General features: G+C 36.6%; 7 protein-coding genes, 2 long non-coding RNA genes and 1 other non-coding gene across 25 annotated transcripts; 3 read left to right on the top strand and 7 right to left on the bottom strand.

Annotated features, from left to right (window-relative positions):
- Positions 1-132397: 132397 nt before the first annotated feature.
- Positions 132398-142443, bottom strand: LOC125962703 (uncharacterized). Its single transcript, XR_007474290.1, has 4 exons — positions 142284-142443; positions 141378-141462; positions 139771-140403; positions 132398-135014 (listed from the first exon to the last, which is right to left on the bottom strand). It is a non-coding gene; the product is annotated as an uncharacterized LOC125962703 (long non-coding RNA).
- A 201218-nt stretch (positions 142444-343661) lies between these two features.
- LRRIQ3 (leucine rich repeats and IQ motif containing 3) lies at positions 343662-584261 on the bottom strand. Of its 3 annotated transcripts, none has more exons than XM_033405981.2 (9): positions 584091-584261; positions 581656-581720; positions 562912-563160; positions 549926-550249; positions 516077-516210; positions 459305-459461; positions 420325-420433; positions 350998-351727; positions 343662-345060 (listed from the first exon to the last, which is right to left on the bottom strand). In XM_033405981.2, the coding sequence occupies exons 3-9, from the start codon at positions 563158-563160 to the stop codon at positions 344904-344906; spliced, it is 1860 nt and encodes a 619-aa protein (XP_033261872.1). In that variant the 5' UTR covers positions 581656-581720; positions 584091-584261; the 3' UTR covers positions 343662-344903. The 3 variants fall into 3 exon arrangements, with proteins under 3 accessions (XP_033261872.1, XP_049559133.1, XP_049559141.1); XM_049703176.1 differs by lacking the exon at positions 584091-584261 and adding an exon at positions 582916-583263; XM_049703184.1 differs by lacking the exon at positions 562912-563160 and having other exon boundaries at positions 343663-345060.
- LOC125962704 (uncharacterized) lies at positions 469170-475048 on the bottom strand. The gene is made up of 3 exons (XR_007474291.1): positions 474206-475048; positions 469856-469926; positions 469170-469223 (listed from the first exon to the last, which is right to left on the bottom strand). It is a non-coding gene; the product is annotated as an uncharacterized LOC125962704 (long non-coding RNA).
- An 83-nt stretch (positions 584262-584344) lies between the features above and the next one.
- On the top strand, positions 584345-592277 carry FPGT (fucose-1-phosphate guanylyltransferase). Of its 3 annotated transcripts, XM_004279955.4 has the most exons (4): positions 584345-584493; positions 585822-585989; positions 587150-587242; positions 589292-592277. In XM_004279955.4, the coding sequence occupies exons 1-4, from the start codon at positions 584412-584414 to the stop codon at positions 590746-590748; spliced, it is 1800 nt and encodes a 599-aa protein (XP_004280003.2). In that variant the 5' UTR covers positions 584345-584411; the 3' UTR covers positions 590749-592277. The 3 variants fall into 3 exon arrangements, with proteins under 3 accessions (XP_004280003.2, XP_049559178.1, XP_033261871.2); XM_049703221.1 differs by lacking the exon at positions 585822-585989; XM_033405980.2 differs by lacking the exon at positions 584345-584493 and having other exon boundaries at positions 585826-586002.
- Positions 592278-607459: 15182 nt separating this feature from the next.
- On the top strand, positions 607460-896445 carry TNNI3K (TNNI3 interacting kinase). 4 transcript variants are annotated; one of them, XM_004279954.4, is made up of 27 exons: positions 607460-607624; positions 610544-610667; positions 615750-615902; positions 616511-616619; positions 626776-626861; positions 627956-628053; positions 649038-649148; positions 695108-695206; positions 698977-699115; positions 705547-705691; positions 705777-705881; positions 709671-709765; positions 710361-710510; positions 723192-723278; positions 723852-723908; positions 724858-724950; positions 725037-725094; positions 725221-725415; positions 726151-726255; positions 794567-794619; positions 794937-794989; positions 798825-798957; positions 812180-812289; positions 837723-837782; positions 840943-841112; positions 892617-892696; positions 895924-896445. In XM_004279954.4, the coding sequence occupies exons 3-27, from the start codon at positions 615863-615865 to the stop codon at positions 895998-896000; spliced, it is 2508 nt and encodes an 835-aa protein (XP_004280002.1). In that variant the 5' UTR covers positions 607460-607624; positions 610544-610667; positions 615750-615862; the 3' UTR covers positions 896001-896445. The 4 variants fall into 4 exon arrangements, 3 of the variants coding, with proteins under 3 accessions (XP_004280002.1, XP_049559118.1, XP_049559120.1); XM_049703161.1 differs by lacking the exon at positions 837723-837782; XM_049703163.1 differs by lacking the exon at positions 892617-892696.
- Positions 817422-830917, bottom strand: LRRC53 (leucine rich repeat containing 53). Its single transcript, XM_033405983.2, is given in 4 exon segments — positions 817422-819973; positions 822607-823104; positions 827716-828507; positions 830830-830917. Coding segments are annotated over 4 exon segments (3714 nt in total). The 3' UTR covers positions 817422-817637.
- A 9583-nt stretch (positions 896446-906028) lies between the features above and the next one.
- LOC117196627 (small nucleolar RNA SNORA70) lies at positions 906029-906166 on the bottom strand. Its single transcript, XR_004476903.2, has one exon. It is a non-coding gene; the product is annotated as a small nucleolar RNA SNORA70 (small nucleolar RNA).
- An 8427-nt stretch (positions 906167-914593) lies between these two features.
- Positions 914594-1026612, bottom strand: ERICH3 (glutamate rich 3). Of its 5 annotated transcripts, none has more exons than XM_033405978.2 (15): positions 1026206-1026611; positions 992051-992144; positions 989461-989586; positions 985721-985792; positions 983981-984109; positions 979192-979350; positions 974634-974852; positions 966601-966781; positions 959969-960155; positions 954402-954703; positions 949205-949435; positions 939593-940042; positions 925362-925487; positions 917602-919867; positions 914594-916963 (listed from the first exon to the last, which is right to left on the bottom strand). In XM_033405978.2, exons 1-14 carry the CDS (start codon positions 1026226-1026228, stop codon positions 917637-917639), a joined length of 4530 nt encoding a protein of 1509 aa, XP_033261869.2. In that variant the 5' UTR covers positions 1026229-1026611; the 3' UTR covers positions 914594-916963; positions 917602-917636. The 5 variants fall into 5 exon arrangements, with proteins under 5 accessions (XP_033261869.2, XP_049559092.1, XP_049559096.1 ...); XM_049703135.1 differs by having other exon boundaries at positions 979255-979350; XM_049703139.1 differs by lacking the exon at positions 983981-984109 and having other exon boundaries at positions 979255-979350; positions 1026206-1026612.
- Positions 1026613-1065648: 39036 nt separating this feature from the next.
- CRYZ (crystallin zeta) lies at positions 1065649-1090582 on the bottom strand. Of its 4 annotated transcripts, none has more exons than XM_033405974.2 (10): positions 1090454-1090558; positions 1085699-1085748; positions 1085460-1085583; positions 1083669-1083821; positions 1079492-1079655; positions 1075104-1075155; positions 1070279-1070428; positions 1067040-1067141; positions 1066845-1066940; positions 1065649-1066385 (listed from the first exon to the last, which is right to left on the bottom strand). In XM_033405974.2, exons 3-10 carry the CDS (start codon positions 1085568-1085570, stop codon positions 1066221-1066223), a joined length of 993 nt encoding a protein of 330 aa, XP_033261865.2. In that variant the 5' UTR covers positions 1085571-1085583; positions 1085699-1085748; positions 1090454-1090558; the 3' UTR covers positions 1065649-1066220. The 4 variants fall into 4 exon arrangements, with proteins under 4 accessions (XP_033261865.2, XP_049563136.1, XP_004280000.2 ...); XM_049707179.1 differs by having other exon boundaries at positions 1085460-1085576; positions 1090454-1090549; XM_004279952.4 differs by lacking the exon at positions 1085699-1085748 and having other exon boundaries at positions 1090454-1090582.
- An 11-nt stretch (positions 1090583-1090593) lies between these two features.
- TYW3 (tRNA-yW synthesizing protein 3 homolog) lies at positions 1090594-1110081 on the top strand. 2 transcript variants are annotated; one of them, XM_004279951.3, is made up of 6 exons: positions 1090594-1090855; positions 1093397-1093477; positions 1094564-1094662; positions 1094881-1094952; positions 1097164-1097297; positions 1107404-1110081. In XM_004279951.3, exons 1-6 carry the CDS (start codon positions 1090682-1090684, stop codon positions 1107630-1107632), a joined length of 789 nt encoding a protein of 262 aa, XP_004279999.2. In that variant the 5' UTR covers positions 1090594-1090681; the 3' UTR covers positions 1107633-1110081. The 2 variants fall into 2 exon arrangements, with proteins under 2 accessions (XP_004279999.2, XP_033261867.2); XM_033405976.2 differs by lacking the exon at positions 1094881-1094952.
- Positions 1110082-1153433: the final 43352 nt, after the last annotated feature.

Below are 1153433 nucleotides of genomic sequence, written 5' to 3'. Positions count from 1 at the left end.
CTTGAAAGATCTCTATTGCAAGACATATTCTCTCGTCTAAGATTTCATGGACCACTTTACCATTCTTTTGTGTGTTCAAAACAAAAAAACTCAATTCTTGCCACTAAACAAAACAAAACTTCATTTGGTTTATCAGAACAGGGTATGATCAAAATGAAGATATTCAATGATAATTATAGTCAGAATTTTTCATCAGATTTCCTGTATCTCCAAGAATTCCTTAATCATCAACAGCTATAGATTTATCCCAAATTCAGACTGCTCATTCTCTGCCATCTGATCAGGTGAAAAAAATCAGAGGTCAATACTCTGCTGGATTGAGAACACAAAGAGTTTAGTACTGTGATTAGATTATTCCAAAATAAAATTGTTTAAGTTTTGCAAAACATTGTCATGCAAAATAACAACTTCCTTTCATACATATTTTAGTTTGAGCATATGACAAAATCATTCTTCTAACTGAAAGGAGAGTAAAGGGAAGTGATACCGAGTATTGCTTGGACTTCATTATTGTAAAGGACTAGCCTCAGACTGGTTTCTAACTGATTAAAAAAGACTTTTAGTGTAAAACGATGGATTGAACATACATGGGTATCATGTGTTTCATCTGAGACTCCAGTGAATTCATGATAAATGGAGAAAAAAAGTAATAACAATAAATGAAAGGAGGATGGTACTTTTCAAACAATTAGAAAATAAAACACAAAGAATTTCTGAATTAAAACTTGGGAAAAACACTGGATCCTAGATCATATAACAAGGAAGCTGCAGCCAAGTAATAAATCTGTGTGTCCTACAGCACCCTAAAGAGGCTCAAAACTAGATATTTGAAGTATTTCAGAGAAAGAGAAAAGAACTTGAGAGGATCAATGGATCCCTGGTATATCCAGTTATTCCAGTTTGGGAGGATTGATGGATCAGATCCTAATATATATCAGTGCTATTCTAGACACTGGAGAAAAGAAAAAAGACAAAAGTCCCTGCTTTCATGAGGCTTAGTTGGATATAAACAAATATAGAAAATTTATGAAATGTCAGATTTTGATAAGTGATTTGGAGGAAAATAAAGAAGAAAAGAAGGAAAGAATGAAGGAGGAGAGAGGTAGCAATTTTAAATGGTATTGTTATGGAAGTCATCACTGAGAAGGTGGTATTTGTGCAAAGACCTGAAGGAGACATGAGAGCAGTCCAAGAGAATATCTTTAAAAAAAGAAAAAGAACAAGTAAAAAAGTAATAATAATAAAAAATGCTCTAAGGCCTGATCACACTTGAACATTCAATAAAAACCATAGAGGCTTGTGTATCTGGGATGTAATAAACGTACAGGTAAGTATTAGGGAGTGAAGCATACAGGGATAAAATGAGGCTAGATTATGTAGGGCCATGAAAGTCATTGGAAAGATTGACTTTTTTACACACGAAAAAGTACACAAAACTTAAGTACACAGCTCAATGAATACTGACAAATTAAGAGTCCTGTGTAACCCTCAGTCAGTTCAAGAAATTTGCCTCTCACTCCAGAAACTTTTCTGTGCCTCTTTCCATTCAGTTCCCCTAAACCTGGCAACCAATACTCTGATTTCTATCATTATGATTAGTTTTATTATATTCTTGAACATTATGTAGATGCAATCTGCAAGCAGGTACTTTCTGTTGTCTGGCTTCTTTAGTTCAGCATAAAATGAGAGAGATAAGTATGATTTACATCAGCAGCTCACTTTCTATTACTGCTGAATAGTATTCCATTGTATAGATATGGTATGGTTTGTTTATTGACAAGCATTTGGGTTGTGTCTAATTTGAAGCTACCAACATTCAAGTTCACAAGTCTTTCATTCATGTCTTTCTAAATTGATACATAAATTTAATGAATTCTAATCAAGATCTCAGCAGACTTTGTTAATTGAAAGTGATTAATTTATTCTATAATTTAAATGAGAATAAAAAGAACATGGGATAACTGAAATAATTTTGAAAAAGAAGAAAAAAAATGGAATAGTAACACTATTTAACAATTTACTTTAAATCTACAGTAATTAAGGCAGTGAAGTGTTGCATAATGATGATCACACACCAGTGTTAAAGTTGAGAACTCCAAAATCAATGTTAAAGTCTAGAACCCAGAAATAGACCTACACATTTCTAGTCAATTGATTTTTAATCAAGATTCTAAGGTAATGAAAATAATTCTGGAAAACTAGACTCCTATTTGGAAAAAATAAGCCTTTATTATGATCTCACCCATCACAAAAATTAACTCAAAATAGATTATGGACATAAATATTAATATAAAACTATAATACTTCTGTAGAGGAACAAAGGGGAAAATCTTTTCAAACTTGGGCTAGGCTAATCTCTTTTTAATAAGTCACCAAAATCACAAATTGTAAAAGAAAAAATTGATAAGTTGGACCTTATCAATATTAAAAACATCTGATCTTCCAAAGACACCTTTAAAACTTAAAAATCAGGTCACTGACTGGGGGAAAATATTTGCAACATGACAAAAAATTTGTATATAATATAGGATATACAAATAATTCACAATAATAAGAAAAATAACTAAATTTAAAAGTGAAATAGTAACATGAATAAAAAATTAACAAAAGAATATATGTAAATAATCAATGAAGATATGAATAAATGCTTAACATCACTAGCATTCAGAAAAATGCAAATTATATCCACAATGACATAGCAACACATATCCACTAGAATGGCAAAATTAAAACAGGTAGCCATGTAAAATATTTATGAGCCTATGGAACAATTAAACTGTTCAATATTTGCTAGTAAAATAGTACAAGCACTTTAGAAATTATTTTGGCAATTTATTATAAATTTAAGCATATACTTAATATCATCTAGAACTATAACTCTGTTTACCTGACAGAAATAAAAATGTATGTCTAGACAAAAATTTATAAGTAAATATCATAAAAACCCCAAAATGGAAACAATGAAACTGCCTCTCAGCAGATAGATGGATTAACTGATTGCAGTTTATACACATAACTGAATACCACTCAACAGTAAAAAAAGAACAAACTACTGGTTACATTCAACAACATAATGCATCTCAGAAACAAACCAAGCAAAAGAAACCAGACACAAAAGAGTCCTACTCTATGATTCCAATTGTATGAAATTATAGAAGAGGCAAAACTAATCTTTAGTGATAGAAAGTAAATCAGTGGTGGCCTCCAGCCAGAAGTGAGGGTGATTAAGACACACAAGGGAGGGCTTCCCTGGTGGTGCAGTGGTTGAGAGTCTGCTTGCTGATGCAGGGGACGCGGGTTCGTGCCCCGGTCCGGGAAGATCCCACGTGCCGTGGAGCGGCTGGGCCCGTGAAAAAAAGACACATGAGGGAACTTTCAGGGGTGATGGAAAGATACTATACCTTGATTGAGGTAGTGCTCTAAAGGGTGTGTGCATTTAATTAAATTCATCAATGATATCCTTAAAATAAAACATTTTATTGCAAGTAAAATAAACCTTAATAAAGTTGATTTTTAAAAAATCAAACACTTAGCTTCCAACATAAGTTAATCACATTCACAGAGCATTTGGACGTCAGAGTAATCTTCTGTTCTTCTATTTATTTAAATATAACATAAATCTGTTTCCCACAATACATCATCACTTTGATATCCAAGTAGCTACTAAACAGTTACTCAAATTACTGTAGAATCTAAACCACAGGTATCAGATTTTATCACAAAAAAAATGAGCTTGAAATCAAAATCAACTATTAACTTAATGTTTTTCACAGAAATTTCTGACCTTCCAAGAATATACATGCACTATAATATTTCCCATTTCAGAGCTTATCAAACCTGAAGAATTTTTGATTCTTATGCAAGTCTATTTATTTTTATAATGAACTATTAAGAGACTAACATCAAGGGCCTAGTTTGCTTCAGATATAAATATCATTATGAAAAAATGTCCAGTGATAGACATAGTTGAAAATTCTTGAAATTCAATATCATTAATTCTGAGTGTTCTTAGAAAACTTAATTGCCCTCTTGAGATTGGATACTATCTATATATTCTATTCTGTTTCCATTACTATGCTTTCAGTTTTGAGCAGGGGTGGGATTATTGACTCTCAAGGAAAATTCCAAAACAGCTGCTTTTTATTGTTGCAAAGGGAGTTAGGAACAGGAATTGTGGTTTTGAAAGCATTGTACGTATGTTATCATGAATTTGTGTGATAATATTGTTTACTGTTCATAATTAGCACTACTGGCACATATGAATGGTTTCAGAGACAGAATGGAACTAGCAGGTTTGTGATTTATTAGTAATCAAGTCTGAAGAAAAACTTTGAGTCTGAGAAAGTGAGACAAATTATATTAAGGCAAAGAATGCCATCTGTGCTTCTATGGTCTACACCAAGGGAAACAAAGATGGCTAGGAAGCTTGTTTGCACCTTAGAATGCACTGTGGGGCTCAGCAGTTAAAAACGTAAAGGGTAGTCTTCAATAATAATAACCACACTTAAAAAGAGAAAGATTTAAATGTAGTCTATGTATTGATTAATCAGTACTAAACCAGTGTTCTTTACACTTTCTATACTACAACCATAGAACAGAACGCATTTTACAAGCAACCCTGTGTGCACACAATACGCACACATCTGAAACAACCATTTCTCAAAACTTCGATTATTCTTAAAATGTGCAGTATTTTCTATTCTATTCTATTCTATTCTAGCCTATGCCTTTTTTTATATTGGTTTCCTTCCATCTCAGTAAATAAAGTTCATAGTCAGTTAAACCACAGTTTGAAACATTGCATTAACATCTAAATATAAGACTGATGATGTTTATTAATTGTACTAGTCAGGGTTCTTTAGGAAAACAGAACCCGAAGGAGACATATAAAGTAGATTTATTATAGCAATTGGCTAACATGGTTATAGAGGTCAAGAAGTCCCACAGTCTGTCTGCAAGCTGGAGAGCCAGGAAAGCTCGTGTTATAATTCAGTCTGAGTCCGAAGGTCTGAGAAGAGGGGTTGGGTAGCACTGGTATGAGTCTCAGAGGCGTAAGGCCCAAGAACAAAGAGGTCCAATCTCTGAGGGCAGAAAATAGATGTCCCAGCTCAAGACAAGAAAGAGACAATTCTCCCTTCACCTTTTTCTCCTATTTAGTCCTCAAAGGTTTGGATGATGCCTGCCTATATTGGTGAGGGCTAATCTTCTTCACTCAGTCTACTGATTCAAATGCTTATCTCTTCCAGAAACACCCTCACAGACACACTGAGAAATAGTGTTTTACCAGCTATCTGGGCATCTCTTAGCCCAGTCAAGTTGACACATAAAATTAACCATCATCTAAATTCAATCCAATTATTTCTTATTCTGGATGGAAATTGGAAAATGATACAACTAGTTAAATAAGGACCTGGAAATGGTCAAAAAGAACTAAACTCTTTTTTATTCCACTGTTATCCAGATCCTGGGCTAGGCAGTTTAAACATGTGATTTCATGCAATTTTGTGTTAGTACAAAAGAAGAGGAAAAGACCCTGATGGTCTTGGCTGATGCAGAACTACATATTCCAAATATATGAACTAAGTCTTCAAAGTTTTAGTTTCCTTTGTAATAGTGTTTAAAATGGAGTATGTTCTGCCTATTAGAAAACAGTAGCTGGAAATAAATTTCTCTAAAATGCTGACAAACATTAATAATTAAAGCTTAATGTAATGTTCATCTTATACCTACTTTCAGAAAATTAAAGAATAAATAGATTTTAGAGAGATTTATTTAATTCATTGTATTCAACAAGTAATTTTTGAGTCCCAACCATGGCCCAGGCACTAGATTTACAATAGTATTTTTAAAAAATTGGTTCTCATGGAATTTACAGCCTAGTGGTAGAGTTAGGGAAGAGAAAGAAGAAAAAAATTAGTAAAATAGGTAGTAAGTTAAATGATGATATGAATACTTTGAAAAAAAATAAAACAGGAAAGGGAGCTATGGAGGAACTGGGGATTTACAATTTTACATAAAGTAGGATATAAAGGTTTCACTAAGAAGGTAACATTTCAATAATTGTAGTAAATAAATCAAGGTGCCATGTGGCAGAAGGGCAATCTAAACAAAGATATAATTTAAGGGTTGTGAGCATTATTATTAAAAAGTAGATCTCTACATGTCTTATTTACTTATTTTCAAAAGCTGTTTGAGAAATGGGAAGAAGGACTTAAAAGATCTGACTTGTAGGTAATTTCTTCCCCTTTGTCAAAGGAACACCGCCAAGATAAAGAAAAGAAGGCAGACATATTAGTCAGCTCCAGGTGCTATAACAAAATACCATGGACTAAATGGCTTAAACAACAGACATTTATTTCTCACACTTCTGGAAGCCAGGAAGTCCAAGGCCAATGTGCTGGTAGATTCAGTTCCTGATGAGACTCTCTTCATGGCTTATGGACAGCCATCTTCTCACTGTGTCCTCACATAGGAAAAACAAAGAATATTCTGGTTTTCTTCCTCTTCCTATAAGTACACAATTCCTATCAAAGGGGATCCCAACCTCATGACCTCATCTAAACCTATTCACCTCCTGAAGGTCACATCTCCAAATACCAACACACTGAGGATTAGGGCTTCAATATATGAATTTCAGAAGGATACAAATATTCAGTCTGTAACAGTAGGTGACTTAACTTATCTTCCTCTTAATATCATAACTGGACCTCTGTGTAAATGAACTAATTGTATGTACTAGGAAAGTGTACTTATGTAAAAAATGTTCTTAGGAAACCCCAGATGTCCACTGCTTATAGTAAATAAACTTAGAATCAATGTATTCATAAGGTGTGGCTCCCTGGAAAATGTCATCTAGGTTGCGTTATTAAGACTAAACACTTCCTGCTATTTGACTAATAACATGAGGACCTAACTTGGAGAATTTACTAACTCTGAGCCAGAGAGCATGTATTGAAGTGCCTGGGAGTAGCCCTCAATCTCTAGGATGACTCCTTGCATGCTTCTTCTAGCCTCTTGATTGCTGGTATCCTTGACATTATTATTAGAGTTTGATACTCAGTGATTTCTCTGATTTCTGTGAATCTGATTTGACAATCCAATCTTTTGGGTTAGTTCAGGATAGGATATAATCTGACATATATTCTCAGGTGCCAGGTTTATTCAATGCAAAGTCATACATTCCTAAAGCATTGACTTTGCTTAAGAGTAAATCATCGTATTGCCCATCTATTATTTATGCCTGACCATTATTTGTTCTCTCTCTTCAGTACTCACTGGAGAATTATGCCATTATTTTCATGTTTTTCTATTGTGATTATCAATCAAACTTTGTTCATTACACCTCACTGCCTTCTCTTTTTCAAGGAGGGGCACACAAATCACAATAAACCGCTTAGATCTTCTTTTTGGAGATCTGAGTCTTGAGCAAGGTAACATAAGGAGGAAAAATGATTAGATTCAATGGCAGTGTTCTGAAGGTATTGCTAATTTATTACTGTTCTTTAGACTCTAAATTGCTTTAGCTCAAGTAGTAACTGGCGTAAAATAATTTGTGTTCTTGACTTGAAATAAATGTGTATATTTTAGATCTCAAATATATGATAGGAATTGTGAAGTATAAAATAGGAAAGTTTTATTATCTTAAATTTATTATTAACATATAATCACCTACACAGAGGAATCCATTTCTGCACAGACTATGTCATAGTATTTTGATACAAAATAGTCCAAACAGAAATGACTCTCAAACTTCAATGAAATTTCTAGAAGAGTTTATTAAAATTAATAATCATGGATCTCATCTGATTCAGCAGATCTGCCTTTTTAATAAACACCCTAAATGTTTCCCCCAAAATGGGAATATCAGCTAAAACCTCTTGTTAGCAATGAATTTCAGATTTCATGTAGCAATGAAGAGAGTTTTTCTTTGTTCAGTTAGGCTATAAACTAGCCAGTTGTCCTGTCAGTCCCCTGTGTGGGAGTTGTTTCTAGTTCACTCTTGCACCAGGGATTATAACATTACATGGATATGCCATATTAAATTTCCTTCCTTGGCAAGTTTCTGGGCTTTGTCTTCTTAAAAAGCCCAGTCTTGTAATATTGTGTAAACTAGAGATCAAGTTTGTCTTGTAGCAAATATCTTCAAGGAAAAAGGTAGTTTCAGTGTTATATTCCAAGTTTATGCCCTCATTTCATTTTTTTGCAGAATATTCTTTACCTTAGTGATCAAAAGGACCTCAGTGTGAAATTTTAATTTAAATAAATCCACAAGTGATAGTTTCCCCAGAAAAATGAGAGGAAACAGAGACATATTTTCTCTGGGAGAAACCCTATTCATATCAAGTAATGAGGTTCAGGACAGGCCACCCCAAGGTATATGCTGATTATTTTGAGCTGAAAACAATGAAGACCCAAAAGACTCAGGAAGAAACTTTGACCTGCCCTTTAACTGCCTAAAAGGATTTAGATAGAGGACCTGTTCCAGGAAGAGAGCTATCACTGTAGATAACTACAGTATAACATGAACTAGGTGTAATAGACAGGGAGGAATCCAGGTAGGTCTGTTTTTTAAAATTCCTCTCTGTGTCTCATTGTTCCTATATGGCCCAGCAAACATTTGTTTATCAAACATTTGCTTTTTTCATCTTCCTGTGAATTTCCTTTCTTCCCTTTGAAGTCCCAGACCCCTATTCCCTTCTCCTTAGTTAATTAAGGATGACGTATATATCTCATTTTACCTGACTGTCTTTGGAACCTCTCATGTTACATGGATTCCCTGTACATATGTAATTAAATTTATTTTTCTCCTGTTAATCTGTGTTATGTCATTTTAATTATTCAACCACCCAAAAGGAGCAAGAGGGTAAGAGGGAAATTTTTTCTCCCCAACACCTGTCAAAGAATTCCCACAAATGAAGTTTCAAGGAAAATTATTTTTTAAACACACACACACACACACACACACACACACACAGAAGCATAGCACAAGAAAAAAAAAAAAGACAAAAGTTGCATATCAGTTTCAATGGGGTATTGAAATTATCAGATACAATATAAAATAAGTATGTTTGGTAGGTTACAAAATTATAAGATAAGCATGAAAAGTAGTAAAGAACTAGACAATTTTATTAAGAACTATATGGAATTCCTAGAAAGATATAACACTGTTAATTGTAAAACATAATTAAAGAGTTTAACAGTAAATTAACAAATTAAAAAATAAAGCCATATGATCATTCTAATAGATGCTAAAGGGTGAAAAGCCTTAAAATTTAAAATTCATCCATAATAAAAACCCTTTCTTAAGACTGACACTTCAGGATGTGGAGAAAAATGAAAATCAATAAATTTCTATTCACTCTTACTGCCTCAAAAACTGTTGCAGGAAAAAAAAAGTGGAGCATGAGAAGATGCTCATGTCCTAGGTCTCAGGCAAGTCCCTGGTACAGCCGCCAAGTGTGGGTTCTTGGCTTTACGCAGGAAAGAATTCAAGAGCAAGCCATAGTAAAGAGAGAAAGTTTATTCAGGGAGATACACACTCCATGGACAGAGTGTGGGCCAACTTGGAAGGCGAGAAACCCCAGGGGTTGTCAGTTTTTATAAGGGTGGGTAATTTCATAGGCTAATGAAATTACCAACTATTATTCCAGCTATTTTGGGGGAGGATTATTCCAGGTATTTTGGGGGAGGGGTAAGGGTTTCCAGTAATTGGGCCACTGACCACTTTTGGCCTTTTATGGTCCTCCTTGGAACTGTCATGGCACCTGTGAGTGTGTCATTTAGCAAGCTGATGTGTTACAATGAGTGTGTACTGAGGCTTAATGTCAAGTGGAAATCAATCATCCACCATCTTGGACCTAGTTGGTTCTAACCAGTTCATGTCATGTCCTCAATGGCTGACATTCTTTTAAAGGTTGTGCCCTACCCCCTTCCTGTCTTGAAACAATACAAAATAAAAACTTAAAATCAATAATGAGAGCAAATTGAACCATACAGATTGTACATTTTTAGCATTACTAACAGAGTACATCTCAAATTTCAAATTGCCTATAAATAGAAATCTCACTGCCTCTGGGGATGGAGCATGGGTGAGGAGGGATGCTTAAGAGAGTCCATGAAAAAGAGCTCAGAGGAATGGAAAATTAAACAAAGCATAGATTAAATCACCTCCTGAAAGAGAAATTGGAATGAATGACAAAGTACTGAACACAAGTCAAGACTTGGTTACAGAAAAAGAACTTAAATATGTGTAGAACCAGAAATGGTAGCCTTGAAGACACATTGCTTCTGGAAAAGAGGTAGATATATGGAGAATATAAGTCACAAAAAGGGAAGAAAGGAAATGAGATCATATAGAAATGAAAAAAAAACAAGATTCATCGACTTTTTTCCTGGACCATGTCACAAAACCATCACCATCCACAAATCAAAACTACACAGGGGTGGGGAGGGGTGGTGGTAGCTCTCAAACTAAAAACCCATTACAGGAAATAAGAAAAAGGCCACATTCATACAAAACAAATGCAAAAAAACAGAAAACACATGTGAAAACTTCCCTGCTAACAAAAAGTTTTTCTCCCAAAAAACCACAAATTTGAAGAAAACTGGAAGAGCCAAAACCCCGAGCTGAATCAAATGTCCTCAAGCAATCATTTAGATATAAGAAGCACTTTAAGCCTGAAAATAAAATACCAGGAACAAAAATGAAAAATAAAACTTGGAAAAAATAAAACAAGTCAAATTCAGTAAAGAAATATAACAAAAAGACACAATTATCTTACAAATGCAGACTAAGTCATAAAGCACCAAAAGGAGAATAGATTTAAATCAAAAGTTAATAAAGGCCAAAGAAGAAATCAAGAAAAGAATGAAGATAATTAGTCAATAAAATAAATGATTAATAAAATAAATAATTAAAATTTTAAGTAAATAAGGGGAGAAAAGGGAGGTAGTAGTTAAAGGGTACAAAGTTTCTGTTATACAAGATGAGTAAGTCCTAGAGATCTATTATACATATGTTATCTATAATAGCATAGTGCCTATAGTAAATAACACTGTTTTAAATACTTAAAAATTTGCTAAGGGAATAGATCTTATGTTAAGTGTTCTTATCAAATACACAAACAAAAAAATAATAATAAATAAAGAGAATGGGAGGAAACTTTTGGAGTGGATGGATATGCTTATTGCATAGATTACACTGATGTTTTCATAGGTATATACTTCTCTCCAAACTCATTAAGGTGTATACATTAAATATGTACTTCTTTTTGTATGTCAATTATATCACAATAAACTGGTTTAAAAATAAATAAATAAGAAATCAAATAAGATAAGCAAGAACTAAAAAGCTGGGGTGAAGTGAGAGTAGCATCAACATATATATACTACTGAATGTAAAATAGTTAGCTAGTGGGAAACAGCAGCATAGCACAGGGAAATCAGCTCAGTGTTTTGCAATGACCTAGAGGGGTGGAATAGAGAGGATGGGAGGGAGGCTCAAAAGGGAGGGCTTATGGGGACATATGTATGCATATGGCTGATTCACTTTGTTGTACAACAGAAACTAACATGGTATTGTGAAGCAATTATACTCCAATAAAGATATATTTTTTAAAAAAGCAGTAGAAAATGGCTGAAATGGAAAACAAGCAAAGGAAATAAATTATATATATATATATACACCATATATATATAATTTTTATATAATTATATCCCTAAAGAATAAAATAAAAACAATGTAACAGAACTAATCATTAAAACTACATTTTTTTTTTTTTTTTGGCGGTACATGGGCCTCTCACTGTTGTGGCCTCTCCCATTGCGGAGCACAGGCTCCAGACCCACAGGCTCAGCGGCCATGGCTCATGGGCTTAGCTGCTCCGCAGCATGTGGGATCTTCCCAGACTGGAGCATGAACCCGTATCCCCTGCATTGGCAGGCGGACTCGCAACCACTGCACCACCAGGGAAACCCAAAACTACATTTTAAGAAAACTTTCAAGAAACAGAATACCTGAACTTACACATTGGCAAAAGTTGATCCAAAATAATCAGCTGTAATATGTATCCTAGTAAAACTATTGAAGATAAAGAAAAAGTTCTACAAACAAAAAAATGAAACTTATAAAGGCAAAATAATTCCACTGGTATTAAATTTCTCAAAAGAAATGTACAAGGCAACAGCAGAGAAGCAATTTCAAAAAAATTTAACTAAAACTATGCAAACTGGTTAATCTCTTTTTCAAGTCTCCAGGCAATAGGAAAAACAGTATTGAAGGGTGCCAGAACTCAGGGAACACTGTAGACACATGTCCTTCCTGAAGAATCTGCTAGAGCATAGATTAGGAAAAGTTTTTCTGCGAAGTGCTAGATGGTAAATATTTTAGGCTTTGAGGTCAATTTACTATCTATCACAAGTATTCAACTCTGTGTATGTGGTACAAAAATAGCCATAGACAATACATAAGGAAATCATCATGACTGTGTTCTGATTAAACTTCATTTACAAAAAAGGAAGCAGGCCAGATAAGGCCTGTGGTCCTTATTCTTTCCTCCTATACCAAAAGATGAGTTTTATCCAACAAAATGGTGCCTGGAAAAACTTTTTCAGTAGTACTAATGGTGAGTTCTTCACATGGCTAATTAGAAGACTAAACCAGCCTTTTAATTTTTTGAGAAACCACGATACTGTTTTCCACAGTGGCTGCACAATGTTAGGGTTTGGATTAAAATATAATATTCAAACACTACGTGACTTGATGAAGTAAAAAGAGTTCAAATTTTTAAAAAAGAGAAGAAAGAGAAAAAGGGGAAAGTTGAATAAGATCATAGATTCTTTTTTTTTGAGATATAATTGATGTATAATATTATATAAGTTACAGGGTGTACACCATAGTGGTTCACAATTTTTCAAGTTATACTCCATTTATAGTTATTGTAAAATATTGGCTTTATTCCCTGTGTTGTATATTATATCCTTATAGCTTATTTATTTTATGCATAAGAGTTTGTACCTCTGAATCTCCTACCCCTATCTTGCCGCCCCCACTGATAACACTAGTTTGTTCTCTATATCTGTGAGTCTGTTTCCTTTTTGTCATATTCACTAGTTTGTTTTCTTTTTTAGATTCCACATATAAGTGATATCATGCAGTACATGCAATATTTGTCTTGCTCTGCCAGACTTATTTCACTAAGCATAATATCCTTCGAGTTCATTCATGTTATTGAAAATAGCAAAATTTCATTCTTTTTTATGGCTGAGTAGTATTCCAGTGTGTATATATACCACATAATTTTATCCATTCATCTGTTGATGGATACTTAGGTTCCTTCCATATCTTAAGTGTAAATAATGCTGATATGAATATAGGGTTGCACGTATCTTTTCAAATTAGTGTTTTTGTTTTTTTCAGATATGTTTATACACACACACACACATATATGTATATATATACACACACATACACATACACATACCCAGGAGTGGAATTGCTGGGTCATAGGGAAGTTCCATTTTTAATTTTTTGAGAAATCACCACTAGTTCCACAGTGGCTGCACTGATTTACATTCCCACCAAAAGCATAAGAGATTTCCCTTTTCTCTATATCCTTGCCAACATTTGTTATCTGTGGTCTTTTTGATGATAGTCATTCTGACAGATGTGAGGTGATACCTCATTGTGGTATGAATTTGTATTTCTCTGACAGTTAATGATGTTGAGCATCTTTTCATGTGCCTGTTGGCCATCTGTATGTCTTCCTTGGAAAAATGTCTATTCAGATATTCTGCCTATTTTTAATCAGATTATTTGTTTTTATGATGTTGTGTTGTATGTGCTGTTTATATATTTTGGATATTAACTCCTTATTGGTCATATTATTATCAAATATTTTCTCCAATTCAGTAGGTTATCTTTTCATTTTGTCAGTGATTCCTCTTGCTGTGCAAACACTTTTAAGTCTAATTAGATCTCATTTGTTTATTTTTGCTTTTGTTTATTTTTGCTTTTATTTCCTCTTATGTAGGAGACAGATTGAAAAAAATATTGCTATGATTTGTAAAAGAGTGTTTTGCCTATGTTTTTTTCTAAGGGTTTTATGTTTTCCCGTCTTACATTTTGGTCTTTAATCCATTTTGAGTGTATTTGCATATATGGCATAAGAAAATGTTCTAAATTCATTATTTCACATGTAGCTGTCCAGTTTTCCCAGCACCACTTATTGAAGGGACTGTCTTTCCTCCATTGTATATTCTTGCCTCATTTGGTGTAGATTAATCGACCGTAAGTGTGAAGAGCATAGATTCTTGAATAAGAAATTGATGGGGGGGGGTCAAAGAATTCCATTTACAACTTTTTTTGTATTACAACTAACACAAAAGTATTAATATGAAAGTAACCACTGTGTATAAAATTTTCCTAAACAGTAAAATAAATTGAAAAAGTAGACACACAAAATAGAGAAATAAATACATAAATATAACAAATACAATATATACAAGATAATATAACAGAATTGATACCAAACATAATTTCAAATTGTCTAATAAAGCAAAACCCAATTCTATGCTCTGTATAAATGATCCATTTAAAATAGTGGCATTGACATATATACACTACCAAATGTAAAATAGATAGTTAGTGGGAAGAAGCTGCATAGCACAGGGAGATCAGCTCCGTGCTTTGTGACCACCTAAAGGGGTGGGATAGGGAGGGTGGGAGGAAAACTCAAGAGGGAAGGGATTTGGGGAAATATGTATATGTATAGCTGATTCATTTTGTTATACAGCAGAAACTAACACAACATTGTTAGGCAATTATACTCCAATAAAGGTGTTAAAAATAAGTAAATAAATAAATTAAATTAAATATAATGATTCGGGGCTTCACTGGTGGCACAGTGGTTAAGAAACCACCTGCCAACGCAGGGGACATGTGTTCAGTCCCTGGTCCCGGAAGATCCCATATGCCACAGAGCAATTAAGCCTGAGAGCCACAACTACTGAGCCTGCGTGCCACAATTACTGAAGCCCACATGCCTAAAGCTCGTGCTCTACAACAAGAGAAGCCACCGCAATGAGAAACCTGCCACTGCAATGAAGATCAGCCCCCACTCGTGGCAACTAGGGAAAGCCAACGTACAGCAACAAACACCCAACACAGCCAAAAATTAATTAATTAATTAAATAAATAAAATATAATGATTCAAGAAGGCTAAAAATAAAGGAAAGACAAAGATTCACTGGGCAAATGGAACTTAGAAAGTGAGGGTTGGAATCCTGATATCTAACAAAGTAGGGTCTTGCCAAAAAGCATTGAATGAGCCAAAGAAGGATACTTTACAACATTAAAAGTTACATTCTACAATGAAAATACAATAGTTATGATTATCTATGATAAAATCATCTATATAAAACAAAACTGAGAAGAAATAGCAAGGAAAATAGATAGAAAGACAATAATAACAGGAGACTTTAACACACCAGTCTCAATATAAGGTAAGTGGACAAAAAATAAGTAGACAGATGCAAACATATTCTACACCCAGATAATAAGAAATGTACTTTCTTCTCAAGTGCACCTGGAACATCTACAAAAAAATGACCAACCTTAAAGTAGAAATATTATAAACAATCTTTATGATTATAGTTCAATAAAACTGAAAATTAAAAATATCTACTCCCACCTCTCCCCCCTAAAACAGATCTCTTCCCCTGGAAGTGTAGAGATCTTCTATTAAACAATTTTTTGGTGAAAGGATAAATGCAAACAGAAATTATAGAAAATCTAAAAATAGTAATGAATGAAACACTACATATCAGAATTTATCAAATGCATTTAAACAGTGAATAGAGGGAAATTCATAGCCTTAACATCTATATCAATAGATATTAAAGAATGACAAATAATTGTCGACATTTCCAAGTCAAGAAGCTTGAAGATAATATAGTTAATCAAAAGTACATAGAAGGATAAAACAAGAATAAATGTAGAAAACAAGGTGAAAAAATCACGTTAATAAATCAAAATCCTGGTCCTTAAAAATATCAACAAAATAGATAAACCACTTGCTATTTTAATTAAGGAAAAATGAAAAAACACAAACAAAAGAAATTAGAATTCATTATTAAAATTAAAAATTACAGGGGAAAATAACTATTGATACAAAAAAATTGAAAAGATAAGAGACTAGTTTGCAAACCTTTATGCAGATAATTATTTTATTACTATTATTGTTTAGATTGTAAATATATGTTCATATACTTTGTATAAATTTAATACAATAACAAAGAAAATATATTAAGTAAGAGCATTAACTATGAATAAAAGCAATACAGCAATGATGAAACATTTTCTGAAAGAGTAGCCTAATTTTATTGGCATTTTCATGTAGTTGTTCCTGAAGTTTGAATGATACCAGGAGAAGTGGCCCTATTTACTTCATCAAGAAACCCATTTGACATGACACTAAATGTTGTCCCCCACCCATCATACAATAGAGTTTGCACTGTCTAAACTTGCCCTGGGGTCACTGTTTCTCAAAATTATCATCTTTTCAGGTCCGTTAGGTTAGAACAACAGGAGACTTCTCTATCACTCTAAAAATAAAATTTCTTAACAAGTTCCCTACTTCTGTCTGAACTTTTGGTTACTCTTTGCATGATTTTTTCCACTTTATCCCCATTATTCTGCATTTTTATCCTCTACTTGAAGTCTTTTTGTTTCTATTTCTTAGATTCAATGGCCTCCTGGTTTCTTCTGCTAACTCACAGTCATTATGGTCCTTCGGGATTTTCAATCTCATGATCTTTTAGCTTATGCTCACTAAGAGCTCTGTTCCTTCTTTATTTCCTATTAAAATCCCTAATAATGAGAATCTGTCCAGACATTCCCTATTCACCATTCACCACATTGTGCCCATTCATGCATATGCCACTGGCTAAGCTGGGGGAGAAAATTTGTTAAAATGTGTACAAAAATGTGAACATCAGCTCTGATGAAACAGACAAATACAACTTCCCACTCTACTCTGTAACTGCTGAGCACCTTTGGAAGATTATTGAAACTATCTAATCCAAATTTCTTCATCTGTAAAACAGGCATAATGACATTTTGTTACAAGAATGTTGAGAGGATCAAATGAGATCCAGAAAAATTTTGCATTTGTTGACTGTTATTGTTGTCATTGTTGCTATTATTGCTATTGTTATAGTATAGTAGTTCAGACGCACACCTTAGAAGTTAAAAAAAAAGTGTCAGAATTAGGTTGGTTGTTTTAGTGTTAAGATTCAGAAGGAGTAGTGACTATCAAAAGTGGCTATTGGTCTAAAAAAAAAGGAAATTAAAGGCAGAATGACTGCCTTTGTAAGGAATCTCTGGAATTAAATGGAATGAAGCAATGCTTGTTAATGTATGTAGAAGAATGACCCCAGACACACACTTAACATTTTATAAATGAGACTTTATTAAGACATTTTAATGCTATTTGTTAGAAATGTCAATATTTTACATGTTTTTTCAATGTACATTGTACCAAAATTTCTATAAGTAATCTTGTGCATAAAAATAAAAGAAAAATGAGAAAGCCTGTTTTATTACCTTCTACAATCATTTCACTAATTTATCATTCTAGATATGTTGATGATTAAACCACTACTAAATGTATAACTATATATATATATATATGTATGTATATATGTGTGTATTTTAAGCTTCAACTGTACTTCTGTTCTGCCTTCATTCTACTTTCTTTACATTTTCTTTTGACTGAATGGCACAGAGCACAATAAAATATAATTCAAAAAGTAAAGTTTTCCAAAATTACATACAAGCTGTTTTTTCCCCAAAGTTATAAGAAAGATAATTTGGAATTTAGCATGTGGGAAGAATCTTATCCTAAGAATATGATTATTTATCAAATATAGTGAATACATTTTTTTAATTGGATCTATTTTAGAAAATATTTATTAAAACCTGAAATAGTACTTAATAATTTTAACTTCTTTGGAATTTAAAAATCATCTTTATAGAAGAAAGAAAAAAATCTAGCTACTGTATGAAGTCCCTAAATGGCAAAAAGACAACTTTTCAGCATAAAGCAGGATACATTATATCATTTATCTACTTATCTCATTTTCAACACTTTCTATAGGAATAAACTGTGGTCCTATACCTAGTATCAATGTGCACTTTATTAAGTCAGTAATGTGATCTGGTATCAAATTACTTGTAAGGCCCTATTTAAATATTAGTGATGGATTAATTACACAATGATTAATGTCCATAAAATGGTAGTGTTTCCTAGTCATTTATCTAAGATTCACAATTATTTTTCTAAATTTCTCTTAGTATTTTAAGTTGATAAAATATTTGTAGCAATCAGCTCTGTTGAATACACTAAGTGTTTGAAAAAAGCTTAAAAACAGAAAAAGACCTTTCTAGTATGATGAAAACCAAATTATTTTTTTCAGACATCTTTCCTTATAAATGTCAGATTATGAAAAAGAACATAAGCCAAGGACAAGTAGTCATTGAATAAGTCTGTACTGTAAGACTCCATTTAATTGAAACAAATTCAGAATATATTGCAAACTGTATCTATTTATGACATAAGAATTATGCATGTAATATTTTAAATTTTGCTTTGTAAAGCCATTTCCAAAGTAAAAAATAAATCTATTAAAAATCTGTAGAATCTTCTAAGGGAAAAACTTATTATGTTTTCAAATTATGGGCTGAAAAAATTGATAGCTATATTTAACATTTTTCTTGTCTATATAATCATCATTTTAAAGTGTAGACCTATCTCAGTTGTCATTTTTTATTAGCATCTTACTTTCTTATTAGTAACAGCGAAACACCTTGACTAATATTTGCTCTGTGACAAACGTTCATAGCTATAAAAATATTTCCTAATTTTTACTAGCTCAAAATGTTCATACACACACACTGAAATTGATCAGATTTGAAGTCATATAATCTGAATTATTATTAAGGTCACATATAGTAATAATAATAACTTAAATTTCCATCAATAGTTATAGTTTAAAAAATGTTTTCTTATACAATGTTTCTCAAACTTTTCCACAACTACCTTTCATTCCATTAAAGTAAATATATATCTTTGTTGGTTTGGGGATACAGGCTAAGCAATTTCAGTAAGTACAGTCATCCCCCAGTATCTGCAGGGAACCAGTTCCAGGACCACCATGGATACCAAAATCTGTGCATGCTCAAGTCCCTTATATAAAATGGCATAGTATTTGCACATAACCTGTGTTCATCCTCCTGTATAATTTAAATCATTTCTAGATTACTTACAATACCTAATACAATGTAAATACTATATAAGTAGGTGCTAGCACAAGTCAAATTCTAGTTGTGATATTTGGAACTTTCTGGAATTTAAAAAAATATATTTTTGATCTGCAGTTGGTTAAATCCATAGATATGAAGGGCTGTATAATTTTTCCCAAACTTCATATTTTATTTAAATATTTATGCAACATTCTACTGTCAGTTTTACCCATGGCCATTTTAATATGTTTGTCATGTCCGTTCATTTTAATCACTTGTTTGCAAATACCTTCAAGTCCTTTGCCTCTCTCTCGTTCTTTGTTCTACCCTGGAAAATCTCAGCTCTGATTTGATCTCTCTTTTCACTCCTGCCCTGCTCTTGGGCAGCTAAAATAAGCCAGAAGAAAAAAGAAAAAGAAAAATCAGAACCATTCCGATTGATCTCATTTTAAATTTACAACTCCTAATTTCAACTGGGCTATCTCTTCTGCGAACTATCCATTCACTTTTCCCCATACTACAAAATGATTTCACACATTCTCTCTCCTCATACTTTCAGTATATCTCAGTACTTGGAGTGGTCGAGTCCCTCAATAACCATGCCACCTGAGGCTGGTTGCACTAATTACTTGACTGCACTGTTCCCAACACTGACCCTAGTCTGTATGGCACTGTGATTGGTGCCCCTTTTTCAAACATATGGCATAAAATTGATGAAATAACTATACATATACAGGATGAACGTGAGGTAAGTGTACTTCTTGGACTTGTGCAAGGCATAATTTGAACTATGCCAACCTGATATAATCATTTTTTTTAATGTGAGTCAAACGTGACAAGAAAATGGAAGCACTGCTATAAGAAAAATTTCAAAGAATTCTTAACCACAGGATGGAGAACAGCTCATACATCCAATTGGACAGAGGAGAAAAGAAAGGGAAGAAAAGAAAGAAGTAAAATTATTCTCATTAATCTTCTCTTAATTGAGGGCAGAGTGGAGGATTATAACATTGTGGTGGGAAAAACTACACATCTCAGAAGAGGAAATGATTGATGCTACATTTGCAAATTTTAGTAAAGAATTATATTTTCAATTAAAAGAATAGAGAAGCAAAAGTGTCACTAACAAAAAGAAAAATTGTAGTATGACTTTTAAATAAGAGAAAAAAAAACTAAAAATAGTTTGATCAAACCACCAAAATTGAGGAATTGCCAAAGATGTAAAATTAGTTTAAAAATTGATTATATCAAATTGGATTAAAAACTAAAAAAGATAAGTACTCTTTATAATAAAGACACTTAAAAAACAAAGTGATAACTTAATGACAGATTACTGTAAAAATGGTCCCATTTCTCTAAGGATGCTAATGTCCATGCTCTTTTCCATATAATTTCGCAGCTCTTCCCACCAAGAAGTAGAGTCTATTTTCTTACCCCTTGAATCCTGCTGTTCTTAAAACCTGCTTTGGCATATTGAATTTGATAGAAATGACAATGTACCAATCTTGCATGTTTCTGACCTACCTCTGGGAACCCTGGCATTGTCATAAGATTAAGTCCAGTCTAGCCTGCTGGAGGGTAAGAGACCACACGAAAAAAGCCCAGTTTTCCATCTGAGACCATTCTAGATGAAACGACAGCCACCTAACTCCCAAACATTTAAGAAAGCCCATAAGAGTTCAAGAGAACTACCCACTCAGCATGCAGCACAGAGCAGACACATGAATAGCTCAGCCAATGTAGGAGAACTACTTAGTTGTATCATTAACAAGAATATATAGTTGTTATATTTTAAGACACTAACTTCAGGGTGATTTGCCAATAAGCTTTGGGGTGGTTTGTATGAATGGCTAATTGATACATATTGAAAATAAAGAAAGGTAAAGAGATAGTATACATATACTATATAAAAGAAGCAGGATTGGCAATATTAATAACAGACAAGGTGAAATTTAAGTTTGAAAATAGTAAGTAGGATAAAGAAGAGTAATGTGATACACAGTTTAAGAAAATCCATTGTTAGCAAAAATGTAGAGATTTCTAAGACTACTTTTTCTAATGTTAAGCCAATAAAAGTAAAAATAATTTTTATTGTGGGCTTCCCTGGTGGCGCAGTGGTTGAGAATCTGCCTGCTAATGCAGGGGACACGGGTTCAAGCCCTGGTCTGGGAGGATCCCACATGCCGCAGCACAACTAGGCCCGTAAGCCACAACTACTGAGCCTGCACGTCTGGAGCCTGTACTCCTCAATGAGAGGCCGCAATAATGAGAGACCCACGCACCGCGATGAAGAGTGGACCCCGCTTGCCACAACTAGAGAAAGCCCTCGCACAGAAACGAAGACCCAACACAGCGAAAATAAATAAATAAACTAAACTCCTACCCCCAACCTCTTAAAAAAAAAAATTTATTGCAAAAAATCCATCAACTATAAAAATTAATAAACAGTTCTTAGGTAATGCTTAAATCAAAGAGAAAATTGAAATGGAAATTCTAAGCCATCTATTAAGAAATGAAAAGGACAATACCTTATAAATAAATCCAAGGACAAAACAAAGGCAACATTTAGAGAATAAAAGTATAATCTTAGTTGCTATGATTACTAAAGAAGAACAAAAATTAATGAATTCAGTATCCTTCTTTTTAGGGAATTAAGGGGAAAAACTGAATAAGTCAAGGAAATAATAATGAATTAATAAAATACTAAAATTAATTAAATAGAAATATATATATTGAGATATCTGTATATAAGAATTTAGTATTGACAAAGCTAATTCAATACATGGGGAAAGCATGAAACAGTTAATAAATGGAATTGTCACAATAGATGTTCCATCTAGAAGAAAATCGAAATAGATCATTTTCTTATCCAATACAGAAACAATTCCAATTGAATTAGAACAAATGAAAAAGAATAAATGAATGGATATAGTATACTCACTTAATCAACATTGAAAATAAAGAATCCATAAAATACAGACATATGATAATATGAAGATTTAAAAACATTATATTTTATGAAAGATACCAGAAACAGAAATAAACTGGGTATATAAAAATATTTGTTAATTCAGATGATAAACAAAGGACTATATTTATAATACTAAATGACCAGAAATAAAGAAAAATAATCCAAGAGAAAACAATGGGCGAAAGATATGAATAGACATTTCATACCAGAGTAAATCCAAATCATTAAAATAACTATGAAAAGATGTTCAAATTCACTAGTAGTCATGAAAACAAAAATTAAATGAGCAATGAGAAATTATTTTATTCTCATTAGGCTGGCAAAAAATTTGAAAAGAGCTTTAAGATTTACAGATGGCAGAGATGTAGGGAAAGGGATTCTCTCATACACTGAAGGTAGAAAAGTGAATTATTTTGCCTTTTGGGGAAGAAGTCTTTTAACTTCCATAAAGTTATAGGTAGACATACCTTTCAACCTAGCAATTCTATTTCTGTGAATATATCCCAAAGAAACAAAAACCAAGTAAGGATATAGATACAAATATATTTACTGAAGCATTGATTGGGGGGACAAAACTAGAAACCAAATAAACATCAATTGCTGAATAAAATAGGGCACAGTCACAGCCTGTACTATCATGGAGTTATTAAAAAAGAAAACAAAACAAAATTTGAAATGGGTAAATAATATGGTTTAATTGAGTAAATAAGGCCTAATTTCAAAAATAGTATTTATCTATTTGAGTATACAGACTCAAATACTATTATACAAGTCCTGAAGAGTATGTGTTCAGGAGAGTATAGATTGCCTGTGAAGAGACATAGAAGGAGTAGGGGAGGGAATGAGAAAGCCTAAGGCTCACTTAACTCCAGAAACCTTCACTCATATTCCAAGTGAATGTAAATAGCACCACTGGAGTTGTAAATGGCACAGTTTACAGAGTTGTACATGGACTCCCTGATATGCATTGACAGAATTTCTATGTAGAGAAAAATTACCAACCTCATATCCATCCAGGTTCAACAAGAAAATTTGTCTGAGTCTTTCAATGGTCTGTCATGTTGTTATAGACTCAATATTTATAGCTCCCCAAAATTCATATGTTGAAGCCACAATCCCTAATGTGATAGTCTTTGGAGGTAGGGACTTTGAAAGGTACTTAGGGTTAGATGAGGTCATGAGGGTGGGACCCCTATGATGAGGTTATTGTCCTTATAAGGAGAGATATGTGAAAGCTTGCTAATTTTCACTCTACCATGTGAGACACAGAGAGAAGCAAACCATCTGCAAGTGTTGTACTGCACCCTGCAGGCCTGCAAGCCTTGTAGTTGCCCAGCCTTGAGACTGAAGAAAGAGCCCAGAGACAGTGACAGAGACACCAGTGGCTTACGTGACAGGGAAACTTACACATCTGAAGCAAGGTCCTGGAGAAACACACCACCATGTGTGGCAGATAGTAGGCAGGACATGGCAGCAGTCTTCACTACTGGGGGGAAAAGGAGGCAATTATTTATAGGGGGAATTGATCTCAGGTTGGCTCATCAGTTACCAGGGAAACCAGCAGCTGGTATGGGGCAAGTACATAGGCGGTTACTAAGTAAGCCCTATAATTAAGAGAATTGGATAGCCATGTGAGTGAAGCAGGGCCATGTGAGTGAAGCAGGACCTGATTGAGTAGGGAATGTACAATGAGCAAGCGAACAGCCTTCCTGAATGGCTTGACCATACAGCAAGCCAGGAAGAGAGTCCTTACCAGAACTTGACCATGATGGTATCCTGATCTCAGACTTTCATCCTCCAGACTGTGAGAAATTAAATTTCTATTGTTTAATTCACTCAGTCTATGGTACTTTGTTATGGCAGCTCAAGCAGACTAATACACATGGGCTAGAGAAGGTAGAAGGTGGTAATAAGCACATCATATTTTCTCTTAAATTCCTGCTTTAGAATATAATCGTTTGTCATAATGCTTTATGGGAAAATAAGTTCATAATTTTAATTTAACATTCCATCAAGGAGCTCAGAAAGAGTCCAGGAGGAGCAGGATGCAGACACAATTAACTGTGATGAGTAATGAAGTTCTAATAACTTACTAGAGAAGCAGAGAAGAAAAAAAATGGTTTTGTGTGAGGATTTGGAAAAGACTTCAAAGAAAGGATGAATTATTACTAGGCCCTGAAAGATTGACATGTCTTCCAAAACAAGAGACAAGTAAGACCTTAGAGAAAGAAGGGAATTTATGAATGAAAATGCACAGATTGGCAGTGTAAGTTTCACTTTGGGAAGAGTATAGTAGTTCTGATTAAACTAGAGTGTGGGTAAATGCATAAAAGTGGCCAAGAATGAACTTGTAATGCTCACTATGAGAGACATTTTTCATAATATGTGTCCTCCAGAATCAGATTCTGGGACAAGAATTTGAATGCAAGTAGTTTACGTGGAAGGAGCACCAGTAGAGGAGTGGGGAAATGATTCAGGGAAAGGAATGCAGTCAATGAATTTTCACTATTAGTCTAGCCACCACAATAGAGTAACTGGGTGGCTGGAGCTTAGTCTTATGGAGAAACTGGGAAACGGCATAAAACACTCACCTCAGAATTATTCCACCCAAAGTATGGGTGAGATTTGTAGTTTTAATTCACCAGCTCCCAAGTGTCATTATTTGAAGGCTATTCCCAAGAGTGTTAGTTCTCCAGCTATAGCAACCTGCTGCATGTACCAGCAAAGCTGCCTTTTATTGTACCAGAGGAAAATTTCTTAGCCACAGAGAAACCAATTTTAGCAGGCAGAGTACCCTGAAATGGTTAAGTCTATGGCTATGGTAAAGGACTTATAGCATCTAATATACTCAAATGAATATTGTGCTAAAGAGCTGGAACTTCACCCTATAGGTTATAGAGAATGAGCAAGAGTTTTTTTAAAAAAGAAAATTGGTCACAGATGTCTTTTGTAAGCTATTCTGACAACAGTGTGGAGATTAAATTGTGTTATGTGGACAGTGGAGCATTATGGTAGAATTTCAGATGAAAAATGATGAGGGCTTGAATTATTTGCAACAGGAAAAGGGAGAAGGATGGAATGATAGTGACATACCTTTAGTTATAACTACAGATGTGAAAAGTCATCAGACATGTGAACCCAGGGACATGACACACTCAAAAGGATGTGTTATTTGAGTGGCTGGATAAATGGTGAGAGCATTTAACCAGTTAGGGAATTTGAGAGAAAAATTGGTTAGAAGTAAAGATTTTAAGTATGGTTTGAGATATATTTACTGACTTGGAAATTCCAGTGAAATATTCTGATGGAGATATTCAGTAGACACTTAAGGAGTTGGAACAAGAGCTCAGATAATAAGTAGGAACTCCCAAAAGAAGAGAGATTTAAAGTCCTAATGCTGTATATGAGAAAGCATATGCCACCTCTCCATCTTGATGTACTTTGAATCAAAGATCTTCATTCTGGTTTCCAGGAAATTAAAACTGACGTAACAGAAAGAAAACAAGACCTGAAGTAAAGAGATCTGGATTTGAATCTAGACTTTTTCAACAATAAACTGTAACAAAGGAAAGGGGAGGGGGGAATCTCAAAATGAAGACACTAGATATTTTGAAAATAAAGGCCTGTGATAGCAAATTTTTCAGGTGGGAGAATTTACTTGACTGTATTTGTGCCACATTTTGGTAAAACAAGTAATATGGTTGCATAAACAAACAAATACATAAAGTATTCCCTTGGAAAATCTATATGAGCAGGGAAAATAAATTCTAAGTGTCAAGTTTGATGTCATGACTTCACCTAAATTGTTTAAACTCCAAACGTAAATTGCAAAACTTAATGAAATGCCAAGGAACTTTTAAATTGCAGCTCCAAAATTTAGCAAATTTAAGTGATATAAAGCAACATTCTGCCTTATGGTAGAGTGTGCATGTATTTTTGAGTGATATGGATTAGGCTTGTATGTTTTATTTCTGAAAAGGAGATTATCCCTAAGAAATGCAGAGATGGTTTGCAGGGATTTGACATAGATGGAGAGCCCTGTACACCACAAATGAAAGAGTTCAGAGCTTTTAAATTGCACAATGTAAACCAAAGACCCTGGTTAACTAACAGATCCATACTTCTTCTTTTCAAATAAAATGAATACAAGTAAAATGCTGACTTAGTAAAAATGTTGAAAAAGTGTGCTTCCTGAAGAAACATGAAACTTAATTACTATTATGTGAAACTTACATAGAAAATGTGACTATTAATGTTTTGCATGAGTGAGCAGGATGGTAATTTTGAGAGATAGTATAAGTATTCAGAAATCAAAAAACAAATAGGCAGCAATACTATGTTGGGTGACTTTCCATTGGGACTATTTGTCTATGTCTATTTGATATGTAATAAGATAGGAACCGAAGAAGCACAAACTCATTTACAAGAGGTTGTCTTACAACCATAGACAAAGAATTTACTGAGGAAATATATGCATTAAAAATGTGAGTTCAAAGATCCCTTTCATATTAACTAGCATTCATTTCCTCTAAGATCCAATCTGCTCAACAGATTTCAACCACGCTTTTACATGGCAACAATAAAGGACTGCAATTAAAAACATTTTAAATTTGACTTTGCAAACTGTTTAAAGCTTTTCCAGAGGAAATAATGTGTGTCTTTTACAACAGTACATTCTTCATTCTCTCCTAAATTAGCTGCATAATATGTGAGCAAATTTCCATGCCTAGTTAGAGCTCATTATTCAGTGAAGTCTCAGGGAATTAGGATTTTTTGAATCAATTTTTTTCCTTTGCCCTTTAAGCATCTTTCTAATTTAAACAGTCCCAAAGAACACTGATATTATTGTACCCATTAATTCCTACTTGTTTGTGATGAAATGACAAAGGAGCATGGATTTTTCACATTGATTATTTATGTGTGCATATATTTTTAAAGAGTTTTTCTATAAAAAGTTTTATTGTGAAAAGATACATAGCTTGGCAATTGCAAACTTGCAAATATAATATGTGAAGATTATGACTCAGAGAGGATTAAATGTAGAATAAACAGCCAACAAGACAGAAAAGATAAAGGCTGGATAAAATGAAGTCTTAAATTGCCAATCTGTTACTTAAGTATTTTAAGTTTCTTCCTCTGGGGTGATTATTTTCTAGATTTGATTTAAAGATGTATTAAGCATTGTTTGCAGCTGTTGCTTCAATGTTCTTTGCAACTTCAATCCGTGTCCGTGTCAAATCATAATGTGATACTGTCAAATTCATAAATAGAAGCCTTTTCTGTTGCTCATTTTTGTGTCCAGCATATCCAGATGCAACCCTGCCAATTAAGGAATTTTTATGGAGTATATCTGTTTGATCTAAATCTTAGTATCTGCATATGATTTTCTGTTTCCTACTTGTTTGCAAGACAATTTGTAGGAGGTAAACAGTCAAAATTAATATAATTGTGTTTAATGAAAAGCAATGGCTCTTTTAACCATATCCAAATTGGATAATGAGATTTTTTTTCTGTCAACAAAACAATATATAGAGAGAGATCTAAAAAGCTGAAAAATCTAGCATAGCAAAATAATATAAAACTGGTCCTAAAATGGTAAGACCAAATTGTTTTAAATCTGTATCTATGAATAACCATTAATATTCAATACAATGATAAAAAATCTAAGTTTAAGATTATGATTGGCTTAAAATAAAATTTGGGTTTGGCATTTACCACTTTGTAGGATTTACCTTCTAGACACTTCAGTCATATCATTAGAAGAGTGGTAATATTATCTAACTCATCAGATTAATGAAGGATTTAAAGTAATTATATATGAACAGTGTTACTGTATTTAATACCTATTCTTACTAAAGGTTTCAACTGAACTTTCAAATTAATTCATCATTCTGTTATATTGATAAAATGCAGAAGGAAGTAAACTGAATAAAGCCTTTGAGGGTGCCATATTACTTGAATATGTGACATTTGCTATTGTCAGTTTACCAATTTAGATTTTCAAATCCACCCTCTAAGACATTAATTGACTTAAAAGAAATAAACTGATCATTGAGGTACACTGCAATCACATGACAATAGGTACTTTAATATCATTATCAAAATGCCAGGATCTAGATTTAATATTATTATGGTGAGTCTCTAATTCCATCACTTTTAAAATCATGAGAAACTAACGATAAGCAATCAAGGCAATGAGATTTTAAAAATGGTCAAAACGTGTCCTGGCCTCTATGTCTCTCCATCTTGCTGAACACCATCTAATTTCTCCCTTGGTTAACTAATTCAAGAAAGAAACTGTCCCTGGCCATTTTTTACAACGGGGGGGTTTGTTCAGCTGTATTTCTCCTCTGAATTTTGAGAAGCATTGTTCCTCAAATTACCTTTTCTTTTCTGTCACTACATCATTAGCAAGCAATGGTTGCCTTAGCAACTCTTTAATAGGCTGCAACTCTCAAAACCTGTCTTTTCTAGAGAGAATCTTCAGACACGATTCCTAATGGTACCAATAGCTCTTCCTAATAGATATGCAAAAACATAATTTCTGATTAGAAAACTAATCATGTAGCTTAAATATTTAAAATATTACACACTTAAGAGTTAGCTACATGTATTTATCAAAAAACTAAGATATTGTTTTACAAAATAATAATAAGTGATCATGATAACATCTACCACTTACTAAGTATTGCATTATGCCAATTTCTTTTTCAATAACCCTAAAAGGTATGCAACATTACTTTTATAAATTTATCAGAGACTAAAATTTATAGGACTTAGTTCAGTTGCATGCTGGTAAATAGTTAACAATCAACATCCACCTCTCTAAAAAAATATTTTTTGTGTATATATTGTATATATATATACACACACACATACACATATATATATATTATATACGTAATTTTTATGAATATTACTGAAACAACCATGTGTAGTGCATAATTTTAAAATAATAATTACCTTTGTTTTTAATACAAGGTACTTCATTTTAATGTTGTCATTTAATTTTTAATAATGGCTGTGTTTAACAATTGCCTTGCAAAGTTCTTGAAAATTAAGCAATCAGCTCTTGCAATCTAGTACTAGTCTCCAGCTTACCACTAGGTTAGTTTCTTGCTAAAGGTCAGATTGCTACTAGGGACTATAATATATAGATGTAATAGAGCTTCTTCAGGAGGAGATTCAATGAAATATGGGTACAGGGCTTTCAGAAGTTCAAAGAAATAATTTTCTGTTAAAGCACTGCCTACACAAATTTTACTCAAATTCGTTGGCATATTTCTGTCTCTTATGTCCCTAGTAATTTACTGCTCAGAACCCAACACTTATTTCCACTATAATCTTCTGGCATAAATATATCTTTAACTTGTTCAAAGACAATTCATGATCTAACACCCGCTTTCATAGACAGCCGCCTCTTCAGGTTTGACCCTGTCAACCACGTCACTCATGACCAGATCTCTGTGCTCAGTTTGATGTGTTCCCTGGATTTGTTTGTGCTCTTTCCATCACAGTTCCTTCCCTCACTTGCCAGCCTTCACAGAGGCCGTAACAGAAAAGGGATGCCCTTTGAGGGGTGTTGAAAAAAGGAAGTTAGAACATGGAACTCCTCAAACCCGAGGACTGGCGCTAATATACTGGCAGCCCACTCAAGAAAAGGCTCATCAGTCAGGCTGGCTCCTGGCACAACTGTGGAGGAAGTGACACTTATCTTTGACACCCTTTTATTCCCTTTTCATCACTCTCCCTTCGTGTATTCGCAGTTGAGCTGTCTTCTCTTTTTCCTTTAATTTCCTCAGCCTGGACTACCTTTCCCTAGGACTAGCTCACATGAAAATATTCCATGAAACTTTTTCCTCTGTCCACCATCTCAATTAGTACCAATGGATTATTTCTTTTACCACCTCAGAATATTGCTTGGCCTGAGTTACAATCAATAGTAAACACCTCTAACAGAAATTTATGCAGTGGCTCTTATGTGTCAGATGCTAAAATATGTTTTAGCAAAACAGAGATAAACATAACTGGAAAATACACATGACCTAGAGAGTACTTTTTGGAAACACAAAGAATGAGGACATAATTGCAGTAACGTAAGTGCTACAATAAAGAAAACTGTTTCAGGAGAGTGAGTAAACCTGGTTTCTGTTAATCCTCAAATGTCATAGTACATGTACTTACCTCGTCTGCTTCTACTAGGAACAAACTTTTTTTTTTAACATCTTTATTGGAGTATAATTGCTTTACAATGGTGTGTTACTTTCTGCAGTATAACTAAGTGAATCAGTTACATATATATATATATATATATATATATATATATATATATCACCATATACACTCCTTCTTGTCTCTCCCTCCCACACTCCCTATCCCACCCCTCTAGGTCATCACAAAACATGGAGCTGATCTCCCTGTGCTTTGTGGTTGCTTCCCACTAGCTAGCTATTTTACATTTAGTAGTGTATATATGTCCATGCCACTCTCTCACTTCGACCTGCTTCCCCTTCCCCACCCTCATGTCCTCAAATGTATTATCTATGTCTGTGTCTTTATTCCTGTCTTGCCCCTAGGTTCTTCAGAACTTTCTTTTTTTTTGAGAGTCCATATATATGTGTTAGCATACGGTATAGGTGTTTCTTTTTCTGACTTACTTCACACTGTATGACACACTCTAGGTCCATCCACCTCACTACAAAAAACTCAATTTCATTTCTTTTTATGGCTGAGTAATAGTCCATTGTGTGTGTGTATATATATATATATATATATATATATATGTCACATCTTCTTTATCCATTTGTCTGTCGATGGACACTTAGGTTGCTTCCAGTTCCTGGCTATTGTAAATAGTACTGCAATGAACATTGTGGTACATGACTCTTTTTGAATTATGGTTTTCTCAGGGCATATGCCCAGTAGTGGGATTCCTGGGTCATACAGTAGTTCTATTTTTATTTTTTTAAGGAACCACCATACTGTTCTCCATAGTGGCTGTATCAATTTACATTCCCACCAACAGTGCAAGAGGGTTCCCTTTTCTCCACACCCACTCCAGCATTTATTGTTCATACACTTTTTGATGATGGCCATTCTGACCAGTGTGAAGTGATACCTCATTGTAGTTTTAATTTGAATTTCTCTAATGATTAGTGATGTTGGGCACCTTTTCATGTGTTTGTTGGCAATCTGTATATCTTCTTTGGTGAAATGTCAATTTAGGTCTTCTGCCCATTTTTGGATTGGGTGGTTTGTTTTTTAGATATTGAGCTGCGTGAGTTTCTTGTATATGATGGAGATTAATCCTTTGTCAGTTGCTTCATTTGCAAATATTTCCTCCCATTCTGAGGGTTGCCTTTTCGTCTTGTTTATAGTTTCCTTTGCTGTGCAAAAGCTTTTAAGTTTCATTAGGTCCCATTTGTTTATTTTTGTTTTTATTTCCATTTTTCTAGGAGGTGGGTCAAAAAGGATCTTCCTGTAATTTATGTCATAAAGTGTTCTGCCTATGTTTTCCTCTAACAGTTTTATAGTGTCTGACCTTACATTTAGATCTTTAATCCATTTTGAGTTTATGTTTGTCTATTGTGTTAGGGAGTGTTCTAACTTCATTCTTTTACATGTAGCTGTCCAGTTTTCCCAGCACCACTTATTGGAGAGGCTGTCCTTTCTCCACTGTACAGTCCTGCCTCCTTTATCAAAGATAAGGTGACCATATGTGTGTGGGTTTATTTCTGGGATTTCTATCCTGTTCCATTGGTCTATATTTCTGTTTTTGTGCCAGTACCATACTGTCCTGATTACTGTAGCTTTGTAGTATAGTCTTAAGTCAGGGAACCTGATTCCTCCAGCTCCGTGTTTCTTTCTCCAGATTGCTTTGGCTATTCGGGGTCTTTTGTGTTTCCATACAAATTGTGAAATTTTTTGTTCTACTTCTGTGAAAATCCCATTGGTAGTGTGATAGAGATTGCATTGAATCTGTAGATTGCTTTGGGTAGTAGAGTCATTTTCACAATGTTAATTCTTCCAATCCAAGAACATGGTATATCTCTCCATCTGTTTGTATCATCCTTAATTTCTTTCATCAGTGTTTTATAGTTTTCTGCATACAGGTCTTTTGTCTCCATAGGTAGGTTTATTCCTAGGTATTTTATTCTTTTTGTTGCAATGGTAAATGGGAGTGTTTTCTTAATTTCTCTTTCACATTTTCATCATTAATGTATAGGAATGTAAGAGATTTCTGTGCATTAATTTTGTATCCTGCTACTTTACCAAATTCATTGATTATCTCTAGTAGTTTTCTGGTAGCATCTTTAGGATTCTCTATGTATAGTGTCATGTCATCTGCAAACAGTGACAGCTTTACTTCTTTTCTCATTTGGATTCCTTGTAGTTCTTTTTCTTCTGAATGCTGAATAATAGTGATGAGAGTGGGCAACCTTCTCTTGTTCCTAATCTTAGTGGAAATGTTTTCAGTGTTTCACCATTGAGAACGATGTTGGCTGTGGTTTTGTCATATATGGCCTTTATTATGTTGAGGTAAGTTCTCTCTATGCCTACTTTCTGGAGGGTGTTTATCATAAATGGGTGTTGAAGTTTGTTGAAAGCTTTTTCTGCATCTACTGAGATTATCTTATGGTTTTTATCCTTCAATTTGTTAATAAGGTGTATCACATTGATTGATTTGTGTATATTGAAAAATCCTTGCAATAGTGGGATAAACCCCACTTGATCATGGTTTATAATCTTTTTAATGTGCTGTTGGATTCTGTTTGCTAGTATTTTCTTGAGGATTTTTGTATCTGTGTTCATCAGTGATGTTGGCCTGTAGTTTTCTTTTTTGTGACATCGTTGTGTGGTTTTTGTATAAGGGTGATGTTGCCTTGTAGAATGAGTTTGGGAGTGTTCCTCCCTCTGCTATATTTTGGAAGAGTTTGAGAAGGATACGTGTTAGCTCTTCTCTAAATGTTTGATGGAATTCACCTGTAAAGCCATCTGGTCCTGAGTTTTTGTTGTTGGAAAAATTTTAGTCACAGTTTCAATTTTAATGTTTGTGATTTTTATGTTTATATTTTCTATTTCTTCCTGATTCAACCTCGGAGGTTATGCTTTTCTAAGAATTTGTCCGTTTCTTCCAGGTTGTCCATTATATTGGCATAGAGTTGCTTGTAGTAATCTCTCATGATCCTTTGTATTTCTACAGTGTCAGTTGTTTCTTCTCCTTTTTCATATCCAATTCTGTTGATCTCAGTCTTCTCCCTTTTTTTCTTGATGAGTCTGGCTAATGGTTTATCAACTTTGTTTATCTTCTCAAAGAACAAGCTTTTAGTTTTATTGATCTTTGCTATCATTTCCTTCATTTCTTTTTCATTTATTTCAGATCTGATTTCTTCCCTTCTGCTAACTTTCAAGTTTTTTTGTTCTTCTTTCTCTAACTGCTTTAGGTTTAAGTTTAGCTTGTTTATTTGAGTTTTTCTTGTTTCTTGAGGTAGGATTGTATTGTTATAAACTTCCCTCATAGAACTGCTTTTGCTGAATCTTGTAGGTTTTTGGTCATTCTCTTTTCATTGTCATTTGGTTCTAGGTATTTATCGATTTCCTCTTTGATTTCTTCAGTAATCTCTTGGTTATTTAGTAATGTATTGTTTAGCCTCCATGTATTTGTATTTTTTACAGTTTTTTTTCTGTAATTGATATCTAGTCTAATAGTTTTGTGCTTAGAAAAGATACTTGATATGATTTCAATTTTCTTAAATTTACCAAGGCTTGATTTGTGACCCAAGATATGATGTATCCTCGAGAATGTTCCATGAGTACTTGAGAAGAAAGTGTATTCTCTTGTTTTGGATGAAATGTCCTATAAATAACAATTAAGTCCATCATGTTCAATGTGTCATTTAAAGCTTGTATTTCCTTATTTTCAGTTTGGATGATCTGTCCATTGGTAAAAGTGGGGTTAAATTCCCCTACTATGATTGTGTTTTGTCAGTTTCCCTTTTTATGTCTGTTAGCATTTGCCTTATATATTGAGATGCTCCTATGTTGGGTGCATAAATATTTACAATTGTTATATCTTCTTCTTGGATTGATCTCTTGATCATTATGTAGTGGCTTTCCTTGTCTCTTGTAATAGTCTTTATTTTAAAATCTATTTTGTCTGATATGAGAACTGCTACTCCACCTTTCTTTTGATTTCCATTTGCATGGAATATCTTTTTCCATCCCCTCATTTTCAGTCTGTATGTGTCCCTAGGTCTGAAGTGGACTTCTTGTAGACAGCATATATACGAGTCTTGTTTTTGTATCCATTCAGCCAGTCTATGTCTTTTAGTTGGAGCATTTAATCCATTTACACTTAATGTAATCATAGGTATGTATGTTCCTATTACCATTTTCTTAGTTGTTTTGGGTTTGTTATATAGGTCTTTTTCTTCTCTTGTGTTTCCTGCCTTTTTTTTTAATTTTCAAATTTTTCTTTATTTAGAATGACATTAAATAAAAAATATAAAAGACCCCAGAACAAGTTGGAAGTGTCCATGGAAGAAAAGGGAATCATATTTTCACACCTTTAATAGCACTTTTCCCCTACTCATTTGAACATGGCATCCTGCATTTTCATTGTGCACTGGGTCCCAAAAATTATGTAGCAGGCCCTGTATAATATTGTCATTACTAGCTGTAATTGGCTACTTACTTGCTTAACTCCTACTAGATTGGCCCACTGCTGAACACATAATAGTCCAGAAGGAAATGTCAAACAAAAACAAGACTGGACATAGGTAAGAGGAGACCTTATTTTAAAGGATTATTGTGACTGGAGGAAAGGGACTATTGCAGTAGAGAATACTCTGACCATAGGATTTGCAAGCATCTCAATGGTCTTTAAAAGAAGAGATCTGGACACAGTCTTTTAGCATTTGTTGTAAAGCTGGTTTGGTGGTGCTGAAATCTCTTAGCTTTTGCTTGTCTGTAAAGGTTTTAATTTCTCCATCATATCTGAATGAGATCCTTGCTGGGTAGAGTAATCTTGGTTGTAGGTTTTTCCCTTTCATAACTCTAAATATATCCTGCCACTCCTTTCTGGCTTGCAGAGTTTCAGCTGAAAGATCAGCTGTTAACCTTATGGGGATTCCCTTGTATGTTATTTTTTGCTTTTCCCTTGTTGCTTTTAACATTTTTCCTTTATATTTAATTTTTGATAGTTTGATTAATATGTGCCTTGGAGTGTTTCTCCTTGGATTTTTCCTGCATGGGACTCTCTTCACTTCCAGGACTTGATTGACTATTTCTTTTCCCATATTAGGGAAGTTTTCAACTATAATCTCTTCAAATGTTTTCTCAGTCCCTTTCTTTTTCTCTTCTTCTTCTGGGACCCCTATAATTCGAATGTTGGTGCCTTTTTAAAATTTTCTTTTATTTATTTATTTTTTGTGGTACGTGGGCCTCTCACTGCTCTGGCCTCTCCCGTTGCGGAGCACAGGCTCCAGACACACAGGCCCAGCAGCCTTGGCTCACGGGCCTAGCCGCTCCACGGCATGTGGGATCTTCCCAGACCGGGGCACGAACCCGTGTCCCCTGCATCGGCAGGCGGACTCTCAACCACTGCGCCACCAGGGAAGCCCTGTTGGTGCCTTTAATGTTGTCCCAGAGGTCTCTGAGACTGTCCTCAATTCTTTTCATTCTTTTTTCTTTATTGTGCTCTGTGGTAGTTATTTCCACTATTTTATTTTCCAGGTCACTTATCCGTTCTTCTGCCTCAGTTATTCTGCTATTGATTCCTTCTAGAGAATTTTTTTAATTTCATTTATTTGGTTGTTCATCATTGTTTGTTTGCTCTTTAGTTCTTCTAGGTCCTTGTTAAACTTTTTTTGTATTTTCTCCATTGTATTTCCAAGATTTTGGATCATCTTTACTATCATTACTCTGAATTCTTTTTCAGGTAGACTGCCTACTTCGTCATTTATTTGGTCTGGTGGGTTTTTATTTTTCTCCTTCATCTGCCTTGTACTTCTCTGTCTTCTCATTTTGCTTAACTTACTGTGTTTGGGTTCTCCTTTTCGCAGGTTGCATGTTCATAGTTCCCATTGTTTTTGTTGTCTTCCCCCAGTGGGTAAGGTTGGTTCAGTGAGTTGTTTAGGCTTCATGCTGGAGGGAACTTATGCCTGTGTTCTGGTGGATGAGGCTGGATCTTGTCTTTCTGGTGGGCAGGACAACGTCCAGTGGTGTGTTTGGGGTGTATTATGATTTTAGGCAGCCTCTCTTCTAATGGATGGGGTTGTGTTCTTGTCTTGCTAGTTGTTTGGCACTGGGTGTCCAGAACTGGAGACTGCTGGTTGTTGAGCGGAGCTGGTTCTTAGTATTGAGATGGAGATCTGTGGGGAGCTCTCACCAATAGATATTACATTGGGCCAGGAGGTCTCAGGTTGTCCAATGTCCTGAACTTGGCTTGCCACCTCAAAGGCTCAGGCCTGACATCTGGCCAGCGTACCAAGACCCTTTCAGCCACATGGCTCAGAAGAAAAGGGAGAAAAATAAATAAAGAAAGAAAAAAGTAAAATAAATAATGTTATTAAAATATTTTTTTAAATATTAACAAAATAAAAAAAATTAAAAGTAAAAAAAAAGAAGAAAACAACCAAACCAATAAACACATCCACCAATGATAACAAGTGCTAAAATCTATACTAAGATAAACATAAAAATCAGAAACTTGTCAGTCACATACAGCAAACCCCAAGTCTACAGTTGCTCTCAAAGTCCACCGCCTCAATTTTGGGGTGATTCGTTATCTATTCAGGTATCCCACAGATGCAGGGTACATCAAGTTGATTGTGGAGATTTAATCTGCTGCTCCTGAGGCTGCATGGAAAAATTTTCCTTTCTCTTTGTTTGCACAGCTCCTGGAGTTCAGCTTCGTATTTGGCCCCACCTCTGCATGTAAGTTGCCCTCTGGCGTCTGTTCTTCGCTGAGACAGGAGGGAGTTAAAGAAGCAGCTGATTAGGGGGCTCTGGCTCACTCAGGCTGGGGGGAGGGAGGGGTATGGAATGTGGGGCAAGCCTGCACTGGCAGAGGCCAACGTGAAGTTGCAACAGCCTAAGGCGTGCCACGTGTTCTCTCGAAGTTGCCCCTGGATCATGGGACCCTGGCTTTGGCAGGCTGCACAGGCTCCTAGGAGGGGAGGTGTGGATAGTGGCCTGTGCTTGCACACAGGCTTCTTGGTGGTTGCAGCAGCAGCATTAACATTTCATGCCCATCTCTGTTGTCCACACTGATAGCTGCTTCTCGCACCCATCCCTGAAGCTCATTTAGGCGGTGTTCTGAATCTCCTCTCCTTGCACACCCAGAAACAATGGTCTCTTGCCTCTTAGGCAGTTCCAGACCTTTTCCCGGTCTCCCTCCTGGTTAGCTGTGGCACACTAGCCCCCTTCAGGCTGTGTTCATGCAGCCAACCCCAGTCCTCTCCCTGGGATCTAAACTCCGAAGCCCAAGCCTCAGCTCTCTGCCCCCACCTTCCCCAGTGGGTGAGCAGGCAAGCCTCTCAGGCTGGTGAGTGCTGGTCGGCACTGATCCTCTGTGCAGGAATCTCTCCACTTTGCCCTCTGCATCCCTGTTGCTGCAATTTCTTCCATGGCTACAAAGCTTCCCCCCCACCTCCGCCAGTGAAGGGGCTTCCTAGTGCATGGAAACTCTTCCTCCTTCACAGCTCCCTCCCAGAGGTGCAGGTCCCATCCCTATTCTTTTGTCTCTGCTTTTTCTTTTTTCTGTTGCCCTACCCAGGTACGTGGGGAACTTCTTGCCTTTTGGGAGTTCTGAGGTCTTCTACCAGCGTTCAGTAGGTGTTCTATAGGAGTTTTTCCACATGTAGATGTATTTTTGATGTTTTTGTGGGGAGGAAGTTGATCTCCACGTCTTACTCCTCCGCCATCTTGAAGGTCCTCCTAGGAACAATCTTAACATCCACTAAATTACAGCAGAACCTTAATTCTACCAGCAAAATAATTTTTTAAGTGTTATTTTGTTAGCCATTATATTTATTTCATTAATGCATGAATGCTATCACTTCAAAGTGCTAAAAGCAGAGATGGGATAAGAGACTATCAGTATTGAAAATATACCAAAAGTAACCATATTTGGGATTCAACAAACATTTATGGAGTATTTACTATGTGACAGGTAATAGGACAGGGATTTTCAAAATGACATTTAATCATTCCTACCACCTCCTATTTTACGGGTTAGAGAACAAAGTTATCTTATAAATTAAACCTATAGCTTCTAAGAGTTTAACCATGACAAATGGGAAAAATAACACAAATACCAGTGTCCTATTTACGTAAGAAGAACAGAATATAATGTCATTAATTCATTGATATCTTAGACAAATATAGAAAGTTAAATGTAGTCACTAATAATAACACACTGTCTATATGTAGTGATTCCACTGTTGGCACTTACATAGGCAGCATGTGTTTGTTGTGTTGTTGTTAGTGTTGCTTTCTACAAGAGATAAATATTTTCCTTTTATTGTTTTATTCATTTTTTTTTAATAGAAAGAGAAGTACTGTGGACATGAGTTGATGCAGATGAAGTCCAAATAATTGCCTTGAAACTTGCATGGCATTCCAAGTCAACTTAAAACACCCATGAAATTCAAAGCAGAAGAATCTAGCATGAGGCAATACTTAGGCTTTAGCCCTTCCTAGTTTTGTAATCATTTGCTTTTCTTTGCTCTATGAATTCTTTATGACTCAGAATATCAAAATGCACCAACAGTTGCAGTACATAAAAGATCCTCCACCATGTGCAATCCATGCGGAGAACACCATTGGAGACCAAGGGAGCAGTCTGACCTTTCCCAGCACATTCACTCCATGTAGGAAGTAAGGATTTTATAGGACTGGTTTCAGTATCATCATAAAGGTCTACATCTCTGAAATATCTGGCCCTCTAGAAGTAAAACTTTTGATGTAATTATCAAGTAGCCATCGGTCTAAAATATTACTCTTTTTACTGTGTATATTAGGCTATGATTTTTGTTACTTATAAAATACGAAAATTAAAATCCAAGTAATTATATATTCTTTGACTTTGGCCCAGTTTATCACAGGGAAATAGCAGATCTATAATCTTGACAAGGTTGTATCATCTGCTATGTTCCTAATAACCATAGACATATAGTTTATACTTATGAGTTTATACTTATATATAATAAAATAAATTCAGTATTTATGAAATATCTTCACACACTCTTATGATATGCCGTGAATACTGTAAAGGATTTAAAGTAATCTTAAAACCAATGAACCTATAAAACATATCTCTATCATGTAGTTACAGTGTCAAGGAAATATATCTTGAATTGCACCTACCCAGAGTAGTCTTAAAGAGCTTTAAATTTTTTAAATTATATGTGAAGTCCTGCTGAGGAATCATGAATTATAACTTATTTTGGATTTGTAACAAGAAATAAATATATAAATGTACAAACATAGAAAAATAAGTTATTTTCCTGGTATCTTAAGTCATCAGAAAAAGACAGGGCAGATTTTTAAAGAATCCTTCATATCTTGTTTTCTTTGATTTGATAGTGTTCTTTTAAAGAGATTGAAAAAGACTAGAATTCATTACAAGTCCTTAATTGCCAGTTTCTCCACAAAATAGATGTTTATGTGCAGGCTTCAGAATAGCTACCATTCATTTGAGGGAGATCTTGTACAGCCGAAGTTGAAATAAACAGCAATGTTTTACTAAGTTTGCAAAAGCATAATTAGTCCTAGAGGCACAATATTTTTAAGCGTCAAACACTTGTTCTCCAGCTGTACTATTTGGATCTGTAGTTTCAGACGCGGCTTATAGCTCTCTCTTTGAAGTCCAAGCTTTTCCATGACTGACAAGCACTTTCACTATGTGTGTGCTCACAGAAACAGAACAATGCATTGCCACTACTTTGATAGGGGCATTTGCTACCTTATTTTTTTTTAGTTCAGTAGTGCATATAAACACTTCAAAATGGATTCCATGGGGGCCCAGTAGCATTAATTTGTGTTTGTTCTGTCATGCAATTATAATAGAGAAATGAAATAACTGATCGGGAAATTCACAGGTGGGAAGAAATGGTAGTTTAAATATATCTTTTCTACAATACTATGTTAGAATCTACAGGGGGTTCACAGTATTCATTTCCCTTTTTAAGAAAAATATCCTAGTGGAAATCATTTTGAAGTACTCAAAGGTTTTTGTTTTTAAGTAGCAGATTTTTAAAAATTTCTTTCGTGTATATAATAAATAACAAAGGCAGCATTTATAAAATATGTTCACTTTAAGAATCTCGTAGGGACTTCCCTGGTGACGCAGTGGTTGACAATCTGCCTGCCAATGCAGGGGACACGGGTTCGAGCCCTGGTCTGGGAAGATCCCACATGCCATGGAACAACTAAGCCCGTGAGCCACAACTACTGAGCCTGCTCTCTAGAGCCCATGAGCCACAACTACGGAGCCCACATGCCACCACCACTGAAGCCCGCACCTAGAGCCGGTGCTCAGCAGCAAGAGAAGCCACCGCAATGAGAAGCCGGCGCACCACAATGAAGAGTAGCCTCCGCTCGCCGCAACTAGAGAAAAGCCCATGCGCAGCAATGAAGACCCAAAGCAGCCAAAAATTAAAAAAAAAAAAAAAAGAATCTTGTAAGTGATGCAACCTTCTTATTGCAGCTGGTTCAGTCGGTACCTTCATGAGGTTGAGACCCAAGTCACTGGCATGGCACTAAGTGTTGGTCATGACACCTCAAAGCCAGCAGACCATGTTCTGTACTTTGGAATGTGTATATCCTTATAATAACTGCATTCACCTGAAGCCATACAAATTGTGATTGTTCCTATAAAGTATTAAAATGTATACCATATCATTTGGTCCAAATTCATCCTGCTACTTAAGGCAAAAAAGAAAAAAAAAGAAAGAGTTAATAGCTACATGATAAAAAGAGATGATAGGGCTTCCCTGGTGGCGCAGTGGTTGAGAGTCTGCCTGCCGATGCAGGGGACGCGGGTTCGTGCCCCGGTCCAGGAAGATCCCACATGCCGCGGAGCGGCTGGGCCCGTGAGCCATGGCCACTGAGCCTGCGCGTCTGGAGCCTGTGCTCCGCAACGGGAGAGGCCACAACAGTGAGAGGCCCGCATATCGCAAAAACAGAAAAAAAAAAAAAAAAAGAGATGATAGATAATTGAATCCCTTTGTACCACGCAACAGACTCCTTGATTCTCATTCTTTTTGCTGTTGCTGATGATGCTTCAACTTGAAATACCCTTTCCTTCTAATTTCACGATTGAAATCTTATATATATTTAAAGATAAACCAAATTCTACCACCTCCCTTTGTTACTTAAATGGAGGTAACATCATTCCCCTCTTGACATTGAAATTTTGAGAACAAGGATCATGTCTTTTTACCTTTAAATCCCTTGTCACATAGTAGATGCTCAAACATTATAAGTATGATAAATGATTTTATCCGTAACCTACACTAAGAAAAAAAAAAGAGAAATGTCATAAGATCTCACATGTTCTTGAGTCATATGTTCCTTATATCTCTGTTAAAACACTTTTCAAAATATATTATAGGCTTCTGACTCTAAAGAAGAGAATGATTTCCTCCCTGTAGCGTGACAATTTTATGATGATATAAAAGAATAATAAAAATATATATCCACAACAGCAAAGAGAATGGCAAAAAGACAAAAGCAGACAGAAATCCAATGGAAGAGCAGTGACTGATTAGTCAAAGTCAGAGAAGCTACAGTTGAAATACTGAAGCCTGAAATATGTGCAGTGAGAACTAGGGCCAAGGAGATGGTCATGCTTTAAAGTATAAATCTGTATGCCTAGAGCAATGATGAGCTATTGAAAATTTTATGTTGGGAAAGTAGGCATAATCCAATCTATTACATTTTGCAAAGACAAATGAGACCTGGGGAAATATTTGGAATATATGTTGAAGACACAGGTTTAATGAACCCATTATATAAAAAGTTCTTATAAATTTATTTTGGAAATAGAAATACCAGCTGACAAATGGGCAAAAGATATATAAGCAGCCAATTCACATAAAGTAATTACAAATGTCTAGTAAATATAAAAATTTGAGTATCAATGAAACATTATTTTTTATTTATAAAATTTCAAAATCAAAAATTGTTAATGTTCATACTATTATACTCTACAGCCATTAGAAATTATATGGCTTGTAAATCAAATATACTTCAATAAAATTAATTTAAAAAAATAAATCGTATGGCTTAATTACATATATTGACATCAAAATACATTAATGATGCATAACTAATAGAAAATAGGGGTTTCAAAAGACTACGTGTCACATAATTTTATATTTTGTGATAGTTATGCATGCATTCACACATACACATATGTGTGTTCCTGTGTGTGTGTGTTGCACAGAATAGAAACCTGGGAAAAATGATAACATCACATTATCTCTAGATGAGAAAACTACTTTGAAATCAGAAAATTATAAAGCTATTCTCATTTTTTTTTAAAAATGAATGTGTATTTTCATTCAAATGTTGAATATGCTGAGCTCTATTTTCTGTACTTAGTACTGTAGCAAATGGTGTTGTGTTTGAAATGTTTTTTTTGTGCTTAAGAGCAGCTGCTCTCATTAAGAGACAAGAATAAGTGTATTTTAAACTGCTAAATCAATGCAAACCATTGCTAATAACAGGATAAGAAGTATAAATTATATATGCTACCTGAATTCACAGGAGAGAGGACTGTTGATTTTCAATTAGAATTCTCAACATTCACTTACTCATTTCACTGAAAAATGCTGAGTTCCCAATTCCTATCAGTTGTTGGTAAGTCCCAGAAATATAAAAGGTAAAATAGATTTCCTGACCTAAAGAATCTCAAAAGGAAGACAAATGGGTATACAAAGGAGGACAGTACATCAACATACACACAATAATATAAGCAAGCTCTGATTTGGTGGACTATGTAATAAGAATGCTTAGCTCAGCACTTCCCTTAAACTTCTTGGAGCAAGACTATTCAGAGTCTCACCACCGCATCCTACACGCACGTGAGCACACACACACACACACACACACACACACCCCACCACCACCACCACCACCACCACACTAAAAGTCTGTGACTGGTACAATTCATTACTTTCTCACAGTATCTTATGTTCCCCAACTTATGTTATATCAGTAATAAGAGTGATAACTCATTCTACCTCAGTCTGATGCTTTGTCTTAATTCTCAGTTGTTTCAAATCTCTGGAAGGAAAATGGAGACTATGGTGCCTCAAATAGCAGCCCGACATTACTGAGAATGAGATAAAATAATCTCAAAATGAGGGTAACATAAAGAATTGAGCAAAGCATATTTGGGCAAAAGAAGCTGACTATTATTTTGAAATCAATGGCATATTTTCACAGTAAGAAATAATATAAGAAATAGTAGTGACTTTGCTACATGAGGAAATGAGCTAGGATCTTTCCTTGTATTGTTTAATGTAATCTTCAAAAACATCCTAAGCAAGTACCCCCTCACTTTACAGATAAGTAAATTAGAGGTCAGAGAGTTGAAATAATCCAACTAAGACACAATAAGCAGTCAGATTAAGGTTCAAACCCAGTTCTAACATCAAAAAATGCATATTCTTTCTACTAAACCATGTAAAGTTTTATAGTAATAGTTTTTCAAAATATCTTCTTTAACAAAATAAATAGTTTTAAGCACTTAATAATGCTAAAAACTTAACTATGTATTGTGAATAAATAAGTCAAAATCTCTTTATTTAATAATCTCACTTTCTAACCAATTACTCTCGACATACCCTGTTATTTCCCTTCTCTAATGCTAAGGTAATATAATCAAATAAATAAACAGAAACTATTTTTACAGAAATGAATGAATAGATGTAGGGCACTTTGAGTTTACCAGACAAAAGCATTCTATGAATTTACGGTGGTATAATTATTACAAAATGATGCAAAAGTTCTATGACTCATTTTGTCATGTACTTTGACTTTGCTTTTCAAATGTAAACTTCCATACTCCTATTTTGCTCAATTTTAAAATTTGTTCATGTTTTAAACAGGAATTTAATACAGAGATTGCCAGTTCACTTGCATTTAAATTAGCATGAGATCACACTTAAAGGGTGGTGAAGCATAGGCCCTATTTCAAAAGGGCTTGTACACAAAGAGACAGAGCAGTTCAGTGCAGAGATGCACAGCTGCAATTCTAGACATATTTTCGTCTTGGCAGAACATTCCCTGTTAAGCACACAGTGCTGAGGAGCAAGGAATCCATATGAATCAATTGTGATTTATTATGTTGCCATTTAATCTATAATTTTTTGCACTCTGGGGAAGTTTGTGAAAACCCCCAATGGTAACAATGTACTTAAAGATAAAAACAAAGGCAAACCACATTTTCTAAAATAATGTTCAAGTTCACTCTTTATTAGCTCTTATCTGGAGAGATAAAAGTATAGTAATTATTCTTTTTATACACAAGAAATGTTCAAGCCTCTGCAAGTTTCCCTGTTTTTCTCCATTTCATTGATGTCTGTGCATGCACTCTAAGATTTCTTTAGATATTTTACATGTATATATTATGTTAACGTGATAAATTTTCAGTTCACTTATAGTATAAACTTCTGATAAGGAGGAAAGTTTACACTTTGCCCAAGGACACTAAATTTGGAATTTTAAAACTGGGATCAAGTTAAAACACTAACACTTTTAGAACAGGTTTATAAACAGAGGGGAGTGGTAAAGGACAAAGCTGTTAGGTCAGTTGATTCCCCCAAAGGGAAGGGACTTTAATCAAATGCATATAAGACCACTTGAGGGAGAAGAATAGGCATATGAAGAAAACTCTAAAATAGTATGCAATGGAAATATCCACCAAGAAATTCAATGGTTTTGCACTGGGAGAAAAAGCACTATTAAAAGAATAGCAAGATAAAAATGAAAGGAACCCAAATGCATTGAGGATAACAGCACAAAGAAGGGAACAGAAAAGGGTTGGATTTTGATTGAAAAATAGAAAGAAATATGGGACATAGAGTGAGATGTTTAGATGAATAAGATTTTGTTTAATTTTGGTTTAATCAAGGGGGTGTTGATATGTTGAGGTTGTCATTACTCGAGAGAGTCCCAGTAGTCCCAGTCAATCTACAAGAAAATAGATTTCAGAAGTCTTGTACCTGGGAAACTGCTTGAGTTCTGCTTGGCCCAGACTTTTCCCCATACGTATATATACACAATTCTTTGCCGTTTATGATTCAAATAGGTAAAACAACACCAATCTATCATACATAACTTGATGAAATACTGCCACACACAGGTGAGACATGCCAGGACTTTAGTTAGACTAAAATTCCCCAAAGGAAGCTATCAGGTCCTCTTGGTCACTGATACATGTTAGCATCACACACACACTTAGCATGTAAAAAATTCTCAGTAAATTCTTGTTAAATAAATGAATGAAGGGAGGATATAAGAAATAAATAAAGGAATGAACATAGATTATTTTGAATAAACCACCAATAAGGACTGTCAATAGGTTTTTTTGTAGGATTACATGAGTCAATATATGCAAAGTATTTTGGACAGTATCTAAAAATTAGTAAGTGCTCTGTTAGCTATAATTATTTACTCATAAAGAAGGTAGAAGTTAGGGATAATAAGTTTGGAAAACAAACTGACTCAGAGCTGTTGAATAAGATTTAGAAAATAAATATTTTCTAAAGAGGGCTGGAAAACTCATATGGAGTCTAGAAGGCATTAGTGTCTTGGTATCAGGAACTGCATGCCTGAGGTAAGACAGATTTCTCACAAATCTCAATTTGAGCGTTGGTATCTGATTGTTAATGATAAGTCCAGTTTCAATAAGGATTTTACTCAGTGGCTGGGAACATACAGAATAGATCAAAAAGAACAGCACTCACAGGAACGTGGGGCTGTCCTTAAAGGACCTAGAATGAGAGGAGGCTTCCCTGCAAAATCGTCAGAGAAAGCATTAAAACACATCTCCATACAATATACCCAGACCACCCTCCTGCTCACCACTTTTGAATTCCTGCTGCCCACTTTTACCCAACCTGATGAGACAGTCCCTTGCCATCAACCACCTGGGGGTAGCAGAGAAAGCTTAAATTTGTTTTCTTTCTACATACATTTGTTGAAAAATTTGTTCAGCATCCAGGTCTGCTGAGTTATGAAGAGGAGTATTTTTACCAGCAAAAGTAACAATTGGCCTTCTGTATCTATAAATTCAACCATATTTTTATATTTAAAAATATTTGAAAAAATTCCAGAAAGTTCCAAAAAGCTAAACTTGAATTTGCTGTATGCTGAGCACTATGAGTCCATGTGAATGATGTGACAGGTAGGCGTGCCCTGCCTGTAGCCTCCTACCATTCCACAGATTCTCAGTCGCTCTCCAGCATTCGCTATTTGAGCTACTTGTGTTGGGTGTACCCTTTGTTTCTGTGAAAAAAAATGAATCCTAAAAAGCAATGAACTGAACAAAGCAATCCCTCAAAGGCTAAGAGGGACAGTAAAGTGCTATGTCCTGACTAGAGAATAAAAATCTCAGGTCTTTTGGGAAGTGGCATGCATCTTGCCAAAGTAGGCTGTGAGGTAAGAATGCATTGAGCATTTGCGCAATAAAGCAGAAGGAAGCTGAAACACACGGAAGTGTTAGTACTTCCCCTAGAATGTCAAAAATGGTTTCTGGTTCATATTAAAGTGCTTGCAAAGACTAAGAAAGCATTCAAAGTGTGGCTAGAGGACATGTCACAGAAGCATATCCTTGTCGATGGCAAAATTATGCATGATAAAGCACTATGAGCAATGCTGTGAGAATGCTGAGGAGAGCCAGAGGAAAGAATTTAAGGCTAGTACTGTAAAGGATAGCTGGCTAGCTATGCAAAGCCCTACAGCCTCAAGAATTTAAAGATCACAGGGGAGTGGTCATTGACTGATGCTGAGGCAGCACCAGTGTTCCCAGAAGATCTCAAGAAACTCACAGAAGAGAAAGGCTACCTTCTAGAACAAGTCTTCAACTGTAATGAAATGGGCTTGCTCCAGAAGAAGATGCACAAATTGCACATTCATAAGAGTGCCAAGCCAACCTCAGAGTTCAAGGCCTGGAAATGTTGCTTTACTCTGTTGCTGTGTGTGAACACAGCAGGTCACATGATCAATCCAGGCCTCTCTGCCGAGCAAACAATTCCCAGACCCTTAAGAACAAAATCAAAAATTGCCTGTCTGTGTTCTGGAAGCACAACTAGAAGGCTTGGGTGATGATCACCTTGTTCTTAGAATGGTTCCATCAGTATGTCATTCCTGAAGTGAAGAAATATATTAAAGAAAAGGGACTGACATTCAAGGTTCTCCTCATAATTGGCAATGTTCCTGCCCATTCCCAATCTCTCGGTTTCACTGAAAAGAACATGGAAATGATGTTCCTGCTTCCTAACACTGTCACACTGCAGCCACTTGATCAAGGCATCATCAAGTACATTAAGACAACTTATACTCACCTTATCTTCAGGAGGATTTGTGCTGCCCTTGATGCTAACTTTGGCTGCAGCATCATGGGTTTATGAAAGAACTTCACAATTGTAGTTACAATTTGATTATTGCATAGCCTATAGAGGCCCTCAGGCCCAAGACAGTCAATGCATGTTGGAAGCCTTACGGAGTGAGATGGTCATTGATTTCAGGGACTTCCCCACTATTGATACAGAAGTCAAGAATATCTTGAAGGTTGCAAGGGAAGTTGCTGAGGAAGGTTTCTCTGACATGATCAAGGACAATGTTGAGGAACACATAGAAGAGTATAGAGGAACCCTTCCTAATGAGGAACTTGAATATCTGCTGAAGTCCTCTGCAGATGATGATGATTATGATAGTGAAGATTTAGGGGAGGCAGGGCCATCAATGTGGACACTTGAAAATTTTTCAGCAGTTTTTAAATAAGTGCAAGAGTTAAAGGACATGATCTTTGAGTATGATCCTTCTATGACAGGAAGCTTCTGTGTCACCCAAGGAATAACAACATGCCTACAATCACTGCAAGATGTGTTTAAGGATGCAAAGAAAAAGAATAAAGAGCTTCCTATAACAATGTTTCTCACTAATGCACCTGCAATTGTGAAGCCTCGACCTTCAACCTTGAAGATCTTCAGCCCTCAAACTCTGCAGATCCTGACATTAGTATTACTGATCCTCCTCCGAAGCATCAATGGCTGCAATCAAAACCCAGTCCCCAACATAGATGATCCCTCTGACATCCTGTCAGAAGGTTCAGGTTAGCCTGGTGTCTCACACTTACCTTTAGTGCCACACACCTCGCCACCTCTCCAGATCATCACTGTAGGCAGCATACGACAGTCATCATTTGCCATCGTCTGAGGGTTGTCAAGAGAGAAGAACCAGGGTTTTGGTGTTAACGGTGCATGTGTGTATGTGTGTGTGTGTGTGTGTGTGTGTGTGTGTGTGTGCGTGTGTGCGTGTGAGAGACAGAGATAATGAATATTATAAATATATAATATTTATAATTATAAATATATAATATATATAATGAATATTATAAAAATATTCCATGTTTTATTCCATGTATTTCTCTTCCAAATCATTAAAGGAAAGCAAACTGTAGGTGTTGAAAGAAAAAAAAAGCATTACATTGTTGCTGACGTGTACTGTATAATTAGGCCTATGAGATCCTTGCATCTGTACTAAACACATACAGACCTTTTTTTTTTGTCATTATTCCCTAAACAATACAGTATAACAACTATTTACATAGCATTTACATTGTATTAGGTATTATAAGTATTCTAGAGATGATTTAAAGTATATGGGAGGATGTGCATAGGTTATATATAAATCCGACACCATTTTATATAAGGGACTTGAGCATCTGCAGATTTCAGTATCTGCAGGGTTACTGGAACAAATCCCCTGGGGATTCTGAGGGACAATTGTATGGTCTTTTAGTGTTCACTTATTGTATTTATTTGGAAGCAAACTTGCAATTTTAGTGACATGTTCTCATGGTTGTTAGATTGTATTGTTATGCTAAGGTCCTGTGTTTTTGTTTTCCTATCTAGCTGCCTTTGTTTGCCACTCATTTTTGGCCAACATAATTGCTCAGAGGAGATTATTCCTACCTCTAGCACCCTTCTCCAGGCTTAAGAAACAAAGGCATTGCTGGGCATCTCTGCCAGCACTAGCCTTAAGAAGCTATTGCTGTGCTATTTTTCAGCAGTGAAAGGAATGAACATAGCTTCAAAGAATGTATCTGCCATTTTTCAACTGTCCTAGCCTTGTGGGTTCTCAGACATTCAACTTGCGGGAAACATCATGAATTGATTTTTAAAGTACTTTCCTACTCTTTCCCACCAAACCTTACTGTCCTCTCCATAGAGATATGTATTTACCCTTAATATCATATCATTTTTTAATGCGTCCTCTAAAAAACCATACTCATTTCCCTATTTTATGCAATGAGGAGAAACTGTCTTTTGCACTTTCTTGTAAACATATATTTTGATCAGTTTATGGGATATTTTCAGGGTGACTTTTTATTTTAATCACATATGGTGATGAACTGATATACTATTTCTGTTTGGCATAATTCTGTTGCTTTTTTGCTCACTAAATAGTAATGACAGACATGTTGATTCCCACAGATAACAGAAACCATTTTATTTTACAAATAATATGTGGAAATGGTTTGATAGATGTGATAAAGTGCATATAAACAAGATAATGATAAGCATTTATTTTCTAATGCTATATTAAATGATTCATAAACAAAAACATATTCCTTCCAAACTACTATAGTCTAAAATATTTATCCATGACCCTAAAGTAAAAACAAACAAACAAAAACTAGATCCACTTTAATGAAAATCTTTAATTTTTGCTGCTTATATTAAAAATCAAATTTTGAATTACGTTACTCTCATGATATCATAAGCAAATGAGTCCAAAAATAGCACAATAATCAGAATCTAAAATGCAAAATGTAATAGCACAAATCAAATGGAGAGATATATTGCAACTTCAGAGAGGTTGGTGTTTCATTGGAACAACTTATTTTTTAACAGCACTGCATTAACGTTTATTCATAAAAAGATAAGTCAAAGATTGGGAAGAGGTACTTATACCAGGCAAAACTTGGTAAAGTATTATTATCTTTTATACATAAAGGACTCATAAAAACGATAAATAATACAACTGAAGTAGAGAAAATACCTAAGTAGGTATTTACCATAAAAGGAAACATTAATGGACAATAAAAGTCTTAAAAAGGACCTTGTGAGAAACATGAAAATGAATGTTAAGACTGCAATGAGATACTTTTTATACTTAGCAGATCGGTAAACAATTTTGACAAAATCAAGTATCTATAAGAATGGAGAAAGGGGAACACTGCCGGTAAGAGTGTAATTTATTTAAACAACTTTTTTTTTTTATGCCGTACGCGGGCCTCTCACTGTTGTGGCCTCTCCCGTTGCAGAGCACAGGCTCCAGACACGCAGGCTCAGCGGCCATGGCTCACAGGCCCAGCCTCTCCGCGGCATGTGGGATCTTCCCGGACCAGGGCATGAACCCGTGTCCCCTGCATCGGCAGGCGGACTCCCAACCACTGCGCCACCAGGGAAACCTTAAACAACTTTTAAAAACATTTGACATAATTTCTTATTATGACATATGCTGTAAGCAATGATTCCTTTTCTATACATATACTCTGGAGAAATTTTTGAATTTTGAATTAGTAGACAATCACTAGAATGTTTTTAATAGTATTATTCAAAATAGCAAAATTCTAGAATCAATCCAAATACCTTTCAAAAGGAAATTGAGTGGATAATTTGGGATAGGTTCATACAATAAAGTAGTCCATGTAGATGAAGAATCAATGAACTATAGGTTCCAGCATCAACATGGATGAAGTTTTGAGGGTGGTAAGTTGAGTTCATAAATAGCAACTTACAAGAGGCTTCACATATTGTGATATCATTTTGATGAAGTTTAAAAACTGCCAATGTTGAAAAATATATTATTTAATGATATCCTATTTATGAGATTAAAATCTATAAGCAAGAGTATGATAAGCTAAAAATTCAGAATAAGAATTATCTCCGTGAATGAAGGAGATGCATTGTAGGAAGAATGTATAAGGAGCTAAAACAATATTGGTTTGATCTATGCCTTAAGTAGAAAGTTAGAAGCATGTCTGTTTTCATTATTATACTTCATAACTTACATATAAAGTTCATATATATATAAATCATTACATAATCATTTATTTTTTATCTATATACATAGATATAAAATTCTTATACCTATATGTATATATATAAATATTACATAATAACCACATTTTTACAAAAAAAATAGAGTCTGGTAGCTTTAGCAAGTAGATTGCTTATATATGTTCTGAACATAGGAAAACATTGATCCAGCATTCAAAATTCATAGAACAAATAATCAGTACTAAATATTAAGAACTGACAGGTTTTCACTCATTGAAGGCCTTCAAAGACAGGAAAATTTTTATTTTTTCCTGATTATACTTCATAGACAATCAAGACATAGAACTTGGGAAGCCCACAAACCCTTTCTGCAAAGTTCTTTAATATGTGCCTCCAGGCTGGTCTGGTGTCATGTGATCTGTCCACCTGGCACTACTTTGTACCACAGGTGGGAGAAGAGGAGGAAGGGAAGATGTCAAATTACATGTTATACAAAGGCCTATAAGGTGGTTACTAATAGCAGGATTACCCAAATCAATCATATATTCTCTGTAATGGAGTAAGTAGATAAATCTCAATAATGGCCAATAAAAATTATTACATTTCAGCTACTGAGCAGACAATGCATACCACTCAATTGCTAGAGTTGTTTTGGATCTGGATCAACATTTTCATAGCTAAACCCTCTTCTAATCTCTGAAAGTCCCAGTTATTTTGTCATTACATTGTTTCTGTGGGGTTTGGCTGACCAGCCAAGATCACTGTCTTCCCAATATTCACATCTATATTTAGGAGAAATACCTATTATTTTTGATAAAAATATTCTAAGACATAATCTTGCTGTAACTGCATCAATATTCACAATAACGTTTCATAATATGTATGGACAATTTCTCCAATACAACTTAAGATGTTGCCATGTATGTAGTTCTTTGTGTATTCATACATAATTTTAAATGCAACATATTATTAGATTTTCTAAAAACTTAAGTTTATATTCCACTTCAAAAGTAAACCTGTATATGGCAAAAAATATTAACTGTAAAAGTATAACATAAGATGAAAAGTAAAAGCCTTTCTCAGCTTGATCTCTCACTCATTCTCCAAGTGTAACCACAGAGATTCTTATGTATCTTTCCAAAAGTAAATCTTCTCTGAGTATATCCACTTATTTATCTCTTTCTTGGACAAATGATACAATGTTCTATGTAATGCTTTACACTATTTTGCATTTTTTTATTGGGAAACCTTTCCACGTCAATTAGTTCAGTTCCATAGTTTCATTTGTGTTTACAAACAAGGCTTCCATACGCATGTCACATATATATATATATATTTTTTTTTCTTACTTGTTCAAATATACATCATGCATTACTGTACTCCCGGGGAGGGGGAACATTTTCCCTGTGATCCAGAAACTATATATACGTATAAAATCGTGTGTCACAGAACTGTTCATTAACATTTGGTCTAAGATTAGACAATGAAATTAGACACATACCCAGTCTGACTAAATCAGAATCATCTCTGAAGGAATCCCAAAGAATTCAGCTAATATGCTTCATTGTTCTTTTTTCTATACATATCTTCCTCCAGCATTTCTCTTCGTTCTGGCATCACCACCAGCTTTGTCCTATACATTTTCCCTACTGTGATTCTGATAACTTTCTCCCAACCACATGTGCTGAATTATTCATTTGAATCATATGAAATTTCTATTTTAGTAGGTAAAAAATGATTGAATATTGGCAATTTCATATGGCACTATTCATATTTGCTTACTCCTTTAATGCTGGGAGTGGAAATACACCTCATTGGCCATTACTACATGTTGATACACATTTGTATTTGCATAATCAAAAATATTATTAATATAATTTCCTTCCTTTGGCCCCCCTGTCCTTACCGTAACTGTCACTGATCTTTATACTTGACTACTAAAGAGCTGCAATTTACTGTTTTGAACTAATCAGTTTTCTTGCACCATTGTTTTTCTTTTAGGTTTACCTCACTTGAAGCGTTATAGCAAAATTGAAAGAACTGTTCATACTTAAGTGTAAATCCTAAGTGTAAACATAGAACACTCCAACTTTACCCCAGCTGTTCCATTCCAGTAAGCTCCACATTTCCTTGTACCCTATACAGATCTATCTTCATTATTTATTAATGGTAAACTTTACTACATGAGGCATGCTTTTGATTCTTTGTATAATTACTGTAGTGAGCATTATCTATTCCATGTCTCGTCTAATATGCCAATGAGAAAACCTCTGTTTTTTCTAAATTAAAATATTTTTACTTCCAAACTAAATGTTGTGCACAATGAAACAGAAAAGATATGTTTTTTTTCTTCAGATAAGAATTTTTAGTTTACTGCTTTGGATGGCAGGAAGGTCAGAGCTAAAATCAGAGCATACTGAAACTAAAACAACTGAAAAATCCCTAACTTTAGTCCTGACACTAATCCTAAACCTAACTCTAGTTTGCTTCATTCCTTTCCACAACTAGAATTAAAATTGAAATGTCTACATTGACATTCTTACCAAAAGTTACATTATTTTAGTAACTTCATATCTTTTTTAAGGAATCAAGTAAAATAAATAATAAACAAAAATAATATGGAAAACCTATTATAGGATAATTTAGCGTAAATCTACACAATGAAATTAGTATCCATAAAAATTAATAAATTTATTTTTGAAATAGCATATGGATCATAACTATGTCTTGATTTGATTTTTAAAATAATTTAATATTGTGAATTTCAGAGTCAGATGATGGCTGAAATCAGGATTAAGCCAAAAAAAATTTTTTTAAGAAATGGAAAATACTGTGTATGATACTATAATGGTGGATACATGTCACTATAATTTTATCCAAACCTATAGAATATATAACAGTAAGAGTGAAAGAGTGAACCGTAATATAAACTATGGACTTTGGATGATAATGATTTGTCAAAGTAGGTTTATCAATTGTAACATATGTACCACTCTGATGTAGGAGGTTGATAATGAAGAAGGCTATGCACGTGTGGGGACAAGGAGTATATAGGTCATTTTCCAATTTCTCAGTTTTTCTGGGAATGTAAAACTGCTCTAAGAAATCATCTTTATAAAAATAGATTGAAATGATTATATAAGAATAACTTTTATTTTGTATCTACAGAACTTGAATGCTTACCTTTAATTTCATGAAAATTCCTGAAGTCTAAAAACAATGCTACCTTTCATAACAAAATATTTCTCCTCCATCATCTTTTTTTTTTTAACTCATTGTGTTTTGGCTTACAAAGGTAAATGTCTGCCCAAATCTGAGTAAATGTGCACAAATTCAAAAATAAAGTGTTTAGCCAATACAGTTTAATGCTTCTGAGAAAAGCCAAACTAATTCCAATTCCTTTGTAAGTACTCATAATTGAAATGGAGGCAGATGGCTTTGGATCTAAAATATTACCAGAGGTAAGAATTATGGTATTTACAGTTATCAATAACCAAACTTAAAAATTGATTTACCTTTCTGTGACATGAGTCTAAGTTCAGTCCTTAACTGTACCTGTATTGTCTGCTTCTCATTTATCAATAAAACTATATATATGCATATATATATATATATATATATATATATACATATATACCCTTTTCACTTTTGTTTTATGAAGGAAATGACCACTGACACACTCACTTATATCCTCACTCCCAGCTTAGTGGATATGTGGTTCATGATGTGCAAGGTAATAACACAAGATGATACAGTCTGATACTACAAGTGTCAGAGTGGGAGACTATGAAATCTCATTAGGTATACTGGCAAGTAGCCTTGTATTTATGAATCAAAGTTCTCAATTCCCACTATAAGTAAGTAAAGGCATCTGTTACCACATTCTGTTCAAGTGAAGGCATGTGTTCTGCACAGAATTCCAAAATCAAATGTAGTCTGCAGCCCCGTGCTTTGGAAACTCATTTTTCTCTAAAATTTAAGTGTTAAAGTATGTATGTTGCATGTGATATCATCCATTATTTCAAGCATAGTCTAATTTAATTTATCTAATAATTTTGTATGTTGACCCTCTGTGACTCGATGTTCTGGGACTACCCATTTTCACTATGTCATTTATTTAATGGGTAAGAATATTAGGTTTTTCATCAGTTTTGTCATTTGTAAAATGAGAGAAATTACCTACTTCATTGTACTGTTTTGAATATATTTATCAACTGCTCCCTGCTCAAGCGGGCAACAGGAGTGCTGCTTTGTTTTCTAGGGGACGTATGTGATGTGCAGGACAGGGGGTGGGGGGCAGCAGTAAGTAATTCTTAAGGATTTTTAAGAACTAGGACTTGGATAACCGAGAGGAGGGGGAAAAAAGGGACCTTGGAAAACTGTAAGCCAGAGGAAAACTTTCTCTCAACTAAACAATAAAACTGTTTCCCTGGGCTGCAATTGGAGAGAGATCTGTGAGTCCTGGATAAACTCAGGGGGTTGCAATATCCTGAGAAAAAGGCTATGTGGCTTTTCTTAGGAAACAAACCCATACACCTCATGGGTACCCAGCATTACAAAAGATTTATCTGACCTACTCATTGCAGAAAAGTAGTAGAGAGACCCTAGGTCTGAAAGAGCCAGGTAATCAGAGACAATGGATGCTCAGAGTTAACCAGTGAGACACATGAGTGATGATAAAAGGCCTAACAGTCTGCAAGCTCCCAGAACTTTGACACAATTCTAGGAGCAGAAGGAGGAAGCATTTGAATGACAGTTTTAGAATTCCATGCCAATTCAACTGATGCAGACTCAGAAGCAACATGCTGTTAATTTGTAGGAGCTGAAGACATACCATGTTTCTTGCACACCATGTGGTGTGGACAGAGATTTAAACTTGATCTGAGTGGCTAACACAGTGCTCAGTATTTAGTAGGTGCTGAATAAAAAAAATATTGTATCTGTTTTTTTCTTTTTTGGTCTAAATTTTTAAAAATATAAATTAAAGGAGCTATGGTACTCTGACAGGAAAACACAAAGTTCTCAAGCTTCATATGCAGGAGAATAGGGAAGAGTCACAGTCCAAAAAATAAAGTGAAAATTGCTTTCCTATTAGGGTTTCAACACCCTATTGGACAAGTAAGCTATCTATAGAAACTAAGAAGACTAAATATGCTATATTGCTGACCCAACTTTTCTTCCTCATGTTTCCCAGGCTTGAAGCCATAATATTCCTGATGAGCTTGCTATGTTACCTCCTGTTTCAACAGAAACTCAAAATTCCAAATTATCCTTCATCCAACACTGGAACAGCAAAAGGATGTAAATGAAAGAATTTGTGAAATCTAAACAAAGTCTGAAGCTTAATTCATGGTAATACACTAATGTTGGGTTCTTAGGTGTGACAAATACAGAACAGTAATGTAAACTGAAACTGGGTTGAGCTTATACAGAAATTTTCTGTATAATCTTTGAAACTTTTCTGTGAATTAAAAATTATTATAAAATTTAAAGTTTATTTGTAAAAAATGATAAATCTTTTGATGTCAACATATTTTTTAATTGAAGTGGTTCCGGACAAGGCACAAGGTGAAGCCTGATGTAGATTCCATCAGGCTTATATTGAAAGCATTGTGGTGAGTACCTACTCTGTACAGTGAGTTGGAGGATATTTTGATGAATTACATATAGATTATTTACTAGCAGGGGCTCAACTGTGTACATGAATAATTATAATTCAGAGAGTTATATTTGCCATTCTTATTAGAATTTATAGGTGAGAAAGTACCTTGTCAAATTACAGGATCAAGAAAATTTTTGATTTAAAAAATTTAAGGAGAAAGTATCATTTGAATTAGACCTTGAGTGATTGCTTGTGTTTGAACATGTACTGATTAGGAAAAGGATATAAAGAAAGAATATACCACATAAAGTCATTAGGGTATACAGAGGTTTTATTTTATTTTATTTTAACATCTTTATTGGAGTATAATTGCTTTCTAATATTGTGTTAGTTTCTGCTGTATAACAAAGTGAACCAGCTCTACGTATACATATATCTCTATATCCCCTCCTTCTTGCATCTCCCTCCTACCCTCCCTATCTCACCCCTCTAAAGCACCGAGCTGATCTCCCTGTGCAATGCAGCTGCTTCCCACTAGCTATCTATTTTACATTTGATAGTGTACAGAGTTTAGGGGACATAAAATACAATGGTGATGAGTTTTCCAGTACTGCATATAAGGAGCTTGGAGTTCCCACTCCATCCTAACAAGTAAAGAGTTAAACAGACTGAAAGATCAACAACTCTTCTTGAATGTGTAAGAGACGGTAGGACTCAGTGGGAAATGCTGACCCCAAGATTATAGAGAGACAGACAGTTGAATAAAGAGAGTCACAGGGCTTCCCTGGTGGCGCAGTGGTTGAGAGTCCGCCTGCCGATGCAGGGGACGCGGGTTCGTGCCCCGGTCCGGGAAGATCCCACATGCCGCGGAGCAGCTGGGCCCATGACCTATGGCCGCTGAGCCTACGCGTCACAGTTTCCCAGAGACTCATGAGCAGAAATAACCATGGGAACCAGTGATGGGGTAGGAAAAACTGAACTGTAATTAACAAATTGTTCAAGACTCAGTGCGGACAACTCTGAGAGCTAAAAATTCCAGAGAAAGCCAGTCATAAAGGGGTACCACAATATTGGGAAATTTACCTCCAGTTTCTCACAGTAAATACTGTATCTAAGAAAAATCCCATCCTGCTTCAGGCAGAGGGAGGAGAAAAGTAACCATTTTGAAATGCACCAGAGCACTCCATTCTACTTAACAGAGCCTGCCTTCTCTGGAAATGAGTTAACCAGACCCTAACCTTCTGGGGTATTATCAGAGCCTACCTTACTTAGAGGAAAGGAAATAATTAATCATAGCCAGCTCTATCCTTCCACACAGGGGAAAGAAAAAACCGAAATGCAGCCCACTCTACCCACCTTGTCCCACCTAAGAGTGGAGAAAAAAAAAAAAACTTGTGAAGTTCACATTCCAAGCAAGGCTCACTAAAAAACTGAAACTTAACCATAGGACTATACGACACATAGCTTTATTCACAATTGCAACACTTGGAAGCAACTAATAGCCTTCAGTAGGTGAATGGATAAACTGTGGTATATCCAGACAATGGAATATTATTCAGTGCTAGAAAGAAATGAACTATCAATCTATGAAAAGACATGGAGGAAACTTACATGCATATTGCTAAGTGAGAGAAGCCAAGCTGAAAAGGCTACATGCTGTATGAGTCTAACTATGTGACATTCTGGAAAGGCATAACTGTAGACACAGTAAAAAGATCAGTGGTTGCCAGACGTTGGGGGAGCAGGCATGAATAGTCAGAGCACAGAGGATTTTTAGAGCTGTGAAAATACTCTGTATGATAACTTAATGATGGTTACATGACATTTTACATTTGTCCAAACTCATAAAATGTACAACACCAAGAGTGAACCCTAATATAAATTATAGACTTTGGGTTATAATGAAGTATCTATGAAGGTTCATTGATTTTTAACAAATATACCACTCTGGTGTTGGATATTGATGATGGGGGAGGCCATGTGTGTGTGAGCAGAGATATATCAGAAATCTCTGTATTTTCCTTACATTTTGCTGTGATCCTTAAACTGCTCTAAAAACTAAAGACTTAATTTAAAAAAAGCACCTTTAAAAATAGTGGAAACTGAAAATAGATTATGTTGCAGCATTTTGCAGAGCACATTAAAGATCACATTATTGTGTTTTATTTAACTTTGCAGTGTTTTGACTTAGGAAGTAATTTATCAAGGCACTAATTACAAAATACTGCATTCTTCTAGAAACAATGTCTTATTTTAATACAGACTAAGGGAAGGTTCCAATAACTTTCTCACTCTTTAGGATGAATTAGAATCCCCCAGGAAAGAGATTCTGGGGAATAGAGAAAGCCAGCAGCTGGGAAAGTTCAATGTGAAAGCAGAACAGTTCATCAAAAGCAAAAGTTGACATATACCACATAGTGATGTGGGAAAGCAGTTATTCCAAAGGACAGAAAGTAACCGATTTCCCTACAGATCAACAGCATATAAGGATATGGAAAACAGGACAAGAAAATTGTGTAAAAAAACATATGGTCACACACTACCAAACGTAAAATAGATAGCTAGTGGGAAGCAGCTGCATAGCACAGGGAGATCAGCTCGGTGATTTGTGACCACCTAGAGGGGTGGGATAGGGAGGGTGGGAGGGAGGGAGATGCAAGAGGGAAGAGATATGGGGATATATATATATATATATATATGTATAGCTGATTCACTTTGTTATACATCAGAAACTAACACAACACTGTAAAGCAATTATACTCCAATAAAGATTTAAAAAAAAAAAAAAAAAGCATATGGTCAGCATAAGGAAAACCGAGATCTGAGGCCAAGTTTTTGTGCTCATATTTAAGATTGGACTCCAGATTTGCAAAGAAAAGGAATTGATAAGATCAGTACTTGGTCTTTGTAAAGAGAGGATAAAATAGGAAGTTGATTATTATAACTAGATTCCTAACTCCTTCCAAATTCATAGACCATGCTATTCCTTCCCTGACAAAATTAAAGGTACCTCTAATCCATGCTCCCTGCCTGTGTAAGAAATCCCTGAGATGGCAGGAGACATTTAACGCTATTGAAAAGGGCTGTTGAAGAATGAGAAATTCTTGGCCAAAAACAGAGGTTCAATAGAAATTATATACCAAGTACCAAGGAGAATCGCCAGGACCTTGGACCGAGAAATGTTGGTTCGTACCAAAAAGTAAAAACAAGACCCGAAGGATGGCCAAAAATAGACGTGCTAAGTCTACTTAAACTAGACCACACAGTGATACCTGTGCACGTTAGAAAGTATACTTGATGCAGGGGAATCAACTGTTCAGATTTCATTTTTTCTTCTGTTCTCCCCAACTTAGAAAAGTTAAACATTTCCCAAGGTATGTGCAACTTAGGTTAAATACACCTTCTTTCCTTATCAACTTTCAAATAGAAAGGTCATCATAAATCCCTGAACTCTAGTCTTGTTCTGAGTCATATTAAATCCTATGATCCATGAGGGTGGCCACAGATGCAGGAGTTGCTGCCTCTGGAACAGTTAACAATATAGAATAAGGAATATCTCAGGTTTCACTTACCAAAGCCAAGTTATCAGTTAGACACTGAGCCCTTAGAATGATATAGAACCCAAGTTTTCCAAATTGGAAAACATGTTTCTATTTTTCACAATTCTTCAGGTCTAATATGACAAAGCAATAATGCCTAAAGAATCTAACATAGAAAATAAAATATGCATTAGTTTATTTAGCATGACTGACCATATCAATGATATTTCAATACCTTATAATCTGAGGCAGAATCATTCATATGTGAAAAACTTTATAGGTAATGTCTATGCTCATGTAACTGCACTTTCTGTGTAAAGTTAATTAAGCTCAGATCTATTGAACCCAAAAGGAAAGGAAACTAAGAAGTGTTAACTGGCAGTGATGTCCTAAATAATGCACTTGCTGTTTTACATAAATAAATTTATGCTCTGAAAACAGTAGCAAAATTATATATACCTTACATCATGTATGTGAGTCCTAGCATATTTTATTTTACATTATCTTTTAGAGAGATCAAGATGAATAAATAAGCTTATTGGCAGGTTGTATTTATTTTCTAACAATATTTTCTAGAACTAAAGCTGTATAAATAAGTAAAAGAGAGACTTTGATGATGAGAGAAACTATATTTTAAATGGATATATTATAAAGATATAAAATATACATTAGTGTTTTTAAGCAGGAAGTGATTTAATTGCTTCTTTAAAAATCACCTTTTGTCTTCCTATAAACTGAATATTCTCTTCTGACATTTTAATACACTCATATCTCCAGCCTCTCTGAACATTCTGCATCCATTCCTAGGTCAGGTATTTCCATCCTCAAATCATTTACTCTGTCATCATTAAATATGAAATTAAAAGAAGTTTTCGTTACTTATCTTCAATAATATTCAAACTGATCAACCACAGTGAAATGCAGCTTAAAGTTTATGAGTTAATAAATTAAAAGGAATGACAAGACAAAGTTGAGTTGATCAACATTTCTGCTTTAATTTTCCAGAAATCAATAAAATTAAATTATTTTGACAAAGACATAAATAACTTGACCCATTTAGATACAATCTAAAATTATAGAAATAATATGAATATCATTTTTCTTACAAAAGAAAAAACTAATATATTTATGAATGGGCTGTGATAAGGAAAAATTGGTATTTTTCATTTGCTATAGCAAACAACACTTTACCTAGAGTGTACAGTTTTTTCAGCTAAATTTTTTTGGCAACCTCTTAAATGGCCTATAAATTTGTGAGTCTTTCAATGTTATCTTGTTAGGAAAGTTCTCTCTGAGATGTAGCCAGAGAAAAATCTGTTTTCATTTAGAAAAAATAAATAGATTCTGTCATTGTGATGCCATTCTAAATTAACTCAGTGTACAATTTAAAAATAAAATATTTAAGTGGTTAAAAAAGCAATAATATTTTCATACTTGTTTGTTTTACATGCTTAGTGATATATGCACTTTAAATTATTTCTAATGAAAGTTGCATGAGATAAAAAATAAATCCCCAATGAACCACAATAAATGTGGGGCAAAGACTATAAGGGCTGTAACTAGGAGATTCACATAAAGTAGGAATAGGCTCTAATAGCTTTAATTCAGAAAGTATCCATTCTGCTTTCTATTTCTTCATCATTTTACAGTCCAACTTTTTCCCTATCAAAGAAAAAACTATAATCATAGAATTTCAAGTTTTAACTTTTTATAGTTGGTTCTGATCAGATATGGGGCTTGATGCTGTGATTTCAAATGTGAAGATAAGGAAACCTGTTCTGAAGAGATTATGGACTAACAGAAGGAGCTGAGACTCACAATTAATTACAAGTCACTGTCATTTATGTTAAACCATATAAAATTCCAAATATATCATTTTACATACAAATATTGTAAATTTATATGATGCAATCTAAGATTATGCCAAAACATAATGATTAAAATGTTGCCGAATCATAGAAGTAAAAAAAAAATTGTTGGCCCCCAAAAATATATGAATATTAAGTTTAATAAAATTACATACTAAGCTATGAAGCTCAGAAGTTTGAAGGATAAAAAGAAATTTAAATATGTTTTAGAAGTTTATTAGAACTTTTAAATACAAAATTCTGGTAGTTTAAACTATAAATCTTAGGAATTCTGAGGTCATCCTTAAATACATACACACATAAATACATGCATGCACAGACATTTGAACTTTTTTTCACTCCTAAAATTTGATTATGCTTTACCCATTTAGAGATGCCAGGTCAGTGTTTCCTAATCAATGTAAAAGCCATAACAAACCAGTATGCCTCAGAACTTGCTAATGACTATTAAATATAAATTTAATAATAATTCTATAAATATGGACTCTGGCTGATTAAGCAAAATCCTCTTTAAAGTATACTGCCACACTGGAATAAGAAGTGATTATATAATTAATTAACTGAATTATAATGAATAATATTTATTAACTTATTTTTTAATACTATAAACATTATTTTCTTCATCTGTAACTCAAAAAATATATAACTAAAAGTAAGAATGATCTAGGTCAAAATGTATTTTTTTAATATCTGAAATATAGCTTTTAGTTCTCCAACATTTAGGAATTTTCTAGATATCTTTTTGTTATTTATTTCTAGCATAGAACATATTCTGTATGAATTTAATCTTTGGAGATGTGTTGATATTTGTTTAATGGACTTCTATATGGTCATTTAAAAAAATGTTCCACACGTGCTTTAATAGGTTGTATATTCCACAGATGTTGGGTGAGTATTCTCTAACTATCCACTAGAGCAAATGTGTTAATTCCATTGTTCAAATTTCTATATCCTTATTTTTTATCTACTAGTCAATCAACTACTGAAGGAGATGTTTAAAAATATATATATCTCATGCTGTGATTGTGGATTTGTCTACTTCCTCCTGTGGATCTGTCAATTTTTGCTCTATGTACTTTGAAATTTAGAATAGTTACATCTTCCTGATTAATTGAGTCTACTACCATTATGATTTGATCCAACTTTTATTAAATAATGCTTTTTGCCCTAAAGCTTTTTTATCTAACATAAGAACCAGCTTTATCTTGATTAGTTTTTGCATGGTATATATCTTTTCTCTCAACATTAGGGAATCCTATATTTTTAATGTGTCTCTTGTTAAAATATATATATATATAGAGAGAGAGATGAATATATACATATATATGTACAACTGATTGTGCTTTTTAAAGGTCTGACAATCTTTAACTGAAAGTTTGTCCATCTACATGGAATGTGATAATATTTTAGTATAAATAAGCATCTGGCCATGTATTTACTCTTTATCTCACCTGTTCTGTATTCATTTTCCTTTATTTTCTTCTTTCAAACTTACAGAAATTTGTTTTCTTTTTTTTTCTTCTATAAGATCTTTGCATGATTGCCTCAGAAACTACAATATGTATCTTTGACCTTTAAAAATTTGGAACTGATTGGTAGTTTCTTTTTTTTTTTTTTGCTCCTCCCTGACTATGCAAGAAATATATATCTCTTTAACCCCACTTATTTCCTTTTCATCTTATGCTCTTTTACTGTTATGTATTTTATTTTTCTATATGTATTAAACCCTAAAAGGCACTGTACCTATCACTGTGCAGTCAACATTCATTCAGTTTTACCCACATATTTACCTTTTTTATTGTTGTTGTTTTGTTTTTTGGGGTTTTCTTTGGCTAAACCACATGGCATGTGGAATCTTAGTTCCCCAACCAGGGATCAAACCCACGCCCCCTGCAGTGGAAGCACGGAGTCTTAACCTCTGGACTGCCAGGGAAGTCCCCATTTTTGCCATTTTATTCCTTCCTTCCTTCCTCCCTCCCTCCCTTAGTTTTCCTTCTTTCTTTCCTCTCTTCTCCTCTCCTCTCCACTGCCCTCTCCTCCCCTCCCCCCCTCTCCTCTCCTCTCCTCTCCTCCCCTCCCCTCCCCTCCCTTTCCCTTTTCTTTCTTTTTTTCAGCTTTCCATCTCGGGTAATTTTCCTTCTGACTGAAAAACACATTTTAGAGTTTCCCATTGGAGTTACCAGTTTGGGTATGCTGGTGATAAACTCTTGCTTTTGTTATTCTAAAAATGTCTTTATTTTGTCTTCATTCTTGTTGAATACTTTTGCTGGTTGTTGATTTTTAAGGATATATGTATTTTCTTTCACTGTGTGAAGTATATTTTTCCACTAGCTTCTGGTTTCCTTGTTGATGTGGAATAATCTGTTGATTGTTCTTTTTTTGTAACTGCATTTTATTTTGTTTTGTTTTTTTGTGTGTGTGTTATGTGGGCCTCTCACTGTTGTGGCCTCTCCCGCTGTGGAGCATAGGCTCCGGACGTGCAGGCTCAGTGGCCATGGCTCACGGGCCCAGCTGCTCCGCGGCATGTGGGATCTTCCCGGACTGGGGCACGAACCTGTGTCCCCTGCGTCGGCAGGCGGACTCTCAACAACTGTGCCACCAGGGAAGCCCTCTAACTGCATTTTAGATGTTTTTCTTTGTCTTTGGCATTCTGAACTTTCACTGTTATATGGATGGATGTGGATTTCAGTCTACTCTCTCTGCGAGGAATTCTTTGGGCTTCCTAATTCTATAATCAGTTCTGGGAATTTCTTAGCCATTGTATCTTTGATTATAGATTCATTTTTTCTCTATTCTCAGCTGGAACTCCCAACCTATGCTAGATCTTGTTTGTTGTAAGATTTTCTCTTCTGTATTTTCCATCTTTATCTGTGTCTGTGATTCATTGTGGATAGCTTCTTTTTCTTTTTCTTTTTATCTTTTCTTGTCCTCTTTTTTGGGCAGCTTTGTGCAATAGAACTGTCTGCACCTATTGAAATGTTCTATATTTGCATTTTTCAGTACAGTAGCTGCTAAACACGTATGGCTGTGGAGCACTTGAAAGGTTGCTAGTACAACAGAAAGGTGAATTTCTTCTTATATATAATTTTATAAAATTTTTATCTTGAAATAAGTTTAGTTTTACAGAAGAGTTGCAAAGACGGTACAAAGAATTTCTAAGTACCTTCAGCTGGCTTCCCCTAATGTTAACTACAACACACTGATCAAAACTAAGATGTTAAGTAGTGGTAAAATACTACTAATTAAAGTATAGTCTTTACTTGGATTTCACTAGTTTCTTCACTAATGACCTTTATCTATTACAGGATTCATCCAGGATACCATATTCCATTTAATCACTATGCCTCCAGTCGGTGATTTCTTACATGTCCTTGTCCTTCATGACCGTGGTACTTTTAAAGAGAACTGGTAAGATATTTTGTGGAAGGTTACTCAATATTTATTTGTATGATGTTTTTCATAATTGTATTGTGAGTATGAATTTGGGGAAAAATTATCACAGAGGTGGTACACCCTCCTCATCTCATCATATAAAGGAATGTATGTCATTACTGATCACATAGCTAAGGAGGTGCCTGTCAGTTTTCTCTATTGCAAAGTTACTATATTTACCTTTCCATACTCTCTGTGTTAAAATACAGCCCAAATACAAAGGGAGGAGAATTAAGTCCTACCTCCTGGAGAGAGTACTATCAAAGAATTTGTGAACATATGTTAAAACCACCATAGTAATTAATAAATTTGGGGAGGTGAGTGATACATTCAGAGTATGCAACTACCCTGTTTCTCCTTAAAGTTTCACCTACTAAATTTAGTATTCATCAGTGGTTCTTTCCTGCAACAGTTATTACTATGGTATACTAATGGTGATTTTTAAATTTCCTTATTCCTTTCACATTTATTAACTGTAATTCTTCTGTAAGAAAGATTTGTCCTTCACATTTATTCATTCATCCATTCATTTATTCAATCACTTATCTATAACAATATGGACTCATGGATATTTATTTTATTTCTTTTTATACTATATTACTATTTAATTTGTTGTTTACATTGTTCTAGCTTTGGTCAGAAGGAGCTTTTTTCAAATTAGCTTGTATGTCCTTTTGACATATTCTATCTGTGTGTGTGTGTGTGTGTGTGTGTGTGTGTGTGTGTGAAAGAGAGAGAAAGAGAGGAAAAGAGAGAGAAAGAGAGAGATAGAGGGCACTTTCTTACTTTCTGGAACCACAATGTGTTCTAGACTAATGACAGATTGAAATTATTATGTAGTAATAGAGTTCAGGCATACAAAAATGGAGTTAGGTGGCCATTGAGGATCTGGTCTCAAACGGGTCTCTGCACCACTGGGAACTCGAACTTTCTTTGAACTATACCAGAACCAAAGACACTACCAGCTCAGCCATATTCAGAAAAACACCTGCCAACTGCAAACTTATGGTCTCAAGTTTTCCCCCTGTAATTATATACACATTTCTGAGCACAACCAATCCCTACTTAATAAGCACCTTTACTTCTTGCCAGCTCCAACCATAGTTCATGTAATTAACTGTATCCTTACTGTTTGCCTTTATGAGCCTCCACCGCGTTGTAGTCCAGCAGAACACAATTCAAGTGCTTCTTGAATATATGTCTCCTGGACTGCAGTTCTAACAAACCCCAAATAAACACCCTCTTATTTCAATCAGGTCTCTATTTCTGAAATTTTGGTTGATAAAGCTCATTTTGTTTCACCTTGTTTTGTTTTTCCTACCCCAACCCTAGAACCAGACATTTTTTAAGGAACTCTAGTTCCTTTCAATAGAGAATGGTATTTAGGAACAAAATCTGGGCAGTAGGTATAATTTTATCTAATTGTAATGAATGCAATTTTAATTTGAAATAGCCATCTGTCATTAATGGCTACCATATTAGACAATATAGCACTAGATCATTAATTCTGCTCACAGTTTTTCCTAGCTAAAAACTATTATCATTCCTGAATCTTATTATTACCAGTAATTGCAACCCTCCATATATCAATGTTACACATCATATTCTGACCATCATCCCTTTTTGCCCAGGTCACACTCTCTAATATCATGACTCCAACTATCCTTTATCCCCTTGAATTTACTAATCCTAACACTTTTCACTGTATCCTTAAATTTCATGATCAATTATCAAAATTACTCCCTTGAGTCATTTTTTCCTCTCTCCATCATACTCTGAACACTGTATCCAACTCTCTGGCTTCTTAGCTCTCCTTCTGTGAATTTGAATGTAAAAAGGTAAAAGATAGCACTGAAATGACCAATCTCATTTTGAACACATGGTCACAAACCACAGTGCTGCCAGGGCAACATTCCATATATTGCTAATTCAGTTACTCTGCATTCTTTAAAATGATTATGTAGAAACTTCTTTTCTATCCTCCAATAATACCTCTCCCATTTTCACTCTCAGATAAGGATTTTGTTTCCAATTTCACTAAGAAATTTAAGCAATAAGAAAAGTTCTTCCAGATGCGTACACCACAGCATCCACCTACAAGCATCCTCCCTTATTTACTCTGCCTTCTCACCTGAGACCATATGTAGCACCAGACTCCTATAAAAACCAATCCCTCCATTTTTGCACCATATCCCATCATCTTTCACCTTTCTTAACTTTTCTCCTATTTGAATGAGAAAGAAGTGAGATAAAGGCAACTACTTAGTAAGATAGAGACAGAAGCTGCTGATCCTTAAGATTACCCAAGTCTAGAAAGAAAATATGTTTTTCAAGGGTCATAACTCCTACATAAAGTTTACCAGCAACATTCCTCAGAGAACTTTGAAAAGGATATGTAACTTCAGAGAGAAATTTCTTGGTAGTGGCTGTACTAAGTCTCCAAATTCCACAAGAATGTCCATATCCAAGATTGGCATGGACATTTTTACATTTTCTCCTTAGAGAAATAGAAAGCATGCATCTCAGAAACAACATGAGGAACTGAAAACTAATGATTTTTCCCCCATTTTCTCGTCAACTTACGTCATCTTGCTTCTTACGTAATTCTAGGGAGACAACCACAAATCAGTTTTAAATTCTCACCATTCTAACAGGTGGAATTTCGCAGTAAGATTTAACTTGATTTAGAAGAATTAAACCAATGCAACATTTCTTGAACTCAGATATGGTGACTGAAAATTTATACCTGGCACATATATGGGTCAATTTTTAGGATCATTAAAAATTTTCATGCACCACATGACAACATCGCAGACAATAAAAACCCTAGAATTGGAGCTAACTGATTTAAAACAATAGCCATTATCTGAGAGAGAGCTACTGTGTAAAGGTGAATTGAGCTCCCAGAAGTCACTGGTGATTTGGTGAATAAAAGTTGACTTTCATGAGTCTAAGTTTGCAAAAATACATCAAAGTGCTTAAAAATCCTTGAGAAAATACAAGATGACAGGGGAAATTGTTTTTCAGAAAGGCAAAGAGTGTGAATGCTTCCTTTTTAGAGTTTTTTTCACAATGTTAATTTCTGTGTAATTCCCTGTAACAAAGACTTAAAGTGATTTTTTGCCCTCCTGTTTCAGACTATGGATCTAACCAATTTGAATTTTCGCCTAGCCAAAATAAAGATGTACACCATACTTAGTCTTGATTAAGTCTAGCAGAAAAATGTCCCTGTTTCCCTAATTCTGGACTTAACACTAAGTTTTGAATAGGTGGTAGGGAAAGTTGTTTTGCCTGTTTTAAAAAATGACAAATTTCCCCAAATCAGGATGTGTTTTAGGAATGAAATGGCTGCCACTGGAGAAGAGTAAGCTAAGTATTAAATGGGACACACAATGGCATTGCTGCAGCAATGGTGACTCTTCAGGGCTAGGAAATGGTGACAACTGATAGAGTGTCTTATTTTCCCAGACATTGTGGCCATTCATACTCACAGAGCTAACGATACTTCATTGACTAGCTGAACAGCTGAATATATTGGAATAGGCTCCTGGAATTAGTAAAATCTACATCAGTTATACTTCAGGTCAAATATTCAATTCAATGGCTTTGTCCTGGAGAACTTCATACTCAGGAAGTATGTACCTCTGGTACCTTAAGACCAATAGGTGGGCAGGGCAAGATGAGTGGCATGCTCTGCTCCCAGCTCAGTCAGACTGTACTCTATTACGCTCTCAAATTTTCCCAACTACTAAAACTGCTGGGGGATAAAAAAGAAAGGAGAGAGAAGAATATGAGAAAAAGAAGTTGATTGATTGCCTCCACAATGAGGTTAATCAGACACAGATCAATTTCAGTGGAACCAGCCCAAGCCTTGCCACCTGAAGACTTATAGCAGCAGAAAGTCTTAACTATTTGTCAAGCTTTTGAGAGGTCAGGTGAGAGCACCTTTCCATACGCCTCTCAAAACTTTGCTACTCAAGGTGTTGCCCATTGATCAGCAGCATTAGCATCACTGGGATATTGCTAGAAATGCAGAATCTCTAGAGTACTCAGATGTATTAAATCAGAATCTGGATGTTAACAAGGTCCTTAGTTATTTCATATACACATTGAAGTTTGAGAAACAATGCTTTAAAATTTGCCTTTCAGAGCAAAAGAACCTGCATATTATCCTAAATCTTAAAGTCCCTTGATCATGTACATATTTGATTGCCTGGTGCTCAAGTGACTTGGAGAGAGAGAATAGACTGCATAGTAACACCGCCCAAATGCAAAGAAATGTCAACATTTGCCAGGGTAGCACTAGTTTATGCATGGTATTAGACAAACACAGAAATCTCAATGGCTTAATACAGTAGAAGTTTTGGGGATTTTTGTTTTTTATCACATGTGTTTCAACTCAATATAGGTATGGTAATCTACTTTATAGGGTTGCCATCTGGAACAAATGGTTTCCAAGGTCACTGTGGCAGGAAAAGATGAAAGTGGTTCACTAGCTCTTTTTTACCTTAGCCTAGGAATGACAAATATCAGTCCTGTTTATGATCCACTGGGCAGAACTGGTTAAATAGTGAAGTTCATGAATATTTAGTGACTGCTGCTTCAATCTCCCTATGTGCTTTCATAATTATCATTTAAAAAATTTGATTCACATTTTCATGTTCCTTCTATAGCAGTTCAGATTCATTAAAGGCCATCTATTTTGCCTATTCTGCTTATTTTCCCTCTGACTAATGGGTCTTGTTAGAATATATGTTATTTTTATTTATCTGCATATTAGAGCTCCAGTCCAGCTTCTGGGATACCATAAGTAAGTGGTCTCCAGTGAATTATGAAAGTGCAAATGTCTCTACACTTGGAGCTGACAGGTCTAAGGCATCAGGATATCAGTCTCCAGTTGTCGCCAAGCAGAAATCTCTCAGTTCCCCCCAGACCCCCAAACTCAGAGGAAAACTGGACCCAGCCCATCTTTGCGGTTTATTCTTAGTTCTTCATGTACCATAAGGACACAAACACATTAAATTCAACCTCCCATCACCACCCCAGATAATTTGAGATCTCTGTAGACCAAGCTATCTGTAGAATCTTCTATGCACCAATGCGCACTCCCAGGATTCTTGGATGCTATCTTCTTTCACGAGGACATAAACTCCCAAGCCAGCTCTTACTTTCAGCAACAAGACAGAATGGACTCACTAGCATTACCTGCCCCTTAAGCCTTGCTGCCAGACGCTCAGCACCATAAAGATACATAAGAATGCAGGGGAACTCAGGGGCACCTAAACTATAATTTACCCAGAACTTCTACTCTCCCCATTTTACAGGAAACAAACAAACTCAGCTTAAGATATTTTATATTCTTTGCACTAGGTCAATTAGGCAGTAAAATGCAGAGATTAGAACCGAGGTTAACTGTCTCCAGCTTCCAAGCTATTCGTATCTAATAGGTCCTATTTACTCACATCAGCTTCATTATCAAGAGCAGGAGGGTAGAAGAGGGTTTATGCTGGGATCACAAAAGCAAGAGGAGCACACCTGTAGATATGATTGCCACAGAGTCAGAGATGGGGAAGGGGGGTTTGCAAAGGGTGAAGGGAGGCCCTACTGTTATCGACTCTTTTGAGTGAGGCCTCAGCAAAGATCCTTCTGCCTGGTGTCCTTTGAGCCTACAGAACAAGACCAAGTTTGGTTCAGAAGTAAAGGAAACTGTATTCTTTGATCAAAGAATGGAAAGGTACAAGTTTGCACTCAAGAGTACAAGCTCTCTCTGAAAGGTCATGAGCAGGTCTGCCTTATAGGGTCTTGTCAGCAGGGAGGGGGTGGAGTCCATGCCCCTTAGGCACAGCTGTGGTGGGGCTGCTTTATAAGGTTCTAGTCAGCAGGGACGGGGAGGAGTTCTCCCAGGTTTGGCTTAGCGGTGCTGCTCACAGCTTTTGCTCTTGATCACAGTGCCCGGCACAGCGTCTACACACAGCCTGCCACCACCATCTTGAATTGAAGAGTCGGGTGCCTCTGTTTTGCACTAGGAGCTCTGGTCTGAAGTGTGGGGTGCTAGGCCTCTGTACCCTACAGGCAAATGAAGCTAGACCCAGCACAAAGGGAAAGAAAACAAAAAAGGTCAGACTTTATTTTATTACCCAGATTCTAATTTTATTTCCTGGGAATTGTTAATGGGCTTTGCTGGTAACAAATCCCTCCTCTGTCATCTGTCCTGCTCCTAATTCTCGAGGGGTGCTGAGGGGCGCAGGTCTGTCTTTTGTAACTATTTCCTGCTGATTTGAGGCGTCGTCAAAACCCAGGTTGAGGAGCGGTACTTCCCAGCTGCCTGTAGATGTGTTTGATTGTCACCAGACCTTAGCCCTGTTTGCCCTGAGCAACAACCATTTGTCTAACCTTTAGGAGACAAAGGGTACCAGACAATTTAAGATGCATGGCATAAATATTAAAAGAGAATAATGGTCACATGTCAATTTTTTCCTGAAAATTAAGGCATCTAGGTCTTCTGTAGGCAAAAGTGTGCCCTGATGTTGAGGCTCACTGCCGCGGCCTGAATCTCCCTGGTCACACTTTTGTTGTTTTCCAGAAGAGAAGCTTCAGGTCAGAGAGGGATTCACAGGAGTAGTCAAGGGAGTCCATTGCCCCAGGTTGTCTCTCTGGAGGTTGGGGCTCAGGGTCCTCTTCATTTGAGTGTGATGTGCCTACAGAGTCATCCCTGCAACTTCAATGCACAGTGGGTGGTTAGGATTACCAAGTGGGGCCCATTCCACTTAGGAGTGAGCTGATCTTGCTGGTTTTCCAAGTTTTTAGTTCACCCAGTCTCCTGGCTGGAAGGGGTGGAGGGCCAGGTCAGCGGATGCAGGCAGCACCTGGTTACCATATTCAGTGAGAGCTTTCAAGGTTTCTCCTATCTCGAGGGCATACTTGAGTTGTTCCATTTCAAGGGAGTTAAGGTGTCCCTTCTCTTGGGCATGAGGAATGGGTCTACTATACCTGAGTTCAAGTGCACTTAACTTTAACTTACCCCTTGTGGCTAAATTTACGTGGAGGAAGGCAATGGAAGCAACTAAATCCAATTTTCTTGAATTTGCTGACATAGCTTGGCTAAGGCCTGTTTCAAGGTCTGATAGGATCTCTCTACTTTCCCTGACAATTGGTATCCCAGGCTGAGTGCAAGTTTCATTTTATGCCCAGGGCACTTGTTATCCCATTTGTCACCTGAGATACAAATGCTGGACCATTATCACTTTGTAAGGATCCTGGGAGCCCAAACCTTGGTATTATTTATTTTAGTAACACCTTAGCCACTTCAGCTGCTGTTTCCGTTCTAGCAGGGAATGCTTCTATCCAGAAAATGTGTCTACTAACATCAAGAGATACCTGAAATTACCCAGTACGCTCGGCAGGACAGGAAAATCAATTTTGGCCAGGATATGTCCCTCTGGTCTGAATGGGTCTTATCTGGTGGCCTCTGAGGGGTCTGGTGTTGGAGTTGTTCATTGTGTGTATGGGGCATATCTCAACAACCTGACTGATTCTATTTTTCATGCCAGGAATTACCATGACCTCAACCCAGTTATATAGGGCTTCCCTCCTGTAGTGAGTTTCTTGATGAGCCTCACTGATGGCTTGACAAGCTGCCGTTGGGGAAAGAATTATTGCCCATATTCATTAACTAGCCACAGGTGGCCTCCTATGTCTCTGCTGCAGCCCCATTTTCAGGCTTTGTCTATTTCTTCCTTTGTGTAGTTTGGGGAATAATTGGATGGATCTGGCCTTGGAGGTATGAGGGGTAGTTGCCAAGCTACTTGTTCTACGGCTGTTCTTTTGGCAGTTGCATCCACCTTGTTTTTTCCCTTTATTACCTCTGCATCCCCCTTTTGGTGACCCCTACAATGAATCACTGCCACCTTTTTTGGAAGCTGTACTGTTTCTAAGGGCTTCAATATACTTAGCCATGTTTCACCTGTTTACTCTCTGCAGTAAACACACCTCTTTCCTTCCAAATAGCCCTAAGTGCCTGTAGAATGGCCTATGCATACCAGGAATCTGTGTAAACATTTAATATCTTCCCTGTCCCAAGTTCTAAGGCTCAGGTGAGGGTTATCAGCTCTGCCTCTTGGGCAGACTTCCCAGGGGTAGGCTTTGCGCCTCTGTGACTTAGGTCTGGGAGGTCACTATGTATCCCACCAGCTTTTTTCCCTCTCTGATAAAACTGCTGCCATATGTGAGCCGTTCCTCTTCTGCCTTTGGGAGAGGCTTTCTTCCTAGGTCGGGTCAACTAGACTAGTTGGAGTCTATGATTTCTATACAATCATGCTCCAGGGGGCCCCATTTCTGTGGGCAGCAGGATTTAGTGTGTGACTGGTTTTTATGGTAACCACTGGGTTGCCTAAAAGCAAAATCTGAATTTTAATCGACCTTCTGGGGGATAGTCATTCTGTTCCCTTAGAACTTAATAAAGCCTGAACCACACAGTGATTGGCTGACCAAATGTTAACTTTTCAGCCTCCTTTAGCAAGGTTGTAGTAACTGCAAGGAGACCATCCTTTAGTGGCTTGATCTAAGTGTTAGAGAAATAAATAAGTACCTGAGTAAGGGGTCCTAGTTTTTGAGCTAATACCCCAAGGGCGGTTTCCCTTCTCTCATGAATGTAAAGGTGAAACAGTTCAGCTAAATCTGGGAGGGCAGGGCAAAGGCCTGAAGTGACTGCTTTTTCAATTCTTGAAAGGCCCCTTTGCATTCTGAATTCCATTCAAAAGGCTAATCATCCTTTCCTTTCAACTTTTCATATAGTGGCCTAGCTATTAGATCAGGGTTAGGGATCTAGATGCAGCAAAACCCAGCCATCCCAAGGAACCCCCTAAGCTGTCTTCTGTTTTTAGGAAGGGCAAGGCTGAAAAGGGCTTTTTTACTTTCCTGGGGTAGGCTTCTCTGGCCTGTGAGAATGAAGAGTAGGTAAGTCACCCTAGTTTGTGATATTTGTGTCTTTTTCTTGGGTACCTTATATCCTTTATCAGTTAGGTGGTTCAGGGTGGTTACAGTATTTTAGTCAGAAGCCTTCTAAGTTAGGGCTGGTGATCAGAATGTTGTCTGTGTACTGGAGGAGGGTTCCCTCCTCCAGATGTGAATCTTTTAGATCTTTAGAAGTTTCCCCAAAGATGGTGGTGGAATTTTTGTACCCTTGGGGCAGGACTGTCCACCAGTATTGTTGCTTTTGTTGCGTGTTTGGGTCCTACCACCTAAGAGCAAAACTTTCCTGTGACTCTGGGGCTAATGGAATACAGAGGAAGGCATCTTTTAAATCTAATACAGAATACCAGGTCCTGAGGACAGTAGTGTGGCCAGCAGGGTGTAAGGATTATGGAATACTGGATGTATATCTCAGGTGGCTTCCTCGACTGCCCTGAGGTCCTGTACCATCCAGTATTCCCCACTGGGTTTCTTTACAGGGAGAATGGGGGTATTACAGGCTGATTGGCATGTTCTAACAAGGCCCTAGTCAATTAGGCACTGTATAACAGGGGCAATGTGCCCAATAAGGCTGCCCAGTAAGGCCTCCTGATGGAGATGGTACTGTGTTCTATTGGACCATGAATGTCCGGGTTTTAGATGGATTATCAAGGGATTGGCTCCTACAGCTCTTGCTACCTATCCCTGGGCTCAGACCTCGAGATTTACTCCAGGGAGACTGACTTGCTCTATCTGAGGAGGTTTGTCCCCAGACATTAACATTATTGTATTGTGCCCTTTGTCTAAGGGGACGCCACTCTCCAGTTTTTCTCCCTTTAGGTAGATAGTAGCCTCCAATTTATATCTCTTTCTAGCAGGTTATAGAGCATTTGGGGACATACAGGAAGGAATGGGTGAGTGTGTGTTCATCCAATTTACGTTCTAATGGCTCTGTGAATGCCCATTCTTGGATTTTCCCTGATACTCCCATAATTTTACAATTCTTGTGATCTAGTGTTCATAATTCAGTAAGTGGCACCAGAGTCAGCTAAGAATTTGACAGACTTTCCCCCTATGTCCAGTGTCAGCTGGAGCTCCTTGTGGGTCAATTGGAGTGCCAGTTTAGGACACTTTTGGCCCTATTGTTCTTCATCTACTTGGACCATATTCCTTCGAGGGTAGTGGTCAGGATCTGCCATTTCCATCCCCCCTTCAGAGGTGACAATGGCATTCTCTCTTCCTGTGTCCCACTTTTTTACATAGGGCACACAGATTGGGTTCTAATTTTCCTGGCTTGCTATCTCTCAGTGGGGGATGGACGTCCCTCACCAGAGTTGAGAATCTCCGTGAGCAGTTAGTCCAGGTTCTCGTACCAATCAGTTGATGTTGGAGGGCAACAGCTAGTAGGTGGGCTTGCCTCCAGGCCCTTTTATCCTCTGAATTTCCCTCCTCTATATCTGAGTTATTAAAAACCCAGTAGGCAACATCTACCAGGCGAGAGCTTGGGGTATCTCGATCTATTTCCAGTTTCTGAAGTTTATTCCTAATGTGGGGGGCACTTTGGGAAATAAAATACTCATCAGGATTGTACTACCTTCCAGTGACTCAGGGTCATTGGAAGTATAGATTCAGAGACATTCCCTGAGGCACTCGAAGAATGCCGAAGGGTTTTCCATTGGCTCCTGATTGATTTCATATTCCAATTGACAGGTTTATTTCCTGCTGCCTGGATTCCCTTTAGGATCATATTTTTATATGAGGGTCAGCCTCTGCTTTCCATCCCCTTCTCCATTGTCTCTGTGGTCCCAGTTGGGCTTGTTATCTGGGACTGCTTGATTCCCCAGTCTACAAATAGCATGACCTGCATTGTCTTTGTTCTCTTTATCTGTCTGGTTTGGGAAATTTGGAACCAGCACCAAACTGTTAATGGATTCCTTGAAAGACCAAAAGAGGAGGCATCAAAATGGTGTGGACTCTGATATAACTGGGGTCCCCCTTGAATTGGTACAGTCTGTGCCTAAGATAATTAGTCTCTTCTCGGTCAAAATTTCCCACAGGAGTTTCGACGGGGCTACCTCTGGGCCAGAGCAGCTTGGCCACGTTAGTTCCTGACCAACTTGGGCCATTAGGGGGTGGCACAGCTGTCTGAGGCCGGGGTCTTCTCTTTCCTCCTTTTGGCTGAAAGGGAGGAGTTTTTAGACTTTCCACTGGGTGACAACTAAAATCATGAGGGATTCCCATAGGGTACTCACCAGATCACTGGGGCAGCTGGTATTCTGTGCTGATACCAGGAGGAGAGCCCATGGAACCTCCACTGATAAAGAATCACTCAAGGTCACCCTCACAAGCAGAGGAGGGAGGAGAGGTCCAGTGGTGGGTGTTTCCTGTTCTTACCAGCAGCTCACAGGGCTTCCTGATCATCTGATGATTGTATTCCTGATCTTGCAAGCAGTTCACAGGGTTCCTCAGCCCACTTCAGAGAAACTAGTGCCAACCTGAAGAGGTCAGGTCAGCGATCATGTACTTACCTTGGGACAATTTTGCACTCGGGCATCCCCTGTGCATTTCCTGAACTCGGATGGAACATCATCATTCCATTTTGTCAGGCAGTCCTCATTACCTGGACCTTTTCCTGGTCTTGCCTCGGCTCACAAGGCTGGCCACTTTCCTTTACCAAACCAAAAGTGACTATGGAGAATACTACTGTTCACCCCAGAGGTCAGCAAGGAGGGTAAAAATCCCTGGTTCAGCCACTACTGCCTGGTACAGGGGTCAAGAGGATAGCACTGCTGGTGACACAGTAAGCAAGACTGCTATGGCTCCCTCTTGTCCATAGGTCCCCACTGTCCCCCAGCACCTGGTACCACGGGAAGGCTAGCCAGAGACAGCAGGCAGACATGCTGCATGAGTTTTAGTTTCAGGTCCCCAACAATGCCATAGTATGATCCCCTCAAGACAATTCAGTCCAGATTACTCTGGGAGCTATACTCTGTGTGCACCACACAACAGTATTCAGTTGCTGGGCAGAGTTGCTCTGAACTCAGTTGAAGGCTGCTGTCATTCTACCCCATCAGAGTGAACTCAAAGATCAGAGTCAGTCATCCTCACTGAAACCTCCCAAAGCCTTCACCTTCCTCCCACTGGAGTGGGGTGATCCTGGAGCCTAGTGGATAGGTGCATGGTCCATCTCACCTGGGTCACTGAAATTTGTTACCTACCCTTTCAAGTTGGGCCCCAGCAAGGGTCCCCCTGTCCAATGTCATTCAAGGCTATAGAACAAGACCACATTTGGTTCAGAAGCAATGGAGAGGTGCAAGCTCACACTCTAGAGTACATGCTCTCCCCAACAGGCCATTGGTAGGGCTGCTTTATAGGGTTCTTGTCAGCAGGGAAGGGCATGGAGTTCTTGCAGTTCAGGCATAACTGTGCTATTCAGGGCTCCGGTTAGAAGTGCAGGACACACTGTCTCTACACACAGCCCACTGCCACCATCTTGAATTGAGGTGTCGTGCGCAGCATCTCTGCACATGGAAGTGTCAGGTACAGCCATTTTGTACTAGGAACTCTGGTCTGAAGTGCCAGGTGTAAGGCCTCTACACACAGCAACCTATGAGCAAATGAAACTAAACTAAGCACAAAGGAATTTTTTTTTTAATTAGACTTTATTTTATTACCCAGATTTCAGTTTTATTTTCTGGGAATCGTCGATGGGCTTTGCCAGTGACACTACCACACAGTTACCCTGAGACATGCTGTGATTTCACTTTTAATTTGACCTGTTTCCTGCCCCCAACCTTAGGTTGAGGAGTTAGATGGATGAGGGTCTGATTGCCCCCTACTGCATTTCTGGAAGGGCTAATTGAAAAGGTCAAGTGTCTCTGCAGGAGGGTAGACCAGGAGCCCAGAAGCTTTGATCCAACATGAAAACTGCCTGAGTTTCTCATGCATAAAGGCCTCTGTCTCTACCTAAGACATGGTTATCCTAACCGGAAGAGCAGGGTTTCAGCCAGGTATTCAGAAGAATGTAAGGGAAATTTTGGTATGGTCAATAATCCAATCAATCCAGAAAGACTGTCCAGGCTAATAACCTTTACAGATAGAGAAGCAAATCCAATCATACTCTGTGTATAGACACACAGTTAGCAAAGACACACTGACAGTCTCAGACTACTGAAGCCCCAAAGAGTTAACCATTACGGTTACAATGATGGCCTAGATATTCAGAATGTTCCAGAACACGGACTGGCTCAACAAATCTTAATGTACACACATAGTACAGTGTAGAGTCACTGAGCACCTCAGATCTGACCAGCTAAGATCAGTGACTCAAAACAGACAGATAAAATAATTATACCACCATCTTGAACCTGCTGACCCCTATTCCCTTCCCCAGAAGCACCCAGGAAGCCATCTGCCTATACTGTGTTGGCTGCCTTTGAGAGTAAGTAGAGCCCAGAGAAGCCTGGGATTGCTCAGACTCTGCTTCAGGGCCAAACCTTCCCTAAATTTCAGTTTGATGTAGTTTTTTCCAGGAATGCATTTTCTAAACAAACACAAATGTATTTTGTGAAAACTACTCTAAATCTTGACAAGGACATGTGATAAGGAAGTTTTAGCTATTTTTGAGTTTCTATACACTATTTACAGTTGTATAGACCTCTGAGCCTGCCACAGAGACAGACTTTGAACTAAATCTTCTTAGTCTCTAATCTGTTTTTACTTACATAAAATATATGATGCTCTCTCAAGAATGTCATCATTATACTAATTGTTATATCTGAAAATTTTTAAATCTAGAAAATGAACAAAATGAGCTAATATTTTGGTAGTAACTATTAAACATGCTCAATTTGCATATATTATACTCTGAAAAGACCATTCAAGCTACAACCTGAAGAATGAGAGAGCAAGTAAGAATAGGAAAGAAGTCTTGGAAGTAGCTTAAACAAACAAAAATGACTTTTTAAAGGATAAATGCCTTTGTAGAAAGCAGTGAGGCCAACAGCTGAGCATTTCATTCATTAATTTGTTCATTCACAATCAACCTATATTGAATAACTACTTCTAAATTTCTTTTTGCTCTTCCCATGTAAGTAAGCCCTGAGAAGGTAATAATGAATACCATAGTAAGATGACTTATTTTCAGAAGAAATAGGAAACGGGGTGAGTCAGGAAAGATATAGCCGTACTATAGAGCTAGGTGAACACTAGGTTGAAGGGTATAACTGCTGTTTTGAGCTCTTAATTGGTGTTTAATAGATAATTTTCATTTGATCGTCTAGGTGACAGTGGAGAATTATGAAGGACGTTGATAATAAAGGATATAGGGAGAAGAAAACAAAAAAGTAAAAAGTGAGTTCATTTCATCAGTGTTTAATTGCAGAGGATATTATAAGAATGAAAGAACAAAATCCTAAACATTGAGAAATATAATGAACTCTTAATAGCAATTTCAGATAAAAATATATTCTTAAAGTTACATCTCTGTAGAACTGTTATAAACAGGCAACTAAATAAATCATCTCATGTTTAACAAATAAGTATCTTTCAAAATACAGATTTTATTTTTAACTTGGCAAAGCAGTTTTGCATCTGTCAATGAATAACTCAGGAAAGTCTTACTAACAAAAGAGCCATGACAAAGATTTGAGAAATTCCAGAAGAATAATGGAAGGCTTACTTAGGGAAAAAATAATAATTTTCACTACATTTAAATACACATTTATATTTCTCAGCTGTACTTTTTGTCTGCGTAAATGAGATGACTAGTTCGATGATTCCCATAAGAGTTTATATAGATTCTGAATATTAAATAAATAAATAAATATAAACACCTTTGCTGCTATTCTCAATGAGCAAAGGAAGCCAGGAAGGCCAATTGACAATCTTTCCTAATCTTCTAAATTTATGGGAAGTGACATTTTCCAAGACTGTGCTCCCATCTGATAAAATACTTTGTTAAATTGCATGATCTTTGGGAAAAGTAATTTTTTCCGTTATTCTATGAAAGACTCCACAGCATACTTATTAATGTTATATACCCTGCAGCCAAGTTGCCTGTGTTCAGATTCTAGTGCTGCCCCTTACCAGTTTTATGATCTAGTTCTCTGTGCCTCAGTTTCTCATATATTGATACAAAATCAGGACTATAATTATAGTACCCATGTCCTATGGTTTTTAGAAGGAATAATGTCAAAATACTTAGCACAGTGACTGGTAGTGTTAGACCTTACTACATGTGACCAATTCATACTTGGCTCAGCTCTGGAGAGAGTATTGATGATCATTAACATAACAATAATAACTGAAGAACTAAGCATTCAAATGTAAAGGAGACAAAGAGAGGGGAGCAGATGATAGAAAGGGAGAATGAAGAAAGGAGAAGGGAAAATGAAGAAGGTAGACTTTATGGTGAATTTGGGTGGAATGAGGAAAACAGAAAAAGATATTGTCCTTTCTACGGAAGAAAAAAAAGTCATGGCAACATCATGGACATTTAACACTCATCCCATTCTCCAGTCTTTTTCATTAGGATTTATATACTACCTAAATGACTACCTAACATTTCAGACACAAAGCTCCAATTAAGCAAAAATTCAGTATAGCTATTGAACTAAATGCATAATCGAATTAATTGTGTAGCTGACCACTAATACTGAAAGTATAAGATAAATCATTCTTTCCTCCAGCACTCAGGTGGACTGTTTAGTGGTTATTACTATACATAAGATTTGCCAAAAATCAATATAAAGGGAAGCTATTGTTTCTGAACTGTGTCACACATTTTGAAAGATTACTCATTTATTTTCTTCTTTCATCCTATTCAAGTAGTAGTTAGAAATCAGTCCATGGCATAAAAATCCACAGAGAGAAAAGCCAGATCATGAGGTTCTACAACCAGAGGTCATCAGTGACAGCTGGGGTATCCAAAGAAAAATCATATAGTAGAGATACTACTGGAAGTCAGAAGCAGAAATTAGAAAGAATTTTGCTATTTCATTTTTAAGTTCCACAGTGTGGTAAGTCTATTCTAGATATTTGTGCTTTTACTAATACTGAGATTTATCGACGATGGCAAAGAATGATTAGAAGCTTCAGTTCATGATCTGTTAATTCTTTTGACCAATTTCAAGCGTCAATCAATAATTCAAGGTAGTTCCAAATTAAGTCCTTAGTGACTTTTCAATGTGTTGAGTATTGTCTATTTATTACCTGAGTTTCTACAGTTTCTAGTTCCACAGGAAGGAAAAGCATTCAGCCATTTATTCTTCTGAACATTAGCACAAGGCTTATTTCAGGTTAACTTTATCTCCTGGTTCATTGTAAAAATGCAAAACACCTAAGTATAAGTCACAAATATATGCAAAATTCCAAATATTACAAAAAGAAAATTTTATAACAGTGGTGTAAAGGATCTTGGAGCAACTGCTGGAATCACAGGCAAAGCCCCTGACATGGAAATCAGGCTGATTTAAACCAGTAAACAATTGAAGAGAAAATCAACAAGGTCCTTCAAACAATAATGCTTTGAGTTTCAAGGCATAAAAAGTGGCTCTTGGAAAAGATTATGACACTCTAGTATATTTTGTAAAATTGATCCTTTTTAAGATGCTGCTGCAAACATCGAAGTTGAATTTAATATATTATAGTAATATCACACAACTGTTTTGTCTAAATGTAAAAAACAAAACAATTGTTAAGCAAGTCTACATTTAAGAATCATTTTAATTGTAGCCTAGATTTTACTAAATTAGAATAAAATTACTTATTATTTTTATTTTTCAGAAAACTTTAGTCACACCCCACCTCCTTCAGAATTATTTTGGCCTTATTTTAGGAGATTTACTTTTGTCTATTATTTTATACTGTTTCCTTGTATAACAAGTACTCTGTGTGTGTCTAAGAATTATGGTTATAGTACTGAATTTACCTTCCTGATAACTTGTTACATTTAATTCTGAATGTAAGAGGATTTTTCTGCAAGGTGCTAGAGGGATTCAGAAATTCAGCCAACTAGAGATTACTTAGTATTCACCTTTCCAGAGAATACAATAATGATTTAAAATAGGAAAACACAAAGAAAGCCCATGCATCTCACATCAGAACAAAGAGCTCTTCTGTAATAAAGCTGTATTAAAGAAATGTGTTTCTAAAACATAATTTTCTGCCCTAATTCTCCAAATGTGTAAAGAACACCCAGAAACAAAAGTAGTGTCATTACCTTTATTACCTGATATACCAATGATAAGGTGAATTTTGGAGTTCGTGGAGAAGATATGGTAATTCCTGAGGTTTAGAGTATTAACATTAGACTGTTTAAATAATAACTATTCAAGCACACTCATGGAAATCATTGCATGTGTGTGTGTGTATATATATATAAGCTTAAATCCATGTTATTCATGCTCAAGTGTTAACCTAAGACTGCTGAGGCTTTCTGGGTAAGTGACTGTGGCTAATAGGAAATGTTTTAATAATAGTCATTTCTATACCCTTTCCACTTATGTTCTAGCACTCAGTGTGCAATTGGAAGCTTTCTCTTTTGATCTCTGATGTAATGATAAACTGACATATTTTCATAAAAAGAACTATTTTTTACATTATTCAGTACATCAACATCTCATTTTTTCTGAGTAGAATCTCCTCATTTCAGTGTACTATATTTGGACAGTCTGTGCAGGACCCTGCTATAGTTGTAAGCTCATATTTCCATCTAATGCTATTTGTCTAACAAGAATAAAATGGCCTCAGGTGCTAAAAGCATCTAACAGTTTAAGGTCACACAGTCAACTCTGCCACCTCTTTAGAGAACTCTTTGTTGTCTTTAGGCTTGGCTTAAATACCTTAATAATTTATCAGAACTCTCAAAGTGATTGAGAGTTAATGAACAATTAAGGCGGCTCGACTAGTACTGTGCTAAGTATTTTGGAACCTACACAGCTACAGGAGAGAAACAAGTAGACAATCAGCCTGGATGAGTTGTAAGGCAAGATAATTAACAGAAAATAAATTGTATCTATTCTTTCTGTTCAGTGTAAGAATTAGTTTAAACACAAGCCCAAGGACAGTTTGATATACCCTTCTTTCCAAAAACAGAAGTAGGGACAGAACAAAAACAGAACAGTGAGACAGTGAGACAGGGACAGAAAGACACAAAAGAAAAGACAATTCTGTTAGGTACACTTGTCCCCTAACCAATTGTAGGTAAAATGTGTGTGAACAGTTAAATTGTATTCTTATATCAGCTAGAATCTTTGGCAGGGAACTGAAATCAGTGCTTGCTAAAGGTATTTAGAGGATATGGGGTAGAACATAGAATTAAAGGAAATAATTTTTTAAAAAGACAGCTCAGATAGTTCAGGAACAGCAGCTATAGGAATCTGAAGTCAAGAACTAGTGAGAAGTCTCTTTGGGCCACTACCAACAGGACCAATCAGCTCCAACCATATCTTTTCTTTGTGATTCTCAGCTTAGGAATCAAATTTTAGAAAGACAGAATCCAGTTTGTTGATCTTAAATCATGGGCCATTGGCCTGGAGAAGGGAAGTCCCTTTTATAAATAGTTTCATTGTATCATATTCAATGGGATAAGTCCCCCAAAGCAAAATCATTGTACTCATCTATAGGAGGAGGATACATGTTGAACATGCAAACCAACAAATGTCCACTATATAATTCTGTGCAAGTTAGACAGGTAGAAAACATTTAAACCTGGATAATTTAAGAAACCTAGTCTGAACTGGAGTCAAAAAATCGTCTTGGACAAAAATGGGGGTGGGGGGATAAACAATTTCACTAATTCCTTAGTAAGAATGTTGACCTGAAACTAATAGAAAGCCAGATATTTTCCAGCAAAGCTGAGTTTATTCAGGATCAGCAGAGAATTGCAATTAGGGATTTGCAACTGTGTGCAGCCCCCAAAAGGCAAGGGGAAGGAGAATACTTTCATAGAGAGGAAGTTGAGAGGGATATAGCTACAAAAAAAAAAAAAAAAAAAAAAAAGTCCATGGCTTTTCATTTGCTGAGTCCTTGCCAGGAAAGAAGAGCAGTTTTTCTTGTTGGGCTCTGCTATCATCCCTTCTAGTCTCCCAAATTTGTTTGAGGTTTCTGTTTACTTATTTTTAAATTTTTCCCTTTTGATCAAAATCTTTCTCTGAAAGCATCACTGAGCAAGAGTCAGGTTTTCCAGTTTCAGTGGCTTTTTGTCCCTCACTGTTAGAAAGGATCTTTCCTGGGTATAATGTCTCACATCAGAGAGAAAGTACACAGATTGAAAACTATGAGGGTCACATTCAAGTAACAAGGAGTGTTAGGAGGGAGACTTGTAGGCACTTTTTATCTAATGTACATATATTATCAAATCAGATGCTGAAGATCATCTGAAGGGTTCTACCATCATCAAAGGTTTGAAAACAAAATTCCAACTGGCCTGGTCCAGATATCTTTGAAAATCTGTTTCATCAGGTATCATCTGCTTCAATTCTGGGAAATCTTAACTTTCAGGTCACCAAATGATGTGCAGTTCCAGTCAGAGTCCAGTGTCTTCTTTAGCTGTGTCACATGAGTCCAAGAGTCTATTCCTTGGAGTCTGGCAGCACAAGCACTGGTTAGTGGTTAGTAGTACTTGATAGTGGCCTTTCCATCGAGGTTGAAGAGAGCTTTACTAAAGGTGTCTTTTCCAATAGACAAAATATCCAAGTTGCTAAGTGTGATGCTTAAGGCCTTTGTCTCCCAAGAGTGCACTGTGAAAAGATTGTTCTGCCAAAACATGGTTATTTTTAGTAGAAAAAATTGGGCCTTTGCAGTATTGGAGTATCTCTCCTTTTCTAGTTGTAGGTCAAAAGAAGCAGGAACCAAGTCATTGGGAATCCTGTGACTATCTCAAAGGGTGGGAGTGTGAGTTCCAAAAGAGAGTGGATCTGAGATTTAGAAAGACCAATGGCAATGCTTTTAGCCAAGGGATTTAGAGAGCCTCTACAAATTTGCCAATTGAGTCTTAATAATGCTGCTAAGTTGATTTGACTATACCAGAGGGTTGAGGGTGGTCAGCACAGTGAAAGTGTTGTAAAATCGGTCAAACAAACTTGTTGAAGCAGCTGGCCTAGTAAAATGGGTTCCTCAAAGTTTGAGAAGAGTTCTCCAGATAGAGGATAATCTTTTCCAAAAGGACCTTAGTCACAGAAGAGGCAATAGTCTGTCTGCAAGGAAAGGCTTCAGTCCAGTGTGAAAACATAGACAGTGACTAAAACATATTTATATCCATTACACAGAGGAAGTTGTATGAAATTCATTTGCCAGAACTCGAATGGTCCATTCGGCAGTTTAAAATGTCTGAAAGCACTACAAACAGACTTCCCTGCATTGTAATTTAAACGAGTGGGACAAGTGAGGTGGACACTTATTGCAGCCTTGTTAATGTTCCTCCACCGATATTGGTTCATGAAGGCTATCATTTTGTCAGTAGACTGATGATTTAGTGCATATACAGTAGTGAGCAATGGGAATTTTAGTAGGACTGTGTTGTTATTTGGTCCAAACCAGAGCTTTTTCGTTTTATCAGGCCAACAACTGTTGAATTGCCAATCCTGATTTTCTTTTTCTGAGGCTAATCATTTGGTCTCTCTAGCCAGTTTTTCTAAATTATCATTTGTAGAAATATCCCATTGCACCATAAAAGTGGTTTGGTTGCTATTGGTCCCTTTAAGGACAGCACTTTTTTTGCAGAAATATCAGCAGAGTAATTTCCCTTAGCTTCCAGAGAGTCGAGTTTAGAATGCCTCAGAATCTTAATAGCTAAAACAACAGGCAAAAGTGTTGTATTCAATAATTCCCAAACATAAGGCCATTTTTAAATTTTATTTCTGCTGGAAGTAAGGAAGACACATTGCTTCCACAACACTCCAAAATAATGTGCTGCTCTGAAAGCATATCTACTATCAGTATAAATATTGGCAATCCTTGGCTAAAGTACATGTGTGTTTAATACCATATATTTCAGCCTGTTGGGCTGAAGTAGCCATAGGTAAAGATGCTGCCTCAGCAACACCAAAAAGAGTTGCAATAGCATACCCAGTACAATATTTGCCATTGTCATCTTTTAAATAAGAACCATCAATGAACCATGAGAAGTCAACATCCAATGGAATTTTTTGTAGATCAGCAGGAGGAGACAGGACGTGGTCCTTCAGTGTTAAGCAGTAGTAAGAGACTTCATCACTGATGGAGGCGAGAAGAGTAGCTGGGTTAAGGTGATTACAATATAAAAGAATTATGTGAGTGACAACTTATTTTTAAAAAAAGGACTTCATAGGAGGTGAGGCAGGGCTGGCTGAGAAATGTTGAGTATAATGAGAATTTAGGAGAGATTCTTCTGCATGGGGAACAAAAATATTTAAAGGGGATCCCACAATGATTTTCTCAGTGGTCCTAACTGAAATGGCAATGGCTATAATGACTCTATGGTAAGGCAGGGGGAAGGAGTAATACCTATGCCACAGAATGCAGTTGCTGGCTATAATACCATATGCATCCACGGTGGTTCCCATGTTTCTGGGTGAATACTAAGGGCATTCCCTTCCTTTTCATATACCAAAAGGAAAAAGGAAATCTGATTATTGGGATGTCCAAGGGCAGGTGGGTTCATCAAATTCTTTCTTTAAGGCCTAGAAGACTATGTTTTCAGGTTCTTTCAATAAAATTGTGTCAGGGTTGTTATTGTTGAGTAAAACACATAGAGGTTTGGCCATAAGAGAGAAATTTGGAATCCAATTTCAACAATAACCAGCTAGCCTGAGAAGACCTCACAGTTGGAGCTCAGTTTGGGGTTTTGGGAAATTTAGGACACCATGAAGCCTATCTGGATCTAGGTGTAGCCCTTGTTCCAATAGCAGATGCCCTAAATATTAAACATGGGTTTGAGCAAACTGCAATTTTTCTTTGGCAAACTTATGTCCCTTTAAGGTTGAAAGCATTAGCAAGTGAATACCGTCTTCTTGAGAGGCTTGAGAAGGAGAGCAAAGAAGCAAATTTTCCCTGTAATGCAACAAAGTAGAACCTCTGGGGGACTTTGTCATCCAGATCAGTCTTCAGGATTTGTAAGAAATAAGAAGGACTCACAGTATAACCCTGAGTCATTACTATTCAGGTGAATTAGGGTTTTTCTCCCCAAGTGAAGGCAGAAATGTATTGGCTAGATCAACTCGATTACTAAAGAATGCCTCACATAAGTCAATTATAGTAAAGAATTTACTTCCAGCGAGAATGGAATTTAGTAATGTATGAGGGTTAGGAGCTACAGGGTGTTGAGGGATAACAATGTTGTTTATTGCTCAGGGCTCCTGGACAAATCTTTACCCTCTGCCCTTAGGTTTTCTCACTGGTGAAATGGGAGTGTTATACAGGGGATAGTACAGGGATAATGAGGCCTTGAGCCTTGTAATCTTCTATTATGAGTTTTATGCCTTGAAAAGCTTCTTTACTTATAGGGCATTCATTCAGGGAAGAGGCTTTGAGGGATCTATTTGAATCTTGACAGACAATGCTCTGTACATTTTGCAAAAATCAGTTGAAGATTTTTCCCGTAGGGAAGGTGATAGCTGATTCAATAGGGAAATGATCAGTGTTTCCAGAATCTGCTCTAGTACTTTCAGAGATGAAGCAACTAAAAGATGTCAAAGAATTATGTAATTCACCTGGTTGGTTAGTTTGACTACTACTGTCAAATTCTAGAATGCTTTCCCCCTTCTGGGAGAAAGAAACTGGCATGATACTTCTCTAAGAAGTCTTGTGCTACTAAATGGATATAGGTAGAGGAGAAAAGGGTGTGTATCTCTCAAAGGGTCTAAACAAAGGGAAATAGGTTCAGAGAAAAGACCCTCTTGAAGATCACTAGAGATCACCACTCTATGAACTGTTTTAGTACTCCAAGGCAGGGGCTGGCTGCTTTACAGTAGTGGGGTTGAGCACCAAGAATGTGGCTCTGATGTCAGAACTGGAAGAGATTCATCCCCAATCTGGAGAAATGTTTCTCCAAGCTGATTAAGAGGGAGGATTGGGAAGACACCCTCCCCCCCAACCATAGATCCTCAGAACTCTTTGAGAATTGGAAGGATGTTGGAAAGGCTGGTTAGAGGTAGGAAGGTAAACAAAGTGCTTAAATTTGTAACAGTCTCTTGTCCACTGTCCTGTTTTTTTCCAATAACAGCAGAAACTAGGAGGGTTTGTTTTGGTTTTGGAGCCTTCATTTGCTGGATTTGAAGATTAAGAATTATGGCTGTCTTCCTTTTAGGTAACTCATCTAGAGTGTGAGAGAGCTGGTTTGCCAGATTAACTAAATCTGAAGGAGACATAGTTTCCCATTCCATTCTAGTCCTTTTTACTAGAAGGGAAAGATCCCAGTTCAAACTATTAATAAACAGAGTTAAGAGCTACCTGGGTGGAATCAACATCTGAAAGAAGACCAGAATTTCCTTTAAAAACATTCTGAATTGGATTATAATAATCATGAAGAAGTTCATCAGATTTTTTGTGTGCAAGCTTGAATTTTGTTCCAATCAGCAGGCTTTGGAAAAGCCCTAGGAATTGCTCCATAAAGTCGCCTAGTGATTGCCCAAGTCTGATCATATAAGTTAGTGAACTGGTCTCCAAACTGTAGCTCTAGAGACCTTTTCAGGAGTTTCCCAGTTGTGAAGTTTTTATCCAGTGCTTGTCCTGGACTTCAACAAGCATATGGACTAGCTGATAAGAGGCAGAGAAATCAGGTTGATAAGTTTGAATGACTATATTAAATTCCTCAGCAAATCTGTGAGGAATTACCTTGGGAAAATCTTTGACTGTGACATGCAATTCAGCTTTAGTCCAGGGAAAATAAGAAATTAAGGGTTTAGTTTCTGGATCCTCAGATGCTTAATTTTAAAGGGACAGATCCTGATAAGTACAGAGGAAAAGGGAGTGGGAAGAGTAGCAGAGAAAAGGGAAGTTTGGAGTGAGAATTTGTTTGGGGGATTTGAGGGTATAGTGGAGGCATAGGAGTTATAGAAGAAATGGAAGAAGGTGGAGCTGAAGACAGAGCCTGAGACAAAGAAGCCAATGAAGTAGAGCCTGAGGCTTCAAGAGCCATTTTATCTTTCTTTAATTGTTTGTTGACCTCAGTCTTAATTTCTTATGTTGCAGAGAGGAAATTTTAGACTTCTGATAATATTGGGAAATCTCAAAATACCAATCAAAATAAGCTTTCCAATCAGTTCTGGAAATTTTTGTGCTATTACAGTCCAATTCAGTTAGAAGAAAATGAAGTTTGAGGATTTCAGCAGTTCCCCATAATGGCTATTGATATTCTAAATTGCCTTTGGTCAGGTTGGTCCATTTAGGTTAGAAATGCCCGTGAGGAAGGACAAGGTTTTTAAACATAAAACTGGCCAGAGTCTCTGTGTCAGGGGGATCCCTCAAAATCTTAGATAACTGGGATCCCATTTACTAGCGGGTTTTCCTCTAGAGCAAACAACAATTTTCAAACAGCTTGCAAGCCAATCTCAGCCAGTTCTAAGTAGACTATTTGGTCCTGGAGAAGCCAGGCTGAAACCATTTTTTTTGTTTGTTTTTTTCAGCCAGTTTCCAGACAATAGACTTTTCAAAGGAACAGGCCAAAGGCTGAAAAACTGGCACAGTTTTATTTGAAGCAGCACCTTCCTGAAGGAAGTGAGCTGAAGACATTTTCAGCCAGCTTTCATTGAAACAGTCTGATCTCAGGATAAGGCTGAAGTGCCAAACGAGTACTCACATACAGAACAAGGTCTTAACTAGAAAAACAAAACCTTTAAATAGATCCCGAATAAAGCCTGGAGAGCTTCAAACACAAAGAGGGCATGAACTCAGATCCAGGAGAAAGATGTACGTTCAAACCCTAGGATCAGTGAGAAAAGCAGTGAACCACAGTGGACTCAGTTCTGAGTATTGCACCTGGTTGCTCATCAGCTCCAGAGCCATCAGGGGTCTCCTCTGGTCCCCATATAGGCCACCAAAATGTTGACCTGAAACTGCCAGATATTTCTCCGGCAAAGATGAGTTTATTCAGGATCAGCAGAGAATCGCAATTTGGAGTCTGCAACCATGGTGAGATACATGCAAGGCCTCCCAGGCAACGGAAGGAGAAGGCTTTAATGGAGGGGAAAAGGATTAGGAAGGGCTGTAGTTAGCAAAGAGTCCATGGCTTTTCATTGGCTGAGTTCTTGCCAGGAAAGAAGAGGAGACTTTCTGCTTGTCATTGGACTGCTGTTGTCACAGGGTATGGAAGCTCCCCCTTCTTGTCTCCCAACTCTATTTAATTGAGGTTTCTGTTTATTAATTTTTTTTTTTTTTTTTTTTTTTTTTTTTTTGCGGTACGTGGGCCTCTCACCGTGTGGCCTCTCCCGCTGCGGAGCACAGGCTCCAGACGCGCAGGACCAGCGGCCATGTCTCACGGGCCCAGCCGCTCCGTGGCACGTGGGATCCTCCCGGACCGGGGCACGAACCCGTGTCCCCTGCATCGGCAGGCGGACTCTCAACCACTGCGCCACCAGGGAAGCCCCAAAATTTTTTGAGTATACCAAGCAATGCTACGGTTATTGCCATTCCCAGAGGCCAACAGTTTACTCCTAGCAGAGTACTCTTGCTGCTGAATCATATGTCCATCTTCTCACTAATAAGAGAACACTGGCCAGGAGTAAAATGAGGCATAAGGAAATAGCACATTGTTCCCAACTGAAGACATAGCTTCAAATGACAGAGTTCAAAAGGGGCTTATATGACTGTTAAAAGAAATGTCAAGTTTCTTTTCACAAAAAGTTTGTTGAGAGTTTTTCTTAATGAAGACCATACTTTAAAATTAATATAGGGCACAGATTCACTAAAAGTATTGGTTTGAGTCATAGGATCCCTGCTTACTGACCATTAGGAAACACAGTGTCCAGGAGAACATGCTCTCTGGAGTCAGATGAATGGGCTTCCATCCCAGCTCTGCCAGTCATATCCATGTGACCCTGGTTATGCCATTTAATTTCCCGAAACCTCAGTTTCCTCACCCATGAAATGAGAACTGATTTCATAGATTAGGGGGATATGTGTGATAAAGTATTTTATGCTTATAAAATACTTAGCATAATGTCTGAAACATAGTAAGCATTCACAAAATATTAGTTTTTATAAGTTGCTAAACTTGTCTCAGGGGTAATGGTTTTGTCCATAAACCACAAATAATAATCCATGCTTTCATTACCAGAGTGCTATTGGAATCAAATGAGATAATACATGCAAAACTTTTTATAAATATGAAGCAGCATTTAAAGAACAGTATTTTGTGATTATAATAATAAAGACTTAAAAATAAACAAAGACACTGAACCCTGATCTTACCTATATTATGTCCTCTGTAACAGACAGAAAATGTAATACACACCAAAATGTATAAAATGGGATTCACTGTACATGTTACCTACTGAGTCTGAACTCTCACCAAATCAGACTAGTGTGATTCATAAAGTGAATCATACCCTTTTCAGAATAAGAAGTCGAGGACACATATAAGGGAGACAGTATTTTAAGAGTTTGGAAGCAAACTCAGGTAAAAGCTCCCTCTTTTCAACAATTGAAATGATCAAAAGTCAAATCAGCCTTTTTTAGAAAAGCCTGAAGCTATGAAACTATATATGTTCTGAGTACATTACATTACAGTGATACATATCATGATATACAGAGTGTGTCTTCTGAATCCAAGGAAGAATGGGGTGTTTCTCAAAACAAAACGTTTATACAATATAACAATTTAATACGTAATTAATATGACATCCTAACCGAAGGGCTGTCGTCTACCTGGAGGATAAAAAGTGGATGCCGAAAGATAAGATCAGCTGGTGTCAATCCAACCCTAATACATAGTGACTATACCCCTGGCCTATGGACAGTTGCTACATCAAGCTTCCCTAAGCTGATGAAAAGAAACCTTCACACTAGCTCATTCTTTTTTAACTCTGACTCTTTCAAACTAACTGAATATATTTACACACCAGAAGTTATCAGCAGAGTTTTGATCAGTCAGATATTGCTTAAGTGTCAGGTGAATCTGTTGGCATTCTTAAGTGAGTATAGGTAGCCTTAGTCAGTTTATTAGTGATAAACTCTGTGAGATTTAAAACACACATTTTATTGTGATTAACAAATGACACACCTGTAAGATGCTACCTGAAGCAGCTGGGTCACCCCTTTCAGTATGTTTCTTTTTCTCCCAGTTATATATTTATAATTTTCAGATTATTTTTCATTATAGTTTATTATAAGATATTGAATATTGTTCTCTGTGCTATACAGTATATTGTTGCTTATCTATTTTATGTATAGTAGTTTGTATCTGTTAACCTCATTCTCCTAATTTCTCCCTCCTCCCCTTTCCCCTTTGGTAACCATAAGTTTGTTTTCTATGTCTGTGAGTCTGTTTCTGTTTTGTGAATAAGTTCATTTATATCACATTTTAGATTCCACACCTAAATGGTATTATATAATATTTGTCTTTCTCTGTTTGACTTCAATTAGTACAATATTCTCTAGGTACATCCATATTGCTGCAAGTGTCAATATTTCATTCTTTTTTATGGGTGAGTAATGATCCATTGTATATATACATATATCACTTCTTCTTAAACCAATCATTTGTTGATGGACACTTAGGTCGCTTCCATGTCTTGGCTATTGTAAAAAGTGGTGCTATGAACATTGGGGTGCATTTATCTCTTCAAATTAGAGTTTTCATCTTTTCCAGATATATGCCCAGGAGTGAGATTGCTGGATCATATGGTAGCTCTATTTTTACTTCTTTAAGGAAACTCCATACTGTTTTTCACAGTGGCTGCACCAATTTACACTCCCACCAACAGTGTAGGAGGGTTGCCTTTTCTCCACACCCTCTCCAGCATTTATTATTTGTGGACTTTTTGATGACAGCCATTCTGACAAGTGTGAAAGGATACCTCATTGTAATTTTGATTTGTATTTCTCTAAAAAATTAGTGATGTTGAGCAAATTTTTATGTTCCTGTTGGCCATTTACATGTCTTTATTAAATATTTATTTAGGTCTTCTGCCCATTGTTTGATCAGGTTTATTTTTTAGTATTGAGTTGTATAAGCTGATTTTATGTTTTGGATGTTAACCCATTTTCAGTCCCATCAATTGCAAATATTTTCTCCCATTCCATAAATTGTCTTTTTCATTTTATTTATGGTTTCCTTCAATGTGCTAAAGCTTTTAAGTTTGATTCAGTCCCATTTGCTTGTTTTTGCTTTTATTTATTTGCCTTGGGAGACTGATCTAAGAAAATATTACTACAATTTATGTTTGAGAATGTTTTGCCTATATTCTCTTCTAGGAGTATTATGGGGTCATGTCTTATATTTAGGTCTTTAAACAATTTTTATTTTTGTATATGGTGTGAGGGAGTGTTCTAATTTAATTGATTTGCATGTAGCTGTCCAGGTTTCCCAACACCACTTGTTGAAGAGACTGTATCTTCTCCATTGTATATTCTTGCCTCCTTTGTTTGTAAATTAAGTGACCATAGGTGTATGGGTTTAATTTCTGGGCTGTCTATTCTGTGCTATTAACGTATGTGTCTATTTCTTTGTCAACATCATGCTGTTTTGATTACTGTAGCTTTTTAGTATTATCAGAGGTCTGGAATGGTAAAGCCTCTAGCTTTGTAGTTTTTCCTCAGGATTCCTTTGGCAATTCTGGGTCTTTTATGGTTCCATATAAATTTTAGTATTATTCTAGTTCTGTGAAAAATGTTATGGGTATTTTGATAGGGATTGTATTAAATCTGTAGATTGCTTTAGGTAGTATGGCCATTCTAACAATATTAATTCTTTCAATCCAAGAGCATGGGATATCTTTCTATTTCTTTGAATCATCTTCAGTTTCCTTTATCAGTGTTTTATAGTTTTCAGTGTATAGGTCTTTCACCTCCTCAGCTAAGTTTATTCCTGGATATTTTATTTTTTTGATGTGATTTTAAGTGAGATTTTCTTTTTTAACTTTCTCTTTCTGATATTTCATTGTTAGTGTAAAGAAATACAACAGATTTCTGTATATTAATCTTGTACCCTGCTACCTTGCTGAATTAATTTATTCTAATAGTTTTTGTGTGGAGCTCTCTGTATAGAGAGCATCATGTCATTGGCAAACAGTGATAGTTTTATCTCTTCCCTTCCAATTTGAATACTTTTAATTATTTTCCTTGTCTTATTGCTGTGGCTAGGATTCCCAATAAAACGTTGACTAGAAGAGGTAAGAGTGGCCATCCTTGTCTTGCTCCTGAATTATAGGAGAGGCTATCAGCTATTTACCATTGAATATTATGTTGGCTGTGGATTTGTATTAAATGGTTTTATTCTGTGGAGATATGTTCCCTCTATACCCACTTTGGTGAGAGTTTTTATCATGAATGGATGTTAAGTTTTATCAAATGCTTTCCCTGTATCTACTGAGATGGTCATGTGGTTTTTGTCTTTACTTTTGTTAATCACTCACATTGATTGTTTGCATATATTGAACTATTTGTGAAATACTGGAATGAATCCACCTTGATCATGGTATATGATTCTTTTCATGTATTATTGGAGTCAGTTATCTAATATTTTGAGGATTTTTGCATCTATATTCATCAAAGATATTGGCTTGTAATTTTACTTTACTGTAGTGTCTTTGTCTGCTTTTGGTATCAGGGTAATGGTGGCTTCATAGAATGAATTTGAGTATTCCCTCCTCTTCAATCTTTTGGAATAGTGTGAGAAGGATAGATATAAGTTATTCTTTGTACGTTTGGTAGAATTCCCCAGTGAAGCTATTTGGTCCTGGACTTTTGTTTCCAAGGAGATTTTTTGTTTAATTACACATTATATTTAACTTCTAGTGATAGTTCTGTTCAAATTATCTGTTTCTTCTTGACTCAATTTTGGCAGGCTGTATGTTTCTAGAAACGTATTCATTTCTTCTTGGTTGTCCAATTTGTTGGCATATAACTGTTCATAGTATTCTCTTATGATTTTTTGAATTTCAGTGGTATCAGTTGTTATTTCTCCTCTTTCATTTGTTTTTTTTAAATTGGGTTATAGTAGTTTTACAATGTTGTGTTAGTTTCCACTATACAACAAAATGAATCAACTATAGGTAGACATATATCCCCTCTTTTTTTTTATTTCCTTCCCATTTAGGTCACCACAGAGCACTGAGTAGAGATCCCTGTGCTATACAGCAGGTTCTCATTAGTTATCTATTTTATACATATTGGTGTATATATGTCAATCCCAATCTCCCAATTCATCCACCCCCCTTTCCCCCCCTTGGTGTCCATACGTCTGTTCTCTACATCTGTGTCTCTCTTTCTGCCTTGCAAACAGGTTCATCTGTATCATTTTTCTAGATTCCTCATATATTCTTTAATATACGATATTTGTTTTTCTCTTTCTGACTTACTTCACTCTCTATGACAATCTCTAGGTCCATCCATGTCTCTATAAATGACCCAATTTCATTCCTTTTTATGGATGAGCAATATTCCATTGTATATATGTACCACATCTTCTTTATCCATTCATCTGCTAATGGGCATTTAGATTGCTTCCATGACCTGGCTATTGTAAATAGTACTGCAATGAACATTGGGGTGCATGTGTCTTTTTGAATTATGGTTTTCTCAGGGTACATGCCTGGTCGTGTGGTGGCTGGGTTATACAGTAATTCTATTTCTAGTTTTTAAAGGAACCTCCATGCCATTCTCCATAGTGGCTATATGAATTTACATTCCTTCCAACAGTGCAAGAGGGTTCCCTTTTCTCCACACCCTCTCCAGCATTTATTGTTTGTAGATTTTTTGATGATGGTCATTCTGACCAGTGTGAGATGATACCTCATTGTAGTTTTGATTTGCATTTCTCTAATAATTAGTGATATTGAGCATTTTTTCATGTGCCTCTTGGCCATCTGTATGCCTTCTTTGGAGAAATGTCTATTTAGGCCTTCTGCCCATTTTTGGATTGGGTTGTTTGTTTTTTTGATATTGGGCTGCATGACCTGCTTGTATGTTTTGGAGATTAATCTCTTGTCTGTTGCTTTGTTTGCAAATATTTTCTCCCATTGTGAGGGTTGTCTTTTCATCTTATTTATGGTTTCCTTTGCTGTGCAAAAGCCCTTAAATTTCATTAGGTCCCATTTGTTTGTTTGTTTGTTTTTTCATTACTCTAGGAGGTGGGTCAAAAAAGATCTTGCTGTGATTTATGTCAAAGAGTGTTCTATGTTTTCCTCTAAGAGTTTTATAGTGTCTGGTCTTACATTATGTCTTTAATCCATTTAAAACATAAAGATCAGAGGGAAATAAATGAAATAGAAACAAAGAAAACAATAGAAATGATCAATAAAAAAAGCTGGTTCTTTGAGAAAATAAATAAAATTGATAAACCTTTAGCCAGACTGATCAAGAAAAAGAGGGAGAGGACTCAAATCAATAAAATTAGAAATGAAAAAGGAGAAGGTACAATGGACACCACAGAAATGCAAAGCATCATGAGAGATTACTCCAATCAACTATATGCCAATAAAATGGACAACCTGGAAGAAATGGACCAATTCTTAGAAAGGTATTATCTTACAAGACTGAACCAGGAAGAAATAGAAAATATAAACAGACAAATCATGTGTAATGAAATTGAAACTGTGATTAAAAATCTTCCAACAAACAAAACTCCAGGGCCAGATGGCTTCACAGGTGAATTCTATCAAACATTTAGAGAAGAGCTATCACCCATCCTTCTCAAATTCTTCTAAAAAATTACAGAGGAAGGAACACTCCCAAGCTCATTCTATGAGGCCACCATCACCCTGATACCAAAACCAGACAGAGATATCACAAGAAAAGAAAATGATACATTAATATCACTGATGAATATAGATGCCAAATTCCTCAACAAAATATTAGCTAACAGAATCCAACAACACATTAAAAGAGTCATACACCATGATCAAGTGGGATTTATCCCAGGGATGCAAGGACTCTTCAATGTATGCAAATCAATCAATGTGATACACCATATTAATACACTGAAGAATAAAAACCGTATGATAATCTCAATTGATTCAGAAAAAGTTTTTGACAGAGTTCAACACCCATTTATGGTAAAAACTCTCCAGAAAGTGGGCATAGAGGGAACATACCTCAATGTAATAAAGGCCATATGAGACAAACCCACAGCAAACATCATTCTCAATGGTGAGAAACTGAAAGCATTTCCTCTAAGATCAGGAACAAGGGTAGGGTGTCCACTCTCACCACTGTTATTCAACATAGTTTTGGAAGTCCTAGCCACAAAAATCAGAGAAGAAAAAGAAGTTAAAGAAATACAATTGGAAAAGAAGAAGTAAAACTGTCTCTGTTTGCAGATGACTTGATACTATATATAGAAAATCCTAATGATACTACCAGAAAACTACTAGAGCTAATCAACAAATTTAGTAAAGTCTCAGTATACAAAATTAATGCACAGAAATCTCTTGCATTCCTATACACTAACAACAAAAGATCAGAAAGAGAAATTAAGGAAACTATCCCACTCACAATTGCAACAAATAGAATAAAATACCCAGGAATAAACCTGCCTGAGGAGGCAAAAACCTGTATGCAGAAAGCTATAAGAAACTGATGAAAGAAATCAACGATGACACAAATAGATAGAGAGATATACAATGTTCTTTGATTGGAAGAATCAGTATTGTGAATATATTGTGACTATACTACCCAAAGCAATCTACAGATTCAGTGCAATCCCTATCAAATTACCAATGGCATTTTTCACAGAACTTGAACGAAAAAAATCTTAAAATTTGTATGGAGACAGAAAAGACCCCAAATAGCCAAAGCAATCTTGAGAAAGAAAAATGGAGCTGGAGGAATCAGGCTCCCTGACTTCAGACTATACTACAAAGCTACAGTAATCAAGACAGTATGGTACTGGCACAAAAACAGAAATATAGATCAATAGAACAGGATAGAAAGCCCAGAGATAAACCCATGAACCTATGGTCCACTAATATATGACAAAGGAGGCAAGAATATACAATAGAGAAAAGACAGTGTCTTCAATAAGTGGTGCTGGGAAACCTTGACAGCTACATGTAAAAGAATGAAATTAGAACACTCCCTAACACCATACACAAAAATAAACTCTTCTTTCATTTCTTATTTTGTTTATTTGGATCCTCTCTCTTCTTGATGAGCATGGCTAGAGGTTTGTCGATTATGTTTATCTTTCAAAGAACTAGCTCTTGGTTTTATTGATCTTTTCTATTATCTTATTGATCTCTATTTTGCTTATATCCTCTTTAATCTTTATTATTTCCTTCTGTTGACTTTGAGTTTTGATTGTTCTTTTTTTTTAGCTCTTTTAGGTGGTAGGTTAGATTGTTTCAGATTTTGTTTGTTTGTTTTTTTCTTGAGGAAGACCTGTATCCCTGTGAACTTCCCCCTTAGAAGTGATTTTGCTGTATTCCATAGATTTTTGTAAGGTTGTGTTTTTATTGTCATTTGTCTTGAGATATTTTCTGATTTCATCATTGACCCATTTGTCTTTTAGTAGCATGTTGTTTAGTCTCCATGTGTTATTTTCCCTTTTTTCTTTCTCTAGTTGATTTCTAGTTTCAGACCGCTGCAGTCAGAACAAATGATTAAAATGATTTCCATCTTCTTGAATTTTTTGAGGCTTATTTTGTGTTCTAGTCTGTGGTCAACTTAGAAACTGTTCCATGTGCACTTGACAAGAATATGTATTCTGTTTTTTTTGGATGTAATGTCCTGTAAATATCAATTAAGTTTAACTGGTCTATTGTGTCATTAAGGGCCACTGTTGCCTTATTAATTTTCTGTCTGGAAGATCTGTCCATTGATGTCAGAGGGGTGTAAAAGTCTCCTACTAGTATTGTATTCCTGTCAATTTCTCCCTTTATGTATGTTAGTATTTGTTTTATATATTTATGTGCTCCTATAATGGGTGCCTGTATTTTAATGACTGTAATGTCCTCTTCTTGTATTGATCCCTTTATTATATAATGCCTTTGTCTTTCCTTACTGACTATTTTAAAGTCTATTTTGTTTGATATGAGTATTGCTACCCTCCCTTTCTTGTTATTTCCATTTGCATGACATATCTTTCTCCATTCCCTCACTTTCTATCTGTGTCTTTCACTGTGAAGTCTCTTGTAGGCAGCATATGGTAGTTTCTTAGATTTTTTAAATCCAATCTGCCATTCTGTGTTTTGATCAGAGCATTTAGTCCATTGACTTTTTTTTTTAACATCTTTATTGGAGTATAATTGCTTTACAATGGTATGTTAGTTTCAGCTTCACAACAAAATGAATCAGTTATATATATACATATGTTCCCATATCTCTTCCCGCTTGCATCTCCCTCCCTCCCACCCTCCCTATCCCACCCCTTCAGGCACTAAGCTGATCTCCCTGTGCTATGCGGCTGCTTCCCACTAGCTATCTACCTTCCGTTTGGTAATGTATATATGTCCATGCCTCTCTCTCGCTTTGTCACCATTTACCCTTCCCCCACCCCATAGCCTCAAGTCCATTCTCTAGTAAGTCTGTGTCTTTATTCCTGTTTCACCCCTAGGTTTTTCATGACATTTTTTTTTCTTAAATTCCATATATATGTGTTAGCATACGGTATTTGTCTCTCTCTTTCAGACTTACTTCACTCTGTATGACAGACTCTAGGTCTATCCACCTCATTACAAATAGCTCAATTTCGTTTCTTTTTATGGCTGAGTAATATTCCATTGTATATATGTGGCACATCTTCTTTATCCATTCATCCGATGATGGACACTTAGGTTGTTTCCATCTCTGGGCTATTGTAAATAGAGCTGCAATGAACATTTTGGTACATGACTCTTTTTGAATTATGGTTTTCTCAGGGTATATGCCCAGTAGTGGGATTGCTGGGTCATATGGTAGTTCTATTTGTAGTTTTTTAAGGAACTTCCATACTGTTCTCCACAGTGGCTGTATCAATTTACATTCCCACCAACAGTGTAAGAGGGTTCCCTTTTCTCCACACCCTCTCCAGCATTTATTTTTTCTAGATTTTTTGATGATGGCCATTCTGACTGGTGTGAGATGATATCTCATTGTAGTTTTGATTTGCATTTCTCTAATGATGAGTGATGTTGAGCATTCTTTCATGTGTTTGTTGGCACTCTGTATATCTTCTTTAGAGAAATGTCTATTTAGGTCTTTGTTTTTACTTTTGTGGTTTGATGGTTTTCTTTTGTGTTATGCTTGGATTCATTTCTTTTGTTTTTTGTGAATCTATTATCTTTGATTTGTGTTTGCCCTGGTTTTCCAGTGTGTTCACCATTAACTATATCTACTTGCTTTAAACTGATAGTCATACAAGTTTGAAAACATTCTAAAAGATTTACATTTTTTACTCCCCTTCCCTACATTTTGTGATTTTGGTGTCCTATTTTACAACTCCATGTTTATCCTTTTGCTATTAATTGAGATTGTAATCACTTTTACAAAAGTTTTTATTGTTTTTTAATCTATATACTGGCTTATTTAAGTGATCTTCAATTCTTTTATATATTTGCCTTTCCTATTGTGATTTTCCCTTTCCTATAGATTTTTCCTTTCTATTTAAACAGTACCTTTTAAGATTTTTTTAAGGGTAGGTTTAGTATTGCTGTATTCTTTTAGTTTTTGCTTGTGTGAGAAATTCTTCATGTCTCCTTCTTTTCTAAGTGATAGTCTTGCTAGGTTGTCTATCCTAGGTTTCAGGTCTTTCCCTTCAGGACTTCATGCCACTCTCTTCTGGCCTGCAAAGTTTCTGCAGAGAGATCAGTTGGTAGCCTTTAAGTGGTTCCCTTGTAATTGACTCTTTGTTTTTCTCTTGTTGCCATTAGAATTATCTCTTTAACTTTTGCCATTTTAATTATGATATGTCTTGTTGTGGGTCTGTTTAGGTTCATCTTGTTTGAGACCCTCTGTGCTTCCTGTACTTGGATATCTGTCTCCTTCTTTCAGTTGGGGAGTTTTTAGCCGTAATTTCTTCACATACATTTTTTGTTTGTTTGTCTTTCGCGGTACACAGGCCTCTCACCGTTGTGGCCTCTCCCATTGCGGAGCACAGGCTCCGGACACGCAGGCTCAGCGGCCATGACTCATGGGCCCAGCCACTCCGTGGCATGTGGGATCTTCCTGGACTGGGGCATGAACCCGTGTCCCCTGCATCGGCAGGCAGACTCTCAACCACTGCACCACCAGGGAAGCTCTCAAATACATTTTTGATCCCCTTTTCTTTCCTTCTCCTTCTGGAACCTCTATTATGCGTAGATCAGTATGCTTTGTATTATCCCATAGGTCTCATATGGTGCTTTCATTTCTTTCTGTCTGCTGTTCTGATTGGGTGGTTTCCATCATTCTATCTTTCATATCATTTATTCTGCATTATTTAATCTGCTGTTCATTGCTTCTAGATTGGTTTTTATCTTGGCAATTGTCTAATTTTGATTGTTTCATCTTTGTAGCTTCTAGTTTCTTGTTAGAGTGATCTGCATTTCTATTGATAATCTTTCTTAATTCCTATAGCATTTTTATTATCTCCTTTTCACACTTGGGATCCAAAGGACTGGTGAGCTCTCTTTCATTATTTGGGAGTTTTCTTGTTCTTTTAACTGGGAGTAGTTCCTCTGCTTTTTCATTTTACTTAACTTTCTCTGTCTCTATGAATGTAGGAGAAACTGTTACCTACTGTGGTCTTGATCAAGTGTTTTTATGTGAAGCATCCCTGTGTAGATGTGTGAGTCCAATATTTTTGGTGTGAGGGCTGTTTTTGGTATGGATGTGTACCACATCTTTCCTCAGAGTGTGCTGGCTGTTATCCTCTTGATAGGGGGTGTGATTGGTGTTGTGGTGTCCAGAACCTGTTCTAGAAGTTGGGTGGGAACACCTCTCTGTTCTGTGGCTATCACAACCCCAGTTGTTGGAGTAGAAGCCCTGAGGGTCGGGTTTGATAAGGCCCCATTGCTTGAGTGCATGCTCTGCCCCAAAAGAGGTGACAGCCAAAGCAAGCGAAGCCCGTGTGATCACAGTAAAACTATGCACCACTCAAACAGTATACAGTTGGTTTTCCATGAGAATTTTTCCATGTGTAGGTTTATTTTTGATGTTTTGTGGGGAGAAGTGAGCTCCACATCCTCCTGCTTCACCATCTTGATCCTCCCTGTCAGTACATGTTTCTTTACAGCAGTATCTTAGTTCAACTAACTTTCTCATCTTATAGATGAAGAATATAAAACAAATGCATATAAAGACATTAACAGTAGTAGTAGTAGAGTTAGAAATAAAGCAGCAATCTCTCAGATTTGTTCTTTTCAATTATATAATAATATAAATAAGAGAAATAGAAAGAATGAAGAAGAGGAGAGAAGAGGAGAGAAGTGAAAATTCTGACCATAAACTTTTGGAATAAAACTTATTTTCTTGTGTTACTAAGGCAAAACGTAAACAGCTAAAATTTCCATGGTCAGAGCACTCATTATCCTCAATCCCTCTTTAACATTTATTTCAATCCCTCTTTAACATTTATTTCAATGCTTTTAAATGATTTTGTGCTGAAATACCATTTGTTTTTTTCAATATTTTACACAAACAACCATATACAAATGAACTTGAATAACTTACACTTTGGAAATAAATTATTCAGAACATTGAGATAAAGGTAGGAACACCGACATCGCTCTTAATTTTCTTAATGTCTTGTACAAAAGGCAAAGCCTTCAGGAATATCCAGATGAAATAGAAATAATAAATTGTCTTTAAAAAAAACCCTGAGGAATAGAAAAGGATGAAAGTATGGAAGAATATCTTAACAGCTGTGCTTTACTCTTACAGGAACATGTGGTAATCCAGACAGCCCTAGGGTGGTCCCAATGGCCCATGCCTTTAAATAATTTGTCCCTTTTGAGTATGGATGGGACTATGACTCATGACTCACAACTCACTTCCAACCAATAAAATATGGCAAAGGTGATGAGATGTCACTCCCATCATTACATTATATATATTTTTGTGTGTGTGGATAATTATAACATGTATACATATAAAATTATACAAATAAAAATAGTATAAATTATATATAAATTATATTATAAATATTTATATCTGGTCATATATATAAAAAGAGAATTTTGTAGCTGGTAATTTATTTTTTCCACAAGTATGAAAATTATAATCACTTAAGGGCTTAAAGTTCTTAGGTAAAATCACTCAGCAGATCTCAGCATTAATTCCAGTAATTTAGTCTCTCTCATATAAATAGGTTTCTGGGAAACTTTAACCAAAGGAGAGTAAAACTGTATAAATACTTTGATTTTACTGTTGTATCTTCTTTCAGTTCTTTGTATCTGTTTCCATTTGGCTTAGTTCAAGAGAGTGGTTGGGTTTTAACCACTAGAATGGGCACTCACTATTGGTAAAGTCAAAAGAGGATTACTCTACAATAATACACGTCATAAAGAACAGGGTATTCCCTGGAGAGAATGTCTCCATGTGGGACTAATAAAATCACAATTCTTCCTCAGCTGGAATTGTTCAGTACAGAGGACAGGGTGGGACAAATATAAAAGCTCTGACTCAGGGAAAAAATAATTTTTTTAATAGCCACATAAGAGAATGAAAGCAGGAGTTTAGTATACTGTAATTTCAGCCAATATTATATATGTGTGTGTGTGTGTGTGTGTGTGTGTATTCAGTTGATTCGTCTAGACTGAAAACATGCAGTAACACATCACAGCATATTACTAGAGGACATAATCTTTGACTTCCATATCACTAGTTTTCTCCTCTAAATATATGCCAAATACTTTTATCAAGGGAAACAGCCTTTGGAGGCAAAAGAAGTTATAAGCTCTATGTATTAATTCCCTTTGTGCACTCTTAGTAATTCTGAAAACTATAGGACAACTAGAAAAACCAGAAAGAACAGATATCCATATATTTAGTTTTACATCAGAAGGTGAAAATATTATTGGGCTGCAGAGAACTGTTCAAGAGCAAACACCAATGCAAATATTAACATTCTGAATCTTTAAGGCCTCAGTCCCACTATGAAAACAATGAAAATACTCTTAGTTATTCTCCTTACTGAGATTTACTGAGGGTCAAATGCTTTGTATACTTTCAGTGAAAAATTATTCTGCAACTGTTCTAAGTTAATATTAGTGAGGAATTCAAAATATGTATTAATGGAATCAATGGTACATTAATTTTATTGGATAAACCTGAAAATCTTATTTCTAGCTATATTCCTATAATTATAAATCAGTCACACAATTTGATGTACTTCCTAATTAAAACTGTAATAAGTCACCAAATTAAAAATTGTAAGAATAGATTTTACAAGCATGATAAATATCATTATATACATAAAGATCTTTAGAATAAAATCAAGAATATCATGTATTTTTTCATAGCTTAAAAGTATTAGATATTAAAATATTAGCTACTTTTGACAGATGCTAAAGATTTCTGAAATTAATATATAGACATTTATAATTACATTTATATTGTTCATGTTTACAAGAAAAAGATTCAAAGACTACTTTGTTCATTCATAGCAAATTCACAAGGACTTCAATGATTGATAATTGTTGAAACAGTTGATCATAGTTTTTAAAGCCACCTATGGTTTTAGTAGGCATCTTGGATTTCTCACAACATTCTCCAAAATTATCAACCAAGAGTAGGATGTAGTGAGAGCTTTACAGCAAAAAAAATACAGTCTGCCACTGAGTTATACCCATGTTTATGTGAAAACAAGGCTTTCTAATTTCAGTGACTCAAAATGCCCAGTGTACATTTTCCTTAAGAAAAGAACATTATCACATTGCTTCAGTGATGCAAAAATCTTACCTTTTATGTTAGCCATATCTCTCCTCTTTCAGGAGTGTATATATTAAGTAATAGTCTATGTCCCAGGCACTGCTTTACAATCTTACTCTTCTTCCAAACGTAACTGTTGTCCAACCACAGATCCTATTTGCTAGTTCTTGAATGTAACCTATAATGTTTGTCTTTGGCTTTCATCTCTACTCAGCCTAGAATATTTTCCAAATACCCTCTTTTCTTGCATCCCTATCTGACCTTTATAGATGCTGCTCATTCTTCAAACTATAGCTAAAATTGTAGTTCCCCCTGAAATCCTCAGTCACTACAAGCAGGAATTAATCACACCTTCCTTGGGGCTCCCTAGCATTGTGTTTATACTTAAATTTTGACACCTGTCACTTCATGCATTCTGTTATGATAATTCTGGAACATATTTTCCTTCCCCACTAGATTGTAAAATCATTTAGGTCAAGCATAACACCTTAGTAAACATTGGCTGAATTAATTTAATTCTTAATGTTCTGCATGAAATGCACAGAAAGAGATTAAAATACTTGTTTTGCTCTTATTATTAAAATATATTCCTCCCTAGCTTCACAATTACTCCCAGCAGTAAATGAATTCTGAGGTACTATTTATGAATATGGGTGCTTTATAAATATTTGCTAATGAACTTTCCTTTTATTTGAGATTGCCTAAAAGGGACACAAAAGCTCTGAAACAAATTCTTTTTTTTTTCCCCTGGAATGCAGATACAAAATCACAGTAGATGGTGTACTTCTACTCACTCCTCTGTCCCCTACTCCAACATTTCTTAGACACCAGGGAAATCTTCAATTACTGACACTACCACTTATTCACCTTGCCCCCCCCAACACACACACACACACACACACACACACACACACACACACACACACACACACACACACACACACACACACACACACACACACACACACACGCTGCATGTTTGCATTTCCCTCCCCATTCCGTTTAGGTTCTATGATTCATCATTGTATTTCTCCCTTGCTTACATCCTCAACTCACTCCATCTTATAAGGTGGGCTAAATCTCAACCTTGATTAAACCCAGCTATTCTCATTTTCTACCCCTGTTTCTGAGCAGGTGAAAGTGGCTGCAGAAAAACAGTCCTCTGCACTGAGCTCCTTCATTTTAAATCAATGTTATGATGAATCACTAGTGGAGCCATAGAGCCACAGTGAGCTACCCGGGTCTATTATTCTCAACAGATGAGCTGGCTTCATATTTCACTGAGATTTTGTACTTGCTACTCCCCCAAATTTACCAAATAACCTTCATTTTACCCTCTACATGCCCCTCTGTTACACTGGATGAACTATCTGTACCCCTACCTATGGCCTATAATAGGAGAAAAATTAGGCTCAGAAAGGCTTAGAAACATGCCCATATGAAGGGGCTAGCATTTGAACTTAGGCATCCTGTTGCCCATAAATTTCCAAAATAGATGTTTATTTGCTTGGATGGCAGAACGATATATAGCATTAGAAGAAAAATTAGACGAGCTTGGGTTCAAATTATGACAATATCTTTTACTAGTTGCAAGACTTTTCTCATATTACCTAATGTCTCAAGGCCTGTGTTTTCTCATCCACAAAATGGGGATAATAATACTATGTTACAACTAATACTATGTTACAACTAATAATACTATGTTACAACTAATTGTATGTTATTGAGATTTTAGTAGGTACCCATAAATTTTAGTGTTTTCCTCTTCCATCGATAGAGAGGCTGAGACTTAGTATCATAACTGATTTATATTTTCCACAGTAAAATGTATGGCAGAAATTCTATGTCAGAAAACCAAAAATAAGCAGAGAAGTATTGACTAAAACATGCATATTTGTGTTCACTTCATTGCATTTTGAAATTTTACATGTTACTGGGTATTACTATCTTAACTCCAATCTAAGATATGAGTATAAACTGTAAAACAGTTCATTTTATAGGACATGGAGGTAAGGAATAGTGGACCAAGTGCCCCATTATGGGAAGCCTGTAATTTCTTCCTTATCATTGCCTGTCATTGCTCCAAATGCCAACGCCAGCTTACAATAATTTGTGCCTAGAGTTTATTTCACTGTTCTGACTTAACTGTATAGTTATATGCTTTGCAAAGCAGCCTACCTTCTCAGTTAGTAATTACTATGAATGTCTCCATCAAATCATGGCAAAGATAAAAGATAGGCACAAAGGCCCCCCACAGTGACACATGAAAAGTTGGCCACTTAGCAATGTTGTCAATAAGGAGATTTTGAAACCATCTTTCAAATCCTGATGCCTAGTGTTACCATATTGTGACAGGCAACTTTAAAAGAGAGAATAAATCTTCCAAGCTACTATTCTTTCTGCAAGTTGCAGATTTATTTCCTTCTCAAATTACAGCCTTCACTCTTGCTTAATTTTCATTGTCCTAATAATTCATCACAGTAGACTTCATCTCAATGTGACAGCAAAAAAAAAAAAAAAATAGAACCTTTGCTGGTGCTCAACATTCACATTTGAGAGAAGAATTTATTCAGAATAAATGTTAATAAAAAGCAAGCCCAGATTGCTAGATAATGTTAAGATACAGCTATATATAGATAATCAAAGAAGCCTGCTTCAGATAAAATCCTCTATTATCTATGATTTGTATTTAATATTTCAATTCCAGATAATTTACCATTGTTAAAATGGCTATGATTGAAGCTGACCTCAGTGTCCCTCTTACTTTACTAAAAGCACAAATAAATATATAATTGGAAATACCAAATATTTATCATCCTATTGATAGAAGTTGAAAGTTAATGGTAAATGACAGTGAATGATCCTGTCTTTTAAAAAATTTAGCACATCTAGTCTGCACCTTAGTACATACTGACAAGTGAGGGAGAGAAGCCTAAGAACTACAAAAGCAAATCCAGGATACTAATTTGCATTCAGCTTTCATTGATACATCTTCTTCCTCTAGCCCAAATATATAAACTTTGTCTACACAAACAAATGGAAATAAAGTTGAAGTCAAGGAGGAAAAGTATAAGAGAGAGAATTCATATTTCACTTCCTTTGGCATCTGTCAGACTTTCTAAAGATGTACCTTTGTACACAACTGTTAAATACAGACATACCCCCATAATAATCTTTGCTAGATCAGGGTAGAGAAACTCTGAAAGCTGTGCATGTATTATTTTAATTGGTGATTATTATAAACATCACATAAGCTTTGGTTTCCATATGTCTAATGAAGGAAGAGCAAAATCAAATAATTTCAGGTGCCAGACAGAAAATGTAAATCTAGGATTCAGAACAGTGGACACTATTAGGAATTGAAGAGGGCATGAACTTTGAAAAAGTATTCAAATTAAAAACTGTATTAAACACTATTCCAATAGATAAATCTCATTTAGTCACCAGTTTTTGACCCCTAGGCAACATTATTCTAAGTTATTTTGTTTTTAGGGTTTTTTTTTTGCGGTACGCGGGCCTCTCACTGTTGTGGCCTCTCCCGTTGCGGAGCACAGGCTCCGGACGCGCAGGCTCAGCGGCCATGGCTCACGGGCCCAGCTGCTCCGCGGCATGTGGGATCTTCCCGGACCGGGGCACGAACCCGTGTCCCCTGCATCGGCAGGCAGACTCTCAACCACTGCACCACCAAGGAAGCCCTATTCTAACTTTTATTCTCTACCATGAAAGCATAGAATGAGCATCACATTCAGGAGTAATTATAACTGGCAAAGAGCATGAAAGGTCAACTATAGCCATTGGAATTGGCTACTGGTCATTTCTTACGGTTGGATAAGACTTAAATTGCATATGCAACGCCAGTTTTGACAAATGGTAACGAAAATACAGATCTGTAAAGACATAAGCCATTCCTCACCTTAAATAGAATGACAGTATTTACCTCTGAATAGGTGTGGCAGTCATATTTTTTTATTATAACTAAGTTCCCACAGATTACTTCTGCGGCTTCAAGAGTTCCTGGAGTTCATAGCTTCCTTAAGATGGGTGTTTCAGGAATACTTATAAGTCCTCCAAAACTGCTAAATAAATCCTAGCTTAACTCATTTTGGATAAATACAAATGCCACACGTGGATATTCAAATATTAAAACTTGCTTACATAGGACACAGTACTTCAAGCAGGCCTGCTTTAACATTTCTAGAAGCAAGTAAAATTCATGACTTTCATCATTTTAAAGTGATCTCTGAGCCTAATGTCAACTCATATACTTATACTTGCAAGTTCCTTTCCAGGGTGTTGAAATCTCCCTAACTTGTTCACTGATTTGTGTAAGTTTCCTTATAGTGCTTGTTCATAAATTATCAAGCAGCTGGAAAGAGGCTGTAGACCTTGGTACAGCAGGTTATGTTCTTACAACCAGTTAGGTAAGGTTAAATAAATTTCTTCTCAAGGATTGCAATATGATTAATTGAATTTTAAAAGAATAATTCTTGGTTTCAACTCTGTTTTCAAACCATGTAAACAGGTTGCCTGCTTTACCCATGTGAGCTTGTCATGCTCTGCTGTGACACACAGCAATCTGACTAATTAGGATTGCTTCCAAGTTCTATAGATGGCACATCCCACCCAAAGCACACCTTTCTTTTTTTTTTTTTTTTTTGCGGTACGCAGGCCTCTCACTGTTGTGGCCTCTCCCATTGCGGAGCACAGGCTCCGGACGCGCAGGCTCAGCAGCCATGGCTCACGGGCCTAGCTGCTCCGCGGCATGTGGGATCTTCCCAGACTGGGGCACGAACCCATGTCCCCTCCATCGGCAGGCGGACTCTCAACCACTGCGCCACCAGGGAAGCCCCAAAGCACACCTTTCTTAAAGCATAAACTTTGAAAATAAAAAACAAAAATTGATCTCTGTGTTTACTATGAACATGACCAGAAATAGACATCCATTTGTTTACTAGATTGCTGCTTCATGTCTGGCCAGCTCAACTCAACTTAAAATTAAGTGGAATAGAATCAATTTTTTGAAAATGTGTATGCTCTAAGTAGTTAGATAAGAGGTAATTATGCAAACATTTCTCCCTAAAAGGAGAAAAACATCAAGAAAATATAAGATTCTAAATATGAAAACAAGGCAGAGAAATAGACTTTTGATATTTTCTCATGTAATTCAATTAAAAATGCTTAAAACCATCTGTGGTATCATAGGAATATATTTGGTCTTTGACCCTGGTTTCTGGCACAGAATTTTTAAAACCCTGGGAATTCCATGAGTGATAAATGTGATGAGTGTCTTTGTTTAAATGATGTAACTCTTGACAGTGCCCCTAAATTGCTTCAGGATGGAGCCAGGTCACCAAAAAGACCAAGCCTTGATTAGAAGTTTGGAACTTTCAACTCCACCTCCCTGCCTCCAGGCTTGTGAGATGGGGCTGACAGGTACACACATTGAGGTGCTGGGAGGGTGCTTCTCCTGGAAGGGGCATGGAAGCTTTGTATGCCAATACACGCCCCCATACCTTTCTATGCATCTCTGCTATTTTGCTGTTGCTGAGTTGTATACTTATAATAAATCAGAAAATGTAAGAGTGTTTTTCTGAGTTCTTTGAGTCACTCTAGTGAATTATCTAACCTGAGGGGAGTGATGTGGGAACCCCCAATCTATAATCCATCAATCAGAAGCACAGGTGGCCTAGTACTTGTAATTGAAATCTGAAGTGGGGGCAGTCTTATAGCACTGAGTCTGTAAGTTATGGGATCTGATTCTAACTCCAGGTAGAATTTATCAGAATTGAATTCAATTGTTTGACACCCAGCAGGCATCAGAGAATTGAAGATGTTAGAAAAGACAGATGTATTTAGTGTTAGGAGGGAAAAGAAAACACTCTTATTTGGTATGAGAAGTGGTGCAAGTTAAAACAACAATCTCAAATCAGATATTTTTAAAAAACTAACATAAGGTCAGTAAGTTTTTCAATTTTTGGTGCTCTATCCCTTTACATCAAAGATGTTAAGTTCCAGAGACCTCAGTATTTCACTTTTACTTGATTCCATAAAATAAACCACTTTCTTCCTATTGAAAGCAATGCCATCACTACAATCCAGTATCTCTCTGCTATGCTTGTTCTACCATCAAGATAGTTTGGCATAGTTTATTAAGCAAATAATTCAATGAAAATATGTGTAGAATTTGTAGAATTATATACTATAACTGTATTGTAAAAAAACTTGAGAAAAATTAACCAGCATGACCTCCTCTATTAAAGTTTTTTCTCCTTGACACATTAACATTTATTTTTATAAAACAAATCACAAATTTTCTGAAATATATCATTCAAGGTCTTATGCCAAGATTAGCATGTGGATACTTTTATAGTCATTTAAAATACATTATATTTCTTTTGGTTGACAATACTCCAAATCATAGTTTGTATCTTTATTTTTTTTTACATCCTTATTGGAGTATAATTGCTTTACAATGTTGCATTAGTTTCTGCTGTACAACAAAGTGAATCAGCTATATGTATACATATATCCCCATATCCCCTCCCTCTTGAGCCTCCCTTCCACCCTCCCTATCCCACCCCTCTATGCAGTCACAAAGCATCGAGCTGATCTCCCTGTGCTATGCAGAAGCTTTCCACTAGCCATCCATTTTACATTTGGTAGTGTATATACATCATTGCTACTCTTACTTCATCCCAGTTTCCCCTTCCCCACCCCCATGTCCTCAAGTCCGTTCTCTACGTCTGCAACTTTATTCCTGCCCTGCCCCTAGATTTACAGAACCATTTTTTTTCTTAGATTCCATATATATGTGTTAGCATACGGTATTTGTTTTTCTCTTTCGGACTTACTTCACTCTGTATGACAGACTCTAGGTCCATCCACCTCACTACAAATAACTCAATTTTGTTCCTTTTTATAGTTCAGTAATATCCCATTGTATAAATGTACCACATCTTTATCCATTCATCTGTTGATGAACATTTCGGTTGTTTCCATGTCCTGGCTATTGTAAATAGTGCTCCACTGAACACTGTGGTACAAGTATCTTTATGAATGATGGTTTTCTCAGGGTATATTCTCAGTAGTTGAATTGCTGGGTCATATGGTAGTTTTATTTTTGGTCTTTTAAGGAACCTCCATACTGTTCTCCATAGTGAAGCTGTAACAATTTACATTCCTGCCAACAGTGCAGGAGGGTTACCTTTTCTCCACACCCTCTTCAGCACTTATTGTTTTAGATTTTTTGATGATGGCCATTCTGACTAGTGTGAGGTGATACCTCATTGTGGTTTTGATTTGCATTTCTCTAATGATTAGTGATATTGAGCACCTTTTCATGTGTTTGTTGGCAATCTGTGTATCTTCTTTGAAGAAATGTCTGTTTAGGTCTTTTGCCCATTTTTGGATTGGGTTGTTGTTTTTTGGTTATTGGGCTGCATGAGCTGCTGTTATATTTTGGAGATTAATCTTTGTCAGTTGCTTCATCTACAAATATTTTCTCCCATTCTGAGGGTTATCTTTTCATATTATTTATGGTTTCCTTTTCTGTGCAAAAGCTTTTAAGTTTCATTAGGTCCTATTTGTCTGTTTTTATTTCCATTTTTGTAGGAGGTGGGTCAAAAAGGATCTTGCTGTGATTTATGTCATAGAGTGTTCTGCCTATGTTCTCCTCTAAGAGTTTTATAGTGTCCAGCCTTACCTTTAGGTCTTTGATCAATTTTGAGTTTATTTTTGTGTATGGTGTTAGGGAGTGTTCTAATTTCTTTTATATGTAGCTGTTCAGTTTTCCCAGCACCACTTAGTGAAGAGACTGTCTTTTCTCCATGGTATATTCTTGACTCCTTTGTCAAAGATAAGGTGACCATATGTGCATGGGTTTATCTCTGGGGTTTCTATCCTGTTCCATTCACCTATATTTCTGTTTTTGTGCCATTACCATACTGTCTTGATTACTGTAGCTTTGTAGTATAGTCTGAAATCACAGCACTTCATTCCTTTAGCTCCATTTTTCTTTCTCAAGATTGCTTTGGCTATTCAGGGTCTTTTGTGTTTCCATACTAATTGTAGAATTTCTTGTTCTAGTTCTGTGAAAAATGCCACTGGTAATTTGATAGGGATTGCACTGAAAATGTAGATTTCTTTGGGTAGTATACTCATTTTCACAATGCTGATTATTCCAACCCAAGAACATGGTATACCTCTCCATCTGTTTGTATTGTCTTTGATTTCTTTCATCAGTTTCTTATAGCTTTCTGCATACAGGTCTTTTGCCTCCTTAGGTAGGTTTATTCCTAGGTATTTTATTCTTTTTGTTGCAATGGTAATTGGTAGTGTTTCCTTAATTTCTCTGTGATTTTTCATTGCTAGTGTATAGGAATGCAAGAAATTTCTGTGCATTAATTTTGTATCCTACTACTTTACCAAATTCATTGGTTAGCTCTAGTAGTTTTCTGGTGGCATCTTTAGAATTTTCTATGTATAGTATCATGTCATCTGCAAACAGTGACAGTTTTACTTCTTCTTTTCCAATTTCTATTACTTTTATTTCTTTTTCTTCTCTGATTGCTGTGGTAAAACTTCCAAAACTATGTTGAATAATAGTCATCAGAGTGGGCACCCTACTCTCATTCTTGATCTTAGAGGAAACGGTTTCAGTTTTTCACCATTGAGAATGATGTTGGCTGTGGGTTTGTCATATATGGCTTTTATTATGTTGAGGTAGGTTCCCTCTATGTACACTTTCTGGAGAGTTTTATCATAAATCATTGTTATATTTTGTCAAAAACTTTTTCTACATCTATTGGAATTATATGGTTTTTATCTTTCAGTTCATTACTATGGTGTATCGCATTGACTGATTTGCATATATTGAAGAATCTTTGCATTACTGGGATAAACCCCATTTGATCATGGTGTATGATCCTTTGAATGTGTTGTTGGATTCTGTTTGCTAGCATTTTGTTGAGGCTTTTTGCATCTGTGTTCATCAGTGATATTGCCAGTAATTTTCTTATTTTGTGACACCTTTGTCCGGTTTTTGTATCAGGATGATGGTGGCTTCATAGAATGAGTTTGGGAGTGTTCCTCCCTCTGCAATTTTTTGGAAGAGTTTGAGAAGGATCAGTGTTAGCTCTTCTAATTGTTTGATAGAATTCGCCTGTGAAGCCATCTGGTCCTAGCCTTTTGTTTGCTGGAAGATTTTTAATTACAGTTTCAATTTCTTATGATAGTTTTGTTCATATTTTCTAATTCTTCCTGGTTCAGTCTTGGAAAATTGTACCTTTCCAAGAATTTGTTCATTTCTTAGTGATTGTCCATTTTATTGGCATATACTTGTTTGTAGTAGTCTCTTATAATCCTGTATTTCTGCAGTGTCAGTTGTGATTTCTACTTTCATTTATAATTCTGTTGATTTGTGTCTTCTCCCTTTTTTTTCCTGATTAGTCTGGCTAATGGTATCGATTTTGTTTATCTTCTCAAAGAACCAGCTCTTGGGGCTTCCCTGGTGGTGCAGTGGTTGAGAGTCCACCTGCCGATGTACCCCGGTCTGGGAGGATCCCACATGCTGCGGAGCAGCTGGGCCTGTGAGCCATTGCCTCTGAACCTGCACGTCCAGAGCCTGTGCTCCGCAATGGGAGAGGCCACAACAGTGAGAGGCCCACGTACCACAAAAAAAAAAAAAAAAAGAACCAGCTCTTAGTTTTACTGATCTTTGCTATTGTTTACTTCATTGCTTTTTCATTTATTTCTGATCTGATCTTTATGATTTCTTTCCTTCTGCTAACTTTGGGTTTTTTTCATTCTTCTTTCTTTAATTCTTTAAGTATGATGTTAGGTGGTTTATTTGAGATTTCTCTTGTTTCTTGAGGTAGGATTGTATTACTATAAACTTCCCATTTAGAACTGCTTTTGCTTCATCTGACAGGTTTTGGGTCATTGTATTTTCATTGTCATTTGTTTCCAGGTATTTTTCCACTTTCTCTTTGGTTTCTTTACTGATGTCTTGTTTGCTTAGTAGTGTATTGTGTAGCCTTCATGTGTTTGTATTTTTTACACTTTTTTTCCTGTAATTGCTTTCTAGTCTCATAGCGTTGTGGTCAGAAAAGATGCTTGATATGATTTCTATTTTCTTAAATTTACCGTAGCTTGAGTTTTGACTCAAGATGTGATCTGTCCTGGAGAATGTTCCATGTGCACTTGAGAATAAAGTATATTCTGTTGTTTTGGGATGGAATGTCCTATAAATATCAATTAAGTCTATCTGCTCTAATGTGTCATTTAAAGCTTGTGTTTCCTTATTTATTTTCTGTTTGGATGATCTGTCCATTTGTTTAAGTGGGGTGTTAAAGTCCCCTACTATTATTGTGTTACTGTTGATTTCCCCTTTTATGGCCGTTAACATTTGCCTTATGTATTGAGGTGCTCCTATGCTGGGTGCATCAATATTTACAATTGTTATATCTTCTTCTTGGATTGACCACTTGATCATTATGTAGTGTCTTTTCTTATCTCTTGTAATAGTTTTTATATTTATTTATTTATTTATTTATTTATTTTTCTGTATGCGGGCCTCTCACTGTTGTGGCCTCTTCTGTTGCGGAGAACAGGCTCCGGACACGCAGGCTCAGTGGCCATGGCCCACGGGCCCAGCTGCTCCGCGGCATGTGGAATCTTCCCGGACCGGGGCACAAACCCATGTCCCCTGCATTCGCAGGCGGACTCTCAACCACCGCGCCACCAGGGAAGCCCATTGTAATAGTTTTTATTTTAAAGTCTATTTTGTCTGATACTCTAGCTTTCTTTTGATTTTCATTTGCATGGAATATCTTTTTCCATCTCCTCACATTCAGTCTGTATGTGTCCCTAGGGCTGAAGTGGGTCTCTTGTAGACAGCATCTATACAGGTCTTGTTTTTGTATCCATTCAGCCAGTCTGTGTCTTTTGTTTGGGGCATTTAATCCATTTTCTTAATTGTTTTGGGTTTGTTTTTGTAGGTCTTTTCTTGTGTTTCCTACCTAGAGAAGTTCCTTTATCATTTGTTGTAAAGCTGGTTTGGTGGTGCTGAATTCTCTTAACTTTTGTTTGTCTGTAAAGCTTTTGATTTCTCCATCGAATCTGAATGAGATCTTTGCTGGGTAGAGTAATCTTGGTTGTAGGTTTTTCCCTTTTATCACCTTAAATATATCGTGCAACTCCCTTCTGGGCTGTAGAGTTTCTTCTGAAAGATCAGCTGTTAACCTTATGGGGATTCCCTTGTATGTTATTTGTTGATTTTCCCTTGCTTTTAATATTTTTTTGTGTGTTTAATTTTCAGTAGTTTGATTAATATGTGTCTCAGCATGTTTCTCCTTGTGTTTATCCTGTATGGGACTCTCTGGGCGTCCTGGACTTGACTATTTCCTTTCCCATATTGGGGAAGTTTTCAACTATAATCTCTTCAGATATTTTCTCAGACCCTTTCTTTTTTTTGCTTTTTCTATAATTCAAATGGTGGTACACTTAATGTTGTCCCAGAGGTCTCTGAGCCTGTCCTCCATTCTTTTCATTCTTTTTTCTTTATTCTGCTCTGTCACAGTTATTTCCACCATTCTGTCTTCCAGCTCACTTATCCATTCTCTTGCCTCAGTTATTCTGCTATTGATTCCTTCTAGAGTATTTTTAATTTCAGTTATTGCATTGTTCATTACTATTTGTTTCCTCTTTAGTTCTTCTCTGTCCTTGTTAAATGTTTCTTGTATTTTGTCTGTTTCCGAGATTTTGGGTCATCTTTACTATCATTACTCTGAATTCTTTTACAGGTAGTTTTCCTACTTCCTCATCATTTATTTGGTCTTGTGGGTTTTTATCTTGCTCCTTTGCCTGCAAGATATTTCTGTGTCCTCTCATTTTGTCTGATTACAGTATTTGAGGTCTCCTTTCCCGAGGCTGCAGGGTCGTATTTCCTTTTGCTTCTGTTGTCTGCCCCCGGTGGTGAGGTTAGTCCAGTGGCTTGCACAGGCTTCCTAATGGGAGGGACTGGTGCATGTGTTCTGGTAGGTGGAGTTGAGTCTTTTATTTCTGATGAGCAGGGCCATGTCAGATGGTATGTTTTGGGGTGTCTGTGAGCTTAGTATGATTTTAAGTAGTCTGTGTGTGGTGGGTAGGTTTGTGTTACTGTTTTGTTTGTTGTTTGGTGTGAGGCATCCAGCCCTGGGCGTTGCTGGCAGTTGGGTGGAGATGGCTCTTGGATTCAGATAGAGGCCTCCGTGAGAGCTCTTGGTGATTAATTTTCCCTGGGGCTGGGAATTCTTAGTGGTCCAGTGTCCTGGACTCATTGCTCCCACCCCAGAGCCTCCGACCTGACTTCTTGTGGAGGGACCAAGACTCTGAAAGTTGCTCATTCCACAATAAAGGGGATTTTATAAAAAAGACTAACAAAACCCCCCAAAAATGGTAAAAAGTAAAATCAAATAGAAACAAAGAGACATGCACACACAAAAAAACAAAAACAGAACCAAACATCAAAAAGCAAGAGAACAGCAAGACAAACAAAAGAACCCAAGAATGAAATCAAACAATTAAAAAGAAAACTGACAAAAACAGAAAATCACAAAACAAAACCAAAGCAGAGTGCCAACTGAAGAAGGAAGCAAAGAAACAAACCGACAAAAATGATAAAAAATTAAACAAAGGATAAAGAAGACAGAACAACAGAAATGCACCATAGAAACAGAAATATAAAAAATAAAATAGAAAATATATTAAAGAAAAAAAATAAGACAAAACCCCAGACAAATGCTAAAAAACAAAATCAAACAAACAGAAATGGAAACACACACATGGAAAAGAAACAAAAACAGAACCAAATAAAACAAAAAGCAAGAGAACAACCAAATAGAAGAACTCAAAATTGAAATCAATTTGGATCGAAGCTAACAAAAACACAAACCTAAAAACTAAACCAAATCAGTGTGCCAACTGAAGAATAAAACAAGGAAACAGAACAAACTGATAAAAATAATAATAAAATAAGGTAAAAAGGAAAAAAAAACACAGGACAACAGAAAAGCAAAGTAAAAATGGAAATATAAAAAGCAAATAAAAAATATATTAAAGACAAAAAAATAAGGGAAAAGAACAACATAAAAGCAAATTAAAAATAGAAGTATATAAAAAATATGTTATAAAACATGAAGATCCCAAGACTAAAAAAAAAAAGAAAAATACTAAGACAAGAAACAAACAAAAAGAAAGGAAAAAACAAACAAAAAAGAAAGCCAGAATCAACAACAGAATGAATCAAAACATAATAAAATTAATAGTAATAATTATGTTTCCCTGGGATCTCAGCTATAAGTGTCCTTGCACAAGCTGTGAGCCACAGCCCACCTCTGCCTCCCTAAGAGGCTCTCTTCTGCCTCTGGGTTGGTCTCTGTACCTGCTGTGGGCCCTGTGGGGACCACTCAGACTTTATTTGGCCCAATTCTTGTGTGTGCTTGACCCCAATGTCCACAGCTGCCAGAGCTAGACTGTTTTCATTTGTGGGAACATTCATTGTCTACTTAGATATTCCATAAACACAGGGTCTACCTAGCAGATTGCAGGGATGTAATCTGCAGCTTATACAGCTGTTGGAAAGATTTTCTATCTTCTTTAGTCGCCCTGTTCCTGGGGTTCAGCTTTGGTTTTATCCCCACATCTACGTGTGGTCCACCCACAGGAGTCTGGTCCTGAGGCTGCTTTGGAGCTTTCAGGTCTGCCCCAGTAAGGACAGGGCACAGAGGTGGTATGACTGCTTGGATCGCAGGAGCCCCAGTGGCACCAAATGCACAGGAAAGCTGGCGGCCACAGGCGCAAGAGATATGACCCTAGTGAGGGCCTTTTCTGGCATCTGGCATAAGGAATGTGAGGGCAAGCCCTATCCAGGCTTTTCCTGACACCCTGCAGCAGGCATGAGAGAGCCAGCCCTGAGAGGGCTTCTTTTATTGTCTGTCAGCAGGTGCCAGCGAGTGGGGAGAGAGAGGCTACAATAGTGACTCCTTCGTCTGCTTGTAACTTAGCAGTAGTGCTCTGCTTCCATGGCAGTCTCGTCTTCCTCCACAGGCATTCCCTGCTGCTGATTTCCACGCCCCCGCCCGTCTCCTTAATATGTCTCCCCACAGCCAACAGCAGTTCTCACTCTGGGCCTGTTCTCCAATCCCCATGCTCCAGCTCCCAGACCCCTTGCACACCTGTGAACACACATCCCAGTGTGGAGCACAGAGGGCCACGGTACGGACTGTCTGTGTATTTCTCACCCTGTCCCATCTGCCACAGATCAGCCGCTTCATCCTCTTCCAACAGCCTCAAATGCTTCCCTTCTGTTCCAATAGATTTCCCCATCAGAGACGGGTTTCCCCGAATTCAAGAATCTCTCCTCTGCTTCAGCTCCCCCACCCCTGGGTGCAGGTCCTGTTCCACTTCCTCTCCTCCTTCTCCCTTCTTTTTTTCATCCTACCCAGTTATGCAGGGATCTTTATAGTCTTTTCTGGTGTCTAAGGTCTTCTGCTAGCGTTCAGCCAGTGTTCTGTGAGAATTGTTGCATCTATAGGTGTATTCCTGATGCATCCGTGGAGAGAGATGAACTCCACATCCTTCTACTCCGTCATCTTAATTCCCTCTGTGGTATCGAACAGTGTGGCGCCCAGTTACCTCCACACGAACATGAACCCACCACAAACGACAGCTCCTCAGTCCAGGAGAAGGGGTGTGCATCGCCATCTGGCTTCAGGACAAGGTCCTGACCTTGCCTAACTGCAGCATCCTAAAGTTTTTTTTTTCTTAACCCTGGTACTTTTTTTTTTTTTTCCACACTGAGTGGCTTGAGGGATCTTAGTTCCCCAACCAGGGATCAAACTCCAGATCTCAGCAGTGAAAGCATGGAGTCCTAACCTCTGGACCACCAGGGAATTCCCAAACCTGATCTCTTTTTAAGGCACTCTTTTGTTATTTTTAATTTTCTTATTGTCCTTTTTTGTTTTATTGTTCATGCTTTTATTGAAGTATAATTGACTTAACAATATTATACTAGATTCAGGAGTATAACACATTGCTTCAATATTTTTATACATTATGAAATTATTACCATAAGGTTAGCTACCATTTGTCACCATACAAAGTTATTATAATTTTACATTATTGACTATAATCCCTATGCTGTACATTATATCATATGGCTTATATTATGATTGGAAGTTTGTTCCTCTAAGCCTCTTTACCCATTTTGCCCATCCCCTCCATGTCTTTCCCTTCTGGCACCCACCAGTCATGTTCTCTGTATCTATGAGTCTTTTGTTTTGTTTCTTCCTTCATTTAGGTTCCATATACAAGAGAAATTATATGGTATTATCTTTCTCTTTCTGACTTATTTCACTTAGCATAATGCCTTCTAGGTTCATTTGTGTTGTTGCAAATGTCAAGATTTCATTATTTTTTATTGTTGAGTAATATTTGATTGTACATATATACCATAACTTTTTATGCATTCATCTACTGATGGATATTTGGGTTGCTTTCATATCTTTGTTATTGCAAATAATTATGCAATGAACATTGGGGAGCAGATACATTTTCAAATTAGTGTTTTGGTTTTCTTCAGATAAATACCCAGAATTGAGCTGCTGAATCATACAGAAGTTTTATTCTTAATTTTGGGGGAACCTCCCTACTGTTTTCCATAGTGGCTGCAGAAACTTACAATTCCACTAACAGTGCACAGGGTTCCCTTTTCTCTACATCCTCAGCAACACTTATTTGTTGTCTTTTTGATGATAGCCATTCTGACAGGTGTGAGATGATATATCATTATGGTTTTGATTTGCAGTTCCCTGATGATTAGTGATGTTAAGCATCTTGTCATGTGCCTGTGGCCCTGTGGAAGTCTTTAGAAAAATGTTTATTCAGATCCTCCACCCATTATTTAATTAGATTTTTTTTAAATATTGAGTTTTATGTGTCCTATATGTATATTGGGTATTATCCCTTATCAAATATATCTTTTGAAAATATCTTTGCCCATTCAGTAGACTGCCTTTTCATTTTTGCTGTACAAAAGCATTTTAGCTTGATGTCTCTTGTTTATATTTGCTTTTGTTTCCCTTGTCTGAGGAGACAGATCAAAAAAAAAAATATATATATATATATATATATGTATGTATGTATATATTGCTAAGATCAATGTCAAAAGCATAATGCCTACATTTTCTTCCAGGATTTTTATGGTTTCAGGTCTTACATTTAAGTCGTTAATACATTTTGAGTTATTTTTATATTTGTTGTATATGTTGTGTTGTTAATTTTATATATGTTGTGAGAAAGTGGTCTAGTTTCATTCTTTTATATGTAGCTGTCCAGTTTTCCCAACATTATTTATTGAAAAGGCTGTCTTTCCATTTTATATTCCTGTTTACTTTGTCTTAGATTAATTGACCACATAAACATGAATTTATTTCTGGGATCTCTATTGTGTTCCATTAATTTGTGTGTCTGTTTTTGTGCCAGTACCATACTGTTTTAATTAGTGTGGCTTTGTAATATAGCTTGAAATCAGAAATCTTGATACCTCCAGCTTTGTTCTTCTTCTTTGGCTATTTGGGGGGTTTTGTGCTTCCATACAAATTATAGAATTGTTTGCTCTACTTCTGTAAAACATGCCTAGGGTACTTTGACAGGGATTGTAGGGAATCTGTAGATTGCTTTGTGTAATAAGTACATCTTAACAGGATTAATTCTTCCATTCCCTTAGCATGGATTTTCTTTCTATTTATTTGTAGTGTTTTCAATTTCTTTTATCATTGTCTTATAGTTTTCAGAGTATAGGTTTTCACTTCCTTGATTAAATTTATTCCTAAGTATTTTATTCTTTTTGATGCAAGTATAAATGAGATTGTTTTCTTAATTTATCTTTCTGATAGTTTGTTATTTGTATACAGAAACACATCCAATTTCTGTATACTAATTTGGTATCCTTCAACTTTACTGAATTCATTTATTAGTTCTAACAGTTTTTTTTGTGGAGTCTTTAGGGTTTTGTATATATAGATCATGTCTTGTGCAAGTAGTGACAGTTTTACTTGTTTTCATCCAGTTTGGATGCCTTTTCACTTCGTTTTCTCATCTGATTGCTGTGGCTAATACTTCCAATACTATGTTGAATGAAAGTGGCAAGAGTGGGCATCCTTGTCTTGTTCCAGATCTTAGAGGAAAAGCTATTTTAAGTTTTTCACTGTTGAGTATGATGTTAGGTTTTCCACTTATGGCCTTTATTATGTTGGGTATGTTTCCTCTCTGTCCACTTTGTTGACAGTTTCTATCATAAACTGATGTTAAATTTCATTAAATGTTTTCCTGCATTTGTTGAGACAATCATATAATTTTTATTCCTTTTGTTAATGTGGTGTATCACACTGATTCATTTGTACATGTTAAGCCATCTTGAATCCCTGTCATAAATTCAATTTGATCATGGTGTAAGCTCCTATTGTTGAATTTGATTTGTTAATATTTTTTGAGGATTTTTGCATCTATATTCATCAAGGATATTAACCTGTTATTTTCTTTTCTTGTAGTGGCTTTTTCTGGTTTTGATATCAGTTTAATGCTGGACTTGTAAAATGAATTTGGAAACATTCTTCCTTGTTGGTATTTTGGAATAGTTTGAGAAGGACTGGTATTAAATTTTCTTTAAATGTTTGGTAGAGTTCACCCATGAAGCTGTCTTGTCCTAGACTTTTACTGGTTGGGAGTTTATTAATTAGTGATTGAATTTATTACTGATAATCAGTCTGTTCAGATTTTCCATTTCTTCCTGATTCAGGTTTAGCAAGTTGTATGATTCTAAGAATTTGTCCATTTCTTCTAGGTTGGCCAGTGTTTTGGTTTATAGTAGTTGGTAGTACTCTCATGATAGTTTGCATTCTGTGGTATTGGTTGAAATTTTTCCTCTCTCATTTCTGATTTTATTAATTTGGATGCTCTCTTTTTTTTTCTCAATATATCTGGCTAAAGGTGATCAATTTTGTTTATCTTTTCAAAGAACAAGCTCTTAGTTTCATTGATGTTTTCAATTGCTTTTTTAACTTTCTACTTCACTTATTTCTACTCTAATCTTTATTATTTTCTTTATTTTATAAATTTTGGTTTTATTCTTTCTTCTTTGTCTAATTCCTTTAGGTGTAAAGTTGGATTGTTTATTTGAGATTTTCTTATTTCTTGAGGTAGGTTTATTTTGCTAGGAACTTCCCTTCTAGAACAGTTTTTGCCACACTCCATAAAATTAAACGTTGTGCTTCCATTTTCATTTGCTCCAGGAATTTTATTTCTTCTTTTATTTCTTCATTGACCCATTGGTTGTTTAATAGTGTGTTGTTTAGTCTCCACATGTTTGTGTTTCTTCTAGTTTTTTTCTTGTACTTGGTTTCTAGTTTCATATTTTTGTGATAGAAAAAGATGCTTGATATGATTTTAATCTTATTAAATTTATTTAGACTTGTTTTGTGGATTAACAAGTGATCTATCCTGGAGAATGTTACATGTGCACTTGAAAAGTATGTATTCTGCAACTTTTGGATGGAATGTTCCATATATATGTATTAAGATTACCTGGTCAAATGTGTCACTTAAGGCCAATGTTTCATATTGGTTTTCTGTCTAGATGATCTGTCCATTGACAAATGGGGTATTAATGTCCCTAATATTATTATGTTACTGTCAGTTTCTTCACATCTGTTAATATTTGCTTAATATATTTAGATGTTCCTATGTTGGATGCATAAATATTTACAAATGTTATATCCTCTTCTTGGACTGACTCCTTTATCATTACTCAATGGCCTTGTCTTTTGTTACATTCTGTTGTAAAGTCTATTTTATCTGATATAAGTATTGCTACCCAGCTTTCTTTTAGTTTCCATATTCATGAAATATTTTTTTCCACCTTTTAACTTTCAGTCTGTGTTTATTTAGAACTGAATTGTCCTTTGTAGTAGCATATAGACAGGTCTTGTATTTTAATCCATTCAGCCATCCTATGTCTTTTGATTGGAGCATTTATTCTATTTACATTTAAAATGATTATTGATATGTACACACTTAATTGCCATTTTTAAAATTGTTTTCTGGTTGTTTTTTGTAGTACTTCTCTGTTCTTCTTAGTTTCTTACCTTGTGGTTTGATGATTTTCTTTAATGTTGTTTGGCTTCCTTTCTCTTTATTTTTTGTGGATCTATTGTAGATTTTTGATTTGTGGTTAATTCAAGGTTCATGTATATCAAGGTGATAGTCACTTAAGTTCAAACGTGTTCTAAAACTACTACATTTTTCTCCCTGTTCCATGTTTTATGTTTTTTATGTCACATTTTATGTCTTTTTTTTAAAGGAATGATTTATTTGGAACACTTTTTACATGCATAGTCATTTGATGTATGAAATATTATTTATAAGACTAAATATTTATACTTGTCTCATTTATGTGCTAAAATTGTGTTTTTTTACGATTTTTGAACAGCTTTAATGAGATATAGTTCACATCATACAATTTACTCATTTAAAGTGTACAATTCAGTGGTATTTAGCCTATTCAAAATTATGTAGTCATCACACAATCATCACCACAATCAACTTTAGAATATTTCATCACCCAAAAAGAAACCCCATACCGATTAGCAGTCATTCCCCATTTCACCCCAACCAGCCATAGGCAACCACCAGTCTATTTTTTTCTCTATAGATTTGCTTATTCTGGACATTTAATATAAATGTAATTATACAGTATGTGGTCTTTTGTGTCTGGCTTCTTTCACTTAACATTGTGTTTTCAAGGTTCTTCCATGTTGTAGCATATATCAGTACTTCATTCTTTTTTACTGATGAATAATATTCCATTGTGTGGATATATAACATGTTATTTTTTCATTCATAATTGTTTCTACTTGCAGCTAATGAATAATGCTACTATGAACATCAGTGTAAAATTTTCTGTGTGTGGATATATTTTCATTTCTCTTGAGAGTAACTTCTGGGTCATATGGTAGCATTATGTTTAACTAATTGAGGAACTGCCAGCCTATTCTCCAAGGCAACTACACCATTTTACAAACTCACAAGCAGTGTATGAGGGCTCCAATTTCTCCACATCTTCACCAACATTTGTTATTATCTGTCTTTTTTTATTATAGCCATCCCAGTGGGTATGAGATGGTATTTCATTGTGGGTTTGATTTGCATTTCCTTAATGGCTAATGATGTTGAGCATCTTTTCATGTTCTTACTGGCCATTTGTATATCTTCTTTAGAGAAATTTCTGTTCACATACTTTGCTCATTTTAAAATTGGGTTGTCTTTTTACTCTTGAGTTGTAAGTTTTCTTTATATTTTCTAGATACAAGCACCTTATCATATATGATTTGAAAATATTTTCTCTCATTCTGTGGGCTGTCATTTCTCTTTTTTGATAGTATTCTTTGAAGTACAAAAGTTTTGATTTTAAGTCCAATTTATCTTTTTTTCTTTGCTGTTTGTGCTTTTAGTGTCATACCTAAGAAAGCATGGCCTAATTCAACATAATTAAGGTTTAAACCTGTGTTTTCTTCTAAGAGTTTTGTAGTTTTAGCTCTTACTAAGGTTTTTTGATCCATTTGGAAATAATTTTTGTAAACAATGTGAGGTTGTGGTTCAGCATCATTCTTTGGCATGTGGGTATCTAGTTGTCTCAGCAACATTTGTTGAAAAGACTATCCTTTCTCCGTTGAATTATTTTGGTACCCTTGTTGAAAATCAACTGACTGTAAATGTGAGGGTTTATTTCTGGACTCCCAATTCCATTCCATTGATCTATATATGTTTGTCTTTACACCAGTACCACAGTCTTGATTACTGTAACTTTGTAGTAAATTTTTAAGTCAGGAAATGTGAATCCTCCAATTTTGTTCTTTTCAAGATTGTTTTGAATTTGAATTTCTCCATGAACTTTCTTACACATTCTTGTTTCTAGCTGTGGCACTTTTTTTTCTGCTTAAAGAAGACTCTTTAAAATTTCTTGTAAGGCCAGATTAGTGGTGATGAGCTCCTTTGGCGTTTGCTTGTCTGGGAAATTCTATCTTTCCTTCAATTCTGAATGATAACCTTGCCAGGTACAGTATTCTTGGTAGTAAATTTTTTTATTTCAATACTTTAAATATATTATGCTACTCCTTCTTACATGCAAAGATTTTGCTGAAAAATCAGCTCATATCTTTATAGTGATGCCCTTGTACATGACTAGTTGTCTTTTGCCTTTAAAATTATCTTTAATTTTTGCCATCTTAATTATGATATATTTTGATACATATCTTTGTGTTCATCTTATTTGGGACTCTGTGATTCCTGGACCTGGATGTCTGTTTCCTTCACCAGGTTAGGAAAAGTTTTCAGCTATTATTCCTTCAAATAACTTTTCTGCCCCTTTCTCACTCTCTTCTCCTTCTGGTATAACTATAATGTAAGTGTTAATACACTTGATGCTGTCTCAGAGGTCCCTTAAAACTATTCTCATTTTTGAAAGTTCTTTTTTCTTTATATTGTTCTGATTGGGTGATTTCCACTATTCTGCCTTCCAGATAGCTTATTCATTTTTCCATATCATCTAATCTGCTGTGTGTTTTTATTTCAGTTATTGTATTCTTCAGCTCTTATTGGTTCTTTCTTATATTTTCTAACTCTGTGTTGAATTTCTCACTTTGCTCTTCTATTCTTTTCCAAGTATTTATGACAATTACTTTGAACTCTTCATCAGGTAAATTACTTATCTCCACTTCATTAAGGTTTTTGCTGTGGTTTTGTCTTGCTCTTTTGGTGGAACACATTTCTCTGCTTTCTCATTCTGACTTACTGTGTTTATTTCCATGAATTACATGAAACAGTTACCTCCCCTAGTCTTAAGGGTGTGGCCTTGTATAGGAGGGTCCCCTGTGTAAACTGTCTGTGCCAGGCAGCTTTGGCAGGCTAGATGGAGCTCAAGTAGGCATGATCCAGGGTTGTCCCAGGGTGCTCCTTGCCCAGGTCTCCCTGGTAGGATGGCTGGAGTTGGGGCAGTCTTGGGTGTGGGGCTGGGACCACCCTAGTTGAATGGCTGGAGCCAGAGTGGGTGCTACCCAAGGCCACTCTGGTGGTATAACTAGAGATGGAACAGGCTTAGCCTGAGGTGTCCTGGAGTGCCCTGCACCAGCACCACCTGGTGGGACAGTTGGAGCGGAGGTGGGCATGGGTAGGGGCCCAGGGACACCTTGGGAAGGGGTGGCTGAAGCCAGTGTGGGCTAGGTCTCTGAGGTGCAACTGGGCAGTCTTGTAGGCTGGCTATAGCATCTGGACTGTGCTCCTGCCAGCACTAGCAAGGTAGAGGGAGAGCTCAAAAAATGGCATTCTTTGGCACTTCCAATTCTGAGGGTTCTAGAAGTTTCCCACCAGTTTGCCAGACCTTCTAGTGTTATAGTAAACAGATTTACTTCATGTATAATGTTGTTGCCCTTTAAACTACTGTTTTTTCACTGTGTCCCAGGGAAGGCGAGTCTGTACAGGAGCCCCTCATTGTTATCTCTCTGTAATGTGGGTTGCTGCTTTGGAGGTGGAGTTCCTGTCAATACAGTGTCTTGGTCTCTCCTATTCATCTCTATGTGTCTCTCTGTCATCTTTTGTACAGAAGAGGTTCAATCACTCCTCAGTTCTTCCTCAGGAGGAATTGCTCTATATGTAGTTGTAGATTTGGTGTGTCCATGGGAGGAGGTGAGTTCAGGGTCTTTCTACACCGCTATCTTGGACCTGCCTTCCTGTTCTTATTGTTTTTATTAATTAAGATATCCAGTTGTTTAAGGGATGGTTGTCAGGAATAAATGAAAAGGGTTTTAAAGAAAGTAATCAAAAGGGAAAGGAATTTAAAATTTGTCTAGATTTGAACTGAGTGGGGGTGAAGTACTTTACATGCATTATAGAATGATACCATAACACAAAGATGAGCTACTTAAATTCACCTCCCCACTCTCCATTCTAAACCTCTCTTACAGGACCCTTTATTGTTCCCTGTCAACTTCATCTCTAAAACCCCTTAAGGGCATAATGAGTTCATTCAGACTCCTAGGATGCTCTACTTCCATCTTGGCTCTCAAAAATCTAGGTGTCCTTAGTCCAAGAGTGTAAATAGGACAATACTTCGTTTTTATTTATAGCACTTCCCCAAAAGTTATGGTAATCATTTGGAAATAATTTTTAATTGGCCACTAGATTAAAAGCACTATCCTTAGCTACAGAGTAAGGCAAGGACTTATACTGTGTCCTATTTCTTATTAAGAACTTTGGAAAGAAAAGTCTTATAAACCACAACTACAAGTCACTTTAATATATAAGGAAAAGTGAAATAAATAAATAAATATATGTATGCATGTGTGTGTATATGTATATATATACATATAAACTCTATCCTGAAGATTATGCCCTGGCGTCTTCTTTAATGAGTCAAGTAGAGATGGCTAAATAAATAAGATGGAAAGGAAGAACACAGTATTTCAACTGCATATAATTTTATTGAGGTCCTAGATTCTGTGCCAGAATATAAAGAGCATAAATACTGAACACTTCATGGAATAAGTAGTCATAAGTTCAGCAGATTATTGAATAAATAAATGGGAGATAGAAGACAAATCTGTGCAGAAGAATCCCAAATTATTTACGTAGATCCCCTGCCCTCAAGGAAGTCAAACGTAACTAACTCCCCACTCCTTAATCATGAACTATACATAGTGACTTCCCTTGAAAGAGTGCAGTATGGGGGGTTGGGAGAGTAAGTGTACAGTGAAGAAACCTGAAAAACACTACCTCAGCCTGGTGATCAAGGTCAACGTCAGTGGTGAAAAGTTATGGTAATAGTATGTTCTCCTTGTGATGAAAATGGTATTTTACCTCTGTTGTCTTTTGGCCAAGAATATACAACACCTGTATGATCATGAGAAAAACATCAGGCAAATCTCAGTTGAGGAACATCCTACAGTATAACTGGCCTATACTCTTCAAATCTGTCAAAGTCATAAAAAATGAGCAGAGTCTGAGAAACCGTCATACCTGTGACAGTTTTAACAGTCTTGTTTCAACATTTGTGCATCATTACAAAGGTACCATAGTAATGTTAGATGTTAATAATAAGGTAAACTAGTGTGGGGTACATGGAGACTCTGTACTATCCTCACAATTTTTCTGTAAATCTAGAATTATTCTAAAGTTAAACAGTTTATTTTAAAAAGTATGATCATTTCTTCCAAGTATTACAGCTAATGGTAAGGAATTAGAGACACTGGAAATAAATGTTTCTTGGTTGCTCAGAGAAAACTAATTTCACCATAGTTATGATGATAGAAGAAATATTATAGTGTAACCAATAATATATTTTAAAACTTGAAAATGGCTGTTTGTCTGGTTTGGTACCATGTTAGACCTCTGCTTATTCCTAGTAGTAGACACTGATTTAAATTCTGAATTGTTATGTCACATACTCAAAGAATTCACGTTTAAAAAATTAATTGTAACTCCTCTCACCAAGCTATGATCTCAATTAAGAGAATGGAAACTTGATATATCATAATTTATGTTGGGTAGATACATCATATCTTTAAGTTTGCTCTTGGGATTTTCTGGTCATGAACATAGAAAAAAATGACTTTCTATCTAAATTCATTCACCTGAGCTGTCATAAACAAAGAATGTCCTCAAATACAAAATGAAAAGAAAATAATAATGCATATGCACACCTATCATTCTCCCCTCCATTAATTTTCCTAAATTGGAATTTTTATTAACAAAATTTGGTGACATGACATTTCTTATAAAATGTATTAGCGATTTGTACAATTTAAAAAGTTTTTTAGTGTGTTTGGGTAATTTGTAAATAATGCTGAAATTTAAGTTGAGAGAATAAAGTTACTGCAGCTTCTTTCTCTGTAATGTTTTGCATGTTTTCTTCTTTCATTTTTAGTTTAGAGCCATATTAGAATTTATTCTTGGTCTCTATAATGGTAAATTGGATATTAGCTGTATGAAATGCATTGATTTATGTTATCTATTGGTTTATAACAAATTAGCCTAAAATTTAGCAGCTTAAATCCAGGAACATTTATTATCTTACAGTTTCTATAGGTCAGCAATTCAGTAACAGTGCAGCTGGATAATTCTGGCTTAGAGTCTCTCAGGAAGCTGTAATTAAGTATTCAAACCAGGGCTGCATTCCAGCTTAAGGCTTGAATGGGGAAAGATCTGCTTCCAAGCTCACTCTCATGGCTATGGGCAAGACTCAGAAGATCAATTTCCAAGCCCACTCATGTGGGACTCTCATAGTGCTACTTCACAATAAAGCACTTCTTGGCTTCCCAAAAGTGAATGATCAAGTTGAGAGTGAGAGAGAAAGAGAAAGCTCAGGACTGAGCCATGATATTTTATAACATAATCTTGGAAGTGACAACCCATCAGTTTTGCAGTGTTCTTTTATTAGAAGCAAGTCAGTAAAGTCTAGCCCATGCTCAAGAGGAGGGCATTCCACAAGAGCATGAATATGAGGCAGGGATCAGTGGGTACTATCTGAGACGCCTACCACAATTGAGAAGTAGCATCTTTCCCTTTCTCCTGAAAATGTTGTGAAAGCAATAAGATCACAAATAAAATAGAACCAAACAAAACATTGCAACTTCCATTTTCCATGAAACTGGAAGATGTATAAATCCATATATTACAGAGTAACCACAAGGACTACCAAAATCAGCAGTGACCTTTCAAAAGCTACAAGGAAATAGAGAGGAAAAGTGAAGAACATGGTAGAGAATGTAAAGATTGCACCAAAAATTAGAATGACCATATAATTGATCACTCAAACCAGAATAAATTTGGTGTTATTTCACTCATTGTGAGAAGTTCATATTAAAATGCATGAGGGAGCATTATTCATTTTTGATATGGGCAACATTATCTAAATTTTATAACTAGCACTTTTATACATCATTGGTGAAAGTCCAAATTGGCACAGCCTCTATGGAGGGTAATATTTGAATATCTATCAAAATTGTAAACATGTGTTCTCTCTGACTAATTTCACATCTGGAAATTTACTTTATGGATATCCTACACACACAGGCTAATTTTGCAACATCACCTGTAAAGCAAAAGCTTGGAAACTGCATAAATATCCATCAATAGATAGCTAGTTAAATAAAGTAAGATTGATACAAAAATGACATTCTGTGAAGCTGTAAGATAAGAAAAAAATATAGAGAATGAGGATGCTGTCTATGTGCCGATATGGGAAGATCTCCAAGATATATTTTTAAGTGAAAAAAGCAAGGTCGGGATCAGTATTTATAGTATGGTATGTTTGTGCAAGAAAGGGGGATGCCTTAGTTTTCTATTGGTGCTATAACAAATTAACACAAATTTAGCAGTTTAACACAACACACATTTATTTTCTTATAGTGTTGTAGGTCGAATCTGACACAGGTTAGAATCACGGTGTCAGCAGGCTGTTCCTCTCTGGAGGCTCTAGATGAAAACATTTTCTTGCTTATTCAAGTTGTTGGCAGAATTCAGTTCCTTGCATTTATAGGACTGTTTCTTTGCTGGTTGTCATCTGAGAGCCATTCCCAGATTCTGGAGGCTGTTGGATGACTAGATTCATAATCCATTTCCTCCATAATCAACGCTAGCAATGACAGGTCAAGTCCCTGTCATGCTTCGACTCTCTCTCTGTTGCCTCTTCTTCCGGGGTTACATCTCTCTGACAGCTCTTCTGCCTCTTTCTGTTTCTAAGGGCTCATGTAATTATACTGAGCCCATCAGAATAATCCAGGATACTCTCCCTCTTTTAAAGTTTACAGTTTTAACTCTATCTTCAAAGTCCCTTTGGCCTGGCTGTGTAAAATGATACACTCATGGGATTGTTGACTTAAAAAGAATATATGCACAATGTGAGAGCTGTGAGTAAAGTTTTTTGGGGGGGCAAAATGAGGACTGCAGCCCAGGGGATAGCATTTCAGATAGCTCTGAGAAACTGTTCTGAGGAGGTGAGGGGAGAAGCCAGGATATATAGGAGTTTTGCAACAAAGGACAGGTAGTCAGGAACGTCAAGATATTATTGTTAAAGAAAACCAGATATCTCAAGTTAAGGAATTTAGCGCTTTTCTATGTATGGGAAGATGCAAGAGTCTTGGCTCACTGAAATAATTCCTGTGATATGCACCTCAGCCATCTGGGGCCAGTATACTGACACATCCTGAGTTTCCTCAGGGCTCACCAGCTGCAGCCTCATGGCTGCTAGATGGCAGTTATTCTTTTCAGCCCTGAGTTTCCTTGGCTAGGCTCATGTTGGAGGGCTGCAATTGTTGATGAATGTGACATCTTTTGTTTATTGATATGGCAGAAAATATTTCATTTCTCAGATATCCTCCTCTTGGTCAGGAATGCGACCAATATTTGGTAAACATTTCATGGCCAATTTTGTCCCACAGTGCTGGGAGGCTCATCCCAGATCAGACAAAAGTTCCTGTTGATATGCCACTCCAGGTACTAATTTTCGGATTAGGCCCTGTTGATAATTAAAGATTCTCTGGATCCTCTGTTTTACTAATCTAATCTGATCCAGGAAATGTTTTCCCTAGTTGCATCTTCCCATATCTAGAGTTGCACTATTACAATTGTTGATCACATACAGAACTGTATATTTGATCAACTGCTTCAAGTTGCCTAGTCATCATTATTTTTGTTGGAGGCTCAGTCATACATTTAGTAATACAAGAAACAATAATCTTGTAAAACAGGCAAAATACAAATAATATAGCTAATAACATTAATAGAGTTATAAGTAAATGTTTAAGCCAAGAGCTTCCCACGCCAAACCATTTTTCTAAGAGGTCATCAAGACTTGGGAGTGGGTCACTTAAGGAAAAAATCTGATTTTTCATATGGTTAATTAAACGTGTTATATTAGAAGATTCACCAGATATGAAAACACAGCATTCAGTTTGAATTGTGGCACAGGTACCTCCCTGAGATGCGGTAAGGACGTCAAGGACCATGTGGTTTTGTAGCACTGCTTTTTCATCATAGAGACCTAAGAATTCAGTAGGCTAGTAGCCTGGTTACTATCACTGAGTGCTGTAAGAGACAACGATCTTATAAAATAGACAGGGTAAGTAATGCAGCTAGTAATATTGACAAAGTCATAATGCAGAGGGTAGATACAATCATAAACAATTTGGAAACAAAGAACAAATTAAAACAATTAGTATAACTAGTTATAATCTAGTTGCAATAAACCATCAAGTCCATAGGAGAGCCACCTGGAGAAGCCAAATTCTGGTAGGATCAGGTAGAACGAAAAAGATAAATGTTTTATCTTTATTTACAAGTGTATACTTTATCAACTTGTAGGTCATAGCATAAGAGAAAAGGTTTTTCTGAAAAACAAATATTAAAGCTAGTATATTTCCCAAAGTAATAAAGTTATAAATCATATTCATCAGTTAATTCAGTCCCATGTAATTGATTCCTGTTGATTTGGATAAAGTAATCAGGTTTCCCGTCATTTGTTACATAGTTCAGTGTTACATAGTTCAGGCCATCAGAAACTTATCTTTGTTTAAAAAGTTCTTTTTATGAGTCTTCTTGAAAATCTTCATTTTGTAAAAGCATCAGGACAAAACTTAAAATAGCATGGTTAAAGATTTGAGTATAATGCAATTAGTAGGAAACTTGGATGTTTCTGTGACATATAGCATTTTAGAATAACTAGAATTATGACAGTATATCAAGACATATGAGATGTTAGGGATTTCATATAAATTTCCAAAACAAATTTAGTTAGATTTTGAGAAGTTTGTTAAAAATATCAAAAAGTTTTTAAAATACAACAGGATCATAGGTCACTGTGAAACAATACTTATTCATTTAACCAAAGTGGCAAAACAATTTTAAAAAAACAACAAATATGGATCACTTAACGGCACAGAAACTCACACAATCTGCTTCATATATCTTCATGGTGCCTATTTCTCATGTGGAATTGTCTGGAAATAAGAAGTACAGGGTAAATGCAACCACTCAAAAATGCATCAGGAAATAAAGTCCGACGTGTTTCTGACATCACAATTATAACTTTAAGGATAGAGTCAGAAACACAGGGTCACTAGATATATTATAAGATGTTCACTACACATATCAGACCAACACAAATATGGTAAGAACTGGAGAAAAGAGACAATGTCAGAGAAGGTCATCAGTCCAAGAAAGTATAAAATCCATGGTGTGGGTGGACATGTTGGAGCTTGCAGGAATATCCAAATTATAGACTGGAACATGATAATTAGAAACAAATAAAATTATCTAACATTCCAATAGTAACATATTTTAAAATACATTTCAGGGGGACTTCCCTGGACAGAAACCATGTTAAACAGCACTGTCATCAGACAAGGCCGCTGGGTGTGATGGAGTAAGGCACCAGTGAGAGCACCCTGTGACCATGTCACCACACAGGATCAAAAGAGAATTATGCAATCACAAAAATGAGGAAATATTCTCCTAGTCTAGCTAACAAAACTGACTTGTTTCCTTACAAGTTAATTTTAGTTCCAGTCCCTTCTTTTTGCCATGCAAATAAACCAACCAGTTCTAAGACATACTTTCTTTCTTTTCCCTCAATAAAATGTAATTCCATTCTTCATATCTTCTTTACTGAAACACACATTCTACTTTCCTTCTGTACACTGATATGTTCCCATATTATTTCTATTGGCTTTAATTACATGTTTAAATTTGGATCCTCAACTCTTAAAAACCTTGATTTCTAGTGAAAATTAAGAAGTAAGCAATTATGAACTGTTTTTTACATTAGCATTTTGTAGTTTGGTGAACATAAATATCAGTGATAATTTCTGAAAACATTTGTTTTCTTTTAGAGAACATCTCAGGGTGGCATCAGACATTTTCATTAATAGTCCTAAATACCTTTAGTTTCTCTATTTAGTAAATAATGTCTCAGTATCTTAATTTTTTGGAAATTATCTACTCAGTAAACTTCCATTACTTAAACTAGCACAATTCTAGAACTTTGAGTTACCAAATATCTGTGAAGATCACCTTAAGTAGAGATTTCTAAAATATACTTATTTTTAAAGAGTTTACCCAAAAGTTCTTATCTCTTTTACATTTAAAGTCTCATCATATCAAGTTATTTTCCTTGCAACAGATATAATAAGGTCTTATTTGACTTTTATTAAACCTAGGTACAATAAAGTATTATACTTAATATTGATGACTCTGAAGACAAGTCTATATTAATTAGATCAACAAACACACTTTAATACTAGGTATCAACTTAATATTGAATATTTTATTTCCCAGTTCAGGTGAACCTGAAAGTCATTTTGGCTGGTTTCTTTTATATTTAATTTGTAAGCACTTACTTTTAAATTGAATAGAGCTCTTTATAAATTCAGTTTTGATAATACTTTTCAGAGGTAGAGATATCGCATGTATAATGCGTACACAGACATATAAACAGGCAAAACTAGAGATCTCATGGCTTTACTTAGAAACTTAGTTATGAATCAGGTATTACAATACAAAATTATTAGTTAACAAACAGTTGGAATACATTAAAGTTGCTTGCTCAGATGACTAAGACTTTTTACTATTTGTAAAGTTTGGCTGAGGCAGCATTTTCAGCGGTGTGAATTTTAAAACTGCCACTTTTTTCCCTTGGTTTCAGGTCTTGTTTGGTTGAGCTAATTAGGCTCAGTCTTGGGCCCTTGTGGTCCGTATTTACATTCTGGTTCGTAGAGATTTGCAGAAGACAGTGGTTTTTTAGTTCCCCAAAGAACAGGTCTGCCACCTAAATAATACTAAAAGATTTTATCAGTGACAAGAGTTCTAACTAAACTGAAACTTATTTTACGAGTTCTATATTCTAGAACTGTAGAGTTTATTATGCCTTCAAAGGTTTGTATTAGGCATTCAGCAAAGACCTTCATTTTGAGTTCACAAGTTAAGCTCAGAGCAAAATCACTATATTTATTTGTATTAGCCATTGAATGTTAGATCCCAGTTTTTACTTATTTGTATGGCTCAGGTAAACCTATTGCTTTTCCTTAGTATGTTTAATATTTTCTGAGGGGCAATCTATATGCCTTGTCTTATAATACCACACAGGGGAAGTATTTACCAGTGAAACATGCCTATCCCACGATATAATTAAACAAAAGAGATGTCACCACCTTATAGAAAACCCATTTAAATATACTCATTTTATACACTTTCATCTCAATTCTGTCAGCTTGTATACCTTTAACTTTAGCTTTTATTAGGATCTAATCAACAAGCTTTTATCTTACAGGAGGAGTTCTAGAAGTTCTTCTTTTTGTTCCTTGTCCATTTTATCAATTTTTATATAAAAAGCTCTGGGATCCCCAGAGTGGGGTTGAGCTGAGGAACTCAGGCCCTTTGTTCTAATTGTTGCCCCAAATAATTGTTGGTCAGGTATCTCAGTGTAAATTTTTTTTCTAGCCCCTTAAATGTATATTTTAAAACTGGGGTAAATAGAACAGACTTATTTGGCTTTTAATGAGGGACCAGTAGGGGGTCCCTTTTGGCCCATTTAACCTTAGGTAGTGTAGTAATATCAAAACCTTGTGTTTTAATCACATAAATGTCCATCTGATTTATCCCATTTTAAATAACCATCTAAAGGTTTCTTTATTCATTTGAGAGAATTCCTTTAAAATTTCTACCTTGTTGGAAATAGCATCTAGACTTCCCTTACAGGATTTTTCCTGTTAACATTAATTATTCTAAGCTTTATTAGCATCTGTTAAGACCCATTGAGGAGAAGCAAAGACCACAAATGAAGCTTCCCAATCCAGCTTTTCTTGTTTTACACTAAAGAAGTTCTTAGGTTAACCATTAGATATATCTATCCTTTCTATTTTTTTCTTCAGTTTGATTTTTGTTTTATAGGTACCAATAAAACAGCTATTTATGAGAGTGCTCTAGATTCACCAATTTGTTAGTTTCTCCAGTTTAAAAGGATCCATCATTTGGCCATTAATAAAATACATGTTAATAGTGATTCAAACCAGTAAGACGCAAGAGGCTTCCCCATAAGCGTGCCGGGGAGGATGTCACCTTAGTAAAATCCGGAGAGTTTACTCTCAAGAAATAGCATGGCAGAGGCCAAGTTTCCAAAACACATACATGTTCACACAGAACGTCCTAGGAAGATCAGGTAGAACATTTACATCTCAAAGACACAGGAAGAGAAATGCAAGTTTCCCCCTAGAAGGGCTTTGTTTAAAGTCAGAATTCTGAAAAGATATTTTTATCAAGCCAGCTTTTCAACCTTAACTTAACCGCGTACGCAATACAAAGAGCCTCCTCGTTTTTAGGGTGAGATTTCCTTTAATTTCCAACTAAGTAAATACTAATTGATATAGAGGCTTGTAGGTCTGGATGGTTAACTCAAATTTCTTAGTCCCAACGGATCCTGACTCGGATCAGGAAATTTAGCCAAGGCTGTAAGTTCTGCTTGGGTCCGGAGTGTGTAAGTAAGCACCGAGGACGGTTCACTTCTCCCTGTAATAGATTTCTTCTTAAAGGGAGCTATAATCACTTCTGATTTTTTTTTTTTATCCTCCTATACTGGGAAAGAGGGAACAGCAGGGGGCAGAAGAGTTGGAGAGAAGAAGAGCGCCTGGGCCAGGCACTTCTGATAGAAAAGGATTCGTGGGAGGAGCAGAGGGAGAGACAGATTCAGAGACAGAGTGCTAGCACCCTTTTTTAGTTCTGACATAGTTTCAAAAATTTACTCTATCATTTCTTCTTTTAGAAGTTTCTAGATAGCAATTAAAGTAAGCATTCCATTCAGTCTGTTTGATCTTAATGGACGGCTTTTTTTTTTCTTTTTTTTTTCTAATTGTGCACACAAAAATAGCAATTTTGGGAATATCAAAGAACCCCAATTTGGCCATTTAGGTTGAGTTCTCCTTTATAATTTCCCCAGTTAACTAGGTACTTGTAAGTATGAGCTCCGTACGTGTTTTATATGAATCTGGCTTGGGTGTTAGTCGGAGGTCGGTTTTCTGATGCCCCTTGTTTTTGTGTTTGAGAGAGTCTATCTCTCATTTTAAGTTGAATTTGTCAGGGATGAAATTTACTAGTGAAATTGTGTGGTATTATTGCTTGTGAGCTTAACCCCTCTAGGAGTCACCCCAGAGTCGTTTCAGCCCTCTTATGTGGCTCAGTTTCTCCCTTCGGTGGTCTAAGACCACGGCGGGTGCTTGGATCGCTGAATGGCCAATTCTTATCCACGACCCCTGGACGAGCAAGTGTTTTAATGAGTGGCTTTCCCTATGAGACCACTGCACGGTGTGAGGACTGCCTCTACCACTCCCATAAGTTTCTCAGTCGCCAGAGAAAGCCATAACTGGCTGGGAGGAGTCTTGTTCCTTTTCTTCGGGGCAACTCTCTCACGTAATATCTTCACTTTTATCCTGACAAATTCTATTAAGCCAGTTGAATTGAGGAAAAGCGTTAGGTCAGCCTCTTACCTAACCACTCAGCCAAGACCACTCAGTCTCCCGCAACTGAGCAAACCCTGGTATCCTTCAATCAGGCCCCCCACCCCACTATCTTTCGACTGGGTGGGTATTTCCCTGGTATCTTTCAACAAAGCCCCCCTCCCAGTATCTTTCAACTGGGAGGAGGTGGGTACCTGCTACACTGCCAAATAAAACTCATGATCATAACTGAGAACTAGGAAAGACTTACCCAAATTCGTCTGGACTCTCCGAGGAGGCGGATGGGTGCAAGCAGACTCTGCTGGTACCAAGTCTCCGGTTCCTTGTAGAGTTCAGGCAAAGGTGAGAAGTCCAATGTGGGTCCCTTCTTCGTCGCCACCATAACTGTTGACTTAAAAAAACATATATGCACAACTGTGAGAGCTGTGAATAAAGTTTTATTTGGGGCAAAATGAGAACTGCAGCCCGAGAGACAGTGTTACAGATAACTCTGAGAAACTGCTCTGAGGAGGTGAGGGGAGAAGCCAGGATATATAGGAGTTTTGCAACAAAGGACAGGTAGTCAGGAACGTCAAAGGTTATTGTCAATTAAAGAAAAACATATCTCAAGTTAGGGAATTTAGTACTTTTCTATGTATGGGAGGATGCAAGAGTCTGGGCTCACTGAAATCATTCCTTTGATATGCACCTCAGCTATCTGGGGCCGGTATCCTGACACATCCTGAGTTTCCTCAGGGCTCACCACAGGGCGTGGCTGCAGCCTGATGGCTGCTAGATGGCAGGTATTCTTTTCAGCCCTGAGTTTCCTTGGCTCCCGTTGGAGGGCTGCAATCCTTGATGACTGTGACATCCTTTGTTTATTGATATGGCAGGAAATGTTTCTCTTCTCAGGATCCAGGGTATTTTGGGGGGCCATAGGAAATAAATACTCAAATTTGTTTATTACACGCACCACAAAACTATGGAAAGATACTTAAGGAACCCAAGAACAGTGGTAACATGGAAAGAGCTGCTGGGAACTGAGCAGATGAGATAAAAAGAGAAATGTGGTGGGCAAATTGATACTACGTATCTTTTCACATATGCTTAGAACCATGTAACTATATTACTCATTTAAAAATTAAATGAAAAGTAAATGAAGATCCAATAAAATGGTGAAAACTATGTACATACATATTTATTAAGGAGTTTTTACCCTCTCTTCCTAAGTCTCTGTTATCAAGTTCTCATTCTGAGCATTCTGATTTATAGTTTGCTTTAGAGATTCTGGTTAGAATCTCAGTGAGATCTGCTTTGTTCCCTCCTGTGAAGTCACAAAGGGACAGCTTCCTCTTCTTACACAGTATACCTTATTTTCCTTTAAAATTGATTTTTTTACTTTATTCAAACTGGTTTTCTTTTTTTAAAAAACGCCACAGGTTTTTTTTTTTTTCTTTTTTCTTTTCTTGGCTATACAGATAATATTCTGCCACTAAACTTTGTTAGTGAATTTAATTTACTGACCTCTTAAATTCAGGTAAAATGTGAACAGTCTTGGGGATTAATACTTATTTTACAATTTGCCTTTGATCTGAACTTCTTTAAATTCATTTCCTTTTCAATGTTACATTGTGATTTAGATTCCTCTTGATTGCTATATCCATAACCACCTGGGTTCAAACATTTTGATTGCTATTAAACTGCTACTGAAGCAATATTTTAAGCCTCTTGTACAGGGCAGTATTTTAAAATGCACTTTCTTCTTCAAAAAGCCCAAATTTGCCCTTATTTGATTCTTACAATCTTTCTACTGACCATTTTCATCATCCTTCAGTTTGATCAATTTGAGCAATCCCTTATGTAAAAATGTGAAAATACCTGTGTCTGGCCTCCAATTCATCAAGTGAGTTTTCCGGATAGCATGGAGGCTGGGATGGTCTTGAGAGTCCCAAAACTGAAGCATCTACATACATGAATCACTTCACAATTTTGCCATTTAAGATAAATGGATCATATTTACTGTGAATTTGGCAGTTATTTTATTACACTATTGAACTAAGTGAGAATGGAATAAATAGTTCTATCTCACTTTTATGCTGACATATCCAGAACACTCTGCAAATGCTTTGCTACATCTTAAAAGGGTCTGAACACCTAGCACAATATATAATAACTAAAAAGCAACCAATGCAAACAAACATACACACACATAGACACACACACAGAGACACACAGCTTCAAATAGAAACTGTGCCTAATGGGGCTTTTAACAAAGTTATCAGTTTTGTATTTAAGCCACTGAAGACAAAACACAGACAATAGTATGCATAAATTGAAAGGCTGTTTGTTACACAACACACTTGAAAATGTTATATTTACATGGCAACCAGCTTATTATATTTACATGAACATCTGGCACAGGTTCACTAAAATCTTGAAAACAGATGGACATGAAGAAAGAACTAGTAATTAACAAAGCTATATGTTGATTAAATCAGCATGTGGTTAATTTTTAATGATTGTTGATCTTTATTAAGGATGGTGAGACTTTCAAAAATCTAATCTTTTTGACTAACATATCAACTGACCAAGGAGGCAATGATAACTACTCTGGTCATTAACGTTCTATTTCAGTATTGTTACCACAAACCCTGACTGCATGAGGCATATTCATAGAAGTAAAATTCAAAAATTAAGATTCTATTAGGTCTCTGAAGCCCTCTGGTTCTTATATCTACAGAGGTGAGCTGAGCAGCAACATTCTGTTTAGGAATAATTACATACAGTGATGTATGTTATTTGAATATTGTCTCCATGTTCCGAATCGTTTCAGTCAACTCAGTGTCTCCCACTGCCCTTCATCCATCCTAAAGTCTCATTGCGCGCTTCTCTGAACTCTCCAAATAGGCACCCTCTGGTTGCCAAGCAACCACAGATTTTCTACAAGTGCTTGTGCCATGTGTACTTAAACTGCAGTTGGCCTTTTTTTCCTTCAACTTTTCAAAGCTTAGAATAATAAATATATGAGAGTCAGGTAGAGCTAGGTATGTTTTGAAAGAGAGTACTGGGAAGTCAGAAACCATTAAAAAGAACAGAACACCTTTTGAGATGTTGTGTGTGTAGAGATATATATATATATCTACATATGTCTATATCCCCTTTTAAAAAGACTTTACAAATATATTAACAATTATATATGTAATATGTATATATATAATATATGGATAGATATATATATACCTTTTAAAAGCCTTTACAAATATATTAACAACTAATTCATCAAATAGGTGACAATAGAACTATTTTTCCTAAGATAGTAGATATTTTGCATTTTATATCCAATAGCAAGCGAGTAGATAGCTATTCCTGTGATTTTCTATCAAGCATTATAGAGCTTCCGTGTGGATATATAGAATGTCAGTTCTGACAGCCAACTTACTATCAACGAGTGCTAGTTATGGTCCTTTTTTCCAGATGGAGTTTTTCTAGGTTGAATGGCTTTGATTTCCAGGGACAGTTATTGAAAGCTTGCTCACTAGTTGCTATTAACACCAATTTGCAAAGAGAGGATGAAGTTTAGAGAACAGATCAGTCATGGCTGTGTCAAAGAACAAGTCTTGTGGAAGGATTTAAAGAAAATACTGAGGACCTAATCAACATTTAAAAAACAATACATCTCACTACAAATTAAGTTCCTCTCATTTAAAGTCAAATTTATATACATATTTTCCCCTTTGTAAATTTTTATATTTTCAAGACAAAATAGGCAATTTTATTTTCATTTTATTGTATGTCCCTGATGGGGTTCAGAGCGTGCTATCCCAAGAGATGGCACTTGGTATACTGAATATTGTAAGCTGAAAGAGTTTGAGAAAACAGCAGAAGCAGAAAAGTCACTCAGAGTAACCTTCCCCCTGCCCTTCTTCCCTGAAACAGGTCATAAAACCCTCATGTGAAAGGTGCCTTCCTACACCCAGAGGAAAAGAGCATCTTTATCTCTGAAGACGAAGGGACATGGAGAAGGATTCAAACAAACAGGTCTTCCTAAGTTTTTTCCAGTTTACTACACTTACCTCATACTTCTTGACTATCGTATTTCTCCACAGCTATCTGCTCTTCATCAAACCCAGCATGAAAACATTCAGTTTTAACAACTTCTTCCGGTCTTCATTTTTTGTTTGTTTGTTTATTTTACCTCCCGTGTCATGTAAAACTTAACTAAATGTGTATGTTTCTACTCTGCTAATCTGTCTTTGTCAGTTTAATTTTCAGACCCACCCAGGGACCATAAGAGAGTAGAAGAAACTTTTCCCTCCCCTGCCTCACTAACTGTCTTCCATAAGTGAGAGTTAACACTGGTGTGACTGATAATTACCACTGAGAGATTTGGAGTCTTAAGTAGAATTTGTGTTTTCAGGAAGCTGAACCTAAATGGATAACCTGTGAATTTCAGAGGAAAAATCTTTATCAAGCATGGTAGGAATGGTTCTTATTGTCTAACCCAAGACCAGGAAGACTTTGGAACCATATTGCCTTGGTCAGAGTCTTGTCTTCATCATATGCAAGCTGAGTGACCTTGAAAACCCCTTTCTTTGTTATGCCTCAGTTTTCTCATCATAAAATGGAGAAGATAATAGTGCCTACCTAATGGCTGTTTTAAAGATTAAATGAAACGTAAAGTAATGAAATGAGCGTAAAGTACTCACTACCTGATACATTTAAGTAACATATAAACAATAACTATTCAATGAGGCTCCTGAAGTTGGTCAGCAGGACCAACTTTCCATTGTTAAGAATTTATGACTGGAATTCTCTCTTTGGTCTGTCTTCTACTGGGAGCTTTACAAGACAATGCCTCTCCTGGAAGCCCAAAATAAGTATTTCTCCAATCAGGAGAGCTGAAACATTCTGGTACTGACACCCAGCTTATAACCCATGTTTTTGTATGTAAGTGCCTTTTTTGCTTTTTTTGTTTTTTTTTTTTTTGGTATTATTTGAGACTTGATGGATTGGTTCATATTTCATTTGGTTCATATTTCATTGGTTCATATTTCATTTGGTTATCTAAAAATGCTGAAAATGTGGAATAATTAGGAATCAGTCAGAGTACATGGTTGTTGGGAAAAGTCCCAAGCTACTTAGCATTGAACTGTTAGATGAGCCTCTGCTGTTTCCAATCTACTACTTGCCTCAGGGTCATGAATGAACCCTGTGTAAACCACTCATGAAAAAATATTCAATTAGAAGCAAAAGAATCATTTGTTTAATCTTATAGAACTACACTGTATGAGTTACCTGATGAAGATGAGCAAAAGCAAGGGAGAAAGAAGGAAGAGATACAGAATGGTGAGTAAATCTACCTCTTAGACTATGCTCAGGGTGCTTTTCACTTTTTTTTACATTTGATTAAAACTCATTGATAACAAAATGTATAATTTATAGGGACAGAGTAAAGGGACAAAGTCAGTGATTAAATAGTTAATCCCACTAGGGGATTGTAAGTAAAGAAAAAAATATGGGAGACCCCTGTAAGTTAATGATCACTCAAGAAAGCAGGTTTGCTTAACCACAAAACCAAGCAGGCTTGCTTAGCAACAAAACCGTGCAACAGAAACATGCGACATGCCCCCAAACAATAAAAAAATGGTGGCATGAGACCCACATTCTGCCCAGTGAGCTCAATAAGTTAATGACCCCTAGGACATGCTCTCTGCACACATAAAAACAATAATTTATGGAAAGGTGGCATTTCAAAGTGAAAGACCCACATTGTATGAGACCTGAAATAATTTTTCCATAGTGCCATGACAGTCCTGGCTTGACCATGTAGGGACAAGAAAACTGAATTCTTACTGTACTAAGACATAAAGGACTGGAGGTCCTCAGGGCCCTGCAAAATGCCACCTCGTGGTTTCATAATTAGAACTCCATATTATTGTACATATTTTTTAGAAGTTTGGAATTTTTAACGTTTCTTTCAAGTTCTGTTTTTTTGCCTTGGCAACTAAGAAACATGTTCTTTACCTTCCATAAACATCTCTTGTTGTCTAATATTAGTGAAAGTTCTGTTCTCTGTCACTTACCTACAGATTTTACCCTTCTCTTGCAAATTTTTTTCTTCCTTATATTTTTCAGTGTTAAAGGATGAGACTGAGTTATTAATATTAAAAAAACCAATAATTCTCAGTTCAAATTTACTGAGTCAATGTCCAGATGTAATTTTTTATTTTCTTTCTTTTTTTCTATCACTAAAAGAATTTATAGCCCTAAATAATTTTAAGCAAAAAATAAGTCATATTTCCATTAAATTTTGATGTCCTGTATTAACAGTTAAATTTGGAGGGTAGTTTACAGAAATAGTAATGATCTAAAAATATAAGAAATTCCTCCTGATAAAGAATGCCTGAAAATGACTGAAATACTGCTGTACACACACACATGCACACATACACCATGTATTAAACCTTAAAGAAAGTTGAAATAAATTTTTAAAATTGTTTTCATACAGAACATTTTCTATGACCACATGCAATTACCTTAAAAAATAATAACAAGCAGATAAAATAGAACCTTGGGAAATTTAGTAATTAAATTTTAATGACCTCTAAATCACAGAAGAGAAATCAAAACTACTTAGAACCTAATAATAATAAGATATTAAAACTTGGCCACACAATCAATGTAATCCTTAGAGGGGAATTTAATATCTAAAACATTTATATTAGGAAAAAAAAAAGAAAGGCTGAAGATAATTTGGTAAGATTTTAAGAAGTTAGAAAATGAAGAAAAAAGAATTCCAAAGGAGTAGAACAAAAATAATAAAAAAATAAGCAGAAAATAATGAAGTTGGAAGTGAAGCTACACAAAAGTGAATCAACAAAGCCAGAATATAGTTTCTTAAAGTTTTGTTAAAACAGTCAAATCTCTACGAATATTGGTAGACAGGGGAAAAGGGAAAAGAGAAATAAATACCAACAGATTGAGAAAAGATATATGGTAATAAGAGAATAATATTGACTTTAGGCAAACTACAATTTTTATTTCCAGGTATGAACACTGATGAGAATGAAAACTCATAGCTATATCAAGTTGCCTTTATTTTATTACCACATTAACAGGGTGCGAAAGAGAGATAAAGATACGAGTAGATGCAGCTCACCTATGCTAATTCCTCCAGAATATGACCAATTCACCTGAAATGAATAAGAAGCCCACCAAGTGTGAGAAGCCCAATCCAGAAATCAGCTGCCTTTTATACCATTAGGTTGGAGGAATAGCCAAGTCAGGGCTTAAGGACTGACTTACTACCATGTAATTGGATTGATTGCCGTGCCATACCTAGGTACATATGTTGTACTTTTACTTCAAGTTTACAATGAGTGTGGCCATGTCCTTAATAAATATAAACAGAGAGTAAATTTGAAACTTTAAGAAAATAGAAATAACCTAGAAGACTATAACTTCCCAAACCTGGCTCAAGAAGAAATTGAAGAGATCTATAATAATTAAAGAACTTGACATAGTCATTGAAAATTTACCACACACAGTTTTACATGCAATTTTGACCAAACATTCAAGGAACTGACAAGTCTGATATAAACAAATTTTTCCAAAGAATAGAAAAAAAGAAACTTTTCTTCATTTTATAAAGTTAACATAATATTTTTTGTTATGTTAATATTTATGTTATAAAGTTAACATAATCAGAATAATTTTAGAAGGGGAAAATTACAAGCCAATTTCATTTATAGATGCCAAATCCTAAATAAAATATTACAGTATACAATAATAGAACAAATATCACCATATAAAGATATCATTTTTAATAGTTACAATAAGTTACTGAGGAATAATATAAAATATATAAGATCATTACAGAGAAAAAATTTTAATTAGATAAAATTTTAAAAGAATACCTAAATAGATGAATAACCATGACATCATCATTGATGAAAAAACTCAATATTATAGATATCTCAATTATTCCAAAATATAATACCAATCACACTAAATATAATACCAATTGATATCCTAACAGAAGTTTTGAGGAACTTGGTATGTTGGTTTTAATATTTATATTGAAGAGCAAAAGATCAAGAATAGACAAGGTACTGCTAAAGAAGGACAGTGTGGAGGATCTTTCTGTATAAACTATGAAGGTTTATTATAAAGCTATTATAAATTGCAGTGCCAGCACAGCGATAACAATTATACTGCTAAAAAAAAGCTAACTCAGAAACATACCCACACATGTACGGAAACTTGATACATACAGTGGAAAAAGACAAAGACTAAAAGATAGTTTGTGATCAGTTCCCAAAATTGATGTTAATAGTAAAAGAATACGTGAATAAACAAATAAATATATGCTAGTTAACAAACAAGTGAAGTTAATAAAAATAAGCAAGTTTAGGTTATGAATTATCTTTTTTTGCTGTCTGAATATCAATTCAATAAACCAGGTAAACTGAATCTCCACTTGACTTTTCGCTGTATAAACAAACGTAGTCTGAAAGACATTTTAAAGAAAGGAGGATGTTGTGAGTAATTGACCTTTTCTTTAGAAAGGAAGTCGTGATATTTTCAAGCACTACAGTAACATCAAGCCAGTCACACAAAAGGAAGGTCAGTTTTTTATTGAAAAAGGGGGAAAAAAACATGGAGAAATTTATTTTCTTGCCTAAATAATTGGAAGTCTTGCATAGAAAACAAAAGGCATGAAGCTTTTAAGGGGACCGTTATGATGGTTTCCTGAGCTTCAGTACTGTATCACATCATATTAGCATAGTATTATATGGAAAAATGCATCTGTCACCAAGGACATTTTGGTCTGTGAGCCTGTCCACCTTAATTACAAGGTCACCTGAACTTCAAAGGGTGACTCCCTTGGATCAAGTTCAGCCACACCTTGTCAGTTTCAAGCATTATGAGCCTCATAATATGGTTTAAAAGGTAAAACTGTACCCTGTAGCAGTCCATAACGACAGAGAATGATTTTTCTGAACCTCTTAAACATAGCTTTGTCAAGGAGGGAAAATGTAAAACTGACCTTATCAGAGGGGTAAAATACAGCTCCAATTAAAACTGAACTGGGAAGGAGATGTTGGAGGGGCCATCTCAAACTCAAAATGAAACCCTCATAGATAAGGAATGCTGCCATATGTTACAGCATCTTTATTCTCATCCTGCAATTACAGGGATCAACAAAACATTGTTAGAAATCATTTCAGTTAGCATGGATGCTACTGTTGAGGTTAGATTAATTAAACTGATAAATCCCAAGCATGGATCAAAAAACATCTAGTAACATGAAAGAAGTCAAAATATGAGATAGGCAAGTGCTGCCAAGAAGTTTTTCAAAGCTCTCACTGGCCTAGTATGATTGGAAAATCTACAGTTTTGAAGAAAATAGATCAAATGCCAGGTAAACACAAGCCTGTAGGTCTGGCATTTGCCAGAAACAGGCATCAGAATCAAGAAGAGCTTATCATAGCCAAAGCAGGATGCACAGTATATCAAAGTGAATTAGGCAGTTTCACTTTGACATCCAGCCTAGTAAGGAATAACATTGGGTCTTATGGGCAAGTGCTCTGTGTCTTCTTAATTGAATGCTATATGTCAGTAACTGACCATGTACTAGGAGCAATGACCTAAGGATCTGGAGACAGGACAGTTTTAAATTATATCCGCATTTAAGAAAGAATTCATGCTCTTTTTCAGTGAAGGATTAACTTTAAAATATACTGTGAAATCCCAAGATACATTCTAATAACATATTAAATTAAAAAAAAGCAGAATGATAGCTGCTGATTGAAATTAAAGAAAGAGAAGAAGGATGGAAAGGAGAAGGAAATGAGGGTGAGTGATGGAAGAATGAGTAAAGGAACAGTTGATTATTCTGTAACTATTCTAGCTAGTGGAATATGCTTCATGTCCGAAGAAACGGATATGCAATCACAAACGGAGACTTCTATTTTATAAAAGTCAGTATGGGCCCAAGAGGCTGTTCATTCTGTTTCAAAATCTTAGTCTCTTTTGGAAGGTCTTATTGGACAGTCCTACTCTCAAAGCTTTCCTATGAGAGATGTCCTGGGGTTACTTGTACAGTTTAAGAATAAGCCATAGAATCACAGTTTTCCAGAATCAGAAGAAAGCTTCAAAATCATGTGTCTTTTGCCCAACATCACAGATCATTAAAGGAGCGTTTATCTCTGAACCAAAATGTTGCATATTTTTATTTACGGAGCTCTTTTTAAAGACCAGAGAACTATCATAAGAGCAGTAAAATGGTCTTCATACATGACACACCATCTCTCCTGAAACTTATTATATCTATCATTGATTCTAACCTTGGAAAAGCCTTCCTATTATCTTTCTAGCCCTGCTAAAAATGAGGTACGTGGGGTCAAAAGAAAAAAAAGACCCACAAGTAACGCTCAGACTTTGGGAATAAATGATCTCCAGGATGCAATTAGCACAATCCTTCACCTGGGAGATGGCAAGAACTAAGAGAAAAGAAAAAAGTAAGTAGGTTCATATGATGACTTTTAGAATAATTTTCTGTTCCGGCCACATTTTACCCTAACGACTATGCTAATCTAGTCTTGATTAGCGTGACCATGAAAATAATTATCATTTATATGCAATTTTAAATCTTAAAAACTTTTATTAAAATGTTCTTTCCTGCTATAGGACATGCAATATTGTATAGAGTAATGAGTTCATTATGGTGTTTCTGACTTTTTTTCTGAAGTCTATAAATGTACATCTTATAACATCCAAGTGCTAATATTAGCACATAGACTCTATTGAATCTCTAATGCGTCTTTCTGATAATTACTATCTTACATTTTTAATTTATATGTAATTTTGCTGTGATATGAGGGGAGACATTTCTGTAGTGCATATATATTATAAATTTTTTCACAGAAAATTATATTTTTCCTGGTCTTCATTATTTCTTATATTATTCTTTTGTGTCAAGAAGGCAAAAATCACTTACACTTAAGTACTCACTTATTATCTTGAAGATATAAAAAAAATTGCATCTTCAACAAATAATTACACTGAAGAGACTTGCTTCTATTTTTAAACAAATGGATATATTTATATCTTTTAATGCCTTAGAATTATACTATCAATAGATGCATTTGAAATATAGAAACTATGAGCAGATGTTAATGTCACAAAACCTATGCAATGAAAAAAAGGGCTGTGTTTTAAAAGAAAACAACTTGACATTATTTTTATAGTGTCCTATTTCATAAGTTCTTTGTAAAAATTTAAAAATAAAACTACATAGATTCTGTGGGCAAGGAGTGGATCAGCTAGAAAGTGTTTTCCAGTCTTAGTGAAGAAGGTTTAAGATAACTTCCACATCTGCAAAGATAATACTTCTTCTTGACTATAACTATCAGAAATTTTTAAGAGATAATCTACTACTGTAATAAGAATGTGTCTAAGGAAAGTAATTGTCTAAACAATACAGCTTTATGAAATTGTATGATAATTGAGGTATGAAATAACTAAACTTCTAGATGTTCTAAAATTGTTTTGTCAACTTATTTTTTTAAAAGAGGAACAAAATATTACTCTTTTATAGCATATTAGCCTAAGGTACAGGATGCTTCGAGATGCTAAGAATACCAGTTGTCTGTCCTATTATGCTTTTATGACTCTTAGGGCATATAGGTTAAGCTCTGATTCTCAAACTGGGAAAGACTCACTTAGGGGCTGTTAGCATAAATATAGTTTCTAGTATTCCATCCAGGGGATTTTGGTTTAATAGCTCTGGGGTGGAGTCTGGGAAACGCCAGGTACTTTGGTATACACAATCTACTAACCCGAATGTAGGGTAGGAGTCATAGGGTAGTTAAAAAATATGCAACTCAAAATAAGTGGACATTGGAAATGAGCCTTCATTCTGTTATCTTCTACCTATGTTTGTATCGGAATGTCACTGTGATATTATAAGTTTCAAATTCTTCATCTGTAATGTGATTATATTTTGAGGATCAAATAATTTTCAAAGGCACAGTAAGTAGAAAAGTATGATATAAACACTAATTCTGATCAAGTATCTTCCAAGCGTACTGTAGGGTAAAATTAGTGACTGTGTTCATAGGAAGATGCTGAGTTATATATGTCAGCAAAACTATTGATAACATCACTTATTTTTTAAAATATTAATTTTGTATTGGAGTATAGTTGATTAACAATGTAGTTTCAGGTGTACAACAAGGTGATTATACATACACATGATATCTATTCTTTTTCAAATTTTTTTCCCATTTAGCTTGTTACAGAATATTGAGCTGAGTTTCCTGTGCTATATAATATGTCCACATTGGTTATCTATTTTAAATATAACAGTGCATATGTCAATCCCCAAATCCCAATCTATCCTTCCCCGCAATCTTTCCCTGTTGGTAACCATAATTTCCTTCTCTAAGTCTGTGAGTCTCTTTCTGTTTTATAAATAAGTTCATTTGTATAAATTTTTTTTAGGTTCCATATATAAGCGATATCATATATTTGTCTTTCTCTGTGTGACTTACTTCACTTAGTATGATAATCTCTAGGTCCATCCATGTTGCTGCAAATGGCATTATTTCATTCTTTTTAACAGCTGAGTAATATTCCATTGTGTATATGTACCACATATTCTTTATCCACTCATCTGTCAATGGACATTTAGATTGCTTCCATGTCTTGGCTATTGTAAATAGTGCTGCAAAGAACATTGGGGTGCATGTATCCTTTCTAACCATGTTTTATTACTGGATCATATGGTAGCTCTATTTTTAAGGAACCTTCATACCGTTCTCCATAGTGGCTGTACCAATTTACATTCCTACCAACAGTGTAGGAGGTTTCCCTTTTCTCCACACCCTCTCTAGCATTTATTATTTGTAGATTTTTTGATAATGACCATTCTGACAGGTGTGAGGTGATATCCCATTGTAGTTTTGATTTGCATTTCTCTAATAATTAGTGATGTTGAGCATATTTTCATGTGACTCTTGGCCATTTGTATGTATTCTTTAGAGCAATGTCTATTTAGGTCATCTGCCCATTGTTTGATTGGGTTGTTTGTTTCTTTAACATTGAGCTACATGAGCTGTTTGTAAATTTTGGAGACTAATCCCTTGTCGTTCACATCATTTGCAAATATTTTCTCCCATTCTGTGGGTTGTCTTTTCATTTTGTTTATGATTTCCTTTTCTATTTGAAAGCTTTTGAGTTTAATTTGGTCCCATTTATTTATCCTCATTTTTACTTCCATTACACTAGGACATGGCTCATAAAACAGTGGTCCCCAATGTTTTTTGGCACCAGGGACTGGTAACATGGAAGACAATTTTTCCACAGACCGGAGTTGGGTGGTGGATTGTTCAGGCAGTAATGTGAGCAATGGGAAGCAGCAGATGAAGCTTTGCTGCTCACTTCCTGCTGTGTGGCCTAGTTCCTAACAGGCCACAGACTGTGGCCTGGAGGATGGGGACCCTTGTCGTAAAATCTATCATTGTGATTTATGTGAGAGGGTGTTCTGCCTATATTTTCCTCTAAGTGTTTTATAGTATCTGGTCTTATATTTAGTTCTTTAATCCATATTGAGTTTATTTTTATGTATGGTGTTAAAGAATGTTCTAAGGTAATTTTTTTTTTACATGTAGCTGTCCAGTTTTCCCAGCACCATTTATTGAAGAGACTGGCTTTCTTCCATTGTATACTCTTGCCTCCTTTGTCATAGATTAATTGACCATAGGTGTGTGGGTTTATTTCTGGGCTTTCTATCCTGTTCCATTGATCTATATTTCTGTTTTTGTGCCAGTATCATATTGTTTTGATGACTGTAGCTTTGTAGTATAGCGTGAAGTCAGGGAGCATAATTCCTCCAGCTCCATTCTTCTTTCTCAAGATTGTTTTGGCTATTTGGGGTCTTTTGTGTTTTCATATTTTAAAAAAAAATCAAATTTTTTGTTTTTTAAATTTGTTTTCAAATTAAAAAAAATTTTGTTCTAGTTCTGTGAAAAGGGCCATTGGTAATTTGATATGGATTACACTGAATCTGTAGATTGCCTTGGGTAGTATGGTCATTTTAATAATACTGATTCTTCCAATCCAGGAACATGGTATATCTTTCCATCTCTTTGTGTCATCTTCAATTTCTTTCATCAGCATCCTATAGTTTTTGAAGTATAGGTCTTTTGTCTCCTTAGGTAGGTTTTTTCCTAGGTATTTTATTATTTTTGTTGCAATGGTAAATGGGATTGTTTCTTTAATTTCTCTTTCTGATCTTTTGTTGTTAGTGTATAGAAATGCAACAGATTTCTGTGTATTAATTTTGTATCTGCAAATTTACCAAATTCATTGATGAGCTCTAGTAGCTTCCTGGTAGCATCTTTAGGGTTTTCTATGTATAGTATCATGTCATCTGCAAACAGTGACAGTTTTACTTTTTTTTTCCAATTTGAATTCTTTTTATTTCTTTTTCTCCTCTGATTGTTGTGGCTAGGACTTCCAAACTATGTTGAATAAAAGTCACAAGAGTGGACATCCTTGTCTTTTTCCTGCTCTTAGAGGAAATGCTTTCAGCTTTTTACCATTGGGTATGATGTTAGTTGTAGGTTTGTCATATATGATTATTATGTTGAGGTAGGTTCCCTCTATGCCGACTTTCTGGAGAGTTTTTATCATAAACTGGTGTTGAATTTTGTTGAAAGAGTTTCCTGCATCTATTGAGATGATCATATGTTTTTTATTCTTCAGTTTCTTGATGTGATGTATCACACTGATTGATTTGCAAATATTCAAAACTATTTGCATCCCTGAGATAAGTCCCACTTGATCATTGTGTATGATCCTTTTAATGTATTGTCGGATTTGGATTCCTAGTATTTTGTTAAGGATTTCTGTATCTATGTTCATCAGTGATATTGGCCTGTAATTTTCTTTTTTTGTGATATCTTTGTCTTGTTTTGGTATCAGGGTGATGGTGGCCTCATAGAATGAGTTTGGGAGTACTCCTTCTTCTGCAATTTTTTGGAATAGTTTCAGAAGGATAGGTGTTAACTCTTCTCTAAAATGTTTGATAGAACTCACCTGTGAAGCCGTCTGGTCCTGGACTCTTATTTGTTGGGAGCTTTTAAATCACAGTGTCAATTTCAGTACTCATTATTTGTCTGTTAATATTTTCTCTTTCTTCCTGGTTCAGTCTTGGGAGATTGTTCCTTTCTAAGAATTTGTCCATTTCTTCCAGGTTGTCCATTTTATTAGCAGATAGTTGCTTGTACTAGTTTCTTATGATCCTTTGTATTTCTGTGGTGTCCATTGTAACTTCTCCTTTTTCATTTCTAATTTTATTGATTTGAGTCCTCTCCCTTCTGTTCTTGATGAGTCTGGCTAAAGGTTTATCAATTTTGTTTATCTTTTCAAAGGACCAGTTTTTAGTTTCATTGATCTTTGCTATTGTCTTCCTTGTCTCTATTCATTTATTTCTGCTCTGATCTTTATGATTTCTTTCCTTCTGCTAGCTTTCGATTTTGTTGTTCTTCTTTCTCTAGTTTCTTTAGGTATAAGGTTAGGTTGTTTTTTTTGAGATTTTTCCTGTTTCCTGAGGTAAGATTGTATTGCTATAAACTTGCTTCTTAGAACTGCTTTTTGCTGTGTCCCATAGGTCTTGGATCATCGTGCTTTCATTTTCATTTGTTTAGAGACAAATGTTTTTTTGTCTCTAAGAGACAATGTATGTTTTGATTTCCTCTTTGATTTCTTCATTGATCCATTAGTTATTTAGTAACATAATGTTTAGCCTCCAAGTGTCTGTGTTTTTTTTTTGTTTGTTTTTTTCTTGTAGTTGATTTCTAATCTCATAGCATTGTGGTCAGAAAAGATGCTTAATGGGATTTCAATTTTCTTAAATATACTGTGGCTTACTTTGTGGCCCAACATATGATCAATCCCGGAGAATGTTCTGTGTACACTTGAGAAGAAGGTATATTCTGCTGTTTTGGGATGGAATGCTTTATAGATATCAATTAAGTCCATCTGGCCTAATGTGTCATTTAAGGCCTGTGTTTCCTTATTGATCTTTTGTCTGGATGATTTGTCCATTTATGAAAGTGGGGTGTTGAAGTCCTGCACTATTATTGTGTTACTGTTGATTTCTCCTTTCATGGCTGTTAGTATTTGCCTTATATATTGGGATGCTTCTATGTTGGGTGCATATATATTTAAAATTGTTATATTTTCTTCTTGGATTAATCCATTAATCATTATTTAGTGTCCTTCTTCAACTCTTTTAACAGTCTTTATTTTAAAGTCTATTTTGTCTGATATGAGTATTGCTACTCCAGCTTTCTTTTCTTTTTTTTTTTTTTTAACTCCAGCTTTCTTTTGATTTCCATTTGCATGGAATATCTTTTTCCATCCCCTCACTTTCAGTCTGTATGTGTCCCTAGATCTGAAGTGGGTCTCTTGTAGACAGCATATATATAGGTCTTGTTTTTGTATCCACTCAGCCAGTCTGTGTCTTTTGGTTGGAACATTTAATCCATTTACATTTAAGGTACTTATTGATATGCATGTTCCTATTGCCATTTTCTTAATTGTGTTGGATTTGTTTTTGTAGGTCTTTTTTCTTCCCTTTCTCTTTTTTTTCCTCTTGTGATTTTACGACTAAGTTTATTGTTGTTTTGGATTCCTTTTTCATTTTTGTGTGTGTATCTATTGTAGATTTTCATTTGGGGTTTCCATGAAGTTTTTGATATAGCAGTCTATATACAAAGAAGATTGTTTTAAGTTGCTAGTCTTTTCATTTCAAATGCATTTCCAATATCCTGCGTTTGTGTTCTCCTCTTTTCACAGTTGCTGGTTTTGATATCATATTTCTGTGCAGATGATTTCCTAACTTTACTGTATGTTTGCCTTTACTGGTGAGTTTTTCCATCCATAATTTTCTTGCTTCTAGTAGTGGCCTTTTCTTTTCTGCTTGGAGAAGTTCCCTTAGCATTTTTTGCAAAGCTGGTCTGGTGGTGCTGAATTCTCTCCGCTTTTGCTTGCCTCTAAAGCTTTTGATTTCTCTGTCGAATCTGTATGAGACCCTTGCTGGATAGAATATTCTTGGCTGTAGGTTCTTCCCTTTCATCACTTTAAATATATCATGTCACTCCCTTTTGGCCTGCAAAGTTTCTGCTGAGAAATCAGCTGATAACCTTATGGAAGTTCCCTTGTAGGCTATTTGTTGCTTTTCCCTTGCTGCTTTTAATATTTTTGCTTTGTCTTAATTTTTGTCAATTTGATTACTATGTGTCTTGGTGTATTCCTCCTTGGGTTTATCCTGCCTAGGACTCTGTCCTTCCTGCACTTAGGTGACTGTTTCCTTTCCCATGTTAGGGAAGTTTTTAGGTATTATCTCTTCAAATATTTTCTCAGGTCCTTTCTCTCTCTCTTCTCCTTCTGGAACCCATATAATGTAAATGTTGGTGCATTTAATGTTGTCCCAGAGGTCTCTTAGACTGTCTTCATTTCTTTTCATTCTTTTTTCTTTATTCTGTTCCACAGCAGTGATTTCCACAATTCTGCCTTCCAGCTCACTTATCTGTTCTTCTGCCTCAGTTTCTCTGCTGTTGATTCCTTCCAGTGTATTTTTCATTTCAGTTATTGTATTGTTCATCTCTGTTTGTTTCTTCTTTAGTTCTTCTATGTCTTTGTTAAACATTTCTTGTATCTTCTCGATCTGTGCCTCCATTCTTTTTCTGAGATCTTGTACCAACCTCACTATCATTATTCTGATTTTTTGTCTGGAAGATTGCCTATCTCTACTTCACTTAGTTATTCTTCTGAAGTTTTATCTTGTTCCCTCATCTGGGACATATTCCTCTGCCATCTCATTTTGTCTAACTTTCTATGATTGTGGTTTCTGTTCCGCAGGCTGCAGGATTGTAGTACTTCTCACTTCTGCTGTCTGTCCTCTGGTGGATGAGGTTGTCTAAGAGGCTTGTGATGGCTTCCTGGTGGGAGGGACTGGTTCCTGCCCACTGGTGGGTTGAACTGTGTCTTGTCCCTCTGGTGGGCAGGGCCTGTGCTCATGAAGACTTTAAGCAGCCTACTTGCTGATGCGTGAGGCTGTGTTCCCACCCTGTTGGTTGTTTGGCCTGACACATCCCAACACTGGAGCCTACAGGCTGTTGGGTGGGTCTAGATCTTGATGAGGTAATGGTGACCTCCAGGAAGGCTCACACCAAAGAATACTCACCAGAACTACTGCTGCCAGTGTCTTTTTCCCTACTGTGAGCCACAGCCACCCTCCGCCTCCACAGGAGACCCTCCAATATTAGCAGGTAGGTCTGGCCCAGTCTCTTTTGAGGTCACTGTTTTTTCCCCCTGGGTTCTGGTGTGCATGAGACCTTGTGTGCACTCTCTGAGAGCGGAGCTTCTGTTTCCCCCAGTCCTGTGGAATTCCTGTGATCAAAACCCTCTGGCCTTCAAAGCCAGATTGTCTGGGTGCCCCTCCTTCTGTTACAGACCCCCAGGCTGGGAAGCCTGATGTAAGGCTCAGGACTTTAACTCCTGTGGGAGAACTTATGTGGTATAATTATTTTCCAGTTTGTGGTTCTCTCACTGGGCACGTATGGGATTTGTTTTTATTGTAGTTATACCACTCCTACCATCTCGCTGTGGCTTCTTGTTTGTCTTTGGATGTAGGGTATCTTTCTTGGTAGGTCCAGTGTTGTTTGTTGTTGGTGGTGGCTGTTCAGCAGTTAGTTGTGATTTTGGCATTTCTGTAAGAAGGGGTCAGCTTACGTCCTTCTGCTCTGCCATCTTGCAACTCCCCCTCTACCAACTTCACCTATTTAACGATCACTTATGCAAGGGGCATTTCGTGGTACTTAAAAGCTCACAAACTCTGGTGTCAATCACACTGAATCATACCCTAGCTCTCTGCCACTTCCTATTCTGTAGTATTGGAAGTATTACTTAATCTCTCTATGCCTTAGTTTTCTCATCTATAAAATATGATAAACTTGTTATTATTAATATCATTCTTTTATTATATATGTAGTACTATGATAAATGCCAATAAGCAAAAAATATACTTATAAAGTTCCAAATTTGATAGTGCTATCATGGAAAGCTACAGAGAGCTAAGAGATTAAAAAAAAAAAAGGGAATACCTGACCTAGTTTGTGGTCTGCATGAGGCAGGAGAGTGGGGCATTATTTAGGGTCTGATATTTTAAAAAGGATGAGAGGAAGTTACCCACTAGGTGGATCAAAAGAGTGTTTCAAGTAAGAGAAGACAATAGATACAATGGCCATAAGCAGCAGTACAAACTGGTAATTATGCAGTGGAAAAGGAAAGTCATATAACCAATCACAGAAACAAAGAAGAGATTGATGTAATATAAAATTGTAGATGACAGCAGAAGAAAAAGTATGCAAGCTCTTGAGGCCCTAAGAGTATTGGACAATAATATTTTAATAATGAAGATATAGAAGGAGGTGACTTGATCAGATTAGAATTATAATAAATATGGAAAACCATACCTATAAAACAAATAAAAATAATCAGAACTAAAAGGAGAAATAGAAAATCTGTAAACATAATCGGAGACTTTAATGTATCTCTCTCACAAGCAAATGAAAAATTCAGAACATAGAGAAGATCTGTAGAAAAGGCAGCTAGCAAACTTGATCTAATTGATACATACAGAAAAATACACTGAAAATGAATGAATGCATAGTATTTCAAGTATATGTAAAATATTAACAAAATTTACCATATGTGAATTAAGAAAGCTTTAATAAAGTTCAAAAGATTCTCTGTCTGGTAGTAAGCCACAAGTCCCCAAAAGGTAATGAAAAAGTCCCTATTTTCAGATTAAACAGTATAATTCTAAATAGCATGGGTCAAAGAAGTCATAAGAAAATTTAAAAATTTTTTGATTAAGAATAATAAAATATGATACACAAAATTCAAGGGATATGGTAAAGCTCTTGTAGGGGAGCAAAGTTTACCAACCATTAATATATTTCTTTGGCATTTTAATTATTTTAAGCTGGTTATTTTCTAAGAAACAGTAGCCATGAGAAAATCTCTGAAAACCAAGTAGGCGTTACCCTCTTGTAAGAAACATTTATAAGGGGAATCTCCATGTGTAAGGCTGTCTCCCTCCCTGTACCAGGAATAGGAGGATAACAAAGTCTCTAGAAACTCCTACCGATGGAGAAGGCAATGACTTAAATCTGCATCAAAACCTTACCCTTATTTACTGAGCTTTTCCTGGTAACCTCCCATAACTGACTCTCTTCACTCTCAACATTTTATAGACTTGAAAATGTGAATAAAATGAACACGTTGCTTGAAAAACACAACTTACCACAACTGAAATAAGAAGGAATCAAAAATATAATCATATTTATTCATTATATATCACTCTATATAAATATATTGTGTAAAAGGAAATCAAAATAGAGTCAGTATTGCTAAGAGAACTCTCTAAAATGGAGCTGGGAGGCCATTAAGGAAGTGTGACTTATGCACATCTCAGCCTAGATGGAATCTGACCTTTTAACCTGATGAAGTGATCCAGAACATCTGCCAGAAACTTGTGACAGCCTATCTTCTTACTGGACCCTTACCCAAAATAAATTGTGACAGTCTATCTACTTAGCAGACTCTTACCCTAAAACAATTCATGATTCCTTAAGGACAAATATTTTCCAACTTGCATCAAAGTCAATTACAATTCTCACTTGGCAACTTTTAACAACTTCATAGCTTTTTGTCTTTATAAGCCCCTGACTTGTTGCCTCGGAACACTCTTTCAGGGTTACCCATATCTGTGTGTCTCCCAAAGTACAATTCTTAAGACTCCAAATAAACTCTTTTCCTATTTGCAGCCTCCTGCATTATTATTTATTCATTTATTTATTTTGGTTGATAATAGATAGTTTCTTTTCTGTATATAAATTGAAAGAGAAAAAGGAAGGAAGAAAGAAAAGTTCTAACATTCCCATGACTGAGCAAGGTAGTTACAGATAAAGGAAGCTAAAGGTGTCTTTTTATCTTTGAATATATATTTGGACCAAGTAGATCCAGTGATAAGACGATATCTAAAGTTGTCTTTTAAAGGAAGTCCTTAAGTCAATTTATTAAGTCAATTGATAGGGTTTGCCTCATTGTTGTAACAGTCAGTGTCCACCGAGGAAAATAAATAACTCTAGGTTTTTCAAACAGAGAATCTAATACAAGAAATTAGTTACACAAGTGATGGAAAAGCTGAGAAGCAGATCAAGGACAGCAAGATAAAACAGAGATTAACAATGTGAGGAAATAGCTATCAGCCTTAGGGCTGAAAGGGCAATGGAAGGAGAGGATATCATGAGAGTCTAGAAGCCTGGCTCTCCAGCCAGTGTTGGAGACATGGAGGAGACAAGCCTGCTGCCTAAATAAGTAGAGGGAGAAGGGAATAAATGCGTGGTTTCGCTCCTCATCACACGCATTCAGTCTTCTGCCACATCTTCCCTGGAAATCAAAGGGAAGTTAGACTGATAAATGTTGGGTCTTGTAATCTACAGGAAAGCTTGGACTTGAGGACAAACAGGGAGTCCACCAGCATAGTAATTTAATTAGACTGTAATGATTAAAGATCTAGAGTAACACATGCAATAAAGTCTGAAAGCTAGCTTGCTTTAAATATGCTTACTATTGGTAGGCTTTCAGGTAGAAAGGCACAAGGAACACTTTCTTAAAACCAATAAGTTGACTGAGAGATAACATAACAGCACAGGTTTTAGGTTTTCCCTCTGGCTCTGCCCCATCCAATCTATAGGGCTTCTTCAAGCCTTAAATTTTTAATCTGTGTAATGTGGATAGTAATGTGTGCCTTACTGAACAGGTACCAGTAATAAAAGGCATAATAAATAAAAGATTAGCACAATGCCTCAACTGATAGCACAAAATAATGGTGGCTTATAACATTATTGCAAATTAGAAAACAAAAGTGGTAGCTTAAACAGCTTTGTAAAAATCTTGCTTTAATCTCTTTCTATATTTAGCAGTATAATTATATTACTGTGATTCTTTAAATCTAGATGTCATCTAATATAAGATATACCATTATTATATATATGTCTATGAAAGAAAAACACTCAGCTATCACACACAATATCTCCTTATTTTTCTCATTAAATTATGTGTCACTGGAGGTTAAGCAGCTTCTGTTTAAAGTCAGCTGGAAGTTTCTGACAAAGTGATATATGATGCTGTATCAACACAGTCCTATACAATGCATGAATGGATCATAACAGTCTCTTGCTGCTTTGGAATTTTTCATCTGCTCCATGGGATTGTCAATTTTTTCTGCCTTTATTTTCTTTCCTTAATATATAGTAGACAATCTTTTTATTCACGTATCTCACTAACAAAATGTAGCACAGTGTCATCTATTTACAAATCAACTAAAACTAAATAGTTAACCAAAAACTTCTATACAGAAAAAAAAAAAATCAACATAATGAAAAGGCAACCTACAAAATGGGAGAAAATATTTGCAAATCATATCCATTAAAAAATGAATATACAAAATATATAAAGAATTTATATAGCTCAATAGATAAAAAACAATCTATTAAAAAATGGGCAGAGGATCTGAATAGATGTTTCCCCAAAGACGTACAGATGGCCAACAGATACAGGAAAAAGTGCTTAACATCACTAACCATCAGGAAAATGCAAATCAAAACCACTATGAAATATTACAACAGAGAAGAACAAACTGACTCCATATTGGATACATTTCTCTAGCTCTAATCTTTGTGTTCTGTTGCCTGTGCTTAATCATCCTGGTTCTGTACCTTTGTCTCTTCAATCAGTAAAAGAATGTTGCCTATAGCCTGAAATATGCATAAGAGCATTTTCCCAATGCTCTGCCTCCCAGGCTTGACCTTTCATTCATATAGAGATACAAAGTTGCAGAAGAGAAAATAACATTTGTCTTGTTGAAGGTTTGCAGGAACATCATGACCAGGCCTACCTGGACAGCTGCAAGAACAAAGGATTATCACATCTGCTGGTGCCAAGAAGTCTGCAACAACCAGCTACACCCCTCTCTCCCCTTTTGGTATAAAAGAAGCCTGAATTCTAACTCAGGTAGGATGGTTCTTTGGGACACTAGTCCACCGTCTTTCCAAATAAAGTCGCTATTCCTTTCCCCAATACCTTGTCTCTCAATTTATTGGCCTGTCTCTTGGTGAGCAGTATGAGCTTGGATTTGATAACAATATCACCTCACACCTGTCAGAATAGCTATTATCAAAAAGACAAGAAATAACAAATGTAGGCAATGAAGTGGAGAAAAGAAAACCTTTGTGAACTGTTGGTGGGAATGTAAATCAGTGCAGCCACTATGGAAACTATGGAAAACAGTATGGAGCTTCCTCAAAAAATTTTAAAAAAAGTAGAAATATCATAAGATATTCCATAGTTTCCATCAACAGATTAATGGATAAAGACAATGTGATAAATTTATATAAATGTGACAAATATATATATATATATAAATATAGTAAATATATAATGGAATATTATTAGGCCATAAAAAGGATATCCAACCATTGTCAATAACATGGATGGATCTTGAAGGCATTTTGCTAAGTGAAATAAGTCAGACAGAAAACACTTATATGTGGAATCTAAAAAAAGAAGAACCAACACTCATAGATACAGAGAACAGATTGGTGGTTGCCAGAGGTGGATGTTGAGGGGGTAGGTCAATTAGGTGAAGGTGATCAAAAGGTACAAGATTCCAGTTATAAAATAAGTCCTGGGGATGTAATGTATAGTACAGGTGACTATAGTTAACAATATTGTATTATATATTTGAAAGTTTTTTTTTTTTAATCTTTATTGGAGTGTAATTGCTTCACAATACTGTGTTAGTTTCTGTTGCACAACAAAGCGAATCAGCCGTGTGCATACACATGTCCCCAAATCCCCTCCCTCTTGAGCCTCCTTCCCATCCTCCCTATTCCACCCCTCTAGGTCATCGTAAAGCACTGAGCCGATCTCCCTATACTATGTTGCTGCTTCCCACCAGCCAACTATTTTACATTTGGTAGTGTATATATGTCGATGCTACTCTCACTTCACCCAAGCTTTGCCCTCCCACACCATGTCATCAAGTCCATTCTCTATGTCTACCTCTTTATTCCTGCCCTGCAGCTAGGTTCATCAGTACCTTTTTTTTTTTTTTAGATTCCACATATAAGCGTTAGCATACAGTTTTTGTTTTTCTCTTTCTGACTTACTTCACTCTGTATGACAGACTCTAGGTCCATCCACCTCACTATAAATAACTCAGTTTCATTTCTTTTTATGGCTGAGTAGTATTCCATTGTATATATGTTCCACATCTTCTTTATCCATTCATCTGTTGATGGACATTTAGGCTTGTTCCATGTCCTGGATATTGTAAACAGTGCTGCAATGAACATTGTGGTGCATGTCTCTTTTTGAATTACGGTTTTCTCAGGGTATATGCCCAGTAGTGGGATTGCTGTGTCATATGGTAGCTCTATTTTTAGTTTTTTAAGGAACCTCCATACTGTTCTCCATAGTGGCTCTATCAATTTACATTCCCACCAACAGTGTATGAGGGTTCCCTTTTCTCCACACCCTTTCCAGCATCTATTGTTTGTAGATTTTTTGATTATGGCCATTCTGACCAGTGTAAGGTGATACCTCATTGCAGTTTTGATTTGCATTTCTCTAATAATTAGTGATGTTGAACATCTTTTCATGTGCCTCTTGGCCATCTGTATGTCTTCCTTGGTGAAATGTCTATTTAGGTCTTCTGCTCATTTATTAAGTGGATTGTTTGTTTTTTTGATAGTGAGCTCCATGAGCTGTTTGTATATTTTGGAGATTAATCCTTTGTCTGTTATTTCATTTGCAAATATTTTCTCCCATTTTGAGGGTTGTCTTTTTGTCTTGTTTACAGTTTCCTTTGCTGTGCAAAAGCTTTAAAGTTTAATTAAGTCCCATTTTTTTATTTTTGTTTTTATTTCTGTTACTCTATGAGGTGGGTCAAAAAAGATCTTGCTGTGGTTTATGTCAGAGTGTTTTTCCTATGTTTTCCTCTAAAAGCTTTACAGTGGCTGGTCTACATTTAAGTCTTTAATCCACTTTGAGTTTATTTTGTGTATGGTGTTAAGTAGTGCTCTTATTTCATTCTTTTACATGTAGCTGTACAGTTTTCCCAGCACCACTTATTGAAGAGGCTGTCTTTTCTAGAGACTAAATCTTAAAAATTCTCATCATAAGAAAAAAACCCTGTAACTGTGTGTAATGGATGTTAACTAAACTTGTGGTGATCAGATCATAATACATACATGTATCAAAAAATTATGTTGCACACCTAAAAACTAATACAATGTTAATTAAATCTCATCAAAAAATAAAAAAAGTAACTGCCTTGGGACACAAAAATTTCTACTTTTCTCAGATATTGGAAAAAATTTGTCTGTTGCTTTGTAAGAAAATGTAGAACTATGGTCATTCCAGTAAAGACAAATATTTCCTTCAAACATATCGAATTAATGTCACACTGTACTCTAACTGGAACTTTCAGTATACAAAATAACTTTTTAGTAAAAGACTGAGTCATAGTGTAAACTTCTTAAAGTTACTTGAAAAGTCAACTAAACTCCAAACAACTTATTGTCTAAAATGTTCAAACTTAGAGAAAAGGAGAGTCAGGTACAGAATTTGCCATGAGAAAATTCAATATTTAATACATAGAAAGTAATAGTGCTATTTAAATGTTTATCAAAACCCAGAATATATTATCAACATATAACTAATTATTGGATGTTTATAAATTCTACCTTACCAGAAAAATACAATGTCTCTCTTTGTTTAAAAAAAATTATAAATACAAGTTTTACAGATTTTTTTTCTAAAATCAGCAATTTATTTTTCAAAAGTTTGGTTGAAAACCTGCATTTTACAGCATAGCTAGGATGAATAAGTGTTAAAATGTTTTATTTTAGAGGAATCATCTATGTCATTATAAACTAAAAACAAAAAGGAAACAATATATGCTAACTGCTCAAATGTAGTGAACACACATGAAGATTCTAAATTTGAACTTAATGTGGGTGTGAAAACTATCAAGGCAAAGACTATCTAAGATGTGTGGAGGAATGTGATGACTCATGCAATTAGTAATATGTTGCTAACAGCACCTAAAGTAGCATTGAATTACAATTTTTATATCCTATATAGTCCTAGTTAAACCATTCAGCACCTACGAGAGATGAATCAATGCATTTATCTCTAGGTTACACAGGAAGAAAAGATTCAATAATTAGCTATTTTCAGGGGACCACAGAGAGTGGTAGAGATAAAATTAACAAAGAAGTTTGTTGCTTCTATCTGAGCTTGGTTTACCCTGACTCCAGGGTGAGATGAACCACAAGTTGTTACAGCTCCACTGTAGCCAGTTGTAGCCACAGTCTGACAGATAGTAATGGGGTAAGATATATTAAATCAACCTGAATCAAAGAATGAACATTTGGGTTATGATTCACAAAGCAAAGTAAAACATCATTGGGGGCTCCAGGGGGAAGAGATGATAGCAGAGGCCTTGGCCTTTATGTGAATTGTATCTAAAGCCAGAAGCAAAACTATCAGGAAACACCATAGAATCTGGGAGCATAAGGATCCAATGGGGATGAAGATTTAATTCTTTCTGAATTTCCAGATATAGTAATAAGCCAGGATTGAATCTAATTACTAATAAGCAAGGATTGAATAGGACTAATAAGGAAGCTTATAGAGAAAATTGTTCTCACTTATATTGGGACTGATTGGATCAGAGGGAAAATATACATTTCCCCTTCCTAGAATATATTAAAATATCTAGACCTAAATCCCCTACACTTTCCAAAATTTCCCTCAGTTTGCTTCATTCTATCCACCTCTAACCTTCTCCAATCATACAGGAGATACAAATAAATTAGAGCTAGACCTACTAATGGATTAATGCATAAAATATATATGTTTATTTAACAGAACCATTTGTATCTCAATTAATTATATGGTGATTAATATAGCAGTCTGTCATAATCAAAGCCTTCTGAGGAAACAAAAGTGAACACACATAAGGTATGTTTCTCTGGAGGACCATACAGACTAATGAAGAAATTGTATCTATAAATATCTAATCATAATAAAAATAGAATAGAGTAAGTGCTAAATAGAAGTTGAAATGCTGTACTGTAGCAATCAGAAAGGGTATGATTAATTGTAGTTGGCGGTATCACTGTCAGTGTCAGCTTTTCTAAGGAGATAGTATTTAAGTCTCTTTTGATGGATTTCAATAAATAATGTAGGGAAGGTAATTTCAAACTGAGAGACTGCATGAATAAAGGCAAAAGCTTGGAAATGACATGTTATTTTCCGGAACTAGAGGAATAAATTTTCCAAGCAGAATGCAGGTTACAAGGAAGAATGATATGTTTCAACTTGTTTGAGGTTCTGATGTGTTGGATAGTTACTTGTAATTGGCCCTGTGTTATATATTCTGCTTTCCTCTCTTTAAATGTAGATTCTGGTTGAGTTTGCTTGTCATTTGTCAAAATCTATTCTCTCTTGTAGTATTTTGTTTTCTAGTGATGGTCACAATATATCCCATTCCACATTCTCTTCAGTGTCTCATAGAGTGACATCGCCACATCTCAAACAAGTGGTGTTTTATTTTCCTCCCATTGACTGTGGGCTATCCTTATGACTTGCTTGTAACCAGTGGAATGTGGTGGAAGTGATGTCGCATGATTTCTAACGCTAGGTCAGAAAAGGCCATGCAGCTTCTGCCTGGTTCTCTTAGCACAGTCACTTTCAGAATACTCCCTCTTGGAACCTAGCTGTTATGCTGTGAGAAGCCCAAGTCATATGGACAGGCCACATGTAGGTACTCCAGTTGACAGTATCATGTGACCCACCCAGCTGAGTCATCCTTGCCCAGGTGCCAGACATGTGACTGAAAAAGCCATTTTAGAAGTAGAATCTCTAGCCTTCCTCTCAAGTCACCCCCAGACATTTGAGTCTGTCCTGCTGAAGTCCCAGACATTGCGGAACAGAGGATAGACTTTCCTGCTGTATCCTTTCTACTTTAATGACCTATAGAATTTATGAGCATAATAAAATGTTTTATGCCACAAAATTTAGAGTTATTATTTATTATGAAGCAATAATTACTAAAACACATTTCCTTTCTGAATAAGGAAGTTACAGCTAGGACATGGTTTTATGGTTAGTCTCTATATTTCACAGCTTCCCTTACAACTTAATGGGGATGTGTGGTTATATTCTAGACAATGGAATATGAACAGAAATGCTGTCATCACTTTTAGGCCTGTCCCATAACATCCTGCAGTGAACTTCTACATACACTTGGACAGTCCTGTGACCCAACTTAAACCATCAGATAAGAATAATGCCCTTTGAGACAATAAAGAAGTAAAATAATAGGGACCCATGACTTTGGTGCTCTACTTATTCTAAAAGTGAAATATTATTTGGGGAGCTCTTTCTTACAGCAGCCTAATCTTACACTAATCTTACCATATGCAATAAAAGATTCATTTTCTCTTCTAAAATAGACTATAAAGCAATGCAAGCTATAAGATAGAATTGTGAGATAATTAGTTTCAGTCAACTTGTTTTTGATACTATTTTTCAGTAATATATCAAAAAATAAAAATGGGGCAAAGGGACTGGGAGTTTAAATTTAAAACTATTCTCTTAAGGACAGCCTTGCTCTGACTGCAAACAATTTTGAAAATAGGTACAGTAAAAAAGATGGAATGAAGTCTTACTATTTCAAGTAGTATTAAGAATTTGCTGCCCACTTTCAATTTCAGGATAATAAAAATGACCCTCTTTCTCCATCTAAGGGAAGGAAAAACAGAAGCAAAAACTCTATTTTAATAAAAACAAAAAGGCATTTATAAATCTGAGAAACTATGTATAAAGGTTGGAAAGAGAGAACTATTAAATAGCTAGCAAAGAAAAGGAAAGCCAAGCCTATGTACAATTGGGCTTGTAATGCAAGTGGAATGGAAAGGAGGATTGGTTGGCTTCAACAAGAAGCAAGGCAACTCAAAATCATGAAAGTTTTTGGGAATTGGAAGAAAGAGTATCACAGAAAGGGGGACGAGATGAGGACTGAAAACAGGAGGATAACTTGGAAATTTGTTTAAGGAAAATGAAATCCCTTCATCTCCACCCTGACCTCTAGAAACTGGGGATATATTTAATCCTCATGCTCACCAAAGACATTAAATTAGATACTTTCTGGACCCCAGCCTCTGCAACATCAGCTGCCTTTCCCACCATCTCCTTTATGCTATCAGCCATGTTTATAATCCCCAGGTAGAATATTGCAAAAGCTCAGAATTGCCAGCAGCCAGGTATATAATTCTCAGGTAAAATATTAGAAGGTTATTTTTCTAAAAACCTGAATACCTAGAGCAAAGATGGGCACATGTGTGTCTTCCTTTTCAAAATCCAAGTAGCTATCTTATATAATAGTGACTTCTACCAAGCCACCAATCTTACCATGTACAGAGATTCCAATAAGCATTTTACTGTCTCATTCTTAAGTGTGACAGAATGGAACCAAAGGTCACAGCATATCTTATGTTTGAAGAGGGCTACACAGCATAAAAGAAAGCCAAAATATGACAGAAGGACTCAAATGAAAAAAAAAGTATTAAATTATTACTTAGTCTCATATAATAAAGACGTACACATAAAAAGAAGATGTTATAAAGAAGGCACAGTTAGAAGAGAAGAAAGCTTTTGGAAATTAAAAATTAATAGCTAATTTTTGACTGAAAAATAATTAGAAGATAAAACTGAGTACAACATAAGACAAAAAAAATGAACAAAAGAGAGAAAAAAAAAACCATAAAGGATCAATCCAGGAGATTCAACATCTGATTAATATGAGCTTCAATGTGAGATATCACAAGAAACAATGAAGAGGAAATTGCCAAGAAACAATACAAGAATATTTCATATAACGTTAAGATATGAGACTCCATAATAAAAGGGCCCATCAGTGCATAAAGCAATAAATTTTAAAGGACCCAAAAGAAGGCAAACTATCATAAATTTCATAACACTAAAGAAAAAGCAGAATCTATAACTTTCTAAGAGGAAAAATAATACATATAAAGGATAATCGCAATGACTTCAGAATTCCCAACAGAAATGTTGACAACTAGAAATTTTACTTTCAAAATAGCATTAGATAACTATGCAGAAGAGCAATGAAATGAGAGGATAGAATAAAGAAAATTTCATACTGTTAATGTTTAAAAATGTATTTTCCATGTAGCCTTTATCAGGAAGCTACTAGATGATGAGAAAGCAATCCAGGAAAGAAGAAATGGGACTGAGATAATAGAGGAACCAACAGAGGAGAGATGAAAATTCCAAGCACAATAGCAGAGGGAAGTCTCAGAAAATAGTACGGCTGAAGAACAACATTTTACATGGGAGCAATAGGCCAAAGCCTCCAGGAAGAATGTCTCCAAAGGTAAAAAAAAATGAACCGATAAATTATGTAATTATTATGACCATATATTTGGAGGTAATTTATGGAACTGTGAATGTCTATGGGAAGTGTTTACCATATGCTTTAAGAAAACTAAGCAAATTAGAAAAAATATTATTAAAGCTTGAAAAATAAAATTTTATGCTAAAACAAATTATAATCAGAACATATACCTAGACTTGGTACTGAACAACATTTGCATAATTGTAATGAAAACACTATGTATTTAACAAAAATTGAGATATAAACATATTAGGACAATGTAGAAAGAATTAGTGAAGGTTGAGGGACATAAAAAGTAGATTTTTTATTTCTGTTTTAAGCTTTATAAAGAACCATTAGATTGGTTAAAAATTATTTTACACTTAAATTTACACTTAAATTTTTGTATTTAATCCAATAATTGAAAAATAAAATTTAATTTAAAAATAGCTAACTAGAACATCCTATAATCTTCTCCATTCCAAATCAATGAATTTGGGTTTATCACATGTACACACACACACATATACATACATTGCATCAGAAAATAACTGGGAGGCAGACTGGATCACTGAGATGACTCCAGAAGTTATAATATTGATGAACTCTAGAGTAGACTGCAAACTTGCTTCCATTTTTCTAAGCTCCTCTTATCAAGAGTTGGCATCTACTTCTGCACTCATTGATTTCGGGCTAGGTGTATAACTTGCTCTGGCCAATTAAATGTAGAGAAAACAATGTTATATGAAGCCTGGGTCTCAACAGGTTTTTTGCACTTCTGCTCTTGCTCTTGGGACCCTACCTTCTGAACTAGTCTGCTGAAGAATGAATGGGACATGAACAGAGATACAGTCTCATTTTTGAGTTATCTTAGACCAGCCAGACCCCAACTGATGAAGCAGCTGACGCCAGACACATGAGTAAGTCCAGCCAACACCAGCCAAGCCTGCTGTAGATCATGAGAACTGTACCCTGCTGACTCTAGTTTTGAAACAAATCATTTTCTAGTTTTGAAATAAATGGTTGTTTTAAATCTCCCAATTGTGGGGTGATTTGTTACACATAAAATAGTAAGAAATCTCAACAGAGATTATAAACCCTTGACATTATATAGGTAAGATTGCACCAAAAATTGAGTTCCCCTAGAAAGACACTGAAATGACCCAAATTATAGGCAAATCAAATTGAGAGAGGGAATGGGATGTAGCTGGTTCAGTGGAAAACAATAACTAAAGGACAATGGAATGTGCCTTAGTCAGTTCAGGCTGCTATAGCAAAATACCATAGACTGGATGGCTTAAACCACAAACATTTATTCCTCATAGTTTAGAGGTTGCAAAATCCAAGATCAAGATGTAGCAAGTTTGATGTCTGATGAGACCCACCTTCTTAGTTTGCAGATGGCTGCCTTCTGGCTATATTCCTACATGCCTACATGGCAGAGAGAGATCTTTTGTTTCTCCTCTTCTTCTAAGGGCATGAATTACATCATGGGGGCTCTAACTAGTTGATCTCATTTAATCCTAATTTCCTCCCAAAGACCCCATCTCCAAATACCATCACACTGGGGCTGAGGGCTTCAAAATATGAATTTGAGAAGGACAAAAACATTTAGTCCATAGCTGAATGGTTGTGTTAGTCCCAAGATTTCAGTGTTGCTAAAACTTATATCCATTTTCAAAATAGAGCTCAATGAACATCCCACAATATAACTACCAGAGTAGTAATTGGGATCGCATAAAGCAGTGGAGTACAGAATTGCACAATGATTTTGGAGGCCAATTTTATCTAACAATTCTATCTTTAAAATGTATTCAACAGATACATACACACATAGTCACAAGAAGATCTCTACAAGAATACTCCCAGCAACATTAGTAGTAATAGAGAGAGAGAGAAAGGAAATGTAAATGTCGATTAAAATGTGTTAAAATATGTACTATATAAAATGATGTCCATTATATATTTCTGAGTTTAAAAAAACAAGCCACCAAACTGATAATATACAGAATATATCCTGTAATAATGTAATTCAATTAAAAATAGCTTTAAATTGTATGTGTACATAATTCCTCAATATCCTGAAGCCAAGAATTTCAAGAAAGGCCGTTGATTTAATAATATTTGGGAAGAGGACCAAAACCAGAAGATACCACATTAAAGGTACAAAAAATTTTACTAATTGAAATAGTATCAACTTAACCATATAGACATCATTTTCTTTTTCAGTGTCATGACAAGGTTGAACCTATGAATGTAAGGCAGCGTCCACTGATTCCTCTGAATCACCTTGGGCCATCAGAAATTACACATAAAGGCATGTAAATTTTTTCTAAATTCAACTCAAAAAAATTAACTTTTTTCCAAATTTAGATGAATATTTTAATTTCAAGGTTTATTAAGAAAAAATAGGGCTTATTTAAGATAACATTTGGCTAACATTGTAGGTTTTTAAAATTGTATTTTATGTGGTGGGAATTTAAACCTCTTCTCTTAAAATTTGGTACTTATGTGTATGTGAATACAAAACAGTTGGAGGAATACATGCCCAGCTATTATCGGTAGCTACCATGGAAGAATAAGAGTAGAAAAGAGCTAGGGGTTGGCTAGATTTTCACTTTTTAAATATACTTTTTAAATTTCTACTATAATACACATTTAATACATATTATGTTTTGTATTGTTTAAATATACTTTAACAATACACTTGGGATATTTTACATAATTTTCCCAAGAGCTTAAATAATCAAACAGAAGAAAATTATTCTTCATATATGGAAGGGAGAAAGGAAAATGCAATTTGGAACACCTGATATGTACAGAGACAATGGCAAGCATAAACATTTCTAAAAAATTTAAAATGGGAACAAAGAAATGACTAAATAATTTGTGATGTAGAGACTCCTTTACCAAATCAACTAATCTCTCTTTTATGCCATTAAAAAACTAAACAAACAAAAACAAACAAAAAAAAGGAAACAATCAGATAATCAGTATCTAGAGGTGCATTATAGGAAACTTGAGGAGGAATGTAAATGAAAAAACAGACAATATCTATTTGCCCTCATAGGGTCATGGAATAGTGGAGTCAACATGCTGAAAACTTTGTAAATTGCCCATATCCAAGAAGGATGTTTTCACAGTTCTTTTACTCCCCCCTACTCCAACTCTTTTGGCTAGGAAAATTGAAGGAAATGAATATTTCTCCTGAAGGTTCCTTTCACTCTGTGGTTTGGTCACCCCAGGTCTTCAGAGTCCTCTCTATTTCATTAGCACAGGAAAAGAATAGGAGGGATGCATTATGAGCCACATCTGGAAATGGTTCACATTTAATTGGCCATGCCTCAGTTATGACCTGCTAACAAGAGGCTAGGAAAACACAGTCCAGTTACAAGTCCCAGAAGAAGAGAACACAGCTATCAGTGAGCACTGAGAGGTTCCACCACAATGACCAATAGAATATGACCCAGAGGTTCTCACACAGGGACTGTCAGGAGAGCCAGAATTTCCTCCCCTGGATTTTTAAGTCCTTCTGTGTTGTAAATAGGGTGGAAATTACAGAAAACATCCAACAGTATGATGCTCTCTACCATAAAGCTTTTTAATGTTTGGGTTTAAGAGGGCAAATGATAAGTAACATGGAAATGTAGTAGCAAGACTTTTCTGTAAAGAATTTCTTTGACAGATAAGGTTATCCTACAGATCACAAGACTATCTTCTACATATACAGTGATTTGCAAAGTACTACTCTCATGTTAAAGATAGAGCTTAGATGTTCTCATCCTTAGGTACTAGCATAATAAAAGACTTTCACAGTGAATAGATATAAGCACTATACTAACAACAACATTACTAGTATAATATTCAGGCACTATACTTGGAATAAAGGACTAGGAATAAAGTTTCTAGAAAGTATCATTTAATACATTATTTTGATCATGTTTGGCTTAAAGCAAGGTTGTAAAATAAAGATAAAAAGAGAGCAATAATACTAGGAAGGGGTATTTCTTTTTTGGCCACACTGTGCAGCTTGTGGGTGGGATCTCAGTTCCCAGACCAGAGATTGAACCCAGGCCACAGCAGTGATAGCCTGGAATCCTAACCACTAGGCCACCAGGGAACTCCCCAGGAAGGGGTATTCTTAACTGAGGCTAGGCTACATGGATATTTTTCTCCTAGAAGCTTTTGAATGTTGTTTTTCCCAAACATTGTGGCAAAAGGAAAAAAAAAAAAAAAAGCTGAAAATTAGTGTGTCTTCTCTTACCTGTTATGTGGGAATACCCAAACGCAAGTGAGAGCTCTACTGTCCAGCTCAGCAACAATATTTTAAAACACATTGAACCATGGCAAGCTGGCAAAGCAGGAATATAAAAGAGAGAGCTGAGCTTATCATCTGAGTCCAAAATAAGATCTAGTAATAGGCTTGAAAATCAATCTGTTGAAAAGGAAGGGATTTTCTAAATTACTTTGTGTCTTAATCTGTTCAGGCTGCTATAACAAAATACCATAGATTGGGTGGATTATAAACAACAGAAATTTATTTCTCACAGTTTTGGAAGCTGGGAAGTCCAAGATCATGGCGCTAGCAGATTTGGTGTCTGATGACCTGTTTCTTGGTTCATAGACCACCATCTTTTCACTGTGTCCTCACATGGTGGAAGAGGTGAGGAAGCTCTCTAGGGTCTCTTTTGTAAGAGCACTAATCGCATTCATGATGACTCTGACCTCATGACCTAATCACTTTCCAAATGTTCCATCTCCAAATACCATCACATTAGGGGAATAAAAGTTTCAACATATGAATTTAGGGGTTGGGGGAACACAAATGTTTAGTCTATCGCCCTTTGCCATCCCCTTTAGTATGTCAAGCTGCACACCCAATTGATGATAAAATTTTACATATGGGTGATCACATCATCCAGATGAAACTAAAAGATTGGAGATAGATAAAGAAGACAGAAAAAGGGAAACAGATGTCAGGCCATTGTCTCAACCTATGTGTTTGAGAGGTTTTGGGGGAAAATGCTGAGGAGGACTTTGGCTGTGTTTTGCATTGGGAACTCTAGGAGGACAGTGTCTCCAGCCAAGCCTGGAATAGGGTATATCTAAGCGAACAGAGCAGTGCATCATAGTTGAGCAGACTGATGGTTTGAACTTAGTTCTGCTAGTCCATGTGTGGAATAAGCAGAACACACACTTTCATGCATATCCCCAAATTCAGCATGAAAATTTACAGAATATTTGGTTGGGGAGCTCACAGGAGTGACCATGCCAGGGGCAGAGGCAAAGGCCACAGCAGAAAGTCTGCATCAGGAACATACATGGGTTACTACCAGAATTTTAGAAGGATCCAACACCAAATGCCAGTCAAAGACATAGGAGGATTTGGAGTTTTTTTAATCTCCCCAGGAGATTCTAATGTGCAGCCAATGTTGAGAACCACTGCCTTTGGGAAAACTTTCTAGCAGTAATGAAAATCTCCAACTTCAAGAAAGCATTGTGTAGTGTAGTTTTATATATAATATGTTTAATTTTCATTCTAATCCCTAGAGTAGAAAGTATTAACCTTATTTTACTGATGGTAACATTGAACCTTAAAGTAAATGATTTGCCCAGATTAGCTTGGGGGTAGAGGTGGAATTCAAACTGTCTCCTCATTCAAAATTGAATTTTTTCTCATTTAATGTGGCCTCTAATGCATATTGTTTTCTGTGCTCTCTTTCTATCCTTATATAGGCTACATAATTTATGAAACGCTTCTTTAGGGTATTATCTCTGGAAAGGGCATTATACAATGCCTTCTATTCAATCTGGTAACATGTCTGCCCTCAGAATTACAAGTGGATATGTAATTAAGGACATGATGTGGGTTCTTAAGACCTCCATTGCCCTGAAAAAGGATCATAACACGTCCTACTTTAATATCACTCCTTAAGGATCTTCCAAGTTAAGGAATTTCCATAAGTTAAAAGGAGATTCTTCCTCTGACAGATTAGTTTAAGCAATAAAACATTTTACCACCATTTTTACCTAAAAGATATTGAGATCTAGAAGGACAGAGACATAATTAAGTTAAGCCAAGATTTATAGAGATACTACCTTATGCAAGGTGCTATTCCTGACACCAGGAAGTGCGTAGTCTTATAGAACAGCCAAACACAACAATGATCATTAATCACTATGTGTCAGATACTGTGCCAGATACTTCATATGCAAAGTTCAGTTAACCCTCAGAGCAGTGTTACAAGTCAGGGATCATTCTTTCTCTTTTACAAATAAGGAAACTGAGGAGAGAGAAGTTAAAGTACTTGTCCGTAATCACACAGTTAATAAGTTATAAAGCCTGAATATAACGTGATCTATGTCAAGATAGTAGTGATAGAATTGGATATGTTTATCTATTATTTAAAGCAAGGGCAGGGATAGCTTCAAAAAAAAAGGTGAAACCTGAGCAGCTGTCATTTGGAGTTTAAATAAGAGTTTGACAGACAAATCAAAGAGCCCACACAAAATGTGACATAACACATAATGTGTCTTGCATATTAGATGCAAATTTATTTTCTGTGCATTAATTTTAGTGATTCCTCTTCAAAATCAATTGTTTAACCACCACAATGCCAATGTAAAATCAAATATATACTTGGCATATAACTCTAACTTCCTTCAAATGACACATTTTGTTTTGGGTGAGGAAGGGAAAGGTAGGATAATTTCTGGTGTAGGTACTACCATAGTCTTTGGTAAACTTTGTCTGGGAAGAGACCTTGGATGCCCATGATGAGTTTGAAAGGCACTGCAACCCCACAGAGGTGCTAGTGTTCAGATTAGCAGTACATATCCCCAAACCTCATTCCTGGCATGAAGCAGAACAGAGACTAACTGAAGTGGTACTTTGATTCTCAAAGCACACTTTTTCCAGCTCCCATTCTCTATCTATATCATAGATAGCACTTACCACATGATATTGCACTTATTCATTTATATAACTGTTTTGCCCACTACACTACAAACTTCTACAGAGCAGGGAACTGCATTCCATAGCACCTATATACAGTTTCTGATACCTAATAGGCACCCACTATTTGATGGTTGAACTAAACAGAAACAATTCCACTTTCTGATAGCAAACATCATGCGAAACTAAAATGACAGCCTATTAACATTGCTTGAAACACCAAATCACCCCCTCACTCAAGAAGCTATTCACATTTCCGCGGTGTTAGAACCAGAATGTGGTGGTAGATGCCAAAAGGGCCAGATGTACTTCTCTATCCATTTTCCTTGGGCTTTTTAGGCCATATGGCTCTCACCATTCCTATAATGAGACTTCAAGTTTAAGATTCAGAAGTCCGTCATTTCCAAAATGCATAGCTCAGACAAGAGCCCAGGTTATTTTTTCCCTAAGTTGACTTGGCACTGGATCATGGTGTGATGAATTTATTATGTACAGCAGCAGGCATGGTACTTTTTTAAAAGCAAGTGCCAGAAACAGAAACCCATTGATAAAAAAAAAAAGTTAAAATTTTGCCAATTCTCTCCAAATACCATCAGAGTAAACTATCATCAAATACAAGTCGTTTCCCCATAAATAACAGCATGGAGCAAATTTATTGCATTCCCAACTCCTTTGAAAAGACTAAAAATAACCTCAGAAAGCGGATCTAATTATCCTACATACATGCAGCATCATGTGAGCATTAGAATGTGGCATCGACTAATTGAACAGCTAAGACTACTGGAGAACTTTAAACAGAAGATTCCAAGAGTACATGAGCTAATAAAAGGATGTACTGATCTTTGCAGTGTAGTTTGAAGCCCATAAAGCACTGTAAATGACAACAACTGCATTTTGATGTGCAGGTAAAGGTCTAACATACGGGAAATTTGCCTTCAAGCTTTTTATAATAATGTACCATAAACTCAAGGGATCCTCTTCCATTTTTCTGTGGAAATACAGATTTGCTTAATTTCCTGACACTGAACCTTTGATTACTACAGAAAAGTCTCTACTCCTATCATACTCTAGTGAACCTAGTTATACTAGCATTTTCCAATTTACACTGGAAGCACTACCATTAAAATTCTGCTTTTATTTAGCACTGTTTTGCACAAAAATATGGGTAGTAAATATGTGCAGTACCATCAAATGTGAGTGCTAGATAATGAAGCAAAATAAAATAGCATTGTAACTAACCAGTGATTTCCTTTAAAAGATGCTATTTAGATGATAAAGCACTACATACCCATATTGAACTTGGGACAGTGGCCAATACTGTTCAGGAAGTTAAACATTGAAAACGAAGTACTGATTTTAATGCAGACCATTTGAGAGTAAACACACAGTCTCTATCCTCGTATGAAATCCAAACCTCTGACATGTCGTTAGATTTCTTGCTTTTAGATTTTCCCTTCTTCAGCTAGCCAAAGACATTTAAATTTTTCTGAATGGAAAGTATTATTTACTGTGTGGTAGGGAAAGAAAGCTAAGCCATGAAGCCAAAGATACTTCACTACTCTTGACCTGTACTTAACCCTTTGTCCAACTTTCCTAAAAACAAAGAGGTACTATGAGAATGACTGTGATCCTTCACTTCCAAATAAGTCAAGATATATCTACTGAGCTCCAATTACATGCCTGATATGGGCACAGGGGGAAAACATCTTTCACTTGCTTAAAATTATCAGAAATAGCCATGTTGTAATTATAATTATGTAAATGCAACTGTGAGAGTTAAGGGCCAAGGGAACAATTCACAAATGTCCTAAAAACATTTTAATTGAAAAAAAAAACTACTTTCTCTATAAATGTTTCAAATACTGGAATTAAGAGGTGGTATTTAATTCCCCTAGTAAAGAGTTATGTTGAAAGGTCATGAACAAGATAGGACTGATGTGAAAAAGAAGGCAAGTCTGAAAGTAGAGCAAGGCATCCATGGAGTGGATAAAATCTGGAGTAGATAAGATTGAGTGAAAACCTACTATAAAAATCATACTAATAAATTAGACTGTTTAGTAATTGCAGCATGCAAGGATTTGAAAAGTAAAATTGAATTGGCTAAAATCAGGCATAAGTTGTCAAATGACAAAACGTTTCAAACTGTAGGACTGTCTTGAACACAAGTATATAAATATACTAGAAAAATAAAGTATTTTGAGGTCTTGATCAGGTTCAGTAGCAGAAAAAGAGTCATGATCAATTAATAACATAGGATAATATAGATGGCTTAATATTTAGCATCCTTCATTTATTTCAGATCTTGTGATTGAGTGATTTTTTTTCTAATAGTGTCATAAGAAATAATAAAAGGGCTAATAATCATGGATAATAAAGATTATCATGCCATTATTCAGTGCAGAGAAAAATAGAAACAATCTAAATGTCTAACAAACTGAGACCAGATAAAAATATTTTTAAGATTATTTAGTAATGTGGAAACATGCAAACAATAATGTGAAGAAGGAAAAAAGGTATGATCTAATTTTTAAAAAATCATATAGAAGAAAGATGTTAAGACATACTTCAAATTAACAGAAGTTATAATTTAAAAATGAGAATATACATAATTTTAATTTTGTTCTTTGAATATTCTATATTTTCCAAATACTCAAACAATTTTTGTAATAAAGATACTTTTAAAAGTTTCTAAATCCTTATAAGTCTAAAATAACTCCCATAGAAATTGCTTTTTTCCATACAGAGGTACCATTTTATCTAATCTTCTCTAATACAGTATACCCATACTATTTCATAGATATTATTCCCTGTGGAAAGGAATTCCAGATTTCCTATGTTTCCCAATTCTTTCTAAAAATCAATTCACCTTTCCATTTATTAACAAACATATTGAAAAAAAGAAGAAAGACAAATTTATCTCATGGGCAGTGTGGGATTAGGGATGTCACCCTGATTCCAGGGGTTCACTATCAACTCTAAGGAGATTAAGGGATAGAAGAAAGGACTGGGAAATTCTTTAAGCATCTGAACTCTACTTTCACAAGAAACACATCAATACACAATGGGGACAAAATGTCAGCTAGTTTCAATATGATTAAAAAATAGGAATTGGTGAGTCTTTAAGTGACAGAACCTGTGCCAGACTCTATTTAAAAGAGGTACCATGAGAATGACTGTGATCCTTCACTTCCAAATAAGTCAAGATCTATCTACTGAGCTCCAATTACATGCCTGATATGGGCACAGGGGAAAAACATCTTTCACTTGCTTAAAATTATCAGAAATAACTATGTTGTAATTATAATTATGTAAATGCAACTGTGAGAGTTAAGGGCCAAGGGAACAATTCACCAAATTAAGTGTAAATAAACAATTTTCCAAATCCCCTTTAGTCTGACAATGAACAGCCCAGTGGGACAGAAATTGTGGATATTATCTTTTCCCCAGGGTTTCCTGTCATACCCAAAAGACACAAGACCTTATGAATCTGTTTTGGTTCTATCCAATTTTAACTCAGCTAGCCTAGAGCTGTTACTAATCCAACTGTGTGTGTGACCTGGCTAAAGTGGACAGCATAATAGAGCTGTAACTGTTTTGACAATATCATTTCTCTGATAGGTTCCAGTTATGAAGTTCCATCTATGATTTAGATGCCGAGTTCTCCATGGTTTAGTAATAATTCACCTGTTCTTATGATGCCAGGGGAATTAAAGATGCCTTTGCATCCATTCATACCCTCCAGCTCTGCTTTAGATACTTTTTATCTCTCTTAGAAATACTATATTCCGCTTCATACAAGTCCTGACTAAGGATATTTCATGAAAAATAGAGAAAATTCAATTCAAATAAAACCAAAGGGTGACCCACAGGAGAAATGTTTTTTAAATGTACTGCAATCCAACTCTTCTCATAACTGAGGGACAATGCCACTTTTCAGGTTAATGGAGATTGCTAAGCCTAACATAAATTGACTTCATGATCTAGCCTTCCTTAAATCTACCATCAAATATCTTGCTACATTTTACCTCCAAACTTATGCTCCAGTCACACTAAGCTTCTTGCAGTTCCTCAAGTCTATATGCTCTCTTGGGCATACTACTACTCCTGCTGTCTCTATCCAGAAATAGTCATGATCTCTGGTAACTCCGTATCTCCCCACACAATCCCAGATTTTCTCTGAATTATTTCTACTCAGCCACCAGCATTCAACATAGGTTGCAGGATGAATAAATGTCCTCATTCTAAAGGAAAATTTAGATGTGCCTTGAGTTCCATAAATCTTATGCTCTCGTAAACAATTTAGTTGATTAAATAATTTTTTCTTGTACCTGCCATAATGCAGTAAACTCGTCATCCAGTGTTGATCACAGAGAAACCACACTGGCATGGTAACTGATAGAGCAAGAAAAGGCAGACAACTTGGCACATTCTAAAATTATAGAAGCACATGTAGTAAAGAACGAACTTTTTAAAAAAATTTATAACACTCTATTGAAGTAACTGGATTATAATTTTATATAAATTTCATGTGCACAACATTATATTTTGACTTTTGTACACTACAGTGTGCTCACCACCAAAAGTTTAGTATCCATCCACCACCGTACAGTTGACCCCATTGACCCATTTTGCCACCCCCAACACTATTTCCCTTCTGGTAACCACTATTCTGTCCTCTGTATCTGCGTGTTTGTTTTTGTTTTATTTGTTTTTTTATTCCATGAGTTAAATCATACAAAATTTGTCTTTCTCCACCTGACTTATTTCACTTATAAAATCCTCAAGGTCCACTGGGTTTTCACAAATGGCAAGATTTTCACAAATGGCAAGATTATATATATATATATATATATGAAAAAATATATTTATTTATTTATGGCTGAGTAGTATTTCATTGTATGTATATATACCACACCTTCTTTATCCATTCATCCATCAGGGCATTTAGGTTGTTTTCGTATCTTGGCTATTGTAAATAAAGCTGCAATGAACTTCAGGGTGCATATCATATGGTAATTCTGTTCTTATTTTTTTAAAGAATCTCCATACTGTTCTCCATAGTGGCTAACCAATTTACATTCCCACCAACAGTGTAAGAGAATTCCCTTTATCCTCCTCTCCAATACTTTTTATTTTTTTTTATAATTGCCATTCTAACTGACATGAGGTGATATCTCATTGTGGTTTTGATTTGAATTTCCCTAATAATTAGTGGTGCTGAACATCTTTTCATGTGTCTGTTGGCCATCTGTATCTCTTTGGAAAAATGCCTATTCAGATCCTCTGCCCATTTTTAAAATTAGGTTGTTTGATTTTGTTGTTATTGAGTTGTATGAGTTATTTATGTCTTTTGGATATTAACTCCTTATCAGATATGTGGTTTGAAAATATCTTATCCCATTTGCTAAGTTGCTTTTCATTTTTCTGATGGTTTCCTTTACTGTGTAGAAGTTTTCATTTTGATGTAGACCTGTTTGTTCATTTTGGCTTTTGTTTCCCTTGCCTGAGGAAACATATCCAAAAAGATACTGCTAAGACCAGTCTAAAAGAGAATACTACCTATGTTTTCTTCCAGGAGTTTTACAGTTTCAGATCTTACATTCATTCTTTAATCTATTTTGAGTTGATTTTTGTGTTTTTTTTTAAGACAGTGTTCTAGTTTCATTCTTTTGCATATGACTGTCCAGTTTTCCCAGCAACATTTACTTTCCCATTGTATATTCTTGGCTCCTTTGTTGAAAATTAATCGTCCATATATGTATGAGTTTATTTCTGGGCTCTCAATTCTGTTTCATTGATCTCTGTGTGAGTTTTTCTGCAAATACTATGCTGTTTTGATTGTTATAGCTTTGTAGTATAATTTGAAATCTTGGAGTGTGATAACCCCCAGTTTTATTCTTTTTTCTGAAGATTGCTTTGACTATTTGGAGTCTTTTGTGGTTCCACATAAATTTTAGGATTTTGGGGGTTTTATTTCTGTGAAAAATGTTATTGAAATTTTGATGGGGATTGTATTGAATTTGTAGGTTGCTTTAAATAATATGGACATTTTAACAATGGTAATTCTTCCAATCAATAATCACAGACTATCTTTCCATTTCTTTGTGTATTTAGTTTTTTTCAACAGTATCTTATAGTTTTGAGTGTACAGGCCTTTCACCTCCTTGGTGAAAAATTTATTTCTAGTTATTTTATTCTTTTTGTTGCAATGGCAAACAGCATTGTTTTCTTAATTTCTTTTTCTGATAGTTAGTTGTTAGTATATAGAAACATAAGAGATTTTTGTATATTGATTTTGTATTCTGGAATTTTACTATATTTGTTCATTATTTCTAATAACAGGTTTTTGGTGGAATCTTGAGGGTTTTCTATAGAGAAAATATGTCATCTGCAAATAGTGATAGTTTTACTTCTTCCTTTCTGAGCTGGATGTCATTTATTTCTTTTTTTGCCTAATTACTCTGGCCAGCACTTCCAATACTGTGTTGAATAAAAGTGGAGAGAGTGGGCATCCTTGTCTTGTTCCTACCTTAGAGGGATAGTTTTCAGTGTTACACCATTGAGTATGATGTTAGCTGTGGGTTTGTCATATATGGACTTCATCATGTTGAGACACATTTCTTCTATGCCTATTTTATTGAAAGTTTTTATCATAAATGGGTGTTAACTTTTTCAAATGCTTTTTCTGAATCTATTGAGATGATCATATGATCTTTATCTTTAATTTTGTTCATGTGGTATATCATGTTGGTTGGTTGATTTGTGAAACCATCCTTGAATCTCTGGAATAAATCCTACTTGATCACAGTGCATGATCCTTTTAATATATTGCTGTATTCAGTGTCCCAATATTTTGTTGAGGATTTTTGCATCTATGTTCATCAGAGATACTGTCCTATAATTTTCATTTTGGTGTGGGGTCTTTGTCTGGTTTTGGTATCAGGGTAATATTGGCCTTGTACAATGAGTTAGGAAGCATTCCCATTCATTACATTTTTTAGAAGAGTGTGAGAAGGATAGGTATTAAATCTTTGAATTTTTGGTAGAATTCACCAGTGAACCTGTCTGGTCCTGGACTTTTGTTTGTTGAGAGGTTTCTGATCAGTGATTTGATTTCATACTGGTAACTGATCTGTTCAAATTTTCTATTCCTTCATTATTAAGTTTCAGAAGGTTGCATGATTCTAAGAATTTATCCATTTTTTTATAGGTTGTCCAATTTGTTGACAAATAGCTGTTTGTAGTATTTTATTATATTTTTTTGTATTTCTATGGTATCTATTATAATTTCCTCTCTTTTGCTTCTGATTTTATTTATCTGAGCCTTCTCTCTTTTTTTCTTCATGAGTCTAGTTAAAAGCTTGTCAATTTTATCTTTTCAAGGAACAAGTTCTTAGCTTCATTGTCTTTTCTATTGTCATTTTTGTCTCTTGGGTTTTGTTTGTTCATTTTTTAGTTCCTTTAGCTATAATATTAGATTGTTTGAGATTTCTCTTGTTTCTTGATGTAGGCCTATATTGCTATAAACTTCCCTCTTAGTACTGCTTTTGCTGCATCCCACAGATTGTGATATGTCATATTTTCATTTTCATTTGTATTCAGGTATTTGTTTATTTCTCCTTTGATTTCTTCATTGACTCAATAGTTGTCCAGTACCATGTTGCCTAGTCTTCACATACTTGTGATTTTTCCAGCTTCTTCTTGTATTTGATTTCTAGTTTCAGACCATTGTGGTCAGAAAACATGCTTGATATGATTTAGATCTTAATTTATTGAGACTAGTTTTGTGTCCCAACATATGATCTACCCTTGAGGATGTTACATGCCCACTTGAGAAGAATGTGTATTCTGTTGCACTGAGATGGAATGTTCTGTATAATTCTATGGTTCTTTTCTGTATAAGTCCATCTGGTCTCATGTTTCATTTAAGGAACTCTTGACTTTCTGTCTGGATGATCTATCCATTGATGTAAATAGGGTAATAAAGTCCCCTACTATTATTGTGTTGCCATCAATTTCTCTCTTTAGGTCTGCTAATAATTGCTTTATATATTTGGTGCTCCTATGTTAGGTGCATATATTATAATAACTATTATGTCTTCTTGAGAATGTGACTCTCTTATCATTATATAAGGTCCATCTTTGTTTCTTATTACCTTTTTTGGCTTGACTCTATTTTGTCTGATATGAATACATGAGTATGGCTATACTTGCTTTCTTTTGGCTGCCATTTGCTTGGAGTATCATCTTTCATCCCTTCACTTTGAGACTATGTTTGTCTTTAGAGCTAAGAGGAGACCCCTGAATGCAGCATATAGTTGGGTCTTATTTTAATCCATACAGCCCCTCTGTATCTTTAGATTGGTGGTTTTCTATGATGTTTTTTTCAGTTTCTCTTTTTTTGTTTCACATCTGTGCTCTAGATTTATGTTTTGTGGTTACCATGAGGTTTATATAAAACATATCATAGATAGAATAGTCCTTTTTCTGCTGATAGCATTGTGTCTTCATTTGCCTGTAAGGATTCCATCCTTTTCCTCTTCCTCTTTTATGTTTTTGTTTTCTCAAAATTTCCCTTTTTATGTTGTATGTTTGCTAACAAATTAAAGTAGCTATGGTTATTTTTACTGTTTTTTTTCCCTTTAACTTTTATGCTATAATTAAGTGGTTAACAACCTATTCTGAGATAGAGTTTCAAATTTATGATTCTGTCTGTCTATGTAATACATTGTTCAAAGTTTTGTATACTTTTGCCTTTTTGTTTCAGGTAGAAGAGCTTCTTTCAACATTTCTTATAAAGCAGGTATAGTGGTGATTAACTCTCTCAGCCTTTGTTTGGTAAAGCCTTTATTTCTCCTTCACTTTGAAGGATAACTTTGCTGGATAGAGTATTCTTGGCTGACAGTTTTTATCTTTTAATATTTTGAGTATGTCATTCCAATCTCTCCTGGCCTGTAGAGCTTCTCCTGAGAAATCTGCTGATAGCCTAATGGGGGTTCCTTTATAGGTTACCATTTCCCCATCCCAGGCTGCCTTTAAAATTATATCTTTGTTATTGACTTTTGATAGTATTAATATAATGTGTCATGAAGAAGGTTATTTTGCATTGAGGTAATTAGGTGTTCTTTTAGCTTCATGAACTCGTATATCCAGTTCCTTCCCCACGTTTGGGAGCTTCTCAGCTATTATTTTTTAAAATAAATTCTCTGCTCCCTTCTCCCTCCCTTCTCCTTCTGGGATACCCATTATCTTTATGCTGTCCTTCTTAATGGAGTCAGGTAGTTCTTGTAGAATTTCCTTATTTTTTTTAGATCTTAGTTCTCTCCCTCTCTTTTATCTGTATCATTTCTATATTTTTATCTTCAAGCTCACTAATTCTCTTCCACATGGTCTTCTCTGTAAGAACTTTTTGTCCTTTCTATTCTCTATGACTGTCTGGTGGAGCATAAATTCTTCAGGAAAGTTTAAAAATACTGTTATTGGTCACTTACAGATTGGTAGTATGAGGTGTTTCATGGACTAGTTCTCTAGTGAAATAACCAGAATTAGTGAAAATTGTATTTAAAAAAAATTAAGGTTTCCAAGAATTATCCCAAGGGCTTACAGAAAACTAAGAAATATGTATTGAAGAAAATATACTAAATCTCAGTGAGAAAAGTAAAAATCTATTGTACTTGAGCTATTACCTGAACCCTTCCTCCCTGCCCTCAATCAACATGATGAAAGCTCTAATCTTGGCAGGTATAATCAAGAAGATGGTACTCCCTCTCTCCCAAGCTCACTGAGAAATGTTATGTTATTTTCATAGGTTGGGCAGGTCACCAGCATTTCTTATAATACCAAGTTCCATGATACTGAGGTAAATTCCAGACAAGTGCAGCCGAGAGATTTAGGGCTCACTTTTCCCACCCAGTTCCTACTTATAGAGAAGAAGCTATACTTCATGTGTGACATAGAATACAGGGGTCCCAATTACCCTCACTCTAGCTTGCTAGTAAAACAGTTATGTTCCAGAAGAGGCAAGCCAAGAAGACCAGAGGTTATCACCTCCTCCCATTGTGCTGCTTATAAAGAAGAAATGCCACTCTAGGAAAAGTAGGACACTGTTCTATAACCAGCTATGGAGTAGTGGTTCAGAGACTTTGCTGAAGAGGAGAAGTAGGCAATAAGAACAGAGAGCACTGAAGCTCTTCCCAAGGAAATTGACTTTATTTGGAAGAGTGTTAAAAGTTAAAAACCTTAAGAGTGCTCTCAAAAACAATGGAGATTTTGGCTGGCAGTAAGTAATTAAGAGGAGGCTGATAGCCCTTGCTAAATCATAGACCAGCTAGTTTACCAGAGAGAACCAGAGAAAGAGACAACTAAGAAGTCTTCCTGGAGACATAACCTATCTAAGAGACTAGTCTTAAAAACTAAATCAGCAAAGGAACTTGAATTTAATTGCATCAGATTGTGGAGCAATTTATGCCCCAGGGTACTGATGCAACAATACTGCAATCAGACAGCAATTAATAGAGCCTAAGTCTGAGTATGATACCAATAGAAGCAGCTGGCTCAATAGAGTGGTCAGGACACAACACAGTCAAAAAGAACCCTGCTAAAGAATCATCTAGTGTGACTGCATAGGTGAGTTTTTTTTTCCCCTCTGAGAAGTGATGTCAGAGGCTGCACACTGTGGGGAAAATAGACTTCACAAAAATAGTCAAGCAAAGTCTTCAAAAGAATAAACAAGCAAACCGCAACAACAAGCTCTGGAGGAGAAAAAAGAATCCACACAGTTTATTGTCCAGTATTCAGTTTAAAATTTTGAGCCACGTAAAGCAACAGGAAAATGTGACCCATATACAGGGGGAAAAAAATCAGGAAACAGAAATTGCCTGTGAAAGGGTCCAGATCTCGGATATAACAAAGGCATCAAATCAGCCATTAAAAATATACTAAGCATAGGCTTAACAAAATAAACAAAGGTATCATGACAATGTCTCACAAAAAGAGAATATTTATTAATAGACAGATATTATAAGATTAACAGAAATTAAATTATAAACTTATAACAAAGAACCAGAAGGAAATTATGAAGTGAAAAGTATAATAACTAATATAAAATTAAAATTTCCCTAGAGGGGCTCAACAGTAAATTTAAGCTGACAGAAAATAAATAGAAATCTTAAAGATAAATCAAGAGAGATTTTATAATCCAAAGAACAGAGAGAAAAGAATAAAGAAAAATAAACAGCCCCATAGAGAAATGTGGGACACCATTAAGTACCTGAGTACCAGAAGGAAATAAGGGTGAGAAAAGAGCAGAAAATATTCAAAGAAATAATGAGTAAAAGCTTCCCAAATGTGATGAAAATCTTTAATCTTCAGATTCAATAAGCTAAATTAACTCCAAAGAGGTAAATACAAAGTAATTCACAACAAAGACACACCATATTAAAAACATAAAAAGCCAATGACAAGCAGAAAATCTTGAAAGCAACAAGAGAAAAAGGACTTGTTATGTACAAAGGAACTCCAATACAATGAACAGCTAATTTTTCATCAGAAACAATAAAGGCCAGTATACAGTGGAGTGGAAGCAGTGCAGGGAAAAAAAAAAAAAAGAATCTCATATTCAGCAAAGATGTTTCAGGAGGAAGGCAAAATAAAGGCTTTCTGAAATAAAAACTGAAAAAGTCCATCTCTAGTAGGCATACCTTACAATAAATACTAAAGGAAGTTTTTTAAGTCTGAAAGAATGTGACTCAGAGAGTAACTGGAATATATATATAAACACACACAGAGGCATACGTAAAGATAATGGCAGAATTATTCAATACAATATATATGTTATCATATATATATGATGTAATTTAAGTAATTTAAAAAGTAATTTTGTAAAACAATATGAATTTTTCTCTTAAGTAATTTAAAAAGTAATTTTGTAAAACAATATGAATATTATTGGGATAGAGTAGATAGAAATATATTTGATAATAAGGGCACAAAGGAGGTACAAAAGAGTAGAGTTCTATTGGATTAAGAAAATGACATCAGACAGTAACATGAACCAAAGGAACAGATAAAAAGAATCCAGAAAGGTAAATAAAAATGTTAATATAACAAACTTTATAAATACATGCTTGATCTCCTTTTTCTCTCAACTTCTTTAAAACCATAAAAGTATATAAATTATTATAACAATAGATTGTTGGTTTTGGAACATGCATAGAAGTAAAATGTACAATGATAACTACACAAAAATTGGGAAGAAGGAATAGAGCTATACAGAAAGTCCCCCACATATGAACCTTCAAGTTGCAAACTTTCAAAGATGTGAATGTGCCCAGAGAAAGGAAGAAGAGAGACAAGAGGAAGAAGTAACTGAAGAACCGAAGATTCATGACACAGGAAATGGCAAGGGGATTTTCTTTATTTGAGGAGGCACTGTTTGTTAGTTTTTGAGGCACAGAACCCAAATGTAGAATGGTACATGAAGGTTGCAGCAGCCGTTCAGAATGCATCCAGTACAACCATGTCATCTATGAGGAGAAAAAAAGAGCTACTACCCAGACATCACTGGATCATTTTTTCAAGAGGGTAGATAGAATTGAATCCAGCAAGGAACCAGAACCTGCGCCATCAAAGTCAGCTGTGAGTGAAATTGCAGATTGCACTCCATCTCCCATTGCTGATGATCCTTCAGCTCTACCATCTCCCACCTCCTGTCACTCCTCCAGTTAGTAACTCTTCTTGCCTGTTCACTCGATGCCAGCCTCTGTATGCCAGCTGTTGTACTGTACTACTGTACTTTTCAAGGTACTGGACTGTAAGATTAAAAATGTTTTGTTGGGCTTCCCTGGTGGTGCAGTGGTTGAGAGTCTGCCTGCCAATGCAGGGGACGCGGGTTCGTGCCCCGGTCTGGGAAGATCCCACATGCCGCGGAGCAGCTGGGCCTAGGAACCATGGCCACTGAGCCTGCGCGTCCGGAGCCTGTGCTCCGCAATGGGAGAGACCACGGCAGTGAGAGGCCTGCGTACCACACACACAAAAAAAACTGTTTTCTTTATTTTTTAAGTTTGTTTTTTATGTATTATTTGTGTGAAAAGTATTATAAACCTATTTTAGTACAGTACTATATAGCTGATTGTGTTAGCTGTGTACCTAGGCTAACTTTGTTGGACTTACCAACAAATTGTACTTATGAATGCACTCTCGGAATGGAATTCATTCATATGTAGGGGAGTTACTGTATAAAGTAAGTTTCTGTGTCTCACCATAAGCAGTATAAATCAAAAGCATATTTTGATAAGGAAGCTGCATATATAGTAATTCCTAGCTCAATCACTAAGAAATTAACTCAAAAAGTCTAGAAAAAAATATATTAAAGAAATTGAAATGTTACACACTAGAAAATACTTGCTTAGTACAAGGAAGAATAGAAGAATAAAAAAGACATAAGATTTACTGAAGGCAAAAGTAATGGCAGACAAATTCAACTATATCAATAATAGTATTAACTGTAATTTGATTAGAAAATCCAATCAAAAGACAGAAATTGTCAGATTTGATAAAAAACAAGATCAACCAATATGCTTTCCACAGGAGACACAGTTTAGATTTAAAGATAGAAATAGGTTGAGAGATCAAAAAGGTAATAAAAGACTTGGACAACATTATAAACCACACAGACCTGACCAACACTTAGAAAACATTCCAACCAAAAACAACAGAATGCAATTATTCGCAAGGGAACATAGAATATTCTCCAGTAGAGAATATTCTAAAAGAATTTTCAATACATTTAAAAGAATTAAAATCATACAAAATATGATCTATGACTACAATGGAATGAAATTAGAAATCTGTAACAGGAAGAAATTTTGGAAATTCACAAATATTTTGGAAATTAAGCAAAACAATTCTAAATAGCCAATGGGTGGGAAAAGAAATCAAAAGAGAAATTATAAAATACTTTGAGAAGAATGAAAATACAATGTTCCAAAAATTATGAGATGCAGCAAAAATCTTGCATAGAAGGGAAAATTATAGCTATAAATGCCTACATTAAAAAAGGAAAAATATATGTCAAATCAACAACTGAGACTTCCACCTTAAAACACTGGGGGGGAAAAGAGCGGACTAAACTTAGAGCAAGTAGAAGTAAGAAATAATAGAATAATAGTAGAAATATAGAAGTAAGAAATAATAGAATAATAGTAGAAATGAATAAGAAAGGTTATGAAAACCAGAGAGAAAATAAATCCAAAAGTTGGGTCTTTAAAAATATCAACAAAATGGACAAATTTTTAGTTAAGCTAAAAAAGAAAAAGGGATTTTATTTATTTAAATGTCCTTAAATATTTCATCCTGCATTTATACATTTAGCATGTTATATTCTACTTTTAAGTAAATTGATTGTCTAATAGACAAACCATCCCAAGTACTTGAGTTATTATAAACATAAAAATTTAAGCATAATATAGTCAATCTTAATTTCTCATTAAATACCAATACTTCTTACAAGTTTAGGAAAATAATGTTATCCTGTTATAAAAAATTCACAATTACTCAGTGACAAATTTTTAATTGTAATCACAAGTCTAATCTGTTAGGAACTTTAAATTGGCAAATTATACTCTTAAAATGCCAAATTCTCTTAAATGTTACAAGTACTCAAAATACCAAAAATTCACAAATTATTTCCAAATATAACAAAACTATGAATACTATGGATTTGATTTAATCATCTTCTTAAAATTTAATGTTAAATCCTCCCAAAATTAAATATGATAATTCACAAAAGACACAATTTTGTGTTTTCAAGAAATTTAGGTTTATTATCCAATGCAATTTGGGGTTTTCTTCCTAATAAGTTTGGGGTTTGCTTCTCAACTAGCTGAGGCTATATAGCAACCATAGATTTGTGTTGGTTGTATTGATGCTGACATGCAGGGCTATTTTTCTTAACAGAGTAAGAGACAAATAAGTTTAGTCTCACTAAACAGACAAGTAGATCTAGTCTCACTAAACCATCATGTCCTTTAAAAGGAGTAGTCTCACAATCCACCTTCCTGAAACAAAATATACACATTATCTAATACTCAAGCACAATTATGTTCTTAACCTATTACAGTTTCCATTCCTTGACTGGATCCAATGAAACTAGTTGTTCCTATATCCATGTCTGAATTATTTTCATAAACTTCTTGTCTGGAAAATCCAGAACTCTTTATAGATATTTACATATGTAAATAACATACAGTATGATTCTGAATGTCTATCATGGCCTTGTCTACCTATCTCTACAGTTACAGCACTATTATAACCGCTTACTACACATTCGTTTAACAAATTCTTAAAAAGCACATACTAAGCCCTAGGCAATTATCATATCATGCTCTAATTATGTATCCACATGTTAGTTTCCAGCATAGCAACCACGTTTTAGTCAGTTTGCAAGTAGCACAATGCCTGGCAGGCACTAGGCACTAAATGCATGGAGACATTAAAGAACTGCATGATATATATGGCAGGTACTTTGCTTCTCTTACTCCTTCACTCTCTTCCTTGACGTGAAACAGAAACAACCACCTCAATAACAACTACAAAAAACTTTACTCTTTTTATTAATACATCCCAATCATTTTGAAACACCAAATTTCAGGCGTTAAAAATCTGAGAGAGAGGGGGAAGATGGCAGAAGAGTAAGACGCGGAGATCACCTTACCACAGATACATCAGAAATACATCTACACGTGGAACAACTCCTACAGAACACCTACTGAATGCTGGCAGAAGACCTCAGACCTCCCAAAAGGCAAGACACTCCCCACATACCTGGGTAGGGCAAAAGAAAAAAGAATAAAACAGACAAAAGAATAGGGACGGGACCTGCACCAGTGGGAGGGAGCCGTGAAGGAGGAAAGGTTTCCACACACTAGAAGCCCCTTCACGGGTGGAGACTGTGGCTGCCGGAGGGGGGGAGCTTCGGACCTATGAAGGAGACAGCAGTAACGGGTGCAGAGGGCAAAGTGGAGAGATTTCCACACAGAGGATCGGTGCCCACCAGCACTCACCAGCCCGAGAGGCTTGTCTGCTCACCCGCCAGGGTGGGCGGGGCTGGGAGCTGAGGCTCCGGCTTCGGTCAGATCACAGGGAGGGGACTGGCAGCGTGAACACAACCTGCAGGAGGTTAGTGCACCATGGCTAGCCGGGAGGGAGTCCAGGAAAAAGTCTGGACCTGCTGAAGAGGGAAGAGACTTTTTCTTGCCTCTTTGTTTCCTGGTGCGCGAGGAGAGGGCATTAAGAGTGCTGCTTAAAGGAGCTCCAGAGATGGGCGCGAGCCACAGCTAACAGCGTGGACCCCAGAGACGGGCACAAGACGCTAAGGCTGCTGCTGCTGCCACCAAGAAGCCTCTGTGCGAGCACAGGTCACTCTCCACACCTCCCTTCTGGGGAGCCTGTGCAGCCCGCCACTGCCAGGGTCCCGGGATCCAGGGACAACTTCCCCTGGAGAACGCACGGCGCGCCTCAGGCTGGTGCAACGTCACGCCGGCCTCTGCTGCTGCAGGCTCGCCCTGCAACCGTACCCCTCCCTCCCCCCGGCCTCAGTGAGCCAGAGCCCCCGAAGCAGCGACTCCTTTAACCCCGTCCTGTCTGAGCGAAGAACAGATGCCCTCCGGCGACCTACACGCAGAGGCGGGGCCAAATCCAAAGCTGAACCCCGAGAGCTGTGCGAACAAAGAAGAGAAAGGGAAATCCCTCCCAGCAGCCTCAGGAGCAGTGGATTATATCGCCACAATCAACTTGATGTACCCTGCATCTGTAGAATACCTGAATAGACAACAAATCATCCCAAATTGACGAGGTGGACTTTGCGAGCAAGATTTATTATTTTTTCCCCTTTCCCACTTTTTGTGAGTGTGTATGTGTATGCTTCTGTGTGAGATTTTGTCTGTAGAGCTTTGCTTTTACCATTTGTCTTAGGGTTGTATCCGTTCATTTTTTTTTTTTTTACTTTAAAATAATTTTTTTCTTAATAATTATTTTTTTATTTTAATAACTTTATTTTACCTTACTTTATTTTCTTTTATCCTTCCTTCCTTCCTCCCTTCCTTCCTTCCTCCCTCCCTTCCTTCCTTTCTTTCTTTCTTTCTCTCTTTCTTTCTTTTGTTCTATATTTTCTCCCTTTTATTCTGAGCCATGTGGATGAAGGACTTTTGGTGCTGCAGCCAGAAGTCAGTGCTGTGCCTCTGAGGTGGTAGAGCCAACTTCAGGACACTAGTCCACAAGAGACCTCCCAGCTCCATGTAATATCAAATGGCAAAAATCCCCCAGAGATCTCCATCTCAATACCAACACCCAGCTTTACTCAACGACCAGCAAGCTACAGTGCTGGACACCCTATGCCAAACAACTAGAAAGACAGGAACACAATCCCACCCATTAGCAGAGAGGCTTCCTAAAATCATAAGTCCACAGACACCCCAAAACACACCACCAGACGTTGACCTGCCCACCAGAAAGACAAGATCCAGCCTCATCCACCAGTACACAGGCACTAGCCCCCTCCACCAGGAAACCTACACAACCCACTGAACCAACTTTAGCCACTGGGGACAGACACCAAAAACAATGGGAACTACAAACCTGTAGCCTGCAAAAAGGAGACCCCAAACACAGTAAGATAAGCAAAATGAGAAGACAGAAAAACACACAGCAGATGAAGGATCAAGATAAAAACCCACCAGACCTAACAAATGAAGAGGAAATAGGCAGTCTACCTGACAAAGAATTCAGAATAATGATAGTAAAGATGATCCAAAATCTCGGAAATAGAATAGAGAAAATGCAAGAAACATTTAACAAGGACCTAGAAGAAATAAAGAGGAAACAAGCAATGATGAACAACACAATAAATGAAATTAAAAACACTCTAGAAGGGATCAATAGCAGAATAACTGAGGCAGAAGAACGGATAAGTGACCTGGAGGATAAAATAGTGGAAATAACTACTGCAGAACAGAATAAAGAAAAAAGAATGAAGAGAACTGAGGACAGTCTCAGAGACCTCTGGGACAACATTAAACGCACCAACGTTCGAATTATAGGGGTTGCAGAAGAAGAAGAGAAAAAGAAAGGGACTGAGAAAATATTTGAAGAGATTATAGTTGAAAACTTCCCTAATATGGGAAAGGAAATAGTTAATCAAGTCCAGGAAGCACAAAGAGTCCCATACAGGATAAATCCAAGGAGAAATACGCCAAGACACATATTAATCAAACTGTCAAAAATTAAATACAAAGAAAACATATTAAAAGCAACAAGGGAAAAACAACAAATAACACACAAGGGAATCCCTGTAAGGTTAACAGCTGATCTTTCAGCAGAAACTCTGCAAGCCACAAGGGACTGGCAGGACATATTTAAAGTGATGAAGGAGAAAAACCTACAACCAAGATTGCTCTACCCAGCAAAGACCTCATTCAGATTTGATGGAGAAATTAAAACCTTTACAGACAAGCAAAAGCTGAGAGAGTTCAGCACCACCAAACCAGCTTTACAACAACTGCTAAAGGAACTTCTCTAGGCAAGAAACACAAGAGAAGGAAAAGATCTATAATAACAAACTCAAAAAAATTAAGAAAATGGGAATAGGAACATACATATCGATAATTACCTTAAATGTAAATGGATTAATTGCTCCCACCAAAAGACACAGACTGGCTGAATGGGTACAAAAACAAGACCCATATATATGCTGTCTACAAGAGACCCACTTCAGACCTACAGACACATACAGACTGAAAGTGAGGGGATGGAAAAAGATGTTCCATGCAAATGGGTACCAAAAGAAAGCTGGAGTAGCAATTCTCATATAAGACAAAATAGACTTTAAAATAAAGACTATTAGAAGAGACAAAGAAGGACACTGCATAATGATCAAGGGATCGATCCAAGAAGAAGATATAACAATTGTAAATATTTATGCACCCAACATAGGAGCACCTCTATACATAAGGCAAATACTAACAGCCATAAAAGGGGAAATCGACAGTAACACATTCATAGTAGGGGACTTTAACACCCCACTTTCACCAATGGACAGATCATTCAAAATGAAAATAAATAAGGAAACACAAGCTTTAAATGATACATTAAACAAGATGGACTTCATTGATATTTATAGGACATTCCATCCAAAAACACCAGAATACACATTTTTCTCAAGTGCTCATGGAACACTCTCCAGGATAGATCATATCTTGTGTCACAAATCAAGCCTTGGTAAATTTAAGAAAATTAAAATTGTATCAAGTATCTTTTCCGACCACAATGCTATGAGACTAGATATCAATTACAGGTAAAGATCTTTAAAAAATACAAACACATGGAGGCTAAACAATACACTACTTAATAACGAAGTGATCACTGAAGAAATCAAAGAAGAAATAAAAAGATACCTAGAAAAAAATGACAATGGAGACACGATGACCCAAAACCTATGGGATACAGCAAAAGCAGTTCTAAGAGGGAAGTTTATAGCAATACAGTCCTACCTTAAGAAGCAAAAAACATCTCGAATAAACATCCTAACCTTGCACCTAAAGCAATTAGAGAAAGAAGAAGAAAAAAAAAAACCCCAAAGTTAGCAGAAGGAAAGAAATCATAAAGATCAGATCAGAAATAAATGAAAAAGAAATGAAGGAAACAATAGCAAAGATCAATAAAACTAAAAGCTGGTTCTTTGAGAAAATAAAAAAAATGGATAAACCATTAGCCAGACTCATCAAGAAAAAAAGAAGAAGACTCAAATCAATAGAATTAGAAATGAAAAAGGAGAAGTAACAACTGACACTTCAGAAATACAAAAGATCATGAGAGATTACTACAAGCAACTCTATGCCAATAAAATGGACAACATGGAAGAAATGGACAAATTCTTAGAAACACACAACCTGCCAAGACTGAATCAGGAAGGAATAGAAAATATGAACAGAACAATCACAAGCACTGAAATTGAAACTGTGATTAAAAATCTTTCAACAAACAAAAGCCCAGGACCAGATGGCTTCACAGGCGAATTCTATCAAACATTTAGAGAAGAGCTAACACCTATCCTTCTCAAACTCTTCCAAAATATATCAGAGGGAGGAACACTCCCAAACTCATTCTATGAGGCCACCATCACCCTGATACCAAAACCAGACAAGGATGTCACAAAAAAAGAAAACTACAGGCCAATATCACTGATGAACATAGATGCAAAAGTCCTCAACAAAATACTAGCAAACAGAATCCAACAGCACATTTAAAGGATCATACACCATGATCAAGTGGGGTTTATTCCAGGAATGCAAGGATTCTTCAATATATGCAAATCAATCAATGTGATACACCATATTACAAATTGAAGGAGAAAAACCATATGGTCATCTCAATAGATGCAGAGAAAGCTTTCAACAAAATTCAACACCCATTTATGATAAAAATCCTCCAGAAAGTGGGCATACAGGGAACTTTCCTCAACATAATAAAGGCCATATATGACAAACCGACAGCCAACATCATCCTCAATGGTGAAAAACTGAAAGCATTTCCACTAAGATCAGGAACAAGACAAGGCTGCCCACTCTCACCACTCTTATTCAACATAGTTTTGGAAGTTTTAGCCACAGCAATCAGAGAAGAAAAGGAAATAAAAGGAATCCAAATCGGAAAAGAAGAAGTAAAGCTGTCACTGTTTGCAGATGACATGATACTATACATAGAGAATCCTAAAGATGCTACCAGAAAACTACTAGAGCTAATCAATGAATTTGGTAAAGTTACAGGATACAAAATTAATGCACAGAAATCTCTTGCATTCCTATACACTAATGATGAAAAATCTGAATGTGAAATCAAGAAAACACTCCCATTTACCATTGCAACAAAAAGAATAAAATATCTAGGAATAAACGTACCTAGAGACAAAAGACTTGTATGCAGAAAATTATAAGACATTGATGAAAGAAATTAAAGATGATACAAATAGATGGAGAGATATGCCATGTTCTTGGGTTGGAAGAATCAACATTGTGAAAATGACTCTACTACACAAAGCAATCTACAGATTCAATGCAATCCCTATCAAACTACCACTGGCATTTTTCACAGAAGTAGAACAAAAAATTTCACAATTTGTATGGAAACACAAAAGACCCCGAATAACCAAAGCAATCTTGAGAACGAAAAACGGAGCTGGAGGAATCAGGCTCCCTGACTTCAGACTATACTACAAAGCTGCAGTAATCAAGACAGTATGGTACTTGCACAAAAACAGAAATATTGATCAATGGAACAGGATAGAAAGCCCAGAGATAAACCCACGCACATATGGTCACCTTATCTTTGATAAAGGAGGCAGGAATGTACAGAGGAGAAAGGATAGCCTCTTCAATAAGTGGTGCTGGGAAACCCGGACAGCTACATGTAAAAGTATGGGATTAGATCACTCCCTAACGCCATACACAAAAATAAGCTCAAAATGGATTCAAGACCTAAATGTAAGGCCAGAAACTATCAAACTCTTAGAGGAAATCATAGGCAGAACACTCTATGACATAAATCACAGCAAGATCCTTTTTGACCCACCTCCTAGAGAAATGGAAATAAAAACAAAAATAAACAAATGGGACCTAATGAAACTTCAAAGCTTTTGCACAGCAAAGGAACCATAAACAAGACCAAAAGACAACCCTCAGAATGGGAGAAAATATTTGCAAATGAAGCAACTGACAAAGGATTAATCTCCAAAATTTACAAGCAGCTCATGCAGCTCAATAACAAAAAAACAAACAATGCAATCCAAAAATGGGCAGAAGACCTAAATAGACATTTCTCCAAAGAAGACATACAGACTGCCAACAAACACATGAAAGAATGCTCAACATCATTAATCATTAGAGAAATGCAAATCAAAACTACAATGAGATATCATCTCACACCAGTCAGAATGGCCATCATCAAAAAGTTTAGAAACAATAAATGCTGGAGAGGGTGTGGAGAAAAGGGAACCCTCTTGCACTGCTGGTGGGAATGTGAATTGGTACAGCCACTATGGAGAACAGTATGGAGGTTCCTTAAAAAACTACAAATAGAACTACCATATGACTCAGCAATCCCACTACTGAGCATATACCCTGAGAAAACCATAATTCAAAAAGAGTCATGTACCAAAACGTTCATTGCAGCTCTATTTACAATAGCCAGGAAATGGAAACAACCTAAGTGTCCATCATCGGATGAATGGACAAAGAAGACGTGGCACATATATACAATGGAATATTACTCAGCCATAAGAAGAAACGAAATTGAGCTATTTGTAATGAGGTGGATGGACCTAAAGTCTGTCATACAGAGTGAAGTAAGTCAGAAAGAGAAATACAAATACCGTATGCTAACACATGTATATGGAATTTAAGAAAAAAAATATCACGAGAACCTAGGGGTAAGACAGGAGTAAAGACACAGACCTACTAGAGAATGGACGTGAGGATATGGGGAGGGGTAATGGTAAGCTGTGACAAAGCGAGAGAGTGGCATGGACATATATACACTACCAAACGTAAAACAGATAGCTAGTGGGAAGCAGCCACATAGCACAGGGAGATCAGCTCGGTGCTTTGTGACCTAGAGGGGTGGGATAGGGACGGTGGGAGGGAGGGAGACGCAAGAGGCAAGAGATATGGAACATATGTATAACTGATTCACTTTGTTATAAAGCAGAAACTAACACACCATTGTAAAGCAATTAGGCTCCAATAAAGATGTAAAAAGAAAAAATCTGAGATATAACATTTCCTATCTTATAGGTTCATACCTACAAATTGCTTAAAACAGTGCTTGACACATATTAAGTATATAACATATCAGGTATATAGCAAGCATTAGGTATTTTGATAATACAAAGAAGAACAACAGAACCCAATAGTCTCTGTTTTCAAATACTGTACACTCTGAAGTGAATTAATCAAAATTTTGAAAAGTCATTCAATATCATCCATTGAAGCGCTAGTACTGTCCATGGTACTAGTGATTCAAAGATGAAAGGATCAGTTTTTGCCTTCAAGAGGTTCCCAGTCTCCCCTACTCAGAAACCTTCACTATCTCTTCACAACCTACAGTTTACTTGGAATACAAGTTAAGCAATCTGGATGGAACACTAGTTTGCAAGCTTATGTTACAAAAGGCTGATGTATAAAAGTGTCAACTGCTGCCTAATTCTGCCCCACAATTATTAGCTTCTTTCTGGGCATTGTTCATGCTGTATTTTCTGCCTTGAATACCACTCTATCTCCACCAATTTAAATTTTTAATGTCTGAATAAAATACAACTTGAAATTTTATCTTGTAATATAACATACTCTCTACTTTCTCTGAACCCCATGTAATGCTGTACATCTCTCTGGTAGCACTTAATTCATCCTGATTTGCATTATGGCAATTTGTTCTCCCTAATGACCTTACTTTTGTGTTTTGTTTATTTCTACAACCTCTAGGAGTTCTCCATAGTGCCTTGAATGCTGTATTATTCAATAAATATTTTTTTAAATAAATAAGCTGAATTTTCTCTTTGGAGTACTTTTTTGGATATGTACATCAAACCTATCAGTCAACTTGATAAAAACTAGTTACAGCAAAACCAATTAGTTTTATATACTTATCATATGGCCTCTTAATATAGGTTGGAGCCTATCAGTGTGTAACTACCAAAAGGATGAGAGATGAGGGAGAATGATGGAGAACTAAGCTTACTTGAGCATCTGCTGTATGCCAGGTATATTATTCTACTCTGAATAACCTGTGTTTCACAGATAAAATATACAAGATAAAAGAGAGGTTAACTAACTTGCCCCAAATCACACAGCTAGTGAGTATGGAAGGCAGCAAATGACAACCAGGTCTGTGCGATTTAAACTCCATGTGTTTTGGGTTGATTGATTGTTTGGTCTCCACCTCCTCTTTCTTCTCCTTCAACATAAGGCCTGCCTTCAAAAATGTTGATGTGGATACTTGAATCAATATGCAGTAGAGAAAATTATCAGATCATTTAAGAATCACTCCAAAAGATAAAAATTAGTGAACAGTGTTAATGATTCTTCACTTCAAATCTGTTTTATTTTAATTAAGTGGAACCATCATTTTCAAGTCTACTGCTTTCGACACAATACACTTACAGCCAGAAGATATATGTATGTGGAAAGCAAATATTTTTGCTGGGCCCATTGTTGATTTATCTAATATTAGCCCATGAATAGCTCTTCTTTTGTTATTCCAGTAAAAATAAATTGTACCAAAGTAAAGAACAGTTAAAAAGGAAGTGATAAAATACAGAACATAACCTAATTTACCAGAACAAAAAAATATATATATATAAAGTACACTTAGAGCAGTGTTGAAATATAAAATGCACATTTATTCCTTTTCCTCAAAACACCTAAGTGATACAGTACATGTACTGTGACAATCACAGAAAAAGAAAAGCACTTAGTCCACTTTCTTTTCTTAAGTGGCATGCTTTCTAGAAACTCCTCTCTGTAGTTCCTTCAGAAATATTTACTGCATGGAAGAGCATTATATGCTCATTTGATGATTACAGAATACTGGTAAAAGACTAATTTGAGATGAAAGAAGTACAAAGAATATGTACAGAGAAAAAGTCATGTAAAACATTAACACCTAGGGAAAATGCATTATTTTAGAGCAAATAATGCACAGTTAGAGCTCAAAAAATCTCTAATACCAACACTCTCCCTCACCACACCAAGCACTAAGGGATTTAAGAATGCAGTAGTAAGATTCCTTCAGGCACAGCTTGGCACACCAGAGATGAAATTTTTTTCTGAGTTTTTACCTGGGGTTATTGTACACCTCTTGATGCCAAAAAGCAGGAAGCTAGCTTAAAATGTTAAGTAAGAAATATATGAGTGTCGAGTCTTTCTACTTCAAACTTACTCCATTAATCCCTTGGAACTCAATGTGTTTTAAATGTAATAGAGGCTAAACAGGTGTTATATATTATGAGATATATATATATATATATATATATGTTAATCTATGAGTCAAACTTTCTGTGGCTTCCAGTAAGACAGATGTTCTCTGACTCCTTCAAAATTTCTAAAATAAATGAAAAGGAAGACCTGGACAATTGTCACGTGAATGAACATGTGAAGCATTAAAACCATTAAAATTATGGAGGATAAACTATCGTCAAGATGTTGGGGAAGGAGCAGAAGAACAACATCTAACACAACAAAAACGTACAATAAAAATGTGGCTTTGTAATGTGTTTGTATATTAGGGTATGCCTACCTTGTTCACTGTTTTTGCCCAGCCCTTAGCGTGATTCTGGCATATAACGGGTACTCAGTAGAGATTTTTTTTAATGAATTAGTGAGTGTGCCACAATCCAGAATTCTGGGCATTATATCTAGGCTGGTCTCAAATTTTTATACCTCAAGTTATATAAACAAAATACAAGCCAATATATTTTTATGATTTTCAAGTGAATTTTTTTAGCATAACCTATTTGGAATCTACATGACAAGGGAATTATAGCTTGAAAAGGTTTTCTTACTTTATGGACTGATCCAAAAAGGAGGGTTCTTCTAAAGACGTATTTCTAAATGGAGGGAAACATAACAATGACTTATTCTGTGCCATGTATTTTGCATGTATTATTTCCTTTAACCATCAATTTTTTCTATAAACTAGCTATTATCATTCTCTATTTCATAGAGAAGGGAACTGAGACTTAGAGAAGTTAAATAACTCGTCCAAGGTAAAAAGCCAGTAAATGTGACTATTGAGCTTTAAACAGTGTGTATGGATCCAAAACTTACACTCTAACCATTACAGCAGAGTATAGAGATGAAATCTTGTAAGACAAAACAAACCCACTTTAAATCAAGAGAAACTGCCCCTTAGTAGACAACTCTTAACCGAAGATTACTTTTTCTTGATGTCTTCTCTGTTTTAAAGCAGCAATAGGTTTACAGTATTTATAAAATGTTACTAAAATTGATAAGTATAGTAAGAAATTTACATTGCACTCTCTAGCAAGTGGAAATTAGATCTTATCCAGTTTTCCAGTTGTTTTCCACTTGAGGATATGTGGAAGAATCTATTTTCCAAATGCAGCCATACAAGGTAGATAAATAGATAGATGATAGATAGATAGATAGATAGATAGATAGATGATAGATTGATAGGTAGATAGAGTTATCCCATCCAACCTGCTCTTCCAATCATGTGATGTTGACACATCTCCATCAAGAGATGAGGTCTGTTTTTCTTCTCTTAAGCCTTAAACATGGGTGGAACTTTGTAACCGTCTCTACTAATAGAGTGTGACAGAGATAAAGCTGTGCAACCCCCAAGGAGAGATAAAAAAGGCAATATGTCCTCCATCTCACTCTCTCAGGATACTTCCCCTAGAAACTAGCCACCTATGATTAAAACAAACAAACAAACAAACAAAAACAGACCGCATGGAGAAATCCCATGTGGGTGTGCCAAGCAACATTTTCATCCCAGCCTCCAGCCAACAGCCAACATCAACAATCAGACTTACAGAAGCAGGTCCCTTCAGATGATTCCAGTCCCTAGCCTTTGACTCTTCCAGCTGATACTCTAGGTAGCAGAGATGAGAGAGAAGGTATCTCTATTGTGCCCTGCTTGAATTTCTGACTTACAAAAACCATAAGCAATAAGAAGTGATTACTGTTATTTTAAATCACTAAGGGAGGTAATTTGTTATATAACAATACAGAAGAGAAACCAAGTTTTTCATTAAGTATAACTTTCTACAAATAAAAACTAATCATGAAAATGTTAGGTGTTCAGATGCTCATAAAATATCTCTAGATATATTAACCAAACCTACCTTTGAACCTGGATAAACAAAGCTTATTGTATAACAAAACTATACTATGGGAATAGGGCTAACATATTACAGTGGAAAATAGAGGGCTCTTTGGTCAGACTATCTAGATTCAAATCCTAGCTCCATCACTAACTGGCTGTGTGACCTTGAGAAATTTGCTTTCATCATCAATTTGCATTTCATCATAAATAAAATGGGAATAACAGTAATAACTACATTTATTACAATAGTTCAGTCCCTCTATCACAGCCATAAATCACTTCCACCCAATAAATCCTTATTTTTAAAGTGCCACACAGCTTTGGAAGGTAAAATAATCTGAGAAAACTTCATAACTTGGGAGTGCTTATATACAGACACATGTCATATATGATATATATATGTTTTCCTGTGTATTAGCATATACATGTGTGTATATATAAACACACATGTATATATATAAACATATCTGTGTATATATGTGTTTGCAGTGTGTGTGTGTCTATATATATATATAGACACACACACACAAAATTCTGTGCTACTACATATATGTGTGTGGGTGGGGGAGTTACATACATAAACCACAAGGATAGAGTGAATGGAAGATTAGGAATATTGTAGCCATGAAAATGCACCTCTCAGGTCTTCTACTGTGGGGAGCATCAATGACCAACAGCTCAGCTGCTGCACTCTGAATCTACCATTGCATTTACTCTGAGACCACATTTCCCATAAGTTGCTCCTGGCCAAGGAGTGAGCTTTTAAGGAATTCTAATGTAGATCAGGTCCTGGGAGATGTGGACTTCTCTGACAGGTGACTTTTGTTTGGTCAGTCCCATCAACTCTACTGAATTCTCTAAAATTGCATTGCTACCTAAGGCTCTTCCACTCAACTTTCCTTCCTTTCCTCTCTCCTTCCAAAGTATCTGACCTGCAAAACAGTCTGACAGATCTCCCAGGCTCTCTCAAGTCCCTTTCCAGTTTTCCTCACAGGCATTTCCTATGAGGAGTAGTATGTTTCTGACACATCTAAACCATCTTGGTGTCTGCCTCTTAGATGACCTCAATCTAACACAAGCAGTAAGAAAGGGCAGAAAACTTCAGAAAAAGAAAAGAATACAGTCTTAACTCAGCAAAATTAAACTAAGTTCTAAAAGCTAAAATCTAAAAGCCTGCATAAGAATGACAAAGAGATACAAGCCAGTTCAGGGCACACAACCATTGAAATGTGCACAAGTTATAGCCATGAGGTATCAGAGAAGATAATAGTTGGAATGTGACTGAAGCAAGACCATTGGTTGAAAATCTAAATAAGGGAACTTTGTGTAAGTCCCATCTCCATACTTACAACCAGAAGAATTCCCCTCCCTCTCCCCCAAAGAGAGCATGTGTGTGAGGCACTGAATTGAGAACGAAGAGGAGAAGATAGTTTAGAAATGATCTTTATTTAATCTCCCCAAACTGATTAACAGGGTTTCCCACACAGTTGAAAGAAAGAGAAAGAGGGAAGGAGGGAGGGAGAGAAGGAGGAAGGGAGGGAGGGAGGGAAGGAAGGAAGGAAGGAAGGAAGGAAGGAAGGAAGGAAGGAAGGAAGGAAGGAAAGGAGGAAGGGAGGAAGGGGGTGGGGAATGTACTAGGTTTGGCAGATCCAGCAAATCAAAATGTAGGATGTCCAATAAAATTTTAATTTTAAATAAGCAATGATGTTTTAGTATAATATGTTACATGCAATGTTTGGGACAAACTTCTATGAAAAAAGTATTTTTTATTTGAAATTCAAATTTAACTGGTGTTCTGTATTTTATCTGCAACTTTATGAGGTACATCACTGAAAAATTTCAAAGCACCAAAAATAAAGAGAAGACCTTAAAATTTTCCAGAAAGAAATATATAAGAATTAGGAATAGAAATGGTGTCTGATTTTCCAAAAGCAACCACAAGAGATAAACAAAAATTGAGCCATGTGTTTGAAATTCTGTGGGAAAAATTATTTTCATCCTAGAATTTTATGCCCTGACAAATTGAGTTAGGATATATTCTCAGACATGTGAAGTCTCAAATTATACCTCCCATAGCCATATGATATAAATTGAGCATTGATCTAAATAAAATTGTAATATAACCACATTGGATTTTCTGGGTAAGTAAGAGAAATTGGGGGCAGCACGAGGCATAGAGGGATAGAGTGCTGCAAACTGTGATATCCAGCCGTTTTGAGGAATTCCAGTGGCTCTGCCTCCTGGTGTTCATTCCTCCAGGTAACTCCCTATTGCATTGCATTGATGTTTTTCGGTATGACCAATGGAATGGGGCAGAAATTATGGTATGTCATGCCCATGATTAGGCTATAAAAATTTACAGTATCTTTGTAACCCAAGAACACCTGTGCCTATGTGCATGCTCTGGGGATAACCAGCTGCTATGACTTTGAGGATATTCAAAGGTTTGAGGGTCCTGTGAAGTGGGCTATGTGGCAAAGAACTGAAGCTTCTTTCCAATAGCCCCATGAATGGGGCTTCTTGGAATCGGCTTGTCCAGCCCCAGTCAACATCTCAGCTGCACCTTCATGAGAGACCCTGAGCCAAAACCAAACAGGTACAATGGCTCCCAGATTCCTGACCCTCAGAAACTGTGAGATAATACATGTCTGTTGTCTTAAGCTACTAAATTTTGGGAGAGTTTACAAAATAATAGATGCCTAATGTAAAAGGTAACAAGGCAAAATCCTAATCTTTCAAAACAGAAAGTCAAAAAGAACAGTACAGTTTCATTTTTAAATTTTTTGTTAGTATGAACACCCAAAGAAATATCTAAAAGATTGTAAAGTAGTTTTATCTGTAGAGAAGGACTCTAGATCTGTGGAAGGAGAAAGGCAGATGGTTATGATTTTTATCATAATTCTTTTTTTATCACCCCTTATTATAACCTTTTAATATTATTTGACTTTTAAAACATAAATATTATGTGGTATCATAGTAAATGGATGTTCATTTGCTACAGAAAATGTAGTTGCTCAATAAAACGATTTTGTTTAACCATTTAGTACAGGTAAATTAGCTCTTACTCTGGTAAGAAATCCACACTCATACACTGAAAAAACAAAGTAGAAATAAGCATATCTTCTTTATAGCTATATATATGACAAAATTAGGTGTTCAATAGATGCTAAGTATTACTACTGTTTTTGCCATTAATACTATTATTTTGCACTATGCAAAGTGATGCTTAACTCCCCATCCTAATGGCTCAAGGGGAGAGGAAAACAGAGCTGAATTCTGAAAGAACTAAGTAGGGTAATTTTAAAATTTTGTTTTAAAAAGATTTTCTCTGTATTATCAAGGCAATACTTTCTCTTTCTTTCTTTTTCTAGTTTTCGATCACTTAGGTCACTTTTCCCTTCCATCAGCATAGATAATTGAGTTGACGCCATGTTTGGTTGAACCAGCAGTAGGGATCTAACAGAATGAGTTATTATCTTTCTCTCTGGATCCTTGCTGAAACAGTGTGTTGATTCCCTGTCTTCCTATTAGACAGTGCGGCTCTGAGGCCAGTTTGGATAATGAAATAAAAATTCCACATGTCATTTCAGAAGCGATACCACTAATACTATTTTAGTACAAATAGCAACAACATGACTTTTAAGCACCCCAGCTAGAACATTACATCCCACGTCAGTTTATAGGCTGACTTCAGACGAACAGCATATAGATACCAATATCTCTGACATTTCATTAGCAAAAGTATGTTGAAAGATTGTTCAAAGATTTCTTCGTAAAATGCACATATCCCTGGAAAGCATAATACTCTAAGACAGGAATCCCTAAGCCTAAAAATTATATGATCACTGCTGAAGAAAGAAGGTACTAGTGATATAAGTACTGACCAGTACAGTGGAAGAAGGATATTGAACTAGCTGTAATCAGAAATACATGGGGAACAGAGATTTCCAAAACTACAAATAACCAAGCACCACCCCATCTTGTATTCTAATTAGGTAGATTTTTAATGTGGGCAAGATACTTTTTTTTCCCTCACAAAATATCCTCTGTTGAAATTGTAAACAAAAGGATTCATTATGAGCTGGGAGACCAGGATCAACTGTTTGAAGACCTGGGATATAATACAAATACACACATCAAAATCATGCCTTTGTTAAAAGCCTTCTCCCAACACCACGCAATTCTGATTCACTCCCGCTGCCACAGCTCTACATCACTTTCACCCAATAAATCCTAATCTTTAAAGTGCCACACAGCTTTGAAACGTAAAGCATATAATCTGAGAAAACGTCATAATTTGGAATGTCTATGCTTTATTTATTCCCACACAGGCTTTTCTCATATGGAAGTTTACAGGTAGTCTGAGGCCCTGTAGATCTCCCAAAATGCTATATGTTGCTCTTGCAGTTCAGTACAGCAGATAGGCCATGCTTCCTTATCTCTTCTCCCTCCAAAGGCACAATTAAAATGACCAGTCAGGGTCAGGAATGTCCCTCTGTTATCTCTGGGATCTTTTTCTCTCGTTCCTGCAAAGTGCAACTTCAAAGTCACACTGTAAGAAGCAGGAATAAAGAGCAAGAAAAAACAGAACATTTTTAAAATCAATCTATTATAGTTATTTGATTATTTTTGAAAAGGAAATAAATACCCGAGAATCCACCATCTAAAAGAACAACTAGTACTTTGGCAACAACTTTTGTCTAACAGTATGGTTTCCCAATTATACTACTGCCTTTTCTCTAACCCAAAGTAACCATCACCCCAAATCCCATGTTCATCTTTACCTGGCATCTATTTTTATGTATTTTTACTGCATTTATAAAATTAATAGGTTGTTTTTAATTTTTTAGCTTTAGCATGCAGTATTTAATCTTTCATAACTTTTTTCATTTACTATTATGTTGCTAATGTTCATTCATATAGTTGCATGCCACTGTAACTCATTCATTTCAAACTGCTGTATAATATTCTAATATGTGACTTCATTTTACTTCCATATTTGCTTTTTGACATGTTACCCCTAAAATCATCATTAAGATCTGTAAATCACCCTTAGTAATTTCAATATTTCAATGTGAAGCACATTCTGGGATAAGGTCTTTCAACCAAACATTACCTGATTCTCTAGACAAGTAAGTATGTGGGAATGACTGACTTATTTACTCTCCATAAAAACACTCTCACAAAAGCTCAGATGGAAAGGCTATTCATTGTGTCTCCCTTTCATTAAAAACAACAACAACAACAATAAAAATAGGCAAAAAAAATCAATTTTTAAGCAACTCAGTGATTTCAATATTAGGTTGTCTTTTGTTAGAAGAAAAAAAGTTACTTAACAATCTCTACTTCTTGAAATGTGCCTTCAGGCTTAAATAGCTGGATCATTTTTTAATGGAGCCCACTCTATGAAAGCCTTATAGTTTATAGGCAATGCATTTATGAGCATACAACTATGAGCTGCTGTTTCTTGAATGACAGGCATTAAAAAGCTGCACCAACCTCCTGCCAGGGCAGGACCAGTTCCAGATGATCCCATGTGCCAGTGGGCAATGTGACTTAGTGTCCTGAATACACAAGATCCCAGCTCTCTCCTTCTGGAGAGCTAGTCTTACTAATCTTGGATACAAAACAAGGTCCCACCAGACCTTTTGATAAAATTGATTAGCATTTCTCTCTACCTTATGCTGTTAATTGAGATTTTACAAGCTATCATATTGGCCATTATTATAGAAAGCAGGACAGAGCCTTGGCTCTTAGGCCCTTTTCCTTCTCTCCAAATTACTGTATTTACAGAAATAACAGGCTGCAGTAAGTAGGACACTGCGCTCTTCACATACTTCTTACTAGGCCAAGTGTGTTTCACATTCCTTGAGGCAGATACTATTTCTCTAATTATAATTTTACACTAATGATGTTCTGTGTATAGTGAGGGGGGGAAGTCAAAGAGGTTTGGGGAAATTCAAGGAGCAGTTCTGAGCAGATTGTATAGAATAGGGCAAGTACACACAGCCTGGGAGTTGAAAATCTGGGGCTATGGCCTTGTCAGCAGTGTCTAGCTGCATGAGGTCCAGGAAAGCACTTATCACTAGATTTTGCTTTCTTTAATGGAAAATCTGCAATGAATGGGGCTGGGTTCAGTGGGATGATTTCTTTCTTTTCTTTTTCTTGAGACACTGTACCTACAGCCTATTTGGCCTTCCTTCAGACCCTTGAACATGAAATGCTCCTTCTCAGAGCCTTCAGAGATGTTGCTTCGTATAACTGACATAGCCCCAAACTCTTCTCTCCCCCTATTCCCTCACACAGCCCTTCCCATAGTTAATCCCTACTTATCCATCAGATCGCAGTTCAGCAAGCACTTCCTAAGGAAAGATTTCCCTACTTGCCCTTAGCTACGTGCTCCCATAACACTGTCCTTCCCCTTCATTACACTTACTATACTTGTGGTTAAATGATCACTTGTCTCATGGTGACCTACTCAGCTAGAAATCAAGCTGAGGGCAGTGGCCACATGTCTAGATTTACTTTCTTGCTTTGCATATAACAGTCATGTAATAAATGTTTACAGAATGAAGTGGTACATGTACATATACTAGAGAATTTTATATAAAATTTTAGAATATTTACAGAATTTCTAGTATCTATATACTTTTCAATAAGAATCCCCGGTGACAATTAAATTCCTATTAGCTGACAAAAAATACCATATGTTGTACTAGAAACAAAACTAAACAAAATGAAACACATTTAAGAAAAGATGAAACAAGAGGAAAATGTAAAAGAGAAAAGGAAATATAGAAACAATTGAAAGGAGGCCCTCAGAGAATTGCTAAAAGTTGCATGCTTATACCAACATAGATTTCAATTGCTTTCAGCAAAGAGAAAATACTAATTAGTAGAATAATCCTTGTTTCCCAGTTTGAAAGATTACTGTGATTGCTTTCTGCCAGTACCACGCCAGGCCTTAATGGTTTCAAAGATTAATTGATAGCATGTGAAAGCCAACTAGCCAATTAATGGCTGCATGTCACCTAAGTGCCCTACAGAGTATGTGTTCACATTGCTTAGGTAGTTAGGTCTGATGCATTGGTTTATACTTGTTTTTCTCATTGCCATGTGTATTTTCAGTATATCTTTTCCTCTTATATAGACTGCTAACCACATATCAGTAGCTCCTCATAGCTAATTTGTAAATTAACATGTATTTTCTAAATTTAGTAGTGAAAGTCCTGCCTACACCAAACAAAATTCCTAGCCCTTCAAAAATTATTATATTATTCATTCTATACATCAACTGCATGTCTAAATTTTATCTAACGGCAAATTTTAAAATGAAGATTAATTATATGAAACCTGCCTATTCTGAGAGTTGTATCATGTGAGACAAAACACTTGATCTTAAAGTGCTTCCTTTGTAGAAGAAAAATCACAGAACTTTCTAGCCACAGGATCAGGAAATGCTGTTTTGAGTTTAGAGCATCTTGTTTGCTACAGAAATCATAAATCCTCTTACAGATCATATATTATTTTTTCATGATTATAAGGAGCTGAAAAACATATTTATATCTCAGTTTTATTTAGTGTATAAAGGTAAGCATTTTGGGGATTGCCCCATGCCTGTCTTATTTTGTCAGCTTCATTTTTCTTTAGACCCTAATTCCTTAACAATTTTATTTGTTATCTTCTAATGAATTTGTCCCAGGAAGCTGCCTAAATTCCTTTGGAGAAAAACTGAAATGAAAATAAATGAATAAATAAATTAATTAATTAATTAATAGTAAATCTAAAAACAATTTCTGTAAGTAAATTCTCTCATTCTATAGTAAAAAGCACTAAAATACAGGGGCAGATGCCATCTATTTCCCAAATTCCATTTCCTTGAGTTTCCAATTTTCCTCAGGAAATACTTTAAGCTTTTAAAAAGGTCCCAGGACATGAAATAGTCATATGCAAATAACTATTGAATAACCATTGTAGCTGTTAATTTCAATATGTCAAAATATTAGATTTACATCTCTCTATGGATATCAGCATTTTAGAAAGAAGAATGACATCCCTGATTTCATTCTATTAAGGCATTTACAGTAAGCAGTCCCACACTGCTCTCTAATCACTCAGCAGAGAAGCGGGTTTAGCTATGCAGGTACAGGCTGAAATCCCTTGTTTCTCTCAATGAATGGCACTGCAAAGAGAAATATTAGGCAGGTCAGGCATTTCCAACCACTGCAAGTCCCTTTGAAAGATTTGCTATTTCTTCATGCAGCGAAGGGAGCTCTGTACTGAACTCCATGACCGTGGTGGTTTTACCTGGCTACAACCCTCGCTTGTCCTAAATTTTTCTGTTGCATACTGTTTGCACTTGCTACTCATTCCCCTGGAACAATGTGCCTTGGCTGATTGGAATAGCAAAATCCTCTCTTCTGTTTCAAAGAATTAAGTTGGCTCTATGTTGTTATCCCAGTTACTGCTTTATAGAATGACTTCCGACCCAGGCCATTAAACACAACAGGTGTAAAGGTACATCCATTGGATTGTTAATGGGTATAAGGGAAAGAATATCTGGACGCTAGTTAGTTCTACTTCTGGCACTAACTGGCCATGACCTTGAGGCTGTGGTTTAACTTCTTTAGGTCTCAGTTTCCCTACCTGTAAAGTAAGAGAGGCTGGTCTACAGCACAGGTCAGGAAACTTTAATGAACATTTAATTCTCCTAGTGATCTCATTAAAATGCAGTTCCTGATTCAACTGATCTGGGATGGGGTGCAAGATTCCGAATTTCTAACAATCTTCTGGGGTGATGCTGATGTTGCTGATCTAGGACCTACATTTAAAGAGTTAGGGAGAGAATCACAAAAATTCTTTGACTTCATTAGACCACCTAATTGAAAGGTAACATATAAATAAATAAGAGAACTCCTTCCTTTATATGGAAATTCACTTTTTCATTTATTGTGTTTTTAGGTGATACTTAATTGAACTTAATTTAAAACTATTCCTTTCTCTCTCTCTAATACTCCTTTGCCCTCAAAAAAGAATAAAAATAATGTGCATTGGACATCATGTGCCATGTGTTGACTTCCAGTATATCCTATGAACAATAAAACTGATAGAGCAGTCATACGACAAGCTTGAGTTAAACCCAAGTCTACTAAGAGTGATATCTCTTAGGACCTCTGACAAAGACAATAAGCCGAGGAACTCCAACAAATCTGTTTTCATTGAAACTCCAGCTGTGTCATTGCTATGTTCCGAAGAACTAGAATAACCGTCTTACTCAGAAACAAAGGGTTTAAAAACATACCTAGAAGAAAACATTGGGAAGCTGAAATGCTCTAGTGGACTATGGACATTTAGAACTTAGAAGAATTGCCCTCTCCAGGAGTAATGCTGATGATTAAAGATGCAGGCCCATCCACAGCACCTCCCAGACTCCTGTGAGCACTAGCTATTCATTCTAGGAGCAGATTCAAGGCCAAAATTCTATTGTACTTACATGTTTAGCTCTGACCCATTTTAAATGACCACACAACCACTTTTTCTGTGTGCCATCAAAAACTTATTTCCATAACTATTATTTGGAGAGAAAAAAATGGAACTCTTTATTCATAGTTCTCTTGATAAATTGACAGACACCAAATTAAAAGTCTATATATGTATAATGATTCCTAAGTTCCTTTTAGCAAAATATAAGGTACAGTTATAAAAGCATGTACTGGATTATTTTTAAAAGTCTGTTTCAGTAGTAAAACTGCCATCCTACTCATAACTCCAGAACTATTCTCGTACTACTACTCCTAGAGTGACTCCTACCTACTCTTCTAGTTCTCATTCTATCCCTACTGCTATCAGACTTACTCCCTAAACTGACGTCTCACAAAACTGAGACCACAGTGATCTGTACATATTTATGTAAAGCACAGGATGAGACAACTCCTATTTTTGTCCTTTCTTTTATTCCTTTGCTTATCCAACATTTAACAAGCCCTGGTTTTACACCGGGCAATGTGATAGGTGCTAGAAAAAGGTTTATGTCTTGATTTTCATTTTTCACTAAGTTCTTGGCATAAATCTCATTTAATCCTCAGATGTCCTCATGGAATGGATACTAATAACCTCATCTGGCAGTTGTGGTATAGGTTTCTACAGGAAAGTGACTTTCTCCATAGTAGCGCAATGTGAACTTTTACCTGTATCTTCTAAAGCAGACCTTTGTTCTTAAACCTCAGATTCTTTCTACTTCACACACCCAATTTCCTGATTTAGGAGAATTATGGCATCCATGTCAACTTTTGCAAAAACATCTTTTGCTGTTACTTCTAGTAGTACACAGGAAAGTGTCTGAGAACCCCAAGCAACATGTGTTAATAGCAGTCTGAAGCAACCCACTTTTTCTTGGAGCTGTGTAGACAAAGGCAAGTCCAGGGACTTCGTATTCTCTCCATTCTGCATGAAACATATAGGAATACTTTTCACATAAGATAGCATCTATTCTTTGGAGTACATCAATATTTTTTCTAGTGAATCCTCTCAAGCCCGTGATTCTCTCCTCTCTCCCATGAGTGTTATGTCTTAAACAATGCAGAGTAGAGCAAACCAATACAAGCCGCTTAGACTATTTTGAGAATTCTCTAAAAATATTATGTAAATTTCTGGAGAGATCATTTGTATGGCTTTCAAAATATGATGGTAGCTTTATCTATCAAGTTCTCTTCCTTTTGCTCTCTATAGAAAAGCGGAACACATAAAGATCTGTCTATACCCGAACCCAGAGACCTTAATTGTGTACATTATGTTGGCACAGTCAGCTGTAAAAGGGGTGGAATGTACTTTCTTCAACTAAAGATGACCTTCCCCACTGAGTATAAATCACCAATTAAGTTGACAATATCATAGCCTACAAACTCAATATTTAACTGAATTGGCTACTCTTCAAGACATTACCTTGGCAACTCTCAGTAATTCTAAACTCCAATAAATATTTATTGAATGCCTACTGTGTGTCAGGAAATTTGCCAAGTTCAATAAGAACAAAGGAGGCAATAAAAGCATATGAGAAGATGTAGAAATGACTAAATGAGATAGAGTAATGAAAACACTTTGTAAATGAGAAAGAGCTGGAAAAATAAGTTATTTTTGCAAAAGTTCTATTTTCTTAAGCCTGAAAGAAAATGTAATTTTAGGCATATTAATATATACCTTATTCAAGGAAAAAAATGTTTCAAGTCTTGAATCAAAGGCATGTTTATTACACTTGCGACCTACCTGGTATCTGTTTCAATTATTGCCTTGAAGAAATACGCATCTGGTTTAGGCTATAATATTTTATAGAATCTAATCTCTCACTTACAGAGAGAAATAGTGTTTGAATACAACAAGGTAGTCTTCAGAGGCATTCAATAAGACAAAGCAAATGCAAACTGGATCTAATAGCTAAAGACTTTTTGACTTTTTAAGATGTTCAATTGAACATTTAAAAGGTTTAGTCTCATATCAGTTCTAGAAAGCCCCTCTGGGGCAGGCTTAAGTAACTATGCCATTAGGCACTCAGCTGCAAATTGCCTATTAAGTCTGACTAAAACTGTAAAATTGCTTTTCACAATGCAAATGAATGTAAATAAGAACAATTGGTTACACATATCACAGGCTATCAAATTGTCCACAGATGATACATAGTCCCTACCCCACACCCCCAGCCCTGGAATTAGCATTACTTTAAAGTCATATTCAGTAGGTCTTAACAGGCTTACGTGTCCCTATGATAAATTCCACAAATTTATTATAAGCAGTACATGTGTCCTATGTATGTTATTTATTATATGAAATTTAAACCTCTTTTTATCTATGTCTGAGGGCATTTATATTCAGGTTCAGTGGATATATCACAAAATAATCCATTTAGCCTTACCTCTTAGGATATGTAGCATCATTCAGTTACTAAACATTATTAAAATCATGTATCTTTTTTTAACAAATGGATTACAAGAAAGAAAAATGTACAAGATTATAAAATGGCACGTCTTTGAATAGTAATATATACAGAGGAACCTTATTGCTATCATGTTTATGATTATTGTTTTAGAAATTTTCAAGTTATTTAACCTTTTAAACCTTAGTTTCCATATCTGTCAAATGAAAGTAATAACATGAAACTAATAGAAATGAGATTTCATACTGAAATTGCAAGGTAGACTGAGTGAGACTAGTGAGATGTCCCAGAAAAGACATATTCTTAACCCTACTTCCATTCAAATACAATCTGTGGCACTTTAGGGGTTTTGGCCATCTTCTAATGCAAATCTGAAAACCATAGCCTTGAAACTCAAAAGAATGTAAAAATACTTGCCACTATTGTCTTGTCCTCAAACTTTTAAGGTCTCAGCCAAAAAATGAAACAAACATATTTTAATTTTAATATGTATGAACCTATCAGTCAACAGCTATTTTAAGAACCTCCTATTATATCATTATCACTGTGATCAAGATAAATATGAGACCAGTCTGAACTCCATTTTGAAGGAGAAGGTATGAAAACAAGTAACATGGAAGTATAAGAAAGTATGTGACCTCTTAAACTATCACAAGCAACATTTCTCCAATTACAGTACAGAATGTAATTCTTCTCCACCATATAGTATAAATATCCATGGGAAAACAATCTATTGAACCTTATTTATAAGATCATTCTACTGCTGTTTTGCAGAAATGATCAAGATGCTATTTTTAGAAAAAATGATACATAGAATTAAAAGTTTATATAATTCAGAGAAAATAGTATAATTCAAGTGGGAAGAAAGTTACACAACTGAGGTTTTGTTTTCATTACTTCATTGTCATCCACGCTGAAGCGGCAACCTTTCACCTGATACGATCACATAAAGTGGTAAACTCATTAAGAAAAAGAGATGTCATACTGCATTTCAAAGGATGTCACATATGCATTTTTCTGTAATTTCTATACGTTTGTAAATAACAATACACGAAGCACAGTTTATATTTTTATATTTCTCTTTTAGGTATCTTCATCTATTAATCTTTAAGCATAATACCAACTAGTAAATAATTTATTTTGGAGCAAAAATAATCACCCAAACCCAAGTAATCATGCAGACTTCAATTCCATAGAGGCAGTAATCAACACACTGGAAGAGTGATATTTATACATTAAAAAATAAATTAAAAAAAGAAGAAGAATGTGGGAAGATCAAGCCATACTGTTTCCTTCGCATATGAAGGAAACATTTCAGATACATTTGGAAATATTGTCTTGGTATTTAAATTATTATTCATGATCATTGTTATGTGTTTTGATTTTGAAAATCCACCATCAAATGTGTTTCTACATCTAAATTCAACTTACTTTTATTAACCATGAGTAGTAGTAAATGCTACAGATACACATCTGTAGCATTTACAGATACACAACAGTTTCTATTACAAGAAACTGTTACTCTCACCTATTATTAAGAGGGCAGGCTATGAGTTAAAGACAATTAAATATGGGCATCAAATTCCTCTACCCACTGAATGTGACATCACTGAAGAGTATTCTGTATTGTCTCCCAGAGTTCTCCAGCAGTACTGAGCATCTTTTGTCCACAATATTGATGTGCTCGATAACACAATTAAATTTCTTCACTTTCTAATCATAGTTCCATACTCCCCTACCAGTATTTTCTGGATGACCTCACAAATAAACTACATATACTCAAATCTTTTAAAGGAACCTATACTTTAAAAGATTATATATTTATAATCTTTATATCCTGCATGCTTTTATGTATGCTATTTGTAAAGTAGAACACAATTAAATGTTTAAAATTTACTTTCTTCTTTAATTCACCATTCTACATCAGTTTGTACAAGATGTAAGCTCTTATCATGAGTATGAGAGTAATAATTTTGTCACTGGAGAAAGCCCAGAAAGTATCTTATTATTTTAACTGAGGTTATGAAAGACACCATATTTTCTGTAGTAAAACAGAGCAAAAATTGACAGACAGACACCTGTATAATAGTGTACTCCCTTATCTGTCCTTACATATAATTTTCAGATGAAACTGGTAAACTGACTTTCACTAAAAAGAAAAACACAGATAAAATTTGGGGTAGGTATTTTTTACCAACCCAAAGAAAAGATACGAGAGCATGGAACTGGGTTGAAGGTAAAAATATATCTATTGTCAGAACAGAGGAAAAACTATATTTAGTTGAGCATCATCATTCTATCTTCCCACTTTTTGGTGAAGATGGTTTTCTCTCATGACCAGAGACCAGAGATCCCTGCTAAGAATCTATATTAGGGCCAGTCCTTAATCTTAATAATTTCTTGAAACATGAATCGTTAACGTTTTTGCCTTTTATTAACTGTGACCCTTTTTCTAGTCAGGAATCCATTTACATTACTTAGAGGAGAATTAGGATTGTTCTAGAAGGAATGCCAAAAAAAAAAAAGCCAATGAGTCAACATTCACTTTTTTTTTTTTTAGCTTCCAAATAAGGCTAAGGGGAATCAAAAGAGGTGGGCTAGTGGGAAGTCAAGAAAGGATTTTATGTCACAATAAAACAATAGATTAGATTGGGAATCAACCTAAATTTTACACCCAAATTTTACAAATTTTCACCTTCACACTACTCTTGTATGTAGTCAAAGGGCTATCCTGGCTCTTGCCTGGGAGCACAACCATCAACATCTGTCTGGTGTTGCCTATGAATCATCCAGGAGAGATGACAGTGACAGTGCCTGAGATTTCTATGCCCAAAATGATGAACTGAGCCACATGCAAATACTGTCCAGCATGGTCCAAAACATCCCTAAATGGAGGGTGGGAAAAATGAGAACTGGCAAGGCAAGATGAGACAGAGAAAGCCCCCAGACCTAGGGTGAGACCTGCAGCGGTATTCTACTTGCCACCATTCTCACCCCTGTAACCATATTATATATTTACTATTGTGATTTTCAAGGTACCATAATACTTCATACATTGACTTGGATTTACCTTTTGGACCCTATTCCAAAGACAGAACTGTATTTTGAATCTTCACTGAAAAGCCATTCCCAGTGCCAAATAAACCATTTGAACATATTTTCCATTTTTAAGCCAAATGTTTTGTGTCATATGCCATATTGGCAGTGACTTTAAATGTTTCTGATAACTTTTAAGGTAATTATCATTACACATAATCTAGTTTTTCTTCACCCTGACATTTCAATATTAAAGATATAGTCTAGCAGTTACTATGTTGTTTTCTGGGAATCGTTTACTTTCAACTCTACAGAATTTCCATTAGTCTCCTTTTATTAAAAGAGGTTTTGGGCTTCCCTGGTGGCACAGTGGTTGAGAGTCTGCCTGCCGATGCAGGGGATGTAGGTTCGTGCCCCGGGTGCTCCACAATGGGAGAGGCCACGGCAGTGAGAGGCCCGTGTACTGCAAAAAAAAGGAGGTTTTATTCTTCCCTGATAAATTTGGCTTTATAAGAACATGATATTTACTGACGTAATAAAAGCTATTTCAAATAACTTTTTTCACATGTACTCTTTAAAATAATATAGATACCTGAATTTAACCTAAAAGCAAAAAATTATGATTGATTTCAGTAAATCAGAAGTCAGTATCAAAATTTGTAGCAATTTGCCATTAGATTAGCATAAGGATTATGTCAAAAATAAAAAGTAAACTCTAAAAATGATTTGTATCCATTTTTAATATAAGAATTTAAAATAATATTATATTTTAAATATTTCTTTTTTAGGAAATTTGCCACAGCTGTTTCTTACTCTGGAAAGTAACTAAATGCTATTCTCACCCATTATTAATTAAATATAAGTTTGAAGGACTTAACATACAGCTGTATCTTATTTTTCAAGATTTGATCTATTTCTCTTTGTTATTACAGTATTCATGTGACTCCTCAGGTTTAGCTGATTGCCATTACTCATGAGACCTATTTTGCTCTAAATTTTTAATTATTTCTCTTATGTAAACATTTCTTACATAACTAATACATGTTTATCATAGAAAATATGATAGTACAAAGATAGAAATAATATAAATCATAGATAATACTAACACCCAGCAAAAAACCCACTGTCAATTAATATCATATAAATGTATTCCATATATGTATGTGTATAAATGTGTAATCTGTATGTTTTGTATATGTATCTTAATAAACATACATTAATGCATATATATGTACACATGGCAAAGTGAGATTGAACTCTACAGGCTATTTTCTCTCCTTTTAAAAGCTTCATTTCTATAATTGTCAATGAGAAAATAAGGCAAATATATGGCTCTTCTCTAACAATATTTGGTGCTTATGATGAAATCTTTAAATATTTCCAAAAATACAATGATATTAATTAGATATTTCCAGATATTTAATTTTATTTTCAAGGAAAGGCTATTAAGAAATTCTGCATTTCAGGGCATTGGCTTGTCTTGTGTGGTAGAGATTTTATTGACTTCCTTATCGCCTCCCCATACTGGGAAAATTACTTCTGGAAAAGACCTCCACATTAATCTTTACCAAAATTTCAAATTTTTCAGTCTCCTTCAATATCTAATAAGTATTCCCAAACTAACTTTTCCAATTTTTCTCCTTCCCACCTGATTCAATGTCACTGAGAACTAAATCCAGACTACCTAAATCCCATTGGGACCCTATGTTGCCTTCCAGCTGGCCATTTTCTTAGGGTTTCGAGAAGCCTTGTGAGCTGAAGGTTGATCATTTTGAAGGCCTCACGATGGTAGTACACCTTATATGGACTGAAGTTTTCTCTGGAAAAGTTACTATCTGGGACACTTATATTTGCTGCCTACAAGAGACTCACTTCAGATCTAGAGACACATATAGACTGAAAGTGAGGGATGGAAAAAGATGAACAAAATTGATGAAACTTTAGCCAGACTCATCAAGAAGGGAGAGGGCCCAAATCAATAAAATCAGAAATGAAAAAGGAGAAAGTACAATGGGCACCACAGAAATACCAGGATCATAAGAGACTACTATGAGCAACTATATGCCAATAAAATAGACAACCTGGAAGAAATGGACAAATTCTTAGAAAGATGCAATATCCCAAGACTGAACCAGGAAGAAATAGAAAATATGAACAGACCAATCACAAGTACTGAAATTGAATCAGAAGTTAAGAACTAACAACAAGCAAAAGTCCAAGACCAGATGGCTTCACAGGCAAATTATACCATATATTTAGAGAAGAGTTAATGCCTATCCTTCTGAAATTATTCCAAAAAATTGCAGAGAAAGGAACACTTCTGAACTCATTCTACAAGGCTACCATCACTCTGATAAAGTTATCACAAAAACCAGACAAAGTTATCACAAAAAAATGAAAATTATAGGCCAATATCACTGATGAACATAGATGCAAAAATCCTCAAAATATTAGTGAACTGAATCCAACAATACATTAAAAAGATGACACACCATGACCAAGTGGGATTTATCCCAGGGATGCAAGGATTTTTCAATATCAGCAAATCAATCATTGTGATATACCACATTAACAAATTGAAGAATAAAAATATGATCATCTCAAAAGATGCAGAAAAAGCTTTTGATAAAATTCAGCATTCATTTTTGATAAAAGCCCTTCAGAAAGTAGGCATAGAGGGAACATACCTCAACATAATAAAGACCATATATGACAAACGCAAAGCTAACATCATACTCAATGGTGAAAAGCTGAAAGCATCTCCTTTAAGATGAGGAACAAGACAAGAATGCCCACTCTTGCCACTTTTATTCAAAATAGCTTTGCAAGTCCTAGCCACAGCAATCAGAGAAGAAAATAAATAAATAAGTAAATAAGTACATAAATAAATGGAATCCAATTGAAAAAGAAGTAAAGCTGTCACTGTTTGCAGATAACATAATACTATATATAGAAAATCCTAAAGACACTACCAGAAAACTACTAGAGCTCATCAATGAATTTGGTAAAGTTGCTGGATACAAAATTAATATGCAGGAATGTGTTGCATTTCTATACACTAACAATGAAAGATCAGAAAGATAAATTAAGGGAAAAATCTCATTTAACATTACATCAAAAAGAATAAAACACCTAGGAATAAACCTACCTAAGGATGCAAAAGACCTGTACCAGAAAAACTGTAAGACACTGATGAAAGAAATTAAAGACAGCACAAACAGATGGAAACATATACCATGTCCTTGAATTGGAAGAATCAGTATTATTAAAATTACCATACTACCCAAGGAAATCTACAGATTCAGTGTAATCCCTATCAAATTACCAATGGCCCTTTTCATAGAACTAGAACAAAGATTTTTTTTTTTTTTACTTTGTATGCAAACACAAAAGACTCTGAATAGCCAAACAATCTTGAGAAAGAAGAACAAAACCAGAGGAATCAGGTTCCCTGACTTCAGACTATACTACAAAGCTACAGTCACCAAAACAGTATGGTACTGGCACAAAAACAGACACATAGGTCAATGGAATAGGATAGAAAGCCCAGAAATAAATGCATGCATTTGTGGCCAATTAATCTATGACAAAGGAGGCAAGAATATACAATGGAGAAAAGTTTCTTTTCTCACTTATTGAACAGTCTCTTCAATAAGTGGTGCTGGGGAAACTGGACAGCTACATGTAAAAGAATGACATTAGAACATTCTGACACCATATACAAAAATAAACTCAAAATGGATTAAAGACATAAATGTAAGACCATATACTATAAAACTCCTAGAGGAAAACATAGGTGGAACACACTTTGACATAAATTAGAGCAATAGTTTTTTGGATCCATCTCCTAGAATAATGGAAATAAAAACAAAAATAAAAAAAATGGGATCTAGTTAAACTTAAAAGTTTTTGTACAGCAAAGAAAACCATAAACAAAATGAAAAGACAACTTACAAACTGGGAGAAAATATTTGCAAAAAATGCTTCTGACCAGGGATTAATTTCTAAAATATACAAACAGCTCATACAGCTTAATATCAAGAAACCAAACAACCCAATGAAAAAAATGGGCAGAAGACCTAAATAGACATTTCTCCAATGAAAACATATAGATGGTCAACAGGCACATGAAAAGATGTTCAGTATAGCTAATTATTTGAGATATGCAAATCAAAACTACATGAGGTATTACCTCACACCAGTCAGAATGGTCATCATCAAAAAGTCTACAGATAATAAATGCTGGAGAGGGTGTGGAGAAAAAGTGTAGGTCAACACTGACCTACTACAGTGTTGGTCAGAATGTAAATTGGTGCAGCTGCTATTGAGAACAGTATGGAGGTCCCTTAAAAAACTAAACAGAGTTATCATGTGATCCCTGCAATCCCACTCCTGGTCATATATCTGGAGAAAATTCTAATTCGAAATTATACATGCACTCCAATATTCACTGCAGCACTATTTACAATAGCCAAGACCTGGAAGCAACCTAAACATCCACTGACAGATGAATGGATAAAGAAGATGTGGTATATACATACAATGGCATATTACTCAACCATAAAAAATAATGAAATAATGTCATTTGCAACAACATGGATGGACCTAGAGATTATCATAATAAGTGAAGTCAGACAGAGAAAGACATATGATATCACTTACATGAGGAATCTAAAAAAATGATACAAATGAACTTATTTACAAAACAAAAATAGATGTGGAAAACAAACTTATGGTTACCAAAGGGGATAGTGGTGTGGGAGCAGGGAGATAAATTTGGAGTTTGTGATTAACATCTACATACTACTGTATATAAAATAGGGAAAGAAAGACCTACTGTATAGCACAGGGAACTATACTCAATATCTTGGAATAACCTATAATGTAAAACAATCTGAAAAAGAATATATATATATAAATATATATGTATAACTGAATCACTTTGCTGTACATTTGAAAGTAACACAGCATTGTAAATTAACTATACTTCAGTTAAAAAAAAAAAAAGTTTGCTGAAATGCTCAGATCTTGGATGTCCTTAAGTAAGAATTAACAAAGCTGTGGACAAGTTTAACAAAAGCATTGACATCCTAGCTTAAGAGCTTGAAGAAACTCAATAACCCATGCTGCATAACCAAACGATTTTCCTCTACCGCCATCCTGGAATTCACTGGTCTAGTTATCCGCATGATTCAATTCCTGGCTCTTCACTTTAATGTAATTTTTAATAATTCTCTTTTTCATTTTAGGCATCCCTTTTCTAAGATGTCTGAACTCCTTAGAGTAGCTGATCTTTGCTACCACCTCTCAAGAAATGATTTATCTGGTTGTACAATAATAAGAGACCCCCAGACACTATTTTTCAGACCTTGTTTTGACCCACTCAGGAGTTTTCTAATCATCTCAAAAATGATCAGTAACAAATGATATTTGCCTTGAGTAGAAGAGGAGATGGACAACTTGAACTTTATGGGGACTCAGTATTCCCGGAAACTAGGGCTGCTGAGAATTCTCCTACCCTCCCCCACATACACATTTTTGTGTTCCAGATGTTAATAGGTTTATCAGTTAACCAGTAATCTGCAAGGATTACCTCTCCCTAGAATATTTCCAGATAAGATCCACTTCTATCCTTCCTCAATAACTCAGATAAGACCTGTCTCCTCCTTTCTTCAGAATTCCTTTATTTGCCTCTATAAAACCTCAGTCCCCTATCTTTTTCTCTGAGATGTTCCTCATTAATGAACACTGTATCTATATTGTGGCAGCCTGAATAAAACCATTTCCTTAATTGTTCCTTTCATTGTGTATGATTCTTGGTCAGAAGGTCAAAGTCAATACAGTATCCAGTTCTGTGTGCTGTTAACATGATCCTGAGGTTATTTCAGGTACCAGATGTAAAAATGTCACATCAAATGCGTTGTTTTGTTCTAGAACTCATTTGCCATATAATCCTACCATGAATGTGTCTTCTTCTTCAAGTATAACATCTGATAGTAATGACAAAAGAGTGTCCATTTGTCCAATGTACCAGACTAATTATCAGATCCTCTTTAGCAGTTTTGCCCTTAATATTAGTAGCCACCATTTATTAAACGTGCACTAAATTCCAAACATTTTAGAGTATTTTCTACTTTATCTTCATTTTAAAAATAGGCATGAATATATATTTTTTATAAAATTGAAAGAGCCAAGGATTTTCTTCCTGTTCCCACCCTTTTCAAAACCCTCTTACTAAGATCTTGTTTATAACAAAGACAAGATTAACAAGGAAGCAGTAGGCACTAAGATTCAAGGTAGGAGAAGAGACCAAGTCACTTTCTATATAATAAGCAAAGACTTTTTAGCATAATAGTGGACAGACAACAGGCTAAAACAGGATGCATCTTGGCAGGATTAAAAGTCAAATTATCCTGCAAATGAGCTATCCACAAAAGCTTAAAGAAAAAAAAAAGTGTTCTAAATAGTCTCACCTATGTCCTCAATTTAGGGACCAAAGAGACTGGAGGTAGCTGGAAATGAACTGGAGCTAGAAGTTGAGGCAAATACAAGAGGTACTCTATGGTAGCAAGGCAGAGAATTAAAGGAAAGAATGAGAGGAGTTCAAGTGCATTGAGCTGCTGTGGGGGTAACAGGGGTTATGCTGAGTTTGGAGACTGAAGGACTCATTAGGAACTGAGATGAAAAATTGAAGAGAAGAGAAAAGTCACTTAGGAAGTTCCCTGAGGACTCCTTATGAATAGAAAGATGCATCCCAAACCAGAGAAAGGACTATTCTTTACATTATTCTGGATTCCTTATGTATGCATTGCCAGCTAACAATAAGAGTGTTTAATAGTAAATAGTATAATTACTCCCTTCCACCAGTAAGTGTATCAATAGGAAATATTCAGTCCATGCATGCCTGCCTCTAAAACATGATCCATTCATTAATTTTCTTTCTTTCTTTCTTTTTTTCTTCCTTCCTTCCTTCCTTCCTTCTTTTCTTTCTTCACCTCTCTCTCTCCTCCCCTACTCTTTCTTTGTTTTCTCCTAACTTTTTCCTTTCTTCCTTTCTTTCTGTTTTCTGTTTTTACTACTTTTTTCTCTTTTACCATTGACTACTTTGTCTTTTGTCTCAAGAAGTTGAGAGTTACTAAATAACCTGGATTTAGTTAAGAATAAGGGAATTCAGCGGTCACATAAGTAAAACTAGCAGGATAAATTCTATTAATTCTCTTATGAAAAGTGCCTTGCAGTCCTTGTGATGTACATTTCACAGAACAGTTTTCTGCACAAAGCTTGTGATGTGTCAACATCAGGTTATTTATTTACAATCGTATTTCTTGCTAAGGTGAAAGGTAAGCAAGGAATGAAAGCAATTATCAGTTTTTGTCCACTGGGCCTGTCAATGCAAAGTGTCCCTGTGACACAGCCTGACACTTTTAATGAATTCCCAGGGTTATGCGACATTGCTAGTAACACCCACATCTGTCACTCGGAGATAGGGATTTTCCTTCTGTTCTTGAGCTTGGATGCCAACATTCTTTGTCCCAGCTAATGAGGATCTGACTTTTTATTCTGGAACAGGCCACTTTAATAATGTGTCTCCACAGATCACATTGAACAAACCCTTACAGTGTGATTCAGTCAGAGCTAATTCCAAATACAATGTTTAATAATACTTCAGTGGAACATGCTTAGAAGCTTTTTTTTGTTTGTGGATACAGCTGCATATACTGAGGAGGGAAAAGGCCCTTAGTTAAATGTACCACTTTCCTCTTTACAGCTGCACCGCTTTGCCTTAAGTCCATCTCTATTTGTGCGATTGCTCACTTCTTTACTGACAGGGATTTCTAAAAAACTGTTTTGCTGAACTCTGGCAGAAATGCATGGCTGCCCAGCACTACTTAACAATCTGTGCTGGGTGAGGGAAGCTGGCTTCTAGGAGTCATAGGCTCTTGGCTCTCTCTACTCAACCCGTTCTGTTATGAGAGACCAAAAATAGTGATGAGCAGGATACAAGGTGTGAGCAAACATAGGAAAACAGGGTTTTCTGAGAATAAACCCATAGTATGAGCACTGGATGTGGGTTCAAACAACAGTTATAAGAAAACTTTAGCATCTTAGGAAGAAGGGGCACATTCTCAAGAAGGAATCTGCCTATAAGCCTGTATCTGGGGGGTAACTAGAAGCCCAAGGTATTGGGTACAGTCATAAAATAGGTTGTGAATGCAGTCTTAGTTTGCAAAAGTCTAATTCAGAAGATTCATTGCAGTAGTTGAGCTGGGTCAGGGGAAGTCCAAGTAGTGGGTAGTATTAATGGGTAATATTAACACAGATGTGCAGCCCTGGCCAGATTTCAAGTTCTCAGTCCATTCAAGAGCAGAACACTAGCCAAGAGCTGGAGGGATCACAGTGGATAGGATCCAGCTAGCAAAAGCTATGGAGGGCGTCTAACCCTAGAAAGTGGACTGAGGGTGAGAATGGGGCTTTAGGACCAGTGGAAAACTTAGGTACCACATTCCAGAACCAAGTTAGATTCCTGATCATGATGCTTTAATAAAGAAGAGGTGCAAGCCAGGAAAGGGCAAGAGAGAATTGGTAAAGTGTGTTAAATTTTAAATAAAGTGTTCATTAAGCAAACTGATCAGTAAGCAAACAGGTGTGAGGTTAAATGACTTTGGCAAAGTGGACTTTTCCCAGGCACAGAGAGAGTAAAAGGGCAAGCTGCAATCCGCTGAGCCCACAGGTGCTTGGGATAAAATCGGATCAAAGGCAGTAAAGTTAGTTCCATGCCCCGGAGGTTGAGGTACCAATGATCTCAGTAGGTAGCTTACCAAGATCAATGTTGGTCAGAAACTAACTGAAGCTTAATGGAACTAAGTGAAGAAAGACTTATTAGCACCAGCAGAAAATGACTGGAAGAAGGCTGAGACTTACTCACAAGGAAAATCATCATGAGGTTCAGAAATAAATTCCAGTAAATCAGTTCAGCTTAAGAAAGACATCTTTAAGATACAGGTTCTGCTTCCACTGCTTTTAGGACAACAAAGATGAGGAACCTAACATCCCCTGATAAATATATTTAATCTTCCTATACTTATGCCATATTTATTACCTTTACTTTTCACTTGAGAAAATCCAAGAACATCTTTCTGAAGATTCCACAGCAGAACTATGATTTAGCATCAAGTATCCTAATTTCTGGAAGGCAGCCTACAGACTTCTGCTTCTTAAACAATCAGTGAACAAGAAAATAGAAAACATAGTGTTAAGGTCACACATCCAACACTGTGAAAGAAACTACAGTTTTGATTTCTACCACAATTTCAGACAAGTTTCCTACAACCTCCAAATTGCTGGCCTAAGTAACTGGAATGTAACTCACCACTTTGTGAGTCCTCACTAAGGACACTTTCTTCCAAGAAGTCCCTAGGGATGATAGTGGTGGTGAGTAAAGGCAGGAAAATATTGGCCTATTAGTCAATGCAAGATTTAGGCAACTCTAAAAATGTGATAATTTGTACTATTTTTCTAGGCGGTGGAGCATGGGCATATGATTCAGACTTGTATAGGACTATTCACTCTCAGCCTTCCTGCACAAATACCATGAAAAGAATTTGAGTGTGGTGGCAGAATTCTGTCACTGAAAGTCTCTAGCTTTGGAATGGATAGCCTTGTGTTTATATCTCCTGGATCTACTACTTATTAGCTGGGAATATAATTTGTACTCTCAAGCCTTAGTTTTCTCATCTTGTAGCACATACAATTTAGTCTAACTCAAAATGTTAGTGGGAGGATTAAATGAGGCATTATGAATTGTCTAGCCCTCTCTCTAGTAGGTAGTAAGAAGGCATTCAATAAGACTGAATTTCTTTTCGTTGCCTCATTTGCCTCTCATGAAAATCACTTGAGGTTTTAGCAGTCTGTACAAAGCTGGAAAGTTCTAAGAGATCAGAAGCTTGGTGCAGACTTCCAGGTTAGGATCCCTTTCTACAGGGTGAATTTTCTGAGAAAAAATTTCTTCCCCTGAGGGCTGCCCCATATGGTTGTACAGTTTGTGCCCTGCAGACCCATTCACAGGACAGACTTCATCCATTTGTTTATTTATGACAACAATTTACTGGCAGATGGCAGTGTTTTGTTCCAGCAAAATCAGTACATCACAACAATTTTCCAACAGACAGAAGTAAAGTGTCTTGAAAAATGGGTTTTTTTAATGTCCAGAGGTGCTTCCTGTGCTAGCAGAGGCATTGAACCCTGAGTTGCCTGAATGTTTTTCAGTTCCATACAGCCTAAAATTCCACCAACTAGATTCATTTGGTTTAATATATATTCTTTAAAATGGATACGTATTAAAAATGATTAACTCTAAGTCATTCATTCCTGATGCAGTCAGGCCTTATTTTTACTACCCTGGGATCTCTTTGGGGAAATATGTCTCTAAATCTCTCTAGAGGGAGATACTATTTCTAGTTTCCAGGGCTGCTTGCTATTCAAACAGATCAGAAAGCCCAGGCTGTGAAGAAACATGAGCAATCCATGGAAAATTGTTTCTCAATACCATTCACCATAACGACTTGCAGTGTAATAATACCATTACAGGACAGTAAAGAACTAGGAACTAATAATTCAATATTCTACACACTGCTTAATATTTCTATTTTATATCAGTATGATTAAGCTATAATATAAAAATATATAAGGGATTCTATGCCATGCTAAATTTAGAGCCCAAGTATAAAATGCGTTCTAACTTACCATTTATCAAAGTCATAATTAAATAAATATAAGATACCTGTACTACCCATGAAACAGTATAGTGTTATTTTAAAGTTGACTTAGATTATTGTAAATGTATATACCAAACTTTAAGGAAAACATGAAAATACTTTTTAAAGAAGTATAGTAGATATATTAAGAGAGGAGAGAAAAGCGAATCATAAAATGCTGTTCCATTCAAACTAGAGAAGGCAGAAAAAGAATGAAAGACAAAAAACAAAGGACTACAAATTAAAAAATTGTTACAAAATTTTTTTAAAATTGTTAAATCAACTATATCAGTAATACATTTAAATGTGAATGGTTGAAATATACCAATTATAGGCAGAGACTATCAAAGTGGATTAAAAAAGCATGACCCAACTATATGTTGTCTATAAGAAACTGACTTTGCAAACACATATCTGGTGTTCGCAAACTATAAAAAGCTTGCGTCCAAACTATAAAAAGTATTCCTAAAACTCAACAATGAGAAAACAAATAATCCAATAAAAAATGGTATGAACAGGTATCTCACCAAAGAAGATAACAGATGACAAATAAGGATATGAAAAGAGGTTCAACCTCAGATGTCATTAGGGGATTGCAGATTGATATGAGTTAGTACTACACATCTATTAGACTGGCCAAAATTCAGAACACTGACAACATCAAATATTAGCAAGGATGTGGAACAATAAGAATTCTAATTCATTGCTGGTGAGAATGCAAAATAATACAGCCTCTTTGGAAGAGAGTTTGTAAGTTCCTTACAAAGCTAAACATATGCTTAGTATATGATCTAACAATAGTGCTTCTAGGTATATATCCAAATAAGTTGAAAATTTATGATGACACAAAAATCTGCACATGAACATTTATATTGGCTTTAGTCTAATTTCCAAATATTGGAAGCAGCCAAGATGTCCTTCAATAGATGGATGGATAAATATTAATACAATGAAGTATTAAGTGGTAAAAATTGAGCTATCTGGTCACAAAATGACATGGAGGGAACTTAAATACATGTTGCTAAGTGAAAGGAGCCAGTTTGAACAAGCTACATACTATATAATTCCAACTATAAGACATTCTGGAAAAGGAAGAATTACTGAGAAAATAAAATTAGTGGTTGTCAGGGGTTTGGGGATGGGGAGAAAGCAGTAAATAGGTGAAGCACAAGGTAATTTTAGGGCAGTGAAATTATTCTATATGATACTATAATGTTGGAAATATGACATATATTTGTAAAAAAAACATGGAACTGTACAAAGAGTGAACATTAAACTATGACTTTTGTTAATAATAATGTATCAGTATTGCTGCATTATTGTAACAAATGTACTATACTAATACAAGATGTTAATAATAAGGAAAACTGGTGAGGAGGAAGAGGGTATATAAAAACTCTGTACTTTATGCACAATTTTTCTGTAAGCCTAAAACTACTCTAAAAGTTAAAAGCTATTGAAAAATAAATATAAAAGCTATTGAAAAAATATATACTTTAATGTCTCCCTCCACCTTTAGACTATAGGCTCCATAAGGATCATAGCACAATAGTTGTTGAATCAATATCTAATGAATAAATTAATAAAAATCCAAATGTAATGTTAATATCATTTATCCCATCTAGGAAATACCAAGTAAGAGTTTGCAAAATATTACCTTCACTGGGATGCACACACTTACCACTTTTTAGTCCTCTTGGAAATATGTGACATACAGGTATAATCTAGCAAAGTAATTGCTAAATTTTACATCAAGGTAATCAGTAAAGACATTTAACAGAAAATTATATGTGTTGATCAGTAAGTCAGTGTATGGCACATGGAAGGTGAAAATTTTATGAATTACTGAGCCCCAGTTTTGTTCATCTTATTTGTGATAGCTAAAATGGTGGGGAGCCTTTTTAACTCAGCTTCCCTGATGGGCTCTGCTAAGAACTTTCTAACATGGTTCTCTCACTGACCAGAACTATAACATAAACATTTCCTCTAAATCTTTGTTTCAGATAAAGATTTTTATGTTGAGGTGTTGATTCAATCACCTGTTCTGTGCTCAGCTATGAATAATATCCCAACTCTTGCATTCACAAACACGTTGCCTTAAACAAAGAAATATTGAAAAACTGCAGATTCTTTTTCTCTGTTACTTTCGTTTCACCTCCCATGATATCTTTCTCTTTCTCTTAATGGTTTTTGAACTATTTGGATTTGTTTTACTTCTGTTTCTGTCCCTTTGGAGGACTTTGTATCTCATCAATCAAGAGCTTGTCTCTCCCCCGCCTCCGAGGCAACCTGTATCTCATAAAAACATCCTACCCTCAATGTGTGTGACATCGGTCAAGCCAGAATAACCTCCAGTTGTTTTAATTTGCTTCCATATAAGTTACATCTATGTGTTTCATGTGCATGCACTTGTGTATCTACTTGAAAATGAGAAAAATCCTGACTTTGTACTGGAATGAACTTCAGACATTAACATGCAATTTTTTCCAAAAGTAAAGCTCTGACTAAAGTCATATGAAAAGGTAATGAGAGATCCAGTATTATAATCATGGATTTCTATTTACCAATCCTATGCTATTTCTACGAACCACTCTGAAATTAGATTCCACTTCTCTATGCAGTATAAGAATGGAAATAAAGATTATTTTTGTTGCCATTTTGCCTGAGGGATTTCAAGTGGAAGTAAGAGTCCCTTTACTCTTCCAATTTCTTGTACTCAAGCTTAGTAACAACTGGAAAGTGTGCTCTGGCGTAATGCCATTTCCTGAGCAGGGGGATGCTAAGTCCCACTCTGGTGCAGTTTGCATTTTAGTGTATTTTGTAAATAAATTATTAACAGATGGACAGAGCAGCAGGAAGCCAACATCAGGGAGTCAGCAGGTGTAGAGGAAAGCCAGAAATGGACTGGCACTGATGAGATTAACAAAACTAAAATATCTTGGGATTCACACATGCTGCCCACAGAATAAGTTGGCACTGACCAGATAGGGAAACTCAAATCAACGCTGAGCATGGAAAATTTCCATTACTCTGTTCCTATGGGGTACCAGGGTCCCTCCCAGATGGTGACGTCAAAGTTATAAATCCTTCAGAGTGTCATTCTGTCTTCTCTTTCTTCCCTTGAAGTTGTCATGCAGCAGTAAGGTGAGATACAAATTGTAATTATCAGGAGCATTGAACTGTTCTTTATTTAACTGCACTAGCCACAAAAGTAAGCAGGGAGGGAGAGAGATACGATCATTGTACCCTATAAATCATTGGTATAATCTCCCAAAGGACTTGAAAGATTTCATTGCCACTATAAGCATATCCCATTCTATTCTCCAACCCATGGCATTGTTTCCCATAATGTGCAACTCTAATAGCTTCATTTTAAGGTCTGTTGCCCTGCTCACACAAAGATGTGACTCTTGCATTAAAAGCCTCCTTCCCACACTAAAACCTGTCTCCCCAAGGATCTCTGCCCTTTGCCTTGCACCATAGGTGTTATCCGATGAGATCATTGTTGTCAACATGGGCCTAATGCTGGCAGGACACCCAGGACCAGTGTGCTGGGAACTTGTCCTGGCCAGGCCCAGAGGTTTCTATATAAGTGTCAAGGTTTCCCAAATCTCCAGGGACTCATAGTCTTCATTTGGAAATTCTGAAATGCTTAATTACATTGCTTAATTTTTTACGAGTTTTGTAAGGGGTGTAGCAAATCCTTGGAGTTCAATATAGGTTCATACTTAAAATCTGACTTTGCCATTAACTAGCTGCCTGATGACGGAACAGTTTCCTAAGATCACTAAACCTAACTTTCCTCACTTTTGAAATCAGGATTGTGAGAATTAATTGAGATCATGTGTACAAAGAACTCAGCAAAGCAACTGGAACATAATAGTGAATCAATAATAGTGTTTTTATTTTCATTTTTATTAGAAATTGAATAGGGTTGGTGTAAAGAACCTGATTTGAAAATTCTTAGGGATCATTGATATACCTGGCATAGGAGATTTCAAAACAGTCATAATGTGTGGTGAGGAGGACAGGAAAGTGCAGGGACAGGAACGTGCAGGGATAGGAAAGTGCAGGGATAAGGTTGGTGAAAATTAGATTTGGAGGCTCAAGCTGCCTGGAAAGGAATTATGAAATCCACAATGTTATATGGTAAATCCAAGTTTAGTCCAAACTGGTTATAATAGTAATAATAATAATCACCATCATCATCAACTAGAATAAACTAATATTCCAAGTTTAGTACAAACTGGGTGGACTTGACATAGACAGCTCTTCCAGGTAACAAGGATAATCCTCTTCAGAACCCTAGACAGGGACCAGGATAATAGGGACAACACCTAACTGGTTCCCAAACCCCAAATAAAACGTTAACTTAATGGCTTTTAAGGCCAAAAATGTCACGTGCTGCCTTGACATCTTTGAACCTCACAGGTCCCTGAAGACCTAACTATGAGGTTAGGTCCCCTGCTCTCACCAGATATGCCCCCACAGAGGGGGAAAGAAGGGCTCCCACCAGGTTACTTCCCCTCTCAGCTGGAACAGCTATACTCCTCCTGGTCTCAACCTAACGGGAAGCCCGTGAAATGATTCAAACAAACCAATATTATCCTCCCACAGGAACCAGGGTCTACCATACCCTTTTGTTACTACAAAGTCTGTCTCCCACAGCCCCTGATTGTTTGCCCTACTCCCAAGTGCAACCCCTATGTGGACCCTGCATTGCATTTAGCATCTTCCTCCCCCAGGCTGTAAATATGTGTAACCAATGAACTTCTGCTAGTCTCATTTCCAGGATTAGATACTGTGTATTTGGTCATCACCATAATCTCAAAATGAGAATTCCCCTTTGCCACTGGGGTGGAGAAGAGGTGGATAAAATACCTATTATAATCAGACTATTAAAATCAGATGGATTGAATAAAGAATGGGTGTCTTTTCCTGGAGAACATAATCAGAAAACTAAGTCCAGCTGACTGGTATTGAGGGTTTGAAAGGAAGCCTGTATTATACAGAAGTTTAAGATAACAAGGTCAAGAAGGGGAATGGCAGATACAGGATATCATAAGCCTCTGGATATAATAAGCCTCCTGATGTCTTACCTAGAAATGGACTATGGAGAGTAGCCTTCAACACCTTGTCTTGTCTTTACCCCAGTGAAAATTAGACTGTCAGAGTTAGGGGCTACCTCTCAAGCTAGTGATATACCTAGGTACATCATACCACTCAAAAAGGAGAAAAAAAATGAGGAAAATTCAATTTTATTACCCATTTACTATTTCCATAAAATGATGAAAAGGAAAACGAGTTTGAAGGGAAAAATTTAGAGATTCATTGTTTTTATATGCATGCCCCAAAGATTCACCCTCTTATTCTCAGGAGGTTGGTGACAGAATATTATTTATGGTCACACACTGGATGGCCTCCATTTAGCCTTTAACATTTTCTCTATAACCCTTAGAGTACAGGGTGAAGAGAGGGTAGAAGCCGATTATGTGTGACCCCCAGCTATGCTATGTATTCAAACTGTTCTATTTCTATGTGAAATTTTGAGCTATCAACAGCAGTTGATCTATATTAATTCTAATCAACTAAGCTAAAACCTGACTTTTTGGACATCTATACACATTACTTAAAATATAGCTCTAACAGATTTAGCTGAGATGATTTTTTCCAACCAATATTTATCTACATATGTGAAATATAAGAGTAGGATGAGACTCCCAACCTTTTTTTGACAGAAATACTGAAATATTCCCTTAAAAGCTTTTCGACATCCCCCAAGTATTATAAGGATTTGGTTCTAGCTATTCCTGGATGAAATGGCTGCATTGTGGGTTAAAATATATAATTATTGATTTGGATACCTCCATGATCATTACGAAAGTTAAAACGAAGCAGATCATGATTTAGAAACAGGTTAGTGACTAATTTTAAAAAAGCTATTTTATGTGAAGGATGTTTTGCGATCTGGTTTTTAGTAACAGTATACACATCGGAAGATCCTGTTTAGGTTAACATTTATGTAATCAATCTAATGCTTTCTTTATTTAATTGATGACCTCTTTATTAAGGGCTATAATCAGAGTGTCTTAATTGAGTTCCCCTAAAGTGGATTCTGAGATGAGGATTTGAGTGCAAGTAGTTCATTTGGGAGTCGATCCCAGGAAACATCAGCAGGGGAATGGGGAATGAGACAATGAAGAAAAGAAAGCCAATAAAAAGTGCACAATCAAGCAAGTTACTACAGTGGTTAACTGGAGCCCAGAGACTGTGGATCCTTCGCTTTTAAATGTGAAAGAAAAGGGTAGAGAATTACTTCCAAAATGATTTCAGTGCAGCCCAGACTGGGATGGGAGGGTGAACCATATGCCCTCTCAAGGTCTCTTCCAATCTTATGATTATATGATTGCTCATTATTGAAAATTGGCTGGTAATTGGTTTGACACTGAGAGGTCAGGATGTGAAGGGGACTGCACAACCTTTGGATTTCATAGTAAAGAACGATGTGTTTATCCCAGCCACATTTCAGAGAGAACTTTTTAAAACAAATTTATAAATATGTCATGCTAATCTTTAAGACTTCTAATTAAGAAAGACTATCTAGGAGTTGGCTACAATTTTGACAGGTAGAGCGGGAGGTTTGGTTGTGATGGAAATGAGGAGGACTCATGATGACCCCTAAATATTATACAGGCATGTACAGCACTGCTTTTTTGTCTGTTTGCTTTTAAACTACCTACATTGCTGATATATCATTAGATACTGGTTTTAGTAAAGGCTTAAGAAGAAAAAAACTTACGCTTCACTTTGCTTGCTTTTTAATTGGAAAAAAATCATTTTTTTCCAAACAAATGGAGATCTGATTATAATTATGTAACTTTTTGTACATAATTTTACGTAAGATTAGTCATCCAGAATGCATATTTTAAATGCACTGGCTATCGCTAATTGGCTAACAGTGAATTTTCAAAGTGATCAGTCCAATTACTATCTGCCAAGTTGCAGAGATCAAACGTAGTTTTCTCTTTTTTAGAGTCCTAATGTTTGTAAAAACAGAACATTTATAAATTTATACTCAGAATACTTTTTCTTTAATGCAGCAAACTTAATGAAGATCTCATTTTAACTGGGATGAGGGAAAGAACATAAAAGAAATTAAATAAAATAATCTTTATTTTAATTAATTTTGTTCACAGGACCTCTTAAATCAAACCTGTAACAATATAAAATTTTGGAGCTGAAAAAGATCTTAGTGACTATACTAGTCCAATCTTTTCATTTCGTAGGTAAGATAATCGGGGTTGAGAGAGGTTCCACGCCACCAACAATTTGGTGGCGCTAAGTACCCTGAATTAGAATGTGAACTCAAGTGTCCCATCTGTTAAGTTAATGTTCTTTTCACAACACGAATCAGGGATACTAAACTATTTGTTAATCTATTTCAGAAATACGTCTTAAACCTATCTAAATTTGAAAAGCAAGATCTTGTAGTAAGAGATGGTGAAAAATGCCATCTTCCTATTATGTACCTGTAAACATCACCCTGTGAATCTACTGTAGATAAGCTTCAAGGAAGAAAAAGTCAACATCGGGATGCTCATTGTTAAACCTAATGGCTGTCTTTTGAGGTTGACACTAAAGCAATATTTTCTGGCAATTTGATTCAAGATTACCTTAGGAATAGATTTAAATAATTTATTCATTCCTACCAAAGGAAGTAAAATGTTTTCAATACCAAAGAGGATGATAGGTTTTCACTGATCTGGGATTTTCCTTTGGCATCCTCTCTGAATGAAGAGAGTCCTATAACTACTAATATTTGCTTCAAAAAGAGATGATTGAAGAAGGGGGCAAAGGAGCTTTCTAGTATCACACAGAACTCTTAAGAACAAGCAAGAAAAAGCCCAAGTTTGTCCTGCGGCAAAAATGATGTCCTCCTACCACCTTTGGGAAAGAGTAAAGAACTGAAAGCTATGCTTTTGTTTTTATTTACTTTGTTGTAATTGTTTCAGTACTTCAACTACACTTTTATTAGGCTGTGAGCTTCGTGAGTGTCGGCTGTGTCTTATTTATCTTCATATCTTTAGTGTCTAGCCTAATGTTTACTATGTAAAAGACAATAAATGTCTCATAAGTGAATGAGTGAGAATATGGTGTAGCTAGCAGCTGTGATAAAATCCATAACCACAGAAATAAGAGTAAAAAGATAGGGCTAGGTGCTAAAGGACAAAGAAGAGAAAAAATATATCAGCAAAGGTTAAGAGAAGGTACTGTAAATGAACAGAATTCAGCTCAGAACTGCCTGAGAGTCAAAGTAAAAAGATCATATGATCTTCACACTTAAAGAGCAAAAAATAACATCTACTAAAATAATATTTTGTAATATTTTATAAGAATATTTAAAAACTAAAATTCAATAAATATCCATGAATCACCTACTACTTTTAAGACGTTCCACTTGGCAATCTGGGCCCATACACAGATAAAATAAAAAGAGTCATCAGCCATAAAAGGGTTATGTAATGGATGACAGAGAACAAACACATACATGAACATAATATTAGACAAGATGTAATACATCATAGAGGAATATGACATGATTCAGAGGAAGGAGGAATCACACATGACTGCAGGGATCATGGAAACATTCTTAAAGGAAGTTTTGTTTAAAATGGGCCTTGACATCTAAGTAGGTTTTTCAAAGTAGGGTGCGAGAAAGCTAAGGAAAAGTTTTTCAAACATAAAGGTAGCATGTGCAAAAGTACTGAATTAAGAGAGTATGTTTCATGCTCCTAGGGAAGTGAACAGTCCTTATAAGTTTAGCGCTCACAAAGGCTTTATGTCAGGAAGTAATAAGAGATAAAGTTGAATTAGTACTTGTAATAGTAGTAGAAATTCAGTACCTCCTGAAGAGAAGTAATTTCGCACAAATCAAATTCAGCATCCTTATCTTGATTCAAAGCTTTTCTTTAATTTCCACTCAGGTTTGAATCCTTTGGCACATCTAATTTTAATAATTAAAGGATTCTTTGGACTACACAGCATCTAGTGTTCTTTTATAATTCATGAACTTGGAAAAGTTTTAATATTGTATGGATATGAATGAGATTACTAAAACAGGCTAACAAGCCATCTGCTTCATGACACACACTTCCATAAATGTCATGAAACTTTATGTTACCATAAAATGTGGCAACAAGGAAGCAACTTTCTGTGGAAGAGAAGTTCTCTAACAGGCATTTGCAGGATACTCTTGTCTTTGCTTGATCTGGCACATCACAGCTATAACAATAAATGCCCCTAATAGAAATAGAAGGAAAATTGACTGTAAACTTTCATAGGAGAAAGCCTGATGCTTTGACCATGGTTTCTATATTCCTGTTCCAACAAAAAAGGCCATTACTATCCAAGTACCCACGCAATTTAGAAGATCCCACAGGTCTTAAATCCTCTTGTTTGGAAGACTCAGATACTAAGCCAGAGAAGAGGGTTCATCTATTTTCTTGGTAATGTATAAACAGTGGATATTTACTGCTCCCTGTTCAGGGCAAAAGTAAATTTCTGATATCTTTCCATAAATCCTGCTGCTATGCTTAAACTGCCTGCTGAAAGAGGTAATCCAGTCCTTGAGGAGGAGGTATTTTATTTCTTCCTTATATGAAGGGGTACCCAGATAAACTCTCTGTACAAAACACCACATATTCATTAAAATCAGGAAGTGAGGCTGTGGTCTGCTTTGGTTCTTGGTATCAGCCATGTCTTTAGAATGAATTACAATTCTGTAGTTGACAGCCAGTTCCCCATTTATCTGTGGCTTGCATGGACTCATCAACAAATCTGCAAACTTCACAAATCTACGGACTCATTTCCATGTGGTTTCAATGTCTTCCCTGTTTACACATACACACAAGAGAGAAGTAACCAGTAAACAACAAATATGCCATAGAAAAGCAATTCTGCAATGGTTCAGGTTTTATGTTCTAATAATGCTCAAATCCAGCTTCCAGGACTCAGTGTACTGTATCAGCAATAATGAGTAAAACTACTGAAACTCATTAAAGAACTTACTAATCAGTATACTAATTGAGGCTATCTGCTTCCCATTATACAGAGACAAATCAAACAGGTTACAGTGATTCCCAGAAAACATCTGTGGAAACATGTCAAAATTAATGATAAATAAAATTGAACTCCCTTTGTGGTTGATTATTCATCCAGCTGCATCTAAAAAGTGCTATCAAAGAAAATTATTCATTAGTTATCAAATCAGAATAAAATCTCCTAACCACTAACAGTATAACCTCTCAATTAGAGGTGAACAGGTCTTAGATTAGCCACCTACTTGCACCATATCATGTGAGTCGGGAAAAAAAAATTTGGTCCTTTGGAAAGAAACCTACCAAATCTATTTGAAAAATATAGAGGTAGATAACAACTTTCAGAGTGTGTCTTATAGCAGAAATCAAAATTATCTTTTCCAGAAAGAACTGCCTGGGTTATTAGGAACATTCCTTTAATCAAGGATCTTCTCTTTGGTGAGGCAGGCAAGCTATTTAAGACAACCTAATGGAACATATAGGAAGACCGTATATATAATACATACATATATGTATATATACATGTATGTGTGTGTGCATGAAAAATCATACTATGAAATCAGTCACTCCCTATTGTTACCAAATTAAATATTACCAGGTCACCTTACCCTCCTGCTTAGAACTCAACTTTCCTTTGTTCTTAAAGTTCAAATTCTTGATAGAAGACACAAAGTTCCCTATAAATTAGCCTTGACTTTCCATATTGTCTTCATCTCCTCCCATTCTCTCCTTTACCCTGATACTTACTTGTTTTTCTGTTTTGTTTTGTTTTGCTTTTTTTAATTGTACCTTGATCCCACTAGACTCCGAAGTTCTTTTTATTTGCTGTTCCCTCCTCCTAGGGGGCCTTCCATCCCACGGCCATTCTCACTCTCCACACCTGGATAACTTTCAGTCACTCTTTAGTTATCGACTTAATATAAGTTCTCTTTGAACTGTAGAATATAAATTAGATCTTCCCATAATACACTTTTATTGCACCCTGTCTCTTTGGTAAACTTTTTTACAAAGCTATGGATGAGTTTAATCAATGAATGTTTAATAGTAAAATTGGTAGGATTAATAGTTAACTCTGTGTGAATAATGATGGAGGGAAAACATGTAGTCCAAGTTTATAGATTGCAAAACTGGATGAAGTATGGTGCTAGTCACAGGGAAAGGGAAGAGTAGGACAAGAACAGAATTAAGGAGAAGGGAGGTAATGAGTTCAATTTGGGGCATATTCAGATTTAAGTGCCTCAAGGACCTCCAAATGGAGATGTCTAGCTCACAATGACATGGTAAGTATAGAGCAAATGTGTAAAATATAGATTCAATACAGTTGTAGAGAAATAAGACAGTATAGATTATAACCCTAAAGCTGGTATAAGGGCTAGGTATAGAAAATGAAATTAAACTGAGAAGCAGCACCAAGGATAGTAAGAGAAAACCCAAGAGAGTTGGTGTCAACAAAGCAAAAGTAATATTATTCAAGAACAGTGTGGTCAACAGTGTCAAACATGACTAAAAGGTTCAGGAAGATACGGACTGACACTGTTTGATATTTATTAACAATGATAACCTTGGCAACAGCAGTAAGAATGAAGTGCTGGGGAAAGAATGAATGATAAGGAAGTAGAAAAAGTAATCTATATAAAAAATTTTGTGAATGAAAGAAGGAACCATAGTATCTAAAGAGGCTTTTATACGGAGACATTTTGTTTTGTTTTTGTGTTAGTTTTTTCCTCTCTGTGTTTTGTTTATTTGCATAGTGACAAAATGTTCAATTGCTTACAGAAAGGAACCAGCAGGAAGCAGAGGTGAGGCTATGTGGGAGAGAAAAATTAGTAAATTAGGTCTTCTGAGAGATATTTAAAAATAAGAGAGAGATAGTTAAAAAAAAAAAAAACATGGAAAGACTGAGAAGCAGTTTTAAATGCACAGTGGAAGCTGAAGACATAAATTTATGTTGAACCAAACTGTACCATTCTATAAATTCTTCAGCTGTGTTAGCACCTCAAATGTAAAGGCAAGATTATTAGATTAATCAAAATGTCTTTCCTGTGCAAGTTTATCAGCAGAACAGGTAATAGAGTTGAAAATAGTGCTAAAAGAGTCATGAAAAGTGATGGTAACTTAAGTCCAATCTTAAGAAGAAATGAAATAAAGTAAGGGCAAGGAGAGGAACCCAATAGGGAAAAAGTAGATGGACCAAAGGATTGGATAACTAAATGAGGATGATCAGCAGTAGCTTACTTAGACTGTTTGAAGGTTAGGAAATTATGTCAGACAATGGAATGTTTGGATTTAGGATTTTAAAAGGGTAATGCTTCCAGATGATGAGAAGGCTCAGAGTATTACCATGGGAATAAGTGGATAAAATGAATGGAAGTAATGATACCTAAAGATGAAGAAGTCAGGGGCCTAAGAGACCAGAATATTCAAAAGCTAGCTTCCCAACACATTTGCCAAAGTCACACAAAGTCCACAGGTCTCTGGGGCAGGGAGTAAACATATGAATTGTGTGTCAATGTCTTCCATGAGTAAAGAGGAATAATCTGGCAGTCAGTATACGACAGTGAAGCAGTAAGTAGACTGTAGAAGAGCCAAATGCCATGGCTTCAAGGATATATGGAAGCAGTAGTCTTAAATTTACCGTTAACAAAGGAAAAGACACACAACCAAATCTCTAACCCTGTAGGAAAATGACTAAGAAGCTAGAGTGTCCATCCATGCATCTTTCTCTATGCCAAAGTCAAACACAATTTACTGAATCTATGAAAGGGCTAAGGAAGTCACCAAGGAGTCTTGGGATCAGTGAATGAAAAGGTAGCCTATAGTCCAAACATGGCTCAAAAATGCATTTTGGTTTGTACAGTTCTTACAAAAATAGAATTTGATAATCTTTAGTCAGAGCATATAGTTTTTGCTTTACCATAGCACTGACCACTCCCTATTTTCTTAAAGCTGACATAATAATTCCCATATGCACACTACATACTTCCCAGCATCGGCACTGAGTATTCAACACCTGCTCCAGATTTTTTTTTTCCAGGAAGAAAAAGGGAAATTTTTCTGTTTGCATTCATTCTTAGTTCTCCAGGAAAATCCAAAAATGATTTTGGGTGGCCCACAAAGCTTGTGCGTAGTGATAGGATGAGCAGGTTAACTGTGTTAGTGAGAAAGGAAACTGAGGTCAAACAGTTCTCTGAGTTGATGGCAAATTAGACATCAATTGATATGAAATCTCTAAGTTGGGAGTCAGTCAGAAACTAAGCAATAGGCTTAATCATTGTGTAGTTAAACATAGGACTTCTAGCTTAAAAGGCAGAAGTAAGGCTATCCTGTGTAAAATAACTTGCAACCATTAGTCTCAGGGCACATTATATTGGGTTGGCCAAAAAGTGCCTTCAATTTTCAAAGTACCTTCAAAGTAAAAATAAAAGACACATTATTCATTCTCACCAAGAACTTTATTGAACAACGTATTCACCCTTTTGTTCCACTATCTTCTTCCATTTTTCAGGCAACTTCATAATGCCATCTTCCCAAAACTTTTTATCGTTTTGAGCAAAGAACTGTTCCAGGTGCCTTTTACAGTCTTCCAGGGAATTGAACTTTTTTCCATTAAGAGAATTTTGTAAAGACTGAAATAAACGGAAATCTGAAGGTGTAATGTCTGGTGAATATGGCGGATGAACCAAAACTTCCCAGCCAAGCTGTGGCAGTTTTTGCCTGGTGATCAACCAACCATGCAGTCTTGCATTACCCTGATGGAAGATTATGCATTTTCTGTTGACTAATTCTGGATGCTTTTCATCTAGTGCTGCTTTCAGTTGGTCTAATGGGGAGCAGTATTGTTGGAATTAATCGTTTGGTTTTCCGGAAGGAGCTCATAATAGAGGACTCCCTTCCAATCCCACCATATACACAACATCACCTTCTTTGGATGCAGACCGGGCTTCGGTGTGGTTGGTGGTGGTTCGTTTTGCTTACCCTACAATCTCTTCCATTCCACATTATTGTACAGTATCCACTTTTCATCGCCCGTCACAATTTGTTTTAAAAACGGAATGTTTTCCTTACGTTTACGTAGAGAATCACATGCGGAAATATGGTCCAGAATGTTTTTTCGAGTAACTTACGTAGAACCCAAACATAAAGCAATTAACGTAACCAAGCTGGAGCAAATGATTTTCAATGCTTGATTTGGATATTTTGAGTATGTTGGCTACCTCCCACGTGGTATAACGTTGATTGTTCTCAATTAATGTCTTGATTTGATCGCTGTCAACTTCAACTGGTCTACCCGACCGTGGAGCATTGTCCAGTGAGAAATCTCCAGCACGAAATTTCACAAACCACTTTTGACACATTCGATCAGTCACAGAACCTTCTACATACACTGCACAAATCTTTTTTTGCATTTCAGTTGCGTTTTTACCTTTCTTGAAATAATAAAGCATAATATGCCAAAAATGTTGCTGTTTTACTTCCATCTTCAATATTAAAATGGCTACACAAAAATTCACCAATTTTGATGTCTTTTTTAAAATGCATGCTGATATGACAGATGTCATGCGTAATCTAACAAAATTGTTTCAAATGAAGGTAAAGACAACTAAGCACTACTAGAGCCATCTTACGGAAAAAAACGAACGAACATTTTGGCCCACCCAATATATTAAGATGGATGAGAAAAAAGTATCATGGTGCATAGATATTCCTAGGAAAAACAGAGAGGAACACTAAGTTGACATTGCCAAATGACTTTCCAAACCAGCTGTGAATATTGATCAATGTTTTGTGACATAAGCATGGCACACAGAGAGCAGGGATGGCGATAAGGTTAGCAGCTGCAGAAGTATAAGGGCAGATCTTGTCTTCCTCAAACACATCAACATTGCCTGTTACTTGTAAGTACAAAAAATGAAACCAAAAAATAGAGGTAAAATAAAGAGTTAAAAAGCAAAAGAATAACAGCCAACACAGACAATGCTGGTAAATGCTTGCAAGGAAAAGCAGTTCTCTAGCATTCGTTTATTTATTCATTCAACAAATATTTACTGAGCACTATGTTAAACTGAGTAGTACACTAAGCACTGAGGCCTGGTGAGCAAAACAGAATGAGCTCTTGCTCTCATGGAGCTTATAGTCTACCCATATACTTGATGTAGTGTTTCTAGAAATCTGATTCATTCGTCATCCAAGAGTTAGATAATAGCAATAGTTGAATGAGGTAAAATAATACACACACCCACACATACACACATACACACCTGGAAACGTGCAGAGAGCAGTAATATTAACATGCTATATAGTTTATGCTCTTTCAAAGACCTAAGCTGGAAAGCAAAAGCAAGAATGTACTCTCTGTCCAAAAAAAAAAAAAAAAAAAAAAAATGGTCTAACTTTGAAAGAGATGCAGAAGCTAGAAAACAGAATTGAAATTTTATAGTATAAAATATTTTACAACCATTACCCCACTAGAAAAATAAAAATTGTGATTAGGAATCATTCTACATAGACAAACCTACTATCAAAAAGGGAGATTAGAATGGACTTTCAGAATTAAAAAGGGCTGAGATTACACATCTAAAATGAGATGATACACTTAACCGAGGAGGCTTTGGTACAGCTTGCGGTGAAAGCTGTAATAGGACCCAGAAAAATAATCCCTCTGGACTCCCTATGAAGCTCCTAACAGGTCCTCAGAGAAAAGTGACCTTGTGTCAGGTGTGGTGATGATCAGCCTTTTAAGCAAACAAAAAGGTCACTCTGACACCAGGGAGTGTGCCATTGTCTCCCCACTTCTGTCCTCTGATCCTGCTGCAGTATTTTCCCACCTAGATGGATGGTATATGGCAAAAGGCCCAGACTATTCATGTGCTTGATGGCCTACTAAATTGTTCACTAACGTTTTTGACGCTGGCTCTATAAGCTGTCATGGCAGCCATTTCTGTTACAGATTCACTCTTTGCACAGCGTCCCCTTTGACAGTGAGTAGTATAAAAGGGCATTGAAATCAAGACTCAAAAACCCCTTCTGCCCAGGATAAAGGGACTTCCTGGGGCCACTTCAAGCACTCTATTACACAGCTGAATGAGATAAAAAAGAAAGCAAATCCTGTTGATGGTCATTCAGAAGCAGCCAGATTGCTCTGCTGTGTGCTTCCCCATAGATCTCCAATTTATCACCATTGTCTAATTTTCACAGAGCACTGACAGCACATAGTGTAGTATACAGAGACCCCTGAGCAGTCAAAGCCTTTGTGAAGAGCCGATATATAAGAGAGATCTGTGATGGAGAACCCTTCCTGGGAGGTAGGTTCGTGTCTGCTCAACCATTTGTTTTGTGTGTTGGTTAGCTTAATATTATTCACAAAGAAAGTTAGGGAAAGCAATTTCCTCCATTTGAGAATCACCAGCATCCTAGAAGCCTAAATCACTCATCTTTACAGGAGTGGGCTTAATGTAAAGATAGGATTTTCAAACAAAGCTTGATGACTACAGCAAGTGTTTCTTTAAATCAACTGCTTAAATATTTATTAGGTATAATGGAGTCTGACTTCATTTTTTAAAATATTTGATTACTGACAGCTTTCAAGCCCCAATCTCTTCCCCTTCTGCCCCACATGTGGGCAAGCTAATAGGAAGCCAAGTGTCCCTTTTTCTTTTGACACTGGTGGGAATTTGAAACCATGCAAGCCCTAATCCACATATGGGAACCCTCATCCCAGGTCCACCCCCTATCCACCATAAAACTCCAACCTACTTGTTACTCCTGCTCTCCAAAGTCATTTTTGGACCTACTTAGGAGCCTTTCCTGCTCTCCCCAGAAAGCCTCATTATTTGCATACAAAACCTTTTTAAACACTGTTGAATGTATGGCATCATCATTCTCAACACCCAAACCAAATTTTGGGTGGAGGGTCCATCCCAACCCTTTTGGGTGGAGGGTCCATCCCAATTTTAATGACTACAACATTAAAAATTATCAAGAGAATAATAATTTTAATAAAATGACTGACAGCCATAACTTATAGCTAGTCTGTCAGTTCCCTATTTTCTAAAGCTAAGTCCTGTCTTGTCCTAGACACATGCAGACTAAAGAGGAAAAGGGGTTGGTATAGGGCCCAGATTACTCCACAAGGCTAGGGGAAGATTGAAGCCTTTTTGTCAGTTATAAGTAGAGTTTCCTTTGGGAAACTATTGCCTCAGTTTATCCTTTGACTGAATTTTCAAGAGTGACCTAAAAAGATGTCAATAAAAAGATGTCAATAAGAAAACACACTCTTGCCCTCAGAGTTTCCATAAATGTATTAAGAAACAGAATAGAATAGAGACAAAAGTTAAGTGAAACTTGTCCCACATTGGCCGGCTGATTGCCATTTGGCCTTTCCATATTAGAATAAAAAAAAACAGTTGATCTAGCTAGAATTCACACAGTGTGGTACTTCAGATCTCAAGAATACTGACCAGAGCAGCTAGTAATGGAAATAACACCAGATGTGGAATGAGACAGAGGTTTTAGTTTCAGCTCTGCCAATGACTACTTATCTGACTGACTTTGGTCAATTCATTTAACTAAGCCTCAATTTTCCCTCCTGTAAAGTGGTGATAGTATTTATGTCCTGGCTAGTTCAGATACTTTGAGTATTAAAATAGCATAACATACACAGAAGTCCTTGGTAAAATGTTACACAGCACAAACATAACCATTTTTAAAATCTCTGCACCATACACCTGAGAGCATCCCTTATGCAGAACTCCATGGGTCTTACACAGAGACACTTAATTTTAATTTACAAGCAATTATAACAAACTTGCTATTCTGACTTTTAAGTCTTTAGCAGTTTAAAAGTGGAAAATTGGAAAAAGGAAGAGCTTCTTGATTTTCCATAACATTCATAATCACTATTATGAACTTCGAATACAACATTATTTTACATAAGCACAGGGACAATGAGAGCAAAGGGGCAGCTGATAGATAACCTAAGAGAAGAGGAAGAAACAAGTCGTAGTCATCAGCCACAAGAATTCAGAAAGTCCAGAGAGCTAAGAAATGAGTTTTATGTACTTTGATTGGTTTTGTTTAATCACAGCAAATTGTAGATGGTCCTGGAGAAAAGACCTTCTCCTCTTTATTCATTAATTACTTATTCATTTATATATTTATGTAGAGATATTAGACAGTATACAAAAGTGTTTTAATTATTATTACATTTCTTACATAGGAAACTTAATGCTAAATCAATTAATGGGGGAAAGGTGCAAGTTAACTAAAACTTTTGGTAATTATTAACCTATTCACTTAGAGAATATGAATCATGCAGTATAAAGTATATACAAAATTCAAAAGTAAAGAAACAAATTATTCAATTCCATTTGCTGAAAATTTACTACCAGCATCTACTTGTTTGCAAGTTTTATTTTCTCTACAAAACCAAACACATTTTAGTGAAGGAATAGGTTATCATGCCATTCAGAACCTCTTCCACTAGCAAACAAATCAGACCGATCTCAATTTTAGCAGATGTCAACCACTAGTTCAATAAAACAACTATAAATATATTGATAAGATGTACAAGTAAATTCAACAATAAAATAGTTATTTAAATCTATGTTTATATCTTCCTATAACATATAGAAATTATATTTTAACTCGGCTACTTTTTTATATCAATTACAACTTTCTTGTAGTTCTCATGGGTATGTCATTAGGCTAGATCATTTCAGAGATGATAGCACTGAAAATTTCTGGGAAAAACAAAGAAGTAGAAGATACTTATTTAAGATCTTTTTAGTGCAATGAACTATATAACTAAACCATAACTCTACCATATTGTTCTTTTCTACACTTTTTTTTGAGTCTAGGGAGTGAGAGCAAATGACTATTGTTAAATCATTTGTTTGTCACATCTTCCTACAAAACATATGGCCATGGCCACTGCTATGGCATCCCTTCACTGTCTTTCAGTAGAGAAAGAAACAAATATATGCACTAAGACAAGAGCATGGTCAAGGAACTTCTTATGGGAAATAATTTTCTATTTTATGAGAAAGTACAGTTAAAATTCCATTTTTTGTGGAGTATAAACTCTTGTGACTAAACATTAAAATATTTATTCTTTGAAAGGTAAGTAATTTATATAATTCTTAAAATAATTAAACACTGAAGCTTTAATGAATTAAATTCATATAAGTACGTCCAAAATTAAAATATGGCATAAGGGAGTAATCCATGTTACTTTTCTTTCTCTCTTTTTCATTTTTTTCTAAAAGGGTACTATTCAAAATTGCTATCTTCTGTTTACTTAAAAATTGTCTTGGAAATTCTTTTATGCAAAATTTCATACTTAGTCTCATCTTTCTACAGCTTATATGGGTTGAGGAAATTAAGAAATAAAACATCATAATGCAAGTAAAAAATTTGACAATGTCAGCACTGGGAAATGTCCCCATAGTATATACAATGATGACCTATATTAGACAATATCCTCTTTCTCTGTGTCCCTGAGATTTCTCGTAAGTGAGGAAGCCATCTGAGCCCCTGTCAGACACCAGGCACCGTGTGAGATGTTTTCACATATCTACGTGCTGAACCAGCTCAGCAATCCCAAGAAGGAATGCTCTCTTCTCTTTAGATGAAGAGACAGTGAGGCTCACCCAAAGAATAAACAAACAGCTTTTACAAGGTCACAAAGATTGTAAGCAACTGAATAGGGACTTAAACATAGTTCTGCCTAACTTCAAGCCCTATTACTTAAGGATTTGCCTTTGGTTGACTGATTTTTCAAGTGAAAACTGTAACTCTACATGGCAGAAGCCAGGATTCTGCTATCAGAAGCCTCTTCCAAATGAAAATGGTATCATTCTTTCCCTTTCTCTTTTAATGGCCATGTAACTTATCTACTGACATAAAGTTATCACATATTTATATGTATTATTCTATAAATACATATAGAAAATAAAAATGTTCTATGCATCTTTATTATTATAGGAACACTTAGAGGTATAGCTAAAAGAATAAGTATTATTATTATTTTCTGGGTTTATGTCTCAACTACAAAAATAATGAACAGAGTTTGCGTTGTAAATCATCAAATGTACCCTTGAGGAAGAAGTCCAGGTGCTGTGGGTCATTGGAAAGCATCCTCCGGGCCTGTCCCTGTTTTAAGTATCATGGCATGAATGACTACAACATACAGTGTATAATCAAGTGGTGGAATGTCTGGTTTGAATTATAAAACCTTTAGGAATTTAGAGGAGAGATTAATGAACGAAATTTATAAAGGTAAAGAAGCAAAGTATCTCTTAGATTTGGTTGTGTGAATGCATGTACTGTGAAAAGTTATTCTTTTTTAGGGTGCATTAGAATTTCTCATTTTTAGGAAAGCAAAATTTTCAGCAGGAAGAAAATCCACAAGAGGAGAACATCATTGGGATGACTCAGTTGAAATATGTAGAAAGTCATAAATTGAAGTACAGAGACCATCAGTTTCCTTTATTAGAATCAAGGGAAAAAAAAAAAAGCAATGTTTCTGCTGGTCTCCTGTGCTCACACTGGATCAAGCAAGAGGCACCATATGATAAATGGCCACAGCATACTTAATTACATTCCTTAATTACTTGGAGATCTGTAGTAGCAATACTATTTCACATGGGTCCATTTTATTTCTACTCCATGATTGGCTGTGCAGCCAGGTTTTCCTTAGCTCATTTCGAAATGAGCAAGGCTGTAAACAAAAGTCACTAATAAGCAACAAAGGTAATCACTTCTATGACCCAAAACCTTGCATCCAGAAAAAACTATTCTTTCAGAAAACGAATTCTAGACTTCTGTGTTCACAAGAAGTTATCCTGGACTAATCACATGTGTGGTCTAGGAGAAACTGTGGTGATTCTGCTACTCTAACTATAATCAACTAGATCAAGGATATAACCACTTCCCCTGTGACCTCAAATGCTGTAGCTGGTTGGCACCATGAAAAAGTTAATTACAATCCCTGAAACAATGTGGCATTTCATTTTGCAACCATGAATCATTCTCTGTCTGGTCTAGTCTCCTGAGATTCATTTTCAAAGTAAACTAATCTTTAGAGTGTCAGGCTGTGATTAGTGACAGTGACACATTTTACAGACTGGGTCCTCAGGGCTATGCTGTACCCTGTTGCTATAGAAAGTTTGGTAGAGATCTTGGTGATAATAATCTTGACATTAGGAAAACTGGCATAAAATTATATATGTATCTCCTTATGAAACAAAATTTGACCAAGATTTCCCATCTTGAATAGCTGAATGCTTCTGAACAACCTATATAATTAAAAAGATTATAATAGATGGTTTGTGAGGGGTGGGAGACTAATTTTGTCTAACAGGTTTGAGAGTTATATTTGCATGTTTGTGGGTTAATCACATTTTCAGTTTAGGGTTGTATTTGAAAAGTCACAATCTTCTTGGCCTATTAGATTTAAATACCAAATGCTCTGAATATTCTTAAAATGTTCTTAACCTTAAAAAATGAAACATATTTTCTAAGGATATTCTTTACCAAAAAGTATTATAGAAAAAAAAAAAAAAACGATTGTGAGAAAGAATTTGGAAAACGATTTAAGATGTCATAAAAGATACATGAGTGAACCAAAGCAAGTGACATTATAAATCCCTTTGCAACTCTTAAAAATGTTCATGGTTTGTGTCTATAACTGTGTATTCATAGTCTTCCTATAACTTATTAGAAGGATATTTATTTTTTCTTTTCCATTATAGTTTATTACAAGATATTGAATATGGTTCCCTGTGCTATACAGTAGGACCTTGTTGTTTATCTATTTTATACATTAGTATCTGCTAATCACAAACTCCTAATTTATCCCCCCACCTTTCCCGCCTGTAACCGTGTTTGTTTTCTATGTTTGTGAATCTGTTTCTGTTTTGTAAATAAGTTCATTTATATCTTTTTAGATTCTACATATAAAGTGATATATGATATTTGTCTTTGTCTGACTTAGTTCACTTAGTGTGATAATCTCTAGGTCTATCCATGTTGCTGCAAATGGCATTATTTCATTCTTTTTTATGGCTGAGTAATATTCCATTGTGGGGTATGTGTTTGTGTATATATATATATATAAATATATATATATACACACAAACACACAAATACACTATATCTACTTTATCCATTCATCTGTGATGGACATTTAAGTTCCTTCCATGTCTTGGCTATTGTAAATAGTGGTGCTATGAACATTGGGGTGCATGTATCTTTTCAAATTAGAGTTTAGAAGGATATTTACATTTGACTCAGCTGGCATGACAAACAAGCTGTTGGAGATGAACTCTTGTGTTCGGTCTTCTTTTATCCATCAACTTTGTTCATCACAACCAGAAAGAGAACTTTTACATTCAGGGGGAAAAAATGTGTCCTTCAAGTAGTCTTTCCTCAAACAGATATACACAACTATGGTATCAGGGAGTTTACTCTCAAGTGTATGGTTAGGAAATGGGGTTTAATGTGTGTGGGAAAGGTGAGGGAAGGATGTGGTAGTTTTACTAACTTCTATTTGCAAATGTGTGCTATTAGGAAAAAGCCTATGATCAGAATTGTCTGTAATATTTTTCTATCAAGAATAAAAAACTCCTGGGCTTCCCTGGTGGCGCAGTGGTTGAGAGTCTGCCTGCCGATGCAGGGGATGCGGGTTCGTGCCCCGGTCCGGCAGGATCCCACATGCCATGGAGAGGCTGGGCCCGTGAGCCATGGCCGCTGGGCCTGCGCGTCCGGAGCCTGTGCTCCGCAATGGGAGAGGCCACAACAGTGAGAGGCCCGCGTACCGCAAAAAAAAAAAAAAAAAAAAAAGAATGAAAAACTCCTAAAGAGCCTTCCTAAGTGTCTTTGTGCATGGGATTTAGGGCAAGGGAAGCTGTCCATGATGAAGACTCAGACTTGGAATCTATAGATTTACCATTTAAATCTCAAGGCAGGTATTAACATTTAAAGTATAAAATACAGGAATTTTAACACATGATCACTGAAAGAAAACTATCTGTCCATTTGAAGAGAGCCACAGCTTTATGTAGCATCACCTAAGTTATGTGCAAAAAAAAAGTCAGTCTTGTGTTGCTGATACCAATCCTGTGTAAACCCTGAAGATATAAAAGTTGAGGAGTAAATCATAGCACTAATGAAGTTAACCTGGTTTAATGAAGTTAACCGGGTAGAGTCCAAAATGGCATATGCAGCCGAGAAAAAAGCAACAGAAACAGTTCATGCTGTTCTAATTGCTACAATTTCATTGGCAATTTAAATAAAATAATTCAAATTGCTGCAATTAACACACACATAGAATTCAAAGGATGGTGGGTAACCTCGCACAAAACACACTGTGGAATCAGCCCTCCTCCAAAGAATTAACCTTCATAAATCATTTGCATCCAAAGGATGCCTGGCCTTATGCTCTGCAAAAATTATCAGCACAGTAAAAGCAAGGCCCCTAAAGGAGAATGCCCATCAACAGCAAGCACTGTCTCCTGGTTTATTTCATCCATATGAATGCACAGAGATTGGCTGTGTTACATTCACAAGCTCCCTGGCTGAAGGTGGGAGTTTCTTTTTTCTGCATGGGTGCCCTCACACAGCTTCAAAGGAACTGTTAGCAAGGACTACAGGCTGCTGTATTGCTGAGAAGTGAGTCTGATTCACGTTGACAGAGATGACACTTACTTGACTGCAGGGGCACAAGACCATCTTGTCTGTGGTTTAGGTCTGGATAAAGGGCTCTCTTCTCTAACACATTAGAGCACTGTAGCCACAAATTGTTATATGAGATGTGGGGGAAATGTGTTCAATGTTTTTCCAGTCACCTGAAATCAAATTTAAGACATATTATCTGGGAGATGTGGGAAGCCTTTTCTCTTATTAGGTCAGACTTATGCAAGCACAGAATAGACACTACCAAGAATGACGATTTGTGATCAAAAATCAAAAAAGTAACAGTTGGATGAGTCTAATATGAGTGAGAGATGACCTTTACTACCCCTGGTTCTGAGGTCTAGATCTGAGGAGTAAGACAAATCATTTGAAAAACCACCTAATGTACAGGGCTCAAAAGTACTTTTAACGTCTAGAATGTGTGACTTTTTTAACCCCTTAAAAAAAACTCAGCTCGGAAAATGCTATTTCAAGATCATAAAATTCTACTCTCTGACATTTTTGAGTACACACATAGATCCTTTATAATACAATGGTAAAGGAAGTATTGAATTACTATCTACTATTCATGTTTTCCCTTAAAATTGTTATCTTACTAGTTCTGTGCTTGTGCCTAGTGTAATTTATACTGATGCATGTTTAGTCAAAATAATATTTAAAACAAGGAGTCTCGAGATAAATTTGTGTGATGGTTATTACACCATTGCAAAAGGAAGGTAAAGAATTGTTAATAAAGGGAATTGTTTAAGTCAACTTGAAGGAGAAAGTACAATTGCACTAGCTGTGGAAATGGTGACTGTGAATTGAGAAGGAACTGTACCCCTCTGTAAGTTATTCATTAAGTGATAGTCTCTCAAATGGGGGCAGCAATAAACAAAAGCATTTATTCAAATTAACATGTCCTCTTGAAGGATAATGGGAACCTGCCTAGCAGGGAAATTCTATGAATGACCATGACTGGATCCGGAAGTCTCTGGCAGAACAAAATGGGGCGGGGAGAGGGGGTTAAAATAAAACCAGAGGAGCTGGCAGAGGCATGTAACTTGCTGTAAAAAGTTCAAGTCCAATTAGAAAAAAAAAAAAAGTGTCAGCAAATTGAAAGAAAACAATTCAAAACTAGAAACAAAATCAGAATTCTTGGATATCAAAAGTTTGTATGCAAATAAGCAGAAATGAAAGCATGTTCTCTTTGAAATAAGTACTCTTTAAAAGGCTTCCAAAATCAGATTCTAAAATGGTTATCTGAACAATAGTAGAAACTGCTTAAATGGTGTATGTTCAGGAATAAAAAAAAAAATTTGTAATTTATTCCCAATGTGACCTTTTCCAGGACATAATAAATCATCCATATATGCTGTCTTTTTCCATGAACCTTCCATTTAAAGAAGGCAAAAATGGAAGTACTGCTGAGAGCATGAGGCAGTCACTGACTCCAATAAGAAAGAAATTGGAGCACAGAAGCACAAATCTAACTCCCTGGCTGAAATTCATCTTTGAAGGAAGTGCATATCTTGTCACTACCTGCCTGAAATCATTCCTTGCTCCAGCCCCATATTTCTTTCACCTCTGTGTCTAGTCAGGAAAAGAAGAGAAGTCATTGTTCTTGCTATTTGCATTCAAATGTTGAATAAGAGATTTTAAATAAATGAACAAAATGATCATTGAAGAATATGTTTGTCTATATGGAAACAGAAGCCCAAAAGACTAACTTTTGAATTGGAGTTTTTAGATTCAAAATATTCAGTATTACTCTTATTGAAAAATGAACTGTCTAAATCACAGTTATTGTAGTGGTAGTAATCATGATGACTTTTCATCTTTTATATGCTTGTTCTTTTTAACTAAAGTGTGAACATAAATAACCCAAAGCTCTGTCTAAATCCAAGGCTTAAATTTTAAAGAAAAAAGTCTTTGGGAAAATCTAGAGCTTCATTATAGCATTTCATGAAATCCAATCCAACACACCGTGCATTGCTGTTTACAAATTATGTGATCTTTAGCTACAGTTATAAGACCGAATAGTCAGCCCTTAAATAAGAAACACAAACATGGGAGTGGGAGAGTTACACGCTTGATATAAATTTTTATATTTTAAAAGTTAGGTCAATTACAGCCAAAGAAAGAGAAGATAAAGAAAACGTAACAATGTTACCATTTTCATACCCAATAAAGAGTTTAGACAAAACATAAAACCGCATTCCACATTTGTTATGAGTGACTGAATTTTAAATTTTAAGTGAATGGTAATGAAAATTCCCAGGATGGAAATGGGTTATCCACCAGCCATCCTCTACCATCATTCTATAATTACAAAACAAAAACACCACAAAGTAAATGAGATTGATAATTTGCTATAGTATTATAGCATCATAAGCATACTGATAATTTGATGTTATACTCTGTATTAAAAATATATAGATATATTGCAGATGAAACATAGTTTAAACAAACTCATGTAATAGCTTTGAAGAGTTCTGTTACTAGAGAGATACAGAAGATCAATAAATATGCAACAAAAGTAGCAAAAAGTCTTAAACTGAAATGTATTGTAGATTTGAATCATTTTCATAATGCATTGTGGATTTCATACTATCCTGTAGGAAGACGTACCTAGATCAAAACAGATCACATAGCCCTGTGCAGCCACTAATGGACAATTTACTGACATGAATTTCTGTGATAGCGTGCAGTGTTGGAGAGGAAGAAATGGGCTAAGCTCCATGTCTCTTCCTGGAAGTGAGTCTTTGATCAGGCATATTGTATGCAGTCAGCCAAAGCAGCTTTACTCAAATTGCTCAGACATTTCTCAAAATCCATTTATGACAGCTTGAATATAGAAGAAAAGGGGGAAAATTCCAAGAGAACTAGCTGTACTAGGAGAAATGGAACGTAAGGAGGACATTTTTCAGTTTGACCAGAAAAACTACTGCCCAGAGAGAACGGTTAAGAAAACTAGAAGAACAAAGATATCAAAGTGGTAAAAGTAACCTTTAAATAGTTCTGAAGAGAAATATCAGAGGACTTAGAATAAAAGTATTCAGTAACCCCCTATATTTCTTGTTAATATTTTATTTTCTTTAAGGAATATACTTCAGAAATCCCTTACATGAAATGAGAAAAGTAATTCTGCTCTTTTTGAACAATGTATCTCTCAAAGCATTACTTAGGAATTATTTAACTTTTCCTTATGTGGTCATATAGTGAATAATGATTAGGCAATAACTTAAAAGGAAGAGTTAAAGTTCAAAAATTGTTCAGTCCTTCATATATTAATGTATATCTTACAAACAAATAGCTAACTTCAGTTCAAAAAATAGTGTAAGATGGGGGTATCATACCAGCAGGATTTTGCTCCCACTTGAGGAGTATATTTGCAGTGATAGATTACTTTAACCTAGTCACTTAAATCTGGTCCCTTTTACCACAAGCAGCAAACATTTGTCTTTTTATGCAAACGACCAGGACAAAGCTATGATGAAAAATCTGCAGTTAGAGTTAAAACCTAGTAAAACCTTGACTGCCTTGATTTGATAGTCCTGATGAATCAGTTGAAATCACCACGCATCACTTTCTCCACTTGCACCAGGATGGTATTCTGCCCTAGATATCTGGAATTTACAGCAATCAAGTATTATGTTCAGGGAGCATTTCCATAACATAATATAAATCTCATTTTTAAAAATCCTTTCTGAGATGATCACTGAACAACAGAAGTGATGAAAGACGTAAAAACTAAGTCAGAGGGGAGTAAAATGAATCACCCCAATTCTAATGACTAGGGGAACTGTGTTGCTGAGAGTAGAATATAAAGGTTGACTCCCAGACAACTGCTGAGCCAACTCTGACTCAAAGGTAATTTTTCAAATGAAATTTCACTAAGGAATAGGTGGGATCATTCACTGTGCAATACAATGGGCAGTTGATAAAGTAGTGGGGATAGAGATGTTAGGGACTTAGGAAGGAAATGCAAAAGAAAGTGAGAGGCAATACAGTACATAAGGTTACATGCATTTTAACTGTTGTAAGTCATGTAGCAAAAAAAGGTCTATCTTTGTACAATCATACTGGGGAAATAAGGACAAGAAACTGGGTTGATTGATATAGCCTAAGATGTAGAACCTCTATGTTCTAATTTGAACCAGGCAGGAGAAATATGTGCATACAGTACTAGTTTTTCTTAAAGATAGAAATGCAACTGCTTATTAGCAGGATTGCTATTGTTTCCTTTACTGAAGCTTGTGATCATCTGAAAGAAAATGGATTCAGCAGCTAGTATTATACTAGGCATTATTTTGCCGAGAAAACAATCAAGTTTCAATAGTTTGTCTCCGAACTTAGAACTCCCACATATCTATCCATTACTCACATCTCCACAGTCAATACCCTGTCAATGCTCACCTAGACTATTTCCATAGCCTATTGACTAGGACCCCGTAATATGTTCTATGGCCTTTTGATCCATCCTTCACACTGCAACCAGAGTTAACTTTTTCAAATGCAAATCTGATTATGTCACCTCCAATAAAACCCACTCTAAACCTTGCAATAGCTCCCCACTGCTCACAAGAATAACCTGGCCTACAAACCTCTCTATAGCCTGGTCAACTATTCAAACCTCAAACTGAACAACCCTTGCACTTCTCCCCACTCCAGGCACACTAGGCTTTATTCAATTCCTGAGTGCCCATGTTGTCTCCCACTTCTGGGTGTTCACACAGACTATTCCTCTGTCTGGAATGCTCTTTCCATCGTCTCCACTCTCCATTGGCTTACTTACATTTGTACTCTCCCTTCAAAGCTCAGTTCAAACTCGATTTCCACTGGTTGTTAAATTCTCTTATAGTCTGGGATTACTTTTTTCCAAAGTATCAATCTCAGAGTTCAGTTGACCCAAGAACAGGGCAGGGGTTAGGGACACCAACTCTCTGCGTGCAGCTGAAAATTAAGTACAACTTAACATTCAGCACTCCACATCCGAGTTTCTGTGTCTGTGGATTTGACCAACCATGAATCGTGGAGTACTGTAGTACGTATTTATTTTAAAAAGCCCATATATAAGTGGACGTCCGCAGTTCAAACCCATGTTGTTCAAGGGTCAACTGTATATTTAGATGTGCTTTAGTCTGAGTATATCTTTTTTAATGTTTGTCATGAAACACAAAACAACACAGAAGAGCACACAAAACAAAAATGGACAGCTCAATGATTTATCACAAAGACATCATTCAAATAGCCACCACATAAGTCAAGAGGTAGAATTCTGCATGCAGAAACTCATGCCCTTATCCAATTATTGCATACTTTTACCACTCTTCCCAAGTAAAGCACCGATATGACTTATCTAATGAAAGCTGTGAAGAGTTTTACTATCTAAGCATGCATTCCTAAACACAAAGTATAAAGCTGCCTGTTTTCTTTGAGCATTCTAGAAGTGAAATCATATAGTAATTATTCTTTGTGTCTTGATAGTTGATAATGTAGGTCTGTCAGCTTTACTGTTCTTACTGAAAATTGCCTTCACAATGTTTGGTTGTGTGCATTTCAAAGAAATTTTGAATCAGATTTTCAATTTCCAAAAAAAACCCCAAAACACTTTACTGGAATTTTGTTATATTTATTGATCAATTTGGGGCTAACTGACATCTTGACAAATATTGAGTTTTCTAATCCATGTAAAGCCATATTTCTCCATTTATTTAGCTCTTCTTTAATTTATCTCACTAATGTTATATAGTTTTCAGTATAGAGGACTTGAACATTATTTTTTGTTAGATTTATTCCTAGGTAGCTTTTTTCTGTTATTGTAAATTGTTACTATTTAAAATTTCATTTCTTATTCATTTATTGCTAGAATATAGAAATGCAATTAATTTTGTGCTTTTACTTGTATCCAGAATCCTTAATGTATTCAATTATTAATTTTTAAGTTTTCTGTAGAATCTTTGGATTTTCTACATGTACAATATGTTGCCTGTGGATAATGACAGATTTATTTCTTCCTTTCAGTACTTATAACTTAAAAAAAATTTCCTGACTTACTGCTATTGCTAGGGCATCCAGTATAATGTTGCCTAGATAAGCAAATAATAAATATCTACATTTTGTTCCAAATTCAAAGGGAAAGTTTTCAACAATTCAAAATATGGTATATTGTAGGATATAACTTCTGCTCTTAATCATTTTTATATGCTGAGAGCCTAGCACAGTTTAAAGAAAAAGCATAAGGAATGAATGAATGATATTGTATATTTCAGTCATCTCATGTCTCTCAGAATAACTTCTTTAGAAACAAAGCAGTTAGTGGATAGCAACAACGAACACTCAGAATGTCTCAGGAAAAGCCATTTTTTAAAGGCTATAAAGCCTTTACCCATAAAAGGTAAGCACATCTGATATCTGTTTTCAACAATATTAATAAAGCTAAACTGGAACAACTGACATCTATATAATCATTTGAGTTAATAGATTCACTCAGACACATTTTGCATCTATTTGTTTATCTCTGCATAAACAGCAATAAAGATCTACTGTTTGCTAGATGCTTAACTTTTGTGAGTATAGCATAATTATGAGTGAATTGATAAGTAATGAAAACATTAAGTGTTGCATAAAGATTACGACTCCAGTGCCTAGTAGGGCAATTAAATTTGATGTTTGTTACTCTGTCTCATAGTGAATAATGATATGGTTTCCCCTGTGACTATGTAAACAGCTGATTGATAACAATAGAGAAGTATTTATGAAGGCTAATTCCACTCATTATTAAATATGTGACTAAGCAATTCATTTTACAATTAAGGTGATTGGTTGCAAACACTGTGATATGGTACAGATGAGATCAATGTTGGACCCTAATGAGTGCAACATAATAAATACTTTTTATTTTTTTAAGTTTATTGAACTGTGATAAAAATAAGAAATGAAGGTCATGGAGCACTAGTGTTTGTAAGCTGTGACTTGATTGCAATACATTTGCCTGAGTCCAGCAAACAAATAATAAAATGAAGTATAGCCGAACTTTTCAGAAAGTAAAATTATATAAGGCCCAGTACATTGCAGATGGTATGGATTCAGTGAACATATGTTAATTTTATTAAGTTGTTTTTCTTTGTTCTTAACTTTCCTTATAGTAATAAATAGTTTGATAGATGAATAGTCCCTTTAAAATAAATTTTGTCAGATATTTTAAAGTCTAAGTTCTTTTATTTTTACATTTGATTCAAGAGCGGCAAAGTGACATCAATAGTGGATGTAAGAATGAAACAAATGGATAATGAAAAGTCAGAGGACGTTTGGACTACATCTGGATTGCCTAATAGGCAATCTAGAAATCTAAGAATGAAAAAAGAATGAAATCTAGAAATCTAAGGGAATGAGCAAAGTGGAGCACCAAAATTATTTTTGGAACAATTTTATAAAATGGTATAGAATTACTTATGACAAGAAATAGCAAAACCGTGTTGGACTGTCTTAAACTTATTTGATGATTTTGGGTTGTTTTTGTTTTGAATTACACCAGATTGAGTAGGGGCTGGAAGGTAGCATAAGTTACTTGGTGCTTTAAAAGTTTCCATAAGGCCCTGTATTTTGGGAAAGGTAAAGGGCTGCCTTGGACTCTGAAGAATAAAATAAAGCTCCATACATTAGAATGATTGTTACATGTTATATGTTCATATTATGAATATGAATTCCAATTTCATATATTATGAATTTGAATTACATATATGGGGCATTATGAATATTAATTCCATATATTATGGAATATTATGAACATGGATTCTCATTTCACAACATTGATAGAAGTGTTTACTGGAATTTGGACATGCACAGCCTCCATTTCGGAGCCTGAGGCTTTGTTAGGAATAAAGAATAGGAATTCCTAACAATTCTTTGTTAGGAATAAAGAATAGAACTATCAAGACAGTTGGAAGACGTGTAATGGGCCATATTATATCATCCTGCTTCTTGAAACAAAATTTGTCCCAACATTGTAAATAAAAACAAATTGTTTTAAATTTTCACTGGTTATTTTATTAGAGTCTAGGCCTTTTTGAATCATTACCTTCATATATTTAGAATAATTTTGTTAGTCAGAAATAAGTGTCTGAAGTTACAAGGTGAAAATTATCATTTTAAAAGATAAATTAGTAATTCTGGGAAATGTTTTACTATCAAAAGACAATATTTACAATAACTCCAAATCTTCTTTGCTTGACACAATTAACCATCTGGCAAATGGGATATAATTAGGTCATCATTTGGCAATGTGATTTCAATAAACAGATAGAATACTAACAACACAATGAGCCAAGTTCTATAATCTAACATAATTCATTATCATTTCTCCAGCACTTCATTTTTGTTTTAAATGACTCTGTTAATCATTAAACATCTCCTTGCTGAAGATAAATAATACAGCACATTCCCAACTGATAGACATGGAAACTGAAAGTAAACATGAAGCAATTTATCCTGGGTCATACTGCCAATTTCTGAAAAGGCCGTATTATTAATTCAACCTCTGATACCTCATGACACAATTCACTTGACAAATATTTACTGGATACCTACCATGTGCCAGCACTGTATTGGCCACTATAAAATCAAACATGAAGACAACATAGGCCATGACATAAATGAATTTAGAGAAAGAAGTCAGGAAAAAAAATTATAAATGCAAGCTTTAAAGCAAAGTGATAACAAACAGTTCAGAATAACCACATTTTCTAGAGATTAGGAATAGCCAGGAAACTCTTCAGAAAATGGGTCATGAGGATATATTTCAAGAAGTTTGACAGGTGACCAATTAATTGGCTATGGGATTTCAAGAAAATAGAAGCCTAAAATGATCTTGCTTTCCCTTCCTACTTCTTTTTTTCTTTCTTTCTTCCTTTTTCATTGAACTAACCATGTAGGTGGTATCCTTAACCAGTATGGGTAATTCATGACTGAATGTGAGGCTTGATGGCACTTTCATGTAAAAAATACAAGAACTCTCTAATAAAGTTCCGGAGTTATTGATCAAGATACAATATAGTTGAAATAATGGGAGTTAAAAAGGGTGGCCAGGAAGAGTTTATTGAGTTAAGAATAGACAAGGGCTGGGAATGGAGTTCTGGGGCAACATTATTTAAGTGATGAGAAGAGAGGCTATCAAAGTATCTAAAGAAGAAGTATCAGAAGTATAAAGAGAAGCTGAATATAGTGTCATAGAAACAAACAATAAAAAATCAGAACAAGTGTTAACCCTTCAGTTTTATTTTCTGTGCTGATGCTACATAACAAAACCCACAACATATTAGCCCTTACAACCAAACATCTGTTTTTCTTGCATTATTGATCTATGCATTAGCAGGAGCAGTTCTGCTTCATGCTTTCAGCAAGCTGGGCTTGGTTTCAGCTACAGGTTGAGTTCAGGTGCCCTCTGGGTGACCTAAGTGGTACATTTCGCTGACCACACCACCAGTAAGTGGGCATGTTCTCCTCACAGCATATGGAAAAAAGCATGAGAAGCCAAACATCTTTAAAGCCTTTGCTCATCTCACGTCCACTAACATTCTATCGGCCAAAGTAAGACACATATCAAAGGATCAGAGAGATATACTCCACCGACTCTAAAAACAGAGGTTTTGCAAAGTCATCTAGAAAAGAGTATTATGAATTTATAATTCTATAATATGAACAAAGTCAAGAATTGAAAACTATAATCCAATCCAATCTATCAATACAAACTGCAGGGTGTGATCAACTGTCAGACATCAAGTAGGGAGAAGAGTTTATTGTAATATGAAGTTATAGACCCATTCCCATGGACAAAGACTTGGAGAAAATAAGAAGTCCCTATAGCATTGATTCTCTATTTTGTAGAGAAATATAAATATCTGGGGAGTTCTTTTTAGAAACACCTATGCATGAAACCAGATGACTTAAATCAAAATATCTGAGGCTGAGACACAGACATATTTAACTTTTTTACAGCTCCTCAAGGTGATTCTAATGTACAGGCAGGGTTTACAGTAAAGATTCCCCACTTTTAAGGGGATGTTAAAGAAAAATATGAATAACCCCAATGTCACTTTACAATATAGTTTCAATTTTATGTGTATGCATGTGTGCATGGTAGCGTGTGTGTGTGTATGCGTGTACACAAAAAGGGAGAGGGAAGGACACAAACATCATGGTTATCTCTAGATTTGCATATTGTAAATGCTTTTCATTTTACTCTTTGTACTTTTTGTATTTTATAAATTTTCTGAAGCAAAATGTACTATTTCTAAAACCCAAGACAATATATAAACATTACTAAATAGAAATTCAGACTAAAATAGATACCGAGTGGAAACTGCAAGATATTAGAGATTCATGAAAAGAGAATAATCTTCTGGACAAAAAGTGAAAATGATGTGTTTTGGAAACCTGAAGGAAAAGAAGAAACAGAGCCAACTATTTTCTACAAGTGGTGAGCATGTTCTAAAAGATCATGAGGTGGGCTAAAATGTAGTGATATACTTTCCTTTGAATCTAAACGATTGCAAGATTTCAACCCAGAATTTTGTCATAAGGGTCTGACTATACTCTGAAATATCAGGTGAAAATAGGATTGAGAATAAGTCAGTGATGGTTCAGTGTCCAATATGTATGTACCTTCCCTGCCTTTCATGAAACTTGATATGTTAAAATTGATCTTTTCACATACTATGAAATGGGATAATTTTTCATCTCAGTTTAACTTTATCAGGCATCCTGTACCTCTTCACTTGTTGACAAAAATAAAACATACCACTCCAATAGAAAAAATAATGAAGAAAACTGGAGTAAAATGGAAAAGATGGAAAAGTGGCAATTGCCAAAAGTTTGGAGATTTTATATATATATATATATATATATATATATATATATGCAAATGTAATATATCCCAGGCTTTAACTCAGTTGATTTGTTGAGCCTTTGCAAAAGACATGGGCAAATTTATGGCCCATTTTCCCCCATCTTTCTAAAAACTTATTTCATTTCTGAGCACTGAAAGGGGAAGACAGCCTGCATTTTTGTAAATAAATATTCCTGTGGTTTGTGATATCTAGGCACATATGTTTCAAGCATAAATGTTTTCTCTTGGGAACTCTATAGAAAACCTATTATTGAGAATTAGATGATTTCATGGCTCATAAGTTTAAGACTAACTGGCAGAAGTCAAAAGGAAAATGTGTCACAACTCTAAACATTGTGCCAAACATCCCAGTGTTTCAAAATTGACTGGATAGGATAGTCCATTTGTAGTTAATATTTGTATTGAACTTACAACTAATCATTGCCGTTGCTTTTATTATTGCTGTTGTTATTGTTCTTATTATTAAATGTGAATCAAATATATGCCCCTTTGACTGCAAAAGATGATCTGCACCCAAAATTACTCTTGCATCTTTAGAAAAAAACTAGTGCTGCAACAATAACTTCTTTAATATGATCCTACACTACTTCTACATGGATATTAACATTATGGAAGAAAATAAGAAGGTTATGACCATAAAGACATTATCAGGAAAAAATTGTTTTAAACAATACATATTTTCTTTCATGGGGAACTCTGAATATTTACAGACTAATTAAGCAAAGTTTAGTGGCTGGCCTAAGCATGACAGTTTCCTTTATACAGAGGCAAGATTCAGGGAGCAGAGCCACATGAACTCTCCCATGACACCACTAATGACTTGCTTAACAGTGGAAACAACTTTTCCCTCATACAAACCCATCAAACTGAAGACACCTAGAGAATTCCATGTCCACATTGAGGTTTAAGATTTTCCCTAAGATCCCTTCAACTATGAGTGACCTAAAGGGAGGTAACTACTGCAAATGTGCTCAGCATGCAGTAACCCTGTATTGGTCATGAAGCAGGAGAAATAACACTACTACTCGTTGAAAACTCAAAGGGAGGCCAAATTCTTGTTACATTAGCACAGCAAGAACACTAGTATAGGGTGACATCACTCACTGAAAAAGGGGGAGAGAGTTTCCTAGAAACATAGGTATTAGGTTCATTCTCACTCCTAAGAAACAATAAACTTGTTAAGAGTTGTTGCCTTTAGCAGAGGGGCATTTATTTACTATTTCTTTAGATTAGTACCACCTATTGAGGTAAGCTATATTTACCCAGAATATAAGATTACAGTTAGATTTTACCTAGAAAAGAGTGAGCAACAAAGACAGTAAACAGATTCAGAAGAAAATAATGTCTATGCACTTTGTTAAGTATGAAGAAAAACTGAAAATTCCAAGCATCCAAATACGATTTCAAACAATAGAACTGCTTCTCCCCTCCTGGTGCCATGGGAACTGCTTTTGCTCATTAACCACATGGGAAAAGATCAATTGCAACCTGTCGCTTTGATAGAAGAAATAACTGTTCGTTGCACTCAAGCAAGTCTTCCTTTTAAAAAAAATTCTGAATAGAAAATGCCATAAACATGTATGGCATTTAAAATAATGTATTTATTTTTAGTACATTGATTTTGAGAATAGTTATTTAATGATATGTAATGACTAGTAATCATTACTATGGAAATAATCTTAAAAAATAGCATCTGTTTGGGGCTTTGGAGTAGAAGGGAGTGTTTGTGCAAACAATTTTTTTTTCCTGTAATTGAAATGTTATTTACCTCTTCCTACAGAGTGGGCTTGTCTGTAGAATGGTATTTAAAGGTAATGCTGGATTTTCATCTGCTCTATTCTGGCTGTGAATATCTCTTGACAACCCTTTCCCCCCACCTTTTTTTTCCTTAGATGTCCTGAAAGGGCAAATTCAAATATCCAGTGTTTTCATACAAAATGTTATTTAGCACATGGCTATACCCATCCATTTATTGTAAATTATTATTGAGAGAGGTCTAAGAAGAAAAGCCTTGGGAAAAAGTCATATGTGACATTAAATCTAAAAGAAACCCAACATGCAATCTGCTTAAAGTCAGAGATACTACTTGTAATACGCACGATTTAAAACATGCTATTCACTTTTCTCTTTCTCTAAATCTGTGCTTAGATTCTTAAATGAGTTAGAACATCTCTTTGAAAAAAAATCTATTCCTTTAAATTTCCATGGTGAAAAACTATTAACAGCTTTTCATGAGGCAATAGATCACATTTGGAAAGACCAATTTGATGCTAGCCATTTGATCTCTGAGTGGCATATATTCTAGAAGGAAGTTTAATTATACATCTGACTCCCACTCACCCATTTGGCAGAGTTTCATTTGATTTTTTTAAACATAAGACTTGAAAACACGAGATATAGCTTTATCTTTCATTCTTTTTTATCCATCAAGAAAGTAGAGTTTGGAAGCTGAAGTTCAAACTCTTGTAGATATAATTTTTTGTTCCTTCTTGCTTTGGAACTGATAACTTCATTCCAGTTCTGAGAAAACAGATTTTTCTTCTGAATACTTCAGGTTAGGTAACTTTACTAGGAGTCTCCTCTACCCCACTCCAGGCCCCAGGTTATACAGTGAAAGAGAGACTCCATTACTAATAACCTCCCAACTTTTTCCAACTTTAACACACTCCTGGGAACTATAATAGTAACCTTAGGTTTAGAGATACATGAGAATGAGATCTATAGTCTATGGGTCTAAATTATCTCTGACCCTAAGTTGAATCATTCAGTTAATAATCATTTAAGTATAGCAAAATGGTTAAGAACATCATAAGACTTTCTGAAAGACTTGAAATCTAGTGCTTTTTTTGTATTCTGTGCACGATGTTGACAAATTACTCAAACTCTTTAAGCCTCAGTTTTCTCATCTTTACAGAGAATATGATAATAGTAATTTCTTCCCAAGTTTATTGTGAGAGTCAAATGAAATAATGCATGTAAAATACTTAGCTCAGTACCAGACACACAGTAAGAGGAGGATAAATATTCACTCTACAATGATCTGGATACTATATTTCTCTTTAGCAATCTAAAGGTGATTAAGTTCATAGTCTGGTGAGATACAGCAAGAAGATATACCATTAATGAGAGTGAAAAGGGGAGCAAGGAGGTTACTGTGAGAGTACAGACAAGGAGGAAAACTCCAGTCCAGACAAGGGGAAGAAGAGGGTGGTAGATGATACCTAAGTAGATGCCTGAAATGTGGGGAGGATTTGGATAGACCATTTAAATGAAGGGGGTTGTTAAAAGTAAAAGAGAGAAAAGGACTTGTGAGATCCAATGTGTCCCAAGGATCGCTGTTTATTCACAAACCCCTTATAAGCCAAGGCCAGTGCATTAGCAGCATACCCATCCCTTGAAGAACCGGGAGAAGACCATGCCTTCTATCCTGAATCAAGCACAAGAATTCCTTGGAAACCAATTACAGCTTTGTGCTTCCATCCAAGCCTCAGCAAATTTCTTCTCTCACCTTAAGGAGTGTCGGATAGGGGGAAGGAATAGCTATTTTGTTTTCCTAACACAATATTGATAAAATACAAAATTTCTAACAATACTATGAGGTTGCAGCTACAAAAAAAAAATCCTTAAACATTCATACTATCTTAAATGTAACTCATGACCATGAAGTCTTTGTGATGCCCCTTGTCCTTTAATATGTTTAACATTTAATCAGTTCCTTAACTCCTTGGCTGCAATAATTCCCATTCATCTTTTAGGTAAACTTTTGGGTGGTTTTGGAATACATTAACTTTGCTCTCATGTCTAACTGTGCTTTGTCTTTCTTCCTTCCATCAGTGACAAACCTTTTATTATGAGCTATTCAGTCTTCATCCAAGTTTTATAGTAACTTAGATAATATTAAAGAAATTAATCTCTTGTTTTATGAAATGTATCCATTTTCTTACTAGTCATTTGGATCCAGTCTGGGTAGTACATTTTCTATTAAAAATCACTATTCAGACACTAAAGTTGAGCCTTCAATTATCACTCTTACTTGTAAAAAAAGCATATATTTACAGCAAATAACGCCCATATTTCATCCTTGCCACACCCACACACACATACACTAGAATAAAATATTAAAGTTAAAATTAACTATACTATTTTTTTAATACAGCAGATTCTTATTAGTCATCAATTTTATACATATCAGTGTATACATGTCAATCCCAAACTCCCAATTCATCACACCACCCCCACCCCCATCACTTTCCCCCCTTGGGGTCCACACTTTTGTTCTCTACATCTGTGTCTGAATTTCTGCCTTGAAAACTGGTTCATCTGTACCATTTTTCTAGGTTCCACATACATGCGTTAATATACGATATTTGTTTTTCTCTTTCTGACTTACTTCACTCTGTATGACAGTCTCTAGATCCATCCATGTCTCAACAAATGATCCAATTTCGTTCCTTTTTATGGCTGAGTAATATTCCATTGTATATATGTACCACATCTTCTTTATCCATTCGTCTGTCAATGGGCACTTAGGTTGCTTCCATGACCTGGCTATTGTAAACAGTGCTGCAGTAAACATTGGGGTACATGTGTCTTTTTGAATTGTGGTATTCTCTGGGTATATGCCCAGTAGTGGGATTGTTGGATCATATGGTAATTCTATTTTTAGTTTTTTAAGGAACCTCCATACTGTTCTCCATAGTGGCTGTATCAGTTTACATTCCCACCAACAGTGCAAGATGGTTCCCTTTTCTACACACCCTCTCCAGCATTTGTTGTTTGTAGATTTTCTGATGATGCCCATTCTAAATGGTGTGAGGTGATACCTCATTGTAGTTTTTTTTTTTTTTTCGGTACGCGGGTCTCTCACTGTTGTAGGCTCTCCCATTGCGGAACAAGGCTCCAGACGCGCAGGCTCAGCAGCCACGGCTCACAGGGCTAGCCGCTCCGCGGCATGTGGGATCTTCCCAGACCAGGGCATGAACCCGTATTCCCTGCATCGGCAGGCGGACTCTCAACCACTGCACCACCAGGGAAGCCCCTCATTGTAGTTTTGATTTGCATTTCTCTAATAATTAGTGATGTTGAGCAGCTTTTCATGTGCTTCTTGGCCATCTGTATGTCTTCTTTGGAGAAATGTCTATTTAGGTCTTCTGCCCATTTTTGGATTGGGTTGTTTGTTTTTTAAATATTGAGTTGCATGAGCTGTTTATATATTTTGGAGATTAATCCTTTGTCCATTGATTCGTTTGCAAATATTTTCTCCCATTCTGAGGGTTGTCTTTTCGTCTTGTTTATGGTTTCCTTTGCTGTGCAAAAGCTTTGAAGTTTCATTAGGTCCCATTTGTTTATTTTTGTTTTTATTTCCATTACTCTAGGAGGTAGATCAAAAAAGATCTTGCTGTGATTTATGTCCAAGAGTGTTCTTCCTACGTTTTCCTCTAAGAGTTTTATAGTGTCCAGTCTTATATTTAGGTCTCTAATCTATTTTGAGTTTATTTTTGTGTATGGTGTTAGGGAGTGTTCTAATTTCATTCTTTTATATGTAGCTGTCCAGTTATTGAAGAGACTGTCTTTCCTCCATTGTATATCCTTGCCTCCTTTGTCAGAGATTAGTTGACCATATGTGCATGGGATTACCTCTGGGCTTTCTATCTTGTTCCATTGATCTATGTTTCTGTTGTTGTGACAGTACCATATTGTCTTGATTACTGTAGTTTTGTAGTATAGTCTGAAGTCAGGGAGTCTGACTCCTCCAGCTCCGTTTTTTTCCCTCAAGACTGCTTTGGCTATTCTGGGTCTTTTGTGTTACCATACAAAATGTGAAATTTTTTGTTCTAGTTCTGTGAAAAATGCCAGTGGTAGTTTGATAGTGATTGCATTGAATCTGTAGATTGCTTGGGTAGTACCATTATTTTCACAATGTTGATTCTTCCAATCCAAGAACATGGTATGTCTCTCCATCTGTTTGTATCATCTTTAATTTCTTTCAACAGTGTCTTATAGTTTTCTGCATACAGATCTTGTGTCTCCTTAGGTAGGTTTATTCCTAGGTATTTTATTCTTTTTGTTGCAATGGTAAATGGCAGTGTTTCCTTAATTTCTCTTTCTGACTTTTCATCATTAGTGTATAGGAATGCAAGAGATTTCTGTGCATTAATTTTGTATCCTGCAACTTTACCAAATTCATTGATTAGCTCTAGTAGTTTTCTGGTGGCATCCTTAGGATTCTCTATGTATAGTATCATGTCATCTGCACACAGTGACAGTTTTACTTCTTCTTTTCCAATTTGGATTTCTTTTTCTCTTCTGATTGCTGTGGCTAGGACTTCCAAAACTATGTTGAATAATAGCGGTGGGAGTGGACATTCTTGTCTTCTTCCTGATCTTAGAGGAAATGCTTTTAGTTTTTCAACATTGAGAATGATGTTTGCTGTGGATTTGTCGTATATGATCTTTATTATGTTGAGGTAGGTTCCTTCTATACCCACTTTCTGGAGAGTTTTTATCATAAATGGGTGTTGAACTCTGTCAAAAGCTTTTTCTGAATCTATTGAGGTTATCATATGGTTTTTATTCTTCAGTGTGTTAATATGGTGTACCACATTGATTGATTTGCATACATTGCAGAATCCTTGCATCCCTGGGATAAATCCCACTTGATCATGGTGTATGATCCTTTTAATGTGATGTTGGATTCTGTTTGCTAGCATTTTGTTGAGGATTTTTGCATCTATATTCATCACTGATATTGGTCTAATTTTCTCTTCTTGTAGTATCTTTGTCTGGTTTTGGTATCAGGGTGATGGTGGCCTCATAGAATGAGTTCGGGAGTGTTCCTTCTTCCACAGTTCTTTGGAAGAGTTTGAGAAGATGGGTGTTAGCTCTTCTCTAAATTTTTGATAGAATTCACCTGTGAAGCCATCTGGTCCTGGACTTTTGTTTGTTGGAAGACTTTTAATCACAGTTTCAATTTCATTACTTGTGATTGGTCTGTTCATATTTTCTATTTCTTCCTGGTTCAGTCTTGGAAAGTTATACCTTTCTAAGAATTTGTCCATTTCTTCCATGTGGTCCATTTTATTGGCATAGAGTTGCTTGTAGTAGTCTCTTAGAATGCTTTGTATTTCTGTGGTGTCATAACTTCTCCTTTTTCATTTCTAATTTAATTGATTTGAGTCCTCTCCCTCTTTTTCTTGATGAGTCTGGCTAATGGTTTATCAATTTTGTTTGTCTTCTCAAAGAACCAGCTTTTAGTTTTATTGATCTTTGCTATTGTTTGCTTTGTTTCTATTTCATTTATTTCTGCTCTGATCTTTATGGTTTCTTCTTTCTGCTAACATTGGGTTTTGTTTGTTCTTCTTTCTCTAGTTCCTTTAGGTGTACTGTTAGATTATTTATTTGAGATTTTTCTTGTTTCTTGAGGTAGGCTTGTATAGCTATAAACTTCCCTCTTAGAACTGCTTTTGCTGCATCCCATAGGTTTTGGATTGTCGTGTTTTCATTGTCATTTGTCTCTAGGTATTTTTTGATTTCCTCTTTGGTTTCTTCAGTGATCTCTTGATTATTTAGTAATGTAGTGTTCAGCCTGCATGTGTTTGTGTTTTTTACATTTTTTCCCCTGTAATTCATTTCTAATTTCTTAGTGTTGTGGTCAGAAAAAATGCTTGATATGATTTCAATTTTCTTAAATTTACTGAGGTTTGATTTGTGACACAAGATGTGATCTATCCTGGAGAGTGTTCCATGCACACTTGAGAAGAAAGTGTAATCTGCTGTTTTTGGATGGAATGTCCTATAAATATCAGCTAAATCTATCCGGTCTATTGTGTCACTTAAAGCTTCTGTTTCCTTATTTATTTTCATTTTAGATGATCTGTCCATTGGTGTAAGTGAGGTGTTAAAGTCCCCCACTATTATTGTGTTATGTCAGTTTTCTCTTTTACAGCTGTTAGCAGTTGCCTTATGTATTGAGGTGCTCCCATGTTGGGTGCATATATAATTGTTATATCTTCTTCTTGGATTGATCCCTTGATCATTACGTAGTGTCCTTCCTTGTCTCTTGTAACATTCTTTATTTTAAAGTCTATTTTATCTGATATGAGTATTGCTACTCCAGCTTTCTTTTGATTTCCATTTGCATGGAATATCTTTTTCCATCTCCTCACTTTCAGTCTGTTTGTGTCCCTAGGTCTGAAGTGGGTCTCTTGTAGACAGCATATATATGGGTCTTGTTTTTGTATCCATTCAGCAAGCCTGTGTTGTTTTGGTTGGAGCATTTAATCTATTCATGTTTAAGGTAATTATCATTATGTATGTTCCTATGACCATTTTCTTAATTGTTTGGGGTTTGTTTTAGTAGGTCCTTTTCTTCTCTTGTGTTTCCCACTTAGAGAAGTTCCTTTAGCATTTGTTGTAGAGCTGGTTTGGTGGTGCTGAATTCCCTTAGCTTTTGCTTGTCTGTAAAGCTTTTGATTTCTCCATTGAATCTGAATGAGATCCTTGCTGGGTAGAGTAATCTTGCTTGTAGGTTCTTCCCTTTCATCACTTTAAGTATATCATGCCACTCCCTTCTGGCTTGTAGAGTTTCTGCTGAGAAATCAGCTGTTAACCTTATGGGATTTCCCTTGTATGTTATTTGTCATTTTTCCCTTGCTGCTTTCAATAATTTTTCTTGGTCTTTAATTTTTGCCAATTTGATTACTATGTGTCTCAGCGTGTTTCTCCTTAGTTTTATCCTGTATGGGATTCACTGCACTTCCTGGACTTGGGTGGCTATTTCCTTTCCCATGTTAGGGAAGTTTTTGACTACAATCTCTTCAAATATTTTCTCGGGTCGTTTCTCTCTCTCTTCTCCTTCTGGGACCCCTATAATGCAAATGTTGTTGCGTTTAATGTTGCCCCAGAGGTCTCTTAGGCTGTCTTCATTTCTTTTCATTCTTTTTTCTTTATTCTGTTCCATAGCAGTGAATTCCACCATTCTGTCTTCCAGGTCACTTATCTGTTCTTCTGCCTCAGTTATTATGCTATTGATTACTTCTAGTGTAGTTTTCATTTCAGTTATTGTATTGCTTATCTCTGTTTGTTTGTTCTTTAATTCTTCTAGGTCTTTGTTAAACATTTCTTGCATCTTCTCTGTCTTTGCCTCCATTGTTTTTCCGAGGTCCTGGATCATCTTCACTATCATTATTCTGAATTATTTTTCTGGAAGGTTGCCTCTCTCCACTTCATTTAGTTGTTTTTCTGGGGTTTTATCTTGTTCCTTCATCTGGTACATAGTCCTCTGCTTTTTCATCTTGTCTATCTTTCTGTGAATGTGGTTTTTGTCCCACAGGCTGCAGGATTGTAGTTCTTCTTGCTTCTGCTAATTATACTAATTTTTAATTAAAATTGAAATTTATATGACTGAAGTGTGTTTTATACTTTTACATAGGCTTTATAACCATAGATCATATATGCACAAAATTAAATTACATGCCAAAGTTTCTCAGAACAGTCTTTGCAAAAGTTGTGATGAGAACAGACCCAGGACCTTCCCCCAAATATGTACTATAGCCATTCATGCTTCCTGTTATAAAGAATCTTTAAATGTTTTTTTGTCCTATTGACTACCACAGAAACTTCCAAATTTTTCTTTCAAATCCCTCTATCCTGTACTCCCCAAGTAATACAGCTACAATATTTAGTAATGTTAATGCCTTAACAATTGTATTAGTTCCATCACCCTGAAGAATCACATGCTATTTTCTAAACTTAAAACAAATTTTTCTTAATATAGAAGGGCTGTAAGTAATGATCCAGTCTACCTTGAATCAAAACAGTTAAGAATAAAAGAAACCTCAAGAGTATTGGTATTTAAGTACCAATCTCTGCTTTATATATAGCCCATTTATTCCTTTAATCATCAAACATGTATAGAGGTGATGGGGATACATCTGTGAGAAAACAAATACCCCTGCCCACTTGATCTTCATGTTCTAGTGGAAGAAAAATATTTCATTTTTTTTGTAATTATATATTACTATGAGAATATAAAAGGAATAAGAAGCATTGAGGCAGTTGCCTCAGTACAGAGGTAATGTTTAAGTGAAAAGCTGAAGACAGGGCTTCCCTGGTGGCGCAGCGGTTGACAGTCTGCCTGCCAATGCAGGGGACACGGGTTTGTACCCCGGTCCGGGAAGATCCCACATGCCACGGAGCGGCTGAGCTCATGAGCCATGGCTGCTGAGCCTGCGTGTCCAGAGCCTGTGCTCTGCAACGGGAGAGGCCACAACAGTGAGAGGCCCGTGTACTGCAAAAAAAAAAAAAAAGAAAAGAAAAAAAAAAGCTGAAGACAGAAAATGGAAAATTTTATGGGTACCTGGTGGAAGAGCTTTCCAGGTAGAGTAACAGCAAATACAAAGAAGAATGGAGGAGAGGTAGAGGAGTAGGAAATGAGGTTTAGATAGGCAATGAGAATGCAAAGGCCTTTGTAAGGACATTTACTCTGAATGAGATAGGAAGCCAACTGGAGTGTTTTGAGTAGAGAGAGAACATGATATCACAGTTCAATAAGACTTCTACAGCTGGTCCATATATGATGAATTGGGACAAGAACTTCTAATGCCCTATAACACCAATAAGGCCTGTCATTAGCATATAATTGAGAACTAGAGCCATGATATCACTGAAGACTGAGTATAGATAGAATAAAGATTCAAGGACAGAGCATCCTAATGTAAAGAGGACAAAAAGATGTAGACAGCAAAGAAGACTAACAAGAAACAACCAATGAAGTAGAAGGAAAACTAGTAGTGTAAATGATACTAGAAACCAAGTGAATACAGTATTTAATGCAGGAGGGAGTGATTGGCTCTGCCAAATACTACTAATGAGTTAAGCTGGATGAAGACTGAGAACTGACCACTGGGTTTAGCAATGTGGATGCCACTGGGACCTTGACAAGAGTAGCTTCAGTGGAGAGATGAAAGTAAGAGCCTTATTGAAGTGGGTTCAAGCAATATGTCTAGAAAGTAACTGGAGAGAGTGAGTACACAGAATTCTTATGAACAAATCTGCTGTGAAGAAAAAGAGAGAAATGGAGAAGTAGCCAGAGATTAAGATGGGTTAAAAGAGAAAATTTGGAGAAATAACAGACTATTTCTCCATGTAAGAAAGATCTGGTAAAGTTGGGAGGGGTAGGAGTGAGAAGGTTTGAATATTCAAGAGAGAGGGAAAATACTGGGGCAATATCCTCAATTAGACCAAAAGGTTAAGAGCAAATTTACCCTATAGGTGGAGGGGTCAGCCCTTCCTCAGAACCCAGGCATTTCAACCACAGTGGTAGAAGATTGATGCAGATGGATGTTTAGATGAGGTTGTAGGAGTTGCTGAAATTCTCTTCTGATTGATTAAATTCTCAATGAAATGGAAGCAAGGTCTTAAACTGAGATTGAGGATAAAGGAGTGCATGTTAACTGTTTGAGAAGAAATTGTAAGAAATAATTATATAAGAGCTGAAGGATAAATGAATTAGAAAAATCTAGTATAACTGTGAGACAGCATTAAGAGTTAGCTTTAGGTTAGTGGTCCTGCATTTAAAGTGAAACCACGCAGCACGGTTGTGTCTTTTTCTCCAGCAACATTCAGTTATAGGATAGTAATTTGCAATTAAAGAAGATTGTAATTTTGATAAGTGAATATGATGAAGCAAGAAAGGGGCAAGAGATTTAGGAGTATGTATAAGAGAATGATTACTGTAATTGTTTGTGGCATTTAAACTCAAAACAGAGGGTAGTCAAGACATGAGGAAATAAGGAGTAGAGAAAAGGTGGTAAGAATCAATGAATTGTATGTCCTTGCGACATAAAATTATTGCTGGAGTTAGATTACTAGAAATAATTAGTTGGAAGAATAAGAGATGATGAACAGAGTTGAATGCTTGAAGTTAAGGTCATGGTATGACAATGTGTACATTCTGCCCATAGGAGTGAGTAGCTAATGTAGGTGGAAATTAAGATAATTAGAGGAGAATAGTTCAAAGAAATTACAGTTCAAAGTACTGAAAGAACATTCTACATGGATGATGATATCCTCCAAAATTATGATAATGGTGTGTTAAAGAAAGTACTATGGGTCTGTAGACAATGTCTTCAAGGACGAGAAAAACAAGATGACTACAACAAAAAGGTGTTTGGGTTGGCATAATTTTATGGCATGAGATTCAAAAAGGGAGGACTTAGATAAGAGGGAGGAGAGTAAACTAAAAGCAGCTAGGAGAAAAAGGAGGAAAACCATACTTGTTTCCCTTCTCCTGCCCAGGCAGTATTGTACAAGGAGAGTGGGAAAGAAAACAGCTACCACTTGAAATGGCTTCAAGGAAGTAGTGTCATCAGGTGAGATGTAGATTTCCTATGGAGCAAGAGGGTGAGGATAGAAGACATTTCTCTGAAGTTCACTGTGAGTTGCAGAGGACAAATCATTATGGTTTCAGAAGTTGGAAAAGAGTGACATCAGAAACGGGAATGTACAGTCTTTTGGAGATTGGGTTCTAAAGTCTAAAGAAAGAGTGTGTGGGGGTGTGACAGATGTGACCTTCCTGTGTTAACTAAAATAAAAAGGCTATCTAAATCAGATGTATGTCAAATGCATTCTTGAAGGACAGGGATCTAACAGTTCAGGCATAAGACTCTGGTAAAGGGAACCTGGCCTTTGGGCTGTGGGGCTTTTAAGTTCCTTAATTGAGGATAAACCAGATCCTCTTTTGTCATGATCAGGAGCTGGGATCCAAGCCTTATAGTTACAGCAGTATATAATAAGGTGAAATCTTAACTTTCTACTCTACCCTGCTAAGCTACATTAATTGTTGGATGAGTACCAGTCCTTTCCCTAACATTACCAAGGGATTTAAGAGGATTCACCTTCAGCAACAGAAAAGCTGTATGGCCTATCAGTGACTTCTAGCTCTACTCAGCCACCTCCAAACCAAGAATTAACCTCTTGGTTTTGCAGAGGGGCATCTTCCTCTGAGGGCGGGTAAGATTAAGGAGGATTACTTTTACCTCTCAGCCTACACTCATGTATTAAACCCCATTCTCTCAGCTATTGATAAATTTCTGTCCATTATGCCTGTGATGATAGTCACTGACCATGCTTAGAAGACTCTTGAGGACAGTCAAGACATAAAATAGGAAAGGGAAGGATGTGAATACCACCTGTAACTTTCTACTAATCCAGAAGCCAAGGGAACCAGGACAAAAATGATAGAAGAGAACCCAGGTGCTTATTGGGGCACCTAGACAATTATATATGGGGAGACTAATTAACCTTTCTTATTACTGGTATTTACCTATATATAGGGTGAAATATAAAAACCATGTCACATTCAAGAGTCAAAGAAGGCACTTATTCAGAATTACATTCCCATCCAACAAGTGTAAATCAGACTGTTCCAGGCAAATGAATGTATCATCACTTTGGCTATATGCAATCTGGTCAAGGAGCCAAGCACCCCTTGGCTGGCCAACAAATAACCAAAAAGCAGCTTAATTATCTAAAGTTATGCTGGCCAAGGAGTCAAGGCTAATTGGTTGCCTCTAAGGCTCAGGTCTCTTTAGCTATTTTGCTTGGCATAGTTGACAGATTCTCTATTGTCTTGGAGTTCTGTTACTCCTATACACCCTCCTCTGTAGGCCAGAGACTGGCCATGGGTCCTAGAAGGGAGCCCTAGAAAACTTTGAAAGCCTAGGGTGATTGCTGCCAGGGCTCAGCTCTTATGGATCCAAGGCTGTAAAGGGAAAGATAACTGTATACATAGAAAAAACAACCTATGAAAGTCTTGTTATCCAGTGCAGAAAGGAACATGAGTTGTTAAAAGTGTCAACCAATTAGAGGCTATCCTTCCTATAATGAACACAAGCATTGCATGTAGTGAGCAAGGCTGGTGTTCATGGCTGCAGGGAATTATAGTAAGTGCTGGGTAAGAGAGGAATATATAAGAAAGTGTTGTGGGGTAAAGGAGGAACTGATCAATTCCAATGAAGTGAAGGTGCTTTAGATAGTTCTTGAAGGGCAAGTTGAAAATATATGAATATATGAGATAGACAAGTAAAGGAGGGCACTGTAGGCAGAAGGGATAAAATTTGCAAAGATATAAAGGAAACATCAAATTTCAGGAAACTACACAATTCAATGTGTCTACCAATAATAGTGATTACTACCATTCATCAAGTGTCTCCTTTATGCCAAGAATTGTATTAAACTCTTTTCAGCAATTCAGCATGGTCCAGACTCTATACCACATCCCCTTCTAAGAAATAATAGTCTGACTCTAGAAGTTTTGAAGAATGATACAGATCTTTCTCAAAAGTTTCTTTAAAAGAAAGGCATGAGAGTTTTACATAGCACTTTATACAGGAAACTGTTGAGCAAGGGAACTATCTAATAGGATTCATAAAAAGTTTCTCAATCTAGGAAGCTCTTTGAATTTTTTGGATGATATTTCAATTTTACTACTGGAAACCAGAAATGCTCAATTTTGTTCTAGCCCTAGGAATATTTTTTAGGCACGCCATTCCTATCAATTGGTCTGAAATGGGTAGGTAAGAGGAATCATAGATTTACTATACAGATTAAATTATTGTGTATAACAGAATATAAGCTGTAATGTGGAATAAATTATATATGAATCAGTGTATTTATGTGTGGGTTAGCTTCAACATATGACTAATCTGTTGAACATCTAAAGAAGCAACAGAAGTTGAGGAAAGGATTGACACAGGACTGCCTACAAACTGCAGAAATGAACTCACAACCAGATGGGGGATAAACTATTCCACTATTAACAGAGAAATCACCAACAATGTATCCAAGAATCATTTAAAAATATTAACTTGTGAAGTCCACAATGATTTACAATGTACTTACACATACATTGCTTCATTAGATTCTCAAAACCAAGTGGCATAATTAATATATTTTTCCCATTTACAAATGTAGAAATTCAAGTTGTTAAAGGTCTTGCTAGCTCTGATTAAAGATTCAGCAATACCACAATATCAAAAATGTTGATGGAATGGATGAGATCCTCTTATGATTCTTTCTAATTTGTATTTATTTAATATAGATAATGGCATAGATATAATGTACTAGTTTATAGATTATGCCTGATATAACTAACTTTTTTGGATTAAAAGATCTTCTCATTTAGTTTCATAAGTATAAAATTATTGTAGATTTTACTAATGTGTACAATTCTTAGGATACTCCAAGAGCCTGGTATTTTATTAAAGCTCTGCTTTCAACCTATTTCTACTAACTTTCTCTTTTGAAAATATATCACTCATATTTGAATTTATTAAGTATACAGTTAGCTATGCTGATTTTCACCAGATTAACTATTATACATTCTACTCCAAGCTTGCCAAGTTCTTCAACAAATTTTTCATTCATTTGGGCCAGTTAACTTAGTCAAACAAGTGGTCATTTACTTGAAAAGATTCAAATGACTTTGGGATAAAATGAGGTGAGCTGTTGATCAAGTTAAACCATCTACATGGCCTCCCTGTGCACTGGCATGCAAAACAAAGCAACAATCCATACTTTTTAAAAGAAGAAACATGCTCCCCACTCAGAGCAGTGAGAGCCTCACAGAGGCAGCCACAGGTCAGACACAGGCCTATTTACTCTGCCCAATAAATCTATGTGGACTAGAGAGACCCTCCCTAAACGGGGAACATGCTGGAACTGCAAGGAATTCTTGTAGGGGGATGAAGTGTGATAAAGGAAAGAGCAAAAGACAGTTCTCCACCAGTCAGGAGGCCAGAATTTGAGTCCTGACATGGCTGGTGACCAGTGGTGAGAACATGAGCAGGCCATTTTTCTCAGATTTCTAATCTCATACTTAGAAGTAATAACATTTGCCCTTCCCGTTTCAAGGACTGCTCGGAGCCCCAGAAGCAATCATATACATGAGCTCATGTTGAAAAATATAAAATACTATACAGATATGAAAAACATAATTTTCTGCTTTGGCCTCTCTCATGAACTAGTGAATGACATTGAGGACAAAGGGTGTACAAGAGAAGCTGAGCTCCTGGTTCTTTAGATAAAACATTTTTTGAGAGAGAAGAGATTGAAAATTTTGTTGTGATTCCATTTAAATTTAATAAACATTTATGGAGATCTATATGTATATATATACAACATTATGATGGCTCTTATAAGGAACAGACAATATAAAGGTGATTAGGTGGACCTCCCGAATTCAAAGAAGCTTGCTAAATGAAAGAAACACTGTGGAACTGGAAAGGTGCAAGTAAATTCTCCAACACATTAACACAAGTGTAATGAAGGGGAATTTTTCAGCAGAATCTGAAGGATGATTAAGAGTTTGAGAAGTGAAGAAAAAAATAGAAGAAACAATCATACTAGGTAAAGTAACAACATAAGCACAGGGATAGAAATGTGAGTGTAAAATACACAGGAAGGATGAAGAGGAGAAATGCTGAAGCCTTGGATGCAAGGGGGAAATGCAGTGAGGAATCAATACATCAGGTGAGATTAGAGGTTCCTAAACACTTTGTTGTGTGCACTTGCTAATCCGCCCAGCAAAATACCAACACTTTGGTTCAGATATTTGATTTCCAGAGTCCATTCTTTCCACATTAGATCCTGTTGATCAAACTTTACATCTGAGCAGCTCTGGGGATGTCTGGCACCTCTCTACTTCCTAGAAAATGTTCAGAGCCAATGCATCCAAATTAGATTATACTTTGATCAAACTGCCATTGAGCTCAATAAAAGGTTCCCTTCATGCTCTGTCATCCAACAAAACAGATAAGTATCAACCAAAAAATTATTTGTGAAGAGAATATTAAAGAATTGAACTTGAAAACAATTTCCAAAAGCCTATTGCCTAAAGGCATTGAAGAATCCTCGGAAATTTTTCTGAGCAGTCAGTGTGTCTGTGCGCAAGTGATTGAATTCATGTGCTTGCTGAAATTATACAATGGAGACATACAGCGGAAATGTAAAACCGAGATACTCATTATCAACATCAAATTGTTTCTGAGAGTCTTCCCACCTTATATTTACATGGGCAAGTGACTTCAGATCCTTCCTAGTGACCCTGGTTTAGTCCAAGTCTCTAAAACTAAAAAGGGATGAATTCCATTACATTTACAAGTGGTGTCACTTTTACCTAAGAATTATGATTGTAATGGACCTCTGTACATAAATAACTTGACTTAGCTTATTCAAAATGAAACTCTCCATTTCTACCCCAAGTCCTGCCTCTGCCACATTCTTGCAGTATCAGTCAGGATAGGCTATGCTGCAGTAACAATCCCCAATACTACATGTACCTACTGTGCTCACTCTGAGAGGCTAACACTACAACCACTATTTGGAACATCACTGATCATTACAGAAGACAAAAAGAGAAATATGGAGAGTCTCTCTTGGCAATTAAATGCTTGGCCCTGAATTGAAACCACATTTCAATATCAAAGTCCAGTTTATGGTCGTATCAGATGTTTTATCAGTCTTGTTATCATTTCACATTGATAAAAATTCTCAGATTTTTTTAATAGACTGGTACAAAATCATTTATTTTCCAAACTGTATTTGTGAAAAGTATATGACTATATTTATTCTTGAAAGGCTTTTCTTGTTCTTTTTACACCAGTGGTTTTACCCTAACAAACATGTTATCTATCATATGAACTCATATTTCCAGTTTGGGGCCATTTTCTTAAGTGTATTAATTTGTGTATGAGGATTATATTTCTTAAAACTTCTTGAAAGGAAATGATTCTTCTGAGTCAAATCTATTGAAATTTCTTCAAAGTTTCAAAGCCAATACATCAACCACTTTTAACCTGAGTTCTAAGTTGCAGCACCATCTTCCTAATGATAAGTCTTAAAACGCCAGAATTTTCTAAAAATATTAAATGTGTACATCCAAAACTTGCTTTTCATAGATTAAATTTATATAATTAAGAGATTTAATATAGATTCTAAATATTATCAGACCCAAAGGAATATAGTTATAGAACAGATAGGAATGAGAGAATAATAGTAAAACCAGAAATTTCATAATGGTGCACTGGGTTAAGGTCAACTAGGGTGTGATTGATAAGTAGTTAAAATTCAGTTTAAAATATTTTTCTGACTGGTCTTCCAACATACACACAAATTTATTTTTCAAAATACAAAAGAAATTTTGTATCAGACCCTCAGGATAGAGAAAATATCAGACATGGCCACTGCTTCAAGAAATATATTTCCTAAAGTGGGATGAGTAGCAGACATGTTAATCAACAGAGTACCAGAGGTGATTTCAAGTCTGACTACTTTGTTGTTTTCAAAAGGACACACTTATAAGTTTGATTCATAATTTAAACTATTTTTTAGTATATTGGACAAAACTGGAAAAGTGATATCAAGATATCAAACCACAAACCATAATATTTAGTAATTGATCCTTTACTACCAACTGAAATATTCCCCTAGATCCTCCTGTGGAGAATCAGGGTGAGTCCCTTCATTGCACTGACCAAACCAACTAGAGCCAGAGTTTAGATTTTAAAGTGTTAAAGCTGGAGTAACTGATCCTATAGGAGATGGTCAAGGGTGGGGAGAATCAGTAGGGAGTCTGAACTAATGTGCACACAGATCACGAAGGCCAAGCCAGGAAACCCAGAATCAGTCAACAAGTCTAAAGAAAAGGCTCAGGGCCAAAGACAGTATATTCAGACAACAGTAGGTTGTCAGTGGTAATGAGAAAGAAGAGAGGTTAGAAGCAACATAAGGAATATTCTGGACTGTCTCGAATGGAACTGAAATGTCATCAACTTTGTGCTTACTGTTAGGTGTATTGAACTGGTTTAAAGTGAGAGAATGTGGTTGGACAAGTTTCTATAATATTAATTGATCTAGTAAGGATTCTTCTTGTTTCTAGTAAGGATTCTTCTTGTTTCAAGGGGAAAATATCCAAATATCTCTGGTATATAAAGCCAAAAGATTGAATTCATTAAAATACTAAAGCTGCTAATATTAACAATATAACATTTAATAATATTACAATTAAAGGAAGAGCTAAGTAACTAAGATTCAGTTTAAAGAGGTAGCAGGCAGGTCCAGACACCAGGATAGCAAGGAATCATGGATCTTTATTCTAGAGTCTAGAGCACTACCATTACCTTGACACAGCTCCAAGGGTCAAATTTCTTATCCTAGATCAATAAACTGTGGCCAGTAGGTCAGAGTCATGTAATCCAGAAGGGCAATCAGTGTGGGCTAAATCATCCCAAGAGGTGGCTACTATATTTTCTTACAGTTAGTGATCAAATACAGATGTGAAAGTAACGTTTTGTTGTAAAGAAGCCACATCTAATTTCAAAACCAAACAAATGAAGTAGCTATTATATAGCACAGAACCTCTCAGATAACTGAATTTAAACCAGTAGATTTCCCTGTCCCTCAGCCCTTTTGAGGTCAGTGTTTGCTTTAATGATTCTCCAGATAAAGCCAGTCTTTGTGCAGTAGCATTATGAAGTCATAAAATGGCACTGAGAGATACCTGGCTTTTCTAGATTCCAAGTACCAAGAACAGTGTCTGCACACAGAGGCACTTGATATTTGTTGGATAATGTTAACAAATGAAGAAGTGCTTTCTCTGGTAACTTCTAACTTCCAGAGATTTCTGGAATACAGCAGCCTTTTGACTGGGCATTATAGGCAGTGAATATAATTGTCTCTAGATGACCTTATAATTGTTGGCACAAAATCAAATAAAACTCGTGATTGTCTACAGAGGTCTGAGTGTTTCTGGATGAGAAAGTATATGAGAAAGCATATCAACTAAGAAGTCAGGGTATCTTCCAAGACCCAGTAGAACCCCTGAGTCAGAGGCTAAGATACTGCTCTGTAGAGCAAGCAACCATGGTAAAGTCAATTGCATGACAGTTTTATCCTTTATTATATTTTGCATTGCCTAGGGCTTTATTCTAGAAGCATTCGTTTTGAAAATCCAATAAGATTATGAGTTCTCTTCACTTCCTTTATGTGATGGTAGTAGACATTTGACTTTGTTTCTGTACTTTATCAGCAGCTGGCCCTTAGGCACAAGAACTTTTGCAGCAAAACACAATAAATAGTGACCAGAATAAGCCAGGGCCTGTAGGGCACAACCATACATTGTTGTGGATACGAATATTGTGCATGCGAACATTGCATTTTCACTTCTGGACAACCTCGTGCAATGCCACAGTTTAATTCTCAACATATCCCAGAAAGAGAACAATTCTTACTGTCCTCAGGGCAAATTTATTAGGGATACAAAGAAGCTAAAGAAATTAAGCCATATTCTCTGCTATGAGAGAACAACAACGCCAAAATCAAAGGGAGTCAGAGTCAGAGTTCAAAGCCTGGGCAATTACCACATACCCATAAACCTTGTTCTCACTCAAGGTCAAATTTTTCCATTTGGGGAACCCCTTCTTGTTAAACTACTTTCAGAAAATGAAAATGACTTAAGTACCTCGAGGGAGAGACTCTTTCATTTGGAACACATGGTGCCTACCCACAGGGAAAATAGGAATCAACTGTCTAAATTGCTTCTATTGTCCTCACTACTGCTCTTTTGAGCACCCTCAAAGTTAACTCTGCCACAAGGCATAGGTGACTAGATAATTGAGGAACAGCAGGAAATAGAGTACTTGCCCGAAGAGCTATTTCTTAAAGGGATTTTATGATCATCATCTTTATAATAGAGGAATTCTAAAAACTTAGAAGTTGAAGAAGTGCTATTAAAAGCATTGATAACTCATTTAACATAGCATTTTCCAAAGGCATTGACCTTGGGATTGTTTCTTATAGAACATGTCCTGAGGCACATGCTGCATGCTTTGGAAAATGAAGGATCGGGAGTGCCTGTTGGAGAGCATACGGGTGGTGCTCTCTCTTGAAGACACTGAGTGTCTGATAATCAGCGAGTTACCTTTTAGAGCTAACATCCTGAGTGCGACTCCCTCGGTCCTTACCCCACCTGGCCTGCTAGCACATCGTGATTCAGAGACCAACGAAATCTCAACTGACCAGGTGTAGTTATAGTGAAGCTAAACAGTTTCAACAGCATGCCTCAGAGCCTGAGAGACATAGAATGTACAAGGAGTCAGCAACCCCGTTTGAGAAAAGAAATGTATGATTTGCTTCCTGGAAAAGTACAGGAGACCAACAGTGTGTGTGATCAATTTAAGTACTGTACCCCACAGGTGGAGCCCATCTAGCACATTAGCGGAGCATAATTTAGATAAAAAGAGGAGGGGGAGCAGGTAGAAAAGGAGAGGGGGAACGAGGAAGAGATAAAAAGGGAATTGAGGAGAAAAGAAAAAGATCATTCAAAAGAAGCCCACTGAGAAAACTTTTATTGGCTTCAACTTAGAAGCGTAGATGTTTTGGCAATTAAGCATTTGGGACATGAAAAGAGACAGAGAGGTTTCATTCCCCAGGATTGAGAGAGCTATGGGTCCTTTCACCCCTGGAGATCTCATTCTGAAGTTCATTTACTCTATCAAGGCTTTGGAACAAACACTATTGAGGCTGAAGGAAGCACTTCTACCCTATAGAGATAATGAGCCAATAAGGAGGTTAATTTACAGGAGGGATCAGACTCACAAGCCTAGCTGCAAGAAGGCTTTTAGTCAGAGTAACACGTTTCTCAGTACAGGTTTTGTGGGTTGCCCACCTACAGAGTTGTCCAATATTAAACTGAGTCACACCAAAACATTACACAACTATTCTAAGTAGAATACTGCCCATCACAAAGCCCATGTTCTACGTGGTTATCAGGGGAAAAGGGGTATTTTGGGAGCATACAATCTGAGAAGAGATTTCTGCTATGACTTACGTTGTGCTCCTTTCATTCAGGCTCTGGGCCTTGACTTTAGGCACATAGGGCTGATTCTGTGGGAGCTCCCCAGACATGAGGCCATTAGGGGTTAGATCCTTGCATCTTCACTCTGACAACACCTAAAAAGATGCCTTTTTCATAACCATACCCTTATATACCCAAGATTTCTCTCAATTCCTGATCGAATCCATCAACAATATCTATTAGCTTTATCTTTAAAACATACTGTGTATCCAACTGTTTCCTCCCATCCCCATTGCTATAATTCTAGTCCAAGTCACCATCATTTGTCTCGTGGACATCTGCCATAAGTTCCAATGATTTCTCTCATTCCCTGTTTTCTCACCACTCTTACCCCACAGTCCATTTCTTGGTTAACAAACTGGCCTCCATACACAGAGGGCAAGGAGAGACCGAAGAAAGAGGCAGTTACTCCAGATTGGTAGGTGGCAGGTTTAATAAGCAAAAGAGAACTTACTTATGAGGCTTGTCTTGGGCGGTTGCAAGATGAGTAGATCTCTGTATACACCTGCCAGAATCTTAAAAGCTTATAAAGGCCTTAGCTGGGTTTAATCATGTATACCATCCAGATGGTCTTAATAACACATTGCTCTCTTAAGGCTGCATCCTCGAAAACAGCTCCAGCTGTGGGAGTGGTGGGCGGAGCGTACATCCAAGGAAAAGAGAGGGAGTAAGGAGCCTGATTGCTCAGGTCCGCTTAACTAGCAACTACATCCTCTCAGTGACTCCCTCCAACATCATTCTCCACCAAACAAACCGAGTGGAGTTTTTATATCAAGTCCCATCTATTCCCTTTCCTTCCATGACTTCCTATTGCAATTAGAGTAAAAAAAAAAAAAAAAAAAAGCATTTTCAAAGCCTACAGTATCCCAGCTTCTGCCCATTTCTTTTAATTAAACTCCTGCTCTGTGCCCCTTATTCAGTATACTCTAGCCACACTGGCCTTCACTTTGTCCCTGGAGCACATCAAGTTTATTCTTCTTCAAGGCATTTGCCCTTGTTGATGGCTCTGCCTGGATTGTTTTTGTACGCAGGTCTCCTTATGACTGCCTTCTTCTCATCTTTCAGGTCCAAGTTTAAAAACTCATTTCCTCAGATAGGGCTTCTCTGATCATCACCAAACCTATCCCTGCCATCACTCTTACCTTATTCATTTTGTTTATATGTTTATTGTCAGACTATTCAATAGAAATGTAAGCTCCATGATTACAAGAACCTGGTCAGCTTATTCACTGATGTATTTTCAATGCCTATAATAGTGATTGATACAAAGTAGGCACTTAAAAAATGTTTCTTAAATAGATGAATGAAAACATGCCACTTGGACTGAAACTAACCTCGGTCAAATCTTGCAACCACAGGAATCCTAAACTAGTCGTGACCTTCTAAGAGTATTGTTGTTGCAGTCTCTCTTCTTATCCTTCCTTGTACAGGATTGACAGGATGCCTACCTGATTGAAGCTTATCTAGCATGTGTATTTTCTCCATAAAGCATATCACAGCCTTTCTGCCCTTAGGAAAACCAGACAGCACTTCAGCACTATGCTTGGGGAACATTTTAAACAGAGAAATTACCCAAAAAAGTCCCAAAATTTGGCACTAAATACACTGCAAAAAGAACACATTTACGACCTGAGAGCTGAAACAAGGCAAAAGAGTAGCTCCTTGTTCACTGACCTCAGCTGGGAATGAGCTTGTCCAAAGATTCAATTTTTTGGCTACTCTGCCATGTCTGGGAATGACCACAAAAGCACTGTGAGTTGATAGTGAGATTACAAAATAAATTTTAGCAAGTAGGTAAATTTGAAAATACAGAATCCACGGGTAATGAGTATCAACTGTATTAGACACTCCCTTATTCAAAGTGCCACCAGCACTCTCTTTCTGGCTTTCTCCCCGCTCCCCATTGCCTCAGACTTTTACCATCTTGCTGGTTTATTTCAACTCCCTTCAATTTCCCATATTATTTTCTCATCCAATTCTCCTAGATTACATCTCTCACACAAATTCTTGTCGTTCTACTATGAGAAGTGGTATATCCAAAGCCATTCTTCAAGAGATACATCTAACAAATGACTACACAGAGCCAGCAATGACTGAGATTATAGCCTTTCCTATTACATATTGTCTTAGTTTCCTAGGGTTGCCATAACACAGTACCACAAATTGGGTGGCTTAGAACAACATAAATTTATTGTCTCACAGTTCTGGAGGCTGGAAGTCCATAATCAAGGTGATGGTAGGTCAATGTTCCCTCTGAAACCTGCTGGGGAGGATCTGTCCTTGCATCTTTCTGGCTTCTGGTGGCTGGCCAGCAAGCCTTGTGATTCCTTAGCTTGCAGCTTCAGCACTTCAACCTCTGCCTCCATCATCAAGTGGCATTCTCCCCACATGTGTCTCTGTATCTCTGACAACTTTTCTTCACCTGAGTGAAGGGAGGCTAGTGAGATGGGTAGATTTTGCAAGCTGGGGAGTGTTCTATCAAATTTCTGAGATGTGTGAATATAGGCTTCAGGAGGCTTTATACATTCCCATGCACTCAAGTATTATGCACTTGGGAACAGTTTACAGTGACAGCTAACTTTCAGCTCTGTTGCCCCACTTAAGAATTATTTCCCTATTTCTTGGTGCCCTCATCTGAAGGTCAATAGGAATAGAAAATATTTGTTAAATTCTCTCTCAAACACAGTGACCACCCCCCCCTTCAGTGAGAACTCTACTTCTCTCCAAAGGAACGAGCCTCGGCAGCCAAATTTGCAGTATCTGACACTGCCTGATCATATTTGATTGGACAAGGTGTGTACTAAGCTGGACCATTAACATTATCTCTCTCAGAAGTTTGTTTTAATGAGGGATAGATGGTTTCTGCTAGTTAGTTGAATTGAGAACAGCTAAATTTGGCAGCTGTAAGGAAATGATCTTCCATTATATTCACGGAGAAGCAGAAAGAGAAAAATCAAATAGACTTGAAAGGGGAAGCCATGATGAGAGACCATGAGTTCCATAAAAAGAAAGATCAAGAAAGTTTCTACCTGAGCCTGACAATTCATATTTTCATCCTACTGCAGTGTCAAGTATACTTTCTGCCATCGTGCTCCATGGGACACACCTGTGTCCAGTTAATAAGCATTTCCTCCTTTTTTACACTAGTTTGATTTACTTCTGTTTTTGCAACTAAGTAGTCTTCATTAAAATGAAATTCAGTTAGATCTTTCCATCATTTGTGAGTCTCCTGGATAAGAGAGTTGAGCTATTAACATGAGGCTAGAAAGAGAGAATTTCTTTAATCTCCTGTAAAAGTTATCTGACCAGCAATGGTGATACATAAATGACTCAACTGCAATATTTTAATCATAAGAGAAATGAGATGATTCTTGACCAAAAATGATCAAACTGACATGTGTACTTTTTCTCCTACCTATTTTTAATGAAATACACACTTCTTGCAAAGCAGCGTTAATAAATTTAGGGTCAACCCTTCAATTTAGTACACTGCAAGTATAACTGATTCCTATGTGCCTGCAACATATTTCTATGTTTTTTTTTTTTCCTACAATCTACCAACTTGTTCCTACCTCTGCCAGAGGCTAGGATACCTTAAAAATCTTAACAGAGGACTGGTTTAACAGTTCCATCCCAAGTTCTGTCATTTCACATTGATATTAAGCTTAATGAGTTTCAGTTGTCATCATGTTTCGTTAAAACACAAGCCTTATGTTATTTTTAACATTGCTTTCTTTTTTTTAAAGACATTTTTAAGGTTTCCTAAAATGTTATGTCAGATATGATACACTTGCCCTGGAGCCTTTTATCTTCACAGTGCTCAGAAGCTGGCATCTAAAATGCTGTGATCATGTTCTACAACAGATATTCACTCATTCATTTATACTCCAAATTTTGTGGAACATTCTCCAAAGGCGATGTCTTTGTGAGGCACTGGTCCTGCCTTCAAGAATCTTACAACTTAGTAGGAAAGCTAAGATATATACACATTAATCTAATTAAGTTAGAAAACATCAGTATCTTAAGAGAGAGCATTCAGAGACCAAGATAGCATTACTTCTGGATAAGCAGATTAGGAAATATTTTGTGAAAGAATAAAATTGGAAATATGAGAAACTGAGAAAAGATAAGACTGGAAACAAGATAAAGGTAAAAACTTAAAAATGGTGTGTGGAGTATCTATTTTCTTGGCATTTTTAAAGTTAAAAAAACAAATATTTTACTTTAAATCCAGCTAAAATATATATCCCTTTTGTTTTTACTGATGGCTTTTAACAATCCTGTGTTTATCAGAAAATCCCATGTTATTTTCATCTTTGCTAATGGCCTTCCCTAAGGTGATTGAAAGTCTTCCCATAGTCATAAGGCAAGCCAGCCCCTTTAGAGTCAACATATTTCATCCCTTTACCATGGTTTATAGCACCTGTTACTAAGCCTCCCAATTCCTTGAAAATTTTGCAGAGCAAACAACTGTCTGTTCTTCATATCTGTCATGTCCTTCAACATGTCTGTCTTAATCATGAATAAACCCCAGTGAATAGAACCCCATTATGAATCAGAGTACTCAGCAAAAGAAGGGCTCAGTGAAGAAATGTACATCTCCAATTGAAGGATATTTGTTTATACCCAGAGTACTGGGGAGAAAATCATTTAAGCTCAAGTAAGAATTCAACTAACCTGCCATTTCATGTGCATGCTGTTTCCAAGTGATAAAAATATCTCACTTGATATTTTATAAGTCTGAATGGAGTATTAGCAGGAAATCCAGAAAGGAGCATGGCTGAATCCCCAAGTTTAAGTTATGTAAAATTAAATGTATTTTGCCTCATGAAATCTGCAACACTTCAGGGACCAAAAGGTTGGGTAGTTCTCTCCAAGCCAAAGCAAATTCTGCCTTGGTTTATGCTATAGACTATGTAGGATTAAGCTATTCAGTTCTCCATCCAAGGAAGAAATATATGGGAAGCTGACATTTAATCCACATTTGTCTTTTCTTCTGTCATCCTGTTTAGAGGAGAAGCATCATGCATTATGGATGTACTTTTATGTTAGCTGGAGAGTCTTCCCTCATCTACACTCAATCTGCATCCTTTCCATCCAAGGCAGAGATAAAGAGCCTCCCTCAGCAATGTGAACTTCCAGTGAATATACGGATGGAAATACACAAACTAGTTGCAAAGATATGAAAAGAGAAGAATAGATTTGATCACCTGAAGGGAGCAAGGATTTCTCTTTCTGATACCAGGAAAGGCTGGATCACCTGACCTCAGCAGATCAGTTCACAAACCCTGAGCTGCCCTGGAACATGAATACTTTCATTTCAGCAGGCCTGGGGTTGTGATCCAGACCTGCAATGGAGGATTCTGCCATTGTTAACCACACAAAGGCATCCAGCTAAGAGGACAAGAGGAGACTGACATCTAGTTCACAGGCCAAGACATGCTTCTGGAAGAAGTAACATGTTTTTCTAATTCACACAGAAGTGTTCTCCTTTCAGAAACCATGGGCTTGAAGGACTTCACCTGCTCTGATGGAGTGCTTCTCCTAATTCCCTCAGAGGCATGGTATGGGCTAGTATTGGCCTAGAAACAAATACCAAAATAAAGCTGTTTAATCTCTCTTATTAAGAGATAAATAATACTAAATACAAAGTGGAAATAGTATGTCTTAAACATTTACTATGCCTCTGGCACTCTATTAGTTGTTTTCTTGCAATCTATTAAACCTTCCATAAACTTTATAAGGTAGATGCTATTACAAAAAACCTTCTTCTTAAACATCTTTCACATAAAGCATTCTCTAATCATTTGACATTCTCCACCTCCTCCCTGAAACATACTGAACAATGTTCATCAAACACTGAATGCTTGTAACCACCAGGCCACTCTTTAATACTAAAGAGTACTGAAGAATGCTTTTTCTTCATCCAGAGTTTGAGTTTTATGCTAATCAGCTGAGGTGGATTCTCAACATTTTAAGGTCAGTTGTCATTATTTTGAAATTATGTTATTTTAATAACTTGTAAACCAAAAAAAATTCCTTAAGAAAGAAAGTTGTTTTCTATAAACATTAAGTAGAATATTTAGGGAGTTGAATAAAGATGGGTCAATAAAAAGAAAATCTGTGGAATTATATGTTTGTGCAACCACTTTAAAAACAAAAATAAGATAAAAATAGAGAAATATTGTAAACAGACTACTTCCCAAGTGTCTAAGTTCTCACTCCTTTTAAAGAAACTAAGGCTGAAAATCATAGAAGAAACATAGTGGGTATGGTTTATGCAAGACCTCACAGAAGCCCAATCAGCAGAGCTGTACTAAAATAAATGTTTTTTATTCTTTCTCAAACTATTGGCAAATGAGTATGTGTTTAAGTTATAATCAAATGCTTAAGTCTGTATATATCACTTTTTGTGATTGATCACTTTAACTTTTTAAGAGCATTTCTACTGTATTATTAACATTAGAGATGATGAAAATGAGTCAGCTTGGTATGTGAGTTGCAAAAAAATCACAGCAAAGAGACAACAGAGCCCCACATTTACCTTTCTATATCCAGCCCCGAGATATATCTTAAGATCCTGTTAATTTGACCTTGCCTCAGATCTGCAGCCTCATCTATTGCCAGCACTCCACTCATATTCTAAGCTAGATCCATGATAAACTGCCTTGAGTTTCCCTAATGCTCTATGTTCTATCATTCTCTCTGACTTCTAAGCCTTTAAACTTGGAACCACCTGTTAAAAACATTCTTCCCTTTCCATATTACCTGGAAAACATTTATTTAATAGCCTTAAAGTCTCGAAATTGGTGTCATTTCTTTTAGGATTATATCTATGACATTACTCTCACTAAGGATTAAAGCCCCTTTTTATATAGCATCTTTATTTAAGCCTTTTAATCTTTCATCATACTAGTTATTGCCTCTTGCTTATAATTTTGTCCCAAATAGAGTAGAGGCACATGTATTTTAAGCTCAAGATCTCTGTATAGCCCATCATTGTATACATAGTATCAAATCTAATGTCTGGCACATAATTGGTGATCAATACATATTTGTGGAAGGAAATCAGGAAGGGAGATACTCTGAGAGAATTTTAATCAATTTTTTTATAAGGTAGGAAAATTATAGTGTCACCAAAAGATTATGAACTGTAAGAATGAATAACATGCCATGAAATTCTATATTTTAAAATTTCATTGCCATTACAGGAATTACATTATTTCAGACTCTGCTAATTAAAAATGTATAATTATTCAGTCATAGACTAGTAAATTGTATCCTTGTAAATTTGAAGGATAAAAAAAGTCAACTTTCAAAGCCAAAGAAGAGTATGAAAAAGGATTACAGGGGAAATATTTATCTGATTTAAAAGAATTACTCAAAGCTCATTAGAAGCATTTATCTGCATAAAAGTAATCAATAGTATAAGTGCAATTCATTGTTTTCTGTTTTTTACAGCTGGTTCCTTAGCAGGTTTTCTGTGCAATTCTTTCTTAACCTAGATTAGGTTACCTAAAATTAATGAAATCCATTTTAAAATTATAATTTAAAATTTTAATCAATTTAAATATCCTTCTATTTCAAGCAGTTCTCAAACTTTTTTCTACAATACACATGAAGGATAATCATTTATCTGATCATTCATATACTCATTCAATGAGCATTTATTAAGAGCCTACTATTTTCCAAGACCTTTGCTAACACTGTAAATATAGCAAAGAACAAACAGATATGACCCATCTTCTCATGGAGCTTATATTGGACTGGAGAAACAGAAAAAACAAACAAACAACAACATGAATAAGTGACAAGTGCTCTATGATGAAAATAAAAGTGTGATGTGACATGGAGTTATTTCAAACTGAATGATCAGAAAAACATTTTTCTGAGGAGGAGATATTTAAAATAAAACTGCATAGTAAAGAGGAACCAGCCATTCAAAATGCAGTCAAAGCATTCCAGGCAGGCGAGCATAAAATAAGGGCACAGAGATTAGCAGGGACTGGATCATGGAGAGCTTTGTAAACTAAGAGCTTGGGTTTTATTATAAGTGTAATTGTGTGTAACTGGAGATTTTAAAGAGATGAGAGATCGATGATTCCAAATGTCCTACACATACTCTGTAAAGACTGGTTTAGTAGAGACACAGGTTAAGGAGGAGGGGAACAGAATGGAAATACTGAAATCACTAAAGAGGCCATTTTATTTGTCAACATGACACTAAATGGTAGCACTGGAGAAATAAAAGAGTGGACAATTTTAGGAGATTTTAAAGGAAGAGTCTATAGAACTTTCAAATGTTTGTCAGAGGTGAGGAAAAGAGAGGAAAAAAGATTGACTCCTATGTTTTGGGGTTGAGCTACTAAATAGTAATGACATTCGCTCAGATGGGAAAGATTAGGGAACAATTCAGTTGGGATGGAGGACCAAGACCTCTGCTTTGGATACTTAATAATTGAGATACTTATTAAGTACCCAAGTAGATAATTCATAGAGGGTTGGTCCATGAGCCTGGTGTTTAAAGAAGAGATTGACGTGAAAATAATAGACTTAGGATTCACCAGCAGAGAGATTGAATTTAAAGCCATAAAATTGGATGAAATCACCTAACAAAAGAGTAGAGACTGAAAATGGAAAAAAAAAATGGTACCCACAAAAAAGATGTATGACACACCAATATTTAAAATTGTGCAAAGGCATTGAAGACAGTGGAAGAGAAGCAGAAGTCATGAGGGAAAATGAAAGCCAACAAAATGTATTACTATAGAATCCAGAAGAAGAAAAAATTCCAAGGAGGAGGCCGTCATCTACTATGACAAATGCTGTTGAAATCTAGTAAAATGAAGAGAGACCAAAGTGGACTACTCACTTTGGCAAGATAATGGTTATTAGATACAAAACATGATGAACAATTTTAGTAGAGTGGTAGCCATGGAGGTCAGATTAACATGAGTTGAAGGAATGATGAAAGTGGAGGAATACAGAGAATACAAATGGATAACTCAAGAGATTTTACTATAAAAAAATGAAAAACCAAATGAGTATATACTTGAAGTGGAACATGACCTCAAAAGAAACTGAGTAAAAAAGACCTGTTCCTCAACCTAGTTCTGACTACTGTCAACTAGTGGGACCTTGGGAAAATTGCATAATTTTCATAAACCTCTGCAAAATGAGATTTCTCATCTGTACCTCACAGAGTTTCTATGAATATCAAATTTGATCACATATATATATATATATATATATATATATATATATATATATATATAAGTTCTTTGTGTAATTGCTGGATTGTATTAAGCCCTCTTTTATGGTAATGTTGTTATTATTATTTTCCTCTTTTCCTTCTGAAAAACTGGCATTAATGAATATTTTCCTCCTTGTCTTCAGCACATCTTACAAAAAGAATCAGGCTTAAAATTCCATTAGGGTATCTGTCAATTCTGGTGAAGGAGAGCAAGTCTCTTATAATATTATTAAGACAAAAAAAAAACTTAAGTAACAGTATGATACCTATTTTATATTTGCTTCCAAAATGATAAGAGGTCAATTTAACATCCAGTTAGAATTACTATATAATCCCAAATTTTGGTTATATTTCTAGCTTGTCAATAGATTTTATTTTTGTAATTATTTTACAAATATATATGACACAGATATATATGTATGTCAAAATATATTTGTCTTTAATTGTGAGTTAATTATAATTTATGGTCAGTTTCAAGAATTCCAAAGATAATAATTAGAGAATCTAAGAGTTATCTTTCAAATATCAGCCAGAAATCTAGTTGGTCCTAGGATGGATTTTGACACTCTCTTAAGTAAAAGTCATTTACAAAGTCCTCACAAAGTTAAAGTCAAGCAAATATGTATAATAAGAAATTTAACTATTAATTTGTTCATTTCAGGATGGAGATCGGAACATTTTATGTTGTTTTGGAATTGCAGCTAAAACCTCAAAGTTCACTCAAAAGAAAGTCACCAAAAATGTGCCCCCAGGACTTACCGAACCATCATTCCTACATAACTCCCCGTCTACCTATTCAAGTAAAAGTCTAGGGAGTTTGAGGAATTTCTCCAAGCAGCAGTTACCCACTAAGAGAAAGAATGCAATCAGAAGACGGTGTTTCCACAGACAATTGAGGAGATGCTCCAAGAGAAACCACTCACAGAGACTGAAGTTGCCTGCATGTGTGGCGTTTTCTAAAAACGAAACAGTTTCTTCTCTAACACCGACCAATTCTCTAATTCTCTGACACCAACTGGGGTTCAACAATTCAATTCAATTCGTATACTAACTACTCAGAGTTAGCACAGACCCCACAGGTTACGGGCTCAGCCCCACAAGCCCGCTGAAAATAGGGTGCCCAGGCTACCCACACTTTTGCCCAGATGATTACAAATTCAAGGGTCATCACAACTTCATCTTCAGGTTTGATAATTCAGTAGAATGACTCACCACAATTCAGTAAAGCACTTTACTTACAAAAACCAGTTTATTATAAAAGATAACTCAGGAACAGCCAAATGGAAGAGATGCACAAGGCAAAGTATAGGAGGAGGTGGTACAGAGCCCATGCCCTCTCTGGGCACACCAGCCTCCCAGCACAGTGATGTATTCACCAACCTGGAAAGCACCCTGACTCCTGTTATTAACAATAAATTCAGGTTTCATTATGTGGGCAATTAAATCACTGGCAATTAATTATTGAACTCAATCTCTAGCCCCTTTCTGATCCCCCAAAGCTGGGGCTGGGACTGAACGTTCTAACACTCTAATCATGCATTTGGTTTTTCTGGGGACAAAACCCCATCCTGAAACTATCTAGGGGCCCACCAAGAGTCACCTTGTGAGCATTCCCAACAGTAAATTGCAAGGAGCTCTGTGCCAGGAACTGGGGACAAAAACCAAAGTTATTTTTAATTATATCACACTGCATTAAAGGCAGTGTGGGGGCAGCTTCTGGTAAAGCAGAGAGACCTTATTCCTCTTGGATATTTGCAGTGGCCTGATAACTGTCCTTATGCCACTTCCAGAAAGGGGCAGCTTCTGGTAAAGCAGAGAGGGTGCACTGAGCTTTAGTTCTTTTAATATTTGCCTGAAACTTCCTTTAAAAAAGGTAAAGCAAGAATTAACATAACTAATTTGAGCATGTTAAGTAGAGTTTATTCTTCTCTAAATTGGTTATTTATTCATTCAATATGAATTTTTTTAATGCACCAAGCCAAACACTGTTCTATTTGTGCTGAATACAACTACAAACAGAACAAAGCCCCTTTTTTGTTCATGGACGACACATTGTGATGGAGGAGACCAGAGAGTAAAGAAGCAAGCACATATATGTAATAGTTTCAAAGGAAAGTGCTATAAAAAAAAAAGCAGGGTAAGAGTACAGGGACTTGGGGTAGGAAAGTGAGGCTATGCTAGAGAGGCCCTCATTGTGGAGTTGATATGTGAGCAGAGATTTGAGGGAAATGCAGGAGCAAGCCACATGAAAATCCAGTGGACTTATTTTGCTATTTCTCAAAATATGAATGAATATGGGAACTTTAAAATAACTAAAGAAGAAATTCAGGTTAAAGTAATGATAGTCTAAAGTAGAAAAGGAAAGCTTAGATAGTCTAATTATCTGATAAGCATGTCTTGTTTACAATTTACCAACAACCTCTCTTTGTGTAGCAATCTTAACAAAAATAAAGGAAACATATCCAATTTTATGTCTTTCACACACACTAATGCTTTACAAGAACTTATTTTTTAAATCATGTAAACTGTATATTGCCTTCCAATCAATATGTGGAAATCAATGATGTAATGATACCTAATGAGATTTGAGGGATGTAATGCTTCTTCTTGTTCTTTAAGTGTGGAAGTTTGAATTACATGGATCAATAGACAATGATCTAAACTGCCCTTTCTAGCAGACAAAAGGGTATATCCAACTAAAGAACTAGGTTATGCAGGCACTTGGTGCAATTACTTTCTCCTTTAAAACCCACTAAAAAGTTTTCTTATTTTTCTGCTATGACATTTCCCTTATTTGAATTGTGGTCAATTCTGGATTTCCCTTTTGACCACTACCACACTGTCTGCTACTTTAGAACAGGAACTGTGCTTTACTCATTGATTTACTCCTCACTCAGCAAGGGTCTGTACATACTAGGTAGAAATAAATGTTTGCTTCATTTAATTTTAAATTCTAGCTTTAATAGATAATATATTTGAATCGTTCAACAATCAAAATGGTATAAAGAGAGCTTTTACTCCCACACCCCTCCATCCCCATTGCCCAACCCCCCACCTTGCCCAACAGTTAACAACTCTCTTGGATCTTTTTTCAGTTTCTTTATCTAAACAAACACAGATATAAATAAGTGTAAACCTTATTTTCTCCAACTCTTACACAAAGATGAATATAACCCTTTATTGTTTTACTTCTGACATTTTTCTAATTTAATAATGTGTCTTTCTGTAACCAAATGCCTTTATGCTTTTTGTTGCACCTGCATAGTACTCTGTTCTGTAGCTGCATTTCCACTGTCCTAAATGGTATTATAATTAATAACCTTTGCTTTGTGGTAGGTAGAATTCTATGACCACTGATGATCGACACCTTTATATAATCCCCCAGCCCCTGAGTGTGGGAGGGACCTGTGTATACGATGGATTATCACTCCCATGATTAACATGTTATATGGCACAGTTACCTTAAGAAAGAGGTTCACCTAGGTGGGCCTGACCTAATCAGGCAAACCCTTAAAAGGGATGGGGCTCTTCTTGAAGAAAGGAATTCTTTTTTTTTTTTAAATGTGGTCTGTTCCTTTACTGCTATCTTCCCCACTACCACAACCAAAACCACGTAGGGTTTCCATTCTCCGTCCCCTCCCCCGAAAGGCACTACCTCCTTCCCAGGCAACAGTTGAGGGAGGACAGGACTTCAGCCTGGAGCTGTCATTAGGCCCTCCCCCAGCCCGGAGCCAGGGAGGGGAAGTGACAGATGGTGAGGGATGGATGGATGGATAGATGGACAGAGGGCTGGAGAAGGTGGGACCAGGAAGGGGACAGGAAGGGCTACTCCAATCAGAGGCCTGCTCCTTCCAGCCTTGCCTCTGGGTATAGGAGAGGCATGACTGACCATCAGGGCAGGGGTGGTGCCCAGCTGGGCCACAACTCTTCTGGGGTGTCCAATAAACACGCAGACTCAGCACGGCTGATGCCTTGTGTCTCAGGGCTGCAAGAGCCACACACACCTTGGTTTCCCCTCAACAAGCCTAAGGGCAGCAGGAGAGGGTGGAAGAGGAAAGCAGCCCCTGCCCTGGGAGCCTCACAGGCTGTACCAGGAGAGTAGCCAGCCTGGGGTAGGGGCAGCCAGGTCTCGGAAGTGGCTAACCCACACATCATAGATGCTTTTGTTGGGTGGCACCCCCTGGAAGAGGGCGTCTGGATCCCAAGAGCAGCCTTGGGGGACCACAGGTTTCAGGGGCCACCTCCCAATAGCCTGTGCTGTTTGAGGGGGCCACCAGGGGCAGGAGGTGGGTGGCAGTGGGACCAGTGGCATTACCATGTTGGGAGTGTAAATGGACACGTAGGAGGTGGGCAGCTGCCCCCAAAATGAGGCCCTGTGACCTCCACCAGAGAGTCCCGCAGGGTCTGGGGTACCCTGCAATAGTGGAGGGGCCAGGCTCTGGGCTCAGGGGAGAGGGGTGAGGGCCTGCTCTTTCCCCCCTGGGAAGTTTCCCCCTCTGCTCCCATGGGCCCTGGGAGGGGGCAGATGGGCCACAAAGGCCTCTCAGAGGGCAGGAGTGGAGTGGGTACCTTGAAGAAAGGAATTCTAAGCAAGAAAAAATACTCCATGGCTAGATTTGAAAAAGGGCAGAGACACATGACAAAGAATGTAAGCAACTTTTTAAAATGAGACCAACCCCAGCTCCCAGCGAGCAAGAAAATGGAGACCTCAGTGCTATAACTGCAAGAAACTGAATTCTGCCAAGGACCCAAAGGAACTTGGAAGGGGACTCTAAGCTCCAGATGATAAGACAGCCCAGCCAGCATCTTGATTTCAATCTGTGACACCCTGAGCAGAGAAGCCAGTTATGTCACAGCTAGACTTCTGACCTACAGAAACTGTGAGATGGTACATTTTGTCATTTTAAGTCTTTCAAGTTTGTGGTAATTTGTTACATGACTCCTCTTTATCAGAGTTTCTCAGGCTGTTCTTACTTGCTTAATTATTTTCCATATAAACTTTTTAGTTCTAGAAAAATAAAACTATGGTATTTTTAAATTAACTTAGGGACAATCGATAGTTTATTTAAGCATTATTTTTAATTTTAAGCATCTCTATTTTAAGAACATATTAATTATTTCCATTTTATGTCTACTTTTACTGAAAAAAAAGTATCCATTCAGGAACTATCCAGAGGAAAGTATCCATGGAGGTAACTTGCATTCTCTGTTGTGTAAGCATAGATTTCTTTCTAGGAAACTGTTAAGCTTGGAGCTTATGGTAGTTTCTCAGGGCTGCCATAACAAAGTACCACAAACTAGGTAGCTTAAACAATGGACATTTATTGTCTTATAATTCTGGATGCTAGAAGTCCAAAATCAGGGTGTCAGCAGGGTTGATTTCTGGGAGGGTACATCTGTTCCATGCCTCTCTCCTAGCTTCTGGTAGTCTCAGGCTTTGATTTATAGATGATATTTTACCTGTGTCTTTATATCATCTTCCCTGTATGGCTCTCTGTCTCTGAGTCCAAATTTCCCCTTTTTGTGATAACACAACCATATTGGATAGAGCCCACCTTAGACCTCATCTTAACTTGATCATCTATTTCCCAATATGGTCACATTCACAGGTACTTGGAGTGCAACATCTTTTGGGGAACACCATTCAACTCACAGAAGACCTCTTCAGTGGTTTTTACACAGATACTTGGTTCCAGCTCCAGTAAAAATATGAAGAGTGATTTTTAAAAAAATCTTTTCTAAACTCTACTACCTTATAACTAAGTCACAAGAGATTTTTTTTATGGAAAGATATTAAAAATAATAAAGAGTTAAACTTTTTAAAGCCCAAGACTCTTCACAATTCTTAAATGATGAGCTCAGCTTAAACTATATAAAGCATGTTTTCTTACAGAAATTTCTGACTCATCATATTCTTGGGAAGAAAAATCAAACAAACTGAACTCCAAACTTGTCAACTACCAAGATATTTGGGGAAAAAAAAAAAAAGCTTAATTTTACTTTATTGCATTACTTGAAGTTTAGTTAGCATTTCATAGGGAAGGTACACCTGATCCTTTCAGAGTTTAATGAGTTTCAGTTCTTAAGTAAACCTTTATTGGACGAAATTAAGACCTTGCAAGATCTTAAATGGAACAAAAGCAAAATCAAAAGCTAGTGGTGAGGAAGGTCATAACCTCAGATACAATCATTTAATCACTTGTTACCATATGCTGGGAATTCATTAGACTTCAACCCGCAGCTGTTGAGAGCAGACTCACCTGAGTCTGAAAATAAGAAACGACTTATATGCCTTGGAGTCAAAGACTAATCTGGATCAGATCTAATGGACAATTTACTATATTCTGCCACTCTTAATTTAATCTAACACGTGCATATGCAAGTGTGTGTGTGTGTGTGTGTGTGTGTGTGTGTGTGTGACTTTCATTGTGATGAACATGGTAGTCCAGGCTTAAGGAAGAGGAGTGGAAAGAAGGAATGAGATTGATCCAAATTCCATTTTCCTTTTGATAACTGTAATTCTACTCCTCTGTATGCATGTAATTTTTTTTTCTTTTCCCTTCTATTTCTGAAAGAAAAATTGAAAGTCTAAAGCAGCTTCTTTTCTTTCTCTTTTCCTCCTGCTTCCCCCTCTGCCTTTGTCTCCCTCTTCCACTATTGCATCTAATGACTTTGTCATAGATGCTAGCAATCAGCAGTGAAGGCTGATCATCTTATTGGAATCACCTCTGCATTTATAATATCACCCTAAATTCTACCTTTTCTTTGGAAGCGGAGCACCCTTGAGTCCATAAAAATTACACCAACTCACTCAGCTTAGGAAAGTCTTCTTATTGTTTTAATTACTATTATTGACATTAATGTCATTATTTTTATCTTTGCTTATTTTTTTCCTTTTCATTTATGCAGATTTGTAGAGTATTGAAGCAAAGGGAGGAGGAGAATCAAGTTGTCCAGAGTAAGCAAGCTTCTAGATGGACAAACTGAAGATGAGATGCTCAAGTAGTCTGTGCAGGGCAGTCTGCATAGAAAGACAGACCTTACTTTATCCTTAATGTAGCCATGATAACATATAACAGCAAGGGAACCATAGAGATCCTCTGGTTGGGTCAAACCTCCACAGATGAATAACCTGAAGCCACAGTCTTGCAAACAGTGGCTATTGTAGAGTCCGCTGATTAACCCCAATACACATTCTCTCCTCTTCCCTTTTAGCAGTGAATTTTGGCTTCATAGCTAGAGACTATATTTCAAAACTTCCTGAATTAGATTTCTATTGCTGCCATAACAAGCTATCAAAATTTATCAGCTTAAAATAACTCCCATTTATTATCTGTCACAGTTCTGTAGCCAAGAAGTCCAGATGATTCAGCTGAATTATTGACCCAGGGCCTCACAAAGCCAAAATCGGGATGGTGGTTGGACTAAGCTCTTACCAAAGACTCTGAGCAAGAATCTGCTTCTAGTCTCAGATTGTTGGCAGAATTCAGTTCCTTGTCATTTTTAAAACTGAGGTCTGTCTTTCCTTAATACACAACCCTTCATCTTCAAATCAACAATGGCACATTGAATTCTTCTCATGCTTTGAATCTCTGACTTCCCTTCTGTTTCAACCACAGAAAGATCTCTGCTTTTAATGGTTCCTGTGCTTATATTAGACCCAACTGTATAATCTAGGATAATCTATTTACCTTAAATTCAGCTGATTAGTCATTTTAATTATATCCCTTTTGACATATAATTAAACATATTCATTAGAGAAATATTAGAGGGCAAAGGTTACAGATAGCACAATTCTGCCTACTACACCTGTCTTGCAGTAGAAGCCACCATGCCAGGGCCACCACTCTGCACAACACCAGGGAGCATCATGATCATGAAATACAATGCAAATGTTGCCTCTTGGAGGTTTACAACATGGGAGAAGCATACTATATAACTAGGTTTAACCAATGGGATGTAAATGGAAATTATATGTATGACTTCACATTATTTTAAACACAAAGTCTATTGCCTTGTTTTTTTTGTTCTCCTTTTCTGCTAATTTGAAAATGGCAATAATGTGAGCAATCTTATTAAGTAAAAACAGGAAAATAATTCTCTTGTGTTTTATGGTTTCTTTGTTATGGCAGTTTACCTTGCTAAATGTGTTGCAGAATCAAGATTAAGATCCAGGTCCCTTGATTCCCAGTCTAGGTCTTTTTATTGTCATATTGTCTCTCCTTACTCACATATGTGTTTAGTTCTAAACACTGCAACTAAACATGGGGCTTATTGTTTTAAGTTCCTTCCCACTTGGTAGTCTAACATATTCTGGTCTCTCCTCCATTATCCTCCTCTTGTGTTCTCCAAAAGTTCTGTAAGAGTCTGAGATTGGGGAGAGATGGCAGGCCTGGTTGGAGTTTGAAAAGGCATGGTTTGTGTTAGTAATAATAAGGGTGAGGGACTTAGTTGGGTGAGGTTGACTTATGTAACACCTCAAGTCTCTTTAGATAAGAAACATGGGAGTAAAAGACATTTCATTATCTATACAAATTCCTGAAAACTGGTGAATAATTTTAGCACAAAATATAATGTACCATAATAAAGAAAAAGCAAAAGATATGTTCTAGTAAATATAAAGAAAATATCAAGCATGTTCATTTTAGACACATCGATATGAAGAGTAACTAAATAGTTTACAGAAAAAATTGAGTACCTAAAAGTATGCATTCATAAAATAAAATTATTGGCAATCCCCCATCAAGTAATAGATAGCATTTGTGTATATCCAATAGCTATATTTTTCTGCTTCTTCATTAAATGACATTCAAAGTCTTCGTCATGTTCCAGATTTAGCAATTTCATTAATCTTGGCATCAGTGTGAGTATTGTTCTGATGAAGCCCTCTCTAAGGAGAGAATGCAGCTAATGTCTGTGATCTCTTAGCTCTTTTCATTCTGGCTGATAACTTTCCTCTTGACTCCAATTGCTTCTACAGTGCTGAGCTTCCCTGAAATGTTACTGATGATTTTCAGGCATTATTTATATTAAAGAAGATAAACCTCAGAAAACATGTAAGTGTACAGAGTGTAATCTAAGATAATTTAAGGAGTACAAAATCCCAAGGTAACTGGGAATGCAGATGTTGGATGAGAAATTGCCTTATATCATGCTGAATAGTTTCATATTAGGTTTCGCCTTGATATTTGGAAGTGCTTTTGAATCAACTACCAGTATGACTAACAATATAATCCCCACCTTGCAAAACATTATGTAAATTGTGTAATTATACAAGTTATTCCTATATATTAATAAAGGTGCTTTTTTTCACTCTATTCTCAAAAAACATGAAATAATTATGGACAGATTGGGTTGCCAGTTTATCAGCCACAGATAGATATTGTTTCTTCTAGGGATGGCTGAGGAATTAAAGGCGAATGCCTAGGAAAGGTATAAATAATATTAATAAACAGAGAGGAGACAATAAAAGTTAGCAGGGTCCTGGGAGTCAGGCCCTTTGCTATCTACACTGCCTTTTGCAAGTTACTAAATAATTCTGAGTCTGCTTCCTCTTCTAAGACATGGGGATCCTAGTACCTACCTCTCCATGGATTTTTGAGAATAAAATGAGGAAAAGGTAGAAAGCATATATCCATAGTTCTTGAAACCTAGTTGGTACCCGATAATGGTCTTCTCTTAGTTCTTCCAGACTTTGTAGGGGAGACTGAAAAGGTAAAGATTTAGAGACTGGGATATTCCCTGGGTACGAGTTCATTACCAGCCTCTACTAGTAGATAGTAGAGGAGTACACCAAGCCAAGCTACTCTTTCTTAAAGGAGGCTATTATACCTAAGTTTACCCCATGTATTAGTTTTGTTTTGCTGTGTAACAAATAACCACAAATTTAGTGGTTAAAAGCAACACAAATTTATTATCTTAGTTTCCATATGTCAGGGGTCAAAGTAAGGCTTGACTGGTCCTCTGCTCCATGTCTTATCAGGGTATAATAAAGGTGTCAGCTGGGGCTGTGTTCTCATCTGCAGTTCATGGTCCTCTTCCAAATTGTTGGAAGAATTCAGTTTCTGCAGTTTTAGGACTGAGACTTCCATTTCTTGATGGCTGTTGGCTGTGAGTCACTCTCAGCTACTAGAGGCCACTGCCAGGTCCTAGCCAAGCTGCCACAACATTGTTCCTTAATTCCTCAAAGCAAACAGACCCTTGTATAACACAATCTAACCAAGAGAATAACTGTAAAATCATATTCTCAGGTCCTGCCATGCTCAAGGGGAGAGGACTATATAAGATTCTTATGCCAGTTGGTGGAAATCTTGGGGGCCATCACAGAATTCTGCATACCATAGTCTACTAACTTGTTTCAAAGAAAAATAATAAGATTCTGAGTCAGGAAGAAATAATATTTTTCCTCCATCAATATCTCTTTGTGGACCCAAGTGTTGCCATATCCTGCTGGTGTATCACCCTTCACAAACTGATTAGAAAAATCTTAGATATCAGATTCTAATCCTCTGCCATTCTGAAAAGACATTACTAGTCAGTCCCTTCATTCACATAGAAAATACGTTTTTGTCTTTTATTATTGATGTACAGTTGATTTACAATATTATAGTAGTTTCAGGTGTACAATATAGTGATTCAATATTTTTATAGCTTGTACTCCATTTAAAGTTATTATAAAATAATGGCTACATTTTCCTGTGCTCTACAATATATCTTTGTTTCTTATTTATTTTATATAAAGTAGTTTGTGTCTCTTAATCCCCTACCCCTATCTTGCCCTTTCCTACCCCGTATTCCACTGGTAACCACTAGTTTGTTTTCTATATCTGTGAGTTTGATTCTGTTTTGTTGTATGCATTCGTTTTATTTTGTAGTTTTTACATATAAGTAATAACATAGAGCATTTGTCTTTCTGTCTGACTTATTTTGTTAAGCATAATACTCTCTAGGCCCATCCACATTTTTCACAGAACTAGAACAAATAATCCTAAAATTTATATGGAACCACAAAAGACCCTGAATTGCAAGCACAATCTTGAGAAAAATGAACAAAGCTGGAATTATCATGCTCCCTGACTTCAGACTATACTACAAATCTAAAGTAATCAAAAGATCATGACACTGGCACAAACACAGACACATGGATCAATGGAACAGAATAGAGAGCCCAGAAATAAACCCAGACACTTATGGTCAATTAATCTACGACAAATCTTCCTTCTGCAGATTCTGAGGAGAAAGTCTGTTTCCTTGCCTTTTTCAGCTTCTAGATTCTTTCCTTATTCCTTGTTTTTTGGCTACTTCCTCAATCATCAAAGTGTAACAACTTCAAATCTCTCTTTTCTATCATCTCTTTCTCCTCTTGCATTTTACTATAAGCAGCAAGAAGAAACCAGGACACACCTTCAATACTTTTCTTGTAAAGATTCTCAGCTAAATATCTAAAAGTTGATTTCTTACATATTCCTAGAAAACAAGTTAGGGGCATCCAAAATATAATGGTAGGAGAGGCATAGCATAAAAGTTATAGACAACCTCACTCAAAAGGAGAGAAAATGAGAAAGAGAAAAAAAGTCACTGATCTCAATTTCAAAATCCAACAAAGCCAACTCCATTACATTTTAAAGCCTAGGAATAATCCTCTGCAACTTGAGGCTCACCCCTCTTGGCCAGCAGCTCCACTATGACTCATCCTTCCTTTTTCATGAAGGTAGCATGTTTGTAGCTAAGTGGTTTTCCTCAGCCTATTTACTGTTTATAGAATTTGGAGACTCCAACAGCCTTCCTTCATTTCATCTCCTCTCCATCCCTTTAGGGCAATGCTGGAAGTATTTCTGCTGCTGCAATAGTCTGAAAACTTTGTGGGTTTTCAGTGTATACATGGGGATTCATTCCATCAAACAGGAAGCTTTTTCACAGGTCTTTCTTAGATTATTCCATCTATATTTTTGGCTCCTCCTAAGTTGTCAAAGGAAATCCATGAGTCACACATCTAATCTCCTCAAAGAGTCTTATGTATGACTGAATACTGTGACTTGTTGTTCTTTCTGGGGTACTAACAAAAGATTGTCCAACCAGACCCTTGGTTTTTCTTCAAAGCACACTTTTCTGACAGTGAATCTCCTAACTGTAGCTTTTTTTTTTTTTTTTTTTACAATCTACATAGGCTGAAAAATTTCAAAACCATCAAAACCTGATTCTTTTTTGATTAATAGTTGTTTCCTCAATTTATTGCTTCCTCTCTCATATTACTGAAAGCAGCAAGAAGAAACCAAGCCTCATCTTCAATACTTTGCTTAGAAATATCAGCTAAATATCCAAGTTCATCATTTACAAGTAAGGAACACAATTCAGGTAACCTTTCTGTCATACATAAAAAAGGATCCCCTTTCCTCCAGTTTCCAATAATATGTTGTTTTATTAGATTTTAAGGTTATTTTGATGGCAAGACACAATAGACTGACACTTGAATAGAAGAAAGGCAGAACTCACTGGACAGCTACATGTAAAAGGACGAGATTAGAACATTTCCTCACACCATATACAAAAATAAACTCAAAATGGATTAAAGACCTAAATGTAAGACCTGAAATCATAAAACTCCTGGAGGAGAATATAGGCACAACACTCTTTGACATAAATCATAGCAATATTTTGGAGGAACCTGTCTCCTAAGGCAAAATAAATAATAGCAAAAATAAACAAATGGGACCTAGTTAAATTCAAAAGCTTTTGCACAGCAAAGGAAGCCATTGACAAAACAAAAAGACAACCTAGTGAATGGGAGGAAATATCTGCAAATGATATGACTGAGAAGGGGTTAATAGCGAAAATAAATAAACAGCTTAGACAACTTAATATTAAAATACTTAATATTATAAAAACAAACAACCCAATTTAAAAATGGGCAAAAGACCAGAATAGACATTTTTTTCAAAGAAGACATACAGATGGCCAACAGGTACATGAAAAGATGCTCAATATCACTAATTATCAGAGAAATGCAAATCAAAACCACAATGAGATATTACCTCACACCTGTCAGAATGGCTAACATCAAAAAGTCTAAAATAACAAATGTTGTTGAGGATGTGGAGAAAAGAGAACCCTTGTGCACTGTTGGTGGGGATGTAAATTGGTTCAGGCACTATGGAAAACAGCATGGAGGTTTCTCAAAAACCTGAAAACAGAACTTCCATACAATCCAGGAATTCCACTGCTGGGTATATATCTGAAGAAAATGAAAACACTAATTCAAAAAGATACATGTAACCCCCGCAATGTTCATAGCAGCATTATTTACAATTGCCAAGATATGGAAACAACCCAAGTGTCCATCAACAAGTGAATAGATAAAGAAGATGTGGTATACATATACAATGGAATATTATTCAGCCATAAAAAGAATGAAATTCTGTCATTTGCAACAATATAGATGGAGGGTATTATATTTAGTGAAATAAGTCAGACAGTAAAAGATATATACTCTATGTAATCACTTATATGTGGAAACTAAAAAATAAAACAAATGAATCTATACAACAGAACAGAAATAGACTCACAGATTTAGAGAACAAACTAGTGGTTACTAGTGAGAAGAGGGGTTGGGGAGGGGCAAAATAAGGTTAAGGGATTAAGAGACATAAACTACTATGTATAAAATTAAAAAGCAATAAGGATATAGTGTACAGCACAGTGAAACAGCCATTATTTTGTAATAACTTTAAGTGGAGTATAATCTATAAAAGTATTGAATCACTAGGTTGTACTCCTGAAACTAATATAATATTATAAACCAACTATACTTCTATTAAAAAAAATAAAATACATATTCACACACACACACACATACAAGGGAGAGCATCCTTGTCAAGTGCCAGATGTCAGGGAGAAGCATTCTTGTACCATTAATTGTGCTTATATGTTTATTAAAGATACACTTTATCAGATTATGAAAGTTTCCTTCTGCTGCTGTCATGCTGAGAATATACACCATGATTGGAAAAAAAAAGAAAAAAAAGAAGAGAAAGGCAGAACTGTTTTCTACTTACAGCTCTAAATGAGAGAAGGCTGCCATGCAGCCATTCAGAAGGTTGCAACCAGGGAGAAGGTAACAGCAAGCTGAAGCTGTAGGGGATGCTTATGTATGGTAAGTGGAGTGAGGCTTGCTAGGTTTCATAGGCTTCCCGTGGATTAGCTAATTTGAATAATTTCTCAGGCTCCGGAGCAAATGGGCTGTCCCTACTTGTCTGGTACCTGGCCCTGTGGTAATTACAGCTGGTGCATAGTGGCTCAGATATAAGTGCCTGATAAAGGAAGTGGTTGAGGTGTGGACTGAATCAGCTGCTACATAAAAGGAGACCTGGAAGGCTTCTAGCCAGGGCCTGAAATTTGGGTGAAGAGAGAGAGAAAGAGAGAAGGATTGAAGGAAGGAAGGAAGGGAGGGAGGAAGGAAGGGAGGGAGGAAGGAAGGAAAGAAAGAAGGAAGGAAGGAAGGGAGGGAGGGAGAAAGAAAAAGAAAGAGTGAGAGAGAGAAAGAAAGGGTGGAGGGAGGGAGGAAGGGAGGGAGAGAGAAAGGAAAAGAGAAAGAAAGAAAGAAGAGAGAGAGAAAGAAAGAAGGGAAGGAGGGAGGAAGGAAAGAAAAGAGAGAGAGAGGAAGGGAGAAAGAGAGGGAGGGAAGGATGGGAGAGAAAGAAGGGAAGGAAGGGAAAAAAAAAGAACTCATGTTACATACGTTTTCAATGTCCTTCTAAGCCCTCACCAACAGATCTTTTAACAATCTATTTCTACCAACAGTCTGTTCAAGGCAATCTAGGCATTTTCTGTCTTGTTCTTCAAAGTTCTTCCATCCTCTCTCTACCCATTATTCAATTCCAAAACCACTTTCACAGACAAGTGTATTCTAAAATTGGCTTTTTCCACTAAATATATATTGGACATTTCACCAAAGTAGTAATATAGATCTACTTATTTTTCATAGCTGTATAGGCTATTCCATTATGTGACTGTGTTCTCATTTATTTGTAAGTTCTCATTTCTGGGCACTTAGGTGTTTCTTAATTTTTTACTTTTCTAAATAGTGCTACAGTTGACATTTAGAAACTCTTTGAGTACTTATACAAGTATATATAAATTTTAAAAATCAATTTTCACAAAGTCTCTATCAGAATTTTGATTGGAATCACATTAAATGTAATGATTTATTTGCAGATAATTAAAGTCTTTACAATAGCACCCACAATATCTTTTATCTAGGTCTTCTTTTATGTCCTTTAATAGAGTTTAAAGTTTTCCCCCAAATTGTGTGCATAAACTCTTAAATTTATTTTTAGATACATCAGAATTATTGTTGCTTGTTGAAAATAGAATCTTACTTTCCATTAGTTTTTCTGGTTGTTTCTGGCTCTATAGAGGAATGCTTATTTCTGTATGTTAATCTTATATCCAGCCTCCTTCAGGACTCTCTTCTTAGTTCTAGTAGTTTGTTGAATTTTATGGCTTTCTATGCAAAGTATTATGTTGTGTGAAAATAATGACTACTTAACCTCTTCCCTCTGTAGTAGGCACTGTTCAGTGTGCCCATCCCCCAGCTGCTATGGATGTTACTGCTAATAGCTCACACAGGCCAGTCTCTCACAGGATGGGTCTTCAGTCGTGACCTGCCTCACCAAAAGGTGTCTGGGAATTATGCTCCTTCCCTCCAAGGGTGACCCATATCCAATGACTGATGGGATGAGGCTCCCTTGCCTTGAGACAGAATAAAACTTGGGTTCAATTTACACTTCAGAGATCTTCCCAGGAATTTATTTGAGACTAAACTTCATCTAAAACATTGTTTGTCAGCCCTTTGTTTTTCATTATTGGCCCCCTAAAGAGCCTTTATAGACAGTTTTGTTCCTAATCACTTACCCCCATGAAATTTTGATACCACAGGTAGATCATCTATCAACTATCTGTTTATGTACTATGGTCCTTTGGAGGGATACACCCCTCTGTAATATCTTTCACCCCTATCCCAATAACCAATTTTCACTCCCTTCAGGGTGATACTGTCCCAATGAAAGCACATAATCTAAACTACATCCTTGCTTAATTTCTTTCCCTAGCGATAGCTTCCCTCCTCCCTTGTAGGTTTCTCCTGAGCACATTCCCTGTATAAATTATTTGTACACGAATACTCATCACATGTTCTGCCTTTAGAGCCTCCAAACTAAGACACCTTACATTCTTGTCTAGTTATATACTTTTTAATCATTGTAATATAAGTTCCACATTTTTCTTTTGTGTTATGTATTTCTGAGCATTGTTCTATAAGAAGTTTAAAATATTTTTGTCAAGGCAAAAAAAAAAACTAATTGGAGCTTGATTTTAATTATATTAAACTTGCAATATAAGTTTAGACAAGCTGACATTTTAACAGTACTCAGACTTATCAACCAGAAATATGGTATACTCATTTACTGAAGCATTCTTTCATGCCTCTCAGTAAAATAGTACATGCATTTCTCATTCAAGTTATTCCTACATGTTTTACATTATTTGTTACTGCAAATGGAATTTTAAAATTATTAGTAGTATTTTATTTTCTGACTGCTTATTGTTACTATGGAAGTGGTAAGCATTTCTCTTTATAAATGATTTCAAGGATATATTTAAGAGTAAAACCACTGCATTTTCAGATAATGCCAGGTCAAGTAGAATTGCTACTATCTTAAGAACAGGTAAGTAATTCAAAGTGAACAAAAAGTAGATAGAAATAAAATCAGGATCAAAACACAGGTGTGCACTTAATGATTTTTTTTTTAAAAAGGAGAGTCTAAAGAAAGACATTATAAATAAATCAAAAGAAGCCAAAATGGACTGAAGTCACAGGAGTTCATAAGTCTAAGCAGAAATGTAAAGTGTATGATGCTCTCTGGAAACAAACAAACAATGGGCAAGACAACTAGACTGTTAAAAAAGAAAAGGTCAAGCAAGAGCCTGCAAGTAATCATCTTTATTCAGCAATAACTGGGCCCCTGGTATAATAGTGAATTCTTGGGAGCCAACATTGCTACCAATAATCACTTCTTTCATAGTAGTTCACTTTCTTTCACTAAATGTTTTAGAATCATCGAATCATTAATGTTGGAGTTATTTGACAACTTAGTTTGTCTTCCTTATATAAAAAATAAGAGAATGTAAGCTCCAAGTAGGCAAAGTTAAGCTCCAATTAAGCAAAATTATTTTCCCTGATTTCCCTTTTTTGGTTAAAGTCAACAGAATTCATCTAAGCCAGAAATCTGGGTCATCTTAATCCCACATCCAATCAGTGATCCAATTGCTCTTTATTTTTGAATCTTAAACACACACCTCACTAACTCATAGCCACAGAGGTATTTTAGGTCCTCATCATTGTCTCCATTCTTTCATGCCACAAGTATGTCTGTGCAGCTTCTGCCAGACACATACTGCACCAGACACTGCAAATTCAACAGCAAAATTCTGTTCGTCTCTGTATTAGGCTCCCACTTACTCCTTATTTTGATCTATCTTCAATACATTTCCTGAAGAATTGTTACAAAACACAAATCTTATTACAATTTCCTTGACTAAAATTATCAGTAACTTTCCACTACCTAATGGAACTAACATTGAACCCATTAGCTCTCCTCAATGTGATCTGTCATATGTTTTACCTCCCTTTCCTGCTTATGTATGTTTTTGGTCTACCATCCCACAGATCCTGTGCTATAGCCACAAAGAAGTATTAACGTTTACCCAAATATGACAGGTACTTTCATATTGTAAACATAGAATGTTAGCCTCCCTTTCTCTAGTATATTTGGGGGAAAGTGAGTATGTCTTGTATCTGATCCTGAGTCATCCCTTGGCTGTTGCTGTCATATGAGATATGATTTTCCCTACTGCTCTCAGCTCTAGTTCTGGTCATCATTCACTCTATGGCTGGGTAACAACTGATGTTCCAGGATGCTCTGATCTTCTATATAGTGCTGCCACTGCAGTGCTAGCTGCAGTGGAAGGGGATATGGGGACAGACACTCCTTCCTTTATGGGCCCATCCCGTAATTCTCCACAAGAATCAAGACAAAAAGTCTTATGTATGTAACAGACTTTACTGCAGTGTTGATAACTAGAAGAATTAAAATGAAGGTAAACAAATCTAGATGCTATGCATGATTGTTCCTTGTGTTCAAGGAAAAAGAATCCTTAATTCCTTTGTTCCTAGAATTGCTTTCCCATCCTGACATTCCTCCTCTCTCTCTTTGAAGGAACTGCATTCTTCAGCGCATCCCAGGGTTAGTATTCATCCCACCCTACCCCTGCCCCCTTCCCACCAGAATACTCTAACCCATCCCTAAACACTGAAGTTGCTCTAGCTTTAGAACCATGAGGCTTCAGCAGTACAGTCCAGGGAGTGCATTAGAAAACTCCAAGGGATGTTTTGTCACATCATGTATATTCCTTTAAGATCGCCATCACGGTGTGAGGTACCAATATACCTCCTAATTCTTCCTGTAGTTTTGGGGTAGGTAACTATTGAGACATGTACACACACAAAGAAGCCCTTTATAAGAACATTAGAAATGAGTCTAAAACCACGTTAAAGCAAGTTTTTTCTATATGCAAAAGGCCTGCACTATTTCCCCTGGTCACAATTTATGTAGAACTGAATCTTAAAAGAGCAAATTTACCTTCTTTGTACATTCTTTTTATAAGTCCCAGAGAATGCCCAAAGGATTATTGGATCTTTAAAAGTAGGCCATTAGGATACCTTTACAAACATTAGAACCATCCATTGCATGCTCCTGTCCAGAAAAACAAAAAGCAAAAAACAAAAAACAGGGGTTAGGCATGTGAGTGTTAGAGAGAGAAGGAAGAAAAATGATTGCCTTTTTATTTAAAATATTTTCACATCTTTTCACTTATTTCTCCTGCTAAAAATGCCACTTCTTCTAATGAAGAGATTCAAGGTGAAATGTGTTCTCTGGGATGCCTGTCCCTACTCCCCTGCAGTTTATCCAATAGTCTCCCCTGGGCCTCACATTAAATAATCTGCATTTACCTCCACTATAGCTCTTAACACATTTCTGTGTTTGTTTACATCTGTCTGTCCCATGTAGCCTGTGAGTGAGCTCCTGTGAAGACAAGAGCTATGTTTTATTCATCTTTGTCTTCTAGTATGTTATCACCATAGGTGCTTAATAAACTTTTTGTGAATAAATGAAAGAAGGCATAAATTCCTAAAGTTATACAAGTTAGTGGCAGAGTAGAGAGCAAAACTCAGACTTTCTGACTCCTACTCTAGTATTTTCTACAAACATTACCTAATTTAGTCTCCAAGTAACAATTAATTTCCAAATTGCAGGCTTGAAATTCAAGAGATTTAATGAATTTTTCAAGGTCATACTCATAATGTCAGAAGTGCCATTATTTCAGTCAAGATAGGGTAGATTATGCTGCAGAAATGACCTAAAAATTCCAAAGGCTTAAAACAACAAAGTTCTATCTGTCGTTCCTCCTACAGTTTCACTATGGGTTAGGAGGGGGACTTAACACCTTCATTCAAAGACAAGGGCTGATAGAGCAGCCATAGTTGCGAGCATTGCTTATCTCTGTGCCAGAGGAAAAAAAGTGTTTTGGCACTAGCTGCCTCATGGAAGTTACACATGTTGCTTCCATTCGCAACTCATTGAATAAAACTGGTTATGGTCCCCACCCACCAACAAGGAGATCGTGAAGTACAATTCTACCATGTTCCTAGATGGAGATAATTAGTTAGCAACCATTTTTCATAGAAATTCAGGTTGGTCAGGACTATTGCAGAGACATCTATAAGTATACCACAGATGTTTAAGTTGAGTATAATTTTCATGTCTAGACTAGAATTCTTTCTCCCAAGCAGTTCTGGGATCTCCTTATTTCAGGAAAGATACAATAGATGTGGGTTATATTTTAAGATAATTCAGATTAAATAAAACAAATGTGAGACTGTTCAATAAATTATACATCTTGGCTTAAAACTAAGATATTTGAATGAAAAATAGCTGACTTCAACCATAGAGAAAATGATTATAGGAAAAACCATGAAAAGTTTTTCTTAGATGACTCAATATAAAGAAATGGACTTAAAGTCAATTTATAAATTTAAATTGGGTGATTTTCATAAGAGTTATATAAAAATGTCATGGCATACAAAAAAAAGGACACAATATTCTAGACCTAAGTTCATCATTAATTAGCTGTGTGTCCTTGGGTCTTTGGTAAGCATATATCTTGCTATATAAAATGAAAACTGCAAGAGATGTATAAGGTTCCTTGCAATTTAAAATTATTTGACCCATGTCATTCAGCTTGTCATAACTCAATTTAGGAGCAACTGCTATAGTAATTAGAGTGATAATAACTGCTGTAGCAAGTACACCCCAAAAGTTCAATGGCTTAAAATAACATAATTTTATTTTTCACCCACATAATAGTATTCCTATCTGACAGGTGGCCTTTTTCCATACTCTGATTCAGGGACCCAGATTTTTTCCATCTAGTGGCTACATCCTCCACTGGAGCCTCAGAGTTCTCTACCACCAGTCAGAAGAAGCAGGGAGAAGAGTGGAGAAGCCCAGTCCAGAAGTGGCACACATCACTTCTGCTCACCTTTTGTTGGACAAGGTCCTCACTGGTGAGAACACATGGCCTCATCTGGATACAAGGGAGACTGGAAAATGCAGTCCCCGGCTACAGACTCTCCTCTCAGCACCAACTTCATACTGTGGAAGTAGGGATTCAAATTTGTGGAGAACATCTAGGCCTCATCTAGTCTTTCTTGATGGCCACCTCCCTCCTTCAAAGAATTAACCACTCCTCTCTGTTGCTCCCCCTGTACTCAGACAGAATGCTATCCTGGTACCTCCATCACTTGATAAATATTCAAGGGCAGGGACCACTTTTTATTTAGTCTTGCACTTCTCAACACATGGTCCTATTCCTGGAACAAAGTAATTATTCAATAACAAATTTTGACTAAATGAATTTTCTCAAAATCCTCTCTGCCACCTTTGTGTTTTGTCACAGTATGTGAACTTGGAAAAGTACCTTAAATCTAAAAGAATTTTGTTATAGAACTTTCTCAGAACCCAATGATCCTGCAAAGCTGTTAGGGATATTATATGAAAACACTTATTAAGTGTCTAGATACAAATGATGATTCCCAGCCCTTAATTCTCCACTGGAAACCACAACCCCTTCATAAGTAGATGGAGGGCAAGGTTCTTTTTGATATCCTGATTTTAGGGACAGGGCTTGAAATATTCCTTCATTCTTTCAGTTTATGTCCATAAACCTTAGGTTTTTAAATGAAAAAGATAAGTCATATCATACCTCTAGAAAGATAGAATAATTAGACTGTGTAAACTTACAAAAAAATATGTATGTGTACCCTGAAAAACAACATTTAGACTTTATAGAAAACACCTAGAAGATTTTGTCCATAAGCAACAATGAGACATTTTGGAAAAATCAAGTTTTAGGTCAATTCTTATTTAGTCCGGACCAATATATAAATATGTAATGATATGTTTATTGCAGAATCCATTCATTTATCTGACAAACATTTATTAAGCACCTACTTTGACTTATGAACATAGACTGTTTAGGAAAAAAATCAAGCCATTTTTTCATATTACCTGGATAATTATAGAATGCTCATCATTGGATATGCAGCAAGATCTTTGGGGAGCATTTTAAATTATAACATACATGGCTCTTTAAGGACAAGAGGCCACATCTACCCATTGCTTGAATACCCAATAAATATTTATAGAATCAATTATTATCAAAATAAATCCTCTGGGTTTTCTTCAATCCCTTATTAAAACATTTTACCTATGACAATGTTGAACTTTATCAGAATCCAGTGATTCTAGAAAACAGAAATGTTTAAAAACAAACAAACAAAACATCTTTTTTTGTTCCAGGCAGTGGTTTACTGCAAAGAAACTTTCCCCATGTGAGTTAGGTAAGAATAATGAATGCTCCCCTTGTTTACCTATGACAAAGCCAAACAAAATCCCTCTCTTTGACTTACTAATGATTAGCTGAACTGCTTGTCTCCACTGATCAATCAGAACAGAATGCTTATTAAGCAAAGTTTGGTTAAGCCTCTCTCCTTCCTGCAGGCCTCTGAACTTTGACCTGAGCCAGCATAAAACTCCTTAAGAATCCAGCCTGAGAATAGGCAGCGTTAGAGTAACACACTCTCTGATCCACACTTTCATCCCACTTCCCCACATTCTGTTTTTTCTAGCCTTGTTTATTTTTCCCTATAAAAGACAAAACCCTGTCTGACCAATTTTTGAATGCTTGCAAATCTCATGGCTCATTGCAATAGTCCCCATCCCCCTATTATAATAGACCCTTTCCCCCGTTGCAATAATCCTTTCCAAAAAGTCTCTTCTTCCTTCCAGTTTTGTTTTTTATATTATACCTACTTTAAAAGAAAATTAATCTCCCCCAACACACCCCATACACATGTGAACTAAATATCTAATAGACTCCTGACTATTTTTCCATCTGACCTCATAGGTATGATTTTATGACTCTCTGACATAAAAATGTGTATTAAAATTCAAGCTGAGTAAAGGTAAATATTTATACCAAATAAAAATAATTTTGCAAATAAGAGTTCTGCATTCCATCTTTGGGTCTGGGGAGCACTTATAGAAGGACTACCTGAATGTTAGGGGTTACTCTGTTTTTATTATCAAACTCTCTTTCCTTAAGATTGAATATGTACTGCCATCTACCGGTAAGTGGTACATAATCAAGTCAATACAAATAGTGTTGCTTCCACAAAATTATGCGAGCATACTTGCTGAAAAGATGGTCTTCTCAAATATATAACAGACTTAACAACAGATATTTATGTTCTGTATGCATTATATATTGATCCACCATGTTTAAATACTCTTTTGTCTCAGATTTTCTCAAAAACATTTTTTAGTTGGTAAAATATTTTTAAATGATTCGGGGTTAAATATCTGAGCAAGTCAAATCATTACATACATTGAAGGGTAGTAAAGTTCAGTATAATATAGAGCTCTGATGCAAAAAGTATGGTGTGTAGACTAGCAGTACCAGTATCATTTGGAAACTTGTTAGAAATGCAGAATCTTAGGCTTCTCCCCACACCCACTTGAACAGAATCTGCATTTTAACAAGATCGTTAGGTAATATATATGCACGTTAAAGTTTAAGCACTGATACAAAGTACTGTATAGCACTGTATATCAAAAAACTTTTTTTCTTTAAAGGGAAGTGCTCAAGACTTTTGTCATGGTTTCAGAATCATTTTTCAATCTTCAAATGGATTTCATCTTGCAATTAATTTTTTTGAATCACTGTAAGATCAATCGAAGCAGTCTTGAAACAAATTATACCTCTGTTAAAGAAAGATAAAGAACAATACCCTCAGACTATATGTTAATATTACATTTGTGCATATTGAGGTTCATTATACTGTTCAGCAGCATTGATGAGACTTCCCATAAGATTAATTACTGAAATAACCATGCCAGCAGCCTTCCAAGTAGGTCAAGGGATAGATAATCAAGGGAAAGATCCAACCAAACTAAGGAGTTGGAGTTGAGAATAAGGTCAATTCAGGCAGTAAATCACATGCACATGGGCACATATACATACATACATTGACAAGGAACTACCAAAATCAAGTTGACAGGCCACAGGGGCCAAACTTTAACAGTTCCCTGGTTGTTCATGGGTCCCACAATTACATGTATTAGAAGGGGTTGCCATTGCCTCAAGCAATTTTATTTACGGTACCAGATGCCTCGTACTTGAAAAAGGAACACAGATAAAAGTGTACATTCTACAGACTAAAGGGCATAGCCTCAGTTTTTCATGAGCTATATATAAAAGGCCATTTTGGGGGGAAATTTGTTAAGACTTTCTTCATGGTTGAACACACAATTTTTAAACACTTCATGTATGCTTGAAAATGTGCATTTCCTAGTTATTGGGTGCTAAGTAGAGAAATCCAAATTGTTCATTGTTAATTATGTTGTCCACGTTTATACCATTACTAACTTTTTTCTCTGTCTGACCCATCAATTAATATACATACATTAGTGTCTCCCACTATGATGATGAATTTTTTTAAATGTATCTTGTTCTACCAATTTTGCTCCCTGAATTTTAAGGCTATTCTACTAGACTGTTTATATTTTTCTGAGGAATATAGTATTAAAATTATATTGTGAACCTCTTCATTTTTAATAATGCTTTCATCTTAAATTTTTATGATTTATACTACCCAAAGTAGGCCAAACCCCACAGGTTAAGGGCACAGCCTTCCACAAGACTTCACTACAAGCAGTACCCACGAGTTCAGGTGTCCAGAGGGCCACCCTCACTGCTAACCAGTTGGCTATAATTTCGTATAGGTTCTTTATATATGTTGAATATTAACCACTTACTAGATATATGATTTACAAATATTCTCTTCCATTCCATAGTTGATTTTTCATTTTGTTGATGATCCCTTCCTGTGCAGAAGCTTTTAGTTTGATGTCATCCCACTTGTTTGTTTTTGTTGTCTTTTCTTTTGGTATCAGTTGAACTTTAATTTTCAAAGACAAAGACCGCCTTTCTAGGATTTCCTTTGTGTTGCCTTTTGCAGCAGGATTGAGATGACACTATTCATATCCACAAATAAATCTTCTGTCCATTCTCCTCCAGCAGTTGTTTCAGCAACTGCTCATTAAATTCCTAGCCAGGTGTCATTTTCTAATATCAAGGGTTCTAAGGAATCTAGAAGTCTAGGCATTCTATCATTAGTAGAGGTATAGGCAAAACCTCTAGCTAACTCACAATACACAAAGAGAGGTGGCGAGATAGACACTGGAACTGTAATGTCTCTTCAACTGTCTCATACTCCAGTTTTCTGTTGCCTAAATTAAAGCCTCACAATATTCTGCCTAGATTATTTTTAACAACTTCCTAATGGGCTTCCAATCTTGTCCCCTTCAAACCCATTCTCCACTTTACACGCAGAATGATCTTTCTAAATCACCCACTTAATTATGTCACTCCTGTCCTCAAAATCCTACATTATCTTGCAGCTGCTCTTAGGATAAAGTCCCAAATTCTGATAATACCTTTCAGGCCTTTTAAAAAATGAATTTCAATTAGTTCAATTCACTCTGCTATCTTTGTCCTTCAGGTCATTGCTCTTGCTTTTGTTTCTACCTGGAATACTCTTTCCACATCATCTCTTCATGTGGCTAACTCAGCTAAGCCCTTAATCCTTGCATAAAATGTTCCTAAATTTCCAAAGGCCAGATGAGATGCTGCCCTCCTCTACCATCAAGTACTACCGTAGAACTCAGTACTTAACTCATTGCAGCACTTATCACTCTCTCATAGTTACCTGTGTACTCCTCTGTTTTCTCAACCGCTCTCTAAATTCCTTGAGGGTCAGCATCATATCTTAACTTGTTCACTATTCTATTTCTAACACCTAGCAGTGCATTCACATAGTAAGTGTTCAGTAAATTTTTTCTGCATGGGTGAATTAGTAAAATAACAAAATTATTCAGAAAAAGATATATGTTTGTTTTCTGTCAATATTTTCTTCTGTGAGTAGAACTGTTCCCAAACTCATTTTTAGAGAATAATTTTCACTAATCTGAATACACTGGAATGTTGCTCTAAAGTTAACAGATACAAAGAAGTAACATTTTATGTAAAATAAACTCATGTTGGACTCCATCCAGATAGAGTTAGTTGCTGATGTTCCCCAAAGTACTTCATTATAAGGTGGCCAGATTTGAGAGGCTTGGATGCCAAAATGTATGGCTAAAACATGTCTCTCTTACAAGGTAAGCCTTTCCAGCACAAGAAATGCTCCAGTGCTTTGCTTCAGAACACTGAAGTGCTTGACATGTAAGGAAATTTGTTAAAGACGATAGGTATTTTGAGATATTAAAAAAAGAGTAGAGAAGTGAAGCTTTTGTTCATAAAATAGAACTCTTTTGTTTTGCAAATCGAGTTTAATTCACACAGACACAAATATCCGCCACTCACTGGAAAGAAAAGTGTGAATTTTTTTTTTTTTTTAAGGGGGAGAAAAATACTGTACTTTAAATGATCTTATTCTCCTACCTTGCCAAACTGGAATCATGCATAGCTCTTTATAATACTTCATGTCACCTTGCAAGAATGAAAACAAAACAAAAAGCTAGCACATTTTTTTATAAAATAAAGAAGCACAACCCACACACATATGGTCACCTTATCTTTGACAAAGGAGGCAAGAATATACAATGGAGAAAAGACAGCCTCTTCAATAAGTGGTGCTGGGAAAATTGGACAGCTACATGCAAAAGAATGAAATTAGAACACTTCCTAACACCATACACACAAAAAAGCTCAAAATGGATTAAAGACCTAAATGTATGGCCAGACACTATAAAACTCTTAGAGGAAAACATAGGAAGAACACTCTATGACATAAATCACAGCAAGATCCTTTTTGACCCACCTCCTAGAGAAATGGAAATAAAAACAAAAATAAACAAAGGGGACCTAATGAAACTTAAAAGCTTTTGCACAGCAAAGGAAACCATAAACAAGACCAAAAGACAGCCCTCAGAATGGGAGAAAATATTTGCAAATGAAGCAACTGACAAAGGATTAATCTCCAAAATATACAAGCAGATCATGCAGCTCAATATCAAAAAAACAAAAAAACCAATCCAAAAATGGGCAGAAGACCTAAATAGATGTTTCTCCAAAGAAGATATACAGAATGCCAACAAACACATGAAAGGATGCTCAACATTACTAATTATTAGAGCAATGAAAATCAAAATTACAATGAGGTATCACCTCACACCAGTCATAATGGCCATCATCCAAAAATCCATAAACAATAAATTCTGGAGAGGGTGTGGATAAAAGGGAACCCTCTTGCACTGTTGGTGGGAATGTAAATTGATACAGCCACTATGGAGAACAGTATGGAGTTTCCTTAAAAAACTAAAAATAGGGCTTCCCTGGTAGCGCAGTGGTTGCGAGCCTGCCTGCCGATGCAGGGGACGTGGGTTCGTGCCCTGGTCCGGGAGGATCCCACATGCCGTGAAGCAGCTGGGCCCGTGAGCCATGGCCACTGGGCCTGTGCGTCCGGAGCCTGTGCTCCGTGACGGGAGGGGCCACAGCGGTGAGAGGCCCGTGTACTGCAAAAAAAAAAAAAAAAAAAAACTAAAAATAGAACTACCATACGACCCAGCAATCCCACTACTGCGCATATCCCTTGAGAAAAACCATAATTCAAAGAGACATGTACCACAATGTTTATTGCAGCACTATTTACAATAGCCAGGACATGGAAGCAACCTAAGTGTCCATCGACAGATGAATGCAGAAAGAAGATGTGGCACATATATACAATGGAATATTACTCAGCCATAAAAAGAAATGAAATTGAGTTATTTGTAGTGAGGTGGATGGACCTAGAGTCTGTCATACAGAGTGAAGTAAGTCAGAAAGAGAAGAACAAATACCGAATGCTAACACATATATATGGAATCTAGAAAAAAAAAGGTTCTGATGAACATAGGGGCAGGACAGGAATAAAGACGCAGATGTAGAGAATGGATTTGAGGACACGGAGAGGGGCAAGGGTAAGATGGGATGAAGTGAGAGAGTGGCATTGACATATATACACTACCAAATGTAACACAATAGCACAGAGAGATCAGCTTGGTGCTTTGTAACCATGTAGAGGGGTGAGATAGGGAGGGTGGGAGGGAGATGCAAGAGGGAGGGGATATGGGGATATATGTATATGTATAGCTGATTCACTTTGTTATACAGCAGAAACTAACTTAGCATTGTAAAGCAATTATATTCCAATAAAGGTGTTAAAAAAAAAGAAGCGCAAATGTGATAATTTGGTGTATTATTGCAAACAAAGCACACGTTTTGAATGCTTCAGAGAAATATAACACTGTAGGTTGTTTCTTTTTTTTTTTTTTTAACATCTTTATTGGAGTATAATTGCTTCACAATGGTGTGTTAGTTTCTGCTTTATAACAAAGTGAATCAGTTATGCATATACATATGTCCCCATATCTCTTCCCTCTTGCATCTTCCTCCCTCCCTATCCCACCCCTCTAGGTGGTCACAAAGCACCTAGCTGATCTCCCTGTGCTATGCAGCTGCTTCCCACTCAAGCTAGTAGGTTGTTTCTTATAACTGTATGCCAGGATGCCTATCAAAAGCACGTGCATGTCTAGTCAAGAGGCTGACATAGTTTCAAAGAGAGACCATTAATCTGGTGACAGCGCTCCATTAAACTAACTCTGCAAATCATTTTGTTGGAGGAATGAAATATTGAAGTGAGAGTAGGACCCTTGTTTAATCGTCATTATTGACTAATTACAACACGATTGCTTAGGGACAAGCCAATTTTTTGTACCATGCAGAAAGATAACAAAGATAAAGAAACTCCCATTTGGAGCAACTCAGCTTTTTAAGGGCATACATTTCTCCTTTTGACTCTCCACAGAAAACAAAGAGAAAGAAACTTGTTCTTCTATTTTAGTTAGGATGGATGGGAGCAGATTTAATTTAAGGTAACTTACAATTACTATAACACATTTTTATTCTGTGAATAAACTGTATGAAAAATTCAATAGAATTCTGAATAACTTATTATCTAATATCTCCACTTTACACACTACTAAAGCTGATTATTTGTCTCTCAAAAAATAAAGTTTCTTAGATTTTGGTTTCCAATATAGAGATATGACAATAACAGCCAGAAAAATATTGATCTAACTAAAGGAATCAAATATCTGTTAAGGTTGCATTTACCAGCTTTTTAATTTAATCTAAGTTTGCCATTAGGAAAACTCATGAGATTCTTTTTGGAATCATTCTCCCAGATGTACACTCAATTCTTGATTATCTAAGATAGCAGAATGTAGATAATAGCAAAGATGGCTAAATCTACAAATCACTCCCTTGCCTAAATCTCTACTAACAAATTCCACAAAGCAACTTCAAGTTAAAGTATTAATGATCAGGAAAATGACCAAAAGGTGAGTAGCAAAAGAGAAAAGAAAGAAAAGAGGACTCTGGAAAATGTGTTAACTGCAAGATTAACTCTCAAAATATTCCTTTATGAGGCGGTGGGGGGTGGGAGGAGAAGGATTCTTCCATTGAATAAAATGTAGGCCAAAGTTTGTCCTGCTGGGTGTAAGTAATATATACACAGAGATCTAATATATTACGAGATATAAATAGAGTAACTGAACAGGCTGCATGGGACAGTGGAATAAAATTTAGTTCCTGTAACTGCAGAATGATGCAGTAATTGGTTAAGCATTTTTCACCCACATATAAAATATCCTGAGTGTCTATAGTTGCTGTGCTAGGTGCAGGAACAGTGGTCAGTAAGACAGGTACAGTAACTGCCTTCATGAATCTTTAGAAAAACAGATATTAGGTAAATGACTACAATTAATTAATAATTTATTCATCAACACTGTGAAAAGTCTATGAGGAAATAAAGGGTGCTACGAAAATACAAAAAAAGGACCTGACTGAGTCTGAGACGGAATTATCCTCCGAGGAAGTAAAATTTAAAGGTGACAAGGGGGTAATTCCATTTAACAAAAACGTTATTGAGCATACGCTGTGTGTAAGGTACCACACCTTTTTTTTCCTGAACAACAGTGGTAGAAGGCATACCTCTAAATGTATTCCCAGGACCAAGAAAGGATAGCAAAGTCTGAATGAATAGCTTGCATTCTGCACTCATTAATATCTTGCCTGAGAAAGAGTCCTCTCAACACATGTTCTAGGACCAGATCCTATAATGACGTGAAAACAATGGTCCCAAGAAGCCTCTAGAGCTGGACTTTCTAGTGGAACATGGGTGGTTATGGGGCTGATAATTTGGGTACATGAAGCTCCAGTTCTTCTGGCTTCAAAAGCTTCCATTTTATATTATATATATATATATATAAAATATATAATTACTCAGCCATAAAGGAAGGATAAAATAATGCCATTTGCAGCAATATGGATGGACCTAGAGATTATCATGAAGTGAAGTAAGTCAGACAAAGACAAATATCATATGATACCATTTATATGTGTAATCTTAAAAAATGATACAAAGGAACTTATTTACAAAACAGAAATAGACTCACAGGCATAGAAAACAAACTCATGGTTACCACAGGGGAAAGCGGGGGAAGGGATAAATTAGGGACTTGGGATTAACAGATACACACTACCATATATAAAATAGGTAAACAAGGACCTACTGTATAGCACAGGGAACTGTATTTGATATCTTATAATAACCTATAGTGGAAATCTGAAAAAGAATATATAACTGAATCACTTTGCTGTACACCTGAAATACTGTAAATCAACTATACTTCAATTAAAAACGCATGAAAAAGATAAAAAAAAATACACCCTCACCCCCCACCAAGAAGAAACCTTCCATTTTATGTCTCCTATTCAGTAGGCTGAATTAATATCACCCTTAGGACATGGGCTTCTGTTTAGGAAAATGGTAGAAACCTGCCAGGCTGTTTTTAGCCTTTATATCAGTAGAAATCCTGAACTCTATAAATCCAATAACATTACATGTATGGACGGTACTTCAATGAGTGAGTACTCAAGTGGTAATGAGTATCCATGTAAAACAGTATTGGTAATTTGTCAAGTGAATCTCAATGAACAATATGGTTTGCTCCATTCTTTTAAGAAGAAATACGAGTGCCTTAGTAGGTAGATAATGATGAAGATCACCATTCTCATTATGATAACAACTCATGTTTATTAAGTGCTTACTATGTTGCAGACCCTGAATAAAGCATTTAATATACATGATCTCACTTAAGTCTCCCAATAAGTCTATGAGAAATGCTGTAATCATCTTACAGATGAGAAAGTTTGGTCACTTACTGTCATTCAAAAAATATATTTTATACCAGGAACATTTTCTGTACTCTGGGAACACAAACCAGATTGGTATTTGTAAAGTGATGGAGGCTACACTCAGCAAATAGTGGACCCAGGATTTGAACCCATAATCTTATCTACCATGCTTTTATCCTCCCATTGTTAATGGTAGTCAATATTCAAAACTTTAATGAAATTTCAATTTTAATTCAACTCTGAGTTGCGAAGTTCAGAGATAAAGGCAGGAAAGAGGTCTCTTGAGGAGAAGTGTTTGTTGTTCTTCAAGTCACATTCCTTACAGCTGCAGTGACTCTCACTTGTTGCACTGGGCCTCCACCACCTTCTGGGCAAAGCAGATCCCATGAAAGCTATGGTCTGCGTGTGTTGTTTGATTTCAATTTAAAAAGGATTTTTAAAGTAGCCAAAGATTTTAAAGTCAGTTTAAGAAGCATATTTTAAGGTTTTGTTTTTTGGGTTGTTTTGTTTTGTTTTACCCATTCATCTGATTCAGTGGCCCTTTATTGATTTTCTCGTGTTGTGTCTCCTCTTTGCTGTTTTCTTGGAAAGTGAATCTATTCCTTCTTTATTTTCTTGACACTAATATAGATGGTCCTATCACCTAAAAAGGTAAATTAAATCTGTAAGAGCTACAAGTTTGCTGGTTCAGTGATGACATGCCAGGGTTAAAGTAAGTTGATTACAACTCAAGACACCAGAAATGACCAAAGAAGAATCACTGGTATATGTCCATATTTACTCACTTAATGAAGGAACAAAATGATATTATATAGATGACAAAGTACATTGTAGTAGTGACTAATCTGATTTTAATTGCTCCAGAGTCCCAGTTTTTCCTTTCTCTATTTTTGAATAATGTTCAAACAAATCAATTCTTTATTCATAGAAGACTTTTTTCACATCATTAAAATTGAGAAAAAATCCTATATATCATTGTGCTATTGGTTTCCATTTTAAATATGCCTACACATTTTCATTTGGAAATTGTTTGGAATTCTGGGCTAAAGCCTCTGTGAGTATTTGGCCAATTATGCCAAAAAGCTCAAGACAAATGAGACCTCTCTGAATGATCTAGTTTTGCTTACAATGGAGATAAAACAATTGATGAGAAAACATCATTATCTAAGTCTTGCAGATTTACTTTTAACAATAAGATTGTTGATTTTTTTAACTGTATGAAAAATGTACCACTGTGACCTTCTGAAAATGAAAATTTCCATGGATACTGTTACAATTTCAAGTACGAGGTCATCTGAAAAATGTTCTTGTGATCATTTCTAGCCTAGCCATTTAGCTAAGGTTAAAAGCAAACAATACCAGTTATTTTTATGTTTATTCAAGTGTTGCCTTTTCAAACTTGAATTTATACAGTTTACTTCATATTGTTCACCTGTTTTAGCTATTTTTCATAGTTGGTAAATTCATTTCAGGTACATAAAATGCTTTTTTCTCTCCCCTCCCGTTTTTGCTCATTTCCAGTTTGGGAAGCTTATAAGTAGTATGAGACAGGAATTGATACAGTTGCTGCTGTTAACTACATTCATCAACTGTCAACTGTGTGCATGATATCAGATTGCATTAAGTACTGTGGAAAGTTATAAGTAGATAGATACTTAGCTTCTGCCCTCAATGAATGTGCAGTCTAATGAAATTCATATACACTCCTGGAAAGGTAAGATACCCTAGAGAAACATATTACAAGTATTTAAAGAGCAATATTTTCAAGTGTCAGTTCAACTGTCATAGAGAAATGTCTCTCATTCTTTGCTTAAAAAAAATTTCATTGGGATTCCATTGCTAGTACTATTAAGAGCAATAGATATCAAAAGGGCCATGAAAGACCCAAGGATCTACAAAGATAACGTGGTAATTAAATTTTACAGAATGTCTAATAAATGCCAAGCCGGGGAGCTTTACATACATCATTTCACTTAATCCTCATGACAACCCTGCCTACAAGGTTTATCCCCATTTTCCACATGAGGAACTGAGGCTTAGAGAAATTAAGTATTTAGTTAGGTTATATAGCTAATAATGGCAGAGTCTGGAATGAAAACAAATTATTCTAACTCCAAAGTCCAAACTTTTCCCATTTCCCCACATGGCCTCTCAAGCTTCTTTACCTGGCCAATCTAATTTTCTCAACTATTTCTCCCTGCTATATTGCCTATGTCTACTCTCTGACCTCAGCCAATTTTTCATTATCTCCTCCTCTTTCTTTTGCACTTTTCTTCCTGGGCTGAACTGTATGTTGTCACCTCACTGGATGACACCAGCACCACCACCAGGCACTGCAACTTCTTGAACTTCTGTGTGGGACCCAGACCCTCCAGCCATGCTTCTGGCTACAGTCAGTGACTGGCTGTCTAATCCACCAGCTCCACTTTCAGACCTTCCCTTCCTTCCCTCCTCACACATTCTTTAATCCCTAAACTCCCTTTAATCCCAACAATACCTTTTGAAACTGAGACTTAGACAGTTCCCAATTTATAAAGCTCCTCTTTCTCATCATCATTCATGTAATTGCAATCAATTTTTAATAGATAATTCTAGGGAAAGGGGATTAGTATTAATTGAGCAGTTTCTGTGCCTGACAGACAATGTCTGCTGGGTCTTGTGCATCTTACCTGGTTTTATTTCCAATAAGTCATTTTATCTAAGGTAACTGCTCACTCTCCTGAGTGTCCAGGGTATTTATTGACTCAACTCAACAAATGTTTACCAAGTGCTCATTATATATCAGGCACTGTGTGGGTTGCTGATGAGAAAGTGATGAGAGGATAGGTCTCTACCCTCAAGAATCTTACAGCCTATGGGAAGAAAGGCAATGGACAAATACAGCACTATGTCATAAAAAATAATCACAGCCATGATTAGGGTCATATGCACATATGGAAGGGACACCAGACTCAGAATGGGAGTAGGAAGGGTAAAGTGAGAAGGAAAATTTTCCAAGGGAGGTATATACATAGGCTATCTCTCAATTCTGAATATGGCTAAGCCAAAACAAGTAGGTGGTAGGCTAGAACACTGCCGGAAAAAAGAGGCACCATCTTCAGAGTGGCTGCGTGTGACTGGAGAACAGTGTAGTAGATGCTGGTGGCGAGCTAGAGGCAGAAGGAGGAACCACATCTCAAAGGGCTTTGTGTGCCAGGCTAAGTTGCCTAGACATTAATCTTAAGGCAATGGGGAGGAATTAACGGTTTATTTTTAGCTAAGTGAGTCTAGATTTATACTTTAGAAATGTTGATGTGCCTGAGGTTTGGAGATAGAAAAGCTAGAAGAAGAAGAGAATTAAGGAGAGAAGTTAAGTGACTTCTCTGCAGTATATCCAAGACAAAGATGATGAGTGTCTGAACTAGTGAAGGCAAAACGTACTTTGCTTTAAGAAATAGATTTTAAAGATGTTAAATAGAAATGGCCTATAGGTTACTAGATACAGAGAAAAGAGGGGGACAGTGGAGCAATTGGATCTAGGATGATACCTTGGTGTCTGCTTTGGATGGTGGGGCCCTGGGGAAGAGCAGCATTGGTCGGATGGAGGAGGAGTTGAGAGTACCTTTGGTTATAGCTTGAGGTATCTACCAAACTTTCAAATGGGAAAGCCCAGTGTACATTTCTGTATGAATCGATTCGGATGTATCACATGTTCATTTTTATTGTAAATTACTATCTCATGTGCATTTTTAATCTGACCAAATATTATTTTTTAATTCTTTGAGCAAAGAGTGGGCATTGCCTTTTAATTCTTTGCATTCGTCACTGGTCAAGCACAATATACTGCTTATGGTGGGAGCTCAGTAAAGATTTGTTTCTTGACAATTGAATTGATTGATTAATTGCTATGGGTTGACTCTAACACATACCAAGTAAAGTTAGATAATGTTTGCCTGCAAAGGCTTCATAAAGGTTTTATGTGTGAAGGTTAGAAGAATAGCAGCATAGTATAATTATGAAAACTTTATGTATTTTTTACATGTAACCCTAAATATGTAGTATCCTAAAAGTAATTATTTATATATATTTTGAGAACAAAGATTGTCTTATTTTGCCCTCCATCTTCTCCCCAGCTTTTATGGCATGAAGTAGGTATTCAAAATATATTTTTTGAATAAATGTGAAAACCACAATCACTAGGTCACAATGTATTTAAATAGCTATCTACAGTTTATATACCACAATTCCAAATTATGAAAACCTATATTTAATAACAGTTACATTAAATAATAGATGGAGTTTACCCAACTTTTACCATCCAATAATCAAAAAGTATCTTTGTTTGCTATGTTTGTAATATATTTGCAGTTGGAGTCTGTCCCTTTATATCTGAGCAGTTCTGCCTTCTGCTAGTGATGTCAGATAGAGGAGAGGCAGGGAGACCAAGAGATTAATGAAACAACCCATCAAGTTGTTTGAAAGGCAAAAATATATAAGAAAATCAAATCTGTTGAAATGCCCTATCCAAAGCGCGATGGTTGCATATTGTGTAAATTTACAGTTTCTGGAGGGAAAAAAAAAAAAAAAAAAAAAAACTAAAGGAAAACTTCTGGGAGATAAATTGTTAATGACTTGTAAAGATGTCCATTTGGAAAAACACAGACTATCATCTTCTACTCAGTGTCTACGTTACACCCTGGTAGCAAAGAACATTAACTCATTCTGACCATAAGAGTGAAATTAACTACACTGGGGAGTACTGAGTCCATTAGTGAAAATAGTTTCCCAAGGCTCTTGGTTAGTGATGGACTCAGACACCATGAAATAAGGGGGCAAGCTAGTCTTTTCAAAGAAAACTCAGTACTTTAGAACAGAGTTATTGCCTGTAATTTATAGGAGAAAGGAAAGGCAAAATCAGGTGAACCCTGCTGTATCTTACAATTCTCCAGAAAGTAGTAGTGAAAATGGAGTGGAAAAAACACACATACACAATATTTTAGGACAGTACCAGACTTAAGCCAGTGGGAGGTAAAAGGTAAAATAATATCCCTCAAATAGTGCTATAATGCAATAAACTATATTATTCAACTCATCATACAAAATATATTCTAATAGAAATAAATTCACTTTAAATGTTGGTAAGTTGTAAAATTGCATGACAAAGAAAAGATATTAGTAATATCTCAAAGGAAAAAATACAGAATGAGAAAGTATGTTTAAATAACAATCATAAGAAGTAAAAAAATCTATATATCACTCAAAACAAATATCATTAATAAATAATCATGGAAACATTCATTGAATTTAGATAATTTCTCTCTTTAAAGAAAACTCCTATTTTCTTAGTTTTCCTTCTCAGCTCCTTCTGAGGCAAGTGACAAGTCGATCTGTAGCTGACAGTCAAATTCTCCCTGGACCTATCTTTGCTTTTCTTGACATTTAATTTCTCAAGGTCAGTTTTTTTGTTTAAAAATATATCAATTCTAGTAAGAATTCTGAGTTCAAATTCTTTTCTAAACCTGGCTCACTTGACAGAATATAAGATTTTTGAAATGCAAAAAATTTTATTTATTAAAAGCCACAATCAGGTGAGACTTGAAAAGAGATATAGAAAGAAGAAGAAGAAGGAGAAGGAGAAGAAGCAGGAGAAGAAGAGGAGGAGGAGGAGGAGGAGGAAGAAGAAGAAGAAGAGGAAGAAGAAGGGGGAGGAGGAGGGAGAAGAAGAAGAGGCAGCAGCAATGCAAAGTTATAGTATTAGGACTTACTTGATGTACATTTTAGGAACACATGCTTGCTTTTTGAGTCTTACAGGAATTAGAGTCACTGTGAATGATCTGTATTCATTCATTTATTCCTTCATTCACTCGTTTATTTTAAAAACATTTTTAAGGACTCTTTATATACCAATTACTATTCTAATTATTAAATATATATGGCATAGATCTTAAGTTTCCATATATGTGTAAATATCAGAAATGAAGTCTCCTTGGAATTAGCAGTTAAAAAGAATGCCCAAATATTCTCCATACTATAGGTGAGTATGGCTGTGCATGTCCCAAAACATTTTATCTGCTCCCCAGCATTTCTCAAAGCCCTTGTGTTAGGCAAGTCCATGTGAAAATTTCTGGACAAAGGGCTAAAAGCAAATGTGACATATATCACTTTGGAGCCAAGAAATTTATGGGCTGTTGGACTATGTTCTTTCCACTATGCTCCCTTTCCTTGCCATAGCAGCCTTGGAGATCATGTGTAACAGATGCTGAAGCTATAAAATGGTGATGCCTTCCTCAGGCCCATTGGACATGTAGTATCAGTGAGAAATGAACTAAGTAGGACTAAGCCACTGAGACTGGAGGGTCTGTCACCCTAGCCTGACTATTTCAGGTCAAACAGCATGAAGAGATTATCCTGAAATGATAGAGGAAGTGCTGATATGAAATACAAAGGTTATATTTCAAACATGTCTTGACTTCTAGAAACTATGCATATCAATTCAGAAGTATTGCATATTATACAAATACAACATTCATTTCTCACCTGGTTGGTGACCATCTCTATTCATGAGAGTATGAAAGAAGGTTCTGTAGCTCTGACAGTCACATTTTCTCAAGGATTCTTTCCTTCCTCATCAAGAGATTTCCAGGTTTCCAGTCTGTGGAGGAAGAGTTATACTGAAGACAAAGGGACTTTTAAATTTTAGTACCCATTGTTTTATAGGCCCCTTCCAAGGTCTTTTGCCTAACTTTATATTTGTAATTTCAGATAATTTTTCTAAAAGAGGATTCTCTCAAGTTGAGTAAGTTTCAGGACCAATAAAAACCTGGATCCAGCCCTACCTGGTCTTTTATATTACACTTCTTACCTAGCACTAGATGTTATCTGTTTTCACCAGGTATTGTCACTCTCTCCAAAAGTAAACTATATGAAAAAGTACTTCTTACCTGGCACTAGGCATTATGCTTCCGTTTTCATCAGGTATATATCTCACTCTCCTAAAGTAAAGTAGATAAAAAGGCCTTTTCTCCTCATGGTCTGGGAAAGTATCATGTATATATTTCCCTTTTAGGCAATTAAACCCAAGAGATAGTTCCTTTGGCTGAGTGTTTAAACCACTGCTTTTCCTAGCTTCAGTTATTTTCAGTAGCTCTCATTTGCACATATAGACTGGCACTGCTTATGTTCAAATGGAAACACATACATACACCCACAGACTTAAGCGCACACACAGTAAGTATATTTTATGATGTGTTGTGTTCTTTTTTGCCATATATTAAGGTGACTTTATAATAGAGACCTTTACCACAGGCCAATATCAGGTAAACAAGGCCAGTGTCTACAGATTTCTGACACACAAATCATCCATTTTCATGAGGCCCAGCTTATCTCCAAGGCCACATATTGTACTCTGAGGCAAATTACCTGAACAATTAAAAGCCTGTGCTGATGATTTTTTTGGAGCTAGCACTCCCTGGCCCTTCAAATATAAGAAAACCAATGTTTGTATGATAAGCAGGTGGCTTTCGTCTTTTGCAACGCACTTTACTTTGTGTATCATAAGAGTAGTGGCATGATCGTGGCTGTCATTTTCATAGGGAGCCTAACTGCAGTCTGTATTCTGGCTAGCAGAATGGCAGCAGGAGAGGAGAGAGGAGGCCAGGAAAAGTATAGTTAACAATTATGCATGCAGGTAGTGTGTTAGGAACTCTTTCCAAAGCTATGATAAAGTACTTCATTCTTTGTTTAAACTCTCATAATCACTCTTCTTCTTTATCTAAAGAGTCACATTTTTAGAAGAAGCAAAATTCTAAAAAAAAAGTCAGCTTTCAAGTTTGTTTTTTCCCTCTAAATGTGGGAAAAAGGGAGAGTAGGAGGTTTTTGAAATTACTATAAATGGGGCTTTTAACCTAAAAGTTGATTCCTCACCAGAACAGTTGAGATGGTTAATGCAAAGAATAAGGCAGATGAGAGTTTACTTCTTGAAATTTTAGTGGTACTTAATGACTTTATCTCAATTTTATCAGTCTGTAAATTATATTCATCAATCTGTTGCCCCTTCACAGGTGAGAAGATTTTAATAAAAACAAATATCTTAAAGGACAATCCTTTGTTCTTGAAACTATTCCAAGGACTAAATAGTATACAGAGAAAAATAAAAAATATACTATTTTCTTAGCACTGGGATACAAAATTAAATATAATACTAGTCAAATGGGTGGAACAGTATGTAATCAATTTTGTTGTAATGCCACGTAATAAATATTATAATGGAGGCATGCACAGAAGCACTGTGGGAAAACCCTTGCAGAGATACCCTTCAACTCTAAAAGATCAATCAGAAATTCTCCAAGCAGAAAAGAGGATAAGGGAAATTAAGACAAAAGAATTTGAGAATTGTGAATAGTCAAATGGCTGGAACATTGGGATTGAGAGTTGGCTAGAAAGGCAGGGGTTGGCAAGGTCATTAAGGATTTTTTTTTCTGCTAAATGAAAAGGGTTTTGACTTCATCCTATAACAATGGAGACACAACCAAAGAGTAGATTTGCATTTTAGAAGGATATGCGAGGCAGATTTGAGGAAAGAATTAGTAAGAACTAAACATTGCCATTGGAGAGTCACAGATGGAGAGTTTTGAAAGCCTAGATAAGAACATGGACAAGATTTGATTATATAAGGTATGAGGTAAAGAAGGATGTTTGGGATGACCCATAGGATAGGTTCTAAACAGAAAGAAAGTTATTTTAGTTCACAGCATGTTGAGTTTGAGTTCTGTGGAGGACATCCAAGTAAACATATGCAGTGGACGGTTAATATATCTGGAGCTCAGGAGCGATGCTTTTAGGACCTGTTAGAATATAAGCTATACCATAAACTATGGCCCTGCATTCTGTCAATCAGAAAACAAATATGGACTGAGAAAAAAATTGTAGACGGAAGGATGAGTAACAACAACATTTAAGGAAAAAGCAATAGGAGTGCAAAAAAAGGTCAAAGAGTAAGGAAGAATATGAACAGCACATGGTATCATGGAAGTTGAGGTGTAAAAAGATGTAGCAAAGAGGAAGAAATCAATATTATCCAATGCTTCCACAAATTCCAGAAAAAATAAGGACTAAAAATTGCTGATTTAACCAATAGAAGATTATTAGTGATAGTTTTAAAGGTGATGCCACTGGAGTGTCATAGGAGGTAATAGAAATCTGATTTTACAGAATTGACATGTATATTTCAGTATACACACTTATAATAAAAATAAATATATATAAGCAGTTTTTCTGTTCTTTTTTTGGATGTAGACTTTAAGAAGAATCTTTCAACTTAGTTATCAAGGTGAACACACACTAAATCACAGCTGAGGAAGATATCAGTGAATGAGCACTGAGGACCACCTACAGTGTACAGGACTCTGCTAGAGACAGCTGGGAACAGAAAAATGGTGACACACATTCCTGGCCCCAAGGATCTTATAACCTAACTGGAGATGTTAAACAAGAAGACAGATGATCATAATACAAGGGAAGATGAGTGTCACAGGGCTGTAGCCTCAAAGTACCATGATTGACTTTTAACATGTGTCTTCTCATTACCAGCCTCTGATGCATGCCCTTCCAATTTCCCCAAAAGCTGAAAAGTTACAGCACTGAAAATGATTAACAATAATCATTTATTAATGTAAATATAAATTAATATAATAATTAATAACATTATTATAGCATTTCTTATGGCCCTGGCACTGTTCTGGGTGTTTTACATTCACTACATTTAAAATCTCCATGATTGGTTATTATAACCATTTGACAAATGATTAAGACAAAAAGGCTACTGTGCCACTTTCAGAAAAGAAATCATTTACACTTGAAAATTAAGGTTTGTTGAGATCAACAAAGTGTATTAGAATTTTTCTTATTCTTGCATGCAACTGACAACATTGCTAGTGAAACAATAAATGTACTCAGTGGAAGGATATTAGGTAACTCATATCAACAGGAGAAATCTGGGGACTGAGCTCAGAAAAATGAGCAGAAACCAAAGGAGGCTAGGTAGCAGTAGTCCAGGCTGGACAACGCCACAGAAATGATCAACTTTTGGTTTTCTAATGCTGGAAATTTGATGCTGTCACTATTGAACTCTTAATGCCACTGTGAATGACCTCTTAATGGTCTTTGGTCTTTGTACCACTTTTTCAGGATGAAAAGTACTAGCATGAGCATCAAATGGCTGGCAGAAGTTGGGGTGACAATTATATGATCCTTCTAAATTTTGTGTTGGGACACAGGTCCATAGCTCAAAGCATGATCTAACCAAAAGTATGTCCCCTGAAAAAGGGTATTCAGATGATATAGAGACAAAAACGCAAAAAAGAACTTGACAAATACCCAGCTACACCTTTCTTCTGATGCTAACACTTCTCATTCCCCCCAAAAGTGACTCAATTCTAATACAAATATTCTTTATTCAACAAAAAAAACCCCATACATCCATTTCTATAAGGGAAACAATCCAAAGTCTCATTAGTTGCTATATCCTACTCGGAACTCAGGATCACTGTATAATGTCCCTTCCTCTTTAGGCCTATTATAATTACATTAATATTACACATATGGACTAGGAGAAATGGAGAGGAAGAAAAAAAGATACCAATTAAACTATAAAAATATGTTCATGACACAACAATGAAAATGATATGAGTAGAAGCTCTAATCTTTATTTCCGTATGTATTTATGAGGCCATAGTTAAAATATATGACTCCCTCCACTGTGGTAGACAGGCCTGTTTATTCCCTAAAAGCCCACAAAGTGGGAGGGTTTTCTGCAAATATAAGAAGGGTGTTGAGATACAGATTTTTTTTTTTTTTTAAAAAAAAGGTTAAATGCCCACCAAACTGAGAAAAACATTCTCTAGTCTATCAGTACTTTGCCTCATCAGCTGAAAAATCTCCACTTTCCTAAAATAAGGTAGGAAGATAGATTATTCCCCTATCACTTCTTCCTCCTGGTTCAAACTCAGGATCTGTAGCAGCATAAAAATGGGACAACTCTTTCCCAATATGTGCAAGTACTGCTATTTACACTTCATTCTGCTGAATGACTCTGTATATTCATCCACTTATGATACATGAATTACAATAAACAGTTGATCAGAGAGAGGATATGCTTGGGTGTGTTGGGTGATGCTGATATTAACACATAGTAGACCTAGTTACCACAGGGGTATGTGTGAGGCCAAAGACAAGAAGAGCTCAGCTAACAGTCATGTATCAGTGACCCAGAAAGTGGTAGAGTGGGGTGGAGGGGTTGGGTGGGAAGCAGGGAAGAGAGATTGGTGAAAAGGACACACATACACACCTAAATCTGAAATGAAAGACTCCAAAATGTTAACAGTGATTATCTACAGGTTGCAGCCTTTTAAATGCTATTAATTTTATTTTATAAGTTTTAATGTATTCTCTACTTTTCAAAAATGATATTGCTTTTATAATTGAAATGCAATATTTTAAGTACTATCATGGTTCAGAAGGTGTAAAATACATCTAATTGAAATAATCAGGCAAATTTTCATAGACCACATTATTGGGGTATTAGATATCTTGAGAAATTATTCTGCTAGTATTTGTGATATGGAGCATTCCAGCTGGGAGGGAGAAATACTGATATCAAAGGCGGAAAGCAGAAAATCATGGCATTTTTAAGAACCATTGGTATTCAGCATGATTGGAACATAAGTAACCAAGAATACTAGTAAAAGATAAATACTAGAAACAAATCAGGGAATTTGATAGCACTTCTAAAGAAAGAATTCTGGGCAGAGATCAAATATTGTTCTTTAATTTTTTTATTGTGTATATGCCTGCACATACATGGAATCTGTGTCTGTCTATGGGTAGAAAGATAAGAAATTATCCTGATTAAGTCTAGAATCTGCACAGAAGGCAAGAGTCATTCTATGAAAGAGTGAAACAGAATTCTAAGAAACTTTTAAAAATGAACTGGCTAGAAGAGTGGAGTAGGGAAACTATATATATATATATATATATATATATATATATATATGTATATACACACACACACATAAATTTACATATATAAATGTACATTTATATATAATATACAATATATATTACTATCTCAGTTTAATTGAGAAAAACTTTCTGTGCTGATTTTAGACATAAGCAATCTGAAAATACTGACATTCAAAGGCAGTGGAGGGGACTAACATGGGTAACACTTAAACGCCAGCAACCAGTAACACCAGTAACACTTACATGGCTTCCAGTAATTATTTGTAAGACAGATATGAAACAAGTAAACAACTATTTGTTATGAATTCTCCATTTCTCAATATTCTTTGTTCACTTTGAATTACTTCTAGATGAGAAAGCCTCAAATATTTCATATATATATATATATATATTTTTTTTTTTTTTTCCCCTTTGTGTGCTCTATTTTGGGTAATTTCTAATTTCTCTTGACTGTCTTCAAGTTCTTTCTGCTCTGCCTAGTATGCTAATAAACCCATCCAATAAATTCTTAATTTATTATATGGCATTTTTAACTTCTAGAAATTGACTTGGTTCTCTTTTAGAGATTTTATGTCCCTGTTAAAATTCTCCATCTTTTAATCCATTTGATTTTTTCCTCTAATTTTAAAAATATTTATGAAACATTTTACATAAAGTTCTTGTCTACTGATTGCAACATCTGGGGCATCTGTGGTCATATTTTCCTACGTACTCATGTGTCTCACAGATTTCTTTATTGTATGTAAGACACTATGTTTAAAACAACTTGAGAGAATGGAGTACATTTTGTTTTCCCTTAAAGAGGGCAAGACCTTCCAGGCTGCTAAAAGCAAGGAATTGATCACTTCTATCCAATTAGGGATTGAGTAGGATGGGGGACCTATTGCAGCTTTAGTATTTTTTTGTTCTGTGGTTTTGAGGGTGAAAGCAACCATATGTATATTACCAATTCCTCATTCTAGCAGGTCTTTGGAATCTAACCATGAAGGTTACACATCTCTCTCTCTCTTTCTCTCTCTCTCTCTGCTTTCAAGCACAGCCTTCCAGCTTCCTGAATTACTAAAAACTCAGCAGAAGTTCCACTGGAGAAATTCAGCAAGGAGAACTAACTCTGCATTTGAGGGTTTTAAAGATTCCAATCCATTATACCAACCCAAAAATCTTTGTAAATTTATACATTATGAAACTATAAATTTATGAATTTTAAATTAACCCAGTAAAATCTCTCTGCCTGACGAGTCCAAGTCTCAGCCTACCCATGCCCAGATTTTGGCATTTCTACTCACCTAGGAAGGGGTCTTCCCTATTAAGAATTCAGTGCCTACACTTTTCCTTGCAACTACAGCTCTCCAACTGTCAGACAGATAGATACATACATGCATAATACATAATACACACATACATGGAGATAGAGGGAGAGAGAGTCTGAGAGAGAATGGTTATCCATTTTGGCTAGTTGTTATGGGGAAATATGACTTCCTATTCTACTCCCGCTATTGATTTCGAGTTTCATAGCATTGTGTTTGGAAAAGATACTTGACACAATTTCTATCTTCTTGAATTTGTTGAGACAGGTTTTGTGGCCCAACATATGATCTGTCCTGGAGAGTTTTCTTTATATGCTGGAGAAGAATTCTGCTGCTGTTCAAAGGAATATTCTATGTATGTCTTCTAGGTCCATCTTGTCTAAAATATTCAAATGCACTGTTTCTTTATTAATTGTCTGTCTGATGACTTTTCCATTGTGTGAGTCAAGTATTAAAGTGCTCTATTATTGTACTGTTGTTTATTTCTTCTTTTACTTCTGTTAGTATTTTTTTATATATATACTTAGGTGCTTCAGTGTTAGGTGCATAAATATTTACCACCTTATCTTGTTGTGAATTGACCCCTTATCATTATATAATGAGCTTGTTGTCTTTTGTCACCATTTTTAGCCTAAAGTGTATTTTGTCTGATATAAGTATAGCTACCCCTGCTCTCTATGGTTACCATTTGCTTGCAATATCTTTTCCTATCCCCTCACTTTGAGCCTATGTGTATCCTTAAAGCTAAAGTGAGTCTCTTGTAGGCATCAGTATCACTGGATCTTATTTTTTAATACATTCAGTTATTCTATTTCTTGATTGGAGAATTTAATCCATTTACATTTAAAGTAATTGTTGATAGTTAAGGTCTTACTATTGCCATTTTGTTAACTGTTTACTGACCGTTTTGCAATTTCTCTGTTCCTATCTTCTTCTCTTGCTGTCTTACTTTTTGATTTGATGACTTCTTGTGGTGGTATACTTTGATTTCTTTACTTTAATCTTTTGTGTATCTACTACAGGTTTTTCCTTTGTGGTTACCATGAGGTTTACATAAAATGTGTTAAAGTTATAACATCCTATGCTAACATATTAACATGATAACAACTTAACTTTGATAGCATACTGAAACTATACTTACCCCCTTACATTTTAGGTTATTGATGTTACAAAATACATCTTTTTATATTGTGTAACCAATAACAAATTATTGTAGTTAGTAATAAATAGTCAAAATAACAGGCAGACTAGCCAAATAATAGGAATAAAACTTTTATCTGGGAACATTTTGAGAGTCTCTTACTATGCTTGCCCTTGCATGATTATGTGAATGAACGTATATTTGCATAATGGCTCCTTTCTCTTGCTTTTGTCTAGTCCGTCCCTTTAACCTTCCCAGCAAATGACTTTAGATAGGTCTTTTTAGCTTCTGTAATTCCAAGGCTCACTCCTGCTGGCAGATAAAAATGCAATTTTAGGAAATTTTTTTTTTCAAAACAAAATACAAAGGTATCAAAAAGACACTAGGTGAATTTAAAGAGAATAAGTCATTTCTTATGAACTCATGAAATCTCTACTGCCTTTGTATGTAAGTATGCTGCCATGAACTGAGTGCTTACCGTGATATAGTAATATCCTAAACACTTTACATACATCATCTCATTTATGAATGAAGAAACTGAAATTTCTATTGAACTTCCAAAGAATTTAAGCTCAGGTCTTTCTGATTCCAAAGCCTGTGCTCTTAATCATTGCACTCTATTATTATAGAGCTTGGACTAGTGGATTGATTATCAGACAGAAAATACAAATTTAACCTTGGTTCTAAGAAAGATAAAGAGGAAAAGCTTGCTAAGTGACCTCTTAATTTTCTTCTAAGATGAGATGCTGCTGCTGTAATCTCTGGATACTGCTTCAGGCCTATAGTGGTCACTGCTTCTGTTAAGGAAACTCTAGGAAGAAGTGAAAAGAAATCTTTTCTTCTAACAGTATCTGACTATTCGAAGAAAGTGCTCACGGTATGTCACCTCTTTGGCTCTAATCCCCTTTTTTTTCCATCACCCTCTTTTTTAGTGTAACCTGCTGCTACTTCTTCCTGTTAACCTTGACTTCAGTATAGCACTTTCCTATTTAAGCAAATTTTGTCCTGGTGTTTGTACATTGGTTTCAATGATGATTTATTTTGAAATACTTCAGTATTATTAGCATATGTAAACAAAGTTATTTTAATCTGTAAAAATACTTTAGGATAACCTTATTTGCATAAGGAATGTTGTAAGTAGTTATTTATTTGAGAAGTTGGTTATGTTTAACATTTGTATTGGGTTAGAAGAATCTAGCACCCTTGCATATATAAGGTCTAAAAAATTGCAAGCCCAACTGTCTATATTAAGGGTTGGGAAACTATCACCACCCATGGGCCAAATCCGACAAACCTCCTGTTTTTGTAAATAAATTTTTACTGCAACACAAGCACACTCATTTTTTTTTTCATCTTATCTATGGCTGCTTTTGTGCCACAACATGGAATTGAGTAGTTGCAACATATACCATATGGTCCACAAAGCTTAAAATATTTACTGTCTTGTCCTCAGTGAAAAAGTTTGCCAAGGAACAAAACACATGTTCTTGATCACACTACAAGCAATGATTTGGGAACCCAGACTCTTTTCATCTTGTGGCTCAGCCATCTTTAACATGTGTTTTCCAAGGTGGCAAAAGAAGAGGAAAAATAATGGAGGACAGTGCATGGTATATACCTGGAAGGGCTGCCAATCACTTTTACCCAGATTCCGTTGGTCAAAATTCAGTCCTTTGCCTTGATTAACTGAGTAAGGAGGCTGGAAAATATGGGCTATTTGTGTCCTGAAGAAACAGAAAACAGGTTTGGTGAAAAGCTAGTCAGTCTCTGCCAAAGAGACCTTCTGCAAATTGAATTTTTGGGCTTCATATTTAATATGTGGTGAGGTAAGAGAAAGAAGTCAAAGGTATATTCTAAAATTTTAATGTGGGAAACTTTAGATGGTTATGAACCTAGAGAAGTTTGGGAATATAGAAAGAGAAGCAAGACTGGAAAGGGAGGGAAATAGTAAAAAATAATAATAAATTCAATTTCAATGTATGATTTTTTAAAAGATTTCATGCATTCAAAGTAGAGGTATCTAGCATGCATTTGGAAATATAGGAGATATATGAAATTTAAGATATAACCTAGAGATACAGATTTTTGATTCTTCAAAACATAAACAGCAAGCAGCAGTAAAAGTCATGAGATTGACCTGGGACCACACATAAATAGGAAAACAGAGCTATAAACAGAAAAAGCGTTGTGTGTAATATAATATCTGCATTAGTACAAAGTAATAGAAATACAGAGATGAGTAAAATTGTCTTTGCCTTAAATAAGCTCACAGTTGGGCGGAAACTAGCAAGGAAATTATTGATTACCTGTTGTGTGATAAAGATTACAAAAGATCTGTAGTATGGAATGGGAACATATAAAAAGGGCAACAAATAGTAAATAAAGGTATTGATTGAATGAATGAATTATATTCAAATATATAATACAAAAAATTCTACCATTCCTTGAGAAAGCGTCCCTCAGCTCTTAGATAGTTGACAAATCCTCCTATAAGTACACAGAAGAGACTTCTGCATCCACTACTACACACTTACCTTTATTAAGTGCCTACTCTGTGGAATGCACTATGTTGCTTTTTGTGTTTTTCTCATTCAAGTCTCATAACAATGCTATATGACATGGACTATTATTTTTAATTAAATCCCAAAAATATATGTATTATTTCCAAATACAGAACAGAAAAATGGGGTAACAGAGAGATTATCTAATTTGTTATGGAAATCTACATCTGTCATACTTTTACCACTTCACTGTATCCCCCTTTGTTCTTTTTGAAGAATAATTAGAAACACCAATACGACTTGCTCATTAGTTATCTGCAAATTAACAAGAAAAGGGAGAACTGATACCATGGATTTAAATAGACAGCTATTATTTTACAGAACATAAGGAAAATGCTACTAGCATTTTTTAGCAGTCCAGCATAGAAGCACAATGAACAACTGCTGTTGTAAAATATTTAATTTTGGGAAATTTACCATAGACTAATAAAATTAGAGAATTTTAAAAAGAAACACTTAAAAACTTGCATATATAACTGATGGGTATTAAAGAGAAATTTTGAATGGCATTAGTTACATTGTATTAAGTGAGCAATGTCATAATAAGTGAGACATTTATCTTTCTCGATTGAAAATACTATTGAAAATCGACTAAAATTTTACAAAGAATTTTTGTATCTTTTTATATTGTTCTTTATTTTTCAAATTCTACACCATGAATATGTATTAAATAGACTTAAAATGAATATATACCATTTCTGAATACTTTATGATCACAATTACTCAATTACATGCATCCTTTCTCTATTTCTCCTCTCTGCCCCCCATATATGTAAAGGCAAACACATTGAAAGTAAATACACAAAAATCTTACAATCTACTAGGAAGTTAATAAGAATGCTTAATTTCCCTTTTACAATTTATATTTTCTAAATTTTTATAAGAACATGAGTCACCAATATAATGGTGAAACTTTTATTTTGAAAAAAGAAATTGTTTTAACAAAATAAACAGGAAATATAATTAAATATATGAAAGCAGGCAAAGAAACTAATCAAAGAACACAGTGTCTTAATAAAAGTCAATAGCTGGGGCTGAAATTACTATTCTAAGGTTGCCAGAGAAACTGAGAATGGCTTACAAATTGCTGTACTCAGGATATGAAACAATACAAGCAATGCCTTTGCAGTATTTCCTGCAATAAATTAAATCACTTTTCATTGTTCCTTTGATATCTGGATATGTAAGGAACCTTTAGGTGAGCCAACTCAACATGATTTAGGTTAAATTATGATCAAGAAGAGAAACATTTTAATCACTCTTTATATTTTTAGAAGATTTACATACAAATCCATCTTGTGACATAGAGTACTTCTTTTATAGTATTATTTCAAAGTGCTTTAACTAAAAATAATGGCCATAAATCAAAATGACCATAGAATGTGATCTGGCATTGGTTCACTTTGTCATTCCATTGGGAACTTTACGGATTAAATTCTTTTTCACAATTGCAGCTTTTGTTTTAGTATCTTGAAATCCTTCACAAGCTTTTTGAAAGGCAATTATATCATTAACAATCTTTTCTTCACAGTGTCCTTTATATATTTCTTGAGCCCTAAGAAGAAAAAAGTAAGGTAACAGAATAAGATACTTTTAAATGACTAAAACCATAACAATCAATCTAATTGTTAATTAAATGTCTTCAAAATAGATATATACCAAATGGGAAAAAGATAGAACTCCACTTATTGCTTAAAATATCATTATATCATTAAATAATATTCATCTTGGACTAATATTTCTAAGTTTTCTATTAGCTATAACTGAGAATTTTTACAAACGCTGGCTTAGATTCCCAAAGAGGCATCTAACCAAACTATGCCATGACTTGCAGAACTTTTACTTAAGCTTCACTAAATCCAAGCTCTTTCTAGGACTCTACTATGGACTGAATTATGACTTCCACAAATTCAAATGTTGAAATCCTAACCCACAGTATCTTAGAATGTGACTGTATTTGGAGAAAGGCCTTTTAGAGGTGTCCTTATGAGAAGATGAAGGAACACCAAGGATGTGTATACACAGAACAAAGGCCATGTGAGGACACAGTGAGAAGGCAGGCATCTTCAAACCAAGGAAGAGAGGCCTCAGGAGAAACCAAACCTGACAACACCTCCATCTTGGACTTCTAGTCTCCAGAACTTGAGAAGACAAATTTCTGTTGCTTAGGTTACCCAGTCTGTGGTATTTTGTTATGGTATACCTAGCAGACTCTTATTAAGTTAGAGAAAGGTGAACCAGGTTACTCTGGCAAACCTGAGAAATGTCATGGGCCTTAGGAAAATTCATTCATTCATCCTCATTCATTCAAGAGTTATGTATTATAGTGCTTGGCACTATCCCTAGATCCTGGAAACATAAAGATAAATAAGACATGATATAATTTTGAGAAGCTTATAGAAAGTAAAGAGAAATAAAGGTATATGAACATATAAATGAAATACATATATTTATTTGTATTTAAGTATACTCAGAAATGTGGACTTAGGGAGTGGAAGAGAGGCCTAAGTCTAGAAAGTCTGCAACTTATTGACTATGTGATTTTGGACAAGTTACTTAAGTTCTCTCTATCTCATTTTCTTCATCTTTAAAAAGGGAATAATTCAACTCATGGGGTTTAGTAAAGGACTAAATGAGTTAATACATTTAAAATCCTTAGAGGAGTACCTAACATTTAATAATTTATTTTGTTGTATGGATAACAGTGGCATTCATCAGGATAGGGAACTTAAGAGCAGCCAGATGGGAAGAAAGATTAGAATTCTATTTTGGTAATACTGAGTTTAAAGAGCCTGGCTATCTATATGGAAATGCCTAGGGAGTTGAATACAAAGAAACAATGGCTTATGGTTAGGAGTACACATAGTGAAACCATTCTGCTTGGATTTGAAATACAGATCTGCAATTTACTGATTGATTTTTGGACAAGTTATTTAAGCTCTACATGCATCATTTCTTCACCGTTAAGAAGGGACAATCCAACTCATAGGGTTTAGTAGGGAGTAAATGAGCTAATACATTTAAAATCCTTAGAGGAAGGCTGGTATTTAATAATCACTCAATGAAAATTAGCTACAACTCGTTTGAAATAGGAGCTCTGGAGAGTAGTCATGTGTGGACATGCAACAGAGTAGAAGTCACAGAAAAATAGACCTTGTACATGTAATTAATTAATGGTACTAATTCAGTCTAAGACATTTATTGAAATAGCCCTCCTACAGATAACAATTATAAACTTGGACAAAATTTAAAAAACAAACTATTTAAAAGAATTGAAGAGTGAAAAACATAATAATCTATTATATCAATATTTATATATACCAGAATCGAACAACTGGAAAATGAAATTAAGAAATTCCATTTACTATACCATCAAAAAATAAATACTTTGACATAAGTTTAATAAAAAGCATGCAAGGCCTATACCTGAATATGATAAAATATTGCTGAAAAAAGTTAAAGAAAATTTAAATTAATGGAGTGTTATATCGTGTTCAAGGATTGGAAGACAATATTACTAAGATGTCAGTTCTCCCCAAATTAATATGTGAAGAGATTTTTGGGTAGAAATTAACATTTAAATTTATTTTAAATATATATGTGATTAAATTTAGATTACCATTTATTTTAAATGTATTAACTTTAGGTAATTTGAATGTTTTAAAAGCTAATTGTACATGGAAATGCAAAGGTCCTGGAATAACAAAGCAATCATAAGAAAGGAGAAAAAAAGAGTCTGTATTTTCCTATTGCTATAAAACAAACTATTATAAAATGTATTGGCTTACAACAACCACCATGTATTATCTCATAATTTCCATGGGTCAGAAGTCCAGGAACAGCATGGCTCAGCTGGATTTTCTACTTGGGTTCTTACAAGACTGAAATCAAGGTGTCAGCCAGGGCCACGGTTCTCATCCAGGTCTTGAGGTCCTCTTTCCAAGATTGCTGGTTGTTGTCAGAATTCATTTCCTTCTCACTTTTTCTACATGGCTCCCTTCATCTTTAGGTCAGCCGTGTCATGTCAAGTCTTTCTCCTACTTTGACTCCCTCTGACTTTCTCTCCTGCCTCTGCATTTCAAGGCTCATGCAATATGCTGCCCCCATCTGAATAATCCAGAATAATCTTCCTATTTTAAGGTCAACCCTCAATTACATGTGAAGAGTCCCTTTGCCATGTAAGGTAGCATATCCATGAGTGTAGTATTGATGGGGACAAGGGCAGGCTTCCCGAAGATATGCCACTCTGGAATGCGAATTATTTTGAGCTAAAAACAATCCAGGCCCCAAAGAACCTCTGAACTTCCCCCTTACTGCCTAAATGAAATTAAAATAGGGGGCCTGTGTCAGGAAGAAGCTGTCACCATAGTTACTATAGTAAAGTATTAGGCATTGTAGACAGGGAGGAACCTAGCAAAGCCCATTTGATCAAAGTGCCTTATTGTCTTAGGATGGCCCAGCAAACATGTTTTTACCAAACATTAACTATTTTTGTTCTTCCTGTGAATAACCTTACTTCCCCTTGAAGCCTCAGACCCTCACCTTCTTCTCCTTAGTCCAGAGTATATATATACCTTACCTTGCCTTGATGACTTTGGAATACTTCATACTTACATGGATTCCCTTTGCACATGTAATACATTTGATTTTCTCCTGTTAATCTGCCTTATGCTATTTTACTTGCCAGCCAAAGGAACTAATAGGGGAAAGAGGGGAAATTTCCCCTCCCCCACCATCTCTTATCCTATTTTTAGTCCTAGGGATCAGGGCATGGTATCTTCTTGGGGGCCATAATTCTGCCTAGCACAGAGGTCTTGCATTACCCACTTCCAGGCTTACTAAGAGCAAAAACAGAGGGATTATTAGCTCTTAACAGGAAAATGGGAACCTAATCCTGAGACAGTAGAAAAGGAAATGAGGATAAATATAGGATATGTAGAATTTTATAGATAGGGAATTGGAAAATTGAACAAATTCAAGCTTGAAGGCCTAAAATTCCTTTGGGACAGAGTGACTTGTTGAGAAGGAAAGGTCAGAGGTTGTATGTGCATAGGAAGCTCTATAGTTGATGAGGTTTAAAATCACTTTTGTAGGTAATGGGAGAAAGAGCAAGCACCTGAGGGAGCAGCTAAAGTTGGAGGCCATAGAATTGATATCAGCATAAATCTACAAGTCACTGATGTCTTCTAGCCATTTTTACCTGAATACAAAAAATGAAGATAGATAATTGGATTGTTCCAAGGTAGGGGCTGAGGCGGTTAGTATGGTGGAGGCAATGAAAGAAAAAGACATCAGAGACACTGGGTGAAATGGAAAAAAGAATAATCGAATTAAAGAACCCTGGAAGCTACACTAGAAAGTCTATAAGAAAGGTTATTTGAGGGATGAGTGCCACAATATATTTGAAGAATACATGTGGTGAAAGTAAAGGAAAAAAAGAGTTGAAAAGATAAAGATTTTAGCCATAAGTAAATATATGAGTTTAAAATTTAAGAGGTGGTACAGTTCCAAGTGATGAGGTGGCATTTATATGTCTATGGAAATGAGTTTAAAGGGTTCTGGGATCCAAAAATGTTTAGGTTAGGCAATTGGGAGGGTTGTTCTTCTGAATTTGGAAGTTAACAGTGATAACGGCAGAAGCTGGATAAAGAAAAGCTTTATATATCAGGATATAAGGACCACAGGGAATGAAGAGGGTAGTAGTCAAGAAGGTCAATTGATGACAAAAATAAGGACAAGAAGAAGATGATGTAATTGGATAACTGCCTTAGGTGCCAGATCTTCCAAGATAAATGATACTCTACTTCAAAATGTACACGATGCTGTTCTGCCCTGAGCAGTGTCATCACTTTTTTCAAGTAGGGACAAGAATATTTGGGGAAATTTATGACCAGCTTTTACCTGATATAGAAATTCTTTCATTTTAAAGTCTCTTTTTAATTCATTCTTAAACACTCCTATGGGTATTTTATCAATTTCCTAAACTAGAGCTTTATGGTTCCCCTTTCTTCATTCATTTTTCCTCATTCCAGAGCAGGATCAGGAAATTATATTCTCAGTAATGACTTCACTAGTTATTGAGATTCACCAGAATGCTTTTAGGTGAAGTGTTTGATACGTTAATGAAGAATCAAATGGCAGAAAAAGAACTGAGAAACTTCTGAAGTCTCTAGACAGATTTTACTTTTTTGAGTCACAGCTCTTTTCTGCACATTGATAATCTTTATTTGAAAACATTTATAATAAAACTCAGTAATGCCTTTTAGGATACATTATTGACATAACCAGAACATTGCCTTATTCCTGTGTACTCTCAAGGATAATATCTGTGCAGCAGCTTACAAGAGAAGATAATTCAGTTAATACACATTAGGAAGCTCACTTGACTCTGTATCCTCTACAGATTAATGATGGCCAGACATTCAATTTGCTGTAATAAAACTAAGCTGCTTAAAAATTTTCTTTAACATTGATTTGTGCTAGACTTACATTTTGATATACCAGACTAGCTTTCATTCTCTTTTCCAAAATATATATTTTCTATTAAATTATAAAAAAATTATTTCCAAAATCTTTCCCTCTCTCTCTCTCTCTCTCTCTCTCTCTCTCACACACACACACACACACACACACACACACAAAGTATACATTAAGGAAAATGTTTTTAAATTTTGGAGGAGAAAAATATATTTTTCATACTTAAAAAGATATTATATAAAGTACCTCAGTAAATAGTTTTAAATTTGCTTATCGCTAGGAAAAGACAAATGCTTTCTTCCTATTTTACACTCCTTTCTAGTACAGACTACTTTTTTTAAACAATAGCATTTTAAAATGTAAATGAAATAAGCAGTTATAATGATCTTTAAGTATTTCTAGATAAGCCTTAAACATACGTATTCACAGTTTGGTCACTTAAAATATAACCAGGATAAAACTGGCTGATAAGCTTCAATCTAATATCAGAAGAAAAAAAAAAAAAGAAAAAAAAAAACTGTGTGAAAGACACACAAGGGTAAAAAAGGGTAAAATAAAATTACTGGGGGTCCTGTCTGGTGTACCCTTTAGAATTATCTGTGTCTTTTCATCTCTTTGAGCTATTTTACAACTCTATAAGCTGAGGAAGAGGATGACCAAACCTCTAGAAACTTGATGGAGAAGACAGGTGACAGATCTCTATGACAACCTTACCCTTGTTTACTGTGCTTTTCCTGGTAACCTCTCATAATTGGTTCTCCGTCCTCAACACCTCCTTTTGTCTTTAGCTGAAGATGGTATTTAAGGTGATGGCTTCAGCTACTTGGGGGAGTTACTCAGTTTTCCTGGGTCTCTCCCACGTGTAGATGTTATTAACCTTTTGTTTGATTTTCTCCTGTTAATCTGTCTCACATCCATTTAGTTCTTAAACCAGCCAGGAGAACCTAGAAGGCAGAGGAAAATTTTTTCCTCCCCAGCAACGTAAAAGCTTCTATTATATCAAAACTGTACTTACCTAATTTCCTTCATTTGTTTAAGTAAATCCTTTTGATATTTTTCAGTTGCCAGTTTTTGCTGAACAATTAGGCTCTTCTCTTTTAAGACAGCCTGCTTCTTCTTCAATCTGTCAATTTTAGTCATTGCTTTGGTCAAAAGAGTGCGCTCATTATTTAAGTTTTGAATTAATAAACGGTCTTTAGCCTTTTGTTGTTTTTCTTCCAGAAACAGGACTCTCCTCTCTTTTACTTTCTCAAGGTAGTTGGATCTGTCCTGCCGAAGTCGTTGTAAACCATTCTGAATGGTCTTATTATCTCTTGCAGTTAGTTTATGCGTAGCATGTATTTTCTTATTTAAATTTTCTTGAATAGTTATTCTAACTCGTTCTTTGGCCACTTGTGCCACGCTTACAGCTGTTACTTTATTTTTATAGCTTGCCTGCTTCTTTTGTTCTGAGCAATATTTATCAATATCATAAAGTGCTTGGAGTTTCATACCAGTTCTTTGTGTTGTAAGAAACTCTCTTCTTACACTCTTCTCCAACAGCATGTCTTTTATTTTAATTACTGGTTTTTGATGAGTGGTAGAAAGTGGCTCGGTATACATAGGAAAATAATCTTGTTCTTTTGCTTTCAATAATGCAGTATACCTCAGTGAATCTGAAGTATGTACTGGTAGTTTGAACACTGATATCCTAAAACCGACATCCAATTCTTCATCCTTAATTTTATCTTCAGACTCTTTCTGACCTACATCACACAGTAGACAAATATAATCCATTATACAAGTGTTAAGCACAGTTTATTTTCTGTCCCAATTGTTTTGAAAGCCACATTAATAAAATTGACAAGAACCTGTTATTTACTTTATTAAGGGGCATTTTTCCCAACTGATATTCCTTTTCAATTTGTGATTTAATCGTGATTTTTGGAGAGAAAAATCACTATTGGAATATTTTAACAAAGAAATGCACTGATTCCTATATTTCCTTTATTATCTCTCACAATTATTTAACTTGCACTGACTCAATAGCAGCATTTTACCTTATACTTATTACTTAATCATACATATTATTTTTACATATAGTTATTATTATCTCATATTTGCAAAGGACTTTGTAATTCATTTTACCTTATTTTTCTTAACTCTGGTGGAAACTAATAGCTGCCTTAAAAATTGCTTTTCCCTTCATTGGATACTCAAAGAAATGAAATCTCTCAGCCTCCTTTGCTATTATGTGTGGCTGTGAGACTAAGTCTTCTCTAGGACATTGTCAGCAAAAGTTATATGTGTCATTTCTGGTCCAAGGCTATTAAGAAACAAATGTGCTTCCTCTATATTTTCTTTCTTCTTCTGACCCACTGCACAGAGATTAGGATAAAGTGCTAGAAGATGGTAGATCTACAAGGTAGAAGGACTCTGGCTCCCTGAATCCCTGCTTGAAAAAGTACTCGCTGACCAGGATTATCCAACTTGGACACTTATGGAAGCCAGAAATAAAAGGTAATTATATTTGATCAATATATGTTTCTGGGTTTATTTGTTATCAGAGCCAAGCTATCCAATATAAAGACCTGAATCACATTGTTGTTCATTATTTATTTTCTGACAAACCAGTTGATGAATGTAGGACCAGGTGGCAAATACAGGTAAAAAAAGAATGCTTATTAATCTTCAGAAAATATGTTTCCCGTGTTTGACTGATTCCCTCTCTCTATTGAAATTGAATCTCTGCTAACTCTAGTCTATGAGGGTTTCATCTTTTCTAATCTTTTAATCTTCTATTAGAAGACTCTCTTAAAGTTTTTATATGTCATAATGCCAAATCTGATGGTGGAACATTTATGGAAGTCAAGGTGACCATGAAGAAGGGCAGAACCTGTGGGCTAGTCAGGCAGTAGGAAAGAAGTGAACAGGTAGGATTTTCACTTGAGGCCACAGGAATATTAACAGTAGAAAAGGAAGCAGAGCCTAGAGCAAAGTAGAAAAACAAGGCTAGCAAGTGAAAGCCGAAGTGTCCAAATATAAAGCATTAAGAGTTTGAGTCCAAAGCAAGGCACTAGAGACTCAGAGGAATGAAAGCCAGAATTTCAAGTCTAGAGTAAACAGGGTGTGGTCTGGAACAACTACCTAGAAAAGGTACTCTTATGGGTAAATTTAATTTTATGTGTAAACCTTGACATGGGAAACCTGGTTAAGAATAAAAGATCAGGGATAGAAAACACAACACTAAAATGTTCCTAAAGGTTCTGGTTTGTGTGGAGTGAGGGAGTTTTCTCATACCACCAAAGGACGCTCTGACACAAGCTGGGTGTCCTACAATTCAACTTAATTCTGATACTACCTACCTGGAGATAGGATCAGATTCCACAGGTTAAGAGCTCAGTCCTACCATCCTGCCCTCCCTCTTCTCTCTTTGGATGCTAATTGCAAGTCTAAGATAGGAGGGAAGGGGGCAGGGCACAACCTTTAAAAGAATGCCACAGTACATGAGGATACACAAAAACTGGTTAGAACCTACTAGGCCCAAGATGGCTTAAGACTGGACTTCCAGGGGCTTCCCTGGTGGCGCAGTGGTTGAGAGTCCACCTGCCGATGCAGGGGACACAGGTTCGTGCCCTAGGTCTGGGAGGATCCCACATGCCGCAGATCGGCTGGGCCCGTGAGCCATGGCCGCTGAGGCTGCGTGTCCGGAGCCTGTGCTACGCAGCGGGAGAGGCCACAGCAGTGAGAGGCCCGCGTACCGCAAAAAAAAAAAAAAAAACAAAAACAGTATATCTTAAGCCTCATTATATGCTCACTGTAATACATCAGCATGCTAAATGACACTCCCACAGGTGCCATGACAGTTCCTAGGCTGACCATAAAAGGCCAAAAAGTGGGCAGTGGCCTAATTCTTGGAAATCGCTGCCCCTTCCCCAAATTAGTTGGAATAATCCTCCCACTTGTTAGCCTAAGATATTACCCAGCCCATAAAGCTAACAACCCTATATCCTGGGGCCTCTTGCCTTCTGAGACAGCCGACACTCTATCTATGGAGTGTATCTCTCTCTGAATAATTCTGCTTTCACTCTATTTCTGCTCGCTCTTGAATGCTTTCCTGTGCAAAGCCAAGGAACCTCACTTGGCGGTCTGTCCCAAGGACTTGCCCAAGACCTGGGATGTGACCATTCTCTTGCACCCCATTTCCTGCAACAAGTCTATCTTATCATGTGTGCTTCTGACCAACCAGCTATAGATTGGAGGTTCCAACAACCCTCTCCTTGGTATCAATTAATTTGCTAGAGCAGCTCACAGAACTCAGACAAACATTTAAGTTAGTAAATTACTGGTTTGTTATAAAAGGATATAACTCAGGAACAACCAGAGGGAAGAGATGCATAGGGCAAGGGACTGGAAAAGGGTGAGAAGCTTCCATGCTCTCTCTCTAAGCACATCACTCCCCCTGAATCTCCATGTGTTCACCAATCTGGAAGCTCTCTGCACCCAGTCCTTTTGGAGTTTTATGGAGGCTTCATTACGCAGGTGTGATTGATCAAATCACTGGCCTTTGAAAACTGAACTCAATCCAGCTACTCTTCCCTCCCCAGAGATCAGGTTTGGGATTGAAAGTTCTAACCCTCTAATCATGTGGTTGATTCCCCTGGAAACCAGCCCTCATCCTTAGATGAGTTCCAAAAGTCACCTCACTAACATAACAAAAGACGTCTTTGTTGCTCTGCTCTCATCACTTAGGAAGCGTCAGGAGCTCTATGCCAGAACTGGGGACAAAGACCAAATATATCTTTCTTGTTATAAATCACAACATCACAGTTACCAATATATATATGTTTGTCCCTTAATAGTTTAATGTAAGTAAGTCTTGCCTCCTTGGTGAAACTGGAGGCTCTTTGAAGATAGAAGCTGTACTTCATTGTGTATACTAACTATAATTACTTTTTGGCTGATGATTGACATTTTTCTCAGTGGTTGCTTGAACATAATCCCATTAGCACTTTTAAAAACCTCCCAGTTTCCTTCTCTGCTTCAAGATATCACTCACTGCTATACAATTCATCTTTTAAAACTAGGACTCTAATCATGTCATGCCTTCCACCCAGACGAAGGAAAACAAAACCTTCATGGTCCTTTACAGTTAAGCTTAGGATCCTATATTATAGGAGAAGAGCTCCATTTTTCCCCCCCATACATCTGCCACATCTTTCCATCTTTGGGCTTTTGCTTATGTTATTTAATGTTTTGTCCAGTATGTTGTTTTCCCTATTTACGTAAGTTCACATTCTATGCATTTTTCAAGGTCTCTTCACATGTCACTTTTCTTTATTCTTTAAATAAGAGTGGATAGTTTTTAAATTCTCATATCACTTCCTTCCTTATAGAATTTACCACACATTTCATTTATATTAAAGCTCTATGTAGTAATTCTTTGCCATAGTAGCAAGCTAGATATAATTTCCTTAGTGGTAGGGACTGTACTTTTCTTTTTTTTTTTTCATCCTCCATTCTTAGTATTTTGCAGAGAGTAGGGTTTTCTTTTTAGGGGGGTAGTGGGCTTAACTAAATAGTAAATGCCAATAAATATATTTGTTGGATGGATGAGTAGATGAATGGACGAGTGAATCTGTTGCTCAAGATCAATGTCCTTTGCATAGTGGTGAAAGCCTAAAATCTGGAGACAATTTGGCTGGATTTGAATCTAGTTCTACTATTTACTAAGTGTAGGCAAGTTATTCAATTCTCTGGTCAGTCTGATAACTGTGGATGATAATACCCAATTTATAGGGTTTTAACAGGATTAAGTGAATTAATAAAATGAAAAAAGCCTGATAAAGTATAATATATAATTATTAGAGCAGGGCCTGACAAAGAGTAAGAACAATATGTTATTGTTTTTTTCATTATATTTGATATGGAAAACAAGGAGTTTATCTTATCTCTTTAATTCCATCAATGGCATAGTGTTCAAACAGCCACATAATTTAGTAATGACTGGGGAAAATACAGCAAAGCATTTTATCACACCCCTCAACATCCACTGGACAGTTAACACAGAACATACAGGAAAGCCTTCTTTGTATGTATATTTTGTTTCAGGACTTTATAATTCATCTCATTCATTATAGTAAAAACAGAAGTCAAGTGATGGAAATGTTCTCATATTTCCATAACCAAATTTATAAACTTGTCTGTATATTCATGCATCTTCTTCTACCCTGATTCAATGAAGGAAGCATCCCTTCTTTCAGCAGAGGCCAAATTCTTTACATGTGCTTTGGTCCCATCCCCCTTTAGCTTCGCTTCTGCAATTATCTTAACTCTCTCCTTTATCATCCCTTCACTACTGGATCATTCACAGCCATGTTTAAACTACCATAATCACCTCTACCGCCACCAATGCAAGAACAACAAGACTCCCTTGACCCTCATTGCCCTCTAGCTACTATTCCATTTTTCCTGTTTGATTTCAGAGTGAAAACTACCGTGAGAGTTGTCTCCCTGTACTATGTCCTTTTATTCACCTTTTATTAATTTTTCAATTTATCAATTTTTTATTTATATATGGATTTCAACTCTACTGTACTCACCCACCTGTTGAAACTCTCCCTAACAAAAGCTTCTATGGTGATAAATACAAGGGACACATTTTTTCTGTTCTAATCTTTCTTGAACTCTCAATGGCATTTAACACAGCTGATCATTTCTCCTCCTTCAAATCTTTTTTTTTTTCCATATTTTCTGATTTCCAGATTCTCTAAAGCTCTCCTGATATCCTGAAGATATCTCTTTTTTTTTTTCCCTATGTTGTTTAAAACTCTCCTGATTTTTCTTCCAGCTTTCTGATGACTTCTTCTTAGTTTTGTTTTCAGACTCTTTCTTTTCACCAAATTTCTGGAGTTGTTGAGGACTTGATACTAGGTCCCCTTCCCATCTCTATTTTCTCTTCTGAAGTGAATCACGTTCATGGCTTTAAATATCAATCTCTATGCTGATAACTTTCAAATTTATCATTTCCACTTGGAAGTCTTATAGGTATTTTTCAAACTTGGCACATTCAAAACACATTCAAAAGATCTCAGTTGCTACCAATAATTAATTCCCTCTAAAATCAGCCCTTTATCTCAACAAATAACACCTAATAGTTTATTCATATTATCGATCAGTCTTGTAGAGTTTACCTCAAAAACATAGCTCAGATTAACTGATTCTGTTCTTCCATTTCCTTGCTATCACCCTAATTCAGGTTTCTATCAACTCTTACTTTGACTATTTGCAATGTCTTCTTAAGTAGTCTCTGCGTTTCCCAACACACAATTTCCCACACAGTGATGAAGCCATAATAATCTCTTGAAATTGTGTCTTTAAAGATCTATGGCTTCCATATGCCTTCATGATAAAATTCAAATTACTTGTCATGGCCTATAAAGCCTTGCATGCTTTTATACTTGTTTACTTACCTAATATAATCTTCCAACTACAATTTATCATTTACTTTAATATTGATTACCTCATAAGAAAGATATTACTGATCACCAATCATAACAAAACAGTTAATATTTACTGAATGGTTGCTACACGTCAAATTGTTCTAAGTCCTTTAAACAAATTATCTCATTTAGTCCTCTTACCAATCTTATGAGGTAAGTACTGTACTGTTTTTATCCCCATTTTCAGATAAAGGAACTGAGGCTTAAAGAAGTAGTCAACTGTTGAAGTAAGATCCTAACATCTACCTAACATCTGGCAAAAAACAAAACAAAACAAAACAATCCTGAGGACTCTGGAGAATGTTCAAAAGCAAGTAGTTTTTAAGAGTGTGCTTAAAAAAAGTCAACATTCTTATAACAGAATCCACAGGATTATGTAACATTTGCAATGCCAACAATATAACCCAAAACATGTACTATTAATGAAAATTTTTTCATGAAAGATAGCACTTCATATAAAATACACAACTCATGCAACCACACCTGCCATTTAGGCTCCTCCTTTCTGTAGTCTCTGTGAAGTGGTACAATATTAAGTAGATTGTGCTAAATTAAGGATTTATATTATAATCCCTAGAGAAAATAAATATATAATGTGAAGAGGTTCAATGAAAAATCCAACAGATAAATTAAAATGGATTATAAAATGTATTTGAATAATCAAAAAAACAGGAAAAAAAGAAACAGAGAAACAAAAACTGAAGACATATACAAACCAGAGCAGAAAACAAGTAAAATGGTCCTGATCTAATAAGATTAATGTCCTTAAAAGAAGAGATACCAGACAGCTTACTTTCTCCACCTCTCCATGCACACAGACTAAAATGGCCACATGAGCACACAGCAAGATGTCTGGCGTGTACAAGCCAGAATGAGAGGCCTCCCTAAAAATGACCATGCTAGCACCCTGATCTTGGATTTCCAGCCTCCAGAACTGTGAGAAGATAAATTTCTGTTGTTTAAGCTCCCCATTCTGTAGCATTTTATTATTGAGGCCCAAGAAGACCAATACAAAAGGAGTACTCTCTCTTCTGAATTTCTAAGCACAGTTCCCCAGCTGGTGTGATGTGGCATACTAGTGAGCTGTTAATGAATAACGGAGTGCCCAGAGACACTGATCACCCTTGTGGAGAGTGGAGTTACTACAGCCTCTAGGCACCCCTTTGCCATAAATTTTATCTAGAGCCTTTGGAGTCAAGTGTGATCTGACACTACTCTACAGTCATGGCAATAGAACGGGGCTCAGGAGGCTTTCTATCACTTGAAAATGTACTTGAGCAGTGAGTTACTGTGTGTGGTGCTATTTACTATTGACAAGAGACTCATGAAATAGGTGCTTAATATGGCACATAGCCCAAGGTGCGGCTGATCTGGGGTAGTGGCTCTCAAATCCAGACTATAGTCATCCCTCCGTATCCACAATGGGTTGATGCTCATGTCCCTTACGTAAAACGGTGTAGTATTTGAATATAACCTATGCACGTACTCCTGAATCATCTATAGATTACTTAAAATACCTAACACAAGGTAAACGCTATGTAAATAGTTGCCTGTGAGTAGCAAATTCAAATTTTGTTTTTTCAAACTTTCTGGAAATTTTTTTCTGAATATCTTAGATCGAGTTGGTTAAATCTGTAGATGTGGAACTGTCAGATATGGAGGGCTGACTATACACATATATCAGATACTTCAATCCATTTTTGGTTGATAAACATTTTTAATGACATACTTCCTAGAAGCAGAATGGCTTTTCTTCTGTAAATTAGAGTTTCATCATAATTTTGAAATATAGGATGATATAAAAATTCAATTAGATTTGAAGTCCATTCACATTTTCACACACATACAATCAAGGTTATACTTGTCAATGAAAGAAATGGGAAAATAAATTCTTGCACAGAATCTTTCAACTATTGGAAATGTCTGAATGACTGTAAAAAGTTTTATATTTTTATCAGTTATTCAGCCTAAATTACTTGTTATTGGAGACAATGAAGACTTAAAAATGATTATAATTAAAACTTGGTATATTAAATACCTATTGCTACTTAACGAATTACTCTAAAACATAAAGGCTTTAAAACAATAAACTTTTATTATTTCAGTTTCTTTAGGGTAAAAATGCAAGAGTAGTCTAGCTGGGTGGCTGAGGCTCAGAGTTTCCCAATGATATTATAATTAAGATGTCAGCCAGGGTTGCAGGCATCCAAAGGCTTGACTGCAGTTGGAGGATTCCATTCCAAGTCTGCTCGTTCACCTGACTATTGACAAAGGTCTAAGTTTCTTACTGGCTGTTGGTTGAAGGCCTCAGTTCCTTGCTGTGGGTCTTTCAAAATAACTACTTGGTATACATATGTGTTCTTCTGACATGGCAGCTGACTTTCCCCTGATCAAGTGATCTAACAGAGAGCCCAGAGCAGGACAAAATATCTTCTGTGATGAGTCTTATGAGTCACATATCATCTCTTTTGCCATATTCTATTCTTTATATTTAAGTCCCTAAGTCCACCCCACAAGGGGAGGAGAATTAGGCTCCACTTTTTGAAGGGAAGAGTATCAGTGGATTTGTGGACATATTTTAAAAATCACTGCATCTTGTGTAAATATTTTATGTTCATGGAATTCAAGCTCAAGTCCAACAATGAGATGGTTTTAAAGACATTATTTATAAGTTTTATATAAACTCAAAATTTGATATCTAATATTTTATATTCTATTTTTATTACTGTAATTAGATAATTTAAACAATAAATTTTCTACTAATTACAAACTCTCTCTCATTTTAACCTAGCACACTTTACAAATATTATTATTATTGATTTGTGCCATAACTGGAAGCACTGTCTTATAGCAGTGGGACAAAATCCACTCAGATATTTCATAAAGAATTCTGCTTGTGCTATAGCTGCACATCTTAACTCTTTTAGTAAGTTTTAGTTTTTAAAGGATAGGGGATATGTTATATATATCTTTATATCCTCTACTACAGTTAGCATAGTGTTCTGCATTTTTGGTATACAATTTAAAAAATTCAACTATTTATTAAATATAAGTATTATATACAAAACTAGAATTTAAAAAATACATGTGAAATGACTTTTAAATGTATTAATTTTTCTCAGAGACAGTTTGTGTTTTATAAGGAAGTCAAGAGTTCCACTACAAGATTTAAGTAAAGCAGAGGGATGACCAATTTGAATTATCTGATATATACTTTCCTCATCATGTTAACTTATTCTTTCTTTTCCATTTTTCCCTTCTACTGACATCTTTTTTTCCGCTTAACAGCATTTTTGCTTCACCTGTGTATTACCTGACAATGGCATCAAGGTTCTTTATTAGATCCAGCTGACAGCATTAAGAGCCAAACAGTGACTATAATAATCTAGGAGGTCGCAAAGTGAACTTTCCATACAAGCAAGTATAAGGTCTACATGTATAACAGGTTTGTATTGGTGACATTTTCCCTGCTTCTTTTATATTATTACAAGACAAAAATAATAATCACAAAAGTCACTTATATACAAGTTCAAATCTGTGAGGCAGATTGGTGATCTGAGCAGCTTCTATATAACCTGGAGTGACTTGATATCCAGTAAGAACTTGTCAGTAACAATAGGCCCCAAAATGGCATTCTTTTTTGTGAATTAGGGAATTGACAATAAATATAATCCAAATGAAAAGGCCTGAAGGTCACCTATCTAATATATATAAGGCAAGCAATACTATAAGGGGCAACACCTTTGAATATGAAGGGCATTGACATAAAATATTGCAAACAAACTGTCAAAACACAGTTCAAATAGAAAAGGAAAAACATGACATGAGGAAGTTTTGGTACTGCATCTCTGACCCAAACTTACCATAGGAAAATGCCTAGAGATAGATTGTTGCATATTTCCTAAACATTGCTTGACACTGTTATGGAGTTAATCCTTTACCTAAACTGCTGAGTCACATAAGAAAATAATTTATATAACTCTATTTAACGCTCCTCCTTTGTATAACAATTTTTTTCAGAAAAAAAATTAGAACTGGCTACTTGAATTACAGGCTTAAAAAGGACAATTACTTGGCCATTGATTTAAAGAACTGTCATAAGATTGAAGAAAATAAGGTATTAACATAGTTTCTAGTTGCACACTTAACCTGAAAGACAAGAGCAGGGTATCAGAATCATGACTGGGTACACACATAGGTGTTCTCAGAAACCCCTGGTTGAATTTTTAAATGACAAGAAGCTCTTTAACACTCACCATTAAATTATTATTTATGCTTCCTCCATATAAAACGAGATGTTTAACAAATTGTAGCTATTAAGCAAATAACATGAAAATCTGAAACCCAAGCAAAATTCATGCTAGGTTTTTTTTTTTTTTCTTTAATGCTGCTACAAAAAATGGAAAGGAATCTGTCCATTAAGCAATCCTTTAATAAAATTATGGAGTCACATTTGGATGTCATGCCTGCCAATGATTTCTGTTCCAAAATCTGTAGTAAAATGGCCTAAAGACCTTCACACTTAGAGAAACTCCATTGCAAGGAAGTCTATCTAACACATCACCCCACTTTAAAAAATAAAAAGCAAAAAACACTCAGGGTCCAAATATACTCAGAAGCTTTTCTGTTTCTTTGTTTTCTCTTTCTTTTGCTATTTCTTAAGCAGAGGGCTAAAAGGAGTGCACACACACACAAAATGATGAAATGTTTAATACTGTTTTGGTAGATAATAGAGGGCATAAAATAGCTCTCTGTCTTAGTGTCTTAAAATGTCTTAGTACTTATTTTAAAAGTACATAGTTAGTTTATCATGTTGCTTTTTAGCATTCTTTTCTTTCAACTTGAAGAACTCCCTTTAGCCATTTTCTTGTAAGGCAGGTCTAGGGGTAATAAACTCCCACAATTTTTCCTCTAATATCAGGAACAAAGTAAGGATGTCATCCTGTCCAAAATAGTACTGGAAGTCCTAGCCAGAGTAATTAGAGAAGAAAAAGAAATAAAAAGCATCTAAAATCAGAAAGGGAGAAGTTAAATTTTCCCTATTTGCAGAAGACATGATTCTGTATCTAGAAAACTCTAAAGACCCCCCCCCCACACACACACAAATGATTAGAACTGAGTAATCCAGTAAAGTCACAGGATACAAAATCAACATACACAAATCAGTTTCATTTCTATACACTAATGACAAACTATGTGAAAAAGAAATTAATAAATCAGTCACATTTATAATAGCATTAAAACAATGAAATACTAAGAAATAGATTTAACAAAGCAGGTGAGAAATCTCTACACTGAAAACATTAAGACATTGATGAAAGAAAATGAAGACACAAATACACAGAAAGATATCTCATGTTCAAGGACCAGAAGAATATTGTTAAAATGTCCATACTACACAAAGCAATCTACAAATTCAGTTCAATCCCTATCAAAATCCTAATGGCATTGTTTACAGAAATAGAAAAAGAACAATTCTACAATTGATATGAAAGCACAAAAGACCACAAATTGCCAAATCAACCTTGAGAAAGAACATAGCTAGAAGCATCACACTCCATGATTTCAAAATATATTACAAAGCTACAGTAATACAAACACTAGTGCACTGGCAGAAAGACTTTTAACAAATGGAGAATAGAATAGAGCCCAGAAATAAATCCGTGCATATACAGTCAACTGATCTTTAACAAAGGTGCCAAGAATATACTAGGGAGAAAGGATAGTCTCTTAAATAAACCTTGTAAGGAAAACTGGATCTCTACATGCAAAAGAATAAAATTGAAATCTTATCTCATATTAAACACAAAAAAATCACTCAAAACAGACTAAAGACTTAAATATAGGACGTGAAACACTAAAACTCCTAGAAGAAAATATAGGAGAAATGTCATGACATCAGTCTTGACAATGATTTAATGGATATGACACCAAAAGCACAGGCAACAAAAGCAAAAATAGAAAAATGAGATTACATCAAACTAAAAAGCTTCTGCACAACAAAGCAAACAATCAACAGAGTAAAAAGGCAACCTATGGAATGGGAAAAAAATATTTGCAAATTATATGTCTGATACAGGTTTAATCTCCAAAATAAATAAGAAACTACTAAAACTCAATAGTAAAAAAATTAATATTACAATTTTTAAAATAGACTAAAGACATGAATAGATATTTCTCCAAAGAAGATATACAAAATGGCCAACAGACATATTAAAAAATGTTTGGAGGGGGAGGGATAAATTGGGAGATTAGGACTGACATATACACACTACTATATATAAAATAGATAACTAATAAGTACCTGCTGTATAGCACAGGGAACTCTTCACAATACTCTGTAATGACCTATATGGAAAAGAATCTAAAAAAGAGTGGATATATGTATAACTGATTCACTTTGCTGTGCAGCAGAAACTAATACTACATTGTAAATCGACTATACTCCAATAAAAATTTACAAAAAAAGCACGTAGCGGGTAGTGAAAGGCCAAAAAAAAAAAAAAAAGGTTCAATGTCACTAGTCATCAGGAAAATGTAAGTCAAAACCACAATGAGATATTACCTCATACCTGTCAGGGTCAAAACAGCAAAAGACAAGTGTTGGTAAGGATATGGAGAAATTGGAACCCTTGCACACTGTTGGTGGCAATGCAGCCACTATGGAAAACAGTATGGAGGTTCTTAAAAAATTCAAAATAGAACTATCCCATATGATCCAGAAATCCAATTTCTGGGTATTTGCCAGAAAGAACTGAAATCAGGATATTGAAGAAATATTAGCACTCCTATTTCATTGCAGCATTATTCACAATAACGAAAATGTGGAAACAAATGTCTGTAACAGATGAATGGATAAAGAAAATGTGACATATACATAGAATAGAATATAAAATATACTCAGCCTTAAAAAAAAAGGAAATTCTGCAATATGGGACAACATAAATGAGCCTTGAGGACATTATTCTAACTGAAATAAGCCAGTCTCAGAAAGACATATACTGCATGATTCCATTTATATGAGGTATCTAAAAGAGTCAAATTCATAGAATCAAGTGGAATGCCGTTGCCAAGGGCTGGGGAGAAGGAAATGGGGAGTTACTAATCAACTGGCATAAAGTTTCAGTTAAACAAGATGAGTAAGCTCTAGAGATCTGCTTTTCAACATGGTATCAGTAGTCAACATACTGTATTGTACACTTAAAATTTGTTAAGAGGGTAGATTTCATGTTAAGAGTTCTTACCAGAACAAAATAATTCTTTTTATAAAAGTACAGAGTTAGGCCTAATCCACAAAATGCACCTCCCCACTTTGAATTTAACTAGTGTCTACAATGCAAACAATGATAGATGTATTTCCTCCTTGCTTTCACCCTTTCTTTTATATTTTTCTTCAGTTTAAGTATGCAGAGACCAAAAGATATTATCAAGTTTCAGTGCAGCAATTAGAGTAGCCAGAACAGCTAGACCTTAAGTGTTATTTAAATAAGTCCCTTTAAGTAATTCTTAGGATATCAACCTCGAAATGACCCAATTTTATGATAAGATCCAATGATACAAGCTTCAAAGTATAAATCAACAAATAGAAATGTCAGAAACCTCATAGAATCTTCAGAGACTATATACAGTTCACTGTAATGTAGATATTTAGGATTTTTAATTGTTACTTGTCGTCATATTAGAGTTCATTTTTCTCATTACTAAATTATTAATATCTATTTGATTTCTATTACAATTCATTCTGATATGTTAATTATTCTTCTATTTTAATTTCTTTTTGGATAATTTACCTAGTAAGTCCAAGACTCTGTGAGCATTTATCCAGGCTCACATCTAAACTCTCAATTTCAGTGTTTTATTAATGTAATAGATACCAATTTCTCCCAATGGCAGCTACTTAAAATTACATATAGTCTCAATGAAGACCTTAATAGCTTCAAGCTTCCTAGAGTCATTTTGATTTATTCATCTATTAATTCATCTATCTATCCATTCTTCCATCCATCCATTCGTATTTCAGTAGCTTGAAAATTCAGTTGAAATTCAGGAACAAGTGTAAAATTTCTTATTCAAACTCCTTCCAGTTCTTAATTTTCTTAATTTTTCCTCTAAATTTTATCTTCCTTTTTAATTGTTTTAGAATTATTTGGTTTCTATGGATATTTTCAATCTTTCTTTAATAAAAAAGTTTTTTGCTGTTAAATGTAGCAATCAGATAACAAATATAATATATATGAAAAATGTATACTTAGCATTGAACATTTGCTATGTGTAAGACACTTTTGTAGACGAGGTGATGCATTATGAAAGACACAGTCTTATGGAACTTCTAGTGGGAAAATACAGATAAAATCATAAACAAGAAAATATCAAGGAATAAGTGCTCTGATGAAAATCAATCAGGTTAAAATGACAGCAAGTCTAGTAATTATATTAGGTAGACAAGAAAGATTTCTTAAAGGAAATTCAATTTCATCTCAAATCTGAAAGATAATAAGGAATATTCAGTGGGAAAATTTTGGGGAAAAGAGTATTCCAGGAGAAATGAGAAGCTACTGAAAAAATAATAGGCAGGAACACATGGTCTGTTAGGGATACAGAAAGAAAGCCATTTTTGCTAGACCTCAGTGAGCAAAAGGAGGGTGGTGTGAGATGTGGTCAGAGAAGTACAGCAGGAACCAGATTAAATGGGACATTGTAGGCCACAGGAAAAAAGTTTGGATATTATTCTGAGATTTAGAGCCATTTAAGTAGGTGAGTGATATGATGTGTGATTTCACCATGAAGAAAATGGATGTGAATGTGGACCGCGAGAGAATAAAGGAGGGAAACTGTTTTAAAGGCTACCATAGAGGCCCAAACAAGATTTGACGGCAGGTAGGGCTAGAGTGAAAGCAATGAAGTTGCACAGGAGAGGAAAGATTTAGGATATGCTTTAAAGGCAAAGCCAATAAGGCTTGATGACAAATCAGATCACAGAGGAGAGGGGGAAAAAAATACAACCAAGGATGAATGCTAGCATTTTGGATTGAGGGACTGAATGGATGGTGATGCCATGTGTTGAGACAAGAACTACAGGAGAAAAATCAGATTTTATGACCTAGATTAAATATTCTTATACGCGTTAATCTTTTTGAAGTTCATAGCTTTCATACTCAAACACGAGCTAATGTTTCACTAACGGCGCATTTAAATTCTTTATCTAAAAAAATCATTTTCTGTTAATACAATGTCATTTAAAATATTTTATCCTAAAAATAAGAAGATCATTTTGAACTCATACTATTTGCTTCTGTTTACATGATTACTAATAATACTCAGGTAAAAATTGAGGAAAATGACATCTTTGTATACTTTTTATTTAAGAACACCTGGTAATTTTGAAGTACAGCTACAATTTCCACAAACTGAATTATTCAACGAAGGGCAACACAATTTGTTTAGATATAGTTTACCATATGAAAAATAAATATTTGATAAAAAGAAATTATCCTTATATTTGTACTTCATATTAACTTCTCTATTTAAGAGCAAAACAACTAGACCACATTATAATCAATTTATTTTCAATTATCTCAACAGTTTTACTGTCACATGAACCTTTAGCACTCACAGGAACACAGAAGCCAGTAACATTTGTGGTCAATGGAGCTTATCTGGTTATTCTAAATGTATTATACATTTATGAGCCACCTGTGAAGAAACAAGTGGTCTAAGACTTCAGTGTAGCTATGATATGAATGCTCAAAAATGGATCTGAAGCAGTTGATCTTTTCAACAAAGTGTATGACATCTCAGCACAAGTAGATGGCCTTGTGTGGTAAATAGGCTTTGAGTCAGCTTTGAGTTCTGGTGAAGCAAAGAATAGGAAGGAAAGGACAAAGAAAGTAAATGTAAAGAAAAAAGCAGAGACAACTTCTGTCATGCACTGAGTTTTCCCTGATTTAGGCACATAAATGTCACTGAAATTACAGTGACAGTGGCCATTTTCTTCCAAGATGAATTTTATTTGTAACAATACAAAAGTGTCTGAGGTCTTCCACTACCCCATCCCATTACATATATGCACAAAATGTGGTATAAATGGCCTAAGATATGATCCAAGATCATCATCATAATTGAAGGTTACAAAAAACTGTATATCTCACATGTAACAGAGTTATATTGGAAACTGACTGCAATAGGATAGAAAGTTAGAAAGATGCAGAGAAATTATCTTTCCACTTAATACCATTAATGTATTTCTGAAAACTAGACATTCTGTGTGAAACTACTATACAGGAGCCTATTTGTCTATATTCCACATGGGAAAAATTGTAATGTATTACAAGTTAACCACAAAAACCTATAATTTCTAAAAACAATCCCTTGAAAGTGATAGCAGTACAATACATATTTATAAGCACCTTACATACTAATATGTAAAATACTTAAAATATTGTTACTTGATCATCAACTAATAAGGTTGCTTACAAATCGTTGTTTTGATTTCAGTGTTGTTTCAATTGCTCCTGTTAATGACAGCAACATCTCAGATAAACATCACCACTGCTGACATCCACATGTTTTAAAAATGTTTACCTGTGACTTTTTCCAGATCTTTACTGAGATATACTTAATATACCATGAAAATTAACCATTAAACCATTAAAGTGTACCATACAATGATTCTAATATATTCAGAGTTCTGCAACCATCACCACAATCTAGATTTAGAATATTTTTATTATGCCAAAAAGAAATGCTACAACCATTAGAGTCACTCTCCAGCCCCCAGCCTCCACCACCTCACCACACCTAGGCAATGACTTATCTACCTTACATCCCCATAGATTTATATATACTGGACATTTATTACAAATGAGATCATAAATATGTGGTCTTTTGTGATGAGTTTCATTATTCCAAAGAACTCAATTGCAGCTTTATGACTTCTTTCCTTTTTAAGTTTGCCTTTTGTATAATTTTAGAAACTTCTACTTATCTGGTAATTTTAGATAGAACAAAATATTCAAAAAATTCCATGCCTAGCCATAAACAGTGAAAACCAAAATAAATTTCCCTCTGGGCAAACGTTGGCTCAGTATTAAGGTCAAACTTTCTATAGGTTCTTGAATTACAATGAACCAGTCTTTTGATGATTATATTATTTTCCTTTACCCAGGTCCACCATTTCTGTAATCTTCTAAGGAACATGATGCCTCCGTCTATTTTTGCTCCAACAGCAGGATCTTAATTTGAAGATCTAAACTTCTCAACCTAATATCCTGTCAAATATGCATTCAACTTGGACCACACTGACCACACAGATCATACTAGTCCAACTCTACTGAAAAAATGGTTTGCCTCTTCCATTCTGTTGATTTTGGACCATTGGACAGTAAGAATCACTGTTGGATAGTGATTAGGCGAATAAAACCAAGAACAAAATTAGCTGGATTTCTGAAATGCCATATCCTAGTATTTCAGAAAGTAACTTTAAACAAGATATTTAACTTCCAAGGCCACAGTTTCTTCATCTATAAAATGGAAGAACAAAACTGCCTACTTTACAGATAAGCTGTGAGGATTGAGTGAAAAATGTTTGTCACATTGGAAAAAGTTTTTAAATCTAGGTTTTATTATCTAAGCTATAAATTTCACTTTGAACTCTACAAATTCTCACTTCCTTGATGATGACAGACATTTCATTTACACAAAGGCCTTTTTTTCCACACTCCTAGCTGTTGTCTCAGAATCTAAAAACAGCACTGTAGGAAGAGTGCTGCAATTAATCAGAATACACTGTGAGCCAATACACATTTACTATCTTTATCTGAGATAATAAATTTTGATTAACCTTTTATTATACAATAATTACAAATCCCTTCTGGAGCTTTTCTCTCTTTATAATATACTTGAACTACAATTCTTCGCCTCAAATATCTGTCACACCTGACTATTTTCAAACAAAACAAAATTCTAGATTGTGTAAATCTTAAAACTGATATTAATCCAGATTTGCAATTAATTTTTAGTTTAAAGGTAATTGTTTATCCATTTATTTGTTCACTATATTTTCAAATGACATGTTTATTGAGATATAATTCACATACCAAAGAATATATCTTTTTAAAGTGTGCAATTACAGTAATCAAGACAGTGTGGTATTGAGGAAGAATAGAAAAACAGTCCAATGGAACAGAATGAAGAGCCTAGAAATAGACCCACATAAATATAGTAAACTAATCGTTAACAAAGAAGCAAAGGCAATACAATGGAGCAAACTAGTCTTTTCAACAAGTGATGCTGGATCAACTGGACATCCACATGCAAAAAAATGAACCTAGACACAGATTTTATGGCCTTTACAAAAATCAACTCAAAATGGGTCATGGACCTAAACCTTAAGTAAGCTTAAAATTACTTTCTGAAATACTAGGATATGGCATTTCAGAAATCCAACTAATTCTGTTCCTGGCTGAATTCTTAGATGAAAATACAGAAGAAAACCTAGATTACCTTGGGTATAGCAATGGCTTTATAGATGCAGCATCAAAGGCACAATCTTTGAAAGGAAAAATTGATATACTGCACTTTATTAAAATTAAAAATTTCTGCTCTGAGAAAGATGACATCAATAGAATGAGAAGACAAGCCACAAACTTAGAGGAAACATTTGCAAAAGACATATCAGATAAAGGGCTAGTATCCAAGATATAGAAAGAGCTCCTAAAACTCAACAATAAGAAAACAAGCAATCTAATTAATAAAATTGGCATAGATAAAAACAGACACCTCACCTGAGAAGATACATAGTTGGCAAATAAACATATGAAGATATTCAACAGCATATATCATTAAGGAATTGCAAATGAAAGCAACAAAGAGATATAGTACACTCTATTAGAACTGTGAAAATCCAAAACAATGACAATACCAAATGCTGGGGGGGTATATGGAGCAACAGGAAATCTCATTCATTGCTGGTAGAAATACAAAACGGTACAGCTAAAAACCAAACATTGTCTTACCATATGATCCAGTAATCATGATCTCCGGTATTTAACCAAATTAATTGAAAACTTATGTCCACACAAAAACCTGCACATGGATATTTATAGCAACTTTATTCGTAATTGACAAACTTGGAAGTAACCAAGATGCCTTTCATACGTGAATGGATAAGTAGACTAGGAACATATACACAATGCAATATTATTCAGCACTAAAAATAAATGAGCAGTGCAGAAGATCTACAAGGATATAGAAGGCTTCACCAACACTATAAGTTAATCAGACCTAACAGACCACCCAATGACAGAATACATATTCTTCTCAAGTGGCCACATTCTCCAGAACAGACCATATATTAGGCTATGGAACAACACCCAATGTGCAAAATGATTTGCTGAGATCATAAATGGTATTGTTTTAAAATTGTAGATCAAGTTGGAATATTGGTAATATTGTGTCTCCCTATCTATGAAAACAGAATATCTCTCCAATTATTTAATTCTTTGATATTGTCCACCCTAGTTTTATAGTTTTCCTCACCAAGATACTGTATATAATATATGCATGTAGATAGATAGATAGATAAATTCAGATTTAGATTTTATCTATTTCACTTGGGGGGTTTGTTAAGGTGAATAGTAAGTTTTTCTTTTCAAATTCCACTTCTTAATTGCTGGTATGTAGGAAATTGATAGAATTTGTACATTAACTTTTTACTATTTAACCTTGCTATAATCACTTAATAGTTCCAGGAGGGCCTTTAAGGAAAACATTTATGCATAGAAAATAACGTTATTTGCAAACAAAATTTTATTTCTTCTTCCTTAACATGTTTATATTTCATTTCCTTTTCTTGTATTACAGCATTAACTACAATTTCCAGAGTGATGTAGAAATGCAGTGATGAGAGGGAATATCCTTGCCTTGTTTCTGATCTTTGTAAGAAAAACTAAATGGCTGAATGCATATGACAACAAGACTCATATATACACTGACTAGAGGAGACTCACTTCAGGTCTAAAGGCACAAAGAGACTGAAAGTGAGGAGATGAATAAAGGTATTCCATGAAAATGGAAATCAAAAGAAAGCCAAGGTAGCAATACTTATACCAGACAAAATTGACAATAAAATAAAGACTGTTACAAGAGACAAAGAAGGACACTACATAATGATCAAGGGATCAATCCAAGAAGATATAACAATTGTATATATATGTGCATCCAACACAGGAGCACCTAAATATATAAAGCAAATATAAATAGGCATAAAGGGATATATCAAGAGTAACACAATAATAGTAGGGGACTTAAACACCCCACTTATATCAATGGACAGATTTCCAGACAGAAAATCAATAAGGAAACACTGGCCTTAAATGATGCATTAGACCAACTGAACTTAATTGATATATATAGAACATTCCATCCAAAAGCAGCAGAATACACATTCTTTTCAAGTGCACACCATTCCAAAATCTATGGGATGCAGCAAAAACAGTTCTAAGAGGGAAGTTTAGAGCAATACAAGCTTACCTCAGGAAATAAGAAAAATCTCAAATAAACAACCTAATCTTACATCTAAAGGAATTAGAGAAAGAAGAATAAACAAAACTGAAAGTTAGTAGAAGGAAATAAATCATAAAGATCAGCACAGAAATAAACGAAATAGAGAGGAAGAACACAATAGAAAAGATCAATGAAACTAAAAGATAGTTCATTGAAAAGATAAACAAAATTGATTAACCTTTAACTAAACTCATCAAGAAAAAAGAGGGCCCAAACTGATAAAATCAGAAACGAAAATGGAGAAGTTACAACTGACCCAACAGAAATACAGAAGATCATAAGAGACAACTACAAGCACTACATGCCAATAAAATGGACAACCTGGAAGAAATGGACAAGTTCTTAGAAAGGTACAATCTTCCAAGACTTAACCAGGAAGAAATAGAAAATATGAACAGACCAATTACTAGTAATGAAATTGAATCAGTAATTAAAAAACTCCCAACAGACAAAAGTCCAGGACCAGGGGCTTCCCTGGTGGCGCAGTGGTTGAGAGTCCACCTGCCAATACAGGGGACACGGGTTCGTGTCCCGGTCTGGGAAGATCCCACATGCAGCGGAGTGTCTGTGCCCATGAGCCATGACCGCTGAGCCTGCACGTCCGGAGCCTGTGCTCCACAACGGGAGAGGCCACAACAGTGAGAGGCCTGTGTACCACACACACACACACACAAAAGTCCAGGACCAGATGGCTTCACAGATGAACTGTACTAGACATTTAGAGAAGAGTTATACCGATCCTTCTCAAACTATTCCAAAAAATTTCAGAGGAAGGAACATTTCCAAACTCATTCTATGAGGCCAGTATCACCCTGATACCAAAACCAAACAAAGATATTATGAAAAAAGAAAATTATAGGTCATTGTCACTTATAAACATAAATGTAAAAATTATCAACAAAAATACTAGCAAACTGGTGCTCGGTTCAAGATGGCGGAGTAGAAGGACATGTGCTCACTCCCTCTTGTGAGAGCACCGGAATCGCCATTAACTGCTGAACAATTATCAATAAGAAGACACTGGAACTCACCAAAAAAGATAATGCACATCCAAAGACAAAGGAGAAACCACAATAAGATGGCACGATCACAATAAAATCAAATCCCATAACCGCTGGGTGGGTGACTCACAAACTGGAGAACGATTATACCACAGAAGTCCACCCACTGGAGTGAAGGTTCGGAGCCCCACGTCAGGCTTCCTAACCTGGGGTTCTGGAAATATAGGAATAATCAGTATTGTGAAAATGACTATAATACCCAAAGAAAAATCTACAGATTCAGTGCAATCCCTATCAAATTACCAATGGCTTTTTTTAACAAAACTAGAAAAATAACCTTAAAATTTGCATGGAGACACAAAAGACCCCAAATAGCCAAAGCAATCTTGAGGGAAAAAAACGGAGCTGGAGGAATCAGACTCCCTGACTTCAGACTATACTACAAAGCTACAGTAATCAAGATAATATGGTACTGGCACAAAAATAGAAATACAGAACAATGGAACAGGATAGAAAGCCCAGAGATAAACCCATGCACCTATGGTCAACTAATCTATGACAAAAGAGGCAAGGATATACAATGGAGAAAAGACAGTCTCTTCACTAAGTGGTGCAGGGAAAACTGGACAGCTACATGTAAAAGAATGAAATTAGAACACTTACTAACACCACACACAAAAATAAACTCAAAATGGATTAAAGACCTAAATGTAAGACTGAACACTATAAAACTCTTAGAGGAAAACATAGGAATAACACACTTTGACATAAATCACTGCAATATCTTTTTTGACTCACCTCCTAGAGTAATGGAAATGAAAACAAAAAAATATAAATGGGACCTAATGAAACTTAAAAGCTTTTTCACAGCAAAGGAAACTACAAACAAGACAAAAAGACAACCCTCAGAATGGAAGAAAATATTTGAAAATGAATCAACAGACAAAGGATTAATCTCCAAAATATATAAACAACTCAGGTAGCTCAATATTAAAAACCAAACAACCCAATCCAAAAATGGGCAGAAGACCTAAATAGACATCTCTCCAAAGAAGACATACAGATGGCCAAGAGGCACATGAAAAGCTGCTCAGCATCACTAATTATTAGAGAAATGGAAATCAAACCACAATGAGGTATCACCTCATACCAGTTAGAATGGGCATCATCAGAAAATCTACAAACAACAAATGCTGGAGTGGGTGTGGAGGAAAGGGAACCCTCTTGCACTGTTGCTGGGAATGTAAATTGATACAGCCACTATGGAGAACAGTATGGAGGTTCCTTAAAAAACTAAAAATAGAATTACCATATGACCCAGCAATCCCACTACTGGGCATGTGCCCAGAGAAAACCATAATTCAAAAAGGCACATGCACCCCAATGTTCATTGCAGCACTATTTTCAATAACCAGGTCATGGAAGCAACCTAAATGTCCATCAACAGAGGAATGGATAAAAAAGATGTTGTACATATATACAATGGAATATTACTCAGCTATAAAAAGGAACAAAATTGGGTCATTTGTAGAGATGTGGATGGACCTAGAGACTGTCATACAGAGTGAAGTAAGAAAGAGAAAAACAAATATCGTATATTAACGCATATATGTGGAACCTAGAAAAATGGTACAGATGAACCAGTTTGCAAGGCAGAAATAGAGACACAGATGTAGAGAACAAACATATGGACACCAAGGGGGAAAAGTGGGGGGTGGGTGATGGGATGAATTGAGGGATTGGGCTTGACATATATACACTGATTTGTATAAAATAGATAACTAATATGAACCTGCTCCTTAAAAATAAAATAAAATTCAAAAAAAATACTAGCAAACCAAATCAAACACTACATTAAAAGGATCATACACCAAGATCAAGTGAGATTTATCCCAGGAATACAAGGATTTTTCAGTATTCACAAATCAATCAATGTGATACACCACACTAAGAAACTGAGGAATAAAAATCATATGATTATCTCAATAGATGCAGAAAAAGCTTTTGACAAAGTTTAACATAAATTTGTGATAAAAACTCTCCAGAAAGTGGGCACAGGGAGAACCTACCTCAACATAATAAAGTTCATATAAGACAAACCCACAGCTAACATATTCAGCAGTAAAAAGCTAAAAGCATCTTCTCTAACATCGGGAACAAGAGCAGGATGCCCACTCTTGCCACTTTTATTCAACATAATATAGGAAGTCCTAGCCACAACAATCAGACAAAACAAAAAAAAAAAGAAAAGAAATAAAAATAATCCAAATTGGAAAGGAAGTAAAACTGTCACTGTCTGCAGATGACATGATAGTATATATAGAACTTCCTAAAGATATCACCAGAAAACTACTAGAGCTCATCAGTGAATTCATTAAAGTTGCAGGATTCAAAAATAATACACAGAACTCTGTTGCATTTCTGTACACTAACAACAGAAGATCAGAAAGATAAATCAAGAAAGCAATCTCATTTTCCATTGCATCAAAAAGAATAAAATACCTAGGAATAAACCTACTTAAGGAGGTAAAAGACCTGTACACAGAAAACCATAAGACAGTGATAAAAGAAGTTGAAGACAACAAAAACAGATGGAAAGATATAACATGTCCTTGGATGGGAAGATCTAATATTGTTAAAAAGACCATAATACCCAAGGCAACCTACAGATTCAATACAATCTCTATCAAAATACCAGTGGCATTCTTCACAGAACAAGGACAAATAATTTTAAAATTTGTGTGCAAACACAAAAGACCACAAATAGCCAAAACAATATTGAGAAAGGAACACAGAGCTGGAGAAATCACGGTCCCTGACTTCTGACTATATTACAAAGCTACAGTAATCAAAACAGTATGGTAGTGGCAAAAAACAGACACAAAAATCAATGGAACAGAATCAGGAGCCCAGAAATCAACCCACACACCACGGTCAATTAATCTACAACAAAGGAGACAAGAATATACAATGGAGGAAAAAATGTTTTTTCAATAAGTAGTGCTGGGAAAACTGGACAGATACATGTAAAAGAATAAAATTAGAACATTCTCTCACAGCATATACAAAAATAAACTCAAAATGGATTAAAGACCTAATTGTAAGACTGAGAACCATAAAACTCCTAGAGGAAAGCATAGGCAGAACACTTTTTGACATAAATCACAACAATAGTGTTTTGGATCTGCCTCCTAAAGCAAAGGAAGTAAAAGCAAAACAGACTGGACCTAATTCAACTTAAAAGCTTTTGCATAGCAAAGGCAACACTGATGAAATGAAAATACAATCTACTGAATGGAAGAAAATGTTTGGAAATGTTATGACCAATAACAGGTTAATATCCAAAATATATAAACATCTCATACAACTCAACATCAATAAAAGCAAACAACCACTTAAAAATAGGCAGAAGACCTTAATAGACATTTTTCCAAAGAAGGCACACAGATGGTCAATGATGGGCAATGGGCATATGAATAGATGTGCAACATCGCTAATCATCAGGGAAATGCAAATCTAAACCACAATGACATATAACCTCACACCTGTTAGAATAGCTACCATCAAAAAAAAAAAACACACAAATAATAAATGTTGGCAAGGATGTGGAGAAAAGGGAGCCCTTGTACACTGTTGGCAGGAATGTAAATTGGTGCAGCCACTGTGGAAAACAGTATGAAGGTTTCTCAAAGAACTAAAATTAGAACTGCTATATGAACCAGCAATTCCACCCCTGGGTTTATATTAAAACAAACAAACAAACATGAATTTGAAAAGATACATGCACTCCAATGTTCATAGCATTATTATTTACAAGACATGGAAGAAACCTAAGTGTCCATCAACAGATGAATGGCAAATAAGTAGTAATATATGGGACTTCCCTGGCAGTCCAGTGGTTAAGACATTGCCTTCCAATGAAGGGGGTGTGGGTTCAATCCCTGGTGAGGGAGCTAAGATCCCACATGCCATGCCTCGTGGCCAAAAAAAACCAAAACAGAAGCGATATTGTAACAAATTCAATAAAGATTTATAAAAAAAGAAGTAGTAGTATATATATGATGGAATACTACTCAGCCATTACAAAGAATGAAATTTTGTCATTTGTAACAACATGAATGGACCTGGAGGGTATTATGCTAAGTGAAATAAGTCAGAGAAAGACAAATACAGAATGATATCACTTATTTGTGGAACCTAAACAATAGAAGAAACTAGTGAAAATAACAAAAAAAGAAATAGACTCACAGATATAGAGAACAAACTAGTGGTTACCAATTAGGAGAGGGAAGGGGGGAGGGGCAACAAAGGGGTAGGAGATTAAGAGGTACAAACTATAATGTATAAAATTAGCTACAATGATTCATTGTACAATACAGGAAATACAGCCAAAAATTTACAATAACTCTAAATGGAGTATAACCTTTAACAATTGTGAATCACTATATTGTACACCTCTAAATTATATAATACTGTACATCAACTATACTTCAACAAAAAAAGGAAAAAAGTCCATTCTGATTTTCATTAAAAAACAAAAAAAATTTCTAGCTTCTTGCCATTAAGCATGAAGTTAGCTATAGATTTTTGTATTCTTTCCCAAGTTGAGGAAGTTCCCGTTTCCTAGTTTACTTTGAGTTTTTATCATCAATGTGTGTTGGATTTTGTCAAATGATTTTACTGTGTTGAGTGGTCACATGATTTTTCTTTCTTAGCCTGTTCATGTAATTGATTATGTTATTTGATTTTTGTATGTTGAACCAGGTTTGGATACCTGGTGTAAATCCCACTTAGTCATGGTTATGTTTCTTTTCATTCATCAGTGGATTCAATATGGCAATATTTTGTTGAGAATTTTTACATCTATGTTTATGGAATACATTGGTCTGTAGTTTTCTTTCCTTGCAATATCTTTTTCTGATTTTCTTACAAGGGTAATTTTGGCCTCATAAAATTAGTTAAAAATTATTCCCTCTGCTTATATCTTGTGAAATAAACTGTACAGAATAAGTGTGATTTCCTTCTTAAATCCTTGGTAGAATTGACCAATAAATCCATCTAGGTTTGTTGCTTTATGATTTGGAATGTTATTAATTATTGATTCAATTTCTTTAATAGATATAGGCCTGTTTGATTTTCGATTTCTTCTTGTATGAATTTCGGAAGATTTTGTCTTTCAGAAATTGATTCATTTCATCTTGACTATCAAATTTGTGGGCATAAAGTTGTTTTATTCATTTATTAGCCTTTTAATGACCATGGGATCAGAAGTGATATCGCCTCTTTATAAATATCTGATATTAGTAAAACTGTGGCCTTTCTCTTTCTCTTAATTAGCTTTCCTAGAGGCTTATCAATTTTATATATATTTTCAGAGCCAATTTTTTTCTTTTGTTGATATTCTCTATTGATTTCTTGTTTTCAATTTCATTTATTTCTGCTCTAAATTTTATTATCTGTTTTCTTCTCTTACTTTGAACTATAAATTCATCTTATTTCTCTAGTTTCTTAAGGTGAGAGATTAAATTATTGCATTTAGATCTTTCTCCTACTCTAAAATATGCATTCAATGCTCTAAATTTCCCTTTAAACCCTGATTTTGCTGTATCCCAGTAATTTTGGTAAGTTGTATTTTCATTTATTTACATATTTAAATTTTCTCTTGAGATCTTCTTTGGCTTATATATTATTTAGAAACATTTTATTTAATTTCCAAGTATTTTGGGATTTTCCAGCTATCTTTCTGTTATTGGTATCTAGTTTCATTCCATTGTGGTCTGAAAGCAGATATTGTATGATTCCTATTCTTTTAAATTTTAGTGTTTTTAATGGCCCAGGACATGTTCTATCTTGGTGAATGTTCCATGTGAGCTTAAGAAGAATGGGTATTCTGCTGTTGTTACATGAAGTAGTCTATAGATATTCCTTATACCCAGTAGTTTGATAGTGTTTGGGGTTCAACTATGTCCTTACAGATTTTCTGCCTGCTGGATCTGTCCAATTCTGATAGACAGGTGTTGAAGTCTTCAACTATTACAGTGAATTCATCTATTTCTCTTTGCTGTTTTTTTCAGTTTTTGCCTCACATATTTTGATGCTCTGTTGTTAGGCACATAAATGTTAAGGACTGCTATGTCTTCTTGGAGAAATGACCCCTTATTGTTATTTAATGCCTCTATTTATGCCTGATAACTTTCCATTGTCTAAAGTCTGCTCTGTCTACTAATAAGCCCATCAAAGACATTCTTCATTACTGTTAAGGTGTTTTTCATCTCTAGTATTTGCTTTCAGTTCTTTCTTAGAATTTTCATCTCTCTCCTTACATAGGCCATCTGTTCTTTCATGCTGTCTACTTTATCCATTAGATTCCTTAGCATATTAATCATAGTTGTTTTAAATTCTGGCCTGATAATTGCAACAGCCCTACCATATCTGAGTCTAATTCTGATCTTTGCCCTATCTATTCAAGTTGTGTTATTTTATGTCTTATAGTTTTTTCCTGATAGTGGACAGGATGTAGTGGGTAAAATGCATTGCTGTAAATAGGCCTTCATTAGTGTTTGCAGTAAGGTATCAGGGAAGGGAAGCATTCTATGGTCCTATTATTAGGTCTCAGTGTTTTAGTGAGCCTTGCCTCCGGACTATAAACTTCACATGTGTTTTCAGTCAACTCCTCCCTTAAGTGGGATAGGAATGCTAGATGGTAGTTGTATTTCCCATCCTCCATGTGGAAAGCTAGACTTGGATTTGGTTAGGTAGGTATTTTCTTTCAAATCAGTTAGGCTCTGATTAAACCTCAGTAGTTTAGGCTCTTGTTATACAGTTTCTCTTAAGGGCAGACCTTGTTGTTAGGAAGAATAGAATGCTCCTGTGTATTTCAAAGTGATTCCTTTCACCCTCTCTTTGTGAGAAGCCTGAAAGTGTATTTCTCCAATATTTACTGTGAGAACTTATTTAAAACTCCAGGAGGTAAAACTCACAAAAATGTGGGGGTCCCTTAATGGCTGGGTCCCCTTGTCACTTTTATCTCTCAGACTTTCCCACATTGTGCCTATAGCAATCGATTAATTATTTCAGGTTTTCCTACTCTGGCATTGGTTCCTCCAGAGGTTTCTGCTCACTGTTTCTCATTGAAAACTGTTCTGATTGCTCCTGAGCATGTGCACAGAACTTCTTGATCCTCAAGGTTGACTGTGATCCCAGGAGTATTCTTTGCTGTCATTTCCCATGGTATCCCTGTTAAACTTCTGGGTGTTCTGTCACTTCACTTGTTGCTACCAGTTTCATGGAACTATCAACACCCTCTTATTGCTCTCCACGAAAATATCCATTGCTTTAAACAATGTCCTTTGGCATGGAATTTTCCAACTGTTTCAGATAAACTCAATCATTTTAGTCAGAGCTCCAGAACTCTTCATCCTTATGGTCTGCTTCACCTCCTAGGCAGAACTTCTGTTCCACTACATAGAAGGTGGGGTGAGGGCAGGGGCCTGTTTCTACTGGAATGATAGTCCTGCTCTATGAGCAGACACATGGAAAGAAAAGTGGTAGCCTCTGGTCTATTTGTTTGCCCCTCCCTGTATGGAAGCTCTGACCTAAGTGGAAGCTGGAGTAGGGGTAACCTAGTCCCAGTTATCTCACCCTTCCATGCCTGAGGTAGAGCTTCCACTTCGGAGTAGAGGCTAGGAGAGGGTAGGGGTCTTCTGTCTTTGTCAGACTGGAATAGAGCTTCTGCAACCTAGGGCTAGGGGAGGGAGAAATGCCAACAGCCTACCCCTCCAGGGTATAACTGTAGCCCTACACTAGGAACTGAAGGAAAAAAGAATACTCTTTTCAGCCTCATCTGTCCAGAGTAGAGTATCCTAGGTAGAGGTTCTGTTTCTTTAACTTGGAGCAAAACTGAAGTGGGCAAAGAAGCAGGTCATGGCTCACATGCCACAAACTCTCACTCTTTTTATTGAGATTTAGTAGATTTTCTTGAATGAATGTTCTCCATTTGCTATATGTCCTTTGGATAATTTACAGGGACTTTAAATGATTGCTTTTTATAATTTTCACCAGTTAAATGGTGGTTTTGTTGGAGAGAGGGTCTGACAGTCCTCTCTGGAAGTCCCCCTTCTACATAGGATTTCGACTTTATTAAACTTGCAGTGTGACTCTAGGCTTTTGCCACATATTATTTTGCTTGGGGTTTGTTGGGGCTGTGAATGTAATTTTTTTCCTTTATGAATATGGCTAGAAAAGGTTATATTTAAAGATAACTATGAAGAGGAGTACAACAGGGTAGGCCTGAGTTCTAATATTCGGGTTACTTACAAGCCTCTTCCCATTTAGCCAAATTTATCATTCTTCACTCACTATACACTAGGTTCATAGGACTTCATTTTGATCCTCAAATATATGAAGCTTGTTCCTATTTTATAACTTTTGTTGTTGCCTTTGCTTGGCATACTTTTTGGCATACTACAACGTTCACATGGATCTTTCCTTTTCATCACAGAACAAGTACTATCTCTTCAGAAGCGACCTTACTTTTCTAAAGCAGACTGACATATAAAGAAGGTTGTGTTACCTAAAGTACCCCATCACCCTTCCCTAAACTCTCTATCAGATTTCTATTTTTAATTCATATTACTTACTACCATTTTTTAACATAGATCTTTACTGGAGTATAATTGCTTCACAATACTGTATTAGTTTCTGTTGTACGACAAAGTGAATCAGCCATATGCATACATATATCCCCATATCCCCTCCCTCTTGTGTCTCCCTCCCACCCTCCTTACCCCATCCCTCTAGGTCATTGCAAAGCACGGAGCTGATTTCCCTGTGCTATGCTGCTGCTTCCCACTAGCTATTTTCCATTCAGTAGTATATATATGTCGATGCTACTCTCACTTCACCCCAGCTTCCCCCTCCCCCATCCCTGTGTCCTCAGGTCCATTCTCTATGTCTACATCTTTATTCCTGCCCTGCCGCTAGGTTCATCAGTACCATTTTTCTTTTTTAGATTCCATATATATGTGTTAGCATACGGTATTTGTTTTTCTCTTTCTGACTTACTTCATTCTGTATGACAGACTTTAGGTCCATCTACCTCGTTACAAATAACTCAGTTTTGTTTCTTTTTATAGCTGAGTAATATTCCATTGTACATATGTGCCACATCTACTTTATCCATTCATTTGTTTGTTGTCTATATTCCTGCTTTAGAATGTAAACCCCATGAAATCAGGAATTTTGATTCTGTAGTCAGAGCACCTAGATCAACTTCTTATTCAGAGTATCACTTTATACCTTTAAAAATTGAGAACTTTGAAGAGCTTTTTAAATTTATACCATATTATAAATTAAAACAGAATTTTATAAATTATTAATTTAAGAATAAAAAAGTCATTACATGTTAAAGTCAGTGATGCTATCATCACATATGTAGCCTCTGGAAAACTCTACCTATGAGAGAATGAAAGTGTAAAGACAAATAATGTCTTACTATTATCATGAAAATAATTTAAACTTTGTAGACCTCCAGAAAGAACTGCTGGCCTACAGTGTCTGATATTACAGTAGCAACCTAAAGACAATGTATTTACAACCAAAGAATTACAAACTATGACAAAATAGATGGCACTACAAACCAGCCAATTAATTTTACTGTCTTCTTCATATACTCTCAGCAAATGCTTATCCCAGCTTTTGCTTGCATACTTTCATTGAAGGATGTCACTAATTCTTGAAGTAGTTCATTTTAATTTTAAGCTTCTCTAATTTTAAGAAAGTTTTCGTATCAAGAAAGTCATCCCTTGCTTAATTCCAAGCCCCACAGCATCATAATTATACTTCCCTAAATGATCTTCCGTTGGTTATGATGCTTTTAAAGGGTGAACCATAATCTGAACACCAAGTACTGGTGTAAGAGTCCTGTCATTAGAGTGTAACGATAGGCTTTTCTTTCATTCTAAATGCCATAATATATAAAACCAAAGATCTACCAGCTACTGAACAGGCACAGAATACACTCTCCATTCATAATAAGATTGAGGGCAACTGAAAGTCTAACTCTATATCACATGAATTTGCTTTAAGCCATGTATCCTTTAGTCTGTGTTTAAATAGTTTTTTTAGGTGAAAAATTTATACCTATTCTTATAAAATATTATTTTATGGGATTGAGCTTATTGTTTCAGTCTCAATATTCATAATCCTATTCTTTCATTGGATATTAGCTAACTCTTCCAGCCTCATGAAATATATAATCATGCTGTTTATACTTTATACTAGGTCTTTCCTAAAAATAGTGAACAAAAGAGGGGGTACCAAGCTATTCCATTAAAAATATAACTCCAAGTTAATACTGATTCATTTATAATTGTTGTTAAGTATTAGAAAAAACTGTACCTATGTCTAAATATTTTCCACTTTATCCAGAATGTTCTTATGAGAATCTCTTTAATTCAAAGATATGCCTGAAATCAAGATAGACTGTATAGAAATTATCTATTGTTTTAATACATAAAAATGGAAATTAGATTTAATTGACATAATTTGTACTCAGTAATCCCCTATGGGCCTCTATCATTTACCACCTATCTTGGTAAATTCTCAAAAATATTTTATGCAATGGATAAATTTCTTGGTGAAACCACAGAGAAATTTCATAGATAAAATCTCAGGTCTATCGGCATATGAGGTCTAACAATAACAACAGAAACAATAACAGCAGTAGCTAACATCTGTTGAACATTTACTACATGCTAGATATTTTACTGTGTGACTGAATTTATGCCATGTGCTCAGCCTTATGCCAAGTACTATACACATCTGTTATTAATTAATTTTTATAGCACACTTGTGGAATACCTTTTTAGTACATCCTTTTATTATACCCTTTTGACTAAATAAGATGCAATACTATAGTTAGAATAATTAACACTAGCAGATAAAACTTAAAATCGAATGGTTAACAAAGGTTGATTTTTTGCTCATGTAAATCTAAATTAGATGGGACCCCCCTCTTCTACAGTGTAGTGAGACCATCTGAAACATGAGCTCTCCAAGGACTTTGAAGGAAAAAAAGTGAGGGAATGGTGTGCTTAACTACCTTATCCCAGAAGTAACGTACTTACTTCGAATGGCAATCTACTGACTAGAACTAAATTTTATGGCCCCAATCAAACTTCGAGAGAAGCTGGGAACTGTACAGAAACAAGTGGAATATTTCGTAAGCACAAAACCATTGTCAGAGGTCACCACAGATCCTTTGATCCCCTTTTTTCCTAAATATAAAATATACTCCTGAAGAAAAAAAATTGAAAGTCCCATCAAGTTCAGCATCTCTAGATGTGTGCAACAGTCTATTAATCAGGTCTGGATAAAGTTTTGTCTAAAGACTAATGAATTACAAAGACAAGTCATCTGCCTCCTGCCCCACCCATCCATACACATACTGAATATACATACTGGTATAGGGAAAAATCAACTACAAATGGGAAGAACTGGAGGCACACACTAGTCACTGGTACCCTTTGTGAAGCTCTCCTACCTTTAGGTGTGGATGGTTCCTGGATTAGTCCTGATACTGCTTTTTGTGAGGAATTCTGTCTTTCATTATCCTCCTTGGCCATATCTCAGGTGGGGCAAATTGCCTACTTTGGAGGCTACAAAAGCTTTCTCAGTGTATTTCCTGCTTGCTTGCTAAAGATTGGAGACTCAAGTGTATATTTAAGTCTTGGATGATCAAAGATACTTCAGACTAAGATACTCTGGTAATACCTCTGCATTAAAATTTCAGATGTTGATCTATTTCCTTCTGTCCGTTCCATGTGCCAGTAATCACATTTAGAAGTCTTTTGGAGTCATACGTAGCCCTCAGATCTGTTTTTTTTTTTTTTTTTCTTACTTTCTTCCAATCTCTCTAGCAATTAATGGAAGTTACTATGAAGCTATCTGCAACAATAGGTGGGAAGCCCACACACTTAATCTAATCTCTGTCCTAAATCACCATTTTCAAGTAAGAGGCTTGGGCCTTTGTCTCAAAGCCTTATTAAATCTCCTGTTTTGTTTTACTATTTGGGATTATAGAAGCAGACAGATTTTCCATAGGTGCAAAGCCCTAAATTTCTGAACTCTCCATTCTCTTTTATTTTGCTTTGAAAACCAGCTACTTTGCTGAGATCTTCTTTCTTTCTATAGGGTAATTTGCCAAACACAGTCCAGAATCAATACTCTGTTTTTCAACTTTTTTCCCTAAAGCCATAAGTTAGTAGACACATAGTTTGCCTTCCAAGTTATAACAGGGAAATGCTTTGCTACTACAAAACTTAGATCGCCATTTTTTCTAGTCTCTATCAGTTTTCGCATCTGGTCACTAAGATGAGACAATATTTAAGGTTTTGCTATGGTATCAATTTCTGTATTTATCAGCATAATTAACCTTAATCTCTATCTCTATAAACACAGTAGCTTAGCACAGTAAAGATTTATCTATTTCTCATCTAAGAACCAATGTGTGTCAGTAGTACCTTTCAGATATGCTAATGGAACACATGGCCTCCAAGATCTACAAGCAGGGAAAGAGAATGATGCTCTTAATTGCTTCTACTCTGAAGTGATTAAGTTTCACTTTTGCTCACCATCAAGTAGACGGAAATAATCACATAAATCCTAAGTGCGTGGGAAACTGGGCAATGTAGGAGAGTATATGGAATATATGGTATTGTCACTTAGAATCAGAAAGTAAATCCAAATATATCTGACTCAAAAACCTATTTTCTTTCCATCAAGCTATACTTACTTTCATTTGAATTTAACCTTCTCCCTCTCCGTTCTTGGTAGTAAGAATATTAAATATACTTGAAAAGCAATGTGAATTATTATACTGATATAAAATATATTTTTGTTTTCTTTGAATTTTATATCTGGCAACAAAGGTTTCTAGTTTTATATGCATGAGTATACTCTAATTACTCATCTGAAGTAATTTAGTTGATACTGCTTTATATCTTGGACTAAAATTCAGTCATTCCAGCAAACAATTTGGGAGAAAAGAAAAAAAAAAAACACTGTTCAAATTGCTTAAAGCACAAATGGATTGAAATCAGCAAGATATGATAAATTGGATGAATTTGGAAGAAAAATGTTGGAGGCAGAAAATGTAATGTGTTTCAATGGAAACCATAAAATATCCTTTAGACTCTTCATTGCAGACTCATAAGTGGATCTAGAAAGACAAAGTATATAATGGAGGTAAAATAACTAAAAGTTGTATAAATCTGATCACAGGCACTTGGATATAATGACTGTCAAATAATTAACCCTGTGACCTTATATTCTGAATTGGAAATAGCAGTTTTGTTCTCAGAAATGTCTTTTATATAACAGCTGGCACTTTCTGAAAAATATCTGAATTTGCTTCCTCATAACTGTACCTGAAATATAAATGCTGTCTGAAATAACTGTATAGAATTGTCCCATCTTTCAGCTATACTTATAATAGAGGGTTAAGAAAACACTAACACACACTTGTAGGGTTGCAATGTCTGGTATGCCATACTCTTTCAGTATAAATCAAGAAATTTATGTCTAATTTCTAACAATGGAAAAAACTCAAAATACTAGATAGAACAGGTATTTGTGAAGCATCGTGTCTCTTTAAAAAATCTGACCTGCAGTATTTCACAAAGAAAAAATAAAATATTTGGTTAAGCAATATAAAATAAAAACTAGAAGTGATTATAGGTTTAATTTAAGTTAAATAAGATAAAGCATATATTTATTACAAGCTAGTAATTAGTAAAAGGAATATTGGATAATATAAAAAACAATCAGCAGTTACGCTGTCATGTATAATTTGACTGATTTATTTGCTAATATAAATGAAACAATGTAGTATATATCCTTATTCATATGTTACAGGTAGGACTTTTTAACTTCATAATCTTACAGAAGTTCCACTGACACATGTAATATCATGTCTACCACTAATATCCTAGTTCCATGAGGGTAGGGTTTTACATGCCTTGTTTACTGTTGGATTTTGAATACCTAGAGCTGTTAAAAATATATATATGTAGTAATAACCTAAAGTGTAGTTTTAAAAAATCTAAGTGTAATAAAATACTCTCTAAATTTCAAAACCTGTGGGAGGTGTGGGAGGAAGGAGTTAAAGTATCCGAACAGGGACCCATTCATTCTGTTTATAAGGTGCCCATGGGGAAAGGAAAGAATGCAGATGATCTGGTCTAATTCCCATGCCATCTGGAACTCCAGAAAAAAAAATGGGCAATGATGTTTTCTAGGAGGAAGAGACCTTATCTATTGAATGACCTTAGCAGGATGGTGCCTGGCTAAAGGACTGCTTGTATTAAATAAACCTAGAATGTATGAGGTTACACTCTCTGGAGAATGTCATAGAAACTATACAACTTTCTGAAATATAAAGTAGAAATATTTCATAATGGAAACACTTGCCTCTGTGTGAGGTAAACCCATAAACCTCACTAGAGATTTCATCTATTTTGCTGGGCCATACATGCAAATGCTTCAAGGGAGGAAAGAACCTGGAAAGCCACCCCAACGTCCCAGATCTCTCCCACTTCATCTGAGCCTCTTGATTATTTGTAACCTTGAAATTATTAGTAAAGTTTTAAATTGGCCTATGGATGAGAGAAAGTGAGAATGACACATAACTTATGTAATCATATATCATTCAATTTGGGACATGTTCAAGACTGAAAGGCACTAGTACTAATAATTACACCAGGCACTAATTGAAACTTTCCAGAGCAAAAGTGAGACACATAATCATGGTACAAATAGCCATGGGTGCTTCATTCATTAGTGTATTTGTTTACCTGATAAATATTTTAAAAGTTTTGGCAACTTGAAATGTCATGGTGAGAAAGTAAACAGGGAAACATGGTCCCATGTAGGAATTTCAATACTCAGCATGTATAAACTATGAATTATTCTGGCTGGTCTTATAGTAACAATATAAGGATCAGAAAAACCACAGTATGACATAATTATATGTTATTTCTAATTAAACATTAAAAATCATATATTACCCTTGTGGATAGTTTGCTTCCCCACATTATGTTTATCCATTTGCTTACTTGTTGCCATGCAATTTACCTCTCTCAGATAAAGATAGTTTTCATTTATACATTGATCAAGATCACTTAAGAATACTCTGTGTGGGTACGATACACTGCCAAATGTTAGGGAAGACAGAGAGAAAGAAAACCCAGTCATTATTTTCAATAAATTCATATTTTGGCAGGGGGAAGTTTGCCAAAAACAATCATAATAAAAAGTACATATAGGAGTTCCCTGGTGGAGCAGTGGTTAAGAATCTGCCTGCCAATGCTGGGACACAGGTTTGAGCCCTGGTCTGGGAAGATCCCACATGCTGTGGAGCAACTAAGCTCATGTGCCACAACTCCAGAGCATATGTTCTACAGCCCACAAGCCACAACTACTGAGCCCATGCTCTGCAGCAAGAGAAACCACTGTAATGAGAAGCCTATGTACCAGAACGAAGAGTAGTCTCCACTCGCCACAACTAGAGAAGGCCCATGTGCAGCAATGAGACCCAAAGCAGCCACAAATAAATTAATTAAATAAATAAAAATTTTACAAAAGTACATATAGAGTATTATGAGATGTGTAAGATGAAGGCATTAATTGTAATTATTGAGGAGAACAAAAGCTTCGTGGAGAAAACAAATGTAATCAAGGTATTGCAGAACAAGTGGGTTTCAACAGGCAAAAATGGATACATTTCAGTTGGAGGAAAAAACATAAGCAAAGGCACAGTGTCATGTTCTTGGAATTATAAGTAGCACTGTATACATAACTGGAATATAGCCTTTGTAAAGAAGGATAAGCATTGAGATATCAGAGAATCTCTGGGAATATGTTCTCACAGGTTAAAATAAAACTGTATCAAGAAAAAGATAACAATCTGGACAACAGATGCTACAAGAAGCAAAATTAGAATAAAAATTTCAAATAATTATATTGAACTTACCAAAAAAAGAAAAGGGAATAAAAAGCAATATAAAACAAGAATGAGAAAAATTAGTAATAAAGGATATAAGTGAAAATCTTAGTTAGGTAGACGATACAAACAGTAAAATGGATGTTACTAAAGAATAATTCATGAGTTTAAAGATCAGACTGAGCAATTTTCCCAAAAGAAGTCTGGGAAGGATGAAGAGATACAAAATTTAAAAGAAACTGAAAGATACAGAGAAGAGAAGTAAAAGTGCTTAGGTAACTGGTGTCCCAGAAGGCGAGAAAAATAAAAATGGAGAGGAGAAAATATGTGAAGAAATAAATGTAAGATATGCTAAGTATAAGAAAGAGTAAAAATAAATAAATATATATATAATATAACCATATTGTAGTGAAATTTAAAGACCAAAGACAGAGAGACAACTTTAAAAGATTCTAAAGGAATAAGAATAAAATGATATCAGATTTCTCAACAGCAACACTGAATGCAAGAAGACAATGGAGTGATAGTTTTGAAATACAGGCATAATTCAGAGATACTACAAGTTCAATTCCAGACCACCATGATAAAGTAAATATAGCAATAAAGTGAGACCCACACATTTTTTTGGTTTTCCAGTGGATGTAAATTATATTTACACTATAGTATATTCTATTAAGTGTGCAATAGTCTTATGTTGAAAAATGTATATACCTTAATTAAAAGTACTTTATTACTAAAAACTGCTAACCATCATCTGAGATTTCAGCAAGTCTTGGGAGATCTTGCCCTGACGTTGATGGCTGCTGGCTGAAGTGTGGTAGTTGCTGAACATCAGGGTGATTGTGGCAATTTCTTAAAATAAGACAGTAATGAAATTTACCTCATCAATCCACTCTTCCTTTCACAAACAATTTCTCTGTAGCATGCAATGCTGTTTTATAGCATTTTACCCATAGTAGAACTTTCAAAATTAAAGTCAATCCTCTGAAACCCTGCCGCTACTTTGTCAACTAAGTTTATGTAATATTCTAAATCCTCTGTGGTGATTTCAACAATGTTCACAGCATCTTCACCAGGAGTAGATTCCATCTCAAGAAACCACTTAGCTCATCTATAAGATGCAACTCCTCATTTGTTAAAGTTTTATCATGAGATTGAAGCAGTTCAGTTACATGTTCAGCCTCCACTTCTAATTCTTTTGGTATTCCCACCACATCTGCAGTTACTTCCTCCACTGAAGTCTTGAACTCCTCAAAGTCATCCATGAGGGTTGGAATCAACTTCTTTCAAATTCCTATTAGTGTTGGTATTTTGATCTCCTCCAATAAATCATGAATGTCCTTAACAGCATCTACAATGGTGAATCCTTTCCAGAAGGTTTTCAATTTACTTCGTACAGATCCATCAGAGGAATCGCTATTTATGGCAGCTATAGCTGTACAAAATATATTTCTTAAAATAAGACTTGAAAGTAGAAATTACTCCTTGATCAATGGACTGCAGAATGGATATTGTGTTAGTAGGCATGAGAGAAACATTAATCTCATCACATATCTCCATCTGAACTATTGGATGAGAAGTTGCATTTTCAATGAGCAGTAATGTTTTGAAAGAAATCTTTTTTTCTAAGTGGTAGGTCTAAACAGTGGGTTTAATATTCAGGAAACCATGTTGTAAAGAGATGTGCTGTCATCTAGGCTTTATTGTTCCATTAATAGAACACAGACAGAGAAGATTTAGCATAATTCTAAGGACCCTAGGATTTTCAGAATGGTAAATGAGCATTGGCTTCAACTTAAAATCCCCAGCTGCATTAGCCCATAACAAGAGAGTCCTCTGAAACCAAACATTGACTTTTCCTCTCTAACTATGAAAGTCCTCAATGGCGTCTTCTTCCAATATAAGGCTGTTTTGTCTACATTAAAAATCTGTTGTTTAGTGTAGGCACTTTCATTAATTATCTTGGCTAGATCTTCTGGATAACTTGGTGCAGCTTCTATATCAGCACTTGGTGTTTCACCTTGCACTTTTATATTATGGAGATGGCTTCTTTCCTTCAATCTCATAAACCAAACTGCTAGCTTCAAACTTTTCTTCTGCAGCTTCCTCAGCTCTCTCATCATTCATAGGATTGAAGAGAGTTAGGGTCTTGCTCTGGATTAAGCTTTGGCTTAAGGGAATGTTGTGGCTGGCTTGATTTTCTATCCAGACCACTAAAACTTTCTCAATATCAGTAATAAGAATGTTTTGCTTTCTTATTATTCATGTGTTCACTGGAGTAGCACTTTTAACTTCCTTCAAGAATTTGTCCTTTGCATTTACAACTTGGCTAACTGTTTGGTGCAAGATGCCCAGCTTTTGACTTGCCCTTCTCAATAAGCTTAATCATTTCTAGCTTTTTTTTTTTTAATTTATTTATTTTTGGCTGTGTTGGGTCTTCGTTTCTGTGTGAGGGCTTTCTCTAGTTGAGGCGAGCGGGGGCCACTCTTCATCGCAGTGCGCAGGCCTCTCACGATTGCGGCCTCTCTTGTTGTGGAGCACGGGCTCCAGATGTGCAGGCTCAGTAGTTGTGGATCACAGGCCTAGTTGCTCCATGGCATGTGGAATCTTCCCAGACCAGGGCTTGAACCCGTGTCCCCTGCATTGGCAGGCAGATTCTCAACCACTGCACCACCAGGGAAGCCCCCATTTCTAGCTTTTGATTTAAAGTGAAAAATGTATGACTCTTCCTTTCACTTGAACACTTTGAGGCCATTGTAGGGTTATTACTTGGCCTAGTTTCACTATTTTTGTGTCTCAAGGAATAAGGGAGGCCCAAACAGATGGCAAGAGATGGGGGAATGGCTGGTTGGTGGAGCAGTCAGAACACGCATAACAGTTATTGATTAAATTAATCATCTTTTATGGGCATGGTTTGTGGTGCCCCAAAACAATTATAATAGCAATATAAAATATCATTGATTACAGATCGCCATAACAAATATAATAATGAAAAAGTTACGAATACTGCAAGAATTACCAAAACGTGAAACAGAGACACAAAGAGAGAAAATGTGGTTGGAAAAACACTGCCAATAGACTTGCTTGATGCACATTGCCATCAGCCTTCAATTTGTAAAAAATGCATATCTACAAAGTGCAATAAAGCAAAGTGCAAAAAAATGAAGTATATCTGTATTGAAAGAAAGTAATCTTAAACATAGACTTTAAAATTTATGGTACTTCCCTGCTGGGCCAGTGGTAAAGAATCTGCCTTACAATGCAGGGGACATGCGTTCGATCCCTGGTCCGGGAACTAAGATCCCACATGCCGTGGGGCAACTAAGCCCGTGTGCCATAACTACTGAGTTTGTGTGCCTCAACTAGAGAGCCTGCATGCTGCAAACTACAAAGCCCACATGCTCTGGAACTTGTGCGCCATAACTACAGAGCCCATGTGCCCTGGAGCCTGCACGCCACAACTAGAGAGAGAAAAACCCACATGACAAAACTAGAGAGAAGTCCACACACCACAACTAGAAAGAAGCCCGCATGCCACAACTAAAAAGAAGCCTGCAAGCTGCAATGAAAGATCCTGCATGCCTCAATGAAGATCCCGTGTGCCACAACTAAGACCCGACGCAACCAAAAATTAATTAATTAATTAATTAAAATTTAGCCAACTTATTGTTCAAATGTGAGGGTAAAAAAATTATTGTCTACGATAAAAGGTAAAAGGTTTTCTACTATGGCCTCATATATTAAACACTTTTGAAGAAATGTGAGATGAAACAAGATGAAAAAGCAGCCTAGGAGTTGCAAATGGTATGGAAAGTAAGGTCAAACCAACTACTTGATAAGATTTATCGTTTCTTAAGAAAAGTTTTTTTTTAATAAAATCAAATAGAAAATAAGGAGTATATATATGATGACACAACTAAAACCTAAACAATAATAGGACTTGATCCTGGACAAAAAATAGAATATTAGTCAGATAACTGGCAAAACATGAATATGGTTCACAGATAAGATAGTATTGTATGAATGTTAATTAAATTTCTGGTTTTGATAATTGTGCTATGATTATATAAGATGTAATATATGGGGGACGGGTGAAGGATATTTAGGAATAATTTGCAATTTTTGTAACTTCTGTAATTTGAAATGATTTCAAAATAAAAAGTCAAAGGGAAGAAAAAAATGTAGATATCAAATATGAAGAAAAATAAGAAAAAAAGCAGAAACAGAAAGGGCAGAACAAACTGGAAAAAAAATGCAGAAGCTAGAAATAGGCCCAACTATCTCAATAAATATAGTAAAAATAAATGGAGTACAGAAACTGGACCAACAATTTCCTATTTTCATTATATATATATATATATATATATAACAAAAATTCAAAAGTGAAAAGATGAAAAAATATATTAGGAATATTTTATCCAAAATACACCTGAGCAGCTATACTAATATCAGACAATAGAGGGTATGAGGAAAAAGCATTATCAGGAATAAATGAGATAAATATATAATAATAAAAGATTCAATTTACCAAAAATATGTAGCAATTATAATCATGTGGGTACTTCATAAAATAACTTCAAAATTTGACAGAATTAAGGAGAAGCAAACAAATTCACATTTTTAGTGGAAGATTTCAACGTATCTCTTTCAATTCTTGGTTAAGTAGACAAAAGAAAAATCAGCAAAGAAACAATATTTGGATAACAATGAAAAGTGTGATCCAATGGACTTAAGAATTTGTCATAACTAGTTTTTTACAAACACCAAAAAATAGGTAGAAGCAGGGATTGAAAAGGATTCGTCTTATGAAAATCATGAAAGTTAAAAGAGGCTGCTTCCTATGGGACTGCAACAGCACTCTTCCCACTCAGTACTCTCAGAATTGCTCATCTTTCAATTTAGAGTAAATTAATAAGTAGCCCAGAAAGGTTTGCATCTCAAACACAATGGTTTTACTTAATAGTAACTAAATAGTAAAAGGAGGAGACTGCCAAACTTCCTAATCTTCCAAACTAAGGTTTGTTGAACCCATATTTGAGTATGGTCAGAGAAAGAAATTATACCAATCATTCTGAAAGGAAATCTTTATACTGAAGGAAGGAGAAACACTGCTAAGAAGAAAAGGCATTTCTCATCCTGTATGACCTTAACTATATATTTGAATATGTTATTATTTAAAAATTGGTAAAGCGGATTAAAATGATCCTAAATAGAAAAATGTAATAATTGCAAAGTAACAGAAAATACTACTTGGTTAAAGAAAATAAAAGTAACTTTTAATAGTGACTTGATGAAAACTCATGCTAAAAAAATAATAATAAACTGTTGAAGCAACATCAGTACAATTTCTGGCTGCTTTAAAATTGACCAATTTGTTAAAGCAAGTATAAGTTAATTGTGATTTAAATAAAATAAATATGGGGGGAATGTTATTTTTACTTTAATTCTTCTAATTATAATGACTTTAGATAAGTAAGATACTCTTTAACTCTCATGGCTTTTTTTAAACATCAGAAACATTAAAATAAATGGGAAATAATTAATAGAATTTTATATAAAATGGGTGGGTCCACAATATTTGGAATGATAGAGGGAGTGACAGATTTTATTAGGTTTCATAGATTCAGATAGCTTAATCTAATACAACCATATTTCCATACATATGATTTAATTATTACATAGTGATACATTTACAGTCCTTAGGAGACATCACGGTGAAACAGAAAGGGCACTAGATTTTGGATCAGGAAACAGAGCCTGGGACTAGTACAGCTCTGAAACTTTTGGATTATGTGACCTTGGATAAATTATCTTAGCTCTTTAGACTCACTTTCCTCATCTGTAAAAGAGAAGTGATAAAATTAAATTAAATGTTACAATGTGACATTATCTAGCACTGAGATGGTTAACACATTTTAATGTTCATGATCCATTGATTGTGGCTCCACAAAGCATTCACTTGAGAGGGAAGTCAATCAGGATTCAGCATGATTTATAAGTGATGTTTTCCAAGGGTTAAAACATCCCTTGTCTGTAACAGAATATGTGCTCCAAAACTCCCTATTCCCTCCTTTTCACCTTCCTACCTTTCCTTACTTTTCCTTACTTTCATATATTTAATATAAAATGTGAATACAAGTTGGCTCAATTTAAAATATCAATATAGATTTCAGATAAAAAAGAAAGAGTTAAATTGTTTAAGCATATTAAGTTTTTTTGTTTCCTCCCTATACCCCAGTATCATAATCAAAAAGAAAAGAACATGTAAAGACAATGAGACAGAAAGAAATAAAATAGCAGTGACACCAAAAAAAAACATTTGGAAGCTGGAAAGCAGATGAATGAAAGGTAACAGACAACAGATATTATAAAGTTTAAATTTAATGCAAGGAAACAAAGAAGAAGAAAGCTGATTCACAATACAGAACACTAAAAAGGCAGGGAATTTGAAACAGGGTTTAAATAATTGTTTGAAAGGCATAATTAGGTCAACAGATCGTTCGGCAACCATATATAACCAAGTGACTCCTCCACCCTTTTGTCCTGATGGGAGACTAAAATTCATCCTCCAGAAAAGTTAAACCAGAGAGATTCTGCATTCAGGGACATCAAGGACAGCTAAGGATTCAGGGGTACCTGACTGAAAACTGGGAAATGAAACTCCTCATGCCAAGTTTTGCTGAGAACAGTGACAGTTACTCAAATATCACAGGCAAGATATTGGAACAGTCAACTTTCAAAGAAACCACATATTACAGGTCCTTGAATAAAGACTATTTATTCCCCAATTAATTATCCTACATTAAAGCTCACAAATCAATAAAACCCAACCATATATATGAACAGAGTATCTAAGTGGCATTTTAGAACCTTATCTTTTTTTCTTATTCACTTTTATTTTTAAAATTTTTATTGGACTATAGTTGATTTATAGTGTTGTGTTAGTACAGCAAATTGAATCAGTTATACATATACATATATCCACTTGGTTTTTTTTAGATTCTTTCCCCCTATAGGCCATTACAGAGTACTGAGTAGCATTCCCTGTGCTATATAGCAGGTTATTATTAGTTATCTATTTTATATATAGTAGTGTGTATATGTCAGTTCCAATCTCCCAATTTATCCCTCCCCTCCTTATCCCCTGGCAGCCATAAGTTTATTTTCTACATCTGTGACTCTACTTCTGTTTAGTAAATAAGTTCATTTGTACTCTTTTATGTTTTTAAGTTTCCACATATAAGCGATATCATATGATATTTGTCTATCTGTGTCTGACTTACTTCACTCAGTATGACAATCTCTAGGCCCATCCATGTTGATTTAAATGGCATTGTTTTGTTCTTTGTTATGGCCAAGTAATATTCCATTGTATATATGTACCACATCTTCTTTATCCATTCCTCTGTTGATGGATATTTAGGTTGCTTCCATGTCCTGACTGTTGTAAATAGTACTGTAATGAACATTGGGATGCATGTATCTTTTTGAATTATGGTGTTCTCCGGGTATATGCCCAGGAGTGGGATTGCTGGGTCATTTTTTTTTTTTTTTTTTTGCCGTACACGGGCCTCTCACTGTTGTGGCCTCTCCCGTTGCGGAGCACAGGCTCTGGACACGCAGGCTCAGCGGCCATGGCTCACGGGCCCAGGCGCTCCACGGCATGTGGGATCTTCCCAGACCGGGGCACGAACCCGTGTCCCCTGCATCGGCAGGTGGACCCTCAACCACTGCGCCACCAGGGAAGCCCCTCATTTTTAAATATGAGTGAACAAAGAAGGATTAGCAGAATTTTTTAGAAAATCTCTAAGAATAAAGTAACTTGGAAGAATAGCAGAACATAGCATGCAGAAGAACCACCCACAAACACACAAACAAATCTATATGATATTCATATCCTCAGAGATATAGAGAAGATATTGCATCTATGAACTAAGAACAGTGTGTGTGTATTTTAGAAATTTTATTACATAATTTAAAAAATAGAGTTAGAAGAAAAAAATGAGTAAATATCCCACGAAAGTGGATAAATATAAATAGAGATGAGGAAATAAGTGATAAAAAGTAGAAAAATAAGTGATAAAAAGTAGAAATCACTACAGAATGACTAAAATAACTTTATAGAAGCTTTGGAAATGAGTCAAAGATTTACAGCGACTAAGCAAATACCCAATCAGGAAAAAGCCACATTCAAAACATTAAGATATTTCATAGCATTTTTACTTGCAGTTTCCCACCCCCACCCCAGGGTGGTGAAGCACAGTCAGGAGGAATCAGCCCATTTTTAGTTTCTCTTCCTTAGGATGGAATGAACAGAGTAGAACTTGTTTGGAATGTTCTAGCCTGTTTCTGGGCTGAAGGAGGACTGGTGTGTGTCTCACCTGATCCAAGGCTCAGAAGAGAAATGGAAATACAGTTTAGACTTCAGGCTAGAAACCAAAGAAATAGTAGTGAGCACCATAAAAACTGCAGGGAACTGCTGATCCACAGACCCCAGGGGGAAAACAATGTGGACTGAGAAATACAATAGAAAAATCTAGGGCCCCAAAATAAAGCTGGCAAGAAACCTTTGGGAAATTAAGACATTTCACCAGGGGACATAAAACAACAATAAACAAATGGGACCTAATGAAACTTAAAAGCTTTTGCACAGGAAAGGAAACCATAAACAAAAGGAAAAGACAACCTAAAGAATCAGAGAAAATATTTGCAAATGATGCAACTGACAAGGGATTACTCTCCAAAATATACAAACAGCTCATACAGCTCAATATCAAAAGAAACAAACAACCCAATCAAAAATGGGCAGAAGATCTAAAAAAACATTTCTCCAAAGAAGACATACATATGGCCAAACGACACATGAAAAGATGTTCAACATTGATAATTATTAGAGAAATGCAAATCAAAACTACCATGAGGTATCACTTCACACTGGTCAGAGTGGCCAACATCAAAAAGTCTATAAATAATAAATGCTGAAGAAGGTATGGAGAAAAAGGAATCCTCCTACAGTGCTGGTCTGAATGTAAATTGGTACAGCCACTGTGGAAAACAGTATGGAGGTTCCTTAAAAAACTAAACATAGAGCTACCATATGATCCAGCAATCCCACTCCTAGGCATATATCTGCAGAAAGACATAATTTGAAAAGATACATGCATCCCAGTGTTCACAGAAGTACAATTTACAATACCCAAGACATGGAAGCAACCCAAGTGTCCATCAATAAATGAATGGATAAAGAAGATGTGATATATGTGTGTGTGTGTGTGTGTGTGTATGTGTATAATGGAATATTACTCAGCCAAACAAAAGAATGAAATAATGCCATTTGTAGAAACATGGATGGACCTAGAGATTATCATAAGTAAAGCAAGCCAGATGGAGAAAGACAAATATCATATGATATTACTTATATGTGGAATCTAAAACAGTGATACAAATGAACTCATTTACAAAACAGAAACAGACTCACAGACATAGAAAACAAACTTATTGTTACCGAAGGGGAAAGGGTGGGAGAGGAGGGATAAATTAGGAGTTTGCAGTTAAAATATACACACTACTATATATAAAATTGATAACAAGAACCTACAGTATAGTGCAGGAAACTATACTCAATATATTATAATAACCCATAATAGAAGTAAATGTAAAAAAAGAATATATATATATATATATATATGTATGTATATATAACTAAATCACTTTGCTGTATACCTGAAATTAACACATTATAAATCAACCATATTTCAATAATTTTTTTTCAAAGTACCTGGGAAAAACTGAAAGAAATGAAAAGCCACACATACACTGACCCAGACAGACTGCCTGCCCAGAAAAGACCCAAGAAGACCTTAAGCATTCACCCTGAGCTGAACTCAAGGCTCAGGAGTTCACTAAATAATAATAATCTTCCATGCAAGTCTGCAAAGACTGGAAAAGGTGGCTATTTTACAAATGTCTAATCTTCAACAATCAATCACAAGGCATACAAAAGAAATAGGGAAACAAGGCCCATTCAAAGGACAAAAAATAAATCCCCTGAAACCATCCCTGAAGAAACACATATATCAGCCTTACTAGACAAAGATTTTAAAACAACTGCTTTAAAATTTGCTCAAAGAGACAAAAGAAAAATATAGACAAAGAACTAAAGAAAATAAGGAAAAAAAATATGAATAAAATAAGAATATCAACAAAGACATAGAAATAATAAAAAAGAATCAAACAGAATTCAGGGGGGCAGAAAAATAAAATAACCAAATTGAAAAAGTTCACTGGAAGGGTTCAAAAGTAGACATTAACAAAAAGCAAGCAGAATCAGCAAAAGTTAAAGACAGCCCATTTGAAATAATTGAGTCTGAGAAACAAAATGAAGAGAGAATGAAGATAAGTGAACAGAGACTAAGAAACTTGTGAGATACCATCAAATGCACTGATATATGCATCACGGTAGACCCAGAAGGAGAAGAGAGAAAGGAGCAGAGAGGTTATTTGAACAAATAATGGCTGAACATCCCAAATTTGAGGAAATACATAAATTTGCAAATCAAAGAAGCTCTGTGAACTCCAAGGAAGATAAACAAAATCAGACCCATACTGAAAGACATTATAAATAAACTGTCAAAAGCCAAAAGCAAGGAGAGCACCTTGAAAGCCAAAAGAGAAAAGTGACTCATCATATACAAAGCATTTGCAATACGACAATAAGCAGATGTATCAGCAGAAACTTTATAATCCAGAAGTCAGTGGGATGATATATTTAAAGTGCTGAATAATTATTTTAAAACTGTCAACTGAAAATTCTGTATTTAGTAAAACTATCTTTGATAGTCAATTTTATGTGTCAGTTTAGGCGATGGTACCCAGATATTTGGTCACACATTATTCTAGATGCTTCTGTGAAGGTATATTTTAGATAAGATTAACACTTAGCCAGTAGACCATGAGTAAGGATATTATATAATAAAATAAAGACAAAAAAGACATAATATAATAAAATAAGGACATTATATAATAAAGACATTATATAATAAAAGGGTTGATCACTAAGAAGATATAATAATTATAAACACACATGCGCCAAACATCAGATTTACAAAATATATGATGCAAACATTAACAGAATTGAAAGCAGAAATAAACATCTCTGCATTAAATAGTAGGAGACTTCAGTGCCTCACTTTCAATATAGGATAGAACAACAAAGAGATCAATAAGTAAACAAAGGAGTTGAAAAAACTATAGACCAATTGGACCTAAGAGACATATGCAAAACACTCTACCAACAACAGCAGAATATACATTTTTCTCAAGTGCACATGGAACATGATCCAGGATATGCAATATGTTAGGTTGTAAGACAAATTTTAATAAATTTTAAAATTAAAATCATACCAAGTATACTTTCCAATCATAAGGAAATGAAAGAAATCAACAGCACAAGGAAAACTGGACAATTCACAAATATGTGAAAGTTAAATGGCACACTCTTAAACAGCCAATAAATCAAAGAAGAAATCACAATGGAAATTATAAAATATCTTGAGATAAACAAAAATGAATACACAATATTTTAAAACTTATGGGATGCAGCAAAATCAGTGCTAAGAAGCAAGTGTATGGCTGTAAATGATTACATTATAAAAGAAGAAAGGTCTCAAATAAACAATCTAACTTTATACTTTATGGAACTAGAAGAACAAACTAAACTTAAAGCTAGCAGGAGAAAGGAAATAATGAATATTAGAATAGAAATAACCAAAATAGAATTATAAAAACAAGAGAATGTCACTGAAAACAAGATTTGGTTCTGCAAAAAGAGAGATAAGGATCAAATAACTAAAATCAGAAATCAAAGGGGACATTATTAAAATTTTAGAAAAATTTAAAATATTATAAAAGAGTACTATAAACAACGGTATTCAAATAAATTGGATAACTTAGATGAAATGGTCAAATTCCTAGAAACATGCACCTACCAGTATTAAATCATGAAGAAACAGAATCAGTAATCAAAAACTTCCCAACATTTTCCCAAAAAAAGTCAAAGACCAGATGGCTCTACTAGTGAAGAAGAATAAACAGCAATCCTTCTCAAATTCATCAAAAAAAAATTGAAGAGCAAGGATTACCTCCTAACTCCTACGAGGTTACATTAGCCTGATACCTAAGCCAGCCAGAGAAACTATAAGAAATGAAAACGAATATCCCTTATGAATACTGATGTGAAAATCCTCAACAAAATACTAGAAAATTCAATTAAACAGCACATTAAAAATATTATACACCGAGACTCTGGGAGGGCGCACACCAAGGAGTACTTGACAGAACTTCTGCTGCCAGTGTTCTTGTACCCACGGTGAGCCACAGCCACACCCCGCCTCTGCAGGAGGCCCTCCAACACTAGCAGTTTAAACCATGATGATGGAGGAGGCTTCTGGGAAGATGGCGGAAGCGCAAGATGCGGAGATCACCTTCCTCCCCACAGATACACCAGAAATACATCTACACGTGGGACAACTCTTACAGAACACCTACTGAACGCTGGCAGAAGGTCTCAGACCTCACAAAAGGCAAGAAACCCCCCACGTACCTGGGTAGGGCAAAAGAAAAAAGAAAAAACAGAGACAAAAGGATAGGACCTGCACCAGTGGGAGGGAGCTGTGAAGGAGAAAAGGTTTCCACACACTAGGAAGCCCCTTCGTGGGCGGAGACTGCGGGTGGCGGAGGGGGAAGCTTCGGGGCCGCGGAAGAGAGCGCAGCCACTGGGGTGCGGGCAAAGCGGAGAGATTCTCGCACAGAGGATCAGGGCCGACCGGCACTCACCAGCCTGAGAGGCTTGTCTGCTCACCCTTCAGGGCAGGCGGAGCTGAATTTCGGCTTTGGTTGGAGCACTGGGAGAGGACTGGGGTTGGCAGCGTGAAGACAGCCTGCAGGGCGTTAGTGAACCACAGCTAGCCAGGAGGGAGTCTGGGGAAAAGTCTGGACCTGCCGAAGAGGCAAGAGACTTTTTCTTCTTTCTTTGTTTCCTGGTGCGCGAGGAGAGGGGACTAAGAGCGCTGCTTAAAGGAGCTCCAGAGACGGGCGCGAGCCTCGGCTAAAAGCGAGGACCCCAGAGACGGGCATGAGATGCAAAGGCTGATGCTGCCGCCACCAAGAAGCCTGTGTGCGAGCACAGGTTACCATCCACATCCCGCTTCCAGGGAACCTGTCCAGCCCGCCACTGCCAGGGTCCCAGGATCCAGGGACAACTTCCCCAGTAGAACGCACGGCGCGCCTCAGGCTGGTGCAATGTCAGATTGGCCTCTGCCGCCGCAGGCTTGCCCCGCACTCCGTGCCCCTCCCTCTCCCCTGGCCTGAGTGAGCCAGAGCCCCTGAATCAGCAGCTCCTTTAACCTCGTCCTGTCTGAGCGAAGAACAGAAGCCCTCCGGCGACCTACACGCAGAGGCGGGGCCAAATCCAAAGCTGAGCCACTGGGAGCTGTGAGAACAAAGAAGAGAAAGGGAAATCTCTCCCAGCAGCCTCAGAAGTAGTGGATTAAAGCTCCACAATCAACTTGATGTCTGTGGGATACATGAATAGACAACGAATCATCCCAGATTGAGGAGGTGGACTTTGAGAGCAAGGTTTATACTGTATAGCTTTGCTTCCACCATTTGTCCTAGGGTTCTATCCGTCCTTTTTTTTCTTTTTTTTTTTTTTAATTTTTTTCTTAATAATTAATTTTTTATTTTAATAACTTTATTTTATTTTATCTTTATTTTATTTTACTTTATCTTATTTTTCTCTCTTTTTTCCTTCCTTCCCTCCTTGCTTCCTTCCTCCCTCCCTCCCTCACTCCCTGCCTCCTTTCTTTCTTTCTTTCATTCGTTACTTCTTTCTTTCTTTCTTTCTACTTCTACTAATTCTTTCTTTCTACTTCTACCACCTCTTTCTTTCTACTTTTTCTCCGTTTTATTCTGAGACGTGTGGATGAAAGGCTCTTGGTGCTGCAGCCAGAAGTCAGTGCTGTGCCTCTGAGGTGGGAGAGCCAACTTCAGGACACTGGTCCACAAGAGACCTCCCAGCTCCACATAATATCAAATGGGGAAAATCTCCCAGAGATCTCCATCTTAACACCAGCACCCAGCTTCACTCAATGACCAGCAAGCCACAGTTCTGGACATCCTATGCCAAACAACTAGCAAGACAGGAACACAACCCCACCCATTAGCAGAGAGGATGCCTAAAGTCATAATAAGTCCACAGACACCCCAAAACACACCACCAGACGTGGACCTGCCAACCAGAAAGACAAGATCCAGCCTCATCCACCAGAACATAGGCACTAGTCCCCTCCACCAGGAAGCCTACACAACCCACTAAGCCAACCTTAGCCACTGGGGACAGACACCAACAACAATGGGAACTACGAGCCTGCAGCCTGCAAAAAGGAGACACCAAACAGTAAGATAAGCAAAATGAGAAGACAGAAAAACACACAGCAGATGAAGGAGCAAGATTAAAACACACCAGACCTAACAAATGAACAGAAAATAGGCAGTCTACCTGAAAAAGAATTCAGAATAATGATAGTAAAGATGATCCAAAATCTTGGAAATAGAATGGACAAAATGCAAGAAACATTTAACAAGGACCTAGAAGAACTAAAGTTGAAACAAACAACGATGAACAACACAATAAACAAAATTAAAAATACTCTAGCAGTAAATCAATAGCAGAATAACTGAGGCAGAAGAATGGATAAGTGACCTGGAAGACAAAATAGTGGAAATAACTACTGCAGAGCAGAATAAAGAAAAAAGAATGAAAAGAACTGAAGACAGTCTCAGAGACCTCTGGGACAACATTAAACACACCAACATTCGAATTATAGGGGTTCCAGAAGAAGAAGAGAAAAAGAAAGGGACTGAGAAGATATTTGAAGAGATTATAGTTGAAAACTTCCCTAATATGGTAAAGGAAATAGTTAATCAAGTCCAGGAAGCACAGAGAGTCCCATACAGGATAAATCCAAGGAGAAATATGCTTGGACACATATTAATCAAACTGTCAAAAATTAAATACAAAGAAAACATATTAAAAGCAGCAAGGGAAAAACAACAAATAACACACAAGGGAATACCCATAAGGTTAACAGCTGATCTTTCAGCAGAAACTCTGCAAGCCAGAAGGGACTGGCAGGACATATTTAAAGTGATGAAGGAGCAAAACCTGCAAACAAGCTTACTCTACCCAGCAAGGATCTCATTAGGATTTGATGGAGAAATTAAAACCTTTACAGACAAGCAAAAGCTGAGAGAGTTCAGCACCACCAAACCAGCTTTACAACAACTGCTAAAGGAACTTCTCTAGGCAAGAAGCACAAGAGAAGGAAAAGACCTACAATAACGAACCCAAAACAATTAAGAAAATGGTCATAGGAACATACATATCAATAATTACCTTAAATGTAAATGGATTAAAAACTCCAACCAAAAGACACAGACTGGCTGAATGGATACAAAAACAAGACCCATAAATATGCTGTCTACAAGAGACCCACTTCAGACCTAGAGACACATACAGACTGAAAGTAAGGGGATGGAAAAAGATATTTCATGCAAATGGAAACCAAAAGAAAGCTGGAGTAGCAATTCTCATATCAGACAAAATAGATTTTAAAATAAAGACTATTAGAAGAGACAAAGAAGGACATTACATAATGGTCAAGGAATCGATCCAAGAAGATATAACAATTGTAAATATTTATTCACCCAACATGGGAGCACCTCAATACATAAGGCAAATACTAACAGCCATAAAAGGGGAAATCGACAGTAACACATTCATAGTAGGGGACTTTAACACCCTACTTTCAACAATTGACAGATCATCCAAAATGAAAATAAATAAGGAAACACAAGCTTTAAATGATACATTAAACAAGATGGATTTAATTCATATTTATAGGACATTCCATCCAAGAACAACGGAATACACATTTTTCTCAAGTGCTCATAGAACATTCTCCAGGAAAGATCATATCTTGGGTCACAAGTCAAGCCTTGGTAAATTTAAGAAAACTGAAATTGTTTCAACTATCTTTTCTGACCACAACGCCATGAGACTAGGTATCAATTACAGGAAAAGATATGTAAAAAATAGAAACACATGGAGGTTAAACAATACACTACTTAATTACAAAGTGATCACTGAGGAAATGAAAGAGATAATAAAAAAAATACCTAGAAACAAATGACAATGGAGACACAATGACCCAAAGTCTATGGGATGCAGCAAAAGCAGATCTAAGAGGGAAGTTTATAGCAATACCATCCTACCGTAAGAAATAGGAAACATCACGAATAAACAACCTAACCTTGCACCTAAAGCAATTACAGAAAGAAGAACAAAAAAAAAAACCCAAAGTTAGCAGAAGGAAAGAAATCATAAAAATCAGATCAGAAATAAATGAAAAAGAAATGAAGGAAACAATAGCAAAGATCAATAAAACTAAAAGTTGGTTCTTTGAGAAGATAAAAAAAATGGAAAAACCATTAGCCAGACTCATCAAGACAAAACTGGAGAAGACGCAAATCAATAGAATTAGAAATGAAATAGGAGATGTAACAACGGACACTGCAGAAATACAAAAGACCATGAGAGATTACTACAAGCAACTCTATGCCAATAAAATGGACAACCCGGAAGTAATGGACAAATTCTTAGAAATGCACAACATGCCAAGACTGAATCAGGAAGAAATAGAAAATATGAACATGCCAATCACAAGCACTGAAATTGAAACTGTGATTAAAAATCTTCCAACAAACAAAAGCCCAGGACCACAAGGCTTCACAAGAGAATTCTATCAAACATTTAGAGAAGAGCTAACACCTATCCTTCTCAAACTCTTCCAAAATATAGCAGAGGGAGGAACACTCCCAAACTTATTCTACGAGGCCACCATCACCTTGATACCAAAACCAGACAAGGATGTCACAAGGAAAGAAAACTACAGGCCAATATCACTGATGAACACAGATGCAAAAATCCTCAACAAAATACTAGCAAACAGAATCCAACAGCACATTAAAAGGATCATACACCATGATCAAGTGGGGTTTATTCCAGGAATGCAAGGATTCTTCAATATATGCAAAACAATCAATGTGATAAACCATATTAACAAATTGAAGGAGAAACACCATATGATCATCTCAACAGATGCAGAGAAACCTTTTGACAAAATTCAACACCCATTTATGATAAAAACCCTCCAGAAAGTAGGCCTAGAGGGAACTTTCCTCAACATAATAAAGGCCATATATGACAAACACACAGCCAACATCATCCTCAATGGTGAAAAACTGAAAACATTTCCACTAAGATCAGGAACAAGACAAGGTTGCCCACTCTCACCACTATTATTCAACATAGTTTTGGACGTTTTAGCCACAGCAATCAGAGAAGAAAAGGAAATAAAAGGAATCCAAATTGGAAAAGAAGAGGTAAAGCTGTCACTGTTTGCAGATGACATGATACTATACATAGAGATTCCTAAAGATGCTAACAGAAAACTACTAGAGCTAATCAATGAATTTGGTAAAGTAGCAGGATACAAAATTAATGCACAGAAACCTCTAGCATTCCTATACACGAATGATGAAAAATCTGAAAGTAAAATGAAGAAAACACTCCCATTTACCATTGCAACAAAAAGAATAAAATATCTAGGAATAAACCTACCTAAGGAGACAAAAGACCTGTATGCAGAAAATTATAAGACATTGATGAAAGAAATTAAAGATGATACAAATAGATGGAGAGATATGCCACGTTCTTGGATTAGAAGAATCAACATTGTGAAAATGACTCTACTACACAAAGCAATCTACAGATTAAATGCAATCCCTATCAAACTACCACTGGTATTTTTCACAGAACTAGAACAAAAAATTTCATAATTTGTATGGAAACACAAAAGACCCCAAATAGCCAAAGCAATCTTGAGAACGAAAAACGGAGCTGGAGGAATCAGGCTCCCTGACTTCAGACTATACTACAAAGCTACAGTAATCAAGACAGTATGGTACTGGCAGAAAAACAGAAAGATAGATCAATGGAACAGGATAGAAAGCCCAGAGATTAACCCACGCACATATGGTCACCTTATCTTTGATAAAGGAAGCAGGAATGTACAGTGGAGAAAGGACAGTCTCTCCAATAAGCGGTGCTGGGAAAACTGGACAGGTACATGTAAAAGTATGAGATTAGATCACTCCCTAACACCATACACAAAAATAAGCTCAAAATGGATTAAAAACCTTAATGTAAGGCTAGAAACCATCAAACTCTTAGAGGAAAACATAGGCAGAACACTCTATGACATAAATCACAGCAAGATCCTTTTTGACCCACCTCCTAGAGAAATGGAAATAAAAACAAAAATAAACAAATGGGATCTAATGAAACTTCAAAGCTTTTGCACAGCAAAGGAAACCATTAACAAGACCAAAGGACAACTCTCAGAATGGGAGAAAATATTTGCAAATGAAGCAACTGACAAAGGATTAATCTCCAAAATTTATAAGCAGCTCATGCAGCTCAATAACAAAAAAACAAACAACCCAATCCAAAAATGGGCAGAAGACCTAAATAGACATTTCTCCAAACATATACAGACTGCCAACAAACACATGAAAGAATGCTCAACTTCATTAATCATTAGAGAAATGAAAATCAAAACTACAATGAGATATCATCTCACACCAGTCAAAATGGCCATCATCAAAAAATCTAGAAATGATAAATGCTGGAGAGGGTGTGGAGAAAAGGGAACCCTCTTGCACTGTTGGTGGGAATGTAAATTGATACAGCCACTATGGAGAACAGTATGGAGGTTCCTTAAAAAACTACAAATAGAACTACCATATGATGCAGCCATCCCATTACTGTGCATATACCCTGAGAAAACCATAATTCAAAAAGAGTCATGTACCAAAATGTTCATTGCAGCTCTATTTACAATAGCCCAGAGATGGAAACAACCTAAGTGTCTGTCATCGTATGAATGGATAAAGAAGATGTGGCACATATATACAATGGTATATTACTCAGCCATAAAAAGAAACAAAATTGAGCTATTTGTAATGAGGTGGATAGACCTAGAGTCTGTCATACAGAGTGAAGTAAGTCAGAAAGAGAAAGACAAATACGGTATACTAACACATTTATATGGAATTTAAGGAAAAAAAAATGTCATGAAACACCTAGGGGTAAGACAGGAATAAAGACACAGACCTACTAGAGAATAGACTTGAGGATATGGGCAGGGGGAAGGATAAGCTGTGACAAGGCAAGAGAGAGGCATGCACATATATACACTACCAAACGTAAGGTAGACAGCTAGTGGGAAGCAGCTGCATAGCACAGGGAGATCAGCTCGGTGCTTTGTGACCACCTGGAGGGGTGGGATAGGGAGGTGTGAGGGAGGGAGATGCAAGAGGGAAGAGATATGGGAAAATATGTATATGTATAACTGATTCACTTTGTTATAAAGCCAAAACTAACACACCATTGTAAAGCAATTATACTCCAATAAAGATGTAAAAAATATATATATATTATACACCAAGAACAAGTGAGATTTATTCCTGGATTGAAAAAATGGCACAATATATGAAAATCAATGTAATATACATTAACAGAATGAAGGGAAAAAAACACACAATTATCTTAATCAATTCAGGAAAAAAATTGACAAAATTCAACACCCTTTGATGATAAAAACACCCAACAAACAGGGAATAGGAGGAAACTACCTCAACATAATAATGGTATATAAGAATAAAGCACAGCTAACATCGTATTCAATGCAAAACACTGTAAATTTTTCCTCTGAGATCAGAAATAAGAAAAGGATGCCCACTTTTATCATTGTATTTAATATAGTACTTCAATTCCTATCCAGAGCATTTAGGCAAGGAAATGAATTAAAACACATGCAAATCAGAAAAGAAGAAATAAAATTTTTTCTCTTCATAGAGTACATATCCTATATGCAGAAAACCCTAAAGATTTTACACACACACACACCCCATACTCACAAAATTCTGTCAGAATTAATAGACAAATTTAGCAAAATTACAGCATACAAAGCTAACACGCAAATATCATTTGTGTTTCTACACATTAACAGTGAGGAATACCAAAAGGAAATAAAGAAAACAATTCCATTTATAATAGTATCAAGAAGACTAAAATATATAGAACAAACTTAACCAAGGAGGTGAGCAGCCTGTACACTGAAACCTTAACGTGTTGCTGAAAGAAATTAAATATGACACAAATAAATGGAAAGACATCCTGTGTTTATGAACTTGAAGACTTAATATTATTAAGCTTCTATTCAAAGTAATCTACGAATTCAATGCAATCCCTATCAAAATCCAATTGTTCTCACACATACACCCCCATTTTAAAACTTACTACAAAGCTTTGGTAATCAAAACAGTGTGGCCCTGATATAAAGACAGACATACAGATCAATGTAAACAGAATAAGAGCCCAGATGTAAACTGCACACTTGGTCAAATATCTTTCAACATGGGTATCAGAACTATTCAATGGGGAAAGGACAATCTTTTCAACTCCATTCCATATGCAAAAAAGTGGGTTCCTTACTTAACACCATATACAAAAATTAACCCCAAATGGATCAACAGTCTACATATAAGAACTAAAACTATAAAACTCTTAGAGGGAAACACAGGGCAAAATGCTTCATGACATTGGATTGTTCAATGACCTCTTGGTTATAACACCAAAAGCACATATGACACAAAAAAACAAATAGCCTGTACTTCATCAAAATTTGAAACTTGTGCATCAAAAGTAAAAAGGCAACCCACAGCATGGGAGAAAATATTTGTAAGTCATATATCCGATAGAGGATTGATATCCAGAATACATAATAAATCATACAACCCAGCAACAAATATCAAACAATCCAATTAGGAAATGAGCAAAAGATATGAATAGACATTTTTCCAAAGAAGATATACATACAGTAGATAATCATAATAACAGATACCCAGGGAGGGACCTTCAAGATGGTGGAGGAGTAAGACGTGGAGATCACCTCCCTACCCACAAATACATCAGAAATACACCTACATGTGGAACAATGCCTACACAACACCTACTGAACACAGGCAGAAGACTTCAGACTTCCCCAAAGGCAAGAAACTCCCCATGTACCTGGGTAGGGCAAAAGAAAAAAGAAAAATCAGACACAGAATAGGGATGGTATCTGCACCTCTGGGAGGGAGCTGTGAAGGAGGAAAAGTTTCCACACACTAGGAAGCCCTTCCACTGTTAGAGACGGGGGGGGGTTGGGGGGGAAGCTTCAGAGCCACGGAGGAGAGCACAGCAACAGGGGCTTAGAGGGCAAAGCAGAGAGATCCCCACAGAGAGGATCAGGACTGACCATCACTCACCAGCCTGAGAGGCTTGTCCGCTCACCCACTGGGGTGGGTGGGGCTGAGAGCTGAGGCTTGGGCTTCAGAGGTCAGATCCCAGGGAGAGGACTGGGGTTGGCTGTGTGAGCACAGCCTGAAGGGGGCTAGTGCACCACAGCTAGCTGGGAGGGAGTCCAAGAAAATACCTGGAACTGACTAAGGCAGGAGACCATTGTTTCGGGGTGCGCAAGGAGAGGGGATTCAGACCACAACCTAAACAAGCTCCAGAGACAGCCGCAAGCCACAGTTATCAGTGGGTACACCAGAGACAGGGGCATGAAATGCTAAGGCTGCTTTTGCAGCCACCAAGGAGCCTGTGTGCAGCCACAAGTCACTAACCACACCTCCCCTCCAAGGAGCCTGTGCAGCCAGCCACTGCCAGGGTCCTGTGATCCAGGGACAACCTCCCCAGGAGAATACACAGCATGCCTCAGGCTGTTGCAATGTCAAGCTGGCCTCTACAGCCACAGGCTCGCCCTGCATTCTGTACCCCTCCCTCCCCCTGGTCTGAGTGAGCCAGAACCACCTAATCAGCTGCTACTTTAACCCTGTTCTGTCTGGGTGGGGAACACATGCCCTCAGGCGACCTACATGAAGAGGCAGCGCCAAATCCAAAGCTGAACCGAAGGAGCTGTGCGAATAAAGAAGAGAAAGGGAAATCTCTCCCAGCAGCCTCAGGAGCATCGGACTGAATCTCCACAATAAACTTGATGAACGCTGCATCTGTGGAATACCTGAATAGACAACGAATCATCCCAAAATTGAGGTGGCAGATTTTGGGAGCAACTGTAGACTTCAGGTTTGCTTTCTGCATATAATTTGTTTCTGGTTTTATGTTTGTCTTAGTTTAGTATTTAGAGCTTATTATCACTGGTAGATTTGTTTATTGATTTGGTTGCTCTTTTCCTTTTTTTAAAAAACAAATATATTTTTTTCCTTTTTCTCTTTTTTTGAGTGTGCATATGTATACTTCTTTGTGAGATTCTGTCTGTATAGCTTTGCTTTTACTATTTGTCTTACAGTTCTGTCTGTCCTTTTTAGTTCTTTTTTTTTCTTTTAGCACAGTTTTTAGCACATCTATTAGTGGATTTGTTTTCTGGTTTGGTTGGTCTCTTCTTTTTTCTTTCTTTCTAATTATGTTTTTATTTTTTTAATTTAATAATATTTTTTCTTATTTTAATAACTTTATTTTATTTCTTTCTTTCATTCTTTCTTTTTTTTTCTCCCTTTTCTTCTGAGCCTTGCAGCTGACAGGGTCTTGGTGCTCTGGCCAGGTGTCAGGTGTGAGCCTCTGAGGTGGGAGAGCCGAGTTCACGACATTGGTCTGCTAGAGACCTCATGGCTCCACATAATAACAAATGGCAAATGCTCTCCCAGAGATCTCCATCTCAACACTAGACCCAGCTCCACTCAAAGACCAGGAAGCTACAGTGCTGGACAGCCCATGCCAAACAACTAGCAAGACAGGAACACAACTCCACCCATTAGCAGAGAGGATGCCTAAAATCAAAATAAGGTCACAGACACCCCAAAACATACCACCAGACGTGGTCCTGCCCACCAGAAAGACAAGATCCAGCCTCATCCACCAAAACACAGACACCAATTCCCTCCACCAGGAAGCCTACACAACCCACTGAACCGACCTTAGTGACTGGGGGCAGACACCAAAAACAATGGGAATTACGAACCTGCATCCTGCAAAAAGGAGACCCCAAACACAGTAAACTAAGGAAAATGAGAAGACAGAGAAATACACAGCAGAGGAAGGAGCAAGGTAAAAACCCACCAGACCAAACAAATGAAGAGGAAATAAGCAGTCTACGTGAAAAAGAATTCAGAGTAACGATACTAAACATGATCCAAAATCTTGGAAATAGGACGGAGAAAATACAAGAAACGTTTAACATGGACCTAGAAGAACTAAGGAGCAAACAAACAAGGATGAACAACAAAATAAATGAAATTAAAAATTCTCTAGAAGGAATAAGTAGCAGAATAAGTGAGGCAGAAGAACGGATAAGTGACCTGGACCATAAAATAGTGGAAATAACTACCGCAGAGCAGAATAAAGAAAAAAGAATGAGAAGAATTGAGGACAGTCTCAGAGACCTCAGGGACAAAATTAAACACACCAACATTCAAATTATAGGAGTTCCAGAAGAAGAAGAGAAAGAGAAAGGGACTGAGAAACTATCTGAAGAGATTATAGTTGAAAACTTCCTGAATATGGGAAAGGAAATAGTTAATCAAGTCCAGGAAGTGCAGAGAGTACCATAGAGGACAAATCCAAGGAGAAACATGCCAACACACATATTAATCAAACTATCAAAAATCAGACACAAAGAAAAAATATTAAAAGCACCAAGGGAAAAGCAACAAATAACTTACAAGGGAATCCCCATAAGGTTAACTGCTGATCTTTCAGCAGAAACTCTGCAGTCCAGAAGGGAGTGGCAGGACATATTTAAAGTGATGAAGGAAAAACTTACAACCAAGATTACTCTACCCAGCAAGGATCTCATTCAGATTTGATGGAGAAATTAAAATCTTTACGGACAAGAAGAGCTAAGAGAATTCAGTACCACCAAAGCAGCTTTACAGCAAATGCTAAAGGAACTTCTCAAGGCAGGAAACACAAGAGAAGGAAAAGACCTACAATAACAAACCCAAAACAATTAAGAAAATGGTAATAGGAACATACATATTGATAATTACCTTAAATGAAAATGGATTAAATACGCCAACCAAAAGACACAGACTGGCTGAATGGATACAGAAACAAGACCCATATATATTCTGTCTACAAGAGACCCACTTCAGACCCAGGGACACATACAGACTGAAAGTGAGGGGTTGGAAAAAGATATTCCATGCAAATGGAAATCAAAAGAAAGCTGGAGTAGCAATTCTCATATCAGACAAAATAGACTTTAAAATAAAGACTATTTCTTACAAGAGACAAAAAGGACACTACAGAATGATCAAGGGATCAATCCAAGAAGATGTAATAATTGTAAATATTTATTCACCCAACATAGGAGCACCTCAATACATAAGGCAAATGCTAACAGCCATAAAAGGGGAAATCGAAAGTAACACAATCATAGTAGGGGACTTTAACGCCCCACTTTCACCAATGGACAGATCATCCAAAATGAAAATAAATAAGGAAACACAAGCTTTAAATGATACATTAAACAAGATGGACTTAATTGACATTTCCAGCGCATTCCATCCAAAACCAACAGAATACACTCTCCTCTCAAGTGCTCATGGAACATACTCCAGGATAGATCATATCTTGGGTCACAAATGAAGCCTTGGTAAATTTAAGAAAATTTAAATCATATCAAGTATCTATTCCAACCACAATGCTATGAGACTAGATATCAATTTCAGGAAAAAATCTGTAAAAAATACAAACACATGGAGGCTAAACAATACACTACTAAATAACAAAGAGATCACTGAAGAAAACAAAGAAGAAATCAAAAAATACCTAGAAACAAATGACAATGAAAACACGACAAACCAAAACCTATGGGAAGCATCAAAAGCAGTTCTAACAGGGATGTTTATAGCAATACAATCCTACCTCAAGAAACATCTCAAATAAACAAACTCACCTTACACCTAAAGCAATTAGAGAAAGAACAAAAAAAATCCAATGTTAGCAGAAGGAAAGAAATCATAAAGATCAGATCAGAAATAAATGAAAAAGAAATGAAGGAAACAAGAGCAAATATCAATAAAACTAAAAGCTGGTTCTTTGAGAAGATAAACAAAAATTGATAACCATTAGCCAGACTCATCAAGAAAAAAAGGGAGAAGACTCAAATCAAAAGAATTAGAAATGAAAAAGGAGAAATAACAACTGACTGCAAAAATACAAAGGATCATGAGAGATTATTACAAGCAACTATATGCCAATAAAATGGATAACCTGGAAGAAACAGACAAATTCTTAGAAAAGCACAACCTTCCGAGACTGAACCAGGAAGAAATAGAAAATATAAACAGACCAATCACAAGCACTGAAATTGAAACTGTGATTTAAAATCTTCCAACAAACAAAAGCCCAGGACCTGATGGCTTCACATGCAAATTCTATCAAATATTTAGAGAAGAGCTAACACCTATCCTTCTCAAACTCTTCCAAAATATAGCAGAGGGAGAAACACTCCCAAATTCATTCTACGAGCCCACCATCACCCTGTACCAAAACCAAAAAACGATGTCACAAAAAAAGAAAACTACAGGCCAATATCACATAGGTGCAAAAATCCTCAACAAAATACTAGGAGACAGAATCCAACAGCATATTAAAAGGATCGTATACCATGATCAAGTGGGATTTATCCCAGGAATGGAAAGATCCTTTAATATACACAAACAACCAATGTGATAAACCGTATTAACAATTCGAAGGAGAAAAACCATATGATCATCCCAATAGATGTAGAAAAAAATTTTGACAAAATTCAACACCCATTTATGATAAATACCGTCCAGAAAGTAGCCAAAGAGGGAACTTACCTTAACATAATAAAGGCCATATATGACAAACACACAGACAACATCATTCTCAATGGTGAAAAATTGAAACCATTTCCACTACAATCATGAACAAGACAAGGTTGCCCACTCCAGCACTATTATTCAATGTAGTTTTGGAAGTTTTAGCCACAGCAATCAGAGAAGAAAAAGAAGTAAAAGGAACCCATACCGAAAAAGAAGAAATAAAACTGTCACTGTTTCTAGATGACATGATACTATACATAGAGAATCCTAAAGATGCCACCAGAAAACTACTAGAGCTAATCAATGAATTTGGTAAAGTAGCAGGATACAAAATTTATGCACAGAAATCTTGCATTTCTATACAAGAATGATGAAAAATCTGAAAGAGAAATTAAGGAAACACTCCCATTTACCATTGCAACAAAAAGAATAAAATCCCTAGGAATAAACCTACCTAAGGAGACACAAGACCTGTATGCAGAAAACTATGACACTGTGGAAAAAAATTAAAGCTGATACAAACAGATGGAGAGACATATCATGTTCTTGGATTGGAAGAATCAACATTGTGAAAATGATGGTACTACCCAAGCAATCTACAGATTCAATGTAATCCCTATCAAACTAACAATGGCATTTTTTACAGAACTAGAACAAAAAATTTCACAATTTGTATGGAAACACAAAAGACCCAGAATAGCCAAAGCAATCTTGAGAGAGAAAAACAGTGATGGAGGAATCAGGCTCCCTGACTTCAGACTATACTACAAAGCTACAGTAATCAAGACAGTATGGTACTGGCACAAAAACAGAAATATAGATCAATGGAACAGGATAGAAAGCTGATAGATAAACCCAAGCACATATGGGCACCTTATCTTTGATAAGGAGGCAAGAATATACAATGGAGAAAAGACAGCCTCTTCAATAAGTTGTGCTGGGAAAACTGGACAGCTGCATGTAAAAGAATGCAATTAGAACATTCCCTAACACCATACACAAAAATAAACTAAAATGGATTAAAGACCTAAATGTATGGCCAGACAGTATAAGACTCTTAGAGGAAACATAGGCAGAACACTCTATGACATAAATCACAGCAAGGTCCTGTTTGACCCACCTCCTAGAGAAAGGGAAATAAAAAACAAAAATGAACAAATGGGACCTAGTGAAACTTAAAAGCTTTTGCACAGCAAAGGAAACCATAAGCAAGATGAAAAGACAACCCTCAGAATGTGAGAAAATGTTTGCAAACGAAGCAACTGACAAGGTGTTTTCTCCAAAATATACAAGCAGCTCATGCAGGTGAATATCAAAAAAAACAAACAACCCAACTCAAAAATGGGCAGAAGACCTAAAGAGACATTCTATAAAGAAGATATACCAATTGCCAACAAACACATGAAAGGATGCTCAACATCACTAATCATTAGAGAAATGCAAATCAAAACTACAATGAGGTATCACCTCACACCAGTCAGAATGTCCATCATCAAAAAATCCACAAACGATAAATGCTGGAGAGGCTGTGGAGAAAAGGGAACCCTTTTGCACTGTTGGTGGGAATGTAAATTGATACAGCCATTATGGAGAACAGTATCGAGCTTCCTTAGAAAGCTAAAAATATAACTACCATATGACCCAGCAATCCCACTAGTGGGCATATACCCTGAGAAAACCATAATTCAAAGAGAGTCATGTACCACAATGTTCACTGCAGCTCTATTTACAATAGCCAGGACATGGAAGCAACCTAAGTATCCATTGACAGATGAATGGATAAAGATGTGGCACATATATACAATGGAATATTACTAAGCCATAAAAAGAAACAAAATTGAGTTATTTGTAGTGAGGTGGATGGACCTAGATTCTGTCATACAGAGTGAAGTAAGTCAGAAAGAGAAAAGCAAATACCATATGCTAACACATATATATGGAATCTAAAAAAAAAAAAAAAAAAATTGGTCTTGAAGAACCTAAGGGCAAGATGGGAATAAAGATGCAGACTTACTAGAGAATGGACTTGAGGACATGGGGAGGAGGAAGGGTAAGATGGGACAAAGTGAGAGAGTGGCATGGACATATATACACTACCAAATGTAAAATAGCTAGTGGGAAGTAGCCGCATAGCACAGAGAGATCAGCTCAGTGCTTTGTGTCCCACTAGAGGGGTGGGATAGGGAGTGTGAGACGGAGATGCAAGAGGGGGGAGATATGGGGATATATGTATATGTATAGCTGATTCACTTTGTTATAAAGCAGAAACTAACACACCATTGTAAAACAATTATACTGCATTAAAGATGTTAAAAAAAGATGCTCAACATCACTAATGATTATGGAAAGGCAACTCAAAACCACCATGAAATATGACCTCACAGCCACTAGGATGGCTACCACTACTACAACAATAATAACAGAACAACAACAGCACAAAATAACCAGTGTTGGTCAGTTTGTGGTGAAATTCGAATTCTTGTGCACTATTACTGAGAATGTAGAATGTTATAGCCACTGTGGAAAAAAGTATGGTAGTTCCTCAAAAAAGTAAAATAAAATTATCATATGATCCTGAAGTTCCACCTCTGGGTATACACACGAAACAGCTGAAAGCAGGGTCTCAACGAGATATCTGTACACCCATGTCATAGCAGCATTATTCGCAATAGCTGAAATGTAGAAGCAACCCAAGGGTCAATTGACAAATGAATGGATAAAAATGTGGTACTTATAATGGAATATTATTCAACCTTAAAAAGAAAAAAATCTTAGATGTTACAACATGGATGAACTTTTACGACCTTATGCTAACTAAAATAATCCAGTCACAAAAGGACAAATACTGTATAATTCTGCTTTTATGAGATACCCATAGTAATCATAACCATAGGAATTCTAGAAACAGAAAGTAGAACGGTGATTTCCAAGAGCTGGGAGGAGGGGAGAATTGGGAGTCATTGTTTAATGGGTATAGTGTTTCAGTTGAAGCATATGAAAAGGTTCTGCAAAAGGATGGTCATGATGGTTACACAAGAATATAAATATGCTTAATGTACAGTTAAGATGGTTAAAATGGTATGTTCTGTGTTATATATATTTACCATCAAAATAATACAAGCGAAACATACATAAATGAGGGATATAAAATTTCAGATTAAAAAGTCACAATAAATTGAATTGAAAGAAAATCTACACAAGCAAACAAAAATATAGCTGAGCCAAATCACTGTGAAATTGACGAACACCTAGTACAAAGATAAAATGCTGAAAGTTTCTAGTCAGAAGAGAAAAACAATGAACAGAAGTTCACACACATCAGACTGAGAAATGAATGGCAATGGACTTCTCAAAGGAAACACTGTAAGCTAGAAGACAATAAAATAATTCTGAGAAAATTCTGAAGGTTCTACACAGTTAAATCATCAATTAAACATAAATGTAGCATAAAGACATGTTTAGATTTTCAAGGTTTTAAAAAATTTACCTTCTATATATAATTTCTCAGTAAACTAATAGAAGAAAGCGCAGCATTAGCTTAAGAAAATAAACCAAGAAAGAACAAGATATAGAATCCTGGAAACAACGGTCACAACACAGCATAGAAACAAATGAATTCTCGGGATCACAATTGAAATGATGTACCAAGATGACAGCTGTTAAGAACAAGTTTAGAAAGCAAGCAGTCCTGATCAGCAAATTAAGGGCTCAAACAGAAGTATCTTGAAAATAGATATATGTGGGTGTGCTTGGTGATAAGTGGAGGTTTGACTCTTATGAGGTTTCCAAACAAGTTTTTAAAAAAATAGTATAAGAAAGAAAACATAGCCTAATATATTGTGTGATTCAGCTGTGAGTAGTATTTACATAGCCATAATAATAAAAATAATAAAAATTAATTAACCCCCAAATAGTGATAATATAATTCTATTGGGAGAAAAGAGGAAGGGACATGTTAAGAGTGTGTATTAGGGAGGATTTATAAGATAATTAAACCTTTCACAGTAGAAATTTTATCTTTCACAGTAGAAATTGTATATAATATCTAAAATTGAAAAAGAAATTTTAGAAGAATAAGCATATTACTTGGAAATATAAAAGTAAATAACAGAAGAGTCATTAATAATTATTAAATGATTATTGTCTTGGGTAGCAAGAAGAGTGAGTGGGGAGGTATGGAGCATGGGACTATTATTTTTCCTTCATTTCATTTTGGTTTATAAACCTAGGAGTTCAATAACTGGATTAAAATAAAATTACTTTTAAATAAAAGATGCAGAGCTTTAGGAAATATATAAAGTACATGAACCTCATAAAGAAGTGAGGAAATAATAAAGCCTGACAAATGAGGATCTGGTAGAGTTCGACAAGCTCACGTACACAGAAGAAAAAAAAATCAATGAGGATAAAGACACTACCATGAATTTTTAAAAAGGAAAAAAAATCAAATATTTCAGAATTAAAAGGATGGAGGGAGGGGAAAATGGGAAATTGCTGTTTAAAGATTATAAAATTCCAGTTTTACAAGATGGAAAAGTCCTAGAGATCTGCTGTACAACACTGTGCTTATAGCTAACAATACTGTATTGTGCACTTAAAAATCTGTTAAGAGCGTAGACCTCATACTAAGTGTTCTTATCAAAATAATGTTTAAAAGGTTTAAGAGAAACTTGAGAAAAGTTTTAAGACCTTCAACTTATTTTACAAAACTGTTTTTATGATTCTTCTGTGAACAGAGGTAAAGAAAAGAATGTCATCTGATCATAACACATTTTAACAGAAGAAATTCTGCAAAAACAAAATAAAAACAGGTACACATATGATGACCAAAATTTTATTAACAACAAAATGTATTTTTGTGTACAAAAAATAATTATCTTCAAAGCCTGAAGGACATTTAATATCATTTTAACTGAAATAATTTATATTAATTAATCTGATACTTGACAGATTTCCTGAAGGAGGTAACATACTGGCACAGCCATATGGTAACAAAACTATCAATTCAATATGGTTCTTGCTAATACTTATTTCTCCTAATTCCCAACTTCTACTCAAAATCAAGTCCTTCATATCTATGAAACAACTTTCTGCATATATATATTTAAAACTATTGAAAGAGATATGAATATTTTATCTAGAAGTCTCAACATGTATTTCATATTTATAGTTCAAAATTAACATGCCCAACATCTAACAAATTTAATTACTCTTCATCAAAATATGTTCATTAAATATAATTTTAAATTCATATAACTAACCTTTTTGAATGAGATGTCTTGGTTTTCCTGTTTTTAATTCATATAAAATAGAAGAAACATGTTTTCTCTGTTCACTAGAATATTTTAAATCAACAGGAGAACGTATATTCTGTGGAAACAAAATAAAAACAATGACAACAATAATAATATCTCATATATGTTTTAGAGTTCTCAAAGAACCCTCACATGTATTATAACACATTATCATAATTGACTTTTATTTAAAAAACAACAGCAAAAACCTGTGAGGTAGGCAGAGTTAAGAAAAGATGAAAATAGTTCCATTATGTATGATTCTGATAAATTATCTATTAAGAGTTATTGATATACTTTGGACAATATTCTAAGGGAAATTGAGGGGAAGGGGGACCTGTCAGGAGGGTGCCATGACAAAAGGAATCAGAGGGGAGGAGAAATAAGGAATAAACGAAGAGAAGCAAGATAATGTTGCCCAGGAAGGCTGATGGAAGATTCAGAGTAAGAAAGGAGGGACACAATTATTTTACAGAATATTAAAGGATAGTAAAATAGGTAGAAATAAATGGGGCCAGAATTATCACAGGCCTTAAAAGTACAAATGGATCAGATATGTGTGGAAGGGATAATAAGTAGAATATTGATAAGGAGCTTTGTGTAAAGCAGAGGCACTGTCAGATGTAAACTATACAATGTCTGTAAACTGGTTGAGGATGTTTTAATAATTGATACTGTGTTATCTCTCTTTCTCTTCACAGACCATTCAGGATTGATACAGAGGAACCAGGTCAATAAAGAATCCAGGCTCTTTCAAAATGTATCATCTCTATCTTACTGCATCATCTACATGGCTTCCAGTCTCAAGATTTACTCATGAGTCAAGATAGCTACTAGAGCATCAAACACCATGTCTATATTTCAGTCAGCAAGATGGAGGAAAGGATAAAATGACAAAAGGGCACAGGCCATGTGTCTTAAGAAACTGTCCCAGAGGCCCTTCCAATAATTTCTGTTCATAACTCACTGACCTCCCACAGCTAAAAAGGAGAGGGTAAGAAATGCAGGCTTTTAGCTAGGTGCTTTACTTCCTGGAGTAAAATGGTGGGTCTGTTACCAAGAAAGAAGAGAAGGACATATTTGTAGGCAACTAACAGTCTGCTACAGGAAATAAAAAAATCAGAATCTTGGGAAGGGACATATGTTTGTATTTGGAAAAACTTTCCCAGGATATTATGCTTTCCTTGATGAGAACCACTGGTCTAAATTCTGAAGATTCACAAATATATACCCTCAGATAGATCTCTTTTCTGAGGTGCTTGGTTCTGTATATTTGTTTATGGAATACTTGTACAGTGCTTACCATTTGCCAGTATTTTAAGCTCTTTATAGATATTAATTTATGTAATACTCATAACCACCATGAGCTGTGTTCTTTTGCCCTGGAAAATCTCACAGACACAACATACTCAAGAGATTTGAAGTCATATCTTTCCTCTAAACCTATTAATACTTATTTCTAGTTGTAGTGAATAGCATTACCTTCATCCAAGGGGAGAAAAAGTCACATAAATTCTCTAACGTGATAGCTGATAGAATTTTTAAACAGATAATTTTTTTCATATTTCCCCTGCCTTGACTGTCCACTTATCCAAACCTCCTTTACTCTACAATTTAGAAGAAACACTTGGATATGTGTCCTAGTCTCCTGTACTTACAATTTTATGCCCAAATTCCTACACCATATAATACAGATATATTTAATTAAATATCCTTGAGCTTATTTTTTTATTTTTTATTTTTTTGTGGTACGCGGGCCTCTCACCGCTGTGGCCTCTCCCGTTGCGGAGCACATACTCCGGACGCGCAGGCTCAGCAGCCATGGCTCACGGGCCCAGCCGCTCCGCGGCACGTAGGATCCTCCCGGACCAGGGCACGAACCCGTGTCCCCTGCATCGGCAGGCGGACTCCCAACCACTGCGCCACCAGGGAAGCCCCCCTTGAGCTTATTTTTATCTTTTAAATTTTATATGTAATGTCCTTTAACTGATTTTTTGAAAACATAGTCTCTATGCAGTGACTCATTGTGCAACAATATTTTTTAATGCTCATGATAGGTACTAGGTATTATCTCACCCTGGAATGAATCTGTTTTTATTCCTCTCTAAAAAATCCTTTACTATAACTCTTACACAACACTATTTTCAGTCTTTACATGACAAAAATATTACTTTTTGCTAGAAAGACAAATAAATAGCTACTTTTGAGTTAACCTATTCTCTCTATATTTAGAATTTTTTTTTAGGTTGTCAAGAATAAATATAATAATACACTATCAAAACATGACTATTTTAAATAATGCTGTTTCTATTTTCATTTGGGCTCAAATCTTACTATTAAAATATGACAGAAAATGTAGACCACTAGTTTGCAATAAAATCTGTAACAATCAGTTCTAAATGCTTTTTCAACCTCAGATTTGTCCATCAATCTTCTTCAGGCCATAGCATTCTTATATCTTCTTACTTCTATGAATTTTGCTCTATTTTGGTAACTACTCTCTGTCTTTCCCTCCTGACAATGCAATTCATCATATGTTAAAAAATCACCTCAAATTCTACTTCAATCATAGAAATGGACCCTTTCTGTGCTCTAAATCTCACACTTATATTCTCCTCATGAGAAAATAATGAAAGTGGAATGAAAGGATATGTTCAACAATTTTTTCCACTAGTACTTATTTCTTTACACCCCCGAAAGAATAAGGAAAAATTTAAAAAGGTATATATCTATCTGTCAAATCTGAGTATCCAGACTCTATCACAAATAAAGTTAATTTGCAGAATCATGAAATTTAAAAGCCTCCAAGTCAAATCAGTAGCTAGCTAGTTCCTTTTAGAAATATATTTTCTTTAGTTTGCCAACTTAGCCATTTTTATATACTATCCACATATCATTGTTTGTCATCATTTAAAATAACTTTCCCTTCCTTGGCTTTTATAAAAGAAGAACCATGAAAAATGGTGCATATGTGAGAGTGAAACAAATCTATAGAAAAATGATCAGAGTGTCTAAAGCCCTAAATGAACTGAGGCTTATACAAGCTGCCATCATAAAGAAAATGGGATGTTTGCTTTATGTACTGTAAGAAAAAAAAGAAAGGTTGTGCCCATTTATTGATTGATCTTCAAAATGACAGAGAAAACAAGTTATGACAACACTGGAGAAAATCTAATATCTTGTTTTCAATAACAGAAAGGATATTCTATTAACTAAAGTGCCTTAAATTTAACACTGGTCTTCAATAATTTAGGAAAACATTTAAAGGATTTTTGGTAGCATTTGGAAAAGAAATAATCACCAAGGAGCAATATATATTGAAAATAAATGAATTACATCAGATATAATTTTATTTTTAACAGGGTCAGAATTAATTCAGGTTCCAATATCCTTGATATGATAAACCTGCATTTCAGCAACATGTTTGATAAACACTTTCACTACTTATTAAAAGACAGTATGATTAGGTGGAGATCAAAGATGTTGAGCTATCACATGGAAAAGAGTAAGGATTAATAAAATGATGCCAACCTGAAGGGAGATCTCTAATGTCTTGATATGTGGACATGTTCTTAGCCCTGTGCTGACAATAGTTATATGAATGATGTGAATAAAAATATAAAGAAAATGCTTAACAAATTTCCAAAGGGGGTGGTAAAAGAACAAAATCAGTTAATTCTGGACAAATTTAAAAGATTATCAATAGACTGGAGCAATGGGTCAAATTGAATAGATGAATATTAATAGCAATAAATATTGCAGTTGGGCAAAATGAATTTAATCACTACAATAATATGATTTAAAAACATGAATGATAAAAAATATTTTAGTTAAGAGTAAATTAAAAGTCCATTGTGTGATGACTTTATGCTGTATAAGCATTCTATCTAGAATGAGGGAAATGGCAATCTTACCATTTTCATTTCTGAACCATAGCTGAAGTACTGTTTCAGGTCAGGGCAACATATTTTCAGATAATTATAGATAACCTGGAACATGAAAACAAAGGAGCCTACCTACAGAATTATTTTTAAAGTAAGCCCTATGTAAATAAGCCATGTATAAATCTAGTGTAGAGAAGAGATCTGGGCTTCTCACATCCTCCAACTGCCATCTTCCTCATCTTGTAAAATGTATCATTATCTTATTCAAACCATAAAAATTTAGGATTTCATCTCTATTTTATCCTTTTTCTGAAACACTTTATCTAAGTCATCAGCAAATCTTGGCAATTCTACCTCCTGAATCTATTTCAAATCTGTTCACTTCTCTCTGTTTTCACTTTATTTCTCTAGTGTAAGCTATAATCATCCCTTCCAAACAGAAATAGCTTCCTATTGGTCTCTGCCTTAACCCTAGCTTTTACAAGATATATTTATATTTGTCAAAAGGTAAATATGATCATGTTTCTCTTTAGCTTTAAAATCCCATAATGGCTGTCCAAGGTGCTCAGTCCTTACTATGAGGTACAAAAACCCAGCAAAATATGGCCCTTGACTACACAAACACATCTTGTGCTACTCAACTTTGTTCACTATACTCATGCCACACTGGATTTCATTCAGTCCCTTGAACCCAACTCAACTAAAACAAGTTACTTCACACCTCATATCCTTGTGTAAACTCTTCCCTCTGCCTAGAACACTCTCCTTCCTATACTTTGCATGGGTAGCTTCCCATCCTTTAGGTCTTAATTGTAAATATTATCTTCTCAGATAAAAACATTCTGTGACAATCCTATGAGAAGTGGGCATCCTCCTATTATTCCCTATTTCAGCACACTATATATTTAATTCATAACATTCATCACAATTTTATTTGTTTGTTTACTAGGGTTACATCTTGTTTTTTTTTTTTTTTTCTTTTTCCTTAGAATCTAGTCCACAAGGGGCTAAGGACTTTGCTTATCTTGTTTACTCAAAGCCAGGAATGGCCCCTGGCACTCAGCAGATACTCAATAATTATTTGTTACATGTTGAATGAATAGTACTGAAGAGAAGTGCTAGAAGGAATGAGTGAAGGTTTAGGAACTTTGGCTAACATAAAATAATATAAACTTCATTTGTTGGAAAGCGTCTAACAACTAGACATAATTTTAAAATAAATTCCTAGATTATATTTTTAAAGGACTCTACCCCAAGTAACACTTTTCAATATTCTATTCTTTCATTCCTGATATTTTTCATACTCTATGGTTTCATATGGTTTCATACTCCAAAGTATGGTTTCATACTCCAAAGCATTTCACTGAGCATCCCTTTACAATTATCCTATCCCCTTCTTCTAAGCTCTTTATCATGTACATCAACACAGATTCTCTAAATTTTCTGAAGCATCTTTTACTTTATCATTTCTCAATACCCACAAAAAAAATAAACATAACCATCTGATATGAATAATTATGTATTTATTCAGGCACATGTCTCTATCTACCTACATCACAATGACAATGAAATAACTCTTCTTTGATGGTATTGAGTGGAGGAGCTAAGAAAAAATCATCTATAAGAGGTATGGAAATAGGGAGAGATAATCTGTATATGATTAAATATCATTCAATCATAATGAGAAAAAAAAATTCTCAGAGTACTACTGAAAATTGGAATAGATTAACTGAGGATCTATGGAGCTTCCTGTAATTGACAAACCAAACACGTACATGGTTGTAAAATATCAGATGGATGACTGGAGTAGATATTTAATTCTCCAAAGAGAAATGATAATTTATCATTTAATACTAAGGAGTGGTGACAGTGGTAACAATTTCCTCAAACTCCTTTCTAGACCAAGGGTAAATAATTTATTTCAAATTTTCGGTCTTTGAAAATCAAGATTCCTTTTAAACCCTTAGTGGTTTGAGTTTCTAAACTTAGGCTAGTTAGTGTTCTGAAGACTGTTTGGTTTTGTTTTCACATTATATATTATACAAATCAGAGTCCTTTGACTTTAAAGGAAATTATAAGTCTTTGATCAAAGCATATTGTTAACAGAGACTCATTGTTATGTTATCTATTTATCCCTGTACTATCTATACTATCCTATACCCGAGCAAGTGTTTGTTTTGTCTATATTATATATTATTCATTGTAAGTAGTCTCCATTTCAAGGATGATTCCAAAAACCTCTTTAGAATCACAGCCAAGACACCAGCCCCTTGGTATCCTACCCCATTTGTTGTTTTTGTTATTGTGTCTGTTGCCTTTCCTCTTCTCAGCCAAGACATCATCTTTAAAAGTGCTAATCCAGATCTTAGGTCTTCTATATAATACTCAAAGAGATAACTTTAGGAGTATGCTAAAAACGAAACTAAAAAAAGTTGTTCTTTTATGTCTGAATGAAAACCTGTTAGCTCTAGTGTTTGACTACACACCCTCTCATTAACTTAGCAAGCAAAGCCTTCACCAGAGGGGAGGCTAATGTATAGTGATCCATGTATTGCAAGGTCCACTTGATCTCTGCTTTAAAGAATAAGTGCTAGTTAACAGGAAAAACCATGGAGGAAGGGGAATGGTTTAAGATAAAAATTTTATGAGGAAAATGTTACTTTTTAAGATAGTCCCCTTTAAGCAACTGGCAGGTTTAACTGATATTTGAAAAATTGCTACTACTTTGTATTTGATCCCAATCTTACTTTATCTTAACAATGAAGACTAGAAGTGAAGTGATAATATTCTTGATATGTGGGGAAGAGAATTCACAAAGGATGACCTGGAAAAACAAATACAGGAGAAACCTAGTAGATATAGAAAGAAATGTGACATTTCTCTTCTATACAAAAAAGTAGCCACGGGAAATGAGGATGGCTGAAATTATATTTTGCTGCAATTGTCCAGTTAAAGAACATGTGGGAAAAAAGCATTATAGGAAGATATGCTCCCTCAGTTTAAGAATGATTAAAGTCTAAGTTCTATCCTCACCAAGATTAGAGGTGCCAATGAGTAAATCATTGAGGCTCACTCTTTGCTATATGACACTGGTAATACAGCAACTGCTTAGTAGTAGTGGTTGTCAAACCCAGTAAAAAAGAGATGCTGCAAACTTCCAGAGTTTAGACTAAGTTACAATTTCAAGTTCAGAGAACACAACAGTAGTTCATGAATAGTAATAATTGATAGTAGGCAGAGTAATGAAAGTAAAGGGCATGAAGAAATTTCGGAGTATACAAGTTTATGTTTCTTTGAAAATTCTCTCCAGAAATATATTTGATTACTATTTACATGACAATGCAATTCTATTCATAATCCTTTTAAAAATATATTTTTACATTGTCTAATAGACAACATATTATATAGTAATAATTGAAAATAATTCTGTATCTTGTTTGCCTAAGGATCACATTTTAAAAAGTGTAACTCTACATAATCGATACAATTTTGTTCATAACTTTCAAGCACTTATTGTGTTCTACCTTATATAATAGTTAAGTACATTTTTCGTCCTTAGAAGAAATTATTCTCTCTGAGGACTGGGGCCATGGTTTACTTATCTCAATATCCCTGTACCACTTTGACTGGATTCTTCAATCTCTGTTGCAGTATCAACTCACAAATAACAAAAAAGGATTGAGACATTTGATTAGTTTTTTTCAACAAATATGTATTGAGTGCCAGCTATATCCATGACACCATGTTAGGCATAGGTACAAAGTTATTATTTTGTGAATATTTAAATTCTGTACTTCTCAAAATATGGCATAATTTAATGATTAACCCTATATATAGATATAGAAAACATGAGAAGCAAGATAAAGACATTGAAAGTGAGAAAAACATAGTAGAAAGCACAGGTTGAATGCTAAACACATTCCTGATAAAATGTGCATTTTAGTAAACCTCAAATGTTAACTCAATTGATTAAAATAATATTTAGTAAATTATTTAGTAAATAAATAATTTTTAATCTAATCATTTTTAAATGAAAGGGATATAGTATGTATTAGTAATATAAGTTAACACTGCTTAAGTAATCCCCAAATGAGACCACTCACATGCTGGTATAAAATTTAATGATGGGCAGTGAAATAGAATTTTCTAGGGAAAAAAACCCTTTTTTCCTTAGCAATAAAATATACAGCTCAAGAATCTATATTTCTAGGTATATTTGAACAATGTTTATATTTATGAGAAGAGGAGAAAAGAACAAAGAGACCTCCAATATTTTATGATGTTTTAGGTTGATCTCTAACCTATACACCTTAAGCAAATCTAGCATTTTAGAAAGTTTATGGTTTAAATTGGTTTAGAATCTGAAGAGGGGTTTATATTACCATAAAGAAAACATCTCAATAAATTAACATAGTAGCCATATATATAATCATGTTTCTAAAGTAAAGCAAATTATAACCAACTTAAATATGCTTTATAAATACATACTTATAAACTATTAAATTGACTCGGTAACAATTACTTGGATAATACTTTCTAGAATTGAGGATTTAGCCTTCCGCAACTGGGAGTAATATACTCATTTGCGGAATTCAGAATATTTGTAAATGTTGCTTCATACAAGCTCTTATTACTAGACTAAGGACTAAAACAACTGTTTCTAATGCTGTATAATTATACTTCTTCCCTCCAAATGACACATATATCTCAGGAACTGCAGGGACTGTTTTGAGCAAAAAATAGATTATATAATATATATGCATACATATGTGTGTGTGTATAAAACAGTATATGTACACACACTTAGGAGATAGATAGATAGAGATGTTCAATAAAGTGCTTTACCTGACCCTGAGTTGCCAGCCTGCAAGTTCTACAGCCTCAGTACAAATCATAGTCTGTCCAACTTCACAATGTATCCAGCACAGCTTCCTAAACAACCTCAGCCCTACTGCTCTTATTGGAAATATTTCTGCCATGGTCCAAATGTTTATTATTTACATGAAGTCCAACATTCCTGAGGCAGGATAAAATGACTCAAAACTGCAGTTACCAAACTTTCAAATGCAAACAGGCTTATTTTCAGTTCTTAAGCTAATAAAGTAGGTATTGTCAGAATCCTTATATTTTGTTAAATAAAAACTTATATATAAAGAAATGCCTGCAATTTATTGTGAGTCTCCACAGGCTTTCTAGGTGGATATAATCACCGAAACCCATGCTTAGATGGAATATCTCTAAAATTATCTTAAATAGATCAGAGAGCAGCAATATGATTCAATAATTAATATTTTCCATGTCATGGTACCTAAATTTGTTTTGCGAAAATTCAATACTGTCAATTTCTAGGTGAGTCATAGTACACAAATCTTTGTCACTCAAGGCTTAGACAATATTAAAATACATTGAAATACCCACTCTCTCTTACCTTGAATAAACGAAAATTCATTTTAAGTAAGTGGTAAAGAATAGTCATTTTATTATCTTTTTATTTAAAAAGATGGACAGCTTGAAAAGTTTTGCATTAGCAGTCTTTGCAAAGCAAATTTTTTTTATGCTGGTACATTTCACTGGACTTAAAAATAGTAATATTAGCTTTCTCGCATGAGGAAGTAAATAATTTCGTGAACAGTTTTATGCAAGTTTCAAGTCGTTAAATTATGCTGGCTTGGATGAATTATTAAGTATATTTCTCTTTTCAACTTTACACTTATCTTGTGTTTACAGCTGATATCCCTAGTGTCCAATCAGAGACAGGTTTTCATCCTGTTGTCCAGGGAATGATGGGCACAATTCCTTTTGACACTGATGAGAGGTGAATACATAAATCCAGCCCACTTCAGTGAAAATTGACCCATAATTTTTTTTTACCCTGAAGAAAAATACAGTAATAAAGTTTAAAGATGGAAAAAAACTCTTGAGGTGTACCATTAGCTAACGATAATCAGCAAACATTATATTTTGCCTTGAGGACAGTGAGCTCCAGATTTGCTTTTTGGTGCTCATGAATTCTAATAATCATGGCTCTCTATATGATAGCAAGAAACCTAAAAATATGAATGATAGGTTTTTCACATTTCAATGAACTCAAAACTTAAAACTAAAAGGGAAAGGCATAAGTTTAAAATATTCTTCTACCTCTTCTCTCCCCTAAGATTTTTCTTATGAAATGAGTATATGCATTTCCTATAAATATTTAGTAATTGAAAATATACACAATTTCTCACATAAAGATTATACACCAACTTAAAAACATGTGGATCTTGTATAAAATTCTAGTGATGTTTCTGAACTAGCATTTTCAAAATTACATCAGCATTCCTAAGATTTACGGAAAAGAATGACTTGGCATAGTATGTCAGATCAATTGCCCCTAAATCAAATATCCCACCCATAATAGTAGCAAAAAGAAACACTGTGAACAGTTAAAGCTATCCAGCAAAACCATTTTCATTTACTTTAATATCCCATTAAGGATCTGCTATTAATTAATTTATCTATATAATTTAGTTTGTTTATACCATTGGCCTATAGCATTTCCAGAATAATGAGTTTTATTCTTATTACCACAGTATGGTAATCCCTTTTCCTTCTCTATCTTTGAAAGGTGTTCTAAGTTCTAGTGTAACAGGACTAGCAAGAAAATCTGTTTTACCTGCATAGTTCATAACTTTGTAAGATCCCTTTGAACTCTGTATTTTACTTTTGTCTTGCATCTTATTTTAATCTATCTTCTTTCAATGATAACCTTAATTCTTCCTGCTCCCATACAAAGATCTCAATGATAAGCAGAATTCTATTACCTACTCTTTTCATACTAGCACAGTGGATTAATATTTTCATAAAATATACTAAAATGACTCCATGAGTTATAAATTATGACTCAAAAAGTATAAGTAGAGTTTGGATTACACTTCTTGCAAATGCAACAAATAGTATTTTAAATTAGTAAATATTTGTTGAGTGCCTCCTATGTGCATATGACTATGCTAGGTAAAAGGTGGCAAAACAACTAAATTACAACCTGCCATAAAGTGGCTTATATTCCTAGAGTTAAGACATTCACATAATACAGTATGGTATAAATAAATTTAAATAGAAATATGCATAAGACAAATACTAGTAACAATATTCCAACTAAGAGAAACTAATTTCCTCTAACATTAAAAAAGAAAAAATCTTTGTTCTGGATGATATCAGGGACTTTATCCTTTTATTTAATGCTGTAAGCTGAAGAGAGAAATAAAGAGGTGCAACTGTAGGAATAATCTCATTCTTAAACAAAAGGAAGTAAAGATGAGATTCCAGGAAGGAGGTTTTGGCCTTGACACCAAAAACTTAATTTAAGGTGAATGAACAAAGGCATTTCAGTGCCTACTTTGAGATGGAGACTGATGGTGTAATTGTAGAAAGAAGGCAATGTACTGGAATGAAGGTGAATTGGAGGGAACACATAGCAATGCTTTTATATATTAGCCCTATTGCTGAAAAAGAAGAGATTTTGCTCTCAATAACTGGCTAACTGATTCATAGTAGCCAAGATCAAATATAGTTAATTCTACAGAGCTTAATTCTCATACTAGAATCTTTCACAGTATGCAGTAATGGTTCTTTGCTGAAGGAAAAGCTGCTGGCAAGATATAATGCTCTATTTCTGTAATCATCTTTTCCCTCCTTTGGAGCTACTAAATCTCCAACATACAGACTCCATTCTCCTTGCAATTCTAGGACCTAACTATGATAGGAGATAATAAGACTAAGTCTATAAAACAATAAGACTAGTCTCCAGACTAATACTTGGAGTTCCCTATTAATTTACCTTTGCTCATAGCATAACACATAATTATGGTAATTAGTATTTTGTGTCATTCTGAAACCTTCACCACTCTGTTCTGCCTTTGAAATGTTCCCAGTTCTACCTTGACATCTACCTTGGACCATTTCCCAAGCCTCCATTCTAGCAATCCAGTCTTTAGTACCAGTTTTCTTTTTAAAACAGTCATTGAGCACAGTGTCTAGGCTTTGATACTCAATAACAGACTTCATTAATACCAGCTTTCTTTCTCAACCTAACCCAATTTCAATGTTGCTCAACTTTTCATATTAGTTGGTCACTTGCTGCTAGCCATGTGGACAGTGAATAGAGCTCACTGGATATAAAGCTACTTACCAGACTGACCCTCCTTTGTTAGTTCCTAGCACTATAACCATTCTGTCTCCTGTACTGCTCCAACAGCCAAGTCCAAATTCTTTCTTAGCCTAACCAGTTTTGCTTTAATTAATATATCATTTCCCATGAATTGCAAGATAAAATGCATGTTAAAAGTTCCAATTTGCATGATACTTTTTTAAATGTAAATATTATCAGAACGTTGAGCTCACTGGAAAGCATATTGAAGAAACTGGGAACATGAATTAGGCAGATGTGAAATAAATAGATAATGCTTAATTTACATAAGGAAAACATGAGGCAAACAGGAGACTGAAGAGAAACGTGAAGAGACTGAATCAGCTGATGTGTACTGTGTACAACAGAATAGTAAGCAAGAAACAGTTAAAAGATAAACTGACACAAAATTATAAAATGCCCACAAACTACTGGAATCTATGGTCTCTATTATGCTCTTTCATCTAGCCTCGGGAAACCTTACTACATTCTCTTGTCCTTTATCTGTGACATTTTAATACATAGAAAAATTAAGCCTGATAGCTATAAAATTTCACTCTTTACTCTCTCCTTTACATCATAAATAAAATAATTAGATACTCATCCTAACATCTGATTGCCCATTATCCTACACAAGTTGAATAGCAAATGTAACTTGTTAATTCTTAGTAATTTGATAGGTATGTAACTGTGCCTATGGTATTAAAATGTATAGAGAGAATTTTTCTTGCTAAATAATCATTTTAAACACTCAAGTGAAAATTAAAATGTCCATTAACGGCCCTATCCAACTTCAGTTTCCACAATTCCTCTCATAGTTTCTTTCCCATTCACACATTTTCAAAGCTAATTTTCACCTCCACAACTTTGTTCATATAGTTTTTTTTTTTAAGTCTGACCCTTGATCTTTTCTTTTTTGACATTCATTTTTTTATATGTTCCATCACATATTTGGTGCTTATTTATATAGATGTGTTGGTCATTATTCTATTACCTCATCTGAACAACAAATTCTGAAAGAATGAAAATTTCCACTCTTCTTGATTTTCCCATAGTATGCTGAGCACTGAAGTTAGAGCAGAGTACTCGAAATTTATGCTCTGTGGTGACCTAAATGGGAAGGGAATCTAAAAAAGAGTGGATATATGTATATGTATAACTGATTCACTTTGCTGTATAGCAGAAACTAACAAAACACTATAAAGCAAATATACTCCAATAAAAATTAACAAAAAAATAAAACCAAGTTTTAACACTCATATCAAAAATGGTTATATTGATACCTATTTATATGTATAAATTTATGCCAGTATATATCTATTACATTTAAAGTTTGCAGGCAAAGTTGATTTGTGATTATGAAGGCCACGAAATTTGCAATATACCATGTGGTCTATCAATGGGATAAATAAACCTTCTATGGATGGAAAAATCAATTGTCTCTAAGGTCTTTGAATATTCTTTCCACTTGTCAACTCTTAGAAACTTTATCTCCACATCAAATTATCTATCCATCCATGAATCTTAAAACTGCAAACTTTTCAAAAATTTGGAGGTAAATAATATATCATTTGTGCACATGAGTTTGTTTGCATGTTGATTTATCTTTGAATTTGAGTATGATGACATCAAACACAAATTTGAGGTTAATAGATTTAAATCTAAAGTATAACACAATAGTTAAACTACATTGCTAGAGATTCTTAAGATATTGGGCTTTTCTTTTCAGTAGCATATTATTTAAATAATAAAAATTCTGGAATGACAAAATGATTGTGGGGGATAGATATACAGATCAATGGAATAGAGTCCATAAATAAATCTTTACATATGGTCAATCAAGTTCTCACAAGGGTACCAAGATAATTCAATAAGAGGAGGATTTTTTTTCTTTCTTTTTTCTTCCAAAAAAAGAAAATGGTGCTAGACAACTGGATATCCAATATAAAAGAACGATTCTGAACCTCTATCTCATACTATATAAAGATTAGTGCAAAATGAATCACATGCCTAAATTTAGGAGCTAAATTTATAAAACTCTTAGAAAAAAATATAAAAATAAATCTTTGAGACAATGTTTAGAAAATGGTTTCTTAGATGTCATAAGAAAAATGTGTGACAAAAATACCCATGTAAATTGGATTTCATCAAAATTAAAAATTTACCATTAAGAAAGTGAACAGACAACCGACAAAACAGGAAAATGTTTTCAAATGATATGTATGATAAGAGACTTGTATCAAAATATATAAGGAATTTTTATAATTCAACAATAAAAAACAACTTATTATAAAATGATCAAAGGATTTTTGAATAGATAGCTCTCCAAAGAAGATATACAAATGGCCAATAAATATATGGAAAGATTCTCAGCATTATTACTCACTAGGGAAATGCAAATCTAAACCACAGTGAAGTACCACTTCATACTCACTATGATGGCTATAATTAAAAATACAGAAAATAATAAGTGTTGGTGAGGATTTGAAGAAATTAGGACTCTCATACATTGATGATGTAAATGCAAAATAGCACAGCTGCTGTGGAAAACAGTTTGGCAGTTCCCCAAAAAGTTAAACATAGAATTACCATATCATCCTATTATTTCACTACTAGATATATACACAATAAAACTGAAAAGTATGTCTACACAAATATTTGTACATGGATGTTCATAGCAGAATTATTAATAACAGTCATAAATTGGAAGCAACCCAAGTAATAAATGGATTTTAAAGTATGGTATATTCATACAGTGAAATATTATTCAGTTATAAAAATGAATAAAGGACTTATACACGTTACAACATGGATAAATCCTAAAAATATGCTAAGTGACAGAAGCCATACACAAAAGACCACATATTTTATCTTCCAATTATATTAAATGCCCAGAATAGGCACACTCATAGAGATAGAAAATATCTTAATGGTTGTTAAGGTCTGTTGGGAATACTGCTAATATGTATGGGATTTCTTTTGGGGTTGATAAAAATGTTCTGGAATTAGATAGTGATAATAGTTGCAAAAGTTTGTAAAAAGACTAAAAATCACTGAACTATGTACTTAAGAAGGATGAATTTTGTGTTATGTAAGTTATATCTCAGTAAAGATGTTACAAAAAATATTGTGAAGTTAACAATACAGTTTTGGTAGTGCTTGTCAGAATTCTAATGAAATGTCAGAATTCTAATGAAATGTCAGAATTCTAATGAAATGTCAAAAATGTGAAGTACCAAAAAATAATAAATAGAAAGAGACCTGATTTTCCAGGTGATTTAGTTTTCAAGTTTTCAAAAAACTGTAAAGTATTGTTCTTCATGATAATTCAACAATGTAAACAAAAAGCCAAATAGACATGCAGAATTTTTTTTTTAGCATTTGCTAAAACTGAAGCATAAAATAACTAAACCGTGTAAAACAACACATTTATCAAAAATTAACCATATAACACTTTCAGAACCTTTGAATTTATTAATAGAATTTTAATATGTTTTATTTCTTTTTGAATCCTAAATACAAAAAATTTAGTGGCATTTACAAAGTCATAATGAATCAAGTTTCAAGTTATATTACTTAGAACAGAAATAGAAACCTACAAAGCCATTTTTTTTAAAACTGAGGTAAAATGCTATTAGAATTCACCTGTAAAATAAAGAGTGCTGACAATTATTAGGTACATATTCCCCCAAATACAGAATAGTTGCTCAATATCAAGAAGCAATGTACAACATACATGGGCTTCCCTGGTGACGCAGTGGTTAAGAATCTGCCTGCCAGTGCAGGGGACACAGGTTCAAGCCCTCTTCCAGGAAGATCCCACATGCCATGGAGCAAATAAGCCCATGCACCACAACTACTGAGACTGCACGCTAGAGCCCGTGAGCCACAACTACTGAAGCTCACGTGCCTAGAGCCCATGCTCCACAACAAGAGAAGCCACTGAAATGAGAAGCCCATGCACTGCAATGAAGAGTAGCCCCCGCTCGCCACAACTAGAGAAAGCCCACACACAGCAACAAAGACCCAATGCAGCCAAAAGTAAAAATAAAATATAAAAATAAATTTTTAAAAAAAGTAATGTACAACATACAGACTGTTATGGCAGTGATAGGAAGAAGAAACACTGACTAATAAATTTAACACTTTAAATTATAAAATCAACATAAAGTAAATCAGATTTGAGATTTAAAACATACTTGAAAAAAGAGAGGATGGTTATCAGGTCAAAAGAAAACTGTACTAATTATTTAGTAACAGAAGGGAAACATGGAGAGTCAAGATGCATCCACAATTGGTAGAATAGAAATTTGGGCCAATTCTGAAGTTTATAAATGCCAGATGAAAGAATTTTTAAGTCTTTTGAAAAATAGGAAAGATTTATCAAGAAAGTCTGGAAGGCAAGACACCAGTGAGGTAAGCCCAGCACTCAAAGCAGCTTTTGTTCTCAGACTACCTGGATATCAGGAAGAAACAACTTTTAAACTAAAGTACAGGTTTGGTGGCTCAGGAGATCAGGAGTCAAATATCAAAGCCCATGTCCACTCAAGGAGAGGATGCTGTCCACATTCAACTGGGAACTCAAAGGGCTACATGATGAAATATAAGTGAACAGCCCTAAACTAAAATGAAAGCTTCATAATTCATAAAATCCCAAGTTTTGAACTTTCAGGTGGCCCAGTATTGGTGGTACTTGCTGACAGCAATGAAAATATTATCTGGAGGAAAGTCTTTTCATTCAAGGGTCCAAAATTCCCACAAATAACATTTCAAATATAGTGAGCAGTACAAAAGACCCAAGTTACTGAAATTAATTGATGCAGACTATAGAGTTACTCTGTTTGCTATGTTTTAAAAAAGAAAAGTCAAGTTTGACATAGCTACAGAAAAAAAACAAAAAAAGAAAATGTAAAAAGGAAAGTTTGGAAAAGAACCAAAAAAGCCTTAGAAATCTGAAGACTAAATCCATATCAATTAGGAACGAAAATGGATGATCCAATGACAGATTAGACACAGCTAACAAGAGAATTACTGAACTGGAGGAGAAGTTGAATAAAAATTTCAGAAAGAATCATGGAGAAACCAAAAAATGAAATATGTAGAAGAGAAAAGAAGGATCATAGAGAATGCAAGTTCATTAGTAATAAATAGTAAACATCCTATTACAAGATTTTTGACATCAATGGAACTTAGCTTTGCTTTAACTGTATCAGGTGAATATATTAATTCAGATGGAAAGCTGCATGTCATCTGACATTTAAGTATTAATTTTATTTCATAATATTGTATCATAATATTCTACATTTCTTAAATACTTCCTTTCTTTACTTCTTATTTTCTACCTTCTTTTCCATTTGTATTCTATATATCTGCTCTGTAGCAAAGGTGGCTATTTGTTCCCCAATATTTGTTCTTCTTCACTTTCATAATAGAATCCTTGATTTTTGTCTGGATACATTTCTGCACAAAATAAAAGCTACATATTTTAAGACTTCCTTGTAGTTTAATGTAACAATGTGACTAAATTCTGGCCAAAGATATATTGTGAGGCATCATTTAGGAACTTTACTTGAAAAACATCTACAAGTCTCCTCACTCCTTCTTCCTTGATAGCTGAGGAGTACATATGCTGGCTGAACAAGGGCAGTCATTTTGGATCTTGAAGTGATCTCTGAATGGAGGCTATGCACAGAGAAGCGTAAGATAAAAAGTGTATGAGTCACTAAATATTTCATGGAATGGTGCCATCATATCAGTCCTAAACTGTTTACTTCTAGAATTTTATATGAGAGAACAAATTACTACCTTGTTTAAGTTAGTAACATTTTGAATCTCTGTTACTCAGAGCTGAATCTAACTTAAATTGACACTAATGTGGTAGTTGGAGGTGGATGCTACAAATAAAAGGTATAATATACAGCACTATCTTAGTACAGGATATTGCATAACAGGTGGTAAGGACTCAAGATATTGCAGGCTGACGAGCTCATGAGCTCTGTTATTATGGCTTCAAGACATTTCCACTTTGAAAGGCAGACTATATGCTGACTGAGGCTATGACGTTAGAGGAAATTATATAACAAAATCTGAATTTAAGAGTTAGATGTTACCTGTAGCTTTCTTTTTTTTTTTTAATTTTTATTGGAGTATAGTTGCTTTACAATGTTGTGTTAGTTTCTACCATACAGCAAAGTGAATCAGCTGTACATATACATATATCCCCTATTTTTTGGATTTCCTTCTTATTTAGGTCATCACAGAGCACTGAGTAGAGTTCCCTGTGCTATACAGTAGGTTCTCTTTAGTTATTTATTTTATACGTGGTATCAACATTGCATATATGTCAACCCTAATCTCCCAGTTCATCCCACCCACTCACTCCTTTCCCCCTTGGTAGCTTTAAGTCTTATGAGAAAAATAAATCTGGCTATAGCTAGCCAGCATGAATCAGAGATGGAAATAGAATACAACTTTTATAAGGCATGTACTCTAATCTGGAATCTGCAATTTAAGTTTACTGAGATTATAGTAATTGAAGCCTTGGATAGATGAAAATGTCAACAGCTCTATTCCTCAAATTGAAACATTTTCAACAGGGGCTTCAAAGTGGAAATATTGATACCTGGAGGTATAAATGTCTACAGGCAAAGATAAGATGAAGAATTTTCCCGTCCCTCCAAAGCCTTTTGTTTCAGAGAGTCCAACCATGGGAGATCATATTAATTTGAAAAAAGAGAAAAAAGAGTCGAGAACAAAAGCCAGTAAGTAAAAGAACAGAGTCTGCAGGAATACAAGCTATGTTTAGACAAGATCATTGTAGTTACCTAACTATAAAACTTACTGAAATCAGGTAAGTCAGAAGGCTATGAAGTTTTTGAAGGAAATGTGTTGCCAAAGAAATTAAAGTCCAGCCTGAAAATGCCTGTGTTTTTTCAGTCTCTAAAGCAACCCATAGGCCCTGAAATCTTTCAAGGCTATAAAACTGTTCTACACTCAAGAAGGACAAATACTCTGAAGTCCACTTCAGATGTGATCATAAATGATTATGGACAGATAAAATCTTTTCACAGAGAAGATCCAAAGAATTTCCAGATGTGCTTACACTACTGTGAAAGAAGAAAGTTTTCACTATTCCTGTCAGATAGATTTGGTAACTGCTATGGGGCCAGTGACAACTCTGCTTCTTACTCCCCTTTTCCAAATGGGAAATTTTAATTATGGTTATTCTGTTTCTATGCCACCTTATATACTGTGTATGTGGAGGGCATATTTTATATTTTAACTTATAGGTTGCTAGATCATGAAATGTTACCTTTTTTTTTTTTTTTTTTAGGTGAAGAAGACTGGACAGCCACTAGTATAACAACTGAAATTAAGCTTCACTGAGAGTAATAAAATATTCAATTTCATTGATTTTTGCTCTAGTTTTCACTAATTTTTTTCTGATTTGGATTTAAGTTGCTCTTCCTTTTTTCTCTTTTTTCTAAAGTGGAAGCTTAGATTATTGCCCTTAGATCTTTCTTCTTTTCTAATATATGCATTCAATGCTATAAATTTCCAAGAACTGCTCTCGCTGTATCCAACAGATTTTGATAAGTTGTTTTCATTTTCAGTTAGTTCAAAATATTTTAAATTTCTCTTGAGATTTCTTTGACCCATGTGTCATTTGGAAGTGTTAGAAGTTGTTTAATCTCTAAGTAATTTGGGATTTTCCAGCTATACTCTGTTACTGCTATCTAGTTTCATTCCATTATGGTCTGAGAAAAGATGTTGTATGATTTATGTTCTTATAAAAGTGTTAAGGTATGTTTTATGGCCCAGAATGTGGCCTATTTAGGTGAATGTTCCATGTGAGCTTGAGATGAATGTGGATTCTGCTGTTGCTACAAGAAGTAGATGTCCATTTTATCCAGTTGATTGATGACACTGAGTTCAACGATGTCCTTACTGATTTTTTGCAGGCTGGATCTGTCCATTTCTGATAGACAGTTGTTGAAGTCTCCAACTATAATAGTGGATTCATCTATTTCTCCTTGGAGTTCTACCAGTTTTTGCCTCACATATTTTTGACATTCTTTTTTTTAGTTGCCTACATATTAAGGATTGTCATAACACCTTGGAGAATACACATTTTTACTGTTGTGTAATGCTCCTCTTTATTCCTGATAACTTTCCTTGTTCTGAAGTCTGCTGTGTCTGAAATTAATATAGCCATTTCCATTTCCTTTTGATTAGTGTTAGCATGGTATATCCTTCCCCAACCATTTATTTTTAATCTATGTGTCTTTAGTAATTAAAGTGAGTTTCTTATATACAACATGTAGTTGGATATTTATTCAAAGTGATTATTGTATAGTCAGATTAATATCTATCTTATTTGTTTCTATTTTCCATTTCTTCTGTTCTTTGTTCTTATTTTTGTCTTCTATACTACCTCTGACCTTTGTAGTTTTAATAGAGCATTTTATATGATTCCATTTTCTCTTGTTTCTTAGCATATTAGTTAATGCGTTTTTTAAAACTTTTTTTTGTGTGTGGTACACGGGCCTCTCACTGTTGTGGCCTCTCCCATAGCGGAGCACAGGCTCCGGATGCGCAGGCTCAGCAGCCATGGCTCACAGGCCTAGCCGCTCCACGGCATGTGGGATCTTCCCAGACCGGGGCACGAACCCGTGTCCCCTGCATCGGCAGGTGGACTCTCAACCACTGCGCCACCAGGGAAGCCCTTTAAAACATTTTTAATCATTGCCCTACAGTTTGCAATATAAATTTCCAACTCATCCAAGTCCCCTTTTAAATAACACTATACAGCTTCACAGGTAGCATGAGGGCCTTTTAATAATAAAATAGTCCTAATTTTTCCCTCTTGTGATTTGTATCACTACTGTCATTAGTTAGACTTATATATAAGCAGCCATAAGTGAATATATATGTATATAAGCTTACATCATTGAATACATTATTGCTATTGTTATTTTGAACAAAGCGTTATTTGTTAGATCAATTAAGGAAAAGAAAAACTAAAAATTTTAATTACCTCCACTTATTCCTTCTCTGATGCTCTTTCCTTTTTTATGCAGATCTAAGTTTCTGATTTATATAATTTTCCTTCTCTTTAAAGAACTTCTTTTAAAATTTCCTGTAAGTCAGATCTGCTGGCAACAAATTTCCTCAACTTCTATCTGTCTGTGAGTCTCTATCTCTCCTTCACTTTAGAAGGATAATTTCCCAAGGATCAGAATTTTAGGTTGGTGGGTTCCTTCTCTCAACACTTTCCACCCATTATCTAACAGTTTACATGGTTTCTTAGGAGAAGGCAGATGTAATTCTTGTCTTTGCTCTTCTATAAATGAGGCATTTTTTGGCTTCTTTCAGGATTTTTTCTTTATCTGTGATTTTCTGTAGTTTGAAACAATATGCCTAAGTGTAGCTTTTTCTTCATTTATCCTGCTTGGTGTTCTCTGAGCTTTCTGGATCTGTGGTTTGATATCTGACATTAATTTGGGGAACTTCTCTGCCATTCTTGTGTCAGGTATTTCTGTCTCTTCTCTGTCTTCTCTTTCTGGTATCCCCATTATGTGTGTTACAGTTCTTAGATATTCTGTTCTAAGTTTTTCTAATTCTTTTTTTCCAGTTTTTTGGTTTGGTTTTTAATTTTGAATGTTTTATTGAGATATCCCCAAACTCAGAGATTCTTTCCTCAGTGTTCAGTTCACTAATAAGCCCACTAAAGGCAGCCATACTTTCTGTACGGTGTTTTTTATTTTTTTTTAATCTCTAATATTAGTTTTTGGTTCTTTAATGGAATTTCCATCTCTCTGTTTACATTAGCCACCTGTTCTTTCAAGCTGTCAACTTTATACATTAGATCCCTCAGCATATTAATCATAGTTGTTTTAAATTTCTGGTCTGATAATTACATCTCTGCCACATCTTAGTCTGGTTCTGATGCTTGTCCTGTCTTTTCAAGTTCTGTATTTCGCCTATTAGTATGACTTGTAATTTTTTCTTGATGGCAGGTATGATGTACTAGATAAAAGAAACTTCCATAAATAGGCTTTTAATAATGTAGTGGTAAGATATGGGTAGAGGGGAAGCATTGTGTAGTCCCATGATTAGGTCTCAGTCTTTCAGGGAGCTTGTGCCTCTGGACTGCAAACCCCACACATACTTCTCAGACTCTCCCTCCCTTAGGTAGGACTGGATGATTAGAGTGGGCTGGAGTTGGGTATTTCTCTTCCCCTAGGTCAGTTAGTCTCTGATAAAGTCCCAGCAGGTTAGGCTCTGGTTAACTGTTTTCTGCTGAGGACAGACCTTGTTAAGAAGAACAGAATGCTCTGGCCTATTTCAAAATGGTTCCTTTTCCCTTCTCCCTGCTTGAAGCACATGGAGATTTTTCTCACATATTTACAGGAGGTAAACTTACAAAAGAGTGGGTATGAGACCCACTCCCCATTCCCCCCCCCCCCCCGCCTCCCACCAGCAACTGGGTCACCCTGGAGATTTTATTACTCAGACTTGTCCACATTGAGCCTCCAGGAATTCATCAATTACAATTCAGTTTGTCTACTACAGCACTGGTTCAAACAGTGGTTTCAGTTCGTGGGTTTCTGCTCTGGTAAGTGTGGCTCTCTGTATTTACCTGTCAGTCTCTCAATTTTTGGTGGCAGTGTTTTGTCTGTGACCTTACTTCTCTCACAAATCAAAGAGGGGTTGATTTTTCAGTTTTTTCAGTTTTTTAGTTGTTGTTAGGATGGAGTAGCAAATTTCAAGCTTCTTCCGAGCTGGACCAGAAATGAACAAGTGGTGACTTATTCAAGATAGGAATTTATTTCCATCTTACATGAATATCCAATTGTAAGAAGTCCAGAACTAGTATGACAATTTGCTTCAATCTAGGATACTTCCAGCTTTCCACTCCACCACCCTAACTGTACCTTCATTCTAATGGTCTAATGTGGAATTCCAGCCATGATATACATGTTCCAAGTAACAGGATTGGAGGAAGGCAGAAAAAAGAGACAACAAAGGCATTACCAACTGTCTTTTAGTGAAATTTCCTGGAATCTGTCACATCATACTTCCACTCATGACATGGTATGGTATGGTAAACTGAATAATGGCCTTCCTAGATGTCTGCACCCTAATCCCCAAAACCCTGTGAATGTTACCTCATATGTTAGTCTACTCAGGCTGACATAACAAAATACTATAGACTGGATGGCTTAAACAACAAAAATTTATTTTCTCAAAGTTCTGAAAGCTGAAAGTCTAGGATCAAATGCTAGCTGATTTGATTTCTGGTGAGTGTTTTCTTCCTGGCTTGCAGTGAGCCAGCCCCCTTTTCTCTGTGTCATCATATGGCCTTTCCTTGGTGCATGCATGGAATGGAAGGTAGGGGGAGAGAATACATTCTCCGGTGTCTCTTTTTATAAAGACACTAATCCTATCAGATCAGTGCCTCACCCTTATGACCTTTTTTAAACTTAATTATTTCCTTAAAGTTCCATCTCCAAATATAACCACACACACTGGGCATTAGGGCTTTAATTAGGGTGCAGGAGGACACAAATACTCAGTCCATAAGACATTGATAAAAAGGGTTCACAAATGTGATTAAGGATCTTGAGATCAGTTGATTATCTGGGGGAAGGAGAGTATATGATTTAATCACAAGAGTCCTTATAAGAGGGGGCCAGGCGATCAGAGAGGAAGTAGGAGCTGTATCAATGGAAGCAAGGAGTTGGAGTGATGTGAGATAAAGGTTATAAGCCATGTACGGCAGGCAGTTTGCAGAAACTAGAAAAGGCAAAATAATGGATGATCCTCTAGTGCCTCCAGAAAGAACCAGCCCTGCCAACACTTTGATTTTAGTAAAACTAATTTCAGATTCCTAGTCTCTAGAACTGTAAGATAATAAATTTGTGTTGTTTTATGTTACCAAATTTGTGATGATTTGTTACAACAGCAATAAAAAACTAATATACATGGCAACATATACTTTCAGGAAAAGTTGGGAAATGTAGATTATTTGAAGCAGCTAAAATATGGGAGTTCTATCACTGAGGAAGAAAGATAGAAAAGATATTGGGGAGCAACCATCACTCACTGCCACACCCAGAGATGCTGAAATTTTAGCTGAATATAGCAGTGGCATAGCCTTTAGGTTTTTCTCCTTTGGCAGAGGTTTGTGTTCTGTGTTTGGGAAGGATATATGAGAATGTTTGAAATTGTTCTTCAATATTCATTAAAACCTTCCTGTACAATGAAAGAATGCCATGCTTTAGCTGGGCATGTTTCTGGTCAGAATGAGACTATATTTTTTAGCCTCCTGTAGCCATACACCTAATTTGTAGTCAACCAGATGTAAGCAGAATATTGAGTGTCGGCTTCCAAGAACTTCCCACAAAGTGAACACAACCCCTTTGCTCCCTTCTCCTTTATCCCCGCTTCTTTCCTTCTAGTTACACTGAAGATCTAATGCCTGGAGCTGGAAAAGCCATCATGGACCATAAAATGACCCTGGGGATAGATGCCATGCAGGTGGGGCAACAGGGTAGAAAGAGTTAAGGACTCTGAGAATGTTTTGATGCAAAGCTGGTATACCAGCCATGCACTATCTCCAGATTTTTATGTGAGAGAAAAACAAATTTCTGTTTTAAGTCACTGTCATTAGGGGTCAATTACTCCCAATTTTAACTAATGCTCTCCCTTCCTTCTCTTTTAATACTCTCATAGAACTTTTCACTTTACTTTGCACTAGTTTTCTCTAGATACACACCCATGACATGTAGGACAAAAGTCTGCCTTTAAAATATAACACTGGTGCAGTCACTTAAAGATGCATGTCTTGTGAACTATTATAAGTAAGAGATTTAGAAGGAATCTCATTAATTAAATATATGATGTCTAGATAAGTCTCATGAGCAACTAACATTAGGCTCAAAATTTCTAGGTAATTAGTAAGAATGCATCTTTATGTAGACAGCAAATACACTCTAAAATTATAGCCATGTGTAACTACATTACAGCCACATAAGACATAGCATACAAAAAATTAGAAATACATTTAGGTCATTACTACTAATAGGTTTATATAAAGCATACCTAATTCAAGTGTTCCTTTATCATTATGTAGTTTCATTTAAAAACAAATGACAAAATTGCATCTGATAGAGTTGATGTTTAACACAGGCTCTCAAATTTTTGGTTACAGGATTCCTTTATAATCTAAAAAATTATAAGACCCTCAAAGATCTTTTGTTTATGTGTTTATATCTTTCAATATTTACTGTATTAGAAATTAAAAGTATAAATGTTTAAAATATTTATTAATTTATTTTGAAATAGGAATAGCAAATCTGTTCCATGTTCACAGAAGTTATACAATTTTATAAAACAGAACTATATTTCAAAAAGTAAAAAGATTGGGAGCATTTTACATTTTTGCAAATGTATTTAATTTCTGGCTTAGTAGAAGGCAAGTTTTCACATTTGCTTATACAATCAATCTCCCACAAGTCATGAAGTCTCTGGGAAAGCTTCATGATATAAGAGAATGAGACTGAAAAAAATTAATAATGCTTAGTGTTATTATTAAAATTATTTTGGCATTGGAGATAACCTTAAAGGATTTCAAACATCCACAGCAGTTCCTGGATTACACTTTAAGAACCAGTATTGTACAGAATAGCTATAAAAAACCACCTCACAAATAGAACTTATTATAAGAAGGCCCGTCAAAATGTACAAAAATACTCATAACTGTAAGGGAATACAATTTGGAGATTATATCAAGGTGACAGAGTAGATTCTAAAAATAACTGTTTTCCACAATTTCTCTTGGGTCAAGAGAAAGGGAGAAAAAGGAAAGAATATTTAGAAAATAATGAAAATAAGAGTACCTAAATGCATAAAGCAAACATTAACAAAGATAAAGGGAGAAATTGACAGTAAAACAATAATATTAGGGGATTTTAACACCCTATTTACATCAATGGACAGATCATCCAGACAGAAAATCAATAAGGCAAGAATTGCTTTAAACAACACATTAGATCAATGGACTTCATGGATGTGTATGGAACATTCCATCCAAAAGCATCAGAATACACATTTTTTCAGGTGCACATGGAACATTCCCCAGGATAGATCACATTCTAGAATGCAAAACAAAGCTCGATAATTTTAAGAGGATTGAAATCATATCAAGTATCTTTTCTGACCATAATGCTATGAGATTAGAAATTAACTACAAGAAATTAACTACAAGAAAAAAGCTTCAAAAAAGACAAACACATGGAGACTAAACAATATTCTCTAAACAACCAATGGGTTACTGAAGAAAGCACAGAGGAAATAAAAAAATACCTGGAGAAAAATAAAAAAGGAAACATGATGATCACAAATCTGTGGGACACAGCAAAAACAGTTCTAACAAGGAAGTTTACAGCAATATAAGCTTACCTCAGGAAACAAGAAAAATCTTAAATAAACAATCTAAACCTACACCTAAAGGAACCAGTTAGAGAAGAACAAAGCCCAGAGTTAGTAGAAGGAAAGAAAAAAAATAAAGATCAGAAATAAATGAAAGAGAGACTAAAAACATAGAAAAGATAAATGAAACTAAGAGCTGTTTCTTTGAAAAGATAAACAAAATTGATAAATCTTCAGTTAGACTCAACAACAAAAAAAGAGAGGGAGGGTCCAAATAAATAAAATTAAAAATGAAAAAAGAAGTTAAAATCTACACCACAGAAATACAAAGGATCACAAGATACTACTATGCACAATTATACACTAATAAATTGGACAACCTATAAGAAATGTACCAATTCCTGGAAATGTAGAAATACAAAGGATCACAAGATATGACTATGCACCATTATACACTAATAAAATGGACAACCTATAAGAAATGTACCAATTCCTAGAAATGTACAATCTTCTAAGACTGAATCTATAAGAAATAGAAAACATGAATAAACCAATTATCAGTAATAAAATTGAATCAGTAATAAAAAAAAAAAATCTCCCAACAAAGTCCAGAACCAGAAATCTTCACAGGTGAATTCCACCAAACATTTAAAGAAGAGTTAACACCTATCCTTCTATAACTATTCCAAAATATTGTAGAGGAAGGAATGCTTCTGAACCCATTCTATGATACCAGCATCATCCTGATACCAAAACCAGACAAAGACACCAAAAAAAAGTAAAGTAGAGGCCAATATCATTGATGAACAAAGATGGAAAAATCCTAAACAAAATGTTACCAAACTAAACTAAACGTTACCAAACTAAACTAAACAACATTAAAAAGATTACAGACCATGATCAAGTGGGATTTATCCCAGGGTTGCAAGGATGACTCAATATTCACAAATCAATCAATGTGATACACCACGTTAACAAATTGAAGAACAAAAATCACATAATCATCTCAATTGATACAGAAAAAGCTTTTGACAAAATTCAATATCCATTTATGATAAAAACTTTCAATGAAGTGGGTATAAAGGAAACATTCCTCAACATAATAAAGGGCATATATGACAAGCCTACAGCTAACATCATACTCAACAGTGAAAAGCTGAAAGCATTTCCTCTAAAAAGAGGGAAAAGACAAGGATGTCCACTCCCATCACTTTTATGCAACATAGTACTTGAATAAGTACGAGTTATAGCAATCAGACAAGAAAAAAAAATAAATAAAAGTAATCCAAATTGGAAAGGAATAAATAAAACAGTGGCTGTGTGCATATAACATGATACAGTATAGAGAAAATCCCAAAGATGCCACAAACAAAAACTATTAGAGGGCTTCCCTGGTGGCGCAGTGGTTGAGAGTCTGCGTGCCAATGCAGGGGACATGGGTTTGTGCCCCAGTCCAGAAAGATCCCACATGCCGTGGAGCAGCTAGGCCCGTAAGCCATGGCCGCTGAGCCTGTGCATCCGGAGCCTGTACTCCGCAACAGGAGAGGCCACAACAGTGAGAGGCCCGCGTACAGCAAAAGAAAAAAAAAAAAAAAAAAAACTATTAGAATTCATCAATGAATTAGTAAAGTTGAAGGATACATAATTAGTATACAGAAATCTGTTACATTTCTATACACTAACAGTAATCTATCAGAAAGAGAAATTAAGAAAACAATTCCATTTCCAATTACATCAAAAATGATAAAATACCTAGGAATAAATCTATACAAACTTGATAAATTGTAAGACTCTGATGAAAGAACCTGAAGATAATACAAACAAATGAAAGATATACCTTGTTCATGGATTGGAAAAATTCATATTGTTAAAATGATCATACTACCCAAAGCAATCTACAGATTGAATGCAATTCCTATCAAAATATCCATGGCATTTTTCACTAAACTGAAAAAAAATTCTAAAATTTGTATGGAAATACAAAAGACCCTGGGTAGCCAAAACAATCTTGAGGAAGAAGATCAAAGCTGGAGGTGTCACACACACTGATTTCAACCTATACTACAAATCTACAGTAATCAAAACAGTATGGTTCTGGCACAAAAAAAAAAAAAAACTTATAGGTCAATGGGATAGAATAGAGAGCTCTGAAATGAACCTATACTTTATGGTCAATTAACTAAAACAAAGGAGGCAAGAATATACAATGGGGAAAAAAAACCTCTTCAATGAATGGTGTTTGGAAAAGTAGAGAGCTACATGCAAAATAATCAAACTAGACTACTTTCTCAATCTATATACAAAAATAAAATCAAAATTGATTAAAGACTTAAATATAAGACCTGAAAACTTGTAGTAATAAAAATCCTACAAGAAATTATAATCAGTATGCTCTTTGACATTGGACTTAGGAATGCTTTTTTGTCTATGCCTCCTCAGGCAAGGGAAACAGAAACAAAAATAAACAAATGGGACTACAGCAAACTAAAAAGTTTTTGCCCAGCAAAGGAAACTGTTAATAAAATGAAAAGGCTGCCTACTAGATAGGAAAAGTATTTGCAAATGATATATCTAATAAGGGATTAGTATCAAAAATATACAAAGAACTCATACAACTCAACATCAAAAAACAAATAACCCATTTTAAAAATGGGTAGAGGACTTGAACAGACATTTTTTCCAAGAAAGATATACAGATGGCCAACAGACACATAAAAAGATGTTCAACATCACTAATCACCACAAAAATGCAAACCAAAACCACAATGAAATATCACCTTGCAGTTGTCTAAACAGCTATTATCAAAAAGACAACAGATAACAAGTGTCGATGAGAATGTGGAGAAAAGGAAACCCTGATACACTGTTGGTGGAAATGTAAATTGGTACAGCTGCTATGGAAAAAGTAAGGTGGTTCCTCAAAAAATTAAAAATAGAACTGCCATACAATCCAGCAATTCCTCTCCTGGATATTTAAGCAAAGAAAGTGAAAACACTAATTAGAAAAGATATATGCACCACTCTGTTCACTGCAGCATTATTTACAATAGCCAAGATATGGGAGAAACCTAAGTGTCCATTAATAGATGTATGGTTAAAGAAGATGTGATATCTATACATCTATATATAGATACACACACACAGAATGGATTATTACTCAGCCATAAAAAAGAAAAATCTTGCCATTTGTGACATGGATGGACCTCTAGGGTTATATGCTAAGTGAAATAAGTCAGACAGAGAAAGACAAGTACTGTATGATTCCCCTTGTATGTGGAATCTAAAAAACAAAGTAAATGAACAAACACAACAAAACAGAAAAAGAGTTACAAATACAGAAAACAGGTGTTTGCCAGAGAGGAAGGGGATGTGAGGGGGAAAGAAAATAATGAAAATGAGACTACTATTCTCAAAACTATAGGATATAGTATTATCTTCACTGAAAGGTAAATAAAGGTATAATGTTGAATGTTCATTAGAAATCAGAAAAAAAATTGAGAAAATTATGTATTCAAATAAATAAGTGTGAAAAATATCTTAAAAGTATATCTATAAAAATGCTGGAGGGCTTCCCTGGTGGTGCAGTGGTTGAGAGTCCGCCTGCCGATGCAGGGGTCGCGGATTCGTGCCCCGGTATGGGAAGATCCAACATGCCGTGGAGCAGCTGGGCCCATGAGCCATGGCTGCTGAGCCTGCGTGTCCGGAGCCTGTGCTCCGCAACGGGAGAGGCCACAACAGTGAGAGGCCTGCGTACCGCAAAAAAAAAAAAAAAAAAATGCTGGAAAGTCAGAAATAGAAAATAAAGATAAAATAAACACGATACAAAGTAATAACTTTTAAATTATTTAGTTAAAAGAGACAATTTTAATTACATTCAAAATTTGTTTACTAAGGCTACTTAAGAATTCCTAAAATCTGAATCATATAATGATGAGAAATGACCAAATTTGTTGTCAAAGATTTACAAGTCTTTGACAATTTAAAAAGTCATATGAACTTGACAATTGCATGGGCAAGGCTCCTTAGTAAATATTCAAAAGATACCTAATTCCTATATTCCTGAAATTGTTTCAAAGCATAGGAAAAAAGAAAGTGTCTTAAGACAGACCACTGTCCTCAAAAAGCAGGCACCAAAAGAAAACAATACAACCTCACTCATTATTACAGAGGGTAAAATCTTAAAATAAGTATTAGCTATCCCAACTGAGTGATTCCCATTCAAACAAAAACACACAATGACTAAGGTCTGTTTTAAGAATGCAAGCACGGTCCAAAATAACAAGATATATTGATTTAATTCATTACCTTAGTATACTAGAAAAAAAAATGAAGACCCTCAATAGAATTAGAAAAGGCATGTAATAATGTTCAACAAATACTTGTGCTTTATATTTAATCCAACATCTCAGTACTAAGATACTTTCTTAACATGATGAAGAGTACCTACCAGAAATTTTGCAATATCATATTTCAAGATGAAATAATAGTGGTATTAGGATCAAAATCAGAAATAATACAAGAATTACAAGAATACCCATTTACCACCAATATTATTCTTGAATTTGAAATCTACTCAAGAAAACAAGAAAAAGAGGAAAAAGTATGATTGTTGAAAAGGAAAAGTGATCATTTTCTAAAGAATACTTTGACAATCTAACAGAATAAACTGAAAAATCATTTCAAATAACAAGATAGTGACTAAAAAAATCAACACTAGTATTTATAAAAATACTAGTCTGAAATTATAATTTAAAAAAAATTCAAGTCTCAACATAAAATAATTGTTTTTATGTTTTGTTTTGTTTTGTTTTTTTACGCGGGGCCTTTCACTGCTGTGGCCTCTCCCGTTGCAGAGCACAGGCTCCGGGCGCGCAGGCTCAACGGCCATGGCTCACGGGCCCAGCCGCTCCGCGGCATGTGGGATCTTCCCGAACCAGGGCACGAACCCGCGTCCCCTGCATTGGCAGGCGGACTCTCAACCACTGTGCCACCAGGGAAGCCCTGTTTTTATGTTTTACGTATTATTTTTGGAATAATCTTAAATGTGCAAGAGCTACGTGAATAATACTACACAACCTCAGTGAAAATCATAGAAATAACTGAATAAATAGAAATATATACAAAGGTCCTTAAGCAAATGACTCAACATTATAACATGTCTATTCTCCCATAATCACTTTCTAAATACAGTGCCATTAAAATAAATCTTTTAATATACAAAATGATTTTAAACTTCATTTGAATAAATAAAACACAAAAATAGCCAATAATAATGAAAATTGGTTTGCCTTATCACAAATCAACATCATATAGCTAGAATATTAAAATGATGTTGTTTTTGAATAATTAGATACAAGGAGATTATCATGTGATAAATGTACTATTTTAAATACCTGGTAGAATAATAATTAACAAATGGTGTTGGAATAATTTACTATATATAAAAATATAAAGTTTTTTTCTTTTCCTCTAAAATTAATTATTTTTTTAAAAAAATTGAAGTACAGTTAATTTATAATATGTTAGTTTAAGGTGTGGATCATAGTGATTCAGTATTTTTGCAGATTATACTTCATTATAGGTTATTAAAAGATAATGGGTATAATTCCCTGTGCTAAATAGTATATCTTTATTGCTTATCTATTTTATATATAGTAGTCTGTATCTGTTAATCCCATACCCCTAATTTGTCCCTCTCCCTTTCCCCTTCTCCCCTCTGGTAACCACAAATTTGTCTTTTATATGGTGAGTCTATTTCTGTTTTCATATACTTCAATTTCTATTATTTTTCAGATTTCACATATAAGTGATATTATATAATATTTGTATTTCTCTGTCTGACAGTTCACTAAGCATAATATTCTCTAGGTCCATCCACATTGCTGCAAATGGCAGTATTTCATTCAAATATGTAGCTTTATCCTTACTACAATCCCAAACTAAAATAATTTCCAAGTGGAATGATATATAAAAGTAAAAATATAAAAACATAAAAATGTCAGAATAAAATAACTCATCTTTTTATAAGCCTAGAGCTGTGAAGAACATTTTTTAGCATTCTATGAAGAATAGACACCCCAAATACTCACTGGTTTTACCATATTAGAATTAGTTTTCTGAACAGCAAAACACACTATAGATAAAACTAATACACAAGTGATAAACTGGAAAGAACATATGATAAGGGAAAATTTCACTGAAATTGTCCCTTCCAAGTTAAATGGAGTAAAATTCTATATAGCAAGTCCATACCAATAGAACAATGAACAAAGGATATGAACAAATAAAGAAAAAGAAAATAAACAAAAGCAAGTACAGAATAAAAGTGGTCAACATAAAAAAGTTATCTTTTATTAATGATAAGTATGATGTAAGTTAAATCTGCATGTTTCTTAATAAAACTATGTTAGCTTATTTGTTTAGACATTCCCAAAGGAGTTTAAGTTTTACAAATCAAAATCATTTAACTTTTACAAATTTTTAAAATTCATTATCAAATTTTGACATAAGAGGGAAGAGCAAATGAACCATGGGATGTCATTTAGAAGGGAAAATTAATAACTTGGAGCATAATGGAAAGAGAAATTACAGTAATGGGTCAGGAGCTTACAAGGAGGGGGGCCTACAGCAAATTTATTTTATTTCTAGGCAAGGAGAAGAATAAGCAAAAGGACAGCTATCTGGAAATGTGCAATAGGGATATGGTTTCAGAAGCACAGAATGAAAACCATGATCATGCCAGAAAACCTGTCTTAAAAAGGAGTGGCAAAGTGCCTACAGTCTGGAAAATGAGGCAGGACAGAAGGACATAAATTTGATCCAGTTTTCTTCCTGTTATAAAATCAGTCTTCACCTCTGAGTCAGTTGCCCAAAAAGACTGAGAAACTTTGAATACTGAAGAGAGCTAAGCTGAAGGGTACCAGGTAGATTTCCAGTCTCTGCATGAAATAATTCAGGCAGGAATACTCCTTGTAGTCCTTGGAAATGTAGACACAATATCTTTATACACAGAGTAAAAGATAACTTCCACATTGTGTATTTTAACAAAAAAAGTTCTGTGGTTACAGTGCCAGTTGTCCTCTAACTGGTTCTAAAATGTCAGGATAGCATGCAGATATATGAGTGTTCTGGGTGAACAGCTGAGATGGAACTATGATTACAAAAAACATATGTTTCAATAAAGGAAAAATGGACACTTTATTGAATAATATTAAGAATAAAGGAATTTTTACTTACATTTGTATTTATATTTGTCTTGTGACCCCTAGGAGAGAGTCAGTGTATCGTATGTTACTGATATTACAGCTCTTAGGTATGTGCATGGGACCAACAGAATTGGTTTTGCAAGATGTTAAAAGATGCCAAGAAAGTTACCATCTGGCATAATTTATAAGTATCTCCCTTATGATTTTTTTTTTTTTTTCGGTACGTGGGCCTCTCACTGTTGTGGCCTCTCCCATTGCGGAGCACAGGCTCTGGACGCGCAGGCTCAGCGGCCATGGCTCACGGGCCTAGCCTCTCCGCAGCATGTGGGATCTTCCCAGACCGGGGCACGAACCTGTGTCCCCTGCATCGGCAGGCGGACTCTCAACCACTGCGCCACCAGGGGAGCCCCTCCCTTATAATTTTTTTTCCTAATTTCTATCTATTTCAGGTTTAAGTCACGTAATTTTCCTTTATTCACTTCAATTCACAAAGTATTTGTTGAAAGGTACTATGAGAACTTCATAGTTCCTGTCCCTATGCCTTTCCCACATGTGTTATGCTATAAGGTAAGTTGTCTGCTCAATTCTCTCATTTTCCTAGTGATCTCTCTGTTGACCTTGGCAACCCTCACAGTTTAACAACTCAGATTATGTATTAATCTAGCATCCACTTGCTGCTTTTTAAAAATAATTCTGAAATTGCTTGGTTATAAAAATTTTCTTATCCATATCTATGGAGTCAAGCATAATATATGGTGTCACAGGTTTTTCCAGAAAGGAGATACCAAGACATTTAAGTGTGCAAAAGGTTTATTGGGAAGTAATACTCTTTAAAGGAAAACGGAGGAAGTGGATTAAGCAGGGAGAGTCAAGTTTCTGCCAACCGACCAGGAGCTCTGAAGCAAAGTCTGTCTCTATCTGAAGGTCCAACAATGAGTAATAATGGCCAGGCCCTTGTAACACTGCCTTACTTAGTAATTGCCTGAAGGCTGCCTAGAGAATAGTGTGACCTCGACTTGAAAGCAGAGGTGGACCCTGAACAATCTAACAGCTGGAGCTGTCAGCTAGCCACACTCCTTGCATCTGAGCAGCCACAAATGGTGTCTAATATTACCCTTGTATGCCTCTGTCCTAATCTTATTCATTTAGCTCCAAGTTTTCTCCTTGCAGTCTCAGTAAAATCTTTGATTAAAGGGGACAGGCTTTACTTATTTTATTTTTACTGCCAGTGACAAGCAGGGGACCTGATATTTAGAAAGCACCTAGTAAATATCTGCGAAATTTTATTAAATGGATAAAGTTAGCCCATTATGTGTTGATTAAGTCAAAAAGCTACAGCTTCACTTTTAAGTCATCAGTTTTGCTTCTTTGGACCCCAAAACATAGGTGAATTAAACTTAAATTAAATTACCCTTAGCACCTGCTAGCCCTTAGTGACTCTTCTGATAAATATCTCATACTTCTACCTGACCCTAAAAGCCATTATTTCCCATAAGTCTTAATACTCAGGACAACTCCAGCTCCTTTGATCAGATCCTTAGATGTAGGCAACTGACTAAACTGTATTTGAATTTGTATACTCCTTTCAGTTCCATACTTTATATAATCAGTCCCTACCTAGTAAGTTATTCCTATTTCTTTCCCCTCTCCCTACAATTTCCAGCATAGGAATTGTTTTATGGCAATCTTCAAGGCCTTAGAATTTGTTACAGTGCTAAGGACACTAAATATTCAAAAAAATACCCATTTGAAATGAACTGTATTGCTGATGGGGCCTGAAAATGACTGTTAGGCAATAACAAAGAGCGTGTAAGAATGTCATTACAAAGCTTTTTTCTTAAGACCTTCCTAAGTTAGTACAACATCCAAGAAACTCATTGATAATAAAGGCCACTTTCCAGTGTAAGGAAAGACTCTTCACAAAACACTGAAGTTAAAAAAATGAAATATCTAACCGTAAGTTTCTTTTTAACTCTCCACATAATAAAATAAGGTGACCCATTCCACATCTCCTGAATCTGATATGAGATCAATGCTCACAATACTTTCTTAGTATCATCTACTGTTAAACTAAACAGAGAAGAGGGAAAAAGTCGTTTCATTATTTTTTGGCTTCTAAAACTATGGAGCTGATTATTCTTTCTCCCTGCCCCCCTATTTACCTGAATTCAAAGTAGGCACAAAAAACCCCAAACTCAAATATAATTAGTAACTTGGATTTGTAAAATTAATATTAGCACAACTTCACCCTGCCATGCAAGCTGTGCTCCACACAACTCCAGGGAATGTCATCCACACAGACTGTGATGTAAATGCACTCATACAACGTGCAAAGCAGCAGCCCTGAGTAAGGTAAAGTCGTCTCGTTCCTCTCTTACTCACATAGGCCATGTGATTATAAATCATTACATTTTTTTAATAGTAAAAAGAGAACTATACCCCAGTAACAGATATACGGATGGCAAGTAAACATCTGAAAAGATGTCATCATATGTCATTAAGGAATTGCAAATTAAAGCAACAATGAGATACTATTGCATACCTATTAGAATAGCCAAAACCTACTTACACTGACAGTACCAAATGCTGGTGAAAATGTGGAGCAACAAGAACCTCATTCATTGCTAGTGGGAATGCAAAATGGTACAACCACTTTGGAAGATAGTTTTGCAGTTATTTTTTTTTTCAAAACTAAGCATCCTCCTACCATAAAATAGTCTTGGGTGCCCCAGCAAAACCCATCATAATAGTATCTAGATTTCCCTAAAATCCCACATAGTAATATACAAATGTCCCTAAAGTTTGATGTAATTGACCACCATAATTCTGTATTTATGTCAGTCTATTCAATAACAGAAGAAAAACCACCCTCTGACCAATATCTGTAAGCCATGGATAAATAATATCCCTAGCAATTGTTTTAGATCCTCAATGTCTTCTACTCCAATCCAGTTTTTTATCAGATTCTTTCATCATGGCTTCTAACTTTTGGTTCTGTATATCATTTGCAGTTTATTTTTGCACCATTAACTCTGGATGTTTATATGGACTTCTGGCTTTGCACCACAGTATTTCCTAAATGAATGTGACTTGAACTCACTCCTCTGGTTCTTTCCATTTTAGATTACCATTAATATCAGAAATTTTAAGCCCTTGGGAGACCAAGCATGTTTCATCCCCAAACAGGAGCAGATTCAGACAACGATTGCTTTATCTAATTACTGAAACTCGAATTCCATTCTTGATTAAGCTTTACATTACTTTGCTCACAGTATCTTTCTCTAATGCACTCCCAGTATTAAATGCTGATATTTTCTCAACCCCTCCCCTTTCCCTACTCCCTAACTCTTTTAATGTTTTCTGGATCCTAGGTTCTCTTAGGTATTCTATAGTATTAACTGCTCTCACTATAGCTTCTAATAAATCAAGCTCCAAGTCACTAAAGACTAGACATGTGAGTAGTAAAAATAATAAAAGAATAATATATCAACTGAGTGAGCTGAAGAGAAGACTAAAAATGAGGCTAGCAGAAGATGGAATGACAATTACATATAGAAGAAATAGATTCAAAGATGAATCTTACAATGAAAAATTATTTCAGTTACTATAAGAAAGTTAGCTTTGAAGACTTCATAATGTTGTATGAATGGTAGCTATAAACAATGAAAAAAGCATAGGAAAATGTACATATTTATAGACTATGAAAGAATAATTTTTAATAAATGACATTAGTAGTGATGTGGTTAGTAGAATTACTAATATCAAAGAGCTTTAGAAAACTCCTTATAATTAATATATTTTAGCAAAAGATTTATAACATTCAAAATACTTCCAAAATCTTGAAATGGTATATTACATGTAACTTCATAAGTATTAAATAACATAACATTTATAATATATATTATTCCTATTTATGTATATATAATGGTCACTTGCCATGACACAACATATATACAAATATACATATATATGGATAGGTATATATACATCTACATTTATATATGGGTGTTGGCTATCAGTATATCCAAATTGGTTATCAGTATACAACATACCCATATCCAACTTGGATATCAGTATACATCAGTGAAAGTCTTCTGTAAATAAAGCTTATAAAAAGCAGGTGACATGCCTGAAATCAACATGTTTATATTCTACAAAGAGGGCAAAAGACACTTCACATAAACTTTATGGAGCATACTATCATCTGGAGCAAATTAATACAGTTGGCCCTGCATGCTAATGAGGAAAAAGTTTTGCATAAGATACATTTGCCTTTTAAACCTATGTTTTTATTCAATGGATAAATTTTGGTGGGATTTAAGGGCTTGAGGACATTACTGTACTATATCTAGAACACGTGTCCTCAATTACATTGAAATCAGACTAATGTCAGTCTGGACAGTTTGTATTCCCTTCTAATTATGTTAATGTAATGGAAACATTTGTAGCTCAGGCTATTCAGGTACAGGTGCAAATATGAAGGAGTTTACAGACAAACACAGTGCTTTATAAATTATAAAAAGTTCATTCCAGTTAATTATACTATAATGCCGAGTTTTCATTTTTACCATTACCTAATGGTAAAAGCAAAACAAAATTCTAAAAATAAAAAAGCACAATCTTTGGAGTCAGATGATCTCGAGTTAAGGCCTACCAATGTCACTTAACTGTTTGGCTTTTGGTAAGTTAATCAACCCCTATGAGCCTTAGTTTCCCTAATCATAAAAAAAGAGGTAAAAATACCTCTTACAGTATTGTGAAGAATATATTACATACCACATGCAAAATATCTAGCACAGTGCCTGGTACATAGTAGGTACTCAATAAATATACATTTCTTTCTATTTTTATTGTGTCCTTAAAGCAATAGATGATTTTGCACAAAATACTGAGTGAATATTATACTATATGTATAATTATCAGCCTTTAATAAACTAAATATTTCTTTATGTTTTCAGCTACTGAGAATATATTTTATATTACTATTAATAACTACTTCCAATAATTAATAAGAGAAAACACATATATAAAGCATAAATTATAAAATGGTTCTGTTAAGAGTGATTAATACACCACAAAAATTACATTTATTCTACATTATATGACTTTTATCACATCAAGAAAATCTCAAGCATAATATTAACAATGGAAGACATTTAAAAGAGATTAAAGAAATTATCACTAATAAAATATAAACTATAACTATAGTGTCTTAAAAATATTTCAAAGAAGAGTAATAAAATAATTATACTTACATGTTTCCAACATGCACGCTTTTCTGTTATATTGGTTCCAGGATGAAATAAGAGATCCTTAAAGAGCTTATCTTCAAATCCTTTGTGTTTGCAAATCCATTTTTTTTCACTTTCACTAATAGTTTTTTCCTGATGTTTTTTATACAAGAACAAGTGGCTGAATATAAAGGGGGGGGGGAGAACGGTCATTTAGTTTTTTTGCAAAAAAAAAAAAAGAAAACTACTTATGAGTTCACTTACATCTTGCAAAACATAGTGGTAAACTTAATGTAATATTTGTTTTCATATTATTACTATTTAAAGCTAGGCATTAGGGCTGGCTCATCAACATTCATCAAGGGATGAATGAGTGCTGAGAAATCTCTGGGGACATGAATGCACAAACAATTCTGTAACTACATCTGGCTATGCATTTTATAATATAATGTCAGAGAGAACATGACTAAATTATCTATAGAAATATGTTAACAAATATAAACTCTTTTTATCTTTCTTCTCCAGTAAAGAAATAACTTATTTCCACCTAGGAAAACTACTTTACAGCAGTACTGTCCAAGAGAATATAATGCATGCCATAAAGTAACTTAAAATTTTCTATTAGCCACACTAAGAAAAAAGTAAAAAGAAATAGGTGAGATTAATTTTAATACATTTGACCCTTGAACAACACAAATGTGAACTGCGTGAGTTCACTTATATATGAATTTTTTTCAGTAAAAATAGTACTATACTATCTGTTATTGGTTGAACCCACCACACTGCGGAACCCGCAAGTACACAGGGACAAGTGTAAAGGACTAGAGCATCTGAAGATTTTGGTATCTGCAGCAGGTCCTGGAACCAATCTCTTGCAGATAGCAAGCGATGACTGTATTACGTTTTATTTAACCTAATGTATTCAAAATATTACTAGATAAATGGCATCAACAAACTAATATCACAATAGTAAAATACTAAATGTTAGCTCTGTAAGATCAAAAACAAGGGAAGGATAACATCTCTCACCCTATCTATTCAACATTGTACTCAAAGTCCTACTCAGTCCAATAAGGCAATAAGAAGAAAACCATATACCAATATAATCTTTGAATACAGATGCAAAAATTCTAAATGCTAATAAAAAGAATCCAGCAATGTAAGCAAAGAATAATAAGACTATGACCAAGTATTACAAAGCTCATTACATAAACAATTTAATGAAGAGAAAAATGTAAGAGTATATAAATGGATGAAGAAAGACATTGGATAAAATTCAGCAGCCAATCTTTATTTTAAATTTTTTGTAAGAGAGGATATCAAAGTAAACTACTTCAATATCATGAAGACAAATTACCAAAAACCAATAATATTCATTATATGTGATAAAAGAGCAAAATCATTTGAATTAAAATGATGAAACAGGTAGGAACTTTACTGTTACATTATTAAATAGCAAAGGAAAAACAAAAATGACCAAGGAAAGCAATTTTTCCCTTTCTCAGATTTTTAAAGTGGGCTCCACCTGTTCATTCCTTCCTTCAGATATTTTCACTGATGATCTACAAATTAGTTAGGGTGAAATATATTGAGAATAAAACTTATACTGGTTCAAATAAGACAGAATTTTACTTTTCTCACATGCAGTCTACACTGGTGGAGCAGCGCTGCTCCATAAAATAATTCAATCTTGCCTCAGCATACTCAAAGACACTGTCATTAAACCACATGACTAATGCATTCCAGCCCATGGGAAGGGAAAGGCATGAAAACAAAGGGGGTATAGTTACCATTTAAGTATTTGAAGCAGCAGTTGTAGTCATTAATTCTGTTCACTTACAAATCTAACAAAAACATAGTCAGATGAACACATTTAGCTGCAAGTAAAATTGGTTAACAAAATCTCTAGTAGTTACTCAACTGCTAAAAGAAAAGAAAAGAATGGATTTTCAAGGAAAAAGTAGTATTTTGAAAATGACCACTATGTGCTCTCTGAAGAGAAGAAAGTCTGTAATACCATGAATGTTATATTCTCTAATAAGTAGAGTTAGACAATATAGAAATAAAACACTAAATATATAATAAGTGAATTGCTTTTCACATAGGCTGGATTGGGATAGTATTGCTAAGAGGAAACAAGCTATAGTGAGAATCTCAGAAAAACATTCTAGTAAAGCAAATGACAAGTACAAAAGGCCAGGTGGAAGTATGCTTAGGGAGGCAAGAACACATTTGGCATGTTTGAAGAACAGGAAGGTCACTGGGATGGACAGTTACTGCAGAGTTTTAAGCAGAAGAGTGGCTTTGAGATCAGAGAAGATCAAGATGGTGAAGTAGGAGGATGTGGAAAAAACCTCTCCCCAACGAACACATCAAAAATATATCTACATGTGGAACAATCCTCACTGAAAAGTAAGCAGAGACTGGAAGAAATATTCCTGTACAACCAAAGCTGTGAGAAAGATCCCCACAGAATCAGGTAGGAAGGAAGAGATGTGATCAGGTCAGGACCTGTGCCCCTGGGAGGAGACTCAGAAGAAAAGAGATACTACACAGATGGAGACCCTCCCTGAGGAATGAGCAGTTTGAGCCACATATTGAGCACCCCAGCCCTGGGGTCCGACACTGGGAAGGCAAGCCCACTTGTCTGGTTCCAGGGCCGGTAGGACTAACAGCAGGGCTGTGGGAAGCCTGCTTGTGAGGAGTATGCACAAACTCCCTTGCTCCTGAAACAGTGCAGAGGGGGTGCATTGAGACTGCAGGGTGGCTGGCTGATTTCCTGGAACTGCCCTAGCCTGTGTACCAACCTAAGGAGAGTGGTCACTCATGATGCAGCTCCACACTGGGGAAAGGGCTCTGTGGCTGAGGGACAAAGGACACTCAGACACAAAGCAGCAACTGAGAAAAGCAGGGGCAACCATTACTGGTGCTCACACAGGCAGTGCATTGGAAACAGTCCAGGTCCCTGCCAAGGCCGGACCACCAGAGCTTATGCCCCAACCCACACCAAGCCCACATGCTAGCCACTCTTGCCCCATCATTGCTTCCCTCTGGGGTGAGAGTGCCGGTGCTGGGTGTGGGAAGAGCAAACATTTAATGGGAACAGACAGAGACGGCTTGAACATGACCCCCAGGGCTTCTGCTCCAGCAGCTTGGGACAGGCCCCTTCCCCCAACAGGGTGGTGACAGCCACTGAGCAGAGGAAAAGCCCCAGCTCACTCATGGCTCTGGACCTAGCCACTCCTTCTCCAGCCCCACCTCCTACTAAGGTGATAGCTGCAAGCACACCTTGAGGAAAGATGTGACTAGTATTGTCAGATCTAGCTCTCCCATCAAGGCCACTGGGCACACACAGACTGTAGAGAAATGCTTCCACACAAGGCCATTCTTTCAGGACTGTAATAAGTTACTGTTTCACCTAATTTCATAGAGACAGAGAAAGTTAAGCAAAATGAGAAGATAAAGGAATTTTGTTTCAATTGAAAAGGTAAGAGAAAACTCCTGAAAAACAACCAATGAAACAGAAAGAAATAATTTACCAGATAGAGAGCTCAAACCATTAGTAATAAGAATGCTAAATGAGAGAAAATTATAGATTAATAAAGTGCAAAATTTAACAAGGAACTAGAAATATAAAAAAAGAACCAATCAGAACTGGAGAATACAGTAACTGAAATGAAAAACAAACTAAAAGAAAAACCAACATTTGCATGATGGGGATCTGAGAAAAAGAGAGAAGAGAGTTGAAAATGTATTTGATGAAATTATGACTGAAAACTTCCCAAACATGAAGAAGGAAATAGATATCCAGGTACAGTAAGTACAGTGGGTCCCAAATAAGATGAACCCAAACAGACCCACACCAGGACATATCATAATTAAAATGACAAAAGTTAAAGAGAGGATTCTAAAGGTAGCAAGACAAAAACAAAGTGTCATATACAAGGGAACCCTCAAAAATCAGCTGATAGCCTCATAAGGCTATCAGCTGATTTTTATGCAGAAAAAAATTACAGGCCAGAAGGGAGTAGCATGATATATTCAAAGTGCTGAAAGGGGAAAACTGCAACCTAGGACACACTACCCAGCATGACTATCATTTAGAAGTGGAAAGATAACTTCTCAGACAAGCAAAAACATAAAGAGTTCATTAATACTAAACCTACCCTAAAAGAAATGTTAAAGAATATTTTCTAAGTGGAAAAGAAAAGGCTATAACAAGAAGAAAGAATCTATAAAGGAAAAATCCCACTAGTTAAGGCAAATACATAGTAAAGGATGAAAATCAACCACTTAAATAAGCTAGTACAAATATTTAAAAACAAAAAATTGTAAAATCAACTATCACTACAATAGTCAGTAAAGGATACACATGAAGATATAATATATGACATCAAAAACAATATGTGTGGGAGGGGAGTAAAAAGTGTAGATATTTTAGAATGTGTTTGAATTTAAAGGACTACCCATTTTAAACAAATAGATATAGTTACAGGTCAACATATATGAACCCCATGGTAACCATAAATCAAAAACCTACAACAGATACACAAAAACTAGAAAGGAACACAGCATTCAATTAAAGAAAATCATCAATTCATAGGGAAGAAACTAATAGAAGAAGAAAACAACAGAGAAGAACTACAAAAGCAACCAGAAAATAAGTGACAAAATGACAATAAGTACATATCTATCAATAAGTGATAAAATGGCAATAAGTACATACCTATCAATAGTTACTTTAGATGTCAATGGACTAAATGCTCCAATCAAAAGACATAAGATAGCTGACTGAATTAAAAAAACAAGTCCTATCTTTAGAAAAAGCAGAACAAATTGAGACCAAAGTTAGCAGAAAAAGTAGAAAAAGAATAATAAAATGATCCCAAAGTTAGAAGAAGGAAGAAAATAATAAAGATTAGAGAGGAAATACATGAAATAGAGAACAGGAAAACAATAGAAAATGTAACCAACCTAAGAGTTGTTTCTTTGAAAATATAAACAAAATCACAAAGCTTTAGCTAGACTAAGGGAAAAAAAAAAAAAAGAGAAATGACCCAAATTGACAAAATTGTAAATGAAAAATGAGACATTACAATTTATACCACAGAGACATGACACATCATAAGAGACCATTATGAACAACTATATGCCAACAAACTGGACAACTTAGAAGAAATTGAAAAATTATTAGAAACACAACTACTCGAAACAAATCAGGAATAAACAGAAAGTCTGAATAGACCAATTAACAATAAGGAGATCAAATCAGTAATAAAATGTCTCCCAATGAAGAGAAGCCCAGGACCAGATGGCTTCACTGGTGAATTTTACCAAACATTTAAAGAATTAGCACCAATTATTCTTAAACTCTCCCAAAAAATCAAAGAGGAGGAAACACTCCCAGACTCATTTTATGAGGCCAGCGTTACTCTGATACCAAAGCCAGATAAGGACACTAACAGAAAAGAAAACTACAGTTCAATCCCTGTTGAATATAGGTGCAAAAAGTCTCAATAAAACATTAGCAAACTGAATTTAGCAGCACAGTTAAAGATCTTTCACCATGATCAAGTGGGATTTATACATGGAATGCAAAGAAGGTTCAACATATGCAAATAAATGTGATCCATCGCATAAATAGAATGAAAGAAAAAAGTCATATGATCATCTCAAGAGATGCAGAAAAAGCATTTGACAAAATTCAACTTCTGTTCATGATAAAAACTCTCAACAAATTAGGTATAGAAGGAATATAACACAATAAAGGCCATATATAATAAGCACTCAGCTATTATCATACTTAATCATGAAAAGCTGAAATATTTTCCTCTAGAATCAGGAGTAAGATAAGGGTGCCCACTCTCACCACTCCTACTCAACATAGAACTGGAAGTCCTTGCCAGAGCAATCAGGCAAGACAACGAGAGAAAAGAAATAAAAGAAAACATAGGAAAATGTTGGAAAAGAGGTAAAATTATCTCTATTTGCAGATGACATGATTTCATATACAGAAAATCTTAAAGACTCCATTAAAAAAAAACTGTTAGATATAATTGAAAAAGTCAGTACAACTGTAGGATACAAAATTAACACTCAAAAATCAGTAATGTTTCTACCACTATCGACTATATGGAAAAGAAATAGAGAAAAACATCCCATTTAAAATAGCATCAAAAACAATAAAATATCAGGACTAAACTTAACTAAGGAGGTGAAAGATTTCTACTCTGGAAACAATAATTAGTGAAAGAAATTGAAGACACAAATAAATAGAAAAGTATCCCATGTTCATAGATTGGGAAAATGAATATTGTTAAAATGTCAATACATCCAGAAGCCATCTACAGATTCAATGAAATCCCTATCAAGATTACAATGGCATTTTTCATAGAAGTAGGAAAATATCCCAATATTTATATGGAGCCACTATATACCCAAATAGCCAAAGCAATCCTGAGAAAGAAGAACAACACTGGAGGCATTACATGCCCTGATTTCAAACTATATTACAAAGTTATAGTAATTAAAACAGTATTGTATTGACATAAAAACAAGCCCATATATCAACAAAACAGAATAAGGAGCACAGAAATAAAACCGTGCATATATGGGTCAATTAATTTATGACAAAGGAGCCAAGAATCAACAATGGTAAAAGGACAGTCTCTTCAATAAACAGCACTGATAAAACCAAACAGCAACATGGAAAGAATGAAACTCCTCCACTATCTTACAGCATACACAAAAATTAACTCAAAATGGATTAAAGACTTAAATGTAAGACATGAAATCCTTGGAAGTAGACATAGGAAAAAGGTCATTGGCATGGTTCTTGGCAATGATTTTTTGGATATGACACCTGTGGTACAAGCAACAAAATCAAAAGTAAACAAGTGGAACTACATCAAATTAAAAAGCTTCTGTGAAGCAAAAGAAATAAGCAACAAGATGAAAAGACAAGCTACAGAATGTGAAAAAATATTTGTAAGCCATATATCTGATAAGGGGTTAATATCCAAAATATATAAAGAACTCATAGAACTCAGAAACAAACAAAACATGAATAATCCAATTTAAAAATGGGTAAAAGACCTGAACAGACATTTTTCCAAAGAAGAATTCCACATGGCCAACAGACACAAGAAAAGATGCTTAACATCACTAATCATCAGGGAAATGCAAATCAAAAACACAATGCAGTATCACCTCATACCTGTTAGAATGGCCATCATCAAAAAGACAACAGACAACAAATGCTGCCAAGGATGCAGAAGGGAAGGAAGACTTGTGCACTGTTGGCGGGGTTGTAAACTGATATAGCCACTATAAAGAACAGTATTAAGAATCCTCAAAAAATTAAAAGCAGAACTATGACATGACTCAGCAATTTCACTTCTGAACATATATCCAAACCACCCCCCACCCCCAAAAAAGCACCAACTCAAAATTATATCTAAACCACAGACATGCCTTATAAGAAATACTAAAGGAAGTTCTTCAGGTTGAAAGCTAGTGACCACAAACAGTAATTTAAATCTACAAAAAAAATAAAGAGTGCTGGTAAAAAATTGTGTAATTATAAAACAATATAAATTCAAATTTCTACTCGTTTCTTCTCTTAACTAATTTAAAAAACAATTGTATAATATAATATTTGTATAATTGTATTTTGTCTAAAACATGTATAAATGTAATGTATTTGACAATAATAGCACAAGACAGCAGGTGGAAGCAAAGCTGTTTTGGAGTAATAAAATAATACTAGATGGTAATTTAAATCCACAGGAAAAAAATGAAAAGAACTAGAAATATGATAAATAGTATTGTCAATGTAACAAACTCAATGAATATATACTTGTTCTTCTTTTTTGCCTTAGCTCCTTTAAAGGACATAACACTTTATAAAGTGATAATTGTAATAATATACTTTTGGGTTTGTAACATATATATATATGTAATATGTATAACATTAATAGCACAAAAAGTTGGAAGAGGTGATAAACATATACAGAAGTGACATTTTTATTTTTATTTATTTATTTTTGCAGTATGTGGGCCTCTCACTGTTGTGGCCTCTCCCGTTGCAGAACACAGGCTCCGGAGGCACAGCCTCAGCGGCCATGGCTCACGGGTGCAGCCGCTCCGCGGCATGTGGGATCTTCCCGGACCGGGGCACGAACCCGTGTCCCCTGCATCGGCAGGTGGACTCTCAACCACTGTGCCACCAGGGAAGCCCCAAAAGTAACATTTTTATATCTCACTAAACTTGTCACTATATACCTGAAATAAATAAGTTCAGATGCATATTCTAAGCCCTAGAAAAACACCAAGAAAATAACTAAAATTATACAATTAAAACATCATGAAAGAAATTTAAATGTTACACTATACAATATTTACTCAATACAACAAAAGTAGTATAGGAGTATGAAAGGAACAAAAAGATATGAGACACTTCTGTGAATGATGTTAATATTTAGGTTTATCTTAAATTAAATTATCTTATGTTTTTGATCTCTTAGATTATTAAATTTACATGGCTCCTATTTTAAATATAATTTTACTTTTTAATACATTTTTCTTGTTTTAAAAAATTTCTTATTTAATGACTTATTTTTATAATGACATGAGGTAGATCCATAGATTGAGAAAAAAAATCATTTCCACAACCTGTTGATATTAAAACACAGTTTCCTTTTCATCAGAGTTATTTATTCATTTACTCTTTCATTTATTGCTCAAACACTTATTCAAAATGCACTGCTCTAGACTCTGGGAATATGTTGTAAAATTCCAGAGTTCCTGGTCTTATAGAACTTACACTGGAGGAAATTCTTGGCAGTAGATTCTCTTTTTCCTTATAATACGAATTATAAGAGAAAAATCTTAAAAAGTAAGTTTTAAAGAGATCACTTATTTCAGTTCAAAAACATTTGCTTAATACTTATATTCCATTTTAATTTTACTTGAGGATCTCTAAGTAATTTTCCAGTTAGGAACTGTCTTCTTATTGACTACTGGCCAGAGGACCTGAATCATCTCGTCTCCTTAAAAACTCTCATTAGAAAATAGAAAATAGTTCATGAGTTTAAAAAAATGTGGGTTGGTTGTAAAACTTAGGTTTGCCTCTTTCATATGGGTTCATTAATCCATCAAGATTCTTCTTGGACAGTGTGAGACGGTCTAGATCTTAAGAAGTCAAGGAAAGTTGGGGTGGGTGGTTGTCCACAGAAGTATTCACATTGACTCTAATTTTCTAAGATTAAAGGCTAAAATGTGAAAATAAAAAAGTTATGGTATATGCCAGAGTTTAACTTAGAACTGAACCCAGTGAAATTGTAAGCACATTTTATTTGAGTATGCATGTATAGATTACACTGGAAATAATGCCTATAACTTTCATCAGATTTTCAAAGGAATCTATGACACCCCCCCCCAAGTTTAAACCTTGAAACAGACATTAAAGTAAATAAGAATGTTCTAAAAGAGTAGAGGAATCAAAGTAAATAACAATAAAAACGATAAGAAAAAGCAAGTCTCAAACATTTAAAATGCATAACGGGTCAGCAAGATGACAAGGAAGAAGCCCTGGGCCCCCATTTCCCCCCAACAAACACACCACTTCAGCAACAATTCAGGGACAAATTCCTATTGTGAGAAATCCACAAGCTGATTGAAAGGCTCATGCATCCTGGGGAACATGAAACTAGGCTCACCAAAGCAAGTAGTGAGATTCAGGACATCCTTTCTTCAGAATCCCTACCCCTGGCACTGTACAATATGATCAAGAAGAGAACTCCTAGCTCCCAGCTTCTTCGAGGGGAGGGAAAGAGCTAGTTCATATATCCAGTGTCCCCAACTTTTCCGAGGGACCTCTTCAAAGGGTTGGCTTCTCTCCTGCCATTCTCAGATCTTTGACAGTCTGACACAGTCTAGCCACCTGGAGGAGAATGGAGACAGATGCTTGGGTTGGTAGATGCCATAATTCCTTTCCCCTGGCTCACCACTGAGTAAGTCGACAGGAACCACAGAATGCCACAATTTTTTGGGGGCTGCCCAAAGTACTGGCTTCTGACTTGCTAACAGTTAAGTGCTGATAAGACCTGGCATAACCTAGCTTCCTGGGGACTAGTGAGAGTAGAGATGGAGATCTGGGTTGGCAGTCACCATATCCCTTGCTCCCAGTTCAGCACAGAGCAAGTAGACAAAATGTCTAGCTCTCAGTGTCTCCCTGAGCAGGTGTGGAAACACTTAAATGCCCATCAACAGCAGAATGGATAAATAAAATGTGACATATGCCTAAAATAAAATATTATTTAGGCTTAAAAAAGAAGCAAATTTTGCAATATGCAGCAACATATATGAATCTTGAGGACATTATGTTAAGTAAATAAACTGGTCACAGAAAGACAAATACTGAATGATTCCACTTACATGATTCACTCTGCCCTTTTATAACTCTGGAAAATTGGAATCATATATTAAGGAATACTATAATGACTTGAAACCTGATGACTAGAAAGCTAACATAAGGCCCCATAAATAGTTTCTAAAATGAAGACATATATTCACCAGATCCAATGCTCCTCCCCACTGATCAAAGATCCAGAAGAAATGTTAGGAAAAGAAATTGTGATTCTTTTCTATGGGATTAAGTAACAACACAAATTATTAGATTAATTACTAATTTAAAATTCAACATAGGTATTATAAATAACAAAATTATAGGATGATTGTTTAAAAGTTAAGTTTGACTTCTTATAGTTTGCTGTTGGTTACCTGGCTTCATCAGGTATATCAAATTATTAAAAAATAATCATTATAGTCAGTAAAACAAAAATAGTCATCATCTTTAGAACACTTATATCTCAAAATATGATATTATAAAGAGAAGTTAATACAGGAGCAATGATAAATTATAATTTTCCAGATAACTTTTACAGTGGTTGAGAGAAAAAATATAGATGTTAAATGTATGCATAGAAATATTAGTAGTTGACACAGCCTTTAAATACTTCCTCCAACCACATTCACCCAAGTGGCTCATTACATTAAATAAAGTTTACTTAATGATAAGATTCTCATCTAGAAAGTATGAAGCAAATTTTAATAAGGTCTTCTTTATTATACTTATTAGCAATAGTCATATTACTAGCAGAAGTAATACAATAACAGCTATTATATTCATAATATTAATATCACATAGTATGACAATTACTACTACTAGTAATAAAATGATAAAAAATAGAAATTTATATATCCATTTATATGCCAATTCAAATTCCAGAAATTGCTTCTAAGTACATAATAATGAATATGCATAAATATATGTTTATGGATTTTTATCCCTATAATTTTTATAATTTGGAGAAAATAAAAACAACATTAATGTCCAACAGGAAAGCTCACCTAAGTAGAATATATCTGTTTAAAAGAATACATCTAGCTATTAAAAATTCTTATACAATAACATTCAACACTACAGAAAATAAAAACAAGCATGTTAGATAATAAGAGGTATAAATACAATCATTTTTGTAAAAAATTATATACATATATATACATTTAAAGAAATACACACACAGACACAGATTATCAGCCTTTACCATTCCCTCTCCTTACGCACCATTGCCCAACCCCCATCTACACATTTGGTTGTATATTTTTCCCTTCCTCACATGGATACAAACTTTTGCCCTTGCTCTTTTTTATTTTTTTTTATTTTTTTTGTGCGGTATGCGGGCCTCTCACTGTTGTGGCCTCTCCCGTTGCGGAGCACAGGCTCCGGACGCGCAGGCTCAGCGGCCATGGCTCACGGGCCTAGCCGCTCCGTGGCATGTGGGATCTTCCCGGACCGAGGCACGAACCCGTGTCCCCTGCATTGGCAGGCATACTATCAACCACTGCGCCACCAGGGAAGCCCTTGCCCTTGCTTTTTATAAACACTGGATTTTGCTATATATATTTCTTTGTAACTTGCTTTTCTCTTAATAATCACTGAAATTTCTGTTAAATAGATTTTAGAACTGTTATTTTTTAACAACTGTAGAGTATTTTATACTATCTCTGAATCATAAACTTTCAACAAAGGGTACATAAGTTTTTCTAGGTTTTTTTTTTTTTTTTACTACAAATAACACAATCTTGCTCCCAGCTTGCCCCTCACAACTCTCTCCCCTCCCATCTCCCTCCCTCTCTCCCTCTCACACACACATACACACACACACTTTATCTTTCAAGTAGAAATTTCAAGAAGTGTTATTGCTGATGTGAGAGTGCATTAGTCAAACTTCAACAGAGAAACAGAACAAATATACAGCGAGGAGAAAGAGAGATTTTAAGGAACTGGTCCGTGCAATAATGGGAGCTGACAACTCTAAAATCTGTAAAGCAGGTCAGCAGGCTGGAAATTCAGGGAAGAGCCGATGCTGGAGTCTTGAGTCCAGAATCTGCAGGCTGGAAACTCAGGCAGGGTTTCTACCTTGTAGTCTAGAAACAAAATGCTTCACCTGAAAATTGCAGTCTTTGTTCTTAAGGGCTTCAACTAACAAGATGAAACCCATCCACAACATGAATGGTAATCATCACTCAAAGTCTACTGGTTTAACTGTTAATCACATCTAAAAAATACCTTTACAGCAATATCTAGACCAGTTGGGCATCACAGTCTAGCCAAATTGAGACATAAAATTAACCATCATGGGGAAGGGGGCAGGGACAATGAATAGGCAGAACAGATATGAGTTTTAGGGCAGAGAAAATACTCTGTATGACACCATAATGATAGATACATGTTATTATACATTTGTCTAAACACATACAATGTACAACACCAAGTATGAACCATATGGACTTTGAGTGATTATGATCTGTCAATGTTAGGTTCATCCTTAAATCCTCATAAGAAATATTATCACAATTTTTAACCTTTGTCAATCTGTTAGAAAAAAATGGTATCTCATTGCTTCTTTAATTTGCGTATCTTTGACTATTAATGAGATTAATAATCTTTTCATATTTATGTTGGTAACTTATATTTCTTTTATGAGCTGTCTGTTCACATCTTCCACCCATTTTTTAAATCTGAGTTGTTTTTCTTTGTCCTACTATTTGTATGAGCTCTTTATATGTTAACATTTTCTGATTTATCCTGACACATTCTTTTTTGGGTTTTTTTTTTGGTTTTTTTTTGGCTGTGTGGGGTCTTAGTTGCAGCACGCAGGATCTCTGTTGAGGCATATGGGATCTTTCATTGCGGCACATGGGCTTTTCATTGCGGTGCGTGGGCTTCTCTCTAGTTGTGGTATGCAGGCTCTGAGAGCACATGGGCTCAGTAGTTGTGGTGCGTGGCCTCTCTAGTTGTGGCACATGGGCTCTAGAGTGCGTGGGCTCAGTAGTTGTGGCACATGGGCTTAGTTGCTCCACAGCATATGGGATCTTATTTCCCTGACCAGGGATCAAACCCGCGTCCCCTGCATTGGAAGGTGGATTCTTTAACCACTGGGCCACCAGGGAAGTCCCTGGTGCATCCTTTTTAATGTAAACACTTCTCTGTTTACAGCTTGCCTCTCTCCCACCATAAGGTTATAAGAATATTCAACTGAATTATCTTCTAAAGTTTTATATTTAATGCTTTAACCCATCTGAAATATATATATTTTAATATGGCATGCAACAGAAGCAATTATGGTTTTGTTCAGAAAGATAACCAATTTTGCCATTACCAATTATTAAATAAACCATCCTTTTCCCATCATATTAAAGTATTACTTCCATTCGTTAAGATCTCTTTCATATACAGATCTTTTTAGGACCCTTTATTCTGTTCATCTCATTTCTCTATACCTGTGCCAATGACCAAATATTGATTATAATGGCTTGGAAAACTGTTCTTTTTCAGTTGTTTCTTGACTATTCTAAGACATTTATTTCCTCAGAAAATTTAAAAGCATATTTTCAAGTGTCTCTACAAAACCAGGATTCTAATTAAAATCACTGTAGTACTACAGTATTTACTATTGAAAAACACCCATGCGTAAGTGGACCTTCACAGTTCACACCCGTGTTGTTCTAGGGTCAACTGTACTTATAGAATTATTTTTTTTAAAAAAAGGTAAAAACGCATTTTCTTCTTAAAAATGTGTGTGTATGTATATATACATATGATATATATAAAAACACAAAGTAGGGGGAAGAACGTGGAGCTCTTTTAAAGAAAGGAATCTTCCACTTTAAGAAATCTGGGGGAAAAAAAAGAGTAAATCAAACCCACAGGAGGCAAAATGAAAGGAAATAAAGATTAGAGAGGAAATCAGTGAAATAGAAAATTTGAAAACAAATAGGGAAATCCAATGAAATTAATACATGATTTCTCGAAAACATTTTTTAAAAAGGCAAATCTCTAGCTACGCTAAGAAAAGAAGTCATGTTATTAAAAAAAAGAAGAAACTACATTACTGTTGACCTTACAGAAATTAGAAGTGCCATAAGAGAACTCTAGGAACAGCATTAGGTCCAAAAAGTAGACAATTTAGATGAAATGGAAAAATTCCCCAAAAGATACAAATTTCCAAACCTAACTTAATAACGAGTAGAAAAATGAAACAGACTTATAACAACCAAAGAAACAAAACCAAAAAACCCCACTGAATTAGTAATTTAAAGTATTACAATAAAGGAAAGCCCAGGCCAAGATGACTTCATTGGTGAATTCTACCAAACATTTAAGGAAAAAATAAAATCCTTCACAAACTCGTCCAGAAAATAAAGGAGGGAACATATCTCAATACTTCGTACGACTCCAGGGAGAGTTTTGCCAGCAGGCCAGATAGTGATGGATTCTTCTTTTTTTTATAAAAGGAATGGAAAATTCTTTGTAATATGGAGGTTTCACTGTAAAGGCATTTGCTTTAGCAGGATTACCTTAGAAGCAGGAAGAAAGATGACTTTTTAAAATTACAGGATCCAACTCCTTTGCCAGTTCTAAGAAAGATAGTGATTTAAATACAAAATAGCAGCAAACTGTGGAATCATAGAATCATAATACTTCTAAGAACTAACATTTGTAAAGCACTGCCTATGTACCAATCACTCCTGAGCACCTAACAAGTACTACCTCAGTCTGTCCTCACAAACATTACTGTCCATGTGTTTTGAGCCTCAGAAGAGATTCAGCTCACTCAAGGACCAAGAGCTGGAGCAAGGGCATACCAGTTCTCCCAATTTCTAGGTCAGGTCACTTCTCACCTCCCAGAGAGATTCTCTGGCAGACCGGTAAGTAACTTTGCAGGACAGCTTTCTGGCACTCTAGTGGGTGGCTTATCAGCAATTTCAAAAATAAAGAATTCCACAGGCATCCAGGAAGAATAGATGTATCTAAGTCAATATATATTAGAGATGGCAAAAATTCCTCGGGATTTTTGGTTATGTGGTTGGCATTGTTCCTTATTTTGAGCATTAATGAGTTCTATCTACCTTCTCCACTCACTACTCACAGTTTTTGCTTTTACTTTGGTTATTCTAGTCAGATTCTAAGAGGCATGTTGGGAAGCCTGTTCTTTGTCATTATTTTTCTTCATTGTGAATAAAAAAATTATCTTATCCTACTTCATTATGTCTCCTCTCTTCAGCAGAAGTTAAGGCTGAAGGGGGAAACATTTTAGTTCATTTTCATACTGAAACTCAAAACCATAAACAGAACAGGAAAATTTTAGAGTCTTGTTTTCCAGTTTTCACCCTGGATCCTTATTTACCTTAGTGTCAAGTACTAAATTAAGTTTATTGTTTTCCAGTTATTGTTAAAAAAAAACTTAAGTATTTTTAAAATGCTGTAAATTTATGACTGTTTCTTTCATTTATGATTTCTTTTGTTTTCAACTGTCAGATCTTATGGGCCAGGAAGGTGTTTATAATTATCAGCATAAAAATGATATATATTTAATAGGCCATATATCTAGCATAATTATAGGAGAAAAGTGATCAAAAATTTAAAAACATACTGTATTTAAATTTTGTATTCATTCAAATTTGATTTGTAACACTTTATTTTTTATTAAATAACAAAACCCAACAAGACACAATAGTTTGCATACTATTTACTACTGCAGATTTCATATAATCAGCAACTTTGAATAAACTCTAAAGATATATATGTAAAATCTTAACAAGTATGGAATTGTGATTGCTATTAAAAAGGTAGATAATAACTTCAACCTGCTAAGGAAGGAAGCAAGGGAAGAAAAAGGAAAGTGGAGGGAGGGAATGAGTAAGGTTTGGCTACTATTCATGTAATCCCTTAAACCAAAATCTTTAGTGACACCCACTGTGTACTAAATTTTTGTGTTAATTTTAAAAATTATTTCTAACGAATTTTACATTTTAGAGCAGTATTAGGTTCACAGCAAAACTGAGAGGAAGGTATAGAGAATTCCTATATACCCTTTGCTCCCACACATGCATAGCCTCTTTCATTGTTAACATCCCTCACCAGAACAGTATGTTACAATTGAAGAACGTACATTGACACATCACTATCATCCAAAGACCATAGTTTACATTAAGGTTCACTCTTGGTGGTATACATGCTGTGGATTTGGACAAATGTATAATGACAAGTAATCATCATTATGTGAGATACTGAGTATTTCACTGCCCTAAAAATCCTCTGTGTTCTGCCTATTCAGCTCTCCCACATGTCAACCCTGAACCACTGATCTCTGTACTATCTTCATAGTTTTGCCTTTTCCAAAATGTCAGATAGTTTGAACCACAAAGTATCTAGCCTTTTCAATTCTTTCACTTAGTAATATACATTTAAGTTTCCTCCATGTCTTTTCATGGTTTCACAGCTCATTTTTTATCACTAAAATTATTCTATTGTCTGGATCCAACATGTTATTTATTCATCAAGTCACTTACTAAAGGATGTTCTGGTTGCTTCCAAATTTTTGCTATTATGAATAAAACTGCTATAAACAACCATGTACAGGTTTTTGTGTAGGCATAAATTTACAACTGCTTTGGGTAAATACCAAGAAGCATATGGTAACGATCATATGGCAAGAGTATGTTATTTTTTAATTTCATTGATTTCTGCTCTAATTATTTTGTTTCTCTGTATTTTAATTTGCTCTTTTTTCTAGTTTCCTAAAGTGGAAACTTACATGACTGTTTTAGACATTTGTTCTTTTCTAATATATGCATTTAGTCCTATAAATGTCCCTCTAAGCCCTACTTTCTCCGCATCCCACAAATTTTGATAAGTCCTGATTTAACTTTCATTTAGCCAAAAATGTTTTAAAATTTCTCCTGAGATTTCATCTTTAAACTATGTGGTATTTGGAAGTGTTAGAAGTTTTTTAGTCTTCAAGTAATTTGGAATTTTCCAGCTAAATTTGTTGTTGATGTCTTGTTTCATTCCACTGGGTCTGAGAACATAACACTGCATGCTTCCTATTCTTAAAGTTGTGTTTTATGGCCCAGAATGTGGTCTATTTGGGTGAATGTTCCATGTAAGCTTGAGATGAATGTGGATTCTGCTCCTGTTGTTGAATGAAGTAATCTATAAATGTCCTTTTTGTCCAGTTGACTGATGATGTTGTTGAGGTGAACTATGTTTTTCCTGATTTTCTGCCTGCTGGATCTATTTCTGATAGCCAGTGTTGATTTCTCCCACTATAATAATGGATTCATTTGTTTCTCACTTGTAACTGGTCTGTTCATATTGTCTATTTCTTCCTGCTTCAGTCCTGGGAGATTGTGCCTTTCTAATAATTTGTCCATTTATTCTAGGTTGTCCATTTCATTGGTGTATAGGTGCCTGAAGTAGTCTCTTATGATCCATTGTGTTTCTGTGGTATTGGTTTTAACTTCTCCTTTTTCATTTCTGACTTTACTGATTTGAGCCCTCTCTTATTTTTTTCTTGATGAGTCTGGCTAAAAGTTGATCAATTTTGTTTATCTTTTCAAAGAACCAGCTCTTAGTTTCATTGATTTTTTTAAACTGTTTTAATCTCTATTTTATGTATTTCTGCTCTGATCTTTATGCTTTCTTTCTTTCTACTAACTTAAGGTTCTATTGTTCTTTTTCCAGTTCATTTAAGTGTAAGGTCAGGTTGTTATTTGAGATTTTTCTTGTTTTCTGAGGTAAGTTTGTATTGCTATAAACTTCCCTCTTACAACTACTTTTGCTGCATCCCATACACTTTGGACAGTTGTGTTTTCATTTTCCTTTCTCTCCACGTGTTTTTTAATTTCTTCTTTGATTTCTTCAGTGATTCACTGATCGCTTAGAGGCATATTGTTTAGCCTCCATGGGTTTGTGTTGTTTGCAGTCTCACAGCACTGGTTGGAAAAGATGCTTGATATCATTGTAATTTTATTAAATTTACCAAGGCTTGCTTTGTGGTTAGCATGTGACCTATCCTGGAGAATGTTCCATGTGCACTTGAAAAGAATGTGTATTCTGCTGTTTTTGGACTGAATAAAAAGAATCCCAATTGGAAAAGAAGTAAAACTGTCACTTTTTGCAGATGACATGATACTACATACAAAAAAACCCCTAAAAATGCCACCAAAAAGCTACTAGAGCTCATCAGTGAATCTGGTAAAGTTGCAGGATATAAAATTAATATATAGAAATCAGTTGCATTTCTATAGACTAACAACAAACTATCAAAAGGAGAAAGGAAACAATCTCACTTACAGTCATACCAAAAAGAATAAAATACCTAGGAATAAATCTACCAAAACAGGTAAAATACCTGTACTCAGAAATCAATAAGACACTGATGAAAAATATTAAAGATGGCACAAACAGATGGAAAGGTATAATATATTCATGGACTGGAAGAAGTAATATTGTTAAAATGACCATACTACCCAAGGCAATCTACAGATTCAATGCAATCCTTATCAAAATACCAATGGCTTTTTTCACAGAACTGGAACAAAAAAATTAAAAATTTGTGTGCAAACACAAAAGACCCTGAATACCAAAACAATCTTGAGAAAGAAGAGTGGATCTGGAGGAATCATGCTCCCTGACTTCAGACTATACTGCAAAACTACAGTAATCAAAACAGAATGGTACTGGCCCCAAAACAGACATATAGATCAATGGAATAGGATAGAAAGCCCAGAAATAAACCCACATACCTATGGTCAATTAATCTATGACAAAGGAGGCAAGAATATGCAATGGAGAAAAGACCATCTCTTCAACAAATCGTGCTGGGAAAACTGGACAGCTACATGTAAAAGAATGAAATTAGAACATTCTCTAACATCCTATATAAAAATAAACTCAAAATGGATTAAAGACTTTAATATGAGACTGGAAACCATAAAACTTCTAGAAGAAAATATAGGCAGAACACTCTTTAACATAAATCATAGCAATATCTTTTTGGATCTGTCTCCTAAGGCAAAGGAAACAAAAGCATAAATAAACAAATGAGACCTAATTAAACTTAAAACCTTTTGCACAGCAAAGGAAACCATCAACAAAACAAAACAAAATGAAAACCTACTGAATGGGAGAAAACTTTTGCAAATGATATGATCAATGAGGGGTTAACATCCAAAATATATAAACAGCTCATACAACTTAACATCAAAAATCAAACAACCCAATTAAAAATGGACAGAAGATCTGAATTGACATTTTTCCATAGAAGACATATAGATGGCCAATAGGCACATGAAACGATGTTCAACATTTTTAGTCACCAGAGAAGTGCAAATAAAAACCACAATGATATCACCTTACACTTTCAGAATGGCTATCATCAAAAAGACCACAGATAACAAATATTGGCAAGGATGTGGAGAAAAAGTAACACTTGTACACTGGTGGTGGGAATTTATATTGGCGCATCCACTGTGGAAAACAGTACAGAGGTTTCTCAAAAAACTAAAAGTAGAACTACCATATGATCCAGTAATTCCACTCCTGGTTATATAGCCAAACAAAAACACTAATTCAGAAAGATACATGCACTCCAATGTTCATAGTACTATTATTTACAATAACCAAGAGATGGAAACAAACTAAGTATCCATCAACAGATGAATGAATAAGGAACAGATGACTGGTGTGTTTGTGTGTGTGTGTGTGTGTGTGTGTGTGTGTGTGTGTATAATGGAATGTGACTCAACTCTAAAAAAGAATAAAATTTTGCCACTTGTAGCAACATAGATGGACTTGGAGGGTATCATGCTTAGTGAAATAAGTCAGACAGAGAAAAACAAATACTGTATGATATCACTTATATGTGGAATCTAAAAAATTAAAACAAACTAATGAATATAACAAAAATGAAACAGACTCACAGATTTGGAGAACATACTAGTGGTTATCAGCCAGGAGAGGAAAGTGGGGAGGGGCAAGATAGGGGTAGGGGATTAAGAGGTACAAAATACTATATATAGAATAAATAACAGGGACACATTTTACAAGAGTGGGAATATACCCAATATTTTCTAATAACTATAAATGGAGTATAACATTTAAAAATTGTGAATCACTATGTTTTACACCTGAAACCTATATAATATTGCAATTCAACTATACCGCAATTTTTTAAAAAAAGTTATTTTACTTTCACTTATTCCTTTTCAAATGTTCTTCCTTTCTTTATGTAGCTACGTTTCTGACCTAAACCATTTCTTTCTCTCTAGAAAACTTCTCATTTCTTGCAATTCAAGTCTACTTATAACAAATTCTCTCAGTTTTTGTCTGAGAAAGTTTTTATTTTCCTTCACTTCTTAAGGATAATTTTGCAATGACCAGAATTCTAGGTTGATTTCTCTCTCATTACTTTGAATATTTCACTCCACTCTCTTCTTGATTGCATGGTTTCCTAGGAAAAGTCAAATTTAATTTTTACCTTTGCACCTCTACAGTAAGATGTATTTATCCTCTGGGTTTTTTATGGATTTTTTAAATTTCTTTTGATTTTTCTTAGTTTGAATATGATATACCTAAGTGTAGGTTTTTTAGCATTTATCTTGCGTGTTGTCCTCTGATGTTCTTGGATCTGTGGTGTGGTGTTTGATACTAATTGGGGGAAATTCTCCATTGTGCTTGTTGCAAATATTATGTCTGTTCCTTTCTTTCTTTCTTCTCCTTCTGGGATTCTTACTAGGTGTATGTTATACGTTTTGTAGTTGTCCCACAGTTCTTGTATAATCTGTTGTGGTTTTTTTCCAGTCTTATTTTGCTTTTCAGTTTTAGAGTTTTCTATTGAGACCAGAAATTCTTTCCTCAGCCATTTATAGTCTTAAACAAACAATACTAAATTATTTTGGAAAATTTGGGCCACATTGTCTTCCTTTGTGAAAAATTTTCCTAGTCCACTATGGTTTTCATTATCAAAGGTAACCAATATATAAACTCAAATGGAGTTTTATCATTTAATCCTGGAGAGAGTAAACTAAGAATAATTACTTTTTCCTCTAAAGCATTCTCATTCTACTCTATTAAAAAATACTGCATCTCAAGTTCTTAGCTATCCTACTAAATGAAATAAGGAAATTCATATTCCTCAGAAATTATTAAAGCTTCAATTTAGGCATGCTCTCCTATGAAAGTATTCTCTGACTTTCTACAAGTAAAGTTAATCTATGCCCAGTCCACCCCAAGGAAGTACTTCATTGTAATGAGACTGACTTTGTTTAATAGACTGTCCTCTGAAATAGATAGTCAAAGCCTATAGGTCACAGATACAAAGCTGGCTGTTAGAGTAGCTTAAATTTAAGTGCCATGTTCCCCATGTGACTTATTTTGAATTATATATTTTTAAAGCATACTTGCTTCTCAAATGGCCACACACATTTGCTTAAGAGAGTCAGAACTGTACTAATCTGAATCCACAAGAGGAAGCAGACAAAGGGGATCCTTCTATGATAGCTTGAATCATCAGGGCATGCACCAAGGTCATGCTGCTCTTATTATACCTCTTGAATTCTGCTGATTGATGTGCTGTTACTTTTCTAAATGCAGAAAGACCCACTTGATGTTTGAATGAGTCTATCCACCTCCCTATGCCATTAGTCAGCTACCGAGTTTAATACGGACAAGGAGATGGCAATAAAGCTTGTTTGTGTATCTATGTAGAAGTCCATTCATTTTGAAAGAAAAAAACATGCAAAATATTCTGAGTCTTACATCACTTCTGAAAATGGAAAACTAGTTTCTAAAAAGACTAATAAAAAGTCTGTTTTTTATTCTGAGTTTCAATGGAATAAAAACATCTTGTAAAGTATTAGTACAATTAAAATTATTCTGCATAAACTTGAAATAAAAAGAGAAAATGATTCAGTCTAATTCTTACAACTTAAGTAGAGCCATTATTCAACTTAGTAAGTTGAACATAAGACCTGACACAACCTATTTTATTGATATTGAATTATTAAAATTGTTTACTGAATAATGAAATGTTCTTGATATTTTACTAATATTTTAACAATGATAATTTTTGGTTTGCAAATAGTAGAAGAAAGCACATCTGTGTACCAAGATAGCATTAAGCTAAGCTAATTTTAAAGCTGAAAATTTTAGATAACATTGGCTTGAATATGACCTTGAATTTACAAATTATAATTAATGATACCCACCATATGCAAAGGTAGATATTATTTTAAATTGTCTACATCTGGCAAATTCACCTTACTAAATATTTTTCATAGGAATTTTCACTTAAATTTATCATTTAAAATAGAATTTTCTTTAAAAAGAAATTGTGCTACTACTATCTTCAATATACCTAGTTTTTAAGGTAGAAATTAACTTAATTATACATAAATAGTCATTGTTGAATAAAATCAGTATTCAGAATTACATAATTTACTGTAACAAAATGATAGACTATTATAACTTTTCATCTTGTAATTCCAATATGAGGTCTCAAAATGTACTCTTCAAGTAGTGAAGGTAACTACCATCTGAATAATAGACATAGTTCTTAAAAGTTGCATATAATGCTTTTATATTATGAAATCATGTTAAGTACCTTATAAATCCTTATACTTAAAGTAAATCTTTTATGTGAATAATTTGAAAAGATATAATCATTTCCTGATTCCTATATATTGCAATATTACTATGTTGAATACTATTTGATAAATTTATCCCTTTAAAATCTAGTGAATTATTAATAATGTACATAAAATGAATGCATTAATAGATGTTAATATTCAAAGTTTGGGTTTCAGAATTAATTACAACCCATTTATTCCCTACCCTGTTTGTGGGCCTTCCAGTTAGTAAATCTTGTTTGTTCTCATTTCCCCCAACAAGGTGCCCTTAAGTTTGGTGGACCTATTGGTTACCCAGTCCTGACCTATGGTCTAATTCCCTAGATTATAACCAGCATCTCTTTCTTTCACAGGAAGTGTTATTTGCAAAATATTGGCATGATTCCAGAATATTCATATATCAAATATTTACTGAGTAATTAACAATATAGATTTCTAAACTATCAGATCAGAATCTACCTAGAACAAATTTCTGTAGTCCTGTTTAACATGACACACTTCTATGCTTTATATAGATTTTATAGTTCAGGAAAACTAAACTGATATTTTTCTACCAACTTAAAAATTATGAAAAAATGTTTTGGCTTTCTTGAACACAGGTTCAAGCACACCTCAAATTCAACTCAGAGACCAGTAACATATATAACAAAAACCAGCAACAAAATTATCCATCATATCATAAACTTAATTAAATTAGAAGTTTTCTCCTTATCTTCATCATAGCCTTCTATAACAGGGGTCAGAAACTTTCTGTAAAGAACCAGAGAGCAAATATTTTAAGCTTTGCAGTATACATTTGGTTTGTCCCATATTCTTCATTTTTTTCCACAACTCTTTAAAAAAGTAAAAAGCATTCTTCTTGGCTTATAAGCCATATTGGATTTTGCCTACAGGCTGTATTTCGCCAACCCCTGATCTATATCACATTCTGAAACATAAATATATGTCCATACATACATACATATACACATTTTCCTCCCATTTTGCCTTAGAGACTTCTAGGGGAGAATGGAAAACAAGTGCATATATACATATTTTAATATAGATACATAAGTACATATACAAACTTACTGTAAACTAACTTTTTAAAAATATACATATTTATTTATTTATTTATAACTGTGTTGGGTCTTCGTTGTTGCACAGGTGCTTTCTCTAGTTGCGGTGAGCAGGGGTTACTCTTAATTACAGTGCACAGGCTTTTCATTGTGGTGGTTTCTCTTGTTGTGGAGCATGGGCTCTAGGCACATGGGCTTCAGTAGTGTGGCTTGTGGGCTCTAGAGCGCAGGCACAGTAGTTGTGGCACATGGGCTTAGTTCCTCCACAGCATGAGGAATCTTCCCAGACCAAGGATCGAACCCGTGTCCCCTGCATTGTCAGGCGGATTCTTAACCACTGAGCCACCAGGGAAGTCACTGTAAATTAAATTTAAACTGTAGAAATGTTCTAGAGATCCCATATTAGTCTTGTCTATTATGATACTATAGCTATACAGGTAAAATGAATTTAGTGTACATTTAGTAGAGGTGCACAGCACCTGAAGAGCCTCCCATTCTGGCTTCCTATATTGATATATTATTATCTTCAATGTATGGATGGCTTAATATAAAAGATAATAAAAGATATTCCCTTTTTCATTTTCCTAAGAGCTAAGACATAGTCATATTATCTAGCTTCAGACAATTTAATGCTTTCTCCCTGGATTTTCACTTTCTAGGGAATTATCCAAAAGCACAAGGACAATGAAAGTGTTGACAGCAGCTGCCACAGAATAACAGGGTGACAAGTAGCTAGTAATTACAGACAAATGGAAGCACTCTGAGTAAATTGTTTCTCTGGTGGAGTCTTGGTTCTGTCTTCTCATTGCTGCTCATTTTTCAAGCCCAGTTGTGTGGCTTCCTGAACATTGTGTGAGCTTCCTGGATAAACCTCCAACAAATTACATCATTGCCTAAGTGATTTAGAGTTACTTCTGTTATTTGCAAGAACTCTAGGTGCTACAAAATCTAATATTGCAAATTTTTATGCAGGAAGGATAAAAAAGTAATTGCTTCAATACTTTTATGAAAGAAGTAACAACTCATGAGCTATTCAGCATGATACAACCAGAAAGCCACCATAAACATATTACAACCTCTCTGAGAGTGATGATACCTATATAAATTTGAAAAGAGTTTTGTGAGATATTCTACTACTAAAATATAATGGACTAGTTTTCATCTTTTTAAATTTATAGTAAATATCTAAACATGTACTTTTTTTTTATCTACTTTTTAAGTGAATCCTCAATTGTTTCTATTATAATATCTATCAAGTAATTATATCTATGTCACATAACTACTGTGAGGATTGAGTGAGCTAACAAATATAAAAGTAGACTTAAAACCTTAAACAGAAAAAGTATATTTCAGTAAAAATCTATTAACAATAAAGTCATTATAAGTTATGTTTGTAAAGTAATATATAGTTAATGTACCATTATATAACATGTTCCACTATATACAATTATGTGAAAATAAGAATTCCATTAGATTATAATCTCCATGAGAAGAGTGATTTTTTAGTGTTTTGTTCACTGTTGTATCTTCAGGATCTAGAAAGTGCCTAGCCTATAGTAGGCACTCAATAAGGTTAACAGCTGATCTCTCAGCAGAAACTCTGCAAGCCAGAAGGGAGTGGCAGGACATACTGAAAGTGATGAAGGAGAAAAACCTGTAACCAAGATTACTCTACCCAGCAAGGATCTCATTCAGATTTGATGGAGAAATTAAAACCTTTACAGACAAGCAAAAGCTGAGAGAGTTCAGCACCACCAAACCAGCTTTACAACAAATGCTAAAGAAACTTCTCTAAGCAAGAAACACAAGAGAAGGAAAAGACCTATAATAATGAACCCAAAACAATTTAGAAAATGGGAATAGGAACATACATATCGATATTACTTTAAATGTAAATGGACTAAATGCTCCCACCAAAAGACACAGATTGGCTGAAAGGATACAAAAACAAGACCCATATATATGCTGTCTACAAAAGACCCACTTCAGACCTAGAGACACATACAGACTGAAAGTAAGGGGATGGAAAAAGATATTCCATGCAAATGGAAACCAAAAGAAAGCTGGAGTAGCAATTCTCATATCAGACAAAATAGACTTTAAAATAAAGACTATTAGAAGAGACAAAGAAGGACACTACATAATGATCAAGGGGTCGATCCAAGAAGAAGATATAACAATTGTAAATATTTATGCACCCAACATAGGAGCACCTCAATACATAAGGCAAATACTAACAGCGATAAAAGGGGAAATCGACGGTAACACATTCATAGTAGGGCACTTTAACACCACACTTTCACCAATGGACAGATCATCCAAAATGAAAATAAATAAGGAAACACAAGCTTTAAATGATACATTAAACAAGATGGACTTAATTGATATTTATAGGACACTCCATCCAAAAACAACAGAATACACATTTTTCTCAAGTGCTCATGGAACATTCTTCAGGATAGATCATATCTTGGGTCACAAATCAAGGCTTGGTAAATTTAAGAAAATTGAAATTGTATCAAGTATCTTTTCCAACCACAATGCCATGAGACTAGATATCAATTACAGGAAAAGATACGTAAAAAATACAAACACATAGAGGCTAAACAATACACTACTTAATAACGAAGTGATCACTGAAGAAATCAAAGAGGAAATATAGTAGGCACTCAATAAATATTTTTAGAATGAGCCAAAAAATAAAAATTAATAATTGTATGTCCTACCTGATATCATGCCATGAGACAAATAAGGTACACTAGTATAATTCTATAATTTGTAAATGAAAATTTCATTGAAATATTATTTTCTAAGATCCTAGCAAGTGGTAGCAGAATAATAAAAATGCTTCATTTTGATCTGATCTGTAAGAGTTAGCATCCTGTATCTATAACTTACTAGTTTTATAACCTCACACAAGTTATTTATAGGAATGTTTACAGGATTAAATGAAATAGATTACATAAAATGTCTGGCACAAAATGCCAAACCAGAACTTGAACACATGTCTGCTAACTGTAATCCATTGCCAACTTTGGATAATACCAAAAAATTCACTGTAGTTAAGGATACCTGGTTATGCCAAAACAATTTTATATTATTTTCTAATAAGTGAAAAAAAGGGTAGGAGGTAGTCTTTATAAGAATCGCCTATGACCAATAAAAATTAAAAACCAAATTTGATCTGGCATTTAATCTCTAAAGCTTTCTACGTTTCTCAGTGTATAAATAAGGAGAAATTTTTTTTTAATTCTCTATATAAGAATTTTTCTCCTTTGATATACTCATTTTCTTTTATCAACCATCAAAGATTCTAAAATTACTGATGATTTTAAACCCAGATAATTTGATATTTGGTAATAAGATAAACTGCTACATAACCATCATAAGTAAAAATAATGTCGTCAAAATGCTAGTCATTTCAAGAGAGCTTTCCAATATCCAACATGATATTCAGAAAATGAAGTAAAAGTATGAGAACTCCTAAAGATTTAATAAAAAATGTATGCATAATTGATACAAAAATAAAATATATGTGACACAGCTTTAACAAAATAAACACTTTACTTTCAAGTGAATTAAAGTAACAAAAATGCTTTTCTCAAGAAAAACTGGGGCAAAATTGGGCAACAGCAATTAACTTCATTTGATTTTTAATGTTTCAGTAATTTCAACTTTGAAAATATGTGACAATGGCTATAATCAGTAGTCCAGGTCTTTTATAAGTGGCAACAATTTATTCCATCTTACAATCTTTAAAAATTAAATAAAATTATCTATAAGAGCTACACTTGACATATTTTGCTAATTTTACAGTAGTTACTAGTGAATTAAGCCCCTGCAGATAATTTGTATGCTACTCAATAATTCAAAAAATATATTTCTAATAAACATACTTATCAATTAGCAGCTTTTGGTTTTAAGAAACAGAAAACTACAAAGTTAAGGTGGCTTAAACACAAATGAGAAGTTACTGGCTACCAAAACTGAAAAATCCAGGGGTAAGTCTCCAGGCTTGGTTTGTTTGGAACTCAGCCCCATTCCTCTGAAGTTTTCTTGGCTCACCCTTCTTCCACGTGTCAATTCTACCCCAAGCAGGTGTATCTTATGTTGGAAAAGAAATAAGTATAGTAATAATCCAGGAGAAAGATAATAGATGATACATGATTACCAAAACCAAAAATAAAACAAAAAGCTTGTACCTCATGCTCATTTGGGTCAAACAGAAATTAATTCCCATGAGCAGGGAACTAGTATGGACTGGATTGTGTAAACCTACCAATCCCTGTGGCAAAAGACATAAATTTACTCTAACTGGCTCAGAACAATCTGGTCCCACCTCTAACATCTGAGTGTTTGATTTATCCTACTCTTCACAATGGTGAGTGGTGGAGTAGATGTTAAGTATACAACAAGAAGGTCCATTAAAATCTACCTTTTTGGAAATCAATATCAATTTCCTTCTCATACACATACCTACCAAATCAGCAATGTCTAGATGAAGTATATGCACCCCTCCTTCAAAAGGAAAGAATCCCAAAACACACCTAACATTGAATCTAGGTCCAAGTTCCGGATCCTTGGTAATTCATGGTCCAGCAACTCTGGATTAATACTCAATTATCCATCCCCAACCTACCTACCCAATATATAAATGTATATAAAAAATCATAATGACTACAGATGAATATAAAGTGGTCACTGGACCATAACATATATCATATCTTGCCAAAAAAGAATAGGTAGGACTTTTTGCCTGGGCAGTACAGTTCATCCTCTGGTCAGTAAAGCTGAAAGCATTCCACTGGGCTTTCATCCAGGCACTCCCTTGAATACTGCCCTCTCCTTGAGATGAGCAATTATAAGGATGTCTGGAAGATGTTACTGTAGCAGAAGACTATGTCATAAGAACTGGAATACTGGATGTGCCAAAGGCCTTGAGAAAATCAACATTTTCAGAAAAGTTTTAGATTTATCTGGCCACTTAATTCCCCTAAACACTTAGTAAGCTGTTCATATTTTCACTGCCCACCCCCGAAAACAAACAACTTTCTCAATGTAGAAAAATCTTTCTTCAGCATAAAAACATTATGCTCTGCCCTTCCCACAGGACTAAGTTTAATGACTTGTATCTTCAACTGGGCTTTGCCTGGGGTTCCACTAATATTTCTTTATGGTTTTATCACCAAATCAAAGGCTCTATCTTCCTAGTGAGGTTTACTATTCTTTGAGTCAGGAAGAGACTGCTTTATAGCAGGTACTAATTTCTTCTAGTTTCTTACCTTTCCAAGTCCTAAGTTTATCTTGGGGTAAATACATCATCTTTTCTATTGACAGACTCTCAGATTAACAGACATTTCATCAAACTGAATTACAGATCATGGGCGAAAAAGACCCTTCTTAGCAAAGTCATATTTTCTTCTCGCACTGCTTTCATTTATATACATTTCATTATATACAATTAACATTTCAAGTTAATTATGTATCTTTCCTAAACTAATCTACTATTAGAGTTAAATATAGAGGAGACAAGCAAAATGCTGATGATACATAGGACCACAGAAGTAATCAAAATATTTCAATATCTGGTACTTTTTCCTACTAATCCTCTCAACTTCATACCTTCCGTAAGCAAAAGTCAATGTATAATATAAATAAAAGTTTAACCAACTATTTCTTAACTACGCAAAAAGAATGACCAACTTGCCAGCTTAGGATAAATAATTTTTTCCTCCTCATTCTCTTCCATACCTCAGTTTAGCCAGTTTTACAGTTTGAAGCCTATTCTTTATAGTATCAACTTATTTTTACACATAACAACAAGAAGCTCAAACTGGTATAAATATCAAAGGGTAATATCAGGGGTAGGGTAGAATTAAGGTTTTATTGGGGATTCCAAATCAATTTCTTGAGGACTGTTCAGTCACGTAAACCAATATATCCCTTTATTGTTTACACTAGTTTGTCTTGGATATTCTTTAATTTCTTCTACTTCTTTTACTAAGATAATCAAAACAATCCTAATAAAACAAACTGCCTTGTATCAGAAATTACTCATCTGGGTGTCAAGTGTATGGTCAAATCAGCCCAAATCACACTGTACATAATGGGGAACAGTTAAATATAGAGGAGACAAGTAAAATGCTGATGATACATAGGACTATTGGTTCTATTTATATAAATTTTTATTCCTTAAATCTTGTCAACTATAAAATATTTCACAATAGGTGGTTAACATTGCTGGAATTATCAATAATTGCTTATTTATGTGAGTTTATTTTTAATATTATTAAGAAACATAAATTAGATTTAAGACTATAGAAAGGATGAGAATGGATGCTTGATAAGAGTCTTTTCATTGTAAGTAGAGTGTAGAGAGGTAAAATATGTGGCAATTATCTTTCTCATAATGCAGAAACCTAGATCAATTTATTTTTTAAAAATGTTATTTGTTTTTTAAAATTCTTATATTCCTTAGAATCTAAACACAAATTAAAGCAACAGTTCAAAGAAACAAGAAGTGGATCTGAACCCAGCTTTCCACCTCAGGACATTTACTTCACTCAGATAATCTTGACCTTTGGTATTATTGGTAGGCTTGAGTATTACATGTAGAGAAGTGCTTAGGGTCTCATCAGGATGGAGATTATAATGAGAAACATTTACAAAAATCTAGGATCAGATGAAATGCACCTCCTGTGCACCAATATCATTATTCTCCTCACTCTACAAATTGCCAGAAGAAGAAAATTATCATCTTGGACCTACCTTGTCCCTGCATGAAAGAAAGAAAAACAATCTTCACTGAAAAGTTTTAAAAGCAATCTATTCCTCACCTGGGTTTTCATTCCAAATTCAGACTACCGGAGTAATCTGTAAAACTGGAGATGATCCTTTTAAGTTCCAGTATACACTTAAAAGTAATCAAAACATCCTCTATGGGAAAACCAATCTTCATAACAGAGTGTCAAAGAATTTAGAAAAAGTTCCAAGGAATATGAGTTCACACTCAAAATCACAGAATGCAGAAGGGAATGGCATACGGTAAGTGAAATCCGCAGTAAAAGCAGACCGTAAAATCAAATCTGTAAAGATAGCAACTACTGGAATTATAAGTTACTCAATGAAATCAGTATGTTTAATATGTTTTACAAAACAAAGGGAAATTTAAAATATGAGGAAAGAGCTATTAAGAAAACAATACGAAAATCTGAAAGAGAACCAAATAATACTTCTACCTATTAAAATTAAAATTTCAATGGCTAGATTAAGTAGCAGATTGATTATATATCACTGAGGAGAAAATTATTCAACTGGAAGATTAATCTAAGGATCCTCCTTATACGATGTAAAATAGAAATAATTATAAAAGAAAGATTAACAGACATTGTAAATTTGTATTTGTTGCATGATTTGAGAGTATTCAATTATGTGTTAAAGGGAAAGAGAACAAGCAAGCAGAACAGGCAAAGCTTGTAAGATGCCAAGTATAGATACTGAACTAGCAAATGAGAGCTACAGATAAGATTCATAAGACGTCTTAGGTATACATAATAAGTAAGGTACTAACCTGAAAAACACATTATATAATAGATGAAGCATAGGTGTGTGAAGAATACTGATATAATGGAAGAAATAATGTATGGAATGACTAAATAACATTTTAAAACATTCATAAGGCATTTATCACATCATTTTCAGATGGACAGTTGTGTCTCCCACCAAATCAATCATCCATCAGCAACCTAATATGACCTCATGCATGCTATTCTCAAAACATGAAAGTAAAATTCATCACTGCTTACTAAGTTATCAGTTACATAGTTTATAGCTAAGGTGAAGGACACTTGCTTGCTCCTACATCTCTCTAAAATGTCAAGAGTGTGTTGGCTCAAATCATTTTCTGGCTGTTGAAGACCCTCACTCATCCTCAACTCTGGTCCTTATAACCTAACCATCAGGGAAAGCCTGAGGGAACATAGTGAGAAACAGGACATATGAACATTGCATAATGCAGGATTCAGATAGTGTGGTCACTTCACCCCACTTGTACTCACATCTATTCCATTTTTCTCCCTTTCTTCTTGCTGTATGTTTTAAGTAGATTAAATAAACTAATTCAAGTATCTTAATTTGATCTCTGGGCTTTTTACTCTGTGACATCTGAAATGGCCTGCCTGGTAACTTACTTGGAGGTTATAATAGCATCTAGGTAATTTTCCACCACTACAGCTGGCAATAACAATGGGATGCAATTAAAAGGCATTCTAAGTAAATTATAAGAGAAATAAGATCATGTTTCACAAATGAATTTTACAATCAAAGCAATATTTAAGAGCCTGTAATACAAAAGAACTACTAAAACTTACCCATAATACAGAACAGAGAAGAAACTAAGCTAGAGATTAGAAAATAAATCCAGAACAAAACTCAGTGGAGGCCTGATTACCCTCCCCAACAAGACCTTGGAATCAACAGGAAGAAACCCTAAGCCAAGGGTGTTACCAAATACCAACATATTAGTCTGTGAAGATGACCTCTGCTGTAGTCTACCTGTTAATATACTTAGAGACCACCATTGCAAAGAGGTAACTTCCCACCATAAGAAAAATGAGGAATATAGTAAAAATATTTTGAAGAGATTATCAATAAATAAAATGATGACTGGAAATTATCTAGAATTGATAAAGGAGAAACCAATCCTTAGATGCACACAGCCCAGCAAATATCAAATTGTAAAATAAAAATAGATTCTTAGAATTGTCAAAGTAAATATCTTCAGAAAACCAACAGAAATATCTTAGATTTAAATGTAGTGAGAGAAAAGGAAGATAACCTGTAAAGGAACAATTAGCCTAACAATTTACTTTTCAACAGTAACAATGGAAGCCAAAAATAATGAAAATATATTCAATGAGCTAAAGGAAAATATCAGCCTAAAATTAGAATTCCCAAAAAAGTGTATATCAAGTTTGATAGAGGAAAAAAAAGCCCCTTAAACTCTTTTATCTCCATTTTTTAATTTCATTTGTTTTAGCTTATAATTTTAGAGGCATTATGGCTATACTTTCATCTCTAAAATAAAACACTAAATATCTCAGTTCAGAATGGAATAGGAGAGTTTAACTGATTCTAAAACAGAGATTCAATAAATGCTCCTATTTGCAGGAGCATTTACAAGAGGTTCCTAGAATCTTTAAATCCTAATCATTCCTGGGTTCTGCAGTATGCATCAGCCTCAATCTTTGGCTTCTGATACTTTCAGGACAGGCTATAGCAGATGTTGGCAAACTTTTTCTTTAAAGAGCCAAATACAGACAGTAAAAATTTTAGGTTTCTGGGTACTACAATCTCTATCTCAACTACTCAGCTTTTCCATTGTAGCTTAAAAGCACATTGATAGACAATATATAAAAGAATGGGTGTGATGGTGTTCCAATATAATTTATTGACAAAATCAGGTAGCCATCTTAAAGACCAGAGATTTCTGATCTCTAGCTACAGGTTCCTAAGATCTGCAAAGTCAGTTATACATACCTATCTGCTTCCTAGTTTGCAAAATTTTGTTGTTCTCTTTCTCTTTGCCCTTCTCTTGCCCTCTGCCTTTCTAAATTCTCACACTATCAGTTTAATGGGATTTAGAGAGTGAGTAGAGGCAAACTGAAATGCCAACACAATATTATTTTTCAAAGTATGTGTTATTAAAGGAAAACTGCTAGAATTTTGTTGAGGAATGCACTGCAGAGACAGATCAATTTAGAAAGAACAGACATCTTTATTACATTGATTCATCCAATATCATAAAAATGATATATTCTTATATTTATTTTCATCTTGTTCTATCAGTAATGTTTGGTAGCTTTCTTTTCAGAGGTAATTCACACCTTTCCTTTCATGTATCCTTAGTCCGTGGTTTATGACAGCCATGGAAGTGCGCTGCTCAGATCTCCTTGAAGAGAATCCACTATGAGGAGCACAGCTGACTGACAGCCCCAGCTGCTGCCTCTTTAGATCCATCACTACATTTTTGCCAAGGCTATTCCCAGTCAACGACTGAGGTATTGTACTAGTGCTGGCCCATTTCTGCCTGATGCAGGATTCCTCCAATGTTCAAGTTTTGCTCAGGGATTCCCCAATGGTCTGGCCTAAATTTCTTCAGAATTGTGTTACTGAGTCTCTTTCTGCCCAATCCATTGTCTCTCTCCCTTCACAGGTGTCAAATTATCATCAGAGTGTGAAGGTTTCACCCTGCCTATTCCTACTCCTTCCTCCTTTGTCAAAGGTATTTCTCCCAATAAATTTCTTGTACAACTAATCTTGTTTTTGTGTCAGCCTCTGGAAGACCAATCCAACAAATGGTGAGGCTTTTATACAACTATAAATGGTAGCTTTTAATTTCATTTTCCAATTGGTGATTGTTATTATATATTTAAATACTATTGGTTTTTGTATTATTATTTTACTAGCTTGCACATTCAAAATCATGACATCTACAAGAAATTACAATTTTCTTACTTTCTAATCTTTTAACTTCCTTTTTATTTTCCTTACTTTGTTCCACGGATCTATGCTCACCATTGCAGTACTAAATAAAAATGCTAACAGTTGACACCCTTGTTTTGTTCCTGGCCTCAGGGGGAATGATTCCAATATTTCACTACTAAGTATTAATAAATGTGTTAAAATATATGTATTGTTAGATTAAGAAAGTTTCCTTCTAATCCTAGATTGCTATATATATATATATATATATATATATATATATATATATTTTAACCTTAAATGACTGTTGAATTTTATGATTTTGGTGCAGACATTGAGAGGATTGTATACAGGTAGACCTCACTTTACAAGGTACTGCATTAATGAAACGCTGCATATACCAGAACTATAACCTCACTTTGCACAACTCTATTATATATTATTTTGCTATTACTGAGTAACAAATTGCACAAACTTTGTGGCCAGTCTGGGTTCCTTCTTATCTGGAAAAAATCTGCTTCTAAGTTCATTCAAGTAGTTGATAGAATCCAATTTTTTGCATAGGACTAAAGTCTCCATTTTTTTGCTGGTTATTGGTGGAGGGTCACTCCTAGCTCATAAAGTCACTCTCATGTCATTTAAATGTGGTCCCCTTCACCTTGAAGATAGCAACGGTACATCAAATCCTTCTTGTGCTTCAACTTTCTCTGATATCCTGTTCCACCATCAGCCAGAGAACACTCTTTGTTTTTAAAGAGGTCATTTGATTAGGTTAGACCCACTCAGATAATCTATCTTAAGGTCAACTGATGAGTAAGGAACCTTAATGACATCTGCAAAATATCATCTGCTGCATAATATAACATGATTGTGGGAGTAACACCAGGGAACAAAGATCATATGGGCCATCTTGAAATTCTGCCTATCACAAGTTAGATGAGATCAAATGAGATCAAGTCTCAGTTACTTTGGAACCTTGAAAAATGAGGACACACTCATTCAAAATATACACAAATTTTAGTTAACCTGATACTGGGCAAAGTGAGAAACACTGAGGTATTTTCCCCCACTCATATTCTGTTATGTGATTCGTTTTCTAATGTTAAACTAATTTTTTATTCTTCAAACAAACCTATGTTGGCTATAGGGTATTAACTACTTTATATGTCACTAGATCTAATTTTCTAATATATTTTTAACAATTTTTACATGTGCATACATAAGACAGGCCTGCAATTTTCTTTCTTGTAAGGTCCTTTTCAGGTTTTGCTTTTAATGTTATGCTGACTTCTCAAAACATGAAAAGTATTCTTATTCACTCTTCGGAAATTTTGGTTAAGATGGTGTTATATGTTCCTTAGATGTGCAGGATAATTCACCAGCAAAGTCATCTAGACCTGAAGTCTCTTTGTGGGAAATATTTTAATAACGGATTCAATTTCTTTAATGTATGAAGGACTATTCAGCATTTTTATTTCTTCTGTCAGATTGAAAATTGTGTTTCTTCAAAGAATTTGTCCATTTCACACAAACTGTGAAATTATTTGGCATAAGTTACTCACTGTATTCCCTTTAACTTCTGTGAAGCTGCAGCGATGGTCTTTATCATGGTAATTTGAATTTTTTCCTCTATCTCTTTGTTATAGTAGTCTTGCTAGAGCTTTATCAATTTATTACTCTTTGAAAATAACCAATTCTTGGCTTTATTGATTTTTTTAACATCTTTATTGGAGTATAATTGCTTTACAATGGTGTGTTAGTTTCTGCTTTACAACAAAGTGAATCAGCTATACATATACATATATCCCCATATTTCCTCCCTCTTACGTCTCCCTCCCACCCTCCCTATCTCACCCCTCTAGGTGGTCACAAAGCACCGAGCTGATCTCCCTGTGCTATGCAGCTGCTTCCCACTAGCTATCTATTTTACATTTGGTAGTGTATATATGTCCATTTGGCTTTATTGATTTTTATGCACATTTTCTCATGTTCACTGTATGCTTGTTTTATATTTCATCTATTTCTGACACTATTTTTATTATTCCTTTCCTTTTACTCTTTTTGGGTATAACTTCTGCTACTTTTCTATCTTCATGAGACAGATGCTTAGATCCTTGATATGCCAAACTTCTTCCTTTTTTATATATGAATTTAGATCTATTAGGCAATAATTATAATTTTGTCTTTTGCTTTCAAATATGCTGTGGTAGAAACTGCTAACTACCTTCCAATTCAAATCCTCCCTTTTAGCCTTTGTAACAAAAGCCAAATTTCACACAAGTAGCAAAATGGCCAGATAAAAGATCCTATTTCTTAGCATTCCTTGTTGCCAGTGTGCCCATATTACTAAATTCTGGCCAAGGAACTGTTAAGAGGAAATGCTTTATTCCCAATTAGGCTGATTAAAGTTGCTGTTTTAGTGTGGTGATGTGCCCTTTCTGCCATTCAGTACTGCATGAGCCTTCCAGCATGCAACCAGATATAGCAATTGGAACTTTGGCAGCCATTCTGAAACACAAGTGAACTTAGAACACACAAGATAGGAAGATAGAATAAAAAGGACACTTGGGTCCTGATTTTGTGCAGAGTCACACTTGTACAAAGTACACTTTGTACTTCTTGGACTACAGACTCCTCTAATATAAAAAATAAAACTTTTTCCTAGTTTAAACCATTATTTTAGGAGGTCTCTGTTACACAGAACTGAATCCAGTTATGACTAAAACATACAAATATATTGTTTCTTCTTTTAAATAAAATATTATCAAATTAGATAAAGCTTTCAGTAGTTTTAATATAATAATGATGACTACAGGCCTCTGTATTTTGCTCCTGGTCTGAATAGGATCACATATTATTTTCCTATTTATATACATATCTGATGGAACTATTTTGGACTACCATATGGTGCACTTTCCTCCTCAGGTTGCCATGGGACATTTGAAAATTCTTGATAATAGTGAATGGACACCAATTCTACAGCATTACCTTTCAGACACTGAAGAATCCCTTCTTATTGTTATGCAACACCTGGCTAAGAACATAGTCATGCTGAATTGTGGGCTTATAAAGCACATGACTATCAAGAACAAGTATATGATGTCTAAGCATGCTAAGATCAGCTCCCTAGCACAGCTGGATTCTGCACTAGTTCAAGATTTAGCCAAGGCTGTGGCAAAGGTGTAATTTGTAAACTTTGGAATGCTGTCATATCTGCAAATAAAATTGGCACCATGTGCCATCTGTACATATAAAAAAAAGATGTTGGATGTTATACATATGTGATCTCTGCTAAAACCCAGTTTATTACAACACTAGCATGCAGACAATTCCTACTTTAATACTATATGTCAAAAGAAATTTATAACCATACCATTCAGACAATCATAATAGTTAGATATTATTCTTAAAAGACAAGCTGAAACCTGTCTTTCTGAAAGTCCCATCCTTATTCTTGATCCTTTTATCTATTCTATTTACTATTTGTATATAGCATATATATACTAACAGTATACTACACTAGTATATATTGTACATATACTATTTTATAGTCAATATCATATACTATTCAGCTATTTTGAAATATCCTTAAGTAACTCTTTTGATATGTAAATATCCAAGTAACTCTAACCATTCTTTCTTGTAATTGTAGGATATTTGATTTCTGCAACCCTCTTATATTTTTAAGAAATAAATCCAGCTAATACATATCTAAAATATGGAAGTCACAGAAATTTAGCTTATTAGAAATACCTGGTGAATGATGCTGGTCAACCAGCTTCATGTTTTACAAGGGCACTCTGAAATAATAATCATGGCAGTCACATATTTTTTAAATCTACCCATATTCCCATGTAAAAACAGATATAACAACTAGATAGTAAAAATTTTTCATTACCTATAACAACATTATGTGAGAAGATATCCCCAGGAAATCTAAAATTTATAGGAATACGGAAAAACCACTGACATCCATCAGACCACTGTGATATTAGCAATTATGCAGTAGGAAACAAATGAAAGCAATGCATGTGATGGATAGAAATAAAACAAAAAATCTAAAGACACTTCCTGGAAAGCTTGGAGAGACAATTTAAGAACAGAGCTATTTTTAGTTTTTTAAGGAACCTCCATATTGTTCTCCATAGTTGCTGTCCAATTTACATTCCCACCAACAGTGTACAAAGGTTTCCTTTTCTCCACACCCTCTCCAGCATTTATTGTTTGTAGATTTTTTTGATGATGGCCAAAATCAACTATACTTCAAGGAATTTTTTTAAAAAACAACAGAAGCTAAATCCTAGTGGGGTTTTGCATATTCTAATAGTGTGTGAATACAAGGGTTCAGTGGTAAGATCTGAAGGTCCTAGAGAATTCTGGGCCTATAAACCCACAAAACTAATTAGCCAGTGCTTTTCTCTAGGTTAAAGCCCAAAACTGAGAAGAAACTCCTGAAGATAGAACCAAAATTGAGCAGCACAGAAACAATGGAGAAAAATAGAGAGGAAAAAAAAAAGTCTGCATTAAAAAGGCAGTGCTTGGGACCAGAGAAAGAGAATTCAGAAAGTAAGCCATGCTACTTCCGGAAACTACACACACACACACACACACACACACACACACACACACACACACCCCAAACAAGAACAGAATAAAGAACTTTAGAACCTGAAAAAAAGCTTCTTAAAGTTGATTAAAAACTAATTTCTCATAAAATGGGCAATACAATAGGATCACTATCTAAAGCCATAAAGATTATAGAGTTATTATAAAGCAAAAAGACAACAAGAAGCAAAGTAACATCACTACAGACAATAAAAGCAAGCCAGACAGTGAAGCCTGCAAAAAAGATAAAACTATAACCTATTATTTCAAAATAAACTTAAGTCCAGTTCTGCATATTAGGAGCTTGGAAACTGTCATTCTGCCCTAACAACAACTAGAAAGCTGAATAGATTGAAAAACCAATGACATTTCTTGGATCTCTAAGACAGAGAACACAGGGCACACTGTTGCCTTAAAGATTTGAGAGACAGGTGAATATAAATCATCACAGATTACCTGAGCAAACAGTCATAAGAGGAAACTGCCACCAAAACCAGTGAAAAGGTAGGAAAATCTGAACTGTCATTGACAAATTGCTGGAGGCTCAGTGTGCACAACACTGAGAGTTTAAAACTCCAGGGGTACTCAGTCATAAGGAGACTGCCACAGCACTGTGAGATTTACCTCCAGGAGTTCCACCAGATTCCCACAGTAAACATCAGAGAAAAATCTCCTTGTGCTTCCAAAAGTGGGAGGGGAAAATGAAACAATTTGAAATATATCAGAGCACTCTGTTCTTTTTAAACAAGGCCTGACCTCAGGTGAATGTAATTAACTACAGGCTAACCTACTGGGGTATTATCAGAGCCTAACTGACCTGGGAGAAGGGAAAACCCAACTGCAACTGGCCCAAGCCTTCCACATGAGAGAAAGGAAATAGAGTTGAACCTTGAACAACATGGGGGTTAGAAGCATCAACCTCTCACACAGTCAAAAATCCACATATAACTTTATAAAGTCAACCCTCCATATCCACGGTTCCACATCTACAGATTCAACAAACATTAGATCATGTAGTACTGGAGTATGTATTTATTGAAAGAAATCTGTGTATAAGTGGACCCATGCAGTTCAAACCCATGTTGTTCAAGGGTCAGCTGTACTAAACTCCAGCTCACTCTAGCAATCCAGTCACACCAAAGCGGGGAGAAAAAAAATGAGAAGCTCTTGTCAGTTTATAGTTCACATTCACAGACTCACTAAAAGTCTAAAACTTAATCATAGGAGTATAGAATGCTACCCCTCCCCACACCTCAGCATCAGTAACCAAGACCGATTTTCAACAGTTCCTTTTACCGGGTACATAATGTCGAGCTATCAGAAAAAAAATGACAAGGCATACCAAAAGGGAAAAAAAGCACAATTTAAAGAAACTGAACAATGATCAGAAACACATGGCAGGGAAGTTGGAATTATCAGACCAGAACTTTTAAAACAATTATGAATAATATGCTAAAGGTTCTAATGGATAAACCACACAGCTTACAAGAATAGATGGGCAATGTAAGCAGAGAGAGAAAAAAACTAAGATAGAATCAAAAAGAAATGCTAGAGATCAAAACACTGCAACAGAAATGAATATGTCTACAATGGGCTTATTACTAGATTGGATATGGCTAAGGAAAGAACATCAGTAGAATACTTGAAAACAAAAAAGCAAAGAGAACAAAGACAAAAAAAGCAGGATAGGATATGCAAGGGCTATGGAACTATAAAGGTGCAACATACCTGTGATGGAAATACCAGAAGGAGAAGAGATAAATGAAAAGAAGAAATATTTGAAACTATAATGATGGAGAATTTCTCCAAATTAAAGCCAGACAACAAACCACAGATCCAGGAAGATCAGAGGTTACAAAGCAGGAAAAATGCTGAAACTTTACATCATTTTCAAACTAAAGCATATCAGAAAGAAGTCAAGGGAGAAAAATCTTACCTATAGAGGAATAAAGATAAGAAGTATATATGACTTCTTCACAGACATCATGCAAGCAAGAAGAAAATGGGGTGACATGTTTAAAGTATTGAGAGAAAAAATCTGCTAACCTACAATTCTATTCCCTATGAAATTATCTTTCAAAGTGAAAAATAAATAAAGACAAAAACCGAGGGAATGTTTTTGCCAGTACTGCTGTATAAGAAATGTTAAAAGAAGTTCTTTAGAGAGAAAAAAAATAAGTCATTATCTTGCATTTACAAAGAGTAAGGAGGAGAATCAAAGAAGGAATAAGTGAAGTTAAAATAAAATCTTTATTTTTCTTATACTTAAGAGGTAACAGTTTGTACAAAACAATAGCATCAATATATTCAATTATGTATATATATATATAATATATACACATCTACATACAACATACATACATATAAATGCTAATGTATGTATCAGTGAAATAACTGAAGTCAGTGGTACAAGGGACAGGAAGGGGGAATTAGGATTGTTTTGTTATTATATGATACTAATACTACCTGTGAAATTGTATAGTGTTTGAAACTGGGCTTGGATTAGCTATATATGTATATTGCAATCTCTAGGGCAAACACTAAGAAAGTGGTAACCAATATGTGAAGAAAGGAGAGAAAATGGAATCATATAAAATGCTCAAAACAAAAGGAAGAAAAAAGTGGAATGTAAAATAGGAAAACAATGGCAACAAATAAAAAACAGTAATGGATATGACAGATATTAATCAAACTGTATCAATTATCACTATAAAGTTAATAGTCTAAATGGACAAATTTAAAAACAGAGGTTGCAGTGTGTTGCCAAGATGGAGTAGGAAGATCCTAAGCTCACCTCTTCCCACAGGCACACCAAAATTACAACTATTGATAGAGCAATTATCTATAACAACAACCTAAAGACTAGCAGAAAAGATTTTCTACAACTAAAGATATAAAGAAGCAACCATAATGAGATGGGTAGGAGGGGCAGAGCTGTGATATAATCAAGACCCCCAACCCCAGTGGGTAACTGACAAATAAGAAGATAATAACAACTTCAGAGGTTGTCCCCAAGGAGCAAGGGGTCCAAGCTCCACATTGGACTCCCTAGCCCATGGGTCCTGCACTGGAAAGATGATTCCCCAGAATGTCTGGCTTTGAAGGCCAGTGGGGCTTGCATATGGGAGAGCTTGAAGGCTGTAGGAAACAGAGACTCTGCTCTGTAGGAAACAGAGACACATTGCTCTGAGTGCCAGTGCAAACACAGTAATTTGAAAAGAGCTTGGTCAGATCCACTAACTGACCTTAGAGATCCTCCCAGAGAGGCAGGAGGCAACTGGGATTCCTTATGGGGACAAAGACTCTGGCAGTAGCCATTTTGGGGAGGTCATTCTACCACAAGGACATTAACACTGGCAAGAGCCATTATGAAGTCCTCCCTCTAGCCTATTATTACACGTGCCAGCCCCAACTGCCAGCACACCTATAGTAGTCAGCCCCACCACATTAGAAGGGCCCATGCAACCCACATAGGGGACATCCCCTAGAGCATATAGCTCTGGTGACCAGAGGGGAGTATGCTGCTGGACCCCATAGGACATCTCCCACATAAGGCCACTTCTCCAAGATTGGGAAATGTAATCAACCTAATAAATAGAAATAAACACAGAGAATTAGGCAAAATGAGGAGACAAAAGAATATGTTCCAAACAAAGGAACAAGGCAGAACCTCAGAAAAAGAATTAAACGAAATGGAAATAAGCAATCTACCTTGAGGAATTCAAGGTAATGATCATAACGATGCTCAACAAACTTGAGAAAAGAATGGATGAACATGGTGAGAATTTTAATGAGGATTTGGAAAACATAAAGAACCAAACCTAGCTGGAGAATAAAATAACTAAAAGTAAAAATACACTAGAAGAAATCAACAGAGATTAAGTGACACAGAGGAACAGATCAGCAAACTGAAAGACAGAGTAGTGGAAATCACCCAAGCTAAATAGAAAATAAGGGGAAAAAAGAAGTTTAAAAAATGAGGATAGTTAAGAGAACTCTGGGAAAAATAAAGCATAATAACTTTCACATTATAAGGGTCCCAGAAGGCAAAGAGATAGAGAAAAGGGCAGAGAACTTATTTGAAAAAAATAATTGTTGAAAATTTCCCTAACTTGGGAAAGAAAACAGACATCCAGGTCCAGGAAGAACACAGAGTCCCAAATAAGGAGAATCCAAGGAGGTCCACAACAAGATACATTATAGTTAAAATTGCTAAAATTAAAGACAGAGAGACAATCCTAAAAGCAGCAAGAGAAAAGCAACTGGTGAAGTAAAAGGGAACTCCCATTAAACTGTCAGCTGACTTTTCATCAAAAACTTTGCAGGGCAGAAGAGGGTAGCACAATATATTCAAAGTGATAAAAGGAAAACCCCTACAACCAAGAATACTCTACCTGTCAAGACTTTATTCAGATTTGAAGAAAAGACAAAAAGTTTTTGCAGACAAGCAAAAGCTAAAAAAGTTCAATATCACCAAACCAGTTTTAAAAGAAATGTTAAAGGATCTTTTCTAAGCAGAAAAGACCAGGACTAGAAATATGAAAATTATGAAAGGAAGAATGTTATCAGTAAAGGCAAACATGCAATAAAAGTAGTGAACCAAGCACTTATAAAGCTAGTAGGAAGGTTAAAAGAGAAAAGTAGTAAATTTATCTATATCCACAATAAGGAGTTAAGGGATACAGAAAACAAAAAAATATAAAATATGATGTAGAAAGAGGAAACCTTCAAGATGGTGGAAGAGTAAGACATGGAGATCACCTTTCTCCCCACAAATACATCAGAAACACATCTACATGTGGAACAACTCCTATAACACCTACTGAACACTGGCAGAAGAACTCAGACCTCTCAAAAGCCAAGAAACTCCCCCACGTATCTGGGTAGGGCAAAAGAAAAAAGGAAAAACAGAGACAAAAGAATAGGGATGGGATCTGCCCCTCTGGGAAGGAGGAAAAGCTTCCACACACTAGGAAGCCCCTTCACTGGCAGAGACAGTGGGTGGCAGGGGGGAAGCTTCGGAGCCACAGCAGAGAGCACTACAAGCCCTTTGCCTTGCAGAGGGCAAGGCAAAGAGATTCCCGCACAGAGGATCAGTGCCAATCAGCACTCACCAGCCTGAAAGGCTTTTCTGCTCACCTGCTGGGGCGGGTTGGGGCTGGGAGCTGAGGCTCCAGCTTTGGAGGTCGGATCCCAGGGAGAGGACTGGGGTTGCCTGTGAGAACACAGCCTGAAGGGGGCTAGTGCGCCACAGCTAGCCAGGAGGGAGTCCAGGAAAAAGTATGGAACTGTCGAAGAAGAAATAGACTTTTTCTTGCCTCTGTGTTTCGGGGTGCACGAGGGGAAGGGATACAGGGCACCGCTTAAACGAGCTCCAGAGACGGGCGTGAACCACGGCAATCAGCGCGGATCTCAGAGGTGAGCATGAGACGCCAAGGCTGCTGCTGCAGCCAATAAGAAGCCTGTGTGCAAGCACAGGTCACTATCAACATCTCCCCTCCCTGAAGTCTGTGCAGCCCGCCACTGCCAGGGTCCCGTGATCCAGGGACAATTTTCCCGGGAGAACACACGGAGCACCACAGGCTGTTGCAACGTCACGCTGGCCTCTCCTAACACAGGCTTGCCCCACATTCTGTACACAACCCTCCCCCCTGCCTGAGTGAGCCAGAGCCCCATAATCAGCTGCTCCTTTAACCCCATCCTGTCTGAGCAGGAACAGATGCCCTCAGGTGACCTACACACAGAGGTGGGGCCAAATCCAAAGCTGAGCCCCAGGAGATGTGTGAACAAAGAAGAGAAAGGGAAATTTCTCCCAGCAGCCTCAGGAGCAGCGGATTATATCTCCACAATCAACTTGATGTACCCCACATCTGTGGAACACCTGAATAGACAACGAATCATCCTAAATTGAGGCAGTGGACTTTGGGAGCAACAATATATATATATACTTTTCCTTTTTCGCTTTTTCAATGTGGCTGACAGGGTCGTGGTGCTCTGTCCGGCTGTCAGGCCTGTGCCTCTGAGGTGGGAGAGCTGAGTTCAGGACACTGGTTCACTGGAAACTACCCAGCTCCACGTAATATCAAACAGCAAAAATATTCGAGAGATCTCCATCTCAACGCCAAGACCCAGCTCCACTAAATGACCAGCAAGCTACAGTGCTGAACACCTATGCCAAACAATTACAAGGATGGGAACACAACCCCACCCACTAGCAGAAAGTCTGCCTTAAAGCATAATAAGGTCACAGACACCCTAAAACACACCACCGGCCGTGGAACTGACCAAAAGAAAGACAAGATCCAAACTCATCCACCAGAACACAGGCACTAGTGCCCTCCACCAGGAAGCCTAAACAACCCACTGAACCAACATAGCCCCTGGGGGAAGACACCAAAAACAACAGGAACTACGAACTTGCAGACTGCGAAAAGGAGACCCCAAACACATGAAGTTAAGCAAAATGAGAACACAGAGAAACACACAGCAGATGAAGGACCAAGGCAAAAACCCACCAGACAAAACAAATGAAGAGGAAATAGTCAGTCTACCTGAAGAAGAATTCAGAATAATGATAGTAAAGATGATACAAAATCTTGGAAACAGAATGAAGAAAATACAAAAACCATTTAACAAGGACCTAGAAGAACTAAAGAGCAAACAAATAATGATAAACAACACAATAAATGAAATTAAAAATTCTCTAGAATGAATCAATAGCAGAATAACTGAGGCAGAAGAATGGATAAGTGACCAGGAAGATAAAATAGTGGAAATAACTACCGCAGAGAGGAATAAAGAAAAAAGAATGAAAAGAATTGAGGACAGTCTCAGAGACCTCAAGGACAACATTAAACACATCAACATTCGAACTATAGGGGTCTCAGAAGAAAAAGAGAAAAAGAAAGGGACTGAGAAACTATCTGAAGAGATTATAGTTGAAAACTTCCTGAATATGGGAAAGGAAATAGTTAATCAAGTCCAGGAAGGGCAGAGAGTCCCATACAGGATAAATCCAAGAAGCAACATGCCATGACACTGATTAATCAAACTATCAAAAATTAAATACAAAGAAAAAATATGTAAAGTAGCAAGGGAAAAACAACAAATAACATACAAGGGAATCCCCATAAGGTTAACAGCTGATCTTTCAGCAGAAACTCTGCAAGACAGAAGGGACTGGCAGGACATATTTAAAGTCATGGAAGGGAAAAACCTACAACCAAGATTACTCTACCCAGCAGGGATCTCATTCAGATTCGACGAAGAAATCAAAACCTTTACAGACAAGCAAAATGTAAGAGAATTCAGCACCACTAAACCAGCTTTACAACAAATACTAAAGGAACTTCTGTAGGCAGGAAACACAAGAGAAAGAAAAGACCTTCAATAACAAACCCAAAACAATTAAGAAAATGGTAATAGGAACATACATATCAATAATTACTGTAAATGTAAATAGATTAAATGCTCCAACATAGACTGGCTGAATGGATACAAACACAAGACCCATATATATGCTGTCTACAAGAGACCCACTTCAGACCTAGGGACACAGACAGACTGAAAGTGAGGGAATGGAAAAAGATATTCCATGAAAATGGAAATCAAAAGAAAGCTGGAGTAGCAATTCTCATATCACACAAAATACACATTATAAAAAGACTGTTACAAGAGACAAAGAATGACACTACAGAATGATCAAGGGGTCAATCCAAGAAAAAGATATAACAATTGTAAATACTTATGCACCCAACATAAGAGCACCTCAATCCCTAAGGCAAATGCAAACAGCCATAAAAGGGAAAGCAACAGTAACACAATCATAGTAGGGGACTTTAACACCCCACTTTCACCAATGGACAGATCATCCAAAATGAAAATAAATAAGGAAACACAAGCTTTAAACAATACATTAAACAAGATGGACTTAATTGATATTAATAGGACATTCCATCCAAAAACAACAGAATACACATTCTTCTCAAGTGCTCATGGAACATTCTCCAGGATACGTGATATCTTGCAACAAAAATCAAGCCTTGGTAAATTTAAGCAAATTGAAATCATATCAAGTATCTTTTCTGACCACAATGGTATGAGACTAGATATCAATTATTGGAAAAAAATCTGTAAAAAATATAAATACATGGAGGCTTAAAAATACACTACTTAATAACCAAGAGATCACTGAAGAAATCCAAGATGAAATCAAAAAATACTTAGAAACAAATGACATGATGACCCAAAACTTACGGGATGCAGCAAAAGCAGTTCTAAGAGTGAAGTGTATAGCAATACAATCCTACCTTAAGAAACAAGAAACCTCTCAAATAAACAACCTAAACTTACACCTAAAGCAATTAGAGAAGAACAAAACAACCCCAAAGGTAGAAGAAGGAAAGAAATCATAAAGATCAGATCAGAAATAAATGAAAAAGAAATGAAGGAAATAACAGCAAAGATCAATAAAACTAAAAGCTGGTTCTTTGAGAAGATAAAAAAATGGATAAACCATTAGCCAGACTCAACAAGAAAAAAAGGGAGAAGACTCAAATCAATAAAATTAGAAATGAAAAAGGAGAAGTAACAACTGACACTGCAGAAATACAAAGGATCATGAGAGATTATGACAAGCAATTGTATGCCAATAAAGTGGACAACCTGGAAGAAATGGACAAATTCTTAGAAATGCACAACCTTCTGAGACTGAACCAGGAAGAAATAGAAAATATGAACAGACCAATCAGAAGCACTGAAATTGAAACTGTGATTAAAAATCTTCCAACAAACAAAAGCCCAGGACCAGATGGCTTCACATGCAAATTCTATCAAATATTTAGAGAAGAGCTAATACCTATTGTTCTCAAACCCCTCTAAAAGACAGCAGAGGGAAGAACACTCCCAAACTCATTCTACGAGGCCACTATAACCCTGATACAAAAACCAGACAAAGATGTCAAAAAAGAAACCTACAGGCCAATATCACTGATGAACATGGATGCAAAAATCCTCAACAAAATACTAGGAAACAGAATCCAACGGCACATTAAAAGGATCATAACCATGATCCAGTGGGGTTTATCCCAGGAATGCAAGGATTCTTCAATATACATGAATCAGTCAATGTGGTACACCATATTAAGAAACTGAAGAATAAAAACCGTATGATCATCTCAACAGATGCAGAAAAAGCTTTTGACAAAATTAAACACCAATTTATGATATGCCCTCCAGATATGCCCTCCAGAAAGTAGGCATAGAGGGAACTAATTTATGATATGCGCTCCAGATATGCCCTCCAGAAAGTAGGCATAGAGGGAACTAGGGAACTTACTTCAACATAATAAAGGCCAAATATGACAAACCCACAGCCAACAGCATCCTCAATGGTGAAAAACTGAAAGCATTTCCACTAAGATCAGGAACAAGACAAGGTTGCTCACTCTCATGACTATTATTTAACATAGTTTTGGAAGTTTTAGCCACAGCAATCAGAGAAGAAAAAGAAATAAAAGCAATTCAAATTGGAAAAGAAGAAGTAAAGCTGTCACTGGTTGCACATGACATGATACTCTACATAGAGAATCCTAAAGATGCTACCAGAAAACTACTAGAGCTAATCAATGAATTTGGTAAAGTAGCAGGATACAAAATTAATGCACATAAATCTTTTGCATTCCTATATACGAATGATGAAAAATCTGAAAGAGAAGTTAAGGAAACACTCCCATTTACCATGGCAACAAAGAGAATAAAATACCTAGGAATAAACCTATCTAAGGAGACAAAAGACCTGTATGCAGAAAATTATGACACTGATCAAAGAAATTAAAGATGATACAAATAGATGGAGAGATATACCATGTTCCTGGTTTGGAAGAATCAACATTGTGAAAATGACTCTACTACTCAAAGCAATCTACAGATTCAATGCAATCCCTATCAAATTACCAATGGCATTTTTCACAGAACTAGAACAAAAATTTCACAATTTGTATGGAAACCCCAAAAACCTGAAATAGCCAAAGCAAACTTGAGAAAGAAAAATGGAGCTGGAGGAATCAGGCTCCCTGACTTCAGACTATACTACAAAGTAATCAAGACAGTATGGTACTAGCACAAAAACAGAAATATAGATCAATGGAACAGGATAGAAAGTCCAGAGATAAACCCATGCACATATGGTCACCTTATCTTTGATAAAGGAGGGAAGAATATACAGTGGAGAAATGACAGCCTCTTCAATAAGTGGTGCTGGGAAAACTGGACAGCTACATGGAAAAGAATGAAATTAGAACACTCTCTAACACTGTACACAAAAGTAAACTCAAAATGGATTAAAGACCTAAATGTAAGGCCAGACACTATAAAACCCTTAAAGAAAATCATAGGCACACTCCATGACATAAATCACAGCAAGATCCTTTTTGACCCACCTCCTAGAGAAATGGAAATAGAAACAAAAACAAACAAAAGGGACCTAATGAAATTTAAAAGCCTTTGCACAGCAAAGGAAACAAAACGAAAAGACAACCCTCAGAGTGGGAGAAAATATTTGCAAATTAAGCAACTGACAAAGGATGAATCTCCAAAATTTACAAGCAGCTCATGCAGCTCAATATCATAAAAACAAACAACCCAATCCAAAAATGGGCAGAAGACCTAAATAGACATTTCTCCAAAGAAGATATACAGATTGCCAACAGACACATGAAAGAATGCTTAACATCATTAATCATTAGAGAAATGCAAATCAAAACTATAATGAGATATCATCTCACAGCAGTCAGAATGGTCATCATCAAAAAATCTACAAACAATAAATGCTGGAGAGGGTGTGGAGAAAAGGGAACCCTCTTGCACTGTTGGTGGGAATGTAAATTGATAGAGCCACTATAGAGAACATTATGGAGGTTCCTTAAAAAACTACAAATAGAACTACCATACGACCCAGCAATCCCACTACTGGGCATATACACTGAGAAAATCATAATTGAAAAAGAGTTATGTACCACAATGTTCATTGCAGCCCTATTTACAATAGCCAGGATGTGGAAGCAAACTAAATGTCCATCAACAGATGAAAGGATAAAGAAGATGTGGCACATATATACAATGGAATATTACTCAGCCATAAAAAGGAACGAAACTGAGTTATTTGTAGTGAGGTGGATGGACCTAAAGACTGTCATATAGAGTTCAGTAAGTCAGAAAGATAAAAACAAATACCGTATGCTAACACATATATATGGCATCTAAAAAGAAAAAAAAAAAAAAAGAAAATAGAAGAACCTAGGGGCAAGATGGGAAGAAAGATGCAGACCTAGTAGAGAATGGACTTCAGGATATGGGGCGGGGGAAGATTAAGCTGGGACAAAGTGAGAGAGTGGCATGGACATATATACACTACCGAAACAGATAGCTAGTGGGAAGCAGCCGCATAGCACAGGGAGATCAGCTTGGTGCTTTGTGACCACCTAGAGGGGTGGGATAGGGAGGTTGGGAGGGAGACACAAGAGGGGGGAGATATGGGGACATATGTATATGTATAACTGATTCACTTTGTCATAAAGCAGAAACTGACACACCACTGTAAAGCAATTATACTCTAATAAAGAGGTTAAAAAAAAACGCAATTATACTACAGTAAAGATGTTAAAAAATAATTAAAAATGGGGGAAAAAAGTGGTTATCACTGCATGATAAGGTAAGGGAAATTTTAACCTAACTTTGTAGCTTTCTATATTTTTGTAACTATCCACAATAAGGTATATTATTTTCTTAGGCACAAGGAGAATTTTTTTTTTTTTTTTTTTTGCGGTATGCGGGCCTCTCACTGTTGTGGCCTCTTCCGTTGCAGAGCACAGGCTCCGGACGCGCAGGCTCAGCAGCCATGGCTCACGGGCCCAGCCGCTCCGCGGCATGTTGGATCTTCCCGGACCGGGGCACGAACCCGTGTCCCCTGCATCGGCAGGCGGACTCTCAACCACTGCACCACCAGGGAAGCCCCAAGGAGAACTTTTTAAAAACTTTTCTATATGCGGATATATGTATATGTATAGCTGATTCACTTTGTTATAAAGCAGAAACTAACACACAATTGTAAAGCAATTATACTCCAAAAAAGATGTTAAAAAAAATCTGAGGAACAAAAGCAAATAACTAAATAAATAGGAGATATTCCATGTTCATGGATAGGAAGATTTTATATAGACAAGATATCAGTTCTTCTCAACTTATCTATATATTCAGTGCAATACCAATCAGAATGCCAGCATGTTATTGTGTAGGTATTGACAAACTGATTCTAAAGTTTCTATTGAGAGGTACAAAATCCAGAATAGCTAAGACAATTGAAGGAAAAGGACAAATTAGAGGACTGAGATACCACCCAACTTCGAGATTACTATAAAGCTACAGTAATCAAGACATTGTGGTACTGGCAAAAGAATATATCAATGGAACAGAACAGAGAACTCAGAAATAGACAGAAATATAGTCAACTGATCTTTGATGAAGGAACAAAGGCCATACAATGGAGCAAAGATAGTCTTTTCAACCAATGATGTTAAAATAGTCATGTGCAGAACATGAATACACAAAAAAAACTAGACACAGAAATTACTCCTTTCATGAAAATTAACTCGAAAATGGATCTATTACATAAATGTAAAGTGCAAAATTATAAAACTCCTAGAAGATAACATAGGAGAAAACCTAGATGACCTTGGGTATGGCAATGACTTTTTAGATGTAACACCAAAGACATAATCCATGAAAGAAAGAATTGACAAGCTCGGCTTCATTAAAATTAAAAACCTTCTGCTCCACAAAAGACAAAGTTACGAGAATGAGAATATGAGCTATAGACTAGGAGCAAATTTTTGAAAAAGGCATCTATAAAAGAACTGTTATTCAAAATATACAAAGAACTCTTAAAACTCAACAAGAAAAAAAAAAAACTCAACAAGAAGTAAACAAAGAACTCATTTTTTTTAAAAAGCCAATACCTTAACAGACATCTCACCAAAAAGATATATAGATGAAAAATAAGCATATGCAAAGATGCTCCACATTATATATCACCAGTGAAATACAAATTAAAACAACAATAAGATACCACCACACATGCCAAAATCCAGAACAATAACACCAAATGCTGGTGAAGATGTGGAGCAATAGGAACTCCCATTCATTGCTGGTGGGCATGCAAATAGTATAGCCACTGGAAAAGAGTTTGGCAATTTCTTATAAAACTAAACAAAATCTTACCATACAATCCAGCAATTGTGCTCCTTGGTATTTATCCAAAGATGCAGAAAACTGTCCACAAAAAAACCTGCACATCGATGTTTATAGCAGGTTTATTAATAAATGCTAAAATATGGAAGTAATCAACACATCTTTCAGTAGGTATATGAATAAAGAAACTGGTACATCCAGACAATGTAGTATTATTCAGCTCTAAAATGAAATTATCTTATCAAGCTATGAAAATACACAGAGGAATCTTAAATCCATGTTACTAAATGAAAGAAGCCAATCTGAAAAGGGTATATACTATATGATTCTAACTATATGACATTCTGGAATAGGCAAAACTATGGAGACAATAAAAAGATGAGTGGTTGACAGAGTTAGAGAGGGGGATAGGGGTGACTAGGCAGAGGACTGAGGATTTTAGGGGGCAGTAAAAGTAAACAATGTGATTCCATAATGATGGATATATGTCATTGTACATTTGTCCAAACTCACAGAATGTTCAATACGAAGAGTTTACTGTAAACTATAGATTTTGGGTGATTATGGTATGTCAGTGTAAGTTCATCAATTTAAAAAAAAAAATGTACCACTCTGATAGGGAATGTTTATAATGGGGGAGGCTATGCATGGGCAGGGGCTGGGAGTATAATGGAAATCTCTGTACCTCCTGCTTAATTTTTCTGTGTAACTGAAACTACTCTAAAATAAAATAGTCTTATTTTAAAAAGTAAACTAAAAGGTATCAAGAAAATTATAAAAGACATACAAGACCACATAAACTAGAATTAGACTAATTTAGAAATGCAATGATAGGGCTCAGAATAAGACATTTAAAACTCATTTTATAAATAAATACTAACCTAGGAGAAGGATAATTATAATGAATATAACAGAAAATACTCTAAGAGAAATGGAAGATGAAAATAAGAAAGATTTTAAAAATTAAAAAGAAATAAAATCATTAGATAAGGAACTAATATACTATGATTATACTAAGTACACATTCAACAATTATTTTTTAAAAAACAATTATTTTAACTATATATCTCCAATCTAAAGACAAAAAAATCCTTTAACACGTTTTAACTTTATTAAATGTTTCTTGTTGATAGTAGTTTATGTATAGTAATGCTGAAACTATTTTGTGTTTATTAGCATTCAGTTAATGAGTAACATTACTGATAATGTTAGCAACCAGAATTCACATGGTGGAAGAAGGGAAGTGTAATATGGAAAGAAGAAGGCAGTGAAAAACCTTCTGTGTTGGATTAGCATTAGAAATTTGAATTTATGATTTAAAAAATCCATTTTCTATTCTGTCTGCTGAAATAGCCTAAGAACCATGACACTCCAGTAGCAATGAACACATTTAGTGCCCAGACCTTGGTTCCTAAATACCATTCCCTACTAAAAATACTAGGGCTCTTTGGAAAATAGCTGTTTCCAGGTCTTCAGAAATAGAAGTAAAAAGAGCACAGAGTTTGGGCTATGTTAAACAAAAGAACGTAACACTTGTAGATTTAACATACGCCGTTTCATCTCTTTATAACTGACCACAAATATCCAATACACCATAGCTGTCTGCCACTGGATACATATCCCAACCCCTCAACCAAGTTTAAATTCTTAATTCTTCATCCATAAGATAGAAAATGCAGGACAAACCCAAAAGCTCTGCTGTACTAAATGATATAAAGTGGATTAAAATACCTAACATGGTATTTGCATACCAATTTGCATACACCACACATTCAATAAATGTTTGTTTCCATTCTTTTACCTTTTTTTACATCCCATTGCCCCAACTAATAATCCTCCTTGTGACCTCAGTGTAGTTACCCTTACTTAGGTTTAGGAGGCTGCCAATCTGATCCTAATATTTCATTCTAAGAATAAAAGTATGCCTCCCTTGTACCATATCATTTATATTAGAATAATACCACTTCAAAAGATACAGCATCATGTATACATATATCCCCATATACATATAACTGATTCATTTTGTTATATAGCAGAAGCTAACACAACATTTTAAAGCAATAAAGATGTTAAAAAAAAGATAACAGCATTAATCATAATAATTTTCTAAATTTAGACAGTACTTCAAGGCTGTATATAAAATTACAACCAGTTTAAGTGAACAAATTTCCAGCAGAGTACAAAATATTTGCACCTAGGGAGACATTTCTCATTGCTAGAAATAGACATATGAGAGGACTACTAACTTGGAGCTTTAGGTTGGAGGAATCCACAGGCACCTCTTAGGGCAGTTTTGCATGTTTCTTAGATGTTCCTGTTTTTGCTTTTCCACAAATGAATCCAGAAATATTTTTCTTATTCTACCTTGCACAGTCTCTCTATTTATTAATATATTCATCAATTCAGCAAATATTTTTTGAGCATTTAACATGTGTCAAGCACTCTGTTATATACTATAGATACAGAGTATGTAGTACATTTGGAGATATAGATAATTATGCAGACAACTTCAATTCAGTATTGTAAGTGTTGATAATGAAAGTATGTGATAAACATTGCAGGGGCAAATATCACAATAGTTTTCCCTAAACAAATTGAGAGCAACTTGAGGATTTTTAGGTTGGTGAATAAGATTAGGTTTATAATTTTGAAAGATTGCTCTGCGCATGCTGTGGTAAATGTAATTGGAAAGGAGCAAGAAATCCAAGGAAAGAGTAAGTTTCCCATAAAATCATATAATGCAGAGAGCATAAGGTAGAAGAACAGCAATAATAATATTTTTTAAATAGCAGCTAATAAGAATGTAATATCCACATTTGCCAGATGCTATGTGCTTTATATTCATGATCTCAATTCTCATAAGCAAGCAGCGAACTAAGTACTGCTATTAGTCCCTGCTCTCTACCATGTAACATATGAGGAAATTCAGGCCCAGAGTAGTTAAGTAATGTGCCTAATGGAACAGCATTTTAAAGAGAAAAAGAATTCAAGTCAGTCTGTATTGAACCACTGTGACATATTATTACTACTGACATTTCTCTCCACAAAGCTCATTCAAATTCTTTTCATGCATGCTGAATTTTCAGATATTGTTTCCATGTACAAAGTTTTTATCTCATGTTACAGGAATATCAAAGGAAATTTGATTCTAAGAGAGAAAAACTCAGTCCCAGGGGCATAAACTAAAGACAAATCCCTTTAATTAGATGTTTATTTCACAGAAAATGCATACTTAATTTAAATGGAACATATGAGATAGAAATAATATTTTAAATAAATACGTACCTGTTAGCAATTGCCTGATTCTTTTCACATCTTTTATTCCAAATCACTTTACTTTTCCCCCACTGATGAACCCACTCTCTCTCACACTTTGACCTTGGTTTGAAAAGTATATGGAACCTCATCCTCAGAAGTTGCAGGCACTATATTATGTTCAGTTTTTTCTCTCATACTATCTCTCTTAATCAGGGCTATTGCCATCTATGATTTAGCACATGCAGGCTAACACATAAGAACATACCCTCTGTCTTACCACAGAATGTTGAATATCATTTCAGTGAAATGTCCTAATCTTTCTTTCTCAGGTAATGTCTATTTGCCAGCTCCAGATCTATTTAATCCTACCTATATTTCAGGGCCATGTTCTATTTCTATCTTATGAATTCTCCCATTTAGTATCTGAGAATAAACTATAATAGAATGTTCATTTCTTTTTTCATATGTTTGATGTTTGTCATGACTAAAATAAATTGATGACAGAGTATCCTATCTTATCTCCCCAAGTACAATGTTAAGAGATTCTTATAGGAAAAGTTTTCCTCTGTTTGTAAAATGTCAGCTACCCGAAAGGGATGTAAGGAACAAAGAGAGAGGAAAAAGCATTAATCAAAGGGTAATGTAGACTGATGTGGTACCAGATGTTTTGGCAAAACTATCTTCATATTCAAACAAAATGCAAAATCCTCATATATATATATACATACATATATATATATATGGTTTATATTTCTCTCATGTTGTACATGGCTTATATTTCTATTATATCCCATTACATGAGAAAAATGTAATATATATTTTTGACTAATGTCTTTAAGTTTAATTTAAAATAACTATCAGAATTACTCAATGATTAATAAAAACTTTAATGATTAGTTATTTATATGGTCAATTTAAAAGAAAAAATAAGAGAATCAAATTTTGATTATGCTGAATATTATATTACTATAGAATCTGTGGTGTGTTCCTAAAAATTAGTTTAAATAGTCTATAAAGTACCATTTTGACAGGGAATACAAAAAAGCATATATTAGAGAAATGTCTTATCATCTTTTAATATTCAAATAGTGAAGAAAATAAAACATACCTCACTTTTTTCCTAACTAAGAAACCACGTATCCATCTTTGAACAATCAAAACTGGCGAGTTATGAGCCAGAATTTCATTAATTTTTGAAATAATAACTTTGATATTATCAATTTCATTCTCATAGGTTGATCCCTGTATAAAGAAAATATATTTAATATTTATAGCTCATGAAAGTATTTCCAAAAGGTAGTTTAACTTGGTAGTCTGATGGTATAAACTATTAAAACATTCATGGGTATCTTATTATACACATAACAGTTAAATAATAAATCTATTTTCATATCTATTTTTATTAGATCAGAAGACCAAGAATTAGTAGCACCAAATAATTTTAATTCTCTACAAAAAAAATGCAAGATCAATGAGGATAACTTTCTCCATTCTAGATTCTTCTCACAATCTGCTATCATAGTTATAAAATTTTGCCCATAATCACGTTGATCTCTGAAAGATAATGGCATGAATAGACATCCAATGAAACTCTAAAAGTATTCTGTGGATCATCACAGAGGAAACTGATACATGATGGATTTATAAAACAACTTACAGTAGTTCAAAACTTTGTGGCATCTTAACTAGAATGTTGCACACTTTTACTGGAAGACAGCACATTCCCCTGGCGAAAGATATTCTATATTGCCTTTAAAGAAATTATCTCTAAGATTATTGTTCCTGCAAATTTTTTATTTGGGATCATAGACTCCTTATATCCTACTGATCATTTGACTGGCTAGAAAAAGTCACTCTAGTTATGTCTTGAATGTAAAAATTATGCATTAAAAACCTAACACATTTCTTTGTAAGGTACCTACTCTGAAAATTATCAACCCCATCATGTTTAAAAAAAAATACCTTTACTACATATACACTTAATCAGCTCCAAAAAAAAAAATCACAAAGCCTTGTAGATTAATACTACTTCAGATTTATACTTACAAACATTCATTGCTAATTAGCAAATCCTTTACTTTTGGCCCTGGCTTGCTTCTGTTTCCAACAGGAGCTACTGTAAACCTTCAGTACTATTCTCTATAAAGCCTTTTCCCTAGCACTAACTAAACATCTTGCTTCCTTCTCACAGAGAATATAGGACTATCAAGTCTGAACTTTATCAACTAACACTCCTCCCTTCCCTACAAATTTAACTATATTCCCACTTAACTCTTATATATCTAAACTGAATAGAAGCAACTTCTACTTAATCTTAAATCAAGAAGTATCTCACTTCCTGTCCAAGATTGGCTCTCCATCATGGTTAAGTTTAATCTCCCTGTTTTCAATTACTTCCCTGCTACTGTCCCTATGTCTCACCTATAAATATGATGTAGTCTCACCCATCTGTAAAATGCACACACACAAATAATCATACACATCCCAACCCTCCATCCTTTGTATCTAACTTTTATTAAGAGTCCTTGAAACAGAATTCCATATTTGCTGTCCCACCTTCTCTCTTCCTGTATCTCAATCCACTGACTTCTATCCCTATCATCCTATCTAATACTTTTACAAAATTATCATTGGACATTTCTCATTGAAGCACTTCCCTTGGCTTCTATACACCACACTCTTGGGTTTTCCTATAACTAATGTTTACTTCTGGACTTTTTAAATACCTATCCATACCCTACTTAATGTCACACTGAAAGGATTTTCTCCATTTTGTCTTTTTTCAATCTGAACACACTGTCCAGATGACTGCAACCAAATCCACAGCTCCAACACTCACCTATGTCCTGATGTCTCTCAGATTTCTCACTTTAAGCAGGAACTCTCTCTGGAGCTACAGAACAATATGGTCATACTGATTATCCAATTACAGGCTTACCTTGGAGATACTGCAGATTGAGTTCCAGACCACCACAAAAAAGGGAATATTGAAATACAGCAACTCACATGAATATTTTGGTTTCCCAGTACATATAAAAATTATGTTTACACTATAATGTAGTCTATTAAGTGTGCAATATCATTGTCTAAAAAAACAATGCACATGCCTTAATTTAAAAAATATTTTATTGCTAATAAAGCTAACCATCATCAGGGCCTTCAGCGAGTTGTAATCTTTCTATGGTAGAAACATCAAAAATCACTAATCACAGATCCTCATAACAAATATAATAATAATGAAAACATTTGAAATATTGTGAGAATTACAAAATGTAACACAGAGACATGAAGTGAGTAAATGCTGTCAAAAAAAATGGCACTTATAAACTTGCTCCATGCAGGGTTGCCACAAACCTTCAATTTGTGATAAATGCATTATGTGTGAAGTACAGTAAAGTGAAGTACAATAAAACAAGATATTCCTGTAAACTCAACTTGCCCAAAAATGAATCTTCTTCCCTAACCTGCTTCTCACGTGCTCTTAGTGGATGGTGCTATTGCCCATATGACTCTAACCCAGAAACCCTAGAACCATCCCAGGCTATCTTTCTCTTTCACTTCTTCATATCCAAATATTGCTAGATCCAATATATTCAACATCCTAAGCATCTGATCTCTACATTTTCTTCTGTTCTCTACCATTGCTTTATTGCATGTCTTTATCACTTCTCTAACTTACTAAAAATGTCCTGATATCTGAAATAATCCCTACTCCCTACTCCCTTCAAATCATAATATGCACTATTGCTAGAATGAACTTTTCAAAATGCAATGATATGATATGATGATATGGCATTTTTGCTGGTATATGATTGAAAGATTAATTACAAATTTCTTGACTTGGCACACAAAATCCTTGATCTAGTCCCTTCTTACCTTCTCAATCTCATTTTCCTTCACCCTATATATAATACCTTCCATTCTGGCAATATTCAACCACTTGCATTCCTGAAAACTACCTGACAATCAAACCTCAATGCTTTTTGCATGCCATTCCAGTTTCTTGACTGCCCTTCTCAATTACTTATCTTACTATCTTAGTCTTTTGGAGACTCAGTTCTTTCCTCCAAGAAGCCTTTCTTGACATTGATCTGAGTTTAATATCCTTCTACAATATTATCCTGTGTTAATAACTTATTTGTCACACTTGGCAATGTTGAATTTTATCTGAGCCCTGTGATCCTGGAAAACACTGAAGGTTAAGAAATCTCCTTAACCCTTTATTTCAGGAAATGGTTTTATACAAAGAAGAACGCTTCCACCATATTACTTAGATTGTACCCATGAACGTCCCTCTTGTTCGTCTTTGACAAGGCCCTGACACAGACTTTCTAAATTCACATTCTTTGCCTATTAATGATTAGTTTAACTGCTTTGTCTATACTGAGCAGTCGGAATAAAACGCTTGTTAACCAAACTTTGGTTAAGATTCTCTCTCCTTCCCCTAGTTCCCTGGACTTTGCCCCACCCTCAGCCTGTTACCCTAAACAAAAACATACACACACACACAAACACACACATGCACACACACACACCATGAGACCAAATGTGATGAAAAAAAAAACCCATAAAATTACAGGAAATCACTACTATACCAGAAACCAGTAAAGGATAACATTTAAACAAAAGATTATATCATAGGGGCTTCCCTGGTGGTGCAGTGGTTGAGAGTCCACCTGCTGATGCAGGGGACACGGGTTCGTGCCCCAGTCCGGGAAGATCCCACATGCCACGGAGCGGCTGGGCCCATGAGCCATGGCCGCTGAGCCTGCGCGTCTGGAGCCTGTGCTCCGCAGCAGGAGAGGCCACAACAGTGAGAGGCCCACGTACCAAAAAAAATAATAATAATTTACTTGCTCATAAGAGGCCTACACCCTCCCTGCCTTTCCTTATTTAGATGGTATATAAGCATGAATTCTCACCTCGGGGAGTTACTCATTTTTCCCTGGGTATCTTCTCAGTATACATGAGGTATAAATGTTAGTAAACTTCTGTTTATTTTTCTCTTGTAATCTGTCTTATATTACAGGGGTCTCAGCCAAGAACTCAGAAGAGTAGAGAGAAAATTATTTTTGCTCCCCTATAGTAGTTTGGGAGCAGGGAGGTTGATTGCATAAGTAAGAAGGGAGGGAGAAGAATACAGGAGGGAATTTAGATGACTAGATTTAAGTGGTCCTGGTCAGATGCTGCAGTTCTCACCAGCAGAGAACCATTAAGCTCACACTGCAGTTTACAGCAGAGTCCTGCTTCCCACCAATGTGTGAATAACTCATCTCTTTAAAGAGATAAACGAATAATCATCAGCTGTGGGTGGAGTTAGTGTCCCTGCCAGAAAACAAGTAACCTCAAGACAATACTCAAGTTTTATGATGTCCTAGAACAATTATCCAGTAAAATGCCAATAAAGATATCACTGCAAACTTGAAAAAATGGCATAACCATTTGATATCTGAGGACAAATGGATGTATCTACTTTCTAAGGGAAAGTAATGCATTTCCTCCACTATGTGAGTGATGACTCTGGAGAAAAACTGCCTGGGTTTAAATTCCAGTTCTACCACTTGCTAGCTATGTGATCTAGGGTAAGTAACCCATCTGTCCCCTATTCATCATCTGTAAAACAGAGATAACCTCACTGGGTTTTTGTGAGAAAATATTTGTAAAGCACTTAGAACAGTGCTAAAACATTCCAAGCATCCAAACAATGTTATCTGTCAACAGTTTAAGGACTTCTGTATACCTTATTTGATACTTAAAAACTTAGTAGAGGAATATACTAAGCAATTTATCCAAACTAACATAATGTAAAATTTAAAAATTAATAAATTAACTATAAAAGATGATTAGTACTAATATTTTCAATCCAATGAAAGGAATTAAAGAATTGTAGTAAAAGCTTAACGAAGGACAACGCATGCTTAGGCAAAATACTATCAAGAATCAACAAAACAGATGATAGAATAATGAAATATCTATACTCTACCACTTGCTATTGTAACCCTGGGATGAAAATAGGGCTACTGTTAACCCTGGTATAAAGCATAATGAGGCATTTCAAAAGAAAAGTAAAGACTTTTGTAAAAATGACTCAGATGGAAGAGAGTATTTTGTGTTCCAACAGGAAGAGTACTTTAAAAAAAAATCTAAAACTACGTTCCATTCAGACTGCATGTAATTACATAAAGAGATTTCCAATTAATCTGATATTCTCAGTACATTTGTACGTATTTAATTTTTTCTTTATTTTTTCCATGTTTTTATTTCTTTTATATGTATCTAGTCCCTAAAGTCTACCTTTTTCTATTCCATTTGTTTTTTTTTTGTATCAGAATTTCCTAATTTGACACAGATTTTCTCAGCATAATTGAAAAATGTAAATCATACTAATCCCACAAGTATTTATTTAAAATAGAATTAACACATGCAGTTTTCACTTCTTTATTCCATCTGTAATATATTCACTTTAACAGTCACATGAAATGGTGAGTACCTGTGTGAAACTCCCCACAAAAGCTAGGAAGATTTTTTATTATTTTATAAGTATTTCTAAGGATCACTGGTAAACACTTTGGGAACACACTATAGTCAATTCACAAATCAAAAAAAAAAAAAATTCACCTGAATCAAGCAACATTAGATAACAAAATAAAATTTAGAACCATACTAATAAAACACAATAAATTTTTTAGAAAAGAAGAAAAGCATAGACAAGAACAAAAACTTTACACAAATTTCCACCACTTGAAGTACCTATTATCATTTAAAAAATGTTCACTTCCAAATACTTTTCCCAACTCTGAGCTTATCTTTTCATTCACTTAACAGGGTCTTTTACAGAGCACATATATATATTTTTTTAATTTGATGAAGTACACTTTACCATTTTTTCTTTTTAAACACTGTGCTTTTAGCATCACGTCTAAGTCTTTGCCTCGTCCTAGATCTCAAAGGTTTCTTTCAGTTTTATTTTCCTAAAAGTTTTTTAGTTTTAAGTTTTACATTTAACTCCAAGATCTATTTTGAGTTAATTTTTGTATGAGCTGTGAAACTTACATTGAGGCTCATTTGTGTGTGTGTGTGTGTGTGTGTGTGCGCGCGCGCGTGCGCGCGCGCAATTGTTCCAAGTAACATTTATTGAAAAGGCTATATTTTATCCATCAAGTTCTGTTCATATTTTGTTAGATTTACACCTAAGTATTTCACTTTTGAGTGACTATAAATGACATTATATATTTAATTTTGGTGACCAGGTATTCATTTTTAGTACATAGAAATATGATTGATTTTTGTTTGCTTACCTGGAACCCTGCAGCCTTGCTAAGCTCACTTTTTAGTTCTAAGAGATTTTTTTGGTAGATTCTGTGGTATTTTCCACATATGTGATCATTTCATCTGCAAATAGTTTTATTTCTTCTTTTCTCATCTCTATGTTTTTTATTTCCTTTTCTTACTTTATTGCACTAGCTAGACTTTCCAGCAGCATGTTGACAAGAGAAATGAGAACAGGTATCTTTGCTTTGCTCCCAGTATTGGGGAGAAAACATTCAGTCTTTTACCATTAAGCATAATGTTGGTTGTAGGTTTTATCTTGATGTTCTTTATAAAGAAGAGGAAGATCCCTCTCTACCTATTTTTCTGAGTTTTTTAACGATGAATGGATGTTGAATTTTGTCAAATGTTTTTTTTCCATGAATTGATATGATATTTTTTATATATATATATATTTAGTCTTTTGATATGGTGAATTATATTAATTGATTTTTCAAATATTGAACCAGCCTTGCATACCTGGAATAAGTCCCACTTGCTCACGGTATATACTTATTTTTACATATTGCTGTATTGTATGTGCTAATATTTTGTTATAGATTTTTATGCTTACATTTGTTAGGGATATTTTTATCCCAGGGATAAATCCCACTTCATCATGGTGTATATCATTTTAATGTATTGGTGAACTTGGTTTGCTAATATTTTGTTGAGGGTTTTTGCATCCATGTTCATCAGGGATATTGGTCTGTAATTTTCTTTTCTTGTAGTGTCCTCAACTGGTTTTGGTTTCAGAGTAATGTTGACCTTGTAAAATGAGTTTGGAAGTGTCTGCTTAGCTTCTATTCTTTTGAAAAGTGTGAGAAAAATTGGTATTAATTCTTGTTTAAATGTTTGGTAGAATTCACCAGTAAAGCCATCTGGTTCTAAACTTTTCTTTGTTGGGAGGTTTTTGATTACTGACTCAATCTCCCTACTAGTAATCAGTCTGTTAAAATTTTCTATTTCTTAATGATTCAGTCTTAGTAGGTTGTATGTTTCTAGGAATTTATCCATTTCTTCTAAGTTGTCCAATTTGTTAACATATAATTGTTCATAGCAGTCTCTTATAATCCTCTGTATTTGTGTGGTATCAATTTTGATGTCTCCTTTTTCATTTCTAATTTTACTCACTTAGGTCCTCTCTCTTTTCTTAAGTCTAACAAAGGGTTGGTCTATTTTGTTTATCTTTTCAAAAAAAAAAAAACCTCTTAGTTTCACTTATTTTTCTGTTGTCTTTTTAGTCTCTATTCTGTTTATTTCCACCTGATCTTTCTTTATTTCCTTCCTTCTACTAACTTTGGTTTAATTTGTTCTTCTTATTTCTAGCTCCCTGAGGTGTAAAGTTAGGTTGTTCATTTGAGTTCTTTTTTTTTTTCTTAACATAGGCATCTATCACTATAAACTTCCCTCAAAACAACTTTTGCTGTATCCCATAAGTTATGCTGTCATTCCATTTTCATTTGTTTCAAGATATATATTTTTTATTTCTTCTCCGATCCATTGGCTGTTGTATGTTGTTTAATTTCCACATAATTGTGAATTTTCCAGTTTTCTTCTTGTAATTGATTTCTAGTTACATACTATCATGGTCAGAAAAAATACCTAATATGATTTCCATCTTCTTAAATTTGTTAAGGCTTATTTTGTGGCCTAGCATATGATCTATCCTGGGGAATGTTCTATGTTTGCTTGAGGAGAATGTGTATTCTGCTGCTCTTGGATAGAATTCCTATGTCTGTTAAGTCCATCTGCTCTAACAATTAAGTCCAATTTTTCTTTTTGATTTTCTGTCTGTATGATCTATCCATTGTTGAAAGTGAGATATTAAAGTCCCTTACTATTATTATATTGCGGTCTATTTCTCCCTTCAAGTTTCTTAATATTTATATATTTAAGTGTTCCTATTTTGGGTATGTAAATATTTACAAATGTTATACCTCTTATTGTACTGACCTTTTTATCATTATATAATGAACTTCTTTGTCTCTTATTACAGTCTTCAGCTTACAGTCTATTTTGTCTGCTATAACTACACTTGCTTTCTTTCAGTTTCCATTTGCATGGAATATGTTTCCATTTGCATGGAATATATTTCCATTTGCGTGGAATATCTGTTCTTTTTTATTTTTCAGTCTTTTTTCTCTCTGTTATTCATATTGGGTAATTTCTATCTTTCCTTTCCTTCATTATGTCATCTTTCCCCTCCATTCTGCTGTTTAGTTCATTTACTGTGCTTTTTATTTTGGTTACTGTATTTTTGAGTTCTCAAATTACCATTTGTTTCTTTACCGCTACTGTTACTCTGCTGAGGCCTCCTATATGTACATGTTTCAAGCATGTTTATAATTGCTCATTGAAGTATTTTTATCATGGCTACTTAAAATTTATCAGATAATTTTAACAATTCTATCTTCTCAGTGCTGGCATCTATTGATTGTCTCTTTTCACACAGTTTAAGATCTTTCTAGTTCTTTGTATGTTGAGTGACTTTTGCCTGAAACCTAGATATTTCTGTATTATAATACTTTCATTGTTATTTAAAATTTCTGTTTTAGCTGGCTTTGTCTGACACTGTTCCAGCAGGGGAAATGTGAGTCATTATCATTTTACTTCAAGCGGGAGGTAGAAGTCCAAGTTCCTCACCACTCAAGCCCCTACTAACCCCCAGCTGGGCAGGAGAGCTCATTGTTACTTCTGTGTGTAGGTGGGAGTTTCAACTTCTATGTGCTCTTCATTGACACTGCTTTGGGTATAGTCTTGTTATAGTTGAGCAACTGTGAAAGTCCTGATATCCATTAGGACTCCTCTGACACCACCCAATAGGTGTTGGGTTGCCTCATTAGAGCCTCACAAGGATGGAAGTCCAGGATCTCCATTCAGGCTTTACTGGGATGGGTGCAGGAAGGACCAGTTTTCTCTCTGTGGTTATTGACTAAAAGTTATCTGTTTTACTAGACTGAATGTTTCTTGGTTGTTTGGATAGAAAGGATACTTCTATTTGTATTTCTGGTATTTTGTTTTTTTGTTTGCACCCTTTGGCCGTTCTGGGTTACTGCCTTCTTCAGCTAAAATTTTAGGATATATAAAGGAAAAAAAAAAAAAACAGCAAACTCACTCTATCATTTTCATTCCTCAGGTTCATTTGTTTAACGAACAAGTTTCTGCTCTTCATTACTCATAGTCTTTTTATGTTTGTTCTGTATATAATGTCCAAGGAATTTCTATAATATATAACATTATATAATACCTTATATAATAAATAGTAATTATATAATGTATATAATGTCCAGGGAATTGAGCAGTACTTTACAAGAGAAACATCTACTCTGTCTTCCCAGACGTGAAATCCTGTACCCTTATTTTTTTTCCTCCAGTTTTATTGAGATATAATTGACATATAGCACTGCATAAGTTTAACGTGTACAGCACAATTATTTGACTTATGTACATCATAAAATGACTACCAAAATTAGGTTTGTGAACATTCATCATTTCATATAGATTCAAAATAAAAGAAAAAGAAAAAAATATTTTCCCTTGTGATGAGAATTCTTAGGATTTACTCTCAACTTTTATAACATGTATAACATAAAGCAGTGTTAATTATATTAATCATGTTGTACATTGAATTCCTAGTACTTATTTATCTTATAAATGGAAGTTTGTACACTGTGACCACCTTCATCCAATTCCCTCTCCCCCAAGCCCCCTGCCTCTGGTAACCACAAATCTATCTCTTTTTCTATGAGTTTGTTTGTTTTCTGAAGTATAACTGACCTACAACACTATATTAATTCCTGGTACACATGTAGTGATTCAATTATTTCTATACATTACAAAATGATCATAACAATTAGTCAAGTTATCATCTGTCACTACACAAAGATATTATATTATTACTGACTATATTTCCCATGCTGTACATTTCATCCCCATGACAGTATGATTATCTTTTTTTTTTTTTTTTTTTTTTTTTGCGTTACACGGGCCTCTCACTGTTGTGGCCTCTCCCATCGCAGAGCACAGGCTCCAGACGCGCAGGCTCAGCGGCCATGGCTCACGGGCCCAGTCGCTCCACGGCATGTGGGATCTTCCCGGACCAGGGCACGAACCCGTATCTCCTGCATCGGCAGGCAGACTCTCAACCCCTGCGCCACCAGGGAAGCCCAGTATGATTATCTTTGAATACGATAATTTATTAAGATAAATATGTTATGTTGGCCCTATACTATTTTTTATCTATCTAGTCTTACATTTCCAAAAATATTTCTGTTATATATTTTGTATAATACAATTTTGTACATTAATGCCCAAACAAAAATAACTTTATTGTAGCTGTCATTTTTTATATCAACTGAAACAGTTCCTATTTATTCCACTTAACGTTTTGTGTACTGAATCCTACATTAAGATTAATGTTAAGTCTTTTGCTTTATTCCAATTAATATATATTTGCTTAGCATTTTACTTTTACTGCATTACTTTGGTTTTGGACATGATATTGCTAATAAACATCTTGATTTTGATTTTTACATTTATTTATAATAAAATTATAATTGATGTACATTTACTTATATGTATATCACATTCATAAATGTAAATATATAGTTTTTACACCTATAGTATTACTTTTGATATGTTGTCTTACAATGTTTTTGTATTTCATATTGACTGTATTTTCTCTTTTATCTTTTTTTTTGGAAAGCAAAACCATTTTAAATATTTACAAATATTATGTAATCTATATTACTCTATTAAGTCAAGCATGAATTCATTTAAAAATATTAATTTGGTAATTATATATACTATATGTCTATATATGCAGTTTTAGTTTTCTTTTGAAATTTACATTGGAATTAAGCATAAAGAGACATTAAGTGTTTGAGCTAAATATCTCTACCTTGGAATATCAATCCTGTACCGCGTTTTCAATTTTTTCACCATGTGACAGAAAGTATTAACTGCCTTCTAAGAATCTATATTCCTTTCCTCCTTATTAATAGAATATTGATGGTCCTGGGACAAGATGGTAGAGTAAAAGGACACTGAGCTCACCTCCACTCATAAGCACACCAAAATTACAACTAACTGCTGGACAACTATCAATAAAAAAGTCTGGAACCTACCAAAAAAAGATATTCTACATCCAATGATATAAAGGAGAAACCAAAAAGAGATGGTAGGTGGGGTGCACTTGCGATATAATCACATCTCATACCACCTGCGTGGCACCTACAAACTGGAGAATAATTATATTGCAGAAGTTCTCCCACACGTCAGGCTCCCCAGACTACAGGCCTGGCATCAGGAGGAGGAGCCCCAAGAGAATTTGCCTTTGAAGGCCAGCAGGGCTTGACTGCAGGGGCTCCACAGGACTAGGGGAAACAGAGACTCTACCCTTGGAGGGGGCACACAAGATCTTATGTGCACCAGCACCTAGGGCAAAAGCCATGACTCCATAGGAGCCTGGGACAGACCTACCTGCTTGTCTTGGAGGGTCTCATGGGATGATGGGGGGCAGCTGTGGCTCTCTCTGGGGTCATAAAAGCTGGGGTGGACATATTGAGAAGTGTGCATCTGCATGAACTCTTGCTGGAGACAGATATTTTGCTTGAATCATTCACACAAACAGCCAGCCTCACCAAACAGCCTATAGGCTCCCGTGTGGAGACGCTTCAGGCCAAACAACCAATGGGGTGGGAACACAGCCCCACCCATCAATAGACAGGCTACCTAAAGACTTCCTGAGCCCACAGCCACCTCTAGACATGCTCCTTTACATGGTGCTGCCCACCAGAGGGCCAAGACCCAGACTCATACACCAGTCAGCAGGCATGGGCCCCTCCTGCTAGGAAGCCTGCACATGGCTCTAGACCATACTCATACAGGAGAGGGCAGACACCAGAAGGAAGAAAACTACAATCCCACAGCCTGTGGAACTGAGTCCGCAAACAGATCAGAATCTACCACAGGACCAACTGGTCCCTGGCCCTTGGGTGACAAGAAGGGAGTGTACTGCTAGGACATCCCCTCCAGAGGGACACTTCTCCAAGGTTGAGAAACATAAATAACCTACTACATAAATAAAAATACAATTAGAAATTTAAACAAAATGAGGTAGCAAAGGAATATGGTCCAGACTAAGCAAGAAAAAACAGCAAAAATACAGCTAAGTGAAGTGGAGACAGGCAATATACCTGAGAAAGATTTCAGAGTAATGATCATAAAGATGATCCAAGAACTATGGAAAAGAATGGAGGCACAAACTGAGAATATATGAGAAATGTTTAACAAAGAGCTAGAATACATAAAAAACAAACAAACAAAGGTGAACAAATGAATAACTGAAATGAAAAGTACACAGAAGGAATCAATAAATGAGGCAGAGGAACAGATAAGTGAGCTGGAAGACAGAACGGTGGAAATCACTGCCATGGCACAGAAAAAAGAAAAAAAAAGTGATAACATTAAACACACCAACATTCACATTATAGAAGACCTAGAAGGAGAAGAGAAAGGGCTTGAGAAAATATTTGAAGACATAATAGCTAAAAACTTCCCTACCATGGGAAAGGAAACAGTCACCTAAATCCAGGAAGTACATAGAGCCCCATACAGGATTAAACCAAGTAGGAAGACACCAAGACCCACAGTAATTAAACTGACAAAAAATTAAAGGCAAAGAGAAAATCTTAAAAGCAACAAGGCAAAAGCAACAAATAACATACAAGGGACGCTCCATAAGACTATCAGCTGATTTTTCAGTAGAAACACTGCAGGCCAGAAGCAAGTGGCATGATACATTTAAAGTGATGAAAGGGAAAAACCTACAACCAAGAATAGTCTACCCAGCAAGGCTTTCATTCAGATTTGACAGATAAATCAAAAGCTTTACAGAGAAGCAAAAGCTAAAAGAATTCAGCACCACCAAACCAGCTTTAAAACAAATGCTAAAGAAACTTCTCTAAGTGGAAAATAAAAGGGCACAACTAGAAAGAAGAAAATTACGACATGGGAAATCTCATGGTAAAGGCAAACATACACTAAAGGCAGGAAATCATCCACACATATATATGATATCAAAACCAGTAGGCATGGGAGGAGGAGAGTACAAATGCAGGATATTTAAAATACATTTGCAATTAAAAGATCAGCAACTTAAAACAATATATAGACTGCTATACCAAAACTTCATGGTAACTGCAAACCAAAAATCTATAATAGATATACACACAAAAAAGAAAAAGGAATCCAAACAAAACACTAAAGGTAGTCATCAAATCACAAGAAGAGAACAAAAGAGGAAGGAAAGGGAAAAAGAAGGCCTACAAAAGCAAATCCAAAACAATTAACAAAATGGAAATAAGAACATACATATCAATAATTACCTTAAATATAAATGGTTTAAATGCTCCAACCAAAAGACAAAGACTGGCTGAATGGATACAAAACAAGATCCACATATATGCTGTCCACAAGAAACCCACTTTAGATCTAGAGACACATACAGACTGAAAGTGCCAGGATGGAAAAAGGTATTCCACACAAATGGAAATAAAAAGAAAGCTGGTGTAGCAATATTCATATCAGACAAAATAGACTTTAAAATAAGGACTGTTACAACACACAAAAAAGGACACTACATAATGATCAAGGGATGAATCCAAGAAGAAGATATAACAATTGTAAATATATATGCATCCAACATAGGAGCACATCAATATATAAGGCAAATATTAACAAAACATAAAAGGAGAAAGCAGCAGAATACACATCCTTCTCAAGTGTACATGGAACAATGGAACATTCTCCAAGATAGATCACATGCTGAGCCACAAAGCAAGCCTCAGTAAATTTAAGAAAAGTGAAATTAGAAATCAACTATGAGAAAAAAAACCCATACAAAAGTGAAGGCTAAACGATATGCTACTAAACAAACAATGAATCACTGAAGAAATCCAACAGGAAATCAAAAAATACCCATAGACAAATGAAAATGAAAACATGACAATTCAAAATCTGTGGAAGGAAAGAAGTTTATAGCAATACAATTGCATATCAGGTAATAAGAAAAATCTCAAATAAACAACCTAATGTTACACCTAAAGCAAGTAGAGAAAGAAGAACCAACAAAACCCAAAATAAGTAGAAGGAAAGAAAGCATAAAAATCAGATCAGAAATAAATGAAAAAGAAATGAAGGAAACAACAGCAAAGATAAATAAAACTAAAAGCTGGTTCTTTGAGAAGGTAAACAAAATAGATAAACCATTAGCCAGACTCATCAAGAAAAAAAGAGAGAAGACTCAAATAAATAGAATTAGAAATGAAAAAGAAGTAACAACGGACACTGCAGAAATAAAAAATATCATGAGAGATTACTACAAGCAACTCTATGCCAATAAAATGGACAATCTGGAAGAAATGGACAAATTCTTAGAAATGCACAAACTGCCAAGACTGAATCAGGAAGAAATAGAAAATATGAACAGACCAATCACAAGCAATGAAATTGAAACTGTGATTTAAAATCTTCCAACAAACAAAAGCCCAGGACCACATGGCTTCACAGGCGAATTCTAACAAACATTTAGAGAAGAGCTAACACCTATTCTTCTCAAACTCTTCCAAAATATAGCAGAGGGAGGAACACTCCCCAACTCATTCTACGAGGCCACCAGCACCATGATACCAAAACCAGACAAGGATGTCACGAAGAAAACTACAGGCCAATATCACTGATGAACATAGATGCAAAAATCCTCAACAAAATAGTAGTAGACAGAATCCAACAGCACATTAAATGGATCATACACCATGATCAAGTGGAGTTTATTCCAGGAATACAAGGATACTTCAATATACACAAATCAGTCAACGTGATACACCATATTAACAAACTGAAGGAGAAAACCATATGATCATCTCAATAGATGCAGAGAAAGCTTTTAACAAAATTCAACACCCATTTATAATAAAAACCCTGCAGGAAGTAGGCATAGAGGGAACTTTCCTCAACATAATAAAGGCCATATATGACAAACCCACAGCCAACATTGTCCTCAATGGTGAAAAACTGAAAGCATTTCCACTAAGATCAGGAAAAAGACAAGGCTGCCCACTCTCACCACTCTTATTCAACATAGTTTTGGACGTTTTAGCCACAGCAATCAGAGAAGAAAAGGAAATAAAAGGAATCCAAATCGGAAAAGAAGAAGTAAAGCTGGCACTATTTGCAGATGACATGATACTATACATAGAGAATCCTAAAGATGCTACCAGAAAACTACTAGAGCTAATCAATGAATTTGGTAAAGTAGCAGGATACAAAACTAATGCACAGAAATCTCTGGCATTCCTATACACTAAGGATGAAAAATCTGAAAGTGAAATCAAGAAAACACTCCCATTTACCACTGCAACAAAAAAGAATAAAATATCTAGGAATAAACCTACCTAAGGAGACAAAAGACCTGTATGCAGAAAATTATAAGACACTGATGAAAGAAATTAAAGATGATACAAATAGATGGAGAGGTATACCATGTTCTTGGATTGGAAGAATCAACATTGTGAAAATGACTCTACTACCCAAAGCAATCTACAGATTCAATGCAATACCTATCAAACTACCACTGGCATTTTTCACAGAACTAGAACAAAAAATTTCACAATTTGTATGGAAACACAAAAGACCCCGAATAGCAAAAGCAATCTTGAGAATGAAAAACGGAGCTGGAGGAATCAGGCTTCCTGACTTCAGACTATACTACAAAGCTACAGTAATCAGGACAGTATGGTACTGTCACAAAAACAGAAATATAGATCAATGGAACAGGGTTGAAAGCCCAGAGATAAACCCACGGACATATGCTCACCTTATCTTTGATAAAGGAGGCAGGAATGTACAGTGGAGAAAGGACAGCCTCTTCAATAAGTGGTGCTGGGAAAACTGGACAGCTACATGTAAAAGTATGAGATTAGATCACTCCCTAACACCATACACAAAAATAAGCTCAAAATGTATTAAAGACCTAAATGTAAGGCCAGACACTATCAAACTCTTAGAGGAAAACATAGTAAGAACACTCTATGACATAAATCACAGCAAGATCCTTTTTGACCCACCTCCTAGAGAAATGGAAATAAAAACAAAAATAAACAAATGGGACCTAATGAAACTTCAAAGCTTTTGCACAGCAAAGGAAACCATAAACAAGACCAAAAGACAACCCTCAGAATGGGAGAAAATATTTGCAAATGAAGCAACTGACAAAGGATTAATATCCAAAATTTAAGCAGCTCATGCAGCTTAGTAACAAAAAAACAAACAACCCAATCCAAAAATGCACAGAAGACCTAAATAGACATTTATCCAAAGAAGATATACAGATTGCCAACAGACACATGAAAGAATGCTCAACATCACTAATCATTAGAGAAATGCAAATCAAAACTACAATGAGATATCATCTCACACCAGTCAAAATGGCCATCATCAAAAAATCTAGACACAATGAATGCTTCAGAGGGTGTGGAGAAAAGGGAACCCTCTTACACTGTTGGTGGGAATGTAAATTGATACAGCCACTGTGGAGAACAGTATGGAGGTTCCTTAAAAGACTACAAATAGAACTACCATATGACCCAGCAATCCCACTACTGGGCATATACCCTGAGAAAACCATAATTCAAAAAGAATCATGTACCAAAATGTTCATTGCAGCTCTATTTACAATAGCCCGGAGACAGAAACAACCTAAGTGTCCATCATCGGATGAATGGATTAAGAAGATGTGGCACATATATACAATGGTATATTACTCAGCCATAAAAAGAAATGAAATTGAGCTATTTGTAATGAGGTGGATAGACCTAGAGTCTGTCATACAGAGTGAAGTAAGTCAGAAAGAGAGAGACAAATACCTTATGCTAACACATATATATGGAATTTAAGAAAAAAATATGTCATGAAGAACCTAGGGGTAAAACAGGAATAAAGACACAGACTTACTGGAGAATGGACTTGAGGATATGGGGAGGGGGAAGGGAAAACTGTGACAAAGCGAGAGAGAGGCATGGACATGTATACTCTACCAAACGTAAAGTAGATAGCTAGTGGGAAGCAGCCGCATAGCACAGGGAGATCAGCTCGGTGCTTTGTGACCGCCTGGAGGGGTGGGATAGGGAGGGTGGGAGGGAGGGAGACGCAAGCAGGAAGAGATATGGGAACATATGTATATATATAACTGATCCATTTTGTTGTGAAGCTGAAACTAACATACCATTGTAAAGCAATTATACTCCAATAAAGATGTTAAAAAAAATAGAAAAGATCAAAAAAACTAAAAGCTAGTTCGTTCAAAAGATAAAAAAGAATTGATAAACCTTTCACCAGACTCACCAAGAAAAAAAGCGACAGAGCCCAAATCAATAAAATCAGAAATGAAAAAGGAAAAGTTAAAACCAACACCACAGAAATGCAAAGGATCATAAGAGACTACTACAAGCAATTATATGCCAATAAAATGGATTAGAAGAAATGGACAAATTCTTAGAAAGGCACAATCTCCCAAGACTGAACCAGGAAGAAATAAAATATATGAACAGACCAATTACAAGTACTAAAACTGAATCTGTGATTGGAAAACTCCCAACAAACCAAAGTCCAGGACCAGATGACTTCACAGATGAATTCCAGCAAACATTTAGAGAAGAGTTAATATCTATTCTTCCCAAACTATTGCAAAATATTGCAGAGAAAGGAACACTTCCAAATTCATTCTAAGAGGCCACCATCACCCTGATACCCAAAACAGACAAAGATATCACAAAAAAAGAAAATTACAGGACAATTATCACTGATGAAAATAGAAGCAAAAATCCTCAACAAAATACTAGCAAACAGAAGCCAACAATATATTAAAAGAACCTTACACCATGATCAAGTGGGATTTATCCCAGGGATGCAAGGATTTTTCAATATCCACAAATCAATAAGTGTGATACACCACATTAACAAATTGAAGAATAAAAACCATATGATAATCTCAATAAAAAAAACTTCTGACAAAATTCAACATCCATTTATTATAAAAACTCTCCAGAATGTGGGCAAAAAGAGAACATGCCTGAACATAATAAATGCCATATATGACAAACCCACAGCTAATATCATATTCAACAGGGAAAAGCTGACAGCATTTCCTTTAATATCAGGAACAAGACAAGGATGCTCATTCTTCCCAACTTTATTCAACATAGCTTTGGAAGTCCTAGCCAAGGCTATCACAGATGAAAAAGATATAAAAGGAAACCAAACTGGAAAAGAAGAAGTAAAACTGTCACTCTTTAAAGATGAAATGACACTATACATAGAAAATCCTAAAGATGCTATCAGAAAACTACTAGAGCTCATCTATGAATCTGACAAAGTTGCAGGCAGGATACAAAATTAATACACAGAAATCTGTTGCATTTCTTTACACTAACAATGAAAGATCAGAAAGAGAAATCAAGGAAAGAATCCCATTCACCACTGCATCAAAAAGAATAAAATACCTAGGAATAAACCTACCTAAAGAAGCAAAAGACATGTACTCCCAAAACTATACTACGCTGATGAAAGAAAATGAAAACAGCACAGACAGATGGAAACATATACCATGTCCTAGGATTGGAAGAATCAATACTGCTGAAATAACTATACTACCCAAGGCAATCTACAGATTCTATGTAATCCCTATTAAATTACCAAAGGTATTTTTCATAGAATTTTAATGAAAATTTTAAAAATTTGTATGGAAACACAAAAGACCCTGAATAGCCAAAACAATCTTGAGAAAGAAGAGCAGAGCTGGAGGAATCAGGCTCCGTGGCCTCAAACTCTACTACAAAGTTACAGTAATCAAAACAGTATGGTACAGGCACAAAAATAGACATATAGATCAATGGAACAAGATAGAAAGCCCAAAAGTAAACCCAAGCACCTATGGTCAATTAATCTACAACAAAGAAGGCAAGAATATACAATGGAAAAAAGATAGTCTCTTCTATAAGTGATGCTGGGAAAACTGGACAGCTACATGTAAAAGAATGAAATTAGAATATTCTCTAACACCATATACAAAAATCAACTCAGAATGGATCAAAAAGGTATGTGTAAAACCAAAGAACTCCTAGAAGAAAACACAGGCAGAATATTCTTTGACATAAATCGCAGCAATATCTTTTTAGATACATCTCCTAGAGTAATGGAGATAAAAACAAAAATAAACAAAAGGGACCTAATTAAACTTAAGAGCTTGTGCACAGCATAGGAAACCATAAACAAAATGAAAAGACAACCTACAGAATGGGAGAAAATATTTGAAAATGATGTGACCGACAAGGGATTAATCTCCAAAATATACAAACAGCTCATATACCTTAATATCAAAAAAAAAACCAAACAACCCAATCAAAAAATGTGCAGAAGACCTAAATAGACATTTCTCCCAAGAAGACATACAGATGGCCAACAGGCACATGAAAAAATGCCCAACATCACTAATTATTAAAGAAATGCAGATCAAAACTACAATGAGGTATCATCTCACTGTGGTCAGAAGGGCCATCATCAAAGTGTCTACAAATAGTAAATGCTGGAGTTGGTGTGGAGGAAAAGGAACCCTCCTACACTGTTGATGGAAATATAAATTGATACAGCCACTATGGAGAACAATATAGAGGTTCCTTAAACCACTAAAAATAGAGCTACCAGATGCTCCTGCAATCCCACTCCTGGACATATATCTGGAGAAAACCATAATTTGAAAAGGTACATGCACCCCAATGTTCACTGCAGGATTATTTTCAACAGCCAAGACATGGAAGCAACCTAAATTTCCATTGACAGATGAGTGAATAAGATATGGTGTGTGTATGTATGTGTGTGTGTGTGTATATATATATATGCATGCATACAATAGAATATTACTCAGCCATAAAAAAAGAATGAAATCATGCCATTTGTAGCAACATGAATGGACCTACAAGTTATCATACTAAGTAAGTAAAGTAACCCAGACAGAGTAAGACACAGAAAGACAAATACACTGCTTATGTGTGCAATCTTAAAAAATAAAAAAAATGAACTTATTTACAAAACAAATACAAAAAGAAAACAAAGAAAATGAAACACAGATAAAGAAAACAAACTTATGGTTACCAGTGGGGAAAGAGGGAGGATCGGAGGTTGGGATTAACATATACTCACTTCTATGTATAGAAAAGATAACCAACAATGACCTACTGTATAGCACAGAGAACTATAATCAACATTTTGAAATAAGGGAAAAGAATCTGAAAAAGAATATACATTTATACATATATATAAATACATACTGTATACAGTATCTATAACTGTATCGCTGTACTGTATACCTGAAACTGACATGACATTGGAAATCAGCTACACTTCAATAAAATTTAAAAAATAAAACAAAACAACAAAAATAGAACATTGGTTTTGTTTAAGAATTAAATATGCCCAAGTAAAAATACTCATCATAGAAGATTCTCTTCTCTCATGCTAGCCATGTGATCTAGTTCTGGTGGTAGAAGTCTTTCAGGTGGAATACCTAGAGGAGCTACTCTTTTCCTAATACAGAAAGGTAGACTTAGCTAACATGTGCTTTGTGTTCCTAACAATCCCCTTCCGCCTGATGTAAGCACATGCCTGGACATGAAAAAGCTCACTTCCTATGAGGGAAAATGTTCATTTGTTAAAGATACATAGCAGGAAGCTAGAATAAAGCTTGGTCCTTCACAACTTCCTTGAGAAGCTACACAGAAGGATTGCCTACCTCTAAATTCTTTGTTTCACAACAAAAATAAAATCCATTTAGCTTGCTTTCTATTACATGCAATCAAAAAACAATGCCAATTGATAGCACTGATTCCTTGCCCAGATCACTCCTATCTTAAAATTACAACTATATATCCCCTACTATATGTTTTTAGATTTTTAGATTAAAAAGCACTTCAAATTTCTAGCTACTTTGGTTTCATATAGTGAAGAAGTACTTGTGTTTTCCCATTTCTTCAAGATATAAGTAATTTCCAACTAGACACCAAAAAACCAAAGTCTATAAATTACATGTCACAGTTAAGAATAAACAGGTTCCTTCTAGACAGCTTCATTGTGTTATAGGGCACAAGTTTTTTGTTTGTTTGTTTTTAACATCTTTATCGGAGTATAACTGCTTTACAATGGTGTGTTAGTTTCTGCTTAACAACAAAGTGAATCAGTTATACATATGCATATATCCCCATGTCTCTTCCCTCTTGCATCTCCATCCCTCCCACCCTCCCTATCCCACCCCTCTAGGTGGTCACAAAGCACTGAGCTGATCTCCACGTGCTATGTGGCTGCTTCGCACTAGCTATCTGTTTTACGTTTGGTAGCGTATATATGTCCATGCCACTCTCTCACTTTGTCCCAGCTTACCCTTTCCCCTCCCCGTATCCTACAGTTCATTTTCGAGTAGGTCTGCATCTTTATTCCCGTCTTGCCCCAAGGTTCCTCATGAGCTTTTTTTTTTTTTTTTAGATTCCATATGTATGTGTTAGCATAGGGTATTTGTTTTTCTCTTTCTCACTTACTTCACTCTGTATGACAGTCTCTAGGTCCATCCGCCTCACAACAAATAACTCAGTTTCATTCCTTTTTATGGCTCAGTAATATTCCATTGTATATATGTATCACATCTTAATTATTCTTTCATCGGTTGATGGGCATTTAGGTTGTTTCCATGTTCTAGCTATTGTAAATAGAGCTGCAATGAACATTTTGGTACATGACTCTTTTTAATTTATGGTTTTCTCAGGGTATATGCCCAGTAGTGGGATTGCTGGGTTGTGTGGTAGTTCTATTTGTAGTTTTTTAAGGAACACCCATACTGTTCTCCATAGTGGCTGCATCAATTTACATTCCAACCAACAGTGCAAGAGGGTTCCCTTTTCTCCACACCCTCTCCAGCATTTATTGTTTGTAGATTTTTTGATGATGACCATTCTGACTGCTGTGAGAAGTTATCTCATTGTAGTTTTGAGTTGCATTTCTCTAACAATTAATGATGCTGAGCATTCTTTCATGTGTCTGTTGGCAATCTGTATATCTTCTTTGGAAAATGTCTATTTAGGTCTTCTGCCCATTTTTGGATTGGGTTGTTTGTTTTTTTGATATTGAGCTGCATGAGCTGTTTGTAAATTTTGGAGATTCATCCTTTATCAGCTGCTTCATCTGCAAATATTTTCTCCCATTCTCAGAGTTGTCTTCTCATCTTGTTTATGGGTTACCTTGCTGTGCAAAAGCTTTGAAGTTTCATTAGGTCCCATTTATTTATTTTTGTTTTTATTTTCATTTCCCTAGGAGGTGGGTCAAAGAGAATCTTGCTGTGATTTATCTCATAGAGTGCTCTGCCTATGTTTCCCTCTAAGAGTTTGATGGTGTCTGGCCTTACATTTAGGTCTTTAGTCCATTTTGAGCTTATTTTTGTGTATGGTGTTAGGGAGTGTTCTAATTTCATTCTTTTACATGTAGCTGTCCAGTTTTCCCAGCAGCACTTATTGAAGAGGCTGTCATTTCTCCACTGTACAGTCTTGCCTCCTTTATCAAAGATAAGGTGACCATATGTGCGTGGGTTTATCTCTGGGGTTTCTATCCTGTTCCATTGACCTATATTTCTGTTCCTGTGCCAGTACCATACTGTCTTGATTACTGTAGCTTTGTAGTATAGTCTAAAGTCAGGGAGCCTGATTCCTCCAGCACCGTTTTTCTTTCTCAAGATTGCATTGGCTATTCGGGGTCTTTTGTGTTTCCATACAAATTGTAAAATTTTTTGCTCTAGTTCTGTGAAAAATGCCAGTGGTAGTTTGATAGGGATTGCATTGAATCTGTAGATTGCTTTGGGTAGTAGAGTCATTCTCAAAACGTTGATTCTTCCAATCCAAGAACATGGTATATCTCTCCATCTGTTTGTAACATCTTTAATTTCTTTCATCAGTGTCTTATAATTTTCTACATACAGGTCTTTTGTCTCCTTAGGTAGATTTATTCCCAGGTATTTTATTCTTTTTGTTGCAGTGGTAAATGGGAGTGTTTCCTTAATTTCTCTTTCAGATATTTCATCATTAGTGTATAGGAATGCAAAAGATTTCTGTGCATTAATTTTGTATCCTGCTACTTTACCAAATTCATTGATTAGCTCTAATAATTTTCTGGTAGCATCTTTAGGATTCTCTATGTATAGTATAATCTCACCTGCAAACAGTGACAGCTTTACTTATTCTTTTCCGATTTGGAATCCTTCTATTTCTTTTTCTTCTCTGATTGCTGTGGCTAAAACTTTCAAAACTATGTTGAATAATAGTGGTGAGAGTGGGCAACCTTGTCTTGTTCCAGATCTTAGAGGAAATGGTTTCAGTTTTTCACCATTAAGAACAATGTTAGCTGTGGGTTTCTCATATATGGCCTTTATTATGTTGAGGTAAATTCCTTCTACACCTATTTTCTGGAGTGTTTTTATCATAAGTGGGTGTTGAATTTTGTCAAAAGTTTTTTTTTCTGCATCTATTGAGAAGATCACATGGTTTTTCTCCTGCAATTGGTTAATATGCTTTATCACACTGATTGATTTGCGTATATTGAAGAATGCTTGCATTCCTGGGATAAACCCCATTGATTATAGTGTATGATCCTTTTAATTTGGTGTTGGATGCTGTTTCCTAGTATTTTGTTGAGGAGTTATGCATCTATGTTCATCAATGATATTGGCCTGTAGTTTTCTTTCTTTGTGATATCTTTGGTTTTGGTATCAGATTGATGGTGGCCTCGTAGAATGAGTTTGGGAGTGTTCCTCCCTCTGCTATATTTTGGAAGAGTTCGAGAAGGATAGGTGTTAGCTCTCCTCTAAATGTTTGATAGAATTCGCCTGTGCAGCCATCTGGTCCTGGGCTTTTGTTTGTTGGAAGATTTTTAATCACAGTTTCAATTTCAGTGCTTCTGATTCATCTGTTCATATTTTCTACTTCTTCCTGGTTCAGTCTCAGAAGGTTGTGCATTTCTAAGAATTTGTCCATTTCTTCCAGGTTGTCCACTTTATTGGCATACAATTGCTTGTCGTAATCTCTCATGATCCTTTGTATTTCTGCAGTGTCAGTTGTTACTTCTCCTTTTTCATTTCTAATTTTATTGATTTGAGTCTTCTCCCTTTTTTTCTTGTTGAGTCTGGCTAATGGTTTATCCATTTTTTTATCTTCTCAAAGAACCAGCTTTTAGTTTTATTGATCTTTGCTGTTATTTCCTTCATTTCTTTTTCATTTATTTCTGATCTGATCTTTATGATTTCTTTCCTTCTGCTACCTTTGGGGTTGTTTTGTTCTTCTTCTCTAATTGCTTTAGGTGTAAGGTTAGGTAGTTTATTTGAGAGGTTTCTTGTTTCTTAAGGTAGGATTTATTGCTATAAACTTCCCTCTTAGAACTGCTTTTGCTGCATCCCATAGGTTTTGGGCTGTCGTGTTTTCATTGTCATTTGTTTCTACGTATTTTTTGATTTGCTCTTTGATTTCTTCAGTGATTTCTTGGTTATTAAGTAGTGTGTTGTTTAGCCTCCATGTGTTTGTATTTCTTACAGATTTTTTTTCCTGAAATTGATATCTAGTCTCATAGCATTGTGGTAAGAAAAGATACAGGATACGATTTCAATTTGCTTAAATTTACCATGGCTTGATTTGTGACCCAAGATATGATCTATCCTGGAGAATGTTCCATGAGCGCTTGAGAAGAATGTGTATTCTGTTGTTTTTGGATGGAATGTCCTATAAATATCAATGAAGTCCATCTTGTTTAATGTATCATTTAAAGCTTGTGTTTCCTTATTTATTTTCATTTCGGATGACCTGTCCATTGGTGAAAGTAGGGTGTTAAAGTCCCCTACTATGAATGTATTACTGTCGATTTCCCCTTTTATCGCTGTTAGTATTTGCCTTATGTATTGAGGTGCTCCTATTCTGGGTGCATAAATATTTCCAATTGTTATATCTTCTTCTTGAATTGACCCCTTGATCATTATGTAGTGTCTTTCTTTGTCTCTTATAATAGTCTTTGTTTTAAAGTCTATTTTGTCTGATATGAGAGTTGATACTCCAGCTTTCTTTTGATTTCCATTTGCATGGAATATCTTTTTCCATCCCCTCACTTTCTGTCTGTATGTGTCCCTAGGGCTGAAGTGGATCTCTTGTAGACAGCATATATATGGGTCTTGTGTTTGTATCGTTTCAGCCAATCTGTGTCTTTTGGTGGGAGCATTTAATCCATTTACATTTAAGGTAATTATCGATATGTATGTTCCAATTACCATTTTCTTAAATTGTATTTGGTTTATTATTGTAGGTCTTTTCCTTCTCTTGTGTTTCCTGCCTGGAGAAGTTCCTTTAGCATTTGTTGTAAAGCTGGTTTGGTGGTGCTGAATTCTCTTAGCTTTTACTTGTCTGTAAAGGTTTTAATTTCTCCATCGAGTCTGAATGAGATCCTTGCTGGGTAGAGTAATCTTGGTTGAAGGTTTTTCTCCTTCTTCACTTTTAATATGCCCTGCCACTCCCTTCTAGCTTGCCGAGTCTCTGCTGAAAGATCAGCTGTTAACCTTATGGGGATTCCCTTATGTTTTACTTGTTGTTTTTTCCTTGCTGCTTTTAATATTTTTTCTTTGATTTTAATTTTTGACAGTTTGATTAATATGTGTCTTGGTATGTTTCTCCTTGGATTTATCCTGTATGGGACTCTCTGCACTTCCTGGACTTCATTAACTATTTTCTTTCCCATATTAGGGAAGTTTTCAATTATCATCTGTTCAAATATTTTCTCAGTCCCTTTATTTTTCTCTTCTTCTTCTGAGACCCCTATAATTCGAATGTTGGTGTGTTTAATGTTGTCCCAGAGGTCTCTGAGACTGTCCTCAATTCTTTTTATTCTTTTTTCTTTATTCTGCTCTGCAGTAGTTATTTCCACTATTTTATCTTCCAGATCACTTATCCGTTTTTCTGCCTCAGTTATTCTACTACTGATCCCTTCTAGAGAATTTTTAATTTCATTTATTGTTTTGTTCATCAGTGTTTGTTTGCTCTTTTGTTCTTCTAGGTACTTGTTAAACGTTTCTTTTATTTTCTCCATTCTATTTCCAAGATTTTGGATCATCTTTACTATCATTATTCTGAATTCTTTTTCAGATAGACTACCTATTTCCTCTTCATTTGTTAGGTCTGGTGGGTTTTTGCCTTGCTCCTTCATCTGCTGTGTGTTTCTCTGTCTTCTCATTTTGCTTACTGTGTTTGGCGTCTTTTTTTCGCAGACTGCAGGTTCGCAGTTTGTGTTGTTTTTGGTGTCTGTCCCCAGTGGCTAAGTTTGGTTCAGTGTGTTGTGTAGGCTTCCTGGTGGAGGGGATTAGTGCCTGTGTTCTGGTGGATGAGGCTGGATCTTGTCTTTCTGGTGGGTATGTCCAAGCCTGGTGGTGTGTTTTGGGGTGTCAGTTGCCTTATCATGATTTTAGGCAGCCTCTGTGCTGTGGATGGGGTTGTGTTCCTAGGTGTTTGGCATAGGGTGTCCAGCACTGTAACTTGTTCGTCGTTGAGTGGAGCTGGGTCTTGGTATTGAGATGGAGATCTCTGGGAGATTTTCACCATTTGATATTACGTGGAGCTGGGAGGTCTCTTGTGGATCAGTGTCCTGAACTTGGATCTCCCACCTCAGTGGCACAGCCCTGATGCCTGGCTGGAGCACCAACAGCCTCTCCTCCACACGGCTCAGAATAAAAGGGAGAAAAGAAGAAGGAAAGAAAGAAAGAAAAAGAGAGAAAGAAAGAAAGAAAGAAGATTAAAAAAATAAAATAAAGTAAAATAAAGTTATTAAAATAAAAAATAAGGAATAATTATTAAAACTTTTTAAATAAATAAATAAAAAATAAACTGGACAGACAGAACCTGAGCACAAATGGTAAAAGCAAAGCTATACAGTCAAAATCACACACAGAAGCATACACATACACACTCACAAAAGGAGAAAAAGTGAAAAATATATATATATTGTTGCTCTCAAAGTCCAGCTCCTCAATTTGGGATGATTTGTTGTCTACTCAGGTATTCCACAGATTCAGGGTACATCAGGTTGATTGTGTAGATTTAATCCACTGCTCCTGAGGCTGCTGGGAGAAATTTCCCTTTCTCTTCTTTCTTCGCACAGCTCCTGGGGTTCAGCTTTGGATTTGGATCTGCCTCTGTGTGTAGGTCGCCTGAGGGCATCTATTCTTCGCTCAGACAGGACGGTGTTAAAGAAGCAGCAGCTTCAGGGGCTCTGGCTCCCTCGGGTTGGGTAGAGGGTGGGTTATGGAGTGCGGGGCGAGCTTCTGGTGGCAGAGGCCGGCGTGACGTTGCACCAGCCTGAGGCACGCCATGCGTTCTCCAGGGGAAGCTGCCCCTGGAGCACGGGACCCTGGCAGTGGCAGGCTGCACAGGCTCCTGGGAGGGATGGTGTGGATAGTGACCTGTACTTGCAAACAGGCTTCTTATTTGCTGCAGCAGCAGCCTTAGCATCTCATGCCCATCTCTGGGGTCCACGCTGATATCCGCAGCTCACGCCCGTCTCTGGAGCTCCTTTAAGCGGTGCTCTTAATCCCCTCTCCTCCCATACCAGGAAACAAAGAGGCAAGAAAATGTCTCTTGTCTTTTCGGCAGCTCCAGACTTTATCCTGGACTCCCTCCCGGCTAGCTGTGGTGCACTAGCCCCCTTCAGACTGTGTTCATGCAGCCAACCCCAGTCCTCTCCCTGGGATCCGACCGAAGCCTGAGTGTCAGCTCCCAGCCCCCACCCATCCCGGCGGGTGAGCAGACAAGCCTCTTGGGCTGGTGAATGCTGGTCGGCACCAATCCTCTGTGCAGGAATCTCTCCGCTTTGCCCTCCGCACCCCTGTTGCTGCGCTCTCCTCCGCGGCTGTGAAGCCACCCGCAGTCTCTGCCCGCAAAGGGGCTTCCTAGTGTGTGGAAACCTTTCCTCTTTCACAGCTTCCTCCCACTGGTGCAGGCCCTGTCCCTATTTTGTCTCTGTTTTTTTCTTTTTTCTTTTGCCCTACCCAGGTACGTGGGGAGTTTCTTGCCTTTTCGGAGGTCTGAGGTCTTCTGCCAGCGTTCAGCAGGTGTTCTGTAGGAGTTGTTCCACATGTAGATGTATTTCTAATGTATTTGTGGGTAGGAAGGTGATCTCCACATCTTACTCTTCCGCCATCTTGAAGCTCCTCTTCTGGGCACAAGTTTTTTGTTTTTGTTTTTTTTTCGGTATGCGGGCTTCTCACTGTTGCGGCCTCTCCCGTTGCGGAGCACAGGCTCCAGACACGCAGGCTCAGCGGCCATGGTTCATGGGCCCAGCCGTTCCATGACATATGGGATCTTCCCGGACCGGGGCACTAACCCGTGTCCCCTGCATCGGCAGGTGGACTCTCAACCACTGCGCCACCAGGGAACAGGCACAAGTTTTAATCACATTAATTCGTTCTTTTAGAATGAACATAGACTTCTTAAATTTCTACGTCCACGCCCTTCTGATAAAAGAATAATACTTACTGAAAAAATTGTGTGAACTATTATGAGGTTCATTATAATTTTTCAGTTTTCATAATGTTCTTATACTCAATAAGTGGAACTAAATGTTTTGAAAATGTATTTCAAACACTACTAAATAAATAAATATCCCCATAGGTTGTCATTTATTACTTTCTCAAGTGTTTGTTTATACTGCTATAAATTAAATAAAATCTTTCAATAATCAACGAATAACCAAAAGAACGTTGCTTCTCTCAAAAATAATGAATAAAAATTTATAGGTAAACTGAAAAACTTTTATTCAAATAGATTTCTTTAAATCTCTACAACTCATAAAAATTTTGCTGGAATTTGGTGTATCTATATCTTTTTCAGGCTTACTCCAGTTGTGATGCATTATATTAATGCTTTCTCCACAACATTTTTCTTCAATTATTCCCTTTTTAACCTCTTTTTAAAAAATTAAAACTAATTTCCCTCAGCTTAAAAATACATTATAGTATCATGTCACTTTTTTTTAAGGCTTTCCATTAATCTTATTGTCTACAGTTAAGACATTATGTTTCCTTTGTCCAAAATTTTCTCAGAAAAGTTTCTATACTTGGCAATCACGTATTAACCATTACAATTTCATATATACCCCTACAAGTTAGTGAAATTCCAAAGATGTAATAACCTCTTCACTATCAAAAAGACGTTCAAAATAGTTTTGCATCAGTGCTACCTTTTATTGGCTCTTTAAAAACATTATTCTATTTTAAATCACTCTTTTCTCTTAAGTGGTAATAAACCATGCCTTTGTTTTTCCCCCTATGTCATTGGATCAATCTCTGTTTTCCTCATTATTTCCACTGCTTTCTATGCACAAAATGAGACTGCACTCTAAGGCTCTGCCCTTAGCTCTTAGACTTTATTGATCCCTACATTTTTGTGTGACAGCTTGGCTTCAACTATGAGCTCGAGCAAATGACTATTGGATTTACATCTTAGACCTAGAACACTATTTCTGAATTTTAGTTCTTCATTTCCAATGCCTGGCTGATATCTCAATATCAATATCCTGCCTCAAATAAACATGACCAAACTTAACTTTCTACCAAAACTCTTCAAATGCCACCATTTCTGTTAACTAGGTTATTTATTTCCCTGATTACTGATTCCCAAAGTTCAAAATGCCAGAGGAGTCTTTCTTCACTTATTCTTCTCCTATTGCATTCAATTTTTTAAAAAAATCTTGCCAAATCTTTGTACTGGTCCTTTGTAATGTAATGTTGATTGTAGGACTAAGCCCAAGACAGACCTGAAATCTCACCTTCATGACTGTCTAGATGTCTTAGATAAGTTCCTAAACCCCACTATATTTAATTTTCTTCCATAAAATAAGAGTAATACCTTTCCAAATCAAAGGATATGATGAATAGATAAAACACTTTTCAGAAAGTCCTTCCCCATCCACCCTAGCTGAAGTATTAGCCTAAATCTCTACCCGTTTCATCCTATGTTACCATTTTATTTTATTTAGAAATTAACACTATCTGACATTCTATGGTTGACTGATTGACTGTTTTTTGCTTACAAGTTTATTCCCTATGTCTTTCCACTGGAGTTCATGAGAGCAGGACCTTTGTCAGTATTATTTACCACAGAATCCAAAATAATCCCTCTCACATATTAGGTGCTCAAGACATATTTGGTAAAGGAATGAAGGAATAAAATACATGAAGTGCCTGACACAATAGCTTCTAGAGTGTCTGTCCTCTACTTTATGCTGTCTTCTTTATTCTTTGCCACTGCTATCTTCCTGTATCAACCCTAATCACATCATTTCTGGCCTACAATAATTGGTCTCTCTGCCCTCATCTGTCTCTTAATCCCCATTAATCTGCTAGTAAAATCTGGATTAATCTCTTTTAAAAAAACTTTTTATTTATAAAAACAAGTTATTCATAGACACCAACTATGACAGAATGTCTTTTAATTTCCTACTCAAACTACTTCAACAGATCTTCATAACATTTATTAAGAAGTCTAAACTCCTTAGTATATCATCCAAGATTCTTTTCAGTACTCCCCCCCGTCTCTAATTTCCAACTAATTCCTTATACAAAACTCAGTCATTTTGATTGTCCTTAAAAGGGTCATGTCTGTTCCTACCTTTGATTACACCATACCACACAACTAGAATACCTAAATGAAATTCTTCCTTTAGAGCCCTGGTTAAGATACCATACTTAAATACTGCCTTGTTTTATATTTCCCTACATTTTTTAAACTATTATTATAGAATCATTAATATACTCATAATTTTTAAAGAATCATATGCAGCTATAAAAAGTCTTTCAACTTTCTAATCTCCAGCCTTCCCATATATAATCACTGTTTATTGTTTATATATCCTTTCAGATTTGATTAATATTCAAATGCTTTTAGATTTTTCATCAATATTCAATGTTTATATATGTAGAATTATATATACTTACAACATATTATAAGCACTGTTCTGAAACATACATCTTTACTTTCTATATCATGTACCTGACTTGTCTAACACCTGCAGAATTAACCACTGATTTTGAATACTTACATGACTTATTTGCTCTAATATTCATATGACATGAAGCATGTTTTCTTCTATTTTTGTCTATCCATTTAAGTATTTTGTAACCTCCAACTAGATATCAAATTTCCCAAATACTTCTTTCAACATTTTAAAAGTCAACATACAATGGTGATTTGAACATGTAATGTCACCATATTAACTATTTAGAAATTGAATATTTTATCCTCTTCCATTAAAAATCCAAATAATAATCAAATGCCTGGAATTAAACATTGAAAAAAAATAAACTATTTCCTAATGGAATCATTCAAATATGGAAAAAAAAAACAGATCCACTTTCAATTAAAAAACAAATATTCTGAGTCAACCAAAAACTTCTAAAACTAAGAAATGAGAATAGCAAAGTGGCAGAATATCAGATTAAATAAAATTTTAATTGTATTTCTATATGCTAATAAAAAACAATCCAAAATGAAATTAATAAATGATTCCATTCATAATATCACAAAAATAAATAAAATGCATAGAAATAAATTTTAAAAAATTAAATGAAAGACTTGTACACTGAAAACAACAAAACTGAGAGAATTAAAGAGTACTTAAATAAAATGACAGTTCATGTTCAAGGACAAGAATACTATTATAATGATGGTAATTCTCCACAAATTGATCTGTAAATTCAATGGAATACTTATCACTATCCCAGCAGGAATCATTGTAGAAACTGACAAGCTGATCCTAAAATTCATTTGTAAATGCAAGGAACCCTGAATAGCCAAAGCAATATTGAAAAAGAAGAGCAAAGTTGGAGAACTCACACTTTCCTATTTTGAAACTTAACTACAAAGCTACAGTAATCAAGACTGTGTAGTACTGCCATAAGGACAGCTATATAGACCACTGGAATATAACTGAGAGTCTAGAAACAAATGCTTACATTTATGGCCAACTGATCTTTAACAAAAAATATCAAGGCAATTCACTGGGGGAATGGGGCTGGTATAATTGAATATCCACATGCAAAAAATGAACTTAGACTCTTACTTCACACCATGTAAAAAAATTCATTCAAGATCAAAAATAGATATAAATTTCAGAGATATAATTATTAAAATTTTAGAACATAAAAGAAAAATTTTTTAGCCCTGAATTAGGCAGAGTTCTTAGATATAACACCAAAAGCATGATCCATAAAACAAAATATTCTAAATTGGACTTCATAAAACTCAAAACTTTTTGCTTCAAAAAAGACCATTAAGAAAATGAAAAGACAAGCTATAGGCTAGGAGAAAATATTTGCAATTCTTCTATCTGATAGAGGACTTATACCCAGATATCTGCTGTTACAAATCAATAATGAGACAAACACCCACTTTAAAAATGGGCAAAAAATTTGTATAGACATTGGACCAAAGAAGATATATGCATAGTTAATAAGGAGATGAAAAGATGCTTATCATCATCATTACTTTTTAGAGATATACAAATTAAAACCATTGTGAAATACCCTTTACACCTACTAGAATGTCTATAGTGCAAAAGATAGAAAATACTGTTTGCAAGGACATACAGAAAATGGAAACTTCATGCATCAGTGGTTTACACTTTTTAGAAAACAATTCAGTTTCTTAAAAAGTTAAACATAAACTTACCATACATCCCAGCAACTGCACTCCTAAGTATCTACCCAAAGAAAATGAAAATATATGTCTACACAAAGACATGTAAGTAGGTGTTTACAGCAGCATTTTCATAATAACAAAAACTAGAAATAATCCAAATGTCCATTGGTGAATGAACAAAGAAAATGTAATATATTCACATAATGGAATAATACTCAGCAATCAAAAGGAACAAACTACTGATACATGCTACAACATGAATAAGGCTCAAACACACCACCCTTGGTGAAAGAAGGCAGGTGATAAAGACTACATATTCTATGATTCCATTTTTATAAAATGTTTAGAAAAACAAATTAATAGAGACAGAAAAGAGATCAATGGTTACCTAGAACCAAGTTGGGAGTGGGGATTAACTGCAGATGGGAAGGAAGGAAACTGGTGGAGTGGTGGGAATTTCTAACACTGGATTGTGAAGATAGTTATACAGCACTGTTAATTTACCAAGATTATGGAATCATACATGTAAGATGGGTGAAGTATACAGTATGTAAGCTATACCTCCTTAAAGCTATTGAAACATAATGGAGACCCAAAAAAGTCAAATATTTGTTTCTCTACAATTTGATAATCCTAAACTCAATAATTTTTAGCAGTAGGCATATAGCCTTTTATAATTTTTTAGTTTTAAGACATTCCTAATATATTCACTAGTTTACTATATTTTATGTAAATGATAACAAATACTGGTTTATATAATTTAGGTAAAGAATTTAGAAGCTAAAATTTTACTTCTATACATTTATTTAAAATGAAACCGTAATGAAGCCAATTACCTTTTTCAAAGCAGGGCAGAAATTAAAGAAAAGTCGGTGGTTATATGTTTTGAATCTTTCAGGAAGATGCCAGCTCTGAATTATTTCTTCATCAGAAATCACATGATGATCCAGTGCTTTGAGAGACCATATACTGTTGACAAGAACATGTCTATATCCTTTTTTAAGGCTTACTGGACAATCAAACATAGTGAGGGCAATGAGGCTTGGACAAGCAGATAACATACATACATTCTTTAACTTTGCAAGCCCATTGTCATGTAGATAGAGAAGTTTTAGGTTCTTCAATCCACTCCAAAATCTGGTATCTGGTAGACTCTTGATCTGAAATATCATTAATAATAATATGTTAAATACAAATATAAATTTTCCATGAATTACACTGAAAAAGGAAAAATATTAAACATCTTCTATAGGTCAATATTTTCCCAAATGGCAAATTTCTCATTAGTAAGCAAAAACAGAATTTCTAATTACCCAAATGATGACTGGGGTAAAGCAAAATACACTAGGTGTCTGTAATTACTAGTGTAATTAAATAAACAAACATATATACTCCATTCAATAAAAGTCCCTTTGTAATAATCAAACTCTTTAAACTTTTATAAAATATTTTCCTTACATGAAAAACTTAAGGGGTCAAATCAATCAATGTTATAGTGATACTCCACATTAACAAAATGAAAGATAAATATCATACAATCATCACAATAGATATAGAAAAAGTATTTGACAAAATTCAACATCCACAAAAGACAACCCTCAGAATGGGAGAAAATATTTGCAAATGAAGCAACTGACAAAGGATTAATTTCCAAAATTTACAAACAGCTCATGTAGCTCAATAACAAAAAAAAAAAAAACCCAATCCAAAAATGGACAGAAGACCTAAATAGACATTTCTCCAAAGAAGATATACAGACTGCCAACAAACACATGAAAGAATGTTCAACGTCATTAATCATTAGAGAAATGCAAATGAAAACTACAATGAGATATCATCTCACACCAGTCAGAATGGCCATCATCAAAAAATTTAGAAACAATAAATGCTGGAGAGGGTGTGGAGAAAAGGGAACACTCTTGGCACTGCTGGTGGAATGTGAATTGGTTCAGCCACTGTGGAGCACAGTATGGAGGTTCCTTAAAAAACTACAAATAGAACTACCATATGACCCAGCAATCCCACTACTGGGCATATACCCTGAGAAAACCAAAATTCAAAAAGAGTCATGTACCAAAATGTTCATTGCAGCTCTATTTACAATAGCCCGGAGATGGAAACAACCTAAGTGCCCATCATCGGATGAATGGATTAAGAAGATGTGGCACAGAAGGCGGAAGATGGCGGAAGAGTAAGACGCGGAGATCACCTTCCTCCCCACAGATACACCAGAAATACATCTACACGTGGAACAACTCCTACAGAACACCTACTGAAGGCTGGCAGAAGACCTCAGACCTCCCAAAAGGCAAGAAACTCCCCACGTACCTGGGTAGGGCAAAAGAAAAAACAGAGACAAAAGCATAGGGACGGCACCTGCACCAGTGGGAGGGAGCTGTGAAGGAGGAAAAGTTTCCACACTCTAGGAAGCCCCTTCGCGGGCGGAGACTGCGGGAGGCGGAGGGGGGAGCTTCGAGGCTGTGGAGGAGTGCACAGCAACGGGTGCGGAGGGCAAAGCGGGGAGATTCCCGCACAGAGGATCGGTGCCGACCGGCACTCACCAGCCCGAGAGGCTTGTCTGCTCACCCGCCGGGGCGGGCGGGGCTGCGAGCTGAGGCCGGAGCGCAGGGAGAGGACTGGGGTTGGCGGCTTGAACATAGCCTGAAGGGGTTAGTGCACCACAGCTAGCCGGGAGGGAGTCCGGGGAAAAGCCTGCACCTGCAGAAGAGGCAGGAGACTTTTCCTTCCCTCTTTGTTTCCTGGGGCGTGAGGAGAGGGGTTTAAGAACGCTGCTTAAAGGAACTCCAGAGACGGGCGCGAGCCGCCGCTAAAAGCGCGAACCCCAGAGACGGGCGCGAGCCGCGGCTGAAAGCGCGGAATCCAGAGACGGGCGCGAGCCGCGGCTGAAAGTGCGGAATCCAGAGACGGGCGCGAGCCGCGGCTGAAAGCGCGGAATCCAGAGACGGGCGCAAGCCGCGGCTAAAAGCGCGGACCCCAGAGGCGGGCGGGAGACGTTAAGGCTGCTGCTGCCGCCACCGAGGGGTCTGTGTGCGAGCACAGGTCACTCTCCACACCCCTCTTCCGCGGAGCCTGTGCAGCCCGCCACTGCCGGGTTCCCGGGATCCAGGGACAACTTCCCCGGGAGAGCGCACAGCGCGCCTCAGGCTGGTGCAAAGTCACGCCGGCCTTTGCCACCGCAGGCCCGCCCCGCACTCTGTGCCCCTCCGTCCCCGCCGGCCTGAGTGCGCCAGAGCCCCCAATCAGCGGCTCTTTTAACCCCATCCTGTCTGAGCAAAAAACAGACGCCCTCCAGCGATCTACACGCAGTGGCAGGGCCAAATCCAAAGCTTAGCCCTGGGAGCTGTGAGAACAAAGAAGAGAAGGGAAATCTCTCCCAGCAGCCTCAGAAGCAGCGGATTAAAGCTCCACAATCAACTTGATGTACCCTGCATCTGTGGAATACCTGAATAGACAACCAATCATCCCAAATTAAGGAAGTGGACTTTAGGAGCAAGATCTATGATTTTTTCCCCTTTCCTCTTTTTGTGAATGTGTATGTGTATGCTTCTGTGTGAGATCTTGTCTGTATAGTCTTGCTTCCACCATTTGTCCTAGGGTTCTATCCGTCCATGTTTTTTTTTTAATTTTTTTTCTTAATAATTAATTTTAATAACCTTATTATACTTTACCTTCGTTCTTTCTTTCTTTCTTTCCGTCCTTCCTTCCCTCCTTTAGACAACGAATCATCCCAAATTGAGGAGGTGGTCTCTGACAGCAAGATTTAGGATTTTTCCCCATTTACCTCTTTTAGTGAGGGTGTATGTGTATGCTTCTGTGTAAGATTTTGTCGGTATAGCTTTGCTTCCAACATTTGTCCTAAGGTTCTTTCCGTCCCTTTTTTTTTTTTTTCTAAATAAGAAGTTTTTAATTCAATAACTTTATTATACTTTATTTTATTTTTACTGTATCTTCTTTCTTTCTGTCTTTTTTCCTTCTTTCCCTCCTTCCTTCCTTCCTCCCTCCCTCCCTCCCTCCTTTCTTTCCTTCTTGCCTTCTTTCCTTCTTTGCTTCTTTCTTTCTTTCTTCCTTCCTTCCTACCCTCCTTTCCTTCTTTCTTTCCTCATACTTCTACTAATTCCCTCTACTTTTTCTCCCTTTTATCCTGAGCCTGTGGATGAAAAGCTTTTGGTGCTCCAGCCAGGAGGCAGGGCTCTGCCTCTGAGGTAGGACAGCCAACTTCAGGACACTGATCAACAAGAGACCTCCCAGCTCCACATAATATCAAACGGCGAATATCTCCCAGAGACCTCCATCTTAACACCAGCACCCAGCTTCACTCAACGACCAGCAAGCCACAGTGCTGGAAAACCTATGCCAAACAACTAGCAAAACAGGAACACAACCCCACCCATTAGCAGAGAGGCTGCCTAAAATCATAATAAGGCCACAGACACCCCCAAACACACCACCAGACGTGAACCTGCCCACTAGAGAGACAAGATCCAGCCTCATCCACCACAACACAGGCACTAGCCCCCTCCACCAGGAAGCCTACACAACCCACTGAACCAACCTTAGCCACTGAAGACAGACATCAAAAACAGGAGGAACTACAAACCTGCAGCCTGCAAAAAGGAGACCCCAAACACAGTAAGATAAGCAAAATGAGAAGACAGAAAAACACACAGCAGATAAAGGAGCAAGATAAAAATGCACCAGACCTAACAAATGAAGAGGAAATAGGCAGTCTACCTGAAAGAGAATTCAGAATAATGATAGTAAGGTTGATCCGAAATCTTGGAGATAGAATGGACAATAGATTGGACAAAATGCAAGAATCAGTTAACAAGGACCTAGAAGAACTAAAGATGAAACAAGCAACGATGAACAACACAATAAATGAAATTAAAAGTACTCTAGATGGGATCAATAGCAGAATAACTGAGGCAGAAGAACGGATAAGTGACCTGGAAGATAAAATAGTGGAAATAACTACTGCAGAGCAGAATAAAGAAAAAAGAATGAAAAGAACTGAGGACAGTCTCAGAGACCTCTGGGACAACATTAAATGCACCAACATTCGAATTCTAGGGGTTCCAGAAGAAGAAGAGAAAAAGAAAGGGACTGAGAAAATATTTGAAGAGATTATAGTTGAAAACTTCCCTAATATGGGAAAGGAAATAGTTAATCAAGTCCAGGAAGCACAGAGAGTCCCATACAAGATAAATACAAGGAGAAATACGCCAAGACACATATTAATCAAACTGTCAAAAATTAAATACAAAGAAAGCATATTAAAAGCAGCAAGGGAAAAACAACAAATAACACATAAGGGAATCCCCATAAGGTTAACAGCTGATCTCTCAGCAGAAACCCTACAAGCCAGAAGGGAGTGGCAGGACATACTGAAAGTGATGAAGGAGAAAAACATGCAGCCAAGACTACTCTACCCAGCAAGGATCTCATTCAGATTTGATGGAGAAATTAAAACCTTTACAGACAAGCAAAAGCTGAGAGAGTTCAGCACCACCAAACCAGCTTTACAACAAATGCTAAAGGATCTTCTCTAGGCAAGAAACACAAGAGAAGGAAAAGACCTATAATAACGAACCCAAAACAATTTAGAAAATGGGAATAGGAACATACATATCGATAATTACCTTAAATGTAAATGGACTAAATGCTCCCACCAAAAGACACAGATTAGCTGAATGGATACAAAAACAAGACCCTTATATATGCTGTCTACAAGAGACCCACTTCAGACCTAGAGACACATACAGACTGAAAGTAAGGGGGTGGAAAAAGATATTCCATGCAAATGGAAGCCAAAAGAAAGCTGGAGTAGCAATTCTCATATCAGACAAAATAGACTTTAAAATAAGGACTATTAAAAGAGACAAAGAAGGACACTACATAATGATCAAGGGATCGATCCAAGAAGAAGATATAACAATTGTAAATATTTATGCACCCAGAATAGGAGCACCTCAATACATAAGGCAAATACTAACAGCCATAAAAGGGGAAATCGACAGTAACACATTCATAGTAGGGGACTTAAACACCCCACTTTCACCCATGGACAGATCATCCAAAATGAAAATAAATAAGGAAACACAAGCTTTAAATGATACATTAAACAAGATGGACTTAATTGATATTTATAGGACACTCCATCCAAAAACAACAGAATACACATTTTTCTCAAGTGCTCATGGAACATTCTCCAGGATAGATCATATCTTAGGTCACAAATCAAGCCTTGGTAAATTTAAGAAAATTGAAATTGTATCAAGTATCTTTTCTGACCACAACGCCATGAGACTAGATATCAATTACAGGAAAAGATCTGTAAAAAATACAAACACATGGAGGCTAAACAATACACTACTTAATAATGAAGAGATCACTGAAGAAATCAAAGAGGAAATCAAAAAATACCTAGAAACAAATGACAATGGAGACACAACGACCCAAAACCTGTGGGATGCAGCAAAAGCAGTTCTAAGGGGGAAGTTTATAGCAATACAAGCCCACCTTAAGAAGCAGGAAACATCTCGAATAAACAACCTAACCTTGCACCTCAAGCAATTAGAGAAAGAAGAACAAAAAAACCCCAAAGCTAGCAGAAGGAAAGAAATCATAAAAATCAGATCAGAAATAAATGAAAAAGAAATGAAGGAAACAATAGCAAAGATCAATAAAACTAAAAGCTGGTTCTTTGAGAAGATAAACAAAATAGATAAACCACTAGCCAGACTCATCAAGAAAAAAAGGGAGAAGACTCAAATCAATAGAATTAGAAATGCAAAAGGAGAGGTAACAACTGACACTGCAGAGATAAAAGAGATCATGAGAGATTACTACAAGCAACTCTATGCCAATAAAATGGACAATCTGGAAGAAATGGACAAATTCTTAGAAATGCACAACCTGCCAAGACTGAATCAGGAAGAAATAGAAAATATGAACAGAACAATCACAAGCACTGAAATTGAAACTGTGATTAAAAATCTTCCAACAAAGAAAAGCCCAGGACCAGATGGCTTCACAGGCGAATTCTATCAAACATTTAGAGAAGAGCTAACACCTATCCTTCTCAAACTCTTCCAAAATATAGCAGAGGGAGGACCACTCCCTAACTCCTTCTACGAGGCCACCATCACCTTGATACCAAAACCAGACAAGGATGTCACAAAGAAAGAAAACTACAGGCCAATATCACTGATGAACATAGATGCAAAAATCCTCAACAAAATACTAGCAAAAAGAATCCAACAGCACATTAAAAGGATCATACACCATGATCAAGTGGGGTTTATTCCAGGAATGCAAGGATTCTTCAATATACGCAAATCTATCAACGTGATAAACCATATTAACAAATTGAAGGAGAAAAACCATATGATCATCTCAATAGATGCAGAGAAAGCTTTTGACAAAATTCAACACCCATTTATGATAAAAACCCTGCAGAAAGTAGGCATAGAGGGAACTTTCCTCAACATAATAAAGGCCATATATGACAAGCCCACAGCAAACATCATCCTCAATGGTGAAAAACTGAAAGCATTTCCACTAAGATCAGGAACAAGACAAGGTTGCCCACTCTCACCACTATTATTCAACATTGTTTTGGAAGTTTTAGCCACAGCAATCAGAGAAGAAAAGGAAATAAAAGGAATCCAAATCGGAAAAGAAGAAGTAAAGCTGTCACTGTTTGCAGATGACATGATCCTATACATAGAGAACCCTAAAGATGCTACCAGAAAACTACTAGAGCTAATCAATGAATTTGGTAAAGTGGCAGGATACAAAATTAATGCACAGAAATCTCTGGCATTCCTATAAACTAATGATGAAAAATCTGAAAGTGAAATCAAGAAAACACTCCCATTTACCATTGCAACAAAAAGAATAAAATATCTAGGAATAAACCTACCTAAGGAGACAAAAGACCTGTATGCAGAAAATTATAAGACACTGATGAAAGAAATTAAAGATGATATAAATAGATGGAGAGATATACCATGTTCTTGGATTGGAAGAATCAACATTGTGAAAATGACTCTACTACCCAAAGCAATCTATAGATTCAATGCAATACCTATCAAACTACCACTGGCATTTTTCACAGAACTAGAACAAAAAATTTCACAATTTGTATGGAAACACAAAAGACCCCGAATAGCCAAAGCAATCTTGAGAACGAAAGAAGGAACTGGAGGAATCAGGCTCCCTGACTTCAGACTATACTACAAAGCTACAGTCATCAAGACGGTATGGTACTGGCACAAAAACAGAAAGATAGATCAATGGAACAGGATAGAAAGCCCAGAGATAAACCCATGCACATATGGACACCTTATCTTTGATAAAGGTGGCAGTAATGTACAATGGAGAAAGGACAGCCTCTTCAATAAGTGGTGCTGGGAAAACTGGACAGGTACATGTAAAAGTATGAGATTAGATCACTCCCTAACACCATACACAAAAATAAGCTCAAAATGGATTAAAGACCTAAATGTAAGACCAGAAACTATCAAACTCTTAGAGGAAAACATAGGCAGAACACTCTATGACATAAATCAAAGCAAGATCCTTTCTGACCCACCTCCTAGAGTAATGGAAATAAAAACAAAAATAAACAAATGGGACCTAACGAAACTTCAAAGCTTTTGCACAGCAAAGGAAACCATAAACAAGACCAAAAGACAACCCTCAGAATGGGAGAAAATATTTGCAAATGAAGCAACCGACAAAGGATTAATCTCCAAAATTTACAAGCAGCTCATGCAGCTCAATAACAAGAAAACAAACAACCCAATCCAAAAATGGGCAGAAGACCTAAATAGACATTTCTCCAAAGAAGATATACAGACTGCCAACAAACACATGAAAGAATGCTCAACATCATTAATCATTAGAGAAATGCAAATCAAAACTACAATGAGATATCATCTCACACCAGTCAGAATGGCCATCATCAAAAAATCTAGAAACAATAAATGCTGGAGAGGGTGTGGAGAAAAGGGAACCCTCTTGCACTGCTGGTGGGAATGTGAATTGGTTCAGCCACTATGGAGAACAGTATGGAGGTTCCTTAAAAAACTACAAATAGAACTACCATATGACCCAGCAATCCCACTACTGGGCATATACCCTGAGAAAACCAAAATTCAAAAAGAGTCATGTACCAAAATGTTCATTGCAGCTCTATTTACAATAGCCCGGAGATGGAAACAACCTAAGTGCCCGTCATCGGATGAATGGATAAAGAAGATGTGGCACATATATACAATGGAATATTACTCAGCCATAAAAAGAAACGAAATTGAGCTATTTGTAAAGAGGTGGATAGACCTAGAGTCTGTCATACAGAGTGAAGTAAGTCAGAAAGAAAAAGACAAATACCGTATGCTAACACATATATATGGAATTTAAGAAAAAAATGTCATGAAGAACCTAGGGGTAAAGCAGGAATAAAGACGCAGACCTCTTAGAGAACGGACTTGAGGTTATGGGGAGGGGGAAGGGTGAGCTGTGACAGGGCGAGAGAGAGTCATGGGCATATACACACTAACAAACGCAGTAAGGTAGATAGCTAGTGGGAAGCAGCCGCATGGCACAGGGATATTGGCTCGGTGCTTTGTGACAGCCTGGAGGGGTGGGATGGGGAGGGTGGTAGGGAGGGAGACGCAACAGGGAAGACATATGGGAACATATGTTTATGTATGACTGATTCACTTTGTTATAAAGCAGAAACTAACACACCATTGTAAAGCAATTATACCCCAATAAAGATGTTAAAAAAAAAAAAAAAAAAGAAGATGTGGCACATATATACAATGGAATATTACTCAGCCATAAAAAGAAATGAAATTGAGCTATTTGTAATGAGGTGGATAGACCTAGAGTCTGTCATACAGAGTGAAGTAGGTCAGAAAGAGAAAAACAAATACCCTATGCTAACACATATATATGGAATTTAAGAAAAAAAAATGTCATGAAGAACCTAGGGGTAAGACAGGAATAAAGACACAGACCTACTGGAGAACGGACTTGAGGATATGGGGAGGGGGAAGCGTGAGCTGTGACAGGGCGAGAGAGAGGCATGGACATATATACACTAACAAACGTAAGGTAGATAGCTAGTGCAAAGCAGCCGCATGGCACAGGGATATCGGCTCGGTGTTTTGTGACCGCCTGGAGGGGTGGGAGGGAGGGAGACACAAGAGGGAAGAGATGGGAACATATGTATATGTATAACTGATTCACTTTGTTATAAAGCAGAAACTAAAACACCATTGTAAAGCAATTATACCCCAATAAAGATGTTAAAAAAAAATTCAACATCCATTTATGATTAAAACTTTCAACAAGCTGGGTATAGAGGGACTGTACCTCAACATAATAAAGGCCATATCTGACAAGCTCACAGCTGACATCAATCTCAGTGGTGAAAAGATAAAATATTTTCCTCTAAGAGCAAGAGTAAGACAAGGACGCCCGCTCTCACCACTTTTATTCAGCATAGCACTGGAAGCTAGAAGTCCTAGACAGAGCAATTAGGCAAGAAGAAGGAACAAAAGCCAACCAAATTGGAAATGAAAAAGTAAAACTGTCACTTTTTGCAGATTACATGATATACAGGCATACCTCAGAGATTTTGTGTGTTGAGTTCCAGGCCACTGCAATAAAGCAAATATTGCAATAAAGCAAGTCACAAAAATTTTTTGGTTTCCCACTGCATATTAAAGTTGTTTACACTGTACGGTAATCTATTAAGTGTGCAATAGCATTATGTCTAAAAATACCAATGTACATATCTTAAGTAAAAAATACTTTATTGCTAAAAAATGCTAACCATCATCTGATAATGTGAGATTGCCACAGACCTTCAATTTATAAAAAATGCAGTATCTGTGAAGTGCAATAAAATGATGCCCAATAAAATGCAGTATGCCTGTATATGGAAAACCCTAAATACTGCACAAAACTATTTATTAGAACTAATAAATAAAATCAGTAACATTTCAGAATACAAAATCAATACACAAAATTATGTTGACTTTCTACACATTAAGTATTAACTATCAGAAAGAGAAATTAATAAAACAGTCCCACTCACAACTGCATCAAAAAGAATAAACTGCCTAGGAATATATTTAACCAAGGATGTGAAAGATATGTACACTGAAAACTATAAGACATATTGAAAAGAAATTGAAGAAGACATAAATAAATTGAAAGATACTCTGTGCTTGTGAATTGCAAGAACTAATATTGTTAAAACGTTGATACTACCCAAAGCAATCTACAGATTCAACACAAGCCATACCAAAATTTCAGTGGCATTTTTCACATAAATAGAACAAATAATCCTAACATTTGTATGAAATTACAGAAAACCTCAAATAGGCAAAATGATCTTGAGAAAGAACAAAGCTGGAGCCCTCACACTTCCTGAATTCAAGGATATTACAAAGCTATAGTAAAAAAAAAAAAAAACAGTATGGTACTGGTATTTAAAAACAAACAAACAAACACATAGGTCAATAGAACAGAAAGATAGCCCAGAAATAAACCAACACATATATGTTCAATTGATTTACAAAAAAGGAACCAAGAGTATACAAGGGAAAAGAAGAGTCTCGTCAATAAATTGTGTTGGGAAAACTGGACAGACACTTGTGAAAGAATGAAACTTGACCATTATCTTATGCTACACACAAAAATTAACTCGAAATGGATTAAAGACTTGAACACAAAATCTGAAACCATAAAACACCTAGAAGAAAACATTGGTGGTAAGCTCCTTGACATGGGTCTTGGCAATATTTTTTTTTGATTTGACACCAAAAGCAAAGGCTAAAAAAACCAAAGCTGAGCAAGTGAGATGATGTCAAACTAAAAAGCTTCTGCACAGTAAAGGAAACCATCAATGAAATGAAAAGGCAACTGGGACTTCCTTGGTGGTCCAGTGCTAAAGAATCCACCTTACAATGCAGGGCACGTGGGTTCGATCCCTGGCCAGGGAACTAAGATCCCACATGCCGCGGGGCAACTAAACCTGCATGCCACAAATACTGAGCTCGCGCACCTCAACTAGAGAGCTTATGTGCCACAAACTACAGGCCCATGTGCTCTGGAGCCCACGTACCACAATGAAAGATCCCACATGCTCAACAAAGATCTCGTGTGCCGCAACCAAAGACCCAACGCAGCCAAAAATAAATAAATCTTACCAAAAAAAAGGCAACCTACTGAATGGGGGAAAATATTTGCAAATCATATCTGAGAAGCGGCTAATATCCAAAATACATAAAGAATTCACACAATAGCAAAAACCCAAACAATCCAACTAAAAAATGGGAAGAGGATCTAAGTTAATGTTTTTCCAAAGAAGACATCCAATGGCCAACAGGTACATGAAAAGATACTCAACATCACCAATCATCAGGGAAATGCATATTAAAACCACAAATTCAGTCACCTCAAACCTATTAGAATAGCTATTATCAAAAAGACAAGAAATAACAAGTTGGCAAGGATGAGGAGAAAAGGGAACCATGTGCAGTGTTTGTGCAATTGTAAATTGGTGCAGCCACTATGAAAACAGGAAGGAGGTTCCTCAAAAAATGCAAAATAAAGGGCTTCCCTGGTGGCACAGGGGTTGAGAGTCCACCTGCCAATGCAGGGGACACAGGTTCGTGCCCCGGTCCGGTAAGATCCCACATGCCACAGAGCGGGTAGGCCCTTGAGCCAAGGCCGCTGAGCCTGCGTGTCTGGAGCCTGTGCTCCACAACGGGAGAGACCACAACAGCGTACTGCAATAAAAAAAAAAAAAAAAAATTCAAAATAAAGCTTCCATATGATCCAGCAATTCTACCTCCAGGAATTTATTTCAAGGAAATGAAAACACCAGCTCAAAAAGAAACATACATCCCCATGTTCACGGCACCATTATTTATAATAGCCAAGATGTGGAAGCAAACTAAGTGTCTATCTATAGATGAATAAGTAAAGAAAATCTTGTGTGTATACACAGTGGAGTACTGCTGACTCATAAAAAAGAATGAAATCATGCCATTTGAAACAAAATGGTGGATGTTGAGAGCATTATGCAAAATGAAATAAGTCAGACAGAAAAAGACAAGTACCACACGATCTAACTCATGTGGAATTTAAAAAAGCAAACAAACAAAAACCAAACTCTTAGATACAGAGAACTCATTAGTGATTCAAAGACAGAGGGGGTGGGTGAAATGGTGAAGTTGCTGAAAAGATACAAATTTTCAGTTATAAAATAAATGAGTCCTTGGGATATAATATACAGCAGGGTGAGTACAGTTAATAATACTGGATCATATATTTGAAAGTTGCTAAGAAAGCAGATATTAAAAGTTCTCATCACAAGGAAAAAATTGTAACTCTTTGGTGATGGATGTTAACTTGACTTATTGTGATCATTTTGCAATATACACAAATATTGAACCATTATGTTTTATACCTGAAATTAATGTAATACTATATGTCAATTATATATCATTAAAAAATTAAGAAGTCAAGAAGCAGTCTTAAGACTATGGATTTAAGAAGTAAACCAAATCACATACTGTTGGTCTAGATATTTTAAATAAAAAATGTTTGCTTATACTTAAAATTTTTGTGCTTATATATATTTTTTATTTAGTTTTGAATTGTTTATATTTCACATATAAGACTACCTGGGAGAAATACTGTACATAGATAACATAAGTGCTTATTAAATATCAACTTCATTTATATGCAGATAACTGAAACGGCTATTGCTTACGTGATTTCCATGGAGATCAAGTTTGACTAATTTTATACAACTCTGAAGTGGACGAATATCTGTAATAAAATTGTTTGAGAAGATGCACACTCTAAGAGAGATACAAGATTGAAAACTTTCCATAGATTTTAAATGAAGGCCACTGAACTTCACAAAAACAAAATCTTTTTGATCTTCTATTATATTTTCATTATAGTGACTCCATTCTCTATGATTGGTTAGCTCTTCTGTGACTGTTCCATGAAACATCTAGGAAAAATGGGAAATTTTGAACGTTTTTTTTCAACTTTCAAAAATAAATCTATATGAAAAAAATACTTTCTAATAGACAGTGAGAATAAATGGGTAGAAAAGTTAAAATTTTTAAGAATATAATTTCCATAAAACCTTCTATCCCAAAGCATTTTAAATATATAACATGTATATAATTACAACTCAAAAATGTATCATTTCTCTCACCAATGAAATAATCAGTAAAAGGAAGAAAAACTTTCTTTTTCCTGAAATACTTAAAGAACATGAAATTCAGTGAAATAGCTGGGATAAAAACATCACCTCTAGGCAATATAACTAAAACAAACATAGAAAACTATACCCCTCAGACTTCCCCCATGGTGCAGTGGTTAAGAATCTGTCTGACAATGCAGCAGACACAGGTTCGAACCCTGGTCTGGGAGGATCCCACATGCCACAGAGCAACTAGGCCCATGTGCCACAACTACTGAGCCTGCACTCTAGAGCCCGCAAGCCACAACTACTGAGCCCGCATGCTGCAACTACAGAAGCCCATGCTCCGCAACAAGAGAAGCCACCGCAATGAGAAGACCGTGCACCACAGCGAAGAGTAATCCCTGCTTGCCGCAACTAGAGAAAGCCCATATGCAGCAACAAAGACCCAACATAGCCATAAATAAAAAAATAAATTTATTTTTTAGAAAAGAGAAAACTATACCTTAACATACCTTGTATAATAATTTTGGTTAAAAGATGTTGTTAAATAAAGAACAGCATTGAATGATAAATCCCCAAGTTAGGAGAGTGATCATCTTTGTGAGAAAGGCTGATAAATGCAGCTAAATGAAATTAAGGGGCAATAAAGGGCTACAAGGATGATTCAACAATGTAAATCAATCACTGTGATAAACCTCATAAATGGAATGAAGGATAAAAATCATATGATCATATCAATAGATGCAGAAAAATCATTTGAAAAAATTTAACATCCTTAAATAAAAACTCTAAACAAAGTGGGTACAAAAGCACTGCAATTCAGCATAACAGAGGCCATAAATTATAACCCTGCAGCTAACATCATACTCAATGATGAAAGGTTGAAAGCTTTCCTCTAAAATCAGGGAAAAGAAAGTGCCCACTCTCACCATTCCTATTCTACACAATACTGGATATCCTAGCTGGAGTAATCAGGCAAGAAAAAGAAATAAAATCAGAAAGGAAGAAGTAAAATTGTCTTTGTTTGCAGATGACTTGATGTTATATACAGAAAATCTTAAAGACTCCATCAAAAAACTGTTAGAACTAATTTAAAAATTCAATAAAGTTGAAGGGCACAAAATCAACATGCAAAACTCAACTGCATTTTATATTTGTTAACAATGAACTATGTGAAAAAATAAAGACAATCCCATTATAATAGCATCAAAAATACTCAAGTACTTAGGAATGCATTTAAACAAGGAGGTGAAAGATCTGTACACTGAAAACTGTAAGACATTAATGAAAGGAATTGAAGAAAACAAAAATGATTGGAAAGCTATCTTGTGTTCATGGATTGGAATAGTTAATACTCTTAAAATGTCCATACTACTACTCAAGTCATCTATAGATTCAGTGCAATCCCTATCAAAATTTCAATGACACTTTTCACAGAAATAGGAAAAGCAACTCTAAAATTCATATGGGACCACAAAAAAAAAATAGGAAAAATAATCTTGTGAAAGAACAAAACTGGAGGCCTCATACCTTCTGAATTCAAAACAACATATTACAAAGCTACAGTAATCAAAATAGTATGGTACTAGCATAAAAACTGGCACATAGCTCAAGGCAAAAGAATTGAGAGCCCAGAAATAAACCCATAAATATGCAACAACAATATCTGACAAAAGAACCAAGAATACTCAATAATGAAAGGACATTATCTTCAAGAAATGGTGTTGAAAAAACTGCCTAAGAATGAAATGTTCACATGCGAAAGAATAAAATTGGACCCCTGCCTTACACCACTCACAAAAATTACTGGATGGGGCTTCCCTGGTGGCGCAGTGGTTGAGAGTCTGCCTGCCGATACAGGGGACACGGGTTCATGCCCCGGTCCGGGAAGATCCCACATGCCGCAGAGTGGCTAGGCCCGTGAGCCATGGCCGCTGAGCCTGCGCGTCCAGAGCCTGTGCTCCACAACAGGAAAGACCACAACAGTGAGAGGCGTGCGTACCACAAAAAAAAAAAAAAAAATTACTGGAAATGGGTTAAAGACTTAAATGTAAGAGCAGAAACCATAAAACTTCTAGAAGAAAGCTTAGGGGAAAAAAAGTTTCTTTTACATTCATTCATCCTGGTAATGACTTTTTGGATATGACACCAAAAGCAAAGGCAACAAAAGCAAATACCAACAACTGTGGCAACAAACTAAAAAGCTTCTGCACAGCAAAAAAAAAAAAAAAATCAAACAATCAACAGAATAAAGAGGAACCTATGGAATGGGAGAAAATATTTTCAAATCATAGATCTGATAAATGGCTAATTTCCAAAATATAAAAGGAACTCATACAAATCAGTAGAAACTGATAATAACAAAAACAACAACCTGATTAAAAATTAGGCTAAGTACCAGAATAGATATTTTTCCAAAGAAGACATATAAATGTCCAACAGATACATCAAAAAGGTGCTCAACAACACTAATCATTAGGAAAATGAAAATCAAAACCACAATGAGCTATCACCTCACACCTTTTAAAATGACTATATTCAAAAAGACAAGATTACGTGTTGACAAAGATGTGGAGGAAAGGGAACCCTTATACACTGTTGGCTGTACCAATGTAAACAGTATAGAGGTACCTTGAAAAATTAAAAGTGGAACTACCATATGACATAGTAATCCCATTTCTGGGTATATATCCCCCCAAAATGAAGTAATTATCTTGAAGAGGTATGTGCATCCCCATGTTCTTTAGTCCCAATGCCTAAGTCATGGAGGGAAACTAAATGTCCACTGACAGATGAATGGCTAAAGAAAATATGATATCTATTTTATATACACACACACAATGGAATATTATTCAGCCATGAAGAAGAAGGAAACTGCCATTTTCTACAATATAAATGCCACTGGTGGCCAAAATGTGGTGCAAGAAATGGGGAGATGTTGGTTAAAGGGAACAAACTTCCAGTTATAAGATGAACAAGTTCTGGGAATATAATGTACAGCATGGAGACTATAGTTAAAAATACTGTATTGTATACTTAAAAGTTACTAAGAGAGTAGATCCTAAAAGTCCTCAAACACACCGGGAAAAAAAAAAAAAAACATAATTGTATGTGGTGATAGATGTATTATGAACCTTACCATGGTAATCATTTTTGCAATGTATATATGTATTAAAGTATCATATTATACATATTAAACTTATATAATGTTATATGTCAATTATATCACAATAAACCTGGAAGAAAAGATTTCTAAGTACAAATAATTAGGTATGTCTCATTTAGATTAATATTTGTTGTTAATTCCTTGAAATCCTTCCATTTGAATTCTCTACAACCAATATCCAATGTCCTGCAAAAAAGAATGCACATTCTTTTTTCATTTATTTACACTGTGTAACAAAGCACCCCTAAACCTACTGCCTTAATAAAAACACCATTGATTATTTCTCAGGTCTGTGGCTTAACTTAGTTCAAGTGGGCAGCTCTTTTTCAAGGGATGTTGACTTAATAAGATTCAGTCTTGTGGGGCTCATCCAACTAACACCTACAAGGTGACTAATTTACATATGTGAAACACTGGCAAGGAGAGCAGGAAGGTAGGTTCAGCTGGAATGCTGGGATATACGGGTCTCTCTCACCATACTATCCCAAGGTCTCTCCATCTACACCAGTACTCACGATGTCATCCTCTCACAGGTCTATTCATGTGTCTCTGTAATAGGGAAGTAAGACTTTCTATATGGTTGACTCAGGGCTCCAAAAAGTATAAACACAGAACCTGTAGGGCCTTCTGAAGGTTTAGGCCCATCTGGCAGAGCTTTACCTCAACCACATTCTATTACTTAGAGGAAGTTATTCTGATGATTTGAACCAGTTTATAATGTAGTTAGAGAAAGAAGAAAATAAAATATAAGTTGTTCTGAGCTTGGTGACCTCAGGCAAGTTATGTATATCCTCAATTTGTTATGTATCCAAATTATGTTCCTCAGTTTCCTCATCTATAAAACATGGATAGTAATAGTATTTGATGGAAATAATTGTTATGAGGACTAAATGAGTTGGCCTGAAGGCTTTAGAACACTGTCTGGCACATAGCAAGCACTGTAAAATGAGTATTACTTAATAAGGCAAATACCTAGCTCAATTAACAACTCAACATAGACTGCCCCTTCAAAAAGTAAGTTAGGGCACTTCTAGTTTCCAGTCCAACATATAAGGAGCTTAGAAGTTGTCACACCATCCTAAAAAGTAAAAGCTGAACAAAATGAAAAAAATCAACACATCTTCTTAGATTCCTCAGAAAACGGAGGTCACACAGAGAGCCAATACCCCCAAAATCAGAGAGACAGTTAAATGGATATAGAGATTCAGAACTTACAGGAGCAGAAACTCACCAGCAGAGATCTCTGGAGGACCCAGTGCCTCCCAGGTAGGAAATACTGAACTATAACTGACAAGTTACTGCAGGCACAGTGTTGACAACTCTGAGATTAAAAATTCCAGGAAGGCCTAGTCAATGAAGGGACCACCTTGCTTTTGTAAGATTAACATCCAGGAGCTCTAACAGGTCCTCATGGTGAATACTGGACAAAAATCCACTCACGCTTCCATAGGGGAGAGGAAATAAATAATTTTGAAATACACCAGAAAATTCTGTTCTTAATAAGGCCTGCCCTCAAGAGAAACTATTTAATGGACACTAAACAACTGAGGTTTTATCAGAGCCTAACTGACGTGGGAGAAGAGAAATACTCAACTCCATCTTCCTCTAGCCTTCCATTTGGAGGAAGGGAAACACCCAACTCCAGCCCATTCTTGCTATCTTGCCCACCTAAGAGTAAGGAAAACTAAGAAGCACTTGTGAAATCCACAGCCCAGGGGCACAGGCTCATTAAAAGACTAAGACCTTAATATATAACCATAGAATACTTCTTTTCTACCCACACCTTACCACCACACCACACCAGTATTTTATAAGAGTTCCTTTTACCAGTACATCATTTCTGGCTTTCAACAAAAATTACAAGGCATACTAAAAGACAAAAAACACAGAGTAAGCATAAGAACCAATATCAGCTATGGCAAAGATGTTGGAAATATCAGACTGGGAATTTAAAACATCTATGATTAAACATGCTAAGCACTTGAATGAAAAAAAGTAAGAACAGATGGACAGTGTAAGGTAGAGAGATAGAATTAAAAAAGAATAAAAAAATAATGCTAGAGATCAAAAATACTATAACAGAAATGAATGAATGCCTTTGAAACGATGAATGCCTTTGATGAGCTATTTTAGTAGATTGGACGTGGTTGAGGAAAGAATCTCTGAGTTTGAGAATATGTCAATAGAAACGTCAAAAACTGAAAAGTAAACAGAACTGAGACTGAAAAAAGCAGAACAGAATATCCCAGAACTGTGGGATAACTACAAAAAGTGTTCAATATGCATAATGGAAATACCAGAATGAGAAGAAAGTGATAAAGGAACAAAGGAGCATAAAAAATATTTGAAACAGTAATGATGGTGAAATTCTTCAAATTAATGTTAGATACAACCTACTGATCAAGTAAGCAGAAAACACCAAGCAGGAAAAAGGCCAAAAAAATACAACTAGACATATCGTTTTAATTTCAGAAAATTAAGGATAAAGGAAGAAATATGAAAGATGACATAGGAAGAAAACCTCTTATCTACAAAAAGGGAAAAATAAGAATTATATCTAACTTCCCCTAAGAAACTATGCTAGCAAGAGGAGAGTGGAATAAAGTATTTAAAGTGTTGAGAGGAAAATCCTGCCAACAAAAAAATCTATACCTTGTGAAATTATTCCTCAAAAGTGGATGAGAAAAAAGACTCTCAGACAAACAAAACTTGAGGAAATTTCTTGTCAGTAGACCAGCCTTAAAAGAAATGTTTAAAATAGTCCTTTAGAGACAAGGAAAATAGCATAGTTCAGAAACTCAGATCTACATAAGAAAAAGGAAGAACACTAGGGCAGGCACAAGTGAAGGTAAAATAAAAATCTTTTATTTTTCTTATTCTTAGTTGATATAACAGGTAAAAGTCTGTTCCAACATTAACAGCAAAAATTTATTTGATTATATATGCACACATATGCTCAGTTGACACTTGAAAAACATGGCTGTGGGTAGGGGTGAAGACCCTTACACAGTTAAAAATCATTTGTCTCTCAGTATCCACAGGGGATTGGTTCCAGGATCCACCACAGATACCAAAGTCCATGGATGCTCAAGTCCCATAGTGAGCCCTCCACAAAACTATCCAAGGTTCTGCATCTGTGGCTTCAACCAGCACAGATTGTATAGTACTGTATTTATTGAAAAAAAGAAAAACATAGGCGTAGACCCAACAGTTCATACCCATGTTGTTTAGAAGTCAACTATATATTTTTGTATAAGTAACTATGCTATGTATAAATGAAATGAATGAGAGCAAGGATACAAGGAACAGGAAGGAAGAATCAGGAATTTTTTTTTTATTACAAGATATTTATACTACATACGAAGTAGTATAGTGTTATGTGAGAGTGGATTTGGATTATTGCAATCTCTAGGGAAATGGCTTAAAAAAAGAAGTAAAATAGGTATGCTAAGAAAAGATAGAAAATAGAATCATATACAATGCTCAATTAAAATCACAAAAGGCAGAAAAAAATGGAAGGCTAAAACTGGTACAAAGAACAAGAGTAATAAATAGAAAAGATTAACAAATACAGATATTAATCCAACTATATAATCACTTTACAGTAAGTCCCCTACATATGAACAAGTTCAGTTCCAAGAATATGTTTGTAAGTCCAATTTGTTCATAAGTCCAACAAAGCTAGCCTAATTACCCAACTAACACAATTGGCTATATAGTACTGTACTGTAATAGGTTTATAATACTTTTCACACAAATAATACATAAAAAACAAACAAAAAATAAAGAAAACATTTTTAACCTTACAGTACAGTACCTTGAAAAGTACAATACTACAGTACAACAGCTGGCATACAGGGGCTGGCATCAAGTGAACAGGCAAGAAGAGTTACTGACTGGATGAGGGAGAGGAGGTGGGAGATGAGGGAGATGAAGGATCGTCAGCAATAGGAGATGGAGGGCAAGCTGCAATTTCACTCACACCTGATGTTGATGGCTCAGGTTCTGGTTCCTTGCTAGATTCAACTCTATCTACCCTTTTGAAAAAATGATCCAGTGATGTCTGGGTAATAGCTCTTCTTTTCTCATCATAGATGACACAGTAGCACTGGATTGCATCCTGAACGGCTGCTGCAACCTTCATGTACCATTCTATGTTCAGGTCCTGTGCCTCAAAAACTAACAGTGCCTCCTCAAACAAAGAAAATCCCCTTGCCATTTCCTGCATCGTGAATCTCTTCAGTGCTTCAGCTACTTCTTCTTCCTCTTGTCTCTCTTCGTCCTTTCTCTGGGACTCCAGTTCCATCAGGTCTTCACTAGTAAGCTCCTCGTGTTGCACAGCAAGGAGTTCAATGAAGTCATCTTCTTGCAGATCTAGCTCGAAATAAAGATACTGTACTCTATACAACACTGTAAAGTACACAAAGCACTACCACTTGTAGAGGATGCATGCACGTGACAGTGTATGCCAGACACACAAACTAACTTACGTGATTGGACATGTGAACACACGTTTGCACCTATGAAAGTTTGCAACTTGAAGGTTCGTATGTAGGGGACTTAATGTAAATATATCAATAGTCTAAGCATCAAAACAAAGACAGAGTGGATCAAAGTTAGAGTGGATCAAAAACTAGCCCAACCATATGTTGTCTACAGGAAAGCCACTTTATACATAAAGATTCACAAAGAATAAAGGTAAAGTGATTGAGGTGAATCTTAAAACATTCAAAGAAAAATTAATATGAATTCTTCTCAAATTCTTCCAAAATAAAGAAGATGAGGGAACATTCTGAAACTCATTTTATGAGGCCAGAATCACCCTAATACCTAAACAAAACAAAGATATCACAAAAAAAGAAGATTACAGGGCAATTTCCTTGATGAACACAGATGCAAAAATCCTCAACAAAATATTATCAAACAGAATTGAACAATGCCTTAAAAGGATCATACACCATAATTAGGTGAGACTTATTCCAGAGAAGCAGGAATGGTTCAACATCCACAAATCAGTCAATGTGATATACCACATTAACAAAATGAACAAGAAAAATCATACGATCATCTCAACAGATGCAGAAAAAGCATTTGACAAAATTCAACATCTCTTTATGATAAAAACTCTCAACAAACTAGGTGTAGAGGGAACACGCCTCAACATAATAAAGTTCATATGTGACAAGCCCACAGCTAACCTCATACTCAATGGTGAAAAGCTGAAAGTTTTCCCTCTAAGATTAGAAACAAGACAAGAATGCCCAATCTCACTTTTATTCATCATAGTACTGGAAGTCTTAATCAGAACAATAAGGCAGGAATAGGAGATAAAAGGCATTAAAATTGGAAAGGAAGAAGTAAAACTGTCACCATTTGTAAATGACAACATATTACATATAGAAAACCGTAAGGACTTCACACACACAAAAAAAACTGTTAGAACTAATAAAATCAATAACATTACAGAATACAGAATCAATACACAAAAATCTGATGCATTTTTACACATTAATAATGACTTATCAGAAACAGAGTTAAGAAAACAATCCCATTTACAATTGCACAAAAAAGAAAAAACATACCTCAGAATAAATTTAACCAAGGAGGTAAAAACACCTGTACACTGAAAACTACAACACACTAATGAAAGAAATTGAAGAAGGCACAAATAAATTGAAAGCTATTATGTGTTCATGGAGTGCAAGAATTAACATTGTTAAAATGGCCATACTACTCAAAGTAGATTCAATGCAAACCCTATCAAAATCCCAATGGCATTTTTCACAAAAATAGAACAAACAATCCTAATATTTGTATGAAACCATGGAAGACCCCAAAAGCCAAAAAATTCTTGAGAAAAAGGAACAAAGCTGGAGCCACCACATTCCCTGATTTCAAACTATATTACAAAGCTATAGTAATCAAAACAGTATGGTATCAGCATTAAAAACAAACATATAGATCAATGAAACAGAGTAGACAGTCCAGAAATAAAACCACACATATATGGTCAATTGATTTACAAGAAAGGACCAAATAATATATAATGAGGGAAAAAAATTCTCTTCAATAAATGGTGATGAGAAAACTGCACAGACACATGGCAAAGAATGAAACTTGACTGCTATCTTAAATCATACAAAAATTAACTCAAAATGGATTAAAGACTTGAAAGTAAAAACTGAAATCATATGACTCCTTGAAGAACATATAGGTGGTAGACTCCTTGACATTGGTGACAGTATTTGTATCTGACACCAAAAGCAAATACAACAAAAGCAAACATAAACAAGTGGAAACACATCAAACTAAAAATATTCTGTACATCAAAGGAAATCATCAATAAAATAAAAAGGCAACCTACTGGGTATTTGCAAATCATATATCTGATGAGGGATTAATAGTCAAAATATATAATCACACAACTCAACAGCAAAAATGATAATCCAACTAAAAAGTGGGCTGAGGATTTGAATAGACATTTTTCCAAAGAAGACACAGAGTTGGCTAACAGGTACATTAAAAGGTACTCAACACAACCAATCACCAGGGAAATGTAAATCAAAACCACAATGAGGTATCACCTCGCACTCATTAGAATGGCTATCATCAAAAAGGAAATAACAAGTATTGGCAAGAATGTGGAGAAAAGGGAACCCTTGTGCACTGTAGGTAGAAATGTAAATTGGTACAACCACTATGGAAAACAGTATGGAGTTTCCTCAAAAAACTAAAAATAGAACTACCATATGATCTACTTCTGGGTACTTATCTGGAGAAAACAAAAACACTAACTTGAAAAGATACCTGGACCCCCATGTTCATTGTAGCATTATTTACAATAGCCAAGACATGGAAATAGTCTATGTGTTTTGTGATGAATGAATGGATAAAGAAGATGTGATGTGTGTGTGTGTGTGTATATACACAATGGAATATTATTCAACTATAAAAATGAATGAAATTTGTCATTTGTGAGAACATGAAAGGACCTTGAGGGCATTATGCTAAGTGAACTAAGTCAGAGAAAGACAAATACTATATGATCGCAGTTATTCATGGAATCTTAAAAAAAAAAAAAAAAAAAAAAAGGAAGCCCATAAAAACAGATAACAGATTGGTGGTTCCTGTAGGTGGGTAGTGGGGGTTTGGCAAATTGGGTGAAGGGTTCAAAAGGTACTAATTTCCAGTTATAAAATAAATAAGTCATAGGGAGGTAATGTACAGCATGGTGACTGTAGTTAATAATACTCTATTTCATATTTGAAAGTGGCTAATAGAGTAGATCTTAAAAGTTCTCTTCAAAAGCAAAAAGTATTTTGCATGGTATGGTGACGGATGTTAACTAAATTTACCGTGGTGATCCTTTCTCAATATATACAAATATTAAATCATTACGTATTACATCTGAAACTAATATGTTATATGTCAATTGTACCTCACTTAATACTACAATTGATAGCTCCTCCTCTACCTACCTAAAAGCCTGCTTGTGGAGTGCTGCTAATTTTAAATATGACCATTAAAGAGGAATCCTTTTGTTCTTTTTAGACTCCAATAATTTTACAATTACTTTGTGAAATGTACATAAAAGTATATTATTAAGTTCAAATAATAATATAAAGTTCAAAAGGCAAATTTAGTTTAAGTACAGCAACACATTAGAGAAAGCATCAGGGCTCCAATTACAGTTTCAAAGAAGTTCTAGGCTTAAAAAGAAATCAGTATCAAATGAACTTATTTACAAAACAGAAATAGACCCACAGACATAGAAAACAAACTTATGGTTACCAAAGGGGGAAGGGGTGGGGGAGGGATAAATTGGGAGGTTGGAATTAACATATACACACTACTATATATAAAATAGATAATCAACAAGGACCTGCTATATAGCACAGGGAACTAGACTCACTATTTTGTAATAACCTATAGGGCGGAAAAGAATCTGAAAAAGAATATATCTGAATCACTGTACTGTACACCTGAAACTAACACAATATTGTAAATCAACTATATTTCAATAAAAAATATATAAGTGTGTATGTGTGTGTATATATATATCAGTAAATCTTTCGTTAGTTTGTATTGACTGTAACACTAACTTTAAAATTATCATATATTATTAATCATACTATAAAAACCATGTTTTTATAAAATACAATGTACATCAATTATAAATCTCATCTTTGTTCCCAAATTTTTCCATTTAAAAAACTAGTGGTAAATACACATAGCAACTGTAAGTGCTTATGATTAATGAATATCTAAGTTAAATGTTGAAAAGTAAAAACTCTTTATTCTGTGTATTTAATTTCAAATGAATATATAAAAAATATTTAAAATATTTTTCAAAGAAATGCTTTGTAACTGTGTCAATGACCTTTAGATATCATACCCATCCACTGGAATTTTAGATACCAATAATATAAGTACATTATTTTAAGTTAAAAGTGTATTAAAGTATAATATTAGTTTTGATGATCTATGTTGCAGTACCTTATTTTGTAAACATTAGTTATGACACTATAAATAAGTGGAATGCCAGACAATGGACTCTAGAACTATCATATAAGCTGATATGAAAAATAAAATCATATAAAAGGAAAAAAAGTTTTTTTGAAAAGCAAACTGTAAGGATTATAATTAGTAATATTTTATATCTATTGTGGTTGCAAACTACTTTAGTATGTCTGCAATAGACTGAAATCCATAACATATACAGTAATTATAATTTTAAAATACTTTTTATTTAGCCATTAAATTTATTAAATCAATCCTGTTTTGATGAAGACTTGCTATGATTTTACATCACAGAGAAAATGCTCTTTAAAAACTAAAGAGAGGGGTTTTAGTAGAACAGTCAGAACAGTACATGTCTCCTGGAAAATAAAAATGGAATTTAGTTGGTTTATAAATTAATGTAAACAAGCTTGCTTCTTTGAAACATTACATGCTCATTTCAAATGACATAAAATATCATTTGGAGCAAGAAATCAAGACTCACTTGTAATCAAGACATCTTACTTTTTCCCCTGTAAATATATTTGCTTTCTAAAATTTAGAAAGCTACATATATTTGTTATCAAAAAAAAAGCTTTTGTGAAAAATGCCAGTTTTCAATTTCTGTTTCTATTCCACATTCATTGATTGTAAAATCATAAACCTGAAAAACTAAAGGGTGATAAGCCAGAAGATAGATATAAAACAACCAAAACTAATTAAAACAGCCAGAAAAATACATGGACAGAAATAAGAAAATAAGAAATTAATAAGAAAAATTTAACATAGCAAATATTTGTTTCTTCGCTTAAAAACTTTGGTTAGCATTCATAAAACAGAGTTTGAATATTCTAAAGTTGGGTCATTAATATACTTCTAGTAAGAGTAATGAATAGTGTACTTACTAATTGAAATTTAGTTATTGACTCTCCTAATTTATATTCTTCACCACTTGCCCTCTCTATGTCCTGGAAAAAAAAACTCATGCTAATATTGGGACAGGTATATTATGATTTTATTACCTGACAGTCATTTGAAATATTCTACAGAAAAACTAAGAGAGCTACAGAAAATCAAAGATAAATTCCTGAAAGAGGCCAGAAGATAAAACATCTTTCTAACATAAGAACAAAGAATTATATTTGACTTCTTCTCAGAAACCATGCAAGCAAGAAGACAGTGGAGTACAATATTTAAAGTGTTGCTAGAAAAAAACTCACCAACCTAGAATTCTGTATCCTCTGAAATTATCCTTCAAAGTGAAGGAGAAATAATGACTTTCTCAGACAAACAAATATTGAGGGAATTTGTTGCCAGTAGAATTACCTGGCAATAAATGTTAAAAGAAGTTCTTTAAAGAAAAGGAATATACTGTAGTTCAGAAACTCAGTTCTACATAAAGCAAGGAAGAGCACTGGGAAAGAAAAATGTGTAGGTAAAATAAAAATCTTTTATTTTTCTTATTCTTAATTGATCTATCAGATAACAATTTGTCAAAATACTAATAGCAAACAATGTATGAAATTATCTATGCTTAATTACATATCATATATGTATGAATGCTTATATATAAGTGAAGTTAAAGACAGCAGTAATAAGGGACAGAGGAAGGAATTAGGTTTATTTTCTTATTATAAGGTAGGGTACTTACACTACCTGGGAAAAGGTATAATGTTACTTGAAAATGGAATTGGATTAGTTATAAATGTGATTGCAAACTTTAGGGCAACCACTAAAAAAAGTAAAATAAGAACTATAACCAATATGCTAAGAAAGGAGAGAAAACAGAATCATATACAATGCTCAATTAAAACCACAAAAGCCAGAAAAAGTATGGAAGGCAAAAATAGGAACAAAAAACAACGGCAATAAATAGAAAACAGTAATGAATATGGCAGACATTAATCCAACTATGCCAATAATCATTATGATCATCAATAGTCAAAATGCACCAATCAAAAGCGAATGTAAGAGAAGATTAAAAAAAATTAAAATACAAGACCCACCTATACATTGTCTACAATAAAGCCTACTTTAAATATAAAGACATATAGATTAAAATGATGGAGAAAGATATACAATGTTAATACTAATCAAAAGAAAGCAGGAGTGGCTATATTAACTTCAGACAGAGCAGACTTCAAAGCAAGAAAAGTTATCAGAGATAATGAGAGCATTACATAATGATAACAGGGTCATTTCTCCAAAAAGACATACCAACTGGTAAGGTTTATGCTCCTAATAACAGAGGGTAAAACTATGTGATGCAAAATTAAAAGAACTGCAAGAAGAAACAGATGAACTCACTATCATGGTTGGAGACTTCAATACCTTTTTATCAGAAATGGGCTGATCCAGCAGACAGAAAATCAGTAAGGATACAGTTGAACTAACAACACTATCAATCAACTGGATATGATTGATACATTCAGACTACTTCATCCAACAACAGCTGAATACACATTCATCAAAAGCTCACATGAAACATTTGCCAAGATAGAATACATTCTGAATCATAAAATACACTTTAGCAAACTTAAAAGAATAGAAACTATACAATATCTGCCCCAGATCACAATGAAATTAAACTAGACATCAATAGCAGAAAGATAGCTAGGAAATCTCCAAACAGGTGGAGATTAACAACACATTTCTAAGTAACACATATTTCTAAATAACACATAGGCCAAAGAAGATCACAAGATAAATTGTTTAATATTTTTAACGAAATGAAAATAAAAATACAACTTATCAAAATGTGCAGGATGCACCAAAGCAGTGTTTAGAGGGGAGTTTATAGCACTGAATGCAGATACTACAAAAGAAGAAAGATCTAAAAATAACAATCTAAACTTCCATCTTAGTAAACGAGAAAAAGAAGAGAAAATTAAATCCAAAGTAAGGAGAATAAAAAAACTAATATGAATTAGAGCAGAAATCAATGAAATTGAAAACAGGAAATCAACAGAGAAAATCCATTAAACCAAAAACTGGTTCTTTGAAGAGGTCAATAAAACTGATAAACCTCTAGCCAAGCCAAAGAGAGAGAAAGAGAGAGAGAGAGGACAGAAATTACTAATATCAGAAATGAAAAAGGGGATGATACTACAGATCCTGTGGACATTGGAAGGATAATAAAGAAATACTATGAAGAACTCCATGCACACAAATTTAATAACCTAGATGAAATGAACTGATTTCTTAAAAGAAATAATCTGCCAAAACTCACACAAGAACAAATAGACAATCTGAATAGGTGTATACCTATGAGAAATCGAGTCAATAATTAATAACCTTCCAAAACAGAAGCATCAAGCCCAGATGGGTTCATTGGGAAATACTACCAAAATTTAAGGAAGAAGTTACATGAATTCTCTACAATCTCTTTAAGAAGATAGAAGCGAAGCAAATACTTTGTAATTTGTTCTACGAGGCCAGCATTATCCTAATACTAAGGCCAGTCAAAGACATTACAAAACTACAGACCAATATTTCTCATGAAAACAGATGCAAAAATACTAAAAACAATTAGTAAATCGAATCCAACAATGTATAAAAAGAATTATACACCTACCACCAAGCTGTATTTATCCCAGGTATACAAGACTGGTTCAACATTCAAAAACCAGTTAATGTAATCCATCACATCAACAGGCTAAAAAGAAGAATCACAGATGCAGGAAAAGCATTTGATGCAATCCAACACCTATTCGTGATAAAACTCTCAGTCAACTAGGAATAGAAAAGAACTTCCTCAACTTGATAAAGACTATTTACAAAAAGTCTACGGCTAACATTGTGCTTAATGGTGAGAAATTAGAAGCTTTTCCACTAAGATGAAGTCCAAGGCTAGGATGTCCCTTCTCACCATTACTTCCCAACCTTGTACTGAAAGTCCTAGCTAATGCAATGAGACAAAAAAAAAAAAAGGAAATAAAAATGTACAGACCACATCTCTGTTCACAGATGACATGATTGTCAGTGTAGAAAATTCAAAAAAACAGACAAATACCCTTGGAGCTACTAAGTGATTAGAGCAAAGTTGTAGATTCAGGGTTAATACACAAAAGTCAATCACTTCCCTATATACCAGCAATGAATAAGTTAAAAACACAATACCATTTCCATTATCACTACCATAAATGAAATATTTACATATAAATGGAACAAAATATGTACAAGATCTATAAGAGGAAAACAAACAAACAAATGCTGATGAGCAAATTCAAAGAATAAATGAATGGAGAAAGACAATGTTCATGGATAGAATGACTCAAAATTATCAAGATGTCTGTTCTTCCCAACTTATCTATAGATTCAATACAACCCCAGTCAAAATCTCAGCAAGTTATTTTATCGCTATTGACAAACTGATTCTAAAGTTTATATATAGAGGCAAAAGACCTCCCAGTATCTAACACAATACTTAAGAAGTACAAAGTTGGAAAAATGATACCACCTGACTTCAAGACTTACTATAAAGCTATAGTAATCAGGACAGTACAGTATTGTCAAAAGAAAGATAGATCAGTGGAACAGAATAGAGAGCCTAGAAACAGACAGACATGAATACAGTCAACTCATCTTTGACAAAGGAGAAAAAGCAAAGACAGACTTTCAACAAATGGTGATGAAACAGCTGGACAGCCACATGAAAAAGAAAATGAATCTGGACACAGACTTTATACCTCCAGAAAGAATAATTCAAATTGGATATATGACCTAAATGTAAAACATAAAACAATAAAACTCTTAGAAGATAACTTAGGAGAAAACCTAGATGACATTAGGATGATGATGACTTTGTTAGATACAATGTCAAAAACATAATCAATAAAAAAATACTTTATAATCTATAGCTCATTACTATTAAAGACACGATCTGCAAAAGGTAATGCCAAATGAATGAGAAGACAAGTCACAGACTAGGAGAAAATCTTTTGCAAAAGACACATCTGCTAAAGGACTCTTATACAAAATATACAAAGAACTCTTAAAATTCAACAATAAGAAAATGAACAACCAGATTAAAAAATAAGCCAAAAACCTTAACAGACACTTCAGCAAAGAAGATACATAGGTGGCAAATAAGCATATGAAAGTCTCTCCTTAACACATATCATCAGGAAAATGCAAATTAAGAAAACAATGAGATACCATAACACACCGATTAGAATGGCCAAAAGTCTAACACTGATAACACAAACTGATGACAAGGATGTGGAAGAATAGGAACTTTCATTCATTCTGGTAGGAGTGCAAAATGGTATAGCCACTCTGGAAGACAGTTCGGGGGTTTCTCAAAAAACTAAATACACTCTTACCATAAAATCCAGTAATTGCATTCTTTGGTATTTACCCAAAGGAGTTGAATACTTATTTTCACACATAACCCTGCACGTGGATATATATAGCAGCTTTACTCACAATCACCAAAATTGGGAGGAATCAAGAAGTCCTTCAGTAGGTGAACAGATAAATAACCTGTGGTACATCCATACAATGGACTGTTTACTCAGCACTAAAAATAAATTAGCTATCAAGCAATGAAAAGACATGGTATAACCTTAAGTGCATATTATTAATCGAAATAAGCTAATCTAAAAAGGCTCATACTGTAGGATTCCACCCATATGACATTCTGGAAAAAGCAAAACATGGAAACAGTAAAAAGATCAGTGGTTGAAGGATTTGCAGGATTTGGGGAATGACGGATGAATAGGCAGAGCACAGAGGATTTTTAGGATAGTGAAACTACTCTGAATAATATTATAACAATGTATACATGTCCTTATACTGTGTCCAAACCCATAGAATATAAAACACCATGAGTGAATCCTAAGGGAAACTACAGACTTCGAGTGATTGTGATGTGTCATTATAGGTTCATCAATTTTAACTAATGCATCACTCTGGTGAGGTATGTAGATAATGGGGGAAGCTATGCATGTGTGGGTATATATGAGGGTATACTGGAAACCTCTGTAACTTCTTCCCAATTTTGCTGTGAACCTAAATCTGCTCTGAAGATACAGTCTTTAAAAAAATTAAGAGAGAAAGTAAAATAGAAGTTTAGGGGAAAAAAGTTTTCCTTTGCCCTCGAGAAAGATGGTAAGGGTTCCTTCAATAGGCTACAGTGGGAAAAATTAGGGAAGAAATAGTCTGAGACCAGGCTAACTGAGTAATTACATTCAAAGAAAGGAAACAGTAAAAAAGAGATGTTTGCTTTACACTCCACATCAGGAAGAGTAAGAGGAGAAAGACTGGTTAAACAGAGATGATGCACAAGTAACGGAAAAGATGAGAGCCCCAGCATGAACTGGCCAAGCCATGTACCTAAGCTCCATGGTCCGTAATCAAGGACCTGCTCCATGTGGCTTAAGCTTCTTTTTATGAATAAGAAGAAAAACTTTAATGTGCTTCTCTACAACTTTCACACAACAGTCATATCCATGCCTATAGTAATAAAAATAACCTAACAGGCATTAATTGTAGATAAGCACAAGGCATCTTATTGGGATAATGGAAATGTTCTATACCTAGCTTGTGATCATGGTTGCACAACTCAGTACATTTACTAAAAATCATTAAAACTCACTTACAATATGTTAATGATAGTTAAAGCATACCTCAGTAAAGTTCTTAAAAAGTCTATCTCACTTCTTTTCATGCCACTTCTTCAGATACTCTCCTCCTATAGAAAAAAAAAAAAAAAAAAAAGCCCAAATGCCTCCAAAAAACATCTTTTCTCAACTTATTATAGTTTGGTTTGTCTGATGTCCCCCCCTTTTTTTTTTAATCAACAAATCTTTGAAATCTTTATTTTAAATCATATTTGTTATCATTTTGATGTCCCTTTTGAAATGTGGAATTCAAGATCAAACACATCATTTCCATTTTATACAGAATAATGGGTTTACTACAGACCTGTACTGACATATTTTATTCTGGTCACAGTAGCTTATGACTGTTTAAACAACCATTATCACACTGTCTGATTATATAAAACCTAAACTTAAATAAAATCCTTTGACTTTTTTACCCACTACAATCAACTGCCAGAAATTTACTGCCACTCACATAGTATACAACTTTTTCATTTTTTATTTAAAAATTAATATTAGTGAAAATTTGAAGAAAACAGAAAAGACAGAAGAAGGACAAAAAACATAGCCGATATAGTATATTTACGTCCAGCACATTTTATGTAATATAATCATATCAGCAAAAAAGTAGCATCCATTTCTATGGCCATTCTTCCCAGGTCCAAGAAATGCTCTAACATACATTTAACACTCTGTTATAGAGTCTATCACATCACCCTGTTTTAGTCCCCTCACAATTCTTATCATTTCTTAAGTTTTCTTATTTAGTTACCTTTTTCAGCATTTACCTCATTAGTATGTACAATCCCTCAGTTTATAGGCTCTATTGCCCTTTCTTTCCTTAGGACCTCATCTAATTCTGTAGTTTAAAAATTAACTCCATCTATATGCTGACAACTCCCAAAATTATATCTCTTAAGTCCGGACCTGTCTTGTAAACTCCAGACTCATGTATAATGCAAACACATATACATACAAACTCCCATAACATATGCACTGCACATATATACATCTGTTTACTTTCCACATCCAAAACCAAATTCTGGACTCTCCCTACTACCCCAATAACCGTCCCTACTTCCCCATCCATATCCTTTCCCATTTCAACTGGTGGTCGCTCCAGCCTTCAGGCAGTTATCCTTGACTCCTCTCTTTCTTTCACATTCCACAGCCATTCCTTTAGCAAATTGTATTAATTATGCCTTCAAACATATATCCAGAATCTAACCAACTTCTCATCACCCCCACTATTCCCATCCTGGCCAAGCCTTCACCAACTCTCACCTGTTTTGCTGCAGTAGCCTCCAAACAAGTCTCCCTGCTTCTATCATTGCCCCACTCTCCGCTAGAGTCTATTTTCACATTTCCATGAAATGCTCCTTTTAAACATAATGTAAGTCACATAAAACCTTGCAATGGCTTTGTTTCACTCAGTTAAAAAATACAATCCTTTATTTAAGCCGTTATCTCACTTTCTCTCTTGCTACTTCCCCTTTTGTTCTCTCTCACCTCACTTAAGTCTTTTGTATTTTCTAAATGTTCTTATTAAGAATGTTTTGTTTTTATTAACAAAAAAGAGAGCTTTTAAACAATAAAACTATGAAAGCATAATCTCCCTTTTCACTCAAATTCTTTCGCTCTAAGTACTGAATTAAATAACAGGGTCAATTCTGTAGAAGAAAAACTAAGTTAAGTTCATGGTAAGAACTTGTAAGGCCTTGAATGCCTATGTTCCTGATGAAACTTTAATGAAGACAGGCTTCTCAACTAAATTAAACTGTATGGTGCGGTAGAATGATGTCGGAGTTTGGGATTGAAATATCTTGCTTAAATCTTCTCTCTACTACTTAACTAATTGTGAGAGCCTGACTAAGTCACTATTCTCTCTCATTCATAGCTTTCTCACGTGTAAAGATAAATAGAAGAATCTGTAAAACTCATCATAAACTTGGTGTTTTACAAGAGAAGAAACTTATCTATCGATACCTACCGAAAACACATCCACTAAGGCCAACTTATTCCCAGGAATGCTATTGAAAGTTCTAGATTAATCTGCATACACAAAAGGTTGCCAGAGAAACAGCCAAAAAGCCCCAAACGTTAAGGGCCTCATTGCAGAATTTTATACAACTTCCAAAAGCCTCTTAAGTGATCTCAAAACTGAGAGGTGTGGAGTGGCTCACTCTCTAGTAACTGCAAGGGCAAAGAAGCCACAAAGCTTCCTGAAGAGAGTACAGATTTTAAAAGTTCAGACTATGTATGTATCTGGACCTGGGGTTGGGGCAGATGGCTTCAGACGACGACCCAAGGGGAAGAATTAACTCTCAAGAGGTCCTTGGGAACTGCCCCTGGAAAGGACGAACGGCCTTTGAGAGAAAGCTAGAAGCTAAGTTGTAGTTTGAACTTCTCCTTAAGCGAGTCAGTTCTCGAAATTTCGCCGCCCAAGCAGGACAACTCACCGGGTCTACCGAGCTGCAAGGCTTTATGAGTTGGTAACAAGCGGCCCAGACCCGTCACAGTCCGACAAATCACTAGGTGGCCATTTATCCGTTCCGGAGGCCGTTGCTAGGGAAACCGAGCGAAGCCCCGGGCTCACCCCGTCGTGGTTTTCCTTAGGCAAGACAAAGAGCTTCGGGGGCGTAGTTACGTGAGTGACGCACGTAGGGGGCGGGACAGAGACGAAACCGGACCAAAGAACGGGTTACGCCCCAGGGCGCATGCGTGCGGTGCTGGGCTGCGGGATCGCTGGAAGTCCTCGGCGGTGTTGGGGAAAGTGAGCTATGGCAGCCACGAGTGCCCTTCCAGGCGTATCTTTGCGAGAAGCCACCCAGCGAAGGTTGCGGAGGTTTTCAGAGCTTAGAGGTACCAAAGGAGGAACCCTGGCTCTCCCCGGCAACGGACAGGGAGGGCGCTTTACGTGCTGGTGTATTTGCTGGACTACCACTTCCTTTTATTAATCACTTGCGGGCCTAGGACGCTGGCCCAGGCGCAGTTAATGTTCCTCTTAAGTTTTTTATTCTTCTGTCACTCTCCTTTCTTTACGTTATGCTTGTTGCTTTCTTTAAGTTTATTCCCAGTTGCTTATATATAAATATATATATATGTATATATATGAGGAGGAATGAGAAGACAGTTATTAGCCTGACTAGTGAAGCTATAAATCCAAGTTATTCGTTTGGTTAGCTCATTAGCAAAAATTATTTTAAATAAACCTAAAAGATCTAAAGCATAGTGATTTGACTCTTACAAATCCGATTTTAGCTTTCTTCCACTCCCTACCTACTTCACCAATTTGTTCCATGATGTGAACGCTTACTAAGTGAAAAGCGAAACAACACGGTGAAATTATGGATTAAAAATTAAAAGGGGTAACTTTGTATCAAAATGGTTTTTTAAAGGACTATGCCACTTGTCATTTCCTGTACAACTATCTAATTGGTCATATTTTTGTTGACGTTACTGCTTTAAAAATACAGAAAATAATACTTGGATTACAGTAAAATGTTCAGGACTATTAGATTCTAGCTGACTAGAATTTGTTAAAAACGCTTATTTGTCTTGTTTATCAATAAAGAAGAGCTTCCAACTGTCAGCCAAAAGTTCAGTCTCTTATTGAGTTCATCAGGGAGCTGGGAACTTTTCTGTTATCCAGAATTTGGTGTCATTCTCCAGTAACCTTTGTAAACTTGCATGGCTCATTTTAAGGCGATTAAAAAGTAAAGTGCCCACATTTATGAACACCAACATTGTAGCAATGGGTCCTTGGATTTAATCTTTCTTAGCCAACAAACATTAAGTGGTCCCTGTATGTGAAAACTGATTTTCAAAACTGGAGATTAATTTATTCCTTTGTCTCCTCTCTTTATTTAAGAATTGAGCTCATCTTTAGCAAGTCAAAAGTACTTCTCTTAATCAAGAAACATTACAACTCTCAGAAAATCTAAATAAATGGGACTGTAGACCATAAAAGGAGCAAGTAATCTAAAAGGAAAAGAAGTAGAATTTGTGAACAATCCTCATTAGAACTATTTTGAATCCTACTAGCTGACCACTCATTATTCCCTAATTCTCAAAAGCAGAAGATACATTTTTGAAGATACTATTACCTCTTTTTTCCTTCTTTCCAAATAGGTAAACCTGTAACAGCTAGAGAATTCTGATAATATTTATCACTTTCTTCTTACACATAGGCAAACCTGTGGCACCTGGAGAATTCTGGGACATTGTTGCAATAACAGCAGCTGATGATAAACAGGAACTTGCTTATAAGCAACAACTGTCAGAAAAGCTGAAAAAAAAGGAGTTACCTCTTGGAGTTCAATATCATGTTTTTGTTGATCCTGCTGGAGCCAAAATTGGTACACATTTATGGTCAGATTTATATCATAAATTGTGGGCAGAATAATCACTGAAGAAAAGCTTTCCTGTGGCTTACAGTTTATACTGTGTGTCTTACCACCTATAGTCTTTAAAAATTTTTTAATTTTTATGTAAGTTCACTATTTTTTAAGAAAGATAAAAGGCATGGCAACTGTTTTTACACATTGTGGACTTACCATGAAAAACTTCCAGAATGTTATGTTACTTAAAAGAGAATTTTATTAGTCTTAATAAAATTTACTCAGGTGGTGAATATTCTTTTGGACCTTATCAGTAGGACTCTTAAGGTCCCTCTGAACTACACAATTTGCTCAGAAACTTACATGAAGAGATCAAATCAGAAAAAATAAATATTTGGCCTCTTGGGACCACAATGAAGAATGCGAAAGAGCACAGTCTAATGGCATAATTATCATAGATGTTTACTTTTAAAAACCAGTTTGTCCACTTTGCCTTTTGACCTTACCTTGCAAATAAAAATACATGCTATTTTCCTGGGGGCCATTTTCCTTGTGATACTTAAAGCTGAAGCTCATTGATACCAGAGTTAGGGTATCTGTATCTGATACTAGCATGTCCTAATTAGCCAGTGTTTTAATCCTCATAAATATGTGGTCAGTACTTTTCTGATTCCCATGTTTGAATGAGATTCAGGCACAAAATGTTAAATAACTTGCCCATGGTAACTAGTAAGTGGAAGTTACATTTAAGATGTTTTTTAGGAAAACAGGTTCTAAAAATCTTTTTAGAAAGTAAATCTAACACATATATATGATCATATGGGAGAATTATTTTAATGGGTTTTACAGTTCATTACTCCAAGTGAACGTGTAAACTTACAGTCTTATAGTGTTGCAGATTGCTTAATTTATCATTTCTTTCTTTTTACTACTATTTTCAGGAGAAAATTAACTCAACTTTTATTACCAAGGGCTCATCTCTGGGTTTTATTACTAATTATTTAATTGCTAAGAAATGTGTATTTAATTTGATTGTTCTGCCTATACCTTTGGTCTCTGCCTGGTTAATTGTAGCCAGAGGTCATATCCTCAAAGTTATAACACTTAAATTTACTGTAATAACAAACTTTTTGTAACTTTATGTGAAATAAATTGAGCTTTTTAACTTTGTTTTCAAGGAAATGGAGGATCGACACTTTGTGCCCTTCGATGTTTGGAAAAGCTTTATGGAGATGAATGGAATTCTTTTACCATCCTATTAATTCACTCTGGTAATGTTACACTTTACTAATTTACATTTTCTTTTAGTATATTACCTTTTATATCCAAGGGGCCTTTTTCTCCATTACTAATACTATCCCCCTTTTTTTTTTTCTTTTGTCTTTGAAGTTATACTGCTTTGGAAACAAATATTTTATGCTTTCCTTGATATTTTTAGGTTGTAAGTAGCATAATATTTTTCACAAAATTTAACCTTAAAATTGTAGATCACATACATCCTCAACTTTCATGTATTGTTTTTGGTATACATATTGAAAATTATTTTCCTAAGATAGAACTCATCAAAATATGAACATTTCTTGACAATGCTTTAGAAAGGATTCTTGCTGTAGGGGAGAGGCTGGTTTGGTACTGTGATTACCAGACTTTACACAAAACCTGTTAACACATTTTTATCTAGTTATTGGTGACCAAAGTCCATAATCCTTAGGAGTTTAAAAACAAAAAGAAAAGGTGGTGACAGAACATGGAGTTGACAAGAAAGTATAAAAGAGGGAAAATCACACACCAAAAAAGGGAACAGAAGGGTAGGAAAGAAGTAATCTCAGAGTATAATTTTTTAAATTGGACAGATTTGGTTGTATGAAAATTTGGGTTATATGAAAGAGACCTCTGTTATTTTTCCTCTATGTACTGGAGGCTGGTGAAACTTTGTCATGGACTTGTACCAGTTCAGGAACAGATATTTTAGAGCCACTCATTCACATGGTTACCAAGGCACTTTTCATTTTTTAGAATTCATATACGGAACAATGATTCTTTTTAAAGATGATATCAAGTAGAACATCCAAGTTCTGATTTTAAGACTAACTGAAAAAGTAAAAGAAAAATTCAAATTTACAGTTTTATTCCAGAACGAGTATTATTATTAATTTAGTAAAAATTAAGTTAGACACCAGAAAATATATTTTAATACAATCGATCCTTGCAAATATATAATAATGCATTGATCTGTGAGTGGTGCTGAACCCTCACACAGTCTAAAATCTGCATGTAACTTCATAGTTGGTCTTCTGTATAGGCAGTTCCACTCTCCATAGCCACAGTTTCTCATCAGGGATTCAACCAACGTCGGGTCATATAGTCTTACAGTATTTATTGAAAAAAGTCCTCATGTAAATGGACTGGTACAGTTCAAACGCTTATTGTTCAAGGGTCAAGTGTAATTAAAAGTAGGTAATTCTTACAATGCTGAACTTTACTGTTGGTTAGTATTTGGAAAATGAAAAAGAAGGTATTAGCTCATTGGTTGAATGATGTACTCTGTAGTAAGTGCTTTGCATGTATTGTTGATCTCATAAAACATGATAAAGCAAGTATTTACATCTGCTGATTTAGTGTTAAGTCCAAAGATGAACAATTAAAAAGTGGTGAACCAGAATTTGAATGCATTTTTGTGTGACTCTTTCTACTATGCCTCTCACTATAATTAGTTACGTAAAAATGATGTAAGCTATTTAATGTACTTAAGTGAACACACTTTTCAAGGAATTAAGTCATAAGGCTCATCTTAGAGGGAAAGGCCTTTTAAAATTAAAAACAAATATACATTGTAAAGTGCTTTTAAATAAATGCACCTTTACTTCCTTTAAGTGTATGTAATTGAGGAAACACATTCCATCTGGAAATTACTCTTTAATAGATAATTATGTATATTAGTTTTTTGTGACTTTTTTTCCCCATGAAGTGGATTTTTAATGTAGGCGTTTAAACATGGTTGAAATTTATTGTGTGAAATGTAGATATAAGGTCATATTTTAGCTCATTGTCCTTTTTACTTGTTATCCAGTTGAGTTAAAACAATTCATAGTCTGTAAAGCATGTTACAGGTCTTTCCTAATCTAGAACTGCATTATAGCAAATCTCTACAGAATTGCTCTGTGAATTTGTCATCTGGAATTTATTATTCTTTCCTGGGATACAGTAATATATTGTATATTTTAAATATCTTTAGAGATATTTTGAGTTGTAACTGATGCTCCTGGGTTTTTAAATCTTATAAACATTTTAAAACAGTTATTTTGTTTAATTTTATATAGGTGGCTACAGTCAACGCCTTCCAAATGCAAGTGCTCTGGGGAAAATTTTCACTGCTTTACCTTTTGGTAGCCCCATTTATCAGATGTTGGAATTAAAACTAGCCATGTACATTGATTTCCCCTCACATATGAATCCTGGGATTCTGGTTACCTGTGCAGATGATATTGAACTTTATAGTATTGGAGAATCTGAGTATATTAGGTTTGACAAACCTGGCTTTACTGCTTTAGCTCATCCTTCTAGTTTGACTGTAGGTACAACACATGGAGTATTTGTCTTAGAACCTTTTAACTATTTAGAACATACAGACCTCGAGTACAGAAGTTGCCATCGTTTCCTTCATAAGCCCAGCATAGAAAAGATGTATCAGTTTGATGCTGTGTGTAGACCTAGAAATTTTTTTCAACAAAACTTTGCTGGGGGTGACATACCCTCTCTTAAATTAGACCCTGAGTATGTCTACACAGACAGCCTATTTTACATGGATCATAAAACAGCGAAAAAGTTACTTGCTTTTTATGAAAAAATAGGTACACTGAACTGTGAAATAGATGCCTATGGAGACTTTCTGCAGGCTTTGGGACCTGGAGCAACTGTGGAATATACCAGAAACACATCAAATGTTACTAAAGAAGAGTCAGAGCTGGTAGACATGAGGCAAAGAATATTTCATCTTCTTAGAGGAACATCACTAAATGTTGTTGTTCTTAATAACTCCAAATTTTATCACATTGGAACAACTGAAGAATATTTGTTTCATTTTACTTCAGATAGCAATTTGAAGTCAGAGCTTGGCTTACAGTCCATAGCTTTTAGCATCTTTCCAGCAATACCAGAATGCTCTAGCAACAAATCCTGTATCATTCAAAGTATATTGGATTCAAGAAGTTCTGTGGCACCTGGCTCAGTTGTAGAGTATTCCAGATTGGGGCCTGATGTTTCAGTGGGGGAAAATTGCATTATTAGTGGTTCTTATATCATAACAACAGCCGTCCTGTCTGCACATTCTTTTGTGTGTTCCTTAAGCTTGAAGATGAATAGACACTTAAAGTATTCAACTATGGCATGTGGAGTGCAAGACAACTTGAAAAAGAATGTTAAAACATTGTCAGATATAAAGTTACTTCAATTCTTTGGAGTCTGTTTCCTGTCATGCTTAGACATTTGGAATCTCAAAGTTACAGAGGAACTGTTCTCTGGAAACAAGACATGTTTGAGTTTGTGGAATGCTCGTATTTTCCCAGTTTGTTCTTCTTTGAGTGATTCAGTTACAACATCCCTAAAGATGTTAAATGCTGTACAGAACAAGTCAGCATTCAGCCTGAATAAATATAAGCTGTTGTCCATTGAAGAAATGCTTTTCTACAAAGATGTGGAAGACATGATAACTTATAGGGAGCAAATTTTTCTAGAAATTACTTTGAATAGAAAACAGTCTGATTTAGAGACATCTTAAATATTGTATACTCTGCCTTTCTTGATTGAGCAAGATTGCAGATGCAGGAATTTTCTGTAGACTTGTTTTTTTTAATTGAAGTGAATTAATGAAAATTATATTAACATGCTTGCTGTAGCATAAAATTAATAACAAAAATAAACCATTTTTAGATGAAAGAATAGCTTAAGGATGTAAGTTCAGGAAAGTGATTTTTTTTATATTTATCACTATTTAAATTTTTCTTTTATAAAGATGACTTGTGGAACATTATTTTGTTCACAAAATACTATAATTGTTTTAAAGGTAATTTTCTAAATATACCTTCAGAATTTTTTCATCTTCTTTTGGGCTTTGGTTCCAATGAAGTTCGATGTGTTCATTGGCAGTTCTCTCCTCAAGTGTATTAGACCTATTCTGATGAACTAATAAAAATGTCATACTGTAGGGTCTTCAAAGCACTGTAGGAATACTGTAGAAGTACTTTTTCAGAAACAAATCCATGGCTAACAGAGTCAAATTAAATGAATGCTTAAAATATTGTGACAGTCTTAATTAATAAATAAGTATTAATAGATGCAAACCATTCTGAAATTGATGATAAAAATCTATGTGACTTATCAGCAGCCCTCAGTTATGATATTTATGTATATATTTTTCAAGTTTCTTCCCAAGGAGTAAATAAAGATATATGGTAGCCATTGTTTAGCATTTACTGATTTACTTGCATAGATTTCAGAGGATGTTATGTGTTTGTCACTCATTAAAAGTTCAATGCTGTATTTCTAATCTAATTAATCTAAGGTGTCATCAGTTCTTAAGAATCGCCATTATTTTATGTTCCACTGAAAAAGAGAAAACACTACCAATAAAATATGCAATGCTTTTCTTGTTACTTGAAGTTTTTATTTATTGGAAATCTTTTTTAAAACCACTTAAATATAGATTTATGTCATTTAACCCTTTTACAAATACATGTAGAGGAACAAAAAAGTGAAATATTAAGATACAGTCAAGACTTTTCTGAAGCTTCACATCTAGAGTCAAACTTTTCTAAAGCAATTTTCAACTCAAGAGTGGTTGATATCCATGTGCTATCTTCTAATACCATCTAGTACCATCTTCTGTGCTATCAAAGGTATTGATAAAACTTCATATTCTACAAGTGCCACCACCACACTGATGCCTGGATTTACCTTCAAGCTATGGACACCAGATACCTGTTCTGCAAGTGGATGCTGATGCTGTTATTACTTTACAGAGTTGTTTCACTTTTACCTTAGTTAATCACATGTCTCTAGAATGTAGTTCTATTTAACTCAGTGGGAGGTTTCTGACAAATTGGTGGTCACCACGTTAATCATATTCCTGCACAATGTATGGATTCTAGTTGCTTTGAAATGTTATCTGTTCCAAAGAATTTGGCAGTGTCTCTTTCCTTGATATGCATCGCTTGGTGTGTAGTACCACACATGTATCACCAGCAGTGTATCTAACTCAACCAATAACCACATGCATGAATAAGTAATAAATTGGACATTTTCTCTTGATTTATCATTTTTATTTCATAAAATCACGGCCCTTAAATCGTATATTTTCAAGGTTTGTGAAGGACAGCTACAATTTGTAACTAAATATATTCTGTAAACTTATTGATGAGTTAATAATTAACAATGATCAAGAAGGCATGGAAAAAAATGCAACTTTTTATATTAATCTCCCTTGGGCATTTGTCTTGCAAACTAAACAAAACAGAAATAAAGAGTGTGCATTAATGCATACTAAGTGGGAATAAAGCTTTGAAAATCCAAGTTGTATGCTGCTGAAAATCACAAAAATTTGATGGAATGAATCCAGAATCAATTCTCACAAGCTGTGATGATCCACTCATCTTCTGAGGCTAAGCAATACTACCTATGTTATATGAAGGTTACCAGATTTAGCACAGAGCCAAAATCAAAACTTGCCTGCTGCAAAATATATGTATAGCTATCACAGCTGGTAACTGGTGTGCTACACATGCCATTCACATACACCATAATGCCTTTTGGACTTGAGCAACCTGGAGACCCAGAATTTAGGAAACTTGTTGTAGTCTAGCAGAATTAAAATAAAAAGAAATAACTAAGGAAAAAAATATTAATTTGTTCAAAATTGTCTAAGGGATTTCAGGTGTTCTTTTTGTTGTTTAGCTGAATGAAACACAAGTCTTCATCTATGTCTATAACTAAATTATTAATAAAGAAAAGACCTTTTTAAAGGTACTTGAAAGTTACCTTTATAAATTCACTTAGTGCAGGAGAAATAATTCAAGCTACTATTAGCTGCTTAGTTTAACTTAAATTTTTTGTGCCTATAAAATATGTTTAGACAAAGCTGATTTCTATTGTGGTTGAGGAACACAACTTTAGTTGTTTATACTTACTGAAATTGTATTATTAATACTCTTTGTACTGAACTTTGTCACAAGTCACTAACATTCTCCTTCCCTTCAATACCAGTGTGCTGAGCTCCAACATGCTAGTGTTTGTGTTCCCATTTGTCTGTATTCATAAAAATTTTGGACTAGTTTATTTGTTTTTTGGGTTTTTTGTTGTTGTTTATTTGTTTTTAGACTTTTTTTGTTTATTTGTTTTTATTCAGACTTGCCAGTTTGGCTGTTCTGTAATAGACTGCAATTTGGGATCAGGTTGAAAATTGGAATAAAGGATCTAACTTAAAAATGGGCAGAGGATATGAATAGACATTTTGCTTCTGGAGCTTTGGCCTGAGGGGCAGGCTTCAGGTTTATCACACACCTAGAGGCCTACCAAGCTGCTCTCAAGGAACATAGGCTATGTACACCATCTTGGTGCTCTCCCACTGCCTCGCCCCAGCTCATTGGTATCTCCCAGGAAAGAGCTCATTCACTTGTCTGGAGCCCTGATTTTTGCAACTGCTGCATAGGGGACACCTCCAGATTACCTGTCTCTGGTGGCCAGTAGGGCTTGGGCTTGTGGTCCCACAGGACAGTATATATTTGCATACTCTTGAAAGCTGCTGCATGAAGGTCTGGCTTCCAGTCAGCCTGAATCTAGGTACTGATATCCTCCCCTTTGGAACATTGACAGGTTTGGAGCATCCTTATCTACTAGGAGCTATTAAAAATATAATAGCTGCTTGGACAAGCACAAAGGTTTGAGGGACAATCAAGAGCTGAGGTGGGTTGAATGACAAGGTTCACCTCCTACATGAGATCACTCCTTCAAGACAGGGTGAGGTGGTTATTTCATCTACTGTATAGAAACCAACAGAGTGTTAAGCAAAATGAGAAGAAAAAAAAGATGAAGAATATGCTCCAAATGAATGAATAAGATAAAACCTCATGAAATTACCTTTAAACAGAGATAAGTAATTTACCTGATAAAGGGTTCAAAGTAAGGGTCACAAAGATGCTCACTGAATTTGGGATTTATAATGACATACACATGTCAGTGTAACAAAGAGCTGGTTCTTTAAAAAAAATAAAGCTAACAAATATTTAGCTAGACTCACCAAGAAAAAATGACAAAGGGCTTAAATAAGTACAATTAGAAATGAAAGAGGAGATGTTACAACTGATGCCACAAAAATACAAAGGATTATAAAAGACTACTGTGAACAATTAAACATCCACAAATTGGACAAGCCAGAAGAAATGGATAAATTCCTAGAAATACAACTTTCCACAACTGAATCATGAAGAAATAGAAAATCTGAAGAGACCAATTACTAGTAAGGAGATTGAGTCAGTAATTTCAAAACTCTCTACAAACAAAAGTCCAGAACCAGACTGTTTCACTGGTGAATTCAACCAAACGTTCAACAAAGTTAATACAGGAGCTTCTCAAACTCTACCAAAAGGTAGAAGGGGAAAGAACACTTCCAAATTCATTTTATGAAGCCAGTATTAAGCTGATACCAAAACCAGTCAAAGACACCATAAAAAAGGGAAATTACAGGCTAATATCCCTGATAAACATAGATGTAAAAATCCTCAACAAAATATTAGCAAACCGAATTCAACAATATATTAAAAGGATCCTACACCATGATCAAGTGAGATTTATTCCAGTGATGCAAGGATGGATTGACATCCGCAAATCAGTCAACATGATATATCACATTAACAAAAATGAAGGATGAAAATCATATGATTACCTCCATAGATGTAGAAAAATCATTTGACAAAGTTCAACATCCATTTATGGTAAAAACTCTCAATGAAATGGGTATAGAGGAACTGCATCTCCATATAATAAAGACCATGTATGAAAAGCCCACAGCTAACATCAATTTCAGAGGTTAAAAGCTGAAAACCTTTTCTCTAACTTCAACGAGAAGACAAGGATACCCACTCTTGTCACTTTTATTCAGCACAGTTTTGGAAGTCCTAACCAGAGCAGTTAGGCAAGAAAAAGAAATAAAAGACATACAAATTGGAAAGGGAGAAGTAAAATTATCACTATTGAAGATGGCATGATACTATATATAGAAAACCCTAAAGACTCCACAAAATAAACTGTTACAACTAATAAAAAAAATTAGTAAAGTTGCAGGATACAAAATCAGTACACAAAAATACGTTGCCTTTCTATATACTAATGAGAAACTATCAGAGAAATTAAGAAAACAATTTCACTTACAGTTGCATCAAAAAGAATAAAATATCTAGGATTAAATTTAACAAAGGAGATGAAAGATCTGTATATTGAAAATTATAAGACATTAAATGAAAAAGTTTAAGAAGACACAAATAAATGGAAAGATTCTATGCTCATGGACTGGAAGAATTAATATTGTTAAATGCCCATCCTACCCAAAGCAGTCTACAGATTCAGTGCACTCCCTGTCAAAACTCCAATGGCATTTTTCACAGAAATAGAACAATCCTAAAATTTGCATGGAACAACAGAAGATCCCTAATGGCCAAAGCAAGCTCGAGAAAAAAGAACAGAGCTGGAGGCATCACACTCCTTGATTTAAAACTGTATTATAAATCTATAGTAATTTGAACAGCATTTTACTGGCATAAAACCCACCACGTAAATATACAATAGAGAGCCCAGAAATAAAACCACACGTGTATGTTTGATTAATTTATGATAATGGAACCAAGAGTATACAGTGGGAAAAGAACCACCTCTTCAATAAATGGTGTTGGAAAAACTAGACAGCAACATGCAAAAGAATGAAACTTCTCCATTATCCTGTGCCATACACAAAAATTAACTCAAAATGGATTAAAGACTTGAAGTATTGGGTTGGCCAAAATGTTATTCAGTTTTTTCTGTAAGATGGCTCTAGTAGTGCTTAGCTGTCTTTAACTTCATTTGAAACAATTTTGTTAGATTGTATTGTGACAGCTCTCATATCATCATGCATTAAAAAAAAAAACATCAAAATTGGTAAATTTTTGTGTAGCCTTTTTTTTTTTTTCGGTACGCGGGCCTCTCACTATTGTGGTCTCCAGTTGCAGCGCACAGGCTCCAAACGCGCAGGCTCAGCGGCCATGGCTCACGGGCCTAGCCACTCCACGGCATGTGGGATCTTCCCAGACCGGGGCACGAACCCGTGTCCCCTGCATCCGCAGGCGGACTCTCAACCACTGCGCCACCAGGGAAGCCCTGTGTAGCCATTTTAATATCGAAGATGAAAGGAAAAACATTTTTGGCACATTATGCTTTATTTCAAGAAAGGTAAAAATGCAACTGAAACACAAAAAAGATTTTTGCAGTGTATGGAGAAGGTGCTGTGACTGATCAAACGTGTCAGAAGTGGTTTGTGAAGTTTTGTGCTGGAGATTTCTCGCTGGATGATGCTCCATGGTCGGGTAGATCAGTTGAAGTTGATAGAGACCAAATTGAGACATTATGAACAATCAGGGGCTTCCCTGGTGGCTCAGTGGTTGAGGGTCCGCCTGCTGATGCAGGGGACACGAGTTCATGCCCCAGTCCGGGAAGATCCCACATGCTGCGGAGCGGCTGGGCCCGTGAGCCATGGCCGCTGAGCCTACGCTTCCGGAGCCTGTGCTCCGCAACGGGAGAGGCCACAACAGTGAGAGGCCCGCGTACCGCAAAAAAAAAAAAAAAAAAAAAGAACAATCAGCATAGTACCACACAGGAGATAGCTGGCATACTCAAAATATCCAAATCAAGCACTGAAAATCATTTGCACCAGCTTGGTTATGTGAATTGCTTTGATGTTTGGGTTCCATATAAGTTAAGCAATAAAACCTTCTTGAACATATTCCGCATGTGATTCTCTACTTAAATGTAATGAAAATGTTCTGTATTTAAAACAAATTGTGATGGGAGATTAAAAGTGGATACTGTACAATAATGTGGAATGGAAGAGATCGTGGGGCAAGCAAAATGAACCACCACCAACGACACCAAAGCCCGGTCTGCATCCAAAGAAGTTGATGTTGTATATATCGTGGGATTGGGAGTCCTCTATTATGAGCTCCTTCTGGAAAACCAAATGATTAATTCCAACAAGTACTGCTCCCAATTAGACCAACTGAAAGCAGTACTCGATGAAAAGCATCCAGAATTAGTCAACAGAAAACTCATAATCTTCCATCAGGATAACTCAAGACCGCATATTTCTTTGGTGACCAGGCAAAAACTTTTACAGCTTGGCTGGGAAGTTCTAATTCATCTGCCATATTCACCAGACATTGCATTTTCAGATTTCGATTTATTTTGGTCTTTACAAAATTCTCTTAATGGAAAAAATTTCAATTCCCTGGAAGACTGTAAAAGGCACCTGGAACAGTTCTTTGCTCAAAAAGATAAAATGTTTTGGGAAGATGGAATTATGAAGCTGCCTGAAAAATGGCAGAAGGTAGTGGAACAAAACAGTGAATATGTTGTTCAATAAAGTCCTTGGTGAAAATGAAAAATGTGTCTTTTATTTTTACTTAATAGAAGGAAACTTTTGGCCAACCCAATAATACCTGAAACCATAAAACTTCTAGAGGAAAACATAGGCAGTAAGCTTCTTGACATAGGTCTTGGTGATGATTTTTTGAATCTGACACCAAAACAAAAGCAACAAAAGCAAAAATGGACAAGTGGAACTACATTAAACTGAAAAGCTTCTGCACAGCAAAGGCAAACATCAACAAAATGAAAAGGCAACTTACTGAATAGGAGAAAATATTTGCAAATCATATATCTGATGAAGGCTAATATTCAAAATATGCGAAGAACTCATAAAACTCTATACCAAAGAAACAAATGATTTGATTGAAAAATGGCCAGAAGATCCGAATGGATATTTTTCCAAATAAAACATACAGATGGCCAAAAGGTACATGAAAACAGGTTCAACATCATCAATCATCAGAGAAATGTAAATCAAAAGCACACTGAGATATCACCTCATACCTGTTAGAATGGATATATTTTAAAAGACAAGAAATAACAAATGTTGGAAAAGATGTGGAGAAAAAGGAACCCTTGTGCATCGGAGGAATGTAAATCAGTACAGCCACTATGGAAAACAGTATGAAGATTCCTCAAAAAATTAAAAATAGAATTACCACATGATCCAGCAATTCCTCTTCTGAGTATTTATCCAAAAAAATGAAAACATGAATTCAAAAAGATATATGTACTCCCTTATATGTTTCAGTATTATTTATAATAGCCAAGATTTGGAAACAACCTAAGTCTTCATTCATGGACGAATGGATGAAGAAGTGGGATATATATATATATATATACACACACACACACATAAACACATATATATAAAATGGAATACAAAGTGGAGTATTGTGGAATAAAAAAAAACAAAAAAAGCAACAAACAACAAAAAAAATAAAATTAAAACCAACCTCATAGATATGGAGAACAGATTGGTAGTTGCCAGAGGTGGAGAATGAGGGGTGGGCCACATGGGTGACTAGAGTCAAAAGGTAGAAACTTCCAGTTATAAAATAAATGTCATGGAGATGTAATGTACATTATGGTGACTGTAATTAATAATACCATATTGCATATTTGAAAGTTGCTAAGAGAGTAGATCTTAAAAGTTCTCATCAGAAGAAAAAACGTCTGTATACATGGTGATGTATATTAACTAGACTTATTGTAGTGATCATTTCACAATATATACAAAATTTAAATCATCATGTTGTCTACCTGAAACTAATATAATGTTGTATGTCTATTTTACCTCAGTTAAAAATGCCCTCAAAATGGATTAAAGGGATAATAAACGCTGCTGATTCCCTACTGCATTGATATTTGCAAAAACAGGAGGTTAAGGGGGAAACTACCTGTGAATTAGTCACTGCCATCATCTGCCTGTGCCACAGCTTGATTATTGACATTTGTGTCTAAAGATGTTGAACCCAGGGACGTTATTACCCATGTAAGTAAATGATTTGAAACTAACAGACAATGTTTCCTTCTGGGCTGGTTGGACAAATAGTCTATCTTTTGAAGCCTCTGGCTACAGGAGTCTAGTAGCCTTCCAAAGTATAAAATCCTATCATTCAAAGAGAGCAATTCATCCCTGATTGTTGCAGATTGGTGCAATCCATCTGCTACTGTCATTTCCTAGCTCTCTATGCCAGAATTATATTTCTTTAACTGTGCTTTAATGCATCGCTGAGACAATCAAAACTCTAATGTCTATATTCTTTGGGCACTCTCTTATGGTGTGTTACCAATCTGCTTGTTGAATCTCCAGCCTCCTTAAAGGCTCTCAAAATCTTTGCTACAACCAACACTTTGTGGCTAAGTAATGTGAATGATTTTTAAAACGTCCTTTCTTCACTAGTATCAGCTCTTTTCTCTCTGCAGATCATTCAGATGGTTCAAGTTAGTTTTCATTTACCATTTCATTGTAGGAGAGTATCACGTTGCCCTGAAAAGAATTAAAGAATTTACATCTTGAGGCAAAAATCTTTTAAAACACAACTCTGGAAATCAAGTAAGTATTTGTTTCATTTGCAGGTTGAGAAATGTTGCACTACTCAATGAAATTTTACATGATTGGTTTCTTTCCTATTATGTTTAGCCTTGGGGTTTGAGAAAGTAAATTATATCCACCAATATGCTATTCTTCAGAGAAATTTCAAACACTTTTAATAAAGCCTAGAACTAGAAAACTTTTACTACACAAAGAAATAATGAGTATAGCAAGTGGTCTAAGTACAGTTTTAAATGTACAGGTGCACTGACAGGATCATAAATTAACTTATGAAATTCACTGCTTATATATCAGTGAGATCAATTTTTAATGAAATTTAATAATAAAGATCATCACTCATTATAATTGGTTAAAGTTAATAGAGTTTCTAATTAACCATTATCCAGTCAAATCAGAAACTGTCTGTGGAAGCTAGTCTATGAGAAGGGAGGGAGAAAGTGTAGAAATTCTTTTTTTACTTGTTACAACTGCTGGTGTTTAAATACAAAATAAGTTTTTGCCATGAGTTTAGTAGAAAAAGTAGATTTTTTTGTTCCCTGAAAAATCTCTTTCCCCTCACTATATATGTATGTAAATCATGTAGATTATCTCTGGAAAGTTTAATCCTTCTCATTCTAATAGGTTGCCCAGTTCTGCTCTCTCCAGACCATATTCCAAACACTAGGCTGATCGGCACATATTCAGACACATCAGGATACTTAACAGAACCTAAGGGCTTTTCATTACCAAGATACACTTTCATTAGCAGGCTTTACAGATATAAATAGACATTTCCCCCTGTTATAAAGGTGCTTTCTTTAACTTTGAAAGTTGAGCATAAGGTAAACTAGTACAGCCAAAATGTGTTCCTGTTATTACTGACTGACTGGGCACATGTCCTTACTATAACCATTTTCTAAGTAATAGCCTCTGCTACATATTTTTGGATGATGATTTACTGTGATTATGGGAGGAGGCCAAACTTAAAAGATGCTATGAATAGTATTGTATAAAGAGAATTTTTGTCTATAAAAACTAATATATCTTACTCTTATCAACTGAGCTTGAAGCATTTTATTTTCTACTCTCATGAAATCAGAAGCCCTGTAAGACTCTGTAATCTTGTCTGTGTCTTTGCTGCAGTATTCTAGTGACTCCAAAGAAGATACAACTTCTGAAATGGGTTCTAGGAATATAGTATATTATTCCTGAAGTTGCCTATCCACAAATGAACGTATACAGTACTTTGAGTTTTCTAAATCACCATCATTTAGCAATAAGATCATTAAAACATGATTTTCTTTGTAATTTTACATTCTTTTGAACAGGATTACTACTCCAACAATTCTCTCTTCTCTCTTGTATCAATAGTTTTCCCTCTCTACTGGGTCGTTCTCATCAGTACATAAATATATTGTTATTTTTCTAATTAAAAAAAAGAATTCTTTCTTGACTCCACTTCCTTCAGCTATTACTTCATTTCTCTGCTCCCTTAACACTAAAATTCCTAGAATAAATTATCTGAACTTCCATTCTGCAATATATTTTATCCCATTCACTCTCCAACCTAGTTCAGTCTTTACCTCTTTACTTTACTCCACTGAACTTGCTCCTCTGAGGATTTCCAGGACTCTTTGTTTTGATAAATCCAGTAATATCTTTGCAACAGATAGTAACTAGACTTATTATCGTGTTGATCATTTTGTAATGTATAGAAATATTGAATCTCTATATTGTACACCAGGAACTAACATAGTGTTAAAAGTCCATAACACTTGAAAAAACAAGCAAACAAACAAGCTGATAGGAAAAGAGATCAGATCTGTGATTACCAAGGGCAGGAGGTGGGGGGAGAGGGAATAGGATGATGGTGGTCAAAAAGTACAAACTTACAATTATAAATAAGTACTAAGGATGGATGTGATATACCACATGAATAATATAATTAACACTATATGTTATATATGAAAGTTTTAAGATAGTAAATACTGAGCTCTCATCAGAAGGAAGAATACTTTTCCCTTTTATTTTGTATCTATATGAAATGATGGATGTTTACTAAACTTACTGTAATCATCATTTCATGATGTATGTAAGTCAAATCATTATGCTGTCCACCTTAAAGTTATACAGTGATGTATGTCCATTATGTCTCAATAAAACTGGAAGAAAAACAATTCACTATTCTATCTAGTTCTCATCTTCAATCCAGTTCAGCAGCATTTGTCTCAAGTAATCACTCCTTCTTTGAAATGCATTCCTCATTTGGCTTCAAGGAACCCCACACTACTAGTTCTTTTCCTAACTCATTCATCCCTCTTTTGAAGTCTCCTTAACTTGTTCCTCATCATCATTCTTACCTCATATCACTGGAAGGTCACAGGTCTTTGTGTTTACGTTTCTCTACCCACATTTACTCCTTTGGATATCATTCATTCTCATATCATCTGTGTGCTATCAACTCTCAAATCTATATTTGTAATTATGAAAGTATAATTCTCAAAGATGTTAAAAATGTAATTCTCCTATAAATTGTGAGCATTCATGAGAATGCCATTTAATTCATTAATGATTAAATCAGTAGGATGATGAAGTTGGTTTCATATTGTTTCAGATGTTACAAGGAAGAAAGTGTTTATACAATATTAGAAATAACTTTGCTCAATAATAGAGTGAATTGTCTTATGAGATACTAAGCTTCCTAATGCCAGAAGTATTGAAGCAAAGTGATTGGGATACAATTTACACAAGAGTTTTCCCAAGAAGTACTTGTTTTAGATAAGAGGTAGGATTAGATAATGGCTGCTGGTTGAGTGTTCTGGAAAGCAGGATCTGAAATGGAGTTTAGAGTGCTGTACATTTCTTAATAAGTGCTCTTGAGACTAATAATTGTTCAAGGAAGGGAATAGAAGCAGGATTGAGAAGAAGAGAGAAGTCAAACTGTGATGCAGGCCCAATGACAATCTTGATTGGCTAATCTCAGGAGGAGTTCTGGTGTCAGAATGGCACTTTAGTGCTGTCCTGAGTTGGACCAGAGTGGCCACAATTTATAGCCCAAATCAATCATCACTGGATATGGCCATCTTGGGAAGGAGTATCTTGGGCAAGATAGCTCTCTGTGGCCGAGGCAGTCTGTGAATGGGGCTGACAGCTGAAATGTGTCTGCTGACAGCACTCCTGGTAGCTAAAGTAATAAGGTAATAAGCCCTTCATTGAAGAAAAAATGTGGGTGCCACATCACAGTGTCCCCTACAGTAACCTATAAAGTCTAACCCAATGCTGAGATTCTCTTTTTATATGCAACTATTTTAATAAAACATTGCATGTTGTAATTCAAGTTGAATTATGATGACTTCCAAACTAAGCATGCCATATTATACATAGTTTAAGTGGACTCAATCAATGATGAAAGAAAGAAACTATGCTTTAGTAGATATGTCAATCATTGATTTATAGAAGCAATTTTTTTATAATATATGTCACAAATCTACATGATAATCCAAGTGCCAGATTTTACTTTTGACTAGCTGAGCAAGCTAAAATATTCATAAATTCACACGGAGCCAGATGGCTTCCCACTGAATATGCATTTGAATGATTCCTGTACATTATTTATTCCAAGAAGTGCCCAGAATACACCATCATCATAGCAGGGACTCCTAATAATTTTGTTTCAGACAGGAATCAAGGAATAACAGGTGTCCAGTGCTTACCATATTTTGGATTGAGCTTTGAGTCCATGTGTGTTTAAGAATTACTAAGAGCTCTAAAAATTCAAATGTGTAACACAATAAAATTGTTAACCATTTTTTATTAAGTTGATCAATAATATTTGGAGGGTGTATATTTTTTTCTTTTCAGTTTGAAATTCAAGATGTGAATTTAAAGTGAAAACATAATTTAGTTGGTTTTTTGACAATATTTGGACAAAAATGAAATGAAAAATTTCTGATTTTTAATTTTTCTTTTTACTTCATAGCATTTCCTTTTCATTGAAGTCTGCTTTTCCCTTTTTAGAGTTTCCTGTTCTCTAGAGATAGTTTATCATTGTCATCTCTCTTGTGCTTACCCTTTCTTTTTTCCTTTAACATTGTCATCTCTCTTGTGCTTACCCTTTCTTTTTTCCTTTAAATATGGCAAGCAAGCACAGTTGTTTTATAAGCTGCATTTGATAATTCCACTAGCTGAAGTCAGTGGGGATCTGCTTCTGATTCTTGTTTTGCAGCTCACGTTGCCATGCTTTCCTGCGTGTCAGATTAATTTTGTTTGCTGCTCATTGTCCTTGGTAAAGTATCTGTAGAAATTCCCCATGGCCTAAGATGAATGGACCCTGCCCCTGGGGCTTTGCATTTGCTTCTGTCAGGAGACTGGAGAGACATTACCAATTGGTAACAATCTTAAACTATGTTCAGCTGAGGTTCTCTAGCCCCAGGCTGTGCACATCCACAGGATATATCCATAGTGAGCATATTTAGGGCCATAATTTCTCAGGGACCTTATTTTACTTTCTTTTTAATTTATCATGTTTTGCTCAATGCCGAAGCAGCCTTTCCACAATTCTTTTGGTCTGGAGTATAGTATGACAGATTTACTTCTAGTTGATCCTTAATCTGAAGGCATATTTTGAGGGGAGTTCCAGCTTAATATATCAAAAATCCCCTCTAAGAATTTCCAACATGTGGGAGCCCTGGGCCACCCTCTGATTATTTGGAACCTAAGACCAAATGTGTGTTTTTAGCAAGTTCCTCAAGGCAAAAATGTACTCCATTTTCCATTTATATTTCTTAGTTCAAACTTTTCTCTAAAATGGTCTGTAAATACTCCATTATTACTTTTATTTCTTCATTATTTTTGTGATTATTACTTTTATATTTTGTTTAAAATTTAAAAATCATCTATTCTCATTTATATGAAGCATAAATTATAATTCTTTAATTGACTTATTATTCAGTATTTTCCCTAGTGATGGTATATTTTTAATAGTAGAGGGCATGGTATGTTAGTGGAGGGGATGGCACCAGTAGATGGAAACTTTTGTAATGGATGTCATGGTCATGGACTGTAATGATCATGGAAATGCTAAATTTAGGAAGGGTTAAGAAGGAAAAAATGGGTTAAGGTAAACATCTAGAGCCTCAACCCTTTTAGTCCGTATTAAAGAAACCATATAATGAGGTAGACAGCCCAGCACCTAGCATAATGCCTGTTATAGAGATGATAAACTAACTGTTTTACAGAGGAAGTCAGGGAATGCCTAAGCAGACAAAGGCATGTTCAATGTATGTGCTTTGAAGCAGGAAATGAATCTACATAGTTCCTTCAAAAATAAGATGATAGTTTCAAACAGATAAATAATATAGACCACTGCTATGCCCTCTCTAACTTCAAATTATCAAACGTATATTGAATGTTAACTATGTGTCAGGGCCTTTGCTACACACTAGGGCTATTTTTCCTTGCTCTCAGGGTTTTCCAGTCTAGCAAATGATAAGACAGGGGAAGAAAAAGCCATTGCAGTCACTTCTGATTAGAGCTACAAGAAGCAAACTACAGGATGTTATGGGAGCTTCCAGGATAAGGGACTAACAAAACTACATGATCAGGAAAGGCCTCTTGGGGGAAGTGACGGAGAATATGGTTGGCCTGTTTATATTTCTTTTATTGTTTTTGTGGCGGGTAGGAGGAGGGAGAATGAGCAAGGGAATGTATATTAGCAGTGAGAACAGTGTTTGTGAAGATTGGGAGGAGAGAGTGCCTGGTCACAGGAGGGTCTAAAAGAGGTCCAGTCTGAAGTGTAATGTGTGAGAATGAGTGGCTTGGGGAAATGTATACACTTTAGGTTAACTTCGGGTCTTTTATAAAAACGTCTAGGTACCTTATCAGAAATTAAAATGCTGACCAAAAATAAGATTGATAATCTTTTTCAGAGAAGAAGGGAGGAAGTGATGTAGTTGTAGCAGTGGTGGTAGTAGTAGCAGTAATAGTAGTACTAGTAGTAGTGTGTGTGATGGGTGAGGGTAATCGTTCTAGTATTTGACTACCAAGTGACAAAGTTGACACTAGACTCTGTTGAACAGTAAGAAATAGGGAAGTAAAAAAAAAAAATCCAGTGTGTCTCCAGAGATCACTTCCTAGTAAAACTATAAATTAAGGGAAAGTGGTGATTCATGTGATAAGTTTTCTTAACCATAAGTAGTACATGCTGAACTGTGTAGAACTGAACCAAGAAAAAGCTGGGAAAAAGAAAGTTCACAAGCAGGTTAATATAATATAGTATTTCACAGAGGCTTATTTACTTTGAACCTGAAAAAAAAAAAGCTGATTGAATGCAACACTTTAGTATTTAATCCTGTATTTTATATTCTCTTTAAACACATATTTCTGGGGAATGTTTTTGTTTAGGCATGAAGAGCTACCTTTTGTCTTTGTAAGATTTTATCATCATCTGTGCTGAACTAAAAATTCAGTGTGCAGGTGACTTTTATTAATATATAAATGATACCACATATGATGTTATTATATCAATCTGATTTAAAGAGCAAAAAGAATGTGTTTCTGTAGTAAGATACATAGTAGAAAGCTACACAGTAGAAAAATAACATCAGTAATAACCAAAATACTTACATAAATACATATTTTTATAGCCCATAATCAGATATTAGCAAAAGCAATGAAACCATCTTCAAAGTTTTCCAGTGAGTCAAAATAGAATAAAATCTTCTACTTAAGCAGAAAGCTCAATGTAGAGCAAAGTATAGAAATTGGACAGTGTTTTAGATTGGTTCCTAGGTTACCATTAGCTCCCTGTGATCTGCATTAAGCCATAAGTTAAGATATATGAACACCAAAGGCCACTGGGCAATGTAAGTTTGGAATGGTTTGATAGAACTTACTAGAAAGCCTTTTGCAAATTTAAATTTAAAACAAAATACCTTCTAAGTGGGTAAAAATGTGCAGCCCATTCAATTATGATATCTAGGAAAATTTAATGGAATTGTTAAAGGAGCATTTAGAGAATATGTACAATTACTGTCTTTAGCCAGAACAAATATATTTCATAACCCATTTCTGTATTTCCAAGAAAAGTTTTCTTTCTTTGATTGTTCTTTCTTTCATGATAATGAGGTAGGTGTCCAGCATTGAACACTACATATCAAATGTAATCTCAAGAGACTTACAACAAGCAAAATTTTTATTATCCTCTCTATGAAATGATGTCTGTCTTTACACCACTCAGTTTCCTCAATGTTTCTTGCCGTAATGTACCAGGAATTCATATACAGTTTGCATAGTCCTCTCACTGATAGACACTGGCTTATGCTACTCCCCAGGTGCTTCTCTCCTCTGAGAATAAAATTTTCTTATTTTTCTAAGCTCTCCTGGTTTGACTTTTTTTTCCTTTTGAAACTCTTATTAGCGTTCCTGTTCCTATTTTTCCACCATTGCTACCACTTTATGTACTGTTATTTGATATTTATGACTTTGCCCAACTTAATCTCATGAATTGTTTAGTCTCAAAAAAATCAAAATTAAGTTTAAATTACTTTGATCCCATCAGTTTTGTTTAGTTTGTTTTACTGTATAGAGCAATAATAGGGATTTTAATGAACATCATCTTAATAATTTCTCTGAACTCTCTAATGATATAATGATTTAAATTGTGTCCAAGCTCTCAATTTATCATATGCTCAAGCTCAGTTATTTCTGTTCCAAGATTTTAAAAACTCCACAAGAAGTAAGACCTATTTAAGTAATGCTATGTTCAAAAACCCTTCTTTAAGGCATCCCTGGTGGCGCAGTGGTTGAGAGTCCGCCTGCTGATGCAGGGCACACGGGTTCGTGCCCCGGTCCGGGAGGGTCCCACATGCCGCGGAGCGGCTGGGCCCGTGAGCCATGGCCGCTGAGCCTGCGCATCCGGAGCCTGTGCTCCGCAACGGGAGAAGCCACAATAGTAAGAGGCCCGCGTACCGAAAAAAAATATATATATATATATATTTATCTTTGCATGGAATTTCAAAATGCTGCAGTATTTTGTCTACAGACTTGATGATGGCTTCATCTGTATTCACTTTACCTCTGTTCCAGAACTGAGAAGGGAAATATTCAGTAGAATTTCCCTTACTGAAGGGATTGATTCTACTCACTTCAATTGGTTCAATCTAATTCAGTTTGATTCAATTTAGTTCAATTCAATTCAATGCAAAACAATTAAATTTATATCTATATCAATCAGGCACTGTGCTAGGCTGTTGGGAATGCAAAAATGAGTAAGACATAATTTCTGCTCTTAAGTTGCTCACAGCCTAACAGGAGAGATGAATGCATTAATTCTGTCTTCCGTAACGGATGCTTTAATAGAAGTAAGTGTTGCCCTCATATAGGCTTAACTCAGAGTAGGACTTTACAATGTCAGTTTGTTTTATTGTTACTCTTGTAAAAAGTATAAATATATATATATATTTATATATATATATACACACATATACACACTGTATATGTATATAATGTATACATATTTATGATATATAATCTATATGCACTCACATATATAATTGTAGTGCATACTTGCCAAATATAAATGTTTGACCATAAAAAAGGAAGAGATATAATAACCATCCTTAATAACATCAAAGGATGCTGCCCTGATAGATCATCTTAAGATGATTTTGTGAATTAGTACATGTCCAGATTCAATAGAAAACATGAGAATTTTGGAATAGTTCAAAGAGAGGAAATGTGGTGTTTAGAGGATCCATAGATAACTATTGTGATTAGTTAATAAGTTAACCATTATGTAGCTAAATGAAATGGATGCCTTTCAGCATTATGAGAAGTGAAAGTTTGAGAAAGATGACCATGGAGTTAATTTGTTAAACCCCAATTGTTGACAAACATTCATCTCTCACTGTTCCAAATCCTCACAAGTTCCAAATCCTTCATAGCCCTTCACCAAAGGCTCCATCATTTTTTCCATGGCTGCATATATGAAGAAGGAAAATATGGGGACAATTTTAGGTTAACTGTTTGTGTAATCAGACCCAGACCTCAACTCGGAAAACTCTGGGCAACAATTAGGAAATGTTATCACATAGCAGACCAACTTAAACAATTAGAATTAAGACTTGGAATTTAAGTCTAGTATATTCCACCATGGCTTAACATACCTAGCCATGTGAGACACCCAAGTTGCATTATTTGCTCTAGATCTCAGGGGAGATTTTGATCTTAAAAAGTAACGTTTGTATTATGGTAAGAGTGGGGATCCTCGGGCAGGATGGAGGTGCTTCTAACAGTTTCTACCACTCTGTAATTCACAGAAAGTGTCACTAGTGTGGTTGACAATTTTTAAAAGTTTTTAGACTGAGATAAATCTACTAATTCACATCTTCCTTCCCCACATTAGAATGAAGCTCAAGTGCCACAATATGGGTTCCAGAGACAAAGCAGAATCTAGATACAGCAAGAAGAAGGTGGCATACATAGTTTATGAAGTTGTAAACACCCCTCCAAGGTGCTGACACCTAAACTGAGTCCTGAAGTAGGAATACTACTTTTCATGGGAGACACGGGCAGGAATAGTAAAGGCAATCACTCTCCAGGTTACCAAACTGGGAAAGTACAATACACACTTCAAATGTAGTGTTAACTTCTAAATAAGGCTTTACATTAAAACAAATAGGCTTGAAGTTCACGACAATTATAGCCTACTCTTGATAATCCATGTTAAAGAAGGGGGTAAAATTGTGAAGAAAACATGTGTAACTTGTTCACAAATTCTAATTGAAAACATATTTTTTTATATGTACTTAGATTATTAAACTTGAATTCTGAATGGGAAGGATGTATTATTTGGATGCCAGTAAAATTAGATGTAAATATATTAGGGCATATATTGACTATATAAAATTGGAAGCACTTGGGTTTATTATCAAAAATTTGCCTGGTATTAAAGATATTCTGAAACATTACTTGCTATAACTAGTCCCCTAACAACTGGCTTCAGAGACAATAGCCCCTGCAAGAAGAAATCAGATATTGGGTGGACCTATAAACTGTCCCAACCAAATACTTTCACCCAACCAAAAGTATTGATCTGTTAATGAAGATGTGGGTAAAAATTGACTTTTTTTACCCCCAACAACTTTACACTAATTTAACCATAGCACCCCTTTTAATTTATATTTAGGACATTCAAGATTATATGTTATAAAATTTCAGCTGTGAAGGGAACCAGCTCAGTTCCACAATTATAATATAACATGGATAGAATACATTTTACAATTCAGTCATTGTCAGTTCTGATTGGTGGTATACTGAACTGGACAATGTAAACTGAAGGGAAATCAAGAACTTTTGAGTACATGCCAAAGGCTGATGCCATTTCTGACACTGACATATGATATCAAATGGGAAGAAGGGGGGCATGAAAGTGTATGGCATGATAACCATTAATCACTATTCTCCCACTAAGAAGACATAGGAGGAGATATAACAAAAATAATGATAACTGTGCTTAGACAGACTACTTACTGAGATTGTTTCTGCTTGGAGGGACTAAACAAAGAACTGTTCATATAGAATCACTCAGCAAGCTCTCTAACAACCACATGTTATATAGATCCATTTTTGAAACTTTAAGTAATTTGTCTTACCAACATCAAATTAGTTTTCACTTTGAGGAACAGCCACAACTGGCTAATTGATAAGTAAAAAAAGAAAACTTAAGTAGAACTAATTTTTTTCCCTTCTCCACCTTTTTTTCCTTTGTTTTTAAATGACAAACCTCAAGACATGGAAATAAGGTATTTGCCCAAAGACAATAATTAGTTATTAATTGAACTATAATTACAACACAATGTTATTTCCTTAGCAGGCCAGCTGACTCTTAGGAGGGGGGAAAGAAGGATGAAGAAGGAATGGAAGTGGCCTGAGTCATGAAGTTTAGATTGTTCTGATGGTTTCAATGCCTCAGAGAAATATTTTCCAATTGAAAGGTAGGTTTTATTAAACGTATCTTCTCATTACGAGTCATGTATGTCTCTATCATTATACAGATGCTTTATTACAATTGCCTATTTACATGTCTATCCCTGGCCCCGTGAGCTCTTTGGAGTGCTTGGTACAGTGCATGCTTATTGAATGAATAATGAATCAATCAACGAATAAAGAGCTAAGCTGACAATTGAAAGAAGTACTATCAATTTGGGAAAGAAAGTTTTAGCCAATGACAGAGATATTACTGTTTAATTTAGATTCTTTATAAACTTTACTTCATGTTCACCCAGCAACAAAGGAAGGCACAAGAAAGATCAAAATCTTTTCATTTTCAGTCATAGTGTATTAGAAACAAAAAGAGTAATATTTTTTCTTTCTTTAATATACTCTTACAGTTAGAGATATTGAGAACACCTGTTTAAATTACTATGCTATTGATTTTTTCACATTTACTTTCATTATTATATAATAGTTACTTTCAATATTATGTAACAAGTCCTATTCATTTTTGAGGATTAATCTGAATATTACCTCAACAATGTTCAGATTCATAATGGTGATTTACAGTTCCATCCAACATACCCTAAATTTAGATATTCCAGTGGGAAAGAGAGGAAACTTGTTTGACAAATAAGAATCTTACAAATTATGCTTGTTTAATGAAAAAATATATTGTTTAGAGAGAAATTAAAGAATGATTTTAATTGAATAGGTATAGACATCTTAGTGCTCAATTTTTCTTTTAGATAACTTTGTTTCAATATGAGTAATTTAATGTTTATTAAAAGAAGGAAAAAACCTAAATATATACCAATTAGTAATTCTCGTTTACTGTGTTTAAAGCAATGATTCTTTTAATTGCTTGTCAACCAGATGCAACACATCAAAAATTTAAACTTTCCTAAAGCTTGGGCACATCTTAACAAGAACTCATATACAATGGAAGAATGATCTAGCTTTTAGGTGTAAATGAATTCACCATCCTAAATGTGATAAAAATTATTTTAAGTGTATCAGTTTGATTTCTTGGGATACATGTTCTTTATAATTTCTCTGTTAGAATCATAAAGGTAGGAGAAGTGTCAAGGTCAAATTTGTATTTTTCATCTTAAAAGCATCCTTTTAAATATTTATGAAGAGACTAGTATAAAATATAAATAGCAGATGCACAAGTGTAGATTGGGATAAATAAATCATATAACCGAAAATAAAGGAATTCAAAAAGAATGTAAATAGGCTTATTGAAGGAGTATTAGAACATATCTATGTATATGCTGAAGTGTTCTGATAAATCAGTTGAAAAGATAAAGGCATTAACATTAGATTTAGGCAATTCAGTAGAACACGAAGGTTGGTCAAAAAGGAATAGCTGAAGAAATAAGGTATTTACTAAATCTACCCTGACATTCTGACTGAAAAAAAAAAAAAAAAAAACACAAGCAAGTGTAAAAGAAAAAGGAATGCTATTAGTTATGTATTCCTTAGAGAAGGCTTTTCCTTATAAGTTATAAACAAACATTCCTGGAAAAACTCAAATGGTCTTGTTAAAGAATTACTGTTTTTTGGTCTTATTTATTTATTGTTTTATATTTTCCTTAATTAAAAAAAATTAATAAATCTTTTTGTTAAAACAGTTTTAGATTTACAGAAAAATGGAGCAGAAAGCACAGAGTTTCCATATTCCTTCCTTCCCCCCTCCTGGCCCCCCACAGTTTCCCCTATTATTAACATCTTAAGTTGGTTTGGTACATTTGTTACCATTGATGAGCCAATATTAATACATTATTATTAGCTAAAGTCCATAGGTTACATTAGTGTTTTACAGTTCTGTGGTTTCTTCCAAATGTATAATGGCATATATCCACCCTTAGAATATCATACAGGACAATTTCATGACCCTGAAGATTTCCTGTGCTCCACGTATTGCTCCCTCCCGTTCTCCCTGCTCCCCTGGCAACCATTCATCTTTTTACTGTCTCCAAAGTTTTGCCTTTCCCAAAATGTCGTATAGTTAGAATCATATAGTATACAGCCTTATCTGACTGGCTCTTTCAATTAGCAATATTCGTTTAAGGTTCTTCCATGATTTTTCTCGGCTTGGTACCTCCTTTCTTTTATTGCTGAATAAAGTTCCACTGTATTAATGTACATGCACATTCGTTTATCTATTCACCTGTGAAAAGCCATCTTGTTTGCTTCCACTTTTGTGATTCAGCTTTACAATATGACACTATATATGCACAGCCAAATCATCTATTGCCTCACTGATTACCATAGGATAGAACCCATTGAGAATGTGAAGCAATCTTATTTTTCTCTTTATTTCAGTTTTCTCTCCTCTTTTCTCTTACATGGAATTCAAAGGCTCAAAAACCTTCCAGTGAGTATGCATCTCACTTTAAGCCATTTTAAAATAGTGCTCCTCGAAGTAAGCTACAAGTAGCATCTACGTTAGAATCACTAGGGGTGCCTGTTAAAATTCATCTTCTAGGCCCTACTCCTGATCTACTGAATCAGAATTTCTGGGTATGGAGCCCCGGTTTCTATTTTTTTTACAAAGCTCCTCAGATAGTGTCTACTCTCACTAAAGTTTGAGAAGGTGACCATTTTTGTAATTAGGTTGTGTTTTTGATAATATATGACATTCTGCACTTCTGGAAATCTCACAACTGGTAGAGTTCAATTTAGAGCATGTTATCAACTCAAGGTAAAAAGAATTTTTACAGAATTTTTTACAGAGAGGCGGAGGAAATATTTTCTGCTTCCATGTGGATGCCCTCCAGGATTCTTTAGGTAAGAAAAGCAGGATTGTTATCCTGGATCATTTACTTATTCCAGCCTTTTCTTCACAGCCCTGAAGGTACCTCCATTGCCCTCAATCCATGACCTAGACTCACAGTCATAAAAGGGCTAATAGATAGTGTTCCTTTGGAAGTAGGAAATTCAATAACATTTAATATGTTAGGTATTGAGATTATCATTTTCACCATTCTTTAGCAAAATTTATTGCCTCAGGGTGTAGAAAAATTCAATTGAGTTGCTGATTGGATTTCCAAACTCAGCAAAAATTGTAGCTTTGAAAGTCTAAGCTTTCATTTGTAAGAGCCAGCCTTTCTGAGAGAATAAAAATATTTTCAAAAATTAAAAGGAAAAGTTCTAAAAATCAGTGCATTAAACTTATGTACTAAAGAGGAAATTGGAAAGACAACGTAAGATGATATAAGAACTAGCTTTTCTTTCATCGGTAGAGGCAACACACAAACACACACACACAAACACACACAAACACACACACACACACAGGTATAAGATTGGAAGTAGTGGAGAGAGAAATAAGAAAGAAAATCGGGAAAAATAGACAGATTTAGATGTCCTCAAGAAGGTCAAGAGCCCTGGCTCCCATCCCTGTCCCTCTGGATTCAAGGTATGAAAGCCATGGAAATCTGAGAGAAGGATGCTTGTGCATTACTTCCCAAGGTGTAGCCCTGGGAGATTGCAACCCTTTTAAAGAAGACTATCCAGTTTGGTCTTTAGGACTGTACTGAATGCTTGGTCTCCAGTACCAAGCATTTAGGAAGTCTGGTGCATAGGCTGATGGGCCTGAGGGCAGCATGTCTGGGGAAAGCAAAGACTTTCTGACCTGAAGGGATGGGGGTCACACAAGTGCTGAGAGAAAGCTGGTGTAACTGAAGATGTCTGGCCTTCAAACAAGGAAAATGCAGAGTGCATGGATCAATTAACCAAAGGCCACCACAGTGTAACAGACATCAACGGCCATGGCAGCATATACTGAGGAGGGGGGATAAGGAAAGTTATATCCAGGGGAGGACAGAGATGTCCATAACCCCAGATACCTGCTTCTCCAACTGTATCTGATCAGTATGAAGACCCTCCATCTGGAACTTAAATTACCTTTGCTGAGAAAAAGTAGTGAGGAATAATAAATTTGTCTAAGCATTTGCTTCAAAAGGAAACAGTTGTTTGAACATTCAACTATAATAAATATAAAATTCATACCTATTACATTGAAACTATAGCCTCTGGAGATGAATTTCAAGATTGAAATGTATATATTCTAGGTATAATTACATTATCCAAAAGAAATATATAGTTAAAAATTAGATAACTTTTCTTTCTGGGTTTTCCATTTATTCTCCATCTTACCCTGAGTTCATTTATATCAATAGAAATATGCATGTACAAAGAGAAATGCCCTCATGAAGTAAATGGAAGGTGAATTAAAGAGGAATTATGGGAGACATCAATAATAATATCTAACTTGGACTTTAGAATCATATAGACTCAGAATTGATTCCAGATTCCTCCACCTGCTAGCAAATATGGATTTTTCTCATCTATAACATGAGAATAATATATACCTTGCAGGATTGTATGAGGTATAAATGACAAAATGTATGTAAAGCATTTAGACTAGTGTCTGGCACACTGTAAGCATTCCATCTTATTATTTGTGATATTATTCTTGTTATTTTATGAATTGCTATTTGTAGAACTCAGTGTCATATTCTTAACTATGACTCTTATGGTCAACATAATCAACAAGTGGTGTAAATTAATCATGGTCTATGTTGAGAATTTCTTCCTACAAAAATAATTTTACAGCTCTACTCTAGGCCAAATTTACATTTATTTCTATTAGTAGCATGCCATAAGATGTGGCCAAATTTACATTCATTTCTATTAGTAGCATGCCATAAGATGTGGGTTTCCATTATATATATACTATAGAGACAAGTTCTATCACCAGTCACTCTTTTCCAATTGTCATTACTTTGTCTCAGGAGAAAATGGTCCTGAAAGAAGATCTAGGTAGTTTTAATGGCTCTTTGTGAACCTCAGATGTAACTGAATCATTTTCTAGATTAAAGAAATGTCCATCAAGGTATATATGGGTAGATAGCCAATTGATGAAGGCAAATAATCTTATGGAAGCATTTACTATTTATCTTTGATACAGCTCTTTTAAACAGACTGATTAATTCCCTTTATGATTTCACCCTTGAAAGCACAAACTATTTTGTTCTTTGTCACTGTTGTATGACATTCCATTTGGCGGTCAGCTTATTTTTAGCCAGACTATCAAAGTATTTTTCAACTGGACTGCCACTTCACTTGAACTTGGAATCTTGTAACCTGAGGAACTGCACTTGGGAAAAGAAGAATCTTCTAACAAATGGGAAATTATAAATCCAGACCAACCCAAACTTGTACTGGTAATTATTCTTATATCTTTAAATATAATATAGTTCAATAGTTGTTATATATAGTTAACATTTCACTGGAATATCTGCTAATTTTTACAAGAGTATAAGATAACATATTATATGAAAGTGTTAAGAAGATTATCTGAACTCAAATTATTTTTCTCTGAAAGATCTTTAGAGAAAAACAGAAAATTTCTTATAATTTTCTGTTTCTACTAGTTCCTAGGTATAATGTTATAGAAAAAATTTTGGAATACTGTTGAATATAGGGATTTTAGGATTACATCTTAAGTATCTAGTATTTAAAACCTAAAAATTCTTGTCTAGCAACTAGAGATTGCTATAATTATAATGCAATAAAATCAAATGAAATAAGTCAAATATATTCTTCTATGTAAATATATTATCCAATATCAAATGGGTTCTTAATTACTACGATTCAATATGATTGCATTTTAAATATAAACATCTGCATTTTAAACTCACAATCAGTAATTTAAATTAAGTATTGTATAATTCAGAGTAAAAAACAGAGTTTTAATCACTTATATGTTATGATCTGTGTCTACATTTTGCAAAAGAGCTATGAGTCAATCCCTTTTGTTTTTCCTTACTAGATGAATGGAAGAAGAAAGTCAGTGAATCTTATGTTATTGTAATAGAAAGATTAGAAGATGACCTGCGGATCAAAGAAAAAGAACTTACAGAACTAAGGCATATATTTGGGTAAAGTTGTCAGTTATTATTTCTCTGTATAAGTGTTTTCATTGTTGATCTAGTTTTTAGCTATATCTGTGTTTAAAAACACAACCCATATAACCTCCTTTGTTAACCTTAGAATATAAGGTTATCTCTTCCTGCCCATTCATATAGCCCCTAAAATGCAAATATCTTATCTCCTTAAAATATGCCTTGCCTGTTCCCATCACTAAAGTTTAAAGAGAAAAGAACCTAAAGGCTAGCCTTTGAATACAAACTGTTGCTGATCTGAATAATCTTCTCTAGAATTAGATCATTCTTGTGAGCCATGCCAGCAACAAACAGTAAGACTTCTCTTCCCAAATGGTGGTAGAATATTGGCCACATTTTTCTTTTTGGACTACTAGAGAACTCCAATTTTAACAAACCCTTTGGTCTCTTGACATTGAAACGCTGTCTGTTAATGAAACTGTGTATCATTCTTCCCCTGAACCATCATATACCAATGTGTAATATTGGCTTCAGGCTTTCAGTGGGTTTTGTTCCATGATAACAAGATAAAAATAATCTGGCATATTGTCACAACCTTGTAAGACACAAAATGTTCAGAAAAGAAGGGCAGAGCCCTTATATACACAAGCAACCTTTTGGAGAAATTGAATCTTGGCATTGAGAAACAATGTATTTTGGAGAGTCAATTTAAGTTAGCTGCCTGACTGAGGAAAAGTTCCACAAAGGCCAATTAGCCATGTTCACTTACAGCTGTGTTATTCATGTAACCCACTAATGACAAAGGACTCTAACCATTTTACTCGGAAAATAAGTGTAAAGCAATGACCAAATGACATACTTTTCAAAAGAAATTTCAGATATTGTAAACATACAAAGCTCACATAACTGGCAAATAAAATTACCCATGTATAATATAGTTTATATAAAATTTGTCAGTGGGTTAATAAGGCCTTCATAAGTATTCAATTTATGGTTTGGGAAGTAGTTAATTTTCCATGTTATTTAGCCCAAAATGATTAACTCAGCTTTGACACTCATGATGAGATACACTGGGATGACTTTTGCAAGTATTATCATATGCTCACTTATGGGAAAATATTTGAAAGTCCTGTAGAGATGTGACTGGCGCTTTGGTATAATAGATTTATACATACATATTAATTTTGTTGGAAAAGAGCTATAAATGTAGAACTTAATCATAAACCCTGTAGCTCTTATTGACAGATAAATATGCTGAATGAAATGTGATCAAATTGGAGATTTTCCTCAACTTTATAAAGTTAAAATCTCATTTATTTGTTGTTATTTTTTAAATTTGGGAACTATTATGCAAATATGTCAAGACTAATTTAAACAGACATATCCTTTTAAGGATTAAGCTTGAAATGTACTTTTTTCTCTTACCACATCAACAACAAGCAGCTGTTTCTGCAGGTCCTACTGTAGCTGGATTTATTGTGCCAGCTATATTCAAGGTGTTATTCCAGACACATCAAATATAAACCATTATTTAATCTACACCATGACCCTGTGTGATAGATAATATTACTTCTGGTGGATAATAAAGTAAGGAGCAGAGACGTTGGATTTGTCAAAGTCATATGGTCAGTAAGCACTGGAACTGGGATTTGTAGCAACGTCTCCCCAGCTTCCTACTACATGCTGATTCTTGCTCCCAGAGTTTCACAATCTGGTTGAAGGGAAAGGCATATATAAATAACTCACAGAAGACAGCCTATGACAAGTGCTAAGTGGAAGAAAAAACAAGATGGCTTTCAAATACAAAAAAAGAAGGTTTGTTGTCTTGATTTATTCATTGGTTTTGTAAAGCATTCCAGATAAAAGGCATAGTTGAGGAAAGATATATAGGCAAGAATGGATGAGTACCATGGAAAGTCTACTGGTAGCAAGAAAACTTAATGTCTTGACCATTTTACCTAAGCTGAGTCAGAAAGCTGTGTCAGTCAGCATAAGGATTTTGCAACCATAGTTTTAAATCCAGTTTCTTTTATTTACAAGAAATGTATCTTTGGGTATATAACTTAATCTCCTTGAGGCTTATTTTCATCTGTAAAATGAGGTTAATAATAACGACCTTACAGGACATTTGAAAAATGATGTCAAATGCTGAGTACAGAGACTAACGCACAGTAAGCGTTGAATAACTAATAACTATTATCATGATTGATTGGGTAAATAAGGGCAGTTTGAAAGACTGAAGACTTTATTACCAAGTGAGAGTAACAAATAGTTTATTCAAAGTTAAGAAGTGAGAAAGTTAGGATAAAGTGTTTTTATATCAAGAGGATGTTTTCAAAAATAAAAATGTAAAATGTTAGAACAATTCAAAATGGTGCCAAAATCTGAAGTATAACTTTTAAAGACTGTAATCAAGAGGTATTTGAAGAATTTTCAGACTAGAGTATTAGAAGGCTCATCAAAATGGATGTCAAATTCCCTGAGAATAATGGTAGGGCATTTTGAGGAGAGGAAGACTGGTAGCCTGGTTCTGAAGCCATTAAAGAACCTACAGAAATGTCCCATTAGCCAGAAGTGATAATAATGAGGCTGAGGAGAGGATTACCCACAGCCTAGAATCATGTTTCTCCAAGGGCTAAGGACCTCCCGCAGTAAAATAGCCAGCAGTTCTTGCAAAAATTTTAGAATCCATGATTCTACCCCATATCAAATGAATTAGAATCTCTGGGGATGATTTCCAGAGACCTGAATTTTTAACAAGCTCCCCAGGTAATACTTTTGCATGCTAAAAATGATACTTCAGCTAAAGTTTGAAAACTACACTTCTAGAAAGATACCTAAGTTGCACTGAGAACTCTGTCTGTGGTGATGTGGGTGAAGGGATGAGGAATATGAAAACAGAAAGCAGGCAACTAGTATGGTCTGCAGAGAGTCAAGGGAGCAAACAAACAAACAACCAGAACCAGAGCACTCTGCTTTGTCTGCTTCCATCAAGGCAGATAGCATCATAGGGAAAGAAAGTCGATCCTGCCTAGGGCAGAGTTCTAAGGATTTTCTTTTCTCTAGAATAATATGATGGATGACAAGGAAAGAAAAGAATGGAATATTGAGAATATAAATTGTCTTACTCATTGGCTTACACACCAAAATTTTCAGAGTAGTTGGGAAGTTTAAACATAATATTGTATGAGATCACATTTAATCGAGTATCTAGGACATTTTAGGTGTTAAATCTTAGAATCTTTCTTTCTCATCTTTATTCATGCTTTATGTGATGTAAGAAATACTTCTGTGATGGACACCCGTGTAATGCTGCTTGACATCAGGCTTCCTCTAAACATAAAGATAGAAGGAAAACTATAAGGTGCTTAAAAAGGAGTATTTAATACTAGAGTCATAGATCACTAGTGTAAACATAGATTTGCCTGTGGTTTTTCTTTTTGCAGCTTTTTTGGTTGTTTTCACTTGTTGACAAGTTTCTTTATAGCATTCATGGTAGATACTAATTCCATTCATTAAAAGAGATTTTCTGCATCATAAAGCAAAACTTATGTCACCTCAAATACACAACCTCCTGGAATAGCTTTCACCCACAATATAGTACAGAGCTATATAAGTTCTAAACTTAAAAAAGACAAACAGAACTAAACCATTATCTTGCTTATGCCAATTTATAGCAGCTTTGAAAAAAGAGCTGGCTATGGGAAAGAAGAGGAATGGAAATTGAATGTTCCTTCATCTTCCACAATAAAGTTGAATTCATTCATAATTTTGAACATTTGTTGAGATAATAGAGGAGAGACTGGAACAAATGAGGAAATAGAGAAGCAGAAGAAGGAAAGACAGAAGTGGTACACTGGAGTATATTGTGTGGTTATTTCCTCCTCTTTGCTCTCTCTGATCTTTACATTTATCAATATAATAGCAGTTACTACCTGGTGCTGTCTTTATTCATTTTACAGGTCTGTCTAACCACTAGTATACATGTTCACTAAAGGCAGCTTCTTTGTCTACTTAGCTTTATTTATATTTGTATGTATTTGTAATAGCTATTTGTATAGCACTTGAAAGAAAAACAAATTAACAACTTAGCACCTACCATATGCCAGGCATGCTTCTAGGTATTTTAATATGCATTAGCTCATGTAATTGTAAATGTATATATGTAAGGTGCTTTGAGCTCGGTGACTGGCACATGGTAAACACTCAAAAATGTTAGTTAAAAACTAATCGTCATTGTTTATGTTCACATCCTTCTGGAGTAGGTATTGAGCTTGCCATTTTATACCTGAAGAAAATAAGACTAATCAAAGTAAACTGGCTTGAGCCAGGTTACACAACTTGTACAGTTGTGCAGGGATTCCACCCATCTGTACTTCACTTCAAAATGTATGATCTTCATGATCTTAGTTCTCAAACTAGGAAGGGGAAAGAACTATGGATAAGAATTATCTTTGAAAACTTTTCACCTACCCCGTGCCACTCTACAAGTTTGCTATGTCCTGTGTACTAGAACTGTCCCTGCATGTGGGAGTGGAAGAATATATTTTACACTCCCACTCCCACACCTTGGTGATACACGGGCCCTTACATGAACTTTGAAAACCACTTACATGATGGGTCTCCACATGCAACTTTTAAAAGGCTTCCAATTAAATTATTTTGTTTCAATGTTTTTAAATCTTTAGAAATTTTAGAACTATGTTTTTCTGATTTCATTGTCAAGCCTACTTTTAATCTGCTTAATCTGTAATATGTCTATGAAGAGATTCCAAAGAAGTTATAATTTTTCAGTGCTATGACTTTTCAACATAATCAGAAAAAACCTATTTTTTCTCATTTTTAATCTCATTTTGGCATTGAGTAGATATACCTTGGTCAATAATGCTAATATCTCACTTTGAAATTGATTAGGTTTAATAAATAAAAGTAGTCAAGAGGATGCTCTGTTCCATGGGAAAGCACTTGCACTATTTAGAAGAACTGAAAAAGAAAAAAAACGAAGGAAGTTTTCTGAGATGTACTTTCCTGCTTATTTTCTCCCTGAAAAGTTCCTCTGGGCCCAGCTGCAGTCCACCATACTTATGATCCAAATGAAATATCTTCCAAAAACCTACTTTTTCAGAACTATAACCAATTATGAAAATTAGCTATTATAAAATGAATAGCTCCAGAAACATCACAGACTGACCTTACCAAAGGAGAGTAAAATTCTCTATCAAGGTGCTAAGTAGAGTATTGAGGAAGTAAATTCCATCTTAAAAAAAATAAAATTGAGTGAAAGGATTATTTGGTATGTTTGATAAGTGCATTGTGTTAATTAGCAATGAAACAGAAAACAACAACGAAAAGACCTCAAACCAAAAAGCAGAGACTTCACATTGTCCCAAGACTGTCTACCTCTCTATTTCTTTTCTTGCTTGTCTAGGTAAAACTAGCTAAGTAATAGTTTTACAGGAATATCTTGTAAAAAACCTTGAAGCAGCCTGATATCAAACACTGTTTCTGTCCCTGTCTCTGTCTCTTTCTCTCTAGTTTAGTACATCACTCGCTCTCACTATCTCTCCCCCTTTTATCCTCCCGCTATTCTTCCCTCCTATCCCATACTGCCTCCATCTTCCCTTTCACTTTCCTATCCCCCTTCTCAAATGCAAAGCAAAACAATAAAAAAGTTAAAATAATAGCAATGCTTTAGAAATAAAAGTTATTATAGCAGCTAGTATTTATAAAAGTCTTAAAAGATCTAACCCATTTAAACCTCACAATAACCCTATGAGATTAATAATTATTATTGTACCAGTTTTATCATCCTTAATTATTCTTACCCTGCCACTGTAGCTCAATAATTGTTTATTGTATGAATGAAAGAATGAATATGCTTCATATTGTCAGTTTGCAGATTTGATCTGGAAGATATTGGACAAATATGTTTCTGGATGTTTCTTGGGGATATATCTTGGGAACAGATCTTATTGATGATTCTTCTGTTTTTATTGTTTGGGGGAAAATCAGCAGCAGCCATCAAGAACTGCACAAGAAGTTACAACCAGCCATTTGAAACCTAAATTATCAATTTTGGAAACTAGATGATCCATAACAAATTTTTACCTTCTTTCTACTTTCTTGGCCTTTACCTACATTTCAGCCAATGAATTAATTTAAGAAATTTTTCTACCTATCTGAATATTTTGGCTTTGGCCAAGTGTTCAAATGTTACATTTTAATAAGTTTCCATTTGTGAACATGTCAGATATCCTCTTGAAAGGATGAGGTCATGAAAAGTTTAATTGGATCACAAAACTGCATACTTTTCTGGATAAAAGGTAAAGGCTAAGAAAAGAGTTCATTATGCTACAAGAAAGAAAGTAACCTTTGTGCCCAAAACTACCATTTTTAATGATGAAGGACAGAATTTACTATTAGAAATATATTCATATAGTGACTTCATTTTAATTAGGAACTTCATTCATGCACCAGCAAGCACTGTGAACTCATTAGGATATGTTAAGTTACAGTATGGCATGGCAGGTGATAAAAAATGTAAGGGAAAATTAAAAAATAAATTGAGCTTAGGATATTAGAATACATAAGTGATGCTCAACTGGCAGTCAATTTGACACATACAGTTCCTTTAGAAGAGGCAAAAGAAGGGAAAATATCTCCCCTAGGAATGATTGCTTTAAAATCTCGAATATTTTAATTGCATGTATCAAACATTTGACAGGAACATTTGACTAGAAGTTAACAGGAAGTGAGAATTAGGATTCAAGTATAGCCCCAAAGTAACTCTCATTAAAAAAAAATTACATTCCAGTTATTAAAGTTAAGATAAAAATGTTACTATTAAAATTGTGCTTAACTGACAAACACTGTGGGAGTCTATTCTCTGTTTATTCATTTTGTTGGCATTAATAGAAGTTGCATGAGTTCAGGGAAAATAGAATTCAAGAGGAAAATAAAAGTAAGAGACTACAGCTCAGTTTTGACAAGGAGCTATTTAGGACTGTATACTGATTTACTTATGAATGGTCAAATCTAGCGTAAGATTCAGTAAGTTAAAGAATGATTGTTGAATAAAAAGTCTCTAATATAATTCATACTTTCAGTCTTATTTATGTAAACAATATACATTCATTTAGTGTTTTTTTTTTAAAGCAATAGACTTTATCACCTTATTTTTTCTGTTTATTCAGTGTTTACTTTCTTTGCAAAGCTGCTTGGAGCATTAGAGATCAGGACTAATGCTAAGGTCAACTGCAGGATTCTCTCTATTGTGCGTGTTCCCAAGACTGATGCACTTAAATGATCCAGGAATTAGTGAACAGTTCCTATCAAGTAGACTGTTGAAAACAACCTGAAATGAGCATTAAGAACAGAGGTGGAGCACACAGTTGGGTGTTCAGTAGGTGTCGTGCCAGACTGATTGAATATACCATCAAAGTTAGAACTTGGAAAAAGAAAGCAATTGAGTCTACCTTCGCCATAAAATGATTTTCAGCACAACCATTTTTTCCTTTGGATTTTGTTGTTCTTTTAATATCTCCAGTGTTGAAAATGCCTTCCCCATAGTAATGATGCTGCTGGACTTGTATTACAAAACTGTGATTCTAGTAGTTGCTCTGAATCACTGATAGGTATTAGATGTCACAACAGTCAACTTGGTCAAAATAGGGAAATTTTACAGGTTGTGAAATGTGAGAGGTCAAAGAAGTTCAAACTTGGTTTGAAAATTGTGCTAAAGTTCTCTCAAGACTTAGACTACAAAAGGAGAGTTGTACATTCACAGTAAACTTGCTAAAAATAGTAATGATAACATATCATGTACCAAGTACTATAGTAAGCACTTAATTCCATTTTTCTTCACAACACAATGTCATGTGAATTATTTTAATAATTTTATAACTGAAGAAAGTGAGACTTGAGGAGGTTAAATAACTTGCCCAAATTGGAGAAAAAGAGAAAAAAAAAAGCACTACTTAAAGACAGGAACAGGATACGATTTCAGTCCTGGTGTGAATACAAGGCCCAAGATTTAAGTACCTACACTGCTGAAATGATTTTTTCCACTTTTAAAACATCAAAACATGGTATGTATTGCTGTATAATATTAGAGATACACATTGAAAAACTAATTTTTCTCAAGGGTTTATTGCTACAGAGGTGCTCTCAAGCTTTATCTTCTTTCAGTATTTGCCATTCAGTTTGTTATAGTCAGCTCAAAAGAAAGTGTCAATACTTCCTTCTCCCTTTTTCTCTTAGGCTGAAGGTTGTATAGTTCTTTACATTTAACAGAAGGCTTCCCTCTCCTGCCCCACTCCAATACTTTGTTTTCTGTCTTGTGTTCTTATTGTGTATTTCATTTGCTAGATAATGGAAGGACCAAGGAAGGAAAGCCAAAGCAGCTCAGAGCTTCTGAATCACTGTCAATCAACATCTTCAACCGCTAGCTACAGTTTTATTTTCCTTTTTATTTATGGACACTAATTTCCTATAAACTTTAAGAGAGAAATCCAGTCTACCTAGCTTTAAAAGCAGAGTTCAGCTCTTCAGAAAACCTGTACTATTTGAAATCATAACCACGGAGAACTATGAATGCATTTCCAAGTTGGGCTGCTGAGTGTACTTTATTTAGTAGTACCTATTAGTTGAATTTCTCCAAGACATCTATAATACACCTGGCTTTGAGAATTCAGATGTCTGGCTCAGGCAAAGGCCACATATTTCCAAGAACCATATTATTTTGTAAAGTTTCTGTTCATACCATGAAATAGCTATACCATTTACAATTAGGCTCCTTTGGTAGACATTTTAAATAGTGGTATTTTCATCAGATTTTTTTGTTTGTTTGCATTGTTCATTCAGCTGGGGAAGGTGCAGATAGAAGTGAGTTAAATTCTTAACTATTTTTCATGAAATCCTGGGCTCCTTGCTATATTATATTAGCAACATTTGTAAAAATGACTTGGTGTTCATTGTACTTCAACGTGTGACATTCCAAAGCAAGTTGAGGTATATTTCTCAATGTGAGTAACTGTGTCTGTGGACTTTGCTACTGGGAAGTTGAATATGGAAAGCAAGAAAGTGAAGAGGGTGAGAAAGTTCTGCAATATTTCCATGTCTATGAAAACAAACCACTGGACTTGCCATTTCTAATTAAAGCATTTCACTGAAATCCTTCAAAATCCCTGGAATTAGAGGCTTCTCTTTTTAGCAGCAGCCTGGAGAATAGCACCTTTTCTTTTTCTGTTTTAAAATTTCAGTAGCTTTTGAAGTTCTTAACTAGGTGCCTTGATGATAATGTTCTGAATTTATAGTACCTTTCAAGTGTAAGTACTTTACAAATGATATGGAAGGCTCATTCACCAAAGACTTTGCTATCTCACTAAAGCTGCTGGAGATTTAAATAGGTAGGAGGCAGCTTGAAATTAACCTGGGAGGCCAAAGATATGATCTCATTTCTACTGAAAAATGTCCTGGCAGTACCAGTGACCTCAAGAGGTCGAGAATTTTAGCTTTACATTTTTTTCAAAGGCTACCTATGGTTCTCTAGGGCCCTCCTGGTGCAATGGTCTTTGTTCAAAGGCAAGGATTTCATTAATTGAATCACTAACACTACTTCTCTTCCCACCTGGGACTGTATCATAGTACCTTATCAGAGTTTAGACCTTCTTTATCTGTGAAATCTGACCCAGTCATAGTATAAGGAAACTTTGCTTCAGGCAGAATTTGTAATACATTGGGACTGTATTCCTTTCTCCAGTCTCTTATCAAATGATACCTTTTTTTTTTTTCTTTTTGGAGAGAATTTCTTGAATTTCTCCCTAAATATTATATAAGGTTTTGATTGTGAGAGAAATGGGTTTATTTTCAAATACCTGTGTTTTCTACTTATACACAAATTTTAATTCATTAAGGTGTCCTGAAAAGTTCAAATTATATGTAGAACATAGAACTTGTATGATAGTCTTTAATTTAAACTTGGTCTCTCAAACTTTTAATATTATTTTCTCATGATTTTAGTTATTATTCGTCTAGAGGTATACTCAAAATTCTTTTCTCTAGGTACAAAAGAATCCTAGAAAAGATATATTTCTGAATTTGTAGTAACAGGATTCCCTATTATAATTTTTCAAATGAAAAATGATAAACTAAAAGCTGAAATTTGTAATCATCTGTAAAATATTTTTTTCAGTTCTGATGATGCCTTCAGTAAAGTCAATTTAAATTACCGCACAGAAAATGGTCTGTCTCTACTTCATTTATGTTGCATTTGTGGAGGTGAGTGCTTGGAACTCAATACTTTATAAGCTGGCTATATGTTTATATGGTCAGTGATTTGAACTGATTAATAGTCTGCAAGAGAATTCTATTCATACCCGATTTCCTCTTTTGCTTTGCCCCTAGAACCCTGATAACCTTTAGCTGAAGAAGTAACTAACTACCAGGCAGATATTACAATTGATTTAGCTCTGAATTTAAGTTTTATTGCGCTCCTACCTTGAATCAAATTTGCTTGGGGGAAAAAAAAGTATGTTTCAGTATCGGGCATGGCAGTCATGGATAAGGTTAAATTCAGAAGCACTTAAAGCATTTCCCAAAATATCATCAAGCAGTTGCTTCACAGTCTGTAGTAAGATATGTGGAAGGTAATAAATGCCAAAGATAAAATCCCGAAGTGAAGACTGATCAAAGTGAAGACTAAGAGTTTAATTCCGCTCATATCTTGTTATGTTTGGTTCATTAATATATCCCAAGCACCTAGGATGGTGCCTGGCTTATAGTAGGTACTCAGTAAACTTACTGAATTAGTGAATGAATAGTTTTTTGTTAATCCAAACTAGTGTCCTTTGAACTCAGTTTTTAAAAGAACACTAATATATAGTATTGATACTAAACATATCCCTTAACCACTCCTCCCAAACAGACCCTACTTAACAGATCTTCTTCCCAAATTTAAACACGCCTTCCCAACCTTAGGCATTTTCTCCAGATTTCTCTGATCTAAATAATCTCCATTGCTAATGATGTTCTGATGAATCCTGCACAGCTAGATTTCTATCTAAGCTTTTTCACAAATAGTTTACTAGGGTGAATTTTTTCATGTTTTTATGGTTTAAAACATGATGAGGAGAGCACCAAATAAAAAATGTAACACAAATGCATTAAAATATACAGCACTGATACAAAGTTTTATAAATGTAGAAATGTTCACTACTAAGGCTGTCAATTAACAGAAAACTTTACAAATGGCCTCCAGAACAGCAGTCTGACATTTTCATACATCAGTGTGATATTTATCATTAAGTTAAAGAGAGATTTTTAAGTCACTTAGTCTATCCCCACAATTTAACTTTTTTCATTTTTTCTCTAAGGCAACAAGTCACATATTAGAACCCTTATGTTAAAAGGTCTCCGCCCATCTCGACTGACAAGAAATGGATTTACAGCCTTGCATTTGGCAGTTTACAAGGTACAAAAGTTTTGTATTAGAACCAAAGATGATGTGTATCTGTAGGCTTTTTTTTTTTTTGCAAATTAGTGATCATGGAAAATATGCAGAGTGACCACAGAATTACATTACTGGATAAACTTCTAGCTAACTCTTTGTTGAGCAGATATCATCAAAACACATTCTTTTTTATTGCTTTCCATGTTTATCTCATTTAATTTTCACAAGAACCCTGAGAATGAATACTATTATTATCTCCAGGGTTACATGGATAGCTAGTGGTTAGCCAGAATTTAAGACTTGGCAATCTGGTTCTCTTGCCAGAGCTCCCTACAAGGAGACCAAGCTGCCTCTGTGCAGAAGATGAGGCTGCATTTGAGGATGAAAGAAGCACATTGAAGCTGCATTTTTCTGCATGTTTTCCTTAATAAAAATATACTTCTAGGGTTCTCTTTAGCGTCTTTCTTTTATTTCTCCTACTTTTGCTTCAGTTGTTTTTTTCCTTACATTAATCCTTGGTTCCAACATAATCTCAGTACCTGATCATAAAGTAAATATAAAAGTGGATTGGAAAGGCTGGGATACTCAGTGTTGGGACAGATCCTTGAGATTGTCATAAATATGAATTTATGTAACATATAAATTAAATATAAATGTTCATTTTCTGATTGTAGTAAGTTTCAACTTACTCTGTACTTATTATGAGCTAAATATCACTCTAGGTTTTATATACATTATTTCTTCTATCATTAAAATAACTTGGTGAGTTTCATATTAGTCCTTATTTTACTGAAAAGAAAATTGAAGATTAAAGTTGGTTATCCATTAAATGTTAGGATAATGATTAGAATCAAGTACAGTTGAGTCTTACTGTTATATTACAAAATATTTTGTTCTTTCTCAATGTCATGTGAGTCTGTGACAGGATTTTATTTCAGTTTTGTATGTGCAGGTGTGGTGGTGGCAGAGGCGGGGGCTGGGGACAGCCCTTTGCTTGTATCTGGATCACTTTCATTTTGCAACCCTCCCCCAACCTTTAGAGAGTTTATCACTGTGGGGGAAGAGAGCCATATTTTCCCATGATTCACATTCACATATTCCTGTGATTCATCATGCAAATGCTCTAATGCTCATCCTTTTTCCGGCCCCATCAATGCCTAGTCAATTTGTCCGATTCCTTCTGGGAAAAAGTGTCAGTAAGTGCTAAATTGTCTTAATACCTACTAATCATCCTACAAAACTTGAATGGAGACTGAGTTCAGGGTGTAGGAAATAGAGTCTGACACCGGCCTTTCTGCTGAATGGCAGGAGGTTAAAGTAGAAGAGTTTCAAGGAATAGGAAGCTGGTGGTGGATAGTCAAGGTGGTATTGTGAAACCATGAATTCTGAATTTGACTGTCTGGGATATTCTCTCTGTATTAGTTCATTTTCCCAAGATTTAGCATGACACAGCCACACAAATGGGTTCTGAATGACCTAAGGCTACAATCTTAAGAAAATATAGTTCTTCCACCTCTGTTTATCAAACCTAAATTTCCATTTTTAGAGTTCTCTTTGCTCTAGTTATTCTGTTTTCTTATATTTTACAGAAGGATATATGGACTATAACTTTTTTATAACAAATTTAAACAAATTTAGAATCTTAGGACACAAGGTAGGCAAAGATTCTTAAGAGGCCATAACAGAATGCATGATTACTTATTTCTTAACAAAGATAAAAACAAATTAACTTTACCATTCCACTTTAAACATAGAAACAATATAAAGTAGCCATTCATACTACTATTGTATTAAATATAGTTCTAATTATACCTTCCCTGGACTACTGCAGTAGGCATCTGATTCATTTTGGGCTGTGATTCTCTTCTCCCATATATTTTAATTCTTATTTTAGTTTTATTTTTTTTTCTTTTCTGTACGCTTTTTTTTTTTTTTTTTTTTTTTCTGTACGCAGGCCTCTCACTGTTGTGGCCTCTCCCACTGCGGAGCACAGGCTCCGGACACACAGGCTCAGTGGCCATAGCTCACGGGCCCAGCCGCTCCGCGGCATGTGGGATCTTCCCAGACCGGGGCACGAACCCGTATCCCCTGCATTGGCAGGCGGACGCTCAACCACTGCACCACCAGGGAAGCCCAGTATTATTTTAAACAAAATAATTTCCAGACTATTACAAGAAACTCCTATATACACTTTATCCAGATTTATTAATTGTTTATATTTTGTCCCATCTCCATCATCACTCTATTTTTTTTCAGAATCATTTGGAAGTAAAGACAACATTCCCTATAGCTACTAAATACTTTTATCTTTATTTCCTAAGAAAAAGGAAATTAACTTACATATTCACAGTACAATTATCAAAATCAGAAAATGTGACATTGATACTATGCTCTTTATCTAATCTATACCCAAAATGCAAATGTGGTCAGTTATCCCAATACTGTCATTTATAGCTGTTTATTTTTTTGTTGTTTAGCATTCAATCCAGAGTCATATATTTTTAGTTTTCTTGTCTCTGTAGTCTCCTTTAAACTGAAGGAGTTTCTCTGCCTTTCCTTGCCTTTCTTGATCTTAGTATTTTTGATGAATACAGAACAATTATTTTTATACAGTTCTTTGGATTTTTAGAAATATTGCAATTGAACTTTATTGTTAATACTCACAAAATGAATAATGTGATTTTCAAATCGTTTTATTGGCCACATTCAATTACACACCCCCGAATGCTGGGCCTGCCTCAGACCTGAGTATTTTTCACAAATGAGGGCATCTCTGGTTTCTAGCAACATCTTGACTTTTTTTTTTTTTTTTTTCTTCGGTACGCGGGCCTCTCACTGTTGTGGCCTCTCCCGTTGCGGAGCACAGGCTCCGGACGGGCAGGCTTAGCGGCCATGGCTCACGGGCCCAGCCGCTCCGTGGCATGTGGGATCTTCCCAGACCGGGGCACGAATCCATGTCCCCTGCATCGACAGGCGGACTCTCAACCACTGCGCCACCAGGGAAGCCCTGGTTGGGTTTTTTTAAGGGGTCAAATTTATTGAGGTATAATTTATACACAATAAAATTCACAATTTTAAGTGTACAAGTTGATGACTTTTGAAAATATATATATTCATGTACCATCATTGCTATCATGATATAACACTTTTCTATCATACACAAAAGTTCCCTCATACCTTTATGCAATCAATTCCCTCCTCCATGTAACCTGACCTCTGGAAACCACTGATGTCTGTTCTATCCCTATAGTTTTCCCCTTTCTAGAATTTTATATGAATGCAATCTATTCCGTTTGTTTTCTTTTATATATGGTTTCTCCCACTTATCATAATGCTGTTGTTGTGTGTTTAGTAATTCATTTCTTTTATTGGAAAGTTGTATTCCCTTATAAGGATATACCACAGTTTATTTAACTATCCATCTGTTGAAGGATTTGTTGATGGTTGTCTTTACATCTTGACTATTATAAATAAATTTGCTATTAACGTTCTTGTACAAATCTTTGTTTGAACTATGTTTTTATTTCTCTTGGGCAATATCTAGGAGTGAAATTGCTGGGTCATATCATAAGTGCATTTTAAATTTTAATAAGAAAATGCCGAACTCCTTACCAAACTAGCTACATCATTTTCCATCCCATCAGTAATGTATTAGAATTGTAGTTGTTCCACATCTTTGCCAACACTTCATATGGTCAGTATATTTTATCTTAGCCATTCTATTAGGTGTGTATTCGTATCTCATTATGAATATATTGAATTGCCCCAGTGACTAATGAAATTGAATAGATTTTCATTTGCTTGTCACCAAATTTTTTTTGGTATAGTGTCTGTTGAACACTTTTTCCCATTTTTAAATTTGCTTTATTGTTTTCTTGAATTGTAACAGACTTTTATATATTCTGGATACAGATTCTTTGTTGAATATATATTTTGCAAAAAATTTCTCCCATTCTAGGCTTGCTTTTTCATTTTCTTAACAATGTCATTTAAAGAGAAAAAAGTACTATGCATTATTTTTTAACTGATGACTCTAGTGATTACACTATAGATCCTTAACATATCACAGGTATTTTTGTTAATATTGGCCTACTTCACTTTAAATGTAAGACCCTTCCAATGATATAGTTCCACTCAATCTTTATTCTTTATACTATTGTTACCGTATACCTTACATCTATACATGTATAATCTCCAATACGTTGTTAGAATTTTTCTGTTAAGCATTAATATCTTTTAAAGAAAGTAAGAGAAGAGAAAATATCTTTGGTTTTCAGCAGATTGGTTATAATAATCCTATGTATGATTTCCTGTGTACAATGCTTTTTGAACATTGAGTTTCTTAAATCTGTAAATTCGTTTTCATCAAATTCAGAAATTTTGACCATTATTTTTTCAAATATGTATGTTAGATTGTTTGATAATCTTCCAAATATTACCAAGTCTCTGTTCATTTTTTTCAATCCCCTTTCTGTTTTCAAAATTTGATTATTTCTGTTTATTTGAATTCAGTTTCAACACCATTTCTCTGCCATCTTCCATCTGATTCTAATCTACTAAGGGTTATTCATTTCAGATGTATTTTTCAGTTCCAGAATTTCCACTTACTGTTAAAATATAATTTCATCTTCTCTGCTATGATTACTCATCTGTTCATTTATTTTTCCATATTTTCATTTAAATTCTTGAACCTATCATTAGTGACTACTTTAAGTGCCTTATCTGTTGTTTCTAACATCTGGATTACCTTAGTGTTTGTTCTATTGAATGCTTTTCCTTTTGACTACATGTTACATTTTCTGGTTTCTTTACTTATCAATTTTTATTGCATGTTAGACATTATATATTATTTGTTACAGGAAATCTTCATTATGTCATCTTCCCTTAAAGGTGTTGAATTTTTTTTCTCAGGCAGAAGGCTAGGGCAATCATGGAATATTGTGGGGGCTTACTTTGTATCTTTCCCTTCTCCCAAGATCACAGTTCTTTCTTCATGTTCTTCATTGCCTGAGAATAGTTGTGTCATATATTTTGTTCCACTTTATAGATTTCACTTGTCAGTAGGGAAAATCCATACAAGTTATCCTGTCATGATCCCATATATTTTTAGATTGCTTCTAAAGTGATCTGCATAAGACACAAATCTACAATGTCAATGTTCATTTAAAACTTTCTATGGTCACCCATTGCCTGTCTAATAAAATTCAAACTCCTAAATTAGATATTCAAGATCCCTTAGTTCACAGTTTTGCTGAATTTACTTTCCAGACTCTTTTTGTGCAGGCTCTGAACTTCCAAACCTAATGGTTTTCAAATTTAATGTGCATGAGAATCATATGGTAACTACAGGCTTAAAATGAATATTTCCCTCTCCATCTCACACCAATCTAATTTGGTACATCTAGGATAGGCTGAGAATATAAATTTTTTATCAAAGAGTCAAGGCAGTTTTGATGCAAGCAGTCTAAGGCTACATGTTGAGGATCACAGTTCAAGTCTTGCAACTCAAATTGTGGCCAGAGAATCAGCTGCAACTGCCTCAAATGAGAGATTTTTAGGAATGAAGAATCTCACTCCCTATTCAACCAGAATTTGCTTTTTTTGTTTAATCCCAGAAAGCAGGTTTGCAGGCTAAAGTTTGAAAAGCACTGTTCTAGATTACTGCATTCTTTAGTTTAAGCACTTTCATACTTCAGTGTTTTTATTCTTGTTATTTCTTCTGCTTAAATACTTTTTAATTTATTTTCCTGATAGGAAAGTATTATTTATTTAAAACCAAGGTAAACTGAGTCTTCTTGAGCTTTCTTGAACTCTCAGATTTTACTGTACTATCTTTTGGGTTTCAGTTACACATTCACATTCTTTTTTATTACAGCACTTGTAATTATTTGTTTATTTCTATATTTCACATGTTGGACTGTGAAATTCGAATTTGGTAGTGAGTCTTTTTCTTTCTGATTCCTCAGTGTATAGGACCTGTAAAAGATCCTTGATAAATACTCTTGAGAAATTAATGAGTACCCAAACATTAGTACAAATAATACTTGATATTTATTGATATAATAATGTACCTTAATAAATACTGTTAGCTTAAAAGCTACACTATTCATGTTCATATCTCAGTTCTAAGACTTAATAGTGTTCATCTTCAGGCAAGTTACTCTCTCCCACTGTCTCTCTGAAATGGAGCAAATAGAATTACCTATTTCATTGGGTGGTTTACAGTTTTAAAAAGGACAAATCATATGCAGTATGACATGCAGCAAAATACTAACACATAGTAAATACTTAATAAAAGCTAATTATTATTGTTGAACTTCTATTTCAATAAACATTTAATAGAGACCTAATGTGTCAGCTATTTTACACAGAAAAATAAAAAGAAAAGGACCATGTCCTCTGGATTATTGCATTCTGAAGAGATGAGAATACCTAATAATAGATATCAAAGAAATGAAGTCTATACTTAGATCAATGGACTCCAAACATTTTTTATCATATGCCATATAAAATTAGCACCTCAAAATGCATATAATTTTTTATAAATTATAATCGTGAATAAAAATCACCAGTAAATAGCTCAAGGCAAAGTAAACTCTTTGGCAGACAGTGTTAAAATTTGTGGACATAAATTCATACTTCAAATATCATTTTTGATAATATCAAAATATTTTGACAAATTTATACTCAAAGATAATTAGACTGCCATTAATTTTACCTAGAAATTTAGCTTATACAAAGCTCAGGTAAGTAGAATGAAAAACGCAGCTCTGCCATTTTCCTTTTCTTCTTCTTACATTAATAATATGTATTTGATCTATAGTTTCATCACAGGAATTTTCTGAAGATAATATGCCATTTTTTTAAGGATCAATTCAGTTGAAATAAGATATTAAAATCTATAAATCCACTGAATTTGGCTCACATAGCTATAATGAATCCTCATATACTAAATGCTAAAACTCATATATTAAATGCAGGCAACTCTCATCTTCTCTCTATTTGGAGTTCCAAGTATTGATTTCTTATACTTTGGGTACTGTATGTAACACATGACAAACTGATATATGAACTGAGACCACCAGTGTAAATTTTCATGTTAAATATTGGTAAAATTTTATTATCTTTATATATAAATAAACATAAGCAGAATTTCTAGTATTTTCTTCTTGTACTTTAATGAATATTTCCTTACAAGACTCCTGTCATATTTGCATTCCACTTTGGGGCATACTTCTTTAGATGGTATCTAAATTGTACTCCTAAAATGAAATACAAGACTTTGGGGAAAAAATTGAGATTTATATAGTTTCAAAGATTTTAAATAAGAATGTTAATGGGGCTTCCCTGGTGGCGCAGTGGTTGAGAGTCCACCTGCCGATGCAGGGGACACGGGTTTGTGCCCCGGTCCGGGAAGATCCCACATGCCGCGGAGCGGCTAGACCCGTGAGCCATGGCCTCTGAGCCTGTGCGTCCGGAGCCTGTGCTCCACAATGGGAGAGGCCACAACAGTGAGAGGTCTGTGTACCTCACAAAAAAAAAAAGGAATGTTAATGAACAAAAGTTTATTAGATCATCTAATTTAACCTCACATATACAGACAAACCACTTGATGAAATTTCTTTGTGAATAAAAAGTAGCATTTTGATTAGTCAGATTCTTTTTAGCATTTCATGGGATAAAAGCAGATATTGAATGATCAGTTATTCTATCCTGTAGATGTCTAGCAAGATCTCATTCCAGTCATTTAGAAGAATTATTTTATATATTTATTACAAAGGGGAAGGACAAGGAAGGAGGGAAAAATTTAATTCAAGCCTATTTCTGTCTGGGTCACTAGACCTAGGTTCTTATTGCTACACAACCATGCCTATCAGAAAACTCTGTGTTTTCTAGTCCTGGTGATTCATAGCCTGGAAACCACTGTATCTTTTGTCCATATATATATTTTTTTCCATAACATATGTGTTTGATTGCAAAGTTGAGAGATTTTTTTAAAACTGTCCTAAATCCAGGACCCAAAGCACTTTTGCATACTTAACTTCCAGTTAAATTGCTACTTTTTAACACTGACTTGATCCATACTTTAAGGAACTAGGGAATATTTATAGCCACAAATTACAGCAATCTTTAAGATGGATTTTTTTTATACTCACATTTCTTCTTAGTAACCAAATACTTCATAATCTCTTTCTAAATGAACATGTTCTCAACGAAAAGATAGTAGGATTATAACTAAAGATGTTAACATATCCTTCAGTTCTTATTTTGGACAGCACTATTTCTTGAAGAGGATTCCCTGACCCCATCCCCCCAGGGCTGGATTACATACCATGTACTCTTAGCACCTTATCGCACTGTGAATAATGCTATATTTCACTTTCTGGTTACTTCTCTTCACCTTCCTCTAGATTAGGGGTCACAATCTCTCATGCTTTCAGGAATGAGGCAGTTAACATAAATAAATGAAGGTGTTAGATAATATAGCAAAGTTAAATGGGAACTAATAGACTCAATGTTTTTGAGATACAAAAAGCAGTGGACACTATAGCAAGTTAGAGAATTTATGCCCTATGTGAAGGGAGCAGTCAATATTCAGGTCCAGTTAATCGTTGCCATATAGGAATGTAAGCCCAGTATTGTCCCAAATTTCAGAAAATCAGAAATTATATCAAGTTTCCTGATACTTGTTTGTTGACCATTAATTCACAAATTTTAGTTTTAAATACATGTACACATATACAGTACAAACCATGTACATCATTTCCCATTGAGGCCTGTTTGTAACCTCTGATAGGAATTATGAGCACTACTAAGGCAAGGACTGGATCTAAATTGCTTATTATCTTATTTGAGCTCTTACAACAATTCCTGGTATATATTCATCAATATATGTGTTACATAAATAAACGAATAAAGTTATAATTCTGTGGTGACTGGGAAAAAGGAAAGTACTTCAAAGGAGGAAGAATTATGTTGACATTGAACAAAATAGTGTCCTATTTTGGTCATTAGAATTGGAAATTAGGAAATTGTCAGATATCTCTGTAAGGGATATTTTAGTGAATTTGTGGGAGTAGAAAGTATGAAAATGGATTGAAAATAAATTGTGTTAGGAAAAAGGAGGCAATGAATATTGATTGCTCCTTCAAAAGGCAATATTGGGCAGTGTCTTGATAAGTGGTGGGATCATGGAAAGATTTCTACGATAGTGTTTTTGAATCTTTTTTTAAGGTCTTAACTCTTTGGATAAACATAAAAATTCACAGTCTGTTAAATTTTTTTTAATTAAAAAATAAAATATAAGTGAAAGCAAATTAAAGAAATTATAATATTCAATTTGCTTTTTCAAACAGCATGTATTTGCATTCTCCCAAACTTCCAGAGATTCTGATTAGCTCCTCCCTGTTAAATCATATCTATATTATTGAAAGAGAAGACAAACATACTCAAAGGCCAATTGGAAGCAGCCCACAGGAAGAAAGTGATTATGGGAAACTGGAAAAGGGTCAGCAGAGGTGATGAGAAAAAAAAAAATAGGGCAAAAGCAAATTTGGAGATATTACCCTAGTAAGAGTACATGTACTCAATCTAAGAGTGTGTTCCTTCTCTTTTTTCTTTCATTTTTTCAAAATTTCAAGCAAAGTCAAGTATTTCCACCACACTGAAGTCTTTAATCATTGATATCTTTTGTGAAGATAAATTCAGAATTATTTCAACAAGAGGCATGTAGGTGTGAGCAGTTATTTTTACACTGATTAATGGATCCTTTCATTGGCAATGTCTATGACACATGAAGCAGCTTTAGTCCATTAAATTTTTATACCTGGAACTAAATATATTTCATACTGAAGCCCTGCATAGTTCTTTGTCCTAGAAGAAACCTTAATGTTCTTTGAAGACTACAAAACTGCTTATATTACTTTTATCTTTACAAACACAAACAGGCTATAACAGTTGCTATGTCGGGTTAATTAGGTTTATGAAGAAAAAACTGCTTAGGTAGGCACATTATTAAAATATTTATTTATATGTCTTATTTTCACACTCAGAAACGCTGTCTTCTTTCCAAAGCAAGTTTGGTTCTGCCTTGCAGCTTGATGGGGCACTTCAGGGAGCATTAATATCAGAGTTGGATAGGATATTACAGAAAACAATTTAGTCCAATTCAGAAATACGTCCAATCCCAGAAATACTGGGAAACGTCCAGTATAGGTAAATCTATAGAAACAGAAAGTAGATTAGTCATTGCCTACAGCTGAGGAGGATTGAGATGCCGTAGCTAAAGGTACACCGTTCCTTTCAGGGTTGATGAAAATGGGGGGGCTTCCCTGGTGGCACAGTGGTTGAGAGTCCGCCTGCTGATGCAGGGGACGTGGGTTCGTGCCCCGGTCTGGGAAGATCCCACATGCCGCGGAGTGGCTGGGCCCGTAAGCCATGGCCGCTGAGCCTGCGCTGAATATACTAAAAACCAGTGAATCATACATTTTAAAGGGGGTAATTGTGTCTGTGTGTTATACCTCAATAAAGCTGTTACCAAAAAAAAAAAAAAGGAAAGAAATTGACGTATTACATGATTTTTTATTTTTTGTAATTTTTTTAACATCTTTATTGGAGTATAATTGCTTTACAATGGTGTGTTAGTTTCTGCTTTATAACAAAGTGAATCAGCTATACATATACATATATCCCCATATCTGAAGTGGGTCTCTTGGAAACAGCATATATAAGGGTCTTGTTTTTGTATCCATTCAGTCTATGTCTTTTGGTTGGAGCATTTAATTCATTTACATTTAAGGTGGTTATCAATAAGTATGTGCATATTGCCATTTTCTAAATTGTTTTGGGTTTGTTATTGTAGGTCTTTTCCTTCTCTTGTGTTTCCTGCATAGAGAAGTTCCTTTAGCATTTGTTGTAAAGCCGGTTTGGTGGTGCTGAATTCTCTTAACTTTTGCTTGTCTGTAAAGGTATCGATTTCTCCGTCAAATCTGAATGAGATTCTTGCTGGGTAGAGTAATCTTGGTTGTAGGTTTTTCCCTTTCATCACTTTAAATATGTCCCTTCTGGCTTGCAGAGTTTCTGCTGAAAGATCAGCTGTTAACCTTATGGGGATTCCCTTGTATGTTATTTGTTGTTTTTCCCTTGCTGCTTTTAATATTTTTTCTTTGTATTTACTTTTTGATAGCTTGATTAATATGTGTCTTGGCATGTTTCTCCTTGGGTTTATCCTGTATGGGACTCTCTGTGCTTCCTGGACTTGACTGACTATGTTTTTCCCATATTAGGGAAGTTTTCAACTATAATGTCTTCAAATATTTTCTCAGTCCCTTTCTTTATCTCTTCTTCTTCTGGGACCCCTATAATTCAAATGTTGGTGCATTTAATGTTGTCCCAGACGTCTCTGAGACTGTCCTCAATTCTTTTCATTCTTTTTTCTTTATTCTTCTCTGCAGTAGTTATTTCCACTATTTAATCTTCCAGGTCACTTATCAGTTCTTCTGCCTCAGTTATTCTGCTACTGATTCCTTCTAGAGAATTTTAAATTTCATTTATTGTGCTGTTAATCATTGTTTGTTTGCTCTTTCGTTCTTCTAAGTCCTTGTTAAACGTTTCTTGTATTTTCTCCATTCTATTTCCAAGATTTTGGATCATCTTTACTGTCATTACTCTAAATTCTTTTTCAGGTAGATTGCCTATTTCCTCTTCATTTGTTTTGTCTAGTGGGTTTTTGCCTTGCTCCTTCATCTGCTGTGTGTTTCTCTGTCTTCTCATTTTGCTAAGCTTACTGTGTTTGGGGTCTCCTTTTCACACGCTGCAGGTTTGTAGTTCCCATTGTTTTTGGTGTCTGCCCCCAGTCACTAAGGATGGTTCAGTGGGTTGTGTAGGCTTCCTGGTGGAGGGGACTGGTGCCTGTGTTCTGGTGCATGAGGCTGGATCTTGTCTTTCTGGTGGGCAGGACTGCATCTGGTGGTATGTTTTGGGGTGTCTGTTACCTTATTATGATTTTAAGCAGCCTCTCTGCTAAGGGGTGTGGTGGTGTTCCTGTGTTGCTAGTTGTTTGGCATAGGGGGTCTAGCACTGTAGCTTGCTGGTCATTGAGTGGAGATGGGTCTTAGCGTTGAGATGGAGATCGCTGGGAGAACTTTCGCTGTCTGATATTATGTGGACCCGGGAGGTCTCTGGTGGACAAATGTCCTGAACTTGGCTCTCCCACCTCAAAGGCACAGGTCTCACACCTGGCCGGAGCACCAAGACCCTGTCAGCCGCACGGCTTAGAAGAAAAGGGATAATAAAAGAAAGAAAGAAAAAATAAATAAAATAAAATAAAGTTATTAAAATAAAAAATTAAAATATTTTAAAAATAAAAGAAATTTGAAAAGTAATAAAAAGAAAGAAAGACAAAAGAGAGCAACCAAACCAAAAAACAAATCCACCAATGATAACAAGCGCTCAAAAACTATACTTAAAAAAAACAACAACAACCAAAAACACAGACAGACAGAACCCTAGGACAAATGGTAAAAGCAAAGCTATACAGACAAAATCACACAAAGTCCATCGCTTCAATTTTGGGATGATTCGTTGTCTGTTCAGGTATTCCACAGATGCAGGGTACATCATGTTAATTGTGGGATTTAATCCGCTGCTCCTGAGGCTGCTGGGAGAGATTTCCCTTTCTCTTCTTTGTTCGCACAGCTCTCGGGGTTCAGCTTTGGATTTGGCCCCACCTCTGCATGTAGGTTGCCTGAGGGCATCTGTTCTTCGCTCAGACAGGACGGGGTTAAAGGAGCAGCTGATTCGGGGGCTCTGTCTCACTCAGGCCGGGGGGAGGGAGGGGTACGGAATGTGGGGCGAGCCTGCGGCAGCAGAGGCCAGCCTGACATTGCAACAGCCTGAGGCGCGCCGAGCGTTCTCCCGGGGAAGTTGTCCCTGGATCACGGGACCCTGGCAGTGGCGGGCTGCACAGGCTCCCGGGAGGGGAGGTGTGGAGAGTGTCCTGTGCTCGCACACAGGCTTCTTGGTGGCGGCAGCAGCAGCCTTAGCATCTCAGGCCCGTCTCTGGGGTCCGCGCTGATAGCCGATGCTCCATCCATCTCTGGAGCTTGGTTATGTGGTGCTATGAATCCCCTCTCCTTGTACACCCCGAAACAAAGAGGCAAGAAAAAATCTATTGCTTATTTGGCAGTTCCAGACTTTCTCCCGGACACACTCCAGCTAGCTGTGACACACTAGCCCCCTGCAGGCTGTGTTCACGCAGCCAACCCCAGTCCTCTCCCTGCGATCCGACTAAAGCCCGAGCCTCAGCTCCCAGCCCCTAGCCACCCCGGTGGGTGTGCAGACAAGACTCTCGGACTGGTGAGTGCTGGTCGGCACCGATCCTCTGTGCGGGAATCTCTCCACTTTGCCCTCCGCACCCCTGTTGCTGCGCTCTCCTCCGTGGCTCCGAAGCTTTACCCCCGCCACCCACAGTCTCCGCCTGCGAAGGGGTTTCCTAGTGTGTGGAAACCTTTCCTTCTTCACGGTTCCCTCCCACTGGTGCAGGTTCCATCCCTATTCTTTTGTTTCTGTTTTTTCTTTTTTCTTTTTCCCTACCCAGGTACGTGGGGAGTTTCTTGCCTTTTGGGAGGTCTGAGGTCTTCTGCCAGTGTTCAGTAGGTGTTCTGTAGGAGTTGTTCTACATGTAGATGTATTTCTGATGTATTTGTGGGGAGGAAGGTGATCACGTCTTACTCCACCATCTTGAAGGTCTCCCACATTGCATGATTAAACATCTTAGAGTCAGAGTGGACTGAGACATAAGGTGAATATTCTCATTGAATTAGGTCAGTCTTGGGGACAATACACTTAATATAAATGTATAAATTTGTAAGGATATGGGGTTTACTAACATTTCCACATGCTTTATTCCATTTTGTCCTCATTGCAGTTACATAAGATGGATTAGATCCAGCAGGTATTAGATCCCTTTTCTGTGAAGAGCACATGGTCAGGGCTTGCACATGAAAGGCAAACATTTTGGAGTAGAAGGGTGGTTGGGGGTGGAAGGTAACATATCATTCAGAAAAGCATAGGATTCAGTCAGAAGACCTAAGTTCAAATTCCAGGTCAGTTTTGATTTAAATGCACATTAAAAGAAAACATTTTATCATATGTTATGCCTGTTTAGTTCTTAGCAAACTCTGAAAGGGATTTAGGAGAGCAAGAGATTTATGTGGAAGTGACACCTGTGAAAGGAAAAGGAAGGAAGGAAGAAATGTTGGTCAGCAGGAGCTGTCAGACCACAATGCAGAATTGCTAAAATCTCTGCCAGCCCAGTGGGAGCTCCAGAGCACACATTGCCGTTTAGAGGGGTGTCACATTGAGTGGAAATGCCTAGGTCTTTTTACCACCACCTTTCTCAGTCACTGACTGGGGGCCACCATGAAAAAATCGTAATCTCAGCTCTAATGCTGCAGTGAATCCTGAATGAGCTAGCTGAGGGAAGCTGCCAGCTAACCACCCTCCTGGCACACTTTCTTGAAGGGAGATCTGAGTGGCACATCTCTACATCTTCCAAACATGGGGAGATTCTCATGATTTTATAGTAAATGAAAAAGGGAGATTACCTACCTCTATGTGTAGTATGAGCTCAATTGTGTACGTAGTAATTGATGATAAAAATTGTTTCAAACATTGTGATAAATGCATTACATGATTTGATTTAATCCTCACAACTCTATGAGATTTATACTATTATGAACTTCATTTTACAGAAAATAAAAAGAACCCACAGCTCAAGAGGTTAAGAAATGACTTCCAAATGTAGGAAGTGGCCATCAGTATGCAAATACAGGTTTGCTTTGCTGTGCTAATCTGTGCTCTATGTAGTTTTATGAAGGTACATACCTAGGAAAAAGAATGAAAGAAAATAAACACACACATAAATGATAATAGTGATTAATGGTAGGACTACAGGTTATTAAATGTTTATTTATTCCTTTATTTTCTATATTTTCTTCTATGAGATATTTTGATTATCTGTTGAGGCAAAACCAACTACCCCAAACTTAGTCCTATAATACAACAATCATTTTATTATTCTCATGGATTCTCATTTCAGAAATTCAGACAAGACATAGTGGGGATGGCTTGATTCTGCTCTATTGTATTTAGGGCCTTAGCTGAGAAGACATGAATGACTGGGAGTTACTCCATCAGCTGGGGAATTAGAATCCTCTGGAGGCTTCACATGTCTGGTGCCTGGGCTGGGGTGACTATAAGGCTGGTCTTAGATGGGTCATTTGATTGGAGAATCTTTATGTGCTATGTACCTTCTCCATATGGCCTAAGCTTCCTTACAGCATGGTTTCCTCAAGTTAGTCAAACTTCTTACATGGTAGCTCGGAGCTTCAAGAGCAAGTTTTCCAGAAAACAAGGAGGAAGCTATGTGACTTTCTATGGCCTAGCCTTGGAAGAAACATAGCTCACTTCTGCCATAGTCTTTTTTAATTTTTTAATAGATTTATTATATTTATTTATTTATTGGCTGTGTTGGGTCTTTGCTGCTGCACGCAGGCTTTCTCTCATTGCAATGAGTGGCGGCTACTCTTCATTGCAGTGCATGGGCTTCTCATTGCGGTGGCTTCTCTTGTTGTGGAGCACGGGCTGTAGGCACACAGGCTCAGTAGTTGTGACTCACGGGCTCTAGAGCGCAGGCTCAGTAGTTGTGGTTCATGGGCTTAGTTGCTCCGCGGCATGTGGGATCTTCCCAGGCCAGGGCTTAAACCCGTGTCCCCTGCATTGGCAGGTGGATTCTTAACCACTGTGCCACCAGGGAAGCCCTGCCATACTCTTTTGGTCACAATCCACCCAGGTGCAAGGAGATGGGTCATAGATTTCACATCTAAATCATAAGATTGTAAATGAATGCTTGCTATATTTTAAAACTTCCAGAGGGCATATTTCCATAAACAGAAGAAAGTAAAATTTAGACATTAAATAGTCCCAGTTTAATTTTTATTCTGGAATAGAATTGGCAAAAACATATGTGTGTGTGTGTGTGTGTGTGTGTGTGTGTGTGTTTAATTTATGTAATTTGGTAGTAGAGAATCTGAGCTCTCTGACACTAATAGCTACTTTTCCTGGATTTATCTATAGTAACAATTACAGAGTTAACAAGAAGCAAGAGAGTAGATTCTGTATTAGAGTTTTATGCGTAGGACAAAGTTGGAGTCGATACCAGTACAAAAAATTTTCATCCATTTACATAAATCTTCAGAGGTCTATTGTACCCCCAATTCTATTTTTCAAGGAGATAGTTGGACTGATTTTTTTGTCCAAGCTTCACCTTTCCACATAAGGATTTTCCTTTGTTTAAAAATAATAAGTATTGTACATGTGAATGCATTACAGAGGCTTATTTACCCCCACAGTTTAGAATGCTTCTGTGTGGCCCACTGAATAATAATAATGTAAATTTGGCTAGAGAGGGAAAAACCTAAGGGAAAACCTGTCAGTTCCTCAGAATAATATTCCTAATGGAAGTCTTAAGAGTCTTTCTTTTAAAAAACTTGCCCTCAGATACTTTAGTATATTGCAGAGTACAAGTAATAAGCGAGATCAGCTTTATAATATTTAAAATTTGCCTGATGTTTTTATTTTCTATCAATTTCCTTTCCAGGAGATGTGCACCAGATTGCTGAATTTTAAAATTATTCCATCAGGAAACAATATTTCTGTAGAGTAGGGGAGAAATATTTGGGACTTGTCAGTTAAATACAACAAAATACAATAAAATGGTATCCTCTCAACTGTTTCCTTGAGCTTGGCACCAAAGAAAGACCAGTGAAAACACTATGGAAAGTCAGAAGTGAAGTATGGACTTTGGAATCATACAGACCTGAGTTTGTATCTAGCTCCAACACTTACAAACTACTTAAGGCTCTGCAAGTACTTTAAATTCTTGAAACTGACTGTCATCAACTATAAAATAGGGTTTATAATATTTTTCTCATAGGTAAATTGTGAAGTTAGAAAGAGATGATTTTACTTGGTACTTAACCCATAGTAAATAATTTAGAAGTAGCAGTGATTGTTTTGTTACATTTTAGCATAGCTTGGTAAAATTAGAGTTCTATTTTTATAGTACTTAATAAATATTAAGATATATTTAGATCAATCAGAGGTCAGCTTGAGAAATCCAACAAAGATACAAAAGGGTAATTTATTACTTTTAACTTTTGACCACACTATTTGCCTATTCTGAAGGAATCACAACACGCTTTCTCTTAAAATCCACAAATTCCAGCTAAATAAAATACAAAGACAGTTGAGGAAAAGATGAACGTGTGTTTACAAGAATCTGCCTGATAGATAAATATTTCATATGCTCCATGATTTTCATATAATTTATTTTAATTTAGCCTAATATGGTACTTGTCATAAGGTAGATGTTCATTAATAAATATTTGTTGAATTAAAGAATATCCATCTTTTTAATGATTTGTATGAGTTCTTCATATATTAAATATACAAACCACTTGTCAGTTTTATATGTTGTGTATATTTCTCCAATTTGTCATTTATCTTATAATATTGTGTTTTTCTAATACTTTTATTTGCTCATACTTCCCTCTATTAAAAAAATGATTTTATGCTTAAAAATACCATCTTCACCTCCCTGCATTTAAATGCCTGTCCATCGGCAAGGAAAAATGTTTTAAGGTGATGGCCCTCCCCATTCAAAATTAAAGGTTATTGGTGAGGTGGGAGTGAATTTCTGTGAATTGTTTTTTTTTTTTTGGAGGAGGCAGAACTAGTAGACGTTTCTTAATTTCCAGTACTGGTTCAGAGCTTTTTTATGTTTTATTCTTTTGATTATTTCCATGAGTAACTAGTGAAGCAGAAGTGAAGTGTGGGGAGGAAGTAAAACGAAAGGAGAAAGAGGAGCTAGACGATGGAGTCAAATCGATATCTTTTTTGGAACCTAAACTGAGTCTGAGATGTCCATGTCTAATGGTAATGAATTTACTTAGTATTGTTTTGCCAGGTACCATTTAAGTGCTTCAGTGTATATGCATTATCACATCAATTGTGGATATACAGTTTATATATGCATCAAATCAGGTGGATACAGTTATTGTCCCCTTTTTTTATAACCGAGGAAATTAGTGTAAATGTATTATGTAACTTGCCTTAGATTACATAGTCATTAGCAGAGCTGGTATTCTAACTAGGGAGGCTAATTCTAGTACCCACAATCTTAACCCTGCATCGTAAGTATACCAAATTTAACATGTGAAAAACAAAACATTTTATTTCTGCCTCAGAAACTAACTTTTCCTGTTCTTCCCTATCTCTATGTCATGTCATTCTACTGCTATTTATTGCTCTTGGAAAAAATTTGAATACCCAATACAGTGGCCTGCAAAGTCCTACAAGATCAGATGTCTTTGACCTTATCTTGCACAATACTTTTTCCTTCTTTTATTTCTTAACCTTATACTCAACACTGGCCTTAAACACACTAAGCTTACTTCCATGTTAGGACTGTTGCACTAGCTATTTCCTGTCATTTAATGGCCATCCTCAAAATTGTGACTTAGATTTCCCCTTTTTGGAATTTACCATTTATCTCAAAGTTTACCTCCTCAGTGAAGCTTTCCCTGACTACTCAATTTAAAGTAGTCATTTTATCATTTGCCTCTTTCCTCTTATAGCCATTGGTACTTTATGACACTGTATACAATATTTTTTTATTTGTTTATTTTCTCTGTCTCCTCTCACATATATACACAGTAAAAATATAAGCTCCATGAAAGCAGGGATTTAACTATCTCTCTCACCTCAGTGTTCCCACTGCTCAAACATTGTTTCAACACATATGTTGTGAGCATATTTATATATTCAAGAAGTTTTTGTTGAGTGTATGAAAGGTTTATTGAAAAGGAGAATGATGTGGTCGAAACTGTGTGTAAGAAAATTTATCTGCTAATAGTGTAGATGATGGACTGCAATGAAAAAAGGCTTAGTCAAGGAGACCAGTCAGGAGGCTATGGAGGGTGATGTTGGAAATAAGGAGAAGAAATGTGAGAGGTACTAGTGAGTCAAAACCAGCAGAATTCTGAAACTGATTGAGTTGAAGTGACTCAAGGTCAGTTGGAATAAGAAAGTGCCATTAATGTGAATAAGGAATGCTAGGAGATGATAGGTCACACTTGGGAAATTATGAATGGTATTCACAAGAGCGCTTTTGAATTTTTAATTTGAGATGCCATTGGTAGGCAGGATATATGGAATTTAGACTTAACAGAGAAGTCAGGACCAAAAATGAAGTTATCAGATTGTATAAGAATTACCAAAGGTGGCAATTAGAATGAGAAAATAGCTTAGGGCTAAGTTCCTAAATCAGTCAATTTTTGGAGACAGAAAAGATATAGATAAAATTAGCTTACCTCAGTGGAAAAAATGCTGGGTTTTTTTTGTCTGTTTGTTTGGTTTTTTTAGAATGGAGAAAACGTTAAGTCTGTAAACTGAGCAGAGGGAGGCAATGGAAGAGTAAAGGAAGATGAAATCTTTAACTTTCTTGCTAGAGCAGGTGTAGAGTGGAAGATTTGGAAACTATAACATTAATTTTTTTATATGAAGTTCTTTGCTAAAGTTTTTCAATTTTTATAACTTCTCAACCTTCACTTATGTGTGACAGCATTAAGAAATCAAACTTCATTTTTTAATGGAAGGATTTTCTTTTTTCCTTTTTTTTTGCGGTACGCGGGCCTCTCACTGCTGTGGCCTCTCCCGTTGCGGAGCACAGGCTCTGAACGCACAGGCTAGCGGCCATGGCTCACGGGCCCAGCCGCTCCGCGGCATGTGGGATCTTCCCAGACCAGGGCACGAACCCGTGTCCCCTGCATCGGCAGGCGGACTCTCAATCACTGCGCCACCAGGGAAGCCCTGGAAGGATTTTCTTAACTGACAGCATTTGAAATTTTATGTATATGCATAAATGCAATGCCTATCCCATGAAGACTTGATTTTCTTGCCACTGGGTGTGTTTGAGATATTGATGGGCCAAGTATTATAGAAGTTGTGGTTTGAATTCTCACTTTGAGGGAGAGAGTTAAACATGAAGAGCTTTCTTTGCATTCCCTTCCAGATCTGGAGTTTTGTGAATATGTGGCCCTCCACATTACTCTTTTGAGTGTTCTGACTTATAAAATGAGGTTTATAGTAGTAATTTTTCATAGGATTACTTAGAGAAATATTTAATTCATTTTTTATCAACAACTATTTTTGAAGTCTCCATGTGCCAGGTTTAAATAAGTTAATGGGTATGAAAGTTTAATTACATAATAAAAATTCAATGAATGTTAATTTCTATTAATATTATTAAAAAGCACCATGTCTCTCCAAAGATAGAAATACAGTGCAAATAATAGTGTGAAGAAAGGAAGGATTATTTTAGTCATTGCATAAAGTATTCTAATTTAAATGCTCAAGCAATGTTTCAAACAGTTTCACTGAGCGAAAACATTTTAATGAGTCAAGTTAAGAAAGACACTACTGATTAATTACATATAGAGCCCATGACACTATGTCGTTAATTATGTATAGGACCCATGACACATATGTGTTAGAGAAAAATCAAGTACTGAACTACCATGAAGTGGCCCACTGCAGCCAGTTCAATAGAGCAGTTTCTGGAGAAAGCACATTTATTGGAGTGACCTACATGTACGTTTGAGTTGAGTTTGCAAGAGCCTCACCATGGGTAAATGTCCTTTCTGTCTTTCATGGTCAAGTGGTAGAAGATTGATTATAATTGAACAGCCTGTCATCTGTTCCTACATTTCAACCATCTGAGAGCTGCTCTTTGCTTTCTCATGTGCTCTTGTGCCAGAAATCACACTTAAGTTTTCTTTGAGCACCTAAATTGGCTGACAGTCAGGGAATCAATATATCCTGTTGCACAGTGTTCAAAGCTGCTATTGAGAGAAAAGTAACACTAAAGATGTGTTTCCTTGCAGGATAGTGCAGAATTGATCACTTCTCTGCTTCACAGTGGAGCTGACATACAGCAGGTTGGGTATGGCGGCCTCACTGCCCTGCATATTGCTACAATTGCTGGTCACCTGGAGGTAAGTCATATCTTGGCCACCTGTGAAAACAAACCTACCTCTTTGGATTCTTGTTTTCAAATGGTGGCTTTTGAGATTCTAGGAGTTGGTTTAATTTTAACTAATGAACACACACACATTTCTTTTGGGGTTCAAATTAAGCTATATAAATATTCTTTTGATAGTAAATTCAGTCTATTTTGTAACAGTGTAATCAAACATCAATTAATATAAAGATGGCTGGATATACAGAGGCTATATAGCAGTGATTAAAAGCATAGGTATTGGAGTCAGGCAACTGTTTCCACCACTTGCTATATTTACCTCAAGCAAGTTACTGTACCTTCAGACACCTCTGTTTTCCTCATTTATAAAATAGAAATAGTGATAAGCCTATTGTAATGATTAAATTAGATAATCGGTATAAAGCACTTTGCAGATTGCTTCATTCATGGTAAGGACTCAATGAAAAATTATTCATTAATTCATTCACGTGTGCATTATTTGATTTATTAAGCATCTGTTGTGTGCCAGATACTGTTCTAGTTACTGAGGTGAGAGTAGCAAGTAAAACAGGCAATTGTTTGAAATTTAGTTGCAGTGTTGTCTATCCCTCTAGGTGTACACAAAGCACCGAGCTGATCTCCCTGTGCTAGGCGGCTCCTTCCCACTAGCTATCTATAAGGAAACAATAAGGAAAAAACAAACAGTAAGGAAAAAATATTATATAATGTTAGTAGCGAGTACAAGAAAAATAATAAAATGAGGTAAAATGAAAGCAGAGTGAAGAAGTGGGCACCATTTTAAATAAGCTATATAGTGAAGCTATCATTAATATATATAGTAGTATCTGCAAAGGCCCTGGGGCAGAAAATAGCTAACTGTATTGGAGGGGCATGAGTGAGCCAAAGTCACTAGTGTATATGGGCTGGAGGCAGAGTGATGGAGACAAAATCAGGTGATGGTTACAAACAAGATTGCAGTGTTTTAAAGGCCAGAGGAGGGACTCTGGCTCTTATCTTAAACTTAATTGTTGAAATATTAATTTCATATATGCAGAGCACTTTAATTTACATTGTTTATTTAATTTACTGAACATATCCTCATGAAATAGTTTTTATTGTCACTGCCATTTAGTAGTTATAAAACAAAGGCTCTGTACAGTAATTGTTTTTACAGATTACAAAGCCATTGAGAAAAAAAAGCCATGTCTGGAATCTTGGTCATTTTACTCAAACTTACGTGATTTTCACACTCTATTAATTGTGGTAATCACATGTAAGCTCAACAGTGTAATAAATAAGCAGTCTTATGTCTTCATTATTAAGTAGTTATCTATTTCTCCCTTTTAGTCATGTTGCAAGTTAAAGTGTACTTTCCTCACTTACACACACATGCACAATTGTGAACAAATAGAGCTGCATATAAAATCATAAATAAAACCTGTAAAATAGGTGTGAGTCACCCCTCTTAACAGTGTCAAGTTGAAGGGCTCTTCATTCAATAAATATTAATATATCTCAATGGGAGCGAAATAGTTTCCTTCATGTTGAGATTTCCACTCCTTACTATATTTCCCTGAAAGTAAATTATCTTATTTGCCAGAAAATAAATCTTTCTTATGATATTTATTATAAATATAAATGAATTTGTATTACTTATTAGGAGAGGGGAAATCCCATTAGAATCACTTAAATGTAAATGGTTTCCAAAAAAGAAACCGAGGTTAGTGATAAAGGGAAGGTAATTATATGAAGTCTGGGTAGAAGAATTAATGAGGTAGACATTAAGTCCCAGTGACTAACACATTCAACCTCTTAATGCCAGGAAAATGACAGAAGTTTGGTTTTTTTTTTAACATCTTTATTGGAATATAATTGCTTTACAATGGTGTGTTAGTTTCTGCTGTATAACAAAGTGAATCAGCTATATGTATACATATATCCCCATATTTCCTCCCTCGTGTCTCCCTCCCACCCTCCCTATCCTATCCCTCTAGGTGTACACAAAGCACCGAGCTGATCTCCCTGTGCTAGGCGGCTGCTTCCCACTAGCTATTTTACATTTGGTAGTGTATATATGTCCATGCCACTCTCTCACTTCGTCCCAGCTTACCCTTCCCCCTCCCCGTGTCCTCAAGTCTATTCTCTATGTCTGCGTCTTTATTCCTGTCCTGCCCCTAGGTTCTTCAGAACCTTTTTTTTTTTTTTTTAGATTCCATATATATGTGTTAGCATATGGTATTTGTTCTTCTCCTTGTGAGTGACTTCACTTTGTTTGACAGTCTCTAGGTCCATCCACCTCACTACAAATAACTCAATTTTGTTTCTTTATGGCTGAGTAATATTCTATTGTATATATGTGCTGCATATTCTTTTCAGAATATGTTTTGCAAAACAAAATCCTTTTTGTCTAGTACTGAGCTAATCACATTTTTGAGTGATAGAATTATAACAGGGTCAAAAACAAGGTGGTTAAGAGCTTGGTCTCTTCATCTCCTATTCAAATAACTGTTTTCTTGCTTTATCATAGTATGGAAGGAGATATATTGATTCTACCAGCCTTAGGGCAAATTTTACCAAAATAATTCCAAATAGATCTCTACTCTTGTCTCATGGTTCTCCATGGGTTCTCCAACTTCCTTCATTAGCTCTGGTATAACATTTAATGACTTTTATAGTCAATCATGGATACTGCATAAAGCAGGTATATATACGTTAGTCTTTATTCTCTTCTTATCTAATGAGCTAATTAAGTTACAGATCATGTAGGAAAATGGTATCCAGAAAACCTGAAAGCATCATATTCAAAATACAGAATTTTTTAATTTGAAATATTTCCTTCACAGCTGTGAACTGCAATACCCACTTTTAATGCATTTCCACACACACACACTCATTCATCCATTTAGCAAATATTTTTGAGCCTCTACTTTTTCCATAACATTGTGCTAGAATGTGGGAATGATACAAGAAAATAAGGCATAGATTTTCCCCCTAAAGACTTTATAGTATAGCTGGACACACAAAATAAATACACAAGAAAGTTTATATAAGCAATTCAAAAGTAAAATATCAATATAGTCATAACTATAGAAGAGAAAGAGTCAAAGATCAGAGTGGGTTTGATATTAGGAATAATTAGAAATATGATCATTACATAACAAGGAATGGCAAAGAACACAAATTTAGAAGTGTTAGGATTTTACTGGGAATAGAGATCAAGGTGGACTAGAAGATTTAGGGAAGGATTTATGAGAGGTGGTTTGAAATTGGGCTGAACTTTGAAAAGTGGTAAGAACTGGACATAGAAAAGAAGAGGAATCATGTCTAAAACTGAAGACAAATGAGTCGAGTACATTTAGGGGAGAGTGAATAGAATGATAGCATGAAACAGATCGTGAAGGGTCCTTGTAGGATGTTAGGAATGGACCAGATTAAAGAAACCGAAGGGCTTCCCTGGTGGCGCAGTGGTTGAGAGTCCACGTGCCGATGCAGGGGACACGGGTTCCTGCCCCGGTCCGCGAAGATCCCACATGCCGCGGAGTGGCTGGCCCGTGAGCCATGGCCACTGAGCCTGCGCGTCCAGAGCCTGTGCTCCGCAACAGGAGAGGCCACAACAGTGAGAGGCCCGCGTACCGCAAAAAAAAAAAAGAAACTGAAAATGGAAGTCCAAGGAGTTTAACTCAATTCAATAAGTAACTATTATAGTTTATGATGTACAATACACAAGACTATATGGTGTGGTAGATAAACAGATGGATAAAACACAGAAGTTCCCACTCTTAAAGACACTTACAGCCAATAGGATTTTTTTCCACTAGGAAATGAGGAGCCATTGAGACTTTTTGAGCAAGAGAATGATTGGAGACATGATAAATAATGTGTTGAAGAGGATTTCTCTGACTTCAGTATTTAGTGTGGATTCCAGAGTGATGATATGATGATTAAATAGACAAAGATAAAGGATTGGGTAAAGGATTCAATTCTGAGGAAAAACCAGTTACCTCCAGACACGTTGATTTGCTGATCACATACAAATTTTCAAGTGGAAATGTTTGTTAATCATTTAAAAATATACAACTAGTATTCAGTGGAGAAGTTGGGACTTAATGAAAGTTTCTGGAAATTATATGTGATATTTGCAGCCATAACAGTAGCTGAAATTTGGCCAAGGGCTAAGCCTAAGAGAACATCCACAGAGACTTTAGGAATTACTGAATAGCCATTGAGGAGACAAAGAAGGATTGGTCAGAGTGGTATGAGGGAAACAAGGATAATATAGTGTCACAATAATTAAGGGTATAGAGAGTTTCAATAGATAAAGATCCTGGGTATCATATGGTGTAGAAATGTTGAGTGCAATAGGGTAAAATATACATAATAGTATTTATTTGCTATACCAAAAATTTAGATGCTTATTCCACTCCTAGTTTTTACTCTTGGTTAGCAGGAATGGTGGCAATGGATCAGTGGGAGTTTCCTTTCATTAGTAGTCACTTTCCTTTATTGCCCACATTTTTCTGTGAAACAATAACTGATGCTAAGTCTGACAGGCCTCTTTGTCTACGCATATCAAATTCAGACCCTCCATTACTGTCTCAAGTGTGTTTGTCCTCCCATAATTGTAAATTCTATTAAACAATTTTACAATAAAATTTACATTGACTAGGCAGCTGTCTTCTTCAATAATAGAGGAGAACACGTGCTGCAAACTCCTAGACATGCTGACTGCAATTTGAGACTCAGATTTAGATTTACTGTGCTCTGAAAAGCAGGCAAATATTGGTTGTCCTGAGTCTCACTACTTCTCCCTGACTAATTTATCCATCTATCAATACATATGCATGTGCTGCTTTATGCAAGGCCAGAGATTCTGTCGACAATCAATAAACATGCATTAAACCCTCTTCTCCCCTTTGAGTCCAGAGGGTACATGAGTCATATACTCTCTCAAGCATGGAAAATGAGAACAATTAACTAACATGTGATAGTGTTTTATCATTCACATACGTTTGTCATTTGGTTCACCTGTGAGATAGTTACCTTTAGACTCAGTTTACCAGTGAGGAAACTGAGGATTGAAGAAGTTAAATGACTTCCACAGGACCATGCAGATAATAAATAAATGAGATGGATAGGACTCAAACCTGGTTATCTGACTTCACATCTGTAGTTTTGTAATTAAAAAAAACAATTACTCCCTTATGACTCTTGTCTGTATTGCTGAAACAGGGCTTGCAGCCATAAGACACTAAACAAGTATTGAGAAAACGAAACAGAAACTGAATATGTTACTATCTAAGGCCCAGATATTGCTACATGTACAATTAAAGCAATATTAATTGATTCAAGTATAACTGTATATGGCACTTAGTAAATGGGCATAAGAACCCATGGAGATATAATGCATGTATGTGAGCATTCAATACACACACATACCCTCACATGCACACACATACATACACCCCAAGTGTATACACCCCACTTCATACTTAGTCTCGAGTATCTCTTTTAAAAGCTGTTACACTTTGGTGTTTCACGCAGTCATTTCTGCAGTTATCAGGAGACAAATCAATTATGTGTAGCTTTAGGCAACTGAATAGCAAAGAGAAAAGCATGTCTGGGATGATGCAATATATAATGTATAGGGACTATGGAGTGTTTTCTTTTTCACAGAAAGGCATAGTTTCATATATACTTTGTGCAGGTGATAATATTATTTTCATAGTTGAATTTATTCTATCCTACCTCATCCCATTTTTGGATTGTAAGCACTTACTCAAGCACTACTTCACAAATGCTTCCCAGTTCTTTTGGAATTTATATCTGATTTCAAGGAAATGTTGTTGATGTTGTTCCAGTTCATTCTTAACTAAATCATCTGAATGTTTCAGGAGAGAGTTTTGTATACCAAGAAGCTTCTGACCCTGTTATTTCTTTTAAAATGGCTTGAGTTTTCTTTCCAAAGGCACAAACAAGTGAATTCTTGGAATTATAAAATGTGGTTTCTCTCTCTCTCTCTCTCTCTCTCCCTTTTAAAGAGATAATATACTCATGAGTTTTATAGCTTAAAAGTATCAGATATGCCTCCAGTTTATGACTAGGCAATAATCCCTTATGAACTTCATCTGGAATCAGAAAACTGACTTCATCTTCATTCGAGATTTTATCCTCATTTCCCAGATGAAAAAACTGAGGCAGAGAGGAGTTATGTAACTTGTCCAAGGTGACAGAGGTAATAATTGGAAGAGTGGGTGTTTACATGCTGTGTGGTGTCAGAGCCAGCTCTCACAATGCTACACTGCCCTTCTTTTAATCCAAACAGCAACTTCTCAGCCCACCTGACCAGAATTTAAGCTTTGGAAGTGGTAGATAGAAACTTAGAATTTAAATGTCAGGGAAATGTGCTCTATTCTCAGCTCTGAATTGTCTCAAAGACTAAGCACATCAAGGTATTCTGGTACCTCTTTATATGAAACCCATTCTTCTAAGCTCTATTCCTTATCTCTGATATTTCTGCATTACATTTTTAAACAGTTTTGTTGAGATAAAATTTATATGCCACGTAGGTCACCCATTTAAATGTACAACTCAATGGTTTTTTTTAGCAAATTCACAGAATTGTATAATCATCACTGTAATTTTAGAACATGTTTGTCACCCAAAAGGAAACGTAATATCCAATAGCCATCAGTCCCATCTACCCTTCACTGCTTAGACCTAGACAACCACTAACATACTGTCCATCTCTATAGTTTTGGCTATTCTAGACATTTCATATAAATGGAATCATAAAATATGTGATCTTTTGTGATTGACTTCTTTTATTGAGCATAACGTTTTCAAGGTTTATTTATTTCAACAGGGTTGGTTTATATCAGAATCATGTTATAATTATAAATGCCTTTATTTAGCAAAACAGCAAAATGTATACAGTTCAACCAGTAGTGTAACTGGAGTTCTTTTCAACTACTCCTCTATTTTCATTATAAATTGATGCTGGAAGAAAAATTTCAACTAAACCTTCAGGTTCTAAACCTGCATTATGTAGTCACAGCATGTGTTCAAGTTGTCAGGCTAGGAACACCTCCATTAGAGAAAGTGGCCAAGTAGGACCTCTTCCTGAATGGGTGTACCACCTCTTACATGCTAGATAAGGCCCCTGTTCAAGATTATCAATTCCCCTGCCTACCATAGACTCACTCTTTAGATTTTGAAGCAGTTATAAATTTTAGGGCACCTCTGTAAAAATGCAAAATTTCCTAATCCTTGAGGTTAGCTCTTATAGTTAAAATCTTAGTAATCAGTTCATACACTAAAACCTTGCTAATTGAAATATGGTCCACTGACCAGCAATGTAGGATCATCAGGGAACTAGTTAAAAAATAGAATCTCAGACCTACCTAAAGTCAGCACTTTAACAAGATTCCCAGGTGATTGATATACATATTCAAATTTAAGAAACACTACCCTAAAAAGTATTAGGAGAAATAAGATTTAAAGATATCTGAGAGAAAGGTAGCTTGAAAATATGAATGAATAATTAGTAAGAGGTACCACCTTCGTTTGTTTTACAATTTTGCTTTTGGCTGACCCCAATTCAAATTATTTTAATAACTTTTGAAGCATCATTCAGGGCTTCTTCTAGAGCTCAGGATAATGACTACTCACTATGTGTAACATGTGCCTCGTACTATGACACATAGTAGGCACTCCATGCATATTAACCTCTCTTTTCCTTTCTGAGATGTAAAATCTTATAGGAGCAGTATTTAATATAAATGAAAGTTTAAAATATAACAGAGATACAACACAATAATTATAAATAACCCAGTTAAAACATAGGCTCAGGATTTGAACTGACATTTCTCCAAAGAAGGTACAGATGGCCAAGAAGCACATGAAATGATGTCCATCATTAGTCATTAGGGAAAAGCAAGTCAAAACCACAGTGATATACCACATCATATCCAGTAAGATGAATATAATAAAATAAATCATATCAAGAATTGGTAAGGATATGGAGAAATTGGAACACACATACATTATTGGTGGGAAGATAAAATGGTACAGCTGCTTTGGAACAGTGTGGCAGTTCCTGAAGAAGTAAAACATAGAATTACTATAGGACCCAGTAATTCCACTTTAGGTATATACCTAAGACACATGAAAACTTGTACATGAACATTCATACCATTATTATTCATGATAATCAAAGAGTAGAAACAAATGTATATCAGCTGATGAGTGAATAAATAAAATTTGATATATCCATCCTATGGAATTTTATTCATCAATAAAAAGGAATGAAGTACTGATACATGCTACAACATAGTTGAACCCTGGAAATGCCATTAACGTGTGAACGCTGATGTGGTAGGAGGGGTGTAATGGACTTATCTTTTTAACATCCATGATTATTTATGCGTATATTTGTAGCTGGGCAAAAGGGTATGTGAATTTTATATTTTGATAATTATTTCCAAAAAGCCTTTCAAAAAGTGGATTTATTTACCTTTTACAGTATGAATACCTGCTTTCCTTTGCATAAAATAGGAATATCTATTATCTTTCCCAATTATATAAATAATAAAATCTTGTTAAATATAAGGGATTGAGGTTTTTTTAATTGATACACTGTTGATTCTTTGAATTCCTTATCCCATAGGCTGCCTATTTTTGTATTAACTTTTTTTTCTTACTGACTTGGAAGATACCCTTGTACATTGAAGATTTAAGCTTTGTCATATCTGTTGCAGCCTGTTTTATTAGTTTCCTCTTTAAGCATTTTTTAATACATGTTTTCAAATTTATGTGACTAGATTTTTAATTTTTTGCTTTGTGGCCTCTGCTTAGAAAGACTTGGTCCTTTAAAGATTGTGTAAAAAGGAAATCACAAATATTTACCTCAAGTACTTTTAATTTTGTTTTCCCCCCCTATATGTAGATTTTATCAGGAATGTCTTTTAGTATAAGGAATGAAATAGGAATTCAGTTTTTATTTTTCTTCCCAAAAGGTTATTCAGGTAGTCAAACAATATGTATTAAATACTCCTTATTTTCCCCTTTGTCTTGTATTTGGGTCTATCTGTGTATTCCAATGCTAATAGCAAACACAACTCTTTTATTAGTTAGTGTACCTTTAGGTTATGTTTTAATATCTAAAAGTGCAGGTACCCTCCCCTGGCACTTCTTTGTTTTCAGAATTTCCTGACTATTCTTACATTTTAAATTTTTATATGAACTTTAGAGGCACTAGATTACACTAATAAAAAGCATGGACTCCAAAACCAGACTCTCTACATTTAAATCTCAGAAAATATCTGCCACTTACTAGCTGTATGCCATTGGGAAAGTCATTTATCCTTTCTGGGTCTCAGTTTTCTAATTTTAGAAAGGAGATTATATTATTACCCATCATGTTGGCTGTGTGTGTGTGTGTGTGTGTGTGTGTGTGTGTGTGTGTGTATTAAGTGACTTAATATATGTTAAGTCTTAGGCTCTGCCTAGAACACAATTGCTAACAAAGTAGGCTATCATTTTTTATTTGTTCTATTTTGTTTCTGATTTTATTGTTATTTGCTTTTTTTTCCTAAGGAAAAAATGTGATGGTATCCTAACTAGGTTAAGTCCTAATTTATATATTAGTTTAGGAAAAATAAATAATCCCATAATATTGGGTCTTCCTATTCAAGAACAATATGTTTCTTTCCATTTGTTTATGTTTCTGCAGAATATTTCCCTTGTGAGTTTGTTAAAATTTATTCCTAGGGATTTTATCTTTTAGCTGCTAATGCAAATGACATTGTTTTGTTTGTTTGTTTGTTTGCGGTACGCGGGCCTCTCACTGTTGTGGCCTCTCCCGTTGCGGAGCACAGGCTCCAGATGCAGAGGCTCAGGGGCCATGGCTCACGGGCCCAGCCGCTCCGCAGCATGTGGGATCTTCCTGGACCGGGCACGAACCCGTGTCCCCTGCATCGGCAGGCGGACTCTCAACCACTGCGCCACCAGGGAAGCCCCACTGTATTTTTTTAATTTGTTATAGTTTATATATAGGAAACTTTATTGATTATTGATTTTTAATTTTATAACCATTGAACTTACTGATTTATTGTTTCGAGTAGATATCTTAGGTGAGTCTTTTGTATATTCCTGGTTGACAATTATATTTCCTAGATGTGGTAATAATATTGCTTCCTTCTAATAATTAAAATCTTGTTTTTCTCTTTCCTAATTGCATTGGCTGATGCTTCCAGAACAATTGTCATTCTTCCATTGAATGATTTTGTACTCCTAGAGTGATACAATTGGTCAAGGCACATTATTCTCTTAGCTTGCTACTAAACTTGTTTTGCTAATATTTCATAAGTGAAGTTAGTCTATGGTTTTCTTTTTTGTGTTATTATATTAGTTTGCTAGGTCTTCCATAACAAAATACCACAGACTAGATGACTTAAATAATTTATTTTCTCACAGTTTGGAAGCTAAAAGTTCAAGATCAAGGTGTAGGCAGGTTTTGTTTCTTCTGAAACTCTCTCCTTGGCTTGCAGATGGCCTTCTTGCTGCATGTTCACATGGTTGTATTGGTGTACAGATGTCTGGTGTCTCTCTCTCTCTGTCCTAATCTCCTCTTCTTATAAGGATACCAGTTGTATTGGATTAGGGACCACCGTAACTTAATTATGTCTTTAAAGATCTTATCTCAGAATACAATTACATTCTGAGGTACTGGGGTTTAGGACTTCAACATATGAATTTGACAGAGTTCAGGACCCATTCAGTCCATTGCAATGATCTTTGTTGGGCTTTGGAATCAATGCTGGATTTGTAAAAAAAGTTTAGAAACTTTCTCTCTCTGGGTCCGTCTGTCTGTATTTCTTTCTCTGAGATTCTGGTATGTAACTCTATGTGATTTCACAGTATGCAGCACTGTTAACTTATCTCTGATTTCTCCCAAATTTTGCAGACAGAGGAACAAATCCTATATGAACATAATGGGCTACCACAATTCAGGTACAAAAAGCATAGGCAAGGACCAACTATACCAGTCAATACACATCATTATAAATTATTGCTTAAATATTACTCTATCCATTAATGATGGATAGGTATTCTTATCACTATTCATTGGTATTAACTTTAAACTTGGTCTGAATAGTCATTTGCAGTTCCATGATTGCAAAGTCTGAGAAAGCTTCATGTCAAATTCGTTAAGTCTGAAACTAAACACACAGTCTTAAATAACTGAGACTTGATTTAGGAACACTATATCTTCTGTGGCATTCAAAAGTGGTTTTCTCAGAAGTCGAAGCCAGAAACTCTATGCTCCAGTTACTGAATGTGCCCTGTGTTACAGAATACTGTTTATTAAAGGCAAGGAGGCAGTCTCCTACTGTCTAGGCTTTTGGTCTGGAAATTGAGACAAAATCATAGATCATAATCAGTAATTTTATGGTCTCAGAAACAATGTTTTAAGTATGTATTAATTGTAATAATGATGTAAGGGTATGCTAGCTAAGTGTCACTTTTCTTTTTCGCACCTAAGTCTTTGCCATAGATTCTATAAGCTATTATTAAACATTAAGTATTGCTTTCGGGGTAAGGTAAAAAAAAGCATAAACAGGAAAACTTTATAGGCTAATAAAAATGTAAATGAGATGTTCATCAGCTTGCTACCCTAGAAAATGATGAAAGAAACATTACCTGAGAAATTAGATTTAAAGATTATTGCTAATCAAATCAATCTGAATTAGAAATCCCTTTGTTAACAGTGTTTTTTGTGAATTTGCCTCTCTATGCCAACGCTTCTATGCACTGAATTGATTCCAACATCCTAGGTCCTTCATACATTAAAAAAAGATAGATAGATAGATAGATAGATAGATGTAAATATAGATATAATGATCTTTATATATCATATATAATTCATATATAAATTATACAATTATCAGCTACAGAAATAATTTCCTTGTTAGGTATATAAGAAACAGCTATATATTTTGATGCATCTGCACTTAACTTTCTTTTCCCATGCCATACTCCCTACAGTATTTGAAAACTGAGTTTTGAATCAAGATTTCTATAGCTTGCTCAAGTCACATCCCCAAAGTTTCAGAGCTCCAAGCTTCCTATGTCTCAGGAGGGCAAAAAATTATTACTCTTCTTCCCCTCAATTAGGAATACATTGGAAGACCAATATTTTCTACCTGACCTTCAAATCCAACAGTAAATAGATAACAGTAAAGTAGATTGTGGGTGCCAAGTAACTTTCTCTCAGGAATGCTTCCTTCTGGGATGGTATTTAGGGAGTAGAGTCCTTTAAGTATTTTATCTTCTTTGAACATTGAGTGAGTTTTTCTCCTTGATGACTCCCTTTGGTAGATATCCAAGAAACCTTTATAAATTTGCTGAGGTTAGGTGGAGTGAGAGGCTAGAACCCCCATGACTGGTCCTAGCAGCTACCCTCTCTCACAGCATCTCTTTTCTGAGATGCCCCTTAAGGGCACTCAGCACCTCTGCCTCATCACATGTTCCTGCACAACTGAATATCAGACAGATGTAGCTATTGTTAAGCATGGATCAATTAAGAAAGGCACATAAAGCCTTCTAGAGTTACTTTGAGAAGCAATTCAAGTGTAACCCCTTGTAGCATCTTTAACCTTGCTGCCCTTTTCCTTTTTTCTGTGCCCTGAAGCTGGCTACTAACTAACTTCCTAATCTCTGGGCTAAGCTATCCCATAATTACTGCAGATCTCCACACCTGGACAGGTCCTGACAGAAGTTGAAAAATCATTTTCATAATTCCCTCCTGAAAAGGTATGCATTGACTATCCAGGAAACTTGGAAGAAATTCCAAATTAAGTAAGACAAAGGGCTATGAATGCAAATCTTTTGTCTAGAGCTGTAAAGGACTGTCGTCATCCTCCTGTACTTCTTGTAGTAGTACTCTGTCTTATAAGGCTGTCCCCCAATATTTTATAGTTCACTTCATCCTAAAAACTAAAAATGTACCAGGTTCTCTAAAGCATGACTTTGATAAAGTCACTCCTCTGACCAAGAACCTTGGTGACTCCAAAATACACCCAGAAGTAATGACCCAGCTCTCCTACCTTTTCAGCCATGGGTCCTCATATTCTTCATTTTGCAACCCATGCTCTAAATTAAATTAAATGACCCATTTATATGCCCTGTGCTTTTTATCACACCATAGTTTCTTTATAGTTTGCCCCTCCCACCCATCCTCAAAGTTCAGCTAAAATGACACCTTCATGAAAATGTTGGATCCCTCTACCTTGAGGTGTTTCTATGCTCTTAACAAGCACAGCACTTTATACCTTTATTGTATCATTTAATACTGTGTGTTTTATAAACATGGTTTTATTTGATTGTTTTATTATATATTTTTCTTGAGCATAGGAACTGCATGTTAAAATCCTTACAGCCTCACAGGTACAAGTTTTGTGCTTTTGCATATAGTACACATTTTTAATAAATGTTTGTTGAATGACTAAATTAATGTTTAAGTGTTATTTTAGAAATTATACAAAATGAGTAAAATCATTTCTCCTCTCAATAAATGCAGAAGAGATTCTAATGATACCTTTTATGAGAAAAGTAGCTTACCAAATCACAAGGAATTTTTCTGAATAGCTTCATACAAATTACTCTTATAAATTCTATAAAATGAAGTATACAGCCTATGCAAACAAAACTAATGATCAAGTTTTACCTTTAAAATTTTTTCTCTGTCCATTCAGTATATCTTTTGACCTATTTAAAACATAAAGGAGGAATTTGGACTTAATCTAATGATAAAGCTTGACCCTAACTAAAGAGAGTAGTAGAATTTAAATTTAATTCTCCTCCGCAAAAAGGGAACATTCACTGTGAGATCTGCATGTCTCTCTATGACTTGGCTGAACTTTACTAATCCCCATTCTAATCAACAGTGTTGTCTCTAATCTAACATGAGAATTGTGCTCTCTGGCATAAAATCAGTTACTGACTCACAGTGCTGAGCTATCACACAGCCTCAACATTCATAGCTTGTGATCCATTTATGAAATGTCAAGATAAATAAAGATCTTTGGATTATTTATATCCACTTTTCCCCCCCGCTGATGTAATACTTAGAGAATTACTATATGTCTAGTCCCTCTCCAGTTTGATTTTATATCTTTTAGTGTAATTGGTTGCCAAAGTGAATACACAGCCTTTAAACTGATGATGCTAAGAAGGGTTGAAATGTGTTGTTCTAATACGGACTTAAAAAGTTAAGTTCTTCTAACTTTTCTGTGTTTTCCCTGTGAATCTCCTGTGAGTCAGGCAAACTTAGAATTTCCAGCTAAGTAAGCACTTTCTGAGCATTTCCACATATGAGGTAATATACCAACTATGGAGTGACAGGGATGTATGGGATGCATTCTTTGCTTAAGATATTTTGGCATTCTACATTTCTTTCTTTTTTCAAGAGATCAAGTCTGGGCCCTTGCTGGAATTATTATTGTGTCTAATTTTGGTAACTAAGCCTTTCGAATCTCTCTGAGCTTACATAACATTTGTAATTGAACAAAACCCAGTACCAATATGTGAATAATAAATTTACCATTGAAACACTGCTGTCAAATTATGATGACTTCCTGCATTTTTGGCCTTAAAATTTTGCATATGTTATGATCCAGCAAATCCACTTCTAGAAATTTATTTTATGGAAATTATAAGAAATTGAATTGCAAGTGTGCCCATGTAAGATAAGTAAGTAAAACAAGCTAAATGCCCAGCAATAAACACTGACTAAATCAAAAAGGTACTTGGTAATGAGAACCTACCGTATAGCTCAGGGAACTCTACTTAATGCTCTGTGGTGACCTAAATGGGAAGGAAGTCCAAAAAAGACGGGATGTATGTATCTGTATAGCTGATTCACTTTGCTGTACAGTAGAAACTAACACAACATTGTAAAGCAACTATATTTCAATAAAAATTAATTTAAAGAAGGTACATGGCACAGTGGGATAGTCTGCAGTCATTAAACATCACATTGTGCAAGGCTATACATTGACATGGAAAGAGGTAAACAAGGACTTGTGAAATATATAATGTAATTTAAGCTTACTTATTACATTTAAAGTTTTTTTCTATCTTATTACTATAGTGAATACATTTTCTTAAAAAAAAAATTTACAGAAATGACTATACAGTTAATGGCTACCTCTCCCCAGTCATTGTTACCCGAAGGTAACTGCTTTTGATATTTTGATGGATATTCTTCAAGATATTTTCATATATACATATCTTCTTCAAAAATAGAATCATACCAAATGCTTCTAAAGCATCTTTTGCTTATTTAAAAAATACTTTGGACAGCTTTCCAACTGTGCAATACATTTTTTATCCTTTCTAAAATTTATTTTTATTGAGGAAATTATCATGCATATACAAGGATATATATAAACTTATCAGAGCTTCCTCATAAGAGCTTTATGTGACCTTCTGGTTTCATCTTGTTTCCCTAGAGTAATTGCTCTCTCTCTCTCTTTTGACTTATAATAACTATTCTCTTGCTTTCCTAGATATTATGTATATGTATGTGTACATGTATAACATCATGAATTATATTGTTTTAAATTTTTTATGTTTTGAGCATTGTGTAAATGAAATCACACACATAAAATTTTTGTGACTTAGTTTATTTTGTTCAACATTATATTTGTAAGATCCATGTTAATTTGTATAGCTGTGATTCATTTATTTTCCCACAATTTATTTATTCAGTTTAATCTTGAATGGATATTTGAACAGATTTAAATAATTTTCTATTACAGACAAGGTTGTAGGATAATTTTTGTACATGTTTCCTGGAGTATTATCATAAGATCTTCCCTAGGATATAAATCTAAGAATTGCTAGGTTATAGAGTATGTGAATGTTCTAGGAATTGAACTATTTTACAGTCCCACCCAGTGGATGACTGAATATGTGAGTGTTTTCTTGCTTCACATTGTCACCAACATGAGTATAGTAGACTTGTTTTTTCCCCCAAAATGGTGGCTATGGAACGCTGTTACATTTTGGTTTTAATTTGCATTTATCTGATTACTTATGAGATTGAACCTTTCTTATATGTGTGTGGCTATTGGAGTTTACTCTTTCTGTGAAGTGCCTTTTTGTATTTTTCCATTGAATTGTAAGTCTACTTTAATTGATTCATTGGAATGATTTTCAATGTATTATGAATAATAATAATAGATTTATACATGTTTACAGGGGTTATTATGTGCCAGGAAATGTTCTAAGCACGTTATACAAATTATCTTGTTTTATCTAGGGGATAGACATCATTGTTAGTCTTGTTTTACAAATTAAGAAACTGAGATGTAGAATGGTTAAATAACTTTATGTAGGTCACATAGCTAGTAAGTGATGTAGATGGTGTTCTATCCTAGGTTGTATGACTTCACAATCCCTGACCTTAACCACTGTTATAAACTGCCTCTCCTTTCTCCTTTATGGTTGTATGTGCTATAAATGGCTTCTCCTGATTTATGGTTAATGCTTGCATATAGTGTTCAAGAATCCCCCAGACCTAATTTCATGAAGCTATTTTCTTCTTAAAGTTCTGCCGTTTGTTTTTAATATTAACTGTTTTACCCATCTAAAATTGATTCCAATTTATGGTGTGAGGTATGGGTCCAGCTTAATTTTTTTCTATGTTCAATTGTCTCAACATTTATTAACAAGCCTATATTTTCCTTATTGATGATCTACAATATCAACTCTGTGATATATTGTGTCTATCTGTGAGTCTGCTTCTAGATTTTATTCTGTTCGATTGGTCAATTTGTCTATCCATAGAATATTATCACATTATCTTAATTAATAGAAAAAATCTTATACTTTCTATCTAAATATTCAAACATCACAAAAAATTGCTTACAATATCCTCTTAGTAATTTTAGTTTTCTACAGTATCAATAGTGGTATATTCTTTTTCATTCCATTTCATTTCATTATTTTGGTGTCTCTTTTTACTTGTCACTCTCATCAGAAGTTTAGCAATTTTATAAGTCTTTTCAAAGAATCAACTTCTGGCTTCATTGTTTATTACATGTTTGTTTTCTTTTTCACCGACTTCTGCTCGTACCTTTCTTTCTTATCTTACCTTCAAATTTATTTGTGTTAATTTTTGCTATTTGTTTCCTAATTCCTTAAGGTGGATGCATAGCTTAACTCACTGATTTTTAGCCTTTTTCTAATAACGTTTAAGGCTATACATCTCAATATTCTATTTTAACTATACTGTTCAAGTTTTGGTATGTCATATTTTGTTATTATTCAGTACAAAATATTTTCTTACTTCTACTCTGAATTATTTTTGACCCACACATTAGTTAGAAGTAAGTTTCTGGGCTTCCCTGGTGGTGCAGTGGTTGGGAGTCTGCCTGCCGATGCAGGGGACACGGGTTCATGACCTGGTCTGGGAGGATCCCACATGCCACGGAGTGGCTGGGCCCATGAGCCATGGCTGCTGAGCCTGCACGTCCGGAGCCTGTGCTCCGCAATGGGAGAGGCCACAGCGGTGAGAGGCCCGTGTACTACAAAAAAAAAAAAAAAAAGAAGTAAGTTTCCAACTTTACAAACAATATTTTTTATTTACCCTTTTGTTATTAATTTTTAAGTTAATTTGCACCATGGTCAGAAAACTTCATCATTAGTTTTCCCAGTATTTCAAATATATTAAGTGTTGCTATATGGGCCAATATATGGTCAATGTTGTGACTGTTTCATGTGCTCTTTCAATGAATATGCACTCTGCTGTTGTTTGTTACTGTTTTGTGTGTGCCAATTAGGTCAAATATTTGTGTCCTTCATATTTTTTTATCCTTTTGGGTGGGGGGACTTATTCTGTCAACTATGTGTTAAAATCTCCCACCATGACTGTGCATCTGTTTCTTGTTTTAATTCTGTAAGGTATACCTAGTATATACCTAGTATATATACCTAGTATATTTTGGTGCTATCTGTTATTAGGTATGCAGAAATTTAACATGATTATAGCTTCCTGGGGAAATGATCCTTTCGTTACAACGAATAGACCTTCTTTATCTCCTGCAATGCTTTGCTTTACCCAAATAGTCTAATTTTTCTTACCAATTTTTCCTGCTTAGAATTTATTGGGCATATCTTTTTTTATCCTTTTAGCTTAAGCCTTTATAAATACTATACTTAGAGGTGTTTCTTATAAATAGCATAAAATTGAATTTTATTTTATCCTGACCCAATATTCATTTTTTAAATTTAAAGATCAATCCATTTGCATTGACTGTTATTACTTATATATTCAGTGTTAAATCTGCCAGTTTGTTTTGTACTTCCATTTGTTCCATCTTGCTTTATGCCAAAAATTAGGTGTCTGTAATCATGATGGTCTGTTTCTGGACTCTTATTTTGTCCTACTGCTCTATTTGTTTGTTGTATGTCAAAACCACTCTGTCTTCATTGCGGAAGCTTTATAATGAGTTTTGATATCCAGGAGTATAAATGTACTAATCTTGTTCTTAAGATTTTTCTTTGCCAGTTTTGGCCTTTTACATCCATTATAATTTTAAAAATCAGCTTGTCAGTTTCTGGGATGTTACAACTGTGTCGTTTTTCATTTATTTACTTTAATCCCATATTCAAAATATACTCACCCCTCCAATGTCACTACAAAAGCCATATTTCATTACTACATCATGCTCAGATTCCAGAATCTCATAAGATAAATTAGGTCCAAATGTAGATGAGGCTCCTTGAGTTCAGTATCTCTACTATGATTTATCTCAATCTGAATTCCTGTGAACTAAAGAGACAAGTTATCTGTCTTTCATACACCCAGCATACAGTGGTGAACTAGGCATAGATTATCACAATAGGCATACCTGTTCAAAAAGTAGACAATGGGGCTTTCCTGGTGGTGCAGTGGTTGAGAATCCTCCTGCCGATGCAGGGGACACAGGTTCGTGCCCCGGTCCGGGAAGATCCCACATGCTGTGGAGCGGCTGGGCCCGTGAGCCATGGCCGCTGAGCCCGCGCGTCCGGAGCCTGTGCTCCACAATGGGAGAGGCCACAACAATGAGAGGCCCGCGTACCGCAAAAAAAAAACAAAAACAAAAAGTAGGCAATGAAGGTTCACAACAGACAACCTGATATTGGTATCACAAAGATTCAAACACCACAACATAGTCAGGGAATGCAAATAGTAATTCTTGATTGTAGTGAGCTGTGAGGGCCCTTGGGCATTTATACAATTTTGAAGGTAAGCATTAAAGTAATAAATTGTGGTGTGTGTGTGTATAAGTTGCATTTAAATATAAATGCACAACTACAAATTGATAACTACAATTTTTATTATGCTATATATTAGCTAATATTTCATCATTCAACTTTGGAGTTAAATCATCTAAATTCTTAGAGGTATCATAAATCTGGAATAGATCAGGTCTTAGGTATTTGGATAAATCATCTATCGTCCTTATAAATCCTCAAATCATATCATAATTTTATACTTATCAAGTTTGGGCTATGAAAACTGAGGTTCTTCTCTCATATAATATATAGGACATGCTTTCCTGTACCTTATATGAGAGACACATGAGGGAATAATACTTAAGGTCATCAAAATAGTAGACATCTCATGGTTAATGAAATTCCTAAAACATTTTAGTTGTTTTAATTTAAATTCTAAAGGAATCAGAAAGTGTCCATCTTGGCTTATAAAAATAACATCAGTATCTCTTCTTGCAATGCCATAAATAAGACAGCAACTGGAAGATTTGTTATTGATCTATGTTTAATTTAAAATTGTTTTTGGAATATAGGAAAAGTAGTGAAAGGAAACTGACAGCTTTGAAGAGATATATGGTCTGAAACTCTGTACTACATCACTCATTTTAAATTAAGACTTGATATTATTCTTTCTGAATTATATCAGAGGTGGAAAGAGACAAGTGAAGTCCTGTTCTTCAGAGGGGGAAAAAACAGAAATAAAGAACCTCTTGAATTATTGATTTTGTGAAACATGTCACATTATTTGCCACCATAAAGATAGTAGCCTCTAACCCGAGGTGTGCTGATTAGTGATGACCTTATGTGTTTGAATGCTTATGGTTATTGGCTTTTGCACTTACATGACAGAATATTGAAGTGTATTTTTCACTTAGATAATTTATCATTGTATATGTGTATAATCTGTTTATCTTGCTATTTATCATGCTGCTAGTGTGAGCCCAAGTTTTACAGTTACATGTCACATAAGCAGACTTTAGCATTTTTGAAAGAAACATCTTGATATAGTAGATTTCCACTAACAGTATGTCATTGGCTAAATTATTGGGAAGTAAAATATAACACAGATTAAGCCACCTGTCTGTGAAAACAACTTTTATTGAGTGTTTTCAAAATGCCAGTTATTTTCAAAGCACTTTACATTGATTATCTCTTTATATACTCATAATAACTCCATAAGATAGGTGATATTATTATCCTCATTTTAGAGATGTGGAAGCCAAGTCACCCTATTTGATGTGGGAACATTTGAGGTGGAGGAAACAGTACAAACAAAGTCACAGAGGCAAGAAACATCATATGTGGGGGAATACAAGCAGTTCTGTGTCTGGACTTCGAAGTTTAAGATAAGGGGATTTGGAAAGACGATGCTAGAGAGTTAGGCAGTGGCTCTTTTATGGTGAGACTTGTATGTCACCTTCAGGGGTAGGAAACCAGTATTTGTTATATTGTATTAAACTGAATTATTTGCTGATATTGGCATCTAAATAAATAAGTTGAGTTAAAGAGGTACCAAATGACAAATTTTTTTATTCTTTTTCTTCACATTAAAAAGCTTTCCAAACTTTCTAGCTAATTTTATAACTTAGAATTCTATATATTTGTTTTCATTTTGAGTTCACAGTTGTGGCTGGAGAACTATCTTCTTCACCTCAATAATTTTGTGGGCAGGATTAAATGGAATCTGTCATAATTTCCAAGAAACAAAAATCTAAGCAAATCATTAGACATCTAAGGACATGGTAAGAAACATTTCTGAAAAGACTTATTTGGCCAGAGGTGCATTAAATCCAGGCTGTGGACCACAAGAATTGTTTTTGTATGAAAAGTCAACTTTTAAAAGACCTAGAACATTCACAAAGTTATATATTTTACAGTGTATTTATATAGCTACATATATCAGTATCTCAAGTTTCTAAGGGTTTGCTTTAAACACAACTCATACGTTACCTCCAGCCAATGTTAGTTACCATTCCTGATAGAAACACCTTGAGTGGAATTACAGAATTATCATTTCAGTATTAGAGCTGAAGATTGCATCACATAAATTATTTGCCAGAGAGCAAAGTGAAAGTCAGGAGAGTGTCTGGAGAGGAGCATAGAGCACTAAAATCTTAAACCCAGAACGTTGGTGCTCTATGTCTAGTAAAAACCACACTTCTACTAAGATATTACACTAGAATTGAGCATGATTATTCATAATTCCTATCCCAGTTTTGAACAGATACCAGTCCTGAGGCAATATACCTATTGGTTAATACTGTGGTAATGCTCTGAAGACAAATTTAGGTTTCCAGTGTCAATTTTTCTGTTTACTACCTGGTTGGCTTTGGGTTGGGGTGGGGTGATTGCTTTACCTCTAACCCTAAATTTTTTTCTCTCTAATCTAATCATGATAACAATATTTACTTTGTACGTTGTTGTGAGGAATAACTGTAATGAAAGAACCTAGAACTCTGATACTGATATATGCAGGTTCTGTTTCCTTTATTCAGCATAAATACGCTGATGAAGTGTGATTGCGTATTTCAATGTAAATGTATATAGGAACTCTGGAAAAGATATGACTATAAAATACATAGACATTCCCTTTGTTTTGTTTGTGGTAAGAACACTTAACATGAGATCTGCCCTCTCAACATTTTGAAATGCATAATACAATATTGTTAACTATGGGCACTATATTGTACAGCAAATTGCTAGAGTGTATTCATCTAGCATAACTGAAACTTCATATCTATTGAACAACAACTCCCCATTTTCCCCACCCACCAGCCCCTGGCAGCCACCATTGTATTCTCTGCTAGTTATACATCATATAAGAAGAATCATGCAGTATTTGTCCTTCTGTCCTTCTGGCTTATTTCACTTAGCATGATGTCCTCAAGGTTCATGCATGTTGTTGCCTATGGCAAAATTCCTTGTTTAAGGCTGAATAATATTCTATTGCAGTATATAACACATTTTCTTTATTCATCTTTTGATGGACACTTGGGTTATTTCCATATATTGGCTATCTTGAATAGTTCTTCAATGACCATGGGAGAGCTAATATCTTTTTGAGATACTGATTTCAATTCTTTTGGATGTATATCCACAAGTGGGATTGCTAACTCAAACAGTAGTTCCATTTTTAATTTTTGAGGAATATCCATACTTCCATAGCTGCTGTGCATTTTATATTCCTGCCAACAGTATACAAGAGTTCCTGTTTTTCCACAACCTCTCCAACACTTGTTCTCTTCTTTTTTTTTTTTTTTTAAATAACAGCCATCCTAACAGGTGTAAGGTGACATCTCATTGTGGATCTACGTTTTCTGGATAATGATATTAGGCAATTTTTACATTCACATTGGCTCTTTGTATGTCTTCTTTGGAGAAATGTCTGTTCAAGTCCTTTGCCCATTTTTAGTAGAACTGTTTGTGTTTTTGTTATTGAGTTGAGTTCCTTGCAGATTTTGGAAATTAGTCCCTTATCAGGTATATGGTTTGTAAATATTTTCTCCCATTCCTCAGGTTGCATTTTCATTCTGTTGATTGTTTCCTTTGCTGTGCAGAAACTTTTTAGTTTGATGTTGTTCCACTTGCCTGTCTGTGCTTTTGTTGCCTGTGCTTTTGGTGTCATATTCAGGAAACTCTGGAAAGTGATGGATATGTTTATTGCCTTGATTGTAGTGATAATACCATGAGTGTTTTCATACATCCAAACTCATCAAATTGTACACATTAAATATATGCAATTCTTAGTGTATAAATTATACTACAGTAACACTGCTTAAAAATAAAATATGTACACATTTCTCTCTTGTCTGTTAGTAAGGAGTGATATAGAAAATTGGAAGTAACCTAGATAATTTCAGAAAAGGTACGAAAAGAGATCAACAGCAATAGTCATATTAAATGCTCAGGTGGAGAAAGAGTCGAACAGAGAATTCAAATTCACAGAATAGTCACAAGTCCCCAAAACAGAATTGAAACTGAGTGTGGAGAATTGACCCACTGTGTTCTGGGAGATGAAGTCTTTGGATGACCCTAGTGTGTCAGAGCTGCTCGTCAAAATCTATGTTCTTTCCTTCTTCCTGGATGTTCACGAAGACTTCATTTCCCAGTCTTTCTGGTGGTTTGGTGTGGCCTCCGACTGAGGACTCAGTGAAAGTCAGGTGCACCATTTCCAGGTGTGGCCTCCAAAAACTCCCTTAGCTGCTCCTCCATATGTTTTTCCCCTTTTTGTTGACTAGAATGAAGTCACCTCTCAGACAAACCTTGGAAACCATTTGGTGAAAATAGCAGAAACTTCCAAACAACTGTGCAGAAGAGGGCTATAATGCCAGTTTGTTTACCTATTGATTATTGGTAAATGATCAAACAATGAACTTCTATTGGGTTTGAGACATAAATTTGAGGGTCTGTTTATTATAATAGCTGGTGTTACCATATTATAGTTATTAATTACAATGATATGGTAATGATATAATGAAAGTTACAGTATACTGAAATAAGACATCTGCTGTTCATTTTTGTGGGCCTCCACAAGAGGGGGAGGCATGGAGAGAGGAGTTGAAAACGGTAAAAGGATGGAAAGAAGTGGACTCTATCTCTAGATTGTGTCTAAGTCAGACTGTCAACTTTGACATTGATCCTCAGGCAGGATGCAAGCAGTTAGATGTTCTTTGAGAGCCAGATTAAAGTGAAAGCACTCTGGAAGCCTACCGTGGAACTCACAGGAAGCAGACTCACACAGACATTAAGTTCAGGATGTTTATCGGAGCCTGCTTTCAGGATCAACACCTATAGGGAAGGGGAGAAAGTAGGACTGAGCTGGGGAGAAACTGGACTGTGATACAGTCTCAACAAAAGCTCAGTCAATCCCTTAGGGAGCTCTGAGGATGGGATGACCTCTGAGAGTTTTACAAGTTGGAATGAGGAGGCAGGGCTTTTATATTGGCAAAATACCAATCATTAGATTCTAATGGTTGCAAGGCAGCTCTCTTTAGCCAAGGGAAATCTCCAGAGAAAGCAGACAGCTGAGGGCTGTGCTGTTGGCCCATCAGTATTCCCAGCAGCTTAGGTAATACATTCTTCAGACATTACCAAGCCTCTTATCTCAGGTGATCAGGACCCACTGATAAAAGAGAGAATTTGGGCTTCCCTGGTGGCGCAGTGGTTGAGAGTCCGCCTGCTGATGCGGGGGACACGGGTTCGTGCCCCGGTCTGGGAAGATCCCACATGCCGCCGAGTGGCTGGGCCCGTGAGCCATGGCCGCTGAGCCTGCATGTCCGGAGTCTGTGCTCTGCAATGGGAGAGGCCACAAAAAAAAAGAGAGAACTTATATTCAAATACATACTATAGTTGACTATTTTGTTTTCATTTAACATATAAATACACATTTATTCATAACTCTTTTGATATGAGGCCAAGGCCTTTACTTTAAATGCAAGTCACTAGGTTGGATTCAGAATCCTCTTTCCTGCTTAAACAACCCTTACAATGGATTAGCTACAATTTATTGTTTTAGTATCTTTTGAATGAAATAAGAATTTAAAGATATATGCAAAGTAATCTGAGTATAAAATTTTGATAATTTTTATCACGACTTTTATCTGGTTATATTTCATTAGTCTTCTTTAATATTCATATAAATTACATACATAAAATAACAAGAAAACTAGCATTATCAAATTTGAGATGAAATATGACTTATTTTTGGAAAGCAGATGGTTCAAATCAAAGGAAGTGAAGTTCTAGAAAGAGACCTACCAGTTGCAAATGTTTGGGCAATATATCACCAGTCTCTGTTTTACTTTATAAGCAGCAGTCACTTTATAAGCAGCAGTCACTTGGAACAGGCTATGTGAGCTCCCACTGCAGCTCTTGTTGCTATGCTGATTTTTTTTCAACTTTATTGAGGCATGATTGACAAATAAAAATTGTACATATTTAAGTTGTACCACATGATATTTTGATATGCATATACATTGTGAAATAATTACCACAATCAATCTAATTAACCATCATTTCACATAGTTACAATTTTTTGTGTGTGTGATGAGAAGACTTGGGATTTACTCTCTTAGGAATTTAAAGTGTACAATACAATACATTATTATTAACTATAGTCATCAAGCTGTACATTAGGTCTCCAGAACTTACTCATCATATAACAGTTTTTAGCCTCTGACCAACATCTCCTTATTTCCTCCATCCCCTTAGTCCCTGGTAACCACCACTCTACTCTCTGTTACTATGAGTTTGATTTTTTTTTGAGTCCACATATAAGTGAGATCATGAAGTATTTATCTTTTGTGTCTGGTTTAATTCACTTAGCATAGTGTCCTCTAGGTTCATCCATGTTGTTGCAAATGGCTGGATTTCCTTTTTCTTAAGGCTAGATAATATTTCATTATATATATTTATATTTTCTTTATCCATTCATCTGTTGATGGGCACTTAGGTTGTTTCCATATCTTGGCTACTATAATGCTACAATAATCATGGATGTGCAAATACCAGTTTGAGATAGTGATTTTATTTCCCTTGGATATGTACCCAGAAGTGGGAATTGCTGGATCATATGATAGTTACATTTTTAGTTTTTTGAGGAACGTCCATACTGTTTTCCATAATTGCTGTTCCAATTTACATACCCATCAACAGTGTACAAGGGTTTTCTTTTCTCTATTCGCTTATCTTTTGACTTTTGGTAATAGCCATACTAACAGGTGAGGTAGTATCTCACTGTGGTTTTGATTTGCAAATTTCTCTGATGATTAGTGATGTCAAGCATCTTTCATATACCTATTGGCCATTTGTGTGTCTTCTTTGTAAAAATTTTTATTCAGATCCTTTGCCCATTTTTTAAAAATTATTTATTTATTTATTTATTTTACGGTACGTGGGCCTCTCACTGTTGTGGCCTCTCCCGTTGCGGAGCACAGGCTCCGGACGCGCAGGCTCAGCGGCCATGTCTCACGGGCCCAGCCACTCCGCGGCATGTAGGATCTTCCCGGACCGGGGCATGAACCCCTCTCCCCTGCATCGGCAGGTGGGCTCTCAACCACTGCACCACCAGGGAAGCCCTCCTTTGCCCATTTTTAAATTGACTTCTTTGGTTTTGTCTTGTTTTTTTTTTTTTTTTGCTCTTGAGTTATATGAGTTCCTTATATATTTTGGATATTAGCCCCTGACCAGACATATGCTTTGAAAACATTATCTCCCATTCCTTGAGTTCCCCCTTCATTCTGTTAATTGTCTCTTTTGCTCTGCAGAAACTATTGTGTGATATAGTCCCACTTTTTTTTTTGCTTGTGTTGTTTGTGCCAAAAAATCATTGCCAAGACCTATGTCAGGGAGCTTTCCCTTATGTTTTTTTCTAGGAGTTTTATGGTTTCAGGTCTTATGTTTAAGTCTTTAATCCATGTTGAGTTGATTTTTGTGCATAGTATAAAATAAGCACCCAATTTTTATTTTTTGCATGTAGATATCCAGTTTTCCCAATATCATTTATTGAAAAAGCTATCCTTTCCCCATTGTGTATTCTCGGCACCGTTGTCAAAGATTAGTTGAACATGTGTGCATGGGTTTATTTCTGAGTTCTGTATTCCGTTCCATTGGTCTAAGTGTCTGTTTTTAAACTGGTACCATACTGTTTCAATTTTTATCACTTTGTAATTTAATAATTTGAATGTAGTGAGTGTGATACCTTCAGTTTTGTTCTTACTCAAGATTGCCTTAGCTATTTGGGCTCTTGTGGTTTCCATATAAATTGTTTCTTCTATTTTTGTGAAAAATGTCATTGGAATTTTGATAGGGATTGCACTGAACCTGTATACTGCTTTGAGAAATATGGACATTTTAACAATTGTAATACTTCTAATCCATGAACATGAGATATCTTTCCATTTATTTGTTTCTTCAAATATTAGTACAACTGATTTTGTGTTTTGATTTTATTTCGTGTCTTGCATTTGTATTGAATTTACTTAACGATTTTTAAAGTTTTTTTTAACTCGGTTAGGGTTAGCATTAGGGTTATGGTTTAAGGATTTCTATATATATGTCCTCTGTAGAGCAGGCCACTGGGTCCATACCAGTGAACACTGTGGGGTCCTCCATTGTGAAAGCTGTGGAGAGTCTGTGACTGCCATCTGCTGTAGAAGCTATTGAGGTCTTCAGAGAAAAGGCTGCTGGGATCCTCTGCAGTGCAGGTCACTGAGGACCATGGTGGTACCCACTGTGTGGTTGATACTGATATCCCTCACCCTTCTTTGTTCCTAGCCCTCTCCAGACATCTCAGCTATCCCAATCTCCTCATAAATCCTATGAGTGTGATTGTTCTCCAGTTTTTGCACCATTGTGTTGCTGCTGGTTCTTAATTGGACTGTTGGGCCATCCCAGGGCTATTTTCCTTCATGGATAGCAGTCTAACTGTTGTCTTATTGCTGGAGGGACAAAGGCTGGTATCTCCTACTCTACCATCTTGCTTTATCACTCCCAGATGCTTCTTCACTATGCTGAATCTGCCTTGCTTCTGAGGATGTAGCTGACTATATGTAACATGATGGGAAATCAACCCCTTCCTGTCTAGTGCACAAGTATCTGCCATGCCTCCTATTTGAATTTGATGACATGACACCTCTTGTTCATTTAGTTTCACTGATGGGGTACCTCATTCTAGCCAAGATGATAGAGGATGGTCAAGTACAATAATCTCCACCACCTCATTGTATTTTCTCCTTGGTACTTACAAACAAAACAAGGCTAACTTTTAGACAGCTGTAAGTCAGGTGGTCCCCAGTTAAACATTATTTCTTTTCAGGATAGAGATTTCAAATTATAGAACACTTATTGCTGGATTAGTTCATTTTTAATTTTTTTTCACAACTAATCTTAAAATGCAAGATTCATTGACTTTGAACTATACTATATATGGTAAATTTAGAGCTGTTTGATATTTGAAAACATAACTTTTAATCATTATTCTTCTTTCACAAATGTGGAGCAATTTAGGAGTTAAAGTGAGTTATACTAATAAGTTTTCAGTTCTCATAACCAGAAAATTAATTCAGAACTTGTAGGTTTCTAGGTGTCAGGAAAAAAAAAATCTGTCATGTACAATGGAGGGTTTTTAAAATTATTAATTAATTTCCCTCTTAGTAAAAAGAAAAAAGTTATTAGTCCAGTTATAAGTCCGCTTGATTTCAAATGAAGTAGGATTAGATATGTTATGCTCCCTATTTTTTATATGAAAATAGCTATAAATATATTAACACAGAAGAATATAATACCTGAAACATGACAAAAGTAGATGCAAGCCCTTCTTTTTATAATAGACTCCCAGAGCACATTTTATGACAGTATCAAAAGCAGTAAATTGTTTTTAATATGGTTAGGAAATTTCTGTTATCTGGACCAAATTTGAGATTTCTTTGTTCTTTGGACATTTTATCATGTAAATGGGAGTGAGTCTTGCCATGGGTTTGAAAATGAAATTTTGGTCTCTTTGTTCACACGTCTCCTCTGAATACTGAAATTTTGTGCAGAGAAAATCCCCTGCTTCTTATATAAAGTTCTGTGCTAAATGATGAATACAATATATATTGTGTAGGTGTGTGTTGTGAAGGAATTTACAAACTTCACAGCTTTCAGGCCTAATCATGAGTGATTAAAATATAAATGATAAATCTTTGTATATTGCCTCTCTAACTTTATAAAATTAATAGCCTTTATAACCTCTGTGATTTCCATTTCATATCGTATGTATTAACATTCTATGAGTTCCCTGTTCCCTTGCTTTTTTAAAGAAGAACAGCTTTTCTGGGGATATCTGATTATTATATTGATACTTCTTGTGTGGAAATTTACATATGTTTATTCATTTATTTATTTTTTAATTTATGAAGCAGATGGTCATAAAAGGCAAGTCAGGAGGGAGACGTAAATACAGAGAAATAGTGGAACCTCTCTTTTATAGATTATTAAAAATAGGATAAATCAACATCAGTCTCACTTGTTATAAGCAGTCATCTGCCTAAGAAGCCAGCAACTGGAGGTCCTTCTGGCTTCTCAGTGATCCTCTATCCCAAGATGTACATGCCCTATAGTGTATGGCATTGGCTGCTTTGGGTCCAGGGCAACACATTTATATAAGATACAAGGCTTATCACAGAATGTGTTCATGGAGTTGCAGCAGAGACAAGTTAAGGGCAAACAAAACATAAGGACAAAAGTCAGGGTGTCTTCTACTGAAGTTAGATCTACTGAAGACTGATCATTTCTCTGCAGACTTACTAGAAGATGGTGATGAGGTCTTTTTCATTTTCAATCTAAATAAACATAAAGAATTTAAATTAAGAGGAGGGCTTAGATCAAGAGGTCAATTCCTGATTATTCTGGACTATTTTCTACTTGGCAAAGTGGTCAAGCTAACCTTGCCATATGGTCTTTTTGGCCATTTTTGTCTTTATCATCACCTTGATTGGATGGTTAGGAAAAGAAGAGATCATGGCATCTGGCCTTTTCACTAGTCACTGATTAAAGGTTCCATAGAGGAGAAGGGGAGAATCTTAATTAAAATGAGAATCAGGGATTATTATAATAATTATAATTACTACAATAATTATCATGAAAGAGTCACAAAATATCTTTTACTAAACCTCCACTAATTGTGACCAAAATACAAGTATATGGAAGTGTATTTCTGGAAAGAAGCCACAACTCATTGGAACTTCTCTCTTATATGAATGCTACATAGTCCATGATTTGCATACAAAGTGTTTATAGAAAGAAATTAGGTTTTGTCATGATTTAGTAATGGGAATTTGTGGCATAATGAAAGAGAGCTTATAACAGCAAGTTTACAAGTAAAGGTGTCTTTAGAGAAGAAAAAGTAATCAGAGACAGTGAAGAGTCCATTATTGGCCTGCTATTCCTAAGCCTGGTGTTTAAAAACATTATATATTTTCAGCCCAGCGAAGAACCACTAGAGAATGAATAATGTATTTATTGTGCATTTCAAATGTATCAAGTATTCCCAAGCAAAAATATATTTTTATTGCATATTTCAGTCAACAAATGCCTACATTTGTACATTGCAACGTTAGTAAACTGGACTGAGACTTGACTGGTAAATATTGTAGATTTGATTTTCTCAGTGTATTTTTGACAAATATGACTGAGTTTTTAGTTTCTTGTTTTAATTGGATCTGTTAGAAAACAAGATAGTTTGCCCCATTATTATTGCTTTCCTAGAGGCAATTTTACAGCTATGATTATAAATAAACTTCTATTATAAAGTCTTATTTCCCAAAAGACAAGAAAATAATCATCATTGGTTCTCCCTTGTGTGAGTTTCATAGTTTCCGGCAATATGTAAACCTTAAGAGTTCATGTTCCCTGTTTAGACTTTTTAAGGCTTATCTTGACTTATAAAACTTTTCTTTTGTTATTCTACAAATTTTTCTTCAAGAATATTTATAGTGTAGAAGATGTAAAAATTGACTAGGGAAGAACAAATCAAGTCAGTAAATGCTTACTGAGCATTTACACACAAGAACGTAGTCTAGTTGTGGTAGAGATGGACAAAAGTATAAAATATAACTTTAAATGCCATCTAGGAGCTTGCAATGTGGTAAAGAAATCAAAGAGTAGAATATAATAATATGTATTCATTCTTTCTTTCACTCAGTTATTCAACGAATATCTACTGAGGAACTAATAGGTTCCAATATCTGTATTTTGACACTGGTAATTTAATGATGAGTAAAACTTAGTCTCACAGAGCTTACAGTCTGGTGGAAAACATAGACAATCAAAGAATCACACAAACAAACAGAATTGCCACTGTAATAAGAGCTATGAATGTCACCATGGTCCTATGCCTTAAAGAGGGTAATTTAGTCTCCCTTCTTCTGCCCTTTCCCCTCAGCCTATTCTGACAAGGCAGCCTGAGTGAGCCTTTTAAAATGTATTTCATTTAGAATTTGGAAAAGTAACTTCCACCTTTTTATTATTTGTTGTTTCTCAACTTTAAGTTCCTCAGACATACCAGGCATGCTCCTGCCTCAGGGCCTTTGTATTGCTCTTCTCACTGTCTAGATTGCTCTTTTTTACTAACTGAATATTTTACCCTCTTATCTTCTTAAGATCCTGGTTCAAATGGAATTTTCTCAATAAGGTTTTCCCAGATCATCATTTTTTAATGAAACGTCAAATCTCTGGCACTCTCTACTCTCTTTCCTCTTTTATTTCTCTCCAGCACTGATCACTATATAACAGCCTATTATTTATTTACTCTGCTTTACCATCTGTCTCCTGTGCTAAAATATAAGCTCAACAAAGACATAACCTTTGTTGTTGTTTTTTTCTCTCTGTTGTCCTCAGACACACAATTAGCATTTTTAAAATGAATATGTCCATAGTCATTGAGGTTAGGAGTGAATCTCTGAGTAACTGTTAATTTGGCTTATAACTCAAGGACCTAAGTAAATGTTAAGCAAGTAAAGAGAAAAAGAAATAATACTGATAGTAGCAGTAGTAACAATAACAATTACCTTTAGTGCTAGCTAAGTACTAAGTGTTTTACATATATTAACTCTTAATCCTTTAAATAGCCCTTCAGAATAGGTAGAATTATTATCTCCACTTTATGGATGAGAAGTTGAGACACAGAGAGAGCTTTCCAGGAAGAGGAAATCATATGTGTAAAAACTTTCTGACTATAGGAAATACATCGAGGAAACAGTAAAAGTGTGTGTGTGGATGGGAGCTGATAGAGTTGGGGTATGTGGTGGAAAAGGAAGAACATGGAGAAAAAGGTTGGGGGCCAGGTGACCAATGGATTTATTTGTAGAGTGACTCATACTCCTGATTCCTCAGGAAAGTTCCTGTTCATACCTGTTGGCCTGGTGTGATTAAGTGAACCCCCTTTTACTCTCAAAATCTCCCTGGGTTGGATGATAAACTGAGTTAAGGAGTTCTCCCTCCTTCCTAAGAGTAATAAGAAGCCATTAAGAAGTGATAACGTGATCAGATTTCCATTCTGATAAAACAACTCTAGTTACAATGTTTAAAATCAACTGAATTTGAAGAATTATGCAGGCAGGTATATTTGGAGGCAATAATCTATAATGATTGCCTGGGTATGGGTGGCATTAGTAGAGATGGAGAGACAAAACACAGATTTGCAAAATATTTAGAGGGTAAAAATCAAACTAATTTGGTGATGGGTTACCTATGAGCAGGATGTAGGAGAAGTTGGTGTCAACAAAAACTCCTGGGTTTCTGGTGTCAGCAACTGAGTAAAGGATTTCTACTTCATTGTGATGGGGAACAATGGAAGAATATCATGTGTGTGTATCTTTGTGTAAAATGGAATGTGGAGGGTTGAGGATCCATAAATGTGAAGATTTTAAATGTCAGTTACATGATAAATGATCAAATAAGATGTCTAGTCAGTAGGTAGGATTTCATTGTTTGGATATGCCACAGTGTTTATCCACCTGTTGCTGGACATTTGAGTTCTTTCCAATTTTTAGGGATTACAAGTAAAGCTGCAATGAAGATTTCTATACAGGTCTTTGTATGGACATGTGCTTTTATTTATCTTGGGCAAATATTAAGAGTAGAATGGCTAGATCATTTGGTAGGTTTATGTATAACTTTTTAAGAAATTGACAGACTGTTTCCAAAGTGATTGTACTTTGACAAACTGTTGTACTATTTCACATTCCTACCAGCGGTGCATAAGGGTTTCAATTATTCCATATCCTCAGCAGCAACACTTGGTATATTCGATCTTTTAAATTTTAACCATTCTAATAGGGAATGAGTGGTATCTCATTGTGCTTTTAATTTATATTTCCCTAATGTCCAATGAGTTAAGCATATTTTTATGTGCTTATCTGCCCTTTGTATAACTTCTTTGGTGGACTGTCTGTTCAAGTATCTTGCCCATAATATTATTTGGTTGAAAAAGACTTGATTTCCTCATTGTGTTAAAAAGATATTTTCACTAGATATAGGATTCTAAGTTACTTTTTTTTTTTTTCAATTTTGGTATTTTAAACCTATTACTTACTGTATTCTTACTTGCATTATCTCTGACAAAAAATCTTCTGTCCTTTTTATTTCTGTCCCTCAATGTGTGTTTTTCTCTGGCGCCTTCTAAGATTTTCTCTTTATCACTGATTTTGAGCAATTTAATTATGATTTGTCTTAGTATAGTTTTCTTCTTTCTTGTGTTCAGGGTTTATTAAATTTCTTGCATCTGTGAGTTTATAGTTTTCATTAACTTTGGAAATTTTTCTGCCATTATTCCTTTAAATACTTTTTTCTGTCTCCTCTTCAATTACATGAACATTTGTCTGTTGGATGTTATCCAAATCCTCAATGATGTTCTTTTCATTTTTTCAAAATTCTCTTTTCTCTCCGTATTTCATTTAATAGAGTTTCCATTGCTGTATCTTCAAGTTTATTAACTTTTTCTTCTATAATGTTTAATATACTACTAATCCCATCTAGTGCATTTTTATCTCCCATATTATAGCTTTCATCTCTCAAAATTTGATTTTGGTCATTTTTATATCTTTTGTGCGTCTACTTTCTAAACATATAGAATACAGTATTAATAACTATTTTATTGTCCTTGTTTGAAAACTCTAACATCTGGATCAATTTGGGGTCAGTTTTGATTGATTACTCTTTCTCTTCATTATAAGTCATATTTTCTGGCCTTTTTCATTCCTATTAATTTCTGATTGGATTCCAGATTATAAAATTTATTTTGTTAGGTGCTAGATATTTTGAATTCCTATAAATAGTCTTAAGACAACCCCTCCATCTCTACTGGGATGCAGTTAACTTACTTAGAAACAATTTGCTCCTTTTAGGTCTAGCTTTTAAGATTTGTTTGGTGAGAATGGAGCAGTGCTCAGGGCAAGGCTAATAACCAACTACTGAGCACTGAGGGAAGTCTGTTGTGAGTATTTTACCCAATGCCCCATGAATCATGAGCTTTTCCAGTCTGGGTGATGAGAATAGGCATTATCGCTGGCCTTGTGTGAGCACTGGGCAAAATTATCACTAATCTCTGTTGGTTCTTTTCCCAGTCAGCTGTAGTTGCTTCACAAGCACACACTAATCAATGCTCAGCTTTACCCTCTAAGGATACCTTCTGCAGATCTTTGTATTTCTCTCTTTATGCAATTTTCTTGTGTCTAGTACTCTGTCTTATGAATTTTAGCTACCTTGGCTTCTCCAGACTAGTCCTTGTTACTCCATAATGGATGCATCTAAGAAGCTTTTTTTTAATGCAGATTTTTAGTATCTAGCAATTCTGATTCAGTAATTCCAGGGAGGGTATCTATAATAAATTCTTCTTATAAAGCCTCAATGTCTTTCTAAAGCTATTGGGATATTTAATCACTTGTCTCAGTGATGACATCAATGAACCTAGAGGTCTAAAAAGATTTCATGAGGCAAGTAGAATTTGAAGTAGGTTTTAAGAAATAGTAGAATTTGGCAAACATATATTTTGTGCTAGGTACTGTTGGATGATCAAATATGTTTGAGGGATGAATGAATTGATTGATCTTCGTTTTTTCACTTAGCAAACTTTTACTTCAATTTCCAGGTACATTCCCCCTCTACAGATTTATCTATCTTTCCCAGACGAAATTTATAACTTATACCTCCTTTCTTTTGTTATGATAGCCCATATATTATCTCCATCAAATCCATCTTTATATCATAGTCATTTTGTTTTGTTTCTTCTACTAGCCTGTATATTGCTTTTGAACAATTAATTTATCTTTGATCCCCAGAACCTAGCACACTGCTTAGAAAACTTAGGTGCTCAAAAATATTTGTTGATTTGCACTGCTGTTCCCCTTTTAATATTCAGAAGTGGGCAGTAGGAACTATTTTAATGTAGAAGTCAGTTATGACCTGGATATTTTTAGTAATGAATTGACAGGCACAATAGTATATTAGCTAACTTTTGCTGCATAAAAAATTATCCCAAAACTTTGTGGCTTAAAGCAACAAACATTTGTTATTTTGCCATTTTTGTAGCTCAGGAACCTCAGGGTACCTTATCTGGGTCCCCTCACTTAGAGTCTCTCACAAGGTTTCGGGTGGGGCTGTAGTCATCTCAAGGACTAAATGGAGAGAATCCACTTTTGTGTTCACTCTTGTAGCTGTTGGCAGGCTTCATCCTCCCGGGCTGTTATCCAGAGACATCAGTGCCTTGCCATGTGATCCTATTCATAGGAAAGCTCATAATAAGACATCTGGTTTCTATCAGACAGAGTAATGGAGAGATCAAAAGAGGGCAAGTTAGATGAAGTCACAGTCTTTTTGTAACCTAATCTCGGAAGTGACATTCCATAACTTCTGCCATGCTCTATTCATGAGAAATGTCAAGCCCACACTCAAGGGTACTATTTAGCCTCATAGATAATAATACCACTTATGTTTTCTCAAAAACAATAACAAATATATACATAGATGGATTTATAGAGGGATTATGTGTTATGTCTGGAAGATAAGGGCTCTATTAACCCAAGAAACTTGGCATGATTCTATACTCACGTTATTTGGCCCTGTCTTTTCTTAGAATCAAAGAGGACTAGCAGGTAGATATAGTGGCAATTCTATTCTCCAAAAACTAGCAACTCTCTTTTGTTTAAAAATGATTTCCAGTATGCACTCTCTGGATGTCTAGCATTCCAGTGGTACCTCAGAGGTTAGTCAAGGAGAAAGGAAGGAGTGCTAAGCTCATGCCCCTTACATTCAGGTGCCACCCAACCCAATTCTATCATAGTACCTCTGCTGAGTACTTATGCTGAGTTCATTAAGTAAAAGTTTGAAAAATTGTTTAAAATGTTTGAGAAACTGGGATTCTAGAGCAATGTTTTTTGGCTATAGCAGTATAATATGGCATAGTCATTAGGTATGTGGGCTCTGGAACCAGACTGCCTAGGTTTCTTTGTATCCAGGTTCTGTCATTTGCTACACATGTGAAGGGATTGAGAAGTCTGGACTTGATACCACCCACAGTTATTTCTTGGCCCTTTCTGTGTCTGAAGCCAAAACTACTTGGGCAGATTTCATATTGCACTTCTTTTCATTTTCATTGTAGGCTTCAATTTTTAGTCACTCTGTATTTATCTTAGTTTAACATGACCAATGGAATGGTTAATACATTTACCACCATTATTCCTACTGTTTTCTGTCCTGATAATAGGTCTCTGACTGAACGATGTGTGTTCTTTTAATAAACTTCTTATCTAGAAAGAAAATTATCTATAATTGATTTCTATACCTGTCAATGCATACTGTTTCATAATCAGTTAAAATATTTTTACAACTGTGGATTTACCAATATCATTGTGTCACTTATTCTAAGTTATTGCAGACCAACATTTTCAATTATTTTGTTAAATAAAGAGCCTGTAGGATGTAATTGATTACCTACATCTGCTGTTCTAAAACAAATTTAGGTAGTATCCTGCAGTTCAACAAATAGTGAATTTTCTGGCTTAATTAATGAGGAAGCTCAAAAAGGGAATCACTAAATATTCCATATACTGTGCTCATAACTGTTAACTCATTAACTGTGCTCATAACTGTTAACTCATTAACTGTTAGCTCATTAACTGTTGATGCTGTCTTTTTTGTTTTTAAATTCTAGCTGCTGGAAATTAATTGATCATTGAAATAATTTTTAGAAGGATTCTTATTACTCATTTTTATCTAAGAGCCAAAATCTTTATGTGTTCCTTCTTACGTTCTATTAATTTACTGCAACTCACCTTCAAAGTGTAATGTAGAAGTTGATTTTTCAAGTAGAGGCAAATTACATGTTTTCAATAGGTGACTTGGGCTGGAGAACAAAAGTCATGAGAAAACTCTTTGTCATATGGTACTCGCACCTCTCCATGATTATAATGTCCAGAGTGTGTGCAGTGTTGGGAGGAACATCACTGAAAGTGAGCCTAACTTGTACTACAGTTTTCAAGTCTCTACAATAGCAATATAGTGAAAAATGTTGGACCTTTGGCAAGTTATAAAAATAAACCTCATAAGAAAAAAATTGTGGCTTTTGAAATGCATAGAACATGATGTATTCATAACACAGTGAACATTGAAAGCCTGTTTTCTCAGCCAGGGATTTTAAAATAAGACCCTCACATAAGGAAATGCTGCAAAAAAAGTATATCTATAAGGAAGAAAATAGTACAGCAAGATGATGATTAGCTGAAAGGCTCAGATAAATTTGCCCCTCTTTTCTTAAAAGTTTCTCTTCCATGGGCTTCCTTAACAGGCATTCCTTTGTTCTCCTTCCTTCCCACTTTTTAGCCATAAATATCCCACAAATATGTCCTCTTACCTTCTGGAAGGGGTGTTATCTCCTAGCTTTAATTATTACTTTTCTAAAATGGTACCACTTGTATCTTCAGCCTTGGCCTCATGGCTTCTCATCACTCTTCATCCACCAGCTTTTCTATTTATGCTATCATAATTTCCTGAGAAGCTATAGATTTATATAATCAATGGAATTCTTTTATTATATGTATATAAGTTGATATATCTTTAAGCTGTATTTCTACAGCTTAAGAATATGGAGCTTCCCTTTAATTTCTTTGATAATATTATCTTGTGGAATCATTTTCTGAGTAATTTTCAAACCAAATTTAATTTTAACCTGAGATAATAAGAGGAAGATCACATGAGAACCTCATTTCTGTGACAGCCTGAAGAAACTATTTTCCAATAAGCTTTTGTACTCAAATATTTAATTTGAGCTATGTCAGGTTAAAAAAAAAAGTCATTACAAAAATAGTGTTTTAAGTGAAAACCTCTATAACTATATGATAGAGTTCTCACTGAACAGTTGTAATGGGTGTCCAGAAGTCAGTATATATACATAAAAATAAAAAATTCTACAGAAAATAGAGCATAAAGTCAAAAGAAGTGCTTATTAAATTAAAGCAATGCTACCATCTAAAATGCTAAGTAATGTAAGCCTTGAATCCAAATGGATAAGCAATTAGTGGTATTTTTAACTGGTACAGCTTTTGGTAGTTGTTTGAAAACTCTAGTTTTGTTCACATTTGATTGAGGCATTGACCCTAATTGAAACAGCTGTGGTGTTGGAAAAGATCACAATGAACTGCTAAGGGGAATTGGAAGAAACTAGTTATGACAAGTGATTAATCGGAGAGATAGAAACTATAGGTGACTTACTTTACTCTGTACTCCAATAAAGATCTATAAAAATAAATAAATAAATAAATAAAATACCTAGACAGAAAAAAAAAATATATATATATATATATAGGTAATGTTCCTACTTCTTAAATTCATGAATTAGGCACAATTTTATCCTCATGCTCATTTTCCCATATAGGCTTCCTCTTTTACAGTCATCATTTATTGATAACTTCCATCATCTCTCCCCATCCCCAGTATGCTGAGTCATGTGATTCTACCATCTTAATGCCTCTAACACCCATTCTCCATCTCTAGGCCACTACTTCTACCTCAGATCATTTTTATCCTTATCTCTTTCTTTTCAACTTACTGCAAGACCCTGCTAACTGACCACTCTAGTTTTGCTCCTTCTTCAATCCATTTGCTAGACTTTTACCAGAAGGATCTTTTGAAGATGTAAATCAGAATATATTTTGCTCCTACTTGAAGTCTCTTGGTGAAACCCCATACGGAAAAAATTTAAGAAAAATCCTAAACTTCTTGTCCTTGTATATATAACTCTTCAAGATCCCTAACATACAACTTCTACTTAGAATAAGTTTTAACTTTATTTATTTTTCAGTCATCTGCAAACAATTACAAAGTCAGGATCATTCTTTTTTTTTTTTTTTTTTTTTTTGTGGTACGCGGGCTTCTCACTGCTGTGGCCTCTTGCGCTGCAGAGCACAGGCTCCGGATGCACAGGCTCAGCAGCCATGGCTCACGGGCCCAGCCGCTCCGCGGCATGTGGGATCCTCCCAACCCGGGGCACGAACCCGTGTCCCCTGCATCGGCAGGTGGACTCCCAACCACCACGCCACCAGGGAAGCCTAGGATCATTCTTATTGATATACTGGCTATATAGGTATCCTTGAAAATCCTTGAAGAGCAACATCAACCAAGAGCTATATCCTGTACAGGACTATCTGAGATGGCAACGAATTGCTAGCTGGCTCCAAATAAAAGCACACATAAGAAGAAAAACAGTGGACTTCCCTGGTGGTTCAGTGGTTAAGAATCCACCTGCCAATTCAAGGAACATGGGTTTGAGCCCTGGTCTGAGAAGATCCCACGTGCCGTGGAGCAACTAAGCCCATGTGCCATAACTACTGAGCCTGCGCTCTAGAGCCCGCAAGCCACAACTACTGAGTTCATGTGCCACAACTACTGAAGCCCACGTGCCTAGAGCCCGTGCTCTGCAACAAGAGAAGCAACCGCAATGAGAAGACCACGCGCCGCAACGAATAGTAGCCCCTGCTTGCTGCAACTAGAGAAAGCCCACGTACAGCAATGAAGACCCAACACAGCCAAAAATTAATTAATTAATATCTTTTTTAATTAAAAAAATACAGTATGGGGTAGTATGGTACTTTGGACTCCTATAGGTCTGAGTTTAAACTTTGGTGCTTTTCCTTAAAACTGTGTAATTCTTAACCTTATTTTTCCTATTTTTAAAATGGGGCTGTTAGTAACAATTCCATGAGATTGTTGTGACCATTAAATGAGATATTCTCATTTAGCTCATAGATATTCTCAAAGCACACATTCTAATGCTTCATTCACATTAACAAAAATCAAAGGACAAGTGATAAAGATGAGATCAATGCAGGGGACAGTATAAACCCAGAGTAAAAGTAATTGGGAAATAGAGGGGAAATATATAACCAGACTATGAGTTGCCAAATAAGGTAGACCCTGTATTGGAGGAAGTCTGGGAAAAACACATGCAGCTGGAGAGAGAAGAGAGAGAGAAAGAGAGAGAGAGAGAGAGAGAGTGTGTGTGTGTGTGTGTGTGTGTATGTTTGTGTCTGTGTGTGTTGTAGAAATAGTAGCAGTAGTAGTAGTAATGATAGAATCAACTAGAGAATGTATAAGGCAAGATATAGCTAATAACTACCACATACTGAATACTTATTCTTAGCTTACCAAGAATATGTCCCAAATTCTTTCCATGTATTAACTTAATTAATACAAGAGAATTAAAGCAGACAAAGGAAATCAGGAGAAAACATAAGATTTAGTGAGGAAAAAGCAACACTTAAGAAACACTTAAGAGATGAACAGAGAGTCACCTCTATAGAGGAACAATAAGAAGTTGGCAGAGAGGTAGGGACCAAACCCAAAGACCGTTATGTCAATCAATCTAAGGGAGGATCGGATCTTAAGGGGAAGACAAATAGTAACAAATGCTGGAGAAGTATTAAAATAAGGAAAAGAGCCAAGAGTGTCCATTGGAATTGACAATTAGTAGGCCTCTGATGTCATGTTCTAGAGAAGTGAGGTCTGAAGTCAGATTGTAGGTGGGCTGAGGATTGAATAGGAGGTGAGGATATGTGAATGAAAGGTGTAGACTACTCTCAAAAGAAATTGAAAATTTTAGGAGAGAAGGCAATGGTTCTATGGGACACAATTGGAACCGGTTATTGAAAGTTAGAACTGGAAATAATTGAAAATTTTCAAATCTAAATCCACTTGCATGTTAATATCTTTGGGATCATTTTGAATTCCTGAGACATAAACTTTAGAAAACATTTTCCTCTAAAGCTTTGATAATACAGATTTTCTACTAAATGGAAATGGATATTAACCCAGAATAGCTTCATGGTTCTGTTCTCTATAAGTCTCAATAATAAAGGTTAGATAAAGATATACAGAAGAGAAAACTGTAGCTTTAAACAAACTATAAATCCTAAGGAAAACATCAGTGTAAGTTTGAATTTGAGGAAAACTCCAAAGAAGTCATAGGAAATGAGATATCACTTAAAGCCCAGAAAAATTTAATTTCAAAGTGTAGATATTTATTGAAGGTCTACTTGGTAGTATAAGACACTATATTTAATTTTGGCAATTTCAAATCTGATTGATTGCCATTTTATCCCATGTAGAATTTACCGTATTCTACTTTCTCTTCCATGAGACATTTAGTCCCTATTGATACAGTCTTTTTTTTCTTCTTCATCACTGTCATTGATTTTCATAAGATGAAGTTCAGAGGGAGAGCCAAATGGGACCAACTCAATAAGTTAAAGTCCTACTGTAGGAGGAACATTCAGCAAACAAGAACAATGAGGACCTTTGTTCTTGTAGGCATTACTTTTTAAATCTCTGGAATTTTAAATCATGAGGTCTGGCTATTTTAGTTAGAAGGATTAAACTCCAGTACCTCAGGTAAAAAATCTTTTTAACCTGGAGTCAAACCTTCTTGTACTTCACTGAGACAAGCTTAGAACATGAAAAAATAGTTTTAAAAAATTGATATTGTTATAATAATCGTTTACCCACAGTGATAATTAATGAAAAGATTAAGTTGTGAGGATAAGTAGTATAAGTATTTAGAGAAAGAAATGCTAAATACAGTAAAGGATTTGTGGAAGGTTCTCAGAGAACCTGGGAACTGAGCTTGGCCTTGAGACTGGGTATGTTATAGGCAGAGAAAGAGAACAGAGGTTTTCTAGGAAGAAAGCAGAATGTTTGAATAAGTGTTTAAATTACAACCTGGAAATTGTAGAGACTCTACTTGGATATTTTGAGGAGTCAACTGGCAAATAAAAATATCTTTAAAGGGTAATGTATACAGTAATTCCCTTCTATCAAAACAAAGGGTTCTGATCCATTTTTTTGTGCTCAAAAAATGACCACTTAATGATAGACATTTTTGGTGCTTATTTCTTCCATCAGTAAAGGATACCAAGTTACTAGCCCAAGTTATTAGCCCCTTGGTTCTTTAATAATAATAATACTGATATATATGTCAGTTATACAAATCTAAGTATGATAAAATTCATTTCTATAAAGAGTTTAAAGATTATTAAGATATCCTTTCTGTGATAAGACTTGTTTCAAGTATACAATTTCACCAGTAGTTTTGTTATTGTTTTGGGGGAAAGAAATCAAAACTATGTATTTTCTCAAAAATTTTTAATACAACAGAATTTTATGCCCTGCAAAAATCTTAATGAGACAATGTATGTAAAACTCCAGTCACAGTTCCTGGCATGGAGCAGGCACTTGGGATTTGCTAAAGGTTAATTCAAAATAAATGATCAATAAATGTTCGTTGAATTGAATTGTTTAAAATTTCTATCATATAATTGGGTCCTAATTGTTAATGTTTAACTTCCCTTCTGACTGATGGTAGATATATATTCCTTTTTTTGTTTTAACTAGAAATACAGTCCAATTCAACCATTATTTGGATGCCTATTCTCTGCTTAGCATAGTGGTAAATAAAAGAGATTCAGTTTGGGACTTCATGGGACTTCATGTAGTGGAAAACAGGTGAAGTTGACCTACCAGCTCTTTCAGGTTCTGGAGTAGGGGAAGCATGGTTAAAATGATTTGATAGGGCTTCCCTGATGGTGCAGTGGTTGAGAGTACGCCTGCCGATGCAGGGGACACGGGTTCGTGCCCCGGTCCGGGAAGATCCCACATGCCGTGGAGTGGCTGGGCCCGTGAGCCATGGCCGCTGAGCCTGTGCGTCCGGAGCCTGTGCTCCGCAACGGGAGAGGCCACAACAGTGAGAGGCCCACGTATCGCAAAAAAAAAAAAAAAAAATGATTTGCTAGATATATGTTCCAGCCTAAACAATATGAGTGCATTTGTCTTAACCACATGACAGGCGTATTTGTATATCACGATACATTATATCCCCATAAGATTGCTAGGAGATACACTCCCTATCATGACTTGAAATATAAGAATCAATAAATGCATTCAACTTATATAAATAACCTGTGAAATTATTCAGATAATTCCAGTGTACATTGCTCTCAATAGTTAAATATTTCCTTGAATTTTAAAACAAACTAAATAAAGCCTATAGTTCAATAATGACTCTGTGTGGTTTCATTAAAACTTACATTTTGAAAGTTTCTTAGAAGGCCAACACTTCATAATTAATGACTGTTCAGCAAAAGGTTGACCTTCTGAATGACTGGATAAGTGCAAACTTAGGAGGAAAAAAAAATTGCTTTGGACTATTTATTCAAGCCTAAAAGCCATTATCTTTTAGAATGAAAGTAAGTTCTAGAACTATGCCTAAGAAATTGGCTCTATATTTTAACATTTGAGAATCCTTTTTACAATAAAAATTCATGCTGTCTACTTTCTTTTATGCTATATATAAAATAAGAGAATTTGTAAAAAGCTTCATTTACCTTGATCGTTTGTGACCTCCTTTAAAGGTTCCCAAGATTGAACTCACAGGCATGTGAAGTCTAAGATACCAGACATTTGATATAAATGGCTCCAGCATTCTTTCCAAGCTGAATCTACAAAGCTTCTACTTTCTACTCTACTTTCTACTCAGAAAGCTTCCTCTTATCTGAGATTGAGTCAGTTAGTTCATTTACTTAAATGTTAGTGTTAATGAGGTCAAGGTCACAGGAAGGGCCTGATGGAAAGAAACTTCGAAGTCAAACAGGCCTAAATTTGAATTCCAGTTCTGCTTCTTACTAGTTGTATGACCTCAAATAGGTTACAAAGCCTCCCTGAGGCTCAGTTTCTTCACCTTTAAAATGGGAGAGTAGAACATATCTTTCTATGTTTTGGAGTGAATCAGAGGCATTCCAGTTACCATTTATGCACTTAGTTCAGGGTCTGATACATAATGTGCCCTCAATAAGTGTTAATTGTAATTTTAATTTTTTTATTAGAAAAACAACTCACTGTACACATTGTGTATTCTGTTGATCATTAGTCAGCAATATCCAAATTTAGCAAAAAGCATTGTTCTTGGAATGTATAGAAGCCTATACACCTGCTTATTATATTTTTGGACCCACCAGAAATTTCAGCTGTTCCAACAAGAATTCCTTTTCTCTTCGTATGACAATTACAATCAGTTCTAATGCTACCCCACTGATTGAATAAACTGTAAGAATAATCATGTAAAATAACATCATTTCAGTTCATATATGCTCAATAAATGGTGTATTGACACATGAACAAATGGATGATTGAATGAATGAACTGTTTAATACTCTGGAGCACTTGGAAACAAAGCTTGAGGTGAGAGACTAGAGATTAACTTCCCTGCTAACACTGACTTGCTCCATGACTTTGAGAAATTTCCTAATTCCTTTGATTCTTGATTTCTTCCTCTTTAAAACATACTGGTTTGTTATGTAATGTCCATGACCCCTCACCACTTCTGAAGGGCTCTGATTCAAACAGGCAAGGAAACTTGACTTAGGAGGCAGTTTGTTTCTAGGAACAGAAGAGGTGTGGGAGCATATGTTCCTTGAGCTCTTGGATCTCATCTTCATGTTCTCTCTTCTAAGTCTAACAGACTTTTGAAAATTTCCCCAAATGTGTATTATTTTACCAACTGAAGAATAGAGAGTGCATTAAGAAAATTCACAGTGAAAATGAACACATCTGGAGGAAATGATTTCAATCAGTTTTCTAGAGAAAAGAGTCTTAGAGATGAACCTTTAGTAGAAGAAATCTAAAGGGTGAGCAGATATGTTGGCAATCTGTGCCTTTCATTGGCCAATAGCTCCTAGTTTTTTTCACTCACTCATTCATTCATTCATTCATTCATTCAACAAATTCGTGTTGAATGATTACTATTTGCATGGCAACATGCTAGTGTAGGATTATAAAGATGAATTTGATATATACTTTGTCCTTAAAGAATTTGCTCTTTAATAAGGATAAGGCATGTATATAAATTTTTAAATGTTCTAAATGACATGAAAAAAATTTAAATGAGATTTAAAAGGAAGGAAGACTTAATTTTAGCAAGTCAGTTGGCAACAAAGGGAGGGAAAGTAAAGAAATCTTGGAGGAGATGGCATTTAGCTTGTGTTTAAACATCTGTAGATTGGACAGAAGAGAACTTTTTTTTTTTTTTTTTGCGGTACGCGGGCTTCTCACTGCTGTGGCCTCTCCCGCCGCGGAGCACGGACAGACTCCGGACGCGCAGCCCCAGCAGCCATGGCCCACAGGCCCAGCCGCTCCGCGGCACGTGGGATCCTCCCGGACCGGGGCACAAACCCGTGTCCCCTGCATCGGCAGGCGGACTCACAACCATTGCGCCACCCGGGAAGCCCCAGAAGAGAACTTTTGACTGAGGAAGTAATGTGAACAAAGACTCTGATAAGTAGGAAATTGAGTGCAGTTTGTTTGTACAGTTGGGTTTATGAAAGGGAGTAATGGGAAATACATTTAAAAGGATACCATCAGATTGACAGGACCTTGAATGTGATAGTGAGGGGCTTGGTTTTTATTTTCTAGGCCAAAGCTAGCCATTGGAGATTGCAGAGAAGGGAGGTTGAAGAAAATTGTGTTTTAAGATGGTGACCCCCGCAGAAGAGTTGTACATTGTAATTGTAAAATGAATTTTGATGGGCAGATGCCACCAATGAATCTCCTAACCCAGCTCTCCTTCTTGTCCAGGCTGCTGATGTACTACTGCAACATGGAGCTAACATCAACGTTCAAGATGCAGTTTTTTTCACTCCATTGCACATTGCAGCATACTATGGGCACGAACAGGTAAGTCAGTGGCATTTCCGAAGCCTGGGGCATCACTTAAGTGTTCCAGGGTTTTCTTGAACTGTACTAGGTTCGAAGAAAGGATATTTAAGATATCCTTTGAATTAGTTTTGCCATCTGCTCATCAGTTCCCCCCTTGAAGAGCTTTTGTAGATCCATAGAAACATAGCAGCTACCAAGTTATACATTTTTACTGACTACTTTAGTACACGAGGGAGGCAGTAGAGTATATGGGTAAGTGGGTGGCTATAGAAATCGGCCTGAATTTGAAAAATTACTAGCTTTATGACCATGTGTAGCTTGTATAATATCCCTGATCCTCAGTTTCTTGTCTACAAAATGAAAAAAAATATTAATAGCACCTACCTCATAGGGTTGCTCTTATGATGAAATATTAATTTAAAGTGTTTGGCAAATGCTCAACAAATGTCACTGGGATGATACTAACACTAACAATAAAACAAATCATAAAGCCCATTCCAAAAGTTCTCTGAAAAAAGATAACTTTTAGAAATGGAATTTCCTCTTTTCTAGTAACCTGGCATGTGGTAGGCTAAAAAATGTCTACCAAAATATGTTTACATGTTCACGTTCTAATTTGTGGAACCTGTGAATGTTACCTTAAAAGGGACTTTGCAGATGTGATCAAGTTAAGGATCTTGAAATGGGGAGATTATCCTGTATTATCTGGGTGGACCTGATGTAATCACAAGGGTCCATATAATAGAGAGCAGAAAATCAGAGTGAGTAGTAGGAGATGTGACAATGGAAGCAGTACATTAAAGTGATACAAGAAGGGGCCACAAGCTAAGGAATTTAGGCAGGCTGTAGAAGCTGAAAAGTAAGGAAATGAAAGCCTCCAGAAGGAATGCAGCCTGCCAACACCTTGATTTTGGACTTCTGATCTCCAGAACTCTAAGAGAATAACAATGTGGTTTTTTCATCCAATAATTTTGTGGTAATTTGCTACAGTGGCAATGGGAAACTAATATATGGAATAACCTAGATAAACTAAAAAACAATCACTAAATGTGCTTTAAATATATAATTTGCTTTAAATATATAGTTATGTATCAGAAACATATTTATAAATTTTGATAATCTGTAATTAAGTAATGATACGTATAGAATGCTTTAAAGTTTACAATGTAGCGTCATTCAACAAATAATTTCATTTGACCTTCGTGACAACTTTATGAACTTAATAAGAGTTACCATGTGAGCAAACTCGTACTATGAGACAGGCACTATGTTAAGGCCTTTATGTGGATTTTTTTCTAATTTTGCCCCAACCCTAAAATCAGCTGTTATTTATCCCTTCTAATCAACGATACACATGGAGCTTACTCAGGTCAGGTAGCATGCCAGAGTCATGCAGCTAATAAGTAGAAGAGCTGGAGTATGTATTCAGGTCTGTCTGATCCCAAAACCCATCTCCGTTCTGTTGTACCGAAGAGCCTCTTCTTACCCCTCTTCTATCAGTGAGCGAAATCATAAAGTCCAGGCCATTTACTGAAGTAGTGGAGCTAGAATTCAAGGCCTGGTGCTGTAATTCCACAGTCTGTTGATTTTCAACCTTAACATATTGAAAGAAAAATTTTATATGCTCTTTTCAAACACCATCTTTTAGCTATACTCAAGAAACTCAATAGAACCAAATAAAACAGAAATACAAATGTAATTAGATAATCAAAACTTAACTGTTCTTTTGACATTCTGTTTTTACTCTTCCTCATTTTATCTCTCTAGATCTGGTCTCAGTTATGCAGCAGAATTATACCTTTTTACCTTTGTACAGGTCATGCCATTGCACTGCCTGAGGATCCCAAGTTGAAAATCAAACTTCCTTGTGTCTCTGTGCTGTTCTAGTCTTTGTGCCTTTATTCCTTTGCTGGCTGGCATGTGCCTGGATAGTCTCAGACCTGCGAAGTGTGACCTCTAACTAGGGGAGACTGCTCATTTCATTGATAGGCTGCTCAGACTGCACTGGGGTGCCCTGGAGAGCTGAGCACTGAAAACGCTTCTGAAAGTACTGGGTCCAAAACTCAGGTGGCGAAAAAACTTTATACTTTTCTGACTTCAGGCACAGACAGGATATACACAGTGCCTGTTATTTGTAGAGTCATCCTCTTTGGCGATTAACCTCATGACCCAGCAGAAACATAAAGAGCTTCTATGCATGTTGTGTGGAGACCTAAATTTGTTTACTTTCCCTGAATATATAGTCACAGTATTATAAAATTATGCTAAAATGTGGATGGCCCTTTTATGATAAGGGACTCATTTTCTATGTGCAAAGACAGCACATAAGTAATTTATGGAAGCTATTGTCATTTACTAAAATATGCTGACAGGAGAATGGCACATTCGATATACAAATGTGCCTAATGTGCCATGTTCCTTGCCATTTGCTTATTTACTTATTTTAAGTGCAAGAGTATTTTACCAACAGCAGTAGTTCCTAGGTATATAATAATAGTGCTTAATAGACAATCGATTTCAAAGATAGTTTAACTCTATCCATTATAAAGTCACATAATCAGAATTTATGGAGCCTGTGTAAGTGGAAATATCTGCTTAGGAGTGCAAGGTTCTTGAGACTAAGTGCAAGGTTCTTAGGAGTGTTCAGGTTTCTCTTGAATTAAGTATTGGTCTGCCCGTTAGCCAAGAAATAGATAAAATACATGTGTTCCACATTGGTGCTACCACATCTGCTATCATTTATTGAATACCAGGCACTTTTCTAAGTGCTTTATGTGTAATAACTTATTTAATTCTCACAACAACTCTATGAGGCATTCCCATTTTAGCAACGAAGAAACTGAATTTTCAAAAGGCCAAATAATTTATTCAAGGTGACATACTTCAGAACCTTTGTTCTTTACCTACTGCATGCAATAGGAAGTTTTCCCACATCCCACCCAGCTAATTTTTCGCCTAGAATTTCTATCAAATATATACCATATTCTTGAGAGGCTTCTGCTCAAGATATATTTATTTGCTGCCACAAAATAGTTTTAGAGCTTGAATTCACTTTTATGCTGATGCCACAATGGTCAAGACTTTTGAGGAGTCCTCCCATAACTGTTATTTTAATGGCACGGGTGCATCCTAACTTATCTCTTGGGATCACTATGATGAGTCCTAAAATTCACAGGGGAGGTAATGTCAATTTTAGAGAAATTATTTGGAAGGTTCCTAAGTGAATATATAAATAATTTGAAGGAATCCCATAAATTACCTGAAACAACCCCTGGAAACTCTTGAGTTGTTTCTTACTTCATCTCTCTCTGTCCTCTTGGATGTGAATCTCAGCTAATTTGGGAAGATGCTGGGGGCTAGTGTGGCTATCTCCTGTTTACTCACAAATCAAAAAAGGACCCAGAACCCCAGTAGCAAGATTACCATTGGTGACCTATGTATGGAACCACTATGAAAATCAAGAATCAAGTAAGCACTGCTGGCTCTGGCCAGAAGGAAACTTTAGAAAAGATTGTTCAGAGAAGATTATGGGTGACTTGAGAGAAGGTTATTTATGTATTGATACAATGAAGACCCAACCCTGAAATTGCTCCAGTTTTAGATTTCTTGCTAGGTGATATAATAATAAATTCCTTATTGTTTAGGCCAGTTGAGTTAGGATTTTCTGTTATTTTCAGGAAAAAATTATCCAAGAGAAAACCTAAATGATATGTCTCCTTCCCTATTGCTGAAGGCATTGCATTACTGTTTGGCATTTGATACTAATTTCAAATGCATGGATCCTTTAGGTAACCCGCCTCCTTTTGAAATTTGGTGCTGATGTAAATGTAAGCGGTGAAGTCGGAGATAGGCCCCTCCACCTAGCATCTGCAAAAGGATTCTTTAATATTGCGAAACTCTTGGTGGAAGAAGGCAACAAAGCAGATGGTAAGATTATGTTTAGAAGAAGAAATTTGCTATCTTTTACTTTATGTATGCTTTTTACTTCTACTTTACTTATTTATTAGAGAATAATCTAAGTTGATTAATCTTGTACTCATGTACTAATTTGTTCCACAAGTCATAATTTATTTTTTTAATATATTAATTAAATCTATATGTTAATCCTTCTTTACATATTTTAGCTCAACTCTTAATGTATTAGGTGCTGCAGTAAAAGTAAGGGGTTTTCCTAAATTTTTCCTACTTTTGTTATTCACTAATCTTTTTTTAATTGAGGTAAATTTTACATATAGCAAAATTCTCAAATCTTAACTGAATATTGACTTAAGTGAATATTTGCTGTGGATACACCCATGTAAAAGCCACCCAGATCAAGATATAGACATATTTTCATCTGGAAAGTTGAAAATTTTTCACCTGGAAAGTTCCTTGTTGCCCACTTCTTAGTAGCTAGCTTTCGCCACCAAATATAATCAATATTCTGCCTTCTATTGCTATAGGTTAGCTTTTTTTCTGTTCTTGAAGTTGATATAACTTTGTGACTGCTTTCTTTTGATTGACAAGATGATTTTGACTTTTATCCATGTTGTTACATGAATCATAATTTGCTCTTTTTTATTACCGAAAATTCTATGAATTTCCCACAATTTAACTGTTTATCCGTTCTCCTTGTAATGGAAGGTTAAATGTTTCTAGTGTTTGACTTTTGTGAATATAGCTGCCAGAAACATTCAATTCTTCTTGTGAATATATGTGTTAATCCCTCTTCGTTGTGTGTGTGTGTGTGTATTTAGAGAAAGAGAGAGAGAGAGAGAGAGAGAAAGAGAGAGAATTACTGCATCAAAGGGCATGCACATGGTTAACTTTTTAGGAAATTTCAGACAACTTTCCAAAGTGTTCGCAATATTTTTCACTCCCACAGCTATATATAAGAGTTCCAGTTGCTCCCCACATCCTCCCCAGTATTTGATACTACTGTTATTTTTAATGGAAATAGAGTTAGAATGTGATCAGGTTGGGGAAAAAAACCTTTAGAATACACAGATTTTAGATGTATTTAGTAGAATAGAATTTCCTGCAACTTTTTAGTTTTTTAATTACAAAATGAATTTTGGAAAATTGAAAGTATTGAAAAAAAGCTTTCTCTTTTTTTCCTCTTCCTCACAAACTTAATTTTTTGACACAAATTCACTCAGAGTTACATCTTGTCATTAAATTCTCTCAGGCATATCCAGCATTCTGACCCCCAAGAGACCTAATTAAAAGCCCAGCTGTAAGAACTGCTGGCCTTTGCAGCAGAAATGATGCACATTTCCAAAAGCACAAGGTTGTCAGATCTATAGAACTGCCATTTCCTTGGTCCAAAATTGAGATTAATATTCAGTTAATAAAACTAATCAATGTTTTCATTACTCTAAGGAAAACACAAAGGCTCCCAGAGACAACTGTAGCAAGAGGCTAGGGCAATTTCATTTCCATGTTGGAAACAGGACCATTTTATTTGGTAACGTTTGAGAAACGTAGTTTGTATCATTTTCTGAGCCAGTGTATAATAACTCAGGAATTTTTTCTATAGCATTATCATAAACAACTTGTGTTGTCAGGATGCAAGGAATGCTGTTGTCTGGACCTTGTTTAAGCAGTCTCTTTGATTCTGTTGGTTTAGGATAGGCAGAGGTACACCAATGTGAATCACCGAACACATAATTGTTTTTGAAACTGCCTCGCTCTTCCAAGGGGTCAGGAACCGCTCACATTTTTCCTTTATTATCAAGGCCAACCTCAGCCTTTTATTCCTCTGCACAACTCCAAAGCTCAGTGGTGTCAAAATGAGTGTCATTTATGATCAGCATGTCTCCAGGATCAAAGGACTCTTCTACAAAAGGCATTGAAATGTGTACTGCACCCGGATTCCCGGTACATACCGGCGTCATATGATATAATTTTTAACATTTTCTTTCTGACTCACACAAGCACTACATGCCTCCTACTCAATCATTTAAAAAAAATCAAGTGACATGACTCAGATTTTTAAGTATTTTTACTTCCTTCTAATATACACTTGATATTTAAGTCCCTTTTGCACTTCAACCAATTGCAAAGAATAAATCAGAAAATCTTTTGTGCTGGTGGACACTGCACAAGATTTATTATCAGCTGGTTTACTTATTCCAAAATGTATCTAAGCCTCCAGATGATTTATTTTAGATCTGGACTTTGCCTGTGGTTAATGGACATAAGGGGAAGAATAAATGAATGACCCCAAAAGGAGTGCAATTTGAAATCTGGTATTTACAGCATGTTTCCGTGGTAACAGAATGTCACAAATGAAAATAAATTCAAGTTGCAAAGTAGCCAAAATGTATTTCCGAAAGCACGTTCCGCACGTTTGTGAGGTTGACCTATTCAGTCACATATGTTTTAAGTCTCTAGTCTTCTTCCTTATACCTCGTAGGGCAATTAAAAAGGAGAACTGCAATGCTTATCGAATGAGATTGAAAAGGTCAAAATATTGCTGGACTCCATAGGAGGAAAATAGAGACACAATTCTCACAATTTATCATTTTAATAAGTTAAAAATGGAAAATGTTAAATTCAGAAACTATTAATTTTTTGTCATCTGAATGTTGAATGCTATAGTTCTCTTAACTGGAGAACTGGATACTAGAGAAAGTCACAAAAATTTCTAGGCCATGGTCAGTAAGGAGAAGTAATTTATTTTTAAAAATGTGTCTTGTCAGAACTATCACACAGATTTGTTACTGAAAATTTATTTAAGACACACTTGGGAGTTGCTTTAGAGAGCTGGTGAGAGGTCCTAACATTGCTGGGTGAATATGGAAATGTTTATTTTATCTTTAAGATCAATGAGCAGAAATAAGCAAGAAGTAGCATCCAGCTACCTACCCATTCATCCAATCTTTCTTTCAAAAGACATTACTGAACATTTACTCTCTTCAAAGTAGAGGACTAGTGACCAAATATTTTCTTAACAATGATTTACATGTATTCCTTTGCTTGAAATTTTCCTTTACTTAAATCTCTAAATAAGATGTTAGAGCAAACAGAATATCATTCATACATTCAGTTTTCCTCAGGTAAGAATAATAATATATGCACTTTTTGTTTTTGCAAATTGGCCCAAGACAAAATTAAGGGATCAGAAGGACTGAAGCAGAAATACGGGTATATATATATATAAACTCTGCATCTGATGCAGATTTCTCCTGGCTTGTCCCTTTGGTTGGTATTTTATATCTTCTTTGATGAGAATAATGTCTAGGCCATTGCAGGTAATTCACCAAGTAAAGAGTCTGCTTTGAAGTTTATTGATTCAACTAGAGAAGAATAATGTTGGGTGGGACCAGGTATGGCTAAAGGCAAATTATGAATTAATGGAATATTGTGCTTCATTCTGCTTTACAATGTCCCCTCTGGCCCTCAAGAACTCACATGTGACCTCCTGATGCCCTGGACTCCCTGCTGTCCTCAAGCTTTGACTCATGGTATTGACTTTCCCTGGCTTCCAACAGAATGTGAACAAAGGAAAAGTATCTTAAAAAGGAAGATAATCAAAACAACCGGGAAAATTCTTCTGAAGGAAGTGTGTCCTTCTGAGCCACTCATTAATAGAAAAGATTCAAAGATTTATTTTTCAATAACAGTCTTGGGAGGAGGAGTTCAGGAACTTTGTTAAAGATTTCCCTTTGGCTTAAGGGCTTGCAGGTTGATAAAATAAGAATTATTGTCTACAAATATAGCAGCTATAAGGCCTAAACCAGTGTTCATTAAATGTTAAATGATGATTATATTTGAACTTTTTAAAATTAACTCTTATCTTGCCTTTCTTTTCCTTCCAACCCTTCATCATTAAAAAAGTAATTCGATCAATTCTTTTGGCTCTATGGATAATTTCTTTTATAGATATATAAGAATGAGAATGAATGGGATTTGTTAAGGGCTATTATTTTCTATTTTGAATAAAGCACCCTGTACAGATGGACAAAGTAGTAAAATAATAAAACAAGTGATTGTAGAGCAGTCGATCTGGTTATTTTTGGTTTTAAAAATTGTGCTAAAGCAGATCTAGAATTTAGCAGCTTGGTGTTGATTTGTTATTACTTCAGGCCTGTAATTATTGACTATTCAACTAGATTGTAACTTATTTGAGGGTATAGACTCTATGCATTTATAGCTTATTTGCCTTAGCACCACTTAGCAAAATTCTAAGAGGGAAATTAGTAAAAAGGGAGAGTGAAGATTTTTATTAAGTATCTAATTTGTGATAAGCATCATGCTAGACACTTTCTAGAAATGATCTCCTTTAATCCTTTCAGCATCCCTGCTGCACCAATAGTGTTATTATATCCACTGTTACTTACAAGAAATCAATATCTCCAACACCTAGCACAGTGCTTGGTGCATATTGATTATTTAATACTTGTTGAGGAATGACTATGTGTCAGTCAGGTGTTCTTATTTGCAAGTGTTGGAAACTAATACTTGCTAATTTAAGCATGAGGGGAAATATTAAAGGATATCAGTTAGCACACAGAATCTTCCCCAGGACAGACTAGAAAGCCAGGTTTGGAATTTTCACAGTGAGAAATGGTGTCCAGAATCACACCCCAAAACTAATCCTTTGAAGGCACACTGCCACCCCAGCTAGGCACACACACCAACACTTGTGTTTCTGGCACCAACAATGCGGGGCACCCAGTCTGTGGCTGGGCAACAGTACCACTGGAAATTAGATGGAGCTATTCTACCACTGCTACTTTGCCAAGATAGAATAGACTCTCCTTTTGTGTGTCATCAGCTCTGATGTCAGAGTCTGAAATAACATGTTGATTGGAAGAGCCTGTAGGTAAGAGTCCAACCAGGACGTGGTTGAGAGTGAAAGGGTCACTATTAAAAATTATTCTAGGATAACAAGCCTAAACCAGGACATATGGTCACCCTCTACTAATACTGTGCCCCTAACTGCAAAGGAGGCTTGGAAAGCATATTTTCAGCTTCTATGATAAAAGGTGATCTTGGCCTCTAGTCAGTACTTTCAGTATAGGGAATTTCCCAAATGTCAGAAGAGGTTATAAGTCTGGATTGGACAAAGAGAAGGTCAAATGCCCACTACTGAGTAATCAATTTAACAGTTAATGTTAAAAAACTATCTTAGATAATACAATTAATGAGGTCTTCCTCACTCTAAAACTTGCTGCCTTTTCATTATACCATGCTTTGTATATCGCAACATGACATTTCTCAGTTAAGGGGACATCCGAACCTCCTACACAGTATTGCGAACATACAGAGTACTAGGCCCCACGCTAACATATTGAGCCAAAATTTTGGGAAATGGTGCTCTGTCCAGAGTATGAAAATTTTAACATCTTCTATGGGGGTGAAAGGGGAATCAATTTGAAAGGAGATACTTGTGGAAATAAGGCTATGAGTACCTTTTAGATACTTACTAGTTTCCTGAACTCTTCCACTGTGCAAGGTAAATTTTTTTAACATCTCTATCGGAGTATAATTGCTTTACACTGGTGTGTTCGTTTCTGCTTTATAATAAAGTGAATCAGCTATACATATACATATATCCCCATATCTCCTCCCTCTTGTGTCTCCCTCGCACCCTCCCTATCCCACCCCTCTAGGTGGTCACAAAGCACCGAGCTGATCTCCCTGTGCTATGCGGCTGCTTCTCACTAGCTAACTATTTTACATTTGGTAGTGTATATATGTCCATGACACTCTCTCCCTTCGTCCCAGCTTACCCTTCCCCTCTCCGTGTCCTCAAGTCCATTCTGTACATCTGCATCTTTATTCCTGTCCTGCCCCTAGTTTCTTCAGATATATGTGTTAGCATACAGTATTTGTTTTTCTCTTTCTGACTTACTTCACTCTGTATGACAGACTCTAGGTCCATCCACCTCACTACAAATAACTCAATTTTGTTTTTTTTATGGCTGAGTAATATTCCATTGTATATATGTGTCACATCTTCTTTATCCATTCATCGGTCGATGGACACTTAGGTTGCTTCCATGTCCTGGCTATTGTAAATAGAGCTGCAATGAACATTGTGGTACATGATTCTTCTTGAATTATGGTTTTCTCAGGGTATATGCCCAGTAGTGGGATTGCTGGGTCATATGGTATGCAAGGTAGATTTGATTAGATGCATTCCATAGATTTATGGGAGCTAGAAGAAAGCCTGCTTAATATGGAAATAGGCTATAGGATAGAATTCTAACTTTTTAAATTGGTGGCACTTAATTTCCTTTATTATTGTCATTAATTGGCAATTTCCAGGAGTCTCTCAGGCACTTAGAAAAGTCCCTGATACTACACATGAGCAGGTTGAGAAATAGAGGATTCCAGATAACATATGTTTCCCTTTCTTTTGATGACAGTGAATGCTCAGGACAATGAAGATCACGTTCCACTCCACTTCTGTTCTCGCTTTGGACACCACGCTATAGTGAAGTACCTGCTCCAGAGCAATTTAGAAGTTCAGCCACACGTTGTTAATATCTATGGAGACACCCCTTTGCACCTGTGAGTATTATGTATACTTCCATAGGTACTGCAGGTATACTACGTGTACCTTCTTACTATTCTCAAAATATTTTCTTAACTCTAGGGCATGCTACAATGGCAAATTTGAAGTTGCCAAGGAGATCATCCAAATATCAGGAATAGAAAGTCTGACTAAAGAAAACATCTTCAGTGAAACGGCTTTTCACAGGTAAAAGAATATTTAAGTGCAATAGCCTCTAAACTTAGCTAACACCCTACAACACTGGAAGTCATGTACATGAAGCAAGAATGAATAGTGGCAGATGTTGCAATCAGAGAGCAAGACCAGAGGGTGGCCAGAGGACAAGGAGCCCAAGCTAGATGCACAGAGAAAAGGTAGACGCAGATGCTGCAGTCAGTACAACAGATGGGGCCAGAGCCAGATGCTGCCTTCCTGGCAGCAGCCACAAAGACAGGGACTGATGTTGCCAAGGCAACAGGCATATCAACATCTGTAAGCATATTGCTCCTATTCCACTACACTCTGCAGAAAGCTGCCAAAAGGAGCAGTGCCCATAATCCTCTTCCGACAAGAATATCATTACCAGAACTCATCAGCATCAAATGTGACATTTTTTCCTTACCACTTAAACCTTATGTGCAAATGTATCTACCTATCTAAGACATCCATCTGTCAGCCTGTAAGAGCTTAGTCAGGGTGGCCACTGAGGTACCTAAGAAGGCATTAGCTCCTTGCTAGGAATCGATTACAGTCCTTTGCAACATGCTCTGGAAAAGCACCCTGAAGGAGCAGCTGGGTTTGGAAAAGTTGTGACAAAGAAAAAAAGAAAGAGAGAGAGAGAGGGAGGGAAAAGTTTGCTAAAAACTCAAGTGCGTAACTCCCTAAAATGTCCTCAAGGAAAGCAGATGTTTTATAAAATTTAAAACCCTCATTTTTTAACAGGTTACTGTTTTGCTTATAAAAATAAAAACATAGTCATTTGAATTGAGTAAACCTTGAATATCAGATTATTTACCTACATATTACAGATCTCTTGGCTGTTAGCAACCTCTAAAACATGTATTTGAGACTAGTATGTTATTTACGTAGTGTTTGTCCTGTACTAGTGAATAAGAGAAATGAGACACTTTTTTTTAATACTGAACTAAAATTAAGCTTACACTTGTGCATCAGGCATCAACTTGTCAAATTTCACTTGGATTTCCAGATTTTTCTTATCACCCAAAGAGGTCAGACAAAAGGGAGGTGAAGAAAACTACCATTTATGGAACAGTGAATATGTGCTGGATGATTTGCATCCATTATCTCATTTAATCCTCCTAACCATTTTATGCAGTTGGATTTACTATCCCTTTTTTACCAATGAGAAAATTGAGGCTCAGGAAAACTAAGTAACTTGCCAAAGATTCTTATGGCTAGAAAAACATGTATTACATGCCTGACTAATTCCAAATCCTGTGTTTTTATATATCTTCATGTTCTAGTACCAAAATATTTTGTCTGTTTTCTACACACTCTGTAACAGAACAGATGCAAGAACTCTTCAGATCATGCCTTCAAAGCGTACCAGTGGAATTTGTCCCTGAAGGGGACAGTTGGCAGAACTGATATGTACGGGTTACTAGTGTCCTCTACCCATTACGTCATTCTTGTGGAGGCTGACACCACAGGCTAGTTTTCAAATCATTTTGCTACTTTGTGCACATAAATTGAAACCGACTATAATCAGAGGGTTATTGTCACCTTCAGAAGATTGTCTATATGACAAGATTAGTGAAGTGAGTTAAAAGTAGGTATCCAATTGTTTTATTTTGTGCAAACCTGTGGCTGCTAGGAATAACGTATTAATATTTTCATTCTATTCATTTTAAGTACATATTTATAAAAGAAATTCTCCTTTTACATAAGGAACTGACTACAGTTATGAATTTTTCTATGTACAAATCACAGTGCTTTACACATAGTCAGCACTTAGTACATTCCTGTTATTGTTTTCATATGTCTGTATGTATACACATTTGTATACACACGTACACACACACACACACACACATACACATATATATATATATATATGTTCTGAATTCGTCATTTCCTATAAATAGTTGCTTTGAACAGAAATAATGAGGTAATTCAGACAACGGAACATTAAAAGTATAGTGTTGGGCTTCCCTGGTGGCGCAGTGGTTGAGAGTCCGCCTGCCGATGCAGGGGACACGGGTTCGTGCCCCGGTCCGGGAAGATCCCACATGCCGCGGAGCAACTGGGCCCGTGAGCCATGACCGCTGAGCCTGCACGTCCGGAGCCTGTGCTCCGCAACAGGAGAGGCCACAACAGTGAGAGGTTCGCCAACCGCAAAAAAAAAAAAAAAAAAAGTATAGTGTTAATGGTCCTATTTATAATACAAATAACTAATGGTGATATGATCTATTACACTGAGATGGTTGTTTTTTATTCACTTAATTATTCAAGAAAGGCTTGTTAAGGACCTGTCTTGTGTTGTTGCTGGTAGGAGCATTAACATGACACAGTCCCTTCCCTCCTTAAGGGAACTCTACTGTAAGGTATCAAAACACACAGAGGTGTATTCATTACTATAACACAATATGATAAGTGCCATAAAACTGAAATTACAAGGAAGCAGAGAAGATAGCAATGAACTCAGCCTTTGGTTCATGAGAAGACTTCATAGAGGAAGCAATAGTTCAACTAGATAAATAATGGCATTTATTTAAAGAAAATAATAATATCCCATGAGAGAAAAAGGATTTAGGTAAAGTCATCCCAGGGAGAGGAAAGAGTAAGACCCAGTGAACTACCACTTATAGAACAAATCTGGAAGGAAAAAACACTGTTTTTCTGTACTCTACCTCAACATTCAATACCTCACTTCTGAAACACATGATACCAGTTTTGTGTGAGATTTTTCTACACCAAACAATTCTCCAGTTCTCTACAGACAACGAGTGGGTGTCCTAAAATTCATTTCAGTTTGGCACTGCCTACCTGGTATTAGCATCAGATCTCACAAGACTGCCCCTCTTCCCACTTCAGGTGCAATCACAAGTCTAACTTGTCACCTAAATCTCTCAGAACCTTCCTGTGTTCCCCCATTCCATTCAGTTGCCCTGCAGAATGCCTAGAAAAGAATTAATATCATAGGAAATATTTAATAAGAAAATGCTAGAAATTTTATACAGCTCCTTTCTTTTTTTTTTTTTTTTTGAGGTACGCAGGCCTCTCACTGTTGTGGCCTCTCCCGTTGCCAGAGCACAGGCTCCGGACGCGCAGGCTCAGCGGCCATGGCTCATGGGCCTAGCCACTCCGTGGCATGCGGGATCTTCCAGGACCAGGGAATGAACCCATGTCCCCTGCATTGGCAGGCGGACTCTCAACCACTGCGCCACCAGGGAAACCCACAGCTCCTTTCTTGAAGGCCCATATTTGAGAATCTTAGGATTTTATTGCTTTATGTGCTTTTTTTCTCTTATCACCTCCTTCTCCTCTCTCTTTCCCTCCTTCTCTCATCTTTTTGGCACTTATATAAACATCTGCATCTAGAATAGCCTGGGTGAATCAGGGCTGTTTTAATTTTTTAGGGCTACCATAACTAAATACCACAGACTGGGTGGCTTGAACACCAGAAATTTATTTTCTCACAATTCTAGAGGCTGGAAGTCCAAGATCAAGGTGTCAGGTTTGGTTTCTTCCGAGGCCTTTCTCTTTGTATTGCAGATGGCCACCTTCTTTTTGTGTCTTTACATGGTTGTCCCTCTGTTCATGTCATCTGTATACTAATATTCCCTTCTTATAAGGACACCAGTCATATTTGGAGAGGGCCCATCCTAATTATTCCATTTCCGCTTAATTACCTCTGTAAATTATACCTCTTTAAATTATAGTCACATTATAAGGTTATGGGAGTTAGGGCTTCAACATATTAATTTGGAGTACATACATTCAGCCTTCTATTTTCCCTGTATTATATTTTTGCAGTGCTTGTACCTATGGCAAGAGCATTGACCTGGTTAAATTTCTTCTTGATCAGAATGTCATAAGCATCAACCACCAAGGAAGGGATGGGCACACAGGTAAGACTGTGGTGAGAACATCACCAGTTTCTGATGCATGTGAATGCTCAAGAAAAGTGGTGGGCTCGGGGGGTGGGGTGGGGGTGGGAGTGGTCAACCCCAATGAGGGGGAATATTTTATCAATGACATCATTTAAATTGATGGTGCATGGTGATAGTAAAAAGCAGACTGACTTTGCTCAGCTTCATTATTGTGCTAAAGTATCTACAGTCAATGCACCCATTATGATCTGCACCAGGAACAGACCGATCCCACTGCCTTGCCCTCGGCTTGCTGCTGAAAAAAAACCCTTGTTTGGGGTCTTTGTTCTTTGATTTGTACAAAGTTGCTAACATTTATTCTGGTAATTACAGTGGATAGAGAAATACTAGAAATTGTGCTAAGCAAAAGGTAGTCTATATAGATCAACTAGGTACTTCTTTTCCTAAACTATGTCTTGTTTGCTCAAAGACAATTAATTCTTTGACAAAGAAATCAACCCTTGCTGTATATCTCTGGCAACAATTCTATTATGTGGTAGTGACTGTCTTTTGAAAATTGGGTTTCAGTTTTCCCCTTTTCTCCTTTCACACTTTCATTCTTATTCTATCATAGGATTGCACTCTGCTTGCTACCATGGTCACATTCACCTGGTTCAGTTCTTACTGGATAACGGAGCTGATATGAATCTGGTAGCTTGTGATCCAAGCAGGTCTAGTGGCGAAAAAGATGAGCAGACATGTTTAATGTGGGCTTATGAAAAAGGTATACTTTTCACCATTGCATCTCTATAGTGATAACATTGAACTCTGTGCACAGATTATGCCAATGCATCAATAATTCTTTTGCTTGCATGACTTGTATACTCCCATTTCCTCTGGAGATTGTATTTGAATCGTTGGAGACTTGGATCAAAGAGTACAATAGGGAAAGCAACTCCTGGGCTGCAGATGAGCTGAAGGCATTCTTGGTATTGGCATTTTGAAGGGAGAAAGAGATATCACATTTCTAGATACTGGAGAAACAAAACTGTGATAGGTAATGATAGCTACTTTCTTAGAGTAGATGCAAAACTAGTCTTTACCTCTTATATAGGAGAATTTTGATGTGGATTCAAATTATTAAAAATGAAATTAATGCAAAGAAAGAAAGGGAGTATTTGTCACATCTAACCCTGCTAACAATGCCTGCACTAGAAAAAGTAAGGCAACCAATGTTTAGTGCTTAAGTATAAACTTATTTGAGCTCAAAGAGGTGAAAGCTTGGGCAGAACACCTGGTTTTAAATCAAACCATGTTGCTTGATCTTGAGCAAGTTATTTATTCTTGCTAAGCTTTAGTTTTTCATCTGAAAAATGAGGACAATAACAACTTCATAAGATTGTAAAGATTAAATTAGATAATATGTGCAAATTGCTTATAAATGTGGCTGGCACAAAATAAATACCTAATAATTGGCATTTCAGTAATAATAACAGTGGTAATAGTAGTAGTCCAGAAATAAAGATTATTAATAGTGAATTTTTCATTTTAAAGGAGAGGAAACTAGACACAATTAGAAGGTCAAATAGCATCTTTGTCATTGTTATTACAATATACTATACCTCTTAAGAGAGCTCTACATAAATGCATAAACTCCAACAGAGTGTAAATTTTCAGGTGACATGGAACAGTACTGAAATCAGAGTTACAACTAAATACTGTAAAATATATCAGACTTTGATGCCTGCATTGTCTTATTAGGATGTTTAAAGTATGTAAAGAAGTATTCTTATCTTTTTAAATGTTAGAATCCTAGAAAACCGTACTTAAAAAGAGCAATTACTAAACTGGAAGATTTCTTAGGCTACCAAGAGGATCTAAAAGGTTTTCTACCTTGAAATAGGACATGGAGGTCCATTAATGAACAGAGAGATGAAGTTTGATGTATAGAAATAGAGAGCTATTGTAAGCATATAGACAAGGAGAAAGAAAAACATAGGTCTGAAGACTGCTAGTGAGGAAATGATATAGGAGTTACTTTACTATAGACAAGTGAACAGACATGGAACAGCAAGGAATGAGTTAAGATATAGGCCTGTTATGTTTTTTACTTTTTACTTGAGTATTGTATAAACACACACGCGCATGCGCACACGCATACTTGCACATTATAGCTCAATGAATTTTCACAAACTGAACTCACTCAGCGTCCAGATGAAGAAACTGAACATGGTCAGCACCCAGAAGCCCTACTTACATTGTCTTCCACTCACTCCCCAAAGAGGGTACCCCTGCCTTTTCGAGGCATAGACTAGCTTTACCTCTTTCTGTACTTAATATAAGTGAAATGCTATGCTATATACATCTTTATGTCTGGCCTCTTTTGACCAACAGTTTGTGAGATTCATCCATATTGTTGCAGGTAGCTCTAGACTGTTCATTGTTGTATGGTATTATGTTTTTAATTATATCACAATTCATTCATTCTGCTTTTTCAGGGCATTTGGATAATTTTCAATTGGGGACTATTAGGAACACTGTTGTTATACGTGTACATGTCATGTACGTGTCTTTTGATGAATAACTATATACATTTCTGTTAGGTATAACTGCCTTCTACTTTGTGTAAAAGAAAGTCCAGGTAATTATATATTTGCATATCAGTTGGAAAATCTTACATATTCTGAAGCCTCGAGAGGGCTTACTAAGTTCTAGTTATGTGGCATTTATTCCAATGATTCTCAGACAGTGTCTCTCAATAAATTTGAGTTTCAGAGAAAGACTGTTTACAAGTCATTAGTCTTCCGGAAGACAGCTCCGAAGTAGCTGCTGCAGCTTATCTCTTCACAGGGTTTGGCTTTGTTTGTTTTTACTTGATTGAGAGTAATGGTTGAAAACTGGCTTTACTTTTATTTTTTGTGGAATTCCACACTTTATAAAACAGTGAATCATTGTGTAAGCTCCTAAGATTTCCTACCAAATGACAACAATAAAAATCCTTTAGCTTAGAGGACTTACCCACTGGTCTCTGCAATATATGCCATACTTGTCACCCTTATTTGTTCAACTAATGTGCCAGGCATCAGCGTTGCATTTCATTATTACTATGAATTTTAACAAATTGAATGTTACTACTCAGGAGACAGATGGATGTTTTGCATATGTTCTAGGGCAGAGCAAGTTAAACCAACAAAATAAATTTGTTGCTATTTTCTCTTGCTAGAGAAACATGGCATTGTTTTCATGTGTTCAGGGAAGATTGAAATGGCCTTGTTAAAATATTGTCAGCAGTGCACTGTCCCTGTTTTCTTTGGCTTTGCTTTCTCCTTCAGAGCGGGAGTCACCAAATTAATTGATATGGCGTACCAAGGATTTTCTTGAGCAACTTGGAGATGGAGTTGAAAAAGCACTAAAACTTCACTTGGAGTTCTTTCTTTGTGGAATAGAGATGATGTAAAAGTGGCCCCATCATGGCTTGCCCTGTACCCTATCCAGTCCTTAGAAAACTCAGAAGAGACTTCATAACCAGGGTCTGTCTATTTAAAAAGGAATACTTTTGAATGTGCCCAGTTTGAATAGCTCATCTTAGTCTACCCTCTTAAGATAGAACTAGGAGGCTATCTCAACAGCACTCATCTCTGAATGGTAGGCAAATTTTTCATCTGTCCCAAACAAAATTTTTAGCTGACCCTCTCTGCTATTCTGTTATAGCACATTCAGAGGTGCTTTGGAGTTCTGAAAAGAATTATCTACTATCTTTTGAAATATTTTTAGAAAAGAGTTTACTCACTATGACCCCCTGTGGGATCAGGTATGAAAAATATTTTCCATTTACTTAGCCCTTTTAACCTAAAGATATCAAAATCAATCTTAGAAATAATTTTCCTGGTGACCTTGGTTCTAACCAGTAACCAGAAGCCTACTGGTTTAAGTTTCAATATTTCACTGCCAGATTGCTCAGAGCTCCAATTTTATAATACTTAGAATGTTTCCTCTCCCCAGTCTGTCCTCCCTCTTCTTTTCTACCATTCCATCTGAGAGTAGCCATAGCTGTCTCACTCACTTGGATTTGTTCTGCTCTTTCCCTTGGGTACAAAGGACTTCTATGAATCAATTTAAATTAGCCAGAAGAAATAGCCAGCAGCCTGCTTATGTTCAAATCCTCTGCCCTAATCACCAGTAGGGAAAACCCATTGAAAAGACCTACACATAATCTTACATCCATTGCATTAAAGATGAAACTGCTGAATTGAAAAGATCTCAGCCAATTAGAATTGAGCACATAGCTCAATAGTGTGTCTGGCAGTTAGATTTGAAAAGGCTGCCTTTGACAAAGAAAAGCACTCCTTTATGTCAGGCTGTTTAGGGTCAGAAAATAACCCAAACTAGAAACAGAACTAAAACTTATTTGCTTCAGTACTGACACCAGTTAAAGTAATTTACAGAGGCTCCTATCCCAATATCTAATTACCCAGAATACAATATTTGTATACAGCAGAACTACTCTAATTCACAGTGACAGGGAGCTGCAGTTGGAGAATTAGTGAGTAAGTGAGCAAAAACAATAAAAATCAAGGTTCCTGTACCATGATATATACTTTGTTCATTCCTTTTGACAAGTGTAGTGTGGTGTGAATTATTTATAGTAAATGTACCATAGTGTATTCTCTAAAAGTAATGAAGTCTTACAGTTGTGAGTTTCTACAGCTTTCAGCCAGTAAAAAAATAACTAAGAGATAAGGGTGAGGGAGGAGTAGAAGGAAGAAGAGGTGGCGTCCTTAAATATTTTGATAACTCTTCATCCATGGATTATAAACTCCCAAAGTTCTTCTATATTGAATTCTTACCTCTTTGGAGTTTACTTAGTTTAATGAACATAGTTTAGTGTGCTAGGGTGGATTGGGTTGGGATAGAGGAAGGAATAAACAAAAGATTTAGATGGCATTTTAAAATCTATGTGCAATTTTGTGTCTACTGGTTACCTTTCTACATGTTTAGTTAACTCTATCTTTTAAAAAATAAATAAATAAAATAATACCAACTCTCATTAGAATAGGAAGAACTTTTACTCTTATGGGGGATAACACAAAAATTTTGAGACATAATAACTGTGTAAGAAGCTACAAACATTAATACAAACAGCAGAAGAGAACTTACAGTAATTAATCACTTATTACATATGCATACATAATATGTATATAATTTAATTATCAAAATAACTCTTTAAATTGGTATTACCTTTGTATTACAGATAAAATGTTTGAGACTTGGAGGTGTTGTCACACTAGCTCGAACCACACAGCTCTTAGGTGGAGAGCTGATACCAAACAGAGGTCTGTCTCATTGCACAGTTCAACTGCTTACCACCTCACTCAGAATCAGATAGATCTAAGTCCAAATCCCATACTTATTACTTAATGACCTTGGGCAGGTTATTTAACTGAGCCTTAATCTTCAAATTTAAAATGAGTAAATTAATAACCACTTTAAGAATTCTGCTGAGGGTTAGTGATAAGATGTAAATGTCTGGATCACAGATTCTCAATAAAAATAGTGGTATCTGTTGTTATTAAGTGGATAGCAGAGATACAATCATGCTCCCCAAAGCTTCCAAATCTTACAGTCTTTCCTCATTTATAACATGCTTTAGTGTCCAGTAAGAAATATGACATTGACATATTAGGATAATGGTCATTTTCTTTAAACCTCCTAATGAAGCATTTTAACCCTGCCAAACACCACTAGACAAACCCGGAATATATAAAAGCTTGTGTTATTTGGTTGTATATATATTTCTTATGACTTAAGTAATACCATTCATTTAAAACTTAAAATTTAAGGACTACAGCAAGATCAAAGAGGTTTTGAAAATCACTAATCAAAATATTAAGCAATTTAAAATCATTGTTCTAATATGTATAGTTGCATGCAAATATATAACATAATATTTTAAAATTTTAGTACAAATTTGCAAGTCTCTTTACTACAGCAGGGTTTTCCTCCTCAGTCATGGAGAAGTATCAAAGATTCTGTGGCCATGTTTTCAAAACATCACACCATCTGACGTGCTGGATCCCTTTACTTGGATACCTGAGGAGCAATTAAAACTCAACAAGTCCAAAGTTGAACTTAATATCTTTTTTGTCCTCATCAGTCGGGTTCTTCTACCATATCCCTTATTCATTATGTCATTTAACGGCATTGCTGTTCACTTAGCACCTGAGTCAAAAAGCTGGATTGATGCTTGACTACTTTTTCTCTCTCAACCTCCATTCCCCCATATCCATTCAATCAAAAAGTCTTTTTATTTTACTTCTTACTTACATTTTGAATCCATCCTTTTTTTGTTGTTGTCACTGTTTTAATCCATAACCTTATCCTCCTTCTCCTGATCCATTTTAATAGTCTCATAACTACTTATTTTTTGTCTTCGGCATCTTTTGATTTTCTAACTGTAGTCTGAAAGATGTATCCAAGCTGTAAATAGGACCATATCATTCCCAGCTTAAAATCCTTCACTGACACACTATCACCTTAGGAAAAAAAAGTCTCAGTTTATTATCATGGCATACCTGTGCCCTTCTTACCTCTCAAACCTCATATCCAGTCCCTCCTGGCACATGAGTGACCCCACATGCTGCAATCGTCATCACATTCACTAGATCCCTACCATTCACTAGGGTTTCACTCTATGCCAAGCACATTCTACATCACATTATCCCATCAAATCTACACAACAACCCTGTTAAGCCAGCACCTGTTTACATGGTAGTTATGCAAAACTACTCGCTCCTCTATGCATATCATGTTATTCCATGCTTCCAAGCCTTTTCTCAAGCAGTCCTCTCTTTCTCTACACCCTCCCACCCTGCCTACCTGACCTCACTTCTTAAATTTCTTAATTGTATTTAACCTTCAAGACTCAGTTTATGGATCCTCTCTTCCAGAAAGTCTCCCCTGACATTCCAGCCTAATACACACATCCTTTCTTGATGTTTTATTGTGCCATACGCACATTTCTATCTCATGTTGAAACACTCTCCCCCTAAACTTTTTGAGAACAAACATTTGGGCTGTTAATCTTGATCTTCCAAAAACTTAGTTCAATGGCTGATTCCTAATAGCTGCTCAATACACATTTGTTGAAGTGAAATAGAGAATGAGCAGATATTTCAGTCATAACATTCTATTCCATGTCTCACTAAATGGCATCTGATCAGTCATAATATAGTTGATCTTTTCAAGAATACTAATTACCGCTATTCTGTTTTCTCTGTAGGGATTTTTGAAATATCATAGGTTTTTTATTAACTGAACAATCCTAATACTCAAATTAATAGGCAGAAGATTTTAAAGAATATTCTAAATACAGCTCCTCTTTCTATTCATTGGAACTGCAAAATTTTTTACTCTGACTAGAATTCTTTTATTTTCCTTTTTTGCTTAATCAACTCATGCTTATCTTTCAAGTTCAGCTTAAAAGACAGTTCCTCAAGGAACTCTTCCCTGACCCCTCCAGCCTATTGTAAAATAGCATCGTTATGCACATTCACAGCATCCTCTACCTTTCCTTCCTAAAGCTTGGCTAAATACAATTTTGAGTGAACATTTATATATATTTTTTCTTTTCTACTACACAACATTCATTACAACAGTAAAGAGCATTTCTGTTTCAACATTACACTCTCCTACTTTGTACCATTCATTCGTTCATTCAAAAAGAGTGTTATAAACTTAATATGTTCTAGACAGTATACTAGGAACCGAGGTAAAACAGTGAGTGAAACAGACAATATCCCCCTGCGCTTAAAAAGTTTGCATTTCTAACAGAAAACACAGGTCACGAGCAAGATAACAAATGGAAACTATCAGATAATAATAACGGCTATGAATAAAATAAAAAGTAAGTAAAAAGTTGCTAAGTAAAAAGTAAAGTAAAAAGTACAAAGATGGTAAGTAAAAAGTTCAAGGACACTAAAATGGAAAAGTCACAGAGGGCTTCCCTGGGAAGATGTTGTTTGAGCTGGTCTCTCATGGGCACTCAATAAATATTTGTGGAAGGAAAGGGAAGGGAAAATAAAGGCAAAATGGGAAGGGAGAAAAAGAGGAAAGAGGAATGTTAAATGGCTTGGTTTGTATATAATGTCCTTTTGGCAAAAGCATTCATCCTTGTGGATTCTTATCTCAAGATGAAGGAGGACTGGTGACATTCTTGTCTGGGCCTGGTGATTAAGGGATAAGAATCGTGGAGGAAGCAGGGGGTGTGTTCTCTTTCTTGTGATATCAAAGTAAAGTATCTTTCAGATTTAACTCATGAGAAGATGTAGCAAGTCTGGAATATTTGTTGCCTCTGATTTAATTGTCAGTGAATGGGACCTGTACTGTCAGGAGGAAAATGAGCCATAGAAGTGCAAACATCAGGGGCCATCCTCTGATCTCACTTTTCAATGTTTCTGGAAAGTGCATTTTTAACATGATGGGAACGGGGGATAGTAAAATATTGAGCAAAGTCTCATCAGTATCATTGCTGTGAGAGTTTTATTTTTTGAGGCACATGTAAAGAATGGCCCAGGGCTTCCCTGGTGGCGCAGTGGTTGAGAGTCCGCCTGCCGATGCAGGAGACACAGGTTCGTGCCCCGGTCCGGGAAGATCCCACATGCTGCGGAGTGGCTGGGCCCGTGAGCCATGGCCGCTAAGCCTGCGCATCCGGAGCCTGTGCTCCACAAGGGGAGAGGCCACAACAGTGAGAGGCCCGCATACTACAAAAAAAAAAAAAAAAAAAAAAAAGCCCAGACTGCTCTTTTGATGACCTGGGCATGTGGTACATACAAGATCAATAAGAATTTCTTGGCTTCCGTAATTAAGATCAAATCTCCATGTTTTCTACTTAATCTCAGACCCACAGGGTGTCAGAGTCACAAAGGTCTTAGTACTGGTGTCATTCACCATTAATCTTCAGATCTAGTTCTTAAAATGATTTTCGTAGCAAGCTTTCTTCTATGTTCTTAAAATAATTTCTCATAGCGATGAACAGCATTCATTGTTTCTAAGATGAAATGGTGGAGACTGAGAGACAACCTTATAGGGAAATAATAAAATTTGTACTTTTTCTTCTTGAATAATTAGGAATCCTCTGTTGTATACATGCCCTTGATGTAGATACTAAATTCTCCATGTAACAGCCCTTTGGATGGACTTGTAGCCTTAAAGAACAACCTAGGTTTTAAAATAAAGAGCTATTCAGAAAGTTTGGGGGGTGGGGTGGGGAAAATCACTCCAAATGTAAGGAGTAAAGGAACATAAGAAAAAGACAAATGAAAGGGGAAGCATGGCATTTTGGGAATATAGACAAGACTGGAAGAGTAGGGAGCAGGAAATGAAAGGCACTTCAAGCCAGCAGGAGAGTCCCATTTGCCAAAACCCTTGGGGGCACTAATGAATAATACTCTGAAAGTACAAATCATTATTCTAACTGCATTAGGCTAATATCATAGCAACCTCCTATTTGGGTTAAATACTTGGATGTAGATAGTACATTCTTAGATATGGGAAAACATTTTATTTAATTAGTGGGACTTCGATTATCTCTGGACATGTTCCATTAGTGTGCCTTGGTTATCTGGGTATATCCATTATCAGGAGTTTGGCTTACAAGTCCATTTAGTGAGTTCCATCAAGGCATTTTTCTGCTTAACCCCTCATAGCCAAGTATCAGGGAGCTGGGTCCTAGTGGTTTTCAGGTTTCTTTGCATACACTTGTAGTTTGTCAGTGCAGTGAGAGCAGAGGAGAATTTCCCATACATGTGTGCTTCAGCCCACAGTTAGCAGGAGGTGGGAAATCAGGCGGAGATGCCTTCCAGAGCCAACGGGGCCTCTTGGCATTTCCCTGGCAGCCTCATGCTTATCACCAGCCAGAACTCAGGCACTCATTAGGCTCTTGATGAAAAGCATCCTAAAGAAAATGCCAGCAAATTGTACCACTGCGCTGGCAAGAAATTAAAACTGCTCAGAGCAAGTGGAGCCAAGAGAGCTGTTGAGATGAAAGGTAACATCAAGGGTGTGATCACTGACTCACACAGGCCTTCAGGATTCAAGATGTGGCTTTCTGCTTCACTAGGGAAAGCAGGAGGCCCTCTCGGCTGTCAGCCACAGTCAGTCCAGCAGAGGGGCTGAGACAGGTGAGGAGGTGGGATCTGTGAATTAAGCTTTGTTGTACTTGGGTAAATGCTTGTGGTTTGGGTTGTTTTCTTTCCCCAAAGGAGCCTGTCCTAGGAAAAACACAAATAAGAAAAAAAAACTTGTTTTTGATTTGTTTTTCCTGGTCCCAAACACTTGAAGATCAAATTAAGTAAAATAAAAACTCCAAAAGCACCACAGGTCCTGTTAAAGTAGGAGCAGACAGTGTGGATAGGAGCAGATAAAACCTTAGAACCTAAGAATCTAACAAGGGGACAGATGAAGGGGTGTTTTAATTCCAGAGGAAATTCTTGGTGGTGGTGCTAATTTATCCTTAGGCTCAAATGGCCATTAGCAATGGGGAAGAAAGAAAAGCTGCACCAACATGCAAACAAAGCACACTGAGATTTGATTTTCATCACAACTAAAGGTGGTAGGCAGAGCAATGGCCCCCAAAGATGCCCGGGTCCTATTCCCTGGAACCTGTGAGTATGCTGCCTTACATGGCAAATAGCAAAGGGAATTAGGATTGCAGATGGAATTAAGGCTGATGACTAGCTGACTTTGAGAGAGAGATAATATCCTGGATTTTCCAGGTGGGCCCAGTGTAATGACAGGGGTCCTTAAATATGGAAGCAGAAACAGAAGCCAGAGTGATACGATGTGAGAAGGACTCAGGCCAGCTGTTGATGGCTTTGAAGATACAGAAAGGGGGCCACAAGCCAAGAAATGTTGGTGGCCTCTAGAAGCTGGAAAAGGCAAGGAAACTGATGTTCCTCTAGGAGGAATGCAGCCCTGCCAACACCTTGATTTTAGCCCAGTGAGAACCGTGTCGAACTCTGACCTCCAGGACTGTAAGAGAACAAAGTTGAATTGTTTAGGCCGCTAGATTTGTGGTAATTAACAATGGCAGCAACAAAAATTGAATATATTGGTATTTAGAAAATTTATCTGAAGTTCCGAAAATGAGTTTCCAAGTTCATTTACAATTCTTGAGGCAAAATAGTGAAGCAAGAAAGCAGTGAAAAGATCCAAAAGGCATATTTATGTGTTAGAACTGTTAGGCATATTACATATATAATCTCACTTAGTCTTTACAACAGCCTTATGAAGATGCATCATCAGTTGTAATCTGTAAACAAGGATATGTTTGAAAAATAAAGACAAACCATGTCCTTCAGTTAATTAAAATCCTCTAGTAGTCCCCCATCTCATCTGCATTAACACACAAACTCCTTATCCTAACCTATAAAGCTATAAAGCTCCACATCAATAATTTCAAAGTGTGGACTGCTGATCAGCATCACCTGGGACTTTGTGAGAACAGCAACTCTCAGGTCCCACTACAGGCCTTTTCAATCAGGATCTGAGAGTAGGGCTCAGGAATCTGTAGTTTAACGTGCACTCCAGGTGATTCTCATACGATAACATTTGAGACGCACTACCCCACATGTTGTGCACTCACCGACTTCTCCAGCCAAGACTGGTACCACTCATCCTTGCTTGCGATGCTCCAGCCACACTGGCCATCTTTCATTTTCTGAACGTGTCATGCTTTCTCCCATTTGGGGCTCTTTTCATTCTCTTTTCCTTCTGACTAGTAGGCTCTTCCTTTAGAAATTTACCTGTTGGCTTATGTCTTTCATGTTTTGAGGTTTCCCTGATTGTGAGCACATGAGAGTCCAAAGAAAGAGTATTGATGGGACTGGTTCCCCATTATTTCATCATAACCTGTGTCTATGATTTGAGAAAATCATAGATCTGCCAGTCATGAATAGAAAGCTATGGATGATAAGAAGATGGACACTAGTTGTTAACTCCGTAGATTTAGGTATTGCTACAAGTTTTAACAATCATAGCCACAATTCTTTTTTTGCTTTTTTTTCTTGAGGAATCTGGACTTGGAATGTTACATTTGAAAAAGCTTTTAGTGCTGATAAACATCTTAATCATTTCATCTTATGATCCTGCATGCTCTATTAATTTTAATTCTTTTCTGAAGGGAGGATTTAATAAGCAGGCACAACTCACAGCATATACTCTATACATTAGCTAGGTGTATTCAAACCAGTGTTAACTCTGAACGCTTCGTGGTGGATAAGCACTTACACTTTTTCAGTTTCTAAATTTTGCCCTTTTTACAGTGAGTTCCGCTGCATTTCACAAATTTCTTGGCAGGGTCTTTAAGGTTGATTTTGTTTTCTTCTTGTATAAATTAGCTACAGTAGATTATTTTCGCAGTTAAAGCATAAGATAGTATCAAAGTGTAGTTCTATTGAAAATTGTTTCTACTCAGAGGAGCATTTAGCATTTTTATTTTTTATTTAGCATTTTCACAATTATAAGTCCCTAGTACAATTAACAAACTCCCCAATTATGGTGGTGTTATGTAATAGAAATTTATTTCTCAGTCATGTAACAGTCCAGGGTGGGTATTTCTGGTCAGTGGATGGCTTTCTCCCCTCCCATATGGCCTCAGAGCCCTCTGCATCCAGCCAGCAGATAGGGAGAGGAGAGAAGACTCACTTATTTCTTACAGTCCAGGCCTGGAAGTGATTTCACTTTCGCTCATATTTACTTGACGGGAATTTGTCGCAAGGCCACAATTGGCTGCAAGGGGGATACGGAGTTGTTGTCCGTGGGTGGGCAGCCATTCCCAGTGACAAAATCACTCTGTGAATGGGAGCTACAAATATTGGTAGGCAGCCAGCTGTCTCCTGCCACAAAAACCTATGCAGATTATCTTAATGCCCTGTTATACTGCAGTTGCCAGCCAAATGTAATGCTCAATCACAGCAAATACATCTCTCCTTCCTGGTTACCAAATGTGCTTTTCGCCCTTTTAATCGTGCTCTTATTATATACTCCCATAGCACTTGATATGTACTCATTTAGAAATTCTCATCATTTTTATTATTTGTTCAATTACACTAAACTTCCTGAGGGTAGGACCATAGTTGCCTTGTTCATTGCATCCCCCACACCCAACATAGTGCCTTAAATAGCACATCACATATATCAGTCTTGTTTTTTGTTAATTGAAGTGTACTTGACTTACAATATTATATTAGCTTCAGGTGTACAACTTAGTGATTCGATACTGTTATGCATTACAAAATGGTAGTAGAGTTTGAATGAATGAATGAAAGCACTAAATTCCTATTGCAATGTATTACCTCTTAAGATTAATCTTGTTTCAGGCTACCTTGGTTACTTTTCGATCAGGTGGTGAGCTGAATAAATCAAACAAGAATTAAGACCCTTTGTCCTTCTTTGTCTTTTCATAAAGGACATGATGCAATTGTCACACTCCTGAAACATTATAAGAGACCTCAGGATGAATTGCCCTGTAATGAATATTCTCAGCCTGGAGGAGGTACCCCCTTTCTTATTAAATTTTCATTGTTAGTGCAATATTGTGCCTAAAGGTAAACCTGTGTTTCTATCACCAACATTCTGGGGTTAGGGATGAAGGCATGTCAGATCAGCTTTATTTTAAGAAGATTGACGTCTGGGTGAGGCTGAAAATAAAGAAGCCCCCACTTAGGCTACTTTCTGACTCACCAGTCTGCAGTTCCTCCAAGTTTTACATTCTCTGGACTGGATGTTTATGAGGCTGGTGCATGACTGGGAAGGCCTGGGTAAGCTGAGAGCAGTCATTTTCCATTTCAGTAATCTATTAAGGCAGAACAGAGAATACTCATATGCAGACACAAATTAAATCCACTGGAGTCTGCTAGACCTTGGATTTTTATTTTTAATCATTTTATGTACCCTCTAAATAAACACTTGCTGTACAGTTTCAGTATCTAGAGAAAAACCTAGAGTTAAGTTATAGTCTCACTTGGTGTTCTTAGCAAATTTCTTTTGTCACGTGCTACTTTTCATAGTGTTTAGCTTTTATGGAAAAAAATGTTTGCTACCTTTAACTCTATAATTTGATTTCTAGATGGCTCCTATGTGTCTGTTCCATCCCCTTTGGGGAAGATTAAAAGCATGACAAAAGGTATTTTAATATGGGACAGTTATATTTTATTACTAACAATAGCTATTGCCTCAAATATGATAACTTTCTATTTTGTTTTATATATTACAAATGACTATTTTGCAAGCATAAATAATATTATTAACAGACCGTTCTTTCCATAATCAACCTCTTCTGCTATGTTATTTTGCATATGTCCTCTTAGTTCATGAAGGTATAATGGTGAAAATTCCATATGAATATTAAAAGAAGATCAAATTCACATAGACATTTGTATTTTTAATGAAATATAAATTATAAATATTAATATCTTTAAGGAGAATTGGGAAAAGGTTTGTCATAGGGAAAAAAATTGAAAAATAAATTATTTTTCAAAAGATCCCAAATAAGTAATACTTTGGGAACTTTTCTGAATGTATGCTATACACAGAAATTAATACCATTGAATCAGGAAAGTAAAAAATATTCAACTGTAAATTTATATTTATTTAGAATTTGAAGTTTTAAAAAATTATTTTTGGTTTTGAATGTTTCTTCTGAATAATTCATATGCTTATTTCCTAATTGGCACCTCTTGAAGGTTTAGTTTATGGATATTTGACTAAGCTTTTTGTGACAGGTTGCTGGCATTGACCAGATAAGACTCTTTATATCATGATGTGATATGGACTGTTCTCCAGAGTTGCCACATCATACAGACAAGCTAGTGGTTGACCAAATCAGGAATAAACCCTTAGCTCCAATAACAAAGGTCGGGTAACAGAGACAGAGAACTAACGGGCTTTTAATGTAGGGGAATAGGGATCATTTGTGATAAGGTTTTAGTATCTCCAAGTAGTCAATTACAGTCGGAAAATTAAATGTTACTAGGGTATGATGTTTTTGGTTAAGTATACATGTGCATGTGTGTGTAAGCATCCACATGTGTGCTTTTTATCTTAAAAAATAAAATAATAATTCCTGTTTGCAGAGAAGGCAGATGTTCTCCTTCTAAGGGCTGGATTGCCTTCACATTTCCATCTTCAGCTCTCAGAAATTGAGTTCCATGAGATTATCGGCTCAGGTAACCTAAGAAAATACTAGTCTGTTTCAGTTTAATGAGTTCAGTTTAATAATATGTGTTTACTTGTTTCTCTTAAACAATTTTAGGTTCTTTTGGGAAAGTGTATAAAGGACGATGCAGAAATAAAATAGTGGCTATAAAGCGGTAAGCAAGCAAATGAGAAAATTTAGCATCCAAGTAGAGCAGTAAACTCTGAGAAGTATGTGCATGGCTAGCCCCTTGTTTTGATTCATCTGTTGACTGAAGACTTCCTGTTGCTGTCATTTCCAGTTATCGAGCCAACACCTACTGCTCCAAGTCAGATGTGGATATGTTTTGCCGAGAGGTGTCCATTCTCTGCCGGCTCAATCATCCCTGTGTCATTCAGTTTGTGGGTGCTTGCTTGAATGATCCCAGCCAGTTTGCCATCGTCACTCAGTACATATCAGGGGGTTCTCTGTTCTCCCTCCTTCATGAACAGAAGAGGTATGGTCTCTGACTTATCATTTTACATGTCATTGGAATTACAGTTGCAACACCTCATACGCGTTCTGCTTAGGTGAGCTTTTACCTTCTGTTATCTCTGAGTGCTAGGAAATGTGACATTTTAAAGATGGCTAATAATTTATGTCCAATAATTGTGTTTTAATGACTAGAAAGATTTCTCTGCTTTCTTAACAGGAATTCAGTTTAAGATAACAAATTCAAGGAATTTAAATTGGTAACTGAAGCTTATAATAATTAGGCTAAACTTGACATACCAGTAAAGCAGATATGTCTAAGATCAGAATAAAATAATTACCAGGGGTCACAGTATTTATTTTTTAAAGTTTTAAGAAAGAATAGTCTTGCACAAGTCTAACTTGAATTCACTTCCTAGATCTATGCATATGATAATTAGAATGTGGTTTTTACTCAGTGATTAGATTCCATTTTTATGTTATTACAAAGAAATTAAATATAAAATTACAAAGATTATAAAATCAAGTTGACTGTTTAAATAAGAGGGGTTGGTATCTGAATTGATCTATAATTAAGCATTATCAGATGTAGAAAAGCTATTTTTCCAAATGTGTTGAATTTTTAGCTTAATGTTCAATCAAGCAAAAACGGCTGAAATTATACAGAATAACAAATCACACACACTACTGATTCCTTTTAGAAAGGTATGGTATTGGCTTTGACCATTTCATCCTCATTAAATCTATTTTTAAATTCTAGGATTCTTGACTTGCAGTCTAAATTAATTATTGCAGTAGATGTTGCCAAAGGTATGGAGTACCTTCACAACTTGACACAGCCAATTATACACCGTGACTTAAACAGGTATTTTTTTCCCTCTAAATAATGAACTTGGAACTGTGTAACTTACTAGGAGTCTAAGACAGATTTCAGTGAAGATACATTTTAGATTTATTGCAGAACACAGTTTTCTACTCTGTGGGTAAGGGAACAGGCTACCATAAGCCTAGGGGATAGAAAGGTTTGTCATTGTCTTTTACAGAAATAGAAAGCTGTATAACTGCCTCTCAGGGACCTTTCAAATCTGTGAAAAATATGCAGAAAGACTATGACATCTGTAAGTTTCACCAGCTAGCTAGTTCTCAGGCCAGTAAAGTCAGATCAAGGATTGAGATCAATGACCATTATAGAATGTCATGTCTCATACAAAGTCAGGTATTATAGTAGGACCTGTTATAAAATTGTCTGAAATGCTACTTTTGTGCTAACATTTTGTTATTTTTTTCTTATAATTATAAACTCAGCCAAAACACAGCAGCTCATTTACCTAGTTATCATGTGAAGATGTTTTCATGTGGAATGGAGACTTGAAATGAATATAGAACTAGAATGTTTTGGTGGTGGAACCCCAAGGTTTTCTTTTTTTTTTAAAATAGTGAATGCTTTCTCTAAGAGAAATCTTAGAAAAAGGCTGATACACAAAAGGAGCAGCTTTAGTTGAAGGCAGAGTATATGGTGCAAAATTCTGTTCATTTACCATTTCCCACTGCCAAAGAGGGAGATCCTTGAGCCATCTCTCTGGAATCTCAAAGGTGCTAAGGAGAATATCTGGAAAACCACCAATCTGATAAACCACTGGTTTATGAAACAAGCTGGATTATTCAAAATCAATAACTTTCATTTCATGGTTGCCAGTAAGTCAAGTAGATCCCATATATGATCCTTTATACAAAGCCCACAGTTCTAAAACTGCTCAATATTCATTAATTACTCCAGTCATTTGTTCAGTAGCTATTTGGGTATCTGCTATGTTCAAAGCCTTTATACTTAGCACAGTAGAGCCAAGTGAAACTTCCATAGACTCCATTCTCAAGGAGCTTTCCTACTCTAGTAGAGGAGAAAAATACCTAAATATGCTCTAGGTATAAAAATAACAAGTTCTCTTAAGGAAATAGTGAAATATTTTCTATAAAATTTCAGAAAGAAGAATATTAATTACTTCTGAGAAATTTAGAACAACTTTATGGAATAGGCGACCTTCGGGCTTGACCATAAAGGATGGTTAGAATTTGGAAGAATATCCTAGGCTTAGGGAAGACATGAAAAAATAAAAAAAGAGATTAGAAAGTTAAAACCATGTATAGGAGCACTGAATAGTTTCACTTCAGTAGATGAAATGTATAAATGTAGATAGTGTATTTAATGTGTGAAGAGGACTCTTGGGAAAGAAAAATAAACTGAAACAAGAGCACAGAAATTAGTGAATGCTAGAGTAAGGTAGTTTAGACCTTGTTCTGTAAGCAAGAAGGAGGCACTGAGGATGTTAGAGCAAGGAGTCACAAATTTGGGACTGTAGTATGGAAAGATTAATTCAGCATCTTTATAATAGATCAACTTGAAGGGAAACTAGTGAAGCAGTTGTTGCAGTGATCTAGATAAGTAATGAAAAGCAGTTCACTAATTAATGGCAGAGGAAATGAAAGGAAGAGACAGACAGGAGAGATAAAATAAATTAGATATGAAGAGTGGTTGAATCTTAGATATTGGAAGTAAACATATATAGGACTCAATCTATTTATAGTTGTTTACTAGTTTTCAACAAAAAGTTATTTCTTCCCTGTTATTTTCTTTACCTCTCTTTTAAAAATATTTATGTTAATAAACATTTTTTCTTTGGGTTTCAGTAACAATGTTCAGGAAACAGATTTAGGTGATAAATTAGCATAATTCCAACCGGTGATTTGTGAGTTTTAGGAGTATTGTTTCGTTATCCCAACCATCTTTGCATGTGTCATTGAAACAAATATGCTCACTGAAAGTTTTCTCTTGCTGCAACGCTTCACTTGTGGGGCAACTGAAAGTGTGTTCTGTTGCCCTGTGAGTAAGTGTAAGTTGTTGCCACCAGGTTATAAAGCAGGACCAAAAATATAAATGTTGTTGATTAAAAGTGAAAATAGAACATGTATTATGTAACAGATATAAGTTTATATTTACCATTTTTTCTGTCTCTAATCTAACCTAAATACTTAAATTGTGCCAAAAAGTCTTCAAGTCTTATGAAACACTATTTCATGGGTGCCTTCAATATAACAGAGTACCAAATTCTTGCATTTATTATTTGTGGACTATTTTCTACTGCTCTTTAATCTGGTAGCAATAAAACATTTTTTCAGTTTAATGCAAATGTAGCATGTGTACTGCCCAAAAGAGTCTAAGTCCTTCTCCTCAGGGTTTATTACTACAATCTGGTTAGGGACATAAAACATATGCCCAGGAAGCAAATTAATTGCCATTTAAGGTGGAAAATGATTAAGGGCCAAAATGATTAATCAGCAATTTTCAAAGGATTTTGAGTAAATTAAAGATCAAAGTAGAATGGAAAGCTTCCTGGAGGATGTAGAGCTAAAACTAGACTTTGAAGGATAGGCATGTATCTTTCCTCAGTCTTTTCATAGCATACTAATCCTTGTATTTGTACAGTGCTTACAAAGTCCCTCCCATTGAAAGAGGTAGAGGGAAAGATGTACGTCATAGAGTGAGGAACTCAGGCATTACATTTGTATTGAAATGACCTGTTTCCATGTTTCTCTCCCCAACTTTTCTGGGCAGGTCAGGGCCTCAGGAACAGCAATCCTGCGCTCTTCATCTCAGATTTCCAAAACTAAACACAGTGTCTTACACAGAGTTGTTCAGTCAATGCATTTTTAACTGAACCAAATTCTTGAGGCATTTCGATGAATGTCATTTCAGAAAGCAATGGCCTAGTTGGTACAAGTATGACTCCTTGTAGATAGAGTCTGACTAACTTGCCCAATACCTTTTATAGTTCTAAAAGAAAGAAGTTGTTTGAGCTTACAGATCAGCCCACAGAGAGGGGACACTTCTATCTTTGGTTTTGTGGTTGTTAATTTATTTGAGAGAAAGGAAAACACTTTGCCCTTATAAGTTTCTTACCATATAAATCAAGGAATGCTTAAGGAAGTGGTTCTTTCCAATGATGATGATGAGAATTTATTCAGTGCTTACAATGTGAAAGACCTCTGCTAAGCCCTTGTTATGTATGCACTCATTTAATTTCACAGCAATCCTATAATACAGTTATTATTATGTCCATTTTACTGTAAGGAAACTGACTAAAGATATTAAGCCCACAGCCACATGCTTATAGCTATATTATGCTGACGCAACCACAACAGCAAAACCAAGTCAGTACAGAGAGATAGGAGGAGGCTGGGTGATATTGGATGAGCATCGGCCACATTGATCAACCTTGCTCTTTGTACTTCAGTCCTATAGGCGCAATTCCTGTGACCCAAACCATTTCTCATACCATCTCCTTGTGCTTCTGTGTTTCTGCTTTATTTCTTCTTCTACACCCCATGTTCTGCTAGTATGGAGCAGAAGTTGCATATGAGGCATATGGATATGTCTTCTTTGGCCCATAATGTTTAAATATTTTTAAATGTGTAGCTTTAGGCAGGAAGGTACTTTTCAATTTGTCATAGATCCCACCACCTACCAACTTACCAGTTTATACCTTGTCCAATTTATATGCTCATTTTGTGGCATTGGAGCTTACAAAACATGGTTTACAGCTAAACATTTTAATGTTTTTTACTTAATACTAGCAGCTATCTTTGTTTTCTTGGTAAAGTCCATTTTCCAAATTTTTTGATGTTGAAACCAAACATCACTGCAAACATCAAATAAATGGTCTTTTCTGTATTTAAGTAAATAATATAACACTGTAATCCATGAAACAGTGATGTTTCCAACAGAGTGGCCATGGCACTCCCAAGAGAGATATAGAAGAAGCACTATAGAAATGCCAGTTGTTATTGTGGTTAATCCCTCACTTGTTCCTTTATAGGTCAAGAATGTGGATGGAAAAACACTCCACAGTATTCTCATCCATACAGATATTTATTTTTATATAACACAACTAATTAATTGGGGGTCTAGGTCTAGATCTGAGGGCTGTTTTTGAGTGTCAGCTTATTCGAGTGACTATGAAGGAAAATAATTAGTGATAATTTAAAAACAGCCAACTTGCTGATGACAAATGACAGATAATTTTAAATGACAATGCTAGTAAAGGCTAAAAGAATTTTAATTTTGAAGGTGGATTTAACTAAGTTAGTGAAGATTTCAGAAGGTATTAAAGAAAATATTGATTAAAATTTTTAATAATTCTTTTAAGTTGATGTATGTGTTTGCCTTTCAGTTGAATACAAAATATAAAAACCCTGCATTTTTTAAAAAAACAGCAATCAAGTACAAATTAACAAATTATTAATTGTTTTTCTGTTACCTATTAGGTACAATTGTATTCCTTGATTCACATAGATTACAGAGTTCGCTCTCAGCTATTCCTTTCGCTTGTGACTTTTCTAATAAGTGATTATACAGAAGGAATTTAGCATTCACTGGCAAATACCATCTTGCAAAGAATTCTGAGTACTTGAATGCAGGCCAATTAATTGATTACATTGCAATATTTATGGTAAGTCTTAAAAGAGAACCCTTGAAACTCATGAAATTCTTCACAACTCTACTTTTGTAAATCTCTAGTATAAAACCAGTCACAAGTGGCATTTTTAATTTTGTCTTTTTTTTCACTTATTTCCACTTTAAAATTAAGTGAATTAATTAATTAATATAAAATATTTGAATGGTTGATGTGAGCCAGAGTCTATGCTATGCCTGGAGGCACAGCTGAGGATGACAGACCCGTAGCCCCTCTCCAGCAGAGCTTAGAGCCTAAGTATTATTTCCCAGTCATAAGAATCACCTGGGGGCCCTCATTTAAAAATCAAAAACTCCTTCCTAAAAGGCACAGATTGAGAATGTCCTAAATTGGACCTGAGAATCTATATTTTTAAACAAGATTACCAGCCAATTCTTATAATCAAGCAAGGAGAGAAAACATTGTTCTAGTTGGAGTGGTTCTCACATTTGGCTACACATTAGAATCTCTAGGAAAACTTTAAGAAAACCCTGATGCTACTTAAATCAGAATCTCCGAGTTGGGGCCCAGGTGTCATATTTTTAGAGAGCAATACAGGTGATTCCAATATACAGGCAGCATTGAGAACTACCTTCTAGTCTAATACCAATTACTCCTCTTAACCATTTGCTATACAATCTCATCCTTCTCTTCTTCCAGGGTGGAGTGGGAATATTGGGAAATCAAGTCACAATGTAATTCCAAATGTTTTGTGAATCATTGCCCTAAATACAATATAATCATTCATTCATTCATTCAATAACTAACGCAAAAGACAGATCCACATGCTCATGATACCTATGGCACAGAGTAGGTTCCAAGATCCAGCAGTTTCCATGGGAGTTGTGCTATATATAAAAGCATTCTTGAGCACCTAATTTATAATTCATACTTAATATTAGAAAAGTTCCCAGGAGTGTAGAATCTTCATCAGCAGCCAAACAGAAGTAAAAGTTTCAATATTAGACAACTGAAGTGCACACAGTTCATACGAGTATTCAAGGCTATAAAACCCTGGAAGAATATAGACCTATGTATAGTAAATCAATACACACATATATAGAGAAAGACTCACATAAATGTATATGTGAATATTATACATCAGTGCACATATAAGCATGCACATTTTCATGTTTTTGTAATGCTTCCATTCTTTCTCATCTGCAGTTCTGAAGAAATTAAGCCCTATGGAAAAGGATTTGAGAGATATTTTTCTCAATTCTCCCAAGGATGAGACCTAGCTGTTACCATTTGGGATTCATAGAGAAGTTAATTAATTACAGATGCCTTGGGGCTTAGGGCCTGAGGGCTTAAGGGGTGCCTAATTATGAAATGTCTATATCCAGAATTGTAAGATGACTTCAGATTTTCAAAATTAAAAAAAAAAATTTAAGTAATCAGTTTCAATCTGTGTCAATTTCATTACTACTATGAGTAATGAGGGGGAAAAAAAACTAAGCTATACAGCTTTCCAAGATGAAATTTGGATTTGTTTGGCTAAGGCATCTGCTGCAATAACAGACCTCAAAATGTATAATGTTTCAAAAACAATAGAAGTTTGTGTCTTGATTGTGTGAATTAACAGGTTGTTGTGGTGGTCCCTTACCCATGAAGTTGTTCAGGACCCATTTTCAGCATGTTGCATCTAGGGTCTCCTTGAGGATCATCTCTATTCAAGTGAGCATAAATGGGACAAGAATATGTGAGACGTGCATGAAATGCTTTGTGGGCCAGGTATCAGAGTGGCATATGTCACTTTCAGTCACATCTCATTGGCTAGAGCTCAAATGGCCATGACTGACTGCAAGGAGTACTGGGAAATGTAGTCCAGCTGTGTGCCCAGAAGAGGAAGTGAGTTTTGATAGGCAGCCAGCAGTCTGGGTTACATTCGCCTTATTTGCACTAGTGACAACAGGTACTAGGGTTTGGGTAGAAGGGTGATCTAGATTTGCCTGAATTACTTGCACAAACATAATGTCAACTGCATACTAAATATTTTTAGTTTGTAAACACATTTTCACAATGTATAAACTAATACCACTAATTGGGAGATGTGGTGAAAGCTACTCAGTAAAGCATATTATATATAAGTTAATTTTGAAATAATTCTCATTCACTTTTTTTTGTTACATTAAAAACATGAGAATAGCTTTGGGAATGTGGGGACATGTGTCCCTGAACCTAAACATGGTTCAAGAGTAAAAAACATGTACTGTAATAAGATGTAATAGTATGAAATAGGCTATATAAATTCAAAAACATCTCAGTTCCATTTGCTCTAGGTCAATGAAAACACACACACATTTTTCTTTAAAAGTGAAAATTAAAACACAGACTCTGATCACTCTACTCATAGAACCTTATTATACCATATCCGTCTGAAAGGGTTCCTCAGACATTTAATTCTACAAATGAATCCTATTTGCAAGGCTTCCCTGGTGGTGCAGTGGTTAAGAATCTGCCTGCCAATGCAGGGGACACGTTCGAGCCCTGGTCTGGGAAGATCCCACATGCCGCGGAGCAACTAAGCCCATGCACCACAACTACTGAGCCTGTGCTCTAGAGCCCGTGAGCCACAACTACTGAGCCCGTATGCCACAACTGCTGAAGCCTGCGTGCCTAGAGCCCGTGCTCTGCAACAAGAGAAACCCACATACCGCAAGGAAGAGTAGCCCCCGCTTGCCGCAAGTAGAGAAAGCCTGTGCGTGGCAACGAAGACCCAACACAGTCAAAAATAAAATTAATTAATTTTTTAAAAATCCTATTTGCAAGCTTCACTCAGGTGTTGATATTCAGTCACATTTTCCATTCCCACGTCTGACATGATTAAAGTCAGTCTGTCTGTCCTCGGCTCCCTGAACCTCCAGATGAAGCAGACAGTTCCCTCTGACTCTCAAGTGCCTACCTGTTATTTAAATAGAAATTCACTGTCCAGCTCATCCTCCTCTTCTCTGATAGTAGATCCACCCCTGCCCTCTAACATGATTCCCACAGTTCCCAGAGGGCCAGATGTGTCCCAAACATTCTCAGCACATTTCAATTTGGTTCCTCATCCTGAGCCAAAATAGCAGTCCCCGCTCCTTACTCTATCCTATAAGGTCCCTTAGTCCTGAGTTGTGCTTTCTTTGTACTCCTGTGGAAATAGCTAAAGTTTCCTCCCAGGCCCAGTTAAAACGTTCTTCCTCTCTCAGCTGCCTCCATTAGAATGTCTGGTTTAATTTTGGCTGCATCCACCAATTCTAAAAATAGTGCTCGTACTTAACACCTCATTAAGTAAATTCCCTTAGACACATACTCCCTTTAAATTAAAACAGGTATATTTAAATCAGAGGAAAAGCTCCTTCATTCTGCCCACACTATCATACTGCTAACACAGACCTAGTCAAACCTGCCATCTTTCGCTGAAACTTCCGTCAGAATCTTTGCCTCAATCCTCCCAGTTAGACACATCCCTGAATCTCACATCTTAGAGGTGGATTCTTAGCCACGCTCTGCCATTTGACACCATACACAAGATTATGTGTGTGTACAAAATAAATGTATCTGTGTGTAAAGAGAACATAGAAAGTCAGGGTTTGGCCAAAAACAGGAATTCTGTGATACCAAAATTCACTTTTGATTTGACATAAAAATGCTACTAGTCTGCACTGGAACCCGGCCTTAGACTTTCTTACACCCATGCTTTTTGTGGTGAAGTGGTTCAGTCTGCTGCCTCTTTTCTTCAGTACAACACGGCCATACCCTGGGAATTCCCACAGCCAGAGACAGGAGTGCTTTCCCTGTGGCAGGGTTACCTTCTGTCACCCCAGGGTGGAGCTTGGAAGAGAAGGGATGCACCTTTCGACCTGCCAAAACCTTTCCAGTGCTTCCCTATAACTGGCAGTGAACTTGCTGGCCTGCAATTTTCTAGTGTTGCTGGTTCCTCACATTGCCATTTTCCATCCTTTGGGGATATGGCCTGTATAGAGTCAGCTTTTGAAAATGTCAACAAAGGCTTTTCTCTGTTCGGCCTTGTTCTCTGCTCTCATTTCTTGGGAGGCACTGTGAGTGCCCCTCTTGGCACCATGTCAATTTCCTAAGCAGCCAACCTTTCAGTAATGATATTAATGCCACCTTGTGGTTATCTGTGCATTTCTCAGTTCATCATTTTCAATCTTTGCTTGCTGAGATTCATTTATGTTGTTGTGTTCTTCAGATCCTGGAGTTTATAATAGAGAGCAGCCTGACTCGGAGTCCAGAGCCAGAATTGCTAGCTAATAAATGAGGAACAATCTTAATAGGTAGATATTTTTCCACTGATTGAATTTCAATAGCTCTACCTTTAATGTGGCCTAGAAAAAGAGATGCAGAAAATTATAAATTTTCTTGCCTTGCTTAATATTTTCTGTCTCAAAATCCTCCTTGTCAGCCTTGTGAGGAAGCAACTCTTCCAACAATGTTAGTCTTCTTTTGACTTGCAGCATGAACAGTTCTGGGAATCTGTGTTGGTGTGGGTTACCACCCTATTTGAAGGCCACAGGATGAACCAACTGAGATTGCAGGCTACGGAACCAGACCATGTGAGTTCAAATACCAGCTGTGTTACAGCTTACCTTGGGCCATTTGTTTAAATACCAGTTTCCTAATTTGCAAGATGGCAATAATAATACCTTATTGGGTTTAAATGAGAAGATGCATTAGATATTATTTTCATTATTTTTCTTAAGGAATATTTTCACTACTTAATATTCTTGAATGCCCAAGTTTCTTTACTGAATTAAATATTTCTAAGGACCTGTCTCCCCTTTTGATTGTAGTATCACAAACTTTGTTTATAATATCTCAGATGGCTAGTTTCTTCTTGTCATGAAGATGTAAGAGCTAACTGGATTGTTTGACTGAAGATCTCATGTATATATATATATATATAAAGATGGGCCAGGGAATTCTAATCCTGTATTACTTTCTTCACTGAGACCTCTCCATCCCGTCATGGTTCAAACTTGCAACAGGGATTCAGTTTGACACTACCATTGTGTTGATGCAGATCTAGAACAGAATTTGGATAAAAACATAGCTGAGGGTTGACAGGGTTATTTGATTATTCAAGATCCTTCTCAGTGATTGTTCTTCCTAGGGCTCATTCACAAAACTTAAGCATACAATTTAAACATCTGCCATTCAATCATTCAACAGTCATTTGTTGGGAACACAATGGCAGAGAAGGGGAAGCATCATCAAAGGCACATAGCAGAGTTCACGCCAGGAAAAAATGTCAAGTAGGAGAAGCCCTAGTTTTGCAGAGGATGTATGGAGCATCTATGTAGTTAGGCATCTTTCCTTCCCTATGCCCAGTTAGCTCACCAGGCTACTCAACTGGCATATTGTCCTTCTCACTCTAAGGAGCAGGGATGTTTTCAAAGTTAACACTGAGAAGGTTGCCCCCTGCTCTTCTTTAAATAGTCAAAGAAAAGAAAGAATTCATCCCTTCACACCCTCTTGATTCCCAAAAGACAGTCATTTTTCTCATTTCTATTTCTATTCTCATGTGTCACTGTTGTGATGTCACTTGACTTCTTTCTGCCTCAGATTCCTCATTTGCAAATGGAGATAATGGTGTCTATGTCTACCTTCACAGAGATATCCTTGCAGTTAATAGGGGGTGTGAGGGCAAAAGTACATGGAGCACGTTAGAGAAAGACTCTGCAAGAGAAATCAGTATATCATTTTTATTAATCACATGGAACTGAGTTGCCAGAAAGTCTCAGAATAAGGTTCATTTTGCATCCAACTGCTGGATCTCTACTATTTGTAGAGTAATCTGGATTATCTTCCTCCCACTGAGGGTGAAAGTTGTTGTGGTTATTAAATGGTATGGGAGACAACACACTTCTTTTCTGAAAGGCTATTACCTTGACCAGCATGGAGAAAAGAGCATGTGAGCCTCACAGAATGATTAGAACTCTTTAATCCTAAAGGGATGGTCTTTGTATCAATTACATTTTAAGCCTTGTATGTGAAGAACGTATTCTTAGTCACTAAATCCTCTTTTAATGGCTTTAACAACCTACAGAAAGTTAGTGAAAAGCATGCCTGGTGCCACAGATGAAACAGTGTTAGAGCATTGATGATGTCTGTCTTCTTTTCTTTGGGGAGGGAAATCCCCTTCTAAATTCTTAAAATAGCAGTTGGCTTTCATTAAATCTATTCAGAGTTAAGGGTCTGAGGATCTTGAGTGACCCCTTTCTTTGGGAACGGAGCACATTTTAATAGGCTTTTTCCTGTCTGTGGTCCCTGAAAGATTTAGCGGCTGGCAGGCCTCCTGAATTGCTGGGATTTGTAAAGGAAAGGATTGATTACATGCTTCATCTAATTCTTTCTCTTTCTTTAATTTCTTTTTTCCCATTTCATACAAAGAATGAGAAAGATATTCTGAGTTTCCTCCTATTGAGATATGGTTGGCCTTTAGGGCAGACATTTTAGCACTGAACTTTCATTAACCTCTTCTGGGTTTGACAAAGTTTCTTTATTTTTTTGCTTCCTAAATATGAAGCTAAAGAGCTTTTATTTACCAAGCCTGTTCCCCAGCATTGTAAGCAGTAGGGAGAAAAAGGTTTGGGGGGGGTTTCTTTTGTTTTATTTTGCCTTTCTGTTTTTTGTTTGTTTTGGGGTGTTTTGTTTGTTTGTTTCTTTTTTGTCTTTATCCACTGAATTGCATCTATATTCTCTATCTGAAAAGGTAAATTTAATATAGAGCTTAACACACACTATTCGTTCTGATGAAAATGCCCACCCCACGATACCTTCTTCCCTTCTTCCCCTCAGTGTCCCTTCTCACCCCTCCTCCAGTATCACTTTTCTCCTGGCTAATTCCTATTCCTTCTTCCAGGAAGTGCTCCTAGGTGTTCCTACAGCACACCATGCTCTTACTTGTCTCAGGATAGCACTCTTAAAATTGCTCATGTATTTGAATATATTCCCTGCTATACACTCAGGACAGGGGCTGTGGATTTTATTCCCAAATGCTTAGCACAGTGACTGGGCCCTAATAAAAGTTCAAGTAATATTTGTCAAATGCATGAATGAATTAATAACATTTTAAGGAATATGAGAGTATCATATATTAATGTTTCTTTGTGCCAGGAATTGAGCTCAATATTTCCAGGCATTGGCTTATTAAATACTCATAACTCTGTATGATAGCTTTTTTAAAAAGATAAAGTATAGAAAGGCTTAAAAACACTAAGCAAATTATCAAGGTGATACAGCTAGTAAGTGACAGACTAAGGTTATTCCCCATACTATATACTCATATAGTCCAAAACATAGAGATATATAGTCATTTAGTCCCACAAACCAGGAGCGGCTCTGACTGAACAGCTAAGCTATTTGAAGATTGCCTTACCAAGGGAGGTGTAGTTTATAGAATTCATAACAGAAATGAGAAGGTAATTTTTACTTAATATTGAACAATTCAAGTAGCATTTAATAATATGAAAGTCATTCTTTGGCTCAATTAAGACTGCTATCCCACAGGTCACTTACCTGGCTGTTTTGTGCTGCAGATAATTATTTGCATGCTAGTCACTAAAGCTTGTCCAAAGAAACAGTGAAGACTATAAGAAAAGAAAATGTAATCAGCTTTTTGACTGCTCTGATTTTCTAATTTACACAGGTGAAAAATTAGCCAAACAAGCTGGTTTTGCAATATAGATATAGCCCAAGACTATCTGATGATTCTTAAGAAAAATACAATCCCAAAATTCTAGTAATTTCTAGTCACTACTGACCATGTAGATTTGAGCCAATACCTGCTTTTTCTGAATTGATTGATTTTCCTTCTCAAAGGCAACATTTTATTTTCTAACCTGCAGCATTTCTATGCCTGACTGGAATATTTTTGCATTTGATTAATGTTTTCATTTGACTTTCAATGAGGTATCAAAACAGTTTGGCTTGTCACAGTCAAATTATTTAAATATCCTCTGAAAAGAGTATGTGGGAACTAAAATCAGATTCATGTGAACCTGAAAAACCAGTGGTGACATTTCCTGAACTTGTTATATTTTTATGTCTAAATTAATCGTTTCACAATTTTGCTTTATGTTGACACTCGACTTCTTAAATACAGTGATTATTGGATGCCTTAATGGAAAAGTTTTAATTTTTAACTGACCCAGAAGTTATTTTCTGGCAAGGATTTGTGTTCCTTTTTTAAATATTCCTTGTAATTTCAACAGCACAAATATAATATGCCATCTACTTATATTAAGATTTTCCCCTTTTTTTTAACACAAATACCTAAGTTATCCTTTTCACTTCTTAGTTACTTTTTACTCCTAATTGATCAGAATTATCCCAAATATGGACTCAAATATGGTCAGCGTTCTCTGTCTACATTCAATTTATGCCATGTTAAAGAAGGCAACATTAAAGAGTACCTACCATAAGATTTCATTTACATACAATTTTAGAAAATACAAACTAATCTCCCGTGTCAAAAAAGCAGATCAGTGGTTACGTAGGGCTGAGTTGAGAGAGGAATGAACTATATCCAAGGGGAGTGAGGAATTCTGTTGAGGTGACAGAAATGTTTTGTATCTTGATTGAGACAGTGGTTTCACAGGAGTATATGTCTCTTAAAACTCACTGAATTGTTGTCTCTAAATAGATGAGTTCTTCCTTCTAATGTGAATACAAATGAATTGTCTAATGTAAGTAGTAAATATTAAGTGAAATCCTTAAAAAGAGATAAGCAAAGTAATATGAATTGTACCTTTCTAATCATGAACAAAAGGTATGTATTTGCTCTTCTTAAAACCATAAAAAGGAGAAACAAACATTTGCCAAATAATCTCACTGAGGATATCAAAACCAATTCTAGCTAGAGAAGAAGAATCAACATAACTGGATTGGAAGAAGAAAGGTTTACTCAGATGCCGTCACTGAATAGAAATCTGTATCACACTAAGGTCAAGTTAGGTGTCTGCAAATGTTAGCGTTCAGTCAAAGGACCGTAGACATTGACAGGAAGGGAGATGAGAGAGTGTCTTTGAGACTATGCGCTAACCCTCTATTTACTCTTGCTGGTTCTGGTCTGATGCAAATGATATTCAGTACCAGAATTTACTTCTCAGCCAAATGTGAAAGTGCATATATTGAATGGCGAAGAAAAGGCCCAGAGTGTTTATATGTCATCAAAAAACTGGTGGGATGAAGACATTAGATCTCAAAAATTGCAAACTGGCAGATACAACATCTGGAAAGAAAAAAACTACCCTAATATCACTAAGTTGATTAAAAGCAACGTGCTGCTAGATATGCAGCATGAAACTGTGGATCATGGGGGTGCAGCCTGAATGGCTTTTTTCAGTTTTCAAAATGTCATTTATGAGAGAAGACATCTAAAGTATCTAATGAAAATTGATGCTGTGATTCAGGAAAGATACAATGAAAGAATTAATTTACAATCAAGATCATGGAAGTGAGATTGCATAAGCAACATAACTCATGTGCAAGAAATATAAAATCAGATTCCTTCAAAATTAGAATTGTAAAGCACTTCTATATAAGTGTGAACAAATGAAAAAGTATATGTCAGATAACTGGTATGTGAAAAATGTTCTCATTTGCACTCTGATCTAAGGTCAGTGTAGCCCAAATTCAGAAAATTGAATTGGACAATTCAGAATTAGTTGGGACAAGGGCATGAGCAATGTGAATGTTTAAGCTTCAACAATAAACACAATGAAGTTGTGATAAACTGAATCTTCTCTTTATGACTATAAATAACTCAGAAATGTATAGTTCAGATGGTTCTCATTTGAGCAGTAGTTTATTTAGTTTGCTAAACTTAGCTGGATACTAAGCTTCTCTACTCATTTGCAGGGCAAGGCAGGTTTAACCACCTCAGAGAGCCATTTGTTTACTTGAAAATGTTAAAATTTCTATAAGTAAGTTACACGGTATGTATCAACTATATATATATTATTCTAATTTAGCAAATACATTTAACAAATAGTTTTTGCTACAAAAACAAACAAGCACTAAAGGAAGCTGGAATTGTCTAGTTTCAAAGTCTTACCTCTTTTGGTAAGATGTCTCAACAATTAGAGATTACAAATACCTTATTTTATGTATTTTTTATTTTTACTTCATATTTTTCAGAATATTTTAAGGAAAAGTATGTTTTTTGTCTTTTGGGGTTTTTTGGTACATAAAACCTACTATAGTGAGAACTAAGAGAATATACTCGGTGAAAGAAACCCCCCCAAAAACAAGCAAGTTAATTAATACATTTAATTAAAATTTATATTTTGAGCATTTGATCAATGAAGTGCTGTTAAAGTCATAAATTGGTCAAATGCTTGTATAACCAGTAAGTTTACACAACTTTATGCACAAGAAGTTTCTGCTCTGGAGGTCAACACTCAGAAGTGTGATTTGTTACGAAAAGAGGACTTTTGAGACTTCTCAAACTGAGGCTCTTCTCTCAAAAGTTGGGCTTGGCTTGCCCGCACTAGCTTACAGTATCATTTCTTGTATGAAAAAGTTACTGTAGGTTTGGGCCAACAACATAGAGACTAAGAATTTAAGAATTAAGGTGGCAGTTTTAAGAGCAGTTTAGTATCAAAGAGAACCTATATCCCAGGTATGTGCATTTTCAAGTCAGAAATATCAAGGCTTGATCTGCCATTTCCTAATGCTGTAATGGCTAACAAGTTGTTTCTAGACATCGGTTTCTTCATTTATAAAATGGGGAAGATATCTACCTTACAGCAGTGTCTAGCACATAGTAGACATTAAATAAATTTTAGCTCCTGGTTCCACACGTAACTTATTTGCATGTATGTTTACCAAGGTTCCAACTCTTATATATTTGCTACAAATAAGAGTTGCAAAGAATATTTCTCAAGAAAAATACTTAGTAATTATTTTTCTGACTTCTCACTCTCCCACTCAACCAAAATTCCTGGTGATCATAACATGTTTTGTTTAACTCAGCTAATCAGAGTGGGGTGGGTGTGGAGAGAGAGAGAGAAAGAAGGAGAAGAAGGAGGGGAGGGAGAAGAAGGAGGGGAGGGAGAAGAAGAGAAAGAAGAAGAAGAAAGGAGGAGGACAACAACGACAACGAAGAAAATGTGCAGAGGCAATAGCAACGAGAAGAAATAATAGCCTGAAGGTCATTATTAAAAATGTACCTTCTAAAAGTCAAACCATAAATAGTCTCTTTCTCCTCTCTTCTGCAGTGTCAGACCTTACACAGCCACCTGAGATGCAGATAGGTAAAAAGGAAATATTGGGTCACCATAAATAATTCATAGGTGTATAATTGAGAGTTAACAGTACCCTACTTTTTGTTAATGTTTTGTTTAATCATAGCTTACATCTTCTGACTTATCTGGGAAAAAAAGAACAAGGGAAATGGTGGTTATATTTAGACATTTTCAGGGTATTTTATTATTATTATTATTTTATTTTATTTTATTTTGCGGTAAGCGAGCCTCTCACTGTTGTGGCCTCTCCTGTTGCGGAGCACAGGCTCTGGACGCGCAGGCTCAGCGGCCATGGCTCACGGGCCCAACCGCTCCGCGGCATGTGGGATCCTCCCGGACCGGGGCACGAACCCGTGTGCCCTGCATTGGCAGGCAGACTCTCAACCACTGCGCCACCAGGGAAGCCCTATTATTTTATTTTAATTCTTGGAAAATCCACCATCAAATCACATGCACAGAATCCCATTCGAAACTTTCACGCTGCCCTGAGAAGCATCTCTCAGGGATGTCTCTCCTCTAGGCTTTCAAATGGGACACGACTGGGAAGTCCAGGACAGTGCAGGAGCTACCATTCTTGCTAGGAATTCTTGTTCCCTGTCTACAATATTTGCATGCTGCCTGCAGCAGGCAAATACTGCAAAAGTTTAGCCATTCTCAAAGCACCCATGCCACTGTAAGAACATTGTTGAGTGGGGAGAGCACCTCCTACTTCATTGTTAGCTAACAAGCAAGGGGATAGACCACAGATTCAGGACGCCATAAGATAAAATTTCATAAATCTCTCTGGCAATGTTACAGAGAGTGGCTTGGTATAGAAGCATTCACCATAGGTTGGGAGAAGTTAAAATAGCCCAGGCCAGAAGTCATAAGGGTATGAACTGAGACAGTAACAGTGGGAAAGTAAAGGAGTGTAAGGATTAAAGATCTATGGTAGAGATGAAATTGACTGGATCTGGTAACTGATCTGAAGTAAGTGTTAGGAGTAGAAAGGATTGAAAGATAGCAAGATGTCAGCCATGTATGTTTGAAATGCCAGTGAAATAATCATCATTACTTTATGTAAAATCGTGAGAAATATGGTATAGGGCATTTGGAAGTTGTCAGGAGTCCCACTGTTTTAGATGCAGAAGCCCCTGTTTCAATTTCTTGCTGGAATGGATTCTCTACAAATAAGGATAATCCTCCATTTCACGTTTACTCACTTGGTTGACTTCCTGTATTCCACACTCTTCTCACAACAGGCTTTGCAGTTTCTATTTTCTGAGACTTTCAAATAAATGTGAGTTTGTATTGTGACCAAGTACCTCCCAAAATGCATAATTTTCCTCCTTTATCATTTTTGAAACAAATAGATGAAATGCAAAGAAGCTACACTGATGAGATGTTTAATTTGAGGTTTTAATTTTGTGAGCGCTGGGAAGCATAACTAAAGTTCAGGCCGTACATAAGTGTCTTCAGGAATACAAAATAAGCTATATTTTGTATCTAGAATTTTGAGAACATTTTCTGCTTAAACACAAACCTCTTATAGCTGTTTTTCTTTGTTACACAAGCACCCTGGGCAGAAGAAACAGAACATGTAGTCCTCACAGAGATGGCGAGTAAACCGCATGGTTGTTATTGTGACAACTAGTAGAAAACAATATGCTGGAGGAGAGGTGGAGGTGGAGGTGAAAAGGAGTGGGCACTGGTTTTATATTTCTTTTATTCTCAGAATTGCAGGGCAGTTTTCTTCAATTTCATTCTAGATGATATCTCAGATAATTCAAACAGTGTGGAGAGAAAGGAATAATGAATTTGAAGGAGATACAAATAGGCGGGTAAAGACTGAGAAAAATGTGAGCACAGAAATGATTTGAAAGCTTAAAAAAAAAGTTATTTACAAGCATTTCTCTGGATCAGCATACCACGTAAGTATTAAAAAAAAAAAGAAACGCACAGATGTGACTCATTCACCAAGATGGAAGAGGAAAAAAAAAGTGAGTTTATTTTAGATGGTGCAGAAAGCTACTGAAATGGCTATTTCATACCTAAAAATGCAAATGAAAATTTCCCAGGCAATTTCAATCTCTTAGGCAGTGTCTAAACACAGAAGCCTGTTTGAACAAAACTAAGGTGAGTCAAGTAACAAGTACTCACAAAATTGCTTTTTTCTACTCTTTTTGGAATAGTATTTTAGATCTACAGTATAAAAATAGTAAAAATATATTGATTGATTGATGCATTCATTCAATAAATACTTATTGGGCTTCTATTAGAATGAACCATGTGAAATTACCCTTTTTTGGTCAAAGTGGTTGCAAATTGACAATAACATATGATTCAAGGTAATACTATCTTTGAACTAATGGAGAAAATTTCTTTTATAATTGAAATCAATCAATATGTATTTACTGAAGATGAACTGTAGATTCAGGACTGCACAGATGTTCCAAATCAGTGGTAGAAAATATTTTGAGTATGATAATCTCTTTTAGTATTAAAAGTTAGACTTCAGGGGATGCTTTTGTACCTTTAGAGTCCATCAAGTGAGAAAATGCATAACCAAGTTGGCGTAATGTCAATAGCACTTATAAACAATATTTCTGTGTTTTTTTTACTACAGTAGTGCTACATATATTTGAAAAATAACAGCATATATATACACATATGTGTAAACAGTATATATATATACACATATATGTGTATGTGTGGTATATATACATTTATATATTTAATTTCTAGACAAAGCTTATTGCAAACTTGGATTGTTAGGCTGTATTAGACAGCCTTTTTAAGTTGCAAATTGCAGAAAACCCAACTCAGACTGGCTTAAGCAAAACAGAAAATGATTTTTGCTTATGTAACTGAAAAGTCCAAGAATAGATGTGTTTTAAACATGGCTAGATCTAGGATTTCAAATGATATCATCAGACTTCTTTTTTCTCAATCTCTAGGCTTTTTTTCTTACTGGCTTACTTATTCTTGGCTTTATTCTTTTTTTTTTTTTTTTTTTTTGCGGTACGCAGGCCTCTCACTGTTGTGGCCTCTCCCGTTGCGGAGCACAGGCTCCGGACGCACAGGCTCAGCGGCCATGGCTCACGGGCCCAGCCACTCCGCGGCATGTGGGATCTTCCCGGACCGGGGCACGAACCCGCGTCCCCTGCATCGGCAGGCGGACTCCCAACCACTGCGCCACCAGGGAAGCCCCTTGGCTTTATTCTTAATCTTCAACTGGTGGCCACCGCGGCAGTGTAAAGTGGTCCTCTAGTTCCATATTACCAACACATGTCCTAGAATTGTATATCTATAATAGGCTCTGAATGGCCTTGCTATAGCCTCATGCTTATTCCTGAGCCAATTGCTATAGATAGGAGAATGTGATGTTCTAATTGGCCAGGTAATTCATAAACCACTCCTAGAATCCTAGATGTACATGAACTTCATGAACTAAAAGTAAGGAGGGAGAGAAATTCCTCAAGGAAAATAAAGAAGTGTGAGTATATGCTAAACAAACAAAAATAAAAGTTTTCCAACTGTGTAATCCCTGTGAAATAACTCCTTTGCCACTAGGGATGATGGTATATGGTTTGACATCACTGCTATAAAGATTATACAATGAAAGATGTCTGTATAGCCTTGCCTTGTTCTTACAGGTAATTGGCTTATTCGTTTATCCCACAAGAATTAATTGAGAATCTATTGTGTATTATGTTTTGTACCAAGAGATTCAAATTTGACTAAGACATAGTTTCTGTTCTCAAGGAGCTCTAAACCTTGACAAAATTGATAAGTGATAAACCAACTATTATGAAAGTACAGAGGAAAGTTTAATCAACTCTGTACAGAGAACATGAAAGAGCTCACAGGCGTAGTGATACTTGAGGTGGAACTTAACAGAATAGGAATTTTCAGCCAGAACAAACAGTAAAACAGCAGTGATTAAAATAAGCAAGGGTAATTTGATGCTTAAGAGGGATTCCTAAACTATTACTACTGTATGAGTTGAGAGAAGAAGGTACATAAGGGTCAGGAGGAAAACTTTGAGTGTTCACACATACCACAGACACAAATACCAATGGGGTGAGGAGGGTCTGGAGCAGTTTAGAACATTATGGGGATTTAGAGAAGAATCCTATACAGCATCTCAGATTACTGCTTGATACTACAACTTTTCTCAAGAGCTATTTAACAGTAGAGAAGCCAATTAAAAAAGGGAGGAAAAAAATGGGTTCACCAGTGCCTCCTGGTGAGAGAGAGAGGAATGGGAAGAAATTCACATTACTGCAGCAATGTCTTTGGGAGCAGAGTACTGAACCATTTCAATTTCTCGGCCTATGAGGAAAGAAGAAAACATCAGAAAAGTTTTGTGTGATTTTTACAATCTAAAATAGAGCTGACCTCGGTAGCATTTAGAAATAGGATGTCAGGAATATTGAAAAGTTTTAGTCTTAAATTCAAGATTCACTTTCTTTTCAAAGTTGATGATGAGCCTTGTACTAAAAGTCAGTTTTTAAGTAGCTATTTTGGACTGGCAAAGGGATTGAGTGAGCATAGCTTCTATGGGGTTTTTTCCTTCTATACAGATACAGCTATGACAGAGACATAGATATGTTTCCTTCTATAATTCATTCAAATCCATGTGCACACATACATATGATACACTGAATGCTATATTTGTTGATTTTTCCAGGTCATAGAAATTCTGGTGCTTGTACATTTCTTTGTGATGAGGTAAAGAAGAGATTTTTTTAATGCATTCATAGTAGGACAAAAGATTTTCTAAATTCTTTTTATTTATTGGTTATAATACTTAACTATATAATTCAGCCCTTTGTTATTCACAAGTAGTATTGAATCGTTAATAACACTATCAATGAAAAGGCATGTACCTGTCTGCATTTTGTAACAAAAAGGAGAATATATAAATAGCTTGCCATTGTTTGGTAAATTCTACTGCTCAGTTATGGGGAAGCTAAATAATCCATACTCCATGTGAACAAGTTAGAAAAGAGCATTTAATGAGCTATAGAAGGAAGTATTTTCAGAGCACCACACTCATTTTCATAAATGTTGCTGAAGAGGCAATTCCTCAAATATAATTCTCCCATTAGGATGTTAAGAGAGATAATAACACCTAAACACAGAAGGAAATAAAAGAAATAAGATGTCAAATATGATCAGATCTGTCTTTGTCATATGAATTGGAACAACAAAATTGCTACGTAATTATTTTAAAACTCTGCTTATTTTATTTTTCGATATTAAATTCTTCAACCAAGGGTCTGCCAGTACATTTGGACTTTGGATCATCCATAGTATTTGCACTTGAATGGAACTCATTACTTTAAGAGGAAAGAATGCAATTTCGGATCTAACCTTATTATTGCCATCTTAAATGATATTCATAGAGATGATACAAACTTTAGATTGGTATATATTGAACATTGAATGATAAACTCAAGTTGGAATAATCTGTGTTCTCATCTTTCATATTTTTAGTTTATTTCTTTGTATTATAATAACTAGCTTTTATGCCATCATTAAAGAGTTATCCAACTGTAGATAAATGAAAATGATACTGGGTCAAGTGACCTGATTTCTTATATCAACTCATTACAGAAATTTATGTGACTCTTGGAAGTGATAGAATGGGGCATTATTAAGATAATTCAGTAGGCAACCCAGGAAGCCTAAAGACTACCTTGATGGTGATTATACCTCTCTTCCTTTAGAAGTCCCTGAGGAAATTTAGTACAGAGAACCATGACAAAGCAAGGAATGGTAAGGAATTACTCCTCGGAATTTGGGCCCAAAACCTACTGAAAAACGTGTTTCTGCTCTGGACCATATGGAAAACTCATTTTCTCCCCTGTACTAGAAATACACTGAAGTCTTAAACTGTGGTAGGTCAGATCTTGAACCACCAATCATTACCCCTTCCCTGATCCTGATGTGTAACACCATGGATTAGTTTTGCCTGTTTTTTAGCTTTATATATTATATTCATAGACACTGTTTTATATCCGGCTTCTATTGGTCAACATTCTTTTTGTGAATTTATTACAGGGTTCTTGGCCTCCTTAATCAATAGAAATTGATCAGAGCCCAGACAAGAAATTCAGGCAAGGCTTTATTAGGGCCCCTGCTGCAGTGGGGGGAACGAGAACAAACAACAGGTTCCCTTGCTTGTTTGCTCCCTGAGGGGGGGCTGGCGAGCTTGTTCCTTGTATGGGGTAAGGGTAGGGGTGTGTCCACGGGTCTGGCCCGAGAGGTGGCTTAGGCGGCTTACCCACACGTTAGGTGGTGGTGTGTGCAGGGGGCGTGTGCAGGGGGCATGAGCAGTACCCTGCTTTTGCTCCAGACCCCCTGCTTTTGTTCCGGGCTCTTCAAAAATGGCAGCTGGGTTTTCTGGTCTCTTTGTATCTTTTGTCCAGAATTTGCCCCAATGAGCATGCACACAGTTACTTTTAGTCCCATATAGTTTCTTTGTATTTTGTTGCTACAGGAAAGGTGTGTCCAGGTGCAAACATTGCAGCACTGCAGCAAAGGGGCCCAGGTCCCAGCATGTCTCATATTCATCCATTTAAAACACTCTACAGTATTCTATTCTTTTTTTTTTTAATAGATCTTTATTGGAGTATAATTGCTTCACAATACTGTGTTAGTTTCTGTTGCACAACAAAGTGAATCAGCCATATGCATACACATGTCCCCATATCCCCTCCCTCTTGAACCTCCCTCCCACCCTCCCTATCACACCCCTCTAGGTGGTCACAAAGCACCGAGCCAATCTCCCTGTGCTATGCAGCTGCTTCCCACGAGCCAACTATTTTACATCCGGTAATGTATATATGTCGATGCTACTCTCACTTCACCCCAGCTTCCCCCTCACTCCACCCTCCTGTCCTCAAGTCCATTCTCTATATCTACATCTTTATTCCTGTCCTGCAGCTAGGTTCATCAGTACAATTTTTTTTTTTTAGATTCCATATATATGCATTAGCATATGGTATTTGTTTTTCTCTTTCTGACGTACTTTACTCTGATTGACAGATCCTAGGTCCACGCACCTCACTACAAATAACTCAATTTTGTTTCTTTTTATGGCTAATATTCCATTGTATATATGTGCCACATCTTCTTTATCCATTCACCTGTCCTTAAAAAACTAAAAACAGAACTACCATATGACCCAGCAGTCCCACTACTGGGAATATACCCTAAGAAAACCATAATACAGTATTCTTTTCTACAAATATACTTATTTTTCCATTTCAGTGTTGATGGGGATCTGGGCTATTTCCATAGTGTAAGAGTATGCTGTGCTGAAGATTCTTTACATGTTTTTTGGTGGTCATATGCATGCACTTCCATTGGTTATTTATTTAGGGATGGAACAGGGAAATTCCCAAAGGGGGAATTGACCCCTCAATTCTAGGCTCACATCTCTGGGTTTCCTTCTCCTCCTTATCTTAGCCCCTTAATTCTGCACTGTTTTTTAGCCATTTTGTGCCTTCAAATAGATTTTTTAAATGTTTGTATAGCTCCTCTCAGAATGAAGTTTGAGGTGCTATAACCAAAAGTGGAACTCTGAAGACACATCCTCTTTTAACTGATTTTAACTTGTCAACATAAAGTTTCAGGTTCAATTCCATATAGCAAATAGGATTATATTTTGTTCTGAATTTTCTTGCTTCTGAAGTAACATTTGTTTCTCTCTTCTTCTGTATTACTGCCAAACTTTGGGTATCTCATTGCTAATTTAATTAGGCATTGCTGAACATATAGGGGGATTCAATAAACATTTGATCAATAGATTCAAAACAATAGCAAGTTACCCAAGGGGGTAAAAAAAAAAACCCATTGTATTTGCTGTAGCTATCAGAACACCTACATGACAAGTGAAAATAAATCAGTAGCTTTGTTTATACAGTGCCAAATATGCAGATTTGGGGAAATTCCTAAATAATCTGCTAGGTTTTCATTTTTATATGAATCTTTGGCATCATGTACACAGCCACATGGAAATTGGGTTCCTTGTTAAGAATTCTTGTGCATAGTTAATGAGAAACAGAGTTGAAAGACTTGGTTGAAGTCCATGCTAATTACATTACTGTGGATGATGGAAAATAAGCTATTTGTTTTTAAAGTGCTACTTCTGTGCTTCATCTTACCCGCATCCGATTCTCATTACCTTTATTTGAGTAAGGAGTTGAAAATTGTTCCGTCTTCTTTATGTGTTATCTGCTTAGGAAAGTATGTCAGTTAAGAAGCTGGTTCCCACCCCAATATCCTACTATTTGAACTAGATTAACTACTTCCTACCCATGCTAACACCTTAGTTCTGGCTCCAAGTCAGGATGTTTGGATAAGGATTCTAATAAGCTAATGCCTCTCACCTAGGAACAAGAGGTAATACATATCTGAGTCACCTAGAAAGACTTTATTAAATATGAATTCTTACCTCTATCTATTTTATCACACCAAAGGATGTATCAGAATCCATACTTCCCATTGCCCCTAACCTATTGAGACTTACCACCTTAGGAAATATTGGCTCAATATTGCAATCTTATTTGCTTTTTTTTTCCCCTGTAATTATTTCTCTATCTCTCTATATCTATTCAATTCCATCAGGATTGATAGCTTAACTTTTTATATCTAGTGTCTCTTAACTTTGCCTTTTCTTCCCAGCAACTTGATCCCTTAGATATTTGACACTGCTTGCTAAGCTCCAAGTGCCTCATCTTATTATCTTGGCCTATGCCAGTGGTTCTCAGACTACCATCTGGAAGCCTTATTAAAGCACTGCTTTCTGGACTCCATTCTCAGAATTTCCAGTACAGTAAATCTGTGTTAGGGCCAAAACTTTGCATTGCTAACAAGTTCCCAGGTAAGACTGATGCTGCTAGTTTAGGAACCACATTTTGAGAACCACTGGCCTATGCCGATCCCCCAGTTCCCTACAGTTCATCCCCTATATGAGTCACTTATGTTTGGGCTCTAATTCTTATCTGTATTTATAGCCCACTATATTCCTGCTAACTAAACTCCTGTTTCTGATTCTGGTTTTTTTTTGTTTTTCTGGGGGTTTTTTAGCCCTGAAAGCAACCAGAGCTCTGTTAACTGATTTGATTGATTCATTGATTCATTCACATTATTTATTCATTCCATCATTCATGACATATTACTTAATGCCTAGTATGTGACAGTCGTTGTCTATACAAATGAGAAAAATACATGCTTTATTATTAAGAAGGTTATAGTTTAAGAAAGAGCGATCATTGAATAAGCTGATGTCAGTACAATACAATAAGTTTTATGATCATATTAAGCTTGGGTTCTACAAAAACACATAGATGAAAGATCTAACCCTGACTACACAGGAGCAGAAAAGGCTTCTAGAAAGAGAAGGTGCTTCAGTTGAGCCCTGAGGTACCAATTTGAGTTATCCAGTTGACAAAGTCAAGGCACCCAGAGAGGGTGGAGCACATACAAATAACTGTGAAACACTTAAGAATCTCAGTGTGGTTGATCAAAAGGTAATAGATGTGAGTCTAAAAAGAACATGAGGCTGAAGAATTAAGCAGGGGCCAAAATATACAAGGTTGTTTAGGCTAAGCAATGAGTATGGATCTGTGGGGAGTCATTGAAGGATTTTAAGCAGGTAGATGATCTGATCCTCATTACGTATTTAGAATTAGAAAGTGGTGAAAAATACTACTCTTAGGAAAATAAGCAAAGCTCTAAGTAAATGATAATGAGAAAATAAACCCAAATAGTAAAAACTGATATTCAGTGAACTAAATTTTTAAAAACTATTAATGAAATAGCCCTTATACAAATTCATGACATAAAAAATAAAAATAGCAAGGATTATTTCACTATCTTATGGCAGAAACAATTGGCACACCAGAAGGAAAAATTGAAGAGGCTAGTTAGACAAAAGAATGAAGGTTAAAAAGAAATTTTTTTAGAAATGGAAAGAAAGAAACATGATTTCTTATGATCAACTGTTAGGTTCCCTGTAAACATCTGAGTAATGATAGAATAAACCAACTAAGGTAGTATTAGTCCCTCATGATTTTCAAAAAGACAACTGAGTGCTAATTTGAATTTTTTACATCTGAATGTTGACCTTTTTCTTATATGAACATCTTCACATTTAGTTATATTCATTAATTAGTTTCTGCCAATTTGTCGCTGCTGCAAAAATTTACCACAAATTTAGCAACTTAAAATAATATAAACTTACTACCTCACAGTTCTATGGGTAAAAATCTGGGTTGGCTTGGCTGAGTTGTTTGTTTTTTTGTGCTTTTTTTGGCAAAAAGAAAAAGAAAAAAACTAAACAAAACAGGGTTCCGGTCAGTCAGGCTCTTATTGGGAGGCTCTGGGAAGAATCCACTTCCAAAGTCATTCAGGTTGTTGGCAGACTCAGTCCTTGTGGTTGTAGGACTAAAGTCGCTGTTTACTTGCTGGCTATCAGTTGGGAGCTTCCCATAGCCCCTAGAGACCTCTCTCCAGTCCCTGCATGTTGGCCACCACGTCTCAGAGCCAGCAAGGCACACTGAATCCTTCTCATACTTGGGATCTCTCTGACTTTTGCCACATCTCTTCTGACTCCAGGCTGAGAAAGTTCTGGGGTTTTAAGGGCTGTGGTGACTAAATTGAGCACTTCCAGTTAGTCCAGGATAATACCCCTATTTTAAGGTCTGTAACTTTAATTCCATCTGCAAAGTCCTATCTATCACATATAGTTAACATATTCACAGTCAAGGGGATGAGAGTGTCAACATCTTGTGCAGCCCATTCTACATACCACAACTCATATTAGGCCTTTCCATTTACTAAGGTAAAGAGAAACCGTAGTCCAGTGTGAATGGCCTATGCCATTTACCATTGTCATTGCAGAATTTCTCTGCTTCTCCTATGTTGACACAAAGAACCTCCATAAATAGGCCACATGAGGCTAACTACTTTAAGATTACCTCTTTACTTCTTTCTTTCTCCTCCTTTCATCACTCCATTTGTCAAAGTTAGTGTCTTTAGTATCAGTGAAAATGCCTTTGTGTCAAAGCTGTCTACAATAAATCAGTTGTTGATTTGAGCTCTTTTTAAGCTAATGAACACACAAGATTAACATGTATATTTGAATGCATGATATTCGATGAAAGCCAAAGTTAATGAGAGAATCAATGAAGATTATTTGCTCACATTTTTGCCATCCCTTCCCCACTAAAAGTCAACATTGCATGACAAATAATTCAACTATTGATGATGTAGTTAATATATACTATCAAGTCTACCAGGGGCTTCTAAATATGCTATTAACTCAGAACTCCTTGGAAGATGTAATTGTATAATATTCTTTATTGCAGTTATTATGCTGCTTTGCCTTCCAGCAGGGATTTCTGCCATATCAGATACACAGAAATGTAATTCTGATACCTAATGTGTAAAGGAAATGTGATGGCAGGTATCAATAGGGAATTAAATTAGTATTAACTTTTACTAAAATTTTGTTGAGGGAAACATTTTTTAGGTCTTATGATTAAAGATTTGCATTTTTGCACTTGATACAATCACAGGTTTTATTGTTATTTTGTTTTTCTAAAAATATATATTGGAGTAGAGTTTAGCTGGATCCTTATGTCTTCTTCAGACTCATACAGTTTCTTCATTTTGAAATACTTGGATCTTATGTGTTACTTTCTTTTAGTATTACAGAAAAGATGGAAGCACAAGCCACATTCCTTGGTGATTTGGAAGAATTCGGCAAGACAAACAATTATCAGAATATTTCTCCTGTCTTTGCTGGCCTTTTTCTGGTTCCTTTTTTAAATCTCCAGAAAAGAAGAATAAATTTATTTTTTGTAAGCCTAAATCCTGTGGTGTCAGAGACTGAGAGAAATACTTAAGATGCCAGGGGGATGAAAAGTACTATGCCCAACATAAAAAGCACTGCTCTCTAAGTACAGAGAATGTTACAATCCAAGTAGAGATGACGTCGTCTGATACCTGACAACTCTCTGGTCTCTAACCTTCATCCCCTTTCTGTATTATGAATTGTGCAGGATGGTACAAAATAGAACCTCTTCTTAGGTCCTAGAGAAAGAGTTGGGGCTTTTGGCTTCTCTAGATCTGCTAGAAGCTAATGTAAGGAGACACCACTTATGATGCCTAAACAGGATAAAGGTGGAACTCTGGCATTAGAGCAGCCACCTACTCCTTGAGCAGGCCCTGCTGGGCGTGCTCATGGTTATCACCAAGTTTATCTCTTTCAGTTCCATGATGTCACTCATCATCATAGATCTCACTCATAAATGTGAACTACTTTACTCTCGGCCTCAGTCACTGCTTGTACCACTACTACCACCCCCATGGCCAATATAATAAGCATCCTTCTCCAAGAAATCCCTGGATTCCTAGAAACCCCTCCTCTACCACTTGAAGAACAATATGTTTTTCTCTCAACCTCACCACACATATAATGGCTACATATGAGAGCCTTATACTTAGTAACAAACAGTCAGCCTTGCTTCCTACCACGAAGTTCTATAGGTATGTGGGTGGGATTCTGAATGCAAAGCTGATGACAATTTTTCAGTATGGCTAGCCTTTCTTATGGAGTATTGGCTTTAGAAAGGACCTTAGCAGACACTGAAACTCATTTACCTCTTCCACTTAGTAGCTCATGGATAAGATCAAATATTCCATTTTATTCACTCTCACTTTCTTCTTCCATAAAAATTGGAATTAATATTGCCATCTGCACAGTATTCCTGTTCCAATGAAGACTGAATAAGGATATGGTTCTAAGATACCTTTCATACTGCCAGGTGTGTAGCAGATATGTAACAAGTATGTCTCCTTTCCTCAGTTCTCTCTTTCTTGCTTTTGTCAGGTTTGCATTCTTATTTTCCCAGTCATTCATTCTCTCTAGGCAATATACATCTACCTGACACATTTTACCCTCCCACAAATCAAATTCAGAAAAGATAGACCCCTAATTTTGTGTTCCTTATTAATCAAGTTAACTAACATTAGTCAAAAGTCATAGGCCTAGAATGTTAAATCCTTCTTTATTTAGTGTGTCTTGATAAATCAAAAGTCCCTGCTTCAAATCCAAATGTATCATAGTGTTAATTTTTGAAGTCCTTCAGGCTAAGGTTACAGTTTGACATTCAACTTGACAATTTTATAAACCAAATCTGTATACTTTGTGGTATTGTACTTTTTTATAGAAAACCTATTTCAACTCATCACATATATCCCTTAATTAGAAAAATCTTTCTCTTCATTATATGTAAATGTAGAAGACTTCGAGAAAGTAGACACTGAGCTAATGCCTCCACATAGCCAGAAGAACAAAGGCTCTTCATAGTACCAGATTTAGCTACTGCTCCATCAAATAAAATTACATTGGCACAGCACTTTGCGATTTATAAGTACTTTTCCATCCATTACTCATTTGATCTTCTCAACAACCTGTAAAATAGTCAGGAAAGACACATTTATCACCAATTCGCACATGAGGAAATTGAGGCTAAGAGAGATTATGTTGCTTGCCCAAGGTCACATAATTAAGAATTCCAGAGGCCAGTGTTCAAAATCAAGTCTGATTAAGGATAAAGCCCAAGCTTCTCACCATTATGATAAGAAGTCACCCAAATCTCCTTACTCAAAGTGCAGTGTTTTTTGCTCTAATTTGTGTTGTCAGTTTTTTCGGGTCATTATTTTAAAATATGATGAAGGGTTCTTTATTGCTTTGATTTTGCTCAAGGTTCCATGCATAACACTTTGAACTATGTGTTCTGCAATATATAAACTATTCCATATTTCTGATTGCATTTATGTATATCTCAAAATTTTATGTAGAGATTTTGAAAATAATTTTTAGTTATTTTTTTATTATTAGCACTTGGATAGTATAGTGACTTTATTGTGAAAGCCAATGAGTAAAGTTGTAACAGCATTCCAACTTATTAAGTATTCCTAGATACTCTAAGAAACACAGGTTCTATGGAAATACCTCAACACCTGACTTCTGCTAAAGCTGCCTAGGCAAAAAGTTGTCTTAGTAGAACTAATTTAAAGCATAAATGAAAGAACGATTTTGTTTTAAAATAATTCTTGACTGATGAATCTAGTAATGGGATTCTGTATGATGTATTAATTCTGATAAAATATTAGAGGACCCAGGCTCCTAATCATACCAATAAAGGCAATTTCTACTTTTTAATTATATATTTCCATCTATAGACTCTCACCTCAAAATATACAATTAAAGTAACTATTAACTTCCAATTCTTTATTTTAATAATGTATGACTTAATACTTCCTAGAGAGGTTATATTAATTCCCCCCAAATCACACAGAGAGTTAATGGTAAACAGAGATTAGAGCTCTGCCCAACTCTGCCTGTTAATCCTAGTGCTTCTTCCACTACTCCAGTCTCCCTCAATATTTGAATTTCCCAAATTTCATGAGAAAATAAATGTTGTGCCTCTTAAGAAGTAGAAAAGTATATTAATTTCTAGCAGAATAAGAAATTTCTATTCTTATCTGCATTTCACAATTGACCTCAAGTTATACTACAGCTCTTTCATAAACATGGTTTCAGACCTTGTCCTGTATTTCTCTTATGAGCTCACCATGTAAAATTAAGCCATGAAAGACCAGATATAAACTTGACATCTAAGAGGAGAATGGGGGAAAAAAGCCTAGTATTCCTTCCAAGAAAAAATAGTATAATAGCCAAGATGATGAGATAACTGTCAAAAGCCAATAGGGATCTTGAATTGAGATTTATTCTTTGAAGGCCTAACTATACTCTTAGGGTGCTCTCAAAATCAATAGTCTCGTATGAATGATCACAGCCTAAGACTGGCTTTGAATGATCTCACCAAGAGTTTCAAACAGACTGATTTCTTTCAGTGCTCACTCATGTCCTGTGGCAATTAAGAGATTGTTGAAAAAGAAAGGTTCCTCTCCTTGACAAATGGTGGGTTATTGTGGAAGGAATTTTTTTTCTTTATGTGGTTGTACCTTAGAGCATACATTGCATGCTAAGTTTCAGGGCTGGAAGAGTACTAATGGTCTTCTGCGTTCAATTTTATACCATAAAATTGATGTTTCTGGCAAAATGCATAGCATCACTAACTCTATCAGCTCCTAGGCTTTTATGATATCTATATACCATAGGTTTTTATATTTGAAGATTTCTCTGTGAAGGAAAACAGCATGACCATTCCATTAAATAATAAGCATGGCTGTAAGGCCCCTGAACAGGTAAGGTTCTATTTAAATGCTAATTATCATCATTATAAACCATTTGGGTTGCAACTAAGTGCGGATACCCTGAGATAAAAACTTTTTATCTAAAAGAGAGGATAATAACCATGGGTAAAACTCATTGGCTCTTGTACATATCAACCCGAGACAACCCTCAATTAGAAATTCTCTTAGTACAAATGCAGCAAAAAGGGGTCTAATGAGTCTGTCAAATAGGTAATAAACACTGTGGTGTGCATTGAAGAAAAATCTCCCCTCACCCCACATACACATATGCACAACTCTTGTCCAGAAATAATGGCTTTAAAGAACTCCGCCTGCTGCCTGAAATTCTGCCAACACATTTATTCACTAAATCTTTCTTGATTGCCTATTATGTACCTTGCCCTGAGGAATAGAAGAATGAATACAAAATAATCACTACTCTCAAGAAGATAGTAGGATTGGTAAAGAAAGAACATTCAAAAGAAAGAATAACACAAGGGATACAGATAAAGTCGGGAAATATTAACATCTAACTGCTAGAGGAGTGGGCATGGGGGAAGAATTAATAGAGAAGGTGTGTTTGAATCTGACCTTGAAGGATGGACAGGATTTGGAGAACAGGCATTCCAGGTTGAGGGAATTAGATAAATTAGAGAACTGTTTCCTAATAATGTTCAAATACCTCTTGAATGAATTCCTATCAATTGATGCCAGGTGACTCAGATTAATTTACTAGATTCAACAATAAGACAGGTAGATGAGTCAAGGAAGGCTCATGGCTTCAAAATCTTTCTTTAAGTTTCTACCTGTGAGAATTTTTTAAATGTTACATTTTTTCCTGTCTTTAGAGAATTAACAAACAAAAACATAAATTCATTGATTCCACTTTTCCTTCCAGTTATCCCAGTAGGTCTCTCCCCATCACAGGCAAGCTTCTAATAAAAATTGGAGACACCAAGCCATCTCTATTTCTTCTCCCATTCCCTATTCTGTACTCATTAATCTGAATTTCTACCTTGATTATCCCATGCAATGTTTTTTTTCAAAACCGTGACTTTAATTATGACTTTAGTTATGATTTCAAAATTTTATCTTTGGCACAGACCTCTCCTCTGTGCTCAAGGTCTAAATATCCAACTACGTATTTGGCCTTCTCACTTGGATAACTAAAAGGAGTCGTGAACGCAAAATATTTACCACCAAGCTTGTGATCACAACATTGTTCTTATCCAATGTTTCTTTTCTCAGAAACGGTACTGCCGTTTACCCAAGTGCACATACCAAAAGTTTTAGAGTCATCCTGCATAATTTCTTCTCTCTCATTACCATATCCAATCATACCAAGTCCTTTGATTTTTAACACATAAGTAGCTTTCAAATTTACTTGCTATTCTCTATCACTTTGCTACCCTCTTGGTTTGAGCTACTAATATCTCTCCCTTAGTGGCTGAAATAGGCTCTCAACAGGCCCTCCCAAATTTCTTCTTCCTCACATTAATCAGTTCTCTACTTTGTGTCTGGGACGACTGTTTCAGAATATATAATCAATTATGTTACTTTTTGGCATGTTGTTAAGCCCACCCCACCGCAGTGAATCATGCCTCTTGGGTATCCATATCCCTGCGTAGTCTGTTCTTACCCCAATTCAAGGCTCGGACAAGTGACTAAATTTGGCCAAAGGAGAATCAGGAAACATGACACAAGCAGAGGTTTGATAAGTGCTTGTTCACTGAGACTTGCCCTCTGGAACACTGCTGTTACCATGTAAAGAAACCCATGCTAAGAATGGGGAAGAGGAGGTGGATGCAGCTAAAACTAGGGAGGAGGAGGTGAATGCAGCCAGTGTAGCAGGTTTTTGAATATTTGGGATATTCAAGATTCCTACTAAACATTGTCTCACCTTGACTCTCTAATAAAAGGCCATATAATTTTGTACTGTTTCTTGGTCACACTCAATCTCGATTCCCTGTTCCTCAAATATAGACCATGAGTTCTAAGTGGGCTAGATAAGCAAATGTAGGTAACTCAGGAAAAGACAGTCATTATGGCTAGAAAAGCAGTTCAGTGCAGGGTTATAACAGTGATGTCCAATTAACAATGACTTGATTAATCAGTTGGTCTGTTAAGTCATTCATTTATCTGTTTATTCTTTTACTTGTAAGGTAATCATCTATTTAAACATTTATTAAATGTTTACCATGTGTCAGGCATTGTCGGAACAGAGAAAGGAGTAAGACAGCCTCTTCTAAAAAGCATTAAATAACAAGTAGATAGATATATTGGTTACACTCATAAGTGTGCTGAACCCAGAGGAAAGTCCTAGTTAGTATTAAGTAATCACTAGAAGATGTGATTTGTTTAACTTTTCTAGCCTTTGCCCAATATACTAACACAATACATTTCACTATATAAAGCTTATTTCATACTTCTCCTAAACAATTCCAAGCTATAGTGGTTTCTAACATAGTGGTAATCAATTTTAAAGGAGTGGTCACAGGAGAGCCACATATTCTTCCTGAATTTCAAGAGTGTTGTAAATTCTGATTTGTTAGTGTTCAAGAAATTAACTGATCGCCTCTGATGAAATGTCTTTAATGCAAATTATACATGCCATTGCGTTTAACGTAATTTTGAAGGTTCAACTGTCGTGGAAGTTAATTGGAGGCCCTTTAAGTTCTATATGAAGAATATTGAGAGTTCTGCCTAATTTGAATGCAAGGAAGTACCAAAAATATGTTTATAGTGAGGTAATACATTACACTTGGTTCTTTAGTGTGCATCCAAGTTATTTTACTTTTTAGTGTTATTTCCTAAAAATGCTCAAGATGTTTTTCAAAGAGAATAGAAAAGAATGTGTAAAGCTAGAACAATATATAGTTTACAGTGCAATCAGTTGCAATCAGTTTTTTCAGCTGCATGATGGCAGGGAATTTAAAGCCGATATATTTATTTTGCATTTAGAATGCCTTAAGATATATACTATCTATTGGATTACATAACGATGAGCACGTCCTTTTCAATGGCTATTTGCTGTGTGGTAGCAGAATAGAAGCATTCTGCTAGTTTTAGTCTCATCAAAACCAACTATAAAATTTTTGAATTAGTGGATCACTGAGTGCATTGAGAGTTAACAATTTTATAATTGAGCTGTCGTGTTTATTAGTATTGTACTGGTAGCATCTGAACTGACCACATTTTAAAAGTCCTTTGAAGTTTTGATTTGAAAATGTTCCAACCATACATAACAATCTATGCTGATTATTTTACAACTTTGATTATATAGTACCAAATGTATTGTGCCTTTTCTCTAAAAGTTATATTTTGAAATTATGATGTAAGAATCTAATAGCAGTTCATTTTAAAGAATAAAATATGCATGGAATTTTGCATGAAAAATTATCACAATGAATGAAACATATGGCCATTTTGTCTAGCACACGAATCTTAGCCTTTCTTTTAGTTCTACTTTAGATTCTTATTCTGCTCGTGAATTTACGTCGAGTAATGGGCTGATAATTCTTGAGTGATGTTGAGTGCATTTTACATTGTTCTGCTTCTATTACCATCCCACAGTGCTCATTTTAAAATATCTGTATATAGAAATTAAATTAAGTTTAAGAATATTGGTTGTGGGCTTCCCTGGTGATGCAGTGGTTGAGAATCTGCCTGCTAATACAGGGGACACAGGTTCGAGCCCTGGTCTGGGAAGATCCCACATGCCGTGGAGCAACTAGGCCCGTGAGCCACAACTACTGAGCCTGCACGTCTGGAGCCTGTGCTCCACAACAAGAGAGGCCGTGGTAGTGAGAGGCCCGCACACCGCGATGAAGAGTGGCCCCTGCTTGCCACAACTAGAGAAAGCCCTCGCACAGAAACGAAGACCCAACACAGCCAAAAATAAATAAATTAATTAATTAAAGTACCCTTAATTAAAAAAAAAAAAAAGAATGTTGGTTGCTTGTTATAAGGCAAATACTATGTTAGTGCAAAGGTTCTAAGCTGAATAATAAATTTATTCTGTCATCATGGAACTTAAAGTCTTATAAGGAAGACAGACAAGCAAATCAAGAGCTACGAAAGACATCTAACCAATCTGGAAATTCTGTCAACTCTTTCTTGAACATATGTCCAGAACTGGACCATTTCACACTCTGTGCACCACTACCATCCTTATCCCAACCACTCTCGTCTCCCACCTGAACTATCAAAGTAAATCTCTAATTTATATTCCTCTTTCCATTCTTGGTCCCCTCAACTCTTCATTCTATTCTCAACAAAGCAAAAAAAGGCAGGTTTTTTTTTTTTTTTTTTTTTTTTTTTTGCGGTACACGGGCCTCTCACTGTTGTGGCCTCTCCCATTGTGGAGCACAGGCTCCGGACGTGCAGGCTCAGCGGCCATGGCTCACGGGCCCAGCCGCTCCACGGCATGTGGGATCTTCCCAGACCGGGGCACGAACCCGCGTCTCCTGCATCGGCAGGCGGACCCTCAACAACTGTGCCACCAGGGAAGCCCTTTACTGACTTTTTTTTAACATTTCCTTGCTATTTCCTTATGTCTTTTGTGTATAGACTAAGTTTTCTTTATATTCCTTTTCCCCAGTGATTTGAACAGTATACACCCTGTTCTTGGTTCTAGGTTGTGGTCATCTTTACATTTTTACAGACCACTGTTGAACTCTTTCTCTCTGTTTATTATGAGGGAGATGGGAGTCCTAGCTTTTTGGCCAAGCTGTGACTACTACGTATGTGTAGCCATTTCTGGTTTCCCTTTCAGGAGAGGCTACTTTTAGATGGTTTGCTTGACGAGCTCTGTGTACAGAAAGAGCACAAAGAATTATCAGTGTGGAAAAGGGAGAACTAGCATAGATCAGGCTCAGTCTGGTCCTAGACTCCTCAAGTCTCAGTTTTTAAATCTTTAAGGGACTATACATTAGAGTAATAGCTATTCTTTTCATAGCAACATTCTGGTTCTCAAATGTCCGAATATGGCACATAATGGCGAGAGGGAATTTTTCCTGCTTTGACATGAAGCATAGCACAGTTTGGAATTCAAAGACCAGAAGAATTCAAAGAGCTGAGTCAGTGTTTCAGTGCATGAGGTGCAGCAACCTCTGGTAATAATCACCTTGCACATCATGGTGGGTACTACCAAAAGGGACCATGGTGTGGTGCCCTGGAAGGGCTGTGCTAATGATAAAGCGTAATGAGCAGAGCTGAAGCAGCAGGGACTGTTGAACAGGCATGGAGCAACTGAAAAGAAGTATTTGTTAGCACATACGACATAGTTCTAAGCCTCCTAGAAATTATTAAAGTAGACTTTTCCAGGAGATAGAGGTCTTAAATTAGTAGTTGGGGTTGTGGAAAGAGAGCATATATAGTTAAATCCAAGAACGGTATTGTAATTTTGGACGCCCCCAATTGAAAGCAAGGATTCTAATATGTTTTATTTTTCCACTCCTTAATATTTTCTAATATTATTTGAAATTAGATACATATATTTTTATTAATACATTTTTCATACTTTTATTAAATATCTTGTCTTTCGAGAGTAATTTTAACTCTTGCAATTTAATTTTGTTGTATTCACCACTCTCATTTGGAAAAACCTACCTATTCTGCTGGTATCAATGTTCTCTGGAGTTCTGTTATACTGCAGTTTCTCCATTTCTGTCATTTTATTTTCTGTTCATTTCTTCTAGAGTAAATCTTTGTGTAAGACTCCATGATGTATAATTTGAACCTTTGAATATCTGCTAATTTCCTCCTAGTACTCTTATTTTATTTATTTATTTTTGGCCGCTTTGGGTCTTCATTGCTGTGCACAGCCTTTCTCTAGTTGCGGTGAGGCTACTCTTTGTTGTGGTGAGCAGGCTTCTCATTGCGGTGGCTTCTCTTGTTGCGGAGCACAGGCTCTAGGCACATGTGCTTCAGTAGTTGTGGCACACGGGCTTAGTAGTTGTGGCCCATGGACTCTAGAACGCAGGCTCAGTAGTTGTGGCGCACGGGCTTAGTTGCTCCGCAGCATGTGGGATCTTCCCGGACCAGGGCTTGAACCTGTGTCCCCTGCATTGTAAGGTGGATTCTTAGCCACTGCGCCACCAGGGAAGTCCCCTCCTATTCCTTTTAGATATTAATAAAGGTTTGGCTAGGTTGTCTCTACCTTTTTACTCTCCACTGAACTCCAGAAGCTTATAGTTAACTTCCCACTGGTTATCTCCACTTGAACATTTAAATGATATCGCAGAATATATCAGATAATGTAATTTCCAGGGCATAATAATGGCAATGGTAGGAAAATATTTCTGTTCTTAGGAGATACATAATGAAGTTTTAGACGTTATAGCAACTATGAAAATGTGCTGCTCAGATCTTCTATTGTGGGGAGCATAGTTGACTGCTCTGTTTGCTGCTCTTATCGTTCCACCTCCAAGCAGTCATCTTAAACCATGAGACAACACATCAGAGAGTGCAAAGCAGAAAAGAAAGGAGTCTGGATTCCTAATGTCTGCAGTTAGCACAAGAGCTCTAGACTTTCTACTGCCAGGATTCTTTAATAAGGGAGAGAAACAAACTCCCATCTAGTTAAAGATGTTGTTATTTGCTATTGAGTTTATTTAGACAGCTAAGTTAAACTAAAACCAAAGATTTGATTTCTATCCCCACTCCCAAATCAACATTCTCCTTAGTCCATTCTTCTAGATTCTTAGGGGAAAAATCTTCCAAAAATCTGTATTTATTTATTTTTCACTGAAGTATAGCTGCTTTACAATATTAGTTTTGTTTCAGGTGTACAACATAGTGGTTCAATATTTTTATAGATTATGCTCTATTTAAAGTTTTTACAAAATAATGGCTATATTTCTCTGTGCTGTACAATATATCCTTGCTGTTTATTTATTTTATACATAGTAGTTTGTATCTCTTAATACCTTACCCCCATCTTGCCCCCCCCCTTTTCCTCTCCCCAGTGGTAACCTCTAGTTTGTTCTCTATATCAATGTTTGTTTGTTTTGTTATTTACATTTTTTTTATTTTTTAGATTCCACATATAAATGATAACAAAGTGTTTATCTTTCTCTGTCTGACATTTCAGTAAGCATAATACTCTCTAGTTCCATCCATGTTGTTGCAAATGGCAGAATTTCATTCTTTCTAAGGCTTAGTAATATTCCATTTTATATAGAGAGAGACATTTTTTCATGTGCATGTTGGCCATCTGTATATCTTCTTTGGAAAAATGTCTATTCAGTTCTTCTGCACATTTTTTAAGTGGGTTGTTTGTTTTTTGATATTGAGTTGTATGTAGCTGTTTATATATTTTGGATATTAACCCCTTATCAGTTATATGATTAGCAAATATTTTCTTCTATTCAATATTTTTTTTATTTTGTCTATGGTTTCCTTTGCTGTGTAAAAGCTTTTGTTTACTTAGATCCCATTCATTTGTTTTTGCTTTTTTTTTTTTTTTTTTAGCCTTAGGAGAGAGATCCAAAAGAATATTGCTACGATTTATGTCAAAGAGTATTCTGCCTCTGTTCTCGTCTAGTTTTATGGGTTCAGGTTTTACATTTAGATATTTAATCCATTTTGAATTTATTTTCTATATAGTGTGAAAAAATGTTCTAGTCTTATTTTTTTAACATGTAGCGCTCCAATTTTCCCATCACTACTTATTGAAGAGACTGTCTTTGGTCCACTATATATTCTTGTCCCCTTTGTTGTAGATTAAGTAACCAACCATAAGTGTGTAGGTTTATTTCTGGGCTCTCTATTCTGTTCCATTGATCTATGTGTATATTTTGTTCTGCTACTATGCTGTTTTGATTACTGTAGCTTTGCAATATAGTCTGAAGTTAGGGAGTGTGATACCTTCAGTTTGTTCTTTTTTCTCAAGATTACTTTGGTGACTCAGGATCTTTTGTGGTTCCATACAAATTTTAGGATTAGTTGTTTTAGTTCTATGAAAAATGCCATGAGTATTTTGATAGGGATTGCATTAAATCAGTAGATTGCTTTGGGTAGTATGGATATTTTAACAGTATTAATTCTTCCAAATCAAGAACATGGGATATCTTTTCATTTGTTCATATCATTTTCAAATTCCTTCATCAGTTTTTTACAGTTTTCAGAGTAGAAGTCTTTCACCTCTTTGGTTAAGTTTATTCCTAGGTATTTTATTCTTTTTGATGCAATTTTAAATGAGATTTTTTTTCTTGCTTTCTTTTTCTGATAATTCATCATTATTGTAGAGAAAAGCAGATTTCTGTATATTAATCTTGTATCCTGTAACTTTACTGAATTCACTTATTAATTCCAATAGTTTTTTTGGTGTAGACTTTGGGGTTTTCTACATGGAGTATCATATTATCTGCAAAGATTGATAATTTTACCTATTTCTTTTCAATTTAGATGGCTTTTTCTTGTCTGATTGTTGTGGCTATGACTTTCAAGACTATGTTAAATAGAAATGGCAAGAGTGGGCATTCTTATCTTATTCTTGATTTTAGAGGAAAAGCTTTCAGCTTTTCACCATTGAATATGATGTTAGCTGTGGGTTTTTCATAAGTGGCCTTTATTATGTTGAGATATACTCCCTCTGTACCAACTTTGATGTGAGCTTTTGTCATGAATGAATGTTGAATTCTGTCAAATGCTTTTCTGTGTCTGAGTTGATCATGTGTTTTTTATCCTTCCTTTAGTTAATGTGGGATATCACATTGATTGATTTGTGAATATTGAACCATTTGTGCCTCCTTGATCATATACCCACTTGATTGTGGTATATATGATCCTTTTTGAATACACTGTTGTGGAATACAGTTTGCTAATATTTTGTTGAGGATTTTTTTTTTTTTTTCGGTATGCAGGCCTCTCACTGTTGTGGCCTCTCCCATTGTGGAGCACAGGCTCCGGACGCGCAGGCCCAGTGGCCATGGCCCACGGGCCCAGCCACTCGGCTGGCATGCGGAATCCTCCCGGACTGGGGCACGAACCCGCGTCCCCTGCATCGGAAGGCGGACTCTCAACAACTGCGCCACCAGGGAAGCCCTTGTTGAGGATTTTTACATCTATCAGTCAATAGACATATTGGCCTGTAATTTTTCTTTTTTGTAGCACCTTTGTCTGGTTTTGGTGTCAGGGTAATAGTGGCCTGGTAGAATGAATTTGGGAGTGTTCCATCCTCTTCAATTTTTTAGAATAGTTTGAGAAGAATAGGTATTAGTTATTCTTTATGCATTTGGTAGAATTCTCATCTGAAACCATCTAGTCCTGGACTTTTGTCTGCTGGGAGTATTTTTTTAATTACAAATTCAATTTCACTCCTAATGATCAGTCTGTTCAGATTTTCTACTTCTTCCTGATTCAATATTGAAAGTTTGTTTCTAGAAATTTGTCCATTTTTTCTAGGTTTCCAATTTGTTGGAATAAAACTGTTCATAGTTTTCTCTCATGATTTTTTTGTATCTCTGTGTTATTGGTTGTTATTTCTCCTCTTTCATTTCTTATTTCATTAATTTGGGTTATCTCTCTTTTCTTCTTGGTTAGCCTGTCTGGCTAATGGTTTATCAATTTTGTTTATCTTTTCAAAAAACAGTTCTTGATATCATTGATCTTTTCTGGCTTTGTTGTTTTGGTGTTGTTGTTTTATGGTTTTTGTTTGGTCTTTATTTTATTTATTTCCTCTCTTTATTATTTTATTCCTTCTTCTGACTTTGGGCTTTGTTCTTCTTTTCTAATTCCTCTAGATGGAAAGTTAAGTTGTTTACTTGAGATTTTTTCTTGTTTGTTGAGGTAGACCTGTATCACTATAAGTTTCCCTCTTAGAACTATTTCTGTTGCATTCTATAGATTTTGGGTAGTTGTGTCTCGATTTCATTTGTCTTGAGGTCTTTTCTGATTTCCTCTTTGATTTCGTCATTGATCCATTGGTTTTTAGTAGCATGTTACTTTGTCTCTACATGTTTGTGTTTTTCCCATTTTTCTTTCTGTAATTGATTTCTAGTTTCATACCTTGTGGTTGGAGAAAACACTTGATATGATTTCTACCTCTTAAATTTTTGAGCCTTGTTTTGTGGCATAGCATATGATCTGTCCTGGAGAATGTCCCATGTGCACTTGAAAAGAATGTGTATTTTACTGTTTTTTGATGGAACTTCCTGTAAATAACCAGACTATTGTGTCACTTAAGTTCACTGTTGATTGATTGATTTTTCTGTCTGGATAATCTGTCCATTGATGTAAATAGGGTGTTAAAGTTCCCTACCATTATTGTCTTATTGCCTATTTCTCCCTTTATGTCTATTAATATTTGTTTTATATATTTATGTGCTCTTGTACTGGGTATGTATATATTAACAAGTATAATATCCTCTTCTTGTATTGCTCTCTTTATCATTATATAATGTCCTTCTTTTCGTTATAGACTTTGTTTTAAAGTCTATTTTGTCTGATATGAGTATTGCTACCACTGCTTTCTTTTTTCCATTTGCATGAAATATCTTTTTCCATCCTCTCACTTTCAGTTTGTGTGTGTCTTTAACTCTGGCATGACTCTTGTTAGCAGCATGTATATGGGTTTTGTTTTTTAATCCAAAAAGTCACCCTATGTCTTTTGATTGGAGCATTTAGTTCATTGACATTTAAAGTAATGATTGATAAGTATGTACTTATTACTATTTTGTTACTTGTTTCCCAGTTGTTTTGGTAATTCTTCTGTTATTTTCTTCTTTTAGTTTCTCCCCATATAGTTCGATGATTTTTTTTAGTGGTATGCTTATGTTCTTTTCTCTCTAGTTTTTATATATATATTATAGGTTTTTGATTTGTGGTTACCATGGGGTTTATATGTGTTGACTAATAGCTATATCTACTTGTTTTAAATAGGTAGTCTTTTAAGTTCAAATACATTCTAAAAGATTTACATTTTTTACTCCCCTTCCCCAAATTTTGTGTTTTTGATGTCATATTTTACATATTCATGTTTATCCCTTTACTGATTCTTGTGGTTATATTTGATTTTACAATTCTTTGTCTTTTCATCTTCATACTAGCTTATATAAGTGGTTGATCCTCAGCCTTTACTATATATTTGCTTTTACTAGTGGAATTGTTCCTTTCCTATATATACTTCTTCTTATAGCCTTTTCTTTTCCACTTAGAGATGACCCTTTAACATTTCTTTCAGGGTAGGTTTAGTATTGATGAACTTTTTTACTTTTTGTTTGTCTGAGAAGTTCTTTATCCCTCCTTCAATTCTAACTGATAATTTTGCTGGGTAGAGTAACCTAGGTTGTAGGTTTTTCCCTTTCAGCACTTTGATGTATCATGCCATTTCCTTCTAGGCTGCAAAGCTTCTGCAGAAAAATCAGCTGTTAACCTTATGGGGATTCCCTTGTATATGACTCCTTGTATATGTATTTTGCCATTTTAATTATGATATATCTTGGTGTGGGTCTGTTTGGGTTCATCCTGTTTGATATCCTTTGTGCTTCTTCTACCTTGATATATGTTTCCTTCTTCAGGTTTGGGAACTTTTTAGCTGTAATTTCATCAAATACATTTTCTTCCCCCTTCTTTCTCTCTTCTCATTTTGGGGACCCCTATAATGCAAATGTTGGTACACTTGATGTTATTTCAGAGATCGCTTAAACTGTTCTCAGTTTTTAAAATTTGTTTTTCTTTTTGCTGTTCTGATTGGATGATTTCCATTATTGTATCATCCAGATCACTTATGCACTCTTCTGTATCACCTAGTCTGCTGTTAGTTCCTTCTAGAGTGTTTTTCATTTCAGTTATTGTATTCTTTTGTTCTAGTTGATTTGTTTTATATTTTCTAGTTCCTTGTTAAAATTCTCACTGTGTTCATCTGTCTTATTCACTAATTTCATTAGCATTCTTATTACTAGTGTTTTGAATTCTTCATCTGGTAAGTTTACTTTTGTCTCATTAGTTGTTTTTTCAAGGGTTTTCTCTTGCTCTTTCAGTTGAGACAAATTCCTCTGTCTTCTCATTTTGCTTAACTTTTTCTGTCTCTATGAAATTAGGTGAAACAATTACCTGTTGTGGTATTGAAGGGTTGTCCTTATGAGAGAGCAACCCTATACAGTCTCTGTGTACTCAGTGGCTTTGATGGTAGAGCTGGATTTGATGTGAACTCAGGGTGTGCTTGCAGCTATCACATTGGTAGGAGGTAGGGCTGGAGATGGAGAAGCCAGGGCCATAGCCAGGTGTGAGGTGGGGCTTCCCCTCTGCTCAGTGCCTGTTTTCACCCTATTGGGGCAGGGGGTGGGATCAGATTCCAAGTTGCTGGAGCAGAACCCTGAGTGTTGGGTATGATGTGGCTCCATTCCCTTTAAGTGTGTATTCTTCCTGCTTCCAGCACTGACACCCTCACCCCAAAGATGAGGAGCGCTGGAACAACAGGGGCCAGTGTGGGCACTCAACTTGGGCTGTGGCAGTCCAGTTGGGGTCAGGAACCAGGACTGCTTCTGATGCACTGCCTGTGTAGCTCCAGTAATGGCTTCCCCCACCCTGCTCAGATGCTACTTTGAGTATATAATTCTCCTTTGTCCCTCACGGCTGAGCTCTCCCCTTGGCCTCTGCCACCTCTGGCCCACTGTGGAGTTGTACCACAAGGCAGGCAGGGCCTGTGCTGGCTCTCAGCATGTGACAAGGTGCAGGCTATGGCGATCTGGCACCATCAGAGATCGGGACTGCTTCTGGTTTGCTGCCTGTTATAAGTGCCAGTAATGGCTGCCCCACCCTGCTCAAATACCACTTTGGGCCTGGACTGCCTCTGTGTCTAATGGCCAATTTCTTTCCTGATTCATGGTAGCCCTCATTCCAGTGAGGAGCTGTGTCGTGAAGCAAGCAAGGCTGGAGCGTTTGCTAGGCTCAGGCTGGGGTGCACGCCGAGCAGTCATGGGAAACCAGCCACTTACTTATACATTCTCAAGCCACACTCTCACTCTAAACCCTGATTCAGAATCAAGCAAGCATTTGCATGTCCTCACAAGCAAAGTCCAGGCTTCCTACATCCCTCCTGTTAGTCCCACTGGCCTCCCACCAGCCAAGGGGGCTTGTCTTCCCTGTATCAGACCCCAGGGCTGGGGCACCCAATATGTGGCTGGAACTGCTCACTCCCCAAGGGAGGATCTCTGCCTGTATAATCTCCCTCCCCTTCTGAGTCTCCTCCCGGGAGCACAGGTCCAGACCTGATTGCTTCTCCTCCCTTCCTAGCTGATTCTGTGTGGATCTTTCTCATAGTGTTGGTTGCACAGGAGTCTTTATGCCAGTCTCCAGTTTGTTTTCCATGAGAATTGTTCCACATGTAGATGTATTTTTTGATGTGTTCTTGGGGGAAGGTGAGTTCCACTTCCCCATACTCCAGCATCTGGATCTGATCCTATTATCAGATCACTTTGAATTCCCTTCACTTCAATCACCCTAACCCATGCATCATGTCTATCTTGGATTATTGCAATAGCCTACTAAATAGTCTCCATACTTCTGCCTTTGTCCCTATTATTTAATTTCTAGAGTGATACTTTTAACAGATGGGCTAGATCATGGCACTCTCAGTTCAAAACCCTCCAGCCTTCCCCATTTCACTAAAAGTAAGATTCAAAATTTTAACAGTGTATTCCAAGATCCTGTGTGCTCTGCCCCCGACCCCTTCTTAACTTCAGCTCTTACCATGCCCCCCTTAGCTCAATTCTCTCCAGCTGGCCTTTGGGCAGTTGCTTAAAGTCCCTAAGCACACTCCTGCCTCAGAGCCCTGCAACCTGTAACTTCTGTCAGGAACCCTCAGCATCAGATATCATTCTGGCTCACTCCTTGACTTTCTTCAAGCCTCTGCTCAAATATCACCTTTTCAGAGAGGGTTTCCTGACCCCCCTATAAAAACTAGAACTCCCATCTCCATATTCCCTTTTCATCTTACTTTATTTTGTTTCTTTTCATGACATTTATCACTATACGATATATAGGTATTTGGTGTCTATCTTTTCCACCTTGAACGTAAATCTTATGAGAGGAACATTTTTTTTTCTGTTTTTCTTACTGCTCTGCATTATCAATGACTGTAACAGTACTTAGCACATAGCAGAATTTCAAAAAATAATTTTTAATAAGTGAGTGGGGATAGAATGATTTGGTTAAAATCATGTTACCCCAAAGTGCTGCAGAACAGTATTCCATTGTCTTCTGGCATGCAAGTTGTCATGCAAAAACCTAAAGTAGACATGATTTTTATCCCTTTTGCTTAACTTAGTTTCTTTCTTGGATGCTTATAGGATAGCTTCAATTATCAAATTTTTAATAATTTATCAGGATATATTTAGATGTATCTGAATGGTCCTACCTAATAGGTAGTAATAATTGTCACGGAGAATTTGGATGCCTTCTCCTAGTTCCTCTTTTGTTTCTGGTGTCCTTTGTTTGAAAATGCTATGCCTGATTTAGCAGGGAATTATTTTTCTATCCAGTCCATCTATGTTAGTTTCCTATGGCTGCCATAACAAATTATCACAATCTCGGTGGCTTCACACAGGACAAATTTATTCCCTCACAGTTCTGGAGGCTGGAGGTCCAAAATCAAGACATCAGCAGGGTTTCATTCTTTCCTGAGGCTCTAGGGGAAATTCTCTTATAGCTTCTGGTGGTTCTTGGCCACATCATTCAATCTCTGCCTGTCTTCAAATTGCCTTCTCCTCTGTGTGTTTGTGTCTCCTCCTCTTCTGTCTCTTATAAAGACACTTGTCACTGGATTTAGGGCCCACACAGATCCAAATAAGATGATAATAATAATAAGACTCCAAATAAGATAATATTCACAGGGTCTGGGGATCAGAAGATGGACATATCTTTCTGAGACCACCATTCAATTCATTACACTATCCATGCTGCAGTTAAGGGGGTCTCCTTCAAAAGATTAGCAAGTGGGCTTCCCTGGCGGCGCAGTGGTTGAGAGTCCGCCTGCCAATGCTAGGGGACACGGGTTCGTGCCCCGGTCTGGGAGGATCCCACATGCCGCGGAGCGGCTGGGCCCGTGAGCCATGGCCGCCGAGCCTGCGCGTCCGGAGCCTGTGCTCCGCAACGGGAGAGGCCGCAACAGTGAGAGGCCCACATACCACAAAAAAAAAAAAAAAAAAAAAAAGATCAGCAAGTCACTGATTTGTGCCATTGTATATTATGTGTATATCACAGTACTATTGTGAATTTGTGTATATATATTTGTGATGTGTGTGGGCACATATATGTGTGAGTTTGGGGTTTTTTTATATTTGAAAAGGAAGCTCAGGTGTGCCTAGTAACAAGTGTCTACAACTTAGATAATCAGGACCTATATTAAATGATATGATAGATAGTTCCTCAGGCAAAAGTTTCATCCCAGTTTTCTTCCAAAAGGTAGAAATTTTTGATAACCTACATAGGATATTATCAAAGTAGCATAGCAAATGGAAACTGATGGCAAAAGCTAAGTATTATTTTATTTATTCATTAAATACATATTTCTGGAATGACTGCTAGATGCCAGGCACAGTGCTAAGTATAGAGGTAATTAACAAAGATGCCACAATATCTTAGCAGAGTATGATATAATGTAAATGTCTATACATCAAAATAGAAAATACTAAGTATCCAAGAAGAGGATGAAATCAAGTGGCAAGGGAGTCAGGGACAGAGACAGAAGACAAACATTTTAGGAGCGATGTGCATTACAAAAAAATAATAGATTATTTTTTAGAGCAACTTTAGGGTCACAAAAAAATTGAGAAGAAGTCACAGAGGGGCTTCCCTGGTGGTGCAATGGTTGAGAGTCCGCCTGCCGATGCAGGGGACACGGATTCGTGCCCCGATCCGGGAGGATCCCACATGCCACGGAATGGCTGGGCTCGTGAGCCATGGCCGCTGAGCCTGCACGTCCGGAGCCTGTGCTCCACAGTGGGAGAGGCCGCAACAGTGAGAGGCCTGCATACCGCAAAAAAAAAAAAGAAAAAAAGAAATTAGCTTTGAAGTGGGCCTCAAGGAACAGTCTACAAATATCGGCTGAGAGCTGATCATGCGCCAGGAAATTTCCTATACACTGGGATATAGTGGTGACCAAGACAGGCAAAGAGCTTATGAGCTTACAATGAAGTGAGGAGGAAATGAGGCTGAGACAAAGGGGGAAAGAAGTGTAGGTCAGGGAAAATCTTGGTAAAGGCCAAGAGTTGGGAATGTGTGTAGTCTGTAAGAGGAGTAAAAGAAGGATGTACTTACTAAATTGGAGACTACATGCTGGAGTGTCATGGGGGGAAACAGCGGAGGTGGTGTTGGATTACAAGGGAATTTGAAAGCCAGGGAGGGAATTTCAGGCTTGACACAAAAAGCTAGCAGGTTTTTATATATAGGATGCAATGCTCTAAAAGCAAGGGACTAGTGTTCAAAAATAATCTGAGGTACTGAAAGAAAAAAAAAAAAGTCATTCCTATCCCCACACATGCATAGTGTCCCACATTGTCAGCATCCCCCAACAGAGTGTTACATTTGTTACAGTTGATGAACCTACATTACACATCATCATTATTACCTAGAGTCCAAAGTTACATTAGAGTTCACTCTTGGTGTTGTGCATTCTGCAGGTTTGAACAAGCTTATAGTGGCATGTATCCACCATTATGGTACCATACAGAGTAGTTTCACGGCCCTAAAAATCCTCTGTGCTCTGCCTATTCATCCCTCTCTCCCCACTAACCTTGGCAACCACTGATTTTTTACTGTCTCCATAGTTTTGCCTTTTCCAGATGTGATCTAGTTGGACATAGAGTACATCATAGAGTATGCAGTCTTTCCAGACTGGCTGCTTTCCCTTAGTAGTATTCGCTTAAGTTTCCTCCAAGTCTCTTTATGGCTTGATCATTTCTTTTTAGCACTGAAAGTATTCCATTGTCAGGATGCACCACAGTTATTTATCCATGCATCTACTTTCAAGTTTTAGAAATTGTGAATAAAGCTTCTATGAATATCCATGTGCACGTTTTTCATGTGGACATAGTTTTCAACTCTTTTGGGTACATACTAAGGAGTGCAATTGCTGGATCTTTTGGTAAGAGTTATGTTACGTTTTTTAAGAAACTGCTAAACTGTCTTCCAAAATGGCTGTATTATTTTGCATTCCCTCCAGCAATGAATGAGAGTTCCTGTTGCTCCACATTCTCACCAACATTTGGTGTTGAGATGTGCATTTTGTTCCTTTACCACATATGTATGAAATGATTAAATAAATAGATTAGCATGCATTTTTATGCATATGTAACTACCAGAGGTGTAGAAATCTGTGTAAGTATAAACCAGAAAGTATGTGGAAGAAATTCTAACATACTCGGAGGAGTAAAACTGCAAATAAACATTTGCTAGATGTTTTCTATGTTTAAATTTATACATTTAAAAGCTGCGGTTTGAAAATAAACATTTTAGATTTCATATATTCCATCTATCTAATTGCTCAAAGAAAAGGAGGAAAAGAGCAAGAAAGGATTCTAGCAAGACTGCCAGAGGCAGGTGCTGGGATTTGCTTCCATGAAGTGTCTTTCCTGACTTTCACTTTGCCTTTGACGTTAGGCACAGGGATTGAGAAATACTTCAAAGAAGTTTTCTGGACATCTATGTTTTGCCAAGCTGTTGTAGCTTTCTCAAAGCTTTCAAAATTATCAAATACCGACATACATCTCCAACATCTCCATTTACTTTATCAGGAAAAGACACTGCAGACAGCATCGCAACTTTCAGAATTCTTTATCATGTCATAAAGCAACAGCAGCCAAGATACCTCCACTCAAGCTATAACAAGGCAATGTTGACATTAAGATGTAATGTTCCACAGATGCCAGTTTTAGCAATAGCTATAATAGGTGTCAGAGGAAACATTATCACATGATAGCTCTTTCAAGCTGGGAATGTGACTTTTATCCATCTTTGAAGGTAATTGTTTGACTTCAAGTTTACCTGCCACCTTCAAATGGGGAAAGTTAGTTTGTTCTTACATGTACTGTCTGTAATTTTAATTAGTTTTGCTCTTTTTCTTATGTTTCTTAGTTTTCTTATGTTTTCTTAGTTTTCTTCTTTTTTTTTTCTTGAACATGTTTACCTCTGTCCATTGTCATCATCAGTCACCTATTAGCTTCTAGGTGGGAGAGAAATTACTGGAACTTTCTTAAGAGTTCCTATGAAGTTTAAAGGCTCTTCCTGCTATTTGACAATTCCTACAACACTGCTAGCATGGATAGTATCTACGGAGTGCCCTGTGTGCAGAAAAAAACCCTAAAACTTCACCAACTTCTAATCCCTGAATATTCAAAGACACAGAAATGAGGGCTCATGATTTTAAGGTGCTTACAGCTGGGTGGAGGATGCAGAAATATACACACGATGAATGGTTACATTTATATAGTGTTCTACGTATTACTAAAGTCATACAGACTTGTTTTTCATCCTTACCATAAGCTGAAAAGATAGCTCTTATAGATAAGAGAATTTCAGGTAACAACTAATTTGAATAATTTTTTTCAAAACAGACTCTCTATTGGGAGAGCTAGATTAGAGTCCAAGTCTTGTTTCTCTAAATCCATTGTTCTTTCTACTACACTATAGCTGGAAGGGTTTAAACTAGGAAGAAAGATGATGGTAAAATAAAGAAATTGGTAGAGACTTCACAGGAGAGGTCTAATTGCTAAGGATAAGAGTACTGACATCACCTGAAAGCTGGCAGGAGTAAAGATATAAGTCATGTCATTCAGGTGGGTGCCTGCTGGGCCTTCTCAGGCCCACTCTATAGATTACCACCATAAGCACTCTTGCATGGAATGCCCTACTGACAGCCAAACTCTCTATTTAGCAACCTTCTGAAAGCTTCCTTCCCACTTGAGCAAAATCTGAAAAACTGAAGAGTAACATGTAAGTCAAGGAAAGAGACCTGGATTGTTTTGCTTTTTAATTTATTCAGTTCAATAGGTTCTTTTTAGGACCTATTCATCCTAATAAAGGGTTTTCTAAATCTGGGGGTTAAATCAACCCTTTTGAGATATGTAATGACTTGTAATCTTTGGAACCAATAAAATTTTAGCACATCTTCTGGAAGACTTAATGCTTTAAGGTGATTTCTACCTAAGGTTATTTGTTCTTTTGAGCACAGTTTAAAATTGTTCGTACATCCCCATTCATATGTCATAAAATGAGGATATACGTATATTTTTTATTCCATGAGGAACGTATCATTTGTTTATTTGTGTTGTCATCTTTGTGTCAGGTTTATGTGAATAAACTATGAATGTTTTCACAAGCATTATTTCATTTAATATTTATCTTTAAAAAAACTCACAATGCTAAAGAAGAGAAATTTGAAGTTCAGTAAATTAATTTCTTCCCCCAAGTCACTCAGTTGACTAAATGGCAGAGCTGATATTTGAACCCAATTGCTCTGATTCCCAAAGCCTTACTCATTCCATGTTCCATAAATGCCCTGTAGCCAACCTCCAAGGGTCTGAGTCTGGGGCCACTCCAAATCATCATGTCCTCTGGAGACCAGACACTCAAATAGATGTTTGCATTTGTTTCCTTGACTGTACAGCATGTGTGGATAACATTTATAAGATTGTTGTTTCCATCATCATTGAGTTAAATAGAAGGGCTATACACAAATCAAAACCAAAGCCAAAAACAACAAACAAAACAAAAAACCACTAAATACTTTAGGAACAAAATGTTCTGCAGCGCTGGGTAAGTACAGAATACAGAGTATCCACAACATGCTGGATAGTAGATGTTTTTAGAATAGTAATCATTTGTCACTTCCATGCTGAATGCAAAGACTGGGTAGACGGTAAACTTGAATAAAATCACCGGGTATCTTTTGGCTTTGTTTCAGCTGGTAGATTCATGAGTAACCCAGTCACATAAGGCCAACGTCATGAAATATGCATGTTGTTGAACTATTTAGTCACATATCATATTTTCTATTAATACATTCTCATTAGATTTTCTAAGCACTATCAAGGACATTCATCCTTTCATGCTCCAGCTAAGCTCCCCCTTCCAGTCCCTTCCATCACCAGCACCCCTACCTAGCTGCTCCACTCCCACACCTCACCTCTCTCCTTCATTTGGTCCCTTTTTGCTTCCCTCTCCATGTCCAGCCTTTTCTCCTTAGTCATCATTTTCTGTCCTTTGTTACATTTACTTTCTTTAATTTATAGACTTCACTATTTTAACGCTCATCCTCTTTGCTTTCAGAAAAAACAGTATTCAAAATAAATGTTCCTAAATTAATGCAACATATTAGAAATTAGGCTGTACCTTCCAATTTAATTTTTCTTAAACTATTCTCTGTGACCCTGTCAGAGCATGTGTGGAGAAAAGTAAATGAATTTTCAAGCCAACTAGATGTGGATTCTAGCATAATTCTGACACTGTTACCAAATGTGTGGCCTCAAGGAAAATTATTTTAAGTTTCTCAGCTTCAATTCCTCAGCTCTAAGTCGAAATATTAATACCACCATAGAAGGCTACTATGGAGACTAAATGAAATGAGGAATTCAAACTACCTAGCTATGTTACCTTAGGGAAGTTACTTAACCTTTCTGCAATTCAATTTTTTCATGTTTAAAATGGTATAATTATTATACCAACCTCATTAGGTTGTGTGACAATTAGATAGGTTAACATATATTGCTTAGAACTATGCTTAGCACATAGTTCTATTTAAGTGTTACTTACTGTTATTACCTAATATCTAACACCATGCCTAACATTGAAAGATCTCCTATCGATCTTTTCTACAAATGGGATTCTAATCAACATTATTGACTTGTCCATAGGGAATAAGTGCTCAATATGTAGGAGGCATAACTGGACAGATTTAGAACATATTAGAAGGTAGAACTGATGGTACATGGTGACATTTTTAAGAAGGGATCGAAGGACAGGGAGGAATCAAGTTTGGTTCCCTGGTTTTTATTTGGGTAACTCAATCATGGTGATAACTTTCACTAAGAGAAAAGAAGCAAGCTTTGGCCAAGAATAGGAAGGGCTTAGGATAGAATATGGTACAAGGACCAACAGCCTGTGGCATTTAGCAAAACAGAAGTTCACATTGGAAAAAAGAGTTTTTTTGGAGTGGCAGGATAAAAAGTGAGAATAGCATATTGAAGAGGGCATAGTCAGTAAAGAAGTAGAAGCAGTAAATTTAAGAAAACCCTTCAAGGATATGGACCAGAAAGAGGAAGAGAGAAATAGAATGTTGTCCAGAGGGTTACTTTGAAAAAGGCAGGATGTTGTATTAGTAGCTATATTGATTATTCACAACCATAATGTTTCTTGAGCTGCTGTAATTTGCCAAGTCCTAGGAGGCAACATATAATAAAATGTTTTAAGAATAGTTTTAATGTATCTGGGGGAAATAAGAGATATATAGAAAAAGAAGAAATAAGAAAAGAGAGCATATTCTAAATACCAAATGTATGGAACTGAAAATAATGTAGGCATTCAGTTTCAGAGTCCCGGACGTGGGCTAGAATATTTGGGTAAGCTTGTTCTTGAAGCTGTTGCTTGCACAAGGGCATGGGGGGAGGGGTCAATGGGGTGAATAGAGCTTCAGGCAGAGCAGTCAATGATCAGTGGGGGAAAGTACGAAATGCTTATTCAGCTCATCTCCTTATCTTTAATGGAAAGGTGGGTTTGTTCTAAAGCTTTTTCTGTGTTCAGCAGTATAGTAGATGCCAAATAAATATTAACCAAATATTTGTTGGGTAAATGCTGATTATACAGGAAATAGACGGATAAGAATTTGCCTGGAATAAGGCTAAAAAGTGAAATCAAGGTTTTAAGTCTCAGAGAATTTATTTTGAGTCACAAATTTGGATCTATTTTAGAAAATAGAAAACAACAGTTTGGTCAGAGTAGCTACAGAATTCAATTCTGTAGAATTTAGGAAAAGTCAATGCTGAATATAACCACCCCTTAAAATCCCTAATCATTCTAATTCTTTCCTTACCTTTACTTCTCTAGGATCAAGAAGAAAATTTAATTCAATAAGAGTTTATTATCGATCACCAATAATTTCCCTGGTTCATGGATCTTGTGCCCGTGGAGCTTATAATCATATTGGGGTCAGGTGCTGGGAAAGCCAGGATAAGAAGAGATCACTGGACTGGGTGCTGAAAAATGGGGATATTTATTTAGAGGAAAAGTTGGAAGTGAATTCACATTTGGAGGAGACAACAGGAACAAAGTGAAGGAGAGAGGAAGGAAGGCCCAGGGGCCATGGTGGGGACAGCCACGCAGCATTGACAAAGTGTTAGAACTAAAATAGCCCTAAACCTTCATGGCTGATGAGTTACATTTCTGTGACTAATACTCTATCCCCCAGGGACAGACCATCTAGTGTCTGGAAAAAAACTAAGAGCCCCTCTTCTCAGCAACCAAAGAGACGCTGAACGATTCGGCAAGTTTAAAAAAGAAATAGATCTGTTCATTCCTTTTGAATTTTCAAAGTGTCCTTGAAGGAAGGCATGCAGGATTAAGAACATTTGTAACCTGCCCTTTTGCAGACATGGGCACTTCGTCTCCCTGTGCTCCCTGAGAGGGATGGAGACGCCATAGTAAAAGTCGTAGCGTCAGATTAGTCCAGTAGGTAAACGGTTTCCTTTCTTGATTTACCTACAAATCCCTGCTTCCCGAAGGACCGCAAGCAAGTTCCCCTGAAGTCACACTGTTCAGAACACTCATCTGTGGCTCATTCTGAGAGTTAGAAGGAGACCCTCCTTAGAGGCCGAGCTCTGCAGGAGCACAGCCTCTGTTTGTCAGAGACAGAGCCTACTCACCTGCTCTCATGGAGCTGCCCGCTTCCGACGCTGCTCTGTTTAATACGGAAACCTTATTTGTTGATAAAGCCCAGCTCTCCTCTCAGCTGTTATTTTTAAGCTCTACACGTGTACACCTACTTTGGGGTCTTTTAACAGGAAACTTGGCACATAATCAATGGTGTTTGTCACGCCGAACTCAGAGATTTTTCTTCTTTTACTTGTATTTCATATATTTCAGTTCTTATTCCATGCTCTCTCTGGCCTTTTCTTTTTCCCTATTAATGTCTAGGAATTAATTTTAACATGCAGAGATAGAGGGTTTATCACAGACCTTTTGTGTCTCAGTGTTAAATAGATGCTCAGAAGGCCCATGGCACATTCCCGAAGAGTTGGTACTGGATCTGCTCTCTTAAAAGTGGGTGAGAGGGCTTCCCTGGTGGCGCAGTGGTTGGGAGTCCGCCTGCCGATGCAGGGGACGCGGGTTCGTGCCCCGGTCTGGGAGGATCCCACGTGCCGCGGAGCGGCTGGGCCCGTGAGCCATGGCCGCTGAGCCTGCGCGTCAGGAGCCTGTGCTCTGCAGCGGGAGAGGCCACAACAGTGAGAGGCCTGCGTACCGCAAAAAAAAAAAAAAAAAGTGGGTGAGAAGAGTCCTATGACACTTTTGGGTACAAGTGAGTCTGGGTCGTCTGTAGTTGGTGCCCTTAGCATCTATGTCTCTGTATTTAACATGGGCTTGGGTCTTCAGAGATCAGGCAAAATGAAGTAAGTGAGGCAGGAAAATGAACAATTAGTCAGGAAATCCAGTAGTGACCTTGACAGAAAACAAAGCTCTTCAAATTCTTCCTTTATAAACAGATCATTTAATAATTTCTAATATCCTTTCAAATTCTAAAATATTGCTTGCTATATCTCTTGTTTGTCCTAAGTCCCCCAAGTTTTTGCTTTCATATTATTTTCTGTGTTTTGTTTTGGTAGACTTATGTACTCTCCTCAATGTAAATAAATGCCCAGTGCATTTCAGGGTTTACATACAAAGTGGGGTTTGCATACGAAACTTAGAGGTTTTAGTATTATTAAAAATCACTGTGTTCGGAAAAGTGACTAGGAAGCAGTATTTAGATGATAGTGGAAGCACAAAAGCTGGAAACTTTTTTGATGCTTTTGGTTTTGTGGTTTTATTTTGGTAATCAGGCTAGCTAATTATTACTTTTCTAACTCTTTGATGTCACATATCTTTGCCATTTTCATCCTTCCTCAAAATCCTGACCGTGCTTTGTGGGAGAAAATTTCCCCCACTGTCCTGAGACTGCACCCCCCCAAACATAGGTTTCACAACCAAATGTCTGAAGCCAAAACCCCCTGTTCATCCAGGGTCCCAGTGCATTAGAAAAATGTTAGATCCTGTGAAGGAAACATAGTCAATATGATGTTTTCCAATATTCCCTTTTTCAATTTTAAATTAAAATAAAACAAATGATATGTAATGAATGCATAGCTGTTGATGTCTGTGATATCGATTGTCCCTTTGTCATTCAAAAATGTTCCATTTTGCAGTTTGTGTACCTAAGATTCCTCATAAGATTACGCTCTGTTAAGAAGAATAAGCAATAACTTTAGTGTAGAAATGGAAATCATACTTGATTGTTGATTCTAGGGCACTATTTCGCAAAAACGTCACAGTCAATAGTGTGTGTGTGTGTGTGTGTGTGTGTGTGTGTGTGTGGTTAGATTTATTCAGGCATTATCACTGCTCCACTCGCGTTTCATGGTGCTGAGCAAATAGTAAGTGAAGAAGAGTATGGAGTTTTTTCACATTACCCTCAATAAATGGGTTTAACCACAACATAAATCTTATAATCCACCTCTTCAATCCCACTGGCAATGGGACAAATCCAGTAGTTTTAGAAGTAAGCCTTCAAATATACTTCTACTGACAGACTGGAGTTTGTTTTAAGAAAAGTCAAGGTTTTGCAATCCTTTGCATTTATTGGAGTTTTCTGTTTCCATGGTTTCTGAGCGTTCACTGAAATTAGGCTTTCAGTGTTTAGAAGTTCATGATATGAGACTTTGGTTAATTCCTTCTCTCTTACCTAGATTATGTTCAAGATTAGCATATTGTTATTCCTGAATGAGCTTGGGGGAGCTATCGTTCTGTCAACATGTTTCTTCTCCTGCATGCCTTTTCCAAAGGACCAGGGCAGTCTGTATGAAGCCAAACTAGGGTCACTTTTCGGCAGCAGGGAAAAATAAAATTACAGTTCTTATTTTTAGTGAAGAACTACCTTCAAAAGATTAATAGAGAAATCCAGGCTTAGGCTTCTCTGGCCTTTGGCAAGGAGGGTGCCCTGATGAAATAAAATCTTAAAAATGAGTTTCAGAGGCTTCACACTTCCTGCAGAAGAACAACAACAAAATTTTCTTTTCGTGGTAGGCATCCTGGAATAGTTTATGTTGAACCCCAAGGTACAAAGGATGTATCAAGAATATACGTAGGGGCTTCCCTGGGGGCATAGTGGTTGAGAGTCCACCTGCCGATGCAGGGCACACGGGTTCGTGCCCCGGTCTGGGAAGATCCCACATGCCGTGGCTGGGCCTGTGAGCCATGGCCACTGAGCCTGCGTGTCCGGAGCCTGTGCTCCGCAATGGGAGGGGCCACAGCAGTGAGAGGCCCCCGTACCACAAAAAAGGAAAAAAAAAAGAATATACGTAGAGGCTTTATTTAGCTATGAAGCAGAGTATGTGATTTCTGATGTTACTATACAATTGTTACCAGGTTTCTACATGCAGCCAAAATTGTGGAACCCTCAAGTGGTTGCTGAGGGTCCCATTACCACATAAACATACATAATAAGTAAATATCAATAAGTTCTCTGAACCCAAATATGCTATCTCCATTATCTGGGGCTCAAACCCAAGACCTCCAGCAGTTACCCCTCATGAAGATAATGAGTTTTTGATTAACTGTTGTTACCTAATGAAGTAGGAAGCAGAGATGATAGAAAAAAGTCAGAGGCAGAAAGATACCAAAAAGAAGAGACTATGAGAATATGTGTAGACGACAAGGCGCTAACTAGATGATTTGGAAATATTTTTTTAGGAAAGGGTACAGAGCTCCAAAGCAAGTAGATGTGAGTTGCACTGCATTTCAAGGGTCTAGCTAACACCTTAGATTATACGTGAAACAAATTAGAAGCAGTTCAGAGTATGGGGGTCACATACTCAGAGGTAAAGAAGCCACATTGAGTTTGGCAGTGGCAATTGCTCAAGGATGACTGGAGAGGAGAGAATAATGTGGTTGCCTATGCTGGAGGTCAAGAAGGCAGTGCTCCCCAGAGAGGGGTCTTAGGCAGGAAGAGAGTCCCAAGTGATCACGTAGCACTACCACCCCACCAGCAAAATGTGGCAGCAGGCAGATCCAGGGCCCCTCAGCATCAGGTCTGAGTGATTGCTTGTCAGGCACATGTGTTTGTAAACTAATGACTTTCACAGTGTGATGAGATTGAAAATGAAGCCTAATTGCTTCCACTGATTTAACCCTTGGAATGCTTCCAGGCATGCTGATAGCCATGTGTCTTTAATCATGTGAGTTAATCACCATCAGGCATATAACAGAAAACAGTGGCTTATAGGAAGTCTGGGAAGCATTGCTGTTCTGTTACTAGATTTACAGTTTGGGGGCTGTCATCTCTTCAAATAAGGACACTGAGAGGTTAGCCATGCAAACTAGTGTTCGTTAGTAGCCACTGACATAGGCAATTACATGGTTGTATAATTCAGAAAAAAATGAATTAATATTTATGCGATTTTTTTAAGTGGCTTAAAAAAACTCTTAATGGCAGTGGAGTGAGAGTTGCAAGTCACCTTGATCCTTCTAAGGCCACCATGAACTTCGGTCTTGCTCTGGAAGAAAGTCAGAATTGGAAAATCGTCTCATAAACAGGCCAGTCTGATTAATAGTGACAATTAGTACTGGACTATAGTGCATAGCCAACTGATTATGAATCATTTGAGCACTTTAGGTAAATTTTCAATACAGGCAATTAAAATGAAAAGAGTCATGATGCTTACATAATGACTTCATTAAATTAATTCAGTTCTGAGGTTGGAGAAAATTTTCTTTTGTAAAAAGAAGGAACCAGCAGAATTTAACTTCCATTCACTTTTGTTTAAAAGAAAACTGGAGAAAACACTTAAAAGATATAAACACACACACACACACACACACACACACACACACCCCACATTGAAAACAGCTTGCTCTTTTTCTGAAAATGAACTGTTATTACTGTGGAAGAAAGAAGTGAAGGTCAGAGCATGGGTTGTATTCACATCACTTATTTGAATGAAGTAAATCTTTCCCTCAGTTACATTCTGTATTCTGCTAAGTGCATGCATTGTTGAGGTTAAAAGAACTTTACTGTGGAGTGATCTGTAAGGGACAGACACTTCAAAAAAGATAAATACTCAGTTCTGTTACATAAACAATTGACCCAAATCATTTGCTTCATGATGAAAGACGAAGCTGGAGCCAAGTCCAAATACTGCAGTATCAATGCAGTCAGGGAACCAAAGATTCTTTTAGGTGAAATGCAGTCATTCAATCAAGCAGCAGTAGTATTGTACATTTAGACAATGAGAATGGAAGGAGAAGAGATCTAGGGCTAAAAGTGAGTTGAAATATTCCATAGTAAAGTCAGTTTCTTTTTAGAAAAAAACTTATTTTATATTGGAGTACAGTTGATTATCAATGTTGTGTTAGTTTCAGGTGTACAAAAAATTGATTCAGTTATACATATGCATGTATCTATTCATTTTCAAATTCTTTTCCCAATTAGGCTGTTACAGAATATTGAACAGAGTTCCCTATGCTATACAGTAGGTCCTTATCAGTTATCTGTTTTAAATACAGCATTGTGTACATGTCAATCCCAAGCTCCCTAACAATCCCTCCCCCCACTCTTCCCCCCTGGTAACCATAAGTTCGTTCTCTAAGTCTGTGGGTTTTGATTCAGGAAATCACTTCACTTTCAAGACACATCACTTAATACCCAACATGTACACGGCTGTATGGTTTACAAAGCACATTTGCCTTTAAGTCATTACAAACACTCCGTAAGCTAGGTCCTATGTTTATTAACAACAACCAATACTGGGATTTCTGTGGTGGCACAGTGGTTAAGAATCCGCCTGCCAGTGCGGGGACATGGGTTTGAGCCCTGGTCCAGGAAGATCCCACATGCTGTGGAGCAACTAAGCCCGTGCACCACAACTACTGAGCCTGTGCTGTAGAGCCCACACGCCACAACTACTGAAGCCCACGTTCCTAGAGCCCGTGCTCCGCAACAAGAGAAGCCACCGCAATGAGAAGCCTGTACACTGCAACCAAGAGTAGCCCCTGCTTGCCGCAACTAGAGAAAGCCCATGTGCAGCGAGGACCCAATGCAGCCAAAAATAAATAAATTAATTAATTTTTTTAGAAAACCTATTTAGCAGTTCACAGTTTACAAAATTCCATGTGTTATCTCTTTTAATATCCTTCATTCCCCTCACAATTTTTAAAGATAGGAAAGGAAGACTTGAAAAGTTCAAGTATTATGATTTAATCACAGGACTAGAAACAGCAAAAACCAGGTATCCTGAATATGGGTCCTTGTCCTACCTACTACCTCTTATCCCTCCTATTCTTAAGACTCTTTCTTCTCCTTTGTTAATGATCTTTTTCAGAATTAATTCTTACATTCTCTGGATTCTTCTCTAGGTCTTTCACAGTGAAAACCACTTTAAATTCTAGCTTGTGATGATAATGTCTCTTCCTTTTAGTTTGCATTGCATTCCCAATCAGACTGCATTCTCTTTGAAGGCAGACACTGCAGTTTCTAGCCCAAAACTAGACCTTCACAGCAGGAAGAGTAAAGCTGAGCAGTGCTCACAGGGGTGACCATGATTGCAGCTTATCATTTCTCCTACAACACAGGATGACCCAGGGCAGCAAGAAAGCCGTTTCAGCTGCTGACACTGCCAGGTTGACCTGGCACACTTGTCAGCCAAACAGCTTGCTTCTGAACATAAGCCTCACTTGTAACAACAAAATCACAAGTTAGCAAATAACATGGGCTTTTAAAATCATACTCACTTAGATTAAGTCCAAGTGTTAAATCCAGAAATGCTAAAAAATCGCTGTAAGAATTAAGGACCAGTTGACCTTTATCTGCTTAACTTCCTTTAATGGTTTTACCAAACTCCCTGCTATCTGGAGAGCGCTCCTCAGTGACACTTCACCCTTAACCATGTGTCTGGAGAGTTTAGAAGGCAAGCAGTGTGTGCCGGTGGGCGTGGGCACTGTTGTGTGTACAGATTGGTGTATTATAGTAGCTGTTCTCTGCCTTCCTCTCGGGGTAGTCTATCTGATCTCCTGCCCCTTACCTCCCCTGGATTCCTTTCCCAGGTGGTAGGATTGGGGCTAAGGTGCTAGTGCCAGCAGTTACTGACAGGTTTCTTTATCAAATTCAAATTAAAAGGGTCTGACTCAACTGTTTCCACCAAATGTGACCATGTGCGTGAAGGTGCTCTGTAAAGCATCAGATATAAGAGCAGACTCCCACTCCCCAGAACCTTCCACAAAAGCAAAGAAATAAAAATGAACCTCCCAAATGGTCTTCTGGGGGAGAGGAAGTCTCAGAATTCCCATCGCCTTTCTTTTATTTCTCTCTTTTGATCCTGATGATATCTTCCAAGCCACTGACACTCCTCATATGCCTGGCTTATTTCCCAGGTCGGATTGCAAGTACCCGTTCACAGTGACTGTGCTTCAGTCCTGTGTATGACACATTAATCATACTCTGGGAGGGAGGAAGGTTAGTCTTTGCCTGCTGTGTCTTGGTGGTACAGAGGTGTACTAGATTACTTTCCATGTAGCTTGTTACTTCAGTCTTATGACCTTACAGTCATACACTGAACACAGGTATTTTAGACACTAGTTGGTAGACCATTCTTCACCCAAGCAAAATTTCTGGAGTATCTGTTCAGAAATCCAGCCTTAGCAGTTTGGGCTCCTCAGGGCCCATCCAGACGATGCAAGGCTCAGCTTCTCCTAAAAAGGGCAGACTTTGGAGACTGAAATTTGATTGCTGGATTCACCTCTTACCAGCTGTGATACTGGCCATCTTACATAACCGCTCTGAGCCTCCATTATCCATCTGTAGAAGAAGTATGCTAATACCAACCACAAAGTGGCTCCAGGAGGAACGTAAAAATCTTGAAAGCACCGGCGTGTGCCCACAGGAGGCTCTCACGCAATATTTAATCCCTTCTCTCTTTACTACCACCCTATCTGTTACTGTCACATGACTCCCACAACTTTCACTATTCTCACCCTTCTCAAAACTTGCAGTTCACGACATATCTCAGTAATAACCCTTGAGCTCATCACTAATAATTATCACACCACTTCTATTATCCCAGCTCCCAGGTCAGCCCTTTCCCTAGGAACCCTCTGCTCCAATGCCAGTGACCTGTCAGATTACCTCTCTGACTCTGATATGACACCCATCAGGAGGCATTTGTGCTGTCACTAATTAGCACAGATTCCATCAACTTCATCCTTACTTGTCCCCCTCCATTTGCTTCACTCTAGATAGGAAGTATGGCTTAGCACTAAACTAAAAAATTAATGGGTGAATCTTAGAGGTAGTTCTAAAAATTAGTTTTCTTTGTTACTGAGCATTTAAAGAAGAAATGGACAGATCCAAAAGACTATCTTGAGGTGAAGAGAACATTTCATTTTATTCCAACACTTCCCAAAGTGCTCTCATTCTGCAATGACATTTTCACAGCATCCTTTTTGACATTTGGCCCCATTTGCTGCTATGAACTCACATTGTCCTTATGTTCCTAAATTGTCACTACATCTTTGTTTTGTTTAATTTGCTATTGTTTGTTAGGGACAAAAGAGTTCACTTTGAATGTTATTTCAGTTCAGTAAAAATAATAGCTATTTATCTGGTGAGTCCAATCTTGCCAAGCACAAAAATGACTTTAGTCAAGTTCCTTAGCCTCCCAAGTCAGCCACTATACTTTTCATAAAAAATTCACAGGATTTTTAGTAAGACAGCCATTTCAATTTGGATATGTTATTGCTTTCTGCTTAAGTATTCCAAACTGGAAAAGTTGAAGATGATCCTAAGTTTTTTTTTTTTTTTGCGGTACGCGGGCCTCTCACTGTTGTGGCCTCTCCCATTGTGGAGCACAGGATCCGGACGCGCAGGCTCAGCGGCCATGGCTCACAGGCCCAGCCGCTCCGCGGCATGTGGGATCCTCCTGGACCGGGGCACGAACCCGTGTCCCCTGCATTGGCAGGCGGACTCTCAACCACTGCGCCACCAGGGAAGCCCGATCCTAAGTTTTTTGTTCCCTTTTTTTCTCTATATCTAAGCTGTCCCAAGATCTAAACACTTCTTTCAAATATTTTGATGGATTCATCCTATTTTTTTTGTTTTGTTTTGTTCTCCACTTTACCTTATTACTTTTGTCTTTCAGTACCTCAAATTATTTTTGAACACTAGTCCCTTGCTTTTAGAGCATTGCACCCTATGTATAAAAACCTACTAGCTTTTTGTGTCAAGCCTGGAATTCCCTCCCTGCTTTCAAATTCCCTTGTAATCCAACACCACCTCTGCTCAGTTTCCCCCCATGACACTCCAGCATGTAATCTCCAATTTAGTAAGTACATCCTTCTTTTACTCCTCTTACAGACTACACACATTCCCAACTCTTGGCCTTTACCAAGATTTTCCCTGACCTACACTTCTTTCCCCCTTTGTCTCAGCCTCATTTCCTCCTCACTGCATTGTAAGCTCATAAGCTCTTTGCCTGTCTTGGTCACCACTATATCCCCGTGTATAGGAAATTTCCTGGCGCATGATCAGCTCTCAGCCGATATTTGTAGACTGTTCCTTGAGGCCCACTTCAAAGCTAATTTCCTTTTTTTTTTTTTTTTTTTGGTGGTACGCGGGCCTCTCACTGTTGTGGCCTCTCCCGTTGCGGAGCACAGGCTCCGGACGCACAGGCTCAGCGGCCATGGCTCACGGGCCCAGCTGCAGCATGTGCGATTTTCCCGGACTGGAGCATGAACCTGTGTCCCCTGCATCGGCAGGCGGATTCTCAACCACTGCGCCACCAGGGAAGCCCAAAGCTAATTTCTTTTATAACTCCACTGTTTTCTTTGAATTCTTATGTTACCCACACTCATCTAAGCTTTCGTGAGCTGAATTTAAGGTCTTTGAGGATGGAATCTATAATGTTCATCACTTTGCATCTCTCATAGTGTCCTTTTTTAAAAACAACATATAGTTATTCTTTTACATTTGTGGAAGTCAGAGGATCAAAATTAGTTTTCCTGGGCTAAACTCAAGGAATCATCAGAGACAGTGCTTTCTACAGGCTCTAGAGGCGAATCAGTTTCTTGCTTCTTCCAGCTTCCAGAAGCTGTGGCATTCCTTGGCTTCTGGATGATTTGCTTTAGTTGCTGCCTCCATCATCACATTGCTTTATGATTGCTAAATCAGTCCAATGTTAGCATATATTTATATGTTTTTATCTTGATCTCTCCTTGCTGGGAAACCCAAGCAAAAGCAACCGTTGTTATTTGAAAGCCACTGGAGAAATAAGAAGAAAAGCTAAAAAAAAAAAAAGACCTTGAGTTATCCTTCTTTGTATGTTTTATTGTTATTCTTCTCTCAAGGTTCAGGTCATCAAAGAAGTGGTGTTAAAAAGGCTGAGTTTCTAAGGCAAAGTCAAGTTAGCAAGGGTAATTAACATTGCTATTGAGTTTGTGTTATCCTAAAATTCAGTTAGTTATCTAAGGTTTTGACTTAAACCGTAGATATACGAAAAACCTCTGTAGGGAATATCCTACAAACTTGACACTTTTCAAAAAAACTTTATTAGCGTAGAGTTAATTTACAATGTTGTGTTAATTTCAGGCATACAGCAATGTGAATCAGTTATACATATGCATATATCCACTCTTCTTTAGATTCTTTTCCCATATAGGCCATTAGAGAGTATTGAGTAGAGTTCCATGTGCTACACAGTAGGTCCTTATTAGTTATCTTCTTTATATGTAGTAGTGTGTATATGTCAATCCCAATCTCCCAATTTGTCCCTCCCCACCTCTTATGCCCAGGTAAATATGTTTTTTTTCTACATTTGTAACTCTATTTCTATTTTGTAGATAAGTTCATTTGTACCTTTTTTCTTAGATTCCACATATAAGCGATACCGTATGATATTTGTCTTTCTTTGTCTGACTTATTTCACGCAGTATGACAATCTGTTGTTCCATCCATGGTGTTGCAAATGGCGTTATTTTGTTCCTATTTATAGCTGAGTAATATTCCACTGTATATATGTAGCACATCTTCTTTATCCGTTCCTTTGTTGATGGACATTTATGTTGCTTCCATGTCCTGGCTATTGTAAATAGTGCTGCAATGAACATTGGGATGCATGTTTCTTTTCAAATTATGGTTTCTTCCAGATATATGCCCAGGAGTGGGATTGCTGGATCATATGGTAGCTCTATTTTTAGTTTTTAGGTTTTTGTTTAAACATCTTTATTAGAGTATAATTGCTTTAAAATGGTGTGTTAGTTTCTGCTTTATAACAAAGTGAATCAGTTGTACATATACATATATCCCCATATCCCCTCCCTCTTGTGTCTCTCTCTCACCCTCCCTATCCCACCCCTCTAGGTGGTCACAAAGCACCAAGCTGATCTCCCTGTGCTCTGTGGCTGCTTCCCACTAACTATCTATTTTACATTTGGTAGTGTATATATGTCCATGCCACTCTCTCACTTTGTCCCAGCTTACCCTTCCCCCTCACCATGTCCTCAAGTCCATTCTCTAGTAGGTCTGCATCTTTATTCCCATCTTGCCCCTAGGTTCTTCATGACCACTTTTTTTTTTTTGATTCCATATATATGTGTTAGCATATGGTATTTGTTTTTCTCTTTCTGACTTACTTCACTCTGTATGGCAGACTCTAGGTCCACCCACCTCACTCCAAATAACTCAATTTTGTTTCTTTTTATGGCTGAGTGATATTCCATTGTATATATATGCCACATCTTCTTTATCCATTCATCTGTCGATGGACACTTAGGTTGCTTCCATGTCCTGGCTATTGTAAATAGAGCTGCAATGAACATTGTGGTACATGACTCTTTTTGAATTATGGTTTTCTCAGGGTATATGCCCAGTAGTGGGATTGCTGGGTTGTATGGTAGTTCTATTTGTAGTTTTTTAAGGAACCTTCATACTGTTCTCCATCGTAGCTGTATCAATTTACATTCCCACCAACAGTGCAAGAGTGTTCCCTTTTCTCCACACCCTCTCCAGCATTTATTGTTTGTAGATTTTTTGATGATGGCCATTCTGACTGGTGTGAGATGATATCTCATTGTAGCTTTGATTTGCATTTCTCTAATGATTAATGATGTTGAGCATTCTTTCATGTGTTTGTTGGCAGTCTGTATATCTTCTTTGGAGAAATGTCTGTCTAGGTCTTCTGCCCATTTTTGGATTGGGTTGTTTGTTTTTTTGATATTGACCTGCATGAGCTGCTTATAAATTTTGGAAATTAATGCTTTGTCAGTTGCTTCATTTGCAAATATTTTCTCCCATTCTGAGGGTTGCCTTTTCATCTTATTTATGGTTTCCTTTGCTGTGCAAAATCTTTTAAGTTTCATTAGGTCTCATTTGTTTATTTTTGTTTTCATTTCCATTTCTCTAGGAGGTGGGTCAAAAAGGATATTGCTGTGATTTATTTTTTAAGGAACCTCCATGCTGTTCTCTGTAGTGGCTGTACCAATATACATTCCCACCAACAGTGTGTCTTGATAATGTGGAGAAAGTAAATAGCATGCTTTGGGGAAAGGTCCATAATATGACACAAGAATAATTCATAAAATTCACTGATCACCTACTATTTGCCAGGCACTTTTCTAAAATCTGAAATGCTGGCCTAGATGAAGTGGATTCTATATCTTCTCTGCCACTAGCTACTTATATAATGTCTGTTGATACACTTAAATTCTCTGAGCTTTGTACTCCTCCTCTGGAGCTAAGAGGGTTAAACTAGGTTAGTTCTAATTTATCTTCCAATCATATGAGTCTATGAATTTTAAATATTTATAGAATGATGAATGATATTCAATAAAGACTTGCTGATTAACTAATGTAATCTTTACCCTTCCAAACTTGTGACTTTCTATTTTAAGTTTCTTTTATTTGTTCAAGAAATGGTTATTGAGTACTCCAATGTGATAAGGAGTATAAGCAGTGTGCCAAAAATAAGCACATGCTAAAAATGATGGAGATACAACAATGAGCATAATCCCTGCATCCTGAGACATCCTGCCTCTCTCATACCAGGAAGCACTGGGCAGCCCAGTGACCAAATTCACTTGTTTCTTTTGCTAGAAGAGTAAAATTTTGCTAAACATTTCACTACCCCAACTCCAGTTAGCTGGTATTGTCATCCTTATTCTTGTTAACATAAAATATTTACTTTAGAGAAATTTAAACAAACAAATGAATAAACAAAATATTTCCTAGACATGTAACTTATTTGGGGGCTTCTCTACATGCATAGTTTTAAGCTATTGCCTCAAGGACTGCTATTTTTGGAAAAGGTGAAGCTTAAGTAGGGGTTCTGTGAGCCTTTCCCTGTGTTTAACTAAGGCAGCTCCATTTACAAATCTGTTTTCTATATTGAGAATATGCTGCTAGTTGTTTTGATAACCATTGTTCTAGATAATTAATTTAAATCAAAATTAAATTAATGGATAGGGTACTATACATATAATCATTTAATTTGACTGGTGATTCATGTTCAGCATGTGTTTTAATGATATCTATGAAATGTAACACTCATTATCCTTTGATAGGCTAAGGGATTGTGGTACAGGAAGTCACCTAAATCCTTCAAGGAATCTAGTGGTACAGCATTTTGATGCATTCTTCTTGCTGCCTTTGAACTTCCAGAGAGTTCCTGATGCTGTAGAGTTCTTTATCATGATAGTGTCATTCTCATAGCATGTATTAATTGGTAATTTACAGCTAAAGAGAACATATTGGGGTTTTTGTTTCAACACCCTATATTACTTCTACACTGAGCTCTTCCAAGCAAAAAAAATCTTGAACACATTCTAGATTTTTGGTAGTTGAAAAGAGGATTAAGTGTATACCATAAAAGTAAAATTCATTTATGATACAAGAGAAGTTCAAAACCAACTTTCTTATAAAGCTCAACTCAGCACCTGGAAGCACTAATATAAATGGTTCAATATCATACTGGACTTATTTGGGACTAGAAAATAATAAAATTTTCCTTTTTTGATCATGAAGCAAAACAATTAAGTATAGAGCAGATAAATTAATATAGTATGGCCTATGTGCACTAAAAGAAACCCAGTAGGAGATCTCCTAATGCTGAAATGACTCATTTAGAAGCCAAATGTGAAATAAGCATAAAAAAAGGCATTCAGTAAGAAACACTCAAAGGCAATCTTGGGTCACAATACATTTGTCCATAAGATATCCCACAACTCAGTTCACCAGTATGTGGGAGGAATGACCTCTCTTTGGACTGCCCCAGCCTTGATTTACTTCTTGAAAAAGACAGCCTTGATCTAGCTTGAATTCTGGTTTGGAAAGGAGACTTTGAAGACCTTTATATGTTTTCCTCTCCAAGACCTTAAAAAGTAGATTAGCCGGCCTCATTTCACAGGCCTTAAAAACACTTCTTTGTCCTGGGATTCTAGCTAGAACATAATGACCAAGACATTGTCCATAAAGAGTCCTTTTCCTATTCATGTCAGGTGCTGCCTTGAACTGTCCTTATAAGCCTAGGGTTCTAGCAAGCTTATTCCCTTGCTCTGACTCTGATATGCTCACAGGTACATTTTACTATTGCCTGTAGCCAGATTTTGTTAACAAATGAACTTCAAAGAGCTGAAAAACTGATCTTCAGCTAATGGGTCTTTTTGACATGTTTAGAAGGTTTATCTAAAGTAGAATACTTTGTATACTTTCAAAGTCAGATATAAAATGAGCACATTTTATAAACATTCCTTTCAGATTAGCAAAACTAAGAAAACCAGAGTCACTAATCTGAGATGTCTGTTAGCCTTTTGGGAGTTATTTATCCTCTGGGGTAAACAAATGATGATAAGCGTCCTCTTCATTGAGAGGCCATTCAGATTAGGAAATGGTATACTCAATATCTACTTTTTTTTTTTTTTACAGTCACAATATTCTTCTCTATGAGGATGGGCATGCTGTGGTGGCAGATTTTGGAGGTGAGATTTCCATGAATAATGCCCAAAATGGCATCCGTTTCTTTCTCCATTACTCATTGGTGCTGATATTATGTGATGAATCTGAAAATGGATTTCACACTGACAGCTATACTTCTCTAAGTCATTCATATTTCAATGAATTTTAAAAGTATATCATTTATTTCGGTTTTTCCTCTTTCATATTCTCAGCTAAAAGAAAGGAAGTGAAAATTTAAATAAGATAGAGGTTTCTTGGGATTTCAAACTTTTAGCTGTAATCTTTGACCTTGGTTTTAAAATATTTCCTTTGACATTAATTTGTTTTCTGTTTCCCTCAGAATCAAGATTTCTGCAGTCTCTGGATGAAGACAACATGACAAAACAACCTGGGGTTTGTTGCTGTTCGTGTTCCCTATAATTATGAAACAATTGAAATGTGTAAACTCAGCATGAGAAGAAGGGAGATGAAAGCAGCTTTAACTGGAAGAAATGTCATTCTCCCAAGGGCGGGATAATGTTTTATGTTTCTATTTTCAGTAAGCCCCCAAAAGAACTATTTCAAGGCTCTGTTAGAGAAATAGATTAGATATATATTTGGAAAATGTTACAGAAAAAATAACAGAATTTGTTTCAAATATAATCGAAAAGTACATGGCAGGCATGGATAATTGGCATTCATGTTTAGATCTCCTTATTAAGTGGTAGAGTTAACATTTAATAGGTAACCATAAAATCCATAGTTTACCCGTATCTACTAACAATTCATAGTTTTCCATTTTAACATTGTAAGGCAATAGGTGATATAGTCAAGCATTAATGTTTAAGAAAAATATAAATGCCAACATCTGAAGCAAGCATAATTGTACTCAAAATGTCTGCAATTAGGTTCATCATCTGCCTTCTCCCATCCCTTCTGCACAAAGAAGTGCACTTTTCTTTCTGGACTAGCTGTGTTATTTAATTACCCAAGCTTGGGCTAATTTTCTGTTCCTTCCTTTTCCTGCTTCTGCTTACACACTGCTCAATCACTTTTTCTGTTTGTTTCTATTCCTTTTCTTTATTAAAGTTCATCCCAAACTCTCATTTACCACTGCCTCAGTTTGGGTCCTCTCCATCTTTTTTCTGGACCATTGCTCTAGGCTTCTAACTACAGTCCTCTCTTCCAGTTCATTCTTTGCAACATCAGCCAAGTGTTGTGTTCTGACAATTCACTTCTTCCTATAAACCATCAATGATGCTTAAAATGTTATACCCCCCCACCAGATGTGACCCCAAGGCTCCTCTGCGACCTCCTCTCCCACTAAACTTCTCTCAAGTCCCTTATGACCCCGGCATACAAGCCATCTGGCTATTCCCCAAACATTTCATTCACTTTCACAGCCCTGTGACTCTGCCAGCATCATATTCTCTGCCCGTGAAGCCCTTCACTGTACCCCACCTGGAGGACGTCTACTCATCTTGCATGGCCCAGGAAATTGTATCCATTTTAAGTAACTTCCCTCCCATAAACTTCCTCCCCCCCTTCTCCTCCCCACACACTTTTCTCTCTGTGCTTTTGTAGCACTTTGTTTGCACTACTAGGTAGTACTCTGACTCACTCAACAAACATTTATCAAGGACCTACAGTGTGTCAGGCATCGTGCAAAGGGCCAGGAATACAAAATGCAAATAAAAGCTTAGTCCTTGATCTCAAGTAACTCATTTTCTGTCGGAAAAAACATAGTAATAAGCAGATAAGATTGAAAGCAGTGGGGACGTTCAGTGACAGAGATGTGACAAAGCATCATGGGAGCTCAGGTGGAATGAATAGGGATAAATAAATTCAGACAGAGTGAACAACAGCATGAACAAAGGCACAGGGGAGGATGAGAAACACCAGACCTCCTGGGGGACTTCAAATAGCTTGGCATTGTTGGCATGCTCTGTGTGAGGAAGACAAAATGAGAGATGAGTTAAGAGAGGAAGGGCAGGAACGACATCATGGACCATGTTGTATTGTAAGTAGGATTAAGCATGCTGGTTTCCCCAATTAAATTTCACTCATTCATTCAACAAGTATTTATGGAATACCTACTAGATGCCAGACATTCTAAGGAACTGGGGATATTGCAGTGAACAAAGTTCTTGTGTTTATGGAGCTAATATTCTAATAGAAGAAGATAAACGTTGAACAAATTAACAAAATATATACCAGACGGTGATGTGTTATGAAGAAAAAACAAAGCAGAGTATATGAATGGAGAGTGATGGGGGAGCCATTTAGATGAGAGAAAGAGAAAGATAACGTTTGATAAGAGACCTATGGTGGAGTTATCCATGAGAGGAGAAGAGCAGTGTAGAAGGGGGAACAGTAATATCAGAGGCCCTGAGGCAGGAGAGTCCTTTGTGTGTTCAAGGCCAGAGTGACTGGAGTGGAGTAAGCAAGGAGGAGAATGGTAGGAGATGAGAGGTGGGAAGAGTGAGTCCTTTATTGACAGGACAAACAGATCTCATCTAGTACCTTTGACATAGAGATAGCTAACTCAGTGGATCTCAACCATGGCTGCACATTGAAATCACTTTGGAAACTTTGTAAAAGCATCCTTACCTGAATCCAACCCCCAGCAATTCTGATCTCGCTGGCCTGAGGTTGATCTTGGGTACGTGTATCTTTTAAAAGTTCCCCTAGGTGATTCTAAAATGCAGCCAGTTGAGGCTCTCTGACTAAATAACCTTTTGTCAAATGGAATCGAATTGAATTTCACCAATAGCAAGTAATATTCTTTTATCCTAGCAGTGGAGTCTTTAAGCACAGCACTACTCTAGATTTATTTTGAAGGTTATTTTCTTTCTTACTAGTTATGTGGCTTTATGTAAGTTTGCTAATTACTCTATTACCCTCCCCGTGAAAAAAATGGCCATACTGTATGCCTACTCCCCATTATGCAATGTTGTGACACAACACATAATATGCTATATAAATGGAGGCTATTTGGAATGTGAAAGCTCGTGTGGAAGAATTGCATATAAGCACCATAATCGAAATGAAGATATTCTTGGAAAGGTGCAATTATGCATGACTTCAAAATAATGTAGACACTTCAAAAGAATTATCAGCAGGCAACACTACACACAGAATTTCACTAGGAGTAATAAAAGAATACTGTTTTCTTTCAGTGGAAATACAAAGAAAGCAGGTATTTGGCAAAATCCATTGATACAGCTATGAAGCCATGGGGTTTTAGAGCTGGAAGGGGCTGCCTCCTCAGTCTTGCCCTTGAGGAATCTGAGGTCCAGGAAGCATAGGAGACTTTCCCAGAACTGCCCAAATAGTCTGCAGTAGAGCCAGAACTAGAATTTGCATCTCCTAACTCAAAATCTAGTCCTCTTTTTCCTAAACCACAAATAAACCAAATTTATGCATCCCAGAACGGAAACTTATATTTAAAAATTAAACGGAAACTTATATTTAAAAATTAAAAATACATAACTGCAAGTAAAAAGGGTGTAAATGATGCCGTGAAAACATGAGGGTAGACCTTTGTACAGGGAAACTCGTAACGTTTTATGGGCTTGCTTTCTGGAATATGGCGCAAACAGCATTCAGAAATAACACTGCTGGGAAACAAAGGAGATGTGGCAGACCTGATCCTGCCAGTGAGGAATCTGCTGCACACGGATATTCTGGGCACTACCCTCAGGCCGTTTCTCTCCTCAGTCATCAGGGCACTATTTATGGGTCTAATTTAGTGACTTCCTAAACTACAACCTGAAGCTCTAAAGGAGGGAAGCTTCCTCCCACAGTGCGTGACTCATCCCCAGGGAGGCATAGAGTTCTTAGATGAACCCATGGATGGCTATTCAGAAGCTTGTAAGACTTCCAGGCGAAAGATGCTCAGAGTTACACAAAAAATTGCTGCTGCTGTGATCATCATTTCATAAGAGGCAGTGTTACTTGGTGATTAATATTGTTACAATATTTTGGAAAGAATTATGGATTTCATGATCTTCCAATGATAAAAAGAAAATGCCCTTTAAAAAACTAAACAGCAGCAGTAAACACACTGTTTTTGTATGAACGGGCCGGTTTATTGCGCACACTGAGGGCAATATCGATGTTATTTTAAATTTATATTTTTGAGAACTTCGAGAGAACACTTAACAAATCCTCACTAAGAAGAACACTATTCTACAGTAGAAGAACTAAGCACTTGGTAAATGACTTGTGGATGTTTCTTGACCCACAGAACCTCCGCTGGATGGCTCCTGAGGTGTTCACACAGTGTACACGCTACACCATCAAAGCTGACGTCTTCAGCTATGCTCTGTGTCTGTGGGAACTTCTCACTGGCGAAATTCCGTTTGCTCATCTCAAGCCAGGTAAGCCATGCCTCAATTAAAGTTTCTCTGAGGGAATTCCCTGGAGGTCCAGTGGTTAGGAGTTTGTGCTTTCACTGCCAAGGGTGTGGGTTCAATCCCTAGTCGGGGAACTAAGATCCTGCAAGACGCGGGGTGAGGCCAAAAAAAAAGAAGTTTCTCTGATTTCCAGAGTTCTGTGCATTTTCACAAATTCAAGAAACATTTTTTCCCCCAAAATGACTATTCTTGGTGGATTGGCAAGGTGAGAGGTAAGGAAACGGTCTCAAATTGTTTAAAGGTGTGGCCCAATCCAGAAAACTTAATGGCCTATAACTATGTGGTTTTAGATACAGGCACACAGAAGTGTAGGCATATTTTATTATTAAAGTTTAGGGCTTTGATGTATCTGTTGTTAATAAAACAAGCAAATGATAATGGCCATGTGGAATGTGGGTACAAATAATGTGAACAATGCAATATTTACTTTTTGAGATTAGATTTAGAAGTGCCTTTCTGATGTGCATATAAGAGTGAACTGAAAGTAGCAACACATAAAAATAACCTATCAGGACTGCTTTCTGCTTGTCTCACATTATACAAAAGAGAATTGTTTTTTCTAATTTTGTATTACATATTTAGATGCATTCTAAAAATGGAACTTTGTGAGTGAGGCTATAATTTTGTTGTTGATAATATACATTGATACTCTGTGTACATGTAGAAGGTAGAGGTAGGGAATCTAATCACAGGAAAAAATGTACAAATATTTGAGGTAAGTTTTATTTGCATCTCTCTCTCCATTTTATTTGGGTTGCTCTTGTAGATACAACAGCACTGTCTCACTGTTTACTTACTTGTATCCACTGTGAGTCTAAAAACTCCTTGACTTTGCATCCCCAGAACTTACCGTGCTTGAAAAGTTGTTTTCAAATTAAATCGTAAATAAATTTTAAATGAATTGTATTGTAAGCTTCTTAAGTGGCCACCCTATCACAATATATCAGATGGATCAAGTCAAAAGGGATGTTAGGGAAAGACATATCTTACAAATGTGGATGCTCACGAGTTCAAAGTCTTAACCAGGATCACAATATTTATTAGTACTCGTGTGCAGAGCAAAAGCCATAACTCATATTGTCTATTCAAGGCATTTTCCCCCTAATAACCATATGGTCTTTAATTACACTCTGCATAGTGTCTAACAAAGTACTTTTCACAAATTATATGCTCTTTATTTAATCGTCCTAATCTTTCTCTATATGCTTTTATGGTTTTAAATGATGAGATCTGGCCCTTATTATAGGGTGGATGAGAAGACTCTATTTAAAACTGGACCAAAATTGCTATTTGTAATGTCTTGCTCTGATATGCTGCTATCTCTCTACCTCTTAGAATTTGCTTTCTGGTAAGGCTTATGAGTATATGTTAAAAATCCACTATAATTCTAGACACATTGTAGTATTTTCACAAGAGAGAGATATGTCTCTCTTCCTCTTACCTCCTGTGTCAATCCATTCACATCTAATCCGTTCCTGTGGATTTTACATCCTAAGGACATCTTGGATCTACCTACTACTTACCGTCATCTACCACCATCCTAGCTCAAGCCACCATCTTCATCATTTAAACTATTGCAATTGTCATTTTAAAAAAATCAGGTTTAACTTATATAGTATAAGTTGTAGTATCACTTATGTAGCAAAATTTACCATTTTAGACTAACATTTCAATGAGTTTTAACAAATATATATTTAACAAATATATACAGTATAATCACAGCTACAATCATAATATAGAACATTTCTGTCACTCCAAAAAGCCCCCATGCATCTTTGGAATCAATTCACTTTTCCCACCTCCAGCCCCTAGCAACCACTGATCTGATTTATGTCCCTACAGGTTTGCCTTTTCCAGAATGTCATATAAATGGAGACATGTTAGTACATTTATTGGTAATTTATTCTTTTTCATTCCTGTGTAATATTCCATTGTGTTGATGTACCTCAATTTATTCATCCACTCCAAGTTGATGATCATTTGAGTTATTCTCACTTTAGGGCAATTATGAATATAATTGCCAAAACCATTCAGGTTTTTGTGTGGATGTTTTCATTATTCTTGGATAAATACATAAGAGGTAATTACTAGATCTTATGGTAAGATTTTTTCCAAGGTATTTGTACCACTATGACTTCCCACCAGCAGTGTATGAGGATTTCAGTTGATCCACATCCTTGCCAGCACTTTTTTATTGTCTATTTAAAATAAAATATTAACCATTTGAGTAGGTATATAATGGTAAATAATTGTGGTATTATTTTATATTTCTCTAATAACTAATAATGTTGATAATCTTTTTGTACGTTTATCTGCTGCTCATATCTCTTTCTTTGGTGAAGTATTTGTTCAAATTATCTTATATACTAATGAGTTCTTAGATTCTACGTAAAATCTTTCATCTGCTATGTGTTTTGCAAGTATTTTTCTCTAGTCTGTGATTTGCCTTTTCATATTCTTACCAATGTCTTTCAAAGAGCAAAACTTTTTAATTTCAAAGAAGTTTACCTTATCAAACTTTTAAATATTTTGTGAATCCTGTCTAAATTATTCTTGCCACACCCAAGATCACAAAGTTTTTCTCCTGTGTTTTCTCACAGGAATCTTGTAGGTTTAGATTTTATATTTATAAGATTTATTAGAGTTATTTTTTTTAACACTACAAGGTAAAAGTTGAGTTTGTTATCCTTTTGTTAATTTATTTGTTTATTTTTCAATATGGATCCCAATTTTTCAGCATGATTTGTTTAAAAAACTTTCCTTTATCCATTAAGTTATTTTGGTGCTATTGTCAAAAATTAATTGACCACATATGTGTGGACTCTATTCTGTTCCATTGATATAAGTCTACCCTTACACCAATACTACAATACATTGATAAGTTATAGTAAATCTCAGAATCATTTACTATGAATCCTCCAACTTTGCTCTTCTTTGTTAAAATTGCTTTTGCTATTATAGGGTTTTTGCTTTTCTGTATAAATTTTAGAACCAGCTTATCTATTTCTACAAAAAAAAAAAAAAAAAGCCTGTTTGAATTTTGATTGAAGTGCAGTGAATTTGTAGAGCAATTTGGGAAGAATTTACAACTTATGCATATTGAATCTTCCAACTGATAAACATAGTATGTCTCTCCCTTCATTTAGGTCTGATTTCTGTCATCAGCGTGTTTGTAGTTTTCATCATAGAAACCTTACACATATATTTTTAAAATTATTTCTATGAATTTTGTGTTTCTTGATGCTATTTTAAATGTTTTTTTTTAAATTTCAATGTATAATGTGTTTTGCTAGTATACAGACACGATTAATTTTTAAATAACAACCTAGTACCCTACAAATTTGCTAAATTAACTTATCAGTTCAAGTACCTTTCTTGTACATTCTTTGGGATTTTGCACATAGATGATTAGGGCAGGTATAAATAAAGAAAATTTTATTTCTTTCTTTCAAATATGTGTGTATTTTAAATCTTTTTCTTGCTTTCTCACACAGGCAAGGACTTCTAGTACAATACTGAATAGAATTGGTGAGGTATCTACCCGTATCTACATCTAAATTTTTATCCACCACCACTCTAGTTCAAACTGCCATCTTTATCACTTTAACTACTGCAATAGCTCTTTGATCATTCTCTCTTTATTCTTCTCTTCCTCTCCAATCTCTACACATCCACTAAAATGACATTTTAAAAACAAACCTGATTATGTGACCATTGCTTAAAATCATCTATGGCTTCCCATGTTCTTAGGATTAAATCTCAAAATTCTTACTATGTCCTGCAACACTCTACATGATTCAGTATCTCTGACCTTGCTTGCACCATTTCACTTTCTATGCTCCAGCCACTCCAAACCTTCTTTCCTTGCTTCCTTGAATGTGTTGCATTTCCTCTGGCCTCTGGGCTCTTTCACAAGCTCAGTTTCTTTGGTAAGTGCAATTAATGATGACTCCACAGAGATTACTGTGAGGATCAAATGAGATGATTTTGTGAACTTTGTCAATTGAAATCTCTCTGCAACTGTAAGATGAAAGATAAGGGCAAACTGTAATACAAGGTAGCGGCTTCCTATGATTCTGTGCTTGAGTGGAGTTCTCATTCTCCAGGGAGCCCATATAAAAACTTCAAAGTCACCATTAATTTTTCTCTTTCTTTCTTTTCTTTCTTCTTTCCTCCTTTTTGTCTTTCTTCCCTTCCTTCCTTCCTTCCTTTTCTTTTCACTTGTTTTCTTACTTTCAATCCCCCTTTCTAAATATCTTTCAAATCTATCCACTTATCTTGCTCTCCACTGCTACTTCCTTATTACACAAGTAGAATCCTGCACAGTATCTTAAATGGTATCCTTGTCTCTAGTTTTGCTCACCATCTTTTTTTCACCAATTGCTATACTATAACTACATTTGGCTTTCTAAATACTCAAATTTGATTATCTGGCTCCCCTTACTTAAAGTCTTCAATGTGTTTCCTTTGTTCTTAAGATTTAAAAAATTTCATAAAACAATCTACAAAGCCCCCATAGTTATGCTTCTTCTTTCCTCCCCAGGTCTACTGCCTGCCACTTGCAGCCTGTCCTCTATGTTCAGCCACAGGGAACTATTTCATTTCCCCAACATGACACATTTCCTCTCACTTCCGTGTCTTTGCACACATTAGTTGTTTATCAGACACACTCCTCCCCATTTTTCATCATACTAACTCCAATTTACTTTTAGGCCTTAGCTTAAATATTACTTCTTCCAAAAATATCTTCCTTAATTCTTCAATATTCAGTTAAGTGCAGTGTCCTTGCAATTTTCTCTACTTTGTTACCCTTTGCTAATTATAAAATGAATAGTTCAAAAAGATAAAGATCCCCTCTCTCATGGGCCCTCAGGAATATATACTCTTTTTGGAGGGAGAATATTATATAATAAAACAGTTAAATATCTTGCCTAAGAATAACTTGAATCCAATATCTCAGATACTGGAATTTATAGTACTTTATTGGCAAAAGAGGTTGTTCATGATAGACACTGAATTTTTTAAAGTTGGACAGTTACCATGCATCAAGAACTGAGGCTGTTAATATCATCACAGTGGTTAGGCAGTCTAGCAAATGTTCAGCAATAAATTATGTGAAGGATCAGATTCAATATAAGCTACATATTAGCCATTTACAATGAGCAACAAATCCATGACTACAGTGTGGGACAGGATTATCAATTATGGGAGTAGCAACATTACACATGGCTTATCCTCCTGGATTTAACAGAATCCTATCTCCTGGGTGAAATATATAAATAGAATGCAAATATTAGCATTGACTCCTATGCAAGTGATGAGTATGCCTTCAGAAGAACTTGAAGTTAGGGTCTCTTTTACATAGTATATGTTCAAATTAACCTTATAATCTCAGGTTTAGAAAAAAATGAAAAAGTCATTACATTCACTGTCCCAAGGGTCACAAGACCAAATGCCTACAGGATCAGGGGAAGCAAGAAAACCCTTGATGCAGGATAATGTGATGAACTGGAAATCACATGCTCTGACTCAAGGGGACAGCTGCTACCCAGCCCCAGCCAAACAGTGCCATGAAGGAAGTATAGGGATGCTTGCTCACTGTTGCCATATCAACTAATTTCTGTGTGTTTGTTCAGATATCGAAAGATTTTTAAATATTGGCAATTAACTCAATTTTTAAGAAAATATTTTTCAGGCTAAAGAGACTTGGCATAAGCGTAAGAGCATGAGTCTTGCAAGCTTACTCAAACTGCTTAACCAAGCTATACTTCAGTACCTCAGTGTCTTTATTTTTTAAACAGGGATACTAGTAGGACTTGCCTCAAAGGTTTGGAATGATGTCTGGCAACAGTAAGCTCTCAGTAAATATTAGCTATTATTATTATATTAAGCCATCCACAGTTCTGGCCAGGAACTGTGCGAGAAAACAAAGAGGAAAAGGGCATTCCCTTGTAGTGCAGAGACGGCATGAGAAAAGTACAGTCAGCGGAGTAAATCCCAGCTAGAGGGAAACACAGAGGGCAACAGCTGCTCCGTCGAGGGCTCTCCTGCCCAGACTGGTGGTGGGAAAGTAAATCAGGGAAGGATTCTTAGAGCAGATGATACCTGAACTGCATCTTTAAAAGGTGAGTACTATTTAACTGGTAAATAGTGGGGAGATGGTGAAGGTGTCCTGGCAGAAAGCAGCCTGGGCAAGGTGCAGAGGCATGAGAGATTCACATATCTTTCAGTAGCGATGAATCAGAGAATACAAGGCAATCAGCAGCAAGATACATGCTGTAAATGTAAAGCTAGAGCTACATGGTGAAGGGCCTTCTGTGTCAACAATGGAAGTCACTGCAGAATTTTAAGCAGGGCAATAGTACAACTCTATTATCTTAGAACGCTCCCTCTTGCTACAAAGCAAAGGCTGGATTGGAGAAGTTTGAAACAGAGGCAAGGAACCAGGTAATCTAGAAGAGAATGTATAAAATCTTAACTAAGGTAGTGAAGAGAAAGGAGAGGCTGGTTTTGAGAGATTTTAACAGGACTTGCGGACATATTGAGGTGGAAGCACCAGGGAGAGGGAGGAGACCAGGACGACTTCCAGGCTTCTGGCTTAGCCAGCAGGAGGATGATGGATACAGGAAGAGAGAAGGGCAAGGAGCCACGCTATGAAGTCAAGCAGAGAGACAAGAACCAGGCAAGATGAAAAAGGAGCTGGTATGACCTGGCAAACAAGACCCTGTCCTGGATACATTTTAAACAAAGAAACCAGCACCTGCTTCCCATAGTTTATTTCTCTCCTGGGCCTGTCTCCTTTGGTACCTCATGAAAAACTAAAGAAGAAATCTGGGATGAATTAATCCATCAGTCTGTATTTTATCCAATCCCATTCCCTTATTACCAGGTACCCAATTTTGTGGATCACTTTCAGATTATAGTTTGGAGCCAAAGAAGAGAGCCTGTTATTTTTCTTTTGTTTTCATGTGTGGTGCCATCTGGTTCACAAGGAGACTCAGCTCAGTGTCCTGGGTTTCCTTAATGCCAGACTCTAAGTCTGGGACATGGCAGCAAATTAAGAACATCTGCAGATTCAGTCTAGCCAGATTCTGGTGAAACTTCATATTGAGGCTTTACCTCAGAGTTGCAAACTGCAGTCCAGTAGCCAAATATGGCTTGCAGACATTTTGTGTATCACATGTGGTTTTAAAAATTATGAATTAATGTAATTTAGAGACCCAGTTATGTCACAGGTCTCATATATTTATAGCCATTTGCATTTGCTACACCTGCTTAATATTAGATGATTATGTTCTGCTCATATATAATTAGGATCCTAAAGCATCTTAAATATAATACCCTCAAAGGGCATAAGCACATTGATGATGTGGACTGTGCTTTGACAGGTGATAGGAAAATAGGAGTGAACTAAAGTTCTGAAATCCTATGTTTGCTATGCTGACATCTTTATCAGTTTATCACTGAGAAGAGTAATGCCAGCCACTCACTACACAGATCACTGGAAAGATCAAATCGGTCCAACGGATGGTGATATTTCTATGAAAATAGCTGATGTTAACATGCCAATACTTCATTACACTGACAAAGATTGCAATGAGAACAGACAATGGTGCAAATTAATCTATTCTTCTGACAGTCTGTAATGAGAATGGGATGTGGTTTAAAAAATTAAGCCATTCTTAGTACAATCTCAAGATTGCAATCTCATGGTCTCTCTCAGATGCTGTATGCTCTGGTGATACATCACTGAAAAGTGTCAGTTTAACAAAGAATGTGTCTTAGCTCTTGCTGCGATGCTAGAATGCATTTGCTTTGTCTCACCACAACCCTGCCCATTAAAAACTATGAAGTAGAATCAATTGTATTTTTTAGAACACACATACACACCAACTAGAAAAAAAATTCTGGCAATTTTATCTTAGTCAAAACTTACAAACAATATATTGTACTTCATTTCTCTCTTTTTTACTTTTATAAAACCTAAGAGAGGAAGCGATAAGTTAACTTTAGGAATTCAGAAGCTAGTACCAATTTATCCAAAAGCAATATAAAGCTAATTAAGTTCATCATGGAGAGCTGCATAGTCATCCTTTCTATAATGGCCACGTTGCATTATAAACTGGGACTGATGACAGATGAGGTGCTTTTTTTTTTTTTTTTTCCTTTTTGCGGTACGCTGGCCTCTCACTGTTGTGGCCTCTCCCGTTGCAGAGCACAGGCTCTGGACGCGCAGGCTCAGCGGCCATGGCTCACGGGAGCAGCCACTCCATGGCATGTGGGATCTTCCCGGACTGGGGCACGAATCCGTGTCCCCTGCATCGGCAGGCGGACTCTCAACCACTGTGCCACCAGGGAAACCCAATGAGGTGGTTTTTAGCCTTGTGATTTGCAGTAACTCAATGCAATGTTTCACTTGGTATTCATGCTCAAAGAAACCTCACAAAGAACTAAGATTTCTCATCTAAACAGAATAGAAAATATACAATAATATTTTTTATATCTAGTTCTCTAGGTTCAGACTGAAAGGAATCAGTCAGAGCCTTAGATCTGTAGATAATAATTAAAGCAACCATAACAGCTAACACTTGTTGAGAGCCAACAATGCAACAGATGCTCTATGAAGACTCTTTTAATTCTGCCGATAAGCCATGGATCAGGTTCTATTAGGATAAGATGTATGCTCAACATCACATGCTGGTAAGAGGTGTAGTCAAGACTTAAAGTCATGGCTTCTTGTCCCCAAAGCCCACACTTGTCACCATTACAGTGTGCCCTCACTGCTTCATCTTACATTTAGAGAAATTAATACTCACAGAGGCAAATTGGCTTAATTAGGATCTCCCAGAGAGTTAAAAGCAAAGACAGACTGAAAATTAGGCCTCCAGATATGCTAGTTAAGGACATTTCTTAGTATTTATACTGCTTCAGTTTATTGAAGCCCCCTCCCAAAATGTTTTGAACAAAAGATAATATTATGGACTAAATATGCCACCAGATCTCAATAATTTATCTAAGTATGTTTTAATTTCACATTAAACTAAACATTATATTCATTCTACAGTGTTTCTTCGTAGCTATGCATTATGTTCTGTCCTAAAATCATAATAATGGGCAATATATTAATTGGCATTAATCCATCATCTTCATTCATTTGTACGGTAAATGTGTACTGCGTCCTGTATACCATGATCTATATTATTTCCAATGAAATCGTATTTTGAACTATCTCATTTATTGATTCATTCACTGCATATCTATTGAATACCTACTAATTGCCAGTCATTGTGCTAAGCACAGGAGACACAATGCTGAAAAGACACAGTCCCTGACCTCAAGGAGCTTGTGATCTATTTGCAGAGACAAGCAAGTAAATAGGCAATTAAATTTAATATAATACATACTATTGTAGTACAGAGTGCTATGGGAGTCCATAGGAAGGTCATCCAGAGAGAATTCATCTAAGCTAAAACCTAAATGACAGTAGATGTAATGCAGAGAAAGAGGGTAGGGAAAAAGGAATTACAGGGGAAAAAGAATCATATTTCACAACTTATGATTGAACCATTAAATCAGTGAAATATACAGTAATTCATTTCTTTATTATTATTCATCCATTTACCAATTTCTTTGGAAAAGCATAACACTTCGTCTTTTTCTGCCTGTTGTCACTCACATAGAATGTTCAATACATTTTGAATAAATGAATGAAGGTTAACACATGTTGTATTGAATGCTTGTTCTGTTACTGGCCTCTTTTGAGAGACAACAATCACGATCTCCTTTCATTTCTTTTCTTGATAATGAAGAACTTGAATCCACAAATCAACACCATGGTTATGCAGACCCTTGAAACTGACCCACAAATTTGTGTTTAATTTGTCTCATTCAGGATAATGGGAGCTATGCTCTAGAATTGTGCTGTCCAATATGGAAGCCACTAGACACACATGATTATTTAAATTTAAATTTATATTAATAGAAATTAAGTAAAATTAAAAATTCAGTTTCTCAATCACACTAGCCACATTTTATGTGCTTAATAGCCATATGTGACAGTATTGAACAAGAGAGAAGGACGCTTTCATCATTGCAGAAAGTTCTTTTAGACAGTCCTACTCTAGAATCTAGATTATAAATTTGCCAAACTATTGATAACTATCTTAGGGTAATACTGAAGAAATAATAGGCACTCAATATTAAGTTATTGATATTTTCAAATGTATCCTTATTTTCTCTTAATAGCAAAGTTTCAGTCTTGAAAGTGGAAACCAACGTTTACATAAATCATTTCACATATTTTATGTAGCAATCAAGGTAAAAAATTGATTAATGGGTGACAGTCTCTTTCCTGAATCTGGAATACCAGAAAAGTTCCCAGCAGCTAGTGTAGCATGGCCACTCAGGCAAGACTGACACAGCAATCTCAACGGTGACAAATTTCAATTCCATGACCCTTCACGTTGCATTGCCCACTTTCTGGCAGAGGTGCTAATGAGTAGTATCGCTGCCAAGGGTGCGTAAAGCAAAAGGGAGAAGGAGATGCCGAGACCTTGCAGAATCTACTTTGAATAATGAAGAATTAAATATTGTTCATCTTAAACTGATTTTTCAGACACAGTGTCAAGAAGCAAACAAGTAACTTTATATACTTGATATCACAGTCTAAGAGTTTCAGAGGAGACCTTTGGCACCTGCATCTGAGTTTAACTCACTTTATGAATAGTCCCTCCCCACCCATTGGGATATGTATAATTAGTTTAAATGTGTTCACTACACCGGTTTATGTGCTTATAGCTGTACCAGCTCAACAATATCCAACTGATCATAAGGTGAAAAAGTAGAGTTAGAAGATCAATGATCATTAAGCATCAGTTTATTTGTTTGCTTATTTATGTACCTCATTCCAAAAAGAATTAAAAATAGTCAAGAGTAGCTACTGGAAGGAACCTAAAAAGCCTAGGTTTTTGTGACACAAAAAACATATTTTTTGAGTCATGTTAAGTTTGCTAAATATGTTTTGAGCAGTGTTTTGTTTCTTTGTTTTCTTAGTGTCAGCAACTGTACTTGATAGTGGCCAGAAATGGTTGGAAAATGTGATAATGCAAATATGTTACAAAGGGCATTGAAGACAAAAGCAGGAATGAAATTCCTGACTCTGCCCTCAGCCTGGAACCATTGTACAATTAGATGACTGTTGCAAGGAAATATTGAAATTCCAAGTGGGCAAAGGGCATGAACTTAATATTTTAAATACAAATAACTAATAAATATCTGGGAAAATATTAAGCCTCACTACTTATCAAAGAACAAAATATAAACAGCAGCAAATATTTACCTCTCATATTAGCAAAATCTTTTATAAAATGAGAAAACCTAATTCTGATTCAGGTATAATGACAACCCTCTCATACACTTGTTATTGAGAGTATAAATTATTACAACTGTTTAGGAAAAGTGTTCATCAGTATGTATCAAAAGTCTTTAAAGTGGTTGTGCCCTTTGACATATTAACTCACTCCTCAAAGTACCATAAATGATCTGTGAAATTGGGAAAGTCATATTAAAAAACATATTCTTTGAAGTGTTTACACTCAAATTTGAACAACCTGAAATTGAGAAATAATTAAGTAAATCAAACTAAATGCAGAGTCAATAAAAATATGTTAACATAGAATTTTAATAACATGAGAAAATGCTTATATTTAATTTAGGGGAAAAAGTATTACATAATTGTATATTGGACATGAGCTCCGTGATATGAAGAATATATAAGAAATGCTCAAAATATTTTAACAATTGCTTCCTCTGAATAATAGGATTTTATTCTTTCTAATTCTCCTAATTTTCTGAATTTCTATGAAAAACAAGTATTAATTTTACATTTGGCAAAATTATATAGTAATTCTGAATGATCCATAAAGCAAAATGTTAAGTTGCATTGTATATAATTTCACTACATCTGCTGGATGCAGATCTATAAACAGAATTTAGCTGGAGTAAACTTTGGTGGAAGAGAGATAGTAGTTGTGGGTCACATCTCAAAAGTCATTAAGATATAGACAGATGATTGTGACATCACAATTGAGAACACAGGCAGCAGTATCCTGGAACTTTAGCATCCCACGGGTGCAGAGCAATTTTTCAGAGGAATAAAAGAGCTTCATGTGTTATTTACAAAGTGCTTTCAATGTGAAATGGCTGAAGATAGCATGAAATCTGAAAAAAGAAGTTGTGCCAACTACTGGTTATATTAAAATTTTTATAAATTAAAAACTATTTACATACACCACACACACACACACAACCCACACATAACAATAGCACTTACCTTGCACGCATGGTTTAAAAGGATCGAAAGAACTTATGTGTGTATCTACCATGATACTTGGTACAAAATGTGTTCAATAAAAGTAGCAAGAAGCTTGGTTTCCCAGGGATTACAGAAATCACTGGTTGCAGAACAGAAAAATAATCAGCACTCAGGAATCCACAAAGATGTCCTGAGAATCACAACACAGTGATGTGGAGTTTCAGATGAGCAACATGCAGACATCCAAGCAGGTAGGCCACACTAGAGAGTTCAATCAATGGGAACTATTAGCTAAAATGATGGATTTGGAGTATCTAACAAGAGTTTAGCAAATAGTAACTACTTTATAAATATTAAAATTTAAAATCCCAACAATCTTGTAACCAGTAACCAGAGTTAAACGTAAAAAATAATCTATTTTGCCCAAGTGATACAGGTGCTCTCAGGGGTACAAAGTTCCGGGGTACCTTGTCTTGCTATGTGTAGTATAAGCTCTTTAGCCTGGGATTTATGCATTGTATAGGCTGGTCCAATCTGCCTTTCAGTCTTTACTTCCTGAAACATCATGTACATACCCTGTGCTGCTTGCTATTTGTCTGTTCCTTTGTCTGTTCCTTTGTTCCTGTATAAATCCCCTCTGCTCACCATTTGTTGAATGAACAACCGAAGAAACGAACAATTATAAAGATAAATGTACGGTAGCATATTATCCACTATTTTGCTTAAGCATATAAAAAAAACAGCATAGAGGCCTCTTTGAATCTCTGCTGATGTTGCACAGATTGATTTTTAATTATTTTTTTGTTGTCTGTTCATATGTTTCTTGAAATAAATATGTGATTTTCAAGACTGACGTGACCATTTGGTTTGCAGCGGCTGCCGCAGCAGACATGGCTTACCACCATATCAGACCTCCCATCGGCTATTCCATTCCCAAGCCCATATCATCTCTGCTGATGCGAGGGTGGAATGCATGTCCTGAAGTGAGTAATTTTTACTTCCTCTTAGAAAATGTGTTATGGTCAACATCTGTCACAAATAGTGTAGCTCCAAAGTCTACTTTCAGTGTGTATTTTAAGACTGTCAAGGCAGGAAGACTGATTTGCTTTCTGCTCTTTAGTCTCTAATTGCCTCAAGAAGTCTGAGTATCTCATATTTCTTTGCTGTTGCTCTCTGATTCTGAAATGTTTCTCACAACTGATTAGTAAGAGACCCTGGTATGACAGATGACTCAGTCTCGCCTCAGCTGCAATTTTATTAACTACGCCTGAACCACACTTAGTCACTTTTTTCAAGAAAGAAGTTTGTCACAAGATGGATTTGTGTGGGCTCTTCACCATGAGGCAGGCCTGCAGGCGAAGACCCCATGACCAGTGGTCTTCTTTGAGCCCAGGGCTCAAGCCCTGGCTTCCTAGTCCTTCTCTAACTCTCTGAGTGACTGTATGACAAAGTAGCTAAGAGCATAGATTTAGAGTTTAAATGGAGGAATCAATATTAGGGAAGGGGGCTTCCCTTGTGGCGCAGTGGTTGAGAGTCCGCCTGCCGATGCAGGGGACGCGGGTTCGTGCCCCGGTCCAGGAAGATCCCACATGCCGCAGAGCGGCTGGGCCCGTGAGCCATGGCCACTGAGCCTGCGCGTCCGGAGCCTGTGCTCCGCAACGGGAGAGGCCACAGCAGTGAGAGGCCCGCGTATCGAGAAAAAAAAAAAAAATTAGGGAAGGAATAAGTAAAGTAGGATACGTAAACAGTGAAAAAAGATTAATACGATCATAGATCTGAGAGAGTAGAGGGGAACAGTCATATAATCCCAGAATGAAATCCCAGATCATCTGTCTGTAGGAAAGGATTCTCCCGAAACGTACCAGACAGATTGGTGTCTACTTTGTTCTCACAGATTGACAAAGGAGGAGATTTCACAACTTCTCTCTTGATATCACAGTTTTATATAGTGTCTAAGAATCCCCCTGCCAGTATGTCTGAGGTCTACTGAAATCCTTGTGTTTTGACGTCAGCCCGCATTGATTCTTCTGCTCTACGTGGAGGGAACTAGTTCACACTCTTCACACTGGAGATCCTCATACACAAAGGCCCAATAGCCCTTAATTATCCGGTCCAAACCATCCTAGTTATTGTTATCCTTTTCTTATATGACCTTATATGATTCTGATCCTTCCCAGACACTTTACCTCTCTTCAACAAGGGAACAGATAAAGTAGGCTGTTGGTATCTCACCAAAGGAGAAATAGAATAAACCCTAGTCTAGATGTTTGGAGAGAAAGCAAATTTCCCATTCTGTTTCTAAAGGCAAAACCAGACCACGTCATTACCCAATCCTACAAGTATACACAAAAACTCTTATGAAGAAAAAGGAAGATAATTATGGAACATGGACTGAGTATCTTGGAAGAAATAACCTCTTCCTCTGACCATTTAATTCACCAGATTATATATTTATTTGTGTAGAATCTTCTCTCACTACCAGAATGTTAGCTCCATAAAAGCATGGACTTTTTTGTTTGTTCATTTTGTTTTCTTTGCTGCTGTAACCTCCTTACCTAGAACTCTACCTAGTAGATGCTCAAAAATATATGTTGAGTAAATGAACGAATATCACTATTGCTTATCAATGCTTCCAATCCCCTCATCTGAAATTCAATGTTTAGAAAATTGTCTTGAAAAATTACATGACTTAAAATAGTTTGGGGAAACTTTCTTTGTCTTTCAGTATGAATCTCAGGCATATTTTCTGGGAATAACTGTGTCAGGCACCTAATCCAGAATTTCCTTCTCTCCTTGGGGTATGAAATATTCTAAAATATACCATAACAATCAAAGGGAATCCCTTTTGTTTTTATTAACTGACTCTTCATGATTATAGATAAGGGACATGGAAGTTTTAATTTGGAATAAAAGCAAGTCATTGGCACTTCTAAAAGCATTTTTTAGGTAGGATGGGTACCAGAAGTAACAGTTTGGAAAATGAGAAAGAGAAACCAGAATAGAATCAAAGGAAAATGCTATTAAGGATTAAAAATAAAAATACTAAGAGGTCAAAAATTGAGTGCTTAGTAGAAAAGTCTTGCTGCTAAGCAGGGAAGTACAGGGCTCTGGAGATGAGGTTCTCCCAGAGGAGGATGGAGAGAAAGTATAATAGGAAAGCTAAGTCTCTGACTGGCTGGCAATATTTGTACTTGTCAGTCAGGTGGCTCCCGGTTTGGCTGTGGTATCCATCTCAGCATTGTAAATTTGAGCTGCTTCTGTATGTGACATGCCTAAGTCATCATTGCATTGCCCAGTAAGGTCTTCACCTAGTCAGTAAGCTAAGTACTGAGGAGAAAGGGAACAATGGGCTAGTTTTCACTCTTTCCTTAAATAATTATTTACTGAGTCTCTACTATATACAGCCCCAGGGATGGGTGAGGAGATTCAATGGAGATGTGCTCTTAATGGCGCTTAAGGTCTAGCGGTTATATGGAGATTAATAGAATAAACACATTACTGGTTTTATAGTTACAAGCCAAGATGAAGGAAACCAAGATTAGATGAGAATGAATGCTAAAGGAACACTAGCAAGTGGGGGACACAGAGCTAGGTCAGGGAAGGCTTCCTGGAAGAGGTGATACTTGAGCTGAGATTATAAGCATAAATAGGAATTTGATGAATGAATGGGGTTGGTGAGAGAGAAAGAGTTTAAGGAAACAGAACATGGGCCAATTCATTGTGAGAAAAGACACAAGGGAGAGACTTAGTTATTGGAACATTGTAGCTACTGAGGGGCTATACCAGACCCTCATTTGAAACAAATTCATATTTAGATCTAAACACCAACATCATGCTGCCTGGTCATTGTTTGCTAGGTTATCAACTTCACTTCTCATTCTTTGTTTTATGTCTGTCTTTGCTTCATTCCTTAAATTTGAAACACATTATTGTCTCCTGTGCATGTCTTCTTAGTCAAGACCTATAAAAATAGAAGAGGACAATGAAAACACTAGCCTATTAGAGATAGAGGGTGCTTGCTGGAAAACAGTGAGAAGTGGGAAAAAGTTCTGATAATTAGATGGAATCAGATTTTGGAAAGCTGTGGAAACCAGACTAGGGAATTTGGACATGAAATTAGACAATTATATTTTGTCTCTAAAGTAGTGACAGATATGATAAAAGTAATTTTCTGGAAAGTTCATCAGAGTTTGGTATGAAGGATTTATTCACTTAAAGAATTGTATGTAGTTCCTGTGGTGAGGCAGGCACTGAATTATCTCATAGTGTGCGCTGGAATAGCTAAGCATTGTTTCTTAGTGTAGGCTGTGTATTATATGCTCCACATTACCCTGGAATGTTTGTTAAAATGAAGACTCTGGGATCCTATTCTAAATCTACTGAATCAAAATCTCTGGGATGGAGCCTGGGACTTTGCATTTTAACGTGAACCCCAGGTGATTTGTGCCCAATAAAGACAGAGAACTAGTGGGGTGACACAGAAGCAAAAGACACTGAAGTCAGAGTCTCTAGCTGGGCTGCTATTGCAGTAGTAATCCAGTTGGTTACAACACAAAGACTACAATGGTTACCATGGGGATTCCGGCGCAGGGGTAAGTGTGAGAACTACTTCAAAGGAAACATAACAGAAGGAGGGAAAAGACCGGATTTAGGAAGTGGATGAGAGGAAAGAGTCCAGGAGAACTGTCATCACTGCCTTCTGAATGAAAGCATGTGAACAGAGTACTTTTAAGCCCTTAGATATGAGGGACATTGTTGGCAGTGACAAACAAAGCTAACAGCTCTGCAGTAAAATGAAGGTGCTTAAAAGAAAATAGGAAAAGGGAAAAGAAAGATAGTTACAGAGAAAAAGAGTAACCTGCTCTACAAAACTGAGGGAGCTGGCAATTAGAATACAGTAAACTTAATGTGCAAGAAAAAGTTGGCATAGATGCTCTTCTTACCTTCAGGGTGCTTGACAAAAGGAAGTGGGATCCGGGGAGGCAGACAGATGGCATAGGAGTTGAGCTCGAGGAGGGAGGGGAGAAGAGTCAGAGTTAAAAGCAAGAACATTTTGAATCCAGGGAAAGAAGAGAGATAATAAGTTTAGGAAGTTTTCAAAATAAGAAAGTTGTCATTTGCTACCAATTCTGAATAGGAAAGAAAACAGGAAATGGGGCATGTAAGCAATATTTACATTGTTCTAATAGCTTTTAAGCTTTATAATATTGCCGCCTGTAGCTATAAAGATATAGAGACTTCGATATAGAGACAGGGGAAGAGAAAGTTAGTTGCATTTGTGACCTTTTTTCCCACTAGAAAATATGAAATATTATAGTATTCTATATACCATGATGTTAGGCTTTCAACATTTTACTAGGATATCACTAATAATATTGAGTATACCTCTATCTTTCAAATAAGTGTGGCTTTGAATAAGAAATGCTTATTCTACTATGGCTTTTAAATCTAATATTTATAAAGACATTTCTCTCCTGTGCATAAGGAAGAATACTCACACCAAACAGTAGTGGCATGCCAAACTCAAGAGCTCAAACCTTGAAAGCTTACATGCTAATGGGTTATTTAGTTTTCAAAATCTTAAGTTAATAACAATTGGCAATAAAGCTTGTTAATATTCCTTTTGTTCTGGAGCTATTGTGTTGATTTTGAAGTCCCATTTGTTCTAAAATGATTGAAGTCGAGATCTCCACCTAGTGGATTTATAGGATTTTACAGATTTTACAGAAATGACCTACTACATCTGGAAATCCTTAAATTTTTCTCTTAGAGAAACAACAGTTTTTAAAGACTTCTACTTAGGATCTAGCATAATTGTCAATAGAACAGTCGCAAATGGTTGAAATATGCCAATATGCATATCAGCTAGACTACAGTTAACAAACAAAGCTCAATTTTTATTTTCATACCATAATTAGGAAAACAGATCAGGCACAAGTATGAATGTATAATCATCTATGTCGAAAGAAATATTGTAATACCACTAATTGAGATGTGTATAGTAATTTCCATAAAATAATCATCAAGTGTAAATCTGCTCAAGTACTTTTTCTTATTTAATCTTTCATTTGCTTAAGGCTTTTTTTTTAATGTTTGTTTTCTTTTCCAGGATGAGGCACAACTCTTCTTTCCCATTTTCCCATTCCTTAGAGAAGCAAACTCAATTAATTGTGTCAAACATATCTCGTGGCTCTTTGATTTTTGCATTATATTCAACTGTGTACTTTTATCTTATTGATAACAAAGAGTTAGTGAAGATTTTTCCTCCAAAATACTGCATTTGAAATGCATGCAAAGGCTAGGGAGTGTCTGTGTGTCCTTTTGAAGAAAGCTAAAGTAGAAAAGGATTATTATTTGAGTTATTTTTTTCACTTTGTTCTGCCTCTAAAGGTGATGAATTAACGTATTCAGCAGAGGGTGGACACAATGTAGGTTTAGGAGCAAAGTTTTCAGCTTCATTTATTCTTCTAAGAATTAGAGACACCTTATTTTCTGCCTCAAAACTAATGTCTTTTAACTCTGGTAATGTCTCCCCTGTCACTGCACCTTCTTTATGTGCACTGTTATCTTTATCTGTTTGAAAATCTTGAACTTCTCTCAAATCATGCATATTACTGTTAATTTTAAGATCTATTTCACTACAAGGTAGTCTATTTTTGCTTTCATAGGAACTTGTCATTCTCAAATCCTTAGCTGTAATAGTCGCCTCGACAGAGTTTGAATCATATAATATATGTTTTTCACTTTTTCCATTTTCCCAAGTTTGTTGCTTTTCTTTTGTGGTGCCATTTAAGGTCATCTGTGTGGTGCTAATTAACATACTAGAATTTGCCTTGCTTTCATCGAACATTTTTTTCTCTTCTTTCCCTACTATTTTTATCTGCAGTGCTTCAGTGCCATCATCTCTGGGCAATGCATTTGTGCTGTCAATTCCTTTTTCACTACTATTGGTTAGAGGCCAGATGGCTTGAGTACTAAGAGAGGTACTGATATCCTTGGGAAGCTCTCTTTTATTTTGGTATGGAATAGAATTTGTCTTCATAAATGTAAAGTTGCCCTTGGATTGTGTCCGGGAAATAGGAGAGGAATCATAAGTTTCTGTTTTAGGAAGTTTCTTTTCTACATCATTTCCCTCACCCATAACACAAATTTCCACAATTGGATGTGATATTTTAGGTTCTGTCATTAACGTTTTTTCTTCGTTTCCAAGTTGTTCGTGACTTGAGAGTTGCTCTGCATGTTGTAAGGTTTGATTTTGATCTAAAGTATGTTCCTTGTAGGTTTCAGTCCTGTGGATTTGATTCCACAGGGACAAAGAAAACTGATTTAGCTCACTGGTCTTTGATTTGTCCTGCTCCGTGTTTTCAGTGGGCTCTGTCACCCCTTGGTCAATAACCCCCTTAAAATGGTGGGATGGTAAAATATCCCTTCCTATGTTTTCCAAAGTCGCTGGTAAATAACAAGGAATGCCCAGTGCAAGGCGAGCTGCACCTCCCACTTGCTCAGTCGAGACGGGGGAGTGTGACTGCCTGTGTTCAGTCACAGTGGGTGTTGGCTGACGCAATGTTGATGGGTTTCCATCAGGAATATGACCCGTAGGGTGACAGTTGCCTTCCATAGAGCTCTGGTTGGCCACTGACAAGTTGTCAGCACTGAAGAGAGGAGCCTTTTTAATGTTTTTTCTGTAATATGGGGTCTGCTTTGGGGCATGTTTGAGAGGCAGCCGTTTTGCAGTGAATCTAACATAGTTGTTACTCTCTGACTGTTGGTGAAAATCTGCAGAGGACACAAGGTTTATTTTGGCTTCTTTCTCAGAAACTTTGGAGAATTTATTAGAAAGTGACAACACTTGTCTGCGTTTCTTTGGGAATTCTGGCAAGGATTTTTCTGGATGGACTCTAACTTTTCTAAAAGGGTTTAAATTTAATTTTATCCTTAAATTTTGTCCTTTAATTTTCCCTTTGAAGTCAGATTGATTGGTTCTCTTCTTTTGCAGAATTTGTGGATCAGTAAGCCATTTTCCTCCTTTGTTTCTCTCCTGAGGATGGCTACATTTTTTGAGATCCAAGTTGGTCAGGTGGTTACTTTGATTTTTCTGTTCTTTCCAATGGCTTGATGTTTTGGATGACATCACCAACCTATTTTTTTCTACTAAATCAGGATGATGGAAGCTAACCTTCTTAGGGGAATATGTCTTCTTGATTTTTGTTGATAACCCCAATAACTCCATGTTGTCCTCACTCATCAGGAATTTTTCTATTGCTCTGTTAATTTGGATTTGCTCTTTCTTGGGCTTCGAAAGTTCTCGACGATTTGGCTTCCTTTCTTTCACATAATCTTGAAATTGATCACAGGGCACATATTTACAGATAAGACAACTGTTTGGCTGCAAATACCCGGGCCTGCTTCGTGTTAACTGCCCACAAGGATCATCATATTTTGATCTATGTTTTTGTAAGGTTTTTTGTACAGAGTGTTCCTCAGGCTCACAAGGCTTGGATGATGAGCCTGTAATAAAATGTCTCAGCCTGTGTGGTTGTAAGCCATTGTGTCCTTTTTCTATTGGAAGCTGCCATGATTCATTTGTTAAATGCTTTTCAAGACTTTCTCTTGCCAAGGCTGAAGCGGATGTTGCATATCTTCTACTAAATGTGTCACTGCTGATATCTGCTGAACAATAAATGCAGGAATTTAGCACTGAGCAGAGTTTTATTACCCCAACCAAACAGATGCTTAGAAGCCTTATGAGAGGTGCAAAAAGGACTCCTCTGATTATGGCAATTCTTGAAAATTTCCTAATTTTTAACCAAATCCTCAAGGGACATTGGGCAGTTTGGTGTGTTTGCAATGGCACTCTTTATGGCCACATTTTAATCAGTTGTGATGCTGATGTAAAAGTTGTGGAATTAGAAATTAAAATATTCATAGTTGTAAATCTTTAGATTAGTTGTCCATTAGGTTAGCTTTAAATATGAATAATATCTAAATTCTTTCCAAGTGGCTATAGTAATTTTTTTCTCAATTCATTTACCACTTGGGACTAAATATTAGGAAGAACATAATAAAATATTGAGTAATATATAGGTTTCAAGCAGATAATAACCTCAACAATAACAGAGAAATACTTGTGATATTACTGGTTCCAATAAGGCAGAGTCCGTATCTGGTTTACTTGGCATCACTTAATATTCATTAAATATTTGTTAAATGAATATGTGGTTTCGACTATGGCCTGGTCTGTGTTGAAAGAATCTGTCTGAGACTCTTAAATGGTACATGTTAATACAATATTTATTAATGATACATGTTAAATAATATTAATGACAAAAATATTAGTAATATTTCACCATTAATTGAGCATAAGAGGTAGGCATTGTGTTAAATATTGTACATTCATTTTTTCATTTAAGAGACCTGATCCCTTGGACAAGTCCTATTTTCCTAGCACATTTACAGAGGAAGAAACAAGTTTAGAGAGGTTGCATGTTTTCTCCCAGTCACATGTCAACTAAATGATACGGCAGAATTTGACCCAGGTCTGTCTGATACTAAACCGTATCCTCTTCCACAATGCATATTAAGTTTAAAATTACATCTTACCAGTGTACTTTTTCTTGTTTTGTGAAATTGGTTTATCCAAAGGAAGAAAGAAGTATTCCTTTCAGTGATAGAAAGAAAGAGGTGAAATAAGCCCCAACTTGCATCCAGTTCTAATCTAAGATCTAACTTCAACTCTCTGAGTAACCCTGAAGAAGCCATTTACTCGCTGGATATCAGGAGATTAGACTAGTGGGAACTTTATGTGGGTATAAAATTCTTCCGGGGAAAGAACTGCTAGCCTTTAACATATCCTAAGAGAGTTCTGTGGCTCAAAGATAAATATTAAAAGCTATTGGACTAGATCACCTCTAAAATCTCCTCTACCCCTGACATACTGTAATTCTATATTTCCGAGTTAAAAGCCCTAATTAGAGTGATATTGCCTCTTACAGACTTCTATTCTGGAGCAGGTGTGGTCTTGAACGTTTTCTCTCCAATAACTGTCCTTTCCAGCTTCAGTACAATGCCTGGCATGTAGCAAAATTTCAAGTCTTTCTTAAAAGTAATTGTATTGATTTGACAAACCAGCATTTGTGTGGGTTTTAAATGGTTAAGTGGTTAAATGGTTAAGAGGCCACTTTCCCTTTAGTATAGGCGTTTCCCACAGAGAAGTGAAGGCTCTGGACAAAGCTAAAATGAAACATCTACCTAAGGTATGATTCTATTGAAAGGCTAAGTGCTTATTGCTTTATAAAATAAAACCTATCTGATCGGGTTTCTATGGCAGATGTTTTCCTCCTTAGCCATTCCTCTTTTCAGTCAAATCATCAGGCCCCCGAAACTGGTAAGATCTGAAGTCTGGGGGATGCAATGGCATAAACTCACATCCTGCTTTATACCACATATGGAATAACATACAGTTTCGTTCTTTTCCAATTGTCCCCAGATCCATCCTTAGGGCCAGATCCCCATGGTAAGAATTTCTTGGTGCAGCACCTCTGTCATTCATATTCTGAGAGAAAGCTCTGCCTGTTGTAAACCGATTCAAATAAATGACAGGAACCTCTTGACAGAGCAGCTGTCAAAGGTTTCACTGTTGAGCCTGAAAGCATTGCCTTACTATTCAGGGAGAAAAGGGAAGACATTTAATTCATTGCCTCCACCTAAATATTGACATCGCCCATGTACAGTGGGTAGATGTCACAGCCAGATTCACTCGGCTCCCAACATGGGACAATGAATTAAGTCCTGACTTTCCCTGAACTGGGAAGTTATCATCCCTGACAGCTCAGCAAGCAAAGTATGTGTCTTGACATCATTCCTGAAATGAATCACTAGCATTAGAAGGCCGATTCTTCTAACATGTCATGCTCTGGGAAGGTTGCTTACTGTAGAACTAGCATTAGACTCGAAGGATGTTGGAATAGAAGCCAATACTCAGCCTCCTATAAATCTTAAGAGCACTATTGCTATTTAAAAGGCTTCTTAAAAACAAACAAACCAAAAAAACACATTGTTAGGTGTCGGGTCACAAAATTCACTTGCCGATGGGCACAAGGTGTACTCTCAGCTCCTGAGGTTGGGAAGTGTTCATCTACACCTCACTCCATACGCACAGATACATGTCCATTGTCTTTAGGAGAGGAATAGGCTGGTGCCACGATGATTTTTATGGCATTTCTCTTTTGAGGAAATCAAAGGAGGCTACCCTTTCAGAGGGATTTAAACAGAGTGGGATTTTCTAAAACAAGACAACTCACCTATTGTTCTTGTGACATGCTGTGGCAGAGTTTGAGGTTGGACTTCCCCAGGCTCACGATTCCTCAGCTTTTCAACTCTCTTTGGACAATATCTTGTAGGTAAGCTGGCTTCATTAAAAGCTGCCATATTCCCAGGAGGCTCTGAACATCCTGACTGCAGCAGTCTGCCACCAAAGCAGAAGAAAGTACCGTCTGCCCCATGGCCCTTCCCTTTCAGGTTAAGGGCTGTGGACTCAGAGGCCAGTACTGCTTGATGGCTGTTTTCCTGTAAGAGCGGCATTTCCTTTCTGGACCCCACAATGGACATGACCTTTATCTCGTTTTCCTGGGTTAAGTGGCAGTTACAGCATCCCTCAGCGTGGTAATTTCTTGCCTCATGATCACGCAGGGATTCATCGAAGGTTCTGCAAGGAAGGTTTTCTGTGTGTTCATTTGCTTTGCCTTGTTGGAGTTTCCAGTTAAATACAACTAAACCCAGGCAAGTGAGACCAACAGCTCCTGTGACAAATAGAGAGACTATTAAAAGATAACATCATAGGAAGAAACATATAAATCATCAAATGTGAAATCCACAAATATCAAGGTTAATGGCTTAAAGGGTGTCGAAATGGGTGGGAAATCTACCACCATTTGGAAAAATATTAGTCCAGACAGAGGATATTTAATCGACATTGTTCTGTTTTCTAATTTGGATCTTTCTTTGTATTGATTAAAAATTATAAGAAACAATACCATCTGGAATGTGTTTGACAGAAAAAGGGGTTTTTTTCATGGACTGAAATTCATTCAAGATAAAATAATTCCTGCATTAAAATTCCTTTTCTGCCTATGGGAAATGAAACTTCCTATTTCTTAATCCCATAGTCAATAAAAATAGACCACATTTAGCATTATACCCTGAAATTCTCATGTATAATAACCTCCTCCACCCAAAGAAAAGAAGATTCTACAAGCTATTGCCATATTTTAATCACCTCTAAAGATTCGTCCACTATCTCAGAATACATCATTGACTTCTATTAGCATAAAGGTCAAACTCCTTGGCATTCAAGACTCAGTATATTCTTGCCATAACCTTCTTTCCTAGCCTCATTTTTTATCATTTCCCACATTCAAACACTATGTTTCAAACTCTTCAATTCATTAGTCTTAAAATGTACTTCTAAGCCTTTGTATATTCTCTATGATGCTTCTAATACTTTCTCCTATCTCTGCTTATTTGAATTTCATTTATACCTTAAAATCTAAGTCTTTTGCTATTTTTTTTCCCATCTTGCAAAGATCACTCCCTTCTTTGAACTACCACAATAAAATTATTGACATCTAATCTCAGAATTCCTGGTACAGTCATTTCATGTTCTCTATAGGCTAGCTTATCCTCTAAATAACATTGTAAACGGCAGTGTTTCTCAAACTCAAGTGCAGAGTCTAACCTGTTTCTACCTCACTGTTTCTCATCTTGACAAATGGCATCCTCAACCACATAGATGTTCATACCAAAGTCTCTGAGTTACACCCAACTGTCTCTCTGACACAGTGATTTCCTTTTTTCTTGGCACTTATAACAGTATAAAATTATTGTGTTCACTTATTCATTTGCTTGTTCACTGTCTGTCCTCCCCTGCTAGAATTAAGCACTATGAGGAAATGGATCTTTTCAGTCTTATTTGATATTGTATCTCCAGTGCTCTCAACACTGGCACAGAGGAGACATACCAGAATTGTTTATTGAATATTCTTAAATAAACAGAAGGAATTCTGTTTATGAATCCTAATAATGAAAAGCACTGAGTGGTCTCATCTTAAAAATCTCCAAAATGATGATCAGGAGGACATGGTGTCAATATAGACTGAGTTTGGAGTTCTGCGTTCAGAGTCCAGCTTTACCTATAACTTGCTGTGTGACCCTGGGCAAGTCAGTTGCACTGGAAAACTCAGTTCCCTGACTCTGGAGATGAGGACAGTGAATAAGATGATACCAGCGTTCTAGACTCCTTGATTGCACTATGCCTGGTTCTCTCCACTGCAGACAACTTTAATGAAAATGTGATGATATTTTTTAAACTTGGAAGAAAAGAGAAGGGGTCGGGCATAGTTGTTTCATATTTTTCTGTTAAAGATGAAGATTAACCAAATAGAATAGCAGTTTCTGGCAAAATCTGCCAACCTTTTTGTAGCTTACCAAATCGTAACGTTTTAAGCCCCATTTTTATTTCTTTGACAACAATACACTCTTGGAAAGTGCTACAACATATTGAAATTATGAAATCTCTATTAAAAACACCATGTTTTTTAAAAGTAGTGGCAAAAGTTAGATCAGAACATTTTAATTGCCAAATCCTAGAGTCTGGGTTTTTCCAAAGGTTTTGGTTTTTAAATGTTAAAAACATGAAAATAATAAAATTTTAGAAACATCTCTGTATCTCTTACGTGGAGTAAGAAAACTCAGGATTCAAAGCTCTGTTCTGATACTTTTCTTGGGAACATTTTCTAACCTCTCTGAGCCTTATTTTTCCTCCTCTATCAAACAGGAATAACTAATACCACTCAGAGATCAAGTGAGATAATATATGTGACATGTTTAATTCAGTATTTTGATATAGTAAGATTCAGTGAATCGTCATTGTTATATGCTATTGTGGTTGTAATTGCTGCTGCTGCTTTTTAGGCTTGGTATTGTCCTATTAGATCCTAAAAGCCTCAGCTGTTAGGAAAAGAAATCCAAAACAAATCATTAAGAGAATACTATTATGGCTGATGCAGTTACTAAACCAAATAATAAAGGAAAGAAAGACCTAAATTTTCTTAAATGCATGAATCAGCCACTGAAATGAGAGTAGGCATAATCTGATTATGGGATAGAGTTTCTCAGTAAATTGTGTCCAAACCACGAGGAACCACTCTCTCTCCCGCTATTGATGCTAGAGCTATGTCTGTGTCACATTACCACTCAGGTATGATCACTTTCTATTACTGCGGAGAGCAAAAACAGCAGATTAAGCTCGTAGGTAGGCTGAACCTACTATCAAGAAGATGGCTGAATTTTCATTGCCATGGGCATTGTTGCAATTTTTTAAAAGTATTCTAAGAATATTTCTGAGTTAGAAAGACAACAAAAATGCAAAATTAATGATAAAAATCTCATTGAAGAATTAGAAATGTTAGAGCTTCATGAAAGCTTTCTCTTTTTATCCTCCAGTTCACAGAATAGGAAGTGTCAAGAGGTTAGGTGCCAATTAGCCACTTATCAGTTTTAAATTCACCGAATATGATTTTACATATTACTTGGAATTGTGATGATTTATCTATAGCCAAAGAAGACAATAGAATCAGAGGCCAAATTTTAGTTCTAAGTCTTTTTCCCACAATTTAGAGGGATAGATTATTGACCACACTTTCACTTCAGGAGGAGTAGCACCTTCGAAGGAGCAAATCGGTATGAAAAGTCAGAGCTGTTTTAAAGAGGAATCTCACTTAAAAACAACATCAAAACAACACAAAAAAAACACAACAACAACACAAAAAAAACCATTACATTTTTATGGTAATTTCACACACAATAACTTAACATGCATGTAATAATATTCATAATTTATCAACATGTTAAGTTTCCTATCATTTTGACAAAGCCTTTGGAACCTTCCAGAATTTTTATCTATTTCTACACTAATGCAGAGTTGCTAACTTGGCAAAATCTTCTCTAAAACTAGACATAAAAGATACCTATAACATACTAAGTATTCTAAGAAACACATTTAAGGAGAAACTCTGTTGCTCTAGTGCTTTTGTCTTTTGTGGTAAATTATTTCTTAGCACGTAAAATTACTGACATGGTTACACATTTTCTAAAACAATTTATCTTCCTGAGAGAATTCCAATTCACTTCCAAGTGAATTTGATTACTGCTGGTGGTAGTTTCACTGTCTAGACCTGACACTGGTCTCCATCTATCCTGATTAAAAGGAGCTAAAAATCTGATGTTCAAGTGATTCACTGGAAACCTGCTATGGAATAATTATTTATGGCACATATTCAAAGTATATCAGTTCAGTCCTGAGTGCCATTTGCAAGCCTCTGGTCCTCCAGTGTTGGGGAACCCCCCACAAACACACACACTTCTCATCACCATGGCTACCCACAGGTACAAAGGATTTCACCATGCACTGAAAGCATACAAACATCTAGATATCTTGACAAATCTCACGCATATTTGGTCTTTGACTAATGCCACAAAGCATCACATCAGATCATTCATCCAGTGAGTTGTAATGATAGCTGATGCATAGTTTAAAAAATTTTTAAACTACCATAGAAAATTTAAAGAATTGGATAGTATCCTCTCCTTAGTCAGTTGGGGGGTGGGGTAATGCTCCAAGTTTATAAACAAGTTAGACAAACAGAAATCTTAAAAGAATTCAAAACCCCCAAATAGAAGAAAACCAAGGCTCATAGCAGATTAATCACTTGCCCAAGTCACACAGCAAGTAAGAGCAGAGCCAGGTTTCAAACCTGGATAATCTAACTGCGGAGCTCATGCTTGTATAAGCTGTATATATGCTCTTGTATAAGCTTATAGAGCTTGTATAAGCTCTATAGTACTTATACAAGCACTATAGAGCAGGATGCACCTGGTTGTCATAATAGCATCTCCCCCTGCACTTGGTAAAGCCCACTGATTCTCACTCCACCACAGAGAAGCACACCGATGGGAGTGCCTTGAGGAAATAGACTATGTCTCATCACTTTTTTAACCCCTATCTCCCAGCATCTTAATGAATGTACCAGTACTGAAATATAGACTATTCCCTCATTACAGACAAGAAAACTGAAGTCTGAATAGCAGGTTAATGTACTCAAGATCACAGTGCTAGTTATACCAGGACTAGAGCTCTTGAATTCTGGTTCAAGACCCTTTCCTCTATGTTAGACAACTTCTTTGCAACATGTAGTTTTTTCAACCTATGCCAACTCAACTAACATCCTCCCACACTACTGACAACCTCTCCCTTCCACAAGCCCTGGAAACGTTCCCCAGTTGCCTGAGAAAGGCATCATTTAGTGTACTTCAAGAATATGGAGGAAAGCTGGGCACACTTCTCCCTGTCATACCTGCAAAGCCAAGGACAGTCAGCAGGGCCACATCCTGCCCTGGGAAGAGGGGACTTCTGTCTTTTAGAGCCAGAGTGAGGTTGGCAGCCTTGGAATTGCAGTTAGTCTCAGACAGCCTTAGCACACTCTTTGCAGTGGCCACAGCCATGGTGGATGGCTGACAATTTAGGTCCTTGGCATTTCTGTGCGTGTGAGCAGAAGACTTTACGTAGTTTCTTAAGAACCAGGCAAGGGGGTAGAGATCACAAGTGCAGCTCCACTGGTTCTTATCTAAGCTCAGAAGGATTAACTGCTTCAGTGGAGTAAAAACACCGGGCAGGACTACTTCCTGTAGTCAAGGCAGCGGCCGGAAGGCATCTTTCCCAATGTAGGAAATACAACTGTTAGATAAATCCAGATGCCTGAGACTGTGGAGATCTGTGCCTCCGAAAGAACTGTCTGTCAGTTTAGTGACCTGATTCCCATCCAGCTGTAGCCGGGTCAGGCCCCTGGTGTTTCGGAACCAAGACCCTTGCGGGGCGCGGAGAGCGTTATTGCTAAGCGCCAGCACCTGCAGACTGCGAAGCTTGCTGAAGCTGTGATCGGTAAGCGAAGAGCTGGATATTTGGTTGTGCTCCAGCAACGACGTCCGCAACTTTGAAAGGGTGTGCAGGGCGTCTTCCCGAACATCCTCGATGCCATTTCTGCTCGAGGAGAGCAGAGCAAGATTAAACAAGAGGGACAGATTTGTGCTCTCTATAGAGGAGAGATATCCATCAGTGATGATTAAAACCCTCGTGGTCACAGGGGCTGCTGTGGAGAAGAAAAGCACAGACTAGAAGCGAGTATACACACGTGGGAGGGGAACACAGTGGAGAGCAGAGATAATCAATACCCTCTGAGTACAATCCTATCACCTGGGTAAGAACAACAAACAAAAAGAAAATGATTCTCTGATTTCTCAGTTTAAGGGGAAGGTGGCTCTTTTCAGAATGATGGATTTTTATATTCTTTGTTACCATGACATGTTTATTTGAGAAACACAAACCCATCTGTTCCTTTAGATGTTAAATTTAATTCATTGTTTTGGATTATCATCATTGATGTTTTTTTGAAAGTGGCTTTTCAGGCTTTCTCTCTGTGAGGCTGTGTACTGACCTGCTCCAGCCCTGCTGGCCCAAGACAGAGTCACTCAACAGCCGAGCCTGTATCTGAGCTTCCTAACCAGTTTTCCACAAGCAATGTATATTTATGCTGTGAAGCCAATCATCTTTTCTCTCAAACATAAAGGTGTGGATTGGGGTGGCAGAAGTGAGAAGGACCGTTGGTTTCTGCTTTTTAGCTCCAGGCTAAAAGTTGGCAACTTGGTAAGGATCTATGTTCTCTCCAGACAACCTGAGGATCTGTCAGTGGGGTTCTCATTAAAGTCTGGGCCATCTTGGCCTCCTGTCTAATATCTGTTCCCACCAATGAAGTCCATCATGTAATGACAGGTGGTACTCAGGGCTTCCAACTGTTAAATCCCTTCACCATAATCACCCTAGAGCTATCACTGCTCTGTCATTAGAAATCAAAGCGTTTTAACTCGATAAAGATGTATTATAATCAGGAGTTATTGTAACACATCTTTATCATGCTAAAATTGTTTTGACTGCAAATGACAGTGTCATAAGGATGGAAGAGTCCATTGTCCCTGGGAGGTCTACAGGTGATATTAGAACAATCAACCATGGGGGAAGCAAATCACAATTCCCTTATGAAATTCAGACTACATCACTGAAACAAAGAGATTTTAAAAAATGTAAAAGACAAAGGATTTCCACAGTGCCTTCTTTTGGAAGAATTGCTCCCATCTCCATAGCACGAGTCATGGGGCTTTTGTTTAGGGGTGTTATTTTTTTAGTATTTATTTTTAGTATTTATTACTGATTATTTGAATTCTATTAATTCTAACCAGTTTGGCATTTTGTTCCTTTCATCATTGTTTTTCATGTGGGCTGAGGGAGTTTTGTTTTTAAGGATCCTCAGTCCTCTAGAGATTTCTGGCTCTGAGGGAGCAGGCTATTGTTTCTGTCAATTACTTCTTGTCTAGGACCAGACAGGCTCCACTTGCAAATCATCCATTTAAGTCTCTGTGTTTATGAAATCTAACTTCACAAATGTGACACTTTGTAAATGAGAAGGAATATATAGAGGTGTAGCAATGTAGATGAGCGATATTTGTTTCTTACAAACAGCTATCTCTGATCAAAATTTAAAAATGTAGTGAAGTCAGATCTATTTGAAAGGATGGGAGTTTAGTGTTTGTTAAGTGTTTTCTATACAGATCGGAGATGGTATACAGCGAACTAGCCTTGAAACTGTCTCTTTCCTGTCAGGAATGACAATGCCATCTACCTCTTAATTCTCATGGGGTCATAGGATTTTAGAAATGAAAGAACTCATTTTCTTCCACTCAATCTTAGATTTGTTTCTGAAATTTTTCCATTGGCATGGTTTATAGCTTGTTTATCTCTTCTTGGATATCAGGATGTAAATCACATTCTCCTCAAATTTGTTAATAAGGTGTCTTATTAAATTGTTGACTTAAGCAAGCAATATGTAATGAATACAGGCAGTGTATCTTGTTAGCATTTCTACAGCTCATTTACTACCAATAAAAAAAGACTACACTTTCAAAATTAGATGCACTTTGATAATAATCTGTTTTGCTGGTACATCACTTAATCTTACTAATGCTGAACAATTGCACTTCAGGTTCCTGATTCATTGATATTTCTTCCAGCCTGTGGTAGGTTTCAAATCTGCACAGAGTGTGGACAAAATATAATTAAAGTGATCATTTTTTTTCTTTTATTTAAAAAAGTATGTAACAATAAAATGGTGGTATTCTTTTATAAGAGCAAAATACCTCAGTTACCTCTGAAGGTCTTAAAGTAGTTTTGGTTAAGACCACCAGGGATGAACAGGAAAATAAAATAATATTATCAATCTTTAGTCACTAAAGAAAGCTTGCTCTTTAAAAGTTTACCTCTTTCAGACTGAGCCGAGAGATCAGTCAGTACAAAGAAAGGCATAGCAATGAATTTGTCAGGTACACTGAACACTGCTTTTTAGAGTTACTGGTTTTATTACCTACTATATAGGTTATCTGGTGACAGAGGGTTACATCCTTGGTGCACACCATACATGATGCAGGGCAGGCTGCCACCAACTGCAGCATAATAGCAAAGAGATGAGCCATCCACCTGAAGGAAAGTAGAGAGCAATGCACGTCATAATGTTGGCATTTATTATCCAGGGATTTCAGTATATTCAGCTCATGAGGCATTTTGGTGATTTCTGCTTTTTAATGGGCACTTTGGCTTCTCACATGATGCTAGATAAATGGCTGAAATCCTTAATTTGAATAGAATTTAAACTGAGCCGTTATAAGGAGCAAGGATATAGTGTGCAGCACAGAGAAATATGGCCATGATTTGTAATAACTTAAAATGGAGTAAAATCTATAAAAATATTGAATCACTATGTTGTACACCTAAAACTAATATAATATTTTAAATCAACTATGCTTCAACAAATATATATGTATACCCACAATAAACAAAAACACAAACTGAACTGTTAAAGCATTTGACCATAAATTCAGAGAACTCACATCCAAGGCACAGCCATTCATATAGATTATTAAAAAATTAAGTTACTTTGTAAAACACTTGATTGTTTGTTGAGCTTTTGCAAATACATTACCTTATTTAATTCTTTTAATTTGGCAATTCAATTTGAAGCTGAGAAAACTGAAGTTCAGAATGGTTAATAAACCATCCAAAGTCACATAGCTATTAGGTATTTAACACCAAGTCTTTTAACTCCAAATCCAGTGTTCTTTCTAGTATGCAGAACCTAATCTCAGGCTCTGAAACATATATTTACAATGAAATTATTCTTCACAGATATAGATGCCACAGATAGAGAGGGAGAATGAAGGAGCATTAAGATCACAAGCTCTACCTAGCTTTGAATTCAGCTCTCCTATTTACTGACTATACTATCTTAGATAAATTATTTAATTTTTCTTATTTTTTCCTTTTCATGTTTAAAATAGAAATAATAAATGCCTACATTACAGAGCATTATGAGTTAGATAAAATGTTCTAAGTGTTTAGTAAGTATCATAGTTTTACCATTATTTCAGTTCTCCAATGAAATATTAACACCGTTTTGGATTTAATGTTCAAAAAAAGGCCATTCATTTATAATGTATTCCCTGATTGGTTTAAAAAAAAAACTTAAAGCAAATTATAATAAAAAACCTTCTACCCATACAAAAAGTTTGAAAATAAAATAAAATGTAAAAAAACATAAAACTATTAATTCTATCATTCTTTCAACAAGTATTTATTGAATTCCTTCTGTGCTCCAGGCATTGCTGAAGGCACTGGAGATAGAATAGCGAGTGATAAACTCCTGCCCTCGTTGGATGGACATGTTACGAAGGGATGTAAACAATAAACAAAAAATATGAAAATATGTATTAAGTCATCTGGTGATAAGTTCTATGGAATAAGTAGGGCAAATATGGTGACAAGAGAAAACTGATAAAGTAACATTTGAACAAAGACCTGGGAAACATGAAGGGTGCTGATCAGTCCAGGTGGGAAGAATGGTAAATGCAAAGTCCCTGAAGGCATGTGTGCTCTCAGCCTGAGGAAGTCAGCGTGGCCTGCTACACAAGAGGAAGAGGAAGCCAGGAAATAGCAGGGGCAGGCTGTGCATGTCTTGGAGATGAATGCAAGAGCTTTGGTTTTTTATCCATATAAGATGAGAGTAATTGGAGGCTTTTGTGAGTGGCATTACTTCATCTGTAGCACATTTTTAAATAATTATTTTGGCTACTGTGTTCGTTACTATAGCTTTGTAATACAGTTTGAAATCAGGGAGCATGATGCCTTCAGCTGTGTTCTTTCTCAATATTGCTTCAGCTTTTGGAGTCTTTTGTGGTTCCATAACATTTTTAGGATTGTTTGTTCTATTTCTGTGAAAAATGCCATTGGAATTTTGATGGAGATTACATTGAATCTGTAGATTGCCTTGGGTAGTTTCAACATTATTAATTCTTCCAATCCATGAGCATGGGACACCTTTCCATTTATTTGTGTCTTCTTCCATTTCTTTCCTCAATATTTTGTAGCTTTCAGTGTACAGGTCTTTCACCTCCTTGGTTAAATTTACTCCTAGGTATTTCATTCTTTTTGATGCAATTGTAAATGAGATTGTTTTCCTCATTTCTCTTTCTGATAGCTTGTTAATAGTGTATAGAAATACAACAAGATCTTTGTATATTGATTTTGTATCCCTGTAACTTTACTGAATCTTTTTATTAGTTCTAACAGTTTTTTGGTGGAGTCTTTAGGGTTTTCTATATCAACTCATCCACATACAATGAGTTTTATTTCTTCCTTTCCAAGTTGGATGCCTTTTATTTCTTTTTTCTTGCCTAATTGCTATGACTAGGACTTCTAATACTATACTGAATGAGAGTGGGCATCCTTGTCTTATTCCTAATCTTAAAGGAAAATCTTTCAGTATTTCACTATTGAGTCTGATGGTAGCTGTGGATTGGCTACCATGTTGGGAACATACTTTTAATAGGCAAAGAATAGTAGCAGCAAAAGTAATTAGAAGGAAACTATCATAATACAAGCAAAAGATGATGGTTTAGACAAGGATGAGAGGTAGTCAGATTCTGTATAATTTTTTATTATCATGATGCAATTTAATGTAACAAATTTGAGCTCAACTAAGCTATCCTGTGCAGTGGAACATGCTAGGTATACAGGAGTAAACAGGCCTTTGCTTACCCTCAAATCATGTTCCAGCTAGTGATATAGACATGTAAATAGCTAGTTGTAACACAAGAAAGAATGAAATAAATCTAAATAATAGTGAAAAATTATTTTGCGAAATCCTTGGACACTTTATAAAGGATGTGTCTTGTGAGTTGGGCTTGAAGAGGGCAGAGGATTTCCACAGGCAGGAATAAGAGTTAGATAATTCAGACTGAAAAAATAGTAAGAACAATGTCCTGCATTGAGCAAAAGATCTAATCTCAGTTCACTTCTTTTAGCCTACCTGGGCTGCTTAGAGTCTGCCCTATGCATATGTGGTTCAGAGGTCAGCCAGAGAATTAGGCAGAGTTTATATGCATATTCTGGGGCTCCCTCTCCCAGACCCCTTTCTTCTAGGATTTCCCCTCATTTTCTAGTGCTTACATGTGATAAGCAGGATTCTAGGATGGCTCCCAAGATCCCTTCCACTTTTTTCCAGGAATACCACCTACGTTTGAGTTTGGACAAAACCTATGAATATGATGAGATATTACTCCCATAATTATGTTTCCTCATATGGCAAGACAAAGATTATTCTGTGTAGGTATGACCTAATCAGATGAGCCCTTTAAAAGCAAAGAATATTTCTCCAGTTGGTCACAGGGGAAAAAGTTTAGAGAAACATGCCCTTGCTGGCCAGAAAGAAAGCAAATCGCTATGTTGTGAACTGCTTATAGGAGCCATGTGGCAAGGAACTATGGGCATCCTCTAGAAGCTGAGCGTTATCCCTGAACAACAGTTGGCAAGAAAACAGGGACCTGAAGGAAATGAATTCTTCCAGTACCAGTGAGCTTGGAAGAGGCCCCTGAGCCTCAGATGAGAATCACAGAGTGAACTAACACCATGATTTTAATCTGGTGAGGCCCTGAGCAAAGGACCCAGTTAACCTGTACTAGACTCTGACCCACGGAGATAATAAATGGGTATTGATTTAAACCACTTGTGATAATTTGTTACAAAGCCATAGCTAATTCACTCTACCCTAGATGCCCTGAATTCTATCCTCGGGTTCTTCAAGCAGGCAAAACTGCAGGCTTACCGCCATCAGAATTTTAATTGCTCTCTAAGATGCAGATGGGGCCTACCCTTAGGGAAAATGTTGCAAAAAAAAAAAAAAAAGATAAGAACGTTATCCTATGCCCTTAGTTTCTTCTGTGACTCCCCTCCAAAATCTACCTGCTCCTGTTCACTCTCTGTTTCTTTCAGGTCACAGTCTTTTACATTTTATCCAGAGTTTACAGTTGTTATCTGGGGGAGGGTTGATCCAATATAAATGCAGTTTGTTCATTCAGATTCTAGATACATTTTGAGGGCAGAATGATTATGATTTGCTGGTGAATTAGAAGCAAGAGTATGACAAAGAGAGAATTCATATATTATCCTGTGGTGTTTGGAAGCAGAAAGGATAGAGTTGCCATTTACTGAAGCAGAGAAGACTATAAATGCAAGAAGTTGCATATGTGAGTTAAGAGTTCAAGAAAGAGTACTAAGCTAGATATAGATATTTGGAAGTTGTTTTTTAAAGCCGAGACTGAATTAAATCCTCAACAAATTAAATAGAGAAGAGACCCAAAGACTGAGGCCTGGTGCAATTTAAAATTTAAAGATAAAGAGGAGAAGTGAAATCTAAAGAGAAGACTGAGAAATAGCAAGTAATAGTGAATTAAAATAATGAGAAAATAGTGACCTCAAGTCCAGTTGAAGAATGTTTCAGGGACAAAAGAATGATTATTTGCATTTAATGCTGTGCCAAGTAAGATGGATTTAGCAATGAGGAGGTAAATCTGTATCCTTGACAAGAGCAGTTTCAGCAGAGTGTTATAGGAGAAAACCTGATTGGGATGGAGGGCAGATGGAAGGAGAATAAGAGTCCGCAAATTTAGGCAACTCTTTAGAGCAATTTTGGTGAACAGAGAAATGGAATAGTAGCTTGAGGAAGAAGTAGAGTCAAGAGTTTTATTTTGTTTTTGTTCATATGTTTTTAAGATGAAAGAATTTATATGTCTGTAGGTTGATGGGATAAAACAATAGAAAGGGAACGCTGATGATGCAAAAAATAGAAGGGAGAATTATTGTCAGAGCAATGTCCTTGAGTAGATTAGCAAGGATAAGATCTAGTACACAGTGAAGGAATTGCCCTCGGATAGAATCAGGCAAAGTTCATCTGTAGAAAAGGGAGTGAAGGCAGATGATGTGAGTTTAGATATAGGTGGGTGGTTGAAGTATTAGTGGGAACTAGAGGTTTGAAGAAAGAGGAGAAGGTGCAAAACAGCCATTTAGAGAGTGAGAGAGAGTGAGCTAGGAATACAAAATAGACTCTCTAAACAGTACTGAGGGTCCACTTCAGGTTAGAGGGTCATAATTTTGAAATAAGAGCCGTCAGGATGGATTTAATCAAGACTAGGATTTTTCCAACTGTGTACAAAATTCATGATTAGGGCAAGGGAGTTGAGGCTATGTGGGATGGAGTGAATATGATTGCCAGTGTAATCTAAACTAAATCATGGAGGAAATAAGGTGACTGGATGATGGTGAAAAGATGGTAACAGGAACAAAAAATAGGGGAGACATCGGATGATAGACAAAAAGATAGAACAATAGTAGCAAAAACATGGTTTTTAAGGCTGAGTGATATATATATATATACACAGGGGTTTATTGCACTATTTTCCTTTACTTCAGGGTATATTTGAAAATCTTCACAATGCAAAGCAGCATCTTCTTAAGTGGTAAGATGGTTTATGCAGTCAAAGTTGTTGGAGTCAGAGCTCCGGACAAAGTGAGCTGGGTAGAGAGGAGGTAGAGCCCGAGGGCCATCTGACGGAAACTGTGAGGATGCAGAGCACGGAGAAGTTGCAGGCATCGCTGGTAACAGGGCCTAGGGTGTGAATGACTGGGGGGCTAAGTGACCAAGGGAAGGTGGAGGATAAGAGCATTGCAGAAGAGGAGACAAAGGGCCCCAGAGGTCAGGCCACCTTAATGATTATCTGCATGGATAATAAAAGCACTGAGAGTAGTGCTAGAGAGCATGACAGTGAGCCAGATGCAAAACCTTCAGAGAAAGGAGAGGGACTCTGGGGAAAAGCTTGACAAACTGGTGGCTCTTCCAGGAGAAACCATTTGGAAGTTACAATGTCAGTGAGAAAGACACAGACCCCCCCCCCCGCCCCCTGCTTACCCCCAGTACCATCCCCACCCACCTAGAAGTACAGGAATATGTGAGAGAAAACAGCTTCCTCTTGAGAGAGCTCTGGGGGAAGCAGTGTCCTCAAGGGAGGGCTAGATATTAAGGGAGAAATTGTTCTACTAAGAATCTAAATTAGTTGGTTACTGTATCTGAATGTTAAATTGGGCTATCCACCTCCTGGCAGTGAAAGTTTCATAAAGGGAGAAATGATAGGTTATGTAACATGTCCTTAGGACCTGAAAAAAGAAGGCATATAATTTCTTCAAAAGAAACCAACTTTTTCTAAAATCCCGAGAATTTTTTCCTTAGATCCATAATCATTTATATATCTCTAGCAACTAGAACAAAGCTTGGAATATAATCAGAATACAAGAAATGTTTATTTGACCAAACTCATCTGACACTAAGGTTCATAGTGGACAATATCTTTAATGACAGTTTTTGAAGATTAAAAGCTCATCTTAACCCCTGAAATAGGGCATAGTCATGAGGTTGCTATTGATCTTAGTTTTGAATCTGAGACGGTATTTTCAAAAATAAAGCTAATTATAAAATCAACTGTAGCAGTTCTTTCCCTACAGACACATTGAACAGTGTATTATAGGGCACTGAGATAGTTAATAGTTTTTAGTATTCACTTTTATTCTTTGATTTTGAAGAGGCAAACCTGCCGCGTTAAAGCGCACAAAGCTAATTAAAGCTTTTCCACTATTTCATTATCTGAATGTAGTTGCAAATTCTGACGTAAAACTCTTATCAGAGGGAGACTCAACATCCCTCCATGAACAGCAAGTGAACATTCAATTAACACTTCAATACAAGTGTATTTTAAATAAAAATCTACTTTATTGTTAATCTCATTCTTTGCACATGCAAATATCCAATTTTAAAATCCAAAGACAGCTGCATCCCTTCTATTCTTTGGGGAAAAGAAGTCTTTTCTTTATTTACAGGGAAGACCTGAATTTTCTGAAGTTGTTACCAAGTTAGAAGAGTGTCTCTGCAACACTGAGGTAAGAACTTTGGCTTCTGAAATATGTCCATTACAAAGGCTTGAATATCTAATGACGTTGGGGAATGTAGTTAAGGTCTTGCTTGTGGAAAGAAAGTGTGTGTCCATAACTCCATTCATATTTTCACCCTGTCAATTAAGTTCTTAGGGTGGAGGAGAATTGACTGCATCTGTAGGGCAAAGGCAAATTCAGAGTGAATTGGGGCCCTTCCAACAAATAATCAGGCAAGCAAATAGACATGGGTATGCATAGCTTAAAAAATTGATATGTAAAAATTTAAAAATAACAAATGTGTTAGAAGGTAATTATGTAAATCATTACCTTCTATACAAAATTTCTTACAGACAATGAAATGTAAGCTAAAACATTAAGCCATTGTCCATTTATGTTCAATAAGAACCAGAAAAAATATTACTAAAATTAGCACATAAATTAATTGGGAGGCATTGCTTTTATACCACACATATTTTACATAAAGTGATGTGTGTTGGTAATGAGACTAATGGAATTTTCTTTCCTTAATATCAAGGAGCTGTTTGCTTTAATTTTCTCTATAATTGCCTTAATTTTCTATACACCTGTTCAGGAGATAGCATTTGAAAATAGGCAAGGGAACTGAAACATGAGCGTTAATTCAAAAATAATAACATATTCCCAAATGCAACTGAGTGCTACGGGAGAGAGGGATGGACATCACACATACAGGCTCACGTATAAACGAGTGTATGGAGGGGCAAAAATGGGGAAAAACAGCATCAACCTGAGATTGCACAACTAAATCCCAAAGTGGAACCATCCAAGGAAAGTTTTCTTTCCTTAAAATCTTAACAAAGAGTGACTGGAACCTAATCTTTTTTTTTTTTTAAATATTTATTTATTTGGTTGTGCTGGGTCTTATTTCTGGCAGGCGGGATCCTTAGTTGCAGCTCGTGGGCTCTTTGGTTGTGGCATGCGAACTCTTGGTTGTGGCATGCATGTGGGATCTAGTTCCCTGGCCAGGGATCGAACCTGGGCCCCCTGCATTGGGAGCACGGAGTCTTAACCACTGCACCACCAGGGAATTCCCTGGAACCTAATCTTTTGGAAAAGTGTTCCAGGTCTGTGATTACTGCCTGAAGTGAGTGGCTCTGTCTCATGAATCTTTACTGGAACTTACAAAGAGGAAGCTTTACTCTTTAAACATAAAACTTCCTTTCCCTTCTCTTCAGTCCTGAAACAAACGAGGTGGAGAGAAGTAGATTTGGTGGGACTACAGCAGCCCCTACTAACAAGAGCATCTGCCAGAGGCTTGGGATGTTGAGAGATGCTTTTCAGGCTTGAGTTCCAAGTATCTTCTCACTCTGAACCTTTGTGTTTGACAGAGCAAGGCTGTGCCAAGCCTGGGATATATCCAGTTAGATCAGAGAGAGAATTCCAGAAACAGGGACAATGGTAGGATCTGCTAAGCTAGCTAGTCTTGTTATATTGACCAAGCCTCTTAGCACAATCTCCCCTAGTGGAAAAGACGAATAACTATGGGCTATATGCAAAGAGAATTTGCTGAACTGCATTGCACTAATTAATGAACTAGAATCATCTTTAAGGATCTTAACTTGTGTAGCTCCATAAGGCTCTATCCTCTCTACTCTTCAACTTTTTAGTCAGTGGTTAAGATCAAGGTGAGGAAGGCTCTGCTCATCACATTTGTAGATATAGTAAAGTTGAGAGAGACAACAAATATTTGAAAGCAGGAAAAGTAGTAGGACATGTCTAAGAAATAATTTAATAGGAATAAATATATCATCATACACCAGAGTCAAAGAAACAATAGTAAAAGAATCAAATGTTGGAGATATGGTTAAGGAGCATCATGAAGGTTAGTGGATAATAAGCTTTTGGTGAGTTAGAATATGAAGTATCTGTCTTGCATCTGAATAAAGAATGTGATCATTCCTCTCTCTCCTGAGATGGCCAAACAAAATAGTTCCCAGTTATGTCCTTTTAAAGGGATAATTAAAACTGGAACACAAATTTTAGGGAATAGAGATCAGAGTGGTGAATGGATTGAAAATCCTGTATGTGAGAGCCAATTAGAGGAACCAGGGATACTTATCCCAGAGAAGACAAATCTAGGATGAGTCAACAGCTGTTTTTAAACATCTGAAGAACTGTCATGTAGGAAAGGGAATGGCCTAGTTCTCTGTGGGCCAACAGATGGAAATGAAGTACAATAATAGAACCGGTTAATTGTGAGGAAGAACTTTCCATTGGTCGGAGCTGTCCTAACATAAATGAATGGATCTGGAGACAGTGAGTTCCCCATCACTGGAGGTTCCCCATCAGATTGCATAGCTGACTTGAAAAGGATGCATAGAAGAAATTAAATCATTGAAGAGTTTGAAGGTTCATTTCAATACTGACATCACATGATTCTCGGAGCTTTACTTAGAAATGTCTTGGCTACTGTGAAGAGTTTAGAATTTATATATATTATTTTTTTAAACCAAAGTCTGCTCTCTACATGTCTTATGAAATTATAATGTCAAAGCACTAATATTCTCAGTCGTGTTATGTAGAATGCATAAGTAACAAGGGTGTCAAAAGTTCAAGAAAACTACTTTCTTATTTGTTCCTCTTCTCTTTCTCATTTTCTTCCCTCACACTCTTCTATTTTCTAACTATACTTAACTATTTGTAAATATTTTTTAAAATTCTCTTACAACAACTCTATTTAGTCCTCATGCTTGCTGGACATTAAAGCAGCCTTCATTTTATAAAATGGATGTATTTTTGGGAAAGTGTGTAAATCCATTTTATGTAAAGGGAATAATTGTAAGCTCCAATTTAAAGGAACTCTGCCATGAACCTCATCACCATAGTGAAAAATGTAGAGAATCTTTTAACCATTAAATAATAATGTTCTATTTTATGAATCTGATTTGAGCCTACTGTGTTTTGTTAAAGACAAGCATAAGTTTTATGGGCCAGCTCTTATCACAGAACTGGGTCAAAAAAAGCTAGCCAGGTGTTGCCATCAGAGGCTGAAAGGAAAAGCAAGCTGAGATGAATTGAAATTAAAATATGAGAAATCCTCGAATGGAAAGTTAAATCTACATTCTATACTATGATGTTAAGCCTGTTGGATTTATTAATTGATTGAAATTGCCCCTCCTTCACTCAGCTGATGTCGCCTGCATCAAGTAACAGCAGTGGGTCTCTCTCACCTTCCTCTTCTTCTGATTGTCTGCTGAGCCGCGGAGGGCCTGGCCGGAGCCACGTGGCAGCTTTACGGAGTCGTTTTGAATTGGAATATGCTCTAAATGCAAGGTCCTATGCTGCCTGGTCCCAAAGGTAAGTGGTAGTTGACAGTTACACAGTCAAGTCAGATTCCAGAATTTCATCAAGATAATCACCTGATTTGCTTAGTATCAACAGGGAACTTACCACCCCTGTGGCAAATTTTGAAAGGGGAGTTTTGAACCTATTTTTCTTCTAATATTTTGACCAAAAATTAGAAATTTTGTTGTCTGTTAGTCTAGGTTCTCTAAGCTTCGGGTTAACTCTTGCTTAAGCAAGAATTGTCTAACTACAGCAAGAACTGTCTAGCTACAACAACAAAAGGAATTTATTGAAAGTATTCTGGGAGTTTCTTATGGAATTTAAGGAAGAATTTCTTGTGTGGGAATCAAGAAGCAACTCTGAAGGTCTGAGCACCAAAAGTTCAGTGTTCTGAGAATTACCTTATGACCCAGCAATTCCACCCCTAGGTATATTTCCAAAAGAATTGAAAATAGATACTCAACAAATACCTGTACTCAAATGTTTATAGCAGCACTATTCACAATAGCCAAAAGGTGGGGAAAAAAAAATCCATCAACAGATGAATAGATAAAAAATGTGGTATCCATACAATAGAATATTATTCAGCCGTAACAGGAATGACGTACTGATGCATGCTACAGCATGGATGAACCCTGAAAACATGCTAAATGAAGGAAGCCAGGGACAAAATTCACATATTGTATGATCCTATTTATATGAATATCCAGAATAGGTGTACTAGTCAGTTTGGGTAGCTATAACAAAATACCATAGATTGGATGGTTTAAACAACAGAAGTTTCTCACCATGGAGGCTGGAATCTGACATCAGGGTGCCAGCATGGCTGGGTTCTAGTGGGACTTTCAAATTTTCCTGGTTTACAGATGGCCACCTTCTCACTGTACCCTCACATGGCAGAGAGAGCTCTGGAGTCCTTTTATCTTTTGATAAGGGCACAAATTCTCTCCGATCAAGGGCTTCATTCTTCTGACCTCATTTAACCTTAATCACAACCTTAAAGGCCCTATTTCCAATACAGTCACATATGGGGTTAGGGCCCCAACATATGAATTTGGAGGGAGGGGGGACACAATTCCATCAATAGCAATAGGTAAACCCATAAAAACAAAAAAGTAGATTGGTGGCCCCAGGGTCTGGGTTGGGGAGGAGGAAATTGGGAGTAACTGCTTAATGGATATGGGATTTTATTTTGGGGGGATGAAAATATTTTGGAATTAGATAGAGGTGGTGGTTACAAAACATTGTGAGTATACTAAATGCCACTGAATTTTTCACTTTAAAACGATTGATTTTATATGATGTGAACTTTACCTCAAAGAAAAACAAAAGCCACAAAAAAAAGTTTAAGCAAAGGGGCAAGTCAGAAAAAGAGGAAAAAAGAGTTCAGCTTTCTTCCATAGCAAACTGTGCCATTTACACGCCCCAATCCCCAATACACAGTCTCCTGCAACCTACGACATTCCTTGAGCAAGTCGCATAGCTGAGTCCAACATCGATAGGGAGAGAAAATATACTCAGCCTCTAGTGGGAGGTCCTACAGAGTCATATGGCAAAGGGCATAAATACAAAAAGCATAACGAAGCAGGAATAAGTACAGTCTGCCATGCGAGAAAATATGATTGGTCCCTTTGGATTATATGGCCACCTCTGGTCTAAACAAATGTGGTTGGAGTGAAGGTGGGGTCATATTTCATGTATGTAACCCTGGTCGCCAATGGCCTGATCTGGATGGAGAACAATAAAGGCAGGCACTGTGAGCTCCATGGATACCCTACAAAGTGCATACTGCAACTCCTGGAAAATCAGAAAAGATTGGCTTAGAATCTCTGTCCTTCCACGTGTGCTCCAGAGCATTTGTACATGAGCCATTACACATGCGCACTTATACACACACATGCACATATACACATTCACACATTCTGTCATCAGAGTCAACATTTTTATCCTGAAGGTGAGGAAAGATTATCTGGATTTAGCAAGGATCCTATACCATCTACAAATTGCTATTGTTGCCTTTTTAGCCATAGTTATTATATTCCTGGTCTGACAAAAGAGTTGCAGCTGCAGCTGTGAAGAGATGAGAACCTGAATCATGAACTTTAATCTATGGAATGTCATGAAGTTAAGTATCAGCAGACTTGATTGATAACAAGGCAAACTGAACACAATTCTTTACTGGACTCCAGTCTCTCACATAATTTCATAAGGGGCTCATAGGCCAAGATTAGATTAGGTTCAGTCACAACATCATCTTCAATTCCATCTGCTCTTCTTCTTTACTTGTGGTTTTAAAATTAATTATCTGAAGAGACAGATTTTGGTATTTCCAAAGCATAGTCACCCAAGCTTTGTCCACTTGAGGCAGAGGTTAAGAGGATGAGCTGTGGAGTCAGATCTGAGGTTCAGTCTTGGCTTTACCACTTAAGAGCTCAGTGACCTTGGGCAAGTTACCTACATCTTATATGTAATATACAGATAGTAATACTAGCTCTTAGGATTGTTACTGGGAGAGGCAGTATTGTCACAAGAGTGACTGAGTGAAAAATGCCAACAGACCCAAGCAAAGGGTGCAAGTTCCCATAATGTAGGTAAGTCACACAACTTATAGACAGCTACCCAGATGGGAGGCACAGCAGCACACCCAACTGGATGAGTTGGGGGTGGAGGGAACACAGCTGCTCTGGCCTTCAAGAACCCGGAAGAAGGTACACCACTACTCCTAAAACTGCCCAAACAGGGTGGGAAAAAATCATCAGGTGTTTTGAGATGCTCCCTTTGATATTCTCACATGGTTTTTTATACCTCCCTGGCCCTTCGGGACAGTTACGGAACCCTGATAAGTACTTGTCTGTCTACTTGGTACAAATTTCTCTTAACAGCCTAGCACACCCTGAGTATTTGTTGTGAGGGTGCATTGAAGGTCAGTTTGTAGTTGTATCACTCCTCTAGTAAGGTCAATCTTTGGACTGCTTGAAATCAACTCCAGAAATAAGTAAAGCATTTAGCTAAGTTGTAAGATGCACCATGTCTGTTTTATTCATATCTGTAACCCTAGTAGCTAGCAGTGTAATTGGAATGAAGTCAATATGTAACAAATATTTGTTCTGAGGATAAAAAAATTGGATAAATTGGCTCAATAATTTGTAATTATTATTATTTTGGAGCATAATCAGTCAATAAGCTTTAATTATTTTCTCTATTCTTTCCTTTTAAATAGCTATCACTATTGCATTTCTACTGCATGCCAGGCACTATTTTAGACACTTTGAATACTCATTTAAGTAAACCTTAGAAGTTAGGTATTCCAATTTTTATAGATAAGGAAACTGAGGCTCAGAAAGGGTAAGTAACTTTATTAAGTTTATTGAAGCAGAATTGGAGTCCTCATGCAGGACTCTCCTATGCTTTCTGAATTTCTCTGGCACAGGAGGTGTCACTTTTCAGAAGTTTGATATATTTTGCCAATACTTGTATTTACTGGACTTCTTCCAATGTCTTCTGGAAGTTGGTCAGGGAAAGAATTCAATTACTCCTCCCAAGCCTGCCTTTTCAGCATGTGTATAGGAAAGAGCAAATGAGACCAGAGATCAATAGGTTCTTAAAGTCAAAGAATCCAAGGATCCAGCAGGGTCGTGAGTTTAACAACCTGGAATTCAGCCGGCTCTTTGGCTGCACATTAAGAATCACCTGGGGAACTTTTACAAGTACCAGTGTCCAGGACCAATTAAACCAAAATCCATGGGGATGGCATCCAGACTTCAGGAGCTTTTAAAGTTTTCCAGGTGAGCCCAATATACATCCAAGCATGAGAAGCATGCTCAAAGAGAATACTACAATCTAACCTTCCAGTCAATCTGATGCAACTGATGGGGTAAACAAAAGAGGACCGTGAGTGCCAAGGTGAAACAGCAGCTGTGACAAAAAGCGACCATTCTGAAGGCTGATTACCTGTGTGGTCTCTCCCAAAAGTCCTTGCAAGGTGCTAGCAACCTCTGATCTAAGAGGCTTTCTAACTAACTCATTACAATCACACAAGGTGTAATTTTTAGCCCAGCATTATTTTTTCCTAAATAGCAACAAGATATGGCCTGTAGTCCTCACCCAAAATGTTCCCAATTTTGGGTCTTGGAGCCCTCAACAATGTCTTAAAAATAGTGCATTTATTTTTTCAGTTTTGGGGTTATGAAAGTTACAGCCTGTAATTTTGTAATTCTTGATTTGGCGGGGGTTTTGGTTTCTATTTCCACATTTGTTTTTAATTATTATTTTCCTTTATAAAATAAATATCAAGGTGGGAAACTGTGTCAGATATCTTCTCCAAAGGTAATAGACATTTGTTAATTCCTGCTGCAACCCCAAACTGATGAAATCTGAGTTTGGGGAAGGCACTCCTGAAGTTCTGCCTCTTTTAAAATACTTTGTGTCTTTAGATATATTTGGAAAACTAAGCATGTGGCACTTGCTCCTCCCACAGGGTATGAAATCTCCCATCTTGTACATGGATTACATCATGTAAATTTAGAAATGACAAAGTGATACACAACCTTTCAGATGTGAAAACCAATTAGTGTTTATGTGGGGCTGGGCTCTGAGAATAGAACGCTATGACCTAGTTAGCTGTCCAGGAGAAGAGAGCAGAGATCCAGAGATTGGAACTGTGAAACAGATTGATTTGGAATTAATTTTTCACATTACAAAAGGGTCCATGAAAGGGTTCCTTTAAATAGAAAGCTTGCCTAGTGCACTTAGAATGCAATTCAACTTATAAAAGTTGAATATGTTATCAAATTTTAACTTACACATAGTTTTTCCAGAATGCAGCAACTGTGTAAGATGATAGCACCATGAAACCAATGCTCCTAGGAGGAATGAAAAAAGGAGCGGTGAGGGGCTTGTGTCCACTCGCTTCTGTGGAGCAGGATGGTTTATCCAGTTTCAGCCGTAGTGTGGTGTCTCTTCACCACCGAAGGGCAAATACTCCCCTTTTTAGTCTACTGCCTCTCCTCCATGCTTCTTTGTACTGAAACTTCCCTCAGGCCTCTTAAATATTCACTTTTCTTCCAATCCCTTCTTCATTCCCAATTTATTTCTCTTGCCAGCTCACCACAATCAGCAGTTTCAACCCATGGCTCCAACTCTCTGTCTCTCTCTCGCTCTCTGTGTCACACACACACACACACACACACACATACAGTTAGCCCCCAGTCCATATGTCCAAACTTGGCTGCTCTGCTTTCTTTGTCATGTCTTTAAATTCTCTCCCTCGAGTCCCAGCTTCCCCATGCCATAATCCACTTAACCCTCTACTGCCAGTGTAATCTTCCTTCTGTAGACCTCCAATTATATCACTACCCTACTTTAAAACTACCAATAATTCCACATTGCCTCTAAAATTAAGTGACGTTATGTCATCCAGAATCCAAAATGACCAGTGAAACACATTTCCAGTTTTACCCCACAGTGAACATCAGATGTTCCAGTGGTTCTAGACATTGATCCCATCACTTCTCTTCTCAAAAAATTCTCTAGGGTTTTGGGAACTGTAAGACATATTTTTTGATATTTTGGTATTTTTGGTATTTCCCAGTGACAAGGGCGGTGCCAGTGATATTTAGTGGGGGGGGGGCAGAGTGTTGAATTTCCTACAATGTTTTGGACAATCCCACAAAATAAAGAATTATCCTGCACAGAATAGCAATAGCATCCCTGGTGACACACACTATAGACAAACTAGAAGTTCTACTATTTCCCATACACACCCCATGTTTAATTTACTGTCAACCTATTCCTATATCCTATTTTTTAACCTCAACAGTCCCGCCCAATCTTATCAAAATATTAATCAGCCTTCAGTAATATCTAGTCAGCTTGATCACTATGTCATGAAAGAGCCTTTTCTGGGACTAACTCCTCCTCAGTTATGCCTTACCAAAGGCCACGGTAGTTTGTGCCACTTTATACATTTGTGTTATTTTGTCTTTTATTATGATCATTTATTTTTAATTCCCCATTAGTTCATAAATACTTTAAGGGAAGAAATTTTCTTTTGTGTTTTTTTTTTCTGGTGCCTACAATATCTCATTTATAACTGAACTGTAAGTGGTGAATATTAAATATTTTTATCTATAATAAATTAGAGGAATCATTAGTTGGCCTAAGAATACCATGCTTTGTATTTCTGAAATTTGAGTAAAACTGTGGCGCTCAGAATTTTGACCCTTACTTTCCGGTCAAGTTCAAATTTCTTTTGTCCAAAAATAATGAACAACCAGTTAATTCAAACTTCTTTCCATCCCACCCCCTCACTATTAGGGCATTAAATATCTGCTTACTTCTTTGTAATAAAAAAAAGAATAGAATTTTGATGCTGGAAACGTGTGAAAAAAGAAGGCACTGACACATTCATTCCCAGTGTGTTTTAAAAGGGGAGTTTGCTTTGAGTTGAGGTAGTGGAGAAAGGTTTCACTGAAGAGAGAGATGATGGAAATATAGTTCAGGTATAAAGAGAACAGGATGAACAAACATGAAATAACGACCATGAACTTTCTTTTCCTCCTTTTTAAAAAGAATAGTCATCCCTTTCTCAGTGATCTATAAAAGAAGTTCTTTCACATATCAAGGATCTACCTTTAGATAGGTCTGTTTTCAGTTTTTCTATTCTGTTCCATTGGGACATTTGTTTATCCCTGTGTCAGTTGTATACGATTTTAATTACAATAGCATTATTAAACTCTTGATTTCTGGTAGGGCACAGCCCATCTTGACTATTCTTGATTATTCTTGACTTTTTTTCTTCCATATAAATTTTATAATCAGCTTGCATTTTTTCACAAAAACATAAGATTTTGATTATAGGTATTTTAAACCTGTAGATCAATATGGGAAGATATGACATCTTTATGACATTGAGTCTCCCTTTCCATAAACATAGTACTTTTTGCATTTATTTAGATGTTCTTTAACATCTTTTAGTTAGGTTTTATAATCTTCTCTGCAAGGTTCTTATACCTTTTGTCATGTTGATTGTTACATTCATTGTGATTGCTGAAATAATTTGAATTCATTGCTACCATATTATTTTATTCTCTCTGGGTTTTTTTCTCACTCTGTCCTTTGCCTGTTTTCCTTTGGATTATTTGAATAGGCACTCTGGTTTTCTGTTCCTTAGTGGGTACCCTAGAAACTTTAACATATTAAACTTAATAAATTTTATATTAATATACTTGTCCTACTCCCAAATAAAAGAGATATTTTAGAGCATTTTAGTTTCATTCATTCCCTCCCAAATTATATAATTCTATCCATTATTTTATTTTATTATGATTTTTCTAATTCCACAACTTAGATATTATTTTAATGTTTTACACAGCTATGGTTTATTTAGACTTAAATAACACAAGCTCAGTAGTTATGGTGCACAGGCTTAGTTGCTCTGCGGCATGTGGGATCTTCCCAGACCAGGGCTTGAACCCATGTCCCCTGCATTGACAGGTGGATTCTTAACCACTGCGCCACCAGGGAAGCCCTCTGTTCTCTATTTTATGGCCCCGTAATGGGAGATATGTAACCAAGTTTGGAAAAGCTATGGGATCTCTCATGAAGCTACATAAAAACAGAGGGATTTTAAAAGCTGCTGGGATGTTTGATGTCAGAAGAGGCTACCCAGGTAAAAGGCCAAAAAGAACAGCCTTCCTTCACAAGAGCATTAGTTCATGAACACATTTGTCCCCTTAGGTAACTCTCACCTGAGATTCTCTTATCTTACTATTGAACGGAAAAGGAGTTTTCCATTCTGAAAACGCCTTTATTTTCCCTCTTTCTTGAGGTATATTTTAGTGGATATGGGATTTAACGTGTTTAATTATTTTCCCCTGAAACTTTAAGGTGCTTTTCCACATCTTTGTTGTTGTTGCTGCTGTTAAAATATTATCTGTGAATCTAATTGTCATTTATTTTATTTTTAATCTGCCCTTTCTAATTGCTGTTAGAATTTCTCTTTGTTTTTGGTATTGTACAGTTTAACTATGTTGTATACAGGTATGGATTTATTTTTATTTATCTTGTTTTGAATTTATTAGATGTCCAGAATCTGAAGATTGATATCTTTCATAAATTCTGGAAAATTCAGTCACTACCTCTTCTAATATGTCTTTACCCCATCTTCTCTCTTCTCTCTTTATGGACTTCTAATTAGATGTATTTTAGATCTTCTCACTCTATTTTCCACATTTCTCAATCTTTCTTTTTTTAAAAATTTTCCACCCTTTACTTTCTCTATGCTGCTTTCTGGTAATTTCTTCAAATCTATCCAGTACACTTGGTAGCTGGATCTAATACACTGCTCTCTTCATTGCATTTCTAATTCAATTCATTTCTAATATCTATTCCAATTCTAGAAATTGTATAGCTTTTGCAATTTGACTAGACTCTTTTGAAAATCTGTTTCTTCTACACACTTCTAAATTATTTCTTCTTTTCATACACATTTATTTTAGATTCTATTAATATATCTGAATATCTGCTATTTCTCTATCTGAAGTTTTTGGATATAATTATGTAGTTCATTGTTCCTGATAATTCTTGCTCCTTGTTTTAAAATGTATTTAGAAATTTTTGTTTCTATTGTAGCTCATATTCCTTGGAACTTTATCGCTGGCAATTTTTTGACCTTTATTTGGTGTATGTTACTTCACAGATGGTTTGCTTTTGCTCTTTCTGACTATCTGGGGACACTAACCCACCAAACCACTTAAAAACTTCAACTTGGAGTTTTCCATAAAACACATGTAGTGATATTTTTGTTTTAAAACTTGCATGTGAATGGGCTTGTGGATAGAACCTCTCAGGGAAAATATTTCATTTTTTCATTTTTCTCAGTTTATCTGGAGCCAAGGATGACATAGAGCAATTATCCTCTGTATCTTCCTATGTAGAATGGATGTTATTATTCCTGGCTCACCCAATCTTGGTGTTGTCCTTCAAAGATTTTAGCTTTATACAGGTGTTTATTAACTGACCTCCCACCTGGCGTGGGCCCATGCTATTTCTCCCATGTAGTCCAATAAAATTCAAGCTTTAGGCCCACAAGAATCAGTAGAATAGCTTCTTCATGGCACTTACATCTGCCTGGAAGTATAGTTTTAGCCAATCACTTACTTTTTTATTGGTATCTACACTAAATTGTAAACATCATGAGAGCATGAATGTCTCTCCTTTTTGATTCTGTGTCTCCAGTACTTAGAATAGGGTCTAATAGTTGCTAAATACATACTTGTGGAATGAATGAATGATCATGATAAGCCTCGCAACATGATTCCATTTAATCCTCACTTATGAAGTAGGCCTCCTGGTTTCCATTTTTCAGTTTGTTTTACAACTGAGACTCCAACGATTTAAGTAACTTTAATGAAACTGTATAGTGGAAAAATGGTAATTAATAGTTGAATCTGGGCCTATCTGGTGGTGTTTCCATTACACCATGCTGCCTCTGGAGACTATGCTTGGCCAACATGTTTGAACTGTCTTTAAGAAGCAGAAACTTCTAACCTCTGGTTTGGGCTTTGAGGATAATCAGCAGGGAGCTATCCAGAGTACTGAACTACCTGCCTCGAAAACTCTTCCAGCTTCAATGGAACGTAGCTCATTCTCAGTCTATGGCCAGTACAGCCTTTGATTGAAGGAAAAATTTCCCTTCTCACTCTGACTACCTCTGATACTAGCCACTTTACCTCAGCTTATGCCTGCTCATAACAGATCTTTATAATCAGCTGCCTGCACTGATACACACCTAACCTGAACAAAACAAATTCCATATCTGCTGCCTCATTCACGAGCAGACCATGGCCTAACCTTGTCCTCTCTCTCTTCTTTAATCATGTCTCTGGAAACCAGCCTGATTCCCTGGCCACATTTCTAGAAGCAGCAAAAACTAATCAGGACATATAAAAACATAAACTCCTTCCTTCTAAATATTTGGGGACCAGTTTTGAACATTACTTTAGTATGATTTCTTTATTGAATTAAGTACATCGTAAAACCAGACATCTTTTTCTCATTAAATGTACTCTCTACTATAGTAGTCAATTGAATTCACTGTATTAAAAACAAAAAAAGAATCTTTTAGCTTATATTTTTGTTCAACAAAATAAAACCTATCCAGTGATGAAGGTTTCATGAGTTTTTCAGTCCTGGAAATGAAGACAAACACTGCCCTTTAACTCATAAACACAATGAAGGCCCAGAATCTTTTAGCTGATTCTACATAGAAATAATTTTAAGATCTATAAATTTAAGAAAATAATAAAAAACATCTTTGGCTTTCTGAACTCTTTTTTACTTGTTAAACATTGTTGATTTAAAATATCACATCTAGTGTTTACAAAAGAACTCAGTGTGTATCAGAGCATCACATTAATACCTAATCCTCAATTCAGCAATGTATTTTGAGCTTGTAGAGTGGTCTAACTCACTTAAGTTCTATGGGCCTTGTTCACATTGTTTGTATAGTGAGGAGAGTAAGACATTGCTTGCCTAATCAAGGGAGAAGACTTTTTTTCTCAGGACAGTTATCACCTCTGGGATGTATAATTTTTGTGACACTCACTTTCTGAAGGTCAGTAATCAAGCTCATTAAGGGTCTGTGCTGGAAAAATATAAAAGCCAAAGGAGAGCAGCTGGAATCTAAGCAAGTGGCGTGATGCCTGTCATTTGCCTTTTATCTCTTTCTTTTTAAGCTCAAATCTGTCCATAAATTTTTTCTAATTAACAAAAGCAGAAAATTTCTTAATGTCATGGGGTATGGGGTTGAGAGAAATAATACATAGCTACACATGTTGTGTGAGGGTGTGAAAGCACTTCTTATACCTCTTCATTATGTGCTTGAATGTCATCTACTAAGGAGGGAAAATTAAAGAAAGTGGAGGAAGTTAAAACTATTTCCATAAAGGTCAAAAAATAAGCATATCCATCTATTTATATTTATACAAAACCTCTTCACCACAGCCCTAGGTACCATACCCAGAAAGCACTGTAGTGAAATAAGAAAACAATTCCCAGAGGCACACATACACACAAAAAGTAAAAGGAAGACAGAAGACTGTAAATTGATTGCTGGTGCTCTCTGCATCTCATGTTGCTGATATCCTACAAGTCATCAAAATTGGAAATAGTCTGTTCTGAAATGCAATAGGGCTCAATGTAAGAACTTCCTTCCAGCTAATGTGGACCTACAGCAGTTGTGTTAGAAGCTCTTTTCTAGTTGCCTTGCTCTCTAGCGCCACCTAGCAATCAGTTGACAAAGCACGGGTGAGGCCTTCAGCCCTCTGACTGCTGTACTGAGGAGACAGGCTTAGAGATTTCACTGAACAGAGGCATTCAGCCTTAAAGTTAGGAGCAGGTGAAAAATGTCAATTCTTTCCTTCAGTTCCTTGACTTTAAAACCACCCTTAGTTTGAAACAGCATTTCTCCATGAAAAATGTAAAAGAAAGAACATCAAACAAAATATTCTGTTCAAAAGAAGAAGTGATGAAAAATAGGAAATTAATAAAAGTGAAGATATGAGAAGAGCCCTACATGTGTAAAATTGACACCTTTTTTATAAGCTTCAAGGACCTGATTTATTGTCAAGCAAAAAAGATTTGCATGAAAAGAGTGAGCAAGTGACATATGTAGGTTACTACATATGCACTCGAGAGAGGGAAAGATGCAGCTCTTACGGTGGCTGATGCTGTAATCTTGGGTTCTTTTCTATCCTTCAGCAGTGCTTGTTAGCAACCTAAAATGGGCTCCCTCATAACCCAAAGGGTGAGCCAGAGTGCATTTCCCTCTTCAAGCATTTTGTAATACTAATTAACTAATTCCCAGCCACAGGAAGGGAACCTGCAAAGATTCGCCCAAGGCAAACTGCTAAATAAATGGTGACAGATTTCTCAGTTTTCAATTAGGTGAAATGACATATTGGGACAACGACTAGCCTGACTTTCTAATGATAAGAGTTTTATGAGTTTTTCATTCCTGGAAACGAAGAGAAACTCTGGTCCTTTCTCCATTCATAACCAAAACGAGGGCCCAGACCCACTCTTGCCTTCATCAAAGCACATCAAAGCACCGCTTTTGGTGGTGATGGTTGTGCACGACTGATAGTAAAAGACCTGGTCCAAAAAAGCTGCTTTTGAGACTGCTGCTGCTCTACTGAAATGTCTGACAGGACACAGCACGGGGACCAAAGAGAACAACTGGCCTAATTAAATCTGTACAGGCAGCCCTGTGCACTGTTCAGCAGCCCTGACTCCAGCTCGGGCCCCGCCCTGCTCCCTCCTGACTCCAGTGTTTGTGCTTCGAATCTCTTGCTAGCATGGCAACTGTTGCCATGTTTGCAGTAATAAGAAGTGGGTGATGCTGGTGTCTCTGTAATGCTTCAGATACAAGAGCAGAGATTTCTAAATAGATGTCTGAAGAAGCTCTTACAATGGCACTGCACAGTTTAGCAGGTTTAATTCCTCATAGATTTTTTTTCTTCTTTTCACCTTTACCACCTTCCAGGTAGACTGAATCTAACCCTCATACAATGCAAAAACTGCAGCATCCTTCTTTTGCATGCCAGTATTTGAAACAGGAAATTTCTCATTAGAGAAGACATTTCACAAATCATTGTTTCTTATTATCTCCTTGAAAACCATGAGATTGAGTTTTTCTTAGTATTTAGGTAAGCAGTTAAGACAGCCTGAAAAAATCATGGACCCAGGGAAAAAAAGGTATTAACCAAAGTGGAATGAAAAACGTCTATCATTAATATTTTTTATATTGTCTGAGCATTTTCTATTAATGAGCAGGTGTTTTAAAGGCCTCAATTGCAAAAAGAATACCAAGAATGCACTAATGGAATATGTTTATTACCTTTTTTAATCCTTTTCCAAAGAGACAGCAAAAAAAAAAAATTAAATCCTCTATATTTGGCATTAATCAGGGACCTATTTGCCAACCAGTGTTAATGGCCCCCCTGCATGTCACTGGATGCCAATACAGCCTAGGGCCTAGGAGAGAGATGTCAGAGATGAAGCCATGTGCACTGATGACAATGTTAACCTGGTCAAAAAAGCAAGAGAAGGCACATTGTGTGTTTTGATCACTTACTGTGTTCCAGACACTATTACACATTTTCTTGTATGCCAGTCAGATCATTGACTTATCACAACTCTTCTACAAGTTAGGAGTTATTTATCAGTATTCTACAAATGAGAAAACTGGAGCACAGAAAGGATAAATAACCTTCCCAAGGCTTTGTAACTAGTAAACAACAGGGCCAAGATTGAGCGTAGATCAGCCTGACTCCAAAGCTTATAATCTTTTCACTACTTGCCGAGCTGCTGCAGTGTGAGACAGAGGGCTGCCCTCATACTAATCAACCCTGTGGCTTGGGCAAGTCCCTTCCCGCCCTGGATTTCAGTGACTATTCTGAGGCATGTGAACTGGACCTTGCTACTCAAGGTGTGGCCCACAGACCACCAGCTTCAGCATCACCTAGGCGCTTGTTAGAAATTAAGACTCCTAGGGGCCACACAGGCCTACTGAATCATAATCTGCATTTTCAAGATTTTAACACGTGACTTGTGAATGTACATTAAAATTTAAGAAGCACAGGACTTGCCAATCTCTGTGGACACTTCTAGCTCTAGTATATTTAGAATGTTGTCCCCATTGTCTCTATATTTCTAGATCCTACCCCTTCTTCAAGGTTGCATCACCTCTCCCTACAAGCATTCCTAATTCCATCCTTACACTTGATGGAAAGAGTTTTCTCTCTTCTAAGAAAGGTTTCATTTACCTTACCTCACTTTCTACTTAGTATCATGTCTATGTTGTGTAAGTTCCTTGAGGGGGATACCCAACCATGTGAAATAATTTTATACTTGCAATACCAACTGGCATAGTCCATTACACTAAAGAAAATATGTTGAAAGAAATGTTGAATGAATCATTATCTGAATTTTGTTACAGATATCATATAGTGCTCCAGTTGCAAGATCCCCGTATTATCCATTATCCATTATCCATATGTCAAGGCAATCACATTCCAACTTGCAAACAGCACACACAAGAGCAGTTTTCAAACTTCCTCACCCCACCTCCACCTTCTTAGCACACAGATGCATGGAAGAGTCAATGAAGGCCAAGCTCAGCTCCCAAATCTCTTCTTCTTGGAAGTCTCCCTGGATACCTTCAATTGGCTAGATACACATCATGTTTGTTGCCATCTTATCCCGTGCATATCCCATCAGAATCAGAAACTATATTATAATAATTATAATTATTTCAGTTGCCCCCCTACACACAGACACACATAATAAGTGGTAGGTACATGTATCTTAAATGAATGAATGAATGGCTCAATCAATGCAAACCTTTTGACTGACTCTAAAGTCTACTTTTTGTTCCACATTAGGGTCCATTGAAACTAAGAACATGGAGAAGCACAGTTCTGTGGTGAGATTTAAGCACTTGTTTTAGCCACACTGGCAATCCCTAACAATACAGCACTTTAATTTAGTGTCACATGAGCTAGTCATCCAGGCACACGAGCCCTGATGCATAGGAACTTGAGTGCCTTTTAGACACCTCAGGGTTGAAAATCGAAGCACTGTTTGTTTTCTTTCCTGTCTCAGTAAGTCAATCATCCATTTTACATAGTGCCTGCATCATACCAGGAGTTTTCTAGGAATTGGAGAAGTCAAAAAGAGTACATAGTAAAATTTTTCCTCCCTTTAAGTAGCCTAGTATGGACTATAGACCCCAAATGTATTTATAATACAATGTAATTATACAGTATAAGACTCTTGGGTCATGTAAACACAGAGGAAGGTATTTATGAGAGTGAGGAGAGACATACCATTGGCCTTGAGGTATGTCCAGCAGGTTGCCCATTTGTCCTTCTCTGGAAATGACAGTGAATTAGAGAGTAAGAAGAACACTAGCTATGGATTGCCAGGCAATGAATCTATACTGAAGAGGAGAGACACTGAAAACATAGGATAAAATAAGGAAAGCTGGTGGGGCATGGACTCATTAGTGGCACATGGTATAAATTTAAACAGAATTTATGGGAAATTTGTTACCAGATGGCAGAGAAGGAAGACCCTGAGCTCACCTCCCCCCATGAACACACCAAAATTACAAGTACTTACAGAGTAACGTTCTATGAGAATAACCTGAAGACTAGCAGAGAAGGTTTTCCACAACTAAAAATATAAATAAGGAACCATAATGAGAGAGGTAGGAGGGGTGGAGACATGGTATAGTGAAGACTCACACCCTCAGGTAACTGACTGACAAACAGGAGGATAATCACGATTGCAGAGGTTCTCCTCAAGGAGCAAGGGGTCCAAGCTCCATACCAGGTTCCCCAGCCCAGGAGTCCTACACTGGGAAGATGAACCCCAGAATGTCTTATTTTGAAGGCCAGTGGGGCTTGCATATGGGAGAGCCAGAGGGCTATAGAAAACACACTCTACTCTTAAAGGGCATGTGCAAAATCTCACATACTCCAAGTCCCAGTGCAGAGGCAGTAATTTAAAAGGAACCTGGGCCAGACCCACTTGCTGATCTTGGAGAACCTACCAGAGGGGCAGGAAGCAACTGGGACTCCCCCATGGGGACATAGATGCAGGCAGCTGCTGTTTTTCAAAGCTTATTCCACCATGAGGACAGTGGTGCTGGCAAGTGGAGTCTTCCCACTAGCCTATTAGCTCCGGGTTTACCAGCAGGTCAGCACCAGGCCTGGGACCCTCCAGGCCACACAGTCAGCTACACTGGGACTCAGCCCTGCCCACCAGTGGGCTGGCAGCCAAGAGGGCTGAGTGCTAGCCCCACCTACCAGTGCACCCAGAGTAGTCAGCCACATCACAACAGAAGAGCCCATGCAGCCCACATAGAGGGCACCCTTAGAACATTAGAGGGGAATATGCTGCTCAGCCTCATAGGATGTCTCACACATAAGGCCACTTCTCCAAGATTAGGAAATTTAACTGAGCTACCTAATGCATAGAAATAAACACAGAGGGTTAGGCAAAATGAGGAGATGAGGAATATGTTCCAAACAAGGGAACAAGACAAAACCTCAGAAAAAGAAAAAAACAAAGTGGAGATAAGCAATCTACCTGGTAAGGAATAGAAGGTAATAATCAAGAATTCAAGGTAATTATGCTCAATGAACTTGGGAGAAGAATGAATGAACATGGTGAGAAGTTTAATATAAAGTTAGAAAATATAAGGCAGAACCGAACAGAGCTGAAGAATACAATAACTGAAGACAAAAATCCACTAGAAGGGATCAAAAGTAGATTAAATGATAGAGAGGAATGGATCAGTGAACTGGAAGAAAGAGTAGTGAAAATCATCCCAACTGCACAGAAATGAAAAAAGAATTTTTTAAAATGAGAATAGTTTAAGAGACCTCTGGACATCAAGCATACTAACATTCACATTACAGGAGTCCCAGAAGTAGAAGAGAGAGAGAAAGAGGCAGAGAACTTATTTGAAGAAATAATAGCTGAAAACTTCCTTAAGCTGGGAAAGGAAACAGACATCTAAGTCCAGAAAGCACTGAGACTTCCAAACAAGGTGAGCACAAAGAGATCCACACCAAGACACATTATAGTTAAAATAGCAAAAATTAAAGGTAAAGAGAGAATCTTAAAAGAAACAAGGGAAAAGCAACTAGTGACATACAAGAGAACTCCCATAAAATTATCAGCTGACTTTTCAGTGGAAACTTTGCAAGCCAGAAGGAAACAGCATAACAAATTCAAAGTGATGAAAGGAAAAAGACCTGCAACCAAGAATACTCTACCCATCAAGGCTATCATTCAGACTTGAAAAAGAGATAAAGAACTTTATAGAATAGCGAAAGCTAGAAAGAGTTCAGCACCACTAAACTGGCTTTACAAGAAATGTTAAAGGGACTTCTCTAAGCAGAAAAGACAAGACTACAACTAGAAATATGAAAATTATGAAAGGAAAAGATCTCATTGGCAAAGCAAGCATATAGTAAAAGTAGTAGATCAACAACTTATAAAGCTAGTAGGGGGGTTAAAAGAGAAAAGTAGTAAAATTATCAATATTCCCAGTAAGTAGTTAAGGGATACACAAAACAAAAATGTGATGTCAAAAACATTAAACTATGGCAAGGGAAGTAAAAACGTAGGGTTGTTAGAATGCATTCAAAATTAAGAGATCATCAACTTAAAATAATCACCTATATATATAGGTTGTTATATATGAACCCCATGATAACTATAAATCAAAAGCTTATAATAGATACACACACAAAAAAAGACAGAGGAATCCAAACATAACAAAAGATACTTATCAAATCACAAGGTAAGAGAACAAAAGAATCAAACAAAAATGGGCTACAAAAACAATCAAAAAACAAAATGAAAATAAGTACATACTTATACATAATTACTTTACATGTAAATAGACTAATGCTCCAATCAAAAGACATAGAGTGGCTGATCATGTACAAAATCAAGACCCATATATATGCTGCATAAAGACCTCACTTCAAATATAAAAACACACACAGACTGAAAGTGAGTGATGGAAAAAGGTATTCCATGCAAATGGAAATAAAAAGCTGGTGTACCAATATTTATATCAGACAAAATAGACTTTAAAACAAAGACTATAACAAGAGACAAAAAGTACAGTACATAATCAAGGGTCAATCCAACAAGAAGATATAACAATTGTAAATATATATGCACCCAACATAGGAGCACCTAATTACATAAAGCAAATATTAACAAACAAAGGAAAAAGTTGACAGGAACACAATACTAGAAGACTCTAATACCCCATTTACATCAATGGACAGATCATCCAGACAGAAAATCAATAAGGAAACATTGGCTTTAAACAGCATATTAGACCAGATGGATTTTATATATATATAAATAACATTCTATCTAAAAGCAGCAGAATACACATTATTTTCAAGTACATATGGAACACTCTCCAGGATAGATCACATGCTAGGCTACAAGATAAGTCTCAGTAAATTTAAGAAGATTGAAATCATATCAAGCATCTTTTCTAACCACAAAGGTATGACATGAGAAATCAACTATAAGAAAAAGCCTGCAAAAGAAAAAAAAAATACATGTGGAAGCTAAACAATATGCTACTAAAGAACCAATGGGTCACTGAAGAAATCAAAGAGGAAATCAAAAAATGCACAGAGAAAAATGGAAACACAATGATCTATGGGACACAGCAAAAACTGTTCTAAGAGAGAAGTTTATAGCAACACAAGCCTACTTCAGGAAACCAAAAAAATCTCAAATAACCTAAACTTACACCTAAAGAAACTAGAAAAAGAAGAACAAACTAAGCCCAAAGTTAGTAGAAGGAAGGAAATGATAAAGATCAGAGCAGAAATAAGTGAAATAGACAGTTAAAAATGGAGAATATCAGTGAAACTAAGAGCTGGTTCTTTAACAAGATAAACATAATTGATAAACCTTTAGCCAAATTCATCAAAGAGAGAGGGTCCAAATAAAATCAGAAATGAAAGAGAAGTCACAACAAACACCACAGAATTACAAACAATTATACACCAATAAAATGGACAACCTAGAAGAAATGGATAAACTAGAAATGTACAATCTCCTAGAAATGTACTAAATCAGGAATAAATAGAAAATATGAACAGATTAATTAACAGTAATGAAATTGAATCAGTAATGAAAAAAATTCCCATCAAACAAAGTTCAGGACCAGATGACCAGATGACTTCACAGGTGAATTCTACCAAACATTTAAAGAAGGGTTAACACCTATCCTTCTCAAACACTTCCAAAAAAATTGAAGATGAAGGAGTGTTCCTTATTCTACAAGGCCAGCATCACCCTGATACCAAAACCATACAAAGACACCAAAAAAAAAAAAAGAAAATTACAGGCCAATATCACTAATGAACATAGAGGCAAAAATTCTCAACATTAGCAAACCGAATTCAACAACACATTAAAAGGATCATATACCAAGATCAAATGGAATTTATCCCAAGGATGCAAGGGTGGTTCATAACTGCAAATCAACCAATGTGATATACCACATTAACAAATGAAGAATAAAAATCATATGATCATCTCAATAGATGCAGAAGAAGCTTTTGACAGAATTCAACTTCCATTTATGATAAAAACTGTAAACAAAGTGGATACAGAGAGAATATACCTCAACATAATATGCGACAAACCTATGGCCAACGTCATACTCAACAGGAAAAGGCTGAAATCATTTTCTTCTGTGATCAGGAACAAGACAAGGATGCTCACTCTCTCCACTTTTATTCAACATAGTATTGGAAGTCCTAGCCACAGCAATCACACAAGAAAAGCAAATAAAAGGAATCCAAATTGGAAGGAAGAAGTAAAACTGTCACTGTTTACATATGATATGATATTATATATAGAAAATCCTAAAGATGACACCAAAAAACTATTAGAACTAATAAATGAATTCAGTAAAGTTGCAGGAGAAAAATTAATATACAGAAATCTGTTGCATTTCTATACACTAACAACAAACTATCAATTAAGAGAAATTAAGGGAAAAATTCCATTTACAATTGCATCAAAAAGAATAAAATACCTAGGAATAAATCTAACCAAGGAAGTAAAAGACTTGTACTTGGAAAACTATAAGACATTGATGAAAAAAAAATGAAGCTAACACAGATAAATGGAAATATATACTGTGCTCATGGATTGGAAGAATTAATATTTTTAAAATGACCATACTACCCAAGGCAATCTACATATTCAATGCATTCCTTATCAAAATTCCAATGGCATTTTCCACAGAATTAGATAACATAATTCTAAAATTTGTATGGAATCACAAAAGACTCCAATTAGCCAAAACAATCTTGAAAAAGAAGAACAAAGCTGGAAGTATCACATACCCTTATTTCAAACTATACTACAAAGCTACAATAATCAAAACAGGATAGTACTGACACAAAAACAGACACATAGAGCAATGGAACAGAATAGAGAGCCCAGAAATAAACTCACACTTATGTGGTCAATTAATCTATGACAAAGGAGGCAAGATATACAATGGGGAAAAGACAGCCTTTTCAATAAATGATGTTGGGGAAAGTGGACTGCTACATGCAAAAGAATCAACCTGAACTACTTTCTCACACCATGTTAAAAAATAAACTCAAAATGGATTAAAGACTTAAATGTAAGACCTGAAACCATATAACTCATTGAAGAAAACATAGGTAGTATGGATTTTGACATTGGCCTTAGCAAGAAGTTTTTGGATCTGTCTCCTCAGGAAAGAGAAGCAAAAGCAAAAATAAATAAATAGGACCACATCAAACTAAAATCCTTTTGCATAGTAAAGGAAACTATCAACAAAATGAAAATACAACCTACTGAATGGGAGAAGGTATTTTCAAACAGTGTATTTGATAAGGGGTTAATGTCCAAAATATACAAAGAACTTATACAACTCATTATCAAAAAAACAAACAATCCAATTTTTAAAAAATGAGCAGAAGACCTGAATAGACATTTTTCCAAAGAAGACATACAGATGGCCAACAGACACATGGAAAGATGTTCAACATCAACTAATCACCAGCTAAATGCAAATCAAAACCACAATGAGATACCACCTCACGCCTGTCAGAATGGCTATTATCAAGAAGACAACAAATAACAAGTGTTGGTAGGATGTGAAGAAAAGGGAACCCTTGTGCACTATTGATGGGAATGTCAATTGGTACAGCCACTATGGAAAACAATACTGAGGATCCTCAAAAACTTAAGAGTAGAACTACCACACAATTCAGCAATTTCATTTCTGAGTATTTACCTGAAGAAAACAAAAACACTAATTCAAAAAGAAATATGAACCTCTGTGTTCATTGCAGCATTATTTACAAAAGCCAAGGTGTGGAAGCAACCAAAGTGTCCATCGAAAGATGAATGGATAAAGAAGACATGGTATATATACACAATGGCATATTACTCAGCCATTAGCTTTCTGCTCACACTAACATATCAAATAGGAAAGCTTTCAACTGAAGGTAACAGAAAACTCAGTGATAGTTGTTTAATAAAATAGGGGCTCGTTTTTCACACATAACAGGAAGTCTGGAAGGAGATAGTTATGGGCAATGGTACTGCTGCTTGCTGGGCTTTAGAAGACCCAGGCTAATTTTTTTCTCCTTCATCATTTTCAGCATATTGATCTGTCTTTTTCATGTTTGTAGGTGCTTGGTCACAAAATGACTGCAACAGCTCCAGGCATCATGTCTTCATTTAAAGCAGACTTAGGGAGCTAGCAGGTACCAGCATGGTTTTCTGTCCTATATACTTTTAGCAGGAAATCAATAGCCTTCTGGGAATATCAACTGCAAGTTAATGGTCAGAACCTGGCATGGAACAGGTGTCAGGTAGAAGAGAGGCTCAGGAGGAAGGGGATGATTTGCTGATAACAGAAGTGGAAGTTGGTATGCTATGCTAGAAAAGGGCAAGCATCTTGGAGCCAGAGATATCTGTGTCAAATCCTGGTTCTGCCTCCTAAGCACAGTGTGAACTTGGGCCTGAGCTTATTAAAATAGTTATCATGATATTACCTTGCCTGGTTTTTGCAAGGATTGGAGGAAATACTTATAAAACACTTCAAATCATCCCTGGGAAGTTTGTGTTGTTTGTTTTAAACAAGAGCTAATTGTCCACTACTTCATAGCTCTACCCAGAGATGTATAAACACCATTCTGAGGCTGAGAAGAGAAAAATTCTGTCTGCCAGGAATTCAGAATCCTAATTCAGGCACTCTCTTCTCCTTTTTATCACTTATTCTCTTTGAGATAGTAGAATACTCCTTTTCTACTTTTCTCATTAAATAGCAGCTTTACCCATAAATTTCTCATAGCTTGCCCTGACCCATCTACACTACTTGTTTGTCAAATTCAACATCATTGACCATTTCCTAGTCAAGCTGCCATTTGGATTAAAGTCAGGGTTTCTGGATGTTTTCTATCCAATAGCTATTTGCATGAAAATGACAGAAATCAGGGGAAATGACATTCAAGGATTTCAATTTTTCTTTCTTTGTAATCCCTGAAAAGAAAACTGTAGTTAATTGTAAACGTGCCCGCTAAATGCTAGAGTGCTACATGAAAATGGAAAAGATTTAAAATGCTTTAGAAACAACACATCTAAATATACTGTTTTTACCCAAATGAGAATTTTTCGTTCTGTAAAAGAAAAAAAAAATCCTTTATCGTTCAGGACAACATGAGCCTTATACATTTTTCTTCAACAATATTTTACCAAATCAACATAGAGAAAACAAATTATGGAATCATAAAATAAGTAAAATAAAAATTGATGACAGGGCTTCCCTGGTGGCACAGTGGTTGAGAGTCCGCCTGCCGATGCAGGGGACACAGGTTTGTGCCCCGGTCCGGGAAGATCCCACATGCCGCAGAGCGGCTAGGCCCGTGAGCCATGGCCACTGAGCCTGCGCGTCCAGAGCCTGTGCTCTGCAACAGAAGAGGCCACAAGGGTGAGAGGCCCGTGTACCGCAAAAAAAAAAAAAAAAAAAATTGATGACAAAACACCATGTTAAAATGTTGGTTGTTGTTTTTGACACATGACATATGTTAAGGAATAGAGTACTTCACTGTGAAAAGTACCTGTGAAGTACTCTCTGGTACTGAGTGATTTGAACTTCATTTTTTTAAACAACTTTTGTGTTGCTTGTGTATTCTTTTGCTATTTTCCTTCTATTTTAAAGGGCAGACAGTTCTGAGTTTAAAGACTACTTAGAAAAGTTAAACTACCTTATTCACCTCCAGATTTTTACTTCCTGAGATCTTTAGCATGAAGGGCAATAAATTACCATCCTTTTCTTATATCTGGATGGAAGGAGAAAAGTGAGATAATTGAAATATTATCAAGTTTCTTGTATTTTTTTTTTCAATTACTGACCACTGAATTAGGCCAGCACCTTACACTATAGTTTGTCCTAAAGATCTATGTGTTACATTTGTTTAAATAAACTCCTCTTTATCTTAGAGAAACAGATATAGGAACTTGAACAGTATATGAAGTTTAATTGAACATGGCTAGAATTGAAAAATTCATGGAATTAATCAGTTAACTCACAAATATGTGTTGGGCTCCTACTAGGTATACAGAACTACATCTGGCCCTATCCAGAGAGCCTCCAATATTTTGATAGCTAGACTTGTATACAAACTCTTGGCAAATTGAATACATTATCATTTGTTCTTTCCTACCTCTTTGTCTTTCCCTTTTTTCTTTATTTAAAGGATTAACAATATTTTACACATTGATGAGAAAATCCCAATGAGTATGTCATGTTCCCTATTTCTCTAGCCCCTTCATTTCCAGGGCTAGATTCTGTCGCTTTTTCTCTAGGTTGTTCCACTGGAGATGCATTCATCTAACATTTACTAAGCATCTAGTATGTGCCAGATTCTGTAATGGATATTGGGAATACAAATATGGATAACATATCTCCCTAGCCCTGAGAGAATGCAGTCTAGTGGGGAGGTCAGAGAAACCAACAGGAAGCTAAGTACTGAACCAGGTGTGGAATGCCCTGGGAGTCTGGGGAAGGTCAGAGGAGGCTTCCTGAAGCCAATGCTATTTAACTTGAATTTGGGGGAATCAGCCAAGCAGAGGAAGGAAGGAAAGGTATACTAGGGAAAGGAAGCAATAGGGGCAAAATTAGCTAGATGAGAACCAGTGTGATGCATTTGGGAAATAGCAAAGAGCTGGATGTGACTAAAGCAGAAGAGATTCATGGAGACTTAAAGTGAGCAGAAGTAGAAATAAGAGAAGAACATGGAGACAAGGGAGTTCAGTATCCAAGGAATATTGGAAGGAAGAGAACAGCTTTCCTTTATGTAGTTTCCCATCCAGTCGCTAAGACCTCAGACTTTGCATCCAGACAGCATGTAAGGCTTTGGATGGGACTAGATACAGCAACCAGTAGTCTTTGTTGAGACTGCACTGGAGCATGTCTCTAAATTCCACGTGACTCCTAGTGAGCATGATTTCAGCAACTGTGAATAGAATGGGTCATTGGAGAGACTCAGGTGGGTAGAGAAAAGGTGGTAATAGAGATGAGACATCAGTGACATAGACACAGTAAAGCTCCACCATGAGCCCAGGAATGGCCCCTGGGACTATGCACACCAGATGGCACTACAGCGGTGGCTCTTGACACTCAGCTAATTGATGACACCGTGCACATGATCGTCTGTTTATGAGGCTGTCTCTTTAAATGGTGAAGACAGTGAAATAAAGATGTAAGGATCCAGGCATCATGATTTTAAAAAGAAAAAGAAAGAAATTAACTTACCCAAAGGTTTCACAACCTGTAGTTTGCTTATCCCTACCTTGAAAGGTGGATGATGAAACTGAGACCTACTGAGGTAACGGCCCAGCATCTCAGCCGTATGCATTATTCCTCTTTACATGCGTCTCCACTCCCATCTGCCTCCATCCTTCAATGACTAGAGTAGCTCCTGGCACATGGTAGTTCCTCATCAAAAAGTTCATTGAGTGAAAGAACCAGCACCTACCACTGACAGAGTGCTATTTATACTGTTCCACGTTCCCTGTTGGGAACGTCATACTTTGTCCTTCAAAATGGGCATGCCACTGCTGCAGGCCTCACTCCACATGGAAAATTTCTCTCTTACAAAGCCCTACGACTGGGCAGGCTGCGTGCACCCAAAGTTGGCCTTTTCTGCCTCTCACCTGGGAAAATGGCTCATCATGGAAAGTCATAGATGACTTTTGCCATCTTCTGAGCATTACTCATGACAAGACACTAGAAGAAGAAAACACTCTTGACTCTTTAATGTTGACGCTAGTTTGTGATGGTTAACACAGGCTTTGTCAAAGGATTTTGTTGTTAGATCAACCGAGCACATGGGTTCCTCTCCCAATATGTTGACTGGCCTGAGATCACAGCTCAGGTGCCTGAGACGAGGAATTGGCTGTAGAGAAAGCGTTGGCATGACCCAGAGGGCCACACGTGCTTTTCTGGTTCATTCACTCAGCTGACGTTTATTGAGCACTTCTAGTGGGATTTGGGAATGTACTTGACTAAGACCCCATCCTTTCTCTCAATGAACAAATAATTTTAACCCAGTGCACTAAGTGCTCTTGTCAGAGTGAGTCCGTGGAAAGGTGGAGACACAAGGGCACTGCCAGGAGTTGAGAACCTGATGGTGACTCTCTTGCAATGTTCCCTCAGGAGAAAAGGTTTGTTCAATAGGCACATGCCTCTTCAGCATCCTCCACATCTGCAGAGAATTTTGCATTCTCACTGCAAGAGTAATTCCTTTTCCATTCCTCCCTCTTCCTTCTTCTTTTCTTCCCCCTCTTTCTCTAAACCAAACCTAAGCAAGTCTGCATTATCCAGAGGCAGCTGGTGCTACAATGGAAGAATGTTAAATGTTTAACATCTTGTCACTTGCAAAACTGATGGAGTCATCCTTTTTGTTTCAGAGTTTCATGTTTAGGGGTTGAAAAGCTAGATTGATGAGCATTACCAGAGAGAAATATTTTTTGAGAAGTAAGTGAAGCTGATGACACGTTACTTTACAGTTTAGTGAAATTCAGCAAATCTAATTCTATTATCCTGTCAAAGCCTCACAAAAGGGAGACCTGAAAGCACATTTAAGATGAATCTTTAAAGATTTCGGAAGCCACAACCACATCTGCAAAAATCAGATGCATCTGGTGCTGACAGACCTTTGTTTTTTGATAGACTAAAGGGAGTAAATAATCTTCCAACAACTAATTAAGTTTAAATAAAATTATCTTGGTGATGCAGCACCTGCCTCTTCTGCCTTGAAAAGATTGTCAAGCAGTAAACCATAACCATGGTTTCTTTTTTTAATTCAAAGGCTTTTCAAAGTTTACATGGCCAGATTTGTCCAGGCACACCAAAACAGAAGTTTCCTTTATGAATCAGAGAACAGAGTACTGAAAAGCAGATTTTATAGAGCACCTAAAGCCAGATCACTTAGGCCCTTGTTTATTTTCACAATCAAGTATGAGATACAGTGTAATAAATGCATTCTTACCAAAATGTCAGGAGTGATTGTTTTAAAGCATTTATTCACAACTCTATGTTTTTGTTTGAGGTTCACTAGCTGACAAACTGAAAAGGCTTTATCATGCTTTTGACAATTGGTGTGACTGTGTACATACTTGTACTGAAATGTTCATTATTAAGTCCCAGAGAAACATTGACGTGAAGGTTCCTCTTAATAGAAATTGACTTTTTCTCTTTCTGCTATTTAATAATCATTCATTAAAGAAGGAAATTCTCAATAGAATTTATTGAGAACTTACTATGGACTATACATACATTATCTAATTTAATATTCCCAGCTACTTTGCAAGGTAGAAATGTATCTCCATTTTGAAGATGACAAAGCTTGTCAAAACAGGAAATATGCCCTGAGATGGTAAATAGGGAAGCTTGAGTTGACCTCAGTCTGACTAATCTGACTAATCCCAAAGCTCATATGTGCTCTTTCCAGGACAGCGTAAGAAATTCTCTTTGGAACTCATGATGAAAACAAACTCATGGCTATGGTTTAAAATGTGAGAGGGATGTCCCCAGGTTGAATTGTGTCCCCCAAGAAGATATGTTGAAGTCTTAACCCTCAGTACCTCAAAATGTGATCTTATTTAGAAATAGGGTTGTTGCAGATGTAATAAGTTAAGGTGAAGTCACACCGGAGCATGGTGGGCCCTTCATCCAAAATGAGTTGTGTTGGTATAAGAAGAAGAGAGAGAGACGCACAGGGGAATGCCATGTGAAGACAGTGAGGCAGAGGTGGTGGCATCTACAAGCCAGGAACACCGAGAATTGCCAGCTGTCAGCAGAAGCTGGAGACAGGCATGGAACAGACTCCCTCCGAGTCCTCAGAAGGAACAAACACTCCCAACACCTTGATTTTGGACCTCTAGCCTCCAGAACTGTGAGAAAATTAATTTCTGTTATTTTAAGCTGTCTAGTTTGTGGAACTATGTTACAGCAGCCCTGGGAAACTAACACAGGGTATAATAGAGCTATACCAGGACCAGCCTGAGACTTGATGTTAGGCAGATGCCCTGCATGAGAAGTAACAGTCACTTATTTTTCCTTCATGATTTGTGATTGTACAGAAAACCCACCCCTAACCCAGTATGAGAATTGAAAAAACATCCTTTTGGTGAGTTCTCAGAAAAAAAAGTATGACTAACCAAAGTTATGGTTAACCTGTAACATTTTATAACACCCATACATGTCCCAAGGACACCGGGAGAGGAGGTGTTTTAACTGAAGTTTCACCTGTGCCTTTCTGATGGTTGATGTTTGCAGCCGGTCCTACAAGAGGCACAAGCGAAGGCCTAACTAGGGCAGGGGTCAAGAAGAGATTGCAGGTAATTGAGGTCGGACACAACTGAGGTCGGGCAGGTGACTGACATCCGATGTAGCCAAACTAAGGGGATCAAGGTTTGAGGCGGGCAGAGACAACAGGTGAGGACTGGAAACTGAACACTGATGGAAATTACATTAAATTAAAAGCTGGATCTGACAAGGACATTCGAGCTAGGTCAAACAGTAAATATAGAATCTAAGGTAAGTCTGAGGTTTTCATGTTCAGAAATCTAGTCTCCCTCAACTGGCTCTTTCTTTAGTCTGGAGATCTTCGGTTCTTAAAAGAACTGTACCCCTACCCATGCTAGCCTAATGCCCAGTGCAGCTAGTTTACCTCCTTAGTTCCCTCAAGATGCTGATATCTGACTCAGCAGAGAAGGAGGAATTTGCCTTCTGTGGAAAACGTGAATGGAGAGTCCAAAGTACTGACGTCCTCAGGAGCCTCATGGAGAGGAGGGAGAGATCATCCACCTAACCCTTGATGAAGTCGTCCTCTGGGCATCTTGGAGCCAGAACTAGTCTAAGAATGTAAACTTCAAGTGCAAATCATCCATAGCTATACTTTTTACTAGTGATAACTTTGGTATTTCAAGATCTTTAAAAATCTGGCCATTTCTCTTTGCTCTAAAATGTCCCATTAGCCAGAAAAAAATTAGCTAAGGTTAAGACTAGTCAGTGAATGCTGCTGTCCACTCATTCATTCACTTGTTTGGCTAAGCATATTTGCTGGAATGGGGAGGGGGTTCCTAACTTCCAGATGTTTTGATAAATGCTGGTTCCTGACTTAAGATGATAACAGTTCAGTCAGGAAGGCATTATCAAGTCCATAGAATACAATACAATAAGTGCCTGTAATCAAGAGAGCAAGTGCTTCCACTGTGGGGATTCCTGTGTGAGGGAGACCGTGAGAAAGTTTTCTGCGGGTGAAGCCTCTGTGAGGCAGGCAGCAGCAGGGTGGAGAAGTAGACCTGGTCTGTGCTGGGGACCTGAGCCATGGGGCCTCGGCAGAAGGTTGCATGCTCAGCCTTGTTTTATAGGAAGATCGTTTCCACAGCTCTGCTGTGGCCTCGAGGCGGGGAAGGGGCTGCCTAGTGGCAGAGGAAATTCGTTATAATATTGTCCTAATCAGGCTTTAGTTAATCTTGCTGGGTTTAAAAGAGGAACGACAAGACTTGGGGAGTATTGCAGGTTACAAATAACATGGTGCCTATTTAATATACGAAGATGGCGTTACATATTCCCAATCACTAATTCAAACATTTTATTTCTCCAGTACTAAGAATGGATATGTGCCCTCCATATCTACACTCTTTTTCCATCCATTATTATGATAGTTTAAGGCAGCTTATTCCTGGGATTTTCCAGTGTTAGAATATTCTTAGACAATATATCCTTACTGACAGTTCACACAAATGATCTCAGTAATTGTTAACCACATGATAGACAATATTTTCTTTAGCAATCTCTCTCCAAATGTGACAGAAGTCTAAAAGAAATATTTACAGTGCATGTTCCCATAAGCAGAATCATAGGAAACACTGATAACAATTCAAAACAGAAACACCATTGTCTCCAGCTCTGTTGATGTAGATTATTCATATCATGTCCCCATTTCAGCAGATGCGATTCATTACAATGTATCACGGGAATCATTCTCCACACCTGTGGGCACTTTTCAGGTGCAATGTATCTGTAGGGGTAATTCTTTTAAAGGAGGTTAATAGCATTAATCCCATTTTACAGATGGGAATAAAAGCAACTGGTTTATCATATTTTCTCAGGTCAGATAGTAAATCAGTGCCTCATTAACATTCATTAGAATTTTCACTCCATTTAATTTCAAACTAAGCTCCTTCCCTAAGGCACTTAATTAGTATCAAGAATTTTCTGGCATTTACTCCACACTGATACTCATGTCAGTTGAGCCTATATATGAGCAAGGCACTGGGTTAGTGGTACAAGACCTTCCAGGAAATAGTGAGTGGGAGAGCTGAGCCAGCCTGCAGAAAATAGGATCAGTGTAGGGGGTAGCCTTTAATAACAATAGCTAGCAATAGTGATATTTATGGAGCGTTCCATGTGTGTGGACCCTGGGTTGAGCATTATTTATGATCTGTTATTTATAACTCTTAGTGGCCACCTCAATTCGACCCCATTTTTAAAATGAAGAAAGGGAGGCTCAGAGAGTGACTTGTGTAAGGAATACTCTAAGTAGAAAAAGAATTTGAGACTATACCATCTGAGGCCAGAGTTCATGGTCTCAGTCACTAAGCCAGAAGTTCTCAAATTTTAGTATTCATCAGAATCATCGGAAAGGCTTCTTAAAGCACAAATTGTCAGAGTTTATGCTCGGGTATGTATGATGCAGGGCCAAAATTTTGCATTTCTAATCAGTTCCCAGGGATGCTGCGGCTGATGATCCAGATACCACACTTTGAGAACCACTGCTTTAAGCAATACTTAGTGTAATCATCTTTGACTGTGTTCAGCACAACGTGGGAAGCCATTCAAAGTTTTTAGGCAAGTCATGACCCGGCCAGAGTTCTGCTTTTAAAAGATTAATCTGGCAGCTCTGTATAGGGTACTAGAGGACAGATGGCAAACCAGGAGTTTTCCGTGTCAGGCAAGTAAAAACAGAGAGAGAGTAATAGATGTGAGGAAGCATTACCTCAGTGGAGTGGAGTGAGAGGACTTGCTGACTGATTGAGGGAAAAGGAGTCATCAGACGTGACCCTCGGCTTTTTGGTCTGAATGGTTAGAAGAATTGTTGCACCGTTACTAGAAACTGAGAGGACAGAGGGAGATCTACCTTCTTGTGTATTTCGTCTGTTTCCATATAGTTTCCTACCATTTGCTGTCTTTACTCTTTTTATTTATGAGATTTCCAAAGCATTTTCCTTCCCTTTACCTGTGGGACCAATGTATCCAAAGTGCACCTGTAGACTGTTGCTCTCCTCTGAGATGCTATTTGTATTGCCAGAAGACCTCGGAATCACCCACTTTCCCCGTCAATTCCTCCTTTATAGCATGGCAGTGTAGCTCACACTCTGCTCAAGGACCTTAATGGATTCTACTAATCATGACTGAGTTCATGGTTTCTGTGTTTTACCTGCAGCCTGTCTGGAGAACACACTGTCAGTGACAGAGGCCTCATAAGCCATCATGAACGGTGTGCAAATAATATCTGTTTTTAAGTTCAAAATTACTGTATTGGTGTTTTGGTCTCACATTTTGCTTTTATGTAATTTCTTTTCCATAAATAAAGAATGCGTTTTTAAAACCCCATTTACAAATAAGCATCCTTGAGGGAGTATTTAGTCTTCAGTTTAAAACAAATTATCTTACCTTAAAGGTACAATTTTTAGCAGTCCTTAAATTGATTTTTCTAAACTAAAATAATAGGGAAGCTAGAATAATAGGAAAGAAAACTTCTGAGAATCTCTTTCTAAAGTAAATGGTTCTACAAATCAACCCCACAGAATGTATCTTTAAAAGAAAATTAGATTTCATACATGGAAATTTTCTGAAGTGAGGATAGGTATCTGTAATGAGGATATTTTATGGCTGAGATAAACCAAAGGGGTTAACGTTTATCGTGTTCACTATTCTATTGTGAAATGCTTGTTGTCTGTGCTTTATGAATGACAATTTGTTTTTTCAAAAAATTGACTGAACTAGAATCTTTAGTGTCAAAATGTAAATGCATGACATTTCAATACACTCAGAGTTCACCTGCTACTCTTCTTAAGAATCTGAGACCATCTCCCATGACTGCCACCAACTTTCTTCCTCAGTTCCTCCAAACCTCTCAAAAACTTCATGAATCCTCTTCTCTTTACCTTCAGATAGAGAAACAGTGCCCCTCCTTTCTACAGCTGGCACCTCCCTCTCTCCCAGGCCTTGCTCCCTCCACTAATGTCCCTGTCACCTCCTCTGCCTCTGGCTCGTTCTCCCTCAGCCTGTGCTTCAAACTTCTCTCTCCCCCACCAAAGCTGGTGTCTCACAACTTTTAAAAAGTGATAAGCTTATCATTCCGTCTCCATTTTTAATATAATGATAGCAAAAGAGGGGGAAGGAGGAAGGGATCCCTGGAACGCAGTAAGAGGTTTTGGGGTCTGGTCCACTTCAGGGTGACAAAGAAAGGAGTCCCTCTGAATTGAAATATGTCTAAGCAGCTGGGTTGCGGGGACTTGAAGTCAGTCTAACAGAAGGCAGGGGAGGCCCTCACTAAACTAGACCTGGAAGTTCCATGTGTAGCTGAGTCATTTTGGGGTGTTTGCTTGGGGGCTTCAATTTGCTCAGTTTTGAATAGTGGTGATGTGGGAGGCAGAGGGAAGCTTGAACAGTCCCCAGCAGCCCCATGGTGGTGTCGGGGTCTGATCCATGAGAGCGCAGATCCACTTCCTCCGTGCTCTAGGCGTGCTGACTGGACAGTGGTCTTACAGCCCAATCCTCAGCTTCAATTTCAGAGTGTTTTTCGAAAATGTCCTCTCTCCATCCCGTTAAGGGTTTACAGAGGTGAAAATGATGATATATATGGAGGCTACAATCACGATATAGTAGTGATTAAGACCAGACTGTCCCAGTCAGACAGGCTGGGTTCACATTCAGGCCATAACATTTCCCACGTGTGATGTTGGCCAAGCTGATTATAATTAACCTCTTTCTATTTGCTGCCTCATCTATAAAATGAGGAAAATAATAGTACTTCATGATTATTGTGAGGGTTAGGTGAAACAGTCTATGTAAATCACTTAAAACAACAGCACATAGTTACTGCTCAATAAATGTTAGCTATTATATGAAGTATGTATTCTTGTACCACAAATTCCTACTTTATCATACACGTGCAATGCACACACATATATATTCCATATTAAGTGCTACTATTTCCGTAAAGCCTTTTTCATTTCTTCCTTCCTTTGTTTAGCAAGTAATTGCTAGGGACACACTATATTCCAGGCACAGAGGATACAGTGATGAGTAAGATGGACCCAATCCCAGTCCTACAGAGTGGGTGAATGGGCCATTTCAGCAAAGCATGATAAGTTTTATGACAAGAGGGAGACAGAGGCTAAGAAGCGAATATATGAATGAATAAATGGGTGAATGAATGTTTCTAGCTATTTTTTACTTAAATGTTAAGTGTTTTGATCCCTGAAAATAAGTAAAAATTTCTTTAAAACCTGTGCTAGTGTATTCATAATGCCATTTCTACTATGAATCATAACTGCTCCAAAGCCCAGAGTGATTGTGGGTCTGCAGTCAACTGTTGTTAATCTTCTAAACAGTTAGCTGGGATACAGGTAGAGCAAAAAGTCCAGATGAGGGAGATATTTCAATATCCTTCCAAAGATAGATGGTGGGAAGTAATTACTATCTGTCTCAGTTCCTACCCTTCTCACTTTTCCAGCTCTCTCATGCTGAGATTCACTGGCCAGGGATTGTTCTTTTTTAAAAATCTAGTTCAGGTTCTATTGTAAACTTAACATAGCAGGTGATGCATTCACGCCCGTGATGAATCGGGGCCAGACACAAATAGAAGGCTGTGGACTCAAGGGTTTCAAAGAGAGACATTTAGGGCGGTTCTGCACTTGGAGCTGCTGCTTGCACTTGCTCAGAGCCAGATTCCAAAGGAGGCAGCTGCTGCAAATGCATATAAAAAAGGGAGCATGTTCCTGGCGTTCCTATGGGAACCTGCGGCAGCTTGGATTACCCATTCCCCAGACACCGTTTCTTTTTAGCTTGGTGTCTCATATTAAAAGGGGGACCGAGGGATACACTTCCTGAGGGGTACTTGGGGGACATTTACAGTGGGAGTTGCATGATTCATTCTCCCAACATAGTATAGAAGACTTACTACTAAGGATATTATATATTTAAAAAGCAGTATGAAAAAGAGGGACTCTGTCTTTTTTCCACATATTCCAAAAATGTAAGCGGTTGTTTTTCTAAGTCCCTAAAGTGTGCAAGTGTGTGTGTGTGTGTGTGTGTGTGTGTGTGTGTGTGTGTGTGTGTGTGACAGAGAGAGAGAAAGAGAAATATCTAAGGAAGTAATCCCAGAATAACACTATTCATTTTCTGATTTGAATATTGATTGCGAGATTTAAATCTGGATAAAAATCGGTGTTTCTTCAGGTTCAAACTCTGTTGCCTTTTTACCTTAGCCTCTGACTTTAGTGGAAACTTTGCCTATAGAGGGAATTCGAGATTAGACTGTGAACACATAAAACCTAGCACTGCATGATCCAAAGCTTCAATAGGTTCATGACCAGAAGCCCGAATTTCTAACACCGAGCCCAATCCTCCACTGGAAATTGAAAAATCCAAATTGCTAATGAGAGAAAGAACCCCATGTGTTCCCTTGCTCCAGCAGATCACAAGGCTTTCTCGAATGCAGCAATGCCGTAGAGCAGAAAAACAGGGGGCCACAGAGTGTGTTCTGATCGTACTCCTGCCGTATTAGTGACCAGGTCACTCACCTCTGCCAATAACCTGACCTCTCTGCCCTTCAGTTTCTTCAAATAATAATAATAGTAATAATAGTACCACCCATCCTACATGGTTGCTGGGAAGATGAAATGAGAAATTAAATATATATGTGAGATAGATGTTCTAACATTTAGGATTTTAAAAAGTGCTTTTATAGGCATGATCCTAATTGATACTTGTGTGGAACTTAATGGCTTTGTAGAGATATGTATCACAGAATGGTGAGTATGATATTTGTGTTTTGCTATATTCTCTGTCATGTGTCTAAGAAAACAAAGTAGTTCTCGCAAGCCACAGTCCCAAAGGCAGGGGTGCATGTGGAGTTCTTGCTCTCCCCAGAGAAGTGTTTTTTGCAAAATGTTGGCATTTGGCAACAGCCCAACTGTGGCCAGCCACAAACAAAGTCAGGTGATTTTTTCCTTCAGTGTCCACAAAGGCTTCAGTGAATTCTTCTATGTGAAAAGTCTTTAAAACACACAGTAACTAGGTGGTACTTGGCATTAATAGTGTTTGGAAGCATTCAAAAGAGCCTGTTGGGTATTTCAACAGCCTGATCTCTGCCCCATTCAGCTCGTTATGGAAACCTGCAGCGGAGCTGCCTCTGTGGGCCTGCCTGGAGTGGAGTGGGTTTGGCCCTTCCAATAGTGAGGTGCAGGCCCTCTGCCCCTGGACCTGGATGCTGCTGCCTAGTCCCCCAGGCTGTGGCCAGACCTGGGGTAGAACCAACTGCTAACTCCCTGCAGGGCCTCCTATTGTATAGGAAAATGCGTTAACAAAAGGCCACATAAATTATTTTTTCCGGGAAGAATTTCATAAAAGATTTTCCATTTGTCTCAGTTCTGAGAGCTATGAGCATTCTTTAATTTAATCATTCATTTAGCAAATGTTTATCCAGGGCTTAGACTTCTAGGTTCTATGGTTACTACAGCAAATGAAACAAACAAACTAGGAGTGACAGACACTTTTTTTTTAAAGTAAATTATGTAGTATATTAAAGCAGGGTTAAGGGATAGAGAGTGAGAAAGAGATGTATTCTGTATTTTTAAATAGGATGGTCAGGGAAAGCCTCACCCAGAAGGTAACCTTGGAGCAAAGCTGTGAAGAGAGAGAACAAGAAAACCACAGGCCCCCAGGGAGAGCATTCCAGATTATAAGAACAGCAAGTATAAATTCCTCGAGGCAGGATCATGTCTGTGAATTCAGAAAACCGCCAGGAAGCAAAAAGGAGCAAAATGGTCATAGGGAAGAGTAATAACAAAGTAGAGACGCAACGGGGGCCAGATCATGAAGGAGGTGTAGATCCTTGGGAGGACTTGGGATTTACTGAGATTGAGAGACATGCCAATGCAGGGATTCAGCAGAGAAGTGCTATGATTAGGCTGCTTCCTAAAAGGATCACCCTACCTGTTGTACTTTATGGCACTGAAAGGAATAGTGGTCAATTAATTTGCTTTTTAAAAATTTTTTATTGAAGTATAAATTTTTATTGATTTACAATATTATGTTAGTTTCAAGTGTACAATTAAGTTATTCAGATATATATATAATATATATATACTTTTTTCAGATTCTTTTCCATTATAGGTTGTTATAAGATATTGAATATAGTTCCCCATGCTATACAGTAAATCCTTTTTGTTTATTTTATATATAGTGGTATATATCTGTTAATCCCATACCCCTAATTTATCCTTCCCTCCCCCCTTTCCCCTTTGGTAACCATATGTTTGTTTTCTATGTCTGTGAGTCTGCTTCTGTTTTGTAAATAAGTTCATTAATTTCATTTTTTTAGATTCCACATATAAGTGATAGCATATGATTTTGTGTTTGTCTGGATTACTTCACTTACTATGATAATCTCTAGGTCCATCCATGTTGCTGCAAATGGCAATATTTCATTCTTTTTTATGGCTGTGTAATATTCCATTGTATGTATATGTGTGTGTGTATGTATGTGTGTATATATATATATATATATATATATGCCACATCTTCTTAATCCATTCGTCTGTCAATGGACACAGGTTGCTCCCATGTCTTGGCTATTATGAATAGTGCTGCTGTGAACATTGGGGTACATGTATCTTTTGAATTAGAGTTTTTGTCTTTCCAGATATATGCCCAGTAGTGGGATTGCTGGATCATATGGTAGCTCTATTTTTAGTTTTTAAGGAACCTCCATACTGTTCTCCACAGTGGCTGCAATTAATTTGCTCTTTTAAATCTACTTTTCATTCATACAATTGTTTAGTAAATATTTTATTTAGCAGAGGCTGTGAGCTAGGTACCAGGGGAGATAGACAAGTTTAAAAAGCAACGATGAAGGCCTTCCCTGGTGGCGCAGTGGTTGAGAGTCCCCCTGCCGATGCAGCGGACATGGGTTTGTGCCCCGGTCCGGGAAGATCCCACATGCTGTGGAGCGGCTGAGCCCGTGAGCCATGGCCGCTGAGCCTGTGCGTCCAGAGCCTGTGCTCCGCAACGGGAGAGGCCACAACAGTGAGAGGCCCGCGTACCGCAAAAAAAAAAGCAACGATGAAAATGTGATAAAGAACATAGCAAAGAGGGCAGCTGACCAAGTGTTGTGCAGGAGGAAGCCCAGGCCTGAAAGCTGAGTAGTGTTATCCAATGGGAAAGGAGAAGGAAAGAATGCTATAGGCAGAAGTGCTCATGAGAATGAGGGCGGTGTGTGTCAGGGATTCTTCTACCTACTTTACATGTATATCATCATATAATGCACACAAAGACCCTATGACTATGGTAGTTACTATATTATTATCCTCTGTTGTGCAGAAGGAAAGCGAGGCACAGGAAGATTAAGTTACTTGCTCAAGGGCCACAGCTAGGAACAGGAGGTGCTGGGACTGGAAACCTTACTCTGTTTGACTCAGACCTTAGGCTCCTGACCACTTGGCCAACCTGCACAGAGCACTGAGGCTGAGAGATGGAGCTGCAGAAATGACCAGGAGTTCAGTTCTACCAAATTCATTTTTAAAATATGTGTTGAGAGCATACTCTGTGCCAGGCCCCAAATGCCAGGGTGACAGAAATAAATAACAAAGCACGGTTCCTGTACCACAGGCGTATACAGTCTGCTGTGCCACACATCAAGGCTCAATAAATACCAATATAAAAATGGCCATGCAGGGCTAGCTGTGCAGACAGCCACAGAGAACTTCTTAGAGAATCCACAGTCGTGTTCCTGCCAACTCAGAAGGCAGGGGCAGTGGTGGGCCCAGCAGGCACTGTCAAACCCCGGGGCTGCCCCAGGAGTCAGAGAAACATCACAGCACATCAACCCAGAGTAGGGTAAGAGCCCCCATATTGCTGGCATGAGAGAGCTTTTCAATGAGAACAAGGCACCCTAGCAACCTAATACTATTTTGTTATTCAGGGTCTGACAGCAAAGAATACACAGAGGAAGACAGGAAAGCTTTGGTGTTGTGTGATGAGGCGAAAGGTCCCAGAGGTTTGGTATACATTCACTTAAAACAAAACAAAACAAAACAAAAAAACATTGCTTATAATTTTGTAACTCCTTAGGGTGTTTCAAATGGTTTGTGAAGATCAATGTTCTGCATGTTCAAAGAGTTTAGGGAGTTTTAAAATCTTCCCATTCAGACTGGCCTGTCATAAAGAACAAAGGAACATGGAATTTCTTGCAGGGATCTGACTTCATACAACAGAGCCTAGAGATGTAAAATCAACAGAGATGGCCTTTGAACTTTCCTCAATCCAGAAGGGGAAAGAATACATACTGCTCTATAGGTGCCTCTGTAGTTGCTGCTTTCATCTTGCATCAATACAATTGGTTTTATGATTTTTATTTACAAACCCACCCAGTGGCCATTATTACGAAGTAGTGGTTAAAAGGTTGGGCTCAGATGGACCTGAGTTCAAGTTCTATCACTTCTAAACTGTGACCTTGGACAAGTTAGTTGATCTCTCCAAGCCTCAAACATCTCCTCTATAGGATGACAATAAGAATATCCGCTTCTTCACAGGGTTGCAATGAGGGGTAAGTGAGACTACAAATTGTACATGTACAGTAAGCACTGAATAATTGTAGACTATATATTTTTTCTGTTTTGTCATTAGCTCATGTATTTTAGTCTGGATTATCCCTCTTCCAAAAGAAACTGTTACAATGAAAGAGTGGATTCCTACTTTCACTGAGGTTGTGTTGTTTGGCCCAGAGGTGGAAGGCAGCTTAGGGGAGCAACACAAATAGGGTTTATCTATTGCTCTAAAGCAGAGGTTAATAAACTATGGCCCACAAGCCAAATCCAACTTCCTGCCTGTTTTTGTAGAGTTTTAGTAGAACACACTCATACTTATTTACATATTGTCTATGTCTGCTTTTGTGCTACAACATCAGCAATTGTTGAATAGTTGCAACAGTTGTGGTCTACAAAGCCTAAAATATTTAGTGTCTGGCCCTTTACAGGAAAAGTTTTACAGAAAAAATCCAATTTTTCCAAGTCACATAGCTCTGAAACCGCATACATTGGAAACTCATCTCCTCAAGGGAAAATATAAAGGGTACCTTCAAGAAGTCAGCACATTTACTTCAACTCATCAATGCCAGGTGCGAGTGTGAGTCCCCGAGGGTTAAAGACTCGTGAGGCAGCATCCTTCCCCATGAAGAATCCACAGTCCATTTGGGGATCAGGTGAATATGCAGTGAGACAAATTCTGTGCCAATGATCAGAGCAAATGGCTGGGGCCACACTGAGGCCACTGTGGTTCATTCTTCCTTTCCACATGGCCATCAACTCTGTCACAAAAAAGGTGAATTTGAACAGAGGCTCTCTGTTTTCCTCCATTTCACTTTTCTGTCTGTAGGAGAGTACTGAGAACCACCAAATGGATGAGGATTATCATAATGGAGAATCATTCTTAGAATTTTCTGGCAATGATGTGGAGGGTGGAATGGGCTGAGCAGGGAATAGGAACAGGAAGCCTTCTGCAAAGCCCACTGCTGTCATGCATGAACTGTCAGGGGAATACAGCTTATCCTTGAGTGGTGGCTAAAGAAATGGAAGGAGGTTGACCCATGAATCAGAAGTAAGCAAACAAAGTTAAAAATGGATGAAGTTGCAAGGAAAGAATCATCATTCGTTCATTCAATTATTCATTGTATTCTTATTTATTGAGTGTATAGTACATGACAATCAGTTTAAGGCACTGAAGATCTAGACACAGAAACACCCAAGAACATACTAGTCCTTGCCCTATGCAACTTGCACTCTAGTTGGGTGAGGCATGCCATCTTAGTTTGCATCCCTCCAAAAACAGACCTGCTTTTCTCAGACATGGTCTCAGGAAGCACAGGGAAAGAAAGCGAAGGAAGGAAAATAAATAAGGGGCACTTTAGTGCATAAGTCACTGCTGTGTGTAATTGAGGTTTAATCTCGTCTTATAACCAATGAGGGTATAGAACATGCCTCAGAATTTTCCCGGTGAGCAGCAAGAAAGCTGGAGTATTGATCCAACAACTCTTATCCCTCATTGATTTAGGGTCATTTGGGTATGGGGGGGGAGCATTAGCTCTCCCCCTCCTTTAAGGACAGACACAGGAAGCTATAAGCATGTATAGAAACATCTGAAGGTACTTCTCCAGTAGGCCAGGCATGTAAGCAGAGTACTGTGTCCACCTATACAGGTGACAAACAATGAATAAATATTCAGGAAAACTGAGATGGTGATAAGTGCTATGCAAACAATTAAAACAGGTTGATGGGGTAAAGAATGACTGGAAAGCTAGTTTAGATGGGATGGTTAAATGGCAAACACAAGGAAGACCCTGGGAAACAGCATTCAGCAGAGCTAAAAAGCAAATGCAGAGTTTATAAGACAGAAACAAAGAAGAGGAATAGAAGGCCTCTGTGGTGGACAGAGGGTAGAGAGCAGAGGGAGAGTGGTACAGGATGAAGCCACAGATAGGCAGAGGCCAGACCATGAAGCAAGGGCAGGACACTGGGATGTTGTTTTCCACGTGCGGGGCAGTCACTGAGGAGTTTTAGGCAGGAACATGACATGATCTGATTAATATTTTTTAAAGTTCATCCTTGTTAGTCTTCTTCTCTCTCTTCCCTTCCTGAATGTTTAATACCAAAAGCCATTAGACGGGGCTGAGCGAGGTCAGTTTCCCCATGGGGGTGGAGCAGGATGTCTGAGTCCAGGTAGGGTGCAGAGAATGTCCACGTGGATGGTGAGAGTGGTGAATGGCAGCTGCCCGGCAAAAGGTTAGAAGCCAGAGTGGAAGGCTGACAGGGTTTCCACAGGGGTTAGGGCTGCCCAGCCAACGTGCTCGAGCCCAGGTATGATGAGAAGGGCGTCCACATGGGAGAGCGACCTGGCATGAGAGATTGGAGTCCAAGCCTGGGAGGGAGCAATCATGGGAGGGGACAGTGAAGCAGTGGTCCCACATGGAGTGTCAGAGCCCAAGCACAGTGAGAAGGATGTTGACACAGGGAAGTTGTGGCCACTGTGGTCCCGTGCAGATCGAGAAGGGGATCTGCACAGGAAGGTACCAGGTGTGAAGAAGTTGGAGCATGAGAGTGGTGAGTGTATAAGTGCAGGTAGGCTGTCCAGTGGCAGTGACTGGAATCCAAGCAGGGTGAGGAGGGCATCCACTTGGGGCACCCAGGTGGGGAATATCCCAGAACAGGGTGTCAGAACACAAGATGGGAAGGAGGGCATCCTTGTGGGGACGGCAGTGGGTATGGGATGTTGGAGCCCAAGTGGGGTAAAGGAGGGTGTCTGTGTGCATTGAGGTGTGGGCACGCAACAGCAGCCAAAGATTTATACGTTCGGGGCACTGATCAAATAAGTAAAGATATTAAGAATAATGGGAACCAGGTTTCTTATTGTCAGAGAAGGCATTATAGGTATGGGAAGGCAGGAAACTAGGAGAGACCCTGTGATGATTTGAATTGGAGGTATAAGCGTGAATTTATTATTTGGGGGCAAGGAAGAGGTCTAAATGTGTTTACACATGTGTATATACATGTGTGTTCTCTAGCTTTGCCTGCTCAGTGAGAGGACCTGGGGGCATACCAAGCACCTGGATCTTGATTTCTAAATACTCTTCCACTAAAAGGAAACAGGATACTTTGGAGAAATGGCAGATTTCGAGTCTGGGACAAGGAATGTATAAAATATGCCTGGAACGTCTTGCGCCAGAAAAGAAAGAGGTACTCAGAGAAAGATGGGTATATATCAAAGGGACAGCTTGAGGGGGCTCCTGCATGTCAACTATGAGATAATGTGAGCATTAAAATAAATAACGACCATAACATTATTATCCATTGAATGAAATAGCAACTTTAAATCCATACAGATATAGATAAATGAAGATAATGAAAGTTGGTTGAGATATAGGATCTCTCCCCACAAAATACTTATTAATTACAAAGAGAAAAAGAGCAATTTTGTAGTGGAGAGTCCTGTCAGACACCACCTTGATCGAGTAATCAAAATTAACAGCACAATAATGGGATAAATCAAATGTATGAGATACAATGAAAAGAATACAGCATCACTTCTGTGGTACTTCTCACCAAAGATGCATAATTTTAATTTAATTATTAGTAAACCTCAGATAAAGCCAAAATGAAGGACATTCTGCAAAATAACTGGCTTGTCATCTTCAAAAATGTCATGAGATTCAAGTAGAAACAGAACTGTTCCAGATTGAAGGAGCTTAAAGAAATATAACTGTGTTTTTCTGAATTGGATCTTTTTGCTATAAAGAACATTATTGAGATAACTGACAAACTTGAATGGAGTCTGAGAGTTGACAGTGGAATGAAATGGCTATATTGTGCTTATGTAGGAGAATGTCTTTATTTTAGGAATCCACTAATGTATTGGGGAGATTATAGCATCAGATTGGCAATTTACTCTCCAATGGTTCAGGTGAAAAAACATACCATAGTTGCAACTTTTTTTGAGATTGCTTCAAAATGAAAACTTAAAAAAATATATATTCGCTTTGGCCACTTAATTTCCTAGGTCTTTGCACATGCCCCTACCCCAGCCCTTTCCCCAGAATTTCCCCCTTGGGAACCCTTGCTTGTCCGTCATGTCATTTCCTCTGTGTAGCGAGGGTACCCTTTAGAACATGTACCATGTTCCCTGACATTAACGTTTACCTGTCTATGTCTACAGTTCTATTTACCCCAAAGCGTAGAGTCCATGCCCATCACACTCATATCTGTATCCCTAGTACTTAGCACAGCACCTGGCGTTGTGCTTGATGAACAACCATGCGGAGAGGGAGAGAGACAAGATTATAGGTGTAAATTTGGGAAACACTTCTAGAGCCAACAAGGTCAAGTGGGGAAAGGAGGAGATTTGGATACTGCCTAGCCTAGGTCTGAATTATACAGCTGGGTGACCCTAGACAAGACTTAGACTCCCTGAGCCTTGGTTTCCTCGCGTGTAAAATGGGTTGTTAGGTGAAGCAAAGGTAATAAGGTTTGTAAGTCATCTAGTTGAGTTCCTGGTGCTTAGCAAGTATGCAACAAATTTTAGTTTCCCTTTTCACTTAAAAATAAGAATAAAAACCATCAAAGAAGACTAGAAGTTTAGAACTCCAGCTTATATGCCTGACTTTACTATAAACTTAGTATATGAACTTGGATACGTTATTTCACTTTACAAGGCTTCAATTTGCTTCTCAGTAAAATGGAAGGTGGAAAAATGGAGGGAAGAGGAGTGGGCTTAATGACTGTCATGCTACCAAGATCTCATAGTTCTAAAATTTAACAAGATTTTCCTTCTGGGTAATAGTGAGTACAGACAATGAAGGATAAGAAAGATTCTGCTATATTTAAAGGATGTTCCTCAGTTTAAGCTTAGCAGGCGAAGTCCGCCTGCTAGACTGTACAATTGACTCGTTTATACCTGTTTAAAGCAGAGGTAAATTGAGAGGTGGTAGCATTGTTAGGTTACTGTTGAGCACATTAATAATTTATGAGCCATCAAGGAATTAACACACACTTTCAGTTCACACTGCATTTTTCCTTATTCATAATTCTTTGCCTAATTGCTTTTTCCTTTAAAAATAAGGGAGCTGAGACCTTGGATATTTGCCTAATGGCTCAAACAGAGCCATGACCCATTGCCAAGTCTTTCAGTCCTTTTATAGCCTGGGGACATTTGCCATTGAAAGAAAGCTGATGGGTTTGATTTTCCTGAAAGAGATACTTTGCACTGACCTCTGGCCTCATTAGATACTTTGGTCATTGCCCAGTCACTGTAATGGGTGCAATAAATTTGTTTTAATTTAGGACATTATCAAGTAGGGAATATTGACAAAGACAAAACAATGTTTTGAAAAGAGCCAGGATGAAATCATGAATAAATAAATATGTTGAATTTAGCTGATAAATTAACAAAGGTTTATTCATAAGAGTCTGACTGTACTATTTCAAAGTTAGGCCAAAGGTGATTCCATTTCTAATAGAAATGTCGTCTTTCTCTTTAGGCCAGAAGAAATGTGTGCATCATAGAAAGACATTGCAAAGTGTAGAAAGGCATTTATCCCTTCTGACAGATCTGTTTTAAATAGATCTGTTTTCAGCTAAATGCTGAAAACAGCCCGATGAGTCTCGTAGCCTTTTCTACAGCAGGGCATTTATTTTCTTTGTGTAAATACCTTCATTAGGGATCTCAGCAGGCTGTTTCTCCACCTTTTCTTTGTATTAGTCCTTTAGAGTAGTGTCAAAGCACTGAAATTCTGGTTAAGTATTACCTGTCTGTGTTTCCTTTTGAGTGAAAGAAATGACTCCTAACTTGGATATATTCCTCTTGAGGAAGGGGAGAAGGGTGCATATGGCACTGATCCTTATGCTAATATTCTTACACAGGTAACATCATTCGGACAGACAGCAGAAAGAGCCAATAAACCACAAAGCATATTTGCAAAGCTGTGAGGTCTTGGATGGTGTTGTTTTATGCAAAGTCCAAATGGCTAAATCTTCCAGGTTACAGGTAGCCCGAGAGCATTTTTAGCTGCATAAAATCTAATTGGAACAACTTGAATGGAAGAACATTTTGCCTGAAGTCTTTAACCACGCTGGTAACCTAATCGTTTTCTGTTCAACTTAGGGCAGTTTTAGGAAAATGAATCCATGCATGCAGCTTAGGAAACCTTACACAAGCCAGAGAGTTTGGGAGAATCATAAAAATCTCATTTAGAAAGTTTGGTGTGTGTGTCTCATGTTTTGACATCACTGCTCAGGGACAGGAAAGCCGTAGTTAGATAGGGGAAAGTATAATTTTTTAAAAGGTCTAACAAAGCAAGACACAAGAAAGCTGATTCTGGTTTCTCTATGATGATGAGGAATATTTCTCCATGAGGAATTTATTGATCATCTTTATATGCAAAGGATCCAAAACTTTGTAACTCATGACTATTTCAGTGAGCTCTCCACATGGTAACACACCAACAGTTTGACATGTGCTGCTGTTAACTGAAGTGTATTTTAGAAGAAAAAGCGTGGACTGGAAGTCTGAAGACCTTTTGATCAAGTTTTGGTTCTGCCTCTTGCTAGCTCTGTAAGTTTATGCAGGTTATTCAAACTTCTTGAGCCTGACTTTCCACCTGCATGGAATGAATACTTTCTCAGACACCTCATGGATGTTTTGTAAAAATTCTTTAAGCTAGTCAATAGAAAAGTATGTGCAAGCTATAAAGCCCTCTGCAAATATAAGAAATTATTTTTATATCACTATGATAGGATAATGCTCTAGGTCATTTTATTTTTATTTGGTTGTTTTAATTTCACCCTTGCATGTAGACTACATGCATTTGCTGTAATTCACCAAATCAAAATCCCCAGCTCTGCAAAAGCCACACTTGGAAGAACATGATAAAAACTGTTTCGTTTGGACTGTATGCCCATCTGAAGTCTTCTATGGAATGTAATTCAGTCAGAAGAAATTATGGCACTAGTAAATATTCTGAGAATTCATGAAATTCCACAGCCCAAACCATGATTCACTGCTTCAGTACCAAAAGCATTTGGAAGCCACAACACTGGCTGCTTCTGAGGCTCTAAATGGGGCCACGTGCACTCACTGTGGCACGGCCTGCTCCCACCACTCAGGAGAGATGGCACTCAAATTCCCCGGAGTCTCTTCAAACAGTATTTTTCTTCCTTCCTCGTGGACCTTCCTTAACAATGTACCTTTCCTTCCTCCTGGACCTTCCTTAACAATATACCTTTCTGGATTAAGAGATGACATAGTGTTTTAGGGTTTTTCTCCACCCCTCAGGCATTCAACATGAGTATTCTACAAATTTATCTTATATAAAAACTTTGTGAATCAGCGCTGAATTTTCCAGTACCAGCCTTAAACAACCTGTCATTCAAATCCTTAAGGATGGGTTTATGTGAAAGTGATTTCTCCACACTTGCCTTTGCTTCATCTTAGATGGCAGTGTGGTTCTTCCTTTGAAAAAATCACTAAGGGAGATGGTTCCTTCAGGCAACTAGCATGGTTCAGTTACTATATCAAATGAAACGTCTATAGACAAAAAGCTACAGGGCTTCCCTGGTGGTGCAGTGGTTGAGAGTCCGCCTGCCGATGCAGGGGACACGGGTTTGTGCCCCGGATCTGGGAAGATCCCACATGCCGCAGAGCGGCTGGGCCCGTGAGCCATGGCCGCTGGGCCTGTGCGTCCGGAGCCTGTGCTCCGCAACGGGAGAGGCCACAGCAGTGGGAGGCCCGCGTACCACAAAAAAAAAAAAAAAAAAAAAGCTACAAATACCAGCTTGAGTAGCAGAAGTAATGTGTAGCCAGGTATGCTGTGGCATGTGTGTGGGACTCAGGCATTCAGCCCTGGCCAAATGTCAGACAGTGCAGATAAAAATCTCTGCCTAAGTGGGAACCGTGTAATCTCACTCTGTCTTTCCAACACATTGGAACTAGTTTCACAAAGTCTACGTGGTTCCCAAAATCCTTCTAAAGCATCATAGAATGTAAGAAATAGAGGTCATGTGACCTCCAGGTGGATACTTGGATTCCTCTGTAGCACCCTGCGCTACCAGATGCTCCAGCCATAGCTTGAATATGTCCAGGGATGGGACGGTACCTCCTTCTAGAACATCTCAATCTATTTTTGGACAATTCTAATTTTAGGAAATGTGGTATTTTGTTTTAACTATTCCCAATGTCTAAGGCTCTACTTAACCTGTGGGGAATGTCACCTATCTGAGGTCTGTATTGGTTCTGAATATTCAACCAGTGGCAATCCCATCTACCCACTTGTCATCTGGCACAGATCTCCCCTTGTTACTTACAAAGCAATCAGGAGAAACTCTGCCCATTATCTGAATCTAGCTCTATGTTCTAACCTATGGATTTCCCCTTTAAATTTATCCTTACCAAAAAGAAATAAAGCAAATCTAGCATGATTTTTTTCTTACTAAAGCCATGCTAGCTTCTAGTAATCAGAACTTTTTAAAAATGTACAGAAAAACTCTGTTTTAATATTCCTTTTGGGAGTTTTGCCCATATGTGCATTAACCCATCAGTTTAGCTTGTAAACTAACTCCTGCCTTGAAGAATTGAAGCTATATTTGGGTATATTCTATCTGCTAGTACTTTCCCCATTCTTCACAGTTCCTCTGTATCTTACATATATATTGATTTACTTCTCATTGGATAATATTTTTGCTCAACGTGCTTGTCCTGAGTGTCACTATCTCTGCATTCATTTCAGCCAACATAGCCTCATATTTTAGTTTTGAATGTCCTTGTTGTCTCTGCTCAGGGTACATGAGTGACTGCAAACAGGCTATTTTGTGCTGACAAGCCATAGTCTGAATGGTGTGCAGACACAAAAATACAAATTGCATGTTTTGGATTTGGGTTTGAACTGGCCTCATTAGCAGCCAATCTACTAGGTAGTCTATACCCATAAAGCATGGATTGAGAAGCAAAAAATAATTTCTGAATTTTGGTTCTGCTCTTCATGCTGGATAAATTATTCATTCCCTAGTGCACCTTTATAAGAGAAAATAGCTGATGATTATGCTTACCTTTACAGATACATCACAGAGCTAATATTAACTATTTAGCCTAAAATAACTGAAATATTTTTAACACTAAAATCAGATATATCAATATAATGTTGTAGTATGCAAAAACTAACCTAAAGACTATCTTGTTCTCTTTAAAAGAGAAAGTTTCATTCTATTCCCATAAAAGGTATACATAAAATTACATTATAATATTATATATCATTCATATATATGCCTATATATGATATATATTATCCTTTTAGCATAAAGAAAGCTACCTAGGTGACCAGGAGTATGAAACACTGAAAAATTGAGTGTTTTCCTTACCTGCCATTAGTTCACATTTACTTTCACTGAATTCATGGGGCAGCTGCATCCTGGAAATGCCTATTTTCACTGACCACAACTTCAGCAAACGGAGGTCCTGGTGTGTCTCTTAAACTCTGGGCTCCTGTGAAACTCCTGGTGAAGTCTGGATACCCGTGGGTTGAGGTAAACTAGTTCCACTGATCAGGGTCTGGTTTCTTCTGCTTTGTTTGACTTGGGTGTGCTTAGCTTCCATCTGTCTGTCATCCTAGAATAGCAGCCAGAGACAGCCTGTGTGTTACCTCTTGGGCAGGAAGTTTAAGTCCCCTGGCATGAATTGCATTCAGCAACTAAATAAATAAGATACCTTGGAGATGGGCTTTTATTCATAGGAAACCAGATAGCCTTTTTGATGATAAAATATTTATTCCCTATTATCCTCTTGTTGCCAGGACTACTGCTTATGGCCCGTTTCTTAAGAGGAGCTAGAGTGATAAAGAGGTTATAGGAATTAGTAGGGTAATTTTTATTTTCAAGAATATTTTGAATGATATTATATTGCCCAGAACTGAGTGTGATTTGCCATTTAATGTTGATTGAGATCACACCATGTCCCACTTTAAGTCAATACTTCTTCTTTTTAATCATTGTTTTCCTCTAAGAAACAACATCTTCACTTTATAGCTTAAGAAAGTGACCAAACATAGTCACTTTTAAGGCAGCTAAATGAATTAATCAATGTGAATTCATGTAAGTGTTTAGAAAAATCTAACTACTCAAAATGAACATTTTGTGATAACTTAACTTTATTTAACACAATTTTATTATTTTAACTATTTACAAAGTACCAGCTAAGTCCTATTGGAGACCCAAAGGTGTTAGGGTCTCTGACCTGCAGGAGCATCCTGTTTAGTAGGGTATTAGTATACAAATACAGATCATTCTACACCAAGGCAGACTCTGATAAGCACTGTGCTAGGAGTACAAAGTACTAGAAGGATATAGAATTCTGACTGGGAGTATCCAAGCGGACTTTGAGGAAATGCTGTCTTTGAGTTGGAACTTGACAAATAACAAAAGTAGGTAACATTTATTGAGTGCTTCCTAAATGTCAGCACTGTTCAAAGTACTTTAAACGTATTAATTCCTTTAATTCTCTTGATTAACATTATAAGCTAAGTCTGTTATAATTCCCATTTTACAGTTGTACAAACTGAGGCACAGAACAGTTAAATAATTTGCCAAAGGTCATAGCACTAGTAAGTGATGGAGTGAAGTTTCAAATTCAAGGAGTCTTGCACCAGAATGCTTACTGTCATTCTTAACCATAACACCATACTACTTCCTGTCAGGGAAAAATAAGATGTCACCAAGCAGATTCACAGCAGCAGCTCAGCCACAACCATGGAGAAGGGAAAATTCAGGAATGTTTGGAAAGGCCAAAGTTTATTAGTGTGGCTTGAATGTGGAGAAACAAAAGATGGATTTAGGAATTGTAGACTATAAGATATACACAGAATGCAAGGAGGTTTGGATTGCAGCAGGTTGGATTTGCAGGTCTGGCCTGAGGAACAGCAGTGGGGAGCAGGGAAGTGCCTGGTCAGATTTTTGTCAGAGGAAGACCTTGTGGAGAGGAGGATTGAGTGACTGAAGAGAAGGACATCCTTTAGGGATCTATTAATTAAATCATTAAAAAAACAATTTTTGAGCTTCTCCTATGTACCAAGCACTGTTCTGAGTGCTGAGCATATAGCAAGGAATAAGGGAGAAAAGATACACAAGGCTTCCAATTTCATTGTTTGAAAGAATATGGAAATAAATGGATGAATAAGCAAGATAATTTTATATAGTCCTGAAAGAAAGAAATAGGTCAATGTGATATAACAGAAAGCGACCATTGGCAGGGGAATGGCCACTTGGAATGGTGGTCAGGGAAGGCCTCTCTGAGCAGGTGACATTCCAACTGAGGCCTGAATGACAGAGGAGCCAGTCATGGGGAAGGAAGGGGAAGGGTTCAGCAAAACAGGATTTGGGTTTATGAAGAAAAGCAGAATTAACAAATGCAAAAGCTCTGGATTGGGAAAGAGATTGGAAGGTTCAAAGGACAGAAAGAACGCCAGAAGAAGTGCTTAGCAGAGATGGGGAGGGATACAAGCCGAGGTTGGAGAGTTAAGCAGGGCCAGCGCCTTGTAGGTTAGGGTAAAGTATTTGTGTTTTATTTTAATTGAACTGGGAAGCAATTGGAAGGTTTTAAGTATGTTTTAAGTAGGTGAATGGCTTACTCTGTTTTATATTTTGAAAAGATCACTCTGGGTAAAATATGGAGAATGGATTATAAGGGGACAGAAGTGAAAGCAGGAAAATCAATTAGGAGGCAAATTGCAGAGGTCCAGAAAAGAAAGAGATTATATGGCCTAGACCTTGAAGGAGGAGAGGTGGATGGATTAGGGTTACATTTTGGAGGCAAAGTTAAAAAGATTTGGATTAGGTGCAAGATATGGGAAAAAGAAAGGTACCGATGATGACTCCAAGAATTTTGAACCCACTGAATGGTGTGGTGCCTGTAATGAGCTAGAGAGAACTCTAGAGAGTTCTCTAGAGAACAGGGGGAGTTACGAGTTCTGCTATGGACATGTGGGGCTGTTCGGGGGGTAACTAGGTCGCCTCTTTGAGGATGCTAAAATATGGATGAGAGAGGTGGATACCACAGGAATTACAGTTATACCATTAACTGACAAATGTGACTAGATATCAGGGCGAGGGCTTTGATAACTTCAGGTTTGAGTCTGAAAAGGTAGACAGGAAGAGAGCCCATTAACCAACATGATAGAGTAGGAGAGGTTTGGCAAAGAGAAGGCTTAATGAAAGCCAGGAACCATGAGGAAATTCCCATTTGAAAAGTGGACAAAGGTACAGACTTTAGAATCTGAAAGACTTGGGTTTGCATCCTAGGTGAGCCGTTTACCAAACCCATGTAACAAGTTACCTGGTTGCCTCAGCCTCCGTTTCTAATCTAGAAAATGAGAGAAATGATTTGGTAATGATAAGATAGTGATAAAGAGTAAATGACGGGCTTCCCTGGTGGCGCAGTGGTTGAGAGTCCGCCTGCCGATGCAGGGGACACGGGTTCGTGCCCCAGTCCGGGAAGATCCCACATGCCGCGGAGCAGCTGGGCCCGTGAGCCATGGCCGCTGAGGCTGTGCGTCCGGAGCCTGTGCTCCGCAACAGGAGAGGCCACAGCAGTGAGAGGCCCGCGTACCGCAAAAAAAAAAAAAGTAAATGAAATTTTATATGTAAATGCTTAATACATAGGAATCATGCAATAAATACTATTATCACTGTCTCTTATAATTAGTATTATAATAACAATATAAAAATAGCAATAACTGTTGGGATGTGTTTTATTTCTGTTGATTATTACTAAGATAATAATGTTCTGACTATTAGTTCCTTTTAAGCAAGGCTTGCAAGGATATTAATCCAGATTTGATATTCAACTCTTTTTTTTGCTATATTTAATCATCAAAACAAATTACAGGGGCTTCCCTAGTGGCGCAGTGGTTGAGAATCTGCCTGCTAATGCAGGGGACACGGGTTCGAGCCCTGGTCTGGGAGGATCCCACATGCCGCGGAGCAACTGGGCCCGTGAGCCACGGCTACTGAGCCTGCGCGACTGGAGCCCGTGCTCTGCAACAAGAGAGGCCGTGATAGTGAGAGGCCCTCGCACCGCGATGAAGAGTGGCCCCTGCTTGCCACAACTGGAGAAAGCCCTCGCACAGAAACGAAGACCCAACACAGCAAAAATTAATTAATTAATTAATAAACTCCTACCCCCAACATCTTAAAAACAAACAAAACCAAATTACATATTATTTATGTACTTTTCCCAATTTACAGATCAATACACTAAGGCTCAGAAAGGGTACCATGTGTAAGGTTACACAGCAAGGAATTGGAGCCTACCTGGAAGAGCCAGGACTCACACCTAGATCTGACATGCTCCAAATAATCCTGAACTCTTTTCCAACAAATCACCAGTAAGATAAAAATACCATTGTACCACTTTGCCAGTTCTCTGGGATCTATGCTGAGTGAATACATTCTGTTTTATAAAAATGTTATTAGCAAATCACCACCGTGGTTTTCATAGTGTCTCATGGAATTTTACAGTGCTGGACAATGTGCCTCTCAAGGCCTGTCTTTGGAGGACATGAAGAAAAGTCTTCAGTTCTCACCCATTGACAAATATGGTAAGTATACAGATTCGTCAGATTGACTAAGGAAACTACCCCTAGGAAGGTGATGTCTGTTTGATAATGAGGGAGAAAGTATTCTATTTTGTAATAAGTAGAGATGAAGGGTACTTTAAAAATATTATATCATAAAAGTGCAAACTTTGCTCTTGTAAGTCTTGTATAAGTCTACAGTTACCTTTGCATTTAATAATGTGTGCATAAGTGTGGAAGTGTATGTGGAAGTACATGGGAGTGTGTGTGCCCGTGGGAAAAAGTACAGCTCTTTTTTGAAAATAATCTCCTGCATCTCGTGACATTCCAAACACCTTGTTTCCACATTATTGAGTCTACTACCTCTACACCTTGTTTCCACCTTATTGAGTCTACTACCTCTACACCTTGTTTCCACCTTATTGAGTCTACTACCTTGAAGTCCCATATTGTGCAGGTATAGGGAGGAGGAGAAAACTCCTCCCTACAGGAGGAGATGAATTTCCACAATTACATCATATCCTTGCTAAAGAGGAGTGTTTTCTCTTTAGCAAGTGCCGGAGGGTAAAATGTGAACCCCGCTATTCGCTCAAAAAGCTGGAGAGGAGGTGAGGGTATCACTGATGGGATCTGTTTTGCACAGGACTATTTTAGAAAGAATTAATAAAGCTCTTTGAAATAGTTAACATAGCTCTGTGCTCGCCCCTGGAAGCCAGAGGATAGGCAGCACCCCTTATCAGCTGCCATATAAATGTGCCAGGCCTGTGATGTCCTTTCTCCCACCTCTAAGCCTGAGAAGCTCTATATTTAATTGGAATTTTAGTACAATGGGCTCATTTATTCATGGGAACTTCCTTTGACAATATGGAGGACTGAAAAAATGTATGTCAGTTAAAGAGAACAGATTTATTACAAGGACTGGGTCTGTGGGAGAATAAACTCGGTGGTGTGTGCCTGGTTCTGTGATATAGATGAAAATAGACCCTGCAGCTTTAGAATCCTCACCAATGCACCTCGGCTGCAGAGTATCATACCTAAGGCAATAGGAAGCCTCTAAGAAACGAAGAAGAAAATTGTTCCGGATAGATTCGACAAACTACTTGGGAACGCTAAAGAAAGGAAACTTTGTGCTTCCGACTCCCAGTACGTGTCTAGAATGCAGTCGAGTGCTTTTTATCATCAGCTTTACAACATAATTGGCCAATCCAGTAACGGGGGAAAATGTGCTCTAAGTGTCACATCATCACATTTTTTATAGATATAATATCGTTTTTTCAAACCTTTACAGATGTGACTGCACAACCACAAAATAGAGGGCACCCTTTGAAATGTGTGCTTTGACCGGAAGTCTTTTCTTTCATGGTGGAGTTTCAAGATGAAGCATTTCTTAACGATCTGTTTCTTAAAGGGATAAGACGTTGAGCAGAATTCCTCAAAATGAAGTTAGACAAAAGTGATGCAATGATTTTAAAAAGTAGGGTTTTCCTATGCATATATTGTACCCGGGGTAGAAGAAGACATTAGCATGTTTGAATGGAGTGACAGTCCCAATAGACAAAAAAGATATATTCAATATCTCCCACTAGGAACATCACATCGTATAAGAAAGAACTCTTTAATTGCCCTCCATTTCTACTTCATAAACTAGTTGTGGTATAACAGCAACTTTATGAACTGTTTCTTCCCCACCCACAGAACAGGGCTAGAGAATGAGGATAAAATTAAGTACCTAGCTGTACTTGAGACCTTTCACCCTGAAGTAACAAAACATGTCGACATGGTTCAGTCTTTCCTTAAAGCCTGTGTTCAAATTTCATTTGGTCCCTCTTAAGCTGAGTGACTGCACAGAGTCTGTCCTTCAACTCTGGTGATGATGGTATCAATAATAAATGTCAGCATCCATGCCCTGCTGATTTTGCTACCCGTCTCCGAAGGTGAACCCTCCCACACTAGAAGGATGGATGCTCCCAATCAGATTTCCGCTGGAGTCCTATGGAGAGAGAGGCATGGAGCATCATAGGCCAGAAAAATCACATGTGGTACATTAAAAGGTTGATTATAGTAATGAAAGGATTACGTGCTTATTAAAGCATCTGTCTATGCCTGGGATGAAGTTGCAGTTTCAGTCTGGACAAGAGGAAATATCTTTGCTCTAAAGTGTAGATTTTTAGTCCGCCCAGAATTAGGATTCAATAATGTGTATCCTGCTTCCCCTAACCTAATCTCAGCTGGCCAGGGCCAGCCCCACTAGCAGGAGAGGACTGGTCACAGCAGCACTGGCAGCAGTGGTGCTGCCTCTCGGGAGAGTATATGTGCTGCCTAAGAGATTTTGACAGAGACCTTTCTTATGAAAATAAATATGCCCATCGAACTGCATATTGCCAGAAGTCTTAATGAAAATGTGGATAGCTGAGTTGGTTCTGAAAACTCGGCTATCAAAGGGAAGCAAAAGCAGCATTAGCTATTGACAAATGTGCCCATTTTCACAGAAACAATGAATGGTTTCCCTACTTGGAATGGAAACATAACTGCTTCCCTGCTCATGTCCTGCGTTCTCTAGGACTGTGGCCAGGTTCTGAGGCACTAGCTCAATTCTCTGGACACACCCAGGGCTATTGTTTCAATGAGCATCAAATGCCACTAGTATTCAGACCTAAGCACTAAAAATTGGACTTTCAGATAGAAAAAAAAAGAAAACCACCAGAGCCAACCTGTTATAGAGAATACTCTTTCCTTTTCTCTACTGCCATCTCCACCTCCCTTTTCAGCCATCAACGGCTTTGCACTCACTGTGTGTCAGACACTGTGCCACTTGTCTTATGTGCATTACCAGCCTTATGACTTCTCCTCTCTACAAATGAAGACACAGGCTCAGAAAGGTTAACAAAAGTCACAGAACTGGTAAGTAGTGGAGGCAGGGCTTAAACCCAGATCCGCCTGACCTGAAGCCCGTACTTTTAGCCATCATGATAAACCACCTTCCTGAACTGTACCCTTCTTTACTCCGAATTCAAAATGTCACCTGGCCAAACACCCATCGCTGATGTTCCTCTGGTCTCAGCTCTCTGTTTTCATTGTAAATTCTGCTTTTGTTTTACAATTGCTTGTCAGCAACTCGTGTCCAAACTCTCTGTTCACATGAGCCAGGAGAGGCTGCTGGGCAGCGTTGCACTGGCTGAGGCTGGTTAAGAGAAATGGGGAGATGGGCTGAAAGGCCGATGAGTAACAGCTGAACTTCTTTCCTGATGCAGGCTATGTGTCTGATCCCATGAGCCCGATGCATTTTCACTCTTGCCGGAATTGTGGCAGCTTTGAGGACAGCAGCTGAGAGCATTCCGCATTTACCTAAGGAGAGTCTTCCCCCAGACTTACAGCAACAATTCTAACCATGGCAGCCTTGCTTCCATTTATATTTTACCCTCTAAGGTCTCCTTAAATTGGCTTATTCATACTGGTCCTATTTAATTCCCCACCACAGGTTGGGCTCTGGATTTGTGGCTGAGGAATGAAATGCAAAAGAGCCAAAACAAAATTTATTTGAAGAATTGTTTTTAATTTTGTAAAGGAAAAAATAATTTTATGTTGTTGGTTGGAGATGGGGCCTTAGTCGTTGGTGGGGACTTAACAATTGTTATGTTTTCATAGACTGAATTAAGTAGACGTGTTTGAGAGTCATGTGTTTGATTTCTTAGAATATTGTTCATTTTCTTATCTCATTATGTTACTTAAAGTGTCCAGCCCTGTGATTAAAGGTTCTTTGGTGACATACAAAATCGACTCAGAAGTGTATTTCATTCCAACAAGACTTCTACTGAGTACACCTTTCTTTCAGATATATTGGTAAAAATACGTATTGATCTTCAGATCAAGAAGCTTGCAGAAATACAACACTTATTATTTGGCCTCCTCTCTGCATGGTACCTCTGTGCTCTGCTTGGATGACCTGTTGCTGTCAGCACCGAGGTGTCACAAATGCCATTGGTACCATCATGAAACCGACCCATGCATGCAAAGCTGCCATTCATACCAGGGTCTGGCACAGTGACCTGGGAGGATGGTTGAGGTACCTGCTACCTTCAGAAAAAGAGAAGTCTTCCCTCCACACTCCCAACAAGGAAGGCAGGAATGCTTCCACCAACAAAATAGTTTTGCCATTGAAAGACAGACCTGGAAAAAGACAGACAGGAAACCATGAAAATTCAGTGTTATAATTACTGCTATTCACCTTGGTAAGGGAAATAACATTAGTAAAGGAAGATCGGGCATCCTCTAAATCAAGGTTTCTGGATCTCAGAACTATTGGAGGGAGTAATTCTTTCTGGGATCTGTCCTACGCACTGTGGGATTTTTAATAGCTTCCTGGCTTCTACCTCCAGATGCCAGTAACAGCTCCCTAAGTCACAGCAATCAAAAGTGTCTCCAGACTTTTCTTAATGTGCTCTGGGGGACAAAAATCTCCCCAGGTTGAGAACCACTGCCCTAAATCCTGAGATTAGGGGGCTGAAGAGGAATGAAAGAAAGATAGAGCCTGACCCTGACTGGCTGCGTTTAGGCAAAGCTGCTCTCTCCTCCTCCTTAGTAATGTGGATCCGTAGACAAATGGAGCTCAATGAGTGCTGATGGCTCCTTCCATGTCTGTGGCAAGCTGCTCCGTTCTCCCCTCGCCCCTACCAATTAGAAATTATGTTGCTTGCGGGCAATTTCTATCAGAATAGCAACATCCCCTGTATTCCTTCAGAGCCTTTCCTTATGACCTGTGGTCGCAAAGTTGAAAGTCCCCACAAGTTCTGAAGAGCTTGGCGACAGCCCAATGCGAATCCAGAGGTAGCCGTGAAAACCATGGTACTTCCAATTAAATTTATCCTTTTTCAAAAAAAAAGGTCATGAAGAACCTAGGGGTAAGACGGGAATAAAGACACAGACCTACTAGAGAATGGACTTGAGGATATGGGGAGGGGGAAGGGTAAGCTGTGACAAAGTGAGAGAGTGGCATGGACATATATACACTACCAAATGTAAAATAGATAGCTAGTGGGAAGCAGCCGCATAGCACAGGGAGATCAGCTTGGTGCTTTGTGACCACCTAGAGGGCTGGGATAGGGAGGGTGGGAGGGAGGGAGATGCAAGAGGGAGGAGATATGGGCACATATGTATAACTGATTCACTTTGTTATAAAGCAGAAACTAACACACCATGGTAAAGCAATTATACTCCAATAAAGATGTTAAAAATATATATATCCTTTTTCAGCGCCCAGCTTTTTCACTTTCCCACCCAATTTTTCTGGAGTCACAGGTACTCTATCCCACCAAGCAAGTTGCCAAGGGGCTTTACCATAAGCAGGACCAAGGAGCTTGAAGTGACCATATTGGTAAAACGCCTTCTGGCAAAGACAGAAAAAGAGAAAAAGGGGGCTGGTTAAAGAACACCAGTCTCCACAGATCTCCCTCTCCTCCTCTGCTCTAGGTACTTTAGGAAACCAGCTGGCACCAGCCTGGGAAACTTTGGGGCTTGATCCTTTTGAGTTGAGTTGAAAGGAATAACTTTGAAAGTTAAAAATTTTTAAATATATACATACATACCAATTTTAACTAAAAGATTCACAGTAGATGTAATGCTGAATGTGTGTCTAATCAGGATTAAAGCAGGAATCCTCCCAGGTTTCCACTGAATGGAGGTCAGATCCAGAGGAATGACTGCTTCTGAAATACCCCTCTTTTAGAGGAGGATTTTCTAGAACAAATTTGTCAGGTTCCCTTTCTTTGTTTCCTTTAATTAATCACCTCCTCTCTCCACACTATATCTCCTCATGTTGCTGCTTCCCTCTGGCTCTTGTTAAGTATCTGTGTCTTGATTCCTGAGAAGGGTAACCTTTTCACAGATGCCAACCTATAGCTCACAAACCCTTTTCATTACTGCACTTTTAATGGGGCCCAGGGATCATCTGAGAGCTTGTCTCGAGACCATGGGGATTTTTGTGCTTTTTTTTTTTCCTCCTTGCTGAAAAAAATGTCTCACTAATTGCTTTCTTTTTGTGCTGGTAAAAATGAACTTCTATGATCGTGTTTTTGCATGCTTAGCACATTAAATTTTTTTTTCCATGTGCATGCAGCACTGAGCTCACTTAGAAGATGTTCAATTAGCTATAATTGTAAGCCAAATTACAGCAGCACCAGGAGAGAGTTATTCCAACACAGTGATTATTTGGGTTAAATTATTTCCAAAGCTGACATTTCCCTGGGAAAGAGGAAAAAATGGGTGCCAATAGTAGGAAAAAGGGCTAGCACTAGACAATCCATCTGAAATGAAGGACCTGATTTCTTTCTCTCTCATGCTCTCTGCCTTTCCTTAGTTTCTTCTTACCTTCCTTCCATCCTTCCTTCCTCCTTTTCTCCCTCCAACAATAATCATTAGCTTTGGAGTCACCTGGACCTTCTACAGTAGTTTTGTGACCTTGGGCAAGTCACTTTACCTATCTGAGCTTGTTTGTAGGATGGTGATAATAAAAATTATGTTGTAAAGTTGCCGTAAGGATTGCAAATAATATAAAGTGCATTGAATAGTTCCTGGCACACCATAGTCAATATTGTAAATGTTGTTGTTGTTTATTTTTATATTATGTCACCATGCAGCCAAAGAGCTATTCTACAGAAGTCGAGCATGAGAAGGGTAGAGATTTTTCTCTCTTGTGGAAATAACCATCAACATCCCTAAAAACCCCACCTTTGCAAACAGCAAACTGCCAAGCTTACGCTTTTGAGGCAGTTGGAGCCAAGATGCATCAGCCTTAGACAGTGACGTCTTATTTACACCTGAAATAAAATCTGAAGAGAAAGAAATCCTTTAAATCAAATACAAGAATCGGAAAGAATTTCTCAAACAAGGGGGATGATAATTAAAAATAGAAAGAAAACACATTTACTGAGTATCTGCTATATGGCAGGAAGTGTTTTAGATGATTTTAGGTGTATTTTTTCAATTAGTTCTCAAAATTGCTCTGGAAAGGGAGAATGCTCTTCCTGATTTTTCAAGTAAGTAACAAATCCAAGCTAGCATAGAATGGAATCAGGTTTCAAAACTCGGCTGGTCTTGCACTAGCATCCATGAGTTTTTCACTACACAGTACTGCCTCCACTGTGATGGAGAAAAAGGAATAAAAATAGGAAACATTCACAATCCAGAATTGTGGTAAAAGCAAACAAATCTGCAGTTCTGCAGTCCTGAGGAAAATTTTGGGAATTACCCAGGAGAAGTTGCAGGGACAAAAATAAAAACAACCAAACCTGGGCTTCCCTGGTGGCACAGTGATTGAGAGTCCGCTTGCCGATGCAGGGGACACGGGTTCGTGCCCCGGTCCGGGAAGATCCCACATGCCGCGAAGCGGCTGGTCCCGTGAGCCATGACCGCTGGGCCTGCGCGTCCGGAGCCTGTGCTCTGCAACGGGAGAGGCCGCAGCAGTGAGAGGCCCGTGTACTGCCAAAAAAACAAAAAACAAAAAAAACAACCAAACCTGTCTTGATTACTATGGCTCATGATTGCAACGTAAAACCAAAAAAAAAAAAAAGAATCATCATTTCCTCTGTTTTAATTATGGAAAAAAGAGGGCTAGAACAATCTCAAGGTTCAAAAAGCATACATTATTATTTTCTAGGCACAAAGAGCCAGAAATGATTGACAGAAGCAAGACTCTCACCGTGATAAGCAGGAACAAAACAATTATGAGGGCAAAGCACAGTAATTAGGGAAGCCAAGGAGTTTCACATTTTCCTCTCCTTATTAGCACACTGGTTAGGGAAAGTGAGGAGAGATGGTGTAGCCATTACCAGTAGGATTTGAATACCTTTTTCCTTCCCAGTTTTGTGTTGCTTGTAGTTACTCAAGCATGCAGACTGCAGAGCTCCCCCTGATCAATTTCCTTCCCTATTTCACGAGCCACAAGGGCAAAGATGAACCATTTGACAATTGCAGTCCCTTCACAGGGGATCATTTGAGGGCTTAGCTGCTGCAGTAACAGACTGTGGTCCAAGACTGTCAGCTCAATTAGCACCATATGCAAAACATGATGGAGAAGCAAAGTTCCTCTCCCTCCTTGGACATCCTACCTTTTGGAAGGCTAACTAGATACAAAAAGAGCAGGGGTTGTACCTTTCTCCTCAGGCCAGAGATCCAAGGCAGCACAGCGGCCAACCCAACGGCAGGGTACTAATTAAATTAGGCTTCTAGAATTAAAACACTGCCCCAGGTGCCAGGCCCCACTGATGAGGATAGGTCTCCAAAGCACTCTCAGTCTAACTTTATGTTTAATTAGTGAGATAAAAGAATAGTATCTCAAATATCTGTCTTTTAATCAATGGACTCATATGCAGGAAAAAGGTATCTTTGCCATCTTTAAAGAAGGTTTTGAAGCTCACTAATTTCACTAACTTCCATCGCTTCTTTTATCTCAACTAATCAGGAAAGGGTGAGATTCCAGCAAGATCACGAAATGCAATGAAAATAATTTGAATGTTGGTTTGCCCTTCAGTTTTTACTCATAATAATCCATGGTCTGCTTAACACCACTTCAAAAATTAATCCACAGCGAAGAATGTCAGGTTCTTCTTTCAGAGGTTTTCTTTTCCCATCCTTAAATTCAAATCAGTCAGAGGGAACAGAATTAATGTCCAGATTGAGGATAGTTTGAGGTGAGAAGAATAAAAATGGACGGGACACTGGATGACATATGTTTATCCTGTGCCAGGTATGAAATTGTAGGAGGCAGAATAGCACAGAGAAATTCTCAAACTTTAGCCTATGTCAGAATCACTAGAGGGTTCATTCAAATGCAGATTGCTGGACCCCGCCCCAGGGTTTTAGAATCCGAAGTTTTGCAGTGGGACCCAAAAGCGTGCATTTCCAACAAGCTCCCGGGAGACCTGATGCTGCTGGTCCCGGGACCACACTTTGAGAAGCACTGGCATTGTAGTGAGCTTTCGAGTCAAGCATGGGTGAAAATCTGGTTCAAGCCCTCACTGTGTGTGACCTTCCATGGGCAAGTTACTCAGTCTTTCTGACCCTCGGATTCCCCATCTATAAAGTGGAGACAATGATTCTTACCTCATAGAGAGGATTAAGTAAAATAATGCATGAAAATCACATATCACAGTGCCAGGCACATGATAAATGTTCCATAGCAATCAGCCATGCTTAATATAACATTACTGGGAGAGCAATCAACCAAGCACGAAGGGCTAATCTTTAACTTCCCGGATGCTAATGAAAGGATTATGGTTTGAAAGAATTTAAGTGTTTGTAAGACAAATAAACCATATATTAGCATCCTATAATCCAGGTTATACAACAAAAAGAATATGAGAATAATGTAAAAGGCACAACATGAATAAAATTATAAACACATTTGCAGTGCAGTAAAGTTAAATATAAATGGTTAATTACTAATGTCTCCAAGGAACATGTATTAGACTCCTCTTCTGTGTTACCTCAGATCTTCTTGGTCTCACCTAAGCCATTGGCCACTGAGTCATCTACCATCACCACAAACCAACTTTCTGTGGGCACAACTTGACCACACCTTGCCTCATATCAAGCCTGGTTCCTATTGCCTTGTACCCCCCACCCAGATCACTGCCATTGGGGCACCCCTGTTGCCCTGAGGAGAGATGTCACAAGTTCTTGAGGGCTTTGCAGCTCAACCTAGCAGTTAACACTTGGGGACCTATGGAGTAAACCTTTGACCGATAGGGATCAGGGCCAGGGAATAAGGGATCAGGGTCCTTCTCCATCACACCCCAAATGTCCCAAGGCACAGTCATTCTTAGAGTCTCAGAAGAGAGTTTAGTGAGACTGACAATCAGTTGCCCTTGATTCCAAACACTGTCCAGCTCAATACCACGCTGTAGGATTGGCTCTCCCTCCTACCCTTCCTCACTCCTGCTCTCCTCATTCCCACTTACATGGGATTGCTTTCCCTAAAGAAATAGTAGCACATGAGGTTTTTGCTCAGGCTCTGCTTGCTAGAGAGACCAAGCTAGGATAGACAGTATGTAAATAAATGAATTTTGACTGCTAGTTTCTCCTTAGTAAGGAGTGGTTTGTGGAATGAAGGAGTGAGCAATTGGATAATTAAATGAGAGTAAGAATGAATTAACAAAGGAATGAAGGGATTCGGTAGACTGCTGGGCTGAGATCATTTTAGCCTTGTTTCTTTCAGCCCCTTTGACTCTCCTATTGTCTTTGTTAAAAGATAAACTGTGGCATTTAAAAAGATTTAAGAATTTATTTGAGCAAAAGTTCATTTAAAGTGGGCAGTGCCAAATCGGAAGTAGTTAGGAGCAATCTACCTGCAGGAACCTGGGGCAAGACTTTTATGGAGAAGAAACAGAAACAAAGCAAAGCAGTTATTTGATTGGCTCTAGCTTAAGTGGTTGCCTTATCTGGGAAAGCCTAGTTGGTTGTTTGTGATTGGTGGTCCTTAGATTTTGATTTCTTAACCTTGAGGCATTTACAGGTTTAGGTTTGGGTTGCTTATGTAGGTTGGTAAGGCGTTAGAAACACCTGTCTAATGGCTTCCTTGTTTAATTAATTTAACACTGTTTTCACACTTTCACAGTTTCTCTTTTATGTGTGGGATGCTTGATTATGCCCTTTGTAAGTAACACTGTCACCAGCAAAACTGGCTCTGCGCTGCTAGGGATCTGCTACCTTCACTCTAAATTTCTATAAGTTGATTTTTTCCTCTCCCTGTTTAGTTGTTATTTCTCTCATTCTACCAATCTGCTTACTAATTTTTCTACTTTATCAGTATATTCCTATTTAGCATTCTCATTATTACTGCTACTCTTTCTCCTCCCTAGTTGTGTGTTTAGTGTCTCTACAAGTTGGAAATGACTTTTTACATGCCCTTCCGGGAGTTCTTTCATTTGCATGAAAATGACCAGTTTCCTGGCATTGCCAGGAGGGTACTAACCCCCCAAACAAACTCTGTCTCTATGGTGCTTCTTGTTCTTTCAATTTAATCATCCCTCACCCCTTGCTTGGAAGTCTAATGAATGAAATGATCTGTCATTGCTTTTGCTTTTAACTCTTCAATGCTCCTTAAATATGGGCTCCATGCAATTTTTTTCAGTAGCAGTCACAAAAGAATAGGGAAGCAAAGCTCAGATTTTGTTAGAGTCAATCCCCACCTACCATGTTACAGTTCCTCCTTAGTACAGTAATTGCCTGCCCATCTTTCAAGCCATAGTTCTTCACATAGACAACAAGGAAGCTGAATAAAATATGAACAGAGGTGGCGCAGTGGTTGGGAGTCTGCCTGCCAATGCAGGGGACATGGGTTCGATCCCTGGTCCAGGAGGATCCCACATGCCGCAGAACAACTAAGCCCATGCACCCCAATTACCAAGCCTGCGCTCTAGAGCCCATGAGCCACAACTACTGAAGCTCACATGCCTAGAGCCCATGCTCCACAACAAGAGATGTCACTGCAGTGAGAGGCCCATGCACTGCAGCGAAGAGTGGCCCCCGCTTGCTGTAACTAGAGAAAGTCCGCACACGGCAACGGGGACCTAACACAGCCAAAATTAAATAAATAAAATAAATAAATTATTTTTTAAAAAAAATGAACAGAATAGGGCTGGATTGGAAAGTCACCAAATTAAAGGCAAAGACGAGGATGAAAAGCAATGGAATAAAGGCATAGGGTTGTTAGTCTACCGCTCAGCTCTGCGGAACCCTAAATGTTCAAGTTTTTTGGCATCCACATATTCACCAAAAGTCTTCCATTTCCTGTATTACAAAGTCAATGCATTCTGGGGGCAAGTTCAACTGGTCAAATCTATGCAAAGCAAGCACATTTTAAAAAATTCTAGCAATTAAAATAATTGGCTAGCTAAGAAAAGACTGTCCTAGTTAATTGGTCTCCACTGAAGAAACATTAGGCTTAAGGGAAAATGTATTTTTAATAGAAGTAATAAGTTATTAACACAAATGAAAATCCTGCAAAATGTAAAACAGTGAGTAGTGAAAACTGTTCAAGTTGCTTGCTAAAGCTAAATTAGTTTGTTCCTTTCTCCCACACTATCCATTAAGCTGTTAACTGATTTAAAATATTAATAGAGTTCAGGAATCACAGAGAAACACCTCCTTATTTGCAATTTTTCTGTCAGATGTCTTACTACTGTATCAAAAATGATTATTCATAGTACAAGCATATGCTGCAATTAATCAAAACCATACTGCACAGCAAACAGGAGTGTTTACAAATGTTCCTAGAGTTCTTAGCCTGGTTAAAAAACAGATCCTGTATCCCCTTATAATTTTAAGTGATCTGCCTTAAAAGTCATGTTTTCTCTTGTTTATATTATAGATTCCATAGAGTTCAGTTTTCCTGTGGTGCTAATTTATGGTATTTATTTTGTAAACCCGGCATTAATAACTATCAAAAAAAAAAAAAAACCCACCATGCATTTAAAGGGAGCTATTAGTTGCATCTCCAAGGAGAAGATGACTAGTTTTCTGTGCCCTCGTGCAGCTGCCTGTCACCCTGCTGGGTCACTCAGGGGTTTCATAATGTACAGCAGGCAAATGAGTGTTTGTTATCATTTCTTAGGGCTTTGTTGCACAATGCCTTTGGAGAACTGGGATAAACCACGAGTGTGTCACACAAAGCCCCTTTTTCCCATTCTTTTAAGGCCTGGTCAGAGACAGAAGCAACATCCTCATTCACACCCTCTTGTCTCTAGACCTTACCCTAGTTTCCACTCTGCTCTTTTTTTAACTTTTTATTTTAGATAATGATCAATTCACAGGAATTTCCAAAATAATGTACAGAGAGGTCCTGTGTATTCTTCACCCAGTCTCCCCCAGCGGAACATCTTGCATAACTACGGTGCACTATCAAAACCTGGAAATAGACATTGGTCTACTCCCCTTTTTATTTTTGAAAATTTTTTATTTTATTTTTTGACAGGAAAATAGGATTTATTGATGGATGTGAGTAAGGAGGGGACAGTGCCATGGGTGTCAGGAGCGCAGGGCCTGCCATTTGTCCAGAGGGCCATGATTAGGGATGTATTTGACTACACAGCCTGAGCCACTTTTCTGTCACCATGTTTTCAAATTCATCAGCAGTAAACTTAGTAAATCCTCACTTCTTGGAGATGTGGATCTTCTGGTGGCCAGAGAACTGGAACTTGGCCCAGGGTAGGGCCTCAATCACATCTCCTTGTTTTGCACCTTGGTGCGGATGGACATTATGATTTGGCTACCGTGCCCTGGGGCTTTCCAAAGGCACTGTGCATACCTATCTGGAGCCTAGACTGGGGACAGCATTGCCAGTCATGAATGTCCACTGGAAAGGGCTGCTGCCAAGGTCCCTTAGGGCAACATATACAGGCAACAGGCTCATACACTACCCTACCTAGGAGGCTGCTGTTTGCAACCATTGCACACCAGGCCCCCACGGGGAAAAGAGCATGGAGGCTGAATTGGCTACAAGGTCTACTCCCATTTTTAAAGGGGCCTATTACTTACCTCTGAGTAGAAAGAGTCCCTGAGCCCATCTTATTTTACTAGCTACAGTGGACAAATTACAAAAGAGTGAAAAAAAAAATGAAAACTGAGGTATTCAGAAGGTAGAATACTCCTTTGCTTCTCTACTAGAAAGTTTCATACAACCTAATTGTTTCCTTGACCCATATGTGAACTCTTCCTTGAAGTTGATATAAGGGAAGAAATATCACTAACAAGAGCATTACAATTTTAAATGCCACTAAAAAGAGCATTACAATGTTAAGTGCCAATAACAAGAGCATTGCAATTTAAAAATCTCTTCCCAACCATTTTAAGACAATTGTGTTAAACCATCATTTAAGAAGCTTTAGCTGTGGAAAAATTTAGTCTCAATCGCTAGTAATTTCATAGTCAACCCGAACTTTATTGGGAATTTGTAACTGTGAATATTTGAAAAAATATATTCTCTCACTTTACAATTAAATGATATAAATATTTTGAAGATTATGTCAAAAGTCTGTCTTTCATAACATGAGGACTCAATAATTTGAAGGGCTTTCCCAATATAAGTAGAACCTGCATAAAATTAAAATTTTTACTTTATTGCTGAATTTGCAGTGAATAAGGAAACACTTAAAAAAAAAAAAAAAGGTGAGCTAAAACCATCAGTGATCAGGTAAAGACAAGGGAAAAGCAAGGTTGCCCTGAGGGCAATAGGCTATTAGTACTGAAATTGGTGACTAAGCCTTGCGCCAACAATGAGGGGGAAATTTATTAAAGATTGGCACATTAAACTGGACCCTGAAAGGATTATTCACAAACTAAAATTAACACAATATCACAGACAAATGAGAAACAAACCACCATGAATGAAAGTCAACAGAAATAACAAGCTACAGTTCCAAACACCGAAGATATCAGATATTAGAAGAATCGGTTTTGGAATAGAAAGTAGCTATACACACAGTACTTAAAGAAATCCTAAAAATAAAATGACACAAAGTAGGAAAAAGTTAGCAAGCAGCACGGGACCATCAAAATGAACAGATATATTTACAGTTTTGTAGTTAAAGGAGAGGGTGTTGGAGTAGATAATACAATCACATGCCTGGTAGTAAAATAAAGAAATAGGTCTAGTGTTGGTAGTAGACATCTGGTGGGTTGGGAGATGTTCTGACTAATAAATGAAAATATAATATCACTGTGCATCTATTCATATATTTTTAAATTTGTTTTGCTCTTATAAGAAAATTTGCTCTTAATACTATTGATGATTATTGCCACTGTAATATTATCCTAGAGTTTTATCATGCAGTTTTATAGACCCTTTCTCCACTTTAAATGTTGATAGAGGTGGTACAGGTACATATACCTTAGGTTTTTGGCACCCTTTGGAGATTCAATTTAGTTTCTGTATAAGTTGTTTTTATACTTCTCTTTTTTCCCCTGTAGTCAATTACGTTTCATTCTTATTTTATGCCTATTACACAAAAATATCAAAAGTTTTTGTGGATACCAGTGACTTACAATAAATAGTAAGTTTTAACAATTTTATATCACTTTTTAGCTATCTTTGGATTACATATTAACTCATTTTGAATATTTCAAAATCAATATTGAATTGTATTTCAGTATGTCTCTCAATATGCTTTGAATATAGACACAACTAAGGCTCACTGATGGACTTGACATGGAATGCAAAACAGAGAGATGAACAGTTTTTGTGAAAAAAAAATGAACAGGTAGACTTGGATTAAAGATTAAATACAACTTTTAAGAAATGAAAAATAAAATTGTTGAAAGTACAAGTACAGTGAATGCATTAAATAGAAGATTAGACAGATAAATAGAAAAGAATTGGCAGATAGCTCTAAAGAAATTACACAGAATACAACTTTAAGGAACAAAAGGGAAAAAGTCTCAGAACTCTTTTGCTCATCTCTAAAATAGGAATTAAAATACAGTCATTCCTCAAGGTCCATCCATGTTACTGCAGATGGTAAGATTTCATCTTTTTATGGCTGAGTAGTATTCCACTGTATATGTATTATACCACATCTTCTTTATCTATTCATCTGTTGATGGACACTTAGGTTGTTTCCATATTTTGGCTGTTGTAAATAATGTAATGAACATGGTGGGTGCATGCATCTTTTCAGACTACTGTTTTTGTATTCTTTGGATAAATACCCAGAAGTGGGTCATATGATAGTTCTATTCTTAATTTTTGGAGAATCTCCATACTGTTTTCAATAGTGGCTGCAGAAAAACTAATAAACAAACACAAAATAAATGAACAAACCAAACCAAATAAAAACAGACACATAGACACAGAGTAGTGATTACCAGAGGGGAAAGGGTGAGGGGGGCAGAGAATGGATAAAGGGGACCAACTGCATGGTGATGGATGGAAAATAAACTTTTGGTGGTGAGCACATTGTAGGGTATACAGAAGCAGAAATATAATGGAATCAGCTTAAAGAAAAATGCACAACATAAAAGTTATTAAGTTTTATTTGGGGAACTTACTAAGGACTATAACCTGGGAAACCGGTTCTCAGTTTAACCTGAAGAGGTAGGGGTGGAGCCAGGATATATACAAATTTTTTGGCTGGGAAATATGTATAGTCAAGCATACATCTTGGTAACACTTCACTGCTAATCATAAACAACAGTTAATCTCAAGTTAATAATTTTAGTGCTTTTCTATGTATGGGAAGATGCGAAAATCTAGGGTCAATGAAATTCTTCCTTAGATATGAATCTTAACTACCTAGATGAATTCTCCTTAGGGTGCTCTGTCAGTGGGTGACTGCAATGGATTGTGACTTAACATTTGTATATTGGGGTGATGAGCAACACTGTTTGTTCTTTTTGTTTACATTATACACATAAAACATATAATATTATAAATCATTTTTAGCTCAATTAAAAAAGATACAGTCATCCCTTAGTACCCAAGGGGCATTGGTTCCAGGACCCCCCCCCCATGGATACCAGAATCCAAGGATGCTGAAATCTCTTATATAAAATGGTGTAGTGTTTGAATATAATTTATGCACATCCTCCTGTATGCTTTAAATCATCTCTAGATTATTTATAATACCTAATACAATGTAAATGATATGTAAATAATTGTAAATAAAATGTAAATGTTATGTAAATAGTTTCCAGTACATGGCAAATTCAAGTTTTGATTTTTGAAACTTTCTGGAATTTTTTAAAAAACATTTTCAATCTGCCATTGGTTGAATCTGCAGATGCAGAACAGAAGATAGGGCAGGTACAGTGGGCTACAGAGGGACAACTGTACCTGCCCTATCTTCTTCTGTTTGCCACTAGATTCTACTTCATGAGAACAAGGCAAGGTATGTGTGATAGTAACCTATAAGTGGAAAACACTATTATATACCAACAGGTAGAATGGAGACTACCTCTGTCCCTTTCTGTCTCTTTCCCTCAGGCTATCCTTATCTAATTTATTTTTCTCTTTGTTGGTTCTCTTCAAATCGTTCTTGTTCATTATACTCTGATTTTCCCTGGACATAACTGTTGAGAGGCAAAGTGAATATAATCTGTGATTTAGCCCTTCCCCAACCCCTTAGGATCAACTGAGGCACCTGTTTGCCAGGTGTGGACTGGGCAGGTGTGGAGCTATTTATCATACTGGTTAGAGGTGTTCAGCTGAGAGGCAACCCCTTGACTTGGGTGGCTCAGGGTGTACAATCCTTTTCAAGGATTGAAAAGTGCACTGAGCCTTAGGAGACACATGGGCTAGGAATTGCCAGGAGCACAAGTTCTTCTACTGAGAAGGGACACTCAACTCTCCATGGCTGTCCAGAGGCTAATCAGCCACAAATCTACTGAGACTCAGCTTCACAGATCCTACAGTTTGCAAATGGAGATTAAGATGTGAAAACAACAGAATCTAATTGCTATTGAGAAGCAATCCCCTCTAGAAGAGGCCTCAGCAGCGAAGAGAAGGATATTTATTGTAGTCTAATAGGGTATGACTGAAATACAGCCTCTCGGGCAACAGAAAATGATTCCAGCATTATCTTTGCAATTGTAGTGGTACTTGTGTGTTGGAAGCCCTCATCTTTGTGGTGTGAAGGGCAGGATACAAAGTTCTGGCTAAGAGAGTAGACTCTAAAGCAGTGGTTCTCTACCCCAGCTGCACGGGGAACTTTAAAAGAGACGGGTAGGGCTTCCCTGGTGGCGCAGTGGTTGAGAGTCCGCCTGCCGATGCAGAGGACACAGGTTCGTGCCCTGGTCCGGGAAGATCCCACATGCCGCGAAGCGGCTGGGTCCGTGAGCCATGGACGCTGAGCCTGCGCGTCCGGAGCCTGTGCTCCGCGACGGGAGAGGCCACAACAGTGAGAGGCCCGCGTACCGTAAAAAAAAAAAAAAAAAAAAGAGACTGGTACCCAGTCCTACGCCCAGAGATTCTACTGGTTTGGGTGCAGCCTGGACGTAAGGATTTTTCAAAACCTCCCAGTGTGTTCTAATGCGCAGCCCAGGCTGAGAACACTTCAGAACGCTGGTTCTCACAGCTCAGCGTGCATCAGTGTCACCTGGTGACCTTTTTAAAACACAGTTTGAACTCTAGCTTCTCAAGGTCTGGTCCCTGGCTCAACAACATCAGCATCATGTGGGGATTTGTTAGAAATGCAGATTCTCGGTGCCTTACAGCCCTAACTAATTGGAAATTCTAGGAGTGGGACCCAGCAAATTTGAATTTAAAAGGCCCTCCAGCTGATTCTAATTCAAAGCTAAACTTTGAGAACTCCTGCTACAGATGGAGCCATTTTTTTCTGGGTTAACCCCCTTCTGTGACGCTTCCTAGCTTTACAACTTGAATATGTTACTTCTTTTTGTGTCCAGTTTCATCACCTATAAAATAGGGCTAATAGTACCTTCCTCATAGCATTGTGAGGCTTAATGAGTAAAGAAATAAAAGAGTAAAAGAATAAAATGAATAAAATAGTAAAAGCATAATGTGTTAAACTGTATTATACCGATTTAAATTAGGCTTCTGAAATCACATTAACATCTACCTTTTCATCTCAGTAGTTATTCAGAATTGAGATCTGTGGAGAAAAGCCTTGGCTCCAAAACAGTAATCACCTGGGGAGATTTTTTTAAGTCCTGTTGCCCAAACCTCACCCCCGGAGATTAAAAGAAATCTCCTCCGGGGAATTCTAAGGTCCAGCCAAATTTGAGAACCAGTGATTCAGATTTGAGTTTGTTAAGCCCATTTGTTTATGCTTAGATAGGTTTGTCATTTGTTGAATTCTCCTGGAGAGTTCTGTGCTTAGTAGGGAGCCACTAACATTATGATTAGTTCAGTGGGGAGAGTTTCCATTCATTTTCAAAGATTTCCTTTTCTTTAAATTAATCGATGGCAGGTGTGTGTGTGCACATGCGTGTGCCCGTGTATGCATAAAATAACTAGTATGTGGTGCTTCTGCTGTCTCTAACCATAAACTTTTGCATTCTCGGTGGGGATTACAAACAGGCAATGACAAACCTCGGGACATCTGTAATTCAGACGACCAAAATATTTCACTTAAGCCGCATTTGAAAACTTGTATTTCAGCATTTGCAAAGCAAGAACAAAATTAGCTGTTCTAAAAAACAAAACCGAAAAAACACCAAGTTTTAGAGAGTGATTTGATTAGAAATTTGGATTCTGTACCTCTAACAAGAAAATCTCACTAACGAGGAGCAGCATTGTGAAGTGAAAGAAGCTCTAGACTAGAGATAGGAGTTGCAATCCTGTTTTGTCCCTCACCAGTGTGTAGCCTATTCCTCAGACCCGCTGGGTCTCTGTTTTCTCAATCTGATACCTACAGAGGTGCTCGTGGAACTTTTGATCTCCAGGGTCCATATTACCTCTAATGTTTTATGAAAATAATGACCATTTTCTCTTCCGTCCACAAATTCAGATACTCCCTGCATCCTATCAACATCCATTAAATTTAGGCTTAAAAACTTCTAGAACGTGTAACAGAATTACCTCTGCATTTTAGTTGTCATCCTTTTACCAGATATTTATTGAGTGCGTGCCATGTCCAGCCACTGCTCTTGACACAGGGAATTGAACATGGACCAGAGCAGACCATGTCTCTTCTCTCATGGAGCTGACATTCTATTGCACAACAAGTCAGCCTGTGTTACAGGAAATGTAATTGTCACAACTCTACAGTTCCTTTTCCCTTCCTCACAACATCTCACACTTGCATTCTAACAGATGGACTGGAGAAGATGGTGATGGTGTGGAAGGAGAGATTGAAAACCTGGCTAAAGTGAAGCTTTTTAATAATAGTCTTAAAAAGAGAGGAAGGTTGTAATAAATCATTCTTACTCCACCGAGGAGTGAAAGGGCAATTAGTTCCTTTGTGCCAGTTGTTTCCAAACTTTTGTGACTAAGGCACATTTTTGAAAACTGAAATGTCTGTGGCATATGAAACGGTGAGGATTAGTCTCCTTGGTTATAGAAGCTGATTGCTTTTCAAAAGCACAGGTTAACAAATTACAGTCCTCGGGCAAAATTTGGCAGTCCACCTTTCTTTGTAAATAAAGTTTACACACCCATTTGTTTAAGTATTGTCTACAGCTGCTTTTGCCCTGAAATGTCAGGATTGAGTAGTTTTGACTGTGTGTACTGCAAAAATCACGGACTGATGAAATACCAAAAATGATTTCAGTGGCTTATCAGCTGACAAGTCAATTAGGTCCTAATTTAATGTTCTTGAAAACAAAGAATTGAAAACCCCTTGACTTGCAGAAGGATTTATTAACCAGCCATTAAGGTCATTCCCTTTCTCAATATCTGCACCATATTTCAAATTGTTCCTTTGTCATTTGTGTCATCCCAGAGACAACATAGTAAAATTGGTAAATGGATGAAGAGTTGGTCTCTATTATGAAGAGAGAATGGGAGATTGGCAAAAGGGAGATTAGTCTTGACTGCAGGCTAGCTCTCAGACAGGTCCATTTTATGGAGGTTGACGTCTACAAAGTAGCCTTAGCAGTGGATCCCTTGAAAAGCTTCATCTCCCCTCAGAGGTACACCCACACCAGCTTGAGGGTCTCTGTGTCACATTTGTACCAAGCTCCTGAACAAGTGTGAGATTTCTCCTATAATTTTGCCCTTTCTATGCCCTTTAATCATAAGCAGATATTTAATAGGACCAGAAAACATTTGACAAAAGAGACAGAGAGCTAGTTCTTATATATTCTTTGGTATCAGCTTATCTGTTTCAGGTATCTCTGTGTACCTCATTTTCCCTAGTAAAAAACGGGGTTTGCATCACTCCAAAATATTATAAGTTTGCAAAGATTATTAAACAGTCTGAGACTTCTGATAGGAATTTCAAAGGGAATGTGCATTCTCAAACATCCAGCATTTTATTGTAGAGTTTATGTTTTCTGTTATTTTAAAGAGCATGGTTTTCCTGTCACAGGGCATGATATTAGAGAGAAGGAGAAAACATAATAAAGAGGGAAAAATGAGTGAATTTGAGAGCAACTTTTAAACAATCCCAGCTGTATTTATTCCCTGTTCTTTGTACCTCTTGCTGCTGGCCACGATAACTGGGAATATCTTTCAAATGACACAGGTGGTATAGGAGACTAGAAGAAAATATTACCCAAGGTCAGAAGTGGTCTCTCAAGGGCCACAGTCCTTGAAGCTGTTGGAATACTTCACATGCTAGATGAATCTTTTTACAGCCTTCTTTTCTTTTCTCAAATAATGATCTCCAATGGCAATCATTGTGGCAAAATTATTGATCTTAGAAGTTTTAAACTACTCAACTATAATTTAAATTTACAACACAAGACTTTACAAAGCCATAGAAAAGGCTTAACTCAAGAAATTCAAATAACCTCATTCTGTCTATCTTTACTTTGGTTGTCTATTTCTCTCTTGAATTATTTAAATAATCTATCATATTCTTTGATCAATAATGACTGGAACTATAACCCTTTTCTTATTGATAAAAGACATATGCAAGAGATTTGATTTTTACTTCTACAAGTAAACAAAAATATGTAGAGATTCACATTTAGCATCTTAGTACCTATTTAATATTCCTCTTCCTAGAAGGAAGTGTATGTGATTAAAAAAGTCGGAGTTTGGAGTGAGAACACATGAGATTGACCATGATTTTAGACAAGTCACTTAACTGAGCTTCTATGAAATAATGATAACAATTTTCCTCTCTGATATTATTCCGTATATGTAAAAGACATATATGGACACAGTCAGTATAAACACATATATTCAAAAAGTACAGCCCAATGAAAATAATTCTCTCTGCTCTACTCTATGGAGTTTAAATTTTGTAAGGAAAAGAACAAAGAAGATTTTAAAAGTCTGGTCTTATTTATAAAGGACAATTCATGTCTTCTCTGTAAACATATGGTTTATTTATGCTTTTATAACGAAACTAAGATAATCAGTTCAAACATAAAATAATTTTATCAATATAGCATTTGCAGAGAAAGAATTCACTTCATCGAAATATCACAACACTGAATTTCACAGTCAAACCCGCATGCAGACTGTAGTATAATTTGACAGAAAGTTTTGATGGAATGTGTTAAATACAAAAATAATCCAATGCAATTTCCATTTAGCACATTGTACAAAACTCATTCTTCAATGGAATTAACAAGTTTACAATCTTTCCCATAAGGTGCTATGTATTCAAAGTGCTCTGTAGCAATGAGGTTGAGATCAGCGAAAAAATACTGTAGACCACCACAGTAATACAGCTCAGTAATAAATGAAATTGGATATAATGTAGATGAAATCCACTCATAAAATGTAAGACAATGGAGATCTGTGATGTGCCATGAGTGGTGCTCGTCCCCAGTAGGGGATGGGGCTGAAGGACTTCACATATATATCATTACATGCCCAATAAAAATGAGTTTAAAGTTGAGGTCATCACTTTTATAAGTGAGTACCATTGCTTAGAGAAAAAAGAAAAAGAGAGAAGAGAGACACATGGTAAAAGAGAGACAGAGAGACAAAGTACACAATGCTTCTGCAATCCATTTTCCAACTGAGACCAATCCTCAAAACAATCAATAGTCTGTGACAGCAGTTTTCAGACTAGAGGGTACATGAGAATTACCCAGAAGGCTTGTTAGAACACCAATTGCTCGGCCCCACCCACTGAGTTTCCAATTTAATGGGTGTGAGATGAAGGCAGGAATTTGTGTTTCGAACAGTTCTGGGTGATGCTGATATCCTGATCAAGGGACCACATTGTGAGAACCACTGGTCCATTATACCTTTGATCACTGAATGACTCCTTTATTAAAATGAAACACATCTATAAAGATAAAAAAAAAATAAAGATAATATGCCTGGTCCTTAGGGACACAGGGCAGCCAGTATGGATTGTATAATGATTAGGGCAGCAGTACTCAATTTTGCCTACATAGTAAAACCAACTGAAGAATTAAAAAACAAAAAACTGATGCCTACACCCATCTAAAACTAATTCGATCTGAACCTCTGGGGTAGGGCCAGGGATTGAATCATTCATGAAAGTGCCCCATGAAAGTCTAATGTGTAGCATAACTGGAGAATCACTGCTTTAGGATGTTTTCTTTCACCTCCTCACATAATGAAAAGATGGCCAAACATATGTGCCCTTTGGGGCACTGGCATATGAACAAAGAAAGATATCACAAGGAAATCAAAATCCCCAAGGGGCACACTGATACACAACTATTCCTAGTGATATGGGGGCAGGGGTAATTTAGGAAGAAGTTGTGACCATGGATTTGCAATGCACTGCAGGGTTAGTTCACAGGTTTGAAATAACAGAACTTGGGAAGGTGAGCAGCATGCTAATTTAATCCAAGTTGAGTGACACCAACCGGAGTCTAGAGTCTAGAATGTTGCTGTATGGACTGATGTGCAATGTTTACCTGCTATAGTGGTTGTTACTCATTTTACATAGCTAAATTATTTACTACATTGATTTAAATTGAGTGGCCCTATAAATAAGGCCCCCAGGAGTGAAATGCCACAAGCATTTACCTGTCTACCTCTAAAGCAACACTACAGAAACACGCAAAAACAAAGGGCAATTTGAAACAAGATTTACACTTAAAATTACTCATCTGGCATAAATAGAAAGCATGATTATTTCTAAGTGTAAGTGAATAGATATGCCATGGAATCCTTTTCTGGAAGGACTTACAGGTCTGGAGCAATCTTTATCACTGAGTATACCAGGAAGGACGTTTAGAGCTCATTTTCACAGGTAAAGCCACAGATTGTAAATAAAACGCTCATGTGTGAAACTGGGACTAATGTGTGATTATAAATTAAAAGGAATTTAGACAAACCCCAGACATCAGGACTGGGACTTTCAGGTAATCTTTGGTAAAAGTCAAACATTTGAAAACTATCAATTTGATTTGAATATAGACATGTTAACTATGTAGACTTAGGTATCAGCCTTAGGGAGCGTCTGAGCAGCTCTTCTCAAGGTACTTGAGGTGCTACAGACCAGCATTGGCAGACTGGGAACTGCTCAGACAAGCACAGGGATTTAAAAAAAAAAAAAAAGAGAGAGAAAATCTAAAGTCCTCGTTAGCTGATTCACTTTGTTATAAAGCAGAAACTACCACACCATTGTAAAGCAATTATATGCCAATAAAGATGTTAAAAAAAATCTAAATTCCTGGTGAGATGCTCAGGTGATCCTTCTCCTCCACTCTAAGTCTTCCAGAAGACATCTTGAAAATCTCCTGAAAAATAATAAAAAGGATAGGACTATGAATATAATCACTCAGGATAGTAGAAACCAGGCACTAAGGATACGAGGGCATCAGGGAAATAGCAGGAACACAAGGAAATGTTGGAAATAATTTTGGTCTTTAGTCTTCAATATTTTACATATATACATATATTTTAACACATTTTAAATATTTTAATATATGTTGCAGATATATGCTATATGTATTTATTATACTGCACAAAAGTGCAGAATGGAGACACAGAGCCCATTTAAAGGCGGACAATCACAAAGGGAAATTAATTCTGGAACAGAGTTTAAGCCTTTCCTCCTGTGACCTGTCCTTGTGGCACACTCTCTCCTCTGCACCCATCTCTGGGGCCCTGTAATGGAGGCAAGGAGGATCTCACTGCTTCCTAGAGCTGTGCTTGCCGAGATGGGGGCTGTGACTTAGAGCTGCGAAGGGAACAGAAACTGGTCCCTGTGTGGCTTTGGCCACCCTGTCCGTCTCATCCAGCCCCCTGTCCTGATGGGCTTGGGGCTCAGCAGCCCAGAGTTGAAGGGTGTGTGTGTGCAGACACTGAGAAAGGGATGAGCCAACCCAAAGGGGGGATCTATTTAATCCTGCAGACAGGGCAGGCTTAAACTCACCATCAGCCGCAAAGTCTCTTAGGCCTTCCTGGGGTTCAGCGGAACATCTGGGTCTTCACTTCCTCTGTGCACTGCATGCTCTCGCTTCTCTTGGGCCCCAGTGCAATCGGGCTTTCCAGGGAGTGTTCCTGCGTCCCGTGCACTCTCTCTCCTGGGCTTTGACCCTCTCTCTTGGGAAAATCCCAGTCTGAATTCTTCAGCTGCCCCGGACTCCACACGGACTCCGCCTCCTGTGTGGGTTTAGCTTCCCCTCCCTCCCGAGCCGGCCCTGGCGGTGGGGCCCTCCCTTCCAGGTCAGAAGGTTGCCCTGGAGCCTCGACCTCAGCCTCCGTCTCCCAAGTCACTGTCGCCTCCTCCCTGCTCAGCACTGTTTCCTCTACAGACACCTTGTGTGCAGCTGCCGTTTCTCCGAGTGTCTCATCCACTCTGTGCCGGCTTTCCTCCCCAGCCGCATCTGAGAAGGAGAAGGCTTCATGCGCTTCTGTTTGCCCCCCAACTGTCTTCGAACCTGCCAACGCCTCCCGCTCTGCGGCTGGTCCTGTCCCTCCTCCTCCTTGGTGGCGACCTTCCCCAGCTACAACCACGCCCCGCGAGCCCCTGTCCCCCTCGGTGTCCCCGTTCTTCATCAGCCCGACCCCCAGAGTGGGCTCTTCAAAAGCCACCTCCTCTGGGTCCTCACCCATCACTTCTTCACTCAACTTTCCTGCCATGGTGGATTCTCCCTCGGGAACATCTTCTTGTGTCCTGGCTGGGACAGCCGCTCCCTGTGGCCCCTGTAAAGGCCCTTCTTTATCCCTCCCCTCCCAGCCCATCAGGCTGTCTTGATGTTTGGCTGCACACTCCCGGGCCTCGCCGGCAGCCCCGGGTGTCTGTGCCTGCCCTGAGAGCTCGCTTTCAGGGGCTTCTGACATCCCCCCTCCTGCAGGGCTCGCGCCCTCGTCCTGCTCTGCGGGGCCCACGTTCTCCCCGAGGCGCAGCCCTGCTCTGCCTCTGCGCCCTGTGTCTCCAGCTTCTCTTGGTCTTTCTCCTCCTTCTTTCCCCCAAACTGTTATGTTTTCCAGGGACTTTTCAAATCCAGGGGATGCTTCAGACATGGTCAGTGAATCCTCTCCTTGCGGCCCTGGGTCTTCAGTCAGTTCAGATGCCCGCACGGCTGCTTCCTCCTCAGCACCATGCCCCATGTCATTTTGGGGGGCTTGTGTCTCTTCCTTGGGTCTTACTTCCTTCATGGGTTCCCCCTCTTCCTCTTTCAACTTTTGCTCTTCTTCTAAAGTGTCTTCATCCTGAGGCGCCTTTGTCCTTGCCACCGCTTCCCTCTCAGATTTGGTTTCCCCCAGAGGTGTCTTTGGCCTCTCAGCTTTCCTTCTCTCGCACGCTGCACCTGACTCCTCAGGTGACATTTCTTTCCTCTCATCTTCCTTCTTAGACTCTGACTGTATCTCAACTTCCTCCCTTTCCACAGGGCCCTTACGAAGTTCTTCAAGGCTGTCCTCCAAAACCCCCGTCCAAGTTGCCTGGGCCTTCACAGAAGTCCAGGAGCTCAAGGGCGTTTCCCTTCCCAGAACTGCCCCCCTCTCCTTGGCTGGCACCTCTCCCCACAGGATGGCCTCCTCTACTTTCTCGGGTGTAGCTTCTCCGGGTCCCACGTCCTCTAGGTCTGTGGATGCTTCCCCCTCACTGTCCTCCACACCTGGCTTTGCAGACCCGGCCTCGCTCACAGCTGCTCCCTCAGACTCTCCCTGCTCCGGCCTCGCTGCCCCTCTCAGGGCTGCTGCCTGGCATGTAAGCACCGCCTTCTCCTCACCCTGCTCCCCGTCAGAAGCTGCCGTCTCCGTCTCCAGCACCGTTTGCTTCAAGGCCTGCTCCTCAGAAGCCTCTCCTTCATTCAGACCTCCAGAATCTCTTGCTGCTTCTTGTCCTCTGGGGTCTAACCCCTCCTTTTGTTGCCTTCTATCCCCTTCTGCTTCTGCCTCTGCCCCACTTACTACGCCCTGAGGGCTCGTTCTTTCCTCTGTAAACTGTCCTACTAATGCCGGCTGCTCTACTGTTGGCTTCCACTGCCCCAAGGGAACCTCATTAACCCCTGCTTTTCCCCACGGTGCTGCATCCCCTTTTTCTTCTGTGTCAGCATCCCTGTGTTGGGGACCTCCATCTTCCTCCACTGCTTCTTTCTTCTCCAGTGTATGCTCTTCTGATGCAACTTGCTTGGATTCCTTGTTTGAGCTGAGTGCTGCCCTTTCCTCCACCGCTAAATTCCTATTCAGTGCTATAAAATAAGGTTAGAAATCAAGGTTACTTTAATCAAAGTGCAGGGAGGAGACATTACAAAAAGTCTTAGATATATAAGAGATATTTATATACAATATCAACGGGCTACTTATATTATCTATACAACATTTTCTTGGTTCTAGGATGCCATTGACTATAACATGTACCATGATTTAACAATGGCTTTTCGTGATGAAAAGAAATGGTATCAAATTTAATGGGCACATTGGTATTAAAGGAAAATTGAACATCAGAAATGTTGAAAACAAACAAAAAGTCCATGTCTTAAAATAATAAAATCTCTCTCTTTCTCTCTCTCTGTCACACACACACACACACATATCCCACTTTCATTTGAAATATTATGACTTGCAGAAAAAATTATGCAACAAGGAAAATAGTGAGGACTTAATCTTAAGAATCATTGTTCCCTACAGCACGTTAATCTTAAGAATCATTGTTCCCTATAGCACCATAATATGCCTGTTAGCTTATGTTTCTTGTACTCATATGGGCATTTAGCAACAGAATCATAATACAATGTGAGCTGATCATTCATTATCCCACACATTACTCCCATTAAAGCTACTATATCTAGATATAGTCATCAAATAACTTTGTAGTTCAAGGTAAGACTTTTTACTAAATACACAAATTTGTATTATAGGTCAGAATACCTCCCATCTACATTCAGAAATTGATTTGCCTTTGGCAAAACAGGATCACAGAGCAAGACAGGACTTTTTAGTCTGGGACAATTTTCAATATAAATAACCTACTTGAAGTATTTCATAAGTTCTCATCCATAATTTCCTGCAAATCTGGGTGTTCTAGCTTTCATACTTCAATAAATACAAGTTCAATATGTTTCTTAGAAGGCTTCAAATAGATTTCTTATTATTTAGCAAATACATGTATTTCTGTTGCAATGATCCATGCAAAATAAATAAAGGCATTTCAGGCCAAATACCCAAAGCATTTAAATTTTCCAATTGCAGAATAATACTTAGGGAGATAGCTTCTAAAATTGTAACCTCAATGTTTTCTATCAATCTAATTTTTTTTCATTTGTAAAACACACTGGACTAGGTGCTATAAAATAAGTTATTAAACCAGGGTGTCAACCTCCAAATTATATAAATTTATAAAGTAGGCAAGTGTGTCTTCCTCACATTTTTTTCTCTTGCTTGCCCTTTTGTCTAGCCATCTCACCCCCACCCCATCACCAACAATCTCCCAGAAACCTAAAGCCCTAATCTTACTCACTTCGTCCCTATTCTGATACCCCATCTGGGAATGTCTTATAACTCCAGTTCCTCTCCTAACACCACACCTGGCTGTCCTTTTTGCTTTCCCTTGGCCTCTTGCCAGCCATTAAAATAAAACATTTTGAAGTAAGACAATAACAGCACATATTACATTTCCCTTAAAAATGCATTTGGGGGCTTCCCCGGTGGTACAGTGGTTGAGAGTCCACCTGCTGATGCAGAGGACATGGGTTCGTGCCCCAGTCCAGGAAGATCTCACATGCTGCGGAGCGGCTGGGCCCATGAGCCATGGCCGCTGAGCCTGTGCATCCGGAGCCTGTGCTCCGCAACGGGAGAGGCCACAACAGCGAGAGGCCCGCGTTCTGCCAAAAAATAATAATAATAATAATAAAATGTATTTGGAAGGTAACTTTATTCAAATGAGTAACATAGAAGCTTCAAGTCTATCAGCAGGGATGGTGTTGAGTTTTATAGGGGGTCCTCAGCATACCACAGCAGTTATTTACTAAATATAGAACCAAATGCTCACTCAGAGAACATGGAGCCAATTCACTTGAAAGAATACAGTTTGTTTTATTTTGTTACAGATTATTACTGATTCAAAACAAATGAAAACCATCATTTGGAACAACAATGTATCAAGTCCCTTTAGTAGTATATGTGTTGTTATTCAAATTCCTGCATGAAAGTATATTAAAAAGTTGTCAGAGGAATCAGGCTCCCTGACTTCAGACTATACTACAAAGCTACAGTAATCGGGCTTCCCTGGTGGCGCAGTGGTTGAGAGTCCGCCTGCCGATATAGGGGACACGGCCCATGCCCCGGTCCAGGAGGATCCCACGTGCCGCAGAACAGCTGGGCCCATGAGCCATGGCCACTGCGCCTGCGCGTCCGGAGCCTGTGCTCCACAACAGGAGGGGCCACAACAGTGAGAGGCCCGCGTAACGCAAAAAAAAAAAAAAAAAAAAAAAAAAGCTACAGTAATCAAGACAGTATGGTACTGGCACAAAAACAGAAATATAGATCAATGCAACAAGATAGAAAGCCCAGAGATAAACCCGTGCACATATGGTCACCTTATCTTTGATAAAGAAGGCAAGAATATACAATGGAGAAAAGACAGCCTCTTCAATAAGTGGTGCTGGGAAAACTGGACAGCTACATGTAAATGAATTAAATTAGAACACTCTCTAACACCATACACAAAAATAAATTCAAAATGGATTAAAGACCTAAATGTAAGGCCAGACAATATAAAACTCTTAGAGGAAAACATAGGAAGAACACTCTATGACATAAATCACAGCAAGATCCTTTTTGACCCACCTCTGAGAGAAATGGAAATAAAAACAAAAATAAACAAATGGGACCTAATGAAACTTAAAAGCTTTTGCACAGCAAAGGAAACCATAAACAAGATGAAAATACAACCCTTAGAATGAGAGAAAATATTTGCAAACGAAGCAACTGACAAAGGATTAATCTCCGAAATTTACAAGCAGTTCATGGAGCTCAATATCACAAAAACAAACAACCCAATCCAAAAATGGGCAGAAGACCTAAATAGAGATTTCTCCAAAGAAGATATACAGATCACCAACAAACACATGAACGAAAGCTCAACATCACTAATCATTAGAGAAATGCAAATCAAAACTACAATGAGGTATCACCTCACACCAGTTAGAATGGCCATCATCAAAATATCTGCAAACAGTAAATGCTGGAGACAGTGTGGAGAAAAGGGAACACTCTTGCACTGTTGGTGGTAATGTAACTTGATACAGCCAGTATGGAGGTTCCTCAAAAAACTAAAAATTGAACTACCATACAACCGAGCAATCCCACTACTGGGCATATACCCTGAGAAAACCATAATTCAAAAAAAGTCATGTACCACAATGTTTACTGGAGCTCTATTTACAATAGCCAGTACATGGAAGCAACCTAAGTGTCCATCAACAGATGAATGCATAAAGAAGATGTGGCACATATATACAATGGAATATTAGCCATAAAAAGAAACAAAATTATTTGTAGTGAGGTGGACGGACCTAGAGTCTGTCATACAGAGTGAAGTAAGTCAGAAAGAGAAAAACCAATACCATATGCTAACACATATATATGGAAGCTAAAAAATAATTTTAAAAAATGGTTCTGAAGAACCTAGGAGGAGGACAGGAATAAAGACGCAGTCGTAGAGAATGGACTTGAGGACACGGGGAGGGGGAAGGGTAAGCTGGGATGAAGTGAGAAAGTGGCATTGACATATATACACTACCAAATGTAAAATAGATAGCTAGTGGGAAGTAGCGGCATAGCACAGGGAGATCAGCTCGGTGCTTTGTGTCACCTAGAGGGGTGGGATGGGGAGGGTGTGAGGGAGACACAAGAGGGAGGGGATATGAGGATATATGTATACGTATAGCTGATTCACTCTGTTATACAGCAGAAACTAACACACCATTGTACAGCAATTATACTCCAATAAAGATGTCTAAAAATAAAGTCAGTTATGAAAATATTTAAAGAAAATCCTCTGTTTTGCTAAGCTGGCCTCTAAATTTATGGAGTTAAAGAACATTCAGAAATACAGTGTAATAAAATTGACTAGCCACCATGTAATAATATACTATGCCTAAATTCTAGGAGAGAAAGTGCTAATGGCATCCAGCTGAGCTATTACATGCACACACACACACACACACACACACACACACTCACACACACACAGGGGAGTCAGACATGACATTTCTGAAGCAAGGGAGAAAGAGTAATTGAAGCTCTTCTAAGAAATATCAATACAAAAATATGACATGTTCTTGATAGCAACCTCATGGGCTTTTGGGGGGAAAAAATAACGAATATAAGAAAGTGAGCAATGTTCACAAACAAGGGAAATCTGATTTAGTGGCTGAGTGTGTACTTGGGAGTCAGGCAGACCTGGGTGAGAATGCCAGCTCTGCCACGTAGTTGTATGAACTTGGGAAATAACACTTCTCTAAGCCTTCATTGTCTTATCCATATAACGGGAATAGCAACACTTGACTCACAGAATCCTTGTGAGAGTAAACCATAAAATGCTTAGCACAGTGCCTTGTTAGGAAGCCCTAACAAACCTTCCTTACACACTCCCCTCCCACTGCGTACAATGTATGATATTTTCTTGCTTGAATTGGATTTAATAGACAACAACAACTCTACCTGCCTTGCAGAAGTTTGGGGAGGTACACTAGAACTCCTCTGGTTGAACGCCCACTACGAAAGATTTGGATTCTCGAAGCTCAGTGTCCTTCTGCAACTCAGCCCACTGCAAGTTCAAGTGTCACCTGGTCCTCTCCACATTGCTCCGGGGGAACGGGAGCTCAGGGAACCAGCACAAGTGCAAATCGTCTGGCTGCTTCTATTTATTGTGAGTAATAAAGTCCTTTTTCTCTGACCGAGGAGTTTTGTGTCTTCTGATGTACCTGTGGCTGGCTAACTTATTTACTTGATAATAGAGTGAAATCTCATATACCTCCCAGCACTTGATGCCTGTTATTAAAAATTGGAGGTGGGGGTACTGTGACCATATGAGGAATAAAATGAATCACCCTCCCTCTGCCAACTGTCACACACACATACGTGTATTCAAATCAGGGTGTTTTTTAAAATTCATCCACTAAATATAGGGAAACCTGATTTCAAGGGCACGGGCTGTTTGACCAGATATGTATGAGTCATGGTCTGTTGAATCACTCTAATGTGCACTCTTGCAGCTGGAATACTCATCACCAAGAGCCAGGTCATTTGCTGATGGCAATGAATACTTCCTGAATTTTAAAAAATAAGGAGTTCAAGTAAATCCTCGTGAAATGTGCCTGGGCTCTTCATGTCTCCAGTGGGTCAGTTAAGTATATCCACCTACCTGGTCAGCTAACTGGGAGGCAGGCTAAGAAATAAGACTGGTCTGAAAATCCCTACCAGTATTTTTCATTATCTGAAGTCCTTTTTTAAAAAATTCTAAGCACTACTGTATTCAAAAAAGAATGATAACTTTCATATCTGCTGTCAGCTCCAAAGCTCCCCTTAATGCTTCCACCTCCTGCCATCATATTCACTAGTTGAAAAGAAAATAAAGGTGGTAGAAGGAGGAAACAAGGATAGGAAGATGAAAGATGGAAACAGCACTGTCTTTTGCAGAGGATTTCTGAAGGTCTTTCCTAGGTAATGATGTGCCCTTACCTGCACCTGTGTCAATCTCCACCTTCCTTGAGTGCTTCTCTCCTCTGTCTGCACTGCTAACACCAGACTCAGAGTCATAGTGGCAGTGGCAGCCGGGACCCACATCTTCAGCTACTACCTGTCCAACTGATTGGAGACCATATAAAATATCAAAAGGTGTTTAAAACAGGTCATGGAAACATTGTAAGTGGAACAGCAGCAAGTGGGATTAATTTAAAAGCATTCACATTAAAATATGACTCTTTTTAACATTTATTAAGATTAAACAGAGTTCAAGCTATGATTTCAAAAAGAAAACACAATAGAAGATCATGAAGTAAAGAAATCCATGTAAAGAAATACTTGCATTAAAAAAAAACAAGGCAACAGCCAGAAGCAGTGATGGATTTGCCAAATACACATGCAATGAGATGACTGGAAAGGAGTTTAGTTGCCTTTTGCTTTTTAGAAACATTTTATGGCTTTTATAATCCCAATCATCACTGTTCCATTAGATTTCTAAAACTACCAGAACTGACTATACTATAAGCATTTCATCCATTAGTAGATTTTAGTGATTTGACCCCAATACTCACTCCATGTGACCAGAGCAAAAAAGCTATTGCATGATTCTTATAAATTTGACAGTAAAAGCTGTTGTAGAGATTCCTGTTATCTGCAGCTGATTACTGGCCCTGAACTTTAGGAACACAAAGACCTAAGAAGTTCAAGTCCCATACTAACTGTGTCAGCTTGGGTACGTTCTTTGGCCTAAGCCTAAGCTTCAGTTTACCCATCTGTCAAAAAGAGATATCTACTCAGTGGTTATATTGGGAGGATTAAATGAAATAATACCTGTAGAACACGCTTATATTTCACTTATTAGCAAGTGCCTGAGCACCTAATAAATAATAATAGATGATAAAATGATGAGCATGTCTATTATAAGTATTATCGCCCAACCTGATAATTCTCGACAACACTTTAATATCCATTAACTTTGTCTTTAGTGTCTGACACATCCCTGTCTATATCCCTTGCCTATCATCTGATGACCTGTGTCTCTAAATCCCTGACATCTTTCATTATGCCACCTCCTGGTTAACAAAAGTTCACTCAAATAACACTAGACCTATATTTGCCCTCCTAGATAAGAGCACAGTTTCTCCAAAATACCCTTTCCCCCCTCCCTCCCTCCCTCGCTCTCTATCTCTCCCTTTCCTTCTCTGCCTACCTTCTCTCTTCCTTTCTTGCTTTCTTTCCTCTCAGATATTCTGAGCAATTTGGTCCAAAGACTGTACTTCAAGAAAAAACACAACTAGAATGTGGACCCTTGCTCAGTTTAAGGTGGATTGCTAAGGAGCAGTTAGTTACTTACTGATCCCTCTGTGTTTGGAAACAAATAGTGAAATATCTGCCTCATGTGGCTTTTGGAGAAAAAATGGAAAGACTTAACTATAGTAATCCTAAGATAACAAACATGGAAATGAAAAGAGGTGCATCACATAGTTCCAATGTATTCTCTTTAAAAAATTTTTTGAACGTCAGTTTTCCTCATTCATCCAATACACCAAATAAAAAATGTCTTTTACAGTAATTTAAAGATGACATCAACTCATGAAACTTAGGTTATAGTTGGATTTTTTAAAACCAAGTCAACCTTTAGTTTAGTAACTTTATAACACAGTACCTATAAGTTAAATATCATCTTACCCACAGCACTGTATAACTAGAGAGTTTAAATAAATAGTGTTTTAGGTCTTTGTGTATAAATCTGCTTTGCTGACTAAGCAATAGAAATCCCAAGAATGGTAGGCAGGAGGGTCGGAGGAAGCCTGATTTGGTATCAATTACTGAAGCTTTGTTTCATCAGAGCCAACAGGACATCTAGGTTTCTCCCCCAAGTAGTCCATAGGCTAAAAAGAAATATGGTTTATTTTACAAATATTGAATCATTATGTTGTACACCTGAAATTAATATAATGCTGTATGTCAATTATACATCAATTGAAAATTTTTTCAATATGGTTTACAAAAATAATAATAAACAATTAGCAGCTATTGAACCAAAAGACTATTCTAAGAAGCCAAACAATACTAGCATAATCTGAAAATTACAACTCACTCAGAATTGCCTGAAGCATGTAATCCTTCTGTCTCAGGACTGTAATCACCACTTGCCCATGTCAGCTGGCTTGCCCCTGGAGGGTTAGGCTTTGGAAGTCGATGAGAGCCTGGACAGTTAGGTGCTGCCTGCTTCAGATTCAGCAAGAATGGGACACTGGCCTGAGCATTAAGGATTTATTAGGTGTGAGATCAGAAAAGACCCCACTTGGTCATTTTTTTCTCAGATGTTCTTCTGAAACTGAAACTTAAAAGCAAGACCTTGGCCAGTGTCTGACTTTGACTGTTTTCCACCTACAGTAAAGGAGGACTATGCATGCTGAGACTCCCACACCAGCAATGTGACACATCACCCTGTTTCCTCTATCTATTTAGCCCTTCATCCCTCAAGGCTCCGCTCCTTCACCTTGCTATAAAGATGACCATTAAAGCAAAGAGAGTTGTCAGTTCCCACAGCATCTGTAGCAAAATGGAAGAGGCTCAAACAGAGAATTTCACAGAAAAATACTTTTTCCATTCAAATGATATAGGATATTTCAAGATGTTTTTAAAATACCAAAATATTATTGCATTCCAATGTGAGCTTTTTTTTATTATGAAAACAAACATATTTTAAAATAATATAAACATTGTACTTCCCCAAAATATGAAAATAGTACATATTCACTACTTAAAGCTTGAAACAATAAAAAGTACAGAGAGGAAAACAAAAATATCCTAGTTTCACCACTCAGAAACAAATACTAGTTAACATTTTGGCAGATTTCTAAGTATTTTTTACTCTTACTTAGATGACATTTTGTATCCCATTTTATTCATTTAGCAATATATTGTGACTATATCCACATATCATTAAATAAGAACTATTCTTCAATAACTGCACAGAATATTCTAATAAGGTTTTACTAAAATTTGGCTAACCAACTGCCTAGTGTTAAATATTCAATTATTTCCATTTTTGTGATTAAAAAGCTACTTAAAATACTACTTATAATTATTTTATTATTTCTGACTATTGCCTTAGGATAAATTGTTGGAACTGGAATTGCTGGGTCAAAGAACATGATAATTTTTAGAAGCTTTTGATATATGTTTCTCTTTGTACTTCAAAAAAGGAGGTATCAATTAACAATTTCACCTATAATGATGAGAGGCCTTATGTCCCTGTACTATTGCTGACAGTTCTCAATTTCCACCAATTCTTTCTAAATTTGATAATTTAGTTATTGAAAAGTGGTAGCAAGGATATGGTTTGCAATATTAGTAGGCAAGCTTTCCAAATTCATTCCCTTTCCTCTGCTTGCTTTGAAACTACACAAATTGTTCCCATCTTAAAACATGCTAAGAAGAATAACTGAGGCAGAAGAATGGATAAGTGACGTGGAAGATAAAATAGTGGAAATAACTACCACACAGCACAATAAAGAAAAAAGGATGAAAAGAATTGAGGACAATCTCAGAGACCTTTGGGGAAACATTAAATGCACCTACATTTGAATTATAGGGGTCCCAGAAGAAGAGAAAAAAAAAGCGATTGAAAAAATATTTGAAGAGATTATAGTTAACAACTTCTCTAATATGGGTAAGGAAATAGTCAATCAATTCCAGGAAGCGCAGAGAGTCCCATACAGGATAAATCCAAGGAGAAACACACTAAGACACATATTAATCAAACTATCAAAAATTAAATACAAAGAAAAAATATTAAAAGCAGCAAGGGAAAAGCAACAATTAACATACAAGGGAATCCCCATAACCATCTTTCGGCAGAAACTCTGCAAGCCAAAAGGGAGAGGCAGGACATATTTAAAGTGATGAAAGGGAAAAACCGACAACCAAGGTTACCCAGCAAGGATCTCATTCAGATTCGATGGAGAAATGAGCACCTTTACAGATAAGCAAAAGGTGAGAGAATTCAGAACCACCAAACCAGCTCTACAACAAATGCGAAAGGAACTTCTCTAGGCAGGAAATACAAGAGAAGGAAAAGACTTACAATGACAAACCCAAAACAATTAAGAAAATGGTAATAGGAAAAAACATATCAATAATTACCTTAAATGTAAATGGATTAAATGCTCTAACCAAAAGACATACACTGGCTGAATGGACACAAAAACAAGGCCCATATATAGGCTGTCTACAGGAGACCCACTTCAGACCTAGGGACACATACAGACTGAAAGTGAGGGGATAGAAAAAGATATTCCATGCAAATGGAAATCAAAAGAAAGCTGAAGTAGCAATTCTCACATCAGAAAGAAGAGACTTTAAAATAAAGACTATTACAAGAGACAAAGAAGGACACTACAGAATGATCAAGGGATCAATCCAAGAAGAAGATATAACAATTGTAAATATTTATGCACCCAACATAGGAGCACCTCAATACATAAGGCAAATGCTAACAGCCATAAAAGGGGAAACTGACAGTAACACAATCATAGTACGGGACTTTAACACCCCACTTTCACCAATGGACAGATCATCCAAAATGAAAATAAATAAGGAAACACAAGCTTTAAATGATACATTAAACAAGATGGCCTTAAATGATATTTATAGGACATTCCATCTAAAAACAACAGGATACACTTTCTTCTCAAATGCTCATGGAACATTCTCCAGGATAGATCATATCTTGGGTCACAAATCAAGCCTTGGTAAATTTAAGAATATTTAAATTGTTTCAAGTATCTTTTCCGACCACAATGCTATGAGACTACATATCAATTACAGGAAATAATCTGTAAGAAATACAAACACATGGAAGCTAAACAACACACTACTTAGTAACCAACAGATCACTGAATAAATCAAAGAGGAAATCAAAAAATACCTAGAAACAAATGACAATGAAAACACGATGACCCAAACCCTATGGGATGCAGCAAAAGCAGTTCTAAGAAGGAAGTTTATACCAATACAATCCTACCTTAAGAAACAAAAAACATCTCAAATAAACAAACTAACCTTACACCTAGAGCAATTAGAGAAAGAAGAACCAAAAACCTCCAAAGTTAGCAGAAGGAAAGAAATCATAAAGATCAGATCAGAAATAAATGAAAAAGGAATAAAGGAAACAATAGCAAAGATCAATAAAACTAACAGCTGGTTCTTGAGAAGATAAAAAAAATTGATAAACCATTAGCTGGACTCATCAAGAAAAAAAGGGAGAAGATTCAAATCATTAGAATTAGAAATGAACAAGGAGAAGTAACAAGTTACACTGAAGAAATACAACGGATCATGAGAGATTTCTACAAGCAAATATATGCCAATAAAATGGACAACCTGGAAGAAATGGACAAATTCTTAGAAAAGCACAACCTTTCAAGACTGAACCAGGAAGAAACAGAAAATATAAACAGACCAATCACAAGCACTGAAATTGAAACTGTGATTTAAAATCTTCCAACAAACAAAAATCCAGGACCAGATGGCTTCACAGGCAAATTCTATCAAAAATTTAGAGAAGAGCTAACACCTATCCTTCTCAAACTCTTCCAAAATATAGCAGAGGGAGGAACACTCCCAAACTCATTCTATGAGCACACCATCACCCTGATACCAAAACCAGACAAAGATGTCACAAAAAAAGAAAACTACAGGCCAATATCACTGATGAACATAGATGCAAAAATCCTCAACAAAATACTAGGAAACAGAATCCAATAGCACATTAAAAGGATCATATACCATGATCCAGTGGGGTTTATCCCAGGAATGAAAGGATGCTTCAATATACACAAATCAATCAATGTGATAAACCATATTAACAAATTGAAGGAGAAAAAACATATAATCATCTCAATATTAAAAAAGCAGGAAAAGCTTTTGACAAAATTCAACACCCATTTATGATAAAAACCCTGCAGAAAGTAGGCATAGAGGGAACTTACCTCAACATAATAAAGGCCATATATGACAAACCCACAGCCAACATCATTCTCAATGGTGAAAAACTGAAACCATGTCCACTAAGATCAGGAACCAGACAAGGCTGTCCATTCTCACCACTATTATTCAACATAGTTTTGGAAGTTTTAGCCACAGCCATCAGAGAAGAAAAAGAAATAAAAGGAATCCAAATCAGAAAAGAAGAAGTAAAGCTGTCACTGTTTGCAGATGACATGATACTATACATAGAGAATCCTAAAGATGCCACCAGAAAACTACTAGAGCTAATCAATGAATTTGTTAAAGTAGCAGGTTATAAAATTAATGCACAGAACTCTCATGCATTCCTCTACACTAATGATGAAAAATCTGAAAGATAAATTAAGGAAACAGTCCCATTTACCACTGCAACAAAAAGAATAAAATATCTAGGAATAAACCTACCTAAGGAGACAAAAGACCTGTATGGAGAAAACTATAAGACAATGATGAAAGAAATTAAAGATGATACAAACAGATGCAGAGATATTCCATGTTCTTGGATTGGAAGATACAACATTGTGAAAATGACTATACTACCCAAAGCAATCTACAGATTCAATGCAATGCCTATCAAACTACCAATGGCATTCTTCACAGAACTAGAACAAAAAATTTCACAATTTGCATGGAAACACAAAAGACCCTGACTAGCCAAAGCAATCTTGAGAACGAAAAATGGAGCTGGAGGAATCAGGCTCTCAGACTCCAGACTATACTACAAAGCTACAGTAATCAAGACAGTATGGTGCTGGCACAAAAACAGAAATATAGATCACTGGAACAGGATAGAAAGCCCAGAGACACACCCACGCACATATGGTCACCTTATCTTTGATAAAAGAGGCAATAATATACAATGGAGAAAAGACAGCCACTTCAATAAGTGGTGCTGGTTAAACTGGACAGCTACATGTAAAAGAATGAAATTAGAACACTCCCTAACAAACACCATACACAAAAATAAACTCAAAACGGATTAAAGACCTAAATGTAAGGCCAGACAATATAAAACTCTTAGAGGAAAACATAGGCAGAACACTTCATGACATAAATCATAGCAAGATCCTTTTTGACCCACCTCTGAGAGAAATGGAAATAAAAACAAACAAATGGGACCTAGTGAAACTTAAAAGCTTTTGCACAACAAAGGAAACCATAAACAAGACAAACAGAAAACCCTCAGAATGGGAGAAAATATTTGCAAACGAAGCAACTGACAAAGGATTAATCTCCAAAATATACAAGCAGCTCATGCAGCTGAATATCAAAAAATCAAACAACACAATCCAAGAATGGGCAGAAGACCTAAATAGACATTTCTCCAAAGATATAGAGATTGCCAACAAACACATGAAAGGATGCTCAACATCACTAATCATTAGAGAAATGCAAACCAAAACTACAATGAGGTATCACCTCACACTGGTCAGAATGGCCATCATCAAAAAATGTACAAACAGTAAATGCTGGAGAGAGTGTGGAGAAAGGGAACCCTCTTGCACTGTTGGTGGTAATGTAACTTGATACAGCCAGTATGGAGGTTCCTCAAAAACTAAAAATTGAACTACCATACAACCGAGCAATCCCACTACTGGGCATATACCCTGAGAAAACCATAATTCAAAAAGAATCATGTACCACAATGTTCATTGGAGCTCTATTTACAATAGCCAGGACATGGAAGCAACCTAAGTGTCCATCGATAGATGAATGGATAAAGAAGATGTGGCATATATATACAATGGAATATTACTCAGCCATAAAAAGAAACAAAATTGATTTGTTTGTAGTGAGGTGGATGGACCAAGAGACCGTCATACAGAGTGAAGTAAGTCAGAAAGAGAAAAACCAATACCATATGCTAGCACATATATATGGAATCTAAAAAAAAATAAATGGTTCTGAAGAACCTAAGGGCAGGACAGGAATAAAGACACAGACGTAGAGGATGGACTTGAGGACATGGGGAGGGAGAAGGGTAAGCTGGCAGGAAGTGAGAGAGTAACGTGAACATATATACACTACCAAAGGTAAAACATATTGCTAGTGGGAAGCAGCTGCATAGCACAGGGAGATCACCTCAGTGCTTTGTGTCCTCCTAGAGGGGTGGGAGGGAGACGCAAGAGGGAGGAGATATGGGGATATATGTATATATATAGCTGATTCAATTTGTTATACAGCAGAAACTAACACACCATTATAAAGCAATTATATGCCAATAAACATGTTTTTTTAAAAAATGCTAAGTATTTTGAGCAATTCTATATCAGAAGAACGTTTTGCCAAGAACTTTTCATTTGAATTTTAAGAACATAAGAAGGCAATAAAAGCTGAGTAAATATATATGCAGGTTTATTCCAAGTTCCCAGTCACCTTGAAAACTATGCGTGTTCTTTGATCATTCTTTGTGTAGCCAATCAGTTATCTTCCCAACAACTCACTATGACAAAATTCATGACTTACATCATCTACCTATACAGTAAAGACGTTCCTGTGTTACCTTTGTCATTGAAACATTGCTTACAAAGATCCAGGATTAATCACAACTCAAGACCACAGCTGTTCGAAGATAACATACTCAGAAAGCTAAATTCTGTCCTCCACACAGTAGCAAGAATCTTTTCAAAACTTTCAGCTCATGTCATTTGTATGCACTAATTTTTCCAATGGCTTCCTACCTCAGAATAAACTCCTCCCAACGGCCTATATGTTTTTCCCTCTGGCCTCATTTCCTCCAGTCTCTGGCTTGTCCATTCTGCTCCTGTCACACTGACCTCCTTCCAAATTCTTCACTCAACAGCGATGCTCCCAATTTAGACTCTGTGCATTTGCTGGGCCTTCTGCTTCCTGTGCTCCTTCTTCACATGACAGAGTGGCTCACCCCTGCACCTCATTCTGGTCTTTGCTCAAATGTCCCCTCACTGAGAGAGGACAGCCCTAAAAAATACTACCCCTTCCTCAAACCATCACTCTATGTCCTTACCTTGACTTTCTTTTCTGCTAGCACTTAGCCCAGATGCCCCATTACATGTTTATCTTTCACTTGTTAGGCACATCTCCTCCTTGAATATAATCTCCCATATAGGGAAGGACTTCGTTATGTTCACACCAGGGACAGTGTGGCATAAAGCAGATACCTAACAAATATTTCAGAAGAAATCTATTGAAACAAACAGCTATATGCTTTCACAATTCATTCAGAAATTGTATTTAGACTGCAACTCATAACACGTGATTTTCTTGTTCTTTCATCGAGACCATTCTATCCTGCCTATGTGATGATAAAATTGCATTTTACTTTAGTCCTAACAATTTTTAGGTCTATATTACCTGGCCAAGCACTATGACTTCCACTGATTCATATGTAAAAGTATAAAATGCCTACTTCTACATACATTTTACTTTATACTATATGATACTTTATTCTTAATATATTATTTATATTCATAATGTATAAATTATATTAATTTCACAAATCCACATGAATTGTTCCATCATTAGAACACCATGTGTCACAATGCATTAAGACAGCTTAAATTAAAAATAACAGAGAAAAATAAACACACAAAAATAACACTATGCCCTATAATACTGAATTAACTCTCAAGGGCACTATCTCATTGTAGCTAGCAATTATAATCTTTTACCTTATCCACTTCACTGCATATGACATATCTTTTATATAAATTCACCTGATTTGTTGGTGGACTGGACAAAGCCCAATTAAGTGTGACATATTATAAAATAGTTAGAAGGAAGTTATCATTTTATGTTATCAGCCTGAAAGGTAAGAAGGCATTGACTGTAGTACTTTACAAATTTGTCCGTTACTATGATCTTAAGTGAAAACAATTCAGATTGAGTTGTATTAACTTAGACTCAACAAAACATCATTCATTGTACATCATTTTTTCAGCCCATAGACTTATTCTTAACATAATCACAATTTTTATTCTAGGTCTAGTTGAAATTGATTAATTCAGTGCTATACAAAATGAGATAGAATCTTTTACACATTATCTCAGCCCCCATTTCACTGCAATCTAAGGTTCTAATCAGGGAGCTAAATAAAATACACACGTTTCAATCTTCACCAGCCTTCTGATCTAACTCATATAAGCTGTGACCTAAATGACCTTCATTTCAAGCATATAACTTTGATTCTATCCCTCTCTCCCTCAGCCACCTTACTGAAGGCTCAGTTAAGGAGGAGGAACCACCATAACCTCTTTGCTTGGCATCAATATCAATATAACTCACGATACTTTCAAGACCTGGCTTATTTTATCTGAAATTTTCTTAGGAATATAAAGGCTTTTGAGAATATCTGTCACTTCCTTTAGTCTATTATTCTAAATATTTACAAATTTATTGCATCATTTCCTTGAGTTTATTTTAAAAACATTAGCACCCAGCTGTCATAATCTACTAATCCTTAGGTTTTGGTACCATAATCCTTCTACATCGTTCTGAATATTTTACATGGTCTTTGTTTTATTTTGCTTATTAATATCTTATTTTCCACTGTACTTTATTCACTCTGCCTCTGGGCCTCTGTAATAAGAGAAATTTTGTTCTTTTGTGGAAGATGGACCATAGAACAAATCTACCAGTTCTTACAAAGAAGGCAACATATTTTTAAGAAAAGTTGCAAAGTTATGATACCAAGGCAATACAATGGCATAACATATACAGTAAATAAGAATAAAAGTACAGTTATATGTGCTGATATAAAAAGATATTCAGGATACAGTGTTAAGTGAAAAAAGCAAGTTGTAAAACAAAAATGTATCATGTTTCCATCTGTATATAAAAATAAGGTCTGTATATATATAATATATGAATGCACTTATATATGTGTGTATAGAGAGAAAATTTTCTGGAATCATGCACACAAAAAAACTTTTCCACAGTTATCTATCTCTCAGGAAAAAGAATAAAGGCCAGGGAAGGAAGCCTTTAGCTTTCATCTTATTCTCATCTGTTCTGTATAAACTTTTCAACCAATCTTTTCTAAGAAAAAATTTTTTTCAAAAACCTTAAAATGTCTATTACCTTTGATCCAGAAAGTAAACTTCTTGGAACCTAGCCTAAGAAAATAATTATTAATTTCAAATTTTCGTAGGTAATAAGATACTAGAGTACTACTAGTAGCAGTAAAAATAGGAAAAATAGGGAAATGTTTACATTATGAACAAACCACAGAATGGAATAATACACAGACATTAAACATATTCATGAAGATTACATAATAACATAAAAATACTTATGGTATAAGGTTAAGAATAAAAAGCAAAATATAACATTTTATGGAAATATGAAAACATAACTTGTAAACTCTAACTTTAGAAATAAAAAGACTGACCATATGTTAAAGGTGATTTTTGTGTGTGATAAATCTATAGATAATTTTAAGCCCTCTTTTCTCTATTTTCTAAATGTTATTTCATAAGCTGTTAATGAAAAATAAACACTGATAAAGAGGTTTGGTACATATATTAGAGCATAAGAGAGATAAATAATCATAAACATTGTCATCTAGTGTTGAACCCACCTCAATGAAAAGATAATAACAAAATGTTTTAAAATTATAGATGTCACCAAGTCAAGAACACAAGTTTCCCATAATAGTTGAGAAAAATAATAAACCTATACACTCTTCATTTCACAAATCCAGAGGGGGGAAAATAAAACCCACTCTCGGGCTTCCCTGGTGGCGCAGTGGTTGAGAGTCCGCCTGCCGATGCAGGGGACATGGGTTTGTGTCCCGGTCCGGGAAGATCCCACATGCCGCGGAGCGGCTAGGCCCGTGAGCCATGGCCGCTGGGCCTGCACGTCCGGAGCCTGTGCTCCGCAACGGGAGAGGCCACAACAGTGAGAGGCCCGAGTACCACAAAAAAAACCTCACTCTCTTCCAAGTGATATGATCCTAGTCGAATACTTCTGTTATTCTATTTATCCCCTAATTTCAACCTATATCATGTGCATCTTATTTTACAAAAAGTTGTCTACTTCCATAAATCCAGGTAAACAATCTAGTTTTCTGAAGTGGAAATAAAAGAAATACTAGTAATAATGTCAATGTTGCTACTGAACTTTAACATCCGTACCTTTTTGGTCAGCAGTTTGCCAAATTGTACAAATTTTCTAGATTATACATTACATGTACCAGAATTGAATGATAAAATCCAAGATCAAAAATTTGAATTATTTTATAAAGGGGCTTCAAATGTATGGTAATAAGAATCTTTACTCACATATGGCAAAATCATTTTGAAAATTTTGGGGGTCTTAATGTTATAATTCTAAGGCAGAGTTTGGCAAACTTTTTCTGTAAAGGGCCAAACAGTGAATCCTTAGGGCTTCGTGGGCCATAGGGTCTCTGTTGCAACTACCTAACTCTGCCCTTGTAGAGCAAAAGCAGCCACTAAGAATATGTAAATAAATAAGCATGACTCTAGTCCAATAAAACTTTATTTTCTGGCACTGAAATGTGAATTTAATATAATTTTCACATATCACATATTCTTCTTGATTTTTTCCAACCTTTTAAAAATGAAAGAAAAGAAAAGAGAAAAAAACATTCTTCACTCACAGGCAATACAAAAAGAAAAGGTGGTAGGCCAGATTTGGCTCGTGGGCTGAAGTTTGTCAAACTGCTCATTCTAGAGTTTTTGTTTAACGTATTCCAAGGTTATATCCCTTGCTACTTCCTGCTGTTTGGCATGCTTTATCCTCCTCCATTCCACCTTCAAAATCTTATCTAACCTTTAAAGCCTTCCTCAAATATGTCCTTCACGAAAACTTTCAAGGTGACTTCATCAAATGAGTCTTCTCTTCCTTTGAAGCCCCATAACATGTGTACCTTCTCTGGTTTTACATGTGACTACTGACCTTGTCCAGTTATTGGCGTGCCAAGCCTTCCTCTTAACATTTTATGGAAGGAACCCTCTCTTACACATTTCTTATTGACCACAGTGCATAGTAGAAGGTTAATGATAATGACTGAATGGAAAGATAACTATTCAACATCCTCAATTCTTAGCTGTAGGTACCAGTGGTTTAATAACAGCTTTTAAGTTTCTAAAATAAATGTTATAGACATTAAAAGCATTCATAAGTTTTCAAACGTAGATGAATTTTAGTACTATTAAAATGTGACAACAAATTTTACCTTGGAGTCAAAAAGAATTCCCACCATGTTGGCAGGGTAGACAGATGGGAGAGATTAGGGAAAGGCCTGAGATACAAGTTATAGGGCACAGCGTACTATGTGAGAGCCAAATAGCTGCAGGCACAACCGGCCATCCACAGGACACAGCTCAATCCTTTAACTGTCCTCCTAAGGTTGAGAAAAGTATCAGACCTTCCATGTGTCTAAGGTACTGGGGCCTGATCATCCTAGGACATGCTTCAAGACTTTCTATGTCAAATGGAACTGCCTAACACACCCAAGAAACCCCTGGATCAGAAAGTTACTCCGTTTCAGAGAACTTAAAGTGCAGTTTGGAGTTTTCTATGAAATTTTTATTTAACTATAAATTCCTATTGCACAGATAAAATTGGAAACCTTTAGAAACTGGCACCACTCTCCCTGAATTCAAATCCTAGGAATGCTTCTTATTAGCTGTATGATGCTTGACATCTTACTTAACCTCTACAAACCACAGTTTTGTCATCTGTAAAAAGGAGATAATGATAATAGAACCTAACTCATGGGGATATTGGGCTGTTGTGAGGATTAGACGAGTTAATATATGTAAGTGTTTAGCACCAGCACATAGCAAGCACCTATCAATGTTAGCTACATGTACATATAAATGCATATTTGGATAAGAACAAATAGCATTGCTAATACTAAATAACTTCTAAAAAGCTACACACACCCTTGCCTTCAGACATGTATTGTGCTTTATTTGATTCTTGAGATAGAACTGTCATAGGAAGGAATTTACAGAAAATAGGAAACAGGCTACTTAAGAATTATCAAGTAATTTTTAAAATGCAGTAAAGGAAAACAAGCTGAAAATACATGTATGATCATGTGACACAGAGAGAAATAGGAAAAAATTGAATCCCTCCGGCATTATCACAATAGTATTTCCCAAGCTTTGGCAGAGTGCAATGACCAAGATCAGCTTCCATGCATAGAGACAATGGCAGGTCAACTCAATGGCCATACTTACCACCTTTATCCATCCTATGGGGACCTGCCTTTTTGTCCTTCACCTTAGCAGCGCTTCCTTCCCAAAGGTTACTCTTACTCTTTTCCTTGTCTTCCTTGGAAACATGTTCCCTGGACTTCTCAGATAAGCCCTCTGCAATCACTCGGGTTCCTTTCTCTGCTTCTTCTTCAAGAACATTCTCCAAGTTTTCCTCTATTGGCAGAGGCTTGGTCTCCACATCTACTTTTATTATTTCTTGGTCTTCAGTTTCGATTTCTAGAGAATTCTCAAGTGGAAGGTGGGTTTTTCCTGGCTCATCATTTTCACTCAACTCCTGGGAAGATGGACTTCGGACACTTTCATTTGGACTGTTCTCAGCGTGGGCTTCCCTGTCCCCCAGTGCAGATTCATCCTCACTGCAACTAGAATATGGGTGACTTTTGGATGAGGTTGATGAAGCAGTTCTTATATCTACAAAAATTAAGAATGACAACATCATTGCTTGTCCATAAAGGGAAATTTAATAATAATAATTGTGGGAATTATGCTAGTAATTAATCATACTAAAATTTTTAATATAGTTTAGTAGATTTGATACCCTTTCCCCATATAGTCCACATAATCGTCATGATAAAGAAAGACCTATGTAATCTGTGAGTCTATACAATTTTCAATACAAAGTCATATTTAACTGAAAACCAATTGTATTTGTTTATTTGTTGAAAGCCATTTCACTGGAAAACCTTTGTTAGTATCTATTTTGTTACAGAAGAAATTGAATAATCTTTCACTTGTTCAGCAAGAGCACTTATCTCATTATCATCTTGGATGTATCCACAGTATTCTCTGTGCATAAAGTTTAAATTTTTATCTACTGTAACACCCGCCATACTGGTACACCCTGGTAGCTCGGTATGGTAAGAATATCTATGCATTTGCATAATACCTAGATACTTAATACTTTGAGATAATGCTTGTGTGTGTGTGTCTGTGTGCATGTGTGTGTGTGTGTGTGTGAGATCTGGTCTTTTTTATGGGTTCCCCAGAAGCAGACACTGAGATGAGGACTCAAGTTCCAGTGATGTATTAAAAATATGCTCCAAGAGAAACTCTTCTGGGTGTGGGTAAAGCAGGGCAGGGAAGGGAAGAAGTCAATCAAGAGAGCTATTTCAAGCAACATCTCAGCCTCAGCCTGATCCCATGGGAACCTCTGAAGTCTAAATTATATTAGAATTTTTCTTCCCTTGAGGAAGGAGCTGGGCTTCCATACTCTGCTCCAGTCAGACATAGCTACAGGCCACCCTGGGGGGAACATGAACTCTTGGCACTCCCTTGCTCTTTGTGCCTGAGGGTGAAGCAAACCCAGTAGCCCAGGGCTGTCCTCTGAAGAAGACAGAGGATGCAGAAGCTGGAGATGGGCATACAGAATCAGCAAAAGAGATTCTAGGCTATCTATGCAGTACATTGATGTGATGCTACAGACATGCAGTCTGGAAACTTACCAGAGCCAAAAATGGTTTCGTATTTATTACCCACAAAAACTTCTTTAAATCTCCAAGAAAGTAACACACACACACTGACACTGTAAGGAAGATGCACTGCCTTGGGCCAGAAAAATACAAACTTGCCTTTCATTTTTTTTAACCAAATAGACCTGTGTTTATAATTTTTTTATAGAATATATTTTTCAAGTGAAATAGCCCATACTTACAAGCTGCTTAGCTTTCTTGTTTGCTCCTCTCTGTGTGCTCCTGATTCTTTTTTCTGTTTATGTTTCTTTCTGCTTGTCAGCTACCCAGATGGCTGTAGCAGCTGAGGCAGAGTTTAAGGGAAGAAATACCTGTCTTTACTCTTATCCTCTTCCCTCTAGCCCCAGTGGCTCTCCATGACAGGGCTTAGCATTTTAAGTATAGTCACTGAGACATACTGAGTTCCCACAAAGATGTGAGAGATTCTACACAGCAGTAAAAAATAAACTCCAAAAAGCCTTTAAGCAACAGAACCCCTTAAGTACAATTCCATTTGTTCTTATCTTCCAACTACCTTGACAGGCACCAGATGACCACTGTTTCTCAAAGGAATCACATACTTCAGCCACTCATTCTTTATCTCCATTGTATAAGATCTGGATGTGCTGTCTCTCGGTGGGGAACGTACAGATCAAGGACAGTCGTTCTCTATCTTATTTGTACTAGTTCAGAAATTTCAGGGACTATGATTTCCCCCTCTCTTAAGCACCTCACATTTGTTTTTTAAAAAAGAAAAACAACTCCCAGTGTGCTAGTGGTTTGTTTGATCAGTGGTTTTCATTAATTGCACAATTAGCTAGGATACAATGTTATAATGGTTCTGCACATCCAAAAATATCCGTATCTACCATCTGAGTGTTGACACCAGGACTCTCACTTTTGGCTCTGAGAGTTGTTCACATAATTTAAAAAATGAGTGCTCCTCTTTCTTTAGCAGCTTCTATTAATTGTATTATTTTATTTCAAAGGCTGAAACATGCTCTGGTTCAATTTTGAGTCAGTCCTTAAGAAAGATCAGGTGAATGAATGGCCGCTGAGTGGCAAGGCTACCTGACCTCCCATAGAAACTCATTTCAGTTTTCAAATTTCTCTCTAACCTCCCTGTATAATTTCATTTCACTCTCATTTCTCACTCTCATTTTCATACAGACACTGGGGCCAGGCTGTGCCTACAAAAAAGCTCAAAATGCTTTAGGGCCATGGAATGGGATTTTCTACACTAATTTTATATATTCTCTTAGAAATAAAGTTTTTATGTGAAAACTTTCATATAAAGGAACGTTTTATATAAAGGAATTTTAGGGCCGATATGTAAATTGTAATTTTTTTTTTTCATTAGGAGGGAAAAAGTTGTCTTGGAGGTATGTTAGGAAACAGCTCTGCCTCCTACCAAATTCCATTTCTCTCTCCAGTGCTCCCTCCAGGTACTGATGCTAAGAATCTGCCCTTGGTCTTCACGGTAGGGACCTGATCTGCACCCACTGCCTGAGTCCTTGGACAAAGCCAGTGTGTTTGGTGCCATGGTTCTACACCCTAAGCAGGATCTCTGACTTTTCTCTTTCCACATTCAATCAGTCCCCAATTCTTCACTGTTTTCTCTTTTCATGTCATCATAACTGTTCATTGATAACTATTCCTTCTTTTCCGTCACTACTATTTCATGCAACATGAACTTGAGAGAAAATACTATGTTTTTCTGTAAGACAAACTTAGGTGTTCCAATCATGACTAAGCTACTCATTAGCTTTGACTTTGGTTATGCTACTTAACTTCTCTAAGGCTCTGTTTTCTTGGCTATAAAATGGGAATCAATTCCAATTATTGCTATCCATAAATCATTGCAGAAATTACCTGATAAAAATTAATCTCACCAAATCAAATAATCATTGCTTTATGATTTTCAGTCTTCTTCTCTCTCTGATATCATACATGATAAGTATATTCTAATAAATTTCTTTCTTGTGATTTCACCCTGTATATCACATTAAGCATAGTAGTCACAGTTACCATTTATTGAGGAAAAAAATAAAACCTGATCATGATTATGCACCTACTCTGTACCAAGCACTGAGGTAAGCACTTTACAAACATCTCACTTAATCCCATGGAGTAGTTAGTTATCTTCGTTTTCTAGATCTAGAAAGTAAGGCCCACGGAAGTTAAATAATACCCAACGTCCATTAGCTATAAAGGAGCAATTTTTGTAAAATGCTTCTTTTGTAATGACCCATTGTATTAAAACCAAGACCACTCTATCTGCCAAAAGGCCTTCAAACAGAGGGCACCCACTGTCATGAACCCACTATTGCTTCTCTTAGCTAGATTTCCACTGTTACCACTCCAGGATGACAAATGGAAAATAGTTTTACATATTCTACTATATATGTGTCAGTAATCTCCACTGTTTGCACTGCCTGCCTAGTCAATTTGATATACACCTGACCAAAGGTACCAACCACACACACACACATCCATAGTCAGCACCAGTCCAGTAAATTCAGGATGAACTCTGCTCTCTCTCCGTAACTGAGGTCCTGAGTTGTCCTCCATCTTCCTAGCCACTTACAGAGATTCATTCATTCACTAAATGCACATTGAGCACATCCTATGTTTCAGGCAATGTTCTGGTATTGAGGACACAATGGAGTAAAAAGCAGGCCAGATCCCTGCTTCCATAGAGATTACACACTTTAGACAGACACTGCTTCCTTTGGCATGAGTACAATAAATCAACTACACATATTTATTAAGGTATTTGTTCATTCTCTTAACAGTGACCATGGGTAGCTCTCTCAGAAGCTGTTGTACTCTTATTGAGATCCATAGCTACGTAGTTTGTTTTGAACCAGTGACAAGTCCTGACCTCAGTTTTCAATCATTCCTTCACCCACTAGCATGATGCATTGTTTTACTACAGTTTAAATTCATTATTTCCTCCACTAATGTCCTGATTTTAACTACTTTGTTTTTAGCTTACTAGCTTGAAGCCCATAGAGACACCTCGATTTAAGTTCACAAACTCAAATATGAAAATTCAGTTAAAAATTTAGATCACTCCAATAACACACCATGTATCTCAACCCAGTGGACCCAAAACTGCTCTGAGTTCTAACACAAATTATGTCTCTTTCCCAATTCCTTGGTCCAAGTTTTCACAGAAAAATCTGCATAAGTGTCACACCTATTTTCTTCAAATTAGTCTTGACGTATGAATTTTTATGTCCTACTATTCCTTATATTAACAGTTGTAGATTATACTCATGAGTTCACTAAAATCTGTTCATATTTATATTAGATACTGTGGTTTGGTCAATATTTTCATGTACAATAATACCTGATTAGACAAGTGCTTTGTACTCAATAAATATCATCAAATGAGTGTATGCTTAATGACAGTAGAAGCAGAAATCACTGAATTCCATCCATGAACAGTAACTAGTTATTTGGTGTAAGGGAGAACATATGTCCTCATACTGGTAATTCATTATCAATTTACCAATGAGACAAATATATACATTACTTTGTATATATATATATATATATATATCTAAAGTAAAGGCAGGAGGAGAAGAAGAAAGCTTAAAAGTTCCTCCTTATTTACCTTTAACTGGATTTTCTAAATACTTAAAATACCGAGAATATAATCAAATCATGTATCACATTTTGCTGCTTAAATCTTTTTACATTTGTCCATTAATCTAGTCAACCAGCCATGCATTTCACAAGATTTTATTGAGTGCCTCAGTAGTGCCATCTCTATGTACAGGGCAGATTCAAAACTGTAGAGAAATACCTCATAGAAGAGTATTTTATGTGAACTAAAAGATGATGCTGCATTTAAGTATTCACCTGAAAGCCATGACTTCCTACTTCAACAATCCAAAAGTGAAGATGAATTGAGGAATTCTTACAATTAAGAAAAATTAAAATGTGACTAATCATGCAAAACATCACAGACATAGATTCTAGCCAAAAGCTGCCTACAATCTTCCCCTAACCCTCTCTGGTCCGAGGAGGAGTCAAGTGACACTGAAGTCCACAGAGCGTGGTCTCATAGCATGTACAATTTCAACACAGAAGGAGCAGGCTTCCCTCATATGCATCCCTTCAAGCCCATAGTCAGGCCCAGAAAGGAAGAGTGAGATACTGGAAGTCAGTAAATCAAGTAAACAGAATATTTTTGTGATTCTGAGATTTTCAAAGTCTTTAAGGCCTACTTATTCAACAGACTGAAAAATAGCACAAGTAAAATACTATCTTTCTTACTAGAAAAAAATTTCACTTTAATTCTTATGTTCTTTTCTTTGTATTCTGAGAACAGATTCTCTCTCTCTCTCTCTCTCTCTCCCCTTCCCCCCGTTCTCTTTCTCACAAGGAGCTACTTAGTCTTTACCTCTTACTCATAGGTACTATCATCCAAACTGTCCCTAAAAGTCTATTCTCAGCAACATGACACTTTTCCCCTCAACTTTATAACATTCATCTATGACAATATATTTTCAACTGGTGAGTTAGCTCCTGGGGTTGCCAACACAAACACAGAGAAAAGGAATCTGTCATTCTTTTTAAACGATGGGAAGTCTCACACATCATTCCTAAAGCAGGGTCCTCTCTTAGTGGGCACGCAGTCCCTGGCACTCCATCACTTGCAGGCTGCTCAGCACAGTGTATTCATCAAGGCGGGCCGATGCAATTGCTCACTGGCAGTTTAAATGGGGCCGACTTGTCACAAGAGTGACAGCCCGGGCAATTGTTTGCCCTCTGGGAACAGGTGCAGGCAGGTTCAAATGAAACACATCCAAACACTAACAGCGAGATTCTTAATCATGTCAATAAAAAGGATGTACCAGTGTCTAGGATTCAGTGGTCACAATATGCCTCTTACACTTTTGAAGATGAAGTGCTTTCTGGCTTTTCAATAGATTGTTCCAAGGAATCTATCATGTCATTATCATTTTTAATGCACATTTCTTGTTTGCTGGATGAAATATCTAATTCTGATACTCCTCATGCTACAAAGCATGTTTTTGAATAACACAGGGTCAGGTTATCAAAATAAAGGGATGGAAAATAAAGGAGCCTGGTGGTGGAGGAAAGAAACAGTAGTAAGCAACGAAATTTTACTTCAGAATAATGGCAGAGTTTTAATGTAAATACTGAGGATGCAAAGGAGCTCTTTAAAAGTATTATTTAATAACATCCTTATTGAAAAAACAAAATAAAATAGTTAGCCAGTTTAATTTTTGGCTCTTAAATCTCCCAACATCGTGGACTAGATTTTATATGTTCTGATAGCTTTCATTACACATCTATTTAAAATATTATATGTTCTATATCTACATAATGCAGCTAACTCTATACAATGTTTTTAATAAAATTCCAGTAATAATCATATAGTATAATTGTAACTAGATATCGTGGCACTAACAAAAGTATTTTAGTGTTCTTGGTGTTAATCAAGTAACTGCTTAATATTCACAAAATATCTTTAGGAAATTACCTCTGTGAGGAATAACAAAGACAACATACAGTCCTAGCTTTTGTAGTATAATTAATTTGTGTGTTATTAAATTAGCTTGAGGGGCAAAATTTAACACACATGAAACAATGAGTGAAAAATCAACTACTGAATGATAGAGTTTCATAAAATAAAGAGCTCAGTGAAGGCTGTCAAAGTAGGAGAGTCTCATGGAAGAGGAAGGGGATGAATTGGAAACAAGCAAAAGGCCAGGAAGTGGATTGGGGGAGTCCATCCAGGAAGGAGAGAGGTAAATTTGGGTAAAATTAGAAAATGTCCATTTTAATTTCCTCCGTTTAAAAGTAAAACAAAAAACAGAGGCTAAAAAATAGGATAAGATGAAGAGCTCAAGGTAAATGCCTCTAAAATGTACATTCTTAAGGAAACAAAATCCTTTTATTGGGGGGACTTGCTTTAATTTTAGATAAGTGGATATTGGCTGATTTGGAGAAATGTTATATTGTTTTTTTCCAAAATCCAGGCTCTGAATTTTGCGTCTTGGCTCCACCAGTTTCTGGCTGTGTGAGTTACTCAGTCTCATCATTTCCACGTTTCTTTACTAGTGAAATGGAGATTAAAAGTACCTGCTTTTTTTTAAGGTTATTTGAAGTAAATCAGATAATTCATGTAAAATATTTAGCACAGCACTTAGCACAAAATAGTCTTAATGAACAGTACCTATAGGATACCTTTTTAAACATAAGATTCCAGTTATTTAAATGCAAGTAGTATTCAGTGTTAATGTTGACCCATCACTATCAGTTATTCAATAATTACAGGTCTAAATGATTAAAGCCTTCCCTTGAAGTAAGATTCAAGTACTGCCTACATCCTTGTCTGCTTAAACAGAAAAAATTACTCTATCTTGGAAAAAAATCCATTTGATCGCAAGAAAGCAAGTTGATTATGCAGTACAAAAATAATCCCCAGATTACCATGTATTGAAATAATGTACTGACCCTTTGTGAAATCAATACTTTGTAATTCACCACCATTATTGAAGAAATTAAAAACTGAGTCCTTCTTTGTTCTGAACCAGTTATATTTATATGCAAACACACTTTCAATCTTTTTCCAGGTCCAAGTCACTTGTATAGTTTTTTTAAAATTTGATTTAGGTGACATCACTTTTCCATAGAATTCTTAAACTTTTTCTATGTCATATAGGAATATAAACTTAAATCCAATATTCATATTCAAAATGAGGGGAAAAAGCTATGCTTCGGCATGCCTAGAAACATAAAATATAACTATTGAGAAATTAAAGAAAAGGCCTAATTTAAGACTTTACAAAAATTTTTCAATGCTAGATCATTAATATAGAGTAGTTCTTTCAACTATAATACAATGGCAGCAAAACTTGTTTTCAAATATATTGCAAGTTAAAATCACTCTAATTTTTCACATTGTGCTTCACTCTGTCAGGAAGTTCAGGATTAAATTTTTAGTTCAAGCATAGTCATGGTCTCATGTGCAGTTCCTAGTAAAATTATCTTCTTTCTTACTCTAAATAATTTCTGTTCTTTATTTTATTGTCTTGTATATGTCTGCATGAAATTTTAGAATAGGTTTGCTTGAATTCGTTCTTGAACAGAATAGAACTACAAACTAAATATTTGTTCTTGTGATTACTTTATTACTTAATTTACTCTTATTTTGTATAATCCCTATGTATTCCTTGAATTCAAAATTCTGAGATCTTATACAGAAAAAAATTTGAGAGGTGAAAAGAATGAGGAAAATTGACAGCAATTCAAAAAGTCATCATAATGTTACCTCATTCTCTAGTCTAAAGCAAACTACAAAGACATACACATACTTAAATATAAGACAGGGTTATTACTATCACTGATAAATGCCCAGAATGTACCAGGGAAGATATTTTATTTACTAAGACCCACATAGCCTTGGCCAAACCCTTTCATGGGACAAAGCCAGAAATGTTTTCCTTCTTTGGACATTATTTTGGTAATTTAAGGTGTTTAAAAAGGTCTTAAATATTTAAGATATGCCTCAGATAATGAGGGTTTCTTTATCTACCCGAAAAGCTCTGTATTTTCCCTGTGAACATTCAGAGTCGTTTTAGGTTTGAAGATTATAAGGGGTAAGCTTTGCCAAGAGCAATAATCCTTCCATAAACTAATATGTCAGCATCTGCATTCCAGGTAAGTTAAGAAAAAAACATGAACATAAGGGACGAATTTTCAACTTTTCCCTTAATTGAATGGGAGCTACTTTTCATTTTGCCAAAGCCACAAAAATGGTGTATATGTGTGTGTGTATAAGAGGAGATAGTTTGAGATGAAAAAAGGGTAGTAACTTTCTACGTAAATAGAAGATGTGTCACTACAAGCTTCACGTGACACCCTGCTGAAAAATCCCAGCAAACTAAAGAAAGAGAAAGGATTGAAGAATGACTCCATAATTTGGATATCTATTGGAGAGGGGTTGATCAGCATCCTTGGTTAGGGAACCAGGTTCTGAACAGTCTCTTAAAGAAGATTATCTCATTAAATATAAGGAAAAGAAAAGTAGTGAGTACACTTGCTAAACAGCCTATGTCAAATGATAAGCTAATCAACTTGCCATGTTTATCCTCTTCCAATTCACTCTCAGAGCATCCATCAACCTCATCTTTCACACTGTCATCAGCATCTGATGCCTTCCACGAGGTTTCACTCTCCTTTTCAGCATCTGAAAGATCTTTTTCATCATCTGAGGGTGACTTTGGCATTCCATTCATTGGATCATCAGCCTGTCCTTCATTAGCTTTCTCATCTTGTTTCTCCTCATCTGCTTCGAAATCTTCTTCATATTCTGAGAAAAGAAAAGCTCCACTATGAGAATGAAAATAGAATCCCTAATACTTAACCCATTTCATTTTAATGAGAACTTTGATTCCATTATCCTCTCCTCTCTAGGCTTTTCTTCACTTCTTTTTCACACAGTTAGTGAACATGGAAAACTAATAGCAAATGATCAAAGATTGCAATCAGTTACATATACAAGAGCAGTAAAGAAATGAAACTCCAGGGGCTTCCCTGGTGGCGCAGTGGTTGAGAGTCCACCTGCCGATGCAGGGGACACAGGTTCGTGCCCCGGTCCGGGAAGATCCCACATGCCGCGGAGCGGCTGGGCCCGTGAGCCATGGCCGCTGAGCCTGCGCGTCCGGAGCCTGTGCTCCACAACGGGAGAGGCCACAACAGTGAGAGACCCGCGTACCGCAAAAAAACAAACCAAAAAAAAGCTCATTTACAAATGGACATCATCATCTACAATAACCAAAATGGACAAGAGAAGAACTTGATAGAAAACAATAAATTAGAAATAAATTTAAAATGAAGAGAACAGGATTATAATAATGAAAGTTAATTTGGAGACCCAGTGAGGACATATTTTATAGGAAGAATGTTCAAAAGATTTGGATATCAAGTTAATGAATAGTGAAGTGGAAAATATTCAATTAATCAAGTCCAAAGGCCCTGAGAAGTAACACTGTGAATAGCACATTCTTTGAGAGAACCAAATGGACATCAAGAAAAGGCATTATGAAGGATTCTGTATCTGGGCCAGAACTGAAATCATATGCATTATTCATCCCTACAATCAATAAAATAATTACGTTCCAAGGATAAAAATTCTTATAAAATAGAATATTCCTGTCACAGTCATAAATTTGCTTCATTTCTTCAGAAGTGTAACACATCTGTAGCAGAAAAAGGAAACTGTCACATCAGATAAACGCCATCTGTCCCTTGTGGTTATAATTTTTCACCTTTCATATTTAATTGTTCCCCTTTTTCTTCTGCCAAAAACTAAAAATCTTGAAGTGACAACATGCCAAGGATAGAGAGCAAAAGGATTTCATGCAGAACCAATTAAGCAAATAAACAATTATCTTTTAAAATAAAAATTACAGGAAAAATAAAGTTTTCCCTATTTTGTGTGTTTTAGTTATTAGATAGTCTGGCTTCTTCTCCAGCAGTGGGGGCCTTTCGGGTAATTACTTGAGAGCTGTCCACTCTGCCACAATGAAGGAAACTTAATTTAGAAATGCATGCCCTGTGCATATGAAGAAAGCTCTGTTAATGCAGAGAAGGGATGAGGGCGATGTGAGAAGAAAAGTGAGATCAGAAACTGTAATGAAAAAAGGCAAACAAAGAGAACTCACCACGAGAAAGTTTTCATGAAAGAGATTTAATATGGAGAAAGAGAAATGTGAATCAGTAGAACAAAATTATAAAATAAGCAAGAAGTTGAAAAAATTAGTTTATATTGCATGATGGAAACAAGACATACTAAAAAAAACAAATATTTTGATTCAAATATTTCAGGCCAAGTAATGGGATAGCTTCTCACTTGGTTTAGTCAGCTGTCAATCAATAAGACTTTATTGAGACCCTTCTATTTGGAAGAGGCTAAAATTGCAAGATAAAAGACATTACAGTAACACAACCCCTGCCCATCAAGGAATCTCCAATTTTTGTTGAGGAAATAAGACGTAGGTACACAAGAAATACTGTACTCATGTTAGAAGAGTTTTTATACATGACCCTCAGTAATGTTCGTTTTAACACTATTGGGCTCAATTGCTGTAGATTTTTATATAGGACTCATGATTAATTATGTGCAATAGTGTCAAATAAGTGGAATAGAGTCAAACAAGGGTGGAAAGTCATTTGGAGATTGTGGAAGACTTCCTAGGAGTGGTTGAAGTTAGCCACAGAATTCACACACAGAGAGAAACACATTAGAAACAAGAGATATTTGCTGCTGGTCACAAGATAAGCAGGGGCCAGACAGTACATGAGTAAATTGCTGCAAGTCCATCAACAGTATTACAGCATGGTGAAATATGAGGGTTCTGGAGTCAGGCTGTCATGTGTCCAAGTACCAGTTAAAGCACAGCTGTGTGACCTGTCAATTTGCTCAACATCTTTAAGCTTCAGTTTCTTCACCTATGATATGGGTGGTACCTGCCTCACAATGCTATGGGGACTATTAAAAGCAATAATCCCTAAAATATGCTTAGTATATTGCCAAGGACAGTAGGCTCCTAATAAACGTTAGAGATTAGTAGTAATCATGATTGATTGGGGGTGGAGAGAGTTGGTCATAGAATAGGAGCAATCACACACGATATGTGCTTTATCGACAGCAATACACTTTAATGGAGCCACCTGGTTAAAATCAGAGTCGTACAAGTGTCCACAATTAGGACACAATCACAGTTATATTATTGAAGCAGACCATAAAACTGAAGGATCATGTAGTGAACCACAAGAACAATCCCTGAATCCTATTTGGCAGGAGCTTCAGTGTTTTCTCTCAAAACACGAAATTCAAGGCTGCCCTGGCTTTGTTCTATCATCACATTTAAATATTAGCCTTCTATTAACCAGGAACACTGCATTAGCATCACAGCTCAAAGCACACCTCCTTTGTCTCATCTACTCATGTTTTCAATATGAATGAACTAGTGGCATGCTTTCTGTATCCCTTTTCATAATTTCTTCTGTTTCCCCATCTCATCTTTCTTCTTCCAGAGAAGGTAATTAGCTTGTTGTTTACCATCCCCACTAATGAGGAAGCAAGTCAACGCGAGGTCAACATCAATCCCTCCGCAGCTCTCCCTCGCTGACCTCCTCACAGGCTTCTTGCTGCCCTGACCATCAGCGGCTGTTCTACAGAGAGCTGAAGCCTTGCTCCACTGTTTCTTCTTTCCTTAAATGGAAATGGGCATTTAAAGTCCATTAAGGAGCCAACACAGAAGGAAGAACTTGGGAAAAGCTGTTTAATAGTCATAAAGTATGCTACTCATAGCACAGGCCATGTTGGTTTAAGAAAAAAAAATACAGAAATTGAACATGGCCTAAATAAACATACCTGTATGTTGTGAAAGTTAAAACACGAAAACACATCCCATTTGTTAATTGCTCTGCTGTTGCTATTGTTATCTACAGATATTGTAAAATTTTCAGTTTAAGATAAGAATAAAGACTAGAAAGGATCATGGAGAGAGGTAAGCTGGGTCAAAGTGTTAGGAGGGAAATCTTTTTTAGATAGTCACATTATTTCAGTAATAAACAGATATAAAGTCCAATGCTGTAACAACTCTGTAATTATTTTCTTGGATTTCTGAAACTGTTGGGCGGCAACTAGAGAAGGTGGGAAGAAGAGACCTAGGAGATGCCCCTTTCCTGATACCAGCCCTTCCACACTCATCCCAGCCAATGGCTAGCGCTCCTCTAATCCAGGCTTTGTCTCCTGGGTGCAAGAGGGACACTCAGGCAGCTCCCCTTTTCTGACTCTTTGGACATATCACCCACAACCAGGTAACATCAAGGATAGCTTGTACAGCAGAGGAGGTTATAAGTACAGTGTTTGAAAGTTTGGGCTTTGGAATTAGACAAGCCTGAGTATTAAAGGGTAGCAGAGTATGCCACCCCAAACTATGCCACTTGGGCATAAGGTTTATTTTGAGCTGAAGGCAATTGAGAAGTAGTAAATAGAAGAGAAGCTCTCTGCCCTCCCCCCATTTCCCTAAAAGCAGGACATACATTTTTCAAGGTGTCTCGCCTCCCCTCTCTCCCAGCAAGGACAAAAGTTAATCATAGGAGACAACTCTGATCCTTAGCAGCCCAGAGATGGCACCAGAGGAATCAACATAACACACTTCACTAGAACTAGCCCTTATCTGCCATTAGTTTCCACATAATATTTGCCTTCCCACAATTTGTTGCCCCTGGAAGCTCAATGTCCTTTTCCTTTGCTTTGTCACTTCTTGAAAAAATGTATTTTTCTTTTATTAAGATACCATATAAGCCCAAGTTCTAACCACCCCTTTGAGTTACTCATCTGAGTGCTCCCGTACATATGCACGATGCACCTGCTAATAAACTTTTGCTTGTCTTCCCTTTTTAATCTCTTTTGTCAGTTTCATTTACAAGGATACAGTTAATGAACCTAAGATGGGTAGAGGGAAAAGTTTTTCCGTTCCTACAGTATGAAATTTAGTTCTGCTACTTTCTCTCTGTATGTCTGAGCCTCATTTTCTTAAAATGGAGAGAGTAATAATATCTACTACATCAAAAGGTGAGGGTATGTATATATATAAGGTAAGGAGATATATATATATATATATAAATGTGTATGCAGTTAGAGGGGGGAAAGAAACGAGGAGAAAGAGGCAGAGGAGAAGGATGAAGAGGAAGAAGATGAAGAGGAAGGAGAGGAGAGTGAGGGGAAGGGAGGGGAAGGGATAGGAGGGGAGGGAAGGGAAGAACAAGAAAACAAGAAATGCGGACAAGCTCCAGGACCCCAGGCCTACATCAAATGTTTTCAGTTATAGAATACTCTATCACTATATAATCATATAGGTTGTTCCTACCTGATGCCAAAGCATCAGTTTCACCAAAGCAAGTACATCAAATACTGAAAAAAACAGGCAAAATTCTGTTTGGTGAAATGGTCTCTCCCTGCATAAGTGAACAGAGCCTCTGGCTCACGCAGACGCAAACTCTCCTTTCCCGCCTTCCCCTCCAAGCACCTCCAACCCCCTGGAGTTAGGCTGCCCTCCTCTAAGACAGGCCACACAGAACTCCTTGCAAAATGGTTGAGAAGGTGGTCAGGGATTCCTCACCTGCAACACAGTTGCCTGAAGATCGAAACTGAGTAACAACATTTAATGGATATTTTTGCAAATTTTTATAATCACATTGTAAAGTCTTAAACAAAACGACCACACCAGGCAACAGCAAAAGGACCCAGTGTTACTCATTACCATATTTAAATATGTTGTCTTGGTCATCTTCCCAGACTTCTTGTCCTGGCTTTTCTTTACATTCCATTTCTTCGACAGCAGTTCTCACTTCACCGATCCCTGTATGTAGTTCTTGAGCTGAAAAAATGGCTGAAGCTGAGGTTTTGCTCCCCTTCATCTCTCTCCTTCTTGGTATCAGGTACTCTCTATCCTTCCTCAGTTTCCCGTCACCCTTCATCAATCCCTCTCTTCTCTCAATACTCTTTTCTTTCCTAGGTTTTGGTGAAGTTGTTTTTTTGTCAAGGCCCATTGCAATAATGCACCTAGAAAAAATATTAACATAAAGTGTTGATTAACCTTTATATATAGCACAATGGAACTGCAAAGATCTTTAGATCACTTCTCTTATTCCAGTAAGAAATGTTACAAGACACATATTTATCATAGTACACAGAGTTAATTAAAATAAACTACTTTCTCCTTATTAATACCAAAATCTTGTAAACACAACAATTCTTAATAGTTTTACCCACAGTAATTACACAAGAAAAGAAAGCAACTTAACAACAATGAATTATAGTCTCAAACTAAACTTTGCGCCTTAAAGTATATATTTGGCCTTATAACAGAGATAGATAGATAGGTAATTTAAGTCCTCATATTAGAATTATGTGATAAAAGAACATTCAGGTTTATCAATAAAAGGAAGCTGAGATAAAAATTATCAGAAGAAAGATGTCATTCGGTCTTTGATAATTTATTATTCCAACAAGACAACAACAAAAAGACTTACATACAAAATTGACTCTAAATAATTATGATTGAATTTTTAAGAAACACAATCAGTTAAATATTTTTGTGCCCTTTAAATAAACACTTCAGGAGCCTGAATGCTCATTTTAACAGAACTGTCATTATTGCTTTTAGAATGGCCTTTTGAAACCTGTACCACAATCTTTTGGTGATTTTTCCTGGCAATAAGCTTTTGTTTTGGAAAATGGCAATAATCTATAGAGGTCATAAAGTCATTCTAAGTCAAATCTGGTGAGCCAGCAAATGATCTGAATGTTTTAAGACATTAAAAAATATTTTAAAAAATCAGTTATAACAAAAGTAACATTAATAAATTCATCTATAGCTTTTATCCTATCTCTCAAGTTAATATCAAAATAGGAATTCCAATAACTATAATACATACATTAATAAAAATGATGACTATGATAACAATAAGAGCATCCAGCACTCCTTCTGTGCCAACCTCTTTACTGGGTACTTTATATACATGGTCTTATATGATATATTCCCCTACAGACCAATAACTTAAGAACTATCATTATCACTTTACAAATGAGGAAACTGAGGCTTCAAGGATTCCATGACTTGCCCAAGTTCACCCAGCCGGTTAGTGATAAAGCTGGCTTTCAGCTCAGGACTGTTGGACTCCCATCACCTCCCACTGAAGTACACCCATATGATTAGATTACAGGTATAGCCTTCTCAGATGACTAGTTACACAGACAAATGTTACACTGCTGGGCTTACCACCAGGGCGTGCTCACAGTCTCCTCACAAAGACTAACAGAATGTGGAGAAGTTTTCACCAAGGCCTGGAGACAATCCCTGACCTGAAAGAGGTGTCTGGCAGCTACCAGTCTCCCCACTCCTCCTCTAGAACTTCACACATTCCCTTCTCTACATGTCACACAACTATTGGGGAACTGGGTCAATTAGAGTGGGGTCAGAATGCAGTCAAGACTTTCCAGTCCAGGAAGAATAGAAACAATACGTAAAATCTGAAAATTGCCTCTACGTGAATCAAGTCCAATGGCAATTTCTTAAACTGAAGATATCACTGAATTTCAGCCATCCCTAGACTAGCAATAGCATAGGAATTGATCTTAATTCATTCTCCCAACAAGTAAATATGAGAACTTAGTTATATCACTTATCCTTTCACTATCTCCCCATAAAATAAAGCTAAAAGGATATGCACTCAAAGTAACTATCAGGCTGTGAAAAATGGGATAATCAGAACATACTTACCTCAGCCATATTAAGCATGATAAATTATTTCTTGACTATAATGATGATATACGTAGCACACTGCTTTCCTTGGAATAAAGGTGTCATGAATCTTCAGAGACTATGATTACTAGCATTCCTTCTGTTCAAGCTATTCTTCCCTTATCAATGGCAACACCAAATACATTGATTTGGAGCCTCTGATATGCTGTTACTTTTAGTTTATGTTGTGACTGTGTAGAGGCTTTGATGCCTCCCTACTGCATGCACAGACTTTTTATTGCCCATCTGCTTAAGGGAATTAGGCAAACAAAGTGGATAACATCTGTGCTCTCCTCCTCACTGACTACCTATTTGACTTCTGAGTATAATATGAGGTGTTGATTCTCATTACTAAAGCTCAAAGCAATCTGCATTCTCTTGGTTACGCAATTCTTTTTCCTGTGTTTCACTTTAGCAACTGAAAGTAACTACCATGACTCTTCAAAGAGTTCCCATGATTGAGGGATGGATACAAGTGTGGAACCACCATACTTTGGAAGTGAACACTGCTAAGCTTTTCTTGTTTTCTAAGGACCTTAAACAGGTAACTCCAAAAATTTCTAAATCCTTCCTCCTTAAGCGAGAGAAGAGGTGTGAAAGAGTCATCTAGCAAGTGGGACAGTGAATGGTCTAGGGCAATGTATCAGGAATGCCTAGGTATATTTAGGACCTACCTGAGGTTGCTTTTCTGTTCCAAGTCAAATATGTGTTCTCCATATATGTGGACAAGTCATTTGTGGGCAAGTCATTTGTTTAACTCCCAGGAAAGCTAATGAGTTTGTATACAATCATCCATGTGTGAACACATTGCACTCTTTGGGAACTGCTGTATAAATCCAAGCTATAAAATGTTTGGTCCTAAACACTTTCTATCGAGGTTTAATAATCAGTGCCAAAATCTGATGGATGGCATCTACTCTCCTTTCAACACTTAACTAGCTTCTGTACAATTCTTTATATGATTTCACTTGGTTCTCTCTAGCTTCTTTCTTTGAAGTTTTCAAATAATAATAACAAAATGGTTGTGATGTTTAAGAGTAAGTTCTATTACCCTCAACTAAAATGCACAGTTCTCATATGACACTGGTTTTCATTTTTTTCTTAGCTTCATAATCAGCTGAAGTTAAGGCTCCAATCACTCTTTGACTGGAAAATAGAAATAATCAGCAGAGAACTTCCAGTTGATCCCAACACAGCCACCAACTTGCATCTCTCTCTGCCCTATATGCCATCTTTCTTCCTGTTACTACAGAAGAATGCTTCCTCTCATCTAAGGCTAACACCTTCATTTGAGCCCTATATCCCATCTCCTCTAGTCTACTCAAGCACTTTGCCCCAGCAATTTCTCTCTCTATGTCATGCCTGATCAATGTGTTTTTGTTCCCCCTAGGGTATCAACCCTATCTATCAGCTTATAACCATATTATAATATCTCCCATCTTAAAATATAAGCCCCCTTGGGCCCCTACATCCTCCCTCCTGGCTGCCACCCAGTTTCCATCCTTTAGAGCAAAACTCTTTAATAAGAGCTATCCATCATCTCTGGCTTTAGCTCTTCTCCAATTATTTCTTAAACCCACTCCAAACAAGCCTGCATTCCTACCACTCCACAATAGCAACTTGTGCCGAGATCACCAATAACCAACACATGACCAAATAATCATGCTCAATCCCGAATTTTCATTTTGCTTCACCTAACCACACCTTCGACCCAGTTGATTATGTCTTATTCTTGAAACATTTTGTTCATTTCCAGGACATTGCTTTCTCTGGGTTTTCTGTCTAATCACTGGCCTTCCTTCCTAGGTTTTTCCTGGTTCCTCTTTATCTTCCTCACCTTTGAACTAAAGTGACCAGAGCTTATTACTCAGGCATCTTCTCTTACTGCATTCCATTCTTAAGCAGTCTCATCCCATCTTATGACTCTAAATGCCATCCATATGTAAACAATTCTCAAATTTATATATCTCCAGCCTGGACCTCTCACCAGACCCCAGATTCACAGATCCAACCACCTACTCAACATTTCTACTCGCATATCTCATAGACGTCTCCAACCCAGGGTGTCCAAAACCAAAATCCCCTCCTTCCACTCCCAAAGCTGCACCTTCCATAGTCTTCCCCATGTTAACTGGGCATCTTTCCAGTTGTTCAGGTTAAAAACTTTTCAATCATCTCTGACTCTGCTCTTTATCTCATGCCCTGAATCCAATCCATCAATAAATCCTGTAAACCCTACCTTCAAAATATGTCTAGAACCTAATCACTTGTAACTCTTCCTACCACTCTCTCTCCTCTGGATTAAAGTAGTTTCCACCCTTCCCCACACCCTCCCTATTTTATTTTTCCCATAGGAGCTACTATCAGATCATGACAGGCCATTGCTCTAAACCTACCTGAGAGGCTTCCCATCCCTCTCAGAATAAAAGTCAAAGTCTTTGCAATGACCATAGGACTCTACATGACTTGACTCCACTGTCTCTCTGACAGTGACATCTTCTATCACTGTCCCTTTCTCACTTTTGCTCTGATCACACTAGTTTACATACACCAAGCATAATCCTGTCTCACACCCTTGGTATATGCTTTTCCTCTACCTGAAAACCTATTTGAAAAAGGAGACATTTTTTTCTGGTTTCTGCTCAAAAGACATCAGAGAGGCCTTTACTGACCATCCTACATAAAATAATACTGCCTTCTGACACTTGTCCCCCCTCATTCCTTATATCTCCCTTACCCTGCTTTGTGTTCATCACACATATTACCATCTAATATACATTAATTGGTTGTTGTATTATTGGTATATTGGCATGGGGTTATTGGTATATTATTTTCACTTCCCCTGTCAGAAGGCGCTCTATGGGTCAGGTTCTTTGGTTGGTTCACTGCCATGTTCTAGCTTGGCACAGAGTCAATTCTCCATGAGTATTTTCAGGAAAAAATTAAGCAAAGCCTGCAAGAAGATCTCCTGACTACAAACAGAATGTCCAATATGAAAACTGATGAATAATAGTCAAAACTGACCTTTTATCATGTATTTTTTTATGTCCGAGATTGAAATTAGGGGCATGAGAGTGATCATGGGGCTACACGATAATGCAGGCACACCTCTATTATGCAAAACCTATAATATGCAATTATATAAGCCAGATGCTTGACACATGCTCCAGAGCTCAGCTCAAAATAAATTACTACGAGGAATGAGGGGGGGAAAGCCTCTCTCTTTCCCTTTAGAGACAGAACTTAAAGCATCATGAGGAAAGGAAGAGGTAGAAAAGAAACAGAATTTGAAACACCACCAGCTTTTATGCCCACTATATAATAAATCTGAAAATCTACTTTATATCTTATAATTTTAAATACAACACACAGGATTGTGATAAACAACCTTTAACTTAGATATTTTAGGCTCATCTACATTGATATGATTCTTAACAAATTGTGCTGAGAAATACATCAGTAAAAGCATACAAAGAAAAATGTAGCAAAACTTGCCCTCTACCAAAGGACATTTGTTTCCATACTTGTAGCAAGGAGATGATCTCTCGACACACACAAACCCAAAGTAGCCTCGTTTGCCTCCAAGTCTGGAACCTTTTCGATGCTTATATTCACAGCAGGAACTTAACCTGTCCACCTGTATCCCGTTCAGGAAAAAGGTGAGACTGAAGGGGAAACCATAGTGCCTTTTGGAAATAAACTGAAAGGTCTCTGGAATTTAAAAAGGAAATACATTAGTGAAGCAACTGACTTTGAACTAACATGTTTTAAATCACATTTTTCTGTTATATAAGTACAATATTATTTTCTAGATCTCCTTTTTAACTTGAGGACAATTTTTTAACCACAAAAACACATTCTATTACTTATATATATAATAAATACTCCAAGGCATTATAAAACTCTTTGACTTGTAATAAAATAATAAAACCTAAAATTATATGAGCATTTAATATGGCCAGGCATTATGCCTAATTACCTTGGGTGTGTTATTTCTCAACAACCATATGAAGTGGAAATATTACTATCATTAGTTTCCATAATGCAGAAATTTAGGTTTAGAGCTCAGTAATTCAGCCAAAATCATACAATAAGTGGGAGAGTTAATGTTTGAATCCAAACATCTCTCTAGATTCCACGCCTCTATCTTGCTATGTTATCTAGCAATAAAGTACATAACAAAAGGCTGCTGTGAGTTCAGTAATGCTTTTATATGACTATTTTTTTACTCAGTAATGCTTTTAAATAAATTTTTGTCTTTAGTTGTGACTTGAAACATCCTGATACATGTATGGATGAGGCAGAATTATTCCATCTTCAATCCATTCTCAGTTCTGCCTAGATTTGAGACCCTTCTTGATCCCTAACCCACCCAAAAGTCTCACCAATAAATTAAGAACCACTGCTTGGATTTCCTTGGTGGCGCAGTGGTTGAGAGTCTGCCTGTCGATGCAGGGGACACGGGTTCATGCCCGGTTCCGGGAAGATCCCACATGCCACGGAGCGGCTGGGACCATGAGCCATGGCTGCTGAGCCTGTGAGTCCAGAGCCCATGCTCCACAACGGGAGAGGCCACAGCAGTGAGAGGCCCGCGTACAGCAAAAAACAAAAGAACCACTGCTTGCAATTAAAAATTTTTAATCATTTCAAGTCTCTATAATGCTTTTTGAAGAAGTCTCACCCTATACATCCCAAAACCCAATTCTGAGAAACTCTATGTTACAGAGTGACTCAGAAACCTGCTTCTCATGACACTTCTAATGTTACTTCCTACAATAAGCCTCCCTGGACTCTTCCACTTCTACCAATAATAGGCTTGATAACTTTTGCCTCTCTTTTGCAATATTTCCTATTGTTACACTTATTATTAAAATATGGCTACACCAGTGGTTCTCAAGTTTTAGTGTGCATCAGAATCACCTGAAAAGCTTATGAAAACATAGATTTCTGGGGCTCACCCCAGAGTTTCTGATGCTACAGGGCACAAGAATTTGCATTTTTATCAAGTTGCCAGGTGATGCTTTATGCTGCTGGTCCAGGGACCACACTTTGAGAACCTTGATCTAGATGTTTGCTGCCCTGCATGTTTGTGAAATCCATGAGAGTTTAAATTTCATTTCCCCAGATCCCAGGACAATGGCACAGGAAGCCTCCAATAAATAATTAGTGAATCATTATTTTAACTCATTCTTTCATAGTCAACTAGAAATACTTTGTATATACCATACTATGCCCCTAAAAAATCTAAATCAGATGCAACTTATACTAAAGAATAGACTTATTGAAAAGGTAATTCCATCATTTATACCTTAGTATTTGTGATGTGAAATTAAACAAAATAAGAAAGAGAACATTGGCAAGTTAGTTTCTGGAGAAACTAAGGTACAATAGATATTAAAATCCACTTGTCTTTATATATGGACTTTTTTTTTTTTTTTTTTTTTTGCGGTACGCGGGCCTCTCACTGCTGTGGCCTCTCCCGTTGCGGAGCACAGGTTCCGGACGCGCAGGCTCAGTGGCCATGGCTCACGGGCCTAGCCTCTCCGCGGCATGTGGGATCCTCCCGGACCAGGGCACGAACCCGCATCCCCTGCATCGGCAGGCAGACTCTCAACCACTGCACCACCAGGGAAGTCCCTATATATGGACTTTTTAAGTGCTAACTAGAAAGCTAGTTTGACTCCTCTTATTACAGAAACTTGAATGAGACATTCATGTAATATGATCCATTCTGCTGCAGCATCACACCCCTTAACTCCCTAAGGACCCAGCCCAGGAAGAGAGTAGACTCAAGGAAATGCTGAGAATGGGCACAGGAGATCAGCTCTTGGACACGACTGCCCTTCTATTTTGTACCCACATGGTTGGAGAGCACATCCATATATTATTTCATTTCTTCCATTGTTTTTCAAACGTATTGAACAGAAATTGACACCCTCTACCTTTGGTCCCTTGTTACTTATTTTGTCATTTTATATTTTAAAATTTAGTGACACTTCCCAACCCTGACTTCATGGTTTCTGCATGGAGTAGTGGAAAGATTATAGACCAGAAATTAGAAGATTTTGGTCCATGTTCCAGTTCTTCACTTATTAGTTGAGTGTGCCTTGATGAGACATTTAACTTTGCTGCATTTCAGAATTCTCATCTATAAAATGAGGGTGGCAGGGGGAGTGCATGAGGAAGTGGAGTGGAGGGGGTGACTCAGTTTACCCACTTCACAGAGCAGTCTTAAATATTATAATGGGCACTATTAGAAAGCATCCTATAATATTTGTAAAATGTAGTTATTCGTTGTTGACTGACAGTGGTAGCACTGTTTTAGGCACTAAAGAGACATAAAAATACTGAAGAAATATCAAACGTGTTCTCCTCCCTCAAGAAGTTATAATTTAGCAGAAGAGACAAAAAGCAGTGTACCAGACTTCTAGAGTAAGGTCACCAAATCCTCTTCCCTTAAAATTTTGTCTCTGAAAATGGACCAAAGACTTAGAACACACTGAGCAGCAGTTTTTCATGAAAAAGTACTGAACTTTTGGTATGAACAGTGGGAATCTGTGGCATTCTTGCCTAGGGCTACTCCCATTGCCCTCTCCTGCCACTGCAGTTCTAGAAGGGAAGGGCAGGCCATAGGTAACCAGCAGCTTCACTGTCAGTAGAGGCCGACTTGATTTGGAGCAGAAGACAAAAAAACCTTGGTCAGTGGCATTACTAGTAATAAGCAGCAATCTCAGAGCAAACTGACAGGGAAGGTCAGAGGTTCTGCTGAGACTGTAGTTCTAATTAGGGCAAGCAACAGGTCAATGGACTAGCCAGAAATTTAACAGGGAGATACAGGCAATAAGGCAGTCATAGACACATTCAATAAGCTTTCTGCACATCTCCAGCTAACTGGAAGCAGCATGGATTGGAGTTGGCCCAACTTATTCACACAACCCTGTCCTATTGCAAGCTTGCACCTGTGTACAAAGGAAACATTAGATCCTGGTGGAAAATAAAAGTTGGAACAGACTTGAAAACTGCCTGAACTTTGAATGTACTCCTGAACCCACTACAGTGTGTTGAATATTGCCCTCCAAAAATTCATGACCACCCAGAACTTCAGATTGTGACCTTATTTTGAAATAGGGTCTTTGTAGATATAATCAGGGAAGGATCAAGATGAGATTATCCAGAATTTGTTTTGTCCTAAATCCAATAACTGATATCCTTATAGGAAGAGGAGAGGATACGCACACAGATACACAGAGAAGAATAACATGGGAGGATAAGCACAGGTTGAAGTGTTGGAGCTACATGCCATGAAACACCAAGCATTGCGGGGAATCACCAGAAGTTGGAAGAGGCAAGGAAAGATTTTCCCCTTCCGCTTTCAGAGGGAGCATGGCCCTGCTAAGACCTTAATTTTAGACTTCTGGCCTCCAGAACGTAAGATGATAAATTTCTGTTGTTTTAAGCCATCAAATTTGGGGACATTTGTTATGTCAGTCCCAGGAAACTAATAAACCTACACAGTGATTCACTGGCAGAAGATGGAGGCTATATTGGCTCAAAGTGCTTGAACATGACCTCTGACAAATCACTGAATGTTCACTAAACTATGAAAACACAGAGACAGCCCTAAGAGGTTAGCCTAAAAAGTAAAAACAGAACAAAAAAAAATCTGAGCAGAGACACCAGTGGCTGTATACGAAGGAGAGGGGACATGAATTTCACAGCTTTGCTCTAGATAAGCTACTAAACAAACAAACAAATAAAAAACCCAAGAATAACCTTCCAGAGGGAAAGTGGGAATTCGGAATCCACAGTTGCTCTAATAGATGATCTAAATTGTCCTGTTTTCAACAAAAAGATCAAAAGACACAAAGAAACTGAAAAGGGTATGACCCATACTCAGGAAGCAAAAGCCATCACACCCACTCCTAGGAAGCTGCTCAAGAGAAATGACAACTGATGTCTACATACAAAAAAAATTTGTCTTTGTATATTCATTACAGCATGACTTATAATAGTCCCAAACTGGAAACAATACAAATATCCATCAACTGGAGTAGATGAATAAAATGTGGTATATCCATGTAACAGAATGTATTCTCAGCTATAAGAGAGCAACTACTGACAGATGCTACAAATGGATGATTCTTAAAATCACTATGCAAAGTGAAAGAAGCAAGACACAAAATACTACCTATTGTACGATTTCATTGACAAGAAATGCCCATAGAAGGCAAATCTGTAGAGCCTGAAAGCAGGTCAATGGTGTCCTAGGGCTGGCTATGAGAGTGAAGATTATGCCAAAGAGTGAGCACAAAGGAACTTTTTGAAGTGATGGAGATGTTCTAAAACTGTGATAATGGCTGTACAACCTTATAAAATTCCTAAAAATCAGTGAGTTGTACACTTACAGTGGAAGAATTTTATGGATTGTAAGTTACACCTATTTTTAACAACTAAAAAAGTCAATATATGATAAAGAGTAATAGAAAAAAGAAAAAAACAGTTAATGTAAGTCAAGGTACAATGAAATGCTTTGGTTTTAGGTATTAAGAGCCATTGTCATCAAAAGAGAGGGATAAAATGGAATAAAAGTCAGTTGGGAAAGCTTCACAGTCTTAATCTGAATCTTAAAAGATGGATACGGTTTGAACTTAAAATACGATTTTGAATTTAAAATCCTTTGTCCTATTGCAGACAAAGGAAAGAGCACAGGAAAAGATGATAACAATGTGGGGCGGGGCGGGGGGTGGGGAGGCAGGAGGCAAGGGGCTGGTGAAGCAGCCGCTGTGTTTGTGAAGAAGTAGTGAGGAATGCACAAATAGGTACAACAGGATCAGGTTATGGAAATACAAGAAAATGGGGCAGAAAAGGAATTATAAGAGAGCCAGAAAAAAGTTACTTTGTTCTTCGTATCCACATGAACCCTGGAGGCCAACGTCTGCCTTGTTTGATAGGATGAATGATAAATAAAACTGCCTGTGAAGAACTGTACTCTTTACAAATAGCAGAAATATTCCATGACTTCATAAGTGTACATAATAAACAATCGATCTGTGGCCTGATGTCTAAAATCAAACTGCAACATATCATGAATCACTATGATAATAAAAGATGCACTTGCCATGTTCCCAAATAATTAATTGTATTGTTATTCTCATCCAAAAGCAAGAGAAATTAATGAATGCTACATTTTGAAGGTGTTTACTGCTCCAAGCCTAACTGTAAAGGCCCTTTTTTTTTTTTTTTTTTTTTTGCGGTACGCGGGCCTCTCACTATTGTGGCCTCTCCCGTTGCGGAGCACAGGCTCCGGACACGCAGGCTCAGCGGCCATGGCTCACGGGCCCAGCTGCTCCGTGGCATGTGGGATCTTCCCGGACCGGGGCACGAACCCGTGTCCCCTGCATCGGCAGGCGGACTCTCAACCACTGTGCCACCAGGGAAGCCCCATGGCCCTTTTTTTAAAACAGAAGTCTCCTAAAAACCTATTCACATTTCACTGAATCATGCACAGCTTTGATTTGTAAAAAGGGCAGATTATTTTCAGTCCAGCTAAATTGCTAAGATTGCTGAACCACAAGTCAACTCTGAGTCACCCAACTTTTCAATTTTGAACGATTACTTTCATGGCAATCAAGGGCAAGCTGAGACAAAACTATTGTGTGGACAGGATTCAATTACTTCAGTCCCCATTCCAACCTATTATTCAAGACTGTTCAATGACATAACAAAAAGTCAGTTCTGGGATCAATATGCACGCAAAATAACACGTAGCCAAGTAACATTCTCCCGTAACCTTTGGTTTTGCAATCTTATCACAGAGTGGACATCATCTCCCAGAAAATCATTCAGCTAAGCCTTGTTCTTTTTTCATCTGTATGTGCCACATTTCCCAGCAGTCAAGTAGCCATTTTAAATGAACTCTATTGATTAAAGCATGATCTAAGACCCAGGAAAATTTCATTATGTTAACTCCAATTTGAGACTGTAGCTAATTTCAGCTATTCATCAAAATTAATAGTTGAAAGTGATACTTTTAAAAAATAAGTGTATCTAATCACTATTATTAGGGGTTTCATACCCCTCCTGTTATGGAGATATAGGAAACCCTTTGGTTTAGGAAAACCCTTTGATATAGGAAACATTCACATTTTATGTGTACCTTTTTCAAGCAGTTTGCCTGCGTAGACACACAGGTTTTCCCCACCACAGTGCTGCTGATAAACTTTTATTTCATCCCGGAAATCTGAGTGATCATAAGCTATGTGCACATTTTTCCCCAAATAGATCATTGTAATAGCTGCATTACTATGCAGTGGTGTTTTGTGAATCCTTCTTGAATCCTAGAATAAACAAAAAAGGGGGGCTTATTAACGAATTACCTTCTAATCAGAGTGTGATCACCTTCTAATCAGAGTGTAATACAAAGAATAGAAAAGGCTATTTTTATGTACCTTGCAACAAAACCCTTATAAAATGTCAATCTATATACAGTGCACAAAAAGTCAAGCCCATTACAGAACAAATGCCTTTAACAATTATAGCATATATACATTTTGGCTTTGTAGTTTTAATGTAAATTCTGGGGATTTGGACAAAGTTTGTCACCTTTTATCTTACGTGGGTGTCTGTGTTTTACATGCAACAAAAATATCAGTGACGGGAAGAGGAAACTACTCTTGGTTGTTTTTGCTAGTTCTCAAATAAAAATTCAAATCAAATTAATTAAATAAATATTGGTGACATAATTTTGTTCTAATTCAAATTGACATTAACTGTAATTTAGCAATTGTTTTTGTAATTGAGTGTTATCTTTATACTTGAGCACTGACAATACATCCTTCCCTGAGCTTATTCTTTGTGGGAGGGAGATGCACACATTTGATTCCTTCTATGGTCACTCTCAGGATCAGGAACAATGTATGCTGGGTACCTGGGGTTATCCAGTTTCACAGGAGGCATTCAGTTCAATGAAAAACCAACATTATTAATATTATTCTTAATATCAAACAATAAACCCAACAAAAAATATCACCTCATAAACCTACCTGATATTCTATGGCATTGACCAATTTAAATTACTTATAAAATAAACACTAAACTTAAATACCAGAGATTAAATATCCAATGCCTTGCCTCCTAGTTTATATTCTGAAGTATTTTCACAGTAGTGAATAAGTATAGTGTTTGCCTAACCTCTAAGAGGAAGACCTGGAAAGAGAAGCAAGAAAAGGAAGAGGAAGAAGAGGCAGAGAAATAGGAATGGCTCCTTGAGAGACTTTAAGAGGTCCTAGTAAGAATATCATAGGTTTCTAGAACTATACAGATACCAGGCATTACTTTTAATCTACTTCACTTTTCTAAAAATCAATTTTTAGCTAAATGAAAAATGTGAAGAGACCAACTTTCAGTGAATCCAAGGCAATTATTTGAGTTTGATCTCACTGAATTACAGATGCCGTGGAAGCATGCATTTTTTTAAGAATGACAAAGCTGCAAAAAAAATTTCTGAAGGAACTACTAAAATACTTCCATCTCCAAAGCCATTCCCTTCTACCTCAGAGGATTTTTTTCTCATTCACTCCTATTTCTCTGAAGCAAAATCCAGAAGTAGTAAATTTGATGAAATTCAGCAAATGACAGTCTGAAAAGTGTAAATGGGCGGGAGAGTCTGAGATTTAAAGTTTGAGCAAATTGTCTTGCCTGTGGACAGAGCTCCCAAATAGATAATCAAGAGAAATATTTCAGGGACACCAGGAGCCATGAACGTAAATCAGCAAACTGGATAATTCTTTGCAGATTAGAAACATCTCCTTGAGTCACAGTTGAAAGCAAAGGGATGATGGCAGGCCTGGCTCTTGGTTACAAAGTCATCTCATGTTTCCTCTTGCCTGAGCAACTGTGGAACGTGACATGCACATGTGCAACCCAACCCACAATCACCAGCCTAAGGCAAATTCAGCTCCAAGCTCCCTGGAGAGAACATTTATCATGTACACACTAACCAACTGAGAGCCCACATCCACCCTCACCCTGCCTCTAACACTCTGGGCCAATATTCCCCTGCCCCAGCACCAGGTACCAGACAACTCAGGACAGCCCAACACCAGAGTCTGACAAAATCATTCACACTATCCCATCCTATGCCTGCTTACCCTGCATTGCCCAATTCTTCCTCGGAAACCACAACAGAGGCTCTTTCCCACCTTTTCCTCCCATGCCTCTCCTGACAGCCCTGGTGCTTCCCTGGGTGGCCCTGCATGGCCTGGTGTGATGGTTAATTTTATTTATCAACTTGGCTGAGAGACAGTGTCCAGATATGTGTCAAACAATATTCTAGATGGAATTCTGACTAAAATAAACAGGCATGTCCCTTCCTCTTGAGAACTGTAAGGGACAAACTGTCTTTTTAAAGGCAAGTGTCTTCTGACCTATAAGTCTCAACACACCCGAATAATCATAAAACTGACATTTTAAAAGTCAGGCAGAAGAATTACTCGCTTTCATTAGGAAAGGCGAAGCTAGTGAAAGGTTTTAGGCAGGGGAGAAACATGTTGGGAGCTATTCTACAAAGTTTAATTTAACATCATTATGTAGAATCTACTACTACTGAGATGGACTCTGCTTACTCTCTTCTCCCCCTCCTGCCTTTAACCCTCTGCTTCCTGATTCAATCTGCTAACTTACTACTCACCTTTCAGACATCTGTAATTGCACAGGGCTTATCTGGAGTCTAGGAAGTAGATAGGGGGCCTCAACCAGATATGGAGAAAGCCCCAGACTAGTTCATGCCTGAAGAAGTTCTTTGCTTTCTCTATCATAAAACATATAAAAACTTAAAACAAACTGTTTTATTTTTTAATTGATAAGCATAATAATTAAGTAGGTTCTTATTTGAAAGCCTGTATTTTCACATATATAAACACTATTTATAGTACCATCCACATTTTCAGTAGGCTGCTGTGTGGAGTAGGTGACCAGCAGTTCTGAGTGGAAACACAGAATTTCTGCAGATGATGAGGTAAACCTCAGAGCAAAATCTAACTAGTCACATAGATTCTGTAAAAGCATTAAAAAAAACTCTGCAGGTATTATATCTCCAAATTATAAAGCAACAGGGCACAGAATCAATGTGCTGGGCTGTAAGATCTACACACTGTGATTTGGTTTCCTAGACTCCAGATAAGCCCTGTGTAATTACAGATGCTTGAAAGGTGAGTGGGAAGTTCATGGATCATGGCCTAGAGACACAGACCACAGAAGCCAGGGACCCTGTTCTATACATTCACAGAGGAACAGGTGGCCACCAGCAAGCCACATTTCTTTACCTCTTTCATTTACCTCTTTCTTACCTTTTAAGAGCATTTGAAGGATGCTTTGGGATGGTAGTCATGAAATGAAAGAATGAATTTAATGTGTAAATTAATCATGAGAGCCATCTCTCCGTAAATGAATCTTTTCTAGATCAAAATAAAATAAATCTAAATACTAAAGTAAAAGTGTATGATTGGCATGAATGAGATGCTCAATGTCATCGGTCATTAGAGAAATACAAATTTGAAACAAGTTAAGATACCACTTACCCACTAGGACAGCTAGAATCAAAAGACAGTAACAAGTATTGCTGAGGATGTGGAGAAATTTGAACCCTCATACACTGTTGATGAAAATGTAAAATGGTGTAGTCACTTGGGAAAACAGTTTGGCAGTTCATCAGAAAGTAAAATTTGGAGTGACCATATGACCCAGCAATTCCACTCCTAGGTATACATCCAAAGAAATGAAAACATATGTCTATGCAAAAACTTGCAGGCAAATGCTCATAGCAGCACTACTCATAGCCAAAGAGTGGAAACAACCCAAATGCCCATCAACTGACAATGAGATAAACAAAATGTGGTACAATCATATGGTGGAATATTATTCAGCCACAAACAGAAAGTACTGATACAACCTGCAACATAGATGAACTTTCGAAACATTATGCCGAGTAAAAGAAGCCTGACACAAAGGAATATTTATTGCATGATTCCATTAATATGAAATATCCATAAGCAAATCAATAGAGACAGAAAGTAGCTTAGTAGTTGCTAAGGGGTAGGGAAAGGAAGATTAGAGAATGACTGCTTATGGATATGGGTTTCTTTCTTTCTGGGGTGATGAAAAAGTTCTGAAGTTAGATGGTGCTTATGGTTGCTTAACTTCTGAATATAATAAAACCATGAACTGTACACTGTAAAAAAAAAATGCATAATTTACCACACTGTGCCAATTTTATTCTAAACCCCAGGACCCAGGAGCTAGTGACAGGTCCAAGAGACATCTAGAAAGCTACCGAAGCCATGTGGAAAGGTGACCGCATTTTGAATAGAAAGACAAGTGTCAAGGTCTAAGCCTATGGTGATGGCCAGGTTTAGGGGTGAAGATGAAAGAGGCACAGAGGAGCAAGATGAGAGGTCAAAGGAGAGAACAAAGAACCGTGACAGTAGAGAGCCATGGAGGCAAGAGAGGGAAGCTTTGAGGAAAAGGCAATAACAGCATAAAATGCTACTATTAAAGACAAATCATGGTAAGTAGAAAATACAAACTAAGATGGTAGAAGTGAATCTAAATATACCACTAAATAAAATAAATGTCATTAGAGTAAACCCACTTATTAAAGGAACAGAGATTCTCGGGTTGAAATAAATGCAAAGCACACATATGCTGCATAAACACATTTAAAGTCTAAAGCTTTAAAGACATTGAAAAACTGAAAGTAAAAGAAATACATATGTATAAATATAAATATATATTTATGTATATATATACATATATATTATCTAAAGAAAATAAGGAGAAATACTATTAGACAAAATAGATTTTAAGGCCAAAGTAATAAGAGATAAAGAGGATCATTTTTTAATAATAAAGAATATCTTCACCAGTAAGGTAAAGTATCCCAAATCTGAGAGCATATAACAAGGTATTCTCAACATTTACAAAGCAGAACTTGACTAATTACAAGAAGAAACTGACAAATCCACAACTACAGAGAATGAATTATCGCTAGAACTCAGGAACTAAGAGACCAAGCAGATAAAAAAGAATGGTAAGGATGTAAAAATATGAATGACATAATTGGACATTTCTTACCTATTGAACATTTATAGAACTCTGCTCCCAACAATTAAAGAATCACATTTTTTTACAACGACTGAACATATCTTAGCCCACAAAGCAAGTCTCCACAAGTACCAAAGAATCAAAATCATGCAGAACAAGAATAAGATGCTTTCTAAATTACATTCAGTGAACTAAAAGGAGTTCTAGGATTTAAAATATGGCAGGAAAAGAAAAATGTCAATAGCTCACAGATATAGAGAACAGATTTGTGGTTGCCAAGGGGAAGGGGGGTGGGGGAGGGAAGGATTGGGAGTTTGGGATTAGCAGATGCGAACTATTATATATAGAATGGATAAACAACAAGGTCCTACTGTATAGCACAGGGAACTATATTCAGTATCCTGTGATAAACCATAATGGAAAAGAATATGAAAAAGAATATATATATGTATAACTGAGTCACTTTGTTGTACAGCAGAAATTAAATAGAACATTGTAAATCAACTATACTTCAATAAAATTTTAAAAAAGAAAAAATAAAAATTTAAATGGAATGTGTGGAAGATAAAATTGAAGAAATCTCCCAGCAAGTAGAGCAAAAAGGCAAAGAAGTAGAAAATGGGAGGGAAAAGCTAAGAATATTAGAGCATCAGTCTAGTAGTCCCAACATTCTCAAAATAAGGATTCCAAAAAGAGAGAACAGAAGTTAAAAAAAAAAAAAAAAAAAAGACCAAGTCAGACTGAAGCCCTGTGAACTCAAAAGCCAGACATGCCAAGGTCTGTCAGAGCCAGGATGCCTGCTGACACCTGCTGTGTTTCCAATCTGAAATAGAATGCCCAGGGGAAGCCAGCTCAGATGCTTATCCGTGCTTCACTTGCCATGACCACAGGGTGGAGAAGTTGCTGCTCTCTCCTCTGTGCCCAACTACAGAAGCCCATTTGCCTGATCATATTCCTCCTGGACGTCCAGTGTCTGGCCCACACGAGGACCTCATTAGATGCCTTGACTCTGGTGAGCCCCATTTTTCTAGGACACACTCATGACCTGACCTCTCTCACCTCCCCACAAGGGGCTCTTAAAACTGTCAAGGAAATAAACCTAGATAGTGACCCAAAGATTCTATTCAGTTTATTTTCTCCTAGATATATTATTCTTTCATTGCAATGCTAGGTTTGCGCTTATTTTGAAGTTTTATGCATACAAGTAATAGAACTCCAAAGAAAAGCAGGGACTCAGTTAACACATTTGTCAGAATAGTGGTTGCTCTGGGAAGGAGAAGAAGATGTGACAGGGCAGGAAACAGGGGGTTTATCGTATGACAAAAGTGTTCTACTTTGTTGGAAAGTAATGGCATATACACAGGTGTTTGATTGTTGTTTAACTTGAACATATAGATTTTACATATTCTTATGGTTTATATGAGATTTAAACATGTTTTATAAAGTATGACCAGGTAGAGTTCGCCCTAGTAATATATTCTAGCATCAGAAAATCGAATGCTGCCACCAAATGAGGATGATGAGGAAGTCACCATTTTTGCAAGTGGGGGCCACAGCCTTCAAGAGAGCATGTTTGTTGGCCTGGTAGAGAACAATGCCAGCATTCAAAGAATTCAAAGTAAGTTTTAGTGGATGTGGTAGATTCTATCATTGCCCCCAAATATTCACTGCATGTCTCTATGAGAGGATGATACTTCCACTCCATTGCTGTCAGGCTTTGGTAATGGAATTCAAGTGTAAGTGACATGTGTCACTCCTGAATGGAATCTTCAGAGCATTCCATGGCTCTGCTGTCCACAAGGCCAAATACCCCAGGACAGGGACTACTCATCCAGTCTGGGTCCCAGAATTGCCATTGACCAGCAACAGACAATAATGAGAAAAAGAAATTAAATGTAAGCTGAGTTGCCAGGGGTTGCTTGTTAGACTGAGCTACAGTAAACTACTCTTCAGAGAACTCTGCAGTAGGAAAGGAGAAAACAGAAGTCTCAGGCTACAGAATGTGAGGAAAGGACTTGGTTACTCTATGCCTGGGTATGTTGAGAGACACAGATGAATACTAGAGGAAGGAATAAAAATCCAAATAGGAGAGGAGAATGACAGACAGTGCAAAGTGCCATGGCAGTGGAAAAGGATAAGATCAAGGAACAGGGCAGAGGGTGGGCCTCGGAGATGGGGGGTACAGGCTCTCTCAGAGACCGTAACAAAGAAAGAATTAGTGAAAGGTGGATTGAAAGGAGGAAATTTGAGCAAGCACAAGGAAGACAGTCTCAACTTTTAGAGAAGGTTATTGGTGAGGCAAGTTATTGGTGAGGCAAGCTGCTGGGAGGGAGATGTGGACAAGCGGTAAACAGAGCACTTGAACGAGGCTGGTTTTGGAAAGCCAACATGCCGTCAACATGCAATGTTGACACTTCGCTCCCTGATTCTCCATCAGGTGAAATGTTGACCCAGCCATCTGCTAATAACCACAAAAGTTACATATAATTGCTATTAGTTGTATACTTACACTCCAAAACTTAAGAGATCTTTTGCCTTCATACTAGCCTGTATCTGTATAAAGTATAACTGGCCTTAGGACCATTTTCTTTATCAGTATTTTAAGGAATGATTACAACAAGCTACAATATATTTTAAGAACACTGAAAGGAAAATATTTATGAATATTATACAGTAATTTGCCAAAATTATTAAAAGTGAGTGTTAATAATTATTTTATATGGTACACTGTGTTTTTCGATATATTTAAGTCCCTGAATATTCACAAATTAAATGTTAAAATACTTCCTGACATGTGATTGAATGGGCAAATTAAAGGAAATAAATGATTTGGAAATGGGTATAATACAAACTAAATTGGAATACAAGATTTACTTGATTTTTTTCTCAATTATGCTAAATTACTCAACTGAATTACTCAAATATTTGGTTTCAGATTCATTCAAGCTTACAATTACTACATTTATAAAATTATTATATTTCTTTATGCAAGTCATTTTGCATTCGATTTCCTTAGATTTCATCTAGAAATCTAATAGTGCAATGTAATCGGTGCTAAATTAATAAAAGAAAATTTGATTCTATAATCACCCTGGTAAAGAGAGGTTCTAAGCCATTTGGAGCAGTGGTTGGACGAACTCTTCTCCTTCTCCATGTTTCAGGTCTATTTTCCCTTGTGATTTTTCCATTAGGGGGAGGAAGTGGAGGAGGAATAGGCATCATGTAATGGTTAATCTTTGGAAATCGATATCGATTCATTCCCTGTGAATTGTCCATGGAGTTCCTGAACTTCATCATTGCCTTCTTGCCCTGTAATCACATTTCATGACATAAGAACAAGTGAAGTAGAAGTGGTGACCCAACATAACCCAAAATTAAAGACAAGACTGTATGATTGACATTGTGTGCAAACACAACTGATATCAATAGACAAACTTAAAACACTTCAATCTGTTGAAAAATGGCATTTTGTAGTACCCGTAGCAAATTAAATTTTCATGGATTTCTAACCTTATTTAAGTATATTTTTTAAACCAAACATACAGTGATGGCATTTTTATAGTATTTTGGGGATTTTCCCTCAACAATCCATTAAATCTATGGGGACCCAGTACAATTAAACAATTTAAAATCAAGAAGTTCGAAGTGTTATACTTTGAGATAGGATTGGATAGTTCACTTAACGATAGGGTATTTGCACATTTTTTACACTGATTTCACCCACCCAGGTGTTATAACATTCCTTGGTAATATGGTTTCAAGGAACCAAAACCCCAGACTCTGACCCAAAGTCTCTATTCAGCTTATTTTCTCCTAGAAATTCAACTTGTGGGAATAAATTTCACCCAGATAACTACACAAGTACACTTATGTAAATGTGTATAAGGATACACACAGACACACACATGCACACACACATATGTCTAAAAAATTTAGTTGATCAGTTTGGGATTGACATGCCCATGCTGCTATATTTAAAATAAAATGCCTTTCCATGAAAAAAAGAAAAGAAAAAGAAAAAAAAGTTTAGTTGAACCACCAAGTCCATCAGTAGGAGGATATTTAACTAAATTTTGCTTTGTTCTGATAATAGATTCTCATCAGGCTTTAAAAAGAATAGTGTTAATCTATTTGTCCAGAGTCCTGACATAAAAAGGTCCATACAGTGTGATCTTACATTTCTTTTAAATAATTTATATGTGGATTTTGATAAAATCAGGGATGACTGGAAGACTCGGAACACAGGGTTGCCTTTGTGGATTTGAATCATTGTGGGGTGGTGAGGGCATATAAGTTTAGTCAACATGTATTACCTTAATGATTAAAAGCACCTAATGTATAAACAAAAACTTTATGTTTCAGGTATATTTGAGCCTCTGAACTTTCACATATTGATAATTTTTGTATATCTGAGGTAGTTTCCCAAACTTTAAAGTATCTTTAATCATTTTTATCCGTTTTTTACCAATTTATTTGGTATTGTTTTAAATTCATTTTCAGCCAATTTATTCTTTATTTTGAGATGCTTAAATTGTGAAAAGTTATTTTTACGAAAGGAACGTCATTCCCCAAACATTCTCATTGCTGAATAAACAAAAGCAGTTTAAAGAAAGGCATGTATACGTCATATTTTGATTGAAAACAACATTTATGTGAACAGAAAGGGATTTAAATAGATATTCACCAAGGGGTTTAGAATTGTTAGAATGCTTGACATTGCAGGTATTATTTATGCTCTCATTTTTCTTTTCTTACATTTTCCAATTTTTCTGTGATGGTGTGCATTGACATCGTAATAACAAATATAAATTAAAGAAGTGAAAACAAGATAATAAAACAATAAAATCAATGAATCCAAAACTTTTTGGGCCTGGGGTCTATCTTTTAATTTCTAAGTAGTTATCAATCAATGGCATACCTTATTTGGAAATGGTTTAGTAAATTTTAAAAATTAACCTTCTGCTCCTTACCTTGCTTTTTCTTAGCCCAAAGCATCTTGGACATCTTCCCATGCCAGTATAAATAATTTACCTTATTTTTTAATATACTTTAATATGCCATAATATTTTTAAACAATAAATTCTTAGGTGTCTTCCAAATGTTCACTATTGCAAATATTACAATACTAAATATTCCTGAATCTGTTTCTTTCCACATGCATGTGTGTTCCTAGGATAAATTTCAATATGCTAAAATGCTTGAGCATGTTCATTTAAAATGTTGATAGATATTCCCATATTGCCTTCAGAAATAGTTGTACCAATTTCTACTCCTATCAAGAGTGTATAAGAAACTCTCATTCTAAGGATAATCATTTTCAATCACACCATTAATTTTACTCAGTAGCATCTCAGCCAGTCTGTTTTGACCAAATTGCTTTTGCCTAAATCAAAGCTCCTCACCCCTGATACTTAGAAAATTCAACCTGCTTAAGTCTGTTGCACCTTCAAACAATTCCCCCATGCATATATTTTACTCTTTTAGTGGGTGCTTACTACATACTCCGCAATCATGCAGACTATTATTCTTTAGGAATTTCTTGTCTGATTTTATATTAAGTAATTTTCATCATCAATGCCATTGAAAGAATTGCATGTCCTTCCTGGCAGTATATTTTGCCTATGTACATCACAGTATAAGCTGCAAAAAGTTAGAGAATTTTGTCTGCTTTGATGGTTGATATATCACCAATGCCTAGAGCAGGACCCGGTCCATAGTAAGTGCCCAATAAATTCCACTGGATGAAAAATGTAAGTTTAGCTAGTTGAAATTAACATGGAATTGATCTCAATCTTGTCGGCATGTGTAAGCTACCATTAAGTGCAATCCCTCACTCACTCACACCCCAAAACTTGGAAATGGTAGACTAAAAGGCCCCGTGCAGATTTAATTAATAAATCTACCCAGTGGCTCAGAGCAGGTTTGGAAAATCACCTAAAAGAAAAATCGTTCGCTAGTCAGAAAAAATTAAATATTACCTGATTGACAGTGTTCACATATCTAACATAAAGATGGGTCCGATCGAGAAGAGTTAATAGATATAGGAACTTAGAAAAGAATAAAATCACCTTGGCAAATGTGGAAAGTGCCCATCTGAGTACTAACTAAGGGACAGGAAATCCATTGGGCTTTGAATATTTCCGGTCCTAAAGGCAAAGTTATCCCTGGAGGATATAGAGGGCTTTAGCCAAAGACCTTTGAGCTTTCTGGTACCTTTGCCAAGCCCATTCCTAAGAGGAGACAGATGCATCAAGCTAAGATGACCTGATGCCATTAACATTCCATTCTACCATATTCCCTCATTCTGATTCCATACTCACCAGGCAACCTTCTCATTGTGATCTGGCTTCCCATGTAGGTCTGCCTATAAGGGGAAAATGTACTGCTCCTACAAGCTTTGATTTAATTGTTATCTGATGAATTAATGGTCCCTAATTATGATTTGATTCCCTATTTTGATTTACTATAGTGAGGAAAAATGGGCTTGTCATGTGTTATTTTAGTTAGCTTGAGACAATCTCTCGGGATCTGACTATTCCTGGACACTAGCTTGAAATGGGAAATCTCTGGACATTTAAAGTGGAGACCAGATCCAAGAAAGTGTCAACCTAATTGGCTTATGACCCAATTAGTTCCCGCCTAGCTCTAAGCAGTCGTCCCAGACAAAATGCCACCACTTTTGGTTTAATTTCTCCTTCTTTCCAAGAAACTACTATTAAGTTAAGTAAGGTTTGTGAAAAATGCTTCACAAGGTGAAAAGCATATTAAATGGATTTAAATATTATTTATCATTTTAGGGTTATTTTTGTACTTTTAATGTGAAAAAACAACAATTTATCTGTCTGAATTAATTTCTTAGTGTCAAGGTCATCTGTCAGCTTTAGATAAAAATATCTTAATTTCATATGTCATATGTTTCCTAATAATTAATGGAGCTAAATTCACCCATTTGAGCATAATTACAATTGTACTCGTAACACAGATTCTATCTTAAGCTGGCAAATGTTTCTTCTTGGTCTTAAAAATGCAAACAATACCTTCCCTAATTACTAAATGTCCCAATTATCCTTCCCTTTTAAGTAACTCATATTTTATGGCTACCATACCTCCTTCCTGTGCTCTATTAAAATAAGTGAAAATTACCTGAGATATAACCTTGAAAAGGAAGCATAGTCAAGCTTCTGTGTGTGATTAATTCAGGATTTTTTTAAAGATGGACATTCTTTTCCTTCTATATCCAACCTTCTCCAGAGTCAAACTTGAAGCAATTTCATACACTGATGGTAAAGTAAGTCGGCATGCAAATGCAAACCTATTCTTGGAAAGTTTCATTTTCTAGGTTTCATGCATTTAAAATTTGGAAGCAGTCAAAACTTGGTCTATTCTGATAGAAGTCATATCTAGCTATAAAAAGTTCCTCTTTGTTTTTCACACAACCTTTCAAATTCATGAGAGATCATCTTAAATTATTACAAATCTATTCCTTACTCTTTTGCCCCAAAACACAGAAATTATAGGCCTTCCAATTAAAGTAAGAAATAATTAAACAGACATACATGGCAAGTGCTTAATAAGTGCACAGTATATATTTCACTAAATAGATTAATTGAATCTAGCATCTTAAAGACTGTGAAGAAAAAGCATTTACCCCAATGGGAAATGGAGCTTCATTTTCCAGCAATGAGGTTTTTGATCTGGACCCCGAAGTTACCTTTGGAGCAGTTCCTACTGCAGGATTACTGGGAAGAGGTTGTAATCGAATTGGAGGCTGCATATTTCCTGGGGCAGTGTATGGTCGAGGGGCTGTCTAGACAATTAGGGAAAAAAATTCCATTTAAATTAGTATCTTGACATGTTTCCAGGACCAATTAATAGCTCAACAAATTGCCTAGACTAATTAATGGTGCCTTTTTACTGAACAGATTAACCTTTAATTATGTCCTTCCATTATACATACTCTTATGACCCACCGTATTTGTTAAAACATATGGTGTGGAAGTCCTCTACACACCTAACTGCCGCAATTGTAGAGTATTTTGGATAAAGGAGGTGTTCTCTGTTAGGTTCCTGTATTTTATTCACACTGTGAACTCGCTTACAATACCTAACTGATGCTGTACATTGAATGGCTTTGTTCAATTAAATGTTAAGTTGAATAATGTTCCTAATTTAGACATCTAAGGGCCTATGATTAAAATGAACTTCATTCCTGTTTAAATGTTTTCAACATCAACTCTAGTATGAGTCCTTTAGGTCTTAAGATTGGTGCTGAAGTAAAAGCAGACAATACAATTCAAAAAGAGGGAAGACAAATACTTACTTCTAATGCATTACTATTTATTCAACCTCTTCCTTGAAATACCAGGAAAACAAAACTGAAAAATTGTAACTGGCAACTTTGGAAAACACTGTCAAAATGGAGATGTTTTCCAGGCTGGATAGTTTCCATTTGCCCCTCTTCTCTGTCTCTTCTGTTCTGCTCTGGCTGCTGGGAGTTATTTCTTTATGGACTACGTCAACTAACCTCAGGATTCCAGTTGGATTTGGCCAATGAAAGACACTGGCAGGAGATCAAAAGACAGGAGGGAAGGAGACTGGGGTCTTAAAGCTCCTGGACCCTTCCCAACCAAGGTTATGATGGGCCAGCTGGGTCCCTCCAACAAAGTCCACAGCTCCTATCAGGAAGTCCTCTCCCAGAAGCTGCCAGCTGGTTCTGGTATCCAAGTCCTCTCTTTCCCCCTAAGCCTATGTGGTGTGGTTTCCCATTGTATTCACCCCAGCCTGCTTTACATCCCCAGCTGGTTTTCCTTAACCCCACCTGCATCTTTCTAAATAGTTTCTTTATTAAACCCTTCCTAATTACCCTATTTGTGTGAGCCATCTGTTTCCTGCTGAGACCCTGACGGATGCATTTTCTAATCAAGAATGTACTACAGAGAAAACCAAAAGTGCCGGTTCAGAGCATTAGATGTGTCTTTTGGAGCACTGACAGAACATTGCAATAAAGATCAGCAATGTTTCAAAAATGGAAAAAACAAGATGTTTGGCCCAGTTGTTCTATTACAATAAAACAGTAGAAAACCTGTTAAGAATAATACATGCAAATTTGGGTAAGAGGGTATGAGAACAACATATATAAATGATAAATGAATAAGATTTATTACATTGACTCATGGTGTAATGGTGACAACAAATATTCAACTCTGGAAAAGTGTTGTATAAATACATAAAAAATGGTGATAGGGCAACTCCCACCAACCAAAAGTTGGTCTTAGCGCCATCTTGACAAGCATGTTATATGTTGCCAAAACTCTGATTTTGTTAAGTTAACACTTACTGAATTCCAACTCTAATCACTGTGAGATGAAAAAGTAATTTTTAACATCTAATGGCAACATGGGACAATTAGTTTCAAATGAACCACACAAATACTGCCAAAGAGACAATAACAACAAAATACCTGAAAACTAATAGAACTTAAAACTAAAAGTTATTTGGAATAAGCCAATGAGACTAGTAAAAATTAAAGTTTCACAAAAGTAATTACATTTTATCCAAATGAATGAGCAAAAGAAGAAAATGATAAGGAGAAAAGAGGAATGGTAAATTTGAACATCCAAATAAGAAGAGCCAGTTGTGAGCCAGACATGGGAAGGGGAGCAAAGAGACTATTCCCCAATATCTGTTTTCCTTTCTTCATGTAATACAATATTTATTAGGGAACATGCCTATCACAAATAAAGACTGTATTTCCCAGCGTCTCTTGAAACTCCATATAGATGTATGCCTCAGTTTGGGCCAGTAAGATGTGAGCAGAAGTGCTATATGAAACTTCCAGATCATGCCCTTAGAAAGAAGAAATGTGTCTTCACTTTCCCCTTATCCCCTTCTCTCTGGCTGAAAGAGCCACACGGTGATGTATATACCATCTTGGTATACGTGGATGAAGGCAACACACTAAGTTTGTCAGATCAATGACACAAAAGGAGTCTGAGCTTTTGATGCCTCATAGAGTAGAGATGGTGCAGGAGCTGAGACTCATGCGTGTGTGTTGAGGTGGGGAGCGCATCCTTACGTTAAAGTCGTTATTTTGGTCTCCGCATACAAACCTAGACAAGAAGCCAAGTGGACTGACTAAAGCAGCGTTTGGTTTAAAGAAAAAAGACATAAGCCTCTATGAGCCAAAAGGTGAAAGGTCTTAAAACCCACAAAGAGAAATCAGGCTAGAAGTTTTCTGAACAAAGGGATCAGATCATGCAAAAGAATTCTTTTGATCTCTGTAAAACAAATATGCCTTAAAACCCACTCCTGTCAAAAAATCCAACTGAACACAAAAACATTGAATGTAGGACTTGGAAAGCAGGTTACTCTAAACTAGAACATGATCTATTGGCTGCTATGCGCTAGATGTTACTTCCCCACATTTGCATTCAGTTAGATGAATGTGGCAGTCAAATGTTTAACCGATTACATGTATCTCTAAAAACAAATCTGCGCCGTTCAACTAACAGCTGTGAACTACAAACTGTTGTAGTTCACATCAGGAGCCACCTTAAATTTGCTATATTTTAAACTGTTCGTAATATATTTTCTTGGAATATATATGGCACTGTAGCTTAACATTTTCAAAACTGCACCTGAATGTGAATTGAAATTGACTACCTGGTGATTACTCAGCTTAGCTGAGCATTTCTAATTCTTAGAAGATCTCTGGGGGTGAATTTTCCAAGCATGTACAAAATTAGTTGAATAACTTCCACAGTTTTAATGGCATGGTGCAGCTAAAAGCCTACATGCTATTTTGAAAGTTTAGGTGCAATTGGTGACCAAGTGAAGTAACTATTCACCGTATGCTCTCCTTATTCACTCAAGAAAATTTAAAGAGAAAAATGGATGGCAATATCTCAAAAGGATTATTATCTTTATTCCAATGGCACCTGGAGGTCAGGAATCCAATTCGGAGGATATGTAACCAAGTTAGGAAAACAAAAAAGAAGGACTTGAATTTCTGTAACATGGGAACTGCAATTCCAAGATCACAATAGGTATCACCTATGAGGCAGCAGCACCGCAGGGGGTGATCAAGTGAAGAATCCTGGCTTACCAGATAGAAAGGCTGCTAAAGTGCTGGTGTCAGTGGTTCCTGTAATTTTTAAATTACTTTCTCACTCCTGCCACATTAACATCTCCTGGATGTATCATAAACTACTTATTGAGGCTGTTCAGCTGGAAAATTGAAAAGAAAGACTTTCAAGGGTTTTTCCTCCCTGAAACAGGTAGGGAGATAGAAAATGGCCCTTGTTTCTTTTGTTTCACCCAGGATAAGCTTTTGAGAGTCTAGTGAATTTGCCATCCAATAAAAGAATTATTTGTGTACATATACATTTAAATGAAGCCTGGAAATATGATAACAACAAAGGGAAGATGGTTGCTTTTCATAACTTGAGCTGTTCATGGAGAAATGTCAAAACATATTTACCTTTTGAAAATGTCAAAGCTTAACACTATATGTGATGAACCTACTTCAATAATCTGTGAAAGTGTTGCAATTCCTCTACAAATATTGTGGAATCCAAAAAAATGTTCATGCTAACAAGGAAATACATTAGGCCACACAAAGCCAGAATAAAGATGTCATCAAATCAATTCATTTAAAGCTGAAACCATCAACTGCCAGGAAATATTTTGCAAGTCTTTTCCTGTATCTATATTGTTTCAAGCTACCTTATGTTCCTTCAAGCAAATACCACTCCTAGGTTATAAATGAATCGAAGTGGAATGAAATGTCAGTGTGCGATTTCTTTAAACATAATTTCTGTACATTTAATTATTTTTATCTTAGACTGTGTGCATATACTTTTGATAAAAGAAGCTCAGATGTAAGTATCTGGCCCGACACGTTGTGCAGTACCATTGAATTTGTATGCATAAAGAAGCTTTAAGATAAGGTAAGAGTAGAGGAAACAGCAAGAAAAAAATCCAGAGGTCAGAAAATATAGAACATGCATGGAACAACCAATGGTTCAGTTGTGCTGCATTGTAGGGTGCTAAAGGGTAATCGTGGGGAAAAGTATTAGGATAGCCAAATTGATGTCATGTGGCTTGGGGTCTTAAATGTCAGGTGCAAGAGTCTGGGCTTTTCTATAGGTGACACAGCGCCAGTGAAGGTATTTGGGCATGTAAGTAACATAAGTAATCTGCACTTTAAGAAAACTAATCCAGCAGTAACAAAATGGATTTGACAGGGGTGATACTGAATGAAGGCGGGACAACCAGTAAAGACAGAGTTGAATGGATACAAGATTATGTTTTCACTCAGTAGGATTCCCAAGATGATACAACCATGTACCCAGAGAGCGTTCTTTCTGAGAGTAATACAAAATCATGAATTAATTAGTTGGCATGGTGCAGGTCAGAGTGTTACTAACATGACTCACCAGTGTTACTGGACTGGAATGTCCTTCATCAACCAGAACACTATGGCCATGATTAGTCTTGGGGCCAACTGGGGGGCGGGGAGACAGGATTGGCATGTTATTTCCTATAGTCCATCCTGCGTGCTCTCCCTAGAATAAGAAAGTGATTTAACAAACCGAAGCATAATTAGTAATCTAGGTTACGTTAGTGCCTGCCGGATAAGAGGTGTTATATGACTAGAGAAGTTCTTTCTTATTCTTTTCAAAAGTACTCCCTCTGAGGACCATCATGATAATCAGGAGATGTTTCCACAGCTGTACTGGGGACTTGGGTGTGGTAGTGAAAGGCAGGAAATTGAGTATACTTTATCCAAAGAAATAGCTGTGCTCACAGTAACAGCTAGAGATGCAGTGTATCCTTAGTTTCAGCAATAATATTTATTAATCTGCTTTAAGCAGATCACTACAAGAAGCACAATGTTCCTCACTACTCTGATCAGTAGAGACTACCAGAAAGTATTATTTTTCTGCCTTAAAAAATTATTAAATAATGCCATAAGCAAAGGGTTATATATTACATATGGGGGACCTAAAATATAGGTCTTTCGCCAAGTATAGCTATAGGTGAAAATGTTATGAATAAAAATCGTACAGAGGAAATGAAGTGTCTATCAGGAATTTCTGCCAGTGCTAAAATGTGCCCATGTATCTGGTTAGTATGTCTGGCAATCTGGACGAGAGTGAATAGAACACTGTTTCAGGAACCATTCTCCAGTAACTATTTTTTCGATCAACATTTCGGCAGATAAATTACAGAATCTATCAGTCCTCAATATAGGACACTATTGGTAAAGTTGACTTAACCACAAATCTCTACACACCAACTTTTCTGATTTTGAAAAACTGACTTATTGTCTGTTATTTAACAACACTTTTGTAATAAGAGTATGTTTTGACTAAGATAAAATAGATTTGAGTCTATCAGGCAAGAGGGAAAATTACTGTTTCCTATGGCGAGTTATTCCACAGAAGCTTTACGAATATTCATCAGTTTGTGAAATGTGTCTTAAGCCCCACATTTGTAATACCCTGAAAATGAAGAACAACACGTGGGTTTGAATGGCTCAAGAAATTGAGTAAAACTGCCAACCTGAACTGAAACCTTTCAAGCATGCCTAATTGAATCTCTCATCTCTTGATTTAAATTTACACATCTTCTAGTTGACTGCAAAGATGAACTATCAAATGCAAAGTAAAAAACAACGAATTTTAAAATGCCTTCACAAAATGTCTAAATCTTAAGCTTTTGTTTGCTAACGTAGATCTTTCCTACCATATATTTTCAAGGGTCACGTTCACATGAAAATGTACCATTGGATAATTCTTAAAATGCCCCATTTTCCATCCCACTGGGAATATCACCATCTATTTTTACCTTTTATGACAAACAAATCTTTTGGCCTCTATCACAAATCAATCAAGAAAATACAAAAGCAAAATTTCAAACTTGAGAAGAACGGTTTCAAGTTTTTCTTACAATGACTTGTGCCTTATACAGTTTCTCTTGCACACCAGCTCCTATTTTGTCATGATCTTCTGTAATAATAGTGGCCAAGATTTAAGCCTGGTGGAACGATCATTTGACCTCAGTTATGAGTTACCCCAAAATAAAGTGCCCCCAAGCCACTTCAATAATAATACCATTGGCCTTCAAAATCATGAAATAATATTATGAAGTAAAAGAGTTATGTAGCTCCTTACCTTAAATCTCTGAATTCGCTCCTTCCTAGCTAATGTCTCCAGTTTCTTTTTAATTTCAAGCTGATGGTAACGCTAAGCACACAGGAAAGAGTGGAGGAAAGAATCATATCAATTGTAGCAAAGAAATTTTTAGAGGAAAATAATCCCACTATCTAACTGTATTCTCATTTACCCCTCTTGTCATTGAGATGGAGAAGAATCACCTGCATAAGTGTGCAAGTGGGAATACAAATTGGTACAACTCTTTGGAAAGCCAATTCCTAACATACATTAAGCAGTTAAAAGTGTTCCTACTCTGTAACCCATAACTTTCATTTCTAAACTTAAGGAGAAGTCTGAATAATAAAAAAAAATTGTTTTATGCACAAATATGTTGTCTGAAAGGTTGTTTTTTTTTTCCTTCAAAGCAAAAATTCAGGAGCAACATAAACTTTAAAGAGAATGGTTTAAGATTTTGTTGCATCCATATAATGGAATAGAATATAATTATTAAAATAAGGTTCCTAAAGATTTTGGGGTTTGTTTTTTTTTTAAAGCACTTTACTGTGGTATGATTGACATACAAAAAGTTGTACATATTTAATGTGTATAACTTGATGACTTTGGAGATAAGTATATACCTGTGAAACTCTCAACTACAATCTATGTCATAAACATATCCATCACATCTAAAGGTTTCCTCCCACCTTCTTTATTATTATTAGTTTGTGATAAGAACACTTAAGATCTATCCTCTTAGCAAATTTTTAAGTGTACGACACAATACTGTTAACTATAGGCAATAGATCTATATAGTAGATCTCTAGGGCTTATTCATCTTGCATAACGAAACTTTATCCCCGTTGAGTAATACCTCCTCATTTTCCTCTCCTCCAGGCCCTGGCAACCACCATTACACCCTCTACCTCTATGAGTTTGACTAGTTTACATTCCTCATATAAGTTGGATGTGGAGAAAAGGGAAACCTTGTACATTGTTGTTGGGAATGTAAATTGGTGCATCCACTGTGGAAAACGGCATGGTGGTTCCTAAAAAAATCAAAATTAGAACTACCTATGATCCATCAATTGCACTCCTGGGTATATATTCAAGAATTGAAATATTCAACAATCTCATGTTCATTGCAGCAGTTTTCACAATAGCCAACACATGGAAGCAAGCTAAAGGTCCACCGACGGATGAATGGATAAAGAAGATGTGGTACATGTATACAATGGGATATTATTCAGCCTTTAGATTTTGTTTAAAAAATGGAAAATGCATGTAATGCTGATAAAAGTAGGATGCAGAACTGCACAGAAACACAATTTTATTGGTCAAGCTCACATTACGTGCGTATCTGTGTGCTGGGAAAGTGCTTCGTGTGCATCATCTCCTCTTGAACAATTCCAATTGTTAAGCAGTCTCATTTTACAAATGAAGAAACTGAAGCAGAAGGTCGTGAACTTGCCCCAGGTCATACATCTAGTCAGTGGTGGAACTGTAATTTGAATCTTGGTCTATCTGACACTAACTTCCTGTTTGGCTTTTTTTTTTTTTTCATAAAAACCCAGTAGTCATCTTATTGAACCATTCTGCAGCTTGAGACCCCCCTGGCTTCCAGGACACCACTCTATCAGGTTTTCCCACTGTTTGAAGGTTCTTATCTAGCCCATGTTGTTCTTCCCAATTTCCTGCAACGCACACACCACGAAGCTAGAAACCTCAGAGTGGCCCTGGGTGTCTTCTTCCCCATTCCTCATCCAGGCAGTGTCGGTCTCTCTCCCTGTTCCAGATCCCTGTGGGCAGCGGCATTGCCCCAGTATGTCCGCTACTGCTGTTAGCCCACACCCTCTGGCAACAGCTTCCTAGCTGACCTCCCACCTCCAATCTTTTCCAGCTCATTAATCCATCTTCCACATTTTTAGCAACATCATCTTTCTAAAACAGCTCTGCTCATTTATTTCACTCCGTGCTGAAAAATGTTTCATCGTTTCATCACCTACACTGCAAACCTAGCTGGGAATTGAAGGCCTCCAGAAACAGGGCCCCAACTTATTGGAGAGTGTCACTTCCTGCCAGTCTTTCAACCAACTCACAGTGTAGTCTGGCCTCAGTGAGCTTTCCTTTCCATCCACAATGTCCCCTCACACCTCTGTAACTTCACACCTGCTGTCTTCACTCTCTGGAATGCCTTGCTTATCTTTTCATGTCAAGTTTCATTGAGTCCTCCAGGTTCAGTTCAAAAAGCAGGACCTCTGTTCAGCTTCCTCTGACTCTCACAGAGGCAAGTCATCATTCCCTTCTTTTCTGAGCTCAGTCTATTTGTTCCTGTCTTCTAGCATTTGATCACTTTCTACAGCATTTTTTAAAAAATTATATCTCACAGCTACATCACGTAGCCCCATACTGGTACATGGTAAGCTTGCAGTTAATGTTTATTGCATGAATGAATATGTGAATAGTAATACAACAACATTAGTAAACAGCATCAGCATAAACTAAATGTGAGACAAATGTAACAATTTAGAAATATTCTATTTTTAAATTATATTAATATATTATATATTATATAAAATTATATATTACACATTAACATTTATCTAAGCTATTTATTCCAAACTTTAAGAATACGCAAAGACTCTTTAATAACAGCACATTTAACAGTTATGATGTGTGCATTACAGGAAATTTTGGAAAACGAAAGTTCAAGAATCAATGCTAAGATAGAACTTGGTGCCTACCAATTAAGTTTGAAATTATGTATAATTAATTTTACGCTGTACTATTTTTTCAACATTAGTTGTAGGATTCCAACTAATACTTTTATAAAGAAGTGAATTTGGGAGCCATAAACAATGATTCTATGTAATTCATGCACATGACATAAATCACAAAATGAATTCCTAAATGAACAAATCATATACATCCGAAGAGAGCACAACACTTGCTCAATTTAATAGTAGCATAATAATAAATATTTTGAGTGGCACTACACTTAGTATTGGTTTACTGATGATTCTACAGTTGGTCATAAATGTTTAGTGCACCCACAGGTCAATGGTTTTATGAGCCAAGTTTTCTGATTTACAGCTACTTGGTCAAGCCGAGAAGTGACATGCTTTTTCACAGACATTAAAACGGTATTGATGCTTGAAACTACAAGTTCCATGGAGCGAGGCTAAAATAATTTATCGAGTTAGCTAGATATCCTTCTAAAAATGCCATGTCAGACTGAAAAAACAGTTGTTGATACTTGGGTTGTGAATCTGTGCTGACCAACGTGGCCTAAAGTAGGAGGGACAGCAGATGTTTCAATGCCTGCTCCTTGAAATTTAGCATACGGCTGAGCTTCGGCGCCTTCAAAGAATAACAAATCCGAAATAATTCATGGCAGTGGAATTACTGATATTTAAACAGATGTCACTTTTTTTTTTAGCAAATGGAAATTGAGGTACAGATGGTGAGGGCTGGTATGTTTTAAAGTAGCCATTACGGATTAAAACTCTACATTTGTTAAATTAAATATCACAAAATATACAATGATGTCCATATTTTTCCCTAACCGAAATGAAGAAATGCTTACTTCAGTGTCTTGTCCCCTCACTACCTAGAGAGATATAGAGTATTTCTCAGGTCACCTTGTTCCATTCCTTTTTAATGAAATATAGGAAGAATTCCCCTGCTTCTGGGTACAGAAAGTATTATTAATTATCATATTAATAAATATCAGTTGTAAAGAAAATAGTTAATACTTGTACCTCCATATCAAGAACCTTATGGAAAATAGCCTGGGCTAAGCACTCCCGGATATATTTTTGGTGATCCCTCTTCATGATATTTAGCTTGTATTCCTTTTCAGAAAGTATCCTCCCATTTCTTGTGATCTGTCATGAATAAATAAAACATATATAGAAATACAAAGCAGAAAATGTATTGTTAGTTCCCTAAGAGAGAGAGATGGACCGTCAGTTGATCAGACAGAGAAGGAAGCAGCGTCTTTTAAGGCTAATGAGGTGTAGTGCTATGGCTGATAAATTTTCACTTTTAATGAATGTTTCATAAGGAAAAAAAAAAGAGAAAGGCAGTCTCATATACCCATCATTATGAAAACACATACAGGTAGTGCACTTGACGTTTAAAACAAGGTTTTCATTAGAGTAACAATTTTCCCAGGTGTTCTTTTCATTTCTTTTTTTGAACACGTTGGGGAAGAAGGCGTGGGGTGCTACCTTGAAATGGTGAATAGGAGCAGTGATCACAGGACTGATGATCTCACAGGAAATACTTTGAAGGGCAAAACATGTAAGCTACAGAGGATCTCATCAATTTGTTTTTAAAATAATTGGTTTCATTACTTTGTTTTCACACTGCTTTTCTTCTTTCATTCTCTAGCCCAGAATGTAATTTAATTTGCTGTGATTCAGATTATACAGTACTGCAGATACAAAGTATTTCAGATTGGTTTCAAGTGACATCACTGCAAGTCCCAGGAGTGATAGTTTCTGAATTTTATTTACTTGTTTTTCTTTTATTCCTTCCTATGGGCATATTTGTTCTATTTTTCTACATCTTCCCTAAACTGAGGATGTTATCCTTCCTGGAATGTTCATCTTCCTTTTCACTTATTTAAACCCTGCTCTTCTTTCCATACCTAATTCAAGTCCACATATTTCTTAATTTTGATAACTAGTATTTTAGTACTGTTGTTGCAACCTATTGGAGTATCGAGATCAGCTAGAGTTGTGCTACGAGTGATTGATTATTGATCATCTTTTTTATGAATGCATTTTCTAATGGAAGAAAGCACTGTGGTTATAGAAAGTGTGCTTGGAATTACGAATAACTCAGTTAGTCTTTGAAGTGTGTTGTCCATGGGATATCATGTCATGACTATCCAACCAGGAAAAACTGTTAAGAACTTCCTGCACTGCCCCTCCCTTAGCAAGTAACTTGTCATTGATATTTCTCCTCTGGGAGTATCTAATCTCCCCAACTAGACTGGAAGCTCCTATAGGGCAGAAGTTCTTAAACTTGAGCCAGCATCTGAAGAATCACCTGGAAGACAAGTGGAAAAAGACTGATGGACCCCACCCCACAGTTTCTGACTCAACAGATCTGGGCTGGGGCTCTAGAATTTGCATGTTCTAACAAGTTCCCAGGCGATGCTGAACACTCCTGATTCAGAGACTGTATCTGAACTGCTCTAGAGAAAGGGCTGCGTCCTTCCTGTTTGAGTTGCCATGCACATAATCAGTGTTCAATAAGTGCTTGTTAATGACGTTGATAAGTAAATACAAAGTCCTTCCCATTTATATATGAAGCTCACAGACTTTTATCTGAAGAAGTAGTGTTAATGCTACCCACAACAATTACAACAACAATTTATTACACATCTCTAATTGCTACAACAATCTTGAGAGCGGGGTATCATTATCTTTATTATCGTGGTATCATTATCTTTATTATCGTCCTTCAACTGAAGAAGTTGGAGCTGAGAAAGTTAAGTGTTTTCCTGAACATTCTGTCTTGTAAATGGCAGAGCCAGGTTTCAGCCAGGTGTGTCTGATAACAAAGCCCCAGGAGACAAAAAGCAGGCTCTCTGAGAACTACCCAGACAGAGTGCCAAGCACATAAACAACAATTAGAAATGCAATGCATATCCTTTCAACACCATGGCAACAATAGTTAAGGAAACCCACAGTGTTTTAAGAAAGTAAACAGCTAAAATTGTTAGTCACACTTTCTATAACCACACCCCTTACTTTGAATGGAAAACTACAGTGTTTTTTAAAGGTTTTACATTATAGACATTTAGAGAACTGGAAATTTTCTGGAAATGATAGTTTTGAAGCTAACGAAAGACACTAATGTATCAATAAACCATCACATGAAATGAAAGAGTTTTTAAAAATTTAAAGGAAAATTTTGAACTGTTCATGTCTTCCACACCATATCCTGTGATTATTAAAAACAATATTTTTTTTCTGAAGACAGTAAAGTCTTTTCTATCCTTACTCCTTAACAGTTCCTGGTTTATACAATATGTTCAATAAATATGGGTTGAATAAATGAGTGGGTAAATAAACAAATGACATATGCTCTTGAAAACTCATAGGGATTTTCCTCAATAATTTATAAGTTGCCTTAGCAGCCATCATGACCTCTCTTCCTATCTTTTGAAACACAGCCTCAAATATATAAATCAGAGCTTTGGAAAGGAAGTAATTTTTCTAAAATGAGGGAAATGAAAAGATGTCACTGATAAGCTCAAAGAGGAAACCAGAAAAGATAGGGAATTATTGGATTTAATGAAACAAGAGGGCAGGTAGAAATGAGACCAAATCTTACCAGCCCTGATCTCAAGAGATGCCGCCTTATCCTTGTATTGTTAAAATATCCAGCCAGGTGTTTATCCGTAAGACTATTATATGCTGCAAGTAATCTGGAACAGAAAAATGAAAACATTAAGGTTTTATGAAGTGTTGCTTGATAACCAAGGCAATTCTTGACTCTCACCCCCAAACTGTGCATAATCATTCATTCATCCAGCCAGCCAGTCATTTACGTATGTGTTTAAAAAACAAGTATTGAGCACCTACTGTTTTCTAGGTTTGATGATAAGGACTGAGAGACAGTCCTGATGCTGTTTTATCCCACAGACAAGTACGGAAATCAGACATGAACAATTAAGTTGGTTATGAAAAATCCAATAATAGAAACATGCAAAAAATCGTGGGGACACAGAGAAGGGGCCACCAACTCCAGTTGTCAAGAAAGCCTTCGTGGAGGAAGCCTGATGGAAAAGTAGGGGCTTCCTCAGAGGACCCTTCAGCCGCTGGTTACACACCCTAAATTCTAGTCACTCAAACTTCCTTGCACTCCCTAAACATATTCTCTCCTGTCTTCAGGACACGATGTACAGTCCCACTACTGGGAAGTCCTTTCCCTCAGCAGATATTAGCTAATGGAGAACATCTGTGATGCACAAGCATCTCTTCTCCCAAGAAACATCCCCTGATACAAACTGGGTGTGCTGTGTTACCCTCCCCTCTGTTCCTCTAAGACCTTGAGTTCCATTACACATCCACGATATGTTACTGCTTATTTCTTAGTCTACTCCTGTTGGTTTGCAAACTGGCACACACACACACAGAGGGCAAGGGAAGAGTGAAAAAAAAAGGCAGCCACTCCAGATTGGTAAGTGGCAGGATTAATAAGCAAAGGAACTTCCTTAAGAGACTTGTCTTGGGCAGCTGCAAGATGAGTTGCTATCCGCACCTGCCCATCAGAATCTTAAAAGTTTATATAGAGGTCTTAACTGGGTTCAGTCATGTACAAGGTCTCGATGACCTCCACAACATATTGCTCTCTTAAGTCTGCACCCTTGAAAATGGTCCCCACTGTGGGAATGGCGGGCAGAACGTATGCATTCCAAGGACAGGGGAGAGGGTAAGGAGCCTCTGAATGCCCAGGTCCGGCTTGAGGCGGTCACATCCTTTCAATGACCTCCTCCAATACCTCTGCTAGATTTGAAGGCCAGGATGGCGCATTATTCTCCGCATCCTTACTTATTTATTATGTACCTGAATAACGATGTGTTCAACACATGAAGATACAATTTTGTTTGGGACTCATTCTTACTGGTATAAATTTCAAACTAAGCTTCAGCTCAGCGTTTAGAAGTGTTAACTTCCACATATATATACAGACAATTTCATTAATTCCACATCCAGAACCAAAAAAAAAAAGTTCATAGATTACTGCTGATTTTTACGGTCTTTCATTTAAAAGAGGACAAATTGGTTCCTTGGTTACATGGTCAATATAAGTCTATAAAACAAAGTTTGAAACTACTTTTTCTAAGTTTTAACCTATCCCTCATTAATTATTATCTTACGAAAGCAGGCACACATATACATATACATGTATGTATACATGTATGCATGCATGTGCATCCATATGTGTGTGTGTATATAAATATATATATACACACATAAATGTGAGTGTGTGTATATAGAGAGACACAAAGAGACAGAGGGACAGAAAGAAAACACGCAAGCCTAAACATGGTCCTAACACAAAGTTGTCCTAAAACAAATGCACACCCTATTACCTGCCACAAAGATTTATAATCTATACATTTCATGAGCAGCTGATCCCTAACTTATTCTGAAACAAGAACAGGGACTCATAGAATCGAGTAAATATCATTAGCAACAATTTTATTTAGCTATTTGCACTGCCTTAATTACACGGAGATGGTATTGGTGACCTTTTCCTGTCTCTTTTCTCCTTAATGCCCATCTCAGGAAAGTTCCATGCTGTCAAATGGTAAGGAAAGTTTAATTTTGTCCACAAAAGAGACTGAAAAGCAGTTACAAAGCCCAGAAGCCAAGGTGCCACATGAGAGTTGCAGACCCATGAACAGCTGCAGAAACCATTATTTCACTGGGTTTACGTAAAAAGACAACCTGAGAGCTTCAGTAATGCACATACAAAACCAGCCCCGGATAATGCTTTGAAACCATCTTTTAAATGAACCGTCTTGGTGTCCTATAGTTCATCAAAGGTTTCCTGTCTCCAAAAGGTCGACGTTGTATCCCTTACCCTTTCTGAATCTCAGAATACCTTTTCAGCAACTCATTTCAGAAAGGTGAGCAGGTGTCTCTCAGTCCTAACAATCATGATTCCACAGTTCACAGATTCTTAAGATAAATCATTAGACTGATATCATATATAGTCTTTTGTCTGTTTTTCAGGCTCACATTTAAAAAAATCAATAGTTTTGGAATAGCTATGAGTGCTAAAACCCTGATTAAATGTAGTAGGGTCAAAATGTTAAGATAACGTGGACCTCCACTTCCCCGTTGACTGTAAAATATCCCATTCTTTTAATTCAGACTTTGAAACACTTCTAATATTTAGGTCTTAATAACAAAGCTTAGCCAGCTTTGGCACTACCTCATTCTAATTCTGCTCTCTCAGGCTCCTATTGAATGAGTCTGTGTGTGTGATGCTCCTCCAGTCTTACTGACAAGTGGAATAGGTCCAGGCGAGTTGAAATCTTTGCACACAATGATTTTCTCACCTCTTCCTGTTTAGGAAAGAATGAAGGTCTCTGGTTGGGACGCCATTTTTAAAGCATCTTTTTCCATGACTATGAATAATAACCAGCTGGGTCTCCCCAGGCTCAGCCATTTCTTTTTCAGACAATGCCTTAATTTTTTTAACTGAAACTTTAGATAAATGAATTGTTTGCTAACAAGAAACTATACTAAATTATATACAGGTTTAGTAAAATGGTTATTATGGACTGAATATATGTTTCCCCCCAAAATTCATAGGTTGAAACCCTATCCCCCCATGTGATGGTATTAGGAGATGGGGCTTTCAGGAGGTGACTAGGTCATGAGGCTAGAGCCCTCATGAATGGGATCAGCACCCTATAAAAGAGACTCCAGAAAGCTCCCTTGTCCCTTCCACCATGTGAGGACACAGGAAGAAAATGGCCATCTGTGAATCAGGAAGCGAGTTCTCACCAGACACTGAATCTGCTGGTGCCTTGATCTTGAACTTACCAGACTCCAGACCTGTACGAAATAAATTTCTGTGGTTTAAGCCACCCAGTTTATGGCATTCTGTATAGCATCCTGAACAAACTGAGACAGCAGCTAATGCAAACGTTTCCACAGTCTACATATAAATGTCAACCTCATTCTGACCAACAAGCTTCCTTCACAGGGAGAGAGTAATAATCCTGTGGCTCGGTCACAACCATGATCTGTTACAGCCTTCCCACTCTGCTCCTCTTCAAGGGTGCTTGGGATGGGTTTGCAGCCTCCCTTTGCACGTACTCAATTACAAGAGCTTTACTGACCCAGCCACACTTTGATTTAGTAGAGCTCTTCTCATCTTTCTGCCTTTCCTCTCCACTCACTGCTACTGTTTCTCCTCACCACGCACATTTCTTCCTTGCACTCAGCACAACCCTGGGCCAGATGAGGTCACCTCACCTGGGCTTTGGGTTGTGTTGCACCTTGAGTATTCTACTCCCCTTGTAAGTTACTGCCTGCATCTGTTGCCAAAGCTGGACTTCGTGGTCATGCTGCCTCAGTCCTGTGATCCTCTCCTGTTCCAATCCACAATATCAACAACCACATTGGTCACAGCGACCACCCGGCCACTGTGACCACATCACTCAAAAGCCATGCTGTTCACACAAAGGCCCATAACTAACTGGCCAGACCAGCCTGACTCGCTGGCTTCTTTATATGACGGACAAGACTATTTACCAACCCCTGTTCACTGGGTAGAGAAAGACCTCCTTTCCGGTTCAATGCGCTGGAAAACACTGTCTCCCAGGAAACAAAGCAACCCTATCTCTATGATGGTTACCATTTCCCCCACTTCAATCCACACCTCCCTGTCCCTGCAGTGCCTGAGTATTAAGGAGCAGCTGCTGAATCACTGGGAGAGCCGCCTTCCCAGCTATAGCCTTTCAACGCTTGACCCCTGAACCCCTGCTGCCCACCATGTAGAAGACGTAATTGGGGCTCTGAACTAATAAGGTCAATTCCTATCAAGCCCTCCATTTGCCCCCAAAGAGAGAAAGAGTATTCCATAGAAACCCAGACTAACAGGAAAGGCACTATCATATTAATCAGAAAACATTTATTGTATACTATTCTCAAGGCATTCTGTACAGCACCAGGGATCCAGAGATGGCACAGACACTACATTGACAGCGCTCCCAATTCAGTGGGGAGGTATGCATGCACATACAGTGTGTGTGTGTGTGTGTGTGTGTGTGTGTGTGTGTGTGTACTTGATTTCTTCCTGTGTCTTAGGTTAATTCTTTCACAAATAGTTACTGAGTGTCCCCATGTCAGACACCGCGCCTTCAGCTGGGGAAGGAGTATAGTATCTCTATCCCATTCTGCAGATTACAAAGCTCTTCCACATACGTAGTCTCATTCGTTTGCTTTCAGGCCTCTGGAATGTGAGTAATATCTAACTGTCACAGCTTTTCCATCTTCCTAAGATGGAAAAGCTCCAAAACAAGATTATTGCTCAACATGAGTGAGTCCAAGGAAAACATGCTGAAGGTAAGGTCTCCTGGACCATACTGATAGAAGAATCTCTTGAACCCCAACCTTCTCTCCCAGCATGCTGGACCCCACACTGTCTACTTGTGTGGAGGGAGAGGGATGTAGTGGTCAAGACTCCAGCTCCAGTCCAATCCTGGCTCCACCATTACTGGCTCCATAACCGGGAGCACGTGACTTAACTTCCCTGTCTATGCCTCGATTGTTCTGCCTTCCACAAGACACTTGAACACTCACACAATTCAGCCAAGTTATTTGCCACTTTACAACAAGGATCACCTTTCCTCCAGTTTCCAATAACATATTCCTCATTTCTGTCTGAGACTCCATCAGAATGGCCTTTACCATCCATACTTCTACCAATGTTCTGTACATGATGTGTAAGAAGATGGATGCTTCCTCTCCAGCTCCCTTTTCAGAATCACCTTAAAAGTTCCTTCAGGAGAAAATATTTTCAAACCATATATCTGATAAGTGGTTAATATCCAAAATATATAAAGAATTCATACAACTCAATAGCAAAAACAAAAACCTAAATAATCAGATTAGAAAATGGGTAGAAAATCTGAATAGATATTTTTCCAAAGAAGGCATACAAATGGTCAACAGGTGCATGAAAATGTGTTCAGCATCATTAGCCATCAGGAAGTTGTAAATCAAAACCACAATGAAATATTACCTCACACCTGTTACGATAATTATTATCAAAAAGGCAAGAGATAACATGTTTTGCCAAGGATGTGGAGCGAAGGAAATCCTTATGCACCATTGGTGGGAATTTAAATTGGTGTAGCCACTATGGAAAACAGTATGGAGGTTTCTCAAAAAATTAAAAATGGAACTCCCATATGATCCAGCAACCCACTTCTGGGTACATATATACAGGAAATAAAATTACTGTCTCAGAAAGGTATCTGCACCCCCATGTTCATTGCAGCATTATTCACAATCAAGACATGGAAACAACATAAGTATCCATCAACAGATAAATGGATAAAGAAAGTGTGATACACACACACACACACACACACACACACACACACCATACACTTGAATATTATTCAGCCATAAAAAATAAGGAAATCCTGCCATTTGTGACATGAACAGAACTTGAAGGCATTCTGCTAAGTAAAATAAGTCAGATTGTGAAAGACAAACACTGTATGATCTCACTTATATGTGGAACCTAAAAAATCCAAACATATAAACACAATAGATTGGTGGCTGCCAGGGGCTCAAGGGCGGGAGAAATAGGGAGATGTTGATCAAAGAGTACAAACTTCTGATTATAAGATGAATAAGTTCGGGAAATCTAATGTACAGCATGGTGACTTCAGTTAACAACACTGTACTGCACACTTGAATGCTGCTAAGAACATAGATCTTAAATGATCTCACCACAAAAAAATTGGTAATTATTTGAGGCTGTGGTAGCATTAACTAAACTTACTGCCAAAATCATTTTGCAATATATATGTGTATCAAATCATTACATTGTACACCTTAAACTGACACAATGTTATATGTCAATTATATCTCTATAAAGCTGGAAAGAAAAGGTTTTGCATCTCACAACTTTTCCAGCCTCTACCTATTACCAGTTCCAAAGCTGCTTCTACATTTCTAGGTATTTGTTATGGCAGCACCCCACTTCTTGGTACCAATTTCTATCTTAGTCTATTCAGGCTTTGTAACAGAAATAGACTGGGTGGCTTAAACAACAGACATTCATTTCTCACAGTCCTGGAACCTGGAAGTCCGAGATCAGGGGGACAGCATGGTCGGATTCTTGTTGAAGGCCCTCTTCCTAGTGTATAGATGGCCACATCTTCTCATTTGTTCACATGGCAGAGAGAAAGAGAGAGGCAAGCTCTCTGATGTCTCTTCTTATAAGGGCACTAATCCCATCACAAGGGCTCCATCCTCATGACCTATTTCCCCAAAGCCCCATTTCCAAATAGCATCATATTGGGGATTGTGAATTCAACATATGAATTTGAGGAGTATACAAACATGAGACCATAACAGAAGGCATAACTGTCTCCATTTTGTAGATGAGGAAAACAAGACTTAGGTTAAGTCACTTGCCAAAGATTATGTAACCTAAATCTTGTTCCTGATAACATACACCAAATCACAGTGAAACACACTTACAAGGGCTTGCTAAGGTGTGGACCAGGATGTTAAGTATAATAATGGAAAATTGTGAATCATTAAATATTCACAGAGATATAATTCCATCAGTTTCTAGTACAGAGATAAGAAAACTTTAAATAAAAATTCTTCAGATGAAAATTAGCTAATACATACCTGTCATTTATAATTAGCCATATCATTAGCATAAAAACAATGTACTGAAATCTTTAAATCATCTTACTCTCTTAAATATATATATTTCTGCAATCTACTTTATACTACAAATTACCTGGTACACTTGTTCAGAGAGAACATAAAGAATGTTTTTAACACAACCAGTTTTATTTAGCTCAAATTCTTGTGACTTAGCCCATCTGAATTAATGAAATTTGTATTCGTTTATTATTGCTCTGTACAAAACTATCACACGCTAGTAGCTTGGAAACAACACAAATTTATTATAGTTCTGGATGTCAGAAGTCTCATACAGGTCTCACTAGGTTAAAATTAAGGTGTCGGCAAGGCTGCATTCCTTCTGGAGGCTCTGAGAGAGGATTCTTTTTATTTCCTTTTCCACATTCTAGAGGCTGCCCACATTCTCTGCCTACATTCCTTGGCTCCTGGCCCCCTTCCATTGCCAAAGCCAGTCAAGAATTTCTCATGATGCCATCTCTCTGATTCTGGTTCCTCTACCTCCCTCTTTCCCATTTAGGGACATTTGTGCTTACATTGGGTCCACCCAGATTAATCCAGAATAATCTTCTTATTTTAAGATCAGCTGCTAAGCAACCTTAATTCCATCTGCAACCTTAATCCCTCCCTTGCCATGTAAAGCAACATATTCACATGTCCTGAGGATTAAGACATGGACATCATTTAGAGGCCATTATCCTGCCTACCACAAGGTCTTTCTGTATCCAAATGTCAGGAAGCAGAAACACTGGACACTGAATGTGATGGCGTTTGGGCTATGATGTATATTGTCCAGTGATTTATCATGCCAACGATCCCCACTTTCAAAAAGTACACTTCCCAGGTAGAAGAAGGCAGTTCTTGGAGCCACACCAGGATGTACAAAACAAGTTGGGACCTACTTTGCTGATCTAATTTTGATATGCCACATGTAAGCACTAAGACAAAAGGACAAGAAGTACACCAAGGAACATCTCAAACAATTTACATTTTTTTCTCATAAGGATAATAATAGAGAAGTAACTTGCTTTAGGTGAATCTAATTTGTGAAAAGACAGATTATCCCATAGGACATAATTATATTCATGTCAAACACCATCTATTCAGCACTTAACACATTTCATTAAATTCAAATAATTATTATATAGAACACTAAGAAAGAAGAAAGTTTTACCAATTATACTATGACATACCATTGACTGTAACCTGCAAATGATTTTAGTAATGTGAAACGTGAAAAAAAATCATTTAGTATTAATGAAATAGATTTCCACGCTTGTTTACTACTACACATATTTAGACACACCTGGGAAAGAGAAAAAAGAAGGGATATAGAAGAATATGGAAGGGTCCCCACCATTAAAAGCCTCAAAATGAGGTTAGAGAAAAGGATTTTATGCATAAAACAATTAGAAAGCATATAAAAGTATACTTAAAAAGCACTCACAGTGGTGTTTTGGAGCTTGCCTATACTGGCTCTCATAAGACAATTGTTAAAATGTTCAGGAATTTTGCAAGCCATTGTCAGCTTGAAATTGGCCAGCTTGGGAGTATTTACACCACAGAAATTGGAAAACACTACAAATCAGGGCTCTTTTTTCTTTCTGAAAAGCCAGTTCACCAGCACACCAATGACTAAATTTAAAAATAAGTGGCAAGATATATCACATGGGATAAATCAAATGATTCATTCTATGAGCCACATGTATGCTTTACATCCTTTTAATCCAGAAATTCATCTTTTGTATGTAGTATTTGACCAAAGGGGCTCATATTCTTATTCAACTGTTTCCTATCCCTAATAAAAAAAAAAACATAAGGACTCCCACAAATACACTGACATTTTTCAGCAGCATTTTAAGAAATGTTATGCAAGATATCTCTTTACATTGCCACAAATGGAAAGGTTCAACTCACCTACCAATCTGGAAAAACTGATTACACTATTTTATGCTTAACAGATTCAAGTGAGACTTAGGTGAATGAGCACAGTTTTATTACTAAGGATGAGAAGCCGAGTGCAGAGGTGCTTTGCATTTCAGAGGTTACGAAATCTGCAATTTGTAGAGTTTGATAGTGTCCAAGGAGGGTCTATATCAAATTTCCACTGCTAAGGCAGGCTTCCAGGCAGATAAAATGTTTCTGCAACTCACATATTAAGTGCTTGTACTGGGAAAGCAAGTTAAACAAATCACAGGATACTGTGGCTTGATTGCTTTCATGCTACAGTTCATGAGGAATAGAGCTCCATCCACCAACCCAGACACCTCTCTTACTGTCCATCAGAAAATATTTGTAAGAATCCACCGAATTCCCGCTCTACGAAGAAACTCAAGCCACCCAAGTTGAAGATTTTGAATCTCAGTAAGAGTCTTAGCAAAGAAGTTAATAAAATCTAAATTTAAACAACTTCCTCAAATAAAATATCTGAAAGCAACACTAATAACCAGAAAAAGCTTTTTATCATTAAAAACTGCATGTCTGATATTTAAGAGTGAGAAAATTTAAGAAATATGTGACCAGACACCTCAACTCTTAAGAGGCGCAATGATTTTCCTGTAATTATTTAAGGCAAATAAATCTCTAATACTTCCTGCCCAAAGTAAAAGAAAAGGATGAGATTTAGAGCCAGAAGGCTTGAGGTCAAATTCTAACTCTACCCCTTAAAAGATGCCTGCCCCTGGAGAATTCAATCTTCTTCTCTTTACAATTATTATCACCATGAAGTAAAATGCTGTGACTGCTTCCTGAAGTGGATGATCTATGTTTCCTGGCCTGGAAATAGATTTACCTGGAGCTATTACATCATTGGATTATAGAAATTCATATGTGAAAAGGTCTAGTCAACTCCCTCATTTTATATTCAGGAAACTGAGGTTCTAGAAGTAGGCATGATTCATCAGTAAACTCAGATCAAAGTCCTCAAAAAGAAAATGCAGAATGTCACAGGATTTCCCATAAAATTGTCCCTATCCCTTTCCTAGGGTCCTTGTCTTGCTACCTTCCACCAGAATTTCTTTCACCCATGTTTAATCACTCCCTTTAGATTCATATAAGATTCTTTCCTGTATGCTTCTCACAAGTTGTAGAATGGAGCCATGCCCACAGTAAACACTCAGCCAAAACTGGTTGAATGAATGATTAATCAGTTAATAAAAACAAAATATATTGGTCCAATTCCCTGACCTATAACCTTTTTAAAAAAATCCCTGTGTAAGAATCACATTTCTTCTGCTTCAGAATAATAACTGAAAATAATCTATAACAAAACATACCCCAAAGCATGCTTTATATATTTGGACTTTTTTTTTTAATGCAGAATGCTCAGTGTGGATGAGCACACATTGCTGACAATGTTAGTTTTGTTGTTTTGGTTTTGTCAAATAAGTGCCTTTGCAGTGTGCTACAAAATTGCATTAGAAGAAAAAGTTCCCAGGGAGACAGGAAAAAAACCTTTTGAGGAAACTTGAAGAACGACCAATACAGAAGAGCAATTGACATAAGGGTCAATTATTTTCCAAGCCCTTATAAGAAAACTCTTTGCCAACTAAAATTAAACCATGAATCTCTGCTGCCTGCCACTTTATAGAGGGTGACTGAACTGATATTGTATAAATGATTTTATATTACATTCTTCATTCTTTTTTATTTGCATCCTAACCTGCCATATCTCAGCAATTATGCTAAATATTGATTTACAATCTCTCAGTTTATTCTAACGATGCAGCCAGATGTGAACCATCATATTGTTTTATTTATGCCTTTAATATGATGGTTTGGAGTGACTAGTAAAAACAAAACTAGTCTCCAAACTATGCTGACTGCTGGCAAGATAGTTTTCCAATGTTCAGAGATGAGGCAATAGGAAAAGAGTGCATGGGGAATCAGCAGGCCTGAGACACACTAAGGTTGACTAGTTCCTTATAAGAACTGATTTGAGCCTCCAAGCTCTTCTCTGGAGACTTAAGAATTTTATATCTTTGAATAGCAACAACAAAAAAAATTGTGGCCACTTAAAAAATATTCATTAATAGAAACATAATATCCAAATTAAGGGAGAGAATGAGGCTGTTTGGAGGAAAGGTGACCAGCAGGAAAGTTCCAGAAACAAATCATTTTTATCACTAGCATTTATTGATCATTTCTCTTTTTTGTAGTGTACCGTAAACTCTCTCTATAACATGCACTATGTATTTTAACTCTCAAAACCACCCTGCAAAGTACTGTTATCCTCCCTCTTCACAGATGAGTAAACTGAGATATAGAGTAGTTAGATAACTAGCTCACAACTAGTTAAAGGCAGATTCAGGATTCAAATGAGGGACCGCTCTGCTTTAATCACTAAACTGAACTATGTTCTATGAGGCACAACTGTCCAGTGGAGCTCAGCCCGGGGAACGAAAGGCATGTAGGGTGTCAGATAAGTGAACAATCAGCCTTTAAAGGATGCTAAGAAGGTAGGACCATCACAGATGATGATTGAAAATTCTGGGAGGATATTTTGGCTCAGTAAAGGAAAATTGTTTAAAAATCAAAGGAAGGGCCTGTAAGACGGTGTGCCCCATGCTCCTGGGACTGGATGGTTTTGTGACAGTACTGAAGGGTTTTAAGCAGGGAAATGGTATGACCAGATTTTTTTTTAACATCTTTATTGGATTATAATTGCTTTACAATGTGTGTTAGTTTCTGCTGTATAACAAAATGAATCAGCTATACGTATACATATATCCCCATATCCACTCCCTCTTGTGTCTCCCTCTCACCCTCCCTATCCCACCCCTCTAGGTGGTCACAAAGCACCAAGCTGATCTTCCTATGCTATGCGGCTGCTTCCCACTAGCTATCTATTTTACGTTTGGTAGTGTATATATGTCAATGCCACTTTCTCACTTCGTCCCAGCTTACCCTTCCCCCCTCCCTGTGTCCTCAAGTCCATTCTCTATGTTTGCGTCTTTATTCCTGTCCTGCCCCTAGGTTCTTCAGAACCAATTTTTTTTTGTTTTTTAGATTCCATATATATGTGTTAGCATATGGTATTTGTTTTTCTCTTTCTGACTTACTTCACCCTGTATGACAGACTCTAGGTCCATCCACCTCACTACAAATAACTCAATTTCATTCCTTTTTATGCCTGAGTAGTATTCCATTGTGTATACGTGCCACATCTTCTTTATCCATTCATCTGTCAATGGACACTTAGGTGGCTTCCATGTCCTGGCTATTGTAAATAGTGTAAATAGTGCTTAGGCAAAATATCACCAAGTAGTACCAATACTGCCACTCCTTGATGTCATAGCTGATTACCTTTGGGAGGCCTCTTTTTTTCCTTCTCATAATCTAATCTGACAATTTCTATGGTAACTCTCATTCGAATTACTTGTAAACAAAATTCAAATTCACTAAAAGAATATTGAACTTTGATTCTATGTGCTTCTGGATGCCCATATTTTCCAAGGCTAGTTTTATGCTCGTATTTAATATTCAGCCCTTCTGCTGGGTCAGTGATAATCATGGTAGACAGCTCTAGGTATGGGGCTGACCTGTCAGGGAATAATCAACAAACACCTATGGGCAGGTCCACAAGCAGCTGTGCACTTGGCAAAGAAGTGCTGTGTTTTCTAAATGTACTTTTGATATATCACATGAGGGGAAAAACTAAGTGTACTGAAGAATTTCTATCACACTTCTGTTGCTTATGTCCACCAAAGTTTAAGTTAGTTTCACAAGGGCTTGTTCTTTTAAAAATGTCCTGCTGTTTCTAATCATTTTTGAGACCATGTTACCAGTGGGTTGTCCACTCACCCCACCCTCTGGAAACAGAGAGATAGTTTAAGTCTTCTATTGCTACTTTTACTCTATAAGTTTCAACAAGTTGTTTAATCACATTATCCTCAGTTTCTTCATCTGTAAAAGGGGGGAAATAATAGAGCTTCCATTAAAGATTAAATAAGACAAAGCCAGTAAAGCACCTAGTGCAGTGCATGGCATCATTCGCTACTGTAGTGTTTAGCAAAGTTTTATCCTTAAATGAACCATATATACATTTGCCTGTGCTCAGAAAGGGGTAAACACACCATGCTTTGCGATCACAGAGGAGGTACATCAAGACTTGAGAGTAGGGGGACAATTCAAAAAACCAGAAATGAAATGAAGTCTGAGCCAGTAGAAGGAAACATAATAAATGCCAGGCCATGTGAAGAGGGGGTGAGGGAACTTGACTGTTCTAGGAAAAGGGAATATATGCAAAGGCCCAGGGGTGAGAAAGCACCATGGTCCCAGTCTTTACCCTATACTCCTGCATACACACACACACACACACACACACACACACACACACACACACACTCTTCCAGAACCCCCATATGAAGCATGGAGGATTCCACTGTGTTTCAAAGGCCAGAGGATAAAACTGAGAGGAGGGTGGTCAGCATGCCAGCTGCCGGACATGCAGGTGTTTCATACAATTATTTTATGCAACAAATACAGAGTGCTTATTAGGTAACAGGCCCCGGGCTGTTGTAAGGTTACAAAGTCCCTGCCCTCAAGTTATTTAAAACCAAGAGGAAATACAGGCATACCTCAGAGATATTGTGGGTTTGGTTCCAGATCATCACAATAAGATGACTATGGCAATAAAGCAAATATCATAATAAAGTGAGTTACATGAATTTTTTGCTTTCCTGGTGCATAAAGAAGTTATGTTTACAACATAATTGTAGTCTATTAAGTGTGCAATAGCATTATATTAAAAAAAGTAATACCTTAATTAAAAAATACCTTATTGCTAAAAAAATGTGCTAACCACAATCTGAGCCTTCAGTGAGTAATCTTTTTGCTAGTGGAGGGTCTTGCCTTGATGCTGACGTTGATGTTGATGTTGACTGCAGGGTGGTGGGTGCTGAAGATTGATGGCTGTGGCAGTTTCTTTAAATAAGACAACAATGAAGTTTACATCAATTGACTCTTTCTTTCATGAACAATTTCTCTGCAGCATGTAATGCTGTTTGATAGCATTTTACGCAGAGAACTTCTTTCAGAATTGGAGTCAATCCCCTCAAACCTTGTCACTGCTTTATCAATTAAGTTTATGTAATATTCTAAATCCTTTACTGTCAACAATCTCCACAACACCTTCACCAGGAGTAGATTCAGTCTCAAGAAACCACTTTCTTTGCTCAGCCATAAGATACAACTCCTCAACCATTAAAATTTTACCATGAGAGTTCAGCAATTCAGTCACATCTTCAGGCCCCACTTCTAATTCTAGTTCTCTTACTATTTTTCACCACACCTCCACTGAAGTCTTGAACCCCTCAAAGTCATCCATGAGGGTTGGAATCAACTTCTTCCAAACTTCTGTTAATGTTAATATTTTGACTCTTCCCATGAATCACAAATGTTATTAATGACATCTAGAATAGTGAATCCTATCAAAGAATAAGAATCTTATTTCTTAAATATATTTCTTAAATAATTGACTTAAAAATTGAAATTACTCCTTGATCCATGGGCTGCAGAAAGGATATTGTGCTAGCAGGCATGAAAACAACATTAATCTCATCATACATCTCCATCAGAGCTCTTGGGTAACCAGGTGCATTCTCAATGAGCAGTTGTATTTTGAAAGGAATCTTTTTTTCTGAGCAGGAGGTCTCAACAGTGGGCTTAACATATTTAGTAAACCATGTTGTAAACAGATGTGCTGTCATCCAGGCTTTGTTGTTCCATTAACAGAACAGAGGCAGAGTAGATTTCACATAATTCTTAAGGGCCCTAGGATTCTCTGAATGGTAAATGAGCATTGGCTTCAGCTTAAAGTCACCAGATGCATTAGCTCCTAACAGGAGAGTCAGCCTGTCCTTTGAAGCCAGGCACTGACTTCTCCTCTCTAGCTATGAAAGTCCTAGATGGCATCTTCTCCCAATGTAAGGCTGTTTTGTCTACATTGAAAATCTGTTGTTTAGTGTAGCTAAAGTTTTCTGGTTTGGTTTTGTTCCTGGAAGTCAGTAGAAAAGCAGTTGTATGTGGTTATATTAGTGTCAAGATACTTAATTTGCTGACCTTATTATTTCAGAAAAAAAAATTGTATGTATTATATTTGTGGGAAGTTAAAATAATGCTTTGAGATTTTTATCAAATATGGAGAGTAGGTATTTATGAAAAACAAAGAAATGTCTATTTTTATCTCTTTGTTCCCAATTAATGTAGATAAATTTTAAAGTGCATTAAAGCAATGGTAAAGCAAGAAAAAAAAAAGGGGCAACACCTTCATGAATTATCTTAGCTAGATCTTCTGGTTAACTTGCTGCAGCTTCTACAACAGCACTTGTTGCTTCACCTTGCACTTGTATGTTATAAAGATGACATCTTAAACCTCGTGAACCAAACTCTGCAGCTTCCTCACCTCTCTCAGCTTTCATAAAATTGAAGAGACTTAGGGCCTTGCTCTGGATTAGGCTTTGGCTTAAGGGAAGGTCGTGGCTGGCTTGATCTTCTATCCAGATCACTGAAACTTTCTCCATATCAGTGATAAGCCTGTTTCACTTTCTTATCATACATGTGTCCACTGGCGTAGCAATTTTCATTTCCTTCAAGAACTTGTCCTTTGCATTCACAACTTGGCTGACTGTTTGGCACAAGAGGCTTAGCTTTCAGCCCACCTTGGGCTTTTGACTTACCCTTCTCACTAAGCTTAATCATTTCTAGCTTTTGATTTAAAGTGAGAGATGTATGACTCTTCTTTCACTTGAACACTCAGAGGTCATTGTAGGGTTATTAATTGGCCTAATTTCAATATTGTTGTGTCTCAGGGAATAGGGAGGTCCAAGGAGAGGGAGAGAGATAGGGGACCATCTGGTCAGTAGAGCAGTCAGAATACACACAACATTTATCAGTTAGGCTTGCCATCTTACAGGGCTGGTTCATGGAGCCCCAAAACAGTTACAGTGGTAACATCAGAGTTCACTGATCACAGATTATGATAACAAATACAATAATGAAAAAGTTTGAAATATTGCAAGAGTTACCAAAGTGTGATACAGAGACATGAAGTGAACAAATGCTGGTGGAAAAAATGGTGCCAATAAACTGCTCCATGGAGGGTTGCCACAAACCTTCAATCTGTAAAAAAAACACAATATCCTTGAAGCTCGATAAAGTGAAGCACAATAAAATGAGGTATGCCTGTAACGGCAGGATAGTCTGATGTGCTACAATCATAACGGTTTATCACGCCCAGCATGCATGAACTCATTTAATCTTCAAAACACTCTATGCATCCGATTTTTAATCCCATTTCACAAACAAGTGAACTATGCCCACACAGGATGGGTATCCCAGAAGAACTGAAATCTTAACTGGGTCTTGAATGACAAGTCAAGTGTTGAGGGAGGGAGTAAAATGTAAATGGGTGATGACAGGGGCAGAGGTGCTATCCAGACTCATGCTAAGAAGGGGGAAGATCATATACAAATTGTCCCAGAGAGACAGAGCACAAATTCCCAGTACTCAAGTTGAAACTTGTTAATTATTTACCATAGAATTAGCACAACCAAAGAGAGTTGAGTTCTGTAGTATTATTAAATCTTCAATTAAATCAGTTACATATCATATGTCAAATAGGCTTTAGTGGGTTGTCTTGGCTTAGAAATCTGATCACTATTGATACTTGACCTTGGAATATAATCTTGGATAGGTGCAAAGAGCCCATTTAAAATAAAACAAAAACAAACAGCCACTAATGAGGGCAACGCCAATAAAGCTACCACACATGTTGGGTGGGAAAGGGTAATGTAATCAACCCCTTTAAAAATCTTTTCATTCCTCTAAAATATAATTCTTATGTGCAGTAGTAAGGTTTAAAACAGTAAGGACATCTGGTCAAAGGTTAAAGAGGTTGACTAAATTTTAAATGATCAATCATTAAAAAAAGTACTCATAATATCTCACCAGTCCTTCTAGCATTTGTCAATGTCAAAGTAATGATGCAGTTTCCTGAGTTTGTCCTGAATCCTTGAATTAGATAAGAAAAGTAAGTATTCTGGAGAAGTAAAAATGCTCTGGGTTAGAGTTTCCATTTTTATAAAAATTCTCAGTTGCCCAGATCATGGTTTCTTTAAAGGGGAAGCCTCATTTACGGGGTTATGAATAGGTGGATCAGTGCTCATTTTTACTGTAAAAATTCATGAATTTAAGAACAGGTTACTATTTAAAATAAATTAGTTTAATTGAACAAGAAAGTGATTTATGGTCTGGAAATACATTCCTTGTTTTCCCTTCCAATTAGTTTAGGCTATCTCTGCTTATTTTGAGCTGTATATTTATGTATTTTTGGTTGATGTACTTTGAGAATTAAATCTTAAGGATGTGTTAACTAATCTTATTATAGTAATCACTTCATAATATATACATATCTAAAATCATCACTATTGTACATCTTAAACTTACATGGTGTTATTTGTCAATTATATCTCAACAGGTTGGAAAAATAAAACTAGAGAAAGAAAAACAGACAAAAAAAGACTTAAGCAGCATATGCTTTGTGCAAAGATCAAAGTAAATACCCATCAGCTGCCATTCACGGAGTCTCAAATATGTGCCAACAGTCCTGCAAAGGAGGTATTTATCTGCCCCATTTTTGAATGAGGAAAGTGAGACACAAAGAAATTCACTTCTTGAGTTCACATAAGGCATAACTGAGATTCAAACCTATGTCTTTCTGACTCCAAAAGTATTCCTCTCTCTACTGTAGCATGCTTATCTCATATTTTTTAAATGAAACATTGAGTTTCCTTTTGGAATATCATTCCTTTTCACTTAGAAGAACAACAAAAAAAAATAAGGACAATTTTCAGACAGTTCCAACTCTGCAGATACTTCAATCCCTTGCTCGTATCTCCTTTGCAATGCTCTAGCCTTCTGCCCACACTGTCCACTACACTTTCCTAATTTCCTTGGGTCCCATCTCCCAGCTTCCTTCCTGAGCCCCCTGGTTCCTGTCATAGGACTTTGGGATCTGCTTCCTGCTCCATGCTCTTGCATTCGGCCCTGAAACTTCAGACTTTTTCCCTCCCCTGAGTCAACAACCTCACTAAGGACTGGAACCTCAAACCCCTCTCCACAGACTGTAGCCTGAGATCAGCCTCACCCACTCCCTAAGCGTACATCTAATTCTGGAAGATTCCAGCCAAGGTCAAAGCTCTCCATCTCAAGTTTGACTGAGGGGAAAGGAGGCTTTGTAAGAAAGAATTTAACAGTTATAACCTTATGTAAATGCCTGTGAATTGTGGTGAAAGAGTCATTTTCTGGCAGTTCAAGACAGAGATTCCAATTTCAAGGAGAAGAAATACTCAAACTCACTTTTGAAAAGGTTTAGGAGATGAACAGAAATAAATCTGAAATTAATTTCTGACTTAGAATTGAAGGCAAAGATCTTTCAGTTAAAAAAGAAAATCCTTGTGTGCGCACTTGGTATTGTATCTGAGGTTCCAAAAAATGAGCAAGAGAAAGTAAGAGGAAGTTAAAGACAAAACCAAATTTGAGGTATCGACTTCTCAGGCCAGCCCAGTTTTTGCTTGGTTTTATAGCAAAAAACATGCCTTGCCTGCTCCCAAGAGCTTGTCAGCTAAATAAACAAGCAACGTTATTGTCTCCTCTCACTTATTCAAAGTCACAACTGGCTACTATTGCCCTGGCAGTGGTGATTGTAATTATAATACTATGTTTTTATAATACTAGAGAGTACTTTGTACTTTCCTTAAATGTGTCCAGATGTTTCTCCCCTCTTTCAAAACTCACCCCCCAAAATTTAATCTCTCTAGGATGCCTTGTCCAATTAATCCAACTCTACATCTAGCTCAGGACTTGGGTATGGCAGTTCTCCTACAGAAAGCTGGGCATACTCATGTATGTTGCATCTAAGCTACCAGGCACTAAGTTAGCACATTAACACTTACTATGTGCCAGGCCTTGTACTAAATGCTTTAAAGTATTTCATTCAATCCTCACAACAACCTACAAAGCAGACATATGTTCCACCAGGATGTAAAAAGCAAGAATCAGAGAGACGATACAGAATTTATGTAGGGTCACACAGCAGCTATGTAGCCAATCTGAACTCAGACTATCCACATCCAGAGCCAGACAGCTCATCACTAAAGCTCTGTGCTGGACACTGCTCACTGGCTACCAGAAGCCATTCCCAAACACTTCTCCCTTGCCTATCGCCCACAGAAGTTAGGAAAGTCAAATCTATTCTTTCCCACTCTCTCTCTTGTAACTAGGCATGTTCATTGATGCAGTTCTGGGCAACAAGGTATAAAAGAAAGTCTACTGGAAAGTTCTGGAAATGTTCTCCTCCCAGATTTTGAAAAAAATGTCGTTTTTTGCATCCATCTTTTTCCTTTTTGTTTGGGATGGCTTTATAAAGCTACTGCGCATGGATCTAGGGTAGTCATCTTGGTACCATGAGGAAAAGACCCAAAAAATTATAGAGATAAGGATGCTGATATTACGATAAAATACAATTGCCTCCCTCCAGACTACTTGTGAAATAAATAATAAGTGTTGTTATGGTTTAAGCCACTATTCATTTAGTTTTCTGTTACTTGCCGTTGAACATATTCCTGACTGATACCTACTAATCACCCTGCTGCCCGAGGATGGCAAAACTCAATGAAGGTTAGTGACTTTTAAATCTTTTTTAAAAACTCACTATTCAGGCCTTTTCCAGAACTCAAATGAATTTCTGGAACAGAATACGTGCTGAATATGGTAGCTTACTGACTAGCATTTAGTAGGCACTCAGTAAATATTAATTGAATCGATGAGCAAACATACTCTTGGGACTTACCATAAATGATCACTAAAATAGGTGACATATGTCAGCAATTACTGAGCTAAGTCCTGGGGATACATGGAAGATGTAGAGGGGTGTGGTCTGCACCCTCAAAGAGTTTGTAGTTTATAAGGGAAATATGAAGACAACTGGAACGCTATGAGGGAAGGGCCCACATGGTAGTTGTTGGTTAACTTTAAAACAGTACTGTCTTAGAAACAGCTTTTTAAAACAGTGGCGCTTTGTTAAAATAGGAATAATCACTTTAAAAATAGGAATAATGCACGGGAAAATGGAGAAGAAAGGAAATGACCAAAATGCTAACTAGGATTATTTATGGATGGTAGGATTTCAAGCAATTTTTACTTTCCTCTTTGAATTTTTCTGCTCCAAGTAGAAAATTTTCAAAAAACAGATAAGTACAAGGAGGAAAATTAAAAATCTCTTGTGTCACTAGTACCCAGATATTTGAGATCCCTTCTATTAATCTAATTTATAGCAGATTAGTTTTACTTGAATCTAAGCAACAGAAACAATATTATTATAAATATCTTGGAGCAAGCTATGAAGAGAGACAATCTTAAAGTGAGAGCCACATAATATTCACAAATATGAAATATAATCCATAGCATATAGAGAATGCCAAATTAACTGCTACTATAAAACATTATGATTCAATTCAATTTAAAATCCTTAGTTTTTAATGCTTTTAGTTTTTAATGCTGTTTCATAACTACTGTGTGCAATTTATATTGTCTGTTTAGTTCCCTGCTGTGTCTTCCCTTGTTTCAATCTTTTGCCCTAAGAATTTTCATTAATTTATAAATATTTATTATTATTATAAGAAAATAATAACAGTCATGGAAAAATGGATCACCAGCTTAAAAGGTTCAGTTTTCTACCCCAAGTAGTGTCAGACAGAGAGGTGGGAAGTAATTTGATTACTAATCAGACTTAACAAAAGAAAAGCTTAATACTTACCAGTAGAGATCATTGACTTACTGCCGTAATTATTTCTCCTCACTAGTCCTTTAATCACATTTTCCATTTGCTTTTATTTTTATCTACCTTTTTGAAACTCTGGCTTCCAAGCTCACTCCCTATGACCCTCATATTGTTCAATCGTTTATTCTCAGTGACGCTACACTTCTCATAAAAACCATCTTCAGCTTTAGCAGGACCAAGTGGGGAAAAAAAAGCATCAGGAGTTGAAAAGAGGTTGTATTAGTGTGCTAGGGCTGCCATAACAAGTATTGAAGACTGGATGGCTTAAACAGAAATGTATTGTCTCACAGTTCCAGAGGCTGGAAGTCCAACTTCATGTTGTCAACAGGGTTGGTTTCTTTTGAGGACCATGAGGGAAGGATTTGCTCCAGCCTTTGTCTTAGGCTTACAGTTGGCCATTTTCTCTCTATATCTTCTCATAGTCTTCTCTCTGTATGTACATGTCTGTATCCTAATCTCCTCTTCTTATAGGGACACCAGTCATATTAGATTAGGGCCCACCCCACTGACCTCATTTAACCTTAATTAACTCTTTAAAGACCCTACCTCCAAATATAGTCATATCTGAGCTTCTGGGTGTTAGAACTTCAACATATGAATTTGCAGGGGAGGGAAGAGACAATTCAGTCCAAAACACAGGTATAAAAAGAAAGGTGATCAATTTAAGTATGTAACATGGATTTAGACAAAAGTAACAAAGAATATATTTCCTGGGTACACAGAAACGCAAGCTGCTGCACTTTGATTCTGAATTATGTGCTGACAACCATAAAATGATCACTGATGATCCATCCAAAGAGGGAACAGATACCTTATGGATCCTACCACATCCATTCAGGTAGCTGGGATGGATGAGAAGAGGATAATGAAACTCTATAAAGAGAGTACCCAGAGCACGGGGCAGAAGAAAAAACTGCACCTCACGGTAATCTGCCCATAGACCAAAAAAAAAGAGTTAACCATACAAAAGGGACAGGAGATAAGAAGAATGAGTGAGAGGAGACCTGCCAGACAATGAGTAACTATTAAAAAATCCAGATCCATACATCTACACTTTGAAATGGTCTTCACTTTTAAAGTATGTTTCTTGTGGCTCACTATAAAAGCAACGATTTGGATCTTACATTTGGGTTGACTTTTTTAGTCAGCACAAGATACAAATGCACTATATGGTAAAAAATTACCCTTAAAAATTTAATTAATAAAGTACTATAGTCATGGTTTTGGGTATACCACACTATTCAGTAATTCTTTGTATGCTTAAGTTTGAGAACAATGGAGCTAGGTGAAAGCAAGGAACTAAGGGAAAATCAAAGTGCAGTGTCCATACACTCAAATAATTTGCTTTCGAAGACACTAACCAAGTCTTGTTCAATGTGGTCAGTGAGACAGGCTGAGACCTGAGACCCTTTGCTGCAGTGCTGCAATGCTTGCACCTGGACACACCTCTCCTTGAGCAACAAAATACAAAGAAACTATATGGGACTAAAAATAGTTGCATGCATGTTCAGTTGGGGCAAATTCTGGACAAAAGATACAAAGAGACCCAAAAACCCAACTGCTACTTTTGAAGAGCCTGGAGCAAAAGCAGGGTACTGCACACACCCCCTGCACATACCACCACCTAAAGGGTGGGCTAAACACCTAAGCCACCCCTCTGGCCTGACCTATGGACACACCCCTACCCTCACCCCATATAAGGAACAAGCTCGCCAGCGCCCCCTCAGGGAGCGAGCAAGCATGGGAATCTGTAGTTTGTTCTCACGCCCCCCTCCTGCAGCAGGGGCCCCAATAAAGCCTTGCCTGAATTTCTTGTCTGGCCTCTGGCCAATTTCTATTGATTAAGGAGTCCAAGAACCCTGGTCGGTAACATATTGGGTTGGCTAAAATGTTCGTTCGGGTTTTTCCGTAACATCTTATGGGAAAAACCCAAACAAACTTTTCAGCCAACCTAATACTTTGTGACAACCATGAAGGGACTATTGTTCCCTTCCCAGTAGAGGATCTGGGCACCTCTGGGACCACCAAATGCAGCTTCCCTGTGGGTGACAAGTGGCCACCTGATCCTCTTATTTCAGCGTCACCACATTTGGTAAGTCTGCCTTCCTGGCCCCTGGAAGCCTCAGTACCCTCATTCAGGCAATGCTTTCCCCCTCCCCTTTGTCCTTTTTCTCTCACCACTTTTCCTTTCCCTTTGGCCCTTTCCCTTTCCTGAAATCTCTCTATTTCTCTCTCTGTCTTCTCCTCTCTCTTACTTCTGTCCTATCCTTCTGAGAGAGTGGACATCAGACAGCAAAAGCATCACTCCTCTCAGCTTGTGAGACCATGCTCCCTTCATCCGGCAATGGCTCACCTTGACAGGCAACAAACAGAGGTGGGAGAGGCTCGCCTCACACCGTGCAGACCGTGGTCCAGCGGGCTCTCCCTGACCAGAGATTTATGGGAGTGATAGAGGTTCAAACCTCATGTCTTGTAGAGGCTGGAAGTCTGATCATCCCAATATTCTCACCTTTATTTTCCTGCCACCAAGAGAAGTCCTGCTGGGAATGGGCTGAGGCGGCAGATTTCTATAAACTGGTGTACGTGTGGGTGAGAGTCCCACTTGAGGGTTGCAGTCCCACAGACGAAGTACAGCTCGCTGGCTTCCAGGTTTGATCACCTCTCCTCCTTTACCTCTCCCTTGGTCCTCATACCTGCACTCCCATCCCCTTCATCCTAAAAACGTCTTGTTTGTGTCTTTAAGTTTTGTCATTGGTATCTTTGTTTTATGTAGTCTTGTCTGTCCAACTGCTCCCGCAAGTGTCGGCTGACATTGTGGGCACAGTGGAGCACGCAAGCTTTGGAATACAAACACAGCCCACATTACCTGAGACACCAGCCTGGGGTTACTTAGCGGGATTTTAAAGAACAAAAAGGAAAGGGGAGGGGCTTGCATCTCTCTCCTCTCCCTTTGCAATGTAACTATTCTGCCTGGGCTCCCAAGAACTACCTGATTCATCTATAGTCCCCCACCCTGAAGGGAAAAAAGGGGCTATTTTAAATTCAAGTGGGAAAACTGTGAGATCTCTGGTTCTGTAGAAATTGGTTTGTCTGGCTTTAGCTTGTGGGTTTAGTTAATACAGACCTGCCTTTAGAGCCATCAACATTAAGTATAATACTTTCATTGTACCTAAGGTTATTGGAAGTCAATAAGGGCATATTGTTTCTGTTATAAAATCTGTCAACCAGGAAAATAAACTGATATGATTAAATTTTTAAGTAAATGTAACTGGGATAAGAACTTTTTGGTAAACTCTATAGGAATAATTATGTTTTGGAAATGTCCATCTAAAACAGTCTCTCCAAATTTTGGTAATTTGAAACTAAATTAAGTTAAATTATAAGAATTCATTGAATATTCAGGCCATTTCAAATAAGAGAAAATATTGGAACATTAATTGCTAAATAGGTCTAAATTTACTTACTTTTATCTTCTTATGAGACAGAAATTAAGCTGTTTGGTGCCGCCTTGAGATGTTTTTCTACCAATTTACGGAATGCTAATGTAAAAGACAGTTCATGGCTGCTTAAGGAAAGTAGGATGTGTGTTTTCAGAAAAGAAGGTATGAGAAATGGAAATATATTTTGTTAAAGGAAAAAGGGTGATTTTTTTCCTAGAGCTGGCTATTTCTGAATGGGAAAAGAATACGGGATATATTATGGCTACATGAAGTTGCAGAAGGTTTGAGAAAAAGGAACATTGGTTAAAGAATTTCGTAGGTGGTCAAGGACTTTCTAAGGCTGGATTAAATTTAATTAGGAAAATGAATTTTATTAAGAGTAGGTTGATAGAAGACTGGATTTGGTTTCTCTCATAAGAGAACAAAGTTTTCCTGGAATGCTGCTTTTAATAACAGATTGTGTGAGTTCCTATGCCTTGAAGTGATCTATATTTAATTTTGATTTTTTTTCCTCACCTTAGCTCAAGGAATAAGTATTGTTTCACAGCAACCTATGATCCTATCTAACCGGGCGTTTTAAAACTTTTAAAAATTTTGACAGACTTCCCAAATACATCATGGTTATTCTGGCCCACTGTTGCACCCCAGATGAAAAGGAGTGTATACTGAGAAAGGCCAGGGAACATGCAGATGGCCTACTGGCCACCAATCCATACCACCAAATTTATCAGGTGGGTGGGGATGCAATCCCAGAACACGACCCACACAGGCACTACGAAGATTGTGTAGGCCAGGCTAGGATGAGACATTATATTACTTGTCTATCAGAAGAAATGAGAAGGTGTATGGTGAAGCCTGTAAATTATGATAAGGTCTGAGAGGTTACACAGGAGAAAGATTAAAACCCGGTAGTCTTTCTGAGCTGGGTGACAGAGGCAACTCTGAGGCTTTCTCAGGATGGCTGGGTTCTGTCATACCTGGATACTAAATTATGGCCTAATGACTCTAAAGACTGAGTTGAGTAGAACACCAGCACTGGGGTTTCCAAATTTGAACAAGCCCTTTACCCTGTAATTTCACGAGAGGGCAGGAATAGCTCTAGAAGTCCTGACCCCAAAGCTGGGACCGGATCAGAGACCAGTGGCTTACTTTTCAAAACAACTGGACTCAGTAGCCCTGGGATGGCCAAGCTGCCTGCGGGCAGTGGCAGCCACAGTCCTGTTGGTTAATGAGGCTTCCAAGCTCACCTGGGACAACACTTAGATTTGTTAACCCCTCATCAGGTACAATCTGTGCTGGAGGTCAAAGGACATCACTGGTTGATGGGGGGAAGGTTAACAAGATATCAGGCCCTCCTAATGGACACCCCTGACATTACCTTAAAGGTGTGCCAAATGCTGAACCCAGCAATCCTGCTTCCAGTGGCCAAGGGTGGAGACTTATTGCATCAGTGTATAGAGACCAGAGAACAAATTCACTCCAGCAGGTCTGATCTTCTAGATGAGCCTCCTGACAGCCCCGAGGTTGAAAGGTTTACTGATGGGAGCAGTTTTGTAGAAATGGGAACCCGAAAGGCGAGGTAGGCCATAGCTAGTCTAGATGAAATCACAGAAGCCAAGGCCCTGCCACCCCAGCCATCAGCCCAGAAGGCTGAACTAAGTGCATTAATGAGAGTTTTGCAATTAGGGAAGGATAAGAAATTAAATATTTTCACTGACTCTAAATATGGGTTCCACGTGCTACATGCTCATGCTGCCATTTGGAAAGAAAGAGGAATGTTAACCGCTAGAAATTCCCCCATAAAACATAAAGATTTGATTCTGGCTTTTTTAGAAGCAGTGCAGCTCCCAACCCAGGTAGCAGTAACCCACTGTAGGGGCCATCAGAGGGAGGGATGTTTTGTGAGCCATGGGAACAGCAAAGCTGATCAAATTGCAAAACAGGCAGCTCAACTGCAGGAACCTGAACAAGTTATGGCTCTAGTGATTGGCCCCCCTGAGCTCCCTAGCCTTCCCCAGTATTCCCCACAGGAACAAGAAAATGCTGAGAAATGGGGCTATGAGAAGGGAAGCACAGGCTGGTATAAAAAGGAGAATAAGGTTCTAATCCCTGAGGCCCAACAATGGAAACTCACTAAGAGCTTACATGATGCCACCCACTATGGGAGGGATGCACTATGGGACTTGATGCAAAAGGCTATTTCAGGGAAGGGGCTTAAAAGAACAGAAAAACAAGTAACTCTTACCTGTGATTTATGTGCCCATAATAACCCACAGACCCATCCAAACCCCACTTCATTACTCAGGCCAATTCAGTGCCGAGGGACATATCAGGGGAAGACTGGCAGTTAGATTTCACCCAAATGCCCCCACGATCAGGATATAAATAACTTCTGGTGTTTGTTGATACTTTCACAGGATGGGTTGAAGCCTTCCCCACCCAATCTGAAAAGGCTATGGAAGTCTGTTAGTCCCTTTTAAAAGAAATAAATCCTTGGTTTGGACTCCCAAAGTCCCTCCAGAGTGATAACAGGCCCTCTTTTACAGTCAAAATCACACAGGGGTTCACAATGGCCCTAGGGATAGACTACAAGCTACACACCTCTTGGCACCCCCAGTCTTCAGGCAAGGTAGAGAAAATGAACCATACTTTAAAGAAAACCTAGCAAAGTTCTGCCAAGACACTCATGAACCCTGGAACAACTTCTTCCTATTGTACTCCTCAGGGTCTGTGTAGCCCCCAGGAGTGGTCTGAGGCTTAGCCCATTTGAAACGACCTGTGGGGGGGGCTTTTCATACTACTAACATTCTACTGGATGAGGAAGTGAACGTGGCCCTGAGATATATTATTAATGTAGGACAAGTTCAGAAGGCAATCCAGGACTATGCCAACAAGGCACTGACAGCTCCCACTAAAAATACAGAGGAAGGAGCAGTTCCTTTACAAATAAACCCCAAGGACCAAGCTCTTCTTAAAACCTGGAAAGAGGGGTCCCCCGAAGACCAACGAATGCCAAAATGGAAGGGCCCCTATAAAGTAACTTTAACCACCCCCACTGCTGTCAAACCGCAAGGGGTATCTAGTTGGGTACGTTTGTCCAGACTAAAGCTTTTACCTCCAGAAACCCCACAGGTCAAAACAGATGAATACACCAGTGGAAGAGCTGAGATACCTATTCAAAAGCCAGACGCCACCAACAGGTAAGTAAAACGATGGATGTAGGGAGTTGGCTCCTATTTGAAACCTTAACGGGACTTGGAACCTCTCTCGTTTCCTTGGCTGACGTGGCTCTTGACAATTGTCTGGCCCCTGATTACCTTCTGGTAGAACAAGGTAGAGTTTGTGCGATAACTAATACTTCCTGCTGCGCTTGGAACAATGCGACGGAACAGGTAAAAATTAATATGAAGGAAATATACGCCCAGGCAGAGTGGTTTCACGATTTTGGCAGGGGCAATATCGCCTCCACTGTCTGGTCAACAGTTAAAAAATAAAAACCCTCCCAAAGTTAACATGGTTCCTTCCCTTTTAGGCCCTTTAATGGCTATTGTTGTTCTTCCCCTTTCTAGCCCTTGTTTATTTAACCTTTTGATTGAGTTTGTGTCTTCTAGGCTCCAACAGTTTGAAGTAAGGCTCATGATGGCTCAAGGGATTCAACCCATTCCAGCAGAGGGTGGCCCAGGTCCCTACAAGTCCTTGGAACAGTCAACAAGGGACTTCTACACCTCTAGGGTAGGCTAGGGTCTGCGGCCCCTGTCCAGCAGGAAGAAGTTTCAGAAAAAGACAGCTTCGGCCCCTTACTGCTTAAGAATAAGGGTGTAGGGTCTCTCAGGGGGGACTGAGACAGGCTGGCACCTGGGGCCCTTTGCTGCAGTGCTGCAATGCTTGCACCTGGACACACCTTTCCTCTAGCAACAAAATACAAAGAAACTAAATGGGACGAAAAATAACGGCATGCATGCGCAGTTGGGGCAAATTCTGGACAAAAGATACAAAGAGACCAAAAGTCCCAGCTGCCACTTTTGAAGAGCCCGGAGCAAAAGCAGGGTACTGCACACACCCCCTGCACACAACACCACCTAAGGGGTGGGCAAAACACCTAAGCCACCCCTCTGGCCTGACCTCTGGACACACCCCTACCCTCACCCCTTATAAGGAACAAGCTCGCCAGCCCCGCCTCAGGGAGCTAGCGAGCATGGGAATCTATTGTTTGTTCTCACGCCCGCCTCCTGCAGCAGGGGCCCCAGTAAAGCCTTGCCTGAATTTCTTGTCTGGCCTCTGACCAATTTCTATTGATTCAGGAGACCAAGAACCCTGGTCGGTAACATCAGGACCAATAATTGATCACTTAAACAAAAAATTAAATTAATAAGATAAGTATAGATAAATACATTTACCTTAAATCGTTTATTTTAATTGAAAGCATAAATGTATGTCCTTTTCCGTAGTGCCAAGGGTTTCACTCTGAATGACTCAACTGATTCTCCTCTTTCCTCATCCTTTTTAAAAACATAAATCATATTCATAATAGATGATTTGGGATTTCAAGTTTAGAGAAAGTGGATGAAAGACACTTGCAAACCAGTATGGATGTGGAATCCTATTTTTTTTTCTTTTTCACAAATTTTACCCCCGCCTAATTTGACAGTTTATTTTAAACTGATGGACATTTATGGAATCATTCCAAAGCATACAATATTTTCAACTATTTGTGTGGGGAACTGAGTAAGCCATTGGAGGGAAATTCAGTCTGCATCCTACTTCTCTTGGTCTGTACCAAAATTAGCAACTAAAGTTTAAAAGATTATTTAAGTACTATATTCCAGAATCTGAAGTTTTCATTGAAAATGATATTTCTGGAAACTAAAAGTCTTGAAAATAGATAAACACCCCAGGTCAAGACTATTTGAGGTTGACTTTAGAATTGAAAATTGAGTCAGAAATGTTTTATTTTCTTGTCTCCCTGAAAAACTTTTCATAGCTATTAATAATCAAGATAAGTTGGGGAAGTCTCTACTTCTTACAGCTAGAGATTCCTTTCTTCAGTAGACTGGGAGAAAGGAAGTATGGACTGCTGCAGCATCCTGCATTTGACAGCACCCTGTGTGCTAAACCAGAAGTTTATAAACTGGGATATGTACTCCCCTGGGATACCCAGAGACTTTCCTAGGGGAACCCAGGCAAGGATTGTTTGAAGGGAATCAATTTCTAGACGCTCAGGTTTCCTCTGTACTCTCCTAAAACTGATCTGCCTAAAAATGCACCTCCAAGCCATGTTGATCCACCTCCCTCCTCTCCGTTTTATAATCATCTTTCTACTTTCACAAAAGAAAGGCACACCTCTCACCATATGGTGTCTTCTTAGGATGTACTTAACTTAGAAAAACATCTGAGACAAAGGGACAATTTGAAGTATTATGTAGATGTTGATACAATAAATGGTTTTCTTGACTTGTCAATAAATATGATTGCAAGTAGTTTCCAAGCCTTTGCTTCCAACACAACTAAAGGAGGACCTAATTGAGCTGTAATTTGAAAAATCAGTGAAAAAAAAAATTTTGGTGACAGATCACTATGTGATTTTTGGCATATGACTCTGAAAAATTCAAAGAATTGAGTGATGTTGTATAACAAACAACAAATCCCTTTCCATTCCCATCTAGTTATGTGAAAGGTTTGTCAAGCCAAGGGATAAGAAAAAAGAACAGACTCTATAACAAAATTATCAGAGAGGAAATCAAGACAAATCAGCATGTTCAATTCACCTCGTTTAATCAGAAACAATTTACTCCTTGAAGTCAAGCTGTTAATATTTAATAGGAGGGTAAATAGAAACTACCCAATTTGAATTGAAATGTTTAATTACTTCAAATCTGAAATTCTGTGTCACAGATAATTTTGGTGGTAGGAGTGGTGAGCAACAAAGAGACGAGACCCCTACTACAGTCATACAAAGTACTACACTGTTTGCTAGGAAGGCAGAGATACCATACTAAGTCTCATTAACATCCAACACCATACGTAGTTACAAATTGTGTGTGTGTGATGAGAACTTTTAAGATCTATTCCCTTAGCCACTTTCAAATTTAAAATACAGTATTATTAACTATTGTCACCATGATGTACATTACATCCACAAGACTTATTTACTTTATAACTGGAAGTCCGTACCTTTTAAACACCTTCACCCATTTTTCTACCCCCCACCCCCTACCCATAGCCACCATCAATCTGTTCTCTATATCTATGAGTTCATTTTGTTGCTGTTATTGCTGTTGTTGTTTTAGATTCCACATATAAGTGAGATCATTTGGTATTTGTGGTGATCATTTTGCAATATATACAAATATCAAATCATTATGTTGTATACCTGCAACTAATATGTTAATTATATCCCAATTTTTTAAAAATAATAAATAATACCATGTTGGATTGAAAAAAAAGGCAGAGACAAAGTGCAATGGACACTCCATATGTAAATGACATAGTGGGTTTATAGTCTTTGTCACTTTTATATATACACATCCACTATCTAAAAATTGACAATTTTACCTATAGCACTTTGTACTCTGCCTTTGATGAAATAGGACTGAGTGATCAGGGAGTACTAAGGATGTGTTCATTCTTTCTATACCACACTTCAGTATACTCTGTTACTACAGAAACACTTCTTTACATTAAAAAGATATAAATTAAAAAGTCTAAACCAAAAAAAAAAAGCTTCTAAACCTTGGAACAATCTTTCCCAACATACAGCATCTTCTGCATTTTTATTTTGTTGAAAACTATAATGCTTCCCATTCTTCCAGTTCCTCAAAGCAAATTTACAGATGAGTGTGACTATCTCTACTCAGAGCCAAGCATATCTTTCACACAGGGAGCGCAGTGCACATGGATTCAGTGAGGATCCTTTGAAGGAGTCAGAAGAACCATATCATTTTATCCTCATGCATGACTGAGAGGTATAAAAATCCCCATTCCACCTCTAGGACTAGTGCACAACCCACAAACACCCACACAAACAAATAGCAACTCAGGATGAGATAGAACAAACTAGAGGGACTATCAATTGAAATTTTCCACTCTAAAACAGTTTCATTAGAGATGGCAGTGCCAGAAACAGTATTTTATAGTTGACTTCCTCCAAATTACAATGCAGCTCAGAATCAAAGTCTCTATTATAATCTTTGGCAGAAGTTTTTAAGACCATTTTTATTTACTCCAAACTATTGGAACGAAGTCAGCATAGGGCCTTTGCAATTTGTATGTCAAGTGTTTCCTGCTGTAATTAAGGAAGCAGTGGAACTCAAAGGAAGCACCAAAAGAAAGCATCAGGGCGTCCCTTACTGATTGGTGGAATTTTAGAAATTTTAAATTTCTGTTTTGTTGTAATTGCACTTTATTCTTAAAATGTAATAAATACAAACTGCTTCAGTAATGATGGAAAAGCCTTCTCGGCTTTAATGAAAACCTTTTATTTGCTACTGAAACTTTTATTATTTCCAAATAGTAGCAGGCAAGAAAAATAATGACTACTTATATTGAGGGAAAACTTTAGCAATTTGAATAACTTTGTTCTTGGGTGACTTTCACGGCATTAAAAGTTGTTATATTTATTGTTTTCATTTATTTTTGATGAACTGAAAACAAAAAATATATACCTGTAGACACCATCACAAAATTATTTTCTAATTATACATTAAAATACTAGATAGCTATGTACAGCTATCACCTGTCAGAGGTTGGTCTGATCTGGGTAAGAATTTCCATGTATTTAGGGCTCCCCTACATCTCAGCTGTTGACCATGAGAGGCAGCTAGTGTAATGGTTAATCACACAGGCTCTGCAACTGGACTCCTTGGCGTTTTATTCCAACTCTGACCCCTCCTACCGTGAAATCCTTGGAAATTTCTCAGTCCTCTGTTTCCTTATCTGTGAAAATAATGGTGACTAGAATCTGCCTCGCGGAGTGAGTGGGAAGATTAATGAGGTATTTCTTGTTACACAGTAGCCTAGAGCCTGGCACATGGTAAGCACTTGATAAATGTTTAGCCCTAATATGGTTTTCTTTTGTGAATGCGTCCACCTCTAGACTGGACACACTGTCAGATGATATCATTCATTCCATAGACGTCTGTTGAGCATTTCTTTATACAGGAATAAGCAAAGGGGGCACAAAGATGAATGAGATATGGTGCCTACAATTTTAGTGCAAGATTATCATTGCATCTTACTGTCTTTCTTGCAGAGTACCGTGAAGCACACTCTTTCCCGAGATCACACATTTTCCTTTTTTTCCATGTGCTTGGAACTAATGGAGCTTCAGAAAAATTTCACTTTAGTTTCTGAAATCTTAATCATGCACAATTTAATAAGCAGCTACAGGTTTTTTCCACATTTGAAAATAGATGATTAAATGGTCTAATCAGATTCTAACTTAGCCAAAAACCTGAAAAACATAGGAAGACAACCCTAACTGATACATTCATTTTCCTGAATGTGGACACACTGCAAAGAGCAGCTGCAGAAAAATAGTGCCATTTACATCCCACTGACCCACAGCAACTAAAACTGCCAGGAGTTCAGCATCAAAGCGTTCAAGTACCTAAACTAAACTCTGAGATAAATAAGAAGCTTGTTTAGAACAGCTACATCACTTTCCAGAAAGTTCTGAAACTGACTTCCAGTATGGCACCTTATATGCCTTTAGGTTTTTCAAACATTTTAGTTTATGTCTAACGCTCAGAGAATTCATTAAAAAGTAAAATCTTTAAGTTTGACTGTAAATCCAAAGCACAATGACTACTGTGGTATTTCAGACATCACAAACTCCAAATGATCTTAAATATGTTGTCCTCTGTTAATTTGCTGCTCTTGAAAATGTGCAATAAATTCAATTAAAAAGGAAAGCATCTTCAAATTAGTTGCAAGATCAACTAGGATACTATCTGCTTACTAGATGTATCATAATAAAAAAACATCTAATATGCATGACACTGTTTAATTCAGAAGGAAATTGGATACTCCGTCTTCCAATAAAAGAACCAAGACCGGTTGGGGGTTCGTTGTGTTTTGTTTTTTTTCCTCTTTTTTCAACAGCCAGTAAATGACTGTTAACTTCCTAAAACAGGTTGAATAATTGCCAAAATATGTCTTCTGAGGAGTCACCCTGCCCAAAGCAACGGGAGCTCATGTGTAAACACACAGGCACATAGCTTCTTCCTTCTCACCTTCCTGCGTCACACCACCTCCCCTGGCCACAATACTTTTAAAATACCCCCTATGATCCTTTTGAGATCGGGCAGATAAAAATCCTGAAATAAGGGGTACCCCTCACAATGAAACTTCCCTCAATATTATATCAACTCACACCTCACTTGTATGCAAGACGCCGCAGTGAGGATTTATCTCTAAGCCCTGATTCTCCAAACGAATGCATATGCTGTGACCTCTATTATTGCATTAAAACACGTATGTTCCACAACACAGGATCCTCTTGATTCCAGCTAACGTCCCTGCTTAATGTATGCGTTTTTCACATCCATTTTTTAATCCTTCCTGAGTGAACATTTCAAAGCGAGCGAACATCAGTGAAAGGCGAGGGAGGAGATACGAAGCCTGGGATTTCTGCCATCCTCGCTGCGACCCAGAATCCGTATTATTTTTCTCCTCTCCCCAAGCCCCCTCTCGCCCCCTCTCGCCCCTTCCCTCCGCAACAGGAGGGGGGCGGAGGGGCCGCTGGCTGCGTCGCCACCTGCCGCGGCGTGGAAGAGCTCCGTTTGTCACTTACCCAGCGGGGTGAGAATGGCTCATTTTTGCAGGATCCCTTTTGGACCCGCGACGGGTGCGGAGGGTGGGTGCTTGGGGCCCGTGCACGCCGACGCCGCGACTGTCGCGCTCGCGGGGTGGCTCCGCACTGCGGTCGCCCGTGCGCGGGGCATTGGGGCTGGGCCGCCGCCGCCCCTGGGCGCCCGGGCTGCACGCAGCCTCCCCGGCCCCCACCCGCCGGCGGTATCCACAGCCTCCCTGTTGCTAAGGCAGGAGGGAAGGCAGGCGCGGAGGCTCTGCAGAAGCCCGAGGCGCTGCTGGAACTGAGCCTGGGGAAGCTGGAAGTGAAGCTCAGCTTCCAGCCCTTTTTCTGGGCCCAGATGTGGGAGGAGACCCAGGCCTCTGCTCTGTAGCTCTGGGGCGCGGGGTCCCTAGGCACCTGAGATGTGAAAACACACACACGCAGGCACGCACACACCCTGTTTAGGCAGGTGTGCTTCCTGCTAGGCCCTGGGGAAGGGAGGGCTAGGTGATGGGCCGAGGGTAAGGTAATTAAGAGCAGGGAGCAGCTACAGTGTGCTGCCTTGGTTTCCAACTGTAAAACAGACCCTAGATTGCAAGTTCCAGGAAAAGAAAGCTTTGAGTTTTGTTTCTGCAACTGCCAGAGATTGCAATTGGTGGATCTCCTCCTTGGAAAATCCCCATCCTTGCTCCTAGCTGAGGTCCCCACCTCCAGCAGGCAGGACTGACAGTTCTGACATTCAGAAGGTGGGAAAAAAGCTGTTACTCAGTGAAGCATGCTAGCACCTGGAACTGAACTTGTATTTGAATCCAGTAGCGAGAATGCAGGGCTTAGACAAAGAAGCCCGGATTTACGTGAGAGGGCCTTGGTGTGGAAGAAGTTTAAAGCACTGGATTCAGATGAGCTATTCCTAGTCCCGTTTTTGCTTCATCAGGTCCTACACTGGGAGATTTGATCTCTGGCCTCAGGTTCCTCATGTGTAAGTGAAGGGCTGGACACATCCACGGTGACTGAGCTCTCAGTGGATCTCAATTCTACCTCAGCCACACTTACGAGTTGGAAGGACATCAGCTCATTAATGGCATTCTGCTTTTCCACACATCATAAAGGCCCATTGAGCATGTTAGAGTCCAGCCTCCTCTGCACGACATTCAATGCCCTTTATCATCTGTCCCCAGCATCCTCACCAACCTCATTGTGACCACTTTCTCTACCTCTGCTACCCTAAACTCTAGCAAGACCAAATTTTGCACTATTCCTCTCATGGGAACATGCTTCCACCCTGACAACCTAACAAACTTCTATTGATCCTTCAACACTTACCTCAAACCCTGCCTTCTCTGACGTCCCCAGGTGAGATGATGGCTCCCACCTCTGGGGCCCCACTCTGCCTGGACAGACCTCTGTCTCACCCTCACTTTCTGATCTATGGCTGTCTTTCCTACTTGAACCTGAGCTTCTCTATTTCATGGTATGTGTCTATTTTATTTTTCTGTATTCTCAGAGGCAAACAGCAGTTCAACAAATGTTTGGAGTATAAATGAAGGAAAACAATCTCTTCAAAGTGGTAGCATTTTTATTGAGTACTCACTAAATTCTCTCCTCCGCCCTTTATTGAGCACTTACTAACTGTTCATTATCTCATTTAATCCTCACCTCTACTCTCTGAGGTAGGTTTTCTCCTCCATTTCATAAGACAAACTAAGACACAGAGAAGTTAATTATTTTGCCTGAAGTCTATAATAGCTCCTAAGTGGAAAAACCAGGATTCAAATACAAATCTGATTCCAAAGCCTGTGTTTTTAACAATTACAAATTCCTTTTCCCATAACTCTTGTGCGTTGCTGCAGAAGTCAAATTTTCTATACTGTCAGAGTTTTCTGATCTGAAAGACCAAGAACCATCTCAGTGGAGACAAAATAGGGTTCTAGCTCAATAGCTTAGATCCAGAGATGGAGGACTCAAATCTGCTTTGGGAAGCACATGGCTAGAGCAGCTGGAGAGGGGCAGAGGCTGTCAAAGAAGGAAGATGTGAGATGTGAAAGTGGCACCTTATGCTTAAACAAGGAAGCCTTATAGATACCTAATCACTGCACAGCCATAAATGGGACTTGAACCCACTCTTTCCCCTATAAGCTTATCCCCATTGACTGTCGTCCCCATTGGATGGTGTCCTTAATGCTTTCTGTAAGTAGATTTCACCTGGATAAAAATTGGGAGGGAAGGAGGAGGGACTATAGAGAGACTTTATAATTTTCCCAAGTGCTACCAACCCCTAAGGATGGTGTAAATAATATAATCTTATATAGGTACTAGTTGTTACATATTAATTCATTCGTGCAAATAGAAAATGGTAGTCTCTCACTGGTGGAATGAGAAAGGAAATTAAAATACACTATTTACATACTCAGGGTTCCATAGGAAAGACTCCATGGCACTCCGCAGACAGCAAGGTACCCTCAGCAGCAAGTATTAATTCATAAATGGGGTTTGAGTTCTCCACCCCTGTGAGCTGCACAATTTCACATCCCTGATGAAAACTGCAAGGAAGCTACTAATTTTCACTTTAGAAAATGCTCACTGTGAGACTGTATTGGGAATTTAGCCAGAAGGAATTTTTATGTTAATTTCTAGGATGGAGATAGGAAAAGGGAAAAAAGAAAAAAAGTAAATTAAACTGTTTCAGACACCGAATAGTCACAGGAGTCATTTTCATTTTCTCACAGGAAAACAAGTCCCCAGATGTCCCCAGTAGTATCATAAATTTATAAAAGATTTCTGTTTTGTAGGAAGACCTGTGGAATTAGGGTTTGGCGGCAAGAGATTGATAGAAGCAGGAGAGAAGAAAAGACAAGAATTACTCCTACAATGCTGATTAGATCTCTGCTTTGGTTGAATAGGAGCTAGACTTGAGAATCACAGATCTAAACCATTAGTGACCATCTCCTAGGTCAGGGGTGGGAAATCTATGGGTCAAGGGTCAAATCCAGGCTGCTGCCTATTCTTGTACATTCCACAAGCTAAGAATGGTTGCTACATTTGTAAACGGTTAGAAAAAATCAAAAGAAGAATAACATCATAGGATACATGAAAATTACATGAAATTCACATTTCAATATCCATAAGTAAAGTTTTGTTGGAAAATAGACACACATTTGTTTGTGAATCACCTATGGCTGCTTTGGTGCTACAAAGGCAGAATTCAGTAGTTGCCACAGTGACCTTATGACTCACAAAGTCTAAAATATTTACTGTTAGCCCTTTACAGAAAAAGTTTATCCACCCTGGTTTAGATTGTCACTGCAAGCAGAGAGATAATTTACCCTTCTAGACTTTGAGAACAGATATCACATCTTTCACCTTTTATCCCCAGCACCTACCACAGTGCTTCTCACAGAGTATGTGCTCAATAAACAAATGAAGGAATGAATAAACGGATGGGAGGAATAAGTTTTCCCACAGGTTTATCTTTCTCCCACAGATAAAGATCAAGTCATTGAGATTTTCTCCTCAGATATAACAGACATGCCTGATGATTTGATGTGATCCCAGGGCTCCCTTCTTTTAGCAACACCATATAAAACTCCAATAAGAAGTAATGTAAGCATTTCATCAGGACACAGTTGTAGACGGTTAAGTTTACAAGAGAGCTTCCTAATACCCTACATCCTCCAACATTAGCTTGGGTCCTTCAAAGCTGCAACATTGAGAAGTTGGAAAATGAAGAACAAATGTACAAGGATTTAACTTCAAACCTGAATTGTTTTCCAGCCTTCCCTAGTAAGCTTCCCTAATTGACTTAATTTCAGTGAGCCATTTAGTGAAGCATGGCATTAGGTATAGGAAAGGCTAAGAGGCATGTACAATGGATAGAGCGACAAATTCAAGGGGGAATCCCTAATTCAGAGTTCTGAGCAACCAGGATAGACAAGATGTCTCCAAACCCTTCTACCCTTATTTCTGAGCTGGGTGGAATCTACAGACAGATTGGAATGGGGCAGTCACTGGAGTCATTTAGTGGCCATGAGAAATCAGTGGTATTTACTATGCCTGAGGTCTCAAAGATGAACAGAGGTCCTGTCTGCCCTGAAGCTTGAAGTCTATTGGCTACACAGACATGCAGACAAAGAATGACGAGGTGCCAAGTGCTGTGATGGAAGTACAGATAAGGTGCAATACAGAGGTGCCTTCTGACTGATGGTCCTATCCTACCCCCATCGCCCACCATTTCCAGCCATGTACCCACTCTTTGTGATGCTGAACATCACTAATCACATTATTATTTCATCTAGCCTTGACACCCTGATTATTCCTCACCATCCTCTCCCAGGGATTCTATGCCAGGAGAGGAAAAAGACTGGCCCTGACAGAGAAGAGAGAAACATAGAAGCTGTTGGGGAGGCACAACCACTAAGGAATCTGTAAGGAGAATACAGGATATTTGTGTTTTAATTGTCTTCAAACAATTATATTACTGATAAATACATCCCCATTCCTATCCCAAAAAATTTGTCTAGGGGGCTTCCCTGGTGGCGCAGTGGTTGAGAGTCCGCCTGCCGATGCAGGGGACGCGGGTTCGTGCCCTGGTCCGGGAGGATCCCACATGCCGCGGAGCGGCTGGGCCCGTGAGCCATGGCCGCTGAGCCTGCGCGTCCGGAGCCTGTGCTCCGCAACGGGAGAGGCCACAACGGTGAGAGGCCCGCGTACTGCAAAAAAAAAAAAAAAAATTTGTCTAGGGAAGTCAGAGAAGGACTCACAGAGGAGGCAGTACGTAAGATGAGGCTTAAAAGATGTGTCAGAGTTGGCCAGGTAGATGGGGCTTGGGGGGAAGAGGATGTCTTCCCCAAGCCAAGACCTCCCCATTTAAGCCTCTCAAGCTGACGGTGGACTCAGTGTCTATAGACCCTGTCCTAGTTTCTGTAGCCCAAAAATTAAAGGAGGTTGCAATTTGGATGAGGAAAAAGGAAGAGGAGGAAAAGAAGAGGTAGAAGTTGATGGTTTCATCAAGGAAATGGGAGTTGAACAGGACTCAGGTGTGTCAAGCCCCTGCTGCGGGGCCACCCTCCTCTTCTGACACAATGTCTATACACTCGGTGCTGTATATGCATATACTGTGTTGTTTGCATGCATATCTTATCTCCTCCAACTGCAGGCTGAGTTTCTGCTCTCTCTTCAGCCCAACTGAATTGCCATGAATTTAAGTACTTAATAAGTATTTGTTAAATAAGTGATACAAGGAGTATAATTCATGTTTTCCTAGATGCTCCATTTGGAGGAAAGGATGTAAAGCAGGTGACATAATAAGAGTCATAATAATTCTTTCCCTGGCTCTGGCTCCACCCATGTATGAGTGAATTTGTTAGATGTTAACAAGCTCACCATATCTGTGATTATCCACCATTAGCCAAAAATGCTTTCTAAGTCACAGACGTTGAATCTGGGGAGAGGAACGGAGCAGAGATCTCACAATGGCTGGATGCAACGGAAGACTATGTTTGCTTATTTGGTCCAATGTTTCCTAAGCAGCTATAGATGGCTGACACTACTGTTTGCCATGAGAAATAGCATATGTGGAGTCCATAGAATTTCACGCAGGCTCTGCTTGGCCTAATAGCAGAGAATATCTGTTGACTCTACTGTGTACCAGGCACTATTAGAAGTGCTTCACTCCTTGGATCCTCACAACTGTAAGGTGGGTGTTATTTTTATTCCTGTTTTACAGATGAAGAAACTGAGATTCAGATAAGTTAAATATCACCTGCTAAGTGGCACAATTGAGATTCAAATTCCATTTTCCATGATTCCAGAACCCACAATTTTAAACACTTTGCTCTATTCCCTCCCACCTTCCAGAGGTAAGGAACATAACCACGCATGGGGAGGGTAATAATTGTAAGGTCACTGATCCAAGGAAAGTTGTTCTCGATTGTACCAAATATTCTCCCAGCTTTCCCCATGCACAATGGCTCAGTAATGTGGCTGGTGAAAAGAAACCAAAGACTAGGAATTTCATTTATTACCAAATATCTGTTTTCTGACGGAGTATATAGGATGTTCCACATCCTCTAGCCCTTAAGAGCAACAATCTCTAAAAAGTTTTACAGCTTCCTTTGGTTTAAATGGCACTGGCTCTTCCATGGAAGCAAACAGCACTGATCTTCAAGCATTCTGGCATCGTAAACTGCTGACTGAATTTTCTTTTCTCTAGCCAGAAGAAAAGGGGGAATGTATATACTCTATACAATGGAGTTGATTGTATAGAAAAAAACATTGCACTTCTTAAACTCAGGTTAAAAGTAGACTCATGGCATTGAGCAGAAGACTGGGATTGTTCATATAGGAGGTGGACAATAGAGAAGCTCATGAAACAAACAATCTGAACTGTAGTATTTATTTTTAAATAACAGCATAGCTTTATGACCTACTAATTCATATTACAACTCAAACTAGATTAAGGTCTTAATCCTAAAATTAAGGTGCTACCTGATAAGGTCCTTGAGAAACAGATATTGACTAAAGGTTTCTTTTTGGTAATTCACAAATTAGTTTCATGTAAATAAGCACCCCTGGAGGAGCCTGAGTGTGCTTTCACTAAGAATTGCTCAGCGAACACTTTCTCCCTAAGAGCACAAAGGTTAAAAAAAAAGTTGTTTCATTGTTGGAGTGATCATGGATTCTGAATGAGTGAGACTTTCCTATCACAATAAAAGAAATGGACGCATGGACCAAGCATCAAAAACATACAAAGGGGAAAATACCGTCCTGGAGTGCGAGCTGGAAACTGAGATTATCCACCAGTCAACTAACTGCGGGAAAACCCAAAACAGTGAAAATAAATCAATAGGTAGGCAGATTAAAAGAGCAAAATCGTGAGCTCCTGAGCTCTACAAATTCATTTGGGAAGAAAAATCTGGTGATTCTTTGAAATATGGATTTTGTAACACAGTTCCCATAGCTGACCCAAAGTCAGAATTGTGGGGTTTCTCCCTTCCTCTGAGTTTCTTTTTTAAGTAAGTTTTTCTGTCGTTTAATAAAGTCCACTTCAGATTCCACAATTTGGTAGAAGAGGAGGAATCATGACAACAGGGTTTATTGTCTGCACCTGCACAGGGCTGTTGCCATAGGGAGCTTTCATCCCTGAGCTAAATGGTTGGCCTAGGCGAGGATCCAGGAGACGGGCTCTGTTGAGCCAGAGCTCCACATGACTGGACATGAGAGCAGGAAATTGCATGGCCTTGTCCCTCCGACGTGTTCTATAGGCTCACACAAGAACTGAGACTATTTCTTCAGCTGTAACCCAAAGGGAAAAAAAGTGAAGCTGTTAACACTGGGGTGTGCTGTGGTATGGAGAAGTTTTGGCAAGCAGGGAAAAGAAGTCAAGAGGAAAAATACAGCTTTACTGACTTAAAAGGCAATAAGTGACATAGAAATAGGCAAAGTCTTAAATGGAAGGTACTTAGTTTCAATTATCTACAATCGCAAAAAGTAAGAAATGCATAAGTCCCCTTCATTTTGCTTGGCATCACGTCTTCGCACTTAAACTTGAGCAGTTATGCATATATGACATTTAGATTGTGGGAATTTCTTCAGATGTACCAATGAAGTCATGTTATAAAGAACTGGTTTAAGAAGAGGTAGAGACCTGGGTCTGAACTGGAATTCTGTCACCATGTGAGGTGCTTCTATTCACCCATATCTGTTTCTTTTCCACTTCAGATGGAGCTTGCACGTCTCTGTCACCTTGACATTAGGCATGGCCATAGGTCTTGTTCTGGCCAATGAAAAATGAGTGAAAAATGTTGTGTGTTACTTCAGGGTAGAATTGTTTGAGGGCTCCTGCAGGATTCTCCATCTTTTATCCCCTGGGCTCAGCAATCAGCAACATTCCAGATGGTGGTGCTTTCCTTAGCCTGTTGTCCAAACTAAGGACAGCATGGAGCAGAGCCCCCTGCAGACTCATGATGGACATGAACACAAATGAGGAACAAACCTTTGCTTTTTGAAGCCACTGGAGTTTATTGGCTATCACAGCAAAGCTGGCCTATACTACAGCCATAGAGTGCCTATGTGACTTTGGGAAAGCTACTGACATGTGCTATCCCTCAGTTTTCTCACCAGTAAGCTTTCAGAAAATGACAGCTTGCTCATCCTCATAATAAGAGCTACACTTTAATAACTATCTACCCTGTGCCAGTCACTGTCTTCCCTTTACCTATGTATCTCTCATCCTCACGCCAATCTTATAGGTGAGGTGTTATTGATCTTTTTATAGATGAAGAAACCAAGCCTCAAAGAGATTTACTAGCTTAATGAAAGTCAACCAGCTTGTAAGTAATCAGAACCAGATCTTTCTGATTCAGAGCTCTTACTTTTCCCACCATGCCTACTCCCCTAAAAGTAGTAATTAAGATAAACATCTTAACGCTAAAGAAACAAATAAAAAGGGAATAAATTATTTAGTTTTAAATCATCTTTCTCACTAAAGACTTGGTTTTAATGACTCCAGCTAAAGCCATACCCAGAAATTCCTAATCTGAGGTTGCCAACTTCTAAGGGTGTATTAAAGTAATAATATGGGTGTGCAAGCTATTCTCAGGATTCTGGAAGAAAAAAGTATACTTGCAGAGAGCAACATAGCTAAGCTAAATAAAAATAGCAGGTTTTTTTTTTTCTTTTTTATCAGAATTTATGGGTCATCTCACTGTGGTCCATTTAGCTTTCTCTTAGGAAGACAATATTTGTCATCATTCCTGAATAAAAATGCAGTATTTGTCAAAATATTATGTTTATGATGATTAAAAAAATAATATACAAGGAGCTCTTGGTTATAAAATGGTTGTTAAACACTATTATATCCCAAACCTCAGATTTTGACTAGGACAAGCCTAAATTTACTTTTTTCCATCTTTTTGCAACTTAACTCCTAGTAACCCAGTTTGTCCCCCTAGAGTCCAGAGAGGTACTAAGAAGCTGCACAGCAGGAAACATAGATGACACCACAGGAGGATGGCAAAAACTGCAGTATTAGTAGAGGGACCAGCAGGGGAGGGAATTCAGAGGAACCCATGAGGGAAGCAACTCCTCTGTAGTTAATTCGATAAAAGGAAGAGCTGACGGATGAAATGAAAGGGGCAGAATCAAAGTAACTTGTCAATTTGGGGGATATGATCACGACACCTAGAGTTTGGGAGAGGATCCATCTCAGAGGCATTTGCAAGAGATCTTTGTAGGAAATATGAATCAGAATGAATGAGAGGCAGTCAAATGAGGTTCTTTGGCCATGCCTCTCTCCACCTCCCACTTCTGGAAATTGGCTACTCATTTTCGGACTGATTAAACTAAATGTGCTCCAGGCGTCCACAGAGCAAACACTGTTAAATGTGTTTCAAAGAGACCTTTTGTCCAGAATTCTGGAGGACAGTTTCAGGTCTTGTCATCAAAACAAATAAGCAACTATACTATAGTCGCAGCAGCAGTAATGATAATTAAAGAAAAAATATCACCGAATATGTGCTGAGTGCCAACTTCTGTACTAAATACTTTAAATGCCATGTTTCATCTTACACTCAAATACTCTTATTTCCCCCTTTTAACAGAGAAAGGTGCTGAGAAGCAGGGAATTGGAGTAATTTGACCAAGTCACAGGCTTGTAAGGGGTGACACCTTCTTAGCAATGGCTCTCAGCCCCTGTGTTACACTGTCCCCTACATGGTGGCTGGAGATGAGCAAAACCACAAATGGAGGGTGTCATCAAGAAGGCAGAAGGGGACTTCCCTCGTGGCGCAGTGGTTAAGAATCCGCCTGCCAATTCAGGGGACACGGGTTCGAGCCCTGGTCTGGGAAGATCCCACATGCCACGGAGCAACAAAGCCCGTGCGCCACAGCTACTGAGCCTGTGCTCTAGAGCCTGCGAGCCACAACTACTGAAGCCTGCGTGCCTAGAGCCTGTGCTCTGTAACAAGAGAAGCCCCCGAAATGAGAAGCCCACACACCGCAATGAAGATTAGCCTCCACTCGCCGCAACTAGAGAAAAACCTGCGCGCAGCAAAGAACACCCAACACAGCCAAAAATAAATAAATAATATAATCAATCAATTAATTATTTTTTTTAAAAAAAGAAGGCAGAAGGGAACTGGTGTCTATCAAGTGCTGCCAGTGTGCTAACCACCCTCACACACTAGCTCATTAAATCCTCACAATTCCAGGGTTGCAGGAAGAAAAGGTATTATTATTCTCATGGTACAGGTGAGAAAATTGAGGCTCAGGGAGATTAATGCATTGGCCAGATAAGTAGACAAGGTGAGACACAAACCAAGGCAATCTACATCCATATTTAATGATGCTGCCTCTATAGCAAGTTGATTCTGATTAGACCTCAAAAAAAAATTATTTGCACAAATAAAATATCAAGATATCTGAACCAATTGCAGTTCATATAAGAAATACCTAGACGTTTGCTTGGAAACTCAGTATAAAGCCATTTTGTGACATGGCAACTAAGACATCAATGTGATACTGGTCTATGTTCTCAGATGGACAAGTTCTTCTGTGTTTTTCATTGATCTGATCACATCTGGAACACTGTGCCCCCATGATAGGGTTCTAACTCAAGGTGCTTATGTCACTGCATTCTCCAAGTTCAGAGGCAAGGTCCAAGCTCTCTGAGTGGTGCTCTGAAAGCCCTCTTCATTTGGTTTAAGGTAAGGGGAAAGTGGTCCCTCTCATCCATGGTAGGTAGTTGTGGAAACAGGGAGAAATCGATATGTGTATAGCTTTATTCAATGAAATCTTCACCACCAGCTTCTTCTTTCTTGCGATGAATTGTCTTCCTTCTCTTACCCTGGTAGTGAGTGTGTGATGGGCTGATGCACATCCTATAAGTGTGCCCAGCACTTCTTTCTAAGAAGTGTCTGGGACACCCATGTAGGGTCACGAAGGCTGTGCACAGCACGCACAATTCCAGAGTGTACTGTTCACAGACCATGATGTGAATGGTGCCCCCCTGCAGTTGTGCGGCTTGGCAGTCCTATTGGCACATACTGCTTTGTTCTCTGTCTGTTCTCTGCTGAAATTAAAATACAAAAGACTGTTTCACTTACTTCTAGGTATTATTGTATGGATAAATTTAACATTCCAAAATAAAAGAGTTACAATATCAAGTGTAAGTTTAGTAAAATGGTGAATACTCTGGAAACCATTTCATAGGCGAAACCACTGAGATAACGGGTGACGTCTAAGTTAAACATGATAGGACTATGGAAAGTATCAATGTCACCAAATATTTGAAAGGATTTCATACAGTAGAGAGAAGAGCCTGAGAAGTTTCATGAGAGATAATTAGGAGAAGAATTTCTAAGATGATTTTTGGCTCAGTAAAAGAAAGAACTTTCCAGAATCAAACAACAATTAGAAATCCTACTGCAACAACCCTATGAGTAGGAGTACACTTCACACCCATGTTATAGAGAATGTGTCCACAAATGGAATGGGCAGTGTTTGATGGTAGAGAGCTCATTATTTCTAGAAATAATCAAGAGGAAGAATCAGAAATGTTTTAGAGGAGATCCTCACACAGAGCTATATTAAACTAAACGGATTATAAGGCTTCTCCTAGGAAATCTTAACTCTGTGAACGCATGATGGTGGCAATCTCCTATGATCCTCCAGCCCCGGAGGAAGGAAATTCCTTCACCTCCCTCCTGGAAGGAGGCTGAGGCCTTATATGAAGTGCTTGAACCAACCCTCATATGTCACAATTTCAAAATTTCTGTCAGGTCTTCTGTAACTAAGCAAACAGCCACAGAGAGTATATGTTTTAGTAAATGACCTATAGTTTTCACTCCTGGAAGACCCAAGAGTCACAATTTGAAAAGGGAGTGGGAATAGAAATAAGGAACCTAACACCTCTCTGTATATTAATGAGTTCTGCTGATTCCACTGTGTCCAATCTAGAATGTTTTTCCTCCTCCTTAAACCAGGAGTCAAAAACCCAAAAGAGGAAGAAAAACATAAGACACTAGGGGTGGCAGGCCTGTAGCAGATGAGGTCATATGGTCTGTCTAAACCTGGGCTCCAGAGCTCAGCTGTTTGTTGCCTTCTAGAAATGCCTTGTAGAACTTCCAAAGAAGCTAAAACGCCAGATGTTTTTGGTGAAATTTTCTCATTCTTAGAACATTATGTAAGTGAAACAAAAATTATCTGTGGTTAGAATTCTGCCCACTGGCTTCCAGTTTATGACAGCAGATGAGGACTCAACTGCCTCTGGAAAGGAAGGCTTGTCCTTCAGAGAATGTGGGTGGGAGGTCCATGCATGCATCTATGTCTCCACGTGAGCCAGCATATGTCTACTGGGCGACTGAAGCTAAAGCAAAGTATGACCAGCTGTAGTGATGGGAGGATCTAAGGAAGGATCCGTTAGGGTTACTCCCCGACGTGGAACTGCTCTGCAGGATTTGAAGGGCTACATGCCGTCCTGCACTGTCCTGCTGGAACCCCTGCACGTTCCTCTCTCCACCCAAAATCAAACTGGGGGAGACCACTGTACCCTCAGGTGATTCAAGCCCCTGTAGGTGGGGAGTACATTTTCCCCAAAGGCTACATGAAATTTCTCAAGGCCAAGTTTGACAAGAAAGACATTCTTAGGGAGAAGCAGAGATCTTAGGAAGTTCAGCAAAGATAGAAACTGGGGATGGCCACCAGGAGACCCTCGAGAATGTTTTAATTCCTTGGAAGTTTTTCCCTCAGACTGGGGGAAAAGTCACACTAACTGTATAATTTTAAGTGTCTTTCCCTGAATAAGGTAAAACCCTTTAGTTCACAGCACATCTGACTTCAGCCCTGTTTTTCTGGCAGCTTGTTCATATGGATTTCAGTTTCAATAGAATTTTGGTTAAACGACAGAGCACTAGAAACACCAAAAAAGTGACAGGTGCAGAATAATTCTGTTTAACTGTATGGGGGAATGTGTTTAAAAAGAATAAATGGAGAAAGAACAGAATTTGAGGTACGGTTAGATTGTAAAGGTAATGGATATTATATACAGATATTGTAATAATCTATTTTCTAATCATGTGTGTTCCCTAAAATTATAAACAAGTCTCAGAGAGGCAGTCCTCAATTTTCTAGATTGAGAAGAAATGTGGTGAGTAACTCCAGGGCTTCTGCATTGTTTTTCACTTACCTAGTGAAGCTTGACACACTCAGCTATTCAGAGAAATCCATCAGCGTGGAGAGGCAGCCACATGATGAAACGGCCGGCCAAGTCAGGCCAGATGGCGTCCAGCCTGAGCCGCCCCTGCACACAAATGGGTGTCAGACAAGGTCATCAATAGACCCTAAGCAATCCAGATTTCCCTACGCAGGGATGGTCAATGATGCAACAAGAATCGTGAACATCTGGGTGAGAACGTGCAGCTGCGCCTCCCCAGAGCTCTCTGGTCTCATCAGATGGCTGGCCTCCACTACTGTCTTTGGGGCAGGCCAGCACTGAGTGACTGAGTGCTAATGACTATGAACTGGAGGGTCATACACCTGAGGTTGTATATCTGGTTGTCAATCATTTCTCAAAGTTGGCACCACTGCACAGGCTGACAATTAGCCTGAATAAAAATAAGGTGATGTTTTTAGTTGCCCCAGGCAAATCGGGCAAGCAACCAAAAATTACCATCAATGACGTGGAGTTAAAAGTCATATCCAATTCCCACTGCCTGTGTAGGCGGTTTGCTATCTAATAACAGGTCCTCTGCTCTGCTTTTCTGTGGTTCTTTGAACAGTCACCAGTAGTGGAGCTCATTATCAGAACAATGAGTAACAACCCATTTTAATAAATCCAGCTTATTTGGGGGAACTTGACAGACAGGATTTGCGGTGATAAAGCAACTGATTTATCGGATAAAGACCAAAGTGCAAGACTGCCCTGCTGTCCAGTCTCCTCTGTGGATGTAAAATTTAGTTCATTACCATTACCTCCTGGGATAACATTAATTCCACTCTGTACCAAACATCAAATGGCAGCACTGGTAAACCTGTCAAGGAATAGAGCTACTCATCAGCAATTGACATAATATTTGACCTGCCTTTTTAGGAACTGGCAATAGTTACAGTTCAACAGCCATGGACATAATGAAGTTTTGCAGAAGTGCACAAGAAAAATCTATGGAAGTTATAATCCATTGCATAAATTGCTAATATTCTAACAGTGTTTGTGTAATAATGATCCAAACTTCTATAATTTTTTTAGGAAGAGAAGTTTAATTTCCTGCACTGTTTGGTTTCTTTTATCAGCAAATAGCTCAAATGTAAACTCTATAAAAGCCAAGGACAAATAAAAGGAGAGAATGTTAGGATTGAATTGAGGACATAAACTGCTGTAGGGTTTGCTTTCTGCACCTTAAGCTGGATAAAACCTTGGAATTTCCTTTCTCTCTTTCACTATCTTATTTTTTGCTACTTCTTTCTCACCAAGCCCATATGAAGTTCATTAGAATAATAACATTCTTGATTCCAATGCATCCAAAAGTGTATACTTTCAAGAAAACATATTTTGCCTGTCCAAATCGAATTACTTCTGGAATGGAAGTCACAAACTACTAAACAACTTATAATCTTGTGCATGTAGTGAAATCAATAAACTTAGAAATATAGATTGCTAACACTGCCAGGAATAGAGACTGATCTTAATTTATTTAGTAAACATTATTCTTATTGTCTCAAGGTGTCATCTTCCAAAAACTGGTTTTACCCTGTAATAGAAGAAAACTTTGACTTAAAAAAAATTGCCTCATCTATCTGCCCAAAAAGGTCTAAGAGGTATATGTGCTCTTGATGTGATGACAGATTCCTTTACATCTTTTTCCTTCAAAAGAAAACTTTGAGCAGGAATCTGCTGGCAAACACATCCAGAGCTTCCTTAGAAGCACTAAGTCTGACTCCCCACTACCACAAGCCAGCTGGGTGCTGAAAACTACCAATTCTGATAAAGCCCACCCCTCATGAAGATCCTTCAACGTTGAGGGATGGGTAGTAATATCTATAATTTTCCTATCTGAGACATGTGTTTTGGAACACGGAGATGGCTGAGAATGAAAACAGTGAGCTGTGGTTGCAATTCACTGACTAGGCGAGTCTTGCCCATTGGAAGAAATCGAAGGTATTTTTATGCCAAGTGCCACCCCCCCCCCACAGCACTTACTTGCCACAGGGTAGATGCTAAACAAATGTTACTTTCACTTTTCTCCTCTAATACTACTCTATGTTCATATAGCATTTCAAAGAACATGAAGAGTATTAACATGCATTATCTTATTTGACCCTCACAACACCGTTTGGATATCAGCTTTATTTTATGTTTGAAAATACAGACAATCTAAGAGGACAATCTATATAGCCCTAGGTCACACAGCTAGTCTTAGAATCCATAACCCTGATCTTCTGATTTCAAGACTCAATCTCCCCTTTACTGCACTGAGCTGCAAGTATTTGGTAATGCGTATCTGGTTATTTTCTATCTTATTTTTAAAATTCTCTTCACTGTATGCCTTCATACTTCCAGGGATCATTTATCATCGCCTTTGTTTCCTTTTCTGTCTGTTTCTCTGGTTCCCTGGTTCTCAGGTTGTGAAAGTATTACAGGTATAATGTTCATAGGTCTGTGATTAAAAGTTCTTTATGCAGGATCTTGTCCTCAAAGTTAAAGATACCCTACAAACAAAGCACATTTTATTCTGGACCTTGTTTTTCTTTAAGCACTTTTGGTCAAATATCAAACACAATTTGCATTTTGCTTGTGAGATGGAAAGAAACAGTTGTGTGGCTATAGCTATTATTGTGCCATTACCATTCTGAGGTGTTGATTTCGTGCTTCACATTTTTCCTGTGTTCTTAACTTGATGTCCCGTCTTGAATTTTTATTTCACTCTAATCATTTTTTAAATTTGAAGTCTTCTTTTTACTTTGGCAATTTCAGTTGGAACACTACGTTTGAAAAAATGTTCACAGAAAAACTGAAGGTTAAATCAGTTTTATTCTGTAAACAGTGCCTAAATTATCATCTCCTTCCCATAACAACCCAATTAATATGTTAGAGCATAACGGAAAAGCCAAAAACCGTGCTGAAAACGTAGAGCTAGTGCGACACCTGCTGGTGAGGAACAAACTGCATTTTGTCAACAGCAGCAAAAACTATTTCAGATGACGGTCCTCTTGGATACATTTTATTCCAACAAACCTGTCTTTCGTGACTATCCGGTATGTCTCAGGCTCTGTGACAGGTACTGGAACTACTGATAGGGCAAGATATGATCCTTCCATTCAATAATCTAACCATCTACTGGGGAAGAAATATCTGTCTGCACACCGATCTGTAGGGAGATTACAATTGTGTATGTCAGCACAGTAATTGGGTTGGAGACACACAAGATGCTACAGGGGCCTACAGGAGCAATTTACTCTCATGATCAGGGAGGGCTTCACAGAGGTGGTGATGCCAAAGTCTTGAAAGATGAATAATAGGTCTTCTGAGGCAACTTTTAACAGGGGCCAGTGTAGAATCCCAGAGCTGATCTGCAGATCAAGTTACTTTTATTTGTGTGTGAGATTGGGTGACTTTTCTAAGAGAAATAGGGGGATGGAGGGTTGGTTGCATTTTTTTTTTACCTAAGTCAGGGCAGGGAGGGGAGTATCCTATTTTTTACAATATTTTGGGGTATTTTTTCTATTAACATTTACTTTTAGCCTTGAATTTTTACTAAATTTCCTCCTGTTTTTAAAACCTTGCTTCTAATCTGAGAATTTGAAATCTAAGTACTTAACGCTACACCAATTTTTCCAAAGAGGTCAAGCCACTTTAACACCAGAACGTGGTTAACAACTTGCAGCCATTCAAGCAAGGTAGGAAGCAGGGCATGCGGAGGGGAAGGGGCTGCACCTTGGAAATCAGAAGTTATTTCAACTCACCTGGAGCACAGCGAGCATGGAGAGAGATGTGGCTGGAGAGCTGGAGAGGGCCCAATCCCAAGGGACTTTGAAAACTCAAGTAAGAAGTGTGGGTTTATGATCTAGGCTTCAGGCACCACTGGAAGGAAGATGTAAGCGTGACAGTGATACAATCAGATTTTCTCATTAGAAAAATCACCCTGGCTGCAGTGTGGAGGGAGGGAGGAAGACTAGTGAAGGCCAGGCAGGTGAAGTAGAAAGCTGTTTAAAAGAGCGCTAGTGACATAAGAACCTGAATTGGGGCAGGAAATGTGGGGATGGGCAGAGTAGAAAGTGCTTTGGAAAGGAGCATCAGCCAGTATTAGAGGAGGTCTGGATGTGGACTCTGAGAAACAAGGATTTTTAAAGATACTTTATGCTTATATGGCTAAAAAGAAAAAGAACATTTCTTTTCCTTAAACAAAGAGAGAAAACCCTGTCTCTTAACGCAGATCTCTTCTTTTTCTTTGTATGTGACGTTAGGAAAGAGTTAAAATATTTCTCATCACGTGAAAGCGTAATTGCTCCACAAGCCAGGCATGCAATTTTACAAACTAAATTTGGAGACTTTCAAAAAATATTGATTACACCTGAAAACATTTAATGCACGCAATTTGTAAACAAGGGCCCAGAGACAGCAATTTGTATCAACAGTGCCTAAGTACTCCCATAAAAACACCCACAATCTTTGGGAAATTCAGATCACCATAATATTTTTCAAAGGAAGGTTTAAAAATCTTAAATGAACAGATATGATTATAAACTGAGAAATTACGTATAATACAAAAGAGAGCATGGTTTCCCTTGCTGTCGAAGTAATTCTAAAGAATACATTTTGTCCATTGAGTATCAGAAAAAGGCATGCACTTATATTCATTTATTCTACAAATATTTGCTGGGTGTTTGGATGAATGAGCTGCCAAGAAAGATACAAATATGAAAAACAGTATAAATCCCTCACCTTCCAGGAATGGATAGTTCAGTTCATTTTTCAAAATATCTGTATGTACACACTACATACACATATATGTATGCGTATATGCACACATGTATGTATGTGTACATATATATCATATACATCCATCAAACAATAGTCTTAAAACCATAAAGTGTGAGGAAATTTTCTACAAATAAACTAAAAATCTCTTCTTCAGTAAACATATTTGACCTGTGACAGTTGAAGTGTGACAACAGATTATTTAATTCAAGTCTTTTCTATATAAAAACATAACTTTACAGCTTTAAAACAAACCTTATACTTTTAACCATCTATATCTAACTAACTAACCATCTATACTACCTAACAATATAATGTCCCTCCTTTAATTGGGTACATTAAATAAAACATAGAAGCTTTAAAAAAGAAATCAGGTAACTGTTGGATTAACAACCCAAAGTTATAATATATATATAATATATATAAACTTCTTTGGGTACTACCTACAGAAGATATGCATTTTTAAAATAGTTTCACTTAATACATTATGTGGTTCCACAAGAATAATTGTTATACACAGTATTATTATCAGAAAAAGTATGTATTGAGTATATTAAAAGCAGCACAAAGGAGAATAAAAATTCACAACATAAAGTGAGTCAATGTTGCTGGGTAATGTGGTTATAACCATAACTTGCAAACATGTATCCTATAGTAACTAAACAGGCAAGCTGAATTATTTTTACCTGTAAAAATATTTGATCAAGAAATAAAAATTAGGGCTTCCCTGGTGGCGCAGTGGTTGAGAGTCCGCCTGCCCATGTAGGGGACACAGGTTTGTGCCCCTGTCCGGGAAGATCCCACATGCTGCAGAGCGGCTAGGCCTGTAAGCCATGGCCGCTGAGCCTGCGCATCCGGAGCCTGTGCTCCGCAATGGGAGAATGCCACAACAGTGAGAGGCCCACGTACCACAAAAAAAAAAAAAGAAAAATAAAAATTATGTTTATTACAAAGTCTACTTTTGAATCATCTGCTTAATATCTACAACATGTATTTCAGATGCTAATTTAAATGTCATCAGGTGGCATTTATTCATATTTTGGAATTTTACATTGGTCTGAGATGCAAGAATTGAAAAAAAAACAAAAACTCCAAGTTTCTTATAAAAAACTAGCTTTGGCTACATTATCTTGATTTCTTTATGGGAATGTTTACCGCATCCTGATATATGAAGCGATGAGCCTTGGGGAGACCTTCAAAATGGCGGAGGAGTAAGATGTGGAGATCATCTTCCTCCCCACAAATACATCAGAAATACATCTACATATGGAACAACTCCTACAGAACACCTACTGAACACTGGCAGAAGACTTCAGACTTCCCAAAGACATATATTTTTTATTTTTTCCTTTTTCTATTTTTGTGAGTGTGTATGTGTACTCTTCTTTGTGTGAGTTTGTCTGTATAGCTTTGCTTTTACCATTTCTCCTAGGGTTCTGTCAGTCCTTTTTTTAGTATAGATTTTAGTGCTTGTTATCATTGGTGGATTTTTTTTTTCGTTTGGTTGCTCTCTTCTTTTTTTATTATTACTTTTTAATTTTTAAAAAAAATTTAATAATTTTTTATTTAATAACTTTTTTTTTTTAATTTTCACTTTCCTTCTTTTTTTCTCCCTTCTGAGCCATGTGGCTGACAGGGTCTTGGTGCTCTGGCCAGGTGTCAGATCTGTGCCTCTGAGGTGGGAGAGCCAAGTTCAGGACATTGGTTCACCAGAGACATCCCAGCTCCACGCAATATCAAACGGTGAAAGCTCTCCCAGAGATCTCCATCTCAACGTGAAGACCCAGCTCCACCCAACACCTAGCAAACTCCAGTGCTGGACACACTACGCCAAAAAACTAGCAAGACAGGAACACAATTCTACCCATTAGCAGAGAGACTGCCTAAAATCATAATAAGGTCACAGACACCCCAAAACACAACACTGAACATGGTCCTGCCCACCAGAAAGACAAGATCCAGCCACATGCACCAGAACACAGGCACCAGTCCCCTCCATCAGGAAGCCTACACAACCCACTGAACAAACTTTAGCCACTGGGGACAGACACCAAAAACAACGGGAACTACGAACATGCAGCTTGCGAAAAGGAGACGCCAAACACAGTAAGTTAATCAAAATGAGAAGACAGAGAAACACACAGCAGATGAAGGAGCAAGGCAAAAACCCACCAGATGAAGAGGAACTAGGCAGTCTACCTGAAAAAGAATTCAGAATAATGATAGTAAAGATGATCCAAAATCTTGGAAACAGAATGGAGAAAATACAAGAAACGTTTAACAAGGACCTAGAAGAACTAAAGAGAAAGCAAACAATGATGAACAACACAATAAATGAAATTAAAGATTCTCTAGAAGGGGTCAAGAGCAGAATAATTGAAGCAGAAGAACAGATAAGTGACCTGGAAGATAAAATAGTGGAAATAACTACTGCAGAGCAGAATAAAGAAAAAAGAATGAAAAGCATTGAGGAAAGTCTCAGAGACCTCTGGGACAACATTAAATGCACGAACATTCGAATTATAGGGATCTCAGAAGAAGAAGAGAAAAAGAAAGGGACTGAGAAAATATTTGAAGAGATTATAGTTAAATACTTCCCTACTGTGGGAAAGGAAATAGTCAATCAAGTCCAGGAAGCACAGAGAGTCCCATACAGGATAAATCCAAGGAAAAACATGCCAAGACACATATTAATCAAACTATCAAAAATTAAATACAAAGAAAAAATATTAAAAGCAGCAAGGGAAAAACAACAAATAACATACAAGGGAATCCCCATAAGGTTAACAGCTGATCTTTCAGTAGAAACTCTGCAAGCCAGAAGGGAGTGGCAGGACATATTTAAAGTGATGAAAGGGAAAAACCTACAACCAAGATTACTCTACCCAGCAAGGATCTCATTCAGATTCAAAGGAGAAATTAAAACCTTTACAGACAAGCAAAAGCTGAGAGAGTTCAGCACCACCAAACCAGCTTTACAACAAATGCTAAAGGAACTTCTCCAGGCAGGAAACACAAGAGAATGAAAAGACCTACAATAACAAACCCAAAACAATTAAGAAAATGGTAATAAGAACATACATATCAATAACTACCTTAAATGTAAATGGACTAAACGCTCCAACCAAAATACATAGATTGGCCGAATGGATACAAAAACAAGACCTGTATATATGCTGTCTATAAGACACCCTCTTCAGACCTAAGGACACATACAGACTGTGAGTGAGGGGATGGAAAAAGATAGTCCATGCAAATGGAAATCAAAAGAAAGCTGGAGTAGCAATTCTCATATCAGACAAAATAGATTTTAAAATAAAGACTATTACAAGAGACAAAGAAGGACACTACAGAATGATCAAGGGATCAATCCAAGAAGAAGATATAAAAATTGTGAATATGTATGCACCCAACATAGGAGCACCTCAATACATAAGGCAAGTGCTAACAGCCGTAAAAGGGGAAACTGACAGTAACACAATCATAGTAGGGGACTTTAACACCCCACTTTCACCAATGGACAGATCATCCAAAATGAAAATAAATAAGGAAACACAAGCTTTAAATGCTACATTAAACAAGATGGCCTTAACTGACATTTATAGGACGTTTCATCCAAAAACAACAGAATACACTTTCTTCCCAAGTGCTCATAGAACATTCTCCAGGAGAGATCATATCTTGGGTCTCAAATCAAGCCTTGGTAAATTTAAGAAAATTGAAATTGTATCAAGTATCTTTTGTGACCACAATGATATGAGACTGGATATCAATTACAGGAAAAAATCTGTAAAAACTACAAACACATGGAGGTTCAACAATACACTACTAAATAACCAAGAGATCACTGAAGAAATCAAAGAGGAAATCAAAAAATATCTAGAAACAAATGAAAATGAAAATACTACAACCCAAAACCTATGGGATGCATCAAAAGCAGTTCTAAGAGGGAAGTTTATAGCAATACAATCTTACGTCAAGAAACAAGAAAAATCTCCAATAAACAACCTAACCTTACACTTAAAGCAAGTAGAGAAAGAAGAACAAAAATACCCCAAAGTTAGCAGGACAGAAATCATAAAGATCAGATCAGAAATGAATGAAAAATAAATGAAGGAAATGATAGCAAAGATCAATAAAGCTAAAACCTGGTTCTTTGAGAAGATAAACAAAATTGATAAACCATTAGTTAGACTCATCAAGAAAAAAAGGGAGAAGACTCACATCAATAGAATTGGAAATGAAAAAGGAGAAGTAAGAACTGACACTGCAGAAATACAAAGGATCATGAGAGATTACTACAAGCAACTATATGACAATAAAATGGACAACCTGGAAGAAATGGACAAATTCTTAGAAAAGCACAACCTTCTGAGACTGAACCAGGAAGAAACAGAAAATATAAACAGGCCAATCACAAGCACTGAAATTGAGACTGCGATTAAAAATCTTCCAACAACAACAACAAAAAAATCTTCCAACAAACAAAAGCCCAGGACCAGATGGCTTCCCAGGCAAATTCTACCAAACATTTAGAGAAGAGCTAACACCTATCTGTCTCAAACTCTTCCAAAATATAGCAGAGGGAGGAATACTCCCCAACTCATTCTACAAGGCCACCATCACCCTGATACCAAAACCAGACAAAGATGTCACAAAGAAAGAAAACTACAGGCCAATATCACTGATGAACACAGATGCAAAACTCCTCAACAAAATACTAGCAAACAGAATCCAACAGCACATTAAAAGGATCATACACCATGATCAAGTGGGTTTTATCCCAGGAATGCAAAATTCTTCAATATATGCAAATCAATCAATGTGATACACCATATTAAAAAATTGAAGGAGAAAAACCATATGATCATCCAATAGATGCAGAAGAAGCTTTTGACAAAATTGAACACCCATTTATGAAAAAAACCCTCCAGAAAGTAGGCATAGAGGAACTTAACCTCAACATAATAAAGGCCATATATGACAAACCCACAGCCAACATAATAAAGGCCATATATGACAAACCCACAGCCAACATCGTTCTCAATGGTGAAAAACTGAAACCATTTCCTCTAAGATCAGGAACAAGATAAGGTTGCCCATGCTCACCACTATTATTCAACAACGTTTTGGAAGTTTTAGCCACAGCCATCAGAGAAGAAAAAGAAATAAAAGGAATCCAAACTGGAAAAGAAGTAAAGCTGTCACTGTTTGCAGATGACATGATAATACATAGAGAATCTTAAAGATGCTACCAGAAAACTACTAGAGCTAATCAATGAATTTGGTACAGCAGCAGGATACAAAATTAATGCACAGAAATCTCTTGCATTCCTATACACTAAAGATGAAAAATCTCAAAGAGAAATTAAGGAAACAGTTCCATTTACCACTGCAACAAAAAGAATAAAATACCCAGGAATAAACCTACCTAAAGAGACAAAAGACCTGTATGCAGAAAACTAGAAGACACTGATGAAAATAGTTAAGAATGATACAAACAGATGGAGAGATATACCACATTCTTGGATTGGAAGTATCAACACTGTGAAAATGACCCTACTACCCAAAGCAATCTACAGATTCAATGCAATCCCTATCAAACTACCAATGGCATTATTCATGGAACTAGAACAAAAAATTTCATAATTTGTATGGAAACACAAAAGACCCTGAATAGCCAAAGCAATCTTGAGAAAGAAAAACAGAGCTGGAGGAATCAGGCTCCTGGTTTTCAGATTATAATACAAAGCTACAGTAATCAGGACTATGGTACTGGCCCAAAAACAGAAATATAGATCAGTGGAACAGGATAGAAAGCCCAGAGATAAAGCCATGTACATATGCTCACCTTATTTTTGATAAAGGAGGCAAGAATATACAGTGGAGAAAAGACAGCCTCTTCAATAAGTGATGCTGGGAAAACTGAACAGCTACATGTAAAAGAATGAAATTAGAATACTCCCTAACACCATACACAAAAATAAATTCAAAATGGATTAAAGACCTAAGTGTAAGGCCAGAAACTATAAAACTCTTAGAGGAAAATATAGGCAGAATGCTCTATGACATAAATCACAGCATGATTCTTTTTGACCCACCTCCTAGAGAAATGGAAATAAAAACAAAAATAAACAAATGGAACCTAGTGAAACTTAAAAGCTTTTGCACAGCAAAGGAAACCATAAACAAGACCAAAAGACAACCCTCAGAATGGGAGAAAATATTTGCAAACAAAGCAACTGACAAAGGATTAATCTCCAAAATTTACAAGCAGCTCATGCAGCTCAATATCAAAAAAAACAAACAACCCAATCCAAAAATGGGCAGAAGACCTAAATAAACATTTCTCCAAAGAAGATATACAGACTGCCAACAAACACATGAAAGGATGCTCAACATCACTAATCATTAGAGAAATGCAAATCAAAACTACAATGAGGTATCACCTCACACCAGTCAGAATGGCCAATCATCAAAAAATCTACAAACGGTAAATGCTGGAGAGGGTGTGGAGAAAAGGGAACCCTCTTGCACGGTTGGTGGGAATGTAAATTGATACAGCCACTATGGAGAACAGTATGGAGGTTCCTTATAAAACTAAAAATAGAGCTACCATATGACCCAGCAATCCCACTACTTGGCATATACACTGAGAAAACTATAATTCAAAAAGAGTCATGTACCCCAATGTTCATTGGAGCTCTATTAACAATAGCCAGGACATGGAAGCCACCTAAGTGTCCATTGACAGATGAATGGATAAAGAAGATGTGGCACATGTATACAATGGACTATTACTCAGCCATAAAAAGAAATGAAATTGAGCTATTTGTAGTGAGGTGGATGGACCTAGAGTCTGTCATACAAGGTGAAGTAAGTCAGAAAGAGAAAATCAAATACTGGATGCTAACACATATACATGGAATCCAAAAATCTATCTATCTATCTATATATATGGTTCTGAAGAACATAGGGGCAGGACAATGATAAAGACACAGATGTAGAAAATGGACTTGAGGACACAGGGAGGGGGAAGGGTAAGATGGGACAGTGAGAGAGTAGCATGGACATATATACACTACCAAATGTAAAATCGATAGCTAGTGGGAAGCAGTTGCATAGCACAGGGAGATCAGCTCCATGCTTTGTGACCACCTAGAGGGATGGGATAGGGAGGGTGGGAGGGAGACGCAAGAGGGAAGAGATATGGGGATATATGTATCCTGATATATGACTGATTCACTTTGTTATAAAGCAGAAACTAACACACCACTGTAGAGCAATTTTACTCCAATAAAGATGTTAAAAAAAAAAGCAATGAGTCTTCATGAGGGTCAGATTAATAAGCAATGTTGCCAAACATGCAAGCTGTTTTGGCCCTCTTCCGCCCTGTGGGGGACCAATTGTCCTTAACCAGTTTTCCCATAAACTTTGACACGCTTTACATGTAGCCAGGTGGATTCAAAATAAGGGATAAACTGCTTTCTCTTTTGATGTTAATGAGTGAAAGAAAACTATTTTAAATCTATTGAAATCTTTGGATGTATTTAACCATCATAGGCAAGATGATTTTAAACTAAGCTTTGATTCATATAGCCATACATGTTTCACCCTTGGTTTTACAGAATTGTTTAATCAGTTTTCAGTAAGATCACACACGTATATTTCCGCAAGATTTAGAGATGCAATCTGTTTTGTAGTAAAATACATAAACTGTTGAATGAAGGAAGGAAGGAAGGAAGGACATCAGTTTAATGAGTGAGTGGACTTAGATTATAACATTTCTTCTAACACAAGATTACACCAAACACTGTCATCTCTCATTGGATCATTGTAATGGCCTCCCATTGCATATTCTGTACACCAGTGGTCCCCAACCTTTTTGGCACCAGGGACCGGTTTCGTGGAAGACAATTCTTCCACGGATGGGGTTGGGGTTGGGGTGGCTCAGGCAGCAATGCGAGCGATGGGGAGCGATGGGGAGCAGCAGATGAAGCTTCGCTGGCTGGTCCGCTGCTCACCTCCTGCTGTGCGGCCCAGTTCCTAACAGGCCTGGGGGTTGGGGACCCCTGCTCTACACAGCAGCCAGAGTGGTCTTGTTGAAACAACTCAGATCATGTATTTCCTTGACTTCTTCCTGTGGCTGCCAGTGAATTGCCAGTGATTACATCTCAACTTCTATTGGGGCCTCCTTCTAGTCTGTTTCCCTGTATTGCAAATACCAAAAAAGGCAAGTTTTATGCCTTTCCCTTCCAGTGATGTTCAAGGCACTTATTCTCTGTATAAACCACTCCCTGCTTTACAAAGTGTTTTTATTTCTATATCCAAACCCTAATGGGTACACTTCTAACTGAGATTAAAAATCTAAGTATTTCCACATCTATAAGGCTCCCTGTTACTGTGCTGTCACCTTCTATTACTCTCCCTCCTCCTCAGTCACAGCTCCCTGATCTTCCTGAAACCCACCACATGCTCCTTCCTCAGGGCTTTTACTTGCTATTCCCTCTGCCTGGAAAGATCTACATCCAGATATCTATCTGCATGCCTGACTCCCTCATTTCTTCTAGATCTCTTGTTCAAATATCACCTTCATGGGAGGCATCCCTGACCAAGCTACATAAAATAGCAATTGCTCCCAACCCTCGCTTGCCCCTTACTCTGCTTTATCTTTCTGTATAGCTCTTATCATCACTCAACATCCCATGTACTTACCTGTCTATCTGCTTATCACTGTCTCTCTCCACTAAAGTGTAAATGCTATGAATTTACGGATGTATATTCATTGATGTATAACCTGCCTATAGAACAATGCCTGTCTGAGAGCAGGTGCTTAACAAATATTTGTTAAGTGAATGATGTTTATTTGAAGTAGTTACAAAAGGTTTTCATCAGATGGGAAAGGTAGAGGTTTTCACAATTTACCAACTACTTACTATGTGCAAGTGCTAGTCTCTACCTTACTTGAGACAAAAGACCATCGCCCATCCCTGGACAAACAAACAGAGCAGTGGGAGTCAGACAAGTCAAAGGTAATTGTAGTCAATTATACCTCAGTACAACTGGGAAAAATCGATGATTGCCATTCATTCACTCATTTAACAGGTATTTTTTGAGCACTTAATTGAAGAGAAAGAAAATTTTCACAAGCTTTCTCTGGGCCAAGCATTGTGGGAAGGCACAGTAAGATTTATGTAATATATTTTATGGCAACCCAATATGGTAAGTAACTATTATCCCTGACTTACAACCAAGAAATCTGAGGCCTACTAAGGTCCCAGGTTACCCCACTAGTGAAAGATAAAGATTAGACCCTAGTTCTGTCTGACTCAATACTGTTATTCTGCTTAAAGGGATGTGGAGAAAAGCCATCTAACCTGTTAGTGAGATCAGAACAGCCTTCTGGGGTAGAACACTGACTACCTCCAAAAGTAATATGCTGGAATTAGGCAAAGATTGGAGGGTAGGGCATGCCTCCATGAATGGCGTGCATGAAATATCGTGATACTCTACTTTCCGTACAGAAAGAAACATGGGTCTTCTGGGCTTCTGTTTTCATTAATCAAGTAGGCTAAATTTTGGCCCTCTGAATTACAATAAACACACACACACACACACAAACACACACTCACACACCATTAGAAACAATGGCAAAATCAATTTAATATGCGATATAACCCAATCATGCAAGGCAAATAATCAGCATGAAGGAATTACATATAAAGATGAGACTGAGGAAGATCTAGTATTCCAGACTCTAACAAAAGAGATATGATTGCCTATAAACAATATTTTCCATTTATAGCATATAATTAACTAACTTACGTGGCAATTAAATTACATGCCAATTAAATAGAATTGCAAGTTTTAATAAAACAAGTTAAAAACAAGTGGAAGTTATTACTGAAGCACGTCAATTGCTTTTTTTTCTACTAAGTTGAATTGACATTCTAAAAATTAATACTGACCTATGTTATGCACTTTCAGTATTTAGAATATAAGTATAAGAATTAGGCTGCTAAAAGTTTTCAAGGTAAAAATTAAATAAGGTTAAGAGGGTTACATGCTTGTTTCATCCAAACGAAATAATATAGGAAAATAAGTGTTTTGATGGATTGGTTTTACTTTTATTTTTTTAAGCACATCTTTTTTTCTCTTAATCATCCAAAGTGAGGTTTTCTTTGAAGCACGATGGCATGAGCTGAGCTTTGATAGAACATACTTGATCCAAATATCAATTTTGTAATTTATAGTTAAGGTACAAACGTGTATCCATACCTCTGTGTGTTCTTCTGGGACACAATTTAAACTTCAGATTAAATATATATATATGATATACATTGTGTGTGTGTGTAACTTGAGAAAGAAAATTACAGGTAGGAAAACCTAACCCACCTTTATACTTTTGATTCCTCAAACATTTGAGTGCCTGCCCTTGGCTAGCACTCTGTGAGGTCTTATTCCTCGACTCAAGAAGCTTACGTTCTAGGGCTTCCCTGGTGGCACAGTGGTTGAGAGTCCGCCTGCCGATGCAGGGGACACGGGTTCGTGCCCCGGTCTGGGAAGATCCCACATGCCGCGGAGCAGCTGGGCCCGTGAGCCATGGCCGCTGAGCCTGCGCGTCCGGAGCCTGTGCTCCGCAATGGGAGAGGTCACAAAAGTGAGAGGTCCGCGTACCGCAAAAAAAAAAAAAAAAAAGAAGCTTAAGTTCTAGTGCAAGACAGTTAAATGGAAAGATGAAAATATTCACTCTTCCTGATTAGCAACTGCTTATCATACTAAGATTCAGCCATTCCATCTTCTTTCCTATTCTGTTTTTTAAATTTATAGAAATTTGCTTTCATAAATGGTTTGAGTGACATCTGATGAATAGCTGCTCCCACATTCCACCTACTTACCGGAGGGAAGAATGTCTTGCTCATCTTCTAAATACTGCACACAGGAATACATACAAATCATCTTAAAATTAATCAAATGATTACTTTCCAACTTTATCTGGAAGAAGGATTATAAGTGGGGAATAAATGGCATGGACAGGAGTAAAGTAAGTTCTGAGTCTGAAGGGCAAATCAGAGGGGAAGGCTGAGCAGCACATGCTACATTCGATTGGCTAAACTTAAGTAGATGAAGCCAAGTGGTGAAAATAAGGCTGGAAATTGAAGGTTGATTATGGGTTTGGTCCAGGGTTAGGTTTCATTGAGGAGCTTTTGTAGGACGGGGTTTGAAGGTAGTTGAGGGTGTTCTAGTGACCAGCCTAGGCTTGATGGAATGTGAGGGCTGGTTAAGACCAATGGACTGAGGGGCAATGAGGGATCGAATGAATGAAGGGACTAAGTGAAGGTGAAGAGCAGGTATAATTAAAATAAGGGAAAAGGATTTTAAACTACCTCTGCTCTGGAAGCTGATTTCTCCCCTCTAATCACTTTAGAAAGGAGTGAAATTTTTCCAGTCCTCACCCCCTGGGTACTGGAAGTGACATAAATGAGGTCACAGTCACAGTAATAACACAAATTCTGTTATTTGAATTCAGTCACTGGCTCAGGGCATCCAGCTCCCTGAAAAATCTTCCCCAAGTATTTCTGGGGGACTCAGGGCTGTCTAGACTGAGTCTACTTTCCAAGAACCTGAGTGCCGCTGCTTTTCTACTGGGCACTCCAGTCCCCCAGTCTGCCTCTGGCCACACCCCACCCTTGGGAAAAATGGGCACAGTGCTTGGACCCACCTGGTTGCAAATTCCCTATTCCTTGGTGAAATCATAGTGGCCTGAATTTTTACTTTTTTTTTTTTTTGCGGCACGCGGGCCTCTCACTGTTGTGGCCTCTCCCATTGTGGAGCACAGGCTCCGGACGCGCAGGCTCAGCGGCCGTGGCTCATGGGCCCAGCCGCTCCGCGGCATGTGGGATCTTCCCGGACCGGGGCACGAACCTGTGTCCCTTGCATCGGCAGGCGGACTCTCAACCACTGTGCCACCAGGGAAGCCCCGAATTTTTACTTTTAAAATGCACTGTGAGTAAATTTTAATGCAACAATTAGGGTATGTTCCACAAATTAATACACAATGAATATTTATTGATTTATTCAAGAAATGTTTGCTAAGTTCCTTCTGTGTGTGAGGTACAGAGACGGATTTAGGAAATGAAAGACAGAGCCCCAGCACTCAAGAAAGTTACACCACTCTGGTCAGAGAAGCAGGCAAATAAATAGTAAACTGCAACAGCGTACAATGTGCTTATTTGTTTCTATGTTTGTGGTGTGTGTGCATGGGTGTGTGTAGACCCATCTTCTTCCAAAAAGAATTTAAAACCCTAGGCAGGGTGGCAAGTGTTCAGTTTTACTCTAGGAGCACAGAGGAAAGGTGCCTGACTCTGACTAGGGGTGGTTAGGGAAGACTTTCTCCAGGAGCTTATCCTGTTGGAAGGCCTGAAATTCCATGTGCTGCCTTGACCTCTTTGAGCCTCACAAGGCTCTGAAAGTTTAGCCATTGAGTTCCTCTGCTCTTGCCAGATAAGCCCTCACCTGGCGGGAAAGTCTCCCCACCCAGCTAGTTCCTCTATCAGTCGGACCGGCTGCAATCTATCCCGTCCTCAACTTAATGGGTTTTCCCTCAATGCCAGCCTGTGAAACGCTTCAAACAGACAAGTCACATCCCCCAGTGGGAACCACGGGGTCCCCTATCCTCTTGTTCCTACAAGGCCTGCTTCCCACACCCCATCTGACTTCTTCTGCCCCCAAGTGCACCTCCCATGTGGCCCCGCAGCGCATTCAGTGCCCTCTTCTCCGGGCTGCGAGGATATGTGACTAATAACTCTTGCTAGTCTCTTCTAACCAGTGTTGGGTTGTGTGTTGAGCCATCTCACACTATTTAGGGCAAGAGATCCCTCCTTCACCACCTGGGTGACTAGAAGGTGATCAGAACAGTCATGTCAGTTAAGTTTTGATGAATGAATAAGATTTAGGGAGGTGGAGAAATGGAGAAAAGCATGTCAGAACAGAGATATAAAAGGCTATGGTATATTGTAGGAAGGACCAGTAGGTTGGTAAGACCCGCACATAGTGAAGGCTGAGGCTAAAGAGGCAGGGCCCTTTGTGCAAAGCTATGGAGCTCATCATTCTTCCTAAAACACATTAAGAGATTTTAATCAGGACTTTTACAAAGAACACTCTGGCAGCATGTGGTCAATGGATTTAAAGTAGGGCAAGAATAAAAGCCGAGCAGCCAGTGAGAACGCCATGACAGAATTCCAAGCAGGAAGCACGGACAGTTCAGACCAAGGCACTGGCAGTGAGTCAGGTTCCATAGTACAAAGAGAATAGAATCCATTCAACTTGGTGGCCACCTGGATGAAGGACTGGGGACACAGGAGAGGGAAGAAGAGGGAATGACTGCTGGACCTTGGTCACCAGGTTCAAGTTGTCTTCATGCACTGAGACAGGAAATACAAGAAGAATAAAAGGTTTGTGACTGGGAAGAATTCAATTCTGGACATACTGATTTGGAGAGGTTTGTGGAACATCCAGCTGGTTCCCAGTGGGGAGTCCATATATAGGCCTTAGAGCAGGTTGGAGATAAATGTTGGAGAGTCATCAGCTCAAAGGTGATACTAATGCCTGTGTTCAGTATAAGGGAATGCATAAAGACAAGGGGGATGCCAGTCAAGGACAATGTACACAGGAAGGAGTCACAGAAAGTAAAGCACATCCACATTTAAGAGGTGAGTGGAAGAAGCGATGTTTGCAAAGAAAACTGAGAAGTGTCCAGGGGTATCAGGAGAATGATGTTCTGGAAGTCCAGATGGGAAAGAAATTGAGGTGTTTATATTTTAAAGGAGATAATGAAGATACAGGATTAAGGGGATAAATGATAGAGCAAAGTTCATGAAGAGGCCAGAGCAATGGGATTCAGAGAAAAGACAGAAAAATTATGCTTAATAAGGGAAGTTATCACTTCCAGTGAAACAGGAGATAAAGACAAAAGGATGCACATAAATTTGTGTGAATAGGGTTAGTATTTTCTTCATTGAGAGAAAAAAATTCCAGATAAATTGCCTACCACTGGGTGGAATAAAACTCTGGAAAACAGTGTTCCTCATTTGGTTAACCAGCAGGCTGATGATAAAGAGGCAAAAAAATTACAGCCACTTTAGAGTTTTCATTTATGTGGAAATGTAATTGGATAGACATAAAAGGAACATAATCTGAGATGCACTTAGAGGCTAGTGATAGGTCTGTAAACAAGAATATGTGAAACCAGTTAATAAACTCAAAACCTACTCTAAGATGAAAGAAACTGCAAGACATGTAAAAACTCAAACTACATGTATAAACTGTGAAATAGAATTGCAGTGTTAATTTCTAAGAAAATAATAGTTCACCAAATAATACAAGGGTACGATTTTGTAAAAAAGCATTTGTCACACCTACTAAAACTGCTTTGATTAGAAGTGATGTTTTCAGTTGGATCTCAGATGTGATGCTGCAATCAAAATAAACGTCCAAAACAAATTGATGAACCCAGGTTCATCTTGGGTTTTATTTTAACCGTGAGTGAAGTCTGAGAGTTCATTACTAGGAATGTAAACACAAAATTTTCCCAAGATCAGATAGTTCTTATCATCTGAAGAATACTTAATCTTTTTAAAAGAAAAGAGAGTATTTTCAGAGGACAATGTATTATTTCAAAAAACAAGAATAAAATAAATAAATCATTATGATCCACTTAGTGCAAATTTAGTACAAATACACTATAATTTTCTATGGAGCATGTCATAAGAATAAATCATGAATTATCAACACAGGTAAGAACTAATTCTGAATGTGCAGATGTACAATTACAGAAGATTCAAGGTAAGATAAATGTATGACTCTGAGATGTAATGTCACTTATTTTGATTTTTGATATTAAACTCTAGATCTTTTATTTTAGAAAGCATTTCTCTTAAATAGAATTTAGCTACTGATTTGTCAGAAATAACTTTTTGTTAAAAAATATTTGAGGGCTTCCTTGGTGGCGCAGTGGTTGGGGGTCCGCTTGCTGACGCGGGGGGCGCGGGTTCGTGCCCCGGTCCGGGAGGATCCCGCGTGCCGCGCAGCGGCTGGGCCCGTGGGCCGTGGCCGCGGGGCCTGTGCGTCCGGAGCCTGTGCTCCGCGGCGGGAGAGGCCACGGCAGTGAGAGACCCGCATACGGCAAAAAAATATATATATATATTTGAAACTGTTGGAAAAATAAAAATGTTGGGGGAAATTATATATATCCCCCCCACTAAGATAAAACATTTTGATAAATACCTACCAGGTATGTCTTGCAATGCATTAAGTAAACACAGACAACTATATGGAAGTAGAATTATATTATGTATATTCTGTATCTGCTTTTTAAACTTAATATTCTTAATACTATGTCTTGAACATCTTCCCATGTTAGTAACTAAAGATCTACAAGATCATTGTAATTGCTACATTATGTTACACTGTATGAATGTATTAGCTTTTTAATCACTCAGTTGATGAAAATTTAGGTTGTTTCCATCATTTTACTATGATGAGCAATGCTGCAATAAAAACAATCTTGACATGTATCTCTACACACATGTCTATCTGTTTAGGATAAATTCCTGCAGTGGAGTTAGTGGATTAAAGGGAATCCACATTTTAAAGACATTATCTGTTCTCCAGAACAGAAACAATTCTCTACTCCCATCAATAGTCCTTTGGTGCCCACTTCTTGTACTACTTAAGAGGTTGAACAACTCTTTCCATAAGTTTGGAGCCACATGTATCTATTTTTGTACAGATTATCTACTCATGGCCACTTCTCTTGTGGGGTGTTCATCATTTACTAATTAATTTGAAAAATTCTTTTTTAAAGTCTACTAATCTTTATCTGTTACTGGAGATCTTTTTCTACTTTTCCTAATTTGGTCTTCCTTTCATAATTTGGGCTTTTGAGTAATAGTAGGAGGGACTTTTCACCTCTCAAGATTGTGAAAATATTCTATCATGTCTTTGTTTTCTATAATTTCATTTATTACATTTTAAATGTTTGAACCATCTAAAAGTCTTTTGATGTTGCATGTGAAGTCAGATTGTAGTTAGTTTTTTCCAAATGGGTAGCCAGTTCTCTCATTGAGTAACTTTTCCCCCACTGAAAAGCCTTTTTTATCACCCACAAAAGTGAGAAACCTTTCTAGATTCTATTTTGTTCCACTGCTCTATGGTTATTCTTGGACTATGTCTCTACTTTAGTAACCCTAACCTTGGGGAAAAATATTTCATATCTTCTGGAACTTGTTCCAACTCTTTTTTTTTTCTGAATATTTCTGGCTATTTGCCCTTTTTTACACACACACACACACACACACACACACACACATACACGCACACACACACTTTAGAAACATTTTTTCAGGTTTCTAAAAAGTCCTATTGAGATTTTAGTATGAATTACTTTGACTTTCCAGAGTATGAGGGGAAGGAAAATCTTCACATGAATCTGACCAAGAATTCTTTCTTTGAGTGTTCTTCTATGTCACCCAGGAGAGTTTTATAGTTGTTTTTTTTTTTTTTTAAGATCCTGTACATTTCTTGTAAATTTGGTCACTTATAATTTACCATTTTTGAATTAGTAATAGTTGTATTGCCATTGTGAATGGGATCTTTTCCCATTACATTTTCTAACTGATCAACTGTTTTGTATTAAATTTTTGTATATTTATTATGCAATTAGCCACCTCTCTGAACTCATTCATAGTTTTTCTATTTGTTCTCTTGCATTCTCCAGGTTTTAAATAACAGAACTGTAAATGATTCTTCTGCACACTCCCTTCCAATATCTGATTATGTAAAATTTAAGAAATTTAAAGGATATGCTTATTACTAGTACTTTTCATTAATTTTGCATAGACATAATATATACTATCAGTGAATAGACTTAGCTCTTTTGGTTAGCTCAGTAAAGATTTCCCTAACTACTATTTTTTCCCTGGGTTTTTTGGAGGGGGCACACATAATTCAAAAGTTGCATTTGTATTTGTTTTTTATTTGCTCTACCTTATTTTTTTTTCTCATCCCGTTTCTTTACATTTTTGGAGAGGGATAAAATTTATCCATATGACCAATGAAGTTTTCTGTAGTCAGTAATGCTGACCTGTACCTCCTATTTGTAAATAGAGAATCTGTGTTGGGGGTTTCCTTTTATTTTTTGCATATTTCAGGATGCTCCCTCTTCATTCCTCCCCTTTTTCTCAACTTATTCTTTATGGCTAATAAAAATGAAAGAATAATTATTTAGACACATCTTTGTGTAAGACAGAGTGTTAATAAGTACTTCATAGACATTAGCTTGTTTAATTTGTACAAACTCTGAGGTAGATGTTACTACCATGTTACATGTAAGGAAACTGAGACTCCAAATCACTAGGCAACTTGCCCAGGACTCCACAGCTAGTCAGTAGTAGAGCCAGGATTTAAAGCCAGGTCTTTTGCCTCCATAACCCATGCTCTTAACCCTACCAGAGGGTTTCATGTGCCCTGGCTCTCCTCCCTGCTCATGAGGGAGCTCAGTTCTTTTCAGATATACATCTGGAGTGAGGTGGTCTCCTAAGTGCTTGTGCCAGTTGCAGTGCCTGCTCAACTAGGGCATGAGCATCTTCTGCTGTCACCTACAAATTGGCACTTGCCATCTACCTCTACAATGATCAAATTATGAGCCACTGCAGCTACTGACATTCAACACCCACTGAAAGGAGTTCAGGGCGGAGATCAGGAATGAGCACTCTGTGCTCTGGGAAAAACTGGCAGAACAGGTCTTCAGATAACTATTTTCAGGAGAAAATTTTATGAGCCCAATTCTTGCATCTCCTCGTATTTAGAAAAGCACTAAAATCCTTCATGGTGACATCTGCTCCTCGTGACTAGCAGTAATCTTCTGCAAAAAATATGTGCTTGATTGTATGTACTCCCCCTTCACCAAAATCACACATATACTGACCTCCCCCACCCTACCTCTTGGGAGCAGTTTCTCAGAGCTATCTGGTCTCCCAGGCTATAGTCTTCATTCTGTCCCAAATAAAAAACTTAACTTGCAACTCTTACATTGTGCTTTTTCTTCTTTTTTCAGTCAGCAGCTCCACAATTCTTAGTCTGGCTTTGCTACAGTCAAATGTTCTTTGCATGAGTGCTGTATACTCTCCAGCATTTGCTGCAACCTGAGAGTCTGCTACTCTCCATCCATCTACAAGGCCATCTCTGGGGTGACTGTACATCCGAGAGTGCAAAGTTCCCCTTCCTCCTGAATCTGCAGTTGTACTAAAAATTGAATCCTGTAGTCTCTAAAGGAGATGAGGGATCCTGAGGGCTGGGCATACATCCCTAGCTGGCTCAGATAATTTCTGTGTAATAAGGGGTTTGATTCTCTAGGCAGTGTATCTCTTGTGGCCTGCGTTAGAGGCAGTGACTGAGCGGAGGCTTTTTCTTACCTACTCTGCAGCTAATGTGGGTCAATAAATCAAATGACTGACACTGAAGTTAATATAAATTCCCAACGGACTTTGGTACAGGGTTTCCTCTTATCTTTAGTTATTAGTAGTGTCGCAGTCTTTGTGGGTATTTTTACATGAAACTAGCAAAGGATAAAATCCAAGACTGCTCATCTGTGGCCACATTTGAAACACAATTAATGAGCATCTGTATCATGCAATCAGTTTGGGATCAGTGTTAGACTCCCTCTTTTTTTTTTTTTTTTTGCGGTACGTGGGCCTCTCACTGTTGTGGCCTCTCCCGTTGCGGAGCACAGGCTCCGGACGCACAGGCTCAGCGGCCATGGCTCACGGGCCCAGCCGCTCCGCAGCATGTGGGATCTTCCCAGACCGGGGCACGAACCCGTGTTCCCTGCATCGGCAGGCGGACTCTCAACCACTGCGCCACCAGGGGAGCCCTAGACTCCCTCTTGAAGAACATATGTGGACTGTCCCCATCAACACCTAGTGGTCACTGACACACGCCAAAGTGGATCTAGATTTCTTTCTATGATACATTTCCTAAGCTCTTTCCTTGGATGGAGGAAGCTCCCACAATATGAGCTATTCCTAAGCCCTATGGATTAAATTGTCTTATGACAATTTTAAATAACATTAAAAAAAAGTCGCTCTACCAAAAGAAAAGGTAGTGTTGGAGAGAGAATTAAGGATTGAGCTAAGGTGTTTTCCTGTCTGTGAGACATGGCTGAGGAGGCTGAGAGCGCCAAGGTCAAAGTGACCTGATCGGTCTTGCTGTTCTTGAGCTGTCTTGTGCAGAGAAAAAGCTTTTACACTGTGAATTGTGGAGGTCCCTTGGAACACATAGGATTTCTTGTCTCAGTAAAGCTGAGCTAAGGACATTATACAATGCTCCCTGATTTTTTTTCCCTTTCAGAAGCATCCAAGTTATTTTGGTACTTCTATGGCCAAAGCTACTTTGGATAGCAGGAGGTAACAAATGCATTGAAATATTAAATGTGTAACTGGAAATCCCAAGCTACACTAGGTGCCCCTCATCTGTATCCCCATGTCACCCCTTTGTGATGGTCAGTTTTGTGTCAACATAATGTCATCATGTTTTATGTGTTTACAAAGAGTCACCTGATGATTTTGAGTAGAGTACCCTCAATAACGCAGGTGGGCCTCATTCAATCAGTTGAAAGCATTGGACAAAAACTGAGGTTTCCCAGAGAAAGAATTCTACCTAATACTGCAATATAAAAACTCTGCTAGCCTACCTCATAGATTTAGACTTGTCGGGCTCCATAATTGTAAGAGAAAATTCCTTAAATTAAATCTCTTTATATATACACATGTTTTACTCAGCTCTCATCCCTACTCAGCTCTAAGCTCAAAGATGTTGACTATGTCTTATACATCTTTGTATCCTCAAATTCCAGCATGGTGCCTTCTGAAACTCTAAGTATTCAATAAATACTCTGAAATAATGGATAAATGGATAAACCTTTGGCATGACAGTTTGCCTTCTTAGGCTCAGGGTGGCTGATCCATTTGATCTTTTAACACATTATATGATCCTAAGCAAATACAATTCTAAGGTCAAAGCAAATAGGAACAGAAATTCAGATGGTTGAAACGCAAAATAATGCTTGTTGATTCTACAAATTATTCTCTACTTCGTATCAGGGACAGCACTGATGAATGCGGTAGTAGCCCTTGGTCTATAAGCACCAACAGTGCAGTGAACATAGTTTGCTGAAAATTGGGACAAGAGCAGAACTAGAACGACAAGGAGATTTGTACAGGGAACATGCCCAAGGCTACATAACCATAAATATGGTAGTTAATGCACAAACTTTGGCTAGTTTTGCCTTTGAAATTAACTGAACTGTATCAATGGATTGTGCAGTGTTAAGTGAGCAGTATGCCTTAGCTTATTCTATCGATGAGGCAAATGTGAAAACAGATTAAACTGACTTTTGCAGAATAATTATTCCTTTATCTTTTTGAATGGGAAGGAATCTTCCATTTTGAAATGTATATAAAATGCTAATCTCTAGATTCATGACATTGTTTAACAATTTTTTCAAACATGCTATTTTTCACTCTACAAGACTCTAACCTGTAAAAGAAATAATAAATAAACTTGGAAAATGCTAACAGTAAAAACACTTCAGCCATGGCACGTAGAGCCAGAAGCCAACGACAGCCCTCAATTATAGAAGTTAGCAGTGCTTTCTGTTCACTGTGAAAGCAGGATTCCACATTCAAACAAGAAATTGTCATTCAACAGAACAAATCAGGTCAAGAGAATCAACCATATGATATACTAACAGATAGGAGGCTGTGATCACATGAAGAAAAACAAGAACAAAAATAACAATCAAACCTCATTTCCTGGGACATAATATTGATGGCAAGATTTCTAGGTAATCATTCCTTAATTTAGTTGAGATAAAACTTCCAACGCAGAACACTGTTAGGAAGTAACAGTGATGTAAAAGTGATGTAAGGCAAGTACTATATGTAAGACAAACTAGAAAAACAGTTTTTAATTTCCTCTAGAATTTACTGTAGTTACCATGTCATAATAACAAAAGCAGATCATTCTTAATGTGTAAATTCATTTATTAATTTAAATAAAAATATATGATCCCCACCACATAAACAGGTAACTCTAAATCTACTTTGAAGTTGAATCAATCAATAAGCATCTATTTGGAAACTATGCACCTAGTATCATATTATATCAAAGATAAGACTCCTGTCCTCACAGAATATGGATCATTGGTAATCAATCATTAACCTAGTGAATGTCATAATATATTGGGGAATATATTGGAAAACTAACAAATTTCTCTGGACATCATTTATCTTGCCCTTCTGAGAGACTTGTAGATCTAGATGAGATTAGTTTGGAAAAGGTGTCTTATTTAGTCCAGAAAATCTTCAGAGTCCAATATAGTTCTGGGCTAATCAGAGACTAAAGAACCTTTATAAGGTTCTTTTTTTTTTTTTTTTAAGATTTTTGGATGTGGACCATTTTTAAAGTTTTTATTGAATTTTTTACAATATTGTTTCTGTTTTATGTTTTGGTTTTTTTGGCCCCAAGGCATGTGGGATCCTAGCTTCCCAACCAGGGAACAAACCCACACCACCGGCACTGGTAGGTGAAGTCTCAACCACTGGACCACCAGGGAAGTCCCTATAAGGTTCTTATAAAGAAGTAGGCTTGGAAATCAAGCAGTCTTACTTTGAATTAGCATGTTTTAGTCAGTATGGAATCAATGATCAAGTATCAGTTAGGAATTTCTGTAATGCCCTCCAATGCCAAGTGACCACTAATATTCTATTTCCTACTATGATGAATCCTTGATGAGAGGCAGAAGGCATAAAGAATATTGCCAGCTATAAAATAAATTGCACTCCAATGTCTATGATTGCTAAAGATAAATTTTTTTTTTTAATATAAGAAACTCACTGAATCAAATGAATGCTAATTAAAGCAAATGTAGTGTACGTAAAACTGAGGTAAGAAACCTTTAATTACACAGGAAATCTGTGGAAGGATTAATCATTTTAAGAGAAGAATCATTTTTCCAGTAGCCCCACTGCTATGAATGATATCTTCATGAGCCTGGGCCACCTTCTCCAATGGATACTGGGGACCTATTACTGGTCTCAACCAACCAATTTCCATTCCAGCTTGAAGGGCTGCTGCAAACTGCTGAAATTCCTCCTGAGGAAAAGAAAAAGTTTTTTCAGTAGAGGAACACATGACTTCATTTTCAGAAGCATTAAAATTTTTCAGAATCTAAGAGAACATTAAGAATTTCTCACAAATACATAGCTTTTGTCAACTTGTCCAGAACTACAAAAAAAGTAGTTCTCTATAGGTTAACCATTAGTGCAACTTGTCTGTGACGGTCTCAGTTTACAAAATACCTATCGTCCTGAAGTATTAGTAATTGCGAATAGTATCTCCTTTCTCTTTCATAAGTGCCTTGGCTTGGAAAATAAAATTATACTGTCACCCTATCTTCTAGGGATTATCTTCTAGGGATGTTATCTTCTAGGGATTAATCCTTAACCCACTTAGATAACTAACTTTAACATCTACTTAAATCTTCAGTCTGCCTGACTAGACAAATTATATCAATGTTTAAGGTACCAAAATCAGAGTCATTTCTTTTCCTACCTTGGTGGATGAATAGAGAGCAACTCCTATTATGCTAGATTCCTTTGCCATGGTGTCCCGTGGGTTTATTTCAATAGGACCCCTGCTGCCAACAACCTAGTATGAAAAACAGCATGTCTATAGTTAAAGATGACTGCAAAATAGAGTTAAATTACGATAAAACTACAAAGTGGTAAAAAAAAATGAAATACTTACTACTACTCGTCCTCCATGTGACAAAAGATTCAAATCGTTGCTAAGATTTACATTAGCTAGCATTTCAATAATGACATCAACTCCTTTTTCACCAACAGATTTCTATATAATATAAAAGAATGCAGAGTAGATTAGGAAAAATAATCTATATATCATAGTCCCATATATTACAGAACTGTGTTTCAAATGACATAAGATGCTATATTTTAAAGACTAATAATGCAAATTTTAAGATAATGTAATTATATAGTGATGCTGTAATTCCAAGGTACTAGCTACAACATCTAAAATGATAAAGGTCTGTATTAAATAAATTGCTATAATGAAATAAAATTTGTCCAAAATTTTCAGGTGCTTAGACTCAACTTGACTATAAAGTACTTTTTCCTTAGCTGAAAATTTTCTATCTTCAAAATGTACTTCAATAGAGAAAGAAGGAACAAATCAAAAATCCAAAACTGGATATTGGGTTTCCCATTTTTATTAAAAAACAGAAAACAAAAGAAAAAAATCACTGGCTGTTTGCTGTTGCAGGATTTTGTGTGTGTGTGCATTCAGTTTTGTTCTAAGTGGTCTACAATCAGCTTGGCAGACTATTTCTTTTCCTTTGGGCTCTCAGAGGTCGGTTCCCAGCATCTAAAACTGGATCTTAAATAAGCTATACATATCTACCTTATATTCATTTATTTTAACAAAAAAATGAATACCTGTGTCAGGCACTGTGAGAGGTACTAGAAATGCCAAGATGGACATAAAGAGCTCAAAACAAAGTGAGGAAGATGGAAAACACTACAATCTTCGCTGTGATGTGATGGGCTAAGTACTATATTAGCAGAAATAAACCACAGGTTACGGAGGGAATAAAAGTTACAACTCTGATCACCTGTAAAGGTCAGAGAAAATTCCACAGAGATGATGACCTGGGCCCTGAGGGATGAGTAGGAGTTCCTTAAGTAAAACAGAAGGAAGAGGGCGCAAGAGGAAGTTAGACATGAGGCAGTCGGTCTAGACAAAAGAAACAGAAAAGCAAAGATGTAGGGACTAAGAGTACAGGTTGGAACTGGAAAGTGGCCCAGCAGAGCTGAAGTACGTATCTGGGAAAGAGATGGGGGTGGGGGAAGAGGTGGGAGACAAGAAATTGCAAATTGGTTCAGACTGGGAAAACACACCAAATGCACGTTAAAAGATTTGGACTTTTGGGGGGCAGGTGTTCATTAATGAATTCTTGTGCCAGACACTGTTTTAGGCACTGGAGGTACAGCAGGGAACAAGAAAGACAAAAATTCCTATTCTCAGGGAGCTCTCATTTCAGTTATTTCTGAAGACTTTTTTCTTTCTTTCTTCCTTTTTTTAAACAGAGAACCAAATAATGCTGGAGACAGTAGAGAAGACAGAGGGGAGATTAGCTCAGCTGGGAATAATAGTCAAGGCTGAAGAAGATGAGGACTAAACTAAGTCACAACGATGACTGGAAAAGAGAAACAGAGACGTATATGAAAGGCATGTCAGAGAAGACACTGATAGATGAGGTGACCAATTTGATGGGTAGGAGGGAGAATGGTGATTAAACAACAGGGACAGGAAATGAAATGTGGGTTTCTGTCCTGAGGGACCAGATGAGTGTCAATATCTAGTAGGCTGATGGCGTGAAGGAATGAAACAGGCCAGAGGTAGTGTTGGAAACCAACAGTATAAGGGTACGTATGAGATGAATCAGGATGGAGGTGCAGCACCAGAGAAGATTAGAGAGCAAGGGGGAAGACCTAAGGAATACCAACATTTAAGTAAAATGAAGAGAAGGGAGACTGAAAATGAAGTCGGAGAAGTAAGAAGAGAGCCAGCTTCTAGGAGGTGTGGTCAGGGTCAGACAGGATGAGGACTGAGCCAAGAGCAGCTGCCTGGTAACTAGGCGCTTACCAGCACCCCTGACAAGCCCTGTAAGTAGCTGGGGTGGAAGCAAAACTGCAGTGGGAGGTAAGGAAGTAAGAGCAGTAAGTACCCCTGACTTTTTCAAGAAGTGTGGTGGTAAAGAAGGGGGAGATAAAAAGTTAAGAGAATGTTTTTGGAGAATGAGAGAGACTTAAGCATAAGGAACCAGTAGAAGAGACGGAATTAGACTGTAAAACAAAAACATATTCTTAAAATAACTGACAATTTTTCATCTCTGATACTGGTATCGTGAGTGCACACTCAATCAATTTTAGGTTCCCTCAACATATAACAAAGGAGTGCCTTTACTCAGTTTTTTGGCAAGATGATTTAGTGGTAATAAACTCTCAGTCATATTTTTCCTCAGTTTGTAATGACCTTGTTTACACAGTAATCAGTACCTGGAATGTACCAATTCTTTCTCAACATGAGCAAGTAGTTTGGGGATTAGCAAAGTAATAGGTGTTTAGTAAACTGCTACTATAGCACAAATGGAGAACTTCAGAATCTGTTTGAATTCTGTTGCAGCAATGGAATGGATGCAATAATAACTAAATTCTATCTCGCGCTTTGGATGAGGTAGTGCTCACTCCTCCAAAGTATCCAGTAAACAAATAAACTTTACTCCCTAGGCTAAACAGATCCAATTTTTAATCAGTGGATAACTTCTCTTCTATGGAAAATATACACCAATAGAAATTATATTAAGACTACCTTTTTGTGGCCAGAGGTGGGGTGGAGGTGGGGGATGGGTGACGGGTAAAGGTGGGATCAGAAGGTACAAACTTCCAGTTGTAAAATAAGTAAGTCATGGGGGTGTAATGCATAGCACGGTGCCTACAGTTAATAACACTGTATTATATATTTGAAAGTTGCTAAGAGAGTAGATCTTAAAAGTTCTCATCACAAGAAAAAAAAAATTTATAGCTGTGTATGGGGACAGATGTTAACTAGACTTGTTATGGTGATCATTTCACAATATTCACAATATATATTAAAAAAAAAAAACCTGCCTCACAGCTGCAAATACAAAGCTGTGGCTTTACTTAAAATGTGATTTGCATTAAAGAGTACCAGTTTTTATAGCTATAAGCCTCTAGAGAGGCTATATTTTACTTAGTAAAAATAAACAAGACAGAAATGATAGTGAAGGTTTGAAAACTAGACATCTCTGTTAAACTAATTAAATCTTTAAAACACACATAAGCAAAACAAACAACTTTAAGAGAGTAGTTGATAAAAGAACTTACAAAAAAAATGTCTCCCATGAAACAAAATTTTACTTTTATAAAATTATAGAACAATTTTACCTTAATTTTATCAATGTAATTAGCTTCTTTGTGATTAAACACTTCGTGGGCTCCATTTTGCAAAACAATCTTTTGTCCTTCCTCAGTACCAGCTGTGCCCAAAACCTTTAAGCCATAAGCTCTAGCAATTTGGCATGCTGCTATTCCAACCTGAAAAACAAAATATGGCCCAACATTTTAGATTCTTTGCATCCCTGCAAACATTTATTAAATACATATAATGAACTTTAGGTTCTTCTAGGTTCTAGCTATTGTTAAGAAGTTTAAGAGCCTAAACAAAGAAATAAGAACAACAGCTAACTATTACTGAGCATTTATAATATGCCAGGTATTACACTCAATACTTTCTATCTATTGCTTCATTTCATCCTCACAAGAAGCCTATGAAGTAGATATTGTTATTGTCCCTGGTCCACAGATGAGAAAATTGAAGCTTATATATATGGAAACAGGAGCTGGACCAAATCAGATTGCAGAGCTTGAGTCTGTAACCACTGCACAAAATGTTCATTTAGCATCTGCTTTGTGCAAAAGATACAGGGTTTAGAGATGATGAAAATGTGCTCACTGACTTCATACTTTAATTGTACATATAAAATATTACATAAAAAAGGTAAGGCCTCTACCACTTAAGTGGAGGAGACAGGTACATACATGGGCAAATTAACTTATTCACTAATATGATGAATGTTTATTATTTATTATGTGCAAGACATGATTCTTCATGCAAGAAATTTATGTTCTAAGGTAGGGGGAAGATAATAAACACATGAAAAAATAAATGAATAAAGTAAATTCAGAAAATGAAAAGTACTTGAAAAAAATAGAACAGCCTATTGGGTTATAAAGAGATAGGGAAAGGGGCCAGTTAGGTCATCAGGAAAGGCTGCTCTGAAGAGGTGAGACCTGAATGAAGTGAGGGATAAGCACGTGACGGTCGGGGAAGCTTGCTGGAGATGTTGTAGGCAGAATGGTCATGGTTGAACCAGGAATGAGCTTGGGGCCTTCAAAGGTCAGAAAGAGGGTCAATGTGGGACTTCCCTGGTGGCTCAGTGGTTGGGAATCCACCTGCCAATGCAGGGGACACGGGTTTGATCCCTCGCTGGGGAAGATCCCACATGCCCCGGAGCAGCTAGACTCGTGTGCCACAACTGCTGAGCCTGCGCTCTGGAGCCCGCTGGCCACAACTACTGAGGCCCGCATGCCTGGAGCCCGTGATCTGCAATGGGAGAGGCCGACGTGGTGAGAGGCCCGCGTGCCGCAATGAGGAGTGGCCCCCGATCGCTGCAACTAGGGAAAGCCCACATGCAGTGGCAAAGACCTAATGCAGCCAAAAATAATAAATAAATAAATAAATTTATTTTTTAAAAAAAAATGAAAGAGGGTCAATGTGGCTTGAGGGCAGGACATGTGGGACAGCAGAAGAAGAGGCCAGAGGGGCACAGAGAGGCCAAGGCACACAGGGCCTTGGAGGTAAAGGCTTTGGATTACATTTAAGAGCCATGCAGAACTACTGGAGAGTTTAAGCAGGAGAGGGATATGATCCAAATTAGGCTTTTAAAAGAAATTCCAATTATATGAGAGGCAAAAGGAAGGTAGGGGGAAATGGGAGTAGGAAGACCAGGCCTTCCTTATAGATTGAAGGTGGAAGGTGAGGAAAAGAGAAAAATTAAGGATGTCTCCCAGGTCTTTGGCCAGATTAACTGGGTAGATTGACTGGGATAAGGAAGATTAGAGAGGATCAAGTTAGTGAGAGCATCAAGAATTCACTTTGGGGCTTCCCTGGTGGCACAGTGGTTGGGAGTCTGCCTGCTAATGCAGGGGACATGGGTTCGAGCCCTGGTCTGGGAGGATCCCACATGCCGCGGAGCGGCTGGGCCCGTGAGCCACAACTGCTGAGCCTGCGCGTCTGGAGCCTGTGCTCCGCAACAAGAGAGGCCGCGATAGTGGGAGGGCCGCGCACAGCAATGAAGAGTGGCCCCCGCTCGCCACAACTAGAGAAAGCCCTCACACAGAAACGAAGACCCAACACAGCAAAAGTAAATAAATAAACTCCTACCCCCAACATCTTCTTAAAAAAAAAAAAAAAAAAAAAAAAAAAGAATTCACTTTGAACATGCTGAGCTGTATATTGCTCACCTAACTGAAGATGTAAAGTCATCAGCTGAATATGGGTATGGGCTAACACGAATTCAGAATTGGAAACGTAAATTTGAGATTCATCAGTTTAAAGCCACGGGACTTGATGAAATCACTAGAGCACTAGATAAATGTGCTTAGTATAAAGGAGAAATAAAATTATTTTAGGAATATAGATAAAAGCAATTATTTAAATTGCAATACTAGGAAATACGTTTGATCACATGCCAAATGAATGGCACAGATAAGGGTCCCATACATTTAGAGCAAGCTTTCTCAAACGTGGCTCTATTGGGCCGGGTATCTCTTTGCAGCGGGGACTATGCTGTGCAGTGAAGGATGTTTAGCAGCATGCCTAGCTTCTATCCACTGGATGCCAGACCACTTTACCCAGTTGTAACAACCAAAAATGTCCCCAGACACTGCCAAATGTCCCCAAGGGGGAGAAGAGATGATAGAAAATCACCCCTTATTGATAACCACTGGTTTAAAGGAAGGTAAAATGATTATAGATTGGGCATGATAGAAAAGAATTAAGGTGAAAAATGACGATAGAAACTAATTAAAATTGTAACAGAATCACAGACTCCCAGGCCTGAAATAGACCTTAAAGATTGCATGGCATATGGGAGTGATGAGCCTGAACCCACGTGGGTTACGGTGAGGATCTGTTTGATTTCACCAAAACAAACACTGGGAACTCACTGTCTACTGAGTGCAACAGACATTCAATTCCATGAAATAACAATACACTATGTGGTTAGCATGACTGATTTTTGCTACTTTAATTTTCAATTAAAAAAACAGGGGGCTTCTAATAAAACCACATTTCAACCTAAGAGTTAATGTAAATATACCTCCTTATGCGCTAACTACTTCAAAGGGGCACTCAGTAGCTATTTTAAAGGTGCTGTTTATTCTATTCTTGTCAACAATTATACTAACAATATTCCTTCAATAGATTATATGTCATGATGTGTCAACTATTTTTTCTTCTATTTATTTTGCTGACACTAAAATAGGGCACTCCCCACCAACATATCGGAATAATAGCTGTGTTCATACATTCTACACCATTTTAAATACACAACATAATCCCAAAGGAATTTGATTTAAATGAGGACAGAAAGTACAAACAGAAGCAAGACAAAACCCAGCACTGTTTCCCTCTGATAGGGCAGGGAGGATCAGAAGTGCTTCACACACCAGGTCGCCAGCCTATCCCCGCCAGCCGAGGATTTAACAAACTCAGCCAGCACAGGGAACAGTGCGGATTCTGCCTTTTAAAAAAAAATCATGGTGAAGCAACCTGGCTTTTTACAAGAGAGTAAAGGGAATAAAAAGAGATTTTCTTTAAACTCTTCTCTCCCCTTCCTACTGAAATCTCTCCCTTTGATACAGAGCACAAGGTTAGCTCTCTGAAAGCCAAAGCAATTTAAATACATGAATGTTTGACAGATCCTTTAGTTATTTAGGGTTAAATTTAATTTAACCCCCAAATAGCCTCTTCGCTGAAGCTAAACAATGGCCGTTTTTTGACAAGGTATATCTGTCATATTTTCTCAAGCCCCAGAAAGACAATCTTGGTGTTTTTTAGTAAATAGTCTGATCTGTGAAATCCTTCAGAATTAATCTACTGAAGGTACACAGGAAGCTGGGTGTGAAACCTGGTGATACGTTCACATTAAGTAACAGATAATGCAGAGGTCTGAATTCTCTGTTTGTATTATCTGGCCACGTTTAGAGGTAAATTCACATTTTCAGGATGCCTCTCATTATTCTGGGAACAATGTGGCATTAATAGGTTACTTCTTTCCATCTACTCTCTGGAATACACAGTGCCGTGAAAGGGTTAAGCAGCTTCCTCAAGGTGAACCATCCAGCCCCAGGTCCTGTATTTTAAAACTGCGAAATCCTGTCTCCAAAATTTCTAAAGCCTTTATGTGCAGGATAGAGGTCATGTGGATTTCTTGTTAAATTCCAACCTCAGAGCTCTAACTTTTCCTCTAAGCTCCTCCGTGGCAGATTGACAGCCAGTTTCTTGAAGAGGTTTCTGACAGCCTTGCGTTGCGTGATTTCACTGCAGGGCTGATTTTATAAGTTCTGAGTCCCCCTCCCCCGCAGCCCCATTAGCATTTTAAGCCATGGGTTGCGGTGTGAGGGACACAGCTGTATACTATGTACCCCACGAATGTCATCAAAGCGCAGCAGGCCAGGAGGAAGGGAGCTAGAAAGGACAAAGACTCGCAGTGTGGCTTTGCAGTGCAGTCTGGGGCAACAGCGGTAAAGCTTTAATGAGCCTTAGTTTCCTTATCTAAGGGAATGTGGAATTTACATTAACCTTAAAGAACTGTTTAAAATTCTAAATAAATATTCTTGTAACATTCACTACTTGAAGAGAAAAATAAAGCCAGTTTATCTTGGTCCATACCCAACACAGGTGGAAAACCTAATGCATACGTTTTTGACCTGGTAATCTATTGAATTTATTAACCAAGAAATGCTAAACTAATGACAGGGAATCACCTTCAGAAGACGGAATTTAAAGAAGCCTCGCTACAGAAAGAAAAAAAGCACCCTTGACTATATTTACAAATTTGGCTTTTAAAAACAACTTAAAGAAATACAACGTGAAACGCACAAACGTAAGCTCTTTTAAAAATAAACTTAAAGAACAAATACTTACCCCTCCACTAGCCCCATGAACCAGAACACTTTCTCCAGCTTTCACACGGGCACTGAAAAAGAAAGCATAGCTTCATCACCTTACTCTGGAGCTAATTAAGCTCAATGCTTGTCATAATTCTTAAGAGAACTCTACCCTCAGTTCAACTAACACTTACCCAAAGAGGAAACTCATCGTGATATATAACCCAAGATATTCTCTAAGCTCCACAGGATCAAACAATGGTTCTTCAGAGCCACAGATAAAAGTAAACCTTCAATTCACTTATTCATTCAACAAATGTTTATTGGAAGTCTATCACGTGCTAGGCACCATTGGGATGCTGGGATCACGTTATTGGGCTACCTTCTCAGAGGCCTTGTTGGTGTGTTAAGTGAAATTGCTTCACCTAGAAGAACTGGAGTCCACCATTCATTCCCACAGAAAGTGTCACAAAACAGGGTCGTTACAGCTCAGTCTTTATTCCACGGTAAACACAGAGTGATACCCAAGTAAACACAGCAGCTACTGCCTTCCTTCTCCATGCCTCTGAACATCTGGCTGCACAGCCTCTAAGCCCTCGCTTCAGGAAGCAATGCTGAGTCAGCGATGGTAAGAGAGTATAAAACACAATAAATACTGTCACACAGGTTCCCCTGTCAGCCCCTAAAATGTCCAGACCCTCTGGTGAAATGACATATTCTTTTTACTTCTGGTTCATACCACTGTTTTTCTATTACACTGAAAACATGGAACATGGAACGTGCAGCAAGACAAAGAGGGATGCCTTATCATTTCAGATGGACAAGTGCTGATGTCGCAAGCCAGCAACCAATGTGTGATCCAGATCTGACGCCCAGCAAGGATCCTTTACTCACCAGGACAATAGGGCGTGGCCACCCTGTACAGACATTATGTTCAATCTGGGAGTGAGAACACAGTAACCTGGAGTCCTGCTCAAGCCCCCGTGCCAACAGCTGACAAATGACAATTGTGAGTCAGTAAATGAAGTTTCTCCAACATGCTTGCTTGGAGATGAGGGGTTGAGGGCAGTGAGTTAAACTGAGGGTTTGCAACGATAAACTGAGATAGGTATTACCAAAACATTTAAAAAAGTAAAATACAAATGTAAGGGAATAGGATTACTAATGTTATGCCATGGGTCATGAAATACTTCCCAATGATTGTTTTTTAAATCTTATAAACAACTCCTCACACACTAAGCACATTCTCTTAAACCTCTGGGCCTGCAGTGGGTGGAGAAAAAGCTGGCTAACCCTCTCCTGGATCCCCATGGCTACAATCCTTCTATCCTTGTGTAGGGTCACTGTGATGGTTAATTTTATGTGTCAGCTTGGCTGGGCCATGGTGCCAGATATGAGTCAAACATTCTGGATGTTTCTGTGAAGGTGCTTTTTTGGATGAGATTAACATTTAAGTCAGTAGTCTTTGAATAAAGCAGATTATCTTCCATAATGTGGATGGGCTTCACCCATTCAGTTGAAGGCCTTAATAGAACAAAGACAGACTTCTCCCAGAGCAAGAAGGGATCCTGTCAGCAGACTGCCTTTGGATTTGAACTGCTACTCTTATCGGGCTCTAGAGCTTGCCAGCCTCCCCATCAGATTTTAGACTCACCAAGCCTCCACAAGTCAATCTATCAATATATACATTCTGTTGGTTCTGCTTCTCTGGAGAACCCGAACTAACAGTCCTCTGTCCCTGGGGCCCACGGCAGGCCTGGAGCATGTGGCCTGGCCTTCTGTGCTGCTGTAGCACCCCACTGCAGTTACTGAAGACTAGGACCTGGCACATAGGCTTCCTCCTCCACCCCCAATCCAGCCCCAATCTGGGAGATTTCAACATTCGTGGGAGGAAACCCGCAAATCACAATTCCTGAATTCTCCTCTGCTTTTATCACTCTCTCTCTACACCTGGTAGCCACCCCTAACCATTCTACCTGAGGAATATGAGACACTAACAAGCAATATTAACCTCCTATCCTGATTCTGTCCTATACTCCTCCTATCCCATACTCTCTCAAAACTTCTTCTTCAGCTTCACAGATCGCTGTCTCTCAATTGCTCCTTTTCTGCCCTCTTGCTGCTCCTGGCCTAACTTCCCTCCCTAGTCAGCGTGGACCCCATGGTACATTGCCCCAACTTCTCTCTGTCTTCCTCCTTCAACGTCTCACCTCCCTGCCCACCAACTTTCCATAATTACACTACCTCGTCCAGGCTTTACAGATGAGTTCTCCTTTCGACTGAAGCCAATCTCTCTATCTCTGTCCTAAGTCGTCTCCTTGCCCTGCTCAGGATCTTGTTCCATCTGCCACTCCGCCCTCTCTTCCAAGCCTTCCATCTCTCCCTCTCTGACAGATCCTTTCTCAGCTACAAACATGTCCAAGTCCTGTCCATCCTTAAAAAAAACGTTTTGTTCCCACACTCTCCTCAAGTACTCTTCTACCCCTTCCTGCCTGTCTCCCCCACTTTTTAAGAGTAGTCTCCATTCAAGAATCGATTTTTTTTTCCTTCCTCAACCCACTCAATCAAGCTTCTGTCCACCACTCTACTGAAAATGAACTGACGAAAGCAACCGAAGACCTCCTAATTGCTAAGCCTGGCTGGTATGTTTTCCCAAATAGCCCTCACTGCTGCATTTGACAACTAGCTTACCTCCTTGTTAGCAACATCAACTACTACCCCTAACACTACCCACACTGACTGTACTACTCACATACTAAGAGCTTTACATGCACTAATTACCTCATTTAATTCTCAGCACACCCCATGAGGTACGTGCTATTATTATCATCCATGTTTTTCAAGTCAGTAAACTACAGTTGAGACAGGAAAGCAACTTGACCAGTAGTAGGTGGAGACAATACTATAACCTAGGTATTCCTGTCTTCAACACCTACGAGCTTAACAGATGTTTAACAGACATGGTGACTCTGGACTCTCTTGCCCTTGGGATACACTCCCTTTGGTTCCCTTAGGACTCTGTTCCCTACGTTTGACCACACTCTTCAATGTTAATGCTCACTAAGGTTCTAGTCTCACTCCACTGTTCTTCTCACTCCCTGAGGGATTTCAATGACTTTCATTTTGTCAGCTCTCACCACATGCTGACAGCCCCAAATTTATACCTCCAAGCTTCAAGCTTCAGACTCTTTCATCCGACAGACTGCTGGACTTCTCCATGATGATGTCTGTCTTAGTTTCACATTCAAAACTGAACTCAGTTTCCCTTTGAAACTTTTTCCTCCTTCTCTTTGTCAAAGTAAACATTACCCAAGTTTAAAGCTGTAAGTATTCTTAAGCTCTTTCTCTCCCTCATTCTCCACATGCAGTCACCAAATATTTCTGATTTTACCCCCTAAACAGTTGTCCTTTCCTCTCCATCTCTACCACGACCCTTGCTCTAGCCCTTAAGTATTGTTCCTAGAGGGTACTTCTATAAGACCCTCCCATCTCTTTCTCCATTCCCGTCATCAAATCCATCCTTCGCATAGCAAATAGGTGATCTTATTGAAACACAAATATGACAATATCACTCTCCTGAAAAAAACACTGTATGACCCCCCCAATCCCTTACGGAACAATGTGTGAGCGCTATAATCTAGCTTTTTATTATCTGAATCCCGCCTATTTGATAATGGCAGCTAACATTTATTGAGAGATTAGTATGTTCCAACCTTATTCTTCAGCACTCTGCCTTGAAATCTTCTATCTAACAAAAGCAAACTGCTATAGCTCTTTCTCCCCAGATACCAAGATGTTTGCCCCCCATACCAACTATTCCCATTGTCTAGGATGCCCTCCCCACTCCCAGCTACCCTTCCCCAGGATAAGTCCCTCTGATCCTTTTCAAATATCTAGAGAATTTAATTACAATATAGATTCTCAGGTATCATCCATGGAAACTGACCAGTGGGTCTAGGGTAGAGCCCTTTTAAGTTGCAGCAATTAGTTTCTGGAGCTGGATAACAAGATTTTTGAACCATGGCTTTAAAATAATCCAAGTCTTACATCTTGCCACGAAGCCCTAGCTCATCACCACAGGCACATCCCTTGTGATCCCATAGATACCTATGCACATCTCTACCACTGTCCTTTCCACATTATACATCAATATTATTACTCTTACTCCCTTACTCCCTCCCTTACTAGACTGTGAGCATGTTGAAGACAAAGACAGTGTTTTGCTCTTCTTTTTTTTCTTCAGTGATTAGAATAGTCTCCCAAATTAGCAGTTTCTACTCCATAAATCTTAATGGGAACCAAATGGGAACCAAAAATGACCGACGGTGGACGGGTGGTAGGAAGCATAAATTATATATTATCCTCCTCCAGTTAATGTTGCCCTCCTCTAGTGCTGATTATAAAGCTGACAGAGTGTGTTATTACCTGTGAAGCAGAGCTCGATAAGCAGTAAAATACGGGATCCCGATGGCAGCTCCTTGTTTGAAGTCCAGTTTTTCTGGTAGTGTGTAAACAGTGTGATCGGCTGCCAGAGCATATTCTGCGTAGCCCCCAGAGATTGTGCTTGTAGTGAAAACCCTGTCACCTTTCTGGGGAAAGCAATAAATTAATAAATGCTTTAGGGATTAAAAATGATGTCAAAATGGGTACGATCCTTTATAATGCAACCTTTATAACAAGAAATAAATGAGTATTTATATACTGTTTTCTACATCCTAAGGTCTCATAAAAATAACTTCAAAATACCGAACATTTTAAAATGTTCTATTAATGGGAACTAGTAAGAAGTAAAATCAAGGGAAATAGGAAAAATAAAAGAAAGAATGTCCAGCATGGTCTAATAATAATGATGATAACTAACCTTTATTGAGCGCTTGCTGTGCTAGGCACTGCATTAAGTGTCTAATGAGTATTATCTAATTTGATCTTCATGACAGCCTATGAGGAAAGTACTTTCATTATCTCCCTTTAGATAATCCCACTACACAGATGAGGAAATTGATGCACATACAAGTTCAGTAATTAGCTCAGATCAAGCAGTTAGTAAATGGCAGTTAATATAAAACTTTTTTTTTCTTTTTTTGGTCCAAAATACCAAGGGAGAAGAAAAAAATAAAATGTAAGGTTTCTTCCACACACCAAACACCTGTTCTAAATCTTTTCCATAGATTTGTTTCTGTATTTCCCTCATTTTTCATGCATACACCTAAAAGCAGGCAACTCTGCCTGGATCTGACCAGCAAAGATGAGCCAGGACAGATGTCTTCACCTGTCACAGCACTAGAAACATAAAAACTCTCAATAAACAAACGTCTGCTGGGTCCTTGCTACTGGAAAGCAGTTGCATGACTGAGGGTAAGGTAAGGCACCACACAAGCACTACAGGCCTGCCCAAAGTAACCTGCACACTAGGGAAATTAGACTGCCCAGTACAAGCACCTCTCCTAACTCCTATTTCTTTTTTTTCTCCATAATACATGGAAATCTTATAAGATTTCTTTTTAATTGAGCATGAAATAGGCAACAGAGTTGTTGCCACCTATGTAGGATTACAGATTCAAGAATAAATATATATGAGAGTGTACACACACACACACAATAGTTTACAAAGATACAGGAAAATAAAAAACACCTGTAGAAAATATTTTTCATGTTTCTTGTTATGCAGGTCAGCCTAAAACCAAACTTAGTGGCTAAGTTTGAGAAAGAATGGTCTTCCATTCCTTTCAGTAATATAAGAGTACACTGTACAATGATGAAAATCATTATCATTTTTTGCCTCTTCTCATTATTGCCCCCCTGCAACACACACACCCAAGATAAAGTAAGAGAATACAGTTTTTCATAATCTATTTCACAGGTCTATTAAAGAACTAGCCTCAACAATCTCAATGTAGTAGAGAGAATATGAACATTAGAGTCTGCCATACCTACATTCAAATCCTGGCTCAGTCATTTATTAGCTGAATTCTATGTCAGCTATGAATTACAATAAAAGCTAACTCCTATTTCTTAAAGAGAATAAAAAAGGAAATACTCCTTGGAATAAGCAAAACAGTAAGGCAATAATTCTCAGTATACTTAAATTTGCCATATAATAAAGCACTATGTGGTGAGGTAGAGATAAAAAAGGTTCAAAAGGCAACTAGGAGTCAAAGACAAGCATCACTGCTTAACAGTGTTGCCTGCAAATGGTCAAGTATGACTAATTTAAGATTAATGCTATTTTTACAGCTTAAAAACACATTGCATTGATTTCAATATAATTCAAACCTGTTCTGAGAATCCACTATGGAAAGTAGTACTTCAAGTTCTGTGATGGATATTAATAGCAAGACACTCTCCCTAATTTCAAGCTTCTTAAATGCTAGGAAGAGGAAAAAAAAAGGATAGAAATAATTACAAAGCAAGGCAAATACGATGGGCCATCAAAGATAGGTACAAGAAAAAGAAAGGAATTATTTCTAAGTTGAAGGACTCAAGAACAGCTTCACTGAGAAACTAGTATTTGAGGTAGGCTTTGAAGGACAGAACAAGATCTTGAATTGAAAACCAGACCTGGGAAAAGTCATTATGGATGAAGGAAACAAAGTACATCAAGGAACAGTGGCAGGAATAGGTGCTGAGAAATCATCAGCATTCATTCCCAACGAATAAGTAGTTTAATGTGTGGAATGTAATAGTTTCGGGAGATAAAATGAAAAGAAATGAAAGCTGGAGGGTAAAAGCCCTTGAACCCATGTATATAAGTTTCAGTTTAGTTCTGCCACGCAGAAGAGCCAATATGAACAAAGACACAGAGATGAAAGAGCATGGGATATGCAGGGAAGAACAAACAGTTATTACTAAAGAATAAACTACAGGGTGAGAAGGAATGGGAGATAAGAATGGAAAAAGATAGGTGGGGGAGAGAGCACGAAACAGTCTTCTTTCATAACATAAGCAGTTCCAGCAGTACCTTGAAATCTACAGAGAATTAATGCAAGAGTTAAAACAGAGATGTATAATAATCATAAGTACATTTTAGAAAATTACTCCTTATAGAGCAAGGATAGATTCTCAGGGGAAGAAGGGAGGGTGGTAAGTTGTACCTATTATAGAAATCCAGGTAAAGGACAATGTAAGATAACCGGAACTACACTACAGGCAGTGGGGAGGAAAAGAGGAGAGAGGAAACAGTTCCAGTAAGGGAGAGCTGAGTGAGGGAGAGTGAATGGAGAGGTAAGCCTCAAACCCCAGATGTCACCAAGACAGTCACATGAGACAGCAGCAGATCTGCTGTGAGAAAAGATGAGCTCCCTTTTAGACACGAGTAAGAGGTTCCTGGAGGTTGCCGATGTGGGTCCTGTGCCCTGCAACACAACCTTCTGTGATGATGTAAATGCTCTGCATCTGCACTGCCCAACAGGGTAGCCACTAGACACCTGGGTCTATTAAGCATTTGAGTAAATGAACTTTTAATTTTAATTGAATGTGAATTTTAAATAGCCATGTGTGGCCAGTGGCTACTGTATTTGGGCAGCACGGGTCCAGAGCTTATTAGAAGATTCTAAGCTAAGGATATCACATGTGATAATGGAAACCAAGGGTGTGTATGAGACCATCATGAGGGAGAAAATATAAAAAGCAGAGTCTAAGTAGGGACGGCGAGCGCTGGGCAACACACCAAGATGTGAGGGGCATGCAGAGAAAAGGGAGCTTGAAAAAGGATGCCCAGAGAGGAAGGGAGAGAGAGGATGTCACAGGAGCTGAAGAAAAAGATTTTTAAGAAAAGTAAGTGGCTGAGAGTGTCAAGTGTCACACAGAAGTCAAGAGAGATAATGACATAAAAGGGCCCATTAGCTCCAGCAATATAGAGGCCATTAGTGACATGAGCAAGCATCGTTTCAGTGGAGCGGTGGGGGCAGAAGCCAGACTGCCACAGGCGGAGGAGTGGAAAGCTGTAGGAATTTGCCTGGCTTCCTGGGCCTGGGCCACGTTAATCTTCGCTGTCTCAGTTCAATTTTGGTAAATGTGCTGCTATAGTTGAGCAGGTCAAGGAATCATGAGGAAAGATGAAAGAACATGAATATACTATGTTTTTTATGTCTTTTGGCACATAAATAATGAAAGCCCTGATCATAACATTTTCATTGACTCGGTCACCTTGGTCTGAGTCACAGCTCTAAAAATGTAGAGCTGACCTTGCATTTTTTCATCTTTTACTGATTATTCAAAAGAATTAGCCTTCCCTGTATTCTGTGAAACTAATTTTATAGAAGAAATAAAAAACTATGCTGGCTGTGTATTACCAAGAGTTAGGAAATAGTATAATTTCCTTGCTTCTTTTCTTTCCTTACATATTTCTGTCAAATCAAAGGATCACAGTTCAATTCTGCGGGGATATGGAAACACAGAAATGACCCAGCACTTATTCCCAACAATCAGACAAGCAAGGTCTCTGGATAAAAGGTAATTTCTTTTTTGACTAGAGGAGTCCCCCAAGTGGCAGAAATTGTGTAATGGGGCCTTTTAAAGACTTAAACACAGATATATTTTACAGCTATGTTAAAAAAAATACATACATATTAAGCTAAAATAGAAATAATTAAAAATGTAATACCTTGAAAGCAGATACACTCTCTCCGACAGCTTCTATTATTCCAGCCACATCTAAGCCAGGAGTATAGGGTAGAAGTGGTTTTCTACTGTAAGTACCAGAGCGAATATATGTGTCCACCGGGTTTACACCACATGCTTGGACTTTAATTAGAACCTGCAATAACAATGTACTTTAGTTCAAACAGAGCATTTAGGCATTCATTCAGCATTATGCTAGGACTGTAGTGATTATGGAAGCTATAAAAATGGTGAGGAAAACCCTGCCTTCAATGAGCTCACGTTACAGTTTTACAAACCAACATATACACACACTATAATATATAAAATAACTAATAAGAACCTGCTGTCTAGGACAAGGAACTCTACTCAGTACTCTGTAACGGCCTATATGGGAAAAGAATATAAAGAAAAAAGAGAGTGGATATATATATATATGTATAACTGATTCTCTTTGCTGTATACCTGGAACTAACACTACATTGTAAATCAACTATACTCCAATAAAAATTTAAAAAATAAAATAAAATCTGAGTGCACTAATAAAAAGAAAAAAAAGATAAGACAGAATGGTTAATGTGCTATATTATAAACATTGGGGAAAAACAGTGGTGGAAATATGAGCGGATGTGTGGCAGAGACCACTATGTGCTCATCAAATCTATTTCCTCCTCCTCCTAGGCAGGTAGGAAGAATATTCCTTCCTGGCTCCTTCACAGTTACGAGTAGCCAAATGGAATGTGAACAAAAGTGATGAGAGCTCCTCTCAGGCCTGGCCCACAAAGACCTTCCTAGGCAATTCACATAGTGTCTCCACCCTTTCATAGCAAACTCAGAAGAAAGGTGTTGAAGGTGGCAGAGCCACATGATGGAAGAAATCCAGGTCCCTAAATCACTTTGGAGGAGAACTCTATCCACCAACATTTTAGAATTGTGGAATTTAGTGAATGAGACATCATTTTCTATTGTTGAACCCTTGACGTTTTGAGGCTACATCAACAATAGAAGCTAATTTTACCTTAACTGATACAGAACGATTACTTCTGCTATAAAAGTAGGGAAAGGTCTTACAAAGGAAGTGTATTTGAGCTAGGTCTTAAAGAATGAGTAGAAATTCTTTCAGAATGGGAGAAAAAGGCTATTTCAGGTTAAAGGAATACTATGTGCAAAGACAGAAGGAATGACAGGACCTCTCGGGGAAACCAGATAAAGCTTGTGTTGTTACAGCAGTCTGTTGAGAAGGAATGATAAGAAATAAATCTTTGCCAAATTATGGCCACACTGTAAAAACTCTCATAAAGCTTGCTAAGGAAATTAGACTTGAGAGCCATGGAAGGTGCAATAATAAAAATGCACAATTTTTATTGAAAAAGTATATTGTTGAAGTCACTGGAAATGATTAAACTCTGCATTTAAATTTTCTTATATGCGAAAAAGCATGTATGCAGAAGAAAATTATTTTCCCCATGCGTAAAACAAAGATCATGACTGAAAGTCTGTAACAGAATAACTTGTTCAAACCTCCTTATGACTCCATTCAGAAAAATCCAATTACACAGATGATTCTCAACTTTAAAACTTTTCTTACAAGATGTTATTCCTTTTCATACATTTACTTCACTAGTTAGAATTATGTTAGCCTTGTCAGAGCTTATAGAGGCAAACAGTGTAAACTCTGTCCTAATTCAATGTCTTTATAAAGCATTGTGAGTTTGCTTCTTTCGAACATTAGCTTGATGTGCTAGAGATGCACACTCAGTGTAATTATTGCCTGTTTTTAAGTAATGATTTCCACCTGATGGTCTTTCGGAATTGGTATGGCAACATTGGACTGGAGTTTCAGCACTTCTGGTCCACCAAATTCAAAAACTCTAATAGCTCTCATCAACTTCTGTCCAGTCGCCATGGTGACCTAGATACTAAGGAAAAAAATTAACATATTGTCATATTGTATCTGGGCTATCACTATGTTTTTTCCCCTGGAGGGAGAAGATCAAACAATTTTTCAAACAACAGTTTAAATCATGAGCTTACCACTGATCTCATTTCATGTTTGAGGACCTTTCATCTTACAAATCCTTCAGCTGCAAAGCAAAGTACTTCATATTACTTCCTGTAGGGATTCAGTGCCTTCAACAAGGGAATCAAACATACAAACAAAAACATCTGGATAGGTGAGACATGATACAGTATCTTAGGTTTCCTTTGGTGTAAGCTTGGGCTGCAATATTTTGGAATTCTAGGAGCTAATTTAAGTTTTCTTAACATTAGATAAATAGATCTTCTTTTGTTAGATTATGTAATATTTCAAATATAGAAAGAAATATAAAGAATATAATAAACATTTACCTGCCACCCAGCTTTAACAAATCTTAACATTGTAAAAACCTAAAACATGTACATGTAACCAAAGCCTCCGGTACCCATCCCCAATCCCATTTCTGTCCCACAGTTTTAAGAGATGACTATTCCCATAAACTCAGTGCTCATCCTTCTCAGGCATGATGTAATACCACTGCCACATGTATTTGCATTGGTAAACAATATGTGCTATTGTTATTGTTTTGCATGTTTTCAAACTTTATTTAGATTGGATCATATTGTACTGAATTCTGAAACTTGCTTTTTCTTCTCAGCATTAAGTTTTTGAGATTTATCAATGTTGAAACACTTAGTTTTATGAAGCTCATTCATCTTAACAAAGAAGAACAAACATTAAAAACTAAAAACACTGCTTTGTATGTAATCTTTTTTAATCATGAGGGTAATTTATAGTTAACCTTTCTCCGTTACCACTGCTAATATTGAAATGAAAACTCAAGAGTTAAAATAAGTTTAGAAAAGGTAAAGAATATCTATATAGAGAATTGGATAACTTTGAAAATCTTACACCTATAGAGATGCAATGAAAGGGCTTTGATCTCCATAATTTTATTTGTGTGCTATGACAATTTCTTGAAATTAACTATATCAAATATCGTTAGACTCTGCCACCACCGGGAACATCTTTGCTAACTTCTGGAATAATCATATTCACCAACCACGAGCCACTGAAACATCAAAAAGAGTTGCAGAAACTAGGGCTTGAGATGAAAGATCTTTGCTGTACTGCAGTCCAACACAGGACTCCTCAGAACGGAGCCCATGCTAACTATAAAGTAGCGTTCCATGTGTGAAGGGAATCAAAGCTCTTTGATGGTATTAATGGGAAGTTCTTGATATAATTGATCAAAAGTTGTGTCGTTTAAAAACCCTTTATTTAAAATGATTTAATATAGTACCTAGCACAGAGGAGAAAGTAAACTCTCCATTGCTAAAAGGCTGTTTACCAATGACATATCCTGAAGGGCAGCCCTCTTATAAAAAAAAGGGGGGGGGGCAGAAGCAGGCATAAGCCTCACTGCACTGTAGAGCACCAAGCAGTCCTAGGGTGAGAAGTCCTGTGCAGGGAGCTAGGACCAGGAAAAGGCAGCTCACGCCATACCTACCCAGCAGTCTCACTACCGCATTTCTATTTGGGTCTTCGCTCAAGCTGAGTATTTCTTAAGAGAAGAAAGTGAAATATATACATAAAGAAAATAAAACAGAAAAAGAAAAGGTTGCACAGATCAGACTTTTCCACTCTGAAAATAAGAAGATAGTTCTTTTGTTTTTTCCTTTTTGTCTTCAGCATGGTGTTGCGGAAAGAGTGTGGGCTGTGGAATCTGACAGTTCTCAGTACGAATCCCAGATCTATCATGTACTAGCTGTGTGGTCTTGGGCAAGGCAGTCACTTTTTTTGAGCTTCTTCATCTGAAAACTTGAGTTCCACTCAGGGTTACCATGCAAGAGACGGCAAGTATCAACCACAGAACCTGACAAATGTTTACTCCTATACATAGTGATATCACAGTTCCTTTCCCATCTATTTTCTCCTTTCCAATTTCTTATTCGTTAAAATATCTTTGGTTCTATAATTCTATAGTCATCTTTGATTTAATGTGACAATATTTACAGCACTTTTTTGTAAAATCAAGTCCTTAGCCTCAAAGAGTTCACAGTCCAGAGACTCATTTAAACAAAACACTAATACCAAACGCTGGTTATTATTCATTCAACATGTATTTTTTGAACGTTAACTGTAAGCAAGGCACTGTACCAAACTCAGAGAGCACAGAGGGCAAAGAGAACAAGCCCCACCCCTCCCCAGCTCCTGCCCACTCCGCCCTCATCTCCCCCAATGCACACACACACCACGTTAAGAGGAGTAACTCTTTTTCCACTTTCAATATCTACCTACTTCCTACCTATTTATTTCTTTCAAGCTCTCACATCTATCTTTACACCAACAGACATCACTGGCACCCTCAAAAAGCTGTAGCAATAATAAAAGCAAAATTACCCTGAAATAGGATCTGTCAAAAATATCTAGCACATACATTTTTCCCCCTCACTTTTGGACATTTGCTAAGTTGGAAGAAAAGAACAAAGGAAGGAGGAGACTCATCCTTAATCCTGGATTTAGAAGACCCCCCTTCTTTGCCCAGTACTACACCTTATCCTATGGAGCTCGTAAGGAAACAGGGCATGACTTGACAGCTCTGACTTCTACTTTGTTTCTGGCGATCTTACTTCCCACTGAGCCTTTGCCACCATGATTGATCAGGCTCCAATTTGCACTCATGGCCTTTGAACCCCCTCAACTACCCACAGGATCCTCATCTGCTTCATAATATAGGTACTATGCTAAGAAAATAATAAAATAACACAACACACTAATAGTAATTACAATTCTTAAACCCTTGCGATAACTGATTTCTTCTAAAAAGCACATCTTTTACACCCATGGATATAATTTTCACAATAGGTAGAAAAGCAAGTTATTAAAACCACCATTTAATTGTGTGCAGAAGTGGAAATAAAATCACCATCCATGTTATGGATGAGAAAACATTCAGGGGGTTAAGAGACTCACCAGGGTCACACGGAAGCACAGCTGGAACCCAACACCTTAAATATTGTTAGGTGTTTTTTTCCCCTTACTGTAAAATCCTTTTCATCTCACCCTTTGAAATGTTGGCATATAGGACCTTTAATTTCTTAGAGATTGCAGGTAGCATTACATATTTTATGATTAAGGTATCTGCTCTGAGTCTGAAAATTTTCAAATGTCCATAAGTTAAGGGCTCTACTAGAGATACACTGGATGTGATTCTATTAGGAAAACTAATAATTTCCCTATCTGTAAAATGGGGCCAATACTCCCTAGCATAGGATCCTTGTGAAGATGAACTTTAACAACTGCTTCAGAGCACGCCTGACATGCTGTAAGCTCTATTATTCAGAGTAAATCATTTGCAGTCAGCAGCAGGCTTGTCACACTGCTTGTGTATTTTAATTAAGCCTATACTTCAAATAGGTTTTTCTATTTATCAAATATAAACTTTAAAGAACTAGAGCACCTTGGTTTAATGTTGGTTTTACTTTTTACCTCTGAAAGGCTGCCAACCATACTTTGCAAATGGAGGAAATACAGAATTTAAAATTCTTCCTCAAACAGTGATCTTTTCCAAGCTACACTTGAATCTATTTGGTTTAAATGAAAATTAAAGAGATAGGGAAAATGTGGGAAATATATTTTCACACAAAATGAACAGATCAATTCACAAAGCCAAAGTAAAGGCATATCATAAAAGCAAACAGAAAATTCTTAAGTAATTCTTAAGTAAGAATTTCTAGCAAGAAAAAAAACTTGGAAAAAGAATCAAACATTACAAAATGTGCTGCTTTTGATCAAGAATGACTCATGTCAGCATATTATTTATTATTCTTAACCCAGAAAAAATTTTAACAATTAAAAGTAGCCACAGAAAAGTCTCTTCCTGGCCATGTGACCTTGTCGGGTTACTTCACTGGCCTGGATCTCAGTACCCACTTCTGTTAAGAAGGGGTGGAGAAGGAGTTGAATAGATAATTATTCTAAACCCCTCCAGGTATTCTGAGGAAAAGACTGGATGGAGCGGAGCTCGGTGCGATTTACTACTGCTGACCAGACACTCATGGAGCATCCCAGTGGTTTCAGTGGGAATCACACCGCCATTTCTACCAGTTGCGGACTAATAGTCCAAACCTTTGCCTTTCAGTGGTTCAATCATTAACACACCTTTCTTGGTCACTGAGATAAGTTTACTCTAGGAACTGCGTAAATATCCCACGATGTGTTCACAAGGTGTTTTGTTAATTTTCTTTCTTTTGAAAATTCTTCTAGGTGGGAGCCATGGCGGGGGGGGCGGGGGATGAAAAAAATCTACACATTTCTCTCCAAAAGTAAGACGGCAACTCTGATGGCAAAGCAGGAGGAAAGGCCGGACAGAAAGAGCCCTGGGAAACAGGAGCCTGAAAGAAGAAATTGGCTCCTCCGGCTGCCTGTGGCGGGGGTCACAGCAAACGCGCGCGGCCGCAGGAATCCAGATCCCAGGCCGGGCCGAGGGGAAATCTAGAGGGAGGATAGGCAGGGGGAGCGGGATGGGGGGAGTACCAACGGGCGCCCCACCGTGGGACCCGAAACACTCTGCCAGAAAGCAAAGCCGGGGTCTCAGGACCAGCAAGTAAAACTGCCCTGGTGATTTACGGATGACCAACTTGCAGCCCCTGGAGGGGAATAACTTCGGCTACGAACACCTTATTCACTGGTGCTAGGGGAGGACGGAACGCAGGACAGGAGCACAGCCAAAATCCAGCTCGGTTCCTTTGGGACGAGCGCGGGGGAGGTCCGCAGCCTGAACTAAGGGGGCTTTTTAAACCACTTACCCGGTTCTAGAGTGGGAAATCAAAATCTGTGAGGGATCCCTCAGGTTCCACGGAAAAAAGGCACGTGCCGCGTCATCCGCGGCGCTTTCAGGCTCCGCCTAGCCCCGCCCCCAGGGGCGGGCCCGAGGAAGGAGTTTGGGCCTTTCCGGCCACCACTGGCTTCAATATGGCTGCCCCCAAGGAAAGGCGGGGTTAGTGTGAAAGTACAGACCCTGACTCCCTCGTCGCATGGATCGTAGCGCAGAGTTCAGAAGATGGAAGGCGCAGTGTCTGAGCAAAGCGGACCTCAGCCGGAAAGGCAGTGTGGACGAGGATGTGGTAGAGCTTGTGCAGCTCCTAAATGGGCGAGAACAGTTTTTCACCACCAGTTCCTGCGCTGGCCGCATCATCCTCCTAGACCGGGTGAGCAGGACCCTTTGTGTCCTTCCAGCGCCTGCCCTGTAGTGTGCAACACCAGGAGCCTTGTGCTCACCCAATGTAACACCCTGTCTGTGTTTGTTCTTCTGACCGGTGGTCTTGGTTTCTTTATCAAGGAAACTGAGAGGGTGACTTAAACCAATGCTTCTAAAATTTTAATGTGTATGTCAGTCACTTGGAGATATTTTAAAATACAGATTCTGATTCTGTAGGTCTAGAGTAGGGTCTGATCTGTATTTCTAACAAGCCCCCAAGTGATGCTGAAACTACTGGCCTGGGAATGATCTTGAGTTGCAAGGGTTAGAGAATTTTATTTTTTTAATACTAAGGAATTTTAAGGACTTCCCAGCCTGGCGAGGCGGCTATCTTCTCGTTAACCGCTCTACCAAATCGTTAACCACTTGATTGAAGATCGCTATGGTTAAGAAGTTCACTGCCTCCTAGTGGCTCACTCCGTTATTACAACTCTGGTAATTTTTACATTACCTGAGAAAGTACATTAGTATGTAGTCTGTAATAGTGGTCAGTCCCTCAGGCTTTGGAGTGATACTGCTTAGATTCTAAATCAGTTTTGGGTATTATTGGCTATGTGACTTTAGGGAAGTTATCTAAACTTAGCCCCTTCTTGTCCCATGAACTAAGGATAATAAAGAGTATCCACTTCATAGGGATTCTATGTAGAGGAAATGGGATAATTTATTTGAAACCTTTAGCACCGTGCCTGGCATATTAAGTACACTGTAAAAGTTAGCTGTGTGTTCATTTTAACATTAGGACTGAATTCAGAGTATGGAAGACAGCACACTCATAAATTCATTCTTTAGCTCCTCACTGACAGACCATTTGCCGGTCTCCCAGGTTAGCAGGGCCTGCTCATTCTTATATTGCTTCCATTGCCCCCTGAGCACTGGCACTCTTGCTTGTCTTGATCTCTCTCTCTTCCTCCATTTCTCCTGCCCTGTCTTACCTGGATTTCTGCAGTGGTTTCCTAACAGGTCACTGAACTCTACCTGTTCACTGAACTCTACCAGTCTTTCTACCCCAAACCATGTTACACACTGTTAACAGATTCCCCTTTCTGAAGCACAACTCTGTGCATGTCACTCATCTATGCTGAAATACTCTAGTATACCTTTCAGCTCTACTTTCCACTGTTTCTCTTCATCTTAATCTGTTTACTGAAACAACTATTCTCTTTTCCCTCTTATATTTATCTGCCTTTGCCTTTGCTCATGTTTATTTTTCCTAAAATGGCTTCCCCCATTTCTGCATATCTGAGACGTACCTCCCCAGACTCCACTTTTCTACCTGAATACAAACACACACATCCATTTGGAGCCATGACTATTTCTTCTGAACTGCCTTAGGACTTTTTCTGAACCTCTTTTCATTTTACGTATTATCTTATACCTTGTGTTTATTTTCACTTTGCCTTATTTCTGGAAGAATTTGGATCAACTTACAAACAGGCAATACAAAAAGAAAAATAAAAAGTGAGAAAATCTGCATAAAGGGAGTATAGATAAGATAAAGCAGAGATGGCATTAGTTCTCAAAATATACCACTAGACTCTGTAAATTTGCTAGAGGTGGGCCACACATTTGGCTGTAAGATTTAGAGCAGCCAGCATAAGATCAGAAACATAAGTCACTGAGGTCATTCAGTGAAAACAAATCAGTTATTTAGGACAAGCACAGCTCTTCTCCTTTCCAAAGCCAGACAGCAAAGTCCCCTGTGTACCCACTGTATAAAAGTTACGTTGTAAAAAAAAGAAAGAGAAAATGCATCACTTTAAGGAAAAAAAAAAGAAGTTACCTTGTAGAAGTATAGTGATTTAAAAGTGCATGTGTTTCCTGCATCCTCTTTCCAGTGTCCTTGAGGGTAGGATCTGTTTATATCTAAAGTACCTCATAGAACTTAGCAAATAAACATTTTTCCAGTTAATAAGCAAAAAGTTACGTTAAAATATTTGCCCTCTCTTAATTTTGATCTTTCAATCCTAGCTCTGCCCTTTGGGACTACACATAAGGTCTAATCCAGAGGTCACAAATTTATGCCTATAGCGACTAGGGACATAGGAAGGTATGAACAGATCAGGTGTCAGTAAAAAGTGGTAGGTCCTGTGTGGGACTGGAACAGTGCTTTCTTACAAAAGGAATTCAAAAAAAATTTTTTTTAATATTGTGCTAATCATATAAAACAGCTAGAGTACAATTTAGGGGCTATTCGTGTACAGCCCCTTGTGATAATCCCTTTGCTCCTGACAAAATCATGACCGTATTTCAGAAAATATTTATTAAGTTCTTTTACCTTAATAAACAAATTACTTTCTATCTCAAATAATTTGGTTTCATTTTTGTTAACATTTACGTTAACTTTACCCAAAAGCCTGTTGAACTGTTCTCAGTAATACTTAAAATCACGTGGGATTATTAATTTAAGAAAGCCTAAAATATGCTATACATTGTACTTATTATTTTGTAAATATTATATGATAAATTAAATTATGTTATTTTTTCACTTTAGGGTATAAATGGTTCTGAGGTTCAGAAACAAAACTGTTGCTGGCTACTGGTCACACACAAACCCTGTGTGAAAGATGATGTGGTAAGTTTTTATATATAAATTTAGAAATAAACTTTAATTCACAGTCACTTTAAATACATATGAAAAGAATAGAAAATTCAAGGTGTTTATGTATAGAATCATAATGACTGTAGATTATAAAGCCTAAAGAGAATTCATTACAATGGCTTTTTTTTTAGTTGTGGGAGGTTATTATCTGCCCTGGATTATTTAGTTTCCTAAATTAAAATGTTTAGATGAGTTCATATAAGTTTGCATTAGTCAGGCATTTTACATTACTGGCTCAGGTGCTTAAATGTTGTCTTCAAAGCTCACTCAGTCTCCATCTCCTTTGGGTACTGGTTCTCTCTGTATGCCCTTCTCTTCTGTGGCAGATAATCACTGTGGCAGGAAAGATAGCTGCCAGCAACCCCAGCAGAAAAAGATTTACTTTTTAAGATCCATGTATCATTTCCAAAGGACACTGAGTCATCCTTCCTGGTTAGGTGTTCTCCCCACTGAGATCAGCTATTTTTGCCAGTAGAATGGAATGCTATCCTTGATCACACCTAGGCACTTGGCGTCTCTGATATTATGATAGTGGGAGTGATGAGTGACAGGGTCACGCTTGACAGTGCCACCAGAATCAAATGATGTGAAGGAGGGAGGATGGTGCAGGGAGACTAGGCAGACAGAAGTAACAACTGCCTTATATAGCTTCTAGCTGAGACATAATAGTATATGTGTCTCAAACTTCAATCTAACAGCAAAACATTTAGACAGACCTTCTACTACCTTCTAGATCTTCTAGTCTTTATGTACCATATTCCTTAATGAAAAATCTGCTATGGAATTAAATAGAGTAGTAGTTGACTTTTTTGAGGTATGGTTGGAAAGAATGACACAGAAGGTTTATGAGAGAATTAGAAATCGGGTCTCTTAAAAGAATAAGCAGATCAATAAGTTTTGGAGAAAGAGGACCAAGAAAACAGAGTGAAAAGTTACTGTGGAAGGATGCAGAATGAGTCTGAAAGTTCCTTGGGAGAATTGAAGTTATATAGGATAAAGGGTCACCAAAGAACAGGATCATGTACTTGTGTCTGATCCTAACATTTTCCGTTTATTTAGATTGTAGCCCTAAAGAAAGCGAATGGCGATGCCATTTTGAAATTTGAACCACTTGTTCTTCATGTGCAGTGTCGACAGTTGCAGGATGCACAGATTCTGGTAAAATTTTGTGATTATACTTGAATTTATAGGTATGTGAGTAGATTTAATTTTAAACTTTTAAATTTTCTACCAAAATTAATGCAATGCTAGTTTAATCAACTAGTGTTTTATTTAATTATAGATTTGGGGTTATAAATGTTTCTGCAGTTTGTAGGGCTAAAGTGTTTATTTGATTAGCCAGATGTTCCAAATTTAACAAATTTATTTTCTTACAGCATTCAGTGGCAATAGATTCTGGTTTCAGGAACTCCGGCATAACAGTGGGAAAGAGAGGAAAGACTATGTTGGTACGACACCTTTTGGCAAAAAGCAATTTTTTGATCATGAAGTAATCCAGATTATTGAATAACCTTCTACTCAAATCTTCTTGTCATTCCCTTGCCCAGAAACCTTCAGTGACTGACTTTTCTGTACAGGGCGAAGTCCAGAGTTGTTAGATTTACATTTGAGGTCTTATTTTACAGTATTCCCCTCCACTTACTTTTAACTTGATTCTCTCCGTCCTCCTCATCCTAAATAGTCAAGGCCCAGTTTAATCAGCACCATGATGTAGTGGAAAGAATCACAGACAGGGGGTCTAAAGTCTTCTGCCTGGATCCATCAGGGACTGAATTGTCTCAGCTATATCAGGGATCTATCGAACTACTGCCCTAGGGCCACATTCAGCCCTCGGGCGGGCAGTTCTAGTACACCCATTTGATTAATTACTGTCTAAGGTTGCTTTTGTGCTACGATGGCAAAATTGAGTAGTTGTGACAGATATTATATGGCCTGCAAAGTTGAAAATATTTATTATCTATCCTTTCACAGAAAAGGTTTGCCGACCCCTGGACTAGAAGATCTTTAAGGCTCCTTCTAAGTCCCACAGCCTCTCTGAGTCCTTTCCTGGCCAAGCCAACCCCTAGTGATTTTGCCCTATTCTCTCTGATCACACGTGGTAGCTACTGTTTGTGTTTACTGTTTGGCATGGTGTACATTGTTTGCTTTTGAACTACTTCAGATCGGCTTCCATTCTAGCTCCCTAGACTTTACTTTTTTCTATTTTTAACAGATAGCCTGTTTTCCAAAATGAGGTGGCTTAAGAAGAAGACATCTGTAAAGCATGACTAAATAGAAAATGAAAGCTCATAGTACTGATTTGCATCCCCATCTCAGTCCCCACTGCATGTGGTGGCCCAGGCAAGAACAGAGCCACTCTTTCACCTTCTCTCCTTTATCTTCCATATTCAATTAGCGACAAGCCCTGCCCCATCTACCTCTGATTTCTCACTCCTGACTCCACCTCTCCAAGCCCTCTGCCACTGTGCCTGCTTGAGCCGTCATCGTCCCTCACCTCTATCTTTATAGTGGTCTCCTGACTGGCCTTCCTCCTACCCATCTTCTCCTTCAGTCCCTCTAGCCAATACTGTCAGAATCCCCCTTTTAAAGAAGTCAAGGTCTCCTGGTGTTTTCTCAGGCCTTATTTATGCTCATGTTCTGCCAGCATACTTCCACCCCAGCCAGACAGAATACTATTGGTTATTTCCCAAATGTATTATGCTTTTCATGTTCCCATGACTATAGAAAAGTTAATCCTCTGGCTGGAATGCTCCCCTTCTCCCATTTTTACATCTGGTGAAATTACACTTACCCTTTAAAATTCCAATTCAGATGCCACATTTCCCATAAAACCACGACCTGTCTCAGTTAGTTGCTCCTCTTCTACATTTCCTTAGCATTTTGTGTGCACATGTACGTGCGTGCATGCACATGTACACGTATGTGTTTCTTCTGTCATAACACCATGATGTATTGTGATTCTCTGTTCACTTGTTTGTTTCCTGTTCAGAAGTGTTAGCTCTTTTAAGGGCAGGGACCATGTTATATTCATCCTGTACCTTCATACCTTACATGGGGCTTAGAACACTGCAGATGCTTAGTAAAGGCTTGTTGAATGAATTTTTATGCCTCATAATAGTTTTTGTTGTTTCTTAACCTATATCCAGTGTTTGGATTTACTTGGAATATGTTGACTGTTTCATCGGCAGCCCTAAAGCATTGAGAAAGCAGCCACTTTGTGAGATAGAAAAGGCATGGTTTATCTTGTAACAACCCTGCTCAAGCAGTGCTAAGAGGCCCTTTAGCATCCAGTCCATTTTGATTTTCCCTTGAAGCTTCTGTTGAGGTTTCATTTATTTCTTTTCTTTAAATAGCGTATTAAAGCTCCCTTAGCTTTAGTGACAGTGATACTGTTAAGTTCATTGGATTCTTTGATAATATGTGCTTCTCTGAAAGACAATGTATAGAATGACTTGCTTTACAAATGATTTTATACGATGGGAAAATCTATTTGACTCTCCTTTGATTCAACTGTATTTGACTAAATTATATCAAAGCACAAACTTAAATGTTGTAATGGAGCTAAACTATATATAAACACAGCCCTGACTGGGACTTTTCTTTAGTTATCTTCAGCTTCTCTAGTACATAAGTCATCATATCTAAATTGCTCCTTGCAGGCTGTCCGGAGCACACATGGCTTAGAAGTTCCATTAACCCATAAAGGAAAACTGATGGTGACAGAGGAATATATCAACTTCCTGATAAAGATAGCAAATCAAAAAATGGAGGAAAACAAGAAGAGAATTGAAAGGTATAGTCTTACATGCCTAGGTCTTCTTTGAAACTATTAATATACACCATCTTCAGTTTATACTCCCAACTGCTTTTATATTTGTAGCCTTATCACGAATAATTAAGGTGATGCAAGTAACTGATTAGAGTAGGCCAGACTGCGATGGGTACTAAACGGAGCATAAAGGGGAGGAAGCTCCATGGAGGATAGTGGGACACGTGACTGCCAGCAACAGGGATAAAGGAGAAACAGTCACTCAGGTAAGAGAGCCCAGCAGCCCCAGGGACCATAACTGATCCAGTTGAAGGCAGCCAGGGAGGAGGTACACTCTACCTCCTGGGTGTGACCTACTGAAGACTACCTAGAATCTCCTTTTGAGGAGAACAGCCTGGTTAATTTTAGTCTGATAAATATTTTATACCTCTGGCTAGCTCAGAACCCCGCTCCTGTCATGCATTAGATTCGAATTGGCATAATTGTACCAGTCAGAAGGATTATGGCTATCAAGTCACATCTTTATATTTCTCTTGTTCTTAAACTTCACCTCCTGGTAGATTAATTTTACATGACTTTCTTTTTCAACTTTTTCCTAAGAATAGAATCTTTGATGTAAAGAAGTGACTATTATGCTGCCTTTTATATATGAAGATAAATGCCACTGACCTACCATCAGTAAGATTTCTGAGTTATTTAAGGACTGATGGTCATCTTGTTGTCATTTATTATTTTCTTTTTGCTTTTCCCCCCACCCCTTTGGTCACCTCACAACTAGCCAATCACTACCTAAATAACTCCTGAGTCATTCTTCTCTCCCCACCCTTCTTGCCGTGTTCTTTATTCAGGACCATTGCAGTAACCTTATTAGCTGGTCTCATAGTAGAATGCTTCCAGTATGTCTCTCTGCTAAGCCATTCTCCGTATCACCATCAGAATCCTGTCTGAAATGAAAAGGAATACTATTGCTTAATTTGCCTGCTTAAAATTCTTTAATACCTAGAACTTTTTATGAAGCAGCTAAGGCCAGAAGTGCCAATGGCAGCAGTGTGGCATGGTGGAAAGGGGTAGAAATGGGCTCCAGAGGCAGAACTGAGTTTGAATCCTGCTTCCCCCACAACTTACTCAACTCTCTTGGCTTCATTTTTCTTGTACCTACTTATCATAGAGAACAATTTTAGTATACACTAGATGGCATATGTATAATGACAGGCCCTGTCCGTGTTATGTCATGGATTCTTAGGATAGGATAGCCTTTCTCCTTGTTCACCGACTCATACAGAGAATAAACCTATAATCACATCAGTAGCCCCATCCAGGCTTTCTTAACCAGGGCTCCTTATTTGAACCACAGAATTAACAAAATTATTCGAGTGGCTATTTCTCAGTTCTCCCAACAGTGGTATATAACTTGTACTAGTCTAGATACATTGGAGAGAAGTAATTCATGACATACAATGGATGTCCTCAGGCATTAGGACTGAATTTTTTAGCGGAAGCCTGGCTGAAAAAAGCTGAGAGGTTACCTGGCCACAAGGTTCTTTGAGCAAACATTCTAAATATAGTGATGATTTCAAGTAAGCAACTGAAGGTACCCAGCCACTCCACCAGACTACAGAGTTTGAACTGTATGTAGGTACTTACTGGTAGCATTCCAAAAGTTGACTACGGTTGTTAGATAGTATTCTAGTGAGACTGTTTGCGAAAACGTACAAGGTAGCAAATCAGTTTCTCTGTTTCCTTACTTGAATTTCAATAAGATTATAAATATAGCCCAAGATCAACTAACTATACACCTGGTGAAGTTAATTGAGTCACGTTCACCAACTATAAAATCAAATTATGCTTTAAATCCATTGACTCAAAAATATGTTTCGAGATTATGGTGTGCATGCTGCTATCAAGAGAGTCATGCTCATCATATAAAATCAGTGAAAAATTAAAGAAGGGTAAAAAGTTTCTTAAGATACTGATTAGAAGATTACATGTGAATTCAGAAAGGGTGAACAAATTAGGGAGCTGCTTTGGGAACAGCTGTATATTCAACCAAATGCAGAGAAAGAGTTACTCTTCTGCTGTGGAAAAGAGAAAAAATAAACACTGGAGGTGATGAGTTCTGCAATCAGACGTTGAGTACTAAAATTGGTTTCTCACAGGACCAAAGTTTCATAATTCAAACAACTGTAATAAGAGAATTTTTAAAATTTAAAATCCTAATGTGTAACATTCCAGCAATAAGAAATATTCTTGAGATACGAAAATCAAAAGGTAAAATAATTTTAATAGAAAAAAAAGCCTCTTTTGTAAAAAAAACAATTCCTAAGCCCACTTCTTAGTGGGAAGAGTAAGAAAATTTCATACATAATGATTTCCAGGTAAAAAAATATGAAGTTTGGAGATCTATTTACCCATTACAAGTGGAGGGCTATCTTTGTAGCCGTTAATAAGAGATCAGGACTGACTTGGGTTGGATGGAATTAGCCATGTTCTTCTCACCAACTGTAATAAGACAATAAATGTTAAATAAAATGTAGAATAAACAGAAATAGAGTTATAGATGTAGAAAACAATCTTATGGTTACCAGGGCAGAAGGGGGTGGTGGGAGGGATAAATTGGGAGGTAAGGATTGACATATACACACTACTATATATAAAATAGGTAACTAATAAGGACCTACTGTATAGCACAGGGAACCCTACTTAATACTACGTAATGACCTATATGAGAGAAGAGTCTAAAAAAAGTGGATATATGTGTATGTATAACTCATTCACTTCGCTGTACACTTGAAACTAACACTACATTGTAAGTCAACTATACTCCAATTTAAAAAAACATGGCATCTTAAAAAAAAATTTTTTTTAAATATAGAGTAAAAGGGCCAAATATATTGGCATATAATATTGATAAAAATAAAGCAAATTAGACTGAAAAAGTAAATGAATATTTCCAATGGTTGGTTTTTTTGTGGTAAAATATACATAACTAAAATTTATAATTTTAACCGTTATACAGTTCATTGGCATTAGATACACTCACATTGCTATGCAACCACCACTATCACTGCTATTTATCTCCAGACCCTTTTCATTATCCCAAATTGAAACTCCATGCCCATTAAACAATAATTCTCCACTCCCCAAACTCCCAGCCCCTGGTAACCACTCTTCTGTTTTCTGTCTCTTATGATTTTGACTATTCCAGGTACCTCATACAAGTGGAATCATACAATATTTATCCTTCTGTGTTTGGCTTATTGCACTTAGCATAATGCTGTCGAGGTTTATCCATGTTGTAGTGTGATCAGAAGTTTACCTTTTTTTTTTTTTTGCGGGTTTGCTGTTTTCTTTTTTTTAATTTTTATTTTATATTGGACTATAGTTGATTTACAATGTTGTGTTAGTTTTAGGTGTATAGCAAAGTGTTTCAGTTATGCATATACATATATCTATTCTTTTTCAAATTCTTTTCCCATTTAGGTTATTATAGAATATTGAGCAGAGTTCCCTGTGCTATACAGTAGGTCCTTGTTGGTTATCTGTTTTAAATATAGTAGTGTGTATATGTCAATCCCAGACTCCCAATTTATCCCTCCCCCCACCTTTCCCCTTTGGTAACCATAAGTTTGTTTTCTAAGTCTGTGAATCTGTTTCTGTTTTGTAAATAAGTTCACTTGTATCATTTTTTTAGATTCCACACATAAGTGATATCATATGTTATTTGTCTTTCTCTGTCTGACTTACTTCACTTAGTATAATAATCTCCAGGTCCATCCATGTTGCTACAAATGGCATTCCTTCATTCTTTTTAATAGCTGAGTAATATTCCATTGTATACATGTACCACATCTTCTTTATCCATTCATTTGTGATGGACCATTTAGGTTGCTTCCATGTGTTGGCTATTGTAAACAGTGCTGCAATGAACATTGGGCTGCATATATCCTTTCCAACCATGGTTTTCTCCAGATAGATGCCCAGGAATGGGATTGCTAGATCATATGGTAGCTCTATTTTTAGTTTTTTAAGGAACCTCCTTACTGTTTTCCACAGTGGCTGCACCACTTTACATTACCATGAATAGTGTAGGAGGGTTCCCTTTCTCCACACCCTCTCCAGCATTTATTGTCTGTAGACTTTTTGATCATGGCCATTCTCACTGGTGTGAGGTGATACCTCATTGTAGTTTTGATTTGCATTTCTCTAATAATTAGTGATGTTGAGCATCTTTTCATGTGCCTCTTGGCTATCTGTATATCTTCTTTAGAGAAATGTCTGTTTAGGTCTTCTGCCCAGTTTTTGGTTGGGTTGTTTTATTGATATTGAGCCACATGAGCTGTTTGTTAATTTTGGAGATTAATCCCTTGTTGGTCGCATTGTTTGCAAATATTTTCTCCCATTTGGAGGATTGTCTTTTCGTCTTGTTTATGGTTTCCTTTGCTGTGCAAAAGCTTTGGAGTTTAGTTAGGTCCCATTTGTTTACTTTTGTTTTTATTTCCATTACTCTAGGAGACAGATCGAAAAAGATATTGCTGCGATTTATGTCAGTGTTCTGATTGCGTTTTCCTCTAAGGGTTTTATAGTGTCTGGTCTTACATTTAGGTCTTTCATCCATTTTGAGTTTATTTTTGTGTATAGTGTTAGGGAGTGATCTAATTTCATTCTTTTACACGTAGCTGTCTAGTTTTCCCAGCATCATTTATTGAAGAGACTGTCTTTTCTCCATTGTATAGTCTTGCCTCCTTTGCAGAAGTTTACTTCTTTTTAAGGCTGAATAATATTCCATTGTATTTAACATATATTGTTTATCCATTTATTCATCAATGGATGTTTGAGTTTTTTCTACCTTTTAGCTATTGTGAATAATGATGCTGTGAACATGGGTATACAAATATCTGTTTGAGTGTCTGCTTTCAGTTATTTTTGATATTTACCCAGAAGTGGAATTGCTAGATGATGTGGTAATTTTATATTTAATTTTTTGAAGAACCTCCATACTCTTTTCCACAGGAACTGCACCATTTTACATTCCCACCAACAGTATACAAGGGTTTCCTTTTCTCAACATCCTTGCCAACACTTGTTGTCTTTTGTTTTTCTGATAATTGCCGTTCTGACAGGTGTGAAGTGATATCTCATTGTGGTTTTGATTTGCATTTCCCTGATGATTAGTGACATTGAGCATTATTTCATATACCTGTCGGTAAGAATTTCTGTTACATCACTTTGCTGCTTTCCTTCCTGTTTATGGTGCTTTTTCTTAGCTTCCTTCTGGATTTCTCTTGTTATTCTATATGTTGGTTAAATGCTGTCGTTCTCCAGGATTCCTTTCCTGGCCCATTGCTTTAGCTACTTCCCCAGATACTGGTAGATCTTCCAAATCTCTCCTGAGTCCTGGGCCCATATGTTTAATAACCTATTGAATATATCTAACCAAAATATCCCATCAGCCTTTCCTTAATATCTTTCTTATCTTAATCTCAACCTCATTTACCCATTTCCTTGGTTCAAATTCTCATTATCATTTACCAGCATTATTACAGTTTATGCCTCAGTGAAAACAGAAATGTGAACCATATTAAATTACAGTTGTTTAATTGCACATATGTCTTTTTTTCCCCAGTACAACTTGGTCACATTGTGTATAGGACTGACTTTCCCCTCCCACCAACCAAACACATACCCATACATACACACACTTCAAATATCTCTCATCCTAAAACCTTATAGAGTGTCTGGTTCACAGTAGCAAATATCTCTCATCCTAAAACCTTATAGAGTGTCTGGCTCACAGTAGAAACCCAATAAATGTTTATTGAGTTCATCCTAAACAATAAAGGAACTTAAAAGTTAACACATTATATTGAGTTCACCAAAGGCAAAGACAGTTTCTTATTATTTTCTGAGTGTCTGACAGGAGCATAGTGGTCAATAAATATTTGCTCAATTTAGCTGACAGACTCTAGCAGTAGTACTACTTTTATGGCTTCAAAGCCTTAGGGTGATTATTCTGGAAGATATAAAATGGCTTACTCATGGGGCAAGCAGGAGTAGGCTCTTGCTACACAGTCCAGGCAAGAATTAACAGGACCCTGAGTAACAAAATGAATGGGAGAGATACTGCAGAACATAACCCGAATGTGGCAGCAGATAGAAATGGGGGGAGAAGAGAAGGAGTCAAGTCTTATTTTTTTAAATGGAACTAAAGCTAGTAAATAAATAACTCCCTATATACTTAAGATCAGAGAAGTAGATACTGAAGATCAGAGAAGTATTTTCTGATAGTTCCTCCTTGGATGTCCCCTCGCTTCAATTTTTCCTCTCATAATTCCTCTCCCTTTACTAGCCAGCTTCCACTCATCCTTGCAATTCAGCCCAGGCATTGGTTTTTTTTCCAAGGAATATTTCATGATCTTTCATGGCACGTTGAGTGTATCTTTACGGCTCTGCAGCCCCCATTAAACCCTGAGCTCCCTGAAGGCACAGACCACATTTCTTATCTGTTTCTAGCACTGGCACAGGCCCTGTCACATACATGTTTTTTATTTTTTATTTATTTATTTATTTTATTTTATTTTTTTGCAGTATGCAGGCCTCTCACTGTTGTGGCCTCTCCCGTTGCGGAGCACAGGCTCCGGACGCGCAGGCTCAGCAGCCATGGCTCACGGGCCCAGCCGCTCCACGGCACGTGGGATCTTCCCAGACCAGGGCACGAACCCATGTCCCCTGCATCGGCAGGTGGACTCTCAACCACTGCGCCACCAGGGAAGCCCACATATATGTTTTTTAATTAAAAATTCTAGAGCTTAAAATCAGTTAAAAATCCAAATACATGATATATGAGAATAGCCTTCTTTTGTTATTTGTTAATAATGGAAGCCTTAAAAGGGTATGAAATTGTGCCTAGATTTCATTAATTTTATGTTCCTATTTTGGAAGTCAACGAAATACCAGCTTTTTATTGCACATGGTCCTCTAACAGATCCGAGAAACAAGAATTCATTTTCCCAGGACTGTTCTGAAAAGTTCTCTCATGAAGAGAAGTATATACAGGTTGCCCTATGTCATGATAGTCTTGACAGTGGAAGCAGAAAAACTGAAGACAATTTGATTTTCTTTTGAGGGGGGAAAAAAACAGTTACCTGAGCATACATTTCTTTTTATACTCCAAACTCTTTTTGTTGCCTTTGAGAGCTGAGAAAATTACACTTTGAGAATTAGGCTTTAGAATGCTGTATAAAGGGTCATATCATGAGAAGAGAACATGTAATTGGAAAACAAATTTCTGACTTATTGAGTAAGATAGTTTCCCAAAGGACATTTTAAAAGTTCCCTTAACCAAGGAAAACAAAAAAGTAGTTGAAGTTTTATTCTTGGCTTTCAACATGGAAAGGTCTTTGTTCCATTTTACCAGTTGTTTTTTTGGTACCCCAAGGATATAGCTTTGAATTCTTAGGTTGTTTGATAGAAGATTAAAGTAAGGCACCTGTTCCTCTTTAATTACCTTTTTAATGTAATTGACAAGGTATTTTACACAGCTGTTAATTCTCTGTGATCATAAAAGAGGAATTTAGTCTTATCTTTAATTTTCTAGGAATGCAGTAGAATCCAGAGAAAAGACTTGGTTACCTAAGTTTAAAGAGCAGGGTTGGGTAGAGAGTGATAGAAGATAAAGTTGCACATCATGAATAACCTCTTGTTATCAGATAAGGGTGATTCATACCCTTTTGTAGCATGCTTGGATTTGATTTAGATAAAATGAGTTATGCTACTGGGTCATTTTTTAAAACCATTCTAAATAGGCATTGTGGAAGATGAGAAGAAAACCAGTCATTGAAGTCACCCAGAATGATGGCAAGACCTGGAGACAAAGATAAAGCCAAGTGTAGAAGTTTCCATGAATGTAAAGGACTGAACAGAATATTGTTAGATGACCAGAGGGGCACATGAAGGAGTTTAGTCTGGCAAACTGTTGGTGAGGCAGGTGAATTCTGACCTTATCACTCAACTCTGAGGCAGGGTATGGAAATAATAAGCAGTCTTCACTTAAGAGGAATGCAGGGCAGTGGTGTCTTTGTGGGAAACCAGGTTTCAGTTAAGTAAGGATATAAGGAATGCATTAAATGAAAAGGTTGTTACCATGTTATGGGGTCTAAAAAATTAAACATCAGTTAATTTTTTCAAAGCCTTTTGCTATAACTCTTAAAATACTGTTTTCCCTTTTACTGTACCTCCCTCTTTGAGATTGATTTATTCATTTTAGAAATATCAATTAGCCCTTATTATCTGCCAGGCATGGTGCTGGATACCTTATTATCTGCCAGGCATGGTGCTGGATATCTGCCAGGCATGGTGCTGGATATCTGCCAGGCATGGTGCTGTACAAGGTGTACAGTGATGAGTATATAAGTTCTTGAAATATGGATAGGATATTAGTAATCATGTTAGGTATATATTAGCATTGTGTGGAGTATTTGGTAAGAGGTGATTATCTTGGGTTTTTAAGGGCAGTTTTAGAGCTTTTGCAAGCAGAACTTAGCCTGTTCATTGAATTAAAGAAGGAAGAAAATTGGCCCAAATAGCAATCTCTTCTGCAGATGTCAGAAATTTCCTGTCATAGCCTCCCATTATAATAGGATATTAAAGCATTATGAGATCCCGACAGTGGCAAAGGAGTTCTCAACTTTTAGATCATTTTATTTGGGACCTAAGATAATACATCCATATTTACCTTTTTGTTCAGTAGTTATTTATTCACTTATTTGGCATATTTTTACCCAAGTGTGGCTGTACTGTACTCCATGCTAAGAATATAACAGAAGACAAGATAGATGGAGTCCTTGGTCTTATGGAGTTTATATTCCGTAAAAATAGTCGTTTTTGAGAACTTACTCAGTGCCAGGCAGTGTGCTAGGTACTTACATATATATCCCTCCGATAGCCCTACTAGGTACAGGATAATAGCTAGTTTTATAAATGAGGAAATCGAGAGTCAGTGAGGTTGGAATTAGCCAACCTCAGCTTTCCCAGGGGACCACTCGTGTGAAGCACACACAGCATACCAAGCCATCCTGCTGCTTTCCAACGTATGCTGAAAACTAACAAAAACTCCAGCAGGAAAATGAGTAAAGGAAAAGAATAATTTACATTAAAAAATTAAAATAGCTAATAAAAAATGTTCAATTTCACTTTCAAACAAAGCAATGAAAATATAAATAATGAGAGACCATAATCACCTATAAGTAAAGCATGTTTTTTGATGTAATATTCACTGTATGAGTGAAGTGGTCTCTCAAGTTCTGCCCTTAGAAGCATATTTTTTGAACACGCATTCTGGAAAACAGGTAGTACTTATCAAGAGCCTTAAATATTTATAACCTTTAACCACGCAGTTACATTTCTAGGTATCTATCCTAAATAGCTAGAAACTCAGATCACATTATTTCCAAAATGTTTATCACATTGTTGTTTGTATTGGGAAAATTTGAAAGTAAATTAAGGTCAATCTAAGTGGCATAATGTTATACTACCATTAAAAAGTATTATTTTGTAGTTCATTTAGTGATATGGAAAGTGTTTTCAATAAATATTAAATTTGAAAAAACAATGTAAAACTTTATATGTAATATCACAATTGTATAAAAGACAGTAGGTGTATGTATACATGTACAGATGTATTAATTCAGAATACACTAATAAACTGGAAAGAAAAAATATGAGAGTCATTATTTTTAGGTAGTTATGTACAGGTGATCTGTATTTGTAACTTCACATATTTTGCAAATTCTCTAAAATGAGCCTCTATTACATTTATGATTCTTTTGAAATAATATATATTTTCTTTTTTTTTAATCTTTGTTTGATTCCTATATCTGGAATAGAAATTAAGGTAGGATAGAGGTTATCAAGAGGTGATTCCAAACCAGTTTTCAGGACTGTTCTTAAAGAACTGAAACATTTCTTTTCCTAAGTAAAAAATCATAAAAGCAAGAAGCACGTTATTTCTGTGATTTATTCTATATCTTTAGGTTAATATGAGACATCAGGTTTATGTAATTTATAAATTCTAGGTGTATTTCATTTTGTTTCAGAACACACAGATATAACAATAATACTTTATTTCTTTACAGGTTTTACAACTGCCTACAACATGCTTTGGAAAAAGAAACTATTTCTATGACCTCATATCCCAAAGAGAAAATCAAAGAGAAAAATAACTCATCATATACTCACAAGAAAAAAAGAAACCCAGAAAAAGCATGTGGCAAATATATTACTGAAGAAAATAATAAAGAACTTGAAAATGATGATCATGATGATCCAGGAATCAGTGCTACTATCTTCCCTGAAGATTACTGAGATTTGGTTCTGAAGTGTCTTGGTAGAATAATGTTTCTAATAGATATTATAAAGCTGCTCTTTATAGGAGTATTTTAGTTAGTTGAGTGTATCAGCCTTTCAGAAAAACAAGATTTAATTTTTCTCTATATTTTAGGGAAACCCTTAGCTTTTAAAAATAGCTGTGTATAATATCAATATTTGCTCTTAAATACCATTGTTTTTAGTCACATATTTTAGTCATTGCAAAAATAAAATTATGATTTTTAATGCTTATCCTTAAGTTACAGTTTCTACTTCTGTAAAACAGAAGAACTATAATACCCTTTCAAGAGAGCCTTAACATTAGGAATATTAGAGTATAGGTCCTACAGTAGGACCTTGTTTATCCATTCTATATATAATAGTTTGCCTCTGCTAATCCCAAACTCCTAATCGTTCCCTCCTCTGCTCCTCTCCCCCTTGACAACCACAAGTCTGTTCTCTATGTCTGTGAGTCTATTTCTGTTCCATAGAAAAGTTCATTTGTGTCATATTTTAGATTCCACATATAAGTGATATCATATGTTATTTGTCTTTCTGACTTCACTTAGTATAATAATCTCTAGGTCCATCCATGTTGCTGCAAATGGCATTATTTCATTCTTTTTATGGCTGAGTAATATTCCATCGTGAATATGTACCACATCTTCTTTATCCATTCATCTGTCAATGGACATTTAGGTTGTTTCCATGTCTTGGCTACTATAAGTGCTGTTATGAACATAGGGGTGCATGTATGTTTTCGAATTATAGTTTTGTCTGGATATATGCCCAGGTTTACTCCTTTTTTCTATCATGGCTCTGAACTCTCTCTTTGGCCTTTAAAGTAAGATACTAATATTTCCCTTAGTCATTTTGAGTCCTCCATCTTCTTGTCATCCTGCAACATTTGGCCCCATTAACACTCTTAGACCCCTGAATCTGCCCTTTCATCAGCATCCTGAATGCTTTCTTCTCAATCATTTCCCTGTTTATAGTGAATCATCAGTTGTTTTTCTCTCCAACACTTTAATATTTTTCAACATTTATTGCACCTTAGAATCATCTTTAGAACCTTGAAAAAATGCAGAAAAGACCTGAGAATCTCCAGGGATAAGCACGTGTATTTTTTCTTTTAAAGCTCTCAAGTCGTTCTCTAATTGGAAACTAAAGGGTAATAACGCTGTAGGCATTCCCAAGTTTCTGTCTTTGGCCTTCATCTTGCATTCCTGTCTGCATCCCAGCTAACTCATCCATCCCAGTAGCCTTCACCTCTGAGACAATGACTCCCGCCTCTCCTGTCCTGGTCTGTCTCCTATGCTCTGACTAACTGCTGGGCCTCTCCAGTAGAGCTGTTACTTTTCAAGTGTTTTCTTGTTTGACTGTTTCCTGGTTCTTTGGCTAGAGAAAGCAGACTTTTGTTGGGGCTTTTTGTTTGTTTGTTTGAGCCCATTGACATTTCCGGGTTGCTGGCTTTTCCAATGCCCAGTCTGGGATATGTGAGGTAAAAAGAAAACGCAGGGAACTCACAATTATGTTGTTCTTTAGGTCCCCAAATCCCTAGCTGGTCTACCTTTCCCTTGTCACCTCTCAGAGTCTTCTTATGTTTATTCTATACATAGTGTCCAGAGTTTTTATTTTTATTTTTGGCTGTGCTGCGTGGCTTGCAGGATCTTAGTTCCCCAACCAGGGACTGAACCCAGGCCCCAGCAGTGAAAGTGCCAGGTCCCAACCACTGGACCGCCAGGGAATTCCCTGTCCAGAGGTTTTAGTTGCACTTAGTGAAAGGAATAGGAAAAAGAATATCTACTCCATCTTCCAGAATCAGAAGTCTAATATATTTTTTAAATTAATAATATTATCACATCATGGGGTATTGTTGAGGATACCTCTGGAACCCATCCAGATTGCCCAGATAATATAATCTACTTAGTGCTGTGCCCCATCTCCCAGTTTGTATGCTTGGCTGTTCTTGCTTTAGGCTGCTGGAGCATCTTCATTCTAAAATAGAGGAGAAAAAGCCTGGGAGTCTGTTTCCTGCCCTCTACCCACCCCCACCACACACACACTCACTGTCTCACAGCCAATAATGACAAGTGCAGAGTTTCAAAACAGTTCTGTTGCCCAGAAATGGGATAAACTTGGATGTGCAATTGCCATTTAAGCTCCCAGCAGCATCAGGCTAAGGCTAGGACGTCACCTTAATCCTATCATGTTTTTCCCACTCCCTTCCCCATTTCTTCTGGGAGCTCCTGCTTAATAAATCACTTGCACTAGAATGGTGTCTTCTTTTACAAGAACCTGACCTAAAGTACTGAGGTTATTTTGTCTATATTTGAGAAAGTGATGGCATATGTTTATTATAAAGAGCTGATGTCTTAATGTGCTACAAATTATATCATTGGTAGTGATTTAAACTTATGAGGCAAATAAATTTTTATATTAAGTACAGAGTTTTAAAAATTCTTTTGGGGGAAGTATCGAAACAATATTTGAGGATCACTTCTACAATACATACTGTTATAAGAAGTTGGCAGGAATAATTGATTCTAGGCAATGGAGTACTACCATCACAATTCAAGGGGATACCATGTCATTTAGGTTTTAAAGGCCAAGAAACAAGTTCACTTGACAGAAAAATCCAAGCAAAACTCTTGTAGACAGAGGAATGTGTAATATGAGGCACCAAAGAACATGATGTATTCAGTGATGGTGAATCTTCCATTAAAGCTGAAATACAACATGTGGCATGAAATGAGTCAAGCTGGTTGAAGCACAACTGTGAAGGGCCTTGTGGTCCAGCATGGAGGTAGACCAGTGTTTCCTAAACAGGGCTGTTCAGCAGAATTCCCTGGTGGGAATGGGACTGGGCATGCCAGGCTGCTTTCTAAAACACTGAATCCCAGGCCCTACTCTAGACCTCTCAAGCCAGAATCTTCAATCTAGAGTCTTGGAATCTCTTTTTATTTTTTCCTTTCTCTCTGGGAATCTTTATTTTTTAAACAACTCATCCAAATGCTTCTGATAAAATCAACCCAGCCCTTTTAGAAGCCACTGGTAACAGACGTAATCCTGAAGGCACTGGAGAGGAATTAAAGATTTTTTAACGAAAAAGGAAAAAGCAACGATTATAGTTGCAGTGTATCTGTATCACAGATTTTGTGTATTCATGTTATATTCATGTCATAGCTCCTCCTATAATATAGGAGGAGCTTCCAATATTTTAATTAGTTAAGTCACTGTCCTTATCGTTAGGTCTCAGGCAGCTGCCAGGAGGAACGGCCACATGCATAGCTATGTGTTGGACTCTCTACAGCTCCAGGAGAAGGAGACGTTCCCCACAGATGACAATGTGCATGCCACTCTGCAGTCGTGCAGTGCACATTCTTATATACAGTACTGCTAGGAGGGAATTTGGGGAGGAAAAAATCTTAATCTCAGAATATCTGGAACATTTCTTCTAATTTAATGAGTAGAATATGGAAATACTTGCCAGGCAGGTAGATGGAAAAAGAAGGAAAACAATTTTAGAAAATAAGCCCTAAATACATAAGAATTGTAGGAAAAGCGTGTGCATGTAGAGGACAGCATCCTGTGGTGGAATGACTACACATTCTGTTGTTTAAAAATCTCTCTAAAGGCCTTGTAATCCACTGACTTTCTTTCACTCATCCAAACTGACCCCCAAGGGAACTATGTTTCAAAGATTCAATAAACAACAAGGTCCTACTGTAAATAAACAACAAGGTCCTACGGTGTAGCGCAGGGATAAACCATACTGGAAAAGAATATTAAAAAGGATGTATATATGTGTATAACTGAGTCACTTTGCTGAACAGCAGAAATTAACACAACATTGTAAATCAACTATACTTCAATAAAAAAGAATTCTATAAAGTATCTGCATGAGACTCTGGAAGAGAGGGGCTGCTCCCTAATCCCTTTGCCTGATGTAACAGAACCACCCTGGACCTTTTAGGTTAGAGAAGAGTGGCCAGGCGCTGCCAAGAGCCCAAGAAGACACTGAATCCCACTCACTCCTTAACATGTCCCTTAACATGTTATTTTACTTATATATTCAATCCACATGCCTGATCAACAATATTAATAACTGCGGCAGGGATATTTAGTAATAAAATACAAGATAACCTATTGAGAGTTGCCTTGTCGTTTGTTTTTATTGTCATCGATCCATCCATAATGAAAGGAAATTTTTTCCCTTCCCCCAGGACGGAGGCAAGCACCTATTGCTAAGTCCCGGATTCTCCATTGTTTAATTTTGTTAACTACCTTTGTGTACTAAAAGAGAGGGAAAAGTTTATTGAGTCAAGTTTATTGAGAAACAGAGAGGGAAATTAAAAAACATGGTTTTGTTTTTGAAATCTTAGGCCAGACATCATAAACTAGTGGCTGAGTTACAGCCAAGCACATGTGTTTTGTTTGGCCCACACAGAGGATATTTTTCCTAATTGAAACAATATTTTAAAATATGATGACTTTTTTTAAAGTACATAGTTTTTCTTGAAAAATTGGAGGATCTGGCTACACTGAGCCAGCTCTTAGCAGAGCTGAGGACTGGCTCCCCCTTTTGGACACGCTTGTTTTCCTGCTCACTACAGCTGCAGCACCCCCTACTGGCTCCCTGTCTCACCTGCTGCAATCATTCACACTTCAACGCTTGGTTCCTGTGGGCACCAGGGTTGGCAACACTTGGTTAGAAATTCGGGGGAGTTAAACTATGATGTTAGTGTACTATATAATAAATAAGGGATTAGAGCAGGACAGGCTATATAATTTTCAGAGGACACTGCAAAATGGAAACGTGGGGCCCCTCGTTAAAAATGTTTAAGATAAACAAGGATTTACTGTATAGCACAAGGAACTATATTCAATTTCTTGTATTAACCTATAATGGAAAAGAATCTTAAATATATATATATATGTATAAATGAATCACTTTGCTGAACATCTGAAACTAACACAATATTGTCAATCAACTATACTTCCATTGGAAAAAAAAAATCCTTATCCATATACACACATTGAAACAGAATTTTCATGTAAATCCCAAAGAAAAGTTAATGGACTTACAAAAACATCTAATGCTTTCTTAAATAAACCTCATCTCACGGTTTAAAAAAGAAAAGAAAAGAATAAACCTCCATTGTTTTCAGCTAAAAAAATAATATTTAAGAATTACAGGGACGTCCCTGGTGGTGCAGTGGTTAAGAGTCAGCCTGCCAATGCAGGGGAACATGGGTTTGATCCCTGGACCGGGAAGATCCCACATGCCGTGGAGCAACTAAGCCTGTGCGCCCCAACTACTGAGCCTGCGCTGTAGAGCCCGCGTGCCACAACTATTGAAGCCCGCACACCTAGAGCCCGTGCTCTGCAACAAGCGAAGCCACCGCAGTGAGAAGCCCACGCACCGCAGCAAAGAGTAGCCCCGCTTGTCACAACTAGAGAAAGCCTGCGTGCAGCAACGAAGACCCAACACAGCCAAAAAAATAAATTAAAAATAAAATTTAAAAAAGAAAAAGAATTACAAAATGGGGCTTCCCTGGTGGCACAGTGGTTAAGAATCCACCTGCCAATGCTGGGGACACAGGTTTGAGCCCTGGTCCGGGAAGATCCCACATGCCACAGAGCAACTAAGCCCGTGCGACACAACTACTGAGCCTGTGCTCTAGAGCCCACATGCCACAACTACTGAGCCCACGTGCCACAACTACTGAAGCTCACACAAGAGCCCACAATAAGAGAAGCCGCCACCACAATGAGAACCCCGTGCACCACAACGAAGAGTAGCCCCCGCTCACCACAACTAGAGAAAGCCCACACACAGCAACGAAGACCCAACGCAGCCAAAAATAAAATTAAATTAAAAAAAAAGAATTACAAAATGGTAACAACAGAGCATTAAGGTAAGTTCAGGGCTCTTCTAAGCAGGGGGACCTGTGCAACCACACATGTTATTATACCCATAAACCAGTCCTGGATTGCGGGCTTGGTGCTTCAAGAGCTGAAGACAGCAATAGCTGCCAGGGTGTTTAACCCTCCTCCCTCACTAGGAAAGGGGCAGAGTGCTGCAGGTTCTGTGATGTGCCTGAACTTGGAGCACCCTTGAGGTGGCGGGACCACGGGGGGCTGTTTGGGAGCCTGCAAGGCCTGAGCACTCATCACTGATGTTCTGGAAGCTAAGGCAAAGGTCTCGAGGGCTAAACTTAACCCCAAAGAAATAGAGCCTCCTTCAGAGCCACCTGATTTCAAATGAGAGCAAAAACAGTGATGAGCACCATGTTTTGAAAACAAAGGCCTCCCCCATTTTTGACAGGAGTTGTGTATGTTCCTGGGCTAAGTGTTGAAGAATCTTGAAAAATGGCTGCTGTCACCCTTCTGTGGGTGGTCCTTGAACAGGCTTTAATTTGGTTGTTGGTGATGGGGGAGTAAATCTAGCCCTACCTTAGAAGTTTTATAATAAGGAATATTTTTTGGTTAGGAATTTTGGCCTTTAAAAATGAGCTTTGACCCTCAAGCCTCTCCTTTTCCTGCTCTACCATACTGCTCTCAACATGCAAACTTCTTTTACTGCAAAAGAATTTTAATATCCATAAATGCTTATGTTCAATGTCCTGGATTTTTAATGCATTTGTTTTTTGCTAGTCATTTATTTCTCAGCCCTTTTTCTTTTTGCCTCTAAAATGGTTCAATTTAAACTTTAATTTTAACCCATTGCATATGTTACTATTTATTTATTTAAATCGATTTTATTTTTCAGAGCAGTTTTAGGTTAACAGAAAAATTGAGAAAAAAGTACAGAAAGTTCTCATACATCTCTCCACTTCCCCCTTCCCTGGCACAGTTTCCCACTTAAATTAGTGTGGTGCTTTTGCTACAATTGAGGAGCCAATATTTAAACAGTATTATTAACTAGAGTCTATAGTTCACAACTCTCCTCATCTTTATTCTCTCCTTCTGAAATTGCTATTAGTCATATATTGGACCTAGTTTATCTATTCTCTATCTCTCTTAACCTTTTCATCCACCCCCAACCCCTGCCCCCATCTCTTTACTTTATGTGCTTCAATCTGTGTCATTTATTCAGGTTATCTTTCAGTAAATGCATTCCCTCTTCAGCTGTATCTAATCTATTGTCTAGCTGGCCCACTGAGTTTTACATTTCACAGACTATACTTTATTATTTTATTATTTCTGGACATTCTCTTTGGTTCACTTTCAAATCAGCGGCAGATTATTTAAATGCTCTAGGAATTTCTTTCCCTTTCTATATACCTTTTTCCAGATTTCTGTCAATTTTATTAACACAAACTTTTCACACATCTGAATATCACAGAAGTGACCTACTTTCTTTAGCTATTCCAAGGATAACTGAAAAGAAAGTCCTTCCTCCAAATATACACCATGAAAGAGGAAAAGTGAAACCTTTCCCAATAACCAAATTGTTTACTTGCCAGTAAACAACTGTTTACTTCACAGTAGGTCCTTATTAGTTATCTATTTTATATACAGTAGTGTATATATGTCAGTCCCAATCTCCCAGTTTGTCCCTCCCCGTCTGTCCCTTAACCCCTGGTAACCATAAGTTTGTTTTCTACATCTGTAACTCTATTTCTGTTTTGTAGATAAGTTCATTTGTACCCTTTTTTTAGATTCCACATATAAGCGATATCATATGAATTTTGTCTTTCTCTGTCTGACTTACTTCACTCAGTATGACAATCTCTAGGTCCATCCATGTTGCTGCAAATGGCATTATTTCATTCTTTTTTATGGCCAAGTAATATTTCATTGTATATATGTACCACACCTTCTTAAAAACAATAAAAAAGGGCAGTTTAACATGTATTAATTGCACATATACATATCCACTACCACCACCGTATTGAACTTTGACTACTTGAAGGAGAAAGCTATATTTCCATCATTTTTGTATCTCCAATGCCTTGCACATTGTTGGTTTCTAACAAATATTTTTCCAATTATTTTAATGTATAGTTTGTTTCCTTTAATTGAGGTATAATTGACATATAACATTACATTAATTTCAAGTGTACAACATAACCATTCTATATTTGTATACATTGTGAATTATCACCACAATAAGTCTAGTCAATGGTACATCACCATACATAGTTATAAAAATTTTTTTTCTTGTGATGAGAACTTTTAAGATTTTTCTGTCTTAGCAATTTTCAAATATGCACTACAGTATTATTAACCATAGTCGCCATGCTGTATACTACATCCCCATGACTTATTTATTTTATAACTGGGAGTTTGTATCTTCTGGTCCCCTTCACCCATTTCCTCCATACCTCCCCCATCTCCCACCTCTGGAACCACCCATCTGTTCTCTGTATCTATGAGCTTGATTTGGGGGGTTTTGTTTTTGTTTTTAGATTCCACATATAAGTGAGATCATACAACATTTGTCTTTCTCTGACTTATTTCACTTAGTATAATGTCCTCAAGGTCCATCCACGCTGTCACAAATGGCAAGATTTCTTTCTTCTTTATGGCTGAATAATATTCCCGTGTGTGTGTGTGTGTGTGTGTGTATCACATTCTCAGTCAAAGAGATCTTATTCCCTGGCATTTAGAAACTACATTCTGAACTCTAGGTGTGACATGACAGCAAGTGGCTTTTTTTTAAAATAATTATGGAATGATTCATCAGTGCATAATAATCAGTTACTAAGTGATCGTCATTCAAAGGTTGGATCCAGGAGTTTACACCATCCATGAGATGTGATGACAGAAATGACATATAAAACTGTCTACTAAGTTCATTCCTCTGTGATGTAGCAGCAGGAATGTTCATATTAATATGTGGAAATGCTGTTTCATTATATTCATTTAATGAATTCCTTTGTTCTTCAGCTTTTCATGACTTAATATCTATCCCTACCTAGTTTGCAGAATATGGTAAGACTTAACTAAACTGTTCCTCACTCTTTGGAGGAAAGCACTATGCAGAGATGAAGAAATTCTAGCTAATTTCATTTTACTTAACAACTGCCAATAACTTATGCGAACCTCCTGTTAATCTTGCAGCTAATTTGTACTGATGCTTTGAAATGAGGCAAGAGAAAATTAGTAAGTCACATGAACTAGCCAGTGTTTCCCATAGCAACAGGCATATTGTCAAACTGAAGTTTAATTCATCAGTTCTGTAAAGGAGAGGGTAAAGGAAAAAAGAGAAACAGAATGTCCACACTGTCTAGATCTTTCACAAGTAGCCACCAGGTGGCAGAGCACCACACACAGTGGACCTAGCAGAGCAGTTAGAGTATCACTTAAAACTGAGATGGTGTGGGTTTTGCTTTGTTTTATTTTCTTTACAACACCAATACAGAATATTTTGGTGTTTTTATTTTTAAGAAAAAATAGTACTAAGAATATTAACTCTCCCACTTACTCTTCTAAAAAATAAGATCACATAACATCAAATGATATTTTCATCATTTGGTATTTTAATAACAGAAGCTAAATATCCAGAAGCTTTCACCTTTGTTGTTCCAGTATGCTATTAAAATTACATTATGTCTAAGGCACAAAATGAAAGAAATACTGGGAACAAGCTATACTTCAAATTTTTAGTCTTCTTGAGTCTAAACTCTACATAGAATTATAAGATCATCTTCATATCTTTAAATATTTTTCATACACATAAGTCATGTGTCTGTGTAAAGAATTCACAATAAGCATTTTTATAAATTCAAAAGATAAATCTATATATCTATATGTGCATAGGCTCTGAAGGAAATTGCTGTCTCTCTCTGTACAGTATATCTGTATTCCACCTACAGGTGTCCTAGAAAAAGGGTGGGTAATTATAGTGAAATTTATCTGGATTATAGATTTCCATGTCAAACTTTTTCTTTAGTGTTTTTAATGTTACTATGCCTCATGCAGTCCTGTTTATTCTTTATGTTAAATATAATGTTCAATACTTAGACAAGTAGTTACAAAATTTAAATATCTACATTCAATCGCCAAGTCTATAAATAATCCATTGCTGTTGATTTAAAACAATCATTCTAAGATTGATGTTCCTTGATTCCTGATGACAACGTATCCTAGATTTTGTACAGGCACTGACAGAGTTTTCTGATCTCTGGATTTTGAGGGACTTCTGTGACACTGAATTATTTTCCTGATTGTATAGGTAAAATGTAAAAGGTACACTTTCATTTAGAGTATAGTGCTGAGGATTTCAAAATACAGCACAGCTGGGTACTTAGGACTACAATTGTAGTTTGGTGTGGATGTGAAGCCTGGTATGAAAGAGTGTCCTTAAAGATAAAGTTCATCAAATGCTGACAAATCTTCAGCGATTTATTTCCTTCTTACTGCTGTTGTGTGTTAGATGTAGTCACAATAACACCTGGTTTGTCCTTGTAATCTCTAAGTTACACTTTGCATTAGAAAAATGAAGGAGCATTTTTCTTCAATATTACATTCTTATTTTCACTTACAAACTTCTGGAAGGACTTGGCATGTTTCCTCCGTGAACTTAGGTTTTTGCTTTCTTGCCTGGATCTCCTTTTTGGATCCTAAACTTAACTGTTTCCCCAGACTTCTCTATACTGCACTCTAAGCAAATCAACCCTCTAAATGGGAAAATACTATTTGTGGGGACATTCTTTCACTCAAGGAATGAAGAACAGTTCCTTAAAAGAGTTACTTTTCATCAGCCATTTCTACAGTCACTACTTATTTCTGTTTTTCCATACTTTTTTAAATTGGAAAGCTACGTAGGATGCCTTAGCTCTTGGTTCATCAGTCAGTGGACTGCCGCAGTGTTGACGCTGAGCAGTCTAAATATAGAAATGAGCATATAGCTTGCATCAGTTCCAGTATCATGCCTTGTTTCTATGGAAAATACACGATTCAATTTAATTACATAATCTGCTATTCGCTAAGACAGGGCTTCCAACAGGGCCAAACAATTCTGAAGCAGATTCCTCTCTTTTTTTAAGACGGCTAATCAGAAGGGATTTGTGATATTGAAATCACTAAGAGGTAATTATGAATGATTTTGTGCAATTCAGAAATGAAAAATTCCTCCCCAAAGCCCCAAATCTTCGAGTCTATTTTGTTTTAAAAAAATGGAAGTTTGTTGCTTCACTTACCTTTCACGTTTAGTGTTGTGCGTGGATTTCTCAAATGCCGAAAATGAAAATATATTCCTATAAAGAAAAATGAATAAAGAAAGATGAATGGATTCAAAGTGACAATAAGAAATGACACATAATGTACTTCTGGAAGCAGAAATTTCCACAATGATGAAAGACAAGAGAATTTATTCCATGAAAAAAATATTAATAATGGGTTTCAACAGTGAGATTTTTTTCATTGTTTCTTTACAGTCAGAGAAGAAAAATATTTTCCAGAAAACTTTCCATAGTCTGTTGACACGAACATCAATTTTTGCTATTAAAGTAGAAACTAGTAATTACATTTTTTTAAAATGACAGTCTGGTAATTATATATTTTAAATATGAATCCCAATGTTTAATTAGGTCATATGACTGTAATATCAGCTTGCATTAACAGCAGATTATCAAATCCTAGCAATTCATCCCTTAGAGAAATACAAGAAGAAAAGGCTGCTATAATTGTGAGATTTAAATAGAATAAACCATAATGCAGTACAATATTCTTCAAATATTTTAATGTTTACTGATGTTATTGAGTAATGAAGTTTATCATCATGGCATATTCTTCTTAGATAATTACTCTGGCAGCAATAAGCACATAGGAAGAAACATGGTGTTTTCCTCTTTCAGGAAATCTTTCAAATTAAACTGAGAACAAAATTCAAAACATATATTTGAAAGTGGTTTTGTGTATTTTTAACATGCAAAATGTATGTAATATTAACTTATTCTGAATTTAATTACATTGTGCTTGATGTTAGGTAAGTAATTTTGATTTTTTAACCTATATCATAAATCTGTATTTTATTAGCTCTTACTTTTACATTTTTTCTAATATTCATTGATAAATTATGCAGTGCAAACAAAATCTCTTATTTTAACATAAGTAGCTCTCATTTACAATCAATAGCTTCTAAAAAGCTTAAACATATGCCTATATTTTGTATTTTAATGTTTCATTTTGCGTTTACTCATTTATCACAAGCGCAAGGTTTTTTTGTTAATTTTTGTTTTCTTTCCTCTTTGCTTCTTAAACCACATTTGACTTTACTAGTTTTATTTATTTTTCACACACATAAAAAAGTCATAATTGTGTTTAATTATTCATTATTGAATCTTAATGCAACCTTCCTTCGGTACTGTTTTTCTTGGTAAAGAGATCCCTTTACAATGCGTGTGTTGCACTTCTTTGTTACCTTGTGGGAACTCTATTCCTTAATGTTATATTTTCCTTCCAAAATTTTCTCTTTAAGATATAAAAATTAACTGTTAAATGGCTACTGCAAAATTCTTGTGTGTAAGTTTAATGATACAAGTGCTTTTAAATACTTACAAATTGTAGAGTTTCGTTATAATGTGTCTAATGATTTACACAGCTAAAACAGCTTGAATAATTCCCCATTTAGTCCATAAAAGCTAGGATTTCTTATACAGAGGTAACGTACTACTCAAGAAGCCTGCCTTGAAATTGTTCCACACACTGTCCTTGACAATGCTACCAGAATTTTTATTAAAAAATCCTGCCTTTTTTTCTCTTCGTAGTTACATCTGCTATAACTCATAGCTATAAGCATATGTTTCGCAATAAGAAAAAAGTCCTTTCTGAGGACAAAAATCTAAAAGTGCTTGAGTGGATCTGAGGATTAGATATTCTTTTATTTAATAGGCAAGAGAAAAGAGATTGCCTATCATATGCTTTATGTCTTTGTGTACGCTAAAGCTGCTTCTTGTATTACAAACAGTGACAAAATGTGTGTGCTAACATTACTATATTTATAAATGATATTGGTGCTTATGATTTACCCTAAGGGATCTATTTCCTAACACTAGGGGTCATTTTTGCTTGTGGAAATATTCTAAGATATTTAGTTTTAATAAAATAGAAGGTTAGGAGTATGACATTTCCTAGAAAAGTATTGTCCTTGAAAAACGTTTTCCTGGGCTCAGATCCCTAATTTTTCCCTTAGTTGGACTGTGAATGAATTTTGTTACTTTGTCTAATTTTAAAACTGTAAAACAAAAGTATGCTTTGAGTTTCTTATCTAAAGTTCATTTTTGTTAATTCTACCAAAATGCTTAGGCTACTTCTGAGGGCATGATGCTTCATCTCATGTTTTTGCCTGTGGTCACTACTTTATATTTTGTCAGCTTTCAGGTTTACTTGGTCTTTTTCTTCAAGGCGTTACATTCTGACGCTCCTGAGCCACAGTGAAAGTCTTATTGATTTTTTGCTGATTTTCAAACTGCTGTGAAGTACAGCAAATGTAGCCATTAGAACAAAGCTCTTGCCCTTCCAAAACAAAATGAATACCTCCCATTACAATATCTCAGATTTCCTACTCTTAAAAGTTTTAAAATTTCAAGCTCCTTTCTAAAGTACTTTGTTGTCCCACTCTGGGACTTAATAATATCAGTCCCTTATTTCTTTTAAAAAATTCATTTTAAGGCCATGGTGAGGGATGTGAGAGATGATATAAGAAAAAAATTTTTTCCAGAGTAGCATTATGTATTTTAGAATGTGCTACAGATTATGTAATATGAATTATTATCCTGTTTACATTGAATGGAGTGGGTAATTGCAAGCTATAAATCATTTTTGGGTATCCGAAAAATTTAGCCTCCTTACTCCAGTTACACACATAAATAAAGATAGTTATATTTGTTTTTCTAAATCCAATTTTTTAGATCTGCTTAAAATCTGTTGTTCTTCAAAAAGCATAGTATATTATGTTTAACATTTTCAATTTAAAATCAAAGTATTTCCTTTGATTCAAAAATTCAAAAAATTAGGTATATTTTCTATACCTAGTATTTGCTAGACATATGGAAAATACCAAAAGGAAGTTATTTTTTCTACTAAAAATGAATAAATAATTTTCAAATGCTCATTACGTTTACATTCATTCAAACGATAGGGAGTTGCACTTTTTTTAACTTAGAATCGGAATTATGGCCTAATTTCCCAAACATGTCAATTGCCTTTTGTACAGCTGCAGAGGCCTGTAGTCTGCCCACAGAATTCTTCTGCTGGTTGTCTACCTGAAAAGGGAATGAAAGAACAATACTGTGTTTTGGTTCTGCTACTAATTGTCTATTCTGTTTTGGGTAACTGGTCTTAATTTGGGAAATTAAAGAGAAAGAAGTATATATTCAACTGATGATATTTTAATCATCTTATACGTAAGGACAAAAGTGTTCTAAACTACAGCGAAATTTTACTACAAGGATAAAGGAAAGTGGAGAATTATGTAGAAATAATATTATTGCTCACATGATAGGCTTGAAGCTGCATGTTGATGTTAAGCATATCCTATTACAAAACTCACCAGTGTCTGCACTATATGAGGCTAACATGGCATATTACTAAAAACACATAATTTAAAGCCACTTCGAAGAATGGTATTGAAAGAATAAGATACAATGCAAAAGATGTGGTGGTGGGACTATGGATATCCAAGTCTTCATTTAATCTCTGTCACTTACTAGCCTGTGACCTTCAGGAAGTTAGTGCCTCTTTCCAGCCTTTGTTTCCTCATTTGCATAATAATTAAGAGGCTGAATAGGGTGAACTCCACTATCTTTTCTGCCATTGTGATTATATATATTCCTCTGTCCCGTACTCTTATCATCTAATTTTCTTTCTCAGAAAGCAGCATGGTCCAAATCTGTTTCTTACATTACGTGAAATACGTATGCTCAGCTGCTTTGTGAAGAAAATGTTACATACACGTGTGTGTGTGTGTCTCGCTCAGTAGAATATAATTACATTAATCTCCAAAATAGTACCAATGTAAAAGGTATCTCACGTTTATGAATGTAAAACGTTAATGAAATGATTGCCACATATATATCCATTCTAATGTACAAATTCAAAAGTAAAAGTGTAGAAGATGACTATATATCACTATATTTCTATTAGCAGAAACCTTACCTGAGCCAAATCCATCAACACTGCAACACTGAATGAAAAACCCCATGGAGCATTTAACGGTATTATTTTTTTATGAAGTCAAATTCTTCAAAAGGTCAAAATCCTTTCCAAAACAGAGATACTCAAGGACATTCACTCAGACTTATCTGAGAATAATGTAGGTAAATGTGTACAAAAGAATTGACAGCTCCTCTTCCTGCCTTTTTCTTTGGAGACCCATAACTCGGACTGTATTGAAATACGTGACATGGCATAAGATATCACCAATAAAAAAATATTTCCAATATATATTAGTTGCTATTCTAGCATGGCAACAATGGGATTTGATGTCACATAAATGGTAGCCCACAAGAAAAACATGTTACAAAAGCAACTCCTTTCCACCCTCCTCCCCTCCCCCTGAAATAATAACAATTTGCTAAATTGTTGGGAAGTTGTTATAATTCCTTTTCCAAATTATTACTCGCCCTTTAGATTAGAAATGAGGCCAGGGTTAGCAATCAGCTATAAATGGTAGGATTTTTCAAGTAAGAAGCACTTGTCTGATTGTGAAGTGGAGGCCATTACTGCCTTGATTGGGCCTTTTTTTTTTTTTTTCTCAGCTTGCTTGATTTGTGGTTGAGAGCGCGTATTCACTCCTGTACTGTGAGCAATCAGAGCCTCCCCTCTCTCTCATTTTTGATCAGTGATTTAGGGTCCACTACTTTGGCACAGCTGCCACCTTTTAGCCTCCATCATGCAGAATATATCCTTTAAAAAAAAGGGGTGGGGGTGGGGGATGGGAGCAGGTAACTAATGTACATTTGGCTTCTTAATGTGCCTATTTTACATTTTCAGAGAGAACTTTTCACTCAAAATAACAATCATGTTGGAACTTGGATTTCTACACTTAATAAATAAGTTTGGACAGAGACCTGAAATTTGTTAGAACATATTTTCCATTTCTTTAATTATCCCACCGGTGGGGGGAGGGGAGACAGGTATGGGGTACAAAGCTGGTACTAAGGCATCTGAAGGCACATGTAGCTTTTGTACTACCACAGTCTTTGTTCTCTGGGAAATGATACAGAAACAAGGACCTTTTTCTTTACTTTTGCAGAGGGAGCATTTTATAAGTTTTTCACCAGATTTAAGGTCTATAGGAAGAAGGTATTAACAGCTCTTAAAATTGGAGTCCTGTTGTCAGATTTAAAAATTATTTAATCCCTCTTCGGATTTAAGACAATCTATTCTTGTTGTCAACAATAAAGGATTATTTTCGTTAGGAGTTAAGTTCAGCACATCTTACTCCTTGGAACTCATTAGAGAACCCCTGGAAGAAACTGGAGTTTCAAAGTTGGATTAGCTGATTATCTTGGGCAACCTCCCAGATCCTGTTAACCACAATCAAATAATAATGCACATATAAGAGCATGTGAACATCCCAATTCTGCTCCTCTTCCTCAAAATCAAAATGCTCAGAAAACTTCCATTAAATAAATACCAAACTTGCATTTTTCTGAATACACTAAGTCTGGAACATAATAAACCTGTATAATAAAGTGAGGCTCACCAAAATTAAGAATACCATCTGGTAAGTAGTAGTTTCCCTCAAGATCTGAGTCAGAACTCATAAGAAAACTTTTTTTCCACCAGTTTTATTGAGATATAATTTATCAACCATAAAATTCACACATTTCAACGTTCAATTCAATGCATTTTAGTGTATTTATAGTTGTATACCTGTCACTACCATCTAATTTTAGAATAATTCCATAATGCTGAGAGAAATGTACCTATTTACAACCACTCTCATTCCCATTCCCAGCCCTAGGCAACCAGTTTTCTACTTTCTGTCTCTATATGTTTGCCTTTTTTGAACACTTTATTTAAATGGAATAATATGTGTTCTTTTATGTTAGGCTTTTTCACTGAGATGTTTCTGAGATTTGGAGGTTCACCCATGCTGTAGCATGTTGTCCCTTTTTATTGATGAATAGTGTTCTATTGCATAGATGTACTATATTGTGTCTATCATCTCATCCGATGATTGTTTGTTCAGACTTTTTAGATGTTTTTATTGATGCTGCTTACAAACATTTGTATACAAGTCTGTGTATGGATATATGTTTTCAAATTTTGTGGGTAGATATGTAGAAGTAGAATTGCTGAGTCATATGGTAAATCTATGATTAATTTAAGAAACTGTTTTGCAAAATGGCTGCATTATTTTCCATTTTCCATTAGCAATGTATGACTTCCAGCTTCACCACATTCTTGCCAACACCTGCTACTGACCGTCTTTTTTTATTATAGCAGTTCTAGTGGGTGAAAAATGGATCTCATTGTAGTTTTGACTTGTATTTCCCCAATGACAATGATAATGATGATGACAATCTTTTTGTGTGCATATCAGCTATTTGTATATTTCTTTGGAGAAATGTCTCAAATCCTTTACCCATTTTTAAAAATTGAGTTGTTCTCTAGTTATTGACTTGTATAACTTCTTAATATATTCTGGATACAAGTCCCTTATTGGATATATGATACACAAATATTTTTTCCCAGTCTGTGGGTTGACTTTTCACTTCCCTGATAGTGTCTTTTCTTTTTTTAATTTAAAAAAATATATATTTATTTATTTTTATTTTTGGCTGCATTGGGTCGTTATTGCTGCGTGGGCTTTTCTCTAGTTGCGGCGAGCGGGGGCTACTCTTTGTTGCGGTGCACGGGCTTCTCATTGGGTGGCTTCTTTTGTTGCAGAGCATGGGCTCTAGGCACGTGGGCTTTAGTACTTGTGGCACTAGGCCTCAGTAGTTGTGGCTCATGGGCTCTAGAGCACAGACTCAGCAGTTGTGATGCACAGGCTTAGCTGCTCCGTGGCATGTGGGATCTTCCCAGACCAGGTCTTGAACCCGTGTCCCCTGCATTAGCAGGCGATTCTTAACCACTGCACCACCAGGGAAGCCCCTGATAGTGTCTTTGAAGCATAAAAGTTTTTAATTTTAAGCAAATCTCTTTTGAACTCTTAATAGAGCACATTCCATCAGCTCTCAATATAATTGTTTAAAGATCAAAGAGAAAGAGAAGTAAAAGGTTAACAATAAAATCAATAATTATACTTGGGTCAGTGGAAGAAAAGGAAGAAATAGTTTTGCTAATCCATTTCCTTTAAAATAATATAAAAGCTTTCACTAGGAGAATAAGTATTTTTTGTTTTTTTTAACTTCATGTGGGTCATTTGAATCTTTTCTTAAATAGGGTAGCAAAAATTCAAAATTCAGCCTTGCCCAGGTCAGAAGTGGTTTTGAATAATGTTCATATACAGATGAACCTCATGCCACAAACTCCACTCTTTGTGCTTCTACCTCTGAGTAACAATAAATGGCTTAAGAAAAATCAAGATACAAGAAATTATTCTTAGACAGGAGACACTGAGCTTTGCCCTCCCAGGCCCACTGTATTACCTTATTTTCAAAATGCCTTCTTCGCAGGTACATCAACATAAGTGATTAGTAGCAGCGGCAGCTTTACAACCACTGTTGAACGCCAAGTTGTTCAGGCAAATTTGGTAGAGATGTGGATAAACTGTCAGCATTCAATGCATCTGTTTAGAAACTCCTTGTGGGAGGAAAAAAGAAAAAAAAAAAGGAAAGAAAGAAACCTACTTGTGAGGCGGACTTAGAACTTGTTCATAATACTACACAGCTCAGCTCAGACTAGCAGAGGTGCATGTACCTTGCTTTTAGCAGTAAAAGTGGTAAACATCTCAATACTTTCCAGGGCCTACAATTTAAGAGTACCCAACAATGAACCTTTCAGAAATTAACTAATCAACTGTTAATAGGTTTATTGTGCAAGTCCAGATTTTCCTCTGGCATTTGCTGTGTATCATTAATATGATATACCCATAACACAGTTTGGTTGCCCTGGATGCCTCTCACTTCTTTCCCATCTTTGTATCATTATGAATTTAGCCACCAGTACACACACAAAAAGCACATACAGTTGCACAAAATATTGAGAAGTACTCTTGACTTTACAGTAAACTCCAGAGTGCTTTTTAAACCCAAACTCTGGATATAACTAAGAATTCAGTAACTACCACTGTTACATTTTATCTTATAGATGCAAATGTTGTTGCAAAAATAGTGTTAAAAATGGCAATGTTGTGTGTCCTAAATGTTTCTATCAAATTCTGTTGCACACAAGTAAGAAATCATCATCTTTATTTTTATACTCAACACAGCAGTATGTGTCACATGGATTACTTTTTTAAAAAGTGAATTTCAGGAGCTTCAAGATAACGGAAGAGTACATCATGGGGATCACCTTCCTCCCCACAGATACATCAGAAATACATCTACACGTGGAACAACTCCTACAGAACACCTACTGAACGCTGACAGAAGACCTCAGACCTCCCAAAAGGCAAGAAACTCCCCACATACCCGGGTAGGGCAAAAGAAAAAAGAATAAACAGACACAAAAGAATAGGGACGGGACCTGTACCTCTGGGAGGGAGCTGTGAAGGAGGAAAGGTTTCCATACACTAGGAAGCCCCTTCGCGGGCGGAGACTGCGGGTGGCGGAGGGGGAAGCTTTGGAACCACGGAGGAGAGCGCAGCAACAGGGGTGCGGAGGGCAAAGCGGAGAGATTCCCACACAGAGGATCTGTGCCGACCAGCACTCACCAGCCCGAGAGGCTTATCTGCTCCCCCGCTGGGACGGGCGGGGGCTGGGAGCTGAGGCTCGGGCTTCAGTCGGATCCCAGGGAGAGGACTGTCGGCGTGAACACAGCCTGAAGGGGGCTAGTGTGCCACAACTAGCTGGGAGGGAGTCCAGGGAAAAGTCTGGACCTGCCGAAGAGGCAAGAAATTTTTCTTCCCTCTTTGTTTCCTGGTGCATGAGGAGAGGGGATTAAGAGCGCCGCTTAAAGGAGCTCTAGAGACGGGCACGAGCCGCGGCTATCAGCGCGGACCCCAGAGATGGGCATGAGACGCTAAGGCTGCTGCTGCCACCAAGAAGCCTGTGTGCGAGCACAGGTCACTATCCACACCTCCCCTCCCGAGAGCCTGTGCAACCCGCCACTGCCAGCGTCCCAGGATCCAGGGACAACTTCCCTGGGAGAACACATGGCACGCCTCAAGCTGGTACAACGTCACGCCGGCCTCTGCCGCCACAGACTTCCCCCACATCTGTACCCCTCCCTCCCCCAGGCCTGAGTGAGCCAGAGCCCCCGAATCAGCTGCTCCTTTAACCCCGTCCTGTCTGAGCAAAGAGCAGACGCCCTCAGGCAACCTACTCGCAGAGGCGGGTCCAAATACAAAGCTGAACCCCAGGAGCTGTGCGAGCAAAGAAGAGAAAGGGAAATCTCTCCCAGCAGCCTCAGGAGCAGCAGATTAAATCTCCACAATCAGCTTGATGTACCCTGCATCTCTGGAATACCTGAATAGACAATGAATCATCCCAAATTGAGGAGATGGACTTTGGGAGCAAAGATATATGTATCTTTTTCCTTGTTCTCTTTTTGTGTGTATGTGTATGCTTCTGTGTCTGATTTTGTCTGTATAGCTTTGTTTTTACCACTTGTCCTAGGGTTCTGTCTGTCCGTTTTTTTCTTTGTTTGCTTTTTTTGGTATAGTTTTTACCGCTTGCTATCATTGGTGGATTTGTTTTTTGGTTTGGTTTCTCTCTTCTTTCTTTCCTTTTTTTTTATTAGTTTTTTTTTTTAATTTTAATAACTTTATTTTATTTTTTCTTTCTTTCTTTCTTTTTCTCTCCCTTTTATTCTGAGCTGTGTTGATGACAGGGTTTTGGTGCTCCAGCCAGGTGCCAGGCCTGTGCCTCTGAGGTGGGAGAGCCAACTTCAGGACATTGGTCCAACAGAGACCTCCCATCTCCATGTAATATCAAACGGCGAAAATCTCCAAGAGATCTCCAACTCAACACCAAGACCCAGCTCCACTCAACGACCAGCAAGCTACAGTGCTGGACACACTATGCCAAACGACTAGCAAGACAGGAACACAAGCCCACCCATTAGCAGAGAGGCTGCCTAACATCATAATAAGGTCACAGACACCCAAAAAAACACCACCTGCCCATCAGAAAGACAAGATCCAGCCTCATCCACCAGAACACAGGCACTAGTCCCCTCCACCAGGAAGCCTACACAACACACTGAACCAACCTTAGCCACTGGGGGCAGACACCAAAAACAATGGGAACTACAAACCTGCAGCCTGTGGAAAGGAGACCCTAAACACATAAAGAAAAGCAAAATGAGAAGACAGAGAAACATACAGCAGATGAAGCAGCAAGGTAAAAACCCACCAGACTAAACAAATGAAGAAGAAATAGGCAGTCTACCTGAAAAAGAATTCAGAATAATGATAGTAAAGATGATCCAAAATCTTGGAAACAGACTGGAGAAAATACAAGAAACGTTTAACAAGGACCTAGAAGAACTAAAGAGAAAACAAACAATGATGAACAACACAATAAATGAAGTTAAAAATTCTCTAGAAGGGATTAAGAGTAGAATAACTGAGGCAGAAGAACGGATAAGTGACCTGGAAGATAAAATAGTGGAAATAACTACTGCAGAGCAGAATAAAGAAAAAAGAATGAAAAGCATTGAGAACAGTCTCAGAGACCTCTGGGACAACATTAAATGCACCAACATTCGAATTATAGGGATCTCAGAAGAAGAAAAGAAAAAGAAAGGGACTGAGAAAATATTTGAAGAGATTATAGTTAAATACTTCCCTACTGTGGGAAAGGAAATAGTCAATCAAGTCCAGGAAGCACAGAGAGTCCCATACAGGATAAATCCAAGGAAAAACATGCCAAGACACATATTAATCAAACTATCAAAAATTAAATACAAAGAAAAAATATTAAAAGCAGCAAGGGAAAAACAAGAAATAACATACAAGGGAATCCCCATAAGGTTAACAGCTGATCTTTCAGCAGAAACTCTGCAAACCAGAAGGGACTGGCAGGACATATTTAAAGTGAAGAAAGTGAAAAACCTAAAGCCAAGATTACTCTACCCAGCAAAGATCTCATTCAGATTCAACGGAGAAATTAAAACCTTTACAGAGAAGCAAAAGCTGAGAAAATTCAGCACCACCAAACCAGCTTTACAACAAATGCTAAAGGAACTTCTCCAGGCAGGAAACACAAGAGAAGGAAAAGACCTATAATAACAAACCCAAAACAATTAAGAAAATGGGAATAGGAACATACATATCGATAATTGACTTAAATGTAAATGGATTAAATGCTCCAACCAAAACACATAGACTGGCTGAATGGATACAAAAATAAGACCTGTATATATGCTGTCTATAAGAGACCCACTTCAGACCTAGGGACACATACAGACTGAAAGCGAGGGGATGGAATAAGATATTCCACGCAAATGGAAATCAGAAGAAAGCTGGAGTAGCAATTCTCATATCAGACAAAACAGACTTTAAAATAAAGTCTATTGCAAGAGACAAAGAAAGACACTACATAATGATCAAGGGATCAATCCAAGAAGAAGATATAAAAATTGTAAATAATTCTGCACCCAACAAAGGAGCACCTCAATACATAATGCAAATGCTAACAGCGATAAAAGGGGAAATCACCAGTAACACAATCATAGTAGGGGACTATAACACCCCACTTTCATCAATGGACAGATCATCCAAAATGAAATAAGGAAACACAAGCTTTAAATGATACATTAAACAAGATGGACTTAATTTTGATACTTATAGGACATTCAGTACAAAAACAACACAACACACTTTCTTCTCAAGTACTCATGGAACATTCTCCAGGATAGATCATATCTTGGGTCACAAATCAAACCTTGGTAAATTTAAGAAAATTGAAATCGTATCAAATATCTTTTCCGACCACAATGTTATGAGACTAGATATCAATTACAGGGGAAAATCTGTTAAAAATACAAACAAATAAAATCTGAACAATACACTACTTAATAACCAAGAGATCACTGAAGAAATCAAAGAGGAAATCAAAAAATACCTAAAAACAAATGAAAATGAAAACACCACAACCCAGAACCTATGGGATGCAGCAAAAGCAGTTCTAAGATGGAAGTATATAGCAATACAATCTTATCTTAAGAAACAAGAAACATCTCACAAAAACAACCTAACCTTACACCTAAAGCAAATAGAGAAATAACAACAAAAAAACACCCAAAGTTAGCAGAAGGAAAGAAATCATAAAGACCAGATCCAAAATAAATGAAGAAGAAATGAGGAAAACAATAGCAAAGATCAGTAAAACTAAAACCTGGTTCTTTGAGAAGATAAACAAAATTGATAAACCATTAGCCAGACTCATCAAGAAAAAAAGGGAGAAGACTCAAATCAATAGAATTAGAAATGAAAAAGGAGAAGTAACAACTGACAGTACAGAAATACAAAGGATCATGAGAGATTACTACAAGCAACTATATGCCAATAAAACGGACAACCTGGAAGAAATGGACACATTCTTAGAAATGCACAACCTGCCTAGACTGAATCAGGAAGAAATAGAAAATATGAACAGACCAATCACAAAGCCTGAAATTGAAACTGTGATTAAAAATCTTCCCACAAACAAAAGCCCAGGAGAGATGGCTTCACAGGCAATTTCTATCAAACATTTAGAGAAGAGCTAACACCCATCCTTCTCAAAATCTTCCAAAATATAGCAGAGGGAGGAACACTTCCAAACTCATTCTATGAGGCCACCATCACCCTGATACCAAAACCAGAAAAAGATGTCACAAAGAAAGAAAACTACAGGCCAATATCACTGATGAACATAGATGCAAAGATCCTCAACAGAATAAACAGAATCCAACAGCACATTAAAAGGATCATACACCATGATCAAGTGGGGTTTATCCCAGGAACGCAAGGATTCTTCAATATACGCAAATCAATCAATGTGATACACCATATTAACAAATTGAAAGACAAAAACCATATGATCACCTCGAAAGATGCATAAAAAGCTTTTGACAAAATTCAACACCATTTATGATAAAAACCTTCCAGAAAGCAGGCATAGAGGGAACTTACCTCAACATAATATAGGCCATATATGACAAACCCACAGCCAACATCGTCCTCAATGGTGAAAAACTGAAACCATTTCCACTAAGATCAGGAACAAGACAGGGTTGCCCACTCTAACCAATACTATTCAACACTGTTTTGGAAGTTTTAGCCACAGCAATCAGAGAAGAAAAAGAGATAAAGGGAATCCAAATCAGAAAAGAAGAAGTAAAGCTGTCACTGTTTGCAAATGACATAATATACTATACATAGACAATCCTAAAGATACTACCAGAAAATTGCTAGAGCTAATCAATGCATTTGGTAAAGTAGCAGGATACAAAATTAATGCACAGAAATTTCTTGCATTCCTATACACTAATGATGAAAAATCTGAAAGTGAAATTAAGGAAACACTCCCATTTACCATTGCAACAAAAAGAATAAAATACCTAGGAAAAAACCTACCTAAGGAGACAAAAGACCTGTATGCAGAAAAATATGATGCTGATGAAAGAAATTAAAAATAATACAAACAGATGGAGAGATACACCATGTTCTTGGATTAGAGGAATCAACACTGTGAAAATGACTATACTACACAAAGCAATCTACAGATTCAATGCGACTCACAGATTCAATGCAATCCCTATCAAATTACCACTGGCATTTTTCTCAGAACTAGAACAAAAAATTTCGCAATTTGTGTGGAAACACAGAAGACCCCGAATAGCCAAAGCAATCTTGAGAAAGAAAAATGGAGCTGAAGCAATCAGGCTCCCTGACTTCAGACTATACTACAGAGTTACAGTACTCAAAACAGTATGGTACTGGCACAAAACCAGAAATATAGATTAATGGGACAAGATAGAAAGCCCAGAGATAAACCCATGCACATATTGTCACCTTATTTTTGATAAAGGAGGCAAGAATATATAATGGAGAAAAGACAACCTCTTCAATAAGTGGTGCCTGGAAAACTGGAAAGCTACATGAAAAAGAATTAAATTAGAACACTCCCTAACACCATACACAAAGATAAACTCAAAATGGAATAAAGACCTAAATGTAAGGCCACACACTATAAAACTCTTAAAGGAAAACATAGGCAGAACACTCTATGACGTAAATCACAGCCAGATCCTTTTTGACCCACCTCCTAGAGAAATGGAAATAAAAACAAAAATAAACAAATGGGACCTAATAAAACTTCAAAGCTTTTGCACAGCAAAGGAAACCATAAACAAGACCAAAAGACAACCCTCAGAATGGGAGAAAATATTTGCAAACAAAGCAACTGACAAAGGATTAATCTCCAAAATTTACAAGCAGCTCATGCAGCTCAATAACAAAAAAAACAAACAACCCAATCCAAAAATGGGCAGAAGACCTAAATAGACATTTCCCCAAAGAAGATATACAGATTGCCAACAAACACATGAAAGAATGCTCAACATCATTAACCATTAGAGAAATGCAAATCAAAACTACAATCAGGTATCACCTCACACCAGTCAGAATGACCATCATCAAAATATCTACAAACAATAAATGCTGGAGAGAGTGTGGAGAAAAGGGAACCCTCTTGCACTGTTGGTGGGAATGTAAATTGATACAGCCACTATGGAGAACAGCATGGAGGCTCCTTAAAAAACTAAAAATAAAACTACCATACGGCCCAGCAGTCCCACTACTGGGCATATACCCTGAGAAAACCATAATTCAGAAAGAGTCATGTATCACAACGTTCATTGCAGCTCTATTTACAATAGCCAGGACATGGAAGCAACCTAAGTGTCCATTGCTAGATGAATGGATAAAGAAGATGGGCACATATATACAATGGAATATTACTCAGCCATAAATAAAACGAAATTGAGTTATTTGTAGTGAGGTGGTGGACCTAGAGTCTGTCATACAGAGTGAAGTAAGTCAGAAAGAGGAAAACAAATACCGTATGCTAACACATATATATGAAATCTAAAAACAATTTAAAATGGTCATGAAGAACCTAGTCACAGGACGGGTATAAAGATGCAGAACTACTAGAGAATGGACTTGAGGACACAGGGAGTGGGAAGGGGAAGCTGGGACAAAGTGAGAGAGTGGCATGTACATATATACACTACCAAATGCAAAACCGATAGCTAGTGGGAAGCAGCCGCATAGCACACGGAGATCAGCTCGGTGCTTTGTGACGACCTAGAGAGGTGGGACATGGAGGGTGGGAGGGAGTGAAATGCAAGAGGGAAGAGATATTGGGATATATGTATATGTAGAGCTGATTCACTTTGTTATAACGCAGATACTAACACACCATTGTAAAGAAATTATACTACAATAAAGAAGTTAAGAAAAAAAAAGTGACTTTCCATCGAGGCTCTGCTAAGACAATTACTGAGTTTTAAGGATACAGTTAATGTATTTTTGACAGAGTTGTGTATTTGTTCAAATTAATACACTGAAACCTGAATTGAAGGGTGTTGAAGTTAAAACTGTTGATTGTAATCAACCTAGTTGATTATACAGTGCTAATAAGTAATTAATTAATATAATAATATATATAAAAAGGTATGATATAAAAAGGTATAATATAAAAAGGTATATTAAATATAGTTAAGATTCACTAGAAATAAAAACAAGTTGAGAACAAGAAATTGTCTAATAAATGCCAGGTAACTAAAGTGGTTCCTAGTAGCTTTTATACAATAAAAATAGAAAAGACATAGTCGCACACAATAAGCTGTTCTCGAGAAAGAGAAGGGAAGGGAAAGGGAGGGAAGGGGGCGAAAAGAAGAGAGGAGAGGAGAGGAGAGGATGGCAGAGGAGGGGAGAAGAGGGGAGAGGAGGGGAGGGGAGGAAGACTATATTGATTTCTCCCAGGAACAACTGGAACTGTTAGTAGAATAGCACCTGTTGTTTAGATCAGTAAGGTTTATTCTAAACAAGATGAATATTCTTTCACCTCTTCTGTGAATGTATTATGTCAGCTGAGCAACTTTACACACAAGAAGGAAATAAACCACTTTCCTGCATCATGAAAGTTCCAGAAAAAAGGAATTAGATTTGTTACAATTTATCAAAACCCAAGTTCAAGCAGGCCTCAGCAGCTTATTTTATATCTGAAGTAATATTAAAAGTAGTCATGCAGGCTTCATTGTTTGTTGCCCCTACAGGATCTGTAAGACCTCAGAGCTCTGAAAATTTCTCAGTACCTGTTCCTGAGAGTTCAGAAGATATCATGTATTTATGAATAAACCAAATGAGTGATCTTGAGATATTTGCTGTTCTACTGTTCCCATGGATTGTTAGCACATTTAGTGACCTTCACTGCTGCTTTTATTTGGTACAAAATCCTACACCATACATCACTATTCCTCCCCCTCTCCTCCTCCTCCTCCTCCTTTGTCTCCTCCTCCCACCTTTTTAAGTTATAGCCCTCTCTCCAAGGGGATTGTCTAAGTACAGATCTAAGTGCCAAGCACCACACACCTAGTACTCAGATTTGCTCCTCTAACCCAGTTTGAATCGATTTTATAGTTCCCATGTCTGTGCTTAAATTTATCATCTCTTCATGCATGTTTTTAATCTTTTCTATTAGATTCTTTAGTAATATTTTGTATCACTATTATTTAAAGTTCTGTTCTGATAAGTCCAACAACTGGGTCATCTCTGAGTCTGTTTCTATTGACTGCTTCCTCTGTTGAGCACATTTTCTTGCTTCTGTGTGTATCTTGTATTTTATTGCATTCTAATTACTTTTAATTAAAAAAAGAGAAAATAAAATAAATAATATTTACTTCCAGAAGAGAGTACACACCACTTTTCCTGCCAGGCTGCTTCTATGGTCTTTTTGCAGCATTAGTTTAATTCAGTTCATGACTGGCTTTAAATGTTTTGAGGATAGGATTGAGATTTTTTTTTCTCCATCAGTAGGAGTTAGGCTCTGAGCACTGATGAGATTCCTGAGATCTCTTTACGCTTTACAGCAATGCCTCCAGCTTTCTGAACTGCAGGAGATCTCCCTCTGCTTACAGCAAGGATGACAGATCCTGGATTTGCTTGGAAGTTCTCTTTGCTCTCCAGGATTTATGAACTTGATATCTCTCTCTTCACTGTTACCCTGCTGCCAACTTCAAAGGGTAGCTGCTTACACTATGTGAAGGTCCAGAATGCCTTGGGGAGCTTTTTCTTAGCTCTCCTGCCCCACCTCAACATGGGTGACTGAAATCCTGGAGTGCCTTCAGTGGGTTTCTTCAATGCTCCTGCCCTATTCCCTGCTTTCAGGTGGCTGCCTGTCTTGCACTTTCTCAGCTCTCCTGTTCTGCCTTCAGGCTTTGGTATACTATCCCCAAACACTCAGTGAAGACCTTTGAAAAGAGTTGGTGGGTGGATGCCAGTCTGTCTGGGGTTGAGGTTCTTTGAAATTCTAATCTGTCATACCTGAACTTTGGCAGCCAATTAAAGTTCTTTAAATGTTCCGTTGGTTTCTCCTTATCCTATCTCTGGTAAATTCTTCCTCTCCCAGTGTTCCAAAAGGCATGAGAACAGCCAGGTGTCTTTTCTCTTCTATGAAGCCATGTCTTTTTTTCTAGAATATGATTGATTTAGTTTTCTTTGTGTTCTCAGCTCTACAATGGTTTTTAAATCGTAGCTAGCTTGTTTTCGTAACTGGGGTGAGAGCAATGGTTTCTTATGACTTTTTTACACCCCAACCAGAAACCTCCCCAACTTGCTTTTCAGAGAAAAATAATGCTCTTTCACTTTCATATGTTTATATAATATTCAATTAGTTTAGTCAACTGTTACAACTGAATAGCTGTCATGATTGGTTTGGAGACAAACAAAACTGAATCTGGGTGAACAGTACTTAACTGGTAGAAAAAGAAATGCAAGGACACTATTAGCCTCACTTCTGGCGTGGACATCAGTAAGTAGGTTTTAAACTGGTGAGAACTCTCAAACAACTAAAGAAAAAACCCACAAGATTTTACTATAACAAAATCAAATTTACCTGTAACAAATCTGACCCTTTATAACACTGACATAAAAGTAGTGCTTTAAACAAATGACAACTCTCCCTTAGGAGTGCTAATTATGTACATTACTCCAACTAGCAAACAAAGTATAAAATCTTTACTGATCCAACTCAAATATCAGTTTATTTAACAAACATTTTTATACTTTCTATATTGCTAAGTCATTCTACTTGGGTTCGTTACTGGAAATTGATTATCCATATGTTGGATTGTCTCTGTTTTGCATACTTACTAATTGGCACCTCCTAATTCCTTCAATCTTTTTTTTTAATCTGTATTTTTTTAATAATCTTAAACAATTCCATTATGTTAGCAATTTAATTTTCAGCAATGACTATTCTGTTCATTGTCTTTGATATTTTATCCCTTGATTTCATAATGATGTTTTAATTATCAATTTGTTTATTTAGGTATTTAGTGCCTCTCTTTTCCCTCATTTTTTTGAATTCATGACAGACTCACTCAGTTCCATGACATACACCCATTCATTTATGTACAAATACACATACACACACACACAAACACACACATTCTGATGCTTCTTAAATTTATATCCCTTGCCCAGATTTCTCAGAACTCTACACTTATATATCTAATCTCTTATTTGACTCGACCTCTTGACTTAAATGTCTAATAAGTCTCTCAAATACAACATGTCTAAAAGTAAGCTCCTTATCTCTCCCACCCACCTACCTGAACCTGTTCGTCTACAACCCTTCCTAACTCAACTAATGGCAATTCCACACTTTCAGTTCTTCACATCAAAAGAATTTGGTATTATCCTTGATGCCATTGTTTCTCTCATACTCACATCTAAACTTATAGGCTCTACTTTGAAATTATATCCAGAATTTATTTAATTATCTTTTCCCACACCACTGCTACCATTCACCATCTTGGTCCAAACCACCATGATCTCTTGTCTGGATTTTTTGTAATAATGTCCTAATCTATCTGCCTGCCTGTATATCTACCCAACTATCTATCTATCTATCTATTTATCTATCTGTCTATCTTCCTTTCTCTCCTATTATATTTGGCCACTAGTTATTTTCTTAGATCTTGTTACATGCCTTCCATAGTTCCACAGGGTTTGCAAAACTACTTGGGATGGGGGTGGAGGTGGGGTTGTGCCATCCTGTGTGAAAAACACCCTCAGGCTTTGGCTTGTTTCAGTTGAGTTACCAAAATGCTGTTTGAACAGGGTAGAAGGTGGAGGTTGAGCTTCCACTCAGCTTTTTAATTCCACGTTCTTAAACATATAGCAATAGTTAACAATCACTAGACCATTGAGCCAGGCATCTAATATGGAATATTGAGACCCAAATTAATAAATAGATAAAAGAAACTTAGAAGAAGCAAAGTTATGCAGGAAGGAGAAATATTGAAAAATACAACTATTATTAAAATTCTCTGAGATAAAAGGAGATAATGCATCAGCAATACATGCAGAGAATTTTATAAAAAGGAAAAGGGACATTCAACAAATAAAAAAGACCCTTGAAAATTAAAAATATGATTGCAAAACACTTCAATCACACTTTTGATGTCCAAGGGATCTTTTTATTCTTTGAATGTCTTGTCCCTTTTTATAGAATTCTGTACATGTATTATTTAGAAAATGTAAAGGATATTTTCTATTTGTCCTTACACTTCCATTTTCTCTTGCCACCTGTAGAGTACAGACCCCAAGTTAACCAGCCCCCAGTGGTTCACACCCTATAAAATCCCTTCCCTTTGAGTGTGGGTGAAATGTTGACTTGCTTCTAACTAATAGAATAAGGCAAAGATGATGGGATGTCACTCCCAAGATTGGATTACATCACATGGCAAAGGCGATGGGCTGACAGTTCCATAAGTAGGTTAGGTAATATGGTAAAGGTAGTAAGATGTCACTCCTATGGTTACTTTATCGTATGCATATACATATGTAGAGAGAGACTAGCAAAATGAAGATTATACATATATAAAGGTCTCAGAGGGAGAGAGAGAGACTTCCTGTAGAGAGAGGAGCTAGCAAGATGAAGTCATCTGCCACCTTCTAGTATGCACTAGAGAGACTCTCCTGCTGGCCTTGAAGAAAGTTCCATGTTGTGAACTGCCTATGGAAGGGTTGACATGACAAGGAACTGCAGGTGGCTGCAGCCACCCAAATACAGCCAGCAAAAAGCCAGATTCCTCATACAGTTGCAAAGAAATTCTTCCAACAAACCTGAAAGAACTTAGAAGTGAATTCTTCCCCAGTCAAGCCTCCATACCAACAGCCTTTATTGCAACCTGCTGAGATCTTGAGGCAGAGAATGCAGCTAAGTCAAGCATGGATACCTGATCCACAGAAACTGTGAGACAGTAAATATGTGTAAGCCACTAAATTTTGGTAACTTTGCTATTCCACAGCAATAGAAAACTAATGAAGCTTTACAGAACTGCCTCAGCAGTTAACAGGTTGTACTCTGGGAACAATTGCCTGGGTTCAAAATTCAGTTCTGCCACTTACTTGAACAAGTTACTTAACCTCTTTCTTCCTCAGTTTTGTCATGTATAAAATGGGGATAATAATGGTACCTACCTCAGTGAATAATTATGAACATTAAATGAGTTAATATATATATAAAGCACTAGAATAGTGCCTGGCACATAACAAGAACTATGTGTTTGCTATTATGATAATTCTAATAATAAGCTAATAAATATGAATAAATAATATAAACTAACATAATATAAAATAAAATGAAAGAATATAAACATAATTAAATAGTTATGATAAACAATATAAAATAATTTTAAAATAATTAATACATTACTATCATTATATCAATCAGAATAGACTAAGTTATGCTGCAGGAACAAAAATCTCAAAATCTCAGTGACTTTAAGCACAAACATTTATTTCTTGCTCACATTAAATGTCTACTGCTGATAGCAACATTCTCTGTTTACTGTATTCTCATTGACCCAGGCTGATGGAGCAGCTATCAACTTGAGTGTTGCCAGTCACTGTATCAGAGCAAAAAAAAAAATTCTGGAGAGTTTCCCTTTAGTAGTTAAATGCTCCAGCCTGGAAGTGACACACCCCATTTTTGCTACAACTCTTTGGCTCCATCCAACTATCAGGGAACACAAAACATACAATCTTACCATACACTCAAAAGTGGAGAAAAACAGAAATGTTTGGCAAAAAGAATACTACACTTGTTATTTTTAGTATTAGACTCTTTAATCTATGAACATGTTTTGACTAATATAAAAACTAAATTTAAGAAAGAAAATAAGGTGCCATCTAGATTCAAAATGGGTTAATCATAATTATCGTTGTCTGAAGTTGTTTCAGAAATTAGACTCCTCCAAATCTGACTTGGATGTAAGTTATTGAGAACAAATCACTAATTTTTCAACATACTTCAAATACACCAAGATACCTTTGCCTCTTAATACTACAGATATTTTATTGAATAGATATTTTCTTTTGTAATGTAAACACTGCGATTCTACTTGTTCCACTGCAATATAAAAAGCATAGCTTTTTATTTCTTCAAGATAGTATCTACAAACAGAAAAACAGGAAAAACTACAAGGACCATCATGTGGAAAAGCCTCACTGCATCCGGCCAGGGCCCCCAAATTGTATAGTCATGCTCTATTTCTGGAGCTTGACAACTCCTCCTCCCCCTGCTCCAAGAAACCAAGCCTATAAACAAGGATTATCCTGGGCTGAGAGAGAGCCTCAGAGGCCAGGAGCAGACCATAGTGACCATAGTTCATTGTAGTTTTGTTGTCTTCTGAGACTAGCAATGGATCTTCACAATTGCTGTTTTTTGGGGGGGAAAAGATATATCCCTACTTCACATCATATACTTAAATAATTCCAGACTAAGTAACTTTTACAACATGATACATATAAATAGATGATCTTCAGGTGGTAAATGCTTTCCTAAACTTGACTCTAAATAAAATAAATACATTTGGCAATGCACAGAAAAAGACAATCATAACTGAGATGTTTTTTGTTTTCTAAGAATAACAAAAACAGAAACAATGCCAATATAAATGGAAAAGAAGATACCTACAATATAAATGAGAGGAAAATAGATTAATGTCATTCTGTATAAAGATAATATATAAATATTTTCAATAGAAAAGGATATTGTCACAGAAAATAGGAAAAGGGAACATTTTCAAAAGAATACAAATGGTTAATAACATATACATAAAGTATAATCTATTTAAAATCAAAATGAATATTAAAACGATATTTTGTTTTGATTCCTTACTAAAAGATAAAATGACTTATAATAACCATCATTATTGAGCTTGTGGAAAAAATAGGCACTACGATTTGATAATGGTAATGTAACTTGGTTCAATTTTTCTGGAAGGTAATTTTCATTATGTATCAAAACCCCTAAAATTATCCATATTCTTCGACTCAGCAATTTTATTTCTATAAATTTCCATTAGGAAACAACCAGAGGTAGATTGAAAGCAATCTAAATGTTCTATAATAAGAGATTGATTAAATAAATTATTATAATCCAAATGATGAAACACTAGCAGGCATTTTACATTATTTAGTAATAAGAGCATTAAATGAGAAAAGTATCATGCTTATTGTCAAGTGAAAAAGGAAAACTATAAAATATTAAGAATGGAATAATCAGAGTCACTAAAATAATAAAACAATATTTTAAAATATCTATACAGAAATAAAAGTTGGAAAGCTAAAAAACCAAGGTTATCAAAATGGCTATATATCTCTAGACAGGGAACTCACAAGTGACTTTTCTTTTAACGTAAAAACATTTTATTAATTTTGAAACAGTCTCAAATTTACAGAAAAGTTGTAAGTACTGTACAAAGAAATTTTATTCCCTGAACCATTTGAGAATCACTTGCCAACATGTTGCCCCAACACCCCTGAATACTTTAGGGTGTATTTCCTACAAATGAGAACATTCTTATACACAGCCACATATCATATCAAACATAACAAAATCACATCAATAACTATCAAAATCACAAAAATAACATTGATACATTACTACCATCTAATCCTCAGTCCCATTCAATTACTTCCACTAAATGTCCACAAAATGCATATTACAGCAAAATAAACCTAGTTCAGAATCACATGTTGCATTTAGTTCTCATGTCACTTTAGTCTCCTTTGTCCTCAGTTCCTCAGTTTTTCCTTGACTTTCATGACCTTGACAGTTTTGAAGTTTATAAGCCAGTAATTTTGTAGAATGTCTCTCAATTGGTGTTTGGTACGCTCTCATATTAGATTCTAGTTAAGCATCTGTGCCAGGAATATCGAAAAGTGATGATTTGTTCCTCTCATTGCATCCTATCGGGTAGCTCATGATTTTGATTTGTCGTAATTACAGTGATGCTCACTTTGATCACTTTATTAAGGTTGTGTCTCCCAGGTTTCTCCACTGTAAAGTTACTCTTTTCTCACTTGTAATTAGGAAGTATTTTTGTATGGAGGTATTTTGGGACTATGTAAATACCCTCTTCTTCATCAAACTTCAATTTTTAAATTTATATCACTAAGGACTCATGGTTTCCTATTTTATTATAATTCGTTAATAATATTATTTATTCTCATGCTTAGTTTGTCTCCTGTTTGAACAGTGGGAGCTTATTTACACTGGTTTCTGTGTCCTTTCTTTCTTCCTTTTTTCCTTTGTCCCTTTCCCCCTCCTTCTTTCCTTCCTTCCCTCCCTCTTTCTTTCCTTCTTTCTTTCTTTCTTTCTTTCTTTTGGTGGGGGGATATGCCCCCATCATTTGTTGAGTACTTCTTGCTTTCTGTCACAAGATGTTCTGGGCTCTTACTTTCTTTGCCCCAGTCCTGGAATCAGTCATTTTTCCAAGGAGCCTTGGTTCCTTTTAGTGGAGAATGGTATTTAAAAGCCAAGATCTCAGAGCTAGATGCGCTCATTGTTAATGGTGTGTCACTGTTCTCAGGCCATCTCAGTTTACAGAGCTGGGGAATATATGTATTTAAATGCATATTTACATCTATATTTACTAGTATATCTATCTATAGTTATTAAAATCTATGAGTCCACACAAATGCCTTTAATTCCAATCAAACATCATAGGGTTCTTTATAGTTTTCTCCTTTTTCATATTTGCAAATCCCTTTCCTGACGTTGATAAACTTAGCTCTCATCATTCTTCATATATTTACTTATATGACTCATTCCCCTGTATGTACCAATCTCCTGTCCCACTAGGGCTCTGAATCCCCAAGGCAGGCCCCTGACACCCCATCCCTCCTTGCCCCACTAGCACTCTGTACCACATGTTGGGCTGCCCATCCACAGAGGTGCCCTCCCCATCTTGCTCAGGATCTTGACTCCCTGGGGAAGTCCTCCTATGAAGATGTCCTCCTAATTTCTCTAGGACTCCAAGATGACGGGGTAAGGAGATCCCATGCTCTGGCCTAAGGCAACTTCCTACCACCAGGAACACATGCCTGCTCTGTCCCACCAAATGGCCCTAAGATCCAATTGGTCAGGGAAGGCAAGGGAATGAGGAATAGAACGAGTATTGGAGGTTTTGATATTTTACTAAGTTCTTACAGTAAACATGTATTACTTTTATAATTTTTAAAGGGTGATTTTTTTGAGTATATTTTTATTTTAAAGATCAGATTCTGAAACATTAAACCAAAGGTTAGCAAACTTTTTCTGTAAAGGGCCAGATATTAAATATTTTCAGCTATGAGGACTATATAGTATCTGTTGCAACTACTCAACGCTGCCATTGTATAGGAAAAACAAATGGTCATAGCTAGCTTCCAACAAGACTTCATTTACAAAAGCAGGCAGCAAACTGTATTTGGCCCGCAGGTCATACTTAGCCAACCCTTGTACATGTACGTAGGATTTGGATGCAATAGACCAAGGTTTGGCCTGAGCACTCACTTTCAGTATCAGTGAGACCTTGGACAAGTAACTTAACCTCTCTGAGCTTCATTTCAGATCTTTATGAGGTTCTCAAGTGCTATCAGATGTAAAATACATTGTAAATAGTAAGGTGTTACATAATATTTACCTAGAAATGAGTTCTGAGAGGGTGAGGTAACGGAAAACTTTGTAAAGATCAAGCAAAAGAGTTTGGATTTTATAGTAGCTCGTGGATATTTACTATATGAAAATGGAATATGTGGAAGATTAATATGACAATGATTGAGGGGATGAAAAAATGAACTTAAAGCTGTGAGCTAAGAAGTATATGCTAGGGCTTAGGTATGATAACAGGAACAATTAGGTTCAATATAGACTAAGGAGGAAGAGGCAGTGGGTCTTTATGAGCAATACATCAAGGAAAACAAATGGTGGGGAGGAGAAAGGAGAAAGGAGAGGAGGAGGAGGAAGGGAAAGAGTAAGATTGAGAGAGGTGAAGGAAGAGAGGATTTTGTTAGATTCATTTGCATAATGAATCATCAAAAACATTCTGTCAACAGGCTGTAGCCACTTACACTGAAATTTTAAATACACTTAGGCTTAAACTGAACATCGCATTTTTTGTATCAAGGAAATGAAACAGGAAAGATTTGCCTAAGATGCCAAGTACGTTAATTTAAAAGCCTCAAAAGCCAAAGAAGGGAATAGCTACATGTTTCGGTAAGAAATGTGTTTAATATGGTGTTGACGTAAAAATAAACAAATTTGTCTCGGTTTCTTGCTATGTTACTTCCTAGGATCTAGGAGGACTGACCAGTCTTGAGAACATCTTGTTGATACTTCCCCCATTGTTTGTCTAACTTCACATGTTCATGAACTTCTAAACTCCTTAGCATCTATTGATCCCTGATACTAGCTTGTTGGTGAGAGAATGCTCAAGATGAAAAGTTCGTCATTAACCTTCATAGATCTATTCTGAAAATTGTCACAAAATTCCCAATGAGCCTAAAATTGGGCTAGGAAATTTTGGCTTATTAAAAGAAATCTGTTCTAGAAATGACCAAATTTAGTTTTTAGTATCAGCAAAGACATTAGCTGTGGATCTCAGGCAAAATAATTATCATAATGTGGCAGGATAACACTTTGAAAAAATAAATTGTGTATTCTTTCTTCTATAGGGCTATCACCTACACTGCCTGGAGAAGTAAGGTTACTATCTACACCATGGGATTAATTGTTAAAACAGAACCAAACACGACATAAAATCCTTTTTAAGCTTAAAAACAATGAGTCCAGGTGCCAGAAAAAAATGTAGAAAGTAGAAGCAGAAGTGGTTTTTCTTGCTCCTAAGTTTCTAGTTTTGGCTGTGCTCCTTTTTCAGGACAGAGGATCTTATCTTATTCCTGCTCTATTACAAGCATCAAGGTCAGTGCCCAGCAATTGTAGGTGCTCAGCAAATGAATGAATAATTATAGGGCCTCACGTAAGTCATTTATCCTATCTGGATCCATGTTTAAATTTCTAAATAATATTCTCATTTAAATTTAATATGAAGAGATAAAATGTGCTCTATCATTACTAAGTCTAGTGATGTTGACTTAATGCAATGATGGTGATGATTAGAAAATGGTACTGTGATGTCCCCAGATTTTGCACATTTTTTCTTCTACCCAGGGAAATATGGACCCTTTGACTGTCGAGAGCAAGTAGAATTGAAACTTGTATAGAAATCTGGAGGCAAATCTTTTTCTCTAATTTAGAGAAAGAACAATGTTTGGGTCCCAAGATAATCCCAGACCCAACATTCTTCTAGCTGGAGGAAAGATGAGGGGTACATAGGGAGAAAAGTTGAAACATTCATCTGTATGTGACAAAAGAGGCCGTTAAAATTCTTCAGAAAAGGTAGGGACAAGAACACTAATGGACTGTCTTGGGCACTTGCTTTGATGCTTGAACATAACAAGGAAGAGATCGCAAGTTACCCAATTCCCAGCCCAATGCTACAGCTCTTTGTCGCTTATTTTACATACTTCCTCTTTAATAAAGTTCTAACTCAAGGGTCTATGTCAGATGGGGATGATTTGGAATCGTTTTAGGGACCCAAGGCTTATCAAAGTACTTAAATGGCCATGGAATGATTAAAAGGAATGTGTGTGTTCAAATACAAATGAAGAATGATTTGAAGGTTGGGCACAAGGGATAGCAGATGGTAACTATTAATTATTAGCCTATTACCAAGGCTTCAGTCCAGTCAGAAAGAAGGTATTCTATGTCTGAATCATCATCATCTAACCCTTGTAATGCTTTGATTTCTTGTAAGAACAGTAAAGGAAGACATTTCCTCCCTCTGTTGATGCCAAGAGATCTCTCTGATGTTCAAGAGAGAAGAATTGTGTGGCTATTGATGGAATAATATCACATTAAATTCTTGAACATATGTATTAAGGGCTCAATAGACAAAAAAGGACAGAGACATTATTATTCATGCACAGTTTTTGAGAAATTATTCTGAATCTCTTGTTCTTAATTAGCGCGGTTCTACAAAACTGAGCTGGGCACATGGAGATTTAAGACCTCCCTTGTCTGTCAGCCTTGTCTGCATTTAGGTAGCACATAATAAGCGTGTAGTCAGTTTGTGCCCTAGTCAGCGGTTTTAATAAATCCCTACAAGCATTTCAGATCTGAAGCCGGCAAGGGTGTGTGTGGGGTAATGCTAGACATGAGTTGAGCCCAACTTTATGAATGAAGTGCCTACATGTCATTAATGTTTCAATAGGTCCTCTAACAAGGGTAATTGGGCCTCCAGGGAGCTTCTCCAAGCCTCCGAGTTAAATCTGCCGGTGGTGAGGATGCTCAGTCCTTGAAGGCAAGCGGAACCATTCCTGTTTTACCCTGAACCCAAGGGTCAAACAGGCCTAAGGGAAATAGTTTGGAACTGTCGTTTAACATTATCACCGACATGTACTGTATTTCCAAGCAGCCTGCAAAGGGAGCCAGTGGCATGCATGCATGGCCCCGAGCTGCAGGGTGGTAGCATGTCACATGTCTGGTAACAGAAGGGGATAACCATCCCAGTACAAACTTGACATATATAAATTGATTACATAAGTGGGCAGTGGTGGTCCTTTCAAGTACACTCCTTTTGTTTGAGCTTTACAGTAAAATTACCAGCAGCAGTTTACAATTAAGGGGAATAATAATAACTGGATATGCTTTCATCTGCACATACAATTACAATGAACTGCATGCCTTAATAGGATTGTGAAAAATCTGCGTTTGACCCATACAAAAAGTAAACATTCTTGTTCTGGATACTATATCATTATCACAACAAAGAGAAACTCCTGAAATCTGATGATTTAAACATCTGGAGAATGTTAATCACTTCAAAATGACGGATGTTTTTTATTTCAGCTTTTGACAGACACACTCCTTTCATAGATAGATGATTATTTACATAAATTACATCATCAATGTGAAAAAAATCAGAATAACTTCAAAGGAAAAAATGCTTAATTAAAAAGAGACTTGTATTTCTATTTTTCTCCCTTTCTCTGCGTTTTTCCTTTAAAGGAGGAGTAAAATACCCACTCACTTGGCAAAGTCACCAGCTCCTTTGAAGGTGAATATGTAATAAAAAAATTATCGTCTTGAATTTCTTCATGTAGAAGACAATCACCTTTAAGAATGAATTGCTCTGTTTTTAGTGCCCCGAAACCTATTAATTGCTTTGGGTCCACTTCTAACTCCTAAAGTTTCCGTTTTACTAAAAATGACAGTTTGGAGTTCACTCTGTCACTCCAGTGGATGAAACCAAACAGATTCAAGCTCAAGTTGAGTCTGAGATTCACCCTCAGTTCCCATTCAGACTCCCAAATTAGCCTTAGTAGATGGAGAAAGACCTTTTAAAGCAACTCAGCTCTGAACCATTTCATTGTTGATGAGAGTGGGGGGAGACTGGAGGGGTTGGGGGAGGGGGTGGGGAGTAAACTTCAAGAACTGCCCAAAGAGAAAGACTGGAAAACTGCTCTTCAGAGAGCAGCCCCAGGCTGCCGCGGCTGCAGGCCCTCAGGGCAGGCCTCTGACTGGCGGCGTGCTGCCTGATGCCGGTGGGTAGAGCTGGTGCAATTTGGCCGATCCACTACAATTTCCTCCTACACTCGGAGCTGATCTGCAGGCTGACCTTAGACAATTTGTCTTCTTTCAGGGAGAAATGTCACCCGAAAGGAAGCTATTAAGTCAAGAAGGTAATTCTCTCAGAACAGTCCACTGTATAAACAGAACTTGACCTCAGGTAATTTATTGCTGGTCCCTAACAAAGAGACTTAAGACATAGGCCTGATATAGTTGAGATCCGAATCTGTCAATAAAAAGGGCAAGCCAGAACCTCATAAGGTTTCTTTTGAGTGGCTATATTTAGAGTACAAGCCAGATTAATACATATTCTTCAAATAAGAAGAGTGGTGTTTTTGGTCGTTCAGAATGAAAAGTTTGTTTTATTAACAAATCAGAAGTTTCTGCTTGCATAGTGAAGCCACTAATTGTTTTGTTCTTTAATATATTCTTATTAATTTTTGTTAGGCTAACACCTAACCATGATATAAAGGTTATATTTTCTTTAAAAAAAAACTGGTTGCATCTTAAAAGTTCTCATGACAAGAAAAAAGTTTTAACTATGGATGGTGGTAGATGTTAATTAGATTTATTGTGGTAATCATTTTGCAATATATATAAATATTGAATCATTATGTTGTATATATTAAGGCAATGCTATGTCAATTATACCTCAGTAAAACACACACACACCCGCAATGGGTTGAATTCAGCGCTCAAGATCCAAGTATATTCCAGATTGCTAAGAAGTTGATTTTTCTGTTTTAACAGAGAGGGGAAAATGAAAAATTAAATTTCCTAATTGAGTGGAATTAACTGTGTTACTTAGAGTTTCAGAAAATAATAGAGTATCTCATGGTTCAGGATTTGAGAAGGTCAGACTGCTGGGCTGTCTCTGAACAACATCCTCTGGGCCACCTTTAATGGATATTGGAGAGGCTTCTGAAAAAAAGAGGAAAGAAAGGAAGAGGAGAAGAAAGCATGGAAGGAAAAGAAACAAGTATATTAGGGAAACTGATTAACTCACATTTAAAGTCTTTGTTTTATGATTACTAAGGGGAAATTTCCCATTTCTTATGCCCAAAAGAGGATTTCTGCCTTTTCTACTAGAGCTCTAAATAACATTGCCATAATTAATTGCTTGCTTTATACTTTCCCTTCTAAGCTCTACATTTTCTACTCTAATGTCTAGTTTCATTGGGAAAAGCTTTTCCTACCTGCAGCTCAACACCCATAGCCCTCTCCTCCCCAACTACTTCTTTCCTTTACAGGTCCCATCCAATTCACTAACCAGCTCTACTAGGGTCTGCAGCCTGGAGACCACCCACAGCCTACAAGCAGAAAAGTGCTGAAAACCTGTCAGCTACAGCTGACACAGAGTCCATCATGTTAGATTCTAATGCTGTGAACATTTTTCTGAAAATTTTCCACAGAGCACTGCCTGGTGTTGACATTTTAGGTCTAAGAGTAGCGACTCATACTTTGCTTCTTGACTGGCCCTAACTTTCAAAGTGACAGGTACAAAATCCTGGAACTCTCTGAAATCTCTTTTTGTCCAGAATATAAAGTGGGGCTAACACAACTACTGAGTCCCTTGGACAAACTGCAATGCCTCCCTTGAATGGAGGGAGTGCTTTGAGATTCTCACAGGAAAATTCTAAAAGAGGAATTGGAGAGTATAATGATGTTTTTCTAAATTGAAAGTGACAACCAGCATTTACTGGGGGAATCAGAAGATAGAATTGAGAGCAGGAAGCCTTATATTCATTACAACAGATGGTTTAGTTTTCACTGAATGATGAGGATGAAGCTGAGTGAATGAGCAGCGGTATGTCCTTAAAAGATTCAGCAGCCATCCAATTACACAGGAACAATCTAGCAGGCACTGAAGACTTGGACTGGTCTGTATTATACAAAATAAAGCATCCCTACTGGATTTGACTTCTGTTGGTTGAAGTCATAAGGCATAGTGTTCCACTATTAAGTTAACACTGGCATAATTATTATTGGCATGTCTTTTCTAAAAAATAGGATTTTGTTCAAATTCCTAGTACAAAAATAAGTCACATAGCAAATCTGTAATACGTGCTTGTTGAAAAAGTAGTGAATGATTTTCAGTTCAAGGAATTGCTTTCTTTTACTGCTTGGTCTTTCTCTCATCTATTGTCCACCTCTTCTTTCCTTTATAAAAAGATATGAAACATTTCATATGAAATATAAAACATGCAGGAAAGTACAGAACATAATATAACAGAGCTCTGTTTTCCACCACCAAGATTAAGCAGATGTTAACATTTTTCAATACACGCTTGATACCTCTCTCTTTTTTAGTCATAAAATGTTATATATGTATATCCTCCTCTGTTCATCCTTTTATCCTCACCCCTCCTCGGAGGTAAGAACTGATCTAAATTTTTTTTGTATCATTTTTTTGCGTATGTTTGTACTTCTATTATATAAGTAGGTGTTCCTGAACACCTGAACACTATCATTTCGTGTAACAATTTTCATACATGTCATTATGCTGTATTTATCCTTTTGCAGCTTTCTAATTAACATTTTTTAAAGATTTATTCATATTGATACACATAGATTTAGTTCATTCAGTTTAACAGCATTCCTTTATGTGTACTTAACCCATAACTGCCTGAGGGACCCATCCAAGTCCTCAGAAATTGTTAGATTAGCCCCATTTAATAGGATGACAAGTTGTTTTTTCAATCAAGTATTTTGATTAATATACACATGTATGAGAGTTTACAGAAAAATGCGCCTCCTGATGGAACATTTATTTTTGTTTTATACTATTACAAACAAGGCTGAAATGAACATTTTTGTACATGTACCCCTGAGCATATATAAGAGAGTTTTCCTAAAGAAGAAATTTAGGAGTCACATTGCTAGATCCTATGGAATGATCATCTTCAAACTTATCAGGTATTATCAAGTTGCTTTCTAAAATTGTTGTAACAGTTTACCCTACCATCAGCAATAAATAAGAATTGCTGTCTCCTTACATCATCACTAACCCTCGATGTCAACCCACTAATTAATTTTTGTCAATTTAATGGTCGTGAAATTATACCTCACAGAGATTTTGATTTTAAGAACATCTTTGAGAATATTCTTAAATCATTAATTACTAATGATTTTGAGAACATTTTTATATTTTTATTGACTGTTTACACTTCCATGAATTGTCTGTTTATATCCTTTACCAATTTCTTTTTCTTTTTATTCTTCTTACTGTTTTTTAAGATACAGGTTGCAAAATATGTCCCTGTCTGTGTCTTTACTTATGATATCTTTTTTCACGAAAATTGCTTTAATTTTAAAGTGCTCAAATTTATCGAACCTGTCTTTTATGGTTTTCGCTGTTTGTATCCTGTTAAAGAAATGCTTCCTTTAAAAACTGCCATGAAGATACTCTCTAATTATTCTCTAATGTTTTCTTCTAAAAGATTTAGTTTCTCCTTTTATATTATTTTAAAATTTTATTTCTGCATAAAATATAATATGGGAATCTGTTTTTACCATGTCCCTGTGCCAAGTACTGGATAACTTACCTTTAACCCTATTCTTTGCAAGTCTCCTTTCTCAAAGAAGGACTAATGTTTCTATGAAAAGCTAAAGGCCTAAGCTTCTAACATATTCATGGTTCTCTTTCTACGTCTTTATCCTTATAGACTTACACCAATGCCACACTGTCTCATAATATAATTCTAAACTTGGTAAGTGGTGTGATAGGCAGAAAAATGGCTCCTGAAAGATGTTCATATCCTAATCCCTGGAACCTGTGAATATGTTCCCTTGTATGGCAAAAGGACTTGACAGATATGATTAAATTAAGGACCTTGATACGGGGAGATTATCCTGGATTATTCAGGTGGGCCCAATCTAACCCACAAATCCTCAGAGGGGAGAACTTTTACCCACTGAGATCAAAGTGAGAGGGAGATGGTAATTCCTCTAGAGGCTCTAGCAATGAATATGTGAAAGAATATATGTCAGCCCTGCTGACACCTTGATTTTAGCCCAGTGATAACTGAGTTGGTTCTAATCTGCAGGAATGTAAGAAAATAAATTCGAGTTATTTTAAGCCATGAATTTGTGGTAATCTGTTATAGCAGCCATAGAAAACTAATACAAGTGAAAGAACAATTCTCTTCTACTGTTCTCCTTTTTTAAAGTTTATCTTGGTTATTTTTGGCCCTTCACTCTTCTACTTGAATTTTAGAAAGAATTTATCAAATTGTGTGGAAAATGGCATTTTGGAAAGAATTGTATTGATACATTCTAGCCAGTTTGGCAAGAATTGCCATTTTCATGACTATCTTTAAACGTGGTGTGGTGTTAATTTTGTGTCAAATTGACTGGGCCACAGAGTGCCCAGATACCTGGGCAAACTTTATTCTGAGTGTTTCTGTGAGGGTGCTTTTGGATGAGATTAACATTTAAATTGGTAGACTTAAGCAATTGTTCCCACTAGTGTGGGTAAGCCTCATCCAATCAGTTGAAGGCCTGAATAGAACAAAAAGTCTGACCCTCCCCTGAGTAAGAAAGAATTCTACCTGACTGCCTTCAAACTAGGACATCAAATTTTTTTTTTCTTGCCGTCAGACTCGACCTGAACATTAGTTCTTCCTGGGTCTCCAGCTTGCCAACACGCTCTGCAGATCTTGGGATTTGCCCCTTCCATAATTGTGGAGCCAATTCCTTATAATATATGTTTACATATATATATACTATTGGTTCTGTTTCTCTAGAGAACTCTAACACACGTGGCATATTTCTCTAATTATTTGGGTCATCTTTTCTAATTTTTCTCCATATAAGTCTTTCTTTTATATCTTTTTTAGATTCATGCTTGAGTACAGGTTCATGCAAAAAGTACAGGTTTTATTGGTATCATAAATAGTATCTTTTTTATGATTTCATTTTATAATCTGATGCTTGAGTATAGATGTTACATAAGTGAATTTTGAATACTCATCTAGTTTCCAGCAATATAACTGAACTCTGCTATTGTTTCTAATACCTTGTCAATTCTCTAATATTTTTTGTCAGCTCTCTTGGATATTCTTTACAGACTATCACACTAGCAAAAATTAACCATTTTATTCCTACTTTCTAATCTTTATGCACTCCTCCTCAATGTTGTAAAGTGTTGGTAGTGTGTGTATTTGTGAAAGTAGGCTAAATGCAGTAATAAACAAATGAAACATTTCAGTGGCTTACTAGAACTGAATTTTCATGTGAGTTGGCAGGGGGACTTTGCTTCATGTAGTTAGTCCAGACCCAGGTGTCTTTCACCATGCAGCTCAGTTATTTTCTAGAACCCCATTCTCTTCAGCATTTAGCCACACAGAGAAAGACAGAGAGAGCCTGAAGCGTTGTAGGAAAGATTTCATTATAGCTTAGGTCTTGAAGTGGTGTACGTCACTTTTTCCCACATTTCATTAGCCAGAACTTAGTCACATGACTCTACCTAACTGCAAAGGAAACTAAGAGATACAAGCTATGTGCCCTGGAAGAAAGAGATACAGGATTGGTAAACACATAGCAG

The sequence above is a fragment of the Orcinus orca genome, chromosome 1, assembly GCF_937001465.1.
Source record: "Orcinus orca chromosome 1, mOrcOrc1.1, whole genome shotgun sequence".
Lineage (NCBI taxonomy): Eukaryota > Metazoa > Chordata > Mammalia > Artiodactyla > Delphinidae > Orcinus > Orcinus orca.
This window is presented reverse-complemented; position numbering and strand designations above follow the sequence as displayed.

Excerpts from the sequence above, each read along its gene's own strand:
- FPGT (XM_004279955.4), top strand. The coding sequence starts at position 584,412 with ATGGCAGCCACGAGTGCCCTTCCAGGCGTATCTTTGCGAGAAGCCACC. Across the intron at positions 584,494-585,821 it reads GAGGTTTTCAGAGCTTAGAG|GCAAACCTGTGGCACCTGGA; the intron begins GTACCAAAGGAG and ends TCTTACACATAG. Across the intron at positions 585,990-587,149 it reads TCCTGCTGGAGCCAAAATTG|GAAATGGAGGATCGACACTT; the intron begins GTACACATTTAT and ends TTTGTTTTCAAG.
- TYW3 (XM_004279951.3), top strand. The coding sequence starts at position 1,090,682 with ATGGATCGTAGCGCAGAGTTCAGAAGATGGAAGGCGCAGTGTCTGAGC. Across the intron at positions 1,090,856-1,093,396 it reads GCATCATCCTCCTAGACCGG|GGTATAAATGGTTCTGAGGT; the intron begins GTGAGCAGGACC and ends TTTTCACTTTAG. Across the intron at positions 1,094,663-1,094,880 it reads TGCAGGATGCACAGATTCTG|CATTCAGTGGCAATAGATTC; the intron begins GTAAAATTTTGT and ends ATTTTCTTACAG.
- TNNI3K (XM_004279954.4), top strand. The coding sequence starts at position 615,863 with ATGGGAAATTATAAATCCAGACCAACCCAAACTTGTACTG. Across the intron at positions 626,862-627,955 it reads TTTATGTTGCATTTGTGGAG|GCAACAAGTCACATATTAGA; the intron begins GTGAGTGCTTGG and ends TTTTTCTCTAAG. Across the intron at positions 695,207-698,976 it reads CATACTATGGGCACGAACAG|GTAACCCGCCTCCTTTTGAA; the intron begins GTAAGTCAGTGG and ends TGGATCCTTTAG.
- CRYZ (XM_049707179.1), bottom strand. Across the intron at positions 1,083,822-1,085,459 it reads CAATTCCGAAAGACCATCAG|GTTCTAATTAAAGTCCAAGC; the intron begins GTGGAAATCATT and ends TTGTTATTGCAG. Across the intron at positions 1,070,429-1,075,103 it reads TTCATGGGGCTAGTGGAGGG|GTTGGAATAGCAGCATGCCA; the intron begins GTAAGTATTTGT and ends TTTGTTTTTCAG.
- LRRIQ3 (XM_033405981.2), bottom strand. The coding sequence starts at position 563,160 with ATGTTTCATGGAACAGTCACAGAAGAGCTAACCAATCATAGAGAATGG. Across the intron at positions 516,211-549,925 it reads TCTGCCCTGCTTTGAAAAAG|GGATCAACCTATGAGAATGA; the intron begins GTAATTGGCTTC and ends TTCTTTATACAG. Across the intron at positions 420,434-459,304 it reads AGCGTGCATGTTGGAAACAT|AATATACGTTCTCCTGTTGA; the intron begins GTAAGTATAATT and ends TTGTTTCCACAG.
- ERICH3 (XM_033405978.2), bottom strand. The coding sequence starts at position 1,026,228 with ATGAGCCATTCTCACCCCGCTGG. Across the intron at positions 954,704-959,968 it reads AGATCATCTCCTTGCTACAA|GTGCATTATTGCAATGGGCC; the intron begins GTATGGAAACAA and ends TATTTTTTCTAG. Across the intron at positions 949,436-954,401 it reads AGACAACATATTTAAATATG|AATATGAAGAAGATTTCGAA; the intron begins GTAATGAGTAAC and ends TTCTTTTCTCAG.